At 41.2% G+C, this 883,679-nt stretch overlaps 2 protein-coding genes, 1 long non-coding RNA gene and 1 other non-coding gene across 8 annotated transcripts; 3 read left to right on the top strand and 1 right to left on the bottom strand.

Annotated features, from left to right (window-relative positions):
- The first annotated feature begins 149,494 nt into the window (after positions 1 to 149,494).
- On the top strand, positions 149,495 to 787,326 carry LOC124556650. Of its 2 annotated transcripts, XM_047130615.1 has the most exons (23): positions 149,495 to 149,580; positions 204,519 to 204,706; positions 250,998 to 251,261; positions 285,177 to 285,484; positions 302,453 to 302,603; positions 304,059 to 304,246; positions 357,836 to 358,004; positions 358,300 to 358,450; positions 360,263 to 360,450; positions 406,975 to 407,192; positions 429,609 to 429,825; positions 457,009 to 457,237; positions 512,328 to 512,535; positions 551,365 to 551,531; positions 585,273 to 585,412; positions 614,696 to 614,829; positions 628,974 to 629,100; positions 662,204 to 662,404; positions 698,646 to 698,984; positions 706,028 to 706,283; positions 775,385 to 775,539; positions 777,740 to 777,885; positions 787,011 to 787,326. In XM_047130615.1, the coding sequence occupies exons 1-23, from the start codon at positions 149,562 to 149,564 to the stop codon at positions 787,195 to 787,197; spliced, it is 4,350 nt and encodes a 1,449-aa protein (XP_046986571.1). In that variant the 5' UTR covers positions 149,495 to 149,561; the 3' UTR covers positions 787,198 to 787,326. The 2 variants fall into 2 exon arrangements, with proteins under 2 accessions (XP_046986571.1, XP_046986572.1); XM_047130616.1 differs by lacking the exons at positions 775,385 to 775,539; positions 777,740 to 777,885; positions 787,011 to 787,326 and adding an exon at positions 706,565 to 707,149.
- On the top strand, positions 455,471 to 455,545 carry Trnat-ugu. The gene has a single exon. It is a non-coding gene; the product is annotated as a tRNA-Thr (tRNA).
- Positions 787,327 to 794,298: 6,972 nt separating the features above from the next.
- LOC124556649 lies at positions 794,299 to 796,867 on the top strand. Of its 2 annotated transcripts, XR_006968641.1 has the most exons (3): positions 794,299 to 795,929; positions 796,062 to 796,236; positions 796,414 to 796,867. It is a non-coding gene; the product is annotated as an uncharacterized LOC124556649 (long non-coding RNA). The 2 variants fall into 2 exon arrangements; XR_006968640.1 differs by having other exon boundaries at positions 794,299 to 796,236.
- A 22,394-nt stretch (positions 796,868 to 819,261) lies between these two features.
- On the bottom strand, positions 819,262 to 879,473 carry LOC124554961 (dehydrodolichyl diphosphate synthase complex subunit DHDDS). Of its 3 annotated transcripts, none has more exons than XM_047128666.1 (7): positions 879,348 to 879,473; positions 879,062 to 879,190; positions 878,781 to 878,954; positions 842,484 to 842,645; positions 842,253 to 842,401; positions 823,539 to 823,723; positions 819,262 to 819,727 (listed from the first exon to the last, which is right to left on the bottom strand). In XM_047128666.1, exons 3-7 carry the CDS (start codon positions 878,939 to 878,941, stop codon positions 819,506 to 819,508), a joined length of 879 nt encoding a protein of 292 aa, XP_046984622.1. In that variant the 5' UTR covers positions 878,942 to 878,954; positions 879,062 to 879,190; positions 879,348 to 879,473; the 3' UTR covers positions 819,262 to 819,505. The 3 variants fall into 3 exon arrangements, with proteins under 3 accessions (XP_046984622.1, XP_046984621.1, XP_046984623.1); XM_047128665.1 differs by having other exon boundaries at positions 879,093 to 879,190; XM_047128667.1 differs by having other exon boundaries at positions 879,093 to 879,207; positions 879,348 to 879,466.
- Positions 879,474 to 883,679: the final 4,206 nt, after the last annotated feature.

The raw sequence follows: 883,679 nt of genomic DNA, 5'->3' as shown, positions 1-883,679 counted from the left end.
CAGAAACAGGCAGGGCATTAGTCCCTAATTTTCCTTTTTTAACACCCATTTTTTCTGTTCCTTTAATGCAGTTATTCAAACTATTTGCATTAATCCTTTGACAAGAAGTATATGTGAATATGTCATGGACTGTCACACATGTTCTAGTGCCCAGAAATATCAGCTAAACCAAGCTCTTCATATGATCTTACATTTTATATTTGTATCATGCTTGATAAATAAGATTAATGCAATATGCATTGAGGTAAGAACTGTCTAAAAAATGTTACATTTTTTGTGCCAAGTCAAAATTTACAAAATGGATTTACTCTGGCAAGTAAAACAATTTTGTATAAACATATACAATGGTAGTCCTGATTTTCCAAATGGTATGAACTGCATAATTGTCTACACTTCTGTAGCCAGTGTCAGTTGACCTAAAAATTTTCTGAGTGGTGTACTGTTTCATAATTCAGAAACTATACTAGAGAACCCAGCATTTTGACCACAGTTACAGGGGCCTTCTTCTGAGTCTATTGCACCAGGCTCAGCTTTGGTCGAAATGTTGGTTTCTCCAGTACAGTTTTTTATGTTATGATGTCAGTGGCGTCAATGGTATAAATTGTGTTGACGGGGCTAGTTTAAGGCACGAGTGACACAAGTCACCACTTCGGGTGCCCAGCTGAGAGAGGAGCCCAAGAGCAAGATTTGTATAGAGTGCATTCAACTATTAGTAACGAAAACTTACAAGGGTGAAAGTGTACAAAGAGGGATGTGGGGAGGTGGAGGGCACCAATTCATTAGTGGCTCATGTAGAAAAATGTTCTTGAACCATCTCTGGTTATTGATGAAACACAGTCAACCATATATCTCCCATATCAAAATATGCAGCTTACATCTTCAAGAAAGTTTCAGTCAACAAAATTTCCTTTCATTTTTGTATAAACTCAAGAAAACTGCCTCAAACAAGCCTGTAACACACAACTGAGGTTTCTAAACTGAGGCATTGGTAAGAGACAATATGTGCTTTGCAGAACTTCAAAATTTCATCTGTGTCTATTTTCCAGTTCTAGAGTATTTATAGCAATTAAATTTACGTTCAAATTATACCACTTTTTCCATATTCTGCAGTACGATATCACTGAAACATTTGTTTGTTGCAACATAGTTGGTGGTTAAGTAGCTGTTTTAATGAAGTATTCAGCACAAAAGGGAAACATAATTGATATTCATTGCAATATTGGAGTGAACACACAACAAAACATGATAGTACTGTTATTCTGTATAGTGTTTTCTGTGAAGTTATACTTTATGGTATTTTGTATACTATATTTACATAGAGCAAGATAAACACACACACACATACATATGCACACACACACACACACACACACACACGAGAGAGAGAGAGAGAGAGAGAGAGAGAGAGAGAGAGAGAGAGAGAGAATTATTAATTATGTGCAATATCGACATTAATAAATGTTCTTGGTGCTCATTTGGAATTTGTTTTGGAACATACTAATTACCCATTTCCCTTTCAGAAACTGTTACAGTATAATTTCATTATCAACAAATTGGTTTATACTAAATAGTGTAACTGTAAAATACAGTCTGCAGTAAAGAAATTTGGGCATGAAGATTAACTCCTGATTTAGCATTTTTTTTAAATTTTATTTTTCATTATTACCAAAATAACAAAAAAAATATTTAAATAATATATTATCATTGTTAGTCACCCAAAATACGTAATCATTTTACATTTTGTAATATAATTGTACAGGGTGATTATAATTAAAGTTAAACTTTCAAAATGCTGTAGAAATAACACCACTGGTCAAAATGACATCTAATTGCAACGGAATATTATCGCAGAAGGGGGAAAATGTATGGCAGAAGAAAAAAATAGTGTGAAAATTGATGAATAGATGGTGCTGTATGTGTCAGAATATGTAAATGAAAACACCTGTCGTGCACAGGACCCATTGAAGTTGGTATAAAAATGCCGGGTACATGGCTTTTCCTCCTTTCGAGTCTGTGATGTTCGCCATGACTGTCTCAATGCAGGATCGTGCTTTGCATGTGAAGTTGTAACACAAGAATGATGACTGTGTACATGTCACCCTGAAGAATTTCTGGACACTGAAGGGTTTGAAAAATGACGTTGGTTTGATGGCTGCCGAGGGTCTGGAGAAAATGATTTGGAAATTTGAAAAGACGGGTTCTTTTAGTGTGCAACCTGGTAGAGGGAGGAAATGATTTGATTCAATGTCAGTGGATGCAGTGGTGACAGCAATGCAGGAGGAGATGAGTGGTGGTGTGCAAACATTTAGTGCACGGGGAATTGCCCCAACATTGGATATACCAATGAACATGGTGTGTAAAATGCTATGAAACATTCTTCTTTGCTATCCATTCAAAATTACCCATGTGTATAATTTGCTTCCTGTTGACCTGCCAGCAGGAGAGACCTTTGATTTAGAATTTCTTGCTCACATGGAAGTGGGAAATCATTGGCCGTGGAAGATTTTGCAGACAGACCAAGCCCACTTCCATCTGACGGGATATGTCAATACACAGAATTGTCAAATATGGGCAATGGCAAATCCATACGCAAATCAACCACTACCACTTCATTCTGAAAAGGTCACTGTATGGTGTGGGTTTTTGACATCATTTATTATAGGGCCATATTTTTTCTAAGAGACAAGTGCTTCTGGTCTGTTACCTGTACCATCACTGGTAAACGCTATGAGTGTCTTTTGCGCAACCACATCATTCCAGCTCTCCGCCAGTGTGGATGTGATCATTTTTATGCAAGATGTTGCACCTCCGCACATTGCAGATACAGTTAAGCAACTGCTGGAGCACCATTTCGGAAATGCTAGAATTATCAGCCACCATTTCCCTACAGCCTGGCCATCCCAATCACCTGATCTAATCTTCTGGCTGTGGGGCTAGATGTTGTGTTCAGTGTTCCGATTGCAAACTTAGCTGTATTGAAGGCATGCATTGTGCAACACATTCTGAACGTGACCCCAGAAACACTTTGATCAGTTGGGGAACATGCTGTTTCTCGATTTCAACTTGTTGCAGAAAACGGTGGACAGCATATTGAACATGTTTTGTGCCAGTCACATGGAAAGTAATAATCCGATTTGAATTTGATTGATGCTTTTTATTCGGTTTTTGGTCTCAGGACAATTAAAAACTGATTATTCCCATCTGATATGATATGATCTTACCGTGGTGGATGAGCTTACATAACTAACAGTATCACACCTGTACGCCCATGCACACTGAGCAGTACAATTTGTTTAACATCTAACGTACACCTTAGGCATTGTTGTATGATTCATTTGTCATTTGTAGTTCACCACTATTAAATTATGACGCTTACAGCGCCATCTATTGCTACATTTTGTAACTATTTATTTTTGCTCTGCCGTATGTTTTCCCCCTTCTCTGGTAATGTACCGTTGCCATATGACATCATTCTGATCAGTGATGTTATTTCTATCAGTTTGAAAGTTTAACTTTAATTACAGTCACCTTGTATATTAATTAGCACCTAATTGTGTTTAGTGCTGAGGTTGTATTGTCTTTTTTATTTAATAAAGTTCAAAGAATTCTCTTTCTCTACAGGAAAAGAAATTATTGCAGAGTGAGGTGGTGCAGTGATTAGCACAATGGACTTGAATTCTGGAGGATGACGGTTCAAACCCACATCCGGCCATCATGATGTAGGCTTTATGTGATTTACCTAAATTGCTGCAGGCAAATGCGGGGATGGTTCCTTTGAGAGGGCATGGCCGATTTCCTTCCCCATCCTTCCCTAATCTGAGCTTGTGCTCTGTCTCTAACGACCTCACTTCAACAGGATGTTAAACACTTATCTCTTTCTTCAATGAAAAGGATTTGTTTACTATTATAAAACTGACTCTAGCCAATTATTAGCAGGGTCAAGGGAAGCATCCAATTCCAACCATCTGCTTTGATCTGTGACATAAATGTGTTGTGTTGTGTGAGGTCATTATGGCATGGTGGTTTTGAGTTGGGTCATGTTTGTAGGTGCATCCTCTTGTGTTGGATGTTATTGTTTGACGTTGTGTGTGTTATGTGTGGTACTTGGTCATTTGACTTTGCATAATCATTCTGTGAAGTAGCTGTTGGAAGAGTGTGTTGTGTCACCAGTGAGTTACTTTGATTTATTGTTTTGTGAGATCGTGTGTTCACATTTGTGTTTAGTGGACTGAAACGTAATGGTGTTTTTCTGGTTTTTTGCTAGCAACTGGTGAGAGAAAAATTCGACAGCTTTTCACTTTCAATTGCACTGCATGATGATATGACAATGATGATAAAGTTGTTGCAGGGGTCCTACTCAATTGCTGATTATGTGAGATGTCATGACATTATGAAGTTCATTAGAGTCCTGATTTCTCAGGCCCAGGATCTGTACCACAATTTAAATGTTTGCCAATCTATCCAATGAGGGACTCTTCTGAGAGATCTAGGTTGGCCAACAGGCAGACGATTTCACTTACATAATATTTTTCTTATCATTCATGTTTACATTTTTGTGTGCATGAGATAGGAGAGTATGTGTGAAGTGTGTCAGATTGGTTTTCTTTTTGTAGGGGAGTGTGTACAGAGTATATGAAGTATAAGGGAAGTCTGGAGGAGTAGGGAGTGATGGTGGTAATACAGAAGAGTTAAGTTTGGAAAAAGGAAGCATGGGAGGGGTATTTCTCGTATTGGTGCAGAAGCTTGTTATTTTGGGAAATGGATTTTCAAATTGTGTTTTTCTGGTGTTGTGGAATCGAACAATGAGGTTATTTATGGAGCTGACAGAAGAATATATTGAGTGTGGGGGGGGGGGGGGGGTGCAGACATGTCTGGTGCTTTTTCAACTTATAGGGGTTTGGGAAAAAGGGGGTTTGATCACTTGGTAGTGAATCATAGAATTGAGTTGAAGAGTTATGAACATCCTGACTTGTAAAAATTCAGGAGAGAGGTTCTGAAGGAGCATAAAATCTGTTATAGGGAGGGGAAAAAGGTGCTCTTCCAATTAGTAATCTCATTTACATGAGTATTACTGGAAGAAGAGTGGCCAGGGGAAGTACTGTGTTGTTCATGGTTTTTTTGGGGAGAGAATGTATAGATAAAGGTTTGTGAGTTGAGAGAGCTGGGCCTTGGGGGGGGGGGGCTGTGGAGGTTGTTGGTGCAGTTTCTGAGGCCCAGTTTGGGGGTATGGGAGTTGAGGACTGAATTTCTTAAAAATTAATGTGTGAATATGTTTGTTTGTTCTGTTTCTTTGTGAGTGTTGGGTTTAGGATTGGTATTGGGTGGGTTGGAGCTAGTTAAAGGGGTTGGGAGATGGGTGGTTGGAATGCTGGGGTTATTCAGAGGATATTCTTTTTGCGTATGTATGCAGGGCGGGGTAGGGTGGCCAAACCTTGTAGTATTCATCAATGGCTTCGGTTGGTTACTATTTTTTTGTTTTGTTTTCAATGCATTATTTATGGTTTGTTTGCTTAGGTATGTAGCTTTTTATTTGTATTTTAATTGGTCAAGTGAATCTGGGGGGCCCATTCATAGCCAGAGGGCAGCAGCCATCGCAGCAACAGCAGATTTAGCCACTGCCAAACTGGCTTGCACAACTGGCAATACAGCACCAGCCACCGTATCGGTTCTCTGCCGACATCAGATCAGCCACCAAATGGCTTTTGCTGGTATCACATCCGCTTCGGCAAAAATGCGACAATGTGTTGGCCTCCCTGTTCGTACCCAAATGCCTACAGCAACTGGGCCCACATGCACCCAGCTGTAGTGCAATATCCAAGCATCTCTGCACTGACAGTGTGAGGTACCTCGTTGACACGTGTTATGATACGCTGATTTTCCCTAGAGCTGTCCTAAGAGTCCAGAGGAAGCTGAGGCCCCATATCTTATGGCAGCCAAAAATTCGTCCATAAAAACGTATGGCAAACATCAGTGAAGTTTGGGCCTCAGACAACACCCCACATTCACGGTGGACATTTACTGTGGCTGATATCAAAGAGCCAACTCCGAGTGTGGATTTCCTCAGTCACTAGAAGCTGCTTGTCAATATTGCAAATGCCCAGCTGACAGATGTAACAACAAGAGTGAAGGTAGTGGGAAAGTGGTGTCAGGCTATTGTCTTCAGTTTGAAACCAGTCAAGTGCCTTGAAACAAACATCGACAGCCTGGACAAATTTCTGGAGCTCACTGCCTGCCCGGTGCTCTGAGGGACGTGAAACGTTCAACAATCCACCACATCATAACTATGCCTGGTCCTCCCACCTCGTGCCATCCACATCGACTCGTGCATGGCAGGCTTGCTGCAGTAAAGGTTGAGTGTGAGGCCACGCTCTGACAAGGCATCATCCAACCATCGAGCAGCCCATTGTCAACTGCCTTGCAGCTGGTCTTCAAAAAAGACAGTTCATGGCACACATGTGTGGACTACAGTGTCTTAAATTCACAAACAGTGCTGGACCAATATTCTGTACCAAATCTTCAGGATTTTAGCCACGCCTTGGTGGGCTCAGTAATTTTCAGCAAAATTGATTGCATGGAGGGGTTCATGCAAAATCCAATGGTGCCTGAAGACATTCAAAAAACGGCAGTCATCACGCCATTTGGGTTCTTTGAGAGCATGTATATGACATTCAGTCTTAGGTATGCTGTGCAGATCCAGAAGCGTTTCCTGGATGGCGTCTTAGGAGGCTTACCGTTTGTTTCATGTTTCTCGACGACATCCTGGTCTTCTTGAAGTCTCCTAATCTACACCACCACCACCTAACAATAGTCTTTTAGCGCCTGATTGATGCCAGCATCGTCAATAACTACACGAAGCGCGCGTATTCAGGGCCACTGAAATAGAGTTTCTTGGGCATATAATAACGCCAAGCGGATCTACAGCACTAACTGACAAGGTACAGGTGATCTTAAATATGCTATGCCCACAGACACATAAAGAACTATGTTGCTACCTTTTATTGGCGCTATCTTCCTCATGATGCTGCTGTGAAGGAACTGCTGACAGCAGCACTGCATGGCCCCACTGAGAAGGGAAGGACTTCCGTGCACTGGACAGATGCAAAGTTAAAAAGCTTTGCTGAAACCAAACAGAACCTCGCAGAAGCGATACTGCTCACTCTCCTAGTGTGCGACACTAAAATGGGCGTGGTTTTGAACGCCTACTACACCACCATAGGTGCTGCAGTGCCTCATTGGTGCATCAGCGGTAGCTGACAGTCGTTTCGCCGTTTCTCACACAAGCTGTTGGTGAAACAATGGGCTTGGCATGCCTAAGGCCAAGAGCTGCTCGAGGTTTATGAGGCAGTATACGTCTACCAACCTGTAGAAGCCCACTCCTTTGTTATTTACACTGACCACAAGCCCGTCACACGTTTCAGGTCAGCAACATTAAATGTTTACCGCACCAATCCTGGCAGTTGGAACACGTGTCACGTTTCTCCATGGACATTTGTCACATTTGCAGGACAGACAATATTGTCACTGATCGCTCGTCCCACGTTTGTGCCGTTGTCCCTCCACCTCTGAAATGTGAGGATGACTTACAAGAACAGGAGATCATCGAGTATCTGGACAGTCTCTACCATAATGCATCCAGCAGCCTACAACTCGAACTAATGTCCATTCCTGGCTCCACCCATAAGATTTGGTTCATCATACGCACATTCCACCTGTTTCTCTTGCAGAAATATCAGCGCAATACTTTCGACTGCATCCACAGACCATCACATCCCAGTGTCTGTTTCACAGCAAGCTGACAATGGTGGATCATTTCAATCGTCAGACGGCGGCAACAGCCATAGCAAACGTCACTGCCGAGACTGTCGCCACCACCATCGTTGACACCTGGGTAGCACGCTTCGGATGCCCCAGTCACATCACAACACTCCAGAACCCACCAGATTGACTGCACTGTTCACACACATTGCTCGACTGTGTGGCACGCTGTTGCACAGAGCCACTAGCTACCGTGCAGCATCCAATGACACGATCGAGTGGCTCCAAAGGATGCTGAAAGCCGCCCTGACTTGCCACGACACCACCTGGACGGAAGCACTCCTGCTGGTACTCCTCGGCCTGCAAGTAAAACTGAAGGAAGAGATTGGCGCTTCACCTGCTGATCTCGTTTAGAGACAACAAATCGCCATTTGCGGGGATTTCATGGAGGAAGTACCACCACCATATGAGGCCTCAACTCCACTATTGGTAGAATGTGTGCACACCCAAATAGTTGGGCTCTAATCACGCTCACCGATATTTCACGGAACCGGTAAAGTAACAGTACGTGCCTATCTGCATTGCTGTACACACATAATGCAATACAGTACAGCCACCACTTTGCACTTTGGCCACCCTATTCGGAACGACCCGTGTGATCACATGTGGCAAATAGAAAACCTGACATCGAGTATAACGGCAACCCGACTAATGGCTCGATCGAGTGAGTCGAGCAGGTTCACATCTTGTCCACTCTGGTAGCTGGTCATTTCTTTGATCCAGCAGAACTGACCTATCTACAGATGATGCTTCCCCTGCTACTGGGCAGAGAGGCCCTCCAGCAAAGCCCAAAACTGCACTTACCGGCAACTCAAGGATGCTGCCAGCCGTCACAGTGCTGCCCCATATGCCTCAGCCTCTCCCACCTCACCCAGGCAGCTGGCACAACCACCTGGGCCGCACCCACCACAGGCACACTGACCCCCCCTACTTCAGCTGGCAGTGGGCTACACCACACGCGCCGGACACCGCACCTGCTTCAGACGTCCGTGCTGCATAATAACGATTTCACACTGTGCGATACGGCCCACGTGCGCACCATTTGCCGTACGGGGTCAGAATACGGTCCCCGAGCTGCCGTGCCACTCGCTGCCGAGACTCCGTCTCCGGCAGGCCACGTCGTCAACTGCTCTCCGGTCGAGCTCCGGTCATCACCTCCCATCTCACCGGCAGCTCGTCCGTCACAGCTCCCAGTCTGACGTCTGCGTCCCCGTGCCTCCTCCACACTGGGCGTCGAGGCCGGGTTACCTGTCTCACCAGTTTTTACGTTCGCGTTCCCGTAGAACTCCGGACTTCGCCCACCGCACCGCCCAGCTAGTCCGTCGTAGTCGCGGGACCCGCATTCGAGTCGCGACGACACCGTTACCGTACGGGTTAAGCTGCTCTGTGGAGTTCCCCTGCCTCCACTGTCTCGAGCACCGAGGCTGGATCGAATACGCACTTCACTTCTGCACCAGACAGTGTGGGTGAACTCAGTTAACTACAAATGGTACTACTTCGTAAATGCTTTATTTCATTACCTTATGTTAACAGTTCAACTTGTGGATGCTTTTCTCCTTACATTAATTGCCAAACACACATTGCTCGTACGTTAGTGTCCTTCGAGACGTACGTCGTACAACTACGACTGTCACCACTGCCACTAACTGGCTGCACACGGACACGCCGACCGCACCGGTGCCACTGGTCGCCGCTCACTCACCTCAGACCAGCCCGCCTCCATTGCGTTTGCATTGACGCCACCACGAAGTGTGTGAGCTCCAAATGTGCTAGCCACAAGTTGGTCAACAGCACCTTCTCACAGCTCCTGAGCTCTGTCCTCGAAGTGGAGGTGTGTGTGGCAGCCAAGGCACGCTCAGGAATGGGTGAATGCCACAGCCGTTGTTAATGTCAGCACAAGTTAGCAGTGCCCAGATTTCGCCGGCACGCCCACAGATTTAAGATTAAGCCAAATTTTGGCAAAGGTGCGAAACGCACAGGCGCGTTGGGGAAAAGCAGAGACCATTGCGAGTTGAGCAACAGAACGGTGTAAACGCTTCTCCAGGAGTCTGATTCTGCTTGCCGCAGACCAGGTGGGTCGAGCTTAAGGCCGGTTCCCACCAGGGCTGCCGCGCATCAAATTCGCGCGTCAGCGGCGTAGTTGCCATGGAAACGGCGTCAGCGGCACGGTGCGGCGGGCTCTGCGTCGCGGTTTGACCATGTCGAACCGCTTCCGCTGCCGCGTGCCGCGCTCCAGGTGCGCGCCGCCAATCACAGAACGCGCTGAGCGTGACGTCAGGTACGGAACCCCGGGCCACACGAACTTTCGCCGATCCGCTGGCGCGGACGCGGCGGCAGCCATGAAAGACTTATCATCCGATTCCAAGGAAACGATTCGGTAGAAAAATTTGATTCTTGGGCATGTTACAGCCTGATATCTTCTCTCGATAAAGGACCTAATTTCTTTTCGTTATTCGTCGTGGTTACTTGTTGTATCGCATTTACGTAAACCTTTACACGAAATTTTAATGAGTGTGCAGAGGTAAAAATGCATTGCGTGGACTTTGCGTACAGTTCATTTTAGGTACTACATTATTGCGTATGAAATTAAGCCAACATATCGAAATTGCTTTTAAAGCTGAGAGCAGAACGATAGCTATCGCCGTTCTCGAGATATTGAATGATACGTCGGCGGATGGGCTGTGCAGTGACCGCGCGCAGGTCGCTCTCGACGCGACCGGTACTTCATCCTGCTCGTCGTAAACCATGTGGTTGTATCAACCGCAAATTTCGTAAACGGTTCAAGAAATCGAAACGTGTGTTTTTGGAAACGATAACTTGTAAAAAGTCAGGTATTTCGTCACATGATAAATATCCTAAATCTGTTTATCTACCGAGATACGAAAGAAACTACAGTTTTTCGGAAGGGATAGATGAATTTTTTTAAACGGCATTTAATAGCATGAGAAGTTAAACCGAGACTAATTTACTGGTATGTCATAAGATGTAATTTGCTAAGTATCTACAGCTATTGATTATTTCCTTCGGAAGTAACAAACGTTTTTTTCTTTATCCAGTGTACTTTATTGGTTCAACACGCGTTTCGCCTTTTACTTTAAGGCATCTTCGGTGGACTCTAGAATGATTCAGTTTTGTTTTGATTTGTGATACTTGCAGATTATAAAACAGTTCACATCTTTTTTTACGTGAATAACTGATTACTTACAGTGAATCGAGTTATTGGCGGACATCTGCGTTTCCCCTCACCTGGTCACATGCTGGAGGTTGAACTAAAACTTAGATTATGGATATAAGCACAGTTTCGTGTTTTTTTTTTTCTTCTGTCACTAGCTGTAGATATTTTACCGAAAACACTGATTTGAAGTCGTAACTACAGTGTGTTCACCTCATGTCCCTTCCTTTTTGGTTTGTTTATGTACATGTTGCCAACCTAAAGAATTATATGCTGAAAACTAATGTTTGTTTATTTCTGTTCTCCTTATATCTGTATGTGTGTGTGGCTAGCCAGTGATAGTTATAGAAAGTTGAAAGTGAATCCAGTAGTTGTCAGACAGTGGTTGAAAGATTTGGTGTTCAGCTGATTTCAGTTTCGGTTTAAATGTTTTGTGGAGGAGTGCATCGAAGAGTAAATTCACTGCTTACATTAATAGATAAAATAGTAGAATAGCATTTCAACAGATGATTATTATCAGAATACTATCACCCAACCCCTTTGTCCTCGCTCTTTGACGCCTCATAATATGTCCTGTCAACTTACCCCTCTTGTAATCAAAGTTGTGCCATAATTTCCTCTTCCTCCTCTATTTAATTCCGTACCTCTTCTTTAGTTACATGATCCTCATATCTAATCTTCAGCATTCTTATTGATAACCACGTTTTGAAAGCGTCCATTGTCTTCTTGACAGAACTGTTCATCACCCACGTTTCTCTTACATACAAGGCAGCACCCCACACAAATACCGTACTCCACACAAATACCTTTGTAAAATAGTACCCAGTCATTAGAATTTATATTCGATGTGAACAAATTTTCTTTTTCAGAATGCTTTTGTTGTTATTCACAGTCTTCATTTTATATCCTCTCTACTTCTGCCTTCTCAATTACTGCTTCCCTTTCAAGTCACTGAAATCTTAGAAATGCAGTTTGGTTTCTGTACAAGTTGTAGATAATCTTGTGTCCCTGTGTTTTATCGATGACATCTCCAGAGTTTCAAAGAATGTTTTAATTGAGATTGTCAAAACCTTTCTCTAAACATGCAAATGCTATAAACACAGTTTTGCAGTTCTTCAGTGTGTCTACTTAGCTAAGTGGTAGGATCAGTATTGCCTTGCGTGTTCAGACATCTCACAGGAATCTAACATTGTGCTTATGTTAGTTTGTACAACCCCTCCCCCTCTCCTGTCTACATATTCCTTCGACTTTCCAGCCTTCTCTCATTTGCTTAGTTCTGGCTTTGCCAAATGAGTTCTTGACAGTTGCTTCTCCTTTGAGCAAAGTTTTCTTTGTTCTCTCTCATATTTCATCCCCATATGTTTTCCAAAAGCAAAATCGCATTGCAATTTTGGACTTTCTGTTAACGTCATATATAGACATTTCTATTTCCGATGGCCTACTTTATTTGCTACATTTTTATATTTTTCCCTCGTGTCAAATTTAATATATCACGTTTTATCTAACAATTTCTACTGTACCTTCTTCCCGTTCACGTACTCTTCTGCATTCACCACTTCTTCTCTCAAAGATATCCATTCGTATTCTAGCGGATTCCTTCCTCTGTTTCTGTCAGTCGTTGCATTACGGTAACTTTAAGGTTATCGAAAAACTGTGGGTCTTGACTTATTCAAGTTCCATTTCCTTAATTCACTATCGTTTACTGTCTCTTTAGTTGTAAACCGCAGCTCGTAACCAATAAATTATTGTAGGTTTGCGTCAGCACCAGGAAATGTCTTATAATTTAAAATCTGGTTTCGAAAACTTTGTTCCAAATATGTATTATTCTTTCATGATTCTTAAGCAAGGTGCTGGCGATGATTACATTATGCTCTGTGCGAAATTCTATCAGGTGGCTTCCACTTTCATCCCTTTCCCCAAGCCTTTGTGTTCTTACTGTTTTCCTGTACATACTACCATATCACATTTTAAATTTTTGTCTCGCTTAACCATCTGAATAATCTCTTTTGTCGTACATTGTTTCAATGTGTTAGGAGATAGTGAACAATCATGAACGGTAGTCACGAAATCTGTTTATGGTGAAATGAGAAAACATGAATAATGAAATATGTGAAAGAGTACATTGTACAGAAAATGAAAAGTTGGCATGTCTTCAGCCAGCTTCGTCTTTCCTTCATGCAGGTGTAAGATATAGTTATTGAAACACACCGGTCGTTTCGGTGGGTCCCAGCCCGTACCTCAGTGGCTGTCCGTCATTGGCTACCGCTAGCGTCTGCCGCTTCCAGGTGGGAACGCCAATTCCGCGAGCCGCCGCGTCAACGCGGAAAACGCTTGCCGCTGCCGTTGCCGCACGCCGCGCTGCCGTACTCTAGTGGGAACCGGCCTTTAAGGAGATGGTGAATGCAGCAGATATGAGAACGGGAAGAAGGTACAGTAGAAATCGTTAGATAAAACGTGAAATATTAAATCTGACAAGAGGGAAAAATATAAAAATGCAGCAAATAAAGTAGGCCATTGGAAATAGAAATATCTAAACATGCTGTTGCCGCACGACGCGCTGCCGCGCTCTAGTGGGAACCGGCAGCGCGGCGTGCGGCAACGGCAGCGGCAAGCGTTTTCCGCTTTGACGTGGCGGCTCGCGGAATTGGCGTTCCCATCTGGAAGCGGCAGACGCTAGCGGTAGCCAATGACGGACAGCTACTGAGGTACGGGTCGGGACCCACTGAAATTCCCGGTGCGTTTGAAAAACTGTATCTTACACCTACATGGAGGAAAGACGAAGTTGGGTGAAGACATACCAATTTTTCATTTTCTGTACAATGTACTCCTTCACATATTCCATTATGCATGTTTTCTCATTTCACCATAAACAGATTTCATGACTACCGTTCATCATTGTTCACTATCTAGCACATTGCTTAAGAATCATGAAAGAATAATACATATTTGGAACAAAGTTTTCGAAACCAGATTTTAAATTATAAGACATTTCCCGGTGCAGACGCAAACCTACAATACTTTATTAGTTACGAGCTGCAGTTTACAACTAAAGAGACAGTAAACGGTAGCAAATGAAGGAAATGAAACTTGAATAAGTCAAGACCCACAGTTTTTCGATAATCTTAAAGTTAGCGTAATGCAACGACTGACTGAAACAGAGGAAGGAATCCGCTAGAATACGAATGGATATCTTTGAGAGAAGAAGTGGTGAATGCAGCAGAGTATGAGAACGGGAAGAAGGTACAGTAGAAATCATTAGATAAAACGTGAAATATTAAATCTGACAAGAGGGAAAAATATAAAAATGCAGCAAATAAAGTAGGCCATTGGAAATAGAAATATCTAAACATGACGTTGACAGAAAGTCCAAAATTGCAACGTCATTTTGCACTTGGAAAACATAAGGGAATGAAAATGAGAAAGAACAAAGAAAACTTTGCTCAAAGGAGAAGCAACTGTCAAGAACTCATTTGGCAAGCCAGAACTAAGCAAATAATATAAGGCAGAGTTTTCGGTAAAACGTCTACTGCTAGTGACAGAAGAAAAAAGAGCGAACATGAAAATGTGCTTATGTTCCATAATCTAAGTTTTAGTTCAATCTCCAGCATGTGACCAGGTGAGGGGAAACGTATATGTCCGCCAAAAACTCAATTCACTGTAAGTAATCAGTCATTCACGTAAAAAAAGATGTGAACTGTTTTATAATCTCCAAGTATCACAGATCAAAACAAAACTGAGTCATTCTAGATTCCACCGAAGATGCCTTAAAGTAAAAGGCGAAACGCGTCTTGAATCAGTAAAGTACACTGGATAAAGAAAAAAGAAAGGAGCCGGCCGGAGTGGCCGTGCGGTTAAAGGCGCTGCAGTCTGGAACCGCAAGACCGCTACGGTCGCAGGTTCGAATCCTGCCTCGGGCATGGATGTTTGTGATGTCCTTAGGTTAGTTAGGTTTAACTAGTTCTACGTTCTAGGGGACTAATGACCTCAGCAGTTGAGTCCCATAGTGCTCAGAGCCATTTGAACCATTTGAAAAAGAAAGGAAATAATCAATAGCTCTACATATTTAGTAAATTACATCTTATGACATACCAGCAAATTAGTTTCGGTTTAACTTCTCATTCGACATGCTATTAATGCCATTTAAAAAAATTCATCTATCCCTTCTGAAAAACTGTAGTTACTTTCATATCTTGGTAGATAAACAGATTTAGGATATTTATCATGCGACGAAATACATGACTTTTCACAAGTTATCGTTTGCAAAAAAAAAAAAAAAAAAATCAATTTCTTGAACCGTTTACGAAATTTGCGGTTGATACAACCACATGGTTTACGACGAGCAGGACGAAGTACCGGTCGCGTCGCCGAGCAACCCGCGCGCAGTCACGGCATAGCCCGTCCGCCGACATATCAGTCAATATCTCGAGAACGGTGATAGCTATCGATCTGCTCTCAGCTTTAAAAACGATTTCGATATGTTGACTAAATTTCATACGCAATAATGTATTACCTAAAATGAACTGTACGCAAAGTCCACGCAATGCGTTTTTACCTCTGCACACTCATTAAAATTTCGTGTAATGGTTTACGTAAATGCGATACAGCAAGTAACCACGACGAATAACGAAAAGAAATTCGGTCCTTTATCGAGAGAAGATATCAGGCTGTAACATGCCCAAGAATCAAATTTTTCTACCGAATAGTTTCCTTGGAATCGGATGATAAGTATTTCATAGCTGCCGCCGCGTCCGCGCCAGCGGTTCGGCGAAAGTTCGTGTGGCCTGGGAGTCCATACCTGACGTCACGCTCAGCGCGTTCTGTGATTGGCGGCGCGCACCTGGAGCGCGGCACGCGGCAGCGGAAGCGGTTCGACATGGTCAAACCGCGACGCAGAGCCCGCCGCGCCTTGCCGCTGACGCCATTTCCATGGCAACCACGCCGCTGACGCGCCGTTTTGACGCGCGGCAGCCCTAGTGGGAACCGGCCTTTATTCCCACTACTGGCGGCAGCGCGGCGCGCGGCAACGGCAGTGGCAGCGGCAAGCGTTTTTCGCGTCGACGCGGGATCGCCGTTCCCATCTGAAAACGATAGCCATTGACGGACCGCCACTGAGGTATGGGGCGGGACCCACCGAAACGCCCGCTGCGTTTGATTAACTATCCCGTGAACCTACATGAAGGAAAGACGAAGTTGGGTGAAGACATACCAATTTTTTATTTTCTTTACGATGTACCCTTTCACATGTTTTCATATTTCACCACCAACAGATTTCACGACTACCATCCTTAATTGTTCGCTATCTCATATAGAAAACCGAGCAGAGGATGTAAATGGGGAAGAGGCACAGTAGAAATCCTCGGATAAAACTGGATATGTTGAATTTAACTGACAGGGGAAAATATAAAAATGCAGCAAATAAAGTAGGCCATGGGGATTAGAGTTGTCTAAAAATGACGTTGACAGAGGGTAAAAAATCGCAACAGTTATTTTGGCCTTGGAAAGCTCACGTGCCGACGTTAAATAAGAAAGAAAACTTTCCTCAAAGGAGAAGCAACTGTCAAGACCTCGTTTGGCAACCCAGAACTAAGCAAATAATATAAGGCTAGAAGGTGAAAGCAATATGTAGAGAGGAGAAGGGGAGGGACTGTACAAACTAACATGAGAGGCAATACTGATCCTACCACTTAGCTTGGTAGACAGACTGAAGAAAGGCAAACCTGTGTTTATAGTATTTGTATATTTAGAGAAAGGTTTTGACAATATTAACTGGAAGACACTCTTTCAAGTTGTGGAGGTATCAGTGATAAAACACAGGGACATAAGATTATCTACAACATACATTAAATACATACATTGATCCTTGTTCCATAGATCATGAATATGACATTTCGAAATGATGTGGAACATGTCCCTTTAACATAAGTTTTCTTTACACAAAATAATTAATTACTTTTTTATTTTTTTTACAGTTACTACTTCATATCTAAGAATTCATTTGTTGAGTAGAAGGAGTTGTCATTCAGAAGTTCTTTTAATTTTCTTTTAAATGTCATAGTTTTAATACTATTTGGCAAATGACAAAGATTTTTGTGGCAGCATAATTCTTCCCTTTCTGTGCCAAAGTGAGATTTGATCGAGAATAGTGAAGATCATCCTTTCTTCGAATGTTGTAGCTACGCACTTCGCTGTTATTTTTGAATTGGGATGGTTTATTAATGGCAAATTTCATAAGTGAGTATACGTATTGCGAAGGTATGGTGAATATCCCGAGTTTATTAAATAAATGTCTGCAAAGTGATCTTGGGTGGGTTCCAGCTATTATCCTGATTACACGCTTTTGTGCAATGAATACGTTCTCTCTTGACGACGAATTGCCCTAAAATATGATGCCATATGAAATCACTAAAAGCTTGTACAGAAATCAAACTGCAGTTCTGAGGCTCCAGTGACTTGGAAGGGAAGCAGTAGCTCAGAAGGCAGAAGTAGAGAGGATATAAAACGCAGACTGTCAATAGCAAGAAAAGCTCTTCTGAAAAAGAAAATTTGTTCACATCGAATATAAATTTCAATGGTTGGATAGTATTTTATAAAGGTATTTGTGTGGAATGTAGCCTTGTACGTAAGTGAAACGTGGACGACGAACAGTTCCGTCATGAGGACAATGGATGCTTTCAAAGCGTGGCGATAAATAAGAATGCTGAAGATTAGATACGAAGATCGTATAACTAAAGAACAGGTACTGAATGAAATAGAGGAGGACAAGGAAATTATGGTACAACTTGGTCTACAGTATGGGTTAGCTGACAGGGCACATTATGAGGCATCACGGAATCATGGAGGCTAAACTGTAGAGTGAGACCAAGGCTTGTCGACGGTAAGCAGATTGGAATGGGTGTAGGGTGCAGTAGTTACATAGAGATGAAGACACCTACACAGAATAGACTACTGTGGAACACTGTATCAATACACAGACGAATTGCGTTTCTTGTCAATGCAGCCCAACAGCAAATAACATCACTTTTAATTAGGTAGGTCAGTTGCGTATTTATTGCCAGAATATTTGTTTAATATAACCTCCAGCACATATACTTGTGATTTATTTGTGTATACAGCTCTATTAGTCTCTGCAAACAGCCTTATGTTAGGAAAAAGTTACAACTTGAATGCAGTTTTTTTCAAAAAAAAAAAAGTTCAAATATGTGTGAATTCCTAAGGGACCAAACTGCTGAGATCATCAGTCCCCAGACTTACACACTACTTAAACTAACTTAATGGTTCAAATGGCTCTGAGCACTATGGGACTTAACATCGGAGGTCATCAGTCACCTAGAACTTAGAACTACTTAAACCTAACTAATCTAAGGACATCACACACATCCATACCCCAGGGAGGATTCGAACCTGCGACCATAGCAGTCGCGCGGTTCTGGACTGAAGCGCCTAGAACCGCTCGGCCACCACGGCCGGCAAACTAACTTATGCTAAGAACAACACGTGACAATCCTTGACAAGGCGTCCTGAACCACGTGGCCACTCCGCGCGGCACAGTTTTCCTAAGACGACTCCCAGAAAATGATAAAGATTAATTACTGTTTTGGTCATTTTTAGCACTTTCCATAAGACGTGTATTTCTTCATGAAACAATGACTGGTTACGTAGTACCCATGACTTTCGAATGCACTGGCAGTTCTCAAACTGTGTAGAAGTCATTGGTGACAAATGTATCGTAATGCACTTTTACATATGCTGCCGTACGTTTTTTGTGCAGTGGAGGCTTTTCCGCTGACTTCAGATATCATGTGACCATTCTCAGGTATATTAAAGGATGCTCGAACGTCGTATAAAACTATTTTTAATTACCATTTTTGTTGGGGGAAACAGGTTAATCAAAAAATAAATACGGTATTTTGGCAACCAAAAAATATGGAATTGACAGTTGGATTATAAAGCATAAAATGGTACCTGTGAAACCAATTATTATGCCTGGTCCTTCATAACTACTTGCAAGTCCGCAGCTCGTGGTCGTGCGGTAGCATTCTCGATTCCCGCGCCCGGGTTCGATTCCCGGCGGGGTCAGGGATTTTCTCTGCCTTGTGATGACTGGGTGTTGTGTGATGTCCTTAGGTCAGTTAGGTTTAAGTAGTTCTAAGTTCTAGGGGACTGATGACCATAGCTGTTAAGTCCCATAGTGCTCAGAGCCATTTGAGCCATTTTGAGCCATTTGAACCAACTACTTGCAAGACTGTGATCAGTGAGACTTTATGGATATTGAAAACGATTCACATAATATTATATTTGGTACTTTTGGTATCCTTTCCCAAGGTGTTTGGCATAAAGATTCGATCAGAAATATAAAATCTTTCGGCAAAGAAATCTACTTACCAAAGGCTATACGTCCTGACTGTAGACTGTTTTAGAGATGCTGGAAAGAGTAACTGGCAAGTTATAAAGTTCTCTAAACGTTGCAAATAAGCAAAATGTCTTAAGACGAAACGAAATAATAAATAAGGAATTTGTTTACGTGCCCATCACCTACAACAACCACAAAAAATCCGTTTTGTAAATAACTAACGCCATTTTCTTTCTGTGACGCATTTTATTTATTCTAGACCATTTTCACCTTTTACTTTCAAGCTCTCCGAGTGGAATCTTTGGGATATTTGTAGATTATGAAACAGTCCAGGTCTTATTTTTTTACGTGAATAAGTAATTACTTGCAGTTGATCGAATTTCTGGCTGGCGTCTGCGTTTCCTCTATTTAGTCGCAGGCTGTAGATAGCACAATAAAATCGCTTACGAGACATAAGCACATTTTCACGTTACAAGCTTTTTTATTCAGAATTTTCATGTTCTTTGCTCTAATTGGTGTGAAGCACAATTATTCTTCTGTCACTAGCTGCGAATATTTTACCAAAAACTGATTTAGAATCGTAACTACTGTACGTTCAATTTATGTCTCTTCTTATTTTGTTTGTTTATGTACACGTTGCCAACCTAATGAAGCATATGCCCAAAACTAAGGTCTATTCGTTCTTTTCCCTTTATTTCTGTTTATGTGTGTGTGTGTGTGTGTGTGTGTGTGTGTGTGTGGTGAGTTAGTTAGTTGTAGAAAGTTGAATGTGAACATAATGTCTGCCAGAGCGTAGATGAAAGTTTTCGTGTTCGGTTGATTCGAGTTTTGGTGTGAATATTTTGTGGAGGGGTTCATGTAAGAGTACGGACAAAGGAGTTGATAATTATCATCTGTTGAAATGTTATTCTACTATTTTATCTATTAATGTAAGCAGTTAGTTTACTGTTACATGAACTCCTCCACAAAACATCTAAACCAAAACTGAAATCAGCTGAGCACCAAACCTTTCAACCACTCACTTACAACTATTGCATTCACTTTCAGCTTTCTATAACTCTCTCTGCCTAGCCACACACACATACAGATATAAGGAGAACAGAAATAAACAAATGTTGGTTTTCAGCATGAAGTTCAAATGGGTCAAATGGCTCTGAGCACTATGGGACTTAACTTCTGAGGTCATCAGTCCCCTAGAACTTAGAACCACTTAAATCTAACTAACCTAAGGACATCACACACACCCATGCCCGAGGCAGGATTCGAACTTGCGACCGTAGTGGTCACGCGGCCCCAGACTGTAGCACCTAGAGCCGCTTGGCCATCCCGGCCGGCCAGCAACATGTACTTACACAAACCAAATAGGAAGAGACATGAGGTGAGCATACTGTAGTTACGACTTTAATCACAATTTTCGGTAAAATGTCTACAGCTAATGGCAGAAGGAAAAAAAAAGTGAACATGAAAGCGTGCTTTTGTTCCATAAGCTAAGTTTTAGTTCAACCTCCAGCATGTAACCGGATGAGGGGAAACGCAGATGTCCGCCAAAAACTCGATTAACTGTAAGTAATCACTTATACACATAAAAAAATTAGATATGAACTGTTTTATAGTCTGCAAGTATCACATATCAAAACAAAATTGAATCATTCTAGATTCCACCGAAGGTGCCTTTAAGTAAAAGGTGAAACGCGTCTTGAAGAAATAAAGTACACTGCAGCAAGAAAAAAGTGTTTGTTACTTACCAAAGGAAATAATCAATAGCTGTAGATACATACCAAATTACAATTTATGACATACCAGCAAGTTACTTTCGGTTTAACTTTTGTAAGCCTATACAGAATACTGTAAATAATAACGTGTTCCATGTCACTGTAATTCTCATTTCACATGCTATTAAATGCCATTTAAAAAAATTCTGAAAAACTGTAGTTACTTTCATATCTTGGAAGATAAATAGATTTTGGATATTTCTCATGTGACGAAATACATGACTCTTTAAGAGTTATCATTTGCAAAAAACATGTTTCGATTTCTTCAACCGATTACGAAATTTGGGGTTGATACAACCACACGGTTTACGACAAGAACAGTGATAGCTATCGTTGTGCTCTCAACTTCAAAAACAATTTCGATATGTTGACTAAATTTCATACGCAATAATGTATTACCTAAAATGAACTATACGCAAAGTCTACGCAATGCGATTTTACCTCTGCACGCTCATTAAAATGTCGTGTAATGGTTTACGTAAATGCGATACAGCAGGTGACCCCAACGAATAACGAAAAGAAATTCGGTCCTTTATCGAGAGACGATATCAGGCTGTAACATGCAGAAGAATCAAATTTTTTCACCAAATAGTTTCCTTGAAATCGGATGATAGGTATTTCACAGCTGCCGCCGCGTCCGCGCCAGCGCTTCGGCGAAAGTTCGTGTGGGCCGGGGTTCCGCACCTGATGTCACGCTCAGCGCGTTCTGTGATTGGCAGCGCGGACCTGCCGCGTGGCACGCGGCTGCAACAGCGGTTCCACATGGGCAAACCACGATGCAGAGCCGGCTGCGCCGCGCCGCTGACGGTGTTTCCATAGCAACCACAAGCCTGCCAGTCGGTTTTGCCGCGCAGCAGCCCTAGTGGGAACTGGCCTTAACGTGAGTTCCCCACAGTGCTACGGGATCATTTAGTCAGAGCCTTCTGTTCGTTTCGTCTCATCGCGACGGTGAAGAATCCTGTTCCCTGTAGGTCGGTTTCGACCGCTCACGCGTCCGACATTTTCCCGCGGTTATGTGATCGGACAATCTGCTCGATCACTGAGGTTTGTACACCCTCTAGGAACAGTGTTCGAGAAGAACTATTGTGCGATGACAACTGTTCGTGCCGTCACGCGATCGCGAGAGAGCAGACTTTTGCTGTTAGACATTATTGTTGAGTAGTAGTGTATTCCATTTCGACAGATAAATGTATCATTGTGGGGTTGGGACAAGTTCTCTGTCAATTATCGTCACCGCGGCCTACACCCTGAGCTCGGTGAGTGGCTGTGCCAATAAGCCCGGTCCACTGCACCACTAACTTGTAAACACTGATCCTACACATTCCCAGTTTAGTAGTTTTTCTGAAAAAGTCTTACTCGAAGCATACAAAATGAAACACCACATATTTTGGATTCCTGTATTTTCACTATACAGTTCTTTTCTAACGATTGCAGGGAAACTATTGGTTTAAAATATTTGTTTATTTCAAATCACGTGTGTCACATCACATATATGATGTTGTCATCTTTTTGTTACAGGTCACGTTTATCAGAATACTTGAGTAACTCACTGCCCATTGGTCGAAGAATTTATGATGACTTAAGAGCACGAATTATAATTGCTACTGGGAGGGAAACAGAAATTAGCACTCTGAATTTCTCGCCATATTTCGAAATGTGTCCTCAGGCACCTGTAGAAGTATTTCGAAATCTTGTGTATTCATCTACACAAAATATCTGAATCTCATTCAAGAAGGTCGTGCCCGTATCATTATGATCTCTGAAAGACCTAAATCCATTTCTCGTCATTTTAGATTCGTTTACCAGACTTCTGCGTAATTTGGAAGTGTCCAAAGAAATAATATCTTTCATCTCATCACGCAGAGAATCATTTTCGCATCTATGTTTGCCCCAAGGAAGGCAGAAAGCTGAAAGCTGACTCATATGCTGCACTGCTGTAAAACTTTACTTATATAAACGAAGCAAAGCAACGGCCAACGTTCCATTTTAGTTTATACACAAAAGAATTGTAAACCACACATTTTGGATTCGCATGTTTTTTTCGTTATGCAGTTTGTCTGAAACGATTGCAATCAATTGGATGTCATTTAGGCTACTTGCGTGTCCCGAAACAGTTATCCAAATAGGAAAAGAGCAGCTACAGTCTAACGTGGTATCCGAGTGACGTACTGTTTCTGGCGAATCTCCACAACACTGAGAGGTGAACGCTAGCTTCAAAGGCAGAGTCTAAAAAAGAAGTGACCCCACGTAGATACGTTCTTTATCAGGCAAACGCTTTACTGTTTGACCGCCGCAGGAATTACAAGTTAGAAGTCGCTTTCTGGTCTATCAATGCACTTCTGTGCTCTATAGTTATGGTGGCTGTTCGCTAGGTGGCGATAGTGTCATTTCCACAACTTAACTTTCATACATCATAATTCAGACACTTTGTACGAAATATTTATAAATTATACACAGAAACCTTCCTCGTGAATCAGAGTGTCTATTAGTCAAAACTCGAGAGAAATCCCTACAGTAGATTCAAAGAGCCTGCACATACAGATGGATTTGAAGAGGTGACGGCAATTTATGTATAGAGAGAAGAGATGGGACTCCTTAACTATTTGTGTCCAAGTCACATCTCACAAGAGTTTTCCCAAACTGAAAATTTTAAAAAAACTATCTTCACTTTACAATCAATCAAGGACGACTAGCCAATCCGTCCATTTCAAATGAAATAGATTTCGACGACGTTATACAGAATTTCAATACAATAAAGGCGCGAGAACATGTACCATAACAGTATCAATAATAGCTACTATCTCGTACTAAGGTTATGAATCTGGTATTAAACTGATGTTATAATTGTACAAGGTTTGTTTCCAGACATATAAAATAAAAGGTAATTTTCTTAGTCTATTCTTTATTATTTCTTTACATTCTCCCTGATGGTTGCTGTGCTAAATGCTGAGTCGTATTCTAGGTTTCTCACCTATATGTTGAAGTACGTATAATGCTGGAGTAAAAATGCAGCACCCTGAAGGACAAGTTCATTTTCTTGACGAGTGAGGTGACAGCTCATCATTTCAGGAGTATGTGATAAATACAGGTTAAATGAAAGAGACATGTGACAGTAAACGGCGCCCAGGCAGTCTCATCAATACACAGCGCCAACGCGAACATGTATTCTCGCATGCATATGATCATAAAGATGCCGAATGGGATCGTGTGATAGACTGTCCCAAGCATTTGGCGGCTTCCTGCAGGCCCTGGAGAACGAGTAAGTCCGAACTTCATCATGTCCCATGCGTGTTCAACTGGCGAGAGATCTGGTGACCTTGCTGGCCAGGGCAGTTGTTGTACACCACAAAGGGCACGTTTCGTCACAGCAGCCATACGCGCACATGCAGGTAAAAGCACATCACCTTCCTGTTGAAGACACGGGGACAACTACCTGTGCAATGTAGCGGGCACTGGTTACTTTACTGTGCAGAAACACCAAATGTGGCCATGAGTTGTAACTGATAGCCTCCCTCACCATAAATGGGACTTGGGTGTCGTGAGTAAATGCACTCTGGAATAGGTAGCTCATCAGGTCTGTGCCCTACATGTTTACATCCATTATTCACATAAAGACGGAAACTGTTCTCATCCACGAAGACAATACATCGCTATTCCACTCTGCAATCAACTATTTTATGACACCAGTGTAGCCCTGCTCGGTAGTGGTATCTAGGTAAGAGGTACACGAGATTATTATCCTGCTGCAAGCAGACAGTCCCAAATGGGCCCTGGTGTCATAGCAGGTGCAACATATGCTCGGATTTCGTCCCTGGATGAGGTTTGCTCAGTCACTGCTGCTCCCACGATGTAGTGATCCTGTCACGCGTCTGTGCGATGCAGATGTCCAGAACCTGGTCTACAGTTGTGGGAATGTTCCACAGACCACTGCTGAGAGTGGCAACATACCACCAACACACTGTGCCCAACTTGTGCAGCAATCTGTCGATACATCCAACCAGCTTGTCTCAGGCCCACAATGTGGTCCCGTTCAAATTGCTCGAAGTACTCGACAGGAGTAGGTACTCATCAGTGGGGCGTGGTTGTACCCTAGAATACCTGTTGTAAACACTCTTCATCTCTAAAACTTAGGGTCCACAGACAGGCCACCTGAGCGCCATCTGATCTCCGATGACTGTGACAAATAAATCACTAACGTTACAACCCCTCAGTATGCACATATCATACTCTGGTGTAAATGAACACAGTCCTTGTGGGTGTTGCTATTTTTTTCAGTCTGTGTTATAATTACTACAGTGTACAGTACCTACACTATAAATGCTTGATTGTTTTGTCAGTCATTATATCTATGTTATTCATTTTTTATTGTATCTAAATACAAGTAGGAGAACCCAGGGTAGAATGGGACACGAAGTTGAAAACATTGATTAAAAGAACAAAAGTGTCAAATAACAGAGTTACCAATTTTTATATGAATACATCCAATCCAATTAATCACAATCCAATTAATCACAAAAGTACAAGAACATTGCCATAAAATAAAAGAACAATATTTTTTTCACTCAAAAACAGAAAAGTATGTCATTTGCCCAGTTCTGCCCCGTGCACGCGGCAGATTGGTGTGGTAAGTACAAGTGATTACAAAAACGTATAAAATTATCGAAAACGCAGAAAACATTGGCTTGCGTGGTATTTATTTAATTTACAGTGAATGTTAATGTCAAACTACAGTTTTGATGTAATGTGTCCTTTTCTTAAGGCTATTTACACACGAGGAGAGACTCATCATCTCCGCTATCTATTCCTGCACAAGAGTCGTGCGCCCATTTTTTGCACACGGAACAAGCGACCCAACCTTCAACTGATTTTGAATAAAGCTCACCACAATATAAACATTCGAAGTCAGAAACTTCCTTATAATCACTGTCGTTAGTATTGGATGCTCTCTCCTTCATTTTTCCATTTATCTTGAGGCCCTTTCCTTTCTTTTTTGAATTCTTAATTTTATTCTTTTTCGCAATTAGTTTTTTCTTTGCTCTTTCTTCTTTGGCAAAGTTCTTTTCTTCTTTTTCTTTAATAATGTCTTCTAACTCTTTTTTGTACGGTGAATCAGTTAAAACAACGGTCTTCCCCCTCGTCCGTTTCGCCATTTTCGTGCTTTCGTTAGCTTTTGACAAGGGCATCAGAATTTCAGGTGAAATATGAAATGAAGAGGCCGTGTTGTCAGTTGTCATCCAAGAGCACCCAGGACTAGAACAATTAGCCTCTTGTCATTCTTGGGCGGCAGTTCATTGTTACAATTCTCTGAAACCTCGCCAGCTTGATCATACAACCCGTTGGCGTCGTCTTTTTTAGCTGGTGTGCAAGGAAGAAGGCAATTCCTATTGTTCAGCTCCAGGTATAATAACCTCTTTATCTGACGGCCTATCAAGTCAGATGTCAGTTGTGTCTGCCGGGAGGAAATCTGCATCGGTGAATATGGATGGGTCCGTGGGCCATATTCCAGTAGCTTCAAAACCTTTAATAGCGGTTTTCATTGTCGCACTTTTCATGAAAGCTGAACCAAAAAGCGTTGAAATTTCCCTGGGTTGCTTCGTAGTCATTTTCATTATGATGAAGACTTAAAGGCTTCATAAAAGGAACATCAAGTGGCTGAAGTCTGTAAGAGCAATGCGGTCGTAAACATAGCAACGAAACGCCACTCTCCCTCGCGTAGTCTAAACGTCAATGTTCTTGGTATGTGTTGAGTGGCCATCTAATATAAGAAGAATTGGGAAGTCATTCGATGCTTTAGAAAATTCCACAAGTTTTCGAAACCATACAAAGAATGACTCTGTGGTCATCCATCCGGTGCTGTGGACCTCAGCCCGACCTCCTGGTGGCAGTCCTGACTCAAATTCTTTCTGCTTCTTCTTTCGTGCAAAAATAAGCATTGGAGGCATGTAAGCACCGCTTGCTGACAAACAAATGAGGCAGGTTACAGTTTCGCCCCTTTCTACAGATGTTAACTATCCTACTTGACGTTTTTCCTTGCAAGCTATGATCTTTGATTGGTTTTTAGGGTTAACCGAAACGCCTGTTTCATCACAATTAAATATTTGTGAAGCCATTAGTTTGTGTTTGATAATTATATTTGTTAGTAACGAAAAAACTATCGACAGCTACTTTATTAAAACCCATGGCTCTTGCACCAGATGTTGCTTCAGGTTTGTGAACAGATAAAGTAGGATGCCTTTTAAGGAATCCGTTGGCCCAATCTTTGCCTGCAATTTCATTTTTAAATCTATGAACAATGCTCTTTCTTACAGCCAAATGATAAGCTAGGTTACGCAAGTCTTTGATTGTTAAGCCAAATAACCTAGTCTCCATACTTTTTAAGTACTTAACAAGCTGAAATTCCTGTTCTCCTGTAAGTACGTTTTTAAGGTTTCCAGCCATTTTATCAATTTTGTAGTGAGGGGTTTCCCTTTTCTTTTTAAGGAATCTTTCCAGAGTAGTCTGTGGAACCTCAAATTGGTTCGAAGCCCTCAAATACCCACAATGGCCAGAATTAACTGCCTCCACAGCATTGTTCATGGTCTCAGTAGACCATGACTGCCTATTTATTTTTCTCTTATATACTCTAACCATCTGAAATCGAAAGCAAAATATATTAGGAGCCTAATAAAAGCGATCTGTTTGTTAAAAATGTAGTTGGGCAGAATGGGGTACTTCCCCATTACGCCCCAGGTACATGGTTTAGGTTATGGAGGTAAGGCGACTAAACAATGATACGAAAACAAACATTTAACTGCATGAAACTAAAGATTATTAAACATATTTTAAGCATCTACTAACAATAGTCGTATTGTAAATAAGTAGGTATACCTTTTCTTGCTTCCAATTCGCTAGACGTTACAAGGCAGGAGCAAAAGTTAGCACAACGAAAACTTTACGATCCAACGCATACGAAAACCAAACAATCTTGTCTGTCAAGGTTGAGCAGTAACTGTCTGAACTAGTTCTACTTACTGCCGATCGTTGGCAGCACCTCTTTGACATGAAAATACGTACCGTACATCTTCATTCCGCCCAGGTACCCCGTTCTACCCTGGGTTCCCCTACATCAGTTTCTAACCATACCGAGGGCCTCATTTAGTTTCGTCGCCCTGGGTGTCCGACAGCCTTAACCCATCAGTGAAGAGTGCTTAATGAGTGGACAAACAGGTCAGTGTACAGAAACAAAATGGTTCAAATGGCTCTGAGCACTATGGGACTTAACATCTAAGGTCATCAGTCCCCTAGAACTTAGAACTACTTAAACCTAACTAACCTAAGGACTTCACACAAATCCATGCCCAAGGCATGATTCGAACCTGCGACCGTAGCAGTCGCGTGGTTCCAGACTGAAGCGCCTAGAACCGCTCGGCCACAACGGCCAGCTTGTACAGAAACTAATTGTGAAGTGAAATGATGTATTGCACTCAGATGTGGCTACTGCTTCATTCTTGGGTTGTGATTTCATCCCTATATGTCAACTGTCTTTCCTGGTAACGAAGGCGTATTTCAATACTTTTAAACTGAAAAGAGATTTTGCGATGAAATGCGAAACTTTATTGGGTTTTATGACAGTTTTCACCATTCACCGCTTCTATAACACTGTACCGTGAATTAATAAGAATGAATGTCTATACGGCACTATTATTTCCATGTTCTATGGCAACCAACCATGACTCTCACAAACTTGAACAGTGTTGTATGATTGGTCATGGAATCGTTTAGTATGCTGTTTCTTTTGTAGAACAGCTATTTAGTCTCTTTAGTATATCACTATATTGGAAGGGACTCCTTGCCTCTTCTAAAAACACCATTAACTGAATCCCGCTTCCCTCATTAGGACTGTTGTAGATCTTTAAAATTGTTTCTCACTTGGCTTTCAGGGTGGTCTTGTAGGAGGTAGCTAAGTATTTGCTTTTCAGCTAGGCAGATATGCAACAAAGTCGAAAACAAAAATACTGAGAATATTAAAGGATTATGGATTCGATGGTTACTTAAAATGTATGATCTTGATGTAGAGATGAAAAGCTGTGATGGTAATGGAGCTAACATTGTAATGCTCCTGAGAGTGTTAACCTGGGAGCTGCGATAGTTCAACTGTAGGTCGTCTCCTGTGGCTTGGCCAGTTTCAGGCAAAAATTTGGGTGGAATCAGACTGTACAACGGAAAGAGAAAGTGGAATTTAGGTGAGGAGCTGATGTGGGAATGGGAGTGGGAGAAGTGAAATTTCAAGTGAGAATTGTGATGGTTCAAAAAATGGCTCCGAGCACTATGGGACTTAACATCTGAGGTCATCAGTCCCCTAGAAGTTAGAACTACTTAAACCGAGTAGGTAACGTGAAATATGTAGTAGGCAGACAGTGTGAGTTGTTGGAGTACATGTGCTCGTTCAGACAAATGGATATTTGGGACAAATTATGAAACTGGTTATATCTTTGATCACTGAGAATGGATGCAAGGAATTGTTTGATTGGAGTAGTGTATTGGAAGGGTGGAAGGGGTGGTCGTAAACTCTGATTCGATGCGAGGAGGCTCACGCTTACATTTATAGGACAGGTTGAACAGGATAAGTTTAATGTGTTACATACACGTGGGGATTGTTAGCTGGGACATTGTTTCAGGATACCACTGGCTCTGAAGTGGGGACAAGTGATAGAGATTTTGTAGTCCAGTGTGTAGTGGCCCTTATAGATTAGTGTACAGTGACCATTGTGAGTTACGTATTTGAGAAAATAGTAATACCTGGCTTGGGGTCTGGAGCGGTCAGTTCAATGTTTACAGTGATGAAAGGGCGTACAAATGGTAATGAGTTGATCAACAGTTGTAGAGGATTCCGAGAGTGTGAAGTATGTGCATACTGAGAATGTGGGGCTGGACTTGTTTCAGATACGAAGGGCTTTGTGTATCTGGAAAACAGAGCTGTTGTTTACTTACTGCTCAGACTCATTTGCTGTAATCTCACGATCACCTCCCACGATCACAGTAGTGACGGTGGTCTGTGTTCTGGCGTGAGCATAAGCGCCAGAACCAAGACGAAGAACGCAAGACCAGAGAAGGCGACGAAACGACGTCGGGCAATGGTGCGCTGATTAGGACCGCGCCACGATAGGAGCGACACCTGCAAGAAGTGAATATCAGCGCCATTCCTGCCAGCCTCAGCCGGACATTAGTGGAGTATCAGCACGGCCCACACAAACTGTGTGACAGACTTGCAGGAACATTGCATATAGCCAACGACTCTGAATTATATTGCATGTCGCCCATCGTTTGAGACAACATTTTGTACATTCAAGTTAAGTATTGTCAGATCTGCTTTATAGAAATAAAACTACTAATGTTATTTGCTTGAATTGTTGTATAGCATACCGTGAATGTAGCATCTCTTAGGCATCCTATACGAGACGAGTGGGTGAGGCCCAACAACTATCGACAAGAATGCTCCGAACCCAGTGCCGACGGCCACGAAAATTTTTTTTGCATGTGCCTTTATTCTTTCTTGTCTTTACTTCGCAGGGGCGGTTATTGCTTTAACAGTTTCTTGTTGTTTTTGCTACTCATTGCTTTCAGGTGGGCGTTGCAGAACATCTCTATGTACATATCTTTGTCCTTTTGTTGCATTAGTGTCTTCCAGTATGTCGCCCTCCCCCCCCCCCCCCCAACACCCCCCCCCCCCCCCTCCCGACCCCACTGTCCCGACCCCAGCCCAGGCGCCGCAGCCGCAGCCGCAGCCGCAGCCGCAAGCGTTCGATGCCACACGGCTAATGCAGATGTTTCAGTTTCAGACGCAGCAAATCTCAGCACTACTCGACACAGTGCAGCAGCTACTCGCCAATGCTGCGCACTGTCGACTACAGTTGTTATGACCTTTTCCACAGTTTTGTGAACAAGAAGAGGAGTGGTTCGAGTGGTTGCCTCGGCTTGAGGTCCATACCATCGCCCACAATGTACCAGATACTGTGAAACTTCGCTATCTATTATCAACAGTAGGAAGTGCAGTGTTCCGCCTCATTCAAAAACCCTTTCCTAACGCCACTCCGAGTGAAGCTGCTTACGACGCAGTGGTAGACTCACTAACAAACTATTCTGACCAACAAGTGAAAGTGGTAGCGGCTACGTGTCAATTATTTAATTGCAAAAAACGGTCAGAACAAACTTATCGCGAGTGGGTAAAAGATTTGCAGGGTATGACGAGGAAATGCAAACTCATATGCGCTTGCGGTGCTTTGTATTCAGACTTTATGTTGCGTGATGCGGTCGTGTATAATGTGCCTGATGTCAAACTCAGAGAACAGATTCTGCAACAGTCCGATCCATCATTTCAACAGGTAGTGCAAATACTAGATCAGTACGATTCCGGTACCTTGTCGGCTCATACATTTGAGCAGCCGACTATTTGTCAGGTTGAGTGCCTCGCTTGCGATCATCCCATTGCGCACGGTCAGTGTGCGCTAGCGACGCCGAGTAAAGGTAGGGACACACACGTCAGGGCCGAGCGTGGGACGAGTGACGGCCGTGCTCCGGTCCGTTCCTGCAGGGGCCACACATGTCCGTGTCTTTGTTGGTCCTTGTAGTGACTCGGACGCGGTGATCTGTGTTTCTGTTAGTGAAAGCTGTAAAACATGTTCACTAATTTTCGAAATAGTGAATTAGGACTTAAAGCACTTGCTTTACACGAAGAGGAAAAAGAACGAAGGCAAACAAGAAGAAGAAAATTGTGGATCCACAGTGCCTGGAAAACAAGACCAGTACAGGGAGAATTTCGAACATTATTTTCTCATCTCATAGATGATGAGACCAAGTTTTATGAATGTTTTAGGATGACGCGTAACACCTTCTGTGAACTTTTAAAGAAACTAGAACCAAGACTGAGAAAAAACCGACACTTTCTGGAGAGTATCAGTTTCACCCAAAGAACGACTGGCTGTTTTTTTAAGGTAGATTGAAGAAAAGTACACAGAACACAAATAAATAAGACGTTTTAAGGACAGCATTTTTATTTTATTACTTTAGTAATTGAAAGATAAATACATAAGTTAGTAAATAATACAGTTAAATTTCTACTACACTAAGAAAAACAAATGAGGATATTCAGTGAATTAGTTTCTGAAGCTGATGAGGATGCAGGGGAACTTGGAGGATGATGGATTTGGTTATTTATATACGAATTGTGGGAATCCCTTTGGAGATCCAAAAGTTGCTGTGTAGGTTCTGTTGACTCGTTTTCCACAGGTGAAGGATATGGTGTTGAAACAGATTTTGCTGAGGAATTGGAGGATGATGGATTGAATTGATGGACTGATACGTCATTCATGAGTTGCTTCAGTTCAAAGTCTTGTACAATTGAAATAATCCTACTTTTAGGTAGCTGGTGCTATACCAGCCAAAAAAGCATCAACTGGGTTTTGTATTTCTCTCTGTTTTTCAACTTTTTTTCTGCCAAAATGTAAGCTATGAGCTGGCTTGATGCAGATTCTTGTGGTTTAACTTCACGCTGAAATTTTCGTTTCAGTGGTGGTTTCATAAACGTGTTCTTATTTGAAGTGACGGACGAATGAACTGAGGACGTCTGGGAATGCCGAGTGCGCTCTATCAAATTCTCTCTTTCACCACACTGGGTTTATAATGATCCATTCTTCATCTGCAATGTCTTCTTGTGTAGACTCTTTTTCGTTTTCAACAATACACTGCTCCTCTTGGGAATCTGTATTTGATTCTTGTTTATGCTCATTATTGTCTTGCGTGTAAGGAACATTGGAAACTGTTTCTCGTTCTACCATGTAAGGTAGCAGGAACTTTAAGAGATCTTGATACTTATATTTATGTTGATGAACAGCAGCTTGTCCTGAAACAGTTTTCCTTTTCTGCAGGGTCTTCCTTAGTTGGTCACGAACAGATGCCCTTTTTTTTGCATTCGTCTATTCCACCTGTAGCAAAAATATTTTAAATCGCCTGTTTATATTACAAGGTTTAAAATGATGCAAATGTTTTATAGATTATACAGTATTTTTCATCTTATACAGTTCAATTTTTTTTCAGGTTCCTTGCTACAGGAGATTCCTTTAAAACTATTTCCTTCAGCTACAGGTTGGGAAAATCCACAGTTGGATCTATCGTCCATGACACCTCTAGTGCAGTTATCGATTTATTGTTAGAAAAGGTGATGCCTGTGCCGAATGAAGAAAAATGGAATGCTATAGCTAAGGAGTTTTGGACAAAATGGCAGTTTCCAAACTGCATTGGATCTTTAGATGGAAAGCACGTAACAATACAGGCTCCAAACAACTCAGGAAGTCTCTATTGGAATTACAAAAAAACATATTGCATTGTGCTTCTTGCTCTGGTTGACCCATGTTATAATTTTATTGCAATAGACGTGGGAGCGTACGGAAAAAACTCTGATGGAGGCATTCTAGTAAATTCAAACCTTGGAAAGTCATTGGAAAACAATACGCTTAGTGTCCCAAAGAGTAAAACTTTACCCGGAACTGATGTTGAACTTCCAATGGTAATTGTAGGCGATGAAGCTTTTCCTCTCAAAACATACTTGATGCGATCATATCCTGGCAGGAACTTTACAAATTACAAGGCTATATTTAATTATCGTTTGAGTCGGGCAAGAAGAATATCCGAAAATGCATTCGGTATATTGCAACAGAAATTTCGAATATTTAGAAGAATCCTTCAGGGAGACCCTAATAACCTTACAATGATTGTGACGGCTGCGTCTGTACTGTACAACTTTATTCGAAAAATGGAAGGTTATAGGGTGCCCGAACAGAGGATGGATCAAAAGGAAACTGCTGAGGGATCCGGAAGATCATCAAATCTTCGAAACCTACCTCGAATTCGTGGGAGATCAACAGATGCTGCATTTGCTGTACGAGAACAACTCAAAAAATTCCTGAATTCTCTACAAGGGACTGTGGAATGGCAAGAACATGTCGCCTTGGCGATATAACGATGACATAAACCAAACATCTGTTTGTAAAATGAAAAGTAAATAAATACCTTTCGGGTATTAAAACTTATACAGTATTTATCTTACCTTTGTCTTGTAGATCTGTTGCAATTGTCGTCTCGATATTCCTGTAGTTTTCACTTCCCTGATCGTGAAGAACAGGAAACTCACGAACTTCTTCTATTAGTCGTTCCACATCCTTGTTTTGTACAGAGAACAGTCTTGCGCAGCTGCACAACTCGCAAGACAATTCTACCGTCAGGCCGTGTCCGTCACGTGAAAAATTAAACACGGCGAATCCCGCCCGGCCCAGCCCCGGCCCGTTGACGTTCCCCTTGCACGGCCCGGTCAAGTGTGACCCGCTACATTTGTTTTAATGATGTATTTCATTGTCCGGGTGACGGCCGATACTCGGACGTGTCTCGGCACGGACACGGTCCGGACATGTGTGTCCCGACCTTAAACAACCTTCCACGCCACGTCAGCAACCGAGCGAGGTGGCGCAGTGGTTAGACACTGGACTCGCATTCGGGAGGACGACGGTTCAATCCCGCGTCCGGCCATCCTGATTTAGGTTTTCCGTGATTTCCCTAAATCACTCCAGGCAAATGCCGGGATGGTTCCTCTGAAAGGGCACGGCCGACTTCCTTCCCCATCCTTCCCTAATCCGATGAGACCGATGACCACGCTGTCTGGTCTCTTTCCCCAAAACAACCAACCAACCACGTCAGCAGCTCGCTAAACAGGCGGCTACACAGGCGAACAGAATTAAGTCTTGCCCTAGGTGTTAAAGCACAAACGCCAAGACTGCCCATCCTGACAAGCTCAGTGTTACGTTTGTGGTAGGAAAGTACATGTACAGTCCATACGTTTGCAATGGAAAAATATAAGAATTCGGCTCACTCACAAAAATCCAGTCACAAGGCCCACGTCAGTAATGCAGCATGTTCCAACTCTGCAACTAGCAAGCGTGCAGTTTCGTCAGCGATACGTCAGTCAAACAAACATTTTGTTCATTTACTTCTTTGTGGGAAACGTTTGAAATTTCAGTTGGACACGGGGGTCTCTGTCACATTGCTGAATCGTCACAAGTATGAACTGTTAGGCCCTCCACGCCTGTCTAAAACTAGCACGCAACTGACGGCTTACAATAGACAAGACAGTGTACTTTGCCTGCAATGTATCGCTCGCATACGCGAACAGTGACTTTCATAGTGCTTCTATTACGCGAGTGTGAGAACATTTTTGGTCTCGATTCTTTTGATTGTTTCGCTTTCACATTCAAGAGAATGTGTTGTCAGTGTCTGCAATCAATGCAAAAGCCAGTGTAGCTAGCTTGCTAAAAGAATTCCCGGAACTCTTTTCTGAAGATTTAGGCAAAGCTAACAATTTTGTTGCACATATTACGCTGAAAGTGAATGCTCAGCCGAAATTTTGCCTGACCAGAACTGTTCCCATTGCATTACGGGACAAAGTCGCAGCTGAACTAAAAGAATTGCAAGATAGCGGAGTTATTGCGCCCATTTCAGCTAGTCAATGGGCAAGTCCGCAGGTTTTGCTCCCCAAACCTTCAGGTCGCATTCGCTTCTGTGTTGACTTTAAGTCTACGGTCAACCGACAAACGGTCAGTGATACTTACTACACGGATTAGGCGCTGGACGCCACTTTTCAAAAATTGATTTGCTCGACGCATATCTTCAGATACCGCTCGATGAAGAATCTCAAAAAGTGTGTGTACTTAATACTCATTTGGGCTTGTTTAAATATTTGCGTTTGCCTTTTCGCAGTGCTTCCGTACCTGCCATTTTTCAATGGTATTTGGAACAGCTGACTGTGCAAGCGCCGAAACAAAGACGAGTGACGTAACACCAGAGAAGGCGGTGAAACGACGTCGGCCAATGGTGCGCTGATTAGGACCGTGTCATGACAGGAGCGATCTCTGCAAGAAGTGTAATCGGCGCCGCTCCTGCCAGCCTCGGCCGGACGTTAGTGGAAAGTATTCGCGGAGTATCAGCACAGCTCAGCAGAGAGTGCTACTAGAACAGTCACAAACTGTGTGATAGACTTGCAGGAATATGGACTCTGAATTATATTGCATGTCGCCCATCATTTGCGACAGCATTTTGTACATTCAAGTTATCTGCTTTATAGAAATAAAACTACTAGTATTATTTGCTTGAATTGTTGTATAGCATTCTGAAAATGCAGCATCCCTTAGACACCCTATACGAGACAAACGGGCAAGACCCAACAGTCTGGAGCCGAGGAGATTTTTTTTTTTTTTTTTTTTTTTTTAAGGCATTGAGGACTGAGTTGGACCGAGCTTGCATGAAGACCGAACGTTCAACAGAGAGTAAGTCGCTGGAGGAGAGAAGTTTTTCTAGTGATTAGACAAATACCCAGGTCATTTTTGGTTTCAGGAAGAGTCATCAAACATACGCACAGAACTAGATATCCGTATTACTGAGGTCAGTCTGTTGTACAGTTCTGGGACACGTATTATGTACGAGTACTACGACATGTCTGGAGACCGAAAACCTCTGTAGGAATCAACACTGATTCCGCAATGAACGATCGTGTGAAACCCAGCATCTCTGATATTCCTTGACGTCTAGAAAGCTTTCGATGTACGGGTAGTTCCGCATTGCCGCCTAATGAACAAAACACGAGCGTACGCAATAACTGATCAGCTTTTTGACTGTACCGAAGAGTTCTTAGTAAACAGAACACAGCATGTGATTCTTATGGAGTTAAATCTTCTGGCGAAAAAGTAAATTCGGGCGTCCACAAACGAATGTTATAGGACCATTACTTTTCGCGAAATATATAAATCACTTAGTGGATAATGGTGGAAGTTGTACGAGACTGTTCGTGGATGGTGCTGCTATGTACAGAGTCACAACACTAGAAAATTGTACCGAAACGCAGAAAGATCTTCAAAGTATCGACACGTTGTGGAGGTATTGGTAGCTGACCTTCAACGTAAAAATACGTAGTTTATTCCGCATAAGTAGGCGTAAATTCCCATTAGTCTATAATTAAGCTATTAGAGAATAATTACTAGAAGCAGTCACATCACTTAAATATCTGGAAGTATGCATACGCAATGGTTTATAGTAGAACGACTATGTAAAGCTAACTACAGGTAAAAAATCATCAGACTGAGAGAATTCTCCCACAAAGGAGGTGGCTTATAAAACCCTCGTTCAGCTGATACCATGCCTGAATATTGCTCGTTAGTGTGATACTGACAGAGGAAACAGAGAGCAGCGTGTTTCGTTACAGATTTAGTAAGTTCAAAATTGTCATAGGAATGCTCATCCAGATCCAGTGGTAGACAATAAAAGAGAAGCATTGTGTATCACGGTGTGATTTACTGTTAAGTACAGTTAAGACTGCTTCATGTAATGGCAGGGCGGATGTAACTGCTGCGTATGATACTTTTGTTGGTAGTGGAGCCGCTGAGTCCTCAGTCGTAAAAGCACAGAGACATACGCTTTACGTCTCGCAGAGATCAATGAAATCTTTTTTCCCTATATTTCTATATGTTGCACAATAAGGGAAGGCAAGTGGCAACTAGATCTAACGAATATATTTGTTTATACGGATTTTCACAGTATTCTTGTGTATGTTTTCTTTAAACGGTTAAAGCAGTATGCAGTGCCATTACAGTTTTTGTTTTGTTTTGAATGGTTTCTTATTGAAAAGGTATCTGACAAAGACTATGTAAGTCGTCTGAACCTTTGGGCAATAAACGCAAAACAACGTAGTTCAACGGGGCAATCCACTTGCCCGAAAATGTTCTCTGGCTACGGGATTTAAAGTAGCCTATGAACTGCCAGAATGTTTAGCCTATACACCAGGTCTGGAACCCTCTCACTTCCACATGTTCCAGCTTCTAATGAAATATTTTGTGAAAAAGTTTTGAATCCAGTGCAAAGATTATGATAGCTATATACTGGTATTTTTGAAACTCTCCAGGATCATACCAGAGGGATGAAACTTAATTATTGGAAAATCGATGTAAACGGAAAAAAATTCAGTCATAAATCATTTTCGACTTAAGGAAAACAATGCTGAACGTCAAGGGCAACAAATTTTGGCCCTGCGCTCATGTGTGGTGTAATTAATGTAATTCTCTTTCACCTGTTCGAAGAGAAATAGCAGTAAACAGTTAAAGAACAAAACTGGAGCAGTAAAAAACGCGTTCCATGCATGGGCAACAATCCTACCCACAACGACTAAGGTCAAGGAAAAGGTTCCTCACAACATCGGAGACACTAACAACCACTGATGAAGAAGCTAGGCTGCAACTATGGATGGCTGAGACATCCACCCTCCTAGTTGAAAAGAATCTTTATCCCCTGGTCATGATGAGAATTTGCCAATCCGGAAGTCCATGAATAGGCTGAAATCAGGAATGGGCAGATTACGTGTTAACATGGCAAAATAGGGATACGTCGAAGAAAACAAAATACAGTGTAACTGCAGGAAAGGACGGACTGTTCAACATATGCTTCAGTGTTGACTGTGACCAGCCACCCGCACAGAAGGTGGCCTTCACCACGCAACTTAAAATGCACTGGAAGTGGCCAAACTTAGGTCATAGGTTATATAAACTATGTTGACCTGGTAACAATTGTATAAACTGTGTTTCATGTATGTTTCTGACGCGAGAATAATAATAACTAGGCGTGTGCGATCAGTAGAGTGTATCTCAAACAACGCCTACAGTAACTACACTGCGCAACAAAGTTAAAGCATCACTTTTTCGAAACCCCCTAATTGTCTCCTGTTGCGGAGCGTAAGTGTGAAATTTGGCTCAAAGATGCCTAAAACCTTCTTCTATAATGATGTAAAATCGTGACGCCTAGCGACGTCACCTTCGGGTTAGGAGACGCTTCAAACAACAAGCTGTCGACACATTCGAAAGAAAGGCCACAACTCAAAATTCATGTGAGCTGTACGGTGGATAAATGGTCACACATCGGCACCAACTTTCAGCACAATTCTGCCCAACACCATCGTGTATGTGTCACACAATAGGAAGGTCGTCACACCCGTCAAACCCACGTATCACTCCTTCTTTTGACATCTCTGCGACGGTCAGAACCACGACACCCAGGGTTGAAATCACACGGTTTTCTTATGGGTGGCCGACGAAAACATTTCAGACAAACTGCCACAGAATCGACACGAAAAGCGCTCAGTATCTGGCATAAAGGGCGTCAATGAAACAACCCCTTCCCTTGTGATGTTGTCTCATATATATATATATATATATATATATATATATATATATATATACTCCTGGAAATGGAAAAAAGAACGCATTGACACCGGTGTGTCAGACCCACCATACTTGCTCTGGACACTGCGAGAGGGCTGTACAAGCAATGATCACACGCACGGCACAGCGGACACACCAGGAACCGCGGTGTTGGCCGTCGAATGGCGCTAGCTGCGCAGCATTTGTGCACCGCCACCGTCAGTGTCAGCCAGTTTGCCGTGGCATACGGAGCTCCATCGCAGTCTTTAACACTGGTAGCATGCCGCGACAGCGTGGACGTGAACCGTATGTGCAGTTGACGGACTTTGAGCGAGGGCGTATAGTGGGCATGCGGGAGGCCGGGTGGACGTACCGCCGAATTGCTCAACACGTGGGGCGTGAGGTCTCCACAGTACATCGATGTTGTCGCCAGTGGTCGGCGGAAGGTGCACGTGCCCGTCGACCTGGGACCGGACCGCAGCGACGCACGGATGCACGCCAAGACCGTAGGATCCTACGCAGTGCCGTAGGGGACCCCACCGCCACTTCCCAGCAAATTAGGGACACTGTTGCTCCTGGGGTATCGGCGAGGACCATTCGCAACCGTCTCCATGAAGCTGGGCTACGGTCCCGCACACCGTTAGGCCGTCTTCCGCTCACGCCCCAACATCGTGCAGCCCGCCCCCAGTGGTGTCGCGATAGGCGAATGGAGACGTGTCGTCTTCAGCGATGAGAGTCGCTTCTGCCTTGGTGCCAATGATGGTCGTATGCGTGTTTTGCGCCGTGCAGGTGAGCGCCACAATCAGGACTGCATACGACCGAGGCACACATGGCCAACACCCGGCATCATGGTGTGGGGAGCGATCTCCTACACTGGCCGTACACCACTGGTGATCGTCGAGGGGACACTGAATAGTGCACGGTACATCCAAACCGTCATCGAACCCATCGTTCTACCATTCCTAGACCGGCAAGGGAACTTGCTGTTCCAACAGGACAATGCACGTCCGCATGTATCCCGTGCCACCCAACGTGCTCTAGAAGGTGTAAGTCAACTACCCTGGCCAGCAAGATCTCCGGATCTGTCCCCCATTGAGCATGTTTGGGACTGGATGAAGCGTCGTCTCACGCGGTCTGCACGTCCAGCACGAACGCTGGTCCAACTGAGGCGCCAGGTGGAAATGGCATGGCAAGCCGTTCCACAGGACTACATCCAGCATCTCTACGATCGTCTCCATGGGAGAATAGCAGCCTGCATTGCTGCGAAAGGTGGATATACACTGTACTAGTGCCGACATTGTGCATGCTCTGTTGCCTGTGTCTATGTGCCTGTGGTTCTGTCAGTGTGATCATGTGATGTATCTGACCCCAGGAATGTGTCAATAAAGTTTCCCCTTCCTGGGACAATGAATTCACGGTGTTCTTATTTCAATTTCCAGGAGTGTATATATATATATATATATATGTATATATATATATATATACAGGGTGTTTCAAAAATGACCGGTATATTTGAAACGGCAATAAAAACTAAACGAGCAGCGATAGAAATACACCGTGTGTTGCAATATGCTTGGGACAACAGTACATTTTCAGGTGGACAAACTTTCGAAATTACAGTAGTTACAATTTTCAACAACAGATGGCGCTGCAAGTGATGTGAAAGATATAGAAGACAACGCAGTCTGTGGGTGCGCCATTCTGTACGTCGTCTTTCTGCTGTAAGCGTGTGCTGTTCACAACGTGCAAGTGTGCTGTAGACAACATGGTTTATTCCTTAGAACAGAGGATTTTTCTGGTGTTGGAATTCCACCGCCTATAACACAGTGTTGTTGCAACAAGACGAAGTTTTCAACGGAGGTTTAATGTAACCAAAGGACCGAAAAGCGATACAATAAAGGATCTGTTTGAAAAATTTCAACGGACTGGGAATGCGACGGATGAACGTGCTGGAAAGGTAGGGCGACCGCGTACGGCAACCACAGAGGGCAACGCGCAGCTAGTGCAGCAGGTGATCCAACAGCGGCCTCGGGTTTTCGTTCACCGTGTTGCAGCTGCGGTCCAAATGACGCCAACGTCCATGTATCGTCTCATACGCCAGAGTTTACACCTCTATCCATACAAAATTCAAGCGCGGCAACCCCTCAGCGCCGCTACCATTGCTGCTCGAGAGACATTCGCTAACGATATAGTGCACAGAATTGATGACGGCGATATGCATGTGGGCAGCATTTGGTTTACTGACGACGCTTATTTTTACCTGGACGGCTTCGTCAATAAACAGAACTGGCGCATATGGGGAACCGAAAAGCCCCATGTTGCAGTCCCATCGTCCCTGCATCCTCAAAAAGTACTGGTCTTGGCCGCCATTTCTTCCAAAGGAATCATTGGCCCATTTTGCAGATCCGAAACGATTACTGCATTACGCTATCTGGACATTCTTCGTGAATTTGTGGCGGTACAAACTGCCTTAGACGACACTGCAAACACCTCGTGGTTTATGCAAGATGGTGCCCGGCCACATCGCACGGCCGACGTCTTTAATTTCCTGAATGAATATTTCAATGATCGTGTGATTGCTTTGGACTATCCGAAACATACAGGAGGCGGCATGGATTGGCCTCCCTATTCGCCAGACATGAACCCCTGTGACTTCTTACTGTGGGGACACTTGAAAGACCAGGTGTACCGCCAGAATCCAGAAACAATTGGACAGCTGAAGCAGTACATCTCATCTGCATGTGAAGCCATTCCGCGAGACACGTTGTCAAAGGTTTCGGGTAATTTCATTCAGAGACTACGCCATATTATTGCTACGCATGGTGGATATGTGGAAAATATCGTACTATAGAGTTTCCCAGACCGCAGCGCCATCTGTTGTTGAAAATTGTAACTACTGTAATTTCGAAAGTTTGTCTGCCTGAAAATGTACTGTTGTCCCAAGCATATTGCAACAAACGGTGTATTTCTATCGCTGCTCGTTTAGTTTTTATTGCCGTTTCAAATATACCGGTCATTTTTGAAACACCCTGTATATATATGCAATTTTCGACAAATATTTGAAGTTCTTCTTTTGAAATAGTAGTAGAACATAATTTTATTTTCACTGTGTGAAGCAGTGTTACTACTTTTTGAGCTTTCATCACGTCCAGTCTTTCTCTTTGATTGTGTGAAGCAAGTATAGATGACGCAAAGACTTAGAAGCCTGATTGCACTACGGGAGGGGGGGGGGGGGGGGAGGAGGGGAGGGGTGACGATGTGTATGGAGTAGTAAGATACCCGATGTGAAGAAATAGCACACCAGCTGCGTCTAAAAACAATTTTCAGCGCAACTAGTGTACTATTTCTTCATATCGGCATTCTTCAAAAACGGTTGCTGCAACTGATGAACAAAAATCTAAATGGAGACATATGAGGGGAAATGCTGACGCAATCGGCGCTACCAACACGAACTGCAACGTTTAACTTCAACACGAAATTTTGACGCTACAGCTGTGACATCGCTGGCGTTTCCAGAAATGAAAAAACAGGGAAGTCGATATCAAGTGTTCCAGACAAATCCGATATGTGACGAAACCAAACGACGGACCCATTGGACACTTTTTATTGTGCCACTTACCTGCAGTTACCAATTTTAGCAAGTGAACGGGCGCGGACGTGCATCGTTTTCCGTTCAGTTTTTGCTTTGAGAGGGATAAGGAGGCTGATACTTGTTGATGTACAGAATAGCTAATAATAAATAAATACTTAAATATGCTTACTTACAATGTGCAGCCGATCTTTTTTTTCTTTTTTTTGGCCGGTACGTCGATATTTTGATATATCGAGTGCCGATAACGATTTTTTTAAATATCGATATATCGGATTCTCGATTTTTAAAAAAATATCAACAGTCCTAGTTGATTCCCACACATTTCGTGGTGGAAAACGCCAGTTCACAGTGAGATCAGCAACAGGGCGGCGTTCTCGACACTGTTGACACTGGCCGGACGTTTCAACCACTTTCTAAGGCCATCGTGGAGATGCAACACCCTTTGAAGTATAGTGTGACCGCAATGGTTGCTCTGGTGTACAGGATGGAGCCACTAGGGACTGTCCAAAATCATTCGTCGAAAGCTGAATGTGATCTGACGCAGCAAACGTTGCGTCTGCTTTTTCGGCCCTCTGTTTCGAGCCGTCCTGTACTGTGATCACAAATTGGTGCGACATTGATACGCGCGTGAATAAAACGTCAGACTGCCCCTCTAACACCCCAACCCCCCGCCCTTCCTCAAAGTTCGGCGACACCCTCGGTACCACCCACTCACAACATTTATTGAGAATTTTTAAATGTACACTTAGAGAGAAAACCAATTGCTACCCGTCCGATACCACTTTGCCAGCCTGTAGACGTCTAGGACTGCGTCGCAGGTTTTCTCTGTAAAGGCGTGTTTTTAAAATTCTCAATAAATGTGGGCAGGTGCCACAGAGGCGTTTCCGTAAGAAAACCGCGTGATTTCAGCCCTGGATGTCACGGTCCTGACTTCCATCGCACAAGTTCCAAAAGAAGAGGTGAAATTTGGGTAAGATGAGGTGTGACGACCTCTCCATAGTTTGAGACATTCACCATGGCGTTGGGCAGAATCTTGCTGAAATTTGGTGCCCATGTGTTGTTATTCCTCCTTACAGATCACATGAACTTTTGAGCTGTGGCCTTTTTTTTCGCGTGTGTCGACATCTTGCTGTTTGATGCGTCGCCCCCCCCCCCCCCCCCCCCACCCCTCCGAAGGTGACGTCACAGGGCGCCATCACAGAGGAAGATCGTAGGCACCTTTGAGGCAAATTTAATTTCACATTTTTGCGTCGCAGTGGAATGCAGTTGCTGGGTTTTGAAGTAGTAATCCTTGTTGCGCAGCGTATTTTTTGCTATTTCTCCCTCTTGTCAAAACAGATAAAGTTGGTAACTAAATAAAAATCACTAGTACTATCTAAAATCACTTTCCAGCAGTCTAGCTCCTTATAAGCCTTTCCTGGGTACAATTATTCTGCCGTGCTTAAAAAAAGTGAAAATGGAGTTGGAAACCGTTTTCATACTTCCGCTTACGTCACCCTGGTGTAATTAGGAGCACTTGTTATAGACGTTGCCAGTTAGGTACATACAGACCCTACCAATCATAAAGTGAAGGTTTACCTACGTAATCTGATGTGACTTTGATTTAAAGACCAACACAAACATGCTTCAACAATTTTATTGAAAACAATTAAGAAACGTGAGAAAGAAAGGTGCTATATTTTTACTGAATATGGGAACTGTAATAAAACATAAAGAAATGATTTAATGTAACAAAATAGGTGCCTAGGTATTATCAGTTAATATTTTATCCTAATATTTACAGGTATTTACACCATATTTGTGTATATGACATTTAAGATTCCTGTGTCGTATTACCCTAACTGTGAATGATGAAGCGGTATGCGATAATATATAACCACAATTTTTTGAGAAAATAGGCTTTGAAAGAGATACCGATAACATAAGCACACAGTCGATCTCATGGTCGCCACAGGCTCATGCTTATATTACAACAACGAGTTAAAGAAACATGAAATACAGTCAGAAATTCAGATAAAAAGGACGAACATATTTCGTTCTTCCACTTGTGGTTACGTTACAGAATGTACGGTTCCAGTTGAACTGGAAGTTCAGCTTACCCATTCCTGCCCACTGTTACCGTGCGAATGTTTTGTTGGCAAAAGGCGCAGATGGCGTCCACGTCGTGATTATCGTGTGAGTCGACAGGCCGAGTTTCTTCATCGTGATCGTCGTTGCTTGATGAACATGAAAATTTCTCTCTTCTTTCTCTAATCTACGTATTGTGATTCGTGGCAATTTTCTAGTTTGGTGCAGTATTACTTCTTGCGATAAGAGCAGAATTTTGTTTGCTATGCTCATAACCTTTTTCACCTTCTTTTTGTATGGGGCTCTAGTGTCAACACTACGCTCTCTCCACTTGTCCATTTGCGAGTTGGTTCGTGAACTGTTAATGTTGGTCTTATGTCCTCGAGTGATATGGGGATGGAAACAGTATCGAAGTGGGAAGGAGAATTTGCTAACGGTGCAACATAACCATCCATTTCCAATTGGCTGTCTTCATTTTGAGGAAGAGATAATGGACGTTGGAGAATCGTTGAAATTGATTATATCTATAGGGATAACCCACTGATGGCGTTATATATTGTTGCTGCCCTCACAAAAATCTTTTCTCATAAGTTCAGCAGCTTCATACTGCGTGACTATCCTGTCAGTACTTGTGCAGAAACATCAGCCAATCTCTTGATAGTAGGAAGTTTTGAAAGGTTTCATAAACGCTACATCTAGGGACTGCAATTTGTGAGTTCTATGTGGTGGAAAGCACAACAATATTATATGATTTTCCTTAGCAAAGTACTCATTTCCAGGTTCTAGTACGGGATAGTGACCATCCGAAATTTAAATAAATGTGATCTTCATCTGAAGGTTTCACAAACGACAGCGAAGTTCACATTGTATCCGTCCTGATTTTAACTAAATTTGCACCTTTTCGCTTTCTGTGGAAACTGATCATAGGAGAACACATTGACCAACAGACAACATGCATGTGATGACAGCACTGAGCTTTCGCCTCTCTCGACGAAAGGAAGCTTGTGGACCACAGATTTGCCTTTCAAAGAAAACACTTTTACTGTTATGAATTTTATGGTGATAATCCCTGCCTCATGGATATTAAACAGCTGAGGTTGATTGTATTTTATTTTCTCAAGTTCAGTTTTTAGGATTCAGAGCCGGCCGGAGTGGCCGAGCGGTTCTAGGCGCTACAGTCTGGAACCGCGCGACCGCTACGGTCGCAGGCTCGAATCCTGCCTCGGGCATGGATGTGTGTGATGTCCTTAGGTTAGTTAGGTTTAAGTAGTTCTAAGTTCTAGGGGACTGATGACCGCAGCAGTTGAGTCCCATAGTGCTCAGAGCCATTTGAACCATTTTGATTAGGATTAAGAAAAATAAATCACGTTTCGTTTCGTGAACCGTCCTGAAAGTACCCAAGTAGTTCTGGCTGGCAATGTTTGGAATCCCCTTCAAAAACGTAAGCCAACCACTTTCGACCAGCAGTGTCGTTTGCATTAGAAAATAAAGGAGAAAAATTGTCCTTAAGTTGGTTACAAAGCGATCCGCTTCACTTTGTTCTAAGAAAGGCCAAAAACTATTTCTCCGTATCAATGGAATAAGTAACTAGCTCTGTTTCTAGATCTACTGGTTCTTTCTCCTGCAGTTACATCATTTTCACCGTCTTTACTTTTTTTAAATTTAATCATGAATTGGCTTGGCATTGCAAACATTTTCTCCGCTTACGTTTTCCCATTTCTGCATTCTGAACAGCATGACATGCAGCCTGAAGACTTGATGTCAACTGCATCTGCTTTTCCTTCATATCACTTGACAACTTATATGCCCTATCTATTAAAGAGCTTTAGTGATAACGTGTTAAATTGATAAAATCCTTAGAACATTGGAAAACTGAAGGGTAAGATGACACATGATCATCAATGTGAATGTTCCCAATATTGTCTATAAGCGATAGTGAGCATATGTTGGTGGGTGATATTGTGCACACACCACAATTGGAGAACTCCCATAAAAAACTAAGTAAAAGAAATTATTTTTGCAAGATATTGCCGGCCGAAGTGGCCGTGCGGTTAAAGGCGCTGCAGTCTGGAACCGCAAGACCGCTACGGTCGCAGGTTCGAATCCTGCCTCGGGCATGGATGTTTGTGATGTCCTTAGGTTAGTTAGGTTTAACTAGTTCTAAGTTCTAGGGGACTAATGACCTCAGCAGTTGAGTCCCATAGTGCTCAGATCCATTTGAACCATTTGCAAGATATTATGTTGTTGGAGTCTCCATATAACGCCCTTTTTAATGGCCCAAAGAGATAGTCGTTTTGCTAATACGGATTTGGACGTTTCAACTTTCGAACTGAGGTCAATTATCGATGAACAAAGTTAGAAAATTTCCAGCTCCTTCATTGCCTTGCCTATCACTGCTGAGAAGTTCCATGCTAGCGCCACGTGTGATGGCTTCCCAAAGGTCAAATGTCATCACATGAAATTAGAGATAACATGGGTATGGCATTCAGAGTAACTGTGGACAATATTAAGCACAGAGGTGATATTTGGGACACTCACCTAAACGGTGGTCTAAAGAATATTCATAGATACCTCACTGAAAAGAAGTTGCAGGGGACACGTCCACTTTATTTATTTATTTTATAATTCGGCTTTGGTTTACCGAAGGACTCCCACAAGAAGTTCTTTTCATATTCATTTCACCGAAGCATTAAAAATAAACGTTGGAACTACTGATGTCTTTAAGTCAATTTCGACATTTCAGTTTAAACAAATGATGGTATATTAAAATCGCGTTATGGAAAATATTCGGTGCATTAAAGGCATTGGCGAGGCATGGTTCCTCGATACAAGTATCGAAAAACGATAAAAAATTCAACAGTATGACGTTTTCAAAGCCTACAGCAGAAGATGTAGCAGAATTACAGTCTTGGTTACAGAGAGATTCTTACAAAAGGCTTGACCACCATAATTCAGATAAATGAAATTCTCGAGTTGATCGTAACTACAATCTGGTCAGGAATTATGAACGAGATAATGGCCAAAGAATCTTTTTCACTTTTATTGAATGGAACTGGTGACGTGTGTGGTTTCTGAATGTTTGTCAGTGAATGAGTATGTTATTGGATTTTATTCTATGTATACCCTTTCCGCAGAAACTTTGTTTGATGTCGTTAATGAAATTTTAGTCCTGCACAAATTAGCACTTTAAAAATTTAGTGGCCAGCGTTACGACGGGGTATCAGATGTTTCTGGCAAAGTCTCAGGATTGCAGTCCCGAATATCCAAGAAGAGACTCAAGCATGTTTTGTACAGTGTGATGCTCATAATCTTTATCTAGTCGTGCACGATGGAACTGAAAAAGTTCTGCCAGCATCAAAATTTGTTGGAGTGATGGAAGATTTAATAAACGTTTTACGGCACTCGCCGAAGCGCTGTGCTCAGTTCAAAGAACTGCAGATTGAAGCTGAAAAGTATTTACCTTCTCTGTGCAAAATTCTCACTTTGCCTTCAAAAATTTAGCTCGATTTATTGTGTCATACGCAGATGCTTACAATTATATATAATTTTATTTTACAGACGGGCAGTACGAATAAAAATCCTGAATGCTATAAGAGCAAATTATAAACAACTGATGCAGCTGTTGTATGGCCGTTCTACTCACAAGGAAACTGATAGTATGGTATCAGCCAAAGCATACGGATTGTCTGTTTATTTGCAGAGGTTGTGGCCCCGTTATAATTTAGCAATAGTTTCTGAAGTTTTTCATCGAGTAGAAATTTTAAACACAGAATTAAAGGAGCTTAATCAATGTGTCATTAAATCTTATGAAAAAGTATAAGCAGTTACTGTTTTAAGTGCTCTGGTAATGTTAAAGTTGAGAAAATATGGAATGAAAGTGTCCTACCTGTCTCTGATCTAGATCTTGAGAACCATAAAATTCCGCCTCAGCACAAAACTCGAAAACGTCTCAATCAAGGTAATAACGGGAACGTCGAATTCAAAACGCCTCAAGACTTTTTCAGAAAATCATATTTTGAAATTTTTGACCAGTTGATTGGGTCACTAAAGACCCTATTCGACAATTATCCCACGGAATTTTTTACATCGTTTGAAAAAATATTTTTGGATATTCTACAGGCATCGATTAAATTGTAGACTTTTACGGAACTGATTTTGATGGAGAGAGAATGAAAAACGATTGAGATATGTTTTTGCAACTTTGGAATAGACGAAATGAGCAGGCAAAAACTTCAGAGATGCTGTGTGGTTGTTAAAAAAATGGAATGAACAAATTCAAAAAATGGTTCAAATGGCTCTGAGCACTATGCGACTTAACTTCTGAGGTCATCAGTCGCCTAGAACTTAGAACTAATTAAACCTAACTAACCTAAGGACATCACACACATCCATGCCCGAGGCAGGATTCGAACCTGCGGCCGTAGCTGCCCGCAGTTCCGGACTGAGCGCTTAGAACCGCGAGACCACCGCGGCCGGCAATTAATAAATTCTAGAGCGTCTGCGCTTTGTACGCTTGCTTATTACGATTCCTGTATCATCCTTTTGTAATGTACTGTTTTTTTCTTTATTATGTCAATTCAAAACTTATTTAAGATACCCAATGTTGGAAGACCGACTTAATTATATTTCTGTTTTGCATGTTTACTGAGACGTTACAGATAATCCAGATTTTTGTTTTTTTGTTTTTTTACTTTATTGTTATTTTAATACCTGTACAAATCAGGTAGGCTGGCAGCGGCACACTACTCCGCTCTTCAGCCATAGTGTTTACAATAGTATAAGAACGGAGAATGATAATGAACATAGTGACGGGCACAAGAGAGAGGTCACAGAGACACAAAAAACACGGAGTCATTCACACGTGACGATAACAAAACTGAAAACACGTTGGCACGGCGCACAGAACACTGATGAATCCGATGGCACAAGTGAAAGTAGTAGTGGGACGGCAGACACCAAAAACACTAAACGACGTCACACACACGAGACACAGAAGGCGATGATCTCCGGCGCGCGAATGTTCACTATACGTGTGCGAGTCCGGGGACCTGCCAAGGGAGGAGGAGGAGGAAGGGGAGTGGGAGAGCGAGAGGGGAGAGCGGAGATGCCACGGGCAGGGGAGATAGGGGGGAGGGAGGAAGGGGAAGAGGAAGCCCGGGGGAAGAGGGGGGAGGGAGGGGACGGGGAAAAGGAAAAAGAAGGGAAGAGAAGAGAAGGGAGGGAGGGTGCCGAAAGGAAAGGACACCGGAAGTGGGGGGGCAAGGCAGGGTCAAAGTTGATAGGAGGGGTAGATGGAGGGGACGAGGACATCATCAGGGAGAGGGAGCTGGCGGAAGCCACCTTGGGAGAGGGTAAGGAGGGTGGAGAGATGGAGACCGGGCGGGACGTGGGAATACAGGCGCGGCAGCGGGCGGGGGTGGGAGAGGATCGGGGATACGAGCAAGTGAGGAGGATCAAGTTTACGGGAGGTGTACAGGATCCGTATCCTTTCAAGGAAAAGGAGGAGGTGGGGGAAGGGGATGAGGTCATACAGGATCCGCGTGGGGGAGGGGAGACGGATGCGATAGGCAAGGCGGAGAGCATGGTGTTCAAGGATTTGGAGGGATTTATAAAAGGTAGGGGGGGGGGCAGAGATCCAGGCTGGATGGGCGTAACAGAGGATAGGGCGGATGAGGGATGTATAGGTGTGGAGGATAGTGGAGGGGTCCAGACCTCACGTACGGCCGGAAAGGAGCTTGAGGAGACGGAGTCGGGAACGTGCCTTGGCTTGGATTGTCTGCAGATGGGGAGTCCAGGAGAGGCGACGGTCGAGGGTGACGCCAAGGTACTTAAGGAAGGGAGTGAGGGCGATGGGACAGCCATAGACGGTGAGATAGAAATCAAGGAGGCGGAAGGAAGGGATGGTTTTGCCTACAATGATCGCCTGGGTTTTGGAAGGATTGACCTTGAGCAACCACTGGTTGCACCAAGCGGTGAATAGGTCAAGATGGGATTGGAGAAGGTGTTGGGAGCGTTGCAGGGTGGGGGCAAGGGCAAGGAAGGCGGTGTCATCGGCAAACTGGAGAAGGTGGACGGGGGGTGACGGCGGCGGCATGTCCACCGTGTACAAAAGGTACAGAAGGGGGGAGAGGACGGAGCCTTGGGGCACACCGGCGGAGGGGAAAAAGGTGTAGGAATCTGTGTTATGGATGGTGACATAGGAAGGACGGCGGGAGAGAAAGGAACCGATCAGACGGACGTAGTTAATGGGAAGGGCGAATGTTTGGAGCTTGAAGAGGAGACCGGAATGCCATACGCGGTCATAAGCGCGTTCGAGGTTACGAGAGAGGAAGATTGCGGAGCGACGGGAATTGAGCTGTTCGGAAAGGAGATGAGTGAGGTGAAGGAGAAGATCGTCGGAAGAGAAGGACGCCCGAAAGCCACACTGGGTAACGGGAAGGAGGCGGTGCTGGCGGAGATGCTAGTGGATGCGTCGGGTGAGGATAGATTCCAGGACCTTGCTGAAGACCGAGGTAAGGCTGATGGGACGGTAGGAGGAGACGGCGGACGGCGGTTTGCCAGGTTTAAGGAACATGAGGATACGGGAGGTTTTCCACAGGTCGGGGTAGTAACCGGTGGACAGGACTACATTGTAGAGCCTGGCCAGGGTGGAGAGGAAAGAGACAGGAGCTTCACGAAGGTGACGGTAGGTGACACGATCGTGACCAGGAGCGGTGTTGCGTTTTGTGCGGAGTGTAGCAACGAGATCCTGTGTAGTGATAGGAGTATTGAGGTCCGTGTGTGCAATGTTGTCCAAGTACTGGAAAGCAGGAGCGAGGGGAGGGACAGAGGTGTCAGTTCGATCGCGGATTTCCGGGAAGAGGGAGTAGATAATCCAGATTTAGATGATTTGTTAAATACACTCCTGGAAATGGAAAAAAGAACACATTGACACCGGTGTGTCAGACCCACCATACTTGCTCCGGACACTGCGAGAGGGCTGTACAAGCAATGATCACACGCACGGCACAGCGGACACACCAGGAACCGCGGTGTTGGCCGTCGAATGGCGCTAGCTGCGCAGCATTTGTGCACCGCCGCCGTCAGTGTCAGCCAGTTTGCCGTGGCATACGGAGCTCCATCGCAGTCTTTAACACTGGTAGCATGCCGCGACAGCGTGGACGTGAACCGTATGTGCAGTTGACGGACTTTGAGCGAGGGCGTATAGTGGGCATGCGGGAGGCCGGGTGGACGTACCGCCGAATTGCTCAACACGTGGGGCGTGAGGTCTCCACAGTACATCGATGTTGTCGCCAGTGGTCGGCGGAGGGTGCACGTGACCGTCGACCTGGGACCGGACCGCAGCGACGCACGGATGCACGCCAAGACCGTAGGATCCTACGCAGTGCCGTAGGGGACCGCACCGCCACTTCCCAGCAAATTAGGGACACTGTTGCTCCTGGGGTATCGGCGAGGACCATTCGCAACCGTCTCCATGAAGCTGGGCTACGGTCCCGCACACCGTTAGGCCGTCTTCCGCTCACGCCCCAACATCGTGCGGCCCGCCTCCAGTGGTGTCGCGACAGGCGTGAATGGAGGGACGAATGGAGACGTGTCGTCTTCAGCGATGAGAGTCGCTTCTGCCTTGGTGCCAATGATGGTCGTATGCGTGTTTGGCGCCGTGCAGGTGAGCGCCACAATCAGGACTGCATACGACCGAGGCACACAGGGCCAACACCCGGCATCATGGTGTGGGGAGCGATCTCCTACACTGGCCGTACACCACTGGTGATCGTCGAGGGGACACTGAATAGTGCACGGTACATCCAAACCCTCATCGAACCCATCGTTCTACCATTCCTAGACCGGCAAGGGAACTTGCTGTTCCAACAGGACAATGCACGACCGCATGTATCCCGTGCCACCCAACGTGCTCTAGAAGGTGTAAGTCAACTACCCTAGCCAGCAAGATCTCCGGATCTGTCCCCCATTGAGCATGTTTGGGACTGGATGAAGCGTGGTCTCACGCGGTCTGCACGTCCAGCACGAACGCTGGTCCAACTGAGGCGCCAGGTGGAAATGGCATGGCAAGCCGTTCCACAGGACTACATCCAGCATCTCTACGATCGTCTCCATGGGAGAATAGCAGCCTGCATTGCTGCGAAAGGTGGATATACACTGTACTAGTGCCGACATTGTGCATACTCTGTTGCCTGTGTCTATGTGCCTGTGGTTCTGTCAGTGTGATCATGTGATGTATCTGACCCCAGGAATGTGTCAATAAAGTTTCCCCTTCCTGGGACAATGAATTCACGGTGTTCTTATTTCAATTTCCAGGAGTGTACATTTATTTCGTCACACGAGAAGTGCAGCACAGTTTCTGCACTGTACAAACTATGTTTTTGTATTTAATAGAATTTAATTAAATAAATAATATTTTAAGAATCATTTTGAATTTTTATGTAGTTGTTATGCCTGAAAGTTTCCTCCTCATGAATTTTTCTTCTTTTTACAATTTCTACAGGGGCGGTGTGGGGGAGACACTGCAACGACGACGATCCGTTTTTAGATAACTACCCACTCAGACAAAATGTGAACCGCCCGGTCTGGGTATGTTTGTTAAGGAACAACATACGTTAAGGTATTTTTGTCACATGGCACAGAACATTTTTACCTATTGTATATATTGAAAAACGTTATCAAGTACGAGAAATACCGGTACGTAAAATTTTGTGCTTGTCTCTGTATACCAATAAAGTTTCAGTGCCAACATTTGGCTCCACTGATCAGAATTCACTTTGCTCTCAGCGTAATCTAAGCTACTGCCAACAATTAATTCAGGTTCATTAACATGCTCTGTCGCTATGTACTAAGTCGAGAATAAATAATATCCATGATGTACCGCAGGTATCTAGGGAAGCGGGTCCATGACGTCATGCAGTTTGTTATGCTGTATAGGAATAGACCCACGGTATTTTGGCGTCTAGGACGCAACTCATGATTTTTGTAGAACGGCCTCGCTTATTGACTAATTTCACGAATATTTTCGTGAACAGTGCGCTTCACGGAAATTGAATCAGGAGTTGAGGCCTAAAACTTTAAGACTGTAGCTTCTTGAAGGTTAGTAGCATGTCCATCCGTTGCTGTATCCCTTTTGTTTTATGTGCTGAGGGGACACCTCGCTGAACTCTAAGAAATCCTCTTGTTTCATAACTGTCATGGTGACTTTCTTTGCTGCCCTGCTTTTTTTGAGAGTATTACCCCACTAAGCGGGCGAGGAAACTTGGTCCGTATGATGCCTTTGGTATTTTTCAAATCTCCATCTGACGGGAGTCTTGTGTGACCAGAAAAAAGGTGTTCAATTTCTTTGAATTTGTTACTACGTACAAGCGACATCCGCACGCCTATAACCGTCAATTCTCATTTTGTCTGACACAGTTATTTGAAAAGCATATTATTTTGGAAGCATTGCTGCTTGTCTGGAAAAATTTAAAATACCGCTACATACGTCATAACTGCCGGTGCCCGTCCCGCAGTCATGTATACCCACTTGGCATATCCATATTTTTCGCTTGTAGAGAGCTGGACCAGCAACAAGTTTTGGAACAGAGAGTGCCTGCTGCAAGTGAACTGAGATGACAACGATACTGGAATCAGTCTTGGCTGTGGCGACATCTGCTGCCATAGTAGCTTGCGTCGCTTTTGCTTTCCGGTGATGTACGTCTCTTTTTCTAACTCAGGTTGTCGTCTTTTTTGGTCATAGGGAAGGCTGCAGGACTTTACTCAGTATCAGGCTCATCGCGTACTTTACAGGCGTCGGGAAGGGGCGCCTTAAAGCTTATGTTATATTCTGCGCAGAAAATCCATCTGTAACTATCGTCTTTGTGGCCGAGCGGTTCTAGGCGCTACGGTCGCAGGTTCGAATCCCGCCTCGGGCATGGATGTGTGTGACGTCCTTAGGTTAGTTAGGTTTAAGTAGTTCTAAGTTCTAGGGGACTGATGACTTCAGATGTTAAATACAATAGTGCTCAGAGCCATTTTTATAACTATCGTCTTTAACACAGACAATTTTTTGTTCCTTACAGTAGGATGAATAATGATCCCAGTATAAAGAACTAATTGTCATCTCGCAGTCAAAATAAATCTTTAGGAGATTCATGTGCTTACTGTAGAGACTTTCGTCGCCAACACTTGCTGTCACTTCAGGTGGATTTTCCGATAGTTGTTATGGTGTCCCATTCAGTCTTTCGTAACCAACTCCTTACCACTAACTAATTGCTGTACGATGTTTTCCACACTTGCTCTTGCTTTTTGTAGCCCATGAACAGAAATACGACCTTACAAACTCTGATAACTTGACGTTGCCCGTAAAGAGAGCTCGTAGCGGTGGTCTTTACCGTGGGTAGGAGCGTTTAAGAAATGCCGTTGAGAGATGCAAAAGATGAAGCTGTTTTGCACATAAAACTTTCTTAAGTCCCAAAAGCCGTGGACTATTATGGAACATGATTCTCCTATCTTGGTCATGCGTTCCTGACGACAATAACATGGATGTTCCATTTCTCTGACAGCTAGTTTCATTATCGTTGCATCACTCGTGTACTCTTGACATTGAAAAATAAAAGTGATATCTATGTTGCAACATGCTTATGAAAAAAATCGTATTACTACTAATAATATATGATGTGAAGATCGATGGCAGCATGTCATGACCTCACACAAATGCAGGATGCTTTTCGATTTGTACCCCTGGGATTTGCAGGGGGATGATAGAGACTAGCACGAGTGGGGTGGTTGTATTTTTTTTTTTTTTCCTTTATTGTAATTTTCAGCACCTCATACAAGGCGGGCTGGCAGCAGCTTAATACGCCGCTCTTCAGCCGTATGGGGTACAATAATATGAGATAGGTGACACAGAAAATACAAAAAATGGCGGGCAAAGAAAGTAGTTACAAAAAAACAAAAAACAAGAAGCCGTTCACGTTGGACGAAAAAACACTAACACTTGTTGACACGGCGCACAAAACAAAACACGGAGAGCTGCGGCGGCACATGTGAACAGTGGAGTTGTAACTGCACGAAACACAAAACGAAGCACACACACTAGACACTGACGGCGATGATCTCCGGCGCGCGAATGTTCACTATGCGTGTGCGAGTCCGGGGACCTGCCAAGAGAGGAGGAGGAGGAAGGGGAGTGGGAGAGGGAGAGGAGAGAGCAGAGATGCCACAGGCAGGGGAGAAAGGGGGGAGGGAGGAAGGGGGAGGGGAAGCCCAGGGGGAAGAGTGGTGGAGGGAGGGGACGGGGGAAAGGGAAAGAGAAGGGGCGGGAAGGGAAGAGAAGGGAGGGAGGGAGGGTGCCTAAATTAAAGGACACCAGAAGTGGGTGGTGGGGCAGGGTCAAAGTTGATAGGAGGGGTAGATGGAGGGGAGGAGGACATCATCAGGGAGGGGGAGCTGGCGGAAGCCACCTTGGGAGAGAGTAAGGAGGGTGGAGAGATGGAGACCGGGCGGGACATGGGAATACAGGCGCGGCAGCGGGCGGGGATGGGAGAGGATTGGGGAGATGAGCGGGTGAGGAGGATCGAGTTTACGGGAGGTGTACAGGATCCGTATCCTTTCAAGGAAAAGGAGGAGGTGGGGGAAGGGGATGAGATCATACAGGATCCGCGTGGGGGAGGGGAGACGGATGCGATAGGCGAGGCGGAGAGCATGGCGTTCAAGGATTTGGAGGGATTTATAAAAGGTAGGGGGGGCGGAGATCCAGGCTGGATGGGCATAACAAAGGATAGGGCGGATGAGGGATTTATAGGTGTGGAGGATTGTGTAAGGGTCCAGACCCCACGTACGGCCGGAAAGGAGCTTGAGGAGACGGAGTCGGGAACGTGCCTTGGCTTGGATTGTATGGAGATGGGGAGTCCAGGAGAGGCGACGGTCGATGGTAACGCCAAGGTACTTAAGGGTGGGAGTGAGGGCGATGGGACGGCCATAGACGGTGAGATAGAAATCAAGGAGGCGGAAGGAAGGGGTGGTTTTGCCTACAATGATCGCCTGGGTTTTCGAAGGATTGACCTTGAGCAACCACTGGTTACACCAAGCGGTGAATCGATCAAGATGGGATTGGAGAAGGCGTTGGGAGCGGTGCAGGGTGGGGGCAAGGGCGAGGAACGCGGTGTCATCGGCAAACTGGAGGAGGTGGACGGGGGGCGACGGCGGCGGCATGTCCGCCGTGTACAAAAGGTACAGAAGGGGGGAGAGGACGGAGCCTTGGGGCACACCGGCGGAGGGGGAAAAGGTGTAGGAATCTGTGTTATGGATGGTGGCATAGGAAGGACGGCGGGAGAGAAAGGAACCGATCAGACGGACGTAGTTAATGGGAAGGGCAAAGGTTTGGAGCTTGAAGAGGAGACCGGAATGCCAGACGCGGTCATAAGCGCGTTCGAGGTCAAGGGAGAGGAAGATTGCGGAGCGACGGGAATTAAGCTGTTCGGAAAGGAGATGAGTGAGGTGAAGGAGAAGATCGTCGGAAGAGAAGGATGGCCGAAAGCCACACTGGGTGACGGGAAGGAGGCGGTGCTGGCGGAGATGCTGGTGGATGCGTCGGGTGAGGATAGATTCCAGGACCTTGCTGAAGACCGAGGTAAGGCTGATGGGACGGTAGGAGGAGACGGCGGACAGCGGTTTGCCAGGTTTAAGGAACATGAGGATACGGGAGGTTTTCCACAGGTCGGGGTAGTAACCGGTGGACAGGACTACATTGTAGAGCCTGGCCAGGGTGGAGAGGAAAGAGACAGGAGCTTCACGAAGGTGACGGTAGGTGACACGATCGTGACCAGGAGCGGTGTTGCGTTTTGTGCGGAGTGTATCAATGAGATCCTGTGTAGTGATAGGAGTATTGAGGTCCGTGTGTGCAATGTTGTCCAAGTACTGGAAAGCAGGAGCGAGGGGAGGGACAGAGGTGTCAGTTCGATCGCGGATATCCGGGAAGAGGGAGTAGATAATCCAGATTTAGATGATTTGTTAAATACATTTATTTCGTCACACGAGAAGTGCAGCACAGTTTCTGCACTGTACAAACTATTATTTTGTATTTAATAGAATTTAATTAAATAAATAATATTTTAAGAATCATTTTGAATTTTTATGTAGTTGTTATGCCTGAAAGTTTCCTCCTCATGAATTTTTCTTCTTTTTACAATTTCTACGGGGGCGGTGTGGGGGAGACACTGCAACGACGACGATCCGTTTTTAGATAACTACCCACTCAGACAAAATGTGAACCGCCCGGTCTGGGTATGTTTGTTAAGGAACAACATACGTTAAGGTATTTTTGTCACATGGCACAGAACATTTTTACCTATTGTATATATTGAAAAACGTTATCAAGTACGAGAGATACCGGTACGTAAAATTTTGTGCTTGTCTCTGTATACCAATAAAGTTTCAGTGCCAACATTTGGCTCCACTGATCAGAATTCACTTTGCTCTCAGCGTAATCTAAGCTACTGCCAACAATTAATTCAGGTTCATTAACATGCTCTGTCGCTATGTACTAAGTCGAGAATAAATAATATCCATGATGTACCGCAGGTATCTAGGGAAGCGGGTCCATGACGTCATGCAGTTTGTTATGCTGTATAGGAATAGACCCACGGTATTTTGGCGTCTAGGACGCAACTCATGATTTTTGTAGAACGGCCTCGCTTATTGACTAATTTCACGAATATTTCCGTGAACAGTGCGCTTCACGGAAATTGAATCAGGAGTTGAGGCCTAAAACTTTAAGACTGTAGCTTCTTGAAGGTTAGTAGCATGTCCATCCGTTGCTGTATCCCTTTTGTTTTATGTGCTGAGGGGACACCTCGCTGAACTCTAAGAAATCCTCTTGTTTCATAACTGTCATGGTGACTTTCTTTGCTGCCCTGCTTTTTTTGAGAGTATTACCCCACTAAGCGGGCGAGGAAACTTGGTCCGTATGATGCCTTTGGTATTTTTCAAATCTCCATCTGACGGGAGTCTTGTGTGACCAGAAAAAAAGTGTTCAATTTCTTTGAATTTGTTACTACGTACAAGCGACATCCGCACGCTTATAACCGTCAATTCTCATTTTGTCTGACACAGTTATTTGAAAAGCATATTATTTTGGAAGCATTGCTGCTTGTCTGGAAAAATTTAAAATACCGCTACATACGTCATAACTGCCGGTGCCCGTCCCGCAGTCATGTATACCCACTTGGCATATCCATATTTTTCGCTTGTAGAGAGCTGGACCAGCAACAAGTTTTGGAACAGAGAGTGCCTGCTGCAAGTGAACTGAGATGACAACGATACTGGAATCAGTCTTGGCTGTGGCGACATCTGCTGCCATAGTAGCTTGCGTCGCTTTTGCTTTCCGGTGATGTACGTCTCTTTTTCTAACTCAGGTTGTCGTCTTTTTTGGTCATAGGGAAGGCTGCAGGACTTTACTCAGTATCAGGCTCATCGCGTACTTTACAGGCGTCGGGAAGGGGCGCCTTAAAGCTTATGTTATATTCTGCGCAGAAAATCCATCTGTAACTATCGTCTTTGTGGCCGAGCGGTTCTAGGCGCTACGGTCGCAGGTTCGAATCCCGCCTCGGGCATGGATGTGTGTGACGTCCTTAGGTTAGTTAGGTTTAAGTAGTTCTAAGTTCTAGGGGACTGATGACTTCAGATGTTAAATACAATAGTGCTCAGAGCCATTTTTATAACTATCGTCTTTAACACAGACAATTTTTTGTTCCTTACAGTAGGATGAATAATGATCCCAGTATAAAGAACTAATTGTCATCTCGCAGTCAAAATAAATCTTTAGGAGATTCATGTGCTTACTGTAGAGACTTTCGTCGCCAACACTTGCTGTCACTTCAGGTGGATTTTCCGATAGTTGTTATGGTGTCCCATTCAGTCTTTCGTAACCAACTCCTTACCACTAACTAATTGCTGTACGATGTTTTCCACACTTGCTCTTGCTTTTTGTAGCCCATGAACAGAAATACGACCTTACAAACTCTGATAACTTGACGTTGCCCGTAAAGAGAGCTCGTAGCGGTGGTCTTTACTGTGGGTAGGAGCGTTTAAGAAATGCCGTTGAGAGATGCAAAAGATGAAGCTGTTTTGCACATAAAACTTTCTTAAGTCCCAAAAGCCGTGGACTATTATGGAACATGATTCTCCTATCTTGGTCATGCGTTCCTGACGACAATAACATGGATGTTCCATTTCTCTGACAGCTAGTTTCATTATCGTTGCATCACTCGTGTACTCTTGACATTGAAAAATAAAAGTGATATCTATGTTGCAACATGCTTATGAAAAAAATCGTATTACTACTAATAATATATGATGTGAAGATCGATGGCAGCATGTCATGACCTCACACAAATGCAGGATGCTTTTCGATTTGTACCCCTGGGATTTGCAGGGGGATGATAGAGACTAGCACGAGTGGGGTGGTTGTATTTTTTTTTTTTTTCCTTTATTGTAATTTTCAGCACCTCATACAAGGCGGGCTGGCAGCAGCTTAATACGCCGCTCTTCAGCCGTATGGGGTACAATAATATGAGATAGGTGACACAGAAAATACAAAAAATGGCGGGCAAAGAAAGTAGTTACAAAAAAACAAAAAACAAGAAGCCGTTCACGTTGGACGAAAAAACACTAACACTTGTTGACACGGCGCACAAAACAAAACACGGAGAGCTGCGGCGGCACATGTGAACAGTGGAGTTGTAACTGCACGAAACACAAAACGAAGCACACACACTAGACACTGACGGCGATGATCTCCGGCGCGCGAATGTTCACTATGCGTGTGCGAGTCCGGGGACCTGCCAAGAGAGGAGGAGGAGGAAGGGGAGTGGGAGAGGGAGAGGAGAGAGCAGAGATGCCACAGGCAGGGGAGAAAGGGGGGAGGGAGGAAGGGGGAGGGGAAGCCCGGGGGGAAGATTGGTGGAGGGAGGGGACGGGGGAAAGGGAATGAGAAGGGGTGGGAAGGGAAGAGAAGGGAGGGAGGGAGGGTGCCTAAATTAAAGGACACCAGAAGTGGGTGGTGGGGCAGGGTCAAAGTTGATAGGAGGGGTAGATGGAGGGGAGGAGGACATCATCAGGGAGGGGGAGCTGGCGGAAGCCACCTTGGGAGAGAGTAAGGAGGGTGGAGAGATGGAGACTGGGCGGGACATGGGAATACAGGCGCGGCAGCGGGCGGGGATGGGAGAGGATTGGGGAGATGAGCGGGTGAGGAGGATCGAGTTTACGGGAGGTGTACAGGATCCGTATCCTTTCAAGGAAAAGGAGGAGGTGGGGGAAGGGGATGAGATCATACAGGATCCGCGTGGGGGAGGGGAGACGGATGCGATAGGCGAGGCGGAGAGCATGGCGTTCAAGGATTTGGAGGGATTTATAAAAGGTAGGGGGGGCGGAGATCCAGGCTGGATGGGCATAACAAAGGATAGGGCGGATGAGGGATTTATAGGCGTGGAGGATTGTGTAAGGGTCCAGACCCCACGTACGGCCGGAAAGGAGCTTGAGGAGACGGAGTCGGGAACGTGCCTTGGCTTGGATTGTATGGAGATGGGGAGTCCAGGAGAGGCGACGGTCGATGGTAACGCCAAGGTACTTAAGGGTGGGAGTGAGGGCGATGGGACGGCCATAGACGGTGAGATAGAAATCAAGGAGGCGGAAGGAAGGGGTGGTTTTGCCTACAATGATCGCCTGGGTTTTCGAAGGATTGACCTTGAGCAACCACTGGTTACACCAAGCGGTGAATCGATCAAGATGGGATTGGAGAAGGCGTTGGGAGCGGTGCAGGGTGGGGGCAAGGGCGAGGAACGCGGTGTCATCGGCAAACTGGAGGAGGTGGACGGGGGGCGACGGCGGCGGCATGTCCGCCGTGTACAAAAGGTACAGAAGGGGGGAGAGGACGGAGCCTTGGGGCACACCGGCGGAGGGGGAAAAGGTGTAGGAATCTGTGTTACGGATGGTGGCATAGGAAGGACGGCGGGAGAGAAAGGAACCGATCAGACGGACGTAGTTAATGGGAAGGGCAAAGGTTTGGAGCTTGAAGAGGAGACCGGAATGCCAGACGCGGTCATAAGCGCGTTCGAGGTCAAGGGAGAGGAAGATTGCGGAGCGACGGGAATTAAGCTGTTCGGAAAGGAGATGAGTGAGGTGAAGGAGAAGATCGTCGGAAGAGAAGGATGGCCGAAAGCCACACTGGGTGACGGGAAGGAGGCGGTGCTGGCGGAGATGCTGGTGGATGCGTCGGGTGAGGATAGATTCCAGGACCTTGCTGAAGACCGAGGTAAGGCTGATGGGACGGTAGGAGGAGACGGCGGACAGCGGTTTGCCAGGTTTAAGGAACATGAGGATACGGGAGGTTTTCCACAGGTCGGGGTAGTAACCGGTGGACAGGACTACATTGTAGAGCCTGGCCAGGGTGGAGAGGAAAGAGACAGGAGCTTCACGAAGGTGACGGTAGGTGACACGATCGTGACCAGGAGCGGTGTTGCGTTTTGTGCGGAGTGTATCAATGAGATCCTGTGTAGTGATAGGAGTATTGAGGTCCGTGTGTGCAATGTTGTCCAAGTACTGGAAAGCAGGAGCGAGGGGAGGGACAGAGGTGTCAGTTCGATCGCGGATATCCGGGAAGAGGGAGTAGATAATCCAGATTTAGATGATTTGTTAAATACATTTATTTCGTCACACGAGAAGTGCAGCACAGTTTCTGCACTGTACAAACTATTATTTTGTATTTAATAGAATTTAATTAAATAAATAATATTTTAAGAATCATTTTGAATTTTTATGTAGTTGTTATGCCTGAAAGTTTCCTCCTCATGAATTTTTCTTCTTTTTACAATTTCTACGGGGGCGGTGTGGGGGAGACACTGCAACGACGACGATCCGTTTTTAGATAACTACCCACTCAGACAAAATGTGAACCGCCCGGTCTGGGTATGTTTGTTAAGGAACAACATACGTTAAGGTATTTTTGTCACATGGCACAGAACATTTTTACCTATTGTATATATTGAAAAACGTTATCAAGTACGAGAGATACCGGTACGTAAAATTTTGTGCTTGTCTCTGTATACCAATAAAGTTTCAGTGCCAACATTTGGCTCCACTGATCAGAATTCACTTTGCTCTCAGCGTAATCTAAGCTACTGCCAACAATTAATTCAGGTTCATTAACATGCTCTGTCGCTATGTACTAAGTCGAGAATAAATAATATCCATGATGTACCGCAGGTATCTAGGGAAGCGGGTCCATGACGTCATGCAGTTTGTTATGCTGTATAGGAATAGGCCCACATTATTTTGGTGTCTAGGACGCAACTCATGATTTTTGTAGAACGGCCTCGCTTATTGACTAATTTCACGAATATTTCCGTGAACAGTGCGCTTCACGGAAATTGAATCAGGAGTTGAGGCCTAAAACTTTAAGACTGTAGCTTCTTGAAGGTTAGTAGCATGTCCATCCGTTGCTGTATCCCTTTTGTTTTATGTGCTGAGGGGACACCTCGCTGAACTCTAAGAAATCCTCTTGTTTCATAACTGTCATCGTGACTTTCTTTGCTGCCCTGCTTTTTTTGAAAGTATTACCCCACTAAGCGGGCGAGGAAACTTGGTCCGTATGATGCCTTTGGTATTTTTCAAATCTCCATCTGACGGGAGTCTTGTGTGACCAGAAAAAAAGTGTTCAATTTCTTTGAATTTGTTACAACGTACAAGCGACAACCGCACGCTTATAACCGTCAATTCTCATTTTGTCTGACACAGTTATTTGAAAAGCATATTATTTTGGAAGCATTGCTGCTTGTCTGGAAAAATTTAAAATACCGCTACATACGTCATAACTGCCGGTGCCCGTCCCGCAGTCATGTATACCCACTTGGCATATCCATATTTTTCGCTTGTAGAGAGCTGGACCAGCAACAAGTTTTGGAACAGAGAGTGCCTGCTGCAAGTGAACTGAGATGACAACGATACTGGAATCAGTCTTGGCTGTGGCGACATCTGCTGCCATAGTAGCTTGCGTCGCTTTTGCTTTCCGGTGATGTACGTCTCTTTTTCTAACTCAGGTTGCCGTCTTTTTTGGTCATAGGGAAGGCTGCAGGACTTTACTCAGTATCAGGCTCATCGCGTACTTTACAGGCGTCGGGAAGGGGCGCCTTAAAGCTTATGTTATATTCTGCGCAGAAAATCCATCTGTAACTATCGTCTTTGTGGCCGAGCGGTTCTAGGCGCTACGGTCGCAGGTTCGAATCCCGCCTCGGGCATGGATGTGTGTGACGTCCTTAGGTTAGTTAGGTTTAAGTAGTTCTAAGTTCTAGGGGACTGATGACTTCAGATGTTAAATACAATAGTGCTCAGAGCCATTTTTATAACTATCGTCTTTAACACAGACAATTTTTTGTTCCTTACAGTAGGATGAATAATGATCCCAGTATAAAGAACTAATTGTCATCTCGCAGTCAAAATAAATCTTTAGGAGATTCATGTGCTTACTGTAGAGACTTTCGTCGCCAACACTTGCTGTCACTTCAGGTGGATTTTCCGATAGTTGTTATGGTGTCCCATTCAGTCTTTCGTAACCAACTCCTTACCACTAACTAATTGCTGTACGATGTTTTCCACACTTGCTCTTGCTTTTTGTAGCCCATGAACAGAAATACGACCTTACAAACTCTGATAACTTGACGTTGCCCGTAAAGAGAGCTCGTAGCGGTGGTCTTTACCGTGGGTAGGAGCGTTTAAGAAATGCCGTTGAGAGATGCAAAAGATGAAGCTGTTTTGCACATAAAACTTTCTTAAGTCCCAAAAGCCGTGGACTATTATGGAACATGATTCTCCTATCTTGGTCATGCGTTCCTGACGACAATAACATGGATGTTCCATTTCTCTGACAGCTAGTTTCATTATCGTTGCATCACTCGTGTACTCTTGACATTGAAAAATAAAAGTGATATCTATGTTGCAACATGCTTATGAAAAAAATCGTATTACTACTAATAATATATGATGTGAAGATCGATGGCAGCATGTCATGACCTCACACAAATGCAGGATGCTTTTCGATTTGTACCCCTGGGGTGGTTGTATTTTTTTTTTTTTTTTTTTAATTTATTGAATTTCAACTCCCCCCGAAGGGGGCGGGCTGGCAGCAGCTTAGTATGCCGCTCTTCAGCCGACAGATTTTGTGACAAAGATCAAGAGAACAAATAATAAAAAGACAGGCGATAAAATCGGAGACTTAGAGAGTAACAAGGCGAAAAGAAATCGTGGAACTTAAAACAACAACAGAGGGATGATGATGCTAAGAAAAATACATACGAAGCAGACAGGGAAAACAATAGACAATTAAAAAAACACGGCGACAGTCTGGATTCTGTTCGCAAAGGACATAAAATTCACACCTAGGGGTGGTTGTACGAATCTGGAGTATTATATAATAATTAGTGCTGGAATACTTAAGTAAATAACTTTTACTTAACTTTGTCCTGCTACTGCACTCCAGGAACATAACTAATAACAACTATCTTTCTTGAATACAAATGACTCATTAACAGATATTAACTGGATTATTCAACAAGCAAGATCACAAAATTCTGGTATTACGTGCGTAATACATGCGCGATCTAGAGGCTGCGAAACTAGCGAGCAGAAGGCTATTCTCATTTGACTTCTGCAAGTCTCTGTCCGTGCCATACGGTGGCGCTGCAAGCGCCTGAGAGTCCAGAGAGGTTGCAAGTGCTAGACCGCTACCGATTATCGCAACCTCTTGCGTGGTGTCTAACGTTGACACCACAGTAGTAATACACTGTTATTCCGTTCTGGCTCACGTAAATAATAACAAGAATAATTATTATTATAATTATTTCAGTAAAATGATAATCTAATATCCTTTGATTATGGTTAATCGCTATGTTTCAGTTCTACATCTACATTTATACTCCGCAAGCCACCCAACGGTGTGTGGCGGAGGGCACTTTACGTGCCACTGTCATTACCTCCCTTTTTTGTTCCAGTCGCGTATGGTTCGCGGGAAGAACGACTGTCTGAAAGCCTCCGTGCGCGCTCTAATCTCTCTAATTTTACATTCGTGATCTCCTCGGGAGGTATAAGTAGGGGGAAGCAATATATTCGATACCTCATCCAGAAACGCACCCTCTCGAAACCTGGCGAGCAATCTACACCGCGATGCAGAGCGCCTCTCTTGCAGAGTCTGCCACTTGAGTTTATTAAACATCTCCGTAACGCTATCACGGTTACCAAATATCCCTGTGACGAAACGCGCCGCTCTTCTTTGGATCTTCTCTATCTCCTCCGTCAAACCGATCTGGTACGGATCCCACACTGATGAGCAATACTCAAGTATAGGTCGAACGAGTGTTTTGTAAGCCACCTCCTTTGTTGATGGACTACATTTTCTAAGCACTCTCCCAAAGAATCTCAACCTGGTACCCGCCTTACCAACAATTAATTTTATATGATCATTCCACTTCAAATCGTTCCGTACGCATACTCCCAGATATTTTACGGAAGTAACTGCTACCACTGTTTGTTCCGCTATCATATAATCATACAATAAAGGATCCTTCTTTCTAAGTATTCGCAATACATTACATTTGTCTATGTTAAGGGTCAGTTGCCACTCCCTGCACCAAGTGCCTATCCGCTGCAGATCTTCCTGCATTTCGCTACAATTTTCTAATGCTGCAACTTCTCTGTATACTACAGCATCATCCGCGAAAAGCCGCATGGAACTTCCGACAGTGTCTACTAGGTCATTTATATATATTGTGAAAAGCAATGGGCCCATAACACTCCCCTGTGGCACGCCAGAGGTTACTTTAACGTCTGTAGACGTCTCTCCATTGATAACAACATGCTGTGTTCTGTTTGCTAAAAACTCTTCAATCCAGCCACACAGCTGGTCTGATATTCCGTAGGCTCTTACTTTGTTTATCAGGCGACAGTGCGGAACTGTATCGAACGCCTTCCGGAAGTCAAGAAAAATAGCATCTACCTGGGAGCCTGTATCTAATATTTTCTGGGTCTCATGAACAAATAAAGCGAGTTGGGTCTCACACGATCGCTGTTTCCGGAATCCATGTTGATTCCTACATAGTAGATTCTGGGTTTCCAAAAACGACATGATACTCGAGCAAAAAACATGTTCTAAAATTCTACAACAGATCGACGTCAGAGATATAGGTCTATAGTTTTGCGCATCTGCTCGACGACCCTTCTTGAAGACTGGGACTACCTGTGCTCTTTTCCAATCATTTGGAACCCTCCGTTCCTCTAGAGACTTGCGGTACACGGCTGTTAGAAGGGGGGCAAGTTCTTTCGCGTACTCTGTGTACAATCGAATTGGTATCCCGTCAGGTCCAGTGGACTTTCCTCTATTGAGTGATTCCAGTTGCTTTTCTATTCCTTGGACACTTATTTGGACCTTTTACTCGACTCTGGTGTCGGCTGCCGCCATCGATGCCTTCCATCCTTAGCAGGGAACTGGCCGTCTCTCCAACAACGGGAATTGCGTCTTTCTCCCTGCTGAATAAAAGAATATAAAAATTGTTAATATCATGAACATATGAAACTACACTGCACAATACAGCAATTTATGTGTTGTACAATAGCAAGCCACAACAATCCCTATTGCAGGCACCTGGTCATGCTCATCACAAGCAGTGGAATAATAATCGATTTCGGTTAATGGGCTCCATATAAATATCTTAGAAATTGTCCCGTAGTTCACGGTTCCATTAAGTGTCAGTGGTACACTGATGAGTCTAAAAGTTATTACCACCTACTTAATAGCCGGTATGTCCACTTTTGGCACGGCGACACATCGTGGCACGGAAGCAATGAGGCCTTCGTAGGTCGTCGGAGGGAGTTGGCACCACATCTGCTCCCACTAGGCACCTAATTCCCGTAAATACTGGGGAGGGGAGCGATGAGCTCTGAAGCCACGTTGGATCACATCTCACATGTGTTCATATCTGGCGAGTTGGGGGACGAGCACATCAATTGTTAACTCGCCACTGTGTTCCTCGAACCACTCCATCACATTCCTGACCTTGTGACGTGGCTCATTATCTTGCTGAAAAATGCCGTTGCTGTCAGAAACGTGATCGTCATGAAGGGGTGTGCATTGTCTGCAGCCAGTGGACGATACTCCTTGGCTGTCGTGGTGCTCTGCACGAGCTCCGCTGGACCCACGGATGCACACGTGAATGTTCCCCAGGGCATAATGGAGCGGCTGCCAGCTTGTCTCCGTCCCAGAGTACAGAAGTCAAGGAGCTGTTCCCCTGGAAGACGACTGATTCGGGCCCTTCCATCGATATGATGACGAAGGTATCGGAATCTATCAGATCGTGCAACGCTCTGGCACTGCGTCAACGTCCAGTGCCGATAGTCATCTGCCCATTTCAATCGTAGTTGCTCATTTCGTGGTGTTAACTTTGGCACATGCATGGGTCGTCGGCTGCGGATGCGCATAGTTAGGAGTTTTTGGTGCACTGTGCGTTCGGACACACTTATATTCAGCCACAGTTGGCTGCCTGTCTTTTTGTACCAGTCTGCCCGACCCACGACGTCCGACATTTGTAATGAAGAGTGGCCTCCCAACCCCACGACGTCTGGGTCTAGTTTCACCTCGGTTTCTCCACGTGTTGAAGACACTCACCACAGCACTCCACGAATACCCGATAAGACATACAGTAACCGAAATGGCTGTGCCGAACCTCCGGGCCATCACACACTGCCCTCAATCAAACTCAATAGGGCACGCGAAGCCTATTCTACACACGGACAGTACGCTCACTGATACTACATCCACCGTGCGTCTGTCTGACCAGCAGTCATTCCTCACCAGGTGACGCTGCTATCACCTGGACTGGTTTACATCGATAGTAGGCCGGTGTTCATAATATTCTGGCTTATCAGTGTACTACACGTACTACACCGTCATGGTAAGTCACATAGTCGAATGTTATAACACGCGCCACTTAAGTACATTTTGTTAATACTAACCTATGATACGATATCGCATGGAGTTAGCTGATTATCCAAATCTACAACAGTGTCATCACACGATGTTTCACTGTCAAAACAATCGGCTTCTGTATCGGTTCTACAATGCAGTTTTTCATCCGAAGAGCTTGTGCTGCTTCCTTTGCAAGACGCCATCTTGATGCATCTTACCACAGCAAAGGACGAAAAGGACGAGCTGTGTCTCGGAGGAATAGGTAACAGAGTGGGTACTGCCATCACGTTGCTTCTTCACATACAACTCTGCCATTGGCTTGCCATCCTCTAGTAGATACGAAAAGCTTGCGAATCTCAATATTGCTCAGTAAGTGTACTACCACTGTCTATCTCCGAGAACCTAAAATATAAAACATATATACAGAGAAATAAAATACAAAATGTTTGAGCAATGATTTAAAATTATTTTACAACGTTCACATAAGTACAGTACATATCGCTGAGGAAACGTGACTTATTAACTAGAGGCAGAATTGAAAATAAAAATACCTCAACAGAGATTGGGAAGCACACACCTACAGATTAGTGTGTTTATGTAACCACAAATAAACACCTTATTTCATATGTACACGTTAGAATCTCGTAGAAAATAAAAAGAAGAGATTTGTATATTTGAGGATCTTCACATCCACTATCTTTGAATGGGTGGAGAGGTACTACACAACGTGTGCCTATAACCCAACAGAGAAATAGTGTGCTGGACTGGGGCCTCTGGCTTGTTGATAGTATGTTGTCCAGTTATTCTCGCTTTTCCAAACGCCGTTTCTTATTCGTTTCTCCTTTCAGTTGGACAAGAACATAACGAAGTTCGATATTTTTGTAACCTTTAAGATTCAAATAAGACCATTTGTAACTTAGAACTGTAGAGGCGCCATGACACTGTCTGTCCCTAAATTGCTCAACTTTAACATACCAATATTATTGCCATTCAAACAAATTGTTATAATACACACATCAAAAAAGTTTTGCATCACCCCGGTTCCCAAACCACCTGAAGATAGACGTTAACTGTGGATATTGTATCACAGATGCAGTCCCTTTCACTGTTCAGAGATGTCACTAAACCCGCCCAAAGATGTAGACGACCATGCATGAGCAGCGCCTATTAGACGGAGGGTGTCCGACAGTCGATCAGTTCCAGTCACTCCACCAGGAAGGAGGTATACGGCTCGTGTTGTCTGTAGTTCAACCATGCCTAGACGGTCAATACCGCGCTTCGCTCGCGTCCGCATTGTTACTTTGTGCCAGAAAGGGCTCTCTACAAGGGAAGTGTCCAGGCGTCTCGGAGTGAACCGAGGTGATGTTGTTCGACATGGAGGAGATACAGAGAGACAGGAACTGTCGATCACATGCCTCGCTCTGGCCGCCCAAGGGCTACTACTGCAGTGGATGACCGCTACCTACGGATTGTGGCTCGGAGGAACCTTGACAGCAACGCCACCATTTTGAATAATGCTTTTCGTGCAGTCACAGGACGTCGTGTTACGACTCAAACTGTCGCAGTAGGCTGCATACTGCGCAACTTCACTCCCGACGTCCGTGGCGTGGTCCATCTTTGCAACCACGACACCAGGCAACGCGGTACAGATTGGCCCAACAACATGCCGACGGGACCGCTCAGGACTGGCATCACGTGTCGCATATGCCTTCAACCAAACAAACGTCGGAGACGTGTTTGGAGGCAACCACGTCAGGCTGAACGCCTTAGACACACTGTCCAGCGAGTGCAGCAATGGAGAGGGTCTCTGTTGTTTTGGGGTGGCATTATGTGGGGCCGATGTACACCGCTGGTGGTCATGGAAGGCGCCGTAACGGCTGTACGATACGTGAATGCAATCCTCCGACCCATAGTGCTATCATATCGGCAGCATATTGGCGAGGCATTCGTCTTCATGGATGACAATTCGCGCCTCCATCGTGCACATCTTTTGAATGACTTCCTTCAGGATAAGATCTCTCGACTAGAGTGGCCAGCATGTTCTCCAGACATGAACCCTACCGCACATGCCTGAGCTAGTTTGAAAAGGGCTGTTTATGGACGACACGACCCACCAACCACTCTGAGAGAGAAACGCCGAGTTGAGGAGTGGGACAATCTGTGCCTTGATGAACTTGTGGATAGTACGCCACGACGAACACAGGCATTCATCAATGCAAGAGGACGTGCTACTGGGTATTAGAAGTACCGGTGTGTACAGCAATCTGGACCACCACCTCTGAAAATCTTGCTGTATGCTGGTACAACAAGCAATGCGTAGTTTTCATGAGCAGAAATGATGTTTGCGTTGATCTCTATTCTAATTTTCTATACAAGTTCCGGAACTCACGGAACCGAGCTGATGCAAAACTTTTTTGATGTGCGTATATCCCGAAAATTTTGCCTTGACAGAAAATATAACTTCTTACTTTCTCTCGACATCTATATGTTTCAGTGATGTTTCGTCATAAAAGTGGATTCCCTTTATTTTAATTAACAGCAAATATAGTCATTCATGTCACTGCCTGGCCTTTGCAATCCAAGTAATATAAGGGCTACTTTTTTCAACTTCTGACCGGTCGCGAAATTAAAACTACAGTGAAAATCCGATGAAGCTCTGTGGAGAAGTGTTATGCAGTGTCTCTAGTATGCCTGTCGATTGCGTCATGTTGTTCTAAGAGCACAATGATCGTTGAAGATCCTTAGAACAGAATGCCTCCCGCCAAGTGTGAAGTACATACTTGAGGGATTCAACCTGATTTCACACAGCCCACATGACGTACATGTCATGCTTGTCCTTCTTTATGACAGTGCTCGGCCGCTCACTGCAAAGTAAACAACGACACTCCTGCAGCGTATTCAGTTAACCACCGATTTTCATCTGTTTGCTCACATGAACCGCTGCTTATGCCAGCATTTTGCACAGAAAACGACCTGCAGACCAGCGTAGGGAATTAGTGGAAAGCACAGGCGGCTGCTTTCTATGATGAGGGTGTCTAAGTCGGAGGGCTGGCTATGTAGAGAAGTAGCTGGAAGATGTAGCTAAATGTTGCAAATTACACATGTTTGATTTTCAATGTTTCCATTTTGCGATCGACTGGACGTTGAAAAAAAAAATATTTGCTGTCGTATTTGTAATTTTTGTTGTTGGTGCTTGTAGTTTCCATAGCCTTGAAGTTAAACCAGATGTAAGTTGGCGGAAAGACTGGATAACAGCTGGAATTAGAATGTCATGTGCCAAAAACACTGAACTTTACCTAGAACAGCACAAGCAAAACAGTGAAAATCCGCTATGAGAGATATTCTAAATTCTTAAACTGTGTAAACATGAGCGTCAAAACCAGCATTATGCACAGTATCGTAACCGGTCAAACAGTTGAACAAGAATCATATGGAAAATCATAAATCTGAAACAAACAGAGATACAAATTAAAACAAACGGGGGCACCAGAGTTTATAGAAAATGGGACAGAGCACAATAATCTGAACAGAACAGCCTCTGAATTTAAAGAACTTTCCCCGCCTTTAGCCAAAAATACAGGAACATAAAACACATAGCCTCCCTCAGGATCCACAAAACTACTTAATCTTACATAGCATACGTCAACCATTATACTGCACTTCATATCCACAACACCTAATGAAATAACAAAAATGCTCAGAGCCGCAAAAAAGCACTGGCTCTTCACGTTACTTCACTATGTCAGACGGGGAACTATAATTATTTGGTGACTTAATCGGAAACTTATTGTGCGATTTCTGTAACCAATCTGTTAAAATTGGGTTATTTCCTCATAGATTAAAACGCGCTACAGTGATTACAATACATAAAGATAGTAAGAGACATGTAATATCTAACTGTCGGCCTCTCTCTCTGCTGCCAGTTCGTTCAAAAATATTTAAGAGGGTTCTGTACGAAAGATGTGAACACCTAACACAAACTGGCTTACAGGAAAACTCCCAGTTTGACTTTCGCTAAGGTTTGCGTGATGTCGTCAGTCATACGACAACACCGCCGCCTGAGAGATCGACCCGCTGGATGCGACTCTCTCGATAAACGGAACAGAAGAACGGCTGTGTTACTGTGTTAACCAAAGAGTACACAGCCAGTCGCAGTACTATGCTTGCCGCGAGGCGCCGCTAGGTCCCTTCACGTGCAGCAGGAGAGTAGTGCAGTTGTGCCAGTCTACAGTTCGTAGTCGCGCTCAGTGGTCAGACAGCGCCGATGTTAGTCATCGTCTGCAGCTCAGTCATGCTGCCATCAAGTGTTTGTAGCTCCGTTCCAAGTTAGTCTTCAAATTCACCGGATTCGACATTCAAAATTACGAGAGATTAATTCGTCACTGCCAGATTTGTGACGTAAATTATGTCATTCTACAGCCGCTTAGTCTACTCGCTTGTCAACCAACTGATCATGGACTACAGCAAAGTTAAGTAATAAATACTTCCTTATTTTGTACTTCTGCTAATTAATTGTGTTTTCCTGTTGTAGCTACCAAGCAGTCTTGGCAAAGTAGAACCCACGTTTCCACCTCCTTGGCTACTTCATATTTGCCACCTAATGTTGATGGACTCGATTATGGTGGAAGCTCGAGAGTCATCAGTTTGTCTCCAGAAGGAGCAGTATTCAGGCTCGCAAAAAGATATTCTAGATGAACTGAACTGCAGAAGGTATCCTGGCAGATTCTTCTATGATCTCGCTATACCTTCTGACTGTGTAAACAGTGGTAGTCAGCCTGGTACCTACCAGCTATTGGGGGGGGGGGGGGGGCGTTCCAGCTTTCATGGTGGGCAGTAGGCTGTTGGGGTTTAAATGAACTGCAGAAGGTGTCCTGGGAGGTTTCTCTGTGATCTCTCTAAACTTTTTGACTGTGTAAACAGTGGTAGCCAACCTGGTTGATACCGCCCATTGGGGGGCATTCCAGCTTTCTTGGTGGGTGGTAGGTGGTTTAGGGGTTAAAGATATTTTCATCAAATTTTAACGTAAAGTATTTAATAAGTAATTATTATTATATGCTTTAACTTGTTGCAATTCTACTTTATAAATCCTGCACCTCAGGATTTGCCCATTACGTCTAACTCGGGGGTGCTATTCAAATGCCACAGAGCCCTGGCAATGTTGACGAATTAGGTGGAAAATAAGCTGCAGATGGGAGTTGAAATTTATTTTGGGAAGGGCATTGGACTTCGGTAGTTCGTGCAGCAATGTTAGTCATAGGGCTGCGGTGGTGTAATGGTGAGCATTCCTGCCTACGTGATCATGTGGATCTTATAATTAAATTATCCTCAATACATTTAAGTCTCATCTTTATCTACGATAATGATGGAAGCTTCATAAATCAGCATTACTGTGGAACTGGTGGGCAGTTAGAAAATTTTACTGCTAACAGAGATACAGATGTAGATGATAGTTAAAAAAGATTGAGTACCCCTAGTGTGAAGCGTAACATATCAGCACAAAAACTTCCACACTATGGCATCAAACGTAATACTCAAACCAGCAGCCTGGCTAGAATCTTACGTACGTAAGAGTTATTGTAAGAGGTGCAGATGAAACAATGAAATGAGAGTGGGCAACTATTAAGTATGGTGTTCCTCAAGTTTTGGTCCTTGGACAACAGATCATCTCAGTACACGTTAATGACCTACGATCATCAGTAAGCAAGAAGGCAAAAATAATTATGTTTGCTGATTGTGTAACTGTCCTGATCGAAAGTGTGAAATTCCAAATGCAATTTGCAACTGAAATAATAACGTACCGAGTATATAAACGGTTCATAGAAAATAGTCCATCATTAAACTTTCCAAAGATAAATCTAATGCAGTTTCAGCCAGCAAATGATACGCTAAGAGCTCTAGAAATTGTTAACAATGATCAGAAAATAAATGAAACATCACCTACAAGATTTGTAGGCATACAAATGGATAATTAATTAAGTTGGAATGAACATATCGATCACTTGCCCAAAAAACCAGCCTCAGTATGCTTTACACTAAAAGCTATTTCGCTCAGTGTTGAAAAGGAAATAACAATGTTGTCATATTTCGCATATTCCCCCTCTCTTTTCTCGTTTGGTATAACGTTGTGGGGGAAATGATGTAAAAGTGAAAAAGTTTTTAAACTAAAAACAAAATGATCTGTGAGACTGATCGGTGTTGAAAACTGGACATCCTGGTGGCACCCATTCAAAACCGTTGGGATACTGACATTCACAAGTCACAGAAATTATTCAAAAGCCAAGATCGCTTAAATACTGGTTACTGGATAACCGGTTTATATCAGCTGGTCTGCCACATGTATCGTTATATTCAAATGGTTTATAAATGTTAATCTACATTCAGATCCGATGATGGGACCTTTAGTGTGTTGAAACCGGTTATCCAGTAAACAGTATTTAAGCGATCTTGGCTTCTGAATTATGTCTACAACAGAGTGATCGCCCCACTACACACTGTGTGTCCACTGCAAAATTCACAAGTCAGTTCGTCTTCTCATTGGTGATATTTGTAATCAGTAACAAAAAATGTTCCAAACTATCTGTGAGATACACAAACGTGATACAAGGCAGGGCGAAGTCTTCACAAAAACTCAAAATTCTCAATATAGCGCAAAAATGAGTTATCCAATCTGAAATAAAGGTTTATAATAAGAGCCCACCGATCGGACATTGACAGTCCTCATATATTAAGAGGAAACTGAAACAGTTCCTCAAAAACCATAACGTCTATAATTTAAATGAATTTTTAGAATTGTAACTTATGTAAAATATGTATCATATTATAAATGATATTGTGCTATGGTATGCTAATGTGTGTAATACTGTATACTGTACATTATTACGTACACCATGTGATCAAAAGTTTCCGGACACCCCAAAAAAACATACGTTTTTCATATTAGGTGCATTGTGCTGCCACCTATTTCCAGGTACTCCATATCAGCGACCTCAGTAGACATAAGACATCGTGAGAGAGCAGGATGGGGCGCTCCGCAGAACTCACGGACTTCGAACGTGGCCAGGGGATTGCGTGTCACTTGTGTCACACGTCTGGACGTGAGATTTCCACACTCCTAACATTTCTAGGTCCTCTCTTCCCGATGTGATAGTGAAGTGGAAACGTGAAGGGACACGTACAGCACAAAAGCGTACAGGCCGACCTCGTCTCTTGACTGACAGAGACCGCCGACAGTTGAAGAGGGCCATAATGTGTAATAGGAAGACATCTATCCAGACCATCACACAGGAATTCCAAACTGCATCAGGATCCACTGCAAGTACTATGACAGTTAGGCAGGAGGTAAGAAAACTTGGAATTCATGGTCGAGCGGCTGCTCATAAGCCACACATCACGCCAATAAATGCCGAACAACGCCTCGCTTGGTGTAAGGAGCGTAAACATTGGACGATTGACCAGTGGAAAAACGTTGTGTGGAGTGACGAATCACGGCACACAATGTGGCGATCCAATGGCGGGGTGTGGATACGGCGAATTCCAGGTGAACGTCATCTGCCAGCGAGTGTAGTGCCAACAGTAAAATTCGGAGGAGGTGGTATTATGGTGTGGTCGTGTTTTCCATGGAGGGGGCTTGCATCCCTTGTTGTTCTGCGTGGCACCATCACAGCACAGGCCTACATTGATGTTTTAAGCACCTTCTTGCCTCCCACTGTTGAAGAGCAATTCGGGGATGGCGATTGCATCTTTCATCACGATCGAGCACCTGGTAATGGCTCTGAAAATGGCTCTGAGCTCTATAGGACTTAACAGCTCAGGTCATCAGCCCCCTAGAACTTAGCACTACTTAAACCTAACTAACATAAGGACACCACACGCATCCATGCGTGAGGCAGGATTCGAACCTGCGACCGTAGCGGTCGCGTGGTTCCAGACTGAAGCGCTTAGAACCACTCGGCCACAGAGGCCGGCACCTGTTCATAATGCGTGGCCTGAGGTGGAGTGGTTACACGACAATAACATCCCTGTAATGTACTGGTCTGGACAGTGTCCTGGCTTGAATCCTATAGAACACCTTTGGGATGTTTTGGAACACTGACTTCGTGTCAGGGCTCACCGAACGACATCGATACCTCTGCTCAGTGCAGCACTCCGTGAAGAATGGGCTGCCATTACCCAAAAAACCTTCCAGCACCTGATTGAACGTATGCCTGCGAGAGTGGAAGCTGTCAACAAGGCTAAGGGTGGGCCAACACCATATTGAATTCCAGCATTACCGATGGAGGGCACCATGAACTTGTAAGTCATTTCCTGCCAGGTGTCCGGCTACTTTTGATCACATGGTGTAAGTCGTCCAGATTGCAGATATAAGATTGGAAGTACTTGAAATGGAAACATTAGTTGAGAAGAGACTGAGACAAGGTGCAGCCTATCCCACTTGGAAAGGGATTTAAAGTACAGGGAGAAGAGATGAAAACTTTAAGATTTGGTGATGACATTGTAATTTTGTCAAAGGTGGCAAGTATCGAGGAAGACCAGTTGAACGGCATGGATACTGTCTTGAAAAGTGGCTATAAGATGAACATCAACAAAATTAAAACAAATGTAAATGAGCGTAGTCGAATTAAATAAGGTTATGTTAAGGCAGTGGTTCTTAATGCGAGTGCGGGATAGCTGCGTGTGTCACGATAATTCTGAAGGTATATGATTTTGCTAATAGACTGAAGTGAGAAAAGCCGTGGGGATGCCACCTAATATGGTGTCGGACCTCCTTTTTCCACGCGTAGTATAGCAGTTCGACGTGCCGTGGACTCAACAAGTCACTGCAAGTCCCGTGCATAAATATTGATCCATATTGCCTTTGTAGCCGTCCATATTTACGAAAGTGTTGCCGCTGCAGGATTTTGTGCACGAACTGACCTCTAGGTTATGTCCCATAAATGTTCGATGGGATTCATTCTGGGCTATCTAGGTGGCCAAATCATTCACTCAAGTTGTCCAGAATGTTCTTCAAACCAGTCACAAACAATTGTGACCCCAGTGACATTGCGCATTGTCATCTACAAAATTTCCATCGTTGTTTGGAAGTATGAAATCCACGAATGGCTGAAAATGGCCTCCAAGCAGCCGAACATAATCATTTCCAGTTAAAGATCGGTTCAGTTAATTCCATGTACACACAGCCCACATTATTATGGAGCCACCACCAGCTTGCACAATGCCTTCTTAACCAGGCCACGGTTTTCCGTTCGTCTAGGGTGCAACCGATGTGGTTACGAGCCCAGAAGAGGCGCTGTAGCCGATGTCGCTCCACTGCCATAGCCTACTAACGCCAAATTCTGCCGCTGTGTCCTGACGGATACATTCGACGTACGTCCCACATTGATTTCTGCGGTTATTTCACACAGTGTTGATTGTGTGTTAGCAGAGACAACTCTACGCAAACGTCGCTGCTCTCGGTCGTTATGTGAGGGTCGTTCGGCTACTACGTTGCCGGTGGTGAGAGATAATGCCTGAAATCTGGTATTTTCGGCACACTCTTGACATTGTCGATCTCGGAATATTGAATTCCCTAACGATATCCGAAATGTAATGTCTCATACGTCTAACTCCAATTACCATTCCGCGATCGAAATCTGTTAATCCCCGTGGTACGCCCATAACCCCGTCGGAAAACTTTTCACGTGAATGACCTAAGTACAAATGACAGCTCCACCAATGCGCTGCTCCTTTATGCCTTGCGCACTGGATGGTACCGCCGTCTGTATATGCGCATACCGCTATCCCATGACTTTTGACTCCTCATTCTAGAAGTAACTGAAGTAATTTCACTTAATATTTATTTTCAAAAAAGGACAACAGAATATATAGTCATATTCCAGAACTTATTTACAGGTTCTTTATTGTTTTATGCCTTACAAGTTTGAGTTATCAATGAGATACTCGATCCTGTTGCTTCTTACACAAAAATCCACTTCGTCGTGTAACTGAAGGCAAACACGCAAGAATGACCTATTGAACTGAGAGAAGTCTCACACGTTTCGTGTTTGTTATGTCAGTTAGCGCCGAAAATCCCAGCTGACACAAACAGGTGGTGGAAAATGTAACAGGCTATTAACCGCTTTCACTGCTAATAGTCGGTATTCTTTCTTCGGTAACATCAAAAATCATAAGTGGTAGTTCATCATATTACAGTTGAAGTGTTCGGTCTTTCTAAAGTTCTGCGAGCTGCTCCTCTTCCTCCAGAGAAAAATTGGACTGGGATTCTGGAGACATGTCATAAGGATTGCGAGCCCAGTCATATTTGTCGAACGCGAAAAGGGAAAATATTGTGCCATTTTACTCTCAAAAACCAGTGGCGCCCTTACACCGGGGCAATGGGGGGCGAGAGGGGGCTGCCGCCCCCCCCCCTCCCCCCCTCAACCCTAGCTCTCCGGGAAAGGAAAAAAATATAGAACAACCAGGTGCTTTTCTTTGAAGAAAAAGTTCGGTTTTACACAGGCATTTAACGGGGTCGAACTGGATCTTTTTAATAGCTACGTGCAAGTCGCTATTCGCCTCCCCAGGTCGTGCCATCCCCCCCCCCTCTACAAACTAAGGGTCCTCTTGTTAAGAACCATATAGTAATTTAAAACGAGTTCGTAGGTTATATCACCATATGCACCTACCTCGAAAGGAAGAGGAAACATCTTAAGACTTTTATCTTCCGTGTGTGATTTCCATATTCTAGGTTTTTTAAGAACCCGGTGAGTTTAGTACTTGAAGCCAGCACATTTTTCTTATTTTTCTTTCATACTGTCGTTCAGGTAATTTAATGGCGAAAAATGTCACCCAAATAGGCTATTTTTGGACATCGCTTCTCGTCATTTAAATGAGCTGCAAAGTCTGGCTTTTCGACGCTAAACATATTTCATAGCTCTTTTCCCAATTCAAAAAATCTTTCCACGACTCTGCCTATTGACAAATAGAGGATCTCAGTACGCAAAACGAATGTCCCATGTCGAGATCCCACTTAACGGCACAAATGTTTGAGGAGTCTCGTCTTAAGACCCCTAGACTTATCGAAATTTACCACGTTAATGAGTGAATTTAAGACACTTTCTTCTGGAATAGTCTTCACCACTAGACCCTCAAAGATATATGAAATAATGTGTTGAACCTACGGTCAGAAAACCTTGTTCCAATCCTGCAAAAAGTCCTTTGAATCTTCCAGCCACTGACGGAGCACCGTCTGCGCAAACAGAACAGCTTTTCCAGGACAGTCAGATTTTTTCCAAGGTGCTGAATATAGAATCTGATGACGTTGAGGACAGTTCAGTAAAAGAAAGGAATTGTTCGGTAATCGAATTCTCATTAACAAATCTTACGTAATTCAGTAACTGATATGTCTTACATATATCAGCTGACTCGTCGAGCTGTAGTGAAAATACCGTCGCTCAGTTTTTCACGGCGTTTGCAGTGGTAAGCTCTAGATAAGCCACTGAAAATGTGAAATGCTGGTACATTAATAACCGGCGTAACCTCCAGACTGTTGAATGCAAGCATGCAAATGTGCATACTGTGATGTCCCATATGTGCTCGATTGGATACAAATCTGGTGATCAAGCAGGTCAAGGAAATATACCGACACTCTCCACAGCATGTTGGGTTACAATAGCGGTATGTAGGCGAGTGTTATACTGTCCGAAAAGACCCCCTGGCAGCACAACAGGTCGAAGCTCCTGACCGACGTACAAATTTGCCGTCAAATCGCAGCCCAGACTATATATCGTGGTGTACGTCCGGTGTGTCCAGCACGCACACATTTAGGCCCTTAACTGGCCTCCAACACACGACCTTCACTGCCAGAGGCAGAAACAGCTTTCATCACAAAACACAACAGACCTCCACCCTGCCCTCAATAAGCTCTCACTCGACACCACTGAAGTCTCAAATGGCGGTGATTTGTCGTCAATAGAATGCGAGCTACAGGGTATCTGGCTCGGAGCTGTCCTTGTGCAACCGATTTGTAACAGTTCGTTGGGTCACTGTGGTGCCAACTGCTACTCACACTGCTGCTGCAGATCTACATCTACATCTACACCTACATGGATACTCTGCAAATCATATTCAAGTGCCTGGCAGAGGGTTTATCGAACCACCTTCACAATTCTCTATTATTCCAATCTCGTATAGCGCGCGAAAAGAATGAACACCTGTATCTTTCCGTACGAGCTCTGATTTCCCTTATTTTATCGTGGTGATCGTTCCTCCCTATGTAGGTAGGTGTCAACAAAATATTTTCGCATTCGGAACAGAAAGTTGGTGATTGGAATTTCGTGAGAAGATTCCGTCGCAACAAAAAACGCCTTTCTATTAATAATTTCCAGTCCAAATCCTGTATCACTTCTGTAACACTCTCTCCCATATTTCGCTATAATACAAAACGTGCTGCCTTTCTTTGAACTTTTTCGATATACTCCGTCAGTCCTATCTGGTAAGCATCCCACACAGCGCAGTAGTATTCTAAAAGAGGGCGGACTAGCGTAGTGTAGGCAGTCTCCTTAGTAGGTCTGTTACATTTTCTAAGTGTCCTGCCAATAAAACGCAGTCTTTGGTTAGCCTTCCCCACAACATTTTCTATGTGATCCTTCAAATTTAAGTTGTTCGTAATTGTAATACCTAGGTATTTAGCTGAATTTACAGCTTTTAGATTAGACTGATTTATCGTGTAACCGAAGTTTAACGAGTTCCTTGTAGCACTCATGTGGATGACCTCACACTTTTCGTTATTTAGGGTCAACTGCCACTTTTCTAACCCTTTTTGCAGTTTGTTTTGATCTTCTGATGACTATTAGTCGATAAACGACAGTGTCATCTGCAAACAACCAAAGACAGCTGCTGAGATTGTCTCCCAAATCGTTTATATAAATTAGGAACAGCAAAGTACCTATAACACTACCTTGGGGAACGCCAGAAATCACTTCGTTTTTACTCGATGACTTACCGTCAATTACTACGAACTGTGGCCTCTCTGAGAGGAAATCACAAATCCAGTCACATAACTGAGACGATATTCCATAAGCACGCAATTTTACTACGAGCCGCTTGTGTGGTACAGTGTCAAAAGCATTCTAGAAATCCTGAAATATGAAATCGATCTGAAAACCCTTGTCAATAGCACACGACACTTCATGTGAATAAAGAGCTAATTGTGTTTCACAGGAACGATGTTTTCTAAACCCATGTTGACTGTGTGTCAATAGACCGTTTTCTTCGAGGTAATTCATAATGTTCGAACTCAATATATGTACTAAAATCCTGCTGCATATCGACGTTAACGATATGGGAATGTAATTTAGTGAATTACTCCTACTACCTCTCTTGAATATTGGTGTGACCTGTGCAACTTTCCAGTCTTTGGGTACGGATCTTTCGTCGAGCGAACGGTTGTATACGATTGTAAAGTATGGAGCTAATGCATCAGCATACTCCGAAAGGAACCTAATTGGTATACAGTCTGGACCAGAAGACTTGCTTTTATTAAGTGATTTAAGTTGCTTCACTACTCCGAGGATATTTACTTCTACGTTACTCATGTTGGCAGCTGTTCTCGATTCGAATTCTGGAATATTTACTGCGTCTTCTTTTGTGAAGGTAATTCGGAAGGCTGTGTAACTCTGCTTTGGCAGCACTGTCTTCGATAGTATCTCCATAGCTGTCGCGCAGAGAAGACATTGATTGTTTCTTGCCGCTAACATACTTCACATACGACCAGAATTGCTTTGGATTTTCTGCCAGGTTTCGACACAAAGTTTCGTTGTGGAAACTGTTATAAGCATCTTGCATTGAAGTCCGCGCAAAACTTCGAGCTTCTGTAAAAGATAGCCAATCTTGGGGATTTTGCATCTGTTTAAATTTGGTATGTTTGTTTCGTTGTTTCTGCAACACAGTTGTAACCCGTTTTGTGTACCAAGGAGGATCAGCTACGTCGTCTGTTAGTTTATTTGGTATTAACCTCTCAATTGCTGCAGATACTATTTCTTTGAATTTAAGCCACATCTGGTCTACACTTATATTATTAATTTGGAATGAGTGGAGATTGTCTCTTAGGAAGGCGTCAAGTGAATTTTTATCTGCTTTTTTTTAATAGGTATATTTTTCGCTCATTTTTCGAGGATTTGGGGATTACAATATTCAAACTCGCTACGACAACTCTGTGTTCACTAATCCCTGAATCGGTTTCGATGCTCGTTATTAACTCAGGATTATTTGTTGCTAAGAGGTCAAGTGAGTTTTCACAACCGTTTACTATTCGCGTGGGCTCATGAACTAACTGCTCGAAATAATTGTCAGAGAATGCGTTTAGCACAATTTCAGATGAACCATGGACCTTGCCGTTGGTGGGGAAGCTTGCGTGCCTCTGCGAAACAGATGGCCGTACCATAGGTGCAACCACAACAGAGGGGTATCTGTTGAGAGGCCAGACAAACGTGTGGTTCCTAAAGAGGGGCAGCAGCCTTTTCAGTAGTTGCAGGGGCAACAGTCTCAATGATTGACTGATCTGGCCTTGTAACACTAACCAAAACGGCCTTGCTGTGCTGATACTGCGAACGGCTGAAAGCAACGGGAAACTACAGCCGTAATTTTTCCCGAGGGCATGCAGCTTTACTTTATGATTAAATGATGATGGTGTCCTCTTGGGTAAAATATTCCGGAGGTAAAATAGTCCCCCATTCGGATCTCCGGGCGGGGACTACTCAGATCCCTTAATCGGGCAGGTAGGTTAGAAAATTTCAAAAGGGAAATGGACAGGTTAAAGTTAGATATAGTGGGAATTAGTGAAGTCCGGTCGCAGGAGGAACAAGACTTTTGGTCACGTGAATACAGGGTTATAAATACAAAATCAAATAGGGGTAATGCAGGAGTAGGTTTAATAATGAATAAAAAAATAGGAGTGCGGGTAAGCTACTACAAACAGCATAGTGAACGCATTATTGTGGCCAAGATAGACACGAAGCCCACGCATACTACAGTAGTACAAGTTTATATGCCAACTAGCTCTGCAGATGAAGAAGAAATTGATGAAATGTATGATGAGATAAAAGGGATTATTCAGGTAGTGAAGGGAGACGAAAATTTAATAGTTATGGGTGACTGGAATTAGAGAGTAGGAAAAGGGAGAGAAGGAAACGTAGTAGGTGAATGTGGATTGGGGGTAAGAAATGAAAGAGGAAGCCGTCTGGTAGAATTTTGCACAGAGCATAACTTAATCATAGCTAACACTTGGTTCAAGAATCATGAAAGAAGGTTGTATACAGGGAAGAATCCTGGCGATACTAGTAGGTATCAGATAGATTATATAATGGTAAGACAGAGATTTAGGAACCAGGTTTTAAATTGTAAGACATTTCCAGGGGCAGATGTGGACTCTGACCACAATCTATTGGTTATGAACTGTAGATTAAAACTGAAGAAACTGCAAAAAGGTGGGAATTTAAGGAGGTGGGAACTGGGTAAACTGAAAGAACCAGAGGTTCTACAGAGTTTCAGGGAGAGCATAAGGGAACAATTGACAGGAATGGGGGACAGAAATACAGTAGAATAAGAATGGGTATCTCTGAGGGATGAAGTAGTGAAGGCAGCAGAGGATCAAGTAGGTAAAAAGACGAGGGCTAGTAGAAATCCTTGGGTAACAGAAGAAATACTGAATTTAACTGATGAAGGGAGAAAATATAAAAATGCAGTAAATGAAGCAGGCAAAAAGGAATACAGACGTTTGAAAAATGAGATCGACAGGAAGTGCAAAGCGGCTAAGCAGGGATGGCTAGAGGACAAATGTAAGGATGTAGAGGCTTATCTCACTAGGGGTAAGATAGACACTGCCCACAGGAAAACTAAAGAGACCTTTGGAGAAAAGAGAACCACTTGTATAAATATCAAGAGCTCAGATGGAAACCCAGTTCTAAGCAAAGACGGGAAAGCAGAAAGGTGGAAGGAGTATATAGAGGGTCTATACAAGGGCGATGTACTTGAGGACAATGTTATGGAAATGGAAGAGGATGTAGACGAAGATGAAATGGGAGATACGATACTGCGTGAAGAGTTTGACAGAGCACTGAAAGACCTGAGTCGATACAAGGCCCCGGGAGTAGACAACATTCCATTAGAACTACTGACGGCCTTGGGAGAGCCAGTCATGACAAAACTCTACCATCTGGTGAGCAAGATGTATGAGACAGGCGAAATACCCTCAGATATCAAGAAGAATATAATAATTCCAATCCCAAAGAAAACAGGTGTTGACAGATGTGAAAATTACCGAACTATCAGTTTAATAAGTCACAGCTGCAAAATACTAACGCAAATTATTTACAGACGAATGGAAAAAATGGTAGAAGCCGACCTCGGGGAAGATAAGTTTGGATTCCGTAGAAATGTTGGAACACGTGAGGCAATACTAACCTTACGACTTATCTTAGAAGAAAGATTAAGGAAAGGCAAAGCTACGTTTCTAGCATTTGTAGACTTAGAGAAAGCTTTTGACAATGTTGACTAGAATAATCTCTTTCAAATTCTGAAGGTGGCAGGGGTAAAATACAGGGAGCGAGAGGCTACTTACAATTTGTACAGAAAGCAGATGGCAGTTATAAGATTTGAGGGACATGAAAGGGAAGCAGTGGTTGGGAAGGGAGTGAGACAGGGTTGTAGCCTATCCCTGATGTTATTTAATCTGTATATTGAGCAAGCAGTAAAGGAAACAAAAGAAAAATATGGAGTAGGTATTAAAATCCATGGAAAAGAAATAAAAACTTTGAGGTTCGCCGATGACATTATGCTTCTGTCAGAGACAGCAAAGGACTTGGAAGAGCAGTTGAACGGAATGGACAGTGTCTTGAAAAGAGGATATAAGATGAACATCAACAAAAGCAAAACAAGGATAATGGAATGTAGTCGAATTAAGTCGGGTGATGCTGAGGGAATTAGATTAGGAAATGAGACACTTAAAGTAGTAAAGGAGTTTTGCTATTTGGGGAGCAAAATAACTGATGATGGTCGAAGTAGAGAGGATATAAAATGTAGACCGGCAATGGCAAGGAAAGCGTTTCTGAAGAAGAGAAATTTGTTAACATCGAGTATAGATTTAAATGTCAGGAAGTCGTTTTTGAAAGTATTTGAATGGAGTGTAGCCATGTATGGAAGAGAAACATGGACGATAAATAGCTTAGACAAGAAGAGAATAGAAGCTTTTGAAATGTGGTGCTACAGAAGAATGCTGAAGATTAGATGGACAGATCACATAACTAACGAGGAGGTATTGAATAGAATTGGTGAGAAGAGGAGTTTGTGGCACAACTTGACAAGAAGAAGGGACCGGTTGGTAGGACATGTCCTGAGGCATCAAGGGATCACAAATTTAGCATTGGAGGGCAGTGTGGAGGGTAAAAATCGTAGAGGGAGACCAAGAGATGAATACACTAAGCAGATTCAGAAGGATGTAGGTTGCAGTAAGTACTGGGAGATGAAGAAGCTTGCACAGGACAGAGTAGCATGGAGAGCTGCATCAAAGCAGTCTCAGGACTGAAGGCCACAACAACAACAACAACAACAACATTTTATGCATACCTCCGGAATTAAACATGTATTTTCGCCAATATATCGAGGGTAAATTAAAGTCACCGCCAACTATTATCGCATGAGTCGGGTATGTGTTTGAAATCAAACTCAAGTTTTCTTTGAACCTTTCAGCAACTGTATCATCTGAATTGGGAGATCGGTAAAAGGATACAATTATTATTTTATTCCAGTCGCCAACAATGACCTCTGCCCATACTACCTCACAGGAATCAATTTCGCGACAAGATAAACTACTTCTGGCAGCAACAAACACGCCATCGCCAACCGTGTTTAGCCTATCCTTTCGCAACACCGTTAGGTTCTTCGCAAAAATTTCGGCTGAGCTAATATCCGGCTTTAGCCAGCTTTCAGTGCATATAAGAATTTGAGCATCAGTGCTTTCTATTGGCGCTTGGAGATCTGGTACTTTCCCAACGCAGCTACGACAATTTACAACTGTTATACCAATTGTTCATGTATCTACGTTCTTCCTGTGTTCAGCCCACACTCTTTGTGACTGAATCCCTTCTTGTGTTTTCCCGAGACCCTCTAACCTAAAAAACCGCCCAGTCCACGCCACACAGCCCCTGATACCCGTGTAGCCGCCTCCTGCGCATAGTGGACACCTGACCTACTCAGCGGAACCCGAAACCCAACCACCCTTTGGTGCAAGTCGAGGAACCTGCAGACTACACGGTCGCAGAACCGTCTGAGCCTCTGATTCAGACCCTCCACTCAGCTCTGTACCAGAGGTCCGCTATCGGTCCTGTCGACTACGCTGCAAATGGTCAGCTCTGCTTTCATATTGCAAGCAAGACTGGCAGCCTTTACCACTTCTGTTAGCTGCTCGAAACCAGAGAGGATGTCTTCTGATCCAAAGTGACACACATCTTGGTACCGATGTGCGTAACCACCTGCAGTTAGCTACACCCTGTGCTCTTTATGGCATCCAGGAGGACCCTTTCCACATCTGGAATGACTACACCCGGTATGCACACGGAGTGCTCACTGGTTTTCTTACCCTTCTAGTCAGTCAAGTCCCTAAGGGGCCCCATAACGCACCTAACGTTGGAGCTTCCAACTGCCAATAATCCTACCCACTGCGATTGCCCGGATCTTGCAGGCTGAGTGGTTTCCTCTGAAACAGGACAGGTGACAGCATCTGGCCCAGCGATGGTGTCAGCCACAGACAGCATCTGATACCTGTTTGTCAGATAAACCAGAGAGGCCTTACGTGCGGCCTCCTGGGAAGTCTTTCTCCACCTGCTTCGCCCCAGGGCGACCTCCCACTCGACCACAGGTGAGGGGTCAGCCTCAGTGCGAGCAGTAACTGGGTTGGCCACCGGTGAGGACCGATCGGAGGACTCGGACGTGCTGGACGTCCGTTGGATCCCCACGGCCGGCCCACAACAGTGGTGCCCATCCACTGCAGCCTCAAGCCATCACAGCCTGAAACTGCAGAGCCATACGCTGAACGCCTTGATCTTCCGTTTCGGTAGTGGCAAGTGGGCGTCCAGAGTCCGGTCTCTTGCGACTATACATTCACGTGACGACCGCTGTCGGCAGTCATGTAACGTCGTTATATTCCTGGCAAGTCATTCTGCAATACTGCAGAATTGACACCCAGCTTCTCGTAGCCGTATACACGACCTCGTTCAAACTCACTGAGGTGCTAATAATGGTGTCTTTGTCGCCTTAAAGGCATTCTTGACTAACATCAACTCACCAATCTCAAAGGTAACTACCGCTCACGACCCGTACAGCGAGTATCTGAAGCAAACCTGGTTTTCATTCTCATAGTGGTGCTACTAGCGCCACTCTTGTGCGAGTGGCGTGAAATCTGAATAGCCATCATCTTTCTGTTGTAGAAACACGCCTACCAACTTACTTTTGTGTCGCACAACTCCTTCTTGGTACTGTGAGTGTTTTCCCGTCAGTGTAGGTGCTCTCTGTACCGTAGCTTTGGCTCGATTTTCTGCTTTTCCCACAGAAGTGTCCATGTTAGCTGTTCAAATGTCTTTTTAACGTACTAGGGATCTTGGATTTATTGCTTAATTTTTCTCCACATATGACACATTCGGGTAATAGACTGTTTTCAGGACCACTGCACGTAAATCCGAAGTTTAAATAATTATCTTGATTCTTACGAAATGTTCCAATACGTTTCACTGCTTTTACAAGACTTTTTTTGGAAACGATTCGTTTTCTATTTTGTTACTATGATTTGTTTGTGACAAAGTCATTTTCAATTTCTTTCCTGTTGATCATATCAGTATCCATACTGAAAAGTTAATTCATTAACAGGCAATGCATACGTGTGTGTAATTAAGAATCAGGCTCGCAATATCTCACGGACTGTGTTAGGACTGAGGGCCAATAAAAAATTGACTGCTGGAAACAAGCTCTCATGCTGTTGTTGACTTGCGTGTTAGCTCCCTCTCGCTGTTGCCGATTAATCAGTCAGCGTGCCGTGAGAACTTGCTATGTCTTATAGTGTGCCGTGAACAAGAGAAGGTTGAGAACCATTGTGCTGAAAGAAAGGACAATACAAAATGGGTTTCTAAGAGTACTACTTGGGCAGAAAACTAACTGACGATGGCCGAAATTGAGAGGATATGAAACGCAGACTGCATATAGCAAGAAAGGCGTTTCAGAAATAAATTAGTACACCCTTTTAGAGGTTTACAGTTTGCTCAGAGTTTACTGTTGCAACTGTGCATGAAATGGTTCAAATGGCTCTGAGCACTGTGGGACTTAACATCTATGGTCATCAGTCCCCTAGAACTTAGAACTACTTAAACCTAACTACCCTAAGGATATCACACAACACCCAATCATCACGAGGCAGAGAAAATCCCTGACCCCGCCGGGGAATCGAACCCGGGAACCCGGGCGCGGGAAGCGAGAACGCTACCGCACGACCACGAGCTGCGGACAACTGTGCATATGGAGTACATAAAATATTTACATTTACAGATCGGTAACACAAGGAATTCAGAGGTACCAGGTGTCGACCCATGCTGAAACATCCATATTAGTTGGTGGTGTAGCCTCCACAGGCGCTGACTCTGGCACCCGATGGCGAATATTGTGCTGGGATACGTTACGCCACGACTACTTGATCTGTTCACGCAGTTCTGTAAGAGTTGTCGGCTGATAAGTCCCACGAGTCACTTCCCGTCACATCACATCCCACACGTGCCCGACTGGAGCCAAGTCCGGAAATCGTGCTGTCCAGGGATGTTCTGCACGTCTAGCAGAGCGTGGCGAGTTTCGCGGGCAGTGCGCCGGCGACCATCATCCTGTTGGAACAACATACCACCTTCCTGTTGCAAGAACGGCACGTACACGTACCGAGTGCTGGCCAGCTTATCGCATTCCAAACCACAGGTGGCCAGTATGTCTTAGGCGAATGCACTCTACGAGACAGCGCTCACCAGGTATACGTCGTAGGTGCAAACGACCGCCACTTGCGTGCAGGCGGAATCTGCTTTCATTGCTGAAGACCGTGGCGCGCCATTCCATGTTCCGAGTGATCCTATGCCGGCACCAGTCGAGTTGTGTACGTCGAGGCTGTGGCTCGAGTGAAAGGCAGGCTAGAAGTGTGTGTGCTCGTAGTTCCACTGCTGATAACCGGTATTCAGCAGTTCGTCTGGGCTCACAAGGCCTCTTATCTGTGCTGTGGTAGCTGTACGATCTGCCATTGTTGCTCGTACAATACGACGATCCTGGGGGGCGTCTGTGCTGTGTGGACGTCCAGACCCTTGTCTACAGGTGTGAGAATGTTCACGTTATCACTGATACCAGCACCGTTGCACAATCGACGCAGCACGTCCAACTCGTGCGGCAATTCTCCGAAAGGACCATCCCGCCAGTCGGAAGGCCACAATTTGACCCCTTCCAAACTCGTTCAGTTTGCTGTAGGAAGCACGTGCTTCTCTGTGGCATGGTTGCTTGCTCGGTTCATACGTCTCCAACACACTGAGCCTTCTGACTGTGAGCATTCCCTATTGAAGGGTAGACACAGATGGCCCTCTGGTAGCTATGCCATTAGGCTATCTGTTGGCGGACGGCGTTGAAACCATTATCAGAACATCTACTGTCCTCCTGGTGGCATAGGCCGTCGTCGGAACCAAACTGACGTCTTATTTCCAGATGTACAAATTTTTTTTCCAGCAGTGTATTTAAGGACTAGGAAGTCTTTTCTGAACATGTTTGCCTGGAGTGTAGCCTTGTACAAAAGTGAAACGTATACTATTATCGATTTATACAAGACAAGAAGAGAATAAAAGTTAATGAAAAGTGGTGTTATAGAAGAATGATGAATACTGGATGCGGTAGAACGAATATCTAATGAGGAAGCAGTGAATCTTACTGAGGAGAAAAGAAATTGATGGTACAACTTCACTAAAAGAACGGATCGGAAGATAAGACACGTCTGGAGGGCTAAACGAATCGTTAGTTTGGTAATGGATGAAAATGTGTGTGGTAAAAATAGTAGGAAACTAACGCTTGAGTACAGTAAGCAGTTTCAAATGGATGTAGGCTGTAGTAGTTATGCACAGATGAAGAGGGTTGTACAGGGTAGACTAGAGTGCTAAACTGAATCGAACTGGCCTTCAGACTGAAGCCCAGAACAACAACATCGAGAATTTCTCCTCTTGCAGTGCCTTTTTTGTGTGCAGTAATCTGTGGGTCCCCTGTAACTGTCTGGTAAGTCAGCCCAGAGGCAGAAGGAAGGCGAGACTATTTTACCGCCAGCAGGATCATGAGTAAAAGAACACTGAGGTGTTCAGACAGAAGCGGCTCAGGTAATTTTAGCGCTCTAGACTAGTAGTGAACATTCTCCTGTGTCCTCCAATCTTACCCCATCCTACGCTAAAAATATGTTATTGAGATGGTTAGTATAAAAACTACGATTCAGAATAATACAAAGAACTTTTAATATATATAATCACTATTTATACGTACGAGGGTCACTCCAAAAGAAATGCACACTATTTTTTTTAAATTAATCTTTTATTCTACATGTTTGAAAGTTTTACAGTGTGTAGATACATCCTTTAGGAACAATATTTTCATTTCTCCACATAATTTCCATCCCTCTCAACTGCCTTACGCCATCATGGAACCAGCGCCTGTATACCTGCACGGTAAAATTCTGGACCAACCTGTTGGAGCCACTGTTTGGCAGCGTGCACAATGTCTTCAAACTTTGTTCCATGAAGAGAGTCTTCCAGTTCCCCAAAGAGATGATAGTCACATGGAGCCAGGTGAGGACTGTAAGGCGAGTGTTTCACCGTTGTCCATCCGAAATTTGTGATCGCTTCCATGGTGTTTTGACTGACTTGTGGCCGTGCATTGTCGTGCAACAGCAAAACATCCTGCTTTTGCCGATGTGGTCGAACACGACTCAGTAGAGCTTGAAGTTTCTTCAGTGTCGTCACACATGCGTCTGAATTTGGTGGTTCCACTTGGCATGACGCCCACAAGCAAGATTCCTTCAGAATCAAAAAACACCGTAGCCATAACTTTTCCAGCAGAAGATGTGGTTTTGAATTTTTTTTTTTTCTTGGGTGAATTTGCATGATGCCACTCCATTGATTGCCTCTTCGTCTCCGGTGAAAAATGATGGGGCCATGTTTCATCACCTGTCACATATCTTCCAAGCAATTCATCTCCACCATTCTCGTACTGTTCCAAAAGTTCGCTGCATACCGTTTTTCTTGTTTCTTTGTGAGCCACTGTCAACATCCTGGGAACCCACCTGGCACAAACCTTTTTTAGCGCCAACACTTTCAGTATTCTGCAAACACTTCCTTCCCCTATCCCAACGTAGCGTGACAATTCGTTCACAGTGATGCGTCTGTCGGCAGTCACCAATTCGTTAACTCTCTACACATTGTCTGGAGTGTGTGTAGTACGAGGCCTGCCACTGCGAGGACAATCCCAATATTTCCGTGCCCGCTTTCATCACGTAACTTGCTTGCCCACTGACTAACTGAACTGCGATCGACAGCAGCATCTCCATACACCTTTTTCAACCTCTTGTGGATGTTTCCCACTGTTTCGTTTTCACAGCGCAGGAAGACTGAGGTCATATCGTTATAAAGCGCTTTCGAAACGTTGGCGGAAGTACAGAAGAGATCGTTAGAGGCGTAGCTGTTATTCCTATGGGTAAAGATAAGGGAACAAAGCAGCAATTGTCTTTCTGAGGGGGTAATCCTAGTATTCACTTGAATATATTTAGGAAATTGTAAAATAAGAGCTTATGCATTTGCATAGTTGTCTAATTCGAGATGTGGCTAGAGTGAAAAAAGGGAGCTAGTCGTTTTTCATCTGTTGTTGTTGTTTGTTTGGGGGAAGAGACCAAACAGCGCGGTCATCGGTCTCATCGGATGAGGGAAGGATGGGGAAGGAAGTCGGCCGTGCCCTTTCAAAGGTACCATCCCAGCATTTGCTTGGATCGATTTAGGAAAATCACGGAAAACCTAAATCAGGATGGCCGGACGCGGGATTGAAGCGTCGTCCTCCCGAATGCGAGTCCAGTGTGCTAACCACTGCGCCACCTCGCTCGGTGTTTTTTTCATCTGTATTCCACATGATAGAGAAGTATGGAATGCAGTCTATTCAGTTTATAAGGGAAATGAAAGATAAATCTTTGTCGTCGTTAACATGGAGTCAGTCAACGATGAAACAGCAGCAAGCCATCCCATAAACAACTGCTGCCATATACTGTTTACCTTTTGTTTTAGTGAAACTTAAAAGCTTGTATGTCCCACGGAAACTACAGTGAGACATAAAATAATCAAAATCTTCAATCAGCCATTCGACTGTCAGACAGTAACCAACGCAATATTCATATTTCTACATTATTACAGTCAGTAACAGGCATTCTCTAACATTAGAAAGGGGTGCAAGAACTCAGTTTTCTCTTTCGCTTGTTCTATACCTGTCTCAAGTGTTCGGGCATGCACTGTGTAGCCGTCTTGTCCACTCTTAGTGCCAAATTTTATCTGTGAAGGAGTGTGTATATTAATAGAAGTGAAACACGCCAGTTTCTCTCTTTGTGGTTATCGAATCTGTGAAGGCCAGTGTCAAAAGTGCATGGAAAAAAGTCTACGATATCTGTAAGCTACCGGAGTTACATTCTGGAAAGTTTCCAGATGCGTCATAGTCAGCACAACAAAAAGCAATTTTAAGAAATTTAAGAACGGTCGTGAGAATATCTCCAGTTTTCCCTGGATACGGATCCCAATATCATATGATAACCTCAATTCCCAACACGAATTCATGCAATCAGTCCAATAATTTTAACAGTAACTCTCAGACATCTGACTCTCGCCTTTCGTAGATAACGTTCTTGCCAATCTTACCACCTCACCTACGTGATAACGCCTCACTGACGAACCGGTATTGTGATCTTAAAGCAGGGCCGGCCAAATGCTGCACAGTGTGCAGACGTGCGGAAGTGCTGCACATGTGCGCACGTGTGCGACAGGGAGCGACAGCGACATTTGTTATTAGACATGTGTCTTAAATGAACGGCGGCGGCTCCACTTCCCTGTTTATGTGGTACAAGCAAGAGGAAAATTGGTCATTAAACCGATTGTTTCAATGTATACTTACATTTAGGTTTTTTAAAAAAAATATGTGAAGGGCTACGCTCAGCTGAAGTCGATAAAACATAACATTCATCTAATTGTCGGTTATTACGCAGATTTCATACGGTACTGATGAAAGATATAGCAATAATGGTATTGAAATAACAGGTGATCAGCGAGAGGTCTGCGGTTATGGTTCTGTTCAGAGGTCAGTGAGGCAGAAATTATGTGAGTGTAACTGAGGGCACCGAGAATTAGTTATAGGAAACCTTGCATTAGTTTAATGTTATTTGAAATCATGAATAAGGTTCGTTGGAAGTCGCTAAGTGCTCTCTTTCTTAAATACTAGCTCAAAAACATCACGCGTATTTACGTACCGTCAGTCAAGCTGCATTAATAAAATCCCACGGTTGTTAACTGTATTACATGTCTTCCTGGGTTAGACTGTTAACATCATAGTAGATGTTTCAATGAGTAGACTGTGATAGTATTTTAAATGTTTAATACGCGAAATACCTTCCCATGGTTAGCTTGCAAGCTGTGGAAAGAGCACTAGAATGCGCCGGTACAGAGTATCCCAGCAAGTGGATAAAGCGACATCTGTGCGTAGAAACATGCACTACAGGAATGCTGACGGCTGCGGCGTGCACGCTGTGACCCAGAAGTTGTACATGTGCAGGAGCACCGCACGCGTGCAGAATTTCTGGCCGGCCCTGTCTTAAAGTGATCTTTTCCTAACTCCAGAACCCAACGGAGGCTGCCTGCATACCTCCCTGCACTAGTATCATGAGGAAAGAATACTCCAGCGAAACGAATCCTCAATTTTATAGAGGACGCTGCACGTTTATGAAGCCTGTGTCGCACCTATATTAGAATCTAGGCCCTTGTCTTTCGGGGACAACGCTCTGCCTCGCATCCTGGTGCAACATTCAGCTTTAATCTGTTAGGATTCTAATTACAGACCGATATCATTGACGTCAATCTGCTGTACAATTGTGGAACACGTTTCATGCTCACGTATTATGGGTATTTCGCAGCACGAAAATCTTCTCTATAGGAATCGACACGCATTCTACAAACGGAGATCTTGTGAAACTCAACTTGCTCTGTCCGTCCATGAAATCAATAGGACCACAGACAACGAAGCCCAAGTTGATGCCGTGCTCTTTGACTTTGGGAAGGCATTCTATAGCCTTCCGAAAGGTCGCTTCGAGTGCAACAGATGGGATTACTGCACCCTATACGCATTTGAGTTGGTTTTGTCACTGGATTCAGGTTTTTCTAGCACAAAAAACTTAACACCTCTTTTTTTATTGCAATGATCAGTCTGAAGACCGATTTCATACAGCTCCTCACGCTACTTGTTCTTGTGCAAGTCTTTTCACGTCTGCATACTTACTACACTCTACAGTAAGGTGACAAAAGTCATGGAAGATCGAATGCAAATATACAGATGGCACTAGTATCGCCTACACAAGGTATGTGAGGGCAGTGCACTGTCGCAGTTAACTGGCTGAACATGTAGGGACTCCACCCTTCCACTGTCCTTCACACGTACAAATCCCTAATCCGCCCCGTCCTTTGTTATGCAACTGTTGCATGGATATCTGCCTCTGCCATCCAGATCCTCGAACTCCATGTACTCCCCCTCGCTTTCTGCAGTCGTTTTCCTTCCCACACAAGCATCCTTTACCAGCTCATCACAATCCCGCCTCTCCTCACTCACACTCAGCATCTCCCAACAATCAACACCGTCCACAGACTCGACTCCAAAGTAATCCTCTCGTTTCCCTTCTGCTTTCCAATCCTCATACGTTGCCACGCCTTTATCAACACATTCCACCAATCCTCCACCTACACACCCTCCACATGCCCTCCCAAAAGAACTTCAGCCGTCTCCCCCTCCCAGATCATGATCTCCACCCCAACATTTACTCCTCCTACCACTTACAGGTCCACTCCATACAATCCACCTTATTAGGGCTTCCTCTCCCTCCCCTCCCCACATATACTTATTCGTTTTTTCGCTTCTGTCTTTGTTTCCCCAACCCCTCTTTTCCAAATTCCCTCTCTACTCCACCCCAACAGCCACGCCTACCCAATCGCTGCAATGCAACAGCCCTCCATCCTTATACCAACACATGTCTACTCTCTTCAACAGCCAACCTTCTCCCCGTCAACAACTAATTCGCTATCCCGTGGCAGGTCCTTCCAATTTCTAGTGACGCGAAAGTGCGTCTTTTATATTCAGTGTTTTGGCAAAATGTTTTAAATGTGTACTTATTGTGCTTCATTTTACCTTTTATTATTACTATTTTTAACTACCAGTGCAAAAAGTCATCCACCATATACCTCAAAACTTCGCTTTTATTTTTGCCTTTAAAAAGTTTTAAATTCAGTGTATATATCTGTTTCTTGGCTGAAGAGCAGTACCACTGTCAGTGCCCCACCAGCCCCGACCAGCGCAGGGGCATGAAATAAAAACAGACAAAAAACGAAGCTGTCATCTGTGCTCAGGTGTTCATGGACTTCATTTTTCGAAACAACGATGGAATTTTTATACGAGGGTAAGTCTAATGAAAACCTTAAATTTGCAATAACAAATCGAAATTTCGCGTCGTTATCTTGTAAGTTGGTAAGCGTTCTACAAACAGCGCTCAGAATGGCCTGTAGGTGGCAGCATAGTGCAGATGTACACATACCGTCGCAGTATCGGTATAAAGATGTCCGCCCCACTTGCGACTTGCACCAGGGAAGAACAGCGTTCTGTTATTAGGTTTTTGCGTAGTGAAGGTGTGAAATCTATCTAAATTCATAGAAGAATGAAGGTTCAGTACGGTGATGGATGTTTCTCAGAGCAACAAGTCTACGAATGGAGTAGGAAGTTCGCAAATGGTTTTCCTTCAGTGGAAGATGCTCCTCGTCCAGGTCCGGGACAACGAGTTGTGACTCCACAAAACATTGCAGCAGTTGAAGCCATAGAGAAGGAAAACCGCCGAGTGACACTGAATGACATTGCAGCATGTTTACAGATTAGTCTTGGGTCAGCACACTACATTGTGCATGATGTGCTCCAGTTTCACAAAGTGTCTGCAAGATGGGAGCCACGGCAGCTGACTCCTGAAATGACAGAACGCTGTGTTGATGCTTGTGAAGAGCTTCTTCGCCTCTTTGAACGAGAAGGTGATGGCTTCCTTGCAAAAATCGTTACTGGGGACGAAACCTGGGTTCACTTCCACCAACCGGAAACGAAGAGAGCGAGCAATGAATGGCGCCATTCCTCATAACCAAAACCAAAGAACCTTCGAATAGAACCATCAGCAGGGAAGGTTATGCTAACTCTCTTTTGGGACGAAAAGGGCGTGATTTTGGAGCATTACATGCCTAGAGGGACCACTGTCACCAGTGCATCATACACAAATCTCTTAAAAAATCATCTGCGGCCTATAATCAAAGGGACGTGGATTGCTGTCAGCAGGTGTCCTTTTGCAACATGACAATGCAAGGCCCCACACTGCCTGTACAACAGCTGCAACAATCACAGACCTGCATTTTGAGTGTCTTCCTCATCCACCATACTCACCAGACCTTGCCCCAAGTGATTTCCATATGTTTGGACCACTCAAAGACGCAATGGGGGGAAGAAGTTCCATTCTGACGAAGAGGTACGCCACGCGGTGTATGAGTGGTTGCGTGGACTACCAAAATAATTTTTTTCTAAAGGAATTTATGCACTTCGTAAGCGCTGGAGGACTGGCATTGAGCGTGAGGGAGATTATGTTGAAAAGTGATACACCTTTGTACCACTTCTGCACAATAAATAATATTTAAAAAAATATTTTCATTTGACTCACCGTCGTAGAAGACAAAGCGCCACGTCACTAGGTCACAATTGTTCACGACTGGTTTGGAGAACATTCTGCACAATTCGGGCGATTGATTTGGCCACCAACATCACCAGACACCCGACGTGAGTCCCATCGAACATTTATGAGACATAATCGAGAGTCAGTTCGTGCACAAAACCCTGCACCGGCAACACTTTCTCAATTATGGACGGCTATAGAGGCAGCACGTGTCAGGACTTCTAACGACTTGTTGAGTCCATCTAATGTCGTGTTGCTGCACGACGTCGGGCAAAAGGAGCTCCAACACGATATAAGTAGGGATCCCATCACTTTTGTCATCTCAGAGTACATGCATTTGAATCTGCTTACTGTATACAGGTGTTCTTCTCCAACAATTTTTACCCCCCACACTTCCCTACAGTAAAAAAGTATCTATTCCTTCACAACTCAACATGTGGACAACCAAATTATTCCCTCCGTTAATCAAGTTTGGCTATAAACATATTTTCTCCTCAGTTTTATCATCTACAGGATGATTTTTTCCACCGTGTATGAACTCTAGGAATTGGTCGATGAGAGGACGATACGGAACAAAAAAGGGCGACTGGACTTATGTCCAAAATGCATGTTTTCCGTGCTAGAGATCATTTACTCAATCGTACACTGTTACAGAGACTGCGGTCTAATACTCGATGTACCACGCAGCCACAGTTCAGTATGCACGGTTTCCTCCTAGAGGTTGGAGTTCTTCCTCATACACCATGCCCTAGGGCCCTCTCCTGCCATAGTAATTGGTAATCTTGTGCCCAATTCACTTCTCTTGCTGACTTACCTTATAGTGGTCATAATACAGCGTTGTACACGATGGTTGCTTATTCGAATCGAGAGGTTGCCGACATGGTGTTTACTTACAGAGAGGCAAATGGCAACGGACGGCAGGCAGCAAGGGTCGTTTCAGGAAGCAGGAAATCATGTAGGACGTACCGGAAATGTTCGGGCACCAGACTTGGAGGAAAATGTGATTAACATTGTGGAAGGCGACCGCTGTGTCAGTACCAGGCAGTTTGCCCGCCAGTATGGGGTGGACCAGACGACCATGTGGAACATTCTCCATGACAATTGTTACAACGCTTATCACTTACTGTGTGCAGGGCTTGTATGTATGTGTGTATGGTATGTATGTTAACCAGGGACCTAGAAACGACGTAGAGGCTCCGTCCCCGCCGCAGCCGCAGTGGTCCACAACCCCACGACGACTACCGCAGTCGACTTCACCCTTCCGCCGCCCCACACCGAACCCAGCGTTATTGTGCGGTTCGGCCCCCGGTGGACCCCCAGGGAACGTCTCACACCAGACAAGTGTAACCCCTATGCTTGCGTGGTAGAGTAATGGTGGTGTTCGCGTACATGGAGAACTTGTTTGTGCAGAAAATCGCCTACATAGTGTAACTGAGGCGCAATAAGGGCAACCAGCCCGCATTCGCCGAGGCAGATGGAAAACGGCCTAAAAACCATCCACAGACTGGCCGGTTCACCAGACCTCGACACGGATCCACCGGGCGGATTCATGCTGGGGACCAGGCGCTCCTTCCCACCCGGAAAGCCGTGCGCTATATTGCACGGCCAACCAGTCGGGCTGTGTGCAGGGCTTACTTGTGACAGACTTTCCACATTGGGAGCAGTTTTGTCACTGCTTTCTCCACCAGGCAACCAGGCGACGGGATATGTGTCAGCCATCCTATTCACAGATGAGGCCACCTTCACGCAGAGTCGTATCTTCAAGTTTCACAGCAGTCATCTGTGGGATAGTATGCAGAACCCTGTGGTATGGTGACAGCGAATCATCAGCATCAGTGTAGCCAGAATGTGTGGGCCAGGATAATTGGCGACCGTATTTTGGGACCAGCCTTTCCTCCACGTCACCTAACAAGCCGGAAGCGTACGCGTTTCTTGCGGTTCACTCTGTCTCCCCTGCTGGAAGAAGTGCCACTGATGATTCGAAGGGATACACAGCTGCTATATGATAGTACTACAGCCCACTTCGTCGTTAAGCTCCGGACGCATCTCAGTCGTTTCTTCCCTGGTCGATTGATTGGATGAGGGGTCCAGTTGCACGGCCTTCTCGTTCACCGGATCTCAACCCGTGCTATTTCTGGTTATGGGGCCATCTCAAAAGTTTCGTGTATGCAGAGCCCATTCCAGATGTGGAGATACTGGAGCAGTGTATTCATGCTGCCTTTGACACTATTCGGATGCAGTCTATCCGATGTAAATGTGTGAGACAGATCATGCTACGGCACGTACACGCATTCGTTGAGCCACGTGGAAACCATTTTCAACACATTCTGTAACTGTGGGTGCATGGTACAGCGCGTATTAGACCGCAGTCTCTGTAACAGTGTATGACTGAATAAATGGTCTCTAGCGTGGAAACCATGCATTTCCTGAGATAAGTTCATTAGACCTTTTTTGTTCTGTATGCTCTCGTCGATCAATCCGTAGAGTATGTACACTGTAAAAAAAAATCACCATGTATATCTACATCCCTGTATACATCTTCATATATACTCTGCAAGCTGCCATACGGATAATGGCGGAGAGTAGCTTGTAGCCCTGCTAGACGTTCCCTCTCCTGTACCACTCGAAAGCTGAGTGAGGGGAAACAACCTGTCTATATGCCTCTGTGAAACCCGGAGTTATCTTATCTCTGCAGTCCTTACAAGGAAACTGCGTTGGTGGATGTAGGATCGTTCTGCGGCCTGTCTCAAACGCCTGGTTTCTAAATTTTCTCAATAAAATAATGTCGCCTTCCCTCAGATTTACGATCTCGGAGCATTTCCAGAACACTCGTGTGTTGATCCAAGCTACCCGTAACAAATCTAGCAGCACGCCTCTTAATTGCTTCGTTTTCTTCCTTTAATCACACCTGGTCGGGATCCCAATCACTTGAGCAGCACTTAAGAATAGGTCGCACTAGTGTTCTGTATGCGGCCGAGCGAGGCGCCACAGGGGTTAGCACATTGAACTCGCATTCGGGAGGACGACGGCCATCATGATTTAGGTTTTCTGTGATTTCCCTAAATCGCTTCGGCCAAATGCTAAGACGGTTCCTTTGAAAGGGCACGGCCGACTTCCTTCCCCATCCTTTCCTAATCCGATGGGACCGATGATCTCGCTGTTTGGTCCACTCCCGAAAATCAGCCAGCTTCGTCTTTGTTCTAGAAATCGCACCGGCTGCTGCAGCGTGAGACCATGTCAGTAGTAATAAGAAAATGTCAATATTCAGAGAACGGTATAGGCATATACACTGAAGCGCCAAAGAAACTGGTATATGCATGCGTATTCAAATACAGAGATATGTAAACAGGCAGAATACGGCGCTGCAGTCGGCAACGCCCATATGTGACAAAATTCGTCTGGCGCAGTTGTTAGATAGGTTACTGCTGCTACAATGGCAGGTTATCAAGATTTACATGAGTTTGAACGTGGTGTTATAGTCGGCGCACGAGCGATGGGACACAGCAACTCCGAGGCAGCGATGAAGTGGGGATTTTCCCGTACCACCATTTCACGAGTGTACCGTGATTATCAGGAATCCGTTAAAACTTAAAATCTCCGACATCGCTGCGGGCGGAAAAAGATTCTGCAAAAACACGACTAGCAACAACTGAAGATAATCGTTCAACGTGACAGAAGTGCAACCCTGTCGCAAACTGCTGCAGATTTCAATTATGGGCCATCAACAACTGTCAGCGTGCGAACCATTCAACGAATCATCATCGATATCGGTTTTCGGAGCCGATGGCCCACTCGTGTACCGTTGATGAATGCACGACACAAAGGTTTACGCATCGCCTGGGCCCGTCAACACCGACAGTGGACTGTTGATGACTGGAAACATGTTGCCTGGTCGGACAAGTCTCGTTTCAAATTGCATCTAGCGGATGGACGCGTACGGGTATGGAGACAACCTCACGAATCCACGGACCCTGTATGTCAGCAGGGGACTGCTCAAGCTGTCAGAGACACTGTAATGGTGTGGAACATGTGCATTTGGAGTGATATGGGACTCCTGAAACGTCTAGATACCACTCTGACAGGTGACACTTACGTAAGAATCCTGTCTGATCACCTGCATCCATTCATGTCCAATGTGGATTCCGATGGACTTTGGCAATTCCACACGCCCAGAATTTCCACAGAGTGGCTCCAGGAACACTGTTCTGAGTTTAAACACTTCCGCTGGCCTCCAGACTCCCCAGACGTGATCGTTATTGAACATATCTGGATGCCTTGCAACGTGCTGTGCTCCACCCCCTCGCACTTTATGGACAGTCCTGCTGGAGTCTTGGTGTCAATTCCCTCCAGCATTACTGCAGACATTAGTCGAGTCCATGCCACGTCGTGCTGCAGCAATTCTGCGTGCTCGCGAGGGCCCTACACGATATTAGGCAGGTGTACCAGTTTCTTTGGCTCTTCAGTGAATAATGTAATTATCCTCTACAGCACTGTTTATAATATGTGAAAGAAAAAGTTCAAAACACAGTCACATGAAGCAAAGTGAATGGCACAGTCTTCCGGGGTAGGCATGGAGTGGTTGTTATGATTGTCTTGGAGCCTAAGGCCACTGTCAATTAAGAATGCTACACACATCAAGAAAAGTTTTGCCTTACCTCGGTTCCGAGAGTTCCGGAACCTGTACAGAAAATTGGAATAGATATCAATCTAAACATCATTTCCGCTCTTTTTATTGCTCATGGAAACTACACATTGCATGTTGTACAAAGAGGCCTTCAAAGGTGGTGGTCCAGACTGCCGAACACACCAGTACTTCTAATACCCAGTAGCACGTCCTCATGCATTGATGCATTCGTCGTGGTATACGGTCTAGAAGTTCATCGAGGCACTGTTGGTCTAGATTGTCCCACTGCTCAACGGCGATTCGGCGTAGATCCCTCAGAGTGGTTGGTGCGTCACGTCGTCCATAAACAGCCATTTTCACTCTATCCCACGCACGTTCGATAGGGCTCATGTCTGGAAAACATGCTGGCCACTCTAGTCGAGCGATGGCGTTATCCTGAAGGAAGTCATTGATATACACGATGGGGGCGCGAATTGTCGTCCATGAACACAAATGTCTCCACAATATGCTGCCAATATGGTTACACTATCGGTAGGAGGATGGCATTCACGTATCGTACAGCCGTTACGGCGCTTTCCATGACCACCAGCGGCGTATGTCGGCCCCACATAATGCCACCCCAAAACAGCAGGGAACCTCCACCTTTCTGCACTCGCTGGACAGTGTGTCTAAGGCGTTCAGCCTGATCGGGTTCCCTGCAAATAAGTCTCCGACGATTGCCTGGTTGAAGGAATATGCGACACTCATTCGGTGCAGAGAACGTGATGCCAATCCTGAGCGGTCCCTTCCGCATGTCGTTGGGCCCATCTGTACCGCACTGCATGGTGTCGTGGTTGCAAAGATGGACCGCGCCATGCACGTCGAGAATGAAGTTGTGCATCATGCAGCCTATTGCACACATTTTGAGTCGTAACACGACGTCCTGTGGCTGCACGAAAAGCATTATTCAACATGGTGGCATTGCTGTCAAGGTTCCTCCGAGCCACAATCCGTAGGTAGCGGTCATTCACTGCAGTAGTAGCCCTTGGGCGGCCTGAGCGAGGCATGTCATCGACCGTTCCTGTCTCTCTGTATCTCCTACATGTTCGAACAACATCGCTTTGATTCACTCCGAGACGCCTGGACATTTTCCTTGTTGAGAGGCGTTCCTGGCCCAAAGTAACAATGCGGACGCGGTCGAACCGCGGTATTGACCGTCTTGGCATGGTTGATCTACAGACAACATGAGCCGTGTACCTCCTTCCTGTTGGAATGACTGGAACTGATCGGCTGTCGGACCACCTCCGTCTAATAGAACGCTGCTCAAGCATGATTGTTTATATCTTTGTGCGGGTTTAGTGTCATCTTGGAACAATCAAATGGACTGTGTCTGTGATCCAATATCCAGTCAACGTTATCTTCTGGAGTTCCAGGAACCAGGGTGAAGCAAAATTTTTTTTGATATGTATGTGTATATATTATTATTATTATTGGTGTTTTGCCCTTAAAGAGCGCAGTTAGACTAAACTACATGGTCAATTCCTTTTGCTGCCTTCCTTGCTGCCCAAACTTTCCTCATTCACGCACTGTGTTTCTGTTTCCGGTCCTCTCTCGATGCTTCTTGTCGGCCTCGTGTCTTCGGCCTCATCTTGGCTGCCTTTTTGGTTGCCCATATTTCTTTCATCTTCCGGCTGTGATCTTGTTTGCGTCCTTCGGTCCATTTTACGCTTGTTCGTTTGTCACGGTGTATCTCATGTAGATTATTTTTCTTAATGATGTTTCTGAATTGTATTCTGTCATTATTGTGTCTTGTGTGATGTTGAGTTGGTTCAGGTCGTTTTCTACATCTACCACCCGTTTCTAATAGTTACCCAGTCAAAGATCTGTTTGGTCAGTCTGTGCGATGGAATTCTGCATAGGCGTCCATAGAATTGCAGTCTGCGTTTTCTAATCTTTTCTGTGACTGTCTCCGTATGTTTGTATGGCTCCTCTATAGGTTTCTTGATCCATACTCCATTGTTGTTAGTTGCGTCAAATATTTTCCTAAGTATTTTCCGCTCTATTTTTTCTTGTTGTCTGATACGTATATGCCCTAGGATTAGTATGGTCTCTGCTGCATACAGTGATACGGGGAACACCACCGTGTCGTAGTGGCGTAATTCGGCTTTTTGTGAGATAGACTTGTTGTTGTAATGATTCCGCACTACTTTGTATGCCTTGTCCAGTTTAGTTCTTCTTTCTTCATTTGAGCCTCTGTTATGTCCGCTCATTTGTAGTGTTTCACCGAAGTATTTGAAGTTTGCCGTTTTGTAAATCGTGCCATACTTTGTGGTCAGATATGAGAGTTTCTTTGTGCTCATAAACTGCGTCTTTTCGCAACAGATGTGTAGTCCAGTTTTGGAAGCGATTTCGTGTTGTTTTTCAATACCTTCTTTTGTTTCGTTCATACCTTTCGTGACAATCGCCAAATCGTCTGCAAAAGCCAGGCATTTAATCTGTAGGTTTCCTAGGGTTATCCCCTGTTGTGATATTTCCCATTCTTTTATTACCTTATCTAACACTAGACTGATAAGGAGAGGTGAGAGGCCATCGCCTTGTCGGACACCTGTGCGAATTTCAAAGGGCTCTTATAGTTTCCCACAGAACTTTACTTTCGAGATCGTATTGGTCAAGGTTTGCCCTATGATAGTCCGTGTTTTGTTGTCTACTTTACAAAATGGTTCAAATGGCTCTCAGCGCTATGGGACTCAACTGCTGAGGTCATTAGTCCCCTTGAACTTAGAACTAGTTAAACCTAACTAACCTAAGGACATCACAAACGTCCATGCCCGAGGCAGGATTCGAACCTGCGACCGTAGCGGTCTTGCGGTTCCAGACTGCAGCGCCTTTAACCGCACGGCCACTTCGGCCGGCTCTACTTTACATTCAGCTAGAAATTGATGAGATTTTTCCGGTCGATAGAGTCGTACGCCTTTTTAAAGTCGACAATGTAATGATCAGGTTCTGTTTGTGTTGTAAAATCATTTTCAGGTTCCAAATTTGTTCTGCACAAGACCGCCCTTAACTGAAGCCTGCTTGGTATACCCCAATCAAGTGGTCGGTCTGGCATTCTAGCCTGTTTAGTAACGCCCGAAAGAACAGACACCATATTCATATAAGTATATAGTTCCGGCAACACCGGCCGGCCGGGGTGACCGAGCGGTTCTAGGCGCTACAGTTTGGAACTGAGCGACCGCTACGGTCGCAGGTTCGAATTCTGCCTCGGGCATGGATGTGAGTGATGTCCTTAGGTTAGTTAGGCTTAAGTAGTTCTAAGTTCTAGAGGACTGATGACCTCAGATGTTAAGTCCCATAGTGCTCAGAGCCCTTTTTTCTGGCAACACTGGCCATGACCTTCTTCTTCTGTGCGGATGCACACATATTCCCCGAACTCTTACGGTACTTGGTAAGAATATCTTCCACGAGTAATGAGTATGTTGGGGTGGGACACTACGAATGTAGCGTGTGGACATATAAGGTGAGTATGTGGGCCTCGCGGGAGGCGTGCGCGAGATAGTCCCTGCAGTCGCGCTATTGTCTGTGTACTCGGTGGCTCAGATGGATAGAGCGTCTGCTATGTAAGCAGGAGATCCCGGGTTCGAGTCGCGGTCGGGGCTCACATTTTCACCTGTCCCCGTTGATATGCAGGGTTGTCACTTGATAGTGACCGGGCCAAATATCTAGACAGTGTTCTGGGTTTGTGATGGCGAGACGGAAGGGAGACAGTGTTAGCAAGCTTGTGAATCCCAACAACTCCTGTTCGTCGCATCGGTGCACTGCTGCTACCAGTTGAATCCAGTGCTACCATGTAGAGATAGATTTCTCGCGGCATCGAATGTACGGCCATTTTTAAGACTGGCACGAGTTTTGAATCAAACACTGGAGATTTTTATATTAATTGCGAGTATAAGACGCAGCTGAATTGTGGAGGTAATTTTTCGAAGAAAAAAGTGCGTCTTATAGTCCGTAAAATACAGTATTAAAGTCGTCAACAGTTAACCCTTTCAAGACCCTCTGGCCACAATTGTGTACATTAACTTCCACTGTGTCTTACTGCAGCAGAAGTATTTCTTGCCAATGGAAACCTGAGGTATACATTTGTGAATGATCAACCTTTTCATCATGCGCAAGTGCTGCCAAGTGTTGGGTGTGACTATGAAAATGTCAGCAAGTCAATGTAGCACTGCGCAGCAGCTCGTGACCATAAGAAGATACGGATGTGGATGGTTCGCTGTATCCCATTGTGTAGTTGAGTATTGTCACTGCTATTTTGCACGGCAATTATTGAATGATTATTTTACTATTTTTTACAATAGAGAATATTTCGTAATTAGTTATTTTAGTCCATAAAATAAAGGCAACTGGACAAACCATGTTTTGAAAGGTTGCATATTTTTGTCTAAGTCTTGCATCTAAAATCATTACAAAATCACCTAAGAGCACTACCGCATAAAGAAAAATTTTCCTTCCTTCAGAAAAAAATTTAAATCTGAAAGGTTTAATACAACAAAAGCTAGTGACTCTAAAACTAGTTCTGAAATTGTAACGAAAAAATGTATAAGACTTTTCCAGTCTTCGTTATCATATAGTTTAATGAAATAACTCGAAAGTTAATGAATATATTGTTGATAAATTCGTTTTAAGGTAAAGATCATTCAATAAGTACACTATATCAAAACGTATTCACATGTCTGAAGATGCTTTGTGATGATGGAAAAAAATATACCTAGAGTTCCAGATATTCAGTTACATATTACAACTGCGTCTGTCTCCTCCGCCAGATTGAGTGGCAGTTGAACAACATTTTAGCGCTCTGAGTAACAGATTAAAATGATCCAGAGGTTAGAAGTTACTGTTTATTAAATATAACTAGCCAGTTTTAGTATATCTTGATCTGATTTAACTGAGTTACATTTCATTTTGTAATCGTCAATTCTTCTTGCATAAATAATTTGATATAAAACTAAATTTATTCCCCGTCGGAAAGACTCTAAAATTACCATCTTTTATATGAATGAGCTGGTCAGTTTCAAGACGTGCCATGCTATTAGAACTATTCTTTATATGTGAGACAAAACATTTATTACATCCCAGAGACCTGATAAGTATCCACTCATTACATGAATATAATCGTTGTCCTCTAGAATCCAGATTGGGGGGGGGGGGGGCGGAGGAAGGGGAGAAGCAAGTGCCTCCTCTTGAGCGCCCCCCCCCCCTCACCTCTGCAGATGCCTATGGTGGCGCTCTTATCAAACAGTACTAACAGGGGATACTGAACGTATACAAAGAAGGGCAGCACGAGAGGTCCCAGGTTTGTTTGGCCCATGGGAATGTATCACGGGATGCTTAAGAAACAGAACTGGCAGACGTCTAAAGACATTCGTAAACAGAAGTTTGTGCTCCCAATTACGTCTGAGAATTCTTTACCGGTACTGAGTGAGATGAGGCAACGCTTAAATCGCTGACCTCGACTTCCGGAGGCGAAGTTCATATTTTCATTCGGCCACTCTTTTCTTTTCGTGCTTCAGAAAATTATTTCAAGCAAATTCATACCTGATGCCTTCGTCACTACTCCCCAATTGAACTAACGCTGCGGCTGTTGTGATCTCCCTATCCTCCCTTGTTCTACAGAAGTGTGGCATTGTTTTGTCGAGAAGAAACAGTGATCTTATTTTATAATTTAATGAAAAAAGTACAGATTAGTTCATGTATGTTTTGTTACAATGACTGACTTCGACCAAATCCGGCCGCCTTGAAATCCAAAATATGGAGGCGTTGGTAGCTATCACCAGCACCAGCTCATGTGCGTCATCAAATGCACCAACCAGCAAGATGAGTGGATTTGCCTTAATCTGTCGAAACACGGCGCAGAATTTCTGAAAACGTAGTTACAGCAAGTGAAGGAAATTTAACTTCTTAGAATCTTTTCCAAAGTCCCTGTTTTCTGGAGGATCACAATGCTAAGTTCCAAGATATTTCATAAATAATGACCCGAGTTTGAATCGGCAGACAGTGAAAATACCTTTAACAACTTTCTGTCATTTAGCAATGAAAATAATATAGGATTTCACACCAAACACTATTCCAGTCGAAAACAGAGACAATTCATGATAGTTTGCGTGGTACAGGAGTACGGTGCTGCTTCATGATAACGCACGTCACCATGTCCCAAATGTCGTAAAGCAGAAGTAATGCCAATTAAAATGGGAGACCCTCGAGCACACGCCGTATAGTGCTGATCCCTCCCCATGCGATCAACACGAATTCGGTCCCTTAAAAACCTCGAAGAGTCGAAGATTCCTGTCGGACGAGGGTGTGCAAGAGGCAGTCACGGATTTCTTTACGCAGCAGCACACGATGTTCTACCAAACTAGTACATTCAAACTGGTGCGTCGGTAAGATGATTGCCTCAATGCTCACGGCGATTTTGCCTAGTTGGCATACCGATTCTGGACTGTACGGCCTTCGAATGGAAATTTTTTTTATCGCCGCTTGTAATTATGACCTAAAAACAGTCAACTAATTATTTTTGTTTGTTTGTATGTTTTCTGGTAAAAGTTAACCTTGAGACCCACGCGCCGCGGTACCATAACACACCACTAAACGACCCAGAACAAAATAGCACAGACCGTTGATAACGGGAAATACCCTGTGGTAATTTGTTTTCTGCAGCTGAAGGGGAAAACTCCTGTAGCAATCCATGCTGAGTTGGTGGACGTGTACGGTAACAATGCACGGTCATATGACACACTTGGTTACGTAGAGCAGGTCCCTCCAGCGTGGTCCAGTAAACTTGAGTGGCGAGGAATACAGTGGCAAATCCTCTTACTGAAAAGGACTGGGAATAGCAAGATACGTACGTCGTATTGCAATCGAAGTAATAGCGGAAAAAGTGAAAATTATTCATCTACTGGTGTTCGACACCTAGCACGACATTTGGAAGTCCCACAATTTCCGCGACTGATCATACTCATTCCCTCAACCCGGCGAGACAGTAGCTGAAATGTTCAGGACGATTCAGATGACTTCTTTAGCTGCTTTATCATCACTGACGAGCGGCGAGTGTCACTGTGACGCCGACATAAAGAAACAAAGCAAGCCATGGAAACATGTGGACTCAGCACGGCGCAAGAAGGGGACGACTCGACCATCACCAGGCAAGGTGATGCTCAGTATTTTGGGCCGGCCGGAGTGGTCGTACGGTTCTAGGCGCTACAGTCTGGAGCCGAGCAACTGCTACGGTCGTAGGTTCGAATCCTGCCTCGGGCATAGATGTGTGTGATTGATATGTTGGTAAATGTGCCAACACCTTGTAGATAGAGGCGGCCGAAATGCACGCTCTCTAACGCAGACGGGCGTAAATTCTGGAACAGGATAAGTAGTGAATTCTAATAAGAAAAGTAAGCAGCTCCTCGAATACTTATCTTTATTCCATCCTTGTGGTACATCGCTCTTGATAATACAAATAAGACTATCTTCAGATACGGTTAATGGCGCCTTGCTAGGTCGTAGCCATGGACTTAGCTGAAGGCTATTCTGTCTCTCGGCAAATGAGAGAAAGGCTTCGTCCGTATAGTCGCTAGCAAAGTCGTCGTACAACTGGGGCGAGTGCTCGTCCGTATCTCGAGACCTGCCTTGTGGTGGCGCTCGGTCTGCGATCACACAGTGGCGACACGCGGGTCCGACATGTACTAAATGGACCGCGGCCGATTTAAGCTACCACCTAGCAAGTGTGGTGTCTGGCGGTGACACCACAGTGATGTCCTTAGGTTAGTTAAGTTTAATTAGGTCTAAGTTCTAGGGGACTGATGACCTCAGATGTTAAGTCCCATAGTGCTCAGAGCCATTTGATCCATTTTTAAAGTAGGATACGACACACTTACCCTCCCAGCGCGAGAATGGAGTGTTGGCTCAGTCAACGTCCACGAGAAGGCACAGGCCATGCATATTTATGCCATGCACAAACACTGTTGCAACAAACATCGCTCATTTATGGAGGTACTCATCGAAGAAAGACTACTGACATCGCGTCTTCCTCCCGTCAGTGTCGGACGTAAACTGATGAGCCAAAACATTATGGCCTCCTGCTTAATATCTTCTTTGTCCGTCTTTGGAACAAAATACATCACTGATTCTGCATATCAGGGACCCGACAGTTTGTTGATAGGCTTGTGGAAGGATGTGGCATTAGCTGTCTACGCACAAATCATGTAATTCGCGTAAATAACGGGCATCTCATTTGCGTACTATGTGACTGATCCCGATAGCGACCTAGATGGGTTGCATAGGATTTACATCAGACAAATTTGGTGGCCGAGACATCAACGTGTGTTCACTATAATGTTCCTCAAAGCACTGTAGTACGGTTCTGGTTCCGAGCAGCCGCTGGTGAAGTATCAGTGCAGTAGCGAGTCATATATTTAGCTTCATATTTGTTTTGTAGTTTGATTTTTAATTTCTTTCCGAGTGTTTGTGCGCTTGCATATTTAATTATACAAAATCCTTGCGTATTCTCGTATTTAAGAGGAATAGTATTGCTTATTGGTAGCCGTAGAATATAAATTCGCGGAGTCGTTAGATATTAGCAGTAGGATGGATAGGGTGTGTGCGTGCTGTGTGCGGGCGCAGGAGGAACTGGCCGTGGTTCGCGGGCAGCTGAGCGTGCTGTTGGCCACGGTCAGCCGCCTTCAGGCTGCTGCCTCGAGGTGCAGCGACGGCGGAGGGTCTGGCGCGTCGCTTGAGACACCCCAGGTGTCGCTTGCTGCGTCCGCTGACTCAGCCGCTGAGGCAGCTTCTAGTGCACCCGGCGCGTTGGGGCCGCCCTCACCTCAGGGTGAGTGGCGGACTGCAACGCGTTGGCGTCGCTCGAGGCGGAGGGCCAATGTGGAGGCTGGCCGGCTGGCCTCGCCCGTTCATCCTGTCAGTGGGCAGGTGGCCTCTCCTTCAGCAGGGCCCGAGCAGGCACACGGGGGCAAAGGCTTGCTGGTTATTGGGAGCTCCAACGGTAGGCGGGTGATGGGAAATAGCGTACAGGGCTGGAAGATCGTATAGTAATTCTATGGGCTTACAAAAAACGTCTCGTCTTATTCCTTCGAGACATATGCAGGTGCAGGAGGGTGGAGGGGGGGGGGGGGGGGGGTGGGAGGAGGAGGAGCAATATGTTGCTGCTATACGCACGCTTTGCTTCTGGCTGTATTCTACTCATCGACTGTCTAGCAAAGTGAAATTAGCGACCAATAGCCTCTTACTCCATACGAATCGAAATAATCCACACAAATCGGAACCACTCCCTACCGGTCTACGCTGGTGTCCAAAATTAAAACAACAAACCGTTATTTTCCCATCCTCTGTCTAATTCACGATATAATGATACAAACTATCAACAGATGTCCGTACGCTCGTCTTCTGCACAGGAGGTGGCATTCTGGTTCAACGGATAACCACGCCAATGATGACGTCAGGGCACCTATCAAACAGGCTAGTGTTTGTTGGGTAGTCCCATATCCACAATCGTTGCGTACAAAATCACAGACGGTGCATTTTATAGAGGCCGTAACTGCATCCTGAAGACCATGGCAGAGCCGACTACGTGTGACATCAGAAGAATTCCAACGTGCACTCGGTTTGTCTCCCGGGGGCCCCATCCAAGATGTGGAGGCGACCTTGCCTGCGGCTATCGAGCGTACGGGGTGCAGTCGTCTGCAAATAGTTGCTCACGTCGGCACCAATGATGCCTGTCGCTTGGGTTGTCAGGCGATCCTCAGCTCGTACAGGCGGCCGGCGGATTTGGTGAAGACCGCTGGCCTCGCACGCGGGGTGCAAGCAGAGCTCTCTATTTGCAGCATCGTTCCCAGAGTGGATCGGGGTCCTTTGGTTTGGAGCCGAGTGGAGGGTCTCAACCAGAGGCTTCGTCGACTCTGTGACGGTCTTGGCTGCAGATTTCTAGACTTGCGCTATTGGGTGGGGAATTGTCGGACGCCCTAGATAGGTCAGGGGTGCACTACACAAAGGAAGCGGCTACCCGGATAGCAGAGTACTTGTGGCGTGCACGTGGGTTTTTTTTTAGGCTAGGCAGTAGTGCGAGGTGTCCTGATGAACACTCACCAGTCGACGTGCAGGCAGGGAAATAAGGACGCGCTCAGTGTAAAGACACTTGAGCTATCAAGATATTAGCAGTAAATTTTCAGCGTCTTCAGAATAAAGTTCCTGTATTTACTGCCCTCCAGGAAGCGTGTGGCGCGCAAATTATTCTCGGGACTGAGACCTGGCTGAACCCTGAGATAGTAAGTTCTTAAATATTTAGTGAGGATTGGAACGTGTATCGGAAAGAGAGATAAGACACTGTAGGAGGTGTCTTCATTGCAGTTAACAAAAATATTGTGTCTACTGAGGTCGAAGTAGAGTGTGATTGTGAAGTTGTCTGAACACGTTTAACAGGGCTAGGGGAAATAAAGTTAATTGTGGGGTGTTATTACCGGCTACCAGGTTCCACCGTGACAGTTGTAGAATCACTCAAAGGGAGTCTACATTATATATCGCAGAAGTACCCTGATCATGCTATATTAGTCGGAGGCGACTTCAACCTACCTAGTATAGACTGGGATGTCTATGGATTCATTACAGGTGGTACAGACAAGCCATCGTGTGAATTACTTTTGAAAACATTATCCGAAAACTGTCTTGAGTAGCTAAATCGACAGCCGACCCGTAATGGAAATATTTTAGATTTGGTAGCCACAAACAGACCAGATCTCATCGACGGTGTCAGTGTTGAGACAGGGATTAGTGATCATGATGTTGTCATTACGACTATGGTTACGAAAGTTAAAAAGTCGGTCAAGAAGGCTGGGAGAGTATTCTTACTAGAAAGAGCAGATAAGCAGTTGTTAGCATCCCACTTAGTAAATGAATCGACTTCATTTACTTCTGGTACGATGGACATGGAAGAATTATGGACAAATTTTACACACGTTGTAAATCACGCATTGGACAAGTATGTGCCGAAGAAGTGGGTTACGGACGGAAAAGACTCACCGTGGTTTAACAGCGCAATTCGGAGAATGCTCAGGAAGCAAAGCCAGTTGCACTCGCGGAACAAAAAGATCGGGAGAATGAGGACAGGCAAAAGTTAGTCGAGATTCGAGCTGCTGTAAAAAGAGCGATGCGCGAAGCATTCAACCACTACCACCGTCATACCTTAGCAAAAGATCTTGCTGAGAACCCAAGGAAATTCTGGTCTTACGTAAAATCGGTAAGCGGGTCGAAGGCTTCCATCCAGTCACTCGCTGATCAGTCTGGCCTGGCAACGGAAGACAGCAAAACGAAAGCTGAAATTTTAAATTTAGCATTTGAGAAATCTTTCACGCAGGAGGATCGTACAATCATACCGCCGTTTGAGTCTCGTACAGATTCCCGTATGGAGGACATAGTGATAGACATCCCTGTGGTTGTGAAGCAGCTGAATGGGTTGAAAATAAATAAATCGCCGGGTCCTGATGGGATTCCAATTCGGTTTTACAGAGAGTACTCTACTACATTGGCTCCTCACTTAGCTTGTATTTGCCGGCCACGGTGGCCGTGCGGTTCTAGGCGCTCCAGTCCGGAGCCGCGCTGCTGCTACGGTCGCAGGTTCGAATCCTGCCTTGGGCATGGGTGTGTGTGATGTCCTTAGGTTAGTTAGGTTTAAGTAGTTCTAAGTTCTAGGGGACTGATGACCACAGCAGTTGAGTCCCATAGTGCTTCGAGCCATTTGAACCATTTTTCTTTTTTAGCTTGTGTTTATCGCGAATCTCTTGCCCAACGTAAAGTCCAGAGCAACTGGAAAAAAGCGCAGGTGACCCTTGTATATAAGAAGGGTAGAAGGACGGATCCTCAAAATTACAGACCAATATCCTTAACATCGGGTTGTTGCAGGATTCTCGAACATATTCTCAGTTCGAATATAATGAATTTCCTTGAGACAGAGAAGTTGCTGTCCATGCATCAGCACAGCTTTAGAAAGCATAGCTCCTGTGAAACGCAACTCGCCCTTTTTTCACATGATATCTTGCGAACCATGGATGAAGGATATCAGTCGGATGCCATATTCCTTGACTTCCGAAAAGCGTTTGACTGGGTGCCCAACTGCAGACTCCTAACTAAGGTACGAGCATATGGGATTGGTTCCCAAGTATGTGAGTGGCTCGAAGACTTCTTAAGTAATAGAACCCAGTACATTGTCCTCGATGGTGAGTGTTCATCGGAGGTGAGGGTATCATCTGGAGTGCCCCAGGGAAGTGTGGTAGGTCCGCTGTTGTTTTCTATCTACATACATGATCTTTTGGATAGGGTAGATGGCAATGTGCGGCTGTTTGCTGATGATGCTGTGGTGTACGGGAAGGTGTCGTCGTTGAGTGACTGTAGGAGGATACAAGATGACTTGGACAGGATTTGTGATTGGTGTAAAGAATGGTAGCTAACTCTAAATATAGATAAATGTAAATTAATGCAGATGAATAGGAAAAAGCATCCTGTAATGTTTGAATACTCCATTAGTAGTGTAACACTTGACACAGTCACGTCGATTAAATATTTGGGCGTAACATTGCAGAGCGATATGAAGTGGGACAAGCATGTAATGGCAGTTGTGGGGAAGGCGGATGGTCGTCTTCGGTTCATTGGTAGAATTTTGGGAAAATGTGGTTCACTTGTAAAGGAGACCACTTATAGAACGCTGGTGCGACCTATTCTTGAGTACTGCTAGAGCGTTTGGGATCCCTATCAGGTCAGATTGAGGGAGGAAATAGAATCAATTCAGAGGCAGGTTGCTAGATTTGTTACTGGTAAGTTTGATCATCGCGCGAGTGTTACGGAAATGGTTTAGGAACTCGGGTGGGAGAAAGGAGGCGTTCTTTTCGTGAATCGCTACTGAGGAAATTTAGAGAACCAGCATTTGAGGCTGACTGCAGTACAATTTTAATGCCGCCAACTTACATTTCGCGGAAAGACTACAAAGATAAGATGAGAGAGATTAGGGCTCGTACAGAGGCATATAGGCAGTCATTTTTCCCTCGTTTTGTTTGGGAGTGGAACAGGGAGAGAAGATGCTAGTTGTGGTACGAGGTACCCTCCGCCACGCACCGTATGGTGGATTGCGGAGTATGTATGTAGATGTAGATGTAGAACTATAGTGCTGAAAGATGACATCGCCGTCGGGAGAAACATCAGACATGAAGGGATGCAGGAGGTTCGCAGCTGTCAGCGTGTCTTCGATTATTACCACAGGTCCGATGCAAGCGCAGGAGAATGTCTCGCATAGCTAATACTGCTCCCACCAGCTTCACCTCGATGACGCCATTGGTGGAATAGAGTATCGACCTAGTGCAGCAAAAATGTGATTCACTGGAAGGGCCGACATCGATCGACGGTCGAATCCCCATAGTCCCGTGCCCACTGCAATCGTAATTGACGATGTCGTTGGGTCAACATGTGAAAATGTAGGCGAGGTTTTCTGCGGAACTCCGCGTTCCGCACTGTACGATGAATGGTGTGCACCGAAACACTTGTGCGTGCACCAGCATTCTGCTCTTCCGGCAAAGATGCCAGAGATCAACATCTATCCTACTTTACAGAGCAGACAAGTCTCCAAACCCCACATTTTGTGAATAGACGTCCAACCATATAGCGCCTAGTGGTAGTTTCACTGTCCTAGCTGTTTCCGTAGATGCTCACGACAGTAGCACGTCAACATTCGACCACCTCCGCCGTTTTCGAGATACTCGATCACAGGCTCTGCGTAATAATAATCTGCCCTTTGTCAGAGTCGCTTATCTCAGTGGATTTCTCCATTAGCAGCCCATATCTTCGCTATCGTGATCCCCCGTCCGTATGTGCTCCGCTTACGTAGTTTTTTACCGCGTCACGTGGTCGCGAAACCACCAGGCGGCATCAGACGTTGCGGTAGACAGTGGTCGTAATGTATTGGCTAATCAGTGTATATCGCCCTCGTGAACGCACGTGCGGACATTCATCGTTGAACGCAATTACGTTCGGGCCCGTTTGCTGACGTCCCGACCGCCGACATCGAAGGAAGTGCACAATCTGCTTCTTCGAAGGATTGCCCGGAATAAGGAGGAACAGAAACATCCTGTCGTTAACTGGAGAGTGGTGTGGCCACAGTTCACCACTCTCATCTGCCTACATCAGCCAGGTCGACATGGTACATTGTCGTGAACCGAAAGTACTCGACAAATGACAAGAAACACGTTATTCATATGGTGGATTCGCTCATTTATCAAGGATGCGGCATGCTTGACACGGACGACCACTGGTTGGTCTGCGCCGCGGCACTGGACGTCTGGAGCAAGGAAGATCATAGAGCTCCAGCGGCGCGATATACATACAGAAATCTCTTCAGACATTTTGTTTTTATGGAGAAAACGTATTTCCGCGTCATAAGACTGTACAGGATGGCGGGTATGGGCAGGCGGTGGGCGTTATGGAATAATAGAGTAATTTTTAGAGAAAGGCCATTTATTGGCTAAAGCATGTTAAAAAGGGGCTACATATGCCTAGGGAGGTGAGGGTGAGCCAGAGCTTACAATTTGGCGAACATTGTTCGCGAAGCTACCGAAAGTGGTTGTCTGCCAAAACTAAGTCCACAGTGCCGCAGCACCGGGAGAAGCGGGAGATGATCAATGCTACAGGGCGCGCATCCGACTCGCGGGTGAGCAAGAATACAAGAGAGCGGGCCCGGCGACGGGCGGCCGGGTATGTTCGACGCACCACGCGGCTTCCTCCACCCTGATTGGTCAGGACCGAGCAAACCGTGCGGGCGGCATGGAACTTTCCAGAGCGTTGCCGGCTAAGCGACGCCTGGGGCGGCGTTACCTCGTCAGCACATGAGAGAGGCGCGTGAACAAGGTGCCCTTCATCGGTGCTGACTTCCTGTTACTAAACCGTGGGACGAAAGAATTTACAGGCAGCTAACGCTGCCGGCCGTGGCTTGGCCGCAATGGAAAAATGAAGTTACTGGTTGGAGGCTCATATAATAAAGTAAAATCTCCTATTGTCTGGCTCATCCTTTACATTCCTCCCCCTTCCGTGGGAGCGGAGAACGTACGTGAATTCGCTCAATGTAATTATTATTTGGATGTAATCAAATTTAGCTTGTAAAGCAAAGTAAACATTACTTGATTAAAAATGGCCCTCACGGAAGACGGCAGGGGTCTTAATCTATGGGAGGGTATAGAGACTCTAAAGACCTCCTAAGGGTCGCAAGGGGACTTACATCAACAATATTGTGTGCATGCAAGAATCATCATAAGACATCAAATCATCATAGAATATCAAAACATCATAAAATATCAAAACAAAATTAGAACAAAACATAGCAGTGTGAATTAGACAAACATGTCAAGTGTTCTTGTTGTTAAGTTGAGGTAAAAATGTCTTTTTTTTTTTTGCTTTTGGTAGAATAAGTTGAAAATTTAAACACATCACCACTGATGAGTCACGGCGGGGGCGCCTGGCGCGAGGCGGTGTGGTGTGTTGTCCTCAGCGGGCAGCGCGCAGGCTGCCGGCAGGAAGGGGGCGTGGCCGTGGCCAGGTCCGTGTACTGGAACTCAGCGCAGGGGGAGTATGAGGGGAGATTCACACGTTTCAAAACACATGTTGAAAAGGGAGTTATCACTAAGGGAACACTTCACTACACTACACTAGTTTCTCCAATATTAGTATTGCACTCTTAAAACTAAGGGAGGGCACATGCCTGATAGGTTCTTGTTTTCTCTTTATTGTTGAGTTTAGTTTGTGGCTGTTTACCATTCATTTAAGTGCCAACAGGCGAACGTAAGAAATTTGTCCTTTTTCATGTTTTAGCAAATCATCAATTGACGTTAGAATGTGATTATTTGATTTTTTAGGTAAAACTTGAACGTTAGCTGACAAGGGAATCATGAATGAGCTTTCAGGTATAAAAACATAATTAAATGGGTGTGAATACTAAGTAAGCCGTAGTGGTATGAAAGGTTATTAGTGGTGTTCCAACAGGAACCGTTTGCTAAAGATCTGCGCGGAGGCTACGTCAGAAAGGCGCGCGGCAGATAACTTCAAAAGCCAGCGCGTCGTCAGGGCTGCACGCGGCAGCTGAGGGGTCTATGACTGTCAAATGCAACAAAATAGAAGTGGGGGAGGCAGCTTTGACTTCTCCTCCGATGCGGGGGTCAATACCGCGAACAAATGCATCAATTGCACGCGCTTCGGCTTCTGAGCGCAAAATTCTGTTTTCACTGGCATTTTCACCTAGCTTGTAGGTACGACAAGACACTGCTCGTATGCGATCTGCAAAGGCATCAAAATCCTCATTAGGCTTCTGCCTAAGGGTTGATAATTGATCTCTGTAATATGCGGTACCTCTGGTATCGGAATAACGCGTAGTCAATCCGCGGGCCAATACTTCAAATTCGTGCGTGTCACGCAATTCGTCCACTGTTTCTATGAACATTCGGGCTTCCCCTGTCAACTTGAGTCTGGCTATATTGACCAATAGATCATCCGGCCAGGCACACGTGCGACCCACATCACGAATATTTTGTAAGAACATAGCTACATTTTCGTGGGACTTCCCAGAAAAGGTGGGAATGAAATCAGCCGCAGGAAAATTGCTTACAGTCGCCATGTTAGCAGAAATTGTGGCGTTTGTATTAGAGACAGAATTAGTGTTAGTTGCAGGGGCGGAGCTAGCCACAGGTATGGAAGTTCGCTCACTAGCTTCCAGCGTCTGTTTCAAGACGCGGTTTTGCTCAAGTAGCTCCTGATTTTGTGCGAATAACTGGCGCATTTGCGAATTTATGGCCTCGAGCGGGTCTTGCGAGGCGGGTGCCTCTACGGGGGTATCCCGTTCCGTCGCTCGTGTTCCCATCGGCATGTTTACAATTTTAAGGGACGCTAGTGACCAGAAAAAAGTAATGATCGTTACAAAAAAAGGACGGCCACAAAGATTCTCAATCCAGCGGCGGAAGATCATCGAAGATATAGTTGTAAGCATCGCGGCGACTTACATGGTGATGGCGATGGTGCGACGCATTGGTGGCGGCGACGGCATGGTGCAGTGGCTGCGGCGGCGGCGGTCGGCGGGCGGCAACGGCAGCGACGGCGGCGGCGGCGTCCGGACCCTCGGGCGGCGGCAAATGTGTTGGCGGCGGACGGCGCTGGCCCGGCCGGTCGGGCAGCGCAGCGCAGGCCCCTCGAACTCAGGCAGCGGGCACCGCGGCGGCGTCCGGCTCACGTGGCTGACTAGCGTGGGCTGCCTCGCTGCAGCACGCGCCCTGTGCGTGTTTAGTGGAGCAGCCACGGCCCACGTGGAGCAAACGTGGCAACCGGTTGGCGCATTCCATGCGCGAAGTTCACGGCGTCTCGCCGGGAAAAATTTTGTGTAGTGACAAAGTCACTACGGGAACGTATCCAAACTTCTGACACCAATTGTACAGGATGGCGGGTATGGGCAGGCGGTGGGCGTTATGGAATAATAGTGTAATTTTTAGAGAAAGGCCATTTATTGGCTAAAGCATGTTAAAAAGGGGCTACATATGCCTAGGGAGGTGAGGGTGAGCCAGAGCTTACAATTTGGCGAACATTGTTCGCGAAGCTACCGAAAGTGGTTGTCTGCCAAAACTAAGTCCACAGTGCCGCAGCACCGGGAGAAGCGGGAGATGATCAATGCTACAGGGCGCGCATCCGACTCGCGGGTGAGCAAGAATACAAGAGAGCGGGCCCGGCGACGGGCGGCCGGGTATGTTCGACGCACCACGCGGCTTCCTCCACCCTGATTGGTCAGGACCGAGCAAACCGTGCGGGCGGCATGGAACTTTCCAGAGCGTTGCCGGCTAAGCGACGCCTGGGGCGGCGTTACCTCGTCAGCACATGAGAGAGGCGCGTGAACAAGGTGCCCTTCATCGGTGCTGACTTCCTGTTACTAAACCGTGGGACGAAAGAATTTACAGGCAGCTAACGCTGCCGGCCGTGGCTTGGCCGCAATGGAAAAATGAAGTTACTGGTTGGAGGCTCATATAATAAAGTAAAATCTCCTATTGTCTGGCAAATAGTGCAATACGGCGCGCGACAGCGCATTGCCGTATGGTTGGGCTTCCCACAACGCTGACAAAATACTTCTTTTGCTGGGACCGGTACTGGGTTCGTTGGGCGCGGGGCGGCAGCGCAAAAACGCAACACCTCTTCGCGTAGCATTGCCAAACGAACAGCTTCAAACAGAGCCTCACTTTATGGTGTTTTGCAAATGTATTGAAGAGTTATGCACACCCGCAAGGGCACGTACCTTACGTGACGCGGCTGGCACCCGCGCGGTCTCTTAGCTGTCTGTGTCGTTTCTTCACTTTTCCGTTTCGCGACATAGTCCGTTCTAACCACTTTCATCTTTCAACTATCAACAGAACAACCCTTGAAGGATCATGCACCACCCGCAAGGGCACGTACCTTACGTGACGCGGTTGGCACCCGCGCGAACCCTTAGCTGTCTGTGTCGTTTCTTCACTTTTCCGTTTCGCGACATAGTCCATCCTACCCACTTTCATCTGTCAACTTTCAACAGACACACAACTATTCAGCCCAGACTTTGATCTTCCATGTCGAAGAAGAGTTCATGAGAACAGTGTTCTCTCTGACGACAGCTGATCAGGCAACGTCAGACGCGAACCGCGTCTAGCCCGCAGCTAAACGCCAGTAAGCGGAAATCTCTGTTCAAAACCTTGAGCCTTCTTTGTTTTCCCATTGTATTTTCCGAAGGAATACCGACTATTGAAGAAGTAGCATTTAACTGTATGACGTGTCCCAGGACACTGCGAGATAACCAATGATAGACGGAGTTTTAAGCAACCAGCTGGGCCCAAGGAGGCCAGCACCACGGAGTTACAGAGACGGCGAGTTTAGTCGCAAAATGTTGAGAGGATGAAGACGGCGAATTTGGTCGCAAAGTAAAGTTAGTCGCAAGATGTTGAGAGGATGAAGACGGTGAATTTTGTCGCGCAGTTAAGTTTTGTTTTAGGTGAGAGAAGTCGAGTTTGAAGAGGAAGAAGTAAGTAGCAGCTATCTTGGAGTCGCAGAATTGTCATTTACACAGTTAAGTAGGCGATAACGTCGTGTCAACGATGCGCCGTGCACTATACCTTCATAAAAGGAGTCCTTCAAAAAATTACGCTCAACCTAGTCTTTTCTAATCCAATTCCTTATACTCTCTGTGTCCACTATGGACATCGTCGAGTTTTGTTTCTCTCCTCTCGTTAGCTACAACGTTGACATCCTACGACACAATCTACGCCCCACCTGCACCAATCTGGTGTCACTTTTCTTTGTCAGTCTCACTTTACGGCGTGCAGCAAATATATTGAGTGACGAGAAAATTCTTCTCAAAATGTGAATGTTATTACACGTAGAGGGTCAGCCCAAAGAGGCACTTAACTTTCTTTGTTTACCGATATGGAATATGCAGTAAATTTAATATGATATATGTGTACTTCACTTTTACATTTTCATGTTATGAACCAATTTACTGATGCACAATGTAATTTTAAACAGAACCCACTGTAACAGCTCATCTAGCTTTATGTCACGCGTAATCCCACTTCTGACACCAATTGTACAGGATGGCGGGTATGGGCAGGCGGTGGGCGTTATGGAATAATAGAGTAATTTTTAGAGAAAGGCCATTTATTGGCTAAAGCATGTTAAAAAGGGGCTACATATGCCTAGGGAGGTGAGGGTGAGCCAGAGCTTACAATTTGGCGAACATTGTTCGCGAAGCTACCGAAAGTGGTTGTCTGCCAAAACTAAGTCCACAGTGCCGCAGCACCGGGAGAAGCGGGAGATGATCAATGCTACAGGGCGCGCATCCGACTCGCGGGTGAGCAAGAATACAAGAGAGCGGGCCCGGCGACGGGCGGCCGGGTATGTTCGACGCACCACGCGGCTTCCTCCACCCTGATTGGTCAGGACCGAGCAAACCGTGCGGGCGGCATGGAACTTTCCAGAGCGTTGCCGGCTAAGCGACGCCTGGGGCGGCGTTACCTCGTCAGCACATGAGAGAGGCGCGTGAACAAGGTGCCCTTCATCGGTGCTGACTTCCTGTTACTAAACCGTGGGACGAAAGAATTTACAGGCAGCTAACGCTGCCGGCCGTGGCTTGGCCGCAATGGAAAAATGAAGTTACTGGTTGGAGGCTCATATAATAAAGTAAAATCTCCTATTGTCTGGCTCATCCTTTACAAGACGAACGCGGTGGCTTGGGTCACGAGTATGACGGTCTATTACACATACCGTGATACAGACACGAACGCACTGGATTATTGGCAATACTTGCAAGACGGACATACACTATGTCATCAAAAGTATCCGGACACCTGGCTGGAAATGACTTAAAAGTTCGTGGCACCCTCCATCGGTAATGCTGGACTTCAATATGGTGTTGGCCCACCCTTGACAGCTTCCAATCTCGCAGGCATACGTTCAATAAGGTGCTGGAAGGTTTCTTGGGGAATGACAGCCCATTCTTCACGGAGTGCTGCACTGAGCAGAGGTATCGATGTCGGTCAGTGAGGCCTGGCATGAAGCCCGCGTTCCAAAACATCGCAGCTGTAGGATTCAGGTCAGGGCTCTGTCCAAACCAGCCCATTACAAGGATGTTATTGTCGTGTAACCACTCCGCCACAGGCCACGCATTATGAACAGGTGCTCGATCGTGTTGAAAGATGCAGTCGCCATCCCCGAATTGCTCTTCACCAGTGGGAAGCAAGAAGGAGCTTAAAACATCAGTGTAGGCCTGTACTGTGATAGTGCCACGCAAAACAAGGGGCGTAAGCCCCCTCCATGAAAAACATGACCACACGATTACAGTACCACCGCCTCCGAATTTTACTGTTGGCACTACACTCGCTGGCAGATGACGTTCACTGGGCATTCACCATACCCACACCCCGCCAGCGGATCGCCAAATTGTGTACCGTGATTCGTCACTCCACACAACGTTTTTCCACTGTTCAATCGTCCAATGCTTACGCTCCTTACACCAAGCGAGGCGTCGTTTCGCATTTATTGGCGTGATGTGTGGTTTGTGAGCAACCGCTCGAACATGAAATTCAAATTTTCTCACCTTCCGTCTGCCATAGTACTTGCAGTGGAACCTGATGCAGTTTGCAATTCTTGTGTGATGGTCTGCATAGATGTCTGCCTATTAGACATTACGACCCTTTCCATTTGTCGGCATTCTCTGTCAGTCAACAGACGAGGTCAGTCTGTACGCTTTTGTGATGTACGTGTCCCTTCACGTTTCCACTTCACTATCACATCGGGAAGAGTGGACCTACACATGTTTAGGAGTGTGGAAATCTCGCGTACAGACGTGTGACACAAGTGACACCCAATCACCTGACCACTTTCGAAGTTCGTGAGTTCCGCGGAGAGCCCCATTCTGGTCTCTCAGGCTGTCTAATGACTACTTAGGTTGCTGATACGGAGTACCTGGCAGTAGGTGGCAGCACACTGCACCTAATATGAAAAACGTATGCCTTTGGGCGTGTCTGGATACTTTTGATCACATAGTGTAGAATACTGTTACGGCTATGCAGATACTTTCTTATTTTTTATTTTGTTTATTTTTTTAATTATGATTGTGAATTATTAAAGAGTTCCGGAGGGGCCCCCACCTTGTTGTTATTCTTCTGCTGCATGGTCGGACGGAAGCGGGGTTCCTTTCAGGTCAGTTATAAGGTTATTTTGCCCGCGACAGGCAAATGTTCGAGTATCGATCCGGCACGTAGTTTTAATCTGCCAGGAAGTCTCCTGACGTGTTTTCGGGAGGCATCGCTGTAAGCTGTCCAAGAATACATGACAACGCCCCAGCCCATTCCGGATAGGAAGTCAGAGAAGCTGTTTCATCGGTTAACAGATTTTTCCTCACCCGCCCCCATACGCCCATTCTCACGACACGGCACCGGTCTTCTTTTTTCTTTCCTCTGACGAAGAAACCGTTGCGTGGCAGTCATTACCACAATGATAACCAGGTGATTATCGTGGTGGAGCGTGTCTTCAACAGCCAAAAATCATAATTCTACAGCAAACGTCTCCGATAAGTCATTCATCGTAGAAAAAAAAGCGTCGCATTGAAGGATGAACAAGCAGGAAAGGACTGACACCATGTTTCATTATGGCATTTCGATTTTTGTCGAGGTCTTAATTAAAACTTTATCTCTTGTGAGATACCCGCTGAAATACGAGAAACGTACACCTGCGCAGAAAACTAACAGCAGTAAATAGCAACTTTTTCTTCGAAAAATTGCCCCCAAAATTCAGGTGCGTCTTATACTCGAAATCATTATTAAAATGTCGAGTATTCGATTCAAAATTCACGCCAGTGTTAAAAGTGGCCATATATTCGCTGCCTATCTTCATGTGGCTACATTGGATTCAAGCGGCAGGAGGAGCGCCACGAACATGTGCCGCAGGGCTTGCTAACACTGTCTCCCTCCCGCCATCATACATCCAGAACACTGTCTAGCCTAAGATGCGTCAGTGGGTGAAACAGTCGTGGTCTACAAGGAGAAGACATATTGTTAAATCTTTCAAGAAGTGCAGCATAAGTAACGCTCTTGATGGCAGTGAAGATCATCTCGTATATGAAGAGGACAACGATGACGAAGAAGAAGAAGGAGAAGGAGAAGAAGAGAGTTCAGATGGCGATTTCCAGGGATTTTAAAGTTCAGTTCGGTTTTATGAACTAAGAATTTTTCTTTAGCCTTGCTTTGAAATCTAATAATGAAAATGGTAATTTTTTAAATTGCAAAAATTGATATGCGTCTTACACTCTGTAAAATTCGGACTTGAAAACAAGATGCCGTTATTGCATAATGGTGCACAACTGATAGAGGTATTTGTGCCTGCTGCTTCAAATTCTGCTCACATTTATGGAACATCTATATCTCTGAATTTAGCGTCAGCGTTCATCGTAATTGCAAATAAAATGTTGGTATGACTGTCGCTCTAGACGGCTAGAGAAAAATCACGAGAAAATCGAAGCACAGGGAACAGATCTACAACACGCGACTTAAGACAGGACACTTACATCTACATGAATGCTCCGCAAGGCACCTGACAGTGTGTGGCAGAGGATACTTCTGATATCACTAACTGCCCTTCCATGATCCACTCGCGAATTGTGCTTGGGAAGAGTAAATGTCGATAAGCCTCGGTAATAGCTCTAATTTCTAGAATTTTCTTACCGTGGTTATTTCTCAAGATGTATGTGGGAGGAAGTAATGTATTTTCCGACTCTTTGGAATGTAGTCTCTCGAAATTTTAGTAGTAAACCTCTCCTTCGTGCACAACGGCTCTCTTGTAGCGTCTGCTACTGAAGTTTAACCATCTGTGTAACACTCTCACGCCGACCACACGACACCGGGAAGAGACGCGCCGCTCTTCTTTGCATCGTCTCTATCTCTTCTATCAGTCTTACTTGTAACTGTCTCAGACTGATGTGCAATAGTCAAGAATCGGTCGAAAAAGCGCCTTACAAGCCAATTCTTTCTTACATTTCCTTAAGATTCTTCCTACGATTCTCTGTCTGGTATCTGCTTTTCCTACTATTCGTTCTATACAGTCATACCGCTTAAGGTCGCTCTGGGTAGTTAATACTGGATATTTTTACGGTGTATTCCGTTTCCAGCAATTAGTCATCAGAAGTGTTGTTGTACAGCAGTGGATTTCTTTTACTAGGCATGCGCAATATTTTACGTTATTTACGTCCACGGTCATCTGCCAGAGCCTGCACAATTCCTCAAATTCTCTGTAGGCTATACTGCAAATCTGCCGATTTTGTTCAGTTAAGAGCGACGTATTGAGTTGTATCTGTAAGGATGTCTTGTATCTCGTGCTCCGAAACTCGGGGAGCTCGTTTGTGTTTTCACTAAATGGCAATGCGGTACGGTGTCAAATGCCTTCCTAAAATACATGTCACTGCCTATTAAAAGTTTCTATGAGTATACATTTGAGTATAATAAAACAATTTTCAGTTGGCTGTTAACGAATACTCAGGTCACGAAAGCTGACAACGCCCGGGAAAGCGGTGTGCTGACAGCTTGCCGTTCCATATCCGCATTCAGTGACGCCTATCGCCTGACGGTGACACGGCGGTCGGTCGGTACTGTTGGGTCTTCTGAGGCCTGTTCGGAAGGAGCTATTTTTTTTCTCTCAATAAATGGAAGATTGTCCATTACTGTGTTGTCTCGTATTAAATAAAATGTATGATTTGTTTCACTTATTGCCTTACAATAGGCTTTCCCCAGGTTTTTCAAGCTAGCGAAATACGTCACTCTACACAGTACCCAGCGAACAAACGTGGATATCTTAGAGCAGATTTTCAAAATTTCTGAATTCATTTTATTCACATGAGTGCAATAATTTTCAGCATATCACTTTTGGGTTGATATGTAAGCAATTCGTGTTGCGTATCAGGAAAAGCAGAGTACCAAGCGACAGGAAAAAAGTGCAGGTGTCTCCTGTATATAAGAAGTGTAAAAGAACGGACCCGCAAAATTACGAACCAATATCCCTAGCTTCACTGAACATATTCTCAGTTCGAATATAATAAATTTCCTTGAGACCGAGAAGCTTATGTCTGCTAATCAGCATGGTCTTAGAAAGCATCATTCATACGAAGCTCAGCTTGCTCTTTTCTCACGTGATATACTGCGAACTATGGCATCCGTTTGGCCACAGGCGCCTTTTACACCAGCCCAGCTGAGAGTAGTTTTGCTGAAGCTGCTAAACTCCCACTTTCCTACCGCCGTGACTTTCTCCTCAACAGGTATGCATGCCGTTTGTCTGCGGTGCGTGGCCACCCCTCCTATGCCTCCTTCTCTGATTATCCCTTTGATCGTCAGTATGGGGCTCGTCCCGTTTCTGTTACCTCCTGGAGTCTGCGTTCGTCACTTGCTACGGCGGCTTAACTTCACACTAACAGCAACTTTACTGGTGGGTGTGAACCCTTCACCACCTTCGCTTCGTGAATCGACCAGTGTGACCCTTGGCTTTCATTCGCTTCCTCAGGACACTACTCCAGCCTCGGCCTATTGCCTTCAGCTTCTACCTTTGTGTATACTGATGGCTCTCGTACTGACCATGGGGTCGGGTGTGCCTTCGTCATTGGCACCCGCGTCTTTCGATATCGGCTTCCGCACACTCCTCAGTATTTACAGCCGAGCTCTTCGCCTTGTCTCAGGCCACGGAGTACATCCGATGACACAGCCTTTTCAATAGTTTCCTCTGCTCAGACTCACTCAGTGCCCTTCAAAGTCTATGTTCGCTGTACACTGCCCATCCCTTAGTGCAGCGGGTCCAGAAAAACTGTCACTTGCTCACTCTTGCTGGAGCCAGTGTCTTGTTTCTGTGGGTCCCTGGTCAGGTCGGTCTGCCAGGAAACGAGGCTGCTGATGCTGCTGCCAAGGCTGCAGTCCTCGCACCTCAGCCTGCGAGTACCTGTATTACCTCCGATGATCTCTGCGTTGCCGTCTGTCAGGATGTGTTGTCCCTTTGGCATCGCTAATAATCCTCCCTTCTCGGGAATAAGCTTCGGCTTATTAAGCCTCTCCAAGTGCCTTGGGTGACATCCTCTCGGCCCTTCCGCCGGGGGGTGATTATTTTAACTCGGCTGCGTATTGGGCACTGCCTTTTCAGCCATCGTCATTTGCTAAGTGGCCCTACCCCACCACTTTGTACACTTTGCGCCCAAATTTTAACCGTCCGCTACTTCCTGATGGAATAATTTTTTTTTAACCATTTACGTTCCAGCTTTGTTTTGCCGTCTGATTTATCAGCCGTTTTAGCGGATGACACGCGGGCTGTCGACCGCGTTTTAATTTTTATCCACTGAAGCAATATGGCGAAGGCCATTTAATTTTTAGTTTTGGACCTCTGTTTCTGTATGATCTCTTTTTTAGCCTTTTTTCCACGTGCCTGTTTTTAGCTATCTTCTATTCTGTCAATTGGGACTGACTTATATTAGTTTAACTCCTGTGTTCGTGTTATATAGTTTTGACTTGGGCGCGTATGACCCCACTTGTTTTTTGTGTCCTAAAGCAAAACAAAATAATCGAACCTTCTTTTCGAAGATCACTATTGAGAAAACAGAGAACGGGCATTTGAAGCTGACTGCCGAATGATTCTACTGCTGCCAACATATATTGCGCATGGGGACCGAGAAGATAAAATACGAGAAATCAGGGTTCATACGGAGGCATACAGACAGTCGTTTTGCCCTAGCTCTGTTCGCGAGTGAAACAGGAAAGGAAATGACTACTACTGGTACAGGGTATTCTTCACCACGCACCGTATTGTGGCTTGCGGAGAATCGATGTAGATGTAGAAATTTTTTCACGCATTCTCTTTATTTGGTGCTAAGAAAGACCTATGTTGCTTCTTTTTTTTCTGTTTCACGTCAGGGATGAACGTTACAATATCTGAAATTTCCAGTCTACTTTCTTGTCAGCACAACGATTTTTCTCCGACGTCCTCCAACGTAGGAACATCTACGTATTGTAATAAGTTTTATTCCCTCTTGAAACTTATCATAGTGCAATAGCAGACATAGGTGAGCAAGTAATAAGTCACCAAAAAGTTCATGTCGCTGCACGTCTATACAAAAACATCAGTTACTTCCAAACAAAGTAGTGCATTTTCCTGGTATAAAATAATATTCTGTTTGATCTGCACACGCTGTCAGAAGTAATAATAAGCTTGTTTTGGTAACTCTGGGACGTTATCGAAATGATGTAGCGTTATCTACCGCGGGGTCACGAACTGACATTGTAGCAGTTCGGATCAAAGACAGAGAATAATACCCTTTCATTATAAAAACTTAGATGGTATGAAACAATGAAACACTGTTGCATGTAATCTTCCAGTCGGATGAAGAAATGTACAAAATACTTTACTTCAGGCAGTTTTCGACAGTTCTCAGACGATTCAGGAATGACGTTATCGAACCACGGAAAGCTGTTACACCAATACTTTCTTTCACTTAATACTAATTTCAATCAAAGGTCATCATCAGGTCGATATATCTTTAATTTTAGTTGTCATATCGTCGTCAGTTGCGTGACATTATAACGTTGTATTGGCAATTGTCACGTTATGTCTTTCTATGTGCAACTAAAAAAAAATATATCATTCCATACACGTTTCGCCCCTATTTGTTAAAAGGCATCATTATTGCCCTCAAATATATAGAAAATAGTATAAACATAAATGTGTATTTATGTGTATACAATTTTTTTACTTACCATTCACTGTACTTTTGCGTTAGAAACAATTTGGCACTTTTGTGCTCGAAAGTACAGTGTCTTGTTCGTAAGTCTCGAGACCGGATTAATGAGGAATAGAGAAAAGTAAAAAAATAAAAATAAAATAAAAAATCATGGTTTTAATGCTTCAGGTATTCTACACAGTGTCCCCAACTTGAATACAACGGACAGAGCGTCCATACAGCCATGTGAAACTGACAGAAACGAACTTATTTTTGGATGTTGTTCAGCTCGCGCATCGCATTCACACCTTCTTCGGTCTTGGCGAACCATCGCAGACGCATTCTGTACTTTGTCGTTTTGTGGTATGTTCATAATCATAACACCAATCTCTTAACCCGTGATGATTTTTTCACACAAAATAATTGTCCGCGTTTTCCAGTTCAATCAAGTCGCGGCAGGCGTCCCAGCATCCCTACTCTTTGTTCGGGAGTCAAGGTGTATTGGACAAATTTCGCACACACTTTTCTCATCTTCAAAACATTCCGGAGAAGTCTTGAACATTTGATTTAGACCTGTTCAATTCGTTGTTCCACTGCGATTTGTGCCACAACACTGACACATTACGGCGGCACGGCCACTACTTAAGTGTTTCTCACGACCGATTGATCGAATGAACATATTGTTCACATTTGGTAGCTCAAGTTGTCGTTATAGTCGCTGTGTTGACGTTGCTTATACACCAAGAATAAAATCAGTCTCAGAAATATTTGAATGGTTGGTGCACACGTAAATATATACACACACCAAAAAAGTTTTGCATCACCGCGGTTCCCTGAGTTCCGGAACCTGTACAGAAAACTGGAACTGATATCAACATAAACATCATTTATGCCCTTATTACTACTCATGAATACCACACATTGCGTGTTGTACCACCATAGAGAGAGACCTTCAGAGGTGGTGGTCCAAATTTCTTTACACTCTAGTACCCAGTAGCACGTCCGCTTGCGTTGATGCATGCCTGTATTCGTCGTGGCATACTATCTAAAAGTTCATCAAGGCACTGTTTTTCCAGATCGTCCCACTCCTCAACGGCGATTCGGTGTAGATCCCTCAGAGTGGTTTTTGGGTCGCGTCATCGCCCGCATCTCGTGGTCGTGCGGTAGCGTTCTCGCTTCCCACGCCCGGGTTCCCGGGTTCGATTCCCGGCGGGGTCAGGGATTTTCTCTACCTCGTGATGGCTGGGTGTTGTGTGCTGTCCTTAGGTTAGTTAGGTTTAAGTAGTTCTAAGTTCTAGGGGACTTATGACCACAGCAGTTGAGTCCCATAGTGCTCAGAGCCATTTGAACCATTTTTTGGTCGCGTCATCTATAAACAACCCTTTTCACTCTGTCCCAGGCACGTTCATTAGGGTTCATGTCTGGAAAACATGCTGGCCACTCTAGTCGAGCGATGGCGTTATCCTGAAGGAAGTCATTGATATACACGATGGGGGCGCGAATTGTCGTCCACAAAGACAAATGCCTCCACAATATACTGCCAATATGGTTGCACTATCGGTCGGAGGATGGCATTCACGTATCGTACAGCTGTTACGGCGATTTCCATGACCACCAGCGGCGTATGTCGGCCCCACATAATGCCACCCCAAAACAGCAGGGAACCTCCACCTTTCTGCACTCGCTGGACAGTGTGTGTAAGGCGTTCAGCCTGACCGGGTTCCCTCCAAACACGTCTCCGACGATTGTCTGGTTGAAGGAATATGCGACGCTCAGTGATGCCAGTCCTGAGCGGTCCCTTCGGCATGTTGTTGGGCCCATCTGTACCGCACTGCATGGTGTCGTAGTTGCGAAGATGGAGCAGGCCATGGACGTCGAGAATGAAGTTGCGCATCATGCAGCATATTGCACACATTTTGAGTCGTAACACGACGTCCTGTGGCTGCACGAAAAGCATTATTCAACATGGTGGCATTACTGTCAGGGTTCCTCCGAGCCACAATCCGTAGGTTGCGGTCCCTTGGGCGGCCTGAGTGAGGCATGTCATCGACCATTCCTGTCTCTCTGTATCTCCTCCCAGTTCGAACAGTTTGGTTCACTCAGAGACGCCTGGGCACTTCCCTTGTTGAGAGGCGTTCCTGGCCCAAAGTAACAATGCGGACGCGGTCGAACAGCGGTACTGACCGTCTAGGCATGGTTGATCTACAGACAACACGAGCCGTGTATCTCCTTCCTGGTGGAATGACTGGAACTGATTGGCTGTCGGACCACCTCCGTCTAATAGGCGCTGCTCATGAATGCTTGTTTATATCTTTGTGCGGGTTTAGCGTCATCTTTGAACAGTCAAATGGACTGCGTCCGTAATCCAATATCCAGTCAACGTTATCTTCTGGAGTTCCAGGAATCAGGGTGATGCTAAACTTTTTTTGATATGTAGTTGCATATATTATTATTATTATTATTATTATTAGTGTTTTGCCCTTAAAGAGCGCGGTTAGACTAAACTACATGGCCAATGCCTTTTGCTGCCTTCCTTGCTGCCCAAACTTCCCTCATTCGCTCGCTGTGTTTCTGTTTCCGATCCTCTGTCGATGCTTCTTGTCGGCCTCGTGTCTTCGGCCTCATCTTGGTTGCCTTTTTGGTTGCCCATATTTCTTTCATCTTCCGGCTGTGATCTTGTTTGCGTTCTTCGGTCCATTCTACGCCTGTTCATTTGTCACAGTGTATGCTTTTCTTAATGATGTTTCTGAATTGTATTCTGTCGATTACTGTGTCTGGTGTGATGCTGAGTTGGTTCAGGCCGTTTTTTACCTCTGCCACCCATTTTTTGTTTCTAATAGTGACCCAGTCAAAGATCTGTTTGGTCAGTCGGTGCGATGGCAATCTGTATAGGTGTCCATAGAATAGGAGTCTGCGTTTTGCTAATCTTTTCTGTGATTGTCTCCGTGTGTTTGTATGGTTCCTCTATAGGTTTCTTGATCCATATTCCATTGCTGTTCGTTGGGCCATATATTTTCCTAAGTATTTTCCGCTCTACTTTTTCTAGTTGTCTGATACGTATATGCCCTAGGATTAGTATGGTCTCTGCTGCATACAGTGATACGGGGAGCACCACCGTGTCGTAGTGGCGTAATTTGGCTTTTTGTGAGATAGACTTGTTGTTGTAATGATTTCGCACTACTTTGTATGCCTTGTCCAGTTTAGTTCTTCTTTCTTCATTTGTTCCTCTGTTATCTCCGCTCATTTGTAGTGTTTCACTGTCGAAGTCGTTGCCATTTGCGATTTGTGAAATTACGTGAAAACTAAATCTGGGTGCCGAATGTGCATTAGGAACTGCCGTTCTCTCGAATACGAGTGCAGTTTCTCACCACTGGGCCACCTCCTGCAGAACACAGTTATTCAGGATTACCATTAATTTCTAGATTCTAATATGGCAAATTAGTGCAGTAGATTTAAGCTCTACAAATAAAGGTTTGACCTTTTATTAGAAAATATTATAAATGGCACCCGCTCAGTTGTGGGTTACTGTTTACCTTAAGAGATGTTGTAATGATAATATGGCAATAATCGCTTTTTAAATTCATAGGCGAAGACACACGCACGATAATTTAAACACAGATTTAAAGTTTGACAATCAAATTTAGTAGTTTGTTAACCTCTATCGATTCGATGTTGATACAGTGGTCCACTTGTAACTCAGCACCAAAATCTTGACTGCCTTTGTCTATAATGAACCGTCTGCCCATCTAGCGCTCAGCAGTTTTGAAACGTTTTCGATGCATATTTTTACTTTTGTGTATTATTGTAACAGATGTTGAGAAAATACAGAATAATTTCAGCATTTATCTGTATTAGTATAGAATACTACTTAATAGCCATGCCTAGCGTTCGTATGTTGGTCATTAATCCTACGGGACGGTTGGGAAAGCTCTTGTGCAATGTCCGTATTCTGTCGATCTGAAAGTGACTTCACACTATCCGTGCATATATTATCTATCGTAAATGGGTGCACAGGCGCACAACTGCGCAAGACCACAGCACACTTGAAAGCACTCACTCGTCAACAGTAATTACAAACCTTTCACTTCATCTGACAGATACATTTCATTCCTCCAAAAGTTAACCCTGCAACGCTGTCGAACCAATTCGGATATCGAGTGGGCTTCAAACAGTATCTAGATCACAAGCTATCCTCCAAACCTTCGGGAACAACGTGAACTTGTCTGTTACTGACAAGGAACTTTTTCCTGTAGCAATCACACTGCAGTTCACCGTACACCCTATTTATCCCTGTAGAGCCATAACCCACCGCACACATCACTCCCTCTTCGGGAACCCTCCACCGAATTTCGTACAAACTCATTAGGCGCTATTAGCCGAGCGGTCTGGGGCGCTGCAGTCATGGGCCGGCGGAGGTTCGAGTCCTCCCTCGGGCATGGGTGTGTGTGTTCGTCCTTAGGATAATTTAGGTTAAGTAGTGTGTAAGCTTAGGGACTGATGACCTTAGCAGTTAAGTCCCGTAGGATTTCACACACATTTTTGAACATTAGGCACTAGCACACCACAAGAGAGGAAGACAGCTGGAGAAATGCACTAGCAAGAGGCAGGGTTTCACGTCACGTTTTGCGCAATAGGGGCATTCGGCCACATCTGGCTTTCGTGAGCACTTCAGGGTGCTTGCAGCATATCTAACACTGATTTTCCTGTTAGTGCGTGGATGGTGATGGCCTTTTCACCATTCGAGTATTCACTGGGGTTATCATAAAACAAAACAGCTACACTGCTCATCAGTGGATTGGCCTGAGGACAGGGTGAGATGCCAGCTCGTCCGTGGGATTCAGAGCGCCGTGCACAACCAACGACACCCAGGTTGGTATCGGATCCGTTGACTTCCGGAAGACATTCGGTACAGTTCGGCACTGGCGTCTGTGAACAAATACGAGCTTAACAAGTATCGAATCTTATTTGTGACTAAATTCACTCTTCCTTGCAGACAGAACTATATTTTTTTTTTGTTACTTATGGGACTTAACTGCTAAAGTCATCAGTCCTTAGGCTTACGCACTACTTAACCTAAATTATCCTAAGGACAAACACACACACCCATGCCCGAGGGAGGACTCGAACCTCCGCCGGGACCAGCCGCACAGTCCATGACTGCAGCGCTTTAGACCGCTCGGCTAATCCCGCGCGGCCGGACAGAACTCAATACATTATTCTTAACGGTAAAAACTGCTAAATGTAAAATTTATTTGGGTAGTACCCCAAGGAAGTGTTATAGGGCTGTTACTAATTGCAAAATTTATATTAATGATCTGGTGGATAACATTGGAGGCTCTATGGGCTATTCGCGAACGATACTGTTGCTTATAGTGATGCCGCATTATAATAGGAGGAGGAGTAGTTCGCGCCTTATAGTATATAAAGCTATTGATAATATTGCTATTAGTTCAAATAACGGAGTAGGTGCCCAAGTGATTCTGAGTGGCCCTTCAGTCTTATGTGGATGCGTACTGAATTTCACGCTTACGAACGCAGACGCTAATGGACATTGTAATGGCTGGGTTACTGTTGGTGTAGTACGCGTTCCTAAAGAAGACACTGTAGCAGTGCTGGAGACTTTTTACAGTCGACAAGTTATCGCTTATCGGACATTTCAGATATGTGAAATCCATAACAGAGATAGAGGTACATCTTATTATATGTTTACAATGCCGTTAGGTCCTAGGGCAAGGAATCATCGTAAAATAAATGAGTCAGATTCTGTGTCCCTATGGCTTAAAGGAACTCTTAATTGTGGCAAGATTAATGTTGTTGGTGATGTGACACATTGTTATAGAAATTAACATAAAGTATCTAACCTTTCCTTATGTCTCGTGAAATTTTTTAAAAATTAAAAACGAAAAACATTAATAATAACTTTATTAAAGATTATACAGATAGCAAAAAAAAAAAAAAAAAAAGGAAACCTATTGGGTCACGTCACGTAATGTATGCGGATTCATAATGAAAGACCCATTTGATTGGAATATTTAATTAACATTAATGAATATGATCAACAGCAGTACTAGTGATTATCGGTAACTGAATAATGCAGCCTTATTCTTCTTTTACTATGAATTCGGATTTGCATGCCTTTTAAAAGTAGAACATTGAAAGCATTATGAGCAGCGGAAAAAGCATAAAGATCGTAGGGACAGTAGAGTTGACGCCCCATAGAGCCAGTTCTCAGAGGGCCTGCCGAGGGAGAGGCAAGGATCAATAACTCACTTGCCGTCGGCCATGCTTTTGCAAGACCGAGCCGGGACTGGCATAGACTGCTGGTGAAAACATGTTACAGCTAGGAGTGGAGTGAGAAGGTATGCTTTTTAGGAGAAAAGGCTATTGCGGCCAAATTTAGACAGTTGGCTGTTTCTCCAGAAAATACCGGACCCCAGAGACAAACATTTAAAACACGTATTGGGGCCCCGCAGTTTTGGGACTTAGAAAACGTGAGACAAACAAATGTACTGAGTCTGTAAATAACAAATGCTTGTCCCATGTAAGAACCGTCAGAATTGGTTAAGATAAATAAACTACAGGTCTAAGAGATAAACGGGACAGTTATTAGTTAACTAGCTAGAGGAAGGGGCTGATGTTTTCTAAGGAGCATTTTTATTAGTCGGCGCTCGGAAGATCTGGAGCCCAGCCAATCTGAATTTGGTAAGAGGTGCAAAACGTGGTAAGACAAGATTTTCTTTTAATTAACATTCTATCAGAAATCACTATCTGTGTGAGCCTCCGCCTCCAGACTTCAGTACTTAGAATCAACGTAGACTCCACTGACCTGTCATGACGCCTGAGACGATGTATTGGGTACTTAGAAAAATTTCGGCCTGCTCTGCACTTAGCTGATGGCGAGGGTCATTGGTTCCGCCAATGACTGATTCTGCAGCCACTTCAGCGTCCACCTGCAATACCATGGTGAGATCGATAGAGCTGCAACTGCAAGACGATGTGTAGGGGTATTAACGTTATTTCACAGTAATTGGGCTACGTAAAGCTTCACTCTGAAGATTTGTATTTTAACGTCAATGAACAGTCACCTTTCAGCTCCGACCACAGGTGTGACGTATTCCTATCTTGCAGTAGGAATGTCATCATGACAGAAAACCGCAACTAAATGCGGGAAAACCTACGTAAGATCTACATTCGGTTTAGGGACTAGCAGTTGACCCTGAACGTAAATAAATGTAACTTATTGCGCATAAACAGGCGAAAAGATTCGCTACTGTTCGATTACACTATTGCGAATCACGCTGGAAACAGCACTCTGTAGTAAAATATCTAGGAGCAACCATCCGGAACGATCTAAAGTGAAGTGAGCTCATAAAAAAATTGTAAGATAGGAGGTGTCAAGCTAAGATTCATTGGAAGACTCTCAATGAAATTTATTTTATCCACAGGAGAAATTGGTTACAAAATACTTGTTTAACTGCTTCTTAAATGTTGCATGGCAGTTTGATTAATTAAGGAGATAAAGAGGGTCCAACGAAGGGTGGCACGTTTCGTTATAGGATCATTTAATCGGCGCGAGAACGTTACGGTTACGCTGAACAAGCTCCGATGGTAGGCGCTACAAAAGAGGCGTTGAGCATCATGGAGAGGTTGACTGTTGAAATTCCGACTGTGTACGCTCCGAGAAGGTTCTGGAGAGATATTATTTGTTCATAAAATGACAACGACAAGACAATCAGGGAAATTAGAGGTCATACGGATGCTTACCGAAATTCTTCCCACTCATCATTTGGGAACGGAAAAGGTAACAGAGGAAAAGACGATAGTTCCAGAAGTGCTCTTCGCTACACACTGTAAGGTGGCTGGCAGATTATACATGTAGATGTAGAACGAGTGGCAGTAATTTTTCAAGGAATCTTCACTATCAGAAACAGTGTTCCCACGTTCCTGAGTGTCAATTGCCAGGTGAGAGAACAGACTAACAAAACTGGAGACGTTGTAAAGTGTTCTCTATCTCTCACTGAGCGTCAGCCTTCTTACAAGTAAATCATTCTAGCAATTATTAAAACACATCTGTGACGTATTAACTGCGCGGTAACTCCAGCACTGCAATCTTGTGTGACCCAGGCATAACATCACTCTGCCCGTAAACTCGACAAATCATTGGAGGCCTCCTTTTAGCTCACAGACGAGAAACATACAACATTCCAGCCCCACAGCAACTCTCTCTCAGACTATACTTGCTTCTTGCCTAGAAGATGTCCTCTACCTTCAAACGGGTCTAACTTAAACCCCTCCAGCGAATCTCTTGTCTACATACGCTCTAACACTGCTGCAACTCCAATCACTCCCAATTTCGATCGCGCACATGATATTTGAAACGTATTAATGGGCATCGATCAATAACATATCACAGTATTTCAGCCTCACTGCCTACTGACACGTAAAGAAATCCTTTCCACCTTTCTTAAGAAGTCCCAGGCCACTTCGCAGTTCTATCCACTAAGAAGTACTACGTCTAAACCGTACACCGATTCACCGTAAAATTCTCGCTGTATATGGACCAAATGCAATGTTGCGTCCACTCTCTACTGAAATTGTAGGCCTACCTACAATTCCAGAAAGGCTGCACAGACGTAGCTGATGGTCGGGAAGGAAGGCCATCGACATCGACGACCAGCCAGTCGAGAAACTGATTCGAAGCAGTCGTAGATTATCCGATGGTGAGGACGTTCACACAGATGTTCCGAAATGGCTTCGTGGCCAAGGAGCGGATTCCTATCGTCGAGGTACTGAACGTTGGATAGGAAGTTCCCAGCGTTATTTACAGAGACTTGGTCACTATGTTGAAAAACAGTGTCATGTGCCTGTGTCACTTTCAAGTGTAGTGCAGCATGCAATAGAAGTGACTTGTCCTGCCATAATAATGTGTCACTTTCTCCTTGTGTACCATCTGATGAATACGAACTTGCAGCATGCTGCAGGTCCGCAGCTCCGTCATAAGTTGCATTGAGAAGCATACATGCAACTTGTATGTATATATTGATGGTGACTAATTTGGGATACTTGTGTCCATAATCAAACCATCCAGCAAAGGAGATTAGTTTACATGACAGGTTTATACAAATGAGGCACGTATTCGTAATACAATTATAGTACACAAATATATGTGAAAGATACACAAATTCGTCATGATTCTATTTTACTGGTTGCCTTACTAATTATATACCGTGCTGTAAGTGTGACAAATACAGGCGATAGTTCCTGTATAGAATCTGCCTGTGTAGAAATCAAAGCGGTATATGGCAGACTTAACAACAGCAAAATGCACCACATAAGACGGAAATTAGATAACTGGTGTGCAGAGACACCAGTGGTCGCCAAGTAAAACGCCAGAGGCCGCTTACACTGGCACGTGTCTATGATAAAATGTTTACTGACTAAACAACTAAACAACGTCTTATAATGACGTAAAGCATAGCAGTTTGGTGTAGTTCGCCCCCTAGAGCCCAATGTGTAGTCTTAGAAAAATAATTTTTGGCAGTGCAGGATTTTTAAATTTACATTAAGTTAATAAAAAGAAAAAAAGAATGTATTGTATAGTCAATAAACATTTTATCTTCGACGCACGCAGCTGTAAGCGGCCTCTAGAGTTTTACTTGGTGATCACTGGTGTCTCTGCACACCAATTGTCTAATGTCCGTCCTATGTGGTGCATTTTGTTGATGTTAATTCTGTCATGTATTGCTTTCTTACTGCAGGGTCAGATTCTGTTCATGGTCTATCGCCTGTATTTGTCACACGTACAGTACGGTATGTAACTTTTTTCTATAGTAAGGCAATTTGTAAAATACAACCATGACAAATTTGTATACCTTACACGTATATTAGTGTTCTATAATTGAATTACGAATATATGCTTCGTTTGTATAAAACTGCCAGGTCAGTTGTAATCTTCTTTGCAGGATGGTTTGAAAATGGATACAAGTGTCCGAAACTTATGACGGAGCTACAGCCATTTATTTCAATCATCTGATCAATGTTAGAAACACGATACTTATCGAATAAGAGTTGTCGCAGTTACTAAAATGTTGCATAATATTGACTGAAAATTTAAAAGCAAATAACTGGATAACTCCCTATCTCTGCCAACAAATGTATCCATCAGAGATGACCTTTTGCCTATGTGTCACTAATCACCCAGTTGTTGCTCTAGAATGCACAGGTGGCAATCTGCGTCAGAAATTCTGTAATATATCTCTCTGCTATGTGCTGTTAATATTTCACCTGATGTAAGGACCTGATGATCCACAAGAGTGAGTACGCAGTAGTGTCAATGAGGAAAGTTGGATAGTCGGTAAAGGTACTGTAAGCCTTCATTCCATTCGTACTGCAAGGTAAATCTCGTCTGGTAAAGAGACAGTATAACTTACATTGGAATTTTTCTCGGTCCGTATAAGCAGGCTGCGGTCAACATTTAGCTTGAAATGTGTACAAAGAAGGCATAACGAATGGGCGCTGTCTTGCTTAAATGGTACCGGAACAGTACACGCCATATTAAGCAGACAGAATCTAAGAAGGTGTTTCCAACGACGCATTAACGGAATTCAAAGAACACTTAATAGTATAATAGAGAAAACAGCGTCTTTTACCAAATACCTAACAGTAATTTATGAAGTGCACATGTAGATGTACTAAATTCTGCTAGCCTAAGTGTCGACGTTTGCTGTCCAACGTACAGTGACTTGTCAAACAGCATTAAAGGAAAGGCACTGCGTCAATACTCGGTCAGACGGTCCACTGTAAATATCCAAAATAGCCAAGTGATAGCCCATCTGAACTCTTAACCTAACGCCCATAAAAACAGTAAAAAGCGAACGCGTGCATCTGGTGGTTCGGCATTTTGTGGTTGCGTTTCATGTGTCGGTATGAATTATAGCGCGATTTCGTGCTCTCACTGAAGTCCACAAACCCTGTTGTTTCTTAATACCCGTTGTACACCTGTTAATGTCCACATTGAGTAATAAAGATGTTAATATATTTAGCAGAATGAAACTCAGATTTCTATAGTAGAAAAAAATAAAGAAAGAAGATTAGAGTTGAAAATGCCGTCGACAAGCAGATGATTAGAGATGTTAAGAAAAGAGCACATTACATGACAGATAGTTCAGTCTAGGCTCATCCGATGGGGATATTATGTTTTCCCTAAATTAGTTAAGGAAAATGCCAGTATGTAAGTTTTAAAAGGCTGCTGTCGATTTCCTGCCCCATTATTGTGCAGGCCGAGCTGTCCGGATAGCCGCGCGATTTAGCGCGCCGCTTCTGGAAATCAGGGAGACGTTCCGGCTCCTGATCTTATACGCCCGACAGATTAAAGACGAGGGCCACTGTTCCGGCCAGCCTGGATGTGCCGTTTAGGTGGTTTCCCACATCCGACTACGTGAATATCGGGCTGGTATCAAAGTCCTGCCTCAGTTGCACGAATCGCAAAAATTCGAAGACATTCGCAAGCTTTCACGTGGGGTAACGATAGATGGGATGCATAAATTCCGTGGCGTAAGAGTGAGGAAGGGGGGCGGAAGGAGGAAGGGGCGGCACATCTGGCTACCATCAACCACTAACATTGCTAAATCCGAAAATTTACATGCCGATCCCGTGAAAATACTGGATCACGTATAGGAAAAAAGATTACGTTAAGGTGACAAAAGTCGTGGGATAGCGATATGCAAATGCACACATGGAGGTAGTATGGCGTACACGAGGAATAGAGGATAGTGCAATGGCGGAGTTGTCATTTATACTCAGGTGCTTCATGTGAAAAGGCTTCCAATGTTTTTATGGCCCCATGCAGAATGGTAGTTGAAGCTAGACGCCTGGGACATTCATGTGCCGAGAATACCATATTTCAGGAATTAACTCTCACCACGGACAACGCAGTGGCCGACGTCCTTCACTTAACGACCAAGAGCAGCGGCGTTTGCGTAGAGTTGTAAGTGCCAACACAAAAGCAACACTGCATCAAATAACCACAGAAATCAATGTGGGACGCACGACGAACATATCTGTTAGGACAGTGCGGTGAAATATAGCGTTAATGGGCTATTGCAAGACGACCGACGCGAGTGCCTTTGCTAATAGCACGGCATCGTCTGCAGCACCTCTCCTGAGCTCGTGACCATATCGGTTGGACCCTAGACGACTGTAAAAACGTGGCCTGGTCAGGTGAGTCCCGATTTCAGTTGGTAAGAGCTGATGGTAGGGTTCGAGTGTGGCGCAGACCCCACGAAGCCATGGACCCACGTTGTCAAAAAGGCACTATGCAAACTTGTAGCTCCATAATGATGTGGACTGTGTTTACATGGACTGGACTAGGTCCCCTAGTCCAACTGAACCCATTATTGACTGGAAATGGCTATGTTCGACTACATGTCTACCATTTGCAGCCATTTATGAACTTCGCTTTCCCGAACAACACCGCAATTTTTATGGATGACAGTCCTCTACGTCACCAGGCCACAACTGCTCGCGATTGGTTTGAAGAACATCCTGGACATTCGAGCGAAAGATTTGGCTACCCAGATCGCCTGACATGAATTCCATCGTACATTTATGGGACATAATAGAGAGGTCAGGTCGTGCACAAAATCCTGAACCGGCCACATTTTCGCAGTTATGGACGGCTATGGAGGCAGCATAGCTGAATATTTCTGCTCAGGACTTCCAGTGACTTGTTGATTCCGTGCCACGTCGAGTTGCTGCCATATAACAGGAAAAAGTCGGTCCGATACAGTAGTAGGAGGTGTCAGATGAATTTTGTCACCCCAGTATATTATGTAATCCGCGTATGTGCTCCGTTCCCATTGTACTCATTATTGACTGGACGATCAACTGAAAACTTGCTTGCTCCCTGTCTTCGATGTGACTGACCGAGCGAGACGCCGCTGTGGTTAGGACACTGGAATCGCATTTGGAAGGAACTGTGTTCGAAACCCCTTCCCTCCATCCGAATTTAGGTTTTCCAATTTCCCCAAATTTCTTCAGGCAAAATTCGAGGATGTTTGCTTTGAAAAGAGCTCACTTCCCTGTCCTCGTCCTTTCCAAGTTTGTGCCCCGTCTCTAGGGCGTTCGTCGTCGACGGGACGGTAAACACTATCCACCCATCCTTCCTTCCCTTTCCAGGTTAATGCTTACATCAGCACTATCTTCGTTTACTCCTGGACTGACAGATACACGACACTCGGCTCATTATCATCAGGTGTTCACCTGCCAACTGCCAACTGTTAAACTATCAAATACACTGATGGCCATGTAATGTGTTACACCACGAAGCCGAGTGGAGTCGTGCACTATTTTGGTCGAATATGCTACTTGGAAACCTGGTCATGAAAGGTCTTACAACAGGGAGTACGTCTCTGCTGTGTGACCGGATTCCTGATTTCCTGCCAGAAAGATCACAGTCCGTAATAATTGACGGAAAGTCTTCGAATAAAGCGGAAGTGATATCTGCCGTTCCCTAAGAAAGTGTTATACGCCCACTGTTGTTCCTGATCTACATAAACGATTTTGGAGAAAATCTGAGTGGTCCTCTTAGTGTGTTTGCAGATGATGCTGTTATCTACCGTCATGTAAAGTCATTTAGTTATCAGATGATCAAAACGAATTGCAAACTGGTTTAGACAAGATAGCTGTATGGTACAAAAAGTGGCAATTGACTCTAAGTCATGAAAACTGTGAAGTCACCCACAAGACCACTAAAAAGAATATGCTAAATTTTGGTTACACAATAAATCACACAGATTTAAAGGCTGCAAACTCAACTAAATGTTTAGGGATTGCAATTACAAATAAATTAAATTGGAAAGATGACATATATAATGTTGTGCGAAAAGCAAACCAAAGACTGTGATTTATTGGCAGAACACTTAGAAGATGTAGCAGGTCTACTACGGATGACATCGAAAAATTTCAAAGATGGGCAGCTCGATTTGTATTACCGCGAAATAGGGGAGAGAGTGCCACGAATATGATACACGAATTGGGGTGGCAGTCATTAAAACAAAGGCGTTTTTCGCTGCGGTAGGATCTTTTCACGAAGTTTCAATCATCAACTCTCTCCTCAGAGTGTGAAAATATTTTTTTTTAGCGCCCACCTACATAGGGAGAATTTATCATCAAAACAACATAAGAGATATCAGAGCTCGCACGGAAAGGGTTCGTTTTTCCCACGCGCTGTTCGAGAGTGAGACGGTAGTGATGTAGCTTAAAAACGGTACGACGAACCGTCTGCCAAGCACTTAATTGCGAATTGCAGAGTAATCATGCAGATGAGGTAGAAGTAGGGTTTATTATTCTTGCCACATACTGATGAGCACTCAGTCCCTCATCAACTAATACCAAACCAGCCCAGTTGTCCTGAACAGCTTCCCACATCACAATTGCAGGACCTGGATAAGTACGGGTCTCGAGGATCGCTGCTTCGTGCGATATTTCGCCATGTCAGATCGCCTCTGGATCCGTTGGCGTCGATCTTACTGCCGCAAACATTAACGAAACTTGCCGTTGCACAGCCCGGAATGCCACGCTATATCCCAGTTGACTCAGGCTCGACACCATGTAGGTCTGTTGTCTGTGATATGGAATCTGGAAAAAGATGTGTGGCGACTCGAGGCCTCAGCCCAGCTTCCACTACTCTTGACATAAACGGTTTCAGAGTATCGTAACGCTTCATAATGTTTAAAAAAAAAAGAAAAAAAACAGCGTTTCGGCCACCGTTAGTGGCCACCTTCTGGGGCCACTGATGCTCGTTGAGCATGACATTACGTCATAATTTTGAAAGCTCGCAGTTATGATTCGTCACTTGAAGCGGACGGAACGGGAACTTTATTATAACAGGCTGCTACGGTGGAGCTGCTGCTGCTGCATTGTTTGCTACGATTGGTGGTGATCGGTGAATGCTGCTGTTGTCCACGTGCTGGAGCAGTGCTCGCGTCACGTCTTACTGTTGGACTCTTGAGAGCTGGCGCCCAAGGTGGGGCAAGCCCGTATCCATCCTCTCCGTTTCTGTTGTTAGGCTGTTTTATTATTTCTATGGTTTCTCCTATCTTGCACTTTTTCAAATCTGGCTGCTTAGCCAGTACGCAGGTTTCGTTAAATTTATTTTCTTCGCCGCAGTCTTATCGGATTAAATGCCGCCGCGCGGCCTGCGTCCAGCAGGAGGGAAACAAGAAATTCAAATGGCTCTGAGCACTATGGGACTTAACATCTGTGGTCATCAGTCCCCTAGAACTTAGGAATTCTTAAACCTAACTAACCTAAGGACATCACACACATCCATGCCCGAAGCAGGATTCGAACCTGCGACCGTAGCAGTCGCGCGGTTCCGGACTGAGCGCCTAGAACCGCTAGACCACCGCGGCCGGCAGGGAAACAAGAGCCCGTGCCTTATTCACAGATGAGCACCAACCGTAGCAACAATAGACAACAGCAGATCCCCATTCCTTCCACCGTAGCAACCTATTGTGATAAAGTTCCCGCTTCTTTCGCCTCAAGTGACCAGTCGTAACCACTACCTTCTAAAATTATAACGTAACGGCATGCTCAGTGAGCGGCAATGACAAAATATAAGGGACTCCTCACAGCTAAAACGCATCTATAGACCCAGAAGGAGGTCACTGTACCCGTGGTCGGCACATCGGTTTCTCCAGTACAGTTTTTTACGTTGTGACACGGTACGATACTCAGAAAACTTCTATGTCAACTGACTCTCTCCGCGGAAGCCTACGCAATTGTATTCGAGTACTCTGTTCCCGGGAGTTCGTCAATACGCTCTGTCTGTGTTTCAGCTGTTGTCATCCGTTTATCTGTCAAAGACAGCCGAACAACTCTACAATCATCTCGCGGTGTAGATCGCCTATAAGACCTGCACCTACTCGTTGCCACGTTGTTGTCCCACTTTCACCTCGTTAGCATTCTTTCTGCACTCATTGTACTACAGCCAACTATCTGTGAGCTCTGTTAGCATGAAACCTATCGAGGTGGTGCAAAGGTTAGCACAGTGGACTCGCATTCGCGAAGACGACGGTTAAATTCCGCGTCCGACCGTCCACATTTGCGTTTTCAGTGGTTTCCCTAAATCGCTCCAGCCAATTGCCGGGATGATTCTTCTGAAGGGGCACGGCCGACTTCTTTTCCCATGCTTGAAACAATCCAAGCTTCTACTCCTTCTCTAATGATCTCCCTTTTTATTGTTGGTATGACGCTCCCATGTCCCTCATACCAATAAGTCGACCTTTCTCTAAGTCCGATAGATGGCGGTAAGCTGTATCTGCATGTCCTCTATGTGGATGCTATCTTTCCGTCTCAGCCTCAGAGGTACCAGTTTCTTACACACAATTCAAAATTTCTAGTAGATGTGATGAATGGCAGCTGGCTCTAAATGCAGAAGAATGTAAGTTAATGCGGATGGTAGAAAAATCGAACCCGTGTTGTTCGGATACAGCGTTATTAGTGTCCTGCTTGGGATAGTCACGTCGTTTAAACATCTGGGCGTAATGTCGCAAAGCGATATGAAATGGAATGAGCATGCGACGATTGTGGTAGCGAAGATGAATGGTCGATTTCGGTTTACTGGCAGAATTTTAGGAAAGTGTGGTTCATCTGTAAAGGAGACCGCATATACGATCCTAGTGCGACCTGTTCTTGACTACTGCTCGAGCGTATGCGATCAGTACCAGGTCGGATCAAAGAAAGACATCGAAGCAATTTAGAGGTGGGCTGCTAGGTTTACTATGGGTAGCTTCGAACAACTCGCAAATGTTACGCAGATGCTTCGGGAACTCCAATGGAAATCCATGGAGGGAAGACGACGTTCTTTTCGAACTTTACTTTGAGCCTTTTCAGTACAGAAAAAAATGTTAATAAATCTGAAATATGGTGTTGGTACATGCTGGCTGTTCTACATCTACATACGTATTCCGCAAGCCACCATACGATGCACGGCATAACACAAAACTGATTGCCATCGAAACATTTTACGCTTCTCATTATGCTTAGGCATTTAAACCTACCCACTTGCCACATTATTATGTACTGTTTATCGCAGGCCGGCCAGAGTGGCCGAGCGGTTCTAGGCGCTTCAGTCTGGAACCGCGCGACCGCTACTGTCGCAGGCTTGAATCCTGCCTCGGGCATGGATGTGTTTGATGTCCTTAGGTTAGTTAGATTTAAGTACTTCTAATTTCTAGGGGACTGATGACCTCAGAAGTTAAGTCCCATAGTGCTCAGAGCCATTTGAACCATTTTGTTTATCGCGCAAACATTAGAGCTCGCGACCGACGTAGAAGAAACCAACCGGGGCAACGTGTACAAGACGCGAGGTAAGGAAATTGGCTCAATTCAGTTACGAGAAGTAGGGGGCGGACGCACTAGATTTTCATCTGTAAGCCACTCGTAGGATCACTGTGTGTCCCTGTGTACATATTGTGGCAGACGATATTTCCGACATTCATTCCCCTGTCGGCTGTGACACTGATTAATGACCTGAAATGTTGTTATGAGTATTAAAGGCATTTGTCATCTCTCGTGTGGGGAAAAATACCTTCAAAGAGCGGTTAATTTTAAGGGGATACATTAAACCCTCATTGTAGCTTTAAACTTGGCACGAATCACAACTGCGCCCTGAGAGGGCCGAACGGCTAAGACAGCCCACTGTTAGTCTACGATCGGTTTCTAAGGAGGTAATACATGAATCCATGCATAAAATCTGCTCTCGTGAAAAGACGGAACAGTTTGTTGAAAAATTGCCTCGGATGACTTACTTGTGCGATGTTGTGTTAATTCAAGGCAGTCTACGATCGGTTTTCGTGGTGGCAACATGCGAACTGGTGTGTGAAGTACAACTCCGCATAAAGACGGAATTAATTGTTAAAGTTTTCTCGGGAAACATATTTGTGCCATCTCTTGGTGATTCTAAGATCGCGTGAAGCATTTTTGTGACTTTTGCGATGCTCGGGAACTAATGGTCAGTGATCGGGAATCTTGTTATGAATATTAAATGGTTCAAATGGCTCTGAGCACTATGGGACTTAACATCTGTGGTCATCAGTCCCATAGAACTTAGAACTACTTAAACCTAACTAACCTAAGGACATCACACACATCCATGCCCGAGGCAGGATTCGAACCTGCGACCGTAGCAGTCGCGCGGTTCCGGACTGCGCGCCTAGAACCGCTAGACCACCGCGGCCGGCTATGAATATTAACGATAGATTGGCTGTAGAAATCGTTTTATTAATTTTGCGATTAATGAAATGAAAGAAATTTAGTTGGCATCCTAACACTTTCCGATTCTTATTGTGCTGAGCATTTACACCTACCAACTTCTCGCGATTTATGGCACAAACGTTAGAGCTCGCCACTGACGGAGAAGAAACTAAGCAGGAGAACTGCTATAAGTCGTGATGACTGGGTGTTGTGTGATGTCCTTAGGTTAGTTAGGTTTAAGTAGTTCTAAGTTCTAGGGGACTGATGACCATAGATGTTAAGTCCCATAGTGCTCAGAGCCATTAGAAGCATTTTTTGCTATAAGCAAGATACCTCAAGGTGTAATAGGGAAAGTGGTTCCACACATCCACCGGGTTTCTTTATCCCAGCACATCTTTACCGTGGGAAGTTTCATTTGCTATAACCCCTGTGTAGCTTATGGGATCAGATCCGCATTTACTGTGAGACTACATTTTACCACCGACCCGAATATTCGTTAAGCAGTGAAGCGAATTTAACACTAAAGTTTTGTTAATAGTGAGGTTAATATTAGCTACAAGAGACATGTTTCTTGTACAACGTAATGAAAGAAACACTTCAGTTTTTTTTCTCTTGTGACATCATTCAAATTTCGCAATTGTTTATAGTATCGGAAATATCGTCAGTAGTTGCCATATTCCATGACATTTTCTTCTTCTTCTTTTTCTCGTGCCTTTGTCCTGCAACGGCACAGGGACGGCACGGCTATTAACGGATATTGTTAATTTAAGTGGTGACCGGATGTCCAACCTGTCGCCACCTGGTTACCCTCCGAGACGGAATATGTGTAGTCCAACTGTCTGCGTGTTGCTATTCAAGATGGAAGTGAGTGAAAGTTTTCCAAATGTTTCCGAATTGTGCTAGAGAGGCGATACTTGGGTATCAGCCTAGTATTCAGCTAGTGGGATGTGGGATATCACCTCGAAACCACATACAGTTTGACCAGCACACCGACCCTCACGGTTAATCCGCAGGGCGGATTCGAACCGGGGTCAGCGCAGCTCCCCCTTCCGGAAGCGGTGGTTTAACACGCACACGTATCCGGGGCTGTTTTCCATATTTCTTGACTGAAATGTGTATTCTGTTTTCGAAGAGGTCGATGCCTCTGCAAGAAACAGAGGGCATACATCCTTGTGAACTGAACTGTCAGTTTTTTCTCCCTTATCTCTTCCCGGCTCTCTCCTACTGGCTGACCCCGCTTACGCATGCGTTGAGGTTGCCGGCATTACAGTCTCGTCTGACGACCGTGATGACAACATGCGCTGGTCACTAGTAGGTAAGCTTCTAATAGTTTTACAACAATAGTTTCCATATATTAACTTGTTCCGTGTGTAGAACCTTCGTAAAACTTGCTTCAAACTATTTTCTGTAATTCAGTTATAAAGTTCTGCAGATTGTTCTTGTTTTCTTTTCCATATGACAAATTGATGAATTGGAGCACTTTTTACAAACTGCTCTCAAAGGATATGATAACTGCATACTTATCAATACGTAAGATCACTGTAAAATGAATCGTAGAGAATATTTTTCACTGACATCTTACTGACACCCTTCCCGCATACGAGGAAACGCTACTTGATAACTAATTAGAACGTGTTTTCACGATCGTTATGGTAGCAGCTAAGGTAGAAGGCTGAGTGTATTTAAATTGGTCTTAGAACACCAGCTCTGGAGATCGTGTAATTAGATTTTCGAGATTTATTTATTTATTTCTCAAGTAAAAACCTGCTGCCTGTTATTCTACAGCAGGTCGCACGTTGTGTGATTTTACATGTTATATTATACAAATTCAGTTTTATCACAAGTACATCTTTGTTGTTGGAAAATTTTACAAAAGGATAAATTAAAAAAAAAGAGATAAAAATATATATAGTAAGTACAAATGCATGTACACAATTTTAACTTGCTGCTAAGTTAGATAATGATAATAAATAAGATACATAATATGTTGTGCACGTATTTTAAATTAAAATTAAAAGTTTATTTAATAGAAGAAACAAGAGATGGTAATTTGACTTAGATATGATGTCTTTCCTTCTGTGTGTGTGGTTACATCTGTTACATATGTTACACGTCAGGTTATAATGTGTTTCCGAACTTAAGGTAACAGTGGAGATTGAGAGTTGATTTAAAATGTCATAGTCAGCTGCATCAAGTGCGAGGGCTCAGTAAAACTTCAAGCCATTCACACCTGATGCACCGAAAGAAGAAGAAATGGCACATCTTCAGATAGTATTACATACTATGAAATGGTATAACATACAGCTACACAGAGTGTTACAATTTCAAATCGATTCGATTTAGTGTTGTAGAACCTTCGCTTACTTTTGCTATGTTTGTATGTTTATCTCGTCTTCACTTCCTGTGTGCGATATAACATCCGATTCCGTGTCTGTGCTTGTCTGTGTCGTTTACTATGTACTGCTGACCAATGTGGAGCCTGTCTTATTCTAGCGTATGGTCTCTCCTGTTTGTATGCCGCATGCAGTGCTCGCCATACTTCGTCTGCAACGTTATTTGTAGAGTTCCAGTCATCTTATCTGCGTGTTAACCGTCCTATATCCTGGTTTCCTAAACTCGGTCTTACGTGTCCCAGGGCATCGCAGATGAGCACTATGTGTTCAGGTGAGCCATTCTCACCACAGGCACAGTGTGAGCCTACTTTAGGCCGCTCTCGTATATTGGGGAAGAAAGAGTAGACTCGTTTTCGCTTGTCAGTTGTGCCCAATTCTGTCTGCCATATATCAGTTCTCCACTTGTTTAATTTCCGTTTGTCGGTTTCGTCTTTTCCAGTTATTTCACATATTTTGTCGCATCTCCCCCTGTTCCGCCAGTAGGCAGCTGCTCTCTGGCGAATTGTAATATCTATAGAAAAGACTGCCAGTACCAAGCACAGCGCCTCAATCGAGGTCGTTCCGAAAGCCTCAGACATGCTGAGCAGAACACCCCTCTGGCCGCGCCTCGCAATGTTTTTATGCGTACCTAACCATAATAGACGGGCCCAAGCACAAGCCGCAAAACAAGTTCTTGACTCACTGAGTGCTGTGTAATATGTCTTCATTGTCCGAATGGGTAGTCTGTATCTTATAGTGTTCAGCCGTGGAAGTTTATTGATGAGTTTCGTCGCTTTGTTAATTGTCAGTCTGGCATGTTCATTCAAGTGTAAATGTTCGTCAGTATAAATGCAAGGTGTCTCGTCATAGATATGTTGTTCAACTTTATAATTGGATTCCTTCTCAGCATGCCTCTTAGAAGTAGGTAAACAGTTATGTTTGCTGCTATTGTGAGTTTGTTGTTCGTGCACCATTCGCCGATGAACGTGAGGAGTCGCGTGGCTTTGCTCTCTAATTGGGATCTGGAGTTTCCAGATACCATGACCGTAAGCTCATCAACCACCCCGTTAGCCATGTCGTCGTCTTCTAGTGCATCCAGTAGTGGTTCTATTGCTTTGTCCCAGAAAACGATCCACATACGGCTCCGTGCGGACAACCCTTTGTTGCTCTCTTTACAATCTTTCGGTGACCAGTCTTCCATTTCACTATCCTGCTTTTACAGTAATTTCTAAGGTTGTTGTATAGAGGCAGTGGAACATTCATCTCTCTAAGTCTTGCAAACAGCGCGCGGCCACCAAAAGTTGTCGAAAGCACCAGCTATGTTAACAGGATTGCCACTATGAATTTGTCGTGTATTGTCTGTGTCATTTCTATGGCCCTATTTACTGCGTCGTCGACGGATTTATGTGCTCGAAAACCAAACTGATGTGGGCTAAGGCTGGAGAGCTACCGGTGCGACTGAACTTCGTCACACACCAATCTTCCTTATACCTTCGTCAGACTGTTAATGAGACGTATTGGTCTGTACGTCTTAGGGTCACTCGGGTCTTTGTCCTCCGTTTTCTTGATTATAGCTGCATTTGTGACGTCCACACATTCGGTATTCGTGATTCTTGTAGAGCAGCATTCAGGAAGACTGTCAGCTATGGTACGATAAATGGAGCAGCTTGTTTGATGGCTTCGTAGTGGATGCCATCAGGACCCAGAGCCTTTTTGTTCTTTATTTTGTGTATTGCCAGTGCAACTTCCTCGCGAGCAAAAGGGGATGGTGATACCTTCGTTTTCGTATTTTTCATAAAGTAGTCTGCGAAGGGCGGTGTGAAGTTGAGTGTCCTGAGCGTGGTCATCGGCAGGAAGTAGTTTGTTGAGGAGATTCTGTGCTCTGCGTCTCCAGCCTCTTGTGGTAGTACCATCTGGTTTCTTCAGTGTTGATAATACTGTAGGAGTCTCTATACGTTCATTTTTCAGTTTAAACTGCTCCCCCCCCCACCCCCCCCCCCCCCCCCCCAGATGTTGTTCTGTAAGTTTGTCCCAACATGTGTGTCCCACTGGTCTTTCCTGGTCTTGCGTAGTTTGTCTTTTTATCGTGTTTTAGTGCCTTGATAATGTTGAAGTCTAATTTCTTTCCTGTGCTGTCTTTTATTTTTGTCCCGAATGTCTCTTCTTAGTCTTGTTAGTAGTGCTGACCGTGGTGCCCTTTGTTTAGGTGCGTCGCGTGCTGCAGTTATTGCTGTAGCTTGTGCTCTCTGTAATAAGTCCGTAAGAACGTAAGCTCTGTGATCTATGCTTCCTTGGGTGACACATAGAGGAAATTCTTCAGTCACGTGCCTCGGTTTCTGCCAGTCTGCTTTGCGTAACAGCAGCCTTGGGTGTTGTAATGTGTCTGTGTTTGTTTTAGTGTACATAGTAATTGCGTTATGGTCATTGAGTATTCTCTTATCGAGCACCTGTCATTTCGGTACCTGTATTAATGATGCGCTGTTTGCCAAATATAGGTTTCGAGATGCCAAACAAAGGTTTTTTTTTTCCAGAATCGTCCAATTTAGATATTTCCGGAATCTCTCTCATACATTTAAAAAACTTTATTAAATACGCCAGATATGATGGAGCAATATGCCTGCCTACGACGCATAAACATGCTATAAACAATCATTACCGTAGAAGAGCTACAATTTGTCAGTACGCAGTTGATGACCTAAGCTTGGCGCTTACTTCCACACAAATGAATCTATATGACCGTTTTATTCTGTAATTCCAAGCACAGTTATTCTCTATGACAAGTTTGACGCACTAACATTAATACAACAGCCATTAGCGTCGTTTTTTAGCAGTTTCATTTCATATTTTATATAACGGAGTATGAAAAACTTATTACACATAAAAATGCACTTCTTCATAGTATTTTGTAATTCATCTGTCAATTAGTCTAAGCTGCAACACACGTAGGCTCAGTTATGTCCGAATAAAATCGATAGGTGCAAGATGAATGAGTCTGCTGTCTAATAGGGTGTTTACATTATGATGATACGAGCTTTCAGGGCAACTATATCAGTACACAATAAGGAACCTTGGTATGGAATTGACTGATCCAAAAGTTGCCAAGCATAACGTGTTATGGTGTAAGTCAACATTAAAGTTTATGTTTGCCAAATGAAGTGTATCGTGGATTAGACTTAGTGAAACGGCGTTATACCCTTTACAGAATTATTATGTACAGATAAGAAAATGTAGACAAAATGACAAGAGTCATCACGTCAAGCATTCACATAGGAGACATTTGACGCTCGCGGTGTTTCAGAGTCTATTCCAGCCGTTAACGGAAGCAGGGCAAGTGGTGAAACACTACAGTGACCGAGAAGGAAAACATACTGTATGCATTCCCGATTTGCATGGAGCAGTGCTTATTCGTATAATAGAGGAATAAGCTGGACCACTGCCATTCATAAAAAGTACAAGTCTTAGCTCACACCGGCATCGGACCTAGCGTTGTGTTGAGCCAGTTGCTCCTGTAGGGCTGTATGGACGCAGTGAACTTGTTAAGCCTTCGCCAAAGTGGTGACCTCATGTTCCAAGTTTGGTAGTACCTGTCTATCAGACCAGCATAATAAACAATTAAATAAACATAGTATTTATAATTATTTCAGTTACAACAAGAATAGAACTGCTCTTCAATAACTTTCCTTCATCTTACGGACTGTTTATAAGTAAATGTGGCAGTAAATAAACATTAAAGAAACATCATGTAACTCTTCGATCAAATAATTAACATGCACACATCCTAGCATACAACCGAAAAGCTAAGGATATTCAAGCAATACTTTCAAACATTTCCACGCAATATACATCACACTATGTAATAAATTTTACAGACTTTGTAAACAACAGAAAAATTACTTGTATAGTGACTACTTATTTCACATTCAAGACACATGCATTTTTTGCACTTTCTGCAGTGACTTTTGTTTTCCTGTTTGGTTTTCATGTATATATACGGCATCTGCCGAAGTTACTTGGTCTTGTTGCAGTCTTTGACCTACTTTGCAGATCTCGGAAATTCTCTCACGCCGAAGAATTGGAATATTTGTCACTGCAAGAAGATATTAATCAAACTGCAAAGATGCTGAGTTAAACATACCTTTTAACTAACAGCCGACAATGTTTTAGCACTATAAATTCGATGAGGTCGATTTAGGGGACCGAACAATGCCATCTTCATTATATAACAGCCGCTACCCAACTGATTAAATCGTGGCGCATAGAGCAATGTGAATGAAAAAGGTAGACGGCAGAATGGTGTGTACACGCTATTGGTAGAAAAAATAATCAACAATGTTGAAGGAGTCGATCTGTGAGACCGTACCACACTAACGGAGGGATATAAGGCACAGTTAATTACTTGAATATTAATAATTACTTTGTTCGTGAGAGGAAAACTTTCCACGTTGCTGGAAAAACTGCCGCTTGGTCTCCGTGCACGTATGTGTCACGAACATATTGGGGCCACACCTAACTTTGCACATGTTACCCGTGAAGATCTGAAAGTGCATACGAAGAGGAGTTCCAGTTCAGTGGCCAGCTCTTTCATCTGAACCGAAGTCACTTAATTTCTTTTAGAACAAATTTTATTGTCCGTGAAGACTACATTCTGTATATTACAAATATTTCGGTGCCATTGAACCAGCTTCAGATCCGTGTATGCCGGCTACGAGAGTAATCTAACAGTGTTTACAAGAAATATGCATGCTACGTCATTGCAGCCAACATATGCAGATCGAAATATGATTCGATAGAACAGAAACTGCTCATAACGTTAGTCATATATGCAGTCTAGACGAACAGTAAACTTTTTTGTTCAGTCATTGATTACAGATTCTTTCCAAAATAAGCACTATGTCAGTTTTGATATGATTTCTTTTCGTGTAGCCATGTGATAAGTCTTGTGTATGAGACACATGTCGATACTGAAAAGAATACCGTGGTAAGAACTATCTCTAGCTCTGATTTTGTTCGAACAACAACGGGGTTGTTCGAACGGATACCGCAGAACTTAGTGAGACCGTGTCGTGCCTGTATTCACGTTGTGTGACCGCACTTCACTTGAAAGGTTCTCTTACTTTGGGTCGGACGCCGACACGTGAACTGCACAATATTTTAAAGGGGTTAGCTCGTCCTCTTCAGGAGCGAAGCGCAACTGCACAAATTCTGAAGACATATCACATCGTGCAAGTTGAAAAAATAAATAACATTAGTACATAAATGTGCCTATTTGGATTCTGATCGTCGTCAGTACACCGACATTAAACACGAAGATCTCTCATTTTCACTTGTAACATTTTTAGTTCGGTAATATCAAATTGAGACATCGGGACTTTCTGAATCTTAGAAAACTCATACTATCATCACGGAAACACTCCACGTAAGTATTTTCGTACCACATGCCATAGTTGTGATTGTAAAAAGTCATCCAGTTATCCTTCGTTGTATCCACTAACTTAACGAAGAGAAAGCTTACACACACGTGCAACTGAAAAAGTATCAGGATCTCTGCATAACGTTGACTCTTCACTTGTTACACCGCCAATTACCACAATTCCCTTAATCAAGCATGCATCGTCTTTAGCAACAACATCCCGGAAATATAAAGCACAGGATAACCGGGGGTAAGATATTAAACTTGAATAAGAAATAACTCTCGTAGTTTAGATGAGCGGCAGACGGACTAATACTAGCAGTTTTCTGCTCCATTTATAGAGTTTTGGAACGAATCACAAATTAGTACAGTTTCCTTTTATTTAATTACTAGACTCAAAGAAAAATATTGCTGTACAATATGTTGGCCCGGTGTTTGAAAAGAGACTTCTACTGTGAGAAGAAGAAAAGTAGTTTTACTGCTGAGTGTACGTGTAAAAAGCAAGGGAAATACTGAAACGATATTTTCCTAAGAATTGCAAAACCGTGAAATTTGTGAGCCAGTATCATGGGGTGCTGGAAATTCACTGAAAAGAACTGTCGAAAGAGAACCCAGTGCTTCCGGCTCAGCTATTAATTATGCAAATTACAATTCAGAATGGTTTTCCTTTTTTCCATACATTGGATAGTTGCTGTAGACATTTCAGAATAGTCATGTTACTGATGATTCCATCAGAGACTCCATAATTTGCGACGTCAATACTAAAATTCTCAGTCTGCTGGATAGACCCTGCCGTGACATTAATACATTTAGACCTATACTAGTCTGATAGCCCGTTATTGTACTAACATTTATCTACCTTATTTACAACAGTGGATTTCAAATTTTTGATTATTCATTTGTCATCTAGAAATATTCTTATTGCTTCACCTAGTCAAGACAAACGTCTTTGATGTTCACTACAGAACGAAGTGTATCTACTGTCGAACTTCTGACAACTACCAACCTTCATCTTGCTACTAAATATCCCATTGTCTTTTTGTGACAATTAAGACAAATTTTGTTTTCTGCTGGATTTGTGATTGTTGTCTTCAGCACCAAGACCAGTTTGTTGCAGCTCTCCATGCTCGTCTATCCTGTGAAAGCCACATCTCTCTGAATAACTACAGCAACCTATATCCATTTAACCATATTTACTGTATTCAAGACTTGGTTTCCCCATGCAGTTTATGCTACCCCTCCCCCGCCCCACTACCTTCTATTACCTAACTGATGTTTCCTTGATGCCGCAGGATATATCCTATCAAACGATCCTGTGTTTTAGTCGTATTGTGCCATTTTACTTTGGCACAAGCCTACATTCTAGACGATCACCACCAGAATTTTTTTTTCCTTTATTGTATTTCAATTCTCCGTCGGGGCAGGCTGGCAGCAGCATATACGCTGCTCTTCAGCCGAAAGACATAGAGCAAACAATAGAAATTTAAAAATAACAAAGGAGAAAACAAGGTGATCATAGAGACCGCTACGGTCGCAGGTTCGAATCGTGCCTCGGGCATGGATGTGTCCTTAGGTTAGTCAGGTTTGAGTAGTTCTAAGTTCTAGGGGACTGATGACCTCAGAAGTTAAGTCCCATAGTGCTCAGAGCCTTTTTTGTCTCTGCACTATATTGCAACCTAGAGAATCAAGATGAGAGTAACTGGCTATCAACAGGTAAACACAACTTAGATAGGAAGAAATAAATCTGGAAAGCACATTTCTGCTTTACTTGTATATGCTAGCCTTAACGACCACTTTCAGTTATTTTTCGATTTCCAATATTGTCGTAGTTTGTTATGCAAAAGTAACTTGAACATAATGAGAAAATTAAGAATGATAGCAAGTGGAGAGCTACCATTCTGCCAACGGCATTCTCAAATGTGTTTTCAGCACAGTGCACAGATGAGTAGTGATACACGTTAGTAAATATGTAATGTGCCAGCACAATTATAAATCAGCTTCAATAATGAGTAATTAACCCGTCTCCTTAGCCGAAGTCGCTAACACATGCTGGTGCAGTGGCACTCGATTTGGAGGTATGCCGGTTCAAATCCTGATGGTGGATGAAATTTTCACTGCGAGTATTTGGTCAGGAAAGGAAGAAGAGGTGGTAGTGTAAGGTTCCTGATCGGCAGTCTTTGTGTCAACGGCCTGGGGCCCTATTCTATATCTTTCCGCCATTTTGCCGATCGGTTCGGTATGCGAGAACTCCAGGTTCCCGACTGAAGCGCCTAGAACCGCTCGGCCACCCCGGCTGGCCAAACGGATATCAATTGCGTTTTCTTTTTAAATAGGAACCTGGAGTTCTGCCTTCACTAAACCTGTTAAATATCTGTTGCTTGTGTCACACCACTCACTCTTCTTGAATGAAAAGATTCGCTCTACAAAAGCATCAGAGCCATGCATACTGAACAAAAATCCTGCTGCTTTGGAAATATTTGATATATCTTGCTCAGGTACCGAAGAAAAGAATTTAAGCCAGTTTGTGAGATAATCACCATCTTTTTTCACAATATATATATTTATATAATAAATATTATGTTTATTACATAAAATATAATTCGTAATAGACCTAAAGACAAAAACTGAATATTATTAACTTTGTGTAAAAAATAAGCCAACGGCCTTGTCACAGTGATAACGCCAGTTCCATTCAGATCACGGAAACATGCTCTCGGAAAGGCGATTTTTAAAATTTTGTTTTTATGAACCAAATCGTTGATGTATCACGTAAGGAAGTAGGCTACTTCATCATTTGGATCTCTAGGAGCGAGCTACAACCACATCTGATTGTTTGACACTCTCTTAAACAATTTTTCGGGTTTCGTGGAGATGTGTTCCGTCTATGCAACTAATTGAAGGCAGTTTACTCCCATACGCGTTTCGCTTCTTTTATTTGTGAAGCATCATAATGAATAAAGGAAGCGTAATGCGTATGGCAATAAACAAACTGCCTTCAGTTAGCTGCATAGACGGAACATACCTCCATGAATTTCGAAGCAACCAAGGAACGACGGAAAATAGAAAAAGTGACGAATTTTTCGAGTGTTTCTATAGATGCATTTGTACAATGTAGCACTACACTGCATGCCTAACTCACATTCCGAAACGCAAAATCCAAAACAAGACGACGTTGTGAATGAGAATAAAATGACATAATGTGACATTTACGACAGTTTCCAGAGCACAATCAATATTCTATCGTTATCATGCTTTCATGGAAGCCCATGGTCAGTGAAATTTGAACAGTATTACGTACTCTAACCGCACTTTTCGGTACTGTGAAGAATGGCATGCCCGTGTCGGTTGCTAGCCGCTTAGATTTCGTGCCGCTGCGGCGCTTTTCTTTGGTTGGCGCGAGGAGAACTGACAACAGTGTTGTTGTTTTTGGGGAAGGAGACCAGACAGCGAGGTCATCGGTCTCATCGGATTAGGGAAGGATGGGGAAGGAAGTCGGCCGTGCCCTTTCAAAGGAACCACCCCGGCATTTGCCTGGAGCGATTTAGGGAAATCACGGAAAACCTAAATCAGGATGGCCGGACGCGGGATTGAACCGTCGTCCTCCCGAATGCGAGTCCAGTGTCCAGTGTCTAACCACTGCACCACCTCGCTCGGTCTGACAACAGTGTTTTGGTTCACTGGGACCGTTTGGCATCAAATAATGTTGGGGCTCTGTCTAGAAAACAAGACTATTCGGTGCTCTCGCGATAACCGACAACAGATGTGAGAGCGGTGTGCTGGCGACAATGGCTGAGGATGTCAGGGCGGCCGGTCAGTCCCATGGGGCTTCAAGGCCTGTTCAAGTGGTGATTGTTTGTTTGTGTCAAAAATAAATGGAGCAAGGAAAATTTTGGCGAGAAAAGAGAAAAATCCGTTAACAACGGAGTGTCTGGCAATTCTACCAGGAAGGATAGCATGTAACAAAACTTTAAATATTGTATGTAGACAGTACTCACTACTAAATTCGTAGGTGGTGAGAAATTTAGTGCGTAGGAGCTGACACCTCTGTTAGTAACAATGGTTATAAACCGACCCAGATACGGACAAGTCCTTTCGTACTGTGATGAATATGCACCAGAGTCCATCAATCGTAGTGGCTAGCGAGTGGTGGTGTACGAGACTTACAGCAACTCATGACCATACATCTCCAATGGAAGAGAGATGTGGAGAACATACTGGCCAAGACAGCAGTAGAACACTCTATGTATCGCATTAGGTCAGGACAGGGCGGGAAATATTCGGTCTTGTGTCATCTTGTTGAAAGATAATGTCACGGAGACCTCGAGGATAGAGCACAGCCACTTGCTGTCTCTCACAAATGTAACGGCTGCTGCCCAAATTACCTGTTACGTGAACCAGAGGTGATCATATTGTTTACTTAGTGGCAACCCATTTCATTACGCAAGATGCTGGGCTCATATGAGGATGATGAATGCAGTCTGGCAATGTTCATTCTTTTCCGAGAATCCACACACACATATGTCCATCCTGAAGCTGTATGCAGAACTCCATTATCAAGTGATGCCACTAGATGCATTACTGTTGGTGTGAATTTCCTTTGCTGATGCATCGAGGAAGGTCCCAACAATGGTCGTCGTGCAGACAGTCTATGGTTCTCCAGATGTCATCATAATGTTTGTGTGGAAACTTACTTCTTTACAAATAAGCTTGTTTCTTGTATCAAGGTACATGACATTACTGTGTGGTCCCACATGGCCGAGGAGACAGTTGGTTCAAGTGGCTCTGAGCACTATGGGACTTAACTTCTAAGGTCATCAGTCCCTTAGAACTTAGAACTACTTAAACCTAACTAATCTAAAGGCATCACACACATCCATACCTGAGGCTGGATTCGAACCTGCGACCGTAGTGGTCGCGCGGTTCCAGACTGTAGCGCCTAGAACCGCTCGGCCACCCCAGCCGGCGAGGAGACAGTACAACTATGTCTGTCCTCTCAGAAGTTAATCGCATGGGGCTGTAGAGAGCCTGCATGTCGATGAGAATGGACCCCCTGAAGCCAGCAATAACGTATTCTTACGACAGTCGCGGAATCCCGGCCAATGTCAACAACACAATCAACTCTGATCCCAGTAGAATGCAATCCTACTACTATCGAATAATGAATTCCGACACAGTGTGGCAAATGTCTCTCCTTCTTACACGAGGAACACTACAAACCTGTCAAAAACAATGAACATCTAAATGTGATTTCTGAATATATACCAAATGTGCACTGATCAGCCAGAACATGAAGACCACTGACATGCTATCGATATAAACCCGTCCAGGCGATAGCAGCATCACCTGGCGAGGCATGACTGCTAGTCAGACAAACGCTCCTTGCATGTAATATCAGTAAGTGTATTGTTCATGTGTAGAATGGGGAAAGCACGACATCTGTCTAATTTTGACTGAGGGAAGATTTTGATGACACGGAGACTCGGCACAAACATTTCGGAAAATGCTCGACTTACCGAGTGTTCGAGGAGTGCTGTGGTGAGTGGCTTCAACAGTAGTGGAGCTACAGGGGTGCTAGCACATTTTGTTAGTGCAGGTTACCTACATCAGGGCAGGTATGCACTCAGGGGCAAACCTATTGTTCTCCTTTGATTGACAGGTCTTAATCTATTGTTCTGTTAAGTGGTTTTTCATGTCACTGCACTTAATGTATTGTTCCCCTCCCACTCCCCCCATCAGGAAACCCCACAACCCTCGCTGCTACAGGTACACTTTCAGGTCTGAGTTAACCTGTTGTTCTGTTAAGTGCTTTTCCATGCCACCTCCATTTCCTTTTGATTGACAGGTACTTAACCTATTGTCCCTCCACCCCCTCCCCCCCCCCCACCCCTCCACCTCGCTGTTACAGGTACACATGCAGGTCTGAGTTATTGGAATAAGCCCCACCCACGCTCACTCTTATCAATTTGATTGACTACTTAATTAAATTGATTAGTTAATTATCTCTCTGGTGGCAAAGTGCCACACCCCCCTGCCACACCCCCCTGGCAAGAAGTTCAAATTCCATCAGGACAATGCAAAATACCAAGGCTACCTCCACTAACCTATGAAAATGGAGGGGAAAAAAGAGCACTTGGGCTACCTCCACTGACCTAAGTCATATAACCACAACCTCTTCATAGGAATGCCTGAAAAGGACTCAGCCTGTGCTGGATAGGATAGACATAAGTCTTACTTTACCTGTTGTTCTGTTAAGTGGTATTCAGTGTCACCCACATTTCCTTAAACCACTGCACCGCCTTTGAAATCAAATTAAGTAATTAGTTATGTCCTCCCATCATTTTCTGGTACACTTTTCGAATTTCACATGCTTTTAAACGCCATTTCTGGCACATTCTTCCTTGTCACTCACACTCTTAAACTATTGTACTGTGTTTTACATAAAAATTATTGAAATTAACTTGTGTTATCCAACCTGTTGCTCTGCTCCATGTCAGCCACTCATACACACCCTCCCCTTAACTACTGTGCTGCTAACACCTCATTGATATAAAAAATTTATCCACATTCATTAAATCGACATTCTTCACATGTATGAGGTAGTTTTATGAATTTGCAACATCCTATTGGTCAGTGAAATCGATAGAATACAGTTTAAACAAAAGACCACTAGTAAAAAACACAAATCGTCGGCATCAATCCAACTGTTTTGTGTAGCAGGAAGACCAAGCCATTTGACTAGCGCTTTATTTCCACGGTGTCTTATGACTCTCCACGAGAAAAGTATCCGGTTCTTAGCTTTTCTGCAACTCCTCGGTGTAGAAGCAGCCTGCAATTTCTTCACCTTTACTATCCTTCACTATACAAGTTTTAGGATTTGTTCTTTGCACCTTTGAAACTGTAAATATCTCTGTTGAACAGTTCGGTAGATATGATTTCTCAAATGCTATCTTGTGTTTTGAGATACGTTCCAAATCACCTACGTTAAGTTTCTGTCTGTGTGGATCCAGCATTTTAATGCGATAGTTCGCCGTATCCATGAGTCCATTATCACGAACATCTATTGGTCTCATTTTTATTGTTGAATGTTTGGTTCGATTATACTGAGCAATTATTTCTGGGAGGATATCTGTCCATTTGTATGAGCCACGAAAGCTTCAGAAACGCTTGGCACTAGGTGATAAGGGGGTTAATCTACTCGACGAAGCGTGTATGGAACACTACATTACATACACTGCAAATAAAGATCTATCACGTCGTCACATTGCAGATAGGATTTTAGCTGATAAGTCTAAGGCGATACGGAGAAGAAAGGATATTGGTATAGGTCAACGCATCGCGGCATTTTGAGATGATAAAACCATGCCAGGAAAAATTAAGTTGGGTTTAGGAGCGATGAATTTCAAACGAGTTATGAATGCTGCACATTGTACACTAAACAAGAAGGAGGAGGACGAGGCAGGGAAGCAGAGCTGTTTGAAGAACTGTATCCGGACAGCGATGTATGCAGCGAAAAACAAACTGAAGCAGAAAGATGCGAGAAGGAGAGGATCGGTTAAAGCTCCTAGAGTTCTACTAGCACCCACCACATCTGGTGGCCCTCTCCGCGTTCTTGGCGGTAGGTTCCTTCGCTGGTGTTACTGCAGCTATCGCTCGAACGTCGAAGAACGCGCAAAACTCTCAAGCGCAGTTAGAAGAGGCAAGGAGACATAATCGCATGATGGAAGCCACAGCCATCGGAACAGGACTATATTTGAAACCGTACAGGAAAGAGCTTGGTCTACTCATAAATAAATTTAAAAAAACAAAAAACATTATGCGGTCCTATCAGATCGACCTCTCACAAATACAGATCTTCTTAAGTTTGTTAGAAACATATTCAACATACCAAGATTCCGTGGTGTGTTTATGCGGGATACATTACCGAAGACTATGTGGAAAACTGATGAATGCGGCATTGTGAATTTAGATGTTGCTGGAGGCCCCGGCACCCACTGCCTATCATATGTTACGAAAAATGCGGATACCGTCTACTATTTCGACTCATTTGGTGACCTGCAACCGCCAGAACAATTACAACGATCCTTCACTCCCACCAGACGTTTGTTCTACGGTTATCGACGCTATCAGGACTTAAATACACACCTCTGTGGACGTATATGCATATGTTTCTCTTGACGTTTGCAAAGAAGAAGAAGCATGCTATATGTGGAGGAGCTTCAAACATTCCTTCATCAGTTGGGATTCAGATGCAGTGTCGTACATTTTGACATTAAAAGAACGATCATCTGTATTGCGTGCAAATTACTTCCCTCCAATTGATTTGAGCGTTGGTGAATGGAGTATTGCATTGATTAGACTGGAGACGTACAAGAGCATCCCAAACATCATTGAGACTAGCAACAAACTGTATCTGGATATTAATGGTGAAAAAGATATTGTGGAAATAGAACCAGGTGCATACGATATCGACGATTTAAACGAAGTCTTAAAACAGTCTGGTAAATGTATTGAATTATGTGCAAACATCAGTACACATAAATCTGAAATAAGGACTGTAAATGCAACGATTGACTTTAACCAGAAAGGTTCAATAGGGCGCCTGCTGGGTTTCACAAAAGGGCAGGTTTTAAAGAAGGATACAAGTAAATTTTACAAGTCTTTTCAGACTGTGGACATACTTCCCGTCAGCACAATCCGAGTCTAGTGTAACATTGCAATGAACTCCTATCTCAACGATAATCTGGTTCATACTCTTTACGGATTCTTCCCCTCCGTCGCAATGGGGTATAAGATTGTCGAGATCCTTGCCAATGCAATATACCTTCCACTGACAGCTCAGACATTGGATTATTTGGAGTTGCGTATTGTGGACCAGAATAACCAGCTTGTCGACTTTCGTGGTAAAGAGATCATTACACGATTACATCTAAGGCGGGATAGGCGTATGTTATAAAACAAGTGCAAGCAAACCACAGCATGTCACTTCGCTACTGAACAGTAAAGTGATAACACGGGCGAACTACGAGTTTCTTAAATCAGTTGGCTTGAAACTGCGCAATGACGTCCTCACTCGGTATAACCAGTCCGGTAGAGTATGATGAGAGAATTATACGTCAGGAATACTTCTCTCATAAATCTTACTCTTCAACCACATTTAACAAGAACGATGAAATTAAGATTGCCATCCAGCAGAACTATGCACTCACGCTTCCACGCAAGAGTTTCATATACCTAGAGGTGTCATTCAAGAAAACCGACGGCAGTGATACAGTTGGATCCAAGCTTACACGTAATGCTTTAGCATTCCTGTTCCATGAGATACGCTATGAACTCAATGGGTCTGAGATCGACCATACACGCAATGTCGGCATAACATTGACCCTTAAAACATACGTCTCTGCATCACCCGCAGATTTGCATAGTTTAGAAAATGCGGGATGGTTCATAGACGATCCAGATGATAGAACTGTTGCGGAGTACAAGCGATTTACTGCATTCATACCTCTAAAAATGCTTATGGGGTACTTTGAGGACATGAGACAGATTATTATGAACGCTAAACGGGAGCTCATTCTGGTGCGGAATGCAACAGACAATACCTCATATGTTCAAGGAGCCCAAGAGGAGAGTATGATCACAATCAGCAAGATAATATGGAAAATGCCTCACATCAGTGTATCCGACAAGGAGCGTTTGAAGCTTATAAAAGTCCTGAATTCCGGAACATTTCTGTCTCTGACATTTCGCTCGTGGGAGGTTTTCGACTACCCAGTGTTACCGACTGCGAGCAGACAAACATGGGCTATTAAAACCTCTTCGCAGCTAGAGAGACCCAGATTCATCATACGTTTCAGACTGATAGAAGAGGTAATATAGCAAATGATTCCACCATGTTCGACAACTGAAAGTTAACTAATGCCAAAGTCTACCTCAATTCAGAATTCTACCCATATGATAATTTACATCTGCAGTGGAATCAAAATGTCTAGCTTATGACATATATGCAAGGTTTCATGCTTCTTAATATGAAATGACTGAAGGAGAGGGAGGAGAGTGTCTACTAAGTCCACGTCACACCAATCATCGTAATAGACTGCTCGAAACAGAATGAGATAATTAAGTCAGAACCTATAGATGTGTGAATTGAATTTGAGCGTTCGACAAATTTCCCAGAACACACTGCCACGTATGCTCTAGTTCTACATGACCGTGTGATCAACTACTACCCGCTCATCGGTGTTGTGCAACGAGCTGTATAAATGAATACGTGCTGCACCATACCTAGAGCATTTCCCAATGGCGTCTCAAGGTGTGAACACCATTGTGGACGCTCAGGGTTTCTATGATGGTGAGTGTAGACAGTTCATATTTAAAAATATTGCGTTTGTAGCGTACACACAAGATGCTGGAATAATAGCGACGTTCTCAGCAAACATTGCATCACGGAGGCCTTCCAAGTATGTGAAGTGTGCTAACACATGGAAGAGTGCAAAGTGGTTAATTCACTGGGATGATCCTGGCATACCCTATACCTATGGCACTTAAATTACTCAGTCACATGGATACCTTCGTCAACGTGAAGGGGAAGGAGAAGATCTCATTGATGCGGAGAATCTTTAAGCTTGTTGCTATTCAAGACCTGGAATTCTATGGATGTCCTTTACTCCATCAACTCAAGAACATGTATGAAAAAAGTGTTGCTGTGTCTGCTTATGAAAAAGTAAAATTACTTTTAAGTTGGATCAGAAATAAATGAATTGTTACCTCACAGCCACTGTGTTATTTTTTCTCAACCCTGCTCCCACTGTGACTTTTTAACCACATGCTGTGTATGTAGTTTTCTTCAAGTACAGGAGATATAATTTTAGATATGTCTGCTATATATCTTTGGAAGCAGACATGGTCACGTGTCTCCTGCTCCCATAACCCAATTCATGCTGCATGATAGGTGTAATTCCATGCAATTTTATATATATATATATATATATATATATATATATATATATATATATATATATATACTGTTATCTTCCATCTTAAACTTCACCTCCTTAGTAGCACTCATCTGCAGAAAAAAGTAATGTCTTTTGCGACGGTGCTCCCACACTGGCAGAAGCCACAGTTTGGCAGGTAAATTCAGTGACGATCTCTAGGAGGAATGCACCCTGTGCTATTCTGGGAAGTATTGCAACATCTCTCGGCACTGGACCCGCATCGCAGGTATGTGTCACCGCGTCAGCAACGGTGCCTAGATAAACACATATTTCGATAGGAATTTGTCAGGTGTCAAGTACGAAAGAGATGTCGCCGCCTCATGCTTGCGGGACCCAAACAATCGTGCATAGCTTCGTGTGGACCGTCGGTGCTCCCAAACACCGGCGTTGGCGTCGGGCGGTGGGCGGCGGGATGTGGTTTTTACTAGCGATTTTTTGTGTAAACTGTGTTCCATTGATTTCACCGACGAATATAATGCTGCCAATTAAAAAAAACTACCCCATACATGTTAAGAATATCGATTTCTGGAATTGTACGAGGAACACAGTGGCGAGTTACAGTTGATGTGCTGAGCCCCCAACTCACCATATCTGAACCCAATTGAACACATCTGTGATGTGATTGAACACGTGGCTTCAGAACGCATCACCCCCCCCCCCCTCCCTCGCTATTATTTACGGGAATGGGGAGCCTTTTGAGTGCAGATGTGGTGCCAACTTGTTCCAGCGACCTAACAAAGCCTCATTGCTTACATACTATGATGCGACGCCGCTGTTATTCGTGTCAAAAGTGGACATACTGGCTCTTAGGTAGTTGGTCATAATGTTCCAGTTGATCAGTTAGATGGCATTACTACTCCCTACCTTGTGCAGTTGCGCTGAAGTGCTAATCACCTGCATATCCAGGCATTTAATCTACTGTTGTTGCTGTCTTCCGTCCGAATGCTGGTTTAGTGAAGGGCTCCATGCTACTGTAACCTGTGCAAGCCCACGAATAACTACTGCAATCTACATCTCTCTGAATCTGCTTGCTGTGTTTACCTCCTGCTCTCCCTCTACGATTTTTAGCCCTCACTCATTCCTCCAATACTTACTTGGTGATCTCTTGATGTCTCAAATTGTGCTCTGTCATCCCATCTCTTGTTTTAGTCGATTTGTGCCACAAATTTCTTGTCTCCTCAATTCCAGTCAGTACCTTCTCATTAATTACACGGTCTACTCACGTAATCTTCAGAATTCTTCTGTACCACCAGAATTCAAAAGCTTCATTTCTCTTTTGATCTGAGCTGTTTGTCATCCACGTTTGACTTCTATACAAGGCTACGCTCCAAACAAATACCTTCAAAAAAGACTTCCTAACACTTAAATCTATATTACATTGCAACAAATTTTTCTTGCCATTGTCAGTCGACATTTTACATTCTCTCTACTTCAGCCATCATCAGCTGTTTTCTACCTAAATTGCAAAACTCATCTTCTACTTTAAGTATCTAGTTTCCTAATCTAATTCCCTCAGCATCACCAGATTTCATTTGACAACATTCCATTATCCTTATTTTGCTTTTTATGTTAATCTTGTATCCTCTTTTCAAGACACCGTCCATTCCGTTCAGCTGCTCTTCCAAGTCCTTTGACAAAATTACACTGTCATCGGCAAATCTCAAAGTTTTTAGTTCTTTTCCCTGAACTTTAATTGCTACTCCAAATTTTTCTTGGTTTTCCTTCACTTCTTGCTCAATGTGCAGACTGCATAACACTGGGTTTAGGCTACAACCCTGTCCCACTCCCTTCTCAACCACTGCTTCCCCTTCATGCCTCTCGACTCTTATAAGTGCCGTCTCGTTTCTGTACAAGTTGTAAATAGCTCTTCATTCCCTGTATTTTACCTCTGCACCTTCTGAATTTCAAAGAGAGTATTCCAATCAACATTGATGAAAGCTTTCTCTAAGTGTACAAATGCTACAGCTGAAAGTTTTCGTTTCCTTAAACTATCTGCTAAGAGAAGTCGTAGGGTCAGTTCTTCCTCGGGTGTTCCTACATTTCTCCAGAATCCAAACTGATCTTTCCCGAGGTCGGAACCCAGGTCTTCTGCTTACAAGGCAGATTTGCTAGCTTTTATAACAACCGTCACTTGCACGGATTACGTAGGCCGAATGCCAGCCCTCACTAGGTAGCTCATGCAGCTCTGGTAACCACAACGCCATGGTGGTGTAATGGCTAGCACAACTGCATAGGCGGCAGGACATCTGAGTTCAAGTACTGGTAGTGATACGAAGATAAAGTTGAGATTCATATGTCTCTGGAAAATTATAATTCCATCAGCTCACTGGAAAGAAATTTGTTTTGCTGCACTTAATTGTTATTCAACAGTGTAGTTCATAAAATGTTTCTAAGAAAGCGTTAAAATTCTTTTGTTATTGGTATCTGGCATAGTTGATTAGAGACACATTTATGAATAAGAATACGAAGGTCACACTAGACTTATGCTGGTAGTTTCTGCCATATATTGAATGAGGAAATTTCTGACATGGAGTTCACGGCGATAACTTCTTAAATATATTTTGCTCTTAATCGGTATATATCAGTGCTCACTAGTTGCCAGAATGAACCTCTCTGCAGCAGAGTGAGCGTTGTCCTGAAACTTATGGCAGATTTTTCTGCTCACGAGGGAAAAACATTACCTCGAAGGTGCAGAACCGCACGAAAATGTGCTTAGCGTATGAATAGCTAATCCCAAAAACAGTGGTGTGATCCATTCGCACGCAAAACTGCACGTGTTACCACGAGATGCATCTTGATGATCAACTGTTCAATGTCTAAGAGACAAACTTTGGCAACGACTAGAAACAAAATTTCAATATCGTAGGGCCTAAAAAAACCGAATTCCTTAGCTTAAGAGAGCTTGACACAATAAGAGTCGTTGATTTTGTAAGACTACAACGTGAAAAACCGCAAGTAGAGTACACAACCGTCATTTAATCATTGGATTTCACTGTGTGCAACACAGTCAACTTTCTGCACCGAAGTACAAATCTGTGTCACAGTATTCTTGGCAAAAGCCATGTTACGACACTGAAATACCAATGTTATCTTTTGAAAATGTAATTAGTGTGGCGTTTGATACTCGACTGATTGAATGCAGAAGTGACGTTGAATGTGAAAAGTGGCTTCAGTCAGATGTGCATATTTTTTTGTTCCAGTTTGCTTTGACCACTACATTGAAATCACACACTTGCACAGCAATTCAGTCTGCGGATTGCAACACCATCACGTCAGCAGGAAAAGTTTGATGTTCAGACAGCGTAATTATTTTAAGCAGAGGGAAATATAGCACTAAGTCACTGCACTGAAATATGTGTGTTTTTGGTTCTGTTATAACAATATTTTGTTTCTTCACCATACCAACGTTCCATTCTTAGACCTTGAACAGGTGATTCAACTGCCTCTCGTGGTAAGACGTGCAGTTTTGCATGCGAGTGATTCATACCGCTGTTTTAGGGATGAGCGATTTATATTCTAAGCACTTCAAAAATGGTTCAAATGGCTCTGAGCACTATGGGACTTAACATCTGTGGTCATCAGTCCCCTAGAACTTAGAACTACTTAAACCTAACCTACCTAAGGACATCACACACGTCCATGCCCGAGGCAGGATTCGAACCTGCGACCGTAGCAGTCGCGCGGTTCCGGACTGCGCGCCTAGAACCGCTAGACCACCGCGGCCGGCATTCTAAGCGCTTCCCTTGTCAGTATTTCACTGAAAGCGACAATGCGTGAAACTAATACTTCATATAAAGCTTTAATATTCAATAATCCTTTGATGAATGCCTTGGCTAAAAACACAGGATTCCATAAACGTAATATGCCTTCACATTCACAGAGAGGCATAAAAGTTAGCATAATTCCTTATGAAAATATCTAAGTGTGTATACAGCTGATAAGGTTACACTGAGTCATTATACTTATCAGCTGCTAAAAGAAGTAGAAGTGTGTGTATAACAAGTAAAGCTGTAGAGTCATATCACAAACTGGCAAACAAAAATTCACTAGACTCTGTACTAAGGACTCTCTCTTACTGAGCGGAAAACACAAAACTGGTGACGCTCTGAAATAGACAACAATCTAAAATAACATTGTGATAACTCGAAAAAGCCGGCCGCTGTGGAAGAGTGGCTCTAGGCGCTACAGTCTGGAACCGCGCTGCTGTTACGGTCGCAGGTTCGAATCTTGCCTCGGGCATGGATATGCGTGATGTCCTTATGTGAGTTAGGTTTAAGTAGATCTAAGTCTAGGGGACAGATGACCTCAGACGTTTAGTTCCATAGCGCTTAGAGTCATTTGAACCATTTTTGAACTGGAAAAATTTTCCGACTGCATCTTTCGCTCTGGGGCCTTGTGTGCGCTGATTCGTGCTTAATGCTGTTAGTGAGTGAACATCCAGGCACGAGCCACAAGCCGCCCTTACAGCTCTCTACGCTGTGGCTAGGACATTTCTTGTTTAGGATTACCAATTTCACAAATTTTAAAGGAGAGTTTCTGTGAAGTTTTGAAAGTGAGAGACAGGTACCGGCAAAAATAAAGATGTGACGGAGGATGAAGGACCTGGCCTGCACACCTCAATTCGTGAGATCATTGCCCACTAAAGGCAATGCTCCAAGTTAGAGCTCAGTTTGCCCAAATTCAAGGTTCACTGTAGTAAGTAGGGCACAAACGCCACCATGCATTGTTACGGACAATTAGATCATTAGTAGCTACAGTTCTCAACTCCTTCTTAGGAAAAAAAAGAAAAGATCGTCCTTAAAACTAGTATCGTTAAGAATGCTTTCTAGCATATCCCTACCGAATATTTCCCACGTACGAAAACTTCGTCGTGTTACGAGGTACGTTATTTATTACGATGCATAATAGCTTTGATGCACTTTCTCCAAATTTTACTAGTTGTTCCCTCTCAAGCCATGCTTTGAATACCAAATAAGCTGGCCAAATTACCTACTCATACTCTGTGACACCGAACATTGTCTTATGTTTTAAGTTATAAAATGGTTCAAATGGCTCTGAGCACTATGGGACTTAACACCTGAGGTCATCAGTCCCCTAGAACTTAGAACTACTTAAACCTAACTAACCTAAGGACATCACACACATCCATGCCCGAGGTAGGATTCGAACCTGCGACCGTAGTGGTCGCGCTGTTCCAGACTGAAGCGCCTAGAACCGCTCGGCCACACCGGCCGGCTTTAAGTTATAAATAAGCTGTACGACTGTCCTGGAAAAAAGGTCCGGCACACAGTTTTAATCTGTCAGAAAGTTTCAACACGAAAAATATTTATTCTATTAACGATCTAATACTAATATCCCAAGGATGACCTCATAAATTCACATTTTTAAAGAGTTTGGAATGTCTTTTCTTGTATTTAATTTCGTACATCTACATGACTACACTGCAGTTCGCGTTTAAGTGCTTGGCAGAGTGTTCTTCGAACCACCTTCAGGTTATTTATCTACCGTTCCGCTCTGTAACAGCGCGTGGGCAAAATGAACGCTTAAATCTTTCCAAACGAGCTCTGATTTCTCTTATTTCATTAGGATGATCATTCTCTCTAGGTAGACTGGCGGCAATAAAATATTTCTTCATTCAGAGGAAAAAGTTGGTGATGGAAATTTTGTGGAATGATCACGCCGCAACAAAAAAACGCCTTTGTTTTAATGATCGCCACCCCAACTCGCTTGTCATATCCGTGATACTTTCTCCGCTAAATCACGATAGTAAAAAAGGAGCTGGCCTCCTTTGCACTTCTTCGGTGTCCTCTGTTAATCTTGTCTGGTAAGGATTCCATAACGCACAGCAGTACTCTTGCAGACGACGGACAAGCATAGCGTCGGCAGTCCCTTTAGTGGACCTGTTGTTTCTTGTAAGTGTTCTGCCAATAGAACGAAGTCTTTAGTTTGCGTTACCTACAATATTATCTATGTGACAGTTCCAATTTAATTTATTCGTAATTGTAATTTCTAGATATTTAGTTGGACTGACAGACTTTAAATTTGTGTGATTTATCGTGGAACCGAAATTTAACGGATTTCTTTCCGTACTCTTGTGGATGACCTCCCACTTTTCCTTATTCAGAGACAACTGCCACTTTCCGCACCCTACAGGTATTGTGTCTGAGTCATCTTGCAATTGTTTTTGATCTTCTGACGAATTTAGTGGACGGTAAATGACAGCATCATCTGCAAACTATCTAAGAGGGCTGCTCAGATTGTCTCCTTAACCGTTAATATAGATTAGGAACAGCAGAAGGGCTATGCCATTTCCTTGCGGAACAGCAGATATCATTTCCATTTTACCCGATGGGTTTCGTCGATTACTACGGACTGTGAGCAGTACGACAGAAAATCAGGAATCGAGTCGCGCAACTAAAGCGATACTCCCTAGGCATGCAATTTGATTAGAGTTCTCTTGTGAGAAACGGTGTCAAAATACTACTTGTAATTTAGAAATATGGAATCAGTTTGAGATACCCTGTCGATAGCACTCATTACTTCGTGCGAATAGGAGTTAGTTGTATTTCACGAGAACAATATTTGCCGAATCAGTACTATGTGTCAGCATACCGTTACTTTCGAGGTAATTCATAATGTTCGAACACAGTATATGTCTCAAAATCCTACTGCAAATCGACGTTAGTAATATGGGTCTGTAATTCATCGTATTACTCCTATTTCCTTCCTCGAGTGTTAGTGTGACCTGCACAACTTTCCAGTCTTTTGGTACGCTTCTTTCGTCGAGCGAGCGGTTCTATCTGATTGCTAAATATGTGGCTATTGTATCAGCATACTCTGAAAGGAACCTAATTGGTTGCCTTTATTATGAGAATTCAGCTGCTTCACTGCAGCCCAGGATATCTACTTCTAAGTTACTCTTGTTGACAGCTGTTCTTTATTTCAATTCTGGAATATTTACTTCATCCTCTTTGGTGAAAATTTTTTTAAAACTGTGTTTAATAACTCTGCTTACGCTGAGGTGATAAAAGTCACTGGATACGTCCTCATATCGTACCGGACCTCCTTTTGCCCGACGTAGGTACCACTCGTCGTAGCACGAACTCAACAAGTCGCTGGAAATCCCCTGCAGCAGTCCGTCATTGCCAAGGTGTTGGCAATGCGGGATTTTGTGCACGAACTGACCTGTTTGTTTATCCCATAGATGTTTGATGGGATTCGTGTCGGGTGATCTGGGTGGCGAAATCATACGCTCGAATTGTCCAGAACATTGTTCAAACCAATCGCGAACAGTTGTGGGCCGGTGACATGGCGCATTCTCATCCATAAAAATTCCGTTGTTGTATGGGAACGTGAAGTATGTGAAAGGTCTTCAAGAAGCCAAAACAACCATTTCGAGTCAATATTCGGTTCAGTTGGACCAGAGGGCAAAGTCCATTGCATGTAAACACAGCCCACACCATTTTGGAGTCACCACCAGCTTGCGCAGTGCTCTTTGACTACTTGGGTTCTCGTGGGGTCTGCGTCAAACTAGAACCCTATAGTGAGCTGTTACAACTGAAATAGGGACTCATCCGACCCGGCCAAGGTTTTCGAGTCGTCTAGGGTCCAACTGATATGGTCACGAGCTCAGAAGATGCGCTGCAGGCGACGCCGTGCTGATAGCAGAGGCACGCTCGTCGATCGTGTACTGCCATAACAAATGTTGTCGCAGTGTCATAACTGACACGTTCGACATGCGTCCCGCATTGACTTTTGCGGTTGTTTCACGCATTACTGCTTGTCTGTTATCGCTGACAACTCTACGCAAACGCCGCTGCTCTCGTTCGTTAAGTGATAGCCGTCGGCCACTGTGTTGCCCATTGTGGGAGTTAATGCTTGAAATTTCGGCACACTGTCGACACTGTGGATCTTGGAATATTGAATTCCTTAACGATTTCCGAAATGGGATGTTCCATGTGTCTAGCTCCAACTACGATTCCACGTTTCAAGTTGTTAATTCCTGTCGTGCGGCTATAATGACGTCAGACACCTTTTTATATACATGAAGATGGTATCTGTCCTTCTGTCCCCACCGACGCGCAAGTCGCCGAAGTGGCGTGAAACCGAAATACTTGCACACGGCGAACGGTCTACCCTCCGGGAGGGCCTAGTCACACAACATTTTATTTACCGGAATATTTATTAACTTACCTTGTTTCCATTTGGTTTAATTTCAGTCATCCCCATTTTCCGTTTTGCTTACCACTGTGTAAACTCACATTCATTAATAACGGTCGTAAATCTGTTTTGAGAATAGTATTTCTACTATAATTGTCGAACTGAAGAGTGTTTAAAATCGTATACGATCAGTGCGATCCGAGCCAAGCTCACATCTGTCTCACAATTCTCAATTGCTTTCGTTACTATAAAGGGTGATCAAAATGTTTCCGTTTGAGGATGTTGCTGCAGCGTACACTACGTGATCAAAACTATCCGGACACCCCCAAAAACATACGTTTTTCGTAATAGGTGCATTGTGCTGCCACCTACTGCCAAGTACTTCGTATCAGTGTCTTCAGTAGTCATTAGACATCGTGAGAGAGCAGAATGGGGCGCTCCGCAGAACTCACGCACTCCGAACGTGGTCAGGTGATTGGGTGTCACTTGTGTCACCCGTCTGTACGCGAGATTTCCACGCTCCTGAACATCCCTAGGTCCACTATTTCCGATGTGATAGTGAAGTGGAAACGTGAAGGGATGCGTACAGCAGAAAAGCGTAGAGGCCGACCTCGTCTGTTGACTGACACAGACCGCCGACAGTTGAAGAGGGTCGTAATGTGTAATAGGCAGACATCTATCCAGACCATAACACAGGAATTCCAAACTGCATCAGGTTCCACTGCAAGTACTATGACAGACGGAAGGCGAGAAAACTTGGATTTCATGGTCGAGTGGCTGCTCATAAGCCACACATCATCCCAGTAAACGTCAAACGACGCCTCGCTTGGTGTAAGGAGTGATGAATCACGGTACACAATGGAGCGATCCGCTGGCAGGGTGTGGGTATGGTGGATGCCCAGTGAACGTCATCTGCCAGCGAGTGTAGTGCCAACAGTAAAATTCGGAGGTGGTGGTACTGTTATCGTGTGGTCATGTTTTTCATGGAGGGGGCTTACGCCCCTTGTTTTGCGTGGCACTATCACAGTACAGGCCTACACTGATGTTTTAAGCTCCTTCTTGCTTCCCACTGCTGAAGAGCAATTCGGGGATGGCGACTGCATCTTTCAACACGATCGAGCACCTGTTCATAATGCGTGGCCTGTGGCGGATTGGTTACACGACAATAACATCCTTGTAATGGACTGGCCTGCACAGAGTCCTGACCTGAATCCTACAGAACACCTTTGGGATGTTTTGGATCGCCGACTTCGTGCCAGGCCTCACCGAACGACATCGATACCTTCCCCCAGTGCAGCACTCCGTGAAGAATGGGCTGCCATTCCCCAAGAAACCTTCCAGCGCCTGACTGAACGTATGCCTGGGAAATTGGAAGCTGACATCAAGATTAAGGGTGGGCCAAACCCATATTGAGTTCCAGCATTACCAATGGAGGGCATCACGAACTTGTGAGTCATTTTCAGCCAAGTGACCGGATACTTTTGATCACATAGTGTATATGCAAAGTAGCGTACATAAGCACCTGTTTGTAGGTAATGGATTAGTGTGCGGTTTGTGTCTTTCCAAAGTGCGTGCAGTAAATGCTGAAACGTGAAGTATGGCAAGTTATTAGCAAATGTGTCCAAACAGGACAAACATCCTCTAATTCTTTTCCGGGCTGGCGAAGGACAAACACCGGTAAATATCCGTCGGAGGGCAAGGAATGTGTATGGGGCAGCGTGTTTGTCGAAAACCACCGTTGTGGACTGGTGCCCCAAGTTCGTGCGGATAGCTGTTCCACACAAGCCGCCTGTCCATCCATTAAGAACCACCTCTAGTGGAAGACACTCGGGGATCCACCCTACAGTCGTGATATTTCCCCATGCTATTATCACACCTTCGGAGCCTTAAAAAAACCTTTAAGGGTCGAGATTCCGGTCTGACGAGGTTGCAGACTTATTCATGCAGCAGGAAACATTTTTTTACGAACCAGGTATCTTCAACGTGATGCGTCGGTGAGATGATTGCCTCAATGCACACGGCGATTTTAGTTGTGTGGCATACCGATTCTGGACTATATGGCCTTCGGAAAGAAACTTTTTGATCGCCCCTTATGTTTATATTACTGTTTTAAGAGTTTATAATGAACTGCATACAGCACACCCTTTCGTATTTTCGTGCTGGGAATGGGCTGGCAGCGGCAAAGTTACAGCTATTCAGCCTTTGGTTTAAATACGAAACAAATAGAAAAAAGGTAAAACGATGCTGATATACATGATATGATGTGGGCGGTATATGATTTTCTATTCAGTGATCATGGTGATGATGGAAGCTGCTGGTGGAAACTGTATTGTAAGGAATTTGGATGAGAAACGTCTTCGAGAAGGTGTTACATGAAAATGCATGTGTGATGTATACAGAGGAAAGAAACTGATAGCCGGAACGTAAGAAATAAAACATTTACGTTAGGCAGGATGAGAGTGAAGTCATTTGGAATGGGACAGGTGGAGGTAAGTTACAGTTGGGTTGGATATTTAGATCTAACGGAGTATCTCATGACCTAGGAGGAAGAGACGATTAAACCTGACTTAGGGGAGCGTTTGATAATGACTGGAAGGTAGAATTTGTTGACATAGATGCGACAGAAGGACAGGGTTCTCGAGGATTAGGGATACAGTGGAATGTTGGAACTCAAGTTTGTAAGTTTGTGGGATACAGTGAACAGGCGAGGCTGTTCTAGGTGTTCTGTTTGAGGACATGAAGGGACTTTGTAATATTGTAACATGAAACAGGATGTGGGAGTTGGGGGGGCGGGGGGGTGGCGTGGCAGAAAGTTAAGTTAGAGTTAGACAGAGCACAAGTTATCAAATTTTTTGAGGGAGTTATAAAACTTGGGATGAGTGGAGCTTAATGCAGCAGCATTTTCGTTGGTAACGACGGTGAAGATGAGGGTCTAGTATATGGGGGAGATGGTTGTGGGATATAGTTCCTATGCTGAGCCAGTTAGTAACTTTAGTCTGTTGTGGACATTCGTTTGTGGGGTCAGCAAGCGGTGATTCCAAGCTGGCTTTGATCGAGGGTTATCCCTATGCAGATTAGTGTTTTACTGAAGTAGACCAGACAGTTGCGATCTGCTACGTGAGTTTGACAGGGAGAGAATGGATCAAATTTTTTTGCAATTATCGGCTGAGATTTTGCAAAATTGATAGAGATGAACGATTGTTTTCACCAGGAGCTGAAATTCATGATTTGGAGGGATAGTTGGGTGAATTGGAGATAGGACAGACAGAAAAACTGGGAGTGTCGTCAGTATATTGAAAGAGGTATGTGGGAATTAAGGTTTAGGGATTTCATCTGTTTGTAGGAGATAAAGAGGCAGTGATAAGGTAGATCGTCCATGCATCCCAGAACCTGAGTGGCAAATGCTGCAGTGAATGTTGTTGATAATTAGATACTTTTACCGGCCTCCTAACTCGTATGATACAATTGCTGAAAGATTTTAAAAAATTGAGTTTAATTTCAAACACATACCCGACTCAAACAATTATAGTTGACAGTGACTTTAATTTGTCCTCGATATATAAAACATGTTTAAATCTGCAGGAACACATAAAGCATCATCCGAAATCGATGACAGTGCTGCCAAAGTAGAGTTACTAAACACAGCCTTCCGAAATTTCTTCACCAAAGAAGACGAGGTAAATATTCCAGAATTCGAATCAAGAACAGCTCCCAACATGAGTAACTTGGAAGCAGATATCCTCGGAGTAGTGAAACAACTAAAATCACTTAATAAAAGCAAGTCTTCCGCTCCAGATTGTATATCTGTTAAGTTCCTTTCACAGTAGGTTGACGCAATAGCTTCGTACATAACATGTTGTGTCTAGACAAGACAGCCTAGACACAATGAGAGGAAGCCGAAAGGCACGCGCTAAGTTAAAGCAGGATGGCGTGAGGTCTGAAACAGGATACGTAATGAATGCTATAAAGAAAAGTACGTAGCTTCTGGAATACTTAACTTTAATCCATCCTTTTAGTACATCTGGAGATCGTGGCGATACAAGTGAGACTCTTTAGATACATGCAATGTTACTAATGGCGCCTTGCTAGGTCGTAGCCATTGACTTAGCTGAAGGCTATTCTAACTATCTGCTCTGCAAATGAGCGAGGCTTCGTCAGTGTGCATCGCTAGCTACGTCGTCCGTACAACTGGGGCGAGTGCTAGTCCGTATCTCGAGACCTGCCTTGTGGTGGCGCTCGCCGGCCGAAGTGGCCGTGCGGTTAAAGGCGCTGCAGTCTGGAACCGCAAGCCCGCTACGGTCGCAGGTTCGAATCCTGCCTCAGGCATGGATGTTTGTGATGTCCTTAGGTTAGTTAGCTTTAACCAGTTCTAGGTTCTAGGGGACTAATGACCTCAGCAGTTGAGTCCCATAGTGCTCAGAGCCATTTGAACCATTTTTGTGGTGGCGCTCGGTCTGCGATCCCTGACAGTGGCGACACGCGGGTCCGACCTGTACTAATGGACCGCGGCCGATTTAAAGCTACCACCTAGCAAGTGTGGTGTCTGGCGGTGACACCACATTCCTCCCCCGCAAATCGGCGAACGGTCGTGTTATAAGGCTTCCGCCCGCCGTGGGGAGGACCCCATGTTGACGTATGCGAGGAGGTGGGGAGCCTAACAACAGGCGAGGCTGTGCCACCCGCACCCGGCCATTCGGTCCGAGGGGATCTAGGTAACGCCTGAAAACCTAGTCCAGGGTGCACGTCAACATGCGGTGTATGCGCCCGTAAAGAGACAGGAGGGGCCGAAGGGGCGACCTCCATTGCGTCGGGGTATCCGACGCGCGATGACGTCATGTGGTCCGGAGCGGGCAAGAGTTCCATGGCGGAGGACAGCTGGTCACGGGAAGCGATCGGCGGCGCGTGACCCAGGGAGGCGCTTGGCGGCTGCAGCGAAGCGTCCACTGCGGGCGGCGTCGGCTGGAGGATAGGCGGCAGCGGCGGCGGCGGAGGCGGCAGCGGCGCGTCGCCAGGGGGCAAAATGGAAGGCATCGTCGGTAACACCTGGGGATGAGGCGAGCCAGTAGATGGGTCCCCAGGGCGCTGACCGGACGGCACCGTCGCTGAAAGCAGACGGGGAGCGGCAGAACCCGTGCGACGACAGAGGCGCAGCTGATTGAGATGCCGACGCACCTCACCAGAGGCCTCCAAGACCAAATACATCGCGCTGCCGAGGCAGCGAAGAATGCGCCCTGCGAGCCAACGCCGTGAACCTCGATAGTTGCGATAGAATACAACGTCGCCTGGAGCAAAAGCAGAAGTCTGCCGCTGTACAGGAACCTGATGCGGCGGGTGCAGCAAAGACATCAAGGTTCGATGAGGACGACCGTGGAGCAACTCAGCCGGCGAGCGACCATCTTGGGGCTGAGAGCGATACGAAGACAAAAAGAGCAACAACGCGTCCTCCCGAGAATGCGACTCTTTCAACTTCAACATCTGTGACTTGAAAGTCCGGACCAGTCGTTCAGCGGCACCGTTTGACTGAGGCGAAAACGGCGCGGACGTCAGATGTTGAATACCATTGGCCTTGCAGAATGACTGAAATTATGCGGACATGAATTGTGGGCCATTGTCGGAAACAATAGTCTGCGGAAGACCTTCAATGCAAAAGATAGCAGACAACGCTTGGATGGTGGCAGATGACGTCGTGGAAGACATCCGGACAACAAAAGGAAAATTACTGAAGGCATCTACCAGAACCAACCATCGAGCATTCCAGAATGGACCAGCAAAATCGATGTGCAAGCATTGTCAAGGGGAAGTGGCTTGTGGCCATGCAAAGACCTTCCGCGGCGGTGCGGATTGTTGTTCGGCACACGCCATGCAAGAAGAACACATATTCGTAATCGCGGCATCGATTCCGAACCAAGTACAGTGCTGACGAGCAAGTTGTTTCGTTCGCACTATACCCCAATGTCCTTGGTGAAGAAGCCGTAAAACAGAGGACTGTAACGAACGTGGGACCACGACTCTGGACTGATCATTATCAGAACGCAACAACAAAACACCACGTCGAACAAAAAGTCTCTCCTTGTGAGCAAAAAATCGGCGAACCAGCGGATCCTCAATCCGAGACTTTGACAAAGGCCATTGTGTAGCAACAAAACGCAAAACGGTAGCAAGGACCGGGTCAGCAGCGGTGGCTGTAGCTACACGACGAAAATCAATCGGAAACGATTCGACCACTTCATCGGTTTCCGAATCAATGAACATGCAAGCAAGTTCGGAAGAATCGAATGCTCTATCCTCAGCAACAGGCAAACGGGACAACGCATCGGCGTTTCCGTGCTTAGCAGTGGACCGATACAAGATATCGTAGCGGTACTGCGAGAGGAAAATAGACCAGCGAATGAATTTCTGCGCTGTACGCGGAGGTACAGGCCTGTTCGGATGAAAAAGCGATGTCAAAGGTTTGTGGTCTGTGATGACGGTAAAGTGACGACCATACAAGAAATCATGAAACTTTGTAACACCAAAGACGAGAGCCAAAGCTTCTTTCTCTATCTGCGAGTAATTTCTTCGCGCAGACGAGAGCAATTTGGACTTTGCAGGCAAAGTGATCCCATCCTCGTCGCCAAAAATGTGTCTAGACAAGACAGCCTAGACACAATGAGAGGAAGCCGAAAGGCACGCGCTAAGTTAAAGCAGGATGGCGTGAGGTCTGAAACAGGATACATAATGAATGCTATAAAGAAAAGTACGTAGCTTCTGGAATACTTAACTTTAATCCATCCTTTTAGTACATCTGGAGATTGTGGCGATACAAGTGAGACTCTTTAGATACATGCAATGTTACTAATGGCGCCTTGCTAGGTCGTAGCCATTGACTTAGCTGAAGGCTGTTCTAACTATCTGCTCTGCAAATGAGCAAGGCTTCGTCAGTGTGCATCGCTAGCTACGTCGTCCGTACAACTGGGGCGAGTGCTAGTCCGTATCTCGAGACCTGCCTTGTGGAGGCGCTCGGTCTGCGATCCCTGACAGTGGCGACACGCGGGTCCGACCTGTACTAATGGACCGCGGCCGATTTAAAGCTACCACCTAGCAAGTGTGGTGTCTGGCGGTGACACCACATAACAATCATAAAAAACCGCTCGCTCCACGAAGGATCTGTATCCAAAGACTGGAAAGTTACATAACTCACATCAATATTCAACAAAGGTAGTAGGTATAATTCACTAAATTACAGGCCCGTATCATTAACATCGATATGCAGCAGGATTTTGGAACATATATTATATTCGAACATTATGAAATACCCCGATGAGGACGGTCTATTGACACATAGTCTACACCGATTTTGAAAAAGCCGTTGTTGTGAAACACAACAATCTCTTTACACACACCAAGTGTTGAGTACTGTTGACAAGGGATTTCAAATTAATTCTGTACTTCTGGATTTCCTGTAGGCTTTTGACACTGTACCACACTAGTGGTTTATAGTGAAACTGCGTGCTTATGGAATATCTGAGCAGTCTTAGGGTGTTAGCAGAGTCTAATAAAAACATCAAAAAATCAAAACAAATTGCAAAACGACTAGAAAAGATATCTGTCTGGTGCGAAAATTGGGAATTGGCCCTAAATAGTGAAAAGTGTGAGGTCATTCAAATGAATCCTAAAAGGAATCCGTTATCCTTCGGTTACACGATAAATCAGTCAAATCTAAAGGCCGTAAATTCAACGTAATACCTAGGAATTGCTATTATGAACATCTTAAATTGGAATGAATACAGAGAAAATGTTGTGGGGAAGGCAAAACAAAGACTGCGTTTTATTGACAGAACACTTGGAAAACTAACATGACACAGGATTTGGGGTGGACATCATTAAAAGAAATACGTTTTTCGTTGCGGTGGAATCTTCTGACGAAATTTCAATCATCTCCTCCGAATGCGAAAACGTTTTTTGACGCCCACTTACGAAGGGAGGAACGATCATCACAATAAAATAAGGGAAGTCAGGGCTCGCACGGAAAGATATAGGTGTTGGTTTTTTCCGCGCTCTTTTCGAGATTCGAATAATGGAAAATTATTGTGAAGATGGTTCGGTGAACCGTCTGCCAGGCACTTAAGTGTGATTTTCGGACTATCCATGCAGCTGTAGATGTAGAATGTTTACTTAGGATAGATATTTAGTCAAGAAGTATGTAATTAGGTTCATTTAGTTACTGTACGTGCATACCAGTGGAATACGAACAGTGTGCATCCATGGCACACATAGTCATAGGCTCTTTCAGTGGTCACGGATAGAAAGAGGTCTTGGTGACATATGAATAGTTGTTGTTCATCTGTGGAATAGTTTGCGACGTATGGAAGTTTGGGTGTGGCCGCGAGTGCTGCACGGATAGCCAAATAGTAAGGCGACAAGCCGAGTCCCGGTCTGGCCATTGTCGTCATCTCATTCTACAGCTGACCGTTGTCCTTATTCGGAATTGCGAACACATTTAATGTAATTCAAAACGAGGTCTTAGTATGAAGCAAAATAAGAAAATATGTGTAATAAACACAGGTTCTAAAACACGTACGTTAAGAGCTATGAGTTCTCGTTCATCTTCGATAAAGTGAGACACATCTGCTCTAGTGAACGAGTGCCCGTAGTTCTTAATGCATGGATTTTAGAGTGGTTATTTACTGGACTTATTTTATAATTGTGGTCCACACTTCCTCCTTCAAAAATATGGAAACCAAAGATCTTTCAATAGAAGAGATGTTTGACAGTCAGGAACAAGTGCTCATAGCTCTTAAGGTATGCCTTTTAGAGTCCACGTTTACTAGAAATTTTGTTCTTGTTTCGGTTCATACTACCACCTTCCAAAGCTGCCTACCCTAAAATCTAAGCAACTACAGTACCGGTACATGTGTTCCACTGTCAGAAGCATCAGAACGATTTTCGCTTAAAATTTTTGACTCAGTCGTGTCTGGACCATGCAACCTTACCTCAAATTCATACATTTACCCTTCTCCAACATCACGAAATCATCCTCTGTACACAGTAAGATAATAAGCATAGCCATAATTTCCATTATCAGCGTGAGACATGAGATAATAACACGACATTAGCTTTGTTCATCAGTCTTAGCCGTGTTTAAATCTGTAGTACTGTCACAGTTAAAAAAAGTATAAATATATAACTTTTGAGCATCAATAAAAGTCGTTTCCTATGCTACTGTATATAGCTGTATTTCGCAAAAATTATATGAACCAACAATAAAACTTATTGCCCTGCTGAGGTTGAGCTGCTACCAGTTACACGGTCTGACCTCAGCCAACATTCGCTACTATCTGCTGCAGTCTTGGAGATGCTACCCATAATTGTAACTGTTTAGCAGACTGTAAATCTTTTCCGAATATTCACAATCCAGGTACTTTTCTCACTGTTGTGTACAACTTTATACTCAATGGTAAGGAGAGGTGGGCTACAGAGAGGTGTGGAAACCGTCATCGTAGGAAAGCTGGACAGGAGCAGAAATGATTGGCGAACAAATTAACACAACAAACAGAAGATTTAGTTGAATTTCTCCAAGCATACAAAGATTCGATACAAACAATGTAGCAAGAAACAGGGTCCAGCTATCTCAATGTCAACCAAGATAAAGCACGAACGAAGGAGTTTTAGCGTAATGGCTCCAAGTGCAAGTGGACTGAGTTGCTGCTGTCAGGCGTCCTATATTGCGGCGACAGAGGGCGCTCGTGGTGTGGAGCCACTGGAGGTGTGGCTCAGTGGGTGTGCTTACTTGAGTCCACGACTGCTATCAGCGTTGGACGGGAACTTGTAATTCTGTTGCCTACTGTGATGTACTAGTAGTGCGGTATCGATACGTGATACCACACACACCTATGCTGATACTCTTTTACAGCACTTCTTGTAATAATTTTACGATCGATCTGTCTAATAGAACTCTGCCTGGGGACTGGGTGTTTGTGCTGTCCTCATCATATCATCATCACCATCATTCGTGATAGTGGCTAGATTGGACTGCGTAAAACATTAGAGTGTGAGAAGATTTGGACTTTCTACGTGCACTGATGACCGCGCAGTTGAGCGCCCCACAAACCAAACATCATCATCATCATGTCTAATACAAAACGAATTTTTATGGAAGGACTATTTTGTTTCTCCCACGCTTCAGGCCTACAGACAAGTCCAATGTTAAGGGGCGTCTTTCCACTAAAATTGCGTCTTACTTTTTAATTTTGACAGAAGCACTCGAGAGAAGGTGAACTTCTTAGCCAAAATCGCTTGTAAACAATCTTTATTGTTGATTGCCAGTTTCGGTAAGTGTGGTTACCATCTTCAGATCTGTGAATGTATTCATACAATGTAAAACTGGACAGACATAAAATTAAGTATACAATGTGAAATCATGCAGACATAAAATTGATCACACAAACATGTGCACTGTAATACCAAAATCGTTTTACAACTAAAAGATTGTTATATTTGTTCTATATCCACAGGATTTACATCATGCGAATCTGGTCACCGAGACATCAACGTGAGTTCACTATCATGCTCAAACCACTAGCTCCGAGATACGGACAATTACACTGTTGAAAGATGACATCGCTGTCGGGGAAGTCATCAAGCGTGAAGGGATGCAAGTGGTCGTTACTGTCAATGTGTCTTCGATTACTACCACAGATCCCATGCAAGCCTAGGAGTATGTCTCCCACAGCACCCACCAGCCTGCGTCCGTGACACGCTGCGCGTTTCGAGCCGCCGTTCATCTCGATGACGGCGTTCGTCGAGACCTCGTGTTGCAAAATTGTGATTGACCCGAAGAGCCGACACGTTTCCATTCATCGACGATCTAATCCCAATGGCTGCCACTGCAGTCGTAATTGCCGATGTCTTCGGGACAACACGTGAACACGTAGAGGTGGTCCACTGCGGAGCTTCGCGTTCTACAGTGTACGATGAACGGTGTGCTCCAAAACACTTGTGGGTGCACCAGCACTGTGCACTTTTGGCAGAGATGCCACAAATCACCAGATGTCCTACGTTACAGAGCAGATAAGCCTCCAAACCCCACATTCTGTGAAGAATAGTGGACATCCAGTCATTTAGCGCCTAGGGTAGTTTCTCTGTCCTTCTACCTCTTCCCATACATGGTCACGAGAGTAGCACGTCAACATTCGACTGCCTTCACCGTTTTCGAGATACTCGTTCACATGCTCTGAGTAATAACAACCTGCCAATTGTCATAGTGTATTATCTCAGTGGGTTTCCACATTTGCTGCCCATCTTCGCTAGGGTGGTACCCTGTCCGTGTGTGCTCCAGGTAGACGCTTTTGTTACCAGGACATGTGCCCACATTGCCACCAAGCAGTATCTAACCTCGCGAGGGCAGTGGTCATAATGTTTTGGCTTATCGGTATATATATATATATATATGTCATCATCAGAATTAAAAATCCGGCATCTTGTTGTGAACGTAACACATAAAGTTGTCAACAATCACTCACTGTGGTCGTTCAAAAAATACGTCTAACAAATGCGAACAAGACACCTGTTGATAAAGAAAATCTTCCAATGATGGCTGGTGACGCTGCAGTGGGATGCAAATCCACATAGTAGCGTCCGGCATGTCGCGAGTCATGTGCGCCCTCTAGGTAGTTCGGCATGTCCACCTAGCGTGGGCTGCGGCAGGCTGGCAGACGGCTGTATTAATGTGACTGGATGGGCCGGACAAGCTGCCGACTCGGAGTGCTGCGTGGTGGACCACTGAGCACTACTCTCATTTACTTGCTTTGTTTTATTCTTGGACGCATAAAATTTTATCTGTGAATGACACTCTTGTTAGCAAGAATGTTATCTTTGATGCATCTGCGTTTACTCCACTATATTGTGTAGAGTGACTGAAAATCTTGCAAGGACTCACCTTGAGAACGGTGGAAAGGTTGTCAGTGGAATTATTGGAACAAGAATTAATAATATCCCAGATGCATATAAAAAAAAATGATGGAATAATAGCAGTCCTGGTACACATTGGAATTCTCACCCCACAGTATTGTAACACGCCGCTGGAAAATCCGAAACAATATGGCGCAGACTACTGATAGAGTATCGTGCGATGATTGGTTTCTGCATTTGAGGTGAAATAAGATTGCAATAGTTCGTGTTGAGTTGGTAGAAGTGAGTAGAATGGCCATAGGGTCTCCAGGTCACTTTGACTGACCTTGATCGTCGGTGATGTCACATGCAGTCATTGATGGTGAATGTGTGATGTCACATGCAGTGTCAAAATCCAGTGTGCCGGAATGCATGACATCACACTGGTGATAAATTAAAAAGCAATATGCCATTAATAGACACATGTTCAAAAACATCTGAACAATCTGAATTTTATGCAATGTTTAGAAGTATTTGGTTATTTATCAAGCAATACGTAAAGATACTGACAATATTGGTGTAGCTTACAGTAAAGTAGCAATTGCAATGTGCCTAGTTTGATCTGTATAGCACACTTGGTGTAAGCCATAATGGTTTCCCCAAATTAAATATTTACACATCCACATTAACAGCACTACTTATAAAAAATACATAAACACACACACATTCACACACATTTGAATTTGGAGCCATGTGCAAACATATTCCGATTACTTGTATTATTTATCGAAATATGTAAATTTCACCTAAATTATATAAATTGGAATCAAGTTAAAAAATATCCTAACAGTCTGAATTTTGTGCCATGTTCAAAAGTATTCAATTACTTATAGAAAATGCATAATGATACTGGCAATACTGTTGAAACTTTGAGCTTGTGATCTAACTTACAGCTTAAGCTGCACTTGTTCACACGCAAACACTCACAATGTTTGTGTCAAGTGTGACAATGTTATTATATCTCACCTGACACCAAAAACATGACTGAGGACTCCCAAATTAAGTGCCACAAAGTCCATGTCATAAATTGTAATGTGTATCAAAATACATACAGATGTTGGCATTTCGATCTTTAACCTACCTGAGGCTATGTTATTGATTGCATATAGATCGAACTTTCATTACTCCATGTTTCAAGAAGTTCTCAAGTAAGGCATCACCTTAGCAAGCATCATTTCAGGGGTCATGTTCTATGCTAGAAAAACATAACTGAATCACTGACTCACGAATATAGGTTTTGTTAATTACATTTTGATCTTGGACCTAACTGCAGTTACAGTCCACAGGTGTTCTATATACCAGCATTACATTTTCTGACGCTTTAATACAACAGACCATTAAAAATTATGGGCTTTGTCAACATCTGTAATTTGTTGCATCATTTGAACTACATATTTTCGTAATATCCAAGGATAACTTGTAATGCACAAAACACAAAATGTAAACGCAACACAACACGTTCAAAGACACTGATGGATAAAGTTTTCACATAGAGAGGGAACTGTCTGCATTATTTGTAAAAACAGGTGAAAATTTGTTCTATAAACGTTACAAAAAGCGCGTTGCACTACTACTTATCTAACTTGCAGCTTAAAGTGCACTGATTGGTAAGAATCCATACATTTTATAAAAGTAGATGTACTATACACGAAAATTAAATTGACACTCGGTGCGGTGGCTGATGGGAGCGACCGTAAAGGCGTTTCCCATTAAGAGTCGCTCCCATCAGCCGCTGCCCTGTGTGTCACTTTAGTTTGACCGAATATTATGTATGTATATGTCTATGTATGTATGTTTCACGTCTCCTTGTAAACCACTGTATGTACGTATGTATGTGTGTTCCACATCTCCTTCTGAACCACAGCATCGATTTTAACGTAACTTGGTACCCGAATCACTTAGTGTCTAGAAAGAATCGCTATGGGGGTAAGAACCACCTACGTATGAAATGGGTAGGGGCGGGACTGAACAAGAAGCCGACGGTGGCTCGATAATCATCAGGCAACAGAACCCCGTGTCTGGAAAAGAATTCTCGCCGTGCAAGTCAGTACACGGGGAACCGGTAGCAACGCGCGCGGAGATATTCAGCACGTGGCTGCGCAAACGGCTGTCTACTGAGTACTAGGCAATAACAGCCAGCGCAGCTCACAAGGCGAGGTCCGCAGTAGTTGGACTCTGCGTAAGCACAGGCCTCATCGGCTTACGGCTGTCCCCAGGTAAATGTCTCCTCCATCACGACTGCTCGTACTACACGCCGCATGCGCCCTCCATTGCAGGTTCCGCAATATTCCGCGGCGCTACCCAGTCCAGCTCATCTGCCTCCATCGCGATGCCCACTGGTTGCGCTGCTAAAGGGAGGTAACCGCTTGTCGCCGCTCTCACTCGTATTAGTTTATTTCGTGCTTTTGTCTCTTCTTATTCTTTGATTTTTATTATTTTGCTTTGTTTTCGTGGCAAGTTACATATGTCCCATGACGACTTGGATATCTGTTCCATTGAGTGTTCATCCATAAACAAGGCCAGATATCTGAAAGCGAAAGATGACTTAGGCGTTACGATGACAAAACAGGGCTGACACCTACGATGTGTATAAATACGAACATAAATTGATGGGCCGAATTTTATTAAATGACTTTATACTAAATGAAAAAGTCACCTCTATTGAAGGAGGAAAATACAGTTGTCTATGACAATGGACAAAGTAAACAGCCTCTGTTCATTACTTTACAAATATTGTTTGATGTATTTTGTGTGTTTGTGTTTTCGTTTGTCTATAGTTTCGCTGGAAAATCAAATTTTCACTTCTCGCCAATTTACCATGCGAAATTTATCAAGAATGTATGTTCTGAAGTTTATTCTGCCCAGTAATAAACTTTATCATTGTTAATCAAAATATCCACGGGTGTACTGCCGGTCTACAATGTCCAACGGGCACTGGACACTGTGGACCGGCAGTACACCCGTGGATATTTTGATTATCAAATACGCCGGGAGAAACTCAAGAATCTTTATCATTGTTAGTTCCTGAATTCCGGTACTACACTCCTTCTTTTTGTATCATGAAAGGTTTCTCATAACCTCACTTACCGTTCGGTACTGGACTAAGCGAACTGACATGACGTGACATCCATTGTGAATACACACTGACGTTGACGTGACGTACCGTTTCGTTGACGTATAGTGCGAATAGGCCTTAACACTAAGGGGACTGCCGTGTTTAATGTCCAGACGAGTCACTATTAACTGTGTCGCATGCCTTCACTTCCTCAGACACTGCAGAGTGGTTTGGTATTCAATCCAAAGTCTGGTGGACAGGAGCTCTTCGCACAACTTCTCCTCCATTGCTGGGCAAATACTGGCAATGAAAATTTCATTCACCACCAGGATTCGACCCAGAGTACCTTAAGAGTCGATCACCGGTGCACAGATGTGCGTTAGCGACCTTGGCTACGGAGACTATTTTTTCATCACCTGCCATTGAGTTGATCGATTCTGATGAAACTTGTTCGGTTCAAATGGTTCAAATGGCTCTGAGCACTATGGGACTTAACATCTATGGTCAAAAGTCCCCTAGAACTAAGAACTACTTAAACCTAACTAACCTAAGGACATCACACAACACCCAGTCATTACGAGGCAGAGTTAATCCCTGACCCCGCCGGGAATCGAACCCGGGAACGCGGGAGCGGGAAAACTTGTTCGGCCTAAGGACATTGTTCAAAGCCAAAAAACGAATGTATATTGTCCTTTAGTAAGCGAGCGGTCTCGTTTCTTTTGTGTTGAGGTAGTATATCGTGTTTGAATCAAATATCTAACTGTAGTACAGTTTGGCAGTGCGTTAATGATTTGCTGAAAATTTAGGAATGTCCTACTAACGTTGAGATCACGAATAACATATTAGACCTTCTGGTGACAAACAGACCCGAACTATTTGAAATAGTTGACGCAGAACAGGGAATCAGTGATCATAAAACGGTTACTGCATCGATGATTTCAGCCGTAAATATAAATATTAGAAAAAGGTAGGAAGATATTTCTGTTTAGCAAAAGTGACAAAAAGCAGATTAGAGAGTACCTGACGGCTCAACACGAAAGTTTTGTCTCAAGTACGGATAGTGTTGAGGATCAGTGGACAAAGTTCAAAACCATCGTACAATATGCGCTAGATGAGTATGTGCCAAGCAAGATCGTAAGAGATGGAAAAGAGCCACCGTGGTACAACAACCGAGTTAGAAAACTGCTGCGGAAGCAAAGGGAACTTCACAGCAAACATAAACATAGCCAAAGCCTTGCAGACAAACAAAAATTACGCGAAGCGAAATGTAGTGTGAGGAGGGCTATGCGAGAGGCGTTCAATGAATTCGAAAGTAAAGTTCTACGTACCGACTTGGCAGAAAATCCTAAGAAATTTTGGTCTTATGTCAAAGTGGTAGGTGGATCAAAACAAAATGTCCAGACACTCTGTGACCAAAATGGTACTGAAACAGAGGATGACAGACTGAAGGCCGAAATACTAAATGTCTTTTTCCAAAGCTGTTTCACAGAGGAAGACTGCACTGTAGTTCCTTCTCTAGATTGTCGCCAGATGACAAAATGGTAGATATCGAAATAGACGACAGAGGGATAGAGAAACAATTGAAATCGCTCAAAAGAGGAAAGGCCGCTGGACCTGACGGGATACCAGTTCGATTTTACACAGAGTATGCGAAGGAACTTGCCCCCCTTCTTGCAGCGGTGTACCGTAGGTCTCTAGAGGAGCGTAGCGTTCCAAAGGATTGGAAAAGGGCACAGGTCATCCCCGTTTTCAAGAAGGGACGTCGAACAGATGTGCAGAACTAGGGACCTATATTTCTAACGTCGATCAGTTGTAGAATTTTGGAACACGTATCATGTTCGAGTATAATGACTTTTCTGGAGACTATAAATCTACTCTGTAGGAATCAACATAGGTTTCGAAAAAGACGGTCGTGTGAAACCCAGCTCGCGCTATTCGTCCACGAGACTCAGAGGGCCATAGACACGGGTTCACAGGTAGATGCCGTGTTTCTTGACTTCCGCAAGGCGTTCGATACAGTTCCCCACAGTCGTTTAATGATCAAAGTAAGAGCATATGGACTATCAGACCAATTGTGTGATTGGATTGAAGAGCTCCTAGATAACAGAACGCAGCATGTCATTCTCAATGGAGAGAAGTCTTCCGAAGTAAGACTGATTTCAGGTGTGCCGCAGGGGAGTGTCGTAGGACCGTTGCTATTCACAATATACATAAATGACATTGTGGATGACATCGGAAGTTCACTGAGGCTTTTTGCGGATGATGCGATGGTATATCGAGAGGTTGTAACAACGGAAAATTGTACTGAAATGCAGGAGGATCTGCAGCAAATTGACGCATGGTGCAGGGAATGGCAATTGAATCTCAATGTAGACAAGTGTAATGTGCTGCGAATACATAGAAAGATAGATCCCTTATCATTTAGCTACAATATAGCAGGTCAGCAACTGGAAGCAGTTAATTCCATAAATTATCTGGGAGTACGCATTAGGAGTGATTTAAAATGGAATGATCATATAAAGTTGATCGTTGGTAACGCAGATGCCAGACTGAGATTCATTGGAAGAATCCTAAGGAAATGCAATCCGAGAACAAAGGAAGTAGGTTACAGTACGCTTGTTCTCCCACTGCTTGAATACTGCTCAGCAGTGTTGGATCCGTACCAGATAAGGTTGATAGAAGAGATAGAGAAGATCCAACGGAGAGCAGCGCGCTTCGTTACAGGATCATTTAGTAATCGCGAAAGCGTTACGGAGATGATAGATAAACTCCAGTGGAAGACTCTACAGGAGAGACGCTCAGTAGCTCGGTAAGGGCTTTTGTTGAAGTTTCGAGAACATGACTTCAGCGAAGAGTCAAGCAGTATATTGCTCCCTCCTACTTATATCTCGCGAAGAGACCATGAGGATAAAATCAGAGAGATTAGAGCCCACACAGAAGCATACTGACAATCCTTCTTTCCACGAACAATACGAGACTGGAATAGAAGGGAGAACCGATAGAGTTACTCAAGGTACCCTCCGCCACACACCGTCAGCTGGCTTGCGGAATATGGATGTAGATGTAGATGTATAGATATCCCTCAGCCTAGTAATGAATTATTTCCACAAATTTCTTATTTATGACTGTCGCTCACTTTGCGTTTCGTGGTAAACACTATTATTTCTTAAGCTCAACTTTCGTAGCTACTTACAAACCATTGATGTCTTCATTCTCTCGTTTCCGGAATCTGCACATTGGTTCGATGCCTAATGTCTGCTGGTATCGCATTCAAAATATCGATCACTGCCTGATTCACGTGCGAAAGCCATTTAGATTTTGAGCCAACATCCGTCACTAGTGTACAAAGCCCTCTACTCAATATAAACGGCGTGTATTCCTAACCAAAATAGCATATTTTCCGTGGCTATGCCAATACATTGTTAAGGGTTTGTCGCAGGACTCACTTTTAAGGTAACATATCGCGAGTTAGTACCGCAGCACGAGCATTCAGTTCTCGTTACTCTTTTATCAGACTCTAGCACAATCTCGCTAGGTTTTGAAATGCATTTAATATGTAGTATTCTTGGTTGTTATTTTTTATTCCACTCTAGAAAACTATACAATTTGTTTTATTCCTAACGATAAATGTTTCATATGTTCTTCACGGTTTGGTCTTGCTGCCGTGGAGAAAGTCCATTGATAATTTTTATCTTACGTGCTAGGAGTCATTAGATCTGTTCCTCACATTAGAGCTGAAGTAATGCTACTTAAAATACATTTTCAACTGGCTAGTGTCTTGGTACCACAGATGAAAAATGTTTGAAACTATAAAAACGTAGATGCAAGCGTGAAATTCCCTAAAAGCCGGGGGACTGTTGGAAGTACGGAAGGGGGGAAGAAAGGAAGATTACAGTTTAGTATTCGGTCGAGGATGAGGTCATTAGAACCCAGAAATCGCCTCAAGTATTTTTAGGGAAACCACAGAGTACGTAAGTTTGGACAGTCCGACAACGATTCAAACCGTATTCTTCCCGAATGCAACTGCTGTGCCTTAATTGCGGCAGCACATCGCTCGGGGGCAGTTTTGTGTCTGTATTGTTGAAAAAATGCCAATAGCTTCTATAAATCTTAATTTTCCCCATTGACACAGACATTACTTTTTCAGTTTTGCATTACTTCGTGAGTTTAATAAAAACATTAGCCGTCTTGCACATTTCTAGGCCCACCTTCCCAGAGTAGTATCACCTTGACAGTGAATTAGAGACGAATCATGGAGGAACTGAGGAACTGTTTGGGTTTATCAAAGAGGATTAGCATGTTGATTGTCTTGTAGGCTGAGATATTGCTCGAGAAGTAGTTGAATTCCATAACATAGGTTTTTAGAAAAGAGACTGAAGTGTTGTCATATTTCGCGTCAGGGTTCCAACAGCTGATATGAAAATAGAATAAAACGTGGGAAAACCCAAGGGAGGTAAGCAGGTATTGCGTTTATTATGCTATGAGCACAAATTAACAAGGCAGCTTCGGAGCACGCTGAGTTGTAAATATTTATATATGCCGCAATCCAAGAAGTTTAGATTGAAGTTCTAAAGAACATAACTGTTCTTAGAGATGAATATGACTTTTTGTCTTGAAACTGTACATACACAATTGTAGATAGTGCAGTGTGGCTAATAGGACTGTACTTCGGAGAATTTTCTGGTGAGTGCACATAGTTCAGAAGGCCTCTGAAGTCCTAAGAGCCGTACGGAAAGGGCAGCGGGACACGCAGTTATCCCTTGTTACTCGTAACGTACTACCACGTAACAAGGAACATAATGTGGTTTAATACAAGCGAGTGACAATAAATTTCACTTAGACGTGAGCATGTTACAGACCTAGAGGGAAGAGTGATTGCAGAAGAAGAATTGTCCGTATGAAGAGGTTGGGCAATGGGAAACATAAAGGCAGGTAGTAGAAGAAAGAATCACAAAAAGGTCCAGGCCCGTAAGATAAGACTAACTAAAGCAGCAAAGGTGTAGGAACGACCCGCAGTAAGACAGCCTACTGAGCTCGTCTGGAAAGCTGGGAAGAAAGTTCCTGAGGGTACGAAGATCTGGCAGCGTTAGTTGATAACATCGACAGCAATGACCAGATACCTGGCGGCAAAGCTGCCACTAAAGGATTTGACCCGAAACAACGTCGTGGAGGATATTATATTGCTTCGAACAGTGTGAAATTTACTCGAAACATTATTCTGTGAGGACTTAGGACTATGAAACCGGATTCACACAAGCTACAAACATTATACACTCTAAGGGAGGAGAAAAAAGGCGCACCACGAATGAATTTTGTGAATGGGACGGAAATCGGTAGATGTGATGTACATGTACAGACGAACAAACGATTACAATTTGAGAAAAACTGGATGATTTATTCAGGAGAAAGAGCTTCACAAATTGACCAAGGCAATATCATGGGGGGTGCACCTCGGCCCTCGTGCAAGCATTTATTCGGCTTGACGCTGATTGATAGAGTTGTTGGATGTCCTCCCGAGGCGTATGGTGCCAAATTCTGCCCAGTTATCGTCAAAATCCCGAGCTAATTGGACGGCCCTGTCCATAATGCTCCAAACGTTCTCGATTGGGGAAAGATTCGGCTACCTTGCTGGCCAATATAGGGTTTGACAAGCACGAAAACAAACAGTAGAAACTCTCGCCGTGTGCTGGTGGGCGTTATCTAACTGAAATGTAAGCCTAGGATAGTTTGGCATGAAGGACAACGAAACTGGGCGTAGAATATCGTCGACGTGCCGGTGTGCTGTCAGGGTGCCACGGATGGCAACCAAATGGGTCCTGCTATCAAGTGAAATGACACCCCAGACCGTCACTCCTGGTTGTTACCCCACCGCAGTCCGGAGCGTCTCCAAGCACGTCTCATCACTGAAGACAATTCTGCTCCAGTTATTGAGGCTCCAGGCCGAAGACGAGTCTAATACATTCCGGACAGTGGTGGGAGACCAACCTGACTGTCGCGCAGCATACGGCCCGACATCCAGCAGTTGTAGTCTCGGGTGCAGTTCATTTCATAGTATGACTCATTTGGTTGCCATCCGCGGCACCGTTACACCACAACGATTCGTCAACGATATTCTATGCCCCGTTTTGTTGCCCTTCGCGGCAATACATCCTCTGCTTACATTTCAGCAAGACAATGCCAGCCCGCACGCTGCGGGAATTTCTACTGCGTGTCTTTATACTTGCCAAACACTACCTTGGCCAGCAGTCACCGGATCTCTCCCCAATAGAGGACATTTGGAGCATTATGGGCAGGGACCTCCAACCGATTAGGGATTTTGACGATTTACCGCGCCAATCTGACAGTGTTTGGCACGACTTCCTCAGGAGGACATCCAAAAACTCTCTCAATCAATGAGGCGTCGAATAACTGCTTGCAAAACTGCCAGAGGTGGATTAACGCGCTTTCGATTTGCTCAATTTGTGAAGCTCTTTCTCTTGAATAAATCAACCAAGTTGTCTGAAATTGTAATCATTTGTTTCTCTGTACATGTACATCACATCTACGGATTTCGGTCACTTTGGGTAATTCCTTCCTGGTGCCTAGATCTTCTTGTCTTAAGAGTATATTTTTTTCTTGAAGTCATATCGCTGGAAAGTTAGAAACTGTTACACTTAGGACGTAATAAAATGATCTTTTATCCCAATACAGCCCACAGAGGAACTGCACAGAAACTTGGAAACAGCTGTTCCCTCTTCAGTGTCATGTCCAAAGTCTTAATGTATCTTTTGGAGAGGGCTAAGCTGACACTGATACGTTTCTGGACAAGTTTGTCGATTACTTCAGACAGAATAGTCCAATTAAATCCCATTTATTAAGATTAACAATTCATTGTTTTCATATTTTCCATTCCAGCTGATATCAGAAAAATGGTTCAAATGGCTCTGAGCACTATGGGACTTAACTTCTGAGGTCATCAGTCCCCTAGAACTTAGAACCACTTAAACCTAACTAACCTAAGGACATCACTCACATCCATGCTCGAGGCAGGATTCCAACCTGCGACCGTAGCGGTCGTGCGGTTCCAGACTGTAGCGCCTAGAACCGCCCGGCCACCTCGACCGGCCCCGAGGGAGGACTCAAACCTCTGATGGGAGGAGCCGCGACAAAAACTTTCCTAGATACGTTATTCCTAACATTCCAATGAAACAAGACAGTGCATTCGAAACATTCTGCGAATACGGAAGATGCAAATAAGAAAGCTAACCGAATCCTGAACATATGCGAAACGAACTACTACAGATGGAACAAAGCGTTTTCAAATGTCTGCAGATGTCATAAATTGATTCTGATTGAGAAACACGCTGATGAAGTTACCCGGAGGTTACAGATAGGTGGGACAAGGCAGCATAGAAGTCGTAGGATCAATTACTTGAAATGACAAGCGCCACTACACTACTCGTCGTAAAAAGAGGGCGGTTTGCTGCTTTCTGCTGAGGTAATACATATGTCAGATGCGCAATTAAATAGTGAACTGTTACACAGGTATTTCTACAAGAAAGCAGTGTAGGAATACGGAAAGTTAACTGAATTACTTGCAGCTTAATTCTATCTATTCCAAGTGGTCATAAAAGAAATTTATGTGTGCCTGCTACGAGTATTTTCAAAACATAGGGTGTAGGCATCTCAAGCATACTTCTGTATGAAGTAAAATTATTTACTATTCCGTCTAAATATTATAGACTACACCACCAGTAGGATGACTGCAACACGGCAATGGCGCTTATCATTAAGCGAAAGTCATTGCCTACTCATTTTGTTAGTAAAGCGTGGCAGAATTTGCAAAGGAGGGTGCGGAACTGAGAGCGTAATCTCCCCCGTCCTTCCTCCTTCCATCTATCGTCCACATTAAACAATGCCCAGTCCAAATAATTAATAAGCAAAGTCTGTTATGAAGATTTGAGAGGAGCGAAGATTACAATAAACTTCAAGTTTACTTAGCTTGTCATGTTGAGGTGGCTCCAGTTCTTCTTGCCTAGGGGTCTGATTCTTGAAGCTGAAAATCTGACATCAGGTCCTCACTGTTGGTTTGAACTAAATAAATTGGGAGATCGTTATTGCAGAATTTTTCGCGTAAATTTATTTTCTCACATTTTTGTATATCATACAGTATTTTGATTTTTCACATTAACAAACCGAAATTACATTGTTCGTACCTATTATACCCCCCCCCCCACCCCCCATGAACCATGGACCTTGCCGTTGGTGGGGAGGCTTGCGTGCCTCAGCGATACAGATGGCCGTACCGTAGGTGCAACCACAACGGAGGGGTATCTGTTGAGAGGCCAGACAAACGTGTGGTTCCTGAAGAGGGGCAGCAGCCTTTTCAGTAGTTGCAGGGGCCACAGTCTGGATGATTGACTGATCTGGCCTTGTAACATTAACCAAAACGGCCTTGCTGTGCTGGTACTGCGAACGGCTGAAAGCAAGGGGAAACTACAGCCGTAATTTTTCCCGAGGACATGCAGCTTTACTGTATGATACGAGCAGCATGGAGAGCTGCATCAAACCAGTCTCAGGACTGAAGACCACAACAACAACAACAACCTATTATACGCTACTGGTCATTAAAACTGCTACACCGCGAAGATGACGTGCTACAGACGCGAAATTTAACCGACAGGAAGAAGATGCTGTGATATGCAAATTATTAGCTTTTCAGAGCATTCACACAAGGTTGGCGCCGGTGGCGACACCTACAACGTGCTGACATGAGGAAAGTTTCCAACCAATTTCTCATACACAAACAGCAGTTGACCGGCGTTGCCTGGTGAAACGTTGTTGTGATGCCTCGTGTAAGGAGGAGAAATGCGTACCATCACGTTTCCGACTTTGATAATGGTCGGATTGTAGCCTATCGCGATTGCGGTTCATCGTATCGCGACACTGCTGCTCGCGTTGGTCGAGATCCAATGACTGTTAGCAGAATATGGAATCGGTGGGTTCAGGAGGGTAATACGGAATGCCGTGCTGGATCCCAACGGCCTCGTATCACTAGCAGTCGAGATGACGGGCACCTTATCCCCATGGCTGTAACGTATCGTGCAGCCACGTCTCGATCCCTGAGTCAACAGATGGGGACGTTTGCAAGACAACAACCATCTGCACGAACAGTTCGACGACGTTTGCAGCAGCATGGACTATCAGCTCGGAGACCATGGCTGCGGTTACCCTTGACGCTGCATCACAGAGAGGAGTGCCTGTGATGGTGTACTCAGCGACGAACCTGGGAGCGCGAATGGCAAAACGTCATTTTTTCGGATGAACCCAGGTTCTGTTTACAGCGTGATGATGGTCGCATCCGTGTGTGGCGACATCGCGGTGAACGCACTTTGGAAGCGTGTACTCATCTCGCCATACTGGCGTATCACCCGGCGTGATGGTATGGGGTGCCATTGGTTACACGTCTCGGTCACCTCTTGTTCGCATTGACGGCACTTTGAACAGCGGAAGTTACATTTCAGATGTGTTACGACCCGCAGCTCTACCCTTCATTCGACCACTGCGAAATCCTACATTTCAACAGGATAATGCACGACCGCATGTTGCAGGTCCTGTACGGGCCTTTCTGGATACAGAAAATGTTCGACTGCTGCCCTGGCCAGCACATTCTCCAGATCTCTCACCAACTGAAAACGTCTGGTCAATGGTGGCCGAGCAAGTGGCTCGTCACAGTACGCCAGTCACTACTCTTGGTGAATCGTGGTATCGTGTTGAAGCTGCATGCGCAGCTGTACGTGTACACGCCATCCAAGCTCTGTTTGACTCAATGGCCAGGCGTATCAAGTCCGTTATTACAGCCAGAGGTGGTTGTTCTGGGTACTGATTCTCAGGATCTATGCACCCAAATTGCATGAAAATGTAATCACATGTCGGTTCTAGTATAATATATTTGTCCAATGAATACCCGTTTATCATCTGCATTTCTTCTTGGTGTAGCAATTTTAATGGCCAGTAGTGTACAGAAATACGTCCGATCACATCAGAGGCAAGCTTACGACACCCTCACTCTGCGGAAATAATAATTTTCCAAATGGTTTATAATTTTTCTTAACAAATGAATTCCTACTAGTTTTCGTTACATTATCAATTTCGGTTATTGTTTCATAAATGAACCAAGGAGTAAACATAGTAAACAGTACAAAAATGGTTCAAATGGCTCTGAGCACTATGGGACTTAACTTCGGAGGTCATCAGTCCCCTAGAACTTAGAACTACTTAAACCTAACTAACCTAAGGACATCAAACACATCCATGCCCAAGGCAGGATTCGAACCTGCGACCGTAGCGGTCGCGCGGTTCCAGATTGTAGCGCCTAGAACCGCTCGGCCACACCGGCCGGCAGTAAACAGTACAGTATTGCATAATTGATTATAGAAATTTTAAGTGTGCCAATAATTCGTAATTTCAAATGTTTGTACAAAAATATTTTTAACTCCAGAATGAGATTTTCACTCTGCAGCGGAGTGTACGCTGATATGAAACTTCCTGGCAGATTAAAACTGTGTGCGCGACCGAGACTCGAACTCGGGACCTTTGCCTTTCGCGGGCAAGTGCTCTACCATCTGAGCTACCGAGCACGACTCTGGAAGGTAGGGGACGAGATACTGGCAGAAGTAAATCTGTGAGTACCGGGTGTGAGTCGTGCTTCGGTAGCTCAGATGGTAGAGCACTTGCCCGCGAAAGGCAAAGGTCCCGAGTTCGAGTCTCGGTCGGGCACACAGTTTTAATCTGCCAGGAAGTTTCATATTTTTAACTGTACAAAAAGATCTAGTACTTATCGATTATAGTATCGTAACTAAAATATTTTATAAAGTAATTCCTTTTCATAAATTTTAGCTTGAAATACAACGTACTGTGTATAAAATTACATGAAAGTTTTCAGAAAAGCAACTGAAATAATATTGACCTGTCCGAAAATTCGAAAAACAATGCTGGTATCGACAACTACTGCTGAGGAAAAGTAATGCTAGAGGAGGATGTCCCGTTACAAGGGGAACATTGGGAAAGCCTCTAGACAGGTGCATCAGATTACCAGATGAATAGCATCCATTAGCCACTCTCAGCTAAACAGGATAGCTTTTCGAATGATTAATAAAGGAGATGGGAACGCCGTCAGCAGGTCAGGCGGTGTCAGAGGGCAGAGCGGCCGTCCCCCTGCTCCCCTTCCTGTGATAAAATTGCAAATTACCAACTTTCGCATTTTTTTTTTCCTTTCATGTACTGTGAAACCTTGCCACTTGCGAAATTTCATGATTCTAGGTCGACGGGAGGTACTCTATAGCTATTGATGAGAGTTTGCGAGTATCAAAATATGTGACATAAATGGCCGTATCTTTTCACTGCATTAACGTAGAAGCTAAAACTTTTGATATTCCCGAGGGATCATAGACCATAGTGTGTAAAATAAAGTTCAACTTCATACGTTTGGTCGTTCCTTAGAAAAAGGTGTCTGAACAGTCAAACGGTCAGGCAGACAGACAATAAAGTGGTCCCTAAGAAGTAAGTGAACAGTGTATTATTTCAAAAGTAATCGCTGTAGCTGTTAATACATTTATCCCACTGTGTCGACAGGACTGCCAATGCCTTCATGGAAGAATGTTTGCGGTTGAAAAGCAAACTATTACTGTATCCAGGCGTGCACCCCTTAGTGCAGAGAAAATCGTCGGCCTTGAAACTCTTTCTCCAGGATTGCAAAAATATGTGAATCGGATGGGGAGAGACAGTGACTGTGTGGAGGATGTAGAAGAGCCTCCCAGTAAACCTGGGTGGGAATACATGGTTGGTTGTTACGACTACGCTGCAGAAGTTTCGCTGGGAAGCCCTTAGACATCCTCCACACAGTCCACGCGATTTCCATATTTTTGGAGCCCTGAAGAAAGACATTCGTGGCCGCCGAATTGCTTTGGGCGAAGAAGTGGACGCCGGGGTACAATTATGGTTCCTTAGGCGACCTCAAACGTTTTTCCGTGAAGGCACTGACCTTCTTGCCTCACAGTAGGATAAATGTATCAACAGTTACGGCGATTACTTTCGAAATAATGAACAGTTTACTTACTTTTTTCCTTCTCTTTCATTCTCATTTGACTGCCCCTTATACGAGGCCATGCTGAAAAGTAATCTCACTGATTTTTTAATGCGAAAACTCTTAAAGATTTTTGAATAAAACAAACGTTATTAACATTATAAATCTTCATTCTTCGTGTCCACATATTTATTTCTCAACATAGTCACCCTGGCGATGAACACATTTCTCCCAGCGAGTGAACAGTCACAGCGCAAATTTTGACTGCTTTGATGGAGCCACAACCTCACCTTTGCTTACACCACTTCGTCACTATGAAAGTGAAGTCCTCGAAGGTGTTCGTTACGTTTTGGAAACAGATGAAAATCGAATGGAGTCGTGTTGGGATTGTATGAAGAATGACCGATGACGTCGCACTGCTGCGGATGTTGCAGTGCTCACGTGTGGTCTTGCGTTGTCGTGCTGAAGGAGAGGGTGTACCATGTTTGGACGAACTCTTCGAATTCGAAACTCGATTACAACAAGCTGTTTCTTACGCGCAGATACAGGGTAATTATTATTGAACTGTATGGAATAAAACTGTGATAACTTCTGAACGGTTTGCGTTAGGACATACAAACTGCACGGGTGCCGCGGGGCCTGATGGGAATTAGTATGCGCATGTGCACGCCCCTTATTGTTGAGGCCCACTTTCATTTGGATGGGTTCGTCGATAAGCAAAACTGGCGCATTTGGGGGCCCTGGAATCCGCATTTCGCAATCGAGAAGTCTCTTCACCCTCAATGGGAGACTGTGTGGTGTGCAATGTCCAGTCACGGAATAATCGGTGCGATATTCGTTGATGGCACCGTGACTACCGAACGGTACGTGAGGGTTTTGGAAGATGATTTCATCCCCATTATCCAAAGTGACCCTGATTTCGACAAGATGTGGTTGATGCAAGACGGAGCTCGATCCCATCGAAGCAGGAGAGTGTTTTATGTCCTGGAGAAGCACTTTGGGGACCGTATTCTGGCGCTGGGGTACCCAGAGGCCACTGGCACGGGCTTCGATTGGCCGCTATATTCTCCGAATCTGAACACATGCGACTCCTTTTTGTGGGGCTATATTATATGTTGTGTCCTGCCCACTCGTCTAATGTAAGGTGCCTAGGAAACCTGCAATCTCGGATCGCTAACTAACAATTCGAGCAACTCGTATTAATGAATTTTTATTACAAAAGGAAATGATTACAATACTTTGTGTCATACAGAAGTGCCGCAAGCAATGGGAGGCAGACAAATAAGAAGACTCTTCAGTATATACAATTCGTAATACATGCGAAACAACATAGTTCCTCAATCACTGCTGTTGCGTTCATAGAAGGGCTCGTCTTCAACTGGTCCGCGGCCAGGCTTCTGTCCTCTTCGTGTAGACGGCGCTGCTGTCTCGTTGTCTTCCTAGAGAAGGGTCGGGCAGCGTACTTTTGGCTGACGTCGTCTCACAGCCCTCTCTGTTCTAACGTTCTCGCTCGTCGTGCCGGCGCTTCACTTTACGCCGGAACATGAAAGACAAGGTGTACAGCAATAACCCCAAAACCACTGGTGAGCAGAAAAGAGCCATTCAGCAGGTCATCGGCAGCATCGATGTTCCGAAACTTCGTACATGTAGAACTTCGCTATTCGTCTGCACCTCATCATCGCCAATGATGGCAAGCATATTGAGCATGTCATAACCTAAATCCTAATATCTGTGGTGACATTTACATGTTGAATGAAGTGTATGCACATAACTAATTTGCGTTTTCTTTTATATAGTTCAATAATTGTCACCCTGTAGTTACGTTATGTTACACCCCACAGTTCGGAGCGCTCTAGTGGCAGAGGCCTGAAAATACGTAGACATGAAGAATAAATATGTAAAATGTTACTAACTTTTGTTTTATTTAAAAAGCTTTAAGAATTTTGTCATCCTCGTATTATCTGCAGGTACACTTTTACATTGACATTTGCGACTAAATAATTATAGAGCACCGCCGCGCGGGATTAGCCGAGCGGTCTTAGGCGCTGCAGTCATAGACTGTGCGGCTGGTCCCGGTGGAGGTTCTAGTCCTCACTCGTGCACGGGTGTGTGTGTTTGTCCGTAGGATAATTTAGTTTAAGTAGTGGGTAAGCTTAGGGACTGATGACCTTAGTAGTTAAGTCCCATAAGATTTCACACACATTTGAACATTTTTTTGAATTATAGAGCACAAACGTGATAAAGTTATAAGCAAATATTTCTTTGCACAGCTTTGCTCTGGACGCTGCTCACTGCAACTGCTCCCACACGTGGCCTCTTCCTCGAGAATGAAGCTTACACATATCAGTATAAGGCTGTTGTCCAGACTAGCGTCAATAAGCCAACACACAGTGCCTCATCTTGGGATCTGAACTGCGATCTCGACGTTCAGTCTAATGGAACTGAAGCATTGCTACAGGTAAATAATTATTTACCTTCTACAGTAAAACAATAATATGATTTTAAGAATTGTACTTGTCTTTAGTCATAGCTGGTAACTGTACAAAATTTCAGCGTTATGAAATGTAACAACTATGAAGTGATTTTGCTGCTAAGTGTCCTACACTAATTTTGTTAGATAAACTGAAGAAGATACTTGAAAATTATCAGGCGAGGTTCCTTACAAGAAGATAAATTATTGTTGTTGTCTCCAGTCCAACCACTGGATTGATGCAGCTCACAAAGCTAATCTGTCCCGTACAATTCTCTTCATCTCTGGTAGCTGCATGCACGTGATGCTGCTTGCTGTAGCGAAACCTCCTTCTACAATTTTCACCCCACAAACTTCCCTCGATAGCCAAGTCGACTATTCCTTCCAGAGTATAAATCTTCACTCTGCAGTGGAGTGTGCACTGATATGAAACTGCCAGGACGTTGAGTGTCGATCCGGCACGCACTTTTAATCTGCCCCGAAGTTTCATATCAGTGCACGCTCCACTGCAGAGTGAAATTTCATTCTGGAAACATCCCCCAGGCTGCGGCTAAGCCATGTATCCACTCTATCCTTTCTTCCAGAAGTGCTACTCCTGCAAGTTTCGTAGGAGAACTTGTGTGAAGTTTGCATTGTAGGAGACGAGGTACGGTACTGGACGAATTAAGGTGTGAGGAGAGGCCGTAACTCGTTCTTGGGTTGCTCAGTCGGTAGAACACTGGACAGCGAAAGATGAAGGTTCCAAGTTCGAGTCTCGGTCCGGCTCGCAGTTTTAAAGTTTCATATCAACGCACACTCTGCTGCTGAGTAAAAATTTCATTCTACAAACATCCCCCAGTTTGTGGCTATCCCCAGGAGTACTTCTGTGAAGTTCGGAGACGAGGTACTGACGGAAGTAAAGCTATGAGAACGGCGCCTGAGTCGTGCATGGGTAGCTCAGTCGGTAGATACTTGCCCAAGAAAGGCAAAGGTCCTGAGTTCGAGTCTCCGACTTGCAAACAGTTTTAAAGTTTCTTATCAGCGCAGACTAAGGTGCAGAGTGAAAATTTCATTCTGCAAACATCCTGCAGGCTGTGGCTAAACCGTGTCTGTGTAATGACCTTTCTTGCAGGAGTCCTAGTCCTGCAAGTTTCACAGGAGAACTTGTGTGAAGTTTCGAAGGTAGGAGACGAGGCAGTAACGGAACTATAGCTGTGAGGGCTGGGCGTGAGTAGCTCAGGGAGCGCGGTCTGGAGGGCAGCAGTGCGGGCCGCGCTTCGCCGTCCACGCCGCTGCGCGCGCCGAATGTTCCTTTACTTCCACGTCTTCGCGCTTCTCAGTCGAACAAATTATAATGGCCAATTCTTGCACGAATAACACTCTCAAGTTGACCTTTTCAAATGAATACGCACGACTCAAAGCACTGACAGTCGAAAGCTTCCTACGCGAAAATAGAAGATCCCCATGGCGACACCTATCGGTCATTAGTTGCGTCGTTTGTGTTAAGATAACTCTCGACGCTGCCTGCAACGAGATTATTCGACGGAAGAGACGTGCTCTAAAATTTCGACACTCCGATGGCAACGTCCGGCCTGTGGATGTGGACCACCAAGGACTTGGCCTTCGAACGATCCGCGTATTCCAACTGCCTTTCGAGGTGAATGAAGATGAAGTCATCGCGGCGCTAAGCCCGCACAGAAAAGTCCGCAGTCATGTAGCCGAGACAAGGGCACAGTTCACGACGTATCCGGTGCTTAATGGTGTGAAACAAGTCCGAGTAGATCTTAAACGGCACGTCCCATCTTACATTTCTGTAGGCGGCTGCCGTGCAGTGGTAATTTACAACGGACAACCTCGAACATGTTTCGATGTGGCACAGAAGGGCACGTCCGTAATGAATGCCTGCAACCCTGCATCACACAACTACGAAATGACGATACGAATACCGACTTAACTGCAACCGTCCTTCCAGTCACCTATGCGGCGACACTGCACGTCCAGCCCTCTCAAAACGCAGTTCGTGAGTGTCTCTCAGGACCGATACACCTAGACGTGTCACAGCAGCTTGCCACCGGCAGTGCCACCCGCAAACAACGGAACACACCCACGCTAGAATCTCAAGGATACCAGCGAGAGTCTTATGGAGACTGAAGACCGCATCATAGCACCAGCGGCTTTTACACCGGAACGACGTGAATCTCTTCCTTCCTCAGACACTGCTACACATTGCTGGAAGCAAAAGTCGCCTAAACGACGAAAAAAACGCCGCAAGATATCAGAATCGGCCACTGAACCACCTCCGCAGGACAAAGAGGTGGCTCATAAATCTGAAGGCATACACTATAGCTCTTTTTCCGCTCGCTGCCATAGAGACACGTCCTCCACAAGACGGTGAGCCGTCAAACAGAGACCGTGAGGAAGACCTGCGCCCAGAAGCCACGGAACATAGCACGCCCGTCGTCGCCGAAGCAATTGAGCCGACTCGGCCAGCACTGCCACCTCCCAATAATATTGAAACTGACGGACCGTTTTGTGGGCGGATGACGGGGATTTACCACCTCCAACCAATGCGGAAATGAGATCTGTTGCTCCGTTAAACCGACACTAAAAATAGGAGTGTTTCTACGACGGCTCCTGTGACCACTATGGGCTTCCACAATCCACCACGGCAATCTTCACCAGCTACGAGCGTATCAACAGCATGGCTCCCACACCAATACCTACCACCAACACCACTAACATCGGCTTCCACGTTAAACTTCAACTGCTCCGCGACACGCAAAGAGCAGCGGACATCGACATCGGCCTACTACAAGAACTGAGGACAGCAACTTGGTCCAGGTCTTATGGGTACGAGACGTACGCCGCCCTGAAGGCTATGCGACACATATGTGCAGCCATCCTCATCCGAGAAGGGATTGCAGTTTCTGATGTCGCGTATCTTTCAGCGGCTGCGAGGGGTGGCCATAACAGTTGAGAGAATCAGAATCATAAATCTCAACTCCCTCATCAAGGCAGATAAACGGAGGGATCGCTCCTACTTCTACGCAGAAGACATCACGCCTTTGTTCCTTGGCAGATGCAATCACCTCATCGTGGCTAGAGATTTCAAATGTGTTCTCGAGCATATAGACCGATATCCACATTTCACCACATTTACAGAACTTTGCGCTTTCGTCTAATCGACACTTGGAGAATGGTACACGGCGACTGCCCGCAGCATACGCACATGTCCTTAGGTTAGTTAGGTTTAAGTAGTTCTAATTTCTAGGGAACTGATGACCTCAGATGTTTAGTCCCATAGTGCTCAGCGCCATTTGAACCATTTTTGAGCAGGCCCTTGGAAGCTCAATTTCACGCTACTGTGGGACCCTGAATGTCGACAACAGGTCGCTGGCACATGGCACACTTGTCTTAAACGCATCATGCGTTACGAGATCACACTGCAGTGGTGGTTATGGAGTGCCAAACCGGCCATCCGAAGCACCTTGACGCACTATGACAGATCCAAAGCCAGGTGGAATCACCACACAACAGATTTCTACTGTAGCACTCTACACGTGCTCATGGACCGTCCCCAGTGCGTGGACTGACTAAAAGAAGCTCAGCGCACCAAGGCAAAAATTTTAACCCTGACCAGGTACCGTCTAGAAGGAGCCATTGTACGAGCACGCTGCTGAGACGGGATTAACGATGAAGAACCTTCTATGCATCATATTGTTCAAAATGTATGCCAAGCCCGACAGGCCCTAATGTCAACTTTAGACCTACCTGATGGACGACGCCTTGCACTACAGACTTCCCTACCAAGAAGTACCGGCCAGTGCAGAGGCTGTTTCTGAAGAACCATTGTACACTGGACACCGTGACAGCAACTGCCTCATTGCGGAAGTAAGCACCGATGATGTCCTTGACCAAATGATCACTCAACTGGTCTCCCGGTCTGGATGGTTTACTGCTCGAATTTTACAGAACCTTCCAAGATTTGATGTTGCCACGATGGACAGACATGTACTGGGAACTTTTGTCTGGCGCGGTACTGCGGCCACCAACATTCGTGGAAGGCTTACTCATACCAGTCCCGAAACCTGCAGGAGGAACGCGACCCGATAGATATTGGCCGATTACGTTACTCAATTCCGATTTCAAGATTTTCACACGCCTTCTAACTGTGCGACTCAAATATGTATTACGATAAATTATTTCCCACGAACAAACATCCTGGGATGGTGAAAATAATAGACAGATTGCCCTCAGCGAATACCGATATGTGATCGCTGTGGCAACACACTTGTGACTACCAGTCGCTTTAATCTCCATCGACTTCAATCAACCATTTGGTTGTGTCAATCGTGCATTCCTCAATGCAGTGATGGACCGGATGGCGATTCCCCTGACGTTCACACAGGTGATTATGTGGCTCCTTTGAGGGGCAACGTCCACGCTTCTCGTCAACGGCAGACTTGCAGAACCCATACGAATCAAACGCTCAGTATGGCACGGTTGCCCACTGTCGACGGTGCTTTATGCCACTGCGAAGGAACCACTCATCTGCGGATTGCGGCGACAGTTGACGGGTATTCCACTCTGGGAGCACGTGTTCCGCCACCGAGCCTAGACCCTTATTGCACGTTCAGCGGCCGACGTACAAGCTATGATCAAATGAATTAGCCGTTACAGTGAAACACCTTCCGTTGTCTCGGATTAGTGTACACGCGAGACATTCGTCGCACATCGGCGATCAATTTTCGGGCGCTACTGCAACACTGCTCCGATCGCATCCACCCCGAAACCACGTCGAAGCACGTCTCCCCCATGTTTCATGGCCTACAGTTTGGAAAGCGATCCATCAACCGTACCACACCACTGACACCACCGCGACGTGGTACCTTCTCGTCAACGGCAAATATACTGCAAGACAGAAACTGCATTGCTTCGCGCTGGTGGACTCACCCCTGTGCCTCAAGTACAATGTCGAAGATACAGATTTACACCATTTTATCTGTGGGACAGCAGCAGCAGTCTGGAGCCTTGTACAGAAGATTGTGGCTTTCTATCTTTGAGTACCCCGACGTCACGTCTCTCCGACCATGCTGATATATCCCCACTCGACCTACTTTTCATAGCCTAAGTTGCACGTCGTCACATGGATCAGTGGCATGGCCATCAACCACCTCTTCTGGGACGATATCCACCGGACTTCTGGACACGTCTTCAAGTACACCCATCACACCCTTCGCCGACATCGAAACTGTCGGGCCACTTCCGCGAACTATTTACAGAGTATTTTCGCCAAACCGCCAGTCAAGACTGGACGATCCCACGCTACCCTTCCAATGATAGAATTGACGTTGTTCTGACGACGCGACAAAGTGGAGCATGGAAAAAAAGAGAAGATAGTGATGTTGGTGAAGTTGAGAAAGTATACTTGTTTAGGTTAAAAAACAAAAAAAAAAGTGATATTGAGAAAGCATACTTATTTACGTTAAGAAAACAAAAATAAGTAGTGTTGAGAAAGTATACTTATTTACGTTTTCAAGAAATATTGTTTATTTTTTAAGAACGTCGTCTTTTACTTTCAAACAATAGAGATTTTTATTTGTTTTCTCATTACCTGCAACATTTTGCTCATATAGTAGGCGTTTATTAAAAAAAAAGTCAGCAAAGCTCTTCCATACGAAAGGCAGTGTTCTCAAGTTCGAGTCTCGTTCCGGCACACAGTTTTAATCTAATAGGAAGTTTCGAGTATTCCTTGATATCTGAGGGTGAATTGTACCACCCGATCATTATTTTTAGTCAAGTTGCCCCATTATGGTCTTATCTCCCCAATTCAGTTCGGTACGCCTTCGTTAACTATTCGTTCTACCCATCTAATCCTCAACATTCTTCTGTAGAATCACATTTAGAAAGCTTCCATTCTAGAAAGTTTCCATTCTCTCTTTGTTTACACAGCTTATCGTTCACTTTTCACTATCAAATAAGATTATAATCCAAAGAAACACTTTCAGAAGAGACTTCGTGTTGTACAAGTACACTCTCTAGCGCAATGGTGGGTTCTTTACTTTTCTCCGGCAGGCGGCCGAGTGGATACTATAACACATAAATTTTAGTTCTCTATATTATAATATAGATAAGAAGAATTATTTAACTTTTGTACAATACATTCCCACAAGAATGTCATGAATATTTACAACTGTCTCTGAACATTAACGCATCACTTGATATGGGCAAAACAGAAGTCTCTCAATCAGCGTACATTTAACAGTAACTTTCACTTAGAGTTCTGCCTAATACGATTATCACACAGCTGGCCTACCAGAAGACAATGACGTCGTCTTAGTCGATGGTTGCAGACAGAGCTGAGTGGTACTGTGCTCGGCCATATGTAGAAGAACAGCAGCGTAGTGAAACGTTTCTGGGCGTGGCTACGCTCGTGTCACTCATTTGTCGATGCAGCTTGCAGCGACTGTCTTCTGTTGTGGCTGTCTTACGACGTAACAACATTGCTCTGCTGGAGCTATTTCGGTATTTTTTTGTTTTTTTTTTTTGTTTTCTGCTTTATTTGGCGCTAAATAAAATATTTATGTGTAAATAAGATAACAAATATTTCAGTTTCGTACCTTGTATTACATTTTGTTGTGTGAGTTATATGTGACCCACATGGCTCCTGAGGAAGTGCATCAGGGGTGACATTTACTATGTCGCTAATAATTAGCGGTTGGTACTCCTGCCAGTCTTTCATTCCATAATAGAATTTGTGTACAGTCACATTGTAGCTATCCTTCGTTGTTGCCACAGTCTTCATTTCGTATTGTTGGCGTTGTAATCTTCTGATAGTGAGGAGCAAGGAAATATCACGCGTAAGTTATGAAGATGAACAAAAGCATTTGCAGAAGCTTTTGGACGAAGCGATGGACGCGAGTGACGAATCTAATGCGTCATTATTTATGTTAACTCGGATGAATTTTTACCAGGTGAGTCTGCAAGTGAAACTGAAAGTGAACACGGGAGCAGACAGGCTTAGGTACGCAATGTGCTATGAAAGAATTAAGTGTGAACGTGAACAACAGTTTGATAAAAAAACTGCATGTAAATGTAATAATTGTGACTCGTATTTTCGTGCAGAATGGTTTTACACAAAGCACAGCTCATACAGGTATTAGAGGTACAAAACGTCGTTATCGAGTAATATTTTTAGTTTAATTTTCTTTACAATGTCAGCAAGAGAACGTAAATAGAAATTGTACTGCTAAGTAATTTATATTGTACTGTGTAACTGATACAATCGAAGGAAAATGAAAAACAACGTGCAACGAAGGATTTATCCGAATGGGAAGGAAACCGGTATATGTGATGTACATGTACACACAAACATCTGATTACAATTTGAGAATAAGTGGATGATTTACTGAAGAGGTAGAACTTCACAAATTGAGCAATTTAATAAATCACTGGTCCATCTCTGACCCTTATGTAAGCAGGTATTCGGGTGGCATTTATCGACAGAGTAGTTGGCTGTACTCCTTAGTGATATTGTGGCAAGTTTCTGCCCAAATGACGCGTTAGGTCGTCAAAATCCCGAGCTAGTTGGAGAGCCCTGTGCATAATGCTCCAGACGTTCTCAACTGGGGAGAGATCCGAGTACATTACTGGCCAAGGTCGGGTTTGGAAAGCACGAAGACAAGCAGTAGAAACTCTCATTGTGTGCGGGAGGGCATTATCTCGCGAAAATGTAAGCCTAGGGCGGCTTGCCGTGAAGGGCAACCAAATTGGGAGTACAATATCGTCGACGTACGGCTGTGCTGTAAGGGTGTCACAGATGACAACCAAAGTAGTCCTAGTGCAAAATGAAATGGCTTCCCACACCGTCGCTCCTGGTGGGCGTATGACAGGAAGCCACAGCCATGTAGTTATCCCGCCACCCTCCCACGCGTCTTCACTGTCCTTGGGGCTCCGTTCAAAGCGGAACTCACCACTGAAGACAATTCTACTGCAGCCAATGAGATTCCATCCTGAATGTGCCCGACACCACTGTAAATGGGTTTGTCGGTATACAGAGGTCAATGATAGTCGGCGCAACGAGTGCAGTGAGCTCACGCCTCTTTTTGCGAGTCACCTGTTATCGGTCCTCGTGATCACTGAAACACCAGTTGCACGTCGGATCAGTGATAGAGATGAATCAGGGGCTCTGAGTGCCTCTCTGGCCGTTACTCCGTCCTCACGTTCTGTCGTCTCTCTGGGTCAACCGCTTCCTGCTTCACGCTGTGATTGGCCACGGTTCACCCATTCGAACAGTGGCATTACTCCTATTCAAATGTCGAGCTATTTGCCGATTACTCCAACAGGCTTCTTTGGGCCCAATTACACGTCCTCTCTCAAATGCTGGCATCTGCGTATGTTGTTCACTTGGGCTGTCTGCGAGGCATAGTTACTGTCCAACAAAGTGCACAGAACGAAATTCGTACAGACTTTATGCCCTGGTATCGACATGTCTCCTGCTTACTATCCTTGTCAGCTGCACTGTGACATTGCGCTGCTGCATCACACATTCATCCATCAGCCGCCCAAGTTTACAGTTCTGCATTTCGATTGGTTGATTGATTTGTGGGAGGGGACCAAACAGAGAGGTCATCAGTCCCGTCGGTTTAGGGAAGGATGGGGAAGGAAGTCAGCCGTGCGCTTTCAAAGGAACCATCCTATTATTTGCCAGAAGCGATTTAGGGAAATCACGGAAAACCTAAATCAGGATGGCCGGACGCGGGTTTGAACCATCGTCCTCCCGAATGCGAATCCAATGTGCTAACCACTGCGACATATCACTGTGTCTCTGCATTTTCTGACGGTGCCTGTATGAATATGAGTTTGTGACCAATTTGCGTAACTCTTTGGTCTTTGTCTAAGGCAGAGTATACATAAAAGTAAATAATAACTAAGTAACAAAATGAGAAAGGTCGAAGAAGACTGAGTCTCGTGCGTTGTTTATAGCTCACAATTAAAGGTACCTTTAACTTTTCTTGAGCTCCTGGAATCCGTATGCCACGAATGTGATTTGTCACTGGGGCCACGATCCGCTGTAGCACAGATTCACAGTATGCTGCTGCCAGGTTCCACGCCACCCCGGAGCTTTAAATGATAGTATGTCTATGAGTTGAATTTGCTTCACGTGGCCCTAAGAAGAAATTTTCCGCGAGTTATTTTTACCTCATGTAGGAGTCAGTGTATAAATTTGTGTCAGATGTTAAGATATTCCTCTTTTTCAGAAACACATTTCTTGTTATGGTCAGTCTGCATTTTACATCCACTCTATTTCGACGATCATCAGTTATCTTGCTACAGAAACAGCAAAACTCTTCAACTACCGGTACAATTCGTTGCTTATTTGTGATCTAATTCCCTCACCGCCACCTGAACCAATGAGAATGCACTCCATTGACCTTGATTTAGTTTTGTTGTTTTTTATCTATTAACTTATTTCCAAGACACTACCCATTCTGTTCAACTGATCTTCCAAGCCCTTTGCCGTATCAGAGAGGATTAAGTTTATATAAAATATTATCAGCATGGTAAATCTGGGAGAAGTACTAGGAATGCAACAGACCCGTTCTTGAAACTTTTATAGATTGGTCCAAGGTATATGATAATGCCCATAGGAAGATTGTAATACGGTGCACGAATAATGGTAGTAGGCATGGTGAAAGCGTGCACAGCAAAGAGCGAAGCTGAAGTACCAGGGAGGGACATACACCGAGTTTGACATACATAATTATGTAATAAGGTTATGGTATCTCACAAGTACTGTTTAATAAAGTAGACATGAAAGTCATTCCAGAAATATACAGCGATGAAAAAGGAGCTAATCTGAACTGAAGAGCACGCTGATTAGCATATGGCATCGCAGCCCTGGCAATGTCAGAAGTCGAGATGTCGGAGGTAGTGAGGGACCTACCCTAACGTGTGTGATAAGGACACCTGGCCACAGTGGAAACGTCATGCTGAGCCTCCGCCCATTCCAGTACGTGGTCACCAAAAAAACAAAAAAAAAATGGCAATGAGCACTATGGGACTTAACATCTATGGTCATCAGTCCCCTAGAACTTAGAACTACTTAAACCTAACTAACCTAAGGACATCACACATCACCCAGTCATCACGAGGCAGAGAAAATCGAACCCGGGAACCTGGGCGTGAGAAGCGAGAACGCTACCGCACGACCACGAGCTGCGGACAACGTGGTCACCAGTTGCAGTTGCCAGCCGTCTCTGCTATCAAACAGGATGGAGCAGTGGTAGCCGTAAGACTCTCGTCCTGGACAACTGGGATGCAACTCCATGTGCCGCAGGTTTTCCTTGGTTCTCCTATACCAATTAAAACCAATGCCAGGATGCTTCCTTTAACAGCCTCATTCCCTATCCTTCACTGTACTGGTCTTCTGCTCGGTCTCTAATGACGCTGTCGGTGACAGGAGGCTGAAACCTAAGTGACCTTCCATCCTTTCATCTCTTTTGAACCGTCGATGCGAGAAGTCTGAAGGCGCTTACCAGTTCTCTCCACTAGTTTGTCCTGTGAAAGCCTCTTCATCTCTGCATAGCTACTGGAACTTACATCCATTTGAACTTGCTTACTGTATTCGATCATTGATCACCCTCTACAGATTTTGCTCCCCCCCCCCTCCGCCCCCCCTCCCCCAACACACAACACACTTCCATCCAAAAGCTAAACTGATGATTCATTGATGAATCAGAATGTGTCCTATCTACCGATACCTTCTTGTAGTCAGCTTCTACTACACATTTCTATTCTCCCCAGTCCTGTTCAGTACTTCCTCGTCTACCCATCTTATCTTCAGCATACTTCTGTATCACCGCATTTCAAAAGTGTCTATTCTCTCCTAGTCCGAACTGATTATTGTCCACGTTTTACTTCCGTACAAAGCAACTCTCCACACATACACCTTCAGAAAGGGCTTCCTAACTGTTACATTTACACTAAAGAGCCAAAGGAAGTGGTACACCTGTCTATTATCGTGTAGGGCTCCCGTGAGCACGCAGAAGTACCGCAACACGACGTGGCATGGACTCTACTAATGTCTGAAGTAGTGCTGGAGGGAACTGACACCATGCATCCTGCACGGCTGTTTATAAATCCATGAGTAGGAGGGGGTGAAGATCTCTTCAGAACAGCACGTTGCAAGGCATCCCAGATATGCTCAATAATGTTCATGTCTGGGAAGTGTTTATACTCAGAAGAGTGTTCCTGGAACCTCTGTGTAGCAGTTCTGGATGTCTGATGTGCTGCATTGTCCTACTGAAATTACGCAAGTCCGTCGGTATGCACAATTGACATGAATGGATGTAGGTGATCAGACAGGATGCTTACGTATGTGTCACCTGTCAGAGTTGTATCTAGACATATCAGAGGTCACATACTAATCCAACTCCACACGCCCCACACTGTTACAGAGACTCCACCAGCCTGAACGGTCCCCTACTGACATGCATTGTCCATGGATTCATGAGGTTGTCTCCATACCCGTAGACGTCCATCCGCTCAATACAATTTGAAACGAGACTTGTCCGACCACGCAACATGTTTCCAATCATCAACAGTCCAATGTCGGTGTTGACAGGCCCAGGCGAGGCATAAAGCTTTGCGTCGTGTAGTCATCAAGGGTACACTAGCGGGCCTTGGGCTCCGAAAGCCCATATCGATGATGTTTCGTCGAATGGTTCGCAAGCTAACACTTGTTCATGGCCCAGCACTGATATCTGCAGCAATTTGCTGAAGGGTTGCACTTCTGTCACGTTGAACGATTCTCTTCAGTCGTCGTTGGTCCCGTTCTTGCAGGATCTTTTTCCGGCCGCAACGATGTCGGAGACTCGATGTTTCTCCGGTGTCCTGATATTCACGGTACACTCGTGAAAAGATCTTCACCACTACGTTGAAGATGTTGTGTCCCATCGCTCGTGCGCCAACTATAACACCACGTTCAAACTTACTAATATAGTCGTTGCCGACCGCAACGCCGTGTTTTACCTGTTTACATATCTCTGTATTTCAATACGCATGCCTATACCAGTTTGTTTGGCGCTTCAGCGTATATTCAAAGTTAACAAATTTCTCCTCTTCGCAAAACTCATCTACTGCTTTTAGTGTCTCACCCTTGTCTAATTTAATTCGACTACATTGAATTACCCTTGTTTTGCTATTGTTGGTGTTCATCTTATATCATCCTTTCAAGAACTGTCCATTCCGTTCAAATGTTCTTCTAAGTTCTTTGCTGTCTCTGACAGAATTACAATGTCGTCGGCAAATCACAAAGTTTTTATTTCTTCTCTCTGAACTTTAATTCCTAATTCAAGCTTTTCTTTGGTTTTCTTTACTGCTTATCCAATGTACAGACTGAATAAAGTCGGGGTAGGCTAAAGTTTTGTCTCACTTCCTTCTCAACCATTACTTCCATTTCATGGCAGTCGATTGTTATAGCTGCCATCTGGTTTCTGTACTAGCTGTACCGCATAAAACCTTTCGTTTCCTGAATTTTATCCTTGCTACTTTCAGAATTTCAATGAGTGTATTTCAGTCAAAACTGTACACAGCTTTCTGTACGTCTATCTTCTAAGATACGTCGTAAGCGTTAGTATTGCCCCACGTGTTCCTCCATTCCTCCGCAACCACTACTGATCTTCCCTGAGGTCAGTTTCTACCAGATTTTCCATATTTCTGTATACAGTTCGTGTGCTCATTTTGTGACCATGACTTATTAAACCGATAGTTCAGTAATGTTGATACCTATCAGCACCTGCTTTCTTTGGAATTAGAATTACTCCTACTTTTTATTCATTATTAGAACAACTCCTGTATTACCCCTATGTGCTTTTGTATTTACAACCTTGTGCTCTTGTAATCAGGAGTCCTGTTCCTTCTGTCACCGAACTTCACTAATGCCCACTATTCTTTTCTTTTCTTCTTTCTTTTGCTGGTGCCTTGTCCCGTTTCTTTTGCTGGTGCCTTGTCCCGCGGTTACACAGGGTCGGCATGGAGTCGTGTGAAGTTAGCACCCCTTTTTCGAGAAATATACATTTTTTTCACAGTTCTTGTTAGATGTGCCATAGTTCTAGAGTTCTTTCCACAAAATTTCAAGAGTTCTGCAAAATGTAACGAAGAAAACAACAATACTCGAAAAAATTTTCGTATCGAAAACATTCTCTGACAATTTTCACAAAATGTAAATAAGTACAAGAGTTCTGAGCACAGTTCTGAACAGAGCTCCAAGAGTTCTTTCGAAAATCCAAGTAACATTTTTTTGTGCAGCTAATAGTTTACGAGAGAATTGCAATTTAAGAGAAAATCTTTTCACTTACTGTGAAGTTGCCACCCTATTTTTCAGAAATGTATACTTTTTTCAGATTTCTTGATAGATATGGCATAGTTCTAGAGTTCTTTGTACAAAATTTAAATAGTTCTGCAAAATTTAGCGACGAAAACAATATTCGAAAAAAATTTCGTATCGAAAACATTCTACGTCAATTTTCGCAAATTCTAAATAAGTACAACAGTTCTGAGCACAGTTCTGAACAGAACTCCAAGAGTTCTATCGAAAACCCAAGTAACATTTTTTTGTGCGGCTAATAGCTTACGAGATAATTGCAATTTAAAGAGAAAATCTTTTCACTTACTGTGAAGTTGGCACCCTTTTTTTCACAAATGTATACTTTTTTCAGATTTCTTGATAGATATGGCATAGTTCTAGAGTTCTTTGTACAAAATTTCAATAGTTCTGCAGAATTTAGTGACGAAAACAATATTCGAAAAAATTTTCGTATCGAAAACATTCTTCGTCAATTTTCGCAAATTGTAAATAAGTACAACAGTTCTGAGCACAGTTCTGAACAGAACTCCAAGAGTTCTATCGAAAACCCAAGTAACATTTTTTTGTGCAGCTAATAGCTTACGAGATAATTGCAATTTAAAGAGAAAATCTTTTCACTTACTGTGGAGTTGGCACGCTTTTTTTCAGAAATGTATATTTCTTTCACAGTTCTTGACAGGTATGCCATAGTTCTAGAGTTCTTTGTACAAAATTTCAATAGTTCTGCAGAATTTGGCGAAGAAAACAACAATACTCGAAAAAAATTTTCTATTGAAAACATTTTTTGTCAATTTTCGCAAAAATTAAACTTGTACAACAGTTCTGAGGACAGGACCGAACAGAACCCCAAGAGCTCTATCGAAAATCCTAATAACATTTTTCTATGGCGATAATAGTTTGTGATAAATTGATTTAATGTGGGGCACACTTTCTCTACAGAAAATATAAATATATTGGTACAACAGTTCTGATGACAGTTCTGGACACCACGTGAAGAGTTCTATCGAAATTCCTAGTAGAATTTTAAGAGGTAATTGCAACTTAATTGAGAACCCCATAAGAGCTCCTACTGTGAAGCTGGCACCCTTTTTTTCAGAAATATATATATTTTTCAGAGTTCTTGATAGATAAGTCATAGTTATAGAGTTCTCTGTACAAAATTTCAATAGTTATGCAGAATTTAGCGAAAAAAACAACATTGTATAACAAAGCTGATTCAGGAACCCTTTCCTTCTGATACAGTTCTTACTGTTGCCACAATAAATCACTTGTGCATAGATTCCAACTGTACTGATCATTACAAAAATACAACCATTGACCAGCGGCGCACATTTCTTGCAGCGTTGTACAAAGCATTCGGCTTATCCGCTGTGAAAATACCACACTTTACGCTATTTTAAAATTCACGGTGGATGGCTTCCGTTTATCTACAATGTCAGCATCTATCGAATTATCTTCATGCAAACGTGATGCCTGGATCACTCACTTCCCCTTTTTAGGTACGGAGGAAACTAGAGTTCAGTCTTGTGGAAGCCAAAAAAGGAAATGTGGGCAGCCCTTCTTTTACTGATAGCAAACTCTAGAGAAATCTCCACGCTTGTCTTTCTTCATCATGCCAACAAAAGAAAAATTCTCCCTTCATAGCTCTATTATCATTCCAGTACTAGTAAATCAGTTGTCCGCTTTCACATTTCGACCTGACTGATATATAGGTTTACACAGTCACAGAACAACATCAAAATGTTTATTGCTCAGTTGGTAAATCCTTCTGGTTGCAACACAGCGTATATTTCCAAATTGTACAGGTAAAATACTTAAGAATCCACACTTAAGAATCCATACTAGTTTGTTTTGATTGATACATATTGGCAAAAACTGTACCTTCCACAGAATCCTTCCAGCTTCTTGTCTACTATAACATTTTCTCCAAGGATGTAAGATTTGTGGTAGTTGCGTACAAACACAGTAAATATTTCCCGAATAGCTGTTAGCTTGTCTAATTGTCTCCTTTCATCACGAATAGCACGACTGTAAAATCTAAGGCTCTCCAGAATAAATTTGAAACGTTTTATGTTCATTTGGAAGGTGAAATTTTTCAATGCCATCACCATCAGTTCCACACAGATCTTCCAGGCTTTATCTGTTACTTTTGTTAACAACAATTAAAAACAAGAGACTGATGAAGGCTTTCAATTCAATATCATCTATTGATTTTACCCCTCTCTCACGCTGAAATGAGGCTTTGATGCTCTCAAAATTCTGATTGGAATACAAAACTACAATAGACAAATATCGTTATCTATGAGGTAATTACAGCATCACAAATGCTGCTTTGGCTGCACCTATTGGTACAGGTAAATTTTGAATAATATTATGCTCTTCGAACAATATGCTTTGGATTTCTTCAACATTATCTAGTACTTCCCACTTACAATAATAAAATTCCTATAAAATAACGCAACCAGGCGCAGTGTATTAATCTGAAATTTGACGTTCAGACAGCGGACACTGACTATTAAACAGTTCAAACAGAATTTAAGTGCAGTTTACATTCTGGATTAGCTTTGTACTACTTACTACGTTGATAAACAAATAAATTAATCGCTGAAATGAAATTCGAAAGGGCGCAGTGGATAAAAACGAGCAATCGGCTCATATCTCATCAAGAGAGCATTAGCGTCGATACTGAATCATATAACATTGAAAGGCACACATGAAGTGTATATTTTTAGAATCAGGAAGAACCAGATGAATTTTATTACGTAAAACAGTAATTGTTTTGAGCTCTCATGACATCCAGGACCCACTAACAGCTAAAAATATGCCCAGGACCCTCATGGATGAAAGTTACGTGGCAACATCACCAGCCGCTAGGATACATAAAAACATGTGCTGTGTGTAACGAATAAATTTGAAATTGCTGTCGTTAACATTGTTGCAAACATTTCTTCTAGTTAGAAAGGAAGTGTGGAAGTTTGATGAGTTACACTACAGCGAGAGTTAAAAGTCTTTACAATGTATAGAAATGTAAGTATATTTACTGAATATATCGTACAAACGAACTAAGTAGTATGTTTAAATCCTAATTCAATACATGACTGATAGAGGTGTTATAATGTTGAGGGGATACAGTATTAAAGTTAATAACAAGTTCGAAATTTGTAAATAAGAACCTCGTTTATTTGGTCCTCAGTAATCCGGATTTCCGGTTTATCCGGATTCATATTTTGTGTCCCTTGGTATTTTTCTCTTTTTTTCTTATAACACGAAGATGTGTAGTCGGTGAGGTACATAGGCTGCTTATCACTAGGCTGGTAATTTAGTCTAGTACTGAGTGATAAGGAACTCGGAGTGTGTGAATGACATTGTTTCTCAAGTATTGTACATTAATATAACGGTGTATTGATGCCTAACAAGTAAGTTGCACAGTAACCACGCCAACAGCACTCCACCACAGCTCATTGTACCTCTGGTGCGATTCTCGACAGGTGTGACACCGTCTGGTTAGTGGCGCGTGTGAATGTATCTGCTCTCTCAGCCATCTGTTTGTTTTGCACTGACGAGCCTTCTCTCCTTGAATCATCTAAGCGTGCACATCCCACGCTTCCACCTACAGTTACTACAGTCAGTCTTAAGAAGGTGTACTGGCATTTGTATAGTGCTGAACATTTAGACTTTTTGTATTTAGTAGAATATACATCCGGGTTTTCGATTTTCGGTTTTCCAAAATAAAAGTCAGAATTTACGATCGTCCTCATAGCTGTACTTCCAGCAATACCTCATCTCCTGCGTTCCCAATTTCGTAGAAGTTGTCCTACGAAAATTGCAGAAGCACTCTTGGACGAAAGGATATTGTGACGATATTCTTTCGTCACAGCCTGGGGTTAGAGACCCGGTCCGGCACACAGTTTTTATCTGCCAGTAAGTTTCACGTCGGCGCACACCCACTGCAGAGTGAACACACTATCTATTTCATAATCTACTGGCACCATAAAAATGTTATGAGGGTTTTTAAAAGAACTCTTTCGGTGCTATCCAGAACTGTCAGCAAAAGGGCTGTGCCAATTTATTATAATGTAGACCAAGTGGGTCTCTCGAAAATGCTATTATCTCATTAACTGTTATCCCCACAAAAAATGTTATTACAGTTGTCGGTAGAACTCTTAGGGTCGTATTAAGAAATGCCATCAGATCTTTTGTACGAATTTATTACTTTTACATGACAAAAGTAAGTCCCACATTAATTATCTCATATAATGTCATCGTCACAAATAATGTTATTATAGTTTTTGGTAGAACTCTGTGGGTGACATTCAGAACTGTCATCAGAACTATTCTACGAATGTTGCTATATTAGATAAAGTGAGTATCAGATTAAAACAAATATTGTATAAACTATTATCGCCACAAAAATGTTCTTACCATTTTCAATGCAACTCTTCCGGTGCTATCCAGAACTGCCAACAGAACTGTTATACAAATTTATCTTTTCCAAACTGACAAATAATTTTTCACCATACCAAAATTTTGCCGAGTTATTGTTTTCTTCCCGAAATTCTGTAGAACATTCGTGTTTTGAGCAGGGAAATCTAGAAGTAGTGCATATATATCAAGAACTGTGAAAAAAATTTATATTTATCGTAAAAGGGGTTCAAACTTCACGGGAAATGCTCATAAGCATTCCTTAATAAAGGCAGTTACTACGTAAACAATTACCTGCACAGAATATGTTACTAGTATTTTCGATAGAACTCTTACAATGCTATCCAGAGCTGGCATCAGAGCATACGAACAGACATAATTTTTTTTTTTTAGTAAGAGTGCCCCACAATTAATCAATTACCATACAAACTATTATAACCACAAAAAATGTTTTTATGATTATCGATAGAAGTCTTGAGGTGTTAACCAGAACTGTTCATCAAAACTGTTGAACGAATTTACTTTTTCTGTGGAGAAAGTGGGTCTAACATCAAAGCAGTTACCGTATAAACTATCATCGCCACAAAAAGATATTATTACGATTTTCGATAGAGCTCTTGGTGTTCTGTTCAGAACTGTTGTACGAATTTACTTTTTGCGAAAATTGACAAAGAATGTATTCGATAAGAAAAATTTTTCGAGTATTGTTGTTTTTCTCGCTAAATTCTGCAGGACTATTCAAATTTTGTACAAATAACTCTAGAACTATGACATTTCTATCAAGACCTCTGAAAAAATATATATTTCTGAAGAAAAGGATTCCAACTGCACAGTAAGTGAAGAGGTTCCCTCCTTAAATCGCAATTATCTCGTAACATGTTAGCTGCACAAAAAATTGTAATTAGGATATTCGATAGAACTATTGGGGTTCTGTTCAGAACTGCCCTCAGAACTGTTGTCCGAATTTACTTTTTGCGAAAATTAATAACGAATGTTTGCTATTCGAATTTTTTTGAGTATTGTTGTTTTCTTCGTTAAATTCAGCAGAACTATTCAAATTTTGTACAAAGAACTCTAGAACTATGGCATACCTGTCAAGAACTGTGAAAGAAATATACATTTCTGGAAAAAAGGGTGCCAACTTCACAGTAAGTGAAAAGATTTTCTTCTTAAGTTGCAATTATCTCATAAGCTGTTAGCTGCACGAAAAAATGTTACTTGGGTTTTCGATAGAACTCTTGGAGTTCTGTTCAGAACTGTGCTCAGAACTGTTGTACTTATTTACAATTTGCGAAAATTGACGAAGTATGTTTTCGATACGAAAATTTTTTCGAATATTGTTATCCTCGCCAAATTCTGCAGAACTATTGAAATTTTGTACAAAAAACTCTAGAATTATGGCATATCTACCAAGAAATCTGAAAAAAGTATACACTTCTGAAAAAAAGGGTGCCAACTTCACAGTAAGTGAAAAGATTTTCTCTTTAAATTGCAATTATCTCGTAAACTATTAGCTGCACAAAAAAATGTTACGTGGGTTTTCGATAGAACTCTTGGAGTTCTGTCCAGAACTGTGCTCAGAACTGTTGTACTTATTTACAATTTGCGAAAATTGACGAAGAATGTTTTCGATACGAAAATTTTTTCGAATATTGTTTTCGTCGCTAAATTCTGCAGAACTATTGAAATTTTGTACAAAGAACTCTAGAACTATGCCATATCTATCAAGAAATCTGAAAAAAGTATACATTTGTGAAAAAAAGGGTGCCAACTTCACAGTAAGTGAAAAGATTTTCTCCTTAAATTGCAATTGTCTCGTAAACTATTAGCTGCACAAAAAAATGTTACTTGGATTTTCGAAAGAACTCTTGGAGCTCTGTTCAGAACTGTGATCAGAACTCTTGTACTTATTTACAATTTGCGAAAATTGTCGAAGAATGTTTTCGATACGAAAATTTTTTCGAGTATTGTTGTTTTCGTCACTAAATTCTGCTGAACTATTGAAATTTTGTACAGAGAACTCCAGAACTATGATTTATCTATCAAGAGCTCTGAAAAAAATAGATATTTCTGAAAAAAAGGGTGCCAGCTTCACAGAAGGAGCTCTTATGGAATTCTTAATTAAGTTGCAATTACCTCTTAAACTATTACCTGCACTAAAAAATTTCACTAGGATTTTCGATAGAACTCTTCACGTGGTGTCCAGAAATGTCATCAGAACTGTTGTACGAATATATTTATATTTTCCGTAAAGAAAGTGTGTCCCATATTAAATCAATTTATCTCAAACCATTATCGCCATAGAAAAATGTTGTAGGGATTTTCGATAGAGCTCTTGGGGTTCTGTTCAGAACTGTCCTCAGAACTGTTGTACAAGTTTAATTTTTGCGAAAATTGACAAAAAATGTTTTCGATACGAAAAATTTTTCGAAATTTGTTTTTTTCTTCGCTAAATTCTGCAGAACTATTGAAATTTTGTACAAAGAACTCTAGAACTATGCCATATCTATCAAGAACTCTGGAAAAAATATATATTTCTGAAAAAAAGGGTGCCAACTTCACAGTAAGTGAAAAGATTTTCTCATTAAAATGCAATTATCTCGTAAACTATTAGCTGCACAAAAAAATGTTACTTGGATTTTCGAAAGAACTCTTGGAGCTCTGTTCAGAACTGTGCTCAGAAATCTTGTACTTATTTACATTTTGCGGAAACTGCCAAAGAACATTTTCGATACGAAAAGTTTTTCGAGTATTGTTGTTTTGGTCGCTAAATCCTGCAGAACTATTGAAATTTTGTACAAAGAACTCTAGAACTATGCTACATCTATCAAGAACTGTGAAAAAAATGTATATTTCTCGAAAAAGGGGTGCTTACTTCACACGACTTTGGCATGGTTAGAACGGACTTGGCAAGGTTAATTTTAAGGGGTGGCCGGATGCCCTTCCTGCCGCCACTAATGCCCACTATACTTAACTTTAATTTGTACAACACCCTTATAAAATTTTCTAACCAAACTGTGCAATTAAGGAACGCAACGCTACACGCTCTGACTGTAGAATGCCAGTTTTATTTCTGCTGATGACAGCATCTTGCTGAATAGTCCCCGCCAAAGATCCAAATGCAGGACTATTTTACCACTGGAATATTTTACCTAGGAGAATGCCATCATCATTTAACCATATAGTAGAGCTGCTTGCCCTCAGGAAAAGTAACAACTATAGTTTCCCCTCGCTTCAAATGTTTGCATTTCCAGCACAGTGAGGCCAAATTGGATGGTGTTAGATGGCCAGATCAGTCATTCATCCAGAATGTTCCCCCTGCAGCTACTGAAAAGACTGCTGCCGTTCTTGAGGAATCACTTCTTTGCCTGGTCTCTCCAAATATGCACCTTCATGCTGGTTGCACCACGGTAGGGTTGTCTGTACTGTTGATGCACGCAAGCCACTCTATCTTGGCAAGGTCCACGGTTCATGGGGAAAGGGGAAATTCAGAATAATGTTAAATGAGGAGAAAAAATCACCAGCATGACTGCTTTACGTCATACACAGTACACACTCTGTATATGGTGTCCTATAATTTATATCGAAAACTGACAAAGTATATGATAACAGTAGCAAAAAATTGTCCGTATACTCCTACATGGGCCTGGAAAATGTCAGTCTGCAAAATAACTCCGAAGGTGTCCTTACGAGCTGCTACTCACCACAATATAAAATGGTGTCCAGTGTTACAAATGTGTTTCAAATGTAAACTTTCGTTTATGTCCTACTCTGTCTCAATTCAACGGGCAGGGTTGTGATAGATGGATAATGGGGCACCAGGACATTTTGTTGCTGATGAAAGACGACATCTAATGCTCTTGTATGGTCCAAGATGGCTAGGCTAAGCAGGAACGGCGCCACGGCCTCCAAGACCAGCTGACGTCAGTCCTCTGGATTTTTACATTTGGGGTCCTCTCAAAAGTGAAACTGACATGGCGAAAGAACTGCAGGAACAAGTCGTAAATTTTCTTTGTGATTTATGAAGTGATCTCGAGGAAGTCTGAAAGAGTTAGTAGAGACTCACTGTAGAGACAAGTGCAGTACAATATTGCAATCAAGGGCAAGGACGGCACGTCGAACATCTCTAACAGGAACGAGTGCGCACAAAACTAAAAAATGTAGCGTACTGAGACCTGTCTTGTTAAAGTTTGCCTTCATTTGAGCCAAATTACGATTAGCATTCAATAAGTAATAAAACACTTTTTTTTTAAAACAGGTTGGTCTTATTCAAGATACAATACTCCATATTATTCCTCACTCTTTTGGCTATAAAACCCTGTTTTCCCACATAATCTCCTTTCAATGCGATGGACTTACGCCATCTTACTGGGAGACCCTGTATGCCCTCATAATACCACTCTAGTAGTGGGCATCAGAGCCGACGTCTCGCTGCGTCTATAACTTCCTCATTATCCACGTACTGCTTCCTGTGAAGCCCATCCTTCGTTGAACCAAATAGATGGAAGTCTAAAGATGTGATAGGGAGGATGAGGAGATCAGTCCGACGCAGTTTACTGAGATCCTCTCAGGTGCATAGATTTGTGTGGAGGCCTTGCGTTGTAACGGAGAAGGAGAAGTTCGTTTACTTTTTTGTGGCGACAAACACACTGAAGACTTGAAACTTCTTGGCAGATTAAAACTGTGTGCCGGACTGAGACTCGAACTCGGGACCTTTGCCTTTCGTGGGCAAGTGCTCTACTGTCTGAGCTACCCGAGCACAACTCATGCTCCGTCCTCACAGCCTTACTTCTGCCAGTACCTTGTCTCCTACCTTTTCAAACTTTACAGAAGCTCTCCTGCGAACCTTGTGGAACTAGCACTTATGAAAGAAAGGCTATAGTGGAGACATGGGTTAGCCACAGCCTCGTGTATGTTAATCATCAAATGCCGTTTTAGAAACGAATCATTTATTAAGCATCACACAGTATGACAACATGATATGAAACACTAACTGCACATTTCAAAACATAGCCAGAGATCATCACCACTACACCAAAAATGAACCAAAGAATTTATGAGACATGTGACAGGCAACCTTCAAAGCATATGAACGATACATGTGTGTGTGTGTGTGTGTGTGTAAAACAACATTGAAACATTAATACTTTCACATCATCAATATAGACACCTAATAATTTGGAATTTTCCGCCCCATGTATTATTTCATCACTGTGTGTTACACTTATTACTGGTGCAGTACCCCTAGAGGTGTAGAGCTGAATATGATGTGTCTTTGTGAAATTCAGGGTGAGAACCAGCCAATGATACTGTTGAAAACTTTATTCACCATTTCTTCCATTTCTGTATGTACACTCCTGGAAATTGAAATAAGAAGACCGTGAATTCATTGTCCCAGGAAGGGGGAACTTTATTGACACATTCCTGGGGTCACATACATCACATGATCACACTGACAGAACCACAGGCACATAGACACAGGCAACAGAGCATGCACAATGTCGGCACTAGTACAGTGTATATCCACCTTTCGCAGCAATGCAGGCTGCTATTCTCCCATGGAGACGATCGTAGAGATGCTGGATGTAGTCCTGTGGAACGGCTTGCCATGCCATTTCCACCTGGCGCCTCAGTTGGACCAGCGTTCGTGCTGGACGTGCAGACCGCATGAGACGACGCTTCATCCAGTCCCAAACATGCTCAATGGGGGACAGATCCGGAGATCTTGCTGGCCAGGGTAGTTGACTTACACCTTCTAGAGCACGTTGGGTGGCACGGGATACATGCGGACGTGCATTGTCCTGTTGGAACAGCAAGTTCCCTTGCCGGTCTAGGAATGGTAGAACGATGGGTTCGATGACGGTTTGGATGTACCGTGCACTATTCAGTGTCCCCTCGACGATCACCAGTGGTGTACGGCCAGTGTAGGAGATCGCTCCCCACACCATGATGCCGGGTGTTGGCCCTGTGTGCCTCGGTCGTATGCAGTCCTGATTGTGGCGCTCACCTGCACGGCGCCAAACACGCATACGACCATCATTGGCACCAAGGCAGAAGCGACTCTCATCGCTGAAGACGACACGTCTCCATTCGTCCCTCCATTCACGCCTGTCGCGACACCACTGGAGGCGGGCTGCACGATGTTGGGGCGTGAGCGGAAGACGGCCTAACGGTGTGCGGGACCGTAGCCCAGCTTCATGGAGACGGTTGCGAATGGTCCTCGCCGATACCCCAGGAGCAACAGTGTCCCTAATTTGCTGGGAAGTGGCGGTGCGGTCCCCTACGGCACTGCGTAGGATCCTACGGTCTTGGCGTGCATCCGTTCGTCGCTGCGGTCCGGTCCCAGATCGACGGGCACGTGCACCTTCCGCCGACCACTGGCGACAACATCGATGTACTGTGGAGACCTCACGCCCCACGTGTTGAGCAATTCGGCGGTACGTCCACCCGGCCTCCCGCATGCCCACTATATGCCCTCGCTCAAAGTCCGTCAACTCCACATACGGTTCACGTCCACGCTGTCGCGGCATGCTACCAGTGTTAAAGACTGCGATGGAGCTCCGTATGCCACGGCAAACTGGCTGACACTGACGGCGGTGGTGCACAAATGCTGCGCAGCTAGCGCCATTCGACGGCCAACACCGCGGTTCCTGGTGTGTCCGCTGTGCCGTGCGTGTGATCATTGCTTGTACAGCCCTCTCGCAGCGTCCGGAGCAAGTATGGTGGGTCTGACACACCGGTGTCAATGTGTTCTTTTTTCCATTTCCAGGAGTGTATGTTGGGACTGATTACGATACTGGTGTCATCTGCAAAAAGAACTAATTCTGCTTGTTGTACATTAGATAGTAGATCATTTACATATATGAGAAACAGTAGTGGACCTAAGAGGGAACCCCATACATGATTTCTCCCTGGATTCTGTTGGTTGAATTACTGCTAAGTACAACCTTCTGCATTATTTTGGTTAGATATGACATGATCCATAGGTTGGTTATACCATCACTCCCATAAAACTTCAATTTATCTAGGAGTATACTATGATTCACACAATCAAATGCCTTGGATAGGCCGCAGAAAATACCTACCGGTGCTATTTTGTTATTTAATGCTTGAAATATGGTGTGTGAACATGTAAATGCCATTCTCAGTAGAGCAATCCTTCTGAAACCCAAACTGTGATTTGCTGAGGATATTATTGTTGTCAAGTTGAGATACTAGTCTAGAATACATCACCTTCTCAAAGATTTTGGAATATAATGTCAGCCGTGAAATAGGTCGGTAGTTACTGACGTCTCTCTTATCACCTTTCTTAAAGAGGGGTATAAAAGCAGCATATTTTAGTCTCTCTGGAAAAATGCCTTGAGTTAGTGATGCTTTACTAATTTCAGACAATACCAGACTTATTATATGGGAACAAATCCTTAGTACTCTGTTGGGAACACAATGGAAACCAGAAGAGCTTTTATTCTTGAGAGAATGTATGACCCTCTTAATTTCAGAAGTAGAAGTTGGTGGTGCATTTGTATGATGTAATTTTATGAGAGTTACTTCTTCAACATATTGCTGTTATCTTTCTCTTGAAGTGCTGGTCTCTATACTTTCTACTGTCCGCCAACACATGCCATTGACCACTTTTAAATTAGCTCAGTTTTTAACTAGCACTTGCAATTAACATTTAAATAAAATTAATGGCAAAATATTAGACTATTCATTAAATAACTATACAAGTATGACAATATGGAGGTATTCATGCTGTATTCATTATCTATGTAAATGTGGAGAATACGATGTTGCTCTAGGGAAATGATACCTATTGTGCAGTACTATCATCGGAAATAATACTTGTTGAAATTAAAAGTTGTTAATTTGGAGGTTCATTGATCAAATGTTTATCACTGTGAAATATCAACTTCTGTAGTTTTAAAGATACTGAGATATGGTGTGTCACTGGATGCACATCAATACATTGTAAATGTATTCAGATTTGCATTAACATTTGATGTGAGTTATTGTAGAATCTCAAAGAGCTGTGACTTTGCCATCTTGAATATTGCCTGACACTGTGCCATTTATTGGAGCACATGCAATCATCAGCGGACCAAATTCCCAGCTCTGGGATTTACACATTTTGGGTGACGCGCTAAATGTGTCTGCACCTGAGCTCACCTGGGGTGGCTGCGTGACGTCTTCATCCCGCTGAGTCATACTTAGTCATGAAAGCAAATTAAGCTCTCCTCAGTATCAGCCCTAGGTGGACGAATAATTTGCCCAAATACTGGTAATGTTACACCACCTAACTGGAGAGCAACAGAAATATTCAAAAATCACAATACTGTAATAACCTAGCATGTTTTCTCATTTATTCCTCTTCAGAAACAAACGCTGCAAATAATTACCCCATAATCCAGAGAAACATTAATGAATTCAAAAAAATATGTGAAGGACATGAAGGTGTGCAAGATATTTCAATTTATATATTTTTGTCCGCCTGCTGTGAAAGATATAAATTTTCACTAAAATTATGACTTCAAGGGCCCACGCCAAAGTGAAATGGTCCCCTATAAGGACATCACAAAAAAGGAAGAAGGAACCTAGGCAAAGTGTGGAGATAATAGTGGGCATAACTGCTGTAGAAAGTATCTGATCCCTATACTTACTACATTAACAAAATCTTTGACCCAGTTAACCTAACTTCTCAAGCTGCCTAACTATTTCTAGTTCGAGGAAATTTTAATGCATGAGATCCCATAGGGCTCAATATTCACGATGATAATAACTCTGATTCCTGACTGTAATTAGCACATGCTGTCATGATTGACATGAGTTCAAATTTGCTCATTCTGACACTGTTCAAGGAAAACGAGTAGTTACAGTCTACTTATCTTTATTGTAGACGGTCTTGAAGATGTCAAAAAGGTATAATTGTCACTCCCAAGATTGTGATCTCCCTGTGATAATAGTGTTGGTTGCCAGCAGTAAAAAGGACTGATAGCCATTTAAGTGATCTTCGTAGTTTATTCAAGCATCTGATTCCACATATAACTCAGGGTGATGGAGATTTCACCAAGTGTGCTAATACTGTGCAGCACTAAAACATTAATGAGCTTCACAAAAATGCATCCACATTCTAATGCATTCATACAGCATCTCTCTCACTGGCATGGCAGTACACTTAGTCCACAGTCTGTATAATGTTTACATTTTAACCTCCTTACACGAGTGACGAATGAAAGATAAGATTTTTGTTAAATGTGAAGCAAATATTGGTGACTCTCATATGATAATTTTTATCTTACATAATGATTATTGTCATATCATTCTTGTTTATTTATCATTCCTGTTTTCATAGTAGAAGGAAGATAAACTCAACAGTTGCTTTGAAACTTTAAAAGACAATATCACATTTTTTTGGTTACTTTTCTCTAAAAGTGACTTTCTAAGTGTGATATATTTTTTTGGTGTTATAAAAATTCAAATACACTCCTGGAAATTGAAATAAGAACACCGTGAATTCATTGTCCCAGGAAGGGGAAACTTCATTGACACATTCCTGGGGTCAGATACATCACATGATCACACTGACAGAACCACAGGCACATAGACACAGGCAACAGAGCATGCACAATGTCGGCACTAGTACAGTGTATATCCACCTTTCGCAGCAATGCAGGCTGCTATTCTCCCATGGAGACGATCGTAGAGATGCTGGATGTAGTCCTGTGGAACGGCTTGCCATGCCATTTCCACCTGGCGCCTCAGTTGGACCAGCGTTCGTGCTGGACGTGCAGACCGCGTGAGATGACGCTTCATCCAGTCCCAAACATGCTCAATGGGGGACAGATCCGGAGATCTTGCTGGCCAGGGTAGTTGACTTACACCTACTAGAGCACGTTGGGTGGCACGGGATACATGCGGACGTGCATTGTCCTGTTGGAACAGCAAGTTCCCTTGCCGGTCTAGGAATGGTAGAACGATGGGTTCGATGACGGTTTGGATGTACCGTGCACTATTCATTGTCCCCTCGACGATCACCAGTGGTGTACGGCCAGTGTAGGAGATCGCTCCCCACACCATGATGCCGGGTGTTGGCCCTGTGTGCCTCGGTCGTATGCAGTCCTGATTGTGGCGCTCACCTGCACGACGCCAAACACGCATACGACCATCATTGGCACCAAGGCAGAAGCGACTCTCATCGCTGAAGACGACACGTCTCCATTCGTCCCTCCATTCACGCCTGTCGCGACACCACTAGAGGCGGGCTGCACGATGCTGGGGCGTGAGCAGAAGACGGCCTAACGGTGTGTGGGACCGTAGCCCAGCTTTATGGAGACGGTTGCGAATGGTCCTCGCCGATACCCCAGGAGCAACAGTGTCCCTAATTTGCTGGGAAGTGGCGGTGCGGTCCCCTACGGCACTGCGTAGGATCCTACGGTGTTGGCGTGCATCCGTGCGTCGCTGCGGTCTGGTCCCAGGTCGACGGGCACGTGCACCTTCCGCCGACCACTGGCGACAACATCGATGTACTGTGGAGACCTCATGCCCCACGTGTTGAGCAATTTGGCGGTACGTCCACCCGGCCTCCCGCATGCCCACTATACGCCCTCGCTCAAAGTCCGTCAACTGCACATACGGTTCACGTCCACGCTGTCACGGCATGCTACCAGTGTTAAAGACTGCGATGGAGCTCCGTATGCCACAGCAAACTGGCTGACACTGGCGGCGGCGGTGCACAAATGCTGCGCAGCTAGCGCCATTCGACGGCCAACACCGCGGTTCCTGGTGTGTCCGCTGTGCCGTGCGTGTGATCATTGCTTGTACAGCCCTCTCGCAGTGTCCGGAGCAAGTATGGTGGGTCTGACACACCGGTGTCAATGTGTTCTTTTTTCCATTTCCAGGAGTGTAGAATGCTAATAGCAAATTTTTTGAAAATTATGTCTGTTTTGGGATTTTAAGATTAAATTTAAATTTTTTTCCTTGGATTATAACACAACACAAAAGAAATTTGAAGTGCACTGTGAATACTCAAAGATTTCTACTGAGCTATAAATTCTTGAACTGTAATGATTTTTTATAAATATATACATTTTGAACCTAATTGTTTCATTAGATTAAGTGATAGTTAGGTGGCTTTCCAGTTTCTTACACAAGTTGTGGTCATTATCTAAGCAAATTTCATGTTATGTACATTTAAATTGCTTCCAAGCATATTATTTTTACATATTTGCAAGTTCTAAATGTGGTTGTAGAACAGTTTATTATAAAACCTTTCTTTACTTTATAACTTGTGAGAATATGAGCTAAATATTATATAATTGTACAAGCATAAGTGTGTATGTACTAACCTGATGTTTACTACTTAATTCATGGGCTTGGAATGTCGACAACTGAGTGTGCAAACTTGTAGTGAATAATCTGATCATGGGAAAAGGTGCTGTACTATGTAGATTGATGCTATAAGGGTATCTCTTTTTCAAATGTTAAGTTGTAATTTTGTGGCAGTATGAGAAAAACAATAATTTATAAAATTTTTTACTTGGTGTGAGTTACTTTCTATTCTCCTGCCATTTACTTGTTATAATGTTTTTGTTTCTATTATTCTGCCACTTGTTTTGTAACATCCTAAAAAGTTTTGTTTTTATCTCGTGCATGTCATATTATTACATAGGAAGACCACTGGATTCCTAGATGTAGCTTATGCTTGGAATATCAGGTTAGGGATCTTATAATTCTCTGCATTTATTTATTTACTTTACTAAATACTTCATTCTTAATACCCATAAGGCTTCATATGTGACAAACTGAGTCATCTCATGTTTGACTGGTTGATTGTGTACCACATAAACTAAAGTGATAGTAAGATATATTAGCCCATTATCACCCATCCCCACCTCCTCATTCCTCAACAACCCACCATTTTTGAGAAAACCGTCCAGTAAATTTCTGATGCACAATCAACTTAAACTTCATGATACCTACAAATGATTAAAAGGTGAGCATTTTTCATCATCATAAATGGAGTCTGCAAAAATATATTTTCCAAGGAACTACAAAAATAAACTTTTGCAATTTCCACTTATGTACCCATATATTTAACACCCTCCAATAAAAGCAGTGGCCAAGCAATGAAGACAATCTGGCTGGGGAATGGAGGACCTGTGTTCAATTCCTGCATTAATTCTGCAGATTTTTTCACATTTGTTTTTATCTGTATCGAAATTCATAGTTCTAGAAGAGGTCATAAGGTAAATAAATCAATAAGGAATACTACCGAAGTAGGTGAATAAATTTCCCAAACAATTTGTATTAGTGAAGAATTAAAAGCATAAACCTCTTTGTATGAAAACAGTTCTGATAACTGCTCCAAACTCATCACAAACGACTGTGGACAGCTGATCATGGGACTCTTTATTTGTACCAACACATAGTACAGAATGCACACAGTTTCAGGCATCCACGTATGTTATCATCATTACCAGTTTGCCATTATGTATTTCTGAATTTTGAAGAGTTATGGTCTCCAACAGAATGCACACAGTTACAGGAATCCAGGTAACTTATCCTCAGTGCTAGTTTATTTATTTATTTATTTAGTGCTCCTATTATCACATTCATAATGTTGGACTTGTCAAAGTACAGAACAATCTAAAATATTGCATATTTACACCATGTATGAAATATTATCATTGGTATCAACACATCTTGATAACAAAAACATTATTCTGCTTAATTAGATTATACAGATAGAATAAAAGCTGGCGAAACCCTTCCATTTATTTTACTAAGACTATTAAATACCAGTACTATAGTTAGCTAGGCATAGTAACACACAGTGCAAAAGCTAGGTGCATAATTAGATACATAAATGGATGAAAGAAGTATGGTTTTATCTAAGAAAGGTTGATAATTATAAATTTTTGTTGAGAGAGTTATGAAGCAGACCTACAGATTTGAGCAAAATTCCCGGTATTCATTCATGCTGTAGAAGCTGTTGTTTATTAGTAGATTTTTTAAGTTCTTTTTTGAATGTATTAATGTTTGTTATTTTTTTATGCTATCTGGCAATGCACTGTACAGAATTTTTGGTTTGTAAACAGCACTGTCCTGATATATTGCTTTTCTGTGCACATCCCTATGACAGTCATCCCTGTTCCTTGTTTGATAATTGTGGATCCCACCATTCAGATCTGAAACTTGATGGTTTTTAATGAAGCAGATGCTTTCAAATATAAATGTAGATGGTAAGGCCATGATTTTTAATTCCTTAAGGATACCTCTACATGGTGCTTGTAAGCAACATCACTTATTAATCCTACTGCTTTCTTTTGGAGCTGAAAAGGCTGCTCTGCAAAAGGCGTATTTCCCCATAACACTATACCATACTTCAGTAGACTAAGCACGTATGTGTAATAAGCACTTAACACCATTTTGGTATTGCAACAATCTTTAAGCACTCTTAATATGTACCAGTACTTGCTTAATTTTTTGTTAAGCATTTCTATACATTTTTCACATCTTAGATGCTCATCCACCCATAATCCTCTAAATTTTATACTCTTCTTTTGCTGAATTTGGCTATTTGATAATGTGAATTTTACATTGGTCCCACACTACTGGCCATTAAAATTGCTACACCAAGAAGAAATACAGATGATAAATGGGTATTCATTGAACAAAGATATTATACTAGAACTGACATGTGATTACATTTTTGCACAATTTGGGTGCATAGATCCTGAGAAATCGATACCCAGGACAACCACCTCTGGCTGTAATAACGGACTTGATACGCATGGGCATTGAGTCAAACAGAGCTTGGTTAGCGTGTACAGGTACAGCTGCCCATGCAGATTCAACACAATACCACAATTCATCAAGAATAGTAACTGGCACATTGACCAGACATTTTCAGTTAGAAAGAGATTTGGAGAATGTGCTGGCCAGGGCAGCAGTCAAACATTTTCTGTATTTAGAAAGGCCCGTACAGGACCTGCAACATGTGGTCGTGCATTATCCTGCTGAAATGTAGGGTTTCGCAGGGATCGAATGAAAGGTAGAGCCATGGGTCATAACACATCTGAAATGTAACGTCCACTGTTCAAAGTGCCATCAATGCAAACAAGAGGTGACCGAGATGTGTAACCAATGGCACCCCATACCATCATGCCGGGTGATACGCCAGTAAGGCGATGATGAATACACGCTTCCAATGTGCGTTCACCGCAGTGTCGCCAAACACAGATGCGACCATCATGATGCTGTAAACAGAACCTGGATTCATCCGAAGAAATGACATTTTGCCATTCGTGCACCCAGGTTCGTTGTCAAGTACACCATTGCAGGCAGTCTGTGATGCAGCATCAAGGGTAACCGCAGCTATGGTCTCCGAGCTGATAGTCCATGCTGCTGCAAATGTCATCAAACTGTTGGTGCAGATGGTTGTTGTCTTGCAAATGTCCCCATCTGTTGACTCAGGGATCGAGACGTGGCTGCACGATCCATTACAGCCATGCGGATAAGATGCCTGTCATCTCAACTGCTAGTGATACGAGGCTGTTGGGATCCAGCACGGCATTCCGTATTACCCTCCTGAACCCACCAATTCCATATTCTGCTAACAGTCATTGGATTTCGACCAACACGAGCAGCAATGTTGTGATATGATAAACCACAATCGCGATAGGCTACAATCTGACCGTTATCATAGCCAGAAACGTGATGGTACTCATTTCTCCTCCTTACACGAGGCATGACAACAACGTTTCACCAGGCAATGCCAGTCTACTGCTATTTGTGTATGAGAAATCGATTGGAAATTTTCCACATGTCAGCACGTTGTAGGTCTCGCCACTCATGCCAACCTTGTGTGAATGCTCTGGAAAGCTAATCATTTACATATCACAGCATCTTCTTCCTGTCGGTTAAATTTCGCATCTGCAGCACGTCATATTTGTGGTGTAGCAATTTTAATGGCCAGTAGTGTATTTTTGTTACTTACGTGGTTGAAGTTCATCCATACAGTTTTCTTGTCATTGACAACTAGACAGTTATGTTTAAACTATTTTGCTCCATCTCATAATCATTTTTCCCTTTTGTAATGAAGCTGATATAATCAGCAAATAATTTGGTATCAGCTGTTGAAAATTGTTGTGGTAGGTCATTAATAAAAATCAAGAATAACAATGGTCCCAATACTGAGCTCTGGGGAACCCCATAATTAGAACTTCTACACTCCTGGAAACTGAAATAAGAACACCGTGAATTCATTGTCCCAGGAAGGGGAAACTTCATTGACACATTCCTGGGGTCAGATACATCACATGATCACACTGACAGAACCACAGGCACATAGACACAGGCAACAGAGCATGCACAATGTCGGCACTAGTACAGTGTATATCCACCTTTCGCAGCAATGCAGGCTGCTATTCTCCCATGGAGATGATCGTAGAGATGCTGGATGTAGTCCTGTGGAACGGCTTGCCATGCCATTTCCACCTGGCGCCTCAGTTGGACCAGCGTTCGTGCTGGACGTGCAGACCGCGTGAGACGACGCTTCATCCAGTCCCAAACATGCTCAATGGGGGACAGATCCGGAGATCTTGCTGGCCAGGGTAGTTGACTTACACCTTCTAGAGCACGTTGGGTGGCACGGGATTCATGCGGACGTGCATTGTCCTGTTGGAACAGCAAGTTCCCTTGCCGGTCTAGGAATGGTAGAACGATGGGTTCGATGACGGTTTGGATGTACCGTGCACTATTCAGTGTCCCCTCGACGATCACCAGTGGTGTACGGCCAGTGTAGGAGATCGCTCCCCACACCATGATGCCGGGTGTTGGCCCTGTGTGCCTCGGTCGTATGCAGTCCTGATTGTGGCGCTCACCTGCACGGCGCCAAACACGCATACGACCATCATTGGCACCAAGGCAGAAGCGACTGTCATCGCTGAAGACTACACATCTCCATTTGTCCCTCCATTCACGCCTGTCACGACACCACTGGAGGGGGGCTGCACGATGTTGGGGCGTGAGCGGAAGACGGCCTAACGGTGTGCGGGACCGTAGCCCAGCTTCATGGAGACGGTTGCGAATGGTCCTCGCCGATACCCCAGGAGCAACAGTGTCCCTAATTTGCTGGGAAGTGGCGGTGCGGTCCCCTACGGCACTGCGTAGGATCCTACGGTCTTGGCGTGCATCCGTGCGTCGCTGCGGTCCGGTCCCAGGTCGACGGGCACGTGCACCTTTCGCCGACCACTGGCGACAACATCGATGTACTGTGGAGACCTCACGCCCCACGTGTTGAGCAATTCGGCGGTACGTCCACCCGGCCTCCCGCATGCCCACTATACGCCCTCGCTCAAAGTCCGTCAACTGCACATACGGTTCACGTCCACGCTGTCGCGGCATGCTACCAGTGTTAAAGACTGCGATGGAGCTCCGTATGCCACGGCAAACTGGCTGACACTGGCGGCGGCGGTGCACAAATGCTGCGCAGCTAGCGCCATTCGACGGCCAACACCGCGGTTCCTGGTGTGTCCGCTGTGCCGTGCGTGTGATCATTGCTTGTACAGCCCTCTCGCAGTGTCCGGAGCAAGTATGGTGGGTCTGACACACCGGTGTCAATGTGTTCTTTTTTCCATTTCCAGGAGTGTAGAATGCTAATAGCAAATTTTTTGAAAATTATGTCTGTTTTGGGATTTTAAGATTAAATTTAAATTTTTTTCCTTGGATTATAACACAACACAAAAGAAATTTGAAGTGCACTGTGAATACTCAAAGATTTCTACTGAGCTATAAATTCTTGAACTGTAATGATTTTTTATAAATATATACATTTTGAACCTAATTGTTTCATTAGATTAAGTGATAGTTAGGTGGCTTTCCAGTTTCTTACACAAGTTGTGGTCATTATCTAAGCAAATTTCATGTTATGTACATTTAAATTGCTTCCAAGCATATTATTTTTACATATTTGCAAGTTCTAAATGTGGTTGTAGAACAGTTTATTATAAAACCTTTCTTTACTTTATAACTTGTGAGAATATGAGCTAAATATTATATAATTGTACAAGCATAAGTGTGTATATACTAACCTGATGTTTACTACTTAATTCATGGGCTTGGAATGTCGACAACTGAGTGTGCAAACTTGTAGTGAATAATCTGATCATGGGAAAAGGTGCTGTACTATGTAGATTGATGCTATAAGGGTATCTCTTTTTCAAATGTTAAGTTGTAATTTTGTGGCAGTATGAGAAAAACAATAATTTATAAAATTTTTTACTTGGTGTGAGTTACTTTCTATTCTCCTGCCATTTACTTGTTATAATGTTTTTGTTTCTATTATTCTGCCACTTGTTTTGTAACATCCTAAAAAGTTTTGTTTTTATCTCGTGCATGTCATATTATTACATAGGAAGACCACTGGATTCCTAGATGTAGCTTATGCTTGGAATATCAGGTTAGGGATCTTATAATTCTCTGCATTTATTTATTTACTTTACTAAATACTTCATTCTTAATACCCATAAGGCTTCATATGTGACAAACTGAGTCATCTCATGTTTGACTGGTTGATTGTGTACCACATAAACTAAAGTGATAGTAAGATATATTAGCCCATTATCACCCATCCCCACCTCCTCATTCCTCAACAACCCACCATTTTTGAGAAAACCGTCCAGTAAATTTCTGATGCACAATCAACTTAAACTTCATGATACCTACAAATGATTAAAAGGTGAGCATTTTTCATCATCATAAATGGAGTCTGCAAAAATATATTTTCCAAGGAACTACAAAAATAAACTTTTGCAATTTCCACTTATGTACCCATATATTTAACACCCTCCAATAAAAGCAGTGGCCAAGCAATGAAGACAATCTGGCTGGGGAATGGAGGACCTGTGTTCAATTCCTACATTAATTCTGCAGATTTTTTCACATTTGTTTTTATCTGTATCGAAATTCATAGTTCTAGAAGAGGTCATAAGGTAAATAAATCAATAAGGAATACTACCGAAGTAGGTGAATAAATTTCCCAAACAATTTGTATTAGTGAAGAATTAAAAGCATAAACCTCTTTGTATGAAAACAGTTCTGATAACTGCTCCAAACTCATCACAAACGACTGTGGACAGCTGATCATGGGACTCTTTATTTGTACCAACACATAGTACAGAATGCACACAGTTTCAGGCATCCACGTATGTTATCATCATTACCAGTTTGCCATTATGTATTTCTGAATTTTGAAGAGTTATGGTCTCCAACAGAATGCACACAGTTACAGGAATCCAGGTAACTTATCCTCAGTGCTAGTTTATTTATTTATTTATTTAGTGCTCCTATTATCACATTCATAATGTTGGACTTGTCAAAGTACAGAACAATCTAAAATATTGCATATTTACACCATGTATGAAATATTATCATTGGTATCAACACATCTTGATAACAAAAACATTATTCTGCTTAATTAGATTATACAGATAGAATAAAAGCTGGCGAAACCCTTCCATTTATTTTACTAAGACTATTAAATACCAGTACTATAGTTAGCTAGGCATAGTAACACACAGTGCAAAAGCTAGGTGCATAATTAGATACATAAATGGATGAAAGAAGTATAGTTTTATCTAAGAAAGGTTGATAATTATAAATTTTTGTTGAGAGAGTTATGAAGCAGACCTACAGATTTGAGCAAAATTCCCGGTATTCATTCATGCTGTAGAAGCTGTTGTTTATTAGTAGATTTTTTAAGTTCTTTTTTGAATGTATTAATGTTTGTTATTTTTTTATGCTATCTGGCAATGCACTGTACAGAATTTTTGGTTTGTAAACAGCACTGTCCTGATATATTGCTTTTCTGTGCACATCCCTATGACAGTCATCCCTGTTCCTTGTTTGATAATTGTGGATCCCACCATTCAGATCTGAAACTTGATGGTTTTTAATGAAGCAGATGCTTTCAAATATAAATGTAGATGGTAAGGCCATGATTTTTAATTCCTTAAGGATACCTCTACATGGTGCTTGTAAGCAACATCACTTATTAATCCTACTGCTTTCTTTTGGAGCTGAAAAGGCTGCTCTGCAAAAGGCGTATTTCCCCATAACACTATACCATACTTCAGTAGACTAAGCACGTATGTGTAATAAGCACTTAACACCATTTTGGTATTGCAACAATCTTTAAGCACTCTTAATATGTACCAGTACTTGCTTAATTTTTTGTTAAGCATTTCTATACATTTTTCACATCTTAGATGCTCATCCACCCATAATCCTCTAAATTTTATACTCTTCTTTTGCTGAATTTGGCTATTTGATAATGTGAATTTTACATTGGTCCCACACTACTGGCCATTAAAATTGCTACACCAAGAAGAAATACAGATGATAAATGGGTATTCATTGAACAAAGATATTATACTAGAACTGACATGTGATTACATTTTTGCACAATTTGGGTGCATAGATCCTGAGAAATCGATACCCAGGACAACCACCTCTGGCTGTAATAACAGACTTGATACGCATGGGCATTAAGTCAAACAGAGCTTGGTTAGCGTGTACAGGTACAGCTGCCCATGCAGATTCAACACAATACCACAATTCATCAAGAATAGTAACTGGCACATTGACCAGACATTTTCAGTTAGAAAGAGATTTGGAGAATGTGCTGGCCAGGGCAGCAGTCAAACATTTTCTGTATTTAGAAAGGCCCGTACAGGACCTGCAACATGTGGTCGTGCATTATCCTGCTGAAATGTAGGGTTTCGCAGGGATCGAATGAAAGGTAGAGCCATGGGTCATAACACATCTGAAATGTAACGTCCACTGTTCAAAGTGCCATCAATGCAAACAAGAGGTGACCGAGATGTGTAACCAATGGCACCCCATACCATCATGCCGGGTGATACGCCAGTAAGGCGATGATGAATACACGCTTCCAATGTGCGTTCACCGCAGTGTCGCCAAACACAGATGCGACCATCATGATGCTGTAAACAGAACCTGGATTCATCCGAAGAAATGACATTTTGCCATTCGTGCACCCAGGTTCGTTGTCAAGTACACCATTGCAGGCAGTCTGTGATGCAGCATCAAGGGTAACCGCAGCTATGGTCTCCGAGCTGATAGTCCATGCTGCTGCAAATGTCATCAAACTGTTGGTGCAGATGGTTGTTGTCTTGCAAATGTCCCCATCTGTTGACTCAGGGATCGAGACGTGACTGCACGATCCATTACAGCCATGCGGATAAGATGCCTGTCATCTCAACTGCTAGTGATACGAGGCTGTTGGGATCCAGCACGGCATTCCGTATTACCCTCCTGAACCCACCAATTCCATATTCTGCTAACAGTCATTGGATTTCGACCAACACGAGCAGCAATGTTGTGATATGATAAACCACAATCGCGATAGGCTACAATCTGACCGTTATCATAGCCAGAAACGTGATGGTACTCATTTCTCCTCCTTACACGAGGCATGACAACAACGTTTCACCAGGCAATGCCAGTCTACTGCTATTTGTGTATGAGAAATCGATTGGAAATTTTCCACATGTCAGCACGTTGTAGGTCTCGCCACTCATGCCAACCTTGTGTGAATGCTCTGGAAAGCTAATCATTTACATATCACAGCATCTTCTTCCTGTCGGTTAAATTTCGCATCTGCAGCACGTCATATTTGTGGTGTAGCAATTTTAATGGCCAGTAGTGTATTTTTGTTCCTTACGTGGTTGAAGTTCATCCATACAGTTTTCTTGTCATTGACAACTAGACAGTTATGTTTAAACTGTTTTGCTCCATCTCATAATCATTTTTCCCTTTTGTAATGAAGCTGATATAATCAGCAAATAATTTGGTATCAGCTGTTGAAAATTGTTGTGGTAGGTCATTAATAAAAATCAAGAATAACAATGGTCCCAATACTGAGCTCTGGGGAACCCCATAATTAGAACTTCTACACTCCTGGAAACTGAAATAAGAACACCGTGAATTCATTGTCCCAGGAAGGGGAAACTTCATTGACACATTCCTGGGGTCAGATACATCACATGATCACACTGACAGAACCACAGGCACATAGACACAGGCAACAGAGCATGCACAATGTCGGCACTAGTACAGTGTATATCCACCTTTCGCAGCAATGCAGGCTGCTATTCTCCCATGGAGATGATCGTAGAGATGCTGGATGTAGTCCTGTGGAACGGCTTGCCATGCCATTTCCACCTGGCGCCTCAGTTGGACCAGCGTTCGTGCTGGACGTGCAGACCGCGTGAGACGACGCTTCATCCAGTCCCAAACATGCTCAATGGGGGACAGATCCGGAGATCTTGCTGGCCAGGGTAGTTGACTTACACCTTCTAGAGCACGTTGGGTGGCACGGGATTCATGCGGACGTGCATTGTCCTGTTGGAACAGCAAGTTCCCTTGCCGGTCTAGGAATGGTAGAACGATGGGTTCGATGACGGTTTGGATGTACCGTGCACTATTCAGTGTCCCCTCGACGATCACCAGTGGTGTACGGCCAGTGTAGGAGATCGCTCCCCACACCATGATGCCGGGTGTTGGCCCTGTGTGCCTCGGTCGTATGCAGTCCTGATTGTGGCGCTCACCTGCACGGCGCCAAACACGCATACGACCATCATTGGCACCAAGGCAGAAGCGACTCTCATCGCTGAAGACTACACGTCTCCATTTGTCCCTCCATTCACGCCTGTCACGACACCACTGGAGGGGGGCTGCACGATGTTGGGGCGTGAGCGGAAGACGGCCTAACGGTGTGCGGGACCGTAGCCCAGCTTCATGGAGACGGTTGCGAATGGTCCTCGCCGATACCCCAGGAGCAACAGTGTCCCTAATTTGCTGGGAAGTGGCGGTGCGGTCCCCTACGGCACTGCGTAGGATCCTACGGTCTTGGCGTGCATCCGTGCGTCGCTGCGGTCCGGTCCCAGGTCGACAGGCACGTGCACCTTCCGCCGACCACTGGCGACAACATCGATGTACTGTGGAGACCTCACGCCCCACGTGTTGAGCAATTCGGCGGTACGTCCACCCGGCCTCCCGCATGCCCACTATACGCCCTCGCTCAAAGTCCGTCAACTGCACATACGGTTCACGTCCACGCTGTCGCGGCATGCTACCAGTGTTAAAGACTGCGATGGAGCTCCGTATGCCACGGCAAACTGGCTGACACTGACGGCGGCGGTGCACAAATGCTGCGCAGCTAGCGCCATTCGACAGCCAACACCGCGGTTCCTGGTGTGTCCGCTGTGCCGTGCGTGTGATCATTGCTTGTACAGCCCTCTCGCAGTGTCCGGAGCAAGTATGGTGGGTCTGACACACCGGTGTCAATGTGCTCTTTTTTCCATTTCCAGGAGTGTATATTCAGAATGGTACGCATTTCCATCCTGAGAAAGTTGTGCTCTTTGTTTCCTATCAGTTAAATATAACTTGAACCACTCATACCATGGACACCATAATAATACAGTTTTAACAGCAGTAGATTATGATTTATAAGATCATACACTTTAGAAAGATCCAAAAACAACCCACAGATCAGTTCCTTGTCCTCAATTGATCTGTAATCAAGTTTTAGGAAACTTAAGAGAACCGTTTGTGTAGCTTTGCCTTTTCTGAAACCATTCTGTGCATTTCCAAGAATTTTATTTTTGTTTAGGAATTCTAGCAATCTATTATACATCATTCTTTCAATTATTTTCGAAAATACAGATTAATTATAGTGGTCTGAAATTTCTAATGTCAAACTTGTCACCACTCTTATAAACTGGTATTACTGCTGACTGCTTAAGTTTACTTGGAAACACACCAGTTTCAAAGGAGTCATTGATTATGTCCACAAGTTGGGAGACAACATTATTGGTACTATATTTAATAATTTCGTCAGGGCTACCATCAAATCCACAGGTCATTTTACTCTTTAGTTTGCTGATAGCCGTTTGTACTTCTTTGGGTGTTACGGGATATAGGTACATTATCCTTTCATTTATTGGAGTTGATACCTTCATCTTTGGATTACATGTAGTGGTGATCACGTTTCCGGCTACATTAATATAAAGATCATTAAATATATTAGCTATTAAAAGTGAATCATCAAAAACTTCATTTCTGTGTTTTATGGTGATTTTATTACTTGCATTTTCATGTTTGCCTGTATGGTTATTAATAACTTTCCACATAGATTTCATTTTGTTGTTACCCTTTCTGACAGATGAATCATTGTGCTTCTTTTTCGCAGCAACTATGGCTTCCCTGTGCTTTCCCCTATAACACTTTACATATTGTTTCAAGACAGTAATTTACTTTGCACACTTACATAGGATTCTAAGACTTTCTGATGACACACTTATTTCACTTGTTATCCAAGAATTTGAGTGTTTGTTAATTTTTATTTTGTTCAGAGGGAATGAAATATCATAGCAGTATTTATAATTTGACAAGAACTTGAATTTTATATCCACAGAACTATTGCTTTCCATGTCCCAGTTTACATTTTTTAACATTAGATTAAAAACCCTAATGCTGTCATAATTAATTAATCTTCTCTCGATATAACCCCTCTTGTTACTTTTCTCATGAGATTTCTCTAGAGTCAATTTAACTTCCTGATGGTCAGAGAAACCTGTATCCAATACCTGAGATTTAAAGCAACATTTTGATTCGTCAATGAATATTTGGTCTATAGTACTTTCACTTTTGCTGCCGTATCTGCTGGTATCTTCTACACGCATGTTCATATTGTATGTTTTTAGTAGATTAACAAGTTTTTGCCCTTTTTTTACAATTGTCCTTGAAATTAACATTGAAATACCCAAGCACAATTATGTATTTTGACTGACTGTTTAGATGGTTCAGAAGATTTTCCAAATTTTCAGAAAACAATTCAAAATTGCCAGATGGGGACCTATATATACATGCAATTAATATTTTACTATCTTTCAGTTCACATAAACAGTATTCCAAATATTTTTCAATACAGCAGACATTTATAAACCTACTTTACTTTAATTTAATATCTACTCTTACATATATACATGTTCCACCTCCTCTATATGTTACCCTCCAAAAGCTGCAGCCCAACTGAAAATCTGAAATCCCAACTGCACATTTCTGTATTTCTTGCAGCCAGTGCTCAGTTACATGCAAGATAGAAGTCTCCTTCAGTGAACCATTCAAAAAGACCTCTAGCTCATATAGTTTACTGGTTAAGCCCTGCACATTATGATAAAGGAGAGTTAAAGAATTATTCAATTCTATGAGAGGTATATTTCTTGCTGGGTTAATTCTTTGAAGAATAGGCCATAATCTACTTTTTGTTTCTAACATGATTTTCACCACCTGGGAGTCCTGGACTACTACATGGTCTTTTTCTTCTGCAGTGGATTGGGCCATAAAAAATGTGTTGTTTGGACGCTAACTTCTGCCTGGTACTTCATCATGACCTGTTGTTTATATCTTCTGTCCACTCTGGTTTGGCTTCCTCCTCAGTCTTTTTACATAGTCATGTTGTCTTCTGTGCTGGTTCCCTGCCATTTGTTCATTCCACTGAAGGTTTCTTCTTCTGTCATTTTTGTATACTATCGTGATATTGTCTTCTGTGTTGCTACCTTGACGCTTGTTCATTCCATAGTATGCATATTTACTGTAATTATTTTGTTTTCTTCTTCTGTTATTTTCCCATATTGTAAGCATACAGTTTTGGTGAGTGATTGATCTGCCTGTTGCAAGCAGTTACAGAGATCAGTGACGGTGTGGTGGAATGAATCATGGCTGAATAATGAAGGTTCCTGCATAGTTTTTCTTTCCCTTCCAGCACCAAATGTAGCCCATACTTTGTAAAATCAGTGCTCCTTAAAAACAGATTAACATCCAGTATCTTAGTGTCACTGTACTGATTATGATGATTGGTTTTTGGGGCGCTCAGCTGTGAGGTTATCAGCACCCGTACAAATTCCCAACCTTTGCTCAGTCCAATCTTGCCACTTTCATGAATGATGATGAAATGATGAGGACAACACAGACACCCAGTCCTGACCCCACCGGGAATCAAACCCGGGACCCCATGCATGGGAAGCGAGAATGCGAATGCGAGACCACGAGCTGCAGACGTGACCATACTGGGTAACATATTCCATCTAGAACGTGTTCATTTTGTATATTTTGTCATTCCAGTCCACCCTGTCAAATCTGTAGGGTGCTGTGCATTGGTAATCCTTGATATCTGATTCTACATCATTTGTTCCAGTCAGAACAATAACACAGCCAAATTTACTAAGTCCTTTACATTTTCTTCAGTGTTATTAACAACATATTTCAATTGAGCATTTGGTCGACAATGGACATTGCAAAATATCTTGGTGGAAGTGTTTGATTTAATAAACTAGCACAGTGTCATCCATGACTATCAGATAGAAATAAAATCTTGTGTATTGCCCCCACATGCTTTCCAGTACTTAAAACTTTCTTGTAGCTGTTGTTATTTATTTTACAGGAGTTGCTAAACACACTACTTCTTGACAATGCAAGAGCACTTTGTTTACTTTTGGAGTTTTCGTTATTTATCATAGATAACACATCACAGCCGTTGTTGTGCACTAAATTTATGCTGTTTCCACACTTTTTTTTTTTTTTATTTCTGACACTCTGTGAACTGTTTCTGCACACATCTTTTGTAAACTTATCTGAGTCTTCTTTCATCATTTCCTGTTTCAAAATCAGCTCACGTTTTTCTAATGTAAGTTTACTAATATCCATTTTCAGTTCACTGATCATGAGTTGTAATTTAGAAACACAGTCATTTAGTTTTGATATTCCACGTTTATATTTTACACACACTTTCTTCTTACCAGCAAAATTGGCACTTTTTGATGAGATACACATCAGACTTTTACACTGGACGCCATCTTGAACATCTTTGGGTATTTCTGATATTTGAAAAGTCATGGTTTCCAGCAGTAACAGTTTATATGAGAAATGGTTGGAGTTGTTCTCCATCATTAATCTGTTGCAAATCTTGATTATACTAGCAAGGATTTGTTATTGTATATCCACAGAATGAGTTTGTTTTAGGGAATAATACATTTATCTTCCATAACTACTATATGCTTTGTGCAGTATGTAAAGTGTAGTAAATACTATTTTTGTTTATGTGGTAATATCAGGTAATTTACTGTAATGTTTTTTTTCCATAATTTTAATAATAGAGGACACACAGCCTTCAACCAGTGCTAAAAGAAATATTTGTGAACCTATCGCAGAAGTACACCAATGGGTTGTGGTGGCCCAAGGAGTGTTTTGGTTTTCTTGAGAATATTAAGACAGAGGGGTACTAACAATGCATTACCCAAACCAGGAAGTTCTGTTTCTTAGCATTACATACTCATGGCATTGAGTTATTTTTGGAGTTGAAAATCAAATTGTGTTTTATATATCCTATTGTTGACTATTTTATGCTCCAGAAGGTACAGTACTCTACAGCATGGACTGAGAAAGGTGGCACAGTGATTGGCAGACTGAACTTGCATTCAGAAGGATGAGAGTTTAAATCCATGTCCAGCCATCCTGATTTAGGTTTTTCGTACTTTCCTTAAAATCACCCCCAGACAAATGCCAGGAGGGTTCCTTTGAAAGGTCATGGCCAATTTCCTCCTTCCATTACTGAATCATTCTGAAATTGTGATCCATCTCTAATGGCTTTGATGCTGATGGGACATTAAACCCTAACCTTCCTTCCTTCCTTTCTTCCTTCTACAGCACATGATAAGGGAATGTAATTCAGAAGATTATTTCCTTATGAAGCAACAAACTTTTCTAGGCTTCACTTTAAATTTTAATGTTCTACAATATAAAAAGTGTTGTCACTTAGTGCGAGTGAGAATTAATAGAGCAATTTTAGTAGAGATCATCGTCAGAGCTGTCCATTTTGATTTCATTCTTACTGAATCTAGTAATTGTAATATTGTAATAAACGTTATACAACTGTATCCTTCCTCATCTTTGATCACTTTCAGAATTGCATATCACAAACATTAACTTAAAATAGTTTACTGTCAGATTATTTGAGCACAAATTGTTCCTAAATCAAATTTTCATTACTACAACAAAGATAATGCTGCTACATTTGTTCCTCAGTAGTGGCTGCCCTCTGGTCATTAACATTTTTCTCCTAAGCACACAATAAGCAGCAAGTCTTACAGATTATCAGTGAAGATTTTGATGTACACTCCTGTACTATAAACACTAGGTGAAGCTAAAATGGCACAAGTGATGGGACAGCCAAACAAATGGCAACTAAAATATGAAATGAAGCTGTATATAACAATACTGTTATAAAGATAGAGTATTTTTTTTCTCTTACCAATTAATTGATCAATAATGGCTCTTTTGTAAAGAAATCATAAAATGGGCAATACAGGAACAGAAGATTGACAGCTAAAAATGGATGACAACACACATTTGGACAAAAGCAAAACAGATAATGTATTGTATGTATGTATGTATGTATGTATGTATGTGTGTATTGACCTGGGGACACAGAAAGAACAGAGAGGCCTCGTCCCCTCCATAGCCCTCAGTGGTTCACAACCCCACAACAGGCTACAGCAGTCCACTCACCCCACTGCTACCCCACACCCAACCCAGGGTTATTGTACCGTTCGGCCCCCAGTGGATCCCCCCATCCCCCCGGTAGAGTAATTATGGTGTACGCATACATGGAGACAGTGTTTGCACAGCAGTCACTGACATAGAGTAGCTGAGGTGGAATAAGGGGAACCAGCCCACATTCGCTGAGGCAGATGGAACACTGCCCTAAAAACCATCCACAAGCTGACTGGCACACCGGACCTCGACACTAATCCACTGGTCAGATTCGTGCTGGGGACCATCACGCCTTCCCACTTGGAAAGCAGTGTGTTAGACCACACGGGTAGCCAGACAGGCTGATAATATATTACTCACAGAATACGTTTTAATGCTGTTAGAATTTTACTGTGTTTCTTAAATACTTCACTTATTTTTAAAAAAATGTATGCTCTTAAGAGCTACATAAAATTGAATAACATGATGAATTGATGTAAACAATACAAAAGGTTATTGTATTATATTACATTAACTTTCTTATAAAGTTATGGCTTTGGAGGGTAAAATCACTGGAGTTCACTAGTTATATTGCAATGTGGGTTCATAAATTTTTCAAAAATATACTGTAACTTTTTTTAATTGCCCATACTTCTTAATTCTTGAGAATAACTTTGGTCTTCTCAAAATATCTTTTTCCTTTTACAAAATAACTCTATTTCCAACAATACATAATTCTTAATTACTATTATTATTATTATTAGTATAGAAAACCTTTCATTATAGTGGAGTTTTTATAGTTTTCTAACTTCTATTGTAAATTGTATCTGTAACAAAAATTTAATGTAATATCACCACTTTTCTCACAACATTTTAACAATGGTTTCTCCTTTGCAGTTTCATGACTGTTCAACATCACTACATAATGGAAATTTAGGTGACAATGATGAGGAAAGAAATCATGTAAAACATATACTCTTACCAAACAATTCTCATCATCTTGAGAACCAATTTATTGTTCATTATCAACAAGGCTATGTACAATCAATCAGTATTTTGAAAGATGAGCCATTGTGGTCCATAAATATCAAGAGAAGCCTTGCAAGTATTCTGCAGATGGATATATCAAAATTAAATCAAGGTGCTGCTAAGACTGTGGAGGTACAAGGGAGAAGTATGAATTATGTATCATAGTTACATATTAAAATTTTCCTTTTTTTCTGTATTGAAACTGAAAAATTGCAAATTCATCCTAGAAATAATATCAAAATCTGACTGTATTTGCAATAGTCGTTTATTTTGATTGTTCTACTTTTAAATGCTAAATAGTGCCTTTTTTGTGAATATGACTGACAGAACACATAACTAGCAAAATTAAGGAATTCTCTCTTCCACTCTAAGCTTTGTCGATCCTCTGGCTGCAAATAAAAACCAATGGTATCTGAAGAACAAAGGTTTTTAGCATAGAAATCATAAGGAAAGTACTCTGCCAGCAACCATTCATTTGTAGATAACAGGTGGTTGGATGAGTGAACATGACAAAAACTGAGTATACTTCTTTTTTTCCAAATTAAACTGTAATCTTCACTGCTCTCAATGCATTTAATCAAAAAGATTAAAGTTTTCTGCTTTATCCTGTCAGAAAATAAAGTAATTTCACACAGACAGGGTCACTATTTGGTGAAAACATCTTGTCCCCAAATGTTACACACATTTAAAACATGAAGGAGATAAATGAGGAAATTTAGGGAACAGAATAGATGGTGAAGTACATTATTCTGCAAAACTTAATAATGTGATCGATAAAATAACATAACACATTAACTACTTTGTGGAAGTGAGTGAAAGTGCAGTAGCATGTTGCCATAGGCCTCCCAGTCATGCATAGAAAGTTGGACATCACATGGCATGAAGTCAGTGGAACTACAGCACCGAATGGGCTGACACCACAACACGAGACATTTAAAGGAACAGGAAAAGACAGTGGGTGTCAGTTAGTGAGCACCTATAGAGCACTGTGATGGTGTTCTTCATTATGACATGGCCCAGAGACAACATCTGGATGACTTTATTTATTTATTTATTTATTCCATGTGATATGATGGTACACAGTGTGTTGCAGATGTTGGAAAAATACATGTGGAAGAAATACCAGGAAACTGGAACAAGAATGGAATGTGATGACTGTGGCCCAGGAGTTTGTTATTGCTCATAGCATTGTTTCACATTATAGGGAGCATTCTGAACCACAGGCACTGCTGCCAGAATGAGACAAGGTAATCTGTTGTGGTCAAATGGAGCGGCAGATGACTGCTACAGCGTGCAACAGGCAAGACAGGACCCATGCCAAACAGTGGGTGCAGTGGTAACCACATTTTACAGAACTCTAATACTCTCATGCTCCATAGTGACATGATGACTGTGGGGGTGGTCTTTCTACCCAATTGACTAGTAAACTGTGTTCCATTAATGCCCAAACATTGGTGGCACGGTTTTTTATGGTAACAAGACTATAGAAATTGACCAACAAGGAGTGGGATCATGTGCTCTTCTCAAATGATAACAGATTTAGTCTGAGTAGTAATTTTTGTCATTCCCTTATAGAGCAAAAATAATTAACGCCCCCAGGAACATGGTCATACATAATTGTTTTGGTGGTCCAAGTATTATGGTGTGGCAAGGCATAATGTTGCATGGGCATACTGACCTACAGCTCTTTGAATGTGGTATGCTCACCAATCAACATCATTTTGAAACTTTACTGCTTCCCCATCTACATCTCTTCAGGGGTGCGTTCAGCCCTGACTTCATTTTTATGGATGATAGTGGGTGACCACAATGAACAGTGCAGATGGATACCTCTTCAGATACATCTAAGTTAGAGGCTACATGTCACATTGATTTCAACTTTAATTATAATTTACTCCAAAATTACAAGATAGTTGCAATATATTTAAAATTATTCAGGAGCAGGAAGCGAAACATAAATTTTACGTTTGTTTTAGGACTTATTCTATCAACAATTGTAGTCATTCTATTACATGCTTCAATTTTTTTTCTTTTCTCTCTCTCTCCCTTTTTTCATGCAACATGTGGAACTGGTGACCTTTCTTAATTGATTTCAACATATGATTTCAGTATTACTTTCAATTAATCATAAACTCTTTGCCAAATAACATAAAACATTGTTTAACTGCATACTAGCACATAATTCCACTCTGCTTGCTTAGCCTCAACTTCTCACACTGCTAGGGAAGATACAGCTATGCTATTCCAACTCTTGCCAGATCTCACAACACACTCAAACCAAAGATATAATTTACATATGAAGGGAATGTAACACAGAGATTTACATAATAATTTGAATTTGTAGAAGTTGATTTTATAAAATGAATTACTTACTTGAAATGCTCTAATTTTATATTGTAATTATGAAAATAAATAAAAACCATTACTAATAGCTGGTTTTAGGTCCAACAAAAGTATGCACATAATCATTACATATAGAAATACTGCTTCAAAAATTATTTGTTCAAAATTTTACATATAAAATAAATGAAGACAATAGGAAAAATAAGGAAAAGGTGGAACGTTTTTGGGAACAACTAGATGACGTGGTGCAAAAGATCCCAGACAAACACAACATCATACTTACGGGGGACTTCAATGCTCAAGTAGGAAAAGAGAAGAAATACAAAAATATTGTTGGAAACTACCCAGCGCACAATAGAACTAACCAAAATGGAGTCAGATTAGTAGAACTCTGCCAAGCGCATGGCTTGATCTTGAAATCCACAGCCTTTAAGAGACTACCCAGAAAACAGAAGACATGGACCTCACCAAACCCACACTTGGGTGAATTTCAACTTGATCATGTGGCGATAAAATGGAAACACCATACAGAAATACAAAATGTCAAAGTACTCAGAGGAGCAAACTTGGATTCTGATCACTATCTTTCTAAAATAAAACTCAAAATTATCCCCAAAAGGAAAGATAGAAACAGTAAACCCAAAAGCAGAAGATACGATCCAGAAAAGATAATGAATTCGAAGGAGTTTCCCCTCGCGACTCAAGATATAAGGAACCAAAATTGGGATCAAATGAAGGAAAGCCTACTAACCAAAGCTGAACAAATAGCATCTATAACCAAAATCAAAAAACACGCATGGTGGACAGAGGAATGTGACAAACTTATTGAGCAAAGAAAGAAAGCATGGCAACAGATGCAATCTCAGAAAAATGAATATAATAGGCAAAATTTCCTGAGTGTAAGAAAACTAGTGAGTAAAAACCTCAAAAGAATTAAAAAAGCACAAGAAGATCAACTTCTTTTGCAGATCAACGAAGACTTCAACAAAAACAAGACTAGGAGCTTTTACAGAACTTTTAAACAAAAAATAACCAAGTACAGCCCACCGACACTCCAATTACAAGATAAAAATGGTAATATTGCACACAACAACAGGGATAATTGCAAAATTTTGAGGGAATATTTCAGAAACCTTCTCAACTGTAAAGAACCAATTGAAAAAATGGATTTCAGCAACTCAACTTCAACAAGTCATAACTCAGAACCACCCACCGTCGAGGAACTACAATCAATCATTTTGAATCTCAAAAACTATAAGGCTTCGGGAGAGAACCAAATTACAGCTGAACTGTGGAAAAATGTCAATAGAAATGCCATAGAATCTCTCCAAAACATATTTGAAGAAATATGGAAAACAGAAAGAATTCCGGATGAATGGAAGATGGCCCTCATTCACCCAATTCATAAGAGGGGATCCAGAACAGACCCCAACAATTACAGAGGGATTTCGCTCCTTGACGTAACATACAAAATACTGTCTAAAGTCCTTTTGAACAGAGCAGAACCCCAGCTAGATTGTCAACTTGGAGAATAGCAGGCAGGCTTCAGAAAGGGAAGATCCTGCCCAGAACAAATTCTAAACCTCAAAAATCTTATGGCCTACCAAAAATCGAGAGCAAAAGCGTATGTCATCACATTCATTGACTTTCAAAAGGCGTACGACTCCATAGACAGGGAATCTCTAATCTCCATATTAAAAGAATTGAACCTAGACAATAAAACTACAAACCTAATTAGAGAAACCATCACCAACACATACTCCAAAATTAAATTTATGGGAGAACTCTCAGACCTATTTGAGATAAAAACTGGAGTACGACAAGGTGATGGACTCTCTCCATTGTTATTTAACTGTGCCCTAGAAAAAATAGTAAGAGAATGGAACAAGAAAATCAATAGTGGAATCCGACTAGGAACAAAAAACAAAGGCATCAAGGTTAATTGCCTAGCATTTGCAGATGATATGGCCCTACTAGCTGAAACATGGGAAGAAGCCAAAGAACAGATCCTCGAATTACAGAAACAAGCAGAGAAAATAGGCCTTAAAATTTCTTTTGAAAAAACCAAAATAATCACAAATATAAAAAAGCCAATGAAATATCTTAAAGTAAGAGACCAAAAGATTGAAATTGTTAAAGAATTCAAATATCTTGGTGAATGGATTAGCTGGAATGCCCTTGAGAAAAAAGCAATAGAATTAAGAAGAAACAAAGTTGAACTAGCCTTTCAGCTTACTAAAAATACTTATAATAAAAAGTCCCTCTCATGGAATTCAAAAATAAAACATTACAGCACTGTCATTAAACCAGAAGCACTATATGCAGCTGAGACATTATCTATCACTAACCATGGCCCAATTGAAAGGCTAGAGATCAAAGAAAGAAAAATATTGAGAAAAATTTTAGGCCCCAAATTTCATAACGACAAACTAATTCATACCAAAAATGAAACACTCTACAAAACCACAGAAAAACTTTCGGATACAATGAGGAAAAGAAGAATTGAGTTTTATGGGCACATTCTCAGAATGAACCCAAATAGACTTACAAAAAGAATGTTTGACTACTTCAGGAATAAAAAATCCAAACCAAATTGGTTTATCCAAACAGAGAAAGACTTAAGAGAACTACACATCACAGAAAAAATGCTCACAGACAGGACCGCAAAAATGATAAGCAAAGACAGAAAAGAGGGATTCCAGCTCCAAAATAGAAAGAAAAGAACGATTGTCATATCTGATGAGGAAAGAAAAGCAAGATCAGAAAGAATGAAGCAGTACTGGGCGAAAAGAAAGGCACAGAACACACAGAAGTGATTGATTCAACGTACCCCAAAGTTGGGTGAAACGAAGAAGAAGAAGAAGAAAAAAGATACAGTGAACTTACTAATACCATACCATAACATAATATGAGGAGACCAGTATCAGTTGACAAACTCTCATACCTCAAATGAATTATAATACACCCAGAATTCCACACATAATGCATTGTGGGTGGGATTCTGTCACCTTCCAGAAACTAAACTGTATCAATTTCTAGTTTTTCATACAATTAAGACATTTTTTTAAAGAGTGAAATGAGACAAATCTAAACTGTTAATTTTCCTTGTTGTAAAATGACTTTTTACATTTTTAAGTTAGAATACATCTTTCTTGCTGTTAACATGTCCCCATTTTGATCAACAATACATGATCACATTACACAATCTCACTCTATAAGTTAAGTTTCCCAAGTCATTGCCCTCACCAGATGTTTTGTACATTCCTGGAATTATCTGCACTAGCTGACCTAGAGTATCCACACACCTATTAGTGGACATTAATATGGTGTGTGTCTATCCTTCACCTTTATGATGGCTTGAACTCTAATGGGGCACTTTCAATCAGGTATCTGAATATCTGCTGAGGAATGGCAGCCCATTCTTTATCGACAGCTGAAAACAGAGAATATAGTGACAGATGTTGGATTCTGGGGTCTTAAGAGAAGTCAACATTTTAACTCATCCTAAATGTGTTCTATTGGGTTTAGGCTGGAACTCTGGGCAGGCTGGTACATGTGAGGAATGTTATTGTCCACAATAACATGTGTTCATATTCTTTAGCATTTAGCATTTTCTTAAGTACAATGAGGGGATCAAAGCATTACCATGAAAAGAACTTCTGTACTGTAACACCAGTTCCTACATATTTTACTTTTGGCAAGACACATGATGGCAGGCACCAATAGTTGACTTGGACAGCTTTAGAAGAATTGAAATGTCCGTGATGGATTTTTACTTGGATGACATTCAATGATTAGTTCACATTCAAAGCCACTGCTTCTCAGCTGACACTGCAATAGGACCTACCTCCTCTTTACTATTGGGACAACCTCCCATGATGTCTATAGGGGTGCCCAGACACTTTTGATCAGTGTTAACAGCAGTGTTAGGGTGAAGTGTCAAAAAAATCATAAAGGTCAGAATTTGGTGAAACTTCACAACAGGAGGGAACATGTGCACATAGCACCTAACTTAGATATATCTGAAAATGTATCATAAAAAGCAATCCTGAACATTAAATGTAAGTGCCCTATCTACATCTTCATCTATTCTCTGCAAAGCATTGTCAAGTGCATGGCAGAGGGCAATCATTATCAGTGTCAATACAAAAAGAAACTTTTGTGTTAAACAGTCTATGAAAGCTGTTCCAAATAATCGTTATCTGTCACTTGGTACAACTGACTAGAAATTACAAGTGAACATAAAATTAAATATTAAAAATATGAACACACAGTATTTATGTTCAACAACATTTATTTGATAGTTTGTTATGAACCACTTATGGTTTACCTAAACAGTACCAGTGCTGAGGGAAGCTTGTGATATCGTGGAAAATATTAGATAATGTGATCACAATTTTGTTAATTAACATTCGCTTATAATATGTCTTTGATTAGACACATAATTTTAAAATATTTATGAAATATTCTATTGATACTTGGAGGAACATATACATATAAAAAAGAATACATAGTATTTATCTTTGACAGTAATATTTATTTAATAATTGGCTTCCTAGGCTATTATCAAATATCTTAATATTACACTGATAATCCACACAACTTCAGTGAAAGTTCATAGTTGTTCAAAGATTGTTTTTTAAAGTTATGTGACATTTTACAACTACGAGGGCTATCCACAAAGTACATTACGTTTTGGAATTAAAAATAAATAAAGTGTTGGAAATTTTTTTTATTATATACAGATGAAAGCCACACTTCAATACTACTTTTCTACATAGTTGCCATTTAAATTAAGGCACTTATCATAGCGATGGACGAGCTTAGAAATTCCTTTGTCGTAAAATTCGGCCCCCTGCGCCTTCAACCACGTGGTTACCTCTTCTTGAAGCTGTGTGTCGTCATCAAAATGCTGCATAGCCAACCAATGCTTCATTGCTGGGAATAAGTGGAAGTCGCTCGGTGCCAGGTCGGGACTGTACGGTGGATGAGGAAACAACTCCCACTTAAAAGATTCAAGAACTTCACGAGTGGCATTTGCTGTGTGGGCCTGGGCGTTGTCATGAATCAGCAAGATCTTTGAGCCCAACTTTCCCCTGCGCTTGTTTTGTATTGCTCTTCTGAGGTTGTGCAGAGTTTGGCAATACCTTTGAGAGTTTATTGTAGTGCCTCTTTCCAGGAAATCCACAAAAATCGTGTTTCTACCGGGCTACTGATTAACCACGTGGTTGAAGGCGCAGGCGGCCGAATTTTACGACGAAGGGATTTCCAAGCTCGTCCATCGCTACGATAAGTGCCTTAATTTAAATAGCAACTATGTAGAAAAGTAGTATTTAAGTGTGGCTTTCATCTGTATATAATAATAAAAATTTCCAATACTTTATTTATTTTTCATTCCAAAATGTAATGTACTTTGTGGATAGCCCTCGTATATATAAATACAAAACCATAAACGTAACGCAATACCCAAAAATCTGTGAACTTATAAACTTAAAGTATACTTCAAGAGTAATAATATAGGAATGTATAAACAATAAAAACACAATTGAGTGATGGCACAGATTACCATATTATACAGACAAACTGATGAATATGGTGAACCTGCCAAAATGCCAAAAAGAAAGTTGTGGGTGCTGTAGAGGGTAGAATGGAGTCTGTGGAATGTTCATATGGGACAGTCACAACAAGCATATTATCTAATGCCCAGAAAAATATTGTCTCACTGCCACTACTTTAGTAAGAGTGTGTACTGAAACTGTGTTTACTCATTAAAGACCAGGCCAGAGCTCTTTGATCAGTGTTCATAAAGGGGCAGAATTTCAATTAATGTTAGTTTTCTGCCCTTAATTCCTCTATGGATGACATCAGATTGAATATCATAAGAATGACATTCATTCAGAGCATGTTCAGCAAAGGTGGAGCCTTTTTCAGTCTTCAACTCCTTTCATGCTCAGTCAGTCTAGTAGTTATAGTGCTACCTGACTGACTTTCATATAACTTGCCATACAAATTACAGGAAATCCTATAAATTCCACTCTGTTCTAAAGGTAGAATCTTATCTTCACTGTTGAACAGAATGTGAAAAACTGTATTTTTAGTATAAAAAGCTTGAGTATATTTCCTGGATTTTAGTTTGTTGGCACATATCTATAATGTCCTGCCTACATATAGTATCGGGGCCCATTTGTTATCAGAGTGGCTAGTGTTTTCTGAAGACAGTACAGAAGTGCTGTTATCCTCTGTCTCTCCTTTCTACTGAGTATGCTGTCAATCGTGGTACAAATATAATCATTGCTGTGTGCTATTTCTTTAATTATTTTCAAAATCTGTTTTGGTTCTTGGCAAGATAGTAGACAGTGCACCATGGAGTGGAAGACTGAATGTTTGTGTGTTATGGGATGCTGGGAACTGGCCAGTATTACTGCGTCTGTATAAGTTACTTTCTTGTATACCTTGAATGGAATGCCATTGCTTACTAATGTCTATGGTAAGGTCTAAAAAGTCTTCTCCCAACTCCATTGTAAACTCAATTTTACAGTGGTGTGAATTCAAATGTTGAAAAAATTTATTTAGTTGTCTGGTGGTATCAGTAAAATAATATTCCCCACAGCCCCCCCCCTCCCCCCACCTTTGTATGCAATGTTCATCACATTCACCAATTTGTTCATGTAATTTGTAAGAGGTACATGATCTGTGCTATTCCTCACTTGTATAATGATTTTGGATTTTATGTTCCTATACTTTTAATCTCTGAACATATTGTAATACAAGGTTTATTTGTTTAGAGCTTCTTTGGGTGTTACATTATGCTTGCAGTTTTGTATCAATATATAGTTGCAAAATGTCACATACCTGAAAAGTACTCTTTGTGCAGCTATTCAGTTTCTTTTGAAGTTGCATGGACTATCTGGATAGTATTAGATTAGATTAGATTAGATTAATACTTGTTCCATAGATCATGAATACGACACTTCGTAATGATGTGGTAGGTGTCAGGTTAATAAAAGATGTCCATACAAGATATTACATTAGACAAAATATGACATGACACTCAATAATATATATATTTTTTTTCTTTGTGGAGGTTGGGAAATTACCCACTTACTATATCCAAAAATTCATCTAATGAGTAGAAGGAGTTGCCATTAAGAAATTCTTTTAAGTTCCTTTTAATTGCTATATGGCTATCTGTCAGACTTTTGATGCTATTAGGTAAGTGACCAAAGAGCAAACAATGGACAATCCATGTAGGAGCATTGACAATTATGGAAAGGATAGATTTCTATTCACCACAAAGATGAGACACTGAGTTCCAAACAGACACGATGTAAAAACTGTTACACATCAAGCTTTTGGCCAAAGCCTTCATCAGCAAAGGAAAACACACACAAATTCACACTAGTAAGTCCACCTCACACACATGTTTGCTATCTCTGACTGCTCAGGTGAGACAAACTGAAGCAGCCATGTCATGTACCACATCCACTGCAGTCATTGCTCAGCTTTTTATTTTGGTATGACTAAAAACCAGCTATTTTCCAGGATGGTATGACTAAAAACCAGCTATTTTCCAGGATGAATGTCCACTGGAGAACTATGAGCAAGAGCAAAGTGGACTACTATGTTGGTCAATATGTTTGATGTCAATGGCTGCTTCACAACATGGGCCCTGTGGATCCACCCCTTCACCACCTGCTTTTCTGAACTGTGCAGATGGGAGTGATCCTTATAACACATTGAATCATTCCAGCCTCAACCTACGGTCCCCACACTGTCCACCCACCAGTTTCTGTCCTCTCTGTCCTATAACCTCCTCCCATCTCCGATCCCTTCACCCTCATTATGCACTGCTCTCTGCCAATGCACACACCAATCTTTTCCCCTTCTCTGATCCTCTCATTTCTGCTCCTTTTTTCCCTTCCCTCCCACCCCCAGTACCTCCTGACACTGCACCAGGTAGCCTTGTCTGCCATCTCAAGTCCCTGCATGCTCTGCCAGGCAGCACTGTTCTCTCTTCCCCCACATGTACTGTGCTATCTCTCCCTCTTCCCCATTCCACAACGGATTGTTGCTCCTGTTTGACACATTTCAGTTCCAGTCTGGCCTGAGCAGCCAGAGATAGTGGTTGTGTGTGTGTGAGGTGGGCTTGCTAGTGTGAATGCATGTTTGTTTTCCTTTTCTGACGAAGGCTTGGCCAAAAGCTTTGTGTGTAACAATATTTTTGTTGCGCTTGTCTGCAACTCAATGTGCCATCTTTATGGTGAGTAAAAATCTATCATTTCCACAATTGTTGTTTAGGAAGCTGATAGCTGACTCATAATGAACTATTAAATAAATATTTTTACGGAACATAAATTTTGTGTATTCACATTTTTAGTATTCAATTTTATGTTTACTTATACTTTCTTGAGTCAGTGTAGGAGGCACCTGTGGGTATGCTAATGAAGCCATGGCATCCCCTTCCTCAAGAGAAGCTCCACGCTGTCATCCAGAGGCCAACCAATATCATCTGTATTGGGCTGTTCTACTGGCAGAACAGCTGGAGCCCATGTTGGTTGTGTGGGTAATATCAGTCAGTCTGGCTGGCATGCTGCCCTCAGCGAACTGTAATGTTAGTGGAAGAGGTGCCAACATGGTGGTCAACAGGGAGTCATCTGTGCCCACCTGAGGGAACAGCTAATTGTAGTGGCATGCCACAAGGTGCTCATCGGTACACACCATGAATGCACAGCACCTGCACTGACTGTGGATGATGCCTGGAATCCAACTCAGATATCATCATAACCCTTGGGGCCAGACTGGACTTCCAAGACAAAGTGCAGTGACATCAGTACTGCCACAGAATACTTGTGTGGCAGCAGGAGATTGAGCTGTGTCCACGGCTGCTGGCCGTACAAGAGCTTGGGCGGGCTCCGGTCCCATATTAGTCATTCTGTAACAACTGAGAAAGAATACAAGGGTCTCCTCCACTAAGAAATTCCATGACATATTTGTGCATTTGTGTTCTGAATGTTCATACAAGATGTTCTGCATTGTCATTGGACTGTGGATAAAAGGGAGTCAATGTGATGTGATAGATTCCATTGTGTGAAAAAATTCTTTAAAAGATTGATCCAAAAATTGAAGACTATTATCTGAAACCACTGTAGCAAGTAGACATCTGACAGAAATAAACTGGACAGTGCCTTGACAGTCATGACTGCTGCATTGGATGGACAATGAACAACATAAAGATATTTGGAAAAGGCATCAATAATCAATAACCACCAAAAACTATCTAAAAAAAGTCCAGTGAAGTATATGGAATCTTTTTCAAGGTAATGTGGGCGCTTACCAAGGGAAAAAATCATTGTGCAGTGGCAGCTGTTGATTTGAACACTTGTGGCAGGCCACATCCAGGCACTCTACCATTTGATCAATACTTGGCCAGAACATGTGTTGGCAGGCCAGTTGTTTAGTGCAAGAGGCTCCCCAATGACCTTGATGTAACAAGTTAGGAACCTCCATGCACAGTTCTGCTGGAAACACAACGTGGGCAGTACCCCCTCCCATCAACAAGAGAATGACACCACCTAACAGGGAAAGGTAGTGTGTCAGCTGCCCAGCTCGGCAGATGGTCAAGACACATTTGTCATACCATATGTACCACATGCTTAACACTTCTCTCAACAAAAATGAGGCTCAACATTGAAGGCAATAAGTGGCTTTGTCAGGTAAAGCAGCTGAAGGTTAAAACAAGGAAACTAAAACTTTATAATCTGTGACAAAATTAAATTTTGTACCGTATGACACATGAATTTTTTTAAAGCATAAATGGTCTCAAGGACTTCTATTTCGACTTGCAAATAGTGCTGCTGAGCTTCCTTGAGTGTTTTGGATGCAAAAGCAATAGGTTTCTCCAAGTCATCTGTGTGATGATGGGCTGTAATTGTCCCCACTAAATACTAGGACACATCTGTCGCCAACACTAAATGTTTAAAAGTTGGGAGATGGCAAAGCAAGCCGAGGAGCATATTTTGTTTTAAGTTGCATAAATGCATGCTCACAGGCTAGAAACCACTTGAAAGGAACATTTTTATGAAGCAACTGGTGCAGAGGGTGAGCCAGAGTGGCTGCATCCAGAATAAACCTATGATAGTGTGCGATTTTCCCAATCAATATGCAGTTCAGTGAGTCAAACACCCTGCCAAGAAATTTTGTGACAGATACACAACAGAAGGTTGAAAAAATTGTAAATTAGTAAGCTTATATTGAACACCTGCAGTTAGCAAAAGAGTAAAGAGAGAACAGAGGTTATGTAAATGTTCTTCTGTCATTGTGTCTTTAACTACAATATTATTAAGATAGTTGATGCAACAAGGAACATGCTTTAAAATGCCCTGGAATATAGCTCGGGCATTAGTTCTCCAAATAATAAACATTGACATTGATAATGACCAAAAGGCTTGTTCACTACGAGCAATCATTTTGGTGTGCCATCTAATGGAACCTGCAAGTGGACTTCAACTAAGTCAATTTGGGAAAAGGACTGATCCCAGCCAATTTTGCAAGTAATTAACAGCCCGAGGCAGATGGTTTGTGTCAATAACAGACTGTGCAGTTACTGTAACTTTAAAGACTTCATAAACCTGGAGTAGACCCTTAGATTTTTGACATTCACTGGGTAGCCCACTCACTTGTTGGTCGAATGATGCATAATGATGTCAACTGATCCAATGTGGACTTTTCTTGTTCACGTAAGAACACATTTGGACCGCGCTAGGAAAAATGCACCCAAGCCAAAGGTTTAAGCATGATATGCACTGTGAAGTTGTTCACACAGCCTAATCCCTCAGACAACAAATCCAAAAATTCAGAAGACAATGAACCTAGTTCATGATAAGGAGCTTGATCTGATACAAGATGCACAGTGTCAGTAGTAGAAAATTGAAAACCAACAAAAGCGTCTAACCCAGTCAAATTTTCAGTGTAAAGTACATGAAAAACCAAATATGTGATAGGACAGAGTACAGATTGGTAAGCTGTTGCGAGAATAAATTGATCATGAACAGGAATATGCAGTTTATTGTAGCTTACCAGATGGTGTTTGGTGGGAGCCAATGGTGGGGAACCCAGCCATGTGTATGTTTGAGGGCTGAAGAGTGACACAGCTGTGCCAGTGTCCACTTGTGGTGATAACAGTGTGTTCAGTACAGACACTTCAATAAAGAGCTTATTTCAACTAGTAAACAATGATGACCTAGAATGAATGTCAACATCAATTTGTTCTGAGGAAGGCTGAGAATGACAAACTGATATTATGTGGCCTTTCTTGTGACACTTTTGGCACAATGCCCACCAATTGTGGCATGCAGCTCTCTCGTTTTGCACAAAGCAAGAAGGGCATGATATAAATGCCACATAGTGTCCTTGTTGTTGCTGATGGGTTTGTCCATTGTGGCCAGGTTTCCTGATTTGAACGGCATTGATTCCTCTTTGCTCATCAACCTTGTTGCTCTGCACCAAAGTGGTTCACTGCCAACAGTGGCAACATCACACGATGCTTCAGTTTGGTGATCCACACTATGGGAGACTGCAAAGGACTGAGAAATGTTTAAATCTTATTCTGAAGATAGATCCTCACACTGAAGGACTCTTGGATGAACTTCCTTATTGGGTGCTAAGCAGATAATCGCATCTCTAACCATGGAGTCTGGATGGGATTCCTTGGGGGTCGTAGTAATTTAGTGACACTTGTGGCTCAAACCCTACAGCTCTGTTGCCTGAGCCCAATAAGACAGTTGTATGTGCTTGTGGCAGCAGCACTGGTAAAATTCGATACGAGCAGCAATGACCTGTCTGCATTTACCATGGGAAGAAGGCAAGAAACTACACATATCATCCAAAAGAGTGGGGCCCATTCCTGGAAAGGGGCTTTGATAACTGGTACATATGAGGAGGAATCTGTGATAAAAAGAAAGCCTTACAAATTTCTTTCACCCTTACATTGAACAAAGTGCTGATGGAGATGTATTTCATAAGCCTCCCACTCTATAGCAGAGTCATTATATGATGGAAATGGTGGGGGTGCACCTGAGATGGTGGAGCCTGTGTGGGTGACATAGCCATGAGTTTTTTGAAGATGACCATAGTAAGTTGCTGCTGCTGGAGAAGTGATTGAAGTACCACTTCCATGGATAATTTACACGAAAAAATAATCACTGGAACTGAGTTCATGAAAGTTCTACTCCCTGCCACTTATGTTCTAATTCTACACACAATAAAAGATGTGGCCATAAGAAAACAACTATTTATTAAGTCACAGTGTGACAGCATAAATGCAGTAAAGTTTAGAGAACATATACAAGACTGCCAGCTGGAGCCAGTACATGGTTATATAAATAGCATTTATCAGCCAGGGGCCACTTGCTAGAGACTGCAGGTGATGGACCAAAGCCTCTTGTAAGTGCCTGGAGCAGCCCAAAGGTACACTTCACAAATGAGTGGGTGTATTGACATGCTCTGCATTAGTTTTGATGGAGGTGCAGTAACGTGTGGGTTACTACAGCAAACATGAAAAAAAATGGTGGGTGGTGGAGGTTTTAACAGACCTCTTCCTCCCTAAATTTCCACAGTCTATAAGTTGTCCTACTTCTTTGTCCACATGGTGACTTCAGAAATTACAGGAGGTTCAAATTTGTAGACAGAGGTTGTTAACAAGTACGAACAGTGTTGGTACTTAGCTTTTACACTGTTCTCTTTGTTATTGCCTTCGTAGTATATCTTGGCCTCGTTAAGTCTAGGAGTGATTCCACTGAGAGGTTCCAGCAGTTTTCTTTATGTTAGGATGAGACTAACAGGTTTGCAAGGTAGCGTGATATTTTGTTTTTTAGAGAAAGAGTTATTTTAGTTTATACACATCACATATTTAATAAATCACACATGTAACACTTCTACACCAATATAAACTAAAACATTGTCTTCCACCACATCTGTATCACCACCTCACCCAACCGATCTCGTGTTCCAAAGATCCACCTCCTCCCCGCACAACCACGACCAAAGATAACAGTCTCTTTGAATTGTTAAATGAGAAGTCAAAGACAATATTTGCATAAAATACATAAAATATTACATGTAAAGGAATTACAGAAATACATGATTTTACGTTCTGTTATAATACCTCCCCATCCCCCCCCCCCCCCCCCCCAAACAAGTCCATGCATGCCATGCATGGGATTGTGTATCACTATGGAATATAAGCACTTCGTGAAAAAATTAACTTTCCCATTGATTAATGTGTCCTAAAGACATGCAAAACTGTTTCCTCCAGAAAAGATCTGATTGAGTACAACATGACATGGATATTACTTAAAATTATTCCACACAAATTAGTCTTTTTAAATATTTCTTAATTTGTATCACTACGAAAAGGATGTGCAATAGGTCAGATAAGTCCCAAAGTCTTACAATTGAACTCGTGCAGAAATTTTAACATATGGTTTAAAGCTCTTCAAGCTCACAAATTTAAATGGCTGGGGGATTTTTTTTTTCATTTGAGTCTTTGAGTACACAGTGTTCAATTTTCATTGCAGTAGTTCACTTATGGTACTTATCAATGCCTCCTCGCCTTTTGATAAATGTCTGTCGGATGATCACCACCTTGCTCACAGTGTCCCAGTACTGGTTGTCCATGGTAAGTTATAAACATATTTTCACATTTCCTCCTCAGCCCTCAGTATTCTGCTTTTTTATCTCTTATCTGAAATGTCCATAACAGTATTAATTTATGGAGGAAGTTTTGTCATACATAGAAAAAGTTTTTATTAATAAGGGTGTGAGTCCGACTATATCTCTAACTATAGTATAGACATGCAACATATTATATCTAATACACACATCATAATAAAAATTCTAGTTCCAAAAGTTAGTAATAAAATTGATTTCCCAAGGGATCTTAGTTTTTTTTATATATATATATATATATATATATATATATATATATATATATAGGGAAACATTCCACGTGGGAAAAATATATCTAAAAACAAAGATGATGTGGCTTACCAAATGAAAGTGCTGGCAGGTCGATAGACACACAAACATACACACAAAATTCAAGCTTTCGCAACCAATGGTTGCTTCATCAGGAAAGAGGGAAGGAGAGGGAAAGACGAAGGGATGTGGGTTTTAAGGGAGAGGGTAAGGAGTCATTCCAATCCCGGGAGTGGAAAGACTTACCTTAGGGGGGAAAAAGGACAGGTATACACTCGCACACGCACACATATCCATCCGCACATACACAGACACAAGCAGACATTTGTAAAGCCAAAGAGTTTGGGCAGAGATGTCAGTCGAGGCGGAAGTACAGAGGCAAAGATGTTGTTGAAAGACAGGTGAGGTATGAGCAGCGGCAAATTGAAATTAGCGGAGATTGAGGCCTGGCGGATAACGAGAAGAGAGGATAAACTAAAGGGCAAGTTCCCATCTCCAGAGTTCTGACAGGTTGGTATTAGTGGGAAGTGTCCAGATAACCCGGACGGTGTAACACTGTGCCAAGATGTGCTGGCCGTGCACCAAGGCATGTTTAGCCACAGGGTGATCCTCATTATAAACAAACACTGTCTGCCTGTGTCTGTTCATGCGAATGGACAGTTTGTTGCTGGTCATTCCCACATAGAAAGCTTCACAGTGTAGGCAGGACAGTTGGTAAATCACGTGGGTGCTTTCACATGTGGCTCTGCCTTTGATCGTGTACACCTTCCGGGTTACAGGACTGGAGTAGGTGGCGGTGGGGGGGTGCATGGGACAGGTTTTACACTGGGGGCAGTTACAAGGGTAGGAGCCAGAGGGTAGGGAAGGTGGTTTGGGGATTTCATAGGGATGAACTAAGAGGTTACAAAGGTTAGGTGGACGGCGGAAAGACACTCTTGGTGGAGTGGGGAGGATTTCATGAAGGATGGATCTCATTTCAGGGCAGGATTTGTGGAAGTCATATCCCAGCTGGAGAGCCACATTCAGAGTCTGATCCAGTCCCAGAAAGTATCCTGTCACAAGTGGGGCACTTTTGGGGTTCTTCTGTGGGAGGTTCTGGGTTGGAGGAGATGAGGAAGTGGCTCTGGTTATTTGCTTCTGTACCAGGTCGGGAGGGTAGTTGCGGGATGCGAGAGCTGTTTTCAGGTTGTTGGTGTAATGGTTCAGGGAATCCGGACTGGAGCAGATTCATTTGCCACGAAGACCTAGGCTGAAGGGAAGGGACCGTTTGATGTGGAATGGGTGGCAGCTGTCATAATGGAGGTACTGTTGCTTGTTGGTGGGTTTGATGTGGACGGACGTGTGAAGCTGGCCATTGGACAGGTGGAGGTCAACGTCAAGGAAAGTGGCATGGGATTTGGAGTAGGACCAGGTGAATCTGATGGAACCAAAGGAGTTGAGGTTGGAGAGGAAATTCTGGAGTTCTTCTTCACTGTGAGTCCAGATCATGAAAATGTCATCAATAAATCTGTACCAATCTTTGGGTTGGCAGGCCCGGGTAACCAAGAAGGCTTCCTCTTAGCGACCCATGAGTAGGTTGGTGTACGAGGGGGCCATCCTGGTACCCATGGCTGTTCCCTTTAATTGTTGGTATGTCTGGCCTTCGAAAGTGAAGAAGTTGTGGGTCAGGATGAAGCTGGCTAAGGTAATGAGGAAAGAGGTTTTAGGTAGGGTGACAGGTGATCGGCGTGAAAGGAAGTGCTCCATCGCAGCGAGGCCCTGGACGTGTGGAATATTTGTGTATAAGGAAGTGGCATCAATGGTTACAAGGATGGTTTCCGGGGGTAACAGACTGGGTAAGGATTCCAGGCATTCGAGAAAGTGGTTGGTGTCTTTGATGAAGAATGGGAGACTGCATGTAATGGGTTGAAGGTGTTGATCTACATTCTGTGGGGGCTTGGTAACCAGCTACAATGGGACGGCCGGGATGATTGGGTTTGTGAATTTTAGGAAGAAGGTAGAAGGTAGGGGTGTGGGGTGTTGGTGGGGTTAGGTGGTTGATGGAGTCAGGTGAAAGGTTTTGTAGGGGGCCTAAGGTTCTGAGGATTCCTTGAAGCTCCACCTGGACATCACGAATTGGATTACCTTGGCAAAATTTCTATGTAGTGTTGTCTGAAAGCTGACGCAGTCCCTCAGCCACATGCTCCCGACGATCAAGTACCACGGTCATGGAACCCTTGTCCGCCGGAAGAATGACGATGGATCGGTCAGCCTTCAGATCATGGATAGCCTGGGCTTCAGCAGTGGTGATGTTGGGAGTAGGATTAAGATTTTTTAAGAAGGATTGAGAGGCAAGGCTGGAAGTCAGAAATTCCTGGAAAGTTTGGAGAGGGTGATTTTGAGGAAGTGGAGGTGGGTCCCGCTGTGACGGAGGACGGAACTGTTCCAGGCGGGGTTTAATTTGGATAGTGTCTTGGGGAGTTGGATCATTAGGAGTAGGATTAGGATCATTTTTCTTCATGGCAAAGTGATATTTCCAGCAGAGAGTACAGGTGTAGGACAGTAAATCTTTGACAAGGGCTGTTTGGTTGAATCTGGGAGTGGGGCTGAAGGTGAGGCCTTTGGATAGGACAGAGGTTTCAGATTGGGAGAGAGGTTTGGAGGAAAGGTTAACTACTGAATTAGGGTGTTGTGGTTCCAGATTGTGTTGATTGGAATTTTGAGGTTTTGGGGGGAGTGGAGCTGGAAGTGGGAGATTGAGTAGATGGGAGAGACTGGGTCTGTGTGCAATAAGAGAAGGTTGAGGTTTGCTGGAAAGGTTGTGAAGGGTGAGTGAGTTGCCTTTCCGGAGGTGGGAAACCAGGAGATTGGATAGTTTTTTGAGGTGGAGGGTGGCATGCTGTTCTAATTTGCGGTTGGCCTGTAGGAGGATGCTCTGAACAGCCGGTGTGGATGTGGGAGAGGAAAGATTGAGGACTTTTATTAAGGATAGGAGTTGACGGGTGTGTTCATTGGCTGAGTTGATGTGTAGGTGAAGGAGGGCATACTCCCAACATCACCACTGCTGAAGCCCAGGCTATCCGTGATCTGAAGGCTGACCAATCCATCGTCATTCCTCCGGCGGACAAGGGTTCCACGACCGTGGTACTTGATCGTCGGGAGTATGTGGCTGAGGGACTGCGTCAGCTTTCAGACAAAACTACATGCAAAGTTTGCAAAGGTAATCCCAATCGTGATGTCCAGGCAGAGCTTCAAGGAATCCTCAGAACCTTAGGCCCCTTACAAAACCTTTCACCTGACTCCATCAACCTCCTGACCCCACCAACACCCCACACCCCTACCTTCTACCTTCTTCCTAAAATTCACAAACCCAATCATCCCGGCCGTCCCATTGTAGCTGGTTACCAAGCCCCCACAGAACGTATCTCTGCCTACGTAGATCAACACCTTCAACCTATTACATGCAGTCTCCCATTCTTCATCAAAGACACCAACCACTTTCTCGAACACCTGGAATCCTTACCCAGTCTGTTACCCCCGGAAACCATCCTTGTAACCATTGATGCCACTTCCTTATACACAAATATTCCACACGTCCAGGGCCTCGCTGTGATGGAGCACTTCCTTTCACGCCGATCACCTGCCACCCTACCTAAAACCTCTTTCCTCATTACCTTAGCCAGCTTCATCCTGACCCACAACTTCTTCACTTTCGAAGGCCAGACATACCAACAATTAAAGGGAACAGCCATGGGTACCAGGATGGCCCCCTCGTATGCCAACCTATTCTTGGGTTGCCTAGAGGAAGCCTTCTTGGTTACCCAGGGCTGCCAACCCAAAGTTTGGTAGAAATTTATTGATGACATTTTCATGATCTGGACTCACAGTGAAGAAGAACTCCAGAATTTCCTCTCCAACCTCAACTTCTTTGGTTCCATCAGATTCACCTGGTCCTACTCCAAATCCCATGCCACTTTCCTTGACATTGACCGCCACCTGTCCAATGGCCAACTTCACACGTCCGTCCACATCAAACCCACCAACAAGCAACAGTACCTCCATTATGACAGCTGCCACCCATTCCACATCAAAAGGTCCCTTCCCTTCAGCCTAGGTCTTCGTGGCAAATGAATCTGCTCCAGTCCGGAATCCCTGAACCATTAAACCAACAACCTGAAAACAGCTTTCGCATCCCACAACTACCCTCCCGACCTGGTACAGAAGCAAATAACCAGAGCCACTTCCTCATCTCCTCAAACCCAGAACCTCCCACAGAAGAACCCCAAAAGTGCCCCACTTGTGACAGGATACTTTCTGGGACTGGATCAGACTCTGAATGTGGCTCTCCAGCTGGGATACGAGTTCCACAAATCCTGCCCTGAAATGAGATCCATCCTTCATTAAATCCTCCCCACTCCACCAAGAGTGTCTTTCTGCCGTCCACCTAACCTTTGTAACCTCTTAGTTCATCCCTATGAAATCCCCAAACCACCTTCCCTACCCTCTGGCTCCTGCCCTTGTAACTGCATCCAGTATAAAACCTGTCCCATGCACCCTCCCACCACCACCTACTCCAGTCCTGTAACCCGGAAGGTGTACACGATCAAAGGCAGAGCCACGTGTGAAAGCACCCAGGTGATTTACCAACTGTCCTGCCTACACTGTGAAGCTTTCTATGTGGGAATGACCAGCAACAAACTGTCCATTCGCATGAACAGACACAGGCAGACAGTGTTTGTTGGTAATGAGGATCACCCTGTGGCTAAACATGCCTTGGTGCACGGCCAGCACATCTTGGCACAGTGCTACACCGTCCGGGTTATCTGGACACTTCCCACTAATACCAACCTGTCAGAACTCTGGAGATGGGAACTTGCCCTTCAGTTTATCCTCTCTTCTCGTTATCCGCCAGGCCTCAATCTCCGCTAATTTCAATTTGCCGCTGCTCTTACCTCACCTGTCTTCAACAACATCTTTGCCTCTGTACTTCCGCCTCGACTGACATCTCTGCCCAAACTCTTTGGCTTTACAAATGTCTGCTTGTGTCTGTGTATGTGCAGATGGATATGTGTGCGTGTGCGAGTGTATACCTGTCCTTTTTCCCCCCAAAGGTAAGTCTTTCCACTCCCGGGATTGGAATGACTCCTTACCCTCTCCCTTAAAACCCACATCCCTTCGTCTTTCCCTCTCCTTCCCTCTTTCCTGATGAAGCAACCATTGGTTGCGAAAGCTTGAATTTTGTGTGTATGTTTGTGTTTGTTTGTGTGTCTATCAACCTGCCAGCACTTTCGTTTGGTAAGTCACATCAAAATATATATATATATATATATATATATATATATATATATATATATATATATAATTTGAAGGTTGCGTTGTCTGTATTGAGTAAGAAGAGCAATGGACTTATAGCTAACAACGAAATATGGCACCTTATATTTAATTGATCATGGTAGCTGCAGAACCACATTAAAATGTGGTACATAATTATATAGTATCTGTATAAATTCAAGTTTACTTCAACACTGACTCATTGTATATTAGTTAAACTCACTCTTTTGATAGCAGATAACAGTGTCAGGGGTTTCTTTAGAATACATTAAGTGAACTGTGGAATGAGGGCATCTCTCATAACCTTTTAATGTAAGTGTTTCAATAAAATACCATATGGGATGGCTTATGCCCAAAACAACCATTAAATCTAAAGATATCATTATTCTAAAATAAACAGGTTCTTTCAACCGCATACATAAAATAGACAGTTCTAAATGATACAATACTTATACACAATGCTAAATGGTTGTCTGTTAGGGAGATTTCATGTATATGTGACAAATGTAATCACATGATGAATCAAGTGCAAATTTAATGATACGTGATCAGCACTGTATTTTCTGAGAGACTGGTTTACATATTTATGATGTAATGTTTCCTTTATAATAAAGTAGCTGAGACGTTCCTTATATGATTGTGCCTCTATCATTGCAAAATTCTCACATTGTACATCTATGTCAGCTTTATAGGTCAAATTATGACAAACTCTACACTTCCATTGTGTCAAATTGTTAGTTTTATACCTCAACTTTACATCATTATTAAACAGTGTTTCCATTTTGATTTACTCTCCTGTGTCTCAAATAGCGTTCTGTAATGAATAGAAATTATTTCAAACTGTGTAACAGAGCATGGGATAAATTCCTAACATCTCTTCATTCACTTGAACATCAAATTACCTAAACTATTACAAAATATTCTCTCACAATATAAACCTCAAAATTAGTACCACGTAACCTTCAATCCATCACAAGAGTTTCAAATGTAACAAAACAACTGTCTCCATAATGATCTAAACCTCAATACATTCTTAATTCACCTAGTTAAATATCATGACTACCCACCACATTTTTTAACACACTACAACACACCTGGTCTTTCAATGCACACTCTCATAATCTGACAAATATCTCCAGTTTGCTTTATCCTTTAAATGATGTTCCATCTGACATAGCTTACAAATGAAAAGGTTTTGTTTCCTTACACATAATCACTGCGCATGTCTTATTACTTTAAAAGTATGCACATCATTACATCTGGCTGCTGTTAAGAAACATTACTGTGAAACGGTCGAATGTTTCGTAGTCTGACAGCGTGATCTCATACTAAATTTAATGAATGGGTATATTACAGAACAAAGAGAAATCAGTACAAACATAATTCAAATTAACACAAAATCTACTTCATACTTTTAGCTGACATAGTTCCATACTTTGACAGCAAGTTTTCCTTGAATAATAAAACAATAAAGTGATATAGTTTGTCCAGCCAACTATTTCTTTATGAGCAGTGTTTTACTTATTAATGACTGTTTTATGGGTCATGTTTGTAGAATTTTAACTCTGTAACATTGCGCAGTTCAAATAACTTCTAGGATTTTGGGTAGATTAGCCTATAGGCATTAGGGTGTGGTTTTTCCTTGATTTCAAAGGGGCCTATATAGATGTCAAAAAATTTCTTTATTTCTGAAGTCATCAATTTAGATTTTTCCTGTGTTTTTACTAAAACCAGATCTCCTGTCCTGAACTGTTCTCCTTTACTTCTTGCATCATGTCTCTGTTTTCTTACCTCTCCTTGCTTTTTCATAGTGTTCCTAACAGCTGTTTCCCTTTCCTGGGGTGTCATAGTTTGGCAAGGTTGGAAATCAACATTCTCAGAAATCAAGTTTGCAGGTCATCTATTAAACATTACCTCATAAGGTGAAAAACCCATGGATGAGTGCTGTAGGCTGTTCATTATATCCTCGAAGTCAGTGACATTTTGAATCCAATTAACATGATGTTTACTACAATATATTCTGCAAAGCTTTCCAATTTCCCTCATGTACCTTTCCACTAGGTTGCTTGATGAGTGACAGACAGAAATCAAAATATGCTTTATTCTTGTATCTTCAATAAAAATTTTCCATAATTTAGATGTAAACTGTGACCCATTATCAGACATGATGGCCTGGGGTATACCTACATTTGTGAAATAATGATTCGTCAGCTTGATGATAATTTGTTTACTGGTTGCTTTCTTTAATGGGTACAATTTTATAAATTTAGAGAAAACATCAACTAAAACGAAGATGTAACTGTACCCTCCCCTTGATTTTGGTAGTGGTCCATATAAGTCAATAGCTATCAATTCAAGGTTTTTATTTGGTAAAATGTTTTGCATCAACTCTTTAGATGTTTGGTTACTCACTTTTACTCTCTGACAACAATCACAGGTTGCAAGTTTCTTCTTCACCCTCCTACTGGTATTATAGAAGTATACATTTTCCTGTATCTTCTGTATACATTTTGTTGCTCCACAGTGTCCAAAGCTTTCACGTATGTAACTGATTAATGTGTCAATACATTGCTCAGGCCAGCATGGTTTCCAACTGTCTAAGTCAGGTCTAGGTCTCCTAAACAAAATCCCTTTTTGTACTTTATAATATTGATCTACCTTTTCTCCTCCCTTTTTCCCTATGTAACTTTTAACCAATTTCCAATTTTCATCATGATTTTGGTTTCTACAAATATCATTGCAGATTTTTAGTATTTCAGCTTCATCTTTTACACCATTTATGTACATAAGTTTGAACTCTTTCTCCTCTTTTTCCATAAGCATTTTCAAAATCTGCATCCACTGGTACTCTGGAAAGGGCATCTGCAATGACATTATGTTCACCCTGAATAAATCTGATCTCATAGTCAAACTGTTGAAGAAATAAAACCCACCTTGTTATACAGTCATGATAGAGTACTGCACTCCTGAATGTAGGACGGTGCTTTATGGTCAGAGAAGACAATTACTTTGTGCCCTAACGGATAATTTTTAAACTTATTGAATGCCCAGTGGATAGCAAGTAGTTCCTTCTCCATGACTGTATATGATTTTTCATACTTTTGTAAAACACAGCTAGCAAAAGCAATAGAATGGTGTTCTAATTTTCCTTCTACTTCTATGTTTTGAAACAAGTGTGCCCTTAAATCTGTCTCACTACTATCTGTCATTATACAGAATGGTAACGACATAACAGGTCTATACAACATCTGACTTTGGGACAGTTGTTGCTTTATTTCCACAAATGCATCATGACATTCTTGTGTCCAGTCCAAAACAGTATTCTTTTTTAGTATATTACATAAGCAGTTTGCATTTAAAGCCTGGAACTAAGAAATTTTCTATAGAATCCAGTGGGACCAAAAAAGGACTTGAGTTGTTTTTTGTTCTTGGGAATAGGAAAGTTTACAATGGCCTCAAGTTTATCCTTATCAGGAGAGATTCCCTATTCTGAAATATTATGTCCCAAAAATTTCAGTTCATTAACTCCAAAACTACATTTTTCCAATTTTGCAGTCATTCCCCCTTCCCTCAATTTTCCACAGACTTGTCTCAAAAGGTTTAAATGATCTTCCCAGGTTTTTCCAGTTACAGGAATGTCATCTACATATATTATTAATTTTGAAGACAATTCATCACCTAATACAAAATCCAATGCTCTGATAAATTCAGCAACAGATACATTCAATCCAAAAGGGGCAACACAATATTGGTAACTTTTGCCACCATACAAAAAGACAGTATACTTTCTAGAATCAAGTTCAAGGGGTATTTGGTGAAAACCAGATGTCAAGTCTAGACTACTCATAAATTTTACATTATCAATTTGTGCAGAAGCTTGTCCATATTGTCAGGATGGTCATTTTCTCTAATCAAAAACTTATTAAGGCGCCTAGAATCAAGTACAAGTCTAACCCCACCATTTCTCTTGGATACATCTACTAATGGGTTGTCGCATTATGCACTTCTACTTCTTTCTATAATCCCCAAAGTTTCCATTTTTTGGATTTCCATTTCCACATCTTTTTTCCTGCAGAATGGAATGCCATAAGGTTTTAGGAAGAAACGATGATGATCTCTGAGTTGAAGTCTGCACTGATAGTCTTTTACCTTCCCTAGTCTCTCACTAAATGTATACTGAAATTCCCATAACTCTTCTCTTAGCTGATTTTTTTGACTTTCACTTAGATTTACAGCTTCCTTCAATTTGACTTCAACTAATTCTTCGAAATTTTATTCATTTATATGATCATAGAATGAGTTACCACTTATGGCTTGGTTATCTACATTGCTTACAACAGTTTTGATATGGTTACAAGAATTACCACAGCTAAGGATGAACATGTCTGTTTTCAGGATACTATTTTTCTCAGGCTCAGTAATTATAACACTCTTTTCTTCCCAAGAGAAGTTACCACCCACTTTTAAGACCTAATCCATGCCTAAAATAATATTTTCTTCCAACCTTGAGACCACAAGTCAACCTTGCTCAAATTCCACATTTTCAATTTCAAATATTAACAATACTTGACTCTTAACTACATTACTTTGCTTACCAGTGGCTGATTTTTGCCCCTACAACTGCCATTTCTACAAAGTTCTTACCATCCTTAATTTTATCTCTAAATTTTTCTGATATTGCACATATGGGGCTTCCTATATCAATAAGACAATTTCCTTCCCACTAATTTATTCATATTTTAATGTATGGACAGCCTAATTCCTTTTCATCTGCCTTCCCCTCAGAAACTTCATATAATAAATCTTTTTCAATTTCTCTATAATTTCCATCTACTTCCTCCCTTTCAGTCTTCATTAACTTTACGTGAGTGTCAGATTCTAAGTTGCTAGTATCAAGTTTACACTTTGGCTGCACACAAAATAATTCACTACTGTTTATGTACCTTTCACTCAGACTCTTTCTCTTACTCTCCCACCAGCTTGACCACACAGTTCTACTAATTATACCTAGATGATACCAAAATACTTTGCTAGTACAACTCTCATTATACTGATTCCACAGAATTTATAAAAATTGGCTTCCTTTACTTTCAAAAATCTCATGCAAATCTAATTCTTTCCAACATTTTCACTTTTGTTATCTAATTGATTAACCATGAACTGATCAGGACAGACATGTAACAATTGATTTTCAGCTGTCACTTCACTATTCTTATCATATTCCTTTGCTTCGTCACCACAACTATCGTCAAGTTTCAACACTTCATTATTTATTTCAATAAAAACATTGTACTCGCCTTCTGGTTTACTTACTATACTTTTCACATCAATAATATTAACATCATCTCTACTATGGTATACTTTACTACCAGTTTCATTTATTTCTCTCTGTTCCTCACTTTCTACGGTTGATCCTTTCTCCTGTTGCTTAGGTTTATCATCAGTTGACTCATTATCACCTTCTTGTGTGAACTACCCCCCCCCCCCCCCCCCCACCAATTCTGAACTAAAACATTTATTACTCTCTTCATGATTAGCTCACTCCCCTTTTTGCCCAGCTGTAAAAATCATTTAACATCTCCTCATCGAGAATTGAATAAGAACTTCGATCTCTCCTATGTTTATTTTGCAGTGGTCTACTGTGCCACATAGCATCCCAAATTTTTGTATCAAATATAATTCACTTGGTATTCCTTATGTTTAACCTGTTTGTTAATGGTACAGTTATTTACACTATTGGGTTTTGAGTGAAAGTTAGTGTTCCTATTATGTTTAAATCTGTTCACCCCAAAGCTGTCGACCCTCATTGAGGCGGACCGGAGTTTTCTGGATAGCTACCTCTGTTGTCATTCCTCCAATTTGTATTCATTCTGTTGTCATCTTCCCATCTGTTGTTCCTATTTACACCATTGTTTCCCAGTTTCTCCGTCTCCCATTACCGCTGTACTCTCTTGTTCTATCATATTGGTGTTCATTCTGAAAATCTCTATTGTCCCTTCTAGGATTCTCCCCATGGTAATCAGAATTCCACCTCCCACTGTAATGGTTTCCATTACTAAACTGCTGCACATTTCTTTCCATTGCCCTGTCTAATTTGTCTATATATTTTAGAAACTGGTGTAAACAGTCGTCAGGTCCATGCACCAATTCCCATTGTATTCTTTCAGTTTTAAGAGCATCAATTTGTGTCATTTCATCAACCGGTTTATCTAGATGCACCAATTTCCAAAGTTTATCCCTGCAAAAGTTCTTCATTGAGTGGTTTCTGCCCCTGAAACTAGTCCTGTTTAAAAATTCACTTTTTATCCTACCCTGTTCAGTCTCAGACCAAAACTTATTTAAGAAACTTCTTAAAATCATCAAAAGTTTTCCACTCAAAAAAATGTTGGTTTGCCCAAGACAAAGCTTCCCCCCTCAAGAAATTTTTTGACAAATTTAATCTTTAGATTATTAGACACACCAGGAACAAGACTGTCAGAGCAGTGTTGTAAGAAGTCTACAGAGTGTAAATTATCACAAGGAAAACTTTTTACAGGTAAACTACTCCACACACTTCCACCATTCATACATAGATTTTTAGTCACAAAATTATCTTGCATTTCAGTAAACCTCTTGTCTATCACACTTAAGTTACATGTTACATCTACATCTACATACATACTCCGCAATCCACCATACGGTGTGTGGCGGTGGGTACGTCATACCACAACTAGCATCTTCTCTCCCTGTTCCACTCCCAAACAGAACAAAGGAAAAATGACTGCCTATATGCCTCTGTACGAGCCCTAATCTCTTATATTATCTTTGTGGTCTTTCCGTGCGATATAAGTTGGCGGCAGTAAAATTGTACTGGAGTCAGCCTCAAATGCTGATTCTCTAAATTTCCTCAGTTGTGATTCACGAAAAGAACGCCTCCTTTCTTCCATCCTGAAGCATTTCCGTAACACTCGCGTGGTGATCAAACTTACCAGTAACAAATGTAGCAGCCCGCCTCTGAATTGCTTCTATGTCCTTCCTCAATCCGACCTGATAGCGATCCCAAACGCTCAAGCTGTACTCAAGACTAGGTCATATTAGTGTTTTATAAGCGGTCTCCTTTACAAATGAACCACATCTTCCCAAAATTCTACCAATGAACCGAAGATGACTATCCGCCTTCCCCACAATTGCCATTACATGCTTGTCTCACTTCATATCGCTCTGCAATGTTATGCCCAAATATTTAATCGACGTGACTGTGTCAAGTGTTACACTACTAATGGAGTATTCAAACATTATGGGATTCTTTTTCCTATTTATCTGCATTAATTTGCATTTATCTATGTTTAGAGTTAGCTGCCATTCTTTACACCAATCACAAATTCTGTCCAAGTCATCTTGTATCATCCTACAGTAACTCAACGATAACACCTTCCTGTACACCACAGCATCATCAGCAAACAGCCACACATTGCTGTCCACCCTATCCAAAAGATCATTTATGTAGGTAGAAAACAACAGTAGACCTACCGCACTTCCCTGGGGCACTCCAGATGATACGCTCACCTCCAATGAACACTCACCATCGAGGACAACGAACTGGGTTGTATTACTTAAGAAGTCTTTGAGCCACTCACATATCTGGGAACCAATCCCATATGCTCGTACCTTAGTTAGGAGTCTGCAGTGGGGCAAACAGACTCTTGTGTTTTGTTTAATTCAGCATCTAAGGAATTAACATTTGATTCTGTATCTAAACTTAATTTGCCCACCCTCTCCTTCACAGTTCTTTGAGCTGAGATTAACCTTTCAATCTCTTTCCCTTGACTTGAGCTAGCTGAGGCCAGTTTATTTTCTAAGATTACAGACTTCTTTTCTACAGCCTCAATTTTGGAGTTCACACCCACCTAATTGAATTTTCAAATTTAAGATCTCTTCTTTCAGTAAATTTTTGCTTCCAGTGATTCACTAATTAAGTGTGATTTCACTTCTAGCAATTGACTGGATGTATTTATTTTAGATTCTAGGAATTCACTATTTGAATTCGTTGCCATTGTTAATACAGACTGCATTTGTCCCATTCTGGCAAACAGTAACCTTACCCAGTCCTGTTGCTCCGGTTTTCTTTCAGTTTGTGAGTCATCTGGATCATCACTTACACCACACATGTTTGAAGCTAACATTTCTCCAACTTCCTTTTTAATTTCTTCTGATAGCATCATTATGACACCACATGTTTAAACACAGTCCTGACAAAAAGTTTAAAACAAAGAGGAATTGTACTTATCTTTTCACGTTGATCATAGGTCTACCTCTCCAATAAGCCAGTGCTTTGTTGGCTCTCGCTCTTTTTCTTGTCCAGGAAACGTGCACAGTGATATTCATGTCTTATGAATTATAAAGTTTATACTGTCCTGCAAACAAAGCACAATTAGCCTCATCGCACTTAACGGTAATATCCCAGACAAGCCCCCAAGTTTGACAGACCTCTTCCTTCCTAAATTTCCACAGTCTATAAGTTGTCCTACTCCTTTGTCTACATGGTGACTTCAGGATCTACAGGAGGTTCAAATTTATAGACAGAGGTCATTAACAAGTATGAACAGTGTTGGTACTTAGCTTTTACATTGATCTAGATTAGATTAATACTAGTTCCACGGATCATGAATACGATATTTCGTAATGATGTGGAACGAGTCAAATTTTCCAATACATGACATAATTAAGTTAATTTAACAACATACTTAAGTTAATATAACAACTTTTGTTATTGTCTTCATAGTATATCTTGGCCTCGTTAAGTCTAGGACTGATTCCACTGAGAGGTTCCTGTGGTTTTCTTTATGTTAGGATGAGACTAACAGGTTTGCAAGGTAGCGTGGTATTTTGTTTTTTAGAGAAAAAGTTATTTTATTTTATACATATCACATATTTAATAAATCACTCATGTAACACTTCTACACCAATATAAACTAAAACATCGTATTCCAGACCTTGTGTTCCAAACATCCATCTCCTCCCTGCATGACCAAAGATAACAGTCTCTTTGAGTTATTACATAGGAAATCAAAGACAATATTTACATAAAATATTACATGTAAAGAAATTACAGAAATACATGATTTTACGTTCTGTTATAAGGGGGAGGGGGGGGGGGGGGGGAGCGAGGGCAGAGGGCAAAACTATTTACCAGACACATCGACAATTAAATAAATATTTTCAGCATTTGAATTCACATCACAGTAAAATTGAGTTTACAGGGGAGCTGGAACTGACTTTACACACCTTACCATTGACATTAGCAAATAACAACATTCATTCAAGATTACAGGAAAGTAAATTCTACAGACACAGTAATGAAATGGTTCCCAGCATCCCATAACACAGAAACATTTAGCCTTCAACTCCATGGTGCCTGTGTGCTATCTTACACGAAACCAAAACATATTTTGAAAATTAGTTGAAAAAATTAAGTAAATAACATAATCCTACCCTGATCGACAGCATACTCAGTAGAAAGGAGAGACAGAGGATAACAGCACTTTTGTATCATTTTCAGAAAACACTAAACCACACTAATAACAAATAGGCCCCCATTCTATATGTAGACAGGACTTTGCAGGTACATGTCAACAAATGAAAATTCAGGAAATATGCTCAAGCTTTTTTTAATAGGAACACTGTTGTCTACATTCTGTTCAACAGTGAAGATAAGATTTCCCCATTGCAACAGCATGGAATTTATAGTCTCTGCAATTTGTATGGAAAGTTATTAAGATAGTCAGTCAGGTAGGACTGTAACGAATACACTGATTAAGCATGAAAGAAGTGGGAGACTGAAAAAGAAAAATTCCACCTTTGCCGAAAATGCTCTTAATGACAGTTGTTCTTATGATATTAAGTGAGGTGTCTTCCACAGTGGAATTAAGGGCACAAAACTAACATTAATTGAAATTCTGCCCCTTAATAAACACTGATCAAAGAATCCTGGCCTCGTCCTTAATGAGTAAACAGTTTTAGTGTCATACTTACTAAAGTATCAGCAATGAGTTAATATTTTTCTCAGCATTAGATAATATGCTTGTTGTAACTGTTCCACATGCACATTCCACAGACTCCTTTCACCCCTCTGCCCCCCTCCCCCCCTCCTGTCCCCTTCCTCCGCTCTCCTCCCCCCCCCCCCCCCCCCCCCACCTTTTTCTTTGGCATGTTAACCACATTCATCTATTTGTCCATACAACATTGTAATCTGTGCCAATGTTTTTTTTCTGCTTTTCTAGAAGTATACTTTTATATATGTTTTATTTGTTCAGAGATTCTTTGGGTATTACGTTATGCTTGTGGTTTTGCATCAGTATATAGTTGTAAAATTTTACATGTCTTTGGAAAACAATCTTTGTGCAGCTATGAACTCTTGCTGAGGTTGTGTGGAGTACCTGTTTAGTATTAAGTTATCTGACAATGGCATAGGAAGGTGGAAGCTAGTTCATAATGAATTATTAAATAAATATTACTGTGGAACATAAATACTATGTATGCTAGATTTTTATATGTTGTGTCCTTCCAAGCACTGATGAAATAATCCATAAATATTTTAAAATTACATGTCTCATCAGAGACATGATGTAAGAGAATACTAATTAATAAAACAGAGATCACATCATCTAAAATGTGTCACAACAGTAAAAGATTTCCACATCACTGATACTGACCAACAATCTCTTTACCAAATTATTCACTATGGATAATGTATTTATATGTCAGCAACTGTTGCCACATTATTTTCATATGGTGTTCAATGCAGACAGCAACGACATGTCTTCATTCATCACTCTCTAGTTAATTACTATTACTATACTAGGTATATCTAACTTCGACTTAGCTCTAATATTGTGGTCATGAACTTCCCCCCTGACATCAAGTTCTGTCATATTATTTTTAATGTGAAGTCCTGCAAAATATATTAAGTATTTTGAGCCTGGTGAAGGATGCACAAAAATTTTCCAAATGACCTGTGTTACAAATTAAGCACAAAAGTTTCTTTTGTAATTTTAAAATGTTATCAACATGGGGAGGATGTCCCTATATAATAAGGCCATATGCAATTGGAAAAGTCTGAAGTATGCCATCCAAAGGTAATCCATGTTTACCATGTCCCTTAGTTTCAAAAGGAGGTATGATACCTGAGATATCTTTTTGCAGACATGATTGGTATGTTCTAGCCAATTAAGTTTGGAGTCACTGTGAACACCTAGAAGCTATACTGATTTAATTTCTATATCCTTTGTATTCCTAGTATGAGCTGTTGTGCCTTATTGGTATTACATAAGAGTTTATTAGCAGTAAACCAGTCCAAAGCTATGTCAAGATATTCTTTTATTATGTGATTGAGTTCAGAGATGTTCTGATGAGAGGTAAACAGTGTAGTATCATCTGCATAACATATGACAGGATGCAGTATGTTGTAAGGCAGGTCACTGATTGCAACAATGAAAAAGAAGGTTCCAAGGATAGATCCTTGGGGAACACCTGTGTCTATCTCGAGCAAGGAAGAATGCATATTCCTGACTGAAATGAATTTTTTCCTGTTGTTCAAGTAAGAAGTAATGATGGCTTAAGTGCTCTCTTGCAACCCATAGTATTCCAATTTCTTTAGTAGGATGTCAACAAGAATGCAATCAAATGCCTTGCTTAAGTCACTTAATACAAGTGATACTTCACTTTTGTCTTCAATGTCAGATAATGTTCGATCAGTGATTTCTGAATCAACAGCAGTTGTGTTTTTCCCCTTGTGAAATCCAAACTGAAAGTTACAAATAAGAAGAAGAGAAAGAAAATGAAGAAAAAATTATGCTTCTGCATTAAAATGAGGTCCACTTATACACAAGCCATAGTCATTGAATGAGTTTTTTTCTGCAACATATTCCATTTTTTTAGTAATTGGACCTAATATATGTACATAACATATTTGACAGTAATTTCTTTGTTACAGGATACTGAAAGATCCATATCTGATTTATGATGGACTTGTGATGCCTTGTTTGCATTTCAAAAAATTAAGCATTTCCATGTATTTCCAGTTACTTTTGTTTTTATTTGTAATTGCATTACTGGTAGAATGTTTATTATTGTGTTGCCAAGTGTTCACCTAACCTATAGTGTTATTTATTTATGAATATGAGTTCAAAATTTTAAAACATTAACAGTAGGGAAAAAAGATTGTGTTCTCAAATTAGCTCTAGTAAATCCTTCACAGATTAAGTATTATAGTCCTGAATGCTATAGTGAAGGAATGATTAAGAGTGGATTGTACCATAAAATAACTTTTATAGCAATTTTTATTTAAATACTTTTGAAACAGTCTAATAACCCATTGTAGCACTTAGTCAGTTTTGTGTAGAATATATATTAATATTTTATTCATGTTTTTGTGTTTTTCAGAATACATTATATGGGAGGCGTACTGTGGAATACATTATTACAAACGACGGAAAAAATGTAACTGTTAGGAAATTTTTTGATTATGAAGATGTATATAAAGTGACTGACTTTCCAATGAAAGTTTGGTCTAATGTGCCTTTATTGTCTTGTGCACCAATACCACAGAGTCTAATTTCATCCAGTGAACGGGTGTATTCACTTGCAAAAGTAAATGCAGAAGTACACAAATTACTGAAAGTAAATGCTGTTGGAACCATTAACTTACAAATGTTCCCACCAAATGGGGAGTTGCAGTACATTTTGGTAAAGTAAGTGATTATAAGTATTATGTAGAAGTATGGAGTAACACTTAAACAGCAGACATAAAGAATAAATTTTTAATCTTTCCGCAAACTTACTTATGCATGGTTATAGAAAATTAGTGCAAATGAGATATATAAAGCACTTTAACACACAAAATATTCTAAATAGAGACATTTTTATTCCAAAAGTCTTACAATAAATCACACAACTTTCAGCTTTACTAATTACATTGTATAAACAATAATTTCAAACTCATAAGATTGATATGTGATCGCCCCAAATGTTCTAGCTTTGTGAAATCTGAAGTTCTCCCAAGGAAAGCAGACTTTCAAGTTGTACATGTAAGAACAGAGATGCAGGAAATAGAAAGCACTACTTAATAATTAAAATGGCATACCAGTTTCATTGGAGAGAGCAAGTATGAGAGGGTGAGAAGATATGTTAGGTCACCCATTGTTTCTCACATTTATAAAATGACTTCCTTCTGATAAAATAATGAGAGCTAATTTTCACTCTTTGCATATAATGTGATTCACTTAGTTGATAAAACAGGTGACAGTAAACTTGTGATAACATTAATCAAAACATTCATGTAAATTCTAAATTATGTTCTGGAATATAATACTGTAAAGTTGACACACCACCTGACAGAGTCCAATTATGGAGGTGCAGTGTTACTGCATGTCTAAATTGTTTGTATTGTTTGTGTACAACTCTTTTTAATCAGCAAAAATTGATACACCATCTACGAGAGTCTGATGACAAAGGCGCAGTGTGTGCAGCGATGAGAGCTTCCCTCCATGGAACTGGAGTCTGTAGAGCAATTTCGTATGCCCTGTACAATGCTTGTGTCTAGAGCCTGATGATCAGGGCACAATGTACATGGCAATCTGAGTGTGCCTCCCCAATACAGTAATCAGCACATTCTATGTGAAACACCATGCAAACACTGATTCTAGCTGAATCATATGGGAATTTTGATTTTAGCTTTTATTTCTTGCATGATAATATTTTTAAGACAGTCCAAATCCTCTTGGGTGTATGTTGCTAACTTATCTCCATATTCCAATAGAATCTGAATATAGAACTTTGAGGTGACCACTTTATCAAACAAATGGTCATTAAATGTAGTTATTCCACCAGTTTTAAACTCTTCAGATATCTTCTCTTTTGTTAGATGCACAATGTTGAGGCCACCACATTTAGATACCTTGTAGCCACCCTTTTTAAGCAGATCCAAACAAGAATGGGAGTTTATAAATAACCTTTGGAATATCATCTAATGTAGCAAGCATCTTGGAGTCATCATTTTCTGTGACTAATCCACATATGGTCACATTTCATGGTGTTTACAATAAATGCTTATATCTTTTACTCCCCAGTCCTATCCAGATTTTCCAGTTTACTGTGTTTAAAGCAGTTTGTAAACCTTGTTATCACATCTGCAAAGGCTTTTTATTTTTCTAATAGTAGATTATATTCTTCCTTCATTGCTGTTGTTTTTGTCAAATACTCCAGTTTGTATTTTTGAGTTCAGCCTCTTCCACTTTTAGTTTCCTTTTGTGCACATATAACACATTAACTTTACTGAAAGTAGTAATTTTTGTAATAGGCAATGGTTTAAGTCTGTTCAATGCATTGTCTCTTTTTCTTAAGACCTGTACAATAACAATATTTGTGCAAACCAAGCCTTATTAAGGGATATCTGTATATGATGTCTTTGTGGAGCACAATGTCCTGAATTGTGAAAAATACATTTCTGCAGCTTTAATATAACACTGACTGCTGATAATTTATCCACAACACCACAGGTTAGGAACTTCAACCACATGAAGTTGCCACTGTTGTAAAACACAAAGCCAGACTTGTGCTTTAAGGAAGTTAAGAGCATTTTTGAGCAGCGTTGTGTCTGTGAATCCACAGAATGTTTTCACTGTGTTGTGGCCCAGCTCAACAATGTAACATCTGCAATTCTGTGTCTCTCAAAATTTCACAAGGAAGATGAAAAAGTAAAAATAGAAGATCAGCAAGTAGAGTGATAAGAGTTTCTGAATGTTTCCAATGATAACTAATTAATTTGATATTGTCAAATTAGGGGCAATAGGCATTCACGATACAAACTGACCATTGACTGTTGGACTGCCTATGTATAGGAGTAGGGACAATTGTATGATGACATCATGCCCCCTCCCCACTGCCCTTCACCTTACTCTCCACCCCCCGCACCAACCATTTCTTAAGTCATGCACCTTCCTTGAAAATGTACCAGCAGAGAGATTCTAAACCAATACACACACATATATAACTCTCCCAAATACAAGCAAATATTCTACTGCCATTTAAACTGAAGGAGCCAATCAGTATATATCTCAGGACTGGCCATCTTGTTATCGCTACCCCACTTGGAGACCAAGACACAAGTGTCGTTCTATCTTTCTATCAAAGTAAAATAGAACTTTAAAGAAACCAAAGTCATTTTCATTATTTATCAAAATATATACCTCTCTTAAATAGTGTAATCTCATTGTGTTCCTTGTATTTTAAAATTTTAAAAAGTTTGTTATTTTAATTAATTCTTCTGCCTGATTCTATAATTGTTTTAAAATTTTCAGTTATGCCTAATCTAAAAATTTAAACCTAATTGAGGTTTCATAGCTAATGTCCAATTCAGTAAATAATAGCATGAACTTCTTTTTATTTTTTTAAAAAAAAAGCTCTGGACAAAAGTCAACAACATTTAATGAAATGTGGCTTTTTCATCGGGGTCATAATGTGCACCACCTCCGGTGGTATACGTTATTGTAAAGACATTGGTATTGCTGGTGTTAATGTACATATTACACCAAAACCTGACTGTGGTTCAATCTATGCAACCTCTTGGTGCAAGGAGCAATAGGCTCTTAAATTAAGTGCCTCAATGTTATTGCCCCATCTAAATTGTATATATTATTTACCAGAATATGTAGAGATTTGTTTTGTAACAGTACAAAACACATGCACCTGCTTATTGGCATTACTGGTGTAACTTACAGGTTAAGACACATATGATGCAAAAAGTACTCACTTTGTGCAAGGCACAATTGATCCCCCAAATTAAGTGCTTCATTGCTACCCCATGTCTAAACTGTTTGTATTGTTTGTCAAAACCTCGTTTTAGTTCAACTAAAATTGATACACCACATACCAGAGTCCAATGATGGCGGTGCAGTGTATGCAGCAATCAGAGCCTCTCTCCATGGTACTGGAGTCTGCACAGCACTTTTGCACACCCTATGCAATGCTTGTGTCCAGTCTGATGATCTGGTAATTCGAGCCTGCCTCCCCAGTACAGTAATCAGCACAGTGATAGATGCAGTGCTTTTATTCTATGTGAAACACTTGGTCCAACACTGATCCTAGCAGTGATTGTCTGGAAATTTTGATTTTACTGTTTATTTCTTCAATAGTAATATTTTTAGGACAGTCCACATACTTTTGAGTGTATGTTGGTAACTCATATCCATATTCCAGTAGAATTTGCATGCAGAACTTCGAGTTTAACACATTATCAAACAAATGGTCATTAAATGAAGTTATTCCACTAGTTTTAAACTCTGCAAATTCCTTTTCTGTTGCTAGATGCATGATCTTGAGACCACCATATTTAGATACCTTGTAGCTATTGAGATTTATAAATAAATTATTCAAATATCACCTGATGTAACAAGCCTCTTTGGAGTAATCATTTTCTGTGAGTAATTCAACATACGTTTACTTTCCATGGTATTTACAGTAAATACTGGTATCTTTTATTCCCCAGTTATAGCTAGATTTTCCCATGTACTCTGTTTGGAGTAATTTGTAAGCTGTGTTATCACATGTGCAAAGTCTTGTATTTTTTCTAATAGTAAATTATATTCTTCCTTCATTGCAGTTGATTTCTTCATATACTCTAGTTAGTATTTTTGAGTTCAACCTCATCCATTTCTAATTTTATTTTGTGTACATGTAACACATTAACTGTCCTGAAAGGAGTAATTTTTGTAATAGGAAATGGTCTATATCTCTTCAATACATTGCTATTTTTTCCTTAAAAGCTGTATAATAACATTATTTGTGCAAATCAGTTCTTATTAGGCAATATCCATATCTGACATTATTGTGGAGCGCAATGTCCTGGATTGAGAAAAATATGTCTCTACAGCTTTAATATAGCAATGACTTCTGACAATTTACCCACAACACCACAAGGTAGGAACCTCAGCCACACGAAGTTATCATTGTTCTGGAAGGCAAGGCCAGATCTGTGGCTGAAGCAAGTCGAGATCATTTTTGTGCAGCGTGGCATTCTCAAGTCTACAGAACATTTTCATTGCATTGTGGGCATCTCAACAATTGCAGGTAGTTCAGGCAGAGGCTGTGTTTCACATTCAGTGTTATTTTGATTTTAAACAACTTGTCTAATCAAACATTTTCCTTTCAAGCCAGAGCTACAATTTCAGAAACTGATCTGTTATGAGCAATTAGGAACCAAAACAGTTTTACTGGAACTAAAGACCCTGCTGGAAAGTGACTTCCTTACACTTTCAGTCCCTAAAGTGCCTTCCAACCAATATTATGACAGTATTAGCAGCTCACATGGGTTTACCCCTCAATGTTTTGGCTGATAAGGTGGCGGCCATTGTCAGTAGCTTGCAGTATGATGTTTACAACACTGTAGAGCATTGCAATAAGTGGACCAGCCCTGGATGGCAGTATCCAGTGGCCCCAACTTGTGCACTTCTTCCAATGAACAGGAAGCAATAGCCAATCATGTGGCAGCCAGCATGCAGGCACTGCACACCAAAATAGCATCTCTTCAAGGCACCAAAGCAAATTTGTAACACTTCAGAAACAAACTGTCATCTTTTATTGGGCAAGAATGTGAGAAGAGATGAGACGTTCCTGGCTAGTGTTGGTATTACCACTGATTTGGTAGCAAGGCCCACAAATGTGTCACACCATGCAGTCACATCCCTTTCTTCCCTTCTGCTCCAGTAATCATAAAGATGTGTTTCCATTCCGACTCACAGAGTGCATCCAGGTGCACTACATGAGAAGATTTCCATAGGATTTTCATTGCATATGTCGCCTGACAGCACGAGAGAGAAGACATTCACGAACATACTAGCTGTTACTTCATCAGCTATTTGACCAAATAGTCTAATTTTTGGTACTGGGCAGTGGTGACAGCCACGTCATCAAGTGGAGTGTTCATTAAAAATTCTCATTGTGTAAATGTTCTGCAGACCACAAAAGAAGCCAACTCAGGCAATAGCCCTCAATTCAGAGACAGACTTTGCCAGTCTGGAACTTACAACACCAAGATTACTATAATCATAGAGTACCTACAGTAAAAACTCTAAATGCCAATGCCGCTGTATCTCATTTATGGTGGGTTTCAAGGGTCACAGCTTTCAGAATTAAGATTAGCTCACATGGAAAAGCAGCAAGTCATTCTTTGCAGACAGGCAGAACATTGAGTATTGGTTTTTTGCACATTTGGAAGGAACAATTAAAAATGTTTGTTTGTGACTGACAAACTGTCTGGATGATGATGATGATTGGTTTGTGGGGCACTCAACTGTGTGGTCATAAGCACCCATACAAGTTCCCAATTTTTACATAGTCCAGTTTCTACACAGTCCAATCCAGCCACTGTCACGAATGATGATGATGATGATGATGATGAAATGGTGAGGACAACACAAACACCCAGTCCCCAGACAGAGAAAATCCCCAGTCCACCTGGGAATTGAACCTGGGACCCCGTGATCTGGAGGCAGCAATGCTTATCACTAGACCACGAGCTGCAGACAAAAAAAACTTTCTGGAACCATGTTTCTGGTAGACGTAGGGCCTAAATGTAGTGTGCCCCCCCTCCTCCCCCCCTGCCCATGCCCCCCCTTTCCAACATTGCTTTGGAAGAGGCAGCTCTCCTAGCACACAGTTACTGATGGCAACCAACATTTGCCACATTCAGATGTATGGGGCAGAAAAGTCTTGAATTTGATTTAGGTTTGAACAAATTGTTTCAATGGAATTTCATCATGGCAGATGTCACCAAGCTTTTTGTAGGAGCTGATTTCTTTCACCATTTTCAGTTGGTTGCACACCTCTACAAGGGAAGGCATTTGCCTCTATTGGAAGTCAACTCACTGCACATTAACTCCCCTTTCAAGCACATCATTCAAGTGTTTCTGGAGACCCCATCAAAGACAACGTCCTGTCAGCAATGCAAACTTGATGTGATACACCATTTTCAGACTTCACCAGGCCTACTGGTCACCATTAAACCAAGAACACCAACACCTAAAACATTTTTGGTGCCAAAGGCAGACATTAAGAGGCAAATATAAGAGGATATAGTAGCACCCTCCAATAGCTAGTGGGCTTTGCTGATTCACTTGGTATTAAAGAATAATAATACATGACACCTATGCAGTCACTACAGAATATGTACATAAATATCCAATTCCTCAAGTGGCAGACTTTAACAATGCTATTACCCGAGCAGAGTTTTGGTGTCATTGATTGCAAAAAGGCATATTCACAAATAGTGGTAGCTCTGGAGCATGCTAAAAAATCAATCTACAAAACACAGTGCAGACATGGAAAAGGTTTATTCACAAGGTTCTCTGTAGTATTCATTTCCTCTTCTGCTATATGGATGATATTTTGTTCTTCTTGGAATCCCAATATCAATGCACAATGCACCTCCAAGTACTGTTTCAACATCATAGGCCAAGACAGCATGAATACTTCAGGATTCAACATGTCTACTTTGGACATTGCACCAACTTCAGAACTAGTGCCTAATGTATGCTCTTTCCTGGTGGCACATATCTTCAAAAAACTGAGAAGATTCTTGGGTATGATAAATTACAACTATAGACACATGCCAAAGGTGACTGAACTTCAGGCTCCACGGACAGACCTAGTGAGAGGGAAGTAAAGTGAAATGGGCACCACAATACTGGAAATTTTTGAGAAGATAGAGAAATATGTGGCTCAAACAGTTTTGCTCATCCATCCTAGGCATGATGCACAGATAGCGTTAATGGTAGACACAAGCCAATTAGCTGTTGGTGCAGCACTACAACAGTTTGTCAGTGGGATGTGGCAGCCCTTTGCCCTTTTTGCAGTTACTTGCAACAGTGCTATAGAAATGGAGAACCACTGACAGGGAACTTTATGCTATTTACACTGCCATTCAACATTTCAAAGCTTCATAGAAGGGAAATATTTTACACTGTTCACTGACCGTGCACCCCTGACAGCATTTTTTCCCAAGGCTCACTGCAGAAATGTAGGCAAACAGAGCGTATATCACAATTCTCAACTGACATATGGCATTTTAGTGGCAGTAGCAGTGTGGTTGCAGGTTACCTCTCATGCTGGAGCACGAGCATAAAAGCCATCCCTTAGTGACAACTTGCAGTGGAACAAAAATGGGCACTGATTTCAAATGGCTGCAAGATGCTACACACAGCCTCTATCAGTTGTCAGTCTGTGTGCAACAACTCAGAACTTCTCTATGGTGTGACACATCATATGGCTTACAGTAGCTGTCCATACCACAGAAATAATGGCACATCATCTTTGATGCTATCCACAACTTGGCACATCCTGGCATGTGAGATACCACCAGATGTATTACAAAGGAAGTTGTGTGGCCAGTAATGAAAAGAGACTGCTGCTGTTGGGCACAAGCTTGCCTAAGATCTCAACAATGCAAAGTTGGTTGACCTGTATTAGCGCCTTTGGGAACCTATGATACACCAACAGCTCACTTCACGCATATTCATATTGACCTAGTCAGGCCACTGCCACCCTCTGGGTCAGATAACTACTTCCTGACAGTGGTCGACGGATTCACACATTGGCCGGAAGCTTTTCCAACAGTTGACATGCCAGCAGAAACAGTACCATGGGCCTTAGTGACAAGCTGAATTGTGAGGTTTGGTGTGCTCGAAATGATAATGACAGACTGCAGAAGGCAGTTTGGATCTGTACTTTTTCATGAGATTTTACTTCTGTGTGGCTGTGCACATTTATGAACCACCAACCACTATCCCGATATGCAATAAAATGTTAGAAAGGTTTTATAGAAGCCTAAAAGCAGCCTCAATATGCAGTGGGGAGAAGTGAAAAGACACACCACCACTGGTTCTCTTGATTCTACAAACTGCAATTAAGGACAACTTAGACTGTTCAACAGCCGAACTGGTTTGTAGGGAACAACTGAGCCTGCCAGCAGAGCTCCTTTCTGTAAAACTGAATCACCTCCCAACATATGAATATGGCAGTCTTCATCTTAGAGCTGCAACACAGAATGGCTCAGATTCATCAAAACCCAGTGCAGCTACACAGAGAGAAACCTGTTTTTATCCATAAGGACCTGTTCACCACATTGTACATCTGGGTCCACTATGACCACCTTACAGAGTCCATACAAGGCACCTGAATACTGAGAGAACCCATTTTTCATTGATTGGCATAGAAAACAGGAAATGATTTCAATTGAAAGGCTGAAACCTGCCCAGCTGGATGAGGATACCAACAGGTGACCCTGACGGGGATTCAAGAGTTCCCACACATAGCCTACACTGAATGTACTGGCAGGACAGGAGGATGTTGCGGCCACTATGCACACTTTTGCCTGCACATCCAGCTGTAATTACCAGGGCCATGAGAATTGTGAGGCATCGACTTTCTGACATTCCTGGTGGTCACAGTTTAGAAAAAGGAGGGGGTTGGTGTAGTGATGCAGCTATTGATCTGTGAAACAAGGATAAAATAACATGACTCATGGGTTTGATCTTTTGTTTCACCTCCCTTTGTTTGCTGTTTATCGAATTCTTTGCCTGTGTAACCTGTTTGTAATTAAAGTTTTTTATATAGATAATAAACCTGTGTTTTCTGGACCAGTGTGGATTTCAGTAAGGAATACCTCTCACTTTCCTAGCTACTATAAAATCCTATAGATATAATGCAAGCACAGTGTTTAGCATTGTGTTGATTCCAGTACCAGGAAGGCAGGCATCTATTGCAACATACACTGCACCCTTACCATTAGACATTGGACACAAGTGTTGCACAGGAGGCTCTGATCACCACATACACTGCACCCTGATCATAGGACTCTGGCAGGCAGTGCATCAATTTTAGCTGAATTATAATAAAGTTTTGACAAACAATACAGACAATTTAGATGTGAGAATAATGTTGTGGTACTTAATGTGAGGATCAATTATCTTGTGCCACAGGGGTACAAAGATTGAACCACTGTCCCGTTTTGCATCATATGTATCTTAACCTCCCCAATAGTGCCAATATCTCTGCGTAGTTTGAAAAATAATACAGGCAGTTTTGATGTGGGCACTCAATCTGAGGATCAGTTGTGCCTTTCATCATGTGGGTACTAAGATCAAGCATTCGGGACGACAACGGTTCAATCCCGCATTCGGCCATCCTGATTTAGGTTTTCTGTGATGTCCCTAAATCGCTCCATGCAAATGCCAGGACAGTTCCTTTGAAAGCACACGGCCGACTTCCTTCCCCGTCCTTCCCTAATCCAACGAGACCGATGACCTCACTGTCTGGTCTCCTTCCCCAAACAACCCAACCCATCTAAGATCAAACCACAGCAGGATGTTGGCATCAAGTATACTGAACCTGTAAGTTACACCTGTAATGCCAAGCAGTGAGCCATGTTGCCTATGTACTGATATAGAACGAATTTTCACGTTTTTATACAAAATAGTACAGACCGTTTTCTGTTTCATTAAAGTGATATTTTTCTTTTGTGTCAAGATCGAAACACAGTTCAATTATGATGCCAAGTGGGGGTACAGAGGGCAAGATGGCTAGCTCTGTAGTGCATACTGATTTACTTTCATTTTTTATGGCAGTAAAATACTGGGCTGTGTTTGGGAGAGTGAAAGCTGGTAAGTTATTTGGATTCTGTGAATGCTGACGAAGTAGTGTAGGGTCTACAAATGCTGATGAAGCTGTACAGATTTTGTGAATGCTGATGAAGCATTCTGCCGCTGCTCTCCTCATTTCTTCCTGCCACAATATGAAGAACAGCAGAGATGTATTTTAGGTCCCAAATGCACATTGCATACCTACTTCATATTATTTATAAAGCATGTTAAAATAGCTCATCTCTTCAACTATTTACTATCCTGCATAACTATTAATTGATTACAAACAGTTTAACAAAGCAGCATACATAACCTAAGATACTTTCATTCATTGGAGTCTCATGGTATAATCTTTTAGAGACATCAGACACATAAGAAATTTAAAAATCTTCATGGCTTAAAAAGAAAGCTGATACAGCAATCTAAAAATTGTAATCTTCTGCAGAAACATGTTCACTATTATAGCATACAAATATATTTGCTCCCATCAAACATATTATGCAAGAAAGTCTTATTTAGTTAATACCAATATCTAAGAGACTGCTGGAAAAATGTCTCCTTGATGAATTATTCTGTTAACTTGTTGGCATCAGTCTAAATACATTATGTAGGTATTGTGCATTCCTCTAATACAAAGTCAAAGCTTTTTTCTCAACATTTCATATTTCGTTCAAAACCAGCTTCTATTGTCAAAGCTTTTTTTGAATATTTCTTAGTTCATTCTAAACCAGCTGTTATTACCAACCATAAATGTTCCATGTGATGTGTACGTGAAACTTTGACAAAGTTTTTGAAATGGCTATTGCATGCAGTTTAGTTATATGACAGAAGGCCTTCCTCTTTACTTTCCTTTTTCCTGTGGTTAATTTATAAATGTCAAGTTAACCAAACAGCCATTTTTAATAAGCTGGTAAGACATATAACTTGTTTAGAGTCATGCCAGTAAATATATGAACTTTATCACTTTCATACACACCTGAAAGAATGGATGCTGTTGATGATACAACAGTACAAGCCTAGGCAAGCATACTACAATAACAAAATTGGTCTTTATTGTAATTATATTTATTTATTGAAATATGTATTCCATAGATCCAGTTCTGCATGTGGCTGTGGAATGAGTCAAAAACATTTAGTTCATTATTACATTAGTTTCCATGACGACAATAAACAAAGATTAATAAGACAAGGTGGAAACACAATCGGTAAGATAAAGTTACACTCACAAGCAGAGTTCCAGATACAACATTCCGATTTTGTCCAAACAAATTTTTACAGTTCACATTTAATTCATTATTACATTAGTTTCCATAATTTGATTCCTTGTTGTCTTTCTTCCTGTTGCAGGAAGCCAAGCCATGTTGTGAGCATTAGGTGATGAATTAAGTGGACCATAATATAAGAAAGTGAACAGTATGACATATGGATGTTTCTATCATTCTGAGGAACCTACACAGATAGCCAAATTGGTTAGGGGGACCACTTGTGATAAGTGGGAAATCTGGGTTTGAGTCCCAGTTGGGCACCAATTTTCATAGGTCACTGTTGGGTAGTAGATCTATATCTAATACAGCTGATGTTGAGGAATTTCCAGTCAGTGAATTAATTTTGAAGATAAATTGTATTAATTTCTATGGTACCTAACAGAAATATTGTTTTTCACAAATTTGGGCATTCAAAACCATGATACATGTTACACACACAGTTTTTGCTACCCCATATGATTGTCACAAAAGTAAAAAAGAACAACAAAAATGGTTCAAATGGCTCTGAGCACTATGGGACTTAACTGCTGTGGTCATCAGTCCCCTAGAACTTAGAACTACTTAAACCTAACTAACCTAAGGACATCACACACATCCATGCCCAAGGCAGGATTCGAACCTGCGACCGTAGCGGTCGTGCGGTTCCAGACTGTAGCGCCTTTAATCGCTCGGCCACCCCGGCCGGCCAAAGAACAACATAAATATCCTTAATGTGAGAAACTATTTCCAGTTATGGTGTTATATCATATACTCATTATTAATGCTTTTGTATTTTGCACCCACATAGAAAACCTACATATTATCCTGTAGGAGTAATTTCACTACATAAAGGAAAACGCTTGCATGGATTTTATACTGTGAATGATCACTTTTATTCTACCACACCAACACAATACATACATACATTAACGCGGGAAAATGAACACTGTTTGTTTCCTCCAAAGAACCTCGCTCGCAAAGAGAATGTTTCTGTGTCTCCTATCGACTTGTCACTACCACACAGCTCCCCCCCCCCCCCCCCCATGAAGTGCAGAGCACCCGTTATGGTGGGGTACTTAAACTTCACCTCTCGGCCTGCCCGAGTGCGGATAGGGCGGGTGTGGGTGCTGCTTGATGATTCCGCTGCTGCATTAGGTCCCTTGGTGTGGAGCTCCGGTGGCTCACAGCTGTCTGGCTTTGTGGAAGGTGTGGGTTCATTGCGAATTGTGTCTGGAGTTGTCTGTGAGATTGCAGTCGGTGCTGTCATTGGCCAAGCGGGTTTTACCCACTCAATGGAAACCTTGGTCGACTTTCCCTGGAGAGGATATCCATTGTGTGTGTGCCCCGTCCTAGCACTTGGAACGGTCCAGTGTACGGTGGCTGCAATGAATGACGTACCAGGTCTGTGCAGAGCATGATGTGGGAACAAGTATCGAGGGACTTGTGTATGGACATTGGGTGCGTGCCGTACTGAGACGTTGGGGCTGCATGTAGCATCTCTGCCTGCTACCTCATTTGTTGCAAGAGGTGGGGTAGTTGTGTCTCATCTGGGAGAGGAACTGGTGTAAGAAATTCTGCTGGAACACATAGTGGTTCTCTATATACCAACTCTGCTGAGGAACAACTAATGTCTGTTTTTAATGCGGTCCGTAACCCCAGCAAAACCAATGGCAACGCTTGAATCCATGAGTCCTCGTGGCACATCAGGGCAGCCTTTAAAGTCCGGTGCCACCATTCCACCAAACCGTTGCTGGCCGGGTGGTAGCTAGTTGTCTGGTTTCATTTGAAGCCACAGAGTTTCGACAGTTGTTGGAAGAGTGTCGACTCAAATTGGCGTCTTTTGTTGGTGGTAATGAAAAATGGGCACCCAAAACGAGCTACCCAAGTTTCCAAAAATGCCCGTGCAGTAGTCTCTGCAGAAATGTCCCTGATTGGTGTAGCCTCTGCGCACCGTGTGCAACGATCCACTGCCGTAAACAAGTACCTGTAACCTTCCGAAGGGGGCAGGGGTCCAACCAAGTCAATGTGTACATGCTGTTGGGGTTGGGAATTGTCCTACTGGAGCATGAACATGACGTCCCGCTTAGCTACGTTGACACTCATAGCAGCTGTGGGCCCACTCCCGTGTATCTTTCTTGGTTGAAGGCCACACAAAACGGTCCGCAACTAACTTTACTGAGGCACTGGTTCCTGAATGAGCCAGGTTGTGAATGCTGTCGAATACCTTTCGTCGGAACTGGGGAGGGGAGTTGATGTATGGCATGGTCTAACAGTGGAGGTGTCGCACCATACCTTAAATGGGCTGCGGGGGGCATCCACAAGTTATAAACGTAGGCCAGTTGACAGGTCCACCAACAAGGACTGCAGCTGGGCATCTGAAGCCTGTGCCCTTGCCAATTCAGAATAATCCAACATTGGACTTATCCCATTAATGCACGAGAAATAGTCTGCCACAATCTTGTCAGCAGCGTGGATGTGACGCACGTCTGTCGAAAACTGGCATATAAACTCAATATGGTGGGCCTGGTGGGGGGAACATGAATCGCTGATTTTGTAGAAAGCTGCCACAAGAGGTTTATGGTCGGTGTATATGGTGAATTGCCTGCCCTTAATGAAAGGGCGGAAGTGCCTGACACTTTCATACATTGCGAGGAGTTCCCTGTCGTATGCACTCCAACGAGTTTGACTCATCTGTAGTTTTTCTGAGAAAAAACTTAGTGGCTGCCAATGACCCTTCACTCTCTGGTGCACTACTGCACCGACTGCAACTTGGCTTGCGTCCACTACTAGGGCTAGCTGAGCTCCTGGTGCAGGGTGTGCAAGCCCCACTGCGTTGTGAATGCTGTTTTGCAGTGCCTTGAAAGCAGAGTCCATCTCGGGTGTCCATGGGAGTGGGCGCTTGCCAGTTTTGTTCTGTCCGGCCAAGGCATTGTTCAGTGGCATCTGTATTGCTGCTGTTCCGGGGAGGTGGCGACGATAGAAATTTATCATTCCTAGGATTCATCGGAGATTGTGGTAGGTTTGAGGCCATGGTAGGGTACGCAACAACTCCAGCTTCTCTGGCAGTGGGAAAATGCCCTGAGCTGACACTTTATAACCCAGGAAGGTCACCACGGGTTCCCCAAACACACACTTGTCCTTGTTAAGTGTTATTCCATGAGCACTAAGCCTGCTTTGCACCTCGTTTATGTGTTTCTGATGGTCAGAAACATTCCCAAAAAACACCAGAATATCGTCTAAATAGACAAAACATTATGGTAGCCCTCTTAGCACGCTGTCTAGAAACCATTGCCATGTTTGGGCAGCATTTTTCAGCCTGAATGGCATCACCAAAAATTCAAACAGCCCGAATGGGGTTGTCACTGCAGTCTTAGGTATGTCCTGCTCTGCCATTGGGATCTGATTATAAGCCTTACAGCAATCTAGAACATTGAATATGGTCGCCCCAGCCAGTGAATGGGTGAAATCCTGTATATGTGGCACAGTGTATCTGTCCAGAACAGTTTGGTCATTCAAAGCCCGATAATCACCTCACAGGCACCATGACCCATTCTTTTTAGTGAGGTGCAGAGGAGAGGACCACGGACTGTTGGATGGCTGTATAGTTCCTTCCTGTAGCATCTCGTAGAAAATGGCCTCGGTTTCCCGCAAGTGATCAGGTGCAAGCCTGCGAATGCTTGAGGAGACTGGTGGGCCTGGGGATGTATGGATGTGGTGCACTGTCTCATGCTTCGCCCTGTTCTTTCTTGTTCCATGTTGTGGCTTGGGTGTCGCCTTTGTGGATGAAACATCAGGAGCCTGTTGTTGTGCTGTCAACTGTTTTCATGTCATTTGAGCCATCTGCAGGTCAGATTCCTTCATCACTATGGTGTCATCCCAGGTGGGTGCGCTGAGTTTATCTACCCTTGGATATGCATGAGAGGTCGGACGACCTTGTACTCCTGGGATAACCCGTCCATTGGCAGAATGGATGAGTTGCGACTTGCGTAAATCCATGGACAATGCAAGTTTTGCCAGGAAATCAACACCTAGTATAGGTTGGTCAATATCGGCCATAACGAAGGTCCACTGCCAGTGTTTTCTGTACATATGTGTGGATGACTGAATCGTTGACTGCTTTCAAAGTGGTCTCTTCAGCACGTTTGTCTGAAGGGAAGAAGTTTACAGGCAGAGTGCTGAAATCTGAGCTGGTGTCAATCAAAAACATCTATCCTGTAGAGCGATCAGGAATGAAAAGTCTTTGTGAAGCTGTGTACCTTACAGCTGTGGGAGAAGTCGATCTGCATAATATAGGTGTGTTCTCCTCCCATGCGTCTGTGAGTTTAGGCACAGTTGCTTGTTGTCACGGTCGGCTGTGCCTAAAGCAGGTTGTGGGATGCCCTTGGATGCAAGCATGGTGCCTTGCACTTCGTAGCTTGTGCGCCGAAGCGCTGGTGGAACCAGCAATAACCGGTTCCGTTGTTTGTGTGATGCGGTGGGCGCATTGGCTGGCAACAACGTGTGTGTGTGTGTGTGTGTGTGTGTGTGTGTGTGTGTGGCAACTCAATGGCCGGCCCTCATAAGCAATTAAGGTTAAGCACACCTGTGGAGGTAACTGCTGTTGTCAGATGTTCACAAGTAATGTGTCTGAGAACACGAAAGTGTTCACCACAGCACATAAATGTTGGTAAAAGTCTGAAGGCGACCTGTCACCACGTTTCTCGTGGTACAGGAGCTGTGTCATCTGCTGGTCCATAGGTTTTGTGCAACGGGAAATTAATGCTGCCTTCAGGGTGGCATAGGCTTGTTGTGGTGGGGGTTGCATAATTATGTCCGATACCAATGATGACGCACGTTGGTCCAGGTTGCATATCACTAGCGTGAACTGTTCAAAATCATCGAATATTTGTTGCTGCATGAAAATGTTCTCCATAATAGCAAACCAATTTCCAGACGTTCGGGAATGAAAGGTGGGGGCCGAATTTGTAACCGTGATGCGGGTGGGCCACGATAACCATCAAATCGAAAGTGTGAAACTCGTGGGAGTGGCACCAACGCAGGTGATGAAAACGCGAGCACATTTCATCTGATATCGGGGTGTCCTGCGGGCTGATTGTACGATGCAATGTCCTGTGGTGGCGGCATGGAAACCGCCGGCACACGCGGCGGGGTTGGAAATGTAACGTCATGGGCAAAGTTGATATGAGGTGTAGTAATCCGTGGCACTGTGAACTGATGGGTCTGCTGCATCATGTCGTGCTCCTTCTTGATATTCGGGATGACACCGTCGATGTCGTGGAAGAGGTTGTGTGCAGACGACATGTCGATACGAGATGTCGCGGACAATATCTAAAGAAACTTGTCTACTGTCACACCGCTTAGTCACGGGGTCACCACTTATGTGGGAGTAATTTCATTACATAAAGGAAAACACTTGCGTGGATTTTATACTGCAAATGATAACTTTTATTGTACCACACCAACACAATACAAACATACGTTAACGCGGGAAAATGAACACTGATTGTTTCCTCCAAAGAACCTTGCTCGCAAAGAGAATGTTTCTGTGTCCTGTCGACTATTGACTTGTCACTCCCACAATCCTATGCTTTTTTGTCAGCTACTTAGTACAAAGCTCTGTAACAGAGTTTTTGTCAGACATTATTATTCTAAAAAATTCTACTTTTGGTTTTCTGATGATTGTAAATGACTGGGTTCTTGTCTTAAATATAAAATACTTCTTGTGCCTTATTTAATCATGTACAGTTTTGTAGCTCTTAATGGTGTTTAATATAATTTTCAGTCAATCGATTCACATAAAAACTACAACAGAGAAACCGAAAGACTGGAAGCAAGAAGGGACACTGAAAAATGTTGGATTAAAATTTGAAATATCATTTTCTGATTTAACTCAAGATCGTAAAAAGCTCAAGAAGGAATATGTCCTGAAAAAGGTAAATTCAGTACCTATGGCTAGATTTGGTATATATGTAAATTTCAATAAAAAGTATTTAGCAGGTTTGTTGAAGACACTTAAATTTATTTCAATTTGTGCTTAACGAATCTACTCTTAACCCTAGGATGCCTAAGGGAGGGGTTCGTTGAACCCACAATTATTTTATGTCCCTTGCTTTTGCCCAAGTAACTTTCATACTACATATTCCCTTTGAGTTATTGTTTGTTGGCTATTTTATGAAATGTTAGTGTCAATATATTTTATAGAAAATTCCTGCTTTGAAAGAAAAAATAAATAATCTTATTAAGGGTCCAACAACCCCCCCCCCCCCCCCCCCCTTATGCTTCCATGCTATAGAAAATTTCGCTTAGTAGGATTTCATATTTCTCATCTCCACAACAATGCAAGCTAGTTTCTTGTTGGTTGGTATTCTTGATATTCACAACAAGTAACTTTGGTGTCCTACTCAGCAAAAATGAAACCAAGTAAGAACTTACTGATGTTGTCAACAATGCACCAAGATAAAGGCACTGTTGGAGGAGAGAAGAATAAAACCGAGATAAATACATATTATAATTCCACTGAAGTTGGAATTGATACCATTGATCAAATGGCGCGTATGTACACCTACAAGAGGGGAACAAAGAGATGGCCTCTATCTGTATTTTACTCTCTCATCGACATTTGTGCTGTCAATGCAACCACCATATTCATCCAACAACATCCAAGATGGGATGACAGGTAACACAACAAATGGAAACTTTATCTTCTGCAAGCTGGGATGGAACTAGTGAAATTGCAGGTAGAAGAAAGAAGTGCCAATGCAAGAGGGTTATCTAACCAAATTGTTCAATCAATGGAGACTATTCTACAAAAGAAAATCAAAGAAGTGACAACAGAAGCACATCAGCCTCATGCAGGGAAAGGTCGGTGACATGTTTGTGTAAGAAAAGCTAAAACAAAGAAGCAGAAGTACAACAATCTAAGTAAACCAAAACAGTATTGTGGACAGTGTCATAAACGTGTGTGTAACACACATTCAGAAAAAATTGTGAAGTGTGTCTCTTGCCTTGAAGTTGAGGACTCGGGGTAGTCTATTGTATATGAACACATCTGTATCTTGTATTGTAATATGCCAATTTTTTATTCACTCAATCCAATATTTATAGCAATTAACAACATTTATAAACCGATGCCTTAGTTAAAATACATAAACCATTTTGAAAGTTGTAATTTTTTGTCAGTAAAACTTATTTAATATCTGTGGGCTCGCTGAACCCCCCCCCCCCCCCCCCTTATGCATCCAAGTTAGAAAAAAAGGCTTGGGCGTCCTAGGGTTAATTACATGCACCTACTATTCTTAAAATTTTACATGTACAAAAGTAATATGAACAAGAAACAAAACTCATTTATTGAATAATACATATATTGACAAAATTACTTTATTATTTAGATTGACAGTTTAATGAAGAACTTAGCAGAGAGTCTAGAGACAACTCCAGGAAGCTTACCATTAGATAAATTGCACCAAGACAATGTGCCTCAACTCTTGTATCTTCTGTACACTTTAGATAAAAGTGATTTGGAAAGCTATTACAGTGAGCTGGCAATTGGTACAAGCTATCAACAGGAAACAAAGAGGTATGTATTGTAGCTATGTCAGATATTCTTCAAACATATTGAGGTTCTCATCTGTAATATCCACATATCTTTAAACTGACTGATGGTTGGTTACAACAGAAAATCTCTGTGTAAAAAGTGTTTGCTCAAATGACTTTATGGAAACAGTGGGCATCAAAAGTAAGCATTTTGGCAAAATTTAAATTTCAGTTTTATTTATCAGAGGAAACTGCCGTAGTTATGAAACTACTTTCAGCTATTCCATAATTCTATGCAGAGTCATTATCAATATAGTTTAGATTAGATTTAGATTAGATTTACTTTCATTCCAACTGATCCATAGTGAGGAGATCCTCCAGGATGTAGAACATGTCAGAAAAACAAATAAGCTAATGTATCTTCCACAGGTCCCAAATGGAATGACTGCCATTTTTTTAATGAACACTATATGAAACAATCAATTTACAAACACTCATTTACTAAGATTGCATTAATGCACTGAATTTAAAATTAAAAAAAAAATGTTTATTTTTTAATTTATAAGGTAATAAACATATAATAGAACTACTACAATACTTATTTAGAATGAACACATTACTGCACTGAAATGGTGCAAATGTTAGATTGTACTTGTGTGTGTCTATATATATATATATAGACACACAAAACAGAATTTTATTGTTTGTTAAACTTTTTATGGCTGATGGCAAGTTATTGAAAATGTGTGTTCCTGAATATTGCACTCCTTTTTGTACAAGAGTAAGTGACTTTAAATCCTTGTGAAGATTATACTTATTTCTAGTTTTCATTCCGTGAACTGAGCTGTTGGTTTGAAAAAGTGATATATTTTTAATGACAAATTTCATTAAGGAATAAATATATTGGGAAGCAGTAGTTAGTATACCTAGTTTCCTGAACAGGCTTCTGCAGGATGTTCTTGAGTTCACACCACATATAACACTGTGGTGTGCGTACTGTAAGACCTTCAGTACACACACCATCAGATTATTGGACTTGTCACTCTAATGAAGTAGGCGAGTGTCAGCAATATGTCTCGTGGTCTTATCGTGACACTTTTATCTTCTGCCGTTGGGTCAGACAATAGAAATGCCACTTGCACGCTTAGAGTAGCAGATTGACAGTGACTAACTTTAAACAGAACTTGATTAATTTTCACACACATTTATTAAAGTAATAACAAGCATAAAAATTACTTAACTTGGTTCTGGATGCTATTTATAATTGACAATCTGAAGTTCCTTTGGTATTGGTACATTAATCTTATTCTCACATATATCTCTGATACTTGGCAAAAGTGGCCATACATTTACCTTCATGGCTATGTACAGGAACAGGGTAATCTTATTAGGTGCAAACTGAAACTTGACTATAGACTGGTACAGACAAATGTAGACTGGTACAGTCTGAAGCAGACTGGCTAATTGGAGGTCTGCACATTCGTTATAATACCCCGCATGCTCATGTATCACTGCATGAGTGTGATCTGTGAGAAGAGAAGGTTCTATGTTAGCAGTAATCTCATTGGCTGCATTACATATTAATATGTGGATCGGCGGAAGCAGAATTTGGTCCGTCTCTATGGCAGCACCATCTCGTAGTGCGGAGATGGACGAGCGCTGCGCCTGCGCTGTTGTGCTTAGCGGGGCGCGCTCTAGTGGGAAAGTTGTGTACGTGCTGACTACGCGGAACTATGTACACAACAAACTCTTATTGCATGCTTTTGTGCCCAGAAAACTTTAGCTGGGCTTAATGAATTACCCCAAAGAATAATCCTATATGACTTCATGGAATGAAAGTAAGCATAGTATGCCAGCTTTTTCATTTTTATATCCCCTATGTCTGACATAATTCACATTGCAAATAGATTTATTAAGATGCTTCAGCAGTTCTGTGGTGTGCTTCTCCAGTTGAATTTATTATTAAGCTGCAATCCCAAGAATTTAGCACTGTCCACTTCTTCTATCTGCTTGTCATCGTATGTTAGGCATATACTCGTGGGACACCCCTTACAAGTTCTGAACTACATGTAGTGTGTTTTTTCAAAGTTTATTGATAAAGAATTGGCTAGGAACCAGTGATTAATGTCCACATATATTTTATTAGCCGATCTTTCTAAGACTACACTTGATTTGCTATTTATTGCAATGTGTGTATCATCGGCAGACAAAACAAACTTAGCATCTGGTAATGTTACCGATGAAAGATCATTGATATACACAAGAAAAAGTCAGAGCTCTAAGATGGAACCTTGTGGGACCCCACATGTAATTAGTTCCCAGTTGGATGATGACTGATAACTTAATGCATGTCTCTTTCCTAATAACACCCTTTGTTTCCTGCCAGAGATATAAGGTTTGAACCATTTTGCAACATTTCCTGTTACACCATAATATTCTAATTTACTTAATAGGACATTGTGATTTACAAAGTCAAATGCCTTTGACAGATCACAAAATATACCAGTTGCCTGCAATTTTTTATCTAATGAATTAAGTACATTTTCACTGTAAGTGTAGATAGCCTTCTCAATATCAGAACCCTTTAGAAATCCGAACTGTGACTGTGACAGTATGTTATTTGTGATAAGATGGTTATAAAGCTGATTGTAAATTTCCTTTTCTAAATTTTTTTGAGAATGCTGGCCAAAGTGAAATTGGTCAGAAATTTGATGCTATTTCTTTATCTCCCTTCTTAAACAGTGGCTTAACTTCAGCATATTTCAGCCAGTCAGGAAATATTCCACTGATAAACGACTGGTTATACAGATAGCTTAATATGTTACTTAACTCAGAATCACATTCTTCAATTAAATTCGTTGATATTTCATCATACCCACTAGATGTTTCTTATTTTAAAGATTTAATGATGAACATTACTTCTGCTGAGGTAGAGAGAGTCATATTCATACGATGGGAGTTACTTTAAATGTTTGGTCTGAGGTATTCCATAGCAGCATCTACAGAACCTGACAATCCCATCTTTTGAGTAACAGTTATAAAATTTTTGTTAAAAAGTTCTGCAACACTATAAACATCTGTCGCCAATGTATCAGCATATGTAAAATTATCTACTGTTGCTACTGTTGATTTTTTTATATATAGTACTGAAGAGCATATTTCAGCTGGGCACTGATAATATTATGGATATGTAAGTGACAAGGTATTATGTATTGATTTCAGTGTTACGTCTCTGTTGTTACTATTTGCTCTGTTTAATATCTTTTCTTGTATCTTATATTTTATGCCACAGATTTGATGATGGAGTTCTCCTGAAATGCTTCATATGATGATAAATAAAATTATTTTAGTGATCAGAACAAGTGTTTTAGCATTTAGTGACAATATGGTCACAGATCTTAATAGTCACTTTTTGTCTAAAGTGACAAGATTTCTTCAATATGCACAAAAAAACTTTAAACTTTCTGCATCTTTGCTGATTTCTAATTGATAAAATGCTTTCCCTCTACTTCTTTCAATAATATTAAATAATTATTTTATTATCTAAGTTGTCAGTTTAAGGTAAGTTATGCGTACTCCTGAATTTCTTAAATTGTGTTCCTAATATTATAACATTCAAATACTTCCATGTCATTGTTCCCTATGGCAATTTTTTCTCTGTTCTGAAGACATGTTCATAATGTTGATAACTACAATGATGAATGCTTCCTTCATGATTTCTTAATACTGAATTTAATTATATGATCAGTAACAGTTTGTAGCAGTATGCTAAATTTAATAGCAAAAATGGACTAATTGTGTGCATCTCTTCAGGCAACATTTTCATGGTTTCTGTAAAGTCTTGTATATTTTTATCATTTATCAGCCCCACTGTTTTCCTTAGCTGTTTCTTAATTGTACAAGCCATTCATTTGTATAATTTGACTATAATGTGACTAACTGTACTGTGAGATCTGACAATATAGTTACCACACAACTGGCATGTGATTGTTTAACCTCATCTGTTTTAGGTTAATATGATCTCAAGCAACAAATTAAGATAAGATAAGAGTTGCATGAAAATATATCAGTAGGTGCAAATAGCATCTCTTTTTACCTTGTTCTTTCAGATTTATTGCAGAACTCTACATTTAAATCCCTACAAAACTAATAGTTCTGTCTAACAACGGAAAATCCAAGATAGAATAAAGACAGTATTATGAAAAGTATAGATTGCTACTCACCTTATAGAGGAGACATTAAGTCATACATAGGTACAACAAAATGATTGCTTTTGGTAAAAAGGACTTCTTCTAAAGTAGAAAATACCCAGAAGCACAACTCACACACACATGACCACTGTCTCTGGTGGGTGAGGCCAGCTTGTCAACAGCCATAGATAGTGGTCATGTGTATGAGAGTTGTACTTTCTACTTCAGTTCAGAAGAAGGCCTTTTGATCAAAAGCAGAAATGTTTATCAGTATTTTTGTTATGTCTGTTCATGATTCAGCTTCTCATCTATATGGTGAGCAGCAATCTATCCTTTTCATAGTATTGTTGTTAATGATTCTGTCTTATAGAAAACTCAAATTTACAAGTACTTCACTCAGGGCACATATGTAACTGACATGCCACACAGAGTGGACTAATAGCCATACTGCACCATCTTCAACTTGAATGAAATTTTGCACATATGTTCCTCATAGAATAAAACTAAGTCGCACAAAATTTGTGTTCTAGATCTTTTGAGACTTTCAGTAAAAGCACGCAAAATATTGCACAAACTCTGCAACAGTTTTGGCCAAATTTAAGAAAGCTTAGTACTGAAATTAACGGTGACCCATTTGAGATATCTGCATTAGATACACAACTTTTTGTCCTTAGCAAAATGTTTAAATTAAAATTTCAAGGTTACATCATTCATTGATTTAATGCTGTATGCTATATAGAATCAAAGTTTTTTTGACAAATTTCCCCTTAGCTGTTCCATGGAGGCTTTACTTGTTACCAGTTCTACAAAGCTACAGTAGCTATTTGTGAGTACTACTGAAGTATTTAATTTGTAGACATAGCATTTAAAACTATTGCCTCAGTTTTTCATATTTTGATGTCATATTATGAAATATTATTACCTCTTTTTTTTTTTTTTACTTTCATATCATTAGAAAGAGCAAGTGCCATTCTACTAAAAACAATTTTTGTTTTGGTTCTTGGACCAACTGGATAAAGGTTTGAGAAATAAGCTTGAAAGTGGTTCTGTCAAACATCTGCAAACCAGCATTTTGTATGAGAAACATAAAAACATTTGTGTAATATTTGAAATCATTAATCTAGTTATGAAAAACAGCTTCTGCTAAATGTTTTGTTGTTTTGATTCATAATATTCAGTTCAGTGCATTTTAATTCTGTTTAATTTGGAAATTCTCAAAGAAAGTTAAAAGCCTTCTTTTCATGTCATCAGAAAGGATTTCATGCTTCATCGTGCCAGGCAATGGTAATACAACAATCTACATGTTATAGTTCAAATATAGGTTCCACCATCTTTTACAGTGTATAAGCACTCAAACTGCTGCAAGAAACAAGCCTTCATCATCAGAATTATTCTCCAAGAATTTATAAAAGTTGTAAATATAAAAATAAAACAAAACATGTCACCTCCCTTGCTACCATCTCTTCCCAAAATGTGCTTCAACATCATTAATACAGTCAATAAAATAAACTGAAGTAAATAAATGTATGCATTGGGTAAATACAGGCAGTGTCATAGCAACAGCTATTCATGCATGTGGCATGTATACCTCTAGGAAAACCACATCTAAATATAAACACGTAAGTATCAATACCAACCATTTTGCTAATGATCGAAGGTAATACACATCCTTACAGAGATGCTCAAGGAGTTTGAATCTTGTCATGAACTGAATGTCAGCAGTATTATCATAATTAAAGTAGCTAACCACAGATAGGTATTATAATAGAAGCACATTTTTTTTTTTTTTTTAAAGTTGTTTGCATTGCCTGTAATCTGTTGATTTAATGTATTTGCATTTTTCCTGTTATGTAACATAGAGTCAAACTGTTCCAGTAGATGCAGTTTTCTAGCCTTGTCCTGTATGTGCAAAATTGTGAGATCTTCTTCAGTTCTCACTCAACAAAAGGCAGCCAGTTTCATGGATGTACATGGCTATGTCTAGCTTTTCAAAATTATTAAGCTGGAAAGCATCCCTGCATTCCTTGTATCTCAACTTGGAACGACTTATCACTCTGACTGGCATAGTTTGCATTACAATTGTTACACTGAATTTAGTAAGTTTATCATATTTACCATCCAACAGCCTTGCCACAGTGGTAACACCAGTTCCTCTCAGATCACTGTCAGGCTTGGCTAGCACTTGGATGGGTCACTGTACAGGTCTGCCAAGTGCTGCTTGCAAGCAGGATGCACTCAGCCCTTGTTAGGCCAGTGCAGAAGCTACTTGATTGAGAAGTAGCAGCACTTGTCATGTAAACTGACAATGACTGGGAGGGCAGTGTGCTTACCACTTGCCCCTCCATATCTGCATCTGGTGACGCCTATGGGCTGAGGATGGAACAGCAGCTGGTCAATACCATTGGGCCTTCAAGGCTTGTTTGGATGGTGTTAGTTTTAATATGTTTACCAGTCTCCAGTTTTAAATCACTTTTTAATTTATGTCATTGTGTGCTGCTGATTTTAAATGCAATACTTCCAATATTTTCACTTTGTATTTAACAAATTTTGTGTTTTTATATAACCTCATCGATCTTATTTCAAGACTTTCTGACATTTTAGAAAACAATGGCCAACAGTTGTCAAACTTTAGCTGAGCTATCTGAAGTTTCCATTTGTTCATCACCATCAGTTTCACTTTGTATTTAACAAATTTTGTGTTTTTATATAACCTCATCGATCTTATTTCAAGACTTTCTGACATTTTAGAAAACAATGGCCAACAGTTGTCAAACTTTAGCTGAGCTACCTGAAGTTTCCATTTGTTCATCACCATCAGCATCTGAAGCCTTTCAGAACAACTGAACAGCAAGTTTATTGTGAACCTAATAACCTAATAGTGTCATATTGGTTCCAGGTTATGACTGAAAAAAATTTAATTTAGTGGGCTTTCTTAAATCAGCTGCTCCTGCTTGATCAAAAGCATTTAAGCACATTTTAATGACACAATTTGTTTTCTAAAAAGGACTGCAGTGATGCTTTTGTGTGAACTTAAAGTGAGTGAGAAACAAGGCTTCATGATAGAACCAAATAACTGAATCTGTTCCTGGTTCATAGCCAGAGTGTAGCTTCCCCAGTTCTTGTTGATGAAGTTGGAATTTTTGCAGTGAACCCCTTTTTATAATTTTTAAAAATATAGCACTATCAATTGTCCTGATAATCAGGTGCACAACATAGTAAGTGAAGTCCAACATCTGAAGCCATATTGTGCAATCTGCTAAATCAAGGCCAAGATCTGAATCGATTTGTCCTACACAAAATAATTTTAATTAGAAATAATTCTATTTTTATTGCAGGCTTGACAAATAAACTGAAAACAAATTGTTTTGTGTGTATTTGTTCTCTTGGTTATAATTAAAACTGATGAACTACATACCACTCACATATACATGATTGTGCAAATCTATGAATGACAGACAGGAAGTTTTAATTATCACCTCAAAAAACTAAAGCAGCAACCATGAATCTTGATGTTAGAGTTAGTCCTCCTCTGCATATTGGCCTTTCACTGTGACACATTTTTGGCAATGCTGGATTGCTTGGAAGAGATACTGATTGTAGAGGTAAGCATTTCGGCTGTTCAGGGAAAGTTCCACCTTGAGAATCACCTTCTTGTCATTCTGTCAATATGACTACCATTCAATGCTTTATTCATCCATGGAAAGAGAAGAAGTCAATTGGTGCCATGTCAAGAGAAATTCTGTGATGATAAAAATTTGATAGCCCAAAGAAGGAGCACTTGTGAGGATATCCTACACAGATTAAGCTTGGACACTGTCTGCCTTTGACAGATTTTTGCAACCTTCATGTTGACAGCCTCCTGCAACCTCTTCAAGAGATTTCACTGTGATGGTTTGCCCCATACAAGCATTATCTCTTAGTACCACACTACTGCATTCACAAAATATACTCAGCATACCTTGTCTGATGAGAGTTGGATTTTTGTCATTTTCAGTGGAGGTGAAGCCACATGTTTCCACTGCTTGCTTTACTTCTTTGTCTCATGGCCATAGTAGAGCACCCATGATCATTAGGTAGCTAAAAATGTCACCTGGATTGCGCTGATACTTATATCTCTGCTGCTACCTTGATTTGGTGGGCTTTATGAATGAGTTTGAGTCACCATGGCATATATAATCCAAATATCTCACCTTCATTATGACTGTTTTCGATATTGAGCCATCCTGAGTTTGGACAAAACTATCATAGAGTTTGCATGTCACTTCTCAGTACTCTATTGAAAGTCTCCTAAAACAGAAATATACAAATTTACAAATTTTATATAATAGTTTTACATAACTATAGGCAATAAATTGCTTTGGTAAGAAAAAATTTACAATTTTACGAAGGAATAATAATGGCATTTTTAATTTTTACACTCACAATACATTTTGCATGTAATTCAAATACTTTCAGGTACCCCTGTTCACAGCATTCCAATGTTGAGGTGGTGAGCTCATTTCCAGGCACTCCTTGCCATGTCCAGAGTGATATTCATGCTCAGGAACTGACCCCGTGCCCCCCCCCCTCCCCCCTCCTGCCCCGTGAGAAACTAAATTAAAATCAAATGGTAAATTTTTTTGTAATCTAAGTCAAACTTAACTCCCAAGTTTATAGCTCTATTCAGAAGATTTGTTCATTTACCCCCATATTCCTAAAGCCACAACACTTTGTGTGCTTTGGAAATGTACTACCAGTACCAGTGTCATGTACCCTCCTCCAGTTTGGCTCTTGAATTGTGCACACCAAATTATAGCACAGTTTCTTGGTCTGCCACAGCACTGCACACTTCATCTTGCCCATATAACACTAACTGTTCTGTCTGCATTGTTACCATTGGTATTATTATTAAACTGTTCATCCAGAATTCAGTAGCCTATCCAAACAGTTTGTCTTGATTGTGTTTAACTTTTCAGTTTGCTAAATATGAAACAAGTTTCAAAAATAAAATCTTTCTTTTAAAAACAGATAACGTGTAAGTGGGTCCTTACATGTTAGGTGGACCTTTTCTTTGTTTCTGTATTACATAATTTCAGAATTTAGCTTATTAAACTGACATATATTATGATGTGAGTCAGCAACCATTCTGTTCTGAGAAACTAAATGTTATGTCACAGAAGAAGCTGAGTAGCACAGTCCCTGTAGCATAGTGGTTATGATACTAGACTGTTGCATGGAGGCTCGTGAGTTCAGAACACACCTGAACTGTAAAATTTTAATTTCTATATTCGGTTCAAGTACATTCTAGAGGTATCAACATCTGTCAAGAATAATTGTACTGAAATGTTCTGTAACTGTATATATACCGTATGTGTTCTGGCCAGAGGCAGTTTGTTCCACACTCTTATGTGTACAAGTGCTGAATAAACCTTCGTTAAATGAAGTTATTGTTCGTCATTCATCTAATTAGACCTTCTTCTACGTGACATTATTCTGGTGGAGGCGCTGGGTATTGGAATGTGTGATAGCACACATTATTGATGACACAGTGGCTCCCATCAGACCATGACAGAGCCGCAATTTATGTGGCGAAAAACCTATATTCGGTTCAAGTACATTCTAGAGGTATCAACATCTGTCAAGAATAATTGTACTGAAATGTTCTGTAACTGTATATATACCGTATGTGTTCTGGCCAGAGGCAGTTTGCTCCACACTCTTATGTGTACAAGTGCTGAATAAACCTTCGTTAAATGAAGTTATTGTTCGTCATTCATCTAATTAGACCTTCTTCTACGTGACATTATTCTGGTGGAGGCGCTGGGTATTGGAATGTGTGATAGCACACATTATTGATGACACAGTGGCTCCCATCAGACCATGACAGAGCCGCAATTTATGTGGCGAAAAACCTGAGTTCGAGCCATATTCAACAGATTGCAATCTATCGGAGACAGAAGAAGAAGAGGACAATATGATGACAGCAACTGTGTGCTACCACATGTGACATCCTTCTGCGTTCTCTGGTGACGATGGCCAAGATCCAAACAAGTGGTTGAGGTTATATGAGCGTAAAGCCAAATTTAACAAACGGAATGACATTGTGTGTTTGGCTAACGTATTTTGTAGTTGGAGGGCACTGCCAAGCAGTTGTATGAGAACAACCAGGAGAAGTTCACAAGCTGGGAAGTATTCAGGAGGAACTGCTCAAGTATTTTGATGACACACAACGACAGAAGTGCAGGGCTGAAGATAAATTAAAGTGCAGGGCACAGTGTCCAGGGGAAACTACAGCATCCTTCATTCAAGACATCTTGGAGCTGTGTGAAATAGTGAATCCTAGAATGAAGAAGGAAGATAAGGTTGCACATCTCATGAAGGGTGTTGCTGAGTACATATATCAAGCCCTACTCCTGAAGGAGGTTTCGACAGCAGAAGACTTATTAAAATGGTGCCAGTATATCGAGACAATGCATCAAAAAAAAATTACACACAAGAAGTTTGAACGGCTTCCAAATGTCATATCGATGTCTGTGATGGAGGAAGGAGCTGATTTTACAAGTGTTCTGCATCAGATAGTGAGAGAGGAACTTCAGAAGGCACTTGGATTGCACGGAAAGCAAAAAACCAAGATGCTTCAAAAGGTAATAAGGGAGGAAGTGGAACAGGCATTGAACCCAATCTCTCGTCCTTCACTTTCCCTTTAAAATGGTGAAAAAGTCAAGACCAAGGAAGACTGACATCTGGAGGACCCAGGATGAGCAACCAGTATATTTCCACTGTGGATGACCGGGACATGTGGTGCGCTGTTGTCGAGAAAGGTGGCGAATATGTGATGGCACCCATGCCAGAAGACAGCAGACCAATCTTAGTCAATGCCAACTCCAGGACGCTGAAGATTAACAGGAAGATGTGAGTGCAGGACGACGTCGATCGCCATCACCGCAAGCTAGCCACTGGAGAGGACATTCCCCAACACGCCAATCAAGGTATCCATCGCTGTTTAGAAGCTCCAGCTGATCACCTAGCCACCGCAACCTGGAAAACTAAAGGGTGCAACCTTTCTTGGAGGTGAGAACGCTGAAGACAAAAATCCTCCGCCGTTGATCACTACAAAAATGATAGGAAACTACATCGACATCCTCATGGATGGCCAACCAGCCCAAGCTCTTGTGGACTCTGGAGCATCATATTCAGTCATTTTGGAGAAGTATTGTCGCCAGTTGCAGAAAACCGTATTCGTCAACAACAAAACATCTCTGCTGAAGGTGGCTAATGGGAAATATGTTAAACCTACAGGAAGATGTGTCATTCGTGTGGGTATAAGTGGGCATACACAGCCTTTAGAATTCATCATCTTACAAGAGTGTAGTCATGACGTCATTCTTGGATGGGACTTTATGAAAGCTTCTCAGGCCATTATAGATTGTGGTTGCTCGAAGATTATGCTAGATGAGATGAGATACTGTGGACAGGAAGATGCACATCCGAGTGCGTGGAGACTGTGTGCTGGATGAAGTTATCGTTCCCGCAGTCAGCACTAGAAAGGTAAATGTCATGTGTCATGCTATGGATCTTGTAGTGGAATGTGAGAGAAGCATACCACTGAAGCATAACTTGGTCATCCAGGATCTGTGGTCTCGTTTAAGAATGGATTTGGTGAATTATGGATAGTTAACAGTCACCGAGAACCGCAGATCCTTCCAAGACGCATGTGCACAGCAAACACTGAGCTGTTAATTGCAGAACAGCTGAGCATCATAGAAACCTCCCATGCTGAGTCTGTGGGCGAAATTGGCATGACCACTATGAGACAGCCCTATAAGGATCCTGCAACCCAGGGTAATTTCGAATCACCAGTGACAGGCAACAAGTGGAAAGGTGATGAAGAACGTAGTGGCAAGGAAAGTTCTGAGAAAATCACCACCAGTGCGAACATCGGTCATCAGGATTCAAGAGTATGCAGGACCGATGCCTCATTCCCGAACTAAGTGGACATAACACCGAGACACTGTTCTCTTAAGGAGTGAGCAATGTCACACAAGAATCTGAGTTGCACTGTCACTGTAGTGTAGTGGTTATGATACTAGACTATTGCATGGAGGTTCTTGAGTTCAAAACTCACCTGAACCGTAAAATTTGAATTCCTATATTCAGTTCGAGTACATTCTAGAAGTATCGACAAATGTCAAGAATCGTTGTACTGGAATGTTCTGTAACTGTATATATACTGTATGTGTTCTGGCCAGATGCAATTCGCTCTGCACTCTTGTATGTGCAAGTGCTGAATAAACCTTTGTTAAGTGGAGTTAGTGTTCGTCATTCATCTAATTACACCTTCTTCTACATGACAGTTATTAGACTACTTACCCAGAATTCAGTAGCCTATCCAAACAGTTTGTCTTGACTGTGTTGAACTTTTCAGTTTGGTAAACATGAAACAAGTTTCAAAAATAACATCTTTCTTTTAAAAACAGATAATATGTAATTGGGTCCTTACATATTACATGGACCTTTTTCATGTTTCTGTATTACATAATTTCAGAATTTAGCTTATTGAACTGACATGTGTTGTGATGTGAGTCAGCAATTATTCTGTTCTGAGAAACTAAATGTAATGTCCTCATTGTTAATGATAAATGGATGGAAGGTGGCCAGAGACGTCTGTTGTCTTAGGAATCTGGACAGGCAAGTAAAGGATTAGTTGACACAAGTGCATTTTAAATAAATATATTTTACTCAGTATATTGCTGAAGAACTGTTACACTGTTGACAACTTGTGGCTAGCTATAAGCAGTGGCCTGATATGAGTGTATGTCTATGTACACTGAACGTTTGTCAGGAGAACTAGCTACAACTGCTTGGTATAACATTCAGCACCAGCTAGCAACATGGAACTAATCTCAAACTAGAAGACTGGTGCCCAGCGGCCCACCACTTATAACGCTGTCCTGATGCTCTTCACTAGTTGGCAGCCTGAGGTTCTTCATTGGTCAGGTCATCCTATTGGTGGCATGTTCAAAGCACTGTTCACAGTGCCCACAGAAATCTTTGTTATTGCACCAGCTCAGGCAGTATTGATAAGATACGCTACTACACTCCCCTTCCTCCCCCTAACCTCCTCACCGTCATCGTGTACTGATGATTGCTGCACCAACAGCGGGAGTGAGGCATGGATGCAGAAAGTTATGAGGAACCAGGAGCTGAATCTGTGGATGGAGCCAAGGTTCTGTCCATGCCTTGGCATTTATCTTGAGACAATCTCAGAACACCAGCTGAGAAACAAGATGGAGGGTGCATCCCTGCATCCAGCGATGGTGTAAGGTCTTCTTGTGGTGAAACCACGATAGTGTGTTGAAGTAGTGTGGTGGGGATGGGATTGTAGTTTATCCATTTGCTGCTTAAAAGTGGAAGAAAAGGATTTTGCTTCTTCATTGGACTTTGGATAAAAAGGAGCAGTGTTGATGTGATTAGTTCCGTTAGCTGTACAGAAATCCTCAAATTCTGTAGACACAAACTGAGATCCATTGTCAATCACAAGCAAAACTGGGAAACCCTCAAGGCAGAATATGGGTGCAAGGCTTGAAGGATGCAAAAATTCATCACAGAGTCATGGGAACTACAAAAGGAAACTTTTAAATGCTTTGACAACAATCAGCTGATGAGTGTTCAAGTAAGGTCTTTAAAATCCAAATACAAGCACTGCCAAGGCACTTCAGGCTTTGGCCAGTCAAAAAACCATTGAGAAGGGGTTGTTGGTGTTCCACACAAGCATGGCACTGAGCCATCATCTGCTCTATTTGTGAGTCCATGCCAAACCATGTGCAATGTTTCTCTCTGGAGAACCTTTGGTATAACCACACAGAGTTGTTAAGATTCAGTGCATAGCAATAGGACACCTCGTTGCACGGAAAAGTCATTCTGACACGCAAAGCATCAGCAAAACATAGGGCTAACAATTTGTTTCATAGTGAGAGGCCGACCAGTGCAGATACAGTGTGACAAAATCTGCAAGTCCAGGTCCAATGCTGTTGCCTGGGTGATCTTTTGGTGATCTAATGGAAACCAGTCCAGTGTGCCTGAGTCCCGTGCATCAATAAGGCAACAAGATGCCTCTGATGCATCGAAGTCAGCATCCGATCCCAAAGGAAGATGTAAAATCGTGTCTGCATTAGCATACTTGGATGTGAATCTGCAAGTGCAACTGTGTTGGATGAACACCTTGTGGATTAATTACGTGGCCCAAGTACTGAATCTCAGTTTAAAAGTTTGCACACTTATCTCTGTTGCATTTAAGGCCTGCCTCTGATAACACTTGGAACAGGGGGCACAAATTACTAAGTTGCTTATCTGCTGTGTGATCAGAAACGATTATAACATCTAAATAATTTGTACACGAAGGCACAGATGCAGTTAATTGTTCTGAAGAGTGCTGGAAAATTGCTGGTGTGGTTGCACTACCGAAAGGCAAATGAAGAAATTTGAAGAGTCCCCACTGCATATCAATGACAAACACTTGTTGTGGCTGTTCATCTAAAGGGATCATGTAAATTAATCTTAGATAAGTGACAACTAGCTACCAAATAGTCCATAAGTTCAACAGGTTGAGGCAAAAGAAATGAATCAATCACTGTTTGAGGCTTCACTGTTGCCTTAAAAAAACTAAAAAACTAAACTCCTCCTGAACAAGCTGTGAAGGCCCAACAGTACCAACTGCCCGTCATGTCATCCTCAGCCCATAGATGTGGATATGGAGGGGCATGCAGTCACCACACTGCTCTCCCAGCCATATATCAGTTCACGAGACTGGAGCCGCTACTTCTCAATCAAGTAGCTCCTTAGTTTGACTCACAATGGCTGAGTGCACCCCACTTTCCAACAGCGTTGAGTAGACCAGATGGTCACCCATCCAAGTGCTAGCACAACCCGATAGTGCTTATCTTCGGTGATCTGATGGGAACCGGTGTTACCACCATGCCTAGGCTGTTGGCCGCTGTTGCCTTAAGTTCTACATAAATACACAGTTTGCCTGAAGGCTTCTTGACAAGAACTAATGGAGATGGCCACTGACTGGCTGTGATGGGTGCAATAACACTACTGCCCTGCCGCTATTAAAGTTCCTGAGCAACATGTTCTTGGAGCATGTGTGGTATAGCGGGAGCCCTTAAGATGTGAGACTCCACATTGTCTTTCACGGTCACATGCACAGAAAACTTAGAAGCTTCATCTAAGTGGCCAGCAAACAAGTCTTCGAATTCAGCACACAATTGAGTAACACTGTCCAAATCAAAAGGAGTAACTGACAACACATTGTCTACCACACGCTATCCGGATCAATCGAGTGAATCAAGGGCAAACATATTCGCATGTACTGTGAACAAAAAACCTTAAATTTCACAGTCTTTTAAAAATTGTGGTATATGGCAGGAAATATATATTTTTCCTTTATTTATTAACACTTATTTGTCTTCCATATTTTGTATAGCTTCTAGAAAACTTACATTATTACTAGAGAAATCACACTGCCTTATAACTTTTTTTCTTTGATAGTGCCCTTAAATATTAACTTTAATGGTCTTTTCAGAGAAATTACTACATTTGAAATGTTTTTGACTTAATACTTTCTTAACAAACTTTCCTGTTATCTCTGCATTCTCAATGCCTTACTTAAAAATCTACTCAGTTGCCAGTATTTTGAAAAAAATTAACTATTTTTTCTTTTTTCTCTAACTATGATCTTACAAGCTTAATGTCAAGACTGACTTTACATGGGGAACATCACAAGCCAAAAAATCCTGTTTTAATGTTTAAACAGTGAATCTTTATTAGTCCTACTTCTTTTTCAGGTAAGCACCAGGCTGTGTTCAAGGAACAGTGTACCCAAAGTCCTACAAACAATCCTGCCTAGTTCCAACACCATTTTGTTCCCATATTCAACCCAAGAGAACAAAGCTCTCTTCAGGTGCTGGCATCTGGATAAAACTGACTATCAGTAGTGTTGCTAAAGTTTGGCTACTCAACACAGGATCTGTGCTCAAGGACCAGAGTACCCAAAGTTCTACTAACAATCTTACCTGACAAACAAAAGCAGTTGGTGCCACCGCCATTTTGACACTATATTTAACAGAAGAAAGCAAAGCTTTCTTCAGTGCTGGTGTCTGGATACAACTCAGTGCCTCAAATGTTGCCAGAGTTTGGGCACTCGACACAGGATTCTCTTAAGCAAATAATGACACTGTTCATGCTTCCAAATTAATATACTCTATTGTCAATTCAGGTCTCGGTCTAATTTTTTTGGCAAACAAATTTGTAGAAACACTACTATGTTCCATAGCCAAATTTGATTGGAGACTACAAAACAGTAATAATGTACTTGAGTAAATTTAGTATACCCAGTGCTCTTTTGAAATCAAAAGTGTCCCCATCACATACAAACAGAAACTGCTTTTCTGCTCGAGAGGTTTCTGCACAGTACTACCAGTCCTCTAATATGAACAAAATTGTTACTAAAGCCAATACCATATAAATCTCCAACAAGATACCATAATCAGTCTACTGCCATATTAACATACATAGGGTCTGAAAGTAAATTACACAAGATCACATTCTAACTACTTATACAACAAGCATAATATTGCTCTGAGCAAGATCTCAAAATTCTACACCAAATTCTTAGTAGCAGAACCCAAGTGAATCAAACTATCAATTGAAACATGGGCTAACTTCATCCAAGAAAATCAGATCTCATCATATGGATCATGCGCAGCTTTGACAAGGAAACTGCACCTACTTGTCATCACCGGTTTCCTTCATATTTATTATATACACTGGTCTCCACCAGAAACGAGAGTGACAGAAGTGGGAGTTCCAGATGGCAAAGCATTTGGAAAGAAATTGCATTTTTGACATGGACAGGGCAAAGCATGAGCCATTTATGCTCACATAGCTTTCATTCAGTGGTCAGCGCAGCAGAAAGAGTACAGAATGGTAATCCAAGGGCTGTGGGGTCAAGTCCCTATGCAGAATCATTTTTTTTATTATTTTCAATTATTACTTTACCTATACTACAAATAAACTGAGATGATGCTCCATTCATTGCGTTCAATGTGATGTAACCCTGTGTGCAGGACAACAAATTTGTTTTATTAATTGACTCATGAGGAAGAGAAACAAATCCACAATTATACAAGAAGATTTTTTAAGGTGAAGAAGGATTGCCATTGTGCAGTATTAAAGTCAGTTGTGGCCAGTTATCATGCGTTTTTGCGCTGCAGCACACTGTAAATATCACACTAAAACTATTCCATTTCTCTTCAAATGCAAGATGTAAATCACACTAAGATTGTGCCATTTCTCTTCAAATGAATGCCAGTATGAAAATAAAATGGATGAAAACCTGTTTTGTAGGACTCTTTCTGTGAGAACAAGAAAACAGTGTTGAGTGATGTCTGTTTTTGACTGCATATACACTGACATAATGTCATCCCTTCCAGCACTAAGAGTGCTGTGTTGTTCACAACACCAGGTCAAAATTTTTCTTTGAAACTGCATGTAGCATATTGCGCACGCATAGAGGATGTGAGATCATTGAGGTGCAGTTGTCATTAAGGCAGTGGAGTTGGCCAGTTACATGCAAGCATTAGCAATTCATCAGGTTGGGTTTGATTCCAACTATTTTTTTCACAATGTTGCACTTCTAATTATAAAATTTAATTGTATTTCAACAGTTCAGTTTAGATACATAAAATTAATATATTCATTTTAGTTATGGTTACTACCCTTGTAAGTCAAAGGCTATAGGCTAGATAATGTTAAAAACGTGAGTATAAGAGGGAATTTAGAATGAAAGTGTTTTCTGTAGATTATCTTCTAAAGAGGCTCTTTCCCAGTAGATCTTTGGAGGAGAAAGTGTGACAAGGAGTTAGGTATTTTTGCTCCACATCTAAATCTAACAACAGCAGAGTACGGGATGAGGCTTTCTCATTTGGCTTAAATGATGTAAGTAGAAGTTGTAGATACCTCTTTCAAGTTCCTATAATATTTCACCTGAGTGAGCCATAGGGAAAGGTAAAATGTTATCTAAAGGTTTATGCATTGAGTATGAAGGATTAATGAGTAGAAATTTGCATAATGGTGGCATAGTCACTGGTTACATGTTGCAGCTGACAGTTTGTCAGTTCAGGTTTGATTACCACTACTGCCATAATGTGGTTCTTTTTTCTTATTCTCTTCTTTCCCCTTCCAGTGTTAAATGATTAATTATAAAATTTATATATATTTCAAGTGTTCTATTTATATATGTAAAATAAATACATTTAATTTAGTTATGATTACTGCCCTTGTAAAACAAAAGGCTATAGCCCACTTCATTGTAACACATTAGTAAAATTTTGCATGAGCCACCACTGCTGTCTTGTGGGCCCCTACCACAATGGCACAGGGCATCCCCAGGTTGCGGATAGGGGATACAGCCTTCAGATATGAAGGGTAGCTGCGAATACAAAAAATAAGCAGTTGCGGACAGCTGGTGGGGAGCAGGCGATGGCGTGATGAACCATCCCTGTTTCTTCTTCTCTTACTATCAAATCTATTCATCAAGAATCAGCAACATTAATGGGCATGGGTCCCTTTGAAGTAAAATATTCTGGAGGTAAACTAGGTTCCCATTCAGATCTCCGGGCGGAGCTTGCTTCGAAGAGATTCAGGCTGAAAGGAACTTTCAGGTTGGGAACATGGAATGTTAAAAGTTTTAACAGGCCAGGAACATTCCAGACATTATTATACAAATTAGATAGATATGATGTAGACATTACAGCTATTCAAGAAACTCAGTGGCAGGGGGAGGGTAGCATAAAGAGGGGTAACTATACATTTTTCTATGGAGGTGCGGAAGCTCACAGTTTCGGAACAGGTTTCGCAGTACAGAGAAAAGTGCTTCACGCAATCAGAGATATAAGGTTCATTAGTGATCGACAATCAGTTATAGTGTTGTCCGGCAGGTGGAATAGACTAGTAGTAATTAATGTACATGCACCAACTGAGGACACTGAAGAGGTTGTTAAAGACGGCTTTTATGAAGAACTAGATCAACTGTGGGATGAGTCCTCCTCGTACGATACAAAATTAATCATAGGTGATTTTAATGCAAAGATAGGGAAAGAGGAAGCATTCCGGCCTACAATTGGGGAAGAAAGTTTGCATAACATTTCGAATGATAATGGCACAAGGGTGGTTAATTTTGCTGTTTCAAAATACATGGTTGTTGAGAGCACATATTTCAAAAGGAAGGACATTCATAAAGCAACTTGGGTCTCTCCGGATGGACACACCCGAAACCAAATTGATCATGTTCTTGTATATCGGAGATGGCACACTAGTATAGAAAATGTTAGGACTTTCAGGGGAGCAGACTGTGATTCTGATCATTTTCTTGTAGTTGCCATAGCTCACCAACGGCTATCTACAGCAACATCAAGGTGTCCCAATGCAGAACTTCTTAGGTTTGACACTGACAAGCTAAATGATGAAAACTTTAGAAGAAGGTACATGATAGAAATTTCGAATAGGTTTGATGCTCTCAGGACACATGAAGTTCAAGACGAGGATGTAAATAAACAATGGATCACTGTGAGGAATAATATCAAAGAGTCAGCAAAGGTCACAATAGGTACAATTAAGAAGAACAGGAGGCTACCATGGTTTGATGAGGAATGCAAGAAATTGGTAGAGGAAAGGAGAAAAGCATGATTAGATTGGGATAGAATGGGAGACAGAAAACGAGAGGAGTTCTTGAACATGAGAAGGGGAGTTGGTCGTAGGCTACAGGCAAAGAAGAGGGATTATTTGAACAATCAAATTTAAAAAATGGAAACAAACAGTAAAACAAAAAACATTAGAGAACTTTACCTAGACATAAATGGGTATAGGAAGGGGTTCAAGGCTAGGACAAATGTACTTCAAGGGGATGCCGGGGGAATACTGACAGACCCCAGTGCTATATTAAGTAAATGGAGGGCATATTTTGAGCATCTATTAAATATAAAGGAAGCAGGAAATGAGGAGGCATATGAAATACATACAGCAGAACCCCAGATACCTGAGTTAACATTAAAGGAAGTAAGAGATGCAATCAACAAGTTGAAAAACCATAAAGCACCAGGATCAGATTGCAGAATTAGTTAAAAATAGGGGACAGAAATTGGTGGAAGTAGTTCCCAAAGTGATAACTAAAGTATGGAACTCAGAGATGATACCTGAAGAGTGGCAGGAGTTGATTCTGATCCCAATTTTTAAGAAAGGCGACAAAATGGATTGTAATAATTATAGAGGGATATCGCTATTACCAGTATGTTCCAAAATTTTCTTGAATATTTTGCTGAGCAGGATTACACCATATGCATATGAAATTGTGGAGGATTACCAAGCTAGCTTTCAGAGGAACAGATCAACTATAGACCAAATATTCACCCTGTGTCAAATTTTGGAAAAGAAATGGGAATACAATAAACCAGTTCATAATCTTTTCATAGATTTTACAAAAGCATATGATTCAGTATTGCAATCAAAATTGTACAGAGTTCTTTTGGAACTTGGAATACCAAAGAAGTATGTTAGACTTATAGAAGTGAGTTTGAAAAACACAAAAGGTAGAGTACACATGGAGAAATTGGAGTCAGAAGAATTTGTAATAAAGAACGGACTTAAGCAGGGAGATGCCCTGTCTCCGCTACTTTTTAATTTAGTCCTAGAATATATTGTACGAATGGCAGCAGATAACTCAGAGGGAGTGGAGTTAAATGGAAATATTAAGATATTAGGGTATGCCGATGATCTAAACATCATTAGCGATAGGAAAGAGTCTGTAACAGCAAATGTGAATGTGTTAATCAAGGCTAGTGAATATGTAGGTCTAAGGATAATTGAAGACAAAACTAAATGCCTGGTTACTACTAGAATGCCAACAGCAGTAGATCAGGAAATGTTAAGAGTTTGAGACACGCAGTTTGAAAAAGTGAACACATTTAAGTATCTAGGCATGGACACCACTTCGAGAAATGAGATTGAATCCGATCTGAAGAAGAGATTACGGCGGGGAAATGCATGCTACTTCTCACTGAATAGATTACTTTCATCACAGATATTGTCTAGGAATTTAAAGATTAGAATATACAAAACTATTACTATATCAGTTATGCTGTATGGGTGTGAGACTTGGTCTCTCACTGTGCAAAATGAAAGGCCATTTTGAGTATTTGAAAACAAAATTTTGAGAAAAATTTTCAGAGCAAAAAGGGATGACATTAGCGGAGAGTGGTGAAAACTGCCTAGCGAAGAGGTTCAGAAACTCTATTCAAGCCCTGATATAATCAGTATTATTAAATCAAGTAGGACGTGATTGCGGGGGGGGGGGGGGGGGGGGGGTCACGTAGCTTGAATGGATGAGGGCAGGGCAGCGTGCAGAGTACTGGTAGGGCACTTAGAGGGAAAACGTCCTGTGGGGAGACCAAGGCGTAGATGGGAGGACAATGTGAAGGCTGATTTGAGGAGCCTAGGTATTGAAGGTGAATGGAAGGAAATAGTCCAAGACAGGGACAGATAGCGAAAATATGTTGCTGCGGTAATGGACTCATGAGTCCGGTATGACAAGTGAGTAAGTAAGGAAGTATGAGCCACCACTGATTAAAGTGATTTCTCCTCAGTGCACTCCACAAGTGCAGCCCTGGTAAGCTCAATTTTATTAGCAATAAAGAATTTGACCAAAAAGCTTCAAAACTGCTTTTATCTCACTGAGAGAGAAAAAGACATCACATTCTGAAAAGACTCCATCAGAATACTTTCCATTGTAAATCACCAGCTATTGTTTCCAATATGTGGTGAAATGATGCATTACATGTGGTTTGCTGTCACAGTGTGTGACGAGAGTGAAGCTATTATGAATGTACATGAAATTTGCTTTGGTATGGAAACTTTAAAACAAATGCAGTGTTTATAATTTGTGCAAGATGCCAAGAAAATTACTAGTTCCCCCAATTTTTACACTGAATATTACTGCAGCATGTGTACATCATCAACTGTAAAATAATAAAAGTATACAATTTCATATTTTGTATGCTTCACAATACCTTTCTGGTAATTTATTTTTAATCCAAAGTTTTCCTTTTCTTTCTCTTCTGTGAAAATATTAATAAGTAGAATGTATTGAGCATTATTTTGGTTTATTTGCAGTGTAAGTAACATAAATGCTGAAAATAAAAAAAAAATTCTGCAAAATGCCTTGAACCCACAATTCTTCGATTACCATTCTGTACTCTTTCTGCTGTGCCAGTCACTGCCTGGAAATTGCACAAACATAAATGGCTAATGTCTCACCTGACCTGTGCCATTTTTTGAATTTTAGCAGCCAGCTGCAGTGTGGTGTAAACTCTGTGCTGTTCATACCGCTACCCTGCAGGACAAGGTTGTCCGTACAACCATAGTCAGATAGTTCGTAAGAGAGGAAGGGTGCTAGACCTGGAGGTGTGAAATATTTTGCAAGATGAATGGTGACTTGCAAGTAGCAATAAAAAATTTCCAGTTATGACCCAATTAAAAATCTCTGTAATACTGACTTTCAAGTAATATTCCCAAAAGAAAAACACTGGGCTACACCATATTTCTTCCTTTGCCTGAGAACTGTGGGAGGGTGGCTGGAGTGTTCACCTCCTCCCCCCACACAGCCATGCAAGGGCACCCTTGATGCACGAAACACTGGCAGCTCCCTTCACTTACCACCTCTCTACAACAATTTTTTATACACAAAAATGAATAAAACAATTAACCACATCTCAATAATCATCTTTTATACATCTAAGGCTGTTCAGATGACTGGCAATGAGTTGGGGTGATAATGTGACCTGTAATGGCCAACACAACCAATTTTGGCATGTTACAACCTCTTAATGAGTACAGTGTGACCGAATTTTAAATTTTTAAATTTTGTCAATAATTACTGGTATGTGAAACTTTGAAAATAATATTTGCATTTCCTCTGGGTGCCAGTAGGGAGGGAACCTGCACCTGGTACAGGGTCCTGTCATGGTTGTAATATAGATCACCTTGATTAATTCTGCTGTTGTTTCATTGCTTATACGTGACAACTGGTGCTGGTACTATTTCCATAGTTCAGCCTGAGTAATTAGATTAACCACAGTTTTTATTACAATTAAGATTCAAAATAAAATTATACCTTGGGATACTTTTTATCCTAATCAGAAAACTTCAGAAGTCAGTCTTTTTACACACTTGGCCATGCTAACTATGATGTGTATACATATGCCTGCTTGATGAAAGGGTTAAACACAGATAACAAGAATAGAAATCCCCAAATAACTGGAGTAAAATTAGGTAAAACTATATTACACATAGAGTAGTCTTAATCTTGATCTTAATATAGGGAATTAGCTAGTCTCCATGTGTGGAACAAGATGGAAAGAAGGGCATCTGTTTGTAGTGTTGTTTCTGAAAAGCACTGGAAAATTTGTCATGCCATGAGGAAATTTCACAATGGTCTCATTTGGCAAATAGTACATGTAGTGTAACAACTAGAACCCTTTTAAATGCAATCAATAATGAAGAATCATCATAACTCTCATGTGCCTTGCTGCTGAGCTCACCTCTCAACTCTCAGTACATTTTTTTTCCAAAAAGAGCCTATTGATATTAATATAGCAACTGAGATCTTCTTTCTCAGTTTTGAAAACAGAGTGAATAATTTGGTTGCAGAATTAAACCTGTGGTATTACCGAGCAATAAAACTTACATATATTATAGAAAACACCATTCAAACACCAAAGCTCACTGGTTGACAAGTTAACAGTCCTAACGCTGCTCCGTCAAGTATGGAAAGTTATTTTAGGATAAATATCTTTATCATTATTCTTCACATAATCAATAATGATGTACTGATTCTCTAAAAACCAAAAATCTGCTCATCTTCAACTATATCCATGGGGTCTGTGATTATTGATCAAAAACTCTGGCTACAAAGTACTACAAAATAATTGGGGAGGATGAAAGTGACTGCATTTACAATCTGAAGATCCAGATCAAGCTGTGGGTGGCAAAATGGGAAGATGCAAATAAAATGCCTCTACTAGGCTGTGAAACTGAGTAACTGCAGTTTTGCACTCCAGAAATTTTCCCTTCTGTTAGATCTTTAGTTTTGATCCTTTCTTATTTTGCTGTGTACATTGCAACAGCAGAAAGAACTTCCTTGACACTGAAACTTATTAAGACTTGATTGAGATACCATTTTGGGGAAAAAAACTTAAGGGGACTTGTTCTGTGGTATGACCATAGAGAGATCATAACTAACAAAGAAAAAAATTATAGATGGGTACATTGAGAACACCAGAAAGGACAGAAATATATGTTTTCTTAATTATGGATAATATAAAGCCATTTGTTCTTCTTTGATGTTAAATACTGAGCAATTAGCATTCACACACTCAGATTACCCTCCATAATTTTACATTTAAACTGTAAAAAAGTTCAAATCAGATGCTAATATGCATGAAGAATGTCAAGCATAAACTGAATGAGTGGAGAACTAAAATAAAATTTATAAATACAATACTTTTTTTCTATGTCGGACTGAAACACACAGTATATTAGAAACAAAATATTAGTTGCAAAACTATGGGTTTATGCACCTTAAAGAAGCTTCCACATTACTGTAATGGTGTAGTATTATTTTCACTATTTACATTGCACTTCTTTGAAAGCATTAGTCTCAAATACATTGTTTTGCTAATATAATTAATATAGATATTGAATTTTTATTCTTACTATGTTTGATTCAAAATGAGTATCGCTGTAAGTTCTATAGAAAATAAAAATTAGAAAAAAATATACAAGTATCTAGAATGAGATTTTCACTCTGCAGCGGAGTATGCGCTGATATGAAACTTCCTGGCAGATTAAAACTGTGTGCCCGACCGAGACTCGAACTCGGGACCTTGGCCTTTCGCTGTAAAGTTTGGAAGGTAGGAGACGAGGTACTGGCAGAAGTAAAGCTGTGAGTACCGGGCGTGAGTCGTGCTTTGGTAGCTCAGTTGGTAGAGCACTTGCCCGGGAAAGGCAAAGGTCCCGAGTTCGAGTCTTGGTCAGGCACACAGTTTTAATCTGCCAGGAAGTTTCATATAAGTATCTATTCAGCACTTCACAAATATTATTTTAAAAATATAATTAATTATATTTATGGACAAAACTTACAAAAATGTAGCTGCCAATGAATTAAAAACACAATTTTAAAATTATTATATTGTCACATAGGAGAAGGTGTAATTTGATGAATGACGAACACTAACTTCACTTAATGAAGGTTTATTCAGCACTTGCACATACAATAGCGCAGAGCGAACTGCCTCCAGCCAGAATACATACAGTATATATGCAGTTACAGATCATTCCAGTACAATGATTACTTCTAGAATGTACTTGAACAGAATATAGAAATTAAAAGTTTACAGTTCTGGTGAGTTTTGGACTCACGACCCTCCATGCAACAGTCTAGTATCATAACCACTACACCATGGTGACTGTGCTACTCAGCTTCTTCTGCTGACATTCCTCCCTCTTTAAAAGAACAGCGTCTCGGGGCTATGTCCTCCTAGTCCTGGAATGAGTCATCGGTCGTGCATACACTGACTCCCGATGACTGATGTCACCCTGCCGGTGATCTTCTTAGAACTTCCTTTGCTGCTACGTTCTTCGTCACCTTTCCGCTTGTTGCCTGTCGCTGGAGCTTCAAATTCACCCTGGGCTGTGGGATCCTCATAGGGCTTCAGTCGAATGCCTCAGCTGTTTTCACGGCTTTTGTAATGGCATAGCATGTCAGATAATCAGTACAAACAATAAACCATCTATTGCTACTAGCAGATATTGGAAACCGCCCGAGGAGGTCAATCCCAATACAAAGAAAGGAGTTTTGGCTGGTGGAATTGGTGTGCATTGGCCAGGTGGTTTCTGAGGAACTACCTTTCTCCTCTGGGACTCTCAACAGTGTGACACATAGTGACGGACACTCCAAAATAAACTTGGCCAGAAAAATCTCTTGCGGATCCTATTATATGTCCTAATAAATCCTAAATGTCTGGCCTCAGGTGTGTCATGGAATTTCTCTAGAACATCTAAGCGCATGTGTTTAGGAATCACTGGTAGCCACTGCTTTCTAAATGGATCAGAGCTTTTCTTGGAAAATAATCCATTAACTACCTTAAATTGTCCTTTCACATCCTCTGACCAATTTAAGGCAAGCATAATTTGAGATATCTTGGCATCCTTCTGCTGCTCAGCAGAGAGATCCTGGAGTGCAGTGACAGTCACTATTATGAAAGTCTTTATGGTCTTGCACAGGGTTTCGTGAGAGACAGTCGGCATCTTGGTGTTTTCTTCCAATTTTGTACACCATGGTAATGTCATACTCTTGAAGACATAGTGCCCACCTGGCGAGTCGTCCTGTTGGATCCTTAAGACCTGTCAACCAATAGATTGAATGATGGTCTGTAACAACTATGAATGGCCTTCCATAGAGATACTGTCAAAATTTGCAAATGGCCCAGATTGCAGCAAGACATTCTCTTTCTGTAGTTGAGTAGTTTCTCTCGGCAAGGACAAACTACATCTTCATCTACATGGATACTCTGCAAATCACATTTAAGTGCCTGGCAGAGGGTTCATCGAACCACCTTCACAATTCTCTATTATTCTAATCTCGTATAGCGTGCGTGAAGAATGAACACTTATATCTTTCTGTACGAGCTCTGATTTCCCTTATTTTATCTTTATGATCATTCCTCCCTATGTAAGTTGATGTCAACAAAATATTTTGCATTCGGAGGAGAAAGTTGGTGATTGGAATTTTGTGAGAAGATTCCATCACAATGAAAAATGCCTTTCTTTTAATGATGTCCATCCCAAATCCTGTATCATTTCTGTGACACTATCTCCCATATTTCATGATAATACAAAATGTGCTGCCTTTCTTTGAACTTTTTTGATGTACCTAGTCAGTCCTATCTAGTGTGGATCCTACACTGCACAACAGCATTCTAAAAGAGGATGAACAAGCATAGTGTAGGCAGTCTCCTTTGTAGGTCTGTTACATTTTCTAAGTGTCCTGCCAATGAAACGCAGTCATTGGTTAGCCTTCTCTACAAAATTTTCTATGTGTTCCTTCCAATTTAAATTGTTCGTAATTATAATTCCTAGTTATTTAGTTGAATTTATGGCTTTTAGATTAGACTGATTTATCATGTAACTGAAGTTTAACGCGTTCTTTTTAGCACTCAGGTGGATGACCTCACACTTTTCATTATTTAAGGTCTATAATGGCGTGAGAAGCTTTCAAAAAGTCCCATCCAAGAATGATGTCATGACTAAACCCTTGTAAGATGATGTATAGTAAGGGCGGTGTATGGCCACTTATACCCACTCGAATGACACATCATCCTGTAGGTTTTACATACTTCCCATTAGCCACCTTCAGCAGAGATGTTTTGTTGTTGATGCATATGGTTTTCTGCAACTGGTGCCGGTACTTCTCTGAAATGAGTGAATATGATTCTCCAGAGTCCACAAGAGCTTGGGCTGGTCAACCATCCATGAGGATATCGACATAGTTTCCTATCATTTTTGTAGTGATCAATGGCAGAGGATTTTTCTCTTCGGTGTCTTCACCTCCAAGGAAGGTCACACCCTTTAGTTTTCCAGGTTGCAGCAGCTAGGTGATTGGCTGGAGCTTCTAAACGGCGATGGATACCTTGATCGGCGTGTTGGGGAGCATCCTCTCCAGTGGCTAGCTTGGGGTGATGGTGGTCTACGTCGTCCTACACCCACATCTTCTTGTCCATCTTCATCGTCCCGGAGTTGGCATCAGCTAGATTGGTCTGCTGTCTTCTGGCGTGGGTGTCATCAAATATCCACCGCCTTTCTTGACAATAGTGCACCACATGTCCTGGTCGTCCGCAGTGGAAAAATACAGGTTGGTTATCCTGGGTCCTCCAGACGTCAGTCTTCCTTGGTGCCCAAACAGGTTCCTCATGCGGCATTGTAGGAATGTAACTTTGCCTGGGTCTCGACTTTTTCACCGTTTTAAAGGAAATGAAGGATGAGAGATTGGGTTCCTTGTCTGTTCCACTTCATCCCTTATGACCTCTTGAAGCGTCTTGGGTTTTTGCTGGCCGTGCAATCCAAGTGCCTTCTGAACTTCCTCTATCACTATCTGATGAAGAACACTTGTGAAATCGGTTCCTTCCTCCATCACAAACATCGATACAACATTTGGAAGCCATTAAAACTTATTGTGTGTAATTCTTTTTTGATGCATTGTGTCGATACACTGACACCATTTTAAGAAGTCCTCTGCTGTAGAAACCTCCTTCAGGAGTAGGGCTTGATACATGTCCTCAGCAACACCCTTCATGAGATGTGCAACATTATCTTCCTCCTTCATTCTAGGATCCACTATTTTACACAGCTCCAAGACGACTTGAATGTAGGATGCTGTAGTTTCTCCTGGGCACTGTCCCTTGCACTTTAATTTATCTTAGTGTTGCACTTCTGTCGTTGTGTATCGCTGAAATAGTTGTGCAGTTCTGCCTGGAATACTTCCCAGCCTGTGAACTTCTCGTCGTTGTTCTCATACCATTGCTTGGCAGTGCCCTCCAAGTACAAAAATATGTTAGCCAAATACATAGTGCCATCCCATTTGTTAAATTTGGCTATATGCACATATATTTTCAGCCACTTGTTTGGATCTTGGCCATCATCACCAGAGAACCCAGAGGGATGTCTCATGTGGTGGCACACAGTCACTGTCATTCTAATGTCCTCTTCTTCTTCTGTCTCTGATAGATTGCAATCTGTTGAATATGGCCCAAACTCGGGTTTCTCGCCAGGTAAACGGCGGCTCTATTGTGGCCTGATGGGAGCCACTGCATTGTCGATAATGTGCACTGTCACACGTTCCAATACCCAGCACCTCCACCAGAATAATGTCACATAGAAGAAGGTGTAATTAGATGAATGACATGGTTTCCATGTTAATAATCATATAAATGAAACTACATAAGAAAGGGCTGTGAGTTCTAAATGTTTCGAGAAATATTTTTATCTACAATAAAGCAAATATTTCCACTTCTTCAATATTTTTAAGTATCAAAACAGCTTATATAGTAGTTTTTGTAGGTTTCTTCCCCTAATTTTTAAGGGGAGGACTCATTGATCTTCTTTCCCTTCCAGGCAACTGCCCCCACCCATAAAATTTCATTAATCTGCTACGGATGAAAAGCATATACAAAATAATTAGAAAAATGGTGCATCTTTCTACAAACATAGAGCAACATAATCAAAATATTTGTTATTTATTAGACATTTATTACCATTTTATGACAGTAGATTACATAATCACTTCTATTGAGGGGATGGAAGCTCTCTTTTAATCTCAGCTGATTTCAGTCAAAGGTAAATATTTAAACTCACTAAACACCTAGTCAAATTTGCTATTGGTTCTCCCAGTCATAATGTTCATGTTAACTTCATGTTTTGCAGGTAGCTAATTACCATGCCCTTTTTTCTTTTAATTCATTTTCCCTCAAAGCCACTAACAGCAAAGGTGAAAATAGCAACTTCTATCACCATGGAAAATAATACATTATGCATACAGTTTCATATACAACCATAGCACCAAATGTTGCTTCAAATCATATACATGTTTTACTATGACAAAATTATATTTACCTTTACATGATAACACTCCATTATTTCCTTTTACCTGTATTTTCATAAAATACATTACCTAACAAACCATGTTAACTGTAGCAGTGCACCTGCAAAAACACAAAGACAAGATTAACATTGCTAAACTACACAATACTTTTCACTTTTCTCGTTACCACGTTATTCCATATAACTTGATTAATATCTCATTGCTTTGTATACTTCATTACAGTTTGTTACTTAATTACCATATCATTACTTCATTAAATCCCTCTTCTTTGTAATATCACTAATCCTTAATTCTCTGCTTTGTTCTCTTTCACAAAATTTACTTTTAAAAATGACTTTTTATTTCAAAAAACAAACTTCATTTAACAAAACTTTATTCCTTATTATATAACAGACAATAGCTTGTTCTTTACATTTCACTTCATTACATGATGTTATCAGTGTGCTGCAAAAATACTTCTGTTCTGATCCTGTCATCATAATAGTCAGTCTCTCTGCACAGTCAACACTGTGATCAACACCGTTTCTTTTATCTCAAACTTATTTACTTCACTTCAAAATAAATTTACTACTTGCAAATAACTTGGCTTCATCAGTATTAGATATAGATGTACTACCTAATGATGACTTATGAAAATTTGTGCCAGGCCAGGACTTAAACCTGGGTTTCCCACTTATCGCATCCCTTAACCAATAGGCCATCAGTGCACATCTCCTGGACTGACTCAAACTTCTATATGTCACACTATCTATATCCCTATACCACACTCTCCCACATTCATCACTCAATGCCTACAGCTTTACTCTGCTTTCCTGCACCAGATGGCATGGATGGGTAGGCTAATGGTTAAGGTGACTGCTTGTGATAAGTGGGAAATCCAGCTTCAAGTCACAGTCCAGCACAAATTTTCATATGTCACCAGCAGGCAGTACATCCATATCTAACACAGCTGAAACCAGGTTATTCACATGCATGTTCAAATTTCATGCCAGTCGCATGCGAGTGGCATTAGTAGCACCACTATAAGAATGCAAATCAAGTTTGCTTTAAATATGCACTGGAAGGGTCATGAGCATTATTCATCTTTGAGATTGGATGTGGTGAACTGACTTTAGCCAATTGTGCCTGTAATGACAATATCAACACCTCAATGAGTTCGAATGAGGTAGCATAATGGAGCTATGAGAAGCTGTATATAACTTCTACAATATTGCAAAAAGACATGAGAGGAATGCAGCCACTGTAAATGACTGCAGGCAGTGGTGGCCAAGAGAATGTACAGTTGCAAGAAGTTTGGTCTCTGGATGGCGATGTGGCATTATCAAGAAGGAAGACCACTGTGTTTGATGTATGGCTCTGTCACATCATACTGCATCAGCAGTGGCAATTTGAGCAGCAGCTGGCACCACACTGACACAATGAACTGTTTGAAAATTGCTTACTTCAAGAACAGCTCCAAGCCTGATGTCCTGTAGCATGCTTTTGACTGACACTAAAACACCACCACTTCAGTGGTATCAAGTGAGAGCTCATTGAAGAGCAGGGTGGAGGTATGTTGTGTTTTCTGATGAAAGCTGATTCTGCCTTGGCGCTGGTGATAGGTGTGTGTTGGCTAGAACGAGGCCAGTTGAGGGCAGGAGGGCAGGCACCCAACCTGTCTATGTTCTAGACACAGTAGATCTACTCCTGGAGTTTTGGCCTGGGATGTAACTGTATGTGACAGCAGGAGCAGTGTCTCGTTTAGCCCATGCACCCTAACTGCAAATTTGTTGGTCAGTCTGATGATTTGACCTGTTGTGCGGCCATTTGTGAACTGCATTCCAGAGGGTGTTCAGTCTGATGATTTGACCTGTTGTGCGGCCATTTGTGAACTGCATTCCAGAGGGTGTTTTTCAACAAGATAATTCTCGCCTACATACCACTCTTATAACCCAACATACTCTACACAGTGTTAACATGCTGCCTTGGTCTGTTTGATCACGAGATTTGACTCTAGTTGAGCACATAGCAGACATCATCTGACAACTATGGTACCATCCATAACCGGCATTAACTGTCCTTGTGTTGACTGACCAAGTGTGGTATGGAACTCCATACCACAAACTGACATTCAGAACCTGTAAAACACAATGCATGGGCACTTGCATGCTTGTATTCAATATTATGGCAGTTACACTAGTTATTAATGCACCAGCATTTCACATTTTCAGTGGCTTATCTCACACTGTGAGCTTGTGATATTACATATTTGCATATGTTACCTAGACAAATGTATTCCTGAAATTCCATTACTCTCCATTATTTTTTGGTGTTGTGATTTTTTTCCTGTCAGTGTATGTGTAGGGAGAGGGGACCTTATTATGATAAGAACTCTGTCCAAACATAGATGACACTTTATTCACAAGAGTCACTTTAAATGTATCTGCATTGAACAGTTGCTCAGAACACACTGCCTCTTCTTTCTCACAGTCCAAAGATTGTCCACTCTGCACTGGCCAGAGACTTTCAAGTCCCGTGTAGAGATTGATATACCCACAGAGCCTCTGCCAGGAGTATGGAGTATGGTGTGCAGTGTGGGTTAGCTGGTATTGGCACCTGCAGGTGTGTGTGACCGGTTGTGCCAGGGCAGGCACTGAGTGGGAGGTGACTGGACAGTTTCTTACAGAAACATTGCACAAATATGCACGACCTATCATTCTGTGGCAAGTGCACAGGTGAGGCATTATCAGACCTTTTCTTGTGGTGTCACTGTACAAGTGGTATGGCACCAGATGTAGTGGGGGGTGTCTAACATGGCCATATTGTAATGCAGATGGTGCAGTGAAAGGAAGTGAAACTTGTCAAAGTCCTTTCTATCTCCGGCTTAATCTGAGGATGGAAGTGGTATGGGCAATGAATGTTGATCATTGTTGTTGTTGGCTGACATGTCAAGGTCCATGTGTGTTGTATTAGTGTTGTCCATTAGGACCAAGCTGAGTTTAAGTCATGTGAGTGAGACAGTCATAGGTTTGCTGTGCACAAGGATGTTAAATGTCCATGGAGAGCATTTGAGCACACTGTACAGGCCTAAATAAGGAGATGGAATAGGGAATCATCCAACATAATGAAGTCATAGTTTTGGTGTCAGATGAGATGAGGGAGGCAGGAGATGCGTGTTCCAGATGTTTTGGTAAACACAGTGCACTAGAGTGAATAAGTCTGTGTATGTCTGTGTGATCTATGTCATTCGTAGGCTGTGCAAAGTTGGCAGACAAGACCAGCAGCAACTGTACAGGGGATAGGCAAAATAACATGAACAGTGGTACTAATTGGATGGTTGTGTTTGATGGTGAACAATGCAGGTAAGGCACATGTCACAATGGACTATGAATGTTCAGCACAGACTAGGCATCTGTGCAGGTTGTTTACAAGTAGTACACATTTTGTATTTGCATTCTGAGGCCAAGGATGATGTGCAATGAAAGACCTAACAGAGTTCCAAAGAGGGCAGGTTGTGGAGGCCTGATTAGCTGGAGCATCAGTAACCAAGTCAGCCAACTTATTGATTGTTTCAAGAGTAACTGTTTCAACAGTCATGACAGCCTACAAAAAACATGGAAAGACATCATTGTGTAAATGTAATAGTAGTCGTGAATCAAAACTAAATGACAGAGATGATCATACACTAACACAAATTGTGTCAAAACAAGACAAAACTATGGCAGCTAAAGTGACTGCAGAGCTCAATACCATCTTTGACATCCCATATCTATTGACACTGTCTGCCAAGAACTCCACAAAGCAAATATTCATGTACAAGCTGCTATACTGACCCCATCAGTGACAACAACCAATGCAAAGAAGTGTAGAACATGGTGTCTGGTGCATAAATACTGGATGGCTGATCAGTAGAAACATGTCATATGGTCTTAAGAGTGAGCGTTTTCGTTATTTCCAACATTGGGCTGTGTTTACATCTGGAGAACACCAAAAAAAGACTACAATCCTGATTGCATGATGCCAATGGTTAAGCATGGAGGTGGAAGTGTGATGGTGTGGGCAGCCATATAATGGTGTTCTACTGGTGCCATCATTACTCTCAAAGGCCATGTTGCAGCCAAGGATTATGTGAACATTTTAGGTGATCAGGTGCACCCCATGATTCAGATGTTGTTACCCAACAATGATGCCATATTTCAGGACAATAATGCACCCATTCACACAGCCAGGACAGTTCAATCTTGCTATGAGGAGCATGCAACTGAACTGCAACGTCTTTGCTGGCCAGCACAGCCCTGGGCTTGAACATTATTGAACCCTTCTGGGCGGTATTGGAGTGCAGAATCCAGAGCAGCTTTCCACCTCCTTCATCACTACAGGTGGTAGAAGATGATCTGAGTGAAGAGTGGCATAACATTCCCCTGGAGACTATACAATCATTATATGCCAGTATTTGAAGAAGAATCGCAGATATATTATGGGTAAATCAGGGTCCAACCCCTTATTAATAAACCATTCTGAAGTAAGTACAGATGTTCATATTACTTTGCCTATCCCCTGTACACCATTTTTGCCAGTGATGCTCATAGGCCATCCTTGTACGAAGAGCGAATGCCGAGGAGGACCCATGGGAGCACCTCAGCCCAGGATCTGTTGTGGCCCATCAGCAATGCCTTCAAGATCCTATGACACCTCTCAATGTGGCTGTTATTTTTTGGATGGTATGCAGTAATCCATGTGTGAGATATCCGGCAGAGGCAACACAAGATGTTGGAGAAAGAAAACTCAAATTGATGGCCCTGATCAGTAGTAACCAGTTCACATGTGCCGAAGTGCTCAATCCACATCTCGATGAAGGAATGTGCATTGTATCAGCCATGATGTTACAAATAGGTATGGGTTCTACCCATTGTAATGTCCTGTTGGTTATCAATAGGAGGTAATGAAATCCTTCTGACTCTGGCAGAGTTCCAACAGCATCGATGTGGACATGCCAGAAATGAGTTTCTCAGATGAAGAAGCATCCACAGTGAGGTGGTGCATCATAAGAGGCACTGGCAGTCATGACCTGTTCCATGAAACATCACAGAGCTATGTTATATGAGACATAGGAAGAGACTGACATTTAATGTGAAGGTTGATAACGAGTTCTGCAATGCTTGGATGGTTCACTTGCTCATTTGCTATGTTCTCATAGTCACATTGGAGACAAATTGCATTGCTTCTTCAAAAGAAGTCTACAGTTATATTATCTGCATTGTAGCTGTGACGTATGTTGGTGGTGTACCATCCAGTAAGGACTAGACGTCTGAATCAGTGCAGATGGGCATCCCGAGATGGGTTTTTGATGGCATCCACCAAGGTTTTATGATCTTGTGTACACTGTTACTTGGCAGTACACAGTATCCTTGTGGAAGGGTTTGAATGCTGTGTATACTGTGAGAAGCTCTCAATCAAAAGCTGATCACTTAGATTGTGAGGAAGATAGTTTTTTTGAGAAGAAATTAAGTTCTTGGGACATCACTTCTACCACCTACTGAGGCACCACCCCTATCACAGTGTCATTCACATTAGTTGTGAGGGTGAGTTGTGCTTTGGGGTGAGGGTGTGTGAAAGTAATGGCTTGTGTTAAACTAGTCTTCGCCCGATATAATGTTTTTGTCATCTTCATGGTCCTTTTGGCTTTCTTTTTCCACTGTTTATCTTTGGCATCCTAGACATCCATTAGAGGAGATTGCAATGCAGCTGCATGGGAAGGTGTCACCAATAGAAATTAAGGATTCCAAGGATTCAATGTAGATAGTGAAAAGTTTCTGAAAGTGGAAGGTTTTCTACCATGTCCATGTGCCTGCGGTTGGTGTGATGCCTGACAAGTTGAGTGTGTGGCCTAATGTCACTTCCATCTGTCTGAGTTGCAACTTTGTTTCATTAATGACAACATCACTTTGGCATAGCGCAGCTAGAACTTGTTCTAAATTATGTGAATGTTCCTCATAGGTCCTGGAGGAGATGAGTATGTCATCAAGATACGTGTAGCAGTATGGAAATTGACAAATCAGTCCTTCAATAAAATATTGCCTTGTTTGTGCAGCATTCTTAAGACCATATGGCATGAAGAGATACTTTTGCAATTCAAATGGGTGATGATCCACATTTTCAGGATGTCATTGGTATTTGCAAATACACCCATTTACAATCAATATCACTGAAAACCATTGTGTCAGTGAGAACATGGGTGAAGTTCTGGATGTTAGCTATAGGGTAACTATCATGTGGTATTCTAGAGCTAGGTACTCTATAGTCTCCACAAATTCTGATGGACTAATCTTTGTTAGGGACAAGCTTGATGCAAGAAGCCCATGGTCTCTCTGAGGGTCTGACAATGTGGTTCCGTAAAAGTTTCTGTATTGCATTTTAGGCAGTCTGCAGCTCTGCACAACACAAACCATGAGGTTTGCGGTGAATGGGAGGGCAGTCAGTGGTCATGATTCTCTGTGTAGTCACATTTCATTCTGTGCATACATGGGCTCAAGCATGAGAAGTCTGTGAATCTGTTTCACTGTTTACAAATGCTGCACTATGTGGTGTATTGATCTTGTCTGATTGTTATCAGCTTCTGTCAGTATGCACTGTGGCAAATTGACTGTTTTGAGTGAAATGTGGTCTGGTGGGAGGGGTTATGGTTGTATGCGGTGTCCTGTTCACCACAGCTGGCTGTTGAGGCCATAGGGCATGTAAGTTTTTACACACTGATGTGATCTCTGTCTCAGTCTCACTGATGTGAAGCTCAAGGTTTATGTTTTGGTCTTGTAGTGCCTGTGCTTGTGTGCTGCAGTTGATGTTTCACTGGGAGGTAGCAAGAGTATCATCTTACAACTGGGTGGCCGAGTGTCAGAAGAGGAGTCATTAGTGGTAAGGCATTCGGGCAAACATGATCTTGTAGGCATGGTCAAAGTGAAAATTACCTCGATGTAATTTCCGGTTGCATGGTGCATCAGTGCTATTCATACAACATCAGGTGAGAGCTGGAAGTACTGTAGAAAGTCCATGCTGATCATTGGTTTGCAGACGTGTGTTACATAGAAATTCCAGGTGCACTGCAGGCTCATCAACAAGTGAATGGTGTTTATAGTTGTGCTGTAGACAAATATCTGAGTTGTTTGCTGAGTGAAGCAAGAGAGATGAGGACAATTTGGAAGTTAATGCACTGCTGTGTGGCAAGGAGCTGATGCTAGAGCTCCTATCCATTAAAAAGCAAGATCCAGCTTCATTAGGTGTTTGTGTGCAACATGGATTTGTGATGTTTGCAGATGAGGTAGGTGACTTTACTCATTGGAGTGGGCTGAGGTGCCTATCCCAGTTTGCTGACATCATTCAGGAAATCGCAAGGATCATGACACTGGCAAGCGGCAAGTCCAAATTGATTGTGGAACCAGCACATCAATGGCAGTGGACCAGCTGTAATGGCAGGTGTGTCAGTGCTTCATGACACACGTGAGGTGGGGATGTGTTGGTGTGCCATCAGCTGTTGAGGAGTTATTACACCACCCTCTTGTTATGTTTAGCTTTCTCGGCTGGGCACACACGGTGTGCAAAATGTCATTGTTGCATCGCGCATCATCACATTGGGGGGGGGGGGGGGGGGGGGGGGAGGAGGCATGGCTCTGTCTTATTAGTAGACTCCAGTAGCTTGTCACCAAGGACATACAATGCACTAACACAAGTCATTTTTTCGAGGTTTGGACTCGTGTGATCATCGCCAGTTGCAACTCCATCAGTAACTTTGTGATCCATAGGGTCCAGCATGAGAGGGCAATCAATAATTGTGCAGCGGTGACATCAAAGCTACAAAAGTGTGTTATCATGGAAATGTTATTTGTCGATGATCTCTTGTAGCTGGTTTTCTGGAGTTTGGAAAAGTCTTTCCAGGGGAATGGTCTCTGCTGTGCTGTACTTATTTGAATGTGGCGGCAACAGGGTAAGGTCAATAATTAGTTCAAACTGCCCAGCTAAATGGCAAAGTAGGATAATGTATTTTGTATCATCATCTGAAATTCCAGTAACTTCAAAGATACTGCCCACTGTTGCAAACCACAAAGTCAGGTGGTTTGAGTAACACTCTGGTAGTTTGAGATGCAGGCAGAACCTCAGGGGTGAGGCTGAATCAGTCATTGTAGTATTGTTCATGGTATGGGGCAACAAGACTGCTGACTATTCACAGCACACAGCTAGGTGTGAAAACAGAGCAAATTATATGAATTTTATATGGAGGACATGGACATGAACTGCAGACAGGCAGCACTAGGTGGGAATGTGTGTCAGCCAAGAGGTGTGCCGAGATAGTCCATGCAATTGCATTAAATGCTGTATCCTGATGGTGCAGTGATTAATACAACTGCCTAGTAAGCAGAAGATCCTAGGCTTGAATCCCAATCGAGCACACATTTTCACTTGTTGCCGCTGTTGCCACACAAAGTCTTGATGTAGCTGACATCAATAATCCCTTCCCTTCCCTTTCTTTTCTCCCCTCTCCTCCTCCAATTTTCATAACACAGTAAGTGATAGTTTTCATTCAATTTGCAGTGTAGAAGGTGTGGTAGGCATGCAGATGCTATGGCAATCATGTTGCAAACTTTGTTGACTAGAAACGCTGTCTGCGGTGGCATTATAATCAAAACCCAATAGTAGATTAATTGTTGGCTGACATTGTTGATGTGTAGTTAGACTGATTTTGTTTGTAGGTACAGATTACAAATTGTCAGTGCACTTGGTTTTCATTGTTATTTTTGCACAATAACAACACTGCACATCCTGCACTACAGTCCTGTTAGCACTGTAATCTAGATGTGGCGTGATGGGTGGAGCATTGTGTAATGGCCACGTTTTCACTACATAATACACTGGACAAAATTGTATGAAGTAGCAGATTTATTGCATGTTTCACAAAAGGCATGGGGTCATCAATGTAGAAGAAAGGACCTTGGCATTGTAGGAACTCTGTCCGATCATAGACGATGTGGTTAAGGGAACAAGTACTTTTTTCACAAGGATCACTTTACATATGTCTACATTGAACAGTCAGTCTTTCTCACAGTCCAAAGATTGTCCCTCTGCATCAACCAGAGATGTTCAAGTCCCATGTAGAGATCGATATCCTCACATATGCCCATGTGCTTATGGAACTGGCACACAATGACACAGTGAATATATTTCTTCTATGAACAGAGCAAAATGATTGTAAATCTATGTCTATATCTACTACTTTATTGGCTGATTGCATACTAAAAAGTATACATTAAGCTGGAAGAAAATTTGAATAGCATTGCACCCCTAGGGAGGCAATAGTCGACACATAATTTATTCATTAAAGAGCAGTGAACCCTTACCTACTCATATGCTCACAATGACACTGACCCCCTGCCCTAGTTTTGAAATGTTGGGTGAAACTCCACATTTACTTTGCAAAAAAATTTCCACTACAATTCAAAACACAACAAAATTTCTGAACATTTGATATTTCCATGGCTGTCTTGGCTTTCTTGGTCACTGTTCACAGATTTTCACCTCAGCACATCACAACGAGACTGCCACAACTGAAGAATAAAGGTAACCACAGCATTTACAAAAAGACTATGTAACATCAGTATGACCTTATTGTAAAATTGTTTTTGTAATGCCATTTAGCCTGAAGATGAGGTATTCCCTCGAAACATGTCACTAAATAAATAAGTAATATGATAGTCAACAAAGTTTGTGATGTAGTGGTGATTTAAAAAACCTTTACATATTTCTTGAGACAGTCACGATCGAAAAATAGTCAAAATGGCTTCAAACCAGCAAACACGCATTCACTGCTTTGGCAACCTTCACTTTCTCTGTCAGTCTACCTTACATTTCAACATTACTTACATCAACTTCAATGAATCTAATCTCTTTAGTATTACTGTTATTTATTACTATTCTCTTTCAAGCTGTCTCTCATCTACTTTGTTATCCACTTTATCAAGAAGTTCATTTACCATCTACACACCCTGTTTCAAGACCCTTCAGCACCCTCAAATGCATCAATATTTACACTGCTCAACCCTCAGATCATGAATATCAACACTATGTGCTTGGTTTGCATTGTAAGTCAATTTAGTACCATCATTAGAGGAACATGTTTGTACTACTTTTATCAATTCATTCTGACAAAAGTTAACAAACTCCATATACTTATTATAAAGTTTTACAAGCACATCTCCACTATCTTGCAAATTCTGAGCCCAAGCATCAAATGATGATCCCAAATTCTTTGACACTTCATCCAGTTTGTTTTTGAAACAAGTTTTCATTGAGTCTACCTTCTAGTCCACATCTGATTTTACAGAACTGTCCACGTGCAATAACCAATACTAGTAGTGATCTACTGTCATTAACCCCATAGCATTTTGCATACTTTGCATTCCTTGACTCATTTTGTCTTAATGTCTTGTCTCTAGTTGCTGCTGTCATCAAAATCTGTAGCCTGATTACTGCTCCTGCTCACATATTCCACATCACCTCATTACGTTTCTTGGGCTCTTTGCCTACAGCCTTGCGAGCCATAATTGGCCTGCTGTCAAAATTGGTGTCAGTCTCCTTGTCCCAGTTTAGCTGAAATTTTCTCCAAATGACTGTGTTATTTTGGTGTCAGCTACACAGTGTCATATTATGATTCTGTTATCCACATTACATAATTTCATAAATTTCACCACAAATCTACTGCCTTTAACCATGTTAGTTCTTTCACACAACACTCCTAATGCAATGCACTCCAAACATTGGGGCAGCAAACATAAACACACCAACCTCAATTTTGTAATCTCCCATCCATTATCTTTTTGGCAGCATGTCAGTCACTACTCATGAAGACGAAAATCTTAAAGAGTACAAGATGGCGTTTGCCAAAAAATGTACACAGCACAACAATTTTGGTTGCACTTTAACAAACATTTACTATCCTCATATTCTGTTGTTAGGATGATGAGCAGTTTTTCAACAACAGAAGATTAATAGCATATAAATGAGGCCAGCACTAATGATCATTAAGTGGCAAAGTTCATATAATAAATTACAAATTAATTTAAAACCTATTTTTTAGTAACACTGTCCTAGACTGAGTGGTAACTCTAACCAGACACTAAACAAAGTCATTAAGTGTGACACAGAATGCTGTTCATATTAACAATAAACATTTTAGTTATAGTAACTAATCAGAGAAGAGTATGCAGCAGTATTTCACATATTTCACTGAAGGTCACAATGCTCAACAGTCAATGATTCAACATGGCACTGTTGGTCCAAATGTCCTACCAACCATAACACAGTTTAGTCAATATATTCATTATCGTTAATTACAGACATCACTTGAAAGTTTATAGACATTAATATTATTGCGTTTACATGGATCCCAATACAGATATTCTTGTGATTGCATGACCAAACACCAGGAGCAGACTCATCATAGGTGTTAAATGATTGTTTGGGCACAGACAGGCACTTTGAGTGGTGACCAACTGTTTAAAGACTAGCATATGACAAATTGTTGTTTTGGAAACTACATAATAATTTGAAAAACAGCTAATATATATTTGGCAATTCAGGACTGACAAAAATTTGTTTTCTAAAAAATGTGATGGTTTAGGAAATAAGAAATGTTTATGGAATCAGTTTGTACTGTTCTCGGGTCTCCAGCCAGGTGCAGTCATTTTCAAACCATGATATTTTGACAGTGTTCCTTGCCGTCATCTTTAGGTGATACCTGCAGACTGAGCATCTTTGCTGAATCTCCTCCCTTTTATATTCTGATCTCTCCCCACCCCTTCCCCCACGTCCTGCCACACACGGTGCTGCGTGGAGTGGTAGTGGGGAGGGGAGGGCTGCTGGCTGCTGAATGTGAACTGTGGACCATCAGATGTCCTGTGGCCTTCGTTGGGCATCTCTGTTGATCAGCCCATCAGCTACATGTATTTCAATTGCCTCCTTCAGAACACAAACCCAAAAAGATGCGGCCTGCCGTAAAACTTCCGTTTTCGCGTACTCCATAGTATCTCCAGTATCCATGTAATGTTCCGCAACCACAGATTTTGTAGGCTGCTTCAGTTCAGTGTGCCTTCTGTGTTCCTGGCATCTTTCTTCAATTGTCCCTACAGTTTGCCTGATGTATGCCTTACCGCATTTACACAGAATACGATAAACACCCGGTTTGCGGAGCCCCAGGTCATTTTTTACTGACCTAGCAGGGCACTTGTTTTAGGAGGTGGGCAGGAGACACATATGATGCTTTACTGAGCCAGAATTCTGCCAATTTTGAGGGATACTTTGCCGGTGTAAGGGAGGTATGCCATTGTCTTCTCGTCCTCTTCGTTCTCTCTCTGGTGGGTTTGTGCATTCTGCCTGAAAGAATGTCGAATTTGACTCTCGTTAGATCCATTCTTCTTCAAAACGTCCTTAAGGTGGTTAAGTTCTCCTTGTAGGCATCCCTCATCTGATATTGTGTGGGCCCTGTGTACCAGTGTTCACCGTACACCCTCACGCTGTGAAGGATGATGGCAGCTGGTAGCATGGGGATACAGATCAGTGTGGATTTCTTTCCTGTATACACTGTGTCCCAAGGTGCCATCCACTTTACGCATGACTAGGATGTCCAGAAATGGGAGTTCACCATTCTCTTTCACCTCCATGGCGAATTTGATGTTAGGATGCAGAGAATTCAGATGCTGGAGAAACTCTTGAAGTTTTTCTCTTCCATGTGGCCATATCACAAATGTGTCATCAACATATCTGTAAAAGCACATAGGCTTCAGTGCTGTAGTTTCCAGCACTTTCTCTTTGAAGTCCTCCATAAACAAGTTTGGTGCCACCAGCGACAGCGTACACCCCATGGCAACACCATCCGTTTGTTCATAATAGTTTCCATTGAAGAGAAAGAAAGTTGATGTGAGGACAAATTCGAAAAGATTAGTCATTGTCAGGTTGAATTTCTCCCTAATAAATTTAAGAGAGTTATCAAGCAGCACTCTGGTGAAAAGCGAGACCACATCGAAGCTCACCATGAGGTCCTGGTTATGGAGGCACAGCTCCTGCAGCCGTTGAATGAAATGTACAGAATTCCTGATGTGATGCTGACATTTCCCGATGTGAGGGCCTAATTCTGTCATTAAATATTTGGTTAGCTGGTATGTTTGGGCACCTGTGTTGCTGACAATAGGGCGCAAAGGAACATCCTTTTTGTGCACCTTTGGTAACCCATAAAGCCTTGGGGGTGCAGCAGCTCAGGTCGGAGCTTCTTGACGATTTACTTCAGCAGGCACTGGCATAGAAGCTCAATAGCCTTCTTTTTCACCCTGTTGGTCAGGTCTCCCTTCAGTTTTCTGTATGGTGGATCCTCAAATAGGTCGTACATTTTGTGATTGTACTCTGATAATGGAAGCAGTACAGTTGCATTTCCTTTATCGGCAGGTAAAATAACTATTTTAGGATCATTCTGTAGTTCTCGAATGGCAGCTCTTTCTGCTTTCGTGATGTTCGGCCTCGGTAGTGCGGCTTTGGTAATCGCACAGCATGTTTCCCGATGTATCTCTTCTGCTTCTTCGCTGGGAAGGGTGGAAATTACTTGTTCTATACCACTGATGAAGTCTGCGATGGGTGTAGTAGTCAGTGTTGGTGTGAAATTTAGTCCCTTTTCCAGAACTGATTTTGCTGCGTCGTTAATCTCCTTCCCGGTGAAGTTGACTACAGTTTGTCGTTGCACTTCTTGCATCTGTTGTTCTCTGGCTGACAGATGTTGGAACTTGGAGACTTGTTTAGAAGTGGCACTGTGTCGAGACAGGTCCGCATGAGCCCAAGAGATAGTGTCGACCCTACCCCAAGAACACAGTCCCAAAAAGATGAGGTCTGCCATAAAACTTCCGTTTTCACGTACTCCATAGTATCTCCAGTATCCATGTAATGTTCCACAACTGCAGATTTTGTAGGCTGCTTCAGTTCAGTGTGCCATCTGTGTTCCTGGCATCTTTCTTTGATTGTCCGTACAGTTTGCCCGATGTATGCATCACTGCATTTACACGGAATACGGTAAACACCCGGTTTGCGGGGCACCAGGTCATCTTTTACTGTACCTAGCAGGGCACGTGTTTTCTGAGGTGGGCAGAAGACACATTTGATGTTATACTGAGCCAGAATGGAATCACTTTATACATCTGTGTTATGTAACGCTCCAAGGACATAAAACTCCAATCAACAAACTTTGTGGAACCTTAAAGTAGGGAAGTCAGTCATCTTGACAGTGATGGCAACTATTGACGATAAAATCTACACTGGTAATAAGTTGATTAACACCGATATCACTCCAATACTGAGAATAGCATACATAAAAATGGAGATAAAGGGAAAGGATTGTCATAGATTCTTTATCAAACATCTATAGAATAAATTCGAAATCATATGAACAAAGGTTAAATGCAAGAAAGTGATTCAGTCAAAGATAACATTTACCATAGAAGAGAGCTGTAGCCACATCGAAAAGGAAATTCAGTGTGACTACAATGCAATTTGGATATGGAAATGTTCAGTTAGTTAGTTGCTCTTGAGTTGCTCAGAGTACTTTTGTATTAGTGGTCTGGATGCAAACGCTATTAGATTGTTTCAGTTTTGGACGTTTGATAATTCATGAGATAGAGATCAAACTATTGCTCAGTCATTCGACTGAAGAATGTTAATCTTTACCATTCTCAATGTGACGGTATAGTAAGATGAGTGTTAGACTTCAATTGAGTGATATTGGTTTATCGAACTTTGCCTTTGTACTGATGAACAGTTTCAAAACCTTGAGAGCAATGGCTCAATGACAGTAAAACAATTCATAGTCTTGATTAGGACACAATAAAACAAAGACACGAAGAAAGACAAGTATGCCAATTATTCAAAAGCTGTCATCAGCATCACGATTACTGAACTGAACAGAAGTTAATCTTGAGTGATATATTGGTGTGCATGAGTTGTAGGGACAAACAATTAATTACAGAAAGAACAATAAAATCTGAGTCGAAAGATAAATCTTATGTGTCCCGTAACTCATTAAATGGACAATATAATGTTTTTTAAAGCAAGTTGATTGACTCTTTAAACATTTTAAGTGACTAAGTGAGTACATGAATAATGGACATTGAAAAATGATTAGTTTAAACCAGTATTATGGCAGAATAAAAATAACATTTACTCCAACATAAGTTATCTCTGGAGTTACGTCGGACCGTTATTAATAACTTGACGTAGCAATGGCATAGCAACTGAAAAACGATCATAATGATTAAATCAAGAATCAAGATTTTATTTCATCGCAGAACTAACTGGGCATAAAATAAAAATAAACGATTGCAGTTTACCAGTTCACACAAGCTGAGAAGACTGTTGTGGACAGATAACAGGATATTTCAAAACCATGCAAGGAGTTGTGTTCTTACGAGAGTTACAGGTGCTGTTCCATGTCATACTGATGGGGACTAACATCGTTATGAGTTGCGTCTCCTCCCAGTGAGTGAAGAAAGAGGGAAGGGAAGTCACAGTTAGGAATACCCAACATATGAGTACAAATGCCATATTGAAAATTATGATAACTGACACAAAAATCCTAATTAGTGACTTAATTAATTACTGAAGTATGTCATCTAGTGCATCCAATTCATTTTAACTAAAGCTTTGTGGCAAAGGTCAGAATCTTTTCTTGTTACATAATGAGGTAAAGTTCTGGTCCTTATAAATTTCATTCATGAGATTGTGCAGTTTTGCCTCTGTTCCTTGGTTTTGTGAGTAGAAGACTTCTTTGGTATTTCAGCTATTTTTCTTTCTTAGCCTGTCCTAATATTTTTAGGATTCAGAAACAGGGATTGGATCTCCCACATCTTCCACTGCATCCTCATTTTCATTTGTTCCAATTTCCTCTAAGGAACTGTAAAAGATTTCCAAATATTGTTTTCTGTTTCTTGTCTTACTTTCTGTTTCTGTTACTTAATTAACTTTTTCATTATAATCATAGTACTCCTGGAAATGATTTCTTATTAGCCTTCATGCAGCATGTACATTACCATGATTCAGTTTTGTATCTCTGTTTTGAAGTCAGTCCCCCAAACATTTGTCTTTAGCTTTTCTACATTTGCTATTAATTTTGTTTCAGAATTATATATATTTTTGCTCCACATGTTCACATTTTCTTTCTCTGTCATCTCTTTATTGATTTCAGTTTTTGATCTATAATCTACAGCCATCTCTTCTCTATCTTTTCCAATCCTAGTACTTTTTTGTTGAATTTGCTACATCTCTTAAGGTCATTCAATCTGTTTTTGAATCTAACAATGGCTTACAGTGTCAGGATAGGTTTTGTCACATGTTCTTCCAAGGGAGTCTGAGTTTACTCTGAGGAAATTTAATAACATAATTTCTTTAAAAACCTTGCTATGTCTTGTTCATTTTAGGGATATACAAAACAATATAATTTGAAATGCAGTTTTGGTAAACCATTGATAAGTGTAAATGCAATAATGATCCTGACATTGCCTAGATGCCACTGTAAAAAGGAGAGAACAAACTTAACTTCAAAGTTCTAAATGGGAACTTCATATAAAATTAGTTATGCTGAATAGAGCAGTGAAAACTGATCATTTTTGTCTAAAATGTTTTGTATATTTTGTGTCAGTTTGATGATGTCATAAAAACAGTTCTGAAAGTATTTGGACAATGCTGCTGAAATGATAAAGAAAATTTGTAGGACAAGATTTTTGTTCACTATTGTATGTAGTGTACATCTAAGTCTTGGTTACAGCTAGTCTCCTCTCTATTAAATAAATCTCTTTCTTCTCATTACTAGATTGTTTGATCCCAGATACTAGCCACTCATTCCCTTGGTTTCCATTGTAGTCATTACTGACGTGCTGTAAGGAAAAGCTGGATTCTTAATATCACAAAAAGATTCATAAATTTCTTGGCTACCGTGTGCCATAGGTGATCTTCCCAATGATTGTTTGGTAAATTCTCTCGAAACAGAGTAACAAAGACAGTATTTATATTTCTAAAAAACTGTGTTTTTCCCTTGTTAATTAAATCTGATCGTTAGACATGCTTTATTGCTGACATTTCTTCATAATGGCCAGACAAACCATATATTGTGAGACTCATATCTATTTTGTAAAAGACATTTTAACTCAGAAATAAGTTGTAAACTGCTGTCTTTCTAGGGCTTCATTGTGTGCTTCTTGAATTTGTTTATCAGTGTTTTCCTAATTGTTCTATGCATGAAATTACATCATGTTTTACTATAGGTCTTGCCTGTACACTTATCATAATATAAAAATTAATTAATCTGTTGTAATGTAGCTTATATACACACACCAAAAAAGGTTTTGCATCACCCCGGTTCCCAGAACACCTGAAGATAGACGTTGACTGTGGATGTTGTATCACAGAAACAGTCCCTTTGACAGTTCAGAGATGTCACTAAACCCACCCAAAGATTTAAACAGCCATGCAAGAGCAGCGCCTATTAGACAGAGGGGGTCCGACAGCCGATCAGTTCCAGCCATTCCGCCAGGAAGGAGGTACACGGCTCATGTTGTCTGTAGTTCAACCATGCCTAGACGCTCAATACTGCGGTTCGATCGTGTCCACATTGTTGCTTTGTGCCAGGAAGGGCTCTCAACAAGTGGAGTGTCCAGGTGTCTCAGAGTGAAACAAAGTGATGTTGTTTGTACATGGAGGAGATATAGAGAGACAGGAACTGTCGATGATATGCCTCGCTCAGGCCACCCAAGGGTTATTACTGCAGTGGATGACCGCTACCTACGGATTATGTCTCAGAGGAACCCTGGTAGCAATGCCATCATGTTGAATAATGCTTTTCATGCAACCACAGGACATTGTGTTGTGACTCAAACTGTGCGCAATAGGCTGCATGATGCGCAACTTCACTCCCGACGTCTGTGGTGAGGCCCATCTTTGCAACCACGAAACCATGCAGCACGGTACAGATGGGCCCAACATCATGCCGAATTCATGCCTGGGATAATTGAAAAGGGCTGCTTATGGATGGCATGAACCACCAACCACTCCGAGGGATCTACGCTGAATTGCCATTGAGGAGTGGGACAATCTGGACCAACAGTGCCTTGGTGAACTTGTGGATAGTATGCCATGACAAATACAGGCATGCATCAATCCAAGAGGGTGTGCTATTGGGTGTTAGAGGTACTGGTGTGTGCAGCAATCTGGATCTCCACCTCTGATGGTCTCGCTGTGTGGTGGTACAATATGCAATGTGTGGTTTTCATAAGCAATAAAAAGAGCAGAAATGATGTTTATGTTGATCTCTATTCCAATTTTCTGTACCGGTTCTGGAACTCTCAGAACTAAGGTGATGCAAAACTTTTTTTGAAGTGTGTATTAAGTATTCTGTGCCAGCTTGTATTCCTTGCTTATGTAGGTGCTAATACTCTGAAAGTGGTGTATGTGTACAGTTAGTTGTGTGTTCCAAATATCATATTCACAACAAACATTATGATGTGAAATGCGTCAGCTGAACAGATATAGAACATATATTTTAAAAAAATATTTATATGTCTATATAGTGACCACTTAGAGTTTTTTCAGTGTAATTATTTCTAATCAAGAATTTCACTATGATATAGGAGTAGTGGGTAAGTGGTAACATTTTTAATTTGCAACTGAAAATACTTTTGCTATCTCTCAAGTGTTTTGTTTCAGTAGGTTGGGTGTCTAAGAGTTAATATCTCTGCTACTCTCAAACTCAGATGGATTTTTGGTAACAAATTTCATGTATGAATCAATATATTTGTCAGGGTGCGGTTAACATTCTTGCCTGCTTAAAAATGTGCCTGCAAGACATCTCCACATACAACTCTAATAACTTTGCCCACATGTAATTCTAATTACTTTCTTTTGTGCAGTAAATACTTTTTAGTTAGTTTGGGTGTTACCCCTGTTCCTTATTTATATTAATGATATGCCCTCTAGTATTACAGGTAATTCTAAAATATTTCTGTTTGCTGAAGGCACTAGCTTGGTAGTAAAGGATGTTATGTGCAACATTGGCTCTGTTTCAAATAGTGCAGTTCATGATGCAAGTTCATGGCTTATAGAAAATAAACTAATGCTAAATCACAGTAAGACTCAGTTTTTACAGTTTCTATCACACAGATCAACAAAATTCGACATTTGAATTTCACAGAGTGGGCATATGATTAGTGGAACTGAACAGCTGTAATTTCTAGGTGTTCAGATAGATAGTAAACTGTCGTGGGAAGCCCACATACAGGATCTTGTTCAAAGACTTCATGCTTCCATTTTTACTATCTGAACAGTGTCTGAAGTAAGTGATTGGTGACACAAAAATTAGTCTACTTTGCATATTTTCATTTGCTTATGTCATATGGTATTATATTTTGGGGTCACTCTTCTGATTCTCAAAGGATATTTCTGGCTCAGAAATGGGCCATTCGGGCAATAACTGGTGTAAGTTCATGAACCTCTTATCAATCCCTGTTCTCTAGTATGGGTATTCTGACATTGGCCTCTCAGTATATATATTCTTTACTGTCAATTCTTTTTAACAGTATCAGCTTATTACCAAGAATTAGCAGCTCTTACTCAGTTAATACAAGTCAGAAGTACGATATGCATTTGGATCCCAATTCCTTGACTCTTGTGCAGAAAGGTGTGCAGTGCGCTACTGCATTCGTTTGCAAAAAGCTACCTTAAGTATTCAAAACTCTTAGCAGTAATCCATGGCTTTCAAATCAAAATTGAAGTGTTTCCTCATGGGTGACTACTTCTATTCTATTGAGAAGTTCCTTGAAAAATTAAGCTGATTCCTATGTTAATATGTTGATTGCATTTGTATAAACTTATGGCTTGCCTTTTTTGGGTTCATAAACATTTTATTTTATCTGTTATAACTTTTATGTTGTAATTTCATGTACTGACAATGTTCCATGACCTTGGAGATTTACTCCTCAATTTGGTCCTATGGAATTAGATGTGTAAAATAAAAAGATAAAATTATCCTTTAAGACATCATTGAATGCACATTTGCAACATATTTTAACTTTCTGGTTTCTGTATCCCTAAAGTTGTTAACAATTCTTATGACAAAAGCAGAAAATCCTAAATATTTTAACAGTTCTGCTATATGGTTTTTCCAGTAAAATTTTGCAGCAGTATGCACCAAAGAACTTAGAACTTTTTACCTTGTTCATCACACATTTTTGGTGTAGTTGGTTAATAGGGGGTGGGATACTTTTGACAGAAAAAACTGAATGAGCTGTGTTTTTCAAAGTTGATAGTTAATTTGTGCAAAACCAGAAGGAGGCTTTTACAAAAACATCATTTATTATGATCTATGCTGATATTTCTTTCCTAGACCTTATAATACTGCGTGTATCATTTGGAAACAGGACTAATTTTGCCTCCTGATTCAAACAAAGTGGTAGAGCATCAACGTAAGGGAAGAACAGTAGTGAGACAATGATCAAATCCTGTGGCACTTCCTTTGCAATTTCTTCCCATGCAGCTGATTTGGTGTCCCCTTTGTATTACTTGAATAACCCAGGTTAACTTTCTACATTCTGTTTCTTAAATAAGAACTAAACCATCCATGTACTGAACAACATATTCCATAAACACTTAACTTTTCTGATACAATACTATGACTCACAAAATAAAATTTGTTCAGTAAGACACAGAAGACTCCAGCTGATGTTATTTTATCATTTCAAGATTTTATTATAAGTTCAGTAATTCTGTAATGAGAGAAAACACCAAAATCACAGTCAAGTACATGATCTCTTCAAGAAATTTGACAGCATCACTGGTAAATTTAATCCCTCTACATGTTTGGTGGACATCAAGAATGGCAACCCTATCAGAGACAAGGAAGACACTATTGTGAGGTGGAAACAGTACTGTGTAATGTTGAATTCTGGAAATAACAACACTACAGACAGTCAATCTATAGAGCACCATACATTGGAACCTACAGTTTCATGCAGCAAAATAGAGAATACAATTCAACATATGAAGAATTACAAATCCCCTGATCTAGGTGGTATACCTAGAGAGGTTATCAAAGAAATGGGACAAGAATGTGTCAATGGGCTGCCTTCATTGTATACAAAAGTATGGGAAACTTGGGAGTGGCCAGAAGAATTGCTGAATTCTCTCTTCAAACCCTACACTAGAAAGAGTCAATCAGGAACCACATTGACTGCCGAACTGTTGCCTGCACATTCCATGCAAGCAAAATTTTGAGCTATGTCTTGCCCCAGCATTTGAAGCCATACATTCAGCCTCATATATCCCCAGAATGAGCAGGTATTGTTGAAGGACAAAGAGCCTGTGAACAATTCTTCAACATATGAGAAATAATTGAAAATCATGAGAGTTCTGTGTTCCTGTTTTCATCTGTCCTTTCCTAGGGGAAAGCATTTGACTCTGTTGTCTGGAAGAAGTTGTGTCAGGCACTTACACAGTTTGATGTCTAACTACACTTGATATCACTGATCAGCAGTTTATATAATAATTGCATTACAGTTTTGAAGACAAGTGCTGAAACATCTGATTTCATCAGTGTATCAAAAGGAGTCATGCAGGCTTACATTCTATGCCCCCAACTGCACAACATCTATGCAGAACATATCATTAGGAATGTTCTCGATACATGAATTAAAAGCATCTCAGTAGGTGGAAGGACTGTTAACTATCTCCAATTTTCTGATGGCACCATGCTTTTAGCTGGCAGCAAAGGTGAACTTGCTGAGCTCTTAACAAAGTAAAGGAAATCATATGGATTAGACATCAATCTCAGCAAGTCCAATTTTATGATATTGAATATTGGAGAAAGCTCCAGGTTGATTAAAGGAATTGAAAGTAGTGCATTCTTTCATCTGTCATGAGTCAACCATCTGGAAAATGAGAAGTTGTGAAGATGAAACAAGGGGACAGGTCACAATGGGCCAAGTGGCTATGAAGGAGGTCACCAAGATCTGGCAGGACTGAGTCATAACAAATGGCACAAAGGTCCATCTTGTTGAAAGACTTGTGTTACCTGTCTTCCTGTATGGTTGCAAAATGTGGACCCTTAAGGCCAGTGACAAGCATCATAATGGAGCATTTGACTTTGGTGATGTTGCAGGATGGTGTGCATAAAATGGAATGAAAGGAAAACAAATGTGTCCATTATTAAGCAACTCATTGTCTCCAGGCACATTTCTTTTCCAGTCAAACAAAAAATTCTTCAGTTCTTTGACCATATTGTGAGAAGAGATGGGGAAAATCTACAGAAAATAATCATGGCAAGTAAGACAGAGGGCATGAGATCAAGAGCAGTGAGCAGATGGGTACATCAAATCAAGAAGATATCTGGTATACCTTCTTAGCAGGGCGTAAGGGAATCTGGGTTGAAGACAATGAACACAGAAACTTGTGATAGTGACGATGAAATGTATAACTAGCTTTATCAGTGGAGTGGGTCTTTTGAAATCAAAACTGTGATTGGCTACATATCTCATTACTACACAGCTGTGTGAAAACTTTGAACTACACCACCTTTTCAAAAATTTTAGAAAACAATGTAAGTAGTGACACTGACCAATTGTTATTTACAACTGTGGAGTCATTCTTTTTACAGAGATGTCATAACAGCATATGTCAATATGTCTGGGAAAACAAACTGAATTAATGATGCAGCAATTGAAAATCCATGATTGGTTAACAACAGTATGGCAAAGATAAATTGATATTGTTATTATTCAATTCAAGTTAAATTAACCATTCATAAATTAACATACATTCATACACACCCTAGATATTTTGTATACAATTTGTCAAATGTGTGCCTTGCCTTTTTGGTTATCCTGTTTTAGGGTTTTCTAGATTTTCTGAATCATTTAAGTTGAGTGTCACTTTCATCCTTTCAAAATCTTTCCATATGTGTTGGAACTGTGCAAGCATTTAATGCCCCCCCCCCTCTCTCTCTCTCTCTCTCTCTCTCTCTCTCTCTCTCTCTCTCTCTCTCTCTCTCTCTCTCTTTCTCTCTCTAATGAGCTCACTATCATGGATTATCATTTGTAAATAAGAAAAACAATGATCATTCATGACTTAATTGGTTATTATTAAGTTTTATTTGTGTTCATACTGAAATTACACTTCAAAATTTTCATTTTCAAACATTCTGCAGGTTCTTTCTAAGGAAATTGGTGATGTATACCAAAGTTTTTTGAAGATGTGTTTGTTACTTAATACAATTTCATGTTTTCCTTGTATACTACCTGCAGACTGATTAATCCATAACCTTCATATTTAAAAGCTATATAACAATAGGGCTGGTGTTGTAATGCTAAACAATAGGGCTTTGGTTGTACTGGTAGAGTCTTTAATATCTTGGCTGTAGCACATTTGTTCTCTCTTCTTGTTAATTAGGCTTACACTTTGTGATTTTACTCCTTTTGATAGCATGAACACAAATGCTATCAGTTATGAGTATAAAAGTCTTTAAAATATGATTATAGCTTATAAAGTAATCAAGTAGGCTAAATAATGTTTGAATTGATGAGAGTTTGCACTTTAATAGTAAACTGTTGCAAAAATTTCCAGCACTATGTTAAAAACATCTCAATATAAATCTTTTCAGGAACTTTTTTCTGGAATTGTTACCTAAGGTTGGCACTGAGGCCTCTGTGATTTTTATCAGAGATCTCATATTGAATTGTAAGGTGAAAGAAGACTCTGCTGTGAAACTTCTCACAAATTTCCCATTTTATATACGTGAACCCTCAGAACATCTACTACAAGAGTGTGAGGTGAGTTCTCCAAATTCTGTAGTGTAACTCACAACAAATAATAACAATTTTTGTCACATTAAAACATAATGGAAATGTAGTTGTAAATAAAAAAACTGTAAGTGAATGTGTTATGTCGTCAGTTGTAAAAATAGAAATTAAAAACATAATAACAGACTGTAATTTAGTGAAAACTCAAAACCATATCAGCAGATGAAGTATGTGAGCTGTTACCTATGTTAATTATAGTGATACATATTTGTAATCACTGTTACTATTAATTTTTACATGAATGTTGTTTTTAATCATTTCACAGGTTTTATTGTCACTTGGGGATGATAAATCTGCAAGGATTAAGCAAACTGCAGTTCTTTCATTTTCTAATCTGATTTACAAAATATGTCCACTGAAATGCAGTGCAGCAAAATTTGACCTTTATGTAAGACAATTTGTGGACCTGTTTACCAGTAAGATTACTGATAATTCTTAAATTAAAGATAGATGTTAAAACCAGAAACATATATAAAACTTTAATTTAATTCTGTAATATTTATCAAAGAGATCTGCATTGGTAACTTTTCTCTTACTAAAACATAATTTCAAATCAGACTCTAATACATTACTTAGTGCATGTTTTGCTTCTTCCTGTCACTAGCCAACATCATTTAATGCAGTCCTTCCTGAAACATGTACATAGTCACAATCTGGAAGCTAGAATCATTATCAAACAACCTTAAGTACCAGACCCATTTCCTTGCTATATAGTACTTTGAAGGTTTCCTTAGTTGATTGATTTGAAACGTCAGTAAACAGTTTAAAAACCATCATTTTTCACTTGCAGCTTCCAGTTCTATTCAAATTCATTTTGTACTGACAGATTTCATTGTTAATGTCACTACCAAGCAACCTCAAACAGCAAATCCACTGACTTACTTGGCAGAGTTTGTAGCTTTGGAATTCTGCTCAGTAAACATTGGTTCTGTTGTTTATGAATGGATGATAATCATGCCAATGTCAGTGTAAAATGATGGCTTTTGAAATGTTAATTGAGGCTGCAAGAAACCCTTCACATAAGAAAATCATATAGCCTTGAGAGTTATATTACTGTAGTTGTGGAACTGATCTACTATTACAATGAATATCCAGAATGAGTGATTCATCTGTCATATTATTCAAGTCTTGTGTCATCATGAAGTCATAGTAAATGATGATAAGCATGAACAGATGGAGGAAAAAATTCATTTGTGGCCATCCAGCCAGCCACATCTCACTCCAATAGCGACAACACAAAAGCTACATGTGAGATTCTTTTGTCATCATGTCTGGGGAGCTGCAGCATTAGATTATTGGAAAATTTTTAAGTGAAAGAGCAATATCCCATCAGCATGTGAGAGGATTGTCTCCTCAGTCTGGGAAGAAAATACAGCTCTATTTCTGCAAAAATGTGTTTTACACATTTTTTGCATTATCATTTAGTATCTAAGACTACACTTGTAATGCAATATAAGACCTAAAATTTGCCAATGCCTACCCTCAAAAGTTTCAAAATTGTTCTTAACAAAGAAGATTTATCTTCCCTTTGAACTAGTTTTCACAGTGGTTCAATGAATTATGACATAAAATGTATACTATAATGAAAAATTTTCATTTATATTCCATTACTTTGTGGAACTATTTTCTCATTTTACATCATGCATCACAGATCTCATTTAATGAATCTATTAACAGAACTGAATTATATTGTATGAATACAGTACGGCTCCAAGAAAAAATAGTCCATGAAGATGACCTCTTATTACACCACTTGAAACCTCATTTTGGAACAAATTGTGAAGAGCATCAACAGTCAAAATATTTGATATCTCCCTGATGTCAATGCTTTTGAACACAGAAGGTTCTGGACCAGTTACTTTATTTCCCATATTCATCTCTACATAGTTAATATGCATCTACTATAGCATAATTCTTAAACTAAAATTAGGTTTCATAAATATTTGGAGCAGACAATTATGTAACATTATAAATATACAACTTTTATACTGTTTGCCAGAGAGGTCACCCATGGCAACTTTTCACTAAAAATCTGCTCCATACTGTTGCCCACAAAAAAATCTGTTATGTGAATGTGTGTGTGTGTGTGTGTGTGTGTGTGTGTGTGTGTGTGTGTTTGTGTGTATGTGTGTGTGAAAGAGAGAGAGAGAGAGAGAGAGAGAGAGAGAGAGAGACTGTGTGTGTATAAGTAGCTCCGGATAGATGCATGATACTTTCTTGTATTTCAGGAAGTACTACATATGATGAACAAATGCTATACTTAGAAGTTCTCAATAACATTGAGGATGGCAACACATTCTACCACATACTGCCAATTATTAAAGGCAATGTCACACAACTCTCAGCTGAGCCACATCACATAAGATTCTTGGGAGTCTGGGCAACAATGAACAAGGCTCCATATCATCCAGAAATGGTAATTACTACAAGGAATTATTTTGATAAAATAATCTGTGAAAGTTTTACACTTGTAAGGTTCCTGTACAGATATATTTTGGGTGGCATATAAAGAACGTATTCTATGTACATTGTGATTGACATTACACATTAGTCATTTTTTTCTGCCTAAAACCATTTGCTTTAAGTTTTAATCTGTGTAAAGAAAGGATATAATATTCTTGTTTATCAGTATTGTACTGTTTTATGTTTATATTCGTTTTTGATAATGATGTGGATTAATGATATCTCATTTTCAGAGTGAATGCAAAGAATCTCATTACATTTATAAGTGTGATTTGTCTGTCAATGTTCAAATACTGGATTTTCTTTTAAACAGGATTTGTTTCTTGCTAGTTTGACCAACATTTAACATGATATTTTCTACTTTACAAATATTTATTCATACTTAGTGATTTAGGAAGAGTTACTGAAAATCAGACACTTACTAACCAACTATCTATTTGTGTGATATTGATTGAGATCATGTATTTGCACTGTGGCATGTATTCCACATTAAAAATTGAGTTTTGAGTCCTTAGTACTAAGCTGAATTTCCTACATAATATAATCCAGTTTAATTTAGTTGTGATTTTGACAATTTACTTTCACAACACAAACTTTTCTTGCTTCATACTGGTAAGTAAAATCAGACTGAATTGTTCAAACTAAGGATAAGAGGAAGGATATATATTTAATGGATTTCAGTCTGTCCATTTTGGCTTAGATTTTTCTGAAAATATTGCAGCTAACAACAGAATTACTCAGTCAATTAAACTACACAGAATTGCTTTAGACATCATTACTCTACAATAGTGCTCTATATTTAAAAATCCTACATCAAATGTGGAAAATGAATTTTGTTAGTGACTCTTGGGAAGTTATAGAACTGTTGTAGTTTGCTTTCAATTTGTACTCAACTACAGCCTTCCTGAACTGGAGATAGGTTGTAGTATAAGAACTGTAGCAATTAGTCATAAAACTATAGAAGTATTAATAAACAGTTAATGTGGCTGTGATAGTCAAATGATCAAAGTTACATTTCAAGCACTATTATAGTACCGAACACAACAAAACTATGCCTTAGCTGAATAATAATTATACAATTATAATAATACAATTATTAAATTTAAAACATATGTCCTGCAGTGCATCAGCAAACTAGAAGGAAATGTAACCTAAAATAGAGGAATTTAATAATTATTTTTGATGTACATTACTCTATTTTGAAACTGGTTTTTTCTTAAGGCAACAATATTATGAAAAGGACAGATTCTCCATAAAAATGTCATGATGAGTTATAGACAAGCACAATGAAAAGACTGTTACACACTATGTTTTGGCCAAAGCCTTCAGAAAAGAAATAAAAACATACACATATTCACATAATCAGGCACATCTCATGCACACGACTGCTATCTCTGGCCCCTCTTTGAAGACAGCCAGTCTGGTAATGTGCCCAGAGCAGCCAGAATAGCAGTTGTGTGCCTGAGATGTGCCTGTTTGTGTGAATATGTGTGTATGTCTCCCTTTCTTTTCTGAGGAAGCCTTTGACCAAAAGCTTAATGCATTGCTGTACCTTAGTTGGGCCTGTCTGCAGTTCAACGTGTCATCTTTTTGGTGAGTAGCAAGCTGTCCTTTTCATAATATTATTGATATTCAAACCTGGACTGTCCATTGTTTGATTTTTCTTATGGCAGATGAGCACAAACTCAGATAACACACAAATAAATATAGTCGAAAACTGATCATCAAAATATTTTGCCCATTGAAGAAAAACTGTTATCTAAGACATAAATTTAGTAGCAGTCAATAAATGGAGCTCTATTATAATATGCATGTGATATAAGATACTATCGAACATGCAACATTCAGATTTTAATCTAAAAATCATCACAATCAGGTCCTGAGGACCAAATGGTCTTACATTCAAGGAAAGGACTTTTCTGGAATGTGTTTTAAGCAGTAACTCTCTAATTTTTTCTTAGTAAGTCAGAGAAAACAAAAAATTCTGAGATGTAGCAGAAAATAATAAAACTAAGTAAATAAACTTAGATGCAACAAAATTACTCACGTTGATGAAACAAACAAATGTGAAATTACAGACTTGAATCATTCTTTCTTGTGCACTCATAATGATTCAATATTTAGTCTTGACCAATTTTCTTCAGAATGCTGTTCATGTTGTAGTGACCTTGTGTACAGTATTAATAGTATCCTCAGACTCTCCAGAGGTGATGCAGTTATCTATAATGAAGGACAGCCTGAAAGAATCTGCACAAATATTCAGTCAGATCTTGATAAGATTTCTAAGTGGTGCAAAGGTTGGCAATTTATTTTAAATATTCAAAAATGTAAAATTGTGTACATCACAAAATGAAAAAGAAAAAAACAAACTAGAACCCTATGGTTACAGTGTTAGTGAGTTTCAGTTGGAATCAGTCAACCCATACAAACACCCAGGTGTAACAATTTGTGGGGGGCCATGAAATGACACAATCATGAAGCCTCAGTTGTTAGGTGAAGCAGGTGGCAGACTGCAGTCCATTGATAGAATACTAAGAAAATGCCAGCAGTCTGCAAAGAGACTACATAATAAACACTCTAGTGGTCCATTCTAGAAAACTGGACAAGTGTGTGGAACCAGTATCATATATATATATATATATATATATATATATATATATATATACGAGGGCAGTTCAATAAGTAATGCAACACTTTTTTTTTCTCGGCCAATTTTGGTTGAAAAAACCGGAAATTTCTTGTGGAATATTTCCAAACATTCCCGCTTCGTCTCGTATAGTTTCATTGACTTCTGACAGGTGGCAGTGCTGTACTGAGCTGTTAAAATGGCGTCATGGCGTCTGTAACGGATGTGCGTTGCAAACAACGGGCAGTGATCGAGTTTCTTTTGGCGGAAAACCAGGGCATCTCAGATATTCATAGGCGCTTGCAGAATGTCTACGGTGATCTGGCAGTGGACAAAAGCATGGTGAGTCATTGGGCAAAGCATGTGTCATCATCGCCACAAGGCCAAGCAAGACTGTCTGATCTCCTGCGTGCGGGCCGGCTGTGCACAGCTGTGACTCCTGCAATGGAGGAGCGTGCGAACACACTCGTTCGAGATGATCGACAGATCAAACTACTCAGTGCTCAACTTGACATCTCTGTTGGTAGTACTGTCACAATTGTTCACCAGTTGGGATATTCAAAGGTTTGTTCCCGCTGGGTCCCTCGTTGTCTAACCGAACACCATAAAGAGCAAAGGAGAACCATCTGTGCGGAATTGCTTGCTCGTCATGTGGCTGAGGGTGACAATTTCTTGTCAAAGATTGTTACAGGCAATGAAACATGGGTTCATCACTTCGAACCTGAAACAAAACGGCAATCAATGGAGTGGCGCCACACCCACTCCCCTACCAAGAAAAAGTTTAAAGCCATACCCTCAGCCGGTAAAGTCATGGTTACAGTCTTCTGGGACACTGAAGGGGTTATTCTGTTCGATGTCCTTCCCCATGGTCAAACGATCAACTCTGAAGTGTATTTTGCTACTCTTCAGAAATTGAAGAAACGACTTCAGCGTGTTCGTAGGCACAAAAATCTGAACAAACTTCTCCTTCTTCATTACAATGCATGAACTCACACAAGTCTTCGCACCCGAGAGGACCTCCAAAACTTCAGTGGACTGTTCTTCCTCATGCACCCTACAGCCCCGATCTCGCACCGTTGGATTTCCATATGTTTGGCCCAATGAAGGACGCAATCCGTGGGAGGCACTACGCGGATGATGAAGAAGTTATTGATGCAGTACAACGTTGGCTCTGACATCGACCAGTGGAATGGTACCGTGCAGGCATACAGGCCCTCATTTCAAGGTGGCGTAAGGCCGTAGCATTGAATGGAGATTACGTTGAAAAATAGTGTTGTGTAGCTAAAAGATTGGGGAATAACCTGGTGTATTTCAATGCTGAATAAAACAACCCCTGTTTCAGAAAAAAAATGTGTTGCATTACTTATTGAACTGCCCTCGTATTTCCCACATGGAATGTTTCCCTCTATTAATATATATATGAAAACAAAGATGATGTGACTTACCAAACAAATGCGCTGGCACGTCGATAGAAACACAAACATACACACAAAATACTAGCTTTCGCAACCAACAGTTGCTTCGTCAGGAAAGAGGGAAGGAGAGGGAAAGACGAAAGGATTTGGGTTTTAAGGGAGAGGGTAAGGAGTCATTCCAATCCCGGGAGCGGAAAGACTTACCTTAGGGGGAAAAAAGGACGGGTATACACTCGCACACACACACATATCCATCCACACATATACAGACACAAGCAGACATATACAGAGGCAAAGAGTTTTTGGCAGGTCTTTAAATATGTCTGCTTGTGTCTGTAAATGTGTGGATGGATATGTGTGTGTGTGTGTGCGAGTGTATACCCGTCCTTTTTTCCCCCTAAGGTAAGTCTTTCCGCTCCCGGGATTGCAATGACTCCTTACCCTCTCCCTTAAAACCCACTTCCTTTCGTCTTTCCCTCTCCTTCCCTCTTTCCTGACGAAGCAACCATTTGTTGTGAAAGCTAGAATTTTGTGTGTATGTTTGTGTTTGTTTGTGTGTCTATTGACCTGCCAGCGCTTTCGTTCGGTAAGTCACCTCATCTTTGTTGTTTTTTTATATATATATATATATATATATATATATATATATATATATATATATATATATAGACACACACACACACACACACACACACATCAAGCATTCTTCCTGCACTCCATACATGAATGGAACAGGAAAAAGCACTAATAACTGGTGTACCCTCTGCCATACACTTCAGTATTTTTGCAGAATGTAGATGTAGATGAAAAGAGCAGATTATAGAATGAGATTTTCACTCTGCAGTGGAGTGTGTGCTGATATGAAACTTCCTGGCAGATTAAAACTGTGTGCTGGACCGAGACTCGAACTCGGGACCTTTGCCTTTTGCGTGCAAGTGCTCTACCAACTGAGCTAGCCAAGCATGACTCACACCCCATCCTCACAGCTTCACTTCTGCCAGTACCTCGTCTCTTACTTTCCAAACTTCACAGAAGCTCTCCAGCGAATCATGCAGAACTTCCCCCAGGCTGTGGCTAAGCCATGTCTCCACAATATCCTTTCTTCCAGGAGTGCTAGTTCGTTCTGCATGATAAAACAGGAGAGCTTCTGTGAAGTTCGGAAAGTAAGAGACGAGGTACTGGCAGAAGTGAAGCTGTGAGGATAGGGCGTGAGTTGTGCTTGGGAGCTCTGTTGGTAGAGCACTTGCCTGCGAAAGGCATATTCCCGAGTTCGAGTCTCGGTCTGGCACACAATTTTAATCTGCCAGGAAGTTTCAAAGCAGAGTCTAGTTTGTATAAAAGCTTGCATGCTAACACTATAGATGAAGCATTTCTGGGAAAATGAAGAGTTGGCCTTCCTTTAATATTCCCAAATACCAGCAGAGAAGAAATCAGGGTCAGAGCAGACACATTAATGGTTCACAGTTAATGCAGTAGATTTTACTCTAACAGAAGATACTTCATAAACCTGATAGTATATGTTTCCTGCAATGCCACAACTTATGTGGATAAATTATCTGAAAGAAGAACCTGATTGGAAAAAATATTACATATTCAGATGGAGAATAAAAAGTAATCAAATAATAGATATACCTTCAAGCTTCATTGTTGCACAAGCAACAATATTAGCTAATTTTCACTTACACTCATATTCAGATAGAAACAGAACAGCTTATACAACTAGAGATAGAACGTTCATATTCGCAGAACATGTACATCTACATCTACATCCATATTCCGCAAGCCACCTGACGGTGGGTGGTAGAGGGTACTCTGAGTACCTCTATCGGTTCTCCTTTCTATTCCAGTCTCGTATTGTTCATGGAAAGAAGGATCCTCGGTATGCTTCTGTGTGGGCTCTAATCTCTCTGATTTTATCCTCATGGTCTCTTCGTGAGATATACGTAGGAGGGAGCAATATACTGCTTGACTCTTTGGTGAAGGTATGTTCTCAAAACTTTAACAAAAGCCCGTACCGACCTACTGAGCGTCTCTCCTGCAGGGTCTTCCACTGTAGTTTATCTATCATCTCCGTAATGCTTTCGCAATTACTGAATGATCCTGTAACGAAGCGCGCTGCTCTCCATTGGATCTTCTCTATCTCCTCTATCAACCCTATCTGGTACGTATCCCACTGTTGAGCAGTATTCAAGCAGTGGGTGAACAAGCGTACTGTAACCTACTTCCTTTGTTTTCAGATTGCATTTCCTTAGGATTCTTCCAATGAATCTCAGTCTGGCATCTGCTTTACCGACGATCAAACATTATATGATCATTCCATTTTAAATCACTCCTAGTGCGTACTCCCAGGTAATTTATGGAATTAACTGCTTCCAGTTGCTGACCTGCTATTTTGTAGCTAAATGATAAGTGAACTATCTTTCTGTGTATTCGCAGCACATTACACTTCTCTACATTGAGATTCAATTGCCATTCCCTGCACCATGCGTTAATTTGCTGCAGATCCTCCTGCATTTCAGTACAATTTGCCATTGTTACAACCTCTTGATGCACCACAGCATCATCTACAAAAAGCCTCAGTGAACTTCCGATGTCATCCACAAGGTCATTTATGTATATTGTGAATAGCAACGGTCCTATGACACTCCCCTGCGGCACACCTGAAATCACTCTTACTTCGGAAGACTTCTCTCCATTGAGAATGACATGCTGCGTTATGTTATCTAGGAACTGTTCAATCCAATCACACAATTGGTCTGATAGGCCATATGCTCTTACTTTGTTCATTAAACGACTGTGGGGAACTGTATCGAACGACTTGCGGAAGTCAAGAAACACGGCATCTACCTGTGAACCCGTGTTTATGGCTCCCTGAGTCTCGTGGACGAATAGCGCGAGCTGGGTTTCACACGACCATCATACATTAGTGTGTTCTGCAGAAATGATTAGCATTTAACCATGTCAGCCAGTGAGTTCAATGTCAACATCGATATTGTGGCACAACATCACCTGCCAGTAAAATGTGCCTCCAGTTCTTGTTGTCACTGTAAACTGAAGGTAATCAATCAGAGGGACTTGAGCAGATATGCAGCATGCCCCACCTACATTTGCACGAACTGTATTGTCAAATCAGCGAGTTTGAAAGAGGGTGCGTTATAGGCATGAGAGAATGTGATGCATCCATCCAGGAAATTGCTGCTCATGTGGGATGAAATGTTTTGGCAGTGCAGCTGGTGTGTGCAGAATGGTTCATGGAAGGTCATAGAACACAAGAAGATGGATCAGGTTGCACCACCCAGACCACTCCCCCAAGAAGACATCTCATCTGAGTGGCATTGCCGGACAGATTTGCTCCTCCTCAGCTTTGGAGCTATTGTAGAATAGTGTAACACATCATACACTATCAGGAGTGGCCAGTCTGTGGCCTTTTTTTATGACGTGGATTAAGTGCATGCATGTCATCCACTTCTCCACCTACCTTTGATGAACATGCAGAAACATGCTAGATGGCAATGGTGAATGGAAAGATGTCACTGGGGACAGGAAGTGCATCAAATAGTGTTTTCAGATGAATCCGGGTTCTGTTTGTTTGAATATGATGGTCGCCTTTTGCTCACCTCAGACAGTGGGAGAGGCACCACAGTGACTGCATTCACACGAGATGTACAGTGCCAACTCGAGGCCTTATGGAGTGGGAGGCTACTGGGAACAACCACAAATCACAGTTGGTGCATATCCATGGCACTGTGACCAGTGTGACCTACATGAATAACATTCTGTGATCTGTAGCCATACCCTTCCTGCACAACACTCCAGACACCATTTTTCAGGAAGACAATGAACAACCACATATTGCTGCATGAACACATGCCTTCATGGCATCACAGAGTGTCAGCCTTTCGCCCTGGCCCACCAGATCAGCAGACTTTTTGCCAACTGAAAATGTGTGGAATATGGTGAAACAATGGGTGCAGTGCTGTGACCCAATGCCAACCACCTCAAATGAACTTTGGAAGCAGCTGAATGCTGCACGGATGACTATACTACAGGATGCCATTCACACCTTATATGCACTGATGCCATTATGCATGGGACAAGTTATCCAGACCCATGGTAGACCCTGTGCCTACTAGGTCAAAGGATGCATGCTGGACTGAGGTGACTGGAATGCTAATCATTTCTGCAGAACATACTAATGTACATGTCCTCTGAATATGAATGTCCTATCCCCAGTTGTTCGAGAAAGAGCTTCACAAACTGAGCAAGTCAATAACATGTTTATCTGTTTCTGGCCCTTATGCAAGCAGAGATTTGGCATGGCACTGATTGACAGAGTTTTTGTATGTCCTGTTGAGGGATGTCATGCCACATTCTGTTGAACTGGCACATTAGATCATCAGATTTCCAATTTGGTTGGAGGACCCTACCCATACTGCAGCAAATGTTCTCAATTGGGGAGAGATCTGGCGACCTTGCTGGGCAATGTAGGGTTTGGCAAGCATGAAGACAAGCAGTAAAAACTCTTGCCAAATGTGGGCAAGCATTATCTTGCTGAAATGTAATCCCAGGATTGGTTCCCATGAAGGGCAACAAAATGGGATGTAGAATATCATCAATGTACCATGTGCTGTAAGGGTGCTGCTGATGACAACCCTAAACCAACTTGTAATTCTGAGAATCTAACATGCCAATTGAACAGAATTTGGCATGATATCCCTCAGGAGGACATCCAAAAACTCTGTCAATCAATGCCAAGCTGAATAACTGCTTGTGTAAGTACCAGAGGTTGCATAAAGCATTAGCGACATGCTCAATTTGTGAAGCCTTTTCTCCTGAATAAATCATCCAATTTTCCTGAAATTGTGATAATTTGTTTGTCCATATACACACATCACATCTACTGGTTTCTGTCCCCTTCATATAATTCCTTCATGGTGCGCCATGTCCTTTTTTTCTGTGTATGTATGTATGTATGTATGTCCAGCACCTTCTCACAAACGCCTCGATCGATTTCAGCCAAAATTAACACAGAAAGAGAAGGTCTAATGAGAATAGCTCACTGAGGCATCAGTGTCCATTGGTGTCACATCAGGGTAGCAAGTTGCATATCTATGATTCTGTCTGCTTTTATTGTTTACTTCCTCGGTTAGTCTCGCTAGCATGGGTAAGATATGTGCATGCTGCATATGGATGCAGGAGGAGCCGGCCACAGTTCCAAACAGCTGAATGTGCTTTTGGCTATGGTCAGTCACCTTCAGGCTGCTGCCTTGGACTGTAACAGTGGTGGAGAATCTGGAGCATTGCATGGGACACCTCAGGTGTCACTTGTTTCACCCACAAGCTCTGCTAGCAAGGCATCTCGTTGTGTATCTGACTTGGTGGATCTGTCCTCACAGCAGAGTAAGTGGTGGTTGGTAATGTGTTCGCATCACTCGAGACAGAGGGGCGACGTGGAGACTGGTCACCTGGCCTTGCCCATTCACCCTGTGAGTGCACAGGTGGCTACTCCTTCAGCAGGGTCTGAGCAGACATGAGGGGGGGGGGGGGGGGGGCAGGAAGGATTTACAAGTTATCAGGAGCTAAAAATTAGGCCTGTTATGAAGCCCCTTAGGGAGATAGCATTCGGGGCTGGAAAGAAAGCCAAGTGAACTTGGTACATCTGCCAGGGGGGGCTTCATCCGAGATGTGGAGGTAGCCTTCCCTAGGTATCAAGCATGCAGGGTGCAGTTATCTGCAAGTTATGGCTCATGTTGCCACCAATGACGCCTGTTGCATGTGTTCTGAGGCCATCATACAGGCAGCTGGAGTAAATTATGAAAGCTGCTGACCTCATGAGTGAAGTGCAAACACAGCAAGCAACTTGCAGCATTGTCTCCAGAACTGATTAGGGTCCTTTGGTTTTGAGCCAAGTGGAGGCTCTCAACCACAGGATCTGTCAACTCTATGAGAGTCTTGGCTCCAGATTTCTATAGTTGCTTTGTCAGTTCCCGATTAGTATAACTCTCGTTGATAAGATAGGGGTCCACTACACAAAGGAAGCAGCTACTTGGGTAGCAGAGTAATTGTGGAGCAAACATGAGGGTTCTTTAGGCTAGGCAGTAGTTTGAGGTACTCTGATGAACACTCGCCAGTCAATATGCAACAAGGGAAGTCAGACCACATTAGGAGTAGACACTTCCACTGTAAAAATTTTTTCAGAAAACTGTCAAATCACTCATGACAAAGTTCGCAATTTACTGCCTTCCATCCCCATCCCCAAACCCTTGCCGCAGATGTCATATACCTGCAGAAGAGACAGGTGCAAGGCCTGCCTCATTCTTCCACTGAGTACTTCCTATTCTAGTCCTCTCACAGGCTTATCCTATCACTTCATAAGCATAGCCACCTGTGAAAGCAGCCAAGCCACATACCAACTCTGCTGCAATCACTGAACAGCTTTTTGTTCCAGCATGACAACCAAACATCTGTCCAGCAGAGTAAATGGTCATTGTCAAACTGTGGGCAAGAACAGGGTTGACTACCCATGGCTAGGAAAGTTTTGCAATTGCAGATATGATACCTACAGGTGGCCGGGCGGAATGGGAGTGATCTGTTTCTGTGGAAGGGGACATGAGAGTTGGTGCTTTGCCCATGGCTTTGTGGCTTTCAAACACTAACTCTCCCAACATCCTTCTGACTACAAACCCACTACCTCATTCCTCATACACTTTACCAACTATATCCTCACACACAACTACTTCTTCATTGAGTGGAATGTATATAAACAAATCTGTGGCACAGCCGTGTATACCTGCATGGCACTGTCCTTTGTAAACTTGCTTGTGGGCCATCTAGAGGAAAACTTCCTCAACTCCTAAATCCCAAACCCTTTTCTGGTTCACATTCACCCACATGATTATGAGCAGAACATGCTTGAGTTCAATGGCTACTTCACAAACCATGCCATCTGATCATTCCAATCACTGACAGCTTTTCTGAACTATGTAGATGGGCGCTACCCTTGCCACAAATCCTTCAATCACATAAATCTCCTGGCCCCAGTATCTGTTAGCCCATTGTCCCTGCATCCACTACCCAACAATTTCTGCATCCTCTGCCCTTTCACCCCTCTGAGTTCTCTCCTTCAAATCATCTTCATTGTGTATGTCCCTACATCCCCTACCCAACAATTTCTGCATCCTCTACCCTTTCACCGCTCTGAGTTCTCTCCTTCACATCATCTTCATTGTGTATGACACCTCGCTGGCTCTCGTACCTGCATATAACATGCCTAACATATGCACTTGCTACCCCTCTCTCCCAAATTCCTATCCAGCACACCTGCTACATCCCTCTGGGCTCCTAACTACCCACCCCTAACTGCCCTTCCTGTTTCTCCTGTCTTTCTCCCATTACCCAATCCACCTGACATACCGGTAACCCCCATCCCACCCTATTCCACCTGCCAAACTGCAATCCTGGCACTGTGTGCTGAAATGACACAGTGTACTGTAGTGGTGTGTGTGTGTGTGTGTGTGTGTGTGTGTGTGTGTGTGTGTTTGTAATCTAGCTAGTCAAAGAGTCTCTTCCAACAGTCAGCAAGTTTTCATTCTCTTTTGTGTGTGCCTCTGGCCAACTCAATGTGGCTGTTATTTGATGAGTGATCTCCTTTACTTCTAAATTACTTATTTTAGTCCACTTAGACCAAATCATTGTTATAATATCTCTAGCATTTATTAAGTCTTTTGAGAATTTATTCTGTGGTTTCACTTTCAATGAGCACAGATGTGTTGTCAACAAAGAAAACTGAGTGGGAAATCATTTTTATAGGTAAATCATTTGTATGAAATAGGAGTAGAATTGGATTTAATGGAATCTTGTGACATTCCCTGTGAAGTAATTTCCCAGTCTTAGAAACAATTTCATTTACCTGATGTTACAACTACTCTTCACTTTTGCTTTGTTCAATCTTATTTGGATCTTCAAAGGACAGTCCTTGATTCCATATCTTTCTAATTTATGGAGCACTACACAATAATTCATATAGTCAAAAGCATTCATAACGTCACAAAAATTCCTATGCATGTTTGAAACTTGTCCAAAGATAAGTACATTTTATTGACAAAATTGTTGGTAACTCATATTGTACAGTTGTATTTCTATAATCCAAACTGATTAAATGTGATGATATTAGATTTTTGCGTTAAATTTAAGATCTGAGTCACATTTTTTTCCAAACTCTTTTGAAAAGATTATGATAGAATGCACTGTTTGGTAGTATCCTACATCTTCCTTAGAACTGTTCTTGAATAATGGCTTTATACTACTGCACATTTTAGAGCATCTGAGAAACATCCTTCTTCACAGAGTCTAATTTTTATTTTCTGAAGATAATATTAAATTTTTTACACTTTTAGCTGTAATTCATTAAAATTATGTACAAAATTCATTGTTGTCCTGACCTAAGCTGGATGAATGACACCACATAGGTATCATTTACATCAAAATCTGAATTTGATACATTTATAAAAAAAGTCATTGAAATATTTTGTTGTTTCTGAAAGATATACAATGGATTTGTCACTTATTAAAATTTTTGAGATAGTGTGGTCTGACAGTCATGTTGCCAAGTTTAGATTTTACAACATACCATACTGCCCATGATTTATTTATAAGCTTAAGAATGAGTTTTTTGTGTTGCTTTTTCTTTAGCTGCCTGTGTCATCTTTCTACTTACAGTTTTATACCACTGGACATTGTTTGCAGAGTAGTTTTCATTTGCAGTTATTGTGTAACCGTCATTTTTCAGCACTGGACACTTTTATACAGCAGCTACCCCTTTCAGTTTGCTTTTAATTTTTTATAGTGCAATGTAGGGGAAAATATTTTATTAAAAACATTTTAAACATTTTCAAGAAATTTATCATGTTTACTAGAACTTGAACTGTAATGATCTCCTGGTCAGTTAACATTTTAAAGTCTACAGTAGCAACAGTTCACATTTTCTTCATTGAAGTATCATTTGATATATGTTTTCCTAATTTCTGGTTCATTTATTTTTGGTAGAATGCAGAATGGTCAGAAATCCTGAAATCAATGCAGAATTTTCATATGCTGTTTAGCAGTCAATTTCTCAAAATTTTAACAACATTAGCAAAAGAATTGCTATTCAACATAAAGATGACCTTGTTGAGCTGCAGACAGGCACAACAATAGGAGTATTACACATTATAGCTTTTGGCCAAAGCTTTCTTTACCAAAGAAAACACACACATATTCACACAAGCAGAAGTACACCTCACGCTCACATAACCACTACCACCGGCAGCTGTGATCATCATTATTAAAATGTTTTGTCCCTCTAATTCTATAGATCAACCTTCAAATACACAATCATCACTCAGAAAATCATGCTCATCTCTTATCTTTCAAATTAAAGAATTTAAACAATGTAAAACTGAAAGTAAAGAGTTTTCAATAAGTATGCAATAATTTCTAATTCTGTTACTTCTGTAATAACTTGATTAAAACATATTTATCTAATTTATTCAGCATTTTTATGCTGTCTTTTAGTAGTCAATGTACATTTAAGGCCTAGCCTATTACACTATTCTTTCACATTGCAGCATCTTTTGTCTATATTTTTATCAGTAACTGATCTTCTATGTATAATGTGTTATATAACTACTCTTAATGCTTTTAACACCTTTTTCACTGTTTGTATCACATTTTTTCTTTTACTAACAGCCTCACCTTCACTGCAATCTCAAAGTTAATGTGACAACACAAATACAATAAGTGCTTTGTAGCTGGCATTATAATTACAATTTCTACATTTACATCCACAACCATACTCTGCAAACAAATGTGAACTGCATAGCAGATGGCAATTCACAGTGTACCAGTTATTATGGCTTCTTCATGTTCCATTCATCTATGAAACAGTATGTCTACACCTACAGCTACATCTAAATACATACTCTGCAAGACACCATACATGTGGCTGGTGGAGGGTACCCTGTACCACTACTTCTCCTTACCTTTCTTGTTCCACTTACAGATAGAGTGAGGGAAAAAGAACATTGTATATGCCTCCATATGAGACAGGGTTGTAGCCTATCCCTGATGTTATTCAATCTGTATATTGAGCAAACAGTAAAGGAAACAAAAGAAAAATTTGGAGTAGGAATTAAAGTCCATAGAGAAGAAATAAAAATTATGAGGTGTGTTGATGACATTGTAATTCTGTTACAGACTGCAAAGGACTTGGAAGAGCAGTTGAATGGAATGGATAGTGTCTTGAAAGGAGGATATGAGATGAACATAAACAAAAGCAAAACAAGGACAGTGGAATGTTGTTGAATTAAATCAGGTGATGCTGAGGGAATTAGACTAGGAAACAAGACACTTAAAGTAGTAGATGAGTTTTGCTATTTGGGAAGAAAAATAACTGATGATGGTCAAAGTAGGGAGGATATAAAATGCTGACTGGTGATGGCAAAGATAGCATTTCTGAAGAAGAGAAATTTGTTGACATTGAGTATAGATTTAAGTGTCAGGAAGTCTGTTCTGAAAGTATTTGTATTGAGTGTAGCCATGTATGCAATTGAAACATGGGCGATAAGTAGTTTACATGAGAAGAGAATAGAAGCTTTTGAAATATGATGCTACAGAAGAATGCTTAATATTATATTGGTAGATCACATAATTAATGAGGGGGTAGTGAATAGAATTAGGAGAAACAGAAATTTGTGGTACCACCTGACTAGAAGAAGGGATTGGTTGGTAGGACACATTCTGAAGCCTCAAGGGATCACCAATTTGATACTGGAGAGATGTGTGGCTGGTAAAAATCATAGAGGGAGACCAAGAGATGAATACAGTAAGCACATTCAGAAGGTTGTAGGTTGTAGTAGATTTGGAGATGAAAAGGCTTGCACAGGATAGAGTAGCATGAAGAGCTGCATAGAACCAATCTTTCAACTGAAGACCTCGACAACAACAAACAACAATGTGAGCCTTATTTTCTTGTATCTTATCTTCATGGTCCTTACGCAAAATGAATATTGGTAGCAGTAGGATCATTCTGCAGTCAGCTTCAAATGCCTGTTCTCTAAGTTTCTTCATTAGTGTTCCTTGAAAAGAATGTCACCTTCCTCCAGGGATTCCCATTTTACTTCCTGTAGCATGTCTATAACACTTGCATCTTGCTCAAACCTACTAGTAACAATTCTACCAGCCAGCCAACCTGTCTTCCTTTAATCTGACCTGGAGCATATCCCAAACACTCAACTAGTACTCAAGAATAGGCCCCACTAGCATCCTATATGCAGTCTTCTTTACAGATGAACTACCCTTTCCTATAATTCCCCCAATAAACCAAAGTCAACCTTTCGCCTTCCTTACCATGATCCTCAAATGTTCATTCCATTTCATATTGCTTTGCAACATTACACCCAGGTATTTAAATGATGTGATTGTGTCAATCAGAACACTTTAATGCAGTATCTGAACATTATAGGTTTCTATTTCCTATTGATCTGCATTAACTTACATTTTTATATGTTTTAGAGCCAGCTGCCATTCATCACATCAACTAGAAATTTTGTTTAAGTCATCTTGCACCATCCTACAGTCACTCACGTTTCACACCTTCTTGTACACCACAGCATCACTGTCAAATAACCACAGATTGGTCCCCACCCTGTACACCAGATCATTTATGTATAGAAAAAATAACAGTGGTCCTATAACACTTACTTTGGGCACACCTTGTCTCTGATGAACAATTGCCATTGAGGACAAAATACTGGGTTCTGTTACTTAAGAATTCTTCAAGCCACTCACGTATCTGGAAACCTATTCTGTATGCCCATAGATTCATTAACAGTCTGCAATGGGTACCGTGTCAAATGCTTTTCAGAAATCTAGGTATATGGAACCTACCTGTTGCCCTTCATCCATAGTTTGCAGTATATCATGTGAGTAAAGGGCAAGCTGCATTTCACATGATCAATGCTTTCTAAAACCATGCTGATTCATGGACATAAGCTTTTTAGTCCCTAGGAAGTTTATTGTATTCTAATTCAGAATATATTCTACAATTCTGCAGCAAACAGATGTTAACCTGTTAAGTGGGTAGTTTGCGCGCGCGCCTCTTCCACAGTGGGTAATATTCGCCAGCGTGCCCGTTTGCGGTGGTGCTGCGCACTATTCTCACGTTTTTGTTTCAACAATGTACCCTTGTCCAGTTAGTGGCTGACGCTACAGATCACACTTTATTAATAATTATAGTACAGAGTTACATCACCAGTTAACGTTACATTTTCATCAAGTACAACAAGTCCTTTCATCCATACATGTATTTTTTCATCATTACTAACTTTACGACATGAGCGATTATACAATGTAAAAGGCATATTACTATATATATAACTAGGTCTAGATTGGGATTTAGCATCTATTCCACAATGCCAGGTCTTGTAGGCGATGACATCTCGATCGGCGAATGATTCCGAACCAGGTAGAGAAGCATTCTCACATCAAACAATGGCAAGGGTAAACCATCCACTTCCGGTATTCCCTGTGCCAGCATTGAGACTAAAATTAACTCGGCATCCACGGAAAAATATAGGTCCATTTAATATAACAGATTGAGCTGTTCCATTTGTGCCAAGTTTGTTTTCGAGGCTTATTATGTGTTTGTAGACAGGCATGCGGTGGCGGCGTTGACGATAGACATGTTGACGAGGCATAGTGCTTCAATGCTGTTGCAGATAGAGCTCACAGCGGAATGGTTCCACTGGCGTGCACTGCCCGCTTATATAGCGAGCGAACGACCTTGGTTACGTAAGCGCGCCGATAACGGACTTGGACTCTGCAGGCACCAGCAGGCGAGCGTTATCCCGGACGCGCATACTAGGTGTTCTGGTGTATGCGCGTCCGCTAGTGTGCCAGCCTGGCGCCGAGCCAAGCGGGTTGCGTAACCATCATTGTTGAATTTAAATTGATATCGGGTGGAAATGAATAAAATATATTGCAGAAGTTAACAAAACTGTATTTTCACAATATTACATATCATTTTCAATGTGAAACATTTAAAAACAAGGTGCTGCACACCAGTATGAAGTCTCTTTGCGAAGGCCTTTTCTCGTACACACCACAAACCTCCTTGTTGGTTTTTTCTTCATTGTGGGTGGCAGGAGGTCTGGAAAATGCCTGGCTGTAAGGCATGTTGCTTTTGGTGTTCGAAGTGGGCGTCCTACTGATGTCCTTTGATGTGGTGAAGATATGGTCAACTGTTCACCACGACTAATCAGGAAGCTCATTCTACTTTGTTCACCAACATGCTTGGTGTACAGAATGTATGCATTGTAGCATGCAATGTCCAACAAGTGGCAGAAAAGCTTTTCAGCCTGCTTCTGGCTATCTGGTAGCTTTGTAACTGAGAATTGCACCTACCCCCCCCCCCCCCCCCCCCCATATTCTTGTTGTAGTCAATGACAACTTGTGGCTTTTGAACAATTCCCTTCTTCGAGTTCACATTTACAAATGTATCATCATGGAAGGTGCTGACCATAACAACGTCTCTTTTGTCTTTCCATTTCATTACCATCTGCTTGCCTTTGTACCCTGTTATGTACTCCCCTTTCTTCAGTTTTTCCTTTTTTACGAAGTCAGGGAACCCGTTCCTGTCCTGCCAAATTGTGCCAACAACATCAGTGTTATTGCTGGTTAGTTTGTCCCCCAAATCTGTACTAGTGTACCAGTTGTCAAGATAAATACAGTGGCCTTTCCCAAGTAGATCGTGTGCAAGCTCCTAAACAATTCGAGAGTGTTATGTCCACACTATAACACAACTAATATTCCATGATAACCAAATTTATTTGACCCTCTGTCACTCAAAACAAAACTTAAGTTTGACTACACAACACTTCGCTGGCTGTAGTGCCAAGGAGAAATCAGAGTCACTAGTAGAGAATACAAGTCCAAACCACTGCCAACCCGTCGATACCGACGCGTCGCAAGTTTCCAGCCATGGAGGTCACAGTACGGTTTGTTCCTCATGAATCCGGCAGCCGGGTAGTGACACAGTCATCGGCGAAGATTGAACTGGTTAAACGGGCTCAGGGAGCTCGCTTAAATCCGCAGGTCCAGCCAATCAGAGTGTTGTTAGATAGTGCCCTTATACGATTGCTCACTCTGGTGGAAAGGGCAGTGCCGCCAGGGTAATCCATATCGATAGTGGTGTGTATGCTGCTGCTAACCCTGCGATGACGCGTTCACTTGTGCCAGTTGTTGACATCGCGATACTCGCTGTATGCCGCGCGTGTTGTAGCATGCTGCGCCGAGTTGATGGCTGCTGTGCGGCGGCCGATACGACACTCCTCCCCCCTTGAGAAGCTGTAAAACAGTGAGAATGTATGAATGACATATCCATTGGTTCCTCATCAAAGCTATGTGGGCGGGTTGTGGAATAGGGTCAGAAATGACCTTTTTTTGTGTCGAGGGGCTCGTGGTTGTCGGGGAGGAAGGAAGGAACAAGGTGGGTGTAATGGCATTTCCACGTCAGAGGATGGAAGAGACTTATGCTGTACGGGGGCAGGTCCGGCGAGGGGCGGTGTAGGAGCTGGGTCAACTGCAGGGGGTTGTGGTGGCTGGCGGGCCTTGGCTTCCCCCGTCACCATGAGGCTGTGTTGGATGTGGTCGAGGCCACCCGAGGGCTGCCAAAACGAGCCCATCAATGGTGGTGGGTGTTTGCCACAGAGATGTACGCAGCGGCAGAGTGGCGGAGAGGTTGGGGGCTGCGCAATGGATGTCCGCGACAGCAATTCACTCTCCGAGGTTGTCTGAAGGCCACCCGCTGGAACTAAGAGATCAGATATAGGTGGATGCAAGAGAGGTAGCTGGGACATAGCCGTGTGGAGTTCCTGCCATTTGACGTCCGTGGTTTGTGAGTGCATGGACCAAAGACGGAGTTGATTAGAGTGCCGCATCACCTCCCAGTCCTGGAGCTGAACCTTGAAGACTTTCCTTCCACATTGTTGTAAGATGTGGCCCGGCACCCAGTTAGGTCGGTTGCCGAACCCCCAGGCCCAGACAGGTGTGCCGGGGCGGAAGCATGGCATCTGCGGTGGTTGCGCAGGCTTCGGGGCAGGCAGCAGGAGATTCAGCAGTGTCCGAGGCTGCCGGCCGTGGAGCATCTCCACTGGGCTCTTGTCGCCCATGGGTGTGGATCTATAAGAACTAAGAAACAGCAGTAGTGCAGTAGCGGTATTATGCTCCGTCACATACTTCTTCATCGGTTGCTTAAAGGTTCACACCGTGCGTTCCGCCTCCCCGTTAGATTGAGGGTGAAACAGTGGTGTCGGGACATGATGGAGGCAAAAGTCAGAGAACTCGTGGCTGCGGAATTGTGGGCCATTGTCTGTCACAAGTATTTCCGGCAGGCCTTGAATGGTGAAAATCGTCTCCATTGCCGCGAGAGTGACAGAGGTGGATGTGGAGCTGCATCGGACCACGAACGTAAACTTGGAGTAAGCATCGACGAGTACCAAAAACGTTTCATTGGAAAAAGGTCCCGCAAATTCGGCGTGCACGCGTTCCCAAGGCCGGGAGCAGGTGGCCAAGAGGTGAACGTCTGCCGTGGCACCGCCTGCTGGTCCTGGCAGGAGGGGCAGGTGCATACCAAATCTTTGATGGCGGTGGTTAGTCCCGGCCAGTAGACAAAACGACGAGCAAGGAGTTTGGTTCTTGTTATGCCCCAGTGGCCAACATGAAGTAACTTCAACACCTGCAGGCAGGGGGATTTGGGAACCACAACCCGCGGATGACCATCGTCCGATGCCATTAAAATCACTCCATCAGTTAGGAGCAGCTGATGTTTCACAGAGAAAAATTGGCGGAAAGCAGGCAAAGAGTGTGGAGGTGGCTGCTCTGGCCAACCTCTGATGATCAAGCTGCGGACTAGTTGAAGGTCCTCATCGGTGCCTGTGGCCGTTGCAACTACGGAACTGGTGATAGGAAATGCATCCACCGCAGCCTGTGCCTCCTCATCGGTCTGAAAGCAAAGTAATTCTTCAGAGTCGAAATCGTGATCTGGGCCACAAGGAAGTCGCGATAGGGCATCGGCGTTGGTATGTTCTGAGGTTTTGTGGTAGTGGATTGAATAATTGTAGCAAGCTAGAAACAGCGCCCACTGTTGCAGGTGATGCGCAGTCCTGTTCGGAACTTTAGACGCCGGATTGAAAAGGGCTATTAAGGGTTTGTGGTCGGTAATTATGTGGAACTTGATTCCGTACAAGAAAACGTGAAACTTCTTGAGGGCGAGAATAATTGCTGATGCCTCTTTTTCAATTTGTGAATATCCGCGTTGAGCATCGGTGAGAGTTTTCGAAGCATAGGCGACAGGACGCTCGGGACCATCAGGATATTTGTGAGCCGAGACAGCACCAATGCTGAAGTACGATGCATCTGTTGCTAACACTATCTGTCTGCCCGTCTCAAACCGTGCCAGACAAGGAGCCGTGAGAAGGTGACTTTTTAGGGACTGGAAGGCCTGCTCACAAGTGGGTGACCAGATAAATGGGACATTCTTTTTGCATAGATGCGAGAGCGGTGCAGTTTTGGTTGCTGCATCCAGTATAAACTATCTGTAGTACGCAGTTTTTCCTAAAAATTTGCGGAGTTGAGTGAGCGTTGACGGTCTTGGAAGCTGAAGGATAGCCTTGATGTGTTTGTCCAAAGGTTGGACGCCACTCTGGGAGACACGGCGTCCGAGGTATTCAATTTCCCGCTTGAAAAAACAACATTTCTCTTTACGGCAGCGAACACCAGCGTCGTATAATACTCGAAACAGGTGGCGGAGGTTGCGTAGGTGGTCTGCCGGTGTGTGTCCCATCGCAATGATATTGTCAAGATAGTTGACACAGCTGCCAATGTCAGCGACCAGTTGTTCGAGGAACCACTGGTAAATAGCTGGGGCACTGGCGATACCATACATGAGGCATTTAAGTCGATACAGCCCATGAGGCGTGTTAATGACCATAAAATCCTGTAATGCTGAATCCAAAGGCAATTGTAGATATGCTTCTGCCAAGTCAATTTTGGAAAAGTATTTACCACCTTGGAGTTTGGTTAGCAATTCTTCTGGGCAAGGCAGGGGATACGTGTCAATCTTTGTCTGAGCATTTATGGTCACTTTGAAATCACCACACTGTCTGATTTCCCCAGAAGGCTTCTTGACGATGACTAAGGGCGTCACCCAGGAACTGTATCAAATTGGTTCTAAAACCCCCATGGAAGTGAGACGGTCGAGTTCTTCCTGCACTTCAGTGCGTAGTGCCAAAGGCACTGGGCGAGAGCGAAAAAATCGGGGCAGCGCATTAGTTTTCAAGGTGATGTGAACTTCAAAGTTCTTCGCTGTTCCCAATTCTGGCTTGAATAATTCCTTAAATTCTGTGCATAGGTCATCCAATTCTGCGTAAGGTAATTCATCCGAGATCAAGTTAACCAAGTCCAAAAGCTCTGAACGCATCCAGTCCAAACAAGTTGGCAGTGGAATCGTTGTGTACAATGAGAAAAGTTAGGGTGCGCGTGACACCACGATAAGTAATTTGCAGGTAGACTTGGCCTCGAAGTAGAATGTTCATCTTATTATAAGCTACCAGCCGCCTAGTGGGTTCCTGGAGAGGTGGGGCGCCGAGGCGAGCATACGTTTTTGAATTCAACAGACTAACGGCAGCTCCCGTATCCACTTGTAATTTTATCGGATGATTACTAACGCTGACGTCTATATACAGTTTGTTCGCTAGGTCTTGGAATTCAATGGAAGCTACCACGTTCATGTCCATCGGTTGTTCCGCCATATATCGGTTTTGCCTCTTATTTGCTGCCCGACAGACGGTGGCGAGATGGCCATTTAGTGAACAGTTTTTACAGTAGGCCCACCTGTCAGGGCAGTCCTCTCTCTCATGTCATTTGAAACAGTCAGGGCAGGAAGGCAGTATCTGGGGTGACCGCTTATAGAAAGTTTTTTCTACCGTGCGACGTGATCGTTTAGGTGGTCGGCCTTTCTGAACAGCATCAACATCTATTGCGTCTTCCATGCGGAAATAGCATTGCAGTTCCTCGGCCTCGCGGCCGCAAATGGGAGTATGTACTGCGGCGATATCGGCCCAAGTTTCTAACTGTTTTCCTGCAGCACTGGACACTTCAAACGTTTGGGCTAATTCTACAACCTTATCGAGTGTTGGGTTCTCCAGTTGTAAAGCATTGTTCCGGAATTTCTTATCAGGGGCACCATGTATAATCATGTCTCAAATCATTTCCTCAGCATAGGACTCCTTGTTCTGGGGGGTAACGAAATGACAATTCCGATTGAGGCCCTGTAGTTCTGCTGCCCATTCCCTATAAGACTGATTGGGCTGTTTCTTGCATTGGTAAAACTGAACTCGGGACGTAATGACATGAGAATGACGTTGATAAAACTGCGTTACCAAGTCACACATGTTCTTGAAGGAGATTTCCGAAGGAGTCGTGAGTGGAGCTAACTTGCACAAGAGCCAGTATACTGTAGGTTTGGACCAAGACAGGAAAAGAGATTTCATTAACTTGGCGTCGCATACCTGAAACGCTTGGAAATGTTCCCGCAGTCTGGTTTTGTAGGAGTTCCATTCTTCCAGCGACTCGTCAAAAGATGGAAAAGCAGGGATCTGCTGCTTCTGCTGGTTGAGGGCGATACTGTTAAGTATTGGTTCCAACTTGCTCATCAGCTGTTGTTGATTTACGGCTTGTTGATTTATCAGTTGCACAATAAGCGCTTCCAACATCGTTGGTTCAACCTCCTTCGTCGCCATTTCTGTTGTGTTATGTCCGCACTATAACACAACAAATATTCCATGATAACCAAATTTATTTGACCTTGTGTCACTCAAAACAAATCTTAAGTTTGACTACACAACACTTCGCTGGCTGTAGCACCAAGGAGAAATCAGAGTCACTAGTAGAGAATACAAGTCCAAACCACTGCCAACCTGTCGATACCGACGCGTCACAAGTTTCCAGCCAGGGAGGCCACAGTACGGTTTGGTCGTCATGAATCTGGCAGCCGGGTAGTGACACAGTCATCGGCGGGGATTGAACTTGTTAAACAGGCTCAGGGAGCTCGCTTAAATCCACAGGTCCAGCCAATCAGAGTGTTGGTAGATGGCGCCCTTATACGGTTGCTCACTCTGGTGGCAAGGGCAGCGCCGCCAGGGTAATCCATATCAATAGTGGCGTGTACACTGCCGCTAACCCCGCGACGACGCGTTCACTTGCGCCAGTTGACATCGTGTGCGGCACCAGCGGTACTCACTGTGTGCTGCGCGTGTTGTTGCACGCCGTGCCGAGTTGACAGCTGCTGTGTGGCGCCCGATACGACAGAGAGGTTATTTTTTTATCTGGATAGTGGCTACCATAATTAGTGTCGTTTCCAGTGTAAACAATAAAGTCCCATACATACCCGGAACTGCTTTCACAGAGTTTGTACAATTTGATGCCAAATCTGCTACGCTTTGATAGAATATATTGCTTCCATCCAAGCCATCCTTTCCAGAGCAACAACGATTCGTCAACGGTGATGTTCCTTTCTGGCATGTACACTGATCTGAATTTACGCCGCTGATGCTCCATAATGTGGTGAATTTTGAATAGTTTTCTGCTGATAGTGCCTAGTGGATCATATGAGGTATTGTCAGCAAAGTGGAGGAATTTCAATAGAAGATGAAACCACTTTTCACTCATCACTTTCCTGAAGAAAGGTGTGTCAACTGATTCCCTCTTTGAAAAGTACATTTTGTGATCTGGTTTGTGAAGAATTCCTTGAAGTACAAGCATTCCAATAAGTGTTTTTACCTCGTTGTGTGTAGTATTCTGCCAACTGTGAACCCTGGAGTGTGCTGCTAAATTGGGATGAGAAGCTATGAACTGTTCTGCATATAAGTTCGTCTGTTCAGATGATGTGCTGGGCAGGCACTGCAGCTTAGGGCCAGAACAAGTGAGGAAACAGGGATGTCTGAGGGCAGTGGGCCCACTCAGTGCCTGACGACAGCTCCAGAGAGGAGGGAGCCGTTGTGCTCTCAACATCAGGTCCCAGTGCGGAGGCAGCAGGGCTGGACCCAGCTGCAATGATGGCTGATGTGAAGATGGAGAAGGGACCAATGGAGGCAGACTGACCAGAATTGCAGGCTACTGCAATGGATCTGAAGCCAAAGAGGGACCAGCACTCGGCACTGAGAGGCTTGAGCCCCAGGGTGTGCATGTAGAGGAGGCAGCCAATCGGACAGGGGCACCTCTGCAGTGGGTAATCACGGGCTCAAGGTGGAGGGAAGTGAGGCAGCCTGGGGTGAATGGCAGAGCCATAACATGATGAATGTTGTGATGGGAACAAAACTATTGAAATCTGTGAGAAATGAACTGGGGCGCATTGTCAGAAACTAAAGTACAAGGCAAGTCCTGAATAGAAAAAACCCTCAAAATCATATAAATTGTGTCCTCAGCCAACGTTGACACACAATGGAGAATGTGAGGAAGCCAGGGAAATGCATCCACAGGCAAGAGCCAATAGGAATTTAAGAAGTGACCCACACAGTCTACATGAATGCATTCCCAAAGCTGTCATGGAGCAGACCTAGGGGACAGAGACACCCTAGGGGCTACTTGTTTTTGGGCGCACTGCTCAAAAGCTGAAACAAATGGACCATTTCACTGTCAATCTCTGACCAAAAAATATGTTCTAGCTGAAAGTTTAGTGCATGAAACTCCCCAGTCACACTGGTGGAGAAGGTGTAGAGCCTTGTGCCTCAATGCAGTGGGAATGATTACTCTGGGAGAGGTCAACAGCAAAAAATTGTTGAAAACAGAGAGGCAAAACTGTAAGGAGAAATAGTTGTGCAGGAGGGTCCAAAGTCCAACTCAGCAGTTTATCTGGCCAGCCCTATTGAACAAACCAAACCACCTGGTAGAGAACTGGGTTGGCAGCAACAGCAGCTACTATGCACAAGCTTGTAATTGGGGAACCCATGACTGTGGGCTGTATTTCAATATCAAGATGGAAGCAAAGCAATTCTCCATGATCAAAGTTAGGATCAGGACCCACAATAAGATGGGACAAGGCATCCCTATTAGCATATTTAGACATGGGCCAAAAATTGATCTCACGGTTTCAGTGAGACAAGAATTGCACCCAGCATTGGACATGATGTGCTGCCTTTTCAGGCAAGAAAGTGTGAGGGTTAAACAAGGGGACCAAGGGTTTTATGGTTAGTAATAAGGTGAAACATGGAGCCATTCAAAAGAAAAAAGCAGAAAAATGTGAAATATCTTGAGAACATAGACAATGGCAAGAGCCTCTTTTTCCACAAGTGAGTAACACTGCTGGTGCAGCGTGAGAGATTTAGAGGCAAAAGCAACAGGTTGTTCAGAGCCATCAAAATACTGGTGTGTGAGGACCACACTGAGGCCGTACTGTAAGACACCATTTGCTAAAACTATGCGTTGTTCTGGAGAGAACATAGCTATATAAGGGGCTGAGAGTAGTTTGGATTTCAATATTTGGAAATCACCTTCACAATCTAGACTCTAGCAAAAAGGTAAATGCTTGCATAGTAGGGCACACAACATGTGCCAAGGTGGCCTCTCCAGCAGGAATTTGTGGTAATAGGCTATCTTCCATAGAAAGGTCAGAGGCTCCTTCATGGATGAGTGGAAAGGCATAGATGTCATAGCAAAGATGTAGTCTGGCCTAGGGCAAACCCCATACTGCAAGATCTCAAACCCCAAATAAACAATACAAGGCTGGAAAAACTGACATTTTGTGAGGTTACACCATAAGCCTGCAGACTGTAAGACAGAAACAAAGTGCACAAATTTTGTAAGTGAGTGCCTGTGGAGGAGCCTGTGACAACAATATCATCCAGATAATTAATGCAACCTGGGTTAAGTGTAGTTAATTGCTCTAAAAATCATTGGAAAATGGCAGGGCCACTAGCCACACCAAAAGGATGGTGCAAATATTGATATAGACTGAAAGGAGTTTCCAAAACCAGAATTCACCCAGGCTCTTCAACCACAGGAGCCTGTAGATATGCTTCAGACAAATAAATTTTAGGAAAGTACTGTCCATCTGATAATTTTACCAACAGTTCCTTCTGGCTTGGGAGAGGATAAGTATCCATGATTGATTACACGTTGACAGTAGTACTGAAGTCGCCACAGAGGCATAGTTTCCTAGACAATTTCCAAACTACAACCAGTGGAGATGGCCATTTAATAGCCACAATAGCCTGCACCACCTCTAGAGATTGGAGTCTGTCCAATTCTGCTTTCACTTGATCTTTCAGGGTGACAGGAATAGGATGCACATGACAAAAATTAAGTACAGCTTTAGATTTCAAAGAAATATGAGCAGAAAGATTCATTGCACAACCTCACAAAAGAGGATGAAGTAAATATTCCAGAATTCGAATCGAGAACAGTTGCAAACATGAGTAACGTAGAAGTAAATATCCTCGGAGTAGTGAAGCAACTCAAATCACTTCATAAAAGCAAATCTTCTGGTCCAGACTGTAAACCAGTTAGGTTCCTTTCTGAGTATGCTGATGCATTAGCTCCACACTTAACAATCACATACATCTGTTCACTCAATGAAAGATCCATACCCAAAGACTGGAAAGTTGCACAGGTCACACCAATATTCAAGAAAGGTAGTAGGAGTAATCCACTAAATTACAGGCCCATACCGTTAATGTCGATATGCAGCAGGATTATAAAACATATATTGAGTTCGAACATTATGAATTACCTTGAAGGAAACGGTCTATTGACACACAGTCAACATGGGTTTAGAAAACATCGTTCCTGTGAAACACAACTAGCTCTTTATTCACAGGAAGTGCTGAGTGCTATTGACAAGGGATCTCAGATTGATTCCATATTCCTGGATTTCCAGAAGGCTTTTGACACTGTACCACACAAGTGGCTCATAGTGAAATTGTGTGCTTATGTAATATTGCCTCAGTTATGTGACTGGATTTGCGATTTCCTGTCAGAGAAGTCACAGTTCATAGTAATTGATGGGAAGTCATCGAGTAAAACAGAAGTGATTTCAGGCATTCCCCAAGGTAGTGTTATAGGCCCTTTGCTGTTCCTTATCTATATAAATGATGTGGAAGAAAATCTGAGCAGCTGTCTTCGGTTGTTTGCAGATGGCGCTGTCGTTTATCGACTAATAAAGTCATCAGAAGATCAAAACAAACTACAAAACGATTTAGAAAAAATATCTGAATGGTACAAAAAGTGGTAGATGACCCTAAATAATGAAAAGTATGAGGTCATCCACATGAGTGCTAAAAGGATTTCGTTAAACTTCAGTTACACGATACATCAGTCTAATCTAAAAGCCGTAAATTCAACAAAATACCTAGGTATTACAATTGCAAACAACTTAAATTGGAAAGAACACATAGAAACTGTTGTGGGGAAGGCTAACCAAAGGCTGCATTTTATTGGCAGGACACTTAGAAAATGTAACAGACCTGCTAAGGAAACTGCCTACAATATGCTTGTCTGTCCTCTTTTAGAATACTGCTGCATGGTGTGAGATCCTTACCAGATAGGACTGACGGAGTACATCGAAAAAGTTCAAAGAAAGGCAGCACGTTTTGTACTATTGCAAAATATGGGAGAGAGTGTCACAGTAAAGATACAGGATTTGGTCTGGAAATCATTAAAAGAAAGGTGTTTTTCGCTGTGACAGCATCTTCTCATGAATTTCCAGTCACCAACTTTCTCCTCCGAATGTGAAAATATTTTGTTGACACCAACCTACATAGGGAAGAATGATCACCATGATAAAATAAGTGAAATCAGAGCTCATAAAGAAATATATAGGTGTTCATTCTTTCCACGCGCTATACGAGATTGGAATAATAGAGAATTGTGAAGGTGGTTCAATGAACCCTCTGCCAGGCACTTAAATGTGATTTGCAGAGTATCCGTGTAGATGTAGATGTAGATGTATACCATCCAAAAACAAGTCAAAAAATTCCTCACACTGTTATGGTATGTTGATCATTTTTACTTTTGGATCATCTAATTACAACTTGAATGATCACAATTTTTGTACCATACTCAATTAACCTTTATTTTTTGCAAGGCATCTTCAGTGGCATGGAATATGTACTATTTTTGTTTATACTATTTTGATTTACATTTTAGTTTGCTGTATATATAGTTTGTAAACAGTTCTGATAGTTTGCTTCTATATGATGTAGTAATAATTTAAAATTCTACTAATAGGTTCTGTGGGTGTTATTGTACATGTTGTCTTTTGTTCCTTTTTAGCACTGTTCTTCTTGTAATTGCCATTTGAAATTTTGTTTTTGAGACGTTCGCAGCACTAGGAACTGAACACTTGTTTTGATTCTATATCTTGGTTTGTGTTCCTGTCTGTCGAATGTTATTGCTGAAAATTTTGTGATGTCTGTGATCTCTCTCTCTCTCTCTCTCTCTCTCTCTCTCTCTCTCTCTCTCTGAGTGTGTGTGTGTGTGTGTGTGTGTGTGTGTGTGTGTGTGTGTGAGAAGTGGCACTTGTTTTGGTATGATTTTTTTTCATTCAACATAGAAAACATGTATACCTCCATCCTTATCATAGAAGTAATACAAATCACAGAACAAAATCTAATATCCCACAGCAACATCACTATAGAAGCAATAACAGAAGTAACAAATATGTTCAGATTGATAGCTGAGATCCCCAATGTCACAAATATTAGCCAACATTTTTATCAGTCATTTAAAAATGAAGTATTTGAAAAGATAACCACTGATGAAAGATTTAAAATAGTATATTGTTACAGATATGTGGATGATATTATTTGTCTTATAGATGAGCCAAATGAAAAAAAAAATAGATGAACTCCACTCTGAAATCAACAAAGCACATCATAACATAAAATTCACACTTGAAAAAGAAAATCCAATAAATTTTCTTGATAAAACAATAATAAAAAATGGCAAATGTACATTTAACTTTCTCAGAAAACCAACGGCCACAGACACAATAATACATCCCACATCTAATCATCCCAACAACCAGAAGCTCACAGCACTAAGACATACTCTAAATAGATTAAACAGGATTCTCAACAAGAGAAACTATGAAAAAGAAATGTGCACATTCGTACAAATAGTTAGGAACAATAGGTATGACACACATGTAGTACACAGACTCAGTCAAAAAATAAAAACACAAAGACAAAACAGACACATAATATCCAACATTTGCAGAGTGCAAGAAAACTAACATGCTGCAAACTTGCAAATGCGCTGAACACACAGGGACAATAACAACATCAAAGAGAAAAGAAGCAAGTGGTACACTATGACTTACACGCATAATTTAACACACAGAGTGGCAGACATACTAAAGAAACAGGGATTCCAAGTAGCATATAAAACTGTGCAAAACCTCCAATCAAACTTAAGCCAACCAGCAACTAAAAGAGACAAATTTCAGGGATCAGGAATATACAAACTTGAATGTCAAAGTTGTGATGCAGTATACATAGGCATGCCATGCAGGAAATTTAAAACATGGCACAAAGAACACATTAAGTGTTGAAAGTATGAAACAGACCATTTCACATTTACTGAGCTCTTAAGCCAGAGAATAAACCACCATGACAAACATATTATACAAATACAAGACAACTTCCACACCCAGAAATCCATTGCTGAAAACAAACATGTGATAAATGAGCAAACATGTATCAATACACACTCCCTGCTACACTCAATAAAAGAAATGATAAAATAAAAATCATCCCACTATCCCACTTGCACTGTCAGCAAATATTATCCCCCCTACCCTTCCCCCCCCCTCCCACCCTCTCTCTCTCTCTCTCTCTCTCTCTCTCTCTCTCTCTCTCTCTCTCTATCTATCTATCTATCTATCTCTCCCTCCCTCCCCCCCCCCAAAAAGAAATCACATACACATACATGAAAGTATAAAAAAACCACACCAAAACACACACAAAATATCACAAAATTACACTCAATAGTTAGCAATAGCATGTGATCTTTGGCAATAACATTTTACAGTCAGCAACACAAACCAAAACATAGCATCAAAACCAGTGTTCAGTTTATGGTGCTGTGAAGTCTCAAAAACAAAATTTCAAATGGCAATTACAAGAAGAAGAGCAGTGCCAAAAATGAAACAAGAACACAACATGTGCATCATCCACGGAACCTGTAAGTAGAATTTTAAATTATTACTACTTCTTAGAAAAGCCAACTACCAGAACTGTTTATAACTTACATATACATTGTTCCAAGATTCAAATGAAATAGTATAAATAAAAATATGTACATATTCCAGGCCACTGAAAATGCCTTGCAAAAATTAAAATTGATATGCATATGGCATGAAAATTGTGTTTCATTCAGTTGTAATTAGATGGTCCAAAAGTAAAAATTATCAACCTATCATAATATTACATGCAACTCAGGATGACAGGACTGCAAAAATTGAAGATGGTCCTCACACAGTATTTCCAACTGAGACTATGGTACCTGATAGGGCACAAGGTGAATTGTGTCAGTGATAGAAAATCCAAAGACCCGAAATGCATCTGTCCCAAACAAGTTCCCAACACTGGCATTTACAACCACCAAAAATGGGAGGGCCATAAGATAAGATTGACTTGTAGCCAGATCACTTGGCAAAACAACATAACTCAATGAACTACTTGGGGAAGTCACAAACATATGATCGCACAGTTTATGTCCATGTGCATGTCCTGAGCAACCATCGGTGAACAACATGTGGCCTTTCTTCCGGCCAGCATTACAAGTAGCCCAGCACTTAGGGCATCCTGAACATTCATGCTGCACAAAACAGGATCGACAAGACAGAAACAGAAAATGCTGACACTAGTGCTATAATGGTCGCATTTGCACTGCTTTGCCCAGCCTTGCGCAGCTCAGTGCAGGCCCACATGTTTATCACAATCACTGCCACTTCCTCATGCAAGCTATCAGTTGTCCAAGTGCACACATTCTGGTGCACTTCCTTGTCAGGTCCTAAGTAGATGATTGGATCACACACCTTAGAGTCTGCATAAGAGTCATTATGGGCATCAGTAATGAACTGACACTTGCAGCTAAGGCCACAAAGTTCAACAGCCCAGGCCTTGTATGACTGATTTGGTTTCTTGTGGTGTTGGTAGAATTCAGCTCACGCTGCAATAGTAGCTGGACAATAAACTGCATATGTGGTCAAAAGTAAGAGCTCACAGTTCTTGTAAAGGGACAAATTGGAACAGTAAGTGATACACCTTAGGTGTAATCCATAAGATGAAGAAGGCTTTGCACAAAATCAAGTCTGTCTCACTGAAAGCCAAAAAATGCTGTCTGGGTCATTTTTGTGAGCATCCAAATCCTCAGCTGAATCAGCATATGGAGGAAATGCAGGTTGATGGACTGGTGGAACAATACCCTGTCTGTTAATGGAAGCTAAAGAGGTGGTCGCAGCCAAACTAGGATTTTCAATCGAGGCCAGTAGCACAGTGTCCATAATGAATAAACCTGATGAAACTGTGTGTAATGATTGCACATGCAGAAATGATTTCAAACTCATCATCTATTGTGTTGTAACTATGTGGTACACCAGACTGGTCCCAAGTAACCAAAATATGGCTTTATTCTTGAAGCAATCAGCTACAACAGAAAACAGACTTATGTGTATCCACATGTAACAAGACACCATATACTGATGTGAACAGCACACTGGAGAGGCAGACAAGAAGGGCCAGTTAGTGCTGCTACATGCATATATATGTGTGAGTCACTGGTAGATGGTGCAGTGGAGACCTTGCCCATGCACACCTCCCACTGGCAGCCTTCAGCAGCCAGCCTGCACTAACACACACACATGGCAGTACCACACTCAGCACACACACACCAGTTGCAGGATATACTACTAGGGATGCTTATTACTATCTCACTCATATGGGACTCTGTAAGATGTTCAGACAATGGTATTTTGTATATTTTTCCATGTGAACGATTTCTTAAACATGAAATTCAGAACTTCAGCTTTTGTTTTGCTACCATCAACTGCCACACCAGCCTGGTCAATGAGTGACTGGGTGGCAACCTTAGACCCACTTAGTGATTTTACATGTGATCAGAATTTTCTAAGGTTCTTGCCCAGATCTTTTGCTAAGATATGATGGTGGTGGCTGTTGTATGGTTTGCACATAGATCTCTTCATAGGTGTAGGAATCTCTACTAACCTTTGCTTATCATGATTTGCCCATTCTCTTTTGAACTAAGAGTGGAACAGACTTGCTACCTTAATATTTTCTGCATTTCTTTGCTAAACCATTGTGGGTATATTCCATCCTTATCCACTTACTAGACACATGCTTGTCCAGAGCATGATTTAAAATCTTTTTGAACTTTGCCCATAATTCCTCTATGTCCTTCATACTGGAACTGCACTGAAAGAATGATTGCTTAAACATCAATGTGCCTGCTATAATTAGTCTAATCTTATTCTTGAAATCCCTATGGGAGTGATGTGAAGGGTGTTGTAGCATATTCTCAGATTCATTGCTTAAAGCTGGTTCTTAAAACTTTGTAAGTAGACTTTCTTGGGATAGTTTGTGTCTATCTTTAGACATCTGCACTCAACTTTCACAGCATCTCTGTGGCATTCTCCCAAAAGGCTAGCAAACCTGTGACATTTGGTGCTGCTCCTCTTTTTACACATTCAATATCTCCTGTTAGTCCTGTTTTGTACAGGTCCCATGCACTTGAGCAGTGTTCTGTAAGACCTCCAGCCTCCACCTTCTGCAAGGTGGCATGGACATCCAACACCTTGTCACCTACTTATGGTCTTTCAAGTACTTTCCATAGATGCTCACAACAATAGCTTATGAACAGCCAATCAACTTTGCCATTTCTGAGATGCTTATTCCCAGGTGCTGGACTATATCATTTTGTCAAAGTTGCTAAAGTTAGTGGATTTCCCCATTTGTGGTTTGTGTCACCACTATAATAATTTCCCATTCATCTATGGTCCATTTATATACTTTTCTTGCCATGTTACATACCTACAATGCCACCAGGCGGCATTCTGTCTCATGCTCGGCAGTGGTCATAGTGTTTTGTCTCATCAGTCTATTTCACTACTTACTTAGTTCATGAGTCCTTGTCCCTAGGCAAATATCAAATTTGCCACTTGGAGCTAACACACATTTAAGCATAGAATCACCTATTGTTAGAAATAACTTTCAACACTTCATTTACTATTTTGCTCACTATTTGTAGATCTTATGTTAGTCCCTTTAGATTTGTCTGTTGCTATTTTATGTTGTTTATTAACTGCATTTGCTATAGATGCACCATCTTGCATCACTGTAGACAATTACTTAATGTGTCCGAATTTGTGAGACATGTCATCTAATTTCTCCTTTTCTGAGCATCACTTTTCCTACTGACTGCTGAGGTTGTTTTAATCATTTTCATTTTACACCTATTAAATATAAATACCATTTTAATTTTCACAAAATTGTGTTCAATGATACCATGTTAGCCCTCATTAGATAATTTCTATCTTAATGTTCAATGAATCAAAATGTTTGGGCCTGTATGTTGCCACCATATCCGGTATGTTATCCTTATGTGTATACTGTCTCATTAGTTGCTCAAGATGATTAGTACAATGTTGCAGGAATCCTTGTTGATGCATCTCTTCATAAATACAGGCTTCTACCACTCTTAGAAGGCAGACTGATACATCTCCCTACAATTATGGTATGATGTGAGACTTTACACATCATACTTTTAAGATTTCTCTGAAAAGTTGTATTGCTTCAACACATGATGTGGGTAGATGATATCTTGACCATGGTTAACTAACACTCTCTATTATTTCCTTAAATATTACATATTTCTTTGTCAAAAAATATGGCATCTATACTTCCTGTATACATTCCATTAAGAATATAATATTTCACTGTTAATTATTTCTGTTAAATGTAGTAGATATAACAGCCCATGGGTAATGAAGTTGCATGTTAGGATACAAAAGATATAAATGATTTTGAAATAGTACAGAGGAAATCAAAATTTACTGACTCAACAACAAATGATATGTTGTAGAATCTTGAATGGAGACAAAGTCAAAGGATAAGTGAAAGAAATTGGAAATAAATATAACAGGGAAATACTGGTGATATTGGAAATTTCTTGGCTGATTAAAACTATTTTCCAGACTTAGACCTAAATCCAAACCTTTCAATATAATATGAAAAGCTCTTTCCACATAACTATTTACACCTGCTTCAGTGCCTCAATAAAAGCTGTAGTCTTCTAACAGTACCACCCTCCTACTTTCTAATCATGTCAAGGGGTCCAGTGGAGAGCAGGTAGCATTACAGTAAATAAGAATAGCAGATGAAGCACAGTCACACAAACAGAATGCAGTTACAGAGTATTTGACAACTTCATAAGGTTGTATTTTCAGTGTCCCTGAACATAAACACATCATTGTACAAGCATCTCAAGAAACAGAATTTGTTTCTACAACATTGGCATTTAATTGTATGTGCTACTATCACTACCCAGTCCAGGATGAAGAGAATGGAAACATTACTGATCAATCACAGATAGTCTGAATTCAAAGAGAAAACTCTGTGATGCTTCAACAGCCATGTAATACAAAAATGAACATGGTACCAACCATTTTTCAATGAAGTATGCTGTCCCCACTGAGTGAAAGGACTTGCTGGGAGACAGGGAAAAATAAAAAAAAGATACTGTTGGGAAAATACATCAGAGCTTCTTATGGAGCACACAGCAATCAGTGTCAAGAGCCACCTAATGCAATCAGAAACATCTACAGTGATGGTGAGTCGGTGAAATTGATTCTAATGGTTCCTTTGCAAACTGGATCTGATATATGACGAGGTGCCTGATGATTGTTAAAGAAGCTTTTGGGAGAATTTTATAACTATTACCAAACAGGATGATGCTTTGCCAGAAAGAATCACAATGAGTACTTAGAAACACTGCATTTACCTGAGTAAATTAATAGGCACTAAGTTCAGTCAAGCTGATATGAAAAACTGTGATTTCATTGAGACTGGTACCCCATCTCAAAAGTAAACAAGTTTTAGACATTTGTAAATGTCATATGTTTATTCTACATTGCTTTTCTAAAAGAACTATCACATGATACTTGTCCCAGAACATCATATAGTGATACAAATACACAAAGTCATATAAATTAAAAAATGTTAGAGTTATGTATTACTCTAACACTGACCACAGATAACATCTTTTGCACGTAGCCACCATATTACCAGATCCCTCAGTGAATGAGAGCATAACATGTTACTGTCAGCTCTCTTCAGGGAAAAAGTCAACATTTCCGCATTCCCAACATAATTACCAGAACTGATATAGGCTGTTACTAGATGCATCATGCACATCACATCAGTCCCCCTTGCCTGGGCTATGCAGTAGTACAACTGCTGCCTGGAGATTTGTTTTCTTAGACAAAGGTCTCACACAAAGTTAATCAATGGTTAGTTTATATCACCCAACTTACCTTCCTGAAAAGGTTGTTAGAGTATGTACAGGGTGTACATAAAGTCCAGGAACACTTTCAATTATTTATTGCACAAGAACTAAAGAAGAGAAAAGAACAGATGCCATACATATTGCATTTTGAAGAGAAACTCTGAAAGTTTTTTTTACAAACATTCAACATGCAAACCATGAGTGACGTTACAGACATCATTACGGTAATTGGATTCTTGCCGTATCCGTCCCAGCATGACAACATCGACTGTGGCAGTCACTTCCCATATTCTCTCCCGGAGCTCTGCTACATCACATGGTAGAGGCAGTACATACACCAGATCTTTAATGTGTCCCCACAGAAAAAAGTCACTCTGTAGCATGGCCGATCCATCAGTGTGGCAGCGCTGTGTTCAGGTAACCAATGAAACTGGGGTGGAGGCCCATCCTGCTGAAAGATGAAGCAACATGTCCAAGTATGAATATCCAGTGACAGTGTTCTCAGCGAAGAAGAATGGCTCATACAGTTTTTGACATGACAAGGCACAAGAAACATTTACCTCTAGGGAATCATGCTCAAATTCAGTGCATTTGTATGGATGCTTTGTACCGCAGATTCAACAATTATGCCTGTTCACTTTCCCATTAGTGTGAAAAGTGGCTTAGTCACTAAAAATTAAGCAATCAACAATGCCATCCTCATCCTCATTCAGTTGTTGCAACTGCGAACAAAAGTCAGAATGCGTGTCTTTGTTATCATCATTGAACTTCTGCACTAGCTCCAATTTGAATGGTTTCATAGACAGCTTCTTTCGCAGGACTTTTGACACTGTCATTGGAGCCATTTAGAGTTCACAGGATGCATGACACACCGATTTCTTTGGACTCCTTATGCATGTCTCTTGTACCTGCTCACTTCACTCACACTGGGACGTCTGCTTCTGTTTGCCGGGCAAACCCGTCATAACGAATTTGTTGTGCCAGTGGTAAATGGCTTTCCTTGTTGGTGGCATCTTACCGTACTTGGTTCTAAACATCCATTGAACAACTGTAGCACATTTGATTTTGTCAAACTCCAACACACAGAAAGCTCACTACGCACTCGCTATGTTTGCGACTAGTGCTGACTATCGGCAAATTACCAAACTATGCTGTGGCATTATAAATGAAAAAAAAAACCTTTTAGGGTTTCTCTTCAAAATGACATATATATGATATCTGTACAATGTTTGGTTCTTGTGCAACAAATAATTGAAAGTGTTCCTGGACTTTACATACACTGTGTATTTATATTAACAGTAATTATATTTAGTGTTGATGAAAAGTATTATTTTAATCAATAATTTATAATCACTCAATGTTAAGGATGTTTGGTTGATATGATCTACACATTCCAAAGTACATAAATCTATAACACTTATATGAGTGCACCATTTTGAAGAACTTATCATGCATATTGGACACAAGTAGGAGACATATAAAATCATCATTATAAAATGAGAGTCAAATTATGATATAATCATTGTATCAAATACTACAACACACTAAGGAAACAGAAACCATACTTGTCATTTGAAGTCATTGTCTAAAATGATCTGTTTCATTTGATGCACTGCCTATATTGCAGTGTTCCACATCCTGCCATCTGCCATCCTTGTGAGCTAATAAAACTACCTGAATGGTTCACAGACCTTTGTTAGTTTTATGAGATAGACTCAAATGGAATTTTGTAGGATGTGCTATAACTTCCAAACAAGTTTCACAACACTTTGTAATTATTTACAAAGTATAGATATGGATGCAATCAGGCTGTAGGAATACTGCCGTCTACATATAAAATGCATACACAAATTATCAGTATGATAATATTCACAGTTATTACAAACTGCCAAAAATCACAATGTGAACACATTAGCAAGCTAATAAGAACTGAAAGATCAAATAGCAAAAAAAGTTGAAGGAACATCACACTTGTCACATATTGATTAGTCAATTAGGTCACTCCCACACAGCCCCCACTAAATTGTGGAGCACTGGGGATAAGTAGGAATTTGAACATGATTGCACAGCCAGCCAGCTTATGTGTGGAGGTTTGGGTGTGATGGACACATAACTGTAGTGGATGACACATCTAATTCTGGGAAGTGGAACACAGAAGATGTGCCATCAGTAGGAAACAGCAAGGGAAGTGTGTGATGCAGTGGTTCCCCTGGTACTGGTGTGATGCTGTGGGAAACTCTGTGGAGACATTGATGCTCTTGCCATTTTTGGACAGTATCCATCATTTCTTTTTCCTACTGTAGAAATGGGAAGGCTCTAGAGCTGATAGGATGTAGCAATTGGTGAACAAGACCCATGCAAAGCATGACATGACAGCTGTCTGCAGTGACATATGCCCAAAAATCAGATGAGATCTGTGGCATGATGCAGGAGGGTGGCACATCCATGTTACATGCTCCTGGAGTTTTTTGTACCAGATGGGGAAGCTGTGACTCATCTGGCGGTGATGAGGGAACAATGAAGTATGCTGGGATGCACAGGGGTTCACCATAGACGTTCTCTACTGACAATGATCTGAGGCCTGTTTTGAAGGCTGTTCATAATCCTAGCAGAACCAGGGGCAATGCTTGAGTCCAAGCATCATTGTTCCACATTAGGGAGGTCTTTAAAGTGTGGTGCCATTTCTCAACCATGCCTTTCTTTGCTAGGTGGTAGCTTGTGGTATGATGGCAATGGAAATTGCACAATTTTAACTGTTCATTGAATAGGTTGGACTCAATCTTTCACACTTGGTTTGCAGTGATGTGTAGAGGGCAACTGAAACATGCCAACCAGATCTCAATGAACGTCCTAGCAGTCATTTCAGCAGATATGTCCTCAGTCAAAACAGCCTCTGTCCACAATATGCATCTGTCCACCACTGAGAATATGTATCTGCAACATTCAAAAGGGAGAAGAGGGTCAACTAGATCAATGTGAATGTGCCAAACCTCATCACTAATGGCAGAAATTGTCCCACATCTACATGCACATAACATCCAATCTTGCTGCATGCACATGTGAGCGTGCATCTTTCCTGACTGCAGGCCATAATGTTTGATCAATTATCTGCTCAATTGTGGTATTGGAGTTGGGGTGCGCCAGGTTGTGGACACTGCCAAAAGCCATCTGTTGAAACTGAGGTGTGAGGAAGGCCTTGGTTTGTTTCTAGAGGCATTCCCCATATACTTGCTGTGCCGGTGAGAGCTTTCAAAAGTTGGAGGTGTAGGCAAGTGGAGCAGTCATTCAATAACATTTGAAGATGTTGATCTAAAGACTGAGCAATGGAGAGGTGACTGTAGTTCAAAACAGGCTGATACAAGACAAGTAGTCAGCTATAATGTTATCAGCACCATGAATGTGGTGGATGTCCATTGTAAATTGACAGACGTATTTGATGTGTCTGAATTGGTATGAAGAGCACTTACTACTGATCTTTTGAAATGCTGACACAGTGGGTTTTTGGTCAGTGTAAATGCTCACAGGTCAGTCCTTGGAAAGGATCAGAAATGTCAGACACTCTTGTAAATTGCAAAAAGCTCCAATATGTGTGGCCAGGTTGCAGTTTTTGGGAGAAGAAATTCAGGGGTTGGCACTGTCTGTTCACTTTATGGTGTAGTGCTGCACCAATGGTGTATTGGATTTTGCCAACAACAAAAGCTAAGTGTGCCACAGAAGTGAGATGGGGGAACACCACAGCACTGACAAGGCTTTCTTGCAAGTCCTTGAAAGCAGTTTCCATCTCTGGTGTCTGCTGGAAGGGGCACTTGCATGTTGCGTTCTGGCCTGCCAGAGCATTTGTGAGAGGTTTTTGTGCTGCATCAGTTACTGGGAGTTGGCGTTGGTAAAAATTAACCATGATGAGGAAGGGCCTCAGTTGTTGATGACTCTGTGGCCACAGAAGGGCATGTAAAGCATCTAACTCCCCAGGTAGGGATGTGATGCCATGTGCTGACACTTTATAGCTGACACAGGTACCAGATTTGCTGATAATGCACTTGTTTTGGTTGAGAGTAATTTTGTAGTCAGTTAACTTCTGTCCCACTACCCTTAAGTGATGTTCATGTAACTGGTCATGTTTAGAAAATATTAATATATTGTTGAGTTAAAATGGAAGGCCCCTTAGAACCTTACCCAAAAAAATGTTTCCACACCTGGGACATGTTTTTAAGCCCAAATGTCATAGCCATAAACTTATACAGTCCAAATGGCATTATCACTGAAGTTTTAGGTATGTTACTGGTTGCCACTGGACTGTGCTTATACACTTTTCAGCAATTTATCACACTAAAAATGCTTGTACTCACCGGAGCACTTGTGAAATCCTGGATGTTTGGTATTAGTACCTGTCGGGGATTTTTCAGGTGATCACTGCACAATGATTTGCAAAAGGATGCCATAAACCATTCTTCTTGCATAGTAGATGGAGTGTTGATGAAAAAGGGCTGTCTGAATGGCATGTAACTTCAACCTGAAGCATCCCTTCAAAAATAACTTTGGTCTCATGTAGCCATTCTGGCATGATCCAATGGGGCTGGTATGAATATAGTGACTCATTGTGTGTTTGGCCACACTCAGTGGCTTCACATTCCATTGTGTTTCCAAAAACACCACTGTATGAGAGGCCAAGTCACACTGTGAAGGTGTCTTAGGTATCTCCAATGTTTTGCAGGCTGCTTGTAGTTCACATTCTGTGGCCTTCAGAGTATCTTCTAAGACAGTTTTCAATATGTAACCAGGTAGTTTCAGACTTAGATCTTGCATAATCATCTCCAATGTTATGGGGCTTGTATACCAAGTTGCAATGGTAGGACCTCCACTGGCCCCTTTTGTCATTTGACACAGAGATATTTAAGTTGTCTACCCAGTGAGTGGTGTGTGTTGTCAAATGTCCATTTATACTGGGCGTAGTGCAACCATTGGCAGAATTGTAGGGTGTATAATAATTATATATAATAATTATGTGTTTTTTATGGTTGATAAAAGCAGAAAAATACATAAAGACTTATTATAGGTTAAATGAAGATTTTAGACACTTTGACACATTAAGCCACAATATTCCAAAGCAGCAAGGGTTGAACAAAGGAAGCCGGCAAGTGTGTCGATGTTGGTCATGTTTCTGCTCAATGTGAGAAGGCCAAGGGCCATTGGAGTTTGAGCAGAGGCAGTCAGCACTTCAACAGATAAATGGGAGCAGATGGGCAATGCTTCCAAGGGGGACAACAACCAGTACTGTTTGCTCATCAGTGGTCAATGCTCCAGGATCAGTCAGCATACTGAACTCACATGCGTGACATTTCTGGTGATGCAGAGGAGGATGACAGGGCAATGTCTGACCACGCTAGCATAGAAGTAAATCAATGGAAAGTCAGCATGTGTGTTGACATTGGTCATGTTTCTGCCCAACATGAGAAGCATAGATCAATGACCAAAGAGTCGGTCAAGATGACATGAAGAAAGGTTATATGGATGGACAAACCCAATGGTTAGTCAGTGGATGTCATACTCTGCTACAACATCTTAGCCACTATGCTGCCCAACAGAAGAAGATGTCGGTATCGCACCGATAGGTCACTGCAGAAGATACCATCCCAGATGTTACCTGAAAGAAGTTTGTGTGGTACTCACCCAGGTGGCTGGTGAGGATGAAGGGACTGCAGCGTCACCAAATGGGTCACCTGTGAACCTAGAAGTTGATAACTCTGCCAGAAGATGCCGAAACTGAGGGTCACTGGTTTCATACTGGAACAGAGCACTCCACGCCATGCCATAGCTGTTTGTTCATAATACTATGAGAGAATTCACAAGGAGAAGACTGTGCTGTCATCACACTGAGTCAGGGTATGGTAGTGAATAAGGAATGCACTGCCGGCGTGCCACTGCAACACGAGCCATCACCGCATCAGCATTCCCCGGAATCTGCACGCTATGACTCAGCCACTCTGCAGCCATGACAAATTGAGCAAGTTAAAACATATTGTATTTGTTTGTTTAAAGGGTTTTATGTTTCAATAAATGACTGTTAGTAGAACCACCAATGTTTTGTTCACACCTCACCCTCTGAACCAAGGAAAGAACCCACTCCCCACACACAAAGTTTTGCTTTCCCTCCTTCCACCCCTGAAAAAATAATGACCTTTTCTCACCTCTGTCACTGATGCTCAATATCTTGTGTCACTAAACCTTGACCCACTACAGAATGTATCAGGAAAGCATCCTCAAAATCCACAGTCAGAGCAGCTTGTGTGAGGAAATCTGCACCCAAAATTGTTAAGCAGTGTCACTTAATATGAATGTTCACTTGCTGATATCAGTGAGTCTGATGTCAAACACCAAAGTCTTATGACTGTACTTGTGGATGACAGAATTGTTGACTGCCAGTAGCAGCACCATACCAGCTTGCTTATCATCAGAAGAGAATGTGACTGGAAACATGCTGATATCTGCTCCTGTGTCATTTAATAACAATAAGCCTGAAGGATAGTCAGTGATAAACAGTCTCTATTAAAGAGTAGAGTGTAATCATGTTGGAGGTACTGGGTTCAGTGTTGTTTTGCTCCTGGCAGCACAATGAATAGTTCAAAATGGCCTGTGTATTGTAGACTGTCAATGAACCCTCTGTGGTAGGCACTGTAGATAGATGTCATAATCTGTTGTGTCTAAATGAGATTGCATATATGATTTTGTGCACTTCATAGCCATAGAAAAACGTATGTGAGACCAACATATGTCTGCCCGAGGTAGCTCATAACTATGAGACTGTCTCACCAGGGTGTGGTGTGTATGCACATTACATACAGTCACAGTTAATAGTTGCAGTGTGTCTATCTGCTTAGCCAGCTTCTCAACAGTGGGGTGGATAGTTTGGAGGTCTTTGGGTATGCTCAATGGTAGCTGGGTGGAGGTGGCTCATTGAACTGATCTGGCATGGACTGACTGTCTTCAGTAGGAATGACAGTTCTCATGGTAGCTACCATGACACTCAAGATGAGAGTAGTGTGCAATCTGCTTGCAGCTTGGAGCAACTTGAATAATGGCTGTCCTTTATGAGCAATTAAGGCTAGCTAAACTTGCAGCATGAGTTGTTGTTGCTATGTGTGTAGCAGCAAAGTGTCTAAATTGATACTGGCATCAATCATTCCATGCAAATGTCTCCAGAATCCAGATGGTGTCTTGTTGCCATGCCTGTTGTAGTAAAGGATCTGCATGACCATTTGATGCATTGGTTTTGTGCAACATGACATCAGCATCTTTTTGAGAATATTGTAGGCATGTTAGATAGGGGGTACTAAGGTAATATCCAATACTAAAGAATTTGATCATTGGTTGAGGTTACTGTTCACTAAAGTGAAGTATTATGGTCACACTGGTTTGTTGTTGGGTGAAAATGTTTTCCAATATAGCAGATCATATGTCTCATTGTTCAGGCACAAATGGTACGGCCCCATAATTGTAAATGAGGCTGCAATAGCTGATGGAAGGAAAGTTGTTGCCCTTGTATGCAGTACCAATGTGGGTGGAGGACCATAACTAGTAGCATATTCATGTTGGGTTTGAGGCGGTTTCCCAGTCTGGAAATTTCAAAAAATCATTTTTTTCATATTTTGGCTCCTTACAATCTTAAGAATATGTGATCAAAAGGAGTCTGTTAGGAAATTATTCTTTAAACCTGAAAATCATGTTTCAATAGAAGCCTGCTTAAAGCTACATGTATTTCACCCACTATTATCACATCCAGTAATTTTTGCCAAGTTTGCTTAAATCTCCATTTGCAATTACATTTTTGTGTCTATTTACAGGAAAACTTACTGACTTGCTTCTGCTACTCAATAATGTCTCATACAGATTTTTCAAAATAGGCAAAGCATCACTTCATAAATCTAAAAGGGCTTGTATTTCCTAATTTTTATATTTATTATTATTGACTTTTGCTCTTTTTCCTGCACCTTATTCCTTGGCACCAATTGCAGTTGCACCTCTCTTAGCTTGCTGGTACATATTACTAGTACTCGTAGTGACCTTGTGTTTTCAGTTTCAGGTCAGATTTATTCACTATTATCTGCCACTGCTCCTGTTTGGTCCTGTTTTTGTAAATCTGTGTCATTCAGAAGTTCCTACTTGATTGTCAGTTTCTACATCTTCACATTTGAATTATCTTCTTTTGACTTACTAGATGATGACGACAAAATTTTGTGAATCCATTTTATTGTTTTTCTCCAACATTCTTCATTCTCTTTTCTCTGTGATTCCTCACATTCTTCATGTCCCCCCCCCCCCTCCCCCACACATCATTCTTCCCAGTTGACTTCACTGTACTTCTCACTTGTCTCAGTAATAATGAATATCCGAGTCACAGAGATTCTGAAGAAACTGAACTGGAAGACTCTTGAAGATTGATGTAAACTATCCCAAGAAAATCTTTTAACAAAGTTTCAAGAACTGACTTTAAATGATGACTCTAGGAATATACTACAGTCCCCTACATATCACTCACGCAGGTATCATTAGAACAAGATTAGAATAATTACAGCATGCACAGAGGCATTCAAACAAGCATTCTTCCCATGCTCCACATGTGAATGGAATGGGAAGAAATCCTAATAATTGGTAAATGGGATGTACCCTCTGCCATGTCCCTTACAGTGGTTTGCAGAGTCCAGATGTAGATATAGATGTAAATGTAGATGAAAGGATACTAGATTACTTATCACATCTTGAATAAACATGTAAAGTTTTTTCTTAATACAGTTCACTCCTGATCATTACACATTATTCCAAACCACCAAGGAACACAAAAATGTGACAGCTGTGAACAAATACTCTACTGCAACAATACTAGGCAAACTACTGCACTGGTTTGTTGTCTTGTGCTGTTATTGCCATATGGCATGATGTACTGTGTCACACTGAATGCTGCACCCTGTTGATCTTGTAGTTCCTTCCATTTCTTGACTTTTGCAGATAAACCTTTCAAGAACCACATTCCATTCTGGGTGCATGGCATGCCATGCTGCCTTTCCACTCAACTGTTATTGTGCCACCTATTGTCAGCACATGCATCTCTTATCAGTGCAGTCAATAAGTAAATACTTTACAGTCATGTACAAAATCATAAAATACGTTGATTACCAGACAGAAAGAAACAATTCTTTTCATTCAGTACTTATATGAGAAGCACTATTTATTATATTGAATCTGCTTATTTTTGCAAAATAAGTAAACATGTATACAACCTTTACTAACAATATATACCAATTCCCATTAGCAAATAATGTGATCATAAGTCCTGGGAGCCATGCATCAACTAACTTTAAACACAACAGTACCAACACAGACTTACACTTTCTTCTATTCTTCTCAGTATTCAAATCACTCAGCACACAACCTACTTTTATTATTTCCATAAATATATCATTTTACTAAATATACAGCCTTAACAACTGTCTAATACTCTGACAGCTGTTCAACTCTGCTTACCAAAGATTACTGTAGGGTGGAAATATCACAGTCACGCAAGGATACCTCATGGTATGTTATCTAACATATGTTGATCATTTATCATTTGTCTCTGGAAAATGGCAGACAGCTGGGCCTAACATTGTTATTCATGGGTTTAACAAACAACATGTTTCAAGTGTTTAAACAACTTATAGCTCCATAGAAGATCAAAACAAAGCAAAGTTGTTGAGAATGAGGCCATTAAAATATAGCACAAGCAGATATTGGTAAAGAATTGGGAAAAAAAATTGTAACGTCCTTTCCAAATGAATCATCCTGTCATTTGCCTTGAATAATATAAATAAAATTACCACAAACATAAATCTAGGTGGCTGAATAGGGATTTGAGACACAGTCCTCCTGAGATCATACCCAGTTTGTGAACTGCTATGCTAACTTGCTCAGTTTTTGAAAATCATTCTGAATCTATGTGTATGTTAGTAACAATAGACACACACACACACACACACACACACACACACACACACACACACACAAGCACGATTCCTGCACACAAGATGGCCAACTACAGTATCTCGTGCCGGCATTCTGGCCTGAGATGCTGGAGTTGGTAGTTGGGTGTACGTGAGGTGTGCTTGCTTGTGTGTGTCAATGGTGTGTGTCTCTCTTTTACTGCTGAAAGCTGTGGCTGAAAGCTTTATGTAAGTGTCTCTTAATTGTGCCTGTCTGCAACTACATTGTTGATTATCCTACTTGGAGTTTCCATTGTTTGATTGTATGTTAATAATAGTTATTATTATGATACAATTATTAGAAAAAATAATAAATTAGAAAATGGTAGCATTTCCACAGCTGTACATGCAAAGGCAAATGGACCTCATCCATTCAGAGGCAGAAGTTTTTTGTTTGGAGAAAGAAAGGAATGAAGAAACCCGGTAGACAGCAAAGGTGTGCAAACTTTCGAAACAACTGTATGGAAAATGTCTTCCAGCAGTACTCGTCTAAACAACAACATGTCAGCCTATCTTGGTGTATCATGCTTTGCCCTGGCCTTTAGTAGATTTTCTGTCTAGTGTGTAAAAGATTGTCCAGTCTCTTTGCCCCATCACCCTCCGCTCACTCTCAAAAAAGTAGAATATCACTTCAAAGGCTTGAGATTTAGTTAGTTATTTTATGAATAGTACTGGACCTGTTGGGATATTTCAAGTTAGCTGTAAACAAACTTGAGCATGTGTTTGGATGCAAAGTTGAGTGATACATATGTATGCAATATTTAATTTGAATATATGCCTATAATGAAATAATGATATTTTCTTTTTTCCAGGTTTATGGGCTTTATTGGCCAATACTTGCAAATCATTCAGAGCACTTAGAGATGAGAGTTGCAGCTCTCACCATGTTAATTATCTCACAGCCTACAACAGGACGTTTCTTAAGCCTCTACTGGTACATGCAGTCAGAACAAAACACACAGTTGAAACATTTCTTTTACACAACAATAACATCTCTGGCTGATTCCCAGTATCCTTGCTATTCATATCTGTGAGTCAATATTTTTCACTTTTCAGTATCTATAGTGCTCCAAACCTTACAAAAATAAGAAAGTAACAACAAAACCACTACAGTAAATAAAGAAGGGGCTAAAATATTGCCATACTTATTTCATAATGGAAACGGGCAGTCATTGCCCTCTTACACTGAAAGAAAAGTAAATGATTAGTTATCAAGAGATACTTTATATTGTTTCACTGTTAAGGTGTTTCATAACTCTAACACTGGTTGATTTGTGTGGACTGTAAATCCTCTAAAAATTAGATCATATGGTGACTGAGAGAATGAACTGGAGTAGACCGGGAGAGACTGAGATATTAACATTTCATCAAGTATAAGATGTAAATGTTGCCCCTGTGAAAAGTAAAATTGCCTATGCAAGCTGGTTGCAAATCATGGACGATGAAGAGGGAAAGAGTAGTACATATTATTCATAGGTATTACTACTCCTCCTGTGAAGCCAAGAGGCTCTGATGCCAAAGGGCTTTGGTGAATTTCTGTTCTGACTTATTTCTTGCAGAGATGTACAAAACAAGTTTTCTCTTTACTAATTGTTTTAGAGGAGCTAAAGTTGTTGTTGCTCTATTGAGGTGTTAAAAGACATATACCATTTGTGTTTTCACTCTCTTCTCTTTTTGCTTCACTGGCCATAATGGTGGTGGTAGTAGCAGACTGCCTGCTTGATTACCGAGAGAGGTGGCGCAGTGGTTAGCACACTGGGCTTGCATTCAGGAGGATGACAGTTCAAACCCATATCTGGTGATCCTGATTTACATTTCCTGTGATTTCCCTAAATTGCTTCAGGCAAATCCCAGGATGGTACCTATGAAAGGGTGTGGCTGTCTTCCTTCCCCATCCTCCCATAATCTGATGGTACCGATGACCTTGCTGTTTGGTTCACTCCCCCGGATCAACCAAACAACCAATCATCTGCTTGATTCCATTAATAAAGTATTTCGTTTTGTGATGTCGGCATCTGCATCTCAATTTTATCACTCAAACTCGAAATGTATTCCTTACTAAGAGTACCATTTTTACCTATACCTTTTTCTTTGATAACAATGATTAAACAGGTTTAAAAGGGATCTTATGTCACTTCACTAGCTTGCTAACTTGTGATTTTCTTTCTAAGAATGTTTGCATAAACCAAAAGTCTGGAACTGATGATATGTAGAACCGCAACTGGAGGCGTGAATGTGGTCATTCTGTTCAAGATACCTCATTACATTTCATGTGTTATAAGGATCTAAAATAGATGAATGTCAAAAATATTGGATGGTGCTTCTGTGGATCACTTCTGATACTCTTCTTGTATGGACAAAGTTTTTTATTCAAGAGATATGTACTATACCATAATATACTATTAGGGTAAAAAGAGGGGCTAACTGTGACACAAATTCTGTATGAATCTGATAGGGAATCCATCAGACCATGAAGTTATGTTCAGTTTCACCTGTCTCTCAATGGCACTTACACTAATATCTACAGAGAAGAGCCAAATAAACTGGCGCACCTACCCCATACTGAATAAGGCCCCTGCAAGCACACAAAAGTGCAACAACACGCCGTTGCATAGACTCAACTAATGTCTGAAGTAGTGCTGGAGAGAACTGACACCATGAATCCTGCCAGGCTGTCCATAAATCCATAAGACTACAACAGGGTTGAATCTCTCCTGAACAGCAAGTTGCAAGGCATCCTAGATATGCTCAATAATGTTCAGGTCTGGGGAGTTTGGTGGTGAGTGGAAGTGTTTATACTCAGAAGAGTGTTCCTGGAGCCACTCTGTAGCAGTTCTGGATGTGTGAGGTGTTGCATTGTCCTGCGTGAATTGCCCAAGTCTGTCGGAATGCACCTCAGAGATGCTGTGTCCCATCGCTTGTTTACCAACTATCACACCACATTCAAACTCACATAAATCTTGATAACATGCAATTGTAGCAGAAGTAACTGATCTAACAGATAAGGCAGACACTGGTTGTCTTATATAGGTGTTGATTGCAGTGCCAAATTCTGCCCATTTACGTGTCTCTGTATTTGAATACGGATGCTTATACCAGTTTCTTTGGCACTTCAGCGTATATCACTAATATCTGTAGTGGTGAGAGATTTAAAATGAAGTAGTACTTCTACATTTCCTTTTGCAAAGGAACCTTTGAAAAAGAAGTTCAAAATTTATACTTTTGCTTTTTAATGATCAATATTTAATTACTGCATCATATGTGTGGGTCTAGACATTATAATTTCAATACCAGTCACAGTCTTAACATATGACTAGAATTTGTTTGGGGTTTTTGAGAGGTCTTTGGATAAAATTCTATGATGCTGATCATTGAAGGCTTCACATATTACCCTTTTGGCAGCCAGGTGCATTTTCTTTCATATCTCATTATCTATAGCTCTATGCTTTGTTTTACAGCAATAGTGCAATAGTCTCATTTTCATTAGAAGTTTCTGTACAGAGACTGTAGACTTTGAATGATCCCTCCCACCATGAATTGTTCTACTTTTTATATATTTTTTCAGGGCTTGGTCAATTATTCATCTGAAACTGAGCTGAAATTCTTCTCCATTAGCCTGCCCAGAGTTATATGTTCCATGTCCCTCTTTGAGCTAAGACAGTACTGTCTCTTTAATTTATTGAACATATAATTTTTTATGTTGGTTCTAGTTGCCCTTTATAGTTCAATACTGATTTTTTGCTACAGCTGCTTCAAGATCACTGATAAAAATTTCAATACTAACGTCTCTATAGAGGACAAGTCTATTTGTTGCCTTTGTATTTAATATACACCCAAAGACAAAAAAATTATGCACTACCAAGGAATTATCCAAATGAGACAGAAATCACAAACTGAGTATGTCAGTAACACATTGGTCCTCTTCTGGCCCTTATGGAGAAGAATTTCAGCTCAGTTTTAGATGAATAATCGACCAAGCCCTGGACAATTGATTGATGGAGTTGCTGGATGTCCTCCTGAGGGATGTTGTGTGAAATTCTGTTCAACTGACGTGTTAGAGCCTTAAAATCTCTGTCCTGCCCATAATGCTCCAAATATATTCAGTTTGGGAGAGATCTAGTGACCCTGCTGGCCAGGATAGCATTTGGCAAGTATGAAGACAAGCAGAAGAAACTCTTGCCTTGTGTGTGGGCATTGTCTTGCTAAAATGTAAGCCCAGTATGGCTTGCCATGAAGGGCAACTAAACAGGGTGTAGAATATCATTTAAATACTGCTGTGCTGTAAGGGTGATATACAGGGTGGTCCATTGATTGTGACCGGACCAAATATCTCACGAAATAAGCATCAAACGAAAAAACTACATGGAACAAAACTTTTCTAGGTTGAAGTGGGAAACCAGATGGCGCTATTGTTGGCCCACTAGATGGTGCTGCCATCGGTCAAATGGATATCAATTGTGTTTTTTAAAATAGGAACCCCCATTTTTTATTACATATTCATGTAGTACATAAAGAAATATGAATGTTTTAGTTGGACCACTTTTGTCGCTTTGTGATAGATGGCTCTGTAATAGTCACAAACATGTGGCTCACAATTTTAAATGAACGGTTGGTAACAGGTGGGTTTTTTAAATTAAACTACAGAACGTAGGTACGTTTGAACATTTTATTTCGGTTGTTCCAATGCGATATATGTACTTTTGTGAACTTATCATTTCTGAGAATGCATGCTGTTACAGTGTGATTACCTATAAATACCACATTAATGCAATAAATGCTCAAAATGATGTCCGTCAACCTCAATGCATTTGGCAATACATGTAAAGACATTCCTCTCAACAGCAAGTAGTTCGCCTTCCATAATGTTCGCACATGCATTGACAATGTGCTGACGCATGTTGTCAGGCATTGTTGGTGGATCACAATAGCAAATATCCTTCCAACTTTCCGCACAGAAAGAAATCCAGGCACATCAGATCTGGTGAACATGTGGGCCATGATATGGTTCTTTGACGACCAATCCACCTGTCATGAAATATGCTATTCAATACTGCTTCAACCGCACACTAGCTATGTGCCAGACATCCATCATGTTGGAGGTACATTGCCATTCTGTCATGCAGTGAAACATCTTGTAGTAACATTGGTACAACATTACGTAGGAAATCAGCATACATTGCACCATTTACATTGCCATAAATAAAATTGGGGGCCAGTTATCCTTCCTCCCATAATGCCGCCCCATACATTAACCCGCCAAGGTCACTGATGTTCCACTTGTCATTGCCATAATGGATTTTCCGTTGCTCAGTAGCACATATTATGCCAGCTTACATTACCACTGTTGGTGAATGATGCTTTGTCACTAAATAGAACACGTGCAAAAAATCTGTCATTGTCCCATAATTTCTCTTGTGCCCAGTGGCAGAACTGTACACAACGTTCAAAGTCATCGCCATCCAATTTCTGGTGCATAGAAATATGGTACAGGTGCAATGTAGCATTCTGAACACCGACGTTTCTGAGATTCCCAATTCTCGCGCAATTTGTCTGCTACTGATGTGCAGGTTGCAGGTTGTGGTTGATGTTTCACATGCGGCTGAACACTTCCTGTTTCCTTAAATAACGTAACTATCCAGCGAACAGTCCGGACACTTGAAAGATGTCATCCAGGATACCGAACAACATACGTAGCACACACCCGTTGGGCATTTTGATCACAATAGTCATACACCAACACAATATCGACCTTTATTTCAATAGGTAAACAGTCCATTTTAACACAAGTAATGTATCATGAAGCAAATACCATTCCCACTGGCAGAATGTTATGTGATACCATGTACTTATACGTTTGGTACTATTACAGTGCCATCTATCACAAAGTGAAAAAGGGGTCCAACTAAAGCACTCATATTTCTTCTTTACATACTACATGAATATGTAATAAAATATGGGGGATCCTATTTTAAAAAGTGCAGTTGATATCCGTTTGACCTATGGCAGCGCCATCTAGCGAGCCAACCATAGTGCTGGACGAGTTTCGTTCTTTGTAGTTTTTTTGTTTGATGCTTATTATGTGAGATATTTGGCCCGATCACTATCAATTGACCCCCCCCCCCCCCCCCCCCCCCCCAGCTTTAGATGACAATCAAAGGGGTCTTACTATGAAATAGTACCCCAGACCATCACTCCTCATTGTCAGATTGGTATCTCTCCACAGCATCTCCAGATACATCTTTTCTGGTTATTGAGGCTCAGTTCAAAGTGGGATACAATTCTACTGCATTCAATGAGATTACAGGCTGAATGTGCCTGACACCACTACATATGGGCTTGTTGGTGTACAGGGATCACTGGTAGTAGCCACAAGGGGCACTTTGAGCTGATCACCATTTCTGGAAGTTGGGGTCACTGTAGCACCAGTTGCATGTCAAACTGATGACAATGATATGTCCAGGACTCTGAGTGCCTCTCTTCTGATTGCTTGGCCTTCAAGTTCTGTTGTCCATTTAGATCAACTGCTTTCTTCTTGACTCTGTGTTCAGCCATGGTTCACCCATTCCTGTCAGTATCATCAAATAGTGGCATCACTCCTGTTCAAGTGTCGAATGATCTGCCAATTTCTCTAACTGGCTTCTTTAATACCAACATCACATCCTCTCTCAGGTGTTAACATCTGTGTATGTTTTTCATGCAAGGCATGGTTACTGTCGAACTGAGTACACAAAGTGAAATTCACAAAGACTCTATGCTTTGGTATCATCATGACCCCTGATTACAATTCTCACCAGCTGCATGGTGAAATTGCAGTACTGAGTCACACCTTCATCCACCAGCCACCAAAGTTTACAATTTTGCATTTTTCATTGTATGATCAATTTGTGACCACTTCGCATAACTCCTTTGTGGTGTATAAGTTTTCTTGTCTTAAAGTGTATATCATGAGTGGACTTCAGATCTATTTTTTCTGATTAATTTTCAGAGAAAGCATTTAGTATTGATTTGGAAGATGTCATTTCATGCCCACCACTTACAATAATTGTTGCAAACAATAGATGGATAATGAAGTCTCCTCCAGTATATTTGAATCCTTTATTAAGTCAGCTACACTGCCTGGCCAAAAAAGGTGAAACAACAAGAAAAGGAGGAGAAAACAAAATGGAACTGCATGGGCTGACAGGGTACGAGATATTATTTCAGTTATACAAAATTGAGTATTATTTACAGAGAATGTGGCAGAATGAGCCCACCTTTCAATGTGATATTACACCCACTCTGAAATGGATGAATGCATTTACTTGGTTGGGAAGGATGTCATAAAGTCATTGTATCCTCTCTTCAGGCAAACTGACCTACAGACAGTTGTAACTAGTCCTAGATATGGAGGATACTATCTCTGGGATGGAGTTGACATCCAAGCTGGAGCCATAGATGTTCTATCAAGGATAGACCTGGGAGTCTACATCACATAGACTGTTCATGAGACATGTGCAATGTGTGGACAAGTACTACCCTATTGAAAAATGGCACCACAATACTGTCACATGAGAGGTAACACCTGAAGGTGCAAGATGTCTGTAACATACTTTTTTGTTGTCATGTTTCCCTCAATTACTTCCAGCCATGATATGAAGTGATACCCAATGGCTCCCCAGTTTCTGATGTAAGGAGCAACACCACCATATTTCTCCAAAATATTGGAAGAATGGGACCATTCCCCAGGTTGCCAACATATGTGCCAATGGCGGTCATATAGAGTAACACAGGACTGCAATTCATTGCTGAACACTACCAATGCTGAACACAATCCAATGCCATTCATCAGCAGTGCATGCTTTCTGGTTATGGTACCACTACAAATGAGGCCATTTGTGTTGTGGTGTTAATGACAACCTATACATGACATGGTACTTCCCTATTCCAACTGCTGCTAGTTGCTGATCATTGGTTGGGGTGACACAGAATGTTGCAAGGAATCCATTACTTGCTCTTCAATGACAGTTGCAGATGTGAAGGTGTTGCAATGTCCTTGGTGCACAATTTGGTGATCTTCCCCTGTGATGGTCAGATACGGTCAATCAGAACATCAACAATGAGCATACCTGCGCTCACATTCCCATGCAGTCCAACATCAGGTCACTGGCACATTTGAATGCCACACAAATCTGGACATTGCACAGTCACAATGGCACAGATTGTGAAGCAGTCATTGAAGATTAGTATGATGTAGTCAGCAGCATGTCCTGCCTGTGGATAGTCAACTCAGTCTTGGCCTCAGTTTGGTGATGGCTATTCATTACGGCAGATAGCTGTTTGGTTGTCATTCCCACATAAAAGGATGAGCAAATGTTACAGCTTACTGGTATATGATATGGCTGTCTTGAATGTAGGTAGGGCCACATGTGCAAGCAATCACATAATGTACCACCACTGCCGTAACTTACAAAACCTTTCATGTGGGCATGATTATCAACTATATGTCCACTCAAATGAATGACCATTGCTAAACTGTAGCCATGTGCCAACCACCTAGATGTGAAACATGTTGCTGAGAACAACATACCTGACTTCAGTGGCTAATAATTATTTTTATTATAGTGGAGGGCGCTAAGGAATTTACTGAACGGGACTAGAAAATGATGTAACCATGTAGTCAAGTCCTTGGTAGAAGGACAGTGATTTGGCCACCATTGATTCACAGTTTTCTTATGCTGTCGTAACTCTTAATTGATAGATTGTGGTCACTGAGGCCAAGGCCCCACTTGTTCATTAAATCTTTGTACTGTTAGTACAGCAGACAACAGAGACTGACTGATTAGCTATTGATGGCCTGGACATATGTTCAGTTTGTGATTTTCCAGGCTTGATTGGACAAGTTGTGTCATGGTGTGGTATGAACTCTGTAATAGCCATATTGTTGCACCAGCATGTGTGTTAATGTTGGGGTTAAAGGAATGATAAGTCTGTATTATGGTACTTTGTGTCAGGTCATTGTGACAGCACCCTTTAGCGAATTTTATTTCTAGTGTGAGCAGAATGTACTTCACCATTGTTAATACAACAAACTGATGAGTTTAGAATTATATATTAATACCTTCAGCTGCTGACAGGTGTCGATATATATCAACAGGGACAGGTGAAAATGTGTGCCCTGACCGGGACTCAAACCAGGGATCTCCTGCTTACATGGCAGATGCTCTGACCATCTGAGCCACCGAGTGCACAGAGGATAGTGCAACTGCAGGGACTATCTAGTGCATGCATCCCGTGATACCCACATTCTCACCTTATATGTCCACACACTACATTTGTAGTGTCCCTACCCACCACACTCATTACTTGTGGAAGACATTCTTACCAAGTCCCGTAAGAGTTCGGGTAATGTGTGTGCATCCACACAGAAGAAGCAGCTCATGGCCAGTATTGCCAGAACTAGATACTCATATGGATATGATGTCTTTTCTTTCAGACATTATGTGTGACATCAATGCATGGAATGTCATTGATCATACAGGTTGTCATTAGTATCATAATCATGACCTTCACCGTGGTGGAACCCATGCAGATTGTATAATATATTTGGCAATGTGTTGATCATGGCAAGCCAAATTACATTACACATAGTCCAATATGGGTTGCAAGCACCCCCACGTTTTGACAAGAGCAATTTTGCTAATGACTGTAAAATTCCTGTCTGCTGTGTTGTACAGTTCATGAATTTCTGATGAGGTGATCAGTCTTTATGTCAATACCTGTTAAATATTCATGTAGCCTGGTGAGACATCTATAAGTAACTGGAGTGAATCAGTATCAGGACACACATTTGTAATGATTGAGGGATGACCACTTAATGAGAAGCACAGTAAAACCCCTTTCTAATGAATCACTGGGGACTTGAGTACTTTTTTTTTTTTCCTGATATAAGGGTTTTTCTTAAATGGGAGTTTTGGCTAGGTACACAGAAAGAGTGACCTAGAGTCATAATTCAAGAATGTTTAGATGACATAAGAGATATTTAGTCACAAACTTAACAATAATCTGCTACAAATTTAAATACAACATGCACGTAAATCACACTTGTTGCAGAACACATTCTTTATTTTTTTAAATAAAGAAGTGTTGATTTTTCCTTCTTCCAGCATACTGTAATCACAGAAATTGTCACTCTAGTTGGTTGATGTTTGTTATAACTCACTCCTCTGCATTAAATGACAAAAAGTATTTCCTGACAGTGCATTGTACAGCAGAAACAAAACGTGGTGCAATGGCCTCCTCCTCCTCCTCCTCCTCCTCCTCCTCCTCCTCCTTCTTCTTCTTCTTCATGATCATTGCTACCACCTCTTTCTACCCCACAGTGTTCCTTCACCATAGTTTTATGCATCAAGCTCACATTCATCTTGGGTCTTGAAGAAACAAAGGCCTGGAATGTCAAATTTTCAGAAACATCTGTGATTCTATTCCATTCTTCTTGTGGAACAATGTTGTCTTCATCAGCAATTGATATATCACAACCAGCCATTGCAAAACAATTTAACACAGTCTGTTGTGTTACAAAATTCCACACAGTAGCAAACATATGTATAGCCTGTAAAATCTTAAGCCTCATCACTTCCTTCCTCTCAAGGAATATAATTGATTTCTGGACAACTGCTACCCTGTATTTGGCTTTAATGGAGTGTATTATATCCAGGTTCAAAGGCTGGAGATGGTTTGTGCAGTTAGGTGGAAAAAACACAACATTGCTATTTCTCAGAAATGGTATTTCCTTTGGACATGCAATGCATCAGACAATCATAAGTAATATTTTTATAGCTGCTGCACCCATTTTAGCATCTAAATGCCAGATAAATCTTGTAAAGATTGCTGACCTCATCATGGCATTGCTGTTGTACTCATTTGTACAAGGTAATGTCTTAATATTTCTGAAACACCTAGCAGTTTTAAATTTCCCTATTATCAGTGGCACCAATTTTTAACTCCCATCTCTATTTACACACAGTAGCTTAGTTATTCTTTAATTGCCTTTTTTACTTCCATGGCATTTTTCTCCCTTAACAGAATACGTGTTTATAGAAAGTAAACTGTAAAAAAAGGCTGTTTCATTTGCACTGAAATTGTCTCTGTGCTCACAACCCTGTATTAACTGCAGAAATGTAGTGTTCTTCCAGTGGTTTACATTTTCTGCATCCACAGCCTCACTTTCTGTGGTGTCACCGCCAGACACCACACTTGCTAGGTGGTAGCCTTTAAATCGGCCGAGGTCCATTAGTATACGCCGGACTCGTGTGTTACCACTGTCAGTGATAGCAGACCGAGCGCCACCACACAGCAGGTCTAGAGAGACGTACTAGCACTCGCCCAGTTGTACAGCCGACATTGCAAGGAACGGTTCACTGACAAATACGCTCTCATTTGCCGAGACGATAGTTAGCATAGCCTTCAGCTACATTTGCTACGACCTAGCAAGGCGCCGAATTCAATTGATATTGAGATTCTATTAATGTGTCATCAAGAGCGATGTTCTACAAATGTGGATTAAAGTTAAGTATCCCAGAAGCTACGTACTTTTCTTTATAGCATTCATTACGTATCCTGTTTCAGACCTCACACCAGCCTGCGTGAGTTTAAGCGCGTGCCTTTCGGCTTCCTCTCATTGTGTCTAGGCTGTCTTGTCTAGACACAACACTTTCTCCACTTACACTCTGAAATGAGAGATTGTAATGCTTCTAAAAACAATCTAACCATGTGTTTGATGCACTGAAATTTTCAACACTGATCTTCCTGATGATATTCCAAGCCTTCTCTTGTAGAGTTGTTCGCATTCCTTGCAACCATTTTAAAAGAATTATTTCCACATCACTGAATGTTGGCATGTATGTATTGTTCCTTCTTCATCCAGAGGAACTGCTAGCTTTGGCATTTGACAACACTTCCTTGTTTTTGACAATGCCTCACCATTAATATGGTGCCAAATTGTACTTTTTCACCGTGTCCGAAAGGTTTATGTTGTGATTGTCTTTGACATTGTGGGTAATCATCAGCATCTGCTTAATTGTAAGCATCCTACATTTGCAGGCCATAGCTCCACAGAAGTAGAAAACTTATAAATTTGGCTGTAACAAAGTCAACACTTCATGGCTTGTGCTTCATCACTCAATGACTGTGGCATCAGATCACGTGACCAAAGTCACATGGCAGGCAGGGCAGAAATCACTTTCTGATTGGTTCAACATTTTTTTCTGGCATCCTTACAATGGAATTCAATCTAGATACATGTCAACTGAAAGAACGGATTCCCATATATCGCCATCACATGACACAAAGTACAACCAGTGTGAAACTGAAATAAATGAGAAACTCACTTGGACATGTTAGGAATTGCATAAAAAAGAAATTTAATTTACAGAGTGTTTGGATTTTTTTCCTTAAAGCACAGTTTGTTAAAAATGGGGAAGAATAATATTGTTCTTATGGAAGTTTCACCAGGACCCAGAGAAATATTTGTTAAAAGTGGGATTTCCTTAAAATCAGGTTAATTAATTCAGGGTTTCACTAAGTGTTCATTCTCAAAGAGTAGAACTCCACTACCCAATGTCTTCCAATGTCAAAGAGTATGTTGACAGTTGCCACTGAGAAGTCTGGACTGGAAGCAGACAATTTTCTGGGAAATGAAATGCAAGATTACAGCATCAATGCCATGTTAAGGAGCACAAATTGTTAAGATCCAAGTTTTGACTGGCATGTAAATGTGTAGACAGAGCACAGATCTATGGTTCTCTGTCAGTAACATGAAAGCCTGATTACATTCCACCATCTGCTTCAACTGTGTCCACTTTTATCAGCTCTTTGGGGGGATGTGAAATCACTGCTACAAGACAAATAAAATGCATATAACAGTATATTTTTTCTTCGGAAAAACTTTTAACATTTTCAGATTCAAAGCTTTACCACCAGGATGTTACTGTTTGGTCTGTATGCCATCCCGACTTAAAAGAAACTCAAGGTATACAGTAGAAGGGTTAAAGAAACTTTTATACCAATAAACTAGTTTTCAACTTGAGTACTTGCAGTTGAGAAAAAGTCTGAATATTTCCCTGTCTTGTGGAAGGTGTGACAATTATGTCATGCAAACAAGGTAATTCAGAATAAATGTAGCAATTACAACAGCTATAACTATTTAATATACACTATGTGATCAAATGTATCCAGACACCCCCAAAAACATACGTTTTTCATATTAGGTGTATTGTGCTGCCACCTACTGCCAGGTACTCCATATCGGTGACCTCAGTAGTCATTAGACATTGTGAGAGAGCAGAATGGGGTGCTCTGCAGAAATCACAGACTTCGAATGTGGTCAGGTAATTGGGTGTCACTTTGGTCATACATCTGTGCACAAGATTTCCGCACTCCTAAACATCCCTAGGTCCACTGTTTCTGATGTGATAGTGAAGTGGAAATGTGAAGGTACACGTACAGCACAAAAGTGTACAGGCCGACCTCGTCTGTTGACTGGCAGAGACCGCTGACAGTGGAAGAGGGTCATAATATGTAATAGGGAGACATCTATCCAGACCATCACATATGAATTCCAAACTGCATCAGGATCCACTGCAAGTACTATGAAAGATAGGCAGGAGGTGAGAAAACTTGGATTTTATGGTCAAGCCACTGCTCATAAGCCACATATCATGCCGGTAAATGTTAAATGATGCCTTGCTTGGTGTAAGGAGTGTAAACATTGGACAACTGAGCAATGGAAAAATGTTGTGTGGAGTGGCGAATCATGGTACCCAATGTGCTGATCTGATGACAGAGTGTGGGTATAGCGAATGCCTAGTGAACATCATCTGGCAGCGTATGTAGTGCCAACAGTAAAATTTGGACATGGTGGTGATATGGTATGGTCATGTTTTTCCTGGAGGGGGCTTGCACCCCTTGTTGTTTTGTGTGGCACTATCACAGCACAGGCCTACATTGATCTCTCATTTCCCACATTTGAAGAACAATTTCGGGATGTGGATTGCATCTTTCAACATGATTGAGCACCTGTTCATAATGCACGACAATAACATCCCTGTAATGGATTGGCCTGCATGGAGTCCTGACCTGAATCCTATAGAACACCTTTGGGATGTTTTGGAGTTCTGACTTTGTGCCAGGGCTCACCGACCAACATTGATACCTCTGCTCAGTGCAGCACTCTGTTAAGAATGGGCTGCCATTCCCCAAGAATTTTCCAGCACCTGATGTCTGCGAGAGTGGAAGCTGTCATCAAGGCTAAGGGCGGGCCAACACCATATTGAATTTCAGCATTACCAATGGAGGGTGCCATGAACTTGTAAGTCATTTTCAGCCAGGTGTCCGGATACTTTTGATCACATAGTCTATAGTGATACATCAATAAGAATGACAAAAAATGTACAAAAAAGGCCGAAATTTCAATCACTGTGAAAGCGCAGTGAATCATAAAACAGCACATACTTTTAAATGAACATCTTACAAATCATTATATCAGTCATACTGGACATGATAATACTGTGTGCTGCTCTTGGTCACCTAGATCTCTGGACCCAGCAGGCACGGAATCATTTTATGGGGTTCTGTGAAAGACCTTGTGTATGTGCCTCCTTTACTAAAGATAATTCTGTAACTCAGAACATGCATTTATAATGAGCTTGTCTCACCGACTGCTCATGTCAAACTTCTTCGCAGATTAAAACTGTGTGACCTTTATCTTCCACGTGGTGACTGAGATATCCAAGCACAACTCACAATCTATCTCACAGCTTTACTTTCATCAGTTCCTCTTCTTCTAACTTCCAAAGTGTTAGTCCCACAAGATATACAAGAGAACTTTTAAAAAGTTGGAGCAAATATACTGGTAGAAGAAAATGTACAGAGATAAGCTATGAGTCATTCTGGTATGGATCAGTCAGTAGGGCACATACACGTGAAAGGCAAAGTTCCCAGATTCAAGTCCTCGTTTGGTACACACTTTTAATCTGGCATTAAGTTTGAAATCGATGCACACTCTGCTACATAGTGAAAATTCTTTCTGGGCCTCACAAATGCTTCCTAATGTATGACATGAAATTAATTATCAATTAGATGGTATCTGTGTGGCTAAGAATCAATAAAGAATGTAAGAACTTAAAGAAATTATTCAAATAGTTAAGGCAAATGAAAACATAATTGTGATGCAGGACTTGAATTCAATAGTTGAAAAAGGAAGAGAAGACAATGCTAGGGGAAAGAAAGAATAGGAGAATGGAATGAGAGAGGAAGCCATCTGGTTGGATCATGATAGATGTTTGCATACATTGTGAGACATAAGACATAAAACCCATTTTATTTTGTGAACGGTTAAACGAATTGGAACATGGTTTTCAGCAAGTGTTAGAGCATCAGGGGGCAAGTATTTCTTTGTAATTCTTCAATTTCTCCAGGCATATTTCATGACAAAATAAATCTCAGGTGAACAGCCTGATGTGAGTGTAAAAAGGACACAATATTTTGGCAATTGACCTTGTTGCCATCATCAGGTGTGCTGATGTACACCAGCACACCTGATGATGGCAAGAAGATCAATTGTCAAAATGTTGTGTCCTTTGTGCACTCACACCAGGCTGTTCACATCAGATTTATTTCATCAAGTATTTCTTTGGTCAATGTTTTTAAAGCTCTTATCAGTGGAGGTATTGAAGCAAGTACGTTTTTTTAAATGGAATCAAATACTTTTTATAATTGCTTTCAGTAGCTCTTAGAAGACAATTACAATGATATATCATTTGTTAATATTGTTGAAACGTGTCAGAACAAATTTGAGGAATATTTTAGTATTTGAGAGCAAGTGACCAGAATTGCCATTAGTGGCGCAAACACCTCCAGGCAGACCTCTTGTGCTATGCTGTGTCAAGATGTCAATACACTTACCTGTTTACTTGTCTGTACTACAGGCCACTTATTTCTGCTTCAACATTCATTGCTTGCAGACATGTACACCTATAAGAAGTTGGACGTACTACTTTTATATGGTGAATTTAAAAGCAATATTATAAAAGTAGTGCAGTGGTTTAGGCCCACATATCTGGATAGCCAGTGTCTGATGCACTAGGCAATCGCATGAATTATTAAAATGATAGTGCCAAGAGGCTGCTTGAATGTCAAAAAGAGGACAAGAAAGAAGACTACACCTGACCGAGAACACGAAGAAGCTGTTCTGTCTATGATGCTAATGAATCCATGTAGTAGTGTGAGACATATTGCTAAGGAATATGGAATCAGCCAGATGAGTCTCATTTGCATCCTGCATTGACAAAATTTCAATCCCTATCATCTGTCATTACATCTGGCACTTGATGACCATGATTTTGAACACCATGCAGAATTTTGTTGGTTGGCCTTTCAACAATTGAGGGATGACCATACATTTTTCCAACGTGTGCTCTTTATCAATGACACATTGTTAACTAAACACACCAATGTAAATTTGCATAACATGCACTACTGGGCAGCCAGAAACCCTCGGTGACTTTGTCAGGTGTGACATCAATGGCTGTGGAGTGTAAAAATATGGGGTGGCATCATAGGAAATTATGTTGTGGGAGCTTACTTCATCTCAGGTGTTCTAAATGGACATTCATACACACACTTTCAGTTGAACATTCTGCTGCTTTTTCTAGAAGAGCTACCACTGGATATTCAACAGTCTATGTGGCTGCAACATGATGGTTGTCCAGCTCCCCCGTCCTGTGTTGCAACCCAAATACTGAGTGAGAACTTCCCTGGATATTGGATAGGACAAAATTCTGTTGTCAAATGGCTTGCAAGGTCACCTGATTTGAGTCCTTTTGATTTATTTCTTTTGGGAGCACTCAAAGAAGCAGTCTATGATGAAGCCTCAACTATGCCAGAAAATATGTGTCATTGAATCACCAGTGCATCCTCTACCATGTCATTCACTGAAATTACATCTGTTCATAGATCTTTTGAATGGCAATTGCAAATGTGCCTTTCATTTCATGGTAACAGCTTGAACTCTTGCTTAAATAGAGGATAAAGCTTTCTCTCTCTCTCAAATCATTGGTAGTAAACTGTTTACTTTATTTATGTGTGTATGAAATTACATTGCAGTGGCAGATAAGTGAATAGTGTGTATTGCATGTAGCTGGTAACACTGTCATAATGTGCTTACCTACAGCATGAAATGATGTTTCATTAAGATGAATATTTATTTTGTGGTCTACAGGTGGTCACCAAAATATTTTCAGTAAAATGTTTAGTTCAGTGAATGTATCCCATATGATATAATTTAGAGTATTGTAGGTAGAGACAGCTGTCTGACAGCGTGTATTTTACCTCTAAGAAGCACACAGCCACATACAGTAAAAGACAGGTCAAATCTTCCTTCTAACTTTTAGATTTCTAATACAGTACTTGTTTTTTGCAGTGTATAAGACCTCTTTATATTTGAAGAATGAACAGCTGATTTCTCTGATTCAGCTCACCAAAATCTGGGAGGGTACACAAATGTGAAATAGTTTTCCTAAGCCCTTTGTGATACTCTAGATTATAGTCTGTGTCATATTTCCGAAGCTTTATTCTCATAGTGCAGACCTGCCTTACAGTACACAACTATGCAGTCTGTTCTGAGACATCTGGTTGGCAGCGTTTACACCACAAATGCCATTTCCGGCCACAGTGCTATCTAATTCTAGGACATTTGCCAAATTTTTTTACAACAGGTTTCAATGTCAACATTAACTAATGCTACATCTCTATAACTGTCTTCTCAAGAGCTGTCAAATCCAGTTATAAAAAGTATATGGTTCCATTTTTTAAAAAAATGTACTTACTTCAATATTTCAGTTGATACCAGTGCTAGAAACATTAACTGAAGAAAAACATATGTGCCCCTCAATGCTCTAATATTTTGTGATAACAAATCATTAACACTGTAGCCCAGTGACAAGTCACATGATCAGATCAGTTGAACCAGAGGATCCAGTCCATTCCATTTAAACACTACCCAAACCATTATGGAGCCACCACAAACTCTCACAGTGCCTTGTTGACAACATGAGTCCATGGCTTCATGGGCTCTGCAGCACACTCAAACCCTCCTATCAGCTGTTACCAATTGAAATTAGTACTCATCACACCTGGCCATGGTTTTCCAGTTGTATAGGATGCAACTGATATGGTCATGAGCCCAGGAGAGGCACTGCAGGTGATGTCAAGCTGTTCACAAAGGCACTCTAGTTAGTCATCTCCTGCCATAGCCCAGTAATGCCAAATTTTGCTTCACTGCCCTAATGAATACATTAGTCATACACCCCACATTGATTTCTGTGCTTATTTCACACAGTGTTGCTTGTCTTTTAGCACTGACAGCTCTATGCAAACGCCATTGCTCTGGGTCATTAAGTGAAGGCCGTCAGCTACTGCATTGTCTGTGGTGAAAGTTAATGCCTGAAATGTGGTATTCTCAGCACCCTCATGACACTGTGGATCTCAATATTGATTTTTCTAATGATTTCTAAAATGGAATGCTCCATGCAACTGGCTCCCACTACCATTCCGTGTTCAAAGTCTGTAAATTCCCATTGTGTGGTGATAGTCACATCGGAAACCTTATCACATGAATCCCCTGAGCACAAATGACAGCTCTGCCAATGCACTATCCTTTTATATCCTGTGTACGAGATACTACCACTATGTGTATATGTGCCTATTGCTGTCCCATGACTTTTGTCAGCTCAGTGTATTATAGAAAGAGAAGAGGAAATAAATGAGGATGACATGGGAGTTATGATACTGCAAGAGGAGTTTGACACATCTCTGAAAGACCTAAGTTTAAAGAAATCCTCTATAGTAGGCAACATTCTGTCAGAATTATTTAGATCCTTGAGATAGAAAGCCATGAGAAACATATTCCAAACTCTGTGCAAGAAATATCAGTCGGACAAAATACCTTCCACCATAAAGAAAAATTTAATAAATCCTACTCCAAAGAAGGCAGGTGTGGATATTACCAAAGCATCAATTTAATAATCATGGTTGCAAGATACTGTCACCAATTATTTACAGAAGAATAGAAAAAAAACATAGTAGAAGGCAACCTTGAGGAATATCAGTTTCAGTTATGGAGATATGTGGGAGCACATGAAGCAAAACTGACACTAGGCCTACAACTTATTTTAGAAAGTAGACTGAAGAAAGACAAACATAATTTATAGCATTTGTAGATTTATGGAAAGCTTTTGTTAATGTCAACTAGCATACTCTCTTTGAGACTCTAAAGGTAGCTGGGGTAAAATACAGAGAGCAAATAGTTATTTATAACTTGACAGAAACCAGACTGAAGTTGCAAAAGTCAAAGGGCATAAAAGGGAAGCAGTGACTGAGAATGGAGTGAGACAGGCCTATAACCTCTCCCTGATGTTATTAAAACTGAATATTGAGCAAGCAGTAAAGGAAAACATGGAGAAATGTGGAACAGGAATTAAAGTTCAGGAACAAGAAATAATAACCATGGGAATTGCCAATGACATTGTAATTGTATCACAAACTGAAAATGATATGCAAGAATAGTTGAATGGAATGGAAAGTAGTCAGGTTGGTGTGGTAGAATTGTATGAGTATAAGGAAATGAGACATTAAACGTATTTGATAAGGTTTGCTATTTGGGGTGCAAAATAATTGACAGTGGCCAAAGTAAGAGGACATCAAATGCAGACTGACAAAAGGAAGAAAAGTGTTTTGAAAAAAGGGAACTTTATTAAGAACTGATATAAATTTGAGTGATAGAAAGCCTTTTTGGAAAGTATATAACTGGAGCATAATCTCTTATGGAACTGAAAGATGGACAAAAAGCTTACATGTGTGTTCATATGTTCTGAAGAAGAACCCCAAGTACATAAGCTAAGCCACATTGCTCAAGTTCTTGTTGTATGCCACTCCATTCCTCAGCACTTTTGTTACACATGTAACGGTTCCTTTTGCTCACTCCATAATGGGCCTATTCCACCCAGAATTTTCTAAAATAATATTTATCTGAATTTTACAAATAACTTCTTATGAAATTAAGGCTAATTACAGCAGTTAGGCTGGGATGAGGTGTATAAGGAACCCAATGCTAATTTAAAATATAACTTATTTCATGATACACTTGTAAGAGAATTTGAAATCTGTTTTCCCAAGAAAGTAGTTAAATCTAATTATAAGAAATGATGCAAAAAACCTTGGCTTACTAAAGGAATAAAAATATCTTGTAAGCACAAAAGGAACTGTATCTAACAACAAGAAAGAGTAATGACCCAGAAACAGCCAAATATTATAAAAACTACTGTGCTACTTTAAGAAAGGTTATTAAAAAGTCCAGAAGCATGTGCATCATGTCTGAGATTAATACCTCTGATAAGAAAACCAAAACAATTTGGAGTATTGTTACAAGGGAGACAGGGCAACGAAGAGTACAGGATGCTGGCATCACCATCGAAGTGAATGGAAACTTGATAAACAACAAGCCAGAAGTCAAAAACATTTTGAATAATCATTTTTTAAATGTTGTAGAGAAAATAGGATCTAAATGTTTATTAGAAGAAGCAAGGCAGTTAATGGAAGAGGCCTTACCCACACCATTTGATACAATTGAAATTCCACCCACCTCTCCTGCTGAAATTAGGAAGATGATAAACTCTTTCAAGAATAAAAGCTCACGTGGAATTGATGGCATTTTCATCAGGATAATAAAAGCTTGTTCCCAAGAAATAAGTGGGATTCTTAGCCACATATGTAATAGCTCTCTGCAGCAGGGTATGTTCCCAGATAGACTGAAGTATGCCATTGTTAAACCACTGCATAAAAAAGGGGATACGTCTGATGTCAACAACTACCACCAAATCTCTCTTCTGACTGCCTTATCCAAAATTTTTGAAAAAGTAATGTATTGCAGAGTAGCTTCACACCTTTGTAAAAGTAAAGTTTTAACAAAATGTCAATTTGGTTTCCAGAAGGGGTTTTCAACAGAAAATGCTATATATACTTTCATTAATGAAATATTAAATGCTCTGAGTAACCGGAAGTCACCTGTTGGGATTATTTGTGATTTCTCAAAGGCTTTTGATTGTGTAAATCATGGAATACTTCTAGATTAGCTCAAGTACTGTGGTATGAATGGGACAGTGCTCCAATGGTTTAAATCATACCTGACTCTAAGAGTGCAGAAAGTTGAAATAAGCTGTTCACATAATATGCAAAAAACTGGCGAACAATCTGGGGAACAATCAAGAATGGGGTGCCACAAGGTTCAGTCTTGGGTCCTCTGCTGTTCTTAATATATATTAATGACTTGCCATTCTATATTCACGAAGATGCAAAGCTGGTACTTTTTGCTGATGATACAAGTATAGCTATCACACCCAACAGACAAGAATTAACTGGTGAAATTGTAAACGATGTTTGTCAGAAAATCATTAAGTGGTTCTCTGCAAATGGTCTCTCATTAAACTTTGACAAAACACAGTACATACAGTTCCACACAGTAAATGGAATGACACCATTAGTAAATATAGACTTCGATCAGAAATCGGTAGCTAAGGTAGAATATTCAAAATTTCTAGGTGTATGCATTGATGAGTGGTTGAACTGGAAAAAACACACTGAGGATCTGCTGAACTGTTTTGAGTTCAGCTACTTATGCTATTACGGTCATTGCAAATTTTGATGATATACATCTGAGTAAATTAGCTTACCATGCCTACTTTCATTCTCTGCTTTCGTATGGCATCATATACTGGGGTAACTCATCATTGAGTAAAAGAGTGTTCATTGCACAAAAGCATGTAATCAGAATAATTGCTGGAGCTCATCCAAGATCATCCTGCAGACACTTATTTAAAGAGCTAGAGATCTTCACTGTCACCTCACAATATATATATTCACTTATGAAATTTGTTATTAACAATCTGAATGAATTCAAAAGTAATAGCAGTGTACATGGCTACAACACTAGGAGAAAGGATGATCTTCACTGCTCAAGGTTTAATCTAACTTTGGCTCAGAAGGGGGTAAATTATGCTGCCATGAAAGTCTTTGGTCACTTACCTAATAGCATCAAAAGTCTGACAGATAGCCATATAGCATTTAAAAGGAAATTAAAAGAATTTCTTAATGGCAACTCCTTCTACTCATAAGATGAATTTTTGGATATAGTAAGTGGGTAATCTCCCCCCAAAAAAAGTGTCATGTAATATTTTGTGTAATGTAATATCTTGTATAGACACCTTTTATTAACCTGACTCATTCCACATAGTTACAAAGTGTTGTGATCATGATCTATGAAACAAGTACTAATCTAATCTCTAAGCTTTGTTCCAAGATTATTATAGCATTGCTTACATAGGAATAAGATCAGAGAAACATAGTAGGTGGACTCAAGTCTTCTCATTACAGTAGTGTGTAACAGCTCATAGTAAATTACCCCACAGGAAATTTTGTAGATCAGAACAAAAGGATTAGTTTATCTAGTATCCATACAGCTTTAAGTAACAGCTAATGTTTTTACTTCAAATTATTTATAGGGATAAAAGTTCCTAATGTACTGAGAAAAATAATGATTCTATCACACATGTTGTAAGACCATCTAATACATCACAGGATAAATGATGATGCATGTCACAAACTGTTCATAAAGCAAATGAAATTATTATTTCATATTTCTAGTAAATTAGAAATAGTATTACATACATTATGTGTCTTCAGAGAGTTTAATTCTGGGTTAATATCAAAATCTACCATTCAGATAATAGATAAAATATCTACTCACCAAGCAGCGGCAGTAGAACACACACACACACACACACACACACACACACACACACACACAGGAAGGTTTAACTCTCACAAGCGATCAGAGCCAGTGGCTCATTATTCTGGTAGAAGAGTTGAAGGGGAAGGAAGAGGGGTGAAGGGAAAGAACTGGAGAGGTTTAGGAAAAGGTGTACAGTTGAGAAAAGTCACCCAAAACCCCAGTTCAGGGGAGACTTACTGGATGGGGTGAGAATGAAAGAGTGATTCGGTCTATTTGTGTGTTCTCCTGCTGCTGCAAGGTGAGTAGATTCTTTTATCTATCGATGTACATTATATTGACACTAATAGATGTAATATCACAGTTTTGCACACAGAAATACAGAGGCAAGAGTATCTTTCAGCCTTTAGTTATCTGTTGTTACTTTTTTGTTATAAGAATGCTAAACATTACATACAAATCCCATCTGTTGTAGGATATCCACCTTTTTGTAGGATATCCACCTTTTAATGTCATGAGTCTTATGTTAAGGATGTTGAAAGGGAAGTTTTCATATCAGTAACAGATTATGATGTATTTTAGTTTTTTCACAATATTTCTATTTTTGGTGATGAAAGTCTGTTGTTTCAGGAAACCATTGGCATCACTGCTGTTGCAGTATATAACATCGCCAAACAATCATAAATGGAACACAGGAAATTATATTATGGATTATTCAGAGTCTGAGCAGTTGTTTGGTGGTCTTGCACACCTTTTCTTAGTTGGCAGTGAGCAGGCACATGGTCCAAATGTTTTCTACCTCCAGCTAAGTAATTACATCTTGGGCAGAGTGGTCAGCAACACAGCGGTAATATGAATGCCTTTTCTCATTATGAATAATGTCCTGTTTAGCTTTTTTATTTCTACAAAAGTGCTTGCATGAAGTTTATTTATCAGTATAACTGTCAGCAGTTTCAAATGTTCAAATGTGTGTGAATTCCCAAGGGACCAAACTATTGAGGTCATCGGTCCCTAGTCTTACACACTACTAAAACTAACTTATGCTAAGAACGACACATACACCCAGGCCCGAGGGAAGACTCGAACCTCCAGAGGGAGGGGCCTCACTGTCCATGACATGACACCTCAAATTGCACAGCCACTCTGCACGGCATCACCAGTTTCACAAAGTTTATTCAAACTATGTGAAAATACCTGCTTTAGTGATCACAATAAACCACAAAAATTCTCAGGCCATATGTACCACACATTATAGGTTGAAAGAGATTTCATGTTTAGTTTCAAAGTAATAACAACTGTAAAGCACCTAATAGTGCTGAACCTAGTATATGTACTAAGTACCTCTTTTTCAGAACGAAAAGTAACAGTCTTTTCCATAGAGTTCAATTATGAACTTCACTGTTTATTACTGAGGGATTTATTTTTCTAGTTGTAATATTCTATTCTTTCATTCCAAATAAAGGTTATTTAGTGGTAAGGTTAGACCTTACTTGTGTGTTTCTTTGCTTTAGTATGTAACTAAAAAAACTTCCTTCAGTTGACTGCTGTTAATACGTAATCAATCCTGCATCTTCATATACTATGTTCAAATTGTTGTAAAGTGCATGACAAGAGGCTTTATTGTAGTGCATTGTAAATTAATATTTTCTTTCATACCATGTGTAGAGATTTGAAGAATATTTGCAGATTCTATCATGATTACTGACTTTCCAAACTTTCTAAGTAGAACATGCTTTTAAAAGAGTTCCCCAGTGTAGACATTTCAGAATTTCATTATTTGCTTTGACTGTGATTGTTTGTATTGTCTTTCTTTGTATACGTTCAGTGTCTCCTCTTAATCAGATCTGACATGGAGCTGTGTGGCTCAATGTTAAAGTGCCAGACTAAGGATTTAATGGTGTCAGGTTTGAGTCCAGGGTAGTCTTACAATTTTTGTATGTTCCATATCACTTCTTTCATCTCTGGTAATCTGTTAAAGTGAAAAATTTTGAATTGCACCATGTTTTGGAGTCCTTGTTAAACAGTGGACTCTCTATAGCTCACTAAGTAAGTCAATTCAAATGCTGAAAGAAGGCAGGGGCAAGCCAGCTCCAGTAGCACCATGCCAAGTAAGGCACTGTGGTGTTCAAACCAACTGTTTAATTTATTACAACTTTACCTCTTTCAATGAAGTTCATGTGCTTGTTCAGTATTCCAGTATAGGTCGTAGAAATGCCTATTAAGCAATGTTTTTTTCCCAGAAAATCGTAATTTACTAGTATTCTATCCATTAACTGAAGTTAGCCATTTGCATTACCTGCAGCTGTGTTTATTTGAGCAAACCATTTCTTATCAGCATGTGCTCTTATTGTGAGATTTTTGTTTGACTTAAATGATTCCAATTGTGACTCATTATTCATGTAGTCAAAAGCATTTTTATGGTTCCTAAAATGTACAATTTCATATTTCTCTAGTTTCAAAGCTAGCTGGAATGTTTGCAGATGGCAGAGATCTGGTAGGATTTAACTGAAATTTTTATTTCATGATTCTTTCCCATAAATAACTGCACCATACAACAAAAATTTGGAATTCCATTGAAATGCATCAACAAAATCTGGTAATATAGAGTGTGAAAAGCATTGACCTCATCAAACTTCCCTCAGGCACATTCCAAATTACATCTGTATTTGTGGTTGATTCTCATCTTCAGTCCATTTGGCAACCTTAATGCATATACCATAAGAATATATTTTCTTTTGCAGGCATCATTGTGGTAATGAATCAAAAATTTAAAGGTTTAGCAACACACCTGGTTATCTCTACCCATGGCTTTCAGGATATCATACGAAGAGTTAAATTTTTCACGGTCAGGTCATTTTGTTCCAGATTGGTCTTATATATAAATACAGAGTATTTCCATGACTCTACTACAGAGAGAGGTGCGTGATATAGAATAGTAGTTATGTCATCTCTGCTGTGTGTTTTGTGGAGGGTTTCATCTATGCTCACAACCAACTGAAGTAAACTGTTCTCTGTTCAGGGGTATTCAGTAAATTATGACTAAGTGTGAAAATAGGTCACTTGTAATAAACATAACAGGTACAGCGCTTGTTAAGTTTAAATGATTGTAGGTGCTTTTTGACACCAGTATTACTAATAACTAAAGAATTCGTCTGTAGTATAGCATCCACCAGTAGTATGGCAGTTGAATATGACAACTGTCCTTTGTCAAGGAACATTTAAAATCCATATCAAACATTTTGGTTTTTATAATGCTATTGATTTTTCAGATCTCATGTCATCAACAAGTATCTGGCCACTAATTTTCTTACTAACAATAGCCTCGAAATATGACTAAAATTATTATTTGTGTGTGAAGAGACCGATGCAAAAAGAGTTTGCTACAATAGATTTTGAAGGTTTTAGCCATTATCCTTCTTGTAGTTCAGTTAATACCTGCCTAACTCTAGTTTTATACTTGGATTTGTACCTATGTGCTGTAGTCAGTATTTCTTTGGAAGGTCTCGGAATGTTTCTCCTTCACCGTGGGAGATCTTTGCCATATTCTTATGTAAGGTTAAGTATCTATTTATATAGAGACTGAACAACAATTCAACTTTAGAAACAAGTATTCTATATGTTCCTTGCCTTAATGAAATTGTTCAATCACTGATTTGAAAAATGATACAACTAATTGCTTATCCATTTTTCTGAACATGAGGATTTTCCCACAGCAATTGATGTGAGCAGTGGGTGACTGTGGTTTGTATGTACTGTGTGCTGTGTAGACTTAAACTAGAAGAAGAGCAGAAACTCAAGAGGTAGTGAGCTTCTTTGCCCTTTAAATGTGCTTACACAATACCTACACTCCTGGAAATGGAAAAAAGAACACATTGACACCGGTGTGTCAGACCCACCATACTTGCTCCGGACACTGCGAGAGGGCTGTACAAGCAATGATCACACGCACGGCACAGCGGACACACCAGGAACCGCGGTGTTGGCCGTCGAATGGCGCTAGCTGCGCAGCATTTGTGCACCGCCGCCGTCAGTGTCAGCCAGTTTGCCGTGGCATACGGAGCTCCATCGCAGTCTTTAACACTGGTAGCATGCCGCGACAGCGTGGACGTGAACCGTATGTGCAGTTGACGGACTTTGAGCGAGGGCGTATAGTGGGCATGCGGGAGGCCGGGTGGACGTACCGCCGAATTGCTCAACACGTGGGGCGTGAGGTCTCCACAGTACATCGATGTTGTCGCCAGTGGTCGGCGGAAGGTGCACGTGCCCGTCGACCTGGGACCGGACCGCAGCGACGCACGGATGCACGCCAAGACCATAGGATCCTACGCAGTGCCGTGGGGGACCGCACCGCCACTTCCCAGCAAATTAGGGACACTGTTGCTCCTGGGGTATCGGCGAGGACCATTCGCAACCGTCTCCATGAAGCTGGGCTACGGTCCCGCACACCGTTAGGCCGTCTTCCGCTCACGCCCCAACATCGTGCAGCCCGCCTCCAGTGGTGTCGCGACAGGCGTGAATGGAGGGACGAATGGAGACGTGTCGTCTTCAGCGATGAGAGTCGCTTCTGCCTTGGTGCCAATGATGGTCGTATGCGTGTTTGGCGCCGTGCAGGTGAGCGCCACAATCAGGACTGCATACGACCGAGGCACACAGGGCCAACACCCGGCATCATGGTGTGGGGAACGATCTCCTACACTGGCCATACACCACTGGTGATCGTCGAGGGGACACTGAATAGTGCACGGTACATCCAAAACGTCATCGAACCCATCGTTCTACCATTCCTAGACCGGCAAGGGAACTTGCTGTTCCAACAGGACAATGCACGTCCGCATGTATCCCGTGCCACCCAACGTGCTCTAGAAGGTGTAAGTCAACTACCCTGGCCAGCAAGATCTCCGGATCTGTCCCCCATTGAGCATGTTTGGGACTGGATGAAGCGTCGTCTCACGCGGTCTGCACGTCTAGCACGAACGCTGGTCCAACTGAGGCGCCAGGTGGAAATGGCATGGCAAGCCGTTCCACAGGACTACATCCAGCATCTCTACGATCGTCTCCATGGGAGAATAGCAGCCTGCATTGCTGCGAAAGGTGGATATACACTGTACTAGTGCCGACATTGTGCATGCTCTGTTGCCTGTGTCTATGTGCCTGTGGTTCTGTCAGTGTGATCATGTGATGTATCTGACCCCAGGAATGTGTCAATAAAGTTTCCCCTTCCTGGGACAATGAATTCACGGTGTTCTTATTTCAATTTCCAGGAGTGTATAATTCATTTGCAGGAAAATGCTTACATGTCCTTGTTTATGTACATAGAGTGGTGACTTATCTATTTAAACTCAAGCAGTATGAATTAAATAAATGAGGAAATTGGTTGTTAATGTCACAATACCATAATCTGATATCATTTCATTTTCACTCTTTCTTGCAGTACATAATCAAACTGATATCTCATTTCTTTTTCTTTTGTTTCACCCATGTTTGGCATACCTCATTTCATTTGATTATCAGTAAATATTAGAGGAATGGTCACTATTAACCACCTCTTTTGGTCCACTGTGTTACAACTTCAGTATAAATTAGTTAAAACAAAATGTGAAAGAACCTTTCAATATGTACCAAATGATTTATTCATAAATTATAATCTGAAGTCACCGAGGAGTTCTATGGCTTGCTTATGTATAATATAATCTTTTATTGGTTTAATCTCAGTATTTTATTTGAGTTTTAGGGTCATTGTTTGGAACATGGACTTATTAATATGTTCATACATGACTGAAGGAAGAAACACAGCAGAACTAGGTTGAAAGCAGTTACAAAAAATGTTTTTAAACAAATTTGAAAGGTTGTCAGTGGTATCTTGAAAGCTGTGTTGTGGTATAATAAGACTGAACTTTGAAGTCCTTCTTAAACCTAACTAAAAAGAAGTACAAAAAATGGATCATGTAATTATCTACACCACATTTCAAATATCTGTTTCATTGTATTCAAGATTGCTTTAAATAGGTTTTTTCCTGAATAATATTTATTTTTTCTAACACCTCTCTGATCTTTAGAAACCTCTTGGTCTGTGGTGCCATGTGATATAAATACATGAGACCAACAAAAATTGCCTATTGTGAGGTTCATGCAGCTCCTTGTACTACCAGTAAACACCACAGAGTTTCCCATACAAAAAGAAAAGAAAATGTTGTTTAAGGTATAGTTTCATGTATCCAGTTGATAAAGATGTCTCAGGTTAGTTTGTTGCAATATCTAGTCCAATTGTATTTATTAACAGCGACACTAAAATCTGAAGAATAATCATTATTTGTAGCAGCTGCTAACTATTGCATGCGACAAACTGCATCCTTTTCATATTACCATCATACAGCAGCCAAATTAAGCTGGAGCCCCACTTATTCCTCTTGATTGGCTATCTCTGTTAATAAAGATGTTCTAATTGAATATCATATCATATCATAATAATTTGAGGCCACTCTATAAAATGATAACATAAAATAAAAACTATAAACTAAATGTTGTTTGTAATGAGAAGAAAAATAACATTTGATATTGACAATGGATGTCACAGGACAGAGCTGAATAGTACACATCAGAAAAACAAAATTGATTATGTCTTTCAAAATATCAGAAACAGGCTCATAATATCTCTTAGGAGGGATGCGTTCCCACTCCTTCTTATCTGTAATGGCATGTCCTCTCCTCTGCAAGTAACATATGTGATCTACATGTCTCTCTGTCTCTGCTACATATAAGTGCCCACTGAGTCAACAGTGGATCACAGTACAACAAATATAGTAGAAGAATATGGTCATCTGTATGGTCTTTAAAGGGCCAGAAAATTTATTTGATTGTGTTGACCACAGCACTCTGTAGAAAATTGTTCCTTCCTACAGCTGTCCACCTAGATATGCAACAATTTTAAAACTACTGCACAATGACTTGACAGCTTCAGTGACCAGAAATGGAAATATTATACTGCCTTTTTGAAATAATGCATGGTGTTAAAATGAGCTGTCTGTCAGTATGACAACTTTCTTCTCTGTCTGCATTTCAGCTACCCTATAGATAGATGAATGTCAGATTATGACTGGAATAAAAGCTACGTATTACTTGTAATGGAAACTTTGTAATTTTATGGTGGGAGTTGCCTTGTAATGACTGTTCAGCAGAAGTCACAATCAAAAGGTGCTCTTCAGGAATTAACTTATTTTGAGATGTTATTTTGATTTCCTGGTGGTAGACTTAACAGTGTGTTAGCCATTTGTCATGTTTGCCTGTGCTAAAGTGATCTGTTAGCTTGTCACAGCTGTGGGTGGGTGCTGGCCAGTACAGTGAAGGTGGAAAACTGCCTAACTCTCACACTCATTTGTCAGTAAAGTCATGCAGGGTTTCCTACAAAAGTTATACTGCTCTTTAGCTCCTGAATACTATCAAAGCTCAAACAGATGAAATAAGCAGTTAAGTCAACTTAGCTGACAATCAGGAACACATGTCATCACTAAAACTATGAAACAGCAACAGCTGTTCAAGAAGGCCAATAAACTTCCACATGGATCAGGCAATCAGCCGACAAGAGAGACGTAACAAGCAATTTCACCTACACATCCTAATGGCAACCAGCATGCAGTGACAGAAAATGTGAGTAGCAGACTACAAATAATTGCCCAGTAAAACTATATGAGTTACATGACAGTGGTCCTTTTTTACTGTTTGTGGAGGGCATTGGGGGGGGGGGGGGGGGCAGACACTACATTTGATGGCACTTGTCAAAAAACTCAGACTGCACAGCAGTAACCTACAAAATAATGTATTGAACTTTTAATCATCTGGGAGGAATTGAATTAGAATTGAGACTGTAAGTGCAGCAACTGCAAACACCCTCATTAGCAGCAAAGTAAACTCTCTAAACAATCTAGGAGCTTACTTACACAAGTTCTTAATAACAACACATGGCACAATTTGACATGCAATCTTGACACTTCTCTGACAGATTAGGATATACTGTCAGAAATTGAATGTGATGTGCTGGTAGTGTCAGTAAGGAGATATTGTAAGGAGACCATAGAAGGGGATGCAGACAGGAGGCCCCAACCAGTATCCACAGTTACGTTCTGATCACGGTAGAGGCCATTCTGTGTTACAATACACAGTATACAGTGCTTTTTAGAGCCTTATATTTACCCAGTGTTGGATACAACAACTCTTTGCATTATTTATTTATGCATTTATTTATTATTTATTTATCTTTTGTTCTGGTGAACCATGTTGTGACACTATCACAGGATATGGAACGTGTCAATTTTTCAAGCTTTTGGCCAGAATTTATGGTAATACATAAAACAAAACAAAAACAGTAAACAGTAACTTAGGTCCCACTACAAAAAATACATTTTAGAGATTACAAAACAAAAACAGTAAACAGTAACCTAGGTCCCACTACAAAAAAAATACATTTTAGAGATAGATAAAGATTACAAAATAATAAGTGTTACAGAGAAATAAATATTGCAAAATATATGTTTACAATAAAAATATTTGGTATTACAAATACAAATTTGGGCATACATATGTAATTTACAATACAAGACATGTTAAACACTGTAGTTCAGGAACTCTTCTATTGTATAAAATGATCCTTGCAATAGGAACTACCTTAAGGTTTTTTTAAACAAGAGATCATCATCTACCAAACACTTAATTCTTGAAGGGAGGGCATTAAAAATCTTACAGCCACTGAAATGGACTCCTTTCTGCACCATACCCAGATTTGGCTGTTCATAGTGGATATCATGTTTCCTTCTAGTATTGTAACTGTGATATGCACTATTCAGCTTAAAGATGGATTTTTCTTTCCTTATGAAGCACATCAAAGAGAATATATATTGCACAGTGGATGTAAGTATTTCAAGCTTCTTAAAAAGATTTCTGCATGTGGCTCTAGGATGGATGCCACACATGATCCTTATGGCTCTTTTTTTGTACACACAGTACTTTTTTACCCAGTGGCTGATTTCCCCAAAATATAATTCCAAATGCCATAATTGCACGAAAGTAACCATAATACGCTGACTTCATGGTTTCCATATTTCTATAAGAAGAAACAATGTGCAATGCGTATGTTGCTGAACTTAGTCTTTTGCATAGATCCAGGATGTGGTTTGACCAATTCAGTTTGCTATCAATATGCAAGCCCAGGTATTTTGAGGAATCTACCCTGGTTATTGTCTGCTCACTTATTTTTATTACTATTTCCTCATCTTTGGATGTTGTGTGGAGCTGAACGTAGTTTGTTTTACAGTAATTTAAAGAAAGACCATTAATGTGTTCACCATTTCATTTAAAATCTTATTTGCTGTTACCTCAAGTTTATCTACTGAATTATCAATAATTAGTGTAGTGTCATCAGCAAAAATGGTGAATCTACAATATTACGTACAGAGAGGGAGATCATTTACAAATATAATAAAAAGTAGGGGGCCCAGAACTGAGCCCTGCGGCACTCCACATGTGATGGTACCCCATTTTGAAGGTAATGGGACACCATCTTAACTATCTACTGCAACGTTTTGTTTCCTGTTTGACAGATATGAGTCAAGCCATTTCCCTGCTGCACCACTTATACCAAGATATGCAGCTTTTTGTAAAAGAATTTGGTGATTTACACTGTCAAATGCTTTTGTTAGGTCACAAAATATGCCCCATCACTTTCAGTTTTTTGTTGATAGATTCCAAGGGTTTGCCAGTAAACGCAAATACTGCATCTTCTGTTGACAAACTTTTCTGAAATCCAAAGTGACTTTTGCTGAAGATATTTTGTTCACTGAGATGCTTAACTATCCTGGCATGCATTAGTTTCTCTAAAACCTTTGGAAAGCTTGTCAGTAGTGATATTGGGCTATAGTTAGCAGTATCCGTCTTATCCCCCTTCTTATACAGCGGTTTTACAACTGCATACTTAAGCCTCTCAGGAACTATTCCTTGCTTAAGTGACACATCAAAAATGTGGCAAAAGACTTTACTTATATGGCTGGAGCAGTATTTTAATAGTTTGTTAGAAATGTTGTCAATTCCAGCAGAGTTTTTGCTTTTCAGGGATTTAATAACTCTTTCAATTTCTTGAACAGTGACTGTTTTTACCTTCATGTGTTGTACTGAACCAGGTACTCTATCTTTCAAAAGATTGATGGCTTGCTTCATGGACCCATGTAAACCTATTTTTTCTGTTACTGTTAAAAAATTGTTGTTGAATGTGTCTGCAACTGTTTTTAGATCGCTAACAAGTTTACCCTCACTTTTGATTTGGATATTTTCACTACAAACTGCATTTTCCCCGTTTCCTCCTTTACAAATTTCCAGATAGTTTTTACTTTATTGCTCATGTTGTCAATTTCTGCCTTCAAGCACATGTTCTTTGCTGCCTGAATGGTCTTATTCAGAACTTTATTGTAGATTTTGTAGTGTGTAATCCTACTGTTATCATTTGAACTCCTGGCTGCAGCATATAGGTCTCTTCCTGTTTTACAAGAGATTTTGATGCCTTTAGTAATCCAAGGCTTGTTTACAGATTTGAACAGGTTTTCTCTCACTGATTTTTTAGGAAATGCTTCTTCAAAAAGGCTTGTAACTTCATTGATAAATATATTAAATTTTGAATTATCATCAACTGTAGCATATACAGGAGACCAGTCCACAAGCTGTAATTGCTGATTAAAGGTTTCAGTGGTGTGTCTGTCTATAATCCTAAATGTTTTCCAAATGAAATTTTCTTTTCTTTGTACATTCATTTGGTTTAGAGTGATGAATTGGCCTTCATGATCAGAGAGACCATTTATAATATTTTTTATGGACAAATTATTGCAAATATCCTTATCTACAAATACATTATCTATTAAAGTGCTAGAACTGGCAGTTATTCTAGTTGGAGTGTCCACCACTGGTACTAAATTGTAACAGTACATTAAATGTTCAAAGTCTGTTTTGTTTCTATTTTCTGTTGAAAGGTCCACATTGAAGTCACCCATAACAATGATAGATTTAGTTTTCCTACATAGGTGGGACAGAAGTGGTTTAGTTTGTCTTAGAAATACATTTAGATTTCCAGCAGGTGCCCTGTAAACAGCCAGAACAATAACAGTTGCACTGTCTGCTGTTAACTCGATGCCACACACCTCAAAATGTTGTTCATCACAGTATTTGCTTAAATCGAAGGATTTATACACTATATTATTTTTATATAAAAATTGCAACACCACCTTTTTCCATAACAGATTGACATAGTAACAAACAATGCAACAGCCAAACAAGATACAGTCACTCCTGGTACACACAGCATTTGCATGTGTCCAAAAATGCACTTCCTGTCTGTGTCCACTGCCATGTGGTCACAACGCCATGAATAAAACAGGTCCTGATTACTTAAAACAAAAAGAAATGAAGCACAGAATGGCTTATAATGACACCAGTTATTGGGAATCTCTGGGATTATACCAAAATAGGCAATATGCAAACATACTGGCAATGCACATGATTAGTGTATGGGACTCTACAATATTCAGTCCATTGCCATTTCCATGCAGCTGGCCTGCCGCCTGACTATGCTAGCAGCCACAGCTCCCTCCAGCAGCCTGGCAGCCTGTGTTTACACCACTAGTGATGACATGGCTTGCAGTACCCCAACCAACCCCACTACCACAACAACAGAGAATAGTCTTGCAGTCATCAATGACACATATAAAAAGTGAAACCCCTCAGAGTCATGCTGATAAGCAACACAAAACACAACAGTTGCTGTGGTGCAGCAATGAATGCCCAGCAACACCAATACAAAGAAATTCATATCCTCTGCGACCTCAGCAGACCATTACTAGTGAACAAATGAAAAAAACCTCCTAATTAATAACATCCACACTATCATCCTTTGTGTTTTACAATAACTTGCTACAGCCATGCCTGTGGATTCTCATACTGTAGCAGACTTTGTTACTGATCTGCTCCCTTTGCTTTCTTTAAAAGATAGCAAAAGTTGTCAGGAGTATACTATGATAGAATACAATGTCACTTCTATCCAATAAAGAGAGTCTCATCCACTGCATGAGAAAACAAATTCTCACTCTGTGCCATTTCTAAAACATAGCTCAAGCCCATGCAGGACTTCCACTTCTCTGACTATTACAACATTAGAAGTGAAACTTCCTGGCAGATTAAAACTGTGTGCCAGACCAAGACTCGAACTCGGGGCCTTTGCCTGTCACTGGCAAGTGCTCTATCACTTGCTTGCAAAAGGCAAAGGTCCCGTGTTCAAGTCTCAGTCTGGCACACAGTTTTAAACTTCCAGGAAGTTTCATATCAGTGCACACTCCGCTGCAGAGTGAAAATTTCATTCTGGAATCATTAGATGTGACAGAAACAATGGGTAAGAGGGGTAGCTATACTTGTGAAAGAAAGTATTCCTTACAATATTCTTGAACTAACAAGCTGCAGCAATATCCACACAAACCTCAAAGATTGACCTGAATTTACTGGATATCTACAGCTCTAGTAACACATTCATTTCAGGCACTGACATTACATCGTTGTTACAACAATGTGGCCATTCACTGCTTGTAGTGGTGGACTTAAATGTACATCACACATTACGGGGATGTGAGTATAGGTGATCACATAAGTGAGCTATTAATGACAATCCTAGAAGCCAAAACCCTAGTGCTGATAAATGATGGCTCCCCCACAGGAATAATCCCACCATTACTGACAAGATCAGCAATAGACCTCAACTTTGCTTCACTTCATCTGACACTACTAACAATCTGGGAATTAAAAGTACATCCTTTGGGTTGGAATCACCTGCCAAACATTTTTGGACTTTACCTGGCTCAGAGGAAGAACAATGTTGAGTCTATCCTGCACACAGATGGAATGTCAGGAAAGGAATAAATATGCTGACTGATTGTAAGCAAGTCTCACACAATTAGAGATAGCTGAAATTCTAGTTTCCAATTATTCTAAATTAACATATGCCATTGTAAGGTAATTCTCCAACAGAAACTATTTTGCATTACAAACAGAGCCAGTTCTGTGTGGTGGGATACTAAATATAAGAGAGTCATCAACAAATGTGAAGGAAGCATTGAGGAAGTGTAAGGGACATAGTGTCCAACAAAACTGCATCAGCCTGGAAAAAGTGCAAGTGGAAAAAAGTGTTTTTTGAAAAATAATGAGAAGGAGGATGAATTGGAAAACCCTCCATAACTCCATAACTAACGATACTACAATGTCAAGTGTGTGGAAGAAGGAGAAGATCTCCAACTACCCCTTGATACCTCACCATTAAAATTCACTGCCTGTGAGGTGTGTTATGGAATAGATGTTACAAAAGCAGACACCTCACTCTGTCAAACATCCACCTATCACTGATGTTCCAAATCCCAATGACAGTCACTCTCTTCTACAGCCATTCACACTGGAGAAAGCTTTTCCACCTGGCAAAAATACAGCCCCCATCCGAGATAATATCCACTAAGATATTTTATCATTTCTGCCATATGAAGGACACCAATATCTTCTCCACATTTATAACAAAAGTCCATGACATATTCCTTAGTAATCAGATGACTTTTCACAAAGGGAAACGTACTAGAAATATTATCTTGTATCTGGTTAGTGACACACATCTCTTTTTCAGCTGAAATGCATACACACTAGGTTTGTTTCTGGACCTAAATAGCACCTATGATAAGAATAGTAATTTTATTGTCATTCAGCCATAACAGCAGTAGGCAACATCAGGAATATAATACAATATAACTGTTAATTCAAAGGAAACAAGAGGCCTGTCATTAATACTACAAATTTATATTGCATTTGAAATAATCATTTATGTCATAGAATGGGTGAGCAAGTAGCCATTCATGCATTTTTTGTTTGAATGCTTGTTTAGGTAGTTCTTGTACATATTGTGGAAGCTTATTAAATGATTTGTGCCCCATCAGTTCATAGCTGTTAAGTGACTTTGACAGTCTGTGGTAAGGAGTATAAATGCATCTACTCCTTCTTGTGTTGTAGAAATGTATATCTTCTCTATGTTTTGCTTCCGGTAACTTCTTTTTTTATGGAGTAAAACATAGTAAATATATAGGCTTATTACAGTAATGATTTTTTGGTCACAGAACAATGGTTTGCAGTGTGCTTTATATGGAGAACCAGTATTTATCCTAATGGTTTTCTTTTGTAGTGTTACGATGTTGCACACAGAACTCGAGTTCCCCCCTAAAATAATACTATATGTTAGGATGCTTTGGAAAAATGCAAAATACTACATTCCCACATAATTTTGAGGTACACAGTCCATAAGTTGCCATAGCAAATACATCACTCTAGATAATTTACCTCTAATATATTGTACATGTTGACCCCAGGATAATTTTTCATCTGTATATACCCCTAAAAACTTAATACAACTGGGATCGTCTAATGGAGGCTTGTCTTTTAGACTAAAACCCATCTGCTGCATTTTGTTATAATTCAGTGGGAAGCCATTTGCTTTAAGCCAATAGGATGCTTGAGCCATTGTCTCTGCAACACAAGCTTTGAGGCTACGGAAATCATTACTACAATGAAGTAAGGTTGTATCATCTGCATATAGTACCGCCATGGACAATGAATGATGGCAGATCATTAATCATTATTAGAAATATAAAAGGCCCCAGTACAGATCCCTGTGGTACACCTATTTTAACTAATTCAGTACTGGAATTTTCTTTACCTACACAAACAGCCTGCTTTGGATCCTGTAGGTATGATTTTAATAGTTTAAGGCTGTTACCACCAATGCCATAGTACTCCATTTTTCTAGGAGTCTACACAGTCAAAAGCTTTACTTAGATCACAAAAGGTGACTTGAGCAAATCCTTTATCCTCAAACACTTGATGTATGTGTTTGACTACTGAGTCTATAGCATCAACAGCTGACTAGTTTTTCCTAAAACCATACTGTGATTCCCTAATTATTCCTACATTTTCAAAGTACATGGATTACTGTTGGTATATTTCACATTCAAACACTTTAGAGAGAGCTGGGACTATGGAAATGGGTCTGTCACTTGAAGGTGAGTTAATATCTCCTTTTTTATATATTGGGACTACTCTAGACACTTTTAGCTCATCAGGAAAATATCCCTCAGATATACACTCATTTATGCAGTATGTTAAAGGATACACAATACAATCTATTACTTTTTTTAGAATGTTACAAGAAATGTCATATATGTCTACACTCTCAGATGATTTCAGATGTTTAACTATTTTTAAGATGAGACTAGGTGGGACCTCAGAGAAGGTAAACATACCTGTATTTACTAGTGTTTTACAAACATTTTAGAAAGAATCTCAGATGAGCTAATCACAGGTTTGGTGATAGCATTTCCTACTTCTTGAACTGATTTAATAAAGAAATTATTGAATTTCTGAGGGCATATACTGATTTTTCTGTTTCTTTCCTCTTTAGTAACACTATTTATTAGTTTCCACACAGCTTTGTATTTATTCATGGAATTCTCAATACTGCTGAAGTTGTGTGCTCTTTTGGCTTCCACAATGGCTTTTTTGCACTTATTCCTACAATGAACGTAGGCTGATCTGGCATGGTCGGTCTTCAGATTTTTATGTATACTGTGCAACAACGTAACTTGGTTTTTCAGATTTGTTAGTTTTGCAGTAGGCCATGGGGTTTGTTCGTTTATATCCTTGCCTTTGGAGCCTTTGTCAATTATTAAATTGTGGCAAAAACGCTTTGAGAAGCCTTTCAAATATTGGTTTGGTGACAGATCTTTACATAGACTATGATTTGTGTCACCAGGCCATTGGCCAAACCAGTCTCTGTTAGTAAGGGACTTACAAAACCTGTCAATTTTATCATTTGTGATGGATCTAGTGATTACCATTTTGGGACAGACTTATCAATGTTATTCCTATCAGCACAGAACCTACTTATGTAATTTAATGATACAGAATCATGATCTGAGATCTAACAGTATGTCCAGTTTTTCTAAAAATACACTAATGATACCCTTAGGTGATCTGTATAAGGCTATTATCACTAACTTAAAATTGTCACTAAATATACCAGTGGCATCAAAATTCTGATAACACACAAATAGTCTAGATCCAACCTATTAATGCAGTGACTGAGTGACTGGTTAGTGTACAATGCCACACCACCCCTTTTATGCACTTTTCTACAGTAACCATTTGCTATTTTATATTTATCAAATTTGATAGCTGTAAGTTCACTCTCTGTTGCCCATTGTTCACTCAGACAAAAAATACCAAATTTGTTCTCTTGTCTAAAATTATTTACAACAAAGTCTTTGTCTTTGACTCCTTGAATATTCAGGTAGCAAATTTTAAGATCAGAATTGTTATTGTCTTTAGAATGAACAGTTTGTTGAGGATCTATAATATCTTTTACACCATCTATGTTATGGGCTTCTTTGTCTTGCTGTGTTCCACTAAAAAATCATGTAGACAGAGAGGAGGCACTGATTTCCACTTACCCACAACACCTGATACTGCTTCTTCTGCTGTAGTTCTCTTCCCTCCTTTTGGCGGGGATGAAGCTATTTTGCTGGTGTAACTTCTACTGCAGTTTGTAGAGGTGCTTCTATAGCTGGTACATTTTCTACTACTGCTTCTGATGATGCCAATGGTAACAATGATGGTTCCCATTCTGATGCTGATGTAGGCCTAATTTCTTCCGGAGATGTAGCCAGAGATGTTTCTTCCTCATATGCTGTTGGTGCATTCTCCATTTGTTTTGTCATTGGCAATGAACCTATTGCAGGTAGTGCACGTTTTTTGTGCATGTCTACCCCTACCGCTTTTATTGCTTGAAGAATTTCTTTGGCCAGCACTTTCTTGACTAGCTGATTTCTGTGCAGTCCATGTCTTGTAAAATGCTCTCTGACAGAGCTGGTTGCCTCAATGAAGGTTGTGATAATGTATTACTCTGAGTGCTAGCCACAAAACTAAAGGAACAGCACATACCCTACACATTTACAGAACAACTATTATTTTTTTCTCTTTGATTGGTTACTACTGGTCATACATGAAGGGCTATTATAGGACCATGGACAATGTGTATGGGATTGCTGCAAGGATCTGTATTGACACCTCTTGTATTTATATTTACTCCATTGACCTACATAGGATATTCCTGAAAAAGGTGAGAGTTTTTCAGTACATAGAAAATATATATATTGACTTGGAAAGTATATCCCTAGAAGACTGCAAGTCATAACTGGCAATTGTAATGTTCATTCTCCAAGAGTGGATAACCCAGAAGGTACACTCAAAATATGTGGCTAAGAAACGGAAGATTGCTGTCAACATAATCAGAGCTATGACAGGATTAGGATGGGGCTTGAACATTTTCATAGCACTTGCACTTTACTGTATGATTATGATTGATTATGGAAATGGTTGTTATTGTTCTGCACCTGATAGTTACCTCAACATAATTATAAATCCCAATATAAAGCACAGAGAATTTGTTTGAGAGGTTTGCACTCTACTCTACAAATACACTCTTGATTGAAGCACACGAACCTCATATCCATCTATGCTGGTGGTATCTCTGTGCCAAATTTCTGCTTAAATCGAATCAATGTGGATACAACAATCTGAAATCAGTCACTTTAACCTCATCATACAGTGTTTAACTGAATGATTCTGGATCATTAGAACTGTTCCTCCCAAGCCCAGGCATGTTTAGACCTCAGGAAATATCAAAGAAGATCATTAGAGCACCCAGACAAAATAATTTTAGTGTCTCATACCCAATGAAATTGTCTAAGGTGAATATAATAACTGGTATCACCTTTGACTATGAGACTCACATTAACAATAAAACTTTGGTGCAGTTTATAAGACAGTGTCTGGAAGCATTATCTATCAGCACTTACAACTGCAAACCCAGTGACTCTGTCAAAAGTGTGAACTGTACGCCATATTTGCGGAAGTCTGGGCTATTTAAATTATAATTGGCGTTCAATAAATAATAATAATAAAAAAAGCACTCTATCTTCAGGCCTACTGGGACCATCTGTCCGCCGTGTCATCCTCAGTGGAGGATGCAGATAGGAGGGGTGTGGGGTCAGCACACCGCTCTCCCGGTCGTTACGACGGTATTCTTACCGAAGCCACTACTATTCGATTGAGTAGCTCCTCAATTGGCATCACGAGGCTGAGTGCACCCCGAAAAATGGCAACAGCGCACGGCGGCCCGGACGGTCACCCGTCCGAGTGCCGACCACGCCCGACAGCGCTTAACTTCGGCGATCTCACGGGAACCGGTGTATCCACTGCGGCGAGGCTGTTGCCTCAATAAGTAATATGACACATTTTTTTTCTTGGCCAATTTCAGATCAAATAATGTGAAACACGTTATGGGACATCGTGGAATATTCCAGCTTCAGCACCTACAGTTTCACGGAGTTCCTACAGGTGTCGGTGCTGTATGCATCTGTAACAGAGGCGCATTCCAAGCAGAGAGCTGTCATTGAGTTTCTCTTGGCAGAAAACCAAAGCACTGCAGATATTCACAGGCACTCGCAGAATGCCTACGGAGACTCGGCAGTGAAAAAATGCACAGTGAATTGTCAGTCGACGTGTCTGTCATCATCACAACGAGGTTATGCAAACCTGTCCAAAATCCTGTGTGCCAGCTGGCTGCACACAGCTGTGATTCCTGTGGTGTTGGAATGTGTGGACACTCTCATTTGAGGTGGCTGATGGCTCACAAAGGAGTACCCCACTACACAACTGGACATCTCTGTTGGCAGTGCTGGCACAATAATCCTCCAATTGGGATACTCAAAGATGTGTGCCTCCTAGGTTCCTTTCCACCTAACAGAAGACCATAAAGAGCAAAGAAGAACTATCTACGTGAAATTGCTTGTGTATTGCAAGGCTGTTCATGACAATTTCTTGTCAAATGTCATTGCAGGTGATGAAGCGTGGGTTCATCACTTCAAACCTGCAACAAAATGGCACCACATCACCTCTCCTCCAAAGAAAAAGTTTAAAGCCACACCTTCAGCTGTAAAGTCATGGCAGGGTTCTTGTGGGAATCTGAATGGGTTATTTTGCATGATGGCCTCCCTCATGGTGCAACAATCAGCTCTGAAGTGTACTGTGCTACCATCAGGAAATTGAGGAAATGACATCAAAGAGTCCATCACCACAGTAATTGAAACCAAATTCTTCTGCATGACAATGCAAGGCCTCACACAAGTGAGGAGCTCACAGTATTTCCCTGAACTGTTCTTCTTCATCCACCATACAGCACGGATCTTGCAACTTCCAACTTCCATCTGCTTGGCCAAATGAAGGATACACTGCACAGGAAGCAGTACCTGGGTGATGGGGAGGCTATTGATGCAAAAAGATGTCGGTTCCAATGTTGGTACGTAGAGTGGTACCGTGTGGGCACACAGGCCCTCCCAGTAATGTGGCACAAGGCCATTACATTGAACAGAGATGATGTTAAAAATATGGTTTTGTAGCCTAAAGGTAGGGAATAATATGGTGTATTGGCATCCTGAATAGAACAAACCTCCTTTCAGAATAAAAATGTCATGCATTACTTATTGAATGCCCTCATACCAGCAATGGCAACCATCATAACCGTAGAATTCTCTGCTCAAATATGACAGCATGTCTTTATTTCCTGTTCACTGACTCTTTACCTGCTCTAAGAATACTTAAAAATTTTAGCACCTGTTTGACCGAAAACCCAGTCGTATAAGATTATCGAAGAGCTGAAATCGTCATGTGAAGAAGGCTATTCTGTTAATGTTCCTTGGGTGAAATCACACTGTGGAATTACTAGCAATGAAGCTGTCAACTGCTTTGACAAGTAAGCTGCTCTGACAGGGCAAACCACCTGGGCAGCTATCTCAAGTATGGATTACCAACATGCCCTACACAGACACATCACAGAAGACTGGCAACAAGAACAGAAGGAAACAACAAGACAAGGGCAAGAAGTACACAACAGATTACCCACCAGTCCCCTATTCTGTGAAGCCTCATACAAATTCATTGGCTAGGCACCTCACCTCTGTAATAGCTAAACTCAAATTTAACCACAGATATTTCCACAAACAATTTCACAGAGTGTATGTCATAGAAACACCTTTCTGCTACCATGGAGATGAAGAGGTTATTCCATCAATATTTGTACATTTTATGCAAGTATGAACTGGCTGTATGATGTAAGATAAAGGTCAATAAATTCAATTACAATATACTTTAAGGCAAATAATATAAACCATAGAGATTCAGTGTGCTAATGACAATATCATTCGCACACAACCTAAGGAAGCACTGTAGACATTTCACAATACATTATCAAAGCCATAACTTATGCTGGATGTAAGTTAAACACTGGGAGTGCCAAACTCTAATATCTACAAATTATTGGTGATGAAGCACCTAACATAACAGGTAGGTGACGACTCATACAGAATGTTGACTCCTTTCCATAAGTGACAAGTTTTCTATCTATGAAGGCTAACATTGATGTCAAAATCCACATACATCTGGGAATGCTTAATAACCATGATATGAGATATATATATGAGACAAGGGCAACTTTCTGGCAAAGCACTAAAATTCTTGAAACGTTCTACCAATTGTGCCTCAAAAACATAATCAAAAGTACTTGGCAGGATAAATTAACAACACCAGTACTCTAAAGATGCTAGTGGTACTAGTATATTGATTACACTACCTCAGCATCAAATCCAGTGGGTTTATATGTGGTTCATATGCTTGAGCATAACATCCTGATGAAGAAGAGGTTCCAAGAGTGCTTTTTAGATAATCAAAAGCAATGTACCATCATTACTGACAACCAGGGAACATGTGCCCTCTGCTGACTAAGCTGGAGATGAAGTATTTACATCTACATCTGCATCTCTACTCCACAAGCCACTTACAGTGTGTGGCAGAGGGTACTTCTGAAATTACTATCTGAATCCCACCTTCCCTGTTCTATTTGTGAATGGCACATGGCTATGAATGACTGTCAATAAGCATCTGCATTAGCTCTAATTCCTCAGATTTTCTCATTCTGGTCATTTGCAAGATGTATATGGTAGCAAGTATTAATGTCGTTTGACTTTCCCGGAACATTTGTCAAAAAGTAACATTCTGAAGAACAGAGATATCATGCTGCAGTAGAAAAATGCAAAGAAGAAAACAGAGAGAAGCACAAATGGTTAATGGCACAGCACAACATGTGCCATCACATCTGCTTGTAATCAATGAAGTAAGATGTGCATATCACATGACAGACTGATCAGGACAATAAAAACCTATTCATAAAAGAAGACTTCTTACTCCTTTAAAAAAGATCAGTTAATACAAATTTTGACGACAATAATGTATCTCACTCATACTTATTCAGAAAGATGTTTTAAAATTCTGCTATCATTGGTGTAGGTCAAGATGTCTTCTTCCTGGTTCATCATAGAGTCAATGGATTTCATGATATAACTCCTTAATCCAGTTTCTAATAAGAGGGACACAATCTGACATGACTCATGAGTTATTGTGGCTACATCTTGCCGATCCAATAAATGCTGGCAGAGCCTCATTTACATCTTGGATTAGATCACCTGATAAGCACACTGAGTGAATGCTCATTAAATTTTCTTCTGCATTTGGCAACTAATTAACTAAGGGGATCCATTACCTGCCTAATGATGGAGCTACCATTAATTACAAAACAAGTTCACTGAACCTTATCATATCCCCCAAACATGTTATCTTCACTCCCAACAGGTGAGGCAACTAATGCTGATGAGTGTTTCAAAACCATTTCAATGCTCAACTAAATATGCACATGACACGAATTCAGTGCAAACCGCTGCTGATAAACATGAAATCCAGGTTTGATTCCTGGGTTGGCACAAATTATTGATTGTCGCTACATATTCAGTATGTAGCAGGTTGAGCATACATGACTGGTTTCTACTGGATTCACTTTATGTCACTGAATCTTCATTCATTTCATCTCCACCAATCCACAAATTTCATTTCCTTTAATTCATTTTCTATATACTCCTCAAGGCTGAGAACACCACAGAACTTCACCAACCCCATTTCCCCAGTGGTGCCATTCATAAATAAACCATGGAAGGATTTCTGGTAGTAGTGTCAGGAAACGTGTGTGGAAGCACCAGCAAAACCAAAAGTTTGGATATGACCTAAACGTGTGCACACAACTTCATATAAGCTGGAAAACTACATTTCTTTCCTAGTCTGGCACAAGTTTCAGTTCCATTACATAGTTATTATATTACATGCTCAGTGTATCTGAACAGTTTGCACTGCTCAAGCTGATGTAGTGGTTCGCACACTGGGCTCACATTTGGCAGAATGGCAGTTCGAACCTCCACCTGGCAATCCAGTTTTAGGTTTTCCATGATTTCCCTAAAATAGTCCAGGCTGGGATTGCTTCTTTGATAAGGACATTGGGGGGGGGGGGGGGGGGGTGATTTCATTCCCCGCCCATTTGTAATCTGAGTTTGTGGTCCATCTGTAATGATCTTGAGTATTAATAACCACTTCAGCCATATTTTGGTCCTTTATTACTGTACCACTACCAGTTTTGTAGCATTAAAGTCAAATCTTCAGGTGACATATATTACAACATTGTAGCATTGTGATGACCTCACTATCAATGAAACATTAAACTCTACTCTTCCTTTCTTGGGCAGTTTTTACTGATTTCATTATTATGTCATTGCATTGTCAGTGATTTCATTCCCATTGACCCATTCATTTTATTTCCATGTGTTTAGGAAGATTTTACTGAAGGAGCAGGTCATCCAAAATCCAGTTCAAGAGTAACCAACTATACAGGGTGAACCACCTAAAACTTGCACCACAAATATTGCGGAAATGGAAAGTGCTAGTGATGTGCGGTTTTCATAGAATGGATTGATAGCCAGGGGCTTGTACTTTTAGTAAATCAACAGATTGTAATAAGAGTTAGGAAGTGTATTTTTGTTGCAAACATACGCTTTTTTTGTAGTGTCCTGCGGTCGGCAGGAAAGAACTAATGATCAAGTTGGAACACACTTCATTTTAAGCGAAATGCCTTTTTGGCATGCACTTATTTCCAAACGCAAGAACAACAAGAAGCACAACAACTCTGGTTGTGGCAAAAGCCATATAAGAGTACAAGACAATGAAAAGAAAGTAATAACCAAAATAGTACTCTATACAATTACAAAGATACATCTTTCTACTAAGGGCTACAACTAGTGTCTACTAGTAAAGCACTGTTTGGCTTTTCGACTAACACAACAGGTGTCACCCAGAGATGGGAGAAAGGATGCCTTCATCTTGTAAGTGGCAAAGTTCCACCTGGAGCCTTTCTTGGAGAGCAAAGGGAATTGGGCAGGCCTTAAAAAAACAAGGGACAGGAGAGTAAAGAAGCTGAACTTGCACAGTGAAACCTTTCACCCCTGGTGTGGAGGATGAGAACAACATTATGTATTTGTTGAGCAATGGGATGAGAAGGGTATCCGAGGAGGGGATCAAAACTGCCTGTACCTTGTCCTGCACTGACATACCCAGACAACCAAAAATGTACACACCCAGAAGGTTAGTAGCGCCAGGAGAGCTAACCACCAAAAACTAAACAGTGAAGGAATGACTGTTGTAGGAGATTTGTGTTGAAAAAATGTCCTCGACTAATATATGGTGATTACTGAAACTACACAAGGCGCAAGTGTATGGAGACAAAGCTGGTGAGCCCAAGTGTTGGTATGTGGCATCATCCACTATAGAAATGGAATGTGCCATGTCAATTTGGAAGACCACAGGAATATAGATGACCTACAAGGTAAGGAGGAAACGAGCTGGGGAATGATGGAGAATACTTATCTGTCAATGGAATGCAAGGTGTCCAGGTCCTGCAGTGATGATTTGTGACAAGCCGTGCATCCCCAGGAAGCATGAAATCTATGCATTGTTTAAGCAAAGCCTGACACACAATGGCGATATGGCCCGTTTGGCTGCAAGTCATGCACCTCGCTCGCTAGTGGGGGTACTCCAACCATTGGTGAGTCTAGAAACAGTAGGGACATGATGGAAAATTGGTAAAAGACTTTATATCTCGGGATTTACCAATAGAGACTCCTGCTCAGTGGTAGGCAACTGCTGTGCCGTGAAAGCAGCCGGATCAAATACAGCAGTTGTAGTGGATGAGACTTCAAATGCACAAATTATCAGCAGACAGGTGTTGAGGGATGGGTCCTGTAACTTCTAAATATCAGCCCAAAGACCCTCATCTGTTGCGTGAAACACCACCATAACACAAATCAGTGAAGAGTTCTATCAGACTGCTTGCAGGCAACGATGGCCCACCAGAATTTGAAATTGGGGGAGAGACCATGGAGCATCGTAATCCTTTCCCAAAACATCTGACCTGGGGACTTTTCACAAGAAAAGAAAGTCTGACAGGCGGAGTTGGCATGTATTTGTGCATCAAAGCAAAAGGCAGCCCTTAATACAGGCAAACAAGAGATCTCAAGGTGACTGCTCAGGGTTCAGTTGTTGAATTCAATGATACACAAGTGGACCGACTGTTGCTTAAAAAAAGAAAAAATTTTGATTTTCATCATGGACCCCATGTGCTAGTAAATTTTGTTTCAACCATTTGACATAATTTCACCATGGTTCGACAGACCTATTGAAAACCAGAAACGTCAGTGGAGCCCCATGCAAAGTGTTCAGTTTACACGTGATGGAATCAACTCTATGAGCTACATCTTGCAATGCTGGGGAGTGAGGGCAATGTTCTGATTGTGTGAGTGGTGCCAGAGTCTGCTGCAGAGTTTCAATCCAGCACTGAGAAATTCCTCTAAGGAGGCCATTTCATCTGAAAATGAAAATCCCATCCTTGGCGCCAATAACTGTAGCGTCCTGTGGTCAGCAAGAAAGAACTAATGATCAAGTATGAACACACTTTATTTTAACTAAAATGCCTTCTTGGTGTGCACTAATTTCCAAATGCAAGAGCAACAAGAAGCACAACAAGTCCAGATAAGAATACAAGAGAGTGAAAAGAAAATAATAACTAAAATACTACTCTACACAATTAAAAAGATACAACTTTCTACTGAAGGAAGTGTCTAGTAGGCTAAAGCTGGCATAGGTACTGACCAGAGCTGTCCCAGCTGTGGTTACACACTGTCGGTTTGCCTCTGCCAACGTGCTTGTAATGCCGATTCGGTGGAGTGCTACACGTAGTCACATTAGTTCCAATTGGTGGATTTCTGTCACATGGATTTTCACTAAGTAGTTCCATGTTCATGTGGAAAGTCTGTTGACGTTTACATCCAATGTCAATGTTTTGATATGAGCTCTTGAAGGGAGGTGAGCAGCCCACGTTGCCTGTGTGTTGTGCGGGGTAACTGATAAGGGGCCACTACAACATTTTTCTAATGGGATAATGCCTATTGACATTAACAAACTAAAATTAGGGTAAATTATAATGTCAGTGGTGTTCATTGAAAGATTCCAGATGTATCATGTATCTTGTTTAGTGATGAAGCTACATTTACCAATCAAGGCCAAGTAAACCACAAAAACATGCGCTGTTGGTCCATTGGCAATCTATGTTGACTTCATCAGGTGGAATTTCAGCATCCATGGAGTTTAAACATGTGGTGTCTGATAGTGATAAACGTGTGGTGTGGGGTAGTGAACCATCAGCTCATAGGCCCATTTTTCATAGACATAACACTGAGTTTGCACAAGTATCGCAGCCTCCTAATAGACCATCTTCTACGAATGTTAGAAGATGTTCCTCTTCAGACTAGAGGGAACCTGTGGTACCAACATGAAGGATATGAAGATGGTATCTGTTCTTTCAGACATGTCCAAAAGAACAGATACCATTGTTGACCATGCAGTTCTCTTAGAATAAAATGACAATTAAGTCAAGACCGTAAGTTGTAGACAGGCATTGATATACATCAATGGGGATAGTTGAAAATGTGTGCCCCGACTGGGACTCGAACCTGGGATCTCCTGCTTATATGGCAGATGTTCCATCCATCTGAGCCACTGAGGGCATAGAGGTTAGTGCGACTGCAGGGATTTATCCTTTGCACATTCCCCGTGAGACCCCCATTCCCAACTTAATATCCACACCCTTCATTCATTGTGCTCCTCCCCACTACACTCATTACTCGTGGCAGACAATCTTACTGAGTCCCGTAAGAGTTCAGGCAATGCATGTGCATCCAGCACAGAAGAAGAAGGTCAATGGCTGGTAAGATTGTCTGCCCCGAGTAATGAGTGTAGTGGGCAGGGGCACTATGAATGTAGTGTGTGGACGTTAAGTTGGGAATGTGGGTCCCATGGGGAGCATGCAAGGGATAAATCCCTGCAGTCACACTATCCTCTGTGCCCTTAGTGGCTCAGATGGATAGAGCACCTGCCATGTAAGCAGGAGATCCCAGGTTCGAGTCCTGGTCAGGGCACACATTTTCGACTGTCCCTGTTGATGTATATCAATGCCTGTCAGCAGCTTAGGGTCTTGATTTAATTATCATTTCAACATGAAGGATGTCTAGCCCATATTAACTGAAGTACTACAGCATGTTTTCACAAATTGCTTCCAAAATGTTTGATTGGATGCAGAGGACCTGTACCTTGGCCAGCCGGTTCCCCAGATTTGACGCCTGCAGATCTTTTTCAGTGGGGAAGCTGAAAGATGCTGTTTACACGAACATACCAACTATCCTTGATGATATGCAATGATGCATTACTCCAAGCTTCTCAGACATTTCCGCTGAAATGCTAGCATGTATGCAGCAGTTATTCCATACCAGACTGGAAGCAAGTATTGCCACAGCCGGTGGTAATTTGAAACACAAGTTATGATGCACAGTTGTCTTGTTACTAGTCGGAATCCACATGATCATTGTATGCACTTATGTTAAGCTTTAGTATGTGCTATCACAGGTATTTTACAAGTGCTGGCGTAGGAACTTTTAAAAATATGGTATCATGTAAATGACTCACTCTGGAATCCTGCAACAAACACCACTGACATTCTGATTTACTGTACTTATAGTTTGTTAATGTCGGTAACATTGTTCCATTTAAAAAAGTGAATGTTTGCACAAAAAATACACTTTCTAAGTATTATTACAATCTGTTGACTGGCTAACAATATGAGCCCCTGACTACCAATCCATTTTGTGAAGACTGCACATAAATAACACTTTCCATTTCCACAATATTTGCTGTGCAAGTTATAGATGATTTACACAGTTTATTTGGAGGAAAGATGCAAAACACATAAACACACATATAGAAATTGGACATACTTCCAGTCCTCAAAAACCCTTCACCAAGGTTAACATTGTTTTCAGAGATCAAGAAATGGAACAGAGAAATAGGCTTTAGAGTAAAATTATTTTACTTTAAAATTTTAGCTTTCAATTTTTTGTAAATAATGCTCATAATTATTCTCTGTATTGTGACCTCATATATTATTTTGTCTAGTTTTGTGTCCAGATGGGTGTCATATAATGAAAACAAAGGTTCAGGGTTTAATTCTAGGTTGATGTTAAGAACTTGGTTGTTGTTTATTTCTCACTTATGCTAATGCATGTGAAGTGGAATTATGATTACAGGTCCATGTTAAAATGGAAGGTTTCCTATAATTAACTGTTCTCCTTATTTTCTTGCTGAAGGAATGCAAGAGTTTACTGCCTCCATTAATCACTGTTATTTTTAAGTTAATCTACTGGTTGACTTTGTTTTACTTTATTTTTCTCCTCAGCTCACAATATAACATGCATTTTCTGACCCCTTATAAATTACTTATATGAAGAATAAATTTCACTCATGAATTATTTTGTGGTTCAAAATGAAATAAACTTTTTCTGATAACCAGACAGTTAAGATGCATTCTTTATCTTTGTTCTTCTTATAGATATACTTAAAGATTGAAGGTGTTGAAGAAAGTCTGAAACAGCAACTTATTAAGACGAGTACAAATATGTTGTCAATTCCAAGAATTTATGAGCTCCTAAAGGAATTAAAACCATCTCCTGTGCCCAGGCAAAGACAAGCTGTTCACATAGAAATAATTGCAAAAGTCCATGGTCGTGTGATATTCTGTACATATATCAATGATACAACATACCACCAACAGTTGGAAGGTAAATTTCTGTTTATTTTCTAAAAACTATTATTTTGAGGAACAGTTAAAGATATTAAATTGTATGTTAACATATTCAGATTTAATTGTCGCTTAATCATTGTAAGTAGTATGACTATGGTGATTCTAGCACACTTTGCTCTTAAATACAGGCTGAATCTTAAGATACCACTGATGTGGCAATCAAAGATGGCAGCCAATTTGCACATAAATGGGGTATTGAACTGTCACCCTCATCAATGATGTCATCTTCCTTATTAGTGATATATTCTATCATGTTTCTGACATCTTTAAAAGGAAATGAAAGAAAAATAGCAGTCAGTATGTATCCACCATGTTCATTCTGAACAACTAGAATTACTTAAAAATAAGTAAGCTTCATCTGAATTGTGTAAAATAGTGCCATACTCCAAAATTATTGCCAGTACTACTACATTTCCAAAAAACTGCATAGGCTTCACCTGAACTGTGTAAAATGCTACCTGGCTCAATGATGTTTGTCAATACTACAGTATTTCACATAAGATTCCCTTGAATTACATTAAAGGGCACTTTATTCAAAAACTATTGCCAATACTACAGTATCTGCAAAAATTACATCAACTATATCTGAACAGCATAAAGTGCTGTTATTCCTGTCTCTTCCCTTCTCTCTGCTCTGTTTGTTTCAAACACTGTACTAAAACATAATGTATTTCCACATCTGCCTCTTCATCATCAGGAAATTTCATTCCTCAAAATACTGTACTGCCTCAGTAAATTTCCTCTCAATCTCTGTCTCTGTTTAATGGTTACATCAATGAGACATCAACATGATAATATGCTACAAAGTAAATGGGACAGAAAAATTCTAACAGAAATACTATTGGGTTAAGTTTTATCTTTAAAAATTTCTTTACATATTCATACAATAAATCACATTCTCACATATACACTAAAATCACTGTGAACTTTGTCTTGCACCACAAATTGTTTGACATTTTATGCTGTCACACAAGTGGAAATAAACAAATTTAATCATCTTCAAACTTTTTAGAATATCATCTATTGCAAACAGTAGGCTGTAGCAACTTGAGTAAATATTTGAGACCGGACACCTCTAACAAATTAACCAAGTTTTTGCTGGTGTGGCTGCCTTAATATGATCAAAATGACAGTGATGCATTTTGTGGATGAACTGTATACAGTATGAATAATATATCTGTAATGTAACAGTCAACCACTTTGTTTTACTGAAACGGAAACAGTTCATTGTAATCAAAACACTCATATTTATCATACATGTCAAAAGCAACAAAGTGGTCAGAACCTGTAAAGCACTACTTCTTGGGTGATTGTATTATTTTCATATTCACCTCTGAAAAAGCATTTGTATCATAGCCAAATCAATAAGTTTGTATGCAAGTAGTGAACGCTCTTGCAAATTAAATCCAGGGCCACAACAATATTCTTCTGAAAGCAAAGATTAACATCTCTTACAGTTCCACTCTATGATACCCTATGAACAGGAACTGACTTCTTTTATTCACAGTTTTCTACTAGGCACAGGTGAAAAAAATAGTTGTTTGTATGACTATTTTTGAAATTAACTGCATCCATTAGTTCATTGCACCACAATAAATAATTCACAATGTGCCAATGTTGAGAAAGGCAAGTTTACCATAACTGATAGCCATGAATATTGATACTGTATATATAGTTTGCAGTCGTTTAGATAAATCAGTACTAGCAGTCCAAATTTGCTGTCACCATGCCTTGCAATGAAGATTGGGTGCTGCTCTCCCTACTCAAATGCTGATTGTTTTTAGTGTTTATTGTGTTTCTGTTCTCACTCAGGTGCTTCAAGTTCTACAGCATACAAAATGAAGATTCTCTCTTTCCTTGAATTACAATAAGTAACTAAAAATCAAAACAAAAATTTTATTTGTAAAAATAGTTTAGTGGATACAAGCTTACATTTTGTGTCCATAAAGAAGAAGAAAGTGTTGAACAATGACAATGACTATGATGACATCGATGATGGTCCAGCAATGATAACATGCTACTTGCAGTGCTTTCTCTCCTTTAAACATACCTCCCTGCTGATTCACCAGGTTGTGACAAGCCCTGTCATATCATTCATCGTGTTTTACTTCCACATCATTTCAAAGGCAGATGCGTCCCTTAGGATATGCATATTCTGGTAACAGTAATGCAATCTCAACCAACACAAATGCATGTGCACTTCCAGATTTAAGAAACCGGAAACACAGTCTCAAATACATGTGTGCTTCAAGATAATTGCGTACAAGGGGAAACTCAAATTCACAGGTTGTCTCTTCACCTCTGTGCTGTAGATCGAACAAAAATTTTTACACTGGCCTTACAGCAATAACCTCAGTTTTGTGGTAAACATTAACTGCTGCTGTTTAACTCAAGGGGACATCATGATAAGCTGATGCCACATCTACCTCTACATGAATGCTTTGCAAACCACATTTAAGTGCCTGGCAGAGGGTTCATCAAACTATCTTCATAATTATTCCCTATTATTCCAATCTCATACAGCACACAGAAAAAAAACACATATATGTTTCCTTACAAGCTCTGATTTCCCTTATTTTATTATGATGATCGTTTCTCCATATGTAGGTCAGCATCAACAAAATATTTTCGCATTTGGAGGAGAAAGTTGCTAATTGAAATTTCACGAGAAGATACTGCCCTAATGAAAAATGCCTTTGTTTTAATGATTTCCACCCCAAATCCTGTATCATTTCAGTGACACCCTCTCCCCTATTTTGTGATAATACAAAACATGGTCCCTTCTTTGAACTTTCTCTATGAACTCCATCAATCCTACCTGATAAGTGTCCCACATCATGCAGCACTATTCTAAAAGAGGATGGACAAGCATAGTGTAGGCAATCTGTTTAGTAGATCTGTTCCATTTTCTAAGTGTCATGACAATAAACACAGTCTTTGGTTAGCCTTCCCCACAACATTTTCTGTGTGTTCCTTCCAGTTTAAGTTGTTCATAATTGTAATTCCCAGGTATTTAGCTGAATTTACAGCCTTTACCTTTGGCTAATTTATCATGTAACCAATTTTCAATGGATTCCTTTTAGCACTCATACAGATGACCTCACACTTTTCATTATTTAGGGTCAATTGCCAATTTTTGCACCATACAGATATCTTTTCTAAATTGTTTTGCAATTTCTTTGACCTTCTGATGACTTTGCTACTCAATAAATGAAAGCATCATCTGCAAACAACCTAAGACAGCTGCTCAGATTGTCTTCTAGATCATTTATATAGATAAGGAACAGGAAAGGTCCTATAACACTAACTTGTGGAATGACAGAAATCACTTCTGTTTTACTCAATGACTTTCTGTTAGTTACTGCAAACTGTGACATCTCTGACAGGAAATCACGAATCCAGTCATATAACAGAGCACATAATTTCGCTAAAAGCTGCTTGTGTGGTACAGTGTCAAAATCCTTCTGGAAATCTAGAAATACAGAATCAATTTGAAATCCATTGTGAATAGCACTCAACACTTTGTGTGAGTAAAGAGCTAGTTGTGTTTCACAAGAATGATGTTTCCTATTCTGTGTTGACTGTATGTCAAAAGACCATTGTCTTCAAGGTAATTCATAATGTCTGAACACCGAACACAATACATGTTTCAAAGTCCTGCTGCATATTGACATTAATGATATGGGTCTATAATTTAGTGGATTACTCCTAATATCTTTTTTGAGTATTGGTGTGACCCATTCAACTTCCCAGTCTTTGGGTACGGATCTTCAGTTGAGCGAACAGTTGTATGTGACTGTTAAGTATGGAGCTATTGTATCAGCATATTCTGAAAGGAACCTAGTTAATATACAGTGTGGACTAGAAACTTGCTTTTGTTAAGTGATTTAAGCTGCTTCACTACTAGGATGATATCTACTCCTACATTATTCATGTTGGCGGCTGTTCTTGATTCGAAGTCTGGAATATTTTCTTTGGATTCTTTGGTGAAGAAATTTTGAAAGGCTGTGTTTAGTAACTCTGCTTTTACAGCACTGTCACCCATAGTATTTCTATTGCTATCATGCAGAGAAAACATTGAGTGTGTCTTGCCACTACCAAATTTTACATATGACCAGAATGTTGTTGGATTTTCCGCCAGGTTTTGAGTCAAAGTTTTGCTGTGGCACCTATTATAAGCATCTTGCGCTGCTATCTGTGCCAAATTTTGAGCTTCTGTAAAAGATCACAAGTCTTGGAGATTTTGAATCCATTTAAATTTGGCTGTCCCTGAGAAGCAAAATGAAATATCCAATCCCACCAGGCCAACAGAGCATACCTCACACATCCACTCTGGTAAGAACCAGCTTACTGAGCTCTTAATATTGTCATTTTTATTCAGGCTTCATTTTAAGTTCTCCTTTTAAATTGAATACAATCCCTCACCAGCCATTGCCATGACCCAGTGTGTGCTCTTTGATATGCAAAATCCCACGCAGTAATTAAGTGAACTGTTTACAAATTTGAGAAACACACTTTTTCGGCATGTCTTTCAACTAATGGACTGTTCTGATATGTAATTTCCCATTTTGCAATTGAATTTTTCACTTTATTATTTTTGCACACAGCCCATTGAAATGGAATGGAACAGAAAATCAAAAAGATTCATTGAGACAAACCATTAAAATGGAATGGGTCAGAATGCCTTCCCCTTGTCAGATTGACCTAAGATTCAGAAAAATCTGGACCAGAAAGAATAACACACTAATAATATGTCCTATGCCCCAAAACCAGTCTCTATAAATGTCTTTAAAACCTCTTAAAAGTAAAACCACAGAAAATTAACCACTTCAGTTTCATCTTTACACGTCTTGTAACCTCTGCGACACATTACTCGTTAAAGCCCGTACTATGCTAAGTGAGCGGGGTTCACCTTACGAGAAAGGATTTTTGTATAGATATCAACCGCGTGTACCTGAATGGTGGCATATCAGACTTACACCCACTCTGTAATAACAATGATCCATCAAGCAAGTTTGAAATGCAATTACACATCAGGATGGACCAAAAGCAACACTGAAGATGCTACCAATTTGATAATAATATGGTCGCCAGCCTAATTAGGCATTAACTGAGTTTCTTCCCTGTACAAGTTGGTAGATATTCATGCAAAACAACAAGTAGTAACACTGCATAATATAGTAGAATTTTAGAACCAGAAAATCTATAGAACTGATAGTTTCACGTTCTGTACTGATATGGAAAAGCCATGAATACATAACACTACACTATAATGTACACTACAAAACTTTATACTGTCTATTAGTCTGATTAAAATCAGGCATAGATCACCCTAGAAATAGCACTTTCATGCCACACACAAAATGTCAATTTTGATAAAGATAAAACACTGATAAATTTTTACTTTTATATTGACTTAAACTTTTGCTGGTCAAACCAATTTAGAACACTTCAGAATTCAAATGAATAAAGGGGGGGGGGGGGGGGGGCCTGAAACTGTTATGATCACTGTATTAAAAAAATGATTACTGAATTTATTATGCGTTCAAGATTTCCGGTATATAAGTTACTACTCTTTTCATCTTATTTACTGCTCATTTAAATACCTTTATATCTGTCTTGAAATAATTAAACTTCATTACTATATCAATATTAAAGTTATCTTTCAACTTTGTTAGACCTTCATTATTCGTTTACTGGTTCATTAACAAAACACTTCTTTAAACACCACTCTAACATAGCTAGGTCTGCAAATAATTATTATTAACACAAAATTTAATTTTTCATTTCGGGACACTCGGATTGGACAATATTTGGAAAGGACCCTGTCTAGGTTAGTTGTGGGGATAATTAAATAATGGGAAAGTTCTGGTAAAATTTAGGTTACTATTGCACAGTTCACTCTCTGATTCATACGAATACAGTACTAAAAGTTTCAACCTGCTGGTATCGATGCGGCGGTTGTCGGGCTGCGAGATGACGAGGCACAGAGCACACACACAATCACAGCTATGGCTCTTGATGTATTGGCACTTTAAATCTTCTTAGTGTCGCAATACTTTTCTATTTAGTACCTATGGAAATTTGCCATGCTGTGTGGGCATTGGAACGGCATACCCGAGGCTCAGTGAAGCTATGTCTTCCAGGAGAGCCACCTCACTCCAGAAGGTGTTGCTCAAACCAGTGCCAAACTCCAACTACTACTGAGCCAGATGTGCTGTGCAGTGCCCGCGTGCATTTTCCCACGCTCGCCTGCCATCCACCTTTTACCGCTCCCTTACAGACAGGGTATTCACCCGAGGTTTTGCATTCTACATATCCTTACACATTGCCTATGTATGGATCAGATGCACAGTTACAATTTTAAACATCTTACAACAGTTTCAACATTTGTTACAATTCAATTCTATTACAGTATTACTTGACAGTTCACATCAACATTAATATTCACATTGAAACTTATTTACAGTTTTCTTAACATAATGACATGAAATAAAAAAGAAATGAAATCAGAACATCAATTACACAAATATATCGAAAAATCAGAAGGAAAAAATTACTTATATGTACAATAGTACAGCGTCATTGTTGTTACAATCTCACAAGTGAAATACTTCCTCCTAATGCTCTAATACAAGATTTTCTTGGAAAAATAACAAGACATCACTAGACAATGCTGCCTTTGAAAAAATCATGAATTTATTGTGGTAGATATTGAAAGTACAGTAGTGATTTAAAACAAAAAGTCCTGTTCTCCATCCCTCTGAATGTTACTACACTGAAGCTCCAAAGAAACCGGTATAGGCATGTGTATTCAAATACAGAGAGACGTAAGGAGGCAGAATATGGTGCTGCAGTTGGTAATGCCTGTATAAGACAACAAGAGTCTTGCGCTGTTGTTAGATCAGTTACTGCTGCTACAATCATAGTTTATCAATATTTAAGGGAGGATGTAACGGATTTTGGTCCAAAACATCGATTTTTCAAAAATATTATTTTCTTGATCCACACGGTTAATCTATGTTGTGTGTGAATTTTATAATGATAGCAGCCTTAGACATGCTTTTAAATTGTTAAACTGATTAACTCTGCACTGGCGACTGCTCCCACCTTTTCCAACATTTGGGAAACTGCTTGATTCGGTGGAATTTCTGTTAGTGTGAATGCTATTTCTTTCCATACGTTTGGCTGACATTATATCTCTGGCTGACATTTATAGCTTTGCCTGAAAACTTTCTTGCATGTGGTTTATTTATGTGGAAGTCAAGATTTATGCATAATGGGTTGTAGAAAAACTGTTTATAAGAAACAGAGGTTTCATGGAAATCGGCTTACCAACAAAAAAGAGGAAGCAGCTTTAAATGAAGAACATAAGCTCTCAGCTTCAGCATGGAAACTTGTGACAGGAGAATTGCAGAGGTGCGTGAATGATGTTGATATGGATTGCACTGGATTCGGACTTATTGATTTAGAGCTTCTCGGCCAAGCTATAAAGTTTTCATGTTCATGTGTTAGCTGTAAAAATATGGAATGCATGATTGTTGTTGAAGAAAGAAGAGTGGAATAACTTGTGATTTTAAATTAATTTGTAATTCATGTGGCTATGAATTTTCATTTTCCTCCTCCAAAAAACTGACACTGGTACCTATGAAAGCAATTTTAGGTTAGCTTATGCTCTGAGATGCCTTGGACAGGGCAGGGAAGGAGCTAATTCTTTGTGTTGTTTTCTGAACATGCCTCCACCTTGTGCAATGTTTGAAAATTAAATAAAGAAATGTCTGATGCTACATGTGATACTGCCAAAGTTTCTATGAAGAAAGCAGTGGAGGAATTGTTGGAAATAAGCCAAAAACAAATGGATCCTGGAGTAGATCCTGGAGTAGATCCTGGAGTTGATTCATGACAGTGAATCTCCTACAAATGTTACTGACCTCTGTGTGTCTGTAGATGGGACCTGTATGAAAAGAGGTCACACATGTCTGTATGGAGTTGCATCTGTTATTGGTATTGACTGAGGTAAAGTTTTAGATGTTGAAATTATGTCTAAATACTGCCACCAGTGTGCAACAAGGAAAATGTCCAACAATGAAGACAGTGAGAAGCTGTGGCAAGAAAAGCATGCAGTAGCATGCTTAAAAAATTATAGTGGCTTGAGTGGGGGCATGGAGGCTGCTGCAGGTATGAGGATGTTCTCCAGATCTGAGGACTGCTGATGGGGACGCCTCTTCGTTCAAAGCTGTAACAGATAAAAATGTATTCAATACAACAATAGAAAAGTTGGAATGTGTTGGCCACATCCAAAAGGCCTGGTGGTAGACTTCATAGTTTGCTGAAAGGGAAGAAAGGTGAAGTACTTGAGGATCAAAAACCACCAGGAGGAAAAGGCAGGCTTACTCTGAAAGAAACTGATTCTTTTCAGTTATTTTATGGGATAGCTATCAAAAAAACACATATAATTTAGAGGCAATGAGGCATGCTGTGTAGGCAATGTTTTTCCACAAACTATCCACTGACCAAACACCATTGTACAATCGGTGTCCAAAAGACAATTGGTGTAAGTTCAACAACAGAAATGAGATGTATTCACATAAACACTCATTTCCAGAACATGTTATGAATGCAATTAAGCCCACATTCAGGTTTATTGAAAACCATGATTTATTGAGGAAGTGTCTTCATGGATAGACACAAAATGCAAATGAAAGACTCAATAATTTAATTTGGATTAGATGCTCAGCAATGACATTCTATGGACTTGAAGTACTCAAAATAGGTATCTATGATGCAGTTTTATGTTACAATAATGGAAATAGTGGCAGAATTGAAGTGCAGAAGAGAGATGGTCTAGATCATGGTGTGTTTACAACAAAATCATTTTACACCATCAGCGAGAGCAGGGTCAAGAAAGCTAACACATCAGTGTCTTACCTGCAGATACAGGCCAGGCAGATTCAAAGAGGGGAGAAGAGAAACCTGGAGGATGAGGAGTATCAGTATGGAGGATTTTAAAATTGAGGTTAGCTTATTACATGTAGAAATATGATAAGAAAATCTTTGAAACTCATTTTCTCTGTTTTACATTTTTTACGATATTAGAAACCTTTTCTCAAAATGTATATGTGCTAGTGCTATGAAATTTTCAGGAACTATTTGCAATGTATTACTGTCTCCCTGGAACTAAAAAATACGAGATCTTGCAATTACATTCTGGTTTTTAGATGGTCGTATGTAGGAAAAAACGTTAATTTTGAATGTGCAAAATTAAAAACTCTGTTAACGATGCAATTTGTACTGTAAATTAATAACTGTAGTTCAGTTGCCTTGTAACATTCTCAGGACACTACAATAAAATTTTCAGATTAATTGCATGATTAGAATTTGAGTTCTGTCTTTTTATAAAAAGGACAATGAAAAAATTAAAAAATTCAGATTTCTGACAAAATATTAATCCTGCATATTTTATTATATTTTTCTGTTAAAACACAGCTCTTTTGCTTTACACATGCAAAATTTTAGATTTATACATGAATAAATATGGCTGTAATGACTTTTTAAATAAATGTTTACATTTTCCGTTACATCCCTCTTAAGTGAGTTCGAACATGGTCTTATAGTCAGCACATGGGACACAGCATCTTCAAGTTAGCGATAAAGTGGGGATTTTGCCATACAACCATTTCATGAGTGTACTGTGAATATCAGGAATCTGGTAAGACATCAAATCTGTGGCATCGCTGCAGTTGGAAAAAGATCCTAAAGAATGGGACCAGTGATGACTGAAGAGAATTGTTCAGTGTAACTAAAGTGTAGCACTTCTAAAAATCGCTGCAGATTTCAATGCTGGGCCATCAACAAGTGTCAGCATGCAAACAATTTAATGAAATGTGATCAATGTTGGCTTTCTGAGGTGAAGGCCCACTCATATACTCTTGATGACTGCACGACACACCTTGCACCTTACACCTTGCCTGGGCCCGTCAACACTGATGTTGGACTGTTGATGAATGGAAATATGTGCCAGGTCAGACGAGTCTCATTTCAAATTGTATCAAGCAGATGGACGTGTACAGGTATGGAGCCAACCTCATTGGTCCAAGGACCCTGCATGTTAGCAGGGAACTGTTCAAGCTGGTGGAGGCTCCAGACCACGGAAGAGATAAAATAACCTGACTGTGGTGCTTCTGAGGGTGGAATGTATACAAAATATAATGAGGTGAATAACCAAACACTAAAATCTGCTCTGCAGCATTCTTAATATACCCTGAGACTGCAAGGCCACAAGTTCTCCAAATAGATATAAATTTCCCTACAGAAAATGGATGTGTCAGAAATTATTTTTTACTAGAAACTCTGCTTACCCAAAACCTACTGCAGGAAATAAATATACAAACTACAGTGCACTGATCTAAACTATATGCTGTGTACTAGCATGAGATTTAAATGTAGAGTCATGACATGCTGCTTACATGAGGAATCCACCTCACATGAGGATATGCACTAAGATTTATGCAAAAGTAAATAGTAAGAGCAATTTGTTAAACACTGGTCTATGCAGTAAGATACACAGATATAGTTCCACTTCTTCACTAAAACGTGTGGAAAAAATACAAACTATACTAAATGACTCTGTATCAGACAACTGCTGCTGCTGCTGCTGCTGCACTAGGCACATCTACTTGTCTTGGCACCTGCTGCTGGACTAAGCAGGTCTACACCATACAGGTGCACATCCACCACTTGCATACAGACAGAACCTACTGTCATCACTGATAACAACAGAGTCCATTTCACTCTCCAGTCAACTCTTTCACAACACAAGAGTAGAGAGTAGCCACGATTCGTGGTGTCACATTGTTAGTCATATTCTGGCCGAGGCACACATGATCTTAATCCTGGTGCAAGCAGGCAGTCCACAATGGTCCTTGATGACACAGTAGTAGCAACATGTGCCCAGATTTCACCTCTGGATGATGTTCTGTTGGCCATTGCTGCTCATACCATGTGTCAATCTTGGCATACGACTGTACTATGCGGATGTCCAGAACCTGATCTACAGGTTTGGTAGTGTTCCATAGACCACTGCTGACAGCAGTGATACATCACCAATAACCCCCCAGGGGGTCCACAACTCTTTTGTGGATACGTGCGTAGCAAGCACAGGACTCCAAGCTAATGTGGCCCTCCTTCCTTCCCGGGCTGCATACCTTCCCTTTTCCGCATCCTTCCCTATCCCCCATCTTCGCCCCCCCTCCCCTCACCTCTGGCTCTTTCCTTCCCTTTCTCCCCATCTGGGAGTATGTTTTGTGCCTACGTCCGGAGACGGACGCTCGAAAATGTAACACATTCTTCGCTTTCTCTGCTTGCACGTCTTCATTCTTCCTTTGTCCTTCTCTTTTCCTTACCTCTTCTCTTTACCCTTTTCTCCGCTGCGGCATTTGAGACCTCTCTTCTTTCCTTTCCCTTTCTTTGTTTTCCCCTTTCTCTTTTTTCCTCCCTGTGCGTGTCTGAAGGCCGACCCACGCATTTTCATACATAGCCAATGACGGGGTAATGCATAATTCCCCGCCCCGGGTAGACAGGTAGGACACGTACGTACCCCCTGGTAACGGCCAAGCCCAGGGAGGGGTGATTACCTGAGCTGATACCTTCCGAAAGTGCCGATTGGTTCCTCCGTCCATTTCTCAGGAGGTGTGACCTGAGGTGTGAACAATCACCTAAGGCAGGAGTGCCCTCAAAGAGGGCCCCCACAAGGGAGGAGCGTGCCATCGGAGACGCCAGTAATCATGGGGGATTCTTCCGCAATGGTTTCCTCATCTTCCACTATGTCTGCTCACAAGCATAAGTTCACTGAGTCTCAGCCACAGACAGTTCTTCCATCGTAGCCACAGTTTCTTGTTGTTTCTCAGTCTGACGAAGGTCATGACTTCTCCATGGTCAACCCTTTCATTATTCAGAAAGGTGACAACGCAATTGCAGGTCCTGTAAAGTCTTGTTCCAGATTACAGAATGGCACCTTGTTCTTAGAAACAGTCATGCCCTCCAGGCACAAAAATTGCTGCGTACTTCACTGCTCCACACCTTCCCTGTCTGGGTGGAAGTGCACCGCACTTTAAATTCCTCACATGGAGTCGTTTATACACGCTCCCTCGATGGATAATGTGATGAGGAAATTCAACACTACCTGTCTCACCAGGGCATAACGGCCGTTCATAGAGTCATGAAAAGGGTTGACACGAACATCGTTCCAACCCGTACTGTCTTCTTGACATTTGACAGAGTTCAACTCCCACCGAAAATAAAAGCGGGCTATGAGATAATTTCCGTTCGCCCCTACATCCCAAACCCTACACGTTGCTATCGGTGTCAGCGGTTCAATCATATCAGCCAGTCCTGTTCCAACCCAGCCAAATGTGTTACGTGTGGCAAGGATGCCCATGAGGGTGCTTGTCCACTTCCATCCCCTTGTTGCATCAACTGTATGGGTGACCACGCTGCTTCCTCTCAATATTGCCCCATTTTTAAAGACGAAAAGCTCATTCAGGAAATCAGAGTGAAGGAAAAGGTGTCAAACTTTGCTGCTCGAAAATTAATTGCCAGTCGAAAGCCCACTGTGCCTCACACAGGAAAATACAGCACTGTCCTTGCCTCTCCTCGGCCAACAAAGGAGGCGGCCACGCAGACTTATGATCTCACCTTTAGTGACACGGTCGTCAGATCGGCCAGCGCAAAGATCGCCCGTTCAACCTCCCCACTTTCACCTGCTCACTCTATGGCTCACTCTTCATCGGGTTCTGCTAAATCTCGATCCCAAAAGTACGAAACCCGGACTTCCAAAGAAGAGCATACTCGTGAAGATTTTTTATGCACCCCAACTTCACAACCATCGGTTCCTCCTTGATCTAAACATCATGTTTCCAAGAAGGCTAATAAGAAACCCAGCTCCTCTCCTTCTCCGCCGTGGCGTGTCTCATCTACAGCACCACCTGGCAGCAGCCGCCCTCGGCCGTCTTCTGTATCGCCGAGGCGCACAGCTGGCGACCGATCAACCGGGCGATCACTGGTGGCAGGATCTGCTCCTGAACAACCTATGGATCAGGATCTTCTGCCTTTGGCTGAGTGCCGCTCCACGCTGTCGGTCGCAAGCTCTGAGCAGTCGTTGAGTTGACGGCAACCTTGGTCACATTCTTTCATTTTCTGTCCACCCTATGTCCATTATCCATTGGAATATCCGCGGCATTCGAGTCAATTGGGATGAATTGACGATCCTCTTATGATCCTACTCGCCGGTCATCTTCTGTCTTCAGGAAACAAAGCTGTGTCCCCTCGACCACTTTGTTTTCCCTCATTTTCAGTCAGTCAGATTTGATCTCCCCTCTGTTGAAGGCACTCCAGCACATGGAGGACTCATGATTCTTCTCCATAATACTCTCCATTATCACCCAATCCCCTTAAACACTTCCTTCCAAGCTGTCGCTGTCCGTCTTACCCTTTCTGGATACACCTTCTCTCCTTGTACTGTATACATTCCATCGTCCATATCAATGGCACAAGCTGATCTCCTTCATCTTCTTGGTCAGCTAACACCCCCCTATTTGCTGGTTGGGGACTTCAATGCCCACCACCCACTTTGGGGATCTCCACATCCTTGTCCACGTGGCTCACTATTGATAGACGTCTTCCACCAAGCGGATCTTGTTTGCCTCAACACTGGGGACCCTACATTTTTGTCTGCCTCCACGACAAATTTCTCTCATTTGGACCTTTCGGTCGGTACTGTTCCGCTAGCTCGGCGCTTCGAATGGTTCGCCCTTGCTGATACACACTCGAGTGACCACTTTCCATGTGTCCTTCGATTGCAGCCATAACTGCCATATATGCGCCCGAGACGCTGGAAGTTTGCCCAAGCCGATTGGACACTTTTTTCGTCTCTAGCAACATTCGATGACCGTCACTTTCCTAGCGTTGATGATGAGGTCACTCATATTACAGACGTTATTCTTACAGCTGCGGAACGTTCAATACCTCACACCTCCGAATTGCCCCGGTGCCCCCCAGTTTCTTGGTGGAATGAGGCATTCCCGCGAAAGCTACAATACTGTTTTCTCCATGCGGGAACTCCAACATGTACTGTTTTCTTCTCGCTCCTCCGCCCCAGGACTGGATGGTATCCACATCCAAATGTTGCTGCATTTATCATACCATAGTCTGTGTTACCTCCTTCGCCTTTATAATCGAATTTGGACCGACAGTACCTTTCCCAGACGATGGCGGGAAGCTATCGTCGTTCCTGTTCCGAAACCTGGAAAGGACAAACATCTCCCCTCTAGCTATCACCCCTCACCCCATTTCTCTCACGAGTAATGTATGTAAGGTTTTGGAGCATATGGTGAATTGCCATTTAGCTTGGTGGCTGGAGTCCCGCAGCCTTTTAACGCCTGCCCAATGCGGTTTCCGAAAGCTTCGTTCTGCAGTTGACCATCTTGTTGCTCTCTCCACTTATATCATGAACAATTTTCTACGGAAACGCCAAACAGTAGCAATATTTTTTGATCTGGAGAGAGCATACGATACCTGTTGGAGGACAGGCATCCTCCACACACTGTTCTCTTGGTGCTTTCGCGGTCGGTTTTCCCTTTTTCTTCGCAAATTTATGGCAAAGCGCACATTTAGAGTGCGGGTGAGCACAACTCTCTCCTGTACTTTCTCCCAAGAAAACAGGGTACCTCAGGGCTCCGTGCTAAGTGTTGTACTGTTTGAAATTGCCATAAATCCGATTATGGATTGTCTCCTTCCTAATGTCTCGGGCTCCCTCTTTGTGGACGATTTTGCGATCTACTACAGCTCTCAACGGACCAGCCTTCTTGAACGATGTCTTCAAGGCTGTCTCGATCGCATCCACTCTTGGAGCATCGAAACTGGCTAACCGCTTTTCTCCCAGTAGGACCGTTTGTGTTAATTTTTGGTGTCGTATGGAGTTTCTTCCACTTTCCTTACATCTAGGACCTGTCAACCTTCCGTTTTCAGACATCGCTAAATTCTTGGGTCTTATGTGTGATAGAAAACTGTGCTGGTCCTCCAATGTTTCCTATCTTTTGGCTCGCTGTCTGCGATCCCTCAACACCCTCTGTGTCCTGAATGGTACCTCCTGGGGAGCGGACCGAGTGGTCCTTCTCCGCCTCTGTCACGCCTTAGTGCGCTCGAAGTTGGACTATGGAAGCATAGTTTACTCCTCTGCTCGGCTGTCTATTCTTTGGCGTCTCGACTCTATCCACCACCGTGGATTACGTTTAGTGTCTGGAGCTTTTTACACCAGCCCTGTGGATAGCCTTTATGCTGAGATTGCTGAACCTCCACTGACCAATTGGCGAGCTGTCCTCCTGAGTCGTTATGCTAGCCATCTGTCTTTCATGCCTGCTAATCCGGCCCATGACATTTTTTTCGACGCCTCCTTGGATGTAGGGTATGCAGGCCACCCTTCCTCCCTACTACCACCAGCAGTCCGCTTCTGTCAAGTGCTCCATTCTCTTTCCTTCCACTTTCCTAAAACTTTCTTGACAACTTGGGGTACAGCACCGCCTTGGCTCCATCCCCGGACCTGTCTGCTCTGTGATCTTTGTCAGTTTCCAAGGATGGTACCCCTTCACTTGTTTATCATCGGGCATTTTCTGCTCTATGCACACAAATGAAGGATGCCACATTTATTTACACTGATGGCTCAAAAACATCGTTTGGTGAAGGGAGTGCCTATATTGTTGGCGACACCCCAAAGCGATTTCGGCTTCCCGACCAGTGTTCGGTTTATACTGCGGAGCTTTACGCTGTTCTCCAGGCTGTCCAATACATCCGTCGCCATCAGCAGATACAGTATGTTATCTGTTCAGATTCTCTCAGCTCTCTCCTCAGTCTCCAAGCTCTCTACCCTGTCCACCCTCTGGTCCACCAGATTCAGGACTGCCTATGCTTGCTCTACTTGGGGGGCGTCTCGGTGGCGTTCTTCTGGATCCCAGGACGTGTTGGTATCTGTGGAAATGAGGCGGCCAATATAGCTGCCAAGGCTGCAGTCTCTCTTCTTCAGCCAGCTATTTGCATGATTCCCTTTGCCGATCTACGGAGTGTTTTATGTCGTCATGTTGTTCTTTTATGGCATGCACATTGGTCGACACTTCCCCATAATAAATTGCGGGATGTGAAAGCTCTTCCCTGTGCTTGGACTTCTTCCTCCTGAACGCGTTGTCAGGAGGAGGTAATTTTAACTAGACTCTGGATAGGGCACTGTCTTTTTGGCCATTGACAACTTTTAAGCGGTGATCATCCTCCACTCTGTCCCCACTGCTCTCAGCTGTGGATGGTAAGACACCTTTTACTTGAGTGCCCCTATTTTACTCCGTTACGCGCCCATCTACAGCTGTTGCCTGAAATATCATCCATTTTATCAGATGACGCGCTTAGCCGATCGCGTTCTCGAGTTTATTAGTGCCAGTGAGATGACGTTAGTCATTTGAAGCTCTTTTTGGGGACAACCAACCCCCTTCTATAGTGGTTTTTTAAAGCTTTCCTTCTGTTTTTAGTTTCTCCAATTTTTTGAGTTTTGTTCCCATTGCTGCTGGTTTCCAGTTTCGTTATATTTTTACCTTTTCCTAAGTCACAGACTGGGCGCTAATGACCGTAGCAGTTTTGCACCCTAAAAAAAACCAATACATTGTGTCAAACATATGCAAGCAATCTGCAAGTGTCCTGTAGGCCCATAATGTGACCTCTTTCAAATGGCTGACGCTTTTCAACAAAAGTATGGACTCGATGTTCACCAGTGGGGCATGAATGTTGCAAACTTCTAAACTGAGCAGAGTTACTGCCTATAGAATCACAATGAAGGGTGAACAGACCGGCCTTCTGAGCCCCATCTGATTGCTGATGACTGTGACAACACTACAACTGCTCACTATGCACATGCCTTTGCTTTCATCAAGGATTCTGTTATCTTTTTAAAATTTTTAAATTTTTGGTAGCTTCATCCCAGTTGATAATTTGTTGATAAAATATTTCCTTATATGCAGGTTTTTTGATTTTGTTGATTTAGTACAGGGAATATTCAAACAAAGTAAACTGGAATGGAATGACAAAAATATGAATTAGTATAGGAGAGCATGCTGAAAGTAATGTCTCTGAATTTTTTTTTTTGTTCTTCTAAATATTGGTTGAGGTATTACATGTCATACATATTACTTGGTCAACTTTCTTGGTTTGCTAACACAGGTTGCAACCCTCTGCTGTTAAAGGGCTCCTAATTTTAGTGTGTAACATGATGTGTAATGTAACTACATTGGTGCATGGGAAAACTGAAAGCACAAGTTCAAAGAGTTTGTCCACACATGGAGCATTCTCTCTTTCAAAATGACAAAGCCAGACCACAAACAAGCTCTGTGACTTCAGCAGCAATCCAGTGCCTTGTGTTCACTGTCATCAGTGATCCTCCATACGATCCTGATTTGGCTCCATCTGATTTTTATCTGCTTCCAAAACTTGAAAAGGACATCTTTGATTACTTCACATTGAAAGCAATGAAGCACTGCAAGAAGAGGTGAGGCTGTGGATCCATCAACAAAGTCAAAAGTTCTACAATGGCAGTACCAACAAACCCTCTCATTGACAGACATGTGCTTGTCATCAGGGTGACTGTATTGAGAAATAAATAATGTAAGCTTGAACAACAATGAAGTAGAATGTCAATAAAGTTTGTTTTATTTAAAAAGCTGTAAGATTTTCCACACCTTTCACTTTTTAACTCACTCTTCTAGATTGCTATCAACCATTTTGAATGGTGGAGAGGTACATTTAAAATTGCAATGAATAGAAGACTAAACTTTTGGAAAGAGTCCTTCACTAGATTTAGAAAAACACACACGTTCATACATGCACAACTCACAAGTGGGCACTGTCGTCTCCAGGTGCTGAAGCCCAGCTGCAGTGAGTAGTGAAGTTAGCTGGGGTAAGCAGTGTGGGTACAAAACAAATGCATGGAGGAAGAGAGGTTCCAAGGTACGGGTGAGGAAAGATAATGTAGAGCTGCCTGTATGAGTGTGCTGGGATGTGGCAAGGACTGGTTGGTGGGTTGCCAGGTGCAGCATCAGAAGGCTGTGTTAGTGGGATGCGGTAGGGGAGGGGGGAAAGGGGGAATGGTAGAGAGAAGAGAGAAGCAGAGGAGGAGAAAAGACACCACAGGTTCACTGGGAGTGAAGAAGTCCTGTGTGAGGCTGGAATGAGACCAGGGAGAGGCATAGAGGGAGGTGGAGGATGGGGACTACGTTCTGTCATTCTGGCATAGACAGACTCATTGGGACTGGCTGAAGTGTCATCCTCTGTCAGTGGTGTCATTTGGATGCAGTATGGAAGGTCATAGGGTCAGCACACTACTCTCTCTGCTGTTCCCAGCTATGAAAACATTGTACCCACTACTTATCATTCAAGTAGTTCCTAAGTTGACATCACGAGGCAGAATGGACTCCCATCAAGAAAAAATTCATGTCAATGCCAGGGATTGAACCCAGTTACACCAGATGGCAGTCAGCCACACAAACCACTCAGCTACGCAGGCAGACAGAGAACAGTGACCAACAAAGGTTAATTCCAGTGGGGTTATGGGAATCAAAGGTATGTTGCTGGAAGAGCTCCCACCTGTGCAGTTGACTAAAGACACCAATGGTGGGAAGAAACCAGATGCCAGGGGCTGGAAACCAACTGGTGAAGCCAAGCACACCATATTGCATGGAATGGTATGAAGTTAGGTTGTCAAGCTGTCTCCTGGTGACAGTTTGGTATTGGCCATTCATGTAAACAGACAGGTAGCTGATGGTCATGTCAATTTAAAATTCTGTACAGTGGTTGTAGCTATGTCACAGGTGGCAATGCCTCTAATGGGTTAGGAAATGCATATCACAGGACTGGAACAGGTGGTAGAGGGAAGACGTATAGGACAAGTCTTGCATATCCAAAGAGTTCAAGTTCCTGATACTATAAGAAATAGATATTTACACTTCTTTCATGTTTATCCCAATTGATCTTAGTCAAAAACTGTATGAAATATGCATAACCGGACAATCTATATTTGGCTATCTATGAAATAAATTTTGAAGGGAGTGTTGACACTCAGTTCATACATGGATCTGATGGCTTTATTCTGCCCCCCCCCCCCCCCCAAAAAAAAAAAAAAAAAAAAGGGCATGTGTAAAAGAATGCACAATGTGCAAAGGTAGCTGTTTCCTCATTAACACTTACTTTTAATTTTCCGTTGGGGTATAAAATATAATATACTTTGTAGTATATGTAGTTGCTGGAGGTTTTCCAGTTCAATTTGGTGTCATGGCAGAGACCTAGTAATTTGACAGAGTCTTTGCTATGACAGTCATTACTAATATCTTTTAAGTAGTATCCTACATTCTCAGTTTTGCTGCACTATGTGATCAAAACTATATGGACGCATGGCTAAAATGTACTTACAAGTTTGTGATACCCTCCATCGGTAATGCTGTTGGCTCCCCCTTAGACTTGATGACAGCTTCCACTCTCATAGGCATATGTTCAATCCCGTGCTGGAAGATTTCTTGGGGAATGGCAGCACATTCTTCACAGAGTGCTGCACTGAGGAGATGTATCGATGTCGGCCAGTGAGGCCTGGCATGAAGTCCACATTCCAAAACACCCCAAAGGTGTTGTATAGGATTCAGGTCAGGACTCTGTCCAGGCCAGTCCGTTACAGGGATGTTATTGTCATGTTGCCATCGCACCACAGGCCATGCATTATGAACAGGTATTTAATTGTGTTGGAAGATGCAATCACCATCCTTAAATTCAACAGTGGGAAGCAAGAAGGTGCTTAAAACATCAATGTAGGCCTGTGGTGTGATAGCGTCATACAAAACCACAAGGGGTGCGAGCCCCCTCCAAGAAAAACACGACCACACCATAACACCACCTCCTCCAAATTTTACTGTTGGCACTACACACGCTGGCAGATGATGTTCACTGGGCATTCGCCATACCCACACCCTGCCATCAGATCGCCACATTGTGTAGCATGATTTGTCTCTCCACATAATGTTTTTCCACTGTTCCATTGTCCAATTTTTACATTCCTTACACCAAGCAAGGCGTCGTTTGGCATTTACTGGCGTGATTTGTGGGTTATGAGCAGGTGTCTGACCATTAAATCCTAGTTTCCTCACCTCCTGCCTGTCATAGTACTCACAGTGGATCCCAGTGCAGGTTGGAATTCCCGTGTGATGGTCTGGATAGATGTCTGGCTATTACACATTACAACACTCTTCAACTGTCGGCGGTCTCTGTCAGTTATCAAACGAGGTCAGCTTGTACACTTTTGTGGTGTACATGTCCCTTCACGTTTCCACTTCACTATTATATTGGAAACAGTGGACCTAGGGATGTTTAGGAGTGTGGAAATCTTGCGTACAGATGTATGATACAAGTGACACCCCATCACCTGACCACGTTCGAAGTCCGTGAGTTCTGCAGAGTGCCTCATTCTGCTTTCTCACAATGTCTAATGACTACTGAGGTCACTGATATGGAGTATCTGGCAGTAGGTGGCAGCACAATGCACCTAATATGACAAACATTGGTTTTTGGGGGTGTCCGGATACTTTTGATCACATAGTGTATGTTCAGTCTGACTTCATTTGCCTGAAACCAGAAAGATCATTCAACAATAGACCTACAATTTTTGAGTGACTCTGTATCTCTCTTTTTATGCACCACTGTAGAAACAGTTAACTTTAAACAGCCATAAAAGGCACTTTCCTCAAAGATACCATTCATGAGGTAGCATGTTTATTATGTATATAATTTGTTTTAAAATAAAGTTGGAAAAGCCATAACATGCTTCAGTTCTTGAGTTGCTAAGTTTTCTTACTACATCCACTATATTGATGTTGTTGTTGTTGTGGTCTTCAGTTGTGAGACTGGTTTGATGCAGCTCTCCATGCTACTCTATCCCGTGCAAGCTTCTTCATCTCCCAGTACCTACTGCAACCTACATCCTTCTGAATCTGCTTAGTGTATTCATCTCTTGGTCTCCCTCTTCGATTTTTACAGTCCATGCTGCCCTCCAATACTAAATTGGTAATCCCATGATGTCTCAGAACATGTTCTACCAACCAATCCCTTCTTCTAGTCAAGTTGTGCCACAAGCTCCTCTTCTCCCCAATTCTATTCAATACTTCCTCATTAGTTATGTGATGTACCCATCTAATCTTCAGCATTCTTCTGTAGCACCACATTTTGAAAGCTTCTATTCTCTTCTTGTCTAAACTATTTATCGTCCACGTTTCACTTCCATACATGGCTACACTCCATACAAATACTGTCAGAAACGACTTCCTGACACTTAACTCTATATTCAATGTTAACAAATTTTTCTTCTTCAGAAACGCTTTCCTTGCCATTGCCAGTCTACATTTTACATCCTCTCTACTTTGACCATCATCATTTATTTTGCTCCCCAAACAGCAAAACTCCTTTACTACTTTAAGTGTCTCATTTTCTATCTAATTCCCTCAGCATCACGCAACTTAATTCGACTATATTCCATTATCCTCGTTTTGTTTTTGTTGATGTTCATCTTATACCCTCCTTTTAAGACACTGTTCATTCCGTTCAACTGCTCTTCCAAGTCCTTTGCTGTCTCTGGCAGAATTACAATGTCATCAGCGAACCTCAAAGTATTTATTTCTTCTCCATGGATTTTAATACCTACTCTGAACTTTTCTTTTGTTTCCTTTACTGCTTGCTCCATATACAGATCGAATGACACTGGGGATAGGCTACAACCCTGTCTCACTCCTTTCCCAACCACTGCTTCCCTTTCATGCCCCTCAACTCTTATAACTGCCATCTGGCTTCTGTACAAATTGTAAATAGCCTTTCGCTCCCTGTATTTTACCCCTGCCACCTTCAGAATTTGAAAGAGAGTATTCAAATCAACATCGTCAAAAGCTTTCTCTAAGTCTACAAATGCTAGAAGCATAGGTTTGCCTTTCCTTAATCTTTCTTCTAAGATAAGTCGTAGGGTCAGTATTGCCTCACGTGTTCCAACATTTCTATGGAATCCAAACTGATCTTCTGTGAGGTCAGCTTCTATCAGTTTTTCCATTTGTCTCTAAAGAATTTGCATTAGTATTTTGCAGCTGTGACTTGCTTTTGCAGCTTGATAGTTCGGTAATTTTCACATCTGTCAACACCTGCTTTCTTTGGGATTGGAATTATTATATTCTTCTTGAAGTCTGAGGGTATTTCGCCTGTTTCATACATCTTGCTCACCAGATGGTAGAGTTTTTTCAGGACTGGCTCTCCCAAGGCCGTCAGTAGTTCCAATGGAATGTTGTCTACTCCCGGGGCCTTGTTTCGACTCAGGTCTTTCAGTGCCCTGTCAAACTCTTCACGCAGTATCATATCTCCCATTTCATCTTCATCTACATTTTCTTCCATTTCCATAATATTGTCCTCAAGTACATCGCCCTTGTATAGACCCTCTATATACTCCTTCCACCTTTCTGCTTCCCCTTCTTTGCTCAGAACTGGGTTTCCATCTGAGCTCTTGATATTCATACAAGTGGTTCTCTTTTCTCCAATGGTCTCTTTAATTTTCCTGTAGGCAGTATCTATCTTACCCCTAGTGAGATAGGCCTCTACATCCTTACATTTGTCCTCTAGCCATCCCTGCTTAGCCATTCTGCACTTCCTGTCGATCTCATTTTTGAGAAGGGAAAACAAATTTCCAATCAAACCTACTATGACTATGAGAATGGTTACAAGTTTGCTCCCTGTGGGCTGACCAAACCTGCTGCTGTGACGTTACAGGCTACTGCTTCATCACTATGTACAACTTTTTGTCCTGAATTGATGGAGCTGATTAAACTGATCTAGACTAAGAGAGGAGGCAGTTTTATTACACAGATCCCAGACCTCTTTTTTTTTAATGATCTTCCATGCTGCCGTGCATTTGATTTCTGGTTGACCTATGAAGTTATCACTAGCTTGTTTTTGTAGCTCTTTTATCTCCCTCCTGTTATATAATTTCAGTTTTGGATGGACTAGCATGTAATTACTATTGATAACAGTCTTTCCACTGTATAACTTTAGCAGCATCTTTGGTGTATACAGATGTGTACCATCTAGTTATGCTTATTTTTCAGTTTTTCTTGACATATGGTCTCATGGTATTCATAGTAGGACAGCATCTATTAGAAGTGGCTACTGTAGTATATAAGAAGTTTTCATATGCTTTACATGTACACTGATATCTGTTAAAAATGGAGCTCCAGTCAACACACTGAGACTCAGATCTGAGGTCTGTTACATATACAGGGTGAGTCACCTAACGTTACCGCTGGGCATATTTCATAAACCACATCAAATACTGACAAATCAATTCCACAGACTGAATGTGAGGAGAGGGGCTAGTGTAATTGTTTAATGCAAACCATACAAAAATGCACGGAAGTATGTTTTTTAACACAAACTTACGTTTTTTTAAATGGAACTACGTTAGTTTTGTTAGCACATCTGAACGTATAAACAAATACGTAATCAGTGCCGTTTGTTGCATTGTAAAATGTTAATTACATCCGGAGATATTGTAACCTAAAGTTGACACTTGAAACCTCTGACATTCAGTCGTGTGTTGTAACAAACACGGGCCACGGTCAGCGAGCAGCATCTGCAGGGACATGTTTACGATGACGACCATGTTTACGAGTGTGGCTGTAGTGCACTGTTGTGGTTTGGTCTGGCTGTCGCAGTGTCCGTATGTAGCGCTTGCTGCTATTGTTATTCTGCATTCGTCTCCGCACGCAGACCAACTGTAGTACACCGTGTTACCAGACGTCTGTGATAGTGTAGTGTTGTAGGAACTGTGACCATGGTGTATTCAAACTCTGAAAAGGCGGAGATGATATTCATCTATGGCGAGTGTCGACGAAATGCAGCTGAAGCCTGCAGGGTGTATGCAGAACGGTACCCGGACAGGGAGCATCCAACGTGCCGCATATTGCAAAACATCTACTGCCAACTGTATGCAACAGGTATGGTCATAGCACGCAAACAGGTCTGTAACAGGCCCGTCACAGGAGAAGCGGGTGGAGTTGGTGTGTTAGCTGCTGTTGCCATGAATCCACACATGAGTACACGGGACACTGCGAGAGCCGGTGATCTGAGTCAAAGTAGTGTCATGCACATACTGCATCGTCACCGCTTTCACCCGTTTCATGTGTCGCTACATCAGCAATTACACGGTGATGACTTTAATCATCGAGTGCAATTCTGTCAATGGGCATTAACAGAGAATGCGTTGCAGTTCTACCTGTTTACCGATGAAGCGGGTTTCACAAACCATGGGGCAGTGAATCTACGGAACATGCATTACTGGTCTGTGGACAATCCTCACTGGCTCAGACAGGTAGAGCGACAGCGACCGTGGACTGTAAATGTATGGTGCGGAATCATTGGCGACCACCTCATTAGTCCTCACTTCATTGCAGGGGCCCAAACAGCTGCAACATACACCCCGTTTCTACAGAATGATCTGGCAACGTTGCTCGAAAATGTCCCACTGGAAATGCGTCAACGTATGTGGTATCAGCATGATGGTGCACCTGCACATTCTGCAGTTAACACTAGGCTGACCCTTGACAGGATGTTCGACAGGCGTTTCGTAGGACTTGGAGGATCCATAAATTGGCCAGCCCATTCTCCTGATCTTACACCTTTGGACTTCTTTCTGTGGGGTACGTTAAAGGAGAATGTGTAATGTGATGTGCCTACAACTCCAGAGGATATGAAACAACGTATTGTGGCAAGCTGCGGCGACATTACACCAGATGTACTGTGGCGTGTACGACATTCATTACGCCAGAGATTGCAATTGTGTGCAGAAAATGATGGCCACCACATTGAACATCTATTGGCCTGACATGTCGGGACACACTCTATTCCACTCCGTAATTGAAAACAGAAACCACGTGTGTACGTGTACCTCACCCCTCATGGTAATGTACATGTGCGTCAGTGAAAAAGACCAATAAAAAGGTGTTAGCATGTGGACATAATGTGCTGTTCCAGTCTCTTCTGTACCTAAGGTCCATCACCGTTCCCTTTGGATCCCTACGTAACTCGGTGCTCTCCGATACACACGATCGAACAGCGGAGGAGTGGCACTCAAGCGTCAACTTTGGGTTACAATATCTCCAGATGTAATTAACATTTTACAATGCAACAAATGGCACTGATTACGTATTTGTTTATATCTTCAGATGTGCTAACAAAACTAACGGGGTTCCATTTAAAGAAACGTAGGTTTGTGTTAAAAAACATACTTCCGTGCATTTTTGTATGGCTTGTATTAACCAGTTACACTAGCCCCTCTCCTCACGTTCGGTCTGTGGAACCGATTCGTCAGTATTTGATGTGGTTTACGAAATATATCCAGCGGTAATGTTAGGTGACTCAACTTGTATATCATGCTGTACTCTCACATATGTGACTTTTTTCAACCATAGACAACCTCAGGAGTAGACCATCACAATCTGATAGCTTAATGATATGCAATGAGTAGCCTTATTGTATTTATATGTATTTGAAACAACATTATCTATGAAGGTACTTTTTCTGGTAGATTTATGACTGAGGTGATAAAATTTTTATGACCTTAGAAAATCTATACAGATTGTAGTCTTTGAATTTTTTGCTAGCACGTTTAAACCAATATCATCAAAGACTGACATTCTATTCATCTTATTTTTGTGTAAGTTTGCTTAATTTTAATTGTTTTGTTCAAAGTACCATAAGTGCAAACTCTCCCTACAATGTTGAACAAGTCTATTTTACAACTATAATAAACTGTCTCAATGAAAAATATGGCAATATTTCGACCATTTACTAATAACAGTAATAGATTTTCCATGCATTTCCCAAAGTATGTTTTGAGTGGACAGTATACAGAAATTACAGTCACTTTACAACCAAGAAATTAGGTATCAGCAGCTACAAACTTTCCTTCTATGGCTATTCCTGGATGTGCATTGTCATGCAAGGAATTGTAGCACTCCCATTAATAGGTCAGTGATGCAATACACAAAGGAAGCAGCTACTAAGGTAGCAGAGTACTTGTGGAGACCACATGGTTTTTTTAGGTTAGGCAGTAGTTTGAGGTATTCCAATGAACACTCACCAGTCGATACACAGATAGTGAAATCAGACAGCATTCAGGGAAAAGACACTTTGACTGTCAAAATATTGAAACTTCCTGGCAGATTAAAACCGTGTGCCAGACCTAGACTTGAACTCAGAACCTTAGCCTTTCATGGGCAAGTGCTCTACCATCTGAGCTACCCAAGCACGACTCACGCCCCATCCTCATAGCCTTACTTCTGCCAGTACCTCGTCTGCACACAGTTTTAATCTGCCAGGAAGTTTCATATCAGCACACACTCCGCTGCAGAGTGAAAGTCTCATTCTGTGAAAATATTACCAGTAAATTGTCAAAATACTCATAACAAAGTTCCCAAATTCTTTGTCCTCTAGGAAAATTCTTGCTTGGGAGTGAGAGCTGGCTAAAACCTGAAGTAGAAAGCTCTGAGGTATTTAGTGAGCTATGGAATGTTTATTGGAAGGATAGATAAGATGCCATAAAATGGGGAGTGTTCACTGCAGTTGATAAAAATATTGTCTCTATTGAGGTTGAAAGCAAGAGTGACAGTGAAGGTACCTGGTCATATACAAAAGGTCTATGTGAAACCTAGTTAATTGTTGAATGTTTTTGCTGGCCTTTCGATACTGCTGTGACTGGTCTAGAATCATTCAAAGAATGTCTACAGTCAGTAGCACATAGATACCCAGATCATACAATACTAGATGGGGGCAAATTTAACCTAACGAGTATAGACTGGGACATGTGTGGATTCATTTCAGAGGGGGCATACAGACACTGTGGTGAAGAACTTTTGAATAAATTTTCCAAAAATGGCCTTGAGCAGCTACTTTAGCAGCCCACACCCAATGGAAATATCTTATACCTCATAGCTGCAAACAGTCCAGACCTTATCCATTGGGTCAGTCTGGAGATTGGTGCAATATGGTAGGGAGCTGGTGTTGAGTACACTTAAAAAAGGTGAATGTTGTGCATGAAGCACCTGATTCCAAAATAAACAACAAATTCTAATCATAGGTGCAACCAAACTTAGTTAAATAGCTTGAGAACCCCTAGTTTAGTCACACACATTCACATAACTGTAACTTTAGTGAGATCATTTAAAGTATTTGTGAATGAAGATGTTTACATGGCACAATGGGAAACGGGATAGTGAGTTAGAATATCCACTGCATGACACAACATAATCAAGCACACAGTAATTGGATGCTCAACGAAATTTCTTGCAGACTGGAGAGTATGTTGAGAAATTCTCGACCAAAGGCTGCCATCAAGTAGGTGTTATGATGAGTTTGCTAAGAGTCAGGAACCAACAGATGCTATTCACCAGATGCCCCTGTATCTGGTTCTTGAAACAGGCAGACAGGAACCCAAACTGACACCACACTGAAAACAGGTTTCTTGTAAATTAAAATGGGTTCTGTGCATCATGCAGAGGTATTTTTCTCAATGAGCAATCTTCATGGCTACAGTCGACAATCAATCCCACCAAACCCGCAGCAACCAAAAATGTAACTTTTTGCAGTGGGCCAAAGATACTGTCAGCCACGACATCATAGTGTTTACTCCCATTCACTGTCAAACGCATCACTTAACCCCACATCACTTTTTGAAGTCCTCTTGGCTGTGACAGCACTTAAACATTGGCCCACAGGCTTTCCCTCTGCAGGCAACCAACCACTTGAGAAGATATTGCAGCCAGAGAGGCTAATAACGAGTGGGAACTATCAGTATCAAAATGTGCCTGCATGGCACAATGGGGATTAGTGATCATGATTTCATCATGGTGAGTCTGATTACATAAGTTAATAAATCAGTCAAGAAGGCTAGGAGAGAATTTCTACTAGAAAGACCAGATAAGCAGTCATCATTATCTCACTTACACAATGAACTGCAATCTTTTAGTTCCAGTGTGATGGACATAGAGGACTTATGGACAAAGTTTAAACAGATTGTATATTGTGCTCTGTAGTAAGTGGATTAAGGATGGAAAAGACCGACAGTGTTTTAGCATTAAAATTCAGAAAATGCTGAGGAAGCAAGGGCTGTTGAGCTCTTGATTCAAAAGAGAACATGCAAATGATGACAGGTAAAGGTTAGTAGAGATTCACACACACTGCAAAAAGATCTTACAACGAGCACCTTAGCAAAATAATGAGAAACAGAGAAAATTCTGGTCCTATGTAAAATCCCTAAGTGGATCTAAGGCTTCTGTCCAGTCAGTCATTGCCCAGTCTGGTGTGGCAGTTGGAGATAGTAAAGGGAAAGCTGAAGTTTTTTTAAGTTCCACATTTAAGAAATCATTCACTCAGGAGAATCATACAATGATTCTGTCATTTGACCATCACACAGAATCCCATATGGATGACGTGGTAACAATCATCCCTGGCATAGAGAAACAACTGAAAGAGTTGAAAACAAATAAGCTGCCAGGTTCAGCTGGAATCCCAATTTGGTTTTACAAAGAGTACTCTTCAAGATTAGCAGCTTACATAGCTTGGCTTTCATTTATCATGAATATCTCATGTTGCGCAAAGTCCCGAGCAACTAGAAAGAAGCACAGATGACTCCTGTATATACGAGGGGTAGAAGAATAGACCCACAAAATTACAGAGCAATATCCTTAACATTGGTTTGCTGCAGAATTCTAGGACATGTTCTGAGTTCAGATTTAAAAAATTTCCTAGATCCTAAAAAGTTAATGTCCACCAATATCATTGTTTCAGAAAACATCACTTGCAAGAAACTCATCCTGCTTGCCCTCTACACATGCGATATACAGCAAATAACAGGCAGATTCCATGCTCCTAGATTTCCTAAAAGCATTTGACGTGGTACCCCACTGCAGACTGTTAATGAACATACAAGCATACAGTATAGGTTCCCAATCTTAGCTAAAAAGTCTTTAGTGGCTCAAAGACTTCTTAACTAATAGAACCCAGTATGTTGTCCTTCATGGCAAGTGTTCATTGGAGACAATGATGGGTATCATCAGGAGTGTCCCAGTGAGGTGTCATATGACCGCTGTTGTATTCTGTTGTATAAATAATCTGGCAAACAGGGTGAACAGCAATCTGTGGTTCTTTGCTGAGGATGCTGTGGGGATACACGATGACTTAGACAAAATTTCTAATTGGTTTGATGAATGACAGCTGGTTCCAAATGTAGAAAAATATAAGTTAATGCAAGAAAAATGGTTTAAGTGGCTCTGAGCACTATGCGACTTAACTTCTCAGGTCATCAGTCACCTAGAACTTAGAACTAATTAAACCTAACTAACCAAAGGACATCACACACACCCATGCCTGAGGCAGGATTCAAACCTGCGACCGTAGCGGTAGCTCGGTTCCAGACTGTAGCGCCTAGAACCGCATGGCCACTCCGGCCGGCACATTAATGCAGATGAGTAGGGAAAACAAACCTATAACTTTAAGTTGCAGCATTTGTAGTGTCCTACTTGACACAGTCATGTCATTTAAATATCTGGTTGTATTGTTGCAAAGCAAAATCAAATGGAACAAGCATGTAAGAAATGTGATAGGGAAGTCAAATAGTCAAGTTAGGTTTATTGGGAGAATTTTGGGAAAGTGTGATTCATCTGTAAAGGAAATCACATGCAGAATTGTTAGTGGGACCTGTTCCTGAGTACTGCTTGAATGTTTGGTTGTTAATATATAACATGAATATCGAGGAACCCAACACATTTCCCTGGTGTACCCATAAATTTGCCTCTATATCTGCTGATGACTCTCCATCCAAGATAACTTGTTGCATCCTCCCTACCAAGAAATCCTCAATCCAGTAATAAATTTTGCTTGACACCCCATAAAATTGTACTTTTGATCATAAATGTAGGTGTGATACTGCGTCAAATTGTAAATTGATAAATACTGTATCTACCTATTACCTTGACCCACAGCTTTCAACATGTCATGTGAGAAATAGTTAGGTTTCACATGACCAATATTTTTGAAATCGATGCTGATTGGCATGGAGAAGGAATATGTTTTAAGATTCTACAACAAATGGATGTTGAGGATACTGCATGGTAGTTCTGTGAATAACTTCTGTGACACTTCTTGTATATAGGTGGGACCTGTGCTTCTTTCTAGCATCTGGGCACTGATTTTTGATAAATTATAGTTAAATTATAGTTAACAGAGGGGTAGTTCAGCTGCAAATTGGGTGTAGAATCTGGTAAGGATTTCATTGGGCCCTGGAGATTTGTTTAGTTTTGGGGATTTCAGCTGTTGCTCAATGTCGTTGACACTGATGTCTGTGTCTTTCATATTTTCAGTGGTATGGGAATTGAATTGGTCCAGTTCTTCTGGGTCTTCAGCTAGTGGTAGCACCAGTGGACTGGCCAAAACAGGCATTTATGGTTTCTTGGGGTCACTAGTAGTGTCAGTGTATGCACCAGCCACCTTCCAGTGTTTGCTGGACAGAGTCTTGAGAGAATTAAAACTAAAATAATGATATTTTTTTGTTTGCAATAGATGTGGAAGAGCATGTGTGATGGTTGGACGAGGTTTTTAAGAAATTACACACAGCACTCCTAACTCTCAGTATAGAAAACTGTCACTTTCTGCTACAGGAATTAAATTACTCAGGGCAAGTAAATAGCCAAGATCGGGTATGAACAGACCTAAGATTGGTGACTGCTGTACAGAGTTTTCCAATGCTTCAGACAGGAAAAGAACTGCATTCATTTTTAGGGTTAGCAAATTATTATAGGAAATATGTCTTATGGTTTACAGAAATAGCACAACCTCTCATGCACTTATTAATGAAAGGTGTAAAGTTCCATTGGACATCAGAATGTGAAAGTTCATTTGAAAAACTGAAGGAAATGGTGACAATTAGGCCAGTGTTGGTATTTCTGAATTATGAAAATAAGTTCATACCATCCCAGTAATCAGATGTTGGGATGTATTGTAAGTCAAGAGATTCAGGGGAAGGAACATCAAGTGTCCTACATGTCTTGTTGGCACTCAAACAAACCAGAAAGGAACTTTTCTGCCGCAGAAAATGAAATGCTGAGCCTCATATGTGTTGTGATATTCTTCCACTGCTGATTTTGTGTGGGAGAAGTTTAAGGTAAAAATAAACTATTGGGAGTAAAGGCTCCATCTAGTATTGGATTCTAAAACTAAGTGAAATTGATTTCAGAATATTCCATAAATGTGGTACAAAAATATAGTAATGCAGATTGCCACTGAAAGAAGATTGGTGTAGGATGGACAGTAGGTTGTACCATTCCAGAATGGCAAAGAGTGCAAGCTGCCGATGCGGATGTTTTATCATGCAAGACAACAAAGCTTGGGTGCCATGTTGTGATTCCAGTCATGTTACAAGAAGAAGTGTTAAAACAGGCACATGAGCCCATATTATCTGGTCATGGGGGTATAGGACCATTGAGCACTGAGTAGCCAGACATTGCTGGTGATGTACTTGTGGGCAAGATATAGAGCAGTATGTTAAAAACTGTGTGCCATATACACAGCAGGCAGAATTGAGCCATCAACATATTCCCTTGCAAATGTTAGAAGAAGCCAGTAAACCTTTCAAAAAGATTGGGATGGACATTTTAGGACATTTTTACCAGACATCAGTATGGAACCACTATGTTATGACCATAATAGATCCTTCTTTGCTTTATGTGGAAATGAATGAATCAGCAGCCCAACATAGTAGCACAGGTCACTAAAGTTTAAAGTTCTGGAAACATTAATCATAGATTGAGGCACCTATTTTATGGCAGAACTGATGAAACAGTTGTGCCATTTACTGCATGTTCATAAGTTGAGGACAAGCCCATTGCACCCACTGGTGAACAGAAGAACAGAACATGTACATTGAACAATAAGAAAAAATGCAAAGCAATTATGTAAATAGCTATCACAATGAATGCATTGTTACACCTTAAAATTTGCAAATCCATGGAAGTACATTCTTAGCATCATGTCAAGTAGTGTAAGGTCACAAAGTGTCATTGCAATTTGAGATAATTATATATATAAGGTGGGGAAAAATGTAGAGTCATTTCAAATTTCATGAAGACACTGCAAGAGGTATGGAAGTGGGTACAAAGAGCCAATACTAAGTACCTGGAACATCACAAATGTATGGGCTGCACAATGTTAAAGTACTGGAGTACTGTGTAGGTCACTGAAGAATACTGACAAGCCCATACACCACAAAGGGGAAAATGAAGAAATTCATTACACAATATCAGGATTCATATTAGGCAATTCAGATGACCTCACCAGTGAATGTTGAACTGCATCTTCCCACACAGCCAACAGTAATTCATGTTTGACATATATCGTTTTTGTGGTGCCCAGATTCATTGCCACCAGTACTGGTGTCACTCCAAAAAAAGTGGATATGGGATAGTAAGGTAGACGAGCTGCATCCTCACAAACTACACACACTTTACTGTATGCATTAAGGCCAAGGAAGTGATAATGTATTAGGATGTTTTGTGTTTTATTAGCTGTTGTGACATGTACTGTGGTAATAGGCATCTGAATTTTGTACAGCTGATGATATAGTTGGTTGTGGTATTTTTAAGATTTTGGTTTGGGGTTATAATGTGTAGGTAGATCTTATCTTATGATAGTTAATGATTATTTAGGGGAATATCAGGTATGTAGGTTATCTGAATAATTTGTCATGTCTGTACAATAAATCAGGGGTTGGTTGTGTTGTAAAGGAATCTCAAGTGACAGGAACTAAATTTATTCATTTTTTTGGGTGTATATAGTGTGTGGGATACATAGGTATAGGTATTTCTAAATGGTAGACTGGGGCCAAGGAGGGGAAAGTGATTATGTCTTTGTTTCTTCAGACGACTCCACCAGTGAGGAAGACCATGGAGTGCATCATACTCTTAGTAGTGCTGCATCTTTATACCCACAACAGGATGGGCTCCTTTAGTACTGAAGGGAGGGCTGATTTTCACCAGGCAAGAGGACATTGTCTTGACCAGTCACCATTGGTTGTTGTTGAGAGTAATTTATAATGCATAAGAAGTAACGAATAAGGTGTGAAGGCTGGTTGAAGCTTTCTCAGAATTACACCTTGAAGTCAAGAGGAAGGGAGTGTTAAGCAAGATACAAGGGAGAACCGTGTGCTGTCACTCATATGTGCACCTGTGGGACCATTTGCAGCACACTGTGGACTTTGTGGTGCACACAATAAAGCAATGGAAGCAAGGGTGCATAGATGCAGGAGGCAGACTGCTGGAAATGGTATTTGAAACATGGGGACTCAATGACATGTCAGTAAGGTGAAGAATGAGGTAGAAGTTCCCAGAACAATGATGGAATGCCACGCAACTCAGCTAGAAAATTTGAAACAAGGAGTATCGAATAATATCAGAATTCTGTGGGGATTCACAGCAGAGCTGACGGGTAACGTGTGGGCAGCAGTTAGTTCTTCGAATCGGGTTTTAAGTATAATACAAGGCCAGTTAGACCTATTACATACCCAGTTGGCTGTAGAAATACTCTTGTGCATGCTTGTTGATAGTATATTTGATGCCTGCATTGAGACAGTGGAGTTACAGAAAGCAATGTACCACGTAATGTACGGTCAGATAACCCCCACTTTGTTGCAACCAAGACTATTTCTGGTCAGCTCTCTGGACTTACACAGTCTGGTGGACCAAATCCTATACAGAGGGGAAGAAGTACTATGTCACCATTTTTCCAAGCCAGATCCACAACCTGCAAACTGGCAAGTCAGCAGGGTGCTTCCAAATTCTGCTCCCAGTGCTGGAAAGGTGATAAGCTGGCATGGCAAAAATCTCTTCTCCAGCACTGTGGTGAGTATGGTTATCAAACACAGGGTCCTGACACTTGTTGTCTGGGACCCATGCATGACTGGAAGGGGTGGCATCTCATAACAGCATCAAGGTGAGCAAGTGTAAATACTAGCCATCTGGACTTAACAGTACCTTTCATTGATCACTCTCTACAGCAAGAGGGCCTCCACACCAGCCATCATCATGATGTGGGTCATTCAGTGTCATCTACAACTACCTGCTTCCTCCACTAGCCACTGATCTATGGGCCGCACTTAGTCCTGATGCTGCCAGGGCCCAAACAGTCTCCTTCCAGCTGGGGCCTGCTGTAAGCTGACATCAGCTGACTCCTGGGTACCTCTGATCCTCATACAAGTCTGCTGATGCTGCATACCTGATGTCTGCAAGCCTGACATAGCTCCATGCTCACCAAGGCCCTGAAATTGCTCCTTCACTGTGGAGGCCTTCCTGGCTCGACTGCCTCGATGCTCCTTCACACTGCCTCATGTGTCACTGGGCAAGTACCATCACCCTGGGCATTACACTCTGCTGGGAAACTGACTATGTTAACTGCATGAGTTTTGCTGAATAAACATGTTGTTGCTACCACTGCATTTGTGATTCCATGACAGCCGAGGAATACCTGCTATATAGACACACGCAGATTACCATGTACCACTACTAGTCATTTCCTTGTTCCACTTGCAAATAGAGTGAGGGAAAAATGGCTATCTAAATGCCTTATGCCTCCATATGAGCCCTAATTTCTCATATCTTATCTTCACAGTACTTAATGTGCAATATATGTTGGCTGCAGCAGGATTCTTTAGCAATCAGCTTCAAATGCAGTTCTCTAAATTTTCTCAATACTGTTTCTCAAAAAGAATGTCGCCTTCTCTCCGAGGATTCCCATCTGAGTTCCTAAAGCGTCTCCATAGCACTTATATGTTGTTCAAACCTACTGGTAACAAATATAGCAGCCCGCCTCTGAAATGCTTTGTGTCTTCCTCGAATCCAGCCTAGTACGGAACCCAACCACTTGAGAAGTACTCAAGAACAGGCCACACCAGTGTCCTATATGCAGTCTCCTTTACAGGTGAACCACTCTTTCGTATCTGAACATTACAGGTTTGATCTTCGTTGTCATACACATCAATTTACATTTTTTCACATTTAGGGCTAATTGCCATTTATCACACCAAGTAGAAATTTTGTATACGTCACCTTGTATCTTTCTACAGTCACTCAACTTTGACACATTACTATACACCACGGCATCATCAGCAAACAACCGCAGATTGCTGCTCACCCTGTCTGCCAAACCATTTATGTATACAGTGAACAATTGCAGTCCTATCACACTTGCCTGGGGCACTCCTGACAATGTCTCTGATGAACACTCGCATTCAAGGACAAGTTCTATTATTAATAAGTCTTTAAGCCAATCACATAGCTGTGAAGTTATTCCATTGCTCACACCTTCATTAACAGCTTACAATGTGGTATCATGTCAAATGCTTTCCAGAAATCAAGAAATATGGAATCTGCCTGTTGCCCTTCATCCAAAGTTTGCTGTATGTCATGTGAGAAAAAGTCAAGCTGAGTTTCACATGAGTGATTCTTTCTAAAACCATGCTGATTTATGGACATAAGCTTCTCAGTCTCAAGAAAATGTATTATATTTGAACTGAGAATATGTTCAAGGATTCTGCATCAAACAGAAGCCAAGGATATTGGTCTGTAATTTTATGGGTCCGTTCTTCTACACTTCTTGTATACTGCAGTCACCTGCACTTTTTTCCAGTCAGTTGGGACTTTGTGCTGGGTGAGGGATTCATGATAAATACAAACTAGGTAAGGGGCCAATCCTGTAGATCACTCTTTGTGAAATTGAACTGGGTTCCATCCAGACCTGATGATTTATTTTCTTTAAAATCTTTCAGTTGTTTCTCTATGCCAGGGATGCTTATTACTGTGTCGTCCATAAGGGAGTCTGTCTGAATCTGAAATGATGGTATGTTTGTTCAGCTCTCCTGTGTGAATAATTTCTTGAAGGTGAAATTTAAAACTTCAGCTTTCATTTTGCTATCTTCAAATGCCACACCAGAATGGACAACAAGGGACTGAATATGAGCCTTAGACCCACTTAGCAGTTTTATGTAAGACCAGAATTTTCTCAGTTTCTCTGCCAGATCTTTTGCTAAGTTGTGATGGTGGTAGTTGTTGTATGCTTTGTGCATAGATCTTACAGACACACAAATCTCTACTAGCCTTCACTTGTCATTTGTGCATTCCATTTTGAACTGAGAGTGCAACAGCCTCTGCATCCTTAGCATCCTCCAAATTTCATTATCAAAACATAGTGGAGCTGTTCCCTCCTTTATCAACTTAGTAGGCACATAACTCTCCAGACCATGATTTACAATCGGCTTAAACTTTGACCATAATTCCTCTACATCCATCTGACTGGTAGTAATTGATGCTAGTTTTGGTCTAAGTGAGATGTTAATAACTGCTTATCTGCTCTATCTAACCTTCTTGACTGATTTATTAACTTTTGTAATCATAGTTGCTATAATGATGTCACAATTTCTAACTCTGTTTCTATACTGACAGTGTCGATAAAGTCCGGCCTATTTGTAGCTACATGGTCTAAGATATTTCCATTCTGCATTACATAGGAGTGTCTGGATACTTTTAATAAGAGAGTGTATTTATATGTGCTGTACCAACATTTTTGAAAAGTTTTGTTATTTTCTCATAGTTTTTATTAATAACAGTGATTTCTTAATTCACACGGGATCATTGTGGTAGATCATGATAATGTAAAACATTAAATATGTCAACATAAGTGTGAGTTCAGCAACTGAAAAATTTCCTTAATCTGTTAGAAGTTTTTGACATTTTCTTTTTGTAGACATCATTCAAACCCGCTTCTAGCCCAATGTAATCATTTGAAAATTAATCAATAACTTCTGGTGATTTTGTGATTTGATCAGCTTCTACAAATGTGACATCCAGCTTGACAAATACCATAATAGCATTCACAATAAATGCTTCATTTATGTGAGAAGAAATAATACATCTTATTTTTTTATTTAGTCCTTCAAATCCTACATTTATAGAATATATACAAGGATACTGGACATGGTTAGACATTTACAAGATAAAATACAATTTGTATTGCAATCCTAAGGACTAGATATTGAAGTCATTTAGCAAAGAGTCATACATACAACACACATTACAGTCAATATACAAAGTAGAATATTCATAATCTTTGTTTTTGTTGTTTGGCTTTTATGTGTTCTGTCAGACTGCAAAAGCAATGATCAATTAAATATGCCTTTACTTCAGCCTTAAAACTACAGAGTTTACCTGCTGATTTAATATGGTTAGGTAGATTATTGAAAATCTTTATCCCAGTATGTAGTGTGCCTTTTTGGCACAATAATTTTCTCACCTGTTTCACACGAATGTCAGATTTTTGCCTTGTATTGTGTGCATGTATATCTTCATTTTTAATAAGATACCTGGGTGTCTATCAATATATTGTTTGATGAAAACTGATGTTTCATAGATAAAAATGCGAGGAAGAGGAAGAACTGACAGTTCTTCAAATACGGGTCTGCATGATTTCGTATTGTTTACCCCTTCAATAATTCTTAATATTCTCTTTTGCATCCTGAGAAGTTTAATATTTGTTGTTGCATTGCCCCAGAACATTATGCCACATTTAATTACAGAATGCACATGGGAGTAGTATACATTTAACAGGCTGGCTTTGCTGCAACAAGTTTTTAAGATCTGTGTCATGTAACAGGTTTTGATTAGTTTTCTTTGCAAATATTCAATGTGTACCTCCCATTTTGTGTTGTTCTGGAGCCAGAGTCCCAGAAATTTTGTGCTGTCAACACTTTCAAGAACCCTGTCCCTAAGATCTATTTGTATGTTTGGGTGGTGTCTTCCTTTTACATTATAGAAGTTCAGTGCTACTGTCTTTTCTTTGTTTATAATTAGCTTGCTATAGCTGAACCACTGTTCTACACTGTTCATTGTTTGGATAGTGGAGTCTTTTAGTTTTTCTTCTGTTTTACCACTAATAAGGAAGCTTGGATTGTCTGCAAATTGGAGGGTAGTTTGTCAATACTTGTTGTACATAAGATCATTGACATAGAGGAGGAACAGAATGGATCCTAATACTGATCCTTGAGGGACACCATATTTCACATTTTCCTAGCCTGATTAGTAGTAGCTGATTTTGTTATGGTCAGTATATCGCACTTCAACCACCTGTTTGCGTCCACATAGGTATGTCCTAAGCCACTCATTGGATATACCTCTAATTCCTAATTGATCAAGCTTCTGCAGTAGGGCATTATGGTCAATTATTTCAAAAGCTTTAGATAAATCAAGACATATGCCTGTCACAAACTCACTTACATCCAGTTTAGTATAGATTTCAATAAGAAATTCCAATATTGCATTTTCAGTTGAATAGCCTTTCCTGAAGCCTGCTGTGAGGGAGAGAGAATTTTATTTTTATTTAGGAAATCAGACAATCTCTTATAAAAAAAAAAATTCTAAAATTTTTGAAAATACAGACAGTAGGGCTATTGGTCTATAATTTGAAACACATTCTGGATTTCCTTTTTTGAACAGTGGTTTCAGTTTTGCTGTTTTTAAGCATGAAGGGAAGGTTCCTGGTGCCAGTGAGCTGTTGCACAAGTTTGTCAAGGGTTCAGCTAAGGCACGACAGCATTTTTTAATAATTGCATGTGGTATTCCATCAATTCCACATGAGTATCCTGTTTTCAAGGTTTTTATAACTGATAAAATTTCGTCAGTATTTGTGGGTGAAAGGAACAAAGATGTAGACACATTTCTCACACTATTGGATGATGGAGGTGATATTTTGTTGTGTTCTTCCAGTCCACTCACCAACTGTTCACTTTCATCTGCAAAATATTTGTTGAAGGTCCCTGCAAATCATTTGTCCTTCATAACATAAGTTCATATTTTTATATTGTTTAGTTTCACTTGTTGTTTGATTTTTTATAACTTCCCATATAGCTTTAGATTTGTTTTTTGAATTTTCAATGTATTTGTCATTTGCCATTGTTTTAGCTTTCCTTACAACATTTTTGAGGATCCTCTTGTAAGTCTTCAGGTACATATGAAATTCATGAGGCATGTTCTGTGCCTTTGCTGTATTGTGTAATCTTCTTTTCTCTGCACAAGAGATTCTAATACTTGTTGTAATCCATTTGTTCTTTTTGAAGTTAGGGTGACATTTTTGTTTTTTTAATGGAAACGCAGCTTCAAAGTATGACACGAAGATTTCCATGAATTTTTCAAACTTTTTGTTAGTATTTTCACAAGTATACACTTCATACCAGGTTTCTTCACTTAGTCTCTGTATAAAAAAGTTTATTTGTTTGTTAGTGAATTTTCTTGCTTCTTTTACAAGTTCCTCTTTCTCAGTTGTTTCACTTGGGGTTTGCAAAGCAATAAACTGTGCATAGTGATCACTGAAGCCAGTATTAAGATTTCCGGAACAGAAATTGTGATTTACATTTGTGTTTATTAATATCTGATCAATTGTTGAGCTAGTTGTTGGTGTAACTCTTTAGGAGAGTCTATGGTGGCTTTTATGTTATATGTTTCCAGTAGGGTCATCAAGCTTTGCTGGTCTTTTGAGATTTCTTTAAAATCAATATTAAAATCTCCACATATGATCACTCCTTTGTTGAAGTTTTTTATAGTATTTAAAGCTGCTTCTAGTTGTTGACAGAAATCATTTAAGTTCGCAATAGGGCTCCTATATACACAGATGATTATTAATTTTAATGCAGAGAGTTCAACTGCGGATACTTCAAAATCTTTCTCTTCAGCTAACAGTTCAATAGGTTTTATGTTCCAATAATCAATGCCACTTTTAACAAATATACATGACCCTCCATGACTGGATGTAATTCTAGAGAATGATGATGAAAGATTGAAGTCTGCAAGTTTTGTGTCTGACATTGCATCTTTAGGCAGCCAGTGTTCAGTTATATACATTACAGAAGCGTTTTTTTTGCTCATGAGTACATAAAATTTCAACTTCACTTAATTTGTTTAGCAATGATTGGACATTTTGATGAATCAGCATGAAATTAAAGGATTTGTTAGGCTTTGGCATATTTAATTGATCACTTATCTTTACCTTGTCAATAAAAAATCATTCAGGTGCGCTGGAAGTACTGCTTTTCTTTTCCCGACTACACCTATTCTTCTATTATCATCTGCAGCAGAATTTTCTTCTGTGTCTGGCTCCCCTAGTAGTTGTTCAGATGCTGATCCTACTGTTGATAATATTGCTGCTGGTGTTACAGCTGGGTCTGACAATTGGTAGAGCTGTTACTGAATTCATTGTTGTTGCTGTGCCCGAATATTTGAGGCACCTTGTTCCTTCTTTTTTTGTTGTTGATGTTGGTGAGTGAGGTCTTGCTGGCGTTTTTTTCCTTCGAATATTTGGGGGGGGGGGGGGGGGGGGGAAATCCAGGATGATTTTGCTTTTGAGTGTTTGATGCCTCTTGATGATGATTTCTTCAATTTTTCCGATGACCAGTTTTTTCCCCATGTTGGCAAGAATAAAATGTTTTGTCCATGTGTTTTATTTCTGTGCGCACTGAGTCAAAGGCAAGAGTGTTAAGCAATGTGCATAGCAGTGTATTTTTTCTGCCTGTCTAGCAAAAATAATAAAATGCATCCATGTGGCCTATTTCTGGTATTATTGATATCATAGGCAAGAGTATAGGGGAGTAGGAGTAACTGCATGTTGTTCTTGCTTACCTTCAGTAATCAACTGTAGAAGTATATTTTCATCAAATGTGACTGTAAGAACCACAACAGTGACTTTCAGAGCATCTGACAAACAACATTTTTGTGTGCTTTCAATGATATGTTGTGTCAAAACAGTATCATCACTGGAAAAACTGTTTTTTATGCAAATATCTGGCAAGAAATTACTCACTATAGTTACCATAGAATCAGCCACAAATCTTTTCAACACAAAGATGCTTAAACAAAATATAGTAGAAGAGAAGAGAATAGAATATTTATTGTCACATGACCTTTTATGTATGGTCTTTTGATTGGAACACAGATGAATCAACAGTGAATGAAAACAGTTGCACGCCTACATAACAACAACTGGAAAGGATAGATTGCTACTCATTACGTAGAGAAGATGCTGAGCCACAGACAGACGTTATAATAAAGAGAATAGTAGAAATATTTAGTCCTTCCTTAGAACAAGAACTCTCACACATGCACATGACAACAACTCACGCACAAGGACTTTGCCCAAAAGCTTAAATATTTGAACTACTCTTTTTCAATGTGCCTGTCTGTGACACAGATTCTTCTTTATGTAGCAAGTAGAAATCTATTCTTTCTAGTTGTTGTTTGTTATTCCATCATGAACTTTCTATTGTATCCCACACAAAGTGAGACAGAGACAGATAGATAGATAGAGAGAGAGAGAGAGAGAGAGAGAGAGAGAGAGAGAAAGAAAGAACAATATAAAAATCTAAACAGGTCATAGATGTGTTACTCTGTCTTAAAAACTTCTAGAATGTAGCAACATTTGTATTGTAATCATTTTTCAATGTCTGCTTCTGTAGTTCATACATCCGTAGTAATTCCAGTCCTAATGATGGTAGGGTAGAAGATGAAACTCACCAACAAGCAATTCATTATCAAAAACTTTAATGAAGTATAGATGCACTGAACAACTCATAATGGCATACAGACACAAAGACAAAAGAGAGCAGAGTCAAAGATCATAACATCAAAGATGAACAATAATGTTGTACTGGTCAACAGTCACAACACCTCTATTAGAAGACAACACACATAAAGAAAGGAATTACAGTGTAAAAGTTTTCAGTAGCTGTTACTTGTCTTTCTCATTTACAAAATCTTCCACACTCTGGCATAATTTGCTTTTTAACGTTGTTTCAATGTTTGTTTCTGTAGTTTTCACCTTGTAGTGCTTGTGCTTTTGCCATTTTTTATTGCTAAACTTCACACCCATATAATACTAGGTACTTTCAAACAAACTACATCTGTTACAAGAGAGCATATACTCCAATCTATGTGTCATTTCATTAGCATGTGTAAAATAATTTTCTGTTAAGTTTTATAAACTGATTTGGTATTATCCTAATAAATATACTCAATTTGTTAGTAGTTGCAGCAGGAGTCTCTTCAATCATCATCCAGTCTTGAACCTAAATTCTTTTAGCAGAAACTTACTGGTCATTCCAACTGAATTTTGTTTTCAGAGAGTTTCTCTCATACTTGAACTCGCTAAAGAAACAACAAACTGCAATTTTCTAAGGTGAATAATTACTTATATATTGTTATTGACAGTCCAAACATCGATTTTCATTCAGTCCTACATTAAATCATTAAAAAAAACATAGCTTACAAGGGGAGGCCACCAATTGTGAAATTCAGATTCGATTCATACTGCGCATAATAAAAGCTCATGGCCAGAGGTGTAATGTGACAAAGCACCAAGATGCACTTCTCAGCCGTTGTCAAGAAAATCGACAGTTAAAAGAAACCGTTGCAGTGAAAAACTCTCTATGATTACTAATTTTCTACAGCGTCATGGCGCAGCGGTAAGCGCTCAGGTTCATAATCCGAGGGTCACTGGATCGAATCTTGCGCCATGCAACTTTTTTTTTTAGTATTTGTATTTTGTAATTCAAATGTATAAATACACACACACATATATATATTCCCAGCAATCAGTTGCAACAATTATGCATATAATAAGTTGTTGAAAGTCATTTGTCATGGAAAAACTGGCGACTTCGAACATCATTATGTTTTCCGCAAACGGAGTTGTATTTCACAAATGATATTAATTGTCTTCATAATGTTTACCACGTATAGTTAACAGAAGACATAGAAACTATATTCCGAAATGAATACGTATAGTGTAAGTCTAATGTTCGAATTAGAATAGGGACCCCACGAACACAAATTTGCTGTGGCAGGTATGAAATATAAACTCCGTTACTCGCCCGTTACACTTGAAGGACAGATGTTGAATCGGCCGAAACGAGCTGCTGCATAACAGCGTAGTTGCCTGCTAACTTCGAAAGAAGGTAGATGCGGTCCCTAGCGCAACTTATAACATCGTCGAAAATCAGTGCATACTTGAGAGCTTTGGTACACCCTGTTAAACAAATGGAAAAATGGAGGTGGTACAATTGGAGAGCGATCCGGGCCATTCACATGAAAGTGATGTGATCTAAAAAGATTCTATACACAGTGAAGTGGCAAAACAACAATTGAAAGATGCGTTGGTGTCATCATCAATCAACGAAGAAGCCATGGTAATTGGGGAAGAAATGTTCCAGAATACTCTGCAAATGCTTGCTGAAAAAACCCTCGTTCATGATGAGGAACTGATAGACATTAATGAAATCGATGATAATAATGCCTACAAGACGCTGAAATGGGTTCCATTGCCAACGAATCATCAGACGAATACGAGCCGGATGAGAAGAAAAAAAAAGGGTACGACTATATTTCTCTGGATTACAAAATTAGAGCTGTCAGTCTGGCCAAAGAACATCCAGGCTAGAATCTCAAAACTCTACAAAAAAAGGAGTGCTCTCGTATGACAAATATGGGCTATTTATCCAGATGGGAAGAGCAAATCAAATGTGGTGGTAGCAAATTTGATAAATATTGTACCATCGATTAATGGGTGCAATATCGCTTCGTAGAAGCTCGACAAAACTTCCAGCAAGTTACTACCAGAAACCTGCAGCAGTGGGCCTTGGGCGCTGCAAGTCAGTTCCCAGATTTCAACTTCAAAGCTTCAAAAACATGGGTCACCGAATTTAAATAGAAGCGTGGGATTCGGCAACGGAAAATCACAAAATTTGTTTCCCGGAAAGAGACGGCTACCCAAGACGAAATTTTGGCTGCAGCGGACACATTTTGGATCCAGACGCAAACGTTGATAATTAACTTTGACAAAGATTTCATAATTAATGCTGATCAAACAGGTACGTAAAGAGCTGTTCACAAATGTCATATGACATGTTGATAGAATATGATAATCTGATGTATGATAGGCAACACAGATTTCGTATATTTCTTGTATAAATGATATTTTTATATTTTGTTTGTGAGGGTGCCAGTACCAGTCCACGTTCAACAATACTCTCACTGAAAAAGGGTCAAAGGGTGTCCTGGTAACCCGACACGACATGAACAAAGTGACGCATTCGTATACGGCACAATATTCAATCACGATGTCTGAACGAGTCTTGCCTCTTGTTTTCGTATGCCTCCAAGAGTCCACAGGTACGTTTGGACCCAGAGTACAGAAGACAGTCAACGAGTACGCCAAGAAGTATACCAACGTTGTTATTACATCCTCCAAATCCGGTAAACTAACAATGGGTTTGTTCATGGACTTCTTGCGTAATACTTTGCAACCATACATACAAAAGAAAGAATTTCTCCTTCTGATCGACTCTTGGGGTGGGCAAACGAACCCGGCGTTATACAATGAGATCTTCCAGAATGATAAGAAGTTACCAACGTGCACTATAAAAGTCATTCCTCCAAAGTGCACTCCTCTCGTCCAACCGTGTGACGTGTATTTTTACCGGCAGGTAAAAAATTTGATCAAGCACCTTCAAACTTGTTATTTTTTAATTGAGCGAAACCGTGACATCAACTCCAGAGACGATTGTATAAAAATCCAATCCATCGTCCACCACCAATTGTCTTCTTCGATTTTTGCCAATATGATATGATACGCGTGGTATGCATCAAACCTGACGAATGATAGAACAATTTTTCAGAATGTCAATCAGGTGTGTTTCCTGACAGATAATTTAAAAACCAATTGTTTTTGTAAAAATGCATCGTTTATCAGATGTGCTCGATGTCGTGCTGTTTTCTGCTTTCCATATTTCTATGATAACTATCACTCTGGTTCGTGCGATACTCCAGCTACTTCTGGTCACTAATTGTTAATTATGTGTGAGTGTATACCAAACTTTTCAATAAATTGTATCCACTTGAATATTATTTGTGATATTGTGTTTTATTTCAAGTATTATGTTTCCACGACAAACGACTTCCAACAACTTATTATATGCATAATTGTTGCAACTGATTGCCGGGAATTTTTATATATATATATATATATATATATATATATATATATATATATATATATATATATATATATATATATATATATGTGTGTGTATATATATATATATAATCTGTGTGTGTGTGTGTGTGTGTGTGTGTGTGTGTGTGTGTGTGTGTGTGTGTGTGTGTGTGTGTAAATTTGAATTACAAAAAACCAATAATAAAAAAAAGTTGCATGGCACAAGATTCGATCCGGCGACCTTCGGATTGCGAACCCGAGCGCTTACCGCTGCGTCACGACCCTGTAGAAAATTATTAATCGTAGAGAGTATTTCACCGCAACGGTTTCTTTTAACTGTCAATTTTCTCGACAACAGCTGAGAAGTACATCTTGGTGCTTTGCCACACTACACCTCTGGCCATGAGCTTTTATTATGTGCAGCATGAATCGAATCTGAATTTCACAATTGGCGGCCTCCCCTTGTTAGAAATGTACCCATCACAACTTTGTTATTATCTGAGAATAACTGATAAATGTAGGAGAACAAATCAATTATCGGTCTAACAGCTCATACAGTTTACTGACAAACTGGAACTTCCATGGATGCACTTATCAACTGCCTTTCACAGAAATGAAACTGTCAGTGTCAACACAGGAAGCCTCAAAAGCCTTAATGACGTTCATAATTATGCAAAATTTTCCTCTTTTTAGATATATGTCTGTTCCCACAGTAGCTCATGTTATGAATTGATGCAATTTATATTTGTAATTTTGGAAGATGTCCCTAAACTAAAATATATTACCATGCTGTATTTTATGACAAATAGGAATCTGCATGCTTTTCAACCTAGGCAGAGGACTTCCTTTTGATTAAATGCTTTCTCTACAAGAATTGCAAAATGGTACTGTACAACCCCAGACTGAATGCATCTGGCTCAGGCTCACTCAATGAGAAAATCTCCACTATCCACTCTTCCACATTCTATGTTACACCGAAAACACCTAGAATTTAATGATGTTCAGTTAGTTGTTAACTGGGAAACTAGGTTACAATGAAGCAATTTCCCTAGTGAAATATTTCATCTGCTATATCAAGTCTGACTTTAATCTCTTTATACAAACCCTGTTCTTCCTTTAAAAGGTGCCTAGGACATAGACTTAATCAAATACATTTCCATACACAGGAATTTTCACACAACCTGCTGTCTACTTCACAATAAAAAAAGATCACTTACTGGATTTTATAGCTGATTCCATACATCTTGTTTCCTATCGGAAAGGAAATAGAACTCATGCAATTACTGAGACTTTCAAGATGGTAACTACTAATATGAAGCCCCTTGTACAGTGTGTTAACTTGTAGATGACAGACTTCATAGGGGGGAGCGGGGAGTAGAGGAAGAAAGCCTGGCCCCCAAACAGACCAACACAGGGTGAAGAAACAAAGAACCATGGGGAGAGGAGGGGGGGAGGGTTGTGGCAAGGCATGCCTACCTGCTTCAGTGCTGACACAAGTTGCACATCTGTGAAAGCAGAAGTCATGCATGGAAGTAAAAACTGCTCTAAATGCTGTTCACATACTAATACCATCTGGTAAATTTATATGTTTAATTAAGTTCTCAGTGGCAGCAACTGCCTCATCACTCATTTTCATAATGTATTGCACAATAAGTGAAGTGCAAAACAATAACAAAGTAGATGACAATGGCTACCTCACACAATATGGTCAGCTACCTAATGTGTGTGTGTGTGTGTGTGTGTGTGTGTGTGTGTGTGTGTGTGTGTGTGTGTGTGTGCGCGTGCACGTGTGCATGCATGCACATCTGATCTGCACTGAAAGAATGGACCTCTGGTCATCACACCACATTGATATATAGAGGGTGAAGAAAAAGTGCTGCACTTGGGAGGTCAACCTGCAATTCATCATCCAGATTCAAGACAAAAGTTCACATAGCAAAATCAGATCAGGCATATTTTGAAAACACATGTATGAAAATGAGGAGCTTGCAACATTGTCACACCAAGCAATACATCGGACTGTCAAGAGGAATGTGTATCACCCCACACTATCATACCCCCTTTCATAGCTCACTGAGTAGACTGCTGGAACATCAAACCAACATCTACCAGGAACCTATGTTTAGAACCCTCTTCAGAGCCCTTTTTATTTTTTATGTGTTGATTCTGTAGTTCTCATCATTTGTAAGCAGGACATCATGTTGTCTCATGACAATATCCTATCACATGACAGTGGGATCCATTGAACTGCGTGCCTGTGTCTACTACTCGCACGGTTTCCAACCATAACTGGTCCTATGGAGTTCACATTGGCCATCTTCTCAAAAGAATACACTAATGATGAGTACATCGATATTATTTTAGAGCTAGGTGCATCCCATAGCCAAACTGTTGCTGCTGTTCATGCGTAGGCCATATCCTTAAAGTTGCCAGCCTGATAAGAATATTTTCTCCTGGAGCAACGGCTTCAGGGAACCAGTAATCTTTGTCCACAAGTAACAGATAGAGGTCATCCAAGAACCAGATGTACATAAAAAGAGGTCATGACTCTTGAAACTCTTCACCAGTCACTTTGTTGGAGTACCACTAATATTGCAAGGCAGTTCCAGATATCCCAAAGACTGGTTGTTGAAGTGTTGTAATATGAAGAATTGCACAGCTCAACACCAGTGGCCAGAAGAATGCATTCAACGAGTACAGTTTTGTGAATCGCTTTTGCACCACGTGTAAGGTAATGAACATTTTATGAAGAACTTAATATGGACTAATGAATCTAGCTCCTCTCGTGAAAGTACTTTCAACTTCCACAACAGCAGAACACAAGCCACATGTCACCTATGACACTTTGTCATAAACCTGTGGGCTGTAATCGTGGGAGGAATGCTTTTCGGCTCTTACCTATTGGCGGACAAGTTGACTGTGCCATTGAATCATATGTTTCTTTGCAGTACTTTACCGGATGCATTAGAAAATGTTCCACTTGGTGTTTGGTGACAGCTATGGTTTCAGTCTGATGGTGCACCACCACACTTTGGAATGAATGTGCATAACTATTTAAGTGTAGGGTTTCCAGGGAAATGGATTGGTCATAGAAGTCCAATATTCTGGCCTCCACTTTCCTCAGAAGGTCCAATATTCTGGCCTCCACATTCCTCAGACATTAACCCCTAGATTTTTATTTGAGGGGAATAAATTTATACTACCCCACCCAGGACTGTACACAATCTAATAGCTCACATGTATGCCACTTCGGCAGTGAGGGATGCAGATGCAAGGTGGTTGCTTTGAATATCTTCTCTAAAGAGAATGTTGCTCATATGTGTATGTACCACCTCTGTGAAGATAAGCCTGGACACCAAATATACAGAATGGATTATTGTGCATAGCATAATGTGCTATATAGTGTAACCTACCTCTTGTGTTTTTTGTATCTCACTGGATGTGGATGAAGTTACTGTATCCACTATTATTTTATATTGGCTTTATTTGTGTCATTGATGAAACAAAGTGGTCATTTACATCAGTAAGAAGTTCATGTTATGTCTTAATGCTAAAATAAAGGTAACAGTAACAGAAAGAAATATGTGAAGTGCCATATTATGGTGGAGGTGTAAATGAGATACAATTTGATGCTTTAACTGAAAAACAAAGTTTGGCTCAAATGCAACTCAAACATTGGCGTGTCTGCATACCCATTCCCCATGGCATTGCCTCATCTCACTAAGCTAATGGGACAGCTCTGACCAAGTGCAGAGGTCATGCTATCTGTTCTTGACCATGCTGCAAACAGTTACAGCATTGTTAGAGCCTTGTTTTTTAAATTGCATTTCTATTAAACCTGTTGGTGGGACCAGGTTTTATAGATACTCATTTGTGTTCAATTGGGATCAGGAATCACATGCCAGCTGCCACATGTGGCATTTATCTTCACCCTGTGTGTGTGTGTGTGTGTGTGTGTGTGTGTGTTCATTTGAACTTCTCCAAACTAACAGCCATCAATAATGTGTGATGACAGAAGGTCCATTCTTTCATTGTTGATGCACACCAAGCCCAATCTCCTGTGGGAATCTGAAATGGTGAGTCATGGGTTCAATGGAAGGGTAATGCTACATTAGTAGTGTGTAACAGGTTGGAAATTTGGGTCGGATGGGAAGTGCACTTGCATTGCAGAGGTAGTTAACGCTACCACATGCACTAAGCAGGAGATCCAGATCTGTGTCCTGGTCTGGTACAAATATCCACCTGTTACCATTTATACATTTCAATGCCCAAATGTGTCCAACATTATTGGAAGCCTTTGAATAATATTTGTACGGCTGCTGGATCATGTAAGATATCTGTTCTTTCAGACATATCTGAAATAACAGACGCAAGATACACACACACAAAGACAAAAAAGAGACACACTATGAAGGAACTACCATAATGAAATGGAAATCAGTAGATGTGATGTACATGTACATGCAAAGAAAGGATTACAGTTTCAGAGAAACTGAATGACTTCTTCAAGAGGAAGATCTTCACAAATTGAGCAAGTCAATAATGTGTTGGTCCACTTCTGACCCGTATGCAAGCAGTTATTTGGCTTGGCATTGATTGATTGAGTTGTTGGGTGTCCTCCTGAGGAATATCATGCCAAATCCTGAGCTGGTTGGAAGACCCTACCCATAATGCTCCAAACTTGGCAAGCCTGAAGACCAACACTAGAAACTGTCACCATGTTGGGTGGGCATTTTCTTGATGAGATGTAAGCTCAGGACAGCTTGCCATGAAGGGCAACAAAACAGGGTGTAGAATATTGTTGACATACCTCCGTGCTGTAAGAGTGCCATGGATAACAACCAAAGGGGTCATACTGTGAAATGAAATGGCGCCCAAGACCATTACTCCTGGTTGTCAGGACATGGGTGACAGTCAGGTTGGTGTGCCACTGACATACGTGGCATCTTCACATATGTCTTTGCTGATCAACAGAGCTCAGTTCAAAGCAGCACTCATTACAGAAGACAATTCTACTGCAGTCAATGAGATTCCAGACCCCCATGACCAGCAGTGACATCTCTAGAGATGCCCTGGACAGTTGTGGGATACCAACCTGAATGTCACCCACCATACAGTCCAACAGCAAGGAGTAATGGCCTGAGATGTCATTTCATTTCATAAGTGGATGCCTTTTATGGTCATCCACAGCACCCTTACAGCATAGCAGTGAGTCGACGATGTTCTACACTTTGAATTGTTGCCTTCTTGGCAAGCCATCCTGGGCTGCAAGATAAAGACCCACCTGTACACATTGAGAGTTCTCACTGCTTGTCTTTCAGCTTGTCAAATCCTACCTTGGTCAGCAAGGACACTGGATCTCTCCAAAATTGAAAACATTTGGAGCATTATGGGTGGGACCATCCATAGAGCTCACAATTTTTGACCTACTGCACCAGTTCTACAGAATTTCACACAGTTTCCTCCAGAAGGACATTCAAAAATTCAGTCAACCAATGCCAAGCAAAATAATTTCTTGCATTATTGACTGTCTCAGTTTGTGAAGCTCTTTTTCTTGAGTATATCATTCAGTTTTTCTGAAACTGTGATAATTTGTTTATCTGTACATGTACTTCACAACTACTATATTCCATCACTCATAGGTAATGCCTTCGTGGTGTATTATTTTCTTTTTTGTTCTTTAGAGGGTATATGTATGAGGTCTGTTTGAAAAATATCCAACCTATGGCCGGGAAAAAAATTGGCTTATGTGCAACATTGGACTCCTAACTACCCTCAAAGTAGTTCCCTTTGGACTCCACACACTTCTCCCAGTGATGCCACCATTGTTGGAAGTGTGCCGAAAAAGCCTCTTTCAGAATGGAATTTACCTCAGCTTTCATTGCTGCTATAATGTTCTCCTTCGTCTGAAATTATGTTTCTTTCAATGGCCTCTTGAATCTGGGAAACAGCAAGAAGTTGTAGGGGGCCAAATCAGGAGAGTAAGGAGCCTGTTGAAGCACAGAAACCTGGTTTTTTGCCAAAAAAAAGTCTGAATCAAGTGCGAGGAATGTGCTGGAGCATTGTTGTGATGGACATGCCAATTTCCTGTTGACCACAAGTCTGGTCTCTTGTGCTGCACAGCATCACATAGGCAATGGAGGACACCCATGTAGTACTCTTTGGTGATTGTTTGACTCTGTGGTGCACACTTAAAGTAGTCAGTATCACTTTGGTGTTGCTGTGCACTTTTCAGGCTTTGTTTGATCCTGATGGTGAGGAAAGCTGTCTGGGTCATGCCCTTACACCGAGGTCTCTTCGCCAGTGTTTATGGTGTTCATAAAGTCATGGTCACTGTTTGTGGAGTCCAACATGGCCTGTGAGACTTCAGCATGAAGTTGTTTTTGCTCCACTGTCAGCAACTTCGGCACCAATCTCAGTGACACTCTCCTCATGGCAAAATCTTTGGTCATAACGGAATGTGCCAAAAATGTGCTGATGCCCACCTCTTGCACCATTTCTACCACAGCATTCACTTTGGCAGTGACCTGGTCATTTCAGCATGTTGCTGGCGAAACTAAAGTATGGCTCACTCTCCAGCTATGTGCAGCCATCTTTAAAACAGTTGTATAACTCCTTAATCAGCGTGATGTCCATACTATCATCACTGAAGGCTCTCTAAATTTTCGAATGGTTTCAATCTGGCTGTTGCCCAGTTTAGGGCAAAATTTTATGCAGTAGCACAGCACTCTTGAAATAAAAGACTGACATGAGCATTACATACTACCTCATTCAACTGCTGCTTGCCAGCAACTGACGCTGTCAACAGGTGGGAAAAAGTTGATGCATCCACATGAAGGTTCAAGGTGGGCTCATGCAATTGTGCCAGATTAAAATCCATCAGGTATTTGCAAAGAAATTATTCTGTCCATGATTTTCCATTGTTTAAATTTTAAATACATAGCACATATTAAAAATTTATATCTTTGTCATTCTACAATATACTTTCATGCTACAAGGCATGTTACTGGGAACATGTACACACAAGATCTGTGATACATGATACTTACTTCCTTTCATGTTTGTGAGCTCAGTGTATTATGCAGCTATGATGATCAAGTTTTTCAGAGAGATAGATGAAAAATCATGAAGGCTGTAGACTAGATTAGATTAGATGTACTTTTCATTCTAATTGATCCATAGCGAGGAGATCTTCTGGGATGTGGACCATATCAGAAAACAAGAATACACTCTACAGATCTCAAATAAAACTGCTCTTGTGAATATGGAATCAGTAAAAAAAAAAAAAAATCAAATAAGCATACTCACATTTAAAAGGATATGAAACTTATCACCAAATATTAAATGTTCAATACACTTAGGTGTGTATGATAATTCTTTGGTTATTGTAGCCACATATCTTCACATAAAAAAAAAAATTGAAAACTTTTAGAGCACTTATTTACAATGATCACATTACTGTACAAAATTTGTACAGAGATCAGATTGAATGCAATGTTCACATTATGTGGTATTATTAACAACATATACACATCAATCAGTTCTGCTAAGAAATTCACCAATGGAGTAGAAGGAGTTGGACACCAATAAGCCCTGTAGACTCTTCTCAAACTGAACTTTATTATTAGTTAAAGTTTTTATGGCTGCTCACATGTTACTGACAATGTGTATTGCTGAGTAGTGGGCACCTTTCTGAACCAAAGTGAATGACTTTAAATCTTTGTAAAAGTTATTTCTATTTCTGGTATTGATTTCATGAACTGAGCTACTGGTTTGAAAAAGATATATTTCTAATGACAAATTTCAATAATGAATAACTATATTGGGAAGCAGTAGTAAGTATCCCCAGTTCCTTAAAAAGCCATCTGCAGGGCCTTCTTGAGTTCACAACACAAATAATTCATATTGCACATTTCTGGGCTTGGAAAACTTTAGCTTGACTTGATGAGTTACCGCAGAAAATGATTCTACATGACATACTGGAATGGAAGTAAGCATAGTACACTATCTTCTTTTTTATTTTTTATGTCACCTATTTCAGACATAGCAGACAGAGATTTGTTTAGGTGCTTTAGCAGTTCTATGGTATGTTTCTGTCAGTTATATTTATTATCAAGCTGTAATTTCAAGAATTTAACACTGTCAACTTCTTCTATCTGCTTGTCATCATAATTTAGGCATACAATGGAAGGAAACCTTTGACAAGTTTTGAACTGCATATAGTATTTTTTTTAAGGTTTAGTGATGGAGAATTGGCTAGGAACGATTTATTTATCATCCACGAAAATTTCATCAGCCAATCTTTCAAAGGCCAGTGGAAGTTCATTGATATACAGAGGAAAAAGTAAGGGCCCAAAGATGGAACCTTGGGGGACACTACATGTTATTTCGTCCCATATAGGTGATAAATGATTGCTTAATACATCTTTCTTCCCTATTGGCACCCTTTGTTTTCTATCAGAGATATAAGATTTGTAATGCAAAGGCAGGAGTATTATCAGGGACTGATGATAGCTCAAAGAGTGTTAATGTGTGCAACATATGAGTGATTAGTGATTAGAAATGAATGAATAGTGTGATGTTAGTTTTGGTGTTGTCAACTAACTTGTTTGCAAGTACGTATATAAAGAAGGAAGATTACAAACACTGCATAAATCCGTTGGAAACTAGACTTGTTAGTAGACAAATATTTGTAAATAGGAACTTCCTAGTAATGGCATTTTATCATTGTATCAAGCTCACATGTCTAATATCTATGTAAATGTTACATATGGACAAATCAACAGTTAACTAATTAACTACAATTGCCATAAACCTTATTTGTTGACACTTACAATCAAAGATGCACAGCATAATATACAATTTATAGTTATGCACTCCGTTATGAGAAATATAAAATTCTGAAATGATGATGAAATCAAGATCCTAAGCTGTTGATAGGTGTTGATACACATCAAAAGGTAAAATGGAAGATGTGTGCCCCAACCGGGACTCGAACCCGGGGCCTCCTACTTACATGGCAGATGCGCTATCCATCTGAGCCACCAAGGGCACAGAAGATAGTGCGACTGCAGGGATTTATCCCTTGCATGCTCCCTGTGAGACCCACATCCCCAACTTTATGTCCACACACTATATTCATAGTGCTTCTGCCCATTACACTCATTACTCGCGGCAGACAATCTTACCGATTCCCGTAAGAGTTCGGGCAATGCGTGTGCATCCAGCACAGAAGAAGGTCAATGGCCAGATAGCCTTAACTATGTGAAGATGGTATCTGTTCTTTTGGACATGTCTGAAAGAACAGATACCAACATCATATATAAAATTCTCTCTTGTTTGTTGTTGTCATTTACATTTTATGCACACTGTTTCAGTGACCAACCCAGTTATGTTCTTCATGCCAAGAAAACCAATTGATCACATTTCTTTGATATTCAGTCTAGTCAATATTAAAATGGTTCATCTGAAAGTTTGGGTCTTTACTCATAAAAGCAATATTTTATGGCAGTTTTATAGGTCCACTGCAAACATTGAAAACTGTTGCACATAAAAAGAAGAACTGCATGATAGACCAACTGCAATGATATACATGTCAACTAATTTCATTGAATAAGGCTGAATTTTAGTAACAATTAACAATGTTATTTGACAATACTAAATTTTTAATTTTAATTACAGATCATTACAATCATCCATGTAAAGAAATAAGAAAATGATTTAGAAGGAGCAGTACTGTAATCAAATTGAATAATGATTTATATACAGAATGCTATTGGTATGACATTAGCTACAATATTATTTTGATTATCATATGTCTTTTGTTGTGTTTTCTTTTTCAGCCTTTAACACTCTACAGATTTTGCACCAGGAGTTTCATATTAACCACCAGAGTGTTGATGCACCACTTTCCTACCAAGCAGTACTACCTACTGATATTGGCACACCAGCGCTATTTAATGTTGATTCAGCAGCACTACTCTCTTTTAGAGGAAATTTCACAAAGAAGTGGGGGTTGCAACTTGCCCGTACAAATCAGTTTGATTTATGGTAAGCGTTATATTTTAAAAAAGCCTTTATTGTGTATGCAATATGACATCAGATACAATCCATCATCAGAAAATAATACTCATACCTTTTGTTGAAACTTGGTTCTTTGGTGTTTATTTGATTTATTACCTACAGAACTTATGCTGGCAATATGAGAAGATTTGACACAAATCTCAGTATGCATTATTTTTATAAAATAGTTATATGTAGAATGTTTCATATATCTGTAATGAAGATGACATACTGAAACTTACTGGCAGATTAAAAGTGTAATTCAGACCGAGACTCAAATTCAGGACTTTGCCTTATGCAGGCAAGTGCTCTACCATCAGAGCTGCCCAAGCACAACTCACGCCCCGTCTTCACGGTTATACTTCCACCAATACCTCATCTCCTACCTTCCACTTGCCCATGAAAGGCAAAGGTCCCAAGTTTCAGTCTTGGTCCAGCACACAGTTTTAATCTGCCAGTAAGTTTCATATCAGCACACACTCAGCTGCAGAGTGAAAATTTCATTCAAGATGACATACTATTACACAGTTAAAACAAAGTGAGGCTGAACAGTTACTCTCTGGTACGTCTGCCTAAACAGAATATTTCTGTTTTGAAGTTTTTATATATAGTCTGTTTTCTGCATAGTTATGTAAAAAACCTAATTTTCCATATATGTTATACCTGCAGGTGACACATTTCATGTGAAACAAATTTCTAATGTCTGTGAAAAATTCCCTATAAGAGAATATATTTTGTAAGGTTAAAAACATTGTATATAATTTCAATATGAACTACACTCAGCTTACTTGTGTTATTTTATTTTAGAAGAAAGGTCTCATAGCTACTCTTCCTGTTATATTGTTGGATATTAGAAGACACAATGAAAATCTTGATGCAATTGGTCCTGAAAGAAATTCAAGGTATTTCAGCAGGATCGGTAAATCTTTTAGGAGCTGGTAGTATAGACTAATTCAGATTAAACATTTCCTATAACAGGTGTCCAATTTTTATTGATTGCAGAGATACAGCTGTTAGGATGTAACCCAAACAAATATTCACGGTAGGTGTTAAGAAAGGCTGTTTATTAAATTCAAAGTTGATTTTTATCATTGTGTTCTCTTTTTCTTTATGGACTTTGCCTCCTAACCATCCCCACAGACCAAAATCTAAAGGGATAAGGTTTCTGATCCTTGGTAGCCAAGGAACATGACCATTTCTGCCAATCAAACTTCCAGGGGAAGTTAAGTTTAGATGATTTATCACCTGATGACTAAAATTTTCAGGGGCCCTTTCATGCCAGAAGAACATATACATCTTTGCAGCAAAAGAAACCTCTTCCATAAATACTGGAAGCTTCTTTTCAAGAAATTCTTGACAATGAGGCCGCATAAAGGAATGCAGTAGCAATTATGGAAGCTCATTTTCAAGAAAGTATAGTTAATGAGGCCACATAAGACAACACAGTAACACAACAGGCTCAATCAGTTGATTGTCAATCATAACATAATACACCTTTACAAAGAAGCACTCTCGGAAATGTGCCTCCATAAAGGCATATAATTTTTGTTTGAATATGAAAGTGAGTTACAAGTGTTATTGATAACATCATAGGTGAAAGTGGTTTCATCATGAAACAATATTAATTGGATGGTTGGTTGGTTGATTTGGGGGAGGGAAGTATGGGGAGTAAAAGATGGACAGGGATACCAAAGTTCAAATATGGTAAGCAGATTCAAATGGGCATGGGTGCAGTATCTATGAAGAGTGGAAGAGGCTTGCACAAGATAGGCTAGCATGGAGAGTAGCATGAAACAGTCTTTGGATTGAAGAGGGCAATAACATTTAATATAATGGAGTGGAACCTGACAAGTCTACAGTACTTATGTTGTGCCTGTCTTCTTTCGAGTGAAGTACAATAATTACTATGTTGCTAAAGTTTTGGAGTATTTGTGAAGAATACTCCACAAATAATTTTGCTATATCATTTATATTGTAGTATCCTCATCTCCAGATCTCTTCCCTTTCTTCATACCTCAGACGGCTTTACACATTTCATCTGGCATTACTTACAAAATCTCATTACTTTCATTATTCTCTATCTCATGAACTAAAATGAAATAAAATATTTTATTTTTTGCTAATTACTGTACAAGCTGTGATCTCAACTGATGAAATGTGGTGTTTACCACAAATAAATACCTGTTATTTTCTCTTCACATTTTTATTGCTTGTAGTTACTTCTCTTTTCAGCTGGTCCCAGCGGAGGTTCAAGTCCTCCCTCGGGCATGGGTGTGTGTGCGTGTTCATAGGATAATTTAGGTTAAGTAGTGTGTAAGCTTAGGGACTGATGACCTTAGCAGTTAAGTCCCATAAGATTTCACACACATTTGAACATTTTGAACTTCTCTTTTCTAATTTTCACTGTACCTTCTCACATCCTCTTGAAGAAATCCATGAATAGCTTTGTTTTGTTGAGTATATTCTATCATGTTCTTGAAACTCTCACATTCTCTTCAGTAGTTGCTTCATTCTATTTAAGATTTTTTTCTTTTGCTTTCTTCATCACTGCACTGTGTTTTAATGTTTGTGCCAATATCTTTGTTAAATAATAGCCACTTTTGTCTTTGCCTGTATAACTTAAATTTTCTAAGGTGCTGAATTTGTTCATTTAATTTAATATAGTATATCTCTTTATTCTTTGATAAATTGTCATAATCTACATAAATGGCTAACTGTCTAATGAGTCTGCTCTGTTCAAGTTGTCTATCTATTTTTATTCTACTTCTTACAAGTCTATGATTACTTGAAACTTGGACTTGGATAGGACCATCACATCCTGTGTGATTTCTTTATGATTTGACAAAATGAATTCAGGTTTGATTCTCACTTTGTCCTTCTCAAATCCATTTTCTATTTGCTTTCTCCCAGATGGACAAGAACATTGTTCTTTTTTCAAATTCCACAAATATTTGATTTGTCATTTCTGGTATCTACCTACAGTTTCCCACAGAAGAAGTATTATTTAGTTTACATTCTACTTTTGTATTTAAATCCTTCACTACAATTTTATCATGAAATCTGCTGTTTCTTATTTGCTTGCGTAGCCCTTGCAGAAGTGTTTCACATCCTGATTGGAATGCCAACATGGTTATAATTTCCATTGGATATATTTTATTTTTAATTTTTAAATCAAGTTTCACAATTCTCTCTGAGATTCCTTCTACATGTGCAACATTGTTTTCAAACTTTCTGTTTATAAAACAGTCTACACCTGAAATTTCTGTGTGCTCTGTTCCTCTGTAGTGAAACATGTGACATATTTTTTATTCGATTTTGTCTTAAGTTTTTGACCACACTTCTGGTAACCTTACTACAACCCATATCATGTTATTCAACTCTTCTTGAAACTTGACTAACCTATATTTGGAGTACAGACTTCTCTAATATATTGTACATAAGTTAAAAGTAGCAGCTGCAAATGGTTTTCTGATGTCCACATTACTGGATACATATTATAGGATATTCAGCCTAATTTTGTGTGGTTGCATGTGGGCACAGAAGATGATGGATGTGCCCAATGATTGAAGAGTCTCCTCAGTCCACTATTCCCAACACTTTCTCAGGTGGGGAGGAATACTAGTATCCCAGGAACTTGAACCTGCAATAGAGCCTCTGATAAACTCACCCATAATACACTTGTGTGTCAGGTCTTGCAGTGTTTTGTGTCACATGAAAAAGGTTAAACATTGGCAGAGGAATGTTTACAGTGGTCACAATATAAATGTGAGCACTTCTCAATCTCAGAACTTGGGTTTACCACAACCAGTTATGTATTGTTCATGTGCCAGCAGCTCCCTAAAATCTGTTGTAAATACGCTAAGGTGACAAAACTCATGGAATAGCAATACACACATATACAGATGGCGGTAATATCATGTACACCAGGTACAAAAGGGCAGTGCATTTGCAGAGGTGTCATTTGCACCTAGATGATTCATGTGAAAAGCTGTCTGGCATGTTTATGGCTGCACAACAAGAATTAACAGACTTTGAACACAGAATGGTGTTGGAGCTAAATGCATGGGACATTCCGTTTTGCAAATTGTTTGGTAATTCAATATTCCAAGACCCACGGTATCAAGAGTGTGCCAAGAATACCAAATTTCAGGCATTACCTCCCATTATAGACAACGCAGTTGCCTACGGCCTACACTTAATGACCAAGAGCAGCAGTGTTTGCATAGAGTTGTCAGTGCTAATAGACAAGCAACACTGCATGAAATAACCACAGGAATTGATGTGGAATATACGATGAACATATCCTTTGAGACAGTGCAGTGAAATTTGGCATTAATGGGGTAGGGCAGTTGAGGACAGATGTGAGTGCCTTTGCTAACAGCACAACATCGGCTGCAGCATCCCTCCTGGGCTCATAACCATATCAATGGTACCCTAGACAACTGGAAAACCAAGGCCTGGGCAGATGAGCCAGAATTTTAGTTGGTAAAAGCTGATTTTAGGGTTCAAGTGTGATGCAGATCTCACAAAGCCATTAACCAAAGTTGTCAACAAGACACTGTGCAAGCTGGTGGTGGCAGCATAATAGTGTGTTCTGTGTTTACGCGGAATGACTGAGTCCTCTAGTCCAAGTGAACCAATCATTGACTGAAAATGGTTATGTTCAGCTATGTAGAGATCATTTGCAGACATTCATGGACTCTGTGTTTGCAAACAATGATGAAATTTATATGGATGACAATGCGCCATGTCACTGGGCCACAACTGTTTGTGATTGGTTTGAAGAACATTCTAGACAGTTCAAGCAATTGATTTGGCCACCCAGATCACCCAGCATGGGATGTGATTGAGAGGTCAGTTCCTGTACAAAATCCTGCATTGCCAACACTTTTGTAATTATGGATAGCTATAGAAGCAGAATGGCTCAATATTTCTGCAGGGGACTTCCTACAACATGTGGATTACATGCCATGTCAAGTTGCTGTGCTATCCCAGGCAAAAGGAGGTCCAACATGATATTAGGAGGTATCCCATGACTTTCTTCACCTCAGTGTAATATCATTTAATATTCAGTTGGTCATTTACCCATAATATGTTTGGTCCATTCATATACATTTTCCATCTAGTGATCAACTAAGGTTGTTTTCTTGTGGCTACTAATAGCTATATGTCATGAGTATCTCAACTGGACATCAAAATTAACTTTGGTTGATTCCCTTAATCCTCACAATGATGTAACTGGGGGATCTTTTCCTGATTCTCTGTAAAGTCGCCTTTTACTGCAAAGTTCTTGGTATCTTTCAGTATAAGTATACATATTACTAAAATATTTCACCTCTCACTCATTTGGTGCTTATTTTTAATATGTACTGATATGTTACCTTTGATTAATGGGTGCACTTCTTTCACATGGTTCAAGTTTTCATAGACGTTTCACAGAAAATTCCATCCCTGACAACCTTGTTGTTAACAGGACATCACCCATCTTTATTATACAATATTTGCATATTTACAAGTAAAAAACAAGTTTATGGATATTCCAGAGTCTTCTTTTTTCCTACTGCCCAAGTTTTGACTTTTCTGGCTATCTTGGAGTTGAAGTTATTACTAGCAAAATAAAATACCACCCAGTATTTTTAATGTGAACTAAATTTTTGTCTCACACACACGCACACACACACACACACACACACACACACACACACACACACACACCATATACAGCTAGGTCATTGTAAGAATTATTGGGTTGGTGCATAAGTTTGTAGCATTTTTCCATAAGCTTAATAAACACAATAGATATTCATATCACAGACTTTAGTCATCAACAATACATTCTCCTTCACTATTTACAACAGTCGTCCAATGCTGGTGTAACTTTTTGATTCCACAACTGTAGAAATCTATAGTTTGGAGGTGAAGAGCTCATCGAGCCATGTTTGGAGTGCACTATCTTCTTGAAAGAAAGCTTCTTAAATATTGTTTGACAGAGAGCAAAAAAGGTGTCAGTCTGAATGTATAAGAGCACATGAATAAGGTGTGTGTGGAATAACTTCCCAATCCAACTCCTGTATAGTGTTTTTGTCAGTCTAGCAGAGTGCAGGTGAGTGTTATCGCAGAGTAGCATCGCTTCACACAGTCTCCCTGGTCATTGTTCTTGGATTGTATCTGCAAGATGTCTCAGTTGTTAACAATAAATGTCATCAGTGATGGTTACACCTCAGGGAAACAATTAATATTACACTACACTGCCATTGTTCTACCAGATGCATAAAATTATCTTTTATGGATGCGCACAGGTCTTTGTATGGGAAGCTACTACTTTGTTTAGTACAACCATTCCCTTCTTTTCCTTATGTCAGCATAAAGTGGTCATTTACCATCACCCGTAATGATACAGGGTAGGAATGGTTGGTGCTGTTCACAAGCCAATTCATGACGAGCAAGCAGAGATGCACATATGGCCACCCGCTGACTTTCTGGCTGCCTCCACTGCTCTCTCTCGTCTATTGAACTGAAGCATAAAAACATGTCAGAAATGTTCCAATTTCTCCACTTGGCACTCCATTTTATATCATCCACAGCTCCACTCACTATCTCAAAATGACAATATGACAACATGTCAACTCAAACAGCAACATTGGACTACAAATAAAAAATGACAGTCAATAAATAAACACATAGCACCTGGAATACCAACATGCAAAAAAAAAAAAAAAAAAAAAAAAAAAATACAAATTTGTGCACCAACCAAATAGTTATCATTAGATGTTTCACATAGGAATCAATCACCATAACGTATCTACAAAAAATATTATTTTAGTATGGGAAGTAAATACTTGATTTCTATATTTTTTCATAAATTAACCCGTATACCAGGTGACTATGCTAAATGGGGACAAACTGCAAGAAATGACCCTCTGAAGTTAAAGAGCAAAAAAATTCACATGGAAATATGGTCAGAAATAGGACCCTATGTAGGTATACTCATTGGAGATCAAGATAAAATATCTTTGACAGGGTAGATTTCAATGATTGAAAGGATACATGAGAATACCCTAGACAAGGAGGAATGCTCTGTCTGTACTAGTGTTGTAGCTCCACACTAAAGAGGAAGTCACCATTAATGTCTACCCATACACTGAGGCTGAACCGGTGTTGATGGTTTATTGCCACTCAACCATGAGGATTCTTCATAGCCCATAGATGGGTGTTGTGAAGGTTGACAATAATGTCCCTCATATAGATAGGCACATCTGTGAAAAGGATGGATGACAAATATCCCAGAACAGTTGTGATTGTGTGTCAAATTAGTGACAAAACCATCACCGCAGATGCAAGTCTCTAGGTGAGCCTGCAAAAATTATAAGTGATACAGATAAAGACAGCTGTAATGGAGAATGTTCCACATGGTCGTCTGGCATATGTGTGCTGGTGGGTCACCTGACTGGTGCTGATACTGGTGTTATATTCAACAGTGTTGCATAGAATGGACTTAGGGTGATGCATAGGGGGGCATCCAGGATAGTTGCTTCACTGAGTAAATAAATACCAGAATTAGTCTGGTAAAAACCCCTTGGTGTTCACTGTCATATGTTTACAGGTTCCATTACAGTCAAAGTCCCAGAGGGATGTCACTACTGGCCATTAAAATTGCTACACCAAGAAGAAATGCAGGTGATAAATGGTATTCATTGGACAAATATATTATACTAGAACTGACATTTGATTACATTTTCACTCAGTTTGGGTGCATAGATCCTGAGAAATCAGTAGCCAGAACAACCACCTCTGGCCGTAATAACTGCCTTGATACACCTGGGCATTGAGTCAAACAGAGCTTGGATGGCGTGTACAGGTAAGCCTATGCAGCTTCAATACAATACCACAGTTCATCAAGAGTAGTGACTGGCGTATTGTGATGAGGCAGTTGCTCGGCCACCATTGACCAGACGTTTTCAATTGGTGAGAGATCTGGAGAATGTGCTGGCCAGGGCAGCAGTCGAACATTTTCTGTATCCAGAAAGGCCCGTACATGTGGTCGTGCATTATCCTGCTGAAATGTAGGGTTTTGCAGGGATCAAATGAAGGGCAGAGCCATGGGTCGTAACACATCTGAAATGTAACGTCCACTGTTCAAAGTGCCATCAATGTGAACAAGAGGTGACCGAGATGTGTAACCAATGGCACCCCATACCATCACGCCAGGTGATATGCCAGTATGGCGATGACAAATACACGCTTCCATTGTGCGTTCACTGCGATGTCACCAAACACAGATGTGACCATCATGATGCTGTAAACAGAACCTGGATTCATCCAAAAAAATGACGTTTTGCCATTCGTGCACCAAGGTTTGTTGTTGAGTACACCATCGCAGGCGTTCCTGTCTGTGATGCAACGTCAAGGGTAACCGCAGCAATGGTCTCCGAGCTGATAGTCCATGCTGCTGCAAATGTCATCAAACTGTTCGTGCAGATGGTTGTTGTCTTGCAAAAGTCCCCATCTGTTGACTCAGGGATCGAGACATGGCTGCATGATCCATTACAGCCATGTGGATAAGATGCCTGTCATCTCGACTGCTAGTGATAAAAGGCCATTGGGATCCAGCACAGCATTCCGTATTACCCTCCTGAACCCACCGATTCCATATTATGCTAACAGTCATTGGATCTCAACCAACGCGAGCAGCAATGTCGCGATATGATAAACCACAATTACAATAGGCTACAATCCGACATTTATCAAAGTCGGAAACGTGATGGTACGCATTTCTCCTTCTTACATGAGGCATCAAAACAATGTTTCACCAGGCAATGCCGGTCAACTGCTGTTTGCGTATGAGAAATTGGTTGGAAACTTTCCTCATGTCAGCACGTTGTAGGTGTCTCCACCAGTGCCAACCTTGTTTGAATGCTCTGTAAAGCTAATCATTTGCATATCACAGCATCTTCTTCCTGTCAGTTAAATTTCTCATCTCTAGCATGTCATCTTCATGGTGTAGCAATTTTAATGGCCAGTAGTGTATTAGCAGGCCAGAAGCCAGCAGCCAAGAAAGCAAAGCATTGCTGCCTAAGACCTTGGCTGCCCATGCCTCAGGTCCCATGTGATCCTTTACTATGTTCCTCTGGGTCAAGGACTGTGACTCAGGCTTCCTCACCATGGGAAGCCTGCTGAGCCCAGCATCATATGTAGGGAAGGTGAAAAGGCTGTGAGTGGTTTCTCAACAGCAGTGAGCTTAATTAGTGGAACGAATCCAGAAAATAAAAATTTTGAGTATTATATTCTCTCCAAACATGGGGAATTTACAAATGTGGTGTATAATGGAAGGCTTATTTGGAGATAGGGTGCTTTGAGGGGGTCTTGCAAGCTCATATATGGTAATTGTTAATACATGATAGTTAATTTTGTATTTAGGGGTGCAGTTTTACAATATTTATATTTGAGCATAGGCTTTCCTGGCATATACTGTTGGTGAAAAGCTGTCACACTTATCGCCTTCTGGTGAAGTTTCAAGATATGCAGATGCTGTTACATTTATGCTAGCATTTTGCCCCCTCCACCTGGCTATGGGCAGCTGGGTACTATTCTGTTGGTGGGCAAGGTGGGGGGTGAGGCTGCAGTGGTAGGGGTAGAGGGTGCACAGTTCGCATCTCTCTGTGGGCATTCCACATGACTCTTGTTGTATAGCCATTAATGTGTATTTCATGCCACACTTACTTTATATCCTTCAACTCAGTTGACCAGATTCTTGTGATCCCATATTTTGGTGGATTACTTAATGATGCTATTCCATTAATAACCGACTGCTTGGCAAAGCACCTTGGTGTTCTGAAAGTCAAGGGTGTGGTCTTCATTGATGCTATGCTCTGCTATCACTGATTTGTCTGTCTGTTCCAGTTACACATGCCAGATATTTTCCACTGAGTGATTCAAAATACAGCAATGCATTTACCCAGTGCACTGTTGGCCACTTTCACAGGTGATGGTGTATATTCCAGATACATTCACTTTTAGTGGTTTTTTTTGCAGAGCCAAGCCACTCTTTTGTCTTTGGCAGTGGTCTCAAGGCAATTTTTATATTGGATTTTTCAAGTAGACACACAATTTTAGCTGAGAGTAGTAACAAGTACAGAACGAAAATGAGTCTCATGTCTTCTTCTTCCTCTTGTCAATTTCAAGCATATTGTCTCTTGTTGAATGCCGTAGTAATCTGAGTTTTGCTGTGCCTATTTTTTGAAATACTTCCTTGAGGTGTTGTAGTTTGTCTGGGAGACATGCACCCTATGTGCCAGGGTAGTCAGCACTGTCTGCCATTGCATTGGAGGTGGCAACTCATTGCATGCAGATACAGGTCTGTGTGTGTCTTCTTCATGTATACTTAAGGTCTAGTATACCATCTGCCTTCTTCCTTATTAGCATGTCCAGGAAACGGAGACAACCCTTCTCCTTTATTTCCATAGTGAAAGCAGTGTTTTGATGGGGGCTGTTAAGGTGGTCCAGAAGTCCATGCAGCGTCTGCCTGCCAGACTCCCATACCACAAAAGTATCGTTGACAATGTTGATGAAGTGTTCCAGTTTCTGGTAAGTGGTTTAAGTGCCACTTCCTTAAAGTGTTCCATATAGAGATTTGCAACCCCATGGATGCTCCATCCATGTGTTCATAAAACTCTTTGTGGCACTTGAAATAGGTGACTGGCAGTGCACATTCAAAGAGTTTAACTATTTCAAGGTCAAAATGTTGAGAGAGCAGTGCCAAGGAGTCTTGCAGCTATACTTACATAAATAGCAATGTAACATCAAAACTCATGAGCTGGTCACCTTTTTGTAACCAATTTTTTCTATTTCAATTTATTATTCATAACACGTAATTTTACATGCATGTGCATTTCAACAAAGTATAAAATTTTTATGATTACATTTTTTTTAGTTTACATTATTTCTTATTACATTTATAATTCATGATAAAGTCCAGTTATAAGGGCATTTTTGGATAAGCCACTGCTTCATTCGCTTTTTAAAAATATCCCCTGTCAATCTCAGTTGAATGTCTTTAAGTATTTTCACAAAATTGGCTGAGTTCTTAACATGATGACTGCAGTGCCCCATAAGGGGCTTTAGAAGTGTTGCCACATATTTTACCAGTCTATCATTGTGTCAAGTATTGGCTGCAGAGGCACCCCATCATCATGGATTTTCAGCATTCCTTACATGTGCAGTTATATTGGAACCCTGGAATACAACCATTTCTTCACTGTCTCTGGTGGATCTGAGTTCTTCAGCAGAGCCACGGCTTTCCTGGCCATTGTTGAGGTTGAGTCCTTTTTGAGCTTCCTCTAGGATGGGTCCCATAGCTTGTAGGTTTCAATGTTACAGCACTATTCACAAAAGTACCTCTGCTACATTCCTTGGTTCTGGTCTCTTAACATTTCAAGCCACAAATAGTTAATTTCTTTGAACATGCACTGACAACAATGTACTTTGAGTGCAATAGAGAGTTTTATGAACAGAAGGATGGAGTGGCCATGGGATCTTCACTGGTTCCAGGGATCACAATCTCTACATGGAACACCTTGAGGGTGTGGCATTTCAAACCACTCACCAGAAACCTAGCACTTCTTCCACTTTGTTGATGATGGTTTTGTGGTATGAGAACATGGCAGACAGGCACTGGATGAGTTTATGAACCATCTTAACAGGATTTATCAAACATTGCTGTCACTATGGAAATAGAGGAAAATGGAGGTGTCACTTTCCTGGACATACTAAAAATGAAGGAGCCAGATGGTACACTAGACTATTCAGTATATATGAAGAAGGCACACAGACTGTACCTGCATGCTATGAGCTGCCACCATCTAGTACAACAGCAGACAATGGTGACTGTCTTGAGCAGCTAGCTTGACAGTCCACAGCAATGGAAATATCTTACATGTCATTATAGAAACAGGGATTAGTGATCATGATGTCATTATAACAACTATGGTTATGAAATTTAATAAATCAGTCAAGAAGGCTAGGAGAGCAGATAATCAGTTGTTAGCATCTCATTTACAGAGTGAAGATGGGCATAGAGGGGTTGATGTAGATGAATGGAAGAGTAAGATGGACATAAATGGATTATGAGCAAAGTTCAAGCAGGTTGTAAATTGTGGTCTGGAGAGTTATGTGCCTGGTAAGTAGATAAAGAATGGAAGAGACCTACTATGGTTTAATAACAAAATCTGGATGATTCTGAGGAGGCAAAGGCTGTTGCACTCTCAGTTCAAAAGAGAATGCACAAATGATGAGAAGGAAAGGTTAGTAGAGATTTGAGCATCTGTGAAAATATCTATACGTGAAGCTTACAATAACTACCACTGTCATACCTAAGCAAAAGGTCTGGCAGAGAACCTGAGAAAATTCTACTCTGATGCACAATCACTAAGCAGTTTTTGTGATGCAAGTTAGAGGAAGACTAGTGCTGTTGATCTCATGCTAGGCTCATTGAAAGGAATACTGTACATTAGAATTAACATGATGGGAGATTTTGTGGGTAAATTGGAAAGGGCATTCTGGACAGGACTGAAAAGTGTGGTCATACATTTGACCCATAGTGGCCCAGGCAATGTACCTACCTGCTTCACACCAGTTACAGACAGGAGTTCACAGGGGAGGGTAGGTAAGAGCATTGGTACGCATCATATTATGCTGGCGAGAGTTCAGTACTAAGAGCGAAATCACTTTACCAAATGTGGACATCCTCTTTTCATATGCAATTGGCAGTACACACAAATACATTTCGACAATCATACAGGAACAGATGGCTGACTGAAATGGTGTAATTGTCCAATATCCTCATATATGACAAAGCAACACTGTGGTGCTAGAAACTGAGCAAGTCAGACATACGTGACACCAGACTGATTGTCAGCAAATATCCTGTGATTCCCTGAAAACAATAATTAGTACATAAATATGAGTATGAGTATGTTAGTGTACTCTCACACAAGAGGTATTGAACTGGGAGGTTTTAGACATGAGTCATTATTCCCTTATCGTACCCACTTAACTTACCCTAAGGTTTATGAGTATGTTAGTGTACTCTCACACAAGAGATATGGAACCAGGAGGTTTTAGACATGAGTCATAATCCCCATATTGTACCCACTTAACTTACCCTAGGGTTTATGAGTATGTTAGTGTACTCTCACACAAGAGATATGGAACTGAGAGATTTTGAACGTGAGGCATAATTACCATATTGTACCCACTTAAGTGTCTTAACTATCAGCAGCCCAAAGCATGAAAATATCTTCACTGATACCCTAGGGTTTAGAGTGAATAGCCTTTTGATACTGCAATAGTAAATGTAGTATATATAGTAAGGTAAGGACAGTCACAGCTGCCAGAGATGTTGGTTTTCCATACCAAGATATTTGGTTCACTGAGAAGTCACTAACTGGAATAAAGTAGAGGGAGCTCATGTAAGCTAGTATAACAGCAACAGGTGTTGCCCAACAGCACAATGCCCCATAGAGGACACAGAGGCAACAGTCAGTACAAAGTAACATAAAATGACAACTTACATAAGGATGTCATGGTGTACAGGGCAGATGTTACACAGCAAGCACAATTGAACATAGGAAAAATATACATTAGTCACAAATACAGCAATATATCTAATACAGCAAATAGCAAAACATCAATATATCACATTTCAAGATGAGTTGGAGGTGGTTTGAATAGAGATCTTGTCATTAAATTAACACCTGCTAGCCATCTTACACTAGTGTGTTTTTTGAGGACATCCAAGCATCCTTAAGAAGAACTGCAGTCATGTTCATGTGTACTTTCTTTTACAGTGTTAAAATTAGTAATGGGGTTATTTTATCTGCCAGTGTATTCTTGTGATTCAGTATCCCTGCCAGGAATAATGTGAATGGAAATCCTTAAACCACCATCATCATAGTTCTAAATTTCTGCTGCTTCAGACCCTTCAGATGAGGTCTCAATTAAATGAACTGTGGAGCATGCTCCTAGTCCAATGGTAGTGAGCAAGTTATAAGATACCATTCCATTCCCAGAAGCAGGGCTGATGTGAGATGAAATAGATGTGCCTTAATGTTCCAGTAAAGTTTAGTGCAGATTACAGGCAGCTATGAAAAAATCAAGTTTGGCTGTGGAATCATCCTTCACACCCTGAGTAGGAGATAACTGATAGCTGGTAGTGCCATCAGTACATGTGTAAAAATAGGCAAGGCCTCAGACATGTCTTTGTTTTACAGTTGGATGACTGAGCGTTACCCTTTCCTACCATCGAGCAGATGTTCTGTTGATCTTCCATCAAAAAACTAGTTTTTACAAATTTAGAGATAATGGAGAACCTAATCAGTAGTATGCTGTCTGTCTTTAAAAGTATGTGACTGAATCAAGTAATTAGGTAGTCAAAGTCCTAGTCAGTGCAACCAGTGAGTGCAATAACACAACACAAGATAAAAAGAGAGGATCAAATGAGATACATGATAATAGTGCACATATTGTTCATGTGCAGATGTATTATGATTATTTGACAAGGCAGCAGCTAAAAAATGCTGGTAGTTTCTTGCATCAGTAACGCCACCCACTTTACAGACACTGAGTTCTTGTAGAGTCCCTGTGAAGTAGTTGCTTGCAACGTGGAATAGAATTGTGTTGGAAACAACTGAGGTGCAGACTATTATTACATTTAATATCAAAAGTGCAAGCATTAATGAGGAAACAAGACCAAAAATTTACATGTGTTGATTATGTGTGAGAAAAATGTCTGCAGATAAGCATATCAACTCTTCTCATTCACAAGGAGTTAATAAAAGTCTTAAGAGGCATAGCTTTTCTGCAAGTGAAGGAAGCTCAGAGCAGCAGAGAGAGAGGCTTGGGTCATGGCAAATCTGTTTTGGTCACTGAGTGTGGGCATGACAGCTGTCATTGCACACTCCAGCACAGCATCAGCACAAAGTCCATTCCACGTGGCACACACTGTGAAACAGTGCTATGCACCAGTTAACTTGGCTTAACTGCCATTAAATACCCAGGATCATAATATTAATGCTAAATGGCCCCAGATTACATATAAAATAAGATTTGTTATAGACACTAATATCAGGACCTTACTAATGGTGTCAGTTGATGCAATAGTGTAGGTGCATAAAATATTACTTAATAAAATGAGTGCAATAAGCATGTCAGTAGCTGAAGTTATAGTAAAGGGGTTGATTGAACATAGGCCAAAATGTACTGAGGTGAAAGGAAACAAGAAAATCCCTTGTCAACCCTATCATATGAATGGAAAATAATTGTTGTTGACCCATTCCATTGCAAACAAAATTACTGAATTTGAATGCAATCCTTTAGCCTGTAAGTGTTAAGATGGTATAGCCCATTGAGTGACCCTCTTCAACATGGTCATGCCACAACTGCTTCTCTGCACTGATCAGGTTGTGTCCAGTTGATCACAACACAGCAGCTAGTTCACTATATAAGCCTTCTTTGCCAAACAATCCCAGCATAGAGGGCTTGATGGTTGCTCACAGGCCAATCTGTGAAAGCCGGTCTCACACTGTCAGAATCTTGACAGAGTAATTTTCATAACCCTCATGTCTCATGTGTGTGTGTGTGTGTGTGTGTGTGTGTGTGTGTGTGTGTGTGTGTGTGTGTATGTGTAGAGAGCCAATGGTGAGTTATTACATTTGATTTTTTACTTGGACAAGTACTGCACTGTTAATCAAGTCTCTTGTGTTTGCATCATAAACATAGTGTGAACTCAGAATTATTCTGCCAGAAGACCATAATATAGCTCATTGCAGATTTAAATAATGGACAGTATGCAACATTAACATTCTGTGTGGACCCATACAATATGCTTCCAGAATGAGATTTTACTCTGCAGTGGAATGTGCACTGATATGAAACTACCTGGCAGATTAAAACTGTGTGCTGGACCAAGACCCATTCTCGGGACCTTTGCCCTTCGCGGGCAAGTGCTCTACCATCTGAGCTACCCAATCATGACTCATGCCCCATCCTCACAGCTTTACTTCTGCCAGTACCTCATCTTCTACCTTCCAAACTTTACAGAAGCTCTCCTGCGAACCTTGCAGAACTAGCACTCCTGAAAGAAAGGATATTGTGGAGACATGGCTTACCCACAGCCTGGGGGATGTTTCCACAACGAGATTTTCACTCTGCCATGGAGTGTGCACTGATATGAAACATCCCCCAGACTGTGGCTAAGCCATGTCTCCACAATAACCTTTCTTGCAGGAGTGCTAATTCTGCAAGGTTCGCAGGAGAGCTTATGTAAAGTTTGGAAGGTAGGAGACAAGGTACTGGCAGAAGTAAAGCAATGAGGATGGGGCACGAGTCTTGCTTGGGTATCTCAGACGGTAGAGCACTTGCCCGCGAAAGGCAAAGGTCTCGAGTTCGAGTCTCAGTCCGGCACACAGTTTTAATCTGCCAGGAAGTTCCATACAGTATGCTCCATGTAACTGACTTGTAATGTTAAAATTCCCTTTGTTTATGGGTGTGACATCATTTGTGGTAGTGGACAGAATTCTCATTTTATGTATAAATAAGTGAACAGTCAGTACAGAGACCTTGTATCTGCCTACTACACATGTTAAACTTTGGTTTCCTTTAGAAGTGTAGTGTTAGAATTCTAGTGTTTATTAGGTCAACTGGATTACGCAGACCCACATGCCATACACAACTCATGAAATATAACTTATGCCTTTTTATGGATGGTGAGATAGACCTCCTGATGCATTTTAAATACCACACACAAGAAGGTGGCCACAGAGGAAAAATCATGGGTGGGTTTGATAGGTAGTATCCACATGTGCATACATCTTCACGCGGTGACCAGAGTGATGGTTGAATGATGAGAGGAGGAAGGTGAGGAGGTGAAGAGGCTTAGGTCCCATCTCATTCCATGGTGGCAGCTGTGCTGGCAGTAAACAACCATGCCGGTGCCTTCCTCAATGTCCCAATGGCAATAATCATATACTCTAATGCAGAAAGGTCAGGTATCTACAGGACTGCTTATTTATTGAATGCCCAAATATGGTGGAAATGTTAGATGTGCTGTTCCTCATGTGGTATGTTTCTCCTATTTGTTTATATGTGGGTTTGTGATTCTTACAAATATGTAATCTTTAAATCAGTACAAATATTATGGGCCCAAATTTAACTGGTATGACACACAAATGTAAATAATAGGCAGGTGGCATACAATAATGTACCATTTGATGTACAAATTGGGTATGCATATAAAAATGATGAGCTCAAAGTCAGGTTTTGTAACTGGCTCACAAATTTGAAACTTCTAGGTGCCGTATGTGTTTTGTGTGCAAAGTACAACTCAGTACTACTAAACATAATGTTAGTTCCATCATACAGTATGCCTTAAAGTCAGTTAGTGGCATAAGTCACACTATCCAGGTGGTAACACGAAGGTTTGCAAAACACATGATTACCATGACAACTGGCATGTTCCAAGGAACATGCACCTAGTGGGCAAATATCAGCCTTTGAGGAGATGCAAAAGGAATAAAAATGGAGATAATCATTCTAGTAAAGGTACAAGGCAATAACCATCTTTATAATTATTATACATGAAGAAGTGATATGAAACAGTATCCATTTACCCCAAATGTAAAAACTCATTGTGGATAAAAGAAAATGCTCATATATCATCACACAATATTTGTGGTTAGGGAAATCATGGAAGACACCCTGTATGTATTCTCTTAATAATGAGCACTGGTATAGACAGTAAGAGTCTTTGGCATTTATTGCTAGGAAAAACTGCAGATCCTGCAGTAAAGAAACAAGATTAGGATTCAGTGACTGAGCATAATTTACTGTGACATGTTATCCGTTGGAACTGCCACTTCACCAAAGAGATGTTGCAATCCGCCGTGGTTTGTAATTTACTGAATCATGAGGGATTACATTTATCTTCTTTCTCAGGGTGATCTAATGCAAAAAAACATGTATAACCATGACACCAGTACAAGATTTCCTCACAAGCACAGTGATGAATACTGTATCAGGCAGATTAAAATAACTGTTCAGTGAGCTCTCCATCTGAATATTCATGTGAGTGTGCCAGCAATGAACTGCATTGGGTTTAGTGTAGTAAAAAGCATAAACATTGTCAAATATAAAAACAAAAGTAATTAGTATTGACATCTCACAGTATAGCCAAGTAAAAGATACAGCAAGTAAATTTCCATGACAAGTATGTTATTTGACCTCTCTTCAGGGTTCACTACTGGTGACAATGGGGTCAAATACATATATTTTTAATGCCCTTGTGATAATTTTGGTGCCTAATGGAGACAAACTGTCTCCAGCTATTAATTACTTCTTGTTGTTGAATGAGTAATCTTTATTCTCACCACTGTGGTAAATGTGACAAAATAATATAGCAGATGCAGGCAAGAACACAATCATGAGCGCATGCAGATGTAGTGCTGCAGGCAAGTGGGACAGCATGACATGGCAAAGCAAAATACTTTATGGTTTGACATTGGTCCATTTCTGGTGGAGGAAAGGCAAGAGGCTGAAATCAGCAGCATGGAAATGAGTAGTGCAGCACAGCAGGACCAGTCAATAAATTACAAACAGATCAAGCAACAGAATGCACCTATTCTCATGACCAAAGCACATAAGAGTGCTAGGAACACAAGGTATATCTTTGCTGTGAAGGGGATGGCAGGTTCTTCCTTTCCTGCATACTCTGGGCGAGGCATGCTCTGTTTGAGTGGGCTCTGTGGTCTCTATTAATGCAGGTGGCATGATTTCCCTGTGGTATGGTTTCAGTCTGTCAAAATGAAAAATTACAGAGTTGTCTGCCAGCTATATTTCAGCATTAATAGGCGTTGTCAGCTATGGGATTTGGTTCAAATGGTTCAAATGGCCCTGAGCACTATGGGACTTAACTGCTGAGGTCATCAGTCCCCTAGAACTTAGAACTACTTAAACCTAACTAACCTAAGGAGAAGTCCACCCTCGTGGTCTTGCGGTAGTGTTCTCGCTTCCCGAGCACAGGGTCCCGGGTTCAATTCCCAGTGGGGTCAGGGATTTTTCCTGCCTCGGGATGACTGGGTGTTGTTGTGTCGTCTTCATCATCATCATTCATCCCCATTACGGTCAGAGGAAGGCAACGGCAAACCACCTCCATTAGGACCTTGCCTAGTAAGGCGGAGTGGGTCTCCCGCACCGTTCCCCTATGCTCTGTAAAGAAGCATGGGACTTCATTTCCATTTCAACCTAAGGACAACACACACATCCATGCCCGAGGCAGGATTCGAACCTGCGACCGTAGCGGCCGTGGGATTCGGTAGAGCCCCTCATAGGCAGGAGAGAGCATCTTAGTTTTCCTTCTTTCAGTGGCTGTATTCTGCAACAAAACCGTCATCCTGTCAGTATCAGGTAACACTGCTTCTTTATTGTATCTTTAAATCTCCTTCGAAGCTGCCCTGAAATTATGCTGCTGCACTTTTCTTCAGATAATTTTAAGTCATCATGCTAAGTTTTTTATTTCACTCAGATCAACACTCTGAGGTAATTTATCTAATTCAAAGGGAGAAAGTGCAGCCATATGCTGCCTCATAAATAGTGTGTCCCATTGATTGATATAGGCAGACAAAACATATGGCAGATAATGATCCTAGTCATTATGTCTTGTTCCCATAAAAGGATAACATTTGGGCAATAGCTCTATGGGTGGCTATGGGTGTCTTCAACACAGCCATTGGCTTTGGTGTGGAATAGGGTGGTTCTCCTCTTCTCAGTCTTCAACAGTTTACACACTTGTACAAATAAAGTGGACATAAAATTCATTTGTTTGTCCATCAGAATGGCATCAGAACTTTCAAACAGTAATACCAAATTTTTGTTACATGGAATGAGAGTAACTTCTGCTAGCTTCAGGCCGCTTTAGTTTTCTCAAGAGTGACTTAGATGCCAAAATTCAACCTCAGAGAAACAGTCTGTAATCACAGCTGTGCAAGCTGCTCCTCTAACTGTATGTTTTTCATAGTCATAATATGGACATGTCCTTGCAAAGCTCCAACAACATCATATTACTGTCTTCAGCAGCACTTTCTTTCTGGGAGTGTGTCAGAGGCATAGTTACAAACAAAAATGGGCTTAAAACTTAACAGTTAACAGTTACTGTAACCTCAGTTACTGTAACCTCCCTGTTTACAGGGAGAGTAGTTCCTGACTGTCTGTGCTGCTATGCTGGTGTGAACAGTCACTGGTAGGTCTATGGCAGATGGCAGAAGGCAAAAGGCAGAGGACAGCAATACTCACATTAGCTGTAGCATATAGAGACAGCAGCAGCAGTGCATCATGCTGGAGCAGGACCTGTGAACCTCAGCTAGGTGGCAGCACAGTCACTGTACTGGTGAGGTGGTGATAAGCCCAGCATCAACACCTGTATCCTCACAGCAGTGACAGGAACAAGAGTCAGTGACATTGAGCATGGCTTGACCCCAGGAGCATAGATGGTAGCAACAGTCAGTGAGTTCAAGAGAGACTGCTAGCCATCAGTGAGGAGGCCCAGTTCTGAAATGGACTTATCACGGCTTGAGGCATGGTGGCCAGCACAACTGTGCTCATGCACAGCATAAGTGCTGGCGCTGGGTGACCAGCATCAGCAGGATGTGCCGGGTGGCACAGACCAAGTCCACATCTGCCACGCAGGCTAATGCAGGGCAGAGGTGGCTACAGGGTGCAAAGAGTTGTGGCTTCCTTCCATGGTACACACATTCATAACAGTGTCCAACTGCAAAATGGCAACTATTATTGGACTGAAAGGTGAAAACTATCTGATTGCATTGACACTAGATTTGCAGGATGGCGTGAAGGTAGCAGATAGGTGGACATCCAGGATAGTTCCATCATTTGGTAAATAAGTACAAATCCGGTAAAAACTCATTGGTGTTTATTGCATTTTTAAAGGCTGCACGTTTTGCACCTGGGAAGCTGACATATGTTTGGAGAGGCCATTATGGACAAATTGCTAGAGGGAATCTAGGGAGCAGTAGAAGGATGTGATTGTGAATTGGAAGCTGGCAGCCAAGACAGCAAAGTTGTTCTGCCTTGGCCCTTGGCTGTGAACACCTGAGGTCCCATGTGATCCTTTCCTGCACTCCTATTGGTCAAAGACTGAGACTGAGATTTTGCCATTGCATCCATCCATTAGCAACCTTCACTGTGGGAGCACTGCTGAGCTCAATGTCACACTTTGGGATGACAAACAGGTTGCTTTCTCTACAGCAATGAGCTTTAATTACTGACACCAATACAAAAAAAATTTTGAATTTTCATCCCTATTTCCTCCACACAGGTGGCCTACTGCACAATGTTCAATACCTTTTGTCGCAACTTTCAAGTGGTTGTTCCTCCCTCGAGTGCATCTTTACCACATGTCCATATGACCTTTTCTGCTTATCATCATCTTAGGGATCATGCAGTTTGTTCCCATTTAGCAAAATCAGACTCTAACTATAAACATCGAAAAATTTATCAGGACTGTTTCCTGAGCCTTTAGATATTGACTTCTCTTGGTCCCCAGTGGCTAGTTACAGGGTGATTGGTTCCACTTGTTATCACAATTACCCTTGTGATTGTATTGCAAAGAGAATACCTGTGTACCAATGCAAATGCATGTATTGATGAGAGTATGCTAATGTTTTCAAATAGAACTTTTCCATTGCTTCATGGTACTCACTGTTGACAACATATTTAAGTATTCTCTTTCCTCTTAGTATCTAGACTTGACGTCTGATATGGAAGGATATTATCATTGCACATAAAGAGATACTGAAAATTTACAAAACAGAGAGTAAACCAACAATAATGTTACTCTATAGCACAATACATAACAACATATAGGGTAGCAGGGGGAGGGGCAAAGGTGTGCACTCAACACTCTGCTTTTCCCTTTTGCTTTTCTGGTTACATAACAATGAAAACTGTACACAATACACCTAGGATCATACTTTACATGATACCATAAATTGAAGACTGCTTATATAATTATTAAAGCTATATTTAACAAAATGATACAAATGAAGAAAACAGATCTTCACTCCAGGCCTGAAGTAAACACCTGTTGTTATGGCCCAAAACTCCACACAAAAATAAATTATTATGATTTTAACAGACTAAAGGAGAATTGCTGTATTTGTCCAGTACTACTATTACTAACTTGTATAATGTATTACTATATCAAAATCACCACCATCATCACAATCTTTACCATTATTGTGATCATATTAAATATCCAAATATGGCAATAATATGCCACTAATTTAAATACAAAACATTTTAACTCAAGGAAACACATTGTATTATTATTGTTCAGTATTTTCTTGCCACACTTTTCTGCAGTTTTCCCGGTAAAGTCTGTATCCCTGTTTGGTCTTCATTAGAGAGTTGATGGAGCAGAAAATTGTATTTAGATTGCAAAGTTTCCAGTTTTCTGAAAAAAATCTGTTTGTGCTTTATTGAAAACCGTTTCCCTCCAAATAGTGATTTTCTCTTGTTACCTTAAACTTGAATTATGACAAGCAATGAATGAGCAAGCCCAGTCTTCCCGTGCCACTTGAGTTTCTTTATTAAATAGGTGGTTCACACTATTACTTCTGGAAAACTGATATGCTAAATGCTGAAAGTGTTTAACTGTAAGGCAGTAGAACATAGGCTCCAGATTCATACATGCTCTCCTATTTCAGTTTCCTTTACCTCAGAAAAAACAGTTTTGAAACATCTCAATGGTGCCACTCCATAGCCTGTCTTAAGTCTTTCATATAATGTGGATTCATTACATCCAAGCATTCTAGCAGCATTTCTAATTTGAGATCCATTTTCTATTAGCTTTTTAGTCTCCTCTTCTGTTTTAGAAGAGACCAATATGGAGAACATTTTTCTCTCATAGTTTCTGTAACATGAACTAAATTTATTAATACTGAATCAGTCAATGAGAAATAGTGAACTACAGGGTGACAATTATTGAACTATATGAAATAATATAGTCATAAATTCTGAGCAGTTTGCATTGGGATGTTCAAGCTGCACCGTTGGCCATGGGGCATGATGGGAACTAATATGCATATATACGGTTTAGTTTAGCAATGAAACACACTTTCGTTTGGATGGTTCATCAATAAGCAAAACTGGTGCACTTGGGGGAATGAGAATCTGCATTTCACAATTGAGAAGTCTCTTCAGCCTCAATGGGTGACTGTGTGGTGTGCAGTGTCCAGTCACGGAATAATCAGTGCAATATTACTTGATGGCACGGTGACTACCGAATGGTACATGAAGGTTTTGAAAGATTATTTCATCACTATTATTCAAAATGACCCCAATTACAAGAAGATGTGGTTCACACAAGATGGAGCTCGACTACATCGAATCAGGAGAGTGTTCAATGTCCTGGAGACTCGGTCTGGGGTATGCAGGGGCCACTGGCACGGCCCTCAATTGGCAGCCATATTCTCCAGATATGAACACATGTGTCTCCTTTTTGTGGGGCTATATTAAAGACAGGGTGTACAATAATAACCCCAAAAGCAATGCTGAGCTGTAAACAACTGTTAAGGAAGTCATCAACACCATTGATATTCTGACACATCACTGCTAGTGATGGCAGGCATATCGAAAATGTCATAACCTAAATCCGAATATCTATAGTGATGTTTACATGTTGAATAAAATGTGTGCATGCCATAGTTTGTGACTAATTTACATTTTTTTCATATAGTTCAGTACTTGTCACCCTGTATAAACTAAGGTCCATTAAATATGTTAAATAAACCTACACACTCAGTATTAAAACTGAAGAAACAAAAGACAAACATATTGGAGCAACAGCATGCATGGGGACATTAGTCCCAGCTATTTCATAGGACCTATGCCACATGGTACTGATTTCTGAACTACTGGCATCAGCTGCCACATGTGGCAACTTGTTAAACTAACAACTAAGCTTAAAGCACGAGTTAGGTTTTGCACTTACATGTGAGGTATTGGCATTTTGTTATAGCAGACAGATAGCCTTCAACTACATGGTAAATACTTAGACTGAACGTTCCAAAAAACTAACACATCATATCTCAAAAACTTCAAAGTGAAAACCGAAAACATGACATACTTGTCTCTTCTACCATAAAAGCTTTCAACTGAAGATTCCGGGCTGCCACAGTACACTCACAAATGGGTAAAACACTAGATTCATATCTTTGCATCTTGTGCACCTTTGCCCCTGCCTATCCTATCTATTTCTTTACAGGAGCTGTTCAAAATTTTGTCTCCCATGGTCATATCAGTATCATAATAGTGTGCACAGTAATCCATCATGAGCAGTATTACATGCTGAGGAATCCTAGCAACTGTGGTAATCTTAGACATCATTTCCTTGCAAGTATTGGCTTCATAGTCATAAGCCAATGTCACATATGACACCAGGACAATAATTCCATTAGTTTCACATGTATTGTTGCCCAGACTATACATCAGTGGTGGTTACCAGCACTGGGTGGGAAATGTGCTGGCACAGCATCATGTTGAAATGACAAAAGCTGCCAAATTTTCAACAGAAAATCTTCTAGTTAGTCAGTTATTTAACTAGATACATGCATGTTCTTGCTATATTGCGATAAATGTCATTAGTAGAATTTTACCACTACTCTCATTCTATCATAGGGAACTGCTACAAATAATTTTATGTTATCATTACACATACATCATTATGAGTGAATAATCCTAGATATTTGACAGTTTTTATTGTTTGAAATGTTTGATCACTACTTGTGCACTTGGAGAACTTTCCCAGTGAATAACGCATTCAATGAACATTTTGTATAGAACTTCATTCAGTCAGTCAGGAAGTGCATAAAGTAGAATGAGATACTTATTGATAGCACAGGATCATGCAATCATAGCATATTTGTATTGATCAGCTCAACTCACCAATGTAAATGAGTTTTTGTTGTATTATAAATCTGCTGTCAAAAATGCCACCACTTATAAAATGTATATGTAAAACTAAGAGAAAAAGCTAGCATTGCCCTGGTATCTATTTTCTGCAATCTCCTATTAATCCTTCACCTTCTCCCCTCTCTCTCTGTCCCCCTCTCTGTAACCATCTCATCCCTCCTCCCCCCTCACCCCCCCCCCCTACCAAACACACACATGCATCTTTTTCGATAGTAACAGGTGTAATAAGTTTGGTAGAAATCTATCCAGGGGCTTACGAGAAAATATTGAGCATATGCATAAATGACGTATATTGCACACATATATGTCTGACTCTCTGCTGGTTTACACTATATGACTCCAAAGAGGATGTTAAATGTATCCATGGTACTCAGCTGTGTGGCTTGTTTTTCAGTTCCAAAACATGTTGGCTCACTGCAATACTCATTCTTGGGACCTGGTTGACACAGTGAACTCTACAAATAAGAGACAAATTGTTGTGGGTTGGCAGGAGAGCCAACACCGTATTAATAGAGGAAGCCGAAAGGCATGTGTTTTAGCTCACGCAGGCTGGCGTGAGGTCTGGAACAGGACAAGGAAATTAGAATTTAGAAAAATGGACATAGCTGGTGGAATACTTAAGTTTAATCCGTTAATGGTGAACGTCGCTCTTGACGGTACATTATTTACAATATCGATAGTAACTGGTAATGGCGCCTTGCTAGGTCGTAGCAAATGACGAAGCGAAAAGCTATGCTAACTATCGTCTCGGCTAATGAGAGCATATTTTGTCAGTGAACCATCGCTAGCAAAGTCGGTTGTACAAGTGGGGTGAGTGCTAGGAAGTCTCTCTAGACCTTCCATGTGGTGGCGCTCGGTCTGCAATCACTGATAGTGGCGACACGGGGGTCCGACGTATACTAATGGACCGCGACCAATTTAAAGGCTACCACCTAGCAAGTGTGGTGTCTGGCGGTGACACCACATTCCTCCCCCTCAAATCGGCGTACGGTTGTGGCATAAGGCTTCCGTCCACCATGGGGAGGACCCCATGTTGACGTATGTGACGAGGTGGGGAGCCTAACAACAGGCGAGGCTGTGCCACCCACACCCTGCCATTCGGACTGCGGGGAGCTAGGAAACGCCTGAAAACCTGCTCCAGGGTGCACGCCAACATGCGGTGTATGTGCCCGCAGAGAGACAGGAGGGGTCGAAGGGTCGACCCCCATCGGGTCGGGGCACCCGATGGGCGAAGACGACGTATGGTCCGGAGCGGGCAAGAGCTCCATGTCGGAGGACATCCAGTCACGGGAAGCGATTGGCAGCGCATGACCCAGGGAGGCACCCGGCGGTTGCAGCAACGCGTCCACTGCAGGCATCGCCGGTGGGAGAACAGGCGGCAGCGGTGCGTCACCATGGGGCAAAATGGAAGGCAGCGTCGGTAACACCTGGGGCTGAGGCGAGCCAGTAGATGGGTCCCCAGGGTGCTGACTGGATGGCACCGTCGCTGAAAGCAGACGGCAAGCAGCAGATCCTATGCGACAACAGAGGCACAGATGGTTGAGATGCTGGCGCACCTCACCAGAGGCCCCCAAAACCAGATACATAGCGCGTCCGAGGCAGTGAAGAATGCGCCCTTCGAGCCAATGCCATGAACCGCGATAGTGGCGATAGTAGACAACGTTGCCTGGAGCAAATGCAGGTGTCTGCCACTGCACAGGAACCTGATGCGGCGGATGTAGCGAAGACATCAAGGTTCGATGGTGACAACCGTGGAGCAACTCAGCCGGCGAGCTACCATCTCGGGGCTGAGAGCGATACGAGGACAAAAAGAGCAATAACGCGTCCTCCCGAGAATGTGACTCTTTTAACTTCAACATCTGTGACTTGAAAGTCCTGACCAATATTTCAGTGGCACCGTTTGACTGTGGCGAAAATGGCGTGGACGTCAGATGTTGAATACCATTGGCCTTGAAGAATGATTGAAATTCTGCGGACATGAATTGTGGACCATTGTCGGAAACAATAGTCTGTGGAAGACCTTCAATGCAAAAGATAGCAGATAACGCTTGGATGGTGGCAGATGACGTCGTGGAAGACATCCGGACAACAAAAGGAAAATTACTGAAGGAATCTACCACAACCAACCATAGAGCATTCCAGAATGGACCAGCAAAATCAGTGTGTAAGCATTGCCAAGGGGAAGTGGCTTTGGGCCATGTAAAGAATTTCCGCGGTGGTGCTGATTGTTGTTCGGCACACACCATGCAAGAAGAGCACATATTCGTAGTCGCGGCATCGATTTCGAACCAAGTACAGTGCTGACAAGCAAGTTGTTTCGTTCTCACTATACCCCAATGTCCTTGGTGGAGAAGCTGTAATACAGAAGACTGTAACGAACGTGGTACCACGACCCTGGACTGATAATTATCAGAACGCAACAGCAAAACACCACGTCCAACAAAAAGTCTCTCCTTGTGAGCAAAAAATTGGCGAACCAACGGATCCCCGATCCATGACTTTGACAAGGGTCATTGCGTATCAACAAAACACGGAATGGTAGCAAGGACAGGGTCAGCAGCTGTGGCTGTAGCTACACAACGAAAATCAATCGGAATCGATTCAACCACGTCATCGGTTTCTGCATCAATGAACATGCAAGCAAGTTCGGAGGAATCGAATGCTCTATCCTCAGCAACAGGCAAACGGGACAACGCATCGGCGTTTCCGTGCTTAGCAGTGGACGGATACAAGATATCGTAGCAGTACTGTGAGAGGAAAATAGACCAGCGAATGAATTTCTGCGCTGTACGTGGAGGTACAGGCTTGTTCGGATGAAAAAGCGATGTCAAAGGTTTGTGGTCTGTGATGATGGTAAAGTGACGACCATACAAGAAATCATGAAACTTTGTGACACCAAATACGAGAGCCAATGCTTTTTTCTCGATCTGGAATAATTTCTTTGCACAGACAAGAGCAATTTGGACGCAAAGACAATAGGGCGATCATGCGATCCATCTTTGTGCGCAAGCACAGCACCGATCCCAAAATCCGATGCATCCACCATCAACAAAAGAGGCTTCTGGGGATCGAATGGCATAAGGCAAGTATTGGAAACCAACGCCGATTTCAACTGGCGAAAGGCGCGTTCGCATTCCGTCGTCCAGACGAACGGAACACCTTTACGGTGTAAGCGATGAAGCGGAACTGAAATGGAAGAGGCATGCGGCACATATTTATGATAATTAATTTTTCCCAGCACACTCTGTAGCTGCTTCAAATTCTGCGGCAAAGGCAAGTCTTTTATGGCACGGAGGTGCTCGGGACTAGGATGTATGCCTTGGGCATTGAGGACATGTCCCAGGTAGGGTAAGTTACGAGCAAAAAACACACATTTGTCCTTCCGCAAGCAAAGACCATTTTGTCGCAAGACATGAAATACTGTTCTGAGATTCGCTAAATGTTCTTCTTCCGTCTTTCCGGAGATCACAATATCGTCCAGATAGTTTGCTGCAGTAGGGACCGACACACAAACAGTTTGTAGATATTGCTGAAACAATGCAGGGGCGGATGCACACCCGAATGGCAGTCATTTGAATTGATACAAACCAAGATGTGTGTTAACCACCAAAACACACTGGGATTCTTTGTCCACCGGTATTTGCAAGTATGCATCTGCTAGGTCCAACTTCGAAAAATATTTACCCGGGCACAGTTTGTCAAAAAGATCTTCCGGGCGGGGTAAAGGAAAAGTTGCAATCACTAGTTGTGGATTCACTGTTGCCTTGAAGTCCACACAAAGTCTCAATTTTCCGGAAGGTTTTGGCAAAATTACTAAGGGTGATGCCCAGAGAGAAGCCTGCACACGTTCAATTACACCTTCTGAATACAAATCGTGTAATGTTTTTGCGACCTCATCACGCAATGTGTGGGGAACATTGTGCGCTCTGAAAAATTTCGGTTGCGCATTTATTTTCAGTTCCAAACGTGCTTTATAGTTCTTAGCGCAACCAAGGCCCAGTGCAAAAATGTCTGCAAAATCTTCACATAGACGAGAAACACCATCTGAAGGCACAGTCTGGATCACTGATAGGACCTGATTTACTATAGACAAGTTAAACAACTGAAATAAATCGAAACCAAACAAGTTCACTGCAGAAGAAGAACGAAGGACGTAAAATGACACAAGTTTTGTTTGTCTTTTGTATGTTGCAAGAAGGCTGCACTATCCTAATACAGGGATTTCTTGACCGGAATAGCTAGTTAACTTAACATTTGCGGCACGCAACGGAGGTGTGCCCAGCAGTTTGCAAGTGTCTTGATTGATCAGTGAAACTGCAGCTCCGGTATCGAGCTGGAACGGTATCACTTTGCCATTAATGTCCAAGTCTACAAAAAGTTTATTGTCCTGCTGACGACAAGAGCGACTGTCTCATGCAACGTGAGCTGACACTGGCACATAATCACTTGTGACTTGACGGGATTGCCGGCGATGTCGACGCACACTATTTGTCTGACAAACACAGTCACTGTTAGAGAGAGTGGCACTGGGCGGAGTGGAATGAACTACATGAATTTCCATGGGCTAAGTTTCACGAGCCTGAGTATCCTTGGTTCGATTCCGATTCCAGCGTGAAGCAAAGGACCTGGAATGGTTGTGAGTTTCTGATCTGAGCTTTTTCTGGCAAACACTCTGAATATGTCCGTTTTTACTACAGAAAAAGCAAATAGCCTGGCGTGATGGGCAATTCTCACGCGAATGTCTAGTAGCACACCGCGGGCATGATTTTAGCACTGCATTTGCTTGCCTGCGTGGCACACGTGGCTGAGAGCCTGGCTGCAGCGGCGCGGCCGGGCGCAAGGACTGTTTACTGTTCTGTGCAGCTCGCCCGGCGGGCCGGTTAACCTGACACACGGGTGGCTAAGTTTCAAATGATTCCTGAGCAAAATCAAGTGTATCCTGCTGATCCAATATGTCCATCACTTGTTGAAAGGAGGGATTGACTAGTTTCAAAATCTGTTCCCTTATTCGAACATCAGAAACGTTTTGTGCAATTGCATCACGTACCATAGTATCTGAATAAGGGAGTCCACATTGACACTCAAAAGCACAATTCCTAGTAAGGCCTTGCAAAGTTGCAACCCACTCCCTATTAATCTGACCTGCCGTATGTTTTGTACGAAAGAAGGTATACCTTTTTGCAACTACATTGACTGATTCTTTGAAATATGCATCTAATGCAGACAAAATTTCATCGTAGGACAGAGTTGCTACGTCGTGTCGGGGAAATAATTTGACTATCACACGGTACATGGCCACCCCTACGGAGGACAACAAAAAAGGCCGCCGCTCGTTACCTTGAATTCTGTAGGTGGCGAGATGGAATCGAAATTGGCGTGACCACTCCGTCCAGCATTCCAGTGCAGCATCAAAAGGATGAAAAGTTGGTGCAACAGCATGTTGTGGCTGCGTGAGCAGTGGAGCGGCTGCTGCCGCATCGTTTTACATCACACGTTGACCCTGGACGAGCTGTCCAAGGGCATCCAGTAAGGCCTGCGTCTGCTGATTCTGTAAACGATAAAATTCGGACAGTACATCTGGAGATTGTGGCAAAGCCATTACACAAGTAAATCAGGGCAATATCGATAAGAACGCGGATTGGCCTTGTCGCCAAATGTTGTGGGTTGGCAGGAGAGCCAACACTGTATTAATAGAGGAAACCGAAAGGCACGTGTTTTAGCTCACGCAGGCTGGCATGAGGTCTGGAACAGGACAAGGAAATTAGAATTTAGAAAAATGGATGTAGCTGGTGGATTACTTAACTTTAATCTGTTAATGGTGAACGTCACTCTTGATGGTACATTATTTACAATATCAATAGTAACTGGTAATGGCGCCTTGCTAGGTCGTAGCAAATGATGAAGCTGAAAGCTATGCTAACTATCGTCTCGGCAAATGAGAGCGTATTTTGTCAGTGAACCATCGCTAGCAAAGTCGGTTGTACAGCTGGGGCGAGTGCTAGGAAGTCTCTCTAGACCTGCCGTGTGGTGGCACTCGGTCTGCAATCACTGATAGTGGCGACACGTGGGTCCGACATATACTAACGGACCGCAGCCAATTTAAAGGCTACCACCTAGCAAGTGTGGTGTCTGGCGGTGACACCACACAAATTACACTGCATACTTTTAAAAGTATTCCAAGTCAACTAAATACAGTAAATAAATACCAACATGTTATTTTTGAACATTTTTATGTCAGCCTTTCTCATCCAGACTACCACCCATAGTTCTAGTATGGGATCTTACTCTCACAATATTTTTATACAAATAATGATATGTGCACTTAACACAGTTGGCTGAAATGCTCCAGGTGTTTCTGAGCTATGCCTCAATGTCAACCCGTTTTCATTCCCACCCCTAGGGGATACAGGTGGTTCTAACCCCAAAGCACTTCTTTAGAGCTAGTAATACAGAGAGGTGTAAACAAGAACATGGTGGTTTCTTGCACATCACTCTAGAAACTCATTTACCAACTACTCTCAGTGTAGGAAGTCCAGAGACGATGTGCTTGCATTTCCTAAAGATGATACAGGTGAATTGTTATTGGTATAAGATTATAAAAACTGTTGTTAGATTTATGTACAGATCTCTTGTAATGAGCTAACTACTGTAGGCTGGAGTGTCATCAGTTATATTTAAAGAGTCCTCTGCAGCACTCCTGCATACCTTGCAAAGTCAGTATCCTCCATAATAAGATGGATGAACTTGCCTTCCCACAGCCACCTATATGCAGATGCAAATGTGCTGCAATTTGGTTGCTGTCATTGCAGAAATCTTTCTTCATCTCACTGCCTTTCCATTGGCATACAACACTTCCTTATACAAGACACATGTTGGCCAAATCTGCTTACACAGATGCAGCTATAATTTATTCACTCTTTATACATTTGTACAGATATCGTTGTGCAAGACAAAACCTGAGGCAGGACTGAGTAGTAAATAGTGCATTTGCCAGAAGTGATTTAGCAAAACCATGCAAACCTAAATCAGAATATAGGAAAGAACATGAGTCTCCAACTTCTTGAATATGAGACCAGTGTCTTAACAAATGGACTGCCTCATTCAATTATACCTAATGTATAATTCCCTTTTGTTTGTGTGTGCATGTAAGAAGTTATCTTAATAACTTGAAAAAAAAACTGTACACTGCTCATTTAGTCTCTCAGCACTTTTCCCTGCACACATCACACTCACTTGCAGATGATTTGATCATGACAATGACTGCTGTGCTTTTGTTACACCTCCACATCTTCCCTTTGCCTGTCTAGGAAATGAGTCATCATTCTCTCATGATGTGTAAAATATAGAACTCAGACATTAGTATTATGCTCAGGCAACCTTGCGTATATTATTGCGCTGTAAAAAAGTGTTTCAGTGTTAACATCTATTACACTGTGACAAAAGTGTGTTAATTGTCACTTTTTTTACTAATCCTTTCCCTTATTTTTATAAGTAGTTATTAATTGTATTATTTAAAAGGTACATTTTAATTGCAATGTTAAATAAATCTATTTTAGTTTTTTTTCACCTCACACTGGAAAAATTATTATACAATTTTGATACTTTATATGAAATGCTGTTAATGTTTTTCATTTCTCTTTCCTTGGTAAATGTAAGTCAAAACTAGCTCTTCTTTCATGATCCTGTACAGCAATATTTCTGACATACAAATATTTTTATTAATGTGTAGAACAGATTGATAGGTGAAATTTTTGGTTCAGTAAGGATACCCAAATTTTAAACACTTCATTACACTGAGTCCAGTTGCCATTTCTATGGCCCTTTTCTGATGTTTAAGAATTCTCACCACATAGGTACTGGCACTTACACACTAAAGATAGGAGCATAAGAACATAACATGCAGATGAAATTCTCTTTGCCAGTATATTTGTGCATTAATTCCATGTCAACTGACAATCAGTGTTCATTACTAAAAATTGAATTGAATTGAAGTAAATTGAATCTGTTTCTTGAAAAAAGGCAACTTTTTTCTGAATTAATGCACTTTTGCTAATGTGCAGGTATTCTCAGTACTATGCTGTGACAAAGGTGGTTGAGATAATAAATTGAACTAATTACTCTGTAATGAGATACTGTAAACAAAGTGTTCCTTGCATCAAATTGTAGGTAAAGTGGTAGTCTGTTTCATTGCCAGGATGTTGGGAAAATGCAATCAGTCTACAAAAGAATTTGTTTACAAATCACTTGTGCCACCATATTACAATACTGGTAAAGTGTATGGGACCCATATCAAATATGTGGTGATTTCAATTTTAATCTTCTAGTTGAAAGTCAACAAAAAAAGGAAATTTTTGGACATATTAAAGAGTTTCAACATGTCACCACACATAAACAATTCAACTAGAACAACAAACACCTCCAATAGCCTCATAGATAACATTTTCTCAAATACGTCAACAACTGACATAGAGGTAACAAACATAGATTTAGGATTGTCTGACCACAATGCTCTCACCATTGAAATCCCTTTAAGGTCAAAGGAAGATAAAAGTGTAAATAATATTTACAAAAGAAACTTCTCTGTGGACAGCTGTCATCAGTTCATAAGTATCTTAGAAAATGAAAATTGGTTAGATGTTATGAAACAAACAAGTACAGATGAGGCATATAGTATATTTGCATCAAATTATTTTATGAACTTTGAGATGTGTTTTCCAAAGAAACTGACCAGAATCGAGTCTACTGGACTCATAAAGTCAAGTTCTTGGATGACTCTAGGCATTAAGGAATCATGTGAAAACATGAAAAAACTCAATTCAGAGTTGAGGGAGTGTGCAGATACTGATTTTATAGAATATGTAAAAAGGTATAGGAAAATATACCGCAGAGTAATTGCAAATGCAAAGTTACTAAGTAATGACATGGAAATAAAACAGTCCAGAAATAAAACTAAATTAGCATTGGAAATTGTGAGAAAAGAAACTGGGGTACCTATCAAAGATAAGGAAATTATTCTAAAAGACGAGGAGAATAAAATGGTAGATAAATATATCATGCCTAATTATATAAATAATTACTTTTTAAATATACCCCAGACATTAAGCAGGAATTTTGGGGAGCAGATTAAGAGAGCAGCACCCATGGCAGCCAGCAGTATGATGGCAGTCCCAACAAACGAAAACGAATTTTTAAAAGTGATTAAAAATCTGAAGTCCAAGATGTCAGCTAGAGTAGATGAGGTGCCAATAATGCTACTAAAGGAAACAGCTAATCAAATAGCGAAACCATTGGCAAACATAGCAAACTTGTCAATGGCTGAGGGCATGTTTCCACAGAAATTGAAAATTTCTGAAGTCGTTCCCTTGTTGAAAAATGATGATAAGCTTAAAATGAAAAACTACAGAATGTCTCACTTCTCCCAACATTCTCTAAGGCTTTAGAGATAATAATAAAATATAGAGTCACACATTATCTTAATATCCACAATCTGATAAACAGTAATCAGCGTGGATTTCAAGCTGAGAGTAGTACCTAAACAGCTGTACTGGAATACACAAAAGAAATAATCAGTAAGTTGGAAGACGGAAAAAGTGCAGTCAGGATAAATCTAGATATGTCAAAAGCCTTTGACACTGTTGACCACAGCATACTTTTGGAAAAGCTTGATGCTGTAGGTATCAGAGGACCAGTAAGAAAGTGGTTCGAGTCGTATCTGGAAAAGAGGATGCAGGTGGTTGAAATTACAGCACTAAATATTAACCGAATAATTAAACTAAGATCAGATCCAAGGGAGGTCACAGTAGGAATATCCCAAGGAAGTGTATTAGGCCCCTTGCTGTTCCTCATTTACATTAATGATATTCAGGTGTCAGAAAGAAAAGCTAGAATCATGTTATTTGCTGATGATACTAGTTTCATAGTTAGTGATATGAAGCAGTCATTGCACAGTACTGTGGACTATGTCCTACATGATATACAAAAATGGTTTAGTGCAAACAAGCTAACACTGAATGCAAAAAAACTAATTATGTGCAATATGGAAAAATAAATGAACATGATGACATAAATCCCACCATGGAGGGCAAACAACTTGAAAGAGTACAGTGTGCAAAATTCCTGGTTATGCACATTGATGAGAAGATAAACTGGAAGGACCATGTGATGGGCTTAGCACTAAAACTAAATTCAGCATGTTTTGTACTTAGAATAATTTCAAGAGTTTGTAGTAATGACTGTACCAGATTAGTATATTTTGGCTATTTTCAGTCCATTACATCCTATGGGATAGTATTCTGGGGAAAAACAAATTGTCATCTAAATGAGATTTTCAAATTACTAAAACACAGTATTCAGATAATGACCCAGAGTCCACCTCAAACACACTGTAGGCCCCTTTTTAAAGCATTGAAAGTTTAACAGTTCCATTCTAAAATGACTGTTGGTGATCAAAAGAAATCAGGACAAAATGAAAACCAATACAGACTACCATAATTACGATACACAGCAAAGTAAAGATCTCCACTTACAAGCTGTAACAAGGACCCAAAGTCAGAAACATGTATGTAATCAAGGAATAATGTGACAAATGAAATTACATCAATGAATATGTCTGTCAAGCACATAAGATGATTAAGAACCACATGATTAACAAATGTCACTACAGTATAAGTGAATAGCTCTGATCAACTGTATAAGAATATATGATATCATAAATAAATATGACTAATAAGAAATACTGAAGGTATACAGAGAAGGGCAGCACACATGCCCATAGGTTTATTGAAATGATGAGAGAGCATAATGGAAATGTTAAAAAAAATGAATTGCCAGATGCTTGAAGCCAAATACCAGTCATCATGCAAAAGCCTACTTACAATATTTTGAGAAACAGAATTAAGTGAAGAATGTAGAAATATATTTGAACCCCATACATATCACTACTGTAAGTACCACAAAGACAAGATAAATCTAATTACATAGTGCACAGGAGTATTTAAGCAGTCTTTTGTCCTGTGCTCTAATTGAAATAAAAATGGGAGGAAATCTTAACATGTGGTACAATCCAAAATTCCCTCTGCCATGTGCTTCAGAATGGTTTACAGAGTATGTATGTAATTGCTGATGCAGGAAACAAACAGAGGAGAACCCGATAAATGTGATACATTATTCTAAAGTACTTCTGTTTGCTGGTGGCAGTAGCTTGATAGTGAAGGATGTTGAGCACAAAATAGGCATTGTATCAAACACAGGAGTTCATGGCTTGTAGAAAATAATTAATGCTAAATCGTAGTGAGACTCAGTTTTTACAGTCACGAACACACAATTACACTAAAACTGACATTTTGATTACACTGAGTGAGCATATGATAAGTGACTCTAAACAATTCGAGTCTCTAGGTCTTCAGACAGCATACTGAATGGAAAATCCACGTTGAGAATTTTGTTCAAAAACTGAATACTGCTGTATTTACCATCAGAGCAATATCTGAAGCAAGTGAGCATCCAAAATGAATATTAGTCTATGTTTTTCTTTTCCATTTACTTATGACAGATGGAATTATGTTCTGGGGTAACTATCTCTGTTCACAAAGAGTATTTTTGATTCAGAAATGGGCAGTTCAAGCAATATATGGTGTAATTCATGAACCTCTTGCTGGCCCTTGTTCAGGATTCTGGGACTTATGACACTGGCCTCTCAATATATACACTACTGGCGATTAAAATTGCTACACCACAAATATGACGTGTTACAGACGCAAAATTTAACTGACAGGAAGAAGATGCTGTGATATGTAAATGATTAGCTTCACGCAAGGTTGACGCCTGTGGCGACACCTACAACGTGCTGACATGAGGAAAGTTTCCAACCGATTTCTCATACACGAACAGCAGTTGACCGGCGTTGCCTGGTGAAACGTTGTTGTGATGCCTCGTGTAAGGAGGAGAAATGCGTACCATCACGTTTCCGACTTTGATAAATGTCGGATTGTAGCCTATCGCGATTGTGGTTTATCATATCGCGACATTGCTGCTCGTGTTGGTCGAGATCCAATGACTCTTAGTGGAATATGGAATTGCTGGGTTCAGGAGGGTAATACGGAACACCGTGCTGGATCCCAATGGCCTTGTATCACTGGCAGTCGAGATGACAGGCATCTGATCCGCATGGCTGTAACGGACCGTGCAGCCACGTCTCGATCCCTGAGTCAACAGATAGGGATGTTTGCAAGGCAACAACCATCTGCACAAACAGTTCAATGACATTTGCAGCAGCATGGACTATCAGCTCAGAGACCATTGCTGCGGTTACCCTTGACGCTGCATCACAGACAGGAGCGCCTGCGATGGTGTACTCAACAACGAACCTGGGTGCACAAATGGCAAAACGTCATTTTTTTGGATGAATCCAGGTTCTGTTTACAGCATCATGATGGTCGCATCTGTGTTTGGTGACATCGTGGTGAACACACAATGGAAGCGTGTATTCGTCTTCGCCATACTGGCGTATCACCCGGCGTGATGGTTTGGGGTGCCATTGGTTACACGTCTCGGTTACCTCTTGTTCGCATTGATGCACTTTGAACAGTGGATATTACATTTCAGATGTGTTACAACCCATGGCTCCACCCTTCATTCGATCCCTGCGAAACCCTACATTTCAGCAGAATAATGCATGACCGCATGTTGCAGGTCCTGTACAGGCCTTTCTGGATACAGAAAATGTTCGACTGCTGCCCTGGCCAGCACATTCTCCAGATCTCTCACTAACTGAAAACGTCCGGTCAATGGTGGCCGAGCAACTGGCTCATCACAATACGCCAGTCACTATTCTTGATGAACTGTGGTTTCGTGTTTAAGCTGCAAGGGCAGCTGTACCTGTACATGCCGTCCAAGCTCTGTTTGACTCAATGCCCAGGCGTATCAAGGCCATTATTACGGTCAGAGGTGGTTGTTCTGGGTACTGATTTCTCAGGATCCATGCACCCAAATTGCGTGAAAATGTAATCACATGTCAGTTCTAGTATAATATATTTGTCCAATGAATACCCGTTTATCATCTGCATTTCTTCTTGGTGTAGCAATTTTAATGGCCAGTAGTGTATTTTCTTTAATGTCATTTGTCATTAACAATATGAACTTATTCCCAAGAATTAGCAACTTTTACTCAGTTAATACCAACCTACATTTGCATAGCACTTCCTTGACTCTTGTGCAGAAAGGCATGCAATATTATGCTTCATCCATTTCCAGCAAGCTACCACAAGAATTTAAAAAATCTTAGCTTTAATCTAAACACATTCAACTATGCAAGTCTAAATTGAAGAATTTCCTTATGGATCACTCCTCCTATTCTGTCAGGGAGTTCCTCAAGATAATTAAGCTATATTCTGTGTTATTTTGTTGATTATGGTAATATATACTCACAGCTTGTCACCTGCATAGTATATGGCTACATTTCATTTTACATGTGTGAATTTCATGTACTGATTCATTCCATGACCGTGGAGATCTTCTTCTTAGCTTGGTGCTGTGGAACTAGATGTGTAAAATAAAAAAATTAATCTCTGGAAGTTGCAGTTCAGTTCAAAGGAAATTACAACTAAAAGGAAATTCATGCTACAAAATATTCAGTTATGAGAACTACATTTTCCCACTTTTCCATTTTATTCATTAATTAACACCATTTTAATTACATATTTTCATAGAAAAGTTGTTCTTTTATTCACATATCATCTTGTGTTCAAATCAACAGTACTGTGGAATCATTTCATTTTTGTATAGGTACTCAGCTACAGTAGGAGCCAGCCTGACAACATTTAATCCCATCAATAGTTTGTGGCACACAACTCGAAGATCTTTTACATATCAGTTGCACTTACCTGTACACCACTGGTTTGGCTTGTCAATAAAGCCACTGAAATTCAATTTAGGATCAATCCAACGAGCTGGTAAGTTTGAACATCTTTGGTTATTGCTCCATATAAAAATATTAATTAAGTACACTATGATTTTAGCAATATTGTTTGCTATTTTTATGAGGAATTTATGCAATTCCAATCATATGATTAATTATATTCAAGAATTGACAATTCTTTATAGCTCCATTGCAAGTACCTATGTCCATTGTTAAGCTGGATGACAAACACTGTAAAATAAACAAGTATCTGTAGTTGCAGATGAAGGTAAATATTTTCTCTGAAAAGTACAAATGTTTCCACATAAATGTTAGGCTACTAGTAACAGCAAAATAGGCTATGTATACCTTACCAGATGATGTAGTACAATCATTAGTAATAAATTATTCCCATTAGGAGTATTCTGTGGTTTGGCTAAAGCTTTAGACCATGTGAACCATAATATCCCCATGCTAGGACAGCACACATGTCAGGTTCATGGTTTTTATGTTATCATCATGACAGAAAACAGAGTTTCTCACAAGGGAACCTTCCCATCGCACCCCCCCTCAGATTTAGTTATAAGTTGGCACAGTGGATAGGCCTTGATAAACTGAACACAGATCAATTGAGAAAACAGGAAGAAGTTGTGTGGAACTGTGAAAAAATAAGCAAAATATACAAACTGAGTAGTCCATGGGCCACATAGGCAACATCATGGACTATACGAACTCAGGAATGCCGTGGTCCTGTGGTAGCGTGAGCAGCTGCAGACCGAGAGGTCCTTGGTTCGAATCTTCCCTGGAGTGAAAATTTTACTTTCTTTATTTTTGCATAGTTATTATCTGTCCGTTCGTTCATTGATGTCTCTCTTCACTGTAATAAGTTTAGTGTCTGTGTTTTGCAACCGCATCGCAAAACCGTGCGATTAGTAGACGAAAGGACGTGCCTCTCCAATGGGAACCGAAAACATTTGATCGCAAGGTCATAGGTCAACCGATTCCTCCACAGGAAAACACATCTGATATATTCTACACAACACTGGTGACGGCATGTGCGTCACATGACAGGAATATGTTGTCGACCCACCTAACTTGTACACTTGGTGAATGGGTAAAAAGATTCTTCTACCTTGCCCGATTTAGGTATCCTTGTGGATGTGATAATCACTCCCAAAAAAGTGATGAAAACATAAGAGTTTGTCACATAAACTGAAAATAAAAAATTAAACTTTTCACTCGATGGAAGATTTGAACTAAGGAACTTTCATTCCGCAGCTGCTCACGTTACCACGATACCACGGCGCTCCTGCGTTACTATTGTCCTTGATGTTGCTTATCTGCCCATGAACAACTCAGTTTGTATATTTTGCTTATTTTTTCACAGTTCCACACAACTTCTTCCTGTTTTCTCAATTGATCTGTGTTCAGTTTTTCAAGGCCTATCCACTGTGCCAACTTATAACTAAATCTGAGGGGGGTGCGATGGGGAGGTTCCCTTGTCAGTTCCATGTTGTTCACATAACCATGGCCACTCAAAATTTAAAGCAATGAGACTTGGTGGACAGCACAGTTCTGTTTCCAGTTCTCTGTTGTTTTTAATATATATAACTTACCTTCCACATGCACTGACCTTTTTGCAGATGATACAAGTATGGGAATAAAAATGGTACCAGTCCACTTGCTGTAAAGGTGGCTAACAAAATATTTGAACACACCAACAAATTCTTCATTCGTACAAAAATATTTTCAGATTGTGGTACATATCATTTGTTTATAATAAGTTGGAATGAATGTGTACATGAACCTGTACATTCCCTCCCCCTTGCCCCTTTTATACTCTTATATACTGATAAAAATACCAAATAGACTACAATAAATAACAATAAATGAATTTTGACTTTATCTGCACCTTCTTGTTTTTAATCTCTTCTGGAAATTCTGATATTGAACAGAAGTTGCAATATAATAAGAATGCCCTTAGAGGTTTATTGAACAGTGAGAATGATAAAATACTTTTTGTCTTGTGTGGAAGCGTCATAAATTTGCATAGCATTATTTGTGGCAGAGGCAGTAAGATCTAATATACTTACTGACTGGTTGTGGAACTTTTCATTCTACACTGTATTATGTTCATGGATGCTGAAATTTTTATTTCTATTTTTTAAACTCTGTCTCAAATATTTGTAAGTTTCAAGGTAATATATACAGGGGACTGGGAGGACTGAAGACATTTGGAAAAGAATATGTTGTTTCACGCACGTTGCATTGGTCTCACAGCTCTTTTGTGAATAAAGAAAATAACTGAATGGGAAGGTATGTTACACCCAGGAAATAATTCTGTACTGAAGAGTGATGCAGAATGAGGCAATGTATATAACTCATACAGAGTGAAAAATTGTTTTGTTGATGGGCAAACTCAGGCTGTAGCTGTATTTTATTCAGTGCCATTATCAGTTATTTTGAAGTCTAATGTATCAAAATCTCCCTCAAGCTAGTTGTTCAGTAACTCTGTACAGCTTCTTGTAGTGATTTGTGGTGTTTTCTGTACGAAGGATGCTTGTATCATCTGCAAACAAGGCATCTGTTTGTGACTCATTTTTCATCTCCAACTCATTTATATATGGAAAAGAAAGGATTGGTTACTGAACATAACATTTGGGAAATCCTCTTTTTTAGAGTCTCTGCATCTGAGAAATATGTTCCAATGGTTTTGCTAGCCCATGTTCTATTCCTATTTTCTGGTTTCTGTTTGTTAGGTACAAGCAGGACCATTTTAACGCAATACCTCTAGTGCTATGTACTGGGAGGTTCTGCAACAGCATATTGTGGTACAAAATGTCAAAAACTATACTGATATGGCTTGCTATTGGCTGGCATTCAGTGACAACAAGGACCCCTAACTCCAGTACTAGCTAGGTGGAGAGACAGGGACTGAAATTGTTGGAAAAATATGAAGAATTAATTGTCTTTGCAGCTGACAATGGGGGTATCCTCAGTGCAAGTGATTATCATATTAAAGTGTGTCCATTACTGAAGGAGTGCGCTTAGATTCTGAAATGAGATACATCAGCACTAAGCAGGAAGACAGGGGACATATTAAAGAACTCTGGCCCCTCTGAGAAACTTGTGAAGACTCTGAAGCCAAGAGCACCTAGGCCATTCAGTTTATATGGTCTGCTTAAATATACAAAGATGGCATACCACTTAGAAGAACTGGCTCTCCTAGATGCAGCGTGGCAAAATATATACCTCAATTACCAGCACATATAGTCAGCCACTGTAAACATCATATTAAAAATTACCAAACGTTTTTAGTGATCAAACATGTGATGATAGGGTCTGCCTCAACTTGGTCTTCCTGTTTATGAAAGTACCAGAAGAAGTAACATTAAGACTATTGGCTGCTCATTCCTTTCCTGAGATCTTAACATTATTTTGATACACCCTGGTGACCACATATTTTTGTGTGTTGGAAATTATTATAAAATGTCTGATGGGACAGTCATTGATTCACCACTGTCACCAGACATAGCTAATCTGTTCATGGAGAATTTTGAAGAATGTTGAAGAATGAGCATTTAATAGTGCCCCCCCCCCTCCCCCTGTGCATCCATTTCATGGAGAATTTTGAAGAATGAGCTTTTAATGGTGCCCCCCCCCCCCCTCCCCCTGTGCATCCTGATTCTTCAGTTATGTTGACAATACTTTTTTAATCTGGCCATATAGTGTTGAGGCACTGCAGCAGTTCATTGACAGTATGGACAGTATGCACTTAAACATAATATTTATGGTGGAGATGTGGAAGGACAGAACATTGCCTGTCTTCGATGTGTTGGTCAGATGGAAAATAGATGGATGACTCAGCCACACATACAGACATGTATCTTTGTGGGTGTAGATTTCACTATTCAGTTCAGAAGAGAGCTGTGCTGAAAACCATAATACACAGAGACAGGACTACTTTGGATAAGGAGTATCTCAGGTCTGAGATGAATCATATGCCAATGGTATTCAGAAGTAATGATTATTCAGTCCAAGATATTAAGTCATTACTGTCAAGAAAACCAAGATGTGATGCCAATCAACAAGCCAGCAGGATCAACACATAGTGTGGCTTCCATTTTGCAGCTAGTTAGTTAGTTAGTTACTTAGTTTCATGTTCCATGCATTATTTGCATGATAAATTGTAATTATGTGGAATGAGTCATTTTATTTTCATGTCACTAATTGTTGTGTAAATATGCCTACATGCTAATCCTTTACAAGTTCTTTTTTATGTTTATAAATATAAAAATAAAAAATAAAGGAAGAAGACATAGAATTGTGAGTTAGTAATCCCTACCAATCACCTTTTACACATTTCAGCAATACAAATTCATCTACAGATTAGAAGGAATTGTAAAGTAGGAACTGTTTCAGTTTATTTTCAAATTTTAAATCGCTATCTAACAGACATTTTTTATCAGTGGGTAAGAGATCAAAAATTGAAGCATTGTGGACCCCTATTTGTGCTGTAGACAATTTTAATGTAGTATAATCAATGTCATTTATTCGTCTGGCATTGTAATTATGTACATCATTGTACATAAGTCATTACTGCATAAGTATTCTGCAACACTGTTAAACTCTCTTTCAATGAGATAGTCTTTAAGTTTCTTTGGAAAGTCATTGTGAAGTACACTATCTTCTTAGTAGCCTGATACCAGAGTACTGGGGTCCTTTTTCTAGCATTGCCAGTCGGTGCGGTATGCTCTGTACTTCATTCTTCCTTCTTGTATTGTGGATGTGTACACTAGCATTTGTAATCGAGTCCTCACTACCTTTTGTGATGTACATTGTTGTTTTGTATGTATACAATGATGAAAAAGTTAAGATACCTAAATTTTTGAAACAGTTTCTGCACGTTTTAGAGGTCTTTCTTCTTAAAATGGTCCTAATTGCTTTTTTTTTGTAATGTGAACACTCGTTTTGTCTCTTGTTTGTTTGAGTTTCCCCACACAGTCACTCCATACTGTAAGTATGGTTCGAAAAGTCCAAAATACACTGTACACAGAAGGTTCTTGTCTGAATACTGTGATAGCTGCATCATTAAGAATATGACAGAGCTCAGTTCTTACAGACATTATTAATATGTTTTTTCCCATTTCAGTTCATTATCCACAAGAATACCTAAAAATCTAGCAGATTCTACTTCTTTCAACCTTGTTCCATCAAACTCTAAATCCATGTCCTTTCCCTTGTTTTCAAACACTGCATACATAGTCTTTTTTAGATTTATAACCAGTTCATTTTCCAACAGCCATTGAGCTGTGACATTTGCACATATGTATGCTCTTCTCTCACACTGTTCCATATTTTGGTCACTATTTAGTATTGTTATGTCATCTGCACACAATATTTTCTTTTCTTCCTCCTCAACACCTATATCATTAACAAACACATTAAATAACAATGGCCCCATTACCAAACCCTGTGGCACTCCATATTTGATGGGTTTGGTTTCTGATTGGTATGAGTTTCCTAATGATACATACTGCTTGCGGTTGCACAAGTATGATTTTATCCATTCACCAGGTTGCCCTCGAATGCCATAGTTGCTTAATTTTTATATCAGCATTTCATGGTCAATGGTGTCAAATGCCTTTGAAAGATCCAGAAACATTGCAGAGACAACCTTTTTCTCATCGAGGACTGTAAAATGTATTGTGTTAGACTGACAATTGCTGATTCTGTAGATTTACTCTTTCTGAAACCATGTTGTGAGGGTATGAGTATGTTATGTTTGTCCAAATAATTAACTAATCTGGTATACATAAGCATTTCTAGGATTTTTGAGAAACCTGATATCAATGAAACTGGTCTGTAGTTGTTGGGATCATCTTTATACCCTTTCTTGTACACTGGCACTACCTTCGTTATCTTCAGTTTTCTGTAAAAATTGCATCTCTGAAAGAACAGTTTGCTGTGTTCAGCAGTGGTGTTATTATCTCCTCACATACCAGCTTTATTACATGATTTGATATTTCATCATCACCAGCTGATTTCTTGGACTTCAGTTTCTGTATAGTTTTCTGCAATTCATCTTCCATGACCGGTCTTATAAACATAGTACTGCATGATCTTCTTGGTACCTTAATACCCTTCTGTTTTTGACTATTTCTTTCCAATTTTAAGTTTTCTACTACACTGATATAGTTATTATTCAGTATTTTTGCTATTTCCACACCATCTGTGACCACTGTATTGTCTACTTTAATTGACCTAATACCTTCTTCTTCGTTTGACCCATCTTTTTCCTTTCTTTCAACATTGATTGCATTTCAAGCTGCCTTTGCCTTGTTTTTTGAGTTCGCTATGGTGGTGTCAATTGCTCTTGCTTTGGCTTCTCTTTTTTTTTCTATACTTCTTTTTTAGCATTTTATAGTTTTCAGCTTCGCCCATCCGTCTCACATCCTGAAACTTCCTTCGCTGTTCTAGTATTTCACTGGTAATCCACTGTGTTTGATCTTGCTGCCTTTCTTGTTTCTTTACTTTGGGAAATGCTACATTAAAATGGTGCTTAATTGTTGAAATAAATGCATCATATTTTTCATTTATACTCTGAGCCTGTAGGACTTCACTCCAGGTTTCCTTACTTAACATTGTTCTAAAGATGTTGATATTTTGTTCACTGATGATCCTAATTTCTTTGGTTGTTTGTTTTGGTTCTGATACTGTGTCATTACTTCTGCAAAAGCTGATTAGTTGTCCATGATGATCAGATATTTCTGTATGAACTACATGTGACTCATAGTTTCACATATCAGTAATTATGTTGTCAATAACTGTCTCACTTTGTGAAGTCACTCTTGTTGGTGCAGTTATTGTTACTTTCATGTTATGCTGTATTAACAATTCTTCAAAATCCTGTCTTATTTTGTGTCTTTTTCCCATGTCAATGTTGAAGTCTCCACATATAATAAGATTTATCTTCATATTCATTCTCAATAAACTAGCAATTTTTTTCAGAAAGATGCTAATATTATCACATGGTGACATGTACACACAAAATACTCTGAAATCCTCTGTCACTATACCAGTAACTTCAAAGTCTTTTTCTCTAGCTATGGGCAATGTAGCAGCTTCACTGTTTACATTCTTTGATAGAGTACCTATTTTAATATATATACAAAGGCCACCACCCTTATATTTAGATCTGCAGAAGTAACCAGCTAGTTTGTAGTCCTTTATTGCAACATTATGTATTTTACTTTCAGTTAGTCCATGTTCACTTATGCATAATATTTCTGGTCTTATTTCACTCAGGAGTACTTCCGCTTCTAATTTTTTGTTACCAAAGTATTGAATATTTTGATGAAGTACTTTTATGTAATTTTTCTTTTGTTGGTTTTCATGTTGTGAGCTGTATTCTGGGGCAAACTCTTTAGCATAGTCTTTTTTTGTATGGTGCTTATATTTTTCTTTTCCAGCTAGAGTGTATGATTTTTCACCCCCTTCAGGCCATATTAGTTTCCCTTGCTTCTAATGATTTTGCAGACATCTGCAAACATTCTGCTAAATGTAACACACCCCAGTCTATTTGTTTGGGTCTATAAAAATTGTCCCAAGATGATCACATTGTTCTCTAAGAGCACAGTTTATTTTGGCGATATATTTTTCACTCACCAACCTTCTGTTTATGATTCCACTAAGTATCAGCTGAGATCCTGCATACATATTTCTTGCAGATCGAATCATGTTTCTTGTTTCATTTGCCATTTCTTCCTCACTGCTGCTCCTTAACGTATAAACACCCCTTCATAGTTATGTCTGGTTTCAGAATCTCGTTCTGTAGTATTTTGTCTTGCATTTACCATATTTTTAAAATGTTTACTGAGTTGTTGTGTTCTAATTCCAGGTCGTACATCGATCTTGTAATTGGGGACAGCGATATTCTTCAGCAGTGAATCGCCAATTACCTTTTGTTGTGTATCTGTCATCTTGTTTTTCCTTTTGCTGTATGTCACCACCTTCCATTTAAATTTATCTTCCAGTTTTTGGCTTACTGAGTTTACCGAGACATCAACAAGAACACTTGAAATTTTGTTGTTTTTAAAGTCCGATCGGTCACTCGTATTTTCGTGATCTTCTTGCTTTTCCGTTTGATGGCTTTTACACACACAGGACTTCTTTTCTTGTATTAATGTATCGTTTTCTTTCTTGATGGTCGAAAGTTTGGTTTTTAATGCCTCAATGTCACTTTATAGTAACTTTATAATTTCGTTTTTTGTATCAACTGCACTTACAAGATCGGCAGTTTCGTCACGTAAACAACCATGACACGTCCATGGAAAATCATCGCTGATGAACTTTAGATTTACTTTTGCGCACTTTTTGTGTAACCGGTAGTTGCATTTGATACACAGAATACCCTTCATCACATGCTTTTCACATTCTCTACACGAAGAACTGTTGTCTATTAGATGGAAGATCATTTATATATTCGAGAAGCTATAACAGATCTAAGGTTGAGCTGTGGAGAAGCCCATATATGATACCTCCCCAGTCAGAGTGATGACCCCAGACTACATGTGTTGAATTACTAAGTACAACATTCTGCATTCTCTTGGTTAGGTATGACATTATCCATTGGTAGTCTATAGCATCAATCCTATAACAGTTCAGTCTATCTAGAAGGATATTGTGATTCACACAGAAAAATGCTTTAGATAGGTCACAGAAAATACCAATCAGTGCTATTTTTTCTATTCTGTGCCAGCAAAATTCGGTGAGCGAGTATGTAAATGGCATTTTCAGGAAAGCAACTCTTCTGAAATCCAAACTGTGATTTACTGAGGCTATTATTATTGCCCAGTTGAGATACAATTCTATAATACATCACCTTCTCAAAAATTTTGGAAAATGATGGTCAGTAGCAAAACAGGTCAGTAAGTTTCATCTTTCTTAAAGAGGGGTTTAACAAAGGCATATTTCAGTCTTTCTGGAAAAATGCCTTGAGTTAATGATGCATTACATATTTCAGATAAGAAAAGGAACAAATCTTTAATACTCTATTGGAAACACTATCAAACTCAGAAGAGCTTTTATTTCTGAAAGAACATAAAATATTCTTAATTTGAGAAGAAGAAGTTGCTGAGACATTCATATGATTGAATTTTATGAGAGTTACAGAATTGCTCTTTCAGCATACTGCCATGACTTTTCTTTTCATCTATTAATCCTTACACTTTCTAGTATATTTAAGAAATGATTATTAAATATGTTTTCTACCTGTGACTCACCATTTATAGCCCTTCCATCCAGTTCAATAGTTATGTTAACATGTCCTGTGGCTGGTTGTCCTGTCTCTTGTTTCACAACATTCCACATAGGCTTAAGTCTGTTCTCAGAATTATTGATTTATGATATGATATACATGTTCCTTGAGTTTTTAATTACTTTTCTTAGTAATTTTGTGTAGTTTTTGTAGTGCACAACTACTGTAGGATCCCCACTTGCTCTTGCCAACAAATACACACATCAAAAAACATTTTGCATCACCCCAGTTACCAGAACTCTGGAAGATGGACGTTGACTGTGGATATTGTATCACAGACACAGTCCCTTTGACTGTCCAGAGATATAACTAAACCCGCTCAAAGATGTGAACAACCATGCACAAGCACCGCCTATTAGGCGGTGGGGTTCCGACAGCCAATCAGTTCCAGTCATTCCACCAGGAAAGAGGTACATGGCTTGTGTTGTCTGTAGTTCACCCATGCCTAGACAGTCAATATCATGGTTCACTCACATCCACATTGTTACTTTCTGCCAGGAAAAGCTCTCAACAAGGGAAGTGTCCAAGTGTCTCAGAGTGAACCAAAGTGATGTTGTTCAGACATGGACAAGGTAAAGAGATGCAGAGAGACAGAAACTGTCAATGACAGGCCTCGCTCAGGCCACCCAAGGGCTACTTCTGCAGTGGATGACTGCTACCTACAGATTATGGCTCGGAGGAACCCTGACAACAATGCCACCATGTTGAATAATGCTGTTTGTGCAGCCACAGGCCATCATGTTACAATTCAAACTGTGCATAACAGGCTGCAAGATGCATTACTTCACTTCTGACATACATGGTGAGGTCCATCTTTGCAACCACAACACCATGCAGCATGGTAGAGATGGGCCCAACAACATTCCAAGTAGACCGCTCAGGATTGGCATCATGCTCTCTTTACCAATGAGTGTCGCATATGCCTTCAACCAGGCAATAGTCAAAAATGTGTTTGGAGTAAACCTGATCAGGATGAACGACTTAGACACACTGTCCAGAGAGTGCAGACAGGTGGAGGTTCCCTGTTATTTTGGGGTGGCATTATGTGGGGCCGATGAACGCCGCTGGTGGTCATGGAAGGTGCTGTAATGGCTGTACAATACGTGAAAACCATCCTCCAATTGATAGTACAACCATATCAGAAGAATATTGGCGAGCCATTCCTCTTCATGGACAACAATTCGTGCCCCTATCTTGTGAATGACTTCCTTCAGGATAATGACATTGCTCAACTAGAGTGGCCAGCATGTTCTCCAGACATGAACCCTATTGAACATGCCTGGGATAGATTGAAAAGGGCTGTTTATGGATGATGTGATGTACCAACCACTCTGACACTATGAAGGATCTACACTCCTGGAAATTGAAATAAGAACACCGTGAATTCATTGTCCCAAGAAGGGGAAACTTTATTGACACATTCCTGGGGTCAGATACATCACATGATCACACTGACAGAACCACAGGCACATAGACACAGGCAACAGAGCATGCACAATGTCGGCACTAGTACAGTGTATATCCACCTTTTGCAGCAATGCAGGCTGCTATTCTCCCATGGAGACAATCGTAGAGATGCTGGATGTAGTCCTGTGGAACGGCTTGCCATGCCATTTCCACCTGGCGCCTCAGTTGGACCAGCGTTCATGCTGGACGTGCAGACCGCGTGAGACGACGCTTCATCCAGTCCCAAACATGCTCAATGGGGGACAGATCCGGAGGTCTTGCTGGCCAGGGTAGTTGACTTACACCTTCTAGAGCACGTTGGGTGGCACGGGATACATGCGGACGTGCATTGTCCTGTTGGAACAGCAAGTTCCCTTGCCGGTCTAGGAATGGTAGAACGATGGGTTCGATGACGGTTTGGATGTACCGTGCACTATTCAGTGTCCCCTCGACGATCACCAGTGGTGTACGGCCAGTGTAGGAGATCGCTCCCCACACCATGATGCCGAGTGTTGGCCCTGTGTGCCTCGGTCGTATGCAGTCCTGATTGTGGCGCTCACCTGCACGGCGCCAAACACGCATACGACCATCATTGGCACCAAGGCAGAAGCGACTCTCATCGCTGAAGACGACACGTCTCCATTCGTCCCTCCATTCACGCCTGTCGCGACACCACTGAAGGCGGGCTGCACGATGTTGGGGCATGAGCGGAAGACGGCCTAACGGTGTGCGGGACTGTAGCCCAGCTTCATGGAGATGGTTGCGAATGGTCCTCGCCGATACCCCAGGAGCAACAGTGTCCCTAATTTGCTGGGAAGTGGCGGTGCGGTCCCCTACGGCACTGCGTAGGATCCTACGGTCTTGGCGTGCATCCGTGCGTCGCTGCGGTCCGGTCTCAGGTCGCCGGGCACATGCACCTTCCGCCGACCACTGGCGACAACATCGATGTACTGTGGAGACCTCACGCCCCACGTGTTGAGCAATTCGGCGGTACGTCCACCCGACCTCCCGCATGCCCACTATACGCCCTCACTCAAAGTCCGTTAACTGCACATACGGTTCACGTCCACGCTGTCGCGGCATGCTACCAGTGTTAAAGACTGCGATGGAGCTCCGTATGCTACGGCAAACTGGCTGACACTGACGGCGGCGGTGCACAAATGCTGCGCAGCTAGCGCCATTCGACGGCCAACACCGCAGTTCCTGGTGTGTCCGCTGTGCCGTGCGTGTGATCATTGCTTGTACAGCCCTCTCGCAGTGTCCGGAGCAAGTATGGTGGGTCTGACACACCGGTGTCAATGTGTTCTTTTTTCCATTTCCAGGAGTGTATGTCAGATTGCCATTGAGGAGTGGGACAATCTGGACCAACAGTGCCTTGATGATCTTGTGGATAGTATGTCATAATGAATACAGGCATGAATCAATGCAAGAGGACATGCTACTGGGTATTAGTGGTACCGGTGTATACAGCAATCTAGATCACCACCTCTGAAGGTCTCGCTGTATGAGGGTACAACATGCAATGTGTTTTTTTCATGAGCAATAAAAAGGGCAGAAATGATGTTTATGTTGATCTCTATTCCAGTTTTCTGTACAGGTTCTGGAACTCATGGAACTGAGGTGAAGCAAAACTTTTTTTGGTGTGAGTATGTTTTGCATTTTCCTTTCACAAGATATTTTAATCCCTTTAGTGATCCATGGCTTTTTATGGTACTATTTAATATCCTTTCTGATTAGCCTATTTGGAGAGGTATTTTCAAATAATGCTATGGATTTATCATGGAAGAGATTAAATCTTATGTTAGCATTTTGTTCATTATAAATTTCATCTGAGGTTATCTTTCCTAGACCTTTTTAAAAATATTTGTTCTGGTGTAATTAGTTATTCTAACTGATTTCCATAAGGAATATCAGTACTGTAAGGCACTGTCTTACTTATTCTAAGTAACAGTGCATCATGATCAAAGAGAGCATATGGTAATGGGTAAACAGTTATTTTCTTGCTATGAGCTTCACCAAGGAAAACATAATCAATTAGATTTCACCCTTGCCAGAAGGTCAATTACTGAGATCAAACTGTAGGCTCCAAATTGCAATAGTGAGCTTGATATTTCTTTTAAAATCTATGCCAAGACATTTCATGGTTACAAGCTCGCGTAACAGACCCAGCATTCGCGTCCCAATTCCACAGCTGATGTTGAAAATCTATTAAGTTTTGTACCAGATGCCTGTTCATATTTTGTTACTGTTAGTAGTGCGCTCTCTACTTCAGTGTCATTCACGACTAGAAAGCCAACATCATCAGCTTACACCTTGCACATGACCTTTTCTCCATGTATTTGTAGTCCTTATAGATTTTTCATAAGGGAGGCAAGCAGGGGTTCGATGGCAATGGCGAAGAGTGCCATTGACATTGGACACCCTCACCTTATGCAGCTGGTGACGTCAGTTGGGCAGCTAATGTGTCCATTGATGACAAATCTGGCTGAGTTGTTTATTAATGTGCTCGTATTTCTTACTACTGCAATGAACCTAAGTGGGAAGCCCATTGTGCACATGTTCCAAAGGAGAAAACGATGATTAGCCCTGTCGAAGGCTTTATCAAAGTCAAGTGAGATGAGTGCACATTTTATTTTGCAGATGTCAGCCGTTGAGATTAGGTCCCTGTAATCACAGAGGGTCTGGAGAATTTTCCTATCTTTGCCCACAATCGTTTGATAAGGACCAGTGATGCTGGTCATTGTGGTTATCAGCCTGCGGGTGAGGATGCGACCAAAGATTTTGAAATCGCTGTTTAAAAGTGTAATATGCCTCAGACTGTTTATAGTTTTCATGTTGGTAGTTTTTGGCACTAACACTACAAGTCCATCACGAAATTCTTTCGGGATGTTCTAGGCGCTTAAGTCTGGAACCACGCGGCCACTACGGTCGCACGTTCGAATCCTGCCTCAGGCATGGATGTGTGTGATGTCCTTAGGTTAGTTAGGTTTAAGTAGATCTAAGTTCTAAGGGACTGATGACCTTAGATGTTAAGTCCCATAGTGCTCAGAGCCATTTGAACCATTTTTTCTTTTGGGATGTCATTTTCAGGATTTAGTAGTTTGTTGCTGATGAGAGTAAGCTTGACTTTTACAAGGCCACTAAATTTGTGATAAAATTTTACTGGTATTCTGTCAGCCCCTGGAGCCTTATTTTTCATGTTTCCATATATAGCTTCTTTGACATCTTCTTCAGTCACTTCTGAGATGAGAGTTTGTGCTTCCTCATGGCATACTGTGCCTTGGAAGTTGATCATTAACTCATCTTGAAGCTGTTTGTCAACTGGTTGAGTAGACATTAAGGATTCAAAATGCTATACGATTGCCTCTTTAATCTCTACTTTGCTTCGTCAGCTTCCTTCGATCACCAGTTGTTATTTCAAATAATATCTTGCGAGATGCCCTTTTGCTTTCACGAATGACATGACAAATGGAAGTGACCTCGTGCTATGCTATATTCTGGACACGCGAACTTATTTGGTAGCCTTCCAGTTGTTTACGCCAAAGTGCCAAAATTTTTGCTTTGATTTTGTAACTTCTTTCGTAGTTGTCCACAACTGTTGAATCGGACTTATACAAGTCCCTTAGACAGTGAAAGTATAATTCTATAGTTGATTTGTACCAAAAGTTTTTGTCTTTTGAGTAATTTGTGAAAACCTCCATATTTTAGGTTTGGTGTGTTTCAGCCACCAGTCAGTACCAGAATTGTACGAGCTAAATTTGCTTTCACACTCTCTCCATACTTTGTTCAAATGGCTCTGAGCATTATGGGACTTAACATCTGAGGTCATCAGTCCCCTAGAACTTACAACTATTTAAACCTAACTAAGCTAATGACATCACACACATCCATGCCTGAGACAGGATTCGAATCTGCGACTGTAGTGCTCGTGCAGTTCCAGACTGAAGTGCCTAGAACCGCTCGGCCACAGTGGCCAGCCCTCCATACTTTGTAAAATGCCCCCTGACAAGCATGGTCTTCCAGATGTGACACATTGAGCTTCCATGTACCTCTACCTCGGTAGGTCCTTTGTTTTAACAGATTGATTGTGTATATGTACGCAGCATGATCCGAAAAAATGGTAGGCCATACTTCAGACTTCAAAATGTGGTGTTTCAAATTGTGCGTTACGTATATCCTGTCTAGATGACTCGCCGAGTGACTTGTGGTGTGGGTGAAGCCAGGGGCTGCACCGTGCATATGTTCCCATGAGTCTATTAGTCTTAAGTCATTAACTATACGTTCCAGTTCAGTACACATGTTGAAATTGGGAGTTTGATCTTTAGCATGCAAAACACAGTTAAAATCTGCTCCCGAGATAAGGTGTTCATATCAAGTCCCAACTAGAGGGACAACTTCTTCTAAAGAAGAAAGAACTCCGCTCTGCCGTGCCTGTTGCTGGATCCTGAATGGGCATACACGTTAATGAGTTGTATTTTGTTTATTGTGGCCGCTACGCCTTTACTGTTTGGTAGTTTTACCACATCTTGGACTACTATGCCCTCCTTTGAGAGCAGAGCTGTGCCCATTTCCGTTCCATGCCCTGGGTTTGTAATGGTGTTGAAGCCAGGTATGTTACCAAGCTCAATGTCTGTCACTTCTTGTAAAATGATAATGTCACTGTCAGAAGCATATATAAAATCTTTTAAGTTCTGTAATTTAAAGGAACTATGAATCTTATTAAGGTTTACTGTAGTGGTCTTGTTTGCTTGTATGTCGAACACTGTTCGTTGTACCTGATAAAACTTTAAAAAACATTCTTCCATTTTGTCTTGTAAGCATCAGCTGTAAAAAGCATTTTAATAATATTCTCCGGTAGCAAATGTTTCAGTGGTGTGTCCTTGTTCTTTAGAAAGTTCGTTAATGGAGACATCTTTGTTGAAGAAATCAGCCACCTTTGGGGCTGGCGGACAGTCTGTTTTAGTTTCTGAAGCTTCTGTCATTTCTTCATCCACATTGTTACGGTTGCTCTCGTCTGCCCAGCTGCTTGATGTTGTCGTGGGTGGGATGAGTGAATCTTCAGGAGAGTAGCTCATCTCTTGGAGGTGCTTGGATACTTTCTTTGTTAGCTTTCCTTGGACATCTCATTTTTCCAGTGCAGAAGTGGAACGCTCCTCAGAAACTGGTGTCGCTTTCATGTTGCTGTAGATCTGTTTGCTTAAGCTACTACCTATTTCCTTCGCTTTTTGTCACATTATGGGAGCTGTCTCCTCTGCACCTTTGCGCGCCAGCTGGCGTTTCTTATTTTTCTTTGGAGAATTGCATCTCGATGGACTTTCTTCAGTATCCAAGTTAGTTTCGGTTTCCTGCAAGGTGTGTCGGTCTGCAGCTTCCGGCGGATCTGCTTCCTTTGCAGTTGCAAGTGCCTGTTTTGGTGGAACTTCAACTGTTTTTCTAGACTGGTGGGACTCTTGGATGTCATCAGCTATGATGGCAGTGACATCCATTGGAATTTTAGTGTCTGAAATACTTGTATTTGCATACGATTTAGGGGCTGAGGAAGCAGTCGGTTGTGCACGTGCCGTGGCGGCGTAAGTTCCAGGCAGTGTGGTCATCGCCATTGGCCTGGCGGCCTCGCGGGCTGGCAGCTGTGCAACGCGCTGCGGTATACATTCTGTGTGAATGTGCCTGGGCTTGTTACAGGTGGCACAGGTTCGCAGTTGGTTGTCATAAATTACAATCCCTCAATACCCGCAGACATTGGTGTACGACAGGATGTGCTATTGCAACTCTACTCAAAGCTGCCGTACTCCATTTAGTATGGGAAATTTATGCGTGCTTGACCATTTCTAGGCATAGTTGCTGAGCACTTTCCCAAAGGGTGAAATTACAGCATTAATTTGTTCTGTTGTAATCTCAAAAGGCAACTCCAATATTCGAACTGTGCAAATGCCGAAACCAGCATGTGCAACGGTGACTTCATCAACATTTCCATCAGAATGCTTAAATTTCTTGACACCTCCAGAAGATTCAACAATTTTCTCGCACAACTCAGCACTAGACAATTTTACAAACACAACACAAGCTACAGTCAACATGTGGATCCCTATTATATCATTAAAGGAGAGCTTCACATCTTCTTCTAACCAATTGTCTACTTCAGGCGACTTGGGTCGAGCATATTGAGGATCAAAAGTAAGTTTCAATGTATCTTTTCTACTTGGTTGGGCCATCATTGCATACTACTCATTATTTCTTGAAGTGTTCTATAAACAGAGCTTTAAGCTACAGCAAGTGCAAGACCTACCATGTGGAAGCAAAGACGGCACAGCGCACACCACACTACGTCTTTACTCCGTGCCGTCCGCCGGCTAACTGGCAACTGAGCTACCCAAAAATGATTCACGACCTATCCTCACAGCTTCAATTCCGCCAGTACCTTGTCTCCTGCCTTCCAAACTTCACAGAAGCTCTTCTGCGAACCTTGCAGAACTAGCACTCGTGGAAGAAAGGATATTGCGGAGACGTGGCTAAGCCCCAGCCTGGGGGAAGTTTCAGGATGAGATTTTCACTCTGCAGCAGAGTGTGCACTGATATGAAACCTCCTGGTAGATTAAAACCGTGTGCTGGACCGAGACTCGTACACTCTGCTGTAGAGTGAAAATCTCATTTTGGAAACATCCCTCAGGCTGTGGCTACGCCATGTCTCCACAATATCCTTTCTTCCAGGAGTGCTAGTTCTGCAAGGTTCACAGAAGAGCTTCTGTGAAGTTTGTAAGGTAGGAGATGAGGTACTGGCAGAATTGAAGCTGTGAGGATGGGTCGTGAGTCGTGCTTGGGTAGCTCAGATGGTAGAGCACTTGCCCACGAAAGGCAAAGGTCCCGAGTTCGAGTCTCAGTCCGGCACACAGTTTTAATCTGCCAGGAAGTTTCAGATCAAGCTCTATCTACCTGAGAAAATAAAGGGAATGTTACAACATGTTAAAGGTAATCTCGGCCTGAGAGTGTCAGGGATTTATAACATTCCTTGCAAGTGTGGCATCAGTTACATAGGGCAGTCTATGCAGATTGTTGGTGATCATGGTTGTGAACATCAGTGTCACCTGAAGTACAGGAATATTGAAAAATCAGTGGTGGCTGAGCACAGCCTGTTAAATAAACACAAGATTATTTTATTACATATGAGAATTCTGGCCCATACTTCAAACTATTGGGACTCTGTGATTATAGAAGGATTGGAAATTAGACTATGTGACAAAAACTTCAATAGAGACGCTGGCTACGCATTTAGTAATGTGTGGCATCAGCAAGTATGAACAAAATGTCTCCACCATCACAAGATCTTCCACTCTTTAACCTACTAGCCTGCACCATTTTGCTTACTTAATTTGCTGTATGACTTGCTGTAACGTGGACATTTGTACTTACCGATATGAAACATGTCGAGTCTTACAGTATTAAGTGTGTATTCCTTGCCCTACAACCCAACTGAAATCCCACAGTAGCATGCCAGCTAAGCTACGGGTCTTAATATCATATAGTAACTACAGTGTCCCTTCTAAAATAATATCTAACAGACGAAAACTGATTGAGAACATTTTCGCCCAGGAGGGGCATTATAGTGGTGCATATCACATGAGGGTAACTGCCAAAACTGTGGCTAAGGCTTTTGTTTCTTCCTGGGTTTACCACTTCGGCTGCCCCACTACTGTCACCACCAACTAGGCCCCACAGTTTGAATCAGCACTCTTCACTCACCTCTGCCAGGTGTGTGGTATAAACAAACATCGCATGACTGCCTACCACTGCCAAGGAAATGGACTGGTAGAAAGGTGGCAGCGCACATTGAAGACAGCACTGCAGTGTCATGACAGCCTTTGGACCAAGGCCCTCCCATGGGTACTCCTCAGCCTGTGATCATCATACAAACCAGATAGCAAAGGCACCACAAGTGAGTACGTCTATGGTGAAAACCCTGTTCTCCCTGGGGAGCTGTTGCAACCTACCCCCCCTGACACTCCCACCCCTGTTCCCAGCTTCATAAGCCAGATCCGAATGCAATTTTGCAAACATTTCCCTCCATGACCCCCTGCCTCTAGCCATACTCTCCTATGTGTCCCTGGTCTCCCATCATGCATATATGTCTTTCTCTGCAACGACACCATCTGGGTCACACTTGCCCCACCATATTCAGGTCCATAAGAGGTCATAAACTGCACTGCTAACACAATGGACATCAGGGTTAAAGGTTCGCATTATTTTACCTGTGATTTTGCAGAAGCCTGATAATGAGAATCAGGAAATAAAACTATCAGAAAAGATGAGTTTACTATATCTACAAGAGTTACAGAAACAGTTTTAATGTATTGCTTTACTAGGAAGTCTAGAATGCTATCAATTTCTTGGCATTATATTCTTCAATTGTTGCAATGCGAAAGATTTCATTTGTAGATGTTTCATCAATGTAGAGTGAGGAGAGGCATGAATGCACTTTAATTTGCTGTTTGTTGAGATTGCCTTTCTTATCACTGAGTATTAAAGTGTTTATGACAACTGCATGTGCACGTAAACCTGAAAATATTTTTTGTCTGTTGGGGACCAGTAATTTTTATGTTGTCATCTCCCCGTGAGATAGTTTCCTTTTTGTGAGATAATTTATTTGCCACTTACTTAATTACTTCCCATACTGCTCGGTTTTTATTTGTCAGTCCATTTTTGCCAGACATATCTCTCTCCGATATATATGTGTGTGTGTGTGTGTGTGTGTGTGTGTGTGTGTGTGTGTGTGCGCACGCGCGCGTGTGCATGCGTGTGTGTGTAAAACAATTTACTTTTTTGGAGTTGTGCCTGTCATTACTTATGTTTTGAAATAGAAAGCAATTTCAAAGTAATTGTTGAAAGTGCTAAAGATTTCCACCTGTTTGAGAAATATCTTCCCATATTTTTCGTCATAATAAGAAAATAAATGTTTCTGTAGTATACTAAATTTTTGAGAAAACTGAGTGTGCACAATTCAAAAGCTATAGTGTACTCAAAAAAATGAAATACAAGAAATAGATAATATTTTGGGACTACTGATGGGCCACAAACCTAACTGGAAACCCATTGCCTAGAATTAATGTCGCATCTTTATTCTGCTACATTTGCAGTATGCATAATTATACTATAGTTGCTTTGATAAAAAATAAATACATAAATACTTTGTTCTGCACATTTTTGATCAGTAGTGAGTACAGATAACAGTTTGGCGGCGGGAGGGGGGGGGGGGGGGGTGTTATTCAACTCATATGAATGAAGTGTGTGGACAGATTCTTAAAAACTGCGGACAAAGAAACTGCTAATAGCTTGCTAAAAATACATAAGTAATATAACCAATAATATCTCAACATATCAAAATTTAATTTAATATTGTGTTAACATAAAAATAGAAAAAAAGAAAGTCTTCTCCCTTTCATTCTTATTTGGTATGTATGAATTTTCCATTTAAACATGAAATGAAGTTTTAAATTAACATCTGCAGGCAATATAACAAGTTCAGTTCAAAGTTAAGATAAAAAGGAGATAAAAAATTGAAGAAAATTTTCAACAGTAAAGTGATCACTGTTTTGTATTTATGCATATTTTGTGTTGATCTTCACTGCATTAAATAGTCCTTCACTGTCATACCTCTCTTTCAGAAAATTCAAGATTTCACCACAACTTTCAGAAAAGTTCACTTTATTTGAAGTTCTCTTCTCACTAAGGCCATGGATATCTGATTTCTTTCTTCTGACTGTGAGATGGAACTGACAATATGTATGATATAAGCCTAAGCAATTACCAACTGGAGAGCCAGTTGTGATCCGCTGCTTAGAGAAATCTACCCAAATCTGATCTTCTGCCTTACTTTTATGAAGTCCAGTGTATGCATTCCAGAAATCAAAGAATTCATTGTATAACTAATCTTCAACCAGGTTGAGATCCAGTTTGTTGGAAATTTTTAAAACATATTGCCATCACAGGTGAAAATGTTCTTGTTCTTTAAAGCAAAAAACCTGTAAGCAGACTGAAAACATTCTTCTCAGAAAATTTATAGTTTTGGGATGAATAATGAATGCAATGTGATAATAATGATTGTGTATTATTTTCAAAATTCAACTTCTGTGATTTAGGCATTTTATCTAGGATTCCATGAACTATCTTTCCTAAGAATTTATTGTGTTTCCTGCTGTCTAGTTTACTCTTCAGGTCCCTTATTCTTGTGATCAACTCAACAGAAATAATTGAGCTGTTTTCCAGTTTTCTAACAGCAGTTCCAAACAGGAGCAAAATATAATGCAGAAAATCTATCAAGCATTGACAAAGAGAATGATCTGATTCTTCAGCATCATGCTCCCCCATCTTATGTCAATAACAGCCAAATCAATCTTTAATAATCTTGCTTATGCTTTGAAATAAAATATGACTTGATGGCAAGCCAATTCCCCCAGTTTCAGGAAGTAGTGAGAGCCATCTTGTACAGATGTAGCACAATATTTCCTTAAACTCTGCCTCCACACACTGTGAAAATCCTCTCAGTGGCTGAAAATTTTATGCAGAGGAACCAAATTCACTATAGAGATCCAATGTCTCTGTATCATAATAAAATCTTTTAAGACCATGATTTACAGTGTTATTTACCAGCAGAAAAATGCTCCTAATGGAGCAGAAAAAGGGGAATATGCTTCTGCTTAACAAATTCTCACTGAAAAGTGGGGTATAGTTGCCTGATTCTACCTTCGTCAGCACCTTTATAAAATTTCACAAACGTTTTGGCATGCAAACATATCCACACTCTTTTTAAAATGCAACTAACTTCTCACTCCTGCAAGCTCCCCTAACCATAGCTCACTCACACCCACTAGTCCATCACTGTAAGTTACTCATAACCATCCACTCCCACTTGCCCAGTCTCACTCACTCATTCAGCCCAACTGCTGTGGCGGAGAAAAGAAGGGGAAGATGCACCTACAGGATCATAAAGAAAGGTGAATATTCTCTATTTAAAAGACTCTGACTGCAAAGTGGGATACCAGCTGCGTCATTCTACTTTCCTCAGAACCTTTAAAAAATTTTCCAAAAGTTTTTCCATGCAAACATGTTCACTTTTTTTATGGTGACAGAGAAGGAGGTGGTGGCAGTGGGAAAGTGATGGAAAAGTAATAAGTGCAAAAATTTTTGGGAAAATGTAAGGTTCTGAGGAAGGTAGAATGAGGCAGCTGGTATCCCACTTTTCAGTCAGTCTTTTAAATAGAGAATATTTCCATTTTTTTTGTGATCCAGGGGAAGCATTTTCTCCTTCTTTACTCTGCCACATCAGAGCATGTCACTCATGTGAAAAGAAATTTATGGGTCTGCAAAATTTTGATAGTTTATTTATGTGAAATTGAAATTACGCAAAATTAATTTTATAACTCAGACTGGATTTTACATGCACAAAAATTTTGCATCTGCTTCAGTACTACAGCATAGGGTTTGCAGATGACAATGAAGACACTTTACAGCATATTTTTCTGTGCTACCACACTTTATGGACTATATTTTTGCCTCACTTCATAAACTACATTTTTTGATCACACAAAATTTTATGTGTGTATTTTATATGTTGAAGTACAGTACCTTTGAGCTTTGTATGTCAGAAATCGATAAAGGTATCAAGAACATTGTCAAGGTTGATCAAGATCAGTATTTTAGGAATATATCATAAAAATTACACATATTTGCCATGCATTGCTGTCATGGAATCTGTGGTTCAGTTCTGGTACCGTAAAACCATTTTGTTGGGGTATTTCTCAATAATGGATAAAGGTATTTGAAAATGGGAAGATCACACTTCTAGATAAATTAATACAGAACAAAATGTTAAAATTTGAGCAATTTTCTGTGCTAATTTATGAGGGTCAGTCAAATGAAAATCAAACTTCCAGCGCAACAGGACCATGGAGTGGTTCCATGCAAAAGTAATCACCACATGCATTAAGACATTTATCTCACTGGGAGAAGAGAAGATCATTTCCTGTTTCATAGAATGCAGTCAGCTGCTGACAGATCCACAACCGCATCAACTCTTTTCTCTTCAGCATCCAGCTGAAACTGACATCCATGCATGTCTTTCTTCAGGCTGCCAAAGATGTGAAAATCACATGCTGAAAGATCTGGGCTGTATGCAGTTTGTTGCAGTGTTTTCCATCCAAATTGCTGAAGTATAGCCTTTACCCACTTGGTAGTGTGGTGGGCAGGCATTATTATGCAACATGATGATTCCATTTGTCAGAACTCTGACAGCATGAAGACAAATGGTAAAGCCAACAATGGAGACATCCCACATCATATCCCCCATCAAATAAATCCAAAGCTTTTCACAAAAGTTCTGGTAAAGTCATTATGACTTTCTTTGAATGCTGTGCTCCTCTGCTCAAAGAGTACCTTGAGTGTGGAACCACAATTAATGTGCAGTGCTATGAAGATACTTTGCAGAAACTGTGTTGTGCCATAAAATCAAAACATTCAGGAATGCTGTCTGACAGACTCGTCCTGTTCCAAAATTACACCTCCACACCGAGCGAGGTGGCGCAGTGGTTAGACACTGGACTCGCATTTGGAAGGACGACGGTTCAATCCCGCGTCCGGCCATCCTGATTTAGGTTTTCCGTGATTTCCCTAAATCACTCCAGGCAAATGCCGGGTTGGTTCCTCTGAAAGGGCACGGCCGACTTCCTTCCCCATCCTTCCCTATTCCGATGAGACCGATGACCACGCTGTCTGGTCTCCTTCCCCAAACCAACCAACCTACATCCCCACTCTGCCAATCAAATGAAGGCTACATTTCAGTAATTTTGTTGTGAAACACTGCAAATCCTCCATAGCCCAGCTCTTTTATGATGTGGTTTTCACATCTTTGGCAACCTGAAGAGAGACATGTGGATGTCAGTTTCAGTAGGACAAAGAAGTTCAAGAGTTGGTTCAATAGTGGATCCATCAGTGGCTGACCATGTTCCCTGAAACAGGAATTGACTGTCTCTTTTCCCAGTGGGATAAATGTGTAATGCCTGTGATGACTACTTTTGAATTGAACCATTCCACAGTTCTGTTGTGGAAGGTGTTTGTTTTTTAATTGGACTGTCCCTTATATTATTTAGATTGTGTCTCACACCAGAGTTTATGTGCATATTTTACGTGCACATGCAAGGTAACTTTGAACCTCTGTATCTCAAAAATGGATAAAGATATTAATAAAATCAAAGTTGTTTGAGATCAGAATCTTAGGAATATATCATAAAAATTTCGGACATTTGCTGTGCATAGCCATCTTAGAACCCATAGCTCAGTTTTGGTACAAGGAAATGGTAAAGAAATGCTTTTTTGGGTTCTCTAAGGAACAGACCATGAACTAATAAAGACTGTTGAAAACAGGAAGATGGAAGTTCTAGATAAACATCCAGGGAATATACTGCTAAATTTTGAGAATTTTCTGTGATTATTTATTATTTAGATTTCGCTTCAAAGTGTATTTTGCTTGCATACTTTACATGTAGATGTAGGGTAACTTTGAACCATGGTTAATGTTACAAGAAAATTTTCAAAGCTGTTCAAGATCATGATCTTAGGAATATATCTCAAAAATTATGGCTCTCTTTTGTTCAGAAACAAATGGTAAAAGATGCCTTTTTTAAGGTTTTCTGAGAAATTTCCCATGAAATAATGTTGCTTCCATAACCCCCTTGAGGTCCATCACAGGCCACATCAAATTCAAAAAGAATCAAATGATTTGCTCCATTCAAAGGTGCCCATATGATAGTTTGTAGTGGGGTGGGAGGGGTGGGTGGTGAGGGGTAGAACCTAGACCTGGGGGTATGGTGTATTTTCAGTGTTTTGGAAGGTAAATGGCAACTTGTAAGTAGCCATAAAAAAGTTCCAAGTCTGACCCTTTTAAAAACCTGTGTAAGTCTGACCTTTAAGTCATTTTCTAGAAAGAAAAACACCTGATTACACTATTATAGCCTTTCACTGCGAGCTATGGGAAATTTGGGGGGGGGGGGGGGGAGGAGGAACTGGGCCCCCAGATTTGGGTGCCGTTTGCTCCATTTGCCTAAGCAGGAGGAAGTGTGTACTAGTCATACTTTGACCTTGTACTGTAGGAGACTGACACTAAGATGAATCTTTTTTTAGTCATACAAATGGTTACTAGCCCAAGGACTATCCAAAACACTTGACCCCACCAATAGAACCTGAAATAGGAGCCCGAGGAAAATCACAATTTTTATGGGTGGCATTTTGGAACATATCAGGTAGTGGATGTTGTTGCATGCTTATTGGTACCACAACAGTTGCAGTCAGCTCTCAAAAGGTTGGATTTTTGTTTTTCAGTAAGACAAAAACTGAATTTTTTGCCATCGTTCACTGGAGCATTGTGAGCACTATATTCACTTATCTTGATTCAGATGAAAGGCTTTAGATTTTGTAATGATCTTTTTGGCATGGAAAATTTCTTTGTGGGTTTCTTCAGAGTATTCATAAAAATCTAGCAATCTCTGATGTATCCTGTGATTGACATGAAAGTACTGAACTGCACAATGAAAATCATACAATGTAGGCTTTCAGAGCCAGTATTGCTTTCACTTAAAACTTCCAGGCTGATAGGCCATGGTCGGTGTATAAAACTCTCCCCTGACATTTCATCTCCAACTGAGGGAGATACCCTCTGAGGTAATGCAGTAAAACAGTTTGCTGCTTTACCTCATAGTATGTCTCCCGCAGTCGGAGATGATATGTCAGGGGAGAGATTTATGCAATGACCACAGCCTATTGGCTTATAAGTTTTAAGTGCATAATGAAAAGTTTTTATATTTCCTCAGTTTGAAGCAATTGAAGACACAGAAAAATATTAGGATTTATGAAGCTTGCCTGTGACTACATCTTGTCTGTATTGGCTGTGCACTTTTTCTGACATAGCTGTTGACTTAGTTCTTCCACACAAATTTATATATGCAATATTACTGTCTGGAAACAAGGAATGATGCAATTTCATTTGGCAATCCAGTGACTTGTAGCTAAGGCCATGTCTTACACATTGATAAATAGTTGTTATTTCAACACTCATAGCTTCTTCTTAAGATGTATGCTTCTTCACAAAGGAAGTTGTAATTGTTCTCTTTTCATAACACTGCTGTTGTGGCGGAATGTGTTTTTGTGTCTTCTGATGATGCACTATAGCTTTTCTTTCTTCAAATTTTATTGAACATGTGGCGTAGAGCACCATAAATATCGATATTTGTTCTGTGCGTAAGTGTGCTATCTTTGAGGAGAGGGCTTTGAGCAGGATGTTGGACGCTAACGGCAGTTAGCCTCCGGACTTGTATCTGTGTAGAAGCTAAGTGTGAATAAATCTGTATCTGGGAGAATTCTAGTTGTTTACCTACAACTATTCCATATTCCCTCAAACATATGGCAGGTAAGTTACAAACTTCATAACAAAGTAATTTCTTTTATCAACTATGTGGAAAAATCATTGTTTTCAAACCAGTCTTTGTTGAAAGGTATACATCTTTTAACTTTCTTCTTCAGAACAGATAAACTTGAGAAACTATCTTCATCACTAGAGGGAGGACAAAACATCTCTAATTTAACAAGCAAGTATGTATTTTGAATCATGTATAGACACTGAGGGAAGAATTTCACACATCATTCCTTCTCTCCATTTGCATGATTCACAAATTCTGTACAAGGCAGGATAAAAGTGTGTCCTGAGTCCCTTTACCCAGGATCCTGGAGGACAGTACTATAAACTCCATGACAATCCCACCAAAAACTGAATGGATGGCAACCCTATATAGAAAATTCAGCAGAGATCTCTTCAAAAAAGCATGGTATTTGAGAAGCACTTCATGATATACATATTCATTAACTTCATTTATCATTACCAACTTTTTTCCACTAAAAAAAAAAAAAGCTTGAATATACTGCTAGGACAATAACAGCTTCTATAAGGACATCAAGGGATTAACATTAATGTAGAAAGAGTGAGGTGTATTAAACAATCTGCCAGAGCCTTGGAAATATGTTTTTGGTACTATAATATGCTTGAGTTGGAGGTTATATGAAATTACTTTCTGTAGGTCATTTCATTTACACTGCTGAGTAATATATTCAAAGAAACTTTTAATATTCATGTTTTAGGTTATTTTACTATCAATATTAGCACTTCAATATAATAACCTTGTGTAACATTGCATCATTTCATTGTATGGCAATTAAGTAAAATGTAAATTTTGACTTAGTCCACATCCTAGACGCAGCTCTCCATAGGATTACAGAATGCCACCAAATGTAATGAGAGCTCCACAGCAGTTGCAATGTTGCAGCAATGACCCACCACTGTCAATGGTAATGTATAGGCTGTTATGGCTGAAGATCTTTTTCATGTTGTTCTCATATTCCACAGTATAGTATCACTAATAACTTCATACAAGCCTCATCTGCACATCAGTTCCTCAGATGTGTCACTTTTGTAAAAGAAAATATGTCAAAATGGTGTGGAAAACCTATTTCCTGAAACCTAATCATTGTGCCCTGTTTGAATTCACTTGCATGCTAAAATTATGCCCTTTGATGCTGACAAAGCACACTGGCACTTCCTTTCAAGTTTCCCTTATGTCTGATAGCTCTTTACTGGATGAGTTTAGTGTAACACTAATTTTTCCAGCCACAAAAGTCAGCAACTTACTAACTTACTGGATATACAGGTATGTCAACACTCTCCAGTCTTAACTCCTTAATGCTTAGAACTCGTAAATTTATCTTAAATGCTAATATAATAAATTACATTGATATATCAGTTTTAATGAAAAAATGAAATCATCATTTCATAATAAAATTAATGATATTTGTCAGGATAATAGTTGTTGATGTTGGCTTTATTCTTTGTGCTACCTGTATATGAGAGTCATTGCTTCAAGGCTTCTTTTAAATTGTGATGAATTCTTTTGGTATTTGATTTCAGAAATGCCCACAGTTTTTCCCAGTAGTGATATTTAAATCTAGCACAGTTATGAGTGGAACTGATATGATAACACTGGAAAACAGTTTATTGTATCAATAATTCTTAGTTGGCACATTCATATAGGAACCATCCACATTCAGCCAGTAATGAAATTCAACAGCAATCTAGCTTATATTATTAATTATGATCAGGTACAAAATATGCTTCACTGCACTTAAAACTGTATCAATCATTCTGTCAACAGAATGAAATATTAATGTTGAGCTAAGGGCGCCCATACACCTTTAGCTCTTATAGAAAGGAAAAAATATAGTGTAGTCAGGTATTTTTCTTTCATGAAAATGATTTAAAAGTTGATATTATGTAAGTTTTTAACAAGATTAGAATTGGAACTTTTTATGGCTACTTACAAGTTTTCTTCCAAAATATTAAAAGTACTCCATACTCCCAGGTCTAGTGCCCCCCAACACCCCACAAACTACCATATGGGCACCTTTGCATTGAACATTCACAGTGAGAATACTTCAACACAGAGTATATAGTTTGTACATCTCTTCTGTATAACCTGTAAATCATAGCTTTACACCATCTATGTGCAGCAGGATATGTTGAAGGAATAGTGGAATACTTCTGCAATTATGATACTGGATGAATAAATTCTGGGTATTTGCTTACCATCAGTCACACTGCCTCAAGACAGATACGCAGTTTCTAACTATAATACTTGACTTATTGTGTTAAGATTTTGATGTAAGACTTCACATCTTAATGGATAAATTATGACAACATTTTAAATTTTTAAATTCAGTCATTAATTTCACTGTACAACAATGAAAATGTAAATTGAATGAAAATAGCCAATTCCTATCAATTCTAATGCGCTGATCACAAATATCACAAAGACAATTTCAAAATTAGCTCTAGTTTTCATTTTACACTGTTTTATTATGGTGAGATAACAGACTTTTATGTTAAGTTTAAAATCAAATATTATAATTGTTTGTCAGAGTCATAGTAACTAGCAACAATGGATTATATTATTGTCCCTGGACTTACTAGTGTGCAATATTTTGGATATAAACATTTTGATACTAGTTTTAGTGATCTTTTTGTCTCCCTCCTCTTCAACTTCAGTTTGTTTCGAGATTAAATACCAGTTGTTCAAGCTGATTGCTATTGAAGTGAACAAAAGTGCCACAAGTTTGTGTTAACAGTGCCGACACATTTTGTTATGTGTGTGGAGAAGTGACATTTGCTTCACAAAAACTGCAAATAACTCCATTAATTAAAAAAGTTTACAGTTGTTATTTTGGGCCAAAAATAGGTGATCTTGATAAATCCTGGGCTCCACATGTGATCTGCAACACTTGTGCCAGCAACCTCAGGAATTGGATGCATGGGAACGGACGTTCAATGCCCTTTGCAGTGCCCATGGTCTGGTGTGAGCCAACTAACCATGTCAGTGACTGCTACTTTTGTATGGTTCCTTCTATCAAGAAGAGAATATCTAAGAAGAAGAAGAAGAAGAAGAAGCAGACAGTGATCCATCCTAACATTCCATCTGCCATATGCCCATTTCTGCATGCGAAAGGATTGCCAATACCTGAACCACTGACAGAGTACAATATTACTTCTGATGGGGATTCTGAATTTCATGAACCATGTACCTCACAAGATCCAGAGTTTCTTCCAAATATATCATCAACTGACGATCCACAAAAATTGTCTCAAAATGAGTTAAGTGATCTTATTAGAGATTTGAAGCTCTCTAAAGCTAAGGCTGAGATTTTAGCATCAAGATTGCAGCAACACAATTTTCTGGAAAGCAATGTAAATGTTTCATTCTACCACAGAAGAGAGCAACAATTCACTCCTTCTTTTAACATGCAAGATAGTCTTGTGGCATGTGTAGACATAAATTGTCTAATGAAGGCTCTCAGAATTAATTACAACCCTGATGATTGGAGACTCTTTATTGATTTGTCAAAGTTCAGCTTAAAAGCAGTACTTTTACATGTTGGTAATGAGGTTCCTTCTATTTGAGTTGAGCATAGTGTGCATCTGAACGAGTCATACCAAAACATGAAAATTTTACTAGAAGCCATGACGTATAATGACTCTCAATGGCAGATCTGTGGTGACTTGAAAGTGGTTGCACTTCTATTAGGTATGAAGTTAGAGTATACTAAATATTACTGCTTTCTCTGGGAATGAGATAGCTGAGCTCATGCATCTAATTTCAGTAAACATGAATAGCCCACCAGAAAATCTGTTCAACCAGGTATAAAGAAAATTAAGAGTGAACCTCTAGTAGACCCTAAAAAGATTCTGCTCTTGCCCCTGCACATCAAGTTGGGTCTCATGAAAAACTTTGTTAAGGGAATGAACAAAGATGGTGACACATTTAAGTACTTAAGGCACAAATTTCCTTACTTAAGTGATGCCAAAGTAAAGGAGGGCATCTTTGTAGGCCCACAGATTCGAGAGCTTTTTGGAGACCATACTTTTGATGGAATCACACAAGGTGATGAGAGGCACACATGGGACTGTTTTAAGACAGACTGTTTACAGTTCTTAGGGAACATTTTTTTTTTTTTTTTTTTTTTTTTTTGTCATCAGTCTACTGACTGGTTTGATGCGGCACGCCATGAATTCCTCTTCTGTGCCAACCTCTTCATCTCAGAGTAGCACTTGCAACCTATGTCCTCAATTATTTGCTTGATGTATTCCAATCTCTGTCTTCCTCTACAGTTTTTGTCCTCTACAGCTCCCTCTAGTACCATGGAATTCATTCCCTCATGTCTTAGCAGATGTCCTATCATCCTGTCCCTTCTCGTTATCAGTGTTTTCCACATATTCCTTTCCTCTCCAATTCTGCGTAGAACCTCCTCATTCCTTACCTTATCAGTCCACATAATTTTCAACATTCATCTACAGCACCACATCTCAAATGCTTCGATTCTCTTCTGTTCTGGTTTTCCCACAGTCCATGTTTCACTACCATACAATGCTGTACTCCAGACGTACATCCTCAGAAATTTCTTCCTCAAATTAAGGCCGGTATTTGATATTAGCAGACTTCTCTTGGCCAGAAATGCCTTTTTTGCCATAGCGAGTCTGCTTTTGATGTCCTCCTTGCTCCGTCCGTCATTGGTTATTTTACTGCCTAGGTAGCAGAATTCCTTAACTTCATTGACTTCGTGACCATCAATCCTGATGTTAAGTTTCTCGCTGTTCTCATTTCTACTACTTCTCATTACCTTTGTCTTTCTCCGACTTACTCTCAAACCATACTGTGTACTCATTAGACTGTTCATTCCGTTCAGCAGATCATTTAATTCTTCTTCACTTTCACTCAGGATAGCAATGTCATCAGCGAATCGTATCATTGATATCCTTTCACCTTGTATTTTAATTCCACTCCTGAACCTTTCTTTTATTTCCATCATTGCTTTCTCGATGTACAGATTGAAGAGTAGGGGTGAAAGGCTAAAGCCTTGTCTTACACCCTTCTTAATATGAGCACTTCGTTCTTGATCGTCCACTCTTATTATTCCCTCTTGTACATATTGTATATGACCCGTCTCTCCCTATAGCTTACCCCTACTTTTTTCAGAATCTCGAACAGCTTGCACCATTTTATATTGTCGAACGCTTTTCCAGGTTGACAAATCCTATGAAAGTGTCTTGATTTTTCTTTAGCCTTGCTTCCATTATTAGCCGTAACGTCAGAATTGCCTCTCTCATCCGTTTACTTTTCCTAAAGCCAAACTGATCGTCACCTAGCGCATTCTCAATTTTCTTTTCCATTCTTCTGTATATTATTCTTGTAAGCAGCTTTGATGCATGAGCTGTTAAGCTGATTGTGCGATAATTCTCGCACTTGTCAGCTCTTGCCGTCTTCGGAATTGTGTGGATCATGCTTTTCTGAAAGTCAGATGGTATGTCGCCAGACTCGTATATTCTACACACCAACGTGAATAGTCGTTTTGTTGCCACTTCCCACAAGGGAACATACGGGCAGTAAATTACAAGGAGTTTGTAGATAACATATTGTCCTCTTATGAAATCTTGGCTGCAACATGTCATTGAAAATGCATTTCTTGCATAGTCATCTTGACTTCTGCCCCAAAGATTGTGGCGAAGTGATGAACATGGGTAGCAATTTCATCAAGATATTGCCACATTTGAAAAGAGGTATGCCAGAAAGAGGAGCTGTGCTATTTTAGCAGATTACTGCTGGACTGTCATAAGTTCCCTAGTATGTGTATAAACGTCAAGCCAAGTGAAAATGGTCATCATCTGAATTTATCTCTGAACAAAATATGTAATTGTATATACTGTACTTATGGACGTTTACCATTTGCAATCCTTTATATACATTTGTGACCAGTTAATTTATATATTTTCTTTTGTGCTTTACATAGTTCTGGTATAAAGTAGACTTACAAAGTATTTTCATTCATTTAATATTATCTTCATTTTTTATAAATATTTTACTTTTGTACTTCCAGAATGACACTGAAATTTATCAATGCATAACACATAACATAATTCAAGTAATTATTCACTTAAAATTTGTTATGCTGAATCTTGTAACATGAATGTATATTTAGTTAATGAGTTATTTATACAAAAATGCAAATTACTATTTAAAAAACTAGGGATAAATATTTATGAAGATGATGATTTTGTATCATTTTATACTGAAATAAACATAACTAACTCAAAATCATGCAATTTATACACTTTCACTTCAAATTTCTTGTTTAGTGTTATGTGAAATATTGAAAATCAAATTTCCATTGCCTCTGGAAGCTGTTAGATAGGCAATCTTAAATTGGTGCTGGGTTCCAAGATAATCACTTTGTTATATAGATGGGTATTTCAATTTGCCATCTTTGGACTGAGACACTGTATTTAGAGTGGGAGGTAGTGACAAAGATTTATGTAGCATTGTATAAATTATCGTTTTTGAAAATTGTATCAGACAGGCATCTAGACTATATTTTGTGTGAGAAGATTATTAGACCTGCTGGAAACAAATTGATCCAATGTTTTATATCAGGGTGCCTACAAGTACAGAAATCATCAACTGCAAAACTATTATAGCACGACTGACCACTGATGTTAGATGAAAGTTAGTAAATATAGGGAGACATCTCTGGTTAAGAAATGCAACAGGAAATTTACTATAAACTACCAGAGCAGCCAACAGTGAACATTTAGCTCTAGGACTGAGAAAGCTGAGGGTATACAGCACAATATAGGAGTATTGTATGCCACAAACTACACAATTTATGTAATGTGAGATTGTGTAAGTCTTAACTGTCTCACCATGGTTCAATAATTATTTCAGAAAGTTATTATGAAAGCAAGGAAATTTTCTTGAGAGATTTAAATGAAGTCAGATCTTTGTTGTCAAAAAAATATGCAAATAACATCAAAGTAAATATATGGATAGCTATGCAAGAACAGCTCAATGATTTTAAGAGCACTGTTTTATTTGCTGAGTTGTTGTAATTTTTTTACTCATTTAGTCCTATATAGAATCAGCCAGTGAATCAAAATCATCATCATTTCTTCACAAAAGAAAATTAAAACATGGTTCCTACTCTTGATCATTGCACAGATGCAGAATCAGTCATTATTACTGTGTGTACAGGGGTACTGCTTAGGTAACCCTCTGCATCCAGCCGAATAACAAATTACTGTGGAAAGTATTGGAAACGGTGGGGAATGGGGGAGGGGGGAGGAATTTTCATATATTGAACTATAATAGAGAAAATTTTTAATTAAAGCCTTTTTTTCTAACATCTCGCAGGAGCAAAACAAAATAATGCAACAGAATCTTCAGTGGGAAGTTATATCAATTTGTGATCATTACATTCATTGATTTTAACTGACATTTGGAACCCTGTAAGCAATATACTGCTGCAATTCAAGCATTTTTGTTTTGTTTGACACTGAGTAACATTGAAATATTTCTGCAGTTTCCCATAAATCTAATTCAGTATTTCTGATTTTATGATTAGGTACCACAGTCAGCATTGTGGCACATTTGAGGCGAACAACAATTGTTACTGGGGAAAATAATGAGCAGCTATTAAGGGAATCATGCCCTTCTTGTGACACAATTAAAGATATATCTAAAATCCATAGTGATTCTATCCAGGTAAGATATGATATGTTACAGGTAGATTAGATTACAAATGCATGTAATAAACTGAATTAATATATGAAAATAAGATTTCAGTTAAGATAATCTTGTTGATCCTGGAATAAATAGATATAAGAAAAGGAAAAAATGCTGTTCCATTCATTTAGAGACATCAAATGTGTGAATGACTTATACACTATGTGGTCAAAAGTATCAAGACACCGGGATGAAAATGACTTAGAAGTTTGCAGCGGCCCTCCATCGGTAATGCTGGAATTCAATATGGTGTTGGCTCACCCTTAGCCTTGATGACAGCTTCCACTCTCACAGGAATACATTCAATCAGGTGCTGGAAGGTTTCTTAGGGAATGGCAGCCCATTCTTCACAAAGTGCTTGTAGTAGCCACCAGAAAGATCGCGGGAGGCGCACATTGGCACGGCGCGTCACGGACGGTAGTTGCCACAAGTAGAGTCCCGTCCACCAGAGGGCATGCGAGAATTCGGACGCGACCTCTGCCGGCATGACAACAACAACAACAACAACTCCGGCAGCACGGGCCGTGCCCAGTCAGGTAACATCGGGCATGCCTAGGACACAGTTCCGGTCTACGCTAAGTGAAGTGCGACGTAAACATGAACAGTGTTACTACACAATTGGTGACGAGTAGGGTCGTTCTTTCGCGTGTTGCGTCGTTGTTCCGGTTTCGCAGCTTCTTCACGGCATGGAGGATTTGGTGCGAGTTTTGGTTGCGCAGCAGACAGAACTCATGGCCACCATGAAACAAGTGCTTCCGGCGTTGCTCTCCACGCCGTCTGCTCCGGCACCGTTCCCTCCTCCCTTTCCCCCGTATGACGAGACGGCGGAGGATTGGGACACATATGAACATCGCCTTCGGCAGCATTTCCAGGCATTTCATGTTGCCGATGCGGAGGTATGTCGTGCTCTCTTCTTGTCTTGGATATCTCCCTCACTGTATCAAGTTTTGCGGCAGCTGCGCCATTGCAGGAACCCTCGTCCATGTCTTTTGACGCATTGTGTTCCTTGCTGTCTTCATATTATCGCCGCCACACGCATGTTGTGGCGGCTAGGGTCGAGTTCTATCAATGCAAGAAACAGCCCCATCAGTCTTACCGGGCGTGGGCCGCTACCCTGCACGGTCTTAGTCGCAAGTGTCATTTTGTCACGGAGCAGTCGCGAGAGTCGTACGCCCACGTTATGGTATGCGACGTCATTGTTCGTTCGGCCCCTGTTAGGAAGGTCCGGCAACGGGCCCTGCAATTAGAAGACCCTTCCCTCGAGGCAGTCCTGTCCATTGCTCAATCGTATGAAGTCTCTCACGCAGCAGGTCAACAGCTGGAAGCGTGGTGCGACGTCGCGGCGGTTCAGGGCGTCGCGGCCGCGTCCACTGTGTCAGGGGTGGACGACGTGCGAGCGGTACAATCTGGCCATTCCGGCCGCTCCCGCATGGCGCGTAAACAGAATTCCGGCCGCCGGCGCCTGTTGCCGTCCTGTGCGTTCTGCTATATACATCATGATCGGTCAGAGGGCCCCCAGCGTTGGGCCGTTTGTCGCAAATGTAATAGAAAAGGTCACATTGCTAAAGTTTGCCACTCAGCCTCAAAAGAATCGAAGGAAGCAGGTACAGAGGACATGGACGTTGACATTCAGGAAGTTTCATCGGGCCAGGCTCCCGACGCATCGGCACGCAAACTCTTTATCGAGGTGTCGGTTCGGTCGCGCCGGTTACAACTGCAAGTCGATACGGGCGCGGCAGTTTCGTTGTTGCATGCACAAACTTATTCCGACCTTGGATCACCCCCGTTGGCGCCAGTTTACCGGCGTCTACGCGGTTATGGTAAACAGTTCATTCCCCTACTGGGTCATTTCACTACCGACGTGACTTACAAATCAGTCACTCGGCCTATTACTTTTATTGTTGTCAGTGATGTGAGCTCAGCTAACCTTTTTGGCCTGGATGCCTTTCAAGCTTTCGGTTTTTGTATCGCTGACACCATACAGTTGGTCTCCGAAGACGTTCCCTATCAATCATTGGAATCTTTGATCTCCGACTTTCCAGATATTTTTGAGGAGGGCCTGGGGCGTGTTTCAGATTTTGAAGCTCACTTAACGTTGAAGGCGTCGGCTCGCCCGCGTTTTCTACGCACGAGGCAGATCCCCTTGGCTCTCCGCCCTCAGGTAAAGGAAAAGCTAGACCGGCTGACAGCCCTAGGGGTCGTTCTTCCCATTTCTTCCAGTGAGTGGGCTTCGCCCCTCGTTATTGTAAGGAAGCCCTCGGGAAAATTACGTCTTTGTGGCGATTTCAAGGCCACCATCAATTCCCAATTGGTGGTGGACACCTATCCTTTGCCTCGTGCTGATGAATTGTTCTCCTCCGTGGCGAGAGGCCAATATTTTTCGAAAATTGATCTGTCGGAGGCTTATCATCAGACACCACTTGATGAAGACTCCAAACGGTTGGCGGTCGTCAACACCCCGTTTGGCCTTTACCAATACCAGTGGTTGGCCTTTGGAATATCCAGTGCCCCGGCGATATTCCAGCATTATCTTGAGCATGTCACGTCGACAATTCCTCATTGTATTAATTACCTGGATGACATAATTGTCACAGGCCGCAGCACGAAGGAACACTTGCACAACCTTCGCACCCTCTTTCTCAAATTCAGGTCTGTGGGCTTGCATTGCAACCTGCATAAGTCAACCTTCTTTCAACCATCCATTGAGTATGTGGGCTACACCATCTCTCGGCACGGTATCCAGCCACTAGGAAGTTTGGTCCAAGGTATCGTCAACCTTCCTCGGCCCGCTTCGCTGAAAGAGTTACAAGCTTTTTTAGGCAAGATAGCCTATTACTATCGGTTCATTCCCAGGGCTTCCTCTATAGCCCACCCCCTGTACTGCCTTCTGCACAAGGGTGTTCCTTTCGATTGGTTGCCTGCATGCGAGCGAGCGTTCACCTCGTTGAAGGGCCTCCTCACGTCAGCCCCTTGTTTGGCTACTTTTGATCCCCATAAGCCGTTGGTCCTGGCTATAGATGCTTCGCAGTATAGGGTGGGGGCGGTCCTGGCCCATCGCAACGCAGATGGTTCCGAGCAACCACTGGCGTTTGCGTCTAAAATGCTTAGTCCCGCGCAGGCCCATTACTCCCAGGTGGAAAAAGACTTTGGCCATTGTCTACGCTGTTACCAAGTTTCACCCTTTCTTGTATGGCACGAAGTTTCAGTTAATCACTGACCATAAGCCGTTAATATCGTTATTTGGCCCCGCCTCTCAGATTCCGGATAGGGCAGTCCACAGACTACAGCGCTGGGCCTTGTTCCTCTCTAAGTACCATTATGACATTCATTTTCGCCCTACAGGACAGCATGCCAACGCCGAAGCTCTTTCCCGTCTTCCGGTGGGCCCGGATCCTACGTTCGATCGAGAGGAGATTATGTGTTTTCATTTGGATGTGGCGTCCCACCAAGCGGTTGATGGCTTCCCGATCACTAGTTCTCGAGTCGCCAGGGAAACGGCAGCTGACCCGGTTCTCCGGCAAGTAGTTCGCCTCATTCAGCAGGGGTGGTCATCCCGTCCTCCGGGCCGGGCCTCAGACCCTCTTCGTAATTATTTTCTTCTACGGGACCACCTCTCGGTCTTTGACAGCATTCTCCTTCTGGCTACCGATGATACAGCTCCTCGCGTGGTTGTTCCTGCACGTTTACGACAGGAGGTCCTCACGTTATTACATGCGGGGCACTGGGGTGTTTCCCGTACTAAAACCTTGGCTCGCAGACATGTGTACTGGCCAGGTATTGACAGAGAAATTGAGCACTTGGTGGCCGCCTGTTCCCAGTGTGCGAGCCAACAAGCATCTCCCAGGGCAGCGTTCTCTTCATGGCCGCCAGCAACCCAAGCATGGGAACGTGTTCACATAGATTTGGGGGGCCCGTTTCTCAACGGTTTTTGGCTCATTGTCATTGATGCTTATTCCCGATTCCCATATGTGGTTCGCTGCTCCTCAACCACTTCAGAAGTTGCAATCCAGGCACTAGCAAAAATCTTTTCTGTGGAAGGTCTGCCAATCACCCTGGTCTCGGACAATGGACCGCAGTTTATTTCGCAGACCTTCCAGGATTTTTGTAGGCGGCTTCGGTATTCGCCACGTTTGCTCTCCCCCCTTCCATCTACAATCGAATGGGGAAGCCGAGCGCATGGTGTGCACATTTAAGACGCAGATGAAAAAGTATGTGCACGAATTTCCTGCGGAGGAAGCATTGACGTTTTTCTTGACGGCATACCGGACCACACCAATGGGAGAACGCAGCCCCGCAGAGCTCCTCCATGGGCGTCAACTTAGGACTCTGCTGCACCTCCTCCGGCCTGGTCCTCGCCAGTCTTCACAAAACGATGTAGCTGGCTTTCCACTGGGTATGTCGGCCTGGGCCCGTGGGTTTGGTCGCAATCCACATTGGATACCAGCGGTGGTCCTGCGCCAAAATGACCGCCGGCTCTATACCTTGCAGGCGGGGGACCGGGTGGTACGTTGTCACCAAAATCAGCTACGTCCACGTTCGGGCACCCACCCTCCGCCCTCTCGGACACCGGCTTCCCCATTGCCGGCACCTGTGTTGGTTTCACAGGGGACGTTGCCTCCTCTCCCCGCTGTGCCTCTGCCCCACTGCGATGGTTCCCAGCCTTGGCAGCCTCCAGTAGCTCCAGCACCGGCATCGCCATCGTTCGAGATGCCCCAGCGAGAGCCGGCCCCCCTAGCAGGCTCGGTTTCTCAGGAGGTTGATTCACCTGTGATCGTCCCTTCCCCTTCGCCCCCGCCACTGGGTCTTGCCCCTCCCGGGATGGAACAGGATCCGGAGTTCGACAGCTTGTCGCCCGTTCTGTGCCGGGCTCCGGTTGTGGGACAACGGGGGCATCTTCGTGTGGGTCACTTCCAGCCGTATTCAAAGGTTCCGGCTCGAGGTTTGGCAGATCCCCTCGACTCTGGCCATCCAATGGATGTGGAGGTCATCGCTCCTGCCCGCCGCTCCACCTTCCGACGCAGTGGATCACAGGGGCTTCACACCCCGAAGGAGGAGGAGTGTAGTAGCCAACAGAAAGATCGCGGGAGGCGCACATTGGCACGGCGCATCACGGACGGTAGTTGCCGCAAGTAGAGTCTCGTCCACCAGAGGGCATGCGAGAATTCGGACGCGACCTCTGCCGGCATGACAACAACAACAACAACAACTCTGGCAACATGGGCCGTGCCCAGTCAGTTAACATCAGGCATGCCTAGGACACAGTCCCGGTCTACACTAAGTGAAGTGCGACATAAACGTGAACAGTGTTACTACAGTGCTCCACTGAGTAGAGGTATCGATGTCATTCGGTGAGGCCTGGCATGAAGTCGCCATTCCAAAACAACCCAAAGGTGTTCTATAGGATTCAGATCAGGACTCCATGTAGGCCAGTCCATTACAGGGAAATTATTGGCATGTAAGCACTCTGTCACAGGCTGTGCATTATGAACAGGTGCTCGATCGTGTTGAAAAATGCAATCGCCGTCCCCGAATTGCTCTTCAACAGTGGGAAGCAAGAAGATGCTTAAAACATCAGTGTAGGCCTGTGCTGTGATACTGCCATGCAAAACAAGGGGTGAAAGCCCTCTCCATGGAAAACACAGCCACACCATAACACCACTGCCTCCGAATTTTACTGTTGGCACCACGCACACTAGCAGATAATGTTCATTGGGCATTCGCCATACCCACACCCTACCATTTGATTGCCAAATTGTTTACTGTGATTCATCACTCCACACAATGTTTTTCCAGCATTCAATCACCCAATGTTTATGCTCCTTACACCACACGAGGCATCATCTGGCATTTACCGGCATGATGTGTGGCTTATAAGCAGCTGCTAGACCATGAAATCCAATGAATGGTGGGCTCCATGTGGTTCCCAATTCGTGCAGTGACCGTAAACCGTTGCTGCACATTTGGTAATTTCATGCATACAGAGGAATTTATTTATGAAAATAAAAAGTACAGTCACCAACAAACTTTACATATTCACATACTCCTTTACCTTTAACCCAAATGAATACAGACTCATTTACAGATATTTTTCTCTTATTACAATAATACAAAGACAATGCAGAAGGCAACATATAAGCAGATTTACAAAAGTCTTTATCTGCTAGTTCTGCCATATGGTAGGTACGATAGGCAATAATGTCTCTATCAACAAAACTTTCAAGTCCAGGAACAGTAGGTACTCCTGAACCTCCACGTACAATGGCTACAGTGAGCCAACCATTACCATGTGAGAATGTATCGTTAATGTCAATACTAAAATTAAGTCTACAACCACAGAAAATGCAAGGTCTGTCGACAAGTGCAGTAGCAGCAACACTCTTCACTGGTATGCGGTTCTTCTTGTCTCCAGATGTTTTGGCGAACTCGATGTTCTCGATAGTTTTATACACTGTCTGTTTACAACGCCTGCCTCCGATCCCTCATCCTCCCATTCTTTTTTCTCATACAGTTTCAGCCAACTTGACACCTCAAGTGGCTGCTACTAAATGTGGTACATCCTGTATAGAAATCTTATAGTTGTGGCACCTTGGTGCCCTTCTCAGCTTGCAGCCCCATGTTACTGCTTCTTTCACTTGGGCCTAAAACCAGCACTAGGTATTTGTAAACAAGGTTGATATTAAGATGATATCCTCTTCAGAACAGTGAACATGCATTGACATACTTTGTAGGGTGCTGTTAGTTGAAAATGGGAGAATACCCAAAATAGTTACTGAATAGACATTATTACAGAAAATAATGCTAACTGTCTGTTGAAAGAGATGGTAAAATAAAGTTAGTAGGAACTCTCACACAATATTTTATGCTGATGACACAACTTTTATACATAAAAACTCTGATCTAGGTACACTGAAAACACTGACCGAAAATACCCTTGCTCAGTCCTCATTATGGTCAAAGCTAATGGCTTCTTACTAAATGAAAACAAAACCCAGACACTTTACTTTAGCCTCAAAGAGATTCCTAATGACCAAGAACTAGAATATGTCAAATTTTTAAGTGTTACTATTGACAATAAATTGACACTGGAACCACACATTAAAAATATATTGGCTAGGCTTTCAAGAGTTATTTATCTAATCAGAAATTTAAACAGACATGTTCCCAATGACTATGTGAGATCAGCATATTTTGCCTTCTTCCAAAGCATCATTTCTTATGGAATCTTACTGTGGGGTAGTAGCTGTCATGTAAATGATATTTTACTTTTACAGAAGAAAGTAATAAAAATAATCACAGATTCTGATAAAACAGTACATTGTAAAGCTCTGTTTATTAAATGGCAGTGTCTTACAGTAGTAAACTTATTCATCTGTAATGTTTTGTTGTGCATTAGAAACAATGTCTCTAATTTTCTGTTGAGAAGTGATATTCATAGCCACAATACTAGAAACAGAACATCTTTAGATGTGCCATATAATAGATTATCAAAATCACAGAACTCCTACCTAGTTCTTGGACTAAGGATGTTTAATAGACTAAGTGCTGACTTTAAAGAGCTGCCTGTAAATATTTTTAAAGCTAAATTATACAAGCTACTAGTGAACAATCCATTTTACACCACTGATGAATTTTTTGAAGATGAAAATACTGCATTCTAATGTGTACCTATTTTATGTAAACCAATTTACATCAATATTGTAGTTTATGTAGAAATATATGCTCTTGACTTTGTCTATTGCTGTAATCAGCTGAATGACAATAGAATTTTATTATTATTATTATTATTATTATTATTATTATCAACACATTAAGAATGTGACCCTTGAAACACTCTGACCTGTTATGGAACGTGCTGTTTCTCAGTTTCAGTTTGTGGCAGGAAGTGGTGGACAACAATTAAAAACCAATTTCATTGCTGCTCTTTAAGTGGCTTTTGATCTCAGAACAGTTAAAAACCAATTTCATTGTTAATTTTTATGTGGTTTATTGCCTCAAACCAGTTAAAAACTGCTTTTTTTTAATCCTAGGTAGTATGACCCTGCCATGGAGAATGGGCTTACCTAACTAACAGTGCCACAACTGTTAAATGCCAAATTTGTGGAGTCATGCACACTGCACACTATGGTTGGTTTAATGTGTAACTCACACTATAGCCATCATGTTGCTATTCATCTGTAATTTGCAGCTGAACTCATTTATATTATGACACTAACAGCACCATCAAGTGGGAAAATTTTTGTCGAATTGATGTCATTCTGAGCATCACTTTCCTCCTACAGAATTTTGAAACTGGAACTTTAACTATAACCATCCTGTATATCACAAAGATAGGTTGAATGCTGATGGTGAAGATGTGTTTTATGAAAATATGGTAACATGTAGTGAGAGTAGTACAGATTCTGAATGTGAAATAATTTGGGTGAGAACAAGTGTTAAAGATGGATAAATCATGGTTATCAAATACTTTTATGGGTCCCCTGCCTCTACATCTACATCTACATCTACATCCATACTCCGCAAGCCACCTGACGGTGTGTGGCGGAGGGTTCCCTGAGTACCTCTATCAGTTCTCCCTTCTATTCCAGTCTCGTATTGTTCGTGGAAAGAAGGATTGTCGGTATGCTTCTGTGTGGGCTCTAATCTCTCTGATTTTATCCGCATAGTCTCTTTGCGAGATATACGTAAGAGGGAGCAATATACTGCTTGACTCTTCGGTGAAGGTATGTTCTCGAAACTTTAACAAAAGGCCGTACTGAGCTACTGAGCGTCTCTCCTGCAGAGTCTTCCACTGGAGTTTATCTGTCATCTCTGTAACGCTTTTGCGATTACTAAATGATCCTGTAACGAAGCTTGCTCCTCTCCGTTGGATCCTCTCTATCTGTTCTATCAACCGTATCTGGTACGGATCCCACACAGCTGAGCAGTATTCAAGCAGTGGGCAAACAAGCGTACTGTAACCTACTTCCTTTGTTTTTGGGTTGCATTTCCTTAGGATTCTTCCAATGAATCTCAGTCTGGCATCTGCTTTACTGACGATCAACTTTATATGATCATTCCATTTTAAATCACTCCTAATGCGTACTCCCAGATAATTTATGGAATTAACTGCTTCCAGTTGCTGAGCTGCTATTTTGTAGCTAATTGATAAGGGGTCTATCTTTCTATGTATGAATTGGCATTCCCTGCCATACATCAACTCGCTGCAGATCCTCCTGCATTTCAGTACAATTTTCCATTGTTACAAACTCTCGATACACCACAGCATCATCTGCAAAAAGCCTCAGTGAACTTCCGATGTCATCCACAAGGTCATTTATCTCTAGAAGAGCGTGGCATTCCAAAGGATTGGAAAAGGGCACAGGTCATCCCCGTTCTCAAGAAGAGACGTCAAACAGATTTTCAGAACTATAAACCTATATCTCTAACGTCGATCAGTTGTAGAATTTTGGAACACGTATTATGTTCGAGTATAATGACTTTTCTGGAGACTAGAAATCTACTCTGTAGGAATCAGCATGGGTTTCGAAAAAGACGGTCATGTGAAACCCAGCTCATGCTATTCATCCACGAGACTCAGAGGGTCATAGACACGGGTTCACAGGTAGATGCCGTGTTTCTTGACTTCCGCAAGGCATTCGATACAGTTCCCCACAGTCGTTTAATGAACAAAGTAAGAGCATATGGACTATCAGACCAATTGTGTGATTGGATTGAAGAGTTCCTAGATAACAGAACGCAGCATGTCATTCTCAATGGAGAGAAGTCTTCCGAAGTAAGAGTTATTTCAGGTGTGCCGCAGGGGAGTGTCATAGGACCGTTGCTATTCACAATATACATAAATGACCTTGTGGGTGACATCTGAAGTTCACTGAGGCTTTTTGCAGATGATGCTGTGGTGTATCGAGAGGTTGTAACAATGCAAATTGTACTGAAATGCAGGAGGATCTGCAGCGAATTGACGCATGGTGCAGGGAATGGCAATTCAATCTCAATGTAGAAAAGTGTAATGTGCTGCGAATACATAGAAAGATAGATCCCCTATCATTTAGCTACAAAATAGCAGGTCAGCAACTGGAAGCAGTTAATTCCATAAATTATCTGGGAGTACGCATTAGGAGTGATTTAAATTGGAATGATCATATGAAGTTGATCGTCGGTAAAGCAGATGCCAGACTGAGATTATAATGACTAATCGGGAGAAGTAGTGGAGGGACATTTGAATGGAAACTTGTAGACCATCATACATAAATACCTTGTAATACAAGGTAGATATTTCAACTTACCAGCTATAAACTGCCAGATTCAAGTGATTAGGGCCGGTAGTAGTGACAGGGAACCATGTGAAATTGCCTTAGTCAAAAACTGCCTCAAGTAGTTAATCAGAAAACTGACTAGTGAAGGTAAGATCTTAGCTTTGCTGGTGAGAAACAGACCTGAACTTTTCAACCCAGTTAGCACAGAACATGGAATTGGTGATTTTATGGCCAGTATAGCACCACTGATTACAGCCATAAACATGAATACAAAGAAAGGCATAAGGACCTATCTGCTTAGGTAGGGTGACAAGAAACAGATTTCAGATTATCCAAGTGATCAGCACAAAAATTCCATCTTCAGCAGTAACAAAATTGGTTATCAATTGACAAAGTCCAAGAGCATTGTGCAATACACTTTAGATACATATGTGGAGAGCAAAGTTGTGAGGGATGGAAAAGCTCCATTGTAGTTTGATAGCCATATTAGAAAGCTGCTACAAAAGCACAGAGAGTTCACTGCAGATTTAAGCATGGTAAAAGCCTAACAGTCAAACAAAAACCAAATAAAGCAAAATTTTCCATAAGGAGGGCCATGCATCAAGTATTCCATGAATTTGAAAGTAATATTATATCTACTGACTTGGCAGAAAATCACGAGTTTTAGTCTGATGTTATATCATTAAATGGATTTATGCCACCTGTCCAGGCATAGTTACCATAATGGCATTGAAAAGGTGTAAGACACACAAAATCCCAAAATACTAAATGTCTTTTACAAAAACTGTTTCACAGAGGAAGATTATACTGTAGTGCCTTCTTTACATTGTCATATTAATGAGAGAATGGTTGTTAGCAAAATAAGTGAACTTGGGATAGAAAAGCAACTGAAATCGCTCAAGAGAGCAAAGGCCACTCAATCTGACAGGATACAACTGTGATAGTTCAGAGAGTATGCAAAAAGAAGATTAATTGAAGAGATGCACGAAACTGTAGGCCTGTATCTCTGCTGTCTGTGTGCTGTAGAATTTTGGAACTTGTTTTATGCTAATGTATTATGACATTTCCAGAGACCAAAAATCTCCTATGTAGGGATCAATATAGGTTCCAAAAACAACAATCGTGTGAAACCCAGCTCGCTCTGTTCATCCATGAGACAGTGAGAGCGGTAGAACCCAGCTCACAGGTAGATGCTGTGTTCCTTTACTTCTATAAGGCATTCAGTACAGTTACCCATTGCTACCACATGAATGTGTGGAATATCAGACTGTGTGATTGGACTGAAAAGTTTATAGCAGACAGAATGCAGCATGTCACTCTCAATGGAAAGAAGTCTTTAGATGTAAAAGTAACTGTGGGTGTACCCCAAGGAAGTGTTACAGGTCCATTACTTTGCACAATGTATATAAATGAGAGAGTAGACATCATCAGAAGTTCCATGAGGCTTTTTGTGAGTGATGCTGTTGCAAACAGAGAAGTGGCAATTCTAGAAAATTGTAGCAAAATGCAGAAAGACTTGCAGAGGCTCAACGCTTGCTGGACTGAGTGGCAATTGACCCTGAACATAAATAAATGCAATGTATTACATATACATTAGTAGAAAGACCCATTATTGTATGATTATAAGATTGCAGAACAATCACTGGAAACAGTTACTTCAGTTACTTCCATAAAATATGTAGGAGTGTGCATGCAGAGGATTTAAAGTAGATCAACCACATAAGATTAATTAGAAGTATGGCAGATGCCAGACTGAGGTTCATTGGAAGATTCATCAGGAAAGACAATCCATCAACAAAGTAAGTAGCTTACAAAACACTTGTTCTACCAATATGTAAATATTGCTTGTCAGTATGGGATATGTATTACGCAGAACTGATAAAGAAATGGAGAAGATCCAGAGAAGAGCAGTGCATTTGTCACAGGTTTATTTAGTGATTGTGAAACTGTTACAGAGACGATCAGCCAACTCGAGTGGCAGTAGCTGCAAGAGAGATGTTTAGCATCACGGTTTGGTCTACTAATAAAGTTTTGAGAACATACATTCTTTGAAGAGTCAGCTAATATATTGCTTCTTCCTAGATATATCCGGCAAAAAGACCATGAAGATAAAATTAGAGATATTTAAGGTCACAGAAAGGTTTACCAGCAATCATTGTTCCTACAAACCAATTGGAACTGGAACATTAAAGGGGGAAGTGACAGTGATTCACAAAGTACCCTCCATTATACACTGCTAGGAGGCTTGCAGAGTATAAATGTAGATGTAGATATAGATAAACATGGATGTCATATGGGTGTAAAGAACTATCATGTAGAATTCTCCAGGTGGTGTTTCTACTCACACCAGAACCTTATGATATTCTCTGTGCAAAAGCATTGAATTGAGTTTTATTATATTTCTATCATCTCTAACGCATCATATGATTGAAAAAACAAAGATTCTGTAACTTACTCAATGAGAAAGCACTGGTAGATAGACACAATAAAAAACACACAAACACACGCATAAATTTCAAGCTTTCGCAACCCACGGTTGCTTCATCAGGAAAGAGGGAAGGAGAGGGAAAGACGAAAGGATGTGGGTTTTAAGGGAGAGGGTAAGGAGTCATTCCAATCCCAGGAGTGGAAAGACTCACCTTAGGGGGAAAAAGGGACAGGTATACTCTCGCGCGCGCACACACACACACACACACACACACACACACACACACACACACACACACACACACACACACATATATATCCATCCGCACATATACAGACACAGGTGGTGCTGTTGCTGCATGGCTGGTAGACAGTGCTGCATGTAGAGGATACCCAGTACTGCGGATTTTATTTCTTTCCATTTTGTCACAATCCCTCTTGCTTCCAGGGTTTGTAGGGCCTCAAAACAGTTTTTGATTTCTATAATATATTGTTCTTTAATTGCACTTCCTCTGAGTTTCCCATCATTCAAAGCAAGTTACAGACCTCCTCCTCCTCCTTCTTCTTATGCATGTAGGTGAAAATCAGTTTCAAACTACACACTATTAGGAAGTGATCTGATGCACTGTCAGCTCCTTTATACAACTTGACGTCCATGACTCTGTGGCCGTAGTACTGGTCTGATGTGATCTGTCTGGTTGGTAGTTCCTCCATCCAGTGGACACCAGGTTCCCTTATGTATTCTCTTGTGTTCAAAGTTAAGTCAAACTTAATGTCAGTTCTTTGAGATAGCTAAGTTGATCATCCTCTGACCATTTTCATTGGTCTTGTCGTACATACTGTGCCTACCTATAGTTAGTAAATGAAATTATTCTTTTCCTGCTGTTCCATGAAATGTATCCAGTACTATCTCAATATTTGTAGTTGGTGTGCTCTTAACTGTTTGTTCTAGTTGGTTATAGAACTCTCCTTTTCTTCATCTGCTTTGTCCTCTGTCAGGGCATAAAAATTCATAAGTGTGATGCTGACACTTGGATTTTGAGTACTATGTAGGATATTCTTTTGTTAACAGTTTTGCATTCTGTAACCAAATTGCTACTATGTAATGTATTACAAAACCAGTGGCAAATTCATGTTCATCTACACATCCCCCATAAAATAGTACACATCCATCTTCTTTGTGAGTACCCTCATCCAGTCAATTTATCTCTTGTACTGCCACCAAGTCCAGTTCACAAGGTGTGGCTAAAAATAATGGGACTGATGCTGTCACAGAGTAAGTAAGCATGCACCAAAGGTGAATGTCCAATAACTGTGAACCACGAAGCCTTCTCTGCCAAATGTGGCATCTCTGGTGTCCGTAGACAAATCAGTATGGCTGTGGCCTTCATTTGCATAAGACCTATTATTTTTTCTTACCAGAAAAAATTCTTTACTGTAATAATAGATCAACAAATTGTCATGAAGCTTCACATAAAACTTGGTTAAACTGCTACTGACACATATCTTTTACTAAAAGAAGTGTATGCAAAGACTCTTTATCACATATGTGAGTTTTTCAATGGTTCATGCATTTGTAAGATGGCTGAGAAGACACTGAAGATGACTCATGCCCAGGATGCCCTTCTACATTAAAACAGACTAAAATATTGGAAAATTAGGTAATCTGGTTTAATCTAACCATCAGTTTAGTATTCAATTAATTATCAGAACTGTAGGAATTAACAAAGAATGCATAAGGAAAATTTTACATAACCAATTTAACATGAGAATAGTGTGTATGAAATTACTGCAGAAAATTCTCACGATTCAACAAAAGAAAGCTCATGACAATGTTTGCACTGACATTTTGAATACAATTTTAAATGATAATAATTTGTTCAAAAGAGTGATAATATGTGACAAATCTTGGTTTTCCACTTATGATCCAGAAACTAAGCAACAATCCATGCATTGTAAGGACCCAACTTTGCTGAGGGTAATAAAAGCTCAAATGAGCAAATCAAAATTCAAAGTGACACTGATTGTTTTTTACAATATTCATGGAATTGTGTATCTTCAGTGGGTTCCTGAAGGTCAAACTATTAATCAATATTACTACCTTGAGTTTCTTGCTCAGATCCATGAAAAAATAAGCAAAAAATTATCTGAACTGTGGATGAACATGTAACGGGTTCTGCATCAAGACGGCACACTGGCTCATAGCGCATTGCTTGTTGAGAGATTTTTAGTGAAGTTCAACATCCCAGTATTTGACTATCCACCTTATTCACCTGACCTAGCACTATGTGACTTTTAAGTATTCCGCAAGGTCAAACCTGCATTAAAAAGAATAAGATTTCATTGTGTTGAAGAGGTGAAAAATAAAGCAATGTGTGTCATCAAGGAGCATGGTGAGAAAGACTTCCAATACTGTTTCCATCAATGGAAAATTTGCATGGAGCATTTCAGGCATAGTGTAGTGCAGTATATTGAGGATGCCAAAAGTAAATATGAATATTTTGAAATGAAATGTTTTACAGCAATAGCTCCATTATTTTTTGGCCACACCTCATGTATTGCTTAATTTCTGAGACTATAGTCTGGGTGGTTCTAGTTTATACATGCTTTGAGCATTCCAAGATCCAAAAATAAAATTTACAAATTGTGGACTGTTTTTCGTCTGTACGTGTCTTTTTCCACTGAATCCATCTGCATCTGAGGCAAGTTTGTGTTTCATAACAAAGAGCTTTGTAAGGGTTTGGATTGTTAACTCAATGCCCAACCCTCCTCCTTCATCTGGACTTGGGGCTGGCAGAGCTGTTGCAAGGAAACTGACCCCAGGCAGTGTTATGTTGAGAATAAAAAGAAAAATTATTTCTTAAATGCGGGGATTGTGTTGTTTGACCAAGAACTTTTTGGACATCCCGTGTTATTCAGTATTTTATACAGTATCTATAAATATGAATTAATTCCTCATCCTTTCAAGTAATGTGTTTAGTAGCTTGTTACAGTCTTCTACTATATCTTGTATGGATAACTTTCTGGTTTTTTTCTTAGTATGTAATTTAGAATTTATCATGAGAGTCTGAAATGTCCCAGTCTTCTAATACTCATAACTCAGTGTATATAACCTGTTTAGGTGTCATGTCAAGTTCTGTAGCTACTGTTTGATCATGTTTGTGGCCTAAAAGACAACAGCCAGTAGTTTTCCAAACAAATTACATTTCAGTGACTGTGGAGGGGTTTCTTTCTTGTATTGAAATGGTCTGTGTTTCACTGCAACAACAGATGGTTGATTGTGCTAAAATTTTATAAGTTTTTAATCATGTTTCTTGCTCAGATTTTGTTACTTTGGAAACATGAGTGATGATTCAGAATGCACTATTGTCGTTTTGTATCTTGTGGTATAACTGCATCAGTTGCACTTCTAACAGTCAAGTTCGTTTCTCATAAACAGTGCATCCGATATACCGGGTGATCAAAAAGTCAGCATAAATTTGAAAACTGAATAAATCAAAGAATAATGTAGATAGAGAGGTACAAACTGACACACATGCTTGGAATGACATGGGGTTTTATTAGAACCAAAAAAATACAAAAGTTCAAAAAATGTCCAACAGATGGCGCTTCATCTGATCAGAATAGCAATAATTAGCATAACAAAGTAAGACAAAGCAAAGATGATGCTCTTTACAGGAAATGCTCAATATGCCCACCATCATTGCTCAACAATAGCTGTAGTCAAGGAATAATGTTGTGAACAGCACTGTAAAGCATGTCCAGAGTTATTGTGAGGCATTGGTGTTGGATGTTGTCTTTCAGCATCCCTAGAAATGTTGGTCGATTATGATGCACTTACAATTTCAGGTAACCCCAAAGCCAATAATCGTACGGACTGAGGTCTGGGGACCTCTGAGGCCAAGCATGACGAAAGTAGGGGCTGAGTACAACATCATAACCAAATGACGCGTGCAAGAGATCTTTCACGCGTCTAACAATATGGGATGGGGCGCCATCCTGCATAAACTTCATACGTTCCAGCAGGTGTTTATCAGCCAGGCTGGGGATGATGCGATTCTGTAACATATTGGCCTACCTCTCACCCATCACAGTAGCAGTTACAAAACCAGAATCACACATTTTCCTGAAGAAAAGAGGCCTGATAACGGTAGATGTGGTAAATCCAACCGATACCATCACTTTACTCATTGTGCAATGGAGTTTCCAAGACAGTTCTAGGATTTTCAGTAGCCCAAATTCTGCAGTTGTGGGTATTTTGCTGTCCAGCGCCATCTGTCAGACATTTTGTGAACTTTTCTTTTTTTTTTTTTTGGGGGGGGGGGGGGGGGGGGGGGGTCTAATCAAACCCCATGTCATTCCAAGCATGTGTGTCAATTTTTACCTCTCTATCTACATTATTGCACAATGTTCTTGGACTTTGTCAATTGATAACCAATTTTGTTACTGCTGAAGATGGAATTTTTGTGCTGATCACTTAGATAATCTGAAATCTGTTTCTTGTCACCCTACCTAAGCAGATAGGTCCTCATGCCTTTCTTTGTATTCCTGTTTATGGCTGTAATCAGTGGTGCTGTACTGGCCATAAAATCACCAATTCCATGTTCTGTCCTAACTGGGTTGAAAAGTTCAGGTCTGTTTCTCACCAGCAGATCTAAGATCTTACCTTCACTAGTCAGTTTTCTGATTAACTACTTGAGGCAGTTTTTGACTAAGGCAATTTCACATGGTTCCCTGTCACTACTACCGGCCCTAATCACTTGAATCTGGCAGTTTATAGCTGGTAAGTTGAAATATCTACCTTGTATTACAAGGTATTTATGTATGATGGTCTACAAGTTTCCATTCAAATGTCCCTCCACTACTTCTCCCGATTAGTCATTATAATCTCAGTCTGGCATCTGCTTTACCGACGATCAACTTTATATGATCATTCCATTTTAAATCACTCCTAATGCGTACTCCCAGATAATTTATGGAATTAACTGCTTCCAGTTGCTGACCTGCTATTTTGTAGCTAAATGATAGGGGATCTATCTTTCTATGTATTCGCAGCACATTACACTTTTCTACATTGAGATTGAATTGCCATTCCCTGCACCATGCGTCAATTCGCTGCAGATCCTCCTGCATTTCAGTACAATTTTCCATTGTTACAACCTCTCGATACACCACAGCATCATCTGCAAAAAGCCTCAGTGAACTTCAGATGTCACCCACAAGGTCATTTATGTATATTGTGAATAGCAACGGTCCTATGACACTCCCCTGCGGCACACCTGAAATCACTCTTACTTCGGAAGACTTCTCTCCATTGAGAATGACATGCTGCATTCTGTTATCTAGGAACTCTTCAATCCAATCACAGAATTGGTCTGATAGTCCATATACTCTTACTTTGTTCATTAAACAACTGTGGGGAACTGTATCGAATGCCTTGTGGAAGTCAAGAAACACGGCATCTACCTGTGAACCCGTGTCTATGGCCCTCTGAGTCTCGTGGATGAATAGCGCGAGCTGGATTTCACATGACCGTCTTTTCCGAAACCCACGCTGATTCCTACAGAGTAAATTTCTAGTCTCCTGAAAAGTCATTATACTCGAACATAATACGTGTTCCAAAATTCTACAACTGATCGAAGTTAGAGATATAGGTCTATAGTTCTGCAAATCTGTTCAACGTCCCTTCTTGAGAACGGGGATGACCTGTGCCCTTTTCCAATCCTTTGGAATGCTACGCTCTTCTAGAGATAAATGACCTTGTGGATGACATTGGAGGTTCACTGAGGCTTTTTGCAGATGATGCTGTGGTGTATCGAGAGGCTGTAACACTGGAAAAATTGTACGGAAATGCAGAAGGATCTGCAGTGAATTGACGCATGGTGCAGGGAATGGCAACTCAATCTCAATGTAGAAAAGTGTAATGTGCTGCGAATACCTAGAAAGATAGATTCCTTATCAATTAGCTAAAAAATAGCAGCTCAGCAACTGGAAGCAGTTAATTCAATAAATTATCTGGCGCATTAGGAGTGATTTAAAATGGAATGATCATATAAAGTTGATCGTCGGTAAAGCAGATGCCAGGCTGAGATTCATTGGAAGAATCCTAAGGAAATGCAACCTGAAAACAAAGGAAGTAGGTTACAGTACGCTTGTTTGCCCACTGCTTGAATACTGCTCAGCTGTGTGGGATCCGTACCAGATACGGTTGATAGAACAGATAGAGAGGATCCAACGGAGAGGAGCAAGCTTCGTTACAGGATCATTTAGTAATCGCAAAAGCGTTACAGAGATGACAGATAAACTCCAGTGGAAGACTCTGCAGGAGAGACGCTCAGTAGCTCAGTACGGCCTTTTGTTAAAGTTTCGAGAACATACCTTCACCGAAGAGTCAAGCAGTATATTGCTCCCTCTTACGTATATCTCGCAAAGAGACCATGCGGATAAAATCAGAGAGATTAGAGCCCACACAGAAGCATACCGACAATCCTTCTTTCCACGAACAATACGAGACTGGAATAGAAGGGAGAACTGATAGAGGTACTCAGGGAACCCTCCGCCACACACCGTCAGGTGGCTTGCGGAGTATGGATGTAGATGTAGATGTAGAGGCAGGGGACCCATAAAAGTATTTGATAACCATGATTTATCCATCTTTAACACTTGTTCTCACCCAAATTATTTCACATTCAGAATCTGTACTACTCTCACTACATGTTACCATATTTTCATAAAACACATCTTCACCATCAGCATTCAACCTATCTTTGTGATATACAGGATGGTTATAGTTAAAGTTCCAGTTTCAAAATTCTGTAGGAGGAAAGTGATGCTCAGAATGACATCAATTCGACAAAAATTTTCCCACTTGATGGTGCTGTTAGTGTCATAATATAAATGAGTTCAGCTGCAAATTACAGATGAATAGCAACATGATGGCTATAGTGTGAGTTACACATTAAACCAACCATAGTGTGCAGTGTGCATGACTCCACAAATTTGGCATTTAACAGTTGTGGCACTGTTAGTTAGGTAAGCCCATTCTCCATGGCAGGGTCATACTACCTAGGATTAAAAAAAGCAGTTTTTAACTGGTTTGAGGCAATAAACCACATAAAAATTAACAATGAAATTGGTTTTTAACTGTTCTGAGATCAAAAGCCACTTAAAGAGCAGCAATGAAATTGGTTTTTAATTGTTATCCACCACTTCCTGCCACAAACTGAAACTGAGAAACAGCAAGTTCCATAACAGATCAGAGTGTTTCAAGGGTCACATTCATAATGTGTTGATAATAATAATAATAATAATAATAATAATAAAATTCTATTGTCATTCAGCTGATTACAGCAATAGACAAAGTCAAGAGCATATATTTCTACATAAACTACAATATTGATGTAAATTGGTTTACATAAAATAGGTACACATTAGAATGCAGTATTTTCATCTTCAAAAAATTCATCAGTGGTGTAAAACGGATTGTTCACTAGTAGCTTGTATAATTTAGCTTTAAAAATATTTACAGGCAGTTCTTTAAAGTCAGCACTTAGTCTATTAAACATCCTTAGTCCAAGAACTAGGTAGGAGTTCTGTGATTTTGATAATCTATTATATGGCACATCTAAAGATGTTCTGTTTCTAGTATTGTGGCTATGAATATCGCTTCTCAACAGAAAATTAGAGACATTGTTTTTAATGCACAACAAAACATTGCAGATGAATAAGTTTACTACTGTAAGACACCGCCATTTAATAAACAGAGGTTTACAATGTACTGTTTTATCAGAATCTGTGATTATTCTTATTACTTTCTTCTGTAAAAGTAAAATATCGTTTACATGACAGCTACTACCCCACAGTAAGATTCCATAAGAAATGATGCTTTGGAAGAAGGCAAAATATGCTAATCTCACATAGTCATTGGGAACATGTCTTTTTAAATTTCTAATTAGATAAATAACTCTTGAAAGCCTAGCCAATATATTTTTAATGTGTGGTTCCCATGTCAATTTATTGTCAATAGTAACACATTAAAATTTGACATATTCTAGTTCTTGGTCATTAGGAATCTCTTTGAGGCTAAAGTAAAGTGTCTGGGTTTTGTTTTCATTTAGTAAGAAGCCATTAGCTTTGACCATAATGAGGACTGAGCAAGGGTATTTTCGGTCAGTGCTTTCAGTGTACCTAGATCAGGGTTTTTATGTATAAAAGTTGTGTCATCAGCATAGAATATTGTGTGAGAATTTATGAACAAGGGCAGGTCATTAATCATTAGTATTAACAGTAAAGGTCCAAGCACCAACCCTTGAGACACTCTGTACCTAACATTATCCAAATTTGATTTCTTCCTACCACTGCACACAACTTGTTGAGGGTTCTGTAGAAAATACCTGAACATATTTACACTGTTGTCATCAAAACCATAGTAAACTAGCTTATTCAGCACAGTGTCATGCTCTACACAGTCACAGGCTCTGCTCAGGTCACAAAATGTAGCCTGGGCATAGTCCCTAGCCTCGAACACATCTACTACTAATTTTACAAGGGAGTCCATTGCATTTGTTGTGGATTTACCTTTTCTAAATCCAAACTGTTTATCAGTAATTATAGTTAGTTTACCCAAGTAGACACTAACTCGCTCATACATAATTGTTTCTAAAATTTTTGAAAAAACTGCGGTTATGGATATAGGTCTGTAACTAGCGGGACAATGCCTTTCCCCTTTTTTATATATGGGCACAACTCTAGAAATTTTTAGTATGTCGGGGAACTTACTTTCAACTAGGCATTTGTTAATACAAAAAGTTAAGGGATAAATCACACAATCAGTAACATCTTTCAACAAATTACATGACTTATCATAATAATCAACACTAACTGAAAGTTCGAAATTTTTCACTATTTTTAGGTTATTATTTGGGCTCACTTCTGTGAAAGTGAATGTGCCTGGGGGAAACTTTTCAAAGCAGCTATCCATAATACTAAGTGCATTTTCAGGGGGTTTGTTTATTGAGCTACTGGTTTCTTCAGTGGACTGAGTGCACAATGTGTGCTTTCAATTCAGCTATGTTTGTAATTGGAACTCTGAATGCAGCATCTTGCAGGTAAACTCACAGCCAGAAGTCACATGGATTAAAATCAGGTGATCTGGATGCCCAAGATGTAGGGAAATGATAGTTGATAATTCTAGCATTTCTAAAATGCCTCTGCAGCAGCTACTTCATTGGCTGTGCAATGTGTAGAGGAGTGCCACCTTGCATAATCATTATCCTACCAACACATCCATACTCTTGAAGGGTTTGAATAACAGTAGTGTGCAAAAGACCCACATAGTATTCACCAGTGATGATACAGATAATACGACCTGCAGAACCCATCTGCTTCTAAAAATATGACACTACAATAAATGATGCCGTCAACCTGCATCACATAGTTACCTTTGCACGATGATGCAGTACAAGTTGATGTGCAAGCAGATTTACTGTTTTCCATTTTCTACAATTCTGTGTATTGACATGTCCTTGCAGATGGAAATGGGCTTTGTCTGTCCACAGAATGCTCCATGACCACTCAGTATCCCCTTCCATGTGAGCAAGAAATTCTAGAGAAAACATTTTTCATACTGGTAAGTCAGCATGAAGCAACTTCTGAACAGGAGTATTTTTGTATGGCTGGCAATGCAGGATGTTTGGTAGAATTTTATGCTCCATACTCACAGGCATGTGCAAAATTCAGGTGATTCCCCATTCATTGCAGGTTTGCATACCATCACTTAAGCCCTCCTGCAATAATGTGGTCACATCTTCTACTGATGTTGCATTGGTTGATTTCCTCCCTATGCAGTGTTGCACTTCAGAAGAACGTGCCTTTTCAAATTTCATAATCATTTTCTCCAGATCACTGGCAGATATTAGACCAATGAATTTTTTCATACCTTGAGTGTTCAAAACTTCTGTAGAGCTACCTATTCACAGGCACTGTTCTTTTAAAAGAGGTTTACCAGCAGCACACGATCCAACATTGAGACAGTCATGCTGAGCATCTCAGACACAAGCTAAGGAACAGCTGTGTACCATACAGCTTTTATTTTGCATATTCTGTCACTTACAGTGTGATTTAATGATAAAATTCTCATTAAATTGTTTTTGTTTCCATAATGTTTCTTCCTTTTTCAGTAATAATCCATTCAAATTTAATGTCATTTTGAGAAGTGGTTTATTTTTACAGCATTTTGAAACTTTATTTCCAAGCAATCTGTAAATTCCATTCCGGGTTTAGAATTTCATTGCTATTAACATCTGGCTTCAGCCAGCTTTCTGTCCCTAGTACTGTATAGGCATTGTTACCATTTATAAGCTAGACTAGTTCCAGGACCTATTCATATACAATATAAAAAATACATTAGACAGCAACTGCCCTCTTATTACTAAGAGATGTAAGCATAGCAATATGCATAGACCACAACACACAAAAAAATGGTACACCATGCACCTCAATAAAATTAGAATTCTTCTACTCATGCTGAAGGACAAAATTGAAGACAGTCAAAAAAACAAGAAAGGTAAATAAACTTAAGAAAAATGCACAAATCTGAAATTAAAGCAGCAAAAATGAAAGCAAATGAGAATATTTTAAATTCTAAAAACAAGTGTGAAGCTGCCTGGAACATAGTTAAAAGTGAGATAAACATTGGGAAAGAAGAAATCAGTAACCCAATTAATTGCAACACTCTCAACGAACACCTGATAAATTCATTAAATGCCCAGGTACCAAAAAGTGATGATTTAACTGATGCAGAAGCTTTCGTTTCGCAATCACAGAATAAAACAGATAAAAGATTTAACTGGAGTAGAATAACTGCTACAGATATAAATAACTCTGTAAACAAGTTGAGCAACTCTGAAACAGAAGACTACTATGGATTCAGTAACGTGGTAATAAAGGCTATATTTAAGGAAATTGGAACTCCTCTACTCTACCTTGAAAATAATATCCTTGATGATGGCGTTTTCCTTGATTGCCTTAATATTACAATTACACTCCCTGTATACAAAAAGGGTGATAGAGAAATGCCAGATTACTATAGACCAATATCAATTGTCCCTATACTCGCCAAAATCATAGAGAGCTGCTCACACACACAGATTTACATGTATTTTGAGAGCAATGAATTACTTAATGACAGCCAGTTTGGATTTAGAACTAACCAGTCGATCATAAAAGCTATTGAAAGCCTTATAACTGAAATCTACAACGCTTTTGAAATGAAACTGGCCACCTGTACAACACTCATAAACTAAAGCAAAGCATTTGATTCAGTATCACGTGACATAATTGTTAAAAACTTAGAATATTATGGTATTGCAGACAAACCACTTAATTTGATTAAGTCATACCTGAATAACAGGCAACAGTCACTGTATGTGAGCAATGAAAGGTTATATTTAATGAAAATTAAGAGAGGAATTCCACAGGGCTACGTTCTTGGACCCTTCCTCTTTATTATGTATTTTGACGACTTCTCAAACTATATAGCCTGCAAAAATGTTTTATATGCTGATGATATGAGCATGATCTCCACAGGTGAGAGTATGCAACAGGTGGTAAACAAAAATAATGAACTTTTTGAAAAATGTAGGGTGTGGTGTATTGCTAACAAGTTACGTATAAACAACACAAAAACAAAGGAAATTTATTTTAATCTGAAGGTACAGAAAGCAGAGAATCACAATGTCAAACTACTGGGACTAAAAATAGACCAAAGGCTCTCATGGAATGACCATATAAGCTATCTGACAGGCAAACTTGCACACGTAATATTTCTGCTGTATAAACTAAGAAATTCTGTCAGTAAAAGTTTATTGATGCTTTGCTGATATGCATTGTTTCAGTCACAGCTACAATATGGGTTTCTGTTATGAGTAATTCATCAGGTATAAACTATGTATTCAAATGGCAAAAAAAAAAAATTAGATGTTTACAAGGATTGGGTCCATGAGAAAGCTGTAAGGAGCACTTCAGTATATTAAACATAATGACACTCCCAAGTCTCTATATGTATAACTGCTTAATATACATAAAAGAAAATATACAACAATTTACACAGAGAAAGAATTTACCTTTTCACAACACTTGAAACAACTACATGCTTGATATACTGTATTCTAGGTTGTCACTGACACACAACAGTCAGAAACACCTAAGTTCAAAGTTATATAATAAACTGCCACAATCCATCAAAACCCTCACCCACTTTACATTTAAGGAGGTATTAGACACATGGCTCAAAAACAAAGCATATTACTCAATTGAAGAATATCTTGGAAGTAATTTGGAAGGAATGTATAAACAATGAAATAATGTAACTATCATTAACTAAATGTGTAAAACTGTATAATTAATGTTTCTGAAATTGTCTGATTAGTAAGAAGTTTATGTATTTATATGTATTTATGTATATGTGAAATGATGATGTGAGTAAAATGTACGAATTACTAACTACTAAAAAGATGTATGTATATGAATGCATAATGTATAATGTAAAAATTAGTAACAACTATACTTATATGAAATATGTAAAATGTATTTTGACAAAGCCAATTGCATGGTAAACATGCTGAATGGCTAATAAATAAACATGAAATATGGATGCACCTACAGTTAACTAATACTGTATTAACATTTTCTTTCTCAAAATTGCTATGAGGAATGCCACCCTGTCTGGAGTCAGAATGCATCTTTTTGGGCCAGTGAAGGGATTTCTCTGTCCTTTCCATGGACACTCCTGCAGTTAACTAATACTATATGAACATTCTCTTTCTCCAAATTGCTATGAGGAATGGTACTCTGTCTGTAATCAGGGCGTATCTTATTGGGCCTGTGGAGGGTTTCTCTATCCTAAAAAATCCACATGTGTGACCCACATGTACTTTACTATCCTAGTAGCCACTTCCTGTGTGTATTGCCCACATGACCTCTTAAGGGAGCCATACAGTTCCCCACAGAGTAGCAGAGATCACGAAATCTGCATCTAAGGTTGTCACAGAATTTTCTGAGCCCCTCGTTTAAGCTTTGCACTCAGCTTAAAACCAGAGGATTGTGATTGGTTCTGGGAACAGTGCTGCAAGGTGAGAACTCTGTTTTCATCATATGAGTAAGGCTAGATGTTTTCACCAAAGCAGCCAGCCTCCTGTAGGAACTGAACCCTCATCTGAACTCAGGCAGCAGGTGTCATTGTTCACCACATGAGTGAGAATTTGCAGCCACGTGCACACCGGACACTCAATAGCTGCCAGCCTCTTCCACATCTCAAACAAGAGCCCCACCAAGTATACAGTGTGAACACTAGCCTTATTTCTGGACACTCCCTCTATTACTCTGAGGGTCACAATCTCTCACCAAACACTGAAGATTCCAGTGACAAGCAATCCCACCATCTGCACTTGCCTAGACCTCTCAGGAAGATCAGCCACAGTCCCAACACGAAGGCATCCTGTGCTGGCTTGGATATACTTCCAGCGGTAGGCAATACATCAAACTTGTTTTTAAGACATAGGAGGACATCTGTGTGGCTGTTCCCACTTTTGCCTTCCACCCAGAGATTAGTGACTGTGCCACTATTCACCAATCACCATCAAGTAAGTCTTGATCAGCCAGAACAAGCAAAGTTGAAGGTGCAGCAGCATCGGAGACCCCAAGCAACACTGTTGGCTCCAGAGCTGCCAAATAAGTCATCTCTGGAGCCCCAGTGCCAGTGAAGCTTAAGGCAGCAGCTTGAAGCATGTCAATGATGGCCAACACAGCATCCAGCTGTTTACAAACAGTACTCTAAAATCAGCTCTCACAAAGCTAAAGCACTTAAATTTACATGAAAAAACTTAGAATGAATTAGTAAACACTAATCCACAGAGTAAAATATTTTGATACAATTCACTTCTTGGTATAATTACACAAAAAAAAACAGAAACTAAAATAAATACTGCGTGTAAAAGAGAAATCTCAGCTCCTGCACTAGATGCGTCAGCTCTGCTCCTCATAAGCCACTACAGGCATTAAGTGAAGATGATTTCCAGATACAAACTACTTTCTGCATCTGGCTTGAAATCAAAATCTGGATTCTGCAACTGTTATACTATGGACTGATAAATCCACTTTCAAATCTAACATTGTGATAAATGTTCATGATCCAGACTATTGGTCAGAAGAAGATCCTCACTGGTTTTGAGAGCAATACAACCAGTATATCTGGAGCATATATAACTGGAGTGGACTCTGTCATGATAAGATCATTGAACCCTATATTTGTATGAAAAGTTAAAGCAGTACTCTGAATTTCTGCAACAGGCAGTAACAGAGTTGCTATGAGATGTTCCTCTGGTAACATAGCAGTTAATTTAATTGCTTTACTTTCAGTGTCCAGCACATTCTTCCTTGGTAGACAAGTATAATTTTAATCAATTTTTTCTGGTTGATTGAGTGGGAGAGAAGAGTGACTGACTTGGCCATCACAGTCAATTGATTTCACATACCCTAATTATTCCATTTGAGAATACATTAAAGACATTGTGCATCAACAGTGTACTGCAATGCAAGAAGATATGAAATATAATATTCTCAAAGCTTGGCAATCTCATCCAAATGCAGAAGGCACAATGTAAGCACAGTTGTGCTTAGAAGATGATGGAAAGCAGTCCAAAAATTACCATCAATGGAAACAGATAAAATGTACTACTTTCTAATAATTCATTATGAGTACTAAAATTGTAATTAAAATTTACTGAAGATTAAATGTGTAAGAAAGAACTTTTTATTAACTGTGATGTTAAAAAAAAAAACATGCATTATTCTATAAATTTTCTTTTTCTTTCTTCAATCATTGACCAAATCACTAACTCCAGAAAGTGTTCTTACATAATATCAAGAAAACAGATAAAAACGCATATTTGACAAAAAAAATCAAGTTTTGAGAGCTATTTTCAATTATATTAATTTCTTCCATTCGCCAGGGCACTGATAATCACGTAATAGAGTTCCCTTAAACCAGTATCATCATTATCCATTTTACATCGTCTACCTGGTAATGGAAGGTTCATCATTTTCCTTGCCCTTTTCAGTTTGTCTTAAATAAACTTTACCCAAAGAAGAATGGATGGCCATTTCCAAGAAAAAGTGCCTGTATGGTAGCACTGAACCACCTTGAAAGGACATTATGTAGCCTAGGTATTTAAAAGAATGTTTCTTCCTATTATACAGGGTTGTCAGAAACAATCTGAAAAGCTTGTAAGGGTGTTGTAGGGTAGGTTATACTGAGAAATGGTCATTAAGAAAAGAGTTCAATATGTTGTACCATTTCTGAGTTAATTAGCATTGAGATAGCCAGTCTAGCTGTTGTGCAGGCAAATTCAAACAGCCTGCCAAACACAATTAGTGTCAGGTGTCATAGTATTGATGATAGTCCATGAGACTGCTCAGCCTGTGGCCCAGGTTCATTTTTACTACCATCCCATGTCCAATTTCTGTATCATTCTCTTTTTTGGTTTTAAGAAACCAAACAAAAAACACATTTGGTGATGCTGATTCTGGCAGGTTACTGGAATTTTTTAATGTGTGTGTGTGATGGCCTGATTGGCTAATTTCAATGCTCATTAACTCAAAAATTGCTCAATGTATTGATTTTTTTTCTTAACAATTACCTTTCAGCACAACCTACCCTGCAACAGTCTTACAAGCTTTCCAGATGTTTCTAATCACCCAGTAGAATTATGTGTACATATTTTGATTCTGATACACATTTTTCTCATGATTGCTGTAACTTTACTTTTATTGAGATTACCATATTATAATTCTTTACTATAACATTTAGTTTGAGAATGGAGTACTGGAATTCATCAACATACTAACAAAGAGTCAGACCTTCTGTAAAAGGTTTCATACATTAATGCTGAATGATGCTATGAAGTGTTTATCTCTGGTGTCTTACAACTCCTGATACATTGAGTAGAAGTCTCCATTTCCTTTTTCTTTGCCTTCTGTTGCTTCAGATACCCTTATAACTGTCTCATAGCACCTGTTGATTTTTAACATTCCAAAAATGTAAGTTTGTATATTTTTTTACTAGTAAATATGTATGTAATTATCAACCATTTTAATACCTTGTATAATTACTTTTCTCTGTCATTCAGAACAATTTTCATGAATTTTTTACTATTGAACTGATTAGTCTTCAGTTCTTATTAGCTATACTTTGAACACACCATTTGGCAATATTTAAAGTGGTCCTTTTTCATTTTGTATTCTTATGGTTTTTTGGGTTATCATTTTTTCATCTGTCTTTTTCCTTCTGGAGACTTTAAAGCGCCTAAGGAGTAAGTCTTCTGATGGGGGTGATAAAACAAGAGAGTCAAATTGTGCACAATGACAGTAAGAGTCCAAAAATATAATCCTATTGGTTTATGGCAAATAGAGAAATGTACGTCATTCACAACATATAATTTTCTCAGCACCAATTAGGAGTAATTTCACATAGTCTCAATTTCTTATAAAATATTTTACTCACTGTGAGTTTTGTTTGTGATTTCAGGATTTACCTCTAGTTATTCCCTGTGAAATCATCGGATCCAAGTTCCTGCTATCACTTCATCACTGTGAAAATAAGAACACCCCAAATACATGGATGTTTGTCAGAGCCTTTCAGAACATTAAGAAAAATTACCAGTAAGTAACAGTACAGCAATACAAAATTAATATCTGTTGTAGGACTAAAGAAGACCACTGACTGAAAAGCAGAAGCATTGAGTTGTTGATAGGCACACACTATAGAGAAAGAAAACTTGCTAGCTTTTCAAGTTATCCTCTGATGAGCTAGAGTAGAAGTAGAATATATAACACACACACACACATACACACACACACACACACACACACACACACACACACACACACACGCACGCACGCACACACACACCTATGCCACTACATAGTGTCAGTGTCAGCTAGACTAACAGTGCCAATGTTATTTTTCATCAGGTGGACTGGTTGTGTTGGAAGTAGTGTTGGGTGGGATGGGTAGAGGGAGAGGGAGATGAGAGGCAGGGAGAGCATTGGGAATGGAAGGCTAGTGGCTCAGAGGGGGGTGACCAGTTGGCCAGCTAGGAATGCAAGAGGGAGTGGTGGCACATATATGGGCTGACACAACTGTAGCGACCTGCAGGGAATGGCATACACTTAAGGTGATGTGGGTCTGTGAATCAGAATGTGGTACAGGATAGAGGAAGGGAGAACTGTTATGTTGTGGGAGCAGGGACAGTGCGTTACCTGAGATTGAGGCTATGAAAATTACAGCAGTGGAGGATGGGTTGCAAGGACAACTCCATTTGCACAGTTCTGAGAAGCTGGTAGTGGAGGGAAGGAACAGATTGCTCAGGTTGTGAAGCAGCTGTTGAAATTCAACATGTTGTACTCGGGTGCATGTTGTGTCACCAACTGGTCAACTTTGTTCTTGACAACAGTTTGGCAGGGGCTATTCATCTTGGTGGACAGCTGGTTGATAGTCATACCAAGATAAAAGGTTGTGCAGTTTTTGCACCACAGTTGGTATATGACACGGCTGCTTTAATATGAGTCCCCACTTCTGATGGGCTAGGATAAGCCTGTGTCAGAACTGGGAGGTTCTGGATGGGTGGATTGGCCAGGTCTTGAACATTGATCTGCTGCAGGGATATGATCCCTGTGGAAAGGGGTTGAGAATAGGATTGACATAGGGATGGACAAAGATGATGTGTAGGTTGAGTGGGCAATAGAAAATGACTGTAGGAGGGGTGGGAAGCATCTTGGATAGAATGTTCTTCATTTCAGGGCATGATGAAAGAGAATCAAAGCCCTGTTGAAGGATATGTTTCAGGTGTTCCAGTCCAGGGTGATCTTGGGTGCCAAGGGGGTCACTCCTTTGCAGTTGATTCTTGGAGGTGGTGGGAGGATTGTGGGTGTGTGAGGATATGGCACAGGAAACCTGTCTGTGAACTGTGTTTGGTGGATACTAACTGTCTATGAAGGCCTTTGTGAGGCCTAAAGCATACTGGGCAAGGAAGTTCTTGTCACTGCAGATATGTCGTTCATGGATTGCAAGGCCATATGGCAGGGGTTCTTTCATCAGGAAGGCAGGGAAGCTGTCAAAATGCTGGTACTGTTGTTAGTTAATGGGTTTAATGAGTACAGAGGTGTGCATGGAGTCAGCAGAGAGGAGGAGGTCAACATCCAGGAAGGGCTGAGGAGGACCAGGTGAAGCAGACGGGAGAAAAGGTGTTGAGATTGTGAAGGAATGTGGACAGGATGTCTTGACCATGATGATATCATCAATAAACTTGAACCACTCTGGGTAGTTTGCAATTTTGGGAGGCTAGGAAGGTTTCCTCTAGATGACCCACAAAACGGTTTGTGTAGGAGGGTGCCATGTGGGTGCCCATGGCTGTGCTGCAGATTTGTATGTAAATGTACCCTTCAAAGGAAAAGTAGTTGTGGATCTTGATATAGTTGATAAGTTGTATAAGGAATGAGGTGGTGGGTTTGGAGTCAGAAGAATGTCATGAGAGAGCCCTGAGGCCATGGCCATGAGGGATGTATGTGTATAAGGAGGAGGCATCAATAGTGATGACTAGGGATCCAGGAGGTAGAGGCATAGGGATGGTGGAAAGTCAGTGAAGGAAGTGGTAAGTAACTTTAATGTGGGAGGCTAGATTTCAGGCAATTGGTTGGAGGTGTTGGTCAACCAGAGCAGAAATCCTTTCAGTGGGAGTACAATGCAGCAACAATGATTGTTATGGTTGATGGTTTTGGGAAGCATGTAGAAGGTGGGTGTGCAGGGTGTCACTGGGGTGAGGAGGGAAATGGACTCATGGGAGAGGTTCTGGGATGGGCCTAAGGATTTAGTCAGCGATTAGAGGTTATGTTGGATTTCTGGTATGGGACCACTCTGGCGGAGTTTATAGGTGGAGGAGTCATATAATTAGTAAAAGCCTCTTGCCAGGTAGTCACCGCAATTCATAATGACAGTGGTGGAACCTTTGTCTGTACGTAGGATGATTAGGTGATGATATGTTTTGAGGTAGTGTATGGCTGTCCTTTCTTCTGCTGAAAGGTTGGTGTTCATAGAAACTGACCTGGAAAAGGATGTTGAGGCCAAGTTGGAGGTATGGAATTCCTGGAAGCTGACTAGGGGGTTTTTGGGTAGGGGAGGGGAAGGGACTTGGCAAAGCAGAATTTCCACTGTAAAGATTTGGAGGAGGAGACTACGTCTATGACAAGTCCAGCATGGTTAAATGTGGAGGTAGGACTGAAGGTTAGGCCTTTGAATAGAACTGAAACTTCTGTGGGATTGAGGCTTTTGGTGGAGAGTTTAAAAACAGTGTTTTGGATTTACTTGAATTCTGGGTTTTGTGGGGTGTTGAGAAGGAGTTTTGAAAGATGTGGTAAAAGGAAGAGGTGAGCTACACAGGGTTTGGGTGCTATGAGTCATTATCAAGGGATTTCACTGTGAGAAGATTGGGTATTAATAGATAGTGGTGCCCCAAGGGGTGGGTAGGCGAGGGGGGGGGGGGGGGGGAATATGTTGACAGTTGACAGTGGATTAGCCAATTTATGGAGGTCATGTCTGGAATGATCCTCCGGGTGCTGCAGTAGAAGGGTTCATATTTGAGAGATGTTGTGTATGTAGTGATAATTTCACAGTAAAAGTATCTTGCAGAGAGAATGTCTGGGATGTCTTTCCCATGTAGAGGTGTTTTTGCAGTACCAGGTTCATGAGGGATAGGGCATTTCCACGCCTCATAAAGTGGTGTTCCGTTAACCACCCAACCTACTCAGCATCCTAGTCAATTGCTGTGTCACTCCCATTCCCAACCCCTTGCCACAGGGATCATATCCTTCTGCAAGACACAGGTATAAGACGTGTCCAATCCATCCATCTCAGACTTCCTACTCCAGTCCTGTTACAGGCTTATCCTACTCCATCAGAAGCTAGGACACATGTGAAAGCAGCCATGTCATATACCAACTCTGGTGCAAACTCTGCACAGCCTCTTATCTTGGTATGACTACCAACCAGCTGACCATCAGGATGAATGGCCACCAGCAAACTGTTGTCAAGAATAAAGTCAACCATCCAGTGGAACAACATGCTCAGTTTCAATGGCTACTTCACAGCCTGAACTGTTTGGATCCTTCCCTCCACTGCCAGCTTCTCCAAACTGCACAGATGGGAGCTGTCCTTACAGCGCATCCTCCACTCCCATAATCATCCTGGCCTCAATCTCAAGCAACTCATAGCCTCCATACCCTCCACCCAACAGTTTTTCCTTCCTCCATCATGTCACCTCCTTCTAATTCACATCCTCACATCACATTTAGTGTGTGCCATTTCCCACTGGCTTCTACAATCGAGCCAGCCTGCATACATGCAACCCTTCCCTACCGCATTCCTAGCTGGCAAACTGGCTGCCTCACTCTGAGCTACTAGCCACCCACCCCTAATCCCTTTCCCTGCCTCCTGTCTCTCTCCCCCTCTACCCACCCCACCCAACACTACCATCACCACAACCAGACCACCTGCTGAAAAATAACATTAACAACTTTTCTTTCTTTTGTGTATGCCTAACAACAGCTGAACACTTCTACTTTTCTACTTTCCTTTAATTCTAAAGTACTGAAATTAATCTCTGTTCTTTTCACCATTATATTACTAACAATAGCTATTAATTAAATCATATCTGGATAAAACTATATTTTTATCTATTATTCCTTATACAGGGTGAACATTAATAAAACCAACAAACTGCCTGACTGTAAATGGAGGAGAAAAGGTCCTATGAACATGTCTCCACAAATGCACCATTACCATGGTAGATGGCACTGATGAATGAAAATTCCTTTGTCCATGTGCTGTGTGTTCCTTCTGTGTTGTACGCTCTGTGATTGACACACCATACTGTAATCACCAGAATGGTTCATCAGTAAAGAGGACTGACGACAGAAATCCCATAATTGAGATGGTCTAGTGCAAAAACTGTCAATAAAATCCTTCCATGCAGGATACACACAATTGTACTCTGCCTTACATCATGTGGGTGGGCCACTTGCCTGGAGCATATTCTAGGGTTCGTTTCAGTATTTTGTAGACCCCATTCCTCCAAATCTGGTGTATGCATGATCTGCCACCTCCCTGCATGCCCAAAAGGCCTTGAAATGTTGTGTGATGTGGTTGGTGTCTGTGTGGGTATTTGTTTTGGTATAGCCGTGCTGTCCCTCAAGCATTTCCATCTGCTTGTCTGTACACAAACACCACCTCAGTTTGTTCCCAACATGAATACCATACTATTCTGCTGCTTACAGTATGCTGTGTCAATCATACAGCCTGCAACACACAAGGTTCACATGGCACATCATCAGAGGAACTTTCATTCATCAGCGCCTTCTACCATAGCAATCATGCTTTTCCGGACACATGTTCATAGAACATTTTTTCCTCCATTTCCAGTCAGGAATCCATCCCTGCATTTTTTTGGTTTTATTAATGTTCTCCCTGTATAATCAAAATATTAGCCTTTACCCCACAGTTTTACCCACGTATGTGTTCGATACATAAATTGATACACCCCCTCCTCCCCATCTTTGTGTACACCTCTTCCTCCCTCCTCCTGTCCACCTAATCCTCCCACCTCAATCTGTATATCTCCTCCTTCGCACTCTCTCTGTCTCTTCATCTCCTCCTCCTCCTCCTCCTACTCTCTCTCTCTCTCTCTCTCTCTCTCTCTCTCTCTCTACACCTTCTGTAGAAGTCTGCAGTTATAAGCAAAATTTATAAGGCTTATTACAGTGACACCGTAGAAATACATAGTAAAGACAATAATGTATAAGTTCAATGTCACACTAACAGAAGATAGCCAACTAACCAATAGTAAAGTAAATATGTAGTCTGAGACCAAAACTGCAGTTGTCAACAGATAGTGGCTGGCATAGTGAACATTCTATCAAGTGAGAATACAAGAGAAAGAGTCTTCTGCATGGGAGGCACATGGTTACAGCTGATCATCAGAGGTCACAGGCTTCAGTTATAGCTTAGTATTTTGCATGTTATTATGAATATTAGATTTAGTTCCTAATCCAGTCTCTAGTGAACCACAGAATCTCTAGGTGTGTCAGCAGAACCCGTAAAAAAATTAAAAAAAACAAAAAAAACACTAATTTATGGTCAGAGGGACTCCACATGTACACTCAAATAGTGAAGCTGGACAGCTCTCGTAGTGGAGATGTGATACAGTGTCAACTGTACTGCATGCTCCATCTGCAGTATCCATCTCCTGTAGATTCTGCACCACTTGAAAATTGACTTTGTGATTAATGAAATGAGTAGATGATATAATTTAATGGGGGTCTCAACAGCAATCTCATGATGACAACTTTGAATTTTATTGCCCTTTCTCTTCACAATTCAGTATCAATCACATTCCATACATGTACACTATCTGATTCAACATTCATGGAGTAACTCAAGTACACAGAACATCTAATATATTGGCAATAGGTATACAATCACTGGTCCACTACTGTCAGCCACATAATTATCACAGTTAGCAAATCCTCACACACAAGCTGAATCGTCATTTACAATAAGAAAAGGAGACTCTATAGGGTTGCACCAGGTGATATGCCATGAGCTCTGGGTGTATGGACTCTTCCCAAAGTGCTACTTGTGGTGACATCTTGTAGATTGCAGCTCCGCCCAGTGGTGCAGGCTGGAGGTAGCGATTGATCAATAGTTGTGACAGCAGACATTGCTGTTGGAGTCTGGTACTACATCCCCCCTCCAGAGAGTGGGCATAGATGTGGAAGCCAAACTTGTACCAACTTCAATGATGATGTGGGGGTGCCACTGGTGGACAGTGGTTCGAGGGCGCCACTGCTTAAGTTGAGTTGGACCCTGGGGCATGCAGAACCCAGAAGGTCATGCAACTCCATCTCAACAACTTCCAACTGCACAGGGGCTGTCACCAGAGAAACCACAGGTCTGCAGTTGGAGACCCTGGGACAGGGAAGTTGGGGCATCAGAGCCCAATCCACGACCAACAGTTCACCAGGGGCCTGGCATTGGTGGCAGAGGAGAGGCGTCATCTACAGTGGACAAGGCCAGGGGAACTGGTTGTACAGACCAAAGAGGCATGCTGATGCAATCCTGTGGCACCACTTTTCTGATGGCATCTCCAGAGGTGACCCTCTTGGTGACTTCATACATCTGGCAGTCATGCATATCCTGGATGATGGCCAGTATTGTATGTCAGATGGCATCCAAATAATTAGGCTGACACGAGGGCACCAATACAGTATTGGTGACAGACTGGAGACCAGAACAGATTATAGTTTGGGAGTAAGAGCAGAGAGGGAGGAGTGTGAGGCTGCCATCCACGGAGCAATTTGACCAGGCTCTTCCCCACTATTGGGGCAGGCCTATAGTATACCAATAATAAGGCAAGACATTGTCCAATGGTGTGGACTGGACAAGGGCCCCATCTTCTCTTGAAATTCAACATCATCTGTTCCACTTTCCCATTGGACTGGGGGTGATACAGTACTATAAGAAGGTGTTCTATCCTGTGCATTTCACAGAAATTGGAAAACTGGGTGGAGGTGAGCCAGAGGCCATTGCCTGAGATGATGGCTTGCAGGAGGTCCTCATTGGCAAAGATGTGTGAAAGGGGCTTGATCACATTGTCATGGAACCCATAGGGTAGGTATGCATAAATTTGGGATGTGAGTCTACCACAACCAACCACATCTGACACAAGAAGGGAGCAGCAAAGTTTATGTGGAGGTGCTGCCAAGGGCTCAACGGGGGCCAGGAGAGGAACACCTCGGCAGTGTGCAGATTGCTGTTGAGCATACATGGTGCTAACCAGACCATGGTCTTCATGTCCTTGTAGTAGGCTGACCAGTAAGCATGGCAGCATGGGTGCTGTTTCACGTGGGATATGCCACTGTGACCAATGTGTAGGAGTGCAAGAACCCTGAGGGCACAGAGCTGGGAAAATAATGGCACAAGGCCATTCATGTTCAGATTTTCAGCAGGAGAACACAATCATCAAGGGAGAGCCAGTATTGGAAGGAAAAAAGAAAAAAAATTAAATTGACCTTCGTTCTTAGCTGAGAGATGAGGTGGCCACCCTCACTTAACACATTTAGTCACAATGTCAAGAGTAGACACTGGCGTTGTATGGACCAGCATTAATGTAACATCAAGGGGAAAATTGTGCAGAGCCAATGTACAATTCAGATCCAGCTGAGAGATAATGCCTTCCTGGGTTTCAAATTCTGGATCGGTGCCAACAGGTAGCCAGGACAAAGCATCAGCTTTCGAGTGGTGGCTGGTTGGCTTATAGAGAATGTCACAGGTATGGACTGATAAAAACAATGCCCAATGCCACTGCCTTTGTACTGTCCTGGAGGCTATAACTTGGTCCAAACAGTGTCAGTAATGGCTTATGATCAGCAGCAGCTGGAATTTGATGTCATATAGATAGGTGTGAAATTTCTTAACTGTGTGGCCAGCACCTCTTTATCAATCTGTGAGTAGATGCATTGGGCAGAATTGAATATCTTAGACACAAACACAATAGGATGTTCAGAGTCATCCACCTCCTTGTGGGACACAACCTCCCAAACTCCATGCGGCATGGCATCTGTGTCAAGAAGAACAGCCTTCCATAGTGATAATGGGATGAGACATGGTGCCGATTTGAGGGTTCATTAAAGAGAGGAAAAAGCTGTGTCATGCTCTGGTAGAAACCAGAATGGATCCCCTTTTTTCCGCAATGCATTGAGCAGATAGGACAATTTTGTAACATGGGGAATGAAATGGCCATAATAGCTAATTTTTCTCATAAAGGATTGCAGTTCCCTGAAATTCCAAGGCCTGGGCATGTTTTCTGTCACACAGGCATGTGCTCAGTAGGACAGGTGGCCTGTTGGCTAATGATAACCCCAAACTACTCAACGGAAAAATTTACGGTTGTGGAGGTTACATGTGTGACGAGCTTTGGGTAACAGAGAAAACAAAGATTGCAATTTCTGTAGGTGCTCATTCATTGAGACCCCTATCACTATGCTATCATTTAAAGAATTGCAGTATGAAGGAATGTCCTGTATCATTTGTGCCAAGTAATGCTGGAAGATCACTGGCTTGCTAGAAATACCAAGGGGAGACTGTGACTCCTACAGAAGCCAAAGGGTGTGCTGAGGACCAACAGATCCCGACATCCTGTGTGCAATGGCAATTGCAAGTATGCCTCTGACAAACTGGCCCTAATCTAACAGACACCATTTTCTAACATGGAAAACAGTTCTTCTTGGCAGGGAATGAGAAAAATATCAACAGTGACCTGCACATTAACGACCTTAAAATCAACAAATAGGTGGAGGGAACATCCAGATTTTTCATGATTACAAAAGGTAAAGCTATTGGCTGGATGAGACAGGGATAATCACCTTGAGGGCTTCCAATTAGTCGAATTCCACCATAACCGTGTCTTGCAAGATGAGTGGAATCAGGGTGTCCCACGAGACATAAGGCAAGGAGCCTGGTTTTAAATGAGCTTTTATCACTAGATCTGCAGCTTAAATTAACACAGGGGTAAACAGGTCCAAATAAGATGCAGTTAAGTCACCAGTGACACAAAATGGGAAACCCAAACTGTTTGAATGCATCTAACCCAAATATATTTTCCACATCACCTGAAACAAAAACCAAAAAGGGAAGTTTCCATGAAACATTTTTGTATGAGGCTTCCATAGCAAAAAAACCTTTCACGCACATCTCATGGCCATCACATGCCATTACTATCTGTCAAGAAGGCTGTAGCAAGGAAAAACATAACGTAATGTAGGTAATATTCACAAAAGGAGAGGATGCACCAGTATCCATCTGAAAAGGGACCTCCAGGCCATTCATTCGTAACATGATTACCAGTTTGACAGACTGACTCATGGCAGAATGGGTCAGTATTTTAGTGGAGAGCACTACTTCTGCAGGAGAGCTCTGATGAGATCCCATGGCGGATGAGACGGGAGAACCAACCTCCATATTGTACCCAAGATCCTGGGCATTGGATGGCTGCCACACATAAGTAATGTGACACATAATGCCACATGCTAAGCAAGTAGCTAATTGATCCAGCAGAGGGAATGAGGGAGTCAGAGAAAATACTGAGGACAAAAGATTGACGACACAAAGTGGAGTTCAGTCGAGATGGAGAACCGGGAAAAGATTCTGAAATTGGGTTATGAAACAGAGATCATTTGGCGACAGTCTGAAGTGTCATCATCCAATTCACATACCTCTAAGTCACTGACTGGTATAGCATAACATGTTCACTGGAGCACCTGAGATGAGCATGTGACTTCTGGTTACATTGAGAGGTGTTGGTAACCATTGCAGTGGTGGTGACAGATAACACTGCAGACTGAGCCTCCCACTGGCTTTTGGTTCCCTGTGTGAATTCAAATGCCTGAAGAATTTTAAGGACTTCATCTAAGGATGAGTCAACATGCTGTAAAGCATGGGAGTGGACTTCCTTTTCAGACAAATGTTGGTGAAGGAAGTCCCAAATCAAGGACTTGGCATACAATCAGCAACATGGTTCTTTGGAACACACAAAAGCACAATGGTGATTAAGGCCCTAAAGGTCGGTGACCCAGTCGTTGTCAGTTTCCAATGGTTGTTTACAATGCTGGTGAAATTTCAAGCAAGCAAATGCACCCATAATTATCCAACAGCAGATTACAAAGTTCAGCAAAAGTCAAACTATCTAGATGTTTTTTGGGAAACAGCTTATGGAGCAAACCCAACAAACAGTGGAAATCAACAAAAGAAAAAATGACTGTTGCTGATCAGAATAGGTTACCTTGTAGTCAGTGAAGTGATAGTGGAAGTGCCATAAGTATGTTTCTCAATCATCAGTGCCAGCCAGAAACAAAGCAAACAGTGGAACTGCTGAAGATGTATGATTCCTGATAGATAATGTCGTTATTTGTTCCTGTAGTAAGGCCAACTGCTGTTGCCGTCATTCCAGTAATTGCTGATCGAGAAGTTGCTGTTCCTGCTGTTGTTGGAGTCACTGCTTCATCAATTCCAAGTCCATGGTGTCCAATATTTTGGTGCACTGAGAGTTTGAAAAGACTTATCACTATTGTAGAAGTCTGTAATTATGAGCACAATTCATTTGGCTTATTACACTGAGACAAGAGAAACACAGAGTAAAGACAACAATGTATATTTTCAGTGTCACACAAAAAGAAGATAGCCAGCCAATATTAAAGCCTGTACATAGTTCAAAATCAAAGCTCAAGTTGTCAATGGATAGTGGCTGGTACAGCAAACATTCCATCATGCGAGTGCAATACAGAATGAGTCCTGGCAGACACAAGGTTATAGGTGCTCAGAGGTAACAGGATACCACCAGGTGATGTGACATGAGCTCTCCTCCCAGAGTGCTTTTCACAAAGACAGCTTGTACAGAGTGCATTCAATGGGTAATATAACACAATTTTTTTTCTGAAAACAGGTTTGTTTTATTTAGGATTCCAATATACCATATTATTACCCACTCCTTCAACTATGAAACCCTGTTTTTCAATACAATCTCCATTCAATGCAGCAGCTTTACTGCACCTTACTAGGGAGTGCCTGCGTGTTACCACTCTACTGGTTGACATTAGAATCCTGCTGTTTCTGTGCCAAATTTGGTTGGAATCAATCCAGCGGTTGGGGAGGAGATCCCAGATGTACATGCATACAAGCATCTACTCAATTTGATGTATATAACAGATTATCTTGAATAAAATATGATCTGTTTAGCACATGGTTATACTACAGTTTCAGTATTTCAGTAAAATTAAATCTTGTAGCTAATTTTTTTCTTATCATGGGGCCTGAGATTTGGTATCACTTTTATGCCAATTATTGTTTATTCTATTCACAGTATTTCACACAGAACAAATGCAGTTCAGTGTACGTATCTTTTTCTGTATGACTACTCAATGGCTGAGAGTGTTGCTACAAAGAATTTGGAAACTTTATAGCCATATGTATTTTCAAATAGTTATTACATAGCTCAGCTGAAAATTATAGACACAATTTTCAAAAATACATTCCTAGATTATTTGGTTACTTTGTTGCAAATAAACTGTGTGAGAATATATAATTATTCTGTTTAGAAATTTTCCCGGTTAATTCACAGTACAGTGGAACCTCGCATAGCAATCATAATTCATTCCAGAATTTTACTCATAGTATGAAACACTCATTATGTGAAACAATTTATCACACATAAATTAATGTAAAATATGATAATGCATTCCACACAGAAAAAGTACAAAAATTTAACCTTATTCGTGCCATTTATTCAAAGAAAATTATACATACAGCATTATTCACAATACATAACCAATTCTTTTTACTAGGAAGCTGTCTATAGTTATTTGTTTCTACTGATGATTCAACTCTTGGTGAAAACACAACACATTATTACCATTAACTTAATTTGTTGTGCATGGAGCCACTGCTTTATTGGGGTGATGATTTTCAGTGCACAATACAACCAATTCCCATGCTTTCAGCATTTATCTTATTGTGCCAGAAGATTGCTGTTTTGCAGTTACTACCTCCTCCTCCTCCTGCTCTGAAGATCTCCTCTCCACAAATTCCTGCTGTGAAACACACTGCAACTCCATAAGCTCTTTGGTGGTCACTTCTTGGCTGTGATCTTCCACAAGCTCATTGATATCATTGTTATCCACTTCTAGTCCCCTGATCTTGGCCAAAGACACCATCCCATTGACTGCAGGCTCCACAGGCACTGACTCAAATGTCTCGGACTCACATTTAACAATGTTCTCTGACTATAGCTTCGTACAAGCAGAAGTGAGAGTTCTCTTGGTAACCCCATCCCGTGCCTATTCAATCATCTTGATGTAGGCAACAATGTTGAAGTGATATTTCCAAAACTCTCTGAGAGTGAGATTGGTAGCTTCAGTCAATTCAAAGCAATGCTTGAAGAGTGTTTTAGTGCAGAGCTTCTTAAAGTTAGAAATAATCTGCTGATCCATTAGCTTGAGTAATGGAGTGTTGGGAGGCAGAAATTGGGTCTTTACAAATTGAAATTCTTCAAGGAGGTGGTCTTGTAGGCATTGATAATGGGTAGGATTATTGTCTATAACAAGCAAGATATGGAGTGGCACATTCATCTCAAGCAAATATTTTTTCACTGAAGGACCAAACACTTCATTGATCCAATCACAAGAAAGGTCACATGTCACCCAAGCCTTGTTGTTGGGCCTCCACATCACATTTAACCTGCTCTCCTGGACTTTACACTTCTTGAAGGCTCACAGAGTTTCTGAACGGTAAACAAGCAGCATTTCAATTTTCAAATGATTGCTTGCATTTGCGCAGAACAGCAGTGTGAGACAGACTTTCATTAGCTTGTGACCAGGCAATGCATTCTCCACTGCTTTTATAAAGGTATGCTTCAGCATCTTTTTCCAGAATAGGCCCACCTCATCACAATTAAAAACCTGTTGTGGCAGATAACCCTCAGAATCTATGAGCATCTTGAAGTTGATGATGAAGTTCTCTGCTGCCTTTGTGTTGGAACTGAATGCTTTACCATGCCTCGCAATCCAATGGATGCCAGTTCTTCTCTTAAACTTCTCAAACCATCCATAGCTTTCCTTATACACTCCTTTGGCCACTGATGATCCTGGCATCTTCTTAACGAGGTCAGCAAAAATCATTCCCACCTTCTCACAAATGATGACCTCATTAATAGCATCACCTAGAAATTATTCTTCATTCATCTATATAAGGAGCAACCTTTCGACATTGTCCAGAATATGAAACCATTCTTTAGATACTCTTGTCACACCCTTTGAAGCATCTATCTCCTTAATCTTGTTCTTTTTCCAGAGAATAATGGAAATAGTTGATGTAGACTTATTGTATTTGCATGCTAAATCAGCAACTCACACAAGATTCTCATTTTTCAATGATTTTATGTTTCATTTCTAAGCTCATTTTCTTTGTCTTATGGTCATCTTCCTGCAACTTTATCTTTGGGGGCATTTCTATGAAGGTTATTAAAATTTCCACACAGAAAACACTGTGTGAATAAAAGTTTAGAAAAATGTATGATCACAAACTGCACTAATGCAGTAGCAGAAAGACCACTATACCCAGACTGCAGTACATACTAATGATATTGTTCATAAGCCACTGCTGACAATGAAAGGTGATCATATGTTTTAACGTTTCCCCCACCGCATGCCAATGGCTGGTGACACACACTAAATCATCATCATTCATGTGAAACACTACTTGTGAAGCAAATCTTTTTTTACAATTTGTTTTCCTTGTTATGTGTATTGTGTGTTATGGGAGGTGATTGGTAAGCAAGCTTCCACTGTACTAAACTTCAGTGAACTTAATCTTGCAGATAGGATGTCTATTTTCACTGATTTTCATGTGTTGCTGTGGATTTAAAAACTCACCAATAGTACATTGCATGCAATTGGAAATCTACATTTATAAAATATTCTTCTCTCAAAACTTCCAAAATGGAGTAATGAGATGCAATATTTTTAATACAATTTATTTTAAAGCACTGGTTATTTGGCAATTTATTATTGCATGTACACTGCATAAAGATTAGTTATTATATGCTATGTTTTTACATTATTATATAGATATGGAGTATAATTCTGATGCTCAGTATTCCAGGCCGTAAACTTATATCTTTTCTTCTTTTATGATATTGTTACAGGGTCTTTCCATTGACTGAGACACTTATAGAGACCTTACATTATATAGGTAATACATTTTTGCTATCAGGAACTGACAGTTGTGGGATAAAAGCAGAACTAGTCTCGCTTTTTAATGAAACTATAAAGGTAAAAATTCCTTTTCTGGTAACATATCATCTTACTTTTTTGTGATGAGTTATGTACAGAGCCACAAAAAATTAACTTTTAACACTCCTGTAGAACTGAATAATGAATTTTTAATGGTCATATGTAATATTCACCACATTTCTTACAAATTCAAACAAAAATGCACAGTTGCTGGTGAAAACTAAAAACCCCTGAATGAGCTAACTGATTAACTTTTTAAGTAATGGCATCCACTTGTAATGTTTATGGTTTCAAATAATTACACTACAAAATTAATGAGCATATGGTGAATGATAGCATTCTGCATTCTGATAGCTGTCCTAGATGTGTAAATTTTTGGGTGTTTTGTGTACACACCAAGAAATGAAACTTTATCTCTTAAGTCATCAATTTTTTTCTGTGGCACTTAATTCACTACAATGCAGATAACTAATACAGAACAGTAGATATTGATCATGGGGACATTTTAGGATGATTGAGTCTGTGCTGGCTCCCTGTCAGATTCACAAATACCATATTACAGTAGCATCCCTGCCCCATACAGTTTGGAACATTGTTCAAAAATCCCACTGACACACATATCTCTCTTAATAACTGCATAAGTCAACAACACTGGAAGTTTAGTATGTAAAATTACTCTCTTGGTTGATATTCAAGTAAATAATAATTCCTCTGACATTTCATTGCTATCAACAGTCAGAAGATACAGCAAACAACCTCCTCTTTCTGGCAACAGATTGAACTTTTTCTGAAGCAGAAGAAGAATCTGGAGCAAAAGACCTAAAAGAAAATGAAGCAAGCTCATTGAGTTATACATTGGCCATATACAATTAATCTCACCTACCATTGGCTGGAATAGGACAATTAGCAAATTTTTCTACTTAATGAAAAATCAAAAACTCAGATACCCATAAATTGTTAACAGAATAAAGAAAAAGGCTTCTGTTTGGTCACAATATACATGAAAAAAGATAAGAAAGTACAGCAATCAGTAAATCTTTAATAGCAAAAGAAAACACACAGAAAAACAATGAAACTTCCTTAAAATTTAAAGCTGTGTTGCTTTAAGACATTATTACTAAAATAATGAAAGTAGCCAAATAGAGATAATTAACACCAAACAAACGGAAATTTATAGTTATTAATGCTATAAAAAAAGTTTTCAATGGATAAATCATACAAACTAGAAATCAAAGATAACTTTTATTTAAATAGAAACATGCTTTGCAAATTAACAGACAAATGTCCTGAAAGAAAAAGGATCTAAAATTGTGAGAATCTGTAAGGTGTATATAAATCCAAAATAAACAAAACAAGCAATCTCATAGTGTCCTTAGCTCTGAGGCAGCAGTGATTTATTTCTGAAAACAATATCAATAAATTAGATAAATCATTAGTATATGTGGCAGTAATCTAGATACAGACAATGTTAAATTTAAATCTAATACAAACTACAGCAAATTACATTTCTAAAAATAGAAGAAAAGGAACAATAAATCATTAAAGCATAAAATTTTGGAGTCATTCTTTGAAATTCACTTTGACTAACATTGGTTGTAAAATCAGTCATTTAAAAATACTGTGTCCAATTTAGTAAGAAGATAGGAAAATTAAGGCCACAATTTTAAATCCACATTTAAGAAATCATTCATGAACAAGAATCATACAAACATACTGTCATCTGACATAGTATTAAGCATCCCTGACATAGAGAAACAACTAAAAGAGTTGAAAATAAAGAAACTGCCAGGTCCAAATGGAGTCCTAATTTGGTTTTACAAAGAGTAATCTACATCATGGCCCATTACCTAGTTTGCATTTATTTCAAATCACTCCACCAGTGCAAAGTTCCAAGTGACCAGAAAAAAGTGCAGTGACTCCTGCTTATAAGAAGTGTAAAAATTGAACCCACAAAATTACAGACCAATATTCCTAAGTTCAGTTTGCACTAGAATTCTAGGCCATGTATTCATGAGTGCTACTCAAACGTGTCGGATCCACACCAGGTCAGACTGAAAGAAGACATCAAATGAGTTCATAGGTGACCTGCTAGATTTGTTACTGGTAGGTTTGATCATCATGCAAGTGTTACAGATATGCTTCATGAACTCAAGTGGAATCCCTGGAGGAAAGAAGACATTCATTTTGATGAACACTAGTGAGAAAGTTTAGAGAACCAGCATTTGAAGCTGACTTTAGAACGATCCTACTGCCACCAACATAAATTTCATGTAGGGACCATAAAGATAAGATACAAGAAATTAGAGCTCATATGGAAGCATATAGACATTCAGTTTTCCTTCACTCTACCTGTGAGTGGAACCAGAAAGGAAACAACTGGTAGTATTACAGCGTACCCTCCACCATGAACCGTGCAGTGGCTTGCAGAGTATGTATGTAGATGTAGATGTAGAAGTAGAATTAATAGCATACTTACTTGTTCATCATTGTAGATTACAGAAGCATGTCATTTTTAATATGTGAGAAGCAAGCAAGCATAGTAGAATGAAGAAAACCATTCCTGTTAATGGAGGCACTAATCAAACTCTTCTTAAACACAAAACCTGTATGATAAGAAAACATATGCAGAGTACACATGTTTCACATAGATAGGCATCATATACACAGTTGTAATACCAGTGAAAAATTTAAATGACACACTCTCCCTCTTTGAAGCATGTGTTTGTGTACAATTTATTAAGATTATGAGATAAAAAAATAAAATTAGATACACATAGTAGAGATTATATAACATTATGTATGTTATTTATGTTAGAGTGATTGAGTCCATTTTGTAAATAAAAGAGTTAACACTGACGAGAGAAAAACTGAGGATCATCATCTGAGATGATTGTTTTGGGCAAACCTTCTACAGCAAATATTTTACTTAATGTTTCATTTATTTATTTATCATTTTTCTACCCACTGAGCATTGTGGAAAGCAGCATACAACATGATATCAAATATATTAAACAAAAAGTTATGTTCAATTTATTTGGATTTGCACATTCTATTTTATATATTATGATTACAGATATTCAATACACAATCATGCACTTCCACCATATGGTATAGAACTACAGGATCCCCTTAAATGGCTCAGGGACACATTATGCATTAGAAAGTGATACCCAGGTGACAGATTGTGTGCGCAGTGCACACAAGGGTTCCTTAGATATGGAAACTGTCTGACAGACCCAAATAATAATAGCTGTAGGAGGCACCAAAGTATTAATGTAAAGCCCAAAGAAATGCCTCCTGTTGCAGCTTGTTGTGACTGTGACATTTCCAGTTGTGGGGTGACTGAGAAAGCATGGCAAAACCAAACAGAGAGCATCCCGTGCACAAACAAACGAACGGAAAGGACGGACATGAAACAATGATGGACGATGGAGAAAGACCTTATGACGACAACACGCAAGATGCAGTGGAGTGACAGAGACAACCAAATGAATCCAAGATGTCCACGATTAACGAGATCAAAGTGCGATAAACACACTGTCTTGTCAAGGCCATGTGTCAAGACTCACGCAACGATTAGACTTGCTGGCAGAGCGAGAGGCCAACTCTTAAATACTGTATCGGGGGCGCCGCTATTGGCTGCTGGAACCACATGTTCCACTGTGGTGCCCTCACTCTACATGCAGGCCAGTATATGCGTGCCACCACAGCGTATGGCACGATGATGCAGAGACGTCTACGGGTCTTCGACGTCCATGACGTCTGGCGGGGATTCAAATTCTGCGGCGCGCGGTACCAGACCCCCCTCCCCCCCTCCCCCCCTCCCACAGGTAGGACAGTTAAAATCCTATTGATCAACTGCCAAAGCATTCACAACAAAATCCCAGAGTTTGAAGCAATGCAGAAAGCAGTGGGGTTCACATGTTAAGAGGTATAGAAAACTGGCTAAAATGCAAAATTGAAAACACTCTGATTTTTGGGATCAATGTAAGTGTGAATCAAGAGGACAGACTAATGGTGAATTGAGGTGATATATTTGTTGTGGTAGACAAGAAAATCAAATACACCAAGAGAGGAACTGGAGCTATTTATGATATTGTTTGGTCAAGAAAGGGCATAAACTAATAAACTGATCTTTCTGTTGGCCTCCAGACTCACATTCACATGTAACAAAAACTTAAGAGGAAATCTCAGCTCACTAGTTTGTTTGTTTGCCAATTTTACTATCATTGTTGGAGGAGACATTAATCATCTGTAACAAGATATTCTGTAAAACATTATTGGTACTTAATGCCTTCACTGAAACCAATGTAGAACAGATAGTTTATAAGCCCATTTATGATGAACATGTATTGGATCTAATGACTACAAATGAACTTGACCTCACTGAAATGGAGGCAGTGAGCATGTGGAAGTAGTAATAAAAATGTTTAATGCATTAAAAAGTGCAACTAAAACAAACAGGAAGATTTTCATGTTCCATGAACTAGATAGAATGAAAATTGTGACATACCACAAAGAGGAGTCCAAACTATTTACATTTGGGTAGGAGCTTGTAGGGAACTGTTGCTTAAGTTTAAAAGAATGGGCAACAAAGCACTGGGTAGATAGTCAGTAGAACATTTCATAATGGGATGGACCCTCTGTAGTAAACAGTCACTGTGTGGGGAAAAAAAAAGCTGCTACTGCATAATAAGTGTAGAACAAAGCATAGGACTGTAGACAGAGGATGATGAATGAAAGGCATTTGGTTGTTGAAAGGCCAATGTGTAACATGTTCGACAGGTACCACAGCAGAATATTACCAAAATATCTCTCCAAAACCCAAAGAAATTATGGTCATATGTAAAGGCTGTCAGAGACACCTATGTCAGTGGCCAGGCACTAACAGATGTCAGAGGAACCAAAATTGAGAGTAACAAAGTTACAGCAGAAATTTTAAGCTCTGTTTTCGAATGTTCTCTTACAAAGGAAGACACAGAGGTATTTCATCCATTTAATTCTTGCACTTGTTCAAAAATGAGTGATATCAGTGTCAGTAGCATTGAAAAATTTATTAAATTGCAAAAATTAAACAAGGGTGCAGTGCCCAATCAAATGCCTCTCATTCTATACAGAATTTGCACCCGATGTAGTCTTCTAAGCATAATATATCATTGATCTGTCAATGAAAAACTATGGTCAGTCCTTGGAACAAAGCACAGGTCACATCTATGTAAAAGAAGGACAGCAGACATGATCCACAAAATGACCATCCAATCTCATCTGGCAAATGTTGAATTATCCCTTGGGTTGTTACTTTCTCATCAAAAGGTATTTTGATCACTGCTACCACCACAAGTGTTTAACATACCCAAACAGAAAGGAATGCACGAACACAATCAGACAATGCCAAAAAGAAGGAACTTGTCATCAGTACTTATTTGCAAACTTGCACTGAATGCCACTGCTACTACATCTTCTTCCCCTCTAACCTCCATTGGATGACCATTTCCAGCTCTGGCAGGTCTTCTGACACCAATACTGTAATTATGTGTTGACAGAAGGTGTGGGCTAGCAGCTCACTCCTGGAGGTGAGTGGGGGAGTGGGCGATGAAAGCAGCCAATCACTTGATATAACACTTTGATCAATCATAGTTCAGCATGTCAGAAACATCCATTGTAGAATCATAGAACATATTCTGAGCTCAAAAATAATGAAGAGAGTTGAAAAGAATGACACCACTGTTACAAAACGCAGCTCACACTTTTCTCACATGATATCCAGAATGCTGTGAATGATGGGAGTAAGGTTAATGCAGTATTTCTTGACTTCCGAAAAGCATTGCACCAGCTCAGAGGCTAGCAGCCTGGAAAGTCATCCAGTGTTGGAACCAGGCCACAGTCCATTGAACAATGCCCCTGCTAATGTAGCAATGTCAGCAGAGGCACCCCTTCCTCAGTCAATGCTCTCATACTGCAACAGGTGTGGACGTCATGCAGCAGTAGCAGCCTGACTGATGTACTGGAGTCACACCATGCTTCAGTCATCATCTCCCCACTCCATACATTTCAATGTGACCCCAAAACATTGTTCTTCTGCAGCTGTCAGCAAAGGAATCAGAATTTAAATCTCAAGTCCATCCTGTCATCATTTGACACAGCTGGAACATCTGATGATGAAAAGCCCTGTGCCAGTCATCACCACATCTATGACACTGTCTTCACCAGGCCACAAACCAAACACCACAGCCTGATGCCTGGCCATGACAGCCACACTCTGTATGGCTGCCACATCTCCATCCACATTCCTGCAGCAGCTGTCCACCACTGCGCAGTAGTAACAAGGCCACCGGGTACGCTCCATGGGGAACCCCTGTGTCAGCACATCATATTGGCATGCTTGGATTTAAAGATCATCTTTCGCTATCTGCAGTCTGTCAGTTTCAGATACATTGAACTATGTCTGATTGAGGTTGCCAATAAAGTGTTATATCAAGTGATTGGCTGCATTCATCGTGTGCTCCTCCAGCCACCTCCAGCAGAGAGCTGCTTGCGCATGCCTTCCATCAGTATATCATTACAAGATTGGTGTCAAAAGACCTGGTACAGCTGTAAATTGTCATCCAATGGGGATTAGAAGGGAAGAAGATGCGGCAGCAGTAGCATTCAGCATAAGTTTCCAAGTAAGTACTGATGACAAGTTTCTTCTTTTTGGCATTGTCTGGTTGTGTTTGACCATCCCTTTCTGTCTGGGTATATTATACACTTATGGTGATAGTAGTGATCAAAATATCTGTTGATGAGAAAGTAGCAATCCAACTGATAATTCAACATTTGCTGGATGAGTTAGCTGAGTTTAGAGCTGATAAAGGAGCTTTAAGTACAAAAGTAAATCATTTGAAGAGTGAAAGAAGGGAAGGATCACCTTTCGGTGCGTCTCCACTTACCCTTGACACTGGTATGGCCTCACCGGGGGCACAATTTTCTGGTAAATCTGAGAAAGATATTTTCGTCTTTATTGATAGTTTACATATGACCACAAAATTAGAAAAACTAGAGTGATTAACACTTGATAAGTGTATCTCATTTAAAATTTGCAGGGTTTGCCAGCACATATGTAATGGTTCAAGTTCAGCAGTTTTGTAGGAAGCCACAATGTTAGAGGTGTGGGATCTTCTGTGCAGAAATATCCACAGGAATATAGATGATGGAATCAAAATAACATTCATGACTCTGCGTTAAACAGAACAGGAGAAGGGGGAGGGAGTACCACTATGCAACACTCCCAGTAGATTTGACCATGGGTCACCACATTGCAAAATCAGTGGTATACATCTATTAATTCGTCTATGTAAGAGGAGGGTCCTGAAAGTTGTTGGATACAGGGGCTCAGGTATCCATGGCTGGGCCAGAATATACTGTCACATAGATGAAGGTGTAATTAGGTGAATGACAAACACTAACTTCACTTCTTGTTGTTGTTGTGGTCTTCAGTCCTGAGACTGGTTTGGTGCAGCTCTCCATGCTACTCTATCCTGTGCAAGCTTTTTCATCTCCCAGTACCTATTGCAACCTACTTCACTTAACGAAGGTTTATTCAGCACTTGCACATACAAGAGCCTCCAGCCAGAACACATACGGTATATATACAGTTACAGAACATTTGAGTACAATGATTCTTGACATTTGTGGATATTTCTACAATGTACTCAAATGGAAATTAAAATTTTACAGTTCAGGTGTGTTTTGAACTCATGACCCTCCATGCAACAGTCTAGTATCATAACCACTACATGACAGTGACTGTGCTACTCACCTTCTTCTGCAACATTGCTGCCTCCTTAAGAGAACAGCATTTCGGTGTTATGTCCTCCTAGTCCAGGAATGAGTCATCGGTCATGCATACTCTGACTCCTGATGACTCATGTTCACCCTGGCAGTGATATTCTTACAACTTCCCTTGCCGTTATGCTTTGCGTCACATTTCTGCTTGTTGCCTGTCGTTGGAAGTTCGAATTTACCTTGGGTTGCAGGATCCTTATGGGCCTTCATTAGAAAGGATGTGGACCATATCTCTGATCTTCCATCATCTTGTATCGGGGTCGAAATCTTCAATTTCTTAAGTAACATAAGACAACTGTTTTACAACCTTATAAGGTCCAAAGTAGTGCCTGACGAGCTTTTCAGAGAGACCAACCTTCCGAACAGGAGTGAAGATCCAGATGAGGTCACCAGGCTGGTAGACAACAGGGCAGTGGCTCACGTCATACCTTTGGCAATCGTTTTCTACAGCATGTAGAGTCGAGCTAACTGCCAAGCTTCCTCAGCTCTGGTTAACACCTGGCTGATATAGTCATCCATGTCATCAGGATGTAACGAAAACATAGTGTCCATTGTCATAGTCACCTCATGCCCATGCACCAGGAAAAATGGTGTAAATCCTATGGTGTCTTATTTGGTGGTGTTGTAGGCAAACGTCACAAAATGTAGCACCTCATCCCAGTTGCTCTGCTCAACATTGATGAACATTGATAGAATATCAGCCAAGGTCTTATTAAGGTGTTCAGTAAGCCCATTAGTTTGCAGATGGGAGGCAGTCATCATGTGATGAGCAATGTTGCACCGACAGTTTCTCTCTGTCACAAGATTCGATTGAAAAACTTCTCGATCTGTAATTAATGACCTTGGGGCACAGAGTTTTAATACAATGTCTTCCACAATGAATTTGGCTACCCCAAATGCTTTGGCTGTTTCACAGCTTTTGTAATATCATACCATGTAAGATAATCAGTGCCAACAATAATCCATCTATTACCACTAGCAGACGTTGGAAATCATCTGAGGAGGTCAATCCCAACACGCTGGAAAGATGTTTCAGCTGGTGGAATTGGTATGAGTTGGCCAGATGGTTTCTGAGGTACTGCCCTTCTCCTTTGGCACTCTCGACAGTGTGACACATGGTGTCGGACACTCCTAAATAAACCCGGCCAGAAAAATCTCTTGCAGATCCTATCGTATGTCTTAATAAATCCTAAACATCTGGCCTCAGGTGTGTCATGGAATTTCTGTAGAATATCCAAGCACATGTGTTTAGGAATCACTGGTAGCCACCTCTTTACAAATGGATCAGTTTTTCTTGCAAAGTAATCCATTAACTACCTTAAGTTGTCCGTACACATCCTCTAACTGATTTAAGGCAAGCATAATTTGAGATTTCTTGGCGTCCTTCTTCTGCTCAGCAGAGAGATCTTGGAGTGCAGTGAGACAGTCACTATCTTCATCAAAGTCTTGATGGTCTTGCACAGGGTTTCTTGAGAGACAATCAGCATCTTGGTGTTTTCTTCCACTTTTGTACACTATGGTAATGTCATACTCTCGAAGATGTAGCACCCACCTGGCGAGTCGTCTTGTTGGATCCATAAGACCTGTCAACGAGAGAAGTGAATGATAGTCTGTAATAACTGTGAATGGCCTTCCATAGAGATACTGTCAAAATTTGTACATGGCCCAGATCACAGCAAGACATTCTCTTTCTGTAATTGAGTAGTTTCTCTTGGCTTTTGTAAGCGTCCGAAATTTGCACCAGAAAAGAACTGACCTCATACCCGCTGGCATCTGCGTGTAGTTCTGCAGGTGCTCTCTCATCATACAGACCAAGCACAGGGTCAGTTGTCAGAGCCTTTCACAGCACATCAAAAGAATCTTGTTGACCACCACCCCAGATAAATTTAGCATCGGCTTTTAACAGCTCTTGGAGTGGCCTGGCTTTGATACAAAAGTCTTTGATAAAACAATTGTACTAAGAACATAATCTGAGGAAGCTACTCACATCTCTAATACTTTTAGGAATAGGAAATTCCGCTGCAGATCTCACCTTTTCTGAGTCTGGCTGAATACCTTCATTTGACACAAAGTGTCCAAGTATTTTGATTTCTTTGCTCCAAAGAGACACTTTCTTGGTTTAAGTTTCAGTCTCCCTTGTTGGAGACACTTAAGAACGGCCCTCAGTCTTTTTATGTGTTCCTCAAATGTCTCTGAGAGCACTATAGTGTTGCTATATAACAAAGACACATTGTCCACTTCAGGTGACTTAGAAGATTATCCATCATCTATTAAAAAGTTGCTGGTGCATTACACAAACCAAACGGCATTACCTAAACTCATATAGGTCCTCAGGGGTGATGAATGCAGTTTTCTCATGATCAGTCTCATCTACTTCGATTTGCCAGTGCCCCGAGTACATGTCCATGGTTGAGAAAAACTTAGCCCCCTTCAGACTATCAAGTGTATCGTCAATTCATGGAAGAGGGTAAACATCCTTTTTAGTTATCTTATTAAGATTCCTTTAATCGACACAAAAGCACCAACTGCCATCCTTCTTCCTGGTGAGAACCACTGGTGATGACCATGGGCTCTGCAAAGGCTGAATGATGTCATTCTTCATCATTTTCTCTACCTCATCACAAATTATTCGATGTTCTGTTGCCGACACACAGTATGCTCTCTGGCTTATTGGTTGATGGCCTCCAGTGCTAATTCGGTGCTTCACCATTGATTTGTCTAATGTGCTCTTCACCTGTGGATTGAAGCATTGTAGAACTCTTGAAGAATGGCAAGTAGCTTCTTCTGTTGTTCCTTAGTGAGATGTGGTGATAGTCGAGCTAGAAGATTTTCTCTCATAGTGGTAGTGCCAATTTCGCCCACAGACTCGGCATGGGAGGTTTCTATAATGCTCAGCTGTTCTTCAATTAAGGGCTCAGTGTTTGCTATGCACATGCGTCTTGGTAGGATCTGTGGTTCTCAGCGACAGTTAACTATCCACAGTTCATTGAATCCGTTCTTAAACGAGATGACAGAGGCTGGGATGACCAAGTTATTCTTCAGTGGTATTCTTTTCTTACAGTCCACTACAAGATCGATGGGTTGATGCATGGCATGACACATTACAGTTACCTTTCTAGCGCTGACTGCAGGAATGATCACTTCATCCAGCACACATAGTCTCCACACACTCAGATGCACATCTTCCTGTCCACAGTATCTCATCTCGTCTAGCATAATCGTTGAGCAACCACAATCTATAATTACCTAAGAAGCTTTCAAAAAGTCCCATCCGAGAATGCCGTCATGACTACACTCTTGTAAGACAATGAATTCTAAGGGCTGTGTATGGCCACTTATACCCACACGAATGACACATCTTCCTGTAGGTTTTACATATTTCCCATTAGCCACCTCAAGCAGAGATGTTTTGCTGTTGACGAATATGGTTTTCTGCAACTGGCGATGGTACTTCTCCAAAATGACTGAATACAATGTTCCAGAGCCCACAAGAGCTAGGGCTGGTCAGCCATCCATGAGGATATTGACATATTTTCCCATCATTTTTGTAGAGATCGACAGGAGAGTATTTTTCTCTTTGGTGGCCTTACCTCCAAGGAAGGTCACACCCTTTAGTTTTCCAGGTTGCGCCAGCTACATGATCAGCTGGAGCTTCTAAGTGGCAATGGAGACCTTGATTGGCATGTTGGTGAGCGTCCTCTCCAGTGGCTAGCTTGCATCCTGCACCCACATCTTCTTGTTAATCTTCGTCATCCCATAGTTGGTGTCAGCTAAGATTGGTCTGCTGTCTTCTGGTGTGGGCATCATCAAATATCCACCACCTTTCTTGACAATAGTGCACCACATGTCCCGGTCATCTGCAGTGGAAACATACCGGTTGGTTATGCTGGGGCTTCCAGACATCAGTCTTCCTTCGTGCCCAAACAGGTTCCTCATGCGGCATTGTAGGAACGTAACTCTGCCTGGGTCTTGACTTTTCCACTGTTTTAAAGGGGAATGAAGGACGAGATATTGGGCTCAATGTCTGTTCCACTTCCTCCCTTATGATCTCTTGAACCTTCTCAGTTTTACGCTCGCCGTGCAATCCAAGTGCCTTCTGAACTTTCTCTCTGACTATCTGATGAAGAACACTTGTGAAATCAGTTCCTCCCTCCATCACAGACATCAATATGACATTTGAAAGCTGTTCAAACTTCTTGCATGTAATTCTTTTGTGACGCTTTGTCTCAATATACTGGCACCATTTTATGAACTCCTCCGCTGTCAAAACGTCCTTCAGGAGTAGGGCTTGATACATGTCCTCAGCAACACCCTTCATGAGATGTGCAACATTATCTTCCTCCTTCATTCTAGGATCCACTATTTTACACAGCTCCAAGATGTCTTGTATGTAGGATGCTGTAGTTTCTCCTGGTCGCTGTGCCCTGCACTTTAATTTATCTTCAGCCTTGCACTTCTGTCGTTATGTGTCGCCAAAATACTTGCATAGTTCCACCTGGAATACTTCCCAACTTGTGAACTTCTCCTCGTTGTTTTCATATCATTGCTTGGCAGTGCCCTCCAAGTAGAAAAATACGTTAGCCAAACACATGGTGTCATCCCATTTGTTAAATCTGGTTATACGCTCATATACCTTCAGCCACTTGTTTGGATCTTGGCCATCATCACCAGAGAACCCGGAAGTATGTCTCATGTGGTGGCACACAGTTGCTGTCATCATAACATCCTCTTCTTCTTCTGTCTCCAATAGAGTGCGATCTGTTGAATATGGCTCAAACTTGGGTTTTTCGCCAATTAAACAGCAGGTCTGTCATGGCCTGATGGGAGCCACTGTGTCATCGATAATGTGCGCTGTCACAAGTTCCAATACCCAGCATCGCCACCAGAATAATGTCACACAGAAGAAGGTGAATGATGAACACTAACTTCACTTAACGAAGGTTTATTCAGCACTTGCACATACAAGAGCGCGGAGTGAACTGCCTCCGGCCAGAACACATATGGTTACAGAACATTCCAGTACAATGATTCAAAAAATGGTTCAAATGGCTCTGAGCACTATGGGACTCAACTGCTGTGGTCATCAGTCACCTAGAACTTAGAACTACTTAAACCTAACTAACCTAAGGACATCACACACATCCATGCCCGAGGCAGGATTCGAACCTGCGACCGTAGCAGTCGCACGGTTCCTGACTGCGTGCCTAGAACCGCGAGACCACCGCGGCTGGCAGTACAATGATTCTTGACATTTGTGGACACTTCTACAATGTACTCAAACTGAAAATAGAAATTAAAATTTTACAGTTCAGGTGGGTTTTGAACTCAGAACCTTCCATGCAACAGTCTAGTATCATAACCACTACACCATGGTGACTGTGCTAGTCAGCTTCTTCTTCGAAAATATTGGCTATAGTGAATTTGACCCCCACCACATGGTACATTAAGTGGTGCGGGTGCTAACAGTGTGTAGTCTCTCAGTTCCACAGTTTCAGAAACTGGTACTAGAGACTTCTGAGTGTGTGTAAGTTCTGCCTTCCATGAGCATTAGCTACAATGTCGTCCTTGGTCTAGACTTCCTGATTAAACATCACATCAAAACCTCAAGCACAATGTTTTGTACAATAGTTTACCCTACATGCAAGCGATTGATGGCAGTACCCATCAGTATAGACAATTATAGAACAGTCTGTTGATTTAACTGCAATAAGGTGAAAGACATTGCATGATAGAGTAGATATGGAGATGTTATTGCAGGACTATGCAACTCACCTGGACGATTGCCAGCTACACCTCTAATGCAGCACAGAATTCACACTGGGAATGAGTTGCCTGTATACAAGAAACCATACTGAGTCCCACACTATTTACAACCAGTGATGGAGGAATTTATTGATCAACAGCTATGGGATAGAATTATAGAATAAAGTACAGGGCTATTACAAATGACTGAAGCGATTTCATAAATTCACTGTAGCTCCATTCATTGACATATGGTCACGAAACACTACAGATACGTAGAAAAACTCATAAAGTTTTGTTCGGCTGAAGCCGCACTTCAGGTTTCTGCCGCCAGAGCGCTTGAGAGTGCAGTGAGACAAAATGGAAACAGGAGTCGAGAAAGCGTATGTCGTGCTTGAAATGCACTCACATCAGTCAGTCATAACAGTGCAACGACACTTCAGGACGAAGTTCAACAGAGATCCACCAACTGCTAACTCCATTTGGCGATGGTATGCGCAGTTTAAAGCTTCTGGATGCCTCTGTAAGGGGAAATCAACGGGTCGGCCTGCAGTGAGCGAAGAAACGGTTGAACGGGTGCGGGCAAGTTTCACGCGTAGCCCGCGGAAGTCGACGAATAAAGCAAGCAGGGAGCTAAACGTACCACAGCCAACGGTTTGGAAAATCTTACGGAAAAGGCTAAAGCAGAAGCCTCACTGTTTACAATTGCTACAAGCCCTGACACCCGATGACAAAGTCAAACGCTTTGAATTTTCGGCGCGGTTGGAACAGCTCATGGAAGAGTATGCGTTCAGTGCAAAACTTGTTTTCAGTGATGAAGCAACATTTTTTCTTAATGGTGAAGTGAACAGACACAGTGTGCGAACCTGGGAGGTAGAGAATCCTCACGCATTCGTGCAGCAAATTCGCAATTCACCAAAAGTTAACGTGATTTGTGCAATCTCACGGTTTAAAGTTTACGGCCCCTTTTTCTTCTGCGAAAAAAACGTTACAGGACATGTGTATCTGGATATGCTGGAAAATTGGCTCATGCCACAACTGGAGACCGACAGCGCCAACTTCATCTTTCGACAGGATGGTGCTCCACTTCCATCATGATGTTCGGCAATTCTTAAACAGGAGATTGGAAAACCGATGGGTCGGTCGTGGTGGAGATCATGATTAGCAATTCATGTCATGGCCTCCACGCTCTCCCGACTTAACCCCATGTGATTTCTTTCTGTGGGGTTATGTGAAAGATTCAGTGTTTAAACCTCCTCTACCAAGAAACGTGCCAGAACTGCGAGCTCGCATCAATGATGCTTTCGAACTCACTGATGGGGACATGCTGCGCCGAGTGTAGGAGGAACTTGATTTTCGGCTTGATGTCTGTCGAATCACTAAAGGGGCACATATCGAACATTTGTGAATGCCTAAAAAAACTTTTTGAGTTTTTGTATGTGTGTGCAAAGCATTGTGAAAATATCTCAAATAATAAAGTTATTGTAGAGCTGTGAAATCGCTTCAATCATTTGTAATAACCCTGTACTAGTTCCTGGCCAGCACCAAAAGTAATTGTTCTGAAGAAGTCTTCAAATGGGAAAATGGCTTATAGGTTCTGCTGTCATTATAGATTTCTAAACTAGTGTGTGGTCAGAAATGGCTACCCAATTCCAAATATTACAGAAACCTTAGACAATCTGGGGCAATGCCATTATTTCACCACCCAGGATTTAGGTAGTGGGTACAATAAGTCAGAAGTAGTACCAGTAGATCAGCCTAAATGCCATTTTTGGTCATTTCCAGTGCTGGTGGATGCCTTTTGGTCATAAAAATGCACCAGCAACTTCCCAGCACTTAGATGGGGAGATATGTGCCCTGAAACCAAAGCAATGCATTGCTTACATAGATGACATAATAGTATTCTTCATGGACATCCAGGAGCACGTGTTGTGACCGCGAGAAGTATTTGAATGGTTGCATGTAGCACAACTGGCCTTAGTTTACAAAAGTATTACTTTGTATTGTGGAAGGTACACTACTTAGACCACATTATTGGCTTGTACAAGATACACACTGACCTACAACTTGTGCAAGACATGAAGGTTTTTCCAATGCCTTGCACAGTACAGGAAGTACAATCATATTTTGGCATTGCTGATGTCTATAGAACATACATTCCAAAGTTTTCAAAGGTATCACAACCCATTACACATCTGTTAAAAAAAGGAGGAAGATTTCACTGGCCTCTCGAATGTGAGGAAGTGTTTGGATGGTCCTTTCCTTATTTTTCCTGTCTATCAAAAACAGTTTACCTTATTGTGTGATTGAACAATCATGCCATAGGCTGTGTCCTAAGCCAAGTGGTAGATGGGGAAGGATGCCCCATAGCTATGCTTCCAGGAAACTGAATAAAGCAGAAAAAAGCTATTCAACTACAGAAAAAGAAATGCTCACACTAATTATTGATGTCACTTATTTTCATTACTATCTTTATAGGAGGCATTTTAAGGTCATAACAGATGACGCAGCACTAAAGTGGCTTCTGGGATCAAAAGATCCAATCAGCTGTTTAACCCATTGGGCCTTATGGCTAAGTGAATTTGATTTTGAGGTTGTGCATTGTTTGTGAAAATCTCATAGTTAAATCACAAACTACATGCCATACAATTAATTGGAGTAAGCACAGAAGAACATCACAGAGTTCAGGTCATTTATCACAGCTATCAGCGGTTCGTAAAACAAGCACAATTCAGTTCCAACGATGGAATACTTTACAAGACAATATGATGTGGCAGCTGTGTAGTTGTGCCAACCTGTTTATGGGATGGAATAATGAGACAATCCCACATTTCCATCTTAGCTGGGCATAGCAGATGATGAGCCACGGAGTGCCACTTTGCGAAAAATTAATGAGCACTGTGTAAAGACTTGCATTCCCTGCACTCAAAAAGCAAACTTGAGTCATAATCAAATCCTGTTTCAAAGACTGCCTGACACAGAAAAGACATTTTCATTATTTCAATAGGTCAGTTTCCTCAAACACCAACAGGAAATCAATATTTATTAAACATAATTGATCACTGCTCACATTACTTGGCCATGTTTGCCATACCAAACCAATAAGCAGAAACAGTGGCTCAAGCTTTGGTTGACCAGCAGTTATTGAAATTTTACACACTAGAGACGATAATAACTGACCAACACAGGTGCTTTATACCCAACTTGTTGAAGCAGTTATATAAACTGTTATGCATAAAGAAGTTACAAACTAGTGCTCTCCACCCACACGAAAATGGCAGAATGGAAATAGTTCATAGGACATTAAGTAAAATGCTAAGTTATTATGTAAATAGTAGTCACAATAATTGGGATATCCTTCTGCAATTTTCTATGGCCACGTACAACTCTAAAATCCATAAAACATAGGCATTTCACTCTATTAGGTTGGTTTTGGTTAGAAAATGCTCCAAGAGAGGATAAATCGTCTGTTTGGAACTTTATTAAAGGTAATGGTGTCAGATAAAATAAATGAGTAAGAAGGCTCTAGAATGACAGGAAAGCATCCATAATAAAAAAAGCCAGATTGCCTAAGTACCACATCGGGCAGTGGATAATGCTATTGAACTCTCATGTTCCAAAGGGAAAAAATAAGAATTTCATTCTCCAGTATCAAGGACCTTATCAGGTAGTTGCAACAACATCCCCAGTTAGTGTTAAAATAAAATTCCTGACCCAAACCACAGTTGTTCATGTATGAAGAATTCATGCATTTCAGGGTGAAGTGGAAGCATTACCTCAGTTGGCAACAGCTCATTAGGTTATTGGTTAGAGAGAACAAGAGAAGGAAAGGTAGAACTAAGCCACTGAAACATGGTGTACCTACAATTGTTCCAACACATCCATATGCCTTAAGGCCACAAGATGGTCTTTGTGTTTACTAATTATTTATCTCTCTATATATAAACTGAAATCACTTGCATGTGTCTGTCTGTATATGTAGACTATTCTCAGGAACTGCTGTAGGGATTTTGATCTGGTTTTGACCAATAGATTCACTGATTCATGGGGAAGGTTTTTGTATATAATTTTTAAATATTGTGTACAAATAGTCTGAATTATGATGAACTGAAGTTACATTGTAAAATGACGTCATTGCCACCTAGCAAGCAAACACCATAACTCAAGACTGCAGCAGTGCCTTGAGAATGCAGCAATTGGAACCCAATTCACATCTGAAGTGGTAGTCCAGGGATAGCATGTTTAGCAGTGAACTGAAAGGTTGTGTGATTGAATCTCAGCTGGGACACTTTTTCCACTCCGTGTTTCGACATGGGATTCACCCCTCAGTGATGTGGAGATAACCATTTCAAAATATGATGACAATTTCAGACTGTTAGTTTCTGTTTCCCTCAGATTAGCAATCACTATGTGCAATCTTAATTAACTGGAAATTCTTTGAACAATGGGCAGTGAATTACTCGACTTTGAAGTATCCTAATAAATATGACCAATAACAAAAACATAGCATGTCATCATCAGCCTCCGATATGAGACTTGCAATTTTAGCTAATGAAATATCCTTAACCAGTAGTTTCCCTTCAATTATTTGCGAAAAACTGCTTAATGAAAAACTGTGAATCCAGAATAACTGGTGTTTCATTTTTTATGCTGCAAGTTATACATTTTCAGGAAAACTTCTCCAGAAACTTCAGCAACTTTGTTTCATTACATACAGTATGTTCTTTGGGTAGTGCAGCAGATGACTCAACTTTCAGCCTTCTGCATTTATTGAATCAAATCTAGATATGGACATGATTCTTTGCATGGCACAATGAAGAAGTCTCCCATAAAAAATCCATGACACAGAATTTCACCAATGAGTCTCAGCAGTGCATCATTGTATATACTGAACTTCACAAGAAGAGTGCTGTAGCATGATCCCAGCATGTACATCATGTACGTTTTTTTTCATATTTTTCCTTTTATTTGTGCCATGTTAGCCAGTCTCCAATAGATGTTTAATTACTCACACACATATGCACTTATGGTTCACATACAATATTTATATTGGTTGTGAAGGTATTAGTTACATCATGATGTGCACCCATCATTGCCAGGAGATGTCACTCCAAACATCAACTCAGTAGGAACATGTAACATTCGTGTCTCCAGACAACTCTCATGCCATACGCTGCTTACATCACTTAAGTTGTACAAAAGTGATGATATTCAATTACTTATTGCAGTTCTACAAAATTTGTTCATAACTCTATGCAGTGGCCTGAAAACAAAATATGCTATGCCACATGAGTCATCTGGCCATAAATACTTAATGCTACCCTTGCAAAGCTGGCCAGGTTTTTAATTGAGGATATTTGTAAGTACATCTTATGGTTATGACTGTGTTTGTGTTGCTTGTATGAAAGATGCTCAAAGGAAATATTTGTAGTTAGGTATTAGGTCAGAAGACTTTCCAGTAAAATTTTATGTGCAATAATAGTAAACAGTAGCATGTCTAATTTAATTTAGAAGGAAAACATTCAGTGCTACATGGTGCAGTACATTTTTTGTTTGTTAAAAATGTGGTTTGCTTAGAAGTAGATAAGCAGACTGGAAGTATACTGGCAGTGAGCGAGAATGAGTGTATAGATGACACACCTTGGAGTTTCACTTAAGGGTTGAAGACCATTTATAACAGATGTTTTATAGGTCAGTTTAGTCAGTAAAGATGTTGGGGGATTTGAGGAAACTCTTTGAATATGAAAACGACAAAGAAGCTGACAGGGAATTGCCTCTTCCCATAGCATGTTGTCCAGACTTTACCCACTATCCATTTATGGGGAGCAGAGGATACATGTGGAAGTTCCAGCTGACAAACACAAAACCAAGGTGAACATGAGAGCAAGAGGCATTCTGGTTGTGGTGTCCCTGAGTCTATGGGGCAAATACAAAGTGGCAGAAACTATCAAGGTATGACCTTTGAGTGTTAGAGTACCTTTCATACAGCAGCTATATGTAGTGATGTCAGAACACCAGTGAACATTAAGCTTGGATTTTGATGTATGGACAGCTGAAAATCAAGTTTAGAAACTTGAGGATACTTACAGGAAATTACAACTCTTGATGCAAGGTAGGGTGAGACTGAATGATACTCAGACAGTACATCAATTTCTACGATCAGCTTTTGTACCTTTGCAGGAGCAGCTGTGCCAAACCACAGAATTGGTTCCACAGGATTCACAAAAAAGAGGCTGGTTAGACACAGGTGGCAGACTCATAAAGATAGTATTCAGCACTGCTGAAGTGCGAGACATTGAAAGGATAAACATCGGATTGCAATAGGTGCAGGCAGATGTGGAAGGGAACCAGGATACCCTGGAAGTGCACACCACACAGCTTGCAAGTTTCAAAAAAAAAGATGTGGTGAGCAAAACCCCAGCTCCTGTTACATACCATGGCCACCACCCTCATGACTCACGTATGAAAATCAGTGGACGCAGTGAATCGTGACTTACGTGTTTTCAGAGACCACTTCAAAAATGTCAACCATCTTGAAGCTTTTATGCACTCTAGTTAAAAGTATCATCAACATATGCACTGAAGCTATATAACTGCAGAAAGCACTGATCCACATCATCCATGGCCATCTAACTCTGATACTCTTTCTAGAAGGCCTTCATAAAATCTGAGCTGAGCTTGTGGCCCCATTAGAACTGTCAACCTCCATAGGGGAGGAATACTTATCACTCCACTACTATGTTGCCAACACAATCAATACACAAGTAGAGATCAGGTAGATGGTATGGATACAGATAACATTAAAGATTGTGAATATGAGTGTTTCACCATCCACACTTGATCAGTAGCATGGGAGACTATATTTGATCCACTCTTTGAGATTTTGCCCACGGAAAACTTGGCTTAGCTGAAGGCCCCATTACACCCAACTGAATACCCTGGACCAGATGACAGCACCACAAAATAGTCACCTGATGATGGAATGCATCGTACCGAACATAACCATAGGGACCAGCACATCAACTTATCAAATGACTTTTTTTTTAATAATATTATGAATATTTATATATGCGTTTGGAGAGAGAGAGAGAGAGAGAGATTGATTTTTGATTGAGATTTTTACTTTAAGTCATAACTAGTACCTGAATTTTGGTTGGTGCCTTCTTGAATGATCATCTTCTGAACCAGTTGGTGACGTATTACAATTTGGAGGTAGTTATTGTTATTTAAGGTTAAAATACAACTCTGTTAGTGTTTGGTCATATTGTGGATAGCTTTGAGCCCAAGTTTTCATAGCTTTTCATACCTAAGGGACCACTGTTGTAAGTAAATAAGATCAAACAGCAATCTGCTTTTCGTGAGAAAATGAGATTGCTTAGCACACAAACTTCCTTCAAACTACACGTCCTGCTACGTCAAAATTGGTCAGTGGCATTCAGCACCACACTATTGAACAAGAACATAATCCATTTACTGTAATTAAGAAATTATGAGAGGTTGTTACTTATTGAATGAAAAACTATAGAGAATGCATTTCTCTTCCTGTATTTTAGTGAACTTTGTACATTTACAATTCTGTCGATTGATAGATGGCAAGGACAATGAAGTTCACCTCCTTTTCCAAAAACAAGATATTTCTATTCTTCACTTCCAGAAAATTTGTTTACATAAATGTTTGGCAACTCTTACACATACTTTACTCAGTTTTATCACTAAAATATCAATTTTCATTAAACGTAACAATATGTTCTGAGCAACAGCCTAGCACCACGTCCTCCTTCCACAAGATACAGATTAACAGTCCTCTTTTTTTTAATAAATCAATTGTCTTTTTTTTAGAGTCCACACTCAAAGATTCACTATGACTGTCATTGCGGGGATTGTGCGCTAAAGAGTTTCTTGCTGTCCAGCTGCGCTTCACTTCACTTCAAGTACTTTTTGAATCACATTTACATTTACGGTACTTACATACATTACTGAGCTTCTCAGAATAAAATCAGACACAAATTAGGCAAAAAAAGGGGCAGTGAGGCTCACATAACATTACAAACTGCTTGCATAATATTGATAGTAATAAGTATTGTGTGATGCCACCACGGCCTAAGATTTGCACAAATCTCACATTTACCTTCCTTTAACCTGTGGGTCCACAGTGGTCATGTCAGCAACAGAGACTCACACATGGTGAGTGAATCAAAGTAGTGGAAATAAAACTAGGGATAGGGAGACTTAGTGTGTAAACATTGCCAGAGGGAGATCCTGTGCACAATGTAAAATTAAAGGATAAAGAGGAACATTCAAAAGTGAAATTTACACAAGAGGTGTGTCACTCCAAGTTCAGTCAGGGCACAGGAATGTAGAAACAGTGATAGATGCTTAAGTGTCTATTTTAGTCAGACCAACAAAACAGGAATCTGGAGGATTGCCTTAATCCAAAAAAGACAGGAAATGTACTGGCTCAGAACCTAGTACCCTGGAAAGCTGCCCAGAGTTGGAACCAGGCCAAAGTCCATTGGCCAACATCCCTGCTAACATTGCAATGTCAGCAGATGTGCTACTTATGCAATCAGTGGACCTGTACAGCAACCAGAGGAGGGGGAGGACGGGATGTCAGCAGTTTGACTGACCTACCGCTGGTTACGCCATGCCTCAGACATTGTCCCCGCTCCGCATGATTCAGTGCAACTCCAAAACACAGCTTTTCCATAACCATCAGCATAGGGAACCAGTATTTAAATCCATAGGTCCAGCCCATCATTGTTTGACACATATGGGCCATCCAATGATCCACAGCCTGTAACAGTTGTTGCCACATCTATGGCACTGACTCCACTGAGCCACAAACCAATAACCATGCCAGACTGCCCAGCCCTCACATTGGGACTCCATCTTGCTGCTGCACCTCCTGTCACCTCCTGTTGCCATCATCTGCCACCATGCAGTAGTAGCAGAGTTGCCCGGTACCCTCTACGGGGAACACCTATGTCAGTATTCCTACCAACGCATTCAGGACTGAGGATCATCTCCCACTGTCCACAGTCTATCTGTTTCAGGTACGCTGAACTACATCTGTTGAAGGTTGACAATAAAGACCCATATAAATTGATCTGTGTGATTCGTCGCCCACTCCTCCACCCAGCTCCAGAGGAGAGCTGCTTATCCACACCTTCCAACAATGCATTACAGCATTTAAGTCAATAACTCACCAATGGTTATTATGAAAAGTACAATCATATGCTGTATGAAACAAAATTTGTGACTAGACTGAGAATCTCTTGACAGACAGGGCAAAGCCTGTCACTGAAGGAAGTAGAAGTAACCTCAGGCATGCATCAGGGAAATGTACTGTGGCACTTGCTGCTCATGTTCTATATTAATGACCTGAAAGATAATATTCACAGTAACCTCTGTCTTTTTTGCGGATGATGTAGGAACCTGTAATGGAGTATTATCTGAAATAGAGCTGCACAAATATCCAGTCCTATTCAAAGAGGTGCAAAGATTAATATCTTCCTTTAAAAGTACAAAAATGTAAAATTGTGCAGTTCACAAAATACAGAAAAGTATTAATCTATGACTGCAATATCAATAAGTCACAGTTGTAATAAGTCAATCCATATAAATTTCTGGGCATAAAAATCTGTATGGATATTAAAAAGAATGATTACACAGGGCCAATCATAGGCAAGGCAGGTAACGGGCTTTGGTTCATTGACAGGTTACTGGTAAATTACTGTTAGCCTAGAAAGGAGACTGGTGGTAAAACACTTCTATGTCCCATCTTCAAGTATTACTCAAGTGTGTGGGACTCATACAAAATAAGATTTACAGGAGATGCTGAACGTATGATAAAGGTAGCACGAAAGGTTGCATTTTCGTTTGACTCATAGTAGAATGCCACAGAAATGCTGAAAAACCTAAATTGACAGACTTTTGAACACAGTTGCCAGTTACTGCACAAATGTCTGCTTACCATAGATCAAAAACTAGCATTAAGCAATGAATCTAGAAATATCCTTCAGTCCTAATGTATTGCTCATGTATGGAATATAAAGCCAAGATTAGGCTACAGGATGTACAGAGACATTTAACCAGTCATTCTTCCTACATGCCACATGTGATTAGACTGGGAAGAAAACCTAACATATGATATAATGATCACACAGTGTAGGCTCTCACAGCTGGTACGGACTTCATGTGAAACTTCCGTGCTGATAGGCCACGGTTGATGTATAAAACTTTCTCCTAACTTTTCATCTTTGACTGCGGGAGACATCTTCAGAGGTAAAGCAGTAAATTGAAACCAGAACTCAAGGGAGCGCCAAATATTTAGGCAATGTAAAGGGCACCACAGTCTATCACATGATGTTGGCTACGAGATCATCTCTGGTAATGCCAGCATTAATTTCAGTTGAGAATGTTCGCATTGCTAGAGATAATCTCATAGCTGATGTCATGTAATGGCATTACCAGAGATAATCTCATAGGTGATGTCATGTGACGGACTGTGGTGGCTTCTACACTGCCTATTTATTTGGTGTTCCTTGAGTTCTGGTTTCAGTTTCCCACTTTACCTCTGAAGATGTCTCCCACAGTCAGAGGTGAAATGTTAGAAGAAAGTTTTAGACATCAGTCACAACCTATCAGCCCAGAAATTTCATGTGAAATATGGTACAATGTTATCTGTTGTTCTAGATATTTTTTGCAAATGCTTCAGCAGTTGATCACTAGTTTTATTTGGGATTGAGGTAGGAGGAATTTCTTTTAAACTTACATTATTACTTTGAGGTATCATTTAATCTAAAGAATACCTTATGTGCACCCCACACATGGTCAGCTACCTGAGTAGCACCCTCTGTTGTATAGTGCACACCTGATGCATTTAGTGGGACACCACAGCTCTCACACCTATGGTGCAAGTCTAGGAAATCACTGCCTAACTTTTCATAGGGCTTTTGAAGGCTTCGGTTCAAGCCTTCTACTCAATTCAGAAGCAAGGAAACCATGATCATTACTGTGGGCAATAATGTAGATTGTGAGCCTCATTGAAATTCTGTGAGTCAGGCTGGTCCTCTGTCATGTCTGTCAGCCTCGTATGACAGCGATGTTCCACACACATGTCATGAACTGTGTGCGCAGCATCACCATCATACGAGGCTACAACTGCTGGAAAAATCAGCATTAGCAGAACACTGTTTGAATGAGGAACACAGTATGAAATTTGACAAAACAGTGATAGTTGCCAACACTTCCAGTTTTTGGAACACTGTCTATAAAGAGGCAATTGAAATTAGTTGGGCAGATTATTTAATTAATAGAGACAATGGGTTTCCTCTTAGCAGGACGTGGAATCCTGTACTATCCCACATCTGAGTGCGATATATCATTGCTGCTGGTGTTCTGATAAGTGTAGCACCACCTGCCCACTCTTGGAGGGCAGCAACGGTGATGGGCAGTGCGTGCGCCATGTTCAGTACAGGGGCCTACATAGGATGCCGATTTGCAGCGTGGTGTCAGTTCTCAGCAGGACTCATCAGCAGAAGCAGTGTTCTCCTATAGATGGTGGACAGTTGGATTGCTGAAATATTGACTGGAGTTGATTTTAGGATCCAGCAGCAAGCCCAAAGAGACTTCCAAGAACTATCCTAGTATTTGCCTAAAATGGTGTAGATAAACTGTGGAAAACCTAAATCTGGATGACTGAATGGACATCTGGATGTCACTCCTCCTGATTGTGTGACCAGCATCACAATCATTGTGCAACCAACTCTGCAGCTATATAAGGATACATGGTAGAACCTCGATTAACCACCAATTTTGGGACTGGTCAGTGGTTTGAATGCTAAAAGGGTTGGATAACCAGAGGAGAATGAAACAAATCATTTACAGAGCTCAAAAAAATCTAATAAATCAAAATTAAATTAATAATTGCATTTCTAACCAAGGGAAAGGAAAACAGAAAATTTTATAAACTGATAATTTATTTTGAAAACTGTAAAATGTCTTTTTTTGTTTTAATTGCTTAAACCTTGCCTTTGCAGCTGCATCATGCCACTTTTTTTTAGCTTTTTAATCAACAAGAAGTGCTAAAGTGTTTGTTTCTTGTGGGCTCTTGGTTTCTTAGATTTGGTGATTACAAACAATAGCAATTTTGGCCACCACTTGGGTTGCTGCATGTTGCAATGGTCATCCTGTCCTTTGCTAGTCTTGTGACTTTACAGTTTGTTCTTTGAGGCAAGGGTTTTTGAAGGAGCATTTCATAGTTCATCCCAGTTCCATCAATGCTGTGTAACTGATTAGCTACTAGTTTATTTTATGACACCATTTTTTCAAAATTTTCAACAAACTCCTTAGTTGCAACATCATCATTGCAAAGATTTTCACCTGAAATAGCAACTTGCCTAATATCATGACAGTTTTTCCACTCATGAAGCCAACCTTCACATGCTAGGACTACACCTTTCTCACCACCCAGTTCTGGGTGCAATTGAATAGCTTCTTCTTTCATTGTAGGGCCGGATAATGAGGTCTCCTTACACCTTTCCTGACAAAACCAAACCCACACAGCACCATCCAAGAGCTAAAGTTTTGATTTTTTTTCAATGATTTTGTAATTTTTAAAGAATTTCACCATCTACAGTTAACAAAAATGCTTCAAATCTTTCAAGTTCTTTTTCCATTCTTTAATGGTTGGTATTCCAACATCCATTTCAGAGGCTAATTTAGTAACTGGCTCACATTTGTCAACTCTTTACAGAACACTTAGTTTCTCTTTTATCATGCACACAACACATTTCCTTTTCTGATTTGTAGCCATTTTTAGTCTTTTGGAGTCCCTTACACTTCTTAATGACAGCTCAGAAATCTTGAGGAGCGTGACTCAGATGGACACTTGTGGAAGGGATAAAATTGAGTAATAACACTGGCACGCTGTTTGGCATGGAGCACAGATGGATAATTGGACACATGGTAGGATAACCTGAGGAGTCGGTGAATTGACGGTCAGATAGCTGAGCTTGTACTGTAATCATGTTTGAAATAGAGACACTGTACATAATGATGAGCCAGCACTATATGTGTACTAGCATATTGATGAGGAGTGTGCATTTTGTTAAGTGGTTGGTCTTGTAATGTAGCAGCATAGCAACCTTCTGAAGTTGGGGAAAAAAAGACAAGTTGGTTCCCCCTCATTTTGCTAATACTTTTGAAGAGATGTTATGGACTACTTCAAAATAATCAAAGACGTTAATGTTGGTGAACAGATTCATATCACCTCTGATAACTAAAACATTTTTAATGGTGTAGAAACTGTTTGATATTTTTTTTTTTATTCAGCTTTTCATAATCACTATTTTGATACAATTTTTACTTTTTTAACTTGTGGTTATCACATAATGCTGATTGGTAATGACACACTTTAAATATCGTAAATGCATTTTTAAGAAGAACAAAACATGGCAGTGCACAAGTTGCACACTGAGTGATCCAAAGAACAAAGTAGTTCAAAGAGATCAGAGTCAAAGACAGGACGCTCTCCACCAGAGATGCCATAGAGCCCCCCCCCCCCCCCCCCCGCCCTCACTGCTGCCCCTCCCCACCCCCCACCCCCCACCCCAGTAGAGCAGAGCACAGCGGAGGGAAGCTTCATCACTTAAAATTGTAGCTGTTGTGCCAGCGCGGCAGTTGTAGATGGTGGCCAGTGTGAGAAGTAGGCACATCAGAAACTGCACTGCAAGAGTCGCATGCCACCAACTACTGCATAGGCAGAGAGACGTTAGTCAGAGGCAGGTCAGAAGCATCAGGAGGCAGAGTGGCAGTGACTGAAGGCAGATTGGAAGTGTCAGAAGGCAGGTCGGAGAGTGACCACGCGAGTTTCAGGTGATTATCAGACACGGTCGGTGGTCGTCCATGTAGATGAATTACGAATGTGTTCATACCTCAATGTAACACTTGGTGAGGGCCCGAATAAGGTGGTTGCAAGGCCGCTCACATGGAGTCATCACACAGCACCACAAATTCACAAGATGCAAGGTCCTTGTGAACGAACACAGATGGGGTGGAATGAGGGCGTGGCAGGGAGGGGTGGAGGCATGCGATGTGTGCATGAACCCGTTCAACCAGAGACAGAAGATCTATAGTATCGGCCAATGGTGAGTCCTCCACAAACTCTGCCGGAAGGAGGAGGGGCTCATTGTATAGAATCTCAGCGAGCAATGCATTCAAGTGTTCTTTATGTGCTGAGCAGATGCCCAGAAGGACCCCAAGCCCCATAAGCCACTGTTGCACATAAGCGCAGTCTTGAGGTTGCGATGCCACCATGCAGTCAGGCCATTCACCTGCGGGTGGTAGGCCATGGTGTGGGATTTAGCAACACCATAAAGTTCACACAGTTGTGGAGAGAGGACAGACTCAAACTGTCACCCTGGTCAGTTCTGAGGGAAAGAGGACAGCCAAATCATGTGACCCACTCAGATATGAAAGAATGAGCAATGGTTTCAGCTGTGATATTGGTAAGAGGGACCGCCTCGACCCAGCGGGTTACAGGGTTGAAGATTGATAAGATGTATCTGTACCCCTCAGAAGGGGGGTGGGGACCAACGATATTGATGTGGACGTGCCAAAGGTGTCCTCTCGGAACGTCGAACTTGCCTAATGGAGGTTGAGCACGCCTGCCGACCTTGCTACGCTGGCAAGGTACACACACACAGGTCCAAGTGTGACAGCTATGCTTCACGCTGGACCAGCCAAAGTGCTCAGTAACCAGCCTCATCATGGTGTATGTTCCCAGGTGGGCTACGCTGGGAAAAGGAGTAAAGATCCCGTGCCAAAGAGCAGTAGGGATCAGGGGGTGGGGTGTGCCCATAGAGGTGTCGCAAAGCATCGGGGTCGTCACCTCATGTATGATGTGGAGTTGGGCAGAGAGCAAAGACTCGTTGTCTGAAATTAATCACCGTATATCGTCATCTTCAGCCTGAAGTCGGGCAAGCTCTTCCAAGTTCAGTGGTGCAGTTAGCACACAGAAGCAGGACAGGTAGTCTGCCACAACATTCTCTGTGCTGCGGATATAGCATGCGTCAGAAGAGTGCTGACATATGTAGTCCATATGGTGGAAACGCCTCGGCAGAAGGTCCTTAGCCAGGTTATGAATAACATCCATGAGAGGCTTGTAATCTGAGTAGATCATGAAAGGTCACTACAGAAGTGTTTAATCACCTCGTACACAGTGAGAAGCTCATGATCAAAAGCTGACCTCTTACACTGGCTCTTACTCAGTTTCTTGGAAAAGAAGCGGAGCGGTCGGGTTGAGTCAGCGGTGTGCTGTTGTAAAACAGCACCCACAGCTGAGTCACTGGCATCAGTCATGATTGAAACATGGGCCTCAGGGACAGGGTGGGCAAGTGTAACAACTTTGGCAAGGGCATTTTTAATGTTACCAAGTGCACTGAGCATAGGTTTGGTACAGTCCAACTTCCCTTTCCCAGTGGTGTTTTTGCTGGAGAGGGCATCCATGAGGGCCAATTGGACAGAGGCAGCCTGAGGAATATGGCAGGAGTAAAAGTTTGCGATGCCCAGAAAATGACAGAGCTGAACCTAATCTATTTATTTATTTAGTTATTTATTCCATGTGATCTGATGGTACACAGTGTGTTGCAGATGTCGGAAAATATCATTTAACATTGTTAACATATATTAACATAGGCCTATAGTATCCTAATGTATTATATTGCTCAATGTTTTCAGTTTAACACAAACAGCAAGATTACTGTTCTAAGTATTCATTTACAGAGTAAAAACAGTGACACAACAAATATGACTTCACGGCTCTTCAGGAAGAGGGAGATCAAGTATGGTTTCGACACGAGAACTCGTTGGTCGGAGGCCATCGACAGAGACAGTATGGCCTAGGACCATAACAGATGTGGAACAGAGTTGAGATTTAACATGGTTGATCAACACACCATTGGCAGTGAGGGCCGAACAGACTGCATCGAGGTGAACTTGATGTTCCTCATCAGAGGAGCAAAAGATCAGTATATCATCTAAGTGAGCATAAGCAAATGGCGGAGGTAGCAAAATGGGATCAATGAACAGCTGCCACGTCTGCACAGCATTTTTCAATCCATAAGGCATGTAACAGTATTCAAATAGGCCGAAGGGCTTGATGATGGCCGTCTTCTGAATATCCAGCAGATGCGTAGGTATTTGATGGTACATCTTGGAACAATTTAAAACAGAGAAAAACTTAGAACCAAGTAGTAATTGTGTGAAGTCCTGGATGTGAGGAATGGGGTAGTTATCGATAATGGTGCAAACATTAAGGGGCCTGTAGTCCCCACACATGTGTAAGGTGCCATCCTTTTTAGGAACAAGGTGAATAGGCAAAGACGAGTTGCTATCGGAGGGGTGGAGCACACCTGAAGCCAACAGATCCTGAATGATTTCCTTGGTGCACATAAGTTTGGAAGCGTTAAGGCACTGGCCTTATAATGTACAGGTGGGCTGTCTGTAGTGTGAATCCTGTGACAAGTGTCATTACTGATGGCCAATACTCGTGAAGGGAGGTTGGCAAGAGGGGTCAGGAAGGGATCCGCAGGCAATGTCAGTTCACTAACCTTGCTGAACCGGGGAGGCGTAGGCAGTGTGTCGGTTGAAGTCAGTGATGGAAGACGCGGTACAGGAGCAGAGCATGGAGCTGCATCTTATATATTTGTCCATGGCAGTGAGAAAATGACAGCAGATTGGTAAGAAGACACAGTAGAGGCATGTGCTGGGTCACCTCATTGTGGTTCTGCAGATAGGCGATGTGTATGACAATTCAGCGGAAGCAGAGGCAATGTGATTGTGTAATGCATCATTCTGGGTGTGGAGTAATACGCTCGACCAGAGATGCACATGTGGAAAGTGTAGCCAAGGAGGCGGAGAGTGAAGTCATGCTGAACTCGTTTGAGCACAGAACAGTAGAACCAGATGCGTGGCAGAGTGCAGCGGCCTGCAGGTCTGATGAAAGTGTGTAATGGTGTAGAATGTACAACCCGATCACATGTTCATCCAAGTTGGTGACATGGAAAGTCCAAGGGAAGATGTGGACTGGCGATAGGCAGCGCGGGATCTTGATAGAGCCAAGGACCACAATAGGAGAATGATTTGCAGCGATCAAAGTGAGGTTAGCAGCTGAAAGTATGTTGCCAGCATGCTTGACCAGGATAACACTGACGTCGGCGCCGGTGTTGAAGAGAAATCAAGTGCCCGATGACAAGTCAGTGGAGTGGAGGCATCACACTGCTGAAGTGAGTGGTGCAGCATCAGAACATAGGCGCTGTGAAGGAACGCGGTGGGACGTGGCGCCTAAACGTGCCCGGTGGAATCGTTTGGGTAGGCGCAAGGCATGCGACAGTTGTATGTGGCATCCCTGTAAGTAGCATGGTACCAGCACAGTGGGTAGGCTGGGAGGCAAGGCAGTGTGGAGAGAGAGGGGGCTGCAGATGGCTGCGTCGGGGGTGGGAGCTGCTCGGGCTGCTGTTCAGGCGAGGTCAGCTGCTGTCGGGAGGCCGCAGACAGTACCTCCTGTAGGCCACTAGGTGGCAGATCCTGACTGTCAGCTGAGGTGCCAAGGAGAGCACGCTGGCCTCTGCCGGCAGGGCTTGGAACCAAAGGTGCAGGTGCACCAACTGACAGTGATGGAGGAGTTGTCCGTGACAGGCGGTGTAGGTCATGAATGATAGCATAAGTGACACTGTGCATATAAGAAAGTGCAACTCCATGCATAGGAATGTTTGAATCACAGTTCTGGAACTTTGTCAGCACATCAAACCAAACTGAAGGAGAGTGCGTAGTTCAGGGGTAGACCTAGACATCTTTAACCGGGTGATCGTCCATGATGTCATTAGATGGCATGCACTGTCCACGGTGTGATATTGTTGAGCTGTTGCACTTGACGGTGGCCATGTTGGGCCAGTTAAGGTTAAGTGGCCGGGTGTAGATAATTGTTCACTTTTACCCAAACGCACATTAGGTACACTTGACCACTCATATTCACAAGCACAGTTAATAGGATGTGGGGCACTAGCATTGAAAGACACTGGTAGATCCATTGTTCTGAAGACAATGTGGGCTATCACATGAAGTCCATTAATGATGGAGATAAGTACAAAATAACTTGCGGTCATACAACGATGATGTGGTTATCGTGTAATACTGATTGGTAGTAACACACCTTAAATATCATAGATGCATTTATTAGACTTGGAGCAAGAAGAACAAAACATGGCAGTACACAAGTTGTGTGCCAAGTGAGTCAAAGAACAAAGCAGTTCAATGAGATCAGAATCAAAGATAAGGGAGCTCTGCGCCAAAGATGCCACAAACTAATTAACTGCAAATTATTTATCCAGTATTATTTACTGTTATACAGCCATCTGTTCTTCCTCTCCATGAGAATCTTACTTATTTATCTTTTTATATTTACAGACTTGATGGTTTAATGGCGAAAATTCTGGATGTGATTTTCAGAAGCTCATAAATTTATATTCAACCCTGGAACTCATCATTATTAAGTCTTTAAAATTTCCTACATGATTCTCTACTGGTAACTCATTATTATTTTTGTTTGAAGTTGAAATTATTGTCTAGGCACACAGTATTCAAAAGAAAAGCACAATATATTTAAAATAAAAAACTATGCATATTTGGATAGTAATCATGTGACTATTGTTCATTATTGCAAAAATTATATTTCCTCATTGTTTTATTTATACCTCCACATGTCTCTCACCTTAAATCAATATAATTTTCTATAGAGCATTTTCTTGTTGTAGCACCTTAAGTGTACCAATATGAATTTTTCTGACTTTAGTTCCAGCTGATGTATATCCATACTTCTCAGTATTACAACATTATAAATGTCCCTAACCTCTATCTGGTTCATCTGTTATAACTGAGATTCTTCACTGCAGATAAGTTACCTTCATTATGTGAAAAAAGAACATAAAGTAATAAAAAATGAAAATTTACAAATAACAAACACTGTTGATTCAATTCGTATTTTGGATGCAAGGGGATCAGATTTCCATCTGATCATACAAACAAGTTTAAGTTTGTTCTGGTTTTCCAAAATCACTTCAAGTGATTATTAGAATGGTACCCTTAAAGAAATATACAGCTACTTTTCTACCCCTATCCCTGTTCAAACTGATTTTATGGCCCATCTCCAGTGACCACCATGTTTATGGGATATTAATTCGTAATCTTTCTTCTTTTGGTTGGTGATAAGTGATTTGGTAAACAATTTTCAGAGATGAGAAAAGATAAAGTGCTAATGGCTTTGACTTGGTGCAGTCCGTATTTATCTTTCTTGTATGCTGAGAACTATTCTTCCTTTTCATGATATATTCATAACCTCTGCTACATGCACAAAATATATTTGCTAAATCTCTGATGATATAATTGTTGTTCAGTTAAAACATAAAACTTTAATCTTGCTTTAAGCTGTATTCACTTGTGCAATCATCATACTGGCATAATTATGTCATAAAAATCTCACTATTAAAATTAATAATGCAGACACTTCTTTTTGTAGCTTGAACTGTTTGGCCAAGGACACATCAACAATCCAGTGACTATGTTAGAAACACATTACTTCCGAGTAGGAAGTAATAGCAATCTCACCTTTGGAACTGCAATCAAATTTTCTTTTAGCACCGGAGAAAACCATGGTACAGACAAAATTGAAATTAGAAGTCAAGTGATGGACATGGTAAACAACAGAAGAGATGAAAAGGTAACCCATAAAGCAACCGTATATTCAAATAAAGTAATTTAATCCTAAATTTAAATCCAGTTCTCAAACAGTAAGAGTCAAAGTGCTTCATACAGAGACCTCTTCAAATGATAATGTCTCGAATTTAACATTAAACTCTAAGAATAAAAAATCTAGGATGGAGTAATAACAATGAAATGGGATAGACTGTTACTCACCACATACAGGAGGCATTGCGCAGCAGACAAGCACATCTGAATACATTTAAAAGTAGACTAAGTCATCAGACAATGTCCTTCTTGACATTTAGAAAAATAAAACACACACGTTCATACATGCACAATTCACACACACAGGCCAGTTGGATTGTGGGTATGCCCTCATAAAATGCTGTGCAGAAATTGCAGCAGAGTTGGTATATGGCATGGCTGCTTTCATAGGTGGCCCTGCCTCTGATGGGATAGGATTGCATGCCCCAATCCAGTACTATCACAGACTTATTCTATTACATCAGAAGCAGGGCTACCTGTTAAAGCAGCCTTGTCATATACCAGCTCTGTTGCAATATCTGTACAGACTTTTATGTGGTATGACCATGAACCAACTGCCCATTTGACTGAATTGCTACTATAAAACTGTGGCAGAACATGCAGCTGAGCACAATATACACACTTTCAATGGCTGCTTCACAACCCATGCCATCTGGATCCTTCCCCCGGCACCAGCTATTCTGAACTACACAGGCAGGGGTTATGCTTGCAGCATCCTTTGTTCTCATAATCATCCAGGCCTCACTCTCCACAAACCCCTTGCAACCACATGCTGTTACCAACAGTTTCCCCTTTCAATCGACTCCTCCATTTCACCATCACTGTGCACTGCATTAACTCTGCCGGCCGGTGTGGCTGAGCGTTTCTACATGCTCCAGTCTGGAACCGCGCAACTGCTACAGTCGTAGGTTTGAATTCTGCCCCTGTTACACCCTTGTGGCATGCAACTGTTGCCTCTCCCTCCTGTATTCCTATCTCATACAAGTGCTGCCTCCCCCCAAGCTGTCAGTTACCTTTGCCCATCCCCTCCTCCCACTCCATGCCTCTTTTCTCCCCTTACAAACTCCACCCAGCACAGCCCCTCAGCCCAGTCTGTGTCCCTAACTGCAGTCCTGGTACTGTCTACTCAGCCAGCACAATATAGACGTATGTGTGTGTGAGCATGTGTATATGTATATGTAAGTGTACTCTAACTCAGAAAAGGATTTATCCAGAAACTAGCAAAGCTTTGTTCTTTTCTGTGTGCCTTTTGACAACACTTTCTCTATTCAGTGAGTTATTACCTTCACTCCTAAATTACTTACATTCTGCCAGAACTTTCTATATCATAACAATTTTATTATTGTTCCAATCCCGGGAGCGGAAAGACTTACCTTAGGGGGAAAAAAGGACAGGTATACACTCGCACACACACTCATATGGATATGACAGGTATACACTCGCACACACACTCATATGGATATGAGTGTGTGTGCGAGTGTATACCTGTCCTTTTTTCCCCCTAAGGTAAGTCTTTCCGCTCCCGGGATTGGAATGACTCCTTACCCTCTCCCTTAAAACCCACATCCTTTCGTCTTTCCCTCTCCTTCCCTCTTTCCTGATGAGGCAACAGTTTGTTGCGAAAGCTTGAATTTTGTGTGTATGTTTGTGTTTGTTTGTGTGTCTATCGACGTGCCAGCACTTTCGTTTGGTAAGTCACATCATCTTTGTTTTTAGGTATATTTTTCCCATGTGGAATGTTTCCCTTTATTAATTCAATTTTATTATTGTTAACATTTAACTTTAACACTTCTCATCTCCCTTTGAAAATACATTAGTTTTACAACTACATTGAATTATACATCTTCATTCATATGTATGATTTTATTTTATAAATTTCTTTATTCTCTCCATTTTTTTCTGTACAGGGGTATATGAGACATGGGAAAGGCCAATCATTAATAAGAATGTTTCAAATGATATTTATGGTATATACAGAATAGAATACTGCTAATAAGGCACATTTAATGCTTTACAATAAACTGTGTTAATTAAATGAAATACTCATACACAGTCCAGTCACATTAATGTGACAACCACATCTGTTTGACGTAAAGAAGCAAGAACCGTACACAGATGGCAGGTGGCAGGACTAGAAGTGGAGGGTACATAAAGTATGTTTGGGGATGCAAAAAACAGTGCAGTTTCAAAATTTTAAACATGGCTGAAGCAGCAACTGTTGAAAATTAACATAGTAAATGATAACAGCCAAACAGTTGCAACTGTTTGGCTGTCATCATTTACAGTGAAAAAAAAAAAAAAACACAAAAAAACAAAAACAAAAAACAAAAAAAACAGTGCAGTCATTGTCGTAATGGGGAAACAGAGTGATTTAGCTGATGTCCAAAAGGGCAAGATCATTGGCTTTCAGGCCAAGTGTGGAAGCATTTCCAAAACAGCTAAGTCTGTAAACTGTTTACATGTCGCCTTGGTTAAAGTATACCATTTGTGGCAAAATGGCACTGTCCAAAACAAAACTGGTGTAACCACAGGTAAAAGATTTCAGTGGTGAACAATGGTTGCACAGACGAGTAGAAGCAAATAGACATTCAACTATTGAGCAACTGAGAACTTGGATGAACCAAGGGGCTACCAACAGTAACACAGGCCTCCTCAACGAGCACCTACCTGGTTCATTAACCCGTGCTGACTGCTTTTCATCAGTGATGAAGTCTGGAATCTGCACACCAATACCCCAACTGGATGCCTACTGAGTGCCAACAGGTGGCCTTTCCAGATGAATCACATTTTATTCTCCATCATATGGCAAACACCCTGCAGCAATTATCAGAAGGGTCTAGGTTGGAAGGGGGGGAGGGGGGGGGCATTAGGGTCTGGTCTGGGGAATGTTTTCATGGCATTTTCTGGATGATCTCATCATTCTGAATGGCACAGTGGATCATCACAAGTATGCAACTATCTGTGGGGACCACGTCCACCCCCACACACAGTGTGTTTTTCAATGGCGTGATGGCATCTATCCGCAGAAGAATACAATGTGCGACACAGCTCGAGCATGAGGATGAGTTTACTGTACTCCTCTGCCACCAAACTTCTCAGATTTAATTCCATTCAAGAATCTGTGGGACCACTTCGATCAGGCTGTTTGCAACATGGATCCTCAACTGAGAAACCTATTGCAAATGGCCATGGCACTGGAGTTGCCATGGCTCCACATCCTTTCCAGAACTCTGTTGACTTTCTTCCTGCATGTCTTGCAGCAATCTGCACTGCAAAAGGTAGTTATTCAAGCTCATATATTAATGTGACTGGGCAATATATATCCATGGATTATACACTATGAAAGATACATGAAATTTACAAAGAAATTGTTGTCACCACTTAAAAGAATGCACTGATGCCTCTGGAGTGCTGTAGTCAGAGTAGAACCATTACTAGGTAGTTATTTATCCCTCCATCAAGGACAAAGTCGTGGCAGTGAACTTGTGTGCACATGCCAGTTTGATATATGGAATTAGTGCAGTATGTTGAGTTGACATGCTGATATGAAAGAATTTTAGAAAGAAGCTATCATTTTTGGACATTCCTACCACCATGCTGTGGACGAAGCTGTCTGATCTGTAGGTCTGTCACTGTGGACTGTCCAGTGTGTTTCGAGGAATGGTGTACCACTAGCAGCCGTGTAATTGATTGTAAAAATAACCTAAACGACACATAATGGAGACAACTGACATACCTTATTTTTGTATCTTGTATTGTGGTTTATGCTTTATAGTTTATCTGAAATTGATTTTTATTATCAGCTACAAATAGAATTAAGGGATGTGTTTCAACTTTATTAACAACATACTTTTTAAATAGGTACTGATGTATAAGCAAGGTACAGAACCTGAAAATATCTTATAGCACAATCTTAGTAATACCAGTGCATTAATGTTTACACTGAGTGGAGGGGTACTTTATTACCACCATAAAAAAATTTAAAAAAAAATACAAATTTCATTTTTGTTGTGGATTCTCATTCACAACATACATTCTAAAGTTATATGGATGTATAAGAAGAGTCCTGAGCCTGAAAACTTGAATATGACATTTGTTGCAAAAAAGTCACATTCACAAGAAAAGCTTAAAACAGTTACAGAATCTGATATAAGAAATCATTAAAAACAATATGTTTTTCAAAAATTTAAAAATATGAAGTGCCAGACTAGATTATGATATTTTCAAAAGGTGGGCACAGAGTACCCCCACCCCCTCTTTGGTATGCAAGGGATAATTTATTGTGAAGAGTCAGAATTCCACATTTTTTAATAGGCCTTTGCAAGATGTCCATTTATCTACTTTATTCAAAAATCTCATTTATCACATTTTCTGAATTAGTATATTAACTAATTTTGCTGCAACACCTTACAAGATAATACCATAAGGCAGTAAGCATTAAAATCATGGAAACTGGGTGGTACCTTCATCTTTAGACCCATGCAATGGAAGACATCTAAAAATAAAAAACGCTGCATTGAATCTCTTGATTAACTCAGCTATATTCTAATTCCATTTTTCAGCCTTAGACATAATATCTGGCTGCTGGTCAGTCAGCACAGAGACCAAGTCCAAGTCATTCACTTGAGGCACCAATAAAACTGTTTAACTTTCAAAATTTTAAATCCAGCCTTATGCACAATCTGGTAACATTGTAGAATGCAGAAGTGCCTGGAGGGAATGTTGCCCTTTAAAAGACGTATCTGCTTGTGGTTGAGCGGTAAACATCACACAATGTAGACACACAGTTGCAAATTCAAGTCCACCGGTAGCTTTATTTTTTAAACTGCATTGTAGCTGCCTGCTAAAGGTAACAGTCTGATGGAACCTCAAAGATGATTCACTTCACTTTATAACCCATCAACAGCTCATGGCTGCATGAAGGTGAGTACAATTTATGCTCCAGAGTTTGCTCATCCTACCATGTACACCAGCCACCAGCTGCATATCACAAGCTGCCTGATGTCAGGCACAGTCCGACGAGGTGAATGTTGCATGGCACTATGGGTGTATTTGTCAAATGTCATTTTCTAATTGAAGTTCTAGTATTTGTCTTGTAGTTTCCTCATCAGATTTTGCATACTTGAAACTTATAAAATTTCTTCACTCATTTTAAAATAGAGTTGCATGTGGAAAAAGGACTAATATTTGCAGCATATTGTTTGCTTTGGGTTTAATAGTGGGGTGAAACCAGTAAAGCAACTCAAAGACTTTGTATTATGTATGAGGTGACTACCTTTGGGCAAAACATATAAAAAAAGAATTTTCTTGTTTCAAGAAAGATTGTTCTGACATGAATGATTTTCCACATTTACAAAGTCTGACACATGTGATGAACCACAGCCATTTAACATTTATGTGACATTTTCCTTCAGTTGACAATGTTCATAAGTCAGGTGTATGAGTATTGAATGCTCTAATTCAAAGCAAAAAATCGAACAGGCGCCTATTGAGCATTTTGCCTGAACATCACCAGTTCATTCATTGAGCATTCCAAAGAAATATTGTTACTGGTGATGAGTTATGATGCATTAACATTAACTTCTTAAGAAGAAATTAATGACTGACCCCTAATGAAAGACATATGCTTGAGCATAGGGCAGCATAAACATAATACTTTACATCTGGTGGCTCAAAAATGGTGTTGTGCACTAGAAACTTCTACCAAGAGGAGTGCCCATCACAGCTGGCATTTGTTGTCAACAACTGAGACATCTTTTGGTCACAGTGTAAGGAAAATAATCAACAAAACTGCATCAAGTGTTTCAACTATACATTAACTCACTCTGCTTATGTCACAATCAAAATGAACCAGGAGTTTGTTTGGGTAGTCAACCGTAATGCACTTATTATTCTAATCCTGTTCCTTCACATGTTTAGCATTTCTGCTCTTTAGCAAACAACTATCAAGAAAATTCCTCTTTGGACCAATATGCATTTCAAATCTGGCTTGATGACATCTTTAGCTCAGAAGCAGTAGAGTGTACAGGTGTAGAACCAGTGAACTACCTGAGCATTCTCAGACTGTTTCTGTTTTAGATAATGTGAGAGAATATATTGTTGATGATTAATTTCTCTTTTATGTTTACTGTTGTGTTCAGAATCCTAGTAAAATATCCACTGTACTAATGCAAATGAATTACAGCTTACCACAATGAACTCACAATGAACTTACAATGAATGTTTATTTTAATAAGACTTAAAGTATTTGTAACACAAGCACTGCAATATTGACATGAATAAATAAGTCATTACTCATTTTTACTTCAAAATGGTCTTTGTTTCCTTGCTGTCCTGTGTCATACTGAAGTAATATGGAAATTTGGTATTTCATAACTCAAATTGTGTGTTCACAAAAGCCAAAACTGTCAGCAGAAATGGAAAGAGGTTTTATCAAGTGTGCAGTATCACAAGTTTTCACCCTTACACTGTGGAATACTAGAAGTTTTTGTGGCAGCGTTCATAGCGACAAGCAATTCGCTGTAGAAACGGCTTACGAAGTCACCGCCACACTTTTAATAGCGGGCCGACCGGTCCGCTGGAACAGTGAACAGAAAGATGAAAACCCAAACACTCTGATTAAATAAAAGTCAGTACTTATCTTTATTAACGAAGATACAGAAACACAGTAGTGAACTCCGTGTCTGCAGAAATCTGTCTAGTTTGGGTCGGAGCGGCTAGGTCAGCGTCGGCTGATGACAAACAACAACTCTGCTGCGATGAACACACAACTGACTAGCAAGTACACAATTCGGTGGCGAGTATACAACTGAGCGGCGAATACAGAACTGTCCTAGCGCTCGCAACTCCAGCGCTTAAGAAACCAGAAGCCAGCGGTGGCGCACGCAGACTTGCAGCGATTTCCTGTCTCGCTGGCGCTGCTTATGCGGACGGCATCCGGACTTTGATGCTGCCAACCTTTTGGCAGTGGGCTCGGGTGGCATTACTGGCTAGGATATAACAGAAGTTGTGAGACAACTTTTGCTGGATAAATTTTCCTTATTGATTTTCAATCTGGCTACTTGTAGCTCTCTTACAGAACAGATAAAAATCTGACCTTCAGTGAGAGAGGAACTGTGAACCAAGGCAGCTTTTACTTTACAGGTGACACTGTTACCTCAAGAGTTAACAATGAGCTCCAGTATTTGTCTCTCCTTATTGCCCCAGTGGTGGCTATGACAGATAAGTCACAACGTAAAAGATGAGCTTAGTTGCAATTTCTGCATGAAAGAATCTTTATGTTTTGATGCAACAACTGTAGACTAAATATCATTAATCAATAGCTGTCACAATTATTTCCATTTTTCTGTCTTAATATTGCAGAAACTTCAAGAAAGAACTAAAGGGCACAACATAAACCATATGCACAACATAGTTGCTATAACAGGACACATGTATTTTATTTTATGACACCAACCAAAGACACAGATATAGTACACAGCAGAGAGATTAATATGAACATTTCACTTCACCCCTTCCCCTAAATGTTTACCTTGCTAAATGCAGTACTTAACACATTCCAATTAATGATCTTAAATATTTAAGCTGGACATGTGGCCATGGTTTGGTGAGAATATCTACAGCTTGCTGATTGCCTGGTACATGCTCAATGGCTAGGTGGCCTTCGTGAATCTTCTCACGGATGTAGTGCATGTGAACATCAATATGCTTTGACCTCTTGTAAAATTCAGAATCTTTGGCCAGCTTAATAGCACTTGCATTATCAACAAGAAGAACAGGAACACTCTCCAGTGGTGAAATTTCATCATAGAGCTTAGATAGCCATATTCCTTCTCTTGCCCCTTCACTGGCAGCCACATACTCTGACTCTGTTGTTGACAGTGATATGCAATTTTAGCGCTTACTAGCTCAGGTAACTGCTCCTCCACAAAATCTTGCAACCATTCCACTAACTGAGCATCAGGTTGCTGGATCACTGGCATAATCAGCATCAGTATATATCTCCAGTGTTCTGTTTGCATGGTTAGCATCATATTTTATACCCAATGACATTGAACCTTTTATATACTTTAGGATTCTTTTTACCAGGGACCAGTGATTTTCTCAGGGATTCTCTAAAAATTTTGACACATAGCTCACTGAAAATGCTATATTAGACCTTGTACCAACAGCTAAATACGTAAGACAGCCAACTGCTTCTCAATATGGAGCATTAGTTGGTTTATCACTGGTTAACTCATTTGTCTGCAGACACTGCTCAATTGGAGCTGACACAGGATTTGCCTCTGTCGTGTTAAACCGTCGAAGAATATCTTTAGCATAAATTTCTTGATCAGTCTCTATTGATCCATTATCATGACATACAATATTAATATTTAAGAAATATTCTACTAGCTCAACAGTAATTTTAAACTCATCTTGAATTTCCTTTAGGAAAACTTCAATATCCTTCTTCTTACATGCAGATATTAATCCACTATCAACATACAAAACTACCATCAACTTGTCATTGCAGTTTTCTCGATAGAACAAAAACACAGATCTACCTTACTTTCCACAAGCCCAAGATTTATTAGGAAGTTCCAGCACCTTGGAGATTTTTTTTAGTCCGTATAAACTTTTATGAAGTTTGCATACCCAATCAGTTCCATCACTAAATCCCTCAGGCTGCTCCATATATATCTCTTCTTTTCCAAATCCATTCAAAAAAGCAGATTTTACATCAACCTGTGCCAACTGAAGTTGCTCACTAGCAGAAACACTCACAACTGATCTAACTGTATCGTATCTAGCAACAGGACTGAATGTTTCATTATAGTCAATACCTTTTTGTTGACAAAATCCACGAACCACTAGTCTTGCCTTATGTTGTTGTTGTTGTTGTTGTGGTCTTCAGTCCTGAGACTGGTTTGATGCAGCTCTCCATGCTACTCTATCCTGTGCAAGCCTCTTCATCTCCCAGTACCTACTGCAACCTACATCCTTGCCTTATAGCGATCAATTTTACCATCAGCCTTACACTTAATTCTTTAAACCCAATGGTTTGTGATAGGCTTATGGTCTGGGGGCAGAGGTTCCAAAGTCCACGTAGCATTTTATTTCAATGAAGTTATTTCTTCCTCCATTGCTCTTCTCCAGTGTTCATGGTCTACAGAATAAATAGCCTCTGTATAATTCTTTGGCTCATATTTCAATAAAGTGCTCTCGTTTCTTTAGTTGTTGCCTATTTCTCAATTCTCTTTCACTAGAATTTCCTTTTCTAGGTTCTTTAAACACACTTGCATCTTCATGATTCTTCAATTCTTCACTGCCTGTTTCACTTGTGAGTTACACCATTGTCCTACCAGTTTTCTCAGGTTCAAAAACAACATCCTTACTCCAAATAATTCATTTTTCTGATTCAATCCACACTCGAAAGCCATAAATGCCATCAGAATAACCAACAAAGATTCCTGGTTTTCCTTTTGGATCCCTTTTCTTTCACTTTTCCTTTATAATATGAACAAAACACTTCATCCCAAAAACATGAAGTTTATTTAGCTGTATCGTCTTTCCAGTGAATACCTCATAAGGTGTTTCGCCAGTTCTGTTTAACACATAAACAGCTGTGTTTACTGCCTCTGCCCACAAAAACTTTGGCAGGCTCTGAGCTAGCAACATGGTTCGAGCTAGTTCCACAACTGTTCTGTTAGTGTGCTCAGCACATCCATTCTGCTCTGGAGTATAAGGATTTGTGATGACGAGTTGTATGCCATTTAATTTCATCAAATATTTAGCTTCAGTATTATCAAATTCTCGTCCACCGTCACATTGAAATGCTTTTCATCGTTGACCACAAAAATTCTACACATTGCTCACCATTTCTGCAATCTTCTCTGCAGTCTCAGACTTCTCCTTGAGAAAATATATCATGTATAATCTTGAAAAGTCACAAGAGAAGCAAAGAAAATATTCTGCTCCTCCCAGTGATTTACAATCCATAGATCCACACAGATCAGCATGAATCACTTCTCCAGGCTGTGTGGCATGCTGCTGTCATAAGTGAAAACTGCTGCAATGCTGCTTCCCCGTAACACATTGCTCACAAAATTCTTCGCCAAAGTCTTCAACTTCAATAAAATGCTGCTTCAAGAATTGTTGGACATGATGTTTGTTTTGATGACCCAAGTGTTCATACCAAATTTGCAGAGAGTCCTTTGACACAAGATTTACCTCAGGATCACAAGGCTGAATTTGTTTTGTCACTTGAATCAACATCTTCAATAAGTTGCCACTATGTATGGCACATGCTTTTACAATGCCATTGTTTAGGAACTCACACTTGTCTTTTGATGAATAAAAGTCTAATCGCTTGTTCATAGCAGATGATACAGAAAAGAGTTCTTCACCCTTCTGGAGTATACATAACATTATCCATATGGCATAACTTCCATTTTCCATCAACAAAAGCTTCAAAATAATTAGTCCCATTTCCTAGTGCATTCATAGTTGAATCATCACCCATGCATATCTGCAGTGGTGTTGCAAACTTAGTAAATGATGTATACTTCTCAATTTTCTTAGCCATGTGATTTGTCACTCCACAATCAGCAATCCATGAGTCCTCATCCAATTCTGCACTTATTACTTCACCAATGAAAGCCTGGTCAGGCAAATCACTTTAATTTAGGTTGTGGATGATTTTTTGTTTGTGTTTCACATTTGGACATATTTTTTTTAATGTGGCCAAATCCACCACAACTGAAACATTTGAGCTTCTTTTTGTTTGTAGGCTTTCGATATTTGTTTGATGAAACAACATTCCTCATAGTGGTGCCGTCTGCATTTTTAATGTTTGCTTTGGTAGTGAAAAGAGCAACAACCTTGTCTTGTTTCTCCCTCCAACAAGCACAACGAATGTCATCAGAAGTTAACACGTGCATGTTTTAGTGTTTGTTGATCTTCAGATCTTGCCAACCATGACTGTCGCAGATTTTCATAACTGTCAGGTAGTGTGTCAAGTAGTCACACAATTAATGATGATTCATAAGGGTTTCACATTGAGTTGCTACATTTGAAGTACAAAGTTTTCAAAACGAGTGAGATGTGTCACCATGACATCGCCTGAACTCATGTAAAAATTGAAGAATTCTGACTGAACAGAATGTGCAGCTTGCTTTGTTTTCTGTTCAAACACAGTATGTACCTTGTCCCACATATCTCATGCACTCTCACATGCAACCAACAAAGCCATGACTTTTGCTTCTACAGTTCTAACAATAATCTGACTCCCTGCACAATCAGCTTTGTCCCATGTTTTTAGCAGAGCATTAAACACATCTGTTTGTGCCAATGTTGCATCCACTGGCAAAGCCACCATTTTTTCTACATCACCGACACACACTTCGTATGCACCGTCTGACACACATCATAAATTTCATACTGCAAACTTCCAAATAGTCCAATTTTCAGCCCCACACAGCTTCTCTATGCCATGAAAATCCATTGTTTGCAGAAACTTCAAGAAAGAACTAAGGGGCACAACATAAAGCATATGCATGATGTAGTTGCTATAATAAGACACATGTATTTTATTTTATGACACCGACCAAAGACATAGATATAGTACGCACCAGAGATTAATATAAACTTTTCACTTTAACACTTAAGTTTACTGGCATCAAAATAGCTCATTTACCAGAGATCATTCACGTTTTTGGAGAATCTCCAGTGGTTATACTCTGAATATTAAGAGTAGGCAACATAGCTTGTTTATAATTATGGTCTTAGAAAATGTTTTTCTTGAGACTGCTGTCACTGGCACTATCCTCTAAAGAGAGGACACAAATGAAAAGACAACAACACAGCATTGACTGCAAAACATGAACATTCACAGGGTGACTAAGGAACCTGCAAATAACAAAAAGTTCCAAATCAAGAAAGACTACTAGGTCAAAAACCATACTCAATGACCAAAAAAGTGAGCCCAAAAAACCATTGAAAATGAAACTGGTGAATGTATACTAGTGTTAGCCCGATTCCAGCTTCTGCCAACACAGAAGAACAATCAGTTGTTATTGAAACATGGAACAACCAACATGAATCACTGCAAGTAATGTCTGGAATAAGTCATACTTCAGCAAAACTGTCATTCAGTCAACAAATACTTGAAAGATGACAAGTACCAACCACTCATTATGTTTACAGTACAACTGCTGCTGATACTTTGTCAATACAAGTGAAAAGTTCTGATGCTGAAGAGCTTTTCAACTTGCAGTATGCTTAAGACACAGAGAACCTGAAATACAACAGGTTCTCCAATCTGAACATAGTTCTCAGATTCTATGTAGTACCACCCAGTCAGTGCAATTTATCATTAACATAGCCACTGATGTTTGCATATGAATGACATCACTAGGCTATCACATTATTCATAAGAGAATTATCAAGGTTTACTGCAACAGCACAGATGGGCAGACAGTTCAGGAATCTGCTGAGACTATCTATACATCACTGATCCTTGATGCTAAACTGCCACTATGTGAGATTGTAACCCAGACTAAATTTCTACCTGTAAAAGAATTGCTCAACAGTGGATGAATAGTGTCAACACCTCTGCACCCTTCACACAACATCAACCCATTATATGACAATTGATCACAGCAGAATGCCGTGAGCTTGCATCTTTCTGCCAGTGACTTAATTTCTTTCACAGCAGACTGTTTCACAATTGCAGAGGTGATAAACAAGTATAATAGTATACCTTACAATGGTTCATACCTATTCCCTCCACACAGTGTGGATGTCTCATAAATTATGACACTGGATGCAGGTTTATACATAAATTAACTGGTCTTGTCATCTGCCTTACTGACTGGGTATTCTGTTGTTGCCCTGAAGATGAATACTTATGGTACATACAAATATTCTGTATGGAAAATCTCTGATGTTTAAATTCTTTCAGCTCCACCATAAAAAAATAGTGAAAACAAGAGACAAAAAAAGCACCTATAAACTAATAAATTATAATATAGTAATAATCAGTGAAGGTTAGGAAACTCCATTAGTCATCTGGTGATTATGAAAAGCTACTTTTTTTATCTACCCAGCACTACAGTATAAATACAAGGGATACTTATCATTCCATTATGTAATTTCATTGCAGTAATTTTCAATTAAATTACAGGAGGACGAAAAAATTTCACTTTAAACACACTTTTCCAGCAGGATTTGCATCTATCTACATCTATACTCTGCAAACCACCATGAGTTGCATGGCAGAGGGTATATCCCATTGTACCAGTTATTGTGATTTCTTCCCATTCCATTTATGTATGGAGCACAGGAAGAATGATTGTTTGAATGCCTCTGTGCATGACATAATTATTCTAATCTTATCCTCATGAGTGATATGTAAGGGATTGTAGTATATTCCTAGAGTCATTACGTAAAGCTGGTTCTTGACATTTTGTTAATACACATTCTTGGCATGGCATATGTCTATCTTCAAGAGTCTTCCAGTTTAGTTTATTCAGTACATCTGTGAGACTCTCCCATAGATCAAAGAAATTTGTGACCATTTGAGCTGCCCTTCTCTGTATATGTTTAATATCCCCTGTTAGTGCTATTTTGTATGGGTCCCACACACCTGAGAGGTATTCCAGAACTGGTCACATGAGTGATTTGTAGGCAGTCTCCTATGTAGACTGATTACAAATCTACAAATAAACTGAAGGCTATCACCTGCTTTACCTATGACTAAGCATATGTGATCATCTTATTTCATATCCTTACAAAGTGTTACACCCAGGTACTTGTACAACTTGAGCAAGTCCAATATTGACTCATTGATATTATAGTCTTAGGATACAACCTTTTTTCATCTTGGGAAGTACAGAATTTTACATTTCTGAACATTTAAAGCAAGTTGGCAATCTTTGCACCACTTCGAAATCTTATCAAGATCTGACTGAATATTTATGCAGCTTCTTTCAGATAATACTTCATTACAAATAACTGCATTGTCTGCAAAAAGTCTGAGGTTACTATTAGTATTGTCTGCTAGGTCATTAATACATTAATATACAACATGAAGAGCAAGGGTCCTAACATACTTCTACATCTGATGATGAGTCTCCATCCAAGATAACATGCTATGCACTCGCTACTAAATAATCCTCAATCCAGTCATATATTACACTTGATATCCCATATGATCATACTTTTGATAGTAAGTGTAGGTGTCTTACTGAGTAAAATGCTTTCTGGAAATCAAGAAATACTGCATCTACCTGACTGCCTTGATCCAAAGCTTTCAGCATGTCATGTGAGAAAAGTGCAAGTTGGGTTTCACATGATCACTGTTTTCTGAATCCATGCTGGTTGGTATTGAAGAGGTCATTCTGTTCAAGTTACCTCATTATGTTTGAGCTCAAAATTTGTTCTAAGATTCTACAAAAAATCAATTTCAAGGATACTGGACGGTAATTTTATGAACCACTTCTACTACGGTACCCTTCTTGTAGATGGGTGTGACCTGTGATTTTTTCCAAGGACTGGACACAGTTTTTTGTTCTAGGGATCTACGATAGATTATAGGTAGAAGAGAAGCTAACTCAGCCACAAATTTAGTATAGAATCTGACAAGGATTCTATCGGGCCCTGGAGCTTTAATCAGTTTTAACCACTTCAGCTGCTTCTCAACACCACTGGCACTTATACTTATTTCATTCATTTCTTCAGTGCTTCGAGTATGAAAATGGGGCAGTTCTCCTGGGTTTTACTTTGTAAAGGAACATTTGAAAATGGAGTTAAGCATTATGGCCTTTGCTCTGCTTCTCTCAAATTCAGTTCCTGTTTCATTCATTAGGGACTGGACACCAACTTTCGTGCCACTAACAGCCTTTACATAGGACCAAAATTTCTTTAGGTTTTGTGAAATATCTTTTGACAGTATTCTGCTATGGTAGTCATTGAAGGCATTATGCACTGCTCTCTTGATAGGTAAATGCATTTCATTCGGCATCTCTCTAATCTACAGTCCTATGCTTTGCTTTATATATATTATGCAGTAGTCTCTGTTACTTTAGAAGTTTCCTTACAGTGACCATACACCATGAATTTCTCCTCCCATCATGAACTGTTCTACTGGATACATATCTACCCAGGGCATGGTTAACTATTCTTTTAAACCTGAGCCATAGTTTCTCCCCATGCTCCTGCCGTGTGCTGAAAGTTTCAAGTTATTCCTGATTTTTTGTCTAGATTACTTAACATATATGTCTTTCTGCTTGTTTTAGTAGTCTTTTGTACTTTGGTGATCATTGTTGCCACAACCGTGTCATGGCCACAGATACCAGCTTTGATGTGGGCATCTTCATAGAGGTCAGGTCAATTTGTTGCTATTAGATCCAATATATTTCCATTATGAGTGTGGTTCCTATTTGCTCTAGGTAATTTCCAAAGAAGACATTTAGTAATGTTTCACAGGATGTCTTATCACACCCACCACTAACAAAACTGTAATTTTCCCAATTAATTGTTGGATGATTAAGTCTCCATGGATGACTGCAGCACGATTGGGGAACTTATGCACTAAAGTTTTTGGTTACATCAGGGGGTGAATCTGGTGGGAAATAAAAGGATCCAGTCAGCATTTTATGCCCACCACTGATACTGAGTCTTGCCCAAACAATCTGATATGCAGTTCTAATTTCTATCTCAGTGGATTTGAGTTTCTTGTCTGCTGTGAAAAATACACCACCCTCAGTTCTCATTTGCCTATCCTTTTGATATACACTTAAATGCTCCCCAAAAATATCACTGCTATCAATTTCAGGTTTCAACCAGCTTTCTGCACCTTGTATTATCTAAGTTTCAGTGATTTTCTTGAGCGCTTCAAGCTCTGGTCCTTTGCTGTGAATGCTTCAGCAGTTAACCATAAGTATTCTTAATACTCTCGGCTGTGGGAGGCATTTCTTTCGATCTTACACTGATACTTTTGGGTCTCCTGCACCTGTCATTATCTGGATTGGATGTAGAGTTGCCTAATCTAAAAAAACCATGTGTGCACCCCACACACAGTCATCTACCTGTGTAGTATCCCCTGATATGTAGTGCACACATGTCTCAATTAGGGGTGCCCTAGAGTTCTCACCTCTATGGCAAAAGTTCAGGAAGTCACAGCCCAGCTTGTCTTCAAAGTCTCTTGTTCAGTCCTTCCACTCAACTCATAACCTAATGACCAACATCAGTTCTGGAGACAATGATGCAAATTATGAGTGTCATTGAAACTCTATGCATTAGCTGGTCTTTTCAACCTTCTCTGCCAGTTGCTGGAATGATCTGAGTATGACTTTGGAGCCCAGATGACACACATCATTTGTTCCAATGCGCACCACAATCTGCAGTCAGTTGCACCTTTTTCCCTCAATGGCTGCTGGTTAAAGTAGTAGTGGTAGCAGTGCACAGCTAATGAGGAATCAATAATGTGATCATTCTGTCATTGCTGGAGTAGAGACTAAGTCAGAAAGAAGCAGGTTTCCCTTAACATAAAAGATGAGAGAAATTGTAATTTATTTGTAAAATAACCCTCTTTCAGTCAAAAACTGAAATTTTGTAACACACTCTTACTTGTTACACAAGATAATACAAGTGATTTGTGAACATTAGTCTTGCTGTCTGTGCAATATGACTTTAACTGCATCCCTTCCTTAGAGTGTAGCACCTGTTTAATCAAATAACTACTTGCCAGTATATTTCAGAATCCTGCAAGCAGGATTTCAGTGAGCTGAATACTTAACTAATTGTAACACATAGAACTTGTGTAGGGTCTACCATTTCAGTCGCATAGCAGATGGTCTGAGCTGCCAGATATGGCAGTCAAGTGTGCATGAGGTGTGCTTGCTTGTGTGAATGACTGTGTGTGTGTGTTTCCTTAACTGAAGAAGGCTTTGGGCAAAAGCTAAATGTGTAACTGTCTTTTCTGTTGTGCCTGTCTGCTACTCAATGTATCATCTTTTTGCTGAGTGCAATCTATCTTTCCCTTGTGTTGTTGACTTTACAACACAGAGTTTCCATTGTTAGATGGTAATATCTGGTAAACAACTATTTGCAGAATGAACGTAATAATCACAAGAATGAACTCCGTTTCATGTTTGTACCATTAGCACATAATGAATTGAGGTCTATGTTCTTTAAGTCATTTGATTCACATTTATACTGAATACAAGAGATATCATTTTCAAATTGATTTAGATGTGTTTTGAAAGCAGCAGTGCATGATTGAAATGAAATGTCTAATGTGTCATATAATATTTAAAAACATTATTTACAAAATGAGGTGCATAAAGAATCATTACAAGTTAAAAATGGTACTGAAACAGCCAAAATTAAGTGTGACAAAGGCTATGTTGACTATTATTATTTCCAGTAATTACTTATTGCATGAAAAATTGCAGCTACTATCTGTAAGTATGTGTTTGAGTAAACTACAACATCACTATGCACAGCTACACAAGATGCATTTAACTTTGTTTTCTATCCATATCCCAGTATAAAGCTGTGATTGAAATTTTATTTGTGATTTCTTGGGAAGTTTGCATCATTACAGAGGTGATAAGCAAGTCATTAATTTTTCAGTTGTCAGCCTGTAGAAGCTGTAGAATGCCTTGCTGAGTCAAATATATATTTGCACAAAATTTGGACAACAGCAATAATGGGTTAAGTCAATTTGCCAGAAGCAATAAACAGCTCTGGGCTACAGCCAAAATTTATCTTTGCTCTCACAGACAGAACCTAGCATTTAATTATTCATAACAACGGTATGCATAATGCATTATCAATATCAAAATAATCATTAAATGGCAGTTTAGGTGAAATCATTAATGTTGGTGGTGAATATAACTGTTATTCAACATTACATTGCAGTCACTAAATGTAAGACAAGAAAAATGATTGAACTGTCCACAGGTGTACTGCCAGTCCATAGTGTCCAATGTGCTCATTGGGCATCCATGGACTGTTCAATCAACAAATACACCATGAGAAACTGAAGAATCACAAGAAAAATGGTGATTTCATTTTAAAAGGAATACGTCATGGCACTCCATACCTTATGTTCAATTCAAAACATGGTTCATAGTACACAAAATTTTATTTGTAGCTTTACTCAGCTGTCATATTTTTCTTTCTTTACTCAAGTAGTTTGGCATAAATCAACATCTTGAGCAACATGTGTGCCTGTTTGGTGCTAATGAAATAGGTGCTTCATATTGTTCTATCCTCTGCTGAGGATCGATGAAACATACTTTTACAACACCACTTTTTATTACATTAACTAAACAAAGTACACATGTGAGGGAGAACATCTTCACAACTTGATAACTGAAAACTGTCTCTCCAGGACAATATCTCAAGGAGCAGGAAAGAGAGCTTGGCATGGTCCTACATGGTGAGGAGCTGGTAGGCAGCCAATAGTGACCATGGTGAAGTGGTGCCTCACAAGCAGCTGTTGGAAGTGCAGCAGAGATGTTGTTCATAGAAAAGACAGCACAACAACCATGTGGACAGTGGGAGCAGTAGTGATCTTGGCAGGTGGGCTCCATTGTGGAAACTTGAAGTGGTTCTTGGTCTATTGGACTCAGGGATGTATCTCACTCTCCTGGGCAAAGCACAGAACTATGTAGCCACCTGCAGAAGGATACAGTGCACTACCACATGAGCATGTAGCTATGTGGATACAAGATAGTGACTGTCAATCACAGTGCTGCATGCTGTGGGTCACACGCCATGCAGTGGCATAACTGGCGCCCCTGGATGCTATGGCAACCATTGGCAGTGTCTTGCCATGTCTAGTTGAGGCAGGGGCCACATCTGGTTTGTTGAACATAGGCGGAAGAGTGGTGGTTGAAATATATAAGAGGCATAACTGGCACCCCTGGATGCTATGGCAACCATTGGCAGTGTCTTGCCATGTCTAGTTGAGGCAGGGGCCACATCTGGTTTGTTGAACATAGGCGGAAGAGTGGTGGTTGAAATATATAAGAGGCAGCTCTGCATATACCACATCCCTCCCCCCTTACAAGCAGATGCAGCCATCTCAAAGAAGGGCTGCACACCATGGAGGAAGTACCCAACAGCCATCAGCACTAACTGTCCCATCAACTGGAATGAAACAACAACACAGTTTGATAATGTGTAAACATTTGTCTTAGAAATGACCAACACATGTCTAACAGCATCAACACAACTCACATTCCACAAGCATTAAACAGAACTGACAACTTGATCGACATCATCACAGACAGCCGTGGGGGTAACGGGAAGGCCGGCTGGGACAGGGTCGGTGACAGTACGAGGGTCAGCGGGTCGAGGCCACTGATGGATAGACGATCAGATGTGACGGTGACAGGGAGTCTGGCTGGAACAGGACCAGTGATTGTAGGGCAGATGAGATGCCTGGCAGCAGTGTCAAAACAACGGTCAATGACACTACGGCTGGCTGGAACAGAGCACTTCGTGGACAAACTGACAACAAGAGTGATGTCATTGCAGACAGACTGGGCAACTACTGGAGCACCAGCCGGGACAGGGCCGGTGATGTCCGAACTGACAACAGGGCTGAAATCATTGCAGACAGGTATGGCAACAACACTGGGGCTGGCTGTGACTGAGTCCGAGCTGTCAGAAGGGATGGTGAGAGGACTGATGGCCACCACTGACAGGACTGACACCCACAATGAGAGAGTTGGTGTATGATAGCATCAAAGGCAAGGCAGCCCAGAGATGGCAGAACTACCACCATAAAACACCGGGAGCAAAACACAGAGTACCGCATGGCTTGACAATATTGTAAACAACCTGACTGAAAGTAGGTCACCTTGCCACACACAAAATACATGGACACACAATCTGGTCACTGTTCATGAGCAAGCTCAGTCAAACACTATGAAAAAGACTGTTGACATTAACTAAGGATATGGCACATGTGTTGCTTAGCTGGAGGTGACTGACAAAACAAAAATGCACATTTAACTATTCGACTAACTATTCATACTCCATGTCCTCTAGATGAGAGCCTGGGAAAAACTGACAACACAATCAAAAAATTTCTGCACCTGCACTGTCCAGAAAAGTTGCACTTCATTGCATACCTCATATGTGGTAAGCCATAAAGTGCAACTCCATATGTTGACAGTGCAGGTTCCAGTTCTTCATTCTGAGCATCAAACACACAAAAGTCAGTGCAGACGTGGGAGCAGCATGCTGAGATGTGGCTGTAGTAGCCAAAGCGTCACTGAGCTGAGTGATGCCCCACAGCAGTTTCTGATTTTTCTGCTGCTGTAACTGAATGACTTGAGACAAAGACAGCTCCAATGGTGGAAAAGACATGATAAGACAAAATGACTCTCAAACTTTCCACAGAGATAGGCTGCCAGTGAACTGAAACTTGAACATTGACCAACAGGATCAATCATACTCATACAACACATGAAGGAAATGCCTCAGCTATGCAGAAAAGACAACAGCTACTAAGAAACTTGATTCATGAATGGGCATAGATTGAAAGACTTACCATGATGTAGAAATCACAGAATGCAATGATCATCACTGCCTACAGTCTTGAGCAACACAAGAAGCATGACATGTTGCCATAACAGAATGAACTAGTACACAAGCAAAAATCACTGGGTTCAAAGCCACTCATAAAAACTTGAAAAACAGGATGCCTGCTCGAGTACAATGAACTAATACACAACAAGAAACTCTAAAACAGACTGAAAGATTAAATTTTTTACCTTGCTGCCAACGTTTTTTGACATATGAGCGGAGGGGAAAACCACCACAGTCCAGTAGATACGAAGGCACTATAACATGCAAAGATTAGATTAGATTAGCTTAATATTCGTTCCATGGATCATGAATACAATATTTCGTAATGGTGTGGAACGAGTCAAATTTTCCAATAAATGACATAATTAAGTTAATTTAACAACATAATTAAGTTAATATAACAACTTTTTTAAATTTCTTTTTTTTTATTTTTTTGTTTGGTTTTTTTCTTAATTTATATCTAAAAATTCCTCTATGGAGTAGAAGGAGTTGTCATTCAGAAATTCTTTTAATTTCTTCTTAAATACTTGTTGGTTATCTGTCAGACTTTTGATACTATTTGGTAAGTGACCAAATACTTTAGTGGCAGTATAATTCACCCCCTTTATGTGCCAAAGTTAGATTTAATCATGAATAGTGAAGATCATCCTTTCTCCTAGTATTGTAGTTATGCACACTGCTATTACTTTTGAATTGGGTTTGGTTGTTAATAACAAATTTCATAAGAGAGTATATATACTGAGAAGCTACTGTGAATATCCCTAGATCCTTAAATGAATGTCTGCAGACTCGTCACTAATCTTCTATCATCTCATGAGGAGTGAAGAAACACTCTTTTACAGCACAACTGTTTATTACAGTGACTAAACAATGTACACTTCTGAGAGAGAGTATCTTCACAATTTGGTAACTGAAAACTATCTATCCTGGACGATATCTTGAGGAACAGGAAAGAGAGTTTGGCACAGTCCTATGAGAAAAGAGTTTGTGGGCAGCCACTGGTAACAGTGCCAAAGTGATACCTCATGAGCAGCTGTTGGAAGCATGATGGTAGATGTGGCTCATGGTGAAGATGACATGACAACTTGGTGGGCAGTGGGAGCAACAGGAGTCATGGTAGGCCGGGTCCACTGCAGAGACTTGAAGCAGTTCTTGATCCATCAGAGTCTAGGGCATGTCTCACCTCCTCTGAGCAGAGCATGGACCTATGTATCTGCTGTAGTACCACACGAGCATATGACTACAAATGTAAAATAGTGCCTACCGATCTCAGCCCTGTTTGCTGCAACTCACAGGCCACATAGTGGCAAAACTGGTGCCCCTAGATGCTGTGGCAGCTGCTGGTAGCTCAGCTGTACACAGTACCTTGCCTCATCTGTATACTAACAACTTCATAGGCAAAGCAGGGGCCTTACCTGGTCTGCTAAACATAGAAGGAAGTGCAGTGGTAGAACAATGCAGGGGCAGCCTTGCATACACCACACACGTATTATTGAGCATACCTAATGGTGTTTTTCTTCAAAGGTTAGGAGTTTTTGGTTCCATTATCTGACTGTTACTGAGGGAAACAAGAGGTGGTGTAGCAGGGGAGTTGTCCCTAGTCACACATCAGAGCATAGTGTATGCTAGCTTGCAGAGCAGAATGAAATGGGTAGAGCTTAACCACATTTGTTGCTTCTAAGAGTGAAAATGCTGTGTTGCTATTTTTCCTTAGGTATCAGTGTTTGATTAAATGTGCCACCACTAACATATTGGACAGTGTAACACCACCACATTCACTGAACACCCATACCATTCTGATTATGCAGTTGTTACTATCATCTGCTTACTGAGAAAGATGGTGCAGTGCTTAGCACACTGGACTCACATTCGAGAGAGTGATAGTTTGAACACATGTCCAGCCATCCCAATTTAGGTTTTCTGTGATTTTCCTAAATCCCATCAGGTAAATGCTGGGATGGTTCCTCTGAAAGGGCACGTTAAACACTTAACTCCTCCTCCACTGTCATCTTCTCACAGTGACTGCAATGTAACTGCCTTTCCAAGAAAAGCTGAAGGCACCTTATGAATAGGATTTTTTATTTGCAGTATGCCTAAAACAGAGATAACCAAACTGAGTGAAGGACGCTGTCTATACTTATTTCCTCAAGTCCTTGCAGTTAGAGCTTATTTTAGTTCCTGTTAGTTCAACACTAACAAGTCCTTTCAGCTATCAGAATATCTGAATGAGAATTATTAATGTGTAAACGCCAAAACACTCTACTAACTTAAGTAATACTCTATTTTCAATTGAATATGACTTGGAAAGTGATGATAATTTTCCTTTCAGTCCACCTCCTCACAACCTACAGAATTATTTCTGAACTGCTCTGACAGTTGTGTTCCCTGATACATGGCTCCTGCAAAGGATTGCGCAGCTGGCAGTCAGTGCTATATGAAGACATGCACAAAGGTATCCACTGCTGTTGGGGATAGCTCTGCTTTGCTGCATGTTCCCAATGCCATAATTAATAAAATAACATAGGGCTCATTCTGCTGAAGAACTCTGTGTCTGCAAGTTCTTAAATAAGAAACTGCAATTTGTAGGAATCCATGGACAGAAACAGACTGTTGTACAAAATAATGTAGAGCTCACTACTTTTTGCAACTTTTCCAGTCAGGACTACAATAAGAATCTGGTGTCATATTATGCTTCAGAACCCTAACATGCTTATTTTTCTCACTTGTACTAAAACACGTCTTATGATATGGGAGGAGGGAGTTACTGATATGTTCCTCAGAAAATTATTTACTTATATGCTGCTACCAAGTGCTGAAAAGTTCCTTAGTTCCTTTTTGTGTGTTGCATAAATTTTGGTATCACCTCATAGTACTTTGTGAGAGGGTTCTTTTTTATGGGAGCAAAATAGAGTGGATGATATTCTGATGACTTAATAATATTGTTGCAGAAGAAGCTGAGTAGCACTGTGGTGTAGAGGTTATGATACTAAACTGTTGCATGGAGGGTCATGAGTTCAAAACTCACCTGGACTGTACAACTTTAATTTCTATATTTGGTTCGAGTACATTCTAGAAGTATCCACAAATGTGGAGAATCATTGTACTTGCATGTTCTGTAGCTGTATATACATTGTATGTGTCCTTGCCGGAGGCAGTTCGCTCCACACTTTTGTATGTGCAAGTGCTGAATAAACCTTCATTAAATGAAGTTAGTGTTTGTCATTCCTCTAATTACACCTTATTCTACATGACATTATTCTGATGGAGATGCTGGGTATTGGAACTTGTGATAGCGCACATTATCGATGACACAGTGGCTTCCAACAGGCCATGACAGAGCCGCCATTTACGTGGCGAGAAACCCGAGTTCGAGCCATATTCAACAGATCGCAATCTATTGGAGACAGAAGAAGAAGAAGAAGAAGAAGAGGATGTTAGAATGACAGCAACTGTGTGCCACCACATGAGACAGCCTTCCAGGTCATCTGGTGATGATGGCCAAGATCCAAACAAGTGGCTGAAGATATATGAGCATATAACCAAATTTAACAAATGGGATGACACCGTGTGTTTGGCTAACGTATTTTTCTACTTGGAGGGCACTGCCAAGCAATGGTATGAGAACAATGAGGAGAAGTTCACAAGCTGGGAAGTATTCCAGGCGGAACTGGGCAAGTTTTTTGGCAACACACAATGACAGAAGTGCATGGCTGAAGATAAATTGAAGTGCAGGGCACAGCATCCAGGAGAAACTACAGCATCCTACATTCAAGACGTCTTGGAGCTGTATAAAATAGTGGATCCTAGAATGAAGGAGGAAGATAACGTTGCACATCTCATGAAGGGTGTTGCTGAGGACAAATATCAATCCCTACTACTGAAGGAGGTTCCAACCACAGTCAACTCCATAAAATGGTGCCAGTATATCGAGACAATGCACATGCAAGAAGTTTGAACAGATTTCAAATGTCATATTGATATCTGAGATGGAGGAAGGAACTGATTTCACAAGTGTCCTTCATCAGATAGTGAGAGAGGAAGTTCAGTAGGTACTTGGATTGCACAGCGAGCAAAAAACTGAGAAGGTTCAAGAGGTCATAAGGGAGGGAGTGGAACAGACATTGAACCCAATCTCTTGTCCTTCATTCCCCTTTAAAACGGTGAAAAAGTTGAGACCCAGGAGGAGTTACATTCCTACAGTGCTGCATGAGGAACCTGTTTGTGCACTGTTTCCACTGCGAGTGACCAGGAGATGTGGTGTACTAGTGTCAAGAAAGGCAGCAGATATTTGATGACACCCATGCCAGAAGACAGCAAACTGATCTTAACCGATGCCAACTCTGGGATGATGAAGATAAACAAGAAGACGTGGGTGCAGGATGACATAGGCCACCATCGCCGCAAACTAGCCATTGGAGATTACGCTCCCCCATTGCCAATCCAGGTCGCCATCGCCGTTTAGAAGCTCCAGCCAATCACCTACCTGCTGCAACCTGGAGGTAAAGGGTGTGACATTCCTTGGAGGTGATGCCGCCAAAGAGAAAAATCCTCCGCCGTCAATCACTACAAAAATGATAGGAAACTATGTCAATATTCTCATGGATGACTGACCAGCCCAAGCTCTTGTCAACTCTGGAGCATCATATTCAGTCATTTCAGAGAAGTATCATCACCAGTTACAGAAAACCGTATTCATTGGCAACAAAACATCTCTGCTGAAGGTGGCTAATGGGAAATATGTAAAACCTACAGGAACATGTGTCATTCGTGTGGGTATAAGTGGCCATACACAGCCCTCAAGTTTCATCGTCTTACAAGAGTGCAGTCATGACGTCATCCTCAGATGGGACTTTTTGAAAGCTTCTCAGGTAATTATAGATTGTGGTTGCTTGAAGATTATGCTAGACGAGATGAGATACTGTGGACAGTAAGATGCACATCCGAGTGTGTGGAGACTGTGTGTGCTGGATGAAGTGATCACTCCTTAAGTCAGCACTAGAAAGGTAACTGTCATGTGTCATGCCATGCATCAACCCATCAATCTTGTAATGGAATGTAAGAAAAGCATACCACTGAAGAATAACTTGGTCATCCCAGCCTCTGTTGTCTCGTTTAAGAATGGATCCATTGAATTGTGGATAGTTAACTGTTGCCAAGAACTGCATATCCTTTCAAGGTGCATGTGCATGTGCACTGCCGGCCGTGGTGGTCTCACGGTTCTAGGCGCTCAGTCCAGAACCGTGCGACTGCTACGGTCGCAGGTTCGAATCCTGCTTCGGGCATGGATGTGTGTGACGTCCTTAGGTTAGTTAGGTTTAAGTAGTTTTAAGTTCTAGGGGACTGATGACCACAGATGTTAAGTCCCATAGTTCTCAGAGCCATTTGAACCATTTTTTTTTTTTTTTTTGCATGTGCACTGAGCCATTAACTGAAGAACAACTGAGCATCATAGAAACCTCTCATGCTGAGTCCGTGGACGAAATTGGCACTACCACTATGAGAGAAGATCTTATAGATTGACTATCACCAGATCCCACTAAGGAACAACAGGAGAAGCTACATGGTTCAAGATTTCTCTGAATGCAAATTAGACAAATCGATGGTGAAGCACCGGATTAGCACTGGAGACCATCAATGAATAAGCCACAGAGCACACAGTGTGTCAGCAATGGAACATCAAATAATTCGCAACGAGGTACAGAATATGATGAAAAATGACATCATTCAGTCTTCACTGGCCGACTCATACCAATTCCACCAGCCAAAACGCCTTTCCAGTGTGTTGAGATTGACCTCCTTGGACGATTTCAAATGTCTGCTAGTGGCAATAGATGAATTATTGTTTGCACTGATTATCTTACATGCTATGATATTACAAAAGCTGTGAAAGCAGCTGAAGCATCCAAGGTATCCAAATTCATCGTGGAAGACATTGTATTAAAACACTGTGCCCCAAGGTCATTAATTACGGATCGAGGGAAAGTTTTTCAATCAAATCTTATGACAGAGATAAACCGTCGGTGCAACGTTACTCATCACATGACGACTGCCTACCATCTGCAATCTAACAGGATTACTGAATGCCTTAATAATACCTTGGCTGACATGCTATCAATGTTCATAATTGTTGAGCAGAGCACCTTGTATGAGCTGCTACTTTTCATGACATTTTCCTACAACACTGCCAAACAAGACACCACAGTATTTATGCCATTTTTCCTGGTGCATGGACATGAGGTGACTACGATGATGGACACGTTACATCCTGATGACATGGATGATGATTACATCGGCCGGGTGTTAACCAGAGCTGAGAAAGCTCAGCAGTTAGCTTGACTCCACATGCTGCAGGCTCAAGAAACAATCACCGAAGGTACGATGCGAGCCACCACCCTGTTTTCTACCAGCCTGGTGACCTTGTCTGGATCTTCACTCCTGTTCGGAATGTTGGTCTCTCTGAGAAGCTCATCAGGTGATACTTTGGACCTTTTAAGGTTGTAAGACAGTTGTCTTATGTTACTTATGAAGTTGAAGATTTTGACTCCGACACAAGACAATGAAAGACCAGAGATACGGTCCACACCCTTTGAATGAGGCCCTGCAAGGATTCTGCAACCCAGGCTCAATTCAAAGCTCCAGCAACAGGCAACAAGCAGAAAGGTAGCATAGTGGCAAAAGAAGTTCTAAGAAGATCACTGCCAGGGCGAGAATCAGTCATCAGGAGTCAGAGTATGCAGGACTGATGACTTGTTCCCAGACTAGGATGATGTAACAATGAGACGCTGTTCTTTTAAGGAGGGTGCAGTGTCTCAGAAGAAGTTGAGTAGCACAGTCACTGTTGTGTAGTGGTTATGATACTAAACTGTTGCATCGAGGGTTGTGAGTTCAAAACTCACCTGGACTGTACAATTTTAATTTCTATATTCTAGAAGTATCCACAATTGTCAAGAATCATTGTACTCTAATGTTCTGTAGCTGTATATATCCTGTATGTGTCATGGCCAGAGGCTGTTTGTTCAGTGCTCTTCTATGTTTAAGTGCTGAATAAACCTTCTTTAAGTGAAGTTAGTGTTTGTCACTCATCTAATTACACCTTCTTCTACTTGACAATATGATAGCAGTCCCACCTGCTCTATTTGATCTGTCAATTGAAACTCATTTTGGCTACTCAAAGAACATGCAGATAGTGATGTCTTCTTGCTGTATACTGAACCAAGACAATGTTTCTCAGTTTATATTTTAACATCTGTAGCATTGTTCCTCGGTTAGTTATCATAACCACACTGCAGTGGTATGGCACACTTTTTTTCCTGCACTTTTCGTAAGTCATGACCTCAAGAGTGCACTGCCTGCACTAGATATATTGGGCTTAATATATCCTCCAATTATTTAATTAATTTTTTGTGCTGGACACAGATTGAGTAAAAATTAATTTGGTAACTCCCCACAAATTTAAAATATTTCATGGTGATATTGAATGCCATCTTACTGTTGCATTTCTTTTCAATCTTAATTGTACTTGTTCATACAATGCACAAATGTGAACACACACTCACACAGCCATTGTATGGAGTGAGAGAGATGAGTGAGGTCTGTTGGTCAATACATGTGGACTACCATTTCACAATCTTTGTGCTTTGTGAGAGATTTCCCAAATTCCTGGCAGTGAAAGACTTGTGGAAAGGAAACTGAAAGGTAATGGACTTTAATGCTGAAGAGCTGCTATAAAGCAGTACTTGATTGTTTATCAGAAGATTAATTGCATGGATTTTGTGTAAGGGTATATTGCTAATAGCCGACCCATCCACAATCAGTACGAAAGATTTCTCAAAGGCATCAGGGCATTGATTTGTGATCTGAGGTTTTCCTGGCGTACAGAAATCTTGAAAATTTCTTGGGTATTCAGCCAGGTAGCGTCATCCAAAAGGCGCGATATTTTGGCAATCCGACTTCTTGCCATGGCAAGAAGTCAGCCTGCCGAAATATCGCACCTTTTGGACGACGCTACCTGGCTGAATACTCGAGAAATTTTCAAGACATCATGGCATTGATTCCAGTAGTGTAGAATGATGTTTTATCTCCCACTAAGGGTTTTCTATGTTCATTCAAAGGACACCTGCATTTGTAGGTCCACACAGCAATGGTTTCTATACCTATCTTGTTGAGGTCTGGTGACTGTGGATCATAATACCATTAGTTTTATTCTGTTTTGACCTTGAAACCAATCCTGAAAAGCTCTGCTTTGGTGGATTGGCTGTGGTCCTGTAAATAAATTATCTATTTAATTAATCCATTTATTTTTAAATAACATGTTAGTAATCAGCACTCTGTATTAGTATTTTCTGTAGCATTTAAGAACTCAAGTCCTATCATAACAGAGTGGACTAGATTGAAGAGTCTTATTAAGAATGGCATTTACTGAGTCCATCATGTGATGACTGTCATAGCCCAAATGCCACAATAAGACTGAACAGTTCAATTAGATACAAACAATTTGGTATCGAACTGAGATATGTAGAACATTGGACAATTTGAACTATTTAAGAAAACTTGACAAATATGTCTACTGTCAGCAATGTAATGTAATTATAAACTATTTTTATTCAATGTTAATACGAGAAAGAACAATGAATATCTATTTCAGTGATGAAAAAATACAATGCATCAGATTTTCTGACAACATAATAATAGTTATGAATTCAGAACAGCAAAAGGACAATGGGGTTTTATTCAATTCAATACAAAAGAGGAAATTCAAAGTAACAGCTAAAAAAAATAGAACATTAAATTAATGGCACTGAGGAAAATCGTGAATATATCAGCATAGATAAAAAAACATCAGGTACTAAAGTTATCTGTGTCAAGCTGTTCAGACTATCACAGAAGTAGGCCTATAGTCACAGATAATAGATGCTCAATACAAATAAACAGAAGAAACAACAAAACAAGCATTTACGACTAAGACATTCCAACAAATTAACATATCAAAGATGAAATATATAAATACAATGCAAAATCAGTTGTATGGGATTCACTTGTCTATGAAAAATGGAATCAGGCAGAGAATTCTCTGGTAGCTACAGTAATTTACATACAGGAGAAATAGAACAGAAAAATAAGGATGGAAATAATAACAAATATCTCAAAGCACTACAGGAAGCAAAGGAAATATAAATAAACAGGTTTTCAGGACCCAACATGTGGGCTGCACTGTATGACAGGCATGTTGCGTTGAAGTAGCATAAGCCTGATTTATCATTGTGCTTTGCATGGTGGCCTGCACATCAGGAGCAAATAAATGATTTTCAAGCCCCTGATATGTAGCATGGCTTGCATGATAGGTGTGTTGTCAGAGTAGTACTTTCCTACTTTATTGAATTGTATCGCAGGGGCTACACGTGCCAATGAGGATGATTGGGGACAGGTTGCGATGGATAGCGGAGCTGGCGGACAGAGTGAGGAGGAGGGGGAAATGCACAGAGACAGGGGAGGAGGGGGAGAGGCACGAGGCAGGTGGAAGGTGTTGAGGGCTGTTGGGTAGGTGGAAAAGGAAGAGAGGGAGTCGGAGATGAAAGAGAGTGGGGGAGGAGGATATGATCGGAGGAAGGGGGGAGGTAGATATGTGCAGAGAGAGAGGTCAACAGAATAGACAAAGAGAGTGGGAGAAGAATGAGATGAACAGACAGAGGGAGAAGAGGTGGTCGCAGAGAGGAGGAGTACAAGGTGTATTCAACATCTGTGTTGAATGCATACACAGGCAGAGCTGTGGGGAAAAAGCTAGTGGACAAAATAAAAATACAGAAGATGCAATTCATTTGATACATCTTTAGACACATCACCATCCTCATCAACGAATCTAGTGAAAACATATGGGGCTTGAAACTATTAGGGTGACAAAGGAAACTGTGCTTTCAGGTCATCATGACTAGAACAGAGTGCATCAACTATGTAGGTGGCATTAAGAGAACACCAAATGATGGAGTAAAGTGGTAGCTTTGACAAGCAGTAGCCTTTAGGATATGAATGAATGAAAACTATGAAACAAACTTTTGCGCTATTTGCTCTTCGTACCTGCAGGAAACAGATGTCTCCCTGATGATACAGCAGCTCAACTCTTGGCTTCATTATGTATTCTAGAATATTAACATATGCCTTTCCAATAAGAAGACCATCAGTTTTTTACAGGGACCCTGTCCCTGAGCCAAGATGTAGTCCCAAATTCCAACAGAAAAGCATCCAATTCTCTCTTTTTGGATGAGATTCTTCAAATCAAAATGCTCTTCAAATGGCTGGTACTCCTAGTAATATTAAAACTGTTCACCTATTAACAAAACTGCTCACAAATTCAACAAAGACATTCATTTAACAAATCCAAGCTCAAACAAATTTAGCCCTAAAACACAAAAGATATTTTTTATCATGCATTCATGCATGTTCTGCACTACAATAATGTAAAGCTATTTTTATAAAATACAATTGCATTTACGATACTATACACAATCAATTTATTTATATCTCACCTGAACTGCAAAACTGATAACAGAAGAAAATATATTTTCATCAGAAAATATGACTCTGCTCAAGTCAAAGTCAGCATATTCTTATGATAAACAGTCAAGCATTGTTTTATAGCAGCTCTTCAGCATAAAAGCCCATTATCTTCCAGCCTTCTTCCCACAGTTCCAGTACTGTCAGGAAACAGAACTCTCCCTGTTGACAGGGGCACATATGTTGTCAATAGTATGTCAGTCATCTTTCTCTGTGAATGCACAGAGTCACCCACTCCCACTATTTTTGTCTGATATGTCCTGTTTCAACACAGTCTCTCCACCAGTGCCTAGCCATCCTGAACAGTACCCCCCATTTCTCACCAGCATCAGATGTGCAATAATTTCTGTCCTCAGTCAGTATGATAACATGAACTGTTATCTCTTGAGCCACTGAGCTTGCATTATAACTGACGCATTTGTGATTTAGTGCACCATTTATTTAGAGAGAGAGGGGGGGGGGAGAGGGGGGGAGAGAGGGAGAGAGAGAGGGAGTGAGTGAGTGTGTGAGTGAGTGAGTGGGTGGGTGGGTGGGTGAGTGGGTGAGTGAGTGGGTGGGTGGGTGGGTGGGTGGGTGGTTTAAGGGCACTCAACAGTGAGGCTATGAGCATCCTCATGTATATAAAAGACCATTTATGGTTAAGGGACACATATTAATAAATTTAAAACTAAAAGTTTATCAGGTACCTAATGAGAAGGGAAACAAAATTTAACAAAATACTGCACAATTACACAAGGTTAAGAGTTAAAACAAATGATGCAATCAAAATGGCACTAAATATCACTGTGATGTATGTTAATTAAATGAAAAGTTGTAAAATTAATTTTTACTTAACCAGTGTCCTGCATGTGACATTAATTATTACCTGGAAGGTGTATTAAATCTGCAATATACACTGGTAGGAAAAACTTAAGGACAAAAGTTACTTTCACATGCTTTGTCACTGCCAAGTAACATAGCCCAATGAAACTTGTATCATACATTGAAAAACTTATACAGTACAGTACACTGCAGTATAGGAGGTAATTAGAAGGAATATGCAATGAGGTGAACAGAAACGATACTTTTACTGGAAGACAATAATTGCACTGAATGGTTACCTGACAAGATCATTCAGTGCAGGAAGTGAGCTGTAATTTTGTACTGCAGTTTTCTTTTGAAAACCAGTTTATTTTCCAAGAACACTATGTTAACACAATTACTGGATTACTAGTTTCAGCTATATAAACTGTCATCATATGATCCCTGAAAACAAAATAAGTTGAGGTTACATGCCTATAGTCAAAAACTAAAAAAATGTAGTAGGGCATACAGAATGGCTCAGTGACAAATAATTTAAAACTGGGCAGTGGTAGTACATCATACAATGCTTACACCACTCTGTCACATGAGTACTATACAATATGTTGTAAAATAACAATTCTTTTAAATTCTGCTCATATGAATGGATATAATCCAAAGTCAACATATAATAATGAATGCCTCTAACAAGTAAAAATTTTAAAACAAAAACGTACCATAAAAAAGTTGAGGCATTATAGTGGCATGTCAGGTGTTCTGTCATAAAGTATGTTCAACTTTAAGTACACATGACACAAACAAGATAAAAGTATAGATCTTGCTGCTTCATGGTTTCTACATCTACATCTACATCCATACTCCGCAAGCCACCTGACGGTGTGTGGCGGAGGGTACCTTGAGTACCTCTATCGGTTCTCCCTTCTATTTCAGTCTCATATTGTTCATGGAAAGGATTTTTGGTATGCTTCTGTGTGGGCTCTAATCTCTCTGATTTTATCCTCATGGTCTCTTCGCGAGATATACGTAGGAGGGAGCAATATACTGCTTGACTCTTCGGTGAAGGTATGTTCCCGAAACTTTAACAAAAGCCCGTACTGAGCTACTGAGCATCTCTCCTGCAGAGTCTTCCACCGGAGTTTATCTATCATCTCCATAACACTTTCGCGATTACTAAATGATCCTGTAACAAAGTGCGCTGCTCTCCGCTGGATCTTCTCTATCTCTTCTATCAACACTATCTGGTACGGATCCCACACTGCTGAGCAGTATTCAAGCAGTGGGCGAACAAGCGTACTGTAACCTACTTCCTTTGTTTTCGGATTGCATTACCTTAGGATTCTTCAAATGAATCTCAGTCTGGCATCCGCTTTACCAACGATCAACTTTATATGATCATTCCATTTTAAATCACTCCTAATGCGTACTTCCAGATAATTTATGGAATTAACTGCTTCCAGTTTCTGACCTGCTATTTTGTAGCTAAATGATAAGGGATCTATCCTTCTATGTATTCGCAGCACATTACACTTGTCTACATTGAGATTCAATTGCCATTCCCTGCACCATGCGTCAATTCGCTGCAGATCCTCCTGCATTTCAGTACAATTTTCCATTGTTACAACCTCTTGATACACCAAAGCATCATCTGCAAAAAGCCTCAGTGAACTTCCGATGTCATCCACAAGGTCATTTACGTATATTGTGAATAGCAACTGTCCTATGTCACTCCCCTGCGGCACACCTGAAATCGCTCTTACTTTGGAAGACTTCTCTCCATTGAGAATGAAATGCTGCGTTCTGTTATCTAGGAACTCTTGAATCCAATCACACAATTGGTCTGATAGTTCATATGCTCTTACTTTGTTCATTAAACGACTGTGGGGAACTGTATCGAACGCCTTGCGGAAGTCACGGAACACGGCATCTACCTGTGAACCCATGTCTATGGACCTCTGAGTCTAGTGGACGAATAGTGCGAGCTGGGTTTCACACGACTGTCTTTTTCGAAACCCATGCTGATTCCTACAGAGTAGATTTCTAGTCTCCAGAAAAGTCATTATACTCAAACATAATACATGTTCCTAAATTCTACAACTGATCGACGTTAGAGATATAGGTCTATAGTTCTGCACATCTGTTCAACGTCCCTTCTTGAAAACGGAGATGACCTGTGCCCTTTTCCAATCCTTTGGAATGCTATGCTCTTCTAGAGACTTACGGTACACCGCTGCAAGAAGGGGGGGCAAGTTCCTTCACATACTCTGTGTAAAATCAAACTGGTATCCCATCAGGTCCAGTGGCCTTTCTGCTTTTGAGCGATTTCAATTGTTTCTCTATCCCTCTGTCATCTATTTCGATATCTACCATTTTGTCATCTGTGTGACAATCTAGAGAAGGAACTACAGTGCAGTCTTCCTCTGTGAAACAGCTTTGGAAAAAGACATTTAGTATTTCGGCCTTTAGTCTGTCATCCTCTGTTTCAGTACCTTTTTGGTCACAGAGTGTCTGGACATTTTGTTTTGATCCACCTACCGCTTTGACATAAGACCAAAATTTCTTAGGATTTTTCAGTATATAGAACTTTACTTTCAAATTCACTGAACGCCTCTCGCATAGCCCTCCTCACACTACATTTAGCTTCACATAATTTTTGTTTGTCTGCAAGGCTTTGGCTATGTTTATGTTTGCTGTGAAGTTCCCTTTGCTTCCGCAGCAGTTTTCTAACACAGTTGTTGTACCACAGTGGCTCTTTTCCATCTCTTGCGATCTTGCTTGGCACATACTCATCTGACGCATTTTGTACGATGGTTTTGAACTTTGTCCACTGATCCTCAACACTATCTGTACTTGAGACAAAACTTTTGTGTTGAGCTGTCAGGTACTCTGTAATCTGCTTTTTGTCACTTTTGCTAAACAGAAAAATCTTCCTACCTTTTTTAATATTTCTATTTACGGCTGAAATCATCGATGCATTAACCACTTTATGATCACTGATTCCCTGTTCTGCGTTAACTGTTTCAAATAGTTCGGGTCTGTTTGTCACCAGATGGTCTAATATGTTATTACCACGAGACATCCAATTACTATGTCTGAGCCTGCTTTAACCGTGACCTCCACCCAAATTATTTCACATTTCGGATGCTACAGTGGCAGTGGCAGTAACAGAGTGATTGACATCTGGATTTGGAGCATAACGAAACCTAGTGCTGAGAGTTGCCACCAGATCATGGTTTACACTGGCTGACGTCAGTTACAACTAATGTAGCAGGGACATACTTTCTTTAACATTGGAATGAACTGAAGAAATGTAACATCAAAGTAGTATATACTAAGTAATCATAGCTGCAAAGTTCACACAAATTGAATACAAAAGAAACAGTATGCTGTAAATTGTCATGGATGGCTGCCTGCACCAACAGATAAAAACTGGACAATTTGTGATATATGGATGACATAATACATTACATACATTAACATGTTCATGCCATACAATAAGTATAATAGAATTAGTTTTAAGGGAATGCTACTTAGTCAACATTTACAGAATTATGAAATAGGATTTGACCTTATTGGTTGGTTTTGTTGCGAGCAAAGGATGACAATTAACAATTATGTAATAGGAAATTGAAAAACAAGCCCCCATACAATGTAGTATAGTAATACAAAATACAGTTCATGTACAAAGCATTTTTTACTAAAATTATATACCAACATAAAACTAAATATAAAATACACATTTCATTTATTACTTGTTTTCCATCTTTACATCAATGTGCCATCACTGTGTGAGTAAAACTGCAGTAGGTTTACAACTATTAGACACCATTTCTGAGAATACGTAGTAAGACTATTTATGGGGGAAGTTAACATAAGTTACACCTAGGTCATACTTTAAACACAGATAGTACTAATGACAAAGCTGACTGACTATGAAAAGGAGGGTATTGGTTTCATACTTCAAGCAACTAAAAGTTGCTGCCATCCATAAAGTAATGTAGACCTTCTAAGTATCATGGAATTACTACCAAAGTGTAAAAAACTGTATCTGTAGCATATGGTTGCTTTAACTAGGCTATTATTCTTTAGGTTATTGACCATCACTCATATTTTGTTGCAGTAAGATTGGTACTGGAACTATGATTACAAGGATCCTTGTCCCAGTGCACTGTTATGTTGTAGCTCAAGGTCCAGGTCAGAGTACTCAACAGAAAAGTATCTATGCACAGAAAACGTCATCCATATATGTCTCATTTTATGTTTTGTTTCAACAGGTTTGTATTGATGGCGAAATTCTAGCTCCAGCTGTAAACGCACATCAGCTTCTACTAACTAGCCCATCAGAAAACATCACTGGTCACTTCAAAGTGATTTTTGGAACCCATGGTAGCATGGGATGTTCAGATCATGATTTAACTTTAAAATTAAATTTAAGTGGCGAGTTTCTTGTGGCAAGAAATGCTGATGCTTGGCCCCATTCACAATGTGCTATTGAGAAACAGGAGCTGAAACTGGAATGGGGAAATCAAACACCTCTCACAGAAGCCTGCTACAGATCATCAGTTTCAATGGGCATACTTCGTAGATACACAGCCTCCTTTGAACTTGAAAATGTAAGTATATGACTAACTGGCAAATACTATAACAATGGTGCAATGAAAATATTTAAATATTAGCTATTATTCTCTTTTGAAACTATACTACCAATTAATATACAATAAACAGATATTTCAGCTCATTAAAATAATAATTTGTAGCACTTAAAATTTTATTGATACAGCACCTACAAAAATATAACTATCTGAAACATGTAAAGCATAATGAAATGGTCTCTTCCAATAACCCTTATTGCATAATTTATTGATAAACCTCAACCAAAACATAAGATATTTGATTATTATTATTTCCTAAGTAATTATTCTCCTTTCTTACATAATATGGAAGGCTTACGTTGTCTAATACGTCTAAATTACAAATGTAAGTAGTGAAAAATCTTAAGTTCTTTAAATTTGCCAAGTACTAGTACCAGTAATGTATGAATATTTAATTTTTGCTGCAACCTTTATTTCAAAGCTACAACTGATAATATCATTTTGGCATACATTGAAGCCATTTTCCAAATCATACTTATACAATATTTTTCGTAAAATCTCAAATCAAAACAATACAACATCATAATATATTAATCATTAACATGCCACCTTATATCAACATTATTTGAAATTATAGATTAACTTATTACTAGCCTACAATTAAATTGAGATAAACAAGTGTAACTTCTGCCACTATAAATTATATTTTCAATAATCTGCATATGTGATGCTAATGCATCACAATCAAAAAATTGTATGAATTCTTGCACAGGCCACCACAAGCAAATTTAAGAATTACATCACAAAAACATTATGTGTTATCTTAATACCATCATAATATCTATTTGCTCCATATGTGTAAAAAAATAAAATGTAAAGTCAACCCAATTTATGCAAAAGCATTCTATATTATTTGTGAGATGTCTTGACAGCCCCAAAGGAATCACTTTTTATTATTAATAAACAAGTATTATGCTTTTTAGCTTAAATATGTCTGCTTGTTGGACTCCATTTGCAACAAAATATTATTGAATGATCTCCAATGTAAGGAAAAGATAGATTGCTACTTAACATAAAGATGACATGTAAAGTAGCTGACATGCACAAATAAAAGACATTTAGATTATAGCTTTTGGCCCCAGCCCCCATCAGGAAAAGAAAGAGAAACACCCACACATTCATTCACACAACTTTCTGTTGTCTTTGTGGCACATAGTTCTTCCTCTGTTTTGGCAGTTACATTCAACTGAATATAGTTAATTTTATTAACATTCAATGAGAGCTCACTGACACTAAACCATTTACTAAATCAATGACAATATTATTAATAGATCCTTGAAGATTTTCACATGTATAACAATCAATCATAATGTTGGTGTCATCTGAAAACATGTTAAAACTGTAGCTTTGTACATTGTGGTAAGTAACTGATAAATGTCAGGAACATTAAACAACCAAGAATGCATCCTTGTGATACTCCATACTTGATGATTCTTCATTCTGATGAAACATATCACCATGCTGTTTAATACTTCTTTCCGCTTCCTACTTTTGAGGTATGACTGTAGCCATCTATTTGATACATCACTTATTCATAAAAGGTTAGCTTTGTTAATAGTATTTGATGGTTCACAGTGTCAAAGAATTTTGATAAATCATAAAATAATCCTGCTGTCACCATTTTCTCATTTAAAGACTTCAGAACTTTTTTTATAAAACATAGATGGTTTGTTTAGTTGACATATACTTTCAGAAACCAAACTGTCTTTTGCTGAGATTTTTAAATATATCTAAATGTTGCAAAATTCTTGTGTACATGAGCTTTTCTAGTATCTTCTAAAACGCAGCCAGGAGAGAAATTTGCATGTAATTTGTAACTTCGATTTTTTACCTTTCTTGAAGAAGGGTTCCACAAGAGCATATTTGAGTCTGTCAGGCACAGTTCCTTGCTTACAGAAGCACAGCAGTGTTTCAACAAATTGCTAGAAATATCATCTACTCCAGTGGAATTTTTATTCTTCAGAGAGATGATTGTTCTTTCAATTACAGGTACTATGATAGAGCTAATATGACTTTTACTGATATTTTTGGTGATAGTATTTTGCATAAGACTCAAGATTTCATAAACAAAGCCCTTGAAGCATATTTGTTCTGATACTGACAAGTAGTGTGTGCTTAAAATATTGGCTATCATGTGAGATTCCATCAGGAAACATTGTGTTCACTGACTGTATTGAGCCATGATTATAAGTATTAGCTATGTTTCCAGGATTAGTGAATAAAATCTTCTGCACTGGAGGTTAAAAATACTTTTAGTAAATAGTCGCTATCCATTTCACAAGAGTAGAGGTGCATGATCAGGTGATAGATTTTTAAAAACATTGTCTCTACTGATGTGAAAGCAGTAGTGATTTTTAATAAAAGTATTTTAACAGCCAGTGTAAATGATTATATTCACCATGTGGAATTTGGGTTGCAGCTGCTTGATCATCAAAATGATATGTTTTTCAGGATTGCATACAAGATTTCCTTCATGTTTGATTGTGAAGTCTTCTAAAGTTCTTCTGTTCCTGTCCATCTCCCTCCTAACAATGTGTCAACTAGTCTTCCATTTATTATTAGAGTCGTCATTTTCTTGTTCGTAATATAATGCTTCTGATTTTTTTGCATCAACTTCTTTAAGTTCTTACAGCACATTTTATAGTGACCAATTTTTGTTGTGGGCTTAGATACAAAGTTTGTGTGATTGTTTAATTACTTCTGTGATCCAAGCTTTGTTCAGGGTTGTCAAAGTATTGTTTATAACAAACCGTTTCTGAAAATCTTCTTCAAAGAAGGATGAGAATTCATTTATGAATAAATAAAATTTAGTGTTAACCTCATACTGGGCTCCAATCCATCTGCAGCACTTTATGTTTACAGATTCCAGTGAGTCTCTAGTCATTAACCCTTCCAGGTGGGGACTGATTTTTTGAGAGGTTTACTTTCATGCAGAATGAGGAGCTGTCCACAATGGTCAAAGCACTCAAAGTACTAGCCTCGCACCAAAAATATGTAATAAGTCTCATCTGCGTAAATGTTATGGTCAGCATATCCTGGGCAATAAACATAATTATTCTTATTAATTATCTTGTAAAGGTTAAAGCTATAATTGGCAAATGCTAAATAAGTCTTATGGATCAACTGATTATCAAAAAGCCTGAGAAGAGGACCTTGTTGCAAAGTAAAAAAAAATCCTTTTCCTTTGAACAGTGTGTCTACTTGTGAAGGTGCTTTGGCCATGGGAAAGTTGCTGAATTTAAGTGCAAATTATTGAAATAAGCACCCAGTTCATCAGATTTGGCATCCTCTGAATTTCACCTATTCCAGTATCTAAGCATATTTGTGCCTGGAAAACATTTTGAATTTGGAGCAGTCATATATGGATATTTTGCAGATGTTATGGAATAATTTATATGGAAGGAAAATGTGGATGATAATCAGTACTGACAAGAAGGGAATGAAACCTTCTGAAATGTTGTGCTAAAGAATAATGTTGAAGATAAGATTAATCGATCAGATAAGTAATGATAAGCTACTGAATAAAATTGGAGAAAAAGGAAATAAATAAATAATAATAATAATAATAATGTTTATTTGTCCATGTTAACTTTACAGTCATGGACATTGTCATTTTTTGCACAATTGTATCAATATCATGTTATTCCAAGAATGAATATATACATCAAGTAGCACATTGTATATCATTCCATGCAATAATGTTATAAACACATTAGCACATTATATATCACTCCATACATATAATGATTATATACATCAATTAGCCAATTATAACAATACCACCACTAATATACTGCAGTATGTAAAAGAATAAACTAACAGTACTGCAGCTCAGAATTCTTTTAATGAGTATAAACATCTTTCTATTAACAAATTTTTCATCTTGCCCTTAAAAAGATTGCCTTGGAGTTGCTTTATATTTTTTTGCAACTTATTATAGAATTGTCTCCCAGTTACATATGGACTGTGGTCTGTAGCTTTCTTGTTAGTCCGTATCCTATGATAGTCACTTTTGGCTCGAGTATTGTAATTATGGGTGTCACTGATCTTTACACTATTTTCCTCATTCTCTTTTACAAACATTATGGTCTTCACTACATACAATGAGTAAACAGTCAGTAATTTATAATTTTTGAAATAGTACCTACAGGACTGGCGTTTGCTTATATTAGCAATTATCCTAACTGCTCTCTTTCGAAGCCTGAAAATGTGATCCATATAGACAGTGGGTGCCCCACCCCAGATCTCGATCCCACATTGCAGATGTGAGTGTATTAACCCATAATACACTTGTTTAAGGGCAAGGGCAAGATGTTTTAGTAAGTAAATATTACTAGAAACCTTTTTACAGGTGGAGCTGATATGCTCTTTCCAAGTGAGATGTTCATCAATCAATATGCCTAAAAACTTATGTTTGTCAGATGTTTCAACTGTAGAAAGTGATTGAGTATGAGTATTAGTAAAATGTAGTAAGAACTTTATTACTACAGTCTTGTCCTTATTCAGTGTAAGCGTGATTGAGTATGAGTATTAGTAAAATGTAGTAAGAACTTTATTACTACAGTCTTGTCCTTATTCAGTGTAAGCTTATTCACTGTTAGATACTCTGTGATCATTTCAAAGTTCTCTTTGTTGCTTTGGAATGCTGCCCGCTCTGTACAGCCCCAGCTAATAAAAGATGTATAATCAGCATAGTTCACAAGTTTGGAGTTTTGTGGCTGTGTTATATCATTAATATATACTATAAACAAGAATGGTCCAAGTATACTTCCTTGGGGAACTCCACAAATGTGTCCACCTGTCTAAAAGAAGGGTTAGTCTGATGACACTTACCATGAGGCACCACGAAATAGTTAATTTAATAATGGAAGGAAATGTGTAGGGAAAAAATTTGTGAAGGAATATCTATGCTTGACTATGGTAAACAGATTCAAGTGGAAGTAGATTCCAGTAATTTCACAGAAGAGCTACATCAAACCAGGCTTTAGGCTGAAGATCTTAACAACAATGCAGAATGACACTTGATGGATTGAATATATTCACTATAAAAACATTGGTAGATGTATATTGACTTAACTGGGCAGTAAATTGGGAAATAAGTGGATTTTTATCTGAATAACACAAACTTTCACTACCAGATTAAGAACTTTTCACTTTGCCTTCTTATGGTTCCCTTGACTCCAGGTTCTATGTGACCTTTCCATTTCTATAGTACCATTTACAGAAGTAAACTTGTTTTTCTGCCTTTTCCTCCTTAATTCTGGTACATTGAATTCTGGAATTTGCACAAATCATTTAAAACTTGAAGCCTAAAATACACTAGTCCTACTGTTTGCTTTACTTCTAAATTTTACAACAACAAATAGAGTTTAATCTTCTGCTTTATATATACACATCAAAAACAAGTTTTGCATCACCTCGGTTCTGAGAGTTCCAGAACCTGTACAGACAATTGGAATAGATATCAACACAAACATCATTTCTACCCTTTTTATTGGTCATGAAAACCACACATTGCATGTTCTACCACCATACAGTGAGACCTTCAGAGGTGGTGGTCCAGATTGCTGTACACACCGATACCTCTAATACCCAGTAGCACATCCTCTTGCATTGATGCAGGCCTGTATTCGTCATGGCATACTATCCACAAGTTCATTAAGGCACTGTTGGCCCAGATTGTCCCACTCCTGAACAGTGTTTCGGCATAGATCCCTCAGAGTGGTTGGTGGGTCATGTCATCCATAAACAGCCCTTTTCAATCTATTCCAGGCATGTTTGAAAGGTTTCATGTCTGGAGAACATGCTGGCCACTCTAGCCAAACAATGTCATTATCCTGAAGGAAGTCATTTACAAGATGTGCACAATGGGGGTATGAATTGTCATCCATGAAGACTAATGCCTTGCCACTATGCTGCCAATATGGTTGCACTATTGGTCGAAGGATGACATTTACATATCATACAGCTGTTACAGCGCCTTCCATGACCACCAGCGGCATATATCAGCCCCACAAAATACCCCCCAAAACAGCAGGGAACCTCCACCTTGCTGTTCTCACTGGACTGTGTGTCTAAGGTGTTCAGCCTGACTGAGTTACCTCCAAACACATCTCTGATGATTGTCTCGTTAAAGGCATATGTGACACTCATCGGTAAAGAGAACATGTTGCTGATCCTAAGCAGTCCATTCAGCATGTTGTTGGGTCCATCTGTACCACACTGCATGGTGTTATGGTTGCAAAGATGGACCTCACCATGGACGTTTGGAGTGAAGTTGTGCATCATGCAGCCTATTGCACACAGTTTGAGTCATAACATGATGTCCTGTGGGTGCACAAAAAGCATTATTCAAAATGGTGGTGTTGCTGTCAGGTTTCCTCCAAGCCATAATCCATAGGTAGCAATCATCCACTGCAGTAATAGCCCTCGGGCGAGGCATGTCATCGACAGTTCCTTTCTCTGTGTATCTCTGTATCTCCTCCATGTCCGAACAACATCGCTTTGGTTCACTCCGAGACACCTGGACATGTCCCTTGTTGAGAGCTCTTCCTGGCACAAAGTAACAATGCAGACATGATCAAACCACAGTATTGACTGTCTAGACATGGCTGAACTACGGACAACATGAGCTATGCACCTCCTCCCTGGTGGAATGACTGGAACTGATCGGCTGTCAGACCCCCTCCATCTAATAGGCGCCGCTCATGCATGGTTGTTTACATCTTTGGGTGGGATTAGTGACATTTGTGAACAGTCAAAGGGACTGTGTCTGTGATACGATATCCACAGTCAACATCTATCTTCATGAGTTCTGGGAACCGGGGTGGTGCAAAACATTTTTTGATGTGTGTAGTTGGGAATGAAATGGAATTTGTTTTAATTTTCAGGCAGAAAAGAAACTATCAATCTTCATTTCTCCACAGGAAGGCTGTGCCAAACCGCACATTTCACATAAATTTAGATGCTTTATTTTTTCTTACATTCTGTCATTTTTCTTGTAGGTCAGTTCACAGACAGTTGCTGCTGAACAGGATAATCATTCTTCACTTCAATGGATAAAATCATTCCTATTAAAAAAATTGGATTCCACCATAAAAACAGTAATTGAAGTACCAGAAGGTCCTGATTCAGATGTTACATTGTATATCAATGATGATGATTTTCTCATACCCCATCTGAAGCCACATATTGAGCCATGGCTTATAAATACACACTTCCCACTGCATGTGCAGCTGGGCCTGAAGTTGGGATGGATTGGTAAGTAATATCACTGGCTTCAAAACTAGCATTTAAAATTAAAACATATAAAACAGCAAAGTTTATTAGGAATAAAAATTATGAAATGATACCATTAGATATTCAAATTTGAATAATACTCTCAGATATATTACCTACAGTGGAATGAAGACATTACATATGAATATGTTGCTTGTATGGAGACATTCCTCTCACTTCACAAACATTTTAAATATAGCAAATTGATTGTATAAATTACAAGGCTTGTCGTATGGATCACAGTTGTCTTCTTTTTCTTTCAGGCTTACAATAGGGCAATTGTACACATATGTTTCATTGCTCTCTGTTAAATAACTTGTTGACTGGGAGAAAGTTCACCTACGTACAATTAAAGTTATGGCTAACTCAGATATGCCAAGGTACATGTTGTCCAAAAAAGGGAATTTGCACAGAGGGAGACCACTCAGAATGTATCACAAATTGTCAATCTCTGATTATGACAGAGAATAGGAAGAATTTATTCTCTTTTATTGACATTTTCTATCTCCAATCAACAGTATTTATTACTTTTTACCATTTTCCATTGATATGAAAGCCCAGAAGGCTTCATCTTCAGGCACATAGTGTGGTAAGCAATGTATTATGCATTTGTAAGTGTACAACTTAATCGTAAAGCAGCACCATTTGGTATGGCAATGCTGTTGTGCTGCTTTATGATGACCTGGTATATTTGCAGACATTAAATACACCAATGAAGCCTTCTTTGGTTTGAAACTGATCACAGTTACTCAAAAATAATAAATTTAACTGCTCAGAAATAAATTTAATAATTTAAGAGAACACTTTTTATTCTCCATAAGCAGATATTTATCTCTTTTAGCACTACAGAAGGAACAAGACTCACTGCTCAGTCTATGCTACATAGAAATTTGAAAGTAAAATCGTACATCTAGTTATCAGAGAATTCATTACACAACATTAAAGACCTCTTTGAGACATACAATGATAAAATTAGGTTTTCGGATGTTTTATTCTAATCTGCCATATTATTACATTCTGTACGTTTATGTAACAATAACAAAACACTGCAAAATGACCAGTGGCTAATAAATATTCTTCATTCTCAAAGATTAATAGTAAATGTTTCCACATTTGGGATAAGGAGTAAACAAAAAACTGGAAGAACTTCTACAAAATTATAGCAACAAATATTCTGGACTGATTTCAAGAGAAAACTGCTCAGTATGCTGGACAAAAGAAACTATAGAGGCACAGTTGAATGTCCAGTTCACTAGAATTTTCAGTTAATAACACAGCCTCCAGTAATGAAAGTGACAGGTCTAGATAACAAGAGTCATGGGTACAAAAACAGTGAAGAAAATGAGAGATGATGCCTCTACAGAGTACCATTTCATGAAAAAGTAATCTAAACTGATGATTCATAGTGGCTGCAGTATGTGAAGTAGAACTAGCTTCTGCAATGACACATTTCATCCAGTCAACAGGAACATGTAAAGGTTGTGAAATCTCACATTTTTGGAACAAAAAGCTATTTTCATTGATGAAGAAGAACCAAGAGAAGAAGAAATATGAGGAGGATTTCTTATCTGCAACACAACATTACAAGTGAAATACAGACAGATTTTGTACTGAGTGATCAAAAAGTTCAAGAACTAAAACTCAAAATTTATTCCCAGTTGGACATTGTGGTTTTTAGAGAAATGCGCAGAGAGAAGTGGAACATTTTTAATAATAAAAAAATATTATTTCTAAAATGTTGAACAACCAGTATCTGCTAAAATGAATCATTCTGCCAACGAACAAATAAAGTAGCTCATCACAACAGCAGCTGGTGTCACACTATCACTCAGTAAATAAGCTATGGGACAAATGTACTGAAAATATTGCTGGAGGAATAGTTCCATTTTCTTACCAGTAGATGGCATTTCAAAGTAATCCCTCCCTGTCCCCCAGCTGGACTTTTGCGTTGATGGCACAGATTTGTAGAATACATCATGATATTAACAAACTTTAAAAAATTTTGAATAGTAAAATCACTATCAATGAATTTTCAGGATAAAAATGGAAATTAGAGCTGTAACAACAACAACAACAATAATAATAATAATAATAATAATAAACATACATGATAAGAACTTAATCAATTTCAGAAACTTTAATGATAAGCAAGTTAAGGAGAAGATGTCTGCTATGGTCTATTTGTAAGAACCATTTGAAATAACATGGAAAAATCGTGGAAATCAGATAAACAAACATGTATCAACTTTATATCAATTCAGAAGTATTCATTTATGAACAATACTTCTATTACAGCATTGCATCTGTGTGGCAAAGCCAAGTGAGTGGCACTCATTCCCACCATTCGCTTTCCACATGACTTGACTCCAGGAAACTGGCAGTTCCCTCATTCACTTCCCTCACTTATCCTCATGTGAGTGAGCACTTGTTGACTGCAATCCAACAGGTGGTTTGTCCTTCCACACACATAAGGAAGCATGGTGGTGTACTACAGTAAAACACAGCTTAAGGTGTAGTAGGGTGAGAGAAAAGTGCATTGAGGCTGAACAGAGTGCAGATTCACAACCAAGGAACAGTCAAGTGAGACCCACATGGCCATATATGGCACACTAGGTTGCTTTATCATTTTGCAGTGTAGTTTAGTTTACTACAACTTCTTCTGCAAAATTATGTAACGTCTGTTTGTCCTCTCTATCACACACTACAACTGAGTGAAGACCACTGCAGTGCTCTGTTGTCTTCTGTTCCATTCATACCAATTGAGGTGGCACATTGGTTAAGACGCTAGACTTGTACTCTTGAGAGCGGTAATTCAAATCCCCATCTGGCCACCTAGATTTAGGTTTTTTTTTTTGTTTTGTTTTTTTTTTTTTTTTTTTTTGTAGTTTCCCTAAATTTTTTAAAGCAAATGTCAGGGTGGTGCATTTCTTACATTCATTTCAGTGAATTACATTTTCATACCACAATTAAGTTTACCTATACTGTTACTGCAAAAAAAGGAACATAAACTAGTCAAGGAAAATGCTTCAAATTTGGTTTCAGGTATATTTTTGAGAATTTTGGGAAGTTTTCAAGTGTCTTTCAGAATATATTTTGTAGAAAAATCAAACATTGTGAGTTAGAGTTGCACATTCTACAAATTACAGCAGCAGTATCTGGTTTGGAAAACTATTTCTCCTCATCCCAATGTAATTGATGCAATATTTTCACCTCTTCCTCTAATCACTGATCAGTTTGTTCTAAGGAAGTGTTTGAAACTACATGATTGTGACTCAGGCATTGCTCATACAAAGTCAACCAGTGTTGTGTAATACTTTGTTTTGTGCCTACTATAACTACCATATCATGTTACATTTAGTTTCCTTGTTTCAATAGCAGTGTAAATAGTCTGCCGTTGCCATAAATGGCCACTATTTTGAGTCTGTAATGTGTGTTTCTTAGTAATCATAAACACAGAAAAAAGTCTGAGGCTCAAAAGTTCCAAGTAACTTCAGATAATAAGTAATTTACTCCATAATTTAGTGCTAGGTTTTTCTCCTGTCATAAAGGAAATCACTTTGTTAAGTGTTAAGTACTTAAGTTCTTAATGGGAACCTATAGTCCTTGGAGCATAGCAGATCCAAAAATTAAAATAGAATCACCAAGCTTAATTAACAGTTACTATTTACTATTCTGTAAAACATTGCACTAACCACAACTCTGCCCCCATGTGTATTCTGTGCTCAGGAGCAGGATGAGTTACTTGCTGTACCAAAGACACCAAATGTACCTCAAGTACTATTATCCCTTGTTGATACCATTTACCACTCATTCACATGACTGTGAATAGTAATTAGTCATAGGTCTAGGAGCCCTTCAAAAATAGGTACCCCTCTTCCTAACCCCTTCACAGGGAAGGAAGGGTTGAATGTGTGGTGCCTGTTCATTCAGATATATCCAAAAGAACAGACACCATGCCTTCTTATTACTGATTTCCCTCAATGTGAAGTGAATCCACAACCTTCAGTACCTTCAACCTCCAGTGGGAATATAAAATTAGCAAGCGTGGAGGACACAGACAGGGACTATAGCAGGTGCCACTAGGTTGGAATTTGAGTCAGCCAGGGAGTGTGCCAAGATAGTCCACAAATTTCTGATAAACCCTGTGTTCAGGTGGTGCAGTAGTTAATGCAGCTGCCCAGTGAGTAGGAAAGCAGGAGATCCAGGGCTCAAGTCCCAGTCCAGCACACATTTTCACTTATCACTGCTGAGTCCCAATGCAGCTGATGTCATTAGTTCCTTTTCTTTTCTTTCTTTCCTACCCCCTCCCCCCTTCAGTTTAATACTAGACACAACCAATAGTGGGGCCCCTAAGAATAAAAGTTTATTTATCCACATTCAAGTAAATGATGAACATACAAACTGTACAGTAAGCAGTAGAAGACAATTTTAGAAAGACACCAGCTGCAGTGTCTTTATGTAGACGAGGGCTCCAGTAGGTGGCGCAGTGGATGTCATGCCATGTGCCCTAGCCTTGTGACACATCACAGGCAGCCTCTGGTAACTGGCTCACACTGTCGCTTTTGGTTCACTATTTGAATTGTAACACACCAGTGACCTGATGTCACACATGTATCCAGCTTTTGTGTACAGGGTTATAGCACTCCTCCCTTCTTGGGAAAAGTATGCTCCTCTGATGCAGGCATCAGGGCAACCGTAGACACATCCGTGGCCTCTGCAGTAGCTACCACAGGTGATGAGAGCAGCATGAGAGCAGCAGTGGCAGGAGATTCTGGGCTGGAACTGGTGAGTAGGGGCAGAAATGATGCATCTGTGGACACGTGCAGTGACTGTCACCCCACAAAGTATCACAAGGGACGACTGGCGATGAGGGCGCAGGCGACGTCTCGGTGTCTGTGTACCCGATGTGATCGAACTACACTGTTAGTGAAGGTGCCAGCCACTCGTGTGGTGGTGCTGAGGATGATGTCGGGTAAGGACCTGACGGCTCCAGCCCAAATGGTGGCAGAAGCACAGGTAGGTGTGAAGCATCACAGGAAGGGCCGGCAGCATGCTCTGGGGCCCGACCCCGGAGGAGAAGCAGGTGGTGGTGACATCCACGAGGAGGGTGGATCCACCCTTACAGCAGGGATGCTCTGACAGGCAGTTATAGGTTCAGAAGGACGAGGTGTAGGTTGTGGTGATGTAGGATCTTCAGCCCCCATCGTGGCGTGATGACACAGCTGGTTTGGTTTGTGACCACCCCATCACTGGTAGTGGCCGTAGCGACTGTGGACTTTGGATCCACTTTGTATGGTGGCCAAATCACTGATCCCAGACTGCAGAGTGAGGAGTGAACAGTAACGAGGGCTGCAAAAACAGACGCTGGTGGGGTGGTATGAACAAATCCAGAAGGGTACAGGGCTGGCAACCACAGAGCATCTCGGCTGGACTCTGATCCCCCACCCTCATTAACCTGTAGGAATTCGAGAGGTGAAGAGTCCGCAGTGTACTTCTTCAATTGAACGTAGAATGTGCAGATAAGCTATTCCACCTCACATTAGATTGAAGGAGGAAAGGAGGAGCAGTCACATGGCAAATGCCTTGGTGGGCACAGAAATCATGGAAGGTCTGAGACACAAACTGTGGTCCATTGTCCATCACAAGCTTATAAGGCAATCCTTCAACAGAAAAAAATTTTGAGTGGGCCCGTATTGTAGCCACCACTGACATGAAAGGACAGCGGAAAACATATGGAAAGTTTGAGAAAGCATCAACAACCAACAACCAGTAAGAATTTAGGAAGGGTCCGGTGAAATCAACATGTACACATTCCCACAGATGCTGCAGTGTGGGCTACGGAAAGTGCATCACCTGCAACAATGTCTGTTGTGTAGTTCACTGAGAACAAGCTGCCAGGCCAAAACACATGTCGACAGGGCAATGACTTGGTACACGAGACTTCCCAATGTCTGAGATGTAGGAGCTGAAGCACATCCTACCACAGGGCAGCCAGAATCACAATTCTGAGCAACAGACTGTCTGTCGCTGTGATAACAATATCATCAAACATCAAAAGATAGTGACAAAGGCCAGCCGTGCTGAACGAGGTGGGCAACTTGGCACAAAACTGGATGAGCAGCAACAGCAGCTATGATCTAGGAGTCCATAATAGGAAACCCTTCCACAGTACTTTGGCCCTCAACATCTAAGTCAAAACAAATGAGCTCATCCTCACCAAATGTAGGATCCAACCCCATTGGAAGATGGGACAGCACATCAGCACTGGCATACTGTCCTGTTGGCTGAAAATTTATATCATAGTTGTAGTGACAAAGAAACAAGGCACAACACTGAAGGCAATGTTCTCCTTTGTCAGGCAATGAGGTTGAAGGATTAAACAACAAAACCAAGGGCTTGGAGTCTGTAATGAGCTAGAACTTGCTCACGTATAAGAACACATGAAATTTTTTGCAGCATAGACAAAGGCAAGCACTTCATTTTCAACCTGGGAGTATCACTGCTGAACAGAGTTAAGCGTTTTTGATGTGTAAGCTATCGGACATTCATAACCATCCCCATAGCAATGTGCAAGAGTGGCCCCAAGGCCATACTGAGAGGCATCTGTAGCCAAGACCAGGTGTGGCCAGGATGTAAGGTAGCCAAACAAGGAGCAGAATGTAATTTAGATTTCAAAAACATAAATATGTACTCATAGGCTGGTATCCACTGGAAAGGAACACCCTTGTGAAGCAGTTGATAGAGAGGATGGCCCAATGTGACCACACCCGGAATGAATTTGTGATAGTAGACAATTTTCCCTAAAAATTCTTGGAGTTCTTTGACACTGGAAGGAAGAGGCAGAGCTGTGAGATGATGAAATAAAGGCTTTACACCATCCTGAGATATCTCAGACCTCAAACACACAATTGATGGCTGAAAAAAGTGGGACTTGGCCAGATTGCATTACAACCCTGCAGTATGTAAGCTGTTAACAAGGAGCATAAGTTGCATAAATGCTCTTTCATGAATGTACCCATCACAACAGTGTCACCAAGATAGTTGATGCACTCCGTAGCAGACATCATCAACTCTTCAAGAAAATATTGAAAAATCACTGGGATGCTAGACATACCAAATGGAAGGTGCTGATATTGGTATAGCCTGAAGTGTGTGTTAATTATGTGGAACCTTTCCAAATCCTCATCTAACAGAACACGTAAATAGGCTTCAGATAAATCAGTTTTACAGAGAAACTGTCCCCTGGAGAGTTAGGCCAATAACTCATCCAGATGGGGCAAAGAGCAGGTGTCATTGATAGACTGGGCATTAATTGAAACTTACAGGGCTCCGCAGAATTGAAGCTGACCATTCTGTTTTTTAACAATTACAAGTGGGATTAGACTATTCACTTGATGTAATAGGTTGTATGACCCCCAGTGATATCAGCCTGTTCAATTCTGATTTCACTTGATCACACAAAGCCACTGGAACAGGGCATGCAAAGGAAAAACGTCATCATGCTTTAGGTTTCAAGGTAATGTGGGTCATAAAATTAGTGGCGCTACCTAACCCATCTGAAAAAAGAGATGAGAACTCAGAATACAGGAAATTTAACAGCTGGTAATGGATCTGGTCAGAAATGAGGTGTGTTGCATCCACAATGGAAAAACAAAGAGCACTGAAATCATCCAGGTTGAACAAACTGTTGGCACCAGCTTTGTCCACTATTGCAAGAGTCAAAGAACAGACCACAGATTTACACACAGTGGGAGCCGTAAATTGATCCAAAAGTGGAATATGCTGCTTGTTGTAGCTCATCAAAATCAAGGAGCTGGAGACAATGCTGGAGATCCCCAGTCAATGTAAGTTTGTGAAGTCAGCAATGCCACAACTGCACCCATGTCCAGTTGTATTCTGAACACTTTGTCCATCACTCAGGCTTCAACAAACAGTTTGTTACTATTCATAAGCACTGGAGACATACAATTAACATCCATGTCCATATCTGCAGGAGAGGGTGAGGAATGACACTCTAAAGCTATATATCCCTTTTTCCTGCAGTTACTGAAGTCGCCCAGCATTTAAAGTATATGACCCTGTCATGTTGCACAAAACAGTACAGGGAAGATGGAGCACCAAGGGCTGCTTCTGCAATGATTGTTGTTGTTGTTTGATACATTGCTGTCCAGTGTGGCATGGAGGCCATGTTTGTATGGCTGCCATGTCATCCTCCCCCAAAGAACTTACTGAGGCCTGATGCTCAGTAACAGCAGCCTCCATGGTGATGTCACACCAAGCTTCAACCTGATCAGCAGCAGCACAACATGTGTCAAAAGACTGAGCAACATTCAACACTTCAGCCAAAGATGTGTCCTTCCACTGATGCACCTCCTTGTCAGGAACCAACCAAATGAGACAAGCAAAATACCATCAGACTTCAAGACGAATATAATAATTCCAATCCCAAAGAAAGCAGGTGTTGACAGATGTGAAAATTACCAAATTATTAGTTTAATAAGTCACGGCTGCAAAATACTAACATGAATTCTTTACAGATGAATGGAAAAACTGGTAGAAGCCAACCTCATGGAAGATCAGTTTGGATTCCATAGAAATGTTGGAACATGTGAGGCAATACTGACCCTATGACCTATCTTAGAAGATAGATTAAGGAAAGGCAAACCTATGTTTCTAGCATTTGTAGACTTAGAGAATGCTTTTGCCAATGTTAACTAGAATACTCTCTTTCAAATTCTGAAGGTGGCAGGGAGTGAAAGGCTATTTAAAATTTGTACAGAAACCAGGTGGCAGTTATAAGAGTCGAGAGTCATGAAAGGGAAACAGTGGTTGGGAAGGGAGTGAGGCAGGGTTGTAGCCTATCCCTGATGTTATTCAATCTGCATACTGAGCAAACAGTAAAGGAAACAAAACAAAAATTTAGAGTAGGAATTAAACTCTATGGATAAGAAATAAAAACTTTGAGGTTTGCTGATAACATTTTAATTCTGTCAGAGACAGCAAAGGACCTGGAAGAGCAGTTGAACAGAATGGATAGTGTCTTGAAAGGAGGATATAAGATGAACATCAACAAAAGCAAAACGGGTGATGCTGAAGGAATAGTTTAGGAAATGAGACACCTGACTAGGAGATGAGTTTTGCTATTTGGGAGAAAAATGATTGATGATAGTCAAAGTAGAGAGGATATAAAACGTGGACTGGCAATGGCAAGGAAAGTGTTTCTGAAGAAGAGAAATTTGTTAACATTGAGTATAGATTTAAGTGTCGGGAAGTCATTTCTGAAAGTATTTGTATGGAGTGTAGCCATGTATGGAAGTGAAACATGGATGATAAATAGTTTAGACAAGAAGAGAATAGAAGCTTTCAAAATGTGGTGCTACAGAAGAATGCTGAAAATTAGATGGATAGATCACATAACTAATGAGGAGGTACTGAACAGAATTGGGGAGAAGAGAAATTTGTGGCACAACTTGACTAGAAGAAGGGATCGGTTGGTAGCAGATGTTCTGAGGCATCAAGGGATCACCAATTTAGTATTGGAAGGCAGCCTGGAGGGTAAAAATTGTAGAGGGAGACCAAGAGATGCATACACTAAGCAGATTCAGAAGGATGTAGGTTGCAGTAGGTACTGGGAGATGAAAAAGCTAGCAGAGGATAGAGTAGCATGGAGAGCTGCATCAAACCAGTCTCTGGACTGAAGACTACAACAACAACAATGAGTTCTGATATAAGAGAATGGATTGCCTACTTACGATTATTTATTTGATGTTGATCTAGCCATCTGCATTACATCACAAACAGTGGTTGTGTTGAAATATGAAATACATCACCCTACTGATAGGGTTGAAGTTTTGTGTAATGTAAACTCCTGTATCAATCAAGATAGAGCAAAGAATCTCCATATTATGTGAAATCATAAAACACAATTGGAACAGGAATTAAGTAATGCAAATTTCCTTGGGAGAGTAATTAATTCAAAAATATCTTGGGATAATCACCATGAAAATGTGAAATTAGTAAAAGTATATTTACCCTCCAGATAACATAACTTCTCATTAGAATTCTAGTGATAAAAATATATAGCATATGATACCTTTCTGTGTGACCATCAGATGATTCCAACCAATGTATTTAAATTATAAAGAAAGGCAATTAGGAGAGTTTTCAGCACAGCAGCAAGAGCACATTGTAGACCTAGTTTCAGAAAACTAAATATTCTGACACTATCACTGTTACACATCTTAAAATGTGTAATCCACATCAAGGAGAACTACTGTAGATTACATCACTATGGCATGTGCCAGAAGTAGAGGAAGACAAAAAGTTGTGCACATAAAGAGTAATCAAGTGTGTGTGTGTGTGTGTGTGTGTGTGTGTGTGTGTGTGTGTGTGTGTGTTTGTGTGTGTGTGTGTGTGGTTGTGTGTGTGCGCAGCTGCAGGGCCAGCCAACAGAGGCCACCCACAGTGGGTCACAAAACTAGTGCACCCAGCATGACATCCATCATGCTGCCTACCAGAGCCTTCCTTATGTAAAGAAAGTGCAGCCGATGCTCCTTCTCCAATTGTGTTCTCCTGCTTATTGTACTGTTTCTATGCTGGTTGTTTATTTGAATGGGGATAAATAAACTTTTGTTCTCAGTGGCTGCACTATTAGTTGTGTCTAGCATTCTGATACAATTGGTGATGAGTCTGGTGTTCACTTCCATGTGCTCAGTATATTTTATTGTTCTGTTGGTTGTCATGTCTATGGAGGCACTGCTCAAATCTCTCCTTAAGCAGCAGCAGGCTCTTATTGGTGCTATCATGAATTTGTCACCCACATTGACTATGCAGGATTCTGTGCCATCGGTGTACCTGCCACCTTTTTGAATTTATAATGATGTGGTCAAAGGCTGGGAGGCTTATGGGAAGTTATTTTGACAACATTTCCTCAGTTTTGGTGTCACTGATACAAACATGTGTAAGACTTTGTTCCTTTCTTGTATTTCCCCTCAGGTCTGCTGGCTGTTGTGCCAATTATCCTTGCTCCAGCAACCTGCATCACTTTCATTTGACGAAATGTGTAGAATTTTGCCACATTGTGCACACATGTCATTGCAGCACCCATAGCTATCACTGTCATACACAGCCCCACCAGTCTTACCAGGCTTGGGTGACCCAACTCCATGGCCTCAGTCAAAAATGCCAGTTTCTTATCAATACCGATTTTATGGTCCATGATGCCATCATTTGGTTGGTTCCTGACAAGGAGGTGCATTGGTGCATACTACAGTGCAAGGACACATCTTCGGCTGAAGTGTTGAATGTTGCTCAGTCTTTTGACACATGTTGTGCTGCTGCTGATCAGGTTGAGGCTGGGTGTGACATCACCACGGTGGCTCCTTGCTCACCAGATGGTAGAGTTTTGTCAGGGCTGGCTCTCCCAAGGCTAACAGTAGTTCTAATGGAATGTTGTCTACTCCCGGGGCCTTGTTTCGACTTAGATCTTTCAGTGCACTGTCAAACTCTTCACGCAGTGTCATATCTCCCATGTCATCTTCATCTACGTGCTGTTCCATTTCTGTAATATTGTCCTCAAGTACATCACACTTGTATAGACCCTCTATATACTCCTTCCACCTTTCTGATTTCCCTTCTTTGCTTAGAATTGGGTTTCCATCTGATCTCTTGATATTCATACAAGTGGTTCTATTTTCTCCAAAGGTTTCTTTAATTTTCCTGTAGGCAGTATCTACCTTACCCCTAGTGATACATGTCTCTACATCCTTACATTTGTCCTCTAGCCATCCCTGCTTAGCCATTTTCCACTTCCTGTCTATCTCATTTTTGAGAAGTTTGTATTCCTTTTTGCCTGCTTCATTTACTGCATTTTTATGTTTTGTCCCCTCATCAATTAAATTCAATATCTCTTCTGTTACCCAAGGATTCCTACTAGTCCTCGTCTTTTTACCTACTTGATCCACTGCTGCCTTCACTATTTCATGTCTCAGAGCTACCCATTCTTCTTCTACTGTATTTCTTTCCCCATTCTTGTTCCCTAAAGCTCTCTCTGAAACTCTGTACAACCTCTGGTTCTTTCAGTTTATCCTGGTCCCACATCCTTAAATTCCCACCTTTTTGCAGTTTCTTTAGTTTTAATATACATTTCATAACCGATACAGTCCCCATCTGCCCCTGGAAATTCTTACAATTTAAAACCTGGTTCCTAAATCCCTGTCTTATCATTATATAATCTATCTGAAACCCTCCAGTGTCGCCAGGTCTCTTCCGTGTATACAACCCTCTTTTATAATTCTTGAACTAAGTGTTAGCTGTGATTAAGTTATGCCCTGTGCAAAATTCTACCAGGTGGTTTCCTCTTTCATTCCTTACCTCCATTCCATATTCACCTACTACTTTTCCTTCTCTTCCATTTCCTACTATCGAATTCCACTCACCCATGACAATTAAATTTTCATCTCCCTTCACTATCTGAATAATTTCTTTTACCTTATCATACATTTCATCAATCTCTTCATTATCTGCAGAGCTAGCTGCCATATAAACTTATACTGCTGTGGTAGGCATGTGCTTTGTGTCTGTCTTGGCTGCAATAATGCATTCACTATGATGTTCATAGTAGTAAAAATAGGAGTGTGGACTCCTATTTTTTTATTCATTATTAAACCTACTCCTCATTACCACTATTTGATTTTGTAATTATAACCCTGTATTCACCTGACGAGAAGTCTTGTTGCCCTACCACCAAACTTCACTAATTCCCATTATATCTAACTTTAACCTATCCATTTCTCTTTTTAAATTTTCTAACCTACCTGCCCGACTAAAGGATCTGACATTCTACACTCCAATACGTAGAACACCAGTTTTCTTTCTCCTGATAATGAAGTCCTCCTGAGTAGTCCCCATCCGGAGATATGAGTGGGGGACTATTTTACCTCCGGAATATAACCATACAGTAGGGCTGCATGCCCTCAGGAAAAATTACGGCTGTAGTTTCCCCTTGCTTTCAGCCATTCACAGTACCAACTCAGCAAGGCTGTTTTAGTTAATGTTGCAAGGCCAATCCAGTCAATCATCCAGACTGTTGCCCTCGCAACTACTGAAAAGGCTGCTGCCCCTGTTCAGAAACCACACATTTGTCTGGCCTCTCAACAGATACCCCTCCGCTGTGGTTGCACCTACGGTACAAGGGGAGGGGGGGGTGGGGTAGTACTCATTATAATTGTTAATAAGTAAGACTGAACTAAGTCCCAAACCCTGAGGAACTCCCAAGTGCCAATAACAAAACTTTGTATATTTTATTCTTATACAAGATGTCACTAATTCAACAGCATTTTCTTTAAAGCCATTGAATAGCAGTTTATTTAGTAATATCTCATTGAACACCAAGTCAGAAAATTTAGACAAATCAAAAGGTCCACTCTGAAGCAATTATCTGCTACTTAATCACTTAATTCACTGCTCCAGAAATGCCACAGTAGCTTTAACCAAATCCATGCCTCATCTGTAACCAAACTTACTATTACTGATTATCTTGTTATCTTCAAAGCAATATACAAAATGTTTACAGCTTCATTTACTTTCAATAGCATATGAACTATTGATACATGCATATAATTATCATAACTTGAAAGCCAGACATTCTTATAACCTACTGTAACTTTCACATATTTCAGTGCTCTTGGGAACTGTGCTTCCAGTATCCATGTATTGACTATGTGTGTCAGTTCTGCTAGGTGACCTGATGAAAATTTTCAAATTTCTATATTCAACACACAAACATCATTAGTCAATCTCTTGCGGAGTATCAATGTAGATGTAGATGTAGATGTTCCTCACCTTTTCAACACATTAGCAATATCTTCCAATTTAATCAGTCTAAAACTGAATGCATGTACTGGTTTTATTCTATTTAAATGTTCAGAATTGTAAAAATTATGCACTTCACAAAATTAGAAATGTAGTATCTTATGACTTCAGTATCAGCGATTTACAAATGAAATCAGTCAGCTCATAAATATAAGTGCAAAATGGCTAAGCAGGGATGGTTAGAGGACAAATGTAAGGATGTAGAGGCTTATCTCACTAGGGGTAAGGTAGATACTGCCTACAGGAAATTAAAGAAACCTTTGGAGAAAAGAGAGCCACTTGTACGATTATCAAGAGCTCAGATGGAAACCCAGTTCTAAGCAAAGAAGGGAAAGCAGAAAGGTGGAAGGAGTATATAGAGGGTCTGTACAAGGGCAATGTACTTGAGGACAATATTATGGAAATGGAAGAGGATGTAGATGAAGATGAAATGGGAGATACGATACTGTGTGAAGAGTTTGACAGAGCACTGAAAGACCTGAGTCCAAACAAGGCCCCGGGAGTAGACAACATTCCATTGGAACTACTGACGGCCTTGGGAGAGCCAGTCCTGACAAAACTCTACCACCTGGTGAGCAAGATGTATGAAACAGGCAAAATACCCTCAGACTTCAAGAAGAATATAATAATTCCAATTCCACAGAAATCAGGTGTGACAGATGTGAAAATTACCGAACTATCAGTTTAATAAGTCACAGCTGCAAAATACTAACACAAATTCTTTACAGACGAATGGAAAAACTGGTAGAAGCCAACCTTGGGGAAGATCAATTTGGATTCCACAGAAATGTTGGAACATGTGAGGCAATACTGACCCTACAACGTATCTTACAAAATAGATTAAGGAAAGGCAAACCTACATTTCTAGCATTTGTAGACTTAGAGAAAGCTTTTGACAATGTTGACTGGAATACTTTCTTTCAAATTCTAAAGGTGGCAGGGGTAAAATACAGGGATCGAAAGGCTATTTACAATTTGTACAGAAACCAGATGGCAGTTGTAAGAGTCGAGGGGCATGAAAGGGAAGCAGCGGTTGGGAAGGGAGTGAGACAGGGTTGTAGCCTGACCCCGATGTTATTCAATCTCGATATTGAGCAAGCAGTAAAGGAAACAAAAGAAAAATTCAGAGTAGGTATTAAAGTCCATGGAGAAGAAATAAAAACTTTGAGGTTCGCCGATGACATTGTAATTCTGTCAGAGACAGCAAAGGACTTGGAAGAGCAGTTGAACGGAATGGACAGTGTCTTGAAAGGAGGATATAAGATGAACGAGGATAATGGAATGTAGTCGAATTAAGTCGGGTGATGCTGAGTGATTGGATTAGGAAATGAGACACTTAAAGTAGTAAAGGAGTTTTGCTATTTGGGGAGCAAAATAACTGATGATGGTTGAAGTAGAGAGAATGTAAAATGTAGGCTGGCAATGGCAAGGAAAGCATTTCTGAAGAAGAGAAATTTGTTAACATCGAGTATAGATTTAAGTGTCAGGAAGTCATTTCTGAAAGTATTTGTATGGAGTGTAGCCATGTATGGAAGTGAAACATGGACGATAAATAGTTCGGACAAGAATAGAATAGAAGCTTTCAAAATGTGGTGCTACAGAAGAATGCTGAAGATTAGATGGGTAGATCACATAACTAATTAGGAGGTATTGAATAGAATTGGGCAGAACAGGAGTTTGTGGCACAACTTGACAAGAAGAATGGACCGGTTGGTAGGACATGTTCTGAGGCATCAAGGGATCACAAATTTAGCATTGGAGGGCAGCGTGGAGGGTAAAAATTGTAGAGGGAGAAGAAGAGATGAATACACTAAGCAGATTCAGAAGCATGTAAGTTGCAGTAAGTACTGGAAGATGAAGAAGCTTTCACAGGATAGAGCAGCATGGAGAGCTGCATCAAACCAGTCTCAGGACTGAAGAAGACAATAACAACAACAACAACAACAATACATAAATACCTGGGTTTGGCAGTTTATAATGGCATGATAACACAGGCCCAGGTGTAAATAAAGGAGGTAGCAGACATCAGTTCATTGGTAGGATACTGGGAACATGCATTGAGTCTACAAATGAGGTTTCATACAAAACACCAATGTTTGCTATTCTTGCATATTCCTATAGTGTGTGTGACCCATACCAAACAGGGCTAACAGAGACTATTGAACATATGCAAGAAACAGCACAAATGATCACAGTCTTATTTCACATATGTGAGAGCATCAGAAAGATTCTGAAAACCCTGAACTGGTAGACACTCGGAGATAGATGTCAATGATCCCATGAAAACCTACTTATAATTTTTCAAGAATCAGAATTAAGAGAGATGTTTAAGCTCTCATTCTTCCCACATTCTGTGTGCAAATGGAACAGGCCGTATCACTAACATGAGGTACAACTGGAAGTACCATCTACCATGTACTTAACATTGGGTTGCACAGTAAGTTCATATTACACTGGAGCACAGAAAAAAAGGAAAATAAAAGTTATTATGAAGAAGAATAAGTGAACTCTCAGGGTTTTTTTTTTTTTCAGTGAGTGATTAATAGTGTACTTCTAGCTGTTCAGCTGATCTGATGTTTCCGTTATGCCATTATGCACACCATTTTGATGACTGATCCAGTCATCTTCTCCAGGTAATGTGAGTTGTTATGTAATGTGAACTCACTGCCTGGAGTACGGTTGGGCCAGTCCCGAAAATATTGTCCACAAAATGGAAGCAGCAACTCAGCTGAATACCCAGAAGAATAAAATTAAGAAGAGTAAGTTGGAGATCCCCCCACGAACCGTACATCTTGTCGCGGTGGTATGGCTTGTGCACCTTAACAATTCAGATAGCCATATGTTGGACACAACCACTATGGAGGGGTGTCTATGGAGAGGCTGTCTGTATTAGTGGAAGGGGTAATAGTCTAGATGATTAACTGATCTGGTCTCGTAACATCAGCCAACATGGCATTGATGTGCTGGTACTGCAAATCGCTGAAAGCAAGGGGAAACTGCTGAAACTCTGTACATCATACTGGGATACACACCAAGGCACCATGCCACTGGCACGCTACACTCAAATACTCCAACAATGGAATCTGCCCGCAACTAATGCACATGCATTGCACCTGCTGCACCATCTACTGGAGCTCCCCTCCATATCAGAACAGTACAGCAGGCGCTCTTCCTGCTTATTGTACTGTTTCTATCTTGGTGTTTACTTGAATGTGGATAAATAAACTTTTGTTCTTAGTGTCTAGCATTATGACATAATTGGCAACAAGTGTGGTGTTCACTTCCACGTGCTTGGTCTATTTGAGTGTCCCATTGGTTCTCATGTCTATGGAGGCTGTGCTCAAATCTCCCCTCAAGCAGCAGCAGGATTATGGTTGCTGTCACAAACTTGTTGGCTACATTGACTATGCAGTCTCTCACACCATCAGCATACCCAACCACTGGGATGCTTACGAGAAGTGGCTTGGGCAACATTTCCTCACCTTTGGTGTCACTGATGCAAACATGTGTAAGGCTTTGATCCTTTCTTGCATTTCTCCTCGGATCTGCCAGTTGCTGTTCCAGTTATTTCTGCTCCAGCAAGCTGCATCACTTTCATTTGATAAAATATGTAGGTTACTTGCAGCACCTGTAGAGGTTTATCATTGTCATAAACAGCCCACCAGATATACTGCATGTGGGTGGCTGGACGCCATGGCCTCAGTAACAAATGTCACTTTGTTATTGATGCTTATCATGGTTCCTATCCTCATTCTGTGGTAATGATGCTACCATTCATGTGGCTCCTGCCAAGGTGGTGTGTCAGCACCCACTACAGTCCAAGAACCCATCTTTGGCTGAGGTGCTGAATATTGCTCAATCTTTCAAAGTATCTCAAGCTGCTGGTACTCAGATTGAGCCTTCGTGTGACATCATCATGGTGTCTCCTGTTCCTAGTTGTGGCAGCCATACAAGTGCAGCCTCCATTCCACACTGGACGGTGACATGACAGACAACAATAACAATTACCACAGCAGCTGCACTCAGTACTCCCATCTTGCAATACAGTACTGTGTGCTATAAGCACCAGGCAACTTGTAATAACAGTGTGAAGAAAGGACAGACAGCATCTGCAAGTTGTTCACAGCCCTCTCCTTCATCTACATCTACATCTACATCTACATCTACATGACTACTCTGCAATTCACATTGAAGTTCTTGGCAGAGGGTTCATCGAACCACAATCATACTATTTCTCTACCATTCCACTCCCGAACAGCGCACAGGAAAAACGAACAGCTAAACCTTTCTGTTCGAGCTCGGATTGCTCTTATTTTATTTTGATGATCATTCCTACCTATGTAGGTTAGGCTCAACAAAATATTTTCGCATTCGGAAGAGAAAGTTGGTGACTGAAATTTCGTAAATAGATCTCGCCGCAACGAAAAACGTCTTTGCTTTAATGACTTCCATCCCAACTCGCGTATCATATCTGCCACACTCTCTCCCCTATTATGTGATAATACAAAATGAGCTGCTCTTTTTTGCACCCTTTCGATGTCCTCCGTCAATCCCACCTGGTAAGGATCCCACACCGTGCAGCAATATTCTAACAGAGGACGAACGAGTGTAGTGTAAGCTGTCTCTTTAGTGGACTTGTTGCATCTTCTAAGTGTCCTGCCAATGAAACGCAACCTTTGGCTTGCCTTCCCCACAATATTATCTATGTGGTCTTTCCAACTGAAGTTGTTCATAATTTTAACACCCAGGTACTTAGTTGGATTGACAGCCTTGAGAATTGTACTATTTATCGAGTAATCGAATTCCAATGGATTTCTTTTGGAACTCATGTGGATCACCTCACACTTTTCGTTATTTAGCGTCAACTGCCACCTGCCACACCATACAGCAATCTTTTCTAAATTGCTTTGCAACTGATACTGGTCTTTGGATGACCTTACTAGATGGTAAATTACAACATCATCTGCGAACAACCTAAGAGAACTGCTCAGATTGTCACCCAGGTCATTTATATAGATCAGGAACAGCAGAGGTCCCAGGATGCTTCCCTGGGGAACACCTGATATCACTTCAGTTTTACTCGATGATTTGCCGTCTATTACTACGAACTGCGACCTTCCTGACAGGAAATCATGAATCCAGTCGCACAACTGAGACGATACCCCATAGGCCCGCAGCTTGATTAGAAGTCGCTTGTGAGGAACAGTGTCAAAAGCTTTCCGGAAATCTAGAAATACGGAATCAACTTGAGATCCCCTGTCAATAGCAACCATTACTTCATGCGAATAAAGAGCTAGCTGCGTTGCACAAGAACGATGTTTTCTGAAACCATGCTGATTACGTATCAATAGATCGTTCCCTTCAAGGTGATTCATAATGTTTGAATACAGTACATGCTCCAAAACCCTACTGCAAACCGACGTCAATTATATAGACATGGGCATTAAATGAATGTCTCCAGTGGTTAAAAGTAATAACAAACTGTTTAGTGATGTGTGAGTGATGGGCAAAGTGCTCAGACTACAAGTGGATGCAGATGCAGCTGTGACATTGCTGAACTTAAGTGAACCTGGAAACTCTGATTGTTCAATGTTTGGTGAGTTAACAACAAGCAACATCTCCCACTTTTGTTGCAATTTATACCTCCCACTGTGTATAAATCTGTGGTTTGTTCCTTGACTTTTCTGGTTGTGGATGGTGCTGGTGCTGACAATTTGTTCAGTCTTTCAATGGTTTTGGTTTCTCCACTGCAAATGCAGCACACTTCATTTCCAACCAGATCTCTTACTGGCACTTAGGTTGTCTATATTCTGAGTTCTCATCACTTTTTTGGATGGGTTAGGTTGCGCCAATAATTTTATTACACTGAAACCTATGGTGCAGCTTCAATTTTTTGTATTTGTGTCCCATTCCAGTGGCTTTGTCCAATCAAGTGAAATTAGAATTGGACCAGCTGACTTTGTCCTCAGATGGTGTTCTATTGCTTATTGTATTGTTTCTGTGTTTGTTGTTCACCTTAATGTGGACAAATAAACCCTTGTTTGTGGCCACACTATTGTTTGTGTCTAGCATCACAACAGAAACTACAGCCATTACTTCACCTGAGTATATATAACTCTTCCATACAGTTAAATGATGATGGCTCCCTCTTGCATTAAATATTCTGGAGCTAAAATAGCCCCTTAGGAGAAACTACAACCATTACTTTTTCTGAGGATGTACAGCTCTACTGTATGGTTAAATGATGATGACATCCTCTTGGGTAAAATAAAATATTACAGAAGTAAAACTGTCCCCTATTTGGGAATTCTGGTGGGGGTTGATCAGGAAGATATTTTCATCAGAAAATACAGAACTGGTACTCTTCATATTTGAGCATGGAAATTAGATCACTTAATAAGGTAGGTGTGTTAGAAAATTTACAAGTGGAAATGAATAGACTGAATATAGATATCATGGGAATTAGAGCGGTATGGTGGCAGCAAGAACAGTACTTCTGTTCAGGTGAGTACTAGGTTATAAATACAAAATCAAATAAAGATAATGCTCAAGAAGTTTAATAATAGATAATAAAATAGAAATGTGGGTAAACTGCAATGGACAACACAGTGAATACTTTTTATAGCTACAGTAAATACAAGACCTGCACCTACCACTACTCCACAGGTGATGAAGAGATTGAAACAAAGTATAATGAGATGAAAGAAATTATTCAGACTGTTAAGGGAGATAAAAGTTTAATTGTCATGGTAAACTATAACTCAATAGCAGGAAAAGGAAGAGAGGGAAAATAGTATGAGGTATGGACTGGGGGGGGGGGGGGGGGAGAATGAAAGGGGAAGTCATCTGGTAGACTACTGCACAGAGCATAATTTAGTATTTGCAGCTGCTTGGTTTAAGAATCCTGAAAGAAGGTTATATACATGGAAGAGGTCTCTTAACATTATTTACTCCTTATGAACAACAAATTAAAACTGAAGAAATTGCAGAATGTTAGGAAGTGAAGGAAATAGGTCCACAAAATTTGAAAGAATTAGAGGTTGTTGAGAGTTTTTTGGAAGCATTAGGTAATGACTGGCAGAAACAGGTGAAAGAAATGCAATAGAAGATGAATGGGAAACTATGAGAGATAAAATGGGAAAGATAGCAGAGGAACAATCCAGCAAAACGATGAGACCCATAAAATTTTTTAGATAATGCATGAGATATTGAATTTAATTGACAAAGAGGGGAAACATAAAAATGCAGCAAGTGAAGCAGGCAAAAGGATACAGTCACAAGAGATCTGCAGAAAACTGTATCCTGGACATTACTGTACTGAAGAGTGCATTTGCACTTGGTGGGGTGAATGGTGGTGGTGATGGGCCAGAGGGCCTGGTGTAATACTGCTTACAGTAAATAATGCTTTATTCAGCTTCAGTAAGTGCTTTGACATGGCTCAGTGAAACATAACACGCCTCACTCTGTTGATCCTGGCCAGCACTGACATATGAGTGGCAGCTTCTGCCCTGGTGAGAGGATGCTGAGTAGACACCCTGTGCTGCTGACAGCAGAGCTACGGGTGGCTAGCAGAGTCTACGGAACACGGCCACGATGTCAGTGGTGTAATAATTCTCCATAAGCCGATGGCACCCAGAACGGCCCCTCGGCACCACACGCATTCACCACAGCAGTATGTGGAGACTGCTGTGCTCGGGATACTGCCCACTGGCTGGAGTTCGATGATGGCTGATGTTGAGGCACTAAGTCCCACAGGAACTCAGTGCTGGGGGCAGCAGACACAGACAGGAGGGTGGTGAGGCTGTGGCACTAAGTCCTGTGAGGAACTCAGTGGCAGATACAGCTGTTGGTGATGCCCAGTCATCTCACCGTCCAGTGTGTCCCTGGCATTGTGATGGTGCTGCTGTACTCTTCCTCAAAATTCAGACATATTTATATTGCTCTGAGGGCATTTATTCCACTAATACCTGACACCTAATCACATCACTCATAACAGACCTGCCCTGGTGTGGTGACATCAGCCCATCTGCTGTGGTTATTACCATTGCACAGGACAAGTTTTCACTGAATGCAGCTAGCCTCTCTTGCAAGCCCCTTTGGTGCATGTTATTCTGACCCACATCTTACCACACTGCAGCCACAAACCTGCAGTTGCTAATGCAATACTTCACAGTGGCTTTTTCACTACTTATTACTTTTGCTACAATATTGCGTAGAGTCACTACACTGCTCCCCCCCGCCCCCATGGAGAAGACCCAGCCTTAGGGGGCCTCACTTTAGCCCAATTCTCTATTGAAAATACCTTTACTCTTAACCTGTAAAACAAGTACATGCTACTACACTGGCTATTCTTAACTACTTTGCAATTACTATATTAATATTCAACTTCATAAATCTATTTTTCATCCCTCATTCAAGGAATCCAGTCCACAGGAACTTGAGGTACTCATCAATTGGGTCTGGATGGCTTGTTGTCTCAGGTATATAAATATTAGACACAGAATAATCAGAGTCACTATGACACCAGGAACTGCGCCGCTCGTGGTCACAGTTGCCTGACCCCTACTCTCCCAGTACTGTTCCACCTGTTGTAACAACTTCTCTGCACTGATCTGGCCCTCCTGTGTGGTTATCATCCAACTTAGTGAACGATCCAGTCCTGGTTTCCAAATGTCACTTTAGAAGGTAAGGTTTTGTTGGGGCATCTCTAGAGGTTTGTTTGGCCAATACAGCTTCAGCTAGATTACATTTAGTGGAATAAACCCTGTCATTGTAGCTAGTGAATGAAATGTAGGCCCCTTGATATCACATATAGCCCTGTTGATTGATAATCCACTGTCTTGTAACTCCAAATGTTTTGCTCCCATGAGCTTTCCTTGCCCTTAGCAACTGGCAACCACTACTACACTATCACATACTGAGTACACCCAATGAAAACCCTCTCTTTGAAAATATGGCTGTGGTGCCATCACTACGTTTTTGCATAGATGTCCCTCTGCTTTACCCTTGAACAAACTGCGCGATGCACGTGCTTCGACCCACTGTGACCTCACGAGACTGGTTTATGGTGACCACCCAACTCTGACATTGCTAAAGCTCACCCACGGTCAACACCGTGTGTCAACCCCTTTCTTCTGTCACTCCATAGTTCTTTTATTTACCTCTGCTAACCCCCTTGCAGCTTCTGCTGTTTTGCTCCATTTGCTTGCAAATTCTCAGACTGACTCCCCATTCCTGTCTGCTTTCTATCTAATCATGTTGAACGGCAATGGTATCTTCTTACCACATACCATGTCAAATGGTGACAACCCTGTGCTAGTGTGTAGTTTTGAGTTGTACGCTCTCACTACAAAGGATAAATGTTTGTCTCAATCCAAATGGTGTGCATTCACATAACAACTAAGCATCTTAGCAACTGTCTGCTGAACTCATTCCATCCTTCCATTAGCTTTAGGACCATGGCATAAATAACTGCCCCGCAGACCTCACAGTGTTGCTTTGGGGGGACAGGGGGGATCCAAACTGACTTAAGTGATTTATTTAAAAATGTGTTCTTATATTCAATTTAGCGATGGAAACTCATTAAGGAGAACTGAATGGAAGTGTGTCATTGTGTCATTTCTTGTTTAAGGTTAACAACAATGCTACTGCATGTGGTGGCCAATGTTGCACACAGTGCACGGATTCTGCCAGTGTTATTTTTCTGCACTAGCAGTGACTAGTATGCCAGCTAACACTCTAGAAAGTGCTACCTCCTTCACTGTGTGTTTTCTTCAGTTGTTGACAATAGGCTCTCCTACAAACAATCACTTAAAGTCTTTGTTTATTTGTGCTGGATGCAGTGTTACAGTGCTAATATAAAGTAACACAGATATTACAATTGTGTAATATCAGTTATCTGTGTACTGCAGTTTCTTTTCTCTTCATGTATGCTGCACATACAGTAATGCAAAATGTATTGATTGTTTTTCTTATATGGGCTGCTCTTAAATGTTAGTTGCAAGTTAAAGTGACAATGCCAAGAAAAGGGTCATACTTAAATGAGACTCAAAAGAGAAAATTAAAAGCCTGCCAATACAAAGAAGTTAAAAAGACAATGAAGACAGATACAATCCTCAATCAAGTGATTATTACAGGCACAGAACAGATACGTAGTAAAATTTGTAACAAAAGTGAAAATGGAGAAAAGTCTGAAAATTTAAAATTTAAAATTGAAAGTGTAAGTAAATACAGTTGCAAAAAGAGGTGGAAGATTCTGACTGACTGCAGGTTCATAGAGGACACTATCACAGCTGTGACAACTAGCAAAGTTCACCTTTGAGTGCTGATAGAGGATTATTTCAAGGTAAACTGAATTACTAAACTAAATTAAAAATTAATAGTAACGAAACATAAGAGCCTCAGGGACCTTTGCCTACAGACACTAAGACCAAAAAATAATTTAACTGCTATTATTATTATTATTATTATTATTATTATTGCACTAAAAGGGTAAGAAAATTGAATGATTTTGGCTACACTATTCACCTACTTTAAAGGCAGTATATTATGTACCATTCTTGTTATTCAGAGATGGAAAAAATGCCTGGTATGATGGACAAATTAATGACTAGTAAGATCTAAGCAAGAAAATTAAATTATATGCACCCTGTGCCACACATAAAAATGTGTGTATTATTTACAGCATGTGAAAATATGGTAAAACAACAAATACTCTTTTTGATGAAGGGCATGTCCAATAGAAATCTATAATTTGTAGAATATTGGAGGTAACAGAACATTAGTTCTGTGTCAAATTGCTTTCAGTGGCCATACTGAATCTGAAATTGGAAAACAGAGTGGCAATTTTTAAATATAATAGACCATCTGCCCAGATTTGATTTTCTTCTGAGGGTATATCTTTCATATTAAAGAACTAAAGCAAAATATCAGAGCCAACAAATTCAAAATGAGATGACAGAGCTGTTAAATGTTTGTCTTCTAGAGAAGATAATCAGTGAAATTAAACAGCAGGCATTCTTCTCGTTTATTGTAGACACTGTTATAACCTTTAATCACCAATAATTGCGTGGATATTCAAACACACTCACTTAGAAACAATAGCTGGTTACATGATAACAACTCAGTATCTCTCATTTGACTGCCATGCCGTGACATGCGGCTGGCGCCGTTCATAGCAAGGTGGCGCTCCGGCGCTCAGCCGAGTTGCGGACCGCCTCTATCGCCGTTTGCGCATACTGTTGTGGTGGCACTGTTAAATGTCGTGGCACTGTCACAACACTTTTCCCCCCTTGAAAAAAAAAACACTCACTTCCTTGGAGACATGGACAGTGCGGAGACATCTATGGCCTCTTGTGAGGCCCCGAGAAGATCGGAGAGACACGAGAGTATGGTCAAAAATGTCCAGGACGGAAACTCGTGCGTGAAACGTGCCTCCTGAACGAGATGATGGGTGAAAACTCCGGAGCAGCATCCATAGGTGTTGTGGACCTAGGGGTGTGCTCCAGCGAGATGGGTCCCGGAGAAGGCGGTGTTGCAACTGGGGCCGGTTCTGGCGTACTCGGAAGCGGTAGCGACGTCGGCTGCATCAACACGTACGGTAGATCGGAAGCAGCGACAGGACTGGCTTCTCGGGCTGGTGGAGGCGAAGGAAGGGGCGGTGGCACCAGCGTGGTCACCACTCGTGGGCGCATCTGGTCATAATGGCGAACAACCATGCCGTCATCCATACGTATTTCACAAAGCTTGCCGGCCGCGAAGAGCCTTGACCGCCCCTCGAATCCATTTAGGGCGAGATCCATACCCTCGTGCCCACACGTCGGTGCCCACCGAGTATTTTCCCGCACTAGGGGACACAGCACAAGGCCTGACAGGGTGAAGCAGGTGCAGTAGAGTGCGCGGTTGGCGACCATGCAAGAGTTCAGCAGGGCTGCGATCACCCAGAGGTGTGAAGCGATAAGAACTCAGAAATTGCAGCAGAGCTTCATCTGTGGAAAAATCACTAAGGAATTTTTTCATCTGGCTTTTGAAAGTGCGGACAAGGCGCTTGACCTCCCCATTCGATTGCGGATGGAAGGGCGGTGCTGTAACATGATGAATCCCTTGTCCAGTACAAAAATCATGGAAGGCCTGCGAAGAGAACTGAGGGCCATTGTCCATGACGATCATGGATGGAAGACCTTCTAGCGCAAAGATTTTGGACAAAGCCAGCGTCGTTGCCGCAGTGGTGAGCGACAGACATCGAACAACAAACGGAAACTTCGAGAAGGCGTCAATCAACAGTACCCAATAAGTACCGAGGAAGGGGCCGGCAAAGTCAGCGTGCACCCGTTCCCATGGCTGCACCGGATGAGGCTACGGAGAGGGCATTGTACGAGGTGCAGCCAGTTGTTGAGCACACTGACCACACGCAGCAACCATGTGGGCGATGTCCGAATCAATACCGGGCCAATAAATGTGCCTGCGGCCCAGGGACTTAGTCCGAGAAATCCCCCAATGGCCTTCATGCAACAGGTTGAGAACATCTTTGCGAAGAGAGGCTGGCACCATGACCCATGGAGATGCGCCATACGTGGCCAGAAGAACAACACCATCACGAACAGACAGACGAAGGCGCAAGCCATGGTAGTTGCGAAGGGGATCCGATGCTCGGCCCTTGGTCCTGTCTGGCCAACCCCGTTGAACAAAACCGATCACCTGACACAGGACCAGGCCCCGCACAGTAGCCGACGCAACCTGCGAACCTGTAAGTGGAAAACCCTCGACCGCACAACGTTCTTCCTCGTCAATGTGGAAACAGAGTAGTTCATCACGATCGAAAACTGGGTCGGGGCCCATTGGCAATCGCGACAATACGTCAGCGTTGGCGTGCTGGGCCGTGGGACGATAGTGAATCTCATAGTGAAAACGAGACAAGTATAAGGCCCAACGTTGGAGGCGGTGAGCTGCCTTATCTGGAAGCGACGCTGATAGGCTGAACAGAGAGACCAGCGGCTTGTGGTCGGTGATGAGGTGAAACTTAGAACCATACAAAAAAACGCTGAACTTTTTTAGAGCATAAATGATAGCGAGCGCCTCCTTTTCAATTTGAGAGTAACACCGTTGCGCATTGTTGAGGGTCTTGGAAGCATAGGCGATGGGTCGTTCCGACCCATCCTCATACCGATGGGCGACAACAGCCCCTAGGCCATACTGTGACGCGTCAGTCGCCAGAACCAAGTGCTGACCCGGACGGAATGTGGCGAGACAAGGCACCGACTGCAAATGAGCCTTCAGGCAGACAAAAGCCTGCTCACACTCGTCGGACCAACAGAAAGGGACGTTTTTGCATAACAGCTGATGCAGAGGATGAGCTACTGCTGCTGCGGATGGAATGAATTTGTGATAATAAGCAATCTTGCCTAGAAATGCCTGAAGTTCTTTGACTGTAGATGGCCGGGATAGAGCGTTAATGGCCGCAACGTGCTGACGTAGAGGACGTATACCCTCACAGGACAAGTGGAAACCAAGATACACAATGGAGGGTTGGAAGAACTGTGACTTGTCCAGATTGCACTTCAACCCAGCCGAATGCAAAACCCGAAACAGTGAACGCAAATTGCGAAGGTGCTCCTCAGTGGAGGCCCCCGTGACAACAATGTCATCCAGATAGTTTATGCAGCCAGGAACGGAAGCCACGAGCTGTTCCAAAAACCACTGAAAAATGGCCGGCATGCTAGCGACGCCAAATGGTAACCGCCGGTACTGATACAACCCACAAGGAGTGTTGATGACGAGAAATTCCTTGGAAGAAGCATTCAACGGCAACTAATGGTACGTCTCTGATAAGTCAAGTTTGGAAAAGAACTGGCCCCCAGCGAGCTTGGTAAATAACTCCTCAGGACGGGGAAGAGGATAAGTGTCAATGAGGCTCTGAGTATTGACGGTGGCTTTAAAATCACCACACAATCGCAGACTCCCGTTTGGTTTAGAAACCACCATGATTGGGGATGCCCATTCGCTGGAGGTAACAGGAAGGAGAATCCCTGAAGCTGTTAACCTGTCTATCTCAGCCTTGACAGGTGCACACAACGCCACTGGAATAGGGCGTGCCGGGAAAAACTTAGGGTGAGCTGTAGGTTTAAGAGTAATGTGGGCCTCAAAATCCTTGGCACGACCCAGACCAGCAGAGAACACAGACGAAAATTCAGAACACAATCCATCCAGCTGTTGATACAGAATATCCTCAGATATGAGGTGCACATCATCATCAATGGAGAACCCAAACAACTGGACAGCATCGTAACCAAACAGGTTTTCAGTGCCCGCATGACCCACCACATTAAACGTGAGGTGCCTAACAACAGACTTGTAGGCAGTGAAAGCATCAAACTGGCCAATGATAGGAATTTTCTGTTTATTATAAGTTCTCAGATTTCGTGTAATTGGAGACAAGGGAGGGGAGCCCAATTCCAAATACGTGCAAGAATTAATGAGAGTTATTGCAGAGCCAGTGTCCACTTGCATGCGAATGTCTTTATCCAGGACACGAACAGTAACAAACAACTTATTTGTTTGAGAAAGCACACAGTTAACATCCACGTCCGATGCCTCGTCCTCGTCGACAGGAACTTTAGGGGACTGACACACAGAAGCAATGTGGCCTTTTTTCCTACATGAATTACACATGGCCCGACATTTTGTCATGCTATACGAAACAATGTGGACAAGAAGGAAGTGCGGAATGAACCTGCTTGTGTGGTTGCTGTTTTTGCTGCGAGTGTTGCGGCCCAACGCGACATTGTTTATGTGAGTGAACCACCACCACATCTTCGTTCTCCTGTGAAACAGGCAAATTGTCCGTGTCGAAAGTTGACTGTACAGCGCCTACATCACACCACGCGTCTATTTGCGCGCCAGCAGCGTGAGACACTTCAAAGGATTGAGCGATGCTTAGAACTTCCAACAACGGCGGGTTTGGCAGTTGTAGGGCACGTTGCCGAACTTCTTTATCAGGAGCAAGCCATAGAATAGCATCCCTAACCATTGAATCAGCATAAGACTCGTGATGAGTGTCCATGACAAACTGACATTTCCTACTCAGACCGTGTAGTTCCGCCGCCCAAGCCCGGTAAGATTGATGGGGCTGTTTATGACACCGGTAGAACACCATGTGGGTGGCAACAACGTGGGTGTTTTTGTGGTAATAGTTAGACAATAAGTCACACATTTCTTGGAAAGACAGGGAGGCAGGTTCCCGCAGAGGGGCTAACTGAGATAGCAGCTGATAAATCTGTGGGGAAATCCAAGATAGAAATAACGACTTACACATAGGAGCATCGACAACGCTGAAAGCCAAGAAGTGTTGCCGCAAACGCTTCTCATAATCCTCCCAGTCTTCAGTGGCCTCGTCGTAAGGAGGGAATGGAGGCAGAGAAGAGGAAGACAGACGATGAGTAAGCGACGTCGACAACGCCTGAATAGCAGCCGTCATCTGTGCCTGAATAACAGCCGTCAGCTGTGTTTGTTGTTCAATGAGCACTTGCATAAGCTGTTCCATGTCTGCCCCATCACGAACACACAAATCCACAACGCAGTGAAAATATCCGACCTCGTTGCCAAAAAGTGTTATAACCTTTAATCACCAATAATTGCGTGGATATTCAAACACACTCACTTAGAAACAATAGCTGGTTACGTGATAACAACTCAGTATCTCTCATTCGACTGCCGTGCCGTGACATGTGGCCGGCGCTGTTCGTAGCTAGGTGGCGCTCCCACACTCAGCCGAGTTGCGGAGCGCCTCTATCGCCAATTGCGCGTACTGTCGTGGCGGCACTGTTAAATGTCGTGGCACTGTCAAAACAGACACAGCCTGTGATGTCTAAAGAAAGGACCAACTTAGTGTTGTTCTAAGATTTTTTTACTTAAATTTAAGTAAACCAGATAGAAGGGAGTTTGAAATGAAGGAATCATTTTTAGGATTCCATGAGATAAGGAGTGATGGTGCTGAGACTGTTGGAAAATAAATAATAACTGATGTAGAGAAGATGAACTTACAGCTGGATAAATGTAGAGGTCAAGGAGGCAATGGTGCTGTGTCTATGAGCGGCAAATAAGTTTGCAGTCAAAAATTAAAGCATGTGCCCCATATGCTGAGTTTATACATTGTTCAACACGTAATTTAAATTTGGTACTAAATGATTCCATCATGAATCTAGTGGAACAGCAACAATTTCATGAGAAAATACAATGCATATATGTTTTAGTTAGTGCATCTGTGGTTGGATGGCAACAAATAAATGAAACTGTTGCAACTGGCAGATGTGTTACGACGACTCTGAAGCAACTGTGCCCAACTAGATGGTCTTCCAGATTTAATTCATTGTTATCATTCAAACAGAACTTCATACAAATTTTGCATTGTCTAACCAATATCATTTTAAAGAATAAAAAGAAAGCAGAGAAGGAAGAAGTTTCTAATTTGATAAAAATATAAAAACTTTTAATTTTGTCCTGCCTCTCATATTTCAAAGTAAGGTTTTGGAAAATATTAATGTAGTTTCCAAACTACTGCAGTCCACTAATGGTGATATACAGGGTGTTTGGGGAGGAAATGTCAATATTTTACACAGTGATGCTATAAGTAATTCTGAACAAAAAATGTTATATGAACCTTGGTCCACAAATGCTTCATTAGGGAGGTATGGGTATTGAAAGGAACTTTAATTCTGCAAAACTGACGTGCACAACGTGAATGTATACACAGTGGGACTGGACCGTAATGTGATTTTCTTGAAAACAATATTACAGAGAAGTAAAGTTATTTGCACATTTTTACATAATGTTTATTTACTTTACATTTAGTACATAATGCATTACAACATGTATGTTACATGCATTCAATTGAAGAAGATGTACCACGTCTTTTACAAATGGCCTTAACACTTATCGTACAGATGTTGTACAGTTCACAGAATAGGTTCGAATATCTCACCATGAACATCAATGCACTTTTGCGCTCTAGCGATAACATGTTGTGTTACTTGTTCAATTGCCTGTGGTTAGTTCCTACTCAATTCAGCAGTGTCCATGATGTGTTCATCTCGTGGATTTACCTTCACTTTGTGTGTCTCTGATTTCATCCAATCACATAAACAGAAATCTAAAGGTGTAAGGTCAGGTGATCTTGGAGGCCAGTTAATAGCACTGCCATGGCCAATCCAGCAATTGGGGTAGGTGCGGTTGAGATAGTCCCTCACACGTAAGGTAACTGTCATGTTGAAAGTACATTCCAGTTCGCTTGGTCAGGGGAACATCTTCCAATAGTTCCACAAATGAATATTCCAAAAAATGGAGGTACCTCTCTCCCGTCAATCACTGATTAATAATAAATGGACCTATCACAAGGTTACCGATCATGCCGCACCAAACATTTATGGCAAAACGAACTTGGAAATTGCTATCCACTGAAGCGTGTGTATTTTCCCATGACGATTGATGATTATTGCACATGTTGTTTAGTCCGTGTCATGAAAACTGGGCTTCGTCAGTGAATAGTATGTACAAAAGCAAATGACTATTTTCAATTACCCAGTGACAGAATTGAAGTCACTGAGCATTGTCACCAACATGGAGATTTTTGGACATGCTGTATGTGAAATGGATACAGTTTTCCCGCATGTAATGTTTCCCATACACATGCCTGTGGGACATTCATACGTAGAGACATTCTTCGTCTGCTCGTACTGGGACTTCGATCGACACTTATGATAATTTCTTCCTGTTCTTATAAAGTTTGTTGACATGCACACTCGGACAAAACACTCTACTTGGAAGAGAGCCTGTTGCATGCAAAGTGATAAACACTTCAGTAAACATCCTGCAATCAGATAATCATCGAGTCGGAAAGCGCGTGTAGTAGTCTTCTCTTGCAGTGGTAGCACTACCATCACAGAAGCCACAAACATACATCATATCTACGTATTCCTCATTACTGCAGATGTGTGGCATTGTTAGTAGTGCTTGTACAAACACAGTTAACACCATACAATACACAGCTAACCAATCCATCGCCAGTACACTACACAATGCGGCTTACATGGCACAGCTGTGCAAGCAATGGGTGATTGTACTACGTACGCCACATGATCATAATATGTGGTAGGTTGCACAGTGTAAACATAGCATGTACCTGTGCATTGTTTGCAAGAAAATCACGTTATGGTCCAGTTGTATTGCATATACATTCACATTGTGCACATCAATTTTGCAGAATTAAAGTCCCTTTCAATACCCATACCTCCCTAACAAAGCATTTGCAGACCTATGTTCATATAATATTTTTTGTTCACAATTACTTCTACTATCACTGTTTAGAATGTTGACCTTTCCTCCCCAAAGACCCTGTATGTAATGCCTCCCAACTTCTTCAAACTGCAGGAAACAATCTAATCACCCTAAGAAACAATTCTGAAGTTGTTGTACAAGAAGCATAAGTATTAGTGAATGTTTGCTGCATTGACCATAAGTTGATCTCAAAATGTACCCCTAAAATGAAAAAAAAAAAAAAAATTGATGAGCTTCCTACAGATCATGGAATTGTGGATACACTAAAATCTTTTCAAGTCACAGTTTTCTGTGCTTCTGTTGATGTTTTACTTCGACCGTTAAACAAACGTTTTACCAGCTTATGTTAATGAATTTTTCCTCTCTTACATCCTGTACATCTTTTTAAGTTAGAAAGTTAAGGTATTCATAAAAGAACAGAAAAGCTGGTTAGAAAGCAAGAACCAGATGTAACCATAAATCTTTCACGTTAACTTATTGGCCTAAAAATACTGATGTCATAAGAGTTTAGAAAGAAAGGAAATGTTCTCAGTTAAACATCTCACAAAAGTTTTGTTTATTAAAAATATTTTTCTTGCAAGTAGTACTGCTGATGTTTGAACAGCTCTTCAGCTATAGTTGACTCTGCAGCTACTTCTGATATGGCAGAAAGATCATTTTATAAACTGAAACAAATCAAAACATTCATTAGGAACTCAATATCTGAGTCCAGGTTAAGTGCTTAGGAGTTCTAAGAAATGAACATGCAGCATGTCATTCTCTTAACTTGGGTGACATTGTCAAAGAGTTTTTGAGTGCTAAGTGTAGGAGAACTGGAAAGATATGTTTGGAGAACTGGAAAGATATGTTTGCTTTAGCATGTAGCCTCACTTTAGAAAACTGAAGGGGTTGTTTTTTGTACCAGGATTGCATGAATTGGTGAGTTTATTTCACTTTTTACCTGAATCGTGGTTTGTGGCCATCTAATTTTTTCATATTTGTTCTTTTAAGGTCTATTAGTATACAAGTCCCAAAATGTTTACTTGCGAGGAGGGGGGAGGGGGGGGGGGGGTCCAAACTTTAGTTACACCACTGATTGAGAATGAAGTGGTTTAGTTTTAGTTCTTAACTTTTTTGTTTTTAATAACCAGCACAACTCCTTTATCAGGTCTGACATTGAGTCCATCCCCTGGTCTGTAATTATTGTCTCTGGCAACTCAAACTTCAGTACCCACCTATTAACAAATACTAGCATGACTTCAACTGCCTGTTGATCCAGCATCGGCATCATCTTGATGTAATGAGAAAAATGGTCTATTGTGGTCAGCACAAATGATTACCTGCTGGTGTTCAGTTGAATGGCCCTAACATGTCCACCCCAATGAAACTAAATGGTTCTATTGCTTCTGGCAACATCTGCAATAGTACCTGCTTCTGATTCAAATCTGCACACTGCACACATTCTGCACTATTACTGATGTACTGGTCTACATTATTCTTTCTTCCCTTCCACTGGTACTTTTCAACCACTTTCTGATTCATTGCCCTGTATCCTCCATAACATGATCATGCATATCATTTTGTACTTCTTGCTTCAACTCTGCTGTCACAACTACCTATGATCCTAATTTTGTTTCAATACACAAAAACTATCCTGTCTGCTAGACTGCTATTGTTTACTAAACTGTTTACATTCCTGATTGGTGCTCTGTGCTAAATGCCATTCAGCAAGGTCCTGACCCAGAGCTTGTTCTACAGCTATTTTACTGCTTAACTTGAATGCATTTCTATTCTTCCTCCCTGGCTTGAGGATTGCTTTGTACTCAAATTCACTAAGTTTCAATTCCCATCTCATCAGTCTACTGGATGGTCCTTTAAACCCAGTAACCACTTCAAAGTAGCACAGTCTGTCACTATCTTGAAATTCCTTCCATACAAATAATACTGGAACTGCACTGCTGGCCACCGTAAATGCAACACCAAGAAAGGCAAGAGGTAGCACAACAAAATTTATTTTGTAGATAATACGTTGACCAAGTATCAAATGATTACGTTTACAGACGTCTGTGGCCAGAGTAGCCGCCATTGTTGGAGATCACCGCTGCCACACATCTCGGCATTGAGTCAAAGAGACGTTGGATGTGTTCCTGGGGTACAGCAGCCCAAGCAGCTTCCACACGTTTCCAAAGATCATCTGGTGTGGCAGCTGGGGATGTAATCTGGGTCACTCGTTGAGCAACCATGGACCACATGTTTTCTATCGGCGAAAGATCCAGAGAGCGAGCCGGCCAGGGAAGCACTTCAATCTGGTTATTGATGAAGAACCTTTGGACAATGCGTGCCACGTGTGGTCGCGCATTATCCTGTTGAAATATGGCTGTGGCCGAGCCCTGAAGGTAAGGAAGGACAACTGGCTCCAGCACCTCGGATATGTAGCGCCGGCTATTTAAAGTACCGGCAATGCGTGCTAGAGGCGTGCAAGAGTAATATCCAATACCGCCCCAAACCATAATACCCGGTGCAAGACCAGTGTGGCGGTGCATAATGCAGCTGTCCAGCATCCTCTCTCCACGGTGTCTCCACACTCGAATCCGACCATTGTGGTGCTGCAGACAGAAGCGTGCCTTGTCAGTAAAGACAACGTCATTCCATTCTGCCGTCCACATCCGTCTGTCATCACACCATTGGCGACGGAGACGTCTGTGGTTCTGCGTCAATGGTAGACGAAGCAATGGACGTCTTGCGGACAGATCACTCTGCTGTAAACGGCGTCGAATGGTACGCGCAGACACTGGATGATGCGTTACAGACGCAATGTGCTGTGCTATGGTTCGGGATGTCACTGAGCGATCTGTCACTGCCATGCGCACAATTTGCCTATCAGCACGTGCAGTGGTGCACCGAGGTGAATGCGATCGACCACGTCGGTCCGTCGTACCCTCCTGCATCCAACGGTCACATATCCGCATTACAGTTGTTTGGTTTCGTCCAACACGACTAGCGATTTCTCTGTATGATAATCCACAATCTCGGTAAGCCACTATCCTTCCTCTGTCGAACTCGGATACTTGATCAAACGATGTTCACTGTTGTCTACGAGGCATAACTGATCGTCTTGTGAAACAACCACAAGGTAAACACACGTGCCGAACGTACACTCGTCGAAATCGCCAAGCCTTAAATGGTGCTATGAGGTGGCGCCACAGGCGTGCGTGATGTGCGTCTGCGCTGAAATTCTAATCAGTTGATCTCATCGCTGCAAACCCATGGTGTAAATTTCACTTGATTCGGATGCTTCCTTCAGGGTGTTGCATTTACAGTGGCCAGCAGTGTATGTTACTCCATACACCAAACTAAGCATCTCTCTGTTGTAGAATAAGTTTTCTCTGCTCTGTTCAACAGACTTGATACAAAGCCAATAGTATGTTCCTTACCATTGACGTTCTAGCTCAAAACACATCCAAGAGTATGGTTCAGTGCATCATGCCAAAATGTAAACTCCTTCCAAAAGTCTGGGAACACCAACATTGGACTCAATGTTAACACCTCCTTTAATTTGACAAATACTCCCTGAAATTGCTATGACTTCCTCAACAACTGTGTAAGTTGTCATGTAATATCTGAAAACCCCTTCAAAAACTTTCTGTAATGAACTGCAAGACTCAGAAAAGATTGTAACTCCTTGGTTGTTCCTGATACTGGAAAATCTTGCAGTGCTTGCACTAATCTAGTATCAGTTTTCACACCAGCCTTACTATTTACATGGCCTAAATAGCTGACTTCTTCTAGTGCAAAGTGTCATTTCACAGTACTTTGTATCAAATAAGCTGCATGTATCCTCTTGAGCACTTCCCTCAGTTGTTGCTTACACTCCTTCATACGCCTCAAAAAGACAATTATGTCATCAAGATACACCAGACACTGTCTTATTTTCAAACCTTTTAGTCCTCCATCCAATAAATGCTGGAATGTTCCTGGTGCATTTTTAACCCAAACGGCATCCTTCTATACTGATAGTGTCCCCATGGTGTTGAAAAGAGTTTTTACACTATTCTCCAGAGTCCCTTCTAACTGACAGTGTCCAGTCCTCAAGTACATTGTTGTGAAGTACCTGCATTGCCCAAGATTGTCAATCATTTCTATGATGTTCAGAACTGGGTAGGCATCTGACATAGTTTCAGTGTTTAAATAGTGGTAGTCACAAGGGAATTGATGTTTCTTGAAACCATACACAGAATTCTCCTGTACAATTTCAATTCCCACCTCACAGGTGCTACTACTTTCTTCTGTTATACCATCAACCACTTGTTGGTTACAGATCTTGTGCTTGGTCCTTGATACACTAGTGCTTCACTGCCTGTCAGAATCCAGTGTTGTGTTACTGGTGCATCAGGCAATGACCCTTGCAAAGAGAGAGAGAGAGAGAGAGAGAGAGAGAGAGAGAATCATGAAATTTTAGAAACAGGTCCTCCCTCCGTATCCTCTCTGTCCCCGTCAAATGTTTCAATTTTTCATGAAATACAGTCCTAGCAGCATCCTGTGCCCTCTTACAGCCTACACATCCTGTGTGGCAATCTTCCTCACCTGGAATCCCTAATACAGCCAACAATGTTTCTTTCAACAGCTTAATATCCGAAAATTACCTCGAGCAATTAAACAGAGAACTGACTCGTGGAGATAACATCTTGGACCTACTGATAACAAACAGACCCGAACTTTTTGACTCTGTAAGTGCAGAACAGGGAATCCGTGATCATAAGGCCATTGTAGCATCCCTGAATATGGAAGTAAATAGGAATATAAAAAAAGGGAGGAAGGTTTATCTGTTTAGCAAGAGTAACAGGAGGCAGATTTCAGACTACCTAACAGATCAAAATGAAAATTTCTGTTCCAACACTGACATTGTAGTTTCACTGTTTAAATAGTGGTAGTCACAAGGGAAAAAGTTCAAGGCAATCATAAAATGCGTTTTAGACAGGTACGTGCCGAGTAAAACTGTGAGGGATGGGAAAAACCCACGGTGGTTCAACAACAAAGTTAGGAAACCACTGCGAAAGCAAAGAGAGCTTCACTGCAAACTTAAATGAAGTCAAAACCTCTCAGACAAACAGAAGCTAAACAATGTCAAAGTTAGCGCAAGGAGGGCTATGTGTGAAGTGTTCGGTGAATTCTAAAGTAAAATTCTATGTACTGACTTGACAGAAAATCCTAGGAAGTTCTGGTCTTACATTTAATCAGTAAGTGGATCAAAACAGAATATCCAGACACTCTGGGATGATAATGGCATTGAAACAGAGGATGACACACATAAAGTTGAAATACTACACAACTTTTTTCAAAGCTGTTTCACAGAGGAAGACCACACTGCAGTTCCTTCCCTAAATCCTTGCACGAATGAAAAAATGCCTGACATCGAAATAAGTGTCCAAGGAATAGAAAAGCAACTGAAATTACTCAACAGAGGAAAGTCCACTGGACCTGACAGGATACCAATTCGATTCTACACAGAGTAAGCGAAAGAACTTGCTCTCCCTCTAACAGCTGTGTACCACAAGTCTATAGAGGAACGGAAGGTTCCAAATGATTGGAAAAGAGCACAGGTAGTTCCAGTTTTCAGGAAGGGTCATCGAGCAGATGCGCAAAACTATAGGCCTATATCTCTGGCAATGATCTGTTGTAGAATTTTAGAATATGTTTTTTGCTCGCGTATCATGTCATTTCCAGAAACCCAGAATCTACTCTGTAGGAATCAACATGGATTCCAGAATCAGCAATCTTGTGAGATCCAACTCACTTTATTCATTCATGAGACCCAGAAAATATTAGATACAGGCTCCCAGGTAGATGCTATTTTCCTTGACTTCCGGAAGGCGTTCAATTCAGTTCCGCACTGTCGCCTGATAAACAAAGTAAGAGCCTATGGAGTATCAGACCAGCTGTGTGGCTGGATTGAAGAGTTTTTAGCAAACAGAACACAGCATGTTGTTCTCAATGGAGAGATGTCTACAGACGTTAAAGTAACCTCTGGCATGCCACACGGGAGAGTTATGGGACCATTGCTTTTCACAATATATATAAATGACCTAATAGATAGTGTCGGAAGTTCCATGTGGCTTTTTGCGGATGATGCTGTAGTCTACAGCGAAGTTGCAGCATTAGAAAACTGCGGCAAAATGCAGGGAGATTTGAAGCTGATAGGCACTTGGTGCAGGGAGCGGCAACTGACCCTTAACATAGAAAAATGTAATGTATTGCAAATACGTAGAAAGAAGGATCCTTTATTGTATGATTATATGGTAGCAGAACAAACACTGGTAGCAGCTACTTCTGTAAAATATCTGGGAGTATGCGTATGGAAGGATTTGAAGTGGAATGATCATATAAAATTAATTGTTGGTACAGTGGGTGCCAGGTTGAGATTCATTGGGAGATTTCTTGGAAAATGTAGTCCATCAACAAAGGTGGTGGCTTCCAAAACACTGGTTTGACCTATACTTGAGTATAGCTCATCAGTGTGGGATCCGTACCAGGTCAGGTTGACAGAGGAGAAGAAGCTCCAAAGAAGAGTGGCACGTTTCATCACAGGGTTATTTGGTAAGCGTGATAGCATTACGGAGATGTTTAGCAAACTCAAGTGGCAGACTCTGCAAGAGAGGCACTCTGCATCGCGGTGTAGCTTGCTGTCCAGGTTTCGAGAGGGTGCGTTTCTGGATGAGGTATCGAATATATTGCTTTCCCCTACTTATACCTCCCAAGGAGATCACAAATGTAAAATTAGAGAGAGTCGAGCATGCATGGAGACTTTCCAGCAGTCGTTCTTTTCGCAAACCATACACGACTGGAACAGGGAAGGCAGATAATGACAGTGGCACATAAAGTGCCCTCCGCCACACACTGTTGGGTGGCTTGCGGAGTATAAATGTAGATGTAGATGTAGATGTTAAACTTCTCAGTACCAAGATTATCCACATTTATTGGTACTACCCTGCCTCAATCCCTCTCTTGTACATGTATGATACTACATCTTACCAAACAACACACTGCATCCTCCAGTGCCTCCTCTATACACAACATATCACTTGGAGCAACAGGCCACACATTCACCCATAGTGGCTTTCTGGTGCCACTCAACACACAATCATGTGAATTAAGCCTTAATGTCATTGCTCACGGTTTAACTGGATTGTCCTATATACTACACACTCCTCACGACAGATCAACATTGACAGCACCTTCCCCTAGCAGGAATGTCTTCCCACTAAGCTCCAATGCATCTCATCAAAGGTCAATTACAGCATGATGTTGATGCAGAAAGTCTAATCTTAGGATCATGCTGTAGCCCTCACTTACATAAGATGCCACTTCCACATAGTGCCTAAAATTTGTTGTCTTCCACTGAGTGTGGCTAGCCTCATCTCGCAATCTCCTTATGTGTGTGTTATTCTGACCACATGTCACCACACTGCAGCCACTAGCCTGTGGCTGCTAATGCAATACTCAATGGTGGCTTTCTCACTACTTCTTACACTCCTGGAAATGGAAAAAAGAACACATTGACACCGGTGTGTCAGACCCACCATACTTGCTCCGGACACTGCGGGAGGGCTGTACAAGCAATGATCACACGCACGGCACAGCGGACACACCAGGAACCGCGGTGTTGGCCGTCGAATGGCGCTAGCTGCACAGCATTTGTGCACCGCCACCGTCAGTGTCAGCCAGTTTGCCGTGGCATACTGAGCTCCATCGCAGTCTTTAACACTGGTAGCATGCCGCGACAGTGTGGACGTGAACCGTATGTGCAGTTGACGGACTTGAGCGAGGGCGTATAGTGGGCATGCGGGAGGCCGGGTGGACGTACCGCCGAATTGCTCAACACGTGGGGCGTGAGGTCTCCACAGTACATCGATGTTGTTGCCAGTGGTCGGCGGAAGGTGCACGTGCCCGTCGACCTGGGACCGGACCGCAGCGACGCACGGATGCACGCCAAGACTGTAGGATCCTACGCAGTGCCATAGGGGACCGCACCGCCACTTCCCAGCAAATTAGGGACACTGTTGCTCCTGGGGTATCGGCGAGGACCATTCGCAACCGTCTCCATGAAGCTGGGCTACGGTCCCGCACACCGTTAGGCCGTCTTCCGCTCACGCCCCAACATCGTGCAGCCCGCCTCCAGTGGTGTCGCGACAGGCGTGAATGGAGGGACGAATGGAGACGTGTCGTCTTCAGCGATGAGAGTCGCTTCTGCCTTGGTGCCAATTATGGTCGTATCCGTGTTTGGCGCCATGCAGGTGAGCGCCACAATCAGGACTGCATACGACCGAGGCACACAGGGCCAACACCCGGCATCATGGTGTGGGGAGCGATCTCCTACACTGGCCGTACACCACTGGTGATCGTCGAGGGGACACTGAATAGTGCACGGTACATCCAAACCGTCATCAAACCCATCGTTCTACCATTCCTAGACCGGCAAGGGAACTTGCTGTTCCAACAGGACAATGCACGTCCGCATGTATCCCGTGCCACCCAACGTGCTCTAGTAGGTGTAAGTCAACTACCCTGGCCAACAAGATCTCCGGATCTGTCCCCCATTGAGCATGTTTGGGACTGGATGAAGCGTCGTCTCACGCGGTCTGCACGTCCAGCACGAACGCTGGTCCAAGTGAGGCGCCAGGTGGAAATGGCATGGCAAGCCGTTCCACAGGACTACATCCAGCATCTCTACGATCGTCTCCATGGGAGAATAGCAGCCTGCATTGCTGCGAAAGGTGGATATACACTGTACTAGTGCCGACATTGTGCATGCTCTGTTGCCTGTGTCTATGTGCCTGTGGTTCTGTCAGTGTGATCATGTGATGTATCTGACCCCAGGAATGTGTCAATAAAGTTTCCCCTTCCTGGGACAATGAATTCACGGTGTTCTTATTTCAATTTCCAGGAGTGTATTACTTGTGCTAAAAGAAGACAGGGTAGTGACATTACGTATGCTGATGATGTGTTATTGGTGTCTGAAGATAAGACTGACCTGCACTGGCAAGTTCAAGCCTGGAATGACTGCCTTGCAGAAGAAGGTCTAGGACTCAACATAAAGATAACACACTGTCCCTCCACAGATCTAAATGACTCAGATACCATTAGGGTCAACAGCCACTATTCATGGAAATCACAATGCAGAAGTTTCTAACCATCTCAGTAGCATTTGACTCAAATGGCATTCTGTAACTGGTGTACTCTGTGGCCAGAAAATTCCAAACAGGCACAATTCAAAAGTATACCTATCTGTAATCTGTTCAGCTCCACTGCATGGTGCTAAATGTTGGTCTTCAACAAAAGAAGCAGAACAACAACTTGCTGTCATGGAAACAAAGATGAACAGATGATCATCTGGATTAACACTACATGATCAAGTTGCAAATGTTGATGGTTGTAAGTTATAAGGAGCAGCATCAATTGTAGAACACATAAGAGAAAACCATGTACAATGGAATGGGCATGTTCTTAGAGCATTCATAACAATAGTGGCAAAGACTGATTTTAGTTTGAGAGTAAATGGTAAATGGCCAGTAGGATCACCTAGGCAGAAAGTCTTGGCATCCAACATGAAAATCTCAAGATCTCAGGAATGCACTCCTGTCAGGTCCAAAATCAGATAAAAGGATAACAGAGAGTCAGGACAGCAAACATGATCAGAATGTGGGACAAAAGCTAAGGAAGAAGTTGAAGAAGAAGAAGAAGGAGGAGGAGGAGAGGGAGGAAGCAAAGGAAATACAGATGTCTAAAAAATGATACTGACAGAAAGTGCAAAATGGTTGAGCAAGTATGACTAGAGAGCAAATGCAAAGCTGTAGAAGCATGCATAGAGGCATGCATGACTAAGGGAAAGATATATGTCACCTGTAGGAAAATTAGAGAGATCTTTGGAGAAAAGAAAAGCAGCTCTGCAAATATCAAGAGCTCAGATGGCAAGTCAGTACTAAGCAGAGACGTCAAAGCTGAAACTTTAAAGGAATATATAGCAGGGCTATACACAGATAATGTACTTGAAACCAATAGAATAAAAAGAGAAGAGGAAGTAAGTTTAGATGAGATGAATAATATGATACTATGAGAACTATTTGACAGAGCACTGAAAGACCTAAGTCAAATAAGGTCCCTGGAGTAGATGACAAACTTAGATATACTTGTAGTAACCTACAAGTTACTGGACCTACTGCCCACAGTACGCATGTGTTGGTTGAGCCAATACAGCAAGTGTAGTGTGCGCTGACATTCAAGCAGTGTGTCCGCAACTACCTGAGGTGGCCACTAGTGTCAGGCCAGTCACAAAGTGCCATCATCAGGTCCGCTGTGCACACACAGCACTGTACCAGTAACACCTGACGATAGTGTCTTTAGAAAGGCATGCACAGGCCTCCAGGCTCACAGTTGTAAAATATGTTCAGGATGTGTAAACTACTTGCATTGTATTCTTGTTCATGTCACTCTATAACTCAAAAAATTGTATCTACTTTACGGCTGTGGTTCCTTGTTTTCCTGGTTAGAACACAAGTGACTACACTGAGGGTCAAATTTTCATGTGTTTGAGATGCTGTAGTTTTTCTGCCATTTGGCACTTCCATGCAGGCTTCGCTGCAGTCACTCTGCAACAACAGCAGGTACATGCAGTTGTGTTGGAACAGTTGTTGGCTAGGTTGACTAAGGCTCAGCTGCTGGTTGTTCAACTCTCATTGTTCCCTCCCTTATGATGAATCCATGGAAGACTGGGACACTTATGAGAAGCAGCTTCGCCATCATTTTGTTACATTCTGTGTGGTCAACATAGAGGTCTGTAAGGCTCTGTTCTTATTGTGAACACCCCCTTGTGTGTATCACTTACAGTGCCAGTTTGCTCCTCTGCAAGAACCAGTGTCACTTTCTATTGGTGATATGTGTAGTTTGCTGTCCTATCACCACAAGCATACACATGTGGATACTCTGTCTGTTGAATTCTACCAATGTCACAAACAGCCACAGCAATCATATCAAGCTTGGGCAGCCAAGCTTCACAGCCTCAGTCGTAAGTGTGGGTTCATCAATGCTGCATCTCAGGAGTCTTATGCGAACACTGTCATCAGAGAAGCAATCATTCATTCAATCTTAGGTAAGGAAATGCATCAAAATGCCCTCCAAGTTGAGAACCCCTATGTTAGAACACTGCACATTTGTTCAAGGTCTCCCACACCACAAGCCACCAATTAGAGACTTGGAGTGGCATCCACAGCACAAACAGGCCAACTGGACCGTCATGGACAAACACGTCATTGGCAGCAGGAACACAGAATGCCACTCCCTTCATGCCCCTCTTGTTTTGCACAGAATGAGCAGGCAGCTTGCCCCAAACGTTGGGCTTCTTGCATGGAAAAAAAAAAACAACCTCACATAGCAGTGGTGTATATTGATCTCTACCTCTCCCCCCCTTCCCCCTCCAAGGAATCATATTCATGCTGTTTCATCATTGTGTTCACCATTGTCTGTACGCCAGAAAAAACTTTCCATTGAAGTGGGGGTGATAGACAAGCTGTAAGGTGATACATGGGTCACTGTGTCCCTATTCAACTCACAGACATATGCCAGGATAGGGTCCCCACTGTTGGCACACATCAAGCATCAGTTGGCGAGCTATAACAAACAGCTGATGCCTATTCTCAGCCAGTTCATAGCCAGCACAGTTTGTGTGTCAGTTGTCAGCAGTCCATTCTGTTATGTACTTGGTGGTTCATTATGTGAGTACTGAAAATTTGTTTGGGTTAGACTGCTTTGCTTCTTTTGGTTTTTCTATTGCTGATGCAGTGCATCTGCTGTCAGACCAACTGTCTTATCAGGAATTGGATTCCTTGTCTTCTTAGTTTTTGGACCTGTTTGCTCCAGGGTCAGGTGGTGCAAATAATTTCTCAGTGCATACCACCCTTTTACCCTTTGCCTGCCCACACTTTTTTCATGTGTGGTCAGTGTCAGCAAGTTTACATGACCAGGTTAAGATGAATATGATATGTTTAACAGCTCTGCGAGTCATTAGACCAATTTCCTCAAATGTCTTTTCAGAAGACAATTTGGCTGACATCTACCATAGATGGACCAGGCTTAGAAACAGTTGCTTGTGGTTAATATGCCTTTTTGCATACATCAGTATCAATGTGTAATTTTTGTGGTCACTAGTGTGCCTACCATTTTTCAATATATTTTTCAGAACAGATTACAGTAGTTATCCATCATTGCATTCACTATCTTGATGGTAACATCATGATGGGTGCTACCACAGATGATCACCTACATGAGCTCCATTCTTTGTTTATTGTTCTATAAGCCATGGGCCTCAGATGTAATCTCACTAAATTTAACTTTTGCAGCCTTCCATTGTTTGTTTGGGTCATGAAATTTCCCAGCAAGGCATGTACCCAATGGAACAGCATGTCACCACCATTACAGCTATGCCCCACCTGTCTAATCTATGAGAACTTCAGGCATTTGTTGGCAAAGTGGCATACTGTCTCAAGTTTATTTGCAAGAGCAGCTGCTACTACCAACCCTTTGTGTCTTACTACCAACCCTTTGTGTCTGATGCTTCAGAAAAATGCTCCTTTTGTTTAGTCTGCAGCTTGTGTGCATGCTTTTGTGCAGCTTAAGGATAATCTTTGCTCTGGACCGTGTCTTGCAACATTTCAACCCACCAAGTATCTGGTCTTGGCCATAGACATGTCCCAGTACAGGGTGGGGACAGTCCAGGCTCATCACTATTCAGATGACTCTGAATAGCATATGTCTCTTGAGTCAAAAACACTCAACTTGGTTCATCAACATTATTCTCAAGATGAAAAAGAAGCTCTTGCTATTGTCTGCACCTCAAAAAATTCATATGTTCTTGTATGGTGCAAAATTTCATTTAATTACTAATTGTAAGTCCTTGGTTTCTCTGTTTAGCCCACCAGCATCCTTACTGGACAAAGCCATTCATCATCATCACCATTGGGCTCCGTTCTTGTTTTGGTACAAGTATGAGCTCCATTTTAATCCCCTGTCACAGAATGCGAATGCAGATGCGGCTCCCCTCAGTCCCTGACCTCTCGTTCAACCTGGAGAAACTGCTTTGTTTTTAACTGGATATGGAAGCAAAATACATGGTGAATGGCTTCCCGATCATCAGTTTCTGTATTTCCTCTGCTGTGGTAGTGGATCCAGTACTCCAGCAAGTAACAAGCATGATTCAACATAGGTGGTCTGACTGTCAACCAGGCCACGCATTGGACCTGCTTCGGAAACTTTATACATTGCAACATTGCCCCTCCCTCTTGGATGGTGTTATTCTCCTCTTGATGGAAGAGTTTACCCCATGCATCATGGTTCCAGTGGTTCTACATTGGGAGATCCTCGATGTATTACATCAGTGTCTTGGGAATCTTTTGCACAAAACTGTTGGCACACTGCTATGTGTTTTGGGCAGCATAGATCAAGAGGTTGGACACCTTGTCATGGCCTGCCACAAATATTTGGGTCATCACACAGTGCTGCAGATTATTTTATCACCATGGCCAGTCCCTACATGTCTTGAGAAAGAGACCACATGATTTTGCTTGTCCTTTTTTAGACACACAGCCTTGAGAAAGAGTCCACATTGATTGCTCATCCTTTTTCGCATGCTTTCTGGTTATTGGCAGTTGATGCTTTTTCTCACTTTCATTATATCGTTCATCATCCATCTGTGACAGCAGGTGCAACTGTCAAGGCTCTGTCAAAGATATTCTCCATAGAAGGCTTGCCTTGCACTCTAGTTCCAGACAATGATCCTGACTTCATGGTACAATCTTCAAATGACTTTTGTATACACAATGGCATTTGCCTGATCATGGCACATCCCTTTCATCTGCAGCTGAACAATGAAGTAGAACATGTTGTCTGAACATTTAAGATGCATACGCACAAGTATGTAGATGAATTTTTTTTTTTTAATTTCTTATAGAAGGACACCAGTTGGTACCAAGAGACCCACCAAGCTCCTGCACAGCCATCAGCTGCAGACAATGCTGAACCTCTTGTTGCGTAGCAGGCATCCCTCAACAGTAGCAGCTTTATTTGGACAGTGCCCTCACTGAGTTTAGGCCACAATGCACAGCCAGCACAGTCACCATATATTCATGCTTCACAATGAATATCGATTTGTGGCATGCCACTTGAAGGAGCTGCATACCAGGATGGGCATAGGGAATCCTCCTAGGGCAGTGGTCCCGACTCCTCATCCTCCATCGGCTGCGACCACTCCAGGGGTTGAGCAGACCTTGTCGTGCCCATCTATCCTGGTGGTTGTGGCTTCATCGGCACTGATGAGGGGTTTGCTCCCTGTAGCCAGTGCCAGTGCCTCCCACTGTGCTCAGCAGATCCTGCCATCACTAAGGATGGAAGCAAGATCTCTCTGTCACTAGGGCATCTCCTCTCCAGTCTGCCACCATCACTGACTGCGATTGTTGACCATCACTCCAATGCCCATCGGGCTCCCGCCCCCTGTCGGTGTCCATTCCACCGGTCACCCTGGAGTCTGCAGGTGCCAGAGGTACCTTCATCCCACTCACTTTCATCCATATACGCCAGTCTGAGTGGAACAGGAATTCCTTGCACGGCATCACAGATGGCCATACCCAGTCTTTTCCCCTGCAAGGGTTACTACACCCACTGTCCACAGTTGGATGTAAGTCAGACCACTACGGCAAGCGTAGTCCATGCCAACATTCAGATGGCACGTCCGCAACTACCTGAGGCAGCTGCCAAGGGCAGCCTCATCGTCAACCGATATTATTAGGTACGCTGTGCGAGCACGGCACTACACAAGTGACACCTGACATGGATAGTGTCTTTCTAAGGACATGCCAGACCTCCAGGCCCTCAGTTATCCAATGTATTTGAGGTGTGTAAACTACTTTCATTGTATTCTTCTTGTTGATATCACTTGATGACCACATAAATTGTATCTCTTTTACAGCCCTGTGTTTGGTCGTGTTCCTAGTTAAAACACTACAGAGATATATGGGAGAGCCATGTATTATAAGACTATTTTATTTTGTGTGCAAGATAAAAATGGGAACAAGCTGACAGGTGTGCATTGTAGAACATTATTGGACTACAGTTCAATAAGTCACGCTTACGAGATACTGACACGAATCATTCACAGAAGAACGGAGGGACTAGTAGAGACCATCTCGAGGAGGATTTGTTCGGGTTCTGGAGATACGTAGGAACGAGTAAAACGATACTGACTTTACAACTTATCTTAGAAGATAAGTTAAGGGAAGACAGACCTACATTTATGGCATTTGCAGATTTAAAGAAAACTTTTGACAATGTTGACGTGAAATTCTGGAGGTAAAAGGATAAAATATGGGGAGTGAAAAATTATCTACAACTTGTACAGAAACCAGGCTGCAGTTACAAGTCATAGGACACGAAAGGGTATCTGTGTTAGGAAGGTAGCAAGACAGTTATACAAAACTGAAATACGGACAACGAATGTTATTCGATCTGTACGTTTAATGAGACATGGAGGAGACCGTGAAGAAATTTAAGGAAGGAATTAAAATTCAGTGAGAATAAATAAAAACTTCGAAGTTTTCAAATTACACTATAATTCTATCACAGACAGCAAAGTACTCGGAAGAGCAGTCCACCCCCAGTAGCCGAGCGGTCGGCACGACAGAATGTCAGTCCTGAGGACCCGGGATCGATTCCCGGCCGGTTCGGAGATTTTCTCCACTCGGGGACCGGGTTTCGTGTCGTCCCAATCATCAGCATTTCATCCCACTGACATGCGAGTTGCCGGATTGGCACCGAATCAAAAAACTCACACCTGGCAAACGGTCTACCTGACGGGAGGCCCCAGTCGCACGACATTTTATTTACTCGGAAGAGCAGCCGAATGGAATGAACAGTGTTGTAAAAATAGGTTATAAGATGAACATCGACAAAAAGTAAAACAAGGTAATGGAATGTAGTCAAATGAAATAGGATGGCAGTGGGAGGATGCCGAGGGAATTTGATTAGGGGATGAGACACAACAGGGAGTATATTAGTTCTGTTACTTGGGAAGCAAAATGACTGATGATGGTCAAAGTAGAGAGAATATACACTACTGGACATTTAAATTGCTACACTAAAAAGAAATGCAGATGATAAACGGGTATTCATTGGACAAATATATTATACTAGAACTGGCATGTGATTACATTTTCACACAATGTGGGTGCATAGATCCTGGGAAATCAGTACACATAACAACCACCTCTGACCATAATAACGGCCTCGATACGCCTGGGCATTGAGTCAAGCAGAGCTCGGATGGCGTGTACAGGTACAGCTGCCCGTGCAGCTCCAACACGATACCACAGTTCATCAAGAGTAGTGACTGGCGTATTGTGACAAGCCAGTTGCTTGGCCACCATTGACCAGTTGGTGAGAGATCTGGAGAATGTGCTGGCCAGGGCAGCAGTCGAACATTTTCTGTATCCAGAAAGGCCCGTACATGTGGTTGTGCATTATCCTGCTGAAATGTAGGGTTTCACAGGGATTGAATGAAGGGTAGAGCCACGGGTCGTAACACATCTGAAATGTAACATCCAGTGTTCAAAGTGCCGTCAATGCGAACAAGAGGTGACCGAGACGTGTAACCAATGGCACCCCATACTATCACGCCGGGTGATACGTCAGTATGGCGATGACAAATACACGCTTCCAATGTACATTCACCGTGATGTCGCCAAACACGGCTGCGACCATCATGATGCTGTAAACAGAGCCTGGATTCATCTGAAAAAATGACGTTTCCCCATTTGTGCACCCAGGTTTGTCATTGAGTATGCCATTGCAGGCGCTCCTGTCTGTGATGCAGCGTCAAGAGTAACCGCAGCCGTGGTATCCGAGCTGACAGTCCATGCTGCTGCAAATGTCATTGAACTGTTCGTGCAGATGGTTGTTGTCTTGCAAACGTCCCCATCTGTTGACTCGGGGATCGAGACATGGCTGCACGATCCGTTACAGCTGTGCAGATAAGATGACTGTCATCTCGACTGCTAGTGATACGAGGCCATTGGGATCCAGCACGGTGTTCCGTATTACCCTCCTGAACCCACCGATTCCATATTCTACTAACAGTCATTGTATCTCGACCAACGCGAGCAGCAATGTCTTGATACGATAAACCGTAATCGCGATAGGCTACAATCTGACATTTATCAAAGTCGGAAATGTGATGGTATGCATTTCTCCTCCTTGCACGAGGCATCACAACAACGTTTCATCAGGCAACGCCGGTCAACTGCTGTTTGTGTATGAGAAATCGGATGGAAACTTTCCTCATGTCAGCACGCTGTAGGTGTCGCCACCGGCGCCAACCTTGTGTGAATGCTCTGAAAAGCTGATCATTTTACATATCACAGCATCTTCTTTCTGTCGGTTAAATTTCGCATCTGTAGCAGTCATCTTCATGGTGTAGCAATTTTAATGGCCAGTAGTGTAAAATGTAGATTTGCAATATCCTTCACAAAGTATTATTGTAAGTATGACAAAATTTTGAATAAGCTAATTGTAACCCTGAGATGTCTCCTGTACATCATACATATGTTCTGAAATTGTGTAGGTTATGAGATGAATAAAACAGATTTCACATATCAAGAGAAGTATTTCTGGAAAAGAAAATTTGCTAACATAAATATAAACTCAAATGTTAGGAAGTCTTTTCTAAAGGAATTTGTCTGAAGTGTAGCCTTATACAAAACTGAAATACGGTCAATAAACAGCTCAGACAAAGTGATAATATAAGCTTTTGAAATGTGGTGCTAAAGAAGAATGAAGGAGATTAGATGGGCACACCAAATAAATAACAAGATGAAACTTCCCGGCAGATTAAAACTGTGTGCTAGACCGAGACTCAGACTCGGGACCTCTGCCTTTCATGGGAAAGTGCTCGAGGTACTGGCAGAAGTAAAGCTGTGGGGACGGGTCACGAGTCGTGCTTGGGTAGCTCAGTCAGTAGAACACTTGCCTGCAAAAGGCGAAGGTCCTGAGTTTGAGTCTCGGTCCGGAACACAGTTTAAATCTGTCGGAAAGTTTCGTATTGGCATACGCTCTGCTGCAGAGTAAAAATCTCATTCTGGAAATAATGAGATGTTACTGAACCCAATTGGGGAAAAAAGAAATTTTAGGCACAATTTGACTGCAACAAGGGAACAATTGGTAGGACACATCCTGAAGCATCAAGGAATAATCTGTTTGGTAACTGAGGGAAGTACAAGGTGGTAAAAATTGTCGAGGAAGACCGAGACTTGAGTACAGTAAGCAACATCAAATGGCTGTAGACTGGAGTAGTTACGGAGAGATGAAGAGATAATCTACGAGGGTTGCCCAGAAAGTAAAGCACCGCACTCTTTTTCTCGGCCAAAAACAATGCTTTGAATGCAAAATTAGTGTATGTATTATTTGAATTCTCCTGAGTGAATGCACCAAGTTTCTGTCATTTCTGACAGATAGCGTAGCTGCAGGACAGTTTCAAAATGGTGCCTGTAGGTGATGTATGTTACAAGCAATGTGCCATCATTGACTTTCTCACTGCAGAGAAAGAAACTGTGGGGAGTATTCACAATTGCTTCTTTAAGGCCTACGGAGCATCTGCTGTCTACAGAAGTACAGTTAGTCGCCAGGCGTGGAGGGTAAGGTTATCAGAAGGTGGTTCAGCAGAGCTCCGCGATTTGCAGCAGTCACGGACACTGTCCATGGTTGTCACACCTGATGTGTTGCAGTGAGCTGATGTTGTCATTCGCAAAGCCAGACACATTATGACTTGGCAGTTGGTGCTGCATCTGTCAATCAGCAAAGGAAGTGGAGATGCAATTCTCTGCACCCTAGACTATTCAAAAGTGTGTGCAAGATGGGTTCTGTAGCGTCTAACAGTGGATCACAAATCACACAGAAAAAAAAATTGTCTTCATTTGTTGCAGTATTTTGAAACTGAGAGGGAGGCAATCTTGTCCCAGATTGTGACGGGTGATGAAACCTGGGTTCACCATTTTGATTCTGAAACAAAATGACTGTTGATGGAATGGCAGGAATTCCCACTCCCCACAGAAAAAAAAAATCAAAGCACGCTTCGGCCAATAATGTGAGGATCACCATGTTCTGGGACTTCGAAGGTGTGATTTTCAGTGATGTGACACCAAGAGATGGTACTATTAATTCAGCAGCATATGTCAACTCATTAACAAAACTCAAGATGCGCTTCTGGTGACTTTGGTGCCACAGTAACCCAGGAGACATTTTGCTGCAACATGATAATGCTTGGCCCCTCACAAGTCTGAGGACTGCTGAAAACATCAAAAAACAGGGTAGAACAGTGTTACCCTATCCACCCTACAGCCCTGACCTAGCCTCCTTGGACTTCCACTTATCTGAGCCATTAAAGGATTCCATTCCTGGAAATCATTTTGAGGACAATGAGGAGGCGACTCACACAGTGAAGCACTGGCTCCACCACCAGGGCAGGGATTGGTACCAACAGGGCATACGTGACCTTGTTTCATACTGGAGAAGGTCATAGAACAAGATGGAGATTATGGGGGAAAATAGTGCGTGTAGATAAAACACTATTCTTTCATGTGTGCAGTTCTCATTATGTTCAATTAAAGAGTTGTTGAAGGAAAATAATGCAGTGCATTACTTTCTGGGCAACCCTTGTAGCACGGAGAGCTTGATCAAACCAGTCTTCAGACTGAAGACTACTGTAACAACAAGATCAGGAAGAGCTAGGTTGGCATAAATCATCCAAAAACCCCGCTGAATGACTTAATTATAGTTAAGAATGAAACAATAATATGATTTGTGGAACAGATGGTAGTTAGGGGAAAACCTCACCAAGAGGGGTGGAAAAATATATTTGGCTATAAATGAAGTAATAAAACAATGTAAAGGACAATATCAAATATTTAAGAAAAAATATCAGTTAGTGAAGAAAAAGCAGAAACACACTGCCTGACATAAAATGAGAAGCATGCAGAAGACAAGGTCAGATATCAATGTAACTTTGTAAACATACATACCTTCAGCAGGTATGTAAATGATTAGAGCTGTATTTCTCTGAGACAGGTTTAATGGCCACCACAGTGCATTAGAGTTGTTTCTGTTTCGTATTGTTACCAGACCTGGTATAGTATATAAGGGGCATCAGCAGTATCAGATGTTGAGTGATCACTGTGAAGGACATGGAAGTACTAATTGTTTGTTCACCATTATCAGCACCTAACTTAATTTGGAAGGGACCTCATTGTAGGCCTCCCTTTGGCCATCTGGATGAATCATGCAATATACAGATTTAGGGGGCATCCAGATGTGACAATAGTCCTACGGCAGCCTGCATGGGAGCATGACGATAGGCACACTCATCATCAAGGTTCCAGTCAATCACGTCTGACCATTACAAGGGACGATCATTGTATTATGAACCAAGCATACTGCAAGGCCTTCAAATCTATACTTGCCATCCAAGAACAAGTAATGGTCTCTCTACAACATTCTTTGCCATTCCATACCCTTGGTTGTAGACTAGTATCAGCAGGGCTAGGAAAATACCATCCCATATGTACACTACCATTTACATCACACAACAAATGACAGTATTTAGGGCAGTGTCGTGACCTGGAAGCACGGACTACTGTGAATGTCCCTGCATTGTGTTTATCGATGAATCACAGTGCTGCACTGCTCTGTACAACTGTTGTTAATGAGTATGGGAGCAACCTGGGAAGAGGTACAATTCTTCCAGTGATCTGGAGAGCACAGCAGTGTTATTCCTGGCATCATATGGTGGGTAAACATTGGTTATGATATCAGATCACGGCTGGCAGTGATTGCCGGAACTCTGGTGGCACAACTTTACGTCACGGATATCCTGCATCCTTGTCTGTTATATCTCATGTGACAATACCATGGTGGCATTTTTCAACTGGAGAATGATTATCTGACAGCACAGGTTGTTATGAACTGTCTGCATGATGTTGACATACCCCTGTGGCCATCAAGATCCCAATTTTGTCCCCAGTAGAACATGTGTTGGATCAGATCGGACATCAACTCTGTCCCAGTGCCAGTATCTAGGAGATCAAAGACCGTTTACAAGAGCTTTCCTCAGGAGAGGATACAATGTCTTCATGACACCCTTCCCTATCAAATTAGTGTGTGCTTCTGGGCCAACAGGTTGCAACATGGGCTCATAATGCTAAGTTCTTCATAAATTTAAATTGATTGTGTAATTGCTGAAATAACTTCACATTGCCCCTCAGCCAGTGAAGCTTCATTTCATTTTCTCCTCCCTTCCGATTGCTTCACTTTTTTTGTAGGGCAACAGTTAGGCATATGTTTGAGGAAAACTGAAGGGATAAGAGAGGTATATGATTATTAAGTGTACACATAATAATAGCGAAATATACAGGAGCTGGTTAAAAATATGGAAAACCATGAGAAATGCTTGCTTGAACAGAAATGTAGATGTCAGCCATGTCTACAGATTGTCATGGTCAGGACAGTGTTCTGTGTAGTTGTGAGTTCATCATGTCAGCGTTAAGTGAATTTGAATGTGGCCGAATTATCGGTGCTCCTATGTTGGGTGCTTCTGTAACCATTGTAGCTGAAGTGTTGGATGTTTCAACAGGACCCATATTGATGATTTCTACTGCATACAGGGAAACAGGAAAAACATCATCTGCTAAGTCATAATGCAGACAAAAGTATATGTTGAGTGATCATGAAAGATGAGGGTGGTGATGAAAAATAAAGAGGATGATAGCTGCAGGAGTCACTGCAGAACTGAATGTTACATTTGCAAACCATCTGAGCATCCCAACAACGTGAAGAGAGCTCCATAAGCACGAAATTTCAGGGCAAGCTGAAATTTTAAAATCACTCTCTATTTATGCAAATGCCTGTAACAGGAAGATGTGGTGCCAAATGCATAAAACCTGGACTATTGAGCAACAGAAGAAAGTCATTTTGACGGATGAAACGTGTTGCACACCATTTACAACTTCTGGCTGAGTTTATGTTCCATAAATGAAACATGGTGGGGTTCAGACATCCATGTAATGGTATTCTATTGGCCAAATGGATGCTCTGGAAGGTCACATTACTGTCACGGATTATATGACTATTTTGGTTGATCAGGTCGGTATAATGTATGTTCCCCAATTGTAATGCTATGTTCCAAGATGACAGGTCCCCTATTCACACACCATACATCATCCAGTACTGGTTGGTTGGTTGGTTGATTGAGGTTGAAGGGATCAAACAGAAAGGTCATCAGTCCCTTGTTTCAAAGGTGGTCCAGTCAGACAGATTTACATCTCAGAAGAGTCATAACGATAAAGTTAAAAGGCTAAAAAACCATAAAAGTGCAGTTGTGTTGCCATTGGTGAAAACAAAAGAAGGGAAGTCAGCAAGTGGGCAGCCCCAAGGCTATGCTAGAGGCAGGAAATATCCCTCCTCTGATGCAGTACAGGCAAGACCACCTGCTATTCAAAAACATCAAACTCTTAGAATGTAAAAGTGCGTAATGTAAAAGGAGACTAGCCAAATCTAAAAAGCGATAAAAACAGAGCAAAAGGGAGAGAAAAGAGGATTTTGGCCAGGGAGGGGAGTCAGGTATCTCCAAACACAGTTTACAGTAGGAGACACCCCACCCTCACCACCCTGCCCCTACTCAAGAGGGAGATTAAAAACCTTAGAACTGAAAATAAAAACCACATTCATGGAGGAAACTGAGAACCAGTTCAACCAGCCCGGAATCATCAGCCAATATTAAAGGTAAAGTGTGGGGAAGACTGTACTTAGTACACAGAGCCAAAAGAAGGGGGCAGTCCACCAAAATGTTGGCTACTGACTGGAAGGCTCCACAACCACAAAGTGGGGTGGCAGCCTGGTATGGCTAATACAGAGATGACACAGGGTGGTTGAGTCCTTTCGGGAGAAGTGGAAGGAAGAACACCATGGGACAAGTGTCACCCTAAGCACACAAAGTTTATTAGACAGGGAGGTACCCTCCCAAGAGGTGGCCCATGATTGTGCGAAGTGGGATTTGATATGAAGCCGTAAATCCGCTGCAGGAGGGGTTACAGAGAAGGAGGGGGGGGGGGGAGGGGTAAGTGACTGCTCCCCCAGCCAAATGATCAGCAAGATCCTGGGATACCCACAAGACCAGGGACCCAAAGGAAGCCATCGGAACAAGCAGCATGGTGGAGATCAGCAAGCTGATCATGGATGGCCAAGACCAAGGAATGGCAGGAAAAAACACCAGTCAGCAGCCTGAAGGCTACTCATTGAGTCTGTACATAACAAAACGCAGTTGAGTTGGGACTGTTTAATAAAGGTAAGGGCCTGGGAAATTGCCATCCAATCTCTAGTAAACACCCCACATGCAGTTGGCAGGAGATGATTTTCCATGCCAACAGAGGATATGAAGGCATATCTCACATGATCAGCAGATTTAGAGCCATCGGTGTAAAAAACAACAGCATCCTGAAACTCCCATAGAATTCAGCGGAAAAAACAACGGAACTCCATCAGGGGAACAGAATCTTTTGGACCTCGGTGGAGATCCTTCCGAATCCGGGGCCAAGGAACTACAAAGTGTGTGTGTGTGAGGGGGGGGGGGGGGGGTGTTAGGGAGGGAACATGGGAGACAGGTCAAAGAAGGAAGCTGAAAATCACAGCGAAGAGACGCAAGGGGGAGCCCAACCGGTAAACCTGCCCGAGGGCGGGAATCAGGTGGTCGACGTCCTTGGTCTAAGAACAGGATGGAATAGGAAGGATGAGTGGGAGAGGAACGGACAGAGATTTCATAAGGAACCAGAAGCTGGGACTGCCAAACAGAAAGGAGGGGTGATCCCAGCTTCAACCAGGAAACTATCAACAGGGCTAGTAGGGGAGGCACCAGTGGCCAGACGAATACCACGATGGTGGACCGGATTCGGGACGCACAGTGTGGAAGGAGCAGCTGAACCATAAACTTGACAACCATAGTCCAAGCAAGACAGCACTAAAGCCCGATAAAGGTGGAGAAGAGTGGAACTATCGGCACCCCAAGAGGTGTGTGCAAGAAAGCGAAGGACATTGAGTTTACAGAAACATCCTATTTTCAGAAGTCTGATATGAGGCACCCAAGTGAGCTTGTTGTCGTAAAGAAGACCCAGGAAATGAGACTGTCAGACTAGAGATGGGCAAAGTCGTTCATCCTTGGGAACTAGTTCACTGGTGATCGTTCTTTTTGGGAACCATTTATTTTTACTTGTTCACTGATCATTGTGCTTGGTACATGGTCTGTATGAAAAACTGAAAATTAGTAGCATAGGTAACTGAAGGTGGAAGGCACCAAGAGGGGGGATTTGCCTCCACCCTGGAGTAAAGAGGTTTTATTTATAACAGAATTCTCACACACTTGTAATTTTTGTAATTCTGCAAAACATCTCATTTAGCCATCTGTAGCGTTATGTGGCTGATCGCAGTGAAATAATATAAGGTGGTGCACAAAAATCTGGCCCCGAGTACAGACTGCTTGGCAATTACGAAGGATTTTTTGACCGCTACAAGCAGAATAGATAAACATGTAATAATTAGGCAGTGAAGAAATAACAAATAAGCTAATGCAAACAACTTTGAAACAATAGATGATGATTGGTAAGCGACAATGAGCAGTCTAGTACTCGGGGCTGATTTTTTGTACACCACCCTGTGCCACTGAAATAATATTATAGGAGTTATCATATTCTCTTTACAAAATGTGACATCATACACTCAATTATGAAGCGCGGGCTTCATTCGGTTGTAAACTGGTCTGCCTTCCATAACAATGAACACACTCTTTTACCTTGGATCAAAAGAAGACGGAAAATGGCCACTCGTATCTGCCGTGATGACACCCTTTGCATGCATAATAACAAAAAAATCTTGCCTTTTTACAAGTATTTCTTCTGATGTTTATCAAAATAGTGAAGTAAGCTGATACGCCATTTTGTTACCTGAAAAGATGTATGTATTACATACCACATAATTTTTATGTAGTTTACGTAATTATAAAATACATTTTAATTACAAGTCATGGAGGCTGAATAGAATACGAGAAGAACCAGTTCAGAGTTCAAAGTAGGTTTGAAACAGATCTAGAATATGCATGCAAAGTGAATGAAACCAACAAAAACTCAATACTGAACTATGAGCAGTCGGCAGTGGATCTGCGACAAGTGGCCACACGAAGAAGGATGAGTCTGACCGAACGAGACCGAGACCGAGAGACGGGAACAGGACCAAGGCTGGAACAAGACCAGCCGATGTGCCATTCACAAACAAGACCGATCGTTTCCCATTCCCGGGAATTATAAGTAGATAGCCGTGACCAAAGTGAACTATGAAAGACTGTTCCTTGCAATTCATTCCTCGCTTGTTCCATTCATCTTGGTGAACCGTTCCTTTGGACCTGTTAGTTTGCAAATACTGCAACCAAATGGCAGTGCAGGGAAAGAGGCTGCTGAACTGAGGATTCCAAGCGAAGTAAGTGATCGATCGGAGACCATCCCTCTCAGAAGCCACACTGGTAAGGGAACAATATATCTTGAGATTCGAGGACCCAATTGAGCCAACGGGCTACCATCCATTCAAGTAACTTGCAAACAAAGTTTTTCAGACTAATTGGTCGATAACTTTTGACAAACAGCAAGTTCTTACCGGGCTTAAGGATGGGAACCATGATGCTATCCATCCATTGAGCCCGGGTTCCCGGGTTCGATTCCCGGCGGGGTCAGGGATTTTCTCTGCCTCGTGATGGCTGGGTGTTGTGTGCTGTCCTTGGGTTAGTTAGGTTTAAGTAGTTCTAAGTTCTAGGGGACTTATGACCACAGCAGTTGAGTCCCATAGTGCTCAGAGCCATTTGAACCATCCATTGAGAAGGGAAGTCACCCTGGAGCCAAATACAGTTAAGCACCCAGAGAAGATGTTGTCATTGGGGAACACTGAGATGTTGAAGCAGTTGGTCTGGCCGTATCATGAGAGGAAGAAAGTGCAGAAAGAAGTTCCCATTCAGTAAAAGGTTCATTGTAAGATCACGGATGTCAATGACAATGGCCATACTCCACCACGGAACGTGCCGGCAGTGAAATGGTCCAGATGAGCAGATGAGCGTGGGATAGCAGGGCTAACAGCGCAAACAATCACATCAGACACATCACATAGGACGTCATCAATACAACCTGACAAAGGGGGAGAAAAAGCAACCTGTGCAGTATATAGAGGCCGATCGACAAATTGGAAAGACCAACGAGGTAACCTGTCCATGGGGAAGCAGGAAGGGAGCAAGAGAATCAATGGGAAGTGGTCACTATAGCAAAGGTTGTCGTGTGGCGACCATTGTAATGAAGGGAGAGGGAGGGAGAAGAAAGAGAAAGATCAATGGCAGAAAAGGTACAATGACCAGCACTTAAATGGGTAGGGGAGCCATCATTAAGAAGGTACAAGTCATGGTCTGCAAGAAACTGGTTTATGAGAAGACTCTGACTAGATGGAAATGCACTGCCCCACAACGGATGATGAGCATTAAAATCCCCAAGAAGGAGGAAGGGAGGAGGAAGTTGCTGAAGAAGGGTAGTTAAGGCAGCAGGTGTAAGAGTCCTGTCAGGAGGGAGATAAAGATTGCAAACCGTGACCCCAGAGTCCAGGTAGACCCTAACAGCAACAGCTTCCAACGTAGTTTGAAGAGGAATCCATATGCTAGCAATGTCTGTATTGATCAACGTACAAACGCCACAAGAGGCCTGCAGGGGGCTGACCTGATTTCGACAGAAAGCACGGAACCCACAGAGGGCTGGCGAGTGATCATCAGTAAAATGAGATTCCTGTAGAACCACACAAGCTGCAGAGTAAAATGAAATAAGGGATTTCAACTCCAGAAGGTGACAGTAATACCCATTACAATTCCATTGGATAACCACACAACGATGATTCAAATGGGGGGGGGGGGGTGAACAAGTTAAAGCCAGTCACGCCGCCGGGTCAGCGACAAGGAGGGGGCGACATCCATGAACAGCAGGTCAGAGTCAGGTTGCGAAGGTGGGGATGGGACCTCTGGCACTCTGGCGACAGCAGAGGCTCCTTGTCCTGGGACTTATGTTTCTTCCTCTTTTCTGTTTGAGATCGAGGAGGGCTGTGCTGCAAAAGGGAGCCAGCTGCAGCAAGATCTGGAAAAGAAAGAGAGCGGGTGACCTGGGAACGACAGACCATGGTTCTCGTAGTCGTCCTGTGGCAGCAAACCATTGGCCTGGAAGGTGCCGGGAAGGGGGTGCCAGGAGGGGCGCCCTTAACTGGCAGACACCGAAGAAGTGGGACACTTCTCTGGCTGGGGAGGGGGAGCGGCGCCCAGAGGGGAGGGTGTGGCAACTGCAGGGGAGGGGGGGGGGGGAGGAGAGGGGTTAGGGACTGGGGTAAGGAAGGGGAGGAAGGGATGAAGATGTAAATAAAGCATAGCTAGACATCATTGATACAGGATGAAGAAGTGGATGCTTCTTAGAAGCCTCAGTGTAGGTTAGACGATCAAGGGACTTATACTCCTGTATCTTCTGTTCCTTCTTATAAGCCAAGCAATTCGGTGAACATGGAGAATGATTGCCATGACAATTAACACACACAGGAGGGGGAACACAGGGACTCCTCTCGTGGAGTGGACACCCACAGTCACCACAGAGAGGGGTCTGCGAACAGTGGGAAGACGTGTGTCCAAAATGCAAACACTTAAAACATCTCATAGGTGGTGGGATGAACAGCTTCACGTCACATCGATAAACCATAATCTTGACCTTCTCAGGGAGAGTATCCCACTCAAAGGCCAGGATATAGGCACCAGTATCAATACGATTGTCCTTCGGGCCCTTCTGAACACACCGAACAAAGTGAACACCCCACCATCCTAGATCGTCCCTTAGTTGCTTATCAGTTTGAAGCATGAGGTCCCTGTGAAAAATTACACCTTAAACCATATTCAAAGACAGGTGGGGGGGTAATGGACACAAGAATTGTGCCAAGATGATCACAGGCACGAAGGGCCACAAACTGGGCAGCTGAAGCAGTTTTTATCAACAATGAACCCAACCGCATCTTTCTCAGAGAATCCACTTCACCAAACTTGTCTTCAATGTGTTCCACAAAAAATAAAGGTTTGCTATTGGTGAAAGTATCCCCATCAGCCCTGGTGCAAACCAGATAGCGGGGCAAAGGTTTCACCCCTAGCCTACAAGCCTGACCCTCCCCAGGGGGTAGCCATCGAAGCGAAGGCCAAAGGGGCAGAAGAAGCAGCACTAAAAGAATCAATTCAAAGAGATGGCCATAGAAAAACAGCCAGAGTTCTGGACCCGTATGTGTTTCATTTGCATAGTGTCTGCCCTGATACCATCCACTCCGATCAGCGGCTCTCCCCACGGGTGCCACACAACCACAGCAAGGACCATCTGGCATGGCAGCCATTGCTGGGAGTTCCAATGTTCCAGGATGACATGCAAATACTGCTAGTCTTACATGAGTAGGTCATAGCTCAGGTATCAGAAGTGTGATCCCTGTGTTTCCAGGGGGCTCAACCAAAAGGGTACATAGCGACCCCACAATACAGTCTGGCTACCGTGCTGGCTATGTACCGTAGCATCAGACAAAGATGTGAAGGAAAAGATGGAAGGAACTACTAGGGCACATGCCGGAGACACTAGGTAAGATGCTCTTCCCAAAATGGCTCATACTATGGAATAGAAATTTAGTAATGGAGGTCAAACCCCAGATGGGGAACCAGAGGATGTCAAAAGGATGAGGTAATTACTCAACAAAACCAAATCGTAAAGCCAACATAACTAGGAGGATAGTGGGGCCAACATAAACAAGAACATCAAGAGAGGGAGAGGAGAGGGTGGAGGGGAAAGAGCAAGGACAGGAAAGGAGGGGAAGAGAAAGGAAATGCAGCCGGGAAAGAAGGAAGGCTGCAATAGCTCGGGGCCCTGTGCTCGCCATGCACGTACTCGTGAAAGGACCATGAGCCCCCTGTGGGGCATCCAGGACTGGTTTCAGGAGAATGAGAATGAATCATCACAGCTCTCCTAGCTACCACACCAACAGACTGTAATATTATTAAGCCCTTGTGATCTGCTTTGGAGAGGTTGGTTGGTTGATTTGGGGGAGGGGACCAAACTGTGAGGTCATCAGTCCTATCAGATTAGGGAAGAAAATCAGCCCTGCCCTTTCAAAGGAACCATTCTGGCATTTGCCTGAAGCAGTTTAGGGAAATCATGGAAAACCTAAATCAGGATGGCCAGACACAGGTTTGAACCATCATCCTCCCAAATGCAAGTCCAGTGTGCTAACCACTGAACCACCTTGCTTGGTTTACTACTTTGGAGAGAAGGGTGTGTAATCACTATCCACCTCCATCTTTGTTACCTGATCTTGCCACCATTTTGTAGAAAGAATGGAATAAGAATTGCATGAAAACCATACAGGACCTGTATTTATCTGTTCTAAGACCAATGGAAGCCACTTGGAATGGTAACAGTTTCTCTACACCATATTAGGCATTATAATATGTTGCATTGTTGTGCTTTTAAATCTTTGTCCAGTCCCTATAAATTGTCTTAAGGTATCAGGTGCAAGGAAGGCAAGAGTGGAGAGATTCTAAAGGTCATGAGTTGGATAATGATACCTTATCTAAGATCCCAATTTGACTTACATGTAAGTATCTGCGTGCTCCCACATGGATGGAAAGAAACTGTATACAGAAGAAAGGGAAGGGAATGGGTAAGGACTGCACAAACTGTTGGCTGATTAGCATTACCTTCATCATATGTCAAATATTTAAACAGGTCATGCAATAGGCAGATGAGAGAGTGTTCACAAAAAGAAGAAGAAAGACTGGATAGTGGTGTTGAGGCCAGCATAGATTTAGAGTAGGGTTTTCATGTATGCCATAGACAGCTGGTGTCACACAGGATATAAAGGAATCAGGAGAGGAGAATTTGACTGGATAGCCATAGATTTCTCCAAAGCTTTTGACAGGGTAAATCACACGATACTTTTAACAAAATTTAACTACCTGACTCATAGAAGAGTAGTAATCTGGGTAGCAGCACATAAACACCGTATAAAACAGTTAGTGAGGGTGTGTGGCTTTATGTCCCCAGGTATTGGCAATAGAGGTAAGTGTACCATAAGGCAGTTCATTAAGCCCATCACTGTTTCTGATTTATATCAAAGATGCTGGGAATGGAGTAGTGTCAGAAATATGACTGTTTGCTGAGGGCAGAAGGAATAGAGGGTATAAGGAATGGAGAGAATTAGAAAAATGAAACATCCTATGCGAGGGCTTAGACATCACCAGGAAACTACATTGAGAGAGATCCAATGCTAGCAGGTGTAGAGAAGAGTCAAGTATCAGCTTTCACAAGTAGCAAGAGTAGTATAAAAAAGAGTAAGAATTGGAACCAGATAACATCACAGCTGAACAATAATGTCAATATGTCAGTGGGACCCATCTGGTGGCAAACTATACTGGGTACACGTGTTAATGAGGGTACTGAAATGTGCAAGAATGGAAACAAAGAATAAAGCCTAATTGTTTCTTGCAAGATCCAGATGGATTACCCTACAAGGAAATGGGTTTTTTCATAGATATAGCTATCATAAGCAGGTGAGGATGCATCAGAAGATACAAATTGCAGATTGATCACATATGAAATGTATTAGAGAAGAAAAGATTAATATTGCAAAACAAGTGCCATGTTCTGTAATTACAAGGGGTAAATACCCACAGAAGTAAGTATTTGAACTACTTACCATGAGATACCCTTACTCCTTCCTAAGGAACTACCACTAAATTTAAATACTTGGTTCACTAGTTGCAAAATACCCAAGAAAATAAAAATTATCATAATAGCAAATTTAGTGATAACATGTAAAATACTGCATAATAAAGCTAAAGTTCATGAAGTAACACAATACATGGCTTCATTGTGGCTCAGTAGTAAAGATAAGTCTGAAGGGTTATGGTTCAATTTCCACTCAATTCAAAGACATTTTCTATCTGTTAAGATGGAAAATGTGAAGCTGCACCATGCTATGGAGTCATGGAGTCCACGTCCAATTTTCCAATTGCAGTTCTCCCCCCCCCCCCCCCCCCCCCCTGCCTAATTGACTTGAAAAACCAGTTCAGATGTTGCAGAAAAGGCATGCAACCTTCAATAGGCCATCCAAGTAAAGTATTGTGGTGTTAAAATCAGCCTTCAGGTTGAAGACAGCTTTACTAATGTATGGCTCCAATTCTGAGTTAATTGCCCAAAAATATTACCCCATATAACATCAAGGAATGAAATGATATGAAATGATCTGAACTGAACGATTTTCAGTGTATCAAAAGTGCTACCGTAGATAATATTTTACATCTATATCTATACTCCACAAATCAACATGCTGATTCATGGACATAAGCTTTTCAGTCTCTAGGAAATTTATTATGTACAACTCAGAATATGTTCTAGAATTCTGCAGCAAACCAATTTTAAGGATACTGATCTTTAATTTTGCAGGCCTGTTCTGTTACCCTTCTTATGTACAGGAGTCACTCGTGCTTTTTTCTAGTCACTTTGGACTTCGCACTTGCTGAGAGGTCTGCTATAAATGCAAGCTTAGTAAGGGGCCAATGCCATAGAGTACTCTTTGTAAAACCAAACTGGGATTCCATCTGGACCCGGCAACTTATTTGTTTTCAACTCTCAGTTGAATGCTCAGATGCTGTATGTTTGTATGATTCTTCAGTGTGAGTGATTTAAATGTGGAACTTGAAACTTTGGCGTTTGTTTAGCTATTTTCAAGTGTTACACCAGAATGGTCAATAAGTGGTTGGATGGAAGCCTTAGACTAGCTTAGCAATTTCACATAGGACCAGAATTTTCTCACATTCTTGACAAGATCTTTTGCTCAAGTATGCCAATGGTAGCTGCTGTATGCTTCACACGTAGATCTTCTCACAGATGCATGAGCCCCTACTAATCTTTGCCTGTCATCATTTGCATGCTTCCTTTTGAACTGAGAGTGCAACAGCCTTTGCTTCCTCAGAATTTTCTGAATGTCTTTGCTAAATCATGGTGGTTCTTTTCCATCCTTAATCCAGTTACTAGCCCCATACTAGTCCAGAGCACAATTTACAATCTGTTTAGACTCTGCCCATAATTCCTCTATGTACATTACACTGGAATTAAATGATTGCAATTCACTGTCTAAGTGAGATATTAACAACTGCTTATCTGCTCTTTGTAGAAGAAACACTCTCCTACCCTTCTTGACTAATTTACTAACTTTTATAACTATAGTAACTATGATGACATCATGATCAGTAATCCCCATCTCTATACTGGCCCCATAATAAGGCCCGGTCTGTTTAAAGCCACAAGGTCTAAGATATTTTCCTTGTGTGTAGGCACATTTATAAACAGTGCCACCAAATCAGAAATAACTGTAATGTCACTCTTGTTAAATTAAAGATGATAAATTCAGCTGATAAGATTGGCTGACATCTTGATATGATGTGCACAGTGACCTACATGTGGAGCAAGGAGACTGGCCAAGTACTTCATCAGTTTGTACATTGGTGAACCACTGGTGGATATGAGGTGAAAGAGCATCCCATCCCTATGGATCTCAGGTAGAGCACGAATAATAGGTTATCTTGGTGTCTGAGGGAGAAGATGCTTTACCACACTTTCTTCCAGCTATGAGCCGGTAAGAAGCTCAGATGGGATTTCTATTATTCTCATCATTGTACCATGTGAGATCTTCCAGTAAGCATCTTCGTCCAGTATCATGCAGCACAGTCCATGTGTTCCATAATTATATGTGTCAACATATAATTATATGTGTCAACAAGAGGAACCACAATGCTCTCATCACTGCATAGTATGTGCATTCAACATTTTTACATTATGTATCTCTAAGGGGAAGAAGTGTGGTGCAACTTTAAATATATGGGAAAACTGTGCGTGAAGAAGACTAATTTATTGAATTCACTATCCTTCCTGTTATGATGCTATTGTGACACAAAGATGATTCCACAATGACTCCACCATCTCCAGAAGGACTTTTCAACATGCCAGCTTCATCCTACAACAAGAAAGTATATAACACAACAGAAAGCAGATGGATGTAAAGGGATGTGCTCTTATGGCCTTGTGTCTCCAACTATCAAGGGATGTCACAGACTTGGACTGGTACTAGGCCAACAAGGCTATGGTTTCCCAAAAAATGTCAATAAGGAAACAAACAATGGAGAAGCAGAAATGGAAATTAGCTGGTTTTCACAATGACATGGTGCAGACCATAGAGCCTCTGAACACACTGTCACCAATTTGGCAGTGAGAGACATAGATGCAGGTGTCATGCCCTCATTTTAAAAAAGGACTCATCTTTGTACCTTTGCCACGGGCAGAGGGACTTCCCTGTCTGTGGAATAATAAGTGGCATTGAACAAGCAGCCTGTAAGTTTGTCAATGAAATGGCTGATGAATTACATCATGGAATGTGACCTAGGCTGAGTGCAATGCCCTGCACACCTCATGCAATTATAAAAGCATTGTGGTTCTTCCTGCTGACAAGGGTAATGCAGCTGTAATTGTGGAACACACAGACTATGATATCAATATCTACACACTAGTGGATAAAGACACTTACCAAAAGTCCTGAAGTGACACCAACACTGAAAATAATAAAAATTATGTTTGAGCTTATTATGTATTCATCACTGGAAGAAAATTTGGTCAAGCATCTTCTCCCTCACTCGCCAAGACAACCTACCACACCACCTCATAAAAAAAGTGAAGCACCTCAGAAGGGGAGGAGGACACTAAATGAACCTTGACAGGTTAAATGGGTATGTGATGTTACTGTGAAATGCAAACTTTTGTATTTGGACATGCCACCCTTATATTCCAGGCTATTATGCTGTGATTGCATGAATTTCTTATTGAAACTGAACATCATGTTTCAATAAGAAATTCATCTGGTCACAGCATAATAGCGTGGAATATTTTAATAAGCATATATTATGTTATTCCAGTGATTACAAAATTTAGTCAAATTTATGAAGAACTTGGCAGTATGAGCCCACTTATCAATATAACATTGCACCCCCTCTGGCTTGGATGCATGCACTGTTCTAGATGAGAATTGTGTCATTAAGCCACTGTATCATGTCTCAAGATCAGCTGGTCAACACTTGTTACAACTAGTCCTTATCTCCTAGATGGAGTTAACATCCGAAGTGGTCCCAGACATGTTCTATTGGTGTTAGATCTGGGGATCTTGCTGGCCACAGGAGCATCTCAGCATCATGTAGACAGTTCATAGAAACATGGGCCATGTGTGGATCAGCATTATCCTGTTGAAAAATAGCACCACATTATTGTCCCAGGAGAGGTAACACGTGAGGATGCAACATGTCCATGACATACTCTTGTGCCATCAGAGTACTCCTAATCAACACTAGCCATGACCTGAAATTGTACCTTATGGCTCACCACACCATGATGCTAGGAATAACACTTCTGTGCCTCTCCAAGATATTGGAATAATGGGACCTTTACCCATGTCCAGGAAAGTGCAGAACCATGAATCATCAGTGAACACAATGTGATGCCATTCATTGGAAGTCCAAGCTTTCCAGTCATGGGATCACTCCTAGTGCACCCATATGTGTCGTGATGTCAATAGTAGCCTACCCATGGGACAGTAATTCCCCCGTCTTGCTGCTGCTAGTCTCCAGGCGACAGTGTGGGATGACACAGAATGTTGCAAGGAGTTCTTTGCTTGTTCCTGGATGGCAGTCAAAAGATAGAAAGTGCTTATAATGTGCTTGGTGCACAATACTGTGATACTCTCTTGTGGTAGTCAGGCCTACCCTCATGTTCCCATAAATTCCAACACTGAGACGCTGTCCCATCCAAATGTCTCATAAATCTTTATATTGTGCAGTTCTACCAACCAGCCTATGGAGAGCCTCAGTCAGATCCCTTTCAAACAAGATCAGGCACTGATAATGCTGTCTTGGTCAAACACGCAGTCCCTCCATGTCCTTCACAATGATCAGTCAACATCTGGTGCTGTTCATATCCTACCAGGTCTGGTAACAACACTAAACATGAACACAAATGCACTCTGATGGTCATTCTACATGTCAAAGAGAATTGTAATTCTAGTGATTTACATACTAGCTGATGGTGTGTGCATGTGCAAAGTTACATTGACATATGACTATGACTATAGAGCGCTTAATTTTTTTTTCCTCTCTTTTTTTTCACACAGTGTACTGAGTGAGGTGATGCAGTGGTTAGTGCACTTGACGCATTCAGAAGGATGATGCATTCTGGTTGGCCAAACTTAGGTTTCCTGTGATTTCCCTAAATCACTCCAGGCAAATACCAGGATGATTCCTTTGAAAGGGCACAGCCAATTTCCTCCGCCATCCTTTATGAAACCTGAGCTTGTGCTCCATCTGTAATTACCTTGATGTTGATGGGATTTTAAACCCAATCTCCTCCTCTCCCCCCCCCCCCCCCCCCCCCCCCCCACATAGTGTATTTATGCACTACCTAAGATCCACAAGGGTGGGATGCCCTTTCATCATTGTATAAACCATTGGTTCAATGACATACAAACCTGGTGAAGTATTTGGCAAATCTCGTAGCTCCACATGTGGTTCACTGTGCACATCATATCAAGATGTCAACCAGTTTTATCAGCTGAATTTATCATTTTTTACTTAACAAGGGTGACATTATGGTCAGTTTTCATGTGGTGGCACTATTTGTAAATGTGCCTATCAAAGACCCTTTAGACCTAGTATCCCAATACTTTGGAAGTGGCATGGTTGTGCTTGAGACACACTCTTATGTCATCCTATTTTTTCGATAATGGCCAGTATTATGACCAGATGGATGGTGTTGTGATGGGATGCCTGTTAGCTCAATCAGCTACAAAACCCTTTATGGATAGGTTTGAGGATATTTCCTTAGATATGACTCCATTGAAGATAGTTGTTTCTGTCAATGCATTGTTCTTCATTTGGGTCCACAGTCTTGTAAAACTGGAAGAGTTTCTGGAACATCTTATCTCAACAGCATTAACAGTAACATCCAATTCAGTTTGGAAGTAGAAAAAATATGATCCTTGTCCTTCCTAGATGTCCTAGTCCACCACAAATGTTATGAATGCCTTTGCTGTAGCACCTAGAAAAGATCAATGTACATCGATCTGTCCTTGTGTTCTGTCAGCCATCGTCACCTGATAGACATGTACACTGTGATACATTCCTTGCTGCATTTGGCAAGAATGATACTGTACACCAGCAACCTTAAATCATATCCTCCAGAAATAGTATACAAGAGCATATCAGCAGCTCATCAGAAATCATTCCTCTTGAAAATGGCCAATGATCGCTTGACCAGGTTCACAGTATTTTAACATGGTTGAAAGCACAACAGCATTTTATTCAGTGTTAATGGATGTGAGATTCTGCAGTCTTATAAATTTGTGGAGAGATACCTGTATTATTGTAAAGTTATAGTGTCATGTCCATCTCAAAATTTCAAGTTCATAATGGAGAAATACTTGGTTTTTTACTGTTTCATACAATTTTATAAATGGATGCCTTTTTTACAATATTGTCTTGCGTCTTATGTTGTTATCTTTTAACAAATAATCTGCTCACAGTTGTATGATTCCTTATCTCAACAATGTCCTTATAAATATCAAGCTGTACTCTATTTTAAATATGTTTATCTTTCCAGGCTCCTGTGTCATTACTTCTGACCTCATCAATACAATGGACAATGCTACAAACACCATCCTGCTGACAGAAAATTACACTTTGGCTGCAGCACATTGTTACGTAGCCCCAAGATTTGCTATATTAATAAAGAAATTGCCTGAAACTAAAACTCTGGTAATACTTTACAATGAACAACAAAAAACTATTTTAATGATGCTATCTAGTGATACTGAGTATAGTTGGTTGTTACTCTGAAGAATGTTGATGCAAAGAGTCTAAGTTATCATGTATGTAAGTCACATTTGGTTTTTAATACTGTTTGTATGTGTCTATCGGGCATCTGCTGAGTGTGAGGGATTGTACTTCCCTATTTTTGTTGGTTTTAAACTGTGCTGGAAGAAAAAACTAAACATAAGTTGCTCTACTTTGTACAAATGGTGGAGATATGTCAATCTGTCAAGATTTCACATCAACTGTGTTTCGAAACTGCAATATGAGTACATCAGTGCATGTATTACATAAGACAGCTGTTGTGACCTCTTTCATTTCATTATAAATGTTTCATGCATAATATTCAGGTGTTTTTAAAATATTGCTGTACTTTATCACTTCAGAATAAACAATCACTAGTAACGCTAGTAAGGATCATATTCACCTTAAAACTATTTTCCATGTTTGTACATACCGGGCAGTTACGGTTAAACTGATGGGTGTTCCAAGTGCTGTGGTGCAGGCTGTACACATCACAGGATGCTGAAACATCATAGGTATGTTCATTAATTGGTGTGCTCATGGAGTATGCTGAAAAAAATAATAGTTTCACTTTGTGCCAGCAGGTGAAAATATGGCACTGTAAGCAGTCAGAATGTGTAATGTTTCCTGTTTTGATGTCAGTATGCTGTTTGTTGCTTGGCAACATGTGTTAATTTCTTTTTTGAAGTGATTGTTGGTGTAAAGGATCAAGAAGGTTCAAGTTTTCCGTGTGAAAGCAATTGCTACTGGGAAGAAAGAATGTGCACTGCTGGTAAAGTCGTTATATCAGAACAACAGCAATAGCAATGCTGCTTTGCAGGAATATCACTGACAGGAGCTGCTGTGAAGAGGCCCTATGTCAAGAAATGAGCTAACGAATATAATCAAAAAATTTGAAGAAACAGGTGAATTAGGTGCAAAAGGGGGAGAGAAGTGACCCATCCCCATGACAGCTATTGATGAAGTTGCTGTAGCTATAGCTGACCAAGCAGCCCATGTCTCAAATTCTGCAGCCAGTGCTCAAACTGTGTCATAGAAATCCTCTCTGCCCTGAGCAACAGTTCAAAATTATTTTTTGGCACATTTTACACTGGTATTCCTACAAGATTCAGAATTCACACCAAATGCCATGACTCTGCTCATAGTTTTTTGGCACACATGGAAATGGATGACAAATGGCTGAGTAATATTGTTTAGACAGACAGGGGACATTTTGCCCTACATGGTGCTGTGAATGCACAGAACTGTCACATGTGGTGTTGTACTGAGCCACATATTGTGCAAGAACATCCACTACACTCAGTTTTTGTGACTGTATGGTGTGGTTTTGCAAGATCATTCATTCTCAGTCCATTTGTCTTTGAGGAGATAACACCTCATGGACCTGTTAGGTGTGCAGTGACATCTGCACATTATAAGGACGGCCTTGTGCAACACATGATTCCAGCTTTGCAAGAACACAACTGTGTCCACACCACTATTTTCACACAAGATGTGGTGACACCATGTTTCACTAGCCAGGTAAGAGATATGCTTCGAGAAACCTTTGGTAATGATTGCATTATCTCTAGGCAATTTCAAGATATGTGACCTCCCAGGTCTTCCGATCTAAATCCGTGTGACTTATCGTTGTGGAGATATCTGAAAGATCGTGTCTATCAGGGATGTATCTAGTCTCTTCCTGATACAAAGGACAGCATACCTTAACATATCACTCTGATTACACTGGATATGCTATGACTAACTATCAACTGTGCTGTGTTATGGATGCAGCATGTTGCTGAATCAAGAGACCATATTAAACATGTTGTAATTTGTGACCATGTCCTAATAAATGTGCTAGAACCACCATTATCATGTGTCTGATCATTTCTCCCCGTTTCCTGCACCCACACTACATTCTGACTGCTTACAGAGCCGTATTTTCAGCTGGTGGCAGAAAGTGGAACTATTATTTTTTTAAGCATACTCCACAAGCGTACCAATTAATGAACACACAGACAATGTTTCAGTATCCTATGATGTTTACAACCCACACTGTAGCACTTGGAACTCCATCAAGTTTTTATAACCACCTGGTACATGTTGACAAAGCAATAATTCTTCCCTCTTTCATTTACAGGCTGCAAGAATTTGTGCTTGGGAGTACTGCACAGAAATTATACCTACAACAGAAGGAAACTATGAAATAACTGTCAATGGGGAGGCAGTTCCTGCAAAAAGTGGACAATATTATTATCCTGATGACTTGGAGCTACATGATTTGAAGTAAATTCATATTTTTGTCTTGAACATTTTAAGTATTATATGTAAATCACAAAGGGGGTGTTTCTGGAATAATCATTTAAGCACTTTGGTAATTTGCCTCAATGAATTAAATTAAATTAGTTTTATTGCTTATTACTGAGTGTTCCCTCACAAAAAAGCCCACATAGTTGAATCGGTAGTGCACTTTTTATCAGATTCAGTGTTCGTAAGTTGAGTCTCTTGAAGCTCTAAAGCTTTCTTGGCATGGATTCCTTTACAAATTAGTTGTTTTAGTTCTTCTGTGTCATTTTGTTTGATAAGAAGGAAACTGCTATTTACTTGCAGATGCACATTAAGTTCACATTATTTTATTGTGATACTGTTTTGTTTAGAGCACAAAATGTTAACACTTGGCCTGAGTGATTACCATGTGTAGTTGTTCAGTGTTGTGCGAGTTATCATCATTTGACATATCTGCACCCCTCCAACACAGAAATGAATTACAAAGAGAATTTCAACGTGCATTAGAGAGAGGGTAGGGCAGTTGGAAGGTTGGATGGCAGCAAGGGGGTTGGGTGGGAAAAATAATCATGTAGCATTATTGGTCAGGAGGCCCCATCTGGGGAAGTTCGGCTGCCAAGTGCAGGTCTTATTTCAGTCAATGCCACATTGGGCGACTTGTGTGCTGGTGATGAGGATGAAATGATAACCAGGACAACACAACACCCAGTCCATGACTATAGAAAATCTCTAAGACAGCTGAGAATCAAACCCAGGCCCACTGCACAGTAGGCAAGAGCGTTACCACTCAGGTAAGCAGGTGGACGAGGTGGAAAAGAAGGAAGTAAAAAGATTGAAGGTGCTTTGGTGGAATAGAGGGCTGTGTAGTGGTGGAATGGGACCAGCTAAGGGGCTTTATGGGTACAGATGACAACTAATGAAGGTTGAGGCCAGGAGGGTCAGGAACATAGGATATATTGCAGGGAGAGTTCCCACTTGTGCTGCCTCAGAACAGGATGTACTTCCTGCCCCCCACGCGTGCGCGCAGCGCCAGCGCGCCTTATCAGTGTTGCGCAATCTTGATTTTCCAGCAACACGGGCCTAGTAATACTAGGGCCCGTGTTGCCCGGCAGGCTCGCTCAGCGGCTAAGTCCGCTTCAAGGTCACACGCCTTACACAGCAGCATAAGGCAAAATCACACATCCATGATGGGAAGGATCCAGATGGCACAGGCTGTGAAGCAGTCAATGAAATGAAGAATGTCATGTTGGTTGGCATGCTCAGTAATGGAGTGGTCCAGCTGTTTCTTGGACACAGTTTATGGGTGGACATTCATGTGGGCAGACAGCTTGTTGGATGTTATTCCCATATACAGTGCAGGACAGTGGTTGCAACTTAGCTAGTAGATCACATGACTTGTTTCACAGGTAGCCATGCCTTTAATGGGAATAGGTGATGCTTGTGACTGGACTAGAGAAGATGGTGGGTGGTAGGATGCTGTATTGGACAGGTCTTGCTTCTAATTACAGGGATATGAGACAGAAGGCAAAGGGCTGGGAGTAGGCGTTGTGTAGGGATGGATGAGGATATTGTGTGGGTTCAGTGGGTGATCGCTGTCAGAGGGGTGACAAGGATAGTGGATAGGACATTCCTCATTTCAGGACAGGGTGAGAGGTAGTCAAAACCCTTGTGGAGAATGTGATTCAGTTGTTCCAGCCCCGGGTTGTTCTGAGTCATGAGGAGAATGCTCCTCTGTGGCTGGACGATGAAACTTTGGAAGGTGGTGGGCAATTGGAGAGATAAGGCAAGGGAAATCTGTTTTTGTACAATGTTGGAAGGGTAATTAAGGTCTGTGAAGGCCTCAGTGAGACCATCAGTATATTTCAAAAGGAACCACTTGCCACTACAGATGCAATGGCCACAGGTGGCTAGCCTGTATGGAAGGGACTTCTTGGTATGGAATGGATGGAAGCTTTCAAAGTGGAGGTATTGTTGGTGGTTGGTAGGTTTGATATGGATAGAGGAGCTGATGTAGCTGTCTTTGAGGTGAAGGTCAACATCAAGAAAGGTGGCTTGTTGAGTAGAAGAACCAGGTGAAGTGAATGGGGGAGAAGTAGTTGAGATTCTGGGGAGATGTGGATAGGGTGTCCTCACCCTCAGTCCAGATCACGAAGATGTGATCAATGAATTTTAACCAGGTGAGGGGTTTGGGATTATGGATGTTTAGGAAGGATTCTTATAGGTGGCCCATGAATAGGTTAGCATAGTATGGTGACATGTGGGTGCCCATAGCTGTACCCCGGATTTCTTTGTAGGTAATGCCTTAAAAAAGAAGTAATTGTGGGTGAGTATGTAGTAGGTCATGGCAACTTGGAAGGAGATTGTCAGTTTGGAATCATCCGTGCATAGGGAAAGGCAGTGTTCAATAGTGGCAAGGCCAAGGGCATTAGAGATGTTAGTGTAAATGGAGTTGGCATCAGCAGTGACAAGCAGGGCACCATGTGGTAAAGGAACAGGAACTTTGGAGAGTGGGTGAAGGGAATAGTTGGTCTCTTTTATACAGGATGTCCCATTTATATTGACCACCATAAATAACTGTTTGTCTAGATGCAAATTACAAACTGTTTCAAGCAAATATTCTTTAGCCATCAGGCGGACATCAGTCAGCATGATTGCTTTTGTTGTAGCTTTGTTTTTTACAAAGATATGAACAGCGGCATGACTTTTTTAAATGGTGCCCTGTATTTTTTATTTGGTAATTCATTTCCTCTCCTAAAGACCTATTCAGAAATGTATCACAGTGTACCATTCATTGTAACACAATGGTATTAATTACATAACACAACAATGACTTTGAGCCCGGGATCACAAACTCATCCACTTACTGGAGTTGTCAGAAAGCAAATGAAAACCAAGTAAAAACATAACACAAAATTGGCTTTGACTCTCCTGTACCACTGCCCAGGAGTAGAACATTCAAAAGTGCTCAAAGTGGTGACCCTGGATACCAATACACTGGTGCACTCATTGAATGAAAGAGTTATTTACTGCTTCCAGTGTTGTCTGCTGAAGAGAATTACAAGCAAGCACAATACATTTCTGTATGTCCTCTGGAGTTGTTGGAATATTGTGATAGACAATGTCTTTAATGCATCCCCAAAGAAAAAAGTCCAGAGGATATAAATCAGTATCCCTAGCAGGCCAAGTAACTGTTCGTCCTCGACCAGTCCATCTGGCAGGATACCTTCAGTTCAGAACATGACGTGCACGCAAGGCATTATGTGCTGGGCATCCATCGTGTTGATACTACATAAGCATTCTGGTTCTTAGCAGCACTTCATCCAGAAGATGAAGAAGAATTCATCTGAGAAAGTTGGCATACACTGTGCCGTTTAGATTTCCATTGATGAAATAAGGGCCAACAATTGTAGTAGCAAGCATCCTACATCAGACGTTAGCTCTCCACTGGCACTGATGTTCCACCTGTCTAAGCCATCGTGGGTTGTCACTGGACCAATAATGCATGTTCCTTGTATTTACCTGTCCTTTGTTTGAGAAGGAACAGTCATTGGTAAATAGAACATTGGAGAAGAAGTTCGGGTTGGCAAGGATTTGCTCCTGCGCCCACTGATAGAACTGTACACAATTCTGGAAATCATTCCCATGCAATTGTTGATGTAGATGTACATGGCAAGGATGGAACCGGTGACATGTAAGATTATGAAGTACACTGGTTTTAGGAATGCCAATCTCATGTTCAAGCTGCCATATGCTCACAAGCAGATTCATAGCAACAGAAGAGAGAACAGTAACTTCGGCAGCTTCATCTGTGCAAGTGCTACAATTGCGTTGTTGTGGGTTGAAACTTCCTGTTTCCTGAAGCGTTGCAACAAGATGAGAAAACATTCACTGGGAAGGTGGGTTATTGTCAGGATATCGCTCTCTGTACAGCTCCGCTACCCTGTAGCATTTCGTCTACCTTCAACAACAACAATAAAAGAGATGTTATGTCGATGCAGTTTGTAGGAAGGACAGCCTTTACTGTATGCCTACTCTACACTACAGTATTTAAAAGGACTAAACTACTGTACTAAATGTATCTGTACATAAGAAAACGGTATTGCAATTACTGTTCTGGTAACTTACATTCCCCGCCGATGAGTAGCATTTCTACCTTCTCTTCGTTGGTGTACATTCTACTCACACAACTCTTCAACTAACAATGGTTGACGGAATGACAGGTGTGCATTCTACTTATGTTTACATTTGTCCTCTGTCAACGTCTGCACGTGGATGTGTTCCATTACCCCAAGTACCTGCACTAAGTACTGGGATCGTTACGTCAATGTTGTGTTATGTAATTAATGACATTGTGTTTCAGTGAAGGGTACACTGTGATACATTTTTGAATAGGTCTTTAGGAGAGGAAATGAATTACCAAATAAAAAATACAGGGTGCCATTTGAAAAAGTCATACCGCTGTTCATATCTTTGTAAAAAACAAAGCTACAACAAAGGCAATCATGCTGATTGATGTCTTCCTGATGGCTAAAGAACATTAGCTTGAAACATTTTGTAATTTGCATCTGGACAAACAGTTATTTATGGTGGTCAAGATAAATGAGACACCCTGTATAGGGTAGTAGGTTGTGGGTAATAGACTGAAGGTGTTAGTCTGCTGAAGATATTGGTCTACAAAAGCAGAGATTCTCTCAGTGGGGGCACAGTAACTGGCCACAATGGGGCATCCTGGGTGGTTGGGTTTATGAACTTCAGGAAGCATACAGAATGTACGGATGCAAGGAATGGTAGGGGTGAGGAGAGAGCTGGGCTCAGGGGAGAGTTTCTGAGATGGGCCTATGGATTTGAGGAGAGACTGGACAACCTGCTGAAGTTCTGGAATGGGGTCACTGTGTCAGGGTTTGTATGTGGATGAATCTGACACATGTACCCCACCCTCAAAAACTGCCTCCCCTACCACACAGAATTCAGAACCTAAACAGACCCAAAAACACAGTGCTGAACTTCTGGCCTAAAATCTTACCCCATAGAAGTATCAGTCCTTTCCAGAGGCCTTACCTTTTGCCCCACTCCCAAATTCAATCACACTGAGTTTGTTAAAGAACTTCGCTCCTTCTCCTGGTTCCTACAGTGGAAACACTTTTTCACAACCAACACTACCAATCAGACTAAATCTAAGATCAATGTTGAACCCTGCCTGACTCAGTGCTCTCCTCCTTCCAGCTGTGATCCATCCCCACTGCCCCCAATCACCCCCTGTTAACCTTCCAGAATTTCTTAACATCAAACATTGTCTCACCATTATTCCCCAAATCCCTCAAAGTCCAAGCTAACCTTACATCCACAGAAAGTACTGCTGTCCACCACCTATTGATCACAACCTTATTTCCCTACCTGTTGACAAAGGCTCCACCACTGTGGTTTTGAACCACAATGATTACGTGGAAGAAGGATTCTGCCAGCTGTCAGATTCATCCACTTACAAACTCTGTCACAGTGACCTCATTCCAGAAATGCGGCAGGTTGTCCAGTCTCTCCTCAAATCAGTAGGCCCATCCTAGAAACTCTCCCCAGAGTCCATCTCTCTCCTCACTCCTGCCATTCCCCACTCTCTTACCTTCTACATGCTCCCTAAAGACTATAAACCCAATCATCCTGGATTCCCCATTGTAGCTGGCTACCATGCACCCACTGAGAGAATCTCTGCTCTTGTAGACCAACATCTTCAGCCTGTTGCCCACAACGAACTCTCCTGTATAAGAGATACCAACCATTTCCTCCATCGGCCCTCTATAGTTCCTGTTCCTTTACCACATGGTGCCCAGCTTGTCATTATGGATGCCATCTCCATTTACACTAACATCCCTAATGCCCTTGGTTGGTTGGTTGGTTGGTTGGAGGAAGGAGACCAGACAGCGAGGTCATCGGTCTCATCGGATTAGGGAAGGACGGGGAAGGAAGTCGGCCGTGCCCTTTGAAAGGAACCATCCCGGCATTTGCCTGGAGCGATTTAGGGAAATCACAGAAAACCTAAATCAGGATGGCCGGACGCGGGATTGAACCGTCGTCCTCCCGAATGCGAGTCCAGTGTCTAACCATAATGCCCTTGGTCTTATTGCTATTGAACACTACCTTTCCCTATACCTGACAGATTCCAAACCAACAACCTGCTTTCTAGTCACCATGACCAACTACATCCCCACTCACAATTACTTCTCCTTTGAAGGCATTATCTACAAAGAAATCCGGGGTATGGCTATGGGCATCTGCATGGCACCATCCTATGCCAACCATTCATGGGCCATCCTAAACACCCAGAATCCCAAAACCCTCATCAGCTTCAGACTCATTGATGACATCTTCATGACCTGGATTGAGGATGACAATACCCTATCAGCATTCCTCCAGAACCTCAACACCTCCCCCATTCACTTCACCTGGTCCTACTCAACTGGACAAACCACTTTCCTAGATGTTGACCTCCACCTCAAAGATGGTTACATCAGTACCTCTGTGCATATCAAACCTACCAACCACCATCAATACCTCCACTTTGAAAGCTGCCACCCATTCCATACCAAGAAGTCTCTTCCATACCAGCTAGCCACCAGTGGCTTTTGCATCCATAGTGGCAAGTGATTCCTCTTGAAATAAACCGAGAGTTTCATTGAAGCCTTCACAGACCATAATTACCCTCCCAACCTTGTACAAAAACAGATCTCCCATGCCTTATCTCTCCAGCCACACACCACCTCCCAAACACCCACTGTCTGGCCACGGGGGAGCATTCCCCTCATCACTTAGTACCCACCATCCTTCCCACTCGTCCCACAGTGGGTATTCTGACACGCACTGAACCTACACAATATCCTCAACCATTCCTACACAACCCCTGCTCCCAGACCCTTGCATCATAGATCACACCCCTGTAATTAGATGCAAGACCTGTCCCATGCATCCTCCTTCTCCAGTCTGGTCACAATTCCATCAAAGGCAGGGCTACCTGTGAAACCAGTCATGTGATATTCAAGCTAAGTTGCAACCACTGCGCTGCATTCTACATGGGAATGACATCCAACAAGCTGTCTGCCCACATGAATGTCCACCAAAAAACTGTGTCCAAGAAACATCTGGACCACTCCATTGCTGACCATGCCACCCAACATGACATTATTCATTTCAATGACTGCCTCACAGCCTGTGCCATCTGGACTCTTCCCACTGACACCAGATTTTCTGAATTGTGCACCTGGGAACTCTCCCTGCAATATATCCTATTTTCCCATAACCCACCTGGTCTCAGCCATCATTAATCATTGTCCTTATTCATTGAGCCCCTCGCTGTTCCCATTCCAGCATTACACAGCCCTCTATTCCAAGTATTTTAACACAAATTTTGCAACTGTGGAGGAACTTGTGCTGGCCAGATAAGCTACGTAGATGAAGAATGGTGCTAGAAATGTCAGTGTGAAACATGATTCTCACTACCTACAAAATATATGATCATGCTAAATTACACACACATCTTGTGGGAATGCAGTGAACTAAGGCAGCATAAAGTTGTTTACTCAAGAGTAGAACACATTGTGACGGTGTTCTGAACAATGCTACAGAAAAACATACCACAGACAATTTAATCAATGGGAACAGAAGATCCCAGCTAACCAACGCATAAACTAAGTCTAAATAGTGTTTTGGTGCAGACTGTAGAAATTGTGGTAGATGTAATGACTTAGCCTGTATATCTTCAGGAAAGCTGACCCATATTGTACCTTTTGATTTTCACCAAAAACATCACCTGTGTGAGTTACACAACAGGAGAACCTTAGATTCATTATAAGCTGCAAATTTGCTTTAAATTTCTAAAATACTACTAATTTATTGTAAGTGTTTTTCAGAAAATGATTTCTTATCTGTAGGAAAATATGCAAGGAATGTTTTAAAAAACACACTGAAAATTGTTACAGTGAATAACTCTATGTTTGGTTATCATATTTACTTTTAACATGTGCAGTTCCATAATATATATGCACAAATCAAAACAAAAGTATAAATTTAAAAGATGTGGGCCTAGCTTTCTAATTTTAGTTCTCCTTAAGAGCTGTCACATATGTTATATTTTAGGTGTTTTGTCTTTATATGAGTCAGTTGTATCAAAAGCAAAATTTGCTTGAGAAAACTATAAAACTGCAAGGAGAGAGGATGGCTTACAGTATCTCTAATGGGCAAAATTTTAAGTACTGCCATATAAAGGTAGAAAAAAACTATTCTAGAAAAAAAACTATTGCCTGGTTGCAGCGAGGGTGTCCATTTAATTATCATTTCATTCTAGCAAAGCTGCATGCTCATTAACGGTAACTGTTCTTTCGGGAACAGATACTACCGTCATATATATTCTAGCTTTTGCAACTGTTAGTTCCTCTCTCAAGAAGGAAAGAGGGATGGACTGGGGAAGGTTTGAAAATAGAGGTAGGTCACTTAAAACCTCTGTTGAACTCACTGAGCATGGAAATTCATCCGACAAACTCAAATCGAGCTGCATTGTGTAATTCTGCCAACATCTCAAATGAATAATGCTGTTTTTTTTGTTTTTTGTTTGTTTTTTTTTTAACAAAATGACTGTGTACAGTGCTGTAAGAAATGAAGTATCATCTGTGATATAAGACATTATGAATTTTATTGAAAAAGACAACTACATGCAAGATCTGCAATTAGACAGTTGTGAATGGCTGTATTAGCTTCCCATCCAGGCTGGAACTCCAGTCACTCCCCTCCCCCCCCCCCCCCCCTCTCTCTCTCTCTCTCTCTCTCTCTCTCTCTCTCTCTCTCTCTTTTCCCATAAAGAATCCAAGGCAAATGAGATATGATAAGAAAATTCTGCTCAGCAGGTAGAAGTCTTAATTTAAAAGTAAATATAAATTCTCATTGAATAGTAGAGGTGTTGAGTTGTCAACAGGGCATAAATAACCAATTTTAAATGACACATCCAGTTGGAGACAGGCACAATTAAAAAGACCTGAAGTTTCTATTTTTCAATTTTAAATGGCTCAATAGATGGTGTTTGTGATAAAGAAATATGTATTACTGTGAAAATCCTGGCTATTGCACACTTTTATCTTTTCTAGGCTCACCCTCCATGAGAATGGCCTTATTGAAATAAGCTCAAAAACCACACAGCTGTGGGTGCAGTATAATGGTCATTTTATGGCAGTCAACATTCCAGCATTATATAGTTTCCAGACATGCGGTCTTTGTGGAGACTTTAATGGAGATTCAAATAATGATAATGGTGAAGTATTATCACTACACTGAGAATATGACAAACAGTTAAAATATTTCTCCAGTTGTACAGGCAGCAAATGCTAACATGCAATACCGTCAAATTATGTACTTTATGTGTTCCATTGAGTTTTTGAAATAGTAAACTACATAAAACAGTAATAGTTTCTGTGGCTTAACCCTTTTAGTGCCAAATACGATCTGATCGTGATCCAGATTTTCGGCGAAAAATGCCAGTAACAATCTGATCGTGATGCCTTTCTCATTCGCTAGGAAATACTAACAACTTTGCCTTCAAGCGCGGAAAAAGTGAATGAATGAGAAAGGCATCACGATCAGATCGTTACTGGCATTTTTCGCCGAAAATCTGGATCACGATCAGATCGTATTTGGCACTAAAAGGGTTAATGTTTTTTTATATTTATTTCCTAATGTCTCCTAATCCAGTTTCCTCCTACAGTCAATAAAACAGAAAATTCCATATGTATAGTACATAATGAAGTTTTTTGCTCAAATTAAAATATCTAAAGAAAGAAAAATTCTCACCAAAGAGTACATTCATTAAGCAGTAGACAAGCACATAGAAAAAGATGATTGACAGCTTAGCTTTAGAACAAAGTCCATTTAGTTAACAGTCATAATTTTTATATACCTGTCCATCACAAAATTTTAAAATTTGTTGCTTAGTTTTTGTAAATTTCCTATTATGCTCTTTAACATCCGTATTAATTTTAATTGACTTACTCGCTTTGCCTATATCTGAATACGAGGTTGGATACGAATGCAAAAACCTGACAAATAACCGTGCCAAACAATGAATCCACCAAGCTCCACAACTAGCATTTGTTGTTATCACAAATTAATATTTTCTATTAGTGAACTAACACAGAAAAACTTTTGAATGCTAAAAACCTACAGCATACAGGAGTCAAATGTGTCAATATTTGTGCATATGAGGTATACATGAGAACAAAAAAGTATTTTTAAAACTCCAACAATGCTTTGTTTCAAAACCTGAGATACTGAAAGAACTCTTCATTTATTTTCTTTTAAATTTCTTGTAACAGTTTTTTCTGTTTATAACCAGTTTCTCACAGACAGACAATATCTCTATATACACTCCTGGAAATGGAAAAAAGGACACATTGACACCGGTGTGTCAGACCCACCATACTTGCTCCAGACACTGCGAGAGGGCTGTACAAGCAATGATCACACGCACGGCACAGCGGACACACAAGGAACCGCGGTGTTGGCCGTCGAATGGCGCTAGCTGCGCAGCATTTGTGCACCGCCGCCGTCAGTGTCAGCCAGTATGCCGTGGCATACGGAGCTCCATCGCAGTCTTTAACACTGGTAGCATGCCGCGACAGCGTGGACGTGAACCGTATGTGCAGTTGACGGACTTTGAGCGAGGGCGTATAGTGGGCATGCGGGAGGCGGGGTGGACGTACCGCCGAATTGCTCAACACGTGGGGCGTGAGGTCTCCACAGTACATCGATGTTGTCGCCAGTGGTCGGCGGAAGGTGCACGTGCCCGTCGACCTGGGACCGGACCACAGCGACACACGGATGCACGCCAAGACCGTAGGATCCTACGCAGTGTCGTGGGGGACCGCACCGCCACTTCCCAGCAAATTAGGGACACTGTTGCTCCTGGGGTATCGGCGAGGACCATTCGCAACCGTCTCCATGAAGCTGGGCTACGGTCCCGCACACCGTTAGGCCGTCTTCCGCTCACGCCCCAAAATCGTGCAGCCCGCCTCCAGTGGTGTCGCGACAGGGGTGAATGGAGGGACGAATGGAGACGTGTCGTCTTCAGCGATGAGAGTCGCTTCTGCCTTGGTGCCAATGATGGTCGTATGCGTGTTTTGCGCCGTGCAGGTGAGCGCCACAATCAGGACTGCATACGACCGAGGCACACAGGGCCAACACCCGGCATCATGGTGTGGGGAGCGACCTCCTACACTGGCCGTACACCACTGGTGATCGTCGAGGGGACGCTGAATAGTGCACGGTACATCCAAACCGTCATCGAACCCATCGTTCTACCATTCCTAGACCGGCAAGGGAACTTGCTGTTCCAACAGGACAATGCACGTCCGCATGTATCCCGTGCCACCCAACGTGCTCTAGAAGGTGTAAGTCAACTACCCTGGCCAGCAAGATCTCCGGATCTGTCCCCCATTGAGCATGTTTGGGACTGGATGAAGCGTCGTCTCACGCGGTCTGCACGTCCAGCACGAACGCTGGTCCAACTGAGGCGCCAGGTGGAAATGGCATGGCAAGCCGTTCCACAGGACTACATCCAGCATCTCTACGATCGTCTCCATGGGAGAATAGCAGCCTGCATTGCTGCGAAAGGTGGATATACACTGTACTAGTGCCGACATTGTGCATGCTCTGTTGCCTGTGTCTATGTGCCTGTGGTTCTGTCAGTGTGATCATGTGATGTATCTGACCCCAGGAATGTGTCAATAAAGTTTCCCCTTCCTGGGACAATGAATTCACGGTGTTCTTATTTCAATTTCCAGGAGTGTATAAAAGGAAGTATACATAATTGCATATAATTTAGAACAAGCCACTTTATTTAGCTAAACTGTTTATAACAGAACCATATTTCTAACACCAAATGTTACTATATTCTATTAGGTACACAACATAGAGTTAATCTACATTTCAGTATGTCCATACAAGTAGACTGGGCAATGTAAATACTTGAGTTACTACAGGCACTGTAATAGCTGAACAACTCATAACAGAACAGACAGCAGTAGTCTTTCACTCTTTGCATTGTATAATATATTTACCAGTCCAGCTTTACCACACAGTACAGGGAGTACAAGCACCACTGGGCAGATCAAATTAACATAATATAACATGACATACCGTATAAACAAAAAAGGAAAATTATATAAACATTCTTACAATCTGTGTTTAGTTGACTGAGTCATACGTGATGAATAATTACTGTTTTTCTGTAATTAGCAATTCTTGTACAGAACGAAAACAGTGCTTTATCAGGAAAGCCTTTAGTTAGTTTCTAAAAAGTCTGTAGAGCAATTTTTTTCCTCCAGATGTGCTAATGTGTTATAATGTGACACCATGGTGGATAACATTTTTCTGATAGGATGATGCTCTGGAAAAAATTTGATGGATATTTGTTTGTACTTTGGTTCCGTAATTGTACACATCACTGTTATGCAATAGCTTTGCAGTTTTCGTGAGATAATCCCTATGAACCATAGATCTTGCTGAGGTGAGGTGGCTTGCATCCAGATAGCTGTACTGTAGGTGCAACCACAATGGAGGGATTTTGGAAGGAAGGTCAGCGTTGGCCATAATATTCATGGTTTATTGATAGCAAAATCGATTTTCAATCACATAGTGATCATCTTCAGTGCTGTCGTGTACAAATTAAACTCATAGGATCAGTGATAATAACTCTCAGTGATAATAACTCTTATTGTGATCATTTCTTAGCTTTGGTTACTGATAATAACTTGATACCAGTTCCTATGAGTTTAATTTGTACACGACAGCACTGAAGATGATCACTATGTGATTGAAAATCGATTTTGCTATCAATAAACCATCAATATTACGGCCAACACTGATCTCCTTTCTAATTTCAGGTATATGGTCATTGTGCACACAGCACTCCATGGAATCGCCAATCAACACAATGGTGGGGTTTTTCTGAAGAGGCCGTCAGACGTGTGGTTCCTGAGGAGGGGCATCAGTCTCTTCAATAGTTGCAGAGATAACAGTCAGGATGATTGACTGATCTGGCCTTGTAACATCAGCCAACATGGCCTTGCTCTGCTGCTATTGTGAACTGCGAAAAGTTAGGAGAAACTGCAGTCATTACATTTCCCAAGGGCATGAAACTCTACTTTATGAGGAAATAATGATGGCATCCTCTTGGGTAAAATATTCTGGAGATAAAACAGTTTCCCATTTGGAGCTCCCAGCAGAGACTATTTTGGGAGGTGGTTGTCATCAGGAAAAACAAAAATGGCATTCTATGTATTCAACAGTGGAATGTTAGATCCCTGAATGAGGTGGGTAGGTTAGAAAATTTATGAAGGGAAATGGATACATCAAAGTTAGATACAGTGGGAATTAATGAAGCTTGGTGGTAGAATGAACAGGATTTTTGGTCAGCTAAGTACACAGATATATACAGTGTTTGACAAATGCTAAGAAATCACTAACAGTTGACAAGGAAAAACTGTCAGATGCTACAGAACAACTGAAAATTGCCATAGAACACCCAACCTATGATAGCAATAGGAAATGTAGAGGGTGAGACATGTTTATTGCAGCAAAACCTGTGCATAAACACTCTGTATGCATTCAACAGTTCATTCAGTACAGTGTTTGACAAAGGTGGTTGTGGAACTGATTAGTGCACAGTCTGGCATGACAACGTGCTTGTAAGACATCATTTAGGTGCTTACAATCGTGGACAAGCAGTTGGATAGCTCAAATACAGTCAAAGTGTCACTACTGTGGCCACAGTAAAGTGTGTGTCCATAAATGTCACCTCACAATTAAAAAAAGACCGCTGAAAGTGGAAGTGCTATGCTACACTGTGCTGGACGTTGTAAATGGACCACCACACCACAAGAGGATTGATACATAACCCTAGTGTCTCATATACCACCCCACCTCTATTACGAATGTACTGTGTTTCATATCGTCAATCATTATCTGTGATTATTGTGTCCAACAATGTCTCTGTTTCTTATCAATTGTCAAGCAGTGTAAAAACAAAATCAAATAGAGCAGTGGTGGCCGATCACAGGAGGCAAGGAAGGACGGGCCTCCTCATTTTTCTTTAATAGATGTAGAAGTAGTGGTAGTAGTAGTAGTGGTGGTAGTAATTACTTTTACGATAAACCTTTCTGCACTTTTGTCAGTGTCACGTGTTATTTCTTCTAAACCACCAGCATTTCATTATCAGTATACTGGCAACCAGTTTCAACAATATGCTTCATCATCATCCTACCCTCTAAATACATAGTGGCTGAATTTTTCCAAAAGACATCAGTCAGAAAGTCCCACACGAAAATAACCAGTATCCGCATCATCTCTTGTAGTAAGCAACCACATATGGTGAGACTGCAAGAAGTTTGTGGTCTCACCTAGAGCACTGTGCCTACTCAAGCTCAACTCTACCGGGAACAGAGTGAATGAGTCACACTGTGTCGTCGAGGCCTATAGCTCATTCAGATAACCAGCCACTTCCAAGAGTCAAACAGGGCATGTTGCAACAAGGAAACAGACAGCACTGGGAAGATGAGAATGACTAGCCACACATGAGGATTTGTTTTCGGAATCGTCTACACTCCTCTGAGAATCGTGAAGATTTGATATGCTAGGAACAGAGCGTTCTTGATTGTTTGTAAAGAAAAATATCTGGTAATGTAAAATAATGGATGTACCATAATAATACAATAATGAACATAGTACAAGAAATTTTTTATTAGTTTATACAACTCACCCTTTCCTTTTCTGCTTCTTGCTAAAGCCTCCACCTTTCTGAGCTCTTTTATGAATCTTGATCTCAAATTTTTAACGAAGTTTTTATTACACTTTGATCCACAATTGGAATATCATCTAGAAATGTTTCAACAATCTCTTCATACATCCTACTTTTTATACTCTTCTTCATGTAATATTCCTGGGTCATTTTCCATAACCAAGGTCATTCGGGCACAGTTTTACAAGTCTTTTGATGTGTGGTCCACTCCTTCACCCTATTGGAAGCAACTACACTCATGCTCATAAATTAAGGATAATGCTGATACATGGCGAAACAATGCTCTGGTGGGTGGTTTGTGGGTTTAAATCACCTCGGGGTATGACCATGTAGTGCATTTGACCAGCGGTCTTTGCACGGTGGCACTGGCAGCAGTCCACATATGCAGAGGTGTGTTGGTGCATGTCAGAGTATGGTGCAGCAAGTAAGTGTGCAGATGTTTTCAGACACGCTAATGGTGACTGTGTGATGTTATGAGAGGTAGAATACTAGGGCGACTGGGGGCTGGTCAAACACAACAGGTCGTAGCACGAGCCCTCAGTGTGCCACAAAGTGTGGTCTCAAGATTATGGTAATGATTCCAGCAGACAGGAAACATGTCCAGGCGTTAAAGTATGGGACGTCCACAGTGTACAACACCACAAGAAGAACGATACCTCACCATCAGTGCCCGCAGATGGCCATGGAGTACTGCAGGTAGCCTTGCTTGGGACCTCACCACAGCCAGTGGAACAGTTGTCTCCAGATACACAGTGTACATACAACTGAACAGTCGCAGTTTATTCGCCTGGAGACCTGCAAGGTGCATTCCACTGACCCTTGGTCACACAAGAGCCCGTAAAGCCTGGTGTCAAGAACACAGTACATGGTCACTGGAATAGTGGTCCCAGGTTATGTTCACAGACGAGTCCAGGTATAGTCTGAACAGTGACTCTCGCCGGGTTTTCATGTTGCATGAACCAGGAACCAGATACCAACCCCTTAATGTCCTTGAAAGGGAGCTGTATAGAGGTCATGGTTTGATGGTGTGCATGTCTTTGACAGAGGAGCTGTAACAGATCAGGTGTATCAGGACATCATTTTGTACCAGTATGTCTGCCTTTTCAGAGGTGCAGTGGGTCCCACCTTCCTCCTGATGGGTGATAATGCATGGCCCTACTGAGCTGCCATTGTGGAGGAGTACCCTGAAACAGAAGATATCAGGCGAATGGAGCGGCCTGCCTGTTCTCCAGACCTAAACCCCATCGAGCACATCTGGGATGCTCTCAGTCGATGTATCGCTGCACGTCTTCAAACCCCTACAACACTTCAGGAGTTCTGACAGGCACTAGAGCAAGAATGGGAGGCTATACCGCAGCAGCTGCGTGACCACCTGATCCAGAGTATGCCAACCCATTGTGCGGCCTGTGTACATGTGCATGGTGATTATATCCCATATTGAAGTCATAGTACATGCGCAAGAAACAGTGGCATTTTGTAGCACATGTGTTTCGGGGTGGTTGTCTCAACTTATCACCAATGCCGTCGATTTACAGATCTGTGTTGTGTGTGTTCCCTATGTGCCTATGCTGTTAGTGTCAGTTTTGTGTAGTGTCACATTGTGTGGCACCACATTCTGCAATTATCCTTAATTTCTGAGCATGAGTGTAGAACTCACTGTCACATGAGAACCACTGAAAGACTCATGGAGTTTCTGAATGTAGCCTGACCCATTGCTGCATAAATCCACTCATGTGAACCCAGCTAGTAAATCTGGATCAGGTGTTCCAAGAATTGCAGCTGACGGTCTCAAGGTCATGTCTCCACCAATTTATAGGCGAAGAATGCAGGTGTACCAGAATCTGTTGAAAATATATGTGGTCCATCCCTAACATCCACTCGTGTCTGACCAGCAAATGCAGCATTATGCAGATAGTCCAGTGCAAGACCCTGTCATGAGCCCATTTTGGGTTATAGCACATTAACATTATTATTATTATTATTATTATTATTATTATTGTGTCATAAATATGAATCAAACAGCAAAGGTCCTTCCAACACCTAAAGGTTAGAAAATGTGTAGAAGGAAAAAAGAAGTTTCTGTTAAACTGGAGAAGGGAACCTACACTCATCTGAAGAGATCAGTAGATAGAATATGATTGCAAAATTTTACACAGGTTCTACATAAAATAATTTTGTATGTTTCGAAGAGTAGTGGCTGTCATAAGTTATCTTTCTCTAACAGCAGTATCGGTACCCTGCTGCAACATTTGAATACCTCCAAAGCTTCTCCTAATAGTCAGATCAATAATAATGCCAACTTCCACTGTTGGCAAAATCCATTGTCCAGAGAAGTGTGTAACAATGTGCACAAGAGATGTGCAGGTGTTCAGCAAAACTGCAGGAGAAGGCTTTCTAGACCTTGCACAAACACTGCCAGAAATGGAGCACAGTACCCCAATGCAAGTGCAAGAGACATGCTTCATTACCCGCCAACAATTTCTCTGAAATGTTGCAGGACATAGAGAGTCTTGTGTTTGCATATACAATTGACATGTGGACATAAGCGTACACTAAAATGCATTACTTGACTCTTACTATGCATTCAGTCTCATGAGAATTGCAGTGCAAAACTCAGGTCCTGTTCGTTGGATAGCTTCCATCTGATATGGAGAAAAGTACTACAAATATACTGGACGAAACTGAAACTAACATGAGCAAGTTAAGGATATTTGCAAGCCACCTGTAGAGGATGACTGGCCAGGGGGGCAAACATGAAAAAGGCACAAGAGAACTATTGTCATTTTCCATATAACAAGCACTCCTTCAGGACTTTTCTGTGCCACGCCCTTGAGGACAAATGCTTGCAGGTATCCTGCCTTAAAGTTTATGCACAATTGGAATCAATGAAAAATGTCATAAATTATTTAAAAAGAAGTGACCTTGCAAAACTCATAGTTTACCGTAAAGCAGCACACTAAGACTTTGCTGGAATACCTTGTGTACCATGCTAAAATGCGTGTTTATGGAGCATGAACAAATTGCTGAATTTTTATGTGACTTCAGAAAACCACACATGTCTGGGAGCTGGGATTGCCAAGTAAGGTGACAAATTAATTCAGTTTCTCTAACTACTTCAAACACTATTGAAGCTGACAGTCGTCTGATGCAGCAGTTGCTTATGCCATTGGTGTACCAGGTTCAGGAACACTGTGCTGATAATGCAGCTAACAGTAAGGTAAGCACTCTCACATATAAAATGATGCATTTACAAACAAATAAAATTTATACTTTGGTTAATCACCCAAAACTGGATAAGAGATCATATTCAACGAAGATGGTGTGCCTCAATATTGTTAAACATTTGCAGGAAACAGCATTGCTGAAGGCATGCTCAAATACCTTAATTGAAAAAAATGGAAATAAAGCCAGTGCTTTTGTTTGCATTATTTCTAGTACCACAGTTGCATCAGCTAGAGCAACTCTCAGTAACTGAGAGAGGGAAGTTTATGCCACAGAAAATTCCAAACGTGCTGCGTTTCAAGGTAAGTACGATATTTGTAGGTTTGCTAAGTAGATATTTTATTGGTACTGACAGCCTCAATGTTTGATAATATAGCAATGAAAAGACCTAAATTAATGTCAGTAATGCACCAGATTTATTAGCAACTATGCCATACAACATATTTGTCCTCCACACAGGCATTTTGTATTGTTTGCAGAAAGTCATACAGAGAACATGCAGAAAGAATGTCTTTTCATTGTGAGTGGAAGGGGAGGAAACTATCAAAGACATTTCCATGTGTCTGTTGATGGGAATACCAGATGAGAGGCAGTCGTTTCTGAAGTGGTGGAAGTCAAGAGCAAAATCTTATCCCAGACTGTCACAAGTGGCAGAAGAAGTTCTGTGTACAGCTACCTCAAGTGCCTCTAGTGAGAGCGTATTTAGTGGAGATGGGCTTGTCATTATGGATAAATATAATGGGATGTATATGGAAAATGTGAATGACTTGCTTACATTCTATTTTTGTTATTATAAATATCTAACGTCTCAACTGTTTGTTTCAGGTATAAATTCATTGTGAAGGTGATTACAACATTACCAGATGAAGACTACTTCTTTATTTAGTTGAAGCAAGGAAGTTTACAATAAACTTCACGAGTTTCTTGTCTGAAGTTTGTGTATCTTCATTATATCACCTTTAATTTTAACAAATATATTTGCAGCCAAAAGATAATTTAGTCGCTGTATTGTCTGAGTGAGATGTTATGTAGATATTTTTGCACAAGGTTGGTTGGTTGGTTTGGGGAAGGAGACCAGACAGCGTGGTCATCAGTCTCATCGGATTAGGGAAGGATGGGGAAGGAAGTCGGCCGTGCCCTTTCAGAGGAACCACCCCGGCATTTGCCTGGAGTGATATTTTTGCACAAGCCAAAGGGCAATGGTTTCTAAACTTTTTCAACCTGTTACCTCCCTTCACAAAAATCTGATACATTCAAAACCCCACCCTATAAAAGAAAAGGGTACTTACTGTAACTTGGAAGTAACTGAATTCCAAGCAAGTGGTTTAATAGCCCTAATGATTTTATATTGCTTTACATTTCAGTCGTACCACATTAAAAGGGATGATGAAAACTTTTGGCACAATGTGTTGGTCTAGTATGAAATACTAATGTATGAGACATTTTGCTGTTAACCTACAAGTTTTCACCATGGAATTACTGGCTCAGTCCTTCCTTGGAATTCAGCGAGTAGGATCCACCTCCTTTTTATGTTGCATATCTTTGAAATATTAATTGAAAAATAGATTAAGGAAGGGCAAACCTACATTTCTAGCATTTGTAGACTTAGAGAAAGCTTTTGACAATGTTGACTGGAATACTCTCTTTCAAATTCTAAAGGTGGCAGGGGTAAAATACAGGGAGCGAAAAGCTATTTACAGTTTGTACAGAAACCAGATGGCAGTTGTAAGAGTCGAGGGGCATGAAAGGGAAGTAGCGGTTGGGAAGGGAGTGAGACAGGGTTGTAGCCTGTCCCCGGTGTTATTCAATCTCGATATTGAGCAAGCAGTAAAGGAAACAAAAGAAAAATTTGGAGTAGGTATTAAAGTCCATGGAGAAGAAATAAATTGTAATTCTGTCAGAGACAGCAAAGGACGTGGAAGAGCAGTTGAACAGAATGGACCGTGTCTTGAAAGGAGGATGTAAGATGAACATCAACAAAATCAAAATGAGAATATTGGAATGTAGTCGAATTAAATCGGGTGATGCTGCGGGAATCAGATTAGGAAATGAGACGCTTAAACTAGTAAATGAGTTTTGCTATTTGGGAAGCAAAATAACTGATGATGGTCGAAGTAGAGAGGATATAAAATGTAGACTGGCAATGGCAAGGAAAGCATTTCTGAAGAAGAGAAATTTGTTAACATCGAGTATAGATTTAAGTGTCAGGAAGTCGTTTCTGAAAGTATTTGTATGGAGTGTAACCATGTATGGAAGTGAAACATGGACGATAAATAGTTTAGACAAGAAGAGAATAGAAGCTTTCGAAATGTGGTGCTACAGAAGAATGCTGAAGATTTGATGGGTAGATCACGTAACTAATGAGGAGGTATTGAATAGAATTGGAGAGAAGAGGAGTTTGTGGCACAACTTGACAAGAAGAAGGGACCAGTTGGTACGACATGTTCTGAGGCATCAAGGGATCACAAATTTAGCATTGGAGGGCAGCGTGGAGGGTAAAAATCGTAGAGGGAGACCAAGAGATGAATACACTAAGCAGATTCAGAAGGATGTAGGTTGCAGTAAGCACTGGGAGATGAAGAAACTTGCACAGGATAGAGTAGCACGGAGAGCTGCATCAAACCAGCCTCAGGACTGAAGACAACAACAAACAACAACATCTTTGAAATAAGGAACTACAGAAGTTAAAGACAGTCTCAAATTACTTTCACTGAGAAGTTTGTTTGTGTATTTATTTTTGATATAAGGTAAGAAGGAAAAGACTTTTTGCACAAATTTAGGGTCGAGACAAATAATAAATTTGTTACCACTTTATTTGGCAACACTGAAAACTGTGTCTTTAAGTTTAACCAGAAACCTATCAGTGGCAAAGATTTATTTACTGTAACTTAGTCATCGAAAGTTTTTAGTAGTTGCTCATTTTAGTTTACACTTCACACAAATTCCAAAACTACTGTCTCTTCCGAGCAATTGCGAATACAATTGTTATTGCTAGACAGAGCAGCGAAATAGTCTTTGAAAGCTTTTCCAAATTCTTTCAAATGTTCCTTAATTATGTTCTTGACATTTTTATCATTTCCAAGACTGTCAAGTTTTTAGAGGACAATTTGATACGGTCTGGAATATTACCAGGTTTGTGTTTGGTCCCCGAAGTAATAAATTTGAACTATTTATTTGTAACAAAATGTCTGTCAAATAAGCCACAGGCTGAAGCCAGGCTTTGCCTCGGGAAAGGTGTACCTGGTGAGAAAAAGATAAGCCTCATACAACACGATATAACCATCTAACATCTGTGAGAGTCAAGAAAAATTTTTAAATACTTGCCATTTCCTCATACAGTATTACAAAAGTTTGATAATTAGTAGAGTGATCTTTAATAAAATTAACTATTCTCACTGCATCTTAAAGCACACAGTTTTTCACATGCACATAACAATAAGCTGATTTAACAGTTACAAGCAATGGAGTAAATTTAAATAACCATCTTGTTCCACTAGTTAAAGCCATCAGATATTTTAATGTAACACACGAGGTGAACTACTGTGTCAGTAGGTACTGTGTGAAGTAAAAAAGAAAATGCTCAAAATGGGCCACAAAGATTTCGTTCACTGCCCGCACCCGGCAGACGCACAACTTGACGAGCAGCTGAGCTACACGAGCACCCCGGCAGACTGGGCCCTGTCAGGGCACTGCTCGGCCCAGCGGGCCTCCGTGTGGCTCCACTAGTCAGCCGGGCTGTGCGAGTCGAGGATCACCCAGCTGTCACAGCTACCGTGCTGGGCAGGCTCAATGCGTGTCTCTGCTTATCGATTGAAATCGGGACTCGTCTGACCGGGCCACGGCTTTCAGCCATCTAGGATCCAACTGATATGGTCATGAGGCCAGGAGAGGTGCTGCACACTGATTTCTGTGATTATTTCACACAGTGTTTCTCATCTGTTAGCACTGACAACTCTATGCAAATGCCGCTGCTCTCAGTCATTAAGTGAAGGTCGTCGCCCACCGTGTTGTCCACGGTGAGAATTAATCAACGAAATTTGGTATTATCGGCAAGCTCTCGATACGGTGGATCTCGGAATATCGAATTCCCTAACGATTTCCAAAATAGAACATCCCACGCATCTAGCTCCATCTACCGTTCTGCGTGCGAAGTCTTTTAAGTCCTGTCATGCAGCCGTAATTGCGTCAGAAACATTTTCTTTTGAATCACTAGAGGAGAAATGACAGCTCCGCCAATGCACTACCCTTTTATACCTAGTGTATGAGACACTACCACCGTCTGCATATGTGCGTATCTCTATCCTGTGACTCTTGTCATTCCACCTGGCATGCAAGATGTGGGAGACAGGAAAATACCCTCAGATTTCAAAGTAATAATGCCTGTAATGTATCCCGTGCCATGTTCAGCTGAACCTGTAGACCCGAAGATTTTGTATCTCTACCGTTTATTACAATTTTTCTTTTAATCTTGCTTGGACACATTTTTGATCAGATTCGTGAGGTAAGTTAAAGTTGACACACACAGTTTTTTCACAATTTACAGTTAGCCTTGTTTATTTTGAACCATTCAAAGTTTCAACAGATGTTAACTGAAAAATTTCTGTGACAGATAAAGAGAGTAATATAATAGTATCGTCAGCAAATTGAATAGACTTTTGGAAGCTCATGTATTCAATGAGATTATTCACACAAATCAAAAAGAGTAATGAGCCCAGGACGGAACCCTGAGGAACTCCATGTTTTACTAGTGATTTGTCTGGTTAGAAAATGCTGTTTTTTATTTCATTCTGAACTTTTGAATCATTCTGAAGTGATATCTTCTGTCCACAGTTTTCTAGAAATGAACACAACTAGCTGTGTGGTACACTTCTGATACCCCATCTTCCTAATTTTTCATCTTCCTAATTTTTCAAGCAGGATTTTATGATCCAAGACGTTGATGTCTTTTGAAAGATCTGGAAAAATTCCTACAGCAAGCTCTCATTGGTTGAGAGATTCTAAAGCATGATCTAAAAACTCGGTTCGATATAAACTTTCTGAAGATATAAACTTTCTGAAGCCATGATGTCAGATGGTGATCAGTGAATATTTATTAATAAAATTTATCAGTCTGTTGCAGAAAAGCTGTTCTAGCGCTTTTGAAAAGCAACTTCTAGCTATTACTGAAATGGAATCAAACTAATTTGGTGTGGGACAGATGTCCATAAAGAAACATAACCATATTATCTACTTAAACCAGGGTAATTCTCCAATGCCATTTAAATCAGTCATTCAATAAGTTTTAAGAGGGGATGTTTTGCTCTGCAGTTTCAAAAGAGTGTACACTTCACCACAAAATGGAATATTATTTGCGGAACCCTCTCTAGGCTATCTTTACACCACTTCTACACAATACCCTGTCTTTCACAAGAGCTAGTCCAGCAAAATATGCAGGAAAGCTTCTGTGTAGTTTGGGAAGTAGGTGAGAGGTATTGGCACAGCTGCAGCTATGAGGGTGGGTGATTAGTCACACTTTGGTAGCTTACTCAGCAAGAGCAATGCTTGCAAAAGGCAAGATTCGAGGTTCCGAATTTGGTCTACACACACACACACACACACACACAAACAGTGGATGGTTTCATTACATCTAAATACCAGTATTTTTCAGACTTCAAGCATCCAATGGCAACATTCCTGCACCCATGCTCTCTCTGTATCTTTTGGCAATATATTTCTACTCTTCAGCAGAGTGCATGTTAGCATGAACATTTGTAGCAAGTACCAAGGCCAGGATTCGAACCCAGGTTCCCTGCTCACCAGGCTAATGCATTAACGACTACCCAGTGGCTTTGCACAACTGCACGGACTATCCTAGGTGACATAGTGGTCAGCACATCTACCTAGTGAGCAGGAGACCCAGCTTTGAATCCTGGCCTTGGTATTAATTTTCATTGAGCACTTCAGGCTGCATACATACATCATAGATGTTTGATTCTTGAAAAATTCTGTGGTACCATATAGTATCATTTGATTAAGGGGGGGTAGGACGTCAAAAGGGCCGACTTTGAGCAGGAGAGGCACCACAGGACATTTCAATATCCACTGTCTATACTTTTACAAATACATTCGTAAAACATTGTCAGCATCATCAGGAAGGATTCAGGATTCATAGCAGTGCTAGTTCAAAAACATAACAAAATAAAAAAAAAATTCATGTGAAATTTCATCAATTTTTTTCACTTACTATTGGCTATATTTGTTGCTATAGGTACACTTTTCTTCATAAGTAAGAGAGATTCTTCAATGAATTTTGCACAGCATACAAACCATACCTATAGGTAAATGAAACTCTATAATTTTCCCAGTCTATTAAAAACTGTAGTAAAAATTGAAATAATTAACTATAAAATTTGAAATTTTTTTCGAAACATGAAGTTTAAAATGTAATAGCTCATTAATTTTTTTCATAAATCAAACAATTCTAGAGTTTCATACACCTGAGAGTATGGTTTGTATGATGTGCAAAATTAATCAAAGAATATCTCTTACTTATGAAGAAAAGTGTACCTATATCAACAAATGCAGCCTATAGTAAGTGAAAAAATGATGAAATTTCACATGTAAGAAAAATTTATTTTGTTATGTTTTTGAACTTGCACTGCTATGAGTGTGAATCCTGTATCCTTCCTGGTCACGCTGACAAAGTTTTCTGAATTTATTTGTAAAAGTATACACAGTGGAAAATAAAATGTCCTGTGGTGCCTCACCTGCTCCAAGTCGGCCCGTTTGACATCCTACCCCCCTTAAAGCACATATGCCTGGGTTTCAGGCAGGAACCCCTGTTTCATTCAGGGCTGAGATGCTATTGCAGTATGATTGGAGAGCCTCTGCAACGCTGTTTGACTTTAGGGAGAATACCGTGTGGGCTGAGGTGTGGATGGGAATTTGTATTGAGGAGGGAGGCAAGCTAAGATAGTCCATATGGTTATGGAAGGCCATTGTGCCAGGGTGGTGTAGTGGCTAGTGTATCTGCTCAAATGGGTCAAATGGCTCTAAGCACTATGGGATTTAACATCTGAGGTCATCAGTCCCCTAGACTTATAACTACTTAAACCTAACTAACCTAAGGACATCACACACACCCACGCCCGAAGCAGGATTCGAACCTGCGACTGTAGCAACCGCGTAGTTCCGGACTGAAGTACCTAGAACCGCTCGGCCACAGCGGCAGGCAGTGCATCTGCCTAGTGAGTGGGAGACCCGGGTTCAAATACTAACTTGGGTACAAATTTTCATTCGTCACTTCAGTCTGAATATATCGTAGATGTCTGAGACTCAAAAAGGATTCTACAACCATATAGTTTCATTTGATTAAAATTATATGCTACACCAAGACTTAAAATCAGAGCCTTTTTTTCCCTTGCAGACACTGTGCTACCAATTGCTTTATTCCTGAATGCCTCACTGACCTACTCAAAGATTAAGTTGTCCTTTTTTTTTTAACCTTCCAAGTTCCACAGAGATTTTCCAGCTAGGGTCATAGGAATAGCATCTCTGAGACAAAGAACATAAGAGAGACTTTGAGTTAATTTCAGTCTCACTCTACAGTACAAGCTGTACACGTGTATTTGAGTGGCATGCTTGGTTCAGAGCTGGCTGTGCAGACGTCAAAGATGATGCTCACACTGGAAGGCCTGTTAGCCACACAATGCCAGACATTGTTGGCAAAATTAAACAATTGGTTCGTGCGGATCGATGTTGAACCATTCACAACCTTATGGATGGAGTGGGTATTGGCTATGGGACGTGTCAATGAATGTTGACTGATGAATTGGGCATGCATTGTGTCGCTGCAAAATTTGTGGCAAGGATCTTGACTGCCGATCAAATGGCACAGTGTGTTGAAGTGTGAATGGACTTTCGTCAGACTGCATCTGATGATCCAACCTTCTTGTCACGGGTTATCCCCGGTAACAAGAGCTGGATTTATGGTTATGAACCAGAGACAAAGCAACGGTCGTCCCAGTGGAAGAGCCCAGGCTCTCCAAGATCCAAAAAAGCGAAACAGGTGAAGAGCAAAGTGAAGAGCATGATCATCATTTTCTTTGATAGCAAGGTAATTGTGCACAAAGAATTCGTCCCACCCACCCAAACAGTGAATTCCACGTACTACTGTGACGTTTTGTGACAGCTCTGTGAAACCATGCGGCAACAATGGCCTGAACTCTGGCATCAAGGGAACTGGCTGCTGCATCAAGCTGCCAAGCAAGATCATAAGAGATGGAAAAGAGCCACAATGGTTAGAAAACTGCTGCAGAATCAAAGGGAACTTCACAGCAAACATAAACATAGCCAAAGCCTTGCAGACAAACAAAAATTACGCGAAGCAAAATGTTGTGTGAGGAGGGCTATGCGAGAGGTGTTCAATGAATTTGAAAGTAAAGTTCTATGTACTGACTTAGCAGAAAATCCTAAGAAATTTTGATCTTATGTCAAAGCGGTAGGTGGACCAAAACAAAATGTCCAGACACTCTGTGACCAAAATGGTACTGAAACAGAGATTGACAGACTAAAGGCCGAAATACTAAATGTCTCTTTCCAAAGCTGTTTCACAGAGGAAGACTGCACTGTAGTTCCTTCTCTAGAGTGTCGCACAGATGACAAAATGGTAGATATCGAAATAGATGACAGAGGGATAGAAAAACAATTAAAATCACTCAAAAGAGGAAAGGTCACTGGACCTGATGGGATACCAGTTCGATTTTACACAGAGTACGCGAAGGAACTTACCCCCCTTCTTGCAGCAGTGTACCGTAGGTCTCTAGAAGAGCATAGCATTCCAAAGGATTGGAAAAAGGCACAGGTCATCCCCGTTTTCAAGAAGGGACGTCGAACAGATGCGCAGAACTATAGACCTATATCTCTAACATCGATCAGTTGTAGAATTTTGGAACACGTATTATGTTCGAGTATAATGACTTTTCTGGAGACAAAATCTACTCTGTAGGAATCAGCATGGGTGAAACCCAGCTCGCGCTATTTGTCCATGAGACTCAGAGGGCCATAGACACCGGTTCCCAGGTAGATGCCGTGTTTCTTCACTTCCGCAAGGCATTCGATACAGTTCCCCACAGTCGTTTAATGAACAAAGTAAGAGCAAGAAAGATCCTTTATCATTTAGCTACAATATAGCAGGTCAGAAACTGGAAGCAGTTAATTCCATAAATTATCTGGGAGTAGGCATTAGGAGTGATTTAAAATTGAATGATCATATAAAGTTGATTGTCGGTAAAGCGGATGCCAGACTGAGATTCATTGGAAGAATCCTAAGGAAATGCAATCCGAAAACAAAGGAAGTAGGTTACAGTACACTTGTTCACCCACTGCTTGAATATTGCTCACCAGTGTGGGATCCGTACCAGATAGGGTTGATAGAAGAGATAGAGGAGATCCAGCGGAGAGCAGTGCTCTTCGTTACAGGATCATTTAGTAATCATGAAAGTATTACGGAGATGATAGATAAACTCCAGTGGAAGACTCTACAGGAGAGATGCTCAGTAGGTCGGTACTGGCTTTTGTTGAAGTTTCGAGAACATATCTTCACCGAGGAGTCAAGCAGTATATTGTTCCCTCCTACGTATATCTCGCGAAAAGACCATGAGGATAAAATCAGAGAGATTAGAGCCCACACAGTGGTATACCGACAATCTTTCTTTCCACGAACAATATGGGACTGGAATAGAAGGGAGAACCGATAGAGGTACTCAAAGTACCCTCCGCTACACACCGTCAGGTGGCTAGCGGAGTATGGATGTGGACGTAGATGTAGATCATGACAACGTGCCCTGTCACACGTCCTTGCTCACCAGGACCTTTTGGCAAAAAACAGCATGGCAGTTGTACTCCACCCACCGTACTCACCAGATTCGGCACCTTGCGACTTCATGCTATTCCCAAATCTGAAGCTCAAGTTGAAAAGCCATTGGTTCGACACTCTAGAGAGAATTCAAGAAGCATTGGTCGAGGTGATAAACACCCTCAAAGAACAGGAATTCCAGAAAACATTTCACCAGTGGAAGAAGAGCTGGGACTGGTATGTACATGCAGGTGGGAACTACTTCGGGGGTGATGGTGACCATTAGTCCAAAGGTACAGTTTTCAACGGATGGCAGCACCAGTCCCGAAAATTTTGGATAGCACCTAGTACATTCTGTCAACACACATGCAATAATTTCGGCGCCTTAGTCATCATGGGAAAAACCATATTAGTAAAGGAATTTAGAAGTAGTGTGAAACTAGCAGTACAGAAATCTTTGAGTAACAATCACCTAGTGATTAGTACTTTTCAACCCAATGCAGGGAAAAGCTATGTCAAAAGTGACTCATGATCTTTGCAGAAAGATCTTAAAATAGTTGGGGTGCAAGTGACAGTTTTGACTACAACCTCAATTACAAACTGAGAATGATGACAGGTACATCAGTAAGTAGGTTCCTCACACTAGCTTGAAGATTGTACTGACATATCAATGATAGGATATGCCCTGAATGAAGTGTTCAGTTGATCTTGTTACTGTAGACATTGGAGAGTCACTTGGAAGGGAAGGATGACCACAAATGGTTGTGACAGATGAATGCCTCTCACACAGCTGCAGCAGATGTAACATAGTCTGCATGTGACTGTTTCTGAAAAGTAGATACCTGCACATAAAATTAGCAAAAGCACTCACTCTGACCAATGCAATATTCATGAAATCCTACCAACTTCCAAAGTTTTCATTAGACATGTTTTATTGTAAATTTTACCAAAAAAATAGAGCTTCAAACTATATACACTGATGGAAATGGACATATTAACACTGGGAATCACCAGTTCGATATTTATCAAACTTTATGGAGATGTTCATCACATAACATGCATTAAATGATTAAACTTCCATTCCTTTCAGAACTGATGTGTATCATCAACATCAGTACCAGGTGAGACTCCCACAAGCATGGATATACTCTCATATTTGTCATGGTATGGCAGCAGACAGTATCCAAATGTCATCTTGAAGAATTTAGTGCCATGCTAAAAACAAATTCTGTCCATTCATGAGGATTGCTGGCTGAAGGCTGCTATCAAAATATACCTCTTCCCATTACAACCCAGATATGCTATTTGGGTGACAAATTACGAGGGCTTCAGGCCAGTCAAAGATCTGCATGTTCCTCAAGGTGTGTGTGGTTGTGAGCTGCAGAGAGGAGCATTGCAGTATCCTGCTGGAATATGCCCCCTGGAACCCTGACCATCAAAGGTATAAAAACAATCTACCCTTTCTGCCATACGTTGGTGAGCATTCTGCATCCATTTAAAGATTACCACATCAGTTCTGTTGTCACATTCAATATCTCCCCCACGATTCCAGCAGTTGGAGGAATACAGATCTCAAGAATCGCTTCCTGTGACTTTTCACCAAGTCATCTGTGGACACACTGGTATCTGTATGACTACCACAAGCAGAAAATAGTCATCACTGAGCTTCACAGAATGCTAATCAGCATCCCAGTTGACTCTCGATCTATGATGTGCAAGTCTCCGTTTGTGGTATTGTGTCAGTAGTACACGACACATGGCAACTTGAGATCTCAATCCAGTTTCGAGTAATCTGTTCCCAACAGTTCATGGTAACACACTATCTGTAACCTCTATCTGAATTTCAGCTGTTGTCATCCAAGTGTTCATCATAGCCAGTTGAAGGTGCCTATGATTCTCTCACAGTGTAGTCCTGGAAGGATCTGTGCCTACTCTTCTTGTCCCATTGTTGTCCTGAGTCAATCACATCACCACTCATTCTCCAGTTATTTCACTACAGCAGTGCAATCTGTAAGTATGATTCTCCTATGTTCCTCATGCCAACAGTTTGACCTCTGTCAAAGTTTGAAAGATGGCAATAAGCTGCATATGCAAGTCCTCTGGGCATGCTGTATTGCAATCTCTATCTGAAAAGTTCCAATATTGTTAGACACAGCCAATAGCCACCATGTACTCACAACATTCTTCATCAGTGAGAATGGCTTCTTTCTGCAGGGAAAATATTCTTTCATAAGGATGAAAATTTAATCAACATATTCCACAGGCGTGGAATTACTGGAGTACCAGTTTGGTAGCTTCAGTTAAAATGTTCATGGTGTAATACTTCCCATTTCTCTCAGTGTATAAATTCAGTTAAAAACAGATACCAATGACTTAAAACACTGCAGCTTGTTAATCAGAAAATCATTTGCAAATCATATACATTGAAGAGGTACATCTAGACCAAGTTTTAGTTAGATTTATTTTGAATGCCATAAGATAGCAGTGCCAACAAATGTGTGAAAACAGTACAAGCTATTTGTTTTCAAGGGCAACTTGGCGAGCAATATAATTAGCAAAACACTCAGCATCAGCCACACTCCTCTGACATACGTAACTGGAGACCTTAGAATCAATCTTGAACTAAATATAGGAGATGTACAAGCAGATATCAGTATACAACTACTGCACATCACAAACCAAACACCAGCATTGGATTTATGAAATAACCTCTGCACAACTATGAATACAATACTTGTCAACACCACACACATTTTCCTGAAAACTGTTGTATATGTGTAGGAAGTAATTCAGTTAAACCATTATAGCCCATATTAACAAACCAAACACCAGAGAAATAAAACTGAACTATGGAAGGATTCCAACAAATGGAGATTCCACACTAAGCTCAGAGGTTAAGTAGTTTTTCCCTATCATTACATGCCACTTGATCCATCAATAGCACTGGGCTTCTTCAGTTGTAAGTTAAAAAAAGAACCCAAATTAACAAGTTGATTTGGCGATACAGGCAACTGGAGAATGAAATACGGCTCCATTTACATGTTCTGCATAAAATTCTGGCACATTTTATTTCTTGCATATGACATGTTCATTCTTACAAAACTTGAAAAAATCTTGTGTTGAGCATTACTGTTTCATTGTCTGGTGGATTTTTTATCTCAATATTTGCATCAAGACTGGGGAAAAACCATCAGAAAAATCCTCTTCGGGATGGCCCATTTTTTTCTTTGATTTGTGCTTTTTCAGTTTTACTTCTGTCTCACTTCCTTACCTATTGTTTTGTTTTTGTGGAGGCACCTGTTTTTTGTTAGACTGTCAAAGAAATTTATTACCTTAGGGAATTCTTTTTTGACAGCTGCATCTATGAAGACTCAAGTTACTTATAATAGGTTAAGCTAAAATGAGGAACGGGTGTTCCTAATAATTTTTAGATGGATCCTTCCATTTACATGCAATGTAGTTCATACCTGCCTGCTGCTTTAGTGACTTTCTCAGCTAGGGGTATAATATGCCCTGGTATTTAATAAAGTAGTCTGTTTGTTAGTGTGAGATGCTTATGATTGAAAGTGGCCAGTCATTCTTAACAGCATACTGACTTGACAACAAAAGTGTTGTGTCCATAGACAACAGTTTGTGGGCTTGTTCCACCAAAATAGTTTTACTAATACTAGCAGGTTTTGTTCTTTGTCTCTATTTTTTTAATTGTCTTGTCAATATGTTTCCATAACAGGTTATCATTAAGCGCTACCCGTAAATATTTTGCAGACCTGACAGACTATTTCTTCACCAAACAGATTAGGTACTGAGTCGGTAGCATTGTACTAACTTATGACAATGCCACATGAGCAGCTGACTTCTTTCAAAGTTTAGTTCTATACACCTCTCAGATCTTTTTGTCTGCAGTCTTGACAGATATTCCTCAACGTGTTTAACCTCAAGGAGGGAAACAGCTGAGCACCAATACACGGTGTCATCGGCATATAGGGTCAGAGCCACATTCTGTCTGGATATGTGAAGTATGTCAGCCATGTAAAGACTATGGTGCTTGTATGAGAGATCATCACCCTGAACAACTCAAGCAGCAGGAGCAAATGAGTCCAATAGCTATCTTCCCACTGCAACACTCACAGTCATGTCCATTAGTACTGATCTGATGATGGTCACAATGTGTGCAGGGAAGCCAAAGGCACGGCTCAAATTAGGGTGTTATGCCAGATCTTATCAAAGGCCCTCTCAGTATCAAGGACCAGTACCATGACACAGTCACTTCTGCTGAGATTGACAGTAATGTCAATGACCAATATAATGATGGGATCTAAAACAGAGTTGCTACAGCAAAACTTAATTTATTCTGTGGCAAGAATTTTGAGTTCATCTTTTAAATTGTGAATTATGTTGTTTAACACAGCCTCATACAGTTTTCTTATCACACAGAATACAGATATGAATAGTAATTTGAAGGACTACTTACACGTCAAGGCTTGCATCTCACAGTGATATGAATATCATTTCACTGGGTTGGCACCGTTTCTAAAAATAAAGCCACATTAAACAGTTGGCATATGATAATCTGAGTTGACATTTGTAATATTTTCCATGTGATTTCATTCTGATGAGTAGTACTTTTTAGTTCCCTGTTGCTAGAGCTTCTAAGAGTTCTTTCTCACATATGTAAGTGAGGATCTTCAGATAGACCAAGGCGAGTGCTCAATTGGATCTGTCATATATAACCACCATCAAAATTTGGGTCTGTGGATTGCTGATAAACATTAAACACTTGATTGTTGAATACTTGAGCCTTTTCTTGGTCATTGTGGTCAAGTTGTTGTGTGTCATTAGGGAGGGGCTTATTGAGATAGTGTTTGTGCTAGTTGTTTCCTTCAATTTTTCGTTTAGTTTTAGCACTGTTGTTGCCAGCGATGTGCTCAATAGTGGCCGAGTTCTTGTCACACTCAAGCATTATGGAGGATGCTGTTCTGTTTCCAGAAATAGAGATCTGTTCATGCAGAAGCAGCAGTAAGTCTGTCTCTTAGTTCTGATTATATCTAGAATCTGAGAAGACATACATTCCTCTTTATGGATTGATAGTCCAGTTGGCACCACCTAAGCAGTTATTGTATAAATGGATTGTAGAATATGGTTATTGAAGTGGTTCAGTTCATTTATGGCTTCAATGTGTTTAGACTGGAAGCTGGTTTCAACTGCACTTCTGAATTTGTTCCAGTCAGTATTGGTTAACAGTTTAATTGTCTGGTTGTTGGTTCTACATGGTCCTAATACTGAATTAAAAAACAGTAGGGAAATATCAATGCCAAATCTCACCTGTTTAGCAACAAGAGCACGGGGGAGTGATTTGAGAAGAGCAGGGGGTACGTTGAGAATAGTGTCTCCTGCTTAGTTGGCAAACACAGACAACTGTTTCCTTAATTGAATGTGCAAAACCGACATGGATTTCCTTAAGCTCTGCAGCCCTGGTGTTGGTGATGTGATCGACAAAGTACGCATTCCTCGTGTTTAAGTCACCTACCATGCCATCACCCAATGCATATATGAAATAAGTGAGATCTTTAGAAATAGGGCTTGGTGATAGAATGTAGATGGAGACTACATTGACAAAACCAGCTCTTAGTTTTACTATCCTTATACCTATGATTCTTTGGTTCAAGAAATGCACCCTTTCTAATTCACTATAGGCAGGTCTTTTTTCTGTAGAATAATGTTTGCTCTGATCATGGGGTCACTTAGGGTGGAACAAGGATAAGTCAACTTGCCAAGCATACTGGCTGAGAACTGCTTTTAACTTCCACAATCGCTAGTATACTTATTTTCTCACTTTTGACAAAATGCTGTACTAGTGTTTTTCTTTCCCCTCACACATGAAACTTAACAAGTAGAAAGGCAAAGTTTGTGTCATTATTTCAGAATCACCAGTATGTGGAGAGCTCACAAAGTGTACGATTTGGGGGTGGGGAGGCGGGGTTTCTATATTTCTGCAATGGAAATTTATTAGTGACTTTAGTCTAAAAACTTGTCTGGTAACTGCACTTGATTTCTTAGAGATGAAGTTTCTCCCCTAAGAAAGAATATTGCACAGAGCAGTCATGCACCTTAACTTTGGTGTTGACACTGCATTTAATACATTCTTCTGTAGTGGAGGTGAGGGGATGGGGTTTCAACACATTCAACTTCTTTTGTAGTTTCTAGTGAGGTTGACTTTGCATGTCTCTCTGGACAGACAGCACACCAAAATCTCTGTGGTTATTGAGGTCAAGTAAGACACTGAAAGTAGGCCAAATTCAGACAGACAGCAATAAAGAAAATTAAACTGACAGAGACTCACAGTTCATCTCATAATAATAGAGGGAAAAGTGAAATCAACTTGTTTCACCAGAATATTGGTGGAGTAAAAAATAAAGTAAATGTGTTGCTAATTTTTTGCAAGCCCTTAGTACTTGGAAAGAAACTGGCATAATTTATCTGTCTGGATACCATATAAACACACGGACAGAAAATCTTAACTGTAAGTGATTATAATTTAGCTGCGTATTTATGTAGCTCCGACATGGATAAAGGAGGAGTTGCAACATTTATATAAAAAAAAGGAATATAAATACAAAAATGTAGAAATAAGTAAATTCTTCATATATCAGGACATAGAAGCATGTGTTTGTGAGTTGTTATTGGGAAATGTAATATTTGTGATTGTAGCTGGGAAATTTTTATGAAAAATGTTGATAAATTATTGTTTGCTCTGTCAGACAGATGGAAATGATCATTAATTTGTGGTGATTGTAATCTAAATTTTTTGAAGGGGTCTGACAGGAAAAGTGATCTAGAGATGCCTTTGGCTAAATAATTTGGCATCAGTCATACCGTACCCGAGTTGTTTACAACAGAGTACACTTATTGATAATGTATCCATTCAACAAACAGAAGTAAGAGAGAGACTTTAATATCTTCTGGTAAACCAGATCAAAATGCACGGTTGGTCACATTATACAATTTAGCTCCATGTACAGTTCAGATACACTCTAAGAAAACAGTGGAGCTGATTGACAACAAAACAGCTGATTATTTTAAAGAAAGCTTAAACGCTGTGGGCTGGGGTGAAATTTACGATGAACCTGGTGTTATCTCTAAATTTAGCATATTTCTTTATGAGTTTGCATCCATTTCTGAAAGTAGTTTTCTTAAACAGATAGTTAAATGCAATAACAGCAAGTCATTAAATAAATGTTAGATCACTACAGGTCTCAAGAGTCTCTTCACAACAAAGAAAGAACTTGTACGAAATAGCCACAACAAGTAATGACCCAGAAATACTTTATTATAAAAAGTACTGTATCATATTAAGAAAATCTGAAAAAAATCCAGGAGTATGCACATCTTGTCTGGTATTGACAGATCAGATAATAAAATAAATCAACATGGAACATTGCTAAAAGAGAGACTGGGAAAGAAGCCACAGAAGGTATTATTTCTGTTAAAAAGAATGGGAGCTTGTAAACGGAAGTTCACATGTAGCACATATTTTTAATAATTACTTTTCAAAAATGGGTGAGGAAATTTGACGCAAATCATTCAGAAGAGAAAGAAAGACAGTACACTGAAAAACAATACATAGAACATTTAACTCATTAAAATTAGTCTCACATCCCCACCTGAAATAAGGAGGATCATCCTGACTCCAAAAAGTAAAATTTCCGATGCGGTGAATAATATCTCCAATAAATCATTAAAAAGTGTTGGCCCTATAATACACTGATAGAAAAAATGCAACACCAAGGAGGAGATGTGTGACATAAATGAAAGTTGGTAGGCATATTTCTATTCACATTTTGCACCAGATACATGAGACTAGCGCTAGTAGCTCCACTATGAGGATGCAAACCAGCTTTACTTTAAATAGACACTGTAACAGTCATGAGCATTAGTTACATTTGAGACTGGACACGGTGAGTTGATGTTAATCAAGAATGCCTTTAAGGTGATAAGACACCATTATCAACAACTCACTGAGTTTGAGCAAGGTCGTGTAACAGTGGTATGAGATGCTGAGTGTTCCTTCTGTGATATTGCATAAAGACATTGCATAAAGACATTGCAGGAATGTAGCCACTGTACACGACTGTTGGCTGCAGTGGTCACGAGACCGTACGGTCGCAAGTACAGTTGCAAGAAGACTGGGCTGTGGATGGTCACATGGCACTATTGAGAGGAAAGACCACCATGCTCATCATACGGCTCTGGTGCATCATACTGATGCTGCAGCAGCAATTTGAGCAGCAGTTTGCACCACAGTGACACAACGAACTGTTACAAATCGGTTGCTTCAAGGACAGCTCCGAGGCAGACACCCTATTGCATGCATTCCACTGACCCCACACCACAGCCATTAGTGACTTCAGTGGTGTCAAGTGAGAACTCATTAGAGGGCAAGGTGGAGGTCAATTGCATTTTCTGATGAAAGCTGTTTCTACCTCAGTGCCAGTGATGGCTGTGTGTTGATTAGGAGGAGGCCAGTATAGGGCCTGCAATCAACCTGTCTGTGTGCTACACACGTTGGACCAGCACCTGGAGTTATGGTCTGGGGTGATTTTGTATGGCAGCGGGAGCACTTCGTGGTTATCCCACACACCCTAACTGAAAAATTGTACGTCGGTCGAGCGATTCAACCTGTTGTGCTGCCATTCATGTACAGCATTACCGAGGGTGTTCCCAACAGGATAACACCTGCCCACATACCACTGTTTTAACACCACATACTCCACAGTGTGTTGACATGCTGCCTTGGCAAGCTCAATCACCAGACCTGTCTCCAATCAAACACATGTGGTACATCATTGGACAACAACTCCAGCATCATTCACAACCAGTATTAATTGTATTGATTGACCAAGTGGAACAGGCATGGAACTCTATCCCACAAACTGACATTCAGGACCTGTACAACACAATGCATGCACGTTTGCATGCTTGCATTCAACAGTCTGGTGGTTACACTCGTCATTAATGTACCAGCGTTTCACATTTGCGATGTCTTATCTCACACTTACATTAAACTGTGAACCTGCAATGTTAATCACTTAAATATGTTACCTAGACAAATGTATTCCCAAAATTTCATTACTTTACATTAATTACTTTTTGGTGCTGTAAACCATGTGTCTAGTTCTAGGATGCTTAGCCAATCACAGTTTGGATTTCAAAAGGGCTGTTTCACTGAGACAGATATTCATACATTTACTGAGCACATAACAAAATCTTTAAATGATTCCTTTTGCGACTTATTGAAGGTGTTTGATCAGTTCAGTCATAATACTCTATTAGAGAAGTTAGTTTTTATGGAATATGTAGTTCAAAAAATGCCTGGTTTAGTTCTTATTTAAGAAATAGACTGCAGAAAGTTACTCTAACCTCACTTTAAACTCTGAAAAAATGCAGTTTATCCAGTTTTGTACTGTCAAAAATATCCCACTTCCTGTTCATCTAGCTATACCAACAAGAAATAATAAACAGGGTAGAAAATCGTAAATTCTTAGGTCTGCATATTGATGAAAACTGAAATTGGAAATATTATATAGTACACCTGCTAAAATAGTAAGTTTGGCTACTTTTGCCATAAGTTTGTTAAGTTAAAATATTTTGCATATTTTCATTCACTGATGTCTTATGGGTTAATATTCTGGGGTAACTCGTCACTTAGGCAAAAAGTACTCATTCAACAAAAGAAAGTAAGTAGAATTACGTGTGGCGTTCACATGCATACACCTTGCAGGTATCTCTTTCAGCAGCTGGTAATGATGCCTCACAGTTCATTGATTCAACGGTGAAATTTGTTATCAACAAGCCATTGAAATTTGAGAGTATCAAAGATATTCAAAAGAACAATACTAGAAGCTAAAATTATCTGCATTACACAGTAATGAATCTAACCTTGGCATAGAACGGGGCGAACTAAGCAGCTACAACACTCTTTGACAATGTACCTATGGAAATAAAATGTCTTGACCAATAGCAGAAGTGTTTTAAAATGTAGATTAAAGAGGTTTATCAACAACTCCTCCTATACCACTGAGGAAGTCTTCAGAAAAGATAGCCATTTTAAAAAATAGCGAACACACAACCATATAAATATTATCATCTTTATTTAATTTTATATAAGTGTTCTGGCTTTATTCTGTTGACACGTCCCACATCGTAATGTTTATCATGAATCTTATCAATTGAACAAATAACTAACCAACAAGTAATCGAAATTTGCTTGAATTGGAATGAAAATAAAAACAACTCAGATTCATCCACTTTACTTCCTTACAGCCATAAGCTGTCAATATGCCCTGAAAAATATTTGCTGCACAGTGACTGATACAACGATTAGCCAGCCACTAAATACTGAAGAGAAACATGATCATTATCACTTCACATCTGCTTCGTGTTATGGTTCCAACATGTCTTGTTGCTTAATTACTAAGGGTAGTCAAAGTTTTAATTATTATCTCAAAAAAAGAGTTACATGATTAACTGTCTGCCTGTTTGCAAGTACATGTCTGAAGTCCTGGTGTTCATTGCAATTCCCATGCCACTACCATGACATGCGACTTGCGGAGCAAAAACAAAATTGCGCAGCCGATTGTACTTTATCAGTGGGCCTCAGATTTGAAAGGATGGAGGCTCATGCTTTGTCCATTCAAAATGATTGAAGCTATCCATTGTTTTTTGTAATTCACTTCAGGCAATTGGCAAGATGATTTCCTCAATAATGCCATGGCTGGCTGCCTGTCTTGTCCTCTCCCTATTAAACACTTGTGGGTAATCAAAATGCCTGCATATATACCTTATGTTTTCCTTTTATTTAGTTGACATTTCAATTGTAAAACAATCCTTTAACAAACAAAGTACTGATAGTGATGCAGTCATGGTTTTCATACTGAACTGATATGCTATTTACAGCTGGGCCAAAAATGGTGACATGTAAAACAGTACTCTAAACGATGTCTTTTGTATCAGCGAGAGTGGACAGAAAACTTATTCCTGACACACTGATTCAAGTAGCAAATGGAGGAAAAATAAAATGAAAATAAAGGTGTGATCATAGAATATCCTTTCATGTAATAAGTCATGCTATCAAGTAATGTAAGATAGACTCTCAGTGTCAATACAGATTATTTTCAGTTACGTTTGTGCAGGAAATAATTTCAAATAGGCAGTTTCACTAGGACTCGGTTTTCAAAAGTGTAGCAGCTGCTGGTTTCACAAAAGAAAGACAGAAAAAAAAACAGTCCATCAGACTTGTGAATTCTGAAATATCAACTAGGTTATAAACAGTCACATATTTTAGTGTGTCTCTTAAGCAGCCATTAAGATTAACAGATTGTTAGGCACAGTAATTTCCTAGATGGTTCTCCACATGACTCAAATATCGGTTCACAAAAAAAAAAAAAAAAAAAAAAAAAAAAAAAAAAAAACAGTATAAAAACTACAATTATTATGTACTTGGCCTCAGCACAACATAATGAATAAAATCTGTCCCAGGAGCTCTATTACAAGGCATGCACCATAGAAGATGCAGATGCTATGCTGGAGGAGGAGGAGGAGGAGGAGGAGGAGGAGGAGGAGAAAACTCCCGTCAACAATGAGGTCATTAAAGATACTATTGGTAACAAAACCATTACAGCCTAAGTTTCAAGTGATCATCATTTGGCATTTAATAGTTCCAATCATAAAAATATAGTATCATTCTTAACATTATAATGCCATTACATTCAAACTTTTCAAAGAATTGGGAAAACTTGGGGGAGAAGAGTGTTTAGAGGATGAGTGGGGAGGGATAGAAATCAAACCAAGAAGATGCTATTTCAGTACATAAAAATGTCAAACTGCTGGAAAATCTAACAAATGTCATTTGAAGATAACTTACATTGTAGCTGTACAATATATTTTCACAACAGTAAAAATAGGCCTATTTTTCACTGGAAACATCCCAACATTCACCTTAAACAATTATGCAAAACAATGGAAAACATAAATCTGAATGGATTGATGTGGAAGTCCTCACACATGAGAAGCCTGTATGCTAAGCTCTCACCACCTCACTTGATCTATTGCTTATATATGAAGATTTTCTTTACAATTAATTATTGAGCAAACCAATATCAAATATGTTTCACAGATTCTAAAGCAAACATTATCGGTCAATCTGAAACTTTGTGCTGTAAAAAGTACTGAATTAACATGATTTCAGTTCGTACTATTGAAACATACAAAAATGAGATCAGTGACTATCACTACACCATATTACATGGAGTGATGCAATAGGCATTAGTAGGTGGGAAGAAGTAGAGAAAGAGCTGCAAGTAGTGTGTGGCTTGATGGAGTCAATACACTGTGGTGACAGAAGTCATGGGATAGTGAGATGCACATATACAGATGACAGTAGTATCATGTACAGAAGGCATAAAAGGGCAGAGCATTGGCAGAGCTCTCATTTGTACTCAGGTGATTCATGTTAGGGAATTCAATATTCCACGATCTACAGTTCAAGAGCGTGCCGCGAATACCACATTTCAGGCATTACCTCCCACCATGGACAACACAGTGGCTGACGGTCTTCACTTAAAGACCACGAGCAGCGGTGTTTGCGTAGAGTTGTCAGTGCTAACAGAAAAGCAACACTGCGTGGAATAACCACAGAAATCGATGTGGTATGTGTGACGAACATATCTGCTAGGACAGTACAACAAAATCTGTTTAATTGGCTACAGCTGCAGACGACCGATGCCACTGCCTTTGCTAACAGCACGACATTGCCTGCAGTGCCTCTCCTGGGCTCGTGACCATATCGGTTGGACCCAAGACAATTGGAAAACCATGGTCTGGTCAGATGAGTCCCAGTTTTGGTTGGTAAAAGCTGATAGTAGGCTCTGAGGGTGGTGCAGACCCCATGAAGCCATGCATGCAAGTTGTCAACAATGCACTGTGCAAGCTGATGGTGGCCCCATAATGGTGAGAGATGTGTTTACATGGAATGGACTGGGTCCTCTGGATGTTCAGCTCTTTCACACCATTTGCAGCCATTCATGGACTTCATGTTTCCAAACAATTATGGAATTTTTATGGATGACATGCAGCATGTCACTAAGCCACAATTGTTGACGACTGCTTTGAAGAACAGTTTCGACAAAGCAAGCAAATGGTTTGGCCATGCAGATCACCTGACATGAATCCCTTCAAAAATTTATGAGACATAATTGAGAGGTCAGTTCGTGCACAAAATCTTGCACTGGCAACACTTGTGCAATTATGGATGGCTGTAGAGGCAGCATGGCTCCATATTTCTGCACGGGATTTCCAATGACTAGTTGAGTCCGTGCCACATCAAGTTTCTGCACTATGCCAGGCAAAAGGAGGTCCAGCATGATATTAGGATGTATCCCATAACTTTTCTGACTTCCGTGTAGTTCTGAGGAGAAGTAAAATAAAGAAAAGAAAATATGGCTCATTCTTTTTAATAACTTGGCAAATAAATGTAAATGATTAAATAACACAAATTCTTAGGCATACAGTTCAATAAATTATTTTTTTGTGAAGTAATGATGATCTTGAACCACATTCCAAATTACATCACTCGTAAAATTACAGGATAGCAATTACACCAGAAGTTCACTGTTTAGTGAAAAACATTGTTTGAATAAAATTTTTATCAAAGAGGTAACCACATCTAATCCTTGATAGAATTATATATTACTAGCAGCTACCAGTGATGAATTTTGTACATTAAAGACTCCTCCAAAAAATTCCACACTTTTAGAGTCACCTACATTTATTTTCTTTTCTGCAGTTCTTACACCAACTAAACTAGGGGAATGCCTTTGATAATACAATACTGCTGCTAGCATATTCCATATGCTAAAGTTTGGCCATAGAACATTTGTAAAATATACACTGGAACTTGAGATCTGTGGAACAAGAAAAATCACAGTTAGTGGAAAATGTTGAAAAATACAATACATGAGAAATATCTTGAAACAACTATTTCAGAAAAATTCTTATTCACCAAAAAAACAAAAGGTAGCAAAATTGGTTATTAACTTATCATATCAAATTTTTAACTGTCACATTTTGCATGTAGCTTACTTTCTGCTTTCCTTCAACTTTTGCCTTTTTCATTTTTTTCACACATTAATCTACAAACTTTGTACAAGTTTAACATATTCCCACAGTATACACTACTGGCTTATATTTACACAGCTGACTTCTACACCATCTTTATGAACACGCCAAATTAATGTTGGAAGTCTCAACAGCAAAGATACAGTATTTCCTGTGGCTACAGTCTCATGGTATGCTGAGGCAGCACAATTCATCATATTTTGTGTATATTTATTCCCTGGTTTCCACCTAAATGTGTTTTGCACCAGTTGTTTCTTTCATTTTACATTTTGCTGGCTTCCATTGTCAACTCCAATATGAGTGCAAAATGGGCAAATTCCTACTGTACTGCATTTGCACTACAAAATTAATTTTTTCCATTTGATAATTTTCAAGGCATGCGTAGTAGTATCAGGGCTCAGCTATCACACAAAAGAAAGTACATGGCTGATATGGAATTATTCTTTCTTTGTGATCTAGATACTGTGTGCCTCAGTCCCATATGCAATCTCAACCTGGCACATATAATTTACAAACTCCAACACCTACCTTGTGTTGATCATGTACTACCAACTGTGCAGCTCTAACTACATTCCAATAGAGCCAATAGTTGCCTGAAAGATGATTTTCTTGTTATTTACTACAGCTTTTGACAAAAAATTTGTTTTTACTTGTATATCCTCATCTAGCTCTTTATCATGTAAATGTATCTCAAGCACAGCATTTGTGGCCAGTGTGTGGTATGTGAAAGCCATTTGTTATCTCCAAACACTAATAAAATCATGACAACAGTGATACCAGGTTCAGGCTGCAGGATGTGATTAGTCAAACTATTGTAAACATATTCTTGGGTCTTTTATGTGGTAGTTTATGGATGTTATGCAAACGAGAAGGATGGTGACCTATCATACTTAAATCTATTGCATTCTTACAGATCAGTTAAACAGCTCCACTGATCCTAAGGAAATATTGAAGTGTTCTTGATAATTAGCCACTACAAACACGATATCTCACCTGGTAATGTGAGGCAGTTGTTTCTATTCTACTGATCGTTAATGTGGAAATAAGAATAGACTATTCATTAATATCTGTTCAACAGGTTGTTGGACCTCTCAATGAAACAGCAAAAAGGAAGAGGAAGTCCAACCTAGCACAATTTGACTCTAGACGAACTTGTTCAAATGGTAGGAGTGGGTACAGACCCCTCGAATAGATGATCGGACACAAGGTGTAGCCAGCCAGAAATAATATCTTACATCAGCGCCAATTATGATTGTAACTTGAGGTCTTTGTCAATATTTGCACGTGGTCTGATGCTTAGCTTTGCCCACAGACCTTTAAGTAATGTACTCCCTTGGAATACTTTTAGAACCCTTATATTCAAGATGCCAGAGCCTTCATTCTTGTGATATTCTTGGTTCCATATTTCTTGACATCAACAGATAAATTAACTGATATTGCTGAAAAGACACTCAACTTCAAACATTCAGTCTATCATTTCAATGGATAAAAATGTGTAAAGATGCTGAATTTATGTGCCACATGCCAAATTCAAAATTTGGATTGCATTTCCTTTTTGAGAACTGAAGCAGCATTCACCAATACACATCTTGGTGCAGGGATTGGCAATTGACCCCAACATAAACAAATGTACTGTGTTGCACATAAATAGTTATGAGGGCCCATTACTGCCTGACTGCACAACTGCAGAACACTCACAGGAAGCAGTCACACCCATTAAACATCCAAGAGTATGCATATGGAGTGATTTAAAGTGGAACAACCACATAAAACTACTGACAGGTGAGGCAGATGCCACACTGAGATTAACTGGAAGAATCCTCAGAAATTGTAGTCCACATATACACGAGGTAGCGTAAAAACTCTTGTTCAACCTATACTTGAATATTGCTCATCGGTCTGGCACCCATATTACATACAATTGATAGAGGAAAGAGAGAAGATGGAAAGAAGAGCAGTGTGTTTCATTATACATTCATTTAATAAACACAGAATCATCATCATGGAGATGTTCATCCAACTCCAGTGGCAGAGGCTGCAAGTGGGGAGTTCTGCATCACAATGTGGTTTATTGCTAAAATTCTGAGATTATGTGTTACTAGATGAGTCAACCACATTTCGCTTCCTCCTATGTACATTTTCTGAAAAGATCATGAACATAAAATCAGATGAGGGTTACCAACAATCTTCCTTTCCGAAACCATTTGAGACTGGAATGGAAATAGGAATAGTACACTAAGCACCCTCTGCCACATACTGTAAGGTGTCTGGCAGACTAGAGATACAGATAAGACTACAACAGACTATTGTCATCAAAGAGGATATTGTACTAGAGAACTATATTGGAAAAAATATTATATGTGGAGAGTATGGTTCCTGCGTAATATCTTATTCAGTGTTGTTTTCCAGAACTGTACACTCTTCAAAGATGATAGTTCTGGAATTTCAAGCCAAAAACTCATAAAATAAATTAATTAATACTGTACAACATCTACAATTTTGTGCACTTCATTTCTAATTATGAAGATATTCTACCACGTAGTCACTCAAGAATCAGTTGACATCTAAAAAATGTGTTGCGCGGGTACAGTTTCATGATAGTTACATCACTCTCAGCTTTTACAAAGAACAACTATTTTGTAAATAAGAACAGTCTTCCCTCAGGAATGAAATTTAGAGTCTTAACTGAGCATGCCATTGAGCATGGAGAGAGAAGCTTCCCTTCAGAACTTCCCAGAATATTTCTTTTTTTTCTTTGGTTAGTTGCTGAATGTATAACATACCATCACAGTATTCCACTGAAATCTCAGTTGTAATTATTATGCCTTCAAAGGTCACACATTCTAACAGACATGTGGCACAGCATGTCATGCCTGCTTAGATGATAATGTAAGAGAAAACAAACCTCCCTGCCCTCACAATCCTTCTATCACTTCTGTGATTTTAGACACACTTTTATTGCAGCTGCAAGTGGAAAGGTGAGTATGATAATGTCCAAGAAATGTTTCACCCTTTTTACAAAGGGTTAAGGGAAAATTTTACAATGTAGCAACATTGTTTACCTTTCAAAATAATTTCCATTATATCCAGTCACTCTTCATCTACCAAAACTACACTTCATATTATGCCTCTGTTACTCGAGTCGGGTATTACTCTGGGTGCCAATGCCCTGAGTAATTTGCATATGCAGGCAGACACAAGTCTTCCTCAATTGGGGAATGAGACATGCTGGTTTTATTTCACCAATATGGCAGAGTAGTGTGGAAAGTCTTCTCCAAGCAAGAGAAAAATCTCCTCAAAGTATTGATTCAGATGTCAGCCCTCAAAAAATAATATATCAAAATACTTCTCACCACTCTTCTTTCTTCTACTGTGATATGTCTTCATGTTAGCTCATTAACAGCTTTGTCACAACTGGTCTGAGTGTTAGCTCACTGTCAGATACAGCAGGACATCATAGCAATATTACTGTTGTGTATTCCACACGTAGTGAATACAACTCACTGAACATATAGGAAATGAACAATGACCGAGCACCATAAAAGTTTTACAAATTGTATGTGAAAGGACAAAGAGAAGGTTATATTTTCTACTAACCTGCCAGAGAAGGAAGTCGCTGAATCTCACTTCACCTGATGTTCTTATCAGTAAATCGGGGTCTGGGCTTCCATTTGTATAAAGACACTCCCCAATCATCTTGTGGTCCACCTCACATGGCAATAACATATCCTTTTCCACATTGGATACTATGTGCTTTACAGCTGCTGTCATTTCATCTCGAGCTAAACATGTAGAAAAACTACAATCACAAACCTATCCCACCTACACAAATTTAAACAATTTTTGTCAAAGACATTTCACTTCAAACACAGTGTTTTTTATGCATAATGGATTTCTGGAAATGATTCACAGCAACAATAAAATCTGAATTGCTGTGAATTCCAAACTATTTACAAATATTTCAATACATAGCCTACATGTTCCCAACATAAAATAAAGGAAAAACTGTACTGAGTCATTTGTGGTTGTTATGGAACACCAAAAGTAGATTTCAGAAAAAAGTAGAACACTGCAAGTAGTAACTTCTGCATCTAAGAAAGAATATCCCAATGATTGTTCGAACTACTGAACCTTAACAACGTTATCAAATCCTTAAAAATTCTATTATATAAGCTAAAATAAACTACTGCCTAAGATAAAACCAATTTGGATTCAGAAAGGGCAAAGGAACAAAAGATGCTGAACTAGTGCATGCAATGTACGATATCTGAAAGAAGAATCGAGTTGTACAGGAAAACGTATGCAACATCCACTAAAAATATTTGAGGGAACTTCTACAAGTAAGTTACACATTATTATGGCAGGCCAAGAAACTTTAACTGAATGCTGCACTACACTTCAGACACAGACACATGACACTATTATTCAACACAGTCACTAAGTCTCTGCAAACAATGGTGAAAACATTCTACCAATCGTTCAATTCCTCTCTGACTGAAATCCACCCCTTAGTCACAGAGTCATTTGTAACTGCTTTGTGAATGCCTTCATGCTGGAAAATCTGTGGTTGTTGCAAATCAGTTCCTCGATTGACTCGACATTGTCTGCTGTGATCGATGTTGATGGTCTTCCTCCTTGATCAGTATCACTCACACCTGTGCAACACTGGTCAAACTGTCTGCACCATTTCACAATGGCTGGGTGCAACATTGCATTTGGTCCACATACTGCCAGAATTGAAGGCGAACCTATGAGCAATTTAGACTCTTGCCCACAAGAATCACACTGTCCTGTGTACTTCAATTTTGGAGTTTGTTTTCAGTTGTCACACAATTTCAATTGCACACTGTGATTCTCCCGTTATCCGTACTGCAGCAGAACTGTCTCGGCAGGAAATCCCGAACATGTACTCCTGCAATGGTCTTAGCAAGGGACTTTATGAAGTCCCTACATATATATCTGAAGAAGGATTTTTCTGAAAGCTAACATCATTCTCAATGTGGTTTATGTGCCTACAGATGACTCAGCACCTTAACTATCCAATGAGGGTTTCTTGTACAAATTGCAAACAGCCGATCACCTGCAAACTGGAACAATTACAGGGTGTATACGTGCACAAAGAAAAAAAATTCTTGGATTTCTCCCGGATTTCCCGGTTAAAAATACACTTTCTCCCAGGTGAAAACATACTTTTTCCCTGTTAACTGACAGTATATTTTCTCTTGGAACTGTATAACTTATAAGCCCTTTGAATGATTACGGTTTTATACACGGGAGAAGAATTCCCCAGTGCTTTAGAATACTAAACACGAAGAAAAAAATGCGTTTTGGAAAGATGTTTGATGTGCAGCAACATGTACGCTGCATATTTTCGTATTACGAAAGTATAAATTTGAATTCCACCACACACCGTATGTTACTTTCCGAAGCATTGAAATCGAGATTGCGATGCGCATTTGTAAGCTAGTCTTAGCTCATGTCACGTGATCTCGCCAGCCGATGACAGCAGGTATTCACAGCTTAGGACACGTGATGTAGTCAGCCAATAGCAACATCACTGTTATGTAGCGCGAATGCACAAACAGAAAAAGTTAATGGTTTAAATTAATATACATAGTGTTGCTACACGAAACGCAAAGCTTTCACATATAATATTGGTCTGTAAGATTAATACGCTGCAAGAGAAGCTAAGCTTTCACATACAGTGTTGGTCTTTTATGCGCGTATTACAATTTAAGATATATCACACAAATGTCCCTGTAAAATTTTTAATAACGACATAAATGTCTGATCTTCTGGGCTCGAAACTCATCTAAATGGCTCGTCAAAGAGTTGATTTTTAAATGAGAGTCAAACGCTCTGTGATTTAAGAAATTCATCGTACATCACACATAGCTCCATTGTAACTGCCAGAATGGTACTTCGATGGTAACGCTTTTCAAATCACCATTCGGAATATTTTCCCATGACCTGTTAGAAATAAGTTTGTTTCCGCAGTTTGCCAGATGACAGGCATCACCGCGCTTGTGCAGCTACGATGTTGTAGGGAGCCCGTATGTTCGTACATGTAAAACATTAAAAGATCGTACATTATGTCATAGAAGAAACAAGACATCAGAGGATACTCCAAGAGCATGGAAATTTCGAGACCCATACTAAAATGTGCACATTCATATGTCCATATTCCCAGTTAAGTAGGCCACGACCTGATATTAAGCTTTTCAATGTGGTTTACGGGATGTAAATTTTCCTGGAGTACCAGTACTGTGTTATCTCATGTTTGGTTCTTTATTATGGCATAATGCCATAAGTGCTAAAAGTTGAAAATGTGCACTTGAAATGCAGCGAACAGGTGTGGAGTTAAACACTTCGTTTCAAATATATTTTCTGCCTCAGCAGAAAAGATTAATAAAAGAAAATTTCTATAGCAAACCGACAAAAATAACTTCATTGTTCTGCAAGGCAATTAACGCTTGACTGTCAGAAAGGTGGAAATCAGAAATCTGTTTTGTTTTCATTTGACATGAGAGCAGTAAACGAAGAGGAAACAGCAAAATCACTAAATGTAAACACGGGTCACGTGGAGACTACCAACTTCCCCACTATAACTAGACTGCTCTGCGCATCATCCTCGGATCTACGATATTTCCGAACCGGTGCAATACCCTGCCACTCCCTCGAGCGTTTGAGATAGGACGAAAGAAAAAATTCGAATTTTCAAAAAATGTTCATTTTGTAGCGCACATCATTCTGAAGAGTCTGATGCATAAAACATATGTGTTTGAGGAAATGTAAGACATAGTTATTTGGTCATATGTATGCCAAAGGGCAGTGCCTCGCCTCCTCACACAGCGTTGTTCTATCGCACGTCACTATACTTTGCTCTGTGGAATTGAAACATGTATATTTTGTAACAGATGCCATCAAACCATATTCAGGACAGTGGAAATTAAAATGTCCCGTGGTGCCTCTCCTGCTTACAATCGGCCGGTTTGACGTCCCGTCCCTCTTTTTTTTTTTTTTTTTAAGGAAAAAAAAAAAAAAAGAACTCTTCAGAAAATTAGCACTCTTTATTCCCTATCAGCTAACAACTTGCTGCTTTGTGTGACATAAAATTAAATATAGGATACATAAACCCAGTAAAGACAAGGGACAAGCAAGACAATACACATTTCTTCAATCCTTAGCTCCTAGAATTTTTTTCACTCTAATCTTGCTACAGCTTTACATGGCATGCTTTCCTTTCTGCGAAAGAATCTATTACCTTATCACAGCTCGTCAAACGTTTTGCTACATGAAAAGTCGAAATGTCATTGTCTAATACCGAAAAAGCTGTTAATGCAAATAGGACCCAAGATACGACCCAAGACGTGTAGTTTCCCGATCTGATTACACCTATTTTGTCACTCTCTGCTAGATAAAACAAAGTAGGCCTGTCTAATACTGCAACAATTATAACACACACCAAATAAACGAGACTGTTTTGGCACATACGGTCTTTTTTGTAATGACAGAATATAATTCACAAAGTACTAATATCAAATGCCTATTAGGCTTACTACAAGCGAAAAGCCTTACGTTAGGAAATAGTTTCACACTTCATTCATATGCTCCAGTTTCTCAAGTATGAGATCGAAAAGTAGTAGTACGAAATTTTTATACAAACTTGGAATCTTCATATTGTTCCATAATTTGTGTGATGTCATTGTTTCTTCTCCTTCCTCGTTCTAAGAAACGGTCTTGCCATCACTAATTCTATAACTATTCCTGCCAATGTCAAAGCTTATTCACAGGTTAACTCCACTAACTCTGCCAGAATCACAGGTTTAGTTATCCCGCGATTATTCTCTGGTTAGGCATTGCTACATCTTCGTACAACGCATTTTCCACGCTTCTTCCAGAATAGAATTTAAAGTGGCTGCTAGCCGAGGACTGTACAACTGGCCCTTACTAGTATAGCGATCTGGCCAAAATTTTCTGTCAAAATTTCATTTTCTTGGATACAACGAGAAGGTAATATGTAATCTTTCTTACCTGTGATTCGTTTATTTCCACTCCTGTAGTCTGAATCTATGGATTTAGCTAGTAATTATAACACTCCTCATTCACAAGCCCAATTAACCACCCAATCAGAAAGTGGTTGGCATTCATCCTTTCGGCCTTACTCCACTCAGCTCGTATAGCCCCTTGTGTCTGTATGAAAGTTTGTTTCTACATGCAACGAGGATTCCCCTGACAGAGACATCATGTACACTATGCATGCATTCACAAATCAACTTAGAATGTGTTCAAAAATTGACAGGGATACGTTTCAAAGTCATATGAATAATCGATAGACTAACGTGTGCTGGATGCTAGTCGCTTTGTGAAACAAGGTTTTTTTTCCCTCAATAGTATGAATTTGCCCCTAACCCCCCTCCTAGAACTGGGCCTCCTGCGCATACAAGAATCTGGCAGCTTGGGCGCTTCAGTAAAATTTTTCCCGGTAGCATCTAGCTGCTTACACAGCCAACAGCCACATTTCTTTAGCCAGAAGCAGGAGAAGGTATTACTCAACTGCACATGCACATGATTCCGCTCGTAACTGCTAAAACGGATCTAATGTAAAAAGTTGTGACGTCACGCTCATCGGAGGCAATTTGTTGTTACGGAACATTGCATAGTCTTCCTAAAGCCTTTGACACATTGTGCTGTTGGCAGACACTTGTATGAGCACTGTGTTTTGTTGCTGTATATGGCGCATTTCCTTTGCAATTTAAGTTGCATATCAATTCAGCAGTGAAGACACTGTAGCTATCTGGCAGAGAGTGGAGTTCACTGCACCGTGCACGTGTGTATGCAAAGCCTGTTCCGTCGATGAATACCACTTCTGAACCTGAATATTTCTCAGGGACAGCCAAGAACTGGTAGTGAACAATTGTGGGATCAACAAAATCTTTTGGACTAAAGGATACTTCAAGGCAAATCCAAGGTCGGGGTACAAGCCATCGGCGAAGATGCTATGTCTCCCTGACCAGAGGAAATGGAGGAGGAAGTTTCAGTTACAAACAGAGACACATTAGGTGCGCAGCAATTGTTAAACCCAGTTCTGGTCACTGTTGTGGGACATGGAACTCCCTTTCAGGGAAAAGGACATGATGTCCGAGATGTTCAGGGAAACTAAGAGATAGCATATAGTGTAATTCAGCAGTTGCTGTTGGCACTTGATATGTAATGGAGGGACTCTAGTCTTGACAAGTAGGCTATTTACAGTGCTAGTTTGGATGGCTCCTGTCACAATTTGGACCCCACAATGACGAATGGGGTCCGGTATCTGCAATGCTGTGGGTGATGCTGAACCAATGGAAGACTTCCATAATGAAGACGGTACAGAATCTGGGCTTTGTAGGGCCGCAAAAGGGTACAGCAACCTGCACTCCACCTAGTGTAACTGAGGCAGTGAAGTGCATTGAGGTTGCGGTTTTGTTTTGTTTCGTTTTGCTTTAGGGCACAAGAAACAACTGGGGTCATACGCACCAAAGTCAAAACTATAAAACACGAAGACATAGAGGAGTTAAAAAATGACTATATGTCAGTCCCTATTGACATAATAGATGACGGAAAAACAGGCACATTGAAAAAGTGCTAAGAAAGACACCATACTGAAACGGCGGTCAAAAACTAAAACTTAAATGGCCGTCACCATATTGCTTTGGTGGATAAAAAGTAAAATGCAGTCGACGGCCTGTGCATCATATGCCGAAATGGCCGGTAACTCAGACAGCAAATCCACGCGGGAACATAAACGGTTAAAAAATGGGCATTCCATCAGGAAGTGGTGGACAGTTAAAATTTGGGAACAATGTGGACAAAGTGGTGGGGTAGCACCACTTATCAAATGACAATGGCTAAAAAAACAGTGCCCGATACACAGCAGAGTCAAAATAACTACCTCCCAGTGGGAGGGCTGAGAGAAGGTCATCCAAGCCGATGGGAGAGGCTTAGTAATCCTGAGCTTATTCCCACGAAGGAAGGACCATTTGCCATGCCAAAAGGGACAACCCAACTCCTAACAGACAGCAACAAAGAGATCATCGGAGGGAACAGAAGAACTCGCAGGTTGAGGTACGAGGACTGCAGCCTTGGCAGCAGTGTCAGCAACCTCATTTCCTGGCAGACCGACACGACCAGGAACCCACAGAAGCATCACACTAACTAGACCATGTGTGAGTAAGTGACAGTTTTCCTGGACCCGCTGCACTAAGGGATGGGCAGTGTACAGCACACACAGACTTTGAAGAGTACTTAATGAGTCTGAGCAGATGACACAACTGAAAAGGCTGTGTCACCAGATGTACTCCGTGGCCCGATATAAGGCGATGAGCTCGGCTGTAACTACTGAGGAGTGTGCCGGAAGCCGATATCGAAAGACACGGGTGCCAATGACGAAGGCACACCCAACCCCACCGTTAGTCCGAGAGCAATCAGTGTATACAAAAGTACTATAGCGAAGTTCCGTGCAAAGGTCACGAAACTGAAGGCGACAGACCGAGGCACCGAGGCTGGAGTAATGTCCTTAGAAAGCAAATGAAGGCCAAGCTCAACACTAGCCATTTCACAAAGCCAAGGTGGTGAAGGGTTCACACCCACCGGAAAAGATGCAGGTAGTGTGCAGTTCAGCCGCCAGAGCAAGTGCCGTAAACAGACTCCAGGAGGCAACAGAGAAGAAGGACGAGCCCCATACTGATGATCAAAGGAATCATCACAGAAGGAGGCATAGGATTTGTGGTCACGCATGGCAGACAAATGGCTCGCATACCTGCCGAGGAGAAAGTCACGGCGGTAGGACAGGGGTAGTTCAGCAGTTTCAGCATACAGACTCTCAACTGGGCTGGTGTAAAAGACACCCGTGGCCAAATGGATGCCACGATGGTGGATAGTGTTGAGACAGCGTAAGAGGGCTGGAGGTGCAGATGTTTAAATGAAACACCCACAGTTGAGTCTCGAATAGACAAGGGATCGGTACGGACGGAGGAGGATCGTTTGTACCCCCAGGAAGTACCATTGAGGACACGTAGGACATTGAACAGCGGGCTGCCAGGTAAGATACGTGGGAGGACCAAGAGAGTTTCCTATCGAGCAGGAGCCCCAGGAATTTCATAGTTTCAACAAACAGAAGGGCAACAGGCCCAAGATGTACCAGGAGTAAAGATGATCAAGACAGTGTTGAAAATGCCGCTCAATGAGACAGGTCCGTGGAGAACTGCAATAGATGGCAAAATCGTCAACAAAAAGGGAGCTGGAGATGCCCAGTGGTAGACAGGATATTATAGGGTTAATGGCGATAGCAAAGAGGACGACACTCAGGGTGGAACCATGTGGCACACCATTTTCCTGTATGAAGGTGTCCGACAAGGCAGAACCCACATGCACCTTCAAAACTCGATCTTGTGCCTGAAGGAAACAGGGTAGGCAGCCACGGAAGTCCCACATGTAAAGAGTATGGAGGATACCAGTTCTCCAGCACGTTTCTTAGGCCTTCTCAAAATCGGAAAACATGGCCACAGTCTGGGATTTCCGCAGAAAACCATTCGTGCCATGAGTGGACAAAGTAACAAGATGGTCAACTGCAGAATGTCGTGCTCGAAATCGACACTGTGGATTCGTCAGTAAATGGGGAGACTCAAGCAACCACACCAGCCAGGCACGAATCATACATTCCATCACCTTGCAAACGCAGCTGGTAAGAGAGATGTGGCAGTAGCTAGAAGGAAGGTTTTTGTCCTTACCGGGCTTAAGTATAGGAATGATGATGGCTTCACACCAGTGTCCAGGAAATGTGCCCTCTGCCCAGATGTGGTTGCACATATTAAGCAGAAAGTGCTTGCCTGCAAGAGAAAGGTGTTGCAACATCTGAATGTGGACGGTGTCCGGCCCTGGGGCGGAGGATCGGGATGAACTGAGAGCATGATTGAGCTCCCTCATAGTAAAGGTGGCATTGTAGCAATCATTACTCGGAGAAGAGAAGGGTATCACCCGAGCCTCCTCTGCTCATTTCCAATGGAGGAAGGCAGGGTGATAGTGGAAAGAACTCAAACTTTCCGCAAAATGGTGGCCCAAGGTGTTGGAGATAACAATACGGTCCACGATAACATCATCTTCCACTGAGGCCGGAAATGTGGGAAAGCATCTCAGGCCCATAGAGCCGTCGGAGGTTGGCCCACGTGACAGAGGAAGGGGTGGAACTGTTAAAAGAACTACTGAATGAAATCCAGCTAGCCTGTTTGCTATCCCGAAGAACACGACGACATTTGGCATGCATCTGTTTATAATGAATGCAAATTGCCATCGTAGGATGATGGTTAAAAACGTGGAGAGCATATCTCTGCGTGCGAACTGCATCGCGGCATGCCTCAGTCCACCAATGGACTGGGACACGAGTTGGTAAAGAGGAAGTGTGAGGAATGGAACATTCTGCAGCAGTGAGGATAATGTTGGTGAGACAGTCCACCTGGTTGTCACAACTGGGGAAATCTTGTTCTTTGAAGGTTGCCAGGAAGGAGTAAAGCTGCCAGTCAGCCATAGGAAGCTGCCATTTGGGTGTGCACACAGTTGGGGTAGGAGTCAGCAAACGGATAGCACACGAGGAATGGTCACTCGATTAGGTGTCAGAAAGAATAGACCATTCAAGATGAGGGGCAACCTGGGCAGTGCAAAAGGAAGGTCCAAACGGGAACAGGTGTGCAAGGAGTCGCAAAGTAAATTGGGTGCGCCAATGTTAAGGCAGAGGAGGTTAAGTTGGTTAAGAAGGTCAGCCAAGAGGCCACCTCTCTGACAGGTCCTGGGAGAAGCCCAAAGGGGATGATGCACATTAAAGTCACCAAGTAACAAAAACAGGGGAGGTAGCTGCCCAATAAGCTGAAGGAAGCCTGGTGACATCGAATGATGGAGGGACATAAATGGTACAGAGGGAAGATGTCAGGTGGGGAAGGAAAAGGCAAACTGCAACTGCATGAAGATTGGTGGCCAGGGAGATGGGTTGACTGTGAATGTCATCCCATATGAGCAGCACGATGCCCCCATGAGAAGGAATGCCGATCTCAGGGGGAAGGTCAAAAAATGAATCGGTAAGAAATGTGAAAGCTTAAAGCGGTCGTGAGGGCGTAATTTCATTTCCTGAAGGCAGAGTACAAGTGGATGCTGTGATGCTTAAAGCAGCCATAAATACTCTTTGAGGGACCGAAGGCTGCGAACATTCCATTGGAGGAGAGTCACGACGAGGGAGAGATGTAGGGGTGTCACCTCGGCAGCTGCCAAGTGACAGCTGGGGAAGAGTCGCTACTACAGGGCACAGAAGCAGAAGGATCCTGCTCCACGGGGTTCGCAGAAGCATCAGCTTGCTTGTGTGGTCAGTCTGTGGAGTCCAACACTGAAAAATGGTTGTTGGTGCGCACCGGCAACACAGAGGCTGCCCGGGCTAAGGTATCATGTAGCAACACCATCGAAGAGGATCTTCAAGTTGGTGAAGGAGAAAACCATTGGCCTTTGGTGGACTTCTTCGAGCCTTTCCAGTTAGAGGAAGTCTTGAGCGTTGTTTGGCTGGAGGGATGGAGGAAGTCTTCACAGGAGTACTCCTCCTTTCCTTTCCAGCCTACCAGTTGTGTAAGTGGTGGCTTCACCCCCTGAGGTGAGAGTTTGACGGCTTGTTGCACAGCTGGACGGGGGGGGATCGCGAAGCTACCTTGACACTGGGCGATTTCACAACCTCAGAACTGAATTGGAGGTTGCATGTCTACGTGGCCATGTCCTTCATGAAATGAGGGGTAACAAGAATAGAACTATAGGTGCCAGATGGGAGAACACAGGGTTTGTGACTGGAGGTAGCTTAAGAGCTACTGGGTAAGGCACTTTTTCCTTTGGCTGACACTCTTGAACAGCCCACTCATCAAGATACACCAGACAATCCCAAAAGGAGGCAGCATGGCCGCCACTGCAGTTGATACAGTGGGGAAGAAGGTGGACAATCGTCCTCATGTGCATCCCTACCACAGGTGACAGATTTGGCTGAGTGTCGATAAGAACATTCTAGTGTGGTTGAAATGATGACACTGGTAGCAGCGCATTGGGTTCAGAATGTACTGTTGGACTGTGATAATTTCATAGCCTGCTTTGAGCTTGGCCGGAAGCACCACTATCAAAGGTGAGAAAGATAGTGCGGGTGGGCACTAAGGGGGAATCTTCCTTTTTCATTACATGATGGACGGCAGTGAAATCCTGACCAGAGGGGTAAGATTGGATTTCGGCCTCCATTACACCATCGAGCAGCATGATGTAAATTACACCACGGGAAGAATTCAAAGTTCTATGGGCCTCGATACGAAGAGGGTAACCGCGGAGAAGCGAGGCAGCAAGCAGTTGTGATTGAGAATCAAAAGTGGTCTCCAAAAGCAAAGTGCCATTCTGGTCTCCAAAAGCAAAGTGCCATTCCGTAAATCAGGATTTCGCAAGGCCAGCAATTGCATCAACACCTTTCTGAATAATAAATGGATTTACCATGGTGAAGGACTGACCGTCTTCAGTATGTGAGGCCACGAGGAACCGCGATGCAGTGGGAAGGATCTTCGAATCATTAGCATCATTCCATTTATGTTTTGTAGACGTTAAGTGGGAAGACGATTGACTCATCATGAGGAAATCCCCCACAATTGCCAGCATCTCCGATGGCACGCTCCTTCCAACTGGGGGCCCCCTCCCCACGGCGGCACACCTGCCTTAGGTGATTGTTCACACCTCAGGTCACACCTCACGAACACCTGACAGAGGGACCAATCGGCAATTTGGGAAGGTTACAGCTCAGGCAATCACCTCTCCCTGGGACTGGCCTGTACCAGGGGGTACACGCAAACCCTACCTGTCGACCCAGGGCTGGGAATTACACGTTACCCTGTCACCTGTTACACGCCAGACACGTGGACCGGCATTCAAGGGCACACGGGGAAGAAGAAGAAGAAGAAGAAGAAGAAGAAGAAAAATGAGGATCCTCAAGCACCGAAGCAGAGGAACGAGAAGAGAAGGGAAACAAAGAAAGGAAAAGGGAGCGAGAAACAAATGTGAGACTGTTCGTATGTCAGCGGCAGAATGCAGATCATTCCCAATAATACCGCAGACATGTTTCCCAAGGGAGGGGGAAAAAGAATAGCGAGAGGATAGACTCACAGCACAGAAGGGAAAAAATGCTGCAAAGACTAGGGACCCGTGGTAGCCGAGCACAAACCCGCCAAAGAGTGGCAGACCTCTGGAAGGGATGTACATTCAGGTGTTGCAAGCACTTTCGCTTAAAAGTTGGCAAAGTTGGGGAAGCCACATCAGCCGGGAATTGAATACCAGTCTCAAAAAGCACTGTGTCTCAACTACAGGAAGTAAGTGATCAGCTAGGTAAAGCTCTGGGTGTGGGTATGCAGTACGACAACAACGTAAGTGCACGACATGAGTCTTGGAAGTTGAAAACCGAAAGCCACGGGTAACAGCCCGTAACTGCACCTTTCGTATGAAGTCCTGTAAGTGATGCTCAGCAACACCCATACTAGAGGAGCAATAATAAAAGCAAAAATTGTCAGCATATAACGAGTGTGATATCTTAGACCTCACAGCCACTGCTAGACCACTGACAGCCATAAGAAAGAGGGGGGGACGCTCAGTACAGAGCCCTTAGGGATCCCGTTCTCCTGGATAAGAGGGTACTGAGTGAAGCACCAACCTGAACACGGAACATACGGTGCAATGAGAAGTTCTTGACAAAACTTGGGAGTCAACACCAGAGACCTTACTCACGCAACGCAGTAAGCATGTGGTGACACCATGTCATGTCATAAGCCTTCCATAGGTCAAAAAAGACAGCGATGAGGTGCTTACAACGTGCAAAGGCTGTCCAGATGGTGGACTTCAGGTGAACCAAATTATCAGCAGTGGAGTGGCCTTTGCGAAAACTTCCAAGATGCATCCAAAAGGCCCAGAGACTCGAGGAGCCACCACAGCTGCTTGCTCACCATGCATTCAAGCAGCTTACAGAGAATGTCAGTATGGTTGATCGGGTGATAACAGTCCATCTCTAGGGGGTTCTTACCCAGTTTCAGTACCAGAACAATTGCGCTTTCTCAAAATTGAGATGTAAACTCATCCTCGTTCCAGATATGATTAAAGAGGGTAAGGACATGATGCTGACAATCAACTGAGAGATGTTTCTGCATTTGGTTGTGGATGCAGTCTGGTCCTGGGGCTGTATCAGTGCAATGGGCAAAGATACTGGAGAGTTCCCATTCAATGAATGGAGCATTATATGGCTCTAGGTTGTAGATAAATGCATTTGCTCCACCCACTGTTTTAGGAGCTGAAACATGTGGAGGGGAGGAGAGGGGAAAGGGGGGGGGGGGGGGGGGGAATTTCTCAGATGCAGATGAGTGAGCGAAGTGTTCAGTTGCAGTGTTTGGATCAGAATAAATGGCACCATCTAAGGAAATACTTGGTACACCTGCAGGGGGGACTGGAAGCCATAGAGGTGTCTGATTTTTGTCCACACCTGTAATAGAAGTGTATGTGATCCAATGGTAGGAATGTACCATTTCCAGGATTCTTGCTTTCATCGTTTTACAAGGTAGCGGAAGCAGGCACTGAGCAGTTTAAAGGCAATGAGGGAGTCCGGTGAAGGATGCTGCTTATGGTGTTGAAGAATCCGCCTACGATTTCTAATGGCCGCGGCAATCTCTGGGCTCCACCAGGGTACCATCTTCCGATGATGGGATCCTGAGGAAGAGGGGATGGCTCAGTTGGATACCAAAAGAATGGCTGCCGTTGTATGCTAAACAGCCACATGAATACTGCCTTGCATTGGACAGCTACGGACAGGAGCAGAGGTGAACTCATCCCAGTCAGCATTACCAAGAACCCATGTGGAAGTTCATCCAAGGGAGCATCACTGAGGAAGGTACAGGAAGATCGGGAAGTGGTCACTACCACACAGGTCTTCACGGACTCTGCAGTGGACAGATGGTAGAAGGACAGGGCTGCAAAAGGAAAGATCAATGGTCAAATATGTTCCGTTGTACCACATTGAAGTGTGTGGAGACACCAGAGTTCAAGAGGCAAAGATCAAGTTGTACCAGTATACAGGGTCATTACAAATGATTGAAGCGATTTCACAGCTCTATAATAACTTTATTATTTGAGATATTTTCACAATGCTTTGCACACACATACAAAAACTCAATGTTTTTTTAGGCATTCAAAAATGTTCGATATGTGCCCCTTTAGTGATTCGGCAGACATCAAGCCGAAAATCAAGTTCCTCCTACACTCGGCGCAGCACGTCCCCATCGATGAGTTCGAAAGCATCGTTGATGCGAGCTCGCAGTTCTGGCACGTTTCTTGGTAGAGGAGGTTTAAACACTGAATCTTTCACATAACCCCACAGAAAGAAATCGCATGGGGTTAAGTCGGGAGAGCGTGGAGGCCATGACATGAATTGCTGATCATGATCTCCACCACGACCGATCCATCGGTTTTCCAATCTCCTGTTTAAGAAATGCCAAACATCATGATGGAAGTGTGGTGGAGCACCATCCTGTTGAAAGATGAAGTTGGCGCTGTCGGTCTCCAGTTGTGGCATGAGCCAATTTTCCAGCATGTCCAGATACATGTGTCTTGTAACGTTTTTTTCGCAGAAGAAAAAGGGGCCGTAAACTTTAAACCATGAGATTGCACAAAACACGTTAACTTTTGGTGAATTGCGAATTTGCTGCACGACAGCGTGAGGATTCTCTACCACCCAGATTTGCACATTGTGTCTGTTCACTTCACCATTAAGAAAAAATGTTGCTTCATCACTGAAAACAAGTTTCGCACTGAACGCATACTCTTCCATGAGCTGTTGCAACCGCGCCAAAAATTCAAAGCGTTTGACTTTGTCATCGGGTGTCAGGGCTTGTAGCAATTGTAAACGGTAAGGCTTCTGCTTTAGCCTTTTCCGTAAGATTTTCCAAACCATCGGCTGTGGTACGTTTAGCTCCCTGCTTGCTTTATTCGTCGACTTCCGCGGGCTACGCGTGAAACTTTCCCGCACGCGTTCAACCGTTTCTTCGCTCACTGCAGGTCGACCCGTTGATTTCCCCTTACAGAGGCATCCAGAAGCTTTAAACTGCGCATACCATCACCGAATGGAGTTAGCAGTTGGTGGATCTTTGTTGAACTTCGTCCTGAAGTGTCGTTGCACTGTTATGACTGACTGATGTGAGTGCATTTCGAGCACGACATACGCTTTCTCGGCTCCTGTCGCCATTTTGTCTCACTGCGCTCTCGAGCGCTCTGGCGGCAAAAACCTGAAGTGCGGCTTCAGCCGAACAAAACTTTATGAGTTTTTCTACATATCTGTAGGGTGTTGTGACCATATGTCAATGAATGGAGCTACAGTGAATTTATGAAATCGCTTCAATCATTTGTAATAGCCCTGTAGTTTCGGTGTCTTTACTGTGGCCAGTGATCATTGTTCCACCCCACACAGGGTTACAGACACTGAAATCGCCCAAGACTAGGAAAGGTTGGGGGAGCCGAGAGAGTAATTCAGACAGTAAATCCTGAGACATGACATCATCGGGAGGGAGATAAACATTACAGATGGTAAAATCCTGATATGCCCTTACCTGAACAGCCACAGCCTCCAAAGATGTATCAAGCAGCACAAGGTATATAGTCCAGAACATATGTACAAACTCCATCTGACACCCTCTCCTCTCATAGTCAGCACAATTCTTAAAATAACCACAGTAGCCACAAGGTGTGGGGGTCCAAGGTGCCGGAAACCACATTTTCTAGATGGTAATATAGAATGCAAGGTTTAAGTGCTTAAAAGTTGCCATAGCTCAGCCAGCTGGTGGAAAAATCCGTTACATTTCCACTGGAGGATCAGACTGTCTGAATACTGTAGGGGCATGAAGCGACCAGGGGAAGGGGGAGGGGGCAGGATATGACCCAGGGTCATGCACAGCCACCAGCTGAGACATCAGTAGGCGTCCAAAGGAGCAACACTGAGGGAGGGACAGGAAGGTCAGGAAGTGGTCACTACCACACATGTCATCACATACTCTCCAGTGGATAGGTGGTAGAAGACCAGGGCTACAAAAGGAAAGATCAATGGCTGAATAAGTTCCGTTATGCCACACTGAAGTGTGTGGGTGGTACCAGAGTGACATAGGTTCTGTGGCACATTGTCTGGGGAGATCTGATGCTTCAGGGGCCACCAGAAACTCCACCTCGGGCACAGAAGGAGTACACACAAAGTCCGATGGCATGAGGGCCACCGAAATTTCCTTTATTTTAGAGGACTTCTTTTTGTCCTTGGTGTTGCTCTTCTTCTCCTTAGGACACAAGAGCTTGGAAGGTTTTGGTGAAGTGGTTTCAGGGACACAGGAAGAACGAGAAGTCCGACGGCCAGTAGCCTCTGGTTTCTTCAACCACTGGCTGGCATCTGGCTTTGGACCAGCAGACACTGTGGAAGGGAGAGTCCCGATGGACCTCTTCCTAGCTAGAGAAGCCGGAGGAGGATGAGGCGGCTCTGGCAGGGGGATGGGGACCTGTGTCCATGGCAGGTGGGAGCCAATGGTCTCACAGTGAGTGTGGTGGATGCACCAGATGGGCCCTCAAGCACCTCGGGGACAGGCACTAGCTGGCAAATCTGAGGGTCCACTGTAAGAGGTGCAACAGAAGAAAGCATTTTCAACAGAGAAAGTGATGACACTGCAGCTGTAACATGATATTGTGTCATTTGTATGGCACTAAGATTCTCACACTTTTTTTGGACTCTTTATATGTGAGTTTGTCCAGGATCTTATACTCCTAGTTGAAGGATCTCTTACGAGGAGGAACGTCGAGTTTCACATCACGCAACATATCACCCTCGAAAGCTACGATGAAGGTCCCGGTAGCAACTCTGTTTTCCCTTGGTCCCGTATGGACACGACAGATGAAATGCACATCCTGTCACTTTAAGTTGGGATACAGATAATTGTCAGAGTGCAAAAGAAAATCTTGGCGAAAGATGATGCCCTGGACAATATTGAGTCTCCTGCGGAAAGTGACAGTCAGAGGAATGTCACCCAACTTTTCACAAGACAGCAGTGCCTGTTGCTGGACAGGAGATGTCATTTTAATCAGGAGGGAACTGCTCTGCTAGAGATGGCTGCAATTTCCCCATATTCATCTTCAATGTGCTTGACACAAAATAAAGGCTTTGTGACCACAAAGGAGTTCCAATCGATTCTGGTACAGATCAGGTATTGGGGGGAGCATTTTTCTCCTTGTCTTCTAGTCCTATGTTCCTCACATGGTGTGGCCTGGCAAGGGAATGCGTAGGGATCGTATTTCGTTCCATCATACGAGGCCTTTCCATTTGAAGGGACTGCTGGGGCCATGTAACAAACAGTGTGAAATAACCAAGATGGTGCCACCCATGCCAAACAGGGGCTCTCACCATGGGTGCTACCCGGTTTCAGCAACAGCTACCTGGGCAGTAATGCACTGCTGGGAGTCCCTGTGCCCCAGTCACAATGGGCACACACTCCATGGCATACATGGGGATTGTGCAGCACAAGCACTAACAGTGCGATCCCTGCATGGTCAGGAGGCTACCTCCACACAATGGGATGTCTACCGTGCTGGGTTTTGGGTGTACTACAACAACAGGAAGGAAGGTTACAGGGTGGAAGGGCACAGAGGTGGAGCATAGGAGCATACACCATAGTGGGCGACCTTCCCTGCACAACACGCATTTCTGTAAAATTTGGAAGAGATTGCAAGTCAAACCCAATAATAGGGGCCATATAATAGTTCACGGAGGTTGAAGATAGTGCCGGGAGTGAATCAAGACCAAAATCGTGAACCAAATCCAAGCAGTGTCTGCACCAAAAGGACCATCCAAGAGGAGGTAAGTGATAGTCGAAGTTTATGTTTGCAGCACACAAAGAGGAAGTAGTGCTGCAAATGCTGTGGCCTTGTGGTTGCCAAGCATGTACTCACTAAAGAGTGGTGAGCCCCCCAAGAGGGCACTAAAATATAGCCAAAAGATGTCTATCTAGCACAAAATTTTGCCTCCATAATAAATTAAAACACAACACAGTTATCATATTGTATTTTCTCACCAATGTACAGCCAGCTCAGACCAGAATGCCAGAGTTGGCACTCATGTATGTGTGATGTGTGCTTGCTTGTGTGAATGAATGGTGTGTGTTTATCTTTTTCTGACAAAGACTGGGGGCTGAAAGCTGATGTGCAAGTGTCTTAATTGTGCCTGTCAGCAACTTAATATGTCATCTTTACAGTAAGCAGCAATTTATCTTTTACTTACATATTTTAACTGTGTGTGTCATGCTTCTGAGACAGGCTGCAAGCATTCTCATAATTTATACATACTCTGCTTGCAATTTGCGTTAATATACCAACTTTTATCATCTATCACAGCAGACAATGGAGAAAAATGTCTCTATTGCTGCATGTTCTGTTTTGCTTCTTCCCGATCCTAATTACACACCACATAATGTATTCCGTTCAGCTTCAACCCACCATCTACCAATATCCTCAAATTTTCTAATGGCCCTCTAATACTTTCCACTGGTCTTCCAAGGACACAATATTTTCCACAGCACTTACACTCGCACATTTTCTGTGCCACGCATTCAAAAAGAAAAAGCACAGGACTGATATCCGAGATGTCTAACTTTTACTTCAATATTGTATGTTTCATACAGCAGTCTCTCACCTTTCTTCCATGATTCCCTATCATTTTTGCATCATAAAGACATTTTCTTAATACGTGTTTACCAAATCTACGAAAACAGTTGGCAATCTTCTAACATTCTAAGAAAAATTCTTCTGTTTCTTTTAGATTATTGTTAAGAAGTGTAAATCCACTTGCCACAATTCAATAAAAGAATTGGTGCTCACAGAATATCATTTTCTGTTTGTTTTGAGTAGTACATGCAATATTGTGGTCATCAGCCAAAAAAGTTCTCCCAAAGTTCTTTTATAAGCCCGATAATTTTCTTTTTGCTTGTCTTGTCAGACTCTGCAGTCCAAATGTAGTTGGCATGAAATCATCATCATCATCATGAACAATTTTCTTAAAGAAAATCCATTTCATTTCTTCAGCAACATCAGGGCTACTTTCCTAAAGAGTTGCAGCACATATCAACAGTTATATTACAATACAGAATTGGATTCCTATTAAAATAATTATACTTATCATAATTTGAAATGAACTATCCATTACCATGAAGAATAGTCTCATACCTGTATATGCAAAAGCCACATTTAGGAATGCTTTGCTGTTATCCTTCGTAACAAGCATGGCCTCTTGCATCAAATCTTTAAGATCATTAGGGAGGAGTGTCAAATTTCCAATGACTCTGATTCGAACACCACGTTCCATTAACTTCCCTCTATTAAAAGAAAATTATCATCATTATTTGTAATTTATAATTTACTTAATGTATATTTTTGAGACAAAATAATTATTATTACTTCTCATCCAACAGCCGTCTGAATTTCTGCCTTGCAAGATCCATTAGTCCCTCAACTTCCTCTGCCGTCCTTTTAAAGTTTTCTATGCTAAATGCATAAACTGTAACTTCTGGAATGCCAAGTTCTAAACACCATTGCAGAGTTTCTGCTAACTTGTCAAATCTGGAGGAACAAACAAAGTAATTAATTATAATCGGCAAATGCCTATCCTAAAACAAGAATATAACAACCACAACAAACCAGAACACAATAACCACAGCAACATCCAAAAAATTACATACAAAAGTGAGATGCTGCAGAGTATGAGTGTGTACAGGGGAGAGATTGGACAGAGGGAGGTGGTGTGGCAGAGAGAGAGAGAGAGAGAGAGAGAGAGAGAGAGAGAGAGAGAGAGAGAGAGAGAGAGCCATTAGCTCTCCATTTTTACTGAATGATACAGTGACAAAAAGCATGAAGTACAAAGACAGTGTCAACTCTTGCATTGATAAAATTTAATTATACAAATGGAAGTGGCTGACCTGCATATTCAGTTCATTGCTCGAGCCCATGAGTACCATATTTTAAGAACTTCTTTGTGCTTCCTTTGAAAAGGATAACATCACAAATGATGGCTTGATTATAAAATAAGCAGTCTTGAATAGAAATAGTATTTCTAGGTAATCAAACACAATGACACTTCGGGGGCACTATACTAGCTGCCACAATTTAATTTGAATACTTAAATATTCGGAAAAAGTAGAAACTTCAGCTATTCCTAGATAATGCATGAATACCCTCCTACTATACAAGAAAGAAAAATGTAAGTCTGACAACAAGAATAATAATCTTTACTTGTCCATTATAACTTTACAGTCTTGGACGTTGTCATTTTCTGTACCTTTACAAAACTGATACGATGCCATTCATACAGTGGAACTTTGATTTTACATTCTCCGATTTACATTTTTTGCAATTCTATGCCATAAATTTGCAGTCCCTATGAAAACTCCATAACAATGCTAAAAACTCCTTGATTTTAGATTTCTTCTTCATAAAGTTTACCTCAATTCTAAGTTATTATTCAATGTCTCCCTTGAATTTGTCCTGTTTTCTTCCTACTGACATTTGATGTGACTGAACAAGTAATAAGTGGCTCAAAAGACAGATGGTTCGCACCACAGGTGGTGGCAGAATTACGGGAATATTTTAGGCCATTGTGGAGAGGGGAGATGTGAGAGGGGAAACGCTGATGTAATCCATGATTGGTGTTGGCAACACAATTTACAACATTCAGCTTCACCGCACAATTATGATTTAAGCGTTCAGGTTCAGGACCAAATGAATGCATGATGAAGGGGCCCAGCCAGCACACTTTCTTGTGCCACTTATAACTCGGTCTTATCTTTTTGCATGTATTTCCGATTTATTGTATTCAGCAACATTCTCAATCATCAAACTCAAATTCAAACACTGAGCCTCAAAGAATATGCTCAGTAATAATCAAGGAAATTTAGACCATTTCTGGCTCGTGAAAACTTATCGGCTAGTGACTTGTTAAGTCACCCAATAGCCAACAAGCATTTTGTGAAGTTCTGAAAATATACTTCTTGTGCAGATGATGTGCTATGACGGAGATGTCACATGGAAATAGAGAAAGAGTTTTGCGATAGCACATTTTAAGTACTTTGTGTTCAAATCTGACATGATACAGTTGTAACAACTACATACACTACTCATGCATATACTTTGCACCACACACACACTGTAGCTCGTAAAGATTGGCAGCAGTGACAAGAATGCATGAAGCGGAACTGTAGCACCTGTGCTTTCTTTCAAATTTACATTTTACACACTGTACAGAAATTCATTGAGACGACTTCTAATAAGCTTGTAATGTCAATTGGGGAAGTAAACTCATTTTTCCACATCTGTTTCTCTCACCAAGCCTGCAGTGAGCATATGAAGTCTGGCTCGTAAGAAAAGCATTAAACAGTTACAGCAATGGTGACAAAGTGTGTCATTAAGCAAATGTCCATATTTATGCTTATCGTTTAGCCATTTAGCTGCTGTGATGTTTTGGGTTAATTTCATGAATTTTTGCTTTTTTCTAGGTGACCACAAAGTATGATCTCTCAATAACATGTGTTCTGAATGTATAATTTGTAGTCATAGCACGTTGGAAAACAGCTCGATTACCTTCTACCCAGATCCCAATCTCAATTTTTGACAAGTGTTTACTTACCATTACACATTTGTGATGTTTAGAGAACTTATGAAATTCATTACCACAAATTATTGTATAAAAATTGTGTTGCACATTTAATTTTCTTCACTTAGATTTTATACAAAGTATTGGAGAGGACTGTGATTTTTAATCATATATGTGTTTTCGTTCATATAAGAGTGGTTTGAAAAGTTCTCAGAATCACCATGGGAGGTCAGCGCTAGTGCAACGACTTGTTCATGTTTGACTGTTGCCTGTAAACACGTGTCACGTCAGTGGTCTTGGAAGAGAGCTGTGGCGGTGACATGGCTCTGTTGTTGCTCCCACATAATGATTTACGAATATGGAAAAAGAAAAAAAAAAAGAATCAAGATTCAAGGAATGATTCCCCAAGTACTTTGTAGAGAAAGGTAAGAAAGCAAAGGGCATTCATGTTGATTTCCAGTATACACTGGGAGACTTTGCTCCTTCATATTAAACTGTTGCCAAGTGGACAAATGAATTTAAATTTGGTCGGGAGAGCTTAGATTATGATCTGCTCAGTGGTAGGCCGACATATGTCACAACTCCAGAAATCATTGCAAAAATGGACAAAATGGTCATGGAGGATCACCGATTGAAAGTGGGCAAAATTGCTCACACTTGCCAGATGTCATCTGAAAGGAAGTATCACATTTTAACTGAAGAATTAGAAATGAAAAAATTATCTGCAAGATGGATGCCATGGCTCTTGACACGTACACACACACACACACACACACACACACACACACACACACACACACACGCCGTCACCATGGCAAAATTACATGAACTAAGGTACAAATTTTTGCCACACCAACCTTTTTCACCAGATACGGTTCCTTCAGACTTTCATCTCTTCCCAAAACTGAAAATTTTTCTTGGTAGATGAAGATTCACTTCAAACGAAGAAGTGATAGAGTTGACAACTATTTTGCAGGCCTGGAGGAAACTCATTTTTGAGATGGAATCAAGGCATTGGAACATTGTTGGACCAAGTGCATTAATCTACAAGGAGACTACACTGAAAAATAAAAAAAGTTTCAGTGGTGTAAGTACTTTTCAACTTTTCAAACCATACTCGTATTTTGGGGGTTTTAACATTTTTCTCCATTTTGGGTTTTTTAAGTCTGGACCACACGAAAATGTCAAATAGGGGTTTCACTATATATTCAAGTAGCACACTACAGTAGAGTCCCATTAATCCAAACTAATTGGGACTGGACTTTGTTTGGATTAGCCGGAATTATGGTGACGAGTTTCTAAAATGAAGTATACCAAGCAGATAAGTAAGTACACCATGGTAACAAATGGGAACAAGTGTGGGAACAATGGCTCACTCTCACTCCCTGCCCTTGTTGTTGTGCATTGCTGAGACCTATGAAGTGTTTGAGGTCAGTGCACCGCCAGTTGGCTCACAAAGCACTCGGTTATGTTAGTTATCGATCACTGGCACGTGTAAGAGTTGTATTGTATTCGTTCAGGTGTACTGGTGTACGTATTTTCGTCATGAGTAAATGTAAACATACAATGTTAACTCTCAAAGAAAAACTGAATGCTTTGAAGCAGATAATGGTGAGAATGAATCTGAACTGGCAACGGAACTGGGTGTTGGTAAAGAAATCATTTGTGATTGGAAGAAGAACAGAGTGAAGCTTGAACAGTCCTGTGCAACCCCTTCAGGAAAAACACTCGAAATTCGGTAGACTTTTAACCAGTCTCAGTGCGATAAAGTAGATGAAGCTCTTTTCCTTTGGATTACGCAGGAAAGAGAAAGGGGAACTCCTTTGAGTGGAGCACTGGTACCTGAACAAGTTAATGAATGGTGATGAGTCTTTCAGTGCGAGTATGGGTTGGTTGGACAGATTCAAAAAATGTCATGGAGTCCGTCAGCTAACAATTACTGGAGAGAAGCTTTCTTTTGACCGTGATGCAGTGAAGAAATACTTGGGTGAGTTTGAAAAAATGATAAAAGAGGGAAAGTATTCTCCCCAACAAATTTATAATGCTGACGAGACTGGCCTTAATTTTAGAGCATTGTCAACAAAAAGCCTGGCATCAAAAGCAGAAGACAATGCTCCTGGTTTTAGAATGTGCTAAGGTCATGTGACTTTATTAGTGTGCAGCAACACTGCTGGTAATCACAAGCTGCCTTTAATGCTGATCAGCAAATCTGTTAGGCCCAAAGCTTTTAAAAATTACAACATCAAGTCCCTGCTCATATATTATTGCAACCAGAAAGAAGCACGGATGGATGGTAAGCTGTTCAAAGAATGGTTTCACGGCCAGTTTGTTCCCTCTGTTCAACGGTTTTCCAAGGAAAATCATTTGTCTCCCCATGCAATCCTTTTCATTGATAACATGCCATCTCACCCCAGCACTGAGAAATTATGTATTAGAGAAATTGTGGCAAAGTTTTTGCCACCGAATGTTACACCACTTCTACAGCCGATGGACCAGGGCATACTGGAAACATTAAAACTGATTTATAGAAAACAATTTTTAAGAATGCTGATTCAAGATGATAGCATTCCTTTAGTGGAGAAAATAAAAAAGATCACCGTGAAGGATGTTGTTTATTGGGCCACTTAGACATGGCAGAATATTTCAGAAAATCGTGGAGAAAACTGTGGACATCTCTCGAATTTCAGGACAACCTAGTTGAAAATGAAGAGGAAAATCTACTACAAATGATACAGACAATCCCTGGATGTGAAGAAGATAGTGAAGGAGACGTAGATGAGTGGATGGCAGTGGATGGAGCATGTGTGGAGAACCTTACTGACGCTGATTTAGTTGCTTCTGTGACTCAAGACCAGGAAGAAGTGGACTGCTGTGACCGAAGTGACAATGAGCCTGAAAGCGACAAACAAGAGCTGGGGCCACACAGTGATGCAACAGAAGCCCTTGATGTCACACTACGTTATTTGGAGCAACAGTCCACTGCTACACCTGCTGATTTGATGTTTCTGAGACGATAGTGCAACTTTGCATTATATAACAGACTGTCTTCATTATGCCAAAAAACAATGAGTTTTTGTCATCTAAAAAGTAGGTATAAAATGTCCACTGTATTTTAGTAAGTTTTACAGCTTTTCTTTCATTGTTATGCATTGTTTAAACTAAATGATTTCTTGCCCATGTTTCTAAAACATGTTTACTGTATTGCATAAATTAAAATAGTGTGTATGTACAGCAGTTTACCGCACCGTTTTCCATACTTTTTCATGTTTGGATTACCTGAATGTTTGGGTTACAGGGATTCGGTTTAGTGGGATGTTGCTGTATATACTATTATATAAAACATTAATCACCATTAATATACTGCAGTATACGAAAGTATAACTGACAGTAATGGAGCTTGGAACTCTTTATATGAGTACAAACATCTTTCAGTTAACAACTGTTTTAATTTTCCTTTAAAAAGACTTACATGAATTTGCCTCATATTATTTGGCAATCTATTATAGAATGGTCTTCCAGCATCAAGTGGACTGTGATCTGTACCTCTCTTATGACTCACAGTTCACAGTCAGTACATTATAACTTTTCAAGTAGTCCTGTACGGACTACTTGAAAAGTTGCTTATGTTATGAAGAGCCAAAGAAACTGGAACACTTGCCTAATCTACATGTACATCTACATCTACATCCATACTCCGCAAGCCACCTGACGGTGTGGGGCGGAGGGTACTTTGAGTACCTCTATCGGAGTGCTGCAACACGACATGAGCTCGACTAACACATCTGAAGCAGTGCTCAAGGGAACTGACACCATGAATCCTACAGGGTTGTCCACAAATCCGTAAGAGTATGAGGGGATGGATATCTCTTCTGAACAGCATGTTGCAAGGCATCCCAGGTATGCTCAATAATGTTCATGACTGGGGAGTCTGAAGGCCAGCAGAAGTGTTTAAACTCAGAAGAGTGTTCCTGAAGTCACTCCGCAGCAATTCTGGATGTATGGAGTGTTGCATTGTCCTGCTGGAATTCCTCAGGTCTGTCGGAATGCACAATGAACATGAATGGACGCAGGTGATCAGACAGGATGCTTACATACGTGTCACCTGTCAGAATCATATCTAAATATACCACTCCAACTGCACATGCCCCACACCATTACTGAGCCTCCACCAGCTTGAGGTTATCTCCATACCCGTACACGACCGTCCACTCATTACAATTTGAAATGAGACTAGGCCCACCAGGCAACATGTTTCCAGTCATCAACAGTCTAATGTTGGTGTTGATGGGCACAGGCAAGGTGTAAAGCTTTATGTCATGCAGTCATCAAGGGTACGAGTGCGCCTTTGGCTCCGAAAGCCCATATTGATGAGGTTTCATTTAATGGTTATGTTTGCACATAGACACTTTTTGATGGGCCAGCACTGAAATCTGCAGCAATTTGTGGAAGGGTTGCAGTTCTGTGACGTTGAAAGATTCTCTTGAGTTCTCATTGGTTCCATTCTTACAGGATCTTTTTCCAGCTGCAGTGATGTCGGAGATTTGATATTTTACCGGATTCCTGATATTCATGGTTCACTCGTGGTTGTACGGAAAAAGTCCCCACTTCATCGCTACATCAGAGATGCTGTGTCCCATCGCTCATGTACCGACTATAACACCACATTCAAACTAACTTAAATCTTGATAACCTGCCATTGTAGCAGCAGTAGCCAATTTAACAACTGCGCCAGACTCTTGCTGTCTTATATAGGTGTTGCCCATCATAGCGCCATATTCTGCCTGTTTACATATATCTGTATTTGAATATGTATACCTACAACAGTTTCTTTGGCACTTCAGTGTATTAGCAATTACCCTAACTGTTCTCTTTTGAAGCCTGAATATCCTATCCATGTAGACTGTGGGTTCCCCAGCCCAAATTTCAATCCCTTATTGTAAATGGGAGTGGTGGTGGTGGTGGTGGTTAGTGTTTAACGTCCCGTCGACAACGAGGTCATTAGAGACGGAGCGCAAGCTCGGGTTAGGGAAGGATTGGGAAGGAAATCGGCCGTGCCCTTTCAAAGGAACCATCCCGGCATTTGCCTGAAACGATTTAGGGAAATCACGGAAAACCTAAATCAGGATGGCCGGAGACGGGATTGAACCGTCGTCCTCCCGAATGCGAGTCCAGTGTGCTAACCACTGCGCCACCTCGCTCGGTGTAAATGGGAGTGGATTAACCTGTAGTACAGTTGTTTAAGAACAAGAGGATTCATTATTTTTGAGACACATCTTGGAAAGTAAATACTGCAGCACTTTTTTTCTGTTGTAGGTGATATATTCTTTCCATGTAAGATGTTCTTCAATCAAAATGCCTGAAAACATATATTTATTGGATATTTCAACTGTAGACAGCTACTCAGTATGAGATTGGTTATAATTTAACAAGAACCTCATTGCAACAGTCTTGTCCTTATTCAATGCAAATTAATTCATTGTTAGATATTCTGTGATCAGTTCAGAGTCCCCTTTATTGCTTTCTAGTTCACTAGCTTTGGATTTTGTGGCTCTGTTATGTCATTAACATATACAAGAAACAAACACAGCCCAAGAATACTTCCCTGAGGGATGCCACAATTAAGAGTTTTGTACACTGATTTTACTGTTAGGATTTTACTTTCAACACAGTTTAGTACACTATCTCCTATCTCAGAGATATGAACCTAAGAAGTTTAGTGCTACTCCTCCTATACTACAAGTTTCTAATCAAAGGCCTTAGGCAAATATAGAAAATTCCCAATGACTGTTTCCTTTATCCAGTCTGTTAAGTAGCTCATGGAAAGAAGTTGCTACCGCTGTTATTGTGGATTGTCCTTTTTGGAAATCATGCTGAGAGTTGTTTAATAGGTTGTCTTCACAGAAGAAAGATTCCATATGGTCTAGAACTACCCTCATTAAGTGATGTAAATGATATGTCATACCAGCCATTAGATGCTTTTATTTTGAGTTTTGACATTTTTTCATTACCACATATTCTGTTAAATTCCTTAGGAAAAATTATTATTATTATTATTATTATTTCTTTCTTGTCTCAGACGTTATGTCTGGTTAAAAATGGAAGGTGACACGGACCTTGATCAAGCGTGACTTCCTTTTAACTGTACGGTATATGTTACATTGCATTTAGGAACTTTCGGGTAATTGAACAAGTGTCAATAATTACAGATTTCTGTAGTTGTATATGTAAGTTTGGATGTAGCTGTATTGCATTGATGTACTGGTGGATGTTGTGTGGTATGACTCCTGTAGTTGATAGTATAATTGGTATAATGTCAACTTTATCCTGATGCCACATGTCCTTGACTTCCTCAGCCAGTTGGATGTATTTTTCAATTTTTTCTCCTGTTTTCTTTTGTGTATTTGTTGTATTGGGTATGGATATTTCGATTAGTTGTGTTAATTTCTTCTTTTTATTGGTGAGTATGATGTCAGGTTTGTTATGTGGTGTTGTTTTATCTGTTATAATGGTTCTGTTCCAGTATAATTTGTATTCATCGTTCTCCAGTACATTTTGTGGTGCATACTTGTATGTGGGAACATGTTGTTTTATAAGTTTATGTTGTAAGGCAAGCTGCTGATGTATTATTTTTGCTACATTGTCATGTCTTCTGGGGTATTCTGTATTTGCTAGTATTGTACATCCACTTGTGATGTGGTCTACTGTTTCTATTTGTTGTTTGTAAAGTCTGCATTTATCTGTTGTGGTATTGGGATCTTTAATAATATGCTTGCTGTAATATCTGGTGTTTATTATTTGATCCTGTATTGCAATCATGAATCCTTCCGTCTCACTGTATATATTGCCTTTTCTTAGCCATGTGTTGGATGCGTCTTGATCGATGTGTGGCAGTGTTAGATGATACGGGTGCTTGCCATGTAGTTTTTTCCAATTTACTTTCTTCGTATCTGTTGATGTTATGTGATCTAAAGGATTGTAGAAGTGGTTATGAAATTGCAGTGGTGTAGCCGATGTATTTATATGAGTGATTGCTTTGTGTATTTTGCTAGTTTCTGCTCGTTCTAGAAAAATTTTTCTTAAATTGTCTACCTGTCCATAATGTAGGTTTTTTATGTCAATAAATCCCCTTCCTTTCTGCTTAATGTGAATCTTTCAGTTGCTGAATGTATGTGATGTATTCTATATTTGTGCCATTGTGATCGTGTAAGTGTATTGGGTGCTTCTAAATCTGTGTTACTCCATTTCACTACTCCAAATGAGTAGGTCAATATTGGTATAGCGTAAGTATTTATAGCTTTTGTCTTGTTTCTTGCTGTCAATTCTGTTTTCAGTATTTTTGTTAGTCTTTGTCTATATTTTTCTTTTAGTTCTTCTTTAATATTTGTATTATCTATTCCTATTTTTTGTCTGTATCCTAGATATTTATAGGCATCTGTTTTTTCCATCGCTTCTATGCAGTCGCTGTGGTTATCCAATATGTAATCTTCTTGTTTACTGTGTTTTCCCTTGACTATGCTATTTTTCTTACATTTGTCTGTTCCAAAAGCCATATTTATATCATTGCTGAATACTTCTGTTATCTTTAGTAATTGGTTGAGTTGTTGATTTGTTGCTGCCAGTAGCTTTAGATCATCCACGTATAGCAGATGTGTGATTTTGTGTGGGTATGTTCCAGTAATATTGTATCCATAATTTGTATTATTTAGCATGTTGGATAGTGGGTTCAGAGCAAGGCAGAAACAGAAAGGACTTAATGAGTCTCCTTGGTATATTCCACGCTTAATCTGTATTGGCTGTGATGTGATATTAATTTGAATTTGTTTGGATATTAAGTGTGGTTTTCCAATTTTTCATTACTATGTTTAGGAACTGTATCAATTTAGGATCTACTTTGTATATTTCCAATATTTGTAGTAACCATGAGTGGGGTACACTATCAAAAGCTTTTTGGTAATCAATGTATGCATAGTGTAGCGACCTTTGTTTAGTTTTAGCTTGATATGTCACCTCTGCATCTATTATCAGTTGCTCTTTACATCCTCGTGCTCCTTTGCAACAGCCTTTTTGTTCTTCATTTATAATTTTGTTCTGTGTTGTATGTGTCATTAATTTCTGTGTAATGACTGAAGTTAATATTTTGTATATTGTTGGTAGGCATGTTATGGGGCGATATTTAGCTGGGTTTGCTGTGTCTGCTTGATCTTTAGGTTTCAGATAAGTTATTCCATGTGTAAGTGTATCAGGGAATGTGTATGGGTCTGCAATGTAACTGTTAAATAATTTAGTTAGATGTGAATGTGTTGAGGTGAATTTCTTTAGCCAGAAATTTGCTATTTTACCTTTTCCAGGGGCTTTCCAATTGTGAGTAGAATTAATTGCTTGGGTGACTTCATGTTGCAAAATTATCACTTCAGGCATTTGTGGTATCATCTTGTACGTATCTGTTTCTGCTTGTATCCACCGTGCATGCCTGTTATGTTGTACCGGGTTTGACCATATGTTGCTCCAGAAGTGTTCCATGTCTGTTATGTTTGGTGGATTGTCTATTTTAATGTGTGTGTTATCTATTGTCTGGTAAAATTTCTTTTGGTTTGTGTTGAATGTTCGGTTTTGTTTCCTTCTATTTTCACTTTTTTTGTATCTTCTAAGTCGTTTGGCCAATGCTTGTAATTTCTGCTTCTTTTCATCTAATTGCTCTATCACTTCTTGTTGTGAGATTTTACCTAACCTTTTTCGTTTTTTTTTTTTCTGACATTTCATTTCTTATAAATTGTGTTAGCTGTCCGATGTCTTTTCTCAGTTTTTCTATTCTGATCTGTAGCCTGTGTTGCCATGCTGGTTTTGTGGGTTTCTTCTGTGTGTTGGTTGGTTCCGATCTCTGCCTAGTGTGTATGTTTAGTGTAGTGAGTGCTCCTAGATAAACCAGTAGTTGTAACTCTTCCATAGTTGTGTTTTCATTTATTTTGTTGTGTATGATTGTGTTGATAGTTTTTATTGTTGTTTTGACTTGTGGGTTATTTGGTGGTCTATGCAAGGATGGTCTAATGTCTGTATTTGTGTCTTTGTATTCTATATATGTCAGCTGAAATTTTTCTTCTACATCTAACATGTGTGTCACTTCGTGTTCTATTTGTGCTTGTTCTGGTGGCTGTCTTAAGATTTCGTTTTCCTCTGACTGTTTAATTGATGTGTGTTGTTCTTTGTTTGTTTGCTCTGGGATGTTTGAGTCCATTACTGTATTTTCTTCTTCTTCTTCTTCTTCTTCTACTTCTTCTGATTGCACATTATTTTGTTACAGTATTTGTTGTACTTGTTGTTTGATGTTTTCTAATTCTGACTGGGGTATCCTGTTATTTTTGATTATTACACGGATCTGATCAGCTAGTCGTTGTTCTGTTAAAAATTTTAATTCTGGGTATCTGGTAATAAATGTTGTGTATACTTGTGATCTGTATCCAGTTGTGTTGGTTCCTAGGTTTGTTGCTTGGTAATAACAGAACATGAGGTGTCGATTAACTTCATCTGACCATCTCATCCTCTGTCTTTGCTTTCCTTCTAGGGTGGTTGCAGGAAGCATATCCTGCAAAACACCTCTATTTGGATTTGAATCATTTTCCAGTTGGCTAGCATTGTCGTTACCATTGTGGGCGGGCATAGGGTTCAAGCGTCGTCCCCGACCATGATGGCGCTTGTCCGAGGCTTCTTTAGTTCTGTCCTGAACCAACTAATCACACTAAAAGGGAGGTTAGCCCTATTAGTGGTTTGTTCTTTTCGTCGCCTTTTACGACTGGCAGAACATACCGGAGGCCTATTCTTTTCCCGGGCCTCCACAGGAATTATTATTATTATTATTATTATTATTATTACTGTTGCCCCAATATTTGTGTAACTCCGGGCTTTAGTTTCACTGTCTTCAATGAACTAAATTTCCACTGGCAAAATGTTCACATTTTGTGGAAATAATTGAATATGAGGATGACTAGGTACAAATAATTACAGGTCAGAGGGGAGGGAGGGAGGGGGGGGGGAGAGGGAACACAATGTTCTGTCACATCCTCACATTCGAAACCGAAGGCAAAAGCTTACATCGTTCTTCCAGTGCTTTCCTTGGGGGAAGCATTCCAAAAAAAATATTGTTGGAAATTAAAAACACAGTGGTTCTAGTTAAAGTGGGATAGTCATACGTATGTGTGTGCAATATAACATCACACATTCGTACACTGATAGCACCAGACTAATTGCAGCTGTCATATGAAGGAACGAAAAGCAAGGAAAAAGCTACACAAATAGTTCATCAAAAAGTCATATGCAACTACGACAATATCTGCTCAAGCTCTGCAATTTCTGACATCAGAAATGTTTAAATATAGAAAGAAAACAGGAATGTTCTAGCTCTAATGTAAAATCAGTAACTTCACAATAATTATGCATAAAATAAGAACATAAGTATGATAATTTTAGAAGGAACATAGCAAGTGTCTCCCTAGACATAAGCAATTGCTGATAGCTGTAATCCTGCTAGAAGTACAGTTTGTACTTTTTGCAAAACAGAATTGTTATGATTAATTGTAAGAGAATGACAGCAACAGAAAAATTTATTGATGATAATTTTGAAAGAAAAAATGTAGTTCTTTGCATATCAAAACACATTAATTTTTGAACTAAAGCACAGTACACTCTCTTCCGTATAACAAATAAGATAACATTAATAATTTATGTAACATATGAGCAGGCATCCACAAATAGGATAGTGTGTTACAGATTTTTCGATGTACATACTGATGAAAACATGAACTGGAAGAAATACGTTATTGAGCTGTTCAAACAGAAGTTCAACGACTTTACAATTGTAAAAGCAAGTTTTGGAAACATATCAAAATCTTTAAATATTCTGCATGTTTGCAAACATAAATGATTTGTGATATAATTTTCTAGCGTAGTTCTTCACTTAGAAATTGCAAAAATGCAATCAGTAAGACAATCATGTAATGTTTACCCACAGTCAGCTTGTAGGGACATCAAGTAGTTAATAAGCATCTGAATTTCTTCTTCTTCTTCTTCTTCTTCTTCTTCTTCTTCTTCTTCTTCAGACATGTATCTATAAGGGGCAATCAACTGAAAACAAGACACATGGAAAAAAAAGTAAGTAAACTGTTTATTACTTCAATAATTGTACCCAGGTGCGCACCTCTTTGTCTGCAGCAAACTGGTGGCTAGGCGTGTCTTTCTTCAGGGCTTCAAAAATATAGAAATTGCATGCAGAGGGATTGGGACTCTATGGAGGATGCATAAGTGCTTCCCAACAGCGGATGAATCCACATGTTGCCAAGGATGTTTTGAGTACACTGCAGAAGATCCGCTAAGAAGCACTTACACATCTTCCATACAATCTTGATCTCTCCCCATGCAATTTCCATATTTTTCCATGAAGGCCTTGACCATCTTGTCTCAAAGTGGGATAAAAGTATTAGCAGTTATGGTGATTGCTTTTGAAATAATAAACAGTTTGTTTACTTTTTTCCATGGGTCTCGTTTTCATTTAACTGCCCCTTACATTATTGTAGGTTTGTGAGCACATAATGAATCTTATCTTGATCCACAATTGTGTGCAGAATGTATTTAGCTACTCACAATCCGTCCACCAATTTATAATCTGCAACCGTGACTCCTTATTTTGGTCTGCTATTTCTCCTTCAGCGCACAAATGCAGCAGTTGACACTTTAGTTTTCACATGAAGTGACCAAAATAAATACTTTTGCTTCTGTTTATTGTGAGTAATAACTCCAAATTGTTCTTGACCACATATTTTCCATATCAGTTACTGGTGCTATCAACAGAATGGTAAATTTACATCACAGAGGCTGCTAACCTTTTTTATGGTGGTAACTTTTACATTCAGGTGTGCGTGAGTGAGTGCGTGCGTGTGTGTGTCCGTCCGTCCATAAATACGGTAGTATCAACCAGACACTAAATTTTGTAAGCCGGATTTGAAAATCAATTTGAAGTCTGCATTACTATACACTTCACTAAATTTTATGAAACATTACACGCGAAATGTACTTAACATTTTAGCTCCATATCTGATGCCCAGTCTTCAGAGAGGCACCTTCCACAATATGGGTGTGGCCCAAAGGCTTCTTAAGTAACAGAACCCTGTACATTGTCCTCAATGGCAAGTGTTTGTCACAGACAAGGGTACTGTCAGGAGTGCCTCAGGGAAATGTGATAGGACTGCTCTTATTCTCTATATACATAAATTATATGGCAGATAGGGTGGGCAGCAATCTGGGGCTGTTTTCCAATGATGCTGTGGTGTACAGGGAGATGTCATCATTGAATGACTGTAGGAGGGTACAACATGGCTTAGATAAAATTTCTAGTTGATGTAATCAATGGCAGCTTGCTATAAAAGTATGAAAATGTAAGTTAATGCAATGAGTAGGAAAAACAATCTCATACATCAGCAGTGTACTGATCGACACAGTAATGTTGATTAAATATCTAGGTGCAACACTGCAAAGATACATGAAATGTAATGAGAACATTAGGACAGTAGCAGGGAAAGTGAATGGTAGGTTTTGGTTTATTAGGAGAATTTTAGAAAAGTGTTGTTAATCTGTACAGGAGACTACATATAGAACACTAATGCAACCCATTCTTGAGTACTGCTTGAGTGTTTGGGATCCACACAAGGCTGAATTACAGGAAGACATCGAAGTAATTCAGAGCTAGGCTACTAGATTTGTTACCAGTAGGTTCGATCAATACATGTGCATGACGGAGATGCTTCATGAACTCAAATGGGAATCCTGGAAGGAAAATGACATTCTTTTTGGAGAACATTAGTGATGAAAATTTAGAGAACCGGCATTTGAAGCTGACTGCAGAACAATTCTACTGTTGCCAACACAAGTTTTGCATAAGAACCACAAAGATAAATGAAATTAGCACTTTTGCAAGGGCATATAGCTAGTCATTTTTCCCTTGCTCTGTTTGCGAGTGTAAAAGAAAAGGAAATGGCTAGCAGTGGTACAAGGTGCCCTACTGCATACCAACAGTGGCTTGCAGAGTACGTATATATAGTCAAAAGTCAGTACTTGCTTCATTTTAAACTATAAAAGACAAAGTGATAGCTTGTTCTTGTGTTATCACCACCATACTTTTTTTTTAATTAATTTTAGCATTTGAGTGACATTTCTTGTAGTATTCCTACAGATATTATTTATAGCAACTTCACTTTCAATTTTTGTAACGTGTTGTCATAAGCTTTATCATGATACAGAGACAGACATGTTTACCTTTAATCATATTATTTTCTGCACCAGTGTTTGTATCATAACTGTATATTCTTTTGTACTTAAAAATTTCCTACAGTCAAACTGTGAATTAGTAAACAAACTTGGGCAAATATCATAGAATTCACATAACTATTTTTAAAGTATGGCATAATGTCTCATTTTACAAAATTTGAAGGATGGTTAAGCTTCTGTGGTAAAAGAGATTACATAGTGCTTCTGAGATTTCATCTGAGCCCCTCTCCTTCTTACTCTTCCCATCATGAATAGCATTCTCAATCTGCATTTTTGTAATTGATGGACCTGTTAGCTCGTTTTCACCTCAGTGTCATCCTTTACTGTTTCATCAGTAGAAAGGTGAGTACAGTAGTACTTTCATGCTAATGTTTGCACAGTTATGATTTGATTTTAGTGAGAAAGTGATATAGATGAACACATTTTCTTATGTATCACACATAATTTTGTGCACATTAAAATTATCAAGTAAAGCTTTACAATTTTTTCACAATTGCACACCTGTCTCTTAGCTATTCATTTTTTATTGTTCTAATTTTTCTCCTTATTAACTTAACATGTATTTATACAGTGTGTATAATAATTAAGTGCATAAACGCATATAGCTGTAAGTACATGATACTAAAAACTTAAAAATCTAGTAAACATGGGGTCTAAAATGTGTACCTTAACAGCTATGAGCACTTATTCAGTAGACGAGGTGTGTTTCACAGTAGTGAAGATGAACAAGTGCTCATAGCTTTTAAGGTATGCATTTTAGAGCCCATGTTTACTAGCCTTTTTTGCTTACAGTATCATGTGTTCTGAACTGCATGTGTTAATAAAATTAATTATGATACACCTTGTATAGTTGATCTTGTCTACTTGGTCTTCGTATTGACAACATTTATCTATCAGAAAGAGCCACAAAGTGTCCAAGTTTTCCAATTCCACATTTTCAGCACTTGTGCTTTTACATTTCTGTTAAGTTATGTTTTAATCACTGCCTAGATTATCTTTTTGGAACTTTTATGCAAGTTTGGGATGGTATATTTTTTTAAACTTATTTAATAGTTTTAACTTAATGGCTATATTCACTACGCCGCAATCAGATGGCACATCTGGTGCTGGATTAGACGAGTCCTTGCAGTGGAAGAATGAAGCATTTGTTCATAAATATCTTATCTATTTAGTTTCTGAACTACAATGTGTGAAGTGTATACAGGGGTTTCTCAAGTACAGAGCCTCCAGGTCGTCAGACGATACCAAGTGTTTGTGACTTTTCATATCTTTCTCTTGACAAAACTGAAGGAAATATTTTTGATTACAAATTCCTGTGGCAAACAGGCCTGTAATACAATCATATCTTCCAATTGCCACATAAAATCACCTATGGTTACAACAATATTCTGTTTCTTCGTAAGTTTTCGTATTTCTTTAGTACCCATATAAAATTAATCACTTCCATCAAGAATCAACTGAACTTTTCTAAAATTAAATGAATGTGGGATAACATAGATTTTATTCCACACAGTAAGGAATAATTAATTACCTGCATTATTCCATCACTAAAATTGTGTGTGACTCAAAAAAGGTGTTCAATGGGCAGCCACAATACCTTTGACAAGACAGCCAAATACCGTTTGTAAGAGGTAGCAAAGAAAATTTTTTGGACAGTTTCCCCGAGCCTATATAAACAACTCCAATAAAAATCTAGTGAAGAGTAGTATAGTATAGAAAACAATGTCACTTCCTTTCTTGTTGAATTTACATATTACCACTCGTAACATGACGCTCATTTTTATAAAATGCTAGTCTCACCTTTCTTTCATAACATTTAAATGTCTAGCTGACAACTTCACATAGAAACCAATCACGTACAGACAGACACCATCATAAGCGGATCTGTGCTGCTGTCTGTTAACAGTATGCGGAAGCAGTACTGCAGTAATCCATCTGAATGCGCATCTTGTGTCATGTTTGTCGATACATGAATTATCAATTTTGGGCACTTGAGCTATGAAGTTATTCTTGACAGAGTCTGTATATAAAAGGTCAGCTAAAACGAAAGGTGTGCCTGTTGAGGGAAAGAAGCATCTATGAAGATCTTATACAGTAGAAACAAAGTTAGAAGTTTTGGATCACTATGACGTTCAGCATTCTTTGGTACTTAGTGAATCCACTGTGAGAGCTATTTGTGACAATGCACAATTTTTTAAAAAAACTTCTCAATCTTTAACTAACTCAAGTGACCAAATGTCACTCAGAGGTGACTGAAAGCAAGGAAAAAATGTTTAGCCAATGAATTGAGCAGCCCAACCAACATTACATGCCTCTCCTCTGGAGTTTCTATTCCAAACCAAGACCTGGTATGCAGATGTAACGAAAGAAGAGGACGATCCAGCACCTCTTTTCAGCCAGCTCACGTTGGTTTGATCACTACAAGCAGCATCATGGTTTTCACCACATTAAAATGTCAGGAAAGGCAGTTGTGGCAGATGAAGTTGGAGCTGAAGAATTTAAAAACACAATTAAAGACACTGTAACACAAAAAGATTATACTGCAATTCAGGTATTCAACCTTGGTGAAACAAGTGGATTTTCAAAATGATTTCCTAGCTGCATGTTGATTTCTATTGGAGAAAAAACAGCACCAATATTTGATGCTGCCAAGAACCAATGTACCTCCTTTTTGGAGAAAATGTTGCAGGTGATTGCAAATCAAAATCTCTTCTGATATACTACCCTCAAAATCCTTTGATATTAAAAGGGTTGTGACAAGAGTGGGCTGGCAATTCACTAGAGATGGAATAAAAAAGTTTGGATGACATCTATTTTCAGTGACTATTTTTTAATGAACTAAATAGAGAATTGAAAGCCTACTGTGAGAAAGAAAATCCCCTTTCAAAATTCTTCTCCTCCTCCATAATGTTCCCAGCCACCCACTTTCCATTTTTGATTAATGATGAAATAACATGTTAAGAACCTGACGATTGATCTCCAGGGCTCTAAATGCATTAAGTTTTTAAATAAAAACCATTTCTGGGACTGAAGGCTAAGTTCTATTCTTTATACTTATTTAGGAAGATCTTTACATACTTTTCCATGTAACCATGACACTGAGAGGATAAATACGCGAAATCTCAAGGAGCTGTATATAGTCGATTCAAGGAAAAATCTTTGGTCAAAATTACAGTAGTTGCCCACGCTGATCACTGTGTGTGTGTGTGTGTGTGTGTGTGTGTGTGTGTGTGTGTGTGTGTGTTTTTGCTTTAGGGCGCAAAACTGCTATGGTCATTAGCGCCCGGTCCGTGACTTAGGAAACAATAAAAACGGAGAAACTAAAAGCAGAAGGAAGGCTTAAAAATCCACTACAGAAAGGGGTTGGTTGTCCCCAAAAAAAAACTTCAAATGACTGACATCATTTCACTGGCACTAATGAACTCGAGAACGCGATCGGCAGAGCGCGTGTCATCTGCTAAAATTGACGATATATCAGGCGACAGCTGTAGACGGGCGCGTAACGGAGTAAAATAGGGGCACTCAATTAAAAGGTGTCTTACCGTCCACAGCTGAGAGCAGTGGGGACAGAGTGGGGGAGGATCGCCGCTTAAAAGATGTCGATGGCTAAAAAGACAGTGCCCTATCCGGAGTCTAGTTAAAATTACCTCCTCCCGACGACGCGTTCGGGAGGAAGAGGTCCAAGCACAAGGAAGAGCTTTCATGTCCCGCAATTTATTATGGGGAAGTGTCGACCAATGTGCGTGCCATAAAAGAACAACACGACAACATAAAACGCTCCGTAGATCGGCGAAGGGAATCGATTGAATAGCTGGCCGAAGAAGAGAGACTGCAGCCTTGGCCGCAATATCGGCCGCCTCATTTCCACCGATACCAACGTGTCCCCGGAGCCAGAGGAACGCCACCGAGACGCCCTCCAGGTGGAGCAAGCGCAGACAGTCCTGAATACGGTGGACCAGAGGGTGCACAGGATAAAGAGCTTGGAGACTGAGGAGAGAGCTGAGAGAATCTGAGCAGATAATGTACTGTATCCGCTGATGGCGGCGGACGTAGTGGACAGCCTGGAGAACAGTGTAAAGCTCCGCAGTATAAACCGAACACTGGTCGGGAAGCCGAAAGTGATTTGGGGTGTCGCCAACAATATAGGCACTCCCTACACCTAACGATGTTTTCGAGCCGTCGGTGTAAATAAATGTGGCGTCCGTCATTTGTGCACATAGAGCAGCGAATGCCCGACGATAAACAAGTGAAGGGGTACCATCCGTGGGAAATCGACAAAGCTCACGGAGCAGGCAGATACGGGGACGGAGCCAAGGCGGTGCTGTACCCCAAGTTGTCAAGAAGGTTTTAGGAAAGCGGAAGGAAAGAGAATGGAGCAGTTGACGGAAGCGGACTCCCGGTGGTAGTAGGGAGGAGGGGCGGCCTGCATACCCTACATCAAAGGAGGCGTCGAAAAAAATGTCATGGGCTGGATTAGCAGGCATGGAAGACAGATGGCTAGCATAACGACTCAGAAGGACTGCTCGCCGATTGGACAGCGGAGGTTCAGCAGTCTCAGCATAAAGGCTTTCCACAGGGCTGGTGTAAAAAGCTCCAGACACTAAACGTAATCCACAGTGGTGGATAGAGTCGAGACGCCGAAGAATAGACGGCCGAGCAGAGGAGTAGACTATGCTTCCATAGTCCAATTTCGAGTGCACTAAGGCGCGATAGAGGCGGAGAAGGACCACTCGGTCCGCTCCCCAGGAGGTACCATTCAGGACACGGAGGGTGTTGAGGGATCGCAGACAGCGAGCCGAAAGATAGGAAACATGGGAGGACCAGCACAGTTTTCTGTCAAACGTAAGACCCAAGAATTTAGCGACATCTGAAAACGGAAGGTTGACAGGACCTAGATGTAAGGAGGGCGGAAGAAACTCCTTACGTTGCCAAAAATTAACACAAACAGTCTTACTGGGAGAAAAACGGAAGCCGGTTTCGATGCTCCAAGAATGGAGGCGATCGAGACATCCTTGAAGACGTCGTTCAAGAAGGCTGGTCCGTTGAGAGCTGTAGTAGATCGCAAAATCGTCCACAAAGACGGACCCCGAGACATCAGGAAGGAGACAATCCACAATTGGATTTATGGCAATGGCAAACAGTACAACACTCAGCACGGAGCCCTGGGGTACCCCGTTTTCTTGGGAGAAAGTACGGGAGAGAGTAGTGTTCACCCGCACACTAAATGTGCGCTCTGCCATAAATTTGCGAAGAAAAAGGGGCAGCTGACCTCGAAAGCCCCAAGAGAACATTGTGCGGAGGATGCCTGTTCTCCAACAGGTATCGTATGCTCTCTCCAGATCAAAAAATATTGCTACTGTTTGGCGTTTCTGGAGAAAATTGTTCATGATATAAGTGGAGAGAGCAACAAGATGGTCAACTGCAGAACGATGCTTTCGGAATCCGCATTGGGCAGGTGTTAAAAGACTGCGGGATTCCAGCCACCACGCTAAACGGTAATTCACCATACGCTCCAAAACCTTACAGACACTACTCGTGAGAGAAATGGGGCGACAGCTAGAGGGGAGATGTTTGTCCTTTCCAGGTTTCGGAACAGGAATGACGGTAGCTTCCCGCCATCGTCTGGGAAAAGTACTGTCGGTCCAAATTCGATTATAAAGGCGAAGGAGGTAACGCAGACTATGGGCTGATAAATGCAGCAACATTTGGACGTGGATACCATCCGGTCCTGGGGCGGAGGAGCAAGAAGAAGAGAGTGCATGTTCGAGTTCCCGCATGGAGAAAACGGTATTGTAGCTTTCGCGATCTTGAGAGGAGAAAGCAAGAGGTCGCACTTCCGCTGCACGTTTCTTCGGGAGAAACGCTGGCGGGTAATTTGAAGAGCTCGAAATCTCAGCAAAGTGCTGACCCAACGAGTTAGAAATTGCGATGGGGTCCACTAATGTATCATGCGCGACATTGAACCCAGAGACCGGGGAGAAACTAGGCGCGCCTGAGAACCGTCGAAGCCGACTCCAAACTTCCGAGGAGGGAGTGAAGGTGTTAAATGAGCTAATAAAGAATTTCCAGCTTGCCTTCTTGCTATCGCGGATGACACGACGGCATCGCGCACGGAACTGCTTATAGCGGATACAGTTGTCCAAAGTTGGATGGTGGCGGAAAACGCGGAGAGCACGTCGCCGCTCACGTATTGCATCACGGCATGCCTCGTTCCACGAAGGAACTGGGGGGGCGCCGCGGCAATTCGGAGGTGCGTGGTATTGAATGTTCCGCAGCTGTAAGAATAACGTCGGTAATATGTGTGACCTCATCGTCGACGCTGGGAAAGTGACGGCCTTCAGACACGCACAGGGAGGAAGAAAGAGAAAGGGAAAAACAAAGAAAGGGAAAGGAAAGAGGAGAGGTCTGAAACGCCGCAGCGGAGAAAAGGGTAAAGAGAAGAGATAAGGAAAAGAGAAGGACAAAGGAAGGATGAAGACATATAAGCAGAGAAGGCGAAGAATGCGGTACATTTACGAGCGTCCGTCTCCGGACGTAGGCACAAACCATACTCCCAGAGGGGGAGAAAGGGAAGGAAAGAGCCAGAGGTGAGGGGTGGAGGGGCGAAGACGGGGGAGAGGGAAGGATGCGGAAAAGGAAGGTATGCAGCCCGGAAAGGAAGGAGGGCCACATTAGCTCGGGGTCCCGTGCTCGCTACGCACGTATCCACAAAAGAGTTGTGGACCCCCTGGGGGGGGGGGGGGGGGGGGGGGAGGGAGCTGCCTTACACGACTAAATAAAGGAAACTGAATGTAAAGTCTTATAAATAACATTATATATCAAAAAACTATATAATGGTTTGTTCTGGTGTTTGAGAAACGAAATATAATTATGTCCTGTATTCTAGTAAACAAACATCAGTACATATAAACCGTAATAGTAAAAAGAAGAAAATGTTCGGTCATTGCACTAATGAGAAATTGGTAGATATATATTTAAATACACACTTACACTCTGCAAGCCACATTATGGTATGTGGTGGACGATGCTTAGTGCACCACTGTCATTTCTCCCCATATTAATAAAACTTCATGTGATCATGTCCCTCTAATTTGATGTTCATGGTCTTTTTGTGATATACACACACATAAAAAAAAAGTTTTGCCTTACCCCGGTTCCCAGAACTCCTGAATACAGATGTTGGCTGTGGATATTGTATCACAGAGACAGTCCCTTTGGCTATTCAGAGATGTCACTAAACCAGCCCAAAGATGTAAACAACCATGCATGAGCAGCGCCTATTAGATGGAGTGGGTCCAACAGGAGGTACACGGCTCGTGTTTTCTGTAGTTCAACCATGCCTAGACAGTCAATACCAAAGTTTGATCGTGTCCACATTGTTACTCTGTGCCAGGAAGGGCTCTCAACAAGGCAAGTGTCCAGGTGTTTCAGAGTGAGCCAAAGCAAAGTTGTTCAGACATGGAGGAGATACAGAGAGACAGGAACTGTCAATGACATGCCTCACTAAGACTGCCCAAGGGCTACTACCGCAGTGGATGACCACTACCTATGGATTATGGCTCGGAGGAGCCCTGACAGCAATGCCACAATGTTGACTAATGCTTTTCGTGCCGCCACAGGATGTCGTGTTACGATTCCAACTGTGCCCAATAGGCTGCATGATGCACATCTTCACTCCCGACGACCATGGCAAGGCCCATCTTTGCAACCACAACACCATGCAGCGTGGTACAGATGGGTCCAACATATGCCTTCAACCAGACAATTGTCGGAGATTTGTTTGGAGGCAACCCGGTCAGGCTGAACACCTAAGACACAGTGTCCAGCAAGTGCAGCACGGTGGAGGTTCCCGGCTGTTTTGGGGTAGCAATATGTGGAGCCGATGTATGCCACTGGTGGTCATGGAAGGTGCAGTAACAGCTGTACGATACGCAAATGCCATCCTCTGACTGATAGTGCAACCATATCTGCAGCATATTGACAAGGCATTCGTCTTCATAGAATACAATTCATGCCCCCTTCGTGCACATCTCGTGAATGACTTCCTTCAGGATAACAACATTGCTCGACTAGAGTGGCCAGCATGTTCTCCAGATATGAACCCTATCAAACAGGCCTGGGATAGATTGAAAAGGGTTGTTTATGGACAATGTGACCCACCAACCACTCTGAGGGATCTACACCGAATCATCATTGAGGGTGGGACAATCTGGACCAACAGTGCCTTGATGAACTTGTGCTACAACAAACACAGATGTGCATCAATACAAGAGGACGTGCTACTGGATATTAGAGGTACTAGTGTGTACAACAATCTGGACCACCACCTCTGAAGGTCTCGCTATATGGTGGTACAACATTAACTGTGTGGTTTTCATGAGCAATAAAAAGGGCGGAAATGATGTTTAGGTTGATCTCTATTCCAATTTTCTGTACAGATTCAGGAACTCTCAGAACCAAGGTGATGCAAAACTTTTTTTGATGCGTGCTGGGTTGGTTGGGTTGTTGTCGAGGGAGGAGACCAGACATTGAGGTCATCAGTCTCATCGGATTACGGAAGGATGGGGAAGGAAGTCGGCCATGCCCTTTCAAAGGAACCATCCCGGCATTTGCCTGGAGCGATTTAGGGAAATCACGGAAAACCTAAATCAGGATGGCTGGACGCAGGATTGAACCGTCGTCGTCCCAAATCCGAGTCCAGTGTGCTAACCACTGCGCCACCTTGCTCGGTTTGATGTGTGTATATGTAGGAGGAAGTAATATATTGATTGACTCTTCGAGGTATGCATACTTTCAGAATTTTAACAATAAACCACACTGTGATGCAGAAGGCCTCTTGCAGTGTCTACAACTGGAGTTGGCTGAGCAGCTCTGTGACAGTCTCACACTTACTACCTGTACCATATTGAATTTATTGGTCAAACGGGGGTTTTGTAAGCTACTTCCATTATGGGTGGACTACACTTCCCGAAGATTCTGGTAAGGAATCTGAGACTGGAATCTGCCTTCACTGCAATTAGTTTTATGCTGACATTCAACTTCAAATAACTCTGAATGCATATGCCTAGACGATAGATGTGACTACTTCCAGTGACTGTTATGCAATTGTGTAATCTTACAATAATCAGTCTTTCTGCCTATTTATGCCCAATACATTATATTTTTTACGTTGAGGGGCAACTGCCAACCCCTACACCACACGTCTATCCTTTGCATTCTTCCTGCATTTCATTACAATTTCTCTAATAGTCTGATTTAGCTATATAAAACAGCATTGTCTATGAAAAGCCTCAAGGAACTTTTGCTATTATCCAGTGCATCATTTATATATATTATGAAAAGTAATGGTCTTATGACACTACCTTGGGGTACACATAAATCAAGTTTCACATTTGTTAAGAATGACACGCTGTGTTCCGTTTCCTAGAAACTCTTCAATCCAATCACACAGGTCGGCTGATATTCCATACATAGTAATTTGTTCATTAGTTGGTACTACAGAACTGTATAGAAAACATTCCAGAAATGAAGGTACATGGCATTAAGGTGGGTGCTGGTATTTACTGCTTTCTGGCTCATGTGGACAAACAAAGAGAAAGCCTGTTCTCACATGGTTGTCATTTTTGGAACCCATATTGATTTCTATAGAGGAGATTTTTGGTCTCCAGAAATGCCATAATATGTGAACATAAAACCTGCTCCAGAATTCTACAACAGACCAATGTCTGTGACATAGGCCTATTGTTTTGTACATCTTTAAAACATGAATGACCTGTGCTTTTTTACAATCACTACGAAAAGCTTTGTTCCTCTAGCAACCTATGGAACACTGCTGTTACACAGGGAGAAAGTTCTTCCACGGCAAGAGCTTTTCACAAAATTTCTATCACAAGCTTTTTCCTCTCAATGTGAAATTGTCGCCAATCTACATCGGAAAAAAAACAATCATCATAATAAAATAAGAGAAACCAGAGCTTGCACAGAAACATTTAAATGTACATTTTCCCCACACACTGTTACAGACTGGAATGGTAGACAAATAGTCTGAATTTGGTTCCAAGAACCCTCTGCCTGGCACTTAAGTGTGAATTGCAGAGTAGTGATGTAGATACAGATGTTTTACAGTTACAAACGCACCTCCACCACCACATATTTATGATATAGATTCCACTTGGAAAACAGAATTTCACTGATATTAATGAGCTTTCTGAACCTGTTAGGTCCTGTGGTAAACCAGACAAACACTGCACTTTTCAGTTCTCATCTCTGCCTAATGGCTATGTAGCCAAAACTTACTTGTTGGTAAAAATATTATCAATTTCTCTAAATTTCAACTTTTTTCCACTATGATCATATGCAAAAATCAATACATAAATAAATAATTTTACTGATTTTAAACCATGGTTAATTTGCCAATGAGCGATTAATTCACTATCACATGGCACACAATCTTACACAATAATAACATTTACATGCCAATACATGCGCTTCATGTCCTGCATTCACAGTACTTCTGCTTCATCACCAAAGAATTACTATGTTTGGGAGAAACTGGAATAGGGTGGGGGCATAGGGGGTGGAGGGAGGGTGAGACACGAGAACTGATAACAATAAAATGAAATTTGAGCATAACTGAAAGAACAGTAACAGACAGTTCTGTCATTGGAAACAAAAATATTACTTTGGTAGATGTTGGTGTACTCTAGGTTCAGTAGGAATTTGGAGAAAGTAAGAAATGCAAGGACAGTCCTACTTTGAAGCAGTTGTCAGGGAATGAATGAGGGCCAGCTGTTGAATAATTTGGTAAGAATTACCCTGTTCACTAACTTCCAGCAAAGTAATGGAGGAACTAGTATCTTTTTGCAAGATGTATTCAATAGTATAATGGCGACGACAAACTGATCACCAACTGATAGTTTACCATTATTCAGGAAACAGTATTGACAGGGATTAGGATACACTGACTGCCTCTCTCAGACACATGATTTAACAATGGTATAATTCTCATCAAGTTTCTTCACAGCTTGAGATTCTATGAGTTGTAGTCTACATCTGAAATAGGAAAGGGAAGGTAAAATTTACTGGGTTAATGGTATAACACTGAAAAGAGAATACTGGCACTCAAAGAAGCATTCTTGTAGACTGCAGTGTGAGGACAGCCCCTTTTTATGGTAAATTCAAGAATTCAGTCTACCAACATTACAAGAAGTTACTATAACCGAAAATTTTGAGCCTGAAAATATGACAACCACAAAACGCCTAACAATCTTAGTGTCAAAAAATAAAATTATTGGGCTTACACTATGTCCAGAGTGCAGTATACAAAGTGCACATCTAAAATAAGTCTTTCTGACCATCTTGGGTACTTTTGTTGATCAAGTCCTTCCACTATTTACAAGATGGTGGCATTTGAGAAGTTTAGTGAATTTGTGCCTCTAGTTATTTCAAATTTTCAAATGTTATCCGGCATCAACAGCAAGAAGATGATCAACAAAAGTGCTTCAGAAAGTTTCAAGTCTAGTGCCACACACACACACACACAGACAGACAGACAGACAGACAGACAGACAGAAAAACTGCAGTGAAAAATCATCCAACTCAAAATGTAAGTGTGTAACATGTGAAGTCCATCCTGACAAAGCAAAACTGGTTGAAACTATCAATTTGTTGCAAGAAATTGTGCACAGATCCTTGGCAGAAAACAAAGTGTTAGCTGATAGACTCAAATGTCTTGGAAATGATCATAGAAAACTAAAAACTGCCGAGCAGGGCGTAAGTGAATTCAACAGAAATGAAGTGTACACAGTGACCAAAGATTCCGTCACCATTTCAATTATTCCAACACATTCTGGGTGTACCGGTAACACTAACCATAGCATGAACATTTCGTCTTTAGTAATAAATTTTCCTGTGATGCTCCAAAAAACGGTAGGCCTATCTACAAAAGATCAAATCATGTATCATCTGAAAGAAAAGCCTGTTATTAAGCAAAATGTGGAACCTCGCCAGCCAAAACTATTACTCGTAAACAGAAGCAAGGTAAAGTCAATATTCAAAACGACAGTTAATTTAACCAACACAACAAATTCAGCAAGAAGAATAAATGTACATTTAATGGGTGATAGTGATTCAATTATTCCAACACATTCTGGGTGTACCGGTAACACTAACCATAGCATGAACATTTCGTCTTTAGTAATAAATTTTCCTGTGATGCTCCAAAAAACGGTAGGCCTATCTACAAAAGATCAAATCATGTATCATCTGAAAGAAAAGCCTGTTATTAAGCAAAATGTGGAACCTCGCCAGCCAAAACTATTACTCGTAAACAGAAGCAAGGTAAAGTCAATATTCAAAACGACAGTTAATTTAACCAACACAACAAATTCAGCAAGAAGAATAAATGTACATTTAATGGGTGATAGTCATCTTAGAGGCCCTGCACATGAAATAAAAAGCGTAAACAGTGAAGTAAATGCTTCAGGTTTTATTAAACCTGGCGCTTGTTTTGACCAAGTGCTTTCAACTGTAAACAATATTTCTCAAAAGACAATGAAGGAAGACTTCACTGTAATCTGTGGTGGTGCAAATGACTTTGCACACAACAATGGTTTGCATGCTGTTAATGCCTTAAAATCTGCTCTAAACCACCTAAATAACTCAAACATCATTGTCCTCGATATTCCACACAGGTATGACTTGCCTCAATTCTCGTGTGTTAGCAGAGCAGTAGCATATACAAACAGTCAATATTCAGAAATTTGCAAATGTTATGCAAATGTACAAATGGTTAATGTGCAAAATTTTAGTAGAGAACTTTACACCACTCAAGGCCTTCACCTTAATCGGCACGGAAAAAGTCACTTGGCATCCATTATTTGTGAAATCGTCGCAAATGCTAGGAACAATGTATACTCAAAACACACACATTCGAAGAATGAGTGCTCCACAACACAAGAAGACTGCAGGAATGGGTATAGACAGATGACATTGGACAAACGGCTGCTGAAAACACCAGGTAAAGCAGATTCTTCCCAGTCTCCCAGTACATGGAAACAGACCCAACTTGAATAAATGGCTAGTGAAAAAATACCAAACCCACTCTGTCAACTGATATTTCTTTTTTAGGGATAAATGTGTAAGTGGTTCTGGAAATCAAAATCTGACTATTTACCAACAAAACATATGTAGCCTTAGCAAAAAGAATAATGAACTCTTAATTAATATCCAGGAGCCACAAGGTATAGATTGTGCCCATGTTCTGTGCTTTAGCGAGCACCATGTTATGTCAGATATTGAAAAACTTGCTATAGATAAAACATATTACTGTAGAAAATTCATAGAAAAAGGTGGAGTAGTGATCTATGTCAGAAGCAGCATCACATGCAGTGTAATTAATGAGATTGATGATATAGCTGTCATGGTCTCTCTGACCATGGTGGATCAACAGTTGTATACATCAACAGTTTGTAGTGTGTGATATAGAGTTGGCTTTAAATAATTCTTATATAGCAGTAGTAGCTTTATACAGGGCACCTTCAGGTAACGCTAGCATTTTTTTGGAAACAGTTAGATGCACTCTTAATATACATATTTAAATTCAGTAGAGGTGTCCTAGTTGTTGGCGACTTCAATGCAAATTTCTTAATGAACTCCAAAGACAGAATAGACCTTTAGAACTTGTTGTCCTCATATAATCTTGCTTCTGCTGTAAATTTTCCCACTAGAAACTTCATGAACAAAATCATTAATTGATAACGTATTTATTGACATAACCAAGATTGATGATATAGCTGTCATGGTCTCTCTGACCATGATGGACAAAGACTCACCATCAACATTCCAAGTATTTGTGAGATTAATAGTGGTCCCAACTGGAAAATTACTAGGAAATCTACTGATGAAACTATTGAGATCTTTAAATCACGTCTCCAAAACGTAGATTGGGGTCCAGTATATAATGTAGAAAATGCCAATTCCAAATACAACCTTTTCAGTAATGAAATGGCTCTAATATTTGAAAGTACCTTTCCAAAAAGAATATATAAAACCCATACTAAAAAATCCACCAACAAGCTTTGGATTACCACTGGAATTAGGATTTCATGCAAAAGAAAGAGTTGTACATTGCCTAAAAAAAATCAGATGACCCTAACCTTTTAAATAACTATAAAAAATACTGTAAAATATTGAACAAAGTCATTCATAAATCAAAAAGTATGTATCTGTGTTCAAAAAATAACAACTCCACTAATAAAATCAAAACTGTATGTGAAGTGATACGAAATGTGACTTTTGCAAATTACCCCAACAAGACGCAAAATATTGCTCTTAACATTGAAGGTTAGCTAGTTCAAATCAAGATATTGTAGCCAACATCTTTAATGAGCACTTTTTAAACTGTTGCTGAGAGAACAGCATGCAAAGGCCCTTCAGAAAAGCCAATAAAAACTCTGAAAGAACTTTTCCCTAACTCTATAGACATGATAGGTATGGCCCCCATACCTGTACAAGAAGTAAGAAAAACCATAGTTTCTATAAAAAGTAAAAATTCTTTGGGTGTAGACAATATTTCCAGCAAACTGCTAAAAGCCAGCTGTAATCAACTCGCTAAAGTTGTAGCTCATATATTCAATGCAAGGTATCTTCCCTGACAGAATGAAGTATGTTGCTGTGAAGTCCCTCTACAAAAAAGGTGATCCCACAGATGTTTCCAACTACGTCCTGTCTCTCTTGTAACAGCATTTTCTAAAGTATTTGAAAAATTAATATACATCAGGATTGTCAATCACCTAGAAAAAATTTGTACTAATTAGTAAACAACAATTTGGTTTCAGATCAGGTGTATCTACAACCGAAGCAATTTATGCACTTACAAATAAAGTTTTAGAATGCCTCGACAAGAAAAAAAATTACCCGTTGGCATATTCTGTGACCTGACTAAGGCTTTCGACCGCGTCGATCACAGAATACTTTTGGGAAAAGCAGCCCAATATGGAATCTGTGGACAAATGGGCAACTGGCTCAGATCATATTTAGAAGACAGACAACAAAACATAGTATTAAGTGTTAACAACCTACAAGTAGAGGCGATAGAGTGACTGGGGAACAGTACATCGTGGAGTTCCAGAAGGGTCAGTCCTCGGTCCCCTCCTATTTATTATATATATATATTAATGATCTATGGAATTATCTTTTGGGGCAACTCACCACTTTCAAAAAAATTTTTTGTAAGCCAAAAAAAAGTAGTCCAAATTATATGTAGTGTTCTTCCAAGAATCTCATGTCGCAATTTTTAAACAGTTAGGTATATTAACCACTACCTCACAATATCTCTTCTCACTCATGGCTTTCACACTTATCAATTCCTCTGAATATGAAACAAATGAGGCATGCCATCATTATTACAAGACAAAAACGTGGCACTGTGAACAGAAAAATCTGTCTCTGTTACAAAAAGGGGTAGTACACAAGTATAAAAATCTTTAAAGCACTCCCGAGTAATATAAAGTGTCTAAAAGAAAATAAAATGCTATTAAAAAAGCTAAAGGAATTCCTGCTGGAAAAATGTTTCTACTCTTTAGGTGAATTCTTCAGCAGAGATAAATAATTTGAGTAGTAATTCAGACTATTTCCTTTGTCATTGCATCTGTATTGTTTTTTATCACTATTGTATTTTTGTACTGTATTGTATTGTTCATTATCTTCATCTACCATGTGTAATATACCAGTATGTATTGCATTGTATGATATCTATTATTGTATCTGCTTTGACTCATTCCACATATATGCGTAATCATGCCATACTGGATCTGTGGAATATTTATCTCAAATAAATAAATAAACTTTATTGAAGTGTAAGCTCACCAGACAAAACACTAAATTGAAAGGGCATGCTGGTCATTTCAGATGAGGTAGAAGGTACCATGCAGTTAGGTGACCCTCTACCACTGACTGAGTTAAATGGTGTGTACACTGATCAGCCAGAACATTATGACCACCTGCCTAACAGCTAATATGTCTAACTTGGGCACAGGTAACTGTGGCAACAAGCCACAACCTGAAAGCAATGAGGCCTCGGTAGGTTGCTGGAGGGAGTTAATAACTGCACACACAAGTCACCTAATTCCCATAAATTTCAGGGAGGGAGGCAATGAGCTCTGTCACCATGTTCAATCATATCTCAGATGTTACAGATTGGGTTCAGATCTCACAAGTTCGGAGGGCCAGCACATCAATTGGAACTCACCACTGTGTTCCTCAAACCATTCTATCACACTCCTGGCCTTGTGACACGGTACATTATCTTGCTCAAAAATGCCACTGCCATTAGGAAACATGATCCTCATGAAGGGGAATATGTGGTCTGCAACCAGTGTATGATACTCCTTGGCCATCATGGTGCCTTGTACAAGCTCCACTGGACCCATGGATGTCCATGTGAATGTTCCCCAGAGCATAATGGAGCTTCCATAAGGCTGTCTCTGTTCCACAGAACATGTATCAAGGCGTTTTTCTCTTGGAAGACAAGAGATTCGCTCCTTTCCATTGGTGTGATGAAGAACGTATCGGGTTCATAAGACTGTGCAACACTTTGCCACTGCACCAACATCCAGTACCGATGGTCACATGCCCATTCCAGTCATGGTGTTAACACTTGCACATGCATGGGTCATCGGCTGCAGAAGCCCATCATTAGGGGTGTTCAAACACGTTGTACTCTGCCCAGTATTAAACTCTTATGTTAGTTCCGCCACAGTCTGCTGCCTGTCCTGTTTCACCAGTCTGCCCAGTCTATGATGTCCAACATCTGTAATGAGGGGTGGCCACCCAACCCCACGACATCCTGACATGGTTTCACCATGCGTTGAAGACACTCACCACAGCACTTCTCGGACACCCAACAAGTTGTGCAGTTTCTGAAATGCTCATGCAAAGCCTCCAGGTGATCACAATCTGCCCTCGGTCAAATTCCTTCCCCATTCTACACACAGACAGCATTCTCACCGATACTACATGCACTGTGCGCGTGTCTGACTAGCAGTCATTCCTTGCCAGGTGACACAGCTATCGCTTGGATGGGTATATATCGATAGTAGGTCGGTGGTTATAATGTTCTGGCTGATCAGTGTATATAGCAATTGACTGTATGGAATACATGCAGTAAGATGGGTTAAAGCGCCAAAATATACCTACTGTGTTTTGACGTGCCCATGACCACTCACTCATTGAATGAAGCTGACAAATTCGTATCAAGATGGACTGTCCAACATGTATACAAAGACTGGTGTACCATTCACAGCCATGTTACATGGCATAACAACAGTGACTGTACAAATATCCTAACTTACAAGGACCAGAGACAAGTGTCAATGACAATCAGTTTCAAACCCTAGAAAAATTTCTGTCATCAGTGAATGCAAGTCTACAACAATCATTTTCTGAGTGAACACTGCGATGTACATTTGGAGTCAAATATTTCACAGAAGAGCATTGTTCACAGGGTTACATAAGGCTGAACATCTTCAATGGTCCAAACATTACAGAAATTGGACAGTAGTTGAATGGAGACATGTAGCGTGGTCCAACAAATTAAGATTTTTAACTCTTTCAAATGATGCAATGCACTGAGTGCATCAAAGACCCACTGAGGCATTTAACCTGCACTGTGTGGAGGGTGTAGATCAGGCCAAAGGCAGTTCTGTGACCTTTTGGAGGTATTTTAAGATTATGATTTGCAACCACTCCTTCATTTATGTTACTGTAAACTTGAACGAGAATGTTTATTTCAATATTCTGTGACCTAGTGTTGACCTTTGTTCTGCAGCTCCACAATGAATATGCCATAGACTCTCAATTTATGAGACGACAGTAGCCGTATTCGCAGGACTGCAACCCTACTTTCCTGGTTGGATGAACACTCAGGAACGCTTTCACACCTTGATTGGCCTGCTTGACTATCTGATCTTAATCCCAAATAAAATGTATGAGATTATATTGAACAGCTGGTGAAACATAGCAATCAACATCTTCATCAGAGGATACATTCATCGATGAATGGTTTCAGCTTGGTATGGCATACCTGAAGATACTTGGGGAGGCGGGGGACACATCCTTGCCAAATTCCAGCCATTATTAAGATTAGAGGCAGTGTTACCCAGTATTAGTGTGATGTCTCCGCAGAATGATTAATTTTTTGATCACTGTGCTACGCTTCACAGAGAACATTGGAATTAATACAAGTTTTATAATACTGTAGTATTTTATAAACTCATTTTATTGTATTGCACTTAAATATAATATACATCTTTGGCTTCTTTCTACATTCTAGAACGCTCTTTCTGTAGAATCCATGCAATATGATTCAGGCTGTTTAATACGTAATAATGTAATGTAATATAAGGAGCAACAGGTTAATGGACTACGAAATTCTGAACACTTTGCCAAGCTGAAAGCTTAATCATTAGTGCATATACATATCATGACAGCAGCAAAACCGATTACCAGGTAACAGGAGAAAGGAGTTATGTTATTGTTCCCCACCCTTTGATTTTTCAATTGGTGCATATGTTCACAGTTTTGTAGGCGAAGCCCACAAATTTGAAAGCAAACAAACTGGTTCTGGTGACATACAGATCTGTAGCTTAGTCCAAGGTATGGGTTGCGTTGAAAGGTTACAGTTTGATTGTGAGTTGGCTTCGTCAACAAATATGATAGTAAAAATACTCAGATGTCACGAAAGACTAATCTGTAGCTTTGCCCAAGATCTACATTAGGTTGGAAGGTGACAGTTTGGTTGAGAGTTGGCAAAGCCAACGAATGTGATGCTAAAAAAAAACCTGGTTGTTGTGACTGACTGATCTGTACCTTAACAAGTTTGAAAAAAAATGCCAATGACATCATGTTATAGTCGGTATATAGTTCACAGTGTTTGTCACATTTTCCTATGTCACTAATCAAAGCTGACAAGTCATATAGAGTATTCCTCAGTGTCCCATAATGAGAAAATATTCAAAAATGGTTCAAATGGCTCTGAGCACTATGGGACTCAACTGCTGAGGTCATTAGTCCCCTAGAACTTAGAACTAGTTAAACCTAACTAACCTAAGGACATCACAAACATCCATGCCCGAGGCAGGATTCGAACCTGCGACCGTAGCGGTCTTGCGGTTCCAGACTGCAGCGCCTTTAATGAGAAAATATTAAACATGGAAAAATGTACACCTTTAGTTAACAGTCATTCACTGGATTCACCTCCCAACATAATCTATGCCTCATGCTATGTATGCTACAGATCAGTTGAGCCCCCACAACTGAGATTCAGGGGGGGAGAGAGGTATGTAACAGGCTACTATATCAGTAGACTATTGACAAAGTGCAAAGGGAAATGAAAATGATTTTTTTGTAATGTATAACTGACATACCATGAGGCCAGAGGGCTACTGACACAAAATATATACATGCACTTGTTGTGTGACAGAGAACTGCAACACTGGAAGAGTATAGAGATTGGTGTCAAAACTGGAAAGCTGGTTGGTTGGTTGATTTGGGGGAGGGGAACAACCAGTGAGGTCATCAGTTTCATCGCATAAGGGAAAGATAGGAAGCAAGTTGGCCGTGCACTTTCAAAGGAACCAGCCCGGCATTTGCCTGAAGCGATTTAGGGAAATCACAAAAATCTAAATCAGGATGGCGGAATGTTGGTTTGAACCGCCAGCCTCCTGAACGCAAATCTAATGTGCTAACCACCATGCCACCTTGCTCGGTGATGGAAAAGTTATGAACTGTTGGCGCCCTTGGTGAGGACAGTAAATAATACCCATGCCATACATTAATTTAAACAAAATGGAACTATGGACCATCTAACATAAAAAATGGAAAACTTCAGACGGTATTTCTAATAGCAGTATGCAGCAAACTCATGTACAAGGTTTTCCAACAACCACCCTATGCATCACCTTCTCTTAATGTGGGTTAATCAAGGGGAATAAAAAAGCCTAAGGCTACATGTATCTCATACCATTCAGCAAGCTGGTAACCAAAGGACTACCTTCGGTTTGACATGATTCTTCTCATTGCCAATACCACATTGTCTCTTTGGCATCAACAGCCTAAGTCTATTGATTCAATCTGCACAGCAAGCAAGTAACAATGCAACTGTGGTACGGCAGAGGTCACATTACACACAGTTTCAAATTTGGTCTCGGGAAACAAACTTAATAAGAACCTAAAAAGGTAGACAGTTAACTTCAGTTCAGAACGTCTATTTTAACTGTTCAAATTGGAGAAAATACACCATATAAAAATCTTATACAAAGTGAGATGATTGGGACATTATATGGATTAGTTTCACCAACATAATCTGATGTGGCACATATTAGGAATCTACTAGAAACTCACGGTAAAAAGTGAAATAACAAGAAGACACTCTGACAAATGTATAGATGTCAGAGAGCGCCCAAAGCCATCTAAAAACGGCTGCAGCAGACAGAATTGAAGACATTGCCTAGTTGATTTAACAACCATCATGGAAATGCCAACTACAACTTTAAAACAATACGTTCAGTAAAGGTATAAAAGGCACAAAAAAAAGCATTGTGTGATACGAATATTCTCATACTTAGAGAGTACGCCGTTCCTATTATTAACACCGACAATAAAAACAGATTATTCTGTGTCACTCAAAATTATAATGTACTTTTTTTTAATGGGTAATTGAAGTTTAAGAAAAACACTATTGTTACGACTCGATCAATATGGGCGTAGGTAATACAATACTGACAACTAACCAAACTCACCCTTTTGTGTGTCCTTCTATTTTCTTCACTTTAGTTTTTTCTGCGAACCTTCTGTTTCCATCCATTATAAACGCAACGTGCTTTGGCACACCCCCATATTTGACAATGTCCACACATACCATTTCCAAAAGATTTAGGCCTTTCTCCCGTATCCAAGACATTTAAACACGATATCTATAAAAGGAACAAATGTGTAAAATCAGTTAACACTGCACAAGACTACCACATCCTGTTGGCGCTAATGTTAAAACACGTTATAAATCACTACTGCAAGCACTTACAGCCACAGCAATGAAATGAAGTTTTATTTACCGGCTTAACCTTCCTTGCGATGAAACAAGTCAGTTGTTGGTGTGGTGGTACCTATGTCGAAATATGAATGCTATTAAACCACGAGGCTGCGCGCAGATCTGTAATGGAGAATGTACTGCAGAGAGAAACAAATTATATTCATATCTTACTTCTGTGTAAACTATGCAACAAACACACATGTGACATCATAACAACTCGCGCAGTGGCTTAGTACAAGACCAGAAAAGGGATGCATAAATAAAAATCAAGCCATACTATTTCATGACATAGGCCGTTTTTCTGTCTGAGCTTTTAGCAACGTTCTATTTACACACATTTTTGCTAACATTGCTATAATGTACACACTACACATGGATGTCACGTGAACATATTTGATCGATTCATCGATATATCGACACTTAGATCGAAAGCCAGTAGCTGACTGATACGTAGCCTACTGCATATGTCCGATACTATTCTCCAGAACGGGATAAATAATCAAAATTTTAATAAATATTGAATTGTGAAAATCCAGTATTGACAGTCTTTTATAATTTTGTTTATTTATTTGTTAGTCAGGAGAGAAATTATTTTAAAAAGGATGTCATACAGTTATACACGCTAGTTATTTCAGAAGCAAAGAAGGGAAGAAATAAAAAAATATATATATATAAAAATTCGTCAAATGTCTTGTTAAATGATTTGTCTAAAATTATGGAACAAAATAAGTTAGAAAACATTTGCTGCACCTCATTTGCTATGTATTATTTCGAGCATCATTCAAAGGTGTATCACATACGGGGTGCTATCCAAAATTTTCGGGACTGCTGCTGCCTTTTTTGAAACCTTACCTAATGGTCACCATCACCCTCGAAGTAGTTCCCATTCGCACTTACATAGCGGTCCCAGCGCTTCTGCCACTGGTCAAACGTTTTCTGGGAGAGCTGTTCTTTGAGGGTGTTTATCACCGCCAGCGTTGCTTCTTGAATCCTTTCTAGAGTGTCGAACCGACGGCCTTTCAATTTTAGTTTCAGTTTTGGGAATAGCGCGAAGTCGCAAGGTGCCAGATCTGGCGAGTACGGTGGGTGGGGTACAACCCCCGTGTTGTTTTTTGCCAAAATGGTCCTGATGGGCAAGGACGTGTGACAGGGCGCGTTGTCGTGATGCAACAGCCAGTTCCCTTGACGCCAAATTTCGTGCCGTCGTCGTCGCACGTTTTCACGGAGCCGACGCAAAACGTCACAGTAGTACGCGGAATTCACCGTTTGGTTGTGTGGGACGAATTCTTTGTGCACAATTCCGCAATAATTCCTCATTATAGTTGACCTTGGTAATGTACACCAGGCTTTTGACATGATCCCACACACAGAAATCCAGGGGACTTAAATCCGTAGACCTTGGAGGTCATGGTACAGGCCTTCCTCTACTTATCCAATGTTGAGCATATGTCTGAGTTAGAAGCCGCTGCACTCGTAAGTGAAAATGTTCTGGAGCACCATCATGCATGAACCATATGTTCAGGCGTTGGTTCAGTAGCACATCATCATGTACATCTGGAAGTATGGTCCGCAAAAGCCGCATGTACTGCTGTCTGGTTAGTCTCTGTGGTATGAAGTGTGGTCCAAGTATGTGCTCTCCGCGCAGTCCTGCCCAGGTGGTCAATGAATAATGCTGCTGATGTCGTGATATGTGTGTTGCATTAGGATTGACATCAGACAAAATCTGACAGTTATCGTAGTTAAAAATACCATCACAGGGAAATCAAGCCTTACCCATGAACAGAATACTGCTTATAAACAGGGGATTCAGGGTACACTGTTATTGTAGCCATTGGCAGAAATTCTCTCTAGGAAGGAAGTCTGCATTGTTGAGGGCTTGCACTCGCTGGAGGTGATATGGATAGAGTGCTTGCCCATGTAAAATCCGCTGCTATGATTCAGGACACGCTCTTAGGTAACAATCTTCCTTGTTGAAGTACTCAGACATTGGTGTACCATTCGTAAAACTCTTTCCTCAGCATCGGGTGTTATGGATCTGGGTCGACCTTCTTGTACATGGTGTGCAAAACTCCCAGTTTCTCTAAGGTGCTGAGGTAACGGCTAAATGTACGCCTGTTGGCCTGCCTGGAGAGAGGAAAAGCTTCTTCAAACAATCATGCAGTCTCAAGGGCACTTCCATTTGCTTTTCCATACATGAAATGCATGTCAGCGTGCTCTTCATTTCTGTAACCTCTGTCAATGGTACCTTCATGTTCACAACTGATTCTGAGGCTGGTACCGCACCGTACACAGAGGCTTAAATGGAAGGTGCTGCATGTGCATAAACAAAGAGATAGTAGATCTCAAACCTGAAGATACCAACATAAACGCCGCACTACCCAGTTTGTTCCCAGTTCCAATTAATGTGATACCTTGGCAACAGTTGATTTATGGACCCATCTTTATTGGAGCTTTTTAGCTACCTTCGGCCTGTACCTTCAATGTGTGAATTATTAACCATCGCTACTGAAACATTCTGAAAGAAGTTTGCATCTAATATAGACCCAAGTGTATTATTGTTTTCCTGATATTTCCAGTGGTTATGTCTTTCTCAAGAACATTCAGCGAGATATGATCTAATTCATTCGTTTAGAGTACATCTAATTCCCCTCTTTCCAACTTTGGAACGAATCAGAAATATTGCAGTAGCCATTTCATTTCCCATCTATGGCTTATAGGACGGTGTGGACAGTGTTTAGGTACTCATAGACAAAAGTTGTTGTGCATGTAAATTGCTTGAAGCCATTGCTGGTAATCTGATAGCAATGATGTTTATTTATAAACTTCTGAAGTCTATTATAAAAGAACTGTAAAGTTTATTTCAGTCAATGCCTATAAATATTTCTTGGACAATGTTTACATCGAAGTCCTTTAGTCCCCTAGTGAGAGCTTAAAGGAAATGATGACTCCCAGAATGCTTTGACGCAGCGAAAGGCCAAGAAATAATTATGGACTGTTGATGATAACTTGTCAGTTGAAACTGTTACAGCCACTAAATATGTAGTAAACATGCGTACTGAATGAAACGAAATTTGTCCTCATTGACACCTTCAACCATGACCATGATCTACATGAACATATTATAAAAGAGCTTCTCAAAGATCTTTGAGAAACCACTAAGCTCTGCCACAGGCCTATAACTGTTAACATTGTCTGTGACTTCCTTTTTGTCCAAGGGTATGGCCTTAGCAATCTAGAGAACATTGGGTAAAGTACATATGGAAACGGAATTGTTAATGAGAGGCTCCAGAAACTATAAAATGTAATATTAGGTTAATAACTCAGGCAGTGACTTCCATGAACCATAACATGAAAACAGCAACAACAAATAACGACTTTTTTTGTTCTTAGCAGGAGCAAATGACGTAGCAAGAAACGAAACAAAGACCTAGTGATCTCACTTAAAAGAAGTCTACATGAGCTGTGAAGTTCAAATGCGATCGTCTTCTCTGTTCCACATCGATATGCCTTGCCAGTCTGGTCGTGTGTTAATAAAAAAGTGCGAAGCGCAAATAAACAGATCCTACATATATGCACGAGATTCAAAAATGTTACATTTGTGGACATAAGCTGTGTAGGAAACAGATACCACACATCTCATGGCTTACGTCTGAACAGACTAGGGAAGGACTTAGTTATAAAACAGATCCAAGAAATAGTGACCAACAAGTTGAATGTGCAGTGCTGTGCTACAGAGGCCATCCCTCTCGAGGACAAAAATAGCGAATACTTGAGAGAATCAACCACTAAATGCCAGGTAAGTAAAACAATACATCGGCAGGACAAGAGCGATGTTCTATTAAGACAATAAAACCTTCCACCAGCGCAACACCAGATGCAATTGTATGTGTTTCATATGTCCACATGAGAATAATTTATCACTTTTGCATTATAATGTACAGGGTTTAGGATACAAAATAGATGCTTTTGAATCATTTATCACAGGATTATCTCCACATGTAGTAATAGTTACAGAATACCAGAAAACATTGAACAACATTCAATATTGCCAATTAGAAGCCTGCAACCTAGATACGTTCTACTGCAGAACACACAATAAAGGTGGTGGTGTTGCCATCTACTCAAGAAAATTTAACTTCATAACCACCACAGAAAAAGTGCTATGGGGGAACAATTTCTGTTTAGACAAAGATTTCGAAATTACAGTTCTTAAAATCACTTTTTCCACTGTTCCTTTCTATGTCATAGGTGTATATAGATCCCCCTGTGGAAACTTTGATGCTTTTCTGAAATCACTTGATGGAGTTTTAAGTAAATTAATGTCAGGCTGCAGAAGTGTAAATCTTGTCATAATGGGAGATCTGAACATCAACACTTTACATAATGGTCAGGAAAGCAAACGTTTTACAGATTGTATCCTGTCTTATGGGGTTCAAGATCTTCTTGGACTAGTACCCACCATAATTGCTAACACACATAGTAGTTAAACTGATCATGTTATCACAAATTATGACCACATCATCTCAACAGACGTAATAAATGGTCACCTCTCAGATCATTTAGGTCAAACACTAGTGTTAAAATGCAGTACCAAATTCATGCACAGAAA

This window comes from Schistocerca americana, chromosome X (genome assembly GCF_021461395.2).
Source record: "Schistocerca americana isolate TAMUIC-IGC-003095 chromosome X, iqSchAmer2.1, whole genome shotgun sequence".
In the NCBI taxonomy this organism is placed as follows: domain Eukaryota; kingdom Metazoa; phylum Arthropoda; class Insecta; order Orthoptera; family Acrididae; genus Schistocerca; species Schistocerca americana.
Note: the sequence above shows the minus strand (reverse complement) of the source record. Positions and strands in the feature narration are given on the sequence as shown.

Bases quoted from the DNA above. Each gene is read 5' to 3' on its own strand.
- LOC124556650 (XM_047130615.1), top strand. The intron at 204,707-250,997 runs GTAAATAATTAT...TCTCCTTTGCAG, and splicing joins GAACTGAAGCATTGCTACAG to TTTCATGACTGTTCAACATC. The intron at 429,826-457,008 runs GTAATATGAATG...TTCTTCTTATAG, and splicing joins GAGTGGTCAGCAACACAGCG to ATATACTTAAAGATTGAAGG.
- LOC124554961 (XM_047128666.1), bottom strand. From the start codon at position 878,941: ATGTCTTGGATACGGGAGAAAGGCCTAAATCTTTTGGAAATGGTATGT. The intron at 842,402-842,483 runs GTAATAATAATT...TTCTTTTAATAG, and splicing joins AGACGGCTGTTGGATGAGAA to AGGGAAGTTAATGGAACGTG. The intron at 823,724-842,252 runs GTATGAGACTAT...CTACATGTTTAG, and splicing joins TGTGGCTTTTGCATATACAG to CTCGAGATGAAATGACAGCA.